General features: G+C 37.3%; 2 protein-coding genes across 3 annotated transcripts; both read right to left on the reverse strand.

The window, feature by feature from the left end:
* Window positions 1-105890: 105890 nt before the first annotated feature.
* Window positions 105891-610097, reverse strand: Fgf12 (fibroblast growth factor 12). 2 transcript variants are annotated; one of them, XM_027936105.3, is made up of 6 exons: window positions 610014-610097; window positions 609712-609854; window positions 290166-290276; window positions 267029-267132; window positions 119306-119504; window positions 105891-106650 (listed from the first exon to the last, which is right to left on the reverse strand). In XM_027936105.3, exons 2-6 carry the CDS (start codon window positions 609722-609724, stop codon window positions 106532-106534), a joined length of 546 nt encoding a protein of 181 aa, XP_027791906.1. In that variant the 5' UTR covers window positions 609725-609854; window positions 610014-610097; the 3' UTR covers window positions 105891-106531. The 2 variants fall into 2 exon arrangements, with proteins under 2 accessions (XP_027791906.1, XP_027791904.1); XM_027936103.3 differs by lacking the exons at window positions 609712-609854; window positions 610014-610097 and adding an exon at window positions 335584-335782.
* Window positions 610098-679726: 69629 nt separating this feature from the next.
* Mb21d2 (Mab-21 domain containing 2) lies at window positions 679727-795666 on the reverse strand. The gene is made up of 2 exons (XM_027936121.3): window positions 795456-795666; window positions 679727-682594 (listed from the first exon to the last, which is right to left on the reverse strand). Exons 1-2 carry the CDS (start codon window positions 795664-795666, stop codon window positions 681330-681332), a joined length of 1476 nt encoding a protein of 491 aa, XP_027791922.1. The 3' UTR covers window positions 679727-681329.
* Between the last annotated feature and the right edge of the window lie 290203 nt (window positions 795667-1085869).

The raw sequence follows: 1085869 nt of genomic DNA on the forward strand, positions 1-1085869 counted from the left end.
ATACTCTACTGCCCACGTGATAATGGGCCTTTCCTCAAGACAGAAGAAATTTCATGAGACCATTTTTATTTTCATACTTATCCACAAATGAATGTGAGCTAATGAATCAATAGTAAATGTGCAGGAGGCGCAATAACAATATAATTTGTTTTAATTTCTGGTTTATATCAAACTGAAATAAGTTATTCTGTGCACTGCACGTACCTAGAGTAGTTTTATCTTCTGATACAACCCAGCATAAGCATTTCCCTTCTTTCTAAGGTCTGCCCAATCTTCATAGATGGTGTGAAATACACTCCCCTTCTCTTCCATCTAAACATTCCCTGTAAGGTTTTGTGTTCTCAATATTTGGTAATTGACCATTCCTTTACCATACTGGTTCTCCTTTGGATATACTCTTGCTTATCAACATTCTGAATTATCAAGGAATGAAACAGAAATATTTCCATATATATAATATAAATGTTTCCCTATATGAAAAATGATATTTTTAAGAACTAGGGGTGTAGCTCAGTGGTAGAATACCTTTCTAGCAAGCCATGGCCCTCAGTTTCATCCCCAGGACCACAAAAACAAAAAGAAAAAAAAATGTTTTCTTGTCAAACTTAAATATGTGATGTTAGCTGGGAAAACAGTCTAAAATGGGAAAATGAGTTTCAGTTAGAGAAATATTAAACTGACTTGAAAGACTGAAGTCTTTTTCTTGACTATAAGTTGTTCTTGTTGTTTTGTTTCAATTACTACTAAGGATTGAAATAATGAGCTATATCCTTAGCCCTTTCTTTCTTTCGTACTTTCTTTTTTTTTTTTTTTTTTCTTATTAGAGAGACAGAGTCTCTCTAAATTGCCAGGTGGGCTTTGAACTTGCAATCCTCTTGCTTCAGCCCCATGGGTAGTGAGGATGACAGGCGATTACCACAGCACCAAGTTTTATCCTCCACACTTTTGACTTGTTGTTTACATATTCGAGAGCCTAGCAATGCATTCCTCCTCATTTAGGGAAGAGAAGTATACTTAGAATGATTTTTTGTTAATGCAGTGGTGTGTAATTCCTAGCCTCAGATTCCATTAATTCATGAAAATATTTAGTCCTCACTAATGCTATTTCTCAAAGTCAGACAAGTTTTGCAAGATTTCAATGAAAGGGCTGGGATGTAGCTTAGTGGCAAAGTATTTACCCTGCATTCTGAAAAGCCCTGGTTTGACTACCAGTTCAGGAGGAGGAGGAAGAGGAGGAGGAGGAAGAGAGGAGGAGGAGGAGGAGGAGGAGGAGGAGGAGGAGAACTCAGTGAGAGACTTTAAAATAGTAGCACATATAATTACTGTTATCATTGTTTACAAATACATTCAAATCTAAGTCTGGTGGAACCATGAAGGTACAATATTAAACTTAATACAATAATGCACATCAGGCATGGATAAGATCATTTCATTCTCCTGTCCCATAGCTCCACGTTTCTCTGTTCTTTTAGACATCTGCTTCTACATAAGTCTTTTCTCTACCGAAAAATGATGGCTTTTCTTTTTGCATATAGACTGACCATAAAATAAATTCCCAAGTTCATAAATTGTCAAACACAAACATAACAAAAGATAAAACCTCACCATTTTTTTTTGAAGATTTTCCTCTTGCGCTTTGCAATGGAATGGGAAGATTAACTCATTATTTTTATTATAACCCTGTAGAATAAAAAGATTATGCAAGCAACCAATCAGTACTCTTATTTTGGTAAAAATTGATATCAAGAAAAATTATGGAGTTTTTTGTTGTAATTAGGTTTGGTTTGGCTTGGTTCTGCTGGTAGATCTTGCTATGGAGCCCATAATCTCTTCTTCTGTCACTGTTGTTGAAAGGAAGCTGGGAGAACAGGCTGCTGGAATATTTCTTTCATATCACAGCATTGTAGACTGATGAGTAATTATGTTTACAATATTCATTTATGGATGTACAAAAATACTATTTCATAAATATGTTCTATTCATCCATTCTATTTTTCCTAGATGCTACAGTAAGCAATCAATTTTTAAAATGATCAACATTATTCAGAGAACAAGTGTTTGATTTTTACAAAGGTGGAAATGTAGCTTAATAAATCCTTGTCTGCCACCTTTTAAAACGAGTGTGACTTGCAAGGAACCCGGAAATAGAAATAGGAAAGATGACAAACTTGAACTTACAATTCTCAATAATCTTCCAAACAAGAAAAACAAATCAATCAAAGTTGTTCAAATGAAGAATTTTAAATGCAAAAAGGATCAGTACAGATAATCCCATCCTTTGCATGTGTAAAACTAAAAGGCCAAGCAATGTTAAAAAAAAAATGAAACTTAAACTTCATAGGCACACATTTATCATGCAAATGAGTCAGTAAATGTACCAGAAGATCTGGCCTGTTTTATGTGGTTTGCTATCATAGATATTTTTGGTAACTATTAAAATTAAAATTAATTCACACAAATTTGTTTTTAAAATGTTGATGAAATGTTAGAGTCTGTAAACAAGTCTGGATGGCGCCTGGCATTTTGCCAGAGGGAGTGGTTGGTGAAGTAATGCCAGCAAGCCATTAAGTGTGGAGATTCCTTATTGGTTGACTGATGTATCTAGTTTATGCTAATTAAGATAAGCTGTATGGAATGTATAAATACCTCTGTTGTCCTACAATAAATGGCTCCCACTCCTGCTGTATCAACGTACACAAGTTGTTCCTCACCCCCTCACCCCCCCACCCCCCCACCCCCACCCCCACCCCCCGGTTAGTTTGCTGCAGCCAGACTGCAGCAATGAAATACATGTTAGTAGTTGTTTGTAGCCTAGCATATGCAAGGTTCTGGGCCCAAGTACCAGCACCACAAGAAACAAACAAACAAACAAACAAAAAAATCATGAAATACATAAAAAAAAAAAAAAAAATTGGTACCCAGTTTCAATTGAAACAGATAAACCTAAGCATCACCTCCCATGGCCAGTACTAGTCAAAAGTATGAAATTTATTGCCTACTTTCTCCATTTCCTGCATATATCTTTTAATTCTCCTTACCTACCAATCTTAAATAGTCAAAAAAATATTAATTGTCCAGCTGTCTGAAGAATAAGTTTGACTTGGGGTAGAGTACAAAAAGGAGGTTGGGAAGCCAATTAATTATCAGGAACTTAGTACCTGCCTTCCTATGAGAGTGCCCAGGTAAATATATCAAAATAATAACAATAAAAATATTAGTATTTATCTATAGGGGGCTTTAGTGATTAAGGTAGATAAATATACTCCTTCCTATATTTACTCAACTGTACAACATGCATATAGATAAATCAGTTAAGGTAAAAGTAACATTACCTTCCACTAGTCACCTAATAAGTGGAAGAGGTGGGATCAATGTAGATATTAACTGCTGATTTTAAGATATTAGATATTAGCTGCTGACGTTTCATACATGCCATTTTTCTTGTCATTTTCATACATGGCTTTTTTTTTCTTTCTTCTTTTTCTTTTTCCTTTTTTCCTCCTACTACTGGGGATCAAACTGAAGCAAGCACCACTACCACTGGGCTACTTCCTGAGCCCAGGCTTGCATCTATTTATTGATTGGTTTTAATGTAAAGTTAGTAGTTGGTAGTAATATGTTAGTTTGGGGAGAATGTTTCACAATATGTGTTTCTCAAAATATCTAGTTTTATCTCCTAAACACAAAATTTTTGTTGGTCAGTTGTACCTCAATAACTCCCAGAAAAATATTAAAGAGACTGTATTGCTATGAGAGATAAATGCACCCTGTAAGAATGGAGACCATATCTGTTTGGGGGCACAGTTCAGGAGCTGGCAAATACAGGTATTCACATATTTTTTGAATGATGAATTAATGTTCAGCTATCAAGATTAATGCAAAACCTTCCTCACAGAGGTTAATTTGAGATTTGCAGATTCAGGTAGTGAACATCTGTTGTTGTCCACTACTTCAACCAGCATCTATCCTTCTTTCTTTTAGTAAAAGAACCTCAATTTTCATTTAGGGAATTATTTGAACCATGTTGCATGTGATCTTGTTGCTAACATCAGCACAAACACCCACTCCAGTCTGAAAGAGATTTAACTGATGAAAAGTAGACCAATCAGCCATTCCAACCATTCTAGTCATTGTTGTTTTGGTTTTTGTTGTTGTTGTTTTTGTTGTTATTGTTATTGTTTTGTTTTGTTTTTCAATATTGGTTACTCATTTTTTCCTTTGATCCTTTAAAGCTTCCCACTTTATCACTAAGTGATTATTTGTTGGTCTAAGTTAGTTTAGTATGTTTCTGATTTTAAATCAAACAATTCTGGTGACACAGTTGTCAATCATAAGTAAGATAAATGATTTAGCAATGAAAACAGTCATATAAATCAAAAATGCAGATCAACTATTTAAACCAAATAACATTTCAGTGATATGGCACAGTGTATTTTAGCAGCATTGATAGGAAAAGACAAGGTTACAATTTCTGTTAAAAATTCATTTAGCTCAGATATTTTACATAGTATCTTCATGCAATTCATATAAGGATGAAAACACTAAAGACTGAGCTATACTGCTCCCTGGCAGACAGAGTAGACTCTGGTCACTGAACCTACTGCAACCTCTCATATTCTGAGCCAAGAGGTTCTGAATTCTCTGCTGTTGATTCACCAACCATGAATCTGTCTGAAAATTAATGAATCAGCTTCTGGCAGTAGAGCTTCCTCCCTCTGCAGTTACCTTGACAAATCCTTCCATCTAGATCCCCCAAATACACTGTTCTGCCAGTTGAAACGTGTTCAGTGGAGGTCAAAATAATTCATACCCAGAGAATGTCATAGTAAAGGTTATTTAGGGGGAAAAAGCAACCTTATCAGGTAAATTCCACCATAAAACTGTCTCAAGCTATTGGTGCAAATTTTTCACTTCAAAGGTAGAGGGTAAATGGCTTGATAAAAAGTCTATAAGCATCTCAAAAAGTTATTCAAAGTTAAGTTCCGTACTTTCCCATTTCTCTTTTTTTTTCTTAATTTATTTACAACATTCTTTGAATTCAAGCTCTTTGGATACAGATTTGGGGATTTTTCTTGTATTCATAGAATTTCCAAGATGAATCAGCAAGGAAAGGAAAGGAATACAGGGATGCCTCTGAATTCCATCCCCACTTCTGATTTTTTCCCTCTATGGATCAATATCTCTTCCATAGAGTTAACTATTTTTGTTCCTTTTGTCTTGTTTGGCATTTATTAATTATTGGTAGTAATGGTTAATTTTACAATTTCCCTTATTATTAGTGCTAAAAGGGTACTAAGTATAGCACAGAAAATCTCAGGGATACCACTATTCTGATACCAAATTTTGAGTTTACTTGTGTTCACTATTAAAACTTCTATTTTCTATGAAAATTGAGATGATGATATTCTGATCATCTTGTGTTCTAACACAGGACAAAGAATGCATTTCAATCATCCAAATGGAACACAAGGAAAATCAATGTGGAAGTCCAGTGGACGAAAATGGTCCTGATCCTTAAAAAAAGCAAACTAAACAAATGTTTTAAAATGTGAATTGCCAAAAATGTGAAGAAATAATGTGTTTATATCATCAAGCATTCCCCTAAATCAATTTTAAAAACCAAGATTGTCCCCAAATCGAGAAAGTGATATGTCTGCAGATAAGTTTATGAATGGACTAAGTGTGAGACCCACCATTCTGAATGGTAATGACTGGAGAATATAAGGTGCTGTGAGTCTTTTAAGAATCTTTACAATATATAGAAATATGATTTGTAATCATTTATCAGTGGAAGATAAAGGTGCATAACACAGTAGCAGAATACTTGTAATTTCAGTTAGAATATTTATGACTATTATTGGACTTGTACAAATAGAACTTGGGTCTTACTCACCCACCCATAGGCCTCTTTATATTAAAGACAAAATGAACAAGGAAGAACAGGAGCAATATTGCATCACCATCAATATGTGACACATGTCATTACAATTTCTTGTGGGAAGTTCATGACCCATTTTTAACAAGGATTGGGAAAAACTGTTATCACCAAGAACATTCCTATCATGACTAATTACTCAACCACGCCTCCTTGGGAATCAACAGCCTGTCCCTTTATAGCCTCCCAAGTATGGGCTGCTATTCTGACTCATTCTCTGGCAACAATTTTGTATATATGAAATTGATATATATCAGCAATAAAATGTGAAGATTGTATGGCTACACAGAATGTGTGAATTAAACGTTTTGCTCCACAGACATACGGACCTCTTACACGTGTGGGTAGCAGGCCTCCTTTCCCTCTTCCTCAGGTATTTTTAAATGATGGAGATCTAAATAAGGGATCAATGATTTATTTCTGTTGAACTTCCCACAAGGCATTTATGGACAAGGCTGAGTGATTCTAGAATCAATTTTAATTCCTTGACTACCCATTGCTCTGGATGTTGAGCACTCTTCATTATTAGTACCTTTGAAAGTAATTACGCCTCTATCACCTTTATTCATTTTTCCCCTGTAGCTATCTATTGTAGGTCTCTTAGAGTATCTTCTCTTGACTGTTATTTTCCCTTTTCTAGAGCAATCTGCTCTAGAAAAGATTCAGTTACAAAGAATGACCTAAAATATCATTGCTATATATTGAGCAAGCACAAAAATTGTCCTAAGGAATTCCCTGTGAGGAATCTCCATGCTGTCTCATCTTCTTAAAACTGTAATAAGATGAGGCCTTGAACAGATTTTTTAATTCAACTGGAGATTTAATTAAGAAACATTAATGGAATTTCCCATTCAAAGATTCTATGCCTTTATGGACTTCCTTCTATTCATCTCTTAAAAGGTCAATTAACTTCATATTTTTCTATATTTGCTAGCTAGTGACAGTGTATATGACCTTGACCACAATGGGGGGCTTGGCTGAGGAGAGTAAAGGAATCAGTATTGTCAGGACTGAAAAAAATAATTGATAGTACATAGCCTATTGAGGCTGAAGGAGCAGTGTCATTTCCGTGAGGGCAGGCACATTAAAACATAAAGGCTAATCCATGGGCTCACAGAGCCCCACTAATCCTTGCAAACTCTAAGCAGCTTTGCAAATTTTATCATGAACTTGCAAAGCTTGTTTGCAACACTCTAAAAATCACAGAATCACTGAAATGTTTGGTTAGAGGACCCAGAAAGGTCACCCACCAGAAACCTCCATTAACCTACCTCTAGTCAGCTTTGCTAAAAGTATTTCTGGCAGAAAAAAAAAATCTCTTAGTCTCAGATTTCCCATGGGAAACACAGTCCACAATCTTTTTTGTAGTTCCTTCCTATTCCAAAATACCTCTAAGTATAATTTTTTCTTATTATTAACTCATACTTCTATTAATAAGCAAGCTTTTTAAAAATAACATAGGCAAGAATAGGGTTAGAAGAAAAAATAAATCCCATAAAGAAAACCAATCCAAAGAAATGGATTCGACCATATTCACCATTTTTTCCTATACTCCTGTTTTCCTAAACTCCTGATACATTGATGTGATAGAATTTTATCCACATAGCATATAAACCACTTTATCATTTGGTCTCCACCTATATTTTCAGTCTTACCTACCACTGCCTTGCTTATAATTATTAAATTTTAAACAACTCAAATACAAGTTGCATTGATGTTACCTGAAGTTACCATTTTTATTTTCTCAGTATGGAAAATTAATATTGTACTTTAAGATAATTTTTCTCCCTTGTGAGGCTTCCCTGTCCTCACATTTGTCTTCTTTATTGAATCATCTCCAAACACACTTCTCTTATATACATCTGGAACAGAATATGTAATAATATGACATTACTACAGGCATATTTCTCCATTAGGTCTGATACCCTTCAAATTAGAAACCAAGTAATGTTTTTGTTTTTGTTTTTGTTTTATCACTAATGGTTAGCAACTCATTTCTCCTAAGTAATATGGGCTAAATTCCAAATCTTCCAAGAAGTTTCAATCTCATCCAAGTTTCCTTATTGCATTTAGAATCAGTGCTGTTACCATAAGGAACATTTGAGAATAGAGCAGCAGTCAAGAAATTCTGAGTTATCTCCTTCCTGATAGAAAAACAGACAATAGATAGATAGAAAAGAGCAATTAACATTAAGTGATTAAAAGTATTCCATGGTTAAAATTACAATAATTAACTTTGACATGACATGTAATACCTAGGGAAAACTTTCTTACTATACATGTTGTATAAATTATAAATGTAAAAGGTGATAGAGGGAGAAATTAATTAATTACCTTGAAAGAACACTTAAGTATAGATAAAAATATCTTGGATATATTTTATTCTATATAGATTTTTTCTGACTGTATTGAACCTTGTATATATATTTAATCCTATTTTCAAAACATCTAATTAATGGAAGATGTGCAGAGGAAAATCTCCTACAAGCATCAATTTGAAAACGTCATTCATATCATGATCTTGTTGGATGCCTAGGACTCCAGATTCCAATATTCTCTGATAGGTTAACGACTGAAAATGACTTCTTTAAATTTCTGGATGTTAAAATTTCCACAGAGCTTCACCTTCAACTTGAATAAGTAAATCTTTGATAAAATTATTTTTTACTTTTTAGATTTTATTTTAACCCAAAGTGAGTCTCCTTAGATTTATCTAAGCCATCAACCAATCTAGGCAAAGATTAGTGAATTTGTAGATAAGAAAACTGAAGTTCAGGGAGAGGTTATGCAATTTATTCACAGACCACACTGACACCAAAGAGTACTGTACTTTGAAATTACCTCTCTTAACTTGGCACTCATGCAAATGTATCAGAGGCACCACCCCAAGTGGAGTGCAAAGTTAGGGTGTGATTTCTACACATGAGAAGGGAGTGTTCACTTCTGGTTTCAGCTCTGACATATAAAGATTTTGCAAGTTACTTCTCCCACCTTTAAAATAAGTTTTCACAAACTAAAAAACAAATGTATTTTCTTGGACAAATTAGAGAATTGAGGTTAAAGGGCATCCCCCACATTCAGAGAGACAACACCGAGATCTGCTTACTTGAAGCAACAGCCACTACAGCCACTAGCTGATTAGAACAATTACTTGGAAGCTGAATATAGACTAACTTTAGAGTGAGAAACTCTTGGAAGCCATAGTCTTAGTGGGGTTTCCATTCTTTCATAAGTTTTTCCTCTAAGAACCCCACAAGATTCTCAAAAAAAGCCAACGAAAGTCTTCCGGTAAGTCTGACAGGAGAAGAGGAAGAGCAATCATTTTGAGTTATGCATAAATGTTATCCATAGCCAAAGTCTGCTTTCCAATGGAAAAGACTTTACTGGAGCCCCACATGTTTATGGTAGGGAACTCACACAATTTCAGTCCCCTTTTACCTTCCTGTTTCATCTAAGGGGAGAGAAAAAAAAAATCAAGACACTTTTATGAAGATTACAGCTAAGATAAAGGCAAACTAAAAGACTGAGATTTAGTTGACAGATTGTAGAACATTTCTGCTCATTTATGCAGATAGTCCTCAACTATGGAGTTATATAACAACAACCCATCCTTTGTTAAAAATATTGTAAGTTAAAATTGCTTCTAATACTCCTGACATACCAAGCACCAAGATTAGCAACACAGTGGATATGAATTGTCTCCCTTATGATCCGGCTGACCAGGAGCTAAGGTACAGAGTTGCTGCTCAACATCAAGAAAAAGAATTATACTGCATGTTGCTAACCCAGGAAAAGATCAAAATTCAGAACTTTACTAATGTTTAACAAAAAAAAATATATAGAAGATGATAAACTAACAGGAAAGTATTGTCTGAAAGTATGTCCAATCATCAAAAACATCTTCAGATATAATGGAAAAGTTGAGTTTGAGAGACATTTTTAAATAACTACAATTAGCAGAGGTACACACATGTAATAACAGATACTTAAGAGGATGAGGCCAGAGGATCACAAATTTGAGGTCAAACTCTGGAGCTCAGAAAAAAACCCTATCTCAAAATTAAATGAATAAACAAGTAACTATAATTAATAAGTTAAAGGATTTAATAGGAAAATTCAACAAAATACAAGAACATGTGGGTTATGAAAGCAGAGAGATGAAAATGCCAAGAACAAATCAAAAGCAAATAACAAAAATAAACAGTATGATATAAATGAACACGTTTGCTGGGCTCATCTGTGGAATGGGCACAATCAAAGTGAGATTGGACTGGACGTATATCAATAAAAAATTCCCAAACTGAAATGCAAATTTTAAAAAAGTGGAAATTAATAGAACATAATATCCAATAACTGTGAAACAATTTCAAAAAATATTAGGCACAACTGGAATAAAAGAAGAAGAGATAGAAAATGGAGCAGAAGAAATATGTGAAGTAATAACAACTTAGAATTTTTCAAAATTAATAACAGACATCAAACCAAGGTCTTGGAATCTCAAAGAACATCAAGCAGGATAAATGCCAAAAAAGTCTACAGTTCAGCATGTCATACTCAGCCTTCAGAAAAGCAAAATAGGAGAAAAATCGTGAGGTAAAATAGAAGAAAGTAATCCTACCTGTAAAGGAAAATGGGCTAAGACTTACAGTTGACTTCTTGCCCAAAACTATGCAGACAAGAAGCAACTAGAGACAAATATCAAGAGTGTCAAAAGGAAAAAGAAAGAAAGAAAGAAAGAAAATTTGATTGATCAATCTACCAATCTAGACTTCTATAACTGGCAAAATTATTCTTCAAAATTGAAGGAGAGATAAACTGTTTCTCAGGCTGGGCATAGTGGTGAATGCTTGTAATTCCAGCAGCTCAGAAGACTGAGGCAGTAGGATCACAAGTTCAAGGCCAGCCTCGACAATTTAGCAAGGACCTAAGCAACTTAGCAATACCCTGTCTCAAAACAAAAAATAAAAAGAGCTAGGGATGTGACTCAATGGTTTAGCGGCCTCTAGGTTCAATCCCCAGTACCAAAACCAAAAGTGATTCTCAAATAAAACTTGAAAAAAAAATTGTTGCCAGTTGTCATGCCCTGCAAGAAATGGTAAAAGAACTTCTACTGGAAAAAGGAAAAGGACATAGGTCATGAAGCCTAGGTTTGTATAGGAAAAGAAAAGCATCAGAAAAGGAATAAACTGAAACTTAAAATAAAACTTTTTGTTTCTCAGGTTTCTAATTTATATAATTAAAAAAAGTGTTTAAGAGTAACATTGCACTCCAAAAGACAGCTTGTTACAAAGCATGGGGCAAAAGAATTGGGTGCACTCTGCGAGGTTCCTCTGCTACCTTGAAGGATCATGGTATTATTTACAAGTGGACTTGGATTTGTGAAAAATGTATACTGCAAACTCAAAAGGCTAAAAACCTCTTAAATGTGTTCCTACTGACATGCTTAAAGAGGAGAGAAATAAAAAAAAAATATGTAAAATGCTCAATTAAAGTCAGAACAGGCAAAAAATAAGGGAGAAGTTGGAAAAAGTCAAAAAGAACAAATATAAAAAATATAAAACAGTTATAAAAATGACAAATATTAATCCAACTATATCAATAATAACTTTAAGTGAGAGTATATCAGTTAAAAAAGATGTCAGGGTGGGTCAAAAACAGGCCCAACTATATATTGTCTACAAGAATCCACCTTAAACATATAAACATAGGAAGGTAAAAAATAAAGGGACATAAAGTACATAAGCAATGTTAACACTAATAAAAAGAAATATGGAAAAGCTATATTTATTTCAGACAATTATGACTTAGAACAATAGAAATTGTTAGGGATAAAGTGAAGCATTGCATAAATACAAAGGTGTCAACTGTCCAAGAAGGTAGAGCAAACTTTAATATGTGTAAAATTTATATATATATATATATATATATATATATATATATATATATATATATACATACACACACACACATATATATATACATATATATGTATGTATGTATGTATGTAAGTATTCATCCTTCTAATGGTAAGGCCTCAAAATTTGAGAGAAAAATTAATGAAAACTGCAAGCAGAAATTGCAAAATCTATTACAGTTGGAGATGGCAACATACCTCTATCAGTAATTGATGGATCCATCAGGCCTATCTGCAAGGATGTAGTTGAACTTAACAGGACTATTAATCAACTTGATCTAAATGGCATTTATAGAGAAAGAAGACTCAGCAATCCTAATGGAGGTACAAGATTAGATCACCTCCTATCCATTTTACCTTGCCAATATGAGGATATATGTATATATGTATGTGTATACATATATAGATATATAGATATATATAGTGTGTGTGTGTGTGTGTGTGTCTGTGTGTCTGTCTGTCTGTCTGTCCGGACCTATACCTGGCATATTACGAAGAAAAAAAAAGTATGGCTTGAATGAATATTTATTTAATCAAGCTCTTTAAAATGTTCTGAGGCCTCATTTATACTTTGTTTAAAAGGCACTTCTCCTCTGCAGTGGTTCTGAGCCCTGGCCTATTTTCTGCTGCCATACTACCTACTGGAAAGACTCTTTGATGCTTCCATGCCTGGAACTTAGAGCATCTACTGTTTCTTTAAAAGTGTGCTGATAAATTCCACTTATATCTACAGAAATTCCCCATCGTCACCAAGAATATTTGCATATTCTATGCACACTGACCCCTTTGGCTCAGCCAATCTCTTGTTTTCTTTTGGCTTCCACATTTATCTCACCATGGGCCTCACTGTGACCCAGTAGACATATCCATTTCCAAACTCTGTTCTGCCCTTGTACATGACATTTAAGGTTTCAAACTTTCACTATTTTATTCAAAATATTAAGTATTTTACCACAATTTAAAACTCTAAAGTTTAAAAAAATAAAGCATGGAAGAAAATAACTTACTATCACTTTGTGTGGAAACTGTGTGATGCAGTAGGTAGCGGTCACTTTGGGTCACATAGGCATTATAATTATAAAAGCAATTAAAAATCAGAACACATCTGTCACTCCTATAAGGTTTCCAGCATCTTCATAAAATGCAAAATATGTAAGCAAGTTTCTCAAATCTGTGCCATTTTCACCAGCAAGAGAAAATTCAGGCAGGAAAAAATTTAGTCCCGATATTTGGAGCATTGTCAAATTTTATTAGAACCACAGAAAACACCAGTTAAGAGGTAGGAAAGCTGGAGCATACTGTCATATTCTTAGGACCAATAAAGTATTTCCTTGCTCATAGCAAAGAAACAGGTTAAAAAAAAAAAACTGGACCCTCCATTTGGCCTGAAAAGGAGAAAAGGTTGCCTTTAATTTTTATTTTCTTAACAAAAAATAAAACATGATAGTTGTGTTTATGAGCTTTGGAATAAGCTAATCTTAGAAATGAAAATTTCTTGTGCTCTCTAAACCGCAGTATTTTTTATATACAAAATAAGAAAAATAACATTACTGACATTGCAGATTCTCATGAGGAGTAAATGAAATAACCCATGTAATGTACTTGGTTTAGTGCCTGGTACACAATAAGGTCTCAACAGATGTTAAATGGCTAATCATTTTTCAACCAGGAAATCCAGGCTAAAGGTTGGAACCATGTGTTACACATAAACACTGAGTATAAATCAGACTGTCATCTCCTGCCCACAGGTATATCTGGCTTTGGAAGGACTATTCATGTCCTGTTTGCAATGTCTATTTATTTCCCTCCTCCAACTTCATTTATCAGACCCTGTGCCTCCACTGGGTTATGACTTTCACCCCAATGGCAGCTAACACAGTCTTGCTATACCAGCAGAAACAGAAATTCTAATTTGTTCCACCACTGGATCCTGTGTCTCTCTAGATTCCAGGCTTGAGACCAAGACAGATAATTTCATAATCCACCTGGTGATCTTGCTTCTCATCAAAGACTATAAGGATTTTCTTACAAATTTCATCTTACTAGTATCAAAGCCTTATGGGTTTTTTGTTTTGTTTTGTTTTGTTTTTGCACACCAAACTAAAAATGTGATATATTTCTCCATTAATCAAAAAGAACAAAAAGTAAGAATCAGTTTTTTCTTTGTGTCAAGGAGTATATTGTGAGAGTTTCCTATAACTGCGCATTCTTCAAGAAGACCCTTATTATGATTGCCAAACCTAATGTTAGTGAGGACTCCTGATAGAAAGCTTCTACCTATAAATGAAGCTTGATTCTGTGCATTTCAAAATTTAGTGTGCATAAAATCACAGTTTGTTTCAATGTATTCAACAAATTTATTGTCAATGTGTGTAAAACCCAAAGCATGTTCATTTCCCAACAAACATTTCCCATTTGATTGAGCCATATGAATACTTTAAAAACTTATTTGTGATATTTTTTAAATCCTCTAAAACACTCAAATAGAAGTTTTTGCAACATCATATATTAGAAGTTGATTTTGTTGATGGTGATGTTTGCATGTATGAACTTGAGCACTGTCAAGCCAGGTGAGCCCTCACACATGTGGCCTTGTTGCATGTGCAACTAGGGAGTCATATATTGTCTGTTATAGGAATGAAGGGCAAGAAGATTTGGAAATTCTGTCCATATAGAAACCAAACAGAGAAGCATGAAGCAGCAGGAAGCACTATGCATTTGCCTTTCTTTGGGATCTGTAAATAAATGCATATTGGGGAATGAGGGAAAACAGACTTGTCTAAAGGTAATCACAATTAAGTCTTGCTTATAGGCTTGCCACCTCGGTTAACTTTTGTTTGTCTTTTTAACTTTTAATTGTTTTTCTCAAAGTAATGTAAAGCCTTTTTGAAATTCATACACCTTTTTATAAATTTAATTATCAAATTACAAATGTTTCCTTAGAGAAACATAGATACTGTAGCCTCTTCCAGAAGAGGGAAGATGATTTTAATTGAATATGAATATCAGAATGAGCTAATAATATTTTGTTTATTTTAAACAAAAAAAAAATATTCAGGAGAAAGGGGATTAGATGATGATTTTTCTTCTCCTTCTCCTTCTCCTTCTCCTTCACCTTCTCCTTCTTCTTCTCCTTTAACACAAGATTCAGAATTATACTATGAGAAGCAAATTACAAGAAGACTATTTCAGCTGAACACAAGGAAAAGTTTTTGTTATTATTATGCAATAATAGAATAAGCTACAGAACATGGTAGGTGTTCTCAGTTCCAGATGACTCAAGCAGAAAATGGATGCCTTACAGAGAAGCAGTTTGAAGGTTTGACTTAATAACTTCCTAAGTTTTAAGACTTGAAAGTCAAGAAATAGCAAATTGTGTTACGTGGTTTTGAATAATAACTGAAGAAATCATTTACAATGAAAAATCTTTACTAACTCCTTAGAATAGCCAGAAAATAATTTTTGACACACATTTTAATTTGTAGCATCATATCTAATATTAAAAAAGAAAGATTTCTTTGAGGTGATAGAATTTTTTATCCTACAAATAAAATAAAAATGAGTTTTTATGTGTTGGATGGAAGTTTTTCTTTAGACAAGGAGTGGAAAATATAAGTATTTTATCATCCATAGTTTATATGTAAGTATATATAATTTATATTTTGAAAAACTATCATCATTTTTTAGTTTCCATCCTTTCTTCAAAATTTAATAACAACTTTGTTTAATACATTTATATATAATCTCATCTTTGTGGTTTGAATTATCATTTTTTCAAGGTATCTTCTCTTTCAAAAGAAGATTCTTACCATCTCATGTTTTGAAATAAATGACTCTATTTGGAAAGGCATAGAACATTTAGATTTGGTTGATGAAGAAAGTACTTTCAGTGATTGTAAATCCCCAATGACAATGTGATAATGTAAAAGAAAACATGGCAAGGGCTGGGGATGTGGCTTAAGTGGTAGCGCACTCGCCTGGCATGCGCAAGGCACTGGGTTTGATCTTCAACACCACATAAAGATAAAATAAAGATATTAAAAAAATAGAAAACATGGCAAAAATATTACATAATTGGAGAAACATGATCTTTTCATACAATATGCAGTTGTGCTTTTCCTTTGTGATCTATAAATAAATGCATATTGAGGAAGGAGTGAGAGCAGACATGTCTAAGAGTAATTACAGTAAGTCTTTCCCCATGAACTGCATAGACTCAAATACACACTAATTTTAGATTCACAGAACACCATGTCTTTTTGATAATACATTTGGAAACTATTTGTGATACTTTTTTTTAAGTGCATAGGAAACCAGGAATCAGGCTAAGAAGTGAAACTTTGCTATGTAGTTGGTGACCTCCACCACCTTGTTGTTCCCATGATCACATCATTCTCCTTCTTGATCAGAAGAATCATTGTCATAAATGTGGTGTTCATAATGCTCATGTGTTTCACACTATTTCTTTCCAAGCACTTTTCCATAATGTTTAAGAAATACAATTAATGTAATGTATTTAGTATTCAACATGAAGAGACACCAACTGAAAACACCCAGACTTAAATGCCAGACAGTTCATTCTGGTCTTGGCTCTGTCATAATTAAGAAAGTCACTAATCTAATTCAATCTTCTCATTGATATTCCTAATGTCTAAAATGAGAGGGTTAAACTAGATTAGTAGTTCCCAACTTTTCACCAAAAGGAAATCTTTGTTGTTCCAGGTTGTTTTTCAATGAGTTCTATGATTTGTGATACTATAAAAGTACCTGAACTCTCTTCTTAAGTTCATAAATTCTTATAAAATCATAAACAAATTATCTGATCTGTGTAAAATACTCAGTATTGTTCTACTAAGTAACTTTAATTTTAATCTAGATGAAAAAGATATGTCATTTTAACATCCCTGTACATTTTTATTCTGAGTACATATTGTGTGTGAGTGTGTATGTGTGTGTGTGTTTGTGCGTGCGTGTTTGTGCGTGCGTGCTTGTGCATGCGCACACATGCACACACATGCACATGTTTCTAGATAAAGTCTGTAGCATGGTCTTTGACTATCTGAGGTATATTGGGTCAAACTCTATTTTGGATTCAAGTAATGATTTATTTTTCAAAAAAAGCTAAACACATAAAAACCTCTTTCCTTGTCCCTCCACCCTTTAACATCAGTAAATTAATTTAGTGCACAATGTGGCCTTTATTCTCACCTGTTGAAAGAATAAGTATGTATCCATCTACAATGTAAACACAGACATGTATTAAATATATTTACATTTGGGGTCTGACTATAAATAGCACTAGTCTATATCACAATGATTCTCTGTTACTTTAAAAAGCTAATTCCAAGATGTTGAATTATATTAAATTATTCATAAACTAAGGTAGTTTAGATGAGTGAAATGATAATCAAAGTATGGAACATGCACATTTGCATTAAAATCACACAGGATGCTTGTTAAAATGTGAGTTTTGGAGAACCAAATTATATACATAATGAATCAGAGCACCAGGGATGAGGGTCTTGACAAGGTAGAAAATGACAACTGAGAATTGCCTTTCAGACAAGTTCCCTAGATAATTCTTTTGCTTTACTACACTCTTCTAATATAAGAACCCAGTTTCTCAGCTTCTTTACACCTCTTGGATCTGTCCCACTGTCAGAACAACAGTAACAACATCAACACTAACATAATTTTAGAACCTGAATTGACATGATACTTCAGTGGTTCATCAAAAGAGAGTTTGACATGTGAACTCAAAGACTGCTTTTGCTGGGCCCAGGATCCCCGCTGCCAAGAGTGTGAATGCAGGGAGTACTTCTACCATTAGAATCACCAGGGGATCACAATAAAAATTTGATCACATTAGTTGTTAATATGCAGAAAAGATTTTTTTTTGAGAATATGGTATAATTACCAAACTGAAAATGTGAAAATTACTCCTGAAGCAAGGTATTATTTAACACACTTAGCAATATGTTGCCTTTGCATTTTGACTTTGATTATTTCTGAACAAAGTTGTTGTATGGAGCAGGGGCAAGGAATAAAACACCTTCCAGCTCTTTGGCTTTGAGGCAGAGACCAGATGTCCAAATTAATATGAGACTCATAGGTTCAGGACCTGACATAAATTAGACTGAGGAAAGAGAAATGTTAATGAAAATTGAAACCAAATCCCACAGCACCTGCACTGGGCTTTTTCATACAGAACTACTCCCTGCTGTACCATTATGATGACTTTCTAATGAGTGAACCCCACATCGTGAGGTCCTTCTGTGGGGAAGGGAGGAGGCTCCTTGAAACAGTGCATCAGATTTTTACTCTATTGACTAGAGACCAGAACAATGGATCAGTTTTTAAAACTCACTAAATTATATAGGAAGTAATATGATGAAATCTATTTTATTGTGAGTGAAAATTACACATAGAGAAGGTTATCTGAAATTATTCTGAAAGCTGAGTCTCATTTGATGGTAGTTAGGGGAAAAACATAAATTAGAAGGCAATGTTGATTGAGTCACATAACTGTGTCAGAGAGACAGGACTGAGAGAATGTAAATGAGGGTAACTAGTAGTTGGAACCTCAGCAATTTAATTCTGCTGACCAAAGTGTGGTGCTTGTATGTCCAGCACCAGCATCTCCTGGGAGCTTGTTTGAAATGGTGCATCTCTTTGCTGGGCACTATGGCACACTCCTACTATCCCAGCAGCTTCGGAGGCTGAGGCAGAAGGATCACAAGTTCAAAGCCAGCCTCAGCAACTTAGTGAAGCCCTAAGCAACTCAGGGAGACCTTGTCTCTAAATAAAATATAAAAAGGGCTGGATATGTGACTGAGTGGTTTAGCACCCTGGGGTTCAATCCCTGGTACCAAAACAATTTTAAAAAAAAGAAAAGAAAAAAATGTAGAATATCAGGTCCCACCCAGGCTTGCTGAATCAGAATCAGCATTTTAATAAAATCACAGATGACTCAATTGACATTAATGTTGCGGGGGGGGGTTGTTTTTGTTATTTTTTGCACCGGGAAATGAACTCAGGGGCATTTGACCAGTGAACCACATTTTCAGCTCTATTTTGTATTTTATTTAAAGACAGGGTCTCACTGAGTTGCTTAGCACCTTGCCTTTGCTGAGGCTGGCTTTGAACTCGAGATTATATGATATTAATGTTTTAAAAGCACTTATTTAAGACTTTAAACAAACTTTTTTTTTAGTTATAATTGTACACAATAGCTTTATTTTTTTTCTTATATGGTGCTAAGGATCGAACCCAGGGCCTCACACATGCTAGGCAAGCGCTCTACTGCTGAGCCACAACTCCAGCCCCAAACTATTTCTTTTTAATTGATTAAAAAAAAATCCTTAGAGTTTTTAACGAAAGGCCAACTTCTTATCCCCCACCCTGAATGATTCTAGAATTGGAGGGAACTTGGAAACCATCTTATCTAATTTTTTTGTACAGATTAGGAAATCTAAAGGCTCAAAAGATGGAATAACAAGCCCAAGGTCACAGGGCCATTTTATTGCAGAGGTACAATGCAAGCTCAGATGTCTTGGTTTCCAATTCAAATGTGGAAGAAAAACAAAACTCCTCTGAAAATATTAAGTGAGATTTTCATCAATTTATAGATACTTCACACACAAAAAGAATAAATTTTTTCTCTCTCTCTCTCTCTTTTTTGCCTCACAAAAAATATATAATTATTTGTTTACTCTATTTAAACAATAACTGGAACAAGCCATTTTCTGTACCTAAAAATAGACTTCAACATTAAATATCCCCTCACTTAAGAAACTGTTTGGTTAGTTCTACTATCCAGACCATGTGTGTTCTGCTTTGCCAGTCCTTTTAATGCCAGTTGGTCCAACTCTGATGTCAGATGATCTTACTTAATATACATGCCATTGTGAAAACATTATATTGCCAGGGAATGAGCAAGGGAGGCCTTTTCAAGGTAGGAGAGCATCAGAGAGGGGATTTGCGTTTTCTTGTTCAAAGGCAGAAAGCTAATAGCTTAATACTGTTGAGTCAGGGGCAAATCTCTAAGCCCAGAACCTCATCACAGTGAAAGCTCTGCCTGTGAAGAGAGGGCGATTTCGCCAACACAGAGTCACAGAGTTCGTGTACTGCATAAGCAGTTCATGGTTACACCACACATGCTGTTTTAAATGCTGATCTTTGTACAATGCTGATTAAGCAATCCATGTAGAAATTTCAAGATAAAGGACTTAATGAAGAATGGAAGGTAAGGATTTAAGAAAATGACTTAAAATGTATTTAACACATTTGCCAACACAATAAATAAACAAAATGATAAAATTATTAAAATGTGCTGAAATTCTAAATATCTTACCTCTCTAAATCTTATGATAAGAGACAGGTAGTGATGGACAAGACTAAGTGTGGTATGCTACCAGTGTTGCTACTTTGAGTGGTCCTTACTCGGTATTGAGCCATGGGGACTTAGGTGTCCCCTTGGGAATGATGATCCCCAGCATTCCCATGTGTAGTCTGCCCAAGACGTGAGATCTCTGCCCTCGCTCTACCAATGGGACAGCTCTCGAACTTGGGAATTACCCATTAGGCTTGGACAGCCCACTCCTATTTTATTTGGCAAAAGAACATTCTTTCCAAATCCTTTTGGAGCCACCTTATATAAATAAAGAAAACGTGGGTTCACCCATGCTCTCTCCATCTAGTGTGGAAGCAGGACCCTTAAGGCCGCAGAGCCATTCTGCCCTGGCATTTCAAAGATGACTTCCATGTCGTGTGGTCTTTTTGCTGCCAGCCAACTCCACACAGAGGAACCCCATTTTCACCACCTGCACGGGACGTGGGTGAGAACTAAGTAGCACTTAATGGCTAAGTGAGTTGCATCTCATCTCCTCCAGAGTTTTTCCACAGGTAAACTTAACTCCTTAACTTAACTCCCTTACCTCCTAAAAAATTTTGGTCTTGAGAGATATAGAGATGAGGGAGGAGAGAGAAAGACATGGGGAAGGAGGGAGAAAAAAAAAACAGTAGAATAAAATTCAGCACATATGACTTGATGTTTGAATTTAAATAAATATGCAAATATACAGTGAAATTGTATCTTTTGTTTCTTGATGTCCTTCTCAAATTGAATTTGTTCAACAGGTTTGTCATACTTTATGCATTTTAAGAATGATTTCTGAACATTATATTCCTCTGAAATAGTTCCATTAAATACCCCAAATTAAAGATGTATATAGTTGCAGCAAAGTATGTAAGGGGCTCAGTAGAATATAACATACTTTTTAGTACACATATCCACTGCAAATAAACAGTGGAGACTTCTGGGCATTCTCAGTGTGCAACATGTACCCTTCCACTGCAAGCTCTTAGGATACAGGAGCTCTACACAAGCCAGTCTCTGGGTTCCTCTATATGGGCTAAATTTTATAAGCTGGTATTAATTCCATTTTCATCCTAACTCAGTAAAAATAGTATCTTTGTCTCCTCCTCACTTTCTACTCCTGGGAGAATACCAGCCTGAGAATGAGAGCTGATCATACAAAAAATATGCAGTCAAAACACAAAATGCAGAGTAGCAGCAGTGACATTGACCCTGTCTGAGGTATACCTTCAAGGAAGAAACATAAAATCTTCTCATGGACATTACTTTGTGTTCTTTTCTTTTCGTTTCCTTTTGTTATGGTTGTTTTTCCACAGACTCATTCTTTTCTCTAGCACATATGACCTCTTTTTGTTTTCCTCTAGGATAAAGATAACAATGTGATTTTCAGAATTAGGCCTCGAAACATAAATGAAAACAAATGAGTATGAGTATAAAAAATATAGAAGGAAAACAAAAACAAGAAACACTCTACAAAAAATTTAGATATGCACTATAAAATACAGCAAGCATCCAATGACATCTATGGCTAAGTTTGCAAGGAAGAAAGAGAAGTTCTAGACAGGAAATGCAGGGTAACTAAACACCAAAGCAGTGCCAGCCGAAGCTAAGTAGCCACAGAAGGCTGTGGTTTCCTGGGTGTGAGATTCTGCTCTAATGCCCTGTGTGGAAAGCAGAGAGGCGCCCCCTGGTCTCCACACAAAATGAAGAACTGAAATTGAAACCCCTGTACAATGTTTGTATTAAAACCTAGAATAGTAATCTAGAAGTTTTTCATCTCTGCCTGGGTTTGGAATGATGAAAGTCTCCCTTAGCATCTTAACCAAAGGCCTATGACCATGTTTGTGTAGTGAGCGCGCACATGCACACACACATACACACACATACACACTTAGAAATGATTAATTCATTCTATTGATGACCTCAGCAAAAGAAACAAGGGCAAGACAGGAGGTGAGAAATTTAGTTGGTTTTTTACCTTTAAAAGTTTTCTTTAAACTGGTATCAAAGAGAGATTTAAAGAGCATTTCAGGCAAAAACAAAGCATATGCAATGGTTTTGTGGCAGGAGAAAGTAGGGCCCACTTAAAAAATCAGATGCTATCCAATGGGTAGAAAGTCAGAGAGTAAAGAACTGAAGTAGATAGAGGTAGACAAAGTATAGGATCAGGAGTACAAACCGTGAAAATAAGGTGAGTTGTACAGAGTGAGCAAAATTTGGAATGGAAGCTGGGCATGGTGGGGCAAGCCTGTAATCCCAGTGGCTCTGGAGGCTGAGGCAGGAGGATTGCAAGTTCAAAGCCAGCCTTATCAAGAACAAGGCACTAAGCAACTCAGTATTTTGCCTCTAAGTAAAATATAAAATGGGACTGGGCATTTGGCTCAGTGGTCAAGTGCCCCTGAGTTCAATCCCCATAACCGCCCCCCAAAAAAACCTTTTGGAATGGACATGCTTCTCCATGGCTAATTACAAAAGGCCTTTAATGGATTACTGCATTTTTCAAATGGAAAGAGCATCTTACTATTGTTTTGGACACATCTATGACAAAGGACCACATTTATACTACTGCCATTATTTGAACTCAAATACTAGGTCCTTGGGTAAGTACAAATACTTTTCACAGTTGCTACATAATTGTCTGACTTAATCTTTTTTATTGGTACTTTTAAAGTTATACATGGCAATAGAATCCATTTTGACATAATTATATAAGCAGGGAATATATTTTGTTCTAATTCAGTCCCCAGTACCTCTCATTTCCTTCTGTAGCAGGTGGGATGTCTCACCTACACATGTGCATTTCCTAATTGAAACCTAGAATAGTAATCTAGAAGTTTTTCATCTCTGCCTGGGTTTGGAGTGATGAAAATCTCCCTTAAGATCTCAACCAAAGGCCTGTGACCATGTTTGTGTAGCGAGTACGCACGCGCACGCGCGCGCACACACACATACACAAACTTAGAAATGATTAGGGACAAACATGTTGATATGCTTTCTTGCATGTTACAGGGGACTTTGAAGATATGGTTTATTGATTTTGAGACAAGGACACTATCCTAAATTATCTACCACTGTCATCATGGGAGTCTTTATAAGAGGGCCGCATGATGAACAATAAAAGAAGACATGACCATGGAAGCCTCTGTTAGAAAGATAATGCCACAAACCAAGGACTGTAGAGGTCTCTAGAAACTGGGGAAATGGCTAAAAATGAATTGTCTCCTTAAGCCTCCAGAAGGAGCACAGTACTGCTGACCCATTTTGGCTTCTGACTGCCAGAACCGTAACACAATGAATCTGTGTTGTTTCAAAGTCATTAATTTTATGGCAAAATTTTACAAGAGCCATTGGAAACAAGTATGGCTACCTCTTATACGCTGGAAAAATGGATAAATGTAAGGAAATTACAGATTTTTAAATTGATAATATTGATAAAGACTGTGCAAGTCCACAGTTCACATAACTTCACAATAGGGAGCTATGCTGTCCAATACATTAGCCACTAGTGATCAGTGGCTATTAAGCACTTGATATATGACTAGTTCAAATTGAGATGAAAGTGTAAATGTAAGGTGAATTTAGAAAACACAGCATATAAAAAGAATGTGAAATACCTTATTACTAAGTTTATAGATATTATATGTTGAGATGGCAATCTTTTATATACATTGAGTAAAATAAAACATATCATTGAAATAGGTTTCATCAGTTTCTTTTATACTATAGTTGTTAGAATATTAAAAATTTTTTGACATATAAGATTTATTTTTCTATTGTATATTGGTGATACAGATATTTCCACAGTAGTTCCAGAATGCAGACTGCTCCACATGTTTAGAAATTCTGTACATTCAGAATACATCTCAAAATGAGATCATGCAGATCTCTAGCAAAATTAGTTGTTAAACAAATTAGCTTATATATAATATATAAATAAATTTATCTGAGGGGATAAAAATGGGTGATTTTTTTAGGTACATTAAAATAGCCAAACAGTAACCTCTTCTGTGATATTTCTGACAGTGTCAATATTAAAGTCTACTGTTCTTTGAAATGTTGATATAAAGCATGGCTTTAAAATCTCATCTTTTATTTTGCTTATCTGGATATGGCATTATTCTTCTCTCTCCCAAGCTAAACAAATCATTGGATTAGAATAATGTGTCTGAGAGAATAAAGAATGGTTTTGTTCATCTTGGCAAATACTTTGCATCGATTTACTAATGCTCTCTATTGCATTATGTGGCAAGAGAATAAAGTGGATGCTATGCAAATCAATGAAGTAAATCTGTTAAGTGACTATTAGTAATATTAATAGATATGAATTTTAACAAGTCCCTTAAAATTCCAAGCTTTTGAATCTCAATCAATTGGAATGTTTCTAAAGGTATATTTCATATTTACTGAAAGCTTATTAAAATCTGCTTAAGTTATTCTTACTGCTTAGTAAATTCTGTTTTTCACCTAATTAAGTATAAATTCTCCCCACACAACAATGTTTTGATGATAATGTATAACTATGTAATTTTTTAGTGTGAATCACCAAGAAGAAATGAAACAGAGTTGAAACAATAAATTATGGTTGCAATCAAATCATTCTCATAACCTTGAATAAATGAGAAGTGGGTTTGAAAGTCATTTCCATGGCAGCCCATTTGTAGATTAAATTTATCTCATCATGAAAATATAGAGCTACACTATCATTATTCATACAATGTATGGGAATTCATTCCAAGTGCCATTTCTATCTCTTCTCTGCATTTATTCCAAATGCATTTAAAAGGTGATTATTCTTAAAGGAGAACCTTAAAATCAGCTTTCAAGTTCTAATTTCACTGGAAAATCAAATAAAAATCCCCAAATCTCTTGCCCACTAAATAAGTCCAAGAATATGACTGTACTATATATAAAGTGTTTAAGACTTAATTGAAATTTTTATACAAACCTATCCTTTTGAAATGCAAAAAGAAAATCACTTTTATCTTTATTAAAGGCCCCAATTATTATGGCTTGCCTCTCTAATAACTACTTGTAACCTACTACACAGCAAATTTGTCTCATACACCAAAATAATTTTTTTTTAATTCTAGAGAATTAACTTCTGTTTATTTGCATTAGGTGGGAAAACAATAAATTATAACTATCTTATAACAAGTCCAGTGAATAGCAGCAAATTAAAGTGTTATGATAAATCAAGGATAACTTATATATTGAGGGAAAAAGGCGAATGGAATTTGGGGACACCATGGTTTTAAAGGAAGGACAGGAAAAGAAAGGTATACGCAGGAAATTCACAAAAGAACATCCAAAGGGATAGAAAAAAGCTGAGCAAAAGAGAGTTGTGTGGAAGAAGACAAATAAGCATAAAGCATGGCTTTCAGTCCGATGGATAAAGGCATCAAGTAGCATAAGATTAAAAATCATCTAACAGGTACAGAAATGTGAAGGTCTCTAGTGACCTTATGGAGAGCAATTTTGTTGCAAGTGAAAAGGAAGAAAGATTATGATTAATACATATGGAACCTTGAAATCCCTCAAAAATGCTTATTTAAACAGAACGTGTATATTTATATAAAACTTATTATAATAATTTCCACAATTATATCACCCCTTCACAATAATTATTGCTCCTACTTTACTTTCTGCTTACATCTCTGTTTCCTTACAGAATCTCATTCTGAAAAAATGTCGTTGAGCTAGCAAGGCCTCCGCATATTACATTCTCTTTTCAACTTTTCTGTTCCCTCTTTCTCCTCCATCAACTTTCTGAAAATAAGGGAACAGTGGCAAGTTTGGGCCTGGGAGAGTTCAGACAGCTCTATGTGGGGATTTGTGTCACTTGGTTCAAGGCTGTATTTTTAAAAAAATAAATAGGTTGAAAGTAGCATTTTAAAAACTGAGTAATAGGCTTCTACTAGTTAAGAGAAATCCTGTTATTTTGAATTGGAATTGGAAATACCAACTTAAAACTCATGATGCTTTAACATAAATATTTATCCACTGAAAGGATCTTGAAACAAAGGCAATGAGCACACCTAGAAACAGATCTTGGGATCTAAGTACCATTCTTCATGTAAAAGATCCAGGAATTCTTGAAGAAATGATGTCTGCACAAGCATTGTTCTTGTAATACTAGAGCATCTTATTTTGTCAGAGAGAAAGGAAGTATCCAAGACTAACCAAGATATATCACAGAGATCCAGGACAGAGGCATTTTTGCACAATTTTGAAAAGAACTGGTATCAAAAAATAACTTGACTACAATTTACTGTAAAACATTCAGAAAATTATGGGAGTAGATAATTTCACTATAACTTTACTCGGGAAAAATTGATAACAGCATTTACCTTGTTTTTACAAAGAAATGAGTTTCTACATCATTTGATGTTGAAAAAAGATCTGTAAAAATTAATTCTAGCAAATATGCATTATATGTATACATATATGTATAGTATTATAATTTTTAAAATATTTATTTTTTTCATTGTAGTTGGACACAATACCTTTATTTTTATTTGTTTATTTTTATGTGGTGCTGAAGATCGAACCCAGGGCCTCCCACATACTAGGCATGCACTCTACTGATAAGCCACAACCCCAGCCCTAGTATTTCAATTATTAAATAATCATGATTTTAAAATCACAGTAAAGTAATTGTTTCAGGCAAGGATCATTGATTATTACAAGCATTATGGGGAAAAGTCAGAAAAACAGTATTCACATAATACAAAAAAAAATATCACCCAACTTTCTATACACCTTCTATACATACACACAAACACACAAGAGTTTAAAAATGTGTGTGGGGGGTGACTTCATACACAATATTTTAAAGTGTGTGTGTGTGTGTGTGTATCTTTCAATGGAAGTATCTGTTCATCACTCCCTTAGAGGAATGAACAAATTTAGCATCACTAGGAGTCTTACCAAATGTGTTTAATCCAGATAGAATTAAGGCATTAGACCAAACTTTTAGTTATAAAAAATAAGGGAATATAAATACAAAATGACATACTAGATAAACAATTAGACCCATATGAAATGTATGATACTCAAGAAAACAAGTCTTGTCTTTTAGAACAATAATTTTCATGGCTAAAATGTGGAAGAAGTCTTCCAAATTAAATACACATACTTACACATACTAATCAAGTGCAGTGTTTGTACCTTGTCTATATTCTGATTTGGGCAAAGTAAAAAGTAATAAAATAAATTTGGGGGATAACTGAGAAAATATGAATATGGTTTTGATAACAAAGAATATTAGGGAATTGTTATTTTTCTTAGGTATGACATTGATTTTGTAATTTTTATACTAGAATACTTTGTTTGAAATTCTCATGGATGAATTGTCTTAATTTCTGTAACGACCTTCCTATATACTAGAAATATTTTCACTAGATTGAAAAATTTAGAAATTTAAAAAGGCATATACAATCTTTTATATCTAAACATGAACTTCTGATCATTCCTTTCAAATTATATCTTCCTATAGTCTTCCATACCTCAGATGATGGGAATTCTGCCATTTTAGTTATTCATGCCAAAATCTTAGAAAATATTCTTTAAATCACTTTTTCTCTCAAACTTCATATCCAATAGATTAGAAAATCCTGTTGGTTTTGAAAATCAAAATACATCAGAATCTCACCACCTCCACTGCTACCACTTTTGTCCAAGTCATTATCTTAAACTCTCAGTGCTAGTAGGAAAGTTCTGACATATTAAACATAATACCTTCAGAGTAGGTTTTTCTAATCATATCCAATGAGCAAGGAGAAAAAGTCCAGCAAAACACCCTTTAGGAGATGACATGAAGATGAAGAATTGCTGCAAGCACTAATTCTTGAAGCTAAACCTTTTTAAAATTTGGTCTCATAGTCATAGCTACAAGAAAATAGGAGACTTAGTTGTTGCTTGGTGATAGTGAAAACGAGTCTCACTAAATATAAAAGTATCTGTTTCTAAAAGGTAGCATGGAAAAATACATATCAAAAGCATGCAAAATTCCCCCCAATTCTTCCCACTTAAGGATTCATGTAGATATTGCATTTGGCTCCAAATCTAGGATTTAGTGATGTGCGGTTCTCTTCATCATATCTGATTTGGCTACTCAAAGTCAAGGAATCAAATAACTAAATGACATGATCCAGGGATTTTCCTGAACATATTAGAATAGCATAATGATGTTCTCATATTTTGATGGAGGCTTCTCCGTTCCTTTCTCTGTTTTCTTCTATCCCCAAATGTTCATTCTTTTGTTTGTTGGTTCACTCATTTATTCAGATTCCTTTTCTTTGTGTGCTGGGATTAAAGAACCCAGGGCCTTACACATGCTAAGCACACATTCTACCACTCAGATACACCCCTCACCAGTAATATTTCAGGGCATCAAAAAGGTGTCAGTCAAGCCAGGCACAGTGGTCCATGATAGTGATCCCAGCAACTCAGGAGATTGGAGGCAGGAGGGTCGCAATTTCAAGACCAGCCTCAGAAACTTAGTGAGAGTCTGTTTCAAAAACAAACAAACAAACAAAACAAAAAACAACAACAACAACAAAGAAAAACTGAAGGGACTAGAGATGTAGCTCAGTGGTAAATTGCCCCTGGGTTCAATACCCAGTAGCAAAAAAATAAAAGTCCAGTCACTGCACTGAGGGGGAGGGAGTGGCCAGGGTAGAGCAGAGAGAGGGTATCATGGGAAAGGAGTAGGCAACCCAGGTACATGCAGAGAAGAAGCCCAAAGCATTAAGCCCCAAGAGATGCAAGAGGACTATTTCAGCTACACACAACAAGCGGGTGGGAGAATAGAAATTTAGTGGATTAGACAAAGGGGAATGAAGGGAAGAGATAGAGGGATAGGATTAGGAAAGACAATGGAATGAATCTGACACAATTTTCCTACATACATATATGAATACACCACAGTGACTCTCAACATCCACAAGACTTGGATCCTATTTAGAATAAGATATACTCCATATTTTTCTAAATATGTCAAAATAGACTCTATTGTCATGTATAACTTAAAAGAGTAATTTTTTAAAAAGGAGAGTGCTATTTTAGCAGCTCCATTAAATATAATAATAATAAAACCACAATGAGATGCTATTCCACCCTAGTTAGAATGGCTAACATCAAAGAAACAAAACATAATGAATGTTGATGAGGATGCAGAGAAAGGAGAACTCTTCATATACTATTGGTCAGAATATAAATTAATACAGTCATTAGAGAAAACAATATGGAGATTCATTAAAAATGTTAAAGTAGAACTACTGCCATGGTCTAGCAATCCTGTTACTGTGTATGTATATATATCCATAGAAGTTGAAATCATCATGTCAAAGAGATATTTCATTCCCCTATTTATTGCATCACTGAGCACATATAGACAAGATATAGAAACATCAAAGACATCCATTAATGAATGAATGGGTAAGGAAAATGTGGTGTTTGTACATAAAGGAACATTAGTCACAAAAAGAATGAAATCCTGTTAGTTGTGGCAGCAAGGGGGAAACTGGAGGTCTCTCTGGTAAGTGAGATACATCAAACACAGAAAAACAAGCACTACATGTTTTCACTTGTTTGTGGAAATTGCAAAGTCAATCTTCCAGGAGGATGGAGTGGAAGTGGTCAGTAGAGACTGGGAAGGGCAGAGGGAGGGGAGAAGCCAGGAAGTTAGAGGGACACTAACCCACAGCTAGAGAGGAGGGATTTGTTCTGGTTTCCTATCACATAGTGGAGTAACTATTGGTTAGATCAATCTATATTTCAAAATGACTAGAAAACAAGTTTGAAATCCCAAACATATAAAAATGATTAACATTTGAGGAAATAGAAATGCTTATTACCCTGATTTGATCATTATGCCTTGTAGACATGTATAGAATTATCATTATGTACACTATAAATGTTTAAATATTATCTCATTAAGACATCAAAAATTTTCAATTGAAAGCAATAAAATTTACACTTGAAATTTCAAACAGCAGTTGATAAAGCACATGCCTTCCAATATAAACGTAATCAATCTTTTATGATTTCTGTAAACATGAGTATATGCTCATTTTTCAGTTGGGTTTCTGTTCTTGTTTTTCTCTTCATGATTAACATAAATTTCTTTGAGTCAATTATCATACCTTAATTCATGTATAACGACTTTATGATAGCATTTGAAATATGTACCATATATTTTCAGATAAATGCCCTAATGATAGACAATCATTTTATCTCAGCTTAGTTTTATTATTAATACTAATTATTTTGTCTACCATTTGAATTGCAAATATTGTATTCAGATTTTTAAATTTAGTTTTTCATTTACCTGGAATTTAGTTTTGAGAGATCAGGGTACAATTTTATATTATTTGAGATGGATAGCCAATGCATTATCAAAATGTCCTCATTCAATTAATACTCTACCTTTGTCATATATTGAATTTCCCTACATATATAGGTTTATTTTTAACAAAAAGAAGAGACATTTTCTGGAGGACAAATTGATAAGTAAACAAAAATATCTCAAAATCTAGGTAAAAGAGAAAAAACTTGGAAGCAATGGAGTAATATTACTGTGGCTCTACCAAAGTGCAATGAATGAATTTATATCTAGACATTAAGAAGGATGAACTGAAATGAGAGCTAGTGGGATGTCACTGTTGGGTCCAATAGAGTTTGTCTTTTACAGTAGAATCTATGATGCCCATCCATATCTCTTCTTCAGTATCCAGGCACACAAGACTCCAGCTGTTGTGAAGGTTGACTGCAGTTAGCACCCAAACTAGTCACCTTCCAGACTATCCCCAATCTAAGGGAGCTGCCACAATTAAATGTACAAGTCCACAAAGAACACTTTGAATACATAGGGAATGACAGAGTACCAAATCTTTGCATGGATTTGGGACAATCCAAGAGTTATCTCAGCTCCAGAGACTAAACCTCCACACTGATAATTGACTGAGAACTCCATTTTAATTACATCATAGTTAAATTTTACTTTCAGCCAATTATTCATGCTTCTCCAACACCCTTGTGATTGTTGTTCCTGGGTACCTTCTCCTATGAACCTCCCATACATAAATCTTCACTTGAATCTGTTTCCAGGGAACCTGACCTGGGATATGTTTGTTTTCAGTTAGTCAATTGATAAAGGATAACTCATAACATGGGAAGTAAGCTTGGACTATCTCAACTTGGAAACCGAAATTTCTCTCATAGATTATAGTGTCCTAAAAATGATTTAGCTTTCAACAATATTTTTCCTTGAAGCTCTCATGTTGTTTTATGGCTTAATACATTTTCAAGGCCTCAGCTTGCCAATATAACTGGTTTCTGGCAATAGCTTTTATTAGTCTTCATTGATTTGCAAGGATTTGTGGAATTCTAGAATATTAGATTTACAGCACAGAGTAGCAATCATCTAAATTTTACAATTGACAGATAACTTGAAAGCTCACTCGTGTGATACTTCTTACCATTTATTTGCTAAGATGTTTCTCTGTGCTCTGTTCTGAGAGGTAGAGATTATGTCTAAATCATTGTCATAGACCCTGCTTTTATTCAGTACTTTGCATGTTCTAGCTGATTAGAATGTGGTTGTGCAGGGAATTTGGAAAAGCTAAAAAGAGGGAATGCTAAGATAAACAAAAGTTGGTGGGTATTCTAACCTACCTCTTTTAAGTGACTTAACATCGAGTTGATGGTTAGCATTTTAAATTCTAAGATGCACAAGGCCTTGTAATATGTACTCAACTCTTTCATTGCTATTGTTTTAGTAAAGGCCATTTTTATTTTATATTAAAAATATTTAAGATGCCTCCTAAGTCCTCTTCATGACACCACTATTTACTTGATTTAATTTACTTAATTGATCCTTCACAACCTAACTGGAGAGATTATTCAAAAATAAATAAATGAGCAAAGAAATAAGAAAGTATAATATCTCTGCTTACTACATGAAGTCCACACTCCTGGCTCAAACATCAAATCCCTTAACAGGGTAGGGTGAGTTGAGTCTACATCTCCACCCACCTACAGCCACTTCTCAAGCAACTGTACTGAAGTCGCACCATCTACCTTCATCTCAAACCTGCCTTCTTTGTTGCAATATTGTTCCCTCTGCTCAGCATTCCCTTTCTTTCATTGCTCACTTACTTAGTTCCTATTCATTCTTAAACTAAATTATCAACTATTTTAATGAGTATTTTCCTAATTTTAACTCTATCATGCAGAAATTTAAAATGTCTCTCATAATATTCTAGCTTCTCGAAGGATAAAATAATAATTTGTTTTATAGCTCAATAGCAAGCAGCACTGTCAAATTTGGAGAAATAGAAAAATAAAGAGAAAAACTTTCAGTTTCAGATAAAAGCATTTCAATGCTAAATGACTGGGAGGCTAGGGAGAAAGAATAAATGTTGAATTCACACAGAGAGAGAACTCAGATACATTATAGGGAAAAGGACTTGGTATAGTACATAGAGTATGTACTTCAGATTAACTTCCAGATCCTTCTTTATTTTTGTATATATAGTTGGTTTTCATTAGTCACAGTAGTTTAAATTCTATATATAAACTTGTTTTATGTTCGTTTCTGTTTAAAGGCACTTTAGTATGTATTGTCAGTTCAGTAATGTGGAATGCACGTTTGACAGCACTATAACTCATGCTTGAATGATGTATATCAAACACACATGTATTCTTAGAGCACATTTGATTCTGCTTGGGCTCAGGAATACTGACCATTACTTCTGCACTATACTCAAAGACATGTTAAACAGTAAAATCACCAATAAAAAGCACCAAAGGGTAGGGATTATGGTAATAAAAGAATTGCAAACAAAAGGGGACTTGTTTATAGTTCAAAAGCCTAAGTAAGAAAGTATAGTGCAAGCTTTTCCAATCTCAGTCAGACACTTGTACTTGACCCAAGTCTTTTGCTGTACTGCACATGCCCATAGAAAACCAGGAAAATGGCACAAGGTTGATTTTTGATTACATATAAATATTAGCTAGTAGGCAAATTTGCAAATATGTAACCTGTGAAGAATGAAATTGACTGTATTCAACTCAAGTTTTGAAATACCTATGAGAGAAATGGAGAATGATCTTGTCTCCTCTTACTAAGCAGTGCTTTTGTGAAGTGAAAATTTGAAAATTTCACCTGTGTCTTTTTTTTTTCTCCTGGAAAGGTCAGGTATTTATGTGGATGTTATCCAAATCTGAGCAGAGAGGATCAAGAGAGGAATATAAATTAGTGAAGATAAACCTGGAGATTAGTCTCCCACTCCCACTAATCCCCTGGTCTCATTCCTCTCCTTCATGGAAGACTCTGAGTCACTCTCTGAACTGACGTTTGTAATTAATATGGCGGCAGCAGCTGCTGCTGCTGCCTGAATCTTCTCCTGTAAAAGAAATCCTCCTTTTCTGTGAGGTACTATTTCTGTGATGTACACTTCTTTTTCATTCTCCTTAGCCCCTTTGAGAAATATCATTTGCTTATCTAGATAAGTTTTTTTTTTTTTTTAATTACAGCAAATCTGAAAGAAATACTCTTTATTTTTCCTATAAAAACAGACCAGAATTTTTGTTTGGGAAAAAAAAAAATTCCTTTCTCTTTATGAGTTCCACAGTAATGGGGAAGGTGGTGGTTACTCACTCAGTTGTTCTTTTGTCCTTCAGTTCAGGATTTGTGATGAAAACAGAAGGCCAGTCCCTTCTTCAGCATTTTCATGTGTCTCTAGTGCATTGGAAAGGACCTTTGTCTATGTCCTCCCTCGATTCTCCTACTCAGTATTTAGCTTCGCAGAACCAACCCCATATGCTATTAACCAGATGCTCTGCAGAGAATTAGAAACCCTGAAATAATGGACAGCCAGGCCTCTTTGAAGGACGCACTGATGCAGACTGATTGGCTGTCTGCTGGAAACTCTAGTAGCATGAGGTAATTTATAACCTGTCATTTCCTCACTGAGTGGGAGGAATTCTTTATATGTTACCAATGAAGGCACAATATAATTTAAAGTGTTCTTCTACTTGCCAGCCTTCTGGCTTCGGTTTCCTTTGAAGGGTAAAGGTGATGCCTAACTAAAACTCTGCCACGAAATGAATGCTTCATAAATGTTTGTAGTAACAAAGATAGTTGAGAAGGAAGGGAGGCAGGGAAGGAGGGAGGAAGGAAAGGAAAAGAAATATGGAAGCAGGAGGGTCACTAGTGCCTAATATTGATGACCAAATAAGAACTTCCAAATGGTAATTAGATGACTTATAAGGAAAGAGCAATAGTAGGGCTGAGAGCTGGCAGATTACACAGCTGAAGGACCAAAGCTGGCAGATAAAACACATGGATGTGATTTCACTCCACCCACCATAATCCCACTACAATAGAAATCCCACTGAAATATCAAGGCACAGTTAAAAAAAAACCTTTTTAGTTGTTAATGGACCTTTATTTTATTTATTTATGTATGGTGCTGAGAACCAAACTCAGTGCCTCACACATGCTAAGCAAATGCTCTACTGCTGAGCCACAACCCCAGCCCCACAAGAAACTTTTAAGGCATGAATCTACAAAATGGGGAAATAGGAGACATCAATAACAAAATGTTAAATGTTGGAAATCACAAGGGATGGAGATAATTGGCATATCAACACTGAGAAAGCCAAATTTTAAAAATACATTATAAAGTGCCAGTAACTGACTAGAGTAACCAATAGCATTAGATAATTCTGGAAGTGGTGGTAAAGTGGGTAGTATTTGTGAGGGTGGGTGGCTACATAATCCCCTAACCAGACCCATGTGTTCTATTCTAGAATCCAACTTTTTCTAAAAGAAAAAACATCTTTCCTATTTTAGCACGCCCTTGAGAAGAGGATACAGAATGATCCTCTAAAGAGTTTTCAATATAGCGCCCATAGTCAAGGATAGGACACAGAGACAGAATGGCCTATTATATTTCTCTAATCAGTACCCACTCAATCTAAGAAGCACAGCATGTCCAATGTAAAGTGGGACTGCAGAGAAGAAGCGCATGGAAAGACACAGGGGAAGCTAAATCATCCAGGTAGCTACTGACCTATGGGTCTTCAGCAGAGCCTCTAGTAGTGAGCCCGGGGCCCTCATCAGCAGCACAGCTCTTAGGAAGAAACACTGGGTGTGGAGATCAGGAGAGTGTAAATAAGTGGGAACCTGACAACTCCTGAACTCTCTGATCAGGGAAAAGAACTTCTGAGTATATTGAGTGATGCTTCATCTTTTCTTTCTAAATCTTAGTAAAGTTTCTCTTTCGGTCAAATCTGAATGGAAAAGTATAGTGAAAAGGATTCTGGTAAGTGCAGTTTCTCCTTAACCAAGTTGACTGCTGAGTGCCTCTGGACTAGGGTCTTCGAGATCAGTTGAGGGCTGGTTTAGGTCAGGTCAACAGGCAAATCAAATGAATTGGTGCAAGACCTCCCAGCCTTTTTCTTCCACTTCCAGGACCCCAGCAATAAGGCCTTCACCAGCCACATTACACATGAAGGGTCCTCCCGTGAAGTCTGACTCCCAACAAAAGGAAAACCTGAGTATATGCACATTGCATGTTCCCTGAAAAAGTCCTTATCTCAATTATGTCACAGTGAAAGTGCAATCAGTAGGACTCACCAACATAGAGATGCTGGTTTAGTTCACAACGTTCTTAAATATGGAGAGACAATGGTTCCCCTGGACAGCCAGGAAAACTGCTGGAAAGAAGAGGGAGTGCCAAACAATAGCTCCAACCAAACAACATGGAGAAAACCAAGACCAGGCAGAGGGGGGAAAAAAGCAAAATTTAATTATCACTAACATGTTCAGAGAAATAAGGTATTGTATTACACTCATCAACCCATTCTCAGCAATTCAACTGTCTAAAACAAAAGATACATTATACAAACTTAATGTTGAAAAGAAAAATATACAATTCAAGAGAATCTTAATCACATAAATTGAAGAAATCTTTTTTAAAAAGATAATTAAAAAAAAGATGAAGAAGGTAAGGCAAAAAATAAAACGCTATCATTCAAAAAATTTCCCAGACTAAATATTAATCTAACCAACTGACAGTCAGTCTGTACCAGGAGAATGGGATGAAAGTCTTTTGGGAGGAGGATCAGGGAGAGAGCTAAATTCTCATCTTTCCTGGTAGATAGTTAGTAGTGTTCATATATGAAAAAAAAAATTTTTTGAAGTAGTGAAACAGCAATGGTATTTAGAGGTATTAAGATATTTAGAGACATGAATGTAAAAAGGAAAAGAATTACTTGAAAATTATTGTATTTGGGTAAAGGGAACTGAGGCAGAAGGCTGGGGTTCACTCTTTGCCTTCGTCCATCTGGTAGAATGAGTGGCTCTGAACTGAGTACATATCTAACTTATAAAATTTAAGCTTAAAGGGTGAATAGGTGCTGAGGACATTGATATATTTAGACTGAATTTGATGTAAATATGGAAATAACCAACAGAGACAAAAAGAATGATTATGTCAGAGAAGGGATAGTTAAGAGATAGATGGACTGAAGAGTTCACAGGGAAATCAAAGCACACAAAAGAGCTTATGTTTGTGAAATATGAAACACAATCTCCTGAAAGCAAAGTAAAAGAAGAGCAGAGAAGTTAAATAAATACCTGACATGAAGAAGTAGGGCTTTCACTGGAAAGACTTTGAAGCAGTCAAGCAGAAGCTTAGAGCAGCATGTGACCAGCGGTGGTGGCGGAGACCCTGTCCCTGAGCTCCTGTCAAAGGCTCCAACTACTGCACATGGTGGTGCCTCTGTATTCTGAACCAGGCGAATAATTTTCAGAACAATTTCTCATACAATGTGTTCTTAAAAATTAATATAAGACCTAGGCAGAAGGACTTCGAGTTCAAAGCCAGCCTCAGCAAAAGTGAAGTGCTAAACAGCTCAGTGAAACTCTGTCTCTAAATAAAATACAAAATATGGCTGGGATGTGGCTTGGTAGTTGAGTGCCCCTGAGTTTAATCGCTGGTACAAAAAAAAATTAACATGAGAAACTATATGATTTATCTTCTATCTTTGATTTTTTTCATGCCCTTCAACTCTAAGTCAAGGTAGGAAGTATTCACTGCTTAAAATAATTGGAATAAAATTTTTTGTAAAAAAAGGCAAATGAGAATTAATTGAATCCATGAAAAGCCTCTGTTTTTATATCAGGTAATTACATCATTTCTATTAACCTTTAATATTAATCAGACTGGAGAATTTCATCAACAGGAAATAACAGAGGAGAATCGTTAAATGTGTGCATTACTAGAATTATTGTATAAAGGTTCTGTACTTGAACTGAATTTCACTGGATATAAAAATGAACTCTGAAGTATCATTATTTGAAATGCTAATTTTTAAAAATCTACTTCTAACAATCCATTTTCACCAAATAATAATAATAATAATAATAATAATAATAACAGAAAAAAAGAAAGCCATTTATTCAGAAAGAAAACCTGTCTCACTCTTTGAAGTAAATGTTTATGGAATATGCATGTGAATTATGTTAGCTACGTATTCATTTATACCTGAATGCAGAGGGAACATGAGTAATTTTACAAGCGTGGCAAGATTCCCAAAAACACCAGAAACCACATTAGCTAAACAGCTAGAGCACAGTAGGCTTTCTAACAGGACAGTTTGTCTCAAGGAAAGTCAGAGTGACCTTGTCAACTGCTGAGTCTGTAAATAAGTAATTACTGAATTCACAAAGCAAAGAGACTCCACAGTCTACCTAGGTCGAAAACAATATTAGCACCAAAGAAAATCTGTTCCTTACCCATAGACTTATTCCCTCCTGACAAGATTCCCCAAGCTACCAACACCTTAAATAAGGGCAAGAGGAAAGTATCATCACTTACTAAATCCCTACTACTGTCACTTTACAGATATAATTACAGAGCCCAGTGTCTCATCAATACTAAATAAAATGGGGATTCCTGCCAAGTAGAAATTACTCACAACCATTATAATTAACATGTGTGGCTGTAATGAGGATTAAATGCATGCTGGGCTCAAAACTATGCAGAGAGAGAGACAGGAACATAGAGAAGACCACACATTCTACTTCCAGGGACACAGGGTCTGCCTGGGAAAGAGGTGCAGTCTTGACATAGAATGGTCTCAACCCCTTTTCTGGTTTGTGCAAATGAAGTAACAAGTAATTTACTAGAGATGAATCCTTGGGTAGGCACTGCCAGGAGGGAAGGAGATTACCCAACACACCTCCTTAGTATATTTTGTTTGAATGACTAAAAACAACACCAACAACAACAAAATTAGAGAAATCCTGAACATGGCCAGAGAAAAACAATACATTATGTTACAAGAAACAAATATTAGAATGAGAGTACATTATTTAGAGATCATACAAAGAACTAGGAAACCATGGAGTGACATCTAAAGTGTTAAAGAAAAAAAAAAGTCTATCAAACAGAATTCTATACAAGAATAGAAAAAGAATAAAAAAAGAAAGTTTTTGGAAAAGCAAAACTACGAATCTATTACTAGTCAAAATAATCTTCAAGATGTAAAAAAGGAATCTTTTAAAGCAGAAAGAATATGATATCATATTAAGTAGCTCGGATCTACCCAAAGTGATAAAAAAAAATTGAAAATGAAATAAATTAAAGCAATATAAAATTTTACTCTTTTTTCTTTTAAATTGCTTTAAAATAGAGCTGTTGATATATAATGCAGCAATAAAAATGTGGGGAAAATACAGACATTGAAAGCAAGTTATAGCAACATATTTTGTATTTACAGTATATATAAAAGGAAGAGGCATAAAAACAATAGTAAAAGACGGGAGAGAAGCAGTGAGAATATAAACTGGCAAAACATGTGAAACAATGTGGTATTATTTGAAGATAGACTATAATTAATTAAATATATAGCAACCTTAGAATGACAACTAATAAAATGTCATGAAACAACAAATCAAAAAGCTAAATAAGATGAGATTACAAATATTCTCAACTAATTTTAGAGAAAGACATAGAGTAAAAATAAAGAACAGATAAAATAAATAGAAAATCTGAAGCAAGAGAATACATTTTAATTCAATCATATTAAAAAGTTTATTAAATGGCAACCATAAATACTTCATTTAAAAGACAGAGGTTATTTGATTAAGTGAAAAGAACAACATCCAATTCTTTATTGTATATATGAAAGGCATTTCAATATAACTACATACATAGATTAAAATTGGACAGATGGATAAAGATATCCCATGTAAACACTAATCAGAAGAAAACTTGAATAGCTAGAATAAGGAGGCCAAATAGAGTTTAAAATAAAGAATATTATCAGAATTAAACTGGGATATTACCTATAAAAATATGTTAATACATACAAATTTAATTTAAAATGGATCAGAGATATAAAAGTAAATGTAAAACTATAAAGCTTCTAGATTAAAACAGCAGAAAATCTGTATGACTGTGATTTGGCAATTGTTTCTTAAGAAGCAATACTAAGGGCTGGGGACATAGCTCAGTTGGTAAAGTGCTTGCCTCGTATGCATAAGGCCCTGGGTTCAATCCCTAGCACCACCAAAGGAAAAAAAAAAACAAAAAACAATGCCAAAACATTCCATAAAAGGAAAAAGAAATAATATTCTATCAAAATTTAAAACTTTTGCACTTCAAAATATATAATTAAGAAAATGAAATGATATTTACTGACTAAAAGAAAATATTTACAAAGTACATATTTGATAAAGGATCTTTATCCAGAAGGTATAAAAATCTGTAAGACAATCTAAAAAGAAAATTTATAAATGGACAAAGCATCTGAACACACAATATACAAATGTAAAATAAAGATATGAGAAGATGCTCAAACTCACTGATCATTAAACTTATTTAATTAAATTAAGAAAAAAGAATATCATGTACAGGCAAGAATACAGAACAAATACCTGTCTCATCCTGTACTGGGCAGAACACAAAATAGTACAGTAACTTTGGGGAAGTTTATCAAATATGCACATACCATTTTGTCCAGCTATCCCACTCCTAGGTGTTTACCAAAGTGAAATGATAACCCAAGTACACAAAAATCTGTGCACAAATGTCTGTAGCATCTTATTTACAATTGCAAAATTTAGAAGAAATTTTAAAATAGTCTTTGATACCTATTACACACCTATTACAAAATTAATTTAAAATGGATAATAGATACATCATTGTCTTTCAACAGATGACTAGATAAACTGGTACATAATAAAATATTTCTTAGTAGTAAAATTAGAATGATCTATTGATTGACACATGTCTGAGTCTTATACACATTTTGCTAAGTGAAAGAAGCCAACTCCCAGTGGCTATATATTACATGTTTCCATTTATATGGCGTTCCAGAAAAATTGACATTATAAGATTGCTATAAGATCAGGATTCTCAGGGGTTGATAGGAAGGGATTCAGTGCATAGGAGAAGGATAAAGGTGTAATTGGGATGCTGGATCTTTATCCATTATCTATCCATTGATGGGCTAGAACTTTCTGTTTGATACTGTGATGGATACATAGCTCATGCACTTGTCAAAACCTACAGACCTGGCAACACATAGAATGAGTTCTCTTGCATACAAATTTAAATTTTTAAAAATTGTGACAAATCTCACAGTTTCGAGGAAGGATAAAATCACATTGAAGAAATAGAGAAGAAAGTATTTGATAAGGAATTTTAGACATCAGTATTTAAACTGGATATGGTATTTAAACTAGATAGAATTTTATCTATGTAAATTTGTTTCTCAAATGGTACAAATTAGCAATTCTGAATCTGCTTTTTATTCATCCTAATGTTGAACATATAAGTACACACATGATAGATACTGGAATCAAAAGAGGAAATAAAAATTTATCATTAAAACATCACAATTATAATTGCTGCAGGCAAGATTCATAGAATACCAAAATTAGTAGGTTAAAGCTTAAGGAGGAAGAGGATATTTATATAGTCTCAATGAATCTCCTCTAAATATTTATTATTTATAAAAAGAAGAAATAGCCAGATATCTAGCAGGCACCAACTTAACTAAGTTGTCAATGTTAACATAACCAGTAAAAAAATGTATTGATGCACTAAGAAAGACACATTACCTGCCTCCCTCACTCAGTCTAATCCTGAGAAAACCTTAGATAGTCCCAAATTAAGGGACATTCTCCAAAATAACTTCTCAGAACTATTCAAAAGCACTAAGGTCATGAAAGTATCCCAGATTGGAGAAGATTAATGCAAGACATGATTTACTAAATATGAACTAGATGACTGGATTTGATTTTGGAAGAACAGCAACAACAAAATGATACAAAAGTAGAAAAAACTGGTGATGTTCAAATAAAGTCTACAATGTAATTTAAACTATTGAACCAATGTTAATTTCGTATTTTGGTAATTGTCCTATAATTATGCAAGATGTTAACAGTAGCAGAAATTGGGTTGAAAGGTCACGGGAACTCCCCCTGCTATTTTTGTAATTCTTTTATAAGTCTAAAATTATTTCAAAATAGAAAATTATGTTAATAACTCATTTCTCTCTAGATTCTGTTGTGATGATGTTAGATATCAGGCCTTGGCATCAACATTTTTCTAAACTCTCGTGGTGATTCTCATATCAGTCAGGATTAAGAACACTACTTTGAAGGGGTAAAAGATTCAAGAGAACATAGGAATACTAATGAAAGGGTCAAAAATTAATTAGCAGAGTAAGTTGCAATTTGCTTATACTTGCCAGAAATTACAAAATATAATATATGTGTATCTAAACCCCAAATGTTTGTCTAATCACTCAATGAAGCAGTCAACATAAAAATGATTGTCAAAAGCAAGTGTGACCCCAAAAGAGCTACGAGTTAATTGCATATAGATGAAGTTTCTTTGTTTCTTTACATTTGTGTATTTACAAAAAGATTTATAATTGATAATTTTATAATTAGAAGAAACAAATATAAAGGTCATAAAGGAAAATGCCTTCTAAGTGATTCTTAGGCACTTTAAGTTTTGAGAACCTCTTCTGTAGTAAAATTTCTTCACAAGCAAATGGCAGGAGTGTATCTCTTCACTTGGACCAACGAAGTGAAATAATCTGAAATTGTCTGAGCTCTGAACTACTTAGAAACCAAACTGAAATATGCACAACTAGGAATTCCTTTAATGCTTCCTGCAAGTCAGTACCTTTAGACAACTCACCTCCTTCTTGGAGTGCTTTAGTAATGGAAAACCATCCATTCAAAACCCATGCATGACTTCTATTTCTATCTGCCTGAGCCCTAAATCAAGGGCTTGAAACAACTCCAACTAAATTAGCTGTCACTTTAAGAGTGAAAGGCAAGAATGGATAAGAAGAAAATATCAGGGTTGGCTCTTGACTCTTCTATTGATTCAGCCACCCAAGGAACTCAATTCTAATAGTAAAGCAGTATAAATTAGAAATGTACATAAAATAAATTCAGAATCTTCCTATTTATCGCTTCCCATTGCAAATTCATATAATAAACATTTTTTAAGCTTTTCAAGATCATCCCATAAAGATGTTTGTGCTTAAAGAAATGAATTAGCATTCTAAAATTAGTAATTTATAATAAGAATGCAAGTTTCAAGTGTTTCTGAACCCCCAGATCCTGTGGTAAAACTCAGATAAAATGAGAAACTAGCCACAGTCTAAACCATGCCCTGTAATAGTTTATAAACCATAACTGTAATAGTTTATAAACCATAATTACATCTTCAGAAGTGAATATTTCTTGCCAACTAAAAGTCTGTTACCATTTTTTTAAAAAAAGGAAAAAATACTTGAGTAACTAGCTAACTTTAGTTACTTCAGTAACTAAAAAATCTTAGGATGAATTAGGTCAGATGAATGAATGAGCAGAAAGCTAATTGTATTTGAGCACCATGATGTGCTAAGGGATTTTGCTAAAGGTGTTATATATTCTATTCTGATTCTTATTTACAAGTATAAAACACATAGATATCACTAATGCACTTTATCGATGAGAAATTAAGTCTTTGAGGAGAGATGGCCCATTCTCTGGACAGCAGATGTAAAGATGGCAACTGCTGATTCTCTTCTTCATCAGCCACAAACTTGCCCAATGGAGGAAAATGGGGAATCAGACCAGGCTGCCACATGGTAGGACACCTCCTGGTTATAAGAGGTTTTGATCTCCAAGTTAGTTCATTTTATCACAGGACCCACCACAGGACCCTTCCATCCTGAAAGAGTTAGCACACTCCAACATAAGCCTAAAGTATGGCTTGTAATCATAGGACATCAACAACCGGAAGAATTTAGAAATCAACTAGTTAGTCATTCCCAAACCTTTTAAGTTCAAAAGTAAAGCTTTGGTTTAAACTTCACACAGAAGATCTTCATGTTAAATAGATAAAAATAGGGCTTCACTAGTTGCAGAGAAACGGGATCAAAAAACCACTGCTTGAGCTCATACTCCTTCCCAGTCTCTCCCACCAATGGACCTAGAGCTTCAGGACTATGGGGGACAATGGGAAAAGAGATATTGGAAAGAAAAAATTCCTGTATCTTTTAATTTCTAAAGGGGAAATCTAAAGACCAAAATCATACAGAAATTTCAGGATCAAGAGGGGAAGCATGGGGAATGCAGGCTAAACTGATAGATAACATCACAAATGAAGACAGAAAAAAATAGTGCCCTGTTCCCCATCAAAACCCCAAGCAACATCAGCCCAGGTCTGGCAGATAGAAAATGCTGCAAGTGCAAAGTGATTCTTCTCTTCTGTATCCAATTTCATTTAGCTGACCCCACAGGACTGGGTGGCAAGGGAGAAAAGGCAATGAATCGACTGGTGATCAGAGAACGATTGCCATTTCACAGTCTTTAAAGATGCCAATTCTTTTATCTGCATATAAGGGTTAGTAAGCCCAGTCAGGGCTGTGGTGAAACAGAAGTGTTTTTAATTCGTAAAGTTTAAGAAAAAGACAATTCATCCTGCAGTGCTTTAACGCTAGGAGCTATAGAGTTTGGTAATGCCATTATTTGTGTCACTTTGCAGTATTCTCAGCATGATAAACAAATTCTACTTCAACATGTCAGGTACTGTTATTTTAATTTTCAATGTACATGCTTGGTGGGTTCTATTCCAAAAGCCAATAATGAAATTAAGTGATCAGAGTGCTTGTCATGCCATCTTATTCTTTCAGACCCCCATAGTTTGTGCCACCATGAAAAATGTGTTTAAGTTCCTAACAACAACAACAAAAAAAAACTGGCCTGACCAATGTGCCCCCTCTTCCTCTTGTTACATGGCGGGCACTCTCAGGAGCTGTTTGATGGACCCAGCTGCAGCCTGACTTTTTGCAGCAGAGAAATGCCTGTCAGCTCTGTTCCCTTGGCTTGCTCCAGTGAGTCAACCCTCTCTGCCGCCCCCTCCACTTCCTGGCAGCTGGAACAGGAGGCTGGAAGCCATTGGCAAACTGTGGTGCCTGCCTGTTTGGTCTCTCACTAATGACAGACCCCGCTGAATCATGACTCAAGAGCAGTGCCTTTCCTTCAAAAGGGTTCAAGTGAGAGAAACAGAAAGGCCGTTCTGACCTCTGGCCCAAGTTCCCCTGGTGTCAAATGTTCCTGTGAATTCTTTTCCTGTAGTATAACAGGTAAAAGCAAATTGAAAGTGTAAAAGGGGTTTGGTGAATATCTTCATGCCTGTTCTTTAACCCTGGAATTTAGAAAAGAACTGTGCTACTCAGGGAAAGGTAAGGAACAGAGAAAGAAGATTGGTTTGCTTGCTGCTAAATTTCAATAATAATATAAAAACACTATGCACACCACCTCAGCTTCTTAAGGGGAAAAAAGAGGACTGGTCGCTCAGCATCTTTACCCAGTTCCAATGTGCACCTTCTATGAGAGACTGCCTGAGGAGCACCTAACCTCTGATCCCCCACCTCTACCTCTGACGTTTCCCCATAACATCTATTTGAACACTGGTCAGCATGGAGGAATATGGAGGCAAAAGCACACAGACACTGGCTGAGCCTGGTCCAATTCATTATGGATGGTGCAGGCAAGGTACAAGGGCTAACTGCTGGAAGCTAGACAAAAGTAAAGAGAGCACAGCTAGTTCTCCAGTTAGTTTTCAGACTCTGAGGACCGCCTGCCTTTGGGTTCACTGCCTTTTGAGAACACTACCAGCTGATAAATAGCTGATCCTTTTCTTCCAACCTGTCATTGCTAAGCACATCTTCATTCATTTGTTCTATGAACACTTTTTAAATTTACTTCTGCTCTTCTGGCTTTTTCACTTACTTTGCATTCCTATTTTTCCCCTTTTTCTTAGCCAACATCATTTATCCCTTTCCCATAACAACTTCCTTCACTACATCTTTCCCTTCGTCTATCTCATTTTTGGACATTTTCATTCTTCATTTATTTTCCCTTAAATTTTAGTTAAATAATGCCTTTTTCAAATTTATGCTTGCTTCTTATAGCTCCAGCTTTTGCTCTTTCCAAAGCGAATGTTCACAAATGCCAAGTAAATGGAGAGATATAAAGGGTATTGCTCATTGTTTCACAACAGTGAAAGGAGAGACTATCACAAATTGTTAATGAAAGCTTCAGGGATGGCAGTCCTGTTGGTAGGTTAACTCTGCACTCTGAATCTTTTCTGATAAGCATTCCTGCTAGGAGGATAACAGAAATCAAAGGCTACCTTTTCAGCTTTGTAGTTTTGAAGTCCACTAGTAGAGTTCTGAACGATGCCATTTTAACTCCCATCCAGATGAGAAAGTCTGAGCCTCAGAATCAAGTATTTCCCCACTATTCCCTCAGGCACCCTTGTCAAACCTTCTGACTGACACAAAGCAACATGTTCCACATCCTAAAACAAAATCCTTTAAACATAAGGATCAATGAACATTTTACCTGGAGAACAGATGTAGTTTTGTAAATCTGGGCAAATAACAGCCAGTGCAGCTTGACTTCATTTTATGCATTAAGTGTGTTCCCCCATCAAAATTAATGACCTAAATATTTATTGAGAGAATTATGTTGTATCACAGGGATGCACCATGGCTATGAAAAACCAATAAAAAGGTTTTTAAAAAAAGGATTACAGTTCACATCTATATATGATCAGAATAATTCATAAAAGGCTGCCTTTGATAATTTCTAATATTTTATATATATATATATATTATATATATATTATATATATATTATATATATATATTATATAATATATATAATAATACATATATATATTTCTTTTTGTCATGGCCACCAAAAGCAATCAAAATCTAGACAATCTACATTATCTTTGGGCATTCATTAAAAGATACATTTTTAAATAAACCATTCTGTTGCTTGCTATTTCATCAGTTCATTCTACTGCTAGAAAATAATGACAACTTACAAGCTCACATAATTCTTGGAAATTTGTAGACAAGGAAATATATAATATGGATAGTCTACATTACTTATTTGTTACCTCATAGACTGCCAAGGCCAAGAATAGGTGAAGTCAATCACTTTAATGCACTAAAGTCAAAGCAAGTTCTTGTGGGCTATTGTAAAAAAAAAATCACATAAATTATATCTCAGCAAAGAACTTAGAGAAAGAATATTTTTAGGAAGACATGAGGAATATAAACAGCTTAGGTATAGCAACAGGTCAGGAACAACCACCTTTATTAAGCTTTTCTTCTTTATCACAATTTTTCTTAGACCTCAGAACACAAAACCTATTAAATCAACCATCTTCATTTTTAAAATATTGTTAATATCTTTAAAGTTCCATTCTTTTATAAATCATTTATTCATTAATGAACACATTTTTAAAAGGTGAGAATGAAATAAGTACAATTTTTGGACAGTCTAGGAAGACATAATGAGATGATGAGAGAGCAAATATGGTAAGTGGGGAAAATGAATAAATTGGAAAGAAACAGAAGTAGAATTAGAACTTAATGATCCATGGGTCATTGACAAATATGGAAAAGAAGAATCTGACTCCTGGATTCCAAATTAGATTCTTGGATGGATGATGTTTTACAAAAATTGATATGCTTGTGTGTGTGTGTATTTATGTCTTTGTGTGTGTATTTTTTAATGAACTTTTGTTTTCAAATAGTTTGAAACTTAAAGAGAAAAATGCAAATGTAGTATAGATAGTTTTCACAAACTCAGATTCCCATGTTATTAACATCTTACATTAGTATGGTACATTGGTTAGAATTATTAAGGCAATATATGTACATTGTTATTAACTAAAACCCATACTACATATTTCCTTTGTTTTTACTTTAATGTCCCTTTTCTGTTCCAGAATCCCATCTGGGAAATAGCATAAATCACAATTAGTTGTATGGTTTCTTAGGCTCCTCTTGGTTGTATAGGTTTCTCAGTCTTTTTCCTCTTTGATTATTACCTTGACAGATTTGAGTCATGTTGTTATTCGAAGTTTTGTAGAATATTCCTCAATTGAGGATGATGTTTCATGATTGGGCTGCAATTAGGGCATCTTGAGAGAAAGAAACTTTCAGTAAAGCACTAATTGCATTGTATCACATCAAGAATGCATGTTATCAATATGGTGTAGCATTGTTTTTGTTAAGCCCCATTACCTGAATGACAACATTTGTTAGATCACTACATTCCAAATGTTCTCCCCACCCACATCCTAAAACAAAATCCTTTAAATATAAGGATCAATGAATATTTTACCTGGAGAACAGATGTGTTTTTGTGAATCTTTCTACTCTTTAGTAGAAAATTGAGACTTGCAGGTCACATTTAAGAGATGGTCAGTTAGTTTTCACCCAAGAACAGTTTTGTCTATTTTCCTCAATTTATTTTTTATTCAGTTATTTATTTATATCACTATGAACTTATTGATATTAATTTATTCTTTGAGTTATAAACTAACACTACTAATTATAAACTAATATTTTATTTTGTTACTCAAATTGATCCTGCCTTGGCCATTGGAAGTACTTTCATTTTTTCCTGTGTCCTTGTAACATACAACCACACTCGGACTTTTTGGTTTTGAGCACTTCTTTACTTTGTGACACTGTAAGATGCTCTAGGTCTCTCTTGCATGTTTCCTGCCCACTCTTACAAGAAATCATTTCTCTAAGGACCCTTTGTTACTTTAATTGGATGATGATATTAAAAGCTAGAGTCAGGGGACTAGGTGTGCTCCTTGTTTTATGGGGTACTCATTGCTGCCCTCCACCAATACAGGTGAGAACATGTGTTCTATGGGCACATAACTATAAATATGTCTACTTTTAAACATCTGTGTCTATTTTAAAATAAACTGGAATTTAAACTCATGCTTCTGACCCTAATCTATTACCACATTTATTTTAGCTTCATCTCATTGCTTATCCGTACTTTCCCAATTCTATGTTAAAAAATCTGGCTCTTACCATGCACCATCCATTTGCATACTTGTTCATTTCCTTTATTCATGTATAGACATTTCAGACTTGTCAACACATCTCTCCATGGGAAAATACTTAATTAATAATATACAGTGCCTATGTTCAGTTCCTTTAGCCTTTTGTCTCCCGTCTCCACTTATTTCTAGTTATTTCCCCCAGCACCTTTCAGTGAGGTTGATGAATTCATTGGCAATACAGGTAGATTGTTTTGTCACATTTTACATTACATTCTGGGATGTTCCTAAGTGATTTTTAGAATATTTTTTCTATTTTAAAACTCACTGCGCTATAAATTTCTGAGTTTGGACAAAAGCATACTGTAATGTGTCAGACATCAAAGAATTATAGAGAATAAATTCTCCATCTCCCCAAAACTCTGTGCTTCACTTCTTTGATCTTCCTTACTTTTTCCCAGATGCTAGGCAATCACTGATCTCTTGCGATCTTCTTCATTGTGCTTTTTCTAAAATGTCAGTAGTTGTAATTACGTATGTCGTAGGCCTTTTCTGACTTTCTTCCTACTCTTAGTTATATGCATTATGATTCATCCATGTTTCTTCCTGGTTTGTTAATTCATTTATTTTTATTGTTATCCCTTGTAATTAATTTTCTGGATTCTCCATAAGGTTCCTCACCACACCCAGTCTCTTCAAAGATGTTCTTGTTTCTTTTTTTCAGATCAAATATTATATCTCTAGATCTAGCTTATATACATGCATATATCTGTGTATGTATGGTGCATATGCACACACACACACACACACACACATATATATATGTATATATATGTGTGTGTGTGTGTGTGTGTGTGTGTGTATATATATATATATATATATATATATATATATATATATATATACACATATATACAGATAAATACACATTTTTCCTTACTGTTCTCTGAACTTCTTGAACTGTAGTTTAAGATCAGTTACTAATTTTGGAAAGTGCTTGCTTATTATTATGTTGAATGTATTTCTGCTCTGTTTTCTCTTCTATTATTCCAATTACCATATATAATATCTTTTGAATTGTCTCAAAGCTTTGGATATTCTGTCATTTTTCTCTTTGTTAGTCTTTGTGTGTGTGTGTGTGTGTGTATTCCAGTTTGGAAATTTTTCTACATCAGTATCTTTGAGCTCATTGATTCTTTACTAACCTGTGTCAGTTTCTCTGATGAGAACAACAAAAGCATTTTTATTTCTCTTACAGTGGTCTTTATTTCTACCATTTCCTTTTGATTCTTTTCTTTGGGATTCTAACTTTCTTCTTTAATTATGCACTGGTTCTTTTATGTTGTCTATTATTTCCATTAACAATAACATATTGATTATACTTATTTTACATTTCTGGACTTATAATTCAACCGTCTCTCACATCTGAGTCTAATGTAAATGATGATTTTACCTTTCCAGACTTGATTTATCTTGTGTTTTGGTATGTCTTACAATATGCTGTCAAAGCTGGCTCTGTGGTGTTAAGTGAGTGATAAATAGGCTTTGGTATTAGAATTTACATTAATCTGATAGGAAGTAAGGCCTTGTTTCATGTTTGCTGAAGCTGTGAGTGTCAGGATTTGCAAATTCTTTTATTGTCCTTACTTTTTCTTCCTCTTGATTTTGGACTATGTTCTTCTCAGAGACAGCCTGCATCTTCAGGCTCTTTGATCTATAATTCACTGTTGTCATACTGGAGCCTTCTTTGGTGGGTGGTAGTAAGGTAAAAGGAAGAACTCTATGATTTTAAGATTAAATCTTAGTCATTCAATGAGCTTATCTTTGGGCCTATAACCATCACAAGTATTGATCCAGTTGTGATGTATTGGGCCTGTAAGTGAAACAAGAAGGCTAGAAGAGGCTGGAATGGGAAGAACATCTTAATCCCAGACAGGTAGAACCTAGTAAAATTTTTAACCTTAGCGGACACACCTTGATTATACACTAAAATGTTTTAAATTTACTTTACAATGATTATTCTTCTTTCCACATTTCCAAAATTCCACTTTAGACTCTTGGGGAGTCCCTGGTTATAAAATACATGAATATGTGTTTTCTCTGGTAACACTGTCCCTAAGAGAGTCTCCCTGTCACATTAGTCCATACTCAACTTCTATTAACATATAAGAGGAAATAAAATCATGAATCAATTAGTATGATACTGTCAAACTAAAAAGCTTCTGCACAGAAAAGGAAATAATTAAGAGTGTGAAGGGAGAGTCTACAGAATGAAAGAAAAAGTTGGCCAGCTACTCCTCTGATAGAGAATTAATATCCAGAATACAAAAGGAGCTCCAAAAAATAACCCAATGAATAAATGGAAAAAAAGAACTAACCTTCTCAAAGGAATAAACACAAATGGACAATAAATACATGAAAAAATGTTCAACATCTATAGCAATCAAGGAAAAGCAAATCAAAACACACTAAGATATCATCTCACTCCAGTCAGAATGGCAATGATCAAAAATATGAACAACAATAAATGCTGGGAAGGTTATGGGGAGAAAGAAACACTTGTTAATTGTTGGTGGAACTGCAGACTAGTGCAACCACTCTGGAAAGAAACATGGAGATTCCCCAAAAAACTAGAGATGGAAATCCCATATGATCCACCATTCCTACTCCTAGATATTTTCCCAAAAGATCTAAAATCAGCATACTACAGTGACAAAGCCACCTCAATAGGATAGCAGCATAATTCATAGTATATGAATGAACTAAGAAATTGTGATACACACACATACAGACACATGGTTCTATTCAGCTATATAGAAAAATAAAATTATGGCATTTGCTGGTAAATGGATGGTAATGGAGAATATCATGCTAAGTGGAATAAGGCAGCTCAGAAATTCAAAAGCTGAATATTTTCTCTCATATGCAGAAGCTAGAGTAAATCAATGAAAGGGGTAGGGGGATGATAGGATATCATAAAGATAAAGGGGATCAGTAATATAGAAGGAGATCAAGAAACAGAATGAGTGGATTGGAAACAAGAGGCAATGCAGAATGAATTCTTTAAAAATCATGTTATATTCATATATAAATATACCAAAAGAAATTTCACCTTTATGTATTAAAAAAGACCAATCAAATATAAATAAATAGATGAGCAAAGAGAAGTATAGTAGAGGAAGGGGAAACAAGGAAAAGGGGGAGAGAAAATAGGAGATCCTGACCTGCAATTGAATTCCATACATTGTATGAGTTAGTTGGGATGAAGACAACTACCATGCACAACTATAAAGCTCTAATAAAAAATACATTTAAAAAATTAACATGTAAGAATTTTCAGCAGTCTATGGCTTTAGCATATTTTCCTCCATGTCAGCAAATCCTGACAACTACCTTCTGTCTTATTTTCTCTTTCTAGATCTTGGATGAGAATTAGCTCTGAACCTGTCTCTTTTTATTTAATTGATTTTATTTTTTAAAATACATGACAACAGAATGCATTACAATTCTTATTACACACATAGAGCACAATTTTTCATATCTCTTTGTATATAAAGTAGATTGATAAACAATAGTGTCTTCATACATGTACTTGGATAATGATGGCCATCACATTCTACCATCCTTGCTAATCCCTGCCTCCTCCTTTTCCCTCCCTCCCTCCCCTCTTCTCTATCTAGAATTCATCTTATACATCCTAGAAATTCAGAGAACTTTATTTTTTTACCTTTTTGTCATTATAAGGATGTGCATGATGACTTCCAAGTTCTTTTTCTGTCCTAATAAAGCAAAAAATCAATAATTTTAATACATTAATATTAGTATACTAAGTAATATTTTAATTTATTATATTAAATTTGAGGTAAATAAAAAGTGAATATTTTGCTAGTAGAAGAGAAGTTCCTTTCTTCATCCTGCATTTCTTTAAATCCTGTCTGGAATCAGGGAACCCTTAAAGGACAATAGACATTTGCTCTTGGATTCGCAGATAGAATGAGAAAACGTTTTAATATAAAATAATTGGGTCACTCTATTGAATAAGCTTTAAATATGCCTCTAAATTAATGTAGTTGATCTTTGATAATCATCTGTAAAGTTCTATGAGATGAATCACAACCCTGAGCCTCTTTGCCCACTTGCCTTAATATTTAGTGACTTGGAAAAAGAACCCATAAACATGAAACCCTAATAAACATATTGCTATAAAAGTATGAGTCATTCCAAAAAATGAGGATTGAAGTTTACAGTTTCTTAGATGATGTGAGTTGTTTCCAGCTTTAGATAAATAAACTTCTGACTATATATGTACCTGCTACTCTATACTAAACTTCTTTCTAGATTTAACCTCTCAATATTTTGTTTCTCTTCTTCTTAATGACCTATCCTTCTATGATATAAAAATACACCCTAAAAATCCCTTTCCTGAAGATAAAGTCCACATACATGCACCTGTGTATTTGCGCAGGTGCATGCACACACACACACATAGACTGCTTAATTAGTTACTGGCCTCAGTTCCTTTTTTTCTCTCAGGAGATTTTTCAAATGATCAACCTCCACTAGTTTGTTCTCCAGTGAGGAACAGTATGATCAGTAGAGAGTCCTAGAACAGATGTTCTACCAGAATTCCAGTTCTGCGTTGAACTCATTGAACTCAGACTGTATGACTTTAGGCAAATTACTTCCTATAAATCTTGGAATAGTTTCTGTAAAAAAATAAAGAAAAGAAAAAAAAAGCCTACCTAAAAGATTTTAATTACTCTATCAGTATTTTCTTAAAAGGTTATTCAGGATTACTGGAGAAAAGTTAATATTTGTCAAACATTTCATATAATATCTTTTAGTCTTCACAAATACCCTTGGAAAGAAATAATGTGAACATGTTTATAGATAGTTTATAGAAAGATAGTTCTGTAATTTATGGAATTGTATTTGTCCTGAGGAAAAGTGAATAATTTAACAGGAAATTATGCCTTTTGCGATTGGGCAAAGTACAGGGAATGACTATTTTCAAACATTGGAAAGGAGGCAACATTGGGCTGGGACTCCTAATCAAAAAAGACATAAATGAGGTGAGCTCTGCAATTAACTAGGTTTTATGCCAATAGCTGAATCCAGAGAAAGCTGTCATCAGAGTCCATTGAGTATAATGGGGCTTGAATATCCAGAGTAGAATGCCTGAAAAGAGGAATCTACTCAGAGAGAGACCAGGAAAGTTAATAATCCCTTGAGTTTTTAAACCAAGTATCAATCCGTGCCTATAAAGAGTAAAATGCCATGAAGTTGGGTAAAAATATCTTGTAAAGAAGGAACAATGGAGAACTGTAAAATCAACAAACAGAAGAGCTCACACAAAGCAAGTCTGTTTCCTCTAGACAGAGTAAAGATACCTGTGGAACACAGGAGCTTCCAGTAGGGAACCAGATGTGTAATGCCCTATATGTATTCCTACAGAGCCCTTCCACTGAAGGTTACTCTAAACTCAACCTGAAATACTTAGAAGAAAATCCCACAATTATCAACCAAAACACAAGTACCTCAATTGCCAGAATATCTAAAACTTTTTAACAGAATATCATAAAAATCTAGAAAAAAATGATTTAAAGTTGATGATATATATCATTAAACCAAAAATCAGTAAGTGTATGAGAAGGGAGAAAAATATGACCCAGTACTAGGGGAAAAAATTGGTAATCAAAAGAAATGGAACCAAAAATAACAGAGATTAGGACTTGGCAGAAATGTATATTGAAGTGCTATTATAAATGTACTTCAGGTACTCAAGGATGTAAAGGAAAGATGAAAAGAGAAAGGTAAGATTTGTGTTAAAAGGAAAATATAACTTAATTGAAAGATTTAATAACTGAAAAGAGAAGTATTGGATGAGATTAATAGCAGAAATAGAAATTATGCAAAAAAGAAGCATAATTTTAAAAATTAACACAAAACTCAATGACCTACAGACAAGATATTTGTAAATTGAAGTATCAAAGGGAAGAGAAAAGAGAAAAAACGTTTGAATATGCAATGGCCAATTTGTTTTTTCAGTGTTAACACAAAGTAGAAACTCAAAAATCCAAAAAGGCAACCCTGCACTCCTCCCTAAAAACCACAAAAAGAAACTCGATCAGGGAGTATTTTAAAGAAAGAGCTAAAACATTATACTGAAAAGAAAATATTTAGAGCAGCAAAAAATATATCAAATAAAAGATAAACAAAGCATCTAGTATAGAAGAACAAAAACATTATGACAGACTCTCATAGGAAAGTATGCAAGTTAGAGATATTCAAGAGACATCTTTAAGTTCTTGGAAAAACTTCTGTCAACTTAGAATTCTTGATACACAGCATCAACATCTTTCAAAACTGAAGTTGAAATAAAGATATTTTTAAACAAATAGAAGCTGAGATCATTTAACCAGTAATCTTGTTCTAGAAAAAAATATTATAGGAAGTTCTCAGGCAATGGAAAAATGATGACAGATGGACATTTTGAACTAAGCAAATTAAAGAAAACCACTTGGAAAGCAAGCATACATGTGTAAATACAAAATGTAGTTTTATCATGTTTAATTTCCTTAAAAAGGGATAACTGCATGAAGTGATGTTATGCCAGATTCGTGGGACCCCAATAGATCTCCAGGAGCCAAATCCCATGCAATCACACAAGAGTCTTTATTGCAAGCTTGAGCCTGGACTCACAACCGTTCCAGACGCAGCAGTTCCAGGGAGTGAGTCCCAACCCTTTGTTCAGTGAGATTGTATAGGTTCTGGGGGGATACTCTATGCATCACAATATCAGACAGCAAATCATTCCATACCGCGGGAAAGTCAAACAACAACTCTTAACATTGATTAGCACATTCACTGGTGGGAACAAGTTGGGTAGGGGTGATTGGTTAGTACAATAGGGGGATTCCTTTGAACTGATTGGTTTAGGCCACGAGGGGTATATGTGCTAAACTACATGTTTCCCAACATGTTATCAACCACCATAAACTACTTGGGGGCCATCTGGCATCCCCAGTATTTTCCCTGACTCATGCTGATTGGTGGTTGCTAGGGGGTTGCTATGGGTCTTCACCTAGCCTGAGTCAGGGACACCTGGCGCCATAGGTCTCTCCTGTTATTTGCAGACAAACAACTCAGCAGGGTGGGTATGTGCTTAGGAGTTCTCTATGGGTTTTTTCCAGGACAAGGGTCACGCCTCCTTCCTTGGACTGGCTTTGCTCTGAGGTAGAGGCTGGTTTCTCAAAAATGGAGTCACATTAGTTTCTCAGTATAAGTTGCATAAAAATTCTAATATATGAAAAATATTGGAATGAAAAAGAGCAAGCCCTAACTATATGTTGTCTTTAACAATGTTAACACGTTTAACTATAAATATGTAGATAGATTAAAAGTAATTGAAAACTACAGATACAGAATTCAAACACTACCCAAAAAACTGAAATTGTTATGCTAATATCAGATAAATAGACTTTAGAACAAGAAATTTTAAAAAGGCCATTTGATAAAAAATGAGACAACTCACCAAGAAGATATTAAAAGTCTAAATACAGCTGGGTATGATGGTGTATATCTGTAATGCCAGTGGCTCAGAAGACTGAGGCAGGAAGATTACAAGTTCAAAGCCAGCCTCAACAACTTGCTAGGGCCTAAGCAACTTAGTGAGACCCTGTATCCAAATAAAATAAATAAATAAATAAAAAGGGCTGAAGATATGGCTCAGTGGTTAAGTGCCCCTAGATTCAATCCCTGCTACCTACATGAATAAGTATCTAAATGCATATGCATCTAAGAGCTTGCAAATATTTAAAGAAAATAACTAAATTTAAAGAAAAATGTAAACCTTCAAATTAAATTTGGAGATTTCAATATAGAGAGAATAATAAGAACAAAAGTACAGTAATATACTGTATTACTGTATTGATAGAATCTATTATTACTGTTTAAGTAGATCTTATCCATAAATCCAAATATAGTTTAATTTTTAAAAATCAATTAGTGTAATTGACCACCCCATAACAGACTGAAGTAGAAAGTCACATGATCATTTCAATCAAGGGGAGAAAGGTCAATAAAATTCTATAGTTTTCTTGATTAAAAAAGAAAAAAAAGAAACTCTCATCAAAGAAGGAGTAGAATGGACCTACCTCAACCTGATAAAGAGCTACTAAACACACACACACACAAAAATAAAATAACAGTTGGAATCATGCTCATGGTGAAACAGTCCATGAACCCTCAGAAACAAGGAGGGAAAAACAAGTCTCATCACTTCTACTCAAGGACTAACTATGGCAATAAAAATTAAAACAAGCAAAAGAAAAAAAAAACCTTAGTAGGCAAACATTGAAAACACAATCTTTATGTAAATGCCATGGCTTTCTTTGTTAAATGTCACAAAGTATTTCTAAAACCCTACTATTGATTCTGCTGATGAGAATCAGGGCAGAGTCCCATTCCCCTGGATGTTGAAGATTGAACACCTGAGAAATGCTAAGACAAATGTAGAAAGCAAGTTTTGTTTAAAAGATAGAACAGAGACAGACTTCTCAGAATAAAAAAGGACCCCAGAGTTGGGCTTCCTGCCCTTTTTATACATTTTAGATTTTCTTTTTTCTCATGCTCTCTCCTCCCCACATCCACCTTCAGAACCCAAAAGGTGGAGTGATCAAAGGGTGGGATCAAAACTTCCCAAGGGTACAGGCAGAAGAGAGCAGCCCAGCAACATCATTAACAACTTGGACAAATCCTACAACTCCCTGCAGGGAGGAACAATACCCTAGAAGCAGGTAACCTTAGCAACAGGTGTTATGCTCGAATTCGGGACCCCCAAAAGACCACCAGAGACCCAAGATCGATGTAAGCAGCAAAGAGGTGTTTGTTGCGAGCTAGCTCGGTCCTCCGCACACACACAGCAACAGGTGACGCTAAGAGGCCCCAAGCCCAGGTTTTGCAGCAGTTTTATACATTCTTTGGAGAAGGCAGGGACCCCCACATACATCATAGCATCTCCTAGCAAATCATCACACACCGCGGGAAAATCAAATAACAATTCTAAAACATGATTAGCACATTCACTGGCAGGAACAAGTTGGGTAGGAGGGATTGGTCACTACAAGACGGGGATTCATTTAAACTGATTGGTTTAAGCCGTGAGGATGTCGCAAGGGGAGTACGTGCCAAACTGCAGGGCTTCTAGTTTAGATATTGGTCACCACACCTAGGTGGAAGCCATCTGGAATTTCAGATATGTGGTTATCTTGGCCTATCTGCGGCTTTTCCGAGAACTGGACTATTTCCACAGAGCTTTTCTGTAGATTTTTTCTTGACTTTAGGATTACAATAAGTCAGAGGTTAAGTTTCAGAGCAAAATAAGATCCCAAGCAGAATGAAATTGCTTAGGTCTTTCACAGGTAGAGAGGGAAGGGCTCTGGAGGTATTAGAATTTCATTTTCTTTCCTTTTTAACCAGCCTTCATGTTCCTGATCCAACCCAATCATTCATTACCTGCAGTGACTGTCCTTTTGCTCTGTGACCCCAGCCTCATTAGAATGCACAGTGATTTCTGTAAACTCGTGTACTAGGTCAATAAACAAAGTTCAACTATAGTTTTACACACAACTAACAAATTGCAATTAAGAAAAAAATACACTTACAAAGCATAAAAATTGAGTACTCAAAAATCAAATTAACGAAATATGTATAAACTTAACAAAATATGCATAAAATATGCTACAATTGTGTACATTGTTCAAAAAAGTTAAGGAATTAAATAAATGGAGACTATATCATGTTAATGGAGTTGAACAACCAATAATGTTAAGATAGTAAGTCTTCCCAAATTTACCCAGAGGATCAATATAATTTTAATCAAAATATCAATAGGCTTTTTCTGTAGAAACTAAAAACTTGATGCTTATATTTATCAGGAAATGCCAAGGTTCCTGGGTAGCCAAAATAGTTAGAAAATGTAGGGAGACTTGCACTGCCCTATTGCAAGACTCACAGTAAATCTACATTCATCAAGTCAGTGCTGAATGAAAAAAATAAATAAATAAACTTACAGATCAAATGAACATAAAAAAGTGTTTATAGTCAAAAGAAGTTAAACAAAGGACAGGAGGTACATAAAACAATGCTCAGTACCTTAGGCATTATGCAAATACAAAACAATCCTCAATGTGTTATCACTACACACCCATTAGAAGGGCTAAAGTAAAGTGACTAATAGTACCAAATATTATTGAAGATGTAGAGTAACTAGAACTCTGAATCAGTAGTGCAAGGAATGTAAAATATTAATTATAGCCACTTGGGAAAGCAGTTTAGATGTTTCTTATACAATCAATTACATAGTTACTATATAACCCAGCAACTCCAATGATGCACATTTAATTAAAAAGAAATGAAGTTCTAAATCCTCTTGAATTCAAATATTCAAAGCAGTTTTATTCCCAGCAGCCCAAACCTTTGTAAAATAAATCAAATTTCCATTGACAAGATAATGGACAAAACAATCATCAGTATTCAGCAATTAAAAGGAATCAACTATTGATGGACATATACATCAATATGTTTAAATCTCAAAATCAATATGCAACATCAAACAAACTAGACTCAAAAGACTACACACTAAATGATTTCATTTGTGAGCCATTCTGTAAAAGACAAAATGGTAAAATTACCAGTTGGTGAAGTTAGAATGATGATCATAAGTAAAGAGGCCTTAGTTAACTTGTGGACATAGTAGAAATGTTGTTTTGAAATTCGATAATGATAGGAGTTATGGTATTGTGCACATCTATCCAAACTTATTATCTACACATAAAATGAGTGAATTCTGAGTAGTTAAATTCTATCTCAATAAAAATAATTTTTGTACTATAAGATAAATTCTATGTTCTTATCTCCCACCTTTAAGCAAAAAAAATGCCTGATGTAATAGAAAGAGCAATTGATTAACACATAAGGTAGAAAGTAGAGAAAAGGATAGAAAATGAGAAGACAATTAATATACAGGAAGCCCTTTCCACATCTAAGACACTCAAAAAAATTTTTTTGAATATTTTCTCATTAATTTCTTATAATATCTCTTACAAATGAAGAAAAATTGCTAGCTTTTGAAAGAATGTAAATAAGGTAATGTAGTTGATAAGGAGTTTGATAATGAGGGTTATTGTGTTTCTAAAATTTTGGTTCTAGCCAGTACCCCATGCTGTTTCTCCTGCAGGACAGACTTCCACACCCAGCTCTAAACTTTATGCTCTATACAAATTTTTACATCACATAATCTCTGTGAGCCTATTTTACTTACTGTAAAATTAGATAAAAATTTACTAAAATTTATTTGGTTATTCTAAGAATCAAAAAAAAATTGTGTGCATGATAGTACTTCTATAACTATAAGGACTTAAATGTAATTGCAATAATTGCTACTTTTAATTTTCTCACTATTATGTATGATGAGTATTAACTCCAAATTTCATTATTCACTAAATCAATAAATGCTCAGGTCTCTGGCTGTACTCAAAATATCAAGATTCTAGGACTGAGGCTATGGCTCAGTAGCAGAGCACTTGCCTAGCATGCATGAGGCACTGGGTTCAATCCTTAGCACCACATACCAAAAAAATAAGCAAATAAAATAAAGGCATGCTGTCCATTTACAACTACAAAAGAAAGAAAGAAAGAAATATCGGATTCAGCATTTTAGCATGGTCAAAGAATAGTCTGCTGTATTAGACAAATTATCAACTATGAGTTCAACCGTGCAATAAAATACAATTAAAATGAAAACACAAGGCCACTTAGAAAAGTATTAGGAGGATCCAATAATTCCCTCCAAAAGAGCCACAGAATGAGGACTCAGGAAAAATTAATCTGCCCAGAGGCATCTGACTCTACATAAAGGATAATGGTCTATTTCTGGCTGAAACATCTAAAGGAGTTTGTCAACATTGTGTACTTATCTTATTTTACCTGTATTAAAAAATAAAACCTGAATATATTTCTCATGACCTAAGTTCATGTGGTTACATATGCCAATAAATCTCAGGGCAAAAACTCATTGTAAATGTACTTCTTGATGACTTTCTCGATAGCATCCCTAAAGATTAGCAAACAATGCCAAGAGTTGATAAATGGGATGTTATCAAATTTAAAAATTTCTGTACAGCAAAGTGAACAATTCAGAATGTGGAGAGAAAACATACAAATGGGAGAAAATCTTTGCTAGCTATTCTTCTGAGAGAGGATTAATCTCAAGAATATTATACCAAAAAATTAAAGAACCCAAATAATAAATGGGCACATGAAATAAAGACACTTTTCAAAAAAAGAAATACAAATTAGAAACAAATATATTTTAAAAAATGCTCAACCTCATTAGCTATTATGGAAATGCAAATCAAAATTGCACTGAGATTTCATCTCACACCAGTCAGAATGGCAATCATGAAGAATACAAATAAGAATGAATGCTGAAGAGGACATGGGGGAAAAGGAACACTTTTACACTGTTGATAGGATTGTAAATTAGGGCAACTACTATGGAAAATAGTATGCAGTTTCCTCAAAAAGCTAGGCATGGGACTACCATGTGATCAGCTATACCATCCTTGGTATTCATCCTGAAGAATTAAAGTCATCATAGTACAGAGATACATGCATACCCATGTTTATAGCAGCACAATTCACAGTAGCTATATTATGGAACCAGCCTAGATGTCCATCAATGGGTGAATGGATAAAGAAACTATGGTATGTATATATAATGGAATATTAATCCGCCATAAAGAAAAATGAAATTATGTCAATTGCAGGAAAATGGATGAGACCCGAGACCATTGTGTTAAGTGAAATAACTCAAACTCAGGAGGTTAAGTGTCATAGATTTTCTCTCCTACTCAAAAGCTAGAGAGGAAAAGGAAAATAAAAATGGGGGTAGATCCCATGAAAATCAAAGGGAGATCAGTAGAGGAAAGAGTCCAAGAGGAAGAAAGTGGGGAGGGAGGGTGAAAGTGCTGAAGAGTAACATTGTCCGAATTATATTGTTATATTGTGTATTGTGTGCATGTATGAATATGGAACAACAAATCTCATCAGTATGTACAGCTATAATGCACCAACAAAAATGTGGAAAAAAGTTCTTCTTGTTATTTTTTATAAAACCTATGGCCATCACTAATTATGTATTTACAACACCAAAACCAAAAAATAAATTTTGATATATTGTAGCAAGGATGACTGAATGTTGGTCATTAAGGAACAGAAAAAAAGGATAGACTTGTCACTACTGATACAAATGCTTGTTTATGACTATGGAATTTCTCTAACTTAACATACGTTGATGAAACTGATCTTTGCTTAATTAAATTTTAAATTACATTTATTTTCTGACTATAGATCCCTAATTTCCTCTTATTTTTTTAATTCTTAAAGCTTTCTTCATAAAATTTGCAATTGTAAATTCTTTCTTTGCTTGGACATGTAAATCTCCCATCTTGCAGCCCTTGAAATATAACCATCAAGAAAGATAGGACTAAGACCTCCCAGTCTCTGTGGGGTATATAGGAGCCTAATTTCAATAAGCAACAATTAGCAAACGAGGCCTAATCTCATTCACCAGTATCCCCACAAACTTCACCTTGTACTTAAGGTTGGGTGTGGTAGCCAATGTTTGTACTCCCAACACTGGAAAGACTGAAGCAGGAGGATCACTTAAGTCTAGAAGTTTGATAACACAGAGACCCTGTCTCAAAAACAAAAATAAAACCTAGTACTTTTGTATCTGTTTCCCATCAGAGTCTAATTCAATCTCTCCCATTGCAATGGTCTTCCCATTGTAACCTGTGCTACAGTAGTCTTCTTTGCCCTTTAAACAAGTGTCCAGTACAATTTTTCTTTAGCAAAATACACAAATATTATCTAATATTATATTTTATAAGCATGCAATATATTTCACTTTTCAGAGTGATTTTGATCTAGTATGTTATTATAGCCCTGAAGAAAGAAATAACACTACTATGTCTGGAGAAATGAGGCTAATATTCAGAGACATTAATACATTACTAAACTGCAGTTATTAAGAGGTATAAAACTTGAACCAAAGGATTTATGTTCAAGTCTAGAACTCTTTCAATTACATCTTACTTACAACTTAGTTCTAAAAAACATCTGAAAAATCATTATTAAAAATTTAGTTACCTAATAATATTTACTGAATTATCAAGACTTCCTGAAATAAAAATAAAATCAATTTTGAAATCTGCTGTGAGAAAACTCATTTCGTCTAACATCATCGCTAAATAGAAAAGCAGATGTAATTGGTCTTCCACCAAAACAATGTTAAAACTGAGTTTGATTGTTGTTGATTGGATGTGTGGTACTGGGGATAAAACCCAGGGGCTTGCAAATGCTAGGGAAGCACATTACTTTTGAGCTACATCTCTGATTATTATTAGAATTAAACTTATATTGTTATATATTAATTTTAGTAAATATGCTCTAATAAATTATATATGCATTTTTGGTAGCCTCATGGGGATGTTAGGCTGAGAAATCTGTTGCCCTTTTATTTGATCATCAGTAGAGTTAAGACTAAATGTGCATTTTACTTTAAAATGTTTAAACAGCATATTCCTTTCTTATGCAATACCTTCCTCACTGTTACCCGAATAAAAAGCACAAGAGTTTCAAGAAGTGCAATTTGCCTCGTTTTACTTCTTCTTTCTTTCCCTACTGAATCCTCAAAGTAGAATTCTTGGGAATCTCCAAACTTAAAAGTAAATGACTAAGAGAGTGCTGAAGCATGATGGAGCTAGCCTTTATTATGCTCCACATGCAGAGCAAGAACTCTTTGAATACTTATGAGATTATCTGCCAGATTATGTAGAGGACTAGGAAGCAGACACAGGCGCGTGCGTGTACACAGACACACACACACACACACACACACCACACACACACACACACACACACACACACGAGTCTTTATAATTAACATATGGAATTAACTAAAGTGACTGTTGCAGCTCTTCTTTCTATCTTAAATGCTGATTTTTTTTTTTTTTTTTGTAAGGGGGATTGAACCCAGAGGTGTTTAACCACTGGGCACATCCCCAACCATTTTTTGTATTTTATTTAGAAAGAGGGTTTCATTGAGTTGCTTAGTGCCTCACCACTGCTGAGGCTGGCTTTGAACTTGTGATCCTCCTGCCTCTGCCTCCTGAACTTCTGGGATTATAGGCATGCACAACCATGCCTGCCTAAATGCTGGATTATAGACAGTGAAATAATGGAAAATGCATCCAAAATCTTGGTTGTATTAATTTGAACAGAATTCGTGCTGAGAAAATGTTCAACAATGGACAATGCAAACACAGATGCATGTAATCAGGTACATAAAAATATTAAATTGCCTTCAGTCATATTGCAAAAATTAAATATTCAACCTAATAAAGTTTTCTGATTGCCTGAAAATAACTGCATATGCCAAAGCAAGGTTGCCTATTTTTCAAATCAGAATGTTTCTTTATGACTTTGCATTTACTTACCACAGTGTTTGTACATTAGGTTTCTCAGTGCAGTAGGGCCTACACTTAAAACATTTTTCATGCCCTGCAAATGTACAAAATTAATCTCAAGAAATATATTTACACACAAAAGATTTTTTATGCCATATTTGAGGAATACTTTATGGTATCCAGCTATAACTGGTAATTCCAATTATTTTAAACATCATTGTGAAAGTCTAAAAAGAAAATCAAGGTAAATTACACTTAATTTACTTTAATGTTACCTGGGAAGCCACAGCATGGAGCCTTTTCAGAAGTCCTAGAAAGGGAGGAGGCATTGGCAGAAAGGCTGATAATTCAAACAGATAATGGTTTTTTTGAGAGCAGATTCTTGTCTCATTTATCTCTTTATTTTCCCAAATTGCTTATCATGAAGCCTCACACCAAGTAAATGGACAGTAAGTGTTAAGCTGACAGTGTTAGACTTTTAAAGACCTAAGAATTTTTCACCTAAGTATGAGTCTTTGAAGTGTTGAATGTTAGCAGGCATTTAGCTGTTAAAGAAGAAAAGCTCATTTAGACTTCACACAAAGATTCTTGCTCAATTTCTTGAATTCCTTCATGCACCTTCAATAGATTCCTCTCCCTATACTGCAATCTTCGCAGTAACAGGGCATCTATGATGTGTCAAATAGTAATAGCCTTAGATTTTATCTATAGTAATTACATAAATATTTAGTGGTCTTCTTTAATCCTTCAAGTGACAAGAGAAAAACTGAACTCCTGAGCAACATTGTCAAGTTACAGAGAAAGTAGATTATAAAAGCCTTTAAATTGATCTCCCTCACCAAAACAGGTTCCTCTGCTGTTCATTTTTAACAATTAGTTCTTATTGTTCCATGTCGAAGGTTTCAGTAGCGTATCAAATGGGGATCTTTAGATCTTTCTAAATGGGCATTCTAGGAGCTCAGGAGGACAGAAGCACCCCAGTACATTCCTGCAGTGCAGAGAGAGATTAATTAATTTTCATGTAACTACAGCATATACACAGAGCTGAATGAGAGAAATCCTGGCCCTTTTTCACCAGACTTTTAGGCAAAGTTCATTTTCTTGGACACTTACCTTAAGAGTACCAACTGCCCCCCAAGTCAGTCATTCCATTAGAACCATCATTCATGGATCTCTTGGCATTTCTTTTCTGCCTAGAATTTTAGAGCACAAAAGATCTTTGCAAAGCAGTGGAGAGAAAAGAAATCAAGTTTGGGGCTGAGTTAGAGGGATTAGGAAAAATAAAGTGCTTGCTTCATTTTTATTTGTAAATTTCTCTTTTTATGAACATTAAAATTTTGAAAACAAAAATTATATTTAAGCAGGAAAAGATACCCTTATTTATTTAGTAAATGAGCTGTCAGACACTGATGTTCTCCATCCTCAACTTAAACACTTTATTTCTTTAAAATTTCTTCAGTTGGAGAAAGCTTAGCTTAATGATGTTCTAGATAATTATTGACACCCAGACCCACCATCTATGCTAAACAATCTTATCTTGTGCTGGAATAATTTATATGTATATTTTATTTCAAATGATAAAAAGAATATGTGTGTGTATGGGTGTGTACATGATATACACACACACACATATACCTTAGATATATTAGTGTGTGTGCATCTGTGTGTGTGTGTATATGTGTGTACATATATATGAGAAATGATCACTTATTTGGGTCAAAAAATCTGTTACTTAGAAAATATCAAGTTTATTAATATATTCACATTTGAATGATAATGGGAAATAAACAAAGAGAAATGTTATCATATGAAATATATTTTAACAGTCACTTTCAAAGACAGAATGAAGATGGAAAATATAATGTGAATCATACGCAAGTACTAAGTAAACAGAACACAGTGGCAAAATATCAATAATAACATTTCATATTTATTTGTCTATTAATTTAGAGCTTGATCTAAATAAATAGCAACCATTTCACATTGTCAAGACAGATAATATAAGGTCCTTACTGATGATGGAAATCATAGGCATAAAGATGAAGAGAGAGATTCTTTTCCAATCAGAAATATTCTACCTAGGTAATCTGCCATACCTCCATTTATTAATGACTGATTCTTGTTTTCTTTTCTTCAGCTTACAAAACACAATTTAAGAGTTTATATGTTAAAAACAAAACAATTGAGCACACTGTTTAGCACTCTAGGTGCATTAATGGTGAACCTTCATGGTCCTGCCAGATATGAAAGGGTTTATTTAGCAGTAAAGGATGATGCAATGAGCTACACCTCTGTGGATTTTATGCCTCAAATATGGAGAAAGATTGGCAGAACAGGCAGTAGATGTTAGAGTTTAATGGGAAGAAAGAATGGCAGCTGGCATGCACCAGTATGGCTGGGCACAAAATAACTGAGCCACCACAAAAACTTGTAGATTCCAACAGCAACTCTTTATTCCCGAACTCTCACTGACACTCTACATGCACGTTCTGGGAAAAATACTCTCCCTCCACCGGGCTCTGCGTACCAATTCTCTCAGAACCCTGTGAGAACTCAACAGGAATTCAAGGAGCGGGCGCCTGAGGCAGCAGGATAAGCCCTATTCCCAGCAGGATCCACCCTAAACCTGTAGCCACCCTATTCCCAGCAGGATCCACCCTAAAACCCTAAACCCAGAGCCACCCTAATCCAGCAGGATCCACCCTAAATCTGGAGCCACCCTAATCCCTGAGCAGGGTCACCTTTCAACCCAAAATGCCATGCATCATTCCTACTTGGCTATGGCTCTCAGCATCTCCCCCCTTCTGATTAATTAAACAACAAGCAGTGTGGCTTAGGGACCTTGCCTGTTAGGTTGTCCAATTCAACATATGGTCCTTACCCGTCATCGGATGAGCTGACCTCTAGGCGTCAGCCTCCTGTCTTAGGTTGGTACCACTGCAATTGGATCATACCCATCACTGACTACCGGTCCAGCATACAGCCATACTTGTGGATAGGCCTATGCACCAGTGGGGGGGTGAGGTTCTTTGCTTCACCTCTGTTGGCCCCCAAATTTGGCCTTGGTGCCAGTGGGGGGTGAGGTTCTTTGCATCACCTCTGTTTGCCCCCAAATTTTAGACCATCACTAGCAGAAGGGAGGAGGATACAGAAATGCCATGACACCAAGTCAATTGACTGCTCCTTTGGAAAAATTTTAACACTGGTGACACCATCAGCAAAGATACACCAGCACTACCACAATTAACTGCGCCAACAGATAGTTCACAATGCATACAAGTGATACATAGTCCAGGCAAGTTCTGCAAGCAGTTCAAAGCGGAGGAGTCTATCAATATGTCCATTTCCTCCCAAAGTAAATCAACTCCTTGATTGAGCATTACTTGTTGAGTTATATTCATTGATGCATCAGTTTGTACAGTTTGTTGTGATAACTATCGAAGAAGCTGTAGTTTGGTTTTATCTTTGTCTTCACCAGCACTGGGATGAAGATAGGAATTCTGGCAATGATGCTAAAAAAAAAAAGTATGTAACATTCCAACAGGTACTAAGAAAACAACTTTTTGAACAATTTACATTATCCTGAACAGAATTATTAAATATAATGAAAAGGAAAGGTGAAAGTAAACAAACAGATCTGTTAACCTCCTTATTTGTTCACATATTAAAACAATCCTCAACAGCTGTTTACCCAATTTAAATTAAACCATTAAAATCACGTGAATAAAAAAAAAATTCGGATCCATTTTTTCATGAGCGCTCCTCATATAGGATATATGGACATACGCACACACAGGTATACAACACAAAACACAAGTGTGCACACAAACATACAACACATAAGACAATAGTAAAGGCCTTGTAGCTTTACACAGGTGAAATCTCCATTGCAATGTTTAAAAAGTCCACAGTCAAAAAATAAAACTGATCAGAAAAACATTAACCTAGGTCTGTATGAGCTCAAAAAATAAAATAGAACTTAATGATGTGGGAAAAGGCAACAATAATAAAATAGATATTGAAAAAAGCATCCTGGTTAATCACTGTTGCAGATGTAAGAATAGCCAAGCTGGAGCTCTGGATATCAGCTGTTATGGATTTGAGTCAAATCATCTTCTTTTTGGTCTGTAGAAATTGCTTTGGTTAGTCTCTCTGGAATCCAAATCGGCTGCTGTTCTCCCTGTGGAAACACACAAACAGACCCCCAACTCCAGACAATCACTGGGTCAGGACTTTTCCATTGTCCTGTTAGAATATAAGTACATTTTAATAGTTTGATGAGCTCTTTCAACTATGCTTTGTCCCTGTGGATTGTATGGGATTCCTGTTAAGTAAAACATTAACTGATTTTTCTTCAGGGATGATGTTCCAAAATATCCTATATGCATCCTTTGGAAACTTAGAGATCCTTTTAAATTTAAGTCTTCCAAAAGCTTTTTGCCTTAGTTTTAGAATTACTTTAGTCCTTTTAACTTTTTCATGTGGTTTTAAACCAATTTCCTTCTAGTTTAATGTTTTCTGAATTGGCTCTTGTCTGTAAATTTTAACACCTTCATCTGAGACTTCTAATATCTGCACCACCAGAAATTAAAGTTGATGGGCTTTTTGAAAAAATTACTAATAATCTCCTTGTTTTTTATTTTAGCCAATATTTGACTGTAAATTTCTCTCTTGTACCTCTTTCTATCTTGAATGTCTGTATCTAATAGTTGTCTTAGCTTTTTGTATTTTTTATCTGAAATACCTTTATTTGACATTTTTAACCATTTTTTTTATCTTGTTTCTATCTTCTAGTTTTTTTCTAAGGTTTGTATATTTATCCTTAGTTGCTTTTTTTCCTCCTAGTTTTTTTTTTCTTCCTATTTTGTGGGTTTAAAATTCTCGTCTTCCTACATCTTTTTTATCTTCCTACATCTTCTCTATCTTTTTTTAACCTTTCTGTACTTTTATCTTTAAAGTTTTCCACTTTAAATTTTAATCTTCTTTATCCAAATATCTTTTATCCTATTATCTTCCCATTTTCATGGTTTTTTTTTTTTTTTTAAGATTAACTAGGCTTCAAATGATGCGACCTTTCCTCCGCCATGAAGGCATCTTAACCACCTTCAATTTAACCTTTTAAAGCCTTCTGTAACTTACTTAGACATTTTACAACTTTTTACTTTATCACACAAAGATTATCTCATAGAAAAACATTTTTTTCTTCCGCTTTCATATTAAAACATATTTCCACATCTTGAATCCTCTGCCACAAAGGCATCTTAACCACCTTTAATTTAACCTTTTAAAGCCTTTTGCAACTTACTTAGACATTTTACAACTTTTTACTTTATCACACAAAGATTATCTCATCTAGAAACATTTCTTTTTTCTTCAACCTTCCATATTAAAATGTATTTCCACATCTTGAATCTTTTTATATCTCTTTTTTAGCTGTTAACCCTTTTTATAAATTCACATTCTGAAACAACCCTTATAAAATTTCTGAATTTAGACAAATTACTCCACTTTAATAAGATGAAATACTTTCATGTTTTTTTTTTTATGGTACTATAATACTATAATTGAAACCCAACTGAAATTTCTTATACTCTTTGTATATAAATTACACCTGATAGAATCTTAACTCTTAGTAACCTTGTTTCAGCAAAGACACAGACACAAAGCAATATTAAACTTTTTTTCCATTTACAAATTTATGAAAACACACATAATGTTTAAATATATTACATTATGGAACTTAATAAGTAAAGAGTACTTGATTTTATATTTAGTGGTTGATGTTTTAACAATTTAGCTTTGTAAATTAATCAGATGTCTGTAAAAACCAAGATCTTAGACAAGTGTAGTAAACAGAATTAGCCATCTCCTTCTTGTTGAAGAAAAATCCTTCTACAGGATACCATGATGGTCCCATTGATATACTTAATAACTCATCTTTAAAAAGCCACGGGCTACATTTTTGTATTGTATCAACATATGTCCTAACTGTTCTTGGTCTTACTGGAGTGCCTCCTTCCTCTAACAATTTCTCTTCCTCAGAGGCAAACAGCTTCAAACCTTGAGTCAACCATTTTCCCCAGTTTGCCTGAGAAAGTTCTAGGAACAGGCAAAAAACAAAACAAAACAAAACAAACAAAAAAAAAACTTGAAATAAAAACAAAATAAATCAAAACAAGAACACTTTGTTTTTTGAAATGCTCACCCATTCTTTCTCTCTTCCTCAAGGGCGAGAAATTTCACTTACCTCCAAGCTTCAGGCGTTCCCCGCACAGGCTGCCAAATGCACCAGTCTGGAGTCTGGCTGGGCACAAAATAACCGAGCCACCACAAAAACTTGTAGATTCCAACAGCAACTCTTTATTCCCGAACTCTCACCGACACTCTACACGCACGTTCTGGGAAAAATACTCTCCCTCCACCGGGCTCTGAGTACTAATTCTCTCAGAACCCCACGAGAACTCAATGGGAACTCAAGGAGCTAGCGCCTGAGGCAGCAGCATATGCCCTATTCCCAGCAGGATTCACCCTAAACCTGGAGCCGCCCTATTCCCAGCAGGATCCACCCTAAACCTGGAGCCACCCTAATCCCAGAGCGGGGTCACCTTTCAACCCAAAATGCCATGCGTCATTCCTACTTGGCTATGGCTCTCAGCACTGGCAGGAAATGGATCAGAAGTGATCACATATACCCTTGCTTCTTGACAATGACATTGTGCATATGTATAGGTGGGTATTTGGCTGAAAATATGGATGCCAGGGAAAGCATACAGGATCCAGATATTCCACTTATATAACATGCCTCTTCACAAGGCTGAAGAGAACAAGGGTTCAGCACACAAGTTCTGGAGCAAGATCATGACAGGAACAATGAAATCAGGTGTGTGATTCTAGGCAAATTACTTTACCATGCTAAATGTATGTCATTATTCACAAAAGCCTCAGGTAATGGGTGTTAAAACTTAATTTATATAAAGCTCAGCTCCTGAAACACAGAAAACACACACGTGTGGGTTCTAATGATTTTAAAAGAATCATGATAACATTAAAACATTCTTCAGCCAATAATTGTACAAGTAAGATCTTATCATTAAAAGTTTGATAACACCCGAATCTCTGGATTTGTCATGACTGACAGATTTTCTCCTTGGTAAGCTCAATGACTAATTCACAATTAGCTTCAATTGAGTTACCAAGAAGAAAGAGTAGGAGGAAATCCTCAGGTACACAGAGCTTTGAGACTTACATTTGCTGCTGTCAGGAATTGCACACAATCTTTATAAATTCAAAGATTCATGTGATGTTAAGATCATGGAGTTGCAATATTGTAAAAGCAATCTATGCTAAGCCTCAGGCTAGCATCATTCTGAATGGAGAAAAATTGAAGGCATTCCCTCTAAAATCTGGAACAAGACAGGGATGCCCTCTCTCTCCACTTCTGTTCAACATAGTTCTCGAAACACTGGCCAGAGCAATTAGACAGACGAAAGAAATTAAAGGCATAAAAATAGGAAAAGAAGAACTTAAATTATCACTATTTGCAGATGATATGATTCTATACCTAGCAGACCCAAAAGGCTCTACAAAGAAACTATTAGAGCTAATAAATGAATTCAGCAAAGTGGCAGGATATAAAATCAACACGCATAAATCAAAGGCATTCCTGTATATCAGCGACAAATCCTCTGAAATGGAAATGAGGACAACCACTCCATTCAAAATATCTTCAAAAAAAATAAAATACTTGGGAATCAACCTAACAAAAGAGGTGAAAGACTTATACAATGAAAACTACAGAACCCTAAAGAGAGAAATAGAAGAAGATCTTAGAAGATGGAAAAATATACCCTGTTCATGGATAGGCAGAACTAACATCATCAAAATGGCGATATTACCAAAAGTTCTCTATAGGTTTAATGCAATGCCAATCAAAATCCCAACAGCATTTCTTGTAGAAATAGAGAAAGCAATCATGAAATTCATATGGAAAAATAAAAGACCCAGAATAGCAAAAACAATGCTAAGCAGGAAGTGTGAATCAGGCGGTATAGCGATACCAGACTTCAAACTATACTACAGAGCAATAGTAACAAAAACAGCATGGTACTGGTACCAAAACAGGCGGGTGGACCAATGGTACAGAATAGAGGACACAGAAACCAATCCACAAAACTACAACTATCTTATATTTGATAAAGGGGCTAAAAGCATGCAATGGAGGAAGGATAGCATCTTCAACAAATGGTGCTGGGAAAACTGGAAATCCATATGCAACAAAATGAAACTGAATCCCTTTCTCTCGCCATGCACAAAAGTGAATTCAAAATGGATCAAGGAGCTTGATATCAAATCAGAGACGCGCGGTCTGATAGAAGAAAAAGTTGGCTACGATCTACAGTCGGTGGGGTCGGGCTCCAAATTCCTCAATAGGACACCCATAGCACAAAAGTTAATAACTAGAATCAACAAATGGGACTTACTCAAACTAAAAAGTTTTTTCTCAGCAAAAGAAACAATAAGAGAGGTAAATAGGGAGCCTACACCCTGGGAACAAATCTTTACTCCTCACACTTCAGATAGAGCCCTAATATCCAGAGTATACAAAGAACTCAAAAAATTAGACAATAAGAGAACAAACAACCCAATCAACAAATGGGCCAAGGACCTGAACAGACACTTCTCAGAGGAGGACATACAGTCAATCAACATGTACATGAAAAAATGCTCAACATCTCTAGCTGTCAGAGAAATGCAAATCAAAATCACCCTAAGATACCATCTCACTCCAGTAAGATTGGCAGCCATTAGGAAGTCAAACAACAACAAGTGCTGGAGAGGATGTGGGGAAAAGGGTACACTTGTACATTGCTGGTGGGACTGCAGATTGGTGCAGCCAATTTGGAAAGCAGTATGGAGATTTCTTGGAAAGCTGGGAATGGAGCCACCATTTGACCCAGCTATTCCCCTTCTTGGTCTATTCCCTAAAGACCTAAAAAGAGCATGCTACAGGGACACTGCTACATCGATGTTCATAGCAGCACAGTTCACAATAGCAAGACTGTGGAACCAACCTAGATGCCCTTCAATAGACGAATGGATAAAAAAAAATGTGGCATTTATACACAATGGAGTATTACTCTGCATTAAAAAATGACAAAATCATAGAATTTACAGGGAAATGGATGGCATTAGAGCAGATTTTGTTAAGTGAAGCTAGCCAATCCCTAAAAAACAAATGCCAAATGTCTTCTTTGATATAAGGAGAGTAACTAAGAACAGAGTAGGGAGGAAGAGCAGGAGAAGAAGATTAACATTTAACAGGGATGAGAGGTGGGAGGGAAAGGGAGAGAGAAGGGAAATTGCATGGTAATGGAAGGAGACCCTCAGGGTTATACAGTGGAGGGGGTAGAGATAGAGGAGGGGAGGGGAGGGGAGAGGTGGGGAGGGGGGAGGGTGGAGGATGGGAAAGGCAGCGGAGCACAACAGACACTAGTATGGCAATTTGTAAATCAATGGATGTGTAACTGATGTGATTCTGCAATCTGTGTATGGGGTGAAGGTGGGAGTTCATAACCCACTTGAATCAAAGTGTGGAATATGATATGTCAAGAAATTTGTAATGTTTTGAACAACCCACAATTAAAAATTAAAAAATAAAAAAAAAAGAAATTACAATATCTTTGAAAAAAAAAAAAAAAAAGATCATGGAGTTGTATATCCCCGACATAATTATTGGTTTCCTCTTCCTATTTCTCTCACCTACTCTCAAAAGTTCTTAAAATCTAATGAGGTGGGAACAATAAGACTTTTATTGCTGTAAGTGACCTGAATTGTATGATTTTTATTTTCCTCCTTAGAAATAGTGGTAATAAAACATGGGCACATCCTGCCTCTTTTCCCAGGGCTATGAAGGTGAATGAAATCATTTGAACAATGTAGCCCATTTGTCTTCAGCTTCAGTGTTCTCTGAAAATGCTGTACTTATTTTCTGTCACTGTCTCTGCTCATTTTCTGTGGTTCCCATCAGCAACAGAGTCGAATCCTACAAGACTCCAGATGACCTCCATGTGAGCTTTTCATCCCTACCTGAAATTTTTCCTATTATTATTTTTAGAGATCTAAGTTCAATTGAGGGCAGACCCTTAATGATTAAAAGTTTGCAAATGATGAAGAGCTTATTTATTTCCCAGTACTGTCATAATAAAGTACCACAAATCATGTATCTTAAAACAACAGGAATTTATTCTGTCACAACCTGGGGGGCTAGACGTCTGAGGGCTAGTGTCACCAGAGCCATATGCCCTCTTGGATTCTGGAATGGAATTCTTCCTTGCTTCTCCCTAGTGCTAAGGTCCTTGGTGTTCCTTGGCCTGCAGCTGCATCTCTCCATTCTCTGCCCAGCATCACCATGGTGTACTCCCTCTGTGTCATCATTACATGACACTTTCCACTTCTGTTGAGGATGGCCATCATATGGGACTAGGACTCATCCCAATGACCTCATCTTAACTTGATTCTACACCCAAAGACCTTATTTCAAAATAGGGTCACATTCGCAGGCAAAAGAGATGAGGACTTTAACAATTCTTCTGGGGGACACAGAACTCAACTCACAAGAAATCTTAAAAAGTACAACATTAGTGCAGATATTAGATAATATTTTTATAGTTTACATAATCAAAAGTGCTCAGAATAATATGGTAAACATGGTAGATGCTGCAATGTATATGGATTTGAATTTGACTTTTGTCCCCGGTATGACATAAAGTACCTTATATTTCCTTGACAACAATATAGAATAAAGCTCCAAGTTAAAAACTGTTTGGATCTAGTGATGATTCTAATTATTTAGTGGGACAAAAAGGATTTTTCTTGAAATCATGGTTAATTTCCCATCAAATTATAGGTAAATGGGTAGAGTCAGGAGGTTTTAGATTGCATTTCTCTGCATTTTCCTGTTTTCCAAATCACTTTTTTCACCTTTAGAGTCTCTGTTGATATTCTGCACTGTGTCACAGTCTTTGGAAGCAAGAGTTTGGCAGTTACTTACAAAAGTCACCTAAGTAGCCAAATGGGGAACTGATTACATGGATTTTGATCCTTCCCAGCTTAGCCAACTAGCTAGAAACCTAATTTTGGAGAACTGTTTTCATGGACTATCTTATTCTTTTTAACTCTTCTCTGTCTTTTCCTGTTAGCTGAAGGATTTAGAGAATAGATGATATAAAACATTTCTTTCCAACTCAAAATCATATTTGGTATATATGACACATCTATGCCATTTCATAGAATTACATATGTAATTTTAAGAAACACACATTAAGATCAGACATTTAACTCCAGATATTCTTAAATTTTTAATCATATAATTAAAATATAACCACAAAAGAAGTAAACTCCAGGATATATATACCAATATGTACAAATAGAGAAGCTTATTTTTCAGGACTATGTAATGATATTTACAATGAATTTGCTGAATAAGGAAATTTAATTTTATCTTATAATTTGGGTGGTCAGTACTAGCAGTTTGGAATTCTGATTCTTAGTCCAGAATTGCCTGATGGGGTGTAGCACCAAAGCTTAATGTTCAGCTGTAGTGCGAGGTGCATATTGTGCCTCAAATGTTTTTTAAAAGTACTTTGTTTACAAATGTTTCTTAGCCTGAAGAGCTTTGTGTATTGTACAACTGCTCACCAGTCCTTCTACCATATCAAGTGTTTATCACATTTACTCCACACCAAACTCTTACCTCACTAAAAGTTTTTCAAAAAAGGATTCCTGGCTTTTGTAAATTTTACTTAATAAAACAATTAAGTTGTTCCCCACCAAGACAATGGTCCCATAACTAAATTGTCTATTTGAAATATGTTCAATTTGCCTAGAATTGCCAATGTAACATTTCACTGCTGTGAACCAGCAAAATTTGGATAGGATTTGGATTCATCTAGCAACTCAAGAGACAGATGGTGTTAAAAAGATACAGATGTAGCAGCTTCCATTGATTCTAAATATGCCCCCTTTTCTGTTGTATTAAGCAGTTTCATTAGTCAATGAACTACTTGTTTTGCTAAAATCAATGATTAGCGTTTTAAACTGAAAGAAAAAACATAAGGCAAAAGCTAAAAACTTGGGTTATTACTGCTAAGGGGAGAAAAATTTCCAAAACAGAATTAATTAATTTTAGAAACACATGAATTTTTTATCACTCAATAATTTATTCACATATTTATTTTTCCAGTAAATAATTTTCAGCATGAACTATGGTAAGCATTTGAAGTTCAGTACAAACATAATTAAACTAAACTATGATATTTGTTCTTAAAATACCTTTAAAGAAGAAAGCAAGTGAAGGATGGGAAAGCTCTAAATAAGTTAAAAAGTGAGAAGTGCTATAAAAGATAAAAAGTATTGTCAAACTGAGACTTGGGAAAGATTATTTGTAGCTAAATATCTGGGTAAATAACATTCAAGTTAGAACTTGAGTCTCTGCTTATTTTCAATAAATGGAGATGGAAAAAGTAGGTACATGTGGCCCTATTTGAAAACCTCTGGAGACTACAGTCAACTCAAAACAATGGAGCAAAAGCAACTCTCTGGAGAAGTCAGAGACAAAATTGGAAAGATCAGTAGTTTTGAGCAATGATTAAAAGATTTTCATTTTACTGAGCAATAAGGAGCAATTAAAATTATTTGAGTAGAGTCAGGTTATGTTTAATACGATTTATTGAGTAGTGATTTATAGGATAGTTTGAAGGAACAAGAAGTCTGAGGCTGAGATCTTTGGTTACAGAAATTGTCTATGACAGAACAATAAGAATAGAAACGAAAATGAAGGGGGAACATAGAAGTTTAAAGGAAAAACTCTATGTGTCTCCGTAACTGAGGAAATATGGACAGGACTAGAATGAGACCACACAGTGAAGTGCTGTGAGACAGAAATGTTAAAGAAGATCCCAAACTAAAATAAAGGGGACAGGAAAAGAGTTACTGCTCCCGTTCAACATTAAAAAAAAAAAAAAAAAATCGGGAAGACACACTGGTTTAGGAAAGAATATGGGCAATACTTTGGTTTACTTCAAAAAGCATTGTCCAATCAACATATAATATAATACTAATTGTAAATTTTCCAGTGACCACATATGAAATTATACAAGAGACAGGTAAAGATTATTTTAATAACATTTCATCTAAGTTTGAACATATATTATCCAACATGATATATTATTGCAACATGTAATTAAATTATTAGCTCTTTTAAATTAGGTTATTTGTCTTTAAAATGATGGGTTTTAAAGATGATCAGTGTTTTACAATTATAGCCATCTTAGCATAGTTTTGATACATTTCAAATGGTCAACAGCCACATGTGGCCAGTGGCTACCATGTTGGACAGAACAATTTCAGAAAGTTCATGTGAAAATTTCCAAGAAGTTGAGTCAATAATTATAACCATCAGATGAAGTAAATTATGTGCAGACTGGTGAATGATAAAATATAAATAGATAAGATCATTGAGGATGAAGACAAAAATAATAGAGAGATTATAGGTATATTCTTGATAAATATTCACATTTGCATAGGCAGGAGAAGAGATAAGTAGAGATGGGAAATATTATTAGAGGAATAGGGGAAGAAACAACAGAATCCAAAGAACACAAGATATCTAAGGACTGAAAAATGCAGAATAATCAACTGCAAAACAGTATAAGGAATAAAGAGAATGAAAATTTTAAAAAGTTGATTAATTTAACTGTAAAGTATTGTGCTTACAAGACCAAGTTTAGCAAAAACTATTCTGTTCCCTGAATTTTAAAGTCCTTTGTAGTAATTTATAGTAACACATGAAAAAGAATGCAAGAAAAGTACTGCACATGAGTTGAGTTCTTGAGATAGGAAGACTCTAGCACCCTTTTATGGTATTTAGGAGTGAAAATAAAGTGATGCTCTAATAGCATGAGAATGTATAAGGATTAAGGCATGTTGTGCCTTTAAGACTGTCAGAGACCTGAGCATGTCAAAGAGCCAAGGGAATAGGAGTATGCAGATACATGGAAAATAAAAAAAAAATAGAATGCAGAAAAAGAATCCTAAAGTAGAGATGTGTTTCTCTTATTAATATAGGAAAAAATAAAGCTTAGTGGATATAAAAATATGAGGAAAACATAGTGAAAGGGAGAGGTAATAAGAATAGTTTCATTTTCTTTGAGCTTTCCAGGGTATAGGAAAGACAATCCAATTGTGGGGTAGCAATAACACTCAAAAGAAAAGTGGAAATCTATGTCAATGAACTAGAGTCAACTGAAAACAACAGTAGGAAGGGTGTTATAATATAATGGCATGAATTTGCTTTGAATCCTATTAGCAATTTTATTAATTTCTTTGTTTGCTCTCAATTACGTATAGGGACATATCCAACTTTAGGATATATTCTCCTCTGCCTGTATAGTAAATCCTATTCTTTTTGCTTTTTTTTTTAGCATCTTCTAATGTACTTTACAAGAGATCTATTCATTATTTTTATTATATATTGTCTGTCTTTCGTCTTTCTCAGAAGATAGGCTTCTGAAGATAGGTTTATATTTCATGTGCCTCAAAAACTATTTACAATAGGAGGTTCTTCATAAATATTTATCCAGTAAATTAATACTTGACTCTCTATTGAAACTTTCCCATAAACTTAAGCATAATGCTAAGTTTGTGATGATGCCATGTTTATACAAAATTATGTATTATCCTCTCCTTGAATATACCAATGATCTTAAGGACTCTTACTAACATTTAGTATAGTTTTAAAATTATTATGTTGAGAGTATAGGAAGAAGGTTATGATCTTACTTTAAAAAACAGCAAAACCTTTCTGTGCACAAACTGCATGCTGTGAGCAGAATCGAGGTATGTATAAATAAGCATTAGGGAAATAAATTTGGGTTTTTTTGTTTGTTTTTAAAATTTTTATTGTTGGTTGTTCAAAACATTACATAGTTCTTGACATATCATATTTCACACTTTGTTTCAAGTGGGTTATGAAATTTGATCAGAACTTGCATACTGTGACTCATTCAGAAAATTCACTAAGCACCTCTTCAGTGCCAAGAGCCAGGTTTGGAAATATGAGAAAAAAATAAACAAACAATTGCCTCTAATCTTAAAGTTCTCATTTTCCAAAAGTAAGGAGGGAATTGTCGGAGAAGAACCAATGAAAACAGCAATAGAAAAAATTAAACTCAAAGAGAAAAATCAATAAGAACAGCAAATTCAACAAAAGTTACGTATCAAGACCAAGCCTCTTAAAACCATTCCTCTACTGATTGGGAGTATTTTTAGTTTTATTATCCGTTAAAAGAAGCAGAGAGTAGGCAAGGAAAGGTCAATCGTCCTGTAAATTAGATTTTTGGGTTGAGTGCAACTGAGAAGTCTAGAATCGGTACCTTATTAATCCCTTGGCAGTTACATGCACGCTCTACTGGGAGCTGCCTCTTTTTTCTCTTGGGAAACTTCATCTTCTCCACACTGAAGCCATTCTGTGTTCATCCCTACTGCTGCTTTTGAAATGCTAATTACCACAGTAAAAATTACCATAATATAGCAAAAAATTGTAACTACAACAATGATAATAAAATGTGACTTGATATCCTTTATCTAGAAAGATAGTAAGTGGTATTATCAGTATCTATAATCCTGCATCTTGACATTGTCCTTTATGGTCATTTTTCTCTTACATTCCATACCTGCTGTGACTTCATTCAGTTTTTTTATTTTTGACTGTTCAAGTACATGTGCATTATTCTATCATATTTGATATCCATTTCATCATCCATTAGTTTTCATGTATATTCATACACCTATAGTTTTACTAAATTTAACTGCCAATTATTTTATGTCTAAATTTATCCATTCATCTATCCATACATAGGTACCACAAAAATTATCTTGCAAAAGTTTAATTTATTTCCAATTTAGCTATTTATACATACAATCTCAGAAGTATAAAGGTCATCTAAATCTAAATCTTTCCGCTTAAAAATGAGGAAACAAATATGCAGAATATTAAGTAATTTACCTAAAATCACTTACCTATTTATGAAAAAGCCAGCTTTAGAAAATAATAAAATATATTGATAATAAAATATACTGATACTTGAATAACAAAACTCAATTTGAACAGAGCATAAAATATTGGACATAAATTTAACAGTATGGAAAATATTTCATTCAAATGATCTAAACTATTTAGAATACTTTACCAGAATTTCTTTTCTTTTCTCAATATTTCAAACTAACACAAAGCCACTCTACAATTTTGCAAGAATACCTGATTGCAGTATTTCTCAGAGATGGCCATTATTCCTGTATCAAGAACAGTGCATTTCAAAACAACTTAATAAGGAAAATTGTCACAGGTTTACTATATGTTCTTCACCCTTCTCTTTACACTTTAAAGGATTTCAAGAGCCCATGAAAAAATGTTTCCCTCAATGACAAGAATTCTTCAAACACATCTTAAATGTGCAATTGATATTCATTGCTCAAAATCAGAATCATTTAACCTTTACATAATGAATCCAATCCCCCTTCAGTCTTCCTCCTTATCATATATAAAATGCTGTAATGGTATCATATTCATCATAATAAACACAAAATGAAGATATCTTAAAAATGTATGAATAAGAGGTGGATAAATGCACATTGCTATATAATAAAATGAAAGTATGTGAACAAGTTTACACAGATCAGCTGATAAACACAAAAGCTGGAAAACTGATGGCCAGTTCAAGTGCCTGGCAAAATCTGTTATAACTTGATCCTTAGCCAGAGATCACACATTTAATTTTCGTCAATCACCTAAAAAATTCATTTTCCATGAGTCCTATGAAGGTCATAGGATAACATTTTATGAATATGCATAATGTGGAGACAACAAAAATAATAGACCTTGGAATCAGGAGAACATCTTCTTGACTGTTTCTGATTAGGTAGGAGGTCCCAGTCAACTCATTCATTCTGTCATGCATTTGTATACTCGTTACACACTTATCAGCATGTGCTATGTGCTTGGGATTGTGTTAGGTGTTGGCAATACTCTGGTAAATAAGGGCCACATCATGTGCTAGAGCTCTGCCAGTAGCCCTAATAAGCTGTTTAGATTTTCAACTGAGATAAGAAATTATTAAAAATTTTAGCAGGAGGATAACATAATTTGGTTTGTATTTTACAAGGATCACATTTTGCTTTTTCTATACACAATGGACTACTGTAGATATAGGAGTGGAAGCCATTCCAAAACCACTTTCACAACTGTTACCTCATTAGTAAAGTAGACAGGGAAGGGCTCTTAACACCCCTGGGTTTATTGAAGGATTAGAATTTGCTAAGTGGGAAAGCCCAGAGTATGGACACACACTGACAATGGACAGAGATAAAACAGTTCTCAATCCTTTCTCTACAACACAGCTGCATTTCAGGACCAACTCTACATTCACTCCGTTGGCCATCTTATATATATATTGCACCCTGTGTTTAACAAGTCTCACAAATGTATGAAAAGTTTGTACAATTTTATCTTTAAGGAGTGACAAGACACGATGTTACTGACACAGAAACCATCATTTCCTACTGGGTGATTTTATTCCTGAAATGTTATTATTATTCCATGATGTTTCAACCAAATTGAAATTTTATTTTTTTATTATTATTATTATTTTATTATTTATTTTATTTTTATTTTTATGTGGTGCTGAGGATTAAACCCAGGGCCTCCCATGTGCTAGGTGAGTGCAGTACCACTGAGCCACAACCCCAGCTTCCCCAAATTGAAATTTTAAGCCATCTTTGTCATATTTGTAGTCATCATAATCATATCTTTTAAGTATCTCTAGAATTCATTCCTCCTATTTTAAACTCTAGTTAGCTAATTTTTAAAATATTTTTGGGTTGTCAATGACCTTTATTCTATTTATTTATATGTGATGCTGAGGATCAAACCGAGTGCCTCACACATGCTAATCATTAAGTGCTCTACCATGGAGCCAAACTCCAGCCCCTCTAATTAGCTAATGTTTTGATTACCAAGCAGGTTTTATTTATTTACCCTATTAGTCCATTTTTTTCTGATTTATAAAAAAGTAGGCCTTTGTAGCTTTTATATACTCTGGGGCTCTGGACAATGAGATATGAAGAAGACAAATCTTTAAGATTAGCCAAATTATTAAATTCATAGAGGAGCAGGATAAAGGTGTGAGGAACTAGATTCAATGCAGCATAGACACAGGATAAGGAAGTATCATGTACAATTTACTCCTGGCTCAGCGAGTGTCAGATAAATGTAACATTTGACCTGGCTCTTATAGAATAAAGTTAATTCTTTATCTTATTTAATAATCTTTCTCTTCACTTTTTAGTACCAGTTCTAATCACCGAAAAATTTAATTCAATCCCAACAGCATAGTTTTGACCATTGTAAAAACTTCTACCCTTTTATGCCTAATCATAAAGTCTAGCTTATGCTATGGAATTCAAAGTCCTCAATATGATTCAGTCTTCTGTTCTTCATTTTCCACTATGGAGTTTCTCAATGTCCAGGACACACCACTATTGATGTTCAAGATTATGTTAGGTGGATAGCTATTTTTTTTTTTAATTTTTAAAAATATATGACAGAAGAATATATTACAATTCTTATTACACTATAGAGCACAATTTTTCATATCTCTGGTTGTATACAAAATATATTCACACCAATTCGTGTCTTCATACATGTACTTTGGATAATAATGATCATCACATTCCACCATCATTTATAACTCCATGCCCCCTCCTTTCCCCCTCCAACCCCTCTGCCCTATCTAGACTTCGTCTGTTCCTCCCATGCTCTCTCTCTCTATCCCATTATGAATCAGCCTCCTTATATTAAAGAAAATATTTGGCATTTGATTTTTTGGGATTGCTGACTTCACTTAGCATTATCTTCTCTAACTCCATCCATTTACCGCAAATGCCATGATTTTATTCTTTTATTGCTGAGTAATATTCCATTATGTATATATGCCACAATTTTTTTTTATCCATTCATCTATTAAAGGGCATCTAGGTTGGTTCCACAGTTAAGCTATTGTGAATTGTGCTGCAATAAACATTGATGTGGCTGTGTCTCTGCAGTATGCTGTTTTTAAGTCCTTTGGATACAGACCAAGGAGAAGGATAGCTGGGTCAAATGGTGGTTCCATTTCCAACTTTCCAAGAAATCTCTAAACTGCTTTCCATATTGGCTGCACCAATTTGCAGTCCCACCAGCAATGTATGAGTGTGCCTTTTCCCCCACATCCTCGCCAACACTTTTTGTTGTTCATATTCTTAGTACTAATAGTTTTAGACATATTTAGTGTTCATTAGTAAAAATATCCTATCAAGCCTGAAAGCTTAGAATAATTGAATCAAAAAGGGGAAAAGTTAACATAAAGGTAATTAAATAAAAAAATAAATAACAATGAGTGGTTGTATTTGGCATGAGGTCAAATAAGTGAACACTCAGGGCAAAAATGTGATGCAGATATTCAAACACTAAAGTTTGGAAAACACCACCATGATAGATGGTTTTGGAATAATCATCATCCAGCTCCACCTGAGAACACTGCAAGTGACTTTGAATATACATGGCATTTTTATAAGTCTGCTCAGCCACTTCTGGCTGGAATGCAGACTTCCTCCAACGTTGTCACCTCCTTCAACGTCTTATGTTTTTATTATATTGCTTTCTATATATCCTTCATGGATTAAAATACCTCTTGATAGAGCTGTCATGTCTACAGCACTGGGAACTCCATGAGAAGAAATTTATCCTGGAAAATCTCTGATTTTCTGTTGTGATCAAAGGGCCTGCTCACTTTTCCCAATGAGTGAATGAACGTCACAGTACAATGTAGATGCTTGGTAACTGTGCTGAATGGAATTGAATTGATCAGGCCATGGAAGAGCCAATTCCCTCAAGGACTCCATTGTTAAATGTCATTTCAGATTTAGCAAAGATGAATCATGGCTTCTGAAAGACCATGTTTAAAATAAGCATCTGTTGCCTGGGAACAGAGTGAGTCCCGCTGACAAAGTTTTATGGATTATTTTATCAAATTAGCTCATATCAGCAAGAAACCCTATGAATGTGAGATAGAAAAAGAGAAAAAAAAAAAAAACAAAAGAGAGGTCATCATCATGATGATGGTCGTTTGTATGGAATTTTACCATTTCCATATACATATTTCACCTCAGGCTTCTTGTGTCCATATGACAGGTATTATTATTATTGTTGTGTTTATTCCCATATTTCACTGAAATAATACAAATAAAGTTAAGACCAGCACTGACTGTCTTCATGCTGTCCTTCCTTTTTTTAAAAAAAGAAAGATGGATTTTCATCTTTTAACTTAAATTATCTTAATTCACAAATTATAATTATTTTAGGATAAAATTTTAGATCAAGAAGAAAACCAGTCCTTTTTGTGTGAGAAATTCTCTATTCATAAATATCATCTCCCATCAACTCTTCTCTTTGTTGAAACATTCATGCAGTTCACTATGTGAAATTAGTTTTGAAAATTAAAGTTAGTTTTAAGGTTATTCTCTTTAGCTATTTTTTAAATTATACAAATGTACATTCTCTGAGATGAAAGTTGTTTTAATGATTAAAGACTAATTCTAAATATTTGATATATATAAATGATCACTTTTATCTCAAAGCTTGTTAGGAAAAGAAAATTTCTAGAACATTTCACAGAGGAGTGTGTAAATTTTCCCCCGACTCTTCTTCTCAGAGATGAGCATAGGTGAAGTAAGTTTTCATAGCACCAAGTACATTTCTTTTAAGTCAAAACTATAAAGGAATCATGGGTCAAAGGAATATTCCATTATCGAAAAGGAAAGTACTCAGAAAAAAAGTATTGCTTTTTTCTTTATTAAAATCTAGAGTGAACTTACCTGTCAGGGTTATCAGAATTCAATCAAGGAAGTAGAATACCTGGGAATATTAGGGAATAAGGGCTTTGCTGTAGGGCTAGATGTCACAGGATCTGGGAAAGAGCTGGGCATCAAGGTTTAGAGTGGAGGGGCTGGAGGATCAGAATAAGGGTGCTAAGCTGCCTTCCTGAAGCTCTGACAGTAGGTACATGGTGAGGCATTTGTGGGAATCTAAGCCAGGTATGTCTGTTTATGGGTGTGTGGTCCAGGCAGGCAACTGATAGAAAGTGCATGGAATTCTGTCACCTTTGCATTTTCTGGCAAGCCCAGGTCACAGTGGCTGAAAAAGGACAGCTGTCAGAGAGAATTTTACATAAAGCAGTGATAAGTGAAGACAGGCTGAAACCCACAGGCCGCATGCATTTAACCATTGTGACCTTCAGAGAGAAGTGACTTCTCCTTCACCTCTTCCTTCCATATCTTATGTGTAGTTTTGGTCAGCTCTGACTTAGAAGCATGCAGAAAAGGAATTCTAGAAAATGAATTACCTGTTCAGTCAAGTTGACTCCAAAAATTAAAAAATAAAAAATTGAACTCAAGTTTCTTTGAAGCATCAGTGTATCAAAGTCATTAAGTGAACAGAATGTATGTTTTGGAGAAATTCTGATTCTAAAATATTTTGGATGGAATCCAATTTCTAAAACTAGAAAAATATTAATTAAGCATTTATTGTAGTTGACAATATTTAGAAACCAGATAGGAAGATTGACATCAGAATCTCACCTACACATCTGTATAACAAAAATCCACAGTAAGTAAGACAACATAATTTTGTATGAATTATGTAATATGCTTTCTCAAGTTCGTTGCATTGGAATAATTTTAGCGGATCTCTCAGTTTATCTATAACAAAGGATCAGCCTTCATTAAGTAAAATAGGTCTGAATTTTCACCATGGAAACTAGAAACAAATAAAGCCTAAAATAATCAGAATCCAAAAGTACTAAGTGGCAATGTCAACTCACCTGAAAAATATCACTTGTTTATTCTTTAAAGTCTTAACTTAGATAAATTAAGATAGTCTTTAATCCATCCATCAGGTCACTGAATGTAAAAACACTAAATGGATTGTTTGATTTCAGAAAAGGAACCAGAAATCACTCAAGAACAGTGAACTTGGGGGGATGCTACAGAAAGAAGCTTCAGGCAGCTGGACTGACACAAAAGAAGAGCACTGATCATTCTTTCCTGCCATAAAAATGGAATCAAGATGAAGGCAACAGACCTCAACTATGTAGCATGAGCTAGAGGATGCTTTGGTCAAGATCAAAATACTCCACCGAATTATCCCCTAATAAAAACATTGTGTATGATTCCTGGAGCTACTTCCTCTCAGCTCTCAGCACTGCCTTATCCAGTTTTTCAAATGTTTATTTAATCCTACTTTTTAGATGCTCTGCAAAAAACCATTCTTTGAATAAACGGAAATTGTCACCATGCTAGGTAATGAATTTGTAAAGATGGATATAACATAGTTCTTTTAAAGTTCTTGCTGGGTCCACTTAATAAGCTCTCTTATGAACTAGAAGAGCAAGATGATACAGTGCCCTCCAAAACATCTCAAATAGCTGTTAATCTCCAAGAGCCACTTTAAATTACCTAAGGATGAAAACAAAACAAGAAAAAAAAAAACAAAACAGAAAGAGTTGAGGAAGACCAGAAGAGGGAGTAGAAAAAGGAGGCCAGAAAAGGGAAGTGAAGGAAGAAAAGGAGGAGACGAAAAAAAAAAGGAAGAAAAGAAGAATATGTTTAGAGGTGTATCTGAAAAATATCAGTTAGAAAAGGCAAATATTTTAAATATATATGTATATGTAATTCTAATTTCTTTTGTATATATAAATTCTAATTTTTGGATGGTAATTTCTGAAGGTCAATTTAATTATCAGTGACGTAAACAAGATGTTTTATTTTATTTAGTCCTTATTTCACATTACTATTTTACTCTACTTCTTTATATAATCATTTTAAAATTTTGAAATGTTTAATATCACTCCTTATATTTTCTTTTGCACTATGTTTCTTGGTTTTATGTATTTATGTATATTATTAAATTAAATGAATGATGTCCTCTCCAATGAAGGGCACCCACACAGTCAATTATTCTTTCTTGACACAAACAAATGGCAGTCAACAAACATTTTCCTTATGAATATGCACTGAAATTGGAGATAGATAGACCTAAAGTGGCTTGACTGCATCCTAAGTATTCTCTAGTATCATAAGAACACTGACACATTGATTTCTCTAACGGCTAACAGCCTCCAATCCCATTTCATGCTGTCTTATGAAATGAGAAACTTACAATGACCAAATATGCCCAAATGCATGTATTTGTTATGGCTCTTCACAATGTAATGACTGCATCTCTTGTTAACCATTACCTCTTTATATGTGTAAACTATGTGGGTTCAATTGAACTGTTGTCCAGGATCTACCCTTTCCTGACTGTGGATCTATCCTTTACTGACTTCTAGCAACTCACTGTTATTTTTTTATCTTCATTTTTTTCATGGCAATACTCACTGAGCACATACTCTTTACTTTAAGTCTGTATCACCTGATATATGTTTCTTCACTGGAAGGAGAATCACCATAATACGCTCTGAAGATGTTATTCAAAGTGACAGGTGGACCCTGCCCTCAGAGAACTCTTGGAAATTCAGGGAAGTCTTCTCTAAGAAGGAGAAATTTAATTTTCAATCTATAAGGAATTGGTTAGTTAAAATTTAAAAAGCAGAAAGACATGCAGCTCAGTGGTAGAGGGCTCACCTGCCTTGATGCATCAGGCTCTGAGTGTAATCTCTAGCATTGCTAAAAATAAAAAAAAAAATAATTAAAATTAAATTTTTTTAAAAAATGAAGGAAAGCAAGATAATTTGGGGGTTTGGATTAGAGGACAAAATGGAAGGTAGTCTACATAGAAGCCAAACAATAAATTCAGCAGACTTAAAGAGAACCATTCTCAAGTCAGAATCCTGTGAGGGAAAGCTGTGCATAAAAAGACATTAAAGAGACAGAGGTGTTAACAGGAGACCCAGAGAAGCAGGAAGGTGGTGCCAAACCACTTTGGGCACTGCCATACATGAAAAGCACTTGATTAGAGAGAAATCTTTATGGATAGTAAGAGAATATTGAAATATTATACAAGCAACATGTGTCACTTCTTCATCCTGTATTTCTTCTAAATCTGTGTATCTGTTAAAGTAGCCACTCGCTGTGTGTGGCTACTCACAGCTTGTGCAATGGCTAATATGAATTGAGATATGCTAGACATATAAAAAATGCCAATTTGTAAAGTCTTGGTATGTAAAATAACTTACTAATAATCTTATATTCATTATATGTTGAAATTATCACATTTTAGTAAATTGTGTTAAATATTGTATTAAATATTGATTTTATCTATTTCTTGTTATCCTTTTAATATGGCCACTTGAATATTTAAAGTTACATATGTGACTCCCATTGTTTACTTATTGGACTGTTCTGTTCCTTTTCATTTGCTTCCTGGGTAACCAGAGAAAACTGAAGATTCATCTGGAAAGAAGATTTATTTTTATTTTTTCTAATTACTTACACATGACGTAGAATGCATTTTGACTCATTCATTCTTCTGGTTGTACATGATGTGGAAGATTGTGTAATCACATATGCACATAGGGTAATAATGTCCAATTCATTCCATGGTCCTTTTTACCCCCAAATCCCCTCCCTTCTTTTCACTCCCCTCTGTTTAATCCAAAGTATCTTTATTCTTCCCCAGTACCCCCCCCAATCCGGCCTTATTATGACTTAGCATCTGCATATCAGAAAAATCTTTGGGGCTTTGGTTCTTTGGGATTGGCTTCTTCACTTAGCATAATGTTCTCCAGTTCCAAACATTTACTGAAAAATGCCATAATTTCATTCTTCTTTAAGGTTGAGTAATATCCCATTGTGTATATATCTACCACATTTTCTTTATCCATTCATCTGTTGAAGGGCACCTAGGTTGGTTCCATAGTTGAGCAAATTGAGTAAATTGAGATGCTATAAACATTGATGTAGATACATCACTGTAGTATGCCAATTTTAAGTCCTTTTGGTATAAACTGAGGAGTGGGATAACTGGGTCAAATGGTAGTTCTATTCCAAGTTTCTGAGGCATCTCCATTCTGCTTTCTATAGTGGTTTCATCAATTTTCAGTCCCACCAGCAATGTATGAGTGTTCCTCTTTCCCCACAACCTGACCAACATTCATTGTTACTGTATTTTTGATAATTGCCATTCTGACTGTAGTGAAATGAATTATCAGCGTAGCTTTCTTTTGCATTTCACTAATTGCTAGAGATGTTGAACATTTTTTCATATATTTGTTGATCAATTTTATTTCTTCTACTGTGAAGGTCTGTTCAGTTCCTTTGCCCATTTATTGATTGGGTTATTTGGTTTTTTGGTACTAAGTTTTTGGAGTTCTTTATTTAACATGAAATTAATGCTCTAAGATGCATGTGGCAAAGATTTTCTCCCATTCTGTAGGCTCTCTCTTTACATTATTGATTGTTTCCCTTGCTGTGAAGAAAGTTTTTAGTATGATCGTCTCATTTATTGATTCTTGATTTTAGTTCTTGCACTATAGGAGTCTAGTTATGGTATTCAGTTCCTAAGCCAACATGGTAGAGATTTAGGCCTACTTTTTCTTCTGTTAGGTACAGGGTCTCTGTTTTAGTGCCTAAGTTCTTGATCCACTTTGAGTTGACTTTTCTGCAGGGTAGGAGTTAGGGTTTTTATTTTATTTTCATATAGATTTCCAGTTTTCCCAGCACCATTTGTTGAAGAGGCTGTCTTTTCTCCAATGTATGTTTTGGCACCTTTTTCTAGTGTGAGATAACTGTATTTATGTGGGTTTGTCTCTGTGTCTTCTATTCTGTACCATTGGTCTAACTGTCTGTTTTGGTGCCAATACCATGCCATTTTTGTTACTAGGACTCCGTTGTATAATTTAATTGCTGGTATTGTGATGCTGGAGTGAAGATTTTTGATGACCAAAATAGGCAATTTTCTTCTTATTAAACTTGAACCTTGCAGAAGATCACATACAACCCTGAGCTGATTCCAACTAGATTCCCAGGGGAAAAAAAATCATGTAGATAGATTATATACTATATTGACTTTAGGAGAGCAGTTTAGAAGATTATGTAGGAGTTAAAATAGATGCACATATTCTATTATATATTAGCAAGATATGTGCTCAGCGAAGACTCCCACACACCACTTAGAATACTAGCTTAAATTTTTCCACTAGTAAAGTAACTCTGAATAAAGAAAAGGGGAAAAAATAATAACTAGAAGTAGTACAGTGAATGCCACATACTCCAGTAAAATGGCAAGGAATGTTTTCCATGAGTGTCTTTAAAAATTGTCTTGTCAGGATTCTTTTCTTAGATATGGACATTTAAAGAAACCCATTACATCTTATTAACATTTTATAATTGATCTTTTTCATATTGGAAACAATTTAATGAACTTTATTAAATTCTGTTGTGTGCCAACACAGCTGAAAAACCTACATTCCTGGCCTTCAAGGACCTTTCAGTCCAATAGAGGAGATTGATGCACAAAGACAGAATGAAAATGGTTGAAGAAAATATAAAGTTACCTCCCAGATTAAAAAAAAAAATATTCTTTGTGTGATGAAGTGTATCTGTTTTATTACCTATATTATCTATATTTATTCTTAATAACCAGATAGATGACTGCTTACTGTCCAGAAAAACTTTAGTTATATTTACAAACTGTTTCATATGACCTAAATATTGATACAGACTCTTAATTGAAATAATGAGTGTATATACATTCTTTATTTTTTAAAATAAAAGGAACAGTGTACTTTATTTATTTCGTTTTAGTCAGATGGGATATAAATTCTCATTTTTCTGAGTATACAGGTTGCAGAATCACAATGGACATACAGTCACATATATACACACAGTAATAATAATGTCTGTTTCATTCTACTATCCTTTCTATCTCCCCATACCCTTCCCTCCCCTCGCATCACTTCTCTCTACCTAATCTAGGGTAACACTATTCTTTTTTATTTTTCATCACATCTTCATACATGTATTTTGTATAACAATGAGGGTCTCCTTCCACCATCCATTCAATTCCCCTTCTCCCTCCCTTTCCCTCCCATCCCTCTTCCCTATGTAGAGGCAATCTTTTCCCATGCTCTTTCTCTCTTCCCCATTTTGAGTCACCCCCCTTATATCAGAGAAGACATTCAGCATTTGTTTTTTTGGGATTGGCTAACTTCACTTAGCATAATCTGCTCTAATGCCATCCATTTCACATACAATCAATCAACAAATATAGGAAGAATGCTCATCATCTCTAGCAATCAGAGAAATGCAAATTAAAACTACTCTAAGATACCATCTCACTCCAGTAAGAATGGCAGCCATGATGAAGACAAACAACAACAATTGCTGGTGAGGATGCGGGGGTTGGGGGGGGGAGATACACTCGTACACTGCTGGTGGGACTGCAAATTGGTGCAGCCAATTTGGAAAGCAGTATGGAGATTCCTTGGAAACTGGGAATGGAACCACCATTTGACCCAGCTATTCCTCTTCTTGGACTATACCCAAAGGACCTAAAAACAGCATTCTACAGGGACACAGCCACATCAATGTTTATAGCAGCACAATTCACAATAGCTAGACTGTGGAGCCAACCTAGATGCCCTTCATGGATGAATGGATTAAAAAAAATGTAGTATATACATTCTTATTGGAATTTTATATTTCATAATTATTATGCAGACATCAGAGACATAATGTATTTTCCAAACACTTTGAGTCTTAACTGATTTTTTAGACTTACCTAGTTAGTATGGTTCCAAAAAAATCATGTATAAAGAGTGTTATTTATTTACAGAGGAAGCATATGAATAGCAGTCACTGTAGACTTTCTCTCAGTGCCCCATTTACTCTAAGATATGCTGTAGATTTTGCTGAGGAAAAGAAGGCCTGATATTTTGACACTAAGCACTTTCTCTCAGTGGCCACTCTTGTTTATTCTGAAGCACTAAATGGTTACTATAGCTTCTACCACGACCTTATAATAAACTTTGAAAATGTCCAGTTAAGGGTCACTTGATATTTTTTGCCAAATTTTTAAATCTGAATCAGTAGACTAACTGTAATGTCTAATTAGCTATTCACATCTTCTTTACTCTTAAAAATATTTCAAATGCTATATTTTAAAAATCATACAATGTCGTATTTTATATTCAGGTTGCAACTGGGTTGGATGGAAACATTTCACTTTTCCCTTACATGATTGCAGAGTATTGGAGTATTTTTTCATTATATTTCCATTTCTCCTGGGCTTTAAATTTTCATTTGGAAGGGGCCTTTGAGGAAAGAAGGAAGAGACTTTCATTCAGGAAACTGGCGAGACAAGATAATTATGATGTAAATAAGATCATTAAATTTTGGAGTTTTAAAGAATATCATTGGGTAACATGGATTAATATGGGTCACTCTGTTTTCAACACTGAGTGAAACTTGGACAAAATGCTTAGGCAGCTCTTTGAGGTCTCTGAAGAGTAGTTAGTAGACTAATTGAAAAGAAACTCTGAATTCAGTTATCCATGAATCAGTGGTGACTTTTCTTCTAATGTTCCCCAACCAACACAGCATTGAACATGAAAGGGTTGATGAAGCTCAGGAGAAACCATCTAGGTTCTCCCCAAGGAGTAAGAAAAGGAACTCATAATATTCAGGGGAATGCAGAAATTATCCATCATCCATCATCATATCCCTTCCTTTTTTTTCATTCTGTGGCCAGATCTTAAGTAATCCTGTGGCTTGACTGGAGTTCACAGGAGCTCAAACTCCAAGTGTATGGAGTCTATCTTTCAACTACTTTCAACAGAGGAATTGTGGTTCCAACAAAGTAGGGATGGCCAACCATAACTGTTAGTTTTTTTCCAACTTGTCCTTCTACTGTGTGGCTGTGAGTATAGATATACCTCAAAATGGCACTAAATAATTAAAACATTGGCTTCCTAGTGGAAGACAAAAGAGAAGAATCCCCAAGGAACTGTAATTCATGGGAGATTCTGAAGAAGAAACTAAGGAAATCAACTCCAATTTTTTTTTTTATAAACTTTGTACTCATTCCTAAACTTATGTCCATGTGAATCTGATATTTTTCAGTATATAAAAGAAAGAACTGAGTAGATATGCACTGCTCATGTCTGAGACTGGCCACTAGGTGGCACATACACTGGATTGATGAAATCAGATGCTCTCAACTTGTGATTACATCTTGATAAACCCATCATTAGATGAAAATATAAAAAGCAAAAACTGTACTTAATGAACCTAACCTCCAAAAATTTTAACTTAACAACATAGTACACAGAAGAGTATTAGCTGTTTTCCCTCATGGTTTCAAAGGTGACAGGGAGCTGTGGCTTACTACCATTGCCCAGCATTGCAAGAGTCATCAGAGAGTAAATTGATACACTGCTAGTTAGAGAACAATCAGAATCCAAATTTTAAGTGTGATTTCTAGTGAATGAGTATTGTTCTTACATCATTATAAAGTTAAAAAAAAAAGTAAAACCAAGTCAGGAATCATGTGTAGGACTATAATTCATTCAAAATTATTTTGGCACTGTAACCACAGTACAACGGAAGCAAGTTAGAATTCAAGTGAAACTAACCAGCTTGACTTCTTACTAAAACAAATGTGTCAAAATCCTCCTTAAGATTTAAAGAAGACTCAAAGTCTCATAATGTAATATAGTATTCAAAATGTCCAAGATACAATAAAAAATTACTTAGTATATGAGCTGTCAGGAAAATCTCAACTTGCATAGGAAAAGTCAATGGATGCCAATGTGAAATGACAAAAATTCTGTAATTATCTTACTCTTGAAATCAAAGGAGAAATAGAAATGTCTCCAAAAATGGAAAATATAAAGGAAAATGAAATAGAGAATTTGGGAATGTATAAGAATGTAGCAACAAATCTCATTACTCTGTTTTAATCAGAATGCATCAATAAAAATATATAAGTAAAAAGGACATACCAAATGGAAATCTTAGAACTATAAACAAAATGATAATACTAACAGCAAAATTCTAAAAACAAAAGTACAAACAAAATAAAACAAAACTGTTTCTTGAAAGACTCAGAGCAGACTGAAGATGACAGAGAAAAGAGTCAAGGATTTCTAAATTGATCAGTGAAAATGATTCCATCTAAACAAAAGAAAAAGTGAAAAATTGAAAAGACCCCTCAAGATCTGTGGGATAACAACAACAACAACAACAAATTCTAGCATTAATTAGTATCCAAGAAGAGAAGCAAAAGTGTTGTGCAGAAAAGAATTTTTAAAAATAATAGATTTTAGCTATTTGGTCAAAGAACTTGACCTACAGGTAAGCTCAGTCAGTGGCAAATAGGATAAACTTAAACCAATCCTTTCACATATTCATGATAAACTGCTCACAATTAAAGACAAAGAAAAATCCTGAAAGCACCCAGAGAATAGAGAGATGTGGTACAAATCAGAGAATAATTATGGAAGCCAGAAGGAAGTAGTACATTTTAAAGTGTTGAATAAAAAAGAACCATCGATCCAAAGTTCTATACCCAATGAACATATCCCTTAGGAATAAAGTGGAATAAAAACACTTTTTTATAAAGAAAAAACAAAGTGTTCATTGCCAGCAAACTTCCTCTAAAGGAATTGCTAATGAAAGTTCTTCAGGCCAAAAGGGAATAAGACTACACGAAAACTAGCGACATCAGCATTGAAGGAAGAACAATAATGATGACAACAAAAAATGGCAAACAACTCATTAAAAAATATGTTGTTTTCTCCTTGAGTTCTTCAAAATATTTGAAAATTGAAAGCAGAAATTATAACATAGATGGAAAACAGCACATAGAGTTAATATAAATAAGAAGCTTGACAGATCTTTATGGTGCTAAACTTTCTACATTTAACCCAAAGTGGTAAAATATAAATTTTAAGTGACTGTAAAACTGAAATATGCACATTGCAATTCCTAAAGAAACTACTTAGCAATCAAAAAGAATTCAGGTAAAGGGAAACAGTGAAATAAAAATATAAGAGGGAATTAACAGATGAAATAAACAGAAAGCAAATAATATAACAGTAAACCATGATGCAAACATAACCATAATTACATTAAATGCAAATGGTTAAAATATACATATTAAAAGACAAAAATTTTCAGGCCTTGTGTTCCAGGATTCATCCCTATCTTGGTGTAACTGGCAGGTTGTGGAACTTTTAAGTGGTGTACAGTGGAAGGTCTTAAGATTATTGTTGTCATGCCTCTGAGGGGATAATGGGTCCCCTGCCCCTTCCTCAAAATCTCTTTCACTTCCTAGTGTGAATTGAACAGTTTGTTTCTGCCATTTTGTGCTGGTTTTTTTTTTAGAATCCCCCAAACAATGGGGTCAACTGAGCATGAGTTTTAACCCTCAGAACTCTGAGCCAAATAAACCTTTTCTCTCTATAAGTTGATTATCTAGGACATTCATTATTGTGATGGAAAGTTGACTATTATTATTATAATAATAACATGTAAAGAGATTTATTATGAAGAATTGGCTCATGCAATTGTGGAGGCTGGAAAGTTCCAGATTTGACAAATTTAAGCTGGACACTCAGGAAAGCTGGTGGCACAATTAAAAACTCAGCAATAGATCTAAGAACCAGGAGACACAATGATGTAAATCCAGCACAAGGTAGGAGGAGACCATGATCCAGCTCAGAAGCAGGCAGGAAGCAAAAGGGGCAAGTTTCTCCCTCTTCCACCTCAATGGGTTGTATGCTGGCCACCCATATCGGGGATAGCAGTCTACTCTACTGAGTAGCACAGATTCAAATTTTAATCTTATCTGGATTCATTCTCACAGCCATTCCCATAAATAGTTTAGTCTAGATATATTGTGTCCCAGGCGAAAATATATGCAAAATGAACCTTTGCAATGGGTCTGGCCCAGTGTCTAGTCTCCTTCTACTGGGACAAAAATGGATCTAGCTTCCCCAGGATTTTCCTGGAGGAGTTGCTTGCATTCTGACAAAGACAGAGAAAGTGAACGAGTACCCAAGAGCCCATTCTTTCAGCATATATTCCTTATATTCAGTAGGGTTCTGAGTCCTGGAAATGTGGACAACCTGCACTATATTTCTAACATTTCCTCCCAGATCACTGACACATCAAGGGGATTTATGAGACAAGATGTGTTTCTGCTGGGAAAAAATATATATATATAAGAAAAGGGACTGAAGCCATGTAGAGTAAATAGACTTGACTAATTAAAATACAGAAACAAACACCATTGAGTTATCTAGCCTTCATGATCAGACATGGATTTCACTTCTCTTTCTTGTGATTGAATCATACAGTGCATATGGAATAGAGGAAGTGTCGTATGTTGTCTCTTTGTTTCTAGGGTACAGTCCTGGACACAGGAAAAAAGATCAGGGTGACAATATTGTTTACAAAGGACAGTGTGCACTGAGTGAATGTGTGAAGAATCTACTGTAACAATTATATATTGAGAATGGGTGTTATGATCCAAAGAAATAGATCAAATTAAGCATTGGATAAAAGGCATATCAGACAGGACCACACTATCAGGGGAAAGTGAACTCTTTTCCAAGTAACAGAGAAATTTGTGATAACATATTCATCCTAAACAAAGAGACACTGTGAACACTGACAGCAGAAGCAAGAAATAAAGCTGGTTTTCTATAAAGGTCTAAATCTTTAATGGATACCTGAAATGATTTTGAAGGCCACTGTTTTAAGACAGAACTTATCAGCAGCCACATTTATTAGCATCATCAAGAGCCATATATTTTGTGCATAAAGTAAGCACTTGTGTAAGGAGGTTTGTTTCTTAAACAAACATTTTTCTGGTCTCAGAAAAAAAATTGTCCTTGAATCAGCTTGAAGATTCAGGCAAGAGACTAATATAAGGCTAAGTACCATATCAAGAAATCTTTAAATACACCACTATCCCATTTCTAAAGTATTATGCAATATGCTATAATACAGCAGGGACATTTCAGAAATTTAGCACCAATATCACCTGTTAGTCAAATTATCTAGTTACATCAGAAAAGAAGTCTTCAACTCATAATCTTTCTGAATATTTACAACCTATAAGTTCTTTTGGAAGTTGGTATAATCCAGCCTTGAACAGTCACTAAATATTAGCCATAATCTCTTAGTTTATTTAGTTGAATGATTTCCAACACCTAAATATGAGAATCACTTCTCTTTACTCTAAACCAATTACATCAGGATTTCTTGGAATGAGAGTTGACCCTTAGTATATATTTCAAAAGTTCTGAGATTACTGTAATATACAGTCAAGTTTAAGAACCAATGAATATATGCTAAACAAGAATAGAGATTAAAATCTATATGTGAACTATACATGATAACTATATTGGAATTGAAATAATCAATTACTTTTTGTTTGCTTACATAAATAGAAATATCTGAAATGAAATCAGCTTCCTCAAATTGTCATGGTTTAGGTATGAGGTGTTCCCCAAAATCTCACATGAGAGAAAATACAAGAAAATTTAAAGGTGGAACGATTGGATTATGAGAAACTTAACCCAATCAGTGAATTAATCCTCTGCTAGGAATTAACTGAGTGGTCACTGAAGGCAAGTAGGGTGTGGCTGGAGGAGGTAGGTCATTGGGGGCATGCCTTTGAGGTATAATTTTGCCCCTAGCAGTAGAGTCATCTCTCTCTCTCTCTCTCTCTCTCTCTCTCTCTCTCTCACTCTTCCTCTGTTTCTGTCTCTGTCTCTCCCCGCACCCCCTCTCTGCTTCCTGGTGTGATGTCCTGAGCCACTTTCCTCCATCACACTCTTCCATCATGATGTACTCCCTCACCTCAGGCCCGAAGTTGGCCATCTATGGTCTGAGACCTCTGAAACCATGAGGTGAAAAAAAACTTTTCCTCCTCTAATTGTTCTTGTTAGGTCTTTTGTTCACAGAAGCAAAAACGCTGACTAAAACACTAATGATGATTTGCTTTGTAGAGTCCTTCACTTGGAAAAGTGGTACCTATACTTAAAGAGAATCTGCATTTTATCGTAGGGACAAGAATGGTTCTGGATGGGGAAACAGTAAGTAGGCAGGGCTCATGCTTCCACTTTGAGAACCACGTTCCAGAGGTCTGCACCTTCTGTATCAGAGAAGTGGATGGTCGCTTTCAAGCTAGCAGACAATTATGTTGGGTGCGTTCCAACAGGTCATAATCATTTATTTGAGTCTGGTCAGAAATGGTTCTAGCATGTAAGATGGAGAGTGAAAAAGGTTAAGTAGGTCCATGTCACCCTTGTTCATAATTTTGTGCTTAGTTCATTTGTGGTCTGCTGTGTGGCAGCATTTGCTGTTGATTGTGTGAGTGGGGCTGTATCTCAGTGAGACTGTTAAATGGTATTCTGATGACCATTATCCTAGTTAATTTGGTAGCCTGGTCCATCAGGCTCTCTGCTAGGTCCTTGCAGGATGAACTGGTAAAGATTTCTTTGTACAATTTTTAAGAGAATAATCTTATTCGAATTCATAGCGCTAAAAGAAAGAATCCATCTCTCTGTAGCTCCAGGGTGCCTTTAATTGTTTTCCTGTAAGGGATATCAGATAGCAGATAGCTTATAAATAGTTTCCCATCCTTGTCAGATTGGAGATCATGAATGACAATGGTTCAAATTAGAGACAGTTATCTTGGAGGGCTGTACCTTAATAGTGTGGTGGTGGCATCTGTGAAGTCAGGATCTAGAGCAGCAGTGTGCAATCAATGTAAAGTGCTGTGGTCACTGTGGTCATGCCCTGGACAAACCTCAAGGGCAGTTCGTGTGTTGTGAGAGACTTCTAATTCCTTACCAATATTAATTCTTCTTTCTTCTTTACTGAGGAAACCCCAGTTCTGGTCAATGAGACAAAAATGGAGGGGTTCTGGTAGGTGTACCATATCTTCCTACATCCCTGTTTGCCTTTATTTTCCTGTCCTAAATGTAAACGGTATCTGGAACTAGAATAGACATTCTGGAACTGTAAGCAAAATGTAACTTTCTGGAAAAAGGTACGAGACTTAGGTCCTGATGTTTTTGAATGGTAAAAACAATATCTTCAATATCTGTATTCAGACTTGTCACTACATAAAGTCTCCCAATTTATTTAAGTTACCCCTTTCATAGTGACAAAGGTGATGTCCCAAGCAGATATATTATGAGTATATTTCTGAAATGAAACTGAAGCAATGAAAAAACTACTCAAAAAAGTTGGGGGTAAACATAAGAAAACTTATTCAGGGCTAAGTCAATCAATCAAGCAGTAGGACAATCTGGAAATGCATAGATGAATCAAGACAATGAAGCAAAAAATGAAAATGGGGTTGGCAGAGACAAAGCAAAACATGGACAATGGGCTGATATGCAGTTCACATACTTAAGAGTTCCTCTTACTATGTTCTCCTTGTGTATGTCTTTGTACATCTCTCTGGGTCAAGGGCATATTTTTAAAGACAACAAATTGCACTGGGTAGGCAGGGACAAGATATGGGTGTGAACATGAGAGACATAGCATAGTGATATGCTGTCTCTTAGATAGCTTGCCAAAAAGGGTTGGCAAGATAATATGGCAATACCATAATGTTTTAAACTCCTGTCAAAATTAATTGTGAATGCTTGTGATTAAAAGAAAATATATTAGGTCATCTGCAAAAACAAAAAATCATAGTTGGAAGTCAAAGGTAAGTCAAAAAATTTTTTGAAAGAAGATAACCCAAGGATGTACAAATACAAGGTTTTGCATAAATGCAAAACCAATATGATCCACAAATGAAACATGCTGGTTTTGGAGGTTAGTATATTTGCCACCATCTAACATGTTCAAACATATGCTATCATCTGTAGAGGAGATTCAGTAAAGGTTTGGGGTGACATTTTGAGAAGCATTTTGCAATGGCTTAATCTTAACTGTGTTTTTTATAAGTATGAAAAGCAGATATGGTGTAAACCTCTGATCTAGAATAACCAAGATGCATTTTCTCTCCCCCTCTGTAATGGCCATTTCAAAGCATTGGACATACCAGATATGTTGAGTTGTCACATGTACTGCTTTTACCTTTTTTTTCTTTAGTTATCCCTCAAACTCTCCTCTAAATTATAGGGTCTTTTTTTTTTCTTGTTGTTGCTTTTGTTCTGTTCCCTGTCTTTTTTTTTAATGATCCATTTTCACATGTTTATGTAAAATCCTATATCTCAGCTTATATGGTTGTTTCTATCCATTCCATTCATTGTTGATTACATCTATTTATCTCTTCCTCAGTGACTCACATGGTGCTTTCTGCAGAGCAGACATTTAACAGTGCCTGGGGAACTGCATTTTTGGGTAATAACATCTAATTTCCAGGTTTTGGAAAAGGCTCTGGTTAGGTTAAATTGTCAGCACATCTCAAATTCCTGCCATGTTGATCATTCAAGTATGCACTAGTAACCCAAATAACCAGTGAGATGTGGGGAGATGTTTTCTGGGTGAATTTAAGAGGGAATTTCAAAGCATTGGACATACCAGATAAGAGGGAATGGGTGACATAAATGTGTTGTGTCTGCAGCTTCCAAAAGAATTCCTGACTTCAAAGAAGGAAATTTTTTTTTTATTTTTTCCATATTTTCAAAGAAGGAAATTTTTACCAATGGAAACAAAGAGAGCTGAGAGAACAGCAGACAGATTAAATCTCACAGCAATGCTTTGAACCTCTGTGTGATAGTCCAGCTTGGTTTGGGGGATTCTGTACTAGCCACTAGAAGCATCTGAGCAAAGACACATCCAAAGAGTGCATGGACAAAATTTTGAATTACTTTTGATTTTTATTAAATTTGACTCAGTTTTTTTCCCCATCACCTCTTCTGAACATTTTTTCTTTATTTCATTTGTATTTCCCAACTAAGGTGTATTTTGCATGTGTACATACCTTTTATTCAAACTATTTCTTCAACTTGAGGGCCTTTTTGTCATTTCTTTTATTACACAGTGACTGTTTTTTCCTTTCATACCCGTTTTCCTCTCACAATCATTTTTGTGTCATTAGTGGCATATAAAATCTTAGTAATATGCTTATTGTAGCACATATTTGGGGGGGGGATATTACATTATATATGTATGTGTTTGCCTTTCTTAGCTTTAGTTTATGATCCCCAAACTCAAACAAGTGTCCAGTTGGCAAGTTGTGAATAAAAAAATAAATAAATGTTCTCTAGTTCTTAATCCACAAAAATAATATGTCCAGTTACAAGAAATAACTTTATGTTGAGAAAGTAATGTTTACTTTTGAATGTTCAATAAAGTTTGACTCATTTCCCATCTGTAAATCCATCTTGGATCTTTTCTATAGAAGACATGACACTTATTCAGCAACACTTTATGGGGTACACACTGGAAAAAGAAGAGAGAGAAAGACTTCTCTAAGAAGTTTAATGTTAAAAAAAAATGGTGCCAGTATTTTGTCTACATGCATGAGTATCTCAAGATTTTAATTTCTTTTCACTTCAAGGAAAATTGTGATGTATAAACATTTTACAAATCTGGTCTCAAAAAACAATGATTTGAATAATCTGTGTTTTAACGCAAAAATGAATCATTAATTTTCTTAGTTTCTCATATAACATGTTTATTAAACATCTCAGTGTCGAGTTTCTTAAGATTTTAACATTTAACCTTAAGATGGAGCTAATACTCTTTTTGGTCTTGGGAATATATTTTGGACTTTCTCATCAACTTTGAGTAAAATGGATGACACTGTCCTTAAATTGTGCTTGGGGCAAAGACAAAGAAGCATCAGCTCATTTTTTCCAACTAATAAAAAATTTAATGGTGCAGTGTTTATTATAACATCATTTTAATGCTATCATCATAATGTTAAATATTTTTACTTTGCCTCGGTATGGTATTGAAGCTCAATATTATCATTCTTAAACATCTGCAATTTTCACTTGTTTTGAATATAGATACTGAATTTTTAACTTGGATTTTGGAAAAAAAATTCTATTAAAGATCAACATTTATCATCCTTTCCCTGTCCCTCAAGCATAAATTTTCAATCTATAAAATTTTCATAAATTTTCAAGCAAGACAACTTGTCCTGGGATATACTGGGAAGTATGATATTGGGAAGTCTCATATTATTAAGTATAGCTTTTCAAGATCACTTTTTAGAAATAAAAAAATTACCTCTGCATTAAAGAGAGAATTAAAAATCATTGAAGTTCTAAAGGAGTATGTGCTTTGATTATTGTTCCCACCTCTTTCTTTTTTTAAATATAAAGTGGCAATTTGTACTATTTTAGAAATATACATTTATATATAAAGTTTTGCATTCAAATCTCTTTATTTTTGATTAACTATGACTAAAGACCACAAATCAAATAAAAACTCTATATAATATATCCTCATTTCAGCATTTGTATATATACACATATCTATTTGTCAAACAATCCACTGTTTTAAAGGTGATTCTGACTTAAAAAATGCTATTTACAATTTTATGACAAAGAAATAACCTCAGCCTTAATGGTATTAAAATGAGCAGGGAAATTTTATATTTGACTGGGTCTCATCTTTTGCAGATGAAACTAAGCAACATCATGAAAAACTTTCTCAAGAGCAAGGCCTTGTAGAGTAAGCCAACAGGGTAGAAGAATAAATATGCTATTTCTGGGTCTATGTTTAAAAAAAAAAGATTGATGATGTTGCCAGTCTTCTTCACCAAGAAACCAGTAGTCCCAAACTATAATCTCCAAACTTTTCAATGAATAACAATCAATTCATTCTTTATCCTTTACTCTTGTCTTAATACTCTCATCTCCCCATAATGGCACCCAAAGATCGCCAATTTAGAAAAAAATACCGAGTTATTGAGTTGTCATTTTCTTAAAAAGAAGAGTTCTTCTAAAGAAGTTTTCTAGATTGATATGAAGCCTATAAATAATCACATTACGGAGGCTGGGGTTGTGGCTCAGTGGTAGAGCACTCACCTAGCATGTGTGAGGCACTGGGTTCGATCCTCAGCACCATATAAATAAGTAAATAAAGGTATTGTGTCCATCTACAACTAAAAAATATATTTTAAAAAATGAATCACATTACATTACATTGATGTCTCTTTATTGTGCCAATCCATAATGGCTTAAAAATGTTCTATGACTTTCATATGTATAATTAAAACCAAAATTATTACTATGATCAAGAATACGATGGCTTGGGGGTCTTCCAGTTTTCTGAAGCACAAAAATCTTAAAACTACCAAATGAAACTGCAGAATGACTTATTTCTATACTTTGAACTTAATTTTAAAATCAAGTTACGTATATTAACCAGAAAGATGTTTTGTAAGACTCTCAAAAGTTTTTTGTTTTCATTCTCAAGTCTACTGATTTTGAAACATATTACAGTAAGAATTTACAGTAACCATGTCTTAATTTATATCTACATACACAATTTCAAAGCTTTACTAAAAGCCATACTTTTCCTGGGAATCTCCCAGGGCATTTTTCTAAAAACTTTTTCCACTTGAAGGAGAAGATAGATGAGTTAAAGACCCAAAAATTAGAACAACGAAAAGTCAAAGTAATTAATAATTATATTTGGAATCAAACGGAAAACAAAGTATTAAAACTGACTAATTTTTGAAGGAAAAAGACAATTATAGTTTTATATTTCATAATAATTTCAAAACTTAGTGAATAATGACTGCAATAGGTTTTAATGTACTGTCAAAAAAGCAGCAGTCAAGTAAACCTTTACCCTAAGCTCTGAACCACATTTTCCTCAGGTTTATTCTATAAAAGAAATGAGTTGAAAATAAGCAAAACTAATTTCTAGAACATTTCATTGCAGAGAACATGTGCTTAATATGATATGGAGGAAATACAATACTCAGATTGGGTAGTTAGAACTCTGCTTCTTAACTGGTCTCATGAAAGAGACAGATGTGGGTCTGCATGACAAACAATGGGTAGTCACTGTAAGCAGAGAAAGGAATGTTGTTGGAGATTCCTATTTCTGTCATAATTTTCATAATTAACTAGATTAAATATATTGTCATGAAATCACCAGTGTAAGTAATTGTGAATTCTGTCCTTTGTGTTACTTGTGAAACCATTGCATGTGTTACTGATGAGACCATGTGCATTACTACAGAGGCTCCGGCTGTTTCATGCTAAAAGAGCTTGTGAACCATTTCATTGAGGCCTCTTTTTTATTTTTTTCAAACAAAATAAAGCTTTATGCTTGGGATTTGTTTGGTCCTGGAAGTGACAGGGGTCTTATGTTGAACCAAGAGTGACAAAGAAGATATACCAATATTTGCATTTTTTTTTAACAAGGGTATTCTTTTCCTAGAAGAGTGACATATCTTTTTTTTAAAAAATTAAATGCATTTATTTGTTACTTTCCAGATATTTTGATTAAACAAATATCCTTTGAAAATGTGTATTCAAAATCCTTGCCTAGTTGCATAATGTTTATTCTTTCCAATTGATTAGGCAAATTCCTCCATTTTTTTTTCTGGTAACTTCCTGATAACATAAATAGTATACTTGGTGAAGGACAAGAACCACTATTGAAGAATAATGATCATGTGGAGTGAGGGAAACTACATTGACCTTGAAAGAATACAGCAATCAACGGCAAGGTTGGAAGTGAGGACCTAGAGCTGCAAAGTGTATATATTTTAGGGAGTCATATTTCGAACAAGACATGCTGGACAGTAGAGATATAGGAGAAGTTACATGCTAAGTCTTCTCATTAATAATATCCATAAATCTGCATACATTTTTAAACATTCTGTTTTGTTTTCTTTTGTTGAAATTTGGATGTCTCTACATCATTTCTGATTTGTAGGGCTAAGTAGAACTATTTATTCCAATGCAATTGTACAACTTTCATTTCTTGGCTAATATTTTTGTCTAATACTTTAATTTTCCTAACTGTGTGTTTGCTTGCTCTTACACTGAGTTCTTTTTCATTCCTTTAAGCCACTCCCAGTTCAGTCCCTTGGAGCCATAGCTGCTAATTCCATAACTGTTTCTCCATGTCACCTGAAAATTCAGTGTACTAACAGTACCCTCTGTCTTCTAAGCTACAGATTTATTGTCAACTGGACTTATAAATGAGGATATATATCAACAAACAGTCCACCAGGTTCATAAGACGGTAAGCTAGGAATTCACAGCCTTGCCTCCCATTTTCTCATACAGTTTGGAAAATGCTATATACATAAAACTTCAACAAGGTACAAAGGGGAAATACATTGACCCATTTCCTTGGACTTATTTCTTTATGTGAAACCCATCTCTCTTTCCTGCTGCAAGATATGGTACAAAACTCTCTAAGACAACTAGACATGTACCTATACTCTCAAAGGTGTCCAAAATGCAAAAAAATAAGAACAAATATAAGAGTATTAGGACAAGAATGTTTTCTAAATGACTAAAAACTAAAATAATATCTTGTATTAATACCTTTGATAAAAATATATTCTCTTAGGAGAATTTGAAACTCTTGTTTATAAAGTAATTTATAAGTCAACTAATACCATTAGTTTCAATGCAAGATTAATCTTTTGCCAAAAAAAAAAAAAAAAAAAAAAAACAATCTTAATAGGTTCAAGAGTAATTTTTTGAAATTTTCCTTGATGTTAAGTAGTTCCTGGCTATACACCTTACAGGCATTAAAAAAGTATAATTCACATGTTCAATTCATGGCTAAAAAAAAAATCTTAGAGAAAGTATGTAATTGTGTGTCAATTCTAGATGTCCAAAACAAACAAACAAAAAAACCCAACATCAAACAAAACCACATATCACAGCATTATCAAAAGTTTAAGCCATTTAGAATCTAACGTCAGTTTGAGAGTTCAAGTCTCAAAAACCCTTTCCTTCTAGGTAACTTCTTTTCATCTTTATTGTAGTTGTTTATGAAGTAGCCCTCTATTAAGAACAACACAGTTTGATGTTTATGGAGTCCTGATTTATTTTTCCTTTGCTTTTATGTATACTAATCTTTGTGCATGTGAATTTTCTACCACATTGCAACAGGCAAGCTTTGGTTCACTTTTCTCATTTTACACAAAGGAAGATTTTGAGTGCAGAATCTTAGCTACTAGGTCCTGCATTGCCATTTTATTTTTCTCTCCTTGGGTGGATTATTGGAAGGACATGGGGAAAGGGAAGGAAAGAGTAAGGGAAGGGATAAGAGAGGGAAGAAGGGAAGAGTTCTCAGCTATGTTGAATCTTGATTCACGACTTTGCCTCCATTCATGGTTGGTGTTCCAGAACTTTTCCTTGAACGTCCTTGTTTTTCTCCAATTTCGTGTAGTGATGGTTCTCTGTACATACACACTGGAAAGCAAAATGACAATAATTACTTATGATAATGAACATCAATTTTGCTTCAATAAAATTCACAAATATTTACTTTAGGATATTCTTCACTTAATCACTGATTTTCCTCCACATTGTGAAAGGGTTTTAGTTTGATGTATAGTGGCTATCCCTGGTTCTCTTCCAGTTCTATAAGTCATAACCCTTTAAGCCTTCTTATATTGCAGTATATAGGTTCTTTCAGTTTTCTGGTAGATAAGGTTGGAGTCTTTACAGCCTCCTAACCTATATAATAGGATTTCTATCCAGAGTTAGGGAAGAAATTGGAGGTAGAGCATTTGAAGTTAGAAGTAGCATTTTGCTTTTTTGGTCCATTTTCTGCAATTTAGTTTGGGAAGGGAAAAATATTTACTGACATGCTCCTAACCTTAACCTAACCACTGTAAGAATCATGACATTGTTGTGTCAAACTGAACTGTTAGTTCCAAATTTCAGGACATCCTATAAGAAATGATAATGGAGAGGAGAGAGAAGAGGAAAGAACATGAATCAATTTCCTTGATTACCCCAGATTTTCTTTGTCTAAATTAAGGGACACAGCCCATGATTTTTTAGTTATTCATCAATAGGGAATGTGATTATGCAACCATGAGATTTCATTTTGCATCTATTTAATGGTCCTTTTCTCCTCTCTGCTTTGTCTAACTCTAAAGCCCAGTCTGCAAACTAGCATGGCTGTTGTGAGATTACTGCAACAGAACAATGTTTTCCAATTTATAGTTATTCTCCTAAGATAGGATCAATCAGCATGTTGAATCCATTTTTGCTTCATTAGACTGTTGCGAGTTAGACAAAACTGACTGTATAAGACATATTTCACTGACATATCAGGAATTATTATTTTATCCTTCATTTTGGAAAAACAGCTAAACATCTACATTTATTCAAGCATCACTCAATGGTTTAATAATGTGGATGCTATTTCCTACATAACATAGTTTCCTCCCTTGGGCTTGAAAGATTAAGAGTACAAGTTTGGAAGTCATACTACCTGGATCCACATCTTTTATTAAGCCACTTTCTTGCTCCCTGCTCAATAAATCAAATAGGTATTTGAATTGCTGTATTCTTCCTTAGGAAAAAAAAATGGATGCTTAGATAAAGCAAACTAAGGTCATTCTAGGAATTGTATGCAAATACAAAAAAATAAAGAAAAGAAAAGAGAGAAAAGGACAGAAAGAGAACAAGATCTTTATCAAACTTACAGATTAAATTTAATTTTTTATGCTTTAACTTTCATTCTTGTTTACAGCTCTGGAATTCAGTAATATATCTAAGTTAAGAAGGGGTATGAACCTCAATAAAATTTTAGAACTGAAACATAATCAAAATAGCATAATTCATTTAGAATGCAAAAAAGAAAGGAAAAAGCTTTTTTTTTGTAATACAACTGCCTTTGATAGCTGTATCAATTCTGAATTGCGCAAAATAAATGCCAAACAACATACAAGAGAAAAATGATGTGTAAGTGTTCGATAAAGTTCATTGTAAGTCCAAACTGTAAACCAAAACCTTTGTAATGAAAATAACAACCACGATGATGATCCCTTGAAAGATCCATCATTTTGAAGTATTCAAAGACATTTAAAATTGATTAAGTCATTTGATAATAATAATAGACCTATAAATATTGTAGGTAAGAAATTATCATCTTTATTTTTTCAAACATAAAAGAACCTAAATGTCTTCCCTAAAGCTAGATTGCGAGCAGGTAGAGAGAGGATAAGAATGCAGGGTTTCAAAGACCAGTAAGCCAGTAAAGCTGTAATTCATCAAATAAAGTATAAATGACTGCCGTATATTAGTTTAAAAGTTTCAACCATATATTAATCAGTATGTGAGCTGGCCTTACCTTTACTAAATATTTTAATGTCATCAAGCAATGATAACAATAAAAACAAATTCAGCATGGCTTTTATCAAAGAAAGAAAGAGTGAGCAAGTATGTGGAGAAGCTGAAATCCATGTGGATTGCTTATGTGGCATCTTTACTTGGACTTCTTAATAAGTTCTTTTGTCACACTATTACAGACAGTGAAATCCACTTTTCTACTCTTCCCCATTTTAATATATAGCACCCGGTTGTTCTTGCCCAAAACTTAAGTGTCATCACTGTCTTCTCTCTTTACCTAACAACCTACACTCTATCCATTAGTATGCTCCATCTGCTCTGACTTCTAAATAAATCCAAAGTCATTCTTTCTACCTGTGGCTATAAAGCCCTCAAGGAGAAGCTACCATCATCTTGTCTAAGATCCTGGCCAATTTCCTTGCAATCTTGCTCCAAACCTGTAATGACTTCCAAACACATTAGCCACAATATCCAAAGTCCTCAAGGAGGTTACCAGGTCTTATTTTATCTGGTTCCTGCCTCTACATCTTCTGCCCTTCCCCATTTAATCAATCCATTCCAGTCACATGACCCTTCTTGCTCACAAGTGACAAGCTTGGATTACATTAGAGTCTTTGGAAACAATTTTGCTTGGAAACTTCTCCCACATCTTTTCATGGTTTACTACTGAGATTCCATTCAAATGTAATTAATCTGTGTCATTTTTCCTGAGAGGTTTACCTTGACTTCCCTATGTAAAACTGCCACACTTTTCCCCTTTAAATCTAATATCTAATGGTGTGTTTAAATATTTGCTCCTCTATTTATTGTTCATTTGTGTATTTATCGATTTATGCCTTTCTAGATATAAATGCCATGAAATAAACCCACAAATAAAAAACCTTTCTCTTAAGTACCACAGCATCCCTATTAGTTAGAATTATGAAGGATGCTCAGTGAGTGTTCTGTGATTATTTTACAAAGGAATACCCTTATCTATTATCTTTGGTGCCTCACTTCAGAAGATGATAGCTGGAGTAAAGCTTAACTTTCTTTCACTTTTAATGTCAGTGAATCTTTACTTTCTCTAAAGTTCTAAACTTGGGCTGACTGCCCTAAACTGTACCAGTACATAGGTAGAACAGATGATTTTGAAAGAATACAGCAGTGAACATCATGTGATAATCTACATTTATCTAGCTTCTCTAGTTTATTGATATCTGCATAAACAAGTAATATGTCTCATCTTCATAGAAATAAAAAAATCAATGGCAAATAAAATAAAACAGCAAAATTAACAACATCCCTTTCTTTCCCCCATATGACCTATGGTAAATTGTAGCCTAGAAAACAAAGGATAGTCTGAGAATCATAGCATCTAATGATTCCATAACTCAGTGTTTCTCAAAGTGTTTCCTCTGACCTGCCAACAGCAAGAGCAATACCTACAACTTTAAGAACTTTAAATTACTGGACCAGCCTCGACATATAGAATTAAAAACTCAGAGGATGAAGTCCAGAAATTTATGCTTAAACAAGCCCTGCATGTGATTCTGGTTCACATTCAACTTGTAAAGCTGCTCTCTTTAATGCTTATATGAAAATCACTTCTATTGCTCTCTAAAAAACTGAATATTTGTCCATATGTCTTGCCTCTGCAGATGCTAATTTATAACAAGAACACACACAACAACTGATAAAGAAGTACAATGAATAGCTTTATATAATAACAAAGCCTATTCTCTTACACACACACACACACACACACATACACACACACACACACACACACACACACACCCCTCACATTCCTGTTAGAAAAAGCAGGAGGTCTAAAGTTAAAAGGTAACAGTTCTGGCCATAGCTTTGCCTTCTTCTAGCCCTAAGGACTTCAGTGAGTTATTTAACCTCTCTTAAGTTTAGATTCCTTATGTTTAAAATAGGAACAATAGGGCTGGGGATATGGCGCAGCTAGCAGAGTGTGTGCCTCGCATGCACAAGGCCCTGGGTTCAATCTCTAGCACCATAAAAAATAAGTAAAATAAAACAGGAACAATAAATATTAATCTGCATATTTTAATGGTTTTGGCGATTCTCAAGTGACAATCCGATTAGGGAAACACGTTGAAAATAACAATGTGCTATGTGAATGGAATTTAAAGTAGTAGAGCTGCTACAAATTATTACTTCTATGTGGCTGCTGAATTCTTGACAGATTATTTGAAAGCAAAGTCCTGGGTAGAACTAGGTATAAATCTTTGTAAGTCCATGTTTCTCTGTAGCAGAGAGTTGGACCACCTGTGGGCTGGGCCATTGCCATTGTTGTTGTCAGGTTCTGTTTTTCTAATGGAATCAATATAATTTCTGTTTTGGATGAAATTTAGAAATTATGCACTCGAATAACCCCCATCCTCTATCAGTTTCCATGAAAAAATTGGAATATGATTAATCTTTTTATTATTACCAATTTAATCAAATTTTCCTTGGTCCTCTGTAATTTCCCAGAAATGGAAAGGTTAGATTGTTCTGTTAGTTAATGCACCATTAAAGATATTTAATTGTCTTAATAGCAGATCATAGAAGGGCGTGGGCAATTAACATGAAGCAATTTCACGCCTTAATTAATGTCACAAGGAATCCCTTTGGAACTATAGGAGAATTTTAGTGCTGCTTTGGAAGCAATACACCATAAGAATGTACCCAGTATGACATAAATATTTATTACAAAGAGTTAACAGACATTGTAAATAAAAAGGTCTCTATCTTCATTTAGAAAGAGCAGAAACAATATTTGTGTGTAGAAGAGGGAGAGGAAGGAGAGTTTTATTAAAGACTAAATTTAGAAACCAGCAAAAGTTGCTTTGAACGAGTTGGAATAGTGTGCAGGAAGAAGGTATCATAGGCCAGCAGAGATCCAGAATTCAAAGATGGAGAGAGCTAAGCTAATGTTTTCTCTGCCACTAAAGGGATCAGCATTATTTGAGATCCTGCTTTGCAATTTCTGTTTTTCTTTTTTAGAATAGTTGGTTCCAAAAGAGAATTTGGAAACAATCTATTGAGTTCTCATCCTAGATAATTAAAATAAAAATATCAAAATAAAATTGCCATTATTGTCTTCCCAATTGGGGCTTTACAACATAATGACTCCTGATTTGTTCTGTTCTTTTTACCTTATTACATAGTTGTTGAAGGGATTATTGTTTTCCCTCCAGATCCAATTTTCTTTCCCTTTAATACTTCAATGACAAGCCTCACAGCATTTCTAAAATACATAAGACAGGAAGACAAAGAAAAAGGCAACTTGTATTTGATCTGACAAAATTTTTCTGAGAAATTGAGCTGTCTTTCAATGTTTAATTTTCGTTTTATTTCTATGAAATGGATGGAATTTATAATTGACTTCACCTTCAGAGATGAATGAGGATGGAAAGATAAATCATTTCCTCAAAATGACTTAGTAAATCATTTCCAAAAGTTTGATCAGAAAAATCAGAATTTCTTTATTCTTGGTTATTTGATGTCTATTAGGTTATTCTTTCTCAGTGATCAATTTAGGAAAATAATTGGAATTACCTCTACTAAACTTCATATAGTAATTTAATCTAGAACTTAAAACATACCTATCTTAATAATTTCTAGAAACTTTAAACTGTAACATTTTAATATATTTAATTCCATGGTATCAGAGAGAGATTTTATGAAGTTTAATCCAATACGTTGATCACAATTATTTGAATAAATTTAAATTGCCTATGACCAGATTTGATCAAAAGAAGCCCCAAAGTGCCAAATTCAGTTCCGAATACATTCTCAAATATGGTTGCCATCAGAATCTCTCAGACATTTTTTTCAACCTGTAGACTTCTAGGTCATACCTAAACTCGATAAATTAGCTCACAAAAGTTTGATCCTTCTGTAGAGATGACTCTCAGTTGATAGATACTGATCTTAATTTGGAAAGATCTTTCTTTCTCCAGGACTCAGTCCTGTAAGCTTAAATCTTTGGAAAGTGCACACATTCTTTTCAGGGAGAAGGAACTTGATTCTGAATACTCAACCACCTGCAGAAGCTGTGTAATGAGTGTCTGGAAGGAAGAGGGAGGAGAAAAGGAGGAGATTGTACTGTGTTCTTTTTAAAAGTGTATTTGGCTGCTGTATCTGATGATAGAGAGGAGGTCACCAGCAAGACAATTTAAATCTGGGGGAGTTATTTCTTTCTGGTGTGAACAATGCTCTGAAAGGGCAGAACTGAGAATCACCAAGCCTGAGCTGTTGTCTTGAATTCCTAGGGAGGGAATCTGTGTAAGTAGTGGTTGATGTGCAGTGTACATGGTAATGGGCTTAAATATCAAGTCTATCCATCCTGTGAACAGATGCCCCTGCAACCCCTCATTAACACCTCCTGTGTTCTAAACACCAGATGAGGAATGAAAGAGTGAAATGGGCTGGTGGATAATTATCACTTTATCTCTAGGACATAAAGAGCCTCAAACTGGTAAAGGTTAATTTTGGGAATTTGACATTCAAAATGAAACACTAGTAGAACTGGAATAAAATCAGAGATGTTTGGGGGGAAAGGCATAAGTGAAAAAAAGAAAAACAAAATAACACCTTTAACTTTTTCTCTACCAAGGGACCATTTCCCTTCAGAAAGGAGCAGCTCGCTTACTATGAAGTATTGGGTTCTACTAGGGTGTTGACATTTTAGTAGTGGGATTAGGGGTTTACACCAATTTAAAAATGAAAATAAAATAATCAACAACGTTTTTGGTTAAATAACAATATAAATAAGCTTTTATGGAGCTATTATTTTATATTTCTTGTATAAAAGCATCTTCAAGTTATGTGTTTTATAATTTGCTTGAGGAAAGAAAATTATCTAAAACCTTCTTTAAAGACATGAGTTACGGGGAGAATGCCTTTCATCCTAACTTTTATCAGAAAGAAATAAAATAAGAAAGAAAGAAAACAAAAAAGAAAGAGTGAATACAAATCACACTTTTTTGGAATATCTCATTAAATTGTATTTTTTGTTCAATAATTTAATAAAGGAATTTTTTTTTTACTATTTTTATGTGTAAATTCATGGTTTCACACTAAAGACTGATACACAATGTCACTAAATTTTAGAAATAATCTAGTCTAAATTCTAGAAAAGGAAAACTGATAGAATTCATCAGGAATAAAAGCAAAGTCTTCCTAGTTCTTTTTTTAAATTGATTCATTTATTTATTTTAATTAGGTATATATGACAGCAGAATGCATTTTGATTTATTGTATGCAATTGCAGAACAACTTTGCATTTCCCTGGTTGTACATGATTTACTGTCTCAGCATATGTGCAGTCATACATGTACCTAGGGTAATAATGTCCATCTCATTCCACCATATTTCCTGAACCCACTTTTCTTTCTTGTCCACATGGCTTTCCATGAACTGTCCTATCTGATCATCCACCAATATACATTTTCCTCATCACGTTGGATGTACCTGTCTCAATTCTGAGTGGTTTAGATCTAGCTTATATCAAGGTATAGCATTTCTGCTTTGCTTTCTGACTTTCCTGAGTATCTGCATATTCATAGGCTTATTTCAGATGCAAGGAGAGTATAGTGTGGAGGTTAGGTGCATATGCCTAGGTATTGGGATTTCAGATTGACAAACTCAATTTTGTACTTTTCTAGCCCTGTGATCTTGGAAAAGTTACTTAATTACTTTAAATATTAGTCTCCTCACCTGTAAAATAAGAATAATGACAAAGGGCTGTTGTCAAGTTGTACAGAGATAGAGTACACAGCCTGCCTAGAAAAAATGTTAGATTGATAAATTATAAATAGAAGGGTTAAGACTAAGAGGAATGGTAATAATAGCAGTGGTGAGAATAGTTTTAGTATCCCTGAAGGGAGATACTAAACAGAATATTGCCTAACAGAAATTCAAACATATTTCATAATATTGGAAATTCAATTATATCAAATAAAACTGCATAGAAAATCATTGGGTCATTGTTCATATTTTATGTATGATGATGATGATATCAAAGCACATATAAGGTATAAAAGAACTAACCAATTTTATGTGTATCAAGTAAATTATAAGAGCATGAGGTCTCCATTAATCTCTGGGGACTCTTACTTCTAAGGGGAAGGTATATTTCAGATCAAAATGAAGAGAAGCAATTAGTAGACACTTATTCTAGATATTTCCTAGTCCCATGATACTAAATTTAAGTTAATCCCAGAACCTTTCTCAGGCTGCAGCCCCTCTCCCTGGTCTTCATGGAGGTAAAGCACTTCATTCTAAGGTCCGAATGCTTTGGCTTGAATTCTGGCTCTGCCTAGCTACATGATTTAGGAAAAATTGCTTAATGTCTCTGTGCTTTATTTTCAACTTTTGTAAGTGGACACAATAGTTGAAGCTAATTTGTAGAAATGGAATGAAAATTGAGACAATAATTGAAGCATATTTAGAGGAGTACTTCTGAAAATTAAGCATTTACATAACTGGTAACTAATATTGTTCACAAAATTGAACCTTGTTCTCCAAGATAAATGGCAGAGATATTTATAGAAAATTAAAAGATCTTTGGTCTTACAGAGACCCTGCATACAATAGAGGAAAAAGTAGGCCCAAATATTCATCATGTCAGATTAGGCCCTGACTTCCTTAACAAGACTCCTACAGAGCAAGAAATAAAATCAAGAATCAATAAATGGGATGGATTCAAACTTAAAACCTTCTTCTAAGCAAAAGAAACAATCAATGAGGTGAAGAGAGCCTAGATTTTGAGAGCAATTTTTTGCCACTTGTGTATCAGATAGAGCACTAATCTCTAGGATATATAAAGAACTCAAAAAACTTAACACCCCAAAAAATAAACAGTCCAATCAATAAATGGGGTAAGGAGCCGAACAGACACTTCTTAGATTTAAAATTGATCAACAAATATATGAAAAAATGTTCAATATCTCTAGTAATTAAAGAAATGCAAATCAAAGCTACTCTTAAGATTTCATCTCACACCAGTCAGAATGGTAGTTATCGAAAATACAAACAACATTAAGTGTTGGCAAGGATGTGGAGGGAAAGGCACATTCATACATCGCTGATGGGACTACAAATCAGCGCAACCAATCTGGAATGCAGTATGGAGAATACTTAGAAAACTTGGGATAGAACCACCATTTGACCCAGCTATACCACTCCTCAATCTATACCCAAAGGACTTAAAAGTAGCATACTATAATGATGCAGCCATATCAATGTTTATAGCAGCTCAATTCACAATAGCTAAATGGTGGAATCAATCTAGATGTCCTTCAATAAATGAATGGATAAAGAAACTGTGGTATATTTACACAATGAAATATTACTCAACATTAAAACAGAATAAACATTATGGCATTTTCAAGTAAACGGATGGAGTTGGAGAATATCATGCTAAGTGAAGTAAGGCAATCCCATACAACCAAAGGCCGAATGTTCTGATTAATTGAATGCTGATCCATAATGAGAAGGGGGGCATGAGAAGAATGAAGGGACTTTGATTGGGCAAAGGGGAGGGAAGGGAGGAGAGAGGCCATGGGGGCAGGAAAGGTGGTGGAATGAGATAGATATCATTACCTTAGGTATATGTATGACTGCACATATGGTGCAACACTACATCAAGTACAACCAGAAAAATGAAAAGTTGTGCTGTAATTGCATACAATGAATCAAAATGCATTCTGCTGTTGTATATATCTAATTAGAATTAATTAATAAATTAATTAATTTTTAAAAAAGATATTTGGTCTAAATCAATTGAGCTTTTTATCTTCAAAAGTGATTCTTCTCATCACATTCTTTATACTTCACACCTAAGTTTTCATTGCCACAAATGAAAAAAAAAAAAGGACCTTGGAAGTAAATCCAGTTATTAGTGAATCTGATTTAGAATGAACTTAACTTTTTCCCAGAACAAGATGAAAATCATTATAAAGCAATGGTAAATAAGAAAAAATTAAAACAATCAACTAAAAGATGTAAATAAGCACATTAGGAAATCAGAGATATTCTGATGCTTCATCAAATGATGCAAAACTAAAGCAGAAGTTGTTACCCAATTCCACCATTGTTCTAAAATAACTGAATACATATTTGGTATGTAGCCATCCAGAACCGAGGCTACATGCCTAGCTTCCCTCTGCTTGAATCTGACTGCCTGTCTAGGTTGTGGACTGTGTGTATATCACATGGCAGATACTGGAGATCATTTTTTAAAAGAAAACAGGCACAGACTTTTGATTCTGTCTTCTTTCATTCTTCTTCCACTTTCTGATTATGATAAAGATGGGGACAAGGGCACACCCAGGACCAGTGTGCCTGCTTGTGGCAATAGTGCAGCACACAGTTCTACACAACATATTAGGAAGACAGGCACTAAAACCTGGATGCAGCCAAGCTTCCTAACAATTGGGAAGCCTCATACCATCCCTGGACAGCTGGTCTTTAGATTTGGCTTATAAGAGAAATTGTATGAGTAAGCTGCTATTGATGTAAGCTGTGTATTGTGCAAAGCATCTAATTCTCATGTTTAGGAATGTCAGGTTGTCTCTTTCCACATCTGTATCAAAATGCAGTCACAAACAGAATTAAAGCAGTTCTGGAACTAGAAACATAATCATCATAATTTTTTTTTTTTTTGCATATGTACACATGGTCACCCAGGACCAAAGTGTTATAATCATGAGCATTGGTTACAGGTTTTTTTTTCCCTTTTGCTGGGGTTGGTGGGAGGGGTTCATATTATCCATATAAGGAATAAATAAAACATGAATCTTTGTCGTCACGCTTCCTTGAATTTTCCAAAAATTGTTAATGACCATGCACTACTTTCATAAGTACAAAAATATCAGCTTAAATGCAAAAAAAAAAAAAAGATGCAAGAGTTGAAAGCATAATTTGTCAAAAATGATTCTTAAGAATCAGTACATTTTCCCATGGGAACATGATCAACTTCTTAAGTACCTTCTTCCTGACCTTACAAGGCAGGCACTTCCTGCCTCTTCTCACTGCTCCTGGAGTGTTTCTGTCTGAGTGTTCCTCTCCTCTCATCTCAAATTCTGTGAACCTGGCCTAGTGCTAAAGATATCCTTGAATATCATTTTCTCATTAATATCTTCCTTTTAGTGGAAGCCATAGTTCTTTCTCTAAATCCCAGTATCAATTCCCACAGCATGAAATAATTTTTTTTCCACTATACCATAGTGAACATATTTCATATCTCCATGAATATTATAACATTCTCTGGAGCATGTAGTTCTTTCTACTTTGTCTTTATATTTATCTACTTGTTCATTTGTTCATTCACATGTTCACTTATCCAGTTCTCAACTCCTGACTGAATATCTCTTTATGACACGACAGATATTATACAAGACATAGGGGTATAAGAAAAAAAATAAAATAGGTTTTGTTCATTCAGAGAATGAGCTAACCATGAACAAGAGGCAACAGAGGGGCAATAAGTAAATTTTAAACAATAGAATCATTTCTATGGGAGAGAAATATATACAATGATTGGAAGGCAGAAGGCTTAATTCTTGAAGAAAGCCAGGGAGACTGCCACGGAAATAGAGATTCTTGAATTAATTGGTACAAGGGTTCATTGGCATTTTTCTGGCAGATGAGATGAGTGGGTGCATACTGGAGCAGGGCATGGACAGTATGAAGTCCATAATAGTGATGATCCATTGCAAGAAAAAGGAAAGTTTAGTTTTGTAGGCCTAAAGATACAAGATGCAAGGAGAGATCTGAGAGGGACTAGGAGCTTTAATGTCACATTCCACCCAGTACTTTGAATACAATATCGACTTAACAGATATTTGTTGACTATTGCAGTCATATTTAGTATATATTCTGCAGCAAGCCTTGTGGATTCTGCTCCACTGACTGAGCCTTATGAGATATGTTATGGTTTAGCAAATCAAACTAAGAGTTGCAACACACCTAATTATGGAACTTTTAAGGAAAATCATAGTTGACCAAATTAGGTTTATTACACTCCTCACTTTGAAAAGTGGATACTATATCAAAGGATCAAGGAAAGAGGTGATAGGCTCCACTGGGGAAGATACAATTTAATGGTGATCACAGAAAATATTTCACTGTTTTTTTTCCTTAAAAACCAAAGAAAAATTAATACCCTATGTTGTTATATTTGCTTATAGAAATGTAGAAATTAGTACATAAATGTATCTCTAAAAACCTTTTGCAAACTTTAAAGCACTGTAATAATATTATTGATTTTTTCAAGGGTATATTCGGAAAAATTAAAATACTATGTTCAACATAATTTTTTTTCCTAAATACCAAAGGAGTGTGGTAGATTTCTTTTTTCCTTCTTCTTCTTCTTTTTGGTTCTAAAGATTGAACCCAGGTATGCTTAACCATGGAGCAATATCCTTAGCCCTTTTTTAATTTTTTATTTAAGACATGGTCTCAAATAGTTGCTTAGGGCCTCACTAAAATGCTGAGACTGACCTAGCGTTGAACTTTCAATCCTCCCGCCTCAGCTTCCTGAGTCACTAGGACCATAGGTGCACACCACTATGCCCAGATTGATAAGATTCTTTATTCTTTTTTTTCTTTCTTTATTGATAGAGAAAAGGTCCTCATGTGTACTCTGATATTTTGTTCTCATCTGTTGCTTTATACACAGACCCTAGAGAATTAGCAAAGAGTGGAATTGTTTTCAACACACATATCAGGGTCCAAAAAATTAAAGAAGTTAGTTTCATACCTTCAATAGGTTTTGGTACAAAATGTGAAGAGGGCTTGGTTTTCTTCACTCTGTTTCCCTTCATAATTTGACCTTCTTTATTGAGTCCCAGAAACCATGCTCGGCCCGATTCTTGCTGGCGATACAGTGTGGAAGAATAAATCACATAGTAGTTTTCAAACACAGATTCCTTAAATTTGCATTCTGGGGTAAAAACATCCTACAGGGAAGGAAAAAAAAAAGAAATGTAAAAAAGAGAAAGGTTGAAAAATGAATCAGCAAATGCGAAATATACTCCACTCCACTTGGAATACAGGTCCTCTGTAAAGAACCGGAGAGAGGTGACTGCACATAATTTCAGGAGCATTAGTATAAATCTTTATTGTACAAAACCAAGAAACAAGATTTCCTTTCTAACCAATTTTTACTCCGGAGAAAACAACTGCTGAGCTGTGAGTCCCACATTGGGCCAGAATCACTAAAGACTGCAGCCAAGTCCAAACTCTGATAATAATGTTTTTTGCAAATTGAAGCACTTAGCCAGTCCTAATTTTAGTGACCCTTAGCATGTAAATAAAGTAGACTTTATCCCTGGATAAAGTAGACTTTATCCCTGGAAGTCAAAATTAAATGCAACCACAGCAAAAACAGGTACATGAAATGTTTTGAAGGGGACCACCATGCCTGTACAAGAATCTGTTCTACAGCCAAAGATTGTTCCATGAACTTAACAGGATGCTACCACTTTGTCCAATACAAATAATTTTCCCTGTAGCTTATTAATCAAAACCTCAGATACAAAAACCTCGGGAATAAGCAGTAGAAATAAGTACTACTATGTAATCATATATTTAACCCTGTGAGGAACTTTCCACAGCTGTATCATTTTATGTATTCACTAGCAAGATGTGAGTATCACAGTTTCTCTACATTCTCACCAGAACTTTTTAATAGTCATTTTTGTAAAGATGCAGTTAATGCATGATTTGATAATCCTACTTTTAGGTATATGCCTAAGGGAAATAAAACATGTCCACACAAAAAAATAAATATATTTTCATAGCATCATTATTCATACCGTGCAAACGACCCAATTAGCTCTTAACTGATGAATAGATAAAGAACACATGGTCCGGTCAACAATTTAATTTTATCCATCCACAAAAAGAAATGAATTATTGACTCATGACAATATGGAGAAACCTAGGAACATATGCTAAGTGGAAGAAGACAGACACAAGGGCCACACGTTGTTTGATTGCATTTAATATGAAATATCCAGAATATAAAATCCAGAGATGAAAAGAAATGGATGTCAAGGGCAAGGGGTGGCTGTGCAGATAAATGGGTAGTGACTGTTTTCTGGAGAGATGAAATTTTTCTGGGATTAGACAGTGGTGATGTTTTCAAAAATTTGTGAATATACTAAAAAACACTGAAATATATACTTTTAAATGTGGATTTTCGTGATATATGAATCATGTCTCAATAAAAAAGAAGAATTGGAGAAACAAGAGACTAGAGAAGGTGAGGGAAAACAGTGACAACATTGCATAGTTCTTATCTGGTAGCAGCACAGGACTTAACAATGAACCTGGGTGTTGGAAAATAGGCTCTTCTATGGCCTTGTCTCTGCATTGCTAGAACAGAGTTTAATCACTGCCAAATATAGGGATCGAAGTGATAAAGATTCAATTTACAAAATGTCCTACATTGTTTTGCATTACTGTAATGAAATACCTGAGATATGCTCACTTTAAAAGAAAAGTTTTAGAGACTAGAAGTTTAAACAGTGTAGCTATTGGATCTACTGACAGCCCCATGGCAGATACAGGGAATGAGAACATCAATGTGAGAAAGATTTCACCCCTCAAAACTCACAACCAGGGACAGACAGGGGTTCCAGCCCATTCTGGGGGCATGCTCCCAGTTGACCTCAGGAGCTCCCCCTATGCTGCACCTCTTAAAGGTCCCACTTTTTCCCAATATTGCTGCCCTGGGGATCAGATCTTCAACACATGAACTTTGGGGGGATACACTTAGAACAACCCAAAGATAAGATATAAGATATCCTATAAGTCTCAATTTTTCTTCTAAGATTAGGTTAAAAGATACAAAAAACAAATTAAAATTTGGTGCAGATTTTACTAGTTTTCTTTAAAAAACAAATTGATCAAAATAATCCCAAACCTTTTATTTCTAAGTCTAGCCTTATACTAGTAAACATTATATTATCCTTAGACGCTAAGAGACCTGGAACATTCAAAGAATAAGTTCTGTGTATAAGATTTCAAACCTCACAATAGGAGGTGGGAAAATATATGAGGCAAAGAATTTTGTATAAATGTATATATTGTCATATAGGTAGGAGTGATATAACCTACTTCTAACATACATCACTGAAATATGAAATTTGTAAATTTAGATACAGATGTTAAAGCTGCTTAGAGATGATTCAATGTGCTGCTTTTATTTAACAAGGTAACTGAAGCCTGTGATAATGAAATAATTGACCCAAGGATCACACAAAGTTAGAGGTAGATCAGGACACTTAGCCAGAACAATGGTCTCCTGGCTGCTGGCTCAGTAAACTTCCCACAGAACTATGCATTGTTTCCTAATGCAAAGCCAAGCCTGTCCTTGATGTGGGACTGTTAATGGGGCAAACCTTACTCATTATCATAGGAAACTTTGTCAGCCACGCATAATTACTCTGTTGTCATTTACATATGAGAAAAATAACATTTTCATTTAATAAATAATGAACTCCTAGGTTTCTATTCCACTTTGTAATTGTTTAACACTCCCTCCTGAAAACAGCAAAAGTCCAGGATATTGTAAAAGAACTGAAGTCCTGGGGTCTGAGCCAGGAATAGCATTATAGAAAATGGGAAATCATATACAAAATATTCAGAGCCTATGAACAGACACTTCTCAGAATATGATAAACAATCAACAAATATATGAAAAAATGCTCATCATCTCTAGCAATTAGAGAAATGCAAATCAAAACCACTCTAAGATTTCATCTTACTCCAGTCAGAATGGCAGCTATTATGAATACAAGCAACAATAAGTGTTGGCGAGGATGCGGGGAAAAAGGTACACTCATACACTGCTGGTGAGACTGCAAATTGGTGCAGCCAATATGGAAAGCAGTTTGGAGATTCCTTGAAAAACTTGGAATAGAACCACCATTTGACCCAGGTATCCCTCTCCTCACTCTATACACAAAGGACTTAACAGCACACTACAAGGACACAGCCACATCAATGTTAATAGCAGCACAATTCACAATAGCTAAACTGTGGAACCAACCTAGATGCCCTTCAATAGATTAATGGATTAAAAAATGTTGCATATATACACAATGGAATATTAATTCAGCAGTGAAAGAGAAAAAAAAATCATGGCATTTGCAGGTAAATGGATGGAGTTAGAGAAGATAATGCTAAGTGAATCAAATGCCAAATGTTTTCTCTGGTATAAGGAGACTGATTCATAGTGGGATAGGGAGGGGGAGCATGGGGAGGAATAGATGAACTCTAGATAGGGCAGAGTGGTGGGAAGGCAAGGGAGGGGGAATAGGGTTAGAAATGATGGTGGAATGAGATGGACATCATTATCCAAAGTACATGTATGATGACTCAAATTGGTGTGAATATACTTTGTATACAACCAGAGATATGAACAACTGTGCTCTATATGTATAATAAGAATGGTAATGCATTCTGCTGTCATATGTAAATAAAAATAAATAAATAAAATCAACAAAGGAAAAAAAAATTCAGATCCTAATTGGAAATGAAAATTTAAGTGGAATATCCCATTTAATGTTATTCCAAAGGAGGTATATGAAGAATTAGGATTTAGGAATAAGGCAAATATTAACACCCGACCAGGGCAGGACATGCAGGAAAATATGGCAGGAGGTTAGTGCAAGCACTTCTGTGGGCACAGGCAGCATCCTTGAAAACGAGCAGGCAAATCTTAAGGGTACAGAGCTACCTTTGAGAGTGATTCTTAGTGCAACCATTACCATTTATTAGCAATTTCAATTTCAGTATGAAGCTGGACATCAAAGAATTTACACTGTTTGTTATTATCACATTTTTATATAATGAGTTCTGAGCCCTAGAGTTGGAGCAAGAAAATCAATCAAGGTTTGCTTCTGACACCATACACATCAGTTGTGGGGTTTAAGTAAGTGACTGAAACTCTAATTTTCACATTTTTCAACTGTAAAATGAGTGATTTTAAGGAAAAAAATAGTTGATCTGTATAGAAGCAGTTCATAAATTTTTAGGTTTTACAAAATTCCTAAATTATTATTGCTGTTCAGTTTTCTTCTTAGAGTAAAAAACACAATCATGTAAAAAGACCATTATTTCTGTGCCTTTGTTACACTTGCTACTATCTGTTCCAGAACCAGAAACCTCCCCCTTAACTGTTGCTAAAACAAGTGCACATATAAGCATGTTTTTTAATGAGTTATCTAAAGCTTTAGGCAAAGACATGGGTCATCACATACATTCAGAAGGTGTTCCGTGGGTTGAGTGTTTAGAATGGCAACAAATCTAATGCATAATGGAGACAGGCAGAAGTGGAGTCACAGGTGGTCAAATCCTAGGCCACCTTTACCAGGTGCATACGATAAAAACAGAGTAAAGAGAACAGTATACTAAGGAGGAATTTTTTCCTTTTGAAAAGTCACCCTGCAACTCATGAGTTTTGTTTATCTTTATCACCCTGGGCTCCCAATTCAATGCAGGCATTATACCAAGGTTTATAGAAATACTTGATGAAACAGAATCAAGCCCACATGTATATTATTTATGTACACGTGGTAAAAGCTAGGCTTATTTTTCCCCAAAATTAATTTTGATCTTCCCATTGTTCAAACTTAAGCAGACCTTAAATCCAGGGAAATATGAATGTTTTAGAAGTGTTCTGAATTTTTGAATACTTATACTTTTCTTTGTGCAATCTTTACACAACTGGGGTTTTGGTGCAGCATTTTACAAACCATTATATGAATGGTCCTTTTCACATTCTGAACACCTTTCCACTCCAGCCATGCCCTCTAAAGTAAAGAACTTCTGCCTATTTCAATCCAGATGATGAAGAAATGCTGTAGCACTAAGCCCCAAGTGGTCACTCTGGACACCTTCCATTGTGTCCCTATCCATCCTTTCCAAAGCACTATTAAAGTCTCCTTGACCCACAATGTTGATCCACACTCCATTTTGACCCTCGCCCACACTGAATCTTTTCCTGACTCTCCTCTCTACACAAGGACAACAGAGATCCTACATAGCTTCTGGTTTCTCAAAGTCTCTAGTAGGACAGACCAACTGTGCTGGTACTGCCCTTCCAGCACCCATTTATATGGAGTACTCATTAATATATAAACACCATGAAGAACAAAGAGACAGAAATTTAGAGATATTAATGAATATGGATTAAATATTGTGTTTTTCAGGATTAACTACACTGCCAACAATATTTACATCACATGACAACTACCTGCTAAGGCTCTAGTTCCTAACCAACCCCCAATTCAACTGCACTCTCAATGTTCTCCTTACATCTCTACCAAATAGGAATGAGACAAATGTTCTTCCCAGTCACTTCAGATTTAGTGAGCCCTCCTTCCTTCAATTTCTCCTAATATTTGGTATTTCTGTCTTGTATCTTGATGGGAATTTTTTTCTCCCACCATAGACACTGTGAATTTTGGTTCACAGGAAAATATTCTTCATTCACACTTTTTATGAAGCTTGGCACCTTCAGCACTCATTTTATTCTTGTTGAAATAAACAATGAGAATGTTAGAAGTCACAGAAACAGCAAAGATTATGTGATAAGACAGAAGTGATTGACAGGACTGACTTAGTTTCTTTGGCTGTATAATCTTGAACATGTCATTTAATGGTGATAAAAATCTTTGATTTCTTATCTAGAAAGTAGGGACAATAATTCTAATATTAAAAACGTGGTAAAGATTAAGTAAAATGCTAAGTCTTACTTCCCAAAATGTTTGTCCTTCTTTCAAAATCAAGTTTTTCCTACATAATTCACTAAGAGATTTGAAGTATGAGAATTTTAATACCAATAATCATAATCACTTCATAGGTTCTAAGTAGGTTAAGTTTTTTAAGATGAAAATATAACACTTGTAAATGATATCATTTATTCATGAAAGATATGTTTTCCATTCCCTCACCAACTTATACATTCTATTTATCTTTTTATATTCTAGAGCATTATTCAAGGTCCAAGAGTAATTGTTTTATTTACTAATAGTGCATGTAAAACTAACCATTTTCGTGCTTCTATAATAATATTTATATCAAGACTTTATTTATGTCTGGAAAAACCATTCAGACACTCTAAATTTCTGGCTTAGTATTCACTGACAATTTTCTGAATCTTGGCAAACCAGTTAACCTTTTGAATCTCCAATTCCTTAGATGTACTCTGAAAGTATGTTTACTACAGACTCAGGGTAAAGATCAAATTACATAACACCTGTGAAAGCTCTTTAATGGCTACAAAGAATATGCAATCGTTGGAGATTTATTTATTTTACATGGAATACTTAAACATTATGACTTTAACAGATGACATCTGCTTGGAGTAAAATATTTGAAAGGTAAAGAATGCCTTGTGGTTCAGTTACAACTACTTTTGCTCCCCTAGTTTTACTTGTAAAACATACACTTTCCAACTTGGGTAGGGGTACAGGATTTGAATAGCCCTGGAGAATGAGTAGAGTTAAAATGGTACAATCACAACCTAGCTGCATCCTGGTCTTTGCAGATCCCCATTTTCTCCTCCCTGCTCTGGCTGTGATGATCCCTGGGATGAATGTGTAATGAAAGAATGAGCACACCAACAAGCACTGATCCCTTTGTTGTAGTTCAAAGGTAACAAACACATTTCATTCCAAATCCTTTAGACTCGATATCTCTTGTTCTTGGAAACCTCTGCAATCTATTTCATCCAGTCACTGCCTAAATGTGACTACCTCAGAGAGGCCTCCCACCTTGCCCACCTTTCATAAGCAAGCATTATTTTGCTTTGTTTTGTTTTGCTGGGGATTGAACCCAGGACCTTGTGCATACTAGGCTGACACCCTACCAACTGAGCTACATCCCCAACCAATCAGCAGGCATTTTCTCCAGTCACTTTCTAAACTTTTACCTTTCTTCCCCCCGCCTTCATAATTCAATATTGCCTGACATTTTAGGACACAGAAACATGTTTAAGATTCATAAAGGCAGAATCCATGATCATAATATTTCACTCTTATTCTCAGATCTTGGAATTTAAAAAAAAAAAAAAAAACTGTGAAGAGAACGTCGTGAGGCCTGGAAGCCTGGAATTATACTCTGTGCATCTCTTACGTTGTGTTCAAATCTGGAAAGACACTTTTCTTCTTAGGTTTTCAATTTCTCCAAAATGTAAGATAGCCTTTTGTGGAATTAGGCAATCTCCAATATACCTTTTGTCTTAAATCTCCTATAGATCTGCCATTCATGTTAAATAATTAAAGAAGTTCTTGAGATTAAGGATTCCATATCAAGTATTGTTATTTCAAAAACAATTGTACAATCGAAATGGAAGTAATATATTATTGAAAAAGCAAAAAAAGAAAAAGGTAATCAGAGAAAACAGACATTACTATCAACTGTGTAATTATGGCTAATGATTCTATGGTAAAAATTGCTGATTTTTTTCGGGTACAAATAGCTCTCTGATTTTGATTTATTTTCTTTTTCTGATTAAAACCCCCAATATACACTCATCTGTTGTTTTCTGTTTTGTTATTGTTTTTGTTTGTTGAGACCTGGTCTTTCTATTTATCAGGCCAACGTTGAATTTATAGGCTTATGTGAATCTCCCTAATCAGCCTCCCAATAGCTGGGACTAAGGACATGATTGCCACCATGCCCAGCTATTCACTGTTTTTATTGCATAACCATCTTCCCTGTTTTCTGTGCAATCTTGTTTACTGACTGGGTTGTGTTAAGGAAGAGAAAATAAATAAATACTTGCTGATTCTTGCAAAACCACTTACATTCAGTAACTCCAAAGTAGAGATTTCCTTTGGTTTTTAACCTTTGAATATTTGGCTGTGAAGTTTCTGGTTTACTAACTTCATTAATGGCCTTTAGATGCACAGAACTTGAAAATCCTAGGTATATTAACAGCAGCTTTGTTAACTGTGTTGTCAGACATGATGATACTAAATCAAGTGAGAGAACTATTGTTTTCCATCCTGACAAGAGGCAAAGAAAATGCTAAATTACATTATCTCAAATGAATGATTTTTTTAAAAAAACTGTGGTTGTTTGGCTAGAACAAGTCTAATTTTGTAACTCAAAAAAAAAATCTCTGCAGATATGGAAACCTTTGTCTATACACTTTAGAGATAATTTTTACTGGAAAATTACTGAGAGCTAATTCCTCTAAAAATAAAGGTTCTTTGTTAACACACTCTTTGCAGTATCTGACAAGGCAGCAAGGTAAATTTATATCATCAAAAAATAATGCAACCTGTGGTTCCTGGAAATTAATTTTGGAGGCTTTTTGACCTTGGGCAAGTTACTCAGCTTCTATAAAACTCAGCTTAATCCTCTGTAGGTTAAAGCTACTCATGCCTTCATTGTAAGGTTGTGATTATTAAATGAGACAAGGATGGTATATTAGGTATGTTATTTAATTTACTCTTGGTTACAATCTTTAGGGAATAACTGTTATAACAAATGAGAGTGGGTTAGCTTCAGCTGCAGGCTGAGAAACAGCACTTTACTTGTGTCCTGAGCAAGTCTTACTTGTTGACAAGCTAATCAGGGTCACCTTGCTTCCGTCTCAATTTGGCCATCTATTTATAGACCACACAGAGAAATCTGATCATTCCTCTTTTTCTGGAATCATGTTGTTGCCATCAATCAGAGATGAATGATGTGATTGTCAGGTTCTTATCACATGCTAAAAAAAGCATTATATACTACATGGATGCTTGATTTAGCCTCTAGCAAGAAGCCTGCAAGTATGTAAGGTGGGGTGGGAAATAGGAGAATGCATATGGGTAAAGGGAGATGTCCTTACCACTCACTGTTATCATCAAAATTATTTCCATGAGGCTGCAGTTGCAGCTCAGTGGTGGAGTGCTTGCCTAGCACAGGTGAGGCACTGGGTTAGATCCAGAGCATGACATAAAAATAAATAAATAAAATAAAGGTACTGTGTCCATCTACAACTAAAAAATATTTTTAAAAATTATTTCCAGAATTTTCCATGTTTTAGAAGCAATGTATCCACAGCAGAGATTGGCGGAACCATGAAATTCTCCATGGAAAATACTGTTAGTTCTTATGAAAGGAGCATGTTCACAACACGTAACCAGGGTGCCACTAATTAAATATGAATACCAGGGCAAGTAGGTTGAATGTTCCCAACACATTCATGAAAGCCGGTGAGTGCTCTGGGCCCTCAGCCTATGATTTTTTTTCCTAGAAGAAGGACGAAAGTAAGAACATTGTCTAATTCCCACACTTCAGTTTAAACATTACTCTGTACTTTGGAAAGTTATTTTGATACCCTAAAGAATCCCCAAAGTATCAACTAAGACAAAAACAGTTATTATATGAAATATCCCAATTTTTAAAACTCTAATGGTGAATTTCCATGAAATCAGGAAATCTGATACCTAACATACCTAACATACCTAACATAATTTCCTGACCTAAAAATACTTATAAAACCGGGCAAAATATGTAAGGCAGTAGTTTTCAGGCACATGTTGACTGAAACTGTAGGTATTGATGTTTGAGACAGAGAGAAAAAAATACATGAACAGAATACTATTTTAACCCTAGGTCTGTACAAGGGACACTTTCCAACTCTGCAATATGTGAAAAGATGAAACGGAAATATAACATTGTGGTTTTGCTAGATATGGGAAGTTGGATTCGGAGTTTGGGACTTTAATTTGCCAAGTAAAGTGTGAGAGATATGGTAGAATGGGGGGCAAGAGACTGGGAATTTCCTGAAGATTATGGGCTTTGGATGGATGGCACATCCTCAGGATTGGATTCCTCAAGGCCTACCAGAAACCAGTTGCATTCTGCTGGACTGAGAGTTGGAGGGAGATAGATATCTGAAGTTATGCAGGACTGGAAGAAAGAAGAAAATCTGGGAAGCACTTTGTACATGCTTCAGAAAAGCCACAGTTTAGGACTGATGACCACCTACCAAGTGAGCCTGCCCTCATCCAGAAAAGACAGAACCCAAATAGTTAAGTCCTAAACACACACATACACATGCACACAGATACAGACACAACACACAGTGTGACAAGATCTAGAGAATTTGTTTGTTATTTATCAAAATTCAAGAACAAACCAGATACCCTTTATCAGCAAATAATGCAATGTGCTATACAATATACAAAGCAAATGTATTCCTAATGCACAATAAAAAATCATAAAACAAGGTGCAAGCAGGATGATGGGATCCATAATCAGTCAATTTTTCTGGTGTGGTGGTGCTTGCCTGTATTACCAGATACTCTGAAGGCTGAGATGGGAAGATCAGTCGAGCCCAGGACTTTGAGACCAAGTTGGTTAGGGTGTAGATATGAGGTGTCCCCAAAACTCAGGTGTGGGACAATGCAAAAGGGATGAAAGGTGAAATGATTGGGTTATGACAATATTAAACTAATCAGTGCATTAATCCACTGATAAGAATTAACTGGGTAGTAACTGTAGGCAGGTAGGGTGTGGCTAGAGGAGATGGATCACTCAGGCTGAGCCTGTGGGGTATAAATATTGTCCCCCATGAGCTGAGCGTACTATCTTCTCACTGCTTCTTGGTGGCCATGTTCTGAGCTGCTTTCCTCCTTCATGCCCTTCTGCCATGATGTCCTGGCTCACCTACACCCTGAATAACAGAGTTGGCTGTCTATGGACTAGGATCTCTGAAATTGTCGGCACTAAAAAATCTTGGTTTTTGATCTTTTTTAAAAACCAGCCGAGGTAACTTCTCTTATTTTGTCTTCAAGTTCATCAGTGCTTGCTTTCATTTGAGAGTCTACAGTCTGCCATTAAGTAACTCTAAGGACATATTCATAGTAGCTATTTGAAAATTCTGGCCTGCTAATTTTTTCATCTGGGCCATCTTATAGTCTTTTCTATTGACTGCCTAAATGACTTATTATGTGTTTTGTTTGTTTTGTTTTAGGATGAGGTATTGTAGTCAGGTTTTTCACTGCTGTGACCAAAAGACCTGCTGAGAACAACATAGAGGAATAAAGATTAGTAGTCAACAATATTAAATATTCTACATAAATAACAAAGAACAAAAGTAGGAAAACATGTTAATGAATAAAAGTTAAAAATTACCAATATGGTGACAAAACTTTCTACAGATTCAGACCAAAGAAACTTAGCCAACTCCAAGCAGGATGAGAATCCCCAAATTACACAAAGCCATACTATAACCATAGATAAAGGGAAAAAATACATGCAAAAACATAGATAAGAAAAAAATATTAATAAAGCAGAGAAGGAGAAAAAATTCTTTAGCAAATACAGGTAAACAACAGGGACTAGAAGATAAAGGAATAAGTCAGTAAAAGCCAAAAGATAAAGCAAATCAATTCACAATTCTATAGTCAGTGAATACATCTTTCAAATTGGTATAATAAAGTGAAACCATTTTCAGATAAACAAAATGAGTGAATTATCTTCTAGCAGTCTTACACTATATGAAGGATTTCATTAATGCTGAAGGAAAATTATACTAGGTGGAAAGGAATGAATAGCATTGGAAATTATAAATATGTTAATAAATATATGAGATTTTTCCTTTAGTTTTAAAGCCAAAATAATAACATTGCGTTGAGAGGGCTATAATTCAAAAACATATAATATGTATGACATTTCAGGAACAAAAATTAGAACAAAAAATATTAATATGATACAAAAGAGTACTTAGAAGTCAATGTAGGAATTAAAATGGAAGACTCAAAAGTATTCGCTAAACAAAAAGAAGTAAGAAGGGAAATGGAAGAATAAAGATCAATAAGAAAGATGGAAAACAAATAGCAAGATGGTACATAGAAACCATATGAGGCATGACATTCAGTACAAATACTGTGAATATTCTAATTAAAAAGCAGAGCCTGTCAGAGTGAGTAAAAATGCAGAACTCAGTAATTTCCTATTGTTAAGTAATATTCTTAAGTCTCATATAGATTGAAATAAAAGTCTGAATAATATATACTCATATAAACAGTAAGTATTAGAGAGGAGAGATGACTATGACTATACTCATGTCAGACAAAACATACTTTAAGACAGAGTATTACCAGAGATACAAGGGAACATGTCACAATGGTCACATGCTAACCCATCAGGACCTAGATATCCCAATCCCACGTACAAATGTGCCAAATGATAGTACTTCAAAGTACATGAAGCAAAAAGTGACAAAACTAAGATAAGAAACATGGCTAATGATTTTAATACTCCTTTCTCAGCTGTTCCTTGAACACATAGCAAAAATCAGTAAGGATAGAGAAAATCTGAACACTATGAAAAACTTGACTTAATTAATGCCATAGAGCACTGTACCAAACACATGCAGAATAAATGTCCTTTTTCAGTGTATATGGAACATTCACCAAGATATATTCTGGCCCATATAAAAACACAGAAGACTGAATTCTTTACACAGTATGTTTTCTCACAACAAAAATCTTTGGCTATTTGGAAATTAAACAATAGATTTAGAGCCCGTTGGTCAAGAAATAAATCATGAGAAATGTTTAAAATAGAACTTAATAATAACAAAAAACAGAATACCAAAATTTCTGGGGTGTCACTAAAGTACTGCTAGTAGAAAGTAGGAGTAAATCCTCACATTACCTGTTCATACACTTTGACTCACTGCTAGGAATTTGACCTACAGCTATAGTAGCACATGTACAGAATGGAGTATGTTCAAGATTATATTTGTGGTATTGATGCTTACAAAACGAAAATACTGAAAACAATCCGAGTATTCTTCAGTATGGGACTGATTAAAGAAATCCCAGTGTTTCCACATATAGAATATTACATAGCTCTGAAAGACAATATAACAACTTTTTCTGTATTGCTCTTGAAAGACCCCAAGACATACTATAGAAAGGTCTCCAAAGCATAAATTTGGAAATATTTCTACATTCCGTTGTTTTATTGAATGCACACATGCATACAATGCCATACACTGCAAGCATGTATATATTATACATGCTACCATTTTTGTTAAATCTAACATGTATACACAAATGCACAAAACGTGTTTGTATTATGTCTGGAAAAATCTCTTGAAGGATACAAAAGAAACAGGTAATAGTATTTGCCTCCTAGGAAGCAATCTGGCTGATTGAAGAAAAGAGTTATAAGAAATAGACTCCTTTTCTTCTATGCATCTATATTACCACTTCAAACAACAAACTAAGGGGGGGGAAACTGTGGATCAGAATGATTTATGCTTTAGCTAAATATGACCTTCAGACCTCTAGTATGGAGTATGATTACTAAAATAGGTTTAGTAAATACAAAATGTAGACTCTGAAGGTGAAATTTGCTTGCCCAGGCTCACACAACAAGCAGAGAAACCACATGACTACAAGGATATTCCATAAGGTCACCTGATTCCATGTAAAGAAACGGCACATTCTTGTGAAAAATTACTGAAGGGAGATCAATGAAGATCTTAAGTAAGCAACCCCTCGAAAGATGAATGAAGGAAGGAATGAGGCTAAACCTGTTTTCTCTCCCTGTCCTTTATATCCTGATGGTTAGATTGGGAATAAATTTACACCACAGTATGATAAACATATATTAAAAATCATAGCCAGGCACAGTGGCACATGCCTATAATCCCAGTGGCTCAGGAAGCTGAGGCAGGAGGATTGTGAGTTCAAAGCCAGCCTCAGCAAAAGCGGGGCGCTAAGCAACTCAGTGAGACACTGTCTCTAAATAAAATACAAAATTGTGCTGGGGATTTGGCTCAGTAGTTGAGTGCCTCTGAGTTCAATCTCTAGTACCAAAAAAAAAAAAAAAAAAAAAAAAAGAAAAAAAGAAAGAGCCAACCAAACCAAAACATCCTAATTTGAGTTTTATGTGCTTCATTGTTTAAATTTTCCATGACTTGGATCAATCTCAGTACCCAGTGAACCCCAAAATTTCTCCTCTAGTGCTACCTGAATTTATAACAAAAGCTGGAGTGAACATTGTAAGCTTCCCAAGACAGTGACAATTCACTTATGCAAATCTAATGAAGTTTTTTTTTTTTTTTGGGGGGGGTGATATGACATTTTAGGCTTGGCATGTAACTATGTCCACTAAATAGAAAAGACTCCAGAATTTGGTTGTGTTACTTGCTTTGCTCGTTAGGTTTAAATTACACTTCCATTTAAACATAGTCTTCCTGGAAGTGACTGCAATGCTCAGTGACTGAAACAGCTCTCAGTGAGGGACTGCTATAATGGTCAATGGATGAGAAATGTGGGCTGGGATGCGCTAGGACTGCAGAGCACCCGTGATGCAGGATGGCTGTGATGTTGCCATGAGGTGTAGTAGACACCACAAATCCTTTTTATTAATCTGGAGGGAAGGTAAGATATTTTTTAAAAATAGCAAAGCAAAGGAATCCGGGAAAAGTGCAGGGAACCAGCAGGTGAGAAGAGACCAAGATCTGACATTATATCCCTAGGAGTGCAATAAACCCACATCTCACAGGTGTGTTCTACTCAGGCTCAATCAAGCCTGCGTGCACTGTCACACCAGCCACTTCATTTCAACAGCCTAAAGAGTAATCTGCCAGATAAACAGTTCTGATGGAACTGAAAAGCTAGAGCTGTTTTATTTTGTTTTTGTTTTTGTTTTATCTTTGCTGCAATGCTTCTTGCTGAAATGATGAGTCCTCTATCAGGAATTAAAAATAAACATGTTCACCATGAAAGAGGAATGGAAGAGAGAGGGGCTTGGTTTGCTTTATGCTTTTTCTCTGAAGTCCTGGATTATGGAATATCATTTACCTCTGTTGTGTTTGGACATGCTATCGTTCAGAGACAGCAATCACAAGCACACTTGTTTAATTTCATAAAATGTACTAAAACGTCTAGAAGTGCTTAAGTTCTGTCCTTCAAGTGACCATCGTATCCATAAAATTTAGGTCTGCAAGTAATGTCTGAGTCTCCATTTCACAGATGATGAAAGCAAGGCTAAGCAGTGGGGAGAATGGACCCAGTCATGATCAGGGAGCTAGGTAATAGCAGAGTCAGGATTCAAATGCAGTCCCTAGTCCAGGGATTTTTTTTCCATATTATTCCATCATGGAAGCTTTGGTTATGATTTATGCCCTTTCACAGATTAAGAAAAGCTGTCCAAAATAGGCTTGTACTTACAATTCTGCATATTTTCCATTAATTAAATAACTGACCATACACTTCAATTAATATAATTGCTGTTGTCAGTTTTTTTATTACAGTGAACACACTTTGTTTTAAGTCATTTTGGTTATAGGAAGTGAGTAATTTGCTCTTATGATTCCATAAATTAATCATTAGTAATGTAACTAGAAACACAAGGAAAAAAGGGATAATTCTTTTTTTACATAAACAAGGTAAAAACAGAGTAAGCTTGATGGATGGTCTTAATTGCAGATGATGAATGGAGAAGACACTGAATTCTTCAAAATGGAACTGGCATTTGTGAACAGAGAAAATACTGAATGAAAGAACAGGGCCAGATCCATCCAACTGTGAAATTTAGTCATACTACAACCCAATGTCTATTAATATACATTATGAATTTGATTTACTTGTGACTCAGGACTTGTGACTTGATCCTAGAGTAACTTTCTCTAGCAAATTTTAAGTTGGCAAGTCTCTTACTTAAAGCCTGTACAGGGTCCTTCTCAGACCCTATAAAAATGGTAGATGGATGAAATGATTCTCCAACAATGAACATTTTATCTACCTATTTTCCCTTTCATATAGATTTTGTTTACAAATATATAAAACATTCAGACCTGTATGGATAATTCACATTCTGTTTCTCTTCTTCAGGTTGCAAAATCACCTACTATATATGCAACCATATTAAAAGGTTATTTGATATTCACCTTCAGTCTCTCACAGATGATTATAAGTTAGATATGTGTTTTGTTCATTGTTGCTGCTGCTGGGCTTTTACAGGTGGCACAGACCTATACTGCAAATACAAATCTCACTTATTCTAAAACACCTACTTCAAATTCCACTCCCTTCATTCAGTCTTCTCTGATCCTGTCATGTGAAGATCATCTCTTCCTCTTCTGATCTCCACAACAACCATGTACCTGTGACTCTACTGAAAAAAATATCACTTTATATTATATACTGTGTGTATTGTGTGTGTATATGTATGTGTGTGTATATATACAATTATATAATATAATATATATATATATATATATATATATATATATATATATATATATATATTTTTTTTTTTTTTTTTTTTGCAATTATGACCTTATTGAGTAAAACTTATGTGAGGTCAGGGTCTTTCTCTTATTTCTCCTTGAATCCTGCATAGCGAGACAGAGTAAACGGGTGAATTGGGCCTGCTACAATGGCTGGCATAGCCTTGGTAAGGGCTCATCAGTTGATACGAATAACTCTCAGAGTTATGCTTCTTTTGAATCAATGCAGCAAACAAAGTTTAGAATTTAGCCTATTTTCATTTTCTTTATTCTTACTTCAAGTTTTTTTTAATGGAAACTTAAAAGTTATAGCTTTTAGGTATAAATAGTTTATAGTCTAAAAAAATAATCTTTTTTTTTTTGTTTAAAAAACATTTACTCATTGGTGAAAGAGAAAGAAATTAAAAAAAAAAAATAGAAACAGAAGTGCATTTTTTCTATAGCCTTACAGTATCAGAAAAACAAGTGTGAGTCAACATCCTTTTCACATTCCATGTCAGCTTACAGAAGATAATAACTTCATGTTGGGTGTCTAGAAGAGATACTATTTCTTCTTGAATTGAGGACCAATTACATAGAAATACCAATATATTTTAAGTTGGTAAAGTCATTAATATGTGTTGTATTAGCATACAAATGGTATTCTGGGCCTTAAAGAATACAGGGAGAATACTAATGCTTCCTTTCTGATATGAACACTTGGAGAATTACATGTGAATCATTTAACGCTAACACCATTGTTTTGATATGCCAAAATGTCAGGTTTTTGTCTGTATATCCCATCTCTTTGCATAAAGAGGTATTTAAGTGCTATTTGATAAATATTCACTGAAATGGACTGGACTTGTTCCTATTTATGGTTCTGAACATAGTAAGAAGACTAGTCATTTCATTTTTAAAAACTTCATTCCAATAAGGCCATTTTTTGGAAAACAAAAAATGAAGAAACAATTTCTCTTCAGATCATTGACTACAAAAACTATCAGTTCAGTTTATTTTAAATTTCATTTTGTTCAATTCTATTTTATGAAAGGGAAATTATCTGGGCTTATTTCCTGTTTTAATTTTCATTCCCTCTATTAAAATATAAAATATTGTTTTAGCAGTTTCAAAAACAATATGAATGGTGTCTCCTCTTCTGTTAATCTTAAGTTCTTTTATCTACCTATGACTCCATTTTCAGAGTTTGGTGTTCATACATTGGTAAACAACTAGGATTTAATTTTGATACCCCTGAAATGTGACAACCTACACAAAGATAGGCTTTGTTCTTTTCAGATGTTTTGTAGCTTGGGATTTTAAAACGTATTTTTTAAAAAATAAAAATAAAAAATAAAACGTAATTTTTCCTTAGTATTTTCAGGATCACTAGCAATGGTACCAAAAAGAATCATGGAATTTTTCTAAACTGGACTCCATCGTATTATAGAAGGGAAAACTAACCTCCATGCTGATTCTGTTCTCTTAATTTGAAGCCAAGTGGCAAAGTGTCACCGTATCTTACCAATTTAGCTTGTGTTCAGTATGAATAGACTCTGACCATTTTCCCTAATAGAATCAGCATGCAAATTTCTAGCATTCAACTTTTGAAAAGCTGTATTTAAAACTACTGTGTGGGAGAGAAGAACAATATGTGAAGGAGATATTATGCTAGACTCTGCAAGTTTTAGTTTCTGACACATATAGTCAGATATTTTTGAGCAAGTCAAAAGCTTATATAGTAGGTCTTGTAATTTCTCATAAATAGATCAATGAAACTGCAAACAAGCATATGTACATATGCCTGTATTCTACACTTCCATATATTTTTATATGGAAGTTGGCAATAGATAGGCCAGCCACTCTAAGAATAGAAAGTTCACAAAATAGTATGTTTGGCATTTAATTGGTAGTCATTGAAATAATTATATAATTCAGGTAAATGTCTGACATGTAAATTCTTCCCATGTTCTATTTATTTAATGGTATAGAAATTGATAAACAGCCCTTGAGTTTGAAGAGTTTAAACAATTATGAGACATAAGATGGAGTGATAAAGTTTCCTTCTTGATTTGGGACTAGGATCAAAAAGGGGGTGTATTCGATCCTTAAAGAATGTGTAAAATCTTAGCAAGTAGAAAATGAGGAAAGAAAAGAGAAAAAAAGAGGGCAAAAACATAGAAAAGGAAAAGGAAGGTTGGCTAGTCTCATCAGCATTAAGGATGTCTCTGTGGTTATGATGTCAAGGAAATGAAGAGCATCAGAGGCCTGAAAAAGGGGCTGGAAATGGGAAGGCCAGTGGGGCTTGGAAAGCATAGAGATGTTCCTATTCTAGTTCCCAGCATTTGGGAGGCATTCCTATGAGGCTGAGAGCCAGGGAAGTTTCCTGAGGGCATTGATTTATCCATATAATAGATTATTACCCAGTAATAAACATTTTAATAAGTGAATAATCATGTGATTCTAAAGTTCAGAGTCACTAGTGAGGTAGCCTGGCCTACGAGGTGGTCCAATGACAGGAATTCTGAGCACACAGCTTTCATGCTCTGAGCTCCATATTACCCAGAACATTTAAGAGAACATTATTCTGAACTTTCTAAAGGTTGGTGTGAGACTATTGTCGGAAATATGCACATGTTCCTGTCTTTCAAATTTAAGTTGTTTTTCCAAGGTGACACTTAACCTCCCAAGAGAGATGCTGCCACTAGATGGAGTGGTAGTGACTTGGTTTCTAAGGGCTTCAGTTGATATCACCAAGAAAGGGAGAGTTATGGGCCCCATAATTTCTGTTTCTATTTCATTTTATTTTTTCTTTCTGCAATGTAGTGCCCAGTTAAGAATTGAGCTTCGCAAATAAGCCCTTGGAAATAATTGCATGACACATGATACTTGGATTAAAATACATTTTCTGGGGAGTAGAAAGAAACAGGAAAACTCAAGTCTTTGATATCAAGTACTGGGTTTTACTTTTACCTTTGCTATTTGTTAGTTGGGTGAAAACCAGTTAAGTTTCTTCATTCCTCTATTCCATCACATTTAAAACACGAATCATCATGCTTACTTCACATATTGCCAGACAATAAATAAATCCATGTGGTACACTGTGCTTTGAAAAGAACATTGCTAACCATCCATCTAGAACCCACTAATTATGATTAATTTAACCCCAACAGTTTCTTCAAGTTCATAACATTTCACAAAGAAATATCACCTACAAATTCTCATTAAAAATTTGAAGTTCAGATAATATTGTATATTCATTCCACCTCAATTAGCAGGAACTTTATTACCTATGCTTCCCTACTAGCACTTGGGCTTACAACCAGGATTTAGGAGAGATTCACCTAGGACTTTGCTGCATTAATATCCAAGAAGCCCCTGGAAGATTTTTTTACTCAAACTATCAGCCTGCAGGTTTTGTGAGTCTTGATGTCATGAAATCTCCTGCCCTGTTAGGGCTGTCTAAAAACTGCTTTTTGATTCTCCTTGATTTCTCTGTTTGACTTTCTACTTCACTTCCCACACTTTGAGGGATCAATAGAGAAAGAAAACATGTATTAGATAATCTCTATAGGAGCTAACCTTCTCTTCTGTCACAATAGGCATATTTTTCAGTTCCAGAGTGAGAGAGAAATTTGACCTATCAAAAGAGGAATGATCAAACCATTGAATTCATTCATTTGTCTATGAGTTGGATTTAAAAATGTAAATTTAACCAGCCTCTCTCCTCTCTCTGCCCTCTGAATTATGGGCTGAATTGTGTCTCCACTCCCAATCAAAAAAAATTATTTTTAAAACCTAACCCTCAACACCTGAGAATGTGACTATATTTGGAAATAGGGCCTATGATTAAATTAAAATGAGGCTGTTAGAGTAATCCAATCTGACTGATGTCCTTAGAAGAAAAGGAAATGTGGACATGCTGAAGCATGGGGGTGCTCATGTACGAAGGCAGGACCCTATGGAGAGGCAGCCAGAGGGTGGCCTTCTGCAAGCCAAGGGGAGAGAACTCTGAGAAAGCCAGCCCTGCTAGTACCTTAATTTGGACTTCCAAGATCTCCAGAACTGTTGGAAAGTAAGTTCCTGTTGTTTAAACCAGTTGGTCTGTAGTCCTTTGTGAAGGCAGGAAGTAGGGTTATGTGGAGGTCTTTTGTGTTTGAAAGTCAGGAGTAAGTGGGGAGCAGGGGAAGACTACGAAACACAGGTCAAGGAGAGAGAAGAGGGGAGGGGAGGGGAGGGGAGGGGAGGGGGGATAGTAGAGGATAGGAAAGGCAGCAGAATACAACAGACACTAGTATGGCAATATGTAAATCAATGGATGTGTAACTGATGTGATTCTGCAATCTGTATATGGGGTAAAAATGGGAGCTCATAACCCACTTGAATCAAATTGTGAAATATGATATATCAAGAACTATGTAATGTTTTGAACAGCCAACAATAAAAAATTAAAAAAAAAAAGGATGACCTTCCCTCTTTTCTTTTGAATATGAACAAGGACAAGTTGAATAAAAGCATGGAAATACTTGGGGTATGTACATAGTTTATGAGAGTTAAGGAAAAGAGTTACTTTTTTTAAAAAAAAAGTCTTGAGAAAGATGAAGAAGCTATTTGAAATTATGTTGGTTGGACTTCGCATTTTAAGCCATAGTTTTCTCCAGGATCAAATACAATGGTCAAATTTTTATAGCTATTACACAAATAATATACCTTCCAAAATGAACAAAGGAACAAATGTGACTTTTATAATGTTGTAAATGGTATAAAGTTTTATGTTTCAAAAATTCCCATATGCATCAAGAACTATTTCAAAGAGCAAGTGATTAATAGTGATTAATTCATTGAAAATATTTTTGAAGCACCTACATTTTATTTATATATATATACATATATAATATACTTTATATATATATTTATATAGATTTTATATTTATATTTATATATAATATATACATTATATACATATATTTTAGTTGTATGCAGAAGGACATATCTTTTTTAAAAATTTTTATGTAGTGCTGAGGATAGAACCCAGTGCCTCACATGTGCAAGGCAAATGTTCTACTGCTGAGCCATAACCCCAGCCCTGAAGTACCTACATTTTAGAAGAAAATTTAACTATTTAACAGAACTATAATACTATTTTCACACAAATCAACTTTATACTAATTACTAGAACCTGACAAACTCTAACCCCAACTCTCAATTTAAGATAATCTTCATAAATTCTAGGAGCTCTAGTATCTCCATATGAAAACCATTAGAATACAAATACGATAATGTTAGTAAAGTGCAGAATTGTAAAGTACCATTCTTTCTGCAAAGGATTATCATTTATATGCCTTTGAAGAAAAAAAATTATGACCTTTTCCAAGGAAAATTAATTTCTGCACATCTCTTTAGGCTATTATAAGAGGGAGCCCAAAGAGAAAGTGATAATATGCCTTATGTAACTGGAAAGGATGTAGTAATGACACTCAGGTAATTTTTTTTTTTCCTGGAGGAACATCTTTTCCATCAATAGTTGCAATACTTATGACATAATGTAGACAAATATTTTCATAAGTAAAACAAAAACATTCTATGGAAACAGTAGAAAATCAGTGGTGGCCTGGAGCTAGGGGGAGGGTAGGATGAACAGGCAGAGAACAGGGTGTGTAGGGCAGTGGAAATATTGTGTATGATTCTATAATGGTAGAAGAATGTCATGATATATTTACCCAAACCCAAAATATGTACAATATCAGGAGTGAATCCTAAAGTAAGCTGTGGATTTGGGGTGATAAAGATGTGTCAGATACGTAGAGACATCAATCAATTATAGCTGATGTGCCATAGGAGGGGGAAGGCAATGAGGGAGGCTATGATTTTCTGGGCAAGGAATGGTTTGAGAACTCTCTGTACCTTTCTGTCAATTTCTCTGTGAATCTAAAACTGTAATAAAATAAATCCCTTTAAAATTAATAAATCTCTAAATGAATAGCAGTGATACAGAGAAATATACCAACCACAGGGTGGGTAAAGTTTCTAGAGAAAGTAAGACAATTATATTGAATAATGTTTAAGGTTAACTTTATTCTGTGGTTGTCACACAGGCACAGGGTCACACTGGATACCTATTTAACATACAAAGTATACAAAAGTAATGTGATATGAAGCTCTGGAATAAACTTTCAGGACAATCTGGTGACATGATGCTTCAACCTCTTTTGATACAAAAACTTCCTACATACCAATGAGGATCAACCATGGTTAGAGCTGGAAGTCTTGGTTTCCAAAGCTTTACTTGGAATGAAAGAAAATCAGATGAGTACTGGTTTCATAATTTTCTTACAAGGTGACCAAAGTTGAACTACTGAAAATATTTATTGATAATTATCTTTTTAGTAGAAAGGAAAATTTTCTGTCTCTTACTCTCATTGTCTTTTTATACACACAAACACATACACACACGCTCACACACACACACACACACATCATTCTTTCCTGAACAAAAGTAGTAAATACATATTTTAAAAAGTCAGGATATAAGAAAGATCTCACTTATAAGGTTTTTATTGTAACTAGCAATGATTTTTCTCCCTCTCCACACTTAAATTATGCATTTATGTTCTGGAATGATAAAAATCATAGTATTTTAAAACTTAAAGGGCAGAACATTTAATTTTACAAAGAAATAGGTTCTGAGGAAGAAAATTATTTCCTTGAGGATCATTTTTCAAAATGAAAAAAGCATCTTTCATTTTATATTATTGTATTAAGTGAAGTTCAACAAGTATTTATGAATACCTGTAGTTATTTTTTATTCATATCAGTGTATTCATAGTATGTCACTGTATAAAAAAAGAATTGAAATACTTGTCACTTTAAATTGGAAGCATTTGTATCATAGAATGTCAACAAAAATGGAATTAATGACAATATAGCTATCATTTAAATAGCAATGTCAGGAGCACTTTTAGCACTCATAATGAATGGGGTTATATTAGATTTTGTTGTTGGAATTGTGCTTTTGAGAGTACATAGGGCAGGATGAGATTTGATCTAGATAAATCACATTTAGTCTTGACGATCTCAGTTCCCAAGATTCACATCATGTAGGGATCACAGGTTTTACAAGTGTCATATGTATTCTTAAATATCCTAAATATTTCTGTCGTTCCCCCTGATATGGTTTGGCTTGTCTCATGGTCTCACTTGCCTTGCACTACATATGTTCTGGGTTGGCAACGTCCCCGTTAAAATGTGATTCCAAGAAATGAATGTCTATTTTTAGCTACAGTATGAGCTGAGCTGTGAAGAGAACAACTTCATCCCTTATGCCTTTGATTGGATATTGCCATCACCACTGTCCTGAGCTGTGATATGACCACATATCACACTCACAAAGGGAGTGGGTTTGCTTCTGGACGTAAAAAGGGGCCCACTACCCAACCTTGATTCAAATTTCATTTCCTTCTAAGAAGGTTCCCATAATCAACTTTATCAGTAGTCCTAGCATTATTATTCTTTCATTTGACACTCTGTTACCAAATATGCCTCTTTTGCTGAAAACAGATGATAAGGATTATCTTGATTAAAGTCCAGTAACACTTCAATAACAAACTTCATCCCTATGTCACCTTCCATTTCAACCAACTGGGTTGATATTATCACTGCACTTACATTGGGAGGACTCTCTGATCCATATTGGAACATATTTAAATATTGAGGAAGATCATTGTTTTCTTTCCTCCTTCCCTACTAAACATTTTTATTCCAAATATTATAATTTGTATATGTAGCATCACCATGATTCCCTGAGTACTACTGGCCTATTATATAAAATAATTGCCTTTGGCACTCTTATGAGTCTGAGTTTGTCTGTGACTGAATGGCATTGGTCTGTCTCAAGTTCTCTTTCAGCTCAGTGGTACTTGCGGTTGTGTGTAGCATGTGGAAAAAAAGAAAAACTGCACCTTCCAGCCAGAATATTCCCTATGCCTCTTACTCACATGGCACTGTATTTGTGCCTCTGTCAAAAATAAATCTGAGAAATTAAAATGTAGACATACTTTTTATAAAATGCAGGGCTTTCTATTAATTCAAGAAGCTGACTTATATGAAGTAGAGATCCATTCAAATAGTCAGAATTTTATAAAATGAATAACAATAGATTTAGCTCATTATGATCACTTGCAGCTTGACCAAATTGCCTAAGTTTGTTCTTCAGAAATGCTCTGAGCCTTTTCTGTTGTTTCTTTGCTGTCCACGGGTCGTTTTGAGACTCATCAATAGGCCAACATGCTCATGGTGTTCACAGAAGGAGAGGGAAATTATGAACTTTACAAAGTCTTTGTGGGCCCTGAATGCCACCTATGAAGCTACTTTTTAATTTCTAATTTCACCTCTCATAATATCAAAATGGTTGCTGTAAGAGATTTCATAATTTCATAGCTTTGGTAAAAATTTTGAATAGAAGACTGGCATGGTGGCACACACCTATAATCCCAGTGGTTCTGTTGGCTGAGGCAGGAGATTGTGAGTTCAAAGGTAGCCTCAACAACTTAGCGAGGCCTCAACAACTTAGCCAGACCCTGTCTCTAAATACAAAGTAAAAAGGGCTGGGGATGTGGCTTAGTGGTAAAATGCTCCTGAGTTCAATCCCTGGTACCAAAACAAACAAACAAACAAGAAACCAAAAAAACAGAAAACAGATTTTGAATAGAAGACTCCAAATGTAACCCAGAGCAATGCATCCATTGCAAAGACAAAGTACTGAGTAGCTTTTTTTTTTTCATTATAATAAAAGGATATACTAAATAAGTTAATCACATAAATAAGACTAGGAAAGAATGTTCAACACTTTCAAGACCAAAATATTTTTAAGCCCTTAATTATAAGTGAAATGATCACTTGTGGTCAGTAGGTAATTAATAGACTTTAAAAGTGAGAATATATTATTTCATTACTTAATTTTCTTATTATTTATTCTCTAACTTTTCATCTGAGCAAAAATAACATTGCAGTGGGAATGAAAACAACTCAGCAAATGGGAAAGAAGAAACAAAACTAAAATCAGTAATAATTCTCGCTTAATTTAGTAAACATTGAGATGTTACTTTACCTGTCATGACCTCACGTACGTCATCTGTCAAACGGGGAAGAGAAGAGAGGGGACAAGGTAATAACTAGTACCTGTTGTAAGCATAAGAGCCTCTGAGTCTAAATGGACTGACTACTAAGGATATTGGAAAGGAAGACAGTGGAAATTAAAATATGGAAGATAAAATAGAAGTTCAAAAAGATAAGCTGTTTAAAATCTGATGATCCCCAAATTCTGGAGGTTTCTAGTTACCTATATCATCACCCAAATGGTTAGACATATAAATAAATGAGGAACATTTGGGGAAATCCTAATTATTATATTGAAGAAGCAAATATGATCGACATGCTAATGTCTACTGTCAAAAAGAAATTCCATGTTTTATTCAGTCACTCTCTGGGCATATCCAGAGACACAACTCATTGCCTTTTAAAATAATTTCCTCATTATTGAGCTTATATAAGTTTTTCATTCTGGAAAATTTTATAGGTGTGCTTTTTAAAAATAAATTATAATCAACTTCAGTAATAAGCTGATTTTGGTTGTCTCAACACAGTTTCAATTAAAGTATGTCCAAGATAGGGCAAGAAATGAGAAAGATTTGAAGTCCTTTTGAATGATAACTAAAATTGCAAATGTTGAGATGCTTCTTCACATTTCCTGGCCTCAATAACTTTACCTGCAAAATGGGGCAACAAATGCAAAGGAGTAAAATAGTTTCTGAGATCTGGTCTAGATGTAAGAGCTTACAAGTTTTAAATGGAATGCTAACGTAATTAGAAAAGAAAAAGGCAGAGTGAGTGTACTAATTGTGCTCCTACAAAATTTTGTTCTAGTCATCCATCTTAACATTTCATTCAAGGATAACAATTCATATGATAAATGTAACCGATTAGATAGTCTCATATTTGAGAGTTCTTACCTTTTTGAGGGGGAAGGAGGTAGTCAGGACAAAGAAATAGTACTTTCTACAAATACCAAGTATAGGCTGCCTTCCCTTTAGAAGCATGCCAATAAATTTAGAAAGCCATCTAATGAGTGATTATTTGAAAGTGAAGGAATGAGGTTTAGGAATCAAGGAGAGCTATTTGGCCATCTGAGAAAACCTAAATCTTGTAAATGGCTACTAAAAGAAGCAATAAACAATATTTCTTGTCAATCTGGAAAGACAACGATAAAAGATGTTTATGAGGTCTAACTGCTCTCTGAAAACAGTGGAGATGAAAGTAATTTCATCATGTACTCTTATGTCAGAAAAGCTCAAAAAAATAATCACAATTTCTATGGAATAAAGGATATTTTCTTGCTTGGTGACCAGAGTGATTCATGTGTCAAGGCCAATCATATATATGTACTTGCTGAGGAATTATCGAGTCAATTTCTTAGGGATGAAAGGTTTGTTCCCTGACTCTAGTCAACAGAGCTGTGCTAAAGAGATCAATCAAAAAGCAATGGAAATTACTCATGTTTGAGAACATAAAGATATTAAAGTCATCATGAAAATGAATCAAACAGGAATGAAAAAGTCTCTGTGTAGTAGTTTTTCTTCTCCAGTTTGATCCAGAAAAACACCAGATCCATAAGACAATATGATAGATACTAATTAAAAAAGAAATTTCAACACAGAAGGTCAGATATATTCTCACATTATTTTCCTTTTATGTATGCATTAATTCCTGGAGCATGATCATATGCCATCAATTACAAAAGCCTCAAAAATGTAGATTTCAGTGTCAGGGAGTGTTCGGGGAGGTCGACCTAACCTATCAGTAGAAACATGGTACGTGATTCCAGACAAGAAATGGAGGCAGAACGATTATACTCAGACTCTTTACATCACCATGCCTCTCTGAATGTCTGTGTTCCTTAAGTTTCTTGATTCCAAAAAGTGGCTTCATATGAACATAATTGTTCAAAAGAAAAGTAGCAGTCTCCTACCAGAACCAAAAGAACAAGGCTTTTGTATGGATAAAACAAATAAGTAGACTACCTCAGTATTCTTAAGGATTGGTTGAAATATATTGTTTTTTGACAGCCAGATGAAGAAGCTAATAAAAGCCTCTAAAAATTTCATAACAAGGACTATAGCCTCCAAAGACCCTTTGACAAATCACCTGTTAATTTTGAAAGGTCATTTAGAGAAGGCCATTGGTAAATATTTATTTATCAATTTATGGAGCTAAAATTTGGATTGAGATAAAAAGTACATAGTATTCAAGTTACTGAGCTCTGGTTCATGCTTTTAAACACAAATGAATTCCATTGTTGTCTTAATTGATCTTGTTATCACTATTCTGTTGCATAGAGTCAGGTTTTGACACACAGTACATGAAAAATAAATTTCACTGTATGAATGTGTGGATGGAAATGGAAAAAAATAACTAAAATGAAAATATGGTGGAGTCTGGTAGGGAACAAAGCTGTAAAGAAAAATGCAAGTACACACCGACTCTACAGATTTTTTAAAAAATTATTTTTATACATTTAAATAACACTTGCCTTAAAAACACACACACACACACACACACACAAAGTCTATGTCTGCTATTTCACTTGATGGTCACCATAATTTCATGAAGTAAGCCCAGAGACTGAGGTTTAGAGAGTTGATACAGCTAAGCTCAAGCCACACATCTAGTCATTAGCACGGCTGAATCCGGAACATAATCCTACATTCATTCCTCTATGTATACCACCAACATCAACCCATAACCAGGGAAACTCTATTAGCAAAGGAACTCATTAAAATCATGTTTACACTTTTATTAACTTAAAATCATATTTATTTAACTAGATGTCTCATTAGCTTATTGGAGTCATTACTGCCTGTCAGTCAGAGAGAGCAAATGAATGAGTATCCTTCACAACAGAAGAACAAGCGGGATGGTAATTAATGACTTTGCTAATAACAGCTCCGTGTTCATGCACACTGATTTTCAGATATGGAATGTACACTTAGGTCTCTGGAGAAAGTATTCCTCTGTTCGATTTACCAAGAACACATCTACTACCAGTTATTAACAATATTCTTTAAAAGGTTGTAATCCTAATAATCTCTTACATATAGATGTCACTCCAGTGTTAGTTACCTAAATGGCTTTGAATGATTTATACTGACAACATTTTGCATTAATCTAATTTGGATGATAAAAGTAGATACACTAAAGTTACTTTCTACATGTGTTTCAGATGGAGGAGACATTTGAGCTGAGCTCTTGAAAGAAAAGTTCAATATCTGATAGGAAGCTCAGATAGAGAAAGGATACAAGATGAAGGAAGCAGGAAAAGAAAACAGAGATTATGAAGGTGGCACCTTGACCAAGGAAAGAGATTGGCCTGTGGCTTTAGGCTCTATTGGAAATGTGAGAAGAAAGACCGAATTAGAGTTTTGATGTCACACTTTGGAATTCATGAGGGCTTTGTCTATGAGGTAGCAAATATCCATATATCTAAAACTATATATAACTGCTAAAGAATATGGTTTCCATGTGTGTTTGATGTTAGACACTATGTGCCTGTTCTAATTAATGTGGGCAGAGACACTGCATTTGTTGAAATAAACACTTTTAGTTTTTATAAAACTCTGAGAAAATTGCTAATTTCTTCTTCTCCTGCTCCTTCTTTTTTTCCCCTTATGGTAGTAGGGTTTGAACCCAGGGCCTCACACATGCCAGGATGGTGCTCTACCAGTGAGATACAATTTGCCTGGAAAAATTTAATTTTCTTATTGTCAATAGATTTCTTTGGTTGGAAGAAAAAAATCAAGTCAATATTTTATTTTGTCTCATATCTGGGAAGTAGCTGAAAGACTACTTTTTGGAATATGGTGATGGGAACTACATGATTCTGCCTGTGTGAGTTTGGGACACAAGGTTCTTCATGCTGCAGGCCCTATCCTAAACAGGTTGGGGAGACTAACAATGACAAATTCACTTGCTTGGAGGAATACAAGGGATGATGTATATGACAAGGTTTTAGAAGTTAAAAAGTGCTATATATAATTAGCAGCAATCTATGTGAAGCTAATAAACAAAGACTGAAAAAATAAGGCTAAGCACTTATGATTATATTTACCTTCTATATTTCCAGTGTTTTCATTGTCAATGGAGAAAAGTGGAAATGAAAACCTGCTAAATAGTGCTTGCTGATAAAAATGTGATCCTAAAACATTTTATTGATTCAGCTAATATAAGAAATGTAGTCCATGCTTTGGGAGAAAAAAAAGATTAGTCGAGACAATTGTTTTCTTTTAGAAAACCAATTTGTTTAAAAACACTACACATTTATGTGAGTCTCTGTGTATATGTATACATGTATACTACATAACATTAATGTTTTTCCATAATCTAGATGACTGATATGATAAATTGAGGATTTTTTCCCTTAATAAGCCGATGCTTTCATATGCATTTGTCCTGTAACCTGTTTTTCATTTTGACCTAGATTAATTATCTTTCAAACAAGATCTTCTCTAGTTAAAAGTAATTAGAATTATCTGAAATTGACTAATGAGGTACAACTTCATTTTCTTTCATTTGCACACAGCTTTATTGAAAAGCACCAACAAAATTAAGATTTGGAAGACCATGTGAAACACTTATATAAATGTCAGATGTTTATATGTCTAAGGAAACATGATGCCTTTGAAATAGCTAAAGGAATTCTAATAAGCAAGTCATCTTACATTCTTAAATGTGATTTCAATCCTAGACGTTTCTTGGGCCTCCTTGAACATAATTGATTGCATTTCTAAGACATAAGACCAGAGTTTCATATAGCCAAAAAGAAAATTAGACATATTAGTCAATCAATACATTAAACCATTAAAATTTATTATTTATGATTATTTGATCCAAATTATCAACCAAACACGGATGAAAATTTTTACTTTCCTATTTCTTGAGTCAAAATTTACCCAATAGGAAAATTGTGGGAAAAAAGAAAAAAAAACATGGAAAGATATCCACTAGTCTGTGTCAAGACCTGGTTCATCTTTTAACTCCACTCTAGGTATATTTGACTACAAATGGAAGAGAATTCCATTGTCCTTATCACTAAGCAAGTAAGAGTCTTAGCAAACAAAGTTCCAAGAGAACTTCCTGAATGATGGAAATGTGTTCCTGTACCATCTAGTAGTGTAGCCACAAACCACATGTGACTACTAAGCATTATAACCAAGAAGCTAAATTTTAATTTGAAGTAGCTATGTGTGTCTAAGTCTGGGGTATACCATGTTGGGCAATGCTGCTTTACGGTGTAGTCACACTTTCCTGGACCTGGAATTGTAAAGCACCATGCCCCAGATATAAACTACCCTTGAGCCACCTGTGAAGCCAAACTACATTGCTGGTTACCTAGGCCCTGTCATTCTTTGTCTTCTGGTACATTTTTAATAGCACTCCAGTCTGGATCTATATAAGTAAACAAATGTTTCCAAATCTTATCATCACAAGTGTTTTAATAGAACCCACTCATCTTTTTTGTAAACTTTTCCAAAAAAAGAAAAATACTTCCAATAAGGCAGGGTAGATGATGAGGATTCATTCCTAAGTTTTATGTCTTGGTTAAAACTTGCCTTTTTGCTGTTGAAACAAAAAGTATGTGTGGAAGGAAAATGAAGTAACAGTTTAATATTTTATTGAATGGATGGCCACATCTAAACTTCAAGCACTTTGCTGGCTGTACACACTCTTGGGAGACCTCTTGAGACTGCCTCTGGCCCTTCCTTTACACTGCCTCAATGGCAAAAATCACAAGCAACAGTGGTGAACATGATTTTTAGTGATAGCCAAATCTAAATTTCATGTGTTTCATGTGTTACATATAAATCACGGTGCTAAGTCCTGAAGAGAAAGCATGTTAGGAAAAATACATCTAGGCTTTGGCATTAGACATGGGTTCAAATCCAGATACTTGGATTTATTGGCAGGTTAGTCTTGAGAAAGCTCCTTAGCCATCTTTGAACACTGATTCATTCATCAATGAAAAGAAAATCATGTTCATAATTTTATTGAGTAGAGTTGATGATAGATTATTTGTAAAGCACATAGTTTCTGGAATTTAGTAAATATCCAAATGTTACCCACTCCCAACAAAGAAAGATTATGATGTCATGGCTCCTAAACCTGAAGTCTAATCATACAGACAAACAAAGCTGATTGTAATAAAATGTGATGAGCACTTTGAGACGTGAGCAGGTTGCTATGGGGACAAATAGCAGATGACTGCCTTTACTTGGGAGCTGATATTTGAGCTGAAGCTTGCAGGTGGTGTTCTTCAGGTACAAAAGGTGTTGAACACAGAGCAATCCAGGCATAGCTGAAGGAAAATACTCAAAAGTATGAAATGTTCGCTATATTTGGAGAGTGGAGGGAAGTGAAGTGTGGTTGGAGCATATGGCACGGAGTGGGGACTATCAGGAAATGTTGCTGGAAAAGCAGTTGGGGCCAAAGTGTGAAGGGCCATCAATGCTCTGCTAAAGGGCTTGGCCTTGATCCAGCAGAGGATGAGAATCTGCAATAGGGATCCAGCAGAGGTTTTTAGCAGGGAGTGAAATGAGTGGATGTGTTTTTCAGGAAATATTTTCCTGGCATCCGAATGGCTGATGAATTAGAGTGGAGAGAATCTGTCAAGACCTACAGCAACAGCCTCCTAACTGGGCTCCCTGCCACCATTTTAGACACTCCGAGGTTGAGGTGCCTGCAGGACATCGAGTGCAAACCATACTCACAAAGCTAACCAGAGGAAAATCCCACTTAAAGCCAGATAAATTATAGGGTGATTATTTCCACTGCAAAACAATTCTTTGCTTTACAAAGGGATTCATTTCAGGATTCCAGAGTTCCTTTAAATAGCAAATTTCTTAGGGCATTTAGGCATTCCTTTACAGCTCATTAGCTACTTTGATAGAGGTGGGAAGAGAAAATCTTAAAGATTCCCTTTCAAGAGTTCTTCTTAAAAGTCCTCATGGAATGAAAATAAAATATTTTTGAAGTTATCATTTATCAGTAAGAATAGGAATTTGGTTTATATAGGGGCTGAGATGTAAGTTACAGAAACTAGGATGAGGAGGATATGTTTTGATATTCCACGCAATGTATCCCACAGGTCTCAATCACAGTATCTCAGAACACTGTTGAGAATAAGTGGGACAACATGAATAGTCAGGTGAATAGAAATAGCCAGAAATATCAATGTAGAGCCTGTGAACAAGAATCTTCATTATATTCATTCTCTTTAAGAGTGCCATGCACAGCTTTATGTTAATTGTTTCTGTCTGTCCATAAATTGGTCATCAATTTCTGTACACTGCTACATAGATTTGAAAAAAATGTTTGAACTTGGGTATTATATATACTGAATTATGAAATAAAAACTTGGAGTATGGCAAGACTTCATTGACATGAATTTGTGTGTGTGTGTGTGTGTGTGTGTGTGTGTGTGAACAGATTCTTTTCCCAAAGATTAATTATTTCTATAAACAGGGTAATTTCTCAAATACAAATATATGTTGAAGACTCTCAAGAAACAACTAAAACACAACACTGTTGGGAAGCCCCTTTAAGGAATGTTTCAAAGCTGTTTTTGAACTATCCTCACTGGGGAGTTAATCCTTTGTGATGAATTTACTTTTTTGGAAATAGAATTGAGTCAAATGCTTATTGGTTGTCCTGTGATAGCTATCTAGCTTAGCTATTGTCAGTGGATGTCTGGGTGCATATACATAAGGTGTAAGTATGCAGTAGACCTCCTAAAGTACTGTACCTTGAATGGTCCAGAAAATTCCTTGTTAATAAAGAAAAGGTGTATGACAGAAACTGAAAGTTGCCTTTTGGCATTCAGTCTTATTTTATTATATGTTTGATAATAAAACATCTACTTCTTCTTTTTTTTTTAATCTTGGATATTTTTCCAATTGTTCTTATCTATCTTTTTTTTTAAAGAGAGAGAGAATTTTTTTTAATGTTTATTTTTTTTTTAGTTTTCGGCGGACACAACATCTTTGTTTGTATGTGGTGCTGAGGATCGAACCCGGGCCGCACGCATGCCAGGCGAGCGCGCTACCGCTTGAGCCACATCCCCAGCCCAAACATTTAGTTCTATGAAAGTAAATTACTTAACAAATAAAAGACAAGATTTATCAGACCTCTGTGTAGCTTTAAGTAGTCATTTGACTAAGTCAGGATTAATATGATTTAAGCAAATGTTTACTATGCAGCCTTCAGAAAAGTGGATTAAAATGAGCTGATTTGGCTGGAAGGAAACTTTTGTTCTCCTGCTTCTTCCAGCTGCTTCCATCATGGACTGTGTGGATGTGATATCTAGAGTTCCAGCAGCCACGTTGAACCAAGAGGTGATGAAAGCCATCAGTGACAACAGAAAAGCAAAAAACAAACAAACAAAAGAAATCCAGGTCCTCAATATCTTCTGGAAATTTTATATGAGGTACATATCTTTATACTTCTTTGTATCTTAGATATAAGCTTCTATATCTTGCTTAAACAACTTTCATTACAAATTTCTGTTATTATATTAAAGTGAAAATTAATCTTAACTGACACAGGTTATATCAAAAGGAAATGTAGGGGTTGGGGTTGTGGCTCAGTAGTAGAGCGCCTGCCTTGCATGTATGAGGCACTGGATTGGATTCTCAGCACCATATAAAAATAAGTGAATAAAATAAAGGCCTATCAACAACTAATAAAAATATTTAAAAAAAGGAAATGTATTCTTGTCTACAAAAATTATCAAGATACACATACACACATACAAAGACCAATTCATTCTGAATTTCCTAGCTAAACAGATAACAATGACAGAAGTAAGAATATAGGAGTGCACGAGTTTAGAGATAATGATTTCTATATCCATGACAACATTTAATCCTTAATGTAATTCTGAGACAAAGAAGCAGCACTTCTATTTCCTATGAAAACAGAGGACAAAATTAAAGCTCAGAGTGTCCTGCTCAAGGTCAAACAACATCCTTGGTGGAGCCAGAAATCAAACCCTTTAGACTTACATGCATTGCTTTCCTGTTAATAACTTGTAGTTTCTACGCATGAAAATTAGTCACATTGTTATATTCCATTCATTCTCTGACTTCTTCATATTCTCCTTTGTTAAGAGAAAGATTTGGCTTCAGTAGTTTTTCACTCAGCATTTTTTTTCTTTTTTTTTGGCAATGTTGGAAAACGTGACAGATTTACCTTCCCACCTTAAACAACAAAAACCAAAGCATATATATATATATATATATATATATATATATATATATATATACACACACAAGACTTCTAAAGAGAAATTTCTAAATGTTTTATATATATACATATTTTTCATATATATTTACAAAGTATAACATATTTTATATATTTTGATATATATTATTATTTTCATATACATGTATGTATATATGAAGGGAAATATCAATGTAGAGCTTATGAACAAGAATCTTCATTATCTTTAAGAGTGCCATGCACAGTTTTATTTAATTGTTTCTCTCTGTTCATAATTGGTCATCAAATTCTGTCCATTTCTAGATAGATTTGAAATAATGTTTGAATGTGGATATTATATATACACAGGAAACACAGGAGGCATGTGGCTCCACAAGGAAACTTCTAGGAAACAGCATAGAAATGAAGAAGCCAAACAGCCCATGAGACTCACTGAGTTCTGGAAACAAAAACTAGAATTTAGGGAGCTAAGGAGGCTAGGATTTGTTGGAAAAAGTATCAGAGAGGAGGAAGAAAACTAAATTTCTGCAGAACTCCATGAAGTATTGGGATGAATATTGACTTTCACTTGTGTGAGAAGAAACTACCCAAGGATGAGGAAAACAAAACAAAACAACTAGAAAATAGAAAACGCCAAACAATTCTTGCAGTGCACACATAACTAGGACTAGTTCATGTGTCCCCATAAATGGAAAAACTTGGTGACTTAGGAGGCTTTAGGTACAGCTCCAAGAAGGATATTACCATATAAAATTCCATGCTAATAAAATATGGAAAATAAACACTATAGTTAAGAGATAAAAGAGTTGGACAATTGCACAGCTACCTAGGACTTTATGAAGCTCAACATAAATATCAGTTGTACTTCTCCTTGACTTCAGTAATTATAATAGAATTAACCAAATTATTACTAGTCATTATCTCTGAACCACGTACTTTGTCACATACAGGTATATAGCAAGAGAAAAAGAGAACATCTCTATTTTCATGGAGTTTATATTTTGGCAAAGAGTGGATAGGACATAATAAGTATAATAAATACGATATTGTAGGAAATAAGTGCTATTTAAACATATAAATGGGAGTAACGTGTTTGGGATATGTGGGCAGAGGGGAGATGTGGCAGGTTTAACAAGTTCATAAATTCATCAAGGTAGATGAGACCAAAGACCAGTGGTGAGTCCAGTTGTCCGGGAAAAAAGTGAGCAAAGAGAAGAGCAATAAAGAGATGGAGTTAGGAATGTAGTGAGGGATTAGTTCCTGCAAGGCTTTGCTTTTTGAGTAAAAAACAGAGAGATGGCAGGGTAGAAAGCAGGAGTATGAGGTCACAGGGGCTTCAAAAGGAAACTTCAGCTGCTGTTTGGATTATGCCCTCAGGGAACAATGGTGAAATATGGGAGAAGGTAGGAATTTCTTCCAAAGTTTCAGAGTTGGAAGTGAGAAGTGGTGGGAGTGTGCATTTATTTGAAAAAAAAAAAAAAAAGAACTATGAGAATTTCCTAACAGACTCTATGGGGTGGGGGTGAAGAGAGGAGTCAAGGATGATTGCAAAACACTTGTTGGGGTTTCTTCATCCTTTAAAGCAACTATTAGAGTAGAGCCATTAACTGAAAAGAAAAAAGCATTGAATTGAACATGTTTGCGACAAAAGATAAACTCCAGACATAGAAAAATCAATGATAGTTGAGTTAGTGATAGCACAAAATCTTCTTTAAAACGAAATTCTAAAGAAAGTATAAGATCTGCTGCATGGTAATTTCTAAATGCTTTAAGAAAAGTAACAACACAAAGTCATTTTTTTTTACCTTCCAAAGAACATAATAAACTCTATGTAATTGTGTATTTTAGAAGAACTAGGAAATCACAAAAGTTTCAACTCTTGTGACAAAGTGAAGCCTCTCCCACATTAAACACAGGAACATTAAACAGCCTACAATGTTCCTCCAAATAGCCCATTGTGCAATTTGAGCAACATGTATTTGCAATTTAACTTCTGTTTTGCCTAACTTATTTTGTAAATGCATTCTCTCTGGGATGCAACACTGTCATTTATATAGACTTGCACAGCAGGACCTGCCTTTAAATACTGAGATCTCCTATAAGTTGATGCTCTGCGCATCACTGATTTGGCTGCAAGCCTCCATGGTATTGTCATGAATAACAGCTATTCTTTCACAGACAATAAAAACAAGAAGATTATACAGTCAAGATTTAGAGCTGGACACATATACATTGATCATATAGTGACTATGTCATTTTGCAGATGTGAAACTGAAGTCTGGAGGAGAGAAGTGGTTTGCCATGAAAAGCCAAGATCTGATTTTGTCCAACTGGGTACTTTCAGGGAAAAAAATTCTATCTAACCCTGTTATGCAAATATAGTATGGGAAGAATTGTTAAATCCAAACAACTTATTATTTCAAAGATGGTAGGTGATAAAAAATAGGGTTTTTTTGTTTTTTGTGGGTTTTTTTTTTTTTTTTTTTTTGGCTGCTGTCTGCCTGCCCCCTCTACCAAGCTGCTTGAAAATGCAATAAACTGGGCCAAAAATTTGCAGAACAATTTGCACAGCCAAAATGAAGGTTCCTGCTCAAGGCCATTAGACTCAAAGGTCATATTTAATATCAACCTTTTATCCTGCTTGGACTCAAAGTGGTTTCAGGATTTGTCATTTGAAAGTCATAAATAATGTGCCTCCTTTTCTGGCATCCTGGTGACAAAAATCTCTTTTTTCACAGTCTCTTCTCAACATAAAATATACACAGAAATAGCAAGTTAAAAAAAAAAAAGAAATCCTACTAATTTCTGTTAATGATTTTAATAGCTAGTACTTCAGTTTTTGTGTGGATAAGGTGGTTAGCATTAATGTCAAGCAATATAAAAAAATATATACACAGATATATACATCCTGTCTGCAGCAGCACCTCATCTTGTCAGAGCTCTCTGTCTTGTGCTGGTTCCAAAAGTGTATTTTACCAACGGTCTTAGTCTGTGCTGATCCTCCAGCATAACTTGTCAGGATATGATGTGCCAATCCTTAATCAATGTCGAAAGTTCTGCACAAGAGGGTTCCACAAAACATTCTTGCCTTTCTAGGCAAGGAAATGCTGAAAGCTATCACTCTCCCTTCTTCCTTGTAAGCAAACCATCCCAGTGAGCCAAATCTAGAGGAGCTGAAGGTGAGGACGACATCTGCCTATTTTTAATTCTTGGTTATCTGAAAGTATGCCTCCTACTCTTTTTTTTTTTTTGCAAGCTGTCTTTGTATTCAGTGGAGAGCTCTGGATAAATCAGTATAGAAATCACCCTTTGAAAAGGGAATGCTTTCTCAGGCTTCACTCTCTGCATCCAATGAGAATGTCCCCTGACATGAATTAAGCTCTCATATTTTACAAATTCTCATCTCATTTTATTTCCTCAATTATAAATTTACATATCTCATCTCATTTGCTCAGTCATTTCCAAGTAAGTGTTATTCTGCCACATTAGTAATCCAGGAGCATTTTCTTTTTTTAAAAAATATTTATTATTTTTTTTTGTAGTTGTTGTTGGACAGAATAACTTTATTTTATTTATTTATTTTTATGTGGTGCTGAGGATCAAACCCAGGGCCTCGCACGTGCAAGGTGAGTGCTCTACTGCTGAGCCATAACCCTAGCCCCCCAGGAGCATTTTCAAGTGACTTACCCAAGATCCTCTGTCTTGAAAGGGGTAGGACTAGCTCATAGGTCCAGTCTCGCCCTCATTTTACCACATTTTAACTCTTTCATCTAAGAAGTTATAGAACATATGAGTAAAGAATTGTGTGATCCAAAGTCTTCACTAACCAAATACAACAATCACAAAAACTTGTTTCTCTGAAGAATTGTAGTTTTACTTTTTTATTTCTTTTTGCATTCTGCTGTCATGTATACCTAATTAGAATAAATAAATGTTTTTTTTTTAAATGTGGAAAAAAACTGTTTCTCTCTGTGGCACATAAATAGACAAATACAACTCATATGGCTGGGAGACCACATGAGATGCAATTAAACTGTCCCCTATTTAATGTGACTGTGATGCCTCTCAATCAGCATGGTCCATTTATTCCAAAATAACAACCAGTTTCATGGAATGTTATGGAAGTGGTGGTCCTGTGACTGTGAGTGAGCTTGGCCCACTCTTCACGAACTTAGTTCAGACTGGAGTCACCAGGGCAAGACAATCCCAAGTCAAGGGAAAGAATTGGCATATGTCCTTCAGTAGTTACTTTTCTACCTATGTGTCAATGTAATTGACTAATTGATGCTTGTTTCTGGACTGCCAAACTTTTAATCAGGCCATTTCTCAATTCACAGAATACCTTTCTTCAATGGATATGGACACTATAACGTTTATCAAACATCTGCATGAGTGTGCACCATGCTTCACACAGGTTTACTAATTCACTTTCATTTTTTCTTACAAATAACAATGAGAGGTCAATCTTCTATTCATTTTACTTCTGAGGAAATTAAGAAGTCAGAAAAGGCAAGACAGTCTCCCAAGACTTCATATATAATCAAAGTGAAAACCCAGAAGTAAAGCTAAAAATGACATAAATAACAGTGATTCTGTGTAAACACAATAACTTTTCTTCCACATATCTTGGTGTGTTTGCCCTCTTTTACCTGCAAATGTTCTTTTGTGGGAGAGGTCATTGTGCTGTCAAATTTTCACCAAAGAAGATCTGGAATGAGGGGAAGTGACAGCACCGGTCAACCTCAGCAGTCATTCCATGTGTGTCTGAAATAGCAGCAGAAAATGGAGCTCTAACTACAGACTGGCTTTTGCTTTATTCATGTTTTCCTGTTTCCAAATAGTTTTGGTTAGACTGAGTAATTTGCATGAGAGTAAAAAACCAATGTAAGAAAAAAAGGAGTTTATAATTGACTTGCTAAAACTTATTAGAAATGTCAAGCCATAAGCATGATGAGATTATCCTGCTTGCAGCTGGGTCAATGGCCAACAGCTGTATTAAATATCAACATGAGAACACAGTTAAATATCATGAAGAGGTGTGACCATGTAAGAAGGGCTGGGAAAGAATGATATTTCAAACTTTCCTTCTGTGAAGAATAATGCTTGCCAATTTGAATTTAGTTACATTAAAAGACTCGATTTGGACCCTGTCATACGTGACCCAGATCCCTCCTTGGAAATAGAGAACTTACTCTTCAGGGCTGGAGCCACTGTGGGCAGCAAGCCCTCATGCTTCCAGCTCCCCAGAGGTCTGCTTGGGATAGTTGCCTTGCCCAAGGTCACGGCCTCTATGGAGAACAATGTCTAAGCAGTTTAGGGGTACATAGGCTCATTCTGCTCACCCCAACTCCGAAGGTCTCTAAATTGCCATTTGATCTTCAAAATTCCCTGTGGGTTTGAATAGCTGAGGTTTCCCATCCAAAGGTCCTCTGAATTCACCAGCTCTGGCTCAACCCTGCTTTCTTTGCTTACTCTTCTTGGTTTTTCCTGGAAGGCTTTCCCACTTTCATTCTCTGATAAAATCCCCTGCATACTAATCTCCATCTCTGAATCTGGGTTTCTGAGCCAATGATGATACTCACCCTTCAGCAATTTAAAGAACTTCCCACCCATTACTACAGGTTGTAAACCCTTAGCATTATAATAGATGGACCTTGATTAAAGTAATCATGCCACTTCAATGAAGATTTTACTCACTTCTCATTACCCATAGCATAGCACACTAAACATGAGTGCCTGGCTCGTAGTTACATGGGCCTTAAAAGCTAAAAATAGAAAGATAAATGCAAGACTCTCCAATGCTGGCACCTAGTCCCAACACTCCAGTTAACTTTCTATCCTTTCTATCTTAGCATGTCTCCAATTACAGGTCTTCAATTCAAACTCTTTTCATCCCTTCAAATAGCCCAGAGTCATCTCTGGACAGCTTGGACTGCTCTCCTGTATTTCCTCCAAATTCTTTCCCCCCCCCTAAAGAGAGTCTGCCAGTTGTTTCTTGGAGTAGTCATTTAAAACAAATCCATTCCTTTGATTCAGTATAATTATTTAGCAACATACAAACAGCCTTCTAGGTTTCTTGAAAATACCATCTAATACTTGGAATGTTTTTTTTTTTTTTTTTTTTAACCACAGGACTTAATTTTATGACTGCTTCCCAATTTTGCTGCCCTTCTTTAATGCATTCCACATTCTTATCAGTATCAAAGTGTTGAGGATAGTGAGATCAATTCATTGTATAAGCATTTGAGCTTCTATATAAAAGGCACCTTGCTAGAACTTGAGAATAGAGTCTACAAAAACTCACAATACACAGTAAGTTTAGGAAACTATTTTCTTCTCTGAAACCAATTTCCTGACCATTGTTATAAAGACAGTACAATGTATTGTTATATTCTATGACAGATAACCCTAATTCTTTTCTACATAAATTCTCTAATTTATTTCCTACCATTTGCATTCCTTCAAGTGACTATTTCTTTTCTTTCCAGACACATAGAACTATTCCCAAATTACCCTTAACCTGAATATCTTATAAATTGAACAGTGTCACATTAAGCCATTTGTTATCTACCCACCCAGGTAATGGAGGTTATTTTTTGCTAACCCCAATTCTCCCTGTTTTACTATCCATTGTCTTTAACAATAAGATGGAAATTGTTTTCCCAACTCATAGACTGAAATGCAAAACAGGATCCTTTTTGCATGGAAAGTAAATGAATTTGTACACTGCTCTATAAAATGCAATATATTTTGTGCTATTAATGTATTTTGTTAAAAATCTTGCCTTCCCTTTAAATAAAAATGTCTTCAAATCTTATAATAAAAAAACTTTTAAAATGCCAGATAATCAGAAACTTCTCCCATGAAAAGTTACACATAAAGAAAATAATCAACTTTTTTTAGGCAATCGAAGTCCAAATAATTCTCTAGTCCCTTTCTCATTGAATCTTAGAAATCAAGTTTAATTCATAAGATTGTTGAGCTTAAAAGAATCTTCAAATTCATCATGTTGAGGTGAGCAAACTACAGCCCAGAGAAATGCAGTATTTGTTAATCTACTACAGAGCCTGTGGAGTGATGCAGACTCACACTCTGGTTTCCAACCCTATTACTTTATTTCACACTATTTTTTTCTTTGATTGCATTGGGTGATAAATGTCTTAATAATTGAATATAAAGGGAGCGAGAAGACAACTCGCTGAAGCAGATAATTTGATATTTCCATTGTGTTTGTTTTACTTTCCACTTTGTGTGGCAAGGAAATCATAATTACTGAGTGGCCCTTGCTGTACATTCAGGACCATGGTTAAGGACATTTGCTGTGAATCAGATAACCTTGGCTTCAAACTCCTACCTGCCTCCTATTTTCTTCATGACAGGGAGCAAGACATTTAAGCAATGTAGGACTTTGTGCCCTTATCCCTACAGGAGAGAGAATCAAATCACCTCTCTGGTAGGCTTGGTTTGAGAATGAGTTAATGTGTGGAATGCATATAAAATGACTGCTGCTGTCATTATTTCTAAACTCAAGTGTTACTTTTTCCATACTCTTCTCAAGTTCAGTTTTAATTATCACTCTTATTGCCTAGTACCAGCCAGTCATCAACATTAATCCAAAGCATAGGAAGAAGTGGGCAGGGGAATTTGACTCTATTACTGCGGGCAATTTGATCCTATTATTGTGGGAAACTTAGTGAAAAACATAAACTTAGAAATAACACAAAGCACTTCAATCTGTTCCATCTCACTGGGCGTGGTCCAGTTACTACCAAATCTCTTGACGATCATGGTAGTTTTATGAAGAACTGATAATGTGGAGTAGTTTAAGAAAACTATGAAATGTCAAATTTAAAGACTCTTTAAAAATTGCTTTTCTTTAAACAGTTTTTAAATCACATACAATGCATTTAGTTCTTTTAAAAACTGATTTTCAAAGGATCAAGGGTTAATTACTTCCAGAAGTTATCCAGGACTTATAGCAAATTAATACATTCTTGCTAATATTGTCAGAAAATCAAACTGTATTGATTGGCTGAAATAAATAGATTTTTACAGGTAAATTGAATACAATAAATTTGCATTCATCTCATGGGAGAGTCTTTGTGGCATATGGGGAATATATGATAAGAAATATTGCTATTTTTCATGCCAGTTAATCTGGAGGATATAATTTATAGATGCTTTATAACAGGGCACTTTGATTCAAAGTGGGAAGAGATAGAAAAAAAGGACAACTTTTAAAATTAACCACCATATTTGGACAATGCAAATTTTGTGGTCTTCTTTTTGTTGATGAAATTGCTCCAAATTTAGAAAGTTACAGATACACATTGAGATCTATGGCCACAATCCAAAATTATTTTCCAGGTCCTATCCTTGTAGCTAAACTGGTTAACTTTGGAGTTGTTTATTTGGACAATGCACTGTCCAAACCTAGATTTTTAATTTCTTAAATATCAGAAGCTCTGCCTACTGGTTTTCATTCTGGCTGCTCATGAGATCACCTGAGGACAGTTTTTTTTTTTTTTTTTTTTTTTAAGTCACCCACCCCCTGAAATCTTTTAATACATGTGGCTTGGCCCACCTGTTCGTATGCTATTAAGACTCCTCAGGCCTCATGCTATACTTAGAGCCAGAGCAGAGGAGTAGTGGTTGACTAGCAACACCAACATCACCTTGGAATCTATTAGATATGCAAACCAGGAGGGAACACCATGCCCCACAGGATCTGAAAATCTAGGGATGGGGTTCAAAACACTGTTCATTTTTTTAAAAAAAATTTGATTGACTAATTATAATCATATATATTTACAAGGTACAATGTAATGTTTTGATATGTAATATCAAAAATATAATTAAAACAAACTAATTAACATATTCACCACCTATCTTTTTTTTTAAAAAAGTGAAATGTTTGATATTTCCAGAGAGTTATTTTGAAATATATCAGATGTTATTATTTATTATAGTCAAACAAAACAAGCAAGGCACAGAAAGACAAGTCCACATGCAGGACCCCACACATGGAATGGAGTACAGTTGAACTCATGGAAATAGAAAGTAGGTTATCAGTGTTGGGGTAGAAGTGGAGAGGAAGAAAATGAGGAATTGTTAATCCAAGGGCACAAAGCTTGAGACAGACAGGAGGAGCAGATTTTGAGGAATCTGTTTTAACTAGCTTTCCAAGATATTCTAATTCACACTGCACCACAGCACAGACTCCAAATTATTTACTGTTGCCTGCTTTTACTTGAGTAAGTCACCTACCTAGGACATCAGTTCCCATTTGAAGACCCCTACTTGAGCTCATTTACATTGTTCCAAATCCAAACTTTTCTCCTGAATTTCCTGTTTCTAATAACACAAGGACACCAACCACACTTCAGGCACTATTTGCCTTTCCTGGACAGGTTCAGCATTCAAGATTACAATCCTCTTCTGTCTCCTTCTCTTTTACCATCCTACTCTCACTCTCCCACCCATGCTCTCCTTACTTTTTCCTAACTGGCTTCCCTGCCTCTAGTATCTAGTCCTTTTAATCTATCAAATATCCTGCTGAAAGTTTAATCTTCCTCAGTGCAAGCCGGGACATAAACTACCTTAGATCAGAATTCTTCAGTGATTCTCCACCAAATAAGTTCAGTCTATGCCACCCAACATCAAAGACCGCCCCCCCCCGCCCCGCCCATGGCCTGGGTCCTACTGATCTTTCTACACTTCAGACTTTTGCATTCTTCTTCTGTTCTTCAACTCTGAATGATCCACTATGCCCCCAAATTTCCTCCTCCATATTTATTTTACTATGTTTTAGCGGACGGTTTTGTTTCATTTGCATTCACCAAATTTTGTCTTTTGTTACCATCTACTCCAAATTTTTCTCCTGTTATACCTGCATCAAACAATATTTCTCCCTGAAGTCATCCAATCTAAAGTTTTATATAAAATTTATATATATAAAGTTTTCTATGTGTACACACACACACACATAATATGTAGTATTTTTAACTACTATGTAGTATATTTTTACTTAATATGCAGTAGTTTTGACTACTACATATTATTTATTTTTTTTTTCACTTCTCAAACATCACTTGATATACTGGGACATACACACAACATATTGATTGTCAGTTAGGAGCTATCATTTATTTAGTCAATTAACAATAATTGCCTTCTGTGAGATAAGCACTGTACTAAGCTCTAGATGATTGGCAAACACTTGTTCATGTCTTAAAATTTTATGGATAGGAATATGCTTTAAAAAATTCCTTTGGAAGGATTAAAAACAATGGGCAACATGATTCTACTATTCCAGTGGCTTACTGAAGAGAATAACATTGAAAACCTTTCCTTTCCAACTTCAAGTTGGTTCTTCTATTATCACTGTCTTTATTAGATGAAAGAAGACTAAAATAAGTCCTCTGAATAATGTGTTGACCACAAGTACCTTAGGAGATCTTTCCCCAAACATGTGAAAGACAAAAAACAAATTAAAGTAATTGGATTTCTATGAGAAGTTGGTTTAAAAGGAAAGATACCTGTAGTGGGGTAAGACCAGGTGTCTTAGCCAAACTAGGACAGTGTTATGTAATCACTCTGGGAGTTACGTGGAGTCTACTCAGAGAAGAGAATTTTCTGGTTTCCTCTTGGGGGGAAGGGGTAAGTGGAGATTAAATCTAAGAGGGGCATTACCATTGAGCCACATCCTTAGCCATTTTTTTTTCTAAGATAGGGTCTCAGTAAGGTTCTCACTAATATGCTGAGCCTGGCCTCAAATTTGTGATCCTCTACCTTAGCCTCACTAGCCACTGGGACTATGGGTGTGTGCCACCATGCCTGGCTCTGGTTTCCTCTTTGAGTAGGGATCTTTTCCCTTTAACAGAGCCCTACAATCGTTCAGACATGATTAGTGTAGCTTTTTCTTCTGAACATCTTCCATGTTCAAGAGCATTCCCACCTTACACCCACCAATTCCTCACATTTCTCTAGCATATTTTTATGCAAGTCATTATTCTAACGGATCAGTCAAAAGAAAAATGATAACCAGCCTAAACTGCTATGCCTACATGGGAAAGAGGATTTGTTTTCTGCAACACAGCCCTTATTTAAATTAGAGATACTACTGTGTCTGTAAGCACCATGAGAACAGATGGAGGTAGCTGGAATCTTGAAACTAAGGCATATCCAGTGTTGTTGGAGGTTGGGAGAGGACTCAACCAACTGCCTAGGCCTTTAGAGCATCATAAGCAGTCCTTTAAATAACTGAATTTTTGGACAAAATTGCTTAAAACTTAAAGATGAAGCAATTGGGAATAGCATATATAATATAAAGAAATGCTAAAAGTAAAATACAATTAAGGCCAATGAACATTTACTGATAAAAAGGATATCTCTTTCTCTAGCAATGACCAGCAATATAAAGGTAAGACACATCAAGTACAAAATAACAATTGTGATTTAAATATTATACAGACTAACTGGTTTTGGAATTTAAAGACACAAAACAAAAATAAAAAAGAAAAAATATTTTTGTAAAAGAGAGATGGATAGGAGCTGGGGTTGTGGCTCAGTGTTAGAGCACTTGCCTGGCATGTGTGAGGCCCTGAGTTGGATCCTCAGCACCACATATAAATAAATAATTTAAATAATAAATAAATGTCCATTGACAACTAAAACAAATATATTAAAAACAAAAGAGAGATGGATAGGCATTTGCCTTATAGTGTAAATCCAATTTTGACCAGAAAAGGGGTAGTGAGAAGAGGAAACAACAGGACCAGAGAGAAAAGAATATGCTAGGTATGATGTGTATTCAGACACAAGCCATAAATCCAGAGAGGATACAAATAAATAAAGAAAGGAGGTGGGAATTTGGACTGAAAACCTTGATGGGGCCATACTGATAAGGATATGTATGTGAGATTGAGAACTTGGTATCAACTGGGTTACAGAAAACCAGTGCAAGTCAGGTTTCTTGTTCTCTTATGTTCAAGAAAGAACCTTAAAATGTGATATTAATAACAGTCGACTCCACTGGAGAGACTGACATGGGTTCTATGGTTGAGAACACTTGATTACAATGTCCAAAGGATAATCAGTTTCTATTTCAGACACCTCTGCATCTATTCTGAGGAATTTGAAAGACTCCTTAGACATGAATATTAAACTCCAGATTCATTTATTTCAGTACTAAAGTGACAGCCTACAAAAACCCAAAGGGAAACAATAATAATTAGCATTCGTTCTTGCACATCAGACCTCACTGGCTTTAGTGTGATGCTCCCTAAGAGGCTGAACTAGTAGATAACATCTGAATTGTGAAAATATATCTTTTTTTCTACACTCAAAGATAGTAACATATTCTTGCAAAGAGGTTATACCATACATGATACTTTCACTGTGTATGAAATAGGGAAAAGTTCTGACATATTTTGATGAATACATTGGCTGATATTTATCAAGTTATCCCAATACAACAGATTGGAAAATAGAAAAATTTTTCCATCAGCCAGTTTGAACACTATTTTCACTGAATTGACTACTCATTTTTGCTCTTTGTAAACACACTTTCATTACTTTTTTCCCCCTAAAAAGAACCAGTCATTCGAATTCGAATTCAGGCAGTTGAATTTAATTTAATGAACTAAAACTCATTATCTCCATTATGATGTTACTGGGAATCTTCTCCATTTTACACTTTCTTCTTCCCCCAATGAAAAAAACAGAGTGTCTTTATTGCCTCCCTATCTATTCTGCACTGCACCCATTCATCATCCTAGAGGTAGCTTAGTAGAATGAATTTAAGGTTAGTAATATTTTCAAATAAAATAATTAACATTAAATGGATCTTGAAATCATCTAAGATAAAATCAGTTTCTTTTAGCTATGTACCTTCACTCTGCTTATTAAAGGCGCCTGAGCACTGAATATTACAGGTTACCTTGGAAACTTACAGCGACTATACTTAAAAACAACACAAAACTCTCTAACTGAAGCATAATGCCATTTTTTTTTAAAAAAAAATCTATTTTGGAGATGGTAAAAGAAATGGTTAACAAGTAAAGATCAGTATATAGCTACTGCTTTATCTGAGCTTTTTTTCCTCAATTATTCTCCCCATTTCTTGTATATCTGCCACTGAGTTGCTCTTAAAAGAAAGAAATAAGAAATACAATAATTGATCAAGAGCAATAGTTTCTATTATCAACCATGATCCAGTTCATGAGATCTGACTCTGTGGCTTCTCAGATAATGTGAGAATTAATTTTTACATCTTTTTAGCATTCACTAATGACATACATTAAGTTTTCCTGTGATAATCCCAGTTTATGCACATAGCCCTGGAAAAAAATTATTAATGGTGTCCCATTTTACTTGAAAATTATGCAGGACTGGATGATAAATTATACAATTGCCTTGATTAAGCATCCATTATATGCAAAAAATATATTCAGGAATATAAAACTGCACTAAGATAATAGTTCCCTTAACAGGCTAAAAATATATATACTCTAATTGAAAAATATAAATAGTAGCATGCTATATTAATTCTTTACAGTATTTACTACTAAAGTAATATAATATTGTTATATTATTCACTATTATCATAGTAACGATTTTTTTTCCAAATCTCCTGTTTAGCTTAATAAATCTCAATAAGAAGTCACTTCCTCACGGCCCATAAAATGAAGAAAGATAAAAGTGTATACAGAGGGAGTTGATATAATTCCGCAAGCCCACAGCAGCTTGTTAGCAACAGAATCAAGGTCACCTTGGCTACTGCCCAATCCTAAAACTACCACTGAGAAAATGCCTCAGGGTTGGAATTGTAAAAAGCACCCTCAGAGTTGTTGCAGTGTTTTTGTTTTCTAAAATCCAATTACCAAGTCCATTATTACTACCAGGCAAACTGATAGAGCTTTTCTATATTTGCAAGGTGCTCTGCACTCATAGCTCAGCAAAAAAAGAAGCTTGAGAACTGCTTCAGATAATGATGGTGTTGATGATGATGATAATGATGTAGAATCCCATTTCTTTTAAATCTACTTTTCTACTCAGTTAAAAATAAATGTGAAGCATTCCTTACACATCATTGGAAGAAGTCTTTTTTTATTTCCTTCTTTCTCACCAACATGTGTTTTATGCAGTAAATAAAAATTAAGCTGATATGGTTTAGTAAATTAAAAAATAAAATTAAGTTTCAAATTTCAATTGTTCCATCGAATAGTTTTGTGTTCTTAACCCTCCAAGACTTGATTTTTTTCATTTTTATAATGAGAATTATAACAGTCCTATCCCCAAAATTTTGTTAGATTGAAATGAAAGAAAAACTGAGCAGTACCTGGCATGATGTGAGTCAAACTTAAAGGTGAACTTGAGTTCTCAATTGTATTTATTTCCTCAGAGTAGTCAGAGTTAGGATTACCAGTAAGGTTTTTGCAATGACCCATTTTGGGGCCAGTAGGTTAGAGTAGTGTCTTAAACTGTTGTTGTGTAAATGAATCAGCTATTAAAATACAAATTCCTGATCTTACACCAGAATGCTTAAAAATATGCCTGGGAAAGTTGGGAGGACTTTGCATGTCTTACCAGTACCTGCCCAGACCTGCTACAGTCACAGTGCACTCTTGTAAAATACAACTCAGATACAATGAAGACTTGTCACAATCTCAAATTTCACATTAAAAATCATAATTAACCATTTAGCATCTTCCTCAGGATATTCTGCCAACAAATCTGTATGTCTCAAACTGAATTTAACTTAAACCTTAACACTATTGTTCCTTCTATAAATGACTCATCTGCCTCAAAAACTGAATCTCCTCATCCTCTTCTTCACCAGCCAGAATGATTCCACATTCTCAGTATCTCCCATGTTCCTCCTTCATTCTGTCTTCACTCTCTGCCCCACCATTTCCTGCTTAAGTTTATATAATTGTCTCATCTTTGATCTCTCTGTCTCTATTCTCTCTCTCCTAGTAATCAACCCTACTCCTGCTCCCATGTATACTTTCCTAAAGTACAGATATGATCTTATAACACCATACATATTTCCAATGAAGATGTGGAAGACCTGAAACACTCACACATTGCTGATGGGAATCTAAAATGGTGCTGCCACTTTGGAAACTAGTGTGATAATTATGAAAGTTAACTCGACTAACTCTATTACTTCTACTAATTAGTTATATATGAAAACAAACTCACTCTACTTCTAGGTATATATGAAAACATATGTACACACAAAAATTTGAACACAAATATTCACAGCAATATTAACTGAAATAGCTAAAAGTACTAATAACTAAAAGGTGCAACAATTGATTGATGGATAAATGAAAGGTGTTATATTCATACAAGGGAATATTATTCAGCCATAAAAGGAATGACTGACACATACTGCAACCAAAGTGAACTTTGGAAACATCATGCTAAGTGAAGAAGACAGATACATGGCCACCTATTGTACAATTCCACTTATATGAAATTTCAAATATATAGATACAGACAGTAAATTAATGGGTTCCAGGAGCTAGGGAGAGGACACAATGGGGAATGACTGGTTTTGGGTATGGGATTTCCTTTGAAAGTAATGAAAACATTTTAGAATTATATAGTGAGAGTGGATTGTCAACTTATCCATTTAATAGTACATTTTAAAAGAATGAGTTTTATGTTAAATGAATTATTTGTTAGTAGTTTTTATAAGTCTTGAATAGATCCTGAATGTCTACAAAGAATCTCAGTAGGTTTTATAAATCTTGAATACATCTTCAATGTCTAAAAAGAAAATTCTAAACTTCATATCTTCCCATGTAAGATTCATTCTTCTAGTCTCTTTTTCAGTATCCTATACATTCCTCAGCCTAATGAATCTGGCTCTAAGTCTTGGCATGCCTTTCCTCTTGGGAAACATATCTTTGTTTCATAAGTGATCACTATAAGTCAGTATTCTATACCTGAATGCTGAATAAAATAACAAACCATTTAAAATATACATTTTATTTAGAAATCTCCACTTCAAACATGAATGTGCTAAGATCCTTAATATAAGGAAGGATTATGTCTTTTGCAAAAACAATATAAAATGCTAATATTGTAGTCACAAATAAATAAGTACACATCTATGCCTACTGATCACACAAACTCACACACATTCATTCACACACACTACTATGATGTGAATATTTGTGTCCCCTCTCCAATTTCTTATGTTTAATCATTCCGCTCTCCTCATGGTGAGTGATGGTGTTGGGACATGGAGCCTTTGAGAGGGTGGAGCTGTTAAGAATGGGATTAGTATCCTTATAAGAAGTTGGAGAAATTTGTTGTACAACATAATGACTATGGTTACTAATGATATATTGTATTCTTGAAAATGCTAAGACAGCAGGTATTGTTTTACCACAAAATGATAATCATATGAGGTAATGTATACATTAATTAGCTATATGTAATCATTCTACATATATGTCTGAAAACATCATGTTGTATACAACAAATACATATGATTTTATCTGTCAATTAAAAATCACAATAATAATAGTAAAAAAGAGGCTGTTGGCAGATTGTTTACCTACCATGTGAAGATGCAACAAATGTATTTGACCATGAACCAGCATGAGGGCCCTCAGTAGACAGTGAATCTGCCCATGAGTTGGGTGTCCAGCCTCAAAAACCATGATAAATAGTTTTTTTTTTTTAATTTAAAACTGTGATAAATTATTTTTAAGTCATTCAACTTATGATATTCTGCTATAGCAATACAAACAGGCTAATACATGCATATACAATAAAGAAATGGGTGAGCGGATCTCAGACTCTCTTAAAACTGTCTGTTTCCTTTTGCTGTAATCAGCATGTTAAGTATTCTAAAAGCAATATTTTGAAAAAGAAGTAAGCCCAGAAAGCATAAGATTTGTATTAATTTAGAGACATTTAGACCTTAATCCCATATCCCGTGCCTCCATCTAAGCTTCTGAGATTTCCTTCCCTCTGTTTTATGAGGATGTCAGTTCAATTATCTGTCTCTAGATGCACACTATCAGGCAGTCAATAGTAGTTGGTTCCTCATATTCCCCTTTATCTGATTATTGGCATATGTTTAACTGGGGGAAAGGTTTCCTTCTCTTTAGTGAAGCTAAAATTCCATTTACTTTCTGTGAAAAACCTGTCATACCACAGTAAGTATACAGGAGGAAACCAGTAAACATGAAGAATTGACTCCAAGTCAAATTCTAGCACAGAAATAAAGACTCATTCTCAACTATCCATCATTGACAAATGCAAGTCAATTACTGCTTATTGAAGCCCATGATAGATAGTCATTATTTTCAATCTGTGCTAAAAATGGATTCAATTTCAGCAAAAATTACAATTGAGGAGCATTGAAACAGAATTGAAATAACTAAAGCTAGTAGAAACCAGTTGCTTTAGAAATCTTGTTTCTTCATGCATATATTTTCTACAACATAGCCTATTACTTAAAATGAGTTTTTTTGTAAGATACAAAAATAAGTGATGGGGGTAGAAGAAGATACATTGGGAAAGAGTACAAAATGTCACTTAGATAAGAGGAAAACAATTTAATGATATATTATACAGAATGGTGAGTATAGGTGATGATATATATTTCAAAACTGCTGTTAATTTTAATTGTTATCACTGCAAAAATAATGTAAATGAACTTAATTTACAACTTAATATGATGCCAAAGCATCATATTGTGTCAATAAGCATATCCAAATATTATTTGTCAAATAAAAATAAAATGTAAAAAGTACATGATTAGAGATGATGAGGAGAACCCACTATAGAGGTAAAATTGCACTCTCTCTAAGTCCTGACACCTGATTCTGCTAGGCATTCTACACTTAGTTATGCCAAGTGCACTGCAGACATTAAGGACATGCAGCAATTGAACTCAGCTAGATGTAACCAACTCTGTTCTCATCACAACTGTATTCCATCCATTCAGCCAGGTTTCCAAGTCAACCTGTCAAGGCTCATTACCTTCGTACAGTGTACACAGACAAGATACTTTATCACAATCACCATGCCTGCAGGCATTTTTCACTCAGAATAAGAAATGATACATTCTTGTAGTATTAAAGATAAAAACGGAATCATCATCACTATTCTAGGGAAGAGACTCCACGATGAAGTGAATGTCATATTCTAAGGGAATTCACAATCTATGTTTGCTTAGGGCATTGTAACCATAGATTTAGATATAAAGAATATCACTTGCTCCATTGATTTACCTTCCAGCTTTGGTTATATGGTTTAAGCAATTATTTCATATAACTGTCTAATACTGTATCTCAGAGAAAAGAAAGGGGGAAAGCAAAGGATTAGGGGAGTCTGTATATTTCCAGTCATATTTCTTAAATTATTCAATCCTTACAGTGAGTTACATAGGAAGCATGACACTTTATAGATGATCAAGTAATCTCAGGCTATATATAGTGTTAGATTGAGAGAACCCCCCTACCCGACACCTGTTGGCACTTGGTCTTAGAGATGTCCTTCACCAATCATCAGCTATTTAGGACCTGACACATGACTGATGTGCAATACAATTTATGAATCAATGAATAAAATTAGAGAAAACGGAGACCTTGGATGTCCAAGTACACAGAATTAATATATGGAAGAATTGGGATTTAAACCCTAAAATGCTTTTCCATTTCTGCAAGTCATACTGAGGTAACATTTACTTTTAGAATGGCATAATATAAAGGTTAGTGAGAAAAAAATTATTATTTTCTTCACATTGTGGGTACAGAATCACTCACATTTGCTTTTTAATTGGTTGCCCTCATTCATTCAGGGAGTAAAAGAACTAAACTATGTTACACAGATGTTTTAGCTCCAGATTCCTAGCACCTCATAACTGCTTATTAGATAAACCTGCATGTCCTGGTAATTATAGACTTTGATTTCTTAGAAACTCTAGAACTGTTTTGAGAATAGTCTTACCAGGTTAGAAGTCAAACATCACTCACTACTAAATAGTACAAATGCAACATTTTGAAAATTTAGTACAGATTCCAGAAGCTAGGAAAATAAGTTTTAAAGATAATAAAATTAGGTACATACAAATTCCTATGAAAATGGTTATTATAAGTAATTTGAATAGTCATATGATACAAGATAACTAAAGCCTACAATTCTCATAGAGCTTTGAAACATTATATAAATGAAACAGATCTATTCATGAAGTCTGAAAAACAAAGCCTTTGCACTATATTTAGTAATTATAAGTTCGTACTTCTGAAAAGCTTAAAAAAGCCACATTCATTTTTTTTCTGTAAAATAAATAAGTCTTCCTTTCTTCCATGCTTTACATACTTGTAAATCATAGATAATATGTTGTGTGAGAGAGAATGATGTAAACTTTTAAGTGCATTGCACATGGTAGATCTTATCACATAGTACCTTGCTACATAAACTGTGGCACTAACATCTTGGGTACCAAAATGAATTGAAGCATTCTAGCCACTCTTCCAGACTACTGAATTAGAACACATTTTAACACTATTGCTGAATAGTCTTATGCAACCTGAAATTGGAAAGCAGTGACTTAAAATAAGAACCAATCTAATCCAATTTTAGGAACATGTGGATATCTGTTATGTGATATGGAATTTCAGTGAATCCATGAACACCTATTTACAGCAATTCACATTTGGTGTTACTATTTCTACTCTAATGAAGCATTTCTCTGTACATCTCTTCTGTCATGTGAATACTCTTGAGTTATATTGGTTGAGCCACTGTGGCGTACTTTAGACTGCACAACTATGGAGAGCAAGGATTGCCTTCACATACCTAGTCCAATGTCCAACAAACACATACACATAACACTGACCTTCAGAAATGGTAATGGTAATATTATTATTTGGCAAGAATTAGAGGAAAAAATCCTTTTGGTGCACAGCTAAGAATAGCTAATCGTAAGTAACTTCCAATGACAATAAGTGCAACTCACCTAGAAATAAAATAGGCTTGAATAGAAAAACAAAAGGTTGTTATTTAATATTCTTGATGAGATCCTATTTGAGATTTCAGGTAGAAAAAAGTCATTCTTCTCTTTTATCTCTTTATTTTTTATTGTTATAATGTGAAAGCCTCCATGTATAATTTTAATAGGATAAGAGGAAGCTTTGACATACAAGAATGACAACTCAAATTAATTCAATAAATCAGCTAAGATAACCACTTGGGCTGTGAATAGTACTGAAGATATAGATAGCAGACATGGTCTTAGAACATTCAAAACAAGAATGAAAGCTTTAATAAATCTAAACCCTTTAAGCTAAGACTGACCTACTTAAGAAAATCATTTACCTTTCTAATCTTTAAGCACCTGAATAAAATAGTTCAGATTTAAATCCTCTAGACATTACTAAATTTGATTAATTGTGAAAAACTGAAAGTTCACCTGAAGTAATATCCTTGATTAATTTTATCTGTGAAGGGAAATCCTAAACCATTCTGTTTGGCCTTTGCAATTATCTCTGACAGAATTCTGAATTTTCCCCTTTATTTTAAATGCTGTTCATATATTATTGATACAGCTTTCAGTCATGCTGAAAAAAACCTTAAAAGGCATGGAAAATCTGAAAATGCCTATTTGGACAGGTGAGAGGACCCTTTTCTGCAAGGCTAAAGTTTAAAACTCAAGAATCACAGAGCATCAATAACAAGATGAGCACCTGAGTTACAAGGAGTTCTATAGAACTCCAAATAGACATTTTCAGTTTGAATTTTCATGTATTTTAATTTGAGAGGTTATAAAGATAAGAGGTGGCTGTGAAGTAGAAAACAACTACACAGCAAGAGCAGATTAATCAGCTCATACCATATGAATTATTGACAAGAGGAAACAGAAACCAAACGCATACTGCCTTTCCTTGTGACATTCTGAGATAATTCTTCCAATGGACCTCTAGGTTCATTTCATTGCTCAAGGCCTAAGACATCATTAATAATCAACAAAGTCTTATTTGAATTAATTATGATAAGTGCTCCATAATTACTCCATTTAGTAGTAAATCATATAAACATTTGGGACTTGCAATTGACAAAGTCAGATCTTTGAAACTCAGATTTTAAGACGCACAGTTATTCTTTCCTACTAAAATGGAAGGCAATGGATTGGGAGTGAGTTTGTTTATTAATCCTTTAGCCTTCCTCTTCTGTTTTGTTTTGTTTTTTTTTTTCCCCCTCTTAATCATCTGTATCATTTAGAGAGAGTGATTTTCTCATTTGAAGCTTTGATTTTGTTACCTGTAGAATAAAATGGCTAGAGCAGAAAAAAGAAGTTTCATTAAACAGAAAGATTTCAGTGATGTCTTTTGATGTACAGAATAACCCTGGTACTGGACAGACCTGTAAATGGGAGCTCAGAAAATGAAGTGAGTTGTCTCTAGAAGCGAGCAGTACTGGAAATAGATAACATATCATACATTTCATCAGCACCAAAAGTTCTTCACAGATACAAAGTACACTTTCATTCAGTGAAGCCCTTCAGTCATTCCATATCTAATTCTTGTTGAAAACATTATCAGTGGTAATTGGATAGTGCTGGGCCTATCAATGGTGAATCTGGGATGGCTGGTTCCATGGTAAATCAAGCCTATGTTGATCTCTTTCTCCCAAATCCAATGGGGAAGTAAATTCCCTAACAGTACTCATTTGGGAATGAAGCCCACATCCTAGAAAGTGCAATGATTTTGGAGTTGTATAGATCAAAACTGCAATCCCTCAGAATGGGCTTGCTTGGTGAAGAGCTTTCCATAGTCTTCATACTTAACAAAGTGACATAACATCCAAGTTCCCATCTAGAAACAAGAATGGCCAAATATATCAATTGAGCCCAATAATATCTGTGAGACATATAAAACGTTAGCTCCTTTCCATTCTCTATTTGTCTTACATATAGCACTGATGCATTATGACACTATTCAGGGTTGATGAAAAGAAAAATGCAAATGGGTTTGCATTGATTATGTCAGAACTACTGAATTTAATAGATCTGTTATCCCACCTTAAGGACATAAGGACAAATCCCTGTTATCCTACTCTGAATTTCAAAAGAGAATGATAATGGGAAAAGCTACTGTAGCTCACCCTGCTCTTTTAATACCAAATTGGGACATGGCCATTAATTATATGAAGCTTATTCTAGTAACAGCTCTCCAAGTGTGTGATAGACAGTTAATCCTGCTGAGGGTGTAACTCAAATCACAAGTAAATTGGAGGCTGGAAAGCCCTAGTGACTATCTGAGGGCTTGGTAAAAGAAGGGCTAAAATGAAAGGTGAGGAGCTGTATTAGTAAGTGTGCAGGGGTGAAGATCTCAGAAATAATAAGTCATTTTAGTGAACATACAAAATTGGGCAAAACTCAACAAGGAACTTGAAATACAATTTCTCATAGACTGTGGGCAAGTTAAATCCCTACTCTTGTGGAAATCTATTAGTGTGCTGCAGGCTCAGAGGAAATAGGGAAAAATAGGTGCACTCATGCTTGATTTTCCATGTGTTTGTTATTCAATAGAAACACAATCAGTGATGAATCCTATACCTAATTACCATAAAGTGAAGACTTTTTGTTTTTTTCTATCCCAGCAATGAAAATAAATTGCCATTTTGAAAAGATAAAGACAAATCAATATCAGAATAAGGTGACAATGACTTATCTGATTTCCCTTTGTTATCCTGTATCTTTTGGGGAATACTGAATTTTTGGTGAAATTAAGATGATTTTACAGTGATAAATTTATATGTATTTACCTGCTACCAATAAGGATGACAACATGCATTAATAAATCTTAATTCAGCTCTTACTATATGCAGAGGATTGTGATGAACTACAGAGAATACAAAGACATATAAGAAGTACTTGTTGAAGTCAAGCTGCTCAGATTTTAGTAAAATAGTTGATTTGGTGCCCAGAGGTTATATCACACAATTTTTCAAATTCCATCCACCTGAATTCTGTCCCTTCCCAGTCTCCAATTTCTTAATCCTTCAAGGCCCAGCTTAAATCCCATGAAAACCTTAATCTGATATTTGGTCAGAAAATAAATTCTCCCTTCAATTTCTCAGAGTACCTTATCTCTACTTTCTTTATTATTTATAAATTCTCATTTTATGATGTTATCATTATTTTCTTGGTCATGAAAAGAAAATTTTATGTTTTAAAGATAGATCCTTCTAAATCATCTAACCTTATGGATAAAGAAAGGATTCCTCTGAGCTGTCAGGAAATAAGAACAAGTCAATTACAAAGAGAAAAACAATGCTGACCTTAGATATCTCCCCAGAAACATTCAATTCTAGAAGGCAGTGAAGCGATACCCACAAAATCCTCAAGGAAAGTGAAGAATAATCCAAGTCTTCAGTATCTAGCCAGAGTATTCAAGTACAAAAACAATTTTTAATATGCAAAAATTCAGGGAATATTATTCTAATAAGCACTTCTAAGGAAAGAATTTCATCCAACAAAGAGATAGTTTTTCAAAGATTGGTATTAAAATTTGTATCCATTTGTTTTTTGAACAATCATTTAAATATATGCAAGGATTAAAGTGGCTGAAGAGAATGTAAAATACTGGTCATGAATAGGAGAGTAAATAAGTATTATAATTTTCTCACTTCTAATAGTAGAGGGTAAAGGATATTTTTAATACTTCAGAATAAGTAATGGTGATCTACGTATATTGAATAGCTCAAAGCAAACACTCAGATTATCAAGTAAGAAGGTATAAAGAGGAAATATACTAATTCCACTACTGGTTATATTGTTTCAAGAAACAAAGGACTGAGAGTAGTTAGCCTGTTAAAAGCTACACTAAATCAAAAATGCCAACTTCTTGATTATTATAAACAACACACACAATCACACACTAATATTGAAAAGACACTATCAGAACCTGTGGGATATGGCTGAACCAGTGTTCAAAGACAAAATCACTGTGATGTATATTTATTTAAGGAAACAATGAAAATTAATGAAATAAGCATCCATCTTCAGAAATTAAAAGATGAACTAAGCCTAAGGAGAGCAGAATGAAGAATATTGGATTAATTAAAACAAAAAATCAATGAATTAAAAACCAAATGGTAAGTTTTGTAAATAATAGAAAAACAGGTTATTTGAAAGAAAAATAATAGGAATATCTTTTTATCTTCCATGATATGTCTATCTTGACACTCAGGAAAGATAGCTTTTTGTTGAGGGGGGTGCTACTCTGTGCAATATTGGATTGTTAAGCAATATCCCTGTTCTTTTCCTACTAGAAGCCAATAGCTTTCCCCTCCCTGCTTTTAACAACAAAAATGTCTGTGGACATTGCCAGATATCTCCTCAAGTGGATCACAACTGCCCCAGATGAGAACCACTGAACTAGCCCAAACAAATGAAGGGATGAAGCAGAAATACCCAATATGAGACACAATAAGGAAGTAATAATCATTCAGGGAACATAAAAAAACAAAGGCTATTTTAATATCCTCTTCAAATTAATATGAAACATAGATAAAATTATAATATTATGATAAAATGATTTTAAAGAAATAGAAAATCTAACACATGAATTACCAAGGAAGAAACAGTAGAAGCCATCAAAATCCAATCATCTTTAAAAAGAATCAACCCTACTATTTAAACACAATCCTATTCTGTATTTCCATGTTTACCAGAGAACAATTTACAACAGCCATGAAATGGAAACAACCTGCATCCAGCAACTGGTGAATGCATAAAGAAAATGTGATACATATGCACCTTGGAATATCATTCAGCCATAAAATGGATGAAGTCAACTCATTTACAACAATAGGATAGAACTGGTGATCATTATGTGAGGTATAATAATCCAGGCACAGAAAGACAAATACCACATGAATCACTCATAGGTGAAATTTTAAAAAAATGGAGAGTGGAAGAGTGATTTCCAGAAACTTGGGAGAGTAGGAGGAAGGGAGAGGAAGACTGATCAATGAGCACTAAGTTACAGTTAGATAGGAGAAAGAGATTCTAGTGTTCCATTGCAAAGTAGGGTGACTTTAGTTACATATACTTCATTTAAAAAAATTAGAATAAAGGGTTTTGAACAATTACAGTATAAATAATGATGTTTGAGGAAATGTTTACCCTAATTTGAATATTTAAAATATATACATTTATTGAAACATTACATGGTATCCTGTAAGTATGTACAATTTTTGTGTCAGTTTAAAAAATATACGAGAAAACAGTAAGTAAAGAAAACAAATAAAATTATAGTGAATAGCATTTTTTCCATCCTCAAATTTTAAAAATTACAGAGCATACTGTGTTACTCAAGGTGTGGAAAAATTGGCACTGTCATATATTGCTTAAGGACTATAAATCTGTTTATCAAAATCTGTCAGTTTTTCAATGTCTAGCAATCTTACAAATATTCTATTTTCCATTCTGCTTTTGATAACTGATAGATACACTTTAAAATATTCACAAATATTCAATAGTAATGATATTATTATTTACAATAGCAAAACAATCTAAGGCAAATTGTCACCAGTGTGGGAGTGATAAGATTATGCATAGCACAGTTTATTATATTTATACTATGTGCCTTTAAAAATACAAATATTCTGATAAGGAATGATCTCCAAAAAAATACAGTTAAGTGGAAAGAGAAAAATGGAGTGATAGTGTGAATAGAAGATACTTTTTGAAAGAAAATAGAGTAGATGCATCTCCTAATATATGCGAAAAAATAATAACACATCAGAATATTATAATACTGGTAGCCTACATTAGAAAGTTGCTAATGGACAGGCAGAATGGAGATTCTTCATTAAATATTATCTTATAATGTATGGGGTTTTTTTTAGTTAGATGAACATATTGTCCATTAGAAGGGAAATAAATTGTTTAAAAATAGTTGACAAGTTTGTTAAACACTAAAAAAGCCATGCACAATAAAATCAGATGAAACCAAAACAAATACTGATTTATAAATCCAGAATAGGATCCCCCAGATTTATATACTTTTAATTTAAAGGCCATGTTGACAGATTAAATTCCACAGAGAAACTATCTGTATAGCTTTATTGATCCAGAGCACTCCAAGTCTGAGTTTCCATTGGACCAAATGATTATTTTTCTGCACATACTCTGAGAATTCTATTTCCCAAACAACCAACCCTTTCCCTGCTTGAAGATGCTAATCCCTAGATTCTTGTTATAACTCTGGTATTCTTTTCCTCTAAATGAGAGTGCTATCATTTGGATCTGGAATGTACCTAAAGGCCCATGGGCTTGGTCCCCAGTTTAGAGTGGTTGAGTCTTTAAGAGGTGGGACCAATTGGGAGGTTGTAGGTCATTGGGGTTTGCCCTAGAAGGAGATAATAGGACCCCAGAACCTTCCTCTCTCTGTGTCCTTCCCATTCCAGCCACAAGTGGCTCTTAGCTCCACTACACAGGCTCTGCCATCATGTGTGGCTGCATCACAAACCTGAAAACAATGGGGCCAATTGACTATGGACTGAACCTTCCAAAACTATGAATCAAAATAAACTTTTCCTCTTCATAAATTGATCTTATGTATTTTTACAGTGTTGAGGGCCACAACCAAGTCAAGGTGGTGGTGCCTGGCACTTTGCCAGGAGGAGTGGTTTGTGAAGCAACACCAGCGAGCCATTAAGATGATGAGGATTCCTTAATGACTGACTGCTGTATCTAGATGATGTTAATTAAGTTAAGCTGTGTGTAATTAGTTAGGTATATATACCTCTGCTGTCCCGTAATAAAGGGCTCCCGCTGTTTCAATCTTCACAAGTTGCTTGTCACGCCCCCCCACCGGGTTATTTTGCCCAGTCAGACTGCGGCATTACAGTACAGTAACACAGTGAGACTCATAAATATTTAAGTAGGCAGTAATTATGCACTGAGCATCTCTTACTATTTACTGAGAAAATATTTATTGAGCATCAATTTCATGTCAGGTGGCCTGAAAGGTGACAAAAAGAAAGATGCAAAAACATGGTGTCTGCTCTTGAGGAATCTGCATCCCAATCCTACAGGGACACAAGAATATGGTTGGATTTAATGTGATATTGTCTGTTTTAGAATAGTAGTCATTAACAATAAGTGTAGTGAGAGGATAGGAGAAGGAAGTAGTAACAATGTTTGCAGACTCAGAGAGTTTCACAAACCAATGACATGACCTAGTGGCCTTCACCTAGGTCTGCCTCCCAGTTTTCTACCCAGCTGTCAATGGATAAATCCATCAGAGCCCTAATGACTCAAACATTGCCCAAATGCCCCACCTCTGAACCTTCCTGCAGAGGAACCATATATTAACAATGAACTTCTAGGGGACATTCTAGATCCAAACCATAACAACAACATAGTTTTAAAAGCAGCTACCAGAAATACTAGTTTTATCTTTAAAATATTTCCTCAAAAGGCATGCTACAATCTAAGGCTGATGAATTAAAAATATGAGTTTCAAAATTTATTTTCTTAAAATAATAAATATGTACTAGAATGAGTTTATAAAAGTATAAAAAGAAAGCAAAAGAAATTCTGGGACTATAGGCTATGTCAATGAACACATAAAGAAATAAAAGGAGTAAATATAAGTGAGACAAACTACTTCTACTACTTTTTATAGTAGATTTTAAGGAACTCACCATCCAGTAGAATTACTGCAAATTAATGCAATTTACTGCCTTCTTTCATGCTCCTGTGGAGTTATGGAAGTCTTAAAATTTTGCAGTTGAGACATACTCTCCTTGACTCAAGATTTTACATACATATTTTGTTTTTAATCTATTATGGAAGGCTTTTCCATGTAGGACCTGAAACTACTTGATATAAATGTTAAAGTATTAAGAAAATATAAAGCAACTCTCAAGAAACAAAACAGAATACTAAGGATAGGAAATTGGAGTTGTAAGAGGGTGCTGAGACATGCGGACAGGAGCGGTATGACCAGCACTAATCCAACCCTGTAAGTGTGTTTCTAAGACTAAAGAATCAATAAGCAGATGTGCCAATATGGCCTCCTAAAAAAGACCTCAGCACCAAAAAGTTGTTTCTTCATTGTAAAGTATTACATTAGTAGGCAATTTTGTCTTTCTACTTGGCTACAAAAACATTCACTCAGTCTATTAGCTTAAAGGTCATTGTATTTTGCAGTTACCCATGCATGCAACCAAATATGGCTCAATACACCCTGCTCACCTCACAAGCATACATTCAATACTAGTTAAAGGTCAGCTAACTTTCACTCTGTCAAAACAGCATAAAGGAGAGAATTTCAGGGATGTGGGTCTCTATGATGGCACACATTTTATTGATAGCTTTCTAAAATCTGCCCTTAGAAATCACTGGCAGAGTATGAAAGTTTGAGATCAAGAATTTAATTACCTTGTTATATAGTTATTATTCGACCATATTTAGTGAGAAGACCTTAAATCTGGAAAGGACTTGAAGAAGAGACAGTCAACTTCTTTTGGCCTAGTGGAAAGACTAAACCCAAATACGTGTGGTAGATAAAAACTTATTAATAATGAGGGACCTTCAAAATGAAACAACAAAAACAGTGAAGTATCTAGCTTCTGAAAGTAGAGCTAATGACATATGGTTAAAGGAGGTGGTGAACTAACACTCTCTAGGAACCCAAACATTGCTTAATAAATTGAATTATCTGAGCTTTCAAGATTCTCTCCACTTGTATTCCATGATCAGTCATGAGAGTTCTAGGCAAGGAATAAGTGGAAATATATATGTATTTTTTTTCTTTTGCATATTACTATCTATCTCTATACTAATAGTGCCAAACTATCAACACTTGCTTCCTTAAGGACATATTTCACTCCACCATTAAGTATGATATACTGGTTCAAAGGGGGTTGACTTAAAAACCAAAATAGGAAAATAATAAAACAACCACTAAGTAACTTGGAAATGTTTGAAGTTTACGCTGAACTTGAAAAATTACTATGGAGGACAACCTTGACAATTCAATGTGTTCTTTAAAGCTAGTTTCCAATGTGTTTCCCAATATGGCAATTTTCATGTTCTCCATGTAACTGTTCCCACCTGTCCTGACATCTTCAAGTTATCTGAATATAGGAAGTATCACTATTCATGTTGCATAAGTACTAACACTGAATATATTTATCACATTCTCCAGAATGAGGCTTTAAGCTATTCTGTATATTATAGAAAGTTAAGGTTCTTGGGGGATCCCAAAGTTCCCTTTACTTAACATATTTGTGGACTAAATATTAAAAAACATTCAGGAATAATTCTTTAGAGAGTACTATATTTTTGTTTAACATAATTTATTCTATCAAATGCTTCCTACTTGGTGAATCATATTTATAATTGCCACTTTTTAATCTATTATTAAAATCAGTGACTATTCACTAGTTAACAGTTTTAAATACTTTGGTTTTAACAACTGTTTTTGTACTCAATATTAAATGTGGTTTTCAGATGTACATGTGTCCTCATAAATCCATTAACCATGACTAAAAAGAAAATGTTGCAATTATCACAAAATGAATATGGTAGCAATTGTTCTATTGTAAAGTCTAGAAAAATGCAAAATTCTGTAAAAGTAAGAGGTAAGGCATTCAATATAACAACCCCCCATGACTCTTTAGAAAGTGTCATTCACAAATCAGGTATTCAATAAATGCAAGTTGAATAAAATGCTATCAGAGAAAACTCACATATGAATCCAGTATTTAGTTTTAAAAACTTGCCTTTAATTACACACAACATTGCATGCATCAGGTATTCAACAAACCTATTTGTGCAAAAGATTAAGTTTGTTCACTACAATTTCTCTGAGTCAAATTTGTGGTAAAGTTTCCTGAGTCAGCCCTTCACAAACACTTAAAATATAGTAATGCCCTAAAAAATTCTCTCTACCACTTCAGGAAGAGTAGCTAGGGTTGTCATATTCTCTTCAGATCTATAATATCTGAAATATAGGAACAGAGGAGCTTTATTTTTCAACATATAGAATCTGGGTCTTATGACTGAAAACCCCAGCTTTTGTTGCTAGGGAACATAGATTGCTTTGTGTGGTGCTTGAAAACACATTTATTTGCTCTGATTCTTTTGATGAGTCGAGACTGTTCACATAGTATCTTCAGATTGGGAAAGAACAAACACCTCTCTTTCTCTGGTGGCACTTTACCTACTGTCAGACTACCAAAAAGGGAGAAGCATGGGAGGTGACCTCAATGCTGTCTGATTAATGCCTGCAATCATTATAACTCAAATTCTATCAATTTGAACATGATACTGACCAAAGGCTCCTTTCAAGCAGTTTGCATCAAAAGATTTAAAATGGCATTGTTGCCAGTGCTACAAAAATAAAGATGCAGCCATTGAGAGGAGCTGGAGTTTCACCAGAACACTGTAATGTGTTTAAGGCACGGATGCCATTGCTCTGATATTTTAAAATCTTTTTTTAAAAACAACATAATTATTGACTCACATATGTAATCACTTCTCCATTCTCCTTAGTTTTTGAAGTTTGCTCTGATATGAATAATCTAAAATTCTGAGAACTCAAATAACATTTATATTCTATATGGACTTATATTAATCCTGACACATAGCCTAACATTTTAGGGGACGCCAAAATTTGCCTACCTATTTCTGTTTATTCTGATAATCTTTTAAATTTGTTGTTCTGGCCCTGAGACATGCTATATTTGACCAAAACAAAATTCACAGAAACAAGCTTTTGATTTTGACGTGTATATTCTAGCATTAAACATTAGGTAGTTAAGGGACACTAAAATAATTAAAATAACACTAAAATAATCTTATTATAAATAATAAGAGTCATGTTGATGAGTTGGATGTGTTACAACCAGGACAAAACCAGGGTACTTGTTTATCTTACACTAATAAATTTATATACATCAAGAGAAAATTATGGCACAATTACTAGCAGAAGTGATTTTTGATAAATAATATTAAAGCAATCACATTTAACGTTTGTTTCAGCATTAAAATTTTGATCATATTATATATACCTAATTAAATAGAATAATGTTCATTCCTGGCTAACAATAATTCAATAGTAATTTTAATATACTTAGAAGACTGCTTTTTAATAATTTGTTGAGCAAATATTAGGGGAACAATATGCATAGACTTATTTTTCTGCAGAATCTAAACACAATGTAAAATGGAAGCTTTTTTTCTGCCATAACAAATTCAATAAGATACAGAGCAAATAAGACTATTTTGAAGGTTTTTATTTGCGGTAGATTATAATGAAAGGAAATAATTTAAATAATTGAATATTTACAATTAGATACAGAAGATTTAACCCATATAAGCCAAAGATCATTGGACCTTCCAGAAAGTGGAAGTGTGCTAAAGGCTGATATCCAGGGGATCACACTGAATCGCTGATGCCTAGATACTAGTATCTAAAAAGAATTTTTAAAAAAGTATGACATGCTCTTTTTTCTGAGACAAATATGATAGTTATTATTGTCTATGATAGTTAACTCTGGAAAAGACAATTAAAAGTCTTAAATTGGTTGTGAATCAAGAATGGAAAGTTATTGGGACACAAGTTTACACACTTTGTCCCTTAGAAAACTCACTACAAGTCACTTTTTGTTGCAGATCAAATATCTCGGGTCCTTCTGATTTGTATAACATAGCATAACATTCCCCTAGAAAGAGCTACTCACCTTTCTTTCCCGGATCATAGAGTGTTCTGTGATAGGGTTTTTGATGAGAACCCTTCTTGATACTGCTAGGGAAGGCACTGTGCTCTTATTGCCATAGTCATGCTGTGGATTTTCCATAAGTCTAGTGTACTAGTACAGTCCTGAATTTGACTGTAACATAAGAATATTGATCAATTTAACAACTTTAGAAATATGTTGGACCCCATATTCTAAAGTTAAACATATACCTAGTCTATGACCTGGCAATTCTATTCTTAAGCAAAGACCCAAGATGCATGAGTACAAAAATGTCCACTAGAAGAAAATGACTACAATGTGCTCAACAGTATTATATATGGGAGCCCCAAACTGGGAATAAGGCTCATGAGTATCCTGGAAAGTGGATAAACATACTGTGGTATAGCCAGAGGGAAAGAAACACTACACAGAAATAAAAATGAATGAACTAAAGATACACAAAACAACATAATACATCTCAGAAATGTTGAGTTATAAAAACCAGATACAAATGAGTCCATATGTATTGATCTCATTTATATGACAGAACTGTTTTTTTTTTTAAATTTCAGGAATAGAATAAAGTGATTTGTGTGTAAAACTCTGAATGGTAGTTATTCTCCATGGTGTGATTTGTCTGTAAATGAACATAAGAACATTTCTGTGGTGCTTATAAGGGTTCCTAATATCTGTGGGATGGTTATGCAGGCTTACACACAATATTTAATTATATAGAACTTAATCTGTTCTAAGTATTCACATAATCACATAATACACTAGCACATAAGATAATAATTACGTTATTTTGTGTGTGTATGTGTATGTGTGTGTGTGTGTGTGTGTGTGTGTGAGAGAGAGAGAGAGAGAGAGAGAGAGAGAAGAGAGAGAGAGAGAGGATGGGAGAAAAGGAGCCTTTTAAACATAGTTTGGGAGCTATGTAAAGTCAGGGACAAGTCTGATTCATTTTTGTATTCTCTACATCTGGCACAATAATAGACATCCATTCAGCAGTTACTAAAGTTTAGATTAATGTCTTTGTCAGTTTAAAAAAAATAGAAGTATTTCCAGCTACATCCAGAAAATACATCTTAGACTAAACTCTCCATGATGGATTTTCTTATGCACAATTATCTGGTATTAGCACCACCACAACTAATAATCCTCCACACTTAGTTGTTCTAATGGGAAAAACAAAGAGAATTTTATGAACACCATCAATTTGCCCCTATGAGCAGCAACATATTGCCCTGTTTATACTTTGAAGGAATTAAGATGAATTCTATAGAAGAAACAGCTAAAAAGGTAAGTTCATCTTCAATATAAAAGAATGGTTTTATAATGGGGTTTCTGCCAAGATCTTCCCCCTGTCCAAAAATAAGGAAACCAGAGGAAGAACCAAGGAAGACATTCTTCAATGACAGGATGATAAAACATTCAGACTTAAGAAGGACATGGAATCTCCAACCATTGAGGGACAGAGAAAATTTTAAAAATATATATGTATCTAAGTTATTTACTTCTCACTAGAATTAATGCTCTATCAAGGTGCTTTCTACTACCAAATATTTCAGAAATAATCACCTGTCTTCAAGTAATACAACAATCAGCTTTATTTTGACCAATGTAAGTCATGTAAAAATCATAACTGGATAGTCACAAAAAATATTCTAGAATGTTTACTTAATTTACACAAGACATATTTATTAATGAAATTTATAACACAAAAAGAGCTCCAAAAATTAATGCTAATAAAAAGCATTAGAATGAGTAGAGTTTTCATGTTATTGACTTTCTAAACACTCCTGTCATTACATCCTGGGGGAACTGATTTGGTCTTAAGAGCAAAGAAAACAATCCAAAGAATATCTTTAAAACCAAATGACAATCAAGTCATTTAATAAATATTTTAGTAACATGAAATGATTCTTTCAAAAAAGTGTTGGTGAACTGAGAAGTGGACTCAAAGATTTGTAATTAATGGCATTAAAAAAAATCAAGAAATCATATTATCTCTACTCTTGTACTGAAGGAAACTTTTGCCCTGACCCTGAATGAAGAGAAATGGTTTGCTTTCCTGGGCCTTCCTTGGGATCTGAAATCTCCCCCTCAATTGGATACTTGATGAAAATGCTCAGTCACTTTCTTTCAACCTCCAGATGACAGCATATTTGGAAGCAGAGAGACCATTTTATTGATCTTGGACTTTTGCTCTTAGACACGGAAGTAATCTTATTAAAGAGGGAAAGGAAAGAGAAAAGTTTATGATGTTGAGACATCATGAATCCTGGCAAGAGCAATGCATTTTCCCTAAGTACTTAAAGGGACGGCAACAGGGAGGAGGGGAGAAGGGCAGGACAGAAAGAAGAGAGGAGGATGAAGGCTAGGAGGAAAGCAATAAATATATCTAGCTTCAGCTAATGACAAGAAGTCACATATTAGCATAATCACTTGATTTTCTGTAAAATATATACAGAAATACAAATTAAACACGATAAAGGAATTATTTTTAAAAATTGGGGGTAAAAAAAAAAAAGGCTGGGTGTGCCTCAAGCCTGTTTTATAGGAGGGAAGATGGTGTTATTTAAATTTTGTTTTATGTCCTGCAATCTCTCATGTTAATCCAGAGAAAGGTTAACATTTTCCTAAAACTCTCCGCATAAACAATTCAGGAAATACTTTCCCAAGAATGACTTACTGTACAAAATTATTTAATTTAGAAAAGGAATGAATCATGTATTATTGTTGACATAATATTTGTTACTTATATGATAACTAGTTTAAATAGCTATATGTAATATTACCTTAGAATTTTTAATTCATTCATTCACTTTAAATTGGACAAATAAGAATTGTATACACTTATCCTGTACAACGTGATATTTTGAAATAAATATGCATTAATGAATGGCTAAATAGAACTAACTAAAATCATTTTATTGTGGTACAAACAGTCATTTACTCTCTTAAGACTGAATAGTATTTCATTGTGCATATACCCCACATTTTCTTTATCTGATAATCTGTTGATAGTCATAAGATGCATTTTATAAGTGAAATAATATGTATGCAGTTTTATGTGTGTTGCAGCTATTTTCAACACAACACATACAGGATATTTGATAAATTTATCACTGAAGATAATCACAGAGGCTGCTGTGGAAACAAATACAGAGGACAACTGCACTGGATGTGATATTGGACTGATAACAACATGTAATTTACATTTAAATTCAAAATATCTCACTCAGCAAGTAAGAAAGAGTTTCAATTCTCAAGTTAATATACAAGCATTAAAAGATCAGACTGGAAGATATTAAGTGCTTCCGTTAAAATGATTAACTATATTTCTCTCACAGCTTAAGTTTAACAATTCAATCAAAAAATTGTAACACAGTAAAAAAGTATGTTTCCATAATAGGTTAATGCTTTCTTATGATTTTCATAGTGAACACATACAAACTCCTCCAAATTACTCAGAACATCAAGTAACGTTGCACATTACTGTTGCTAAAATTCAAAATATTCATTCTGCTGAATGCATAGTAAGGCATTAGATTATACACATAGACACTGAAGGCAAGTGGGAAAAAGTTTGAAAACTGGAGGCAAACTGATCAGGTCAGGAATTGTGATTCCATTGTTTATCACATATGAGACCTGGGGAAAAACAGTTTATCTGCTAATGCCTCTGTTTCCTTCTCTGTTAAGGGAAACTTAATGCAGTAAGGATTATTAGAAATATTTCTGAGCACTTATCAAAGAACTAAGTACATTTCAGGACGTTGGTAAAGAGTAGATGTTACTAAAGTAATAAGAAGTGTTGTTAATAATTAAGATATTGTTACAATAAACATTGTATGTGTTCCCTGCTATAATACTTCCAGAAAAAGCTAATAAATTTGTCTAGGGGTGAGGTATGCATATGAAAATTATAATCTATCAGGAAAGAGAAAACATTTTAGAGTTTTAATGAGTTAGGTATTTGCCATTTGGGGCAGGATGATTTGTAGGGGAAAAGTGCCATGGTATCTAGGAAATTGTGAATTATCAATGCACTATAGGCAGCATGTTGATGTACAGATCACAGCCTAAAACTTTGCAGGGAATTACAGTTCATATATGGTATGATAACAAATTTAGATTCAAATTGGATTTTACTTTACACATCAAACATAAGCACAGCTTGATCCTCTACTATTGTTTCCATTTTTTTTTTTTTTACTTGAAAGCTATGATAAGTCATCATAGGGAAAACAGCTTTATTTTTTAAAAGAATTCTTTTATTTTTTTGCAGTGCTTTGAAAATTATATTTGCCAATGATTACACATATGTATTTTCTATACCTGACACCAAATTTTTAATGAAAAAGAGAAATTTGTTAACTTTAAACATAGCATGCACATACATTTTCCTAAAGATGTGTGTATTATTAAGTCTATGGACTATTTCCAGAGGTCATAAATGTTCTTTCTGGAGTCATACAGAATCCAATGAGTGCACTCACCAGGTAAGACTTGGTTGGTATCCCACAATAACAAGGAAAACCAGCCCATTAAATGGGATTTATATAGCTTTGTGACACCATTCCTGGTGGGGGCAGGGGCTGCAAACCACTTCTGTTACGGTTTCCTGTGTGCTTCTCCAGATGATGAGTTCAATGTCATAAATGTTAGGTTCATGCTGGAGAAGCATACACCCAGCTAGTTGGACTTGAACTGTCCTTAACTTCTGTCATTGTATTCAACTAGCTACAAAGAGGCAGAGACTGCCTTCCTGGGTCACTGGGGGTTGATTTCCAGCCTTTAATTTGTAAATTTTCAAAAATGTATAGCAGTTAAATAAGTAAAACTTTCAATAATAAGAACAAATATACTTTTTTTATTTAAAGAGAGAGTATCTACAGAGAGGAGAAATATTTATATTATTGCAATAACTTTTTCTCTTATTGATTTGCAACTTCTTTAAATTTACTGATGATGCATTACTCATGCACACACACAAATCTAACATATACTTGCTAATATATAGGTATTTCTACATCGTATATTTCCTTACAACTTATAACATTTATAAATATTTTACACATTTAAGTATTTTTTAATTAAGTAGGATATGTATACATAGCTATTCTTTGTTACTTTAAAATTTATAATATATTTTGCACGCCATTTGTGGTGGTGTATGTCATACATTTAATACATTTAATATCAAAATATTTTTTGAATCTCTTAATTTATTTTGTTCCCTTAAAAATGCTTTATTTCTGAGCCAATTAAAAGACAAAAAATAAAATAGATTCCTGTGTAACAGCATAAAAATAGTAAAGTGGGTTCTAGAAAACTTATTGAAGAATAATCTCATATATAGTTTTATTTCATGGACTTTTTAATGCATAGATGCACTTATAGATAATGGAATATATTCATAATGAGCATTCTTGAACTCAGGCAAATTGGATGGAGATACTTTAAGCTTTTGGACTTTCATTTAATTAGCTTGGATCTGTTTAGTGGCTATATGGAAGTTAATTTTAGTCTTACCAACTCCAATTTCCAAGTTTGGATTTCAAGCATCATGCCTCTCAGAAAAACCTCACATTTCAATAAACATTTTCCACAAGCACATAAATTGTAATTATGCTCTGAGACTAAAATAAAAGATCCTCCTCGAGCTTGGTTCTTGTTAAATTCTCAGGCAGTAGGCAAAGGTAATACAACGTAACTCAGTTGCTCTTCAAAATATTAAAACAGTGTCATGATTGCCACATGCCTTTTCTAATTTTTGTATATTTATTGGATTAAGTAAATAATATCTCATATCCTTTTGAAGTAATCTTATTGGTATTAAAAGTCCTGTCATAGTATCAGCATTGGTATTTGGTGATAGAACCAAGATCTTCAATGTATGCCCCAGTTTGCAAGAGTGTTATTTAGATCTAGCTTCCTATTCCACAGACATTAAATAGAATCTGTCCATGGCCTAAATGATCTCTATATCAATATGAGAGTGTGTGTAGTAGAGAGAGAGAAAAAGTGGGGGTGGGGGGTGACCTAATCCCTCTATCACTTGCATATATATCCTGTCATCATGTGTATCCCTGACTTTTGAATAATTTTTCTTAAATCTTTATCAACCATTATCCTGAGCTTTTGGCTATTAAAGTTTTCTTTCTCAAAGAATAGCTTTCTTCATATCTTCTATATCAGAATCATTTTGACTGCCACTTTGGGTGCAATAATGATTAAGTGTAGTTCATCTATATCATGAAGGAATTTCTGATGCTGATTTTGCTGATTGGTTGGGGTAACCAAATGAGCTAGATATTTAGCAGAGGATGTTTTCTTTTAAACCAGAAAGTACTACCTTGCCAACAGTCTCCCTTAGAACACTGTTCCAGTGATCAATGACTTTCTCCATATTTCATAAGAACTACAAACCTGTTACAATGTTGAGGTTTGTTCCTACTATCTGTTTTTTTCCTAGTGTTTTGAACATGAATGGGTTCCTATGTTTTGTCAAATGCTATTTCTGTGTTTATTGAGATGATCATATTATTCTTGATTTTACTTCTATAGATATGATGAATCACATTTATTGATTTCCGTATGTTGAACCAACCTTGCATGCTTGAAATGAACCCCACTTAATCATGGTGCACTCTCTTTTTAATATGTTTTTGTATGCAATTTTCCAGAATTTTAATGAAAATATTTGCAACTATGTTCAACAAGGATATGAGTCAAATTTTTCTTTCCTTGATGTGTCTTTGGTTTTGGTTTCAGGGAAAAACAGAGTTACTTTGGATTAGGTAGAGGAGAATGAAGAGAGGGGAGCGGGTATGGGAGTAGGAAGAATAGTAGAATGAATTAGACAATATTACCCTATGTACAGATATGACTACATGACTGGTGTGTTTCTACATCATGTACAACCAGAAAAATGAGAAATTATACTCCATTTATATATGATATGTCAATGTGCATTCCACTGTCATGTATAACTAATTAGAACAACAACAACAACAAAGAACTACAAACTGACACTTTATACAAATTAAGGTGAGCTAATTTAAAAAAATTAAATACTTTATTTTTTAAACTTGGGGTTCATTTTTGTAGTCAATGCTACAAGTGCTTGAAACTTGACCACTTTAGCAAATTTTTGAGAATCCAATTCCTAAGTTCTAATCATTACCCATCCTATGTGATTCAGGACTACTGAGTTTTCTGCACTAGTGACAGAGGTAAAATAACCACAAGATAGATAGAAATATAACAAATTAGCTGTGTGAAAAAGGTTTATTTGGTGGGAGAAGATCCAGAAAAGTTTTACATGAGGGAAAATGCACAGCATGATTATAGATATAATTAAAAAATAAATAATGGCAGGATCATTGAGTTAATCAATAGTTTGCTTATAATAAAAACTGTTTTAAACCATAAGGAATACAGAGTTTATTTGTTTAAAATAATGGGGGCTGGGGTTGTAGCTCAGTAGCAGAGTGCTTACCTAGCACATGCAAGGCCCTGGATTAGACCCCAGACTTGCAAATGTTTTTCTTTTTATGTTCAGAAAATGTAATGTTGGCCACCTTAGTCTTTTTCTCTGTCATAAACCATTCAAAGAGTCAAGTGATTTTGAAATAATTTAGCTTTATGTTATTAAGGAAAATATAAATGCATTTGTGTGCCTCAAAAGCAGATTAGTAAAGATTGGCAGATTGTTGGCTGAAGGTTTCTATAGTTCCTTCTAGATCCTTCAGATATTCTTGTTCTACATAAAAAGAAAGGAAACAAGAAACAAGAACACCTAAGGGAAAAATCTTATTTCTCTAAATTATTTGAATATTGGATGTTGTCATCCATGCTTAGCAATTTAAGAAATGTGTATATTACTGATGAATCAAATTAATCATATGTATGTGCAATGTGTGTATGTGTGTCTGTGTGTATATTTATCACCATCATCTGCACTACTTTCAGCATTACTTATGTAACTGCAGTTTTTTAGCTATGTACATTCTAATAGAGGATAAAAAAATAATTCTTCTGAGAATTTAAGGAAATTACTTGGCTGCACATAAGATCCAAACGGAGTGTTTTTTCTTGTGTCAATTTATTCTGCTAAAGGGCAATGCCTCTATTTAGACCCTCTTTCAAGGTCATGGAGTAGAGTTTGATTAATATGGCTACAAAATAGAATCATAAGTAGAAAATGTTTGTGTGGTATCAAACAAAGTATTGCTGAGAAATTGAGTAAGGAAAATCGCTGTAATGAAAATACTGCAAGGCCAGTTCATGATGGAGCTATCTGGCAATCCCTGATACTCTGGAGTCTGATGTAAGAGGATCTCAAGTTCAAAGAGAGTCTCCACAATTCAGAGAGAGACACTTCCTCAAAATGAAAAAAAAAAAAGTGTTGGGAGGTAGCATAGTGACAAAATGCCCCTGGGTTCAATCCTTGGTACTAACCTACATACATATTATATTTATACATACATAAATATTTTCTATCCATAATATAATAAGTAAATAGTTTCCCTATAGTTTTTATTTTCATAATTCTACAGTGATGAATAAGAACTATTTTGAAAATAGATGTTGAGGCAAGGTTGCATCGTTTTAAAGCAAATTTCTGTATATCAAATGGAGCTGTCATTTATTTTATATTCATAAAATAGAAAAAAAATTGAGCTGAACACAATCATCACAAAACTTCAAATGCATCAAACTACAACAGGGAAATTCTGCATGCATGGATGAATTCAGTAAGTTCCAGACATGCAATGTGTGAATGGGTGTGCAAATAATCTTCTCATGAGAAAAAATATATTTTAGTAAATATTTATAAGTGGAGGTGAGGGAGGACTTATGCTTTATTTATTTTAATTTTTTTAGGAAGGCTGTAGATTGAGAGTAGTTTAAAATATTTCCTCAAAGGAAAAATGGTCAAATATTTCTTCTTTCTATATAAAATAGAAGATGAATTTTTTCTTCGCCACAAAATAGTAACCAATGGTTAACTTTAGGTAATGGCTAGAGAAAACATTTGCTGAAGCACAGTATATAATGAAAAGAAGCCAGTGTGGTATTTTGTTTTCAAGAATTCAACCCTAGCATTTTGGGTCTAATGCTAGAATTCTTCAATATTAATCTATCATAAAGGAAGTATTTTATGTAACATTCTCATAAATGTCTCTGATGTTTGACTGTTCTCATTATAGATACTTTTCCCAGGCAGAAATTATTGAGTAAAATATGTAGATGGACCATAAGTTAATTATACAACCAGTTACCTATTCTGTTGGAAGCCGTGTATGAACTATGGGTTTGTTTGAGCCGTCAAAAGGCAGGGATGTTGCTTTTCTGGGAACTCCTGGGTGAAATTCCGGGTTCCAGAAAGCCCAGATCATATTGGGGCCCTGCTTTAGTTCACAGCCCTTGGTTCAAACATTTTGCCTGGAAATGGGCTTAACTTGCTAAGCCCCAAACAACTTGTTTTTCCCGTTTTTATCCTGTTTTCCTGAAGAAGCTCCTCCCTGAATCCCTTTGATGTGTTTCACTATAAAGCATACACAGAGCTTTTCCCTTTGTTAGGATCGAACCCATCAGGTCTCTTCCACCAGTTAAGCCCTGGCTTTGAACGTATACTTCTTGTCTTTCTTTCTTAATATTACTTTTTCAGCTGTCCCACACCTCCAATTGGTACCTACTTGCTCCCCACTCAGGCAGTGGCAGAGACTATTCCAGGTTCATCTGCTGCTATTTTTCCAGAAAAAGCTATAGTTGAGCTGAAGGTCTCTCTTCCCCTCCTACTAGTCACAAGAGGTTGATGGGCATTACCTCCCCGCAATGGAAAGACACAGAAGACTAGATGGAGCCTGACAGATCTAAGGAAGTTCAATTTCACTAGTATGAAATGCATGCCAAAGAAATACAGAGTGAGAGGGAAAGGCTCATTAACTGCTTTGATAGCAGATAGGAAAATGCCAAAGTATTGAGAGAGAATCCCACCCCCAGAAGTTGATAGAGCAAGGGCTATATAGGGTTCCTTCTGGATCAAATAAGGTCAACAGGGAGTAGGGGAAGAGTTGTGCTATTGTGGATAGGATATGCTAAACTGGGGTGCAGGGATCCCTGTAGGGACCTTATCAGTGTACTGGCTGTACACTGCAGGTTATGCAGGGGCTAGGAAAGAGCTACAAAGGTACCACCTATAATAGTGACATCGGTTAAGGGAATTGAATACAAGAGAAGTCAACAAGGAATCTTTAAAGATTCCATGAAAGAAAAAGGCAACTTTCATAATGGCCTGGTCTGCCTATCAACCTCATGGAACACCTTGGTGCTGATGGGGTTAAGGTAGCGTCTAGATAGGAAGGGGAGGGACTAAGAAACTCTAAGAAGGAGGAGCCAGATCTGGGCTTCCATTTTCAACTTGGGACTTCCACACCACAGCTAAGCTTAGCTGGGGAAGGACTGAACTATTGGCAAATCAGATTGCTCAAGTGAGGATTATTCACTTGGACTCAACTCCACTTACTGAATTGACACCCTGTTTGTGTCCCTAGGGCTGTCACAACCATGCCTGAGGCTATATTCAAAAACAGAAGAAAATTGTACCCCCTAAATAAAGTGTAAGGGGGCAGTGGGAGAAAAAGACTGTTTTTGTTTGTTTATATCCTAAGGCATGTTTTTGACACATTGGTTATGAATGCATTAATAACATGAATTCTCCCTACCCATAGTAATTTTAGGTAGGATCAGTCTTTAGAAAATGCAATGTCATTTCTCTAGCAACCTGTGGAATAATCTGAATTTCTGCTCTCTTTAGGAAAAAAAAATGTGTGAAGAAAACAGTAGCATTGGTCTATGAAAATAAAAAAAAAAAGGCTGTCTGCTTAGGGCCTGTTTTCCTGTAAAGGTTGTCTTGTTGATTTTATTAGGGAGGTGGTCAAGTTCGAGAGACAATAGAGGCTGCCACCTTAGCTCTTACAGAATTAGAAAATATATTCAGAAAATGCCCAGAGGAAGGGAGACAGCAGGTTCCCAAAGAGGGCCTGAGAAACAGTACTGTTAAAATTAACACTCATTTGTTTAACATTAAAACCTAGCAGTTAGCAAACAAACCTCAGACTATTAGTTTTGTGCTGACTCCATACGTGTAAAGTAAGCCATTACAAGTTCGTTATATGCTATTTCTGACATTTGTTTTGTACAAGTAAGCTGGCAGTAGGGAGGCATAAACTTTACTCTTAATTCCATTGGCAACTGAGCTGCTGATCACCTGGTTAATTTCTTGAAATATAAGCAATAAATCCTTTTGAAGACAAAAAAGTGATCAACACAATGCTATCGACTGCACACGTTAAGAACAAAATGTATACTATTATAAAGTTTTCACAATCATAAGATTTGGCTGGAAACACTTAAATCGATAATATTATATAATTATAGTATCTTGTTATTTAAGATATAAAATATGATATATATATATAAAATATAATATTTTCTATGAAGTAATCAAATTCTTATGTATTATAATGTATTGCCCTAGCTAAGTCCTAAAAGTACATTAGGGACTATTACTATTTGGTTTTGGTCACTTAAGAAAAAAAGAGAGAAACAGCTGTCTTACTGAAAAAAAAATTAGGTAATAAGCTGGAAAAAAGGAGCTTATAATATTTAAAAAATTTTCTTATCAACAGTGAACTGAACATTTTAAGTTATTGACAAAATTCCCATGATCTTCTATTCACCTGCTGATGGGTAATTTACAAAAAGGAATACTAAGAGTTGCAATCACACACCATAGAATCACTTAAATAAATAGTCCTTTAAAACATAATTTCTAATGAATTGTGAAGACGTGGTTCCCTGATGCAAAAAAAAAAAAGGCAGAAAGACACCTCTTTCTCCCTGGGTGTTGAACACGTCAGCTACAGCAGGTGCTCTGCAAATGTCCTCTCCTTCCTCTACTTGTCTGTTTTTCTTACAATGAAACTGCCTTCAGTATGACGTGATTCTTAGAGGTCTCTTTACTATTGGCATCCAGTCACATTGCCTGTTTCAAATGTTATTCCCCCAAGTATGATGTGACAGGTATCTGTTATCAATAGTTCATTCCACATATGTATTTCAATTTTTTTAAAAACAGGTCAAGCACTGTTCTAGTGACTTTGGACATACACATCAGCAAAATAGATGAAAATTCAAAAAAAATCACTTTTTCATGCATACAAAACTGCATCACAGAAATAGAAAAGAAAAAGACTACAGACATCAAGAATTTCTAAAAAGCCTAAAAATGTCTGTACCAAAAAAGCACATCTACAAATTAAGTGTAAAATCAAAAATGTACTTCTTCACTAGCTTTTCACTGTGGATCAAGGTCATTAGCACTAACCCTCTACTCTTTCTTAGACTACTTAAACATAGGTTTGCTTTTTTCTACTCTGAGCAATTCACTACAATATAGCAGAATAGACATGAGCAAATGAAGGATTGAATTAAGCAATGTGACAGCAAAAGTGGTACAGTTTTAGAGATTGAAGATGAGGTAATTTTGAGTAACAAATAAAGCATGAGTTAATTATTTTATAGATAATTGTTTAGTCAAGCCATTCCTGAACAAAAAGTTTTCCAACTAAATTGGACTTTAATTTAGATCTTTCCTTGTGGAAATGTGGTCCTTGGATTGGTAATGTTGGCTATATCAACATCCTTATGAGACCGCCAGAAGAATTAGATTCTATATTACAACAAAAACATCAGGTGGATTATTATGCATTAAAAATTGGTAAGTACTAATTTGTACCACTAGTTTTTAATCAAAACTATATGTTAAAATTGTCTGAGCTAGATGTTATAGCCTATCTCTACAGTCCTCAATTCTTGGGAGTCTGAGTTAGGAGAATCACTTGAACCTATGAATTTGAGACCAGCCCAAGCAACATACTAAGACCTCATCTCAAAATAAATAAACAAACAAATAAATAAATAAATAACACAAAATGAGAAAGAAAAGAAAAGAAAAAAAATTCATCTAGTGTTGTTTTTAAAAAATGAAGGAAAAAAAAGCAAAAGTCTATGCCTAAGTCACATTTTAAGCCAAATAAATGTGTGTATGAGTACAGGGAATGGATTTATTTTTATTAATACTCTACATAGTTCTCAGGTACAACCAAGTTGAGAAACACTGATTTGAATAAAACAATGAAATAAAATGCTGACTACATTGAAATTTTCTGAACTGAAATAAAATAAATTAAGCTTATAAAATTTAAAATGGAAGGCAATAAAATACTAATGTAAAAATAGTCCAGTAACGTCTTAATACCCTTCTGATTTTCGGGTCAGATGGGGAAACATGTTAATCTAAAGATGTCCTCTAATGATCAATAAATGCAGTCTAACAAAGCAACTTGTTCCTATTCCTTGATAAAAAGTCCTCTTCGACAGTGAGCATCAGTATTCAGAGCAGGAATGAGCCTCAGAGCATAGGTCTGTGGAATTAAAGTAAATTCTTCTACTTACACTAAAGAGGAGTTAATGTTGTGCTGTATTTCATCTTTAAAGCCTGAAACATTGTTTTCCCTTGAGGAAAATCAAATGAATCAATCCCTCCCTTCATGTAAACTAATATCTCACTGTAAGTTACATTCTTGCTAATAACATGGCATAGTATATTGAAATTTATTTTTTATTAATCACCATGTCTATTATCATATCCAGAGAGCCACAAAATAGATAAATATTTTCCTTACACACAATAACTAAACTCATCTAATGTTTTGTGTTAATTTGCTCATCAACAAAATAACTCTCTGAAAGGAAGTCTTAAAAATTAAAGAAAACAATTGACTTACTGCATCATACTTACTTGACTAGTGTCAGCAAAATAAATATGTGAGAAAAAAGGCTTGGGTTCATAATAAACACAAAAGGAATCTAGAAAACTTGAATTCTATTTTTTCTTTTGTGGATGAAAAGGAAAATAAAATTTCTAAAAATTGGTCATTAAATAATTGAATTGATTCATGACTTCATTTAATCCTTGTATTAACACAAGGAAATAGCTATTATGACCCCACTTTACAGAATAGGAAACTGATGCACAGAGAGAAGAGATCAGTTGCCAAGATGACACTTTACACTCTATTAAGTGGAATTTTCATAATAATTAGACTTGTAGAGCCTTCAAAGTCAGAATTCCATGAAAATCTGTAACATACTCTTTGTTGTTCAGACTGTACTTCTACACTAACAAGAATGGACTCCAGAAGTCTAACCAGAGGAACGAAAAGTAAAATATCTAGTGAACCCTAAAATGTCCTTGGAATCCACTGTGTGATTCCAAGTCTTTTGTCTCAATCTCTGTAAGTGTCCTGGCCAGCATCAAGGATGGTCAAGTGTAATGGATCTCACTAGGTAGACTCAAGTATATTGGATATCAGCAGTACTTCCTAAGCGTATCATCAGATATGCATCACATCCATGTTGTAAATAGTCAAACTTAAGAACTTTTTTTCATGTTTGAATCAAAATGTGGACAAATGATCATACAGGAGAAAATACAAAAGGCTTTTGCTTATTAAAATTGACAATAAGTTAATTAAGTATGACTTACCTTTGATCTTTTCAAGTGCAGTCCTGGAAATATTTCTTAGTTTAACAACAGAGTCAACTTTCTTTTAGCTAATTTTCTAACTTATTCCTTTCTAGCAGATGCATACATATCAAATGTTACATGCCCTAGTGTTGGAGTGCAGGGTCACTATCACTCAAACTGCAGAGTCCATGACTGCAAGTTGCTACTCACACAGGTTAGCAGTCAAAGGGAAGAATCAAGAACTGTGTGATATTCTGGTTTTGGGCTGGGTGGGGTGTTTCCATTTCTCCCTTAATTATTTGTTGTGATAAATATTGATAAAGTACCTCTTTAGGGGGTAGCAACTATGCCACACAGGATAAATCCAGCCCACAGTCTGACTTCGCAAAGCCATGAGCGAAAAGGTTTCAACATTTTTAAATGTTGAAAACAAAACAAACAAAAAACAACAAAAGAATATTTCATGAAATATGAAAATCATGTAAAATTAAATTTTCTGTATCCCACACAGCCATGCCCACTCAATTACTTATTGTCTAGGGTTGTTTTTAAGTTACAATAGCAGAAGTGAGTCATCGTGACTGAGATTGTGTAGTGGTGTGCAAAGCCTAAAATATGTACTATCTGGCCCTTTAAGAAAAAGGTGAGCTTAGCAAAAACTGCAGTGGCTTTAGGGCTTGTGCTCCCTTTTGGCATGAAAACAAACTCTGAAGAGCTTCCACTTCATTTCTCAACATTGTAGGGATAGGACTAGAAGTTGGCTCATTGAAAAGGATTCATAATAAATAGTGAATAGGTTAATGTTTTCCACAAATTGGAAGCCCTAGCACCCACCCATTCCCTCTCTCTACCTATCATGCTGTTTTTGCATAAAATCCTCAAAGACCTTTCCACTTAAATGAATTGTTCTGTTTCCACAGCATTCTGTTTATCAGTCTGTTACACTATGATCCGTAACCTGAACTTCAGTTATATATTTCCTTAAAAGAAAGAATCATTTATTATTTTTTATTAAAATGTGATACTTATACATTTTTATGGTGTAATATCTCAACACATGTACTTAGCATATACTGATCAAATCAGGGTAATTAGCATTTCCATTTGGTCTTCATTTCTTGATGTCTGGAGTTTTCAAGCTGCTCTCTTCTAGTTCTTTTTAAAAAAATACATGACATGATATTGTGAACTAGACTCACTTCAAAGAATCACTTCTTACTGAATTTTTAACATGATATCATGCATTGATAGGGCATTATACATAGGTGACAGGCAGCATTTGGAAAAAAAATAAAAAATTGAATAAATGCATAAATGGACAGCCAAGCAGGAGTATTTAAATAGATTTTCTACCCTTCCACATAATAGGCAACAAATGAACTAGAAGTCTCCATCTCAGGAACCTCAGGGGAAGGTTGTCCCCAAGCAACATCAATACTAAACTGCTTCATCTTTACCTTCATATATTTTCCTTGTAAAGACATGTATTCCACCCTAAGTTTTAGTGTCTAAATTTTAAATGTCAGGGTAATATAAATTTTCAGAGTTAGTGGAAATATTAAAGGGAAAAAATGTAGCCTTAAGAAAGAATGAATATGTTAATTGGAAATTTTTAATACATTCTGGCTTTTTATGCTTCAATTAATTTACTCCATCCTGTTTCACTAACCCAAACATTTCTCTTAACAACATTCTTCTCAAAAGTCAATTTGCCCTACCTTGAAATAACACACACACACACACACACACACACACACCCTACATCATGCATGCAAAAACATAGTATTTTAAAGCTAATAAAAGGCAAAATAAAATCAGGGGTAAAAGTAATAAATGAGAATTAAATCTCAATAAAACTCATTGAGCAAAAAGCAATAAAACCTGAGTTATTAAAGAGAAATGGATCTTTTCTCATTGGTGACTTGCTTTAAGAGTCCAATTCCTTGAGAAATCAGAAGTTGTCTCATGCTTAAATTTCTGGTTCCTGTAAATTTGAATTACATGAAACCTAAAGGATTACATTTTAAACAGTAAAGACAAATTTGCCTACAATGTAAAGAAAAGGTGCACCAAGGCAAGCAAGGGAGACTTTCCTTAGTGTTAGTCCTCAGGTGATTTAATCTGTGAGGGAGTCTCAGTTACACTGAGAAGGGTGCACCTCAGATAACTATATGTGACTAGAGGGCAGCATGGTATTCACCAGAAGAATCAATCCCAGGCACATCTTCCCAAAGACCTGATCCCATCTTTATCTCCAAACTTAAGATCCAAGTTGTAAAGTTCATGCATTATACTCTTAGATGGCCACAGACTAATGAAGCCTTGTAAATGTGTTTTCTATTTTCATTTTCGATGTAAGTTTTCAATAATATATTTAGATTCACAACAAAAGAAGGCACCAACAAAACTCTATGTAAGAAACCATACCTATATATGTCTAAATTACCATTACCCTTTCCTGTAACACATCAATGGAGATACTATAGGAAGAAATTCAAATTCACTGACATTAAAAAAACATAGAAACCATAGCATTTTTCTTCCCTGAAAAATGTCCATATGCTTATATGTAAATTTGTTATCTATATTACCTATACCTATTCATGAGCTCCCAATTAAAAAATTAAATAAAAAACACCAAGTGACTATTTCTAATTATAACATCTAATTTTATATTATTCAAAATCATAAAAGTCTACCACAGATAACTTAGCTTACAAAATCACAAGTTCCTAATAATCTTTCATGTTTATACAAGTCAAGTTTCTCTTTCTGATTTAAATATTCTACATTACACAAGGTGGCTTTACCTTCCACCTTCATTTGCAAATATCCTTTCCTTGTCTGTATGAGCATTCCTGCTCTAGGTAGAGGTGGATATCTCTACTTTTTATAGATAAAACTTTAATTCTAAGGCAAGAATACATAACCCAACATAATACTATTAAATTCCAGAAGTCCTCTTCCATGTTTAACCTGAAGTTTTCCTAGGCCAGATATACTTACCATCCTGGCACTTAGGCATGATAGGCTAGGAGATTATGAGGAGATCACTCAGGCTGTGTTCTCTGACCTCCATATCAGCAGTCCTTGCTCCCATGTCTCCAGAGTTCATTCTTTGAGCCTTTACTCTCCCACCATTTGGTGCTGATGACATTTATCTAACACTAGACCTAACATTAGAGTTCTAAGAGTAGATTTTGAAATGGAATAAGTGGCTCTTTGGGACAGAGTACTCCTCTCTTCTGTAATATAGGTGCACAGCTTACTTTTTCAAACTTTGTACTCACATATTCCACATAACTGCAATATTTTAAATAGTAAAAACCACATAGAAGAAGTAAAAATCAGTCGGGCACAGTGTTGTGTGCCTGGAATTCCAGTCGCTTGGGAGGCTGAGGCAGGAGGATCGAGAGTTCAAAGCCAGCCTCAGCAACTTAGTGAGGTGCTAAGCAACTCAGTGAGACCCTGTCTCTAAATAAAATACAAAATAGGGCTGGGGATGTGGCTCAGTGGCTAAGTGCCCATGAGTTCAATTCCCGGTAACCACCACTCCCCCTCCCCCTGCCAATAAAACAAAGAAAAATCACCTATTCCAAATTTCAATGGTCTTAATAATTTCATTTCTGTGCATTCTCCTAGAGATTTTTACATGCACTTGGAGTATTGCCAGGCATAATCCATGTAAATGTAGCCATTTGTTTGTGGATCATATATGGAGTGATGATTAAGTGTGAACTCTGGAAACAGACTTTCTGGGTTTGAATCCCAGATCTATGAGCTACCAGCTGTGCATCCTTGATTGGTGCCCCATGCCTCAGTTGGGAATAATAATAGTAGCTAACACACAGAAGTATTGTGAAGATGAATGAAGGTACAGTACTCAAAAAGTGCTTGGCATGTTAAGAGAGCCTGATAAATTCTGACTATTATTACTATGCCTCTTTACTAATTTCTGCTATATAAAATTAGTTTGGGACCGATTTTCTACAGTTGCATAGTCTACTCAGTAACTTTTAATCACTGTGAAATATTTCTGTACCTGTATCTATCTGAATTTATTTTATAGTTTCAGTACCATTGGGTTTTTAAATTGTTTCCATCTTTTACTATTACAGTTGATCCTCCAAAGAATATCACCAGCCATATATTTTTCTCCACTTGTATGAAATCATTAAAGCAAATTTCCTTGAGTTGAATAAATACATGAAGGAAATTGAATATTGTTACTAAGTCCTCTATTATAAAAAGAAATTCAGGTTGATGGCTAGGTACTTCATTCAAGAGCACGGAAGATTGTAATCCTAAAGTGTTCCTGAAAAAGAATGACTTCTACCGAGTTACAATTTCAATTCTGTAAGCCATACCTTCCAAGATCTCAAGGTCAATGTGGTTAAAGACCTGGTTGTTTGTCCAGTACAAACCTTTCACAATGTAAAACTCAAGGCCTTTTTACTCTGATGATCACAGAACTATTTTCACAGAAATAATACTTTTCTTGATGGTCTTAGAACAATTTCCCACTGCTCATTGAAAAGCATTTTTCTTCCCTTCAAGGAACCTCAGGCTACAGGCAAAATGGCACTTAATTTCCTGAACCTTAGTTGGCAACTGTTAAATCAATTCATGGGCAAAGAACTGGACTTACTTCAGATTCTCTGCTCATGCTGTCCAATTATAACAATATTTCATAAAATTCTCTTTTGCCCTTTCATCATTTAGCAAAGTGAACTAAGAAAATGAAATGAATTCAGTTACTGGCAACCACAGCCAGACACATGAAAGGTACCAAAAGAGAAATAAAGACAGGAATTCATTGCAGGAACCAAAAAAATTAATTTTGGATAAACCAAAAAGAAAAAAAAAACTTGAAAAAATGAGTGTATTATATACTTTATGACTTCCTCTCACTATGAGCAAAGATAAACTAAAATGAAAAATATGTTTATATACTGATGTAAGTTATATATCTTATATTATAGAAAAGAATGCTAGGTTGAATTTTAAAATAAAACAAGAAAAAAATGGAAAAATATCAGCTAATTCAATGAGATATCAAGGAGATAATGGTGTTGATAGGATGTTAGAATTCCACTAAACATGCCTCAGATTCAATTCAAATTAAATTGTTGAATAGGTTCTTCTTTCTATTCTGAGATTCTCAGCTGAAATATTGGCTAGCTACCTCATTCCATGCTGTGGGTAGAGTTCTTTAGAAAACTGGACCATGAACAATCAATTAGACATTGCTATAAATCTCTCTCCAAGTGTCATCTAAAAGTCATTAACTTTGGGCACCAAACATGATGGACATTTTATAAGTAAAAGAGCCGTGCATCATTCTGAGCTACCAAAGAATGCACCTTGTTTTAGAAACTACAGGGCCTTCTTTGTGTCAATGTATTTGCTGGCATCTGATAGATATTATGGCTTGTATGAATTTAAAGACTCAGATTCCCTTCAAATTTTCCCCTGTGATTCCTAGCAGTCTCTCACTAAACTCTTCTTAAGCCTATGTCCTACCTACATCTTTGAATACTATAGTCATTTTATCAGCTTGAACTATTGTGATTCTGTTCCTTATTCCATGTGCTAGAAGATACAATAGCAAGGCTAAAAAGTCACAGGGGCAAGGCATATCCTAGTTTGGCCCCCATGCCCCACCTATCTTAGCACATTTTGTGTTGCTATAAAAGGTACCTGAGGCTAGGTACTTAAAAAAGAAAAGAAGTTTATTTAGCTCAGAGTTTTGGAGATTGGAAGTCCAAGATCCAAGATTGGGTCACCCTTCTGTTTGTTCTCTGCAGAGGGTTCATTTGGTTTCATCGCAACCTGGAGATTAGCACAAAATAGCAAAAGCATGAACAAGAGCACTTTCATGGTGAGAGAAGAAGCAAGAGACTAGAGAGGCATAAGCCTTACTCTTTTTTGGGAGGAGGGTACTGGGGATTGAACCCAGGGGTACTTTACCACTAAGGAACACTGCCAGACCTTGTTTTATTCTTTACTTTGAAATAAGGTCTCATCAAATGTTATAATTTGAATCTAAAGTGTCCCCCCAAAAGCTCATGTATGAGACAATGTAGGATTATTTAGAGTGGAATGATTAGACTCATGAGAGCTGTAACACAATCTGTGGATTCATCCATTTGATGAATTAATAATCTCAATGGATTAATGAGTGGTAACTATAGGTGGATAAGGTGTGGCTAGAGGAAGTAGGTTACTGAAGACGTGCATTTGGGGTTTGTATTTTGTTCCTAGCACCTTGTTGTCTTTCCCTGCTTGCCAGTTGTCATGAACTGAGAGGATTTCCTCTACCACACCCTCCTACTATGATATTCTGACATCCCTGGGGTCCAAAGCAACAGAGATGACTGACTATGAACTGAACCTCTGAAACTGTGAGTCAAAATAAACTTTTCCTTCTCTAAGTTGTTCTTCTCAGGTCTTTTGATCACAGCAAAGAAAAAGGTGAATAACACAGAAATTGGAACCAGAGATGGGGTCATTGCTGTGACTAACCTAATAATGAGTTCCGGAGGTATTTGAAACTGGTTTCTGGGAGGAGACAGCAAAAGGTTGGAGATTCACACTGGAGAAGCCTTAGAGTACTATAAGCAAAGCTTAACAGGTGATTCTGGTGGGGGCTCAGAAGATGAGAATGCTGATCGGATGGTGGAGAGTAAAGACTGAACTCAGGAGGTTTCAGAGGGGAGGGAGGACTTCATTGCAAACTAGACTAGAGGCCATTTGTGCTACATTCTGGCAAAGAAATCGTCTACATTTTTCTCGTGTCCTGAGGCTTTCTTTGTGACTAAATTCAAAGGTGATAGACAAATTAATCTGGCAAAGGAAATTTTAAGGCAGCAGAGCATTTAGGTAGTGGCATGGATGTTGCTGGAGGCTTTTAGTCAAAGTTTTACTGTGATCATCAGAAGCAGAAAGCACAATGAAAGATCTAAAAATCTTGTGATTTGGCCAGAAAAAAAATGCATGAAAAACTGGAGCCAAGGAAGGTGCAATTGTTGAAGAGATTACAATCTTTAATTGAAATGCTAGATTGTTTAAACAGATACAATAGGAAAGGTGGCAAAATAGCATCTCAGGAATTGATTGGGAATTGGCTAGACCAAAACCAGAACAAGCTAAAGGGTGTAAAAGTAAAAATTCTTTTGAGAAAAGACCACGGGGGATAGGCTGATTGCACAGGGGTACTTAAAAGTTTTTTCACAGTGCTTAGTCATCCAGGCACTCAGTGGCCCCTGCACCCAGGATCCAAGGAGCCTGGTGATTCCAGGCTCAAGATGGTGGCAGATATTGGTGTTGGGCATGCAGAGTTGGTTCTGCAGGAATGCAGGATGCTCGAGTGAAAGGGTCACAAATTTTTCCACTGAGATTTCAGAGGAAGGCCTGGAAGGCAAGGCAAAGTCAGCAGAAATGGAATCCTTTCAGACAGTTCCTGAGAAGGTGATGCCTAAAGATGTAAGAAGGAAGTCAAAGCTGCATTAGAGACCCCTGAGATGAAAAAATGACAGTAATGTGGAACATCTCCCAAGGAAAGCTGCAGAAATAAGCCAAGAGAGAGGCCATGTGTGCAACCAACAAGACTGTAGGGATGAAGCTATGAGAGTTCTTTGGAGAAAATATCATAATTCCATGTGCCTCAAATGCTGGGAGTGGAACTATAGGACAAGTTAGTCCAACTGGGTTTCGGTCTTGGTTTGGTTTTATCCCTCCTTTCTATGCTTCTATTTTCCCTTTGGGAATGAAAATATTTACTCTGTACCTTTATATATTGTATATATGTAACTTGATGTTGATTTTAGAGTGGCTCACACTGAGAATTTTCCCTGGAGAGAGACTTTGGACTTGGACTTTTTGGACAATGCTGGAACTCTTAATGAGTATGGGGACACTTGGAAATGGACTAAATACATTTCACAATGTACGATGAACATGAGCTTTTAGGGGTCAGTAACAAAATATTATTGTTTGGATATGAGTTGTCAGTCAAAAGCTCATGTGTGAGATCATACAATTATGTCCATAAGTGATAAAATTAATGTGAGAGCTATAACCCCTGCAGTAGATTAATCCATTTGAGGGATAAATATGAAAGGATTACTGTATTGGGTGGTGACTATAGACAGAATGTGACTGGAGGAAATAGGTCACGAGGACATGACTTTGGGGTTTGCATTTTGTTCCTAGTTCCTTGCTTTCTTTCTCCGCTTCCTGGCTGTCATGAACTAAGAAGCTTTCCTCGGCCACACCCTTTCACCATGATGGTCTGCATAAATTGGGTCCAGAGCAATGAACTTGGCTGACCATGGGCTGAAACTCTCAAATCATGACACAAAATAAACTTCTCCTCCTTTAAGATGCTCTTGCTGGGCATGGTGGTGCATCCTGTGATACCAGTAATTCAGGAGACCAAGAAAGGAGGATTGCAAGTTTGAGGCTAGCCATAGAAACTTAGTGAGGCCCTAAGAAACTTAGTGAGACACTATCTCAAAATAAAAAATGAAGAGAGCTGGGATGTAGCTCAGTGGTAGAGAACCCCAGGGTTCAATCCCCAATACCTCCTCCCCCCAAAAAAGTTATCCACTCAACAAATATTTAATGAGTACACAATATGTGCGAATCACTTTTTAAAGGACACATAAGTGAAAAATATGCTTTCTTAGGAGTTTACAACAGCATTAACCTTTAAAGAGTTTTCAGAATACCTTGTAACAAGTGACCTTCTAACCAGACTTCTCCAAGTTACCCTAAGGAATCAGAGTTTCCCAGACTAAGATTCCTTAACACGGCTTTTAAAAATTGGTCATCTGATTATGGCCTGCAATCTGACCTGGTCTAGGGTTTTCTGGATATATAGAAGATGGAAGAATACTGACTTTCCTCCAAATGTTGTTAAGAATGACTAATAAAAAATGATGACGAGTCTTGGAAAATTTAGAGTCTGCCTAAAAATATTAATGGCCCAAGTTCCTTACAATCTTCTAAAAATGAAGTAATTACTGAGGGATAAATCCAAAATAATAATAAAAAATTCATACAAACACAATTTACTCGATGAGTTCTCAGTAACTGTTATTGCTTTTCTGTGGCAACTATGTTTCACAGAGGGCTCATTTCATTTGAAGCCTTCCTTTGTAGGCTTACAGTCTAGAAGGGTGAAGAGAGAGACATTATATGTATACATCATCTGATTCCATGAAATTGCTATGTCAAAATGTAATCCATGAAATATAGCTGCATGATTACAGACATAGAAACTGAATCTAATTACCAGAAAGTTACAAACCACTCCAATAAATTGATATAAATTCTCTACATTGGGAAAGAGGATGTTTGCATATTTGATAGGCCTCCTGCACTTCCAGATGATCTTTCCCTACTTGAGTAAAATAAAGAAGAAATGATATCTAGATGAGACAATAAATTTATTGCTTATTTGTCCTAAAGTTCCAAGGTGCTCAATTTTCCCCTGTGTGCCAATGAATACGCACTCTGAAAGACAGAGAGAGCTCTCCCTCCCTGTAAAAACTCAGGAATAGCCTCACTGATCAAAGCTATTTAAACTACAGCCATTTAAAACAAATGCCTGGGTGAGGATGGGAGATCCTTTCCCAGTGACCTTGACTATTGATTTGCTAAATTGGGCAAGTTACCACTCACACCTTGTTTCAGGAGAAAGACATTATCTCAGTCTCTCTTTTTCACAACCTTCATAGATGAGAAGGCATTCAATGAATTTTATGAACCAATTTTGCAAAACTGGATGAAGAGCAGGGAGAGAGTAGGTGAAGGGTAGAGTACAGAGCCCCACTCCCCACAGATTTACCAGTAAGTCTACCACTTTTGGGCCAATTAAAGAAGAGTTATCCCTGAAAGAATTTCCTCCTTTCATATGTGTCCAACTCCCAACAAAGACTACAGAACTATTCATATCATTACATAAATGTGTTAATGGGGAAACCATTCAAACATTTGCAGCGATACTCTGAATTTACGCATATGAACAAAATTAAGAGCCACAGCCATTCAGGCCCTTAAAGATATTCCATTATGGTTAAAAAAAAAGGGAAAGTAAATATAAAATATTACTATTTAAGGAGAAAGGAGAAAATTTTGCAAATTATCAGTTGGAAAAGAAGAAGAGGAAGAAGGAGAAGAAAGATACATCAGGCCTCCTGGGGTAGGAGGTAGGTTCTCAACACAGAATAACTTGGAGCCTCAGATAGTCTGGTTTACTGAGTAACATTTCAAGTTACACCTCATCAATAGTTTATGCTGCATTCAGGTTTAAGCTAAAGAGTCAACTAGCACCTCCTGATATTACTGGCTGTTTGCATGTCACTGTCTGTGGGTGGGCTGTACGCCATTCTCAAATACTCTTTCCCAGAGCTTTGCACATGGTACACCATCTGTAAATGTTAAGTGAATGAATGTATTTCTGACACTGAGAATGTCAAGACTTTGGAAATTTTTCTTCTACTCCAATAAAACCTGTTTTTTTTTTAAAGTGCTTGCAAAAATAATAGATGAAGGGATTCAGTCTCAGAGTACAACCTTGAGATAGCAAGTTAGAAGATTGGTTTGTCTGCTTGCTGCCTGTGCCCTTCCTGCTCAATAGATTGATTCAAGGATTTGAGTCTTTGGGATGTCAAAGAAATGATTTTAAAAACTAGACCTGAAAACAATGAAAAATGTCTGTCATCAGCATCACAATGATTGATCACCATCAGCCAGATAATTATACAGGTTGAAGAAGACTGTTGCAAACTTTAAAACCTAAAATAGCTGCCTCAAGGTTAACACATACTAATTATCTTTTGTGACATTGTAGAAGCAACTTTATGTTACTTTTCAAAATGTAAATCTGGAAAAGTAGGAGGAAACAAAGTTACCAAGGATTAATTCCTATATCCCAAAGATACTGAAGTTATAGCAAGGCCGAGCAGGGTAAAAGTTCTCCAATATGACAACCTCTCTAAAATAGTATATTTAGTGTTTCACTGAATACCCTGACATAATTATAGTGGATACTCAGTGATAAGTATATATTACATAAAGTATACACAATAAGGTGCATCAAAAATAAATAACAGAGCAAAACACATAGAAACGTCATGTCTTCCAACAGTTTATACATCTCATGATATTTATACCTATTGAGTCACTTGAGAGAAGCTATTTAGTGATAAAAATACACAGTGGCTACCTTAATGGCAAACCACAAAAACCATTTGGTGTTAGCTATGATAGCCAGTATTTAAGGACTTGAAGAGTGGAGGGAGGTGGAGAAAGGGGGAGGGGCTGGTTTCCATTTATAGCTGCTACCTAATTGGCTTTTCTGAAGTCAACACCAATAATATATGAATACTTTAAACATTTGTAAGCCTTTGCTCAAAAGGGTGTGACTGGTGTCCAGTTAAGGACATAACAGGGCCAGAGTGTGAACCTGAAGAAATAATGCTTCCTAAAACCCATTCCACATATGTTTGTGCCTTCATATTAGTCACTAAAGAAGGCTTTACATTTTTTTTCTTTTCAATGACGTCATCTGTACTAAGCCAAAATAGTTTTGGCTATTTCTTAAAAGATGCCTTAAAAGTCTAGTGCACATTTCTTTGATCATTTTTAACAGGAAAAGACAGCTTTAAAAAGTGAAAACACATCTGTTGAATAACATGATGCTGAAGCTGAGCATTAACATTTTAAAGATGATTATTGATCATTAATTTCTTTGTTCAGTACCTAGCATCAGAGCTATCAGAGACTGACTTTATTTTCTACATATGATTAAGAGAAAGTTCAACCACATTTGTCTGTGGGAACTTGTTAGGGTCTGTAAACAACTCAGGATGGCGCCTGGCATTTGCCAGAGGGAGTGGTTTGTGAAGTAAAGCCAGGGAGCCATTAAGTGTGGAGATTCCTTATTGGTTGACTGCTGTATCTAGTTTATGTTAATTAAGATAAGCTGTGTGTAATGTATATATACCCCTCCTGTCCTACAATAAACGGCTCCCACTCCTGCTGTATCAATGTACACAAGTTGTTCGTCACTCCCAGGTTATTTTGCTGCAGCCACTGAAAAAAGTGTACTTAAAGTGGTAATTTCTGACAGGGCTCTTGAAAGATTGGAAAAAATAATACAGGAAAATAGAACGAAAAAATAGTGGGCAGCTTTTGCTCAATGAATGTCAATACATCTTTTTTAGTTAAACAAAATGTAGGTAAAGTTTATGGTGAGAAAAACACATCAAAATGTTCTGAAAGTATTTTCAGGACAATATATGGAAATATATAAATGTCAAAGCAAGGAATTTGGATTTAGATTTTCTTTCTTTCTTTCTTTCTTTTTTTTTTTTTGTGGTACTGGGGATTGAATTCAGGGACACTCAACCACTAAGCCACCTCCCCATCCCTATTTTAAATTTTATTTAGAGACAGGGTCTCAATGAATTGCTTAGTGCCTCACTTTTGCTGAGGCTGACTTTGAACTTGCAATTCTCCTGCCTCAGCGTCCCAAGCCACTGGGATGACAGGTGTGCACCACCACGCCCCGCCTGGATTTTATTTCTTTTTCTCCAGGAAAATTTCTGCAAGTTAGAGATCATAAAACTAGTTTGACTATATTCTCCAGCTAATTCTGCATCACATATTTCTATTTAATGATCTCTGCTTACTGCCATTCCATTGGGCTGGAATCCCTGTTTCTCTTGAATCTGAAACGAATAGAAATTTTATTACCAAGAACATCTTGTAACACAACATTCTACATAAAACCAGCACCTATTGATGAGAGTTCTAAAAAAATAGTTACTTATTTTTCTAGATGATAAGTGTTAAAAGTCTGCAATTCATTAAGAAGTATTAAAGGTTGAAGCTAAAAGAGGCTCTTATATGCAGTGTCCACAAAAGCAAAAATGTGGAAAAGAACACCCCTGACCTGAGAACTGACTCACCAGACATGGCTACACTCACTCTAGGGAACACAGTCTGCACCCAAGCCCTGAAGCCACCTCTCTTCACAGTAGCACACTTTTCATAGGAAATGTGTGTGCAACACATGTGGGACCCAGGCATTTACAACACAGATATATTTTGGAAATTTAGTGCTCAGTAAAATGAACAAACATTTAAACTGTCATCCATCCAGAGTGTGTGTGTATGTGTGTGTGTGTGTATGTGTGTGTGTGTGTGTGTGTGTGTATATATATATATATATATATGTATATATATATATATATATATATATATATAATTATATATTTTATATATAATTTTATAGCTAAACAAACTGACATTGAGAGACTATGATTATTAATAGCTCACTTTAACTGAATAGCCACATACTAGACTTCTAGATATTTTATATATTGACCTCATTTAGTTTTCACAATACAACTATGAGATAATCACAGTTATACTACCCACTTTATGTATGAGGAAACTGAAGCAGAGAAATATGAAAATCTACAGCCAGCAAATATATGTTCATTAACCACACCCAGTCTGGCTCCAGACTAGTTCTAATGGCTAGATGTGTAGAACAGAGAGAAAACAGGAAAGTCGTAACCTGAGCTAGCAATCCTGAAGGGGAACTCCCCTTCAGGTCCCCTTCAATTTCAACCCTGAAGGGGATCAATTAGAGAGGACTCACCTGTGTCATAAAGAATAACACAAGAGATAAAAGAGGAGTCGGGGAGTACACTAGGGCTGTCACCAGTTTGTGGTATGGGGTAAATAACTCTCCTTCTCTGGGCTTGAGTTTCCACATCTATTAAATCAGAGGAATGGATTGAAGAATCCCCAGAGTCCTTTATAGACTTGGATTTGATTTCTAGCTCTGAAAGAATATATGTGTGGTGGACAGGTAATACATACTAAATTATGCAAATGCCTTAGCTTAGCATCTGACTATATGGCTGATGAAACACTTATAAATTTGCATAAGAGATACTTTTTGAAAAATGCTATCTTAACATGCAATCAAAAATGTTTTCTTATAATATGTCAACTGGATAAAAATATAAGACAATTTCAACGATCTAAGAAGCCTAAATGTAATTTTTTAAGGGAGTGTGATGGGGTTATACTTAGATTCATTATTATTATTTTTAGAATGGCACAGCTGTTTTGGCAGCTTGTTTTGTGAATCCTACTTTGCAAATGTAATGAGATTTTTTTTTCAAACAAATTTTAGTTAATGGAGCAGAAAACACATTTATTTCCTTGTCACATCTTAGCATTAAATAAGAAATAAATCAGAGTTTAAAATTTGAAAGATGGTGTTTGGCCTCTTGCTAGTTATAAGTTTAGAAAATAACTTGATATTTTACTGTCTTTCCATGTATTTTTAATATTATCCATGATGAGAAAATATTGTTTAGAGTTTCATTTCCTGTCATGAAAGTATTTCACTATTTTAAAATCAATAGTTATGATACTACTGCCTCTCCAAAACAAAATCTCTGGTAGCTGAGTAGAAATATGAATCTAATGTGATTCAGGAACACACCATGTACCAAATATTGCTCTGAATGCTTTATCAGTTTTTTTAAAATTCCCACAACACACGGAGACTCTATTATCCCTATTTGACAAATAAGGAAACGGAGGCAGAAAGTGTCACTTACCCAGAGTAAGTCAGTAGGTAACTGGAGAGCGTGGATGTGACCCAGATTGTTGATGGGTGTAAAATAAAATCAACAATAAAAGAACAGAATAATAATAGTAATACTCTATGCTAAAATATTATAATTTTAAGTCAAAATGCTTTATGCTTACAAGTGATATCAGATGAATTTCACTGAAGATCTGTTTTAAAAGTGTAAAATGTATGCCTTTTGTGAAATTGTATTTATTTTTGGACTTTTGTTTCATTACAACAATTTGGGAAGATCTTGCCTGTAAAAGAAATTTTGGTTTTGACTTATTTACTGAGCTGAACGGTGCAGCCTCTGAATTGGGTTGCATGTTTCCTTCTATTTTTGACAGTTTTTCACAGTCAGCATGTGAGGGTGTATTCATTTCCTCAGGCTGCTGTAACAAATTACAGTACCACAAACTGGGTGACTTAAAACAACAGAAATTTATTCAGTCACAGTTCTGGAGGCTAAGAGCATGCGATCAAAATATCAATAGTGCCATCTTTCCTCTGAATTCTCTAGGAAATCTGAGGTTCTATGCTAGCACATCATCCCTGCAAAAGGACTTCACAGATGTTCCCATGGCTGCTACAGGCAGTACTGTGACCTTAGCTTGGGAACTTAGCAGCACAGGAGGAAAACATGTTTCAGAGATCCCTCAGGTCTGGGGTGAAGGATTTACAAGCAGTCCTATGAGGGCAATATGCTCAGAACTCACCTAAAATACAACAAATACCTGTCTTCAGCCCTCTGAATCCATTCCTTTTGTTCTTATGCAATTCTAGGAGTTAGGAATTCAATATTTCAAATTATTACACTTCTTGTTAAAGCTTCCCAATTACACTGAAGACTGTGGTATAGGACTGACTGTCTACTTGGAAACTACATGAAGAGCTGGCTCCAAAAATCTCCAATAATAGTCTAGATTGCAAACAAGAACTAACCTAAATTCTTCTGAACGACATGAAAGACAAACTTCGGCTTATTTACTTGATATCTGTAACCTCTTCATCTATTCTAAAACAGTAGTAAGTGCCATGTGATATTTTTAATTAATAAAGGACAAATAAAATATATAATTAAAATTATCATAAAGGTTATATTTTCAACACTTATCCTTGAACATCACTGCTAAATATTTCTTAAAATTGTCTTATTAATTCCATAGAGAGTAAGATCCATTTGTTCACAGATTTATCCACAGTATTTTGATAAATGCCTGATATAGGCTAGTTGTGCAATACTTATTTTTTAATAATTGAATTAATAAAATTAAATCTAGAGGAAAAATAAAAGAGTACAAAATTATTAGCTGAATATAAAATGGGCCCCACATTGATATAATCAATGATTTGTATTAATAGAGGTGTCATTTTGTTGTAGAGTCTCTCCTGCTGTGTTCTATCTCTCAACACTTCCCCTGGGAAATGCTGTTTCAAAACTGTCTCTAAGGAGTAGTAAAGTTTGCTTTGCCTCAAAATTAAACAATAAAAGCTATGTAAATTACTATATTGTTGGTTTTTATTTTGGCTTCCAAGGAGCTCTTGATCAGTTCATTGTGTCAAATGTAAAATCTCCATAGCCATTTATGCTTATGGGCTCTGCACATCTAAATTTTATGTACATGCATTAATCTCTTGTTTTAACTTTTATTTTCTATAGTTTGAAATTTTCATTTATGATGGACATGTGACTTTTGTATTGTAGATTCCCATAAGCCACCTCAAAATTATGGTGGACTAAAACAAAGCATTTTAAAAAGGATCAAACACCCAAGTAGTCCTTCACAATATGACCTCAAATTAATTTTTCACTCTTTTCCCCACACTAACAATTGATTCTTTAGCATAGTTTTAGGTTTATAGAAAACTGCACAGAATGAAAAGAGAACTTCCAAATACACGTTCTCAGACAGTTTTACTGTTGTTAAAATCTTGCATTAATGTGGTACACTTGTTAACAGTTAATAAACAAATATTGATAGATCATTATTAATAAAGTCTCTAAATATATTAAGGTCCACTTTTGTGTTGTACAGTCCTACAAATTTTGAAAACTGTATGTTGTCATGTGTCCACCATTGCAGTCTCATACATAATAGTTCTCTGTCCTACAAATCCTATGTGTTCAAATTCCATCCCTTCCTTCTGTTAGTCCCCTTGAACTCATGGCAAGCACTGCTCTTTTCCATGTTTCTAGAATTTTTCCTTTACTAAAATGACATATTGTTAGAGTCACACAGGATGTCATCTTTACAGACTGGTGTCTTCCCTCAGTAATGTGCCTTTAAAGTGTCTTATATTTCTTTCCATTGCTTATTTCTTCTTATTGATGAATAATGTTCCATTGTGTATCCATACCATACCACATTTCATGTATCCATACCAGTTTATTTATCCATTCATCCATGGAAGGACATCTTTATTCCTTCCAAGCATTGGCAAGTTATGCATAAAGCTTATGTAAACATTCATGTGCAGGCTTTTGGTGGACATAAGGTTTCAGCTCATTTGAGTAAACACCTATGAGCACAATTGCTGTATCATATATTAAGCCTCAATTTAGCCTTGTAATGAATTACCAAATTGTCTTCAAAAATGGTTCCACCATTTTGCATTTTCAAGAGCAATGAATGAGAATACAGCGGCTCCATATTTTAACAAGCATTTGGTGATGTCAATGTTTAGGACTGTAGGCATTTTAACAAATATGTAATGATATCTTATGCTTTAGTTTTGTAATATCTTATGGTCATATGATACTTAACATCTTCAGATAAGCATATGTGAGATACACACACACACACACATTCACTGGTGAAGTGGATATTCAGAATTTTTACTCATCTTTAATTGGATTTTTTGTCTTATTATTGAGTTTTAAGATTTCTTTGTAAATTTAGAATACAAATCTTTTCTCAGATACGTATGATTTGAAAATATTTCTCTATGTTTGTAGATTGTCTTTTCATTTTCTTAATAGTTGTCTTTTATAGAGCAAAAGTTTCAATTTATTAATGTCCAACTTATTCAAAGTGTCAGATCTGTGACCTTGTGTTTTTGTTTTGTTTTGCATGTAAATGTCCAGATGATAAAACGCTGTTTGTTGAAAAGATTATCTTTGCTCTGTCTTTGCTTTATTAAATTGCCTCTGCTCCTCTATCAGAGATCAATTGGTTGATTGGCTACATTGCTATGGGTATATTTCTGAGCTTTCTATTCTACTCCATTGATGTATTTGTCAACTCTTTCATTAATACTGCACTTTCTTGATTACTATAGTTTTAAAGTAAGTCTTAAAATTGTGTAATGTCAGACATCTTCTGTTCCTCCTCAGTATTATATTGGCTACTCTGCATCTTTTGCATTTCCATATGAAATTTTCAAATTCATTTATTGATATCCAGAAATAATTGTCTGGGCTTGTGATTATGACAGCATTGAATCTAAATAGAAAGAAAAATTAAGGGAAAATGGGATTTTAACAATATTGAATCTTTCATTCATAAACATGGAATATCTCTACATATATTTAGAATTTTGATTTCCTTCATTAGAATATATTTGCAGTTTTCTTTATATAGTTCTTATTGTATATGTTTTCCTAGATTTACACCTAAGCATTTTCTTGGAGCTAATATAAATAGTGTCATGATTTCTAACATCAAATTCCAACTATTCATTGTGGTATAAAGGAAAGCAACTGAATTTTTATGTTAACCTTATAATCTACAAATTTACTGTCATTGTTTCTTTGCTCTGGAAGTTTTTGGTGATAGTTAGCCATGTCACTGGCTAACAAAGAGAGTAAATATTTCTTTCTCCTAATCTATATGCCTTTTATGTTTTGTTCTTATTAAATCATCAAGAACTTCCAGTATGATGTTGAATAGGAATAATGAAAGGGGACATCCTTGTCATAGACTCCATCTTAGGGGAAAGGATCAAACTTCCCACTTCTAAGTATGATGTTCACTGTGGTTCTTGTACCTATTCTTTGTCAAGTCAAGGAAGTTCTTTTTCCTCTATCAGATTGCTGAGACTTTTATGGTGAATAGGTGTTGGATTTTGCCAAATTTTTTCAGCACTTATCATCCTATGTTTATTTTCTTTCTTTATCCTGCTGATCTGATGGATTACATTAATTGATTTTCAAATGTTGAACCAGAATGGCAAACTTGGAATAAATCCCAATCTGTCAGGACATATAATTCATTTTTATAAAATATTTGTTGGACTCAATGTGCTAATATTTTGTTAAGGATTTTTATATCTATATTAACAGCTATAGGTCTATAATTTTTACTTCTTATAATATTTTATCTGATTTGGTAATTATGGTAACTCTGACCTCATAGAATAAATTATCTTCCTCAATTGTAAAATTTCTTCCTTAAATATTTGGTAGAATGTACAGACAAAACTATCAAAGCCAGGTGTTTTCTGTTTTGAAGATTATACATTTAATTTCTTGAATATAGACCTATTCAAATATGTCGTACATCTTATCTACACTTACTCATTTGACATACCTGCTACTCTATAACTTCTGACAAACATCTTCCCATTTTCTCCTACCACCCCAATCTCTATTCCTGAACCTGATCTTTTGTTCTGTATCCCTTTATATTTACTTTTGATTTTAGATTCTGCATGTAAGTTATATCATGCAATATTTTTGTTTCATTTAGTTTAAGTTATTTTTAAATTCTCTGAGAATTGTTTCCTTACCCATGTATTGGTTAAACTCCAAGTGCACTGGGATTTTTCCAGTTATATTTCTGTAATTTATTTCTAGCTCAATTTCATTTTAATGTGAGAGCATATTTTATATAATTTATACTTTCAATTTATTAAGATGTGTTTTATGGTTGTAAGTATGTTCTGTCTTGGCAAATGTCCTGTGTATGCTTGAGAAGAATATGTATTCTGTTGTTAGATAAAATATTCTGTAGATGTCAATTAGATACAGTTGATTGACAGTGATATTCAGTTTGGCTATATCCTAACTGATTTTCTTCCTACTGATTCTGTTCATTACTGAGTTAGGGGTGATGGAGTCTAACTATAATGGTGGATTCATCTATTTCTCCTTGTGATTCTATCAGTTTTGCCTCACCTATTTTGATGTGCCATGGTTAGGCACATATACATTAGAGACTGTTATGTCTGCTTGGAAAATTAATCCCTTTATTATTGTATTTCTGGTCATTATCCTGAATAATTTTCTTTGCTCTGGAATCTTTGTCTTACTTGAAAATAACTACTCCAGCTTTCTTTTGATTATTGTTAACACACTGCATCTGTCTCTCTTTACTTTAAAACTATATATGTATTTATATTTAAAGTGTGTTTGTTGTAGATGTCATATAATTGGGTCTTGGACTTTTTCTATCTACTCAACAATTTATCTCTGCTATGTATAGACCACATTGGGATTAATATCAACTCTATCTGTATCTGTTTCCTACTGGTTAATGTTCTCCCTCTCCCTTCTGCCTTCCACTTGCTCACTACCTTTGCTGGTTTTAATTGAGCATTTTATATGATTCCATTTTACTTCCTGCCTTATCATATCAAATATACATTTATGACTAATCCAAGCCCACTTTGAAACAATACTGCTTCACTAGAAGTACACGTTCCTTACAACAGAATATTCCCAATTCCTCCCTTCCATCCCCTATAACATCACTATCATTCATTCATTTCACTTACCCATAAGCTCAAATACCCAAATACGTTGTTGCTATTATAATTTTAAATAAACTATTGGATAAATAAAAACTAAGACAGTTAAAAGATTTATTTTAATTTCATTTACTCCTTCTTCAGCTCCTTCTTCAGCAGGCTTGCTTTACTTATTTAGACCCAAATGTCTGACCTGTATTATCTTCCTTCTCTCTAAGGAACATATTTAACTTCTTGTGAGACAGAAAGAAGACTCACAACAAATTCTCTCAGTTTTTATTACACTACTAATATTCCTCAGTTTAGAATTAAGTCTATAGAAAAGTTTATGATGTGTTGGACAGTATCAAGAATGGGAAGTCTAAAAGTTCTAAGTTGTCAGGACAGTTATTTTGCTATACATAAAAATTAAATCTATTTTACTTTATATGATTAATTATATAAAGTTGAACAAATAAAAATTCACATTCTAAGAATCAAGTCCTAATTTCTAACTTCTAACTCATAGAAGGCTTACACAATTCTCAATAGCCAACTTATAGAATAAACCCAAGTGCCCATCTAAAGATTAATGGATGAAGAAAGTGTGGTATATATACACAATGTAGTTTTACTCATCCATAAAGAAAAATAAAATCATGTCATTTGCAGGAAAATGAATGGAACTGGAGATCTTTATATTAAGCAAAATAAAACATACTCAGAAAGATGACTATTGAATATTTTCTCCTATATGTGGAATATAATGGGGGAAATGATGACACAAATGAAGAAGGGAGATTATTCATGAAGAGGAAGGGAATCAGGGAGAGCAGAGAAGAGAGGGTAAAGGTAGGCAATGGTAGGGTAGACATAATCAGAATACATTGTTTGCATATGCAAATATGACAAAATGAAACCCATGATTCTGTATAATTAATATGCACTAATAAAAATACAAAATTAAAATTTCTTCAAAAACAAATGTAAACAAAAATAAATTAATAAAAGTCAATGAAATTTCAACACTTGTGGTAGGAAAGGTATCAAGGGAGATGGGATTGTTGGAGGAGAGAGAGATGTAGTGCTTGACTTCCAGCCATGAGACTAGTGGAACACAAGACATACCCACTGAACAGATAAAAAGAATGCCTCTGATATTGGATAAGTGCTGTCCATGTCTTGCAGGGAGTACTATAGGATTTCCTAGAACTAAAAAATAACATATGTGAGAGAAAACTGTGGGAGATTTCCCAGATGTGCCTCTTGGACTGGCCCTTGAACAATAAAGGCACAACAAAACTATGAGAGAATTTTTCACAATAAGAATGGCATGTATCTGAAAAATTGGCTAAATACATGAACCAAGAAGCACCTAGTACAAGACCTGGAAAGTGAGGGACTTTAGTACATATCAGATATCATTAATGTTACATATTATTTGTAATATTAACACACCAATGCAATGTTCTCTTTCAGTTGTGATTCTCTCTGGGTAGAACGTTATGCTTAGCCAGTCTTCTTCACAAACAAAATAAATACTATTATTATTATTATTATTATTATTATTATTATTATTATTATTTATGTGTCTTTGACATCAGAGAGGCAACTGAATTCTTCATTCAAAGATGAATAAAAATATTCGATTATTTATGTTCATTCGCAAAAGGACTGGAGATAATTTCTACTCTCAAACATAATTCAATAGTTATGGGATTTACATTCTGAGGGAAGTTTAGTTATTTCTATTGTATTTAGCAGTTATTTGTGTGCACATATAATCACTCCTTTTTAAGAGAGAAACTGGTGCTTGAAAACAGTACATTGTCACCATCCCCCTCCTTTACCACAAGAACAGATTTTCAGCTGCTGTGTCTCTTTATTCCATATGAGAAGGAGGTGATCGTATTAGTCAAAGCTTGATGTTCACTTGGCCATATGAAAAAAATGAGTAAGGCTGTTCAAATTCAACCATGTGGAGGAAAGTACTATTCTATCAATTTCCCCATCTACTCTGTGGAGAGCAAGGTTCTTCATGCTCCTCTCCACATGTGGTCAGCACTCTGAATCAGAGCCCAGGTCCTCCCATCTGAGGGCACAAGTCAAGTCTGCCTGTTCTTCATTCCAGCTCTGTCAGGGAACTGCGAAGTGTCCAAACACACAGAGCGCCTGGGGTCTTTCACTGACACATCTTAACTCCACAGGTGGGCTCCAGAATGCTTTTGTATTTGTTTAAATTAACTAATGTAATTAACAAAATTAATGAAAGATAAGTTGATTTCATTCCTATGAACAATTATATAACTTATTTCTGATAATAGTTTAACATTTTAGACATCCATACTGAATATGATTTTGTCTCAGGTCAGTGCTGAATTCTGCCTGTGACATTACTAGACTTTTGCCACTAATAATAAAACTGGTACTTTAATACCCTTTTTTTTACTCTTTTCCTTACTTTCTACTAATTAGAACCTAGAAAAGAGGATTTAGCAATCAATATTCCAAGTTTCAGCATCCTTTCTAAACTGGAAAGTTCTTGATGACATGAAGCATCCTTGGTGACACCTTGATGATCATGGGGCACCTTGTCCATCAAGGACATTTGATTAATATTATGAGGTAGACATCTGGCTAATAAAACACCTTGAGAAAACTCCTAAAATATGCCCCAATTATAGCTGTCCCCTACCCTGCCCTTCAAATAATCTTTATACTAGCACTTCCAATATAAAGTGAAAAAGATTATTAGCTTTGCAACTTGCCTTTCCAACAAACTGAGTCTAGATAGCTGGGGTTTAGAAAGAGATAAGAAGGGGATGGGAAGAAAAAAAAGTAAGTGGCAAATATATTAATCTCTTTAGATTTTTGAGAACCAAGTCTCACTGCAAAACTGCCTTTTATTTGCCATTCCACAGGGAGAGAATAATGTTTATCCTGATTTTCAAGGTAAATCAATATGGTTAGGTAGTAAAAAGAACAAAACTCCAAACCTCAAGTTCCTAATAACTCAGAAAACAATGAATTCTAGACAGACTTTACTGTGATATATTGGCTTTCATAGAGTCACAGAATTATTGGACTGAAAAATCTTAAAATGAGCTCTTGAAGCCATTTAAAAACTATCGGGGATATTGGACTTTCAACTAATTGGTCCTGGTGTCATACAGCAGGCATAGGACTCTTACCAGATTTTTGATGACACTGACGTTATGTGTGTTACTGGTTTTTACTCAACAAGCTGAATGAACCCCTTGAGAGCTACCCCAATTAGTGCTCCACCAGTGTGTGAGTAGAAAAATTAACATTTATTCAAAGATATACCACAGTAAATGTAGTATATTACTTATTATTTTGTATTTAATATGTCCTGAAAAATGAAGATGTTCAATCTTTGAGATATACCCTGGTGCCTTAAGATACCAAGTATAAGTTACCTTATTTAATGTCCACAGCCCATGGTGGGTGATAATTAATCCCATGAGACTTGAGTCATTATCTCCACTTTACAGATGAGGTATTTGAGTCTCAAACGACTAGAGACTTAGCCATAACCACATAATTTGTAATGCACTAAGCTCTTTTTGAAAATTTCATGCTCTTTCCACTACAAACTCAAAAAAGACTCTTTATGTCAAGAACATATTTTCTAGATCAATGAGTTATAAAGAATATCAACATATTCTGCAAAGCACAGAAAAAACAGAATGAAGAGACAACCTACAGATGGGAAAACAAATTTGCAAACTATACATTGGACAAAGAGTTAATATCCAGAATATATAAGGAATTTAAAAAGCTCAGTCACAAAAAACTAAATAATCCAACAGGCAATAGACCTAAATAGACATTTCTCATATATAATGGCCAACAGGTATATGAAAATACTATTCAAGATCACTTTCTTCATCACTGTGCCAGGGACAAAATATAACCTCCCAAAATAGGCTCCCAGTGACCTCCTTCCTCCAGCTATACCTACCTATAGTTACCACCCAGTTAGACCATTCAGAGGATTAATCCACTGATTAGGTTAGTGCTCTCCTAATCCAATTATTTCAATTCTGAACATTTTTGTATTGTCACACAAATGAATTGGGGTGAGGGGATATCTCATATCCAAAACATAACAAATGGCTTTTCTTAAAAAATAAAAGATAAAACTGCTGGAAAGGATGTTAAAAAAAGGGAATTCTTGTATACCTTTAGTGGGAATGTGAATTAGTATCCATTATGGAAAACAGTACAGAGGTTCCTCAAAAAATTAAAAACAGTACTATTATACTATCCAGCAATCCCACTAGTAGTTATATATGTAAAAAACTGAAAATGTTAAAAAGAGTATCAACCTACAGGGAATAAGTAATTTGTTCTGTTTTCCTTAAAAGAAAAAAGGCCTATCTAAATGAATAAACAATTTTATAAAAATCTATCATGTGACCACAGTTTTTGTAAGTCATTTTCTCATTATCCCTTAGAAATTCTTTCAAATTCTTCAACTCTTGTTTCATTTTCTATCCCCTCCTAAAAATACTGAAATGTGTAAGAACTTAGTTATACTTTTATTTTTGGTCCTCATGCATGACCTTTTAGGTCAGAATAACAATTGTTTTTTTTCTTGGATGCTTTTTGTAATTAAAATAGCTTGCATGAAGTAAATGAAATATCACCTCTTTGTAAATATATCTTGATATCTGAGTATCTGAGTAAGATTCCAGACTCTTTCAAGGTTGTTTTTGGTAGAAATAACCAGAGTTAATCAAACCAACTAAAAGTGTGTTCATTGACTGTGACAGCAAATGTTTGTCCCCTGTGTACTGAAGACAACAATAAACACAATCTGGTGCCCATGCCTGGTGCTGAGGAGATCACAGTTCAGGAGAGGTGTACCTATGTTCAATTAAGCAAACATGTATCCTATTTAGCAATGTAGCCTCAATGGCAGGCTGAGAGAGGGAAAACTATTAACTCTACTGAAGCAAGTAAAGATTTCAAAAAGGTGGTGATGAGTGAACCAAATCTTGAAGTTATAGATGCTTCTGGTACGAGATGAGGCAAGAAGGAAGAGGAGTGATCCCAGTGCTCTGGGTGATATGTCATCAGATCTCTAGCTGGATTCTCTGTCACACACAGTGCTGGCACCCATGGAGAGAGGAGAATTTTTTGCTGTAGTTATTAAAATTCAGTTTTTCTTTTCTTCTTCAATATGCAAGCCTCCCTAAAGTCCTTGCCAAATCACAAAACCCTCCAAGTCAAATATGCATCAATGTTAGACTCTGGTTGGAAGCATTTCCATTCACAGTTACTCATGCTAAGCCCTGTGGTGTTACTGAGTTACAGAGAATTTAAAGCACCATCCCCAAAATCTGTTCTTTTTTCTGTTACTGAGTGCATTCTACAGCCTTACTGAACTGATTGATTTCTGGAATCACGGCCAGAGTTTTGGGTTTCTTTGGGTATGCAAACTAATAGCTGATACAGAAATTTTCAACCAAGAATTTTTAAATGGTCTCCAAAAAGGCACATAAGACAAGATGGCATGAACTAATTCATAAAACTGAGTGAAAAAAGAACTGTTTTATTAATTATACTAATGAACACTTATGAAACATTTAGGATGATATTTTCTTGTTTTGAGTATGCTCTTGAGATTGGCTTTTCAATTAAATTATCATCATTTGCTCAAGAAGAATAACTTAAATCCTGTCAGTCACCCTATCTATTTCATTTTGCTTAACTTTCAAGGTTTCGATCTAATCTTATAGCCCACCATGACAATTTAGGCCTTCTTGATTTCTGAATTCCCCTAGCCTTACTCCCTTTACCATCATCTGCTCTGCACAATTCACTAACGCATATATATTATCTTGTTCTCCATTTCTGTTCTCTTTTTAAATATAAATTAAGAAGGAACTCTGTCTTAGACTTTCTTTTATACCACCATGATGCTAACACAATGCTAAGCATACAGCTTTGTTTAGAATTTGTTTGGAAGTTAACAGTCTGTAAAATTTAGCTTGTTTTCATGCACTTAGTTATCTGGTCTATTGTATCAAAGCAGATTAGAAGCAGCCACAAGAGAAAATCTCTGAGTTAATACAGTAAGACTAGATTAAATGGGATCAGCTAGCCAAAGTGGTACAACTGCTAACCCCAAAATAGACTGGGGTCCTTCAATGAGGCACATTAATTGATAAACATTAAATGTATCTGATAATGTAATGAAAATATCGAAGTATTCATCTACATTTCAAGTTTAACAACTATCTAATAATTACTATGTACCAAGAATTATGGTAGAACATGAGTTTACAAAGGTTGTCATGGCAATTAGCAGAGAAGGATTCATTACATAGTCTTCAAAGCAAAGTAGTAAAAGCTATGTCAGATATAAACACATTATGGAAGAAAAGATAGAAGATACTTAATAAGATTAGATCAAAAAAGGATTCCTGTATTGTCTTTCATTGATGACTTAAAAAATCAAGAAAATGTAGTTGTCAGTCATTGTTTAGTAAGGCATTATCATCCCTAAAAGTAAATTTAAAAGAGGGCTTAGAAGAAAAAAGACCCAAACTGCTTCAGGAGTTGGGATGTTCATTAGAGGCATGACTTTGGATAGAAGTAAAACGTTCCTAAGCACAATACGGACACTGAAGAATACATTTTTGAAGTGTAATACTATGATGTGTTACAAAGATCCATCACTCACAAAATATAAACAATTACCTAACATAAAAAAAAAATATTTCACAGCAAGGAACTGAGCAATTTAGAGCAATTAATGCAGATTACACCTAGTTACCAAGAAATATTACCCAAGCTGAAGCACAATTATACAAACCATCTGGGTGTCATTTAAGAGGAGCACAAAACAGAGAATCTATTCTCTCAAGGAATTCATGAATCTTCCTTCAAGAATAAGATTTATATCTATGATTAAATTTTTAAAAAACAATCTTCACTAAATTATGGTGTGATCTTTAGTTATAGTTGATATCCAAATGAATTAATGATTTAAACTCAAATGACACTTCAATCTAATAACTCCATATTTCAACTGAAACCTGAAAGTTCATCTATGGTCATTATATTTCTTGAATCATCAACTATAAAATGTTCATAAACAGGATGCTGCTTATGATACATGTACTCAAGCAAGTAGAGCTCAAACTAGCTCTTAATGAACTTTCAATAACCAAGTATATAAAATTTTAGTCAGTCTATCGCAAAACTAGCTTATGCTAGTTACCAAGCGACATGGACTGTTTTTATAAATTCACTTTTCTATCTGGAATCACATTTTAAAGACTGGATGCAAACTCTACACCTGAGATGTAAGTACTATCTGCATTTTAAATATGCTTAAAACATCACAGTTTTTCACATATAGCATGTTGTATATGCTTAATTTCATGTCATGGCTAAGAACCACCAATTATGGTGCCAAAAGAGACCTTGTTGATACAAATGCCCTGTTGTTCCAGTATAGATGCAAATAAATCCCTAATACCCAAGCCCATTAGCACCAAGAAATCTTTGCAGAAAATTGGGTGACATTCAGGGAATACATTGATAATCATTCAGAAAACTGAAGGTTCCATTTAGAATGGTTTGATCAGCCTCCTCCTATATAGAAAATAGATTTTGAGAGACAGCTGAAAATCATTCCCTCATCCATTGAACAGTTATTGATTGTGCATCTGCTGTGCCAGTCCCCATTCTAAGTGCTGCAGGAGCAAAGGTAGATAAGGGCCTGGAGCCATGGACTTCGAATTCTACCAAAAGAGTCAATCAACACTTAGAATGATAAATCAGTACTTTCAGACAATGAATGACAAAGGCTATAAAGAAAACAAAACAGATAATATGACAAATGATAAGGAAAGGAGAATCTAAGAGATGGTGTGTACCAAAACAGAAGTAAGAAGAGTAGCCAAATAGAGAATTCCAACAGGAAAATACAAAGACCATTCCACACTGACATGCATGAGGCATTAGACTGGAATCTTGCTGGGTGTTGGCTCCAGTCTGCATAAGGAAACAAGGGGAGTCTAGGGTGGGAATGTTGACTTCACCTCTTATTATCTGCATTTTGTGAGAGAGTTAAGCCATTTACACAACACAAAATTGTGATAATAACATCTAATTTCTAAGTTTATAGTCAATGTTGATTAATGTAAAAAAGTGTATATTAAATGTGCAATAAATATCAATTCTCTCCTCACTGGAGAAATAAATAAAATTTACACAACAGGAATTAAAAAGAATTATCAGGTCCAATTATAAGAACTCAATCTAGAACGTAACTGACAGTGGCTTGTGCAATATTCCTATAATCTCTCAGAAAAATGAGATTTATCATCTTCCATTTATGATAGAGAAAACTGAAGCTCAAAGAAAGCCAGTGACATTTCCAAAATGACTCTGCCTTACGTGGAAGCTTGGAGTTGGACTGGGATCTGATCTCATTGGAAGACTTCTGGCTGCACTGTACTGTTTGCTAATCATAGCTCTGTGTTAAATAAACACATCAATAATGGCATTGAATAAAAGATAACAGCTTTTCATGAAGTAGTAAGGCAAAGGGAGGCTGTGGGAATTCCAGATGTGTTGTGTAGAGCGCAGTGTCTAGGTACAGTGGTCAAGGACAAGCCTAATAAAGCCAGATAAGCCCAGCACTATGGTATACTATGTAGCCTGCAAACCTGGATTAATTTCTTCTAACAATTCAGCTTCTCATCTATTAATACTTACCCTGAGATAGTAACATTGACAGCAAAGCAAAATATGCCAATGTTTAAATAACATAAAACATGTAAAATATCTAGCACACTACCTGACATATGTTAAGTGCTCAATAATTGGCTAACCATAATTATTAGAATGCTATTTCTGATTTGCTTGAAGATTTTGTCAATTTATTTAAATGTTAATTTAAAAAGAATATCTTTTCAGAATATCACAAATCACAGTTTATCATTTTTGCACAGAAATATTATTCTCACCAAGGTATACATATTCAAGGCAAATAAAGTCCCCTGATTCCTTTTAAAAAATTACATTGAGATGTACTAGTCCAATGACATAAGGAAGGAGACAAAGGTAAAATACATTTGTAGTTGATGGTTTATACATAGGAGAGAAGTCCATGAGTTAGTATATAGATGACTGTCATGTAAAACTCATATCTGCTAAGGATGCCTAGCATTCACGTCACAAGGTTAATATGACAGAGTGGAGTGGAGTGGACACTATTGAGCATGGATTTTATGGAACAGTTAAAAACATTATTTTAACAAGCCTTTTATTAATAATGCGCCAGACCTCTTAACAGAATGGGCATTTTATGACTTCTGACCACAAAAATTCTGAGTAGCATGAAAAAATTGTAAGAATGATCTGTTTTCAAACTCAATCTGTAAATAATTGACCACACGCCAGTCAATAAGCATATCACCACTTACCAATGCATAGCATTTTATCTTATTTGTACTTCATAACAACTGAATGAGATGGCACAACAAGGATTAAAATTCCTACCATATAGATGAGGAAGGAGAGACTCGAAGAGAATTGATTTGCCAAAGTTACACTGCTAGGTAACAGCAGGAGCAGGATTTGACCTCTCCATTCTCCACCACATCATGATACACTTTTCTTCATATGACAATCTGGAAAATGTCTTTTGCTATTCAGAAGAGACTGGCTCTTTATATACTATATTTTATTAAAGTGACTATTTGTTAAAAAATAAAAATATCCTACTTAGTTATCTATAGGTGTGTCCTTGTTAACCTTGGAGTCTTAGAATCAATTCTACTTTGGTAAACCATAAAGTTATTTACTTTAAAAATGTACATTTATACAAAACTGCACATACACATAATAAATATCCACATATATATCCACATAGATACACACATATGTACAGAATTACATGTGTACCCATGTGTGTATATATGTGTAGGTACCATATGCACTTTCATTAGTTCATGTTTAATAATATTAAATGATCGTGTCCTTAGTTCATGGAATGTGCATTATTTGTACATGAATAAATGAGTTTTTTATGCTGTTATAGATAATTTAATACCATTGACTAGGACATCTTCTTGGATATTAAGAATATCTCATATATATGGAGAGATATTTTACAAATCACTTTTAATGTATTAATTATTGTGTAGACATAAGAGCTTAGGAATCTCAAGGGTGTTACTTTATTAATAGTTTTTAAATTATCACTACAGCCAGAGGAGTGTTCCAGGATATTACTTCACAAACTCAACTTTTTCCTCAAATAAACTCTGGAAAATACTAACTTATAAAGGCATATAATTACACATACAAATATGAGAAACCTACAGAAATGATATAGAAAAATAAATATGTGGGAATAAATTAGCTGTAAAAATACATTGTTACCAAATTTTAAGCAAAATACCAGAATTACGTAACCTTTGACAATAAACTCCTGGAGTAACAGATTGTGAATCTTAATTAAAAGGGGGGGAAAAAAGACAGCATTTTCCCAAAGTCCTTATAAAAGCAGAGTATGCTACACTTGACAATATTTATATCAAATTAGCATTGGAACCATGTGTCTAAGCCAATCCAGAATGCCACTTAAGGGGAAATAGGAAGGCAACAGATAACGATTTCATAGTCTACATCAAAATATGCATAACAAGTCAATGGAAATGTGCAATAGCTAAAATCCACACAAAATTGTAGTAATATCCACACAAAGTGCAAAATCACATTTCATTATCATTGCAGAGAATCAGAAGTGTGTTCAGCATGATACAAGTGATAGTCTATGGGCTTCTGTGTTCACATATCCGCCCTCCTAACTATTGCCAAATAATGGGGCCTGTTTCTAAATATGTAGCTTTGTGTTAGGCATAGTATCTAGAACACTAACTACATTAGTCTTTTTTTCCTTCAGTATTTACAAAGCCTTCTGGCATTATATAGTCACAGAAATAAAACAGTATGTTCCATTGACTCAGCATCTTCCTTTTCCTATTTTCATAAAGGGAATTAATGATGATTTACTTTGAACAGTAGGACTATATAGAAGTGGCTCTGCTTGATTTTACAATTCCTTTAGTCACTGCTAATATGATGCCTGTCTTAACAAATAAAAATGGAAACATCTAGGTTTCTCCTGTTTCTTCACTGTTTTCATTTATAAAATGAAATAAGAGGAAAGAGGAGATAAATCTTTCATTTATTTATTTATCTATACCATAGTTTTAATGTCTAACATGCCAAGATAAATAAGGGGAAGATATTTTAAAGGTCTCTACAATTTTCTCCTTTCTAAAGTCAGTCTCCCTCTCTGTGACTACTACACTACTTAATTAAAAACACACACAATTTTAATACACATATACACATACCTTTTAAAATAAACACACACACACGCACGCACACGCGTGCACACATACACATGAACATACCAGTGAACAAATGACTTCTTTTTATTTTAACTTATATATAATAATTGTGAATATGTATGGAGTATAGTGTAAATAATTTGATATATGTATACAATGTGTGATGATCACATTAGAGAAATTGACATTTTCATCTCCTTAGACATTTATCATTTCTTTTTTTTTTTTTTGGTACTGGGGATTAAACTCAACCACTGAACCACATCCCCAGCAATATTTTGTATTTTATTTAGACACAGGGTCTCACTGAGTTGCTTAGTGCCTCATTTTTGCTGAGGCTGGCTTTGAACTCACAATCCTCCTGCTTCAGCCTTCCCAGCCGCTGGGATTACAAGCATTCACCAATGCACTCGGCTTTTCATTTCTTCTTGATGAGAAACTTGGACCTCTTCTCAACTGACTTCTTGAGAGGTGATTTTGATCAAATGTTCTCTCAGTATTTCATTTAAATTAATTTCCCAGACAGATGAGATGGAAAGACGAAAGTGGGGGAGAAAAATTTGATTTAAATCAATCAAGGTTTTATCTGGCTGATCTAATCCTTGTCCTTCTGATATATTCTAAGGAAAGAAAAGAAGGCAGAGTATGAAAGAAGAAAAGCACTTTCTCTTGGGAAATAGAAGAAATATTATAATTTTAAATAGAAGAGAAAATGAAATGTAAATATCGGGGGATGTGTTTCTATTGTTAAATTTGAACTTAATTTTAAAAGTATTTTCTAAAATAAAACGTACCATATCTTTTCATCATCACATTCCCATATCCTTAGGCCATGTGATTTAGGGATTGTCTACTGTTTCAATTTATTAGTTTTAGATCTTCCATATCAAAAAGAAACTCCAAATTTTGTGAGATTTTTGAAGAGAACCATTTAGGTGAGTTAAACCTCAGTAAATGGGGCTTCTTGGGAATGCTAATTATGACCAAAGATTTTGCATCTTTCAAACTCTTTTTTGAGTGTAACTTTTTCTAATATCTACTTAACATTCTTTTGCCTTTACTTTTGATTTGGAGTTACTTCTTTCTCTGAGTTGTCTCTTATCTTCATCTGTTAGGGCTGCTGTAACAGAATATGTTAAAATGGATGACTTATAAACAGCCGAAAAGAACTTCTTACAGTTGTGGATGCTGAGAAGTCCAAGGTCAGGTGATGACAGACTTGGTGTTTCCTAAAGACTCACTTTTGGTTCATAGATGGCACCTTCTTACCCAGCCCTCACCTAATGAATAGCTCTCCAGAGTCTCTCTAGTAAGGGCACTGATCCAATTCAGGAGAGCCCTCAGGATATTCACTTTCCAGTGGCCTCATTTTCTGACACCATCATCTTGTTGGTTTTGGGTTTCAATGTATGACTGTTGGGGACACAGCCATTCCAACTGCAGCATTGCTCCTTGTCACTGCTGCCACTCTTCCTTCTCTCTCCCTTTTATGAGTAGCTTCCTGTCTTCTTAGGTGAAGAACCAAAACCAACTGATAGAAGTACAGATATCAGATCATATGAAAGCAGAATAATTTTTCCACTGAAAGTCCAAGTGATTGCATGCAAAGATACTGTCATTATTCTTTTCAATGTTTAGAATGCTTTTGTTTATTAATTAATTTATTTATTTTGCTTTCTTTCTGGTCTTCCAACATATTTTAATTTGGAAGGAATAATAACTACATAGGAAAAGGTTTTGAAACTATTAAGTAAAAATTAGATTAGCAACAGTAATCTTCCAAATGGATCAAGCCTAAGAAATGAATGAGATTGGATAACTACTGACAGATAAAACATGTCTTTATAAAGATGTACCGTTCACCACAAAGAGGGCTTCCCTTGGACACAGAATAAGAAAGTCATCCAGAGGAGGCTTGGTGTCTTGAGATATGGACCCTCAAAATGTTGCCTATAGGATCCTATCTTCAAATATTACCAATGGACTCAAGCAGCTTAAATGTAATACCAAGCAAGAGGCAGATCTATGTGATGGAGGTATATTGTTTGTCCTGACATGAAATGGTGAAAGGTAACATAAAGCCTGTTTCATTTCCTCACTCTCTTGCTAACTTTTCACCTGTCCCCTCACTGTCTGGCAAAAACATTCCTGGGGCCTTCTGACAGCTCACTGCACACTCTGCCCTGGATCCAGAGCAGGGCTGGAGCACGAAATTAGATTTTCTCATTCCTAGTTCACTTATCTATCCACTGCAAAAACAACGTGGTGGGCTGCGGTTGTGGCTCAGAGGTAGAGCGCTCGCCTACCATGCGTGAGGCACCAGGTTTGATCCTCAGCACCACATAAAAATATAATATTGTGTCCACCTATAACTAAAAAATAAATATTAAAAAAAAACCAATGTGGTAATTCTGGCAACATTTAAACTAGTGAGTTATCATGACTCTGTGGATAATTACTAGAACCAACTGTATGCCACAGATGTCCTCAGGCCTCTCCCAGCTGCAGGGGCTTCCTCTACTGCAGTATAGACTCTAACTACCATCCCTCCTGGAGAGCAAGCAGATCAACAGACATTAAAAAAAAAAAAAGAAAAAAAAAAAAAAGAAAACGTGTTCATTTTAAGAACCTTTCAAAGACAGAATATCCAAATGTTGAGATATCTGATTACTGTCTACATTGCTCTCCTAATTTTCTGACCTGCCAAGACAAGCTGAATATAAACACAGCAGGACATCATTGAGTAAACACTAATGAAGAGTTAAAAAGAAAACCACAACAAATTATGCATATGCTAACCTAGAATGGTGGTGTTGATGGAATATTTTTATGGGTAAATCTACATTTGTTCTTTAAGAAATAATCTCATATATCTCTCTAAGAAACAAATAATTTGATTCTTGAAATATTTGTCAAAGTCAAGTTTGTGCAAAGACTATTTTTTATCACAATACTCTGTTATTTGACAGCTATTTCAATGCAATTCTGATTTTAAAACACTGTGATAGAGATATTTCATTTTACTTTTAAATCAAATCTTCAAAAAGTGTCTGATTTAACAAGAAACAGGAAATCTCAAAACATGAGATTAGTATTTATCTTCTAAATAAAATTTCATAGATCCCTTAGTTTTGTGAAGAACATTACTCCATCTAACAAATGAAATGAATTACAAATTTAGTACATATAAGTAATATATAATTTTGTATCAGGCTTTTATAATAACTTAAGAAATTTAATACAAATTTGACACTGTCAAATTTAAAAACAAAAGATCTTTAAGTTCAACCTTGACATTTCAGAAGAAAACAAGATGGAGTACTGAGGTTATGTCATCTTCTTATCTCATTTGCACTAATATTAGTATTCCTGAACATCCTTGAGCCTAAACCCAGAAACTCTAGCTAATATACAGGATTACAAATAGAATAAAATCCAGGTAGCCAGCAAAATTCCCCCATATGAAATAGCCTAACTTTTTTCAAGGGTCTTTGTGCAAGTTTCACTATCTAGATTTCTTTTGAGGACGGCAAAGATATTGCTAACCCCTTGCTACCTTCAACCTTCACATTTTATCAAGAACAAGTACCAGACTCAAAGTGTAGGTGCCTACTTTAAAAAAAAAAAAACTAAAAATGAAAGAAAGAAGCCTATTTGGTTAGAATTCTCCCACAACATGAGACATGTCCCACGAACAGGACTAATTCATTCAGTTCTCCATAATTAAGTTATAAAGCAAACATTTTAAAAAGGAAGAAAAAGTTGTCTTCTGGATTGCTAGACTGGCTTATGTGCAATACTATGAAGAGGGAAAAGCTCACTCTTTTTGGTAATTGGAACTCAAAGACCACATCCCATGTTGTTCAATGTAGATTTCTTGATTGGCATCTCAAACAATATTGCAATATAATTATTTTTAATTGCCAATTCTCATATCTTAAGCAAAGAATACATAAGGCTCCCCAGAGGTACTGTTCTACAGCAGGAGTTTAATGTATCAATGCAGGCTTTAGTGAATGGGGGGTTTTGTCAATATTTCACTTGCACATCACCCACAACATAACAACACCACTTAAAATTTATAAAGGCCTTTTATTTGCAAAGTGCTTTATAATAATTAATCCTCAGAATATTCATTTGTGGGGGATATGAGTAATACATTATAAAACCAAGAATTTCAAGCAAGAAATGATTTGGATAAGACCAAAAAGGAATCACTGTTTTGAGACTGAAATACAATCTGTAGCATCCCCAAAATTAGCAGTGCTGTTTTGCCGTGGTTCACATGTCTTTTAGGCATTGATAGCAGCATCGCACTGTTCTCTTTGTGTTGATTGTATTTCTCAAAGTCTCACTTCTGTTCTTCCATAAATGTTGTTAAAGTTTTAAAGCCATGGATGTTTTTGCATACATTCTCAATACGGAGTAGAATCCTAACCTTTCTGGACACACATTCTGTAACAGTGAGAGAAAATTTGTAACTGTTACTAAAACCTTGCACCATTGATGCTTTTGTGCTGGCAGTCCATGGCACACAGTGGCTATCATCATTCCAAAGATCACTAATGAATAAAGAACTAATGTTCTCTGAGCTTCATTCATTCCTTCATTCATGAAGTCCATCATTATTTGCTGAGCTCTGCTATTTGCAAGGCATTGTCCGATTCAGGAAGAAGAAAAGAAAAAATATATCTGTCCCTTGATCTCATAGAGTTTGTAAAGAATGAGAGACACAGGTAAATAAAAGAAATGAAGATGATTAAATACAATATGGGAGCAGGAGCACAAAGAAAGCAACAAATATTTCTAATGGATAAGGATTCAAGACAACGCTTTACAAAGATGTAGTTTTTACTTGGATTTTGGATAAGCATGGTTCTGATACCCAGAAAAAGTTGGGTAAGGATATTGCAGGAAAGTATAAGATATAGGAACAGCTTCCCTGCTCCACCAATTTGGGAAAATTTGTAGCTGAAATTATATTACTTTTGACTATACTCTGCTAATTCAAACCCCATTCAGTTTCTGAGAAATTCTGGGTGAGAATGGCTTGTGATTACCATACAAATTGGTTGTATGTAAATGTGTGCTTCTACAGTGCTTGAGGATACAGCTTATTCATTCGTTTCTTTTAAATATTCCTAGGATTGTTTGCCTTCCTAATGTATATTATATTTTTTTAAAAAAATGGGAGAAGTAAGTCTTTCTTGAATAAAGGCTGAAAAACCAGGCACATAGCACGCCACAAATACTTATTGAGAAACATATAATAAATCTACAGGAAATCCTCAAATATCTGTTGTATGCATATTTTGCTCTATAGGACATGGTGCATTCCTAACGAGATGTCTTAGCAGTACCAACACACTGCCAATGCTCAATAAATTCTGCTCAAATTCAACATTGTCTGATGAGTTCACAATTTCAAGAGACTGGGGGTGATTCCAGACTAAAAGAAGGACAAATGGCACACCCAGGAAGTTTTAATTAGGAACACTTGTGCAAAGTGCAAGACACAGAGCACTGAGCCAGAGTGTGAACACATGTCTTCCAGCTGCAAGATCAAGATTCTTTCCATGGAGACACTGATCCAACTGGATACTTCTTCACGAGAAGGACTTAACATCAGTGGGAATCACAAAGCTGTTTATTTTTCTTCCAAGTGCTCATTGCTCTACCTGTCCCACTGGGGCCCATTTTTCTCTATGGTTTGTGTTTTCATCTCCCAAAAAGCCCAATAGAAACTTCAGCAAAGCCCAGGGGAGCACATGCAATCAGCTCTGCCACCCCAGTGCTCACTAGGGAAGACACTAGTAGCTAAGAACACTGGTAGACAGGGCACACTCACTGGAAAATCTTACCTATTCTATCACATGGCACTCGTCCTCCTGGCGCTTGCCACCACTAGTACTTTCTAAATTATAATGATCTACTTTAATCTCAATAAGCACAGGTGTAACTGACTTTAAAACCAGTCTGTATGTTTGCTGGAACATCTCTCTCATTGTGAGCTGATCATCAAAGGTTAAAGAGTAACAATAGAGTTGTTGGTAAGAGATCTTATAGATTATGTTAATTCTAAGTTCAAACACACATGTTAGGCCAATATCAAAATCCTGAGCTATCAATCTCCTACCTTCCAACTAGAGCTATAGGCAGGCTGGAAGAAGACAATTTTGGTCAAATCAGATCTGTCATAAAGAAATTCATGAGAGGGCCTGGGGTTGTGGCTCAGTGCCACTCACAGGAGTGGCACTGGGTTCTATCCTCAGCACCACATAAAAATAAATAAACAAAATAAAGGTATTGTATCCATCTACAACTAAAAAAATATTTCAATAAAATAAAATCATGAGAAGCAAGAGTGCAGAGCTATAGGCAATTGTCTATCAGTCTAATCCTTTTTCTTTGTCCTTTGATGTATTTTCTATTTTACATTAAAAATGATTATTCTGGAAAGGGAATCCATAGTCTTCACAAGACTGCTAAGGTGACCCATGGTATTAAAAAGGCTGTTTGGAAATCAGTTAATGTGAGAGGAAGCCAAATGTATGAGGCCAAAAAGAAGAGTGAAGTCATTATTCACGAAAGAAACAAGGGAAGGTGTTGGGAAAAAAAAGGATGTAAAAAAACTAAATGTTTACTGTGAAAAGATGTACAACAGAAAGTAGTCTATGATGTCAGGAAGGGGTTAGATTAAGATTGAGAATCACTGGGCATGGAGTCAAATATTTCCAAGACAAGATTCATAGACCTGAAAGCTCTTTTTATCTTGCAAGTAGGGTCTTAAAGAAACAAATAGTCACTAGGCAAAGATTGAGGAGAGCTACTAAGCATTGCTTCATTAATTAATCAGTAACCTATTAAGTGAAAATTTAGTGATCACTTATTATGGCCAGGTATTATATACCTGGGGACAGATGTCCACTGATACAAAACCCCAGAAATGGTCTCTGAGGTTGTGGAACTGAGTATCTACTTCAAGAAACAGAGATTAAGTGAATGAGAACTCAAAATAAAAAAAAATAACAAATAAAGAGTAATGATAAGCACTATGGAAGAAAAGAGTAAGGTGATAAAGAAGGCATATATAGCCTAGCAGCATGAAAACTGAAACTGTGACCTGTCAGGTGAGCAGGCAGTGCAGGGAGAGTGCTGCACAGAGGAACAGCATGTGGGGAATTAATAAGCACATGTTGGGATGTATCATTCTCCCCATCCCCAAACAGCCCAATTCGGGTTCAGAAGTCTCAGAAAGGGGTTAGTGCTGCTCAGTATTTTAAATTGTTATATTTTTCAATCCAATGGAGAAATCAGGTAGACACTTCAACTTAAGAAGAAGAAGAGGGAGTAAGAACAAGTAAGGAAAGAAACAAGGCTAAAGAGGCTTCCTAATTCTTTGACAGGAGGCTGAGCAACCCTTCTTTCATGGAGTCTCCAAACTAGGGCCACTTGTTCTCTTTTATACCCTTTGCAATAAGAGAATGTGAGAATGTGATAAAGAAAATAAGAGAAACCCTATTTCATTTCAATATTTGCTGAGGATCCAAATTACACAACTATAAAAGTCTTATGGAGAATACAAAAGTAAGCACGGTGCTTCCTTTACAGAATAACCCAGTGAGAGAAAGGAGAAGGAAGAAAGAAGGAAGGAAAGAAAGAAGAAAAGAAAGAAAGGAAGAAAGGAAGGAAGGAAGGAAGGAAGGAAGGAAGGAAGGAAGGAAGGAAGGAAGGAAGGAAGGAAGGAAGGAACTCTAAGAGAAGCCCACTAGGGTTGAAGGAAAAGCTCAGTCACCAGCCCTCCAGGTGGCCTTGGGCAGATCCTAACCCCTCTGGGAGCTTTCTTTTCACATCTGTCAAAGAAACTGTGCACCCTCTTACTTTCTGAAGTTCTTTTCAGGTTAAACAGACTGTGCTCCATTTTCTAGGCTCCATAATTAGGAAATGCTCAAATACCTCCAAGTGTGGGTATGATTGGAGGCAGTTAATATATTTCAGGGACCTGAGGTATAATCATGACTTTGTTGGTGGTGGTTTATTTATTTTTCCTGTCAAGGTTGGCTTTTGAAATTCCTGAACCTGAATTGAGGTGCCCAAATTAAGAAGAATGCATCATAATATGTATTTACTAAGTCACTAACCTGCTTGGGACTGGTGTGAAGGGCATAAGAAGTGCGTTCGCTAGGGTCAAACATCTGCTACCCGATGATAGGAATTCAAAACTGTGTAAAACATGTTCCTCGAACCTCAGACATTCCAACCATGGTAAAGCAAATGGACATGCAGAAAACAGTGACTATAAAGATGGTTTACCATCATAAGGCCCAAAATAGGAACATAAATGATGTATTTTGAGGACACTATAAAGGAAGTAAATATGCACTGGTGATAGACATGCATGTGGAAAATTTTGCCACAGTCCTGCATTTGAGTCTTATCTTAAAGACTGAAGAGGAGTTAGCCAAACAGGGTGGAAAACATTCCAGGCAGACAGATCATGATATGTAAAGGCAAGAAGAGAAAGAATGAACATAATGCTTTTCCTTCCCCAGCATCTATTTCAGTCACACTGCAGATAAACAGGATTTTAAACATGGGAAGCCATCCAAATCGAACAATTCTCATTCTTTCATCAAAATCCTAAAGGGGACATTTTTAAATCTCTTTTGTAATTGCCAGGAAAATTATGTGTGCCCAGTGTCCTTATTTAGAAGAATTTACCCCCCCCCCTTTATTTTTTTTTAATGGAACAATGTGTAACTTTCCCACTATAGCTGGAACTGAATTCCACATTTCAGATGTTAATTGGAATTTACTTATTCTTTTTTAAGGTGCATGTATATGTCCTGTCAGCAATTAAAAAAAAATTAAGTAAGCATGCAGAGGAAAGATGATAATAATGGGCATCACAAAAAGCAATGAAATGCATAAAAATCAGGAATTCTGTCAGCCTAGTTGACAAAAACATCGACTTGAAGGATGTCCTTGCCAGGTTAGGACACATTCCTTTTCTAGCTACTGTCAACCTGGGCTCAGCTCCACTCAGAAGTGCCTGCTTGGCTGGCAGCTGCTGAGAGTAGGCAACTCCTCCTAGCAACAGATGGAGCCAATCAAAAGCCAGCAGCAATGATCCTTGCTGTTAAGTGCAATGACATCTCATTTATCTGGCAACTCCAGTGAAGACTATATAATGCATAAGATAATTACCAAGAGACTGTAATTTACATTCCTATGCCCCAGAAACTATTAGGTTTTAGCCAATTTGATTGGAAATTTGCCTAAAATTAGACATGTCTATGCATGCTTAAAATATGAAGAGGTATCAGAATGTCTTAGACTGAATTAAAGTGAGTAAACAGACCAGAAGCTGTTTAGTTTTATAATTACTACTATGTGTTCTTAGGCATATAGTTTCCCTGAGCCTTAATTTTTTCATCCTTCAAAGAGATAAATACATGTGCCTAACATAACATATCTCATAAGGGGTACAGTGTTAATCATAAAAAAGTAACAGATATAAAAGCCCTTTGCAACTGCCTGGCACCACATATATAAATAATAACCGACATTTTCTTATTATTAGACAAACAGTATTTGATGTAGTCAATAGCTTCAGGTTTCACAGGGAAATCTTGGGTGAGTCACTTCATCTTTATTTCTTCACCTATCCAAGGTAGATACCCCTAGGGCATAATTTACAGAATAGCCATGAAGATTGGATAAATAAAATTACAAAGTCCAAATACATAGTAAGCACTCAAATATGTTAACTCAAGTCATTGTTATTATTATCACTCCATCACTTAATACTGTGAGAGCCTCTGGTGTTCAGTTGGACAGAGCTACTATTTCTATTAAGTGGCCCCAGAGCAGTGGAATGTGGAACTCTAAGCCTCCAAGCACACGTGTTTTAGGAATCCTGCATAAAACTCTCTCAACCCTCCTCAGCTTTTTTTTTTTTTTTCTTTTTTGGTACTGGGAATTGAACCCAGGGGCACTTAACCACTCAGCCACATCCCAGACCCTTTATAATATTTTATTTAAAGTCAGGGTCTCACTGAATTACTTATGCCTCCCTAAGTTGCTGAGGCTGGCTTTGAATTTGCAATCTTCCTGCCTCAGCCCTCCAAGCCAATGGGATCATAGGCATGTGCCAGTTCACCGGAACCCCCTCCCCACAAGCTCCCTAATATATTCATGCATGTTGGAGGCTAGCCTCACACTTTCTACTTCTCCTGTTGGACATTAAAAACCAATTTTGCTTACACTTGTCTCCTCTCCATGTAACTCCTCCATTATTCCATGAAATTACCTGTTACTGTTCCACACACAAAAATATATTTGGAATTGTTCATAATGTGCTTGATTAAGCAGTCTTGCCAAGAACACAGTTCCTCACAGGTCTGTATGAACAGAGTATCTCCTTTTTGTCTTACTACCAATTGGCTCTCCTGCATAGGAGGAAGGGAACAGATTTCTGTTACAGCAACTAGAGTAGGCAGCTTCTCCTTTTTCATTCAACTCCATTTGTTTGTGGTGATGTTTAATATTAAAAAGTAGAATACATGTAACACGGCATGAAAATAGATTCTGTAACAGAGCTCACAGCAGTTTACAAAGGCTAATTTTTTTTTAAAGAGAGAGAGAGAGAGAGAGAGAGAGAGAGAGAGAGAGAGAGAGAGAATTATATTTATTATATTTATTTTTTTAGTTTTCAGTGAACACAACATCTTTATTTTTAAGTGGTGCTGAGGTTCGAACCCAGCGCCGCACACATGCCAGGCGAGCGCGCTACCGCTTGAACCACATCCGCAGCCCCACAAAGGCCAATATTTTTCCTGGACCCAAACCAGAGGACTTACTGACATGAATTATAATTCTGGGATGAAATCTTAAAATACCCTCTCCACTCCATAATGCTTATTCCACACTCAGAACTTGGGCAGATTCCACTCTGAATGTCTCCTTGTGTACTACTATCTGACCACTTTGCTGGACTCTAATTTCCTGTGAGAGCAGATGTTTGCCTTATACACATCCAAATCATCCATCCAGCTTTGCACACAGTATATCCATAATGAGTGCCTATTTTAAATAAACGTAAGTAAAAACAAAAAAGGAAGAGATGGAGGAGTTGGAAGGATAGAGGGATGGAAGAAAAACATGACAGATAAACAGAGGAGAGGGAGGAAGAAGAGGAAGAAGGATGGAAAGTCAGTAATGATATAATGTATATGGGCAGGGTCTCAACTAACAATTTAACGAAAATCCTTAGGTGATTTTGCAGACAGAGTAGAACCTTGTAGTAAGCACTCAAAAATGTCTCCAATTGCCATGTTTGTAAACTTCTCTTAATCCTTAGGGTGTTAGGCACTACCAAAAGGTACAGAAGAAAAATGAAAGTTGAATAGGCTCAATTTTCATACAAATTTAAAAGGTTAAAAAAATGATTTTTAAGCAGAGATATAATTCCTTTGTCTGGATATTTAATTCCTTTCCAGAAGTGCAGGTCCCTTAGGCCTTTCCTTGTCTATTCCACAGACCAACTCTGCCTCTCAGCCGGATTTCATGCCAGCCAGCTGTCATCTGCAGCCCTCTGGCTTCAGAATACTGACACCATTTTTCCACACACCTTTAAGTAACTTGCCTTTTTCTAATATAGCAATGATTACACTGGGTCTGATAAACTCTGGGATTTTTATGTGGATCAAACATACTTAAAGACTACTTGAACATAAACAAAAACAAAGCACATAAAAGCATAAAAACACTTTTTGGATGCATAATTTTTGTTTATATGATTTCAATCATGTGTTAACAGAAAAAAAAAAAGCAGGAAATTTCTGAACATCATCCACTACAGAAGCCCCAATCCACTGATCCCTGACATTTCCATCAGGTACACAGGCAAACAGGCCTCAATTCCCAGTTCTGAGGTGGCATTTCCCAACAATGGAATACTGTCACAAGAGATAAAAGGGCATCATGTTTCTGAGGGGAATTGTTATCACCACCAAGAAACTGGACAAGGAAATCTCCTTAATAGAAGTTGAGAATGAGATATTTTTAAAAAGGGCCTTTGGTACTGATGTGGAGGAAGAGTGAAGTAGGGAAGATGGAGAGAAGAAGAAACAGGAAAGCAGAGAAGTTGCTTCTGATGCAATTGTCAGGAATTATTGATTCAGACTTTCTTTCAAAATGTAAAAATAAATTCAGGGTTTGGGGAACTAACACAGAGAGGCCCATTGTGTAAGTGGACAGTTATGTTTTTGCTGGATTGTGTTAGTACCAGAAAATGTTGAACAAGTGAATGCAGAATGCAATAAAAAGCCAATGCAAAAAGACAAATGTCATACAGTAAGGATGTGTAGCATTACAAGAGCTCTTCTGAGAGAAAGAAGGAAGGAGAAGAAGACATAGTAGAGCTACCAATAGAGAAGAATAATTTTTGTCTTCTACAGACCCCAAATGATCAGTAGCTTTCTATGTGAAAATAGGGATGAAGTTGTTGAAGGTCCCACCCCGGATAAACCTTTGGAGTTGGAGAGATACAAATGAAAGACAATTCAAACTTGAGCTATGAAAAAGAGAAACCACTTCAATTGGAAATAGAGGATTTGGGACCTCTTATTAATATACATTCTTCTGAGATAATAGGTTTTCTTTTTTCTCTTTATTTTTTGAAATTCAAAAATCATCCCTAGATGAAAATTTTCTCATTAAAAATATTAAAGTTATTGGAAGGCTTTAGTGATAAGTGGAGCAAGTGAGAAAACAAAGCAGGGATTTGTTTGGAATGTGATGAGCAGTGACGATAGGGGACAATTCTATAAGAAGAAGGTAGGCACTAATGCAGGGAACAGAATTAGTAGAGGCAAAACACACCCAAAATAGCACAAAAAGTCGTTATCAATTACAGAAAACCTTATATAACAGCATAAAGTCCACTTCAGACTTGCAGAAATTAAAAGTGAAGGCATGATAAGAAGAACTCCGACAGAAAACACCATTTTAGGAACCCTACATTGTGGTTCTGCTTTGTAGGGATTTAGTTTAAGATGAATCCAGTTTAAGTGACCCATTGAAACAGAATAAAGATTAATGGGCAAGTATAATATCAATGAAGATGTACATTTTATGGGTTTATTATGTGTCCAAAAAATTAGGTACGTTAACATTGGAGCCAATAAGAATGTCATAGAACTGTTTCCTTCATGGAAAAAATCAACGTTTTCAACTATAGTGATATCAGAGAATTTTTTTAAACACTATTTCTAATAGGCTAATGAATGAATTCCAATTCTCCAACTATCTATTATTGACCAGCTATGAATGGTTTTCTGGTAGCTTAGAAAGTCAACAAAAGATTCTGAGAAAGGGCTAACCCAAGGCATAAACTAATAAAATATCACTGCACAGATTATCTGACATTTTAGAAGAGGTATATATAATTAAAGTGAGCTCTGATGATGAAAGGATTTTGAAAGTCCGTTGTAATTTTCTAACATGAAAAAATGGGCATTAAAACCAAATAATAATTTGTGTTTTCCTCCATGTCCAAATGTTAGCAATTATATTGCTTACTTTTTCATTTCTTTAAAATATCTAGTAACTTAAAATTAGAAAGGTACTTTGAAAGAACTATATATGGTTAATACATGTGACATTACATAATATTTAACTATCAATAAATAGTTAAAAATGTGTGTAAAAATGTGATAAATATTTTTTTCAAACATGTTTGAAGCCTTTACTATGTGTTAATTATTGTTTTATGGGACAAAAGATGGGTTTATACAGACAGATGTGGATATTGATAATGATTGCATAGAGAATGGAAATAAAGATAGTAAAATTTATTTATTCTTCAAAACAGCCAAAAAATTTTGAACACTATCCACATACCAGATTTTAGAATTCCCGATTTTAGAACTACAATCAAAAAAGGAACAAAAAAGATAAAATGATGCTAAAAATTTTATCCAGTATACACTTTAAGTAATAAATCCCTCAGTATTTGAGATGTTTCAGTAAAGAATGAATTCTAATTTTGGAGAATACAGGATGGGTATCCTTTATCTGAATGCTTGGGAACAGATGTGTTCTGGATTCTGGAATGTCTCCATACATTAATGAGATTTCTCAGAGATAAGATCCAAGCCTAAACATGAAATTTATTTATATTTTTATGCATCTCATACTCATATCCTGATGGTAACTATATGCTTGTTCAACATGTATTAGAAAAAGAACCAATGATTTAAACTAGTTGAACCCTTTGATCACTTTATTAACTGATAGTATATAAAAGTCAAGCCACAGTAGGCACGATACTAGATAGCACAGCCCAAAATGGTAGATTTGGAAGACCTGTCAAAAACATGATCAGAATTAAAATGAACACACAAACAACAGATTTTTAAGAGAAGCATTTGAATTGGGCTTAAGCAGCGTGCTGAGAATCTGATTTGCAAAGATAGGCGTACTGAATCCAGCGAAGTGGTCAAATACATAACAGTGCTCACAGAGTTATATTTACTGCCACACAAGATGAATCATGCTTCTTTGGGGAATGTTTTTTTCTGAAACTTCATTTTCCATTTTGGACTACTGGATCAGTCTCCCACAAGAGTCTGGATTGGGACCAATTACTTCCCTCTGCAATTTTTCATCTGTGACTTTAGCTGTACAACTCCATTTTAAATTTTCACATGATACATCTTAGATAGTGGGGACTCTGACTATGTATCTTTATTTTGTAAAGAATATGACACCAAAATATAGTCCATCTTTAAATATAGATTTGAGATTAAGGACCAAGGAACACACATAGAAAGTCCTAGGAAATGTATCTTATAATTTAGTGCTCTGTACTCCACACTTATAGATTACAGTAATACGCTAAATCACTACTGAATAATTAACTAGCAAAGATCACTTAAAGTTTTAAGAAAAAAAAAATCATACCCCAACAGTATCCCACTGGCATAAAAATCATGCATTAAAAGAATAGACAAGTACATTTTGAGATAAAATCTGGAAACCAATTTGCAACAGTCCCTATCACACATTTCCGGAGATATTACTGGAGCACTCAAAACTGATATGATTGGGAAGGTAAGTGACTCTGGCAGATTTAATGACAAAACAAACAACTTAAAATGTTAAAACAAGTTCAAACCAAATAAGGTCTTTTAAACTGTTAAACCTACATCAATTTATTTCATTTGAAAGTACATTGGGGTAAAACTGCAGATACATCAATTTAAGGAATTAAATTATGTGAATTTAAAATATTCTAGCTTTATACAACAGAAAACATCTTAGAGTGGACATTGGAAAATTAGTTCAAGATCTGGCACCTGCCTTACTTCTGTCTACTTCACAGGAGTAGAAAGTAAATTAAATAATTGGATACAAAAATGCTTTGTAAACCAAAAAGTACAACAAAAATGTTATTGTTTCCTTTATAAAAATATTGCTTGCTTTTTGTAAATTAAAGACAGCCTCAGTTTTTCATGCAGGCACCAATTCCCTTTATGAAAATCATGTCATTTTATGCAAAGGTATAATCATAAATAAATCCAATAGATTATTAAAAATGATTACATGGAGAGCAAAGCAAGAGAAAAAAAGAAAGAGCAGACTATGAGCAAACTAATGGAAAAGAAGGCTGGATTATGATTTAGATTGCACAGGGTAAAATCAAGCCAGACACACCAGCTTGTGTCACTTTTAGTAAGATGGAAGTCCCTAATACTCAACATGCTGTGGTTTTACTTGATGTGGCTAGTGTCAGGGCACAAAGCTTTCCCACATGTTGGAAGAGTGATGAATGCTAGAAACTGATACAAAGCCATCTCTAGTGTTAGATATTGCTAGTGGGTAAAGGTGTGGGGGAATTTTCGGGCAGCAGGTAGGTGGGAGTAAAAGGACAAATTCAACAATATCTTTGCTATTCAGGAGGTGAAATTCAGAATAGCAGGGGCCACAACATAAAGTCCCCTTCCACAGTTTGCCAGCATAGAGATTTGGAAGGAAAGAGAGAACAGAGTTTGAAAGAAGAATGAAGAAAAGTAAGAGGGAGGGTGATCAGAAGTAAACACATCATTACAATTCCACTTAACCAAAAGAGATAATGAAGACATTTTTCACATGTAGAATATACATACTGACATATTTTGTATCTTGTCGAGTGTCCTGACTTTTACAGATAGGAAGAAGAAAGACCTATATTTATGGGTATTCATTACTGATCTGAGCATATTACCTACTATTTTATCTAAATCCCTCTAACAAAATTATAAAGAGAATATAATATAGTCCAATTTTTAAAAATGAAGAGAAATTCAGAGACATTAAGTATATCATCCAAACCCAAGCAGCAGCATAACTGAAATTAGAACCCAAGTATGACTACTTCCAGAACCGTCCTTGACAGCACACCAACTGCTTGAGCACAATATGAGAGGCCTTAGGGCTAATGCACCCCTACAGACCTCCCGCTGTCAGGCAGAGACCCACTGGCTCTAGTGGGAAGGAACCATCACAGTCACTTCAGGCGAACTGCAGTCAGTCTTTTAACTTTCTTACAACTCCATACTCCTCAGTACATGTTTTAGGTTATTTCTTTTATTCTTCTATATCTTTTTTTTTAAAGTGGCCTGAATTAACTACACAAGGTTAATGATATACAGAATATTTTAAATGGTAAAAATTTTGAGGATGAAATGTCATCCAGTTCACCAAGTGAAAGTAATGTTGATTGACCTTGCCACTTGGCCTTGAGTAACAGACATAATGAAGTCTTTAATGAACACAGAAGAGCGATGGTAAAATAATTGTCACAATGCCATGAGATGAAAGCTGAATTAATAGCCACACATTGTGAAATAGAATTCTATTATGACTTTGGATGTGCTTATTATGTCAAATGATAAAGATGAAATGAACTAAACAGAAAGCATGTTGCCCTCAACTGTAAATTACTTCAGTTTAGAAATAATCTCAAGTGATTCTGTCATAATATGCATAAACTAAAAATAAATGTTTAATTATAGGAAGTGTGCCTTCATGTAAATTTTTATAAATATTCTGATTTTGGACTTCAAACTTTAGCTAAAGTCTGATTTACATGTTTATATTTAAAACTACACCATAATTTGAAATTTTCAAATATATGTTAAGAAGTATGACTGTAAGGCACTAAAATGTACATTGCTAAGCACATCCATGTATCCTATTTGTTTTTTCATTAAATAGCCCTTAGGTGCAATTTTAAGGCACAGGATATTATAAAATACTTCATAATATATCTAAAAATTGAACTAACGAGAGAAAGCAAAGATATATTTTGTGATTTAAACATATATTCATCCAAATGTACCATCTTATTAACAGATACATATACATTTTTATAATACTGAAAATAATAATTTAGAAGGCCAAGCTTTGTAGGCAAAGTTAAATACCAGTCCTTCGAAGGATTAACTTTATTAGAAAAACTTATCTCGCATAATTAGTGTTGTGTGGTCAAAATCATTAGTGTTTATGATTGTAAGATAGAGCTTCACCATGACAACATGGATTACCATTTCTACTCCTTTTTCCACTTTTTGCTTCAACACCATAGTGTTAAAATTTTGTCTCACTTCTCCAATTGTGAGGAAATTCACACTTTGGCATTACTTTAAATAAACAAATAAAAATGCAATTCCATTAATGTGTACTGAATGCATGAAGAAAATTTTTATTTATTTCTTAATTTCTATTATATCATGATCAAATTGATATTTTAAATAAAATTGTTTTATAAATAACAGCACTTTTGAGATACAATTGACATACCATAGAATTCACCTATTCAAAATATAAAATACAGTGGCATTTAATATATGTAGCAAATTGTGGAACCATCCATCATTCAATAAACTTTAGAACACTTTCATCACCCCAAAAAGTAATGCCATACCTTTGATCAGTAAACCCTTCTCACTCCTCCCACCCCCATTGGGCACCATACAACCATTAATCTATTTTCGTGCTTCATGGAGTTGCCTATTCTGGACGCTTCACATAAATCAAGTAATAAAATATCTTTTTCATTTTAAAAAGCAAAAGACTAGTTTCTTTTCACATAGCATAATATTTTCACAGGTCATCTATATTATAGTATGCATCAGTACTTCAATCAATTTTACAGCCAAATAATATTCCCTTATACAAATATACCATACTTTATATATCTATTTTTCAGATGATGGACATTTGAATTGCTTCTACTTTGCAGGTGTTACAAATTTGGTGCTATGAATATTCATGTTTGAGAGTTTTTGTGTGAATATGTTTTCATTTCTCTGAATATACTCCTCAGAGTGAAATTGCTGGGTCATATGATAACTCTGTGTTTCATCTTTTGAGAAACTACCAGACTGTTTTCCAAAATGCCTACACCATTTTACATTTCTACTACCAAAGTATGAATGTTTCACTCTCTTGCTTATATGCATGACTACCTTTAAATATACATACATCAAAGTGCATGTGAGGCGGTATCTCCGTGTGATTTTAATTTGCATTTCCTTGATGGCTAATGGTGTTGATCATATTTGCATGTGGCTACCAATTATTTATATATGTTTTTATAGATATGTCTAATTAGATCCTAGTCACATTTATTTGGGTTATCTTTTTATTACTGAGTTGTAATAGATATTTACGTATTTTGGATACAAGTTCCTTGTCAAATATGTGATTTTCAAATATTTCTCCAACTCTATGGATTGATATTTCACTTCTTCTTTGAATTCTTGGAAGTTCCAACTTCAACTTATGATGAAATCCAACTTATCTATTTTGTTTTCTTTCATAGATTGTTCTTTTGATACCATATCTTTGGAAACCACTGCTCACTCTAAGGTCACAAACACTTACCTCTATGCATTCTTCAAAGAGTTTTATAGAAATAGCATTATATTTAGGTCTATGATCCACTTAGAGTTGAATTTTTATATACAGTGTAAAAATTAGCCTTTAAAATAAGAATCTTTGGGAGGGGTGGACAATGTACTACCAGTCAGACTTTGTGAGGTTTTAAGATAATATCAAGGAAGATCTTTCAATTGAAATAACCAAGAAGTTCCTGGAAATACCTTTAACACATTTATAAAGGAAAGCATTTCATTACCTAATATACAAATTTTTAAAATATACACATCTTATCCCTGGATTCTATATAAAAAAATCAAAACACAAAGATAATACAAATGACAGAAATTCATGATTAACTTTCATGAAATTTTAGAAATTTTATGCCAAAACACAAAACAAATCATGTTTCTATAACCTTGCTTCACTCTTTTATGATATGTAACAATTTAATTTTTTTATAGCATGAAAGCATAATGTTTGCCTTTCTCTTATCTCATTATTAGAGCATCTATAAGAGTATTATGCTTAAAGAAATATTCTTGGAAATCCTGTTTGAATTCATTTCTTCTGACATTCTCTATTACCAAAATATATTGATCTATTTCATAGTATAAATCCCAAATTGTAATGCTTATCTTTTACATGTTGTCTTACTGTCCCGCTAAAGTGAGGGTGTTTCATTTGTTTCCAACACCTGAGACAACCTGTACTGTGTTACTAATTCTAAATAAATAGGTAGCAAGTGATTGGATGAACAGGAGCAAGGAAACCATGTGGATCCCAGGCTTTCAGGAACAGCATATTATTGTGAGCACAGGTAAATGTGCCTGTGCAAAGTCATTGTGAAACTGGTGGCTTCCAGTTTCCTCATGACCTCTCAGTTCCCTGCAGAGAGAACCTTTTCTCATCTAGCAAATCAGAAGAATGAAAGTTGAAGTAGTAATGCTTATTCATCCTTGCCCTAGCAATAGAAAGAAAATTCAGAGAAAATCCCGAGCAATCTGCTATGAAAATTCAACAAGCGGAAAGCTTCTGTCCAAGTCCCAGGTGAAGTCTAATCTATTTGGATTTGAATAAAATTAGAGGTAATCTTTCTTTCCTGTACTCTCTGGAGTTCAATATTGAGCTTCTAGTAGAAGCTCATAAACTTGCCAACTAATGTTTACAGTGATTTAAAAGATCTTATGCAACCTAATGAAGAGACTACATATGCATATCTATGATTCAATCTGTTCACTTGTTTTCTATCTCCATCTTTCTTGTCTTAAATTCTTATACCATGTACAGTTGTGGTCTGGGGAGGTGTGGTAGTTAAGAGGTATCTACCCACATCCACTATTCTCTTCTTTTAAACAAACTTTTGCTATGAACTAAATGTTTTATTCCCCTAAAATTCATATGTTGAAGCCTGACCTCCAGTGTGATGGTATTTGGAGGTGGGACATTTGGGGATGTGGCCTTTGAGGTCATAAGGGTCAAGCCTTTATGAACTGGATTAGTGCCCTTATAAGAACAGAGAATTTGCTTCCCTTCTCTCTCCTATTTACTATGTGAGGCACATCAAAAAGATGGCCAGATGCAAACCAAAAGGACAGCCCTTGCTGAAACCCAACCATGCTAGGCCTACCAGCCCTCAGAAATGTGGGAAATAAAAGCCCATTATTTGCAATCCTCCTGCACTTGCTATCTGTGTGAATTAATCAAACAAGCCCAACTTACTGAGACAACTCTGGTTTTGATGGATATTACAAAACAGATAGCTTAAAACTAAAAACAAATATAGACAAGCAAAAACAAAAATAGGATTTACCATGCTCTCTTTCCACCTACGGGTGGCCATGTGACGCAGTTCTATCCAATATCTATAAGTGGACACCAGCTGGAACTTCTGGGACAGTGCTACCTCTCCTGATGAGAGGCACCATCTCTTCCTCTGTGCCCACTTCTATTGCCTAAAATGCTCACATGTTAGCTGGGGATGCAGAAGACACCTTGTGCATGAAGAAAAAGCCAAATAGATAAATCCAAATGAGTCTACTGAGTCAATCAATGAACCATCATAAAGTGATGTCTACCTCTGAACTTCTCACTATATCAGAAAACTTAAACCCCTGATCCCCTGTTAAACCATTATTATGGCATCTGTATTACTCACAATCAAACTAAATTTCTACTAAATCAAACTAAATTTCAGTAAAATGGACTTAAGAAATCTGTAATTAGAACATGGTCTTTGGAAGAAAAATCAGAAAAATTTCAAATTAGTCTGTGAAGTTTTGTGCATACATTGACAGCTCAAATTATGCACAAAGTTAAATGTGGGAATCACATGTAAGGCATGTTTGAAGTGACTGCATGATTATTGTCTAAATCCTAATCCAGGACCCCCCTTTCTTTCCATGACCCTTTCAAGGGTTAAATAAGTACTATCAATAATTATATCAAGACCTCAGGCATAAACTGGAACTATTCTGGATGAACCAGGACATACAGTTACCCAATGGGACACTGATGTTCTCAATGGCCTCAAAATAAAGTTATTTCTTTCTAGTTGGAGCTGACTTAAATATGTCAGATATATTTTTACACATCTAATCCATTTTCCCAACTTAACAAATATGTTTAAAATTTTTGAGGGGTGTGTGTATGTATAGAGGTACACGTGAGGTACACTATAAATACAAGAGAGGCCATGGACTTAAAAAATACACTACTTTTTGATCTTTCTCTGTCTACCACTATTCTTATTTGACCATCTATCACAGGTTTTGTTGTTTGTTTTTAATATTCTCTTTTTCTTGGTGCTATCTGTTCAAAGAGCCAACTTCTCTGCAGATTTGCTTACAAGAATGACTCTCTTCTGTCTCTATGCTTCACCACATCCCTGTTCTAATCAAATTTAAAGGGCTGAGGGTACAGCATATCAAAGCACTAGACTAGCAGGCATAAGACCCTGGGGTTTGAGTCCCAAATACACACACACACACACACACACACACACACACACTTCAATTAAAAATTAAAAATAAATTGAAAAATCCACTAATTTTCCCCTCTGCATTTAGCACTCAAAATTCCATTTTCTTTTTCTCTCCCTGAGGTCTATGAATGTCACAGATGAAAGATTTATTTTATGTAGTACTCTTCCCTCCAAGTAAGTTACATAAGGAGATATTTCCAAGAAGGAAAGTTCCCTGAAATTGAAAACCTGGTTGATGTCAGGGGAGGGAAGGAAAAAATACTGACCTGTGATTTTTTATGATTTTTCTGTTATAAACCCAAGCAATATTTAAGTATGAAAATTACTTATATTTACATTGAATTTGGAGGGAAGACAAGGGAAGGCAGAACTAATAAGGCCAGAGAATGCCTTTTGGAAATTAGGCTGGACCAGAAAGCTAGAATAAAGTCATTTAACTCCCCAGAAGGAGGCCATTAAATCCGCCTGCAGGAACAAGGGGCATGTAGAGTAAATAAAATCTTAGCTTTCTAGAAAAGTCTCGTGACTTTGAAAATTGATCATCTTCCTATCAATTTATCAGGTAAAAATAATGTAACCTAAACTGGGTTATACAAGAAGGGCCATTATCCTTATTGGCTCATGTAACTGGAAAGTTCAGGGCTGGCTTCTAGTGTGGTATGTGTCTATACACTAACTTAAAGGAAGTAAATAAGACTTAGCTGCTCCATCCTTTGATCTAGACCCCCATCCTCTGAATATAGGAATCATTCTCAGGCCCTCATGGTGTTGAGATGGTTATAGTCTATACCTTGTCTCAGCTCCAAATACAGTAGGGAAGAAGTATGCATGGTTACTCTTTCAGAAAAAGTAAAAACTTGAACTCAAGCTAGTTGCCCTTAAAGGAAGGATAAACACTCTGCAACCAATCACCCATGGCAATGGTGGCTAAAGATATTGGATTAGGTAAACTAGGAATCACCACCACAACTAAGAATGGGATTAATCCCATATAAACCTCAGAGACTGATGGCCAGGAACCGGGGGAAAGTACACTAAGTATCTTATTTGATGTATCTACTGCTACTACTATTACTGCTTATGGTGAACACTGATTGGCTGGACCATGCACTGCTTTTGGGCTTTTTCATGTATCTTTCCTTTTAATCCTTACTATAATTCTACAAAGCAAGTATTGCCATTGTTATTTCCACTTTACATATGAACATACTGAGTCTAGAAAGCTAAGACAGCTTTCCAATTTAATGAAGAAAAATAAGTAACAAAGCTGATTCAATTTGACGTTATTCCTAAAGCTCACATTTTAAAATAACACCTACTACTGTGTATAATTCACCAACAAAAATCATTTTAAAAATTAAGAAATAAAATGTAAAAAAACTCAAAATACCATACTATAAATAAACATGTAAAAAATATAAAAATAAATTAATACACACACTAATATAGCCTGATTTGCTGATGACTAAAGGAACAATATAAATACTTTGAAAATAAAGCTACCTATTGCCCTATTGTGCATAATGGCAAGATGGAAAGGAGAAATGTAAAATTTGATATCATTTTCAAATGATGCTACCCAAGGTCCTCATTAGTGCTGCTCTGACAAACTGATTATTGCTTATATTCTTCAATGAAAAATGTTTCTAGAAACACATATGCTAATTTTAACAATTAAGGCTAGTCCTGAAGCTAAAGCATTAACATTTTCCAGAAGTTATAAAATCTTCAAATAGAAGCTAAACTACCTTCTACTCAACAAAAGAAAAGTTACATCTAATTCAAGGGTGAACTGACAACCATTAGAAAGTGCACAGAGTCACAATCAGGAAAACTACTACAAAGACTTTTAATACCAGGCAGCCAATGAATTACTTACTGCCAGAATCAAACTGCATGTTGCCTCCATCCACTTACTCAGCAAGATTTTAACAGACCTTTTTAAGGTCTGTTAAAAACCTTCATATGGGAAATTCAATTTCCAGTGCTACTAGAGATACTAACTATATCACATATAGTGTTTAGCTGCAAAATATTTGCATGTGATGGAATAGATAAAACATAAAAACAATTCTAACAAAAAGAAGAAAGGAGACAAATGACTTATCAAAGTGCAAAATAATCATATGCAATAACAGTGGATGCTAACTATTACTTAATACCTATTAAAGAATAACTGATAATGTGTTGATTCTTTCTGGCAAAAAGGCAATCTAACCCCCCCCCCATCAAAAAAATCCATATGATATGTTTCCAAGTAATAACTGCCAGATTCTTAGGCTTGTGGGCTTTCATATTTTCTTTCTCTTAGTTCAAAGAATACTCTGATTTTGTTCCTTATTATGATGAACTTATTTAGGTCAATGATCACTCCACCCCCCCCCCCGCATTTTCCCCCAATATCTAATAGTTCACTCCTATCCTTCCTCCCAGAGTTGTTGTGAAATTTAAATACAAACCTAAAAGTACTTTTAAAATAATAAAAACTAAACAAATTATATTATTTATACAAGTACAGCCGTTCATATTGCTGTGATAACTGCCGTTGCTATAGCTACTCTCATAACAATTTACATTACTTACTCATTAGAGGATACATTAACTTAAAGGGGTGAATTTATCACTTATATGGATTTGAACAATTGGTATTGGTTCATGCAGTGTTCAGAATCCGAGTTTATATAATTTGTCTTTGTTTATCTAAATAAAAATAAAAACTCTCATTAATTCATAAACTACCTAATTCCTACTTGGGAGACAACTGTATAAACTTTATAAAGTAAACAATGGCTATAATAAAAAAAAAAGACCTTTGCAAACATGTTAATCATAATCAGTCACTGAAATGACAGGGATAGTGTGCTAAGTGCATCAAACTACTCATTAAAAATGCAAATTATTAAAATTACATTATTTTTAAGTGTCATTTCCCCTAGATACAAATGTCAAAGCTCCCCATTGTCCAAAGCTTTAAGTTACATTTTTGCTTCCCAAATATTGATGCGCCAGATATGCCAGACATTACTCTCCTAAATTTCTTTTCTCCTATCATTTCCTTCTTCAAACCTTGGGTAAGAAAAGGGATGGCAGGCAGAAGTATGGGAGAGTGGGACTGGAGGCAGAGTCAGAGAAATATATTAAGACTATAACATTCACTTCAATTGGATGAAATAAAATAAAGAATTTATTCTTGCCCCAAAAGGAGTTTAGCCTTTGCCCTTGGCTTCCTAGAGGTGGTCTTTGTTTACTGAGGGTCTTTGGACAGTGAGAGAATAACAAGGTGGTTTAAGGTGGGAGCTTTGGGTCATTCAGTATCCATTAACCAGGAGCCTGAGTCCAGCTATATGGGAAACCTATCAATCATGTCTACTTTTTTGGAGCCCCAAATAAATCTCTAAACACAGAGGCCCAGGAGGTCTTCTTTTTCAGCAATACTTCTTGTGTGTCTTAACTTGACAATACCAGAAGAGTAATGTATCCTGACTCTAGAAGAGGAAAAGGAAGTTCTGCATTTGATTCTTCTGCTGTTCTCTGCCAAACATACTTCTTATTTTATACTATATTCTTTTCCTATAATAAAATAAAACTACGAGTAAAATAACAATAACTTTCAGTGAGTTATGTAATTCTTTCTAGCAAATTGTCAAATAAAAGGGTGGTTTTGTGAACAGCTGCCCCTCAAAATTTGCAGTTGGTGTCAAAAGTGAGGCTAGTATTGGGGACGATGCCCTCCAACATTGTCTTTGGCCAAATGCCTTACAATAGGTAATGATGACAGTATGACAGTATGTATAAACTTCAAGATAAATGTCCTCTAGTTTACCCATTTTTGTATGTTCAGTGTATAGTATAGTACCTGGCATTTGGTAGAGCCAATCAATACATGTTGAATGTTGGTTTCCTGAGATCAACTTTTAGGACAAACCAGCATTGGTACAGTGGTTTGTAAGACCACCATAAATCTCTGGTCTATGTGATTATAGTTAATTGTTCAACTATTATATGAAATTTATTCTATTTATATCTGGAATAGACAATGCTTTAAAATTCAACAAGTTTTTTATTGACAAACTCCCTTTATCAGCAAATATGAGCAACACCAAAGTTGGGGAAATAATTTATCCCTTGTAGCAAAGACAAATATATAATCCTTGCCCATCAGCAACATAGAAGCCAAGAGCTAAGATGTTAATGCAGAAGGAACATCTGGTTCTCAGTGAAAATGTGTGATGCAGTGAAGTGTAATATTATGTGAAATTTGAGCTGAGCTACAAGAATGATTAGAAATTACACAGATATAGAACAGAAAAAGGCAAACTTAACAATATCAGCAATGACATGATAGAAACATTATTTTTATTGTGTATATATTTTATTACAATTATCTTTCTATATGTAAAATATATCACAAATATTCTAAACACAATTTGAAAATAACCTAGCTTTATAATTTTATACAAAAGGATACCTATCATTTAATGTATACAAGATTCAGTTCAAACTACTTATATACTAGAAGATATTGATGTAAATTTAGGGAGAAAGATAGAGAAGAGTTTGGGCTTTACCTTCTCTGTATATGATGAAAATGTGCCTCCCCACCTTCAATCCCCACCTAAGTGAAATTATTTAAGAAAACTTAAGTAAACTTACAAGCTTTTACAAACATGTATAAAATTCAAAGAGAATAAAAGATTTGAAAATGTGAAATTTCAGGTGAGAACTGATTAAATTAAATAGCAAAAGTTTAAAAATTAAAGGCATTGCCTGTATAAAGTAAAATTTGTAGAAAGGTCTGTTTCAACAGACTGTGAGGCACAGCAGTATTTCCTAAAGAAGATGTTTCAAAAACAGAAGCTTCTAAAATTCTTAAGCTTCTTTTCTTAGGGGGGAGGAGTAAGGTCTTAGAAAAAAATTATGTTCTGTGCTTTAAAAACTGTATTACTTATATGTCATTAAACACTGTTTTGGACTTCCTTTCAAAATAGTGCAGTGAGTTTAAATTTAACTAAGGAGTTGAAGATCTTATACATTGAAAACATTTTTCCTGAAAGAAATGGCAGAAGACACAAATAAATGGAAATACATCCCACATTCATGAATTGGACTACTTAATATTGTTAAAATGTCTATATGACCCAAAACAATCCATACATTCAATGCAATTCCTAGCAAAATCTCAGCGGCCATTTTTTGTAGAAACAGAAAGCCCATATGAGATCAAAGAGAACCTCAAATAGCCAGAATGATCTTGATAAAAAAAAAAAAGAGGATAAATAAATAAATGAGGAGGCCTCATACATATTAAAAAGCCAGAATAAAAGTATAAAGACAGACATACAGACATATGCACCAATGGAACAGAAAGAGAACATAGAAAAAAACTTCCACATTTATTGTTGAATCATCTTTAGGAATGGTGCTGAGACTACACAACAGAGAATGGGGAGCTTCTCAACCAGTGGTACTGGGTAAACTAGATATCCACATGCAAAAAAAAAAAAAAGAAAGAAAGTGAACCTTTACATTATAGCACCTGCAAAAATTAACTCAAAGATTAAAGACCTAAACATAAGACGTGAAACTATAAAACTTATGGAAGATAACATAGGAGAAAATCTTCATGACGCTGGATTTGGTAATGATAATTTCCTGGATATGACACGAAAAGCAAAGGCTTCTACAGTCAAAAACAACAAACAAACAAAAAACAAATGGACTTCATCAAACTTTAAAAATTATGGATAGCAAAGGAAATAACCAAGGAAATGAAAAGGTAATGGAAATATTTTCAAACCCTTTACCTGACAAGGTGTTAATATTCAGAATATATAAACAACTTCCACAACTCAACAACACTTAAAACTCATTTAAAAAATTAGGCAAAAGAATTGAATAGATACATTTCAAAGAAGAAATACAAACAACATTCTAGCATGTATATGAAAAGATGTTCAACATCAGTATTAACGAAATGTGAATCAAAATCCTAACGAAATATCATCTCACACTTGGTAATAGGGTCAACATCAAAAATAAAAATTAAAAGAAAAACAAAATATGGTAAGAATAGAGAAATATGAACCTTTGTGCACTGTTGATGATAATATAAAATGGTATTTCCATTATGGGAGACAAAATGGAGTTTTCTCAAAAAATTAAGAATAGAACTATCATATGATCCAGGAACCCCACATGTGAGTACATATCCAAAAGAATGGAAATGGAGATTTTGAAGGGACATTTGTATATCTATTTTCATATACATTAATCATATAAGCAAGAGGGGACAGTAACATATTCATCAACAAATGAACAAATAAAATATGGTACAGATATACCAATGAATTTTATTAAGTCTTAAAAAAGAAGAAATCTTGTCCTATGCTACATGGATGGATGCTGAGAACATTATACTAAGTAGAATAAGCTGGAAGGAATGAAGGGAGGGAGGGAGAGAGGGAGGGAGTGTTGGGGGAAGAGAAAAAGAGGTGGGGGAAGGAAGAAAGAAAAGGGAAGAGAAGATAAAAAAAAGAAAAGAAAAATTCTGCATAATTCCACTCACATGAAGTATCTGAAGTGGTTAAACTCTTGGAACAGAAAGTAGGATAGAGGCTGCTAGGAGTGGAAGAGGAGGGGAAAGGGGATTTGCTGTCAATAGACATTCAGTTTCGTAAGATGAAAGAGGTTCTAGAGACTTGTGAAACAACGTGCATACAGTTAACAATACTTCAATGTACACTAAAAAATGTAAGATGTTAAATTTTAGTTTTTGTATATTGTGCCACAATTAAAGAGGGAGAAATAGAGAAAAGCACTGGAGTTAAAACTGTCATGAAGGTCCTCTGTCCAGATAGCAAGGATGAAGAAAATACATTAGTGTAAGGACTAAACATATTGCCAGGATCCAAGCAAGGTAAGCATCCCTATGGAATAGAAGGAGAACACACCAGTAGGTTGCAGCTGCAGGCTTACCGTGCTTCTGGTCCTGAAGGAGATGGTGTAGCCAAGTTCCTTCAGTCAACAGAAATAAAAACCCTCTGTGCAAGATGGGGAACCAGAGCCAGGATAGCTGCTAAAATCAGGAACTGGATAGAGTTGTAGAGCTTCTACTCTAAAAAGGTTGAAATAAAAACATTTAAAAAAAATACTGCTATCTCCTTAAAGCAAGACAGAATCATAGACAAAGGATCACAAAAAATGTAACTGAGCCAAGCCACAACCCTAGCCTGGGACCCTGCCCTTTCCCCAATGTCACCCTAACCTAGGAGCCTTGAAATGTCTCTTTTAAAATCTTATTCTAAGGTCTACTGAAGGTTGTACAGAAACAACCAAAAAGTGCTAGAAAGTAAGAGCAGTCCTCAGAGGAAAAGAAAAAAGGGGAGAGGAGGAGAAATGTGAGTAGAGACCAAAATCCCCAAAACACAAAGAACAAATTCCAAATTCTAATCTATTCTAAGTCTAAAATGGCAATCAACAAAAATCAATGATTGGGATATGAATTCATTACAAGAGAAATTAACTTTATGGAAAAGTCTGATATCTGATAAAGTATGTTAGGAAAGCTCAGAGAGAGAGATGAATTAATGGATTTCTGTGAAAAGAAAAAAGTGAAGCCAGAGAACAAAAACAGGAAGAAATAAATCAAGTACAGGAAGATATTAAACAGAAAACATTGGGCATCCAAAAATGAAAAACGCTGTGATTGAAATCACAAAACAGATGGCAGAAATCCTAGTCTAGATGAATTTAAAAGCTTCTAACTTAAATCACTTAAGTATTATCAGCACAAGAGACTGGAAAGCATGAGAGAGAAATAAGATGTGTATATAAGAGTTAAAATATCGTAGAATTAGAAAAGTATGATTCTTTGGATCATTATTCCATTCCAATTCCTAGTAGGAAAAGATAAATTCACAACTACACATTATAGTGAATTTGCAGATCAGGAGGTAGAAAGACAAAACATTTTTTTTTTAAGTTTCTATTAAGGCTACCGACAAAGATTATTAAACTTACAGCAAACTTTCCATCATCAACAATTGATGCCAGAAGCCAATGCGATTTTATCTTATTATTGTTTGAATTGCAATTCAAGTGTAAAAGTGAAAGGAAGACATTTGCATGGATATCAAGATTAAGTGAATTAACTACCCACAGACCCTCACAAAAAACAATAGAGATAATGGCTTAAAAGGAAGGTAAATTCAGAAGACCAAAATAGATACACATACAAGCAAAAACTACATACATTATTATAAAAATTGGTACGATTTGATTTAATGACTAACTATAAAATAACATTTATTTTAGAGAACAATTCATCAAATTAGCTAAAAGAGTGGTAGTGTTTAATAGTCAATAAAATATCCTAGGGCCCATGAGCTATTTGGAAGACAGAAACACAAAAGTTATTTAGTAATCTATGTAATTATGAATGTATGTTTAAAAAAATAAAGGCAATCACTAAAGAAATAGAAATAAAGCCTAAGTTTATAACCTAGCCAAATAATTTTTTAAAAAGGAAAGAAACTTTAATAATTCAACAGAAAATAGAAAAAAGAAGAGATGCACAAGTAGATGAAAAAATACAAGCTACAATGGTAAAAACAAATCCAGGACACATCAGCAACCTATTAAAATACAAATTTTCAAATGAATCTTAAAACTCTAGTACTGTGCTACCAATCAGTTCATTTTTACCTCTCTTCTATTCTCCTATAGTTTGGTGAAAGAGGGTGTCATGGTTTTGATCTGAAATATCCCCCTCAAAGCTCTTGCAATGATTTGGCCTCTTACCTCATTAATGGATTAATTCATTTGCTGGGTTAATCCACTGATAGCTAATGGATTCTGGCTAGTGATTTCAGGGGGTATGTGGCTGGAGGAGGCAGACTGCTGGGGATGTGATCTTGGACTATATTTGTACCTGGCGCATGTGCACCTTTCTCCCTATGTAAATCTCTCTTTCTCTCTCTGCTTTCTGCTCCCATAAACTCATGGGCATTTCTCTGCCATGCCTATCCACCATGATGTTCTGTCTCACCTCAGGCCCAAAAGCAATGGAATTGTCTGACTATGGACTTAACCTCTGAAATTGTGAGTCTAAAATAAGATTTTCTTCCTCTAAGTTGGTCTTGTCAAGTATTTTGGTAAGAGCAATGAAAAGCTAACGAACAGTGAGAAAACCAAAAGTAACAAGGAAATTAATTTCTATGAACCAGACAAATGACACTAGGTAAACAGTACCATTTGTGAATTCCTCTTGAACTCTCAGCTTCTTTCGGACTTCTTCAGTTTGCCAAGTTACTGCCCCTCCTTCCACATACCCAGTTTATGTTCCATATTGGTGTATGCAACTGTGCCTTTCACAGGACATAGGAAATTGATTTTCAAGTGACCTTGAGCTTTAATGCACACCAAACACATCTTAGGAAAGATGAGATTAACAGCAGATTTTTAACTCTACACAAGGCCCTGGCCCTACCCTCCTGCTGAGGCACACCAGCCAGAGGAGCAGCAGCAGTATAAGGTGTGGTGAGGCCTGATCCTCCAATATTGACCCTCTTACATCCTATTAAAGAATCTTCAGAGCTTCATCCCTTGTTTAAAGTTAAAAAACAGCATTTACTCTTATTAGTCCTAGCCATAAAGACAATCATTTTTTAAAGCAGAGACCCTGATGATAAATATCAGTGATGTTATACTTAAAAATTATTCCTAGTATCATCACAGATCCATAACACCGAGGGAAGCATCATGATTCTTGGTTATGAAGCTAGTTTAATTGGAGAGGAGACCCCAAAAAATCTAGGTACCCAAAGCTTGTAACTCAATAAGTGATTATTGACTTTACAAAGGTGTTTGCCGCATTACAAAGACACTCCTACAGTCTAATTCTCAAAAGGTTTTTTTTGTTTTGTTTTGTTTTTAATCTCTCCCTCTATGGGCTTCAGGTCCCTATGTCTTAACTGCAGTTCTATAGGTGAGGGATGAAAAAAAAAAATGCATCTCTTTAAAAAGCTGAAGAGGATAAAACCACTCCCCTCACTGCTCCCCCATTCTGCACATGTGTGTGCAAACACACACACACATACACACACAGAAGGACACAGTCTCCTGCCTACAATACTGTGTCAGACTTCCTGAATTTTTCTTCTTCCTGGACATTTGAAAATTAACTCTAGTACAAATATTTGAACTCTACAGTTTTTGTGTAATTATTTTCTGAATTATGACCTTTTCAATATAACATGTGTAATAGTAAATAAAATATATACAAATATATATATATATATATGTAATCTTTATGTATAAAGGTTATATTATTATATTACAATATATACCACATTCAGCTGCTTATTTAATGACTGATTGAGTCCTTAAATTAATACTATACTAATTAATTAATGCTATTTAATTAAATTAATACTATATTAATATTATCTCTGTGTTTTAGCTTTTATTGCTTTTGAAATTTTACCTTAAATAGCTTAACTCTGTAATTATTCAAAACAAAATGTTATCTTTCTTTTTCTTATTTTGATTTTAGGTTTTAAAATGAATTCACAATAACTAGACACAAAGGATTGTTCAAACTATGACACACTAAAATTGAGTGCTTGTTATTTTACTGAAAATGTTTTTATCTTTAGATATTATTCTGAGCAGTAACTGCTAAAAAATGTGTAAGTGCTCCTTTAGTATATACATGTGTACTTAGATCTGAGTATGCTCAGGAGTAAAATTGTAATTTTAATTCTTGTTTTAAATACAGTTTTATTTTTAACCGATATATGGCAATTTGACATATTTATGGAGTACAGTGTGACATTTTAATTCACAATCACAATGTGTAATGATCAATTCAGGGTAGTTGGCATATCATCATCACAGATATTTGTCATTTCTTTTTGTTGGGAACATTTAAACTATAATGACTTTAATTCTAATATGGATGACAGATATATTACTAATAAGCAAGTAAATTTATCAGAGATGCATTTAACTGAATAGTGAAAGAGCCTAATAAAACTGTTAGATAACTAGTTTACAGTCAAGTAGAACTTCCTATATAACTTTATGTGAACTTCCTATATAACCTTATGTAATTTATTGATCATAGAAAGTAAGGGTAGAAATATTCAACCATGATTTTTTGTTGTTGCTGTACTTGCCAATTCCATTTATATACAGTACTCAACCATCCAAAAGTAAACAATGTGCTGCTTACATATACAAACATATTTGGTAATTATTTTTAAAAAACATATTCAGTAACAAAGGAATGATACAGAAAATATGATAATGGTTTCTTGGGATGGTGATGAGGGTCAGGAAACAGGATGAGATGGGAGAATGGTGTTTACAAATAAAATGATAGGAGTATTGTATTTCTTAAACTGGGTTGCAAATAAACATTTGCTTTTTGAAGTGTTGTTTTATCATTTTTGGTATTTTATCCATATATTACATGAATTTTTATTTATATATAAAAGCGGAATGCATTACAATTCTTATGACACATAGAGAGCACAATTTTTCATATCTCTGGTTGTATACAAAGTATATTCACACCAATTTGTGTCTTCATACATGTACTTTAGATAATAATGATCATCACATTCCACCATCATTTATAACCCCATGCCCCCTCCCCTCCCCTCCATCTCCTCTGCCCTATCTAGAGTTCGTCTATTCCTCTCATGCTCCTTCTTCCTATCCCACTATGAATCAGCCTCCTTATATCAGATAAAACATTTGGCATTTGGTTATTTGGGATTGGCTAACTTCACTTAGCATTATCTTCTCTAACTCCATAAATTTACCTGCAAATGCCATGATTTTATTCTCTTTTATTGCTGAGTAATATTGCATTGTGTATATCTGCCACATTTTTTTAATCCATTCAGGCATCTAGGTTGGTTCCACAGTTTAGCTATTGTGAATTGTGCTGCTATAAACATTAATGTGGCTGTGTCCCTGTAACATGATTTTTTAAGGAATTATTTTTCTTTTTTCATGAGTTGGCAACTCCCATATAAGAAACCAGAAATTGTGTGGTACAACATTAGGTACAGATATATCCTCTCAATGTATAACTGATTATTTTGAGAGTGAGACAAGCATCAGAATAGCATTAAGAACTTTAAGATATGTCAAGGTTCATAATGCGGTCCTTGCTGCTATGTAATTTTGTCAGTTTTAGATTCAAAAGTGGCATTAGCCAAGATGGTGACCGTAACACCCTTGTTTGAAAAGTCCAGAAAGAAATTCAAAAAGGGGAAGTGATTTGTCCAAAGGGCTATCTAGATACTACCTAAAATTCAAATACTACCAAAACATCCCTGCCTCTAATCTAGAGCTCATTCCATAAAGTCACACAGCTTTTTAATTAAGAAGTTGTTCTGAAAATATGACTTTTTAGGTGCCACCCAGATTTAAACACAAACAAAAACATAACCTATTCTGAAAATTTTCCACAACAGGACAAATACTACACCCAGGAAGACTGAAGTATTTTCTTTCTTAAGCCATCTTTTGTGCTGGAGACAGGGGTAACAGAAAAGGAAAAACATCTTTTCCTTGAATTAAACAGGTAAAATTCTAAAGATTAGGGTACCCTCTAGATGTGGAAGCCAGAAACAGAGGACTTAAAACACACAGAGTACCTGGCTCTTTTTCATGCTATAGAACACGATCTGAATTATAAAATCTTTATAATAGCGCTGAAAACTGGATTCAAAAACACAAAATAACTTAAACTTTCAAGTTGCTTCTTTAGAATAATGGCTTGTCCATTACCTCTCAATGTCAGTTTTCTCTCTCTCTCTCTCTCTCTCTCTCACACACACACACACACACACACACACACACACACATACACACACACACACTACAAGGTACTTACTGAGCTGTAGAGATAGCCTTCGCCATTCATGGCCACATAGAGGCTGGCTTTCACCCCTTGGATGGCCACCACGCGCAGGCCCACAGGAATTAGATTGAAGAGGGCTAAAGTAACAAAAAGAAGACAGATAAGAAAGGGTCAGTGACCTTTTGAATAAACTGTCTTGCTACTCTCAATGATTCTTTTGAAAACTGAAGATTTAATAAAGAAATTTGGTAGGAAAAAAAAAAGAAAACGAGAGAGACAGGGACAGAGACACAGGCGAGACAGAAATTCTAAGAACAAGAAGAACTGGTTTATTCTCCTCTCATCTCTGACCACCAATAACTGCCCATATAACTTCAGGAACCTTTTATAACTCATCTAAAATAAAGGGGTCAGATCAGAAGATCTCTAAGGACCCCACTTGAATCTAAACTACTAGGATCCCTGCTCCTCACAATGAACACATCCCTAAAAGGAAACGGAAATAGGCTTGTGCTCTCTAAATATTTGAGTTGCCCACTGCTCCAAAAAAAAAAAAAAAAAAAACCACAGTCAGCACTCCAAATGTCCACCCAGAGAAAAAATTCACACCCAGAAAAATATAAAGCAGATAATCTATGTTTCTTTTAACAAGGTATTGCTATGAATTACATTGCTGGCACTATTTCAGTTATTTTTGAGATTACAAAATGAGCATAAGCAGAAAGCACTACCCCTACTCTGAAAAGATTTGCATTACATATAGGGAAAAAGCCATCATATAGTTAAGCTCTGTAGGAGGTATTACAGATATGAATTAAATATCTCATGACTGCATGCATAAGTGAATATCTCTGCAGTTCACTTTAATATCCTGACTCAGTTAGAAGTCCTTATCCGCCTTTTCTATTGATAAAATCCCCATCAGTTTTGGTCTTCTCAGTTTTGAATATAAGATGCACATAAATTAACATAAAAGCTACCATTAACCAGGAGTGCTTCTTTTTTTCTGGGTTCTCTCAACTTGGGATAATAAACCACATACACACAAACACACATGTATAGATGCACACACATTCACACACACAACACAACACAATACCGTATTTGTATTTCAGTCAAATGTTCATTTGAAAGTTTTAGAGGATCAAGCCTTAGACCACACATTCCGTGTATCAGGATTTCATTGCTAGCTGTCCTTTTTGAATTAGGATCTTTGGCTCTTTGGACTTGTTTCCTCATTTGCAATAAAAGTGCAGAATACATCTTAGAAGTTGCTTAAGGATTAATTGTTGGTTCAATTTAGATTTGAACTAGTTATTTTTGTGTTCTTTCCATTGTCCTTGTGCTACTGAAATTGCTTAAGAAATATAAGACCTTCAAATCTACTTGTAGAGGAAAAGCTAAGACATATGGAATAACCTGATACAGTGTATAATTTACTTCTATAATTAAATGTAATATATGCATTCTATATATATTTCTATTTTCCAGAAGTTCACGGAAATGGAAGATCTGCATGGCCTCAAGTACTCAGGAAATGCTTCACACAGACTGGGACCTGAGTTGACACTTGGGGCAGAAGTTGAGGGAGCAAAGAACTGAAAGACAGTTTAGTGGGGCAGGAATTTTGCAGAGTTGTGGATTTGTGCAGGAAATGATTGGAGATTGGAAGCTTCGATTCATATTAGGGAGAAATGAGAAGGAAATACCATGTAGATAAAGTAAGGATAAACAATTAAGAGCTTATTCCTCTAAATGTAAAGATTTAGACTTTGTCAAATGGGCAAGAAGATGTGTGACCTATAAACACAAGAGCAGCAACACAGATTTTAAAATTATGAAAGATTTGTAGATAACATAGTTGCTAAACCAACCACTCAGAGTGATGGGACTTTGAACCATTCATTTAATCTCCCTGAATTAGTTTTCCTATCAGTAAAATGGGAAGAATTTACTTACTTTTGCTGTATAAAGTTTATAGAAGAACCAAATGCATTATCGTGCTTCCAAAAATGTTTTATAACACAGATGTGCCCTTTATAAAAAAAAGTTGACATTAATGATTGCTACTTCTGATTGGTAAATAAGGTTATCATGAGACTAAGGTAAAACCTGATATAGTTCATCAGTAGTATTTTTGAGTATATATTCAGCAACTCACTTAATGCTATAAAAGGGAATAGTTTATATTTGTGCATCATTTAATTTTCAAAGTGCTGATCTCATCAATTGTATTTAATCCTCAACCATAAATGTTAGGAAGAGTTTAGGACAGAATAATGACTACTTTAACTTTAGAAGAACAAATAGATTCAGGGAGGTAACTCAGGTAAAACTACATCTGAACAAAGATTTTTTAGCTCTCTAATATGCTTTTGTTAAGATACTATATTTTTTCCTCCTCTCTTCTTAATTTCTCCAAATATCTATTCTTACTTTCTCAAAAATAGATGATTTAGCTAGTTTCCCTACATATTCTATAGCTCAAGGTAGCTCCTATGAACTCAATACTGACCAGTGAAATGGGTCTTTAGAACTTTGAAGAATCCTTCCTTAAATACAGTTTATAAGCCAGACATGGTGGCACATGCCTATAATCCCAGTGGGAAGTTGAGGCAGGAGGATCACAAATTCAAAGTCAGTCTCAGCAACTTAGCCAAGCCCTAAACAACTTAGTGAGATCCTGTCTTAAAATAAATAAATAAATAGGGCTGGGATGTGGCTCAGTGGTTAAGTTTCCCTGGGTTCAATTCTTCACAGGTTATACCGTGTAAATAAAAGCAGACACTGGAAAATATCAAGTTCAATGATAATTTTGTGAGAAGGGATAAGGAAGTCTAAAATTGTATATAATGTCTTTCTAAAGGAAATACTTCCCTGGACAAATCATGGAGCTGAAAGAGAAAGAAAAAGCAACTCTAATGATTTTTCTATGTGAAGAGTTTAAGGAAACTACTAAGGTTAGTCAGGGATAAAAACAAGAATCTGTGTGAAAGTTTTATATAAAACACAAGGTGATAATGGCTTTCAGACACCATGCGTTGGGGAGACTCACCAAATTCTCTTTTAAAAAAATCAAGCCAATAATTTGAAATGAGACTTTTTAGTAGAAAAAGATGAAAGCACTTCTCTTCAAGGGAGTCCTTATCTGCTTCTTAAAATCCCCCAAAGTGTCCAGGGACTTAGTCTAATCTATTCTTTGTCTCCAGTGTAGCACACTCTGTCTCTAGCTCACAGATGCTAGAGACAATTTTATTACTCAAGGAGAATTCCTCCCGAGTCAGGTCTCCCTCTTCATCCTGAATGCCACTGTCTCAGCAGCACACAGTGATGTACTACTTGACTCCACACCTCCCATCTACTCTCACCAGTTCCCTGCCAACAAGCTCTGGAGATTCCTCCTTGTCCACATACCCTTTGCAACTTGGCACCAACCCACATTTGCAGCTTATCACCTATCACCTTTTTCATCCATCCTAACTAGCATGAGAGAACATTTGCTGTTTCCTAAGTTCCCACTGATTTCTAACTAGGCTTGATTTTTGTCCCCCTTTACCCCCTATCTCTTTCTGGAAAGTCTATCTTCCCACTTGAAAAGGAGTCAACTCTTTTCATCATTTAAGGCCTAACTTATTTAACTCCCCAATCCCCTCCGAGGCAGCAGTTCCTTTTCCAGAATTGTCTATTTTATGTACATATCTCTACACTGACATTTGAAAAAGGGTATTAGAGTTATGAGTTATTCTTTTTCACATGTCTTCATCTCTACAATGCAAGACTCATCTAGACCTGTTGTAAATACATTGCTTATATTTAATATATATATATATATATATATATATATATATATATATATGTATATATATATATTATTTAATGAATGTTATTGATCATATTGTCATAAAAAGACATGTTATTTCCAGGAAATTAGGCTTCCTTATTGGAATAAAAGAGATTTTCTAAATAAAAATGAAATTTAAAACTTAAAAGTTAGCCTGACATTTAAGTTTCTGTATAGTCACAGCATACCCTTCTGCCTCACGGCTGTCTTCACTCTAATAGACTTATTTCCTCCTTGTAGTAATTTGATCTTCTTCCTCCCTTCTGAACTCCATGCTTCCACATACTTGGTTACCTCTGGTTCATGCTATTCTCCTCATATGGAGATAAGGAGAAACCCATTGAAACCCCTGCAGTGCTTGAAATGACACACCAAACACCAGGTTGCTTATCAGCTGCCTTGCTCCTGAATCTAGACTCTATTTATCACCATTTGGAATTGTTTCCCTTTAAAATAAAAGGAATTATTTTGTTTATTCTCCCAACTACAATTAGATTGTAAGCTCCCCCCAAACAAGGATCACATATAAATCACACTTGCATAATATGGGGTTGATGGGGAAAAGAGAAAGAAAGATTAAAAATATGCAGAGAGCATGTATTCTATTTATATTCAGGACCCCAGTCAAATGAAGACTACACTTACATGCACACTAGAATCCAAGTATCTAAACTGACATTTGAGGATCTTCTCTGTCTCAACCTTTCCAAAACGAGCATCTCATTCTAAACTTCTTCGTAATGTTGACACTTAACATTTTGAAAAAAATGAAATAATAGAGCAGGAGCTGTCTATATTCATAAGCAAACTCAAACATGACACTACATGCAGAAAGGGTACGGAAAAAGGCAGTGAAGGGAAATGACAGTCTTTTCAAATGGTATGCGGGAACAGTAGATACCCATAAGCAAAAGAATGAAATTAGCCTGTATCTTACACCATACACAAAAATCAAGTCAAAATAAATTATAGACTTAAAAGTGAGATTTGAAACTATAAAACTCCTAGAAGAACACATAGAAGAAAAACTTCTTAACACTGGTCTTGGCAATGATCTCTTGTATATAACATGAAAGCATATGCAATGAAAGCAAAACTAAAAAAAATGGTACTTCATCTAACTTTGAAAATTATGAGTAGTAATGAAAACAATCAACCGAGGCAACATGGAGAGCAGAAGAAAACATTTACAAATCATATATGTGATAAAGGATTAATGTAAAAAATATATAATGTCACAACTCAATTGTAAAATAAATAAATAGCCCAAGGCAAATGTGGGCAAAGTGCTTAAGCAGACATTTCCCTAAAGATTAGATAGATAGATAGATAGATAGATAGATAGATAGATAGATATTGGAAAAAGATATGCTTTGGGAGGGAAATATATATACAAAAAGTATATGAAAATGTCACTAATCATCAGAGAATTATGAGCTGTGATGCTAAAATAAGTATACCTATATTTTTAAAAGATTAATTTTCTTTTTATTACCAGGGATTGAACCCAGAGGGCACTTAACCACTGAGCCACATCCCCAGTCCTTTTTATTTATTTTTTTTTATTTTGAGACAAGGTCATGCTAGGTTGCTTAGGGCCTTGCTAAGCTGCTGAGGATGGCCTCCAACTTGTGATCTTCCTGAATCAGCTTCACAAGCCCCTGGAATCACAAACAGATATTACCTTGCCTGGCAAAAGATTCATTTTGATTAATCATGCTACAGGAAAAATTAAATTATCCTTCCATATTTCCTATAGAAAATGCAATATACAATTGTCACTATATGAAAAACATTCAATTACTATATACAAAACAATGGAAAACAAATTTGTAGTCATCAAGTAATCAGTAAAAACATTTTTCTGGATTTTTATAATCTTTGTGGTAGTTTACAACTTTTTAAAATATAATTTTTATAATTTTTTTTCTTACTCTAAATACTAACATTTGTACCAAATTTTAATTTATTATTTTTCTCAAGGGGATCCCCAAACTATATAAGCTTTAGGACCTACAAACCCAAGTCAGGCTAAGATTGAAATTTAAATGGAAGTACAAAAAGAAAAGTGAGAAAGTAAAAACTAAAGATATTATACATATTGAATGCCTACCTTTTTTTCTAGATATTTTGACATGCAAAAATGTCATTTTATTATAAATTCAGTAATTTAACTGTTGAGCTTTGTCTCAGGGTATATAAAAGACCTAGCTTCTTTTGGGACTACAAAGAGAATAAATGAGGAAATGAAAGGTGACCTTGTAAACTCTGTAGGAACACTCTTGGCCTCAGTCCACTGAACTCTCAGAGAGAACTTTGTAAAGATCTCTACAACTTCCCTGGTTCAGAAGTCATCTGTTCTTTCCATAAATACTTACCGAGTCCTTACTGTAAACCAAATGACATATTTATGCTATGGAAGGAGTAGTGAATTTGACAGACAAGATCCCTGGTGAACACACTTTCATCTGTAAATCTTTCTGTTGGCACGTTCAAGGCAACAAAAATTTTATTATATTATTCACGTTTCCTAGCTTGGTGTCTCCGTCTGAGAAGCCGTTATTCAATATTTGCTGAATAAATAAATGAGTCAGCTTTCTCTTTAAGCTTGCTTATTTGTAGTTTTTCTAGGTCATATTTCCATAATTGAGAATGTTAGAAAAACTGAAGAGAATGTTTACCACACACAGAATGTATTCAAATATAGACTCTTATAAAAAACAGCCAGAAAATGAACAGGGTCTGAGATGGCAGAAACATAGTATAGCTGACATGAAGCTGCTGAGAGAGTGTGAGAGACAGAGAGAGACCGAAAAGATGGGGTGGGGGGAGACGGATGCAGAGTGATGCAGGACTGGAGGAAATAAAGAAAAAGAGAAAAGTTGGAGAACCCAATCCAACCAAGATACCAGACATCATGTAAAATGATATTATATTGGACTGGAAAAAAAATACTTTGGATAAATGTTATGCTCTATTCAACTTAATTTCCACCCATTTGTTATCCACATCAAGTGTGACAAAAAGTTGACTCTCAATCCAAAACATAAGAAACAACAACATGGCAAGTCTTTGAAGGGACAAAGAAGAGAGGGAAAGAAGGAAAGTTCATTTTGACATGCCTCTGGATAATGTAAACTCAAAGCATCCCCAAGTAATTTCTTAAGAACAGATCCTCTATTGCTTATAGTAATGAAGATGTATTTATAAAGTAAGTTAGATTTTAAATTTCTGGAGTTGAATTTTTTTTGAATGGGCAATGAAAATTTTCATCTTATGACCCATTAAAACCCCAAGTGGAAAATGTTGAGAGAGAATGATATTTGGGTTTATATTATGTGTACTTTCAATGTCAGATTCCCTTGAAAATTCAATATCATCTCCCACATTTCAAAATGTTCTCTATAGAGATATGATGTTAAAGTGTGAATAACAAATCATATGACACAAAATCTTAACCTAAAAAGAAGTGGATACAGGGCTATTTTTCCCTGTCATCCAATGATCTCTTATAATATCTTTAATTGTAGTATTTACAAAAATAATTTGCAAACCACTGAATTGATTTTACCTTAGCATTGAAATTAATATTTATTTCTGATACTTATCTATCACTTACTAAAGTCAATTCTGTACCCTTTCCATGCTTAATAAGAAAGTGTTATTACTAAGTATTCAGCAAACTAGAAGATGGTCTCAACTCTTAAATCCTCTAATGTAAAAGTGATTATATAATTATGGTAAAATGCAGTGTTCACCCAGGCAAGTTGATTATACATTCCTTTATCCTAATCCCACAACATTCCACATGCAGCACTTATCACATTGCTTTTTTGTATTTGCCTGAATCTCCCTTCAAACTAGGGGGGGTCTTCAAGATCATTAATTGCTTTTTAGCTTTTTGCATCCAGAGAGCATTGCACTGTAGAAGCCTAATAACTGTTGTTACCGGTTTGCGCTCTCTAAAACATCATTTTTTTATAGAATTGAGGGAAAGATATGTCACTCTCCCTTCCCTTTAGCTTCCGAGTTAAGGAAACAACAGTGGGATGAGGGCACTGAGGACACAGTTTCATGTCCTAAGCACCAGTTCTAAAATTTAACAGCTTTTGGCCTTGATGATCTCCAATTTCAAACTTCTCGGATCCAAATGCTTCACTGAGTTGTTATGAAGATCAATTAAGAAAACAAAATAAAAACAAACCCGGTCTTAAGCTATAAAACATACAAAGCACCCTTGTTGGTGGTGTGGGTTGGTTTGGTTGTTATTATTATATCTCCAGATCTAGAGATTTCATAATGGGAGCCAGGGCAGGCAGAGGTGATCATCATCCCATAATTCAAAATAAAATTTTTTAAACATCATGGGAGGGAACAAAATAATGTATTTCATCTCTTTTTGTTGACATTTTAAACTATGCATTTAAAATAAAACAGTATATAAGAACGAAAAATCAACATGGTTAGCTGTGTTGACTAGGTGCTTTCAATCTGATACTCTACTTTATAAACAATTGGTCAAATAACCCAACTGACTGATTTAGTCCCCAGCCCCTGAATTTGCTGACTTACAGAACTGATTAGCAAAGGGATTTAGAGACTAAAATTTTTCTTCTGAGCATTGTGGGTTTTCAGCATGGTGAAAATGAGCAACACAGTGATCCCTTTCTTTGAAAAAAGCTCCTGGATCTATTTTCCCTAGCTCTGGTAGAAGTCCTGCCACTGGCTTTTAATCCTAATAGTACCATATAACCTTCCCTGTGTTACTTCAGAGGTGTTCAAAAGCTTGCATAATTAACAATTTAATTCAATGTGATTCTTTCTTTTTTTTCTTTAGGATGAAAAATGAAGCACATCACTATCGATAATGAAAGCAAATGCCTGTCATCACTCATCCTCTGCAGCCAATTTGTCTTACAGAGAACTTGTCTCACAGCCCACTTGAAGAATTCAGTGAGCAGCACAGGTGTCAGTCCATAAGATCAATGGGCTAAAGAAAAGCATCCCACATGAAACTTTTGCCTGTTTTGAAGCTTTTAGATTTGTATCTTCCACAAATCTTCCAAAAAATACTATGTTGCCTGTATTTATACAACAGCTTATTGAGTTTATTCATTATTTGACTGCATATATTCCAGACACTATGATAGATACCTGTAATGTGGTAGTGAATAGGACATGGCCCCTGTCTTCATAGTGGTTGAAGTCTAAAATAGAAAACAATAATTCCATGTGTGCTTTATGTATTCATATTTACAAAACAGAGAACTTTCCCAGGGTCATAAAGTCAGCCAGTAGAAAAGCTGAGAAGTGAACTGAGGTTCTTGTGGCAAAAGATATAAGACATTATTCCTCTTAAGAAATAAAAGAGAAATTCTAGTAAACACAATGCAAGTAGTTAAGTTGTGAAAAATAAAAAATAGAATATAATGAAGAAATGTGGAATCATGAAAATGAATTTTCAGTCATGCACAAACTTCTTACAAAGAAAATACAAACCCATTAATTGTTCTTAGTTATAATTACACACAAATAATACAGGTAAATTTATTTGAGCTAGTTTAGATATGTTTAATTAGAACTTTGTTCTTCATTATCATTGATTACCAAAACAAGAATGTATACCTGCCTCATTCTAAAAATACTAAGTGGATCCTAAAGGAATGACTATAATGTCGTGAGATTTCTTTCTGCAATTGCTCAGTAAGTTATATTAGCTCTCTCTTTCCTAGTTCAAACTCTCCCAAATGTCAGTTAAGGCTCTTTGAACTATGACCCCATAACACTTGCCCACAATCTATATCCAAACTAGTCAGCATATTTTCCCCCAACATGGCAGAAGCCTTCTCCAGTATGTGATTTTGTGCCTTCTTATCTGAAATTCACTTCTCAAAATCTTATTTATCTTGATGATATTCTTCAAGATTCAGTTTAAAAACCAAACTTTGCTGAGCACCATGTTTTGGAGGGATCTCTGATGTCTGAAATCTGGTGACATTTCTGATCACAGTGACATTAAGTTTCATTTTAAGTAAAAGTCCAACATTCTCCTCTGCCCTAGGGACAGATAGGAGGCAGGAGTAACATCAAATTCATTTTTGCAATCTGGAACTAGAATGAGGTTGGCCTTCAGTCTGTTGGTGTGGATGAAAATGAAGCATGCATATGGTAGGCATATGTGAAAGCCCAAGCATTTTGTAGTAGCTCCCAGAAACAAAGCCTTCAGAAGGCAATGAGTCCTAGGAGAATTTAGTGATGTCTGCTGTAGGCACAAGGGGAACCCCTTGTGCCACTGACTTATCACCTCTAGCTTGAGGTCCTTCTTTCACAATAAAATGCCACAAAACATTTAATGAAAGAATGGAATGCTCTGAACTGTACTTCAAAATAAATTTCTTACTGTATAACTTTATCTCAAAACTTTAAAAACGAAAATCTAAAATGCAAACATTAAAAACTGAAATGAAAACACCAAAGGTAATTTAGCTCAGTGGTTCACAAACTTCACTGTATATCATATTCTGGGGCGTTTTTCAAAAATTCTGATGCTCAGGTCACACCCATATCAATTAAGTAAAAACCTCTGGGATTAAAGATCAATATTTTTAACTCCTCAAATGATTCCAGGGTGCAACATCATTGAAAGGCAATTTCATACTCAAGAGTCGAGGGTAGTTCGAACAAGCTCCCAGGTGCTGCTGATGCTTTTCAAACCTTACCAATCAGTGGACCAACCCTTGCTACTCAAAGAAAACAGCATCAGCATCACCAGGAGTGATTTGGAGAGGCAGAATCTCAGAGCCCATCTAAGAATTACTGAATCAAAATTTACATTTTAACAAGGTCTCTGGGAGATAACTATGCATTTGATGTTTGAGCAGCACAGTTCTAGAGTAGTGGTTCTCAGAGTGGAAACTCATTACAGATATAAAGTGTCCAATACCTCACCCTCCAACCTTCTAAGATAGAAACTCTGTTGGTAAAGCCCAATAAGCAGTAGTTTCACCAGCCCTCAAGGTGATTCTGATGCAAGCTAACTATGAGAAGCAACACAGAATAAGTCACGGTTTTTATATTTGACTGCTCTTTGAAATCATCTGGGTCATTTGAAAAGAATATTGATGCCAGGGTTCTGTCCTTACAGATTCTGATTTTATTGTTTTGGAGTGAGACCTGGGTTTCAGGAGTTTTTAAAGTTACCTGGTGCTTTTAATGTGATGAAACATTTGGAGCCACTGCTCTGGAAACTTTGGCCATCTTCCTTTGCACAGGAAATGTAGGACTTTCCCTGCTCAGATCATCAGCAGTGTAGAGGACGGAGAAGAGACAATATGATTCCATCCTTCAGAGGGAAATCCCAAGGGCAACAAGGTTGAGTTTTGTCTAAATTAAGCTTTGGTCAATTCTCCCAAAGATGATAAAAGTCAGTGTAGCGCTAAAGGAGCACTGAAACTTCAAACAACTTCTTACACAATACATAAGAGCTCTGCTGATGATGTCCATATTCCCTGAAATGACTCTTGCTCACACTCCAGCCAGCATACATTGCTTCTGTTTACAGACTTCCAAAGTACTTCCTTCCCTGAGGGTAAGTTTGACATTATCAAATTCAAGTTCTTCAATGTAATACCCATTTTACAGAAACTACAGTTTCAAAGTGCCAATCTAATTTCCCATGTTTTGTACAGCCCAAGTGTGCAAGTGAAGAAATGCATACAAATATCCATGGCTGGATATTGTCTCTGAAATCCCATGGGCTGTTCATAACACTACACTGCTTCCTCAAGTGTAGGAAATTGTGCATGCTAAAGAAACAACAAATACAATATTCCACCAATACCTAAGTTGGAGGGAGCAAGGAGAAGCTCTCTGGGATTTTTTTTTTAATTCAACTATGATACTATGAAATATGTTTAATAATGCTGTACAGACATTTTGACATGGATATGTGTTCTGCATTCTGTCTCAATGTCAGGGAATGCAGATGTACCAAGTGCAGGCTCACTAGAGTTTAGCTGGATGCCTGCTCAGTACCACTCTAGCTAGGCTGCTGAATAATATGTAAAAAAAAAAAAATGTATATATACACACATACAAACATACACATCCTACAACACACCTCAAGCCTCCAAGTATCCCACGTAAGAAGAAAAATTCTCTCAAGTTCAATGTTTAGCTGAATATTAAAAATATCCTATAAATAATTCACAGTTCCTTCTTAATACTTTTTAAAAGTGTTGTCAGAAGAATGCATAGGTATGATTTAAGGAAATGTTCAACATGCACTGGGAAATATGAAACAAAAAATAAAAAGAGAAATTGGGGATGCAGTGCAGACTGGACCAAGGAACTCTGGTATTGAACCTTCTGAGTTCAAATCCTGGATCTGTCACTTAATATCTGTGTACCCATGGGATAATTGTTTAATTTTCATGAATCTCAGTTTACTCATCTTCTAAGTGAGATTGATTATAGTACCTGTTTTAGAATGCTATTAGACTTAAATGACTAAAATTTATAAAATTTTTATAACCTATACTAAATGTTTAGAAAGTACTCAGTAAACATTAGCTGTTGTTTTCTATATGCCCCAAACTCATAGGTTAAAAAACAATTCTTGGCTCATAGGTAAGTTTTTATTTTCCAGATCTCTCACTGAAAATATATAATCCTTTCTTTTATATGTCATGGTAGTGTTCCATGAAAATTATCCCACATGAACACACATTTATGATGTATCCCTTATTTATTTGGTGGTTACATACTTAATACCTGATCGAACCACTAACATAAAACAAATGTCACTGCCATTAATTAAGCATATGGGTAAATCCATACAAACTGGCAAGTTGTAACTTGTCCAGAGAAAAGGACTCAAGATCTAGATTGCCTAGAACTGAGTTACACTTACTCTGCTTGAATAAATCAACTCCAATCTCAGAGCCTCAAAATAAGGTCATATATTTCAATGGACTTTTAATAATCTCCAATTCATTAAAATTCTAATGCTCTTTTCCACTACCTCAAGAGACATCTTCTCCTTTATTTTATTCTTAAAACACCTGAGTATTTATTTTCCTTTTCTGGCAACATTTTAGCTTAAATTTAGATTCCAGGTCTTAGAGATGATAATAAAACATTGGTTCCTTTTTTTATAGATAAATGTACCATTAACACACTTTCAGAAAATGATGTTTCTGTAATTATCACCATGAATATATATTCACATATCACTTTGAAGATATATGCAACACTGTTCAACAGTGTCTTGTTTTACTCTCTCCAAAATTTAAAATGCTTTCATGAATTACAATGTATAAGCCAACTTCTAAGAAAATATTAGCCCCTGCTCTGACTTTAAGGGGGAAAAAAAGAGTGTCTTGTTTTACAATTACTACTATACAGTTCACTTTTCCAGATGAAGCATACTCAATTTTCTTCCTGTTTTTAAAGTAGAAAGTTGCTTCCTTATTCCTTCTTTGAATGCTCTTAAATTGTCACTCTTGTGACAAAATATAAGCATGATCCAATTTGCATTAATCCTTCAAGCCAGGTGTAACCCCACACAACCATATTCACTGATGGGATTGTTCTCCAAATTTTTCACTTCCATTTGTTTATCCAACAAATAATGAATATCTAACAGGTGTCAAGTACTATTTAGGCACTGGAAGACACAACAGTGCAAAATGCAAAGCTTCTTGCTCCAGTGAAGCTTGCGTTCTAATTAAGCCTTTCCATTTAAATGGTAGGCTGATCATACTATCGTGACTATTAATTTACATTCCATACCCATTAAAGCCTCACACATTATTAAGTCCTTATTATAGGCCAGTGCAGCAATATATCTAGCAGAGTCAGTGTCTTCAAGGAGCTCACAACCTAAAGGAAGTAAGTCATATACACATGTATATCGAACTACATAAATGTGTTAAGAGATATACGACTTGTTCAGAGGAGAAAGCAGTTCTTCCAGTTAAAGAAATCAGAAGGAAAGGTGGGGCAAGGATATTCAAAGACAATAGGCAATTCATCTTGCTTTTAGAGAATGTCATAATTATTAAAATAAATAACATGTAAGTATAGAATGAGATAAACAGTGGCATCTGGAAACACCTTAGTAGTGGAGAGAAATACTAAAATAATTGTGTATAGTAGATAGCGGTAAGAGTTCTAGAGAAAAAATGTCCATGTAGCCAAGGCAGACTGTTGATCATAGGGGTTAAGATTTACATAGATTAACCAGAGAAGATCTCACTTTCTAGTACAGTGTTAAGATGAGGGACTGGGCTATTGGATATTTGAAAGACCATTCCAGAAGAGGAGAATAGGTTTTTACAGTGCCTTGAGGGAGGAATGTGGTTGGTGTGCTTGAGGAAAACAGCAAGGAACCAGCAGAAGGAAGAGAGAGAATAAGAACACTATATGGGGTTATATAAAATTTTATTGCTCATGGGATAAAATCTGGATTTTCCCCTTAATGGTGTGTGATGAAAGCGACTGAGCAGAGAGAACCCATCTCACTTTATGCCTTAACTGGGTCACTCTGGCCACTGTGTGGAAAACAGACTCAATGGGGGAAGCCTTCAGTGGAAAGCTCAGTGAGAAAATTGCAGCTCAAATCCAAACAGGGAAGAACTTGGACTAGGTAGTGGAAAGGGTATTGAGAAGTAGTTCAAATCAGTATATGTATTGAAATGAGAAGTAAATTCACTGCTGTTTTCTACTTGATGCAAAACATTAATCTGATCTTATAATTTTACCCCATTTTTGTAAAGTATTTCAAAGGTACAAACAAAAATCATTGTCACTTTGTAGGCTTGCAAAATTTTAGATCTTTTAGGGACTTTGGAGATCATCTTTTCCAAATACCTCATTTTACAGAGTAGAAAACCCCGATACACCCAAGTTGTATGACTTAAAAAGATCAGACAGCTAATTAGAGAAAGACCTGGAGTGGAAATCAGGCTCTCTGACTCACAGCTCAAGTCATTGTGTCTTACAATTGGTGATATTTAAGAGAGGCACTTTGTTCCTTTGATGTGTTCATTTATTTTTCGCAAATATTCAATGAGACTCACAGGTACCCCAAACTCAGTCTTCAGAACCTATGCAGGTAGGAGGGAAACAGGAACAAGCAGGTGCATCCAATGCCTAAATCCACTGGATATTTCCCCTTAAAGGGTGCCAGATAAGTGAAATACATCTGTGGTACTACAGTTTGGGATCTTGGAAAACAACCACTGTTGTACTAGAAAGAAGAGCGAATAAAGAAGTAACAGAAAAACACAAATGTGGATAAGGAACTTTAGAAGAATGCAACTTGTGAAGCTGTAAATGAATGCCTAGGGTTCAAGTACAGTGGCAGAAAGTGTGTTATTTATGTGGGGTTTTGTGTGGGGACAGCAGTGGAGGGGGACTGCTAGAGATGGCCTTTCATGAAGAGGATAAGGGTTGAGGGGGGTTCTGAAGGATAAAGGCACTTACCAGGTGCCTAAGATTGGTGAAGACATTCCAACTAAAAGGAATTGCCATGTGTAAAAACTCCAAGACCTAAAAATATATGGTATTCTTCAATACCCTCCAATGTCAATACTTCCAAATGCTTTCATATAATGATGGCCACCATGAAGAATTCTACTTCTGTTAGAGTGGCACTGGGAGCTTCTTGCAAATAAGGGCTCTCTCACTCTACAGAAAAGGCTGACAACTACCAAGGGCATTTATAACTGTGTTCAAGGCACTGTTCTAAGCACTTTTCACCAATTAACCCATTTAATCTACACAGTCCTGTGATCTAAATACTCTTATAATTTTCATTTAACAAATGAGGGAATTAAGAAATGGAGAGGTTAAGGCACAGAATCTCAAGTCTGATATTCTGGATTCAAATATTGGTCTCTCACGTATGTGTGTGACTCCTTGGATCTTCACACACAAACTTGACAACTGAAGATACCCAATCTAACAATGAAATACCTTTCAGAACAAATGGTATTTAAAGAAATGGAAGTGGTCAATACATTTTCCTGGGCATACGTTTTATTTCTATATGTAAAGGGGGAAAAACAGCTATTATAATATTGGAGATTCTTTATTCCTCCAACTCTGTACATATCTAAGCTTGGTTAAACTGGAGAAAGTTTATGTTACTTGTCCAAGGTTAAAGTGCCAGTAACTTCACAGAGTCAGAAAGGGTCTAAAGACTACTTAGCACCTTCTAGGAATATAATTGGTTATGTAGCTCTTGCAACATTCTTAACCCACTGTGTATTCTGCTTATAAACATACCTATAAATAGTTATAGAGCAATTTAGAAATAATTTCAAATGGATAACATCTTGCTTTACTGACCAGAAGTCTAAGGAGGGTAGTGGGGTAGAAGTCTTAAGAACAAAATGAAATTTGAAACTAAGAAGAAAGTGATAAACCAAGATTTAAAAATTATGAGCAATTTATTCTGTTATGATTTGTGACAGGGGTAAACTACTGAAGGAAATGATTGGTTCTTGTTCAAGCTTTGCACAAATATTACTTGGAGGCACTATCTTTAGAAGTAAGAGTCAACAAAAACATAGATTTCTGACAACTACCTGAGACACCTTCTGAATTTTGACATCAAAGTACATTTTACCTTTATTTATAAAAATCAAATGAAATAGATTAATTTATAAGTTAAAGCTGAAGATCAACTGTGCTCTTCAGAAGACATGCCACTCTATAAGTATCAACACCTGTACCAAACTGTTGCTCAAGATTATAACCTTGCTTAAAGAAAATCAGCAGGATAACATATGTGTTTCTTTTTTTTCTATCCAAATAGAGTACGTGTGAACTCACGTACAAATTCATGATATATTATTAAAATACAGATGACACAAGAAAAAAATAATATCCTATCATTAGGTATGGAACAGCATACCTAATGATAGGATATTATTTCCCTTACTTTCCCAAGCATACTATAACACATATGCTTGAGTACATGAAAGAAATGAACTTCTTGGCCAGAGAGACACCCTGTTAAGGACAGAGAACTTCTTTATAATTTTGGGCAGTATCTGTATTCTGCTGTAGTAAGAAATACAAAATTTCCTTGATAATTTTTCCAACTAATTATTTGGATGGTGTTCCTGATCAAAGTTTAGCAATACTAGATTCTGCTAGCTTTGACTGTGTCTATATACTTGTGACTGCTGTATCAAAACATCATATGTTTGGTATTGTATAGAAAACTAGATGACTAGATTTTTACATTGAATTTCTGAAAATTAGACAGAGACTATTTTTAAGTATGTTCCTTTATACTGACCTCATAGAAATTTAATATATTTATACTTGTACTTTTATTTGCAATTTATAGGAACATAAACCATTAGAGGTCTAGAATCAAATCAAAAGATCCCAAGAAATAAATTCCAGATCAATTCAGTATTAAGTATAAAAATGAGAGAATGTATTAGCAAAACAAAACTGGAGAATTCATCTTGGAACTAGCAGTCTTTTTAAATTGGAAAGAAAAATTAAGAAGATAAAAGCATATTTACAATAGAATGCAATGAAGCATGGCACACACACACACACAAAATCCATCAAAGACAACATAATGAGCCAAAATATACATCTCATAGCAAAGAGCAATTTTTTTACATACAGATTTATTACAAATGATAAAACAAACATTTTATAGAATCAAATATAAACAGCCATATCATAGAAAAAGAAGTGCAGATGGCTCTTATGTAAACAAGTGTTCAAACTAACTCACGATGAGAAAAATTCATTATTTTTGTGTTAAGGTATCATCAAACTCCAAATTTTGTAGCACCGTGTTGACTAGAAGATAAGGAAACAGACATTCTCAATGTACATTCATGTAATGAAAAGCAATTAGATGGTATCTTTCAAAATAACAAAGGCATATATCCTTGACCTAGCAGTTCCACTAAGCATCCATCCTGTAAATATATTTGCACATATGAAAAATTACTTCTGTGCAAAGACGTGGTTTACAGAACTGTTTGCATTTTTAAACTATTAGAAAGAATTGTAATCTGCATCAATAGCAAATTAGGTTCTTAATTATTCCATTATATATGTATCAATATGGAAAACCTTGCAGATCCATTATAAATAAAAAGATAACAAGAGAAAGAGTGACAGAGAGATGGGGGAGGGGAGAGAGAGAGAAATAATTTTTATAAAGTGACAAATGCACAGAATATGTTCAAAAACATACCAAAAATGTGGCCAGGTGGTAGAAGGGGTTCAAGAAAGAAAATTGGTTTTGACTGTGTCAACACCTTATAGCCAAAAAAATATCAGAAACAAAACTGTGATTGACCAAATTGGGTTTATCTACTCTGTAACAAGATTATCTACTCTGTATCATACATCATGGCAAAAGCAGGAGCATCTCAGCAAGAGGATGAAAGAAAAGACTCAGAGGCTTTGGGTGTGTTTGGTGATTGAGGGAGAGCTCAGAGAACTGTGCCTTTGCTCCAGACTGGTGTTCTGAAAACGTAGGTGTGATTCTATGGTTGGGTATTTTGATAATCTTATCTAGAAGGCAAGAAAAGCAGCAAGGGGAAAGCCAGGTTTGGTAAAGCACCAGTGGCCACTCACATAGCCCATGATAGAGAAAGACTTGGTCATTTTGTAGTTCTGACCACGTGATTCCTGAGTGGTTTTGCTTTTTTTCTTGATCCACATTTCACAGTGGCCTTGTCTGATTTTGTGAGATTGCCAAGCCAGCACCTGGCTGTCACGTACACTTATCTTACCTATTCAATATGTGTTTCAAAAGAAACTCCTTATAACTGGAGGGGACTTTAAAAGTCTCTCAACCCTGGGGGTGGAGTTGTGGCTCAGTGGTAAAGCATTTGCCTGGCACGTGGGAGGTACTGGGTTTGATCTTCAGCACCACATAAAAATAAACAAAAAAAATAAATAAATAAAGGTGTACTATCCATCTACATCCACAAAAAAAAAATAAATTAAAAAATAAAAAAGTCACTGAACTCTGAGACTCTTCCAGCCACCGAGGGCTTCTCCCTCCATGCCCCAGGGGCTTTCTTGAAAACCTCTCCCCAGTTTAACCACAGCACTAACTCATCAGGCAGCCCCTTCCACAGTCAAAGGGCTCTTAGCAATCTTTGTTCAGATGAGGAGAACAATACATTTGGTTAAAATGTCTTCATTGTTGTCTTCCTAGCATTTTTAACCTCTTCAAATGTCTCTTCTTTGGTAGTTTGTGGAGCAGAATAATTAGCTTTTCAATTTTATGTAAAATATTCCTATTAATACCCTCCAAACTGCAAATGTCTTTTTTGTACCAGGGTTTTGACACAGTTCTGCAATTTTTTTTTGTTATCATTACATTTGTAGAGATTTTTATCTGTTACTGCTGACATACCCATTTGTGTTTGTACTCAATTACATGCAATTAGTCTTTTCTTCATGAACAAAAGAACAGGTGCCTTTATCAATTCTGTGCAAGATACCATGGTAAAGTTAGTTGGACCTAATGATATCTGGTGAACCAAACAACACATTTCTGACAGATGCTCATAGTAACAAGATTTTTTTTTTCAAACAATCAACTGCTTTTACTCTCCACCCACACAAAGTGGAGAAAGAAAAGGCATTTTAACAACTTAGAGGCTTATAATTTTTCTATTAAAAAACATGAGTAGGATTTAAATATCACTCTGATATTTTTTATCCCTGATCTTCACTCAGGAAAAGTATATATAAAAGTTATTTTCATCTGAAGCTTTTTATTAAATCTGTGGGAGAGGGGTCAGAATACAGTACACTTGAAAAGGTGAAATCTGAATGAAGGTTATAGTTCAAGAAATGGCTATAGCATTTAACAGTGTTCATTTCCTGGTTTTGACAATTGCATTGTTACATGACGCGTTGACATTACAGGAAGCTGGGAGGAGAGTATGTAAAGGAACTTGCTATATTACTTTGTCATTTTTCTAAAATCTAAAGTGATTTTGAAAGAAATAGCTGCAAAGCATGTGGGTGGGGAAAACTATTTAGCTAATAACCTAGAAAAAAATTTTTCACATATTCATGGGGAGACGGTCATTCATTAATTCATCCATTTCACTCCTACTGAGTAGAAGCGGTCATTCTAAATACACATGAAAGATCAAAACAAAATCTCTCCTCCTGTGGAACTTGCATGTTCTTTGGACAAAAATAAACAAATAAATAACAATAACATATATGCCAAGTGCTCACAACACTGATGCAAAGAAGTAACATGAGTGTCATAGTTTGGATCTGGAATGTCCCCCAAGGGCCAACGTGTTAAAGGCTTGAGGCCTAGTTGGGAGGGTCTTCCAGTCATTTGGGAGCATGTGCTGGAAGGGGATTGTGGGACCCTGGCCTTTCCTTGCTCTCTTACACATCCCAACCATGTGGTAAGGAAGTCTCCTCTGCCACATGCTCCCACCAAAGTGTACTGTGCCACCACAGGCCCAAAGGAATAGGGTTAACAGTCATAGTCTGACATCTCCAAAACTGTGAACCAAAATAAATCTTTCTTCTTTTTAAGTGGATTTTTACAGGTATTTATTACAGTAATGGAAAGATGACTAACACTGTTGAGGGGAATATCAGAACACATAGTGCCAAGGTGAGATGTGTGTCATTTTTCAAAGAGAGATGAAAGAAAGATCTTGGTGGCCTGTTTTTAATTGTCTTAAAATAGAAATTTAAAATATTGGTCAAAGAAGAATGAATAGCTATATTTAGATATATGCATACGGTGAAATATTTTACAAAAATAAAGCAGATAAAGTATATTACCTATACAGACCTCACACTATAATATTAAGGCTGAAGTACATAAAAGATATATATGACAATGTTCTCACTTATAAAAAGTTTAAAAGTATATATAACAATATTATAAAAGATGTAAGTACACATTATACATATATATATATATAATATATACATGGAGTTCAAATGTATTGAAATTTTTAATTAATGTTAAATTGAATGTGTATTCAAATTAAATGTACATTATTCCTTTTATTTTGTACATGTAAACTGTTTTTAAGAACAATTTATCAAAAAGTGTATGCAGGAGTTCATCACAATAAAAAATTGGTTTAAATTTTTGAGTTCAGACACTTGCTAAAAGCAGTGACGAAAGGCATCATCCATCATCTTCAGTATGGTATGTGGAGGGTACATACGTGTCAGTCATTAATTTAATATATACACACACACACAAATATATACATACATAAAAATATATACAAAAGTATATGTATATAAATGTATGTATGTATAGTAGGTATATTGGCATGGATTTTACAATGGTGGTTGACACAGCATTAGTACAGCAAACACCTTCAATTATTTTTCTAGAAAGATCTTGGTGGCCTGTTTTTAATTGTCTTAAAATAGAATGCATTTGATCCCATACCTGTGCCCCAATCCTTCTGCACCTGCCACCTGATAAGTGCCAGGCACCTGCAGGACAGCTGGTGGTGTAAGGCAGCACCCTATGGAACTGAGTATGGCAATTTGTCTACTTCTGGATTAAATCTATCTTCACTGATTTATAATCTTTCAATTTTTTAAGATCTGGGAGGATGATGCAGATAGAGAATATTGACATAATTATCATTTCCTGTCACCTCATTTGATTAAAAGGAAACTGTGAAGTAGGGATATCTCAGAATTAACATGGGTGATACAGCTAAACTATGGGTTGATTCCTTTATACTTGAATCCTCCCTACATCCTCCCTAAGCATTCAAGTACAGATGTAGTAGATGCCAATCTTACATGGAAAGAAGAATACCCTTATTTTTCTATACTGAATTGAAAACTTGAATCATTTAAAGAATTGATTCACATAAATACAAACTAACAATGCAAAACACAATAAGCTAATCAACTACTTTGCTGAAAACTGAGAGCAAGAAAACTGCATTGAAATTCTTCATAATAAGATCTTTTCTTTATTGTAACTCATATTTTGTAATGTGCAATATTAAGCAAACAAAGAAAATTCAGAAGGGGTGAATGAGAGTATCTTGACACTTTAAGAACTTTGAATCATTCCTCAAATCTTTATGATTAATTTAAAGGCTATATTATTGTAAAACATCAGTTTTCCTACATTGGCTGAGAAGGTTTTTTATATTTTCAGTTTGACCTCAAAAATCACATCCCTCAGAGTCCAACTCTACTGCACAGATATTAATGAATACTTACTATGTGTCCAACACTAAAGATCTAAAAGTTAATATAAATAAACTTACAAAAAATACAGCATCCAGAATAAGTTTAGAGTAATATGTATTTACCCAGAGGTATCTGTATATGATTATGAAGAAGTTGAAATATATGAGAAATATCATCCTTGACTCAAGCCTGTATTTGAATTTTTTTCTAAAATGCAAACATACTGTCATACTTTGATTTCTCAACTGTAAAGTTAAACTACTTAAAAACTATTTCCAGGGATTTTATTATCAATATATTAATACTTGGTACTTTTATTTCAATTTTTTCTTTGGGGGTATATCAGGAATTGAACCTAGGCGCTTTTCCACTGAGCCACATTCCTAGCCCTTCTTTGTATTTTGTATAGAGATAGGGTCTCCCTGAGTTGCTTAGGGCCTTGCTAAGTTGCTGAAGCTGGCTTTGAACTTGTGATCCTCCTGCCTCAGACACTGGAGCCACTGGGATTAGAGGCATGCACCACCACACCAGGCTCAAAAATTATTTTTAAAATTCCATGTCAGATATACCAATCTTTATCATCTTATTACTATTATATATACTGTTGAAAAAATCATAATATATAAATACATATTATTTATTTAATTTTACTTTTAACCAAAATGATTTAACATATAATACACATATGTGTGCATTCAATGTTTGCCTTAAGAAGTAATTTTTACCTTCCAGAAATTATATTCTAAAAATTATAACTTATATTCACTATTTGGTTCCAGGACCTAAACACCATCTTGTGCTAGAATATCTGAATTGTTTCTATGAGTACTTATCATTACCCTGATGAAAACATCTGCAATTGGAAGAAATTTTCATCTATTGATCAGATGAAACACCTTCAAGCCTTCTATCTCCTCAATGAGTACATAACTTCTCTCCCACACTTTCTCTTTGGTGTAGGGAATCCATGGCTAGAAGGATAAATGGAAAGACACTAGCTCACTAATAGTTAAATAGTTCAAAAGGGAGCCTGGCCATGTTTAAAATATAAGATACTCTGGGTTATGCATTTCATTTGTAATCATATTTTGAGAAGCTAATGTTCCTTACTGTAGTCACTGTTTTCGTCCTTGGTCCCGTCAATGGTACCATCTGGGTGCATCTGCAGGAAATATCCCTGCTGGCTGAATAACCTTGTCACAATTCCTTTCAGCTGGGGTTCTGCAAAACAAAAATGAAATAATTATTCAAATTTTAATTTTGTTTATAAAATGCACAATTGCAAATTTGTGAAACACATTATGTAAGTAAATGCATAAATGTCGATGATATAAACTGAAATTAGTATTTGTAAGGGGGGCATTTCAGTAACATATCTATACTTCCAGAAGCAGAACCAAAATACTTTGCATCAGTATTGAATGTAAATAAATAAATATTAATTATGATTAGAAAAATACAGAGACACACTAATAAGTGAATTATTTCCCCTCCCTTCTGCAGCTGGTGTATGGTTACAAGATACTACCAAGTTTATGGTCCTGTTCTAGAATCATTTTTTAAGCCAAAATGCTACTGTAATTCCTCAGAAGCTTCCAGCAGCCATGATCAGGCAGTGTAAGACTTCTATTTCTGCTGTCTGTCAAATATCCATCAGAAATTCCTGGGTTTTAATATTCTGATCTAATTTAGCCAGAAAAAAATAATATCTTAGACGAGAATTATTGGTACCAGCAAACCCCTCATGACCATGAGAGGTCATTGGAAAGCATAAGGGGACACAGATTTCACCTTAACTAAACACTTCACCAAGGAAGAGCCCCAGTTCTGCAAAAGTCATTTTCCAGTACCCAAACTAAATAAATAAAATCCTGCATATTTCTTTAAAAATTTCAAACCAAATATCTTCACTTTTAAAACTCCCTACACATAACTATCATCAAACTGGCTTTTGTATACCACATTTGGATATTTGTTCATCAGCTAAATATAAATATTTAAAGCTTTCTCATTATGATGTTGGCTGCCAGCAACAATCTAGTTTCCACAGAGTCACCATCTTTTGGTTTCTGGTGTTGGGTGAAAATTATTCTAGTGCATTTATAGCCCTAATTATTTCATAAAAATGAGGAGAAAAAGAAAAATGCTGCTTATGGTGATAAAAAACTGACTGAGGCAAGATGGAGATCATGTGAATGCTGACATAGCGATATAATAACCTCAGAAGGACAATCATTGAATTCATGCCTGTCAACTTCATCTTTGCCATTTATTCAAATCATATTTACCAAGAATGTCTTTTTTGTTTCCCCCCTTTCAGGCAAAATGCTGGGCAGTGTGTATTAAACAGAACACATTTATTCATGTTTAGGTCTAAAAGGGATTGTAGTCAAGGACTGGATATGTTTAGTTCTGTGGCTATAATATGTCTATGGGAGGAGTTTTGAACCACCATTTCATTGCCCAAAATTGAGCATGCCAATATCATCACGTCTTCTTCCAAGCAATTCTATGAAGCAAGAGAAGTGACAAGAAAATTGTGAATGAGGAAGAAGGTTAATGAAAAAAGAACTGAACTGGAAACTAGGCATTCTAAACAATAGCTATCCATTATCTTTTTGAATTAAGTAAATTCAATTTGTAATTTGTGGACTTCATTTTCCTTATGAATGAAATCCAGCAGTTAAATTAAATGATCTTTAGGTCCCTTTATGGGTCTCTATTCACTTTGAGTATGTTTGAATCCTCTGCCCTGAGTGGTTGCAGACCTTCAGTAATGATTTTTCTTCCACGGGCTCACCTAATCCCACACAACAGGCCATGTCAGAGAAACACACAGGGAGCTAACCTCACAGCAAACAACTTGAGGGGAGCCTTTGCATGAAGCTCCCTGGCTGACCAGCAGTTTCTGATGTAGCATACTCAGCTCCAAATTTGGAGTCAGAAGACCCAAATCTGAACTCCAATTGCCTTTGGGGTCATGAGAAAGTCACAGAATACCTGGTCTCAGGGTTTGCATCTATATAATGAAAAAAAAATTGTACCCTAACTTTAATCTTTGAGAACTTCAAATGAATTACAATGTGATACTATGAGACCATATAAAAATATGAATTCTAATTAAGGTCTGACATTACAACTATAAAAACCAAAGAAACAATGCAGGTAAAATGAAGGGACCCCCAAAGAAGACCCCATGTCTTCTGGTTTCTGTTTTAGTAAAATGCTTATTGAGCTTGTAAAGCCACTCCAGTAACAGTGGACTGAGAATAGAGGATTGAAAGTGGCAGAAAGAAGGAAAGGGGCAACCACCTCTTAATTCATGAAGAAATCATGCTTTTGTTGGTAATGAATGGCATGGCAGCTTAGTCATTAAAGCCTGCAAATGAATGTTTGTTTTCTTCAGGCTCCTCTTTCTTTACCTGTAATTAAACACTTCTTTTGTCATGGTGAAGCTATCCCCCTATTGGGACTCTGGGAATTCAGGTTGGTAACTCCTATTCAGGATAATGAGCACCAGACTTTTATACCAACCCCCAGTACTGAGATCAACGCCAGAACAAGCCCAGTAATTTGAGTTGTAACTATGTGATAATCTACAAAAGTGAACCTCTTGAAGTTTCACAGGAGACCTGGCCATCTTTTGAACAAATACCTAGAACCTCAGACAGGTCACTCAAAGTTACACTGCCCACTTGATGGGCCAGTAAGTACCTCATTCCCATCTGTCAGGCTCTACCACTCTTCCCAGACTAAGCCCAAGATCCCCTCCTCCACAAAAGCTGACAACAAGAACTCTTTTAAAAATAGATGGGAAAATAACATGTTTTGCTATTTTTTTTTTTCAAAAAGGAATTTAAACCATGAAATGACTTTTTGGGATATCTAGCATCCTGCACCCTGGATACTTTCAACAAACACACATATTATTTGTCTGACTCTGCCCAGGGACCTGTAAAACCTATGGAATCCCCAGGGAGCACTCAGTCAAAAGAACAAAACATAGTTAACACAGTAGTACTAGCGTGGGACTGATGCTAGATGAGAGAGGGAAGCAGAGTGTCCTGATAGTCCTTAGGAGCAGGGACTTAAGCTAAGATACCACATCTGTCACTTGAGGAATTAAGGAATGAGTTGGCTTTTCCTGGGGTCGGGGGAGGGAGGCATTCAAGACAGGAAGACAGAGCAGACTCTGAGAACAATGCAGAGTCTAGAACAGGTAGAATATAAGGCAGAAGTATTCAAATGTTGACATGAAAGTATCTGTTCTTAACCAGTGTTCACAGAGCAACAGTGAAATTCATTAAATACAGTCAATGGAATAAGTTTTTGATTGTGCTAGTTTTTTTTTTTTTCAATTTAAATGACTTTCCTTGATTCTAACATTATTTTCTTCTATTGCATATTTTTTATAAAGCCATATATTGATGGCTATATTACTAGAGGCTGGTTTGTTACCTTTTCTTCTGTAAAGTGGGGTGGCACATACTGCTAGCATTCCACTCAAATCCATTTCCTCTTTTTCCTGGGCACCCAGCTAGACCATATGTCCTAGCCTCCCTTGCAATTAGGTTTGGCAGATGAATAAGTGTCATATGGAATGTAAGTGGAAGTGATGTGTGCCATTTTCAGGCCAAGACTTTTAAAAGCAAACATTCTCCTCCACATTCTCTTTTCCTTAACTCTGGCTGGATTAAGATGACAAAGCCCTTAGGGATGTCAGAGCAAAAGAATGGAAGAATGCTGGGTCCCTGAATAACTGGTATGGAGAAAAGACAATAGCTATCAGAAACACCTTGGACTGTGACATGAATAAGAAACTTCCTTAGGCTCCCCATGATGGCTTCCTTCCAAAGGGTACAGTATAGAATGGGAAGGCGGGGGGTAACTTTACAGTGGGGAAACCTGACAGAAAAACACTACTTCAACCAGGTAATCAAGGTTAACTTTAGTAGTCATAAACCATGCTGACTGTATGTACCCTTGATGTGACAGAATGAAAGTGGCATTTTACCTCTGTGATCTTCCTCCAAAACTCCACAACCTCTATCTAATTTTGATAAAAACACCAGACAAATGCCAATTAAATTCTTGACTCGTACACCTCAAAATTCTCAAGGTTGTTGAAGAAAATGAAAAAAGTACCAGACAAGAGGAATCTAAGGAGACATGATAACTAAATATAATGTGGTATCCTGGATGGGATCCTAAAACAGAAAAAAAAAAATTTAGATAAAAACAAAGGAAATCTGAATAAAGCATGGGCTCAGTTAATCATAATGTATCAAAATTGCTTCTTCACTGACACATATGCCATTCTAACATGTTGATAAGGGAAACAATTATCTTCTCTATAAACTAAACATCATTATAAAATAAAAGATTATTAAAATAGCAATTATAGCCAGAAGGAGGAGGAGGAGGAAGAAGAAGAGAAAGAAGAAAGAAGGAGGAAGATGAAGTGGAAGAAGAAGAATTTCACCCTCAGCAAGGTTGAGTAAGAATGAAAGTAGAGGATAAATAAGAGCTCTTGTTTAACACTGCATCCCTTCAGGATGATATGGTAATTCCAACAGAAAGTTTGAATTCACAGCCACTCAGAGAAACTGACACCTGTGGGAGCTCTCTAGGCCTCCCCACTGGCTTGACTTGTTATGCATGGAGCAGTTACCTAGGCTCACAGTAGAAACCCTGAATAGAGCCACGGCACCTGCTCACATCTCAGGAGGAGTACTAGGTTAGAGAACATAGAACAGGGTTTAGAAATGGAAAGAAGCTTGGAGTCCAACACCTTCTCTTATCAATGTCAAAGATAAAAACAAACCAATCAACCAGCTGAGGCTCAGAGCAAGTGTCTTGTCCAATGTCACCCAGCTGACACAAGAACTCATTCTCTAATACTGACTGATTAGACATTGTCCCTTCCTTCCCAAGAACAGGCAGAACATAATCCTTATCTTGAACAAGATGGAGGGATGGGGACAACAAGGTAAAAAAGAAGGAGGAGGAGGAGCACCTGGCCCTGCATCTGTCACTGGAATGTGAGGATTATAAAGAAAAGAGATAATAGGAAATTTGACACTTAAAATTGAATTATATTTAGCTAGGGCCAGCATAATTCAACATTTATACCCAAACTGAGCAAAAGTGTCTCCATGTAAACTCCAAATTAAAATGGAAAATAGTATAATAATGCTGCAAACTTTGTTATGGAATCTGTAGCTCAAGAATGAATCATTCTTATTTTCCTAACAATAATCACATTTTGAAACCATCTTCTTTGTACCAAGCACTCTCCTAATGATTTTACTGAACTTTTATTTACTACTCATAATAACTGAATGTGTGAGGGACTCTTTTCTCATTTTACAGATGAGATTACTAATATTCAGAAAAGCTATATCACTTACCCAAGGAAGGTTCCAGAGCTATAAATGCAAAACCAGGTCTAACTGAAGCGTCTACAGCCTTCACCAATCTCTAGCATTGTTCAGTCACTTTAAAAAGGACACTGGCAAAACTGGAACATGCCCAGAGGAAAGAGAGCCAAACAAAGAGGGTACAAAGGACTGTCATATGAAGAATGGCTGAATGAACAGTTGATTTGCAGCCTGGAGAAGGGAGGACTCGGGGGATGCAAGAGCTGTCTCCACATTCTGGAGAGCCGACACAAGCAGGAAGCCAATTTGCTGAGTGACTCTACAGGGATACAACCAGGGCCAGTGGGTGAAAGTTACAAGGAAGCAGATAAAAAAGAACTTTCTGTAAATTTTCTTCAAAGAGAGAACAGATTGCCTAAAGAAAAGAGTATTTTCTACCAATGGCCATAGATAGCTATGGGGGAGAAGTAAAAAAACCTATGGGTCAGAGCAACTGTGAAGGACGCGCACATCTCCAAAGGCTGAGACACTTTGAGTGACAATGCAAGATCCTCTCTAAGGTCCTGGATCCTGACGTCCCCAAAAGTTCTGGGATCAACCAGATGGCAGTTTGCTTTTCCTTTAGTTTGTACTTTGGACAGGAAATTAAAAAGATGTTTTACCAGGCAGCCTGAAAATGCAAAGTTCTTTGTAAATGTTAAACGTGAATTGTAGAGTAGTTTGATGTTTGTTTGGTTTTTTTTTTGTTGTTGTTTTTGTTTTTTCTCCTTAATCAGTCTCTGTGGATTTACAAATGGGCCCTTCTCTGTTAAGGTTTTATATTGTCCACTTAAAGGAGCTGAGATTGAAGAGGCTATTAAATATGATTCTTATCAAGGGCTTCTGGGCCTCTTAGTACTACAGATTTCAAAATTTGACTACCCCATTTGAATCAAATGTATGATATGTCAAGATCATTGTATTGTCTCGAGCAACTAATAAAAAAGAAAAATAAAGAAAAAATAAAATATATTTCTGAATAATCACAGCTAAAAGATATAGATGAGAACACATTTATGAACCACAAATTGAAGCCCCAGATGAATCAAAAACGGGATGAAGTAAGACCTTTTAAAAAGAATAGAAATCATCTGGACTTTTACACACAGTGCAAAGATTACAACCATACTGAGCTATGGGTATTTGATAAAAATATATGCTCTTTAGTAGAAGAGAAACAGGCCTGAGGCCCCTCATTCACACAGGAGACAGTAGTGAACAGACCTAAAGGAGTACCCTATAGAACAGAGTGTGTAAAGCTGGAGAGGTGTCATTGTGGCCTTGCAGGATCTGCTGTATGGTTTAAAGAGAGCCATATTCTGTCAACAGTCTTCAGTTCCCCCATCAGTCAAATAAAACTGGTGTATTCCAGCAGCATTTACCTATCCAAGGGCAACGGACCTCCCTACAACACACTAATAATTACAAGACAGCTCAGAATCTGTAAGTGCATATCTATTTTCTCAATCAACCCATACTAAAGGCATACTTTATTCAAAAAATCTGACATGTATCAGGTATTAAACTTTATTTTGGTTATTCTTCGAGGTACAGGAGACAATCAATTGTGTGCTAGTCAGTTCCCCACTCAAACAGAAGAAACCTGATGTCCATGGGGCTGACTTCCCATGTAAATATTCTCATCATGGCCAATTTAAAGCTGCCATTTGACATCACTGAGCATGGATTTGGAGCTGAGAACACAAGACCACAATCAGCTCCAGCTCACCACTGAATCTAACAGAGAAAGAAACACAAAACTTATAGTCTCTTAGGAAAGACAGAAAGACAAGAGATAAAGAATTAAATATATTATAGCATTTTAGTATAAGTACTGAACATTAAAACACTAGAAAAAAGCTAAGAGATGAATGTGCTATTGTGAAGAATGTTGAGAAAATGAATCACAGAGACCTGAATAAAGAACAGGAAGTTATTGGAGATATGTCAAAGAAGAGCATTCCAGGCACAGGGACAGCAGATGCAAAGTACTCCTAATACTCGAAAGGGTTAACAACAATCAGATCAGAGGCTCACCAAAGATTCTTCCTTCCTTGCTACAAAAATTCCATCTCTATTGGCATTTTACATCTTAGCTGTTTTCCTGCCTTGCTTCTTCTGTCTTCCCTGGCTCAAACAGGATTCTCTGGAAAAGATTCCTTTTCCAGATGCCTTTCCCAAGGTCAGGAGTCCATGAATTACAGCTATGGCTGATAATTTTTTAATAAAGTTTTATTAGAACACAGCCATGCCCATTCATTCATGTACTACCTACAGCTGCTTTCATGCCACAACAGAGGTGAGTACTTCCAACAGAGCCTGAAAAGCCTAAAATATTTACTAACAAGCCCTCACAGAGAGTTTGCTACCCCATACTTTAGAATCCTGGCTTCTGATATTCCTTCTGCTTGAAACACACCACCTCTGCTTTCCTCCACTGCCCAGGACTCCCTCTCCAGTCTTCCCTACAATAAAATTAATCATTCCTTCTTCAGACTCCCTTTCCACAGGTTAGGTAAAGACTCAGCATACTTCATTACAACTGCTTGCTTTTACATCTGTCTCTACAGATGAAAAACTATGAACGCCTCAAGGGTGGAAACTTTGAATCTTCCTCACTATCTCAGCACCTAACACAGTGCCAGTCACAGGGTAGATGGAGAGCATTCACTTGTTAAAGGAAAGGAAGAAATATGTTATATCTAGCACTTTCCACTGTTACCTGTGACTTTCACAGAAGCTTCTCATTTATAAGAAAAAGCTGTTTGCAGCCTTTAATACAATGCCTCCAGCCTTAGTGCATTTCTTCCATTTCCCCGCCCCACCCCGAACACAGTCTGACAAGCACAGCAGCGTCCTGCATAAACTGCACAGTCTCCAAAACACCGAGTTGCCTCACCCTTCAACAGGAATCAAGTGACCTTGAGACAGGCAATCCTTAACCTTCATGCTGCCTCAAAGCTAAATGGAAAGAAAAGGCATCTTTTCCAGAGAATCCTCTTTGACTGAGCTGGGGAAGACAGAAGATGCAAGGCAGGAAAACAGCTAAGATGGAAAATGCCAATAGAGATGGGATTTCTGTAGCAGGCCAATTTTATTCTTTATAACATGAACCCCTTTCCTCCCAGATTCTTCTCTGCAATATACTCATGAAAATTTAAAATAACTCAAACATCACTTACTGACTTCCGACATGCACTAGGTGCTGGGTACAAAGATGAGTAAGATGCAATTCCTGCCTTGAAGGCACCCACGGCCCCATCAGGGAGACACACACAGAACTAATCATTACAGCAGTGAACATGAAAAGTACTGTCACAGAGGAACAAACAAAATTCCACAGAATCACAAAGTGGAGATGCTAATTTTACCTGGGATCGTGGGTTCTTAGACAAGAAACAGTTAAGAAAGGCTCTGAAAATGAAGCACCATTTTAAACAGCCTAAAATAGGCAGGCAGGTTTTGCTTTGAGCAGCATCAGCTGGAGCAATGGCACAGAAGGATGCATGTGTTTAGCATGTTCAGGGACTGTACAGAAAATGGCTGGACAGAAGAATGTGGGGAAATAAGGGGCTCACGCAGGGGTTGGAGGATAACAAGGTACAGAACACTTTCCTTTGCATAAGCTAATACCGTATGCAAAGGAAATAAGTTGTATCCTTTAAATCAATATCTGCAAACTTTTTTGGTTATACGTTCGTCTCTGTAAAAATTTTCTAACATACAGCCTACACACAGACACACATACACACACACGTATATTACTTATGTCATGTGTATATAATGCTCTGTAAATTATGTGTCTATTATGAATCAAATTAGGAACTTTTAAATGAGATCAATACTAAACACAAGAAAAACTATAATCACTTCTTTCTACATGCCAAAGATGACCTTGCCCTCCAATATTCACACACCATTCCATTAGGCCTCAGAGACACTTTGGAAGATTTTTAAGTCAGGGATGAAGTGATGATGGCAGTATTTCAGAAAGCCAGGTTGAGGAACAATAGCAGAGGCTGGATTTTAACAGGTAATACTGTGGTCATGGGCACCACACAGAGAGAACTATTCCATATGATAAGGCCCTTGGGTAGGCAGTGACAATGAGGATGCAGGCTGAGCTGTCAGTCAGAGAACTAACGTTGCATGGCCAGGGATGCTGATGCTTCAGGCACTTAAAGGATAATAGGATGCATGGTTTTCTTTCAGTTATAGAAAGATACACACACTCTCCCTCCCCAAGTTCAAGCCTATCATTACGTTCCTAATGGAACTAGTTAAGTGTAGTATGCCCTGAAAGGTGTGCGTGAAGGAAGCTTCTGGCAGGCGTTTCCAGGAAGCCAAATGATTGCTTGCCTTACTGCAGATCTGACTCTGGTCAACCTCATTGGATCACCACTCTTTGACCTTTCTCAGATGATCACCCAGAGATATAAACCTGAAATGAAGACTGATCTTAAGATCAGGCAACTCAAGACTGATCTTAAGATTCTGGATAATGCAGACCACAAGATAATTCAAATGTGAAGATAATCCTAGAAGCTTAAGATTTTAGATCAGGAAAAGCCATTCAGGGAGATATAATTCAAAGCTCAGTTAAAAGAAGAAGAAGCAAAGCACCAGGCAAAGGGGGGATACTATTATGGCAGCATGTATGTTAACCCTCAGAGTCAGAGCACATTAATATACACCATGGCCTTTCTATTAGTGCCCTGTAAAATGAAAATCATGTCTCATACCTCCCCAAGGTATCCTGGCCTTGTCCCAAACTGGCCTCATGACATCCAGAAGCTATTCATTTCTTCATGCATATGCATATTTACTTCTTATGAGAATGTCTGAATGACTAGGACCTGTTTCTGAAGGCTGTTCTAAGGAATGAAGAGTGCACATTAGAGGGTGCTATGTGGCTAGAAAGTGGCCACACTTATTTGGTAGATTTAACTTTCAGAGAGAATTAATGTCATGAGAAAGACCCATGGTTAGGAGCAGTGGCAAGGGGCAAATTCTCCAACGTTTCATTCAAAAATAGCAAATGCCAAAGCACCTACCACATAGCCAATACTGAGTGGATTATCTCTCCACATTCTCAAGGAAATAATTTAAGACAGGTATATCACTCGGATTTTAAAAAATATATTAGGAAACTGAGGCTTACAGATATTAAGGAATTGGGACTAAATCATAGAGTTAATAAGTACCAGAGCCAGGGTTGACTCTTATTCTTTTCTCTGTTCACCTTCTCACTGCTAATTATCAATTGTCTTCTGAAGAAATCTAACATACTGATACATTTCTCTTCATTATCTGCAATCAGTCCACAAAAAAAGTAGAAATCTGTGAAGCAAAGCATCAGGAATAATTGGCAAACAGTAAGCTGGAATTTGAAACATGACTTTTGGATTTCTGGTACCAAAAAAAAAAAAAAAAAAAAAAAATAGGCAGGGAATGAGTGAGTGCAGACAACTTTTTGTACACAAAGTGTCTTCTATAACCAAAGCATCATCACCCAGCATAGAAAACTCTTCTCAGTTACTCTTAAGCCTCTTTTTCACAGATACATCTTTGGCACCAGAAATAAGTGAACAGGATACATTGTTTGGGAGAACCTAGGCATGACAGTTCCCTGACATCAGAACTGCTGCACAGATGTTGGACCTGTCCTGAAACTGTCCTGTGTCTCAGAAGAGATCCACTCTAGGTGGCAAACCTGGGGAATTCCCCCATTCACCACAAATCCAAATCACCTGCAAGTAAAATGCTATTACTGTAAAATGTCTTTTTTATGCCATCCATCAATAAAAGAAAGATTTTCAGAGTCAACCAGAGTGAGTCCAAATAATAATACTTTTGGCAAAAACCTGTTTGGAACTCCAAGACTATACCATCCATCAGCCAGGGCCCTGGAAAGTTCAGGACAAGCAGTGGAGTAACAGTGAGACACATGGGTCATGGGCACACAGACATCTGGGGTCCGGTCAACTACTGTCTCCCTTCCATCCCCACTATCACCAAACTTGTCCAGCCATCAAGAGCTCTAGGCTCAGTTCTGCCAACAGCCTCCTCACTAACACTCTTAACACGCTTCCCTTCCAAACCACACCACAACTAAGGTAATATTTTATAATACAAATTGGCTCATGCCACTCTCCTACTAAAGCCCTTTAATAGCTTCCCATTTCATTTACAATGAAACATCAAATCCTGAGCATGGTCTGGAGAGCTTAGCACCATCTGGCTGCTGCCTACCAGCCCATCATCATCTCAATTTACTCTCTCCCTGGCTCACTGAGCTCTGGGCACATGTGCCTTCTTCCTGTCCAGACCTTAGAACCTTTGCATGTGTGTTTCCCTCTTCCTGAAACAAATTCAAGTCACAACTTAAATATCACTTCATAGAGGCCTTGCCCATTCCCCAGGCTAATTTGCTTCCATATTCATATTCACATTGTCTGTCAGCACACACTGTTTTCCCCCTCCATAGCATGTATCCGCATTTATAATTAGATATGTATTTCTATTTATTGTTAAAAATCTATTTGCCCCCTCCAGACTGTTGCATCCATGAGGGTGAGGCCGGGTTGTTTATATTCTTCAGAATATACTCCATACAGCTGGTTGCAGTGGTGCACAACTATAATCCCAGCTACTTGGGAAGCTGAGGCGGGAGGATCACAAGTTTGAGGCCAGCTTCAGCAACTTAGCAAGACCCTTCCTCAAAACAAAATGTTTTAAAAGGGCTTGGGATGTAGCTCAGTGGTAAAATTCTTACCTAGCATTCACAGGTACAAGGCCCTGAGTTCGATCCCCAGTACCACCCAATAAATAGATAGATAGATAGATAGATAGATAGATAAATAAGCCCAGTATTTAACAGAGTGCTTCTCAACACAATGTAGGAAGGAAACATTATTCATCTAAAGAACTAGTTTCTTCTCTCCAGAATTCACATTTTATTTATAAAATAATGGTATTGGAATTGTGCAATGGCTACAAGTCTAGAATCCCAGAAACCCAGAGGACTCAAAAGTACACACAGGCACACACCATTTTCAGTTAGTTCAAACTGAAAATGGAGAAAGTATTTAATAGATTGTATCTTTCATTGCTGCAAATCAATAAAGATTTCTTAAAATTTCAACAAAATTATTTCTACACATAACTATATTAATACAATTAATTTATTTCTTGAGGTTACACAACGCAAACGAGAATTGAAAACATTATCAAATGTACATAATACATTGGGATGTGAGTACAGATTGTTTGCTAAAACTCAAATGCACTTTAGAAGGTTCTCAGGAAAAGGTGAAACATAAGTGTGAGGCATTGCCTATCATGAACCTGTGTACTGATCATGAAGACTGTGACATAAACTCTAGCTCCAAGAACAAAGAATGAGTCAATTTCAGCCAAAAGGGCCAAGATAACACTCTCAAGGGTAGCTTCTCTGATTGCAGGCACCCATGTACCTAAAACCCATTTCTCCCAGCCCAATTCCAAGAAGGGTTCTTCAGTTTCCAATACAGTAGTGGTTAATCTACCCACAGCTAATGAGTCTCCCCTGAGGAGGACTTCCAGTCTTTAATACACATAACCTATTTTAAAAATTAAGAATTTTCCAGACTGGGGTTGTGGCTCGGCGGTAGAGCGTTCACCTCACACACGCAAGACCCTGGGTTCGATCCTCAGCACCACATAAAAATAAATAAGTGAAATAAAGGTATTGTGTCCAACTATAACTAAAAATTTTTTTAAAATTTAAAAAAGAAGAATTTTCCATTAATATGTGACTCTGGGCTGGGGATGTGGCTCAAGCGGTACGGCGCTCGACTGGCATGTGCGGGGCACTGGGTTCAATCCTCAGCACCACATAAAAATAAAATAAAGATGTTGTGTCCACTGAAACTGAAAAACAAATATTAAAAAATTCTCTCTCTCTCTCTCTCTCTCTCTCTCTCTCTCTCTCTCCTCTCTCTTAAAAAAAAAAAAATATGTGACCCTATTAAGAAAAGGCATGCTTTCATTAAAAAACAATTTTAAAAGGAATACGATTGAGAGAACACATAAACACTAAAATTTGCTTGAATTTTATCTGAGTGTTACAGAATAAAAAATAGAAAAAAAGTTTTTTATTTGATGTTTCAAAATCTCATACTTTGTTCTATAAAAAAAAAAATGCTGTCTTAAATTTAGAGTTTCTTCTTTTTTCCCCTCTAGACAACTAAAAGCTCTTTGTATATATGTATATATCTACACATGACCCATTCGGAATGTGGATCATCTTTATTGTCATCAATGGGAAGCCAAATTAGGTAGAATGTTCATAGATGCTTTTCTCTTAATTATGATATTGAGGCCCTAAAATCTTAATGTGCTACATAAAAATTAAAACAGTGTTTTCATTTATGTTTTGGTGAAGATTTTCTTGATTATAATTTGCAGATTTATTATTAGTTTATCTATTCATCAACTGTTTCATTTCTTTAAATTCTCTTTTTAGCATGAAATATTTGCAATAGGCATAGAGATAACAATAACTCCCCATAGAACTTCCCTTGAACATGGGAATTCACTGATTTCTACGCTAGCATTTACTCATTGAATCTTTGCAATAACTCTATGAGGTTAATATTCTTAACTCTATCTCATTTTACAGATGATAAGACTTAGGCACAAAGAAATAAAGCAACTCCTGAAGGTCCCTCAATTCATAAATGGAAAGGCTGTGGAGATGTAAGCTCAGATGGTCTAGCCCCACAATCCACAGGGCACACATCAGTCTCATTGCCTCTCGAATATCCTTAAGCTCAACATCTAAGTTAATAAATATTAGAAATTGCCATAATTTCTTTAAACCATTTTACAGAATTAAAACATAGTCATCTACTTAGCTTTCCTAACCAGACCAAACTAAATTTATTTCTGAATTTGGAATGCTGCCTTCCTGCTCAATCTTTTGTTCCTTTATATCCTCTCTATATATCCACCAAAAATACATAGTACATTTTTGTACATTATACATTTTTACATAAAAAGCATCATGCCACACATATCATGATGATTTATTTTATTCAACATTATATTAATATTATATATTCAGATTTTTGACTTTTCTTCTGATCTGAAAGTCCCTAAATACATGACTATAACCATTGTTTTTATCGGCTTTTTTGCTGCTGTGACTGAGAGACCCCAAAAGAAAATTGTTGAGGAGAAAAGGTTTATTCAGGGGCACATGGTTGTAGAGGTCTCTGTCTATAGACAGCTGGGTCCATTCCTTGGAGCTCAAGATGAGGCTGAAAATTATGGCTGAAGAGTATAGTGGAGGGAAGTGGCTCACATGATGATCAGAAGGAGAGAGAGAGAGAGAGAGAGAGAGAGAGAGAGAGAGAGAGAGAGAAAGAGAGAGAGAATCCACTTGTCAAATACAAATATATACCTCAAAGCTACTCCCCCAATAAGCAACCTCTTCCAGACATATCCTACCTACATTCAATTACCACAATTAGTCCCATCAGGTGATTAATTAACTGATTAGGTCAAGGTTTTCATAACCCAATCATTTATCCTCTAAACCTTCTTACATTGCCTCACACATGAGCTTTTGAGGGACACCTCATATCCAAACCACAACATTCCACCCCTATCCCCCAAAAGAACGAAATCATCTAACAATGCAAAATACATTTAGTCTATTCCCAGGAGTCCCCATAGTCTCAACATTTCCAAGATTGCTCAAAATTCAAGTCCAAAGTCTCCTCTGAGACTCAGGGCAAACTTGCATTGTGAGTTCTTATAAAACTCAAAAGCAATTTACAAGTATCCACTATATAGCAGTACCAAGTAAACATTTCCATTCAGAAAAATAGGGGCATAAAAAGAATGGATAGGAACAAAGCAAGACTGAAATCCAGCTGGGCAAACAAGTCCTATGGCTTCACATTTGGCATCTGGGGTATATGGTAAGGTGATGTTCTGTCCAAAGGGCTTCTGTAGCTCTGCCCTAGTGGCCTTGTTGGTTGCAGCCCAAGTGGCATTTCTGTTAGCTTGTCTGAGCTGGATTCCTGCAGCCTTCCTCAGGGGATAGTCCATAGTACTGTCATTTCTTAATTTGGGGGATCTCCACTGCAGCTTTGGCTTCTTCCTCACATCTTCATGCATCACCCTTTCAGGGGGTTCCCACAAAGACTTCAACCCTGCTGCACTTTGCCTAGCCTCCCAGGCCTTCCTTTGAAATCTTGGTGGAAGTCTCCATGACCCCCCTAACTCTAGCATCCTGCATTTCGGCAGAACCAATACCATGTGATTGACACCAAGGTCTAACACCATCTCGAGCAGTAGTAAAGCCTCCAGGGTCCCTGGCAGCAGCAGCCTCTGAGTGCCTTGTGGCTGAAAAATCTTACTAGCTCCTCTTGTGCAATAGGATCCCCCCACCCCCATCTCTTCTCAAGAGACTTTCCACTTTTACTCCCTTGAGCCTGAGGTGGGTAGGGTCTTCCCATCTCCTGAGATGCCCTCAAGCCATTTTTCTTATTGTCTCTAGGCAAAGTCTTTTGCATTTATTTAGTGACAGTAATGTCTTTAACAACTCCAACTTCCTTAGCTCCAGTTTTACTCTCACCTTTCAAGTCTAAGTTTTTCAAATCTTTCTGCTCATGAATATAAAGATAAACTTGGCTAAAAGCCACGAGCAATCCATGCCACTTCCTGAATGCTGTGCTATCTAGAAATTTCTTCTGCCAAATTAAAAGTCAAATTACCAATATTATCGTCTAAACCCTCTTGAACCCTCTCTTCACTGTCCATGGTCCTATTGTCATTCTGGTCTTTTGAGCACCCAGGACAATCAGCCACTAAACTCTGCTTATAACAAGCTAAAGCATTTCTATCTTATACTGCTAAACATCTCAGAACTCCTCCAACCAATTCCAAAATGCTCCAAAAACTTATGAACCATATGTTCAGGTTAGTCACAGCAACAACAGCACTTCTTGGTATCAATTTCTGTTTTCGTCAGCTTTTTTGCTGCTGTGACTAAAAGACCCAAAAAGAAAAATTGCAGAGGAAAAAAGGTTTATTCAGGGGCTCATGGTTGCAGAAGCATTCCTTGGGGCTCAAAGTGAGGCTGAAAATTATGGCTGAAGAGTGTAATAGAAGAAAGTGGTTCACATGATGATAGGAAAGCAGCAGGAGAGTGAGATAGCCAAATTGCCAGATGTAAATACATACCTCAAAGCCACTCCCACAATGACCCGCCTCCTCCAGCCACACCCCACCTGCCTTCAATTACCACTCAATTTATCCCATTAGGTGATTAATTCACTGGTTGGGTTAAGGTTCTCATAACCCAATCATTTCTTCTCTAAATCTTCTTATATTGTCTCACATGTGAGCTTTTGGGAGACACCTCACAACCAAATCATAACAACCATTTTGCATTTGCCATAATTTCTGAATTAGTTATTTCTATATTTTTATTATCTTAACTTGTGTTTTCTATTTGTTATGCATTGCTTGATTTCTTTATCTTATGTTCCTTCAAGACTGGTCCAGTTTCCCTTATTCTCACTCCAATTTTTCCCTTATCTTGCTTTGGAAATTAGTGATTACCCTTACATATCTAACATAATTTTTTTATTTAGCCAAGTCCAAGTGTAACAACTATCACTAAGCTCCTAATAAATAATACAAACACCTAAAAACTCTGAAACTCACTCACTCCTAGTACTGTCTAGTATTTTGTTTCCATATTCTTTGCAAACCCATGAAAGACTCATTGTAAGAATGTTTTTGGTCATTACAAGACTTTTATCAACATTTTCCCCATTTTCTTCAATCACCATTGCATCTTTTAGTAACTTTTCTCCTCACCTCCACCTGGTGAGCCAATACCGAGGGTCTATAAAATTTCTTAGCATTTGCCATTACACTTTCTCTCTTCCTCCCTCCCCCTACCCTCTCTCTCTCTTGTTAACAGTTGCCAATTGGATGTGCAACTACAAAATGATGCTTTAATTTTATCTCCACATTCTGAAAATATTACTGAAAACAACAATACTGCAATGAATGTACCTGTCTTTCTCCCTTATTGCTTTTACAATATTTTTTTCTTTAATATGGTGGGATTTTACTACAGTATTTTCAGGTGTGGATTTTTTTTTAAAAAGACACATGATGGAAAAGGTATTATGATTTTTTTACTTCTGCAAATTCTGTCTTAATCTCTGATTGTAGTTGGTTTGGCATTGTCTCTCTCCTCCTTTTTCAGATCTCTTTGTGTAAGTTGGAGTATCTCTTTATACACTCTCTCATTCAGTGTTTTCCATCTACATATTAATCTCTTAGAGGCACTCTGACTGATCTGACTAAATTTCTAATCCAATCATTTTCTCTTATGTTATACATAGGGTTTTTTTTCTCTCCTAATATTATAATTACTACATAATTATTCTTAGATTTTTTTAAAAAAAAAATCTACCTTTTTCTCATATTGTCCTGTTTCTGCCTTGTGATTTCAGCTTCTTTTAATTAATGAATATTTAAAATGTTTATTAAGATTTGCCTAAGATCTAGAACTCAGGGTATAATTCTGTGGTTTCATATGTTTCATTCTCCTTCATATCTATATCTTTGTTTGGTTTCAATTATTGGTCTCTGAGATTTTCTTCAGAGGGAGTGGTTTGGGGTTGTCCCAGACTATAAACCCCAAATCACAGTTTTGCATTGGCCTTGTGTGATACTTCATGGATTTTCCCAGCTGTATAGAAGAAACATCTCAAACACTAATTCCAGGTCAACAACGAAAGGTTGATATTGGACCTAGTTTAGGATGTAGTCCAGATTTAGGTTTCCAAGTCCTCACAGGCAACACTTTCCACACACTGCCCAAGGTAAGCATTAAGCTCCACTCCATTTTCCTTGGCAGGTGGGAGAGATTTCTTGACCACCCTCTTTCAGGAGGAGCAATCTCTCTGACATAGGTCTCCGCCTGACTATTACTGACCTGAGGCTTCATATCCTGTGCCCAGATGAGGGACAGGCCTAGAATCCAAATGGTGATGCCTACATGTTGATCTGACAATTCCCCCTTGAAGCACACAAAATCATTTCCTGCTCATCTCTGTGAATATAAATTCCCTCTTCATTCTGGCACCTGGAGATGTCTCCTCTTTGGTTTTCAGCTCAACTCTGCATTTTAATTGTTTTCGTTATATTCCTTCCAATAGATCCACCTATTTTAAGTGAGAGGCAGAATTCTTTTATAACAGCTCAGTTTACAATAGTCAAAGTCTTATCATTTTCAGCATCTGTGATTCTTATGCCTCCTGTCCTTTATGGTACACTGTGAGAGTAACACTAAAACTGGGTAATATTCAAAACCATCATCGTGGCTAGAATTATGCAAATAGGACACAAGCAAAAACCCCTTGAAAAACTGAATCACCAAGAGTCCCATCTAATCCCCTCCAATTATCTAGCATTCATTGAGAACCCAGTGAAACACCTAGGGCCAGGCACTACGTAAGCAAGGAGCATGGGGTGGAACTGGGAGTTCCTTAGTCATATATTCCCAAACTTCAAATTTTACAGGAAAAATAATTCTCAAATAATCAACTTTATTGTTTTAAAGTGAATATTACCTTTAAAAAATATTTGCCCCAGAGGACTGCAAACTACCAATTGGGAAAACTGCTCTTACTCCCCATCTCGATTTTATAAGTGAGTGACTGGAACTCCAGGATAGGAAATATGGCTTTTCTGATATGTATTACATATCAACCAAAATTCAAACAAATTCTTTTCTCTTAACTATTAAAATGGTACTTCTAAGACTGCAAAAATATACATATACCATTTTCACAGTTGGAAACTTGAACTCCAAATTACTGGTAAACACAATTTTAGTAGATTTAAATTAAGGATTTCTAAAAGCAGTAGAGCAAAGATTCATTCTTTTCTTTTCAGTATATAGTTCTTTAAGAATATTCTATGGCATAAGTTTACATTATAACTTAAGAAAAGTTCATTTATTTGTTCTGTCAATTTTATTTACAATCTTACTGCCCCTAACTATGAAGAATCCCAAGTACTTCTTATCTGTATACAATAATTCATAATTCACTTCCCATATGACTAGTTAATAAACACATGTATGTGTGACTACTTTATAAATACATTAATAAATACAAATGAAGATATATTTCTGAGGATAACCCATAAAAATATCCAAATGCCATTGAGGAGCAGGAGATACATGGGAAATCACTATATTTTCACTCAATTTTACTGTGAACGTAAAACTGCTCTAAGCCATAAATTCTATTTTTAAATATTCTCTTTTGCTCAAATATCTGTAATAATAAAAGGAAGTAATATAAGATACATGAAGGATACTAAAAGTAAGTCCCAATTTCTCTTGGAAATCTTGAAGAAAGCAATGAAATTTATTAAGCACCTACTTCTCAGAATGCCATGGAAATTTCTCACACACATGCTTATACACACACATGTGTATACACACACAGGTACATACATACAATAAATGCATAACTGTGAGTTTTTACTAAGTTTCTCATACTTAGGGATGTGCCTTCCTTCCAGTTGAATGATATTAGTTTGTAAGCATGACACCTTGGCATGGATAATGCTCTCAGGAGAGGTTGGTAGAAAGAACACTGTAGTAGGTGTCAGAGGCTTAGGTTCTAGTCTCAGCTCTACCACTTTGTAACTCAGTTTTCTCATGTAAGGTTAAAAGAGTTGCAACATCAAGATCTTTTTCAGATTTTTCATTCTATGGTTGTTAAACAGTAGTGGCATTAATGATGGGGCTTTGACTTACAATTTTATTATGCTTTAGTTATTGGGTACCATAGAATGCCCAGATTTGAACAGACTCAAACTCCAGAGTAGTATATAACACAGACATTTTACAGCACAGTGCCTGAGGTTGGGGGGAACAACTGGAAATTAATAACAAGATTTAAATTAAAGCCTGTGCCAGAAGTCTCTAGAAGAACACTAAATCAGTTCCGACTTTAAGCAATAATAATTAATATCCACTAATCATTAAGTGGGTGATATGTGGTTTCAGTTCCAGGTGCCCAAGCTCCTCTGTCTTGTCTCATTATTAAGAATTACAATTGAATGTGCTGCAGATAAAGATTTAGGCAGAGCTTATTTTCATCTGTTTGCTTAATGTACTGGCATCTTCTTGGAATTCAGGGTTCTGAAATTTGATATTGGTGGTGAAATAATTTATGATTGATTTTTAACATTCTCTTTCACATCAAGAAAATTGTTAGGATATTTCAAAGCTTGAAACCTTATCAACCACTTAATTTGCTTAAGTGAAAAAATATTAAACCACGTTCTAGAATCTAGCAAAGAAAATGCAGATAATGGCTGTCAATAAGAAAGTCACAAGAGAAAACAAATAATATAAACTAAAAGTAAAGCATTATGAAACAGTAACAATGATGTTATTTCAAAATAGCATTCATGTGCAATAATTCCACTTATGATTGTTTTTAAAAAGAAAAAAAAAAAAAAAAAACCTCCAGGAAATCGCCCCCAGTGTGTCCAACATGAAGTAGAAATAAGGAGTAGAGTTCTTAGTACATCTTAGACTTTTTATCACAATACTATTCAAGGCAGTTGCCTCTTTTCACCAGAATGGCTTTCTTCTCCCTGGGGTCTAGTAACAAGAGAAAGAATCCTTCATCCTTCACCTGGGTCAGTGCTGCCCAATATCCATGTAGGTCATTTTCACTCTTCTAGTAGTCACAGTCAGAAAAGGAAAATACATAGGTGAAACCACTTTAACAACACATTTTATTTAACATAATGTAACTCAAATATGCAGTTAAGATAAAAATGAGATAGTTCACATTCATGTTCTTTGTGCTATGTTATTTAAATCACCTGTTTATTCCACAATCAATATACATCTCAATTCAAACTAACCACTTTCAAGTGCTCAAAAGCCACATGTAGCTAGTAACTATCACATAAGAAGGTACAGCCCTAAACAGTTCTGCATCTTGGCAGACGTATTTCTCCAAATAGCACCTAACTGCTTGCTTTACAAAGCAGTCATTGTTTCAGAGACTCAAATGTGCACACTGAGAACAGAAAGGTACAGATAACCAAAATTCAAGGATGTTCTGAAAAATGCATATCAGAAGAAGGTGAGAGACAAAAATTACATCCTAAGCCTGCTGGCTACTGTCTTCACTCCTTCTATCTTACATTTGCCTTTCTTCCACCACTACCCTGTCCTTGGTATTGTGCCAAGGTTTATACCTTGGAATAAGACAGTTCTGGCTAGTGTCATAAAATTAACCCTCTGGTAGAAAGGAAAGAACCTTACAAAAACAAATCTACAATTAATTAATTATAAAAATGAGAAGTATCCTGCTAAAGTCTTGTTTGCCATGAAGGATGGACCTCACTTCGTCTCTAAGGGGACAAAAAATTGTCTGCTCTTAGGATAGACATTGAAGATGTGTCTGAAAAAGCAAGGAGGAATTAGCTGGATGGAGCATGTCAGTGAGAGGGAATGCGGGAAATGGAAAACAACAGCCTTCCATGCAAGGGCAGCAATAAAAAGTTCAAGGGCAAAAAGGACTTTGGTGAGTCTGAACAATGGAAAGTGTGGGCTGGAATTTAGAGACTAATAGTTTGGAGGGTGGCCCAAGATGAGTACAGATCATTCAGAATGTTATGCACCATGGAACAAGAAGCAATGCAAACGGCAAGGCTGTCTGGGAAACTGGTTGAAAAGAGTAGAAAACACATGTTACATAGAAAGGACAGTCTCAGGTAACACTTTTAACCTCACTTTCCCATCAAACACACACTGACACAGTGTTTTATCTACACCAGGGCTGACCACCTCTGCTCCCAGCTTTACTGCTGGTGTAGAACTTCAAATACATAGCTGTGAAAAACCTAAATATCACTGCACAAATCTAGTCTTTGATTTTATCTACCTTTTGCCCCAAACTAATGGTCTTCTTTTCTTACCCTTTATTAATGTAGTCTTTGTCCCTATTGCCTGTAGCAATCATAAAATACATTGATAATAAAACACAGAACTATGGGTATATAGCTCAATGGCAGAGCACTCGCATAGAACTTAGAAGGCCCAGAGTTCAGTCCCAGGCACTGCACAAAAAAAAAAAAAAAAGGAACAAAGCCATATACACTAAACAGTTGGCCAAATACCATAGTTTTTCCTCCTTGCTATTTCTAACCTAGAGCAAGTAAACAGCCAAAAGAGGTTAATTCCAAATAAATGCAATATTCATAATTCATGAATAAATAATGCACCTTAATCATGTCCCTTAGATAATAAATTATATTAATCCAAAATATATAATTTTAAATTTGCATTATAAAAATTACTCTGTAAAAGGAATGCCTATATTTCATACTTTTTGCTTCTGTGAGGAGTAATAAATGAAGTCATAGAAAAGTTTTAAGCATAAAAATGATATAATCAGTATTTTAAAGTCCAGTAGAGAATTCTAAAGAGAGAATAGATAGAAGAATGGGCAGGGAGAAAAGCTGGAGAGTAATAACACTAATAATGGTAGACCGATCAAGAGATGACAGTGGCTTGGATTAAGGAGTGTTCATGGAGACAGAAAATAATTTAGGAGGTAGAACTGTCTTGACTTAGTTATTAACTGCAGGTGGGCAGAGAGGGAAATGTGTGGGAGGGCAGCAAAAATAGAAAGTGGAAGTATGTAACCATGGCACAGCCAGAATATTCTTAATAGAGTAGATCCTTAATTGGTCTATTTCCTCTCAAATAACATACTTTCCTCCCAGTATGGCATGGGGGAAAAAAAAGCAGAATTCACACTACTGAGCTAATGAACATCCCTCTGCCATGAGCTACACTCACCACAGAGAGTCTTAACTGAGGATATAAATACAGAAGTCATCAACTTTTGAGGAGTAAAGCCAGGAGAGTACATTGTGAATCTTTAGGACCCTGGACAGAGCCTAGAAGATCTACAAAGATGAAAAGGTGGTAAACCAGTTAAGAAAACTGAAGAGAAATTAGAAAGATGGGAGTAAAAAGTCAGGTACAGTGGCTCATGCCTATAATCCCACCCATTCAGGAGGTTAAGGTAAGAGGATAGCAAGTCTGGGGTCAATCCTAAACAATTTTGTGAGACTGTCTCAAAAATAAAATAAAATGGCTGGAGATGTAACTCAAGGTAGAGAACCCCAATCTCTAGTACTAAAAAAGAAGTGCTTTTCAAAAGGAGGAACCAGCTAGTAGTGTTGAGTGCTACCAAGAGGTCATGAAATGAGCACTGAAAGTATCCACCAGACTTAGCAAATTGGAAATCATTAAAAACACTGACAAGAGCAGAGGTGTTGGTGTTAAGTATAATGCTAGATGAGAAACAGATGAAGTATAAGTGCATGTTGAAAAAAGTTGACAGTAAGTACAGAAGATTTATGAATATGTCAAACTTCAACCAGAAGAGAGGTAGGCACTTTCAATCCTGAAATGGGACTATGGGAAGGCTGCCTGATGTTTTATAAAGACTTAAGCACGCTGAATTAAAAACAGCAAGAATCTAGGAAAAATGGTTAAAGGTAAAACACCTTCCCCCTGAACTGGGAGGAATGGGATTTAGAACACAGCAGAATGGTATCTCATAGAAGAAAACAGCATCTTTATTGAAACAGGAGGAAAAGAGGATAGAACAGATGTCAACTTGCTTACTCAGACAGAAGAGTTGAGGAGCTCCCAAATGGGGTGACGCCTCTTTATAGCAAGTATTCTCACTTAAGAGTTCCAATACACATGTGAAGATTCTTAGAGGAAAAATTAATAATAACCTCTCAGATTACATTTCCCATCTGCTGAGAATCACCCTTTTTACTGAAGTTTCCCTCCCCAAATGCCAGGATTGCTTCAGGCAGGTGATTCTGTGTAATGACCCTTAGAACTGGGCACAGCACCTCTGGCACAGATAACCTGGAAGGTAACTGACCTCCCAGGTGTTCCTAAGGCAGACAAAAGGGTGAAAGGGTCTGTCTTAAGTGTCACTAGAACTTGTCATTCCTTTGCGATGAGTCACTTTGCTTTCTCTGTTTTACTGTGTCCACAGCTTTCTCTTTCTGTCCCCAGAGCTAATTACATATATGAGTTTTCCACAGGTTTTGAATACCCTTCTTAAAAGCTCATTAACTCATTTGTGTTTATGTTAGTGTGTAAATATCCATGTGCACGAGCACACACATGATAACTCTAGATGATGTGTATCCTGGGAATATATCTTAAATATGGTTTACAGAAATTACTATTTAAGTATCATTTCACTGCTTAATATTCCCTATACAAACTTCATCTGTCCTATGTTCTGAATAATCAATGGCTCAGGGATGCAATGCTTATAAACCTTACCCTCCAAAACAACTTTCAAGTCTCATGAAAAATTACTTTTCTCTTTTTCCTTAATGCAGTGTAAATACAAAGTCCCACCACCAACTGGATACCAATTGAAATCCAGGAGAATAAAAATGAATGTCAAAATTAAAGGAAGACTCTGATATAATCATTATTGAAATGATTTGTTTTATTTTTTCCTCTATGTACATGGCAATGTATGAAGAGAAACAAAAAAGTGTCTAAGGAACACAAATTGGAAACAACCCATTGAGTAGGTCATTAAAAAAATAAAGTAGGTCACAATAAAGTGATTTCTGTTCTTACTTTCCCAATAAAGTTGAAACTAGGAGAGAGACAGCCTTGAATAATGGAACAACATTGACATTAGAGTCAAAAGCTAGAAGGACAAAAAAAGGAAATGAGGTTTACTGAGCACTTAAAATATTCTAGCTCCAGGGCTGGTGCCTTCATATTCTTTAATATTAAAGATGTCAAATTTTCCACAAGGTTGACACTAACCTGTGTGGTGCCCCCCTTATTCCTAATATGCATAACTCTATGAGTAACAATACAAATAATAATATTCAAATAATAATATGAATATGAAAGTTGGCAATGGCTGGCAGGATCGGCACTATATTAGAAAAAGAATACCAGGAAATATTCATGGTGTCCTCGTCTCATATGTGGTATGACTACATTGCAAATCCTAGGATCACAATCAGATCCCACTATTAGCCAGTGAATCATAACATGCCCAGGCACGTCTGCCTATGGGAATACCCTACAGAGGAGCTGGTTAATATTTTATAATGATTTCTCAGAGGAAGAACTTGAACGACACCTCCTAGTTGGCCTGTTAGTGATTTCACAGAATAGATGTGACAAGTGTAAGAACAGTTGGAAGCTACTCCAAAGCTCAGAATTTTAAGGTTCAAATAAACCCAAAGTGTACCTAACTAGTTAGATGGGCAGACATCCAATGACGTCCTTTTTTTCTTAGGTCCAGAGAAGGAAAATTACTTATTAGTAAATGAGTTCATAAAGCTATGTCTGTTTAAATGATCTTAAAATTTTTAAAACTGATTTTATTTTATGTCTGACTTCATTCTTTTAATAAATCAGAATAGTTTCTTTTATAAATAGAATGGTAAAAAAATATAATGGCTCAATTATTTTCTCCAATTGAAAATACATAAAATATGGGTTCATAAAAACAAGCAAAGAAAAAGACAATCCAAATCAGTGTAATGAAAGGAATCTCAACTATAGAAAATGATTCATTGTAATACTTCAGGCATTAGGATTTATATTGCATTTCATTTTTAAAAAGGTGTGAATTAATAGAGATTAACATATAATAAGTGGTCTTTTTTTTGTCTAGGAAAATATAATGACACATCAGATATGTTACCAAATGTTGTAGAGATTACAATTAGAAATCAAATGTGGATGATGCACTAAAACAGTTAAATCTGTGAAGTCTTTCAATCACATAATTTTAATATAGTGATAAATGGAATAAGCATTGGAGACCAAGTATAGAAAGTAAAGTAAAATTTAAAAATTAATGCTATTTGTTTGTAAATTAAAGCCAGTATAAGTTGATGTTTCAAACCAACATTTCACATTTTCAAAAACAACTTGCTATGTAATACCAGACTAAGGAGTGCTATAAATAACCATTCAATTTGAAAATACATCTTAAAAGACACTTGTTTTTTAAAAATGAAACCTATACTAAAAATAAAAACAAAATGAATCACAATTTCCTGTTATAGCTTAGAAAATAAAAAGTAGTATCAAAATTTTATTACTTACTTTCTGATACTGATATCCATAATATCAAATTATTGGAAAAAGACACCCCCAAAATAAGAAGAAAATAAAAGTAACCAAGAAAAAAAAAAGATAATCTCATGATGAAACAGAACTGAATAGCTAACAACTGTTTTTTTTTTAGACTCAAAGTAATAAAAATATAATCTACAAATTTCTCCAGAGGTCTGTGACAATCTAGATTGAGCATATGCTCAGGGAATAGGCTAGGAACTACTTGCATGCATTTTAATGCTATCTTTTCAACATGAGTATGACCTTTTTTATACTAAATATTAAAAATAAAACTAAGCATTCCTGGCCTTTAGTGTTTAATTGATTCAGTAAAACAAAACAAAAATTTGATTAATTCCACTTTATTTTAATTCTACCTAAGATCAGTTTTAAATTTTTTTATACAAGTGAGTATTTTCTTATGCAGTGTTAAGACTCACTTTACAAAATGCATAATTTCTGTGGGAGGTTATCAACCAGAGAAGTCAGGTACAAGATCCGATTAGACTAGATGGCACAAAACTGAATGTAAGGAACAAATGGTGAAATAAATATTATGTCTGATTAAGCTCATCACCCATCATACCTGGGCAGCAAAAAGAACTTCCTTTACTTGCATAAAACATGCTAAGGGTCTCATTTCAATTTTAAAATATTTAATCTCAACCAAGAAAGATTCCATGGTAACCCAGGTGTAACAAGAAAGAGCTTTCCTGCAGGTTGGTCACAACCACTGCCTCATTGTTTACTAAAAACTTACCAGTGCCCATGAGTTTTGTTTCCTTAGATTAGAACAGATTCAAAATGGCTACTTAGATTGCGAACTATGTGGGAAACATCAGAGTAGAGAGGAGGAGGATTTGTGTGTGTGTGTGTGTGTGTGTGTGTGTTGTATTTCTGGGCTTCAGCAAATGCTGGGACCTGCAGCCATTCCCATCTCTATTCATTTGTTTGTGTGCTTATTGCCCACGTTTACTGCCTATTGAAGTTCTCATCTTCCCCAGCCTGTTTCAAATGCCACAACAGAGGGTGGGGGCTGTGGATAAGTACATTAAGAAAGGATAAAGATCAGATGAGACAGGATCCCAGGGAATCATCTTAGTCACTTTAGGGCCATTTAAGGGTACTTTTGTAAGCAGTTGGAAACCTTTGCAAAGGTTTTTATAGAAAAGTTGCACAATGTTCATTTGTAAAAATCCCGTATAAAAAATTATCACAGTCAAGAAAAGGAAGGTTGAGACATCAGGTAGGAAACTTCACAACATTTCAGGCTGAGAAAAGCAGTCCCTAATGATGGCAGAAAAGATGAAAAAAAGAAAATATGGTATAAAATCTGTCAGCTATGTGATGTCAATGACTGCTTGAATCATCTTGCTCTCCATTATAGGTCACAAAAAGTCCTTAGTTAGTGCTTGATAAATAAACCAAGGAATAAAATATTAGAGATAAAAAAAGCCAGGAGATCTGTGACTGGATATGAGGCTAATGAGGAGATGAATCAAATGTAAGTACTGTTCCCAGCTTGACAGACAAGATGTTTGTGGTCAGAAAACAACCAATATTTTCTAAGTGTTTATTAGGTAAAATTAGTAGTCCATTCACTGAAATAGTAAACTCAAAATACAAGGCAGATTGGGATCTGTATAAAGATGATAATAATTTCAAAGTGAGGCAAGTTTATTTGAGTTACTGGTAGAGCAACTACATGGTGTTATCTTAGCATGTTATTAGATTTGTATGAAGAACTCAGATGTCAAGCATGGGTGGTGGAAGGATACCCTCATTGTTATACAAAATACATGTATGAAGATGTGAATTTGGTGTCAACATATCTTGTATACAGAGATACGATAAATTGTGGTATAAAGGTGTATTAAGAATTGTAATGCAAAATAAAAATAATTATAATAATAGAGCTCATGTTAAAAAATAAATAAAAAATTTAAAAAAAGAAATATAGAGGAAAGAGGTGAAATTAATAAAGGTGAACTTATTCCAGGAGAAATCATAGCACAGAAAGGAGAGGAACAAAACAAGAATGCCTCTATTAAGGCTACTTTTCTGCAAATGTTCATGTTCAGAAAGATAACTCAGCTATCACAGACCCAGCTGACAAGTTCAAGAACTAGAAAAACAAAAACTGTAAGAAACAACTTCATTAGGCTGGTACAAATACTATAATAAAGGTACCCGCAGTGTTAAGTAGGTGTTCAAAGCAGAAGGGGAGACCCTTACCTGGAAAGTGGGTCTGAATGATGAATAAGGGCTTGTATGAACACAAAGGGGACACTCACAACTACGATTTGGGGATTAGCAAGATGTGTCTCTCTTCTTTATGTTAGTTCACTCACTGCAACAGTGAAACTGTGAACAACAATATGCTCAGAACTCTTAAAACTAAACACAGCAAGGCCTTCGAGCAGATAGCTCACATGCTGTGACATCTACCTGTGAAAGTGCCTGAACCAATTCAGATGAGGTCTAGACCAACCGGTGACTTCATTTAGAATGCAGGCAAAATCCTCTTTTGAAAATCCCAAGAGTTTGGAGAACATTAAAAAATAATAAAAACCCTACTGTGAAATTATAAAGTTCTTTTCTCAAAGCACATTATAAACAGCAGTTGCAAGGTCAGCTAACCAAATATTACTGTGCAAAGGGATAAAGTGATCTCCTAAGGGCCTCTCAGAAATTCTAATCTACACATTTCGCTCTGGATTCATCAGAGCAAATCTGGATGATGACATTTGATTCTAAGCATTACTCTCTACAATCATATTGTGGATGGTCAACACACCTCCTACATGCAAAGCAATTTTAGGTGCTATAATAAATCTTTTATCTCAAATATTTTCTTTCTAAATTTAAGCTAGGTAAACTACTAATATCATGATTTTCAGACCAGAAAATCAAAGCTCAGAAAGTTTAAATAAATTGGCCACATCTTTCTTAGCTTCTGAGTTTGTTAACATTTCCATATATCATGTTACCTATATGGAAAGGCGTGGAGCCAAACTGCATTTGAAAGAACTGAAGAACTATGGAAGACTTAAGACTGGTGGTGATAAGATACAGAATGAAGAGGTAGAGTGAAGGCATGTGTCATAATCCTAGTTTTCAGTTGTCTAAATTCTTGCCCCTTGACCAACACTGGCATTACTTGGGGAAGAATGATAAGGCCATTCCAGACCTGTTGAATCAGAATTTGCATTTTAACAAGATCCCAGATGACTTATGGACACATTAATGTTTGACAAATAGGGGTCTAAAGAACTACTATAGCAGAAATGACTAGAGTTGTGTTTTTCTTTCTGTTTTTGTTTTTCCCCCAAAGTCTTGAACTTCCAGGAGACCAATTTTGGATTAACATGGGGGAAAATAATCATTTAATAATCAGAGTTGACAATACATGTGATGGTTGACCATTGGAGACAGAAAGGTTCCTGACACTTCAACTATTCAGACAGAAAGCCAAACTACATATGAAATTGTTGGTGTTGTGCGTTGCCACTACCTCTAACCTCCTTACAAGAAGAGTTTGTGTCTTTTTCTCTGTGGATCCACTCTTCAGTACTAGTTAAATTTTGAGTAAACAATGGATATTTGTCAAATAATCCAAAATGTGGACAAATGAACAGTGATGATGGGGTCAGAGGAATTTGAATATTAAGTAAATTAAGTGATCTTGAAAGTCCTATGGGACCCTGAGATGCTATGATTGCAACATTAACGGTGTGTAGCTATGCTTTTAATTGTACCTGTGTGTGATAGGGCCGAATCAAAAAACAAACAAACAAAAAAAAAAAAAAAAAACCTCAAAGTTTCCCAAAGAATCACAGTGTATGTAAAGATGACTCTACTTAAAAGTATGTATAAAGCATACTTCAGTGTACTCTCCACCAGGAGCAATAATCTGTGTTTCCCTGGTTTTGCCAGGCTGATGTCTTTGATAAGATTATTCGTTCACCAAATTGATTTTATGTAACATCTATGTGTTAAACCATAGACTTGGCCTTGTTTTGTTAAGATAAAACAGATTAATATCCATTTCCATGTTAGGACTAACCTCAACACAAGACTGCATTAGCACCATGTTCTAATAAAATAGTCAACTAGTCAACGATTCAACATTCACCCTCAACACCTATCAAGATAGGGAGAAGAATCCTATAATAGGAGACCTCTAAATTATTTCTTTAATGATTCCTCGTGATTGGAACACACTCTGAGGTGGCTTATGCTTCACAACCTGATGACCTTCTCTTCATAAACAAAGAGTCCTTCTCATGGAAGGTTAAAATTGACTTGTATTATACTTCAAACTCAGGGAGAAGGCAAAGCTTATTTTGAGTGAGGTAACATAATAAATGGGTCAAAAGATAAAACTGAATCTTCCTATGTCTATTGTAATCATACTGCACAGATAAAGAAATGCAAAAAAATAAAACAAAAAGTTCAAATATCAATAACACCTAAAGAAACAGATAACAGAGGCACATATGAAACTCACAAACTCTAAAATATCACTTAGGCAATATTTTAATTTTAATTATAACCTTCCTTTCTAAATCTTCTAGTGTTACCACTAATGAGTGCAACTAAATGTGACTAGCCATCCATAATACTAAATGGGATTATCCTAAGAGAATGTCAAGCTTGATATCCAGTAAATGTAAGTTTCTTCCTTCCTTAATCGATGGAAGTTCTAATGAAAAACATACCTACAAGGTGCATCCTAAGGTCTGGGAAATTTAGAAACTTGATAATTAATGTTAGTTTGCTTTTCTACTAACACTGCAATTTATATGGCATCCTGTACTTTACTGCTTAATTGCCCATTGCTTAATTAAAACTGTCCTGGAAAAATGACATTCCACATTAGCTTATTCAGAAGTAAATCTCCATCTTTCACTTGATATTCATAACTTCCTTACCTGTTTTTTGTTGTTATCTTCTGAGACTACACTTGTCAATAAATAAATGTACTTCCCATTAAAACAAAAACTGGTTCTACAGTTCTATTAAATCCTTCCAGTGCCTAAGTCCAAGCATAGGTTACCAGCCTATCTTGAATGTTCAATGAAATGCTAGAAACTAAAATAATACAAGGAAAATTTTAAATTTTTAAAATTATCAATTCATATTCACTTACATTAATGAATTCAAGAACAAATAATGTAGAACAGTTAAAAATACGTGTTAATCTTTTGCTGTTCCATTTTCTGTTCATGCCAAATCTTCTAAAACTTCATACTAAACATATCATTAAGCTATTATATCTGACAAACAGATATCTTAAAATCTACCTGGAGTATTAATACCAGAAATACACCTCAAGAATGATAAAGCTGAAAGAATACTCAGAAACTATCTCTAACAGTAAGCCCTTTATTCTGAAAATGAGGAAACTAAGCCAAAGAGAAGCAAAAAGATTTCCCCCAAGGTCATAAAGACTCCAACTCCTGGTCCAGTATTATTTCTATGACATCATATTACCTTGGACTGAATCAAAAACCTTTTTACTCATCTTTTTTAAAGGCTAAGGTTTTTAAACCAAGCAAAAAATAAATACAGAGGACCGTAGCATGCACAGAAGACTTACTTAATGCTGCTATCAATAGCTTTAAGAGTAAGAGGTGAGAAAAGAAGAAAGCCAATGAGGTAATAAAGAGTTGACAGAAAGAAGCTTTTTCATTAGACCCAATCAATATTGTATTCCCCCACCACTTAGAGCTTCACCAAGGAAAGTAAAACTAGAATGAATATGTTCTCCCAAAGGTATTTAACACTAAAATGACTTGTTGATCTCAACTGTAAACGTAGGGACCAGACATAACTAAATTTGAGATCAATGACAAACGTTATTCCCCATTAACCTAGTGTTAAGAAACTAAAGCCAGTCAAGATAGAGATGGGGCCCTGTTCCAAATTGGCTCTGCCATCCAATTCCCTTCAACTTCTGGAGCAAAGATATCAATTAATATAAAGATGTTCCTTCTTTAGCATTGCCCCTTGATACATGGTTATTGTGTTGATAAAAGAGGAAGGGCATGATGCTGTTAGGAAAAGCTCACACTGAGTTAAACAGGGCAATTAGGAGTTGGGTTGGGGAGGAAGAGAAGGCATGGGGTTCAAGCATTCAGCAAATAGGTACATATCAAATGAAAATGGATTCATAAAAATTTTTGTATTTTAAAATCAACAGGAAAGAAATTAATATTGTCCTAAAATACAAGTTAATTTTCTTGCATAGAATTTTCATATTTGTGTAGAAATTCCCTTAAAGCCTGACTAGTATTGATGCCATGAGCATATGAGTCAACAGTGAAATTACTTTTATTTGGATGAGATGTTTCTGACCACCTACTGTGTAGAAAGCATTGAAATGGCTGAGCTGTGGTCCTCAGAAATTCACACTCCAGTGGCAGAGAGATAGGTACTTATACAGTATTTATAGGACAAGACAGAACTGAACTGCAGACAATACAGGTACAAAGATTGAGAGAGGAAGTAATTCTTTCCTTCTGGGAGGGTCTGAGAAAATCTAGCAGAAGAGCTGGGAGTTGTTCTGGGCTTTGAATACTGGGAAGATTACAGCTCAGTGGATAAATGAGGAATTATTTCTGGAGAAGATGGGCGTGGAGGTTACTGGTTTCCCTCATAGAAGGAAAAAAAAAAACAGCTATAAACCAAAGGAAATGGGGAGATAAAGATCCATATTCTGAGAGTGTTAAGATGGCTGGGGTGTGTGGGGAGGGGTGAAAAAAGACCTTGATTTTGTGGCCGACTCATGCCCATGATGTAATAACAAAACTCTATGCTCCCATCAGGCCTTGAACCCACGCTTGCATTTTTAAAAGATACATTGTGGCTTTTTTAAAAATTAAGTAAATATGATTTTCCTTAATATGTAGACATTTAAAGAGAAACTGTCCAATAGGGCACAGCAAAACCACAGCTTAGAACACAGAGTTAACAAATCTCAATTACACATGGCCCTACAGGAAAAGGATGGGGACTTTCTCATTATTTCTATACACCATTCCCATTTGCATGACATACAGATACTCATTAGGTATCTGGCAATATAACTTGACTAATCCTGTTTAAAAGCAGCTACCCACATTCATATTACTCAAACAGAACAGGTAGATAGGTCTTGCTGCTAGCACTGGATACTATCCCATAAGGAGGCAGCTGTGATGTAGCAGTAAAATTCACCATGTAGATTTACAGTGAATGCATGTGTGGGTTCAAAGCCTGACTGGCAGATAGGGTGAATTGATTACAAAGAGATCTGATGTTTCCCAACTCAAACCCACCAACACTGAAATCATAAATCTTACTAGGTGAACCTCCCAAGGTCAGATAGTCATCCTTAAAGGCAGGATATATAATGACCTGAAGCAGAACTCCATACCAAAGCGTCAGTTCCAATAAGAGTTTTTAATCAGAATTTCACACACTTGCCTAGATTAGAATAATGAAACAAGGTGGAATAAGCTTGCTGTTCTCCAGACCTTAGAGGTGTATCCATCAGCTCCAGGGTGAATGTGATTGCTTAGCATAAAAAAGACAGCAGGCAGGACAGAAGATCAGGTGAAAGTAAAAAGAGTCAGGACCAAGGAACCTTCGTTTCACCAGGCCAGAAATTACCCTGAAAGGAGAGACTCCCAACCAAGATGGTAGTCCCATTAGCAGAATCGTAAAGAATGGGACTAATTATGGTATGAGTGTGTCCCTCAAAGGTTCCTGTGTTGGAGACTTAATCTCAACTGTGGCAATGTGATTGGTGGTAGGACTAGTAAGAGGGGGAGCTTAGGGGGAGGACACTGAAGAAGCATCCCAGGAGAGGGATTACAATAGTTCTCATAGGACCTCAGTTAGTTCCCTAAAGAAGTATTGTTTTAAAAGAGCAAGAATGGCCCATCCTAGCTCTCTGGCTTCACAGCTCACCATGGGATCCCTCTCATACATGCTGCTACCATGATATTATTCTCCATGTGACACAGCCTAGGAGGCCCTCATCAGAGATGAGCACATGTTGGTGCCAAACTGCTAAGTGTCCAAAACTGTGAGCTAAGTAAACTTATTTTATTGACTTATTACACTGAATTAAGTATTTCATTATAGCAAGAGAAAATAGACGAATACAAACTCTAACTCAAGAAACCAGAGTCACCCAGCTCATAAGCACTTCAAAGAAGGGAATTTTTGTGGAAATAACAAGAAAAGCATGATTTCAAGACAAATTTCCTTCGAGGCCCTGATTTCCTCATGACCTGTGGGTAGTCAGGGAGTAAATAGACTGCTTGGGAAACCAGAGCTGCAGAGTGTGGAGGCGGCCCATCCACAAAGCTGCCAACTCCTTCCCTGAACAAAAGTTGCAGAGGATAATGGCCCAGGACCTGCCAGGAAAAGATAGGTGAGGCCAGGAGGCAATCAGAAACTCTCTTTACCTTTTGTTAGGGAAAGAAAATTTCCAAGCTTTCAGAGGGATAGCCCACAAGAGCACTGCAGAGGGTGCCTGGGTTTCTCTCAACACAATTCTTTTCCTAGGAATCAGAGCTTCTAGACCATCTCCTCATAGACCATCTCCCTTCCCCTCATGGCCATGCTCCCATCACAAAATTCCACCACCATCCTCCTTCGAAGTATTAAAGCATGACAGCCATACAGGTTTAAGGCACGCTACAGTGGAAGCATGGAATTCCTTAGAATTTGAGATTCCCTTTATTTCTCAGCATTTTTTGGTTAATTGCTCACTCATGGATAACTCTTCTCCAACCCATCCCTCTTTAGGTGATTCTGGGCTGCTGTCCTTTCTTGAACACAGCATCACATGTCGAATGGCTATTCTGTGGGCACCACAGCTAGAGCTCATTGTTTGAGAATGGAACTAACACCTATCGCACCCGGGCAATTTGAATATGAGCTGCTATGTTTGGTACTTATTTCAGTTGTTCTCCCAGTTCATAATTATTGGGGAGTATAGTCTGATTTGAGGGCACAATTAAGGGGATCTGGTTCATCTTTTGAAGTCCCCAAATTAAAGTACAACATTTAAGTCACTTACATAAAAAAAAAAAATTCTCTTCTGGAAATTTTCATTTATTTTTCTCTTTATGGTAACTTCTGTAAGCTTACAGTTTTTCTCTCACAAACCTCTTTCACACTTCATTTCAATCCCCATTTGGACCTTAGTTTTTTAAAAGTCTAAAACACGGCAATTGACCAGATTTAATTCCTAATCCCTGAAGGGAGAAAATAAGCAAAAAAAACCGGGGGGTGCAGAGACTGATATTTTAGACAAATTTAACCAAGGTATGCGTTTTGGGGGAATATCCAAAGCAGCACACAGGAACGTGGGCTGTATCCTAGGAAGCTGGGAGCAGATTCATGTTTACGTCCCAGTCATGGGTATTTTTCTCCTGAGGGAGGAGCACTATCATTAATGGCTTTCCAAGTTAAAAAGGCCCTTAGACAGCCAAATTATTTTCGAAGAAAGAAACTGAGACTTATTTCCAACACTGGCACAATGGAAAGAAAACTTGATTAGGAAAAACAACAAACGTAAATCCAAATCTAGAATCTAATTCTAATTAGTCCTATGAAACTGGAGGCCCCCAGCTTGTAGGATCTTAGTAGAGATACTGACTTCAGAATCCCTCTTTCTCTGTGACCTGCTCAATGAGTTGCTGCGCCATCTGCTCATAGCAACTGAAGAACTGCAGTGACACAGGCAAGATGTGAGGCACTGAGAATCTTGTGCTGGCCAGAGTACAGGTCCTGTTCTTGGGAACTCACACTTTGATCAGGAAGATGAGGCACACAAACATATATACATGATGAATCTCAATTTGGGGACACCATAAAGTATCCACCAATGAGCAAAAGGAACATACTTATGTTGCCCTGCACATGTTGAAGTTGTAAAGCCCCGAGGTGATGGTATTAGGTCAAGGGGCATTTGGGAGGACATCTGGCGATGATAGCAGAGCCCTCATGAATGGGATAAGTGTCCTTATAAAAGAGACCCAAGAGAGCTGTGTTGTCCTTCTGCCAAGTGAAAAATGCAGCAAGAAGGCTGCCATCTATGAACTAGGAAAACCAACTCTCACCAGATACTAAATCTAAAACCTGGATTTTGTTTCCCAAACTCTAGATCTGTGAGATATAAATTGCTGTTGTTTGGATCACCATTCTATGGTTTTGTTATAGCAGCCTGAATGTACTAAGACAGAGGATCATCCATATAATTGAAATTAGTATACACAATTTCTAGGCATCCGAAATAAGTTCCTAAAGTCATTAAACACTAAATTAACTTTGGTTTAAGTGCCACAAGGTATGAAAGGAAGGGATTTGAACAGGTTAGTGATTCTCAGTCCTAACCACATATTAGAACACCTAGGAGGTTAAAAACAAACAAAATGAATGGATGATGCCTGGGCCCAGACTACAAACATTAAATCACTTTCTGGGTGTGTGGCATTAGAACACTTTTAAAACCCCCAGTTGATTTTATCTTGCACTTATTGCTAAGAACCACGAGCTAGCTGATATAAACTCATAGCTCCAACTTAGAGCTTGTGATTTCATCCTGGCCCATGTCATCTTTCTCTTCTAGGAAACCATGTTTGGTCTTAGGCCTTGCAACTGTTTGTTGTGACCCCTGGAATACCATTTAGAAAGAACCTTATATACATAAACTCCAACAAGGAAGCAGTTATGTAAGTATGGTTAAAAGCAGGGAGCCTGGGGGGTATAAATACTACAAACTAATCAAATGACTAACAGCCGGCAAACAAATAAGGAGAAATTTACAAAACTCTTTCTACGAAGTCATCTGACCATGCAAAGACCATGAACTTCTAAACTTACCTACAAAATCCATCAAGTACCATACTTAGGAAAGCCATTCCAAAATGTGGATATTTAGGACTGAGGCCTGTTAGGCACCATATATTTTATTTCAATTTTAAAAGACTAGGAAAGCTTAGCATTTTCTACTGACTGTAATATTTGTCCCTGCCTGGCATATATTTGCTTATAGAATTGTTCTTGCTAGGTAATAGCTCCTGAATGATGGAGGAGGGTGATCATTGTAAAGGGTTCCTTCAGAGCTCATATACGGCTAACCTTATACAGATGGGTATCAAAGACTCTCAGCATATTGTGAAACTATTACACAATGAACAATATGCAGTTCTCCCCTTAGCATTCCATAGTGCTTTGTAGTTCAGCAATTATGTTGTTTGAGCCACATGGACTGTGCCTTCTCCTCAGTGTTGCTCCATCTCAACAAAGGAGCGATGCACTCTTGAATTGTTCAGCCAGGGATCACCCAGGCACCTTCTTCTCCTGACCCAGTCTGCCTCTCGTCTATTTGCTTTCCATCTCTACCCAGTCTCTTTCATGTCCACGGGCAGTCTCTTATCTGTGTCAACATCACCTATAGCCTAGACCAGCAGTTTTCAAACTGTTCAGTTTCAGAATCTATTTACACTTACAGAAATTATTGAATATTCCCAAAGAGCTTCTGCATAGGTGACTTAGAGCTCTAAATATTTGCTGTATTTACAAATTACAATAAATTTTTTCAAATATTTACTCATTAAAAATAACAATAATTGGGGCTGGGGACGTGGCTCAAGCGGCAGCGCGCTCACCTGGCATGCATGGGGTGCTGGGTTCCATCCTCAGCACCACATAAAAATAAAATAAAGATGTTGTGTCCATCAAAAACTAAAAATAAAATATTAAAAAATTCTCTCTTAAAAATAATAATAACAATAATAAACCCATGTAAGCACCGTGTTCTAATAAAACATATCTATATTTTCCCAATAAAAAATAAAGAAAAGACTCATCTATAAAGATGTTTATAAATCACTCTAAATTATCTGGCTTAGAGAAGTCAGCTGAATTCTCAAACCACATATTCAATCTCTTGTCCTGTTTTTGTTTTTGAAGGTACATAAAGAAAACTCCAGGGGACACTCATGACACAATCAGTAAAAAATAAAAAGGCAAATAACTAGTATTATCATGAAATATTTTAATGAAAATAGTTTTGACATTGTTAAGCCCACTGATATATTTTCAAGATGCTCCCAGGGCCTTTGCATCACACATTGACAACTGCTGGCCCAGACTCAGATCTTAAGCCTCCTCCCTGTTCCTTTGCTTCCACATGGGCTCCCTTGCAATCCTCCAAAACCAGAGTGCCCACTTAAAAATACAAATCACATTCTATCACCTCCCACTCCTGCCCTGCTTTGGATCCTGGATTAAAACACAAAATCCCTCCTCAGTCTTTCCAGGCTGGGCACAACTTGGTCCTCGCCATGCTTGCCAGCAGCACCTGTGCCCTCTCCCACATCTCACTGCTCCAGGCTCCCTCAGTTTCTCCTAAAACACTCATGTCAACCTCACACAAGCTGCTCCCCCCCCGCCTTGTAGGCTCTTCCATCCCTCTTTCTCTCACCCTTTGGAGCTCTACTCAGTCTTCCTCAGAGAGGCATTCCTTGACCAAATACGAGACAGAGTATCTTCATTTTACAAATCAGAAAACTGAGGCTAAAAGAGATTCAGAATCTTGCCTAATGTTTGTACAAATACTATATCCAGAATTCAAATTGAGATTCCACTCCAAATTCCACATATTTAACTGTTTTACATTTTCACTTAGATGGTAACTTAGAACAAAAAAAAAAAAAAAAAAAAGAAAGGACTAACATAATCCCACAGGGCTCTCTTGAACATGACATTAACCTCCTTACTTTCAAAAACAGTTGAAGCAATTGTTTATTTACTTATTTGTTTTGGGTGGTCCTGGGACTTGAACCCAAGGGTGTTCTACCACTGAGCTAAATCCCCAGCCCTTATTATTTTTTTCTTTGACACAAAGTGCTACTAAGTTACCCAGGCTGACCTGAACCTCGTGATCCTCCTGTCGCAGACTCCCAAATTGATAGGATTACAGGTGTGCTCCACCATGCCTTACCCAGTTGTTTGCTTACAGGCAGAAAGTCCGCCTCATTGGGTCCAAGTATCCTGATAGGCCCTTATGTGCCCCAAATGACTTTCCTAGATGTCTCTGGGGCTCCTGACTTGCAAAAGGTATATCCCAGCCATGGGCCAGGACCAGCACATAGCACAACCATAAGGTACGTTATTTGTACTGGTCTGAAGCTCCCTACCAGCCTTTCCACCTTATTCTTCCTCCCTGGGGGCTCTAGATCACATACAGAGCAAAGAAATCAAGTTTAACATTTCTCAAACTCTCCATGAATTTCCTCCCAACAATAATATTCCAGCCTCGGATCAAATAAAATTATTTACATTCAGGGCTTCTTAGATCAAAGTGATGGAAGACAAGGACAGATAATCTACAGAGGAAACTGGGAACCACATGACTACTTAGTCACTTTCTGATTCCATGAACCTGAACAAGTCTTTCTGGCACTTGGAGGGAGGCACTTGGTGGTTTACTCAGTTCTAAGATGAGGCTAACTGCCTTAGTGGGTTGCTAAAAAAAATAAAAGACACAAAAAAAATTATGAAGAAACTGCAACTCCTGAAGGCATGCCATTAGAGAAAATCCCAAAAGTACTATATTAAGTGTGACCCTATATATAACAAGGCTGTCTTTGAGAGCCTGCATAAAATGCGTAATAATTCTAAAAGAAAAAGTCAATATCAAATATACATCAAGATGAAGCACTTAAAGAATAGATAAGAGTTCATAGACGAACTCTAGATAGGGCAGAGTTGTTGGAGGGGAAGGGAGGGGCGTGGAGTTTGAAATGATAGTGGAATGTGATGGTCTTTATTATCCAAAGTACATGTATGAAGACACGAATTGGTGTGAATATACTTTGTATACAACCAGAGATATGAAAAATTGTGCTCTATATGTGTAATAAGAATTGTAATGCATTCTACTGTCATATATAAATAATAAAAAAGAATAGATAAGAAAAAGTGCTTCACTACCAACAAATTTCCCAAACCAAATCCACACTGTAATATCCATGCAGAAATAGTTTTCACCAAGAATAAGAGCAATGTAATGGCACAAGAGTAAGCCCTGGACTTTTTTGAAATACAGTTATAGGAGACAACCCTTTAGTTTGTAAAGATCTTCCAAAAATGTTCCCTGCTTTCTCAAATACAGAGACTACCTCATTTCCTGCAAATTGTTTTTTTCTAATTCTGTTCAAGGATATCAACTTCATTAAAACTTTAAAGATTTAATCCTGAGTTATGGCTTGATGAGATCTCTGTGGGATGAAAGAAATCAAGAGATCACAGTACCTGCTATTTTAAAATGTTCTTACAATGGAAATATAATTTGTTGATGAGAATGCATTGCTGCAGAGAAAAATCGAATTTGAAGAAAAAAAATTTGAAATATTAGCTTAAACCCTAGGGTGAGCTTCTAAAAAGAAAATCTGTTTTTTTTTAAACAAACATCAAGGCAAATATCACTTAATTAGGCTGATTTTATATTTCAGACATGAGTCATATTTTTGAAAGAGAAAATTCAAAGTACTTACAATATATGTAAAATATCACTTTTCATACAAAGTAAGTTTTGATTTAGCTATTGACCAAAATTATTCAATTTATAAAAATCTAATTTATATTCAGGGTCACAGGTTAAGCATTCTTTTATTTCTCTTGTTACCTTTTTTCTTGAAGATTCTATTTTCTATGATGATTTCTTCCTCTATATGAAAGGAAAGCTTTGATAGTAAAATGTTGAATAGGAATATTGTTAAATTCCATACATCTACCAAAACAAGTTGGAAGAACATCAGAACATTATAAACTACAGTTTTCATAAGAGAAAAAAAAAAACACTCAGAAAAATAAGACAAATAAAAATCAACAAAATTTGGTAAAATTTCAATCACTTCTTTGATTTATTTTATCACAGATAAATTTACATTACATTATTTTTGAAGGTAAGGGCATATAAAACAAAACACTTATATTATGAAAAATATCAGATTTTTCTTAGGTGAGAAATTTTTCCTAAGGATGATTTTGTTTAATGTTCTGGTTTAAGGGAAAAACTAAATTATACAGAAAAACAATAAAACCACCAAGACCCCTTAAAATATTCCAATTTTTGATTCATTTAGTTACTCTGTACTTTCTAGAGAGTCTCATTTAAAAGCAAAAGAGTGACACTAGATGACCTCCAAATCACAGCCACTCAGACATTGAGAGATTCTATAAACACTTTCCCTTGTTGATGGTGAATGCTACCCACTAGCTGCAGTAACTCTAAGTTAAAACATATCATTTTGGAGTCAGTCATTTGTACATATGCTTCTCTGCAAAATAAAACAAATGTTAAAAGGAATAACCCATGTAATTCATATGGATCTACTAACAGCCTAGACACAGCAAATCAAGTGGCATCCACATTTTAGCAAATATTCTAGCAAGGTTGTTTAACTAGATACTTCACAAACACGTAAAGAATGACTCAAATAATGACTATAAGAATTCACTTCTCTTTATTAGAAAGTGCACAACAAACCAACAAGTTCTGAAGGCCTAATGAGCCAGGACTGGATCCAATGACCTTAGTCAAACTGCCAATACAGGGTCTCCAACAATTCACTTCCAAAGAGCTAAAGCCCACCCCAGTGCTCAATGGGTCACAATTTCTAGGTTGCCTATAGGCTGTCACTATCAGATTTATTTAGATAATGCATGTGTAGCTATAGCTGGTTGTTTTAGAACTCCAACAGTCTTTTTTTAGGCTTTGCCTCTGTCATCTGGGAGGTATATTCCCTTCTCTAAACCATTTTTACTAATTATAAAAAAATAATGAAAATAGTAGTACCAAGCCCTAAAAAATTAAATAAATAAAATTATTTCCATCCTTTAACAGAGTACACTCTCCTCTTCTTCAAACTACCTTTTCTATGTTATGTTGTAAAAAAGATAGGGGGGAAATCTAGCGAATATAGTTCTAGCCCTAATTTTGCCACAATCTTACATGTGTAACTTTAGAGAAAATATAATCTTGCTGTGGCATTAGGATGTCTCATCTATACGGGTCAGGATTTTGTTGCACAACCCCAGAATGCAACATCACATTCTACTCCAGAAAGGCATTCATGAAGCATCTGATACCCACTGTGGCCCTGGAACTATGTAATGTGAGGTCCTGCCCTGCCAGTTTCCACATTTTCATGTTGTTTCTGAGATTGATTTTAACATCTAGTCCCTGAACCATACTTTCAGAATCTTCACTGGGCTTATAAAGTTTCAACATTACACTCTCAGAAATTGGTGAACTAAGAAAAGAGACTGAGAGATACTCATTGTATCAGCCCTGGGATCAGAAATACAAGCATGGCCTTTCCCATTAAATAGTTGTCTTAGCCTTACTGCCTCAGCCGCACTCTCCTAGAAAGTCTGTGGAATGTGTGTCTCAGTGTTAGAAATCCACAGTGGAAATTCAGGGCAAATTATTTCATGTCACCACTTCACCGTTTGTGACTCAGATTGTACTTTGCAAGGGTATGGCTTAGAAAGGCTAGTGATTTCAAGAATAACTCAAATAATAGTGACTATAAGGCCAAAGTGCTTATAAAACTGATTCCTTCAAATAGAACTTTTTGGTGTTTAACAACTTCCTCCCAATCCACTAAAGAATAAATTGTGGAATTGAGATGTGGAAGGTTCTATCTCTATATAAATAGGCTCAGCCTATATACTACATGAATCATGGTTTCTGACAGCAGATCAACAAATCAGTTGTTTGGTTTCATTAGTAAGTATAATGGCACACTGTCATATTCCCCAAAAGCTTTACCACATACCACACTCCAGTTCCTCTAAGCTAAGCTTCAGAACAAACCCCAGTCCATGGTATACAAATGCATTTCTGTTGCCTTGCACCCAACAGTTCCTGCCATCTCTGTGCCAGACTGTTACCATGACACTTTAGGTAAAGAAGTCACCAGTCAAGAGCCTTCCTGGCAAGATGAACACCAACTAGATGAAAAAGAGAAACAGATTAAATAAACACCAAAAAAAAACCCCAATAAACTCAGAAATTCCTTATTTTCAAATGAGATACTAGGGAAATGGCCACAGGAAGCAAAGCACAAAATCCTTCCTTCCCATGCAAAATTAAGCATTGCAAATTGTTCATTTGCAAATCAGCTTCAACAAAGATCAAATAAGTTTATCTTATCCATTCACAAATACAATCCACCTGCCATACTTGTTACCTTGTTTTTAGCTGAGGAGGCTTAGTAGGATTCCAACTAGAGTGCAACAATGTACTAGAGACAGAGATGTAAGAGTCACATTGAGTTCAGAGCCTTGAAGTTTCTTGTACACCATATAATCCTTAAGAGAAGGCTTCCAAACTAACCCTGTGCAACAAAACAGAGGATTTTATTTTCCCCCAATACGAATCGTTGGATGTACAGTGATAACTCCAGAGTTTGTGTAAATCTTCACTTTATAAAATATACATGTCATATCAAGTAGATGTAAAATAACAGAGACTTTGGTAGCTCCTGCCTTGGGTTCATTATATTGTTGTTTACTTCTGAAATTTATTACTCTAATGCCATCACAGAATTAAAAAAAAAAAAAAAAATGAGCTCACTGATGAAGTGACTAATGTCACGAAGACCCAATGGAAAACAAAACAAGGTGACTTCCTTGCAAGACTTACTCCCAAATTTTTAAGCTAATCCTAAACCCCATTTGAATGTAACTTATGTGTTTCATTCTTACAACCGAAGAGAATACCCCATACCCATGTCAGAGTTGCTAAGGGGCTAACCTAAACTAATCAACTGATCATAGAACTGGTTCTCTTTCCACCCAGTATTCCCTTTCAGTTCTCCACACCAAAGGTAGAACATCTGCATGTTGCAATTGACTCTGCAGCCACACCCAGGATCAATGTGTCTCATGGAAGCACAGATCTTGACAATCTGCTTTCATTCTCAAGATGGGATACTGGTGTGGCTTAGGCTGGGAACTGTCACACTGAAACTAGAGATATCCAATTTCCCTTTGCAGCGATATATCAAAGAATAATCATTTGAGTTTAGGGATGTAGAAGAAAATCCTCGTCAGAAAGGTAATGCTATGAAAATCTCTAATAAGTCTGAGGTTTTCTTCACATTCCCTAAGGCCAAACTGTGGGTGTTATCTTGTTCGAATAATGTCTCAAAAGTGTATGTGTGCAAGGATAGTAATAGGACAGAAAAGTTTATAAACAGAGCCTTTGGAAACCATCAAAATGGCTGGAAAAGGGGAAGAGGAAGAGGACTGTGAAAGGAAAATGAAGGAATAGTTAGAAAAATGAGATTAAATTTAAGTTCATCTGGTGTCCACTAAATGTCTATCATGTGATGTTATTAGGGATGTTGGGAAGAGCTTGATTTATCTTTAGGTGCTCAAGGTGGAGTATATATATATTCCACAGATGGATGGATGGTTGAATGGATGGAAAAGAAGAGTGACAAAATGATTGAATGGATGGATGGATGGATGGAATGATCATTGCCCTCAAAGACTTTACAAACTATTTGGGATTAGTGTATCTATATATCTGACTCTCATTCTAGTCAAACTGTGTATTGATCAAAGCATAAAGTGTTTTCCTGTATATAGGACAAGAAGCTATTTGACAAGACAGTGGTTGAAAGAGAGATGTCTAGAAATTAGCGGAGAGGAAAGGCCACAATGAAAGGGATCCTGGTTTCTTTCCATGAGCTGGAGATCTAGGTGCTTTAAGGAAGGGGGGAAAAGGGTGTCGGCCTCTGGGGAGCCCACTGTCCGGGCTTCTACTGACCTGGTCTCCGCCTCACGGGCCTCTTGCGGCCGCTGCAGAAGCGCACTTTGCTGAACACCCCGAGGACGTGCCTCTCGCACAGGGAGCGCCCGTCTTTGCTGGGGCTGGAACGGCGCTTGGAGGCCGACACCCGGTCGCTGTTCGACTCCCTCGCCTGCCGCTTCTGCCGGATCAAGGAACTGGCTATCGCCGCAGCCATAGCAGCTCAGCGCGGGCCCCGGGCCCTAGGCTCCACGGCGCCCTCCGAATCGCGCTCCGCCGGGTCGAGGGCAGGACCTCGGCGGCAAGGAGGGATAGGGCAGGAGCGGGGAGGCAGTGCTAATATTTGAGGAGGCTGCAGTACAGAAAACCCTGCGTCCACAAGGTTAGTCAGAGTCTGGGCAGTGGCAACAAAATGTGTGAAGATCCAGATGTAAACTTCCCCAACCGCTGGCGGCGGGGGCGGGGCGGTCCCAGGCCCTCCTGCGAAGTAGGTGTGCACCCCAAACTTGCACCCCAAGGCGATCCACTTCCAAGGGGTAGTAGTGAGTTTGGTCACACTGCGTTCAGGGTGCCAAATGGAAGGGGCTAAAGGATGTCCGAAATCACAAGCCGTGCCCCTGTTGGAGAGGCGCAAGCGTCGTAAGGTGTCCAAAGTATATCTACACATACATACATAGAAAACGCGTTTACAAAGCAGCGTCTGGACCGAGGAGGGTACGGTGCCCCCGGTAGAAAATACTAAAAAGTGGATAAAACGTTCCTTTAGAAAACAAGCCACCAACCGCAAGAGAGAAGGAGAGGAAGGCAGCAATTTAACTCCCTGCGGCCCGCAGTTCTGGAGATTAGGAGGTCCGTCCCGGCTTGGTGAGGTCTACGGAATGCATTGAACCGGCTGCGGTTCTCCAGGGGCCGGCCGCCCGAGTTCTGGAATTCTGAGAGGCGCGAAGTGGGAGCGGTTTGCAGGAGTCTGGATAGGGGCGCGGGGCGGGGGCAGCTGTTTCCAGCTGCGGTGAGTGCGACTCTCCTCCAGCAGCACTGCAAAGAGAGCGAGAGACGAAGGGGCGGGGGGAGGAAGGGAGATCCTCGAGGGCCAAGCACCCTTGGGGAGCAACCCGCGAGAGGCGATCCGCGGGGTCCCAAGAGCGGGCGCTCTTTCTCTTTCCGCTTGCTTTCCAGCACGAGACGGGCACAGTTGGTGATTATTTAGGGAATCCTAAATCTGGAATGACTCAGTAGTTTAAATAAGCCCCCTCAAAAGGCAGCGATGCCGAAGGTGTCCTCTCCAGCTCGGCGCCCACACGCTTTTAACTGGAGCTCCCCGCCATGGTCCGCCCGGGGCCGCCGCACCGAGCAGGTCTCCGCACAGGCTCAGAGGGAGCGAGGGAGGGAGGGAGGGAAGGAGGGGGCGCCCTGGCGGGCTCGAGATCAGGTCATCGCCGCGCTGCCCGGACCCCCTAGGCTTGCGCGCCCCGGCAGTCAGCAGGTCTCAGGCAGCAGATCAGATGGGGATTACCCGCCGGACGCGAGGCCGATCACTCAGTCCCGCGCCGCCCATCCCGGCCGAGGAAGGAAGTGACCAGCGCGCTGCGAACACCCGCGAGTCTGCTCGGGTGGGGCGGGGGTTGGCTGAGGGCGACGTAGGCTCGCGGCGGCTGCGGCTCCGGATCGGAGCTGCCCACCATGGTCTGGCGCCGGGGGCGCAGGCGGGGTCCCTAGGCCGCCCCAGGCGACAGCGGGAGGCGACTTGGCGCGGTACCCAGGCCCTTGGGGCCAGACGCGGACTCAGGGGCCAAAACCAGCAGGCAGGTGCTGGCGGACGCCAACTCGCCCAACTTGCTGCGCGGGTGGCCGCGCAGAGCAGTGGATTTGCTGGGCGCCCCCCACCGCCACCTCCTCAAGCCCGGAAGGGGGCGCTCAGGGCGGAGTCCCATTCATGGAACTGAGGCTCTGAGCGCGCCGAACCGCACTGGCTCCAGAGCGCCGCTGCTGGCTCTCTAGGTTGGAGCGCTAGCCCCGCAGGAAACTCCTGGCAGAGGCGACAGCCACCGAAACGGCGGGTGGGACGGGGACCCGCAGGTAGTCGGAGTCCCTCTTGCCCAGGAGATCAAGAGAGCTTCCAGGTGGGGCCGAGCTGGAGTGTCGGGCTCCAAGAGCGCAGAGAAGCACAGCGCTCTGAGATCCTGCTCCCTCTCCTCGAGCCCTGGGCTCCCAGACTCCCTTCTTCCTCCCTCCCTTCAACCCTCTCCCTCCTCTGTGTCTTCTGTCTCTCCCCTTTTCTCCTCTCTACGCAATCCTACGTGATTGAGGTTTGGATGAGAAATTCTCAGAGGCAGAGCGAGGGAACTGCAGCTCGGGTCTGCTCTGTCCGGTCCCTCCCCCACGAGAACACATCCACGGACGGGTTGAAGGACCCTGCTCAAAGAAGGGGTTAAGAGTGGGGGAGTTCAGTAAACTGGAGCACATTGCATTCTCTGTTTAGGATGCAAGGAAATGGGCACTGGGGAAAGTAGCAAATGGCCTCTAGGGCTCTCAATGTTGGGCCCCACCTCCATTCAGCACATTTTGGAACAACAAAGAGTGCTTCTGCCTCCTTAGTTCCTGCCTCCTTAGTTCCCTCTGGAAACCTACAAAGCAGGCTCAGTCCCTAAAAAGAAAGGCCAAAGGAGCAAACTGCACTGGCAGTGAATGGAGGTGGGGTGGAGAAGTGACCTGGGCAAAGGCAGGCAACAGCCAGTTTTGGAGCACAACCAGATCTCCAGAAGTGTTGTGATTACAGCTGACATTAGGGAAGCAGAGGAGTCTTCCAAGTTAAAATGGAGCAGGATAGATTTTGGAAATGCAAAATGAATAGTAACCTTTCATTCATGCTAAGTTCTGAAAATGACTATTAGTTATATTTACAATTTCTCTTCAACTTGTCTTCAAATACCACTAATCTCTCCTTTTCACAAACTCTTCTCTAAACATTAAGGGGAGTGCTAAAGGATTAAATGGGTATTGCAGGCACTCCAAGCTACTGAAAATGGAGCCCCAGGAGCTCTCTAGTTGTAGACACAAACCTGTGGGCCTAGCAGATTCACTTGAGCAAAGAGAAGGACTGAGGTCTGTAAGATTAATCAGACCAAGCACTGAGCCTGACAACCCAACAGTGTTTTGGGTCTGGGAGCCTGGACCTTCCAAACTGCCAGGTCTGCAAAGCACAGGCTGACAGATAGTGGTTAACAGATCATATGGCTGGGTGGAAAATTAAACAGGCAAGACACCCTGATGAAGGAGAGCCTCAACTGTCAATCAGAAGCACATATCCCCTGCAGCAGCTCGAATGAGGACGACAGATTCATTCTTGGAATCTTAACAATACAGAACAAGATAGGTGAAAAAGAAACACACACACACACACACACACACACACATACAGTGAAGCTGAATGCATTTTCAAAAGTGTTCCTGGTTGGGACAAGAGGAATTACTTAAAATCAGTGGGTAATACTGTCAATTAGGGAATTGTTCACATTCCAGAAATAAAATTATATTTTTCCCTTGGCTATCAGAAGATTTCTCTCATCCCTGAGCAAGGCAGGCCCAAATAGTACTGTTTGGCTTTGGGGGCTCCCTGCCTTTTGCAAGTCAACACCAGAATAGGAAAAGGTCATCTAAGGAGAGTATCCACAGAACTGAGCAAAAGGGAGGTTTGTAATGAGGGTTTGAGGAAATCATTGCTAAACTCGGAGTCTCTTTTTTCTCCTCAAATGGGGATAATCATTCCCATCTACCTCACAGAACTGAATATGCACATGTAAGCATTTTGAAAACTGGAAAATGCCAGTTGAGTAAAAGAGATGATGACAGTGTTTATTATTTTTTTTAAGGAAATGCATGAGATTCACCTGAGGTGCTTGTTTAAAATGCAGATTCCTGATAGTCTCTCAAAATATGAAACAGAAATCTCCAAGGTTGGAGCCTAAATCTAAGTTCTTAAGTTCTTCAGGTATCAAAGTTTGAGAGTCTAATATATTAATATATTGTTTGATATATATAACATACACACACACACACACACACACACACACACGGCATGTTTCCCAAATATCGCCAACCTGTACCCTAAAATCTTTAAAGCCCTGGAAAGAGGATGTGCATTCTCAAATCTTTGTGTGTTGCTATTTTCTATAGGCTTGTGAAAAATGAGAATGTTTTGATACAGAAGAGAGGCATGAGAGAGAAGGAGTTGATGAGGGAAGACATGAAATAGCAGATAACAGTTGTTGTTTGAAGTTTTCTCTGTCTTGACATGACAATATCAAGTTAAGCATTTACAGAACAAAACAAAAACATTCCATGTCAGTTTTCTGAAACTGGTATTATTTATGTCTTTAGATCTCTTTTAAAAGAATGTAGTGAATGTAGTTCTTTGGATCCAATGAGACAACAAGGACTTGACTCTTTCCCTTGCACTTCTGTAGCTATTGTCACAGTGCTTTTTAGCTACTTGGTCCTTTAAGCCATTATCAGCATCATTTACTCCATCTCCTCAGTGAGATGAAAGGTAAGGCATAGGAAAATCTGGGAAATTATCTAGGACCTAAGTACATGGCTATTGAACTTAGAAGCAATGCTTGATTTTTTTTAACTGACTAATTCATAGCCTTGCTACACCTGCCACTAAATCTCATAAGCCTTCTTCCGTGTTACTAGGACATTTCCATTATCTTTGCATTTGGGGATAAGGGAAGGAATTAAATCAACCTACTGGTGATTTTCATTAAACAAGCAGGTTGTTTAAAGGGTAATATCTCAGGGATAACTATCTTGCTTTTTATTGCTCTCTTTCTTTGAATAACTGAAGAATTTCCCTTTCCAATTTTGAAAACACCATGAGTAGAAAAAATTAATTACTCTGGAGAATGTTGCCAGATATTCACCAAAAGGATTCTTATAGTTTTATTTACATTTCTTCCTTCCAGTCAAACAAATAAAACATGGGCAGTCTTAACCATCTCCATATATTAAAAGGAAATCACAGAGAACATTTCATTGTCTTTTGCTTACTCATAAACCAAGTCTTCCAACTCCTAAATCTAACTATTGGTATTACTTCACACATCCACTTTACACACTATATTGAGCACACATTGCACCCAGGATCCTGCGTCAGTTGGCAAGGGGAACTCTACACACCCCTACATTCTCCTTGCCTTCAACAAGCTTAGAGTTCATACCATCATGATCATTTTGACTTCTGTATTAATCTCCTACTAACTGTATACTATTGGACAAATCAGTCAGCTTTTAAAACCACAACTTAAAATAAATAAATGATAATGATACTAGCAATATACATCTAACTGGGATCTTGTAATACTCAAGAATATGTGACAAGAATGTCAAGTATGAGAATGAGCATGTTGTCATTATGATATCCATTTAAGTCAATCCCCTGCTATGAAATATAGACTTCTTAAAACAGGAAAACATACTTTGTGAATCATACACATCATCATTCACTCCTGGACTTAATGTATTTAATTAATGCAGGAAATCTACCTGAAATGAATGATTAACCTTGACATTGTAGTGGCAAACAGAATTTTCATTAGTGGAATCTTGTCAATGTCCTTGTCTATTGGAAACACAAAGAGGCTTAGCTGTGCTCATATATCATCCTGCTCTGAGATCAGGTCCCTGACTCAAAGTTTGGTGAATATGAGCTCAGTGGAATCAGCCACAGCTGGCTTGAGGAGTAGAGGGTCTTGTTTCCATGAATACTCTCCTATATAATAGCTGTACTTCCACTTGCTTTTCTCTACCAGACTGTCAGTTAAAATCAGCAGGCAAAAGCAACATAAACAATTACTTTCTAATAATTTGTGAATTCCTTTCTACATTGAATTCATGTATTACTCAGCTATTCAACAATATGCCTGTCCGGTTTTGGTCATCCCTCAAAACAGGAAAGAGGACAGATTTAATTACTCTTTATGAAAAGACAAAAGGTGATATACTTATTGCCTAAAAGAAGAGATTCTCAATGTTTTGGAAGAGGTTTGCTTTGATAAGAAATACATATCACTAATGCTAAGTGTCCTACATATTTTTAAGTGCACTGTAATTATTGACACATTGAATCCTTACAACAAACTCTATATAAAGTAAATTCTGTCATATCCTTGGTTTTTAAATTAGAAAACTGGGGCGTGGAGAGGGTAAGTTCTTAGACGTAGAGCACATAGCTAAGAATCCATAGAGTAGATTCAAACTCATGTGATTTGTTTTCAGAGATTCCCTTTTATTATCTGTATTATATTGTAGGTCAATAAAATATAATGCCATGATAATTATAATCATGTAATAAAATTCATAAGAATAAGATTGCCACCTATATTTATATTAACCTCTATTGTTTAAAAACAATCTTTTCCTGTATTATCTCACTAGGATTCAACAAAACTTGTCATAAAAATAAAGAGATAATAATAACCCAATTATACAAGCTAAGACTTAGTGATGTCCAATGTCACACATTCAGTGAATACAGATCTATAAATTGATTCAGGCCTTCTGACCTCAGTGTTTCTACTACCAAAAATAAGGCCACAGAGGGGAAAAAAAAATGGGAATACCAAATGTCCTTCCATTCATTAGCCTTGGGGGGTAGGGGGGGGCAGTTCTCATACAAATGACCTTGGAGGATCATTCTGTAATGGAGGGGAGGGGGATACAAGTCTCCCAGATCTCTTCTGTTGCAACTTTTAACTCTTTCCGGGTCAAGAGCTAAGATGATAGTTTTACAACTCTTGGTCAGTAACTTAAGTTCCCCTTCAGAACAAAACTACAGGGAAACTAAATCAAAACAGAAATTAAAGAAACTTAAGGGGAGATGAATTTACATTTTCTACATTCCAATTCCTAAAAACCATGCACCAGTTTTACATACACCACTTCAGGAATGGTTGGCACTTGACTATTTTCCTTGCCAGCTGGATTGAGGGTATTAGAACTCACCTACCAGAACAGACCGCCTATCATTTTTAGCCCTTCTCTAATTTCTATTTTCACAATCTAGTGGCAGTCCTTCCCTCTAGAAATGTGGTTAGAAGATCCTTATTAGAATTTAAAGCTCATAAGGACAGCGACCTTGTTGTTTTGCTTACTTTCTTTATTCCAGTACCTAGAATGGTGTTAAGTACATAGAAGATACTCAATGCATACTTGAATAAGAGAATTCATCTATCCAATGGCTTGGGGTGTGGCTCAGTGGTAGAATGCATACTTAGCATGATCAATACCCATCTTCAATCCCTAGCACCAAAAATACCCAAAATTTACACATACATGTACCCATCTTTTTAAATCAAATAAATGCATAAGTCATCCCCAAGAGAAGAATGGAACATTTGCTCCTTGTATCAGGAAACAAGCCAAGCTAACTCAAGGATATCCTCCACATTCCCAAGAAGATTATTTTACTATATCAAGATACCCTAAAATTCTCTTCCTAAATTTAGTCTATTAAAATCTGGTATCCTAAAAGGGTATGTGTACCAAGATTTCTGTTCTGACCAACCCTCCTCCCCAATATCTAGGCCTAAATTTTCAGTTCTAACTCCTCTCCGCTCCCCTCTCTCTTTCTCTCTCACACACACACACATACACACAATCTCACACACATACAATTCACAGAAGAAAGCAAGGTACTAAACAAGGCAGACACACAGACATCAGACAAAACGAATGACCAATTTTTAAAGTCTCAGAATATGATTAAAATTACCTTAAAATGGTTTGAAATAATAACACTCATACTGTCACCCATCTTTAGTGAGCTGCTTTTTCCACAGGCCATTCCTAGTTGCTCTCATTTCTAATTTTAGATTCCAAATTTTCAGGAAATGGATCTTGTTGAAATAGCAATCTCTTATGGCACTTGACTGACACTCAAAATATACTATTAAAATCATAATAAATTCTTTTTTTTTTTTGCTTTCTACATGCACACATCACTGGACGTTGTGAAAATAATAGACAATTAGTGAGAAATCCTATTGATCCTGTGCTCAATCACTAGTATTTGATACTGAATAAGATTTTATTGTAAGTCACTGAAATACACAAACTGGTTAGGAAAAACTATCAAGGGGGCAAATGATAGTTTATACAAGGTAAAAAGTAAGGTCATTTCTTGTCCTAAGTTTTTAGAACCCTCTAAAAATAAAATGTACAGTAGAAATAACATGAGATTTAAAGAAAATAATTTATTATTTCATAAAATTAATTAGTCTACATAAGCTTAAGTTTATTCATGTGCAAAATGACTATGGTGTAGGACCCAAATATTTAAAATAATATATTAAAAACATAGCACTGGCTTTTGAATTGAGAAAAAGTATTAATAAAGGCCTGAGAGAATGAATGAATGCATGCATTAACAGGAGTGGATTGAGAGTTAGGTGAATGGAATACAGCATCTTCTAAAAAAAACTCTAAAGTAGCCTTGTTAGGCAAAGCAAAATAGTTCACAATAAAAATCAATAATAATTGGTGATCTTCCTTTCAGAGTACTGGAGAGGAAAAGAAAAGAAAACTTTCAATAAGTCTAGATGGTAAATGAAAGTATCTACTAAAATATCTAGAAATCCACTTAACTGTCTCTTTAATATAAAACCACAATCCCCCCTACCTATTTTTGTCCATTAATCTGGCATATGCAACATGACATCAATGGGACAGTGATTTGGAAAATTCAAATGCTAACACCAGGACAGATGGACAGATGGATGGATAGAAAGAAAGAAAGGAAGAAAGATAGGTAGCAGATGCATTTAAGTGCTTGAATATTCAGAAAGGGAGAGATAAGATTTATATATGGATATTTTTAAGCAGTATTAAAGAGAGAAATACAGTGTGTAAAGTGGATATGTTAAGTAACATTTTCAATAAGAAACTAGTATTCCAACTTGTAGCATTAACTAAAAGGGATCTCATGAGGTCATCAGCCTATTCCAGATGATTCATAAATATTGTAGTCAGCAAGAGAAGATAAGAGACATTGTACAAGTAAGCTAGAAGATTATTTCCTGTTAGCTGAGTATACTAAGATCACAGCAATAGAGAAGCACTATTCATTCTCTTCATTTTGGGGGGAGTTCTTCCTCTCTTCCATAAAAAGGGCCAAGTCCAGGAAATAGCTATAGTTGGCCTTTAAAAGATAAGTGACCAGAAGCATTTATTACTTGCTAAGGAATATAGAAAAGAAACTTGACTTCAAGATAAGTGGAATTCATTATAAAAACAAAAACAAATCCCTTCTAAATCTGTGTGTAAGACTAGACATAAAATTTGGAGGTAAGAATCTTAACAATTTTTTTCCTGTAAAGAATTTTGTATACTATAGTACACAAATATTATATAATATAATATTTTGAATATAATGGAAACTCTGTACAAAGTGATAATTTAACTTTGCCATAAAAATAATAGATGTTCAGGATGTGTAAGGATAACCTCAAGTTTCAATTTAAAGAAAACTTTAGGCATACTTCTATTCTAATAGCATCATTTAAGTAATGGCTATAATAGGGAAAAAAAAGCAGTAGCAAATGTCTGATAAACATTGTCTTAATCTAAGAGGAGTTTTCTTTTATCACTTCTGTATATCCAACTTGGATGTGCAACTCATGTTTTCTTACAATACCATCCTGATAGACCCCAGGGTAAACTTACACCCCTCTATGGAAGTAAAAGGTATAAAGTCACAGTTTCAGCAATCTCCTTACAGAGGGGCCTGAGCCTGGAAATGCGTATTGAAAACTCAAGGAAGAGAGATTCATCCATTGCTTATGGTTGTTCTGACTGTCAAGAGAAGAATCAGGCCAGAAACTGCAAGAAAACAATCTCAAAACCACTCCTGAGGTGCAGGTTTGGAGTTATGGAACCCAGAGAATGAACTATGTCAAGTTATTCAGCTGTTAGTTACAACTGTCACTGTTACAATCCCTTTGTTGCAAAATAGCCTTCAGTAAAGTCTTATATTAGTGTTCCTGCACCTTCTCTCTTGTGCTACCTATAATTAATGGAAAAGTTTCATGCCAATGTTTAAGCCCACAACCACATATCTGTGGCACCATGGAAATAACGTACATAACTATTGGGGAGCTTCCCAGGTGTAGCTCTGGGGTGAGTTAATCTTCACTGTGAGATAGTTTACTGCATTACCACTAGGGAGGATTAACAGTTTGATTTCAGGCAAGGAGTCATTGGGTTTTCCTCATGAGCCCTAATATAATTTCAGGCAAATCTTATGCTTCTTAATTTGAAAAAAGCATAGGTTAAAAGTGTTAGAGGGCAAGGAAGGGAAAGCTAGGTTACAACAAAGGTTGATTAGGCTCCTGCATGCACCAGGCACCATACTGAGCTCTAAATCAGTTATTTTACCTAATCATCACAAGAACTTCATAAGGCTAACTAACATTGTTACCCACATCTGTTAGAAAAAAGTGAAAGTCAGAGGGTTAAATTGAAATACTACTCTGGTTCAGATTTCAAGTGTGGTTTGGTTTACTTGGAACCCAAAGCTCACTTCATGACACTTTGTAGAAAAGGAATGAATAAAAAGAAGTTATACTGATACTATTTATTATTACTGAAGTGTTAAAAAATGTTAAGATAACACACAAGTTAAGGCCACTCAAAATCAAAGTCAGAGATATCCCTGATATTTGTTCCTCAGAGATCACAGCCCCGACTAAAAAAAATAATATATATATTTTTTAATGGAGTTAGGAAAAAGAAATTGAGGAGAGTGATATCTGCTTTCAGGGGTCTGACGAGTTCTTATTGAAACTATCCTATGTGGCCAGAGGCAAACTTGCATTCAGTGAAGTATTTCTCTATAAGGAGGTGCAGGCCACTCATGAAATAGACTGCTTTGCAAAGCAGGGCTGAGGTGCCCATCATTAGAGACTTACATACAAGTCAAAGTCAGGAGCAGGAGGAGGATCCCATGGCTGGGATGGCTCTTCTATAAACTGAATGCAGTTGGTGTTGCTGGGGATGGACAAAGCATTGAAGTCATCATAGGCTGCTCCCATGGCAATTCTTGGGAAAATATTTCTTTTTAAAGAAAGTAACATATAAGACCAGGTAAGGGTGAATGAATGGTGAAAGTTATTTCTCCCCCAGAGAAATGAGAGTAGAAAAGAAAGGAGATAGTAAAGCATGTTGAGACTAACCCTGTGGAAAAAAAATCACAGGGCTAAATAAATTTCTTTTATGTGGCATCTAAAATATGTTGCCAAGGCCAGCATAGCTGATTACAGAAGATACTTGTTTTTTGTTTGTTTGTTTGTTTTGATTTTTTTGTTTTTTTTTCCTCCTCTCAGACCAAAACTGCTACAACAACCCTTCATGGAGAATTTTGACTCTTCATTCTCAACCCAGAAAAATGTCTTCCTTGAACAAATTTTATTTAGAAAGGTTTTGTGGGACTACACATTCTACTTCTTTTTCTCCAGTGAAAATTACTGAACTTAATGACCAGTTTAAAGGATCAAGATAGTGTTCCTTTGAGTTGTGGCACTGAAGAGTAAGGGAAAGAAAGCACGTATACCTTTAAACCATAAGGAAGAAAATCTTTGCAGGAAAGGCCATATAGAAGCCCAAGGGTGTTTGTCCAAACCACAGTGGATTCTGTGGAAGAGGTTCATTGATTCTTCTGGATCCTTGTGTAGGAAAGATCCTACATTAAGATGAGAGCTACCTCAAAGTAACCAAAAGGTGAAGAATTTGAAGGTGACTGCAGAGTCAAAGGACAATAGTAAGGAGGGCAAAGAGTGGTTTCATGAGCTCTGTTATGGTTTTCTGCCCATCAGGTCTTGCATAGGCACAGTGCCAGGCTTCTAACAGCATACAAAGTAAATTATCTGGCCTGAAGTTGTAGTTGTTTGCTGCAAGATCTAAGATCTACCATTTCTACTATCAGTAATCACAGGGAAATCTGGAGACCCAATTCATGGTGGAAAGAAGGAAATATTTAAACATTCATGGCTTTTAATGTAGTGTCTTTGATTGCATTTTAATAAATAGAAAGGAGAATCACCACTCTGAATAAAATCAACCAATTTGAAAAAAAAAAAAAACTTACTACAACCTCCAAAAATAAATAAATCACAAAATGATTTTTCATCTAAATGTTATACAACACATGAGGAAATGGAGAGATGTTGGACAATGAATCAATGGCTGTCACACTCATGAAGTTAAGAATTTGACAGGCAACCATTCCATTTCCTACTTGACACATTTTAACTTACTACATATACTCTATCATCTTCAGATCTGGAAAGTAAACATGTGTACCCCTGGTAGGCAAGAAAGTCTTGTGACCATAGGGAAGTCCATAAATCAGTCTTTACATTTTTAAATCCCCTAAGGAAAGGTCACTTTTGGAAAGGTCCTGAAACCAGGAGTGACATTCAGTGTTAGGGGTTCTAAACAAGAAAAAGTGTGTGTACTCTAAAAGATCTTTTCAGTGTGACTGCTTACTTGAAAAAGAAAGGGCATTAGTGGCTATAGCAAAGACTGTCAAGAGAATAAATGACTCTAATCTCAACGAAACTCTCTGAAGCTGCTAAATTCTCCCAATTTTAGTTCAAACTGGGTCCCTCCATCTCTGAGTAAGTGGTGGTTGTGACAGAGGATTAATAAGAAATAATGCAGTGGTCTGTACCTTGTAGAGATGACACAACACAGAATAAAGCTGTTTCCATCCTAGGCGGATGTCAAAGATTTTTGTGTTGGGTTTGGTAGTGTTGGTGGTTGTTTGTTTTTTCCTGAGTGTAATCTATATAGATCAGAAAATCTTAGGTGACTGTTATGAACAGTTTTCTAATAGTGATGATAAAATAAAGAGAAAATTCTACAGTGAAGAGAGTCAAAAAAGGAAGTACATCCTAATAAACTCATTATTATTTGAGCTGAATTTTCATTCTGATGCTACTTTCTCAATACGGAACCTTAGAGAAATTTTTCCTGAATTCTAGCAGTCAATTTCCTATTATTAAAATGAGATTAACCAGTTGATTGCTGGGAAATGCTCTTCCCACTCTAAAATCCTGACTTTACCTATAATATTCACAGTGTCACATTGCTTATACAAAACAAACTAGCAAGTAACTTCCTCTGATCTTCCCAAATAATGTTAGGTTACTTGAAGTGAAAAGAGTATTATCCTCAGAACCTAGGCCAATGACCCTCATCCCCATAAGAACTTCACCTAACTGGTTAGCCTTTTCCACAAAGCACTTCTCTGTAACTCTGTATAAAGGGATTCATTTAAAAAGCAAATTTTTGAGTGCTTATTATTTGCCAGGAACTAGTCTATAGGCTTAACATACATATATAAATATATAAATTTATTTAATTCAAAAAATAACTGTATGACATGGACAATGATGCATAAGTAGAAAAACATAAAGCAACTTGGGTGAGGTCACACAAGTAGGAAAGGTAACGACTTGAACACACAGGTTTGGCTCCAGTATCTTACTAACAGATCAGGCCCCTCCTGCATACTTGGTGCTGGTAGTAGTGACAGTGACAACTATTGTAGCTCTTTGTTTTTGTTCTATATGAAAAGAGAGGATGTAGCTGGGTAGGATGGAAAAACTGGATGTAAAGAATTCCCTCAACTGAGAAAGATTGGGAGCAAGAAAATATATTTTCCCCTTCTCAGTACCTAACAATCTTAAGTACACCTCAGTGCTAACATTCCTAAATGTTTTTAATCTTAACTGAGCCATATAATAGCATAATATCTCTCTTTTACTTCCTTGTGGACAAGAGCTATCCTGCTTCTGAAGTAGAATAGTGTCTCAGTGTGTCTTAACAATTTTTGTCTTACCAGAGAGCCCTCTATTGCTTAATCAGTATAACTTAAGTGAATATGGTATTCTTAACCAATTCTCCTAAAACCAGCAAAATATGTGGAAATTTTTTAAAAATTATATCAGTAATATCCATAAAATGCCAAACTGTGATTTTTCTCTCCAGAGTATTCAATCTCAGGAAGCCACTGTATAAGATGTATCTAGAAGAGTAACTTAACACAGCATTAAGTCACTCAGTATGGGGGTTTTGCCTTTTAATGCACAGCTGCTGTTAGCTTATTGAGAGCCTAAGCAGTTTAAATTTTGTTCCTTATGATCATTTGAAAAATAAATGTAATAGATTTTCATGACAAAGATTTAGATATAAAACCACTAAACACAAAACTAGAATGAAAGAATCCTATAAATCATTCAGGCCAATGCCTTTATTTTAAAGATTATGAAACTGAAGTCTGAGAAAGGCCTGGCATGCTTCAGATTCCATAGTTCTTGGCAGCTTAAGCAAAAATATAGCTTAGGCTTCCTGTTTTTAAGACCAGTGATCTCTCCAGTATAAGGTTTAATTTTTCAATGAAAAAGCATATTTCAGGCTTCATTTCAAAAACATGATTAGGAAAAAAACTAGGATGTACAGCATGCCACCATTTATAAGAAAGATGCTTCCCATTCAATCCTTACAATCGCCCAGTAAGAGAATTGCTTATTAATATTAGTACATGCCTAATTTTCAGATGCAGAAAGAGAAGCTCTGATAGTTGAAGGCTTGAGCAAGTTGCATACTTGGTAAATGGTGGCACTCTAGCTCTGTAGGAAGATCAGATTAAAATTTTCTTCTTTGGACTTTTCCTCATTCTCATCTCTTTAAATCTAGCTATTTCAGGTAAGACTAAATGAATTATAAGATCTTCAAAAAAGACTATTAAAGCTTCCCCTCTCCTCAATGTCTCAAATTAGCATATAAAGTAGACATTTCTTTACTGTCCACTTTTCCTCATCCTGTTCATCGACATCAGTTTTCAAATAAAACAGGATGGTTTAGACCAATAGGAATTTCTCTCACTGGCTTATTACATCAGATAAAAGAGTCATAATTCTCTTTGAAACCAACAAAGTTATCACCAACCTACAGAATTCTTTGGGATGCTAATGAAAATTTTCATTCAGCACCAGGTAGTACTGCTTGCAAAACATCTGGTGTAGCATGCCAAGAATGCCTGGACTGAAAGGCAGGACCATGACCTTGCTTCAGGATCTTCTCCACCAGGTAATTTCAAGACAGGCACTGCCTTTAATATATGTATTAGATGCTGCAGCATCTGATAGTCACATAAATAATTTCCTTAATTAGTTCACCCCTTGTACTTCTCTGGCTTCAAAGATTCAATTAACAAAAAACTTGCAACTCATTGCAGGAGTATTCATTAGCCTGCAAGTGACTTTAAAAACAACTATAACCTAGAGAAAATTCATGGAAGAAATGAATTTGCCTTTGTCTGGTGCATAGGCACTTTGAATCACATGCCTGGAAGAGTCCATAAACAGCCATGTTTGTTCTTGACCATGGCTCACTATCTATGATTATAACTTGCTGATTTATTCTTTCCAGTTAAAATTATTGTCAATAAAACCTGGCAATAGATCACATTCCTTTCATCTCTCCTTTCCTTAGCATTTAAAAATTTTATACATAAACATGTACACATACATATTCAATATACATACAAAATATATGTATTTATGTACTTAAAATATAGATGTATGAATTATATATATATATATTTGTCATACATGCATTAACATATTTGTATATGTATATATATATATATATATATATATATATATATATATATATATATATACACACACACACATATATATGTGTGTGTATGTATTTATATACCAAAGCATTTGTTTTCCTTTCATTTTATATCCATCCCCCCACCATTCCTCAGTCACTGGGTACTTACCATATGCCAAACTGCTTAGCATGTGGGAGACATAAAGAAATAAAATATAATTTCTCTCCTCAAAGAACTTATTGTCTCTGGATGAACCTGACCTTTTCTATGAGGATGGTCAGAATGAAACACATGATCATATGAAGTGGGCTCTGTGCTGGGATGTTCAGGGCAAAAGGTCATTCTTCTCAGTTGAAAGGACCTTGCCAGGTTTCATCAGGGAGTGACTGACATGAGAACTGGCCACTCAAAGGGGAGAGGCAGCCTCCAGAAACAGGGATAAGAAAGGCCTTCTCAAAAAGGAGAAGAAAACCACAGATGTTAAACAGCAGGGTTATGTCAGGCTGTAAAGTTCTCCCTCTGGGGAAGGGACCTTTGTGTCTTTTTCCTTACAATACTGCATGTGCCAAGGTCAGGATTAGCAAAATTGACTTGATTAAATATAACAGTGAATGAATGCTCAGGAAGAGTGGTGTAAGGCCTGGATTTGGATCTGCTTTTCATGGTAATTTGTTTTCCTCTGCTTTCTGGGTCCTAGTACCCTCATCTTTAAAAGGTGAGAGTGAGTGACAGCCTCCCTTGCCTGGGCTAGCTCGGAAGGCCTATGATTCCAGTGAGGTTTCTGGAATGGGAGCCTCAGACCACAGCCTCTGGCAGTATCAACTCTTACTCCAGCAGAGGTCCAGGGTATACTTTACAGAGAGATAAGCCCCTAGTGCCTCCTTTTCTTTGCTTATTTAAGAATGAACAAATAAAGGAATAAAGTTTTTAAAGTGAGTCAGGAAGCTACACAGGAATACTGCATTATGTTTAACACTAGTTTTAAAAATGTATTAGGCAAAAATTTAGAAATCTGTGCAGCTATGCAAACAGATGTTTCATTTTACCCCAGAGACTCCCCCACTTCAGAAGATGGCAATCCAGTCTGTATAGTAAAATTCTTTGTTAACTTCCTAAATTACATTTAAAGGAGATAAAAAGGGCAGTACAAAAGAACAATGATGACAACACAGTAACTAAATTAGGAGCTAGAGAAACAGTACACACATTTGCTTTTATCCTTCGCTGTGTTCATTTGAAAGAGAGACACTGATGCAAGAAGTATCAAGACTGAAGAGAAGTAAATGTCTTAAGAGTAGAAGAATGTTTGACTTGTAATCAGAATCCCAATTTTGAATTTTAATGTTTTAATTAAATAGTGAAAGAACCTTTGGTTATTTACTAACTTATTGTCCCTTAACTGTCATTGAAATGGAAATAAAAACACTAATATAATTATTTTGAGAAATAACTGAGAGAAAACATTAAAATAATTACTTAGCATAGTGCATGTCACATAGTATGTGCCAAATAAATGACAGCTGTTTTTATTGTGATGCTTACCTGGGACTTTTCAACATTTGTAGAGAACTATAAGAGATGGCAAGAGTTAGTGTAACATGGGTGCATGATGTCTATAATAGTGCCTAGCAGTTGAGGTTTTCAGTAAACATAAATACATGTTTTAAATCAGCATGGGAATTTCAATTACCTGGATGGAAAAAGAAACACAAAGTCTAGGAAAATCTGAAGTTAATTATAATCAATATGGTTCCCTTCATTTGGGAAATAAATATGAGCAGTGGTACATTCTTCTCACATGCCCAGTAGTATATGCCCAGAGGAGGTGTAAGGAAAAACTTTTTAAAGACAATACACTGAACAGCTCTTCAAGTGCATGCCCTGGTACAGTTCTAATAAAGCATCAATGTAACTAACACTCGGCAGCAGAGAGCAGAGAGCAGAATCCTTCTATGTTATTTCCAAGAAGCAAAGAGACAGCCCACTTACTGCAGCCACCTGAAGAGAAGCAGATATGGGGACACAGCCTCTTCTGATGCCTGCTGGCATCTGAAAAAAAAATCCCTCTTGATTTTGTTTTGCTTAGATCAGAGTGGAGACAACACACTCAAACCAAAATGCCTCAAAACCTCAATTATGTTTTTTCCAACTCAAACGAAAAGGATGTTCATATTGTAGAAAGTTGGGTCAGACGAACAAAGCTTTTCTTACAGGAGCCCCTCAGCATCCTTCTGGAATGCAACTTCTCTTGTGAGCTCTGCAGGACTCCCTCCCTCTTCTGAATGTCTAAGGCACTTTCTGTCTTTGTTATAGCAAAGACAGCTTCCTACCATGTGTTAAATTGATTTATGTCTCAGTCACATCTTATCTTCTCTACTAGACTAGGATTCTTAGGAGGCAGGGACTCTAACTTCCTCATTCCAGAAGCTTCTTTCTAGAAGCATTCATTCTAATTAAATGTTGGAAGGAAGAAGCAGGGGAGCAAGGAGGAAGTGAAAAAAATTCACATGCATGAAAATAACAGGAATATATGAATATGACTGAAAACAAACACTCTCTGATGACAATACATTTTATAGTTCTGGGTTGCCAAAATAATCCAGAGAGGCTTCCCTCTAAAAGTTACAAAATAATCAGAGTAATAGATTTGTCTTTTGGATAAAAGAAGGAAATCATGTCACAAACTATCATTTTTTAACAAAGTATTATCAAAGGGACAATGCTAAAAGGATCTTAATGAGAACAGGCATAGTAAGACAAGATTCCCATTAATACAGAGTCTGTACTGGATCCAGCATACTGTGGGGAGGGGAGATATATTATCTGAATCTCTGAAAGCTAAATTTTCAAACAATTGGGTTTTTATGCCCAGTGTCACCAACTTTTAAATTCCACTGAACACTTCTCATTCCAGAGATAAGTAAATCACAATAGAGTGAAACCACTCTCCTCAAGCATCAGATATTATTTTGAAGCAATCTTACAAGCCAGAGGAATGAAGGAGAGGATGATGACAAGAATTATGTTAGGAACTCCAGCACAAAAGGACTCTGACGAAGAAATCACCTTTATCAGTCTAACAAAGGCAAAAACTGCCTTTGCACCCACAATGAATCTCAGAGATAGGCTTGCTCTACTCACAGGAGCTGGGATCTGAACACGAGAAACTTCAGTGACTCCTAGAAGCAGTAGTAGGTGAAACCTCACATTTTCAAGTGTGTATCAGGCTGAATTTCTTGGAAGCCAGAATAGGAAGGAGCTGATTAGATCTTAGCCAAAGGGGAAAAAACCAAATAGCATGAAACCCTGATAGTAAAGGTGTATTAAAGAGAAAAGGAATTGAAGAATAATTTTAAACATATGTCACATCACTCCAGTGATGGCCAGTCACATCTTCCTGAACCTCTCTTTCAGGTGTCATCAGCTGTGACTATAAAAATGTACTTCCACCTTTAAGAGAACTTGCACCCTTTCTGGTCCCAGTTCTACTCCTTGGGTATGCTCAGAATTATTCTAGCACCTTTTATTCAGAAAAGCCTTCTAGAATTTACAAAGAACATTTTTACCCTTTGCTTCTTTTTCTTCTCTCTCTTAATAAAGCCTTCTTAGTCCCTCCAGAATTCTGCTTGGCCTCCTCCACCAGAAGGGGTTTTGGGTTTTCATACTTTTCTGAATTGTTACTTATATGTCACCTCTAAATAGGTAAGTCCTAAGGCCTACCCAGTTTTAACTCTACTCAAAAAATGGGTATAAAATTTTTGACTTAGTAAAGGCTACAAATTACTTAGGTATGTATATTTTGGTATGTTACTATTATAAAGTATAACAGACTAATCTTCATATTAGTGATGGAATATTGAACTCAATATGTCACAGCAGCTGAACTTGTCCCATTGCTTATCAGATAACAACATCACCCTCTATCTAGTCATCAGACAGAAAACACTGAGCACCCTCTTTGACTATAACCTGTCCTTCACACACCCCAACGATGGCATGCACAAACACACACACACACACACACACACACACACACACACACACACACTTTACTCAATGTTTCCACAAGGCCACTTTGTTATCTCCTTCCTGTTTCCGATGCTATCCTCTGATCTAGGCGTCCTATCAGTGTTTGCCTGTACAGCATCACATACAGCTTGCTTGCCTGTGATCTCTCATCCGTAACTTCCATTCCTCAAAGGACTTTTTTCGACAACCAGGTTTCAATGTTTCTTGATACAAATTATGTTCAAGGCACTGTCTTATGTGCTAACACAGATACAAATATAAAAGCTGGTCTTTGCCTTCAAGTAGTTAAGAGTCTAATGGAGGTAACAGGGTCAAATAAGCAAGTATAGCACAGGGTGGAATGAACCAAGCATGATCTCCATTCAAGATGCTGTCAGAGTCTTGATTCTGATGCAGGAAAGGGTGGCAAAAAAGCCAGGTCTTGCTGAGTAAGAGAAATTCTAAAAATTCAATTTTTAATAAGTTTTCTGTAGCCATGTTCTCAAAAGTCAAAACCATCACTGGTGAGACACAGTGAGGAATGTGTGGTGAGTGAAAACTTTGAGGGCACAGTTTGGAAAATGGAACAGAAATTGTGAAACACTTTTTACAAAAACTATTAGAGGTACAAAATATGCTATTTTCATAAAAAAAAACCATTTAGCTACCTTTAAAAATCATATTGTCAAATCAAAAAGGTAGGAAAATGTCACATAGTATTAAGAGAAAAAAATATAATGCCAAACTATATGATGTCAGTTTATTTAAAACTGCTTACTGCACACAGGTGTGGATGAGAATGTTTGTGAGTACAGATAGGAAATATGTGTCTGTTATGCAGATGTGACAGAAAAATATAAAAACTTAAATGCATAAAGAAGAGATGTGTGAATGGCAAATGTACATAGTGCTTATGATGCAATTATGATAGATTTATTAGTTTTTTCTCTATATTTTTGTGTATTTTCTATAATGTAGGTTTTAGTGTTGTAAAACAGGATTTACAATGATAACCAGAACTTCTTTCTTCAATGTATGTTATTTTGAAAGAGGAAATAACACTTAGACAAATAGGTATCTATGGAAGTGAAAAAAGCGATTCTGTGTGAAGAGAACCTTCTTGTCGAATGAGACCTTAGTGTGTGGCATGTGAAAGCGACACTGTGGGACCCGTGGCAGTGTAGAACACTGACATCGCTCTTGTCAGTTTTTTTCGTGGGACTTAAAGATACACATTCTAATCAAAAGATGGCAATTAGCCGTAGTAATGAGAAGGGGGCCAAGATTCCCTGCACAGAGTGAAACATGTTGTTAGAAGTGGAAAATCGCCAGGAGGAAATTTCAGTCTTTAGAAATGTACAACAAGATCCTTCAAAGATCAACCTTGTCAAAAATCTCCCAGATCATCTGGGCCAAGATTAATCTTTGCTTCCTTCATGCTTTTGTAGCACCTTGCATAGCCCTGTGTGAATCTACACAGCTTGAGTTGTCAAAACAGTTCATAATACAGTGTGTCCTGATCATTTCAGTTGATTCTTTTAAATGTCCTTCTAAGACAAATTTTACAGATGAGAAAAACTGAAGGTCAGAAAGTTGGAGTGACTGGTAAAAGTAGGCACTTGTGTCCAGGTCTCCTGATTGTTAGTTCTTTCTTTATTCTATCATGAGGATTTTTATTAAAACTTATTTATAATACATCCCTGATTAATTTTTTCATTTCCCCACTGATTTCCATATGGAAAGCTCTATAATTTTTGCTAAAATAAATTGAAAATTTAAATTTAAATTTTAATGAAAATTTAAAGTCAGACCACTTGAAACTTGATGAGTAAGAAGCCTAAAATTTAAACTGTGCCATATAAACTGCATTAATAAATTAGCAGAACCCACATTGTATTTACCAAGCCCTAGCCCCTGGGAGTGATAGGACATACCACAAGGTGATTTTATATCTTGTGACAGATGTGGACAGAGGCCAATAAATTGCCTTCTGTGCAGAAGGGCAATCAATGAAGCTATGTTATATGTTGCACTTTCAAGTCAGACAGACCTAGAATCAAGTCTAGGTGCAGCTGTGACTACTCTCAGCTCCTACAGGCTACAAATTGCTTGATTTTTCTGAAGTCTGAAATTTCTTTTCTTTTCTTTTCTTTTTTCTTTTTTTTTTTTTTTTTTTTTTTGGTACCAGGGATTGAACCCAAGGGCTCTTAGCCATTGAGCCACATCCCCAGTCTTTTTTAGTTTACTTTTTTATTTCAAGACAGGGTCTCCCTAAGTTGCTTAGGGTTTTGCTGTTTTTGAGGCTGGATTTGAATTCGCCATCTGCCTATCTCAGCCTTTGGAGCCTAAAGTCTTAAGTTTCTTGATCGTGAAAAATGGGATAATCACAGCTATCTCAAAACATTATTCTAAGAATTAAATAATGGATATAAATGAAGTGCATATGGTCGGTACTTAAAATATATTGTCCCTCCCTTCTGCAGTAAGCAGCATTCTAAGAGGGCTCCAGGATTTCTGTCCATTGGTACACATGCCCTGAATAATCTGCTGCCCTAGAGCATAAGTGAGACTGCCAATGGGATGGGATATCACTTCCCAAATTAGGTTAGGTTGTATAAGACTCCTCCTTAGCAGCCTGGAAAGAGAGACCCTCCTGCTGGTCTTGAAGAAGCAAATGGCCATGCTGTGAACTGCCTATGGAGACGGCCACATGGCAAGCTCCTAAAAGCAGCCTGTGGGATCTGAGAGTGGTCACTGCTGACAGCTGGCAAGAAAACCAGGGCCTCGGTTCCACAACCCAATGGACTGAATTCCGCCACCAGCCTGAATGAACTTGGAAGAGGATCTTGAGCTTTCACACAAGAATCACAACATAACTAACACCTTGAATAAAGCCTGGTGAGACCTTGAACCGAGCACCCAGCTAAGCTGTCCCCACATTCCCAACCTACAGAAACTGTGAGATAGTCAGCATATGTTCTAAGCCACTAAATTTGTGATAATTTGCTGTCAACATGAGAAAACTAATACACCCTCCAAATGAAATGACGATCCACCAGGCTGGTCTATAGGATTATATAGATGTTCTGATCATCCACAAAATTCCCAAGAATGATGCCCTTCAGATTACCAAACATGATCCATCTGGGATTCCAGCTGCCATCAATCTACCTCATCCTCTCTAATCCCCCACATATTCCACCAGGGAATTCCTACAAAGTATATTGAGTACCACTCTTAGATTAGTTATATTCTTTTTTTAAATGTTTTTTCTTACATTTTTATTGGTGCATTATAGTTATACATAATTATTGTTATTTTATTGTTAGATATTCAAGCATGGACACAATATAACAATATAATTTGGTCAATATCACTCCCTAGCACTTCCCTGCTCCCTTCTGGTCTCCCACCTCTTGGTCCTTTTCCTCTATTAATATCCCTTTGATTTTCATGTGATCACACACCCCCTTTCTTTTCCTTTTTCTTCTCTAGCTTCTACATATGAGAGAAAACATAGGACCCTTGACCTTCTAAGTTTGACTTATATCACTTAACATAATCATCTCTAGTTCCAACCATTTTCCTACAAATAATACAATTTCATTTTTATTTATGACTGAATAAACATCCATTGTGTATATATTGGGACCCTTGCACACCACACCAGTCATTGTGGTGAAAAGAGAGAATCACAGATCCTGTTTAGTACTGAAAGGATTCTTAGAGGTACTTATGTATAAACCGGTCTTATATCCTCATTTATGGACAGAAGCAATGAGTCACAGACAGTATCTTCTTTAGCCTCTCACAAGTAGTCATTTACAGGCCTCACACAAATTTTATGTGACCTGAAGCTTACGTAATTTGGGGATCCCTATTTAAATAAAATAATGCAAAATTGCAAATATGAAATTACTTACCACACAACTAAATATAAGAAAAGATATTGGACAAATTTCACATTTAAAAAACCCCACAAACATCACAAAATTCAGACATGGCTTTAATAATTTTTCCTAGCAATTTTTGTTTGTATTTGTTTTCATTTTTCCTTCATATAACAACAATATTGCAATTTTATTCAATTTTTCCTTTAACTTGATTGACATTTTTAATAATTAAAAGTTAAAGAGTGCCCAATTCAGCTTCCCCACTCATTATCACTAATATAATGTAACTATTTAGGATTAGTGACAAATTTTATTTAAAAACAAACTTGATTCCTATTACATATGAACTTTAAAATTTGGAAGAATTTCCCAGAGACTGATTTCTGTACTTCTCTCCTCCACGTGGGAATGTTCATATCACAATATAATCTCTAGCCCTGGACTTTGTGCCATACCCCCGACTGAGCCAGCACATGGGCAATTGGACTATTTCTGGCCATTTTGACATCAGGAGGGCTGGCAGTCACTGGGTAGAGACTGTAAACATAAAGGATAATCCTAATAAACCCAAATTAAAGTTATTCTCAAACACTTTCTTAACCAAATCTCCAAAATGGCAGGGACCACTCTACCACCCTTCAACAGGGAAAGTGGGGCAGGGGATGGCTGAGTCAAAAATGATAGCAACCCTAACTAGTTGCAGTCAAAATACCCTACTTTTGCAAATTTACAAAAAACATATGAACATGTGAAGACATTGCTAAGGCCTCTGCCTGGACCTTGGAATGGCCAGTGCTAGTGAGGGAGCCGTGGAGACACTGCTTGATTACCCTCTGTTCATTGGAGGAGAAGGACACCAGTTTTGCCTGGGGGACAAATCAAGCTCTCTTGGAATAAGTAAAATAAGGTAAGGAAAAGTTAAATAATTTCCAAGTCACAGATGCAGTAAAGGGTACAAGTGGAATTAGGCCCAGGCAGCCTGAGCACAGCCTTTGATATGTTTTACCAGTGGGCTACACATACTGCTCTAGGAACTAGCTCATGACTGTGCATGTGTGTTCACATGTGTGTGTGAACATGTACATGTGTATATTTGACATAAAGGAAAGAAAATAAGCATTTCCTCATTTAATCTTAATGTGGAGCTGACTGTTTTATTTTTTGTTTGTTCTACTTGTTAACAGTTATAACCCATAGGAATAGAGAATGAATTCTGAAGTTGATTTTTAGGTACTAAAACCAGTCACTGCTACCTGAAATTTAGTTTAATTTGCAGTGATTAGAAAGTCTGTCTCGAGGCTTTCTCCCCTAGAGCACTGTATGCCAGTTAAAACCCACACAATCAAGGTTTCACAAGAAAGACGAATTAAGCCATAATGGCCTCCCCCTCCTTCTAGTAGGGGCAGCAGCCCTTTTATCAAATTCCATTTTAGATCTATGAACAGCTTTTCCCACAGGGATGTCTTAGCCACTAGAGAAGAAATGAGGAGATGGCTTGAGCCTCAGTCTCTCAGTTCCTCTGTCTGCGACACTGTGGACAACTCCCATCCTCCCTCTTGGCCTTAGTGTTCTCAAAGGGAAAGTGACTGTACAGCTGCCCCAATGTTCTATCATACATGAAATGAAAAGTCTGTTTTCCTCTTTACACCATAAATCAAAAGATACAACCTTCAAGGATGTGAAGTGGGATGAGTATTCTGGATTTATCTCAAATCTCTTTTTCATTTAGAGCAACACTCATTTTAAGAAAGACTCAACTTGATTTCTTTGAATGCTAAATGAAGCATGAGTCTTTAATTATTGTTACAGGAAATACAGTGAGGATTTCAATTTTGAAATTGAAAGCCACTTATAAGAGACGGGAGTTCTTAGCAAAGATCTCTAAAAGAGCCCTTGCATTATTACTCATTTCTTATTCAATACCAACATTTTTCCAGTGAGGAGAAAATCCTAACATCAAAGTAGAAAACCGTTCAGGCAGATTTCATGTCAGAAAAGCCAAACCATAAGAAAATTCTAAAATGCCATTAAGCATATGACTCACCCCAAAATTCAGAACTTTGGCCAAAATCCTGTTATTGAAAACATAAAGAATAAGTTACACAATTCTATTGTGATCTGGTAGAGTTGAAAGCAGAAATGTACAAGAAGTAATAAAAAAATAAGATTGCACTTGATTAATACTGTCAAAATCACAAGTTGTACAGTGTTGTTGTTGAATAAAATGCTGGCCGAGTTCTGGGTTTTTATGCATTTTTAAACATAGATTTGGTCAATTAGAAAATGTCATTGAATGGAACTTGTACATGTAGACCACAAAATTCTACGTACTAAGCATAATAAAAGTGGTATATGTATAAAGGGATGGGGGGAGGGGAAGGGCCCTAGCGATCTGGCTTCCTACTCCCAAGGCTTCTCACTGTGATAATCCCAGGCCCAGTGATCCCCTTGCAACTTCCAGGAACTTGGAGATTCATTTTGGCCATGTGGCATGGCAGATGAAGTACTGGGAACCCAAGTTCTGGTCCCAGATCAGCACTACTAGGTGTGGACAAGCCTCCTGGGTTCAATTCTTAGCTGTGAGGGAAGGAAGCTCACCAGGTGACTTGCTTCCTTAGGTCTTTTCATCTCAAGAGTCAGTGTTTTCTAAAAGGCAAGTTATTCTGAAGAATGAAATAAACCATTCCTTTTGCTAATGAAGTATGCCCAGCCTTAATCACTCCTTCTCCTTATTCTTCTGTTTGGGCTCTGAGGATGCAATCTGCTCTGTAGTTTTTCCTATGCAGAGTAATTTTCAATATGTCACCATGTTAAGCCTCCTAATCACATTTTCAGAAGCACAAATGATAAATAACAGTTGCTTAACCAGATTTTACAATACCCTGGCATTTGAAAAAGAATATTTATTTTAAGGAATATTTTTAAAACAAAAAAATTTAAGGAAAACACCACACTGTAATTAATCCATCTACTTCTTTGAGTTAGCCCAAGTGGTCTTCAAAGCTTTCTTCTTGCCTTTACTGAACATTTGCTTCACTCCAGACCCTGTGCTAGATTTGGGGCTCTGAATGGAAGAGAAGAACGCACCCCCGGATGGTCTGGTCATACTCCCCACCTTCAAGAGGCTCCCTCCCATTCTAGATGGCAATCCGCTTGGACTATTGAGTAGTGGAAGCCTCCCATGCTTCCAAAATTAATGTACTTTGTTGTAGGAAGGTGCCAGAGAGAAAGATCTTTTTTGTTGCTATTCCTAGATTTGCCCTTTTGTGATACAGAAGTACTAAGAGCCAGAGTTGAATGCTATAAATCAATGACTCTCTGATATTATGCACATCAGAATAAACTGGAGGGATGTTTTAACTCACATGTAGAAGCTGGGGGGGGGATAAAAAGGGGGGGAAACTCACAAAACTAGAGGGAAGACCAATGGAGTAAAGGAAGGAGATTGAGAGAGAAGGAGGAGAGGAAGTGATGAGGAGGTATGGGAGAATGTAATCTACCAAATCATGCTATGTCCATGTTCAAATATAACACAATGAATCCTACAATAATGGATCATGTAATAATTAAATAATTAATAATAATAATAATAAAACTAGAAGAGAGATCAGAGTAGAACAAATAAATTGGGGGAGAGAGGAAGGGAGGAGAAGAGAATATACTGGAGAATGAGATGGGCCAAAGTATGTGATGGACATACACAATATGGCATAATGAATCCCACTATTATGTATAATTATAATGTACCAATAAAAAATAAATTACATAAAATTAAATAGAAACAGGTTTCTGGGCCTCACTTCCAGATCTCCAATTCAGAAGGTCTGGGGTGTGGTTGAGAGTTTTAAGGTTAATAAATTCCCAGGTGATGCTGATGGTGCCCATGGGACCTACCCTGAGAGAACGTGTGTTGTAAAGGAATCCATCATGAACTGAGTCAATTAGTCTACAATTTGACCCAACTTTGATGGTTTTAAAATGTTCCCTAGGTATTTCTAGGGTACATAAATGCTGGAGAGCCACAGGGTTAGATTGTATGATGTTACTTTCTTAAAATAATGGCACTTACAAGATACTTTTAAGATGTGGACTCACCTCAAACCAGATAAATGCTAAAGGATGCAAGATTCATTTATTAGCCTATTCATTGAGAAACAAAATCCTTGAAAGTCCAATCTGTGCGGTTCCAAGTAGTTCAGGCTTTTCTCTTTAAAAATTAAAGACTGTGGAGGTTTTTAAGGATGAGAGCAATAGAATCTGAATTGCATCTTAGTGTAGCGCATGATTCATCAGAAAGAAGGTCTTAGAGCAAGAGCAGGTCTAGAGAAATGTTTATAATTAGGTGAGCAGAAGGGAGAAGGGAGAACTCTCTGGGAAAAGAACAGGGAAATAGAAGTTGAAACAGAAGTTATTAAAAGCGCATTGACTAGAGGATCCACAAAGATTATAATAAAACACTGGCAATCCTAGTCTCAAGATCATCAGGAAAATAGAAAATACTAACATCATGTTTTAAAAGAGTCCATGAAATACAACTTGATAACAAAAGAGAAATATGTGATTTGTATACAGAACAAGTCAAGGAACAACATTGCTGTTTATCCGTAAGTTTTAAGGAAAAGTTCATGGACGTATAAGAAGTGCTAAGTGAATTATTTACTAGCAACTCCCAGTTTCCATATCTATTTATTTCTTCAGCCTTTCCATGATCTGGAAACACTATTGAATAACCCCTCCTGCTTCAAACCGCAGCTTCCTTAGTTTGGGGGTCTTGCCTCCTACTTTTTGCCCACTCCCTTGTATAGCTCCACTTTCTGCCTCTTTCTTCTTTTATCTCTGAATAAACATATTTTGAGTTCTACTCTTCTTTAACAGTCATAGCTCCTCAGCTGACTAAAAAATAAAATAAAAACCCTTTCTGAAGTGATGGATCCAATTTTTTTTCTCAGCTACAAAATCCTAAGCTTGAGTATCTCATTTCCAATTGCTAATTGCCTTCTGGATATATTTTCCAAATTATTCCATCAGTACCTCAAACTGGAGGGTATTATTTTACTCACTTTAATCTAATGATGAGATCCTGTCATTTTTTTTAAAATCTCAACTGTGCTATGAAGGTACCTATGAAATCTAACTAACTTTGATTCCCAACTATAAACATTGATTATTTCTCAAACATTACAATGATGGTTTACGACCTCCAAATTTCACCTCTTTTCCAGATGTAAAAATCATTGAAGAGGAGGAATCTGCCTTGCTTGTCTTCATATCGGTAACCCATAGCTTGCACAGTTTTCAAATTGATTTAGGAAGGTAACTGCTACAAAGATCTAATTTTAAGCCTTCCTGGAAAGTTACAGAGAACCTAGAAGAAACTGTCTTCAGGAAAATAGAAAAATGGATTTGGCTTTTCTTATCAGTCAAGAGGCACAACCAGGGATTTCAGGACTTTTTATTTCCTGATGCTAGTACAGTCAGATCAGTAAGTAATGAGGATCCTTTCTTTGGCTTTAGCCACAGAAGGGTAAAATTCAAAGCAGTGTCCCCAGAACAGAAACCAGTTATGCTGCTATACCCAGAGAGATAGCCCTAAGGAGGGATACATTCATGTAAGATAACAATTTAGCAGAATTCCAACAAAAACAAACAAACAAACATGTCATGCTGAGCCAATACATCATCAGGGTGGGGCATCTGCAGTGTAACCAAAGAATTGAGTCTGCATGTTCCAGGACATTTCAAAGTCCCTTAGAGCCCATCAGCCTCTCTGGCTGTATAAAAATCCCTTGGTTTCAGAGGAACCAAGGCCAACTGAGAAAAGCACCTCCACAGGGCTGAAGTTTGTCTGGGAGTGGTGAAGTGTGGGAGCCTCCCATAGCATCCTCCACTGCAGTCCTAAATGACCAGCTCTAGTCACAAGTGTGGCAGTTCTTTGCAATAGGTCTTCCAGAATCATCTGAGGCACAGTATCACTTCCATGGAATTGCATTCCCTTATTACAGTTTTAGGGAAGATTGAACAGGGCAATCAGATTCAGAGTTTAGGTCTAAAACTCAGCAGGAAATTTAAATTGCTGCAGGTGTTTGTTGAAATAGAAACTTTGTTGACTATGCTAGCCCCCTCCAGGGTCCGCTGATCCTGACTTCATCCTCTCTGGTCAACCTACTTTCTGCCACTATCATTGTTCTTTATACAGATTTCACAACCTCCACTGGAAATTCCTCCCAATGTCCAGCCCTATGTATAGCTTTTTTTATCCATCCTAGGAAAGCTGAAAAGAACCTCAAACTCTCCTCAGGGTAATGCACTTCCTATGAGACCCCTTGTAAACCACACTGTGATTTTCTCACCTAGAATCAGAATATTTCCCATTTTCTTGGATCACTCATGCAACAAATATTTAATCTCCTTCTATGTGCTGGGCATTGAGCTGCGCATGACAATTGATAGAGCTGAAAACCAGCCTGCTTCTACCACAACTGAACTTACATTCTCATGATGAGAGAGAGAGATGCCAATCAAAAATTCACCCAGGTTTCATTGTGAAACTGCATCCTGAGTTCACATACCTAAGTGAATACCTTTTCAGGTGGGGAACAGCATAGGAAGATTCTGTAGTGTGAAAGAATCCAGAGGAAGAACAAACTATTTTAAAAATACTAGGGGGGAAAATGTCTTTGTAGGTCATTAGAAAATTCTTTGTTATAAGAACAACAGGTAATTTATTTCATAGTTTTAAAGAGTTAATGAAATGAAATGAAAAAATCTGCATTTTTAAAAAATCATTCTGATTGCAGTATGGAAATGATCAAGTGGAGGGGGCATTTATCAGAGGAGGATAAACAAATGACTTAGGGGTGTTTTAAAATACTCCAAGTTTAAAAAAAAATAAGATAAAAGTGGTAACAGGGCTGGGGTTATGGCTCAGTGGTAGAGTGCTCACCTAGCACATGCAAGGCCCTGGGTTCAATCCTCAGCACCACATAAAAATAAATAAATAAAATAAAGGTGAAAAAAAGTGGTAGCAAAGAGCAATTGGTGATCAGTCAGATGAATTTGAGGGCAGAAGCCACAAAATGTGTCAAAGATGATCTCCAGTTTATTGAAACCATGCAACAGTCTGAGTACCATCCTCTGAATGTTTCAACACTGCCAACAGATGCATTATGAGAGATAAGAGTGTAAACTGGGGTTTTGATGTGTTGAGTTTTAATATTTTCCTTCACTAAGTTTCTTTTCCCTACCTTTTAAGTAACTTTTAATTTTTTTCTTATAGAATCTGTATAAATCAAAAAGAAAGAGGGTGCAAAGATATGGGGCAGCATCTCTTCACATTTTCTGTTTTGCAGATGGTAAGAGGTTTTCAAACATCTGCCACATTTGAAAATTCAACTCTATTTACTCTTCTAATATATATTAATCACTCAACAAATTGCAAGTAAAACAAGCAGTGTCTCACTCACCCACCACACGATTTAAATCATCAGTCCCTAGGAACACAAGGAGGCCGACAGCACTTCCCCACCCTGTAATATGTTACATTCTGATCTGTTGATGACAGTTCTACTTACAGTTTTATGTTTATAATTTTTTCTCTCCAAATTTACTACAAGCTCGCCAATGGTAGGAGTCACATTTAACTTCTAAGACATTGTAGGGAATGCTCTAGGGTAAGGACTACAATGAAGATACAATAAGTGTATTCAGGTCCCAACCTCTAACATGGTTTAGGACATTGGTTAAGATATCATGGTTGGGGCTGGGGATGTGGCTCAAGCGGTAGCGCACTCACCTGGCATGCACAGGGCATTAGATTCGATCCTCAGCACCACATACAAATAAAATAAAGATGTTGTGTCCACAGAAAACTAAAAAATAAATATTAAATTAAAAAAATTCTCTCTCTCTCTTAAAAAAAAAGATATCATGGTATGTGGAATAAGAAAGGAAATCTGTATTTGAAGACTTGAATTCTAATGCCACTCTTGCCACTTAACTAGCTAGGTAAGTCATTTCACTTACTGGGCTTCAGCAGCCTCAGTTATAAGTCTCAAAGATTCAAATAAATGAGACAGTATATTAAAAGCCCAAGTATTTATCACAGAACCTATGACAGCTTTGCTCATCCTTCTTGAGTAAGTGCTGAATTAGTAAAGGTGTGAATGAATGAATATCTGACTGGGAGAAGCTGAGAGAGGAAGCAGCCAGTGAAAGGTTGAGTTTGGAGAAAGGCAGGCAGGGCTTCGGCCCCAGTTCAGCCACATGCACTGTCTGATCCCTGGTCAGTTTCTTCCCCTTGTGTACCTCATCCTCCTCCCCTGTGTCTTCTCCTAGTGACGCTGCACATTGTTTTCTGATACCCTATTGTCACTGTCTAGAGCCAGGGAGTCACAGAGAGAAGCTCAATTATATCCCCTTGAGAATAAAGAAAGCACCAATAAACTGAAAGCTTTGTTCCTTTCCAGGATGAAAAGACCTTTTCAAATGAGAAATGACAGCTCTTAGATTCACCCCTAAGATGCTGTCCATATTATTTGCTTCTCCTTGTTCAAGATATGGCAGGGGAAATTCTACTTAAGGAGACCCAACTGCTTACCAAGTGAGTCCTTAGCAATTCGAAAGACAGAACCTTGTGGGCCAGGGATGGGCAGGTACCAATCACCTCACAAAGATTGGCCTGGCTTCCAGGTGAACAACTTCAAGGATTATAGAATTCCCCTATTCACAGTTCACAGGCCCATCATTATACCGGAATTTCATTCTCTGGGTTAAATGATCTCAGTGCAACTTAAGTTTCCCGAGAAAAACTTTGCTGTGCCATAGAAGTCTAATTTTGATCTATAGTATGCCCTGCAGGTCAAAATTGAGTGATGTCTTCATTAGCCTACAGAATCAACAGAGAGGACCCATAGTGAAAAATGAACAGTGAGAGGTGGATGATTCAGAGAAGTCTATAATATTGTCTCTACATTCAAGAACAAGAGGCAGGAAACACAGACACATGACTCTTGTTCACCCTGTGTTCCAAGCATGCATTTGGCTAATGTTTACCTAGTGCTTACCCTGCTGTACTAAGTGCTGATTCTATAGAGAAAAAAAAAAAAAATGAATACAAAAGCTGGACAAAAGCTCCTTCCACTTTAGCATGGTACGTGGCACAGCATAGGTGCATGGTAATTATCCATTGAATAAATGCATGAGGCAATTGACATCAGCTCTATTATAAAAGAAAAAATAGGTTCAGGGTAGACAGATGCAGGTGAGATAAGTTGGGTGCAATCAGTTTGAGTTACTGAAGATAAAAGCATTGAAGTTGCCCAACTAGTAGTTACAGATGAACTGCATATCTGTTAATAGAGGGAAAAGTTTGGGATTATACATATGATGTTCTTCTTTGGACAGAAAATAATAAAGAAGCATTGGTAGTATACTGGCATGATGTAATCTCAGTGTTTAATTCATTTATTCAGATGGTGCCAAAATAATGCTGCCAGGTAGTTGAGATGAGCCTTAACTGAAGAACCCTATATCATTATCAGACGGAGAAATACAAGCCACATGCTTTCCACCTTTACTAATGTGGTCTTTCATTAAGGTGAAAGAATGAGTTTTACTTGGGAAGATTGGATTTTAGGTAGAATTATGACAGAGAAATGAAGACAATCCCTCACAGACCTGCCCTCAAATTTAGGGACCATAGATCCCCAACAATTCCAGAAGCCCCAGTAATGTCTTATAAATATAATAAGGCTTTACTGGATCCCAGACATTTGCATGAACTTTGATGAGTAGATAGTGAGGGGGAAAATGTGAGAATAGCCATAATGTGTCTGCCTTATTGAGTTCTGCAGTCATGTACAAAAATGAGCATGCCATGGCTTGTAATCTGTTTTCTCCAGGGCTCTCCAGTATGACCTTGAGAGCTGACCTTGGAACAAGGAGAAAGATTTGAGCGTAACAGAAAGTGCTGGAAACTGAATTCATCCTCTGCCACAATTCCCTGATCTCCTCTCATCTCCAAATGTTTCCCATCCACTAGGTTTATTAGCAGGATTGCATGCATTTGATTCTCAGACCGCCTTTTTTCCTTTTGGTCTCTTTTTCCACTTGCCCTTTGTGTGAGGCTTGTTTTATTTCCTCTATTGAGCCAATTGATCCTAACATTGTTTCTGGAACAGGATAATGTGACCTTCAGCATTTAGACAAGACTAGAACAAGTTGGAAAAGAGCAGAGTATATTGTCATTCTGTGTTCTAAGAATAATTCAAACAAGGCTGTTCCATAATGCTGACAGGCTCTCCCCAGATTCTCTGCCTTCAGACAACAAGCACAGCCTTCCAGCTCAGCTGGTGCTCGGAGGCCAGGAGTGGTAGGACAGTGCCACCCCGTGGACTCAATGGAAAAGGCTTCACTGTGAACTAGACTGAGCTGCTTTTTAGTTCTCAGAACACGTTTAAGAGAATTGTGTTTTAAAATGGCTTGAACACCGTCCAGTCACTGAAGCGAAGACTGAATTTATGAATTCTCCATCCTAGGTATTCTCTGAGTACCAGCAGAAATATCTGTATGATGAATCTGTCCTCAGGTAAAATTTAAGGTGAAGGGCAACCCTAGCTTCCCTTCTCTAAATAAAGGTTTTCCAACAGCCAGAAATTCAAAAGAAAAAAAATGACTAATTATGCAGATTAAACATTCAAATTAAAATTTACATAGTATATGAGTAATAAATTCCATTCATGCTTTAAAGTAGAGCACTAATTACTACTTTTCCATTCAATCTTTCCTAGAAGAAATATCTTCTTTCCTCAGAACTATCATCCATTTTGCAAAATAAATACGAAAATTAAACACTTTCATATTTAAAACCAACCATTGTCAAGGAGTGATTTATAGGTTGTTTGCATGGAAAGCACCTATAATATTTTCTTAAAGTGCAGCTTTTGAGGCCCCACACAAGATGGAGAATTCCTGGTCTGAGAAAGAATTTCTGGTCTAGAAGACAGGAACAGGCATTTGAAGTTACCATTCTAGTTGATTCTCTTACATACTGTGCACTCCAGGTAGTGAGCCACTGCTTTCTGCATGGGATCCAGAAATTAAGCATTTTAGGAAGAGAATTGCTTTTGTTCCTGCATATGAAATTATTAGTTCATAGCTCATCTTCTTACAGTATCATATCCAGGAAGTTTTTCCAATTTATTTCAAAAAATTCAGAAACCTCCTCTGAATTCTTCATACAAGTCATAAGCTTACACAATAATTCTATCATTCCTTCCTACTTTAGTTCATCAGCAGTCTGTGTCTTCACTGAGAAATCTGAGGATGAGATCATCTCTTTACGACCCCCTACAATACAATATGTGGCAACCTCTTACACATGACAAGGTTTAAAGAGTTCAACCAAACACTTAGAAATTTGCACATGCAACCTTCTGGCTTTGAATAATTAGCCAAGCCAAAAAAAAAATTGTAGTGCAGTCATTAGAAAACAAACTTCCCACTCACTCTAAAAGCAGCAAAGCAACTGCCACCAGAAGGAAATTGTTCCTCTCCTCCACCACTCAAGCGTGGAGACTGCAGTTATTCAGACACACCAATCATGCTGCAACTGCTTGGCTTTCTGCAGTGCCCCAGGAATTCTGAGCAACAAAGGAGACAGTCATCTGTTCCACAGCCTAGCAATTGTGTCATTAAACAAATTGCTCCATAACGTCAAAAGAGGCACTCTTTGTGACAGCCAAGTGATATAATTTGTCTTGATTCCAGACATCGGAGGCATCTGTCTGGAATTTGTGCATGTCATTTGATGTTGCAAGTTTATCTACAGACATTGAACAGAAGACCAGAGCCAGACATCGAACAGAAGAACAAACATTAAGTGACTACTTAAAAAGCCATAGTTTTATCTTTTTAGTACCAATGAATGCAAACTTTTTTCTAAATTACATTGCTGTACACAAAATGTAAAACAGATTATTATTCTCTAGACAAACTGCTTTCAGAATAGACAAATCAATTTACCTTAACTCCTGGAATATAACAATAGTTCCAGGTTAAACATATAGTTCATTCAGCTCAATGTGTATGTTTCTAATGGTGATGTTGCAAGGAAGAATTAAATTAAGCAAATATTCATGGAGCACCAATTCATGTAACAAGCCATTAGATACCATGGGATTAAAGAAATAAGAGCATGTATTAAGGTGGGTAATTCATGGATGGTCTCATAGAATATTTTATGCTTTATGGGGCCTTAAAAGATGCATAGTATAGGTAGGTGAGGCAGAGGAAATACCATGAACAGCATCAGTAAAAGAAATATCCTTTCCCTTCTATCCTCCAATATCACATTCCTCCAGTGAGGACAGCACCCAGCCACCCAGCATGAACTCTCACATCACAGGCATCCTCACCTTGAATGATCTCTTCGTCTATTCTACCTAGTAACCTACACCCATGTTGCAAGTGGACTTGTGCCACATATAAGTCTTTATCTGAACTGTGCTACTCTGATGTACCCTCATATCCCTCTGGCACTTCCCTCCACCACTCCCCAACAGTTCCTCAATCTTGCTGACATCTCTAATCCCCTGTTCTCACCACTGTCCAGCATCACATCTCCTGTTCTTTCACAACTGGCGGCTGCTCCTCATCTGTGTGAACTTTGATAAATCAAACAAAATGGTTTTACCAACAATATTCTTTTCCTTTTAGATTAGACATGGTCCCTCTGTTACATTTGCCTTTCTAGCACCCTGGATTTTTTCCATGTTCACCCTAATTAACCTTCTCCAACAGAGAGAACAGAAATCACTGTCATTCTTACTGTTGCTATGTACCCAGAATTAGTAGAAAATACCTGCTGCTTGAAAATCATTTGCTGAATTATAAAGAAAATTATAAAGCCCAATTCGATCAAGGCATAGGGAATACTTGGAGAAGTGGGGAGAATTTCAGCTGCAGAGTGATACTGGAGACATTTTCTAGAGTACTTGAGCATTCAGAAAAGGAAAGGTTTGTTCATTGTCTGGGTAATGGTAATCCTGGGGTCTTTTCAGATGAAAGAAAAATCACTCACTTCTATAGCATTGTTAGCATTTAATATATTTTTTCTAGTAATTTTCTAAACATTAGCTTTATATGTTGGGGATAATATAGTGCATTGAAAGTTGGACTTTGTTTTCTCTCAACATTGTAACCCAAGCATTTTTTTCTTACCATTTAAAAACCTTTAGTAAATTTCCCACAATGACTACCTCACAATAAATCATATTACTATACTGTATTTTACTTCGGTTTTTTCCATGTTTTAAAAACCTGAGTTTTCTCAAATTTTTAAACATATTTATTAAAAATATTACATAGATCCACTGCTCTGAATCTTACCTTTTCTACTCCATGGAATCCCCAAATGTCTATTCCCATATAGCTGCTACTCAGATCAAGGACTTGATGTCAATTGCATCTCAAACCTCCTACGTGTTCATTCCCAGGCAATACCATCAAGGTATTTTGACTTAAAGCATTATATAATAGTTTTGCCTGTTTTTGAACTTCATAGCTTTTTATGCCTGTCTTCTTTACTCAATATTATGACTGTGAGATTCACCCATGCTTTCAAGTGTAGCAGTTTATTCATTTTCATTTCTTTAAAATAGTTTCTTATGTAAATATATCATACTTTATCCATTCCACTGTTTATGGACCCTTGGGTTATTTCTAGGATGGGGCTATGATTAACCATGTCTTAATCTAGTCATATTGTTTGCATATACTAGATTAAGACATGGTTTGAAATGGGTTGCCAAAATCTATCAATGATGTATAATACATTATTTTTTTTCTGAATATGCCTCATTCAGTTGTTATAAATTCTGTCAATAAATCATTTTCTGATGTTAGAGCTAGATAGCCAAGTCAAAATCAATTTCTGCTTAACTGTGTTTTACTTCTAGCACCAAATTTCTAAACGATTGAGAAGTAAATAAATGCAAACGAAAACCTACACTTATAAAAGTGGGAGGGTATAACATATCAAGAGGGTAAGCAGCACAAAGACATGAAAGGTCCAAAGTAAACATGGATTTTACCAAAATTACAGCACTTTGATACTATCCTGAGCTTGGGAGAGACTCTGGTTTATTTCAAAGTTAAGAGCACAGACAGTAGAATCAGAAAATATGGATTTGAACGCTGGTTCAACTCCTTTTGCGTTCTATAAGTATCATTTTGATAATGAAAAATGGCCACCACATGCAATGTATTTTACCTAAGGTAAAATACAATGTTCAGATACAACATTGCCCAAATATGATCTTGAAACAACTTCTCTAAAAACAAAAACAGCAGATTAGCTGCAATACATTCTATCCAATCCAACTGGGGCATTAGAGATTTTATCAGTACCATGTTTAATTATATAAATTATAAATATTGCAACAGTGAATTTTTAAATTGTTTCAGAATTCAGAGTGCTTTTGAATTCCAATCTAACTCTATCATCTGGGTACCTTCAGGAATATGGCTTTATCTGTGCAAGTTATCAATTTGTTATATCTCAGCTCAAATCCCCATCCTTCATTACCTACTCTGTAGTAATAGACTAGAACACTTTAAGTCCCTCTTCTTTGCACCAACCATGATATTAAGCTTTGTCAGTAGAGGATGCTGGAGGAAGTGGTACTCCCTTCTGTTTCCAGAGTACTACTGTATTGATTTTCTTGTTTTTCCTACTGTTTGGCAGCCAACAACTAGTTTATAAGGGGAATCCAGTGGCACTCTGCCCCATTTGCATATACAGAACAGGCAGTTCCTTCATGAGTTTGTGGCCCCAGTCCCAGCCCAGCATTGATCTCCTCATGTGGATATAATGCATCCTACGCCTCACATCATCCTGAGCCGAGCAAGCTCCTGCCATGCCAACTCTGTGCACCCAGTAGTGTTCAGCTCCTGCAATGCCTGTGCTTTCTTCAGCATTAGACTCCTGCAGAGTACAATTTCCCCAATGCCCCATTCTTACAGAAGGTGGCTTCTCTAGTCTCTGGTTCCTGCAGTATCTAATGGCCAACAGTGCCCAGCAGCAAAAAGCTTCCCCCAGCACTCCTCAAGCATCCCTGTAGTAAGTCTTATGGTTCAACACCTGCTTGTGGATTGCTCTACCAGCACCTCAGAAAGTAGATGTCTAGCAAGTCCCAGTAGTAAGGCAGTTCCATCATTATAAGCCAAGATCATTACCTCTTTAAGGGACCCTGGTGGTCAGCCTGGGTTTGGGTTGGAGGGCTCTACCTTGGCTATCTAAGCCCTCTAATAGTAGCTGCTCCTTATGTATGATATTGCTGCATTCTAGAGAATTCTCTTTACTTCTTACTAGCTGATTATGTTACTTCAATGTGCATTATCGCTTGTCAATCTTATATTAAGCTCTCCCTTCTCAAATTGCCTGTGGTTTCTGTCTCCTGATTTGACATACTGATCCATCATCTTTCAAGGCGATGAAATTCCAGTGCAGCCCAGACAAAGTCAAGACACAAGTCCAGATTTTCTAAACCCCAAATATTGTGATTTTTCCATGAAAATAAATTCCTCTTCCCACAAATAAAGGCATATTGGGGAAGAAATGAAAAAGCACTTAATTCAATAAAATAATTAACATCAGTTTCATTCTATTGCAGCCCCCTTCCAACTCATTCTTTTAGACACACAGAGACAAAAGCACCATACCACATTATATGCTTCATAGGGACTATCCACTACAGGCTTGGAGTCCCCTACTGAAGAGCAAAATGTGAAAGTCAATACTATTCATATACAATTTTCATCACAAAGCAAATTCTAGAAGCCACAGTGGGTACTTGACCCAGCTAAAATCATAGGTAAAACAGGATATGGATAGATTAACAATCTAACTTTTGATAAAATAACAATACAATTATAACAAAAATGGTATAATCAGACATTCATTTTATTTTACTCAAATAGTAGCCAAGGGGCACTTACTTAGTATATAAAGAAAAGTTGGGGGGCTGGGGTTGTGGCTCAGTGGTAGAGCACTTGCTTGGCATATGCAAGGTGCTGGGTTTAATCCTCAGCACAAGGAAGGAAGGAAGGAAGAAAGAAAGGAAGGTATTGTGTCCAACCACAACTAAAATATATATATATATATATATATATATATATATATATATATATATATATATATATATATATATAAAGAAAAGTTGTATTCTCAAATTAGGATCTAAACAAAGCTTAGTACAATGCCATTGTGTGATGAAGCCTCAGAGTTACCCAGGTGGCTCTGGTCCCATCTTCTGATGGTGAACAGAACATTTAGCCTAGGTAACTAATGAACATTTAGCCTAGGTAACTAATGGTAATGTCAAATACGTAAAAATGCCAAACTCTATATCAATTCTATACCTATTCATTCAAAGCATTTCCCTTGGTTATACATGCCATATATATTCAACACACCTCTATACCTTTGTACTATTTCTGGTTAAGATTTATTTCTATCATGAAGTTTTGTCCACCAACAAAATAAAATATGATCACTCCATCATTGGAAGACCCATAGAATGATCTGTGTTTCTCTTGTGATGATCTCTGCCCTCTAACCTGCATGGTCTTCTGTGGAATTGTAATTCACTCAAAGATAGACAATATTTTATTGATATGAGATATTATCAAAATTACAAACACAATAGTTTATGCATTGACAATGCTCAATGGTTAATATTTAGATAATTTTCCAATTTCACATAATAGATGTGGAGAATGACCAGGAATAGAGAATCTGAGACCCTTGACCTTCTAAGAATCTCTTTAAACTAAGCCATTGTAAGCATCAAAAGACAAGATTTAAAGATATTAACACCATAAAAGGAAATGAAAGAAAGAGATGGGGGATGGGACTAGGACAGATAGTAGAATAAGTTGGTCATAACTCTCCCATGTTTAATATGAATACATGACCAGTGTAACTCCACATCATGTTCAACCACAAAAATGGGATCCTAATTAGAATAATTCAAACTCCATGTATGTATAATATGTCAAAATACATTCTACTGTCATGTATATCTGAAAATAACAAAAAAGAAAGATATTAACACCAGGTTTCTGTCAAAGACAGTCAGGAGAATTACCAATTTGATAGCAGAGTATGTATTATCCTTGGCAAGAGGAAAATTTAAAAGATTGGTATAGACAAATCCTAAGAATTGAAACCAGCCTACAGTACTTGGAATTTTCTTATGTCATTATGACTATTATGCAGGGAAGTACGATTAAAATATATATTTATAATGATTATTAAGCACAGGGTATTTAATGAAAGATCAATTGTATTGTATTGAGGGCTTAGGACACTATTAAATTTAAGAGATTACTAAAAGTCCAGACACAACTAGTGTGGTATGACATTATATATAATCAGTATATTTTATTTAATCTTTTGCAATTTTCTGTTTCACTCAAGAATCTATTCCTTACATTCACCCATGTAGCATCTCCCATGTAGCTTCAGTTATTTATTTCATAACTGTACAATATTCCCTTGTGTGAATTTACTAAAATTCGTTTAACCATCCCACTCCTGAAAAAACCTGGGTTGCTTGCAGCTAGTCTAAATAATTTTGCAACAGATATGCTTGCATGTGATATATAAAAGTTTTACCTAGAGAATTTGCCTCATAATAGAAAATATAATTATAGGGCTGGAATTGTGGCTCAGGGTAGAGCATTTACCTAGCATGTGTGAGGCACTGGTTCAATCCTCAGCACCACATAAAAATAAATTAATGAATAAAGGTATTGAGTTCACCTACAACTAAAAATATATATTTAAAAAAGAATTAATGAATTTCTTTTTCCTCTCTTGCTTTTTTATTCCAGCAAATATCTCTAGTACAGTATTGAATAGAAGTAGTAAAAATGAACACCTTTGCCTTATTCCTAATTATAGTAGAAAAATATTTAATAATTAATCATTAATTTTGAGATAAGTAAGCTACAGTTTTTCTTGTTTTGGTCTAGATGTCCCATTAGCAAATTGAGAAAGTTCCTTATATTTCTATTTTTCTGAGAGAGAATTGTTTGTATGTGTGCCATGAATGGGTGTTCAGTTTGTTAAATGGGTTCTCTCTGTTGAGATAATCATGTTTAAAGAATAAAGTTTAAGAATGTTTATTTTATTAATATAGCAAATTACATCAATAGATGAGTTTCAAATGATAAACCAACCCTGTTTTCCAAGGATTCAGTCCACTTAACCATGATTTATTATTCTTTTTTACATATTGCTAGACTTGATTTGCCAATGTTTGATTAAGGACTTTGTGGCTCTGTGTTATATATTACAGCCTGTACTAATTTTAATATTTTCGTCAGGTTTAAGTAACAGAGTTATATTGGCCTCATTTCTGGAGGTTGAAATTACTTCTTAGTTAACCAAATCTTCTTTGGGTCATTATTTTACTGTTCCTTTTTTTTTTTTTTTTTTTTTTTTTTGGTTCTTTGTTCATTATTTTCTGCTGGGGATTCACTAGTAGAGTTAAAGGCATGCTCTACCCCTGAGCTACACTCCCAGCCTATTGGGACATTTTTGAATGATAGTGCTTTGAGATCTAAAGTGTACCTCATGCTGCCCTGGCCAAGTCCAGAAAACATAAACACCACACACACTACATCTCATGTGAGTTGCATTCTTGTGGAGCTGCTCCCAGTACAGCCCATGTGGATATGTGCAGTCAGTTGCCTTGTCAGTAATTCACAGAATGCTGACAGTATGGGTCTATTGGCTTCCAGTTTCTACTTTTTAGGAAATTATTTCTTTACCTAATTTACCTAATTATTAATCTTTTGCAGCTAATCAAGTATTTTATCTCTGGCTGCTCCGAAGTTCTCTTTTTCTTTGTTGTTCTGTAACTATACTATAGTCTCTTCAGGGCCCAATTATTTTATTACACATATATGTATAGTTCTTTTTATTAACCATAAAATACATGTTCCTTTGAGGATCTATGATATGTCTTTCTACAATTCAGACAATTTTCAGTTAATTGTTTTCTCAATTAACTTTAACTTTTCCTTCTGGTACTCCAATTGGATGTATTTTAGATATTTACTGTATCTTCCCTATTGTTCAACCTTTCTTCCATATTTTATAGCTTCTTATCTTTGCATTATGATCTTGGTAACCCTTCATCTCTTCCATTTCACTTATTCTCTTTTTAGCTATGTCTGATATGCTTCTAAATCATCATTTTATAGTAATTATAGCTTTCATTTTTCAAAGTTGTACTTGATTCTTTTTAGAAACTAATTTTGTCACTTTTGAAAATGTGTTTATTCTTCATGTGAACTTTTAAAAATCTTAATTTAAAAATATGATAAATATAGCTCTCTATTATTCTGAAACCAGCCATTTTAATATATAAAGCTTTTGGTCCTTAGAGGGTTTAAGTTTGTTACTTTTTGTTCCTACTGACTCTCATTAACATGAGCCATTTAAAAAGGGAATTTGGTAAGACTTCAAGCTCATATTTAATGAACTGTAATTTCTTTACATTCCAAGGACCTATTTGTCTCCAGGGAATTGCATTCCAAAATGAAAATAAAAGCATTCTAAATCTTCAAGGCATTATTCAGAAATGATTAACTGAGGTTATTTTCCTATAGAGAAGATTTGCAGTTTTTGTCAGAGTGGAGGATGCTATTGAGGCAGGACCTCCTGTGAGTGTTTGGGTGTAGGTGGGTCCTCCTCTGCTGCTTGGGCTCAGTTCTCCTTCCACAGCGGACCATGGAATTAAGCCTCCCAATCTCACACTCACATTTGTATATTTTGTTCATTAACAAAATCCATTTATATAGACACAATTTAACAAATTCAAGTTTAAATTCCATTTCTTTATTGGCTTAAGGTATTTCAAAAAGTATAATATCTATGTAAATAATGGAAATTTAGGAGAGAGGAGATTTTTCTTTTTTCTCTCCAGTGCAATATCTGTGGTCTATTATTTTCTTTATAAACAGGATTTGTCAAAAAGCTACCTACATTTCTCTTCGTAATAAAGGCCTTCGTGTTCTAATTCCACAGTTCTTCCAGGAAAACACTGAGACTTTGCAGTTCCATCAGCAGAATAAAATGCACATGGGAAGTATTTGGTACAAATGTTGTCTTATGTATTCAAAAAGTAGAGACATTTATAAAAGAAGGGGAAATAATTGCATGGTAGAAGGAAAGAAAAAGCAAAAGTTTAGGAATAGAAGACCTACTCTGTAAGCTTAAGAGGAAGCGAGTCAAAGGTTTTAAGACAAGAGAAATGCAACACAAAGAAGTGGGAGAGTTCCCTTGAGAGTCAGTAAGGCCAGAAACAGCAAAGTGTCCACACACATCTGCCAGATTACACCGTGCAAACCCTTTCCATGTGGGAAAAAGAAGTTTCCAGAAAATAATAAAGGATATCAAGTCATTACCCAGGTTTTCACCAAAGTTAAAATGATACTGGTGATTAATTATTGCAGATTCAAAGGGAAAGATGACAGAGTAGGGAAAGGGTCAGGAGGTACTCTGAAGTCTAATACATGACCACAATCAACTGTAAACACAATGTTAAAAGAGATACCACAGGCTCATATTATTTTTAAAGTACAGCTATTTTGCAAGTCTTTGCTCCCAGACACTGCTGTTCCTAAAACTATTTCTAGTACCAATTTTTCTGGAATTTATTCTGATATTTATTTTCACCTAATTTTTATTAATTTTAAATGGAGAGAACATTTCTTAAAAAAAAAAAAAAAAAAAAAAAATCTCCCCTAATGTTATTTTTCTTTCTGGTGAGAAATTTACTTTGACTAAACTTCTAACATCAAGGATAAGCCATGAGACTATTTGCTTGAGAAGAAGTGGACAAGTCATTTCTAAGAGTAAAACAATGGGTATGATGTACAGAAAATTTCTACTAGGAAAGGGAATATAAAAGTATCTTGTATGGCACACACCTGGAATACCAGTGGCTCTGGAGCCTGAGACAGGAGGATTGCAAGTTAAAGGACAGCCTCAGCAATTCAGTGAAGCTCTAAACAACTTAGTGAGATCCTGTCTCAAAATAAAAATAAATAAATAAGGCTGGAAATGTGGCTCAGTGGTTAAGTGACCTGGAGTTTAATCCCTAGTACAAAAAAGAAAAAATGGAGGGCAACTGCTAAGATTCTTGGTAAAGACACAAAGAGGGTCAAAAATGGTACTGAGAAAACTGGAAACCATATGTAATAGAATGAAATTAAACCCCTATTTTTTCAACCGGCACAAAACTCAACTCTAAGTGGATCAAGGAATTAGGCATTAGAATAGAGACCCTGAGCCTACTAGAAAAAAAAGCAGGTCCAACTCTCATGGATGTGGGCTTAGGAATCGACTTCCTCAATAAGACTTCTTTTTTTTTTTTTTTTTTTTCAAAGCAGGATCTCAGTTTATTGAGAAAACACACACAGCTAATATAATGTACAGGAACCAATCAGGATAAAGGTCAGCAGGGTGGGGAGAGTTCTGAGCCTATCCTAGAGGTGGTCTGATTTTTCTTTTTTTTTTTTATTGGTTGTTCAAAACATTACAAAGCTCTTGACATATCATGTTTCATACATTAGATTCAAGTGGATTATGAACTCCCATTTTTACCCCAAATACAGATTGCAGAATCAAATCGGTTACACATCCACATTTTTACATAATGCCATATTAGTAACAAAAGTAAAATCGAGACTCAATAAATGAAATGGTGTTGGACTAAAAAGAAAACAATAAAGAATACGAACAGAGTGCCTACAGAATGGAAGAAAATCTTTGCCACTTGCACCTCAGATACAGCAATAATCTCTAAGTTATACAAAGAACTCAAAAAACTTAACAACAAAAAAAACAAATAACCTAATCAATAAATGGACAAAACAACTGAATAAGCACTTCACAGAAGAAATGTGAATGGTCAAAAAATATATGAAAAAATGTTCAACATCTCTATCAATTAAAGAAATGCAAATTAAAACTATACTGAGATTTCATTTCACTCCAGTTAGAATGTCAAGTTATAAAGAATACAAGTAACAATAAATATTGGTGAGGATGGCGGAAGAAAGGTACTCTTATGCATTGTTGATGGGAATGCAAATTGATGCAACCACTATGGAATGCAATATGGAGATTCCTTAGAAAACTTGGAATGGAACCACCATTTGACTCAGTTATCCCACACCTTAGTTTATACCCAAAGGTCTTAAAATGAGCATAGTACAATGATGCAACCACATCAACATTTATAGTGGCTCAACTCACAATAGTCAAGCTATGAAACCAACCTAGGTGTCCTTCAATGGATGAATAGATAAAGAAAACATGGTATATATACACAGTGGAATATTACTCAGTCATAAATGATAATAAAATTACAGCATTTTCTGGTAAGTGAATGGAACTGGGGAATATCATGCTAAATGAAATAATCCAATTCCCCAAAAAACAAAGGCCAGATGTTCTCTTTGATATGTGGAGGCTAACCAAAAACAAGGGAGGGTGGGGAGGGAAAGGCAAAAAGTCCATTTAATTAGACAAAGGAGAATGAAGGGAAGGGAGAAGGGAGGGGAATAGGAAGGACAGTAGAATTAAGTGGACATCACTTTCTCAGCCTTGTATTTGAATACATGACCAGGGTAACTCTGTATCATATACAACCACAAGAATAGGATTCTAATTAGAATAAGTTATACTCTTTGTATGTATAATTTGCCAAAATATATTCTACTGTCACATATAACTAAATAGAACAAAAAAAGGGGGGATGTCAAAAACTCTCTGAGACTCCTAAGCTCCTGATGCCTCCATCATTCCAGTTCTTAGCTCACTTGAGGTGATGGCAAGAAGACTGAAACTCCTGCTGAGGAGGAAAGTGAACATGCACAGGACTCTGACCCCAGATGTTGTTTGGAATTCTAGGAAAGAAAAGCTTACAGAGATGCTCCACATCCACATGATGTATGTACAGCAGAACAGAAATGGCAACAGTGTATTGTGGTGGCTCCCTCCCCTCTTAGGATCTCTACTAATCTCCACATGGTTCATTGTATTTATAGCAAAAGATACAATGACAACAGTTCATAAATATCACTTCACATTAAATAATACACAGGTTTTGCTGTTCTGAGCTTTTTATAACTGTCAATAACTGAATATTCCAATGAGTTTTTCTACTGTAGTCTTTATGTTGCTATTGCATATTTAGATTATTTGCATTTCCACTAACATAATTTTGATATTTTCTCTTGTGAATAAATACATGTAGTCGAGAGAATACACCTGGATTGCCTACATGCCTCTGTGTGTCAACAGTTCCTTTGGTTCCTCACATGTAATTCAATACGGATGCATTAAAAACCACAAAGATGAGCACACATTTCAACCAGCTCATGGGTGCTCATCCTAGAAGCCAAGTGGCTACCAAGGTGCAACTTGCACAGGCGGTCACCAAAAACCAATAACTTCCTAGTCTTTGGGGTCTATGTCATTAATTCACCTGGTCCACATTGTCTAATGTTGAACAGATGGATTGATACATTAGATAGCAATATCTTCCTGTTCAGAGAGACAAAATATGTCACATATGGTCTGACCAAAGCCCTTTTCAGTTAATTCTGGGTAGGTAGCAAAATCTGGGAGATGTCAAAAACATGGTAACCTCTATGAAATTTTCATAACTTATGAGGCATCTAATATAGTATTCTTGAAATTTAATTGTGCTTTAAATGAACAGTGTACCATTATCGTGATATAGACCTATTCAGGTATCAAAAATTAATTTCTGCTTCTCGGAAATATGAGTAAAAGAAACTGAAAAAACAATCTTTGTGTGTGTCACTGAGCAAACATGAAGTTAGGAGACAGAAGAAGGCTGATGGAGACTTAGGGATAATCTGAATCCCATTGCAATTATAGAGTTCTGCTTGATTAAATATATTTTCAGAAGATAAATCTGTCTTATTATAAATGTGCTCCACGCTTATTGTATAAAAATTCATGAATATAATTTAAAGATAAGTGAAATCACTAAAACCCTACAACCTAGAGATAACCAGGGTTAACACTGAACATTTTATATATATATATATATATATATATAAAGTCGGCCTGCTTTTCCCTCTCCCTCTCCCTCTCCCTCTCCCCCTCTTCCTCTCTCCCTCTCCCTCTCTCATCACTAGGTATTTTAATCAACATCATTCTCTTTTTAAAAAACAATTGACTTATTTTAATGAGGCATTGTGAAATACAAGTGCCTGGTAAGTTGTTCTTACTTCCTGTAAGAACACTGCAAGATGAACTACAATGATACCTCACTTTTATATTTTATTTTTATATTTATTTGATAGATAAAAATTACACATTAAATAGATACTCAGCTCTTATTCTTCACCAGGAACTTATCTATGTATTGCAGTGAGACAAAGTCCCTTGCTCCTTGTAGCCTCATTGCCCACTCGTCCCACACCCATGTTGGCATGTTAGTAGACTCTGGGTTGTGTTAAAAGTCAGGTCATATTTCTATCTCTCAAACTAGTCTGTGAACTCTTTGCAAATAAGAAGTACAATGCAGGAATCACACCAGCAGTGTTGAGCTCTGAGTCTTACCCACAGCAGAGTTTTTATAAATATCTTGAAGACTCAGTTAAACCATTTTCCTGTGAATAGAAATCTCTCTATGATCCCTGTACCTTCAAACCCAAGACACTGTCCTACAGATTATGAGATGCAAAGTCATGCATGCAGATATTTCATCTAGGTTCCTTTTGTAGCATAATTCCTGGCATCCCATAGGAATTCAAAATTAAATTCTCAAATACTCTGATTGTTTGGTTTCACTAACTCAGTTAATTAGTGAACTTTCCATCTGATAGAAAAGTTTAGCCTCAGTTTTTGCCACAAATGCTAAATGATCAGGCCACAAAAGTTGGTATTTTCTATATCTGATTTTCTTCCATTTCAAAGGAATTGCCTGGCACATAGGAACCATAATTTGGTCAACTTAAGTTATTTCACTCCTGCTGATTATGAATGCTACATTTGAAATAAAAGAATCTGGAAAATTCTATGCATTAGTAACAATCACCAAACCATGACCCTTATTTCATTTCTTTTATTTCTGTGGTTTGATTCCCATGGGAACCAGGCAATTTAAACTTGCTTGTTTAAAAAAGAAAAAGAAAAAGCACCCTTCTGCATGAGCCTTGCATTTGGGCACGCCATGTACAGTGATCCAAGCGCTGAAATGGAGTAACAATAAAACCATTTTAGAATGTTTGCATGGTTTCCGAAAGGAAACAAATAATTTTGAAGATGTATGTGCTTAATTTTAGTGGTTAAAATACAGCAATGCAAGCACAAATAATTTTGAAGATGTATGTGCTTAATTTTAGTGGTTAAAATACAGCAATATGTGCTTTAAAAAAAATTCTTAGTACTTCAAAAGAATTGTTATTATTTGTGTGTGTGTGTGTGTGTGTGTGTGTGTGAGAGAGAGAGAGAGAGAGAGAGAGAGAGAGAGAGAGAGAGAGAGAGATCCAACATCATTTAAAAAGGAAAAAATATATTGAAAATGGGTGTAATGGTGCATACCTGCAACCCCAGCAACTCATGAGGCTGAGGCAGGCTATCCTGGGCAATTTAGGGAGGTCCTGTCTCCAAAAATAAATTAAAAGGAACTAGGGGCCAGGTGCAGTGGCACACTCCTGTAATCCCAGCAGCTGGGAAGGCTGAGGCAGGAGGATCATGAGGATTGCAAGTTCAAAGCCAGCCTCTGCAAAAGTAAGGTACTAAGCAACTCAGTAAGATCCTGTCTTTAAATAAAATACAAAATAGGGCTGGGATGTGGCTCAGTGGTTGAGTGCCCCCTGAGTTCAATCCCCAGTACCCATCTATTCTGCCCCCAACAACAACAACAACAAAACTTTAGGGATATAGCTCAGTGGTAGAATGGCCCTGAGTTCAAATCCCTAGAACTGGGTAAACAACAGTCCTTTATTAAGTACTTGAGGCCTAGCTGTACTAGCCAGTTGGATCACAAAGATATCACACCTAATCATGTTCAGATTAGGCAGGAAAAGGGAGTTCTTTCTAAATTCAGAAACCTGCCTTGGTTCTCTGTCTGAGCTTTGCTGACAACAAGTCAGACGAATGACAGGGAAGCACAGAACTTCCACTGAGAATAAGGCAGGCCTGCTTGGCCCCTGGCTACAACATAACACCATGCCTTCACCAGAGCTGAGAAGGTTTTCATCTATAGACCCAGACACAAAATAAATGGTATGCAAAAATGAGACCTAGAGAAAGCCAGAGCTGACCTCAGCCATATGTGAGGCTGTCTTAGGTAATGTTTACTTATACCAAAGCTAAAGCTCCAGTGTACTTGTCAGAACTAACTCCATGCTTGACTAACAGAAGATGGTTTAAGGAGTCTTCAAATTCCTACCTGAATTTAACCTTTGTTCTTTCCAATTACCCTTGTAATTATAGGGACAGTAATAATAATTTACCTAACCCAGAGATAGCTCCCCCTTGGCTTCAATCTACAGATGCAATTCATTAAATTTCCTGAAAAAGCAGAATCCAGTGATGGTTGGTTTTGATAGTGCAGTGCACTGGGAGAAAAACTAGTTGAGAATAGATGTGTGAGCAGTGGAGCTGTGTCCGTAGTAAACTGCATTTCCTGCTGCACTAGCCACTCTCGCCTCTCCCCGGGTTCGACATGTCCTGTCTCCTGCACACCTTGCATCACTCTCAGGATTCCCTTTCCCAAGTGGCAAGTTCTGCATGGTAACCACAAAAGCCCTGTTGACTGAAACCGCACTTAAGGGAAAGCTCACATCCCCTTTCCTTTCAACCTGTAGACTGTAGTCTGTTTACAATGTTTTCTGTTTCCCATCCTGGGAAATGAGGATGAGGTTTTCTGCAAAGTGGATTGAGAAAACAAGCTTCAGCAGGAAATTGCAGATTCCCCAATGAACAGATGACACATCCCTACAGTACAGGTTTCTACAGTTTTGTTTTGGAGCCAGCAAGAAACGTAGGAAGAAAGAATTTTGAACCAGTAAGAATTAGCCAAGGATGTAAGAGTCCAATGCATTGAAGTAGCATATGGGAACACCAGGTTAAGCATGTTTTACAAGTAGATAATACGATTATCAACTGGAAGAAAAGGAAGCTTCTAAATTAAAGCTGTTTTAGTGCTTTTGCTCAATAACAAATGACACACAAATGCAGAATAGTCTGTGTGCTGACTTGAATCTGAATGTAGGGAAGACAGGGGAACACGAGGCTTGGGCAGATCATGTCTTTGAGGATCCACTTTCAAGGTTTGTGTAATTTTTCTCCCCACCAGTGACTAGAATAACCTTCCAACCTTCAGTATATGTTTATTAAAGCTAACATTAAAAGGCAGAGAATCTGGGAAAGAATTTCTTTTTATTTCCCCTGAACATCTGAAAGGTACCATTCTTTCTTTACCTTTAAGAAATATCCACTGTGCATTCAAATAATGCTTTACCATTGAAAACGTCTTTCCCACCTGTTCTTTAACTTGATTCTTCCAAAAGTACTCTGAGTTCTTTGGGGCAAGGATTATGGGGGGGTCAGAGAGATGAAATGACTCTCTAGTCTTCAAATGACTCTGTCAGAAGAAAAAGCCAAGCATTTTTAACTCTTATTTTGCATCCTACATTGGTGCTGCTAACCCTTCCTTCTCAACCAAAGCACATATATTTACTAAGTACTTGGTATGTTCCAGAGTTTGTGCTGAGTGGCACTGAAAGAAATCTGCAAATCAATAAACCACAATCTCTGCTTTAAGGGACTTAACATTCACTCAGGATCATAAAATAAGTACCATAAAGAATACATTTTTTCCTTGGTAAAATTTCCTGGAAATTGCAAACATAAACACGAGGGCCTTTATGAACGAGCAATGTAAAAGTATTCTTGAATAACAAATGCAGCTTGGCGGGGACATGAACACATGGGAAAGGCAGGACCCATGTATGTCTTTCCAACTCAAAAACTTCAGACTTGACATGGAGGGAAAAGAAAGATTAAACAGAATTCGTCAAATTTATAAAAACAACTTATAAAACAACTGAAGCACCCTTCAATTTATGAAAGTAACTGAAAATATTAGTACCATGATATCAAAAATGGTTAGCACTTGCTCTGCCATTGCAACGCATTTTTAAAATGTTTCTTTCCCTTCCTCTCTCCCTGCTCCTCCCTAATCTTGCCCCTTCTCTAATCTCAGGAGAAACAGAGTTACCCTTCTTCCCCATTTTAGACAGATTTATCTGTCCCTGAGTACACACTCAACATAGGAACGAAGTAATCCAGACTTTGGGAGTGGCACCAGAAGATCTCAGAAATGACTATCTCCCAAACTAACAAGTGAATTACAACTCCAACAGAGAACACATGGAATGTAGCCTTTAAATCACCTCTTTTTTTTAAATTTTTTATTGTTGGTTGTTCAAAACATTACATAGTTCTTGACATATCATATTTCACACTTTGATTCAAGTGGGTTATGAACTCCCATTTTTACCCCGTATACAGATTGCAGAATCATATCAGTTACATATCCATTGATTTACATGTTGCCATACTAGTACTCTGCATTAAAAAATGACAAAATCATAGAATTTGCAGGGAAATGGATGGCATTAGAGCAGATTATGCTAAGTGAAGCTAGCCAATCCCTAAAAAACAAATGCCAAATGTCTTCTTTGATATAAGGAGAGTAACTGGGAACAGAGTAGGGACGAAGAGCATGAGAAGAAGATTAACATTAAACAGGGATGAGAGGTGGGAGGGAAAGGGAGAGAGAAGGGAAATTGCATGGAAATGGAAGGAGACCCTCAGGGTTATACAAAATTACATACAAGAGGAAGTGAGGGGAAAGGGAAAAATAATACAAGGGGGAGAAATGAATGACAGTAGAGGGGGTGGGGAGGGGAGGGGAGGGGAGGGGGGATAGTAGAGGATAGGAAAGGCAGCAGAATAAATCACCTCTTTAAAAGCCCCCTATTTCTGCTGATGGGCAGAATCACAGCCTCTGGGACAGGAGTCTGCTGTGTTTCTCCTTTGTTCGCGAAGTAATAAACCTTCTTTTTCCTTTTTCTCAAAAAATAAAAATAAAATGGTCAGCACTGCCAATATATCCAAACTCTGTTACATACTCTATGGTAAAGAAAAAGCAAAAAGTTCCTGTGAAGAATTAATAGTGATTGTAACTGCATTTTGTTTATGAAGGAAATTACAGAACTTAGTTTTACCAACTCCTGTTGGTATTTTTATACCATGTGATGTTTCTTTCCTTGATTTAAAGAAATTTTATTTTTATTCTTGCAAACAATACAACTGAGATTATAACTGAATTCACTTCCCAACTATCTGACTCTAAATAGAATTGTGTATTTGTATGTATGTGTGTGGGGGGATTGTTTAAAAAAACTTTTATTTAATACTTATTGGATAATAGGGAATAAATTAAATTAAAAATATGGCTTGTCTCATTCTAATGTTAAAAAGATGTTTTTAAAACTAACGAGTAACTGAAGAAGCCTACATTAAAAATGATGTAATTAAAAATATCGAAATTAATACAAATGCCTGATGTCAATAAAATGGTGAAAGCATATATTGCTCTGAATAGAGGTCTCCAGGGATCTGGCTGGTCAGGAGGCATTTCCAGGATTCTTTAGGGTGAGAATTCACTGAGAGGACACTAAGCATAAATGCCCCTAAATTTGATTTAGGAAGTCTATAGAAGAAGTAGCTTTATGTAAAGAAAAATAAAAAGAGAACCAAATTTACAAAGTTGCACTTGATAATGATATGTATTAATCATATACATAATTAATTTTTAATATTTTAAATTATTTAAATGAGAGGTACTGTGTAGATCCTACATTACTGTAATAGCATATGACAGCTTTAAAATAAGGACTTTAAAAATAAGGTGAGAGCCAGGCGTGGTGGTGCACACCTGTAATCCCAGAGGCTCAAGAGGCTGAGATAGGAGGATCACGAGTTGAAAGCCAGCCTCAGTAAAAGCGAGGTGCTAAGCAACTCAGTGAGACCCTGTCTCTAAATAAAATATAAAATAGGACTAGGGATGTGGCTCAGTGGTTGAGTGCCCTGAGTTCAATCCCGGTACCCTCCCACCCCCAAATAAGGTGAGAGCTATGAATACATGGAAGACACGAATTCATGAAAACATGAATTCATGAAGACACGAAATTCTCACACTATTGTGTCAAATGAAAAGGGCCAGCTGAAAAATTACAATCATAACAAAATCCCAGTCATATGGGGAGAGGAGACCAACAAAGGACTAGCAATAAACAGAATAAGGATACCCAGTTGTTTCCTTGTGATGACAGGTGTTGCTGCTATTGTCCTCTGGAATTACCAACATTTCCATAAAGGAAAAGTAAAGTTTGATTCCATTCACTGAAAATGCTGGTCACTGTTTTACCTTTGACCATTCAAGTTTATCTGACTATTTAGGAAAATTACTGTCACATAACCTGAGAGTTGCACATGTTGTGAACTAAGACACCTTCTCAGGCCACATGGTGGCTCTAACCTGGATGGTGTTTGGGGACTCCACTTTCAGAAGCCCTGGGTACAACAGGGGACCACTCAAAAGCATGATGGGAGAAGGAGAGGAACCTTGGGTAGAGCATTAGCCCCTTGACTCCCTTCAACCAGAGCAGCTGCTCTCCATCTGTTTTGTTCTTTGGTTTCCTTTGGCAGAAAGGGTCTCTGCCTTACACATCTGGATTATAACTTTCTTCCAGGGGTTGGGGAAAGGTTGTGCAAGCCTGTTTGTATGTATTTTAAAAAGGGAGTGCAATGATGGAGAGAGTGTATACAGACACTGAATGCCCAGCTGTGAAGAAGAAAAACGCAGTAAAATTGAAAGAGTTACGCCAAAGCACAAAACAGGGGGAAAAAATCTTCTGCTTCATTTCAGTAGTTTTGAAGTTAATGAGAAAAGGTTGAAGTCTCCAGTGATTTTTTTCATCGTGGTCTCCCTTAGTAGAGACCACATAAGTTATAATTAAGATAACATAATACAACTTCCTTTTAACATAGCATAATGATATTTCTCTGTGTGTATATTAACATAAATTATCCTTTGAATCTAAATTAAAACAAGTCTAGATATTTTGCTAAAGGCTGTGGAAGAATTTTTACATTACAGATTTTTTTTTCCTAAAGTAAATGCAAATTAGTGGGTTAAGAAGTCAATACTATGAAAGTTCTCTCCTGTTTGAGTCCACTGAAAACTTTTCAAAGAAGTGCTCAGCATTGCAGCAGTGACAGACCTAAATACCTCCCAAAAGTCTCAGATTCTGAAACAGACATACAAATATACAACCAATGCCAATAAGACTAGCTGAGAATTAACATGCATGCACCATGTGAATACATAAAGTATCATGGCAATAGGTAAAAATAAACCCAAGACTTATCCCGCACTCAGACTCTGTTAAAACCATCTTTACTAGGTTGTTTCAGTTTGAGGCACAGAAAAATATTTAACAAAGCAGCACTGAGGCTATCTCCAGAAAGGGTGTTTTGCAAGGCTGGCAGTTGGCTGGCACCTGGAAACAGAGTTTTTAGATGATTCCTTCTATTACCTTGCCAATGAAAGTGGTTCACTACACATATAGACTATATGAACAACATGACTGAAGCTGAATATCCACTTTCCTTCTAGGAGTCTCTAATTGTGGTAGTTTCGAGACACAGAGTGTCAGTGTGACCAGCCCCTAGTCCTTGGGTGCTGGGTCTCTGACAAGCTTCCCTGAGAAACACTGTACTGTATTACTGCAATTATTACCACTACTGGGAAAAGAGCACACTTGGTGTGTTCTGTTAAAGGAAAGAGAACATTAGAAACCTCTACATGGACTTCAACCATCTCCACCTGTCTCTTTCCCCTGTTGACCCTATTATCTGTATCCTCTCCTTGCAATAAACTGAAGAGGTAAGGAAACCATATTCTGAGTCCTGTGTCTTTCCAACAAATCACAGAATGTGAGGGTGGTCTTCAGGATCTCCTAGACTCTTATGTGCACATGTACATACACACTTAGAGACAAAATTAAATATGTAATATGTTCACACATGTGCAGTGGCCAGCACCAGAGCACCCCAGGCCATACACCTCTCCACAGTGTGAGGCCAAATGCATTTGTTATGTGTATTTACCAAAGGTTCCTTCCACTGCAGAGAAGAAAGAGTATCTGCAAGAACTTTCCACATCTTTGATGAATTTCTTTACCTCATCTCAATTCAGTCCATAATAACAGGAAAACAATAAGCATATTTCATGTGCTTTATAGTTTATAGCCAATTTTACCTTCGTTTTCTTAGTTAATTTCATAAAATTCCCATAAAGAAGGTATTCACTAGTACAGATGAGGGATTGGAGGATAAGAGCAAGGAAGTCTGAGCTGTGACCAAGGTTACACTATTTCACGTTGGTAGAATATACAGGATTTGAAATCAGACCTCAAACCTGGCCTCTTCTCCTTACCAGAAGTTCCCTCAAATGTGGCTTATAAACAGACATTTATACCTTCAAAGTGATGCATTAGCAGTTATTATAATGAGAAAAAATAAAGATGCTGCATAAATAGTTGCCATATAATTTTAGGGTTAAAATATTCATTATCTTAGAAGCTTATACAATAATAAGGGCTGTTTCTATTTATTCTTTTTAGTTTGTAAATCTTTGTAACATCACCGTTGGTAACATCTTTATTGCACTCATCAGACAGGAAGCCTTGACCTTGTAGCCATAGAATTCCTAAGTCTCCTCATTCTCATATAAGGAGAGGCCATTTGAATCTCTTTGTTACATTTACCTACCCTCAAGTGGATCATCACAGGCAGTGTCCCTAGTGACCCCAAGTTTAAAATAAAAGAGCAAAATAAAAGACAATTCACATAGACAGGATCCAAAATGGTTTTAGGATTTTCCAGTCAGTCAAATTTCAAGGATATGGAATCCTTTTCCTCTTATCATAAGTCTGAAAAATTAATTTCAACCTCACTGGCCTGGATTCTATTCCTAGTCTACCACTGATTACCACAAGGCAGATAGTTCTCCCTCCCTAGGGACCAATTTCCATATTAACTAAGGGGTCAATAAAAGTGCATTCTGGGAATCTTCTTCCTCTTTAGAAGTTTATAATTCCATAATTCCTGGATCTGCTTCTACTTGGAAATCAGTTCCTTGCCTGGTGCAACCATAGCTAGAATTGACCACACGATGGCAGCAGAATTCCACTTTAGCCAGATTGTGAGCCAAAGCCAGGTGTAGGACACCCATAGACTGTACTGAAGGGGACACCAGGAAAGGTTATATTGCAATTACCTTAATAAATGAAAATCATTCACGTGTTGGCTGCCTCCAACATGCTGTATCAGGAAACAGGAATATCTACAGAGGTGTGTCTGTCTGTCTCTCTCTCTTTCTCTCATAATTCAAAAGAATACCACGTGGTTTCAAACTCATAAAAATAGAAGCTTTAGGACTATTTTAAAGATAGGAATGCTACACCTACAAAGAACTATTGTATGTCTATTTCCTTACTTTGAGAAATGACAGAGCCCAAGTTAGAAAAATAGGCCTTTTGACTCCAGACCAATGTCCTATTCTTAACACATATCAAAGCTTTCTCAGAAAAATGTTTATGCTGCAATGTTGAAGAGGTTCACAGGGAAGCTGTGTGCCTCAGGCTACTAAACTTGGGGTCACCAGGAACACTGGCTGTGATATCCCACTGAAGGGTGGGTAAATGTAACAAAGATATTCAAATGGCCTTTTCTTATATGAGAATGAGGAGACTTAGGAGTTCTGTGGCTACAGGGTCAAGGCTTCCTGTCTGATAAGTGCAAGGACAATCTTTTTTTTTTCTTTCAACTTTTTATTTTGAGTTAACTTTAGACAAAAATTTGAAGAATTGGTGTAAAGAGTTCTTGTATAACCTCCATCCAGTTTCCCCAAATAATAACTGCCCACACAATCACAGTATGGTTACTAAAATGAGTGAATTAGCCTTGCCATATTAATTAAACGGCAGGTTTTAATTTCACCATAATTCCCACTAATGTCCTTTTTCTCTTCTAGAATCTTGTCCAGGACCTCAAAATACATTTCATTTTTATTTCTCCTTCACACTCACCAGTTTATAACACTTCCTCAATATTTCATTGTCCCTCATCCTTTTGACATTTGACATTTAGAGATTTGATCAGTTGTTTTGTACGCAATCCCACAATTCCTGCTCTTTTCACATTGGGTTAATGCTAGGTGCGATTATGCCCCCATTTGTCCTGCCCTTTTTTGAAAGAACGCTACAGAAATCAAGTTGCATCCTTCTCAGTGGATCTGATCAAGGAGTAATTGACAGCAGTATGTCTTATTATGAGTGATGTTAACATTGATCACTTGGTTATGCTGATATCTTCTGGGTTAGTTCACTGAATAGTTACTACATTCCCAAATTGCGCTTGCCCATAGTGATGTTCTCTTTTCCCCTATGTTTATTCATTGGCATTCTTCTTTAAAGAAGAAGAGTCTAGTCCTTTCTCTTCGATTTATTTAGTTATTTGTTTTAACATACACTTACAACAGCATGGTCTCAGGGATATTTGTTTTGTCATGTGAATTAAATATAATACTATACTATCACTATTTCTTTTCTTCCTCAAATTGTCCAAGCTTGAAACTGGCTCTTTTGTTCTTTTGACAAGTTTCAATACTTTTTAGAGCATTTCCTTATTTTTAGTATTATAAGATGTTCCAGGTTCATCTTGTATTCTGCTTGCCCAAGTCCAGGAATCAATCACTTCTCCAAGGTGTCTTGGCTTCTATTATTGGAGAATGCTGTTCAGAAACTTAAGCTCTGGTTGCTGGGTGTGTTTATTATAGCTAGAGTGCCTTTGTTTCTAGAACTGCTCAGCCACTACATCTAGGAAACATATGAATATTTACTAATGCATGCATTATGTGTCTAATGCTGAATTCATACTGACACTTCTAAATTCAGTCAATCACAAGGTTCCTGTTAGCTTTCCTCATTATTTGTAACATTTTGTCTCCAATGATAAGCAATCTGGCTCTTAGAGAGCAATTCACAACAGAGCCTGACCATCACTATCATCTACTCAGACAACACAAAAGGGCATATGTTTAGCAAACTAGGTAGAATTGAGTAAGATAGGAACTAAGTCAAATGAAATTATGTAGTTATATGTCTCAAACATTAAAGAAACCATCTGTGCCAAATATCCAAGCTCTATAGAGGAATGTGTACAACAATGGTCACTGCAGTGTTGACTATAGCTGTGGAAACCAAAGAAAAACTAGGTGTTATCATTGGGGGAATGGAAAAGTCCATGTTAAAGGAGATAAAAAGCAGCCTACTGTGCAATATAATAGACTTGGCTAAAACTCAAACACAGTGCTGAACAAAAAAATCAAGAGATAAATAGCAACATAATTTATGCAAATTAAAAACATATCCACAAAAATAATTTTCATTAACAAAGATAATATGTGTCAGATCATGCATATCATGATGGGAAGGGGAATGAGAGTGGGGATTGGCTATAAAAGGAAAGAGTATTTTAGAATAAAATGAAATAAGAGAGATGCATTTTTGTTAAATTGAGGTGATTATGTGTGATGAATTGAAGACTATAATTAATTCAAATTTCTTCACTTGAGGTAAAAATAAAAACAGGCAATGTATTAAAAGTCAGTGAAAAATGAAAAGGCTAATAATAAAATAAGTATTTAACTTAAAAACAAAAATTGCATCCTTTCCCTCTTTCTCCCATAATTTTAGATCAATTTCTGCATATCAGAGAAAACATTTGACTTTTTGATTTTCTGAGTCTGGCTTATTTAACTTAGCATTATAGTCTCTAGTTCCATCCATTGATCAGCAAATGACATAATTTCTTTCTTTCTTATGAATCCATTAAAAAATAAAAAATTAAAAAATTAGTCATATTATTTGTCAGTCTCAAGAAGTGAAAAGATTTTAAAAATCCAGAAGTGAAGATATTTTAATTTGAAATATCATGTTTCAATTGTATAAATGTATTACACAGCTTTGAAAATCCAACATTGGATTTATTAAGTATATTCTTTTAATTTTAGAGTTTGATAACTAACACAAACATTCATCATTACCAGAGTTATTAACAATTATTCCTCTAGGCTCTAAGGGTCAGTCTTTTCCACAAGGGGAAGGGGCTGGGGACATAACACTCATGCTTAGCATACTTGATAAGAAGCCTTGGGTTTAATCCCCACACCTCTCATTCCAAAATAAATAAATAAATTAATTAATTAATAATAATGATGGAAAAGAAGAAGACCTTGCACAGAATAAAAAAATAATATCTTCATTCTCCATGTGCATTTTACCCCACCACTGTGACCTTTCCTCTGTCTTTTGGTCAAACAAAGCCCATTTTCTTTGCAGCTTTTGCTACTGTTGACCTTTCCTCAGGACTATTCTCCTCCACATTTTCACATCACTGACTCTCCAACAAATGACACGTCCCCAAACATCTTGTCTGACCACTAATCTAACATACCTCTCCCTCCATCACGTTTCACCTGCCATGCTGTTTTATTTGTTTTCTAATTTAACACAATTTATTTTACGTCACTATTTTCACCAACTCCCTACTAGAATACATGGCTCGTTGCCATCAGGAATGGTGCCTGCAAATACTGGACACTCATCAATGTCATACTTTGGTTGCAGAGGTAAATTTCATGGGGGAATGCCTCCCTCAAATGCCATCTATATCCCAGGACAGAACTGGCTCTGCATCCCTGCCTCTATTACTATTAGAGATATTAATAGAAAAAAATTGCAAAGTGAAAAATTAATCTTATTGAATCCTGCATATTATCAGGTCAGAAATAATCAAAAACTACTATATAAACTACTAACCAAAAAATAAACAATACCATTAATGTACTTTGTTAGAAACGAGAAAAAAAATGTACACCATGGTTTGTTTTACTTTACTATTTTAAAGATTAAACTAAAACTCTCCAAGTGGTCACAGAATTGGAGTAACTCAAGGGATTTCTTTATCTCCACAAACCCAGATATTACTATTTTTCCAAATCTATTTAATTCCAGGGATGAGTAAGTACAAACTGCACCCAAAATAAATTGGGAATATTCTGAATCATTACTAACTTGTCCTCAAAATGAACACGTGTAACTGTTTGCACGTATTGACAGCTGACTGTGTAACTGAAAGCCTCTGAGTTAACTTCCATGTAGTACCGTGATTTAAAATATATATTTTTAAAATGTGCTAATTTTGAGATTATATATATATATATATATATATATATATATATATATATATATATATTCTTGAAACTGACAGTAATCAATGCAGCAGAAGGCATTTTAGGGGAGAAGTATGTTATCACTGACATTTAGAATTACCACACATGCTGAAAATTAAAAAAACATATGGATTTTATATCATTTTATTTATGTTTTTAAGTCTTCTACAGACAAGCCATCCTTATTGCCACAACAGGGACAGGCTTCTCTAGTCACGCTCTCTGGCTGTGCCATTATACAAATACTTGGAATGGAACTCAGTGCTTCTTCTGATAGCCTTCCTTCACAAGGTACCTGGACGCCACTCCAAAATAAAGTAAAAATAAAAGACTGCAGACTTGAGATTGCTCAGAAACACCCAAACTGCTGATAAGGTATCATCTTTGAAGAGGATTCAGCTATTCCAAAGAGGAAGGAGAGGAAGAATAACAACACTCTCTCCAGTCCAGAAAGAGGAGCCTGGTCTTCCCTCTCTTGTTCCTGTTTTGCTCCTCAGTAATGCCTCCTCACCTCCTTCCACCACATGTCCTTGATTCCTACCAGTTACAAAACAAAGAGACAAACACAGCCTATGTAGCTGTAATTTCGAGTTTATACTTTATATTCCTGCTAGGAGGTACTTCCTAAGTATAAATACAATTCTCACCTAAATATCTCCAATTCTTTTATTCATTCACTCACTGCAGGACATCTACCTGCCTTCTCATGCCAGGCTCCAGAGATTTATTTACTCTTTCATGCATGCCATTTCTATACTTTAAAAAAACTCTATGATTTACATGCTATTTACTCTATTTACTCTGATTTCTTTCAGAGGAGGGTCTATGACTGTATTCACCTTTATAATCCTTCTAGTGTATGTTCAATGAATAAATTGTTGTTAGATTAAAACAAAGGAAATCAAGACACAGGGTATGTTTGGGACCAACTGTAGCGGAGGTTTAGAGAGAAATTCTCAACCACACCTCACATCTTAAGCCACAGAGGTTTGACTTCATCTTATGAATGGCTGAAATGTTGATTTACATGTACTTTTATTGATTCATTCCTTTGTCCACTTTTGAGGATCAGCTGACTTTCCTTGAAACCCCTTATTATGTGTGGATGACGGCTATAGGGTAACCAAAATTACAGTGTTCATCCAGGGTGCATAGGTAGCTGGCGAATCCAGGAAACTAAACACATATATGACATATGGCCAACCACATTCTAATTTTCATCTACTCTAAATATTTGTCAATATTTCTGTTACCAAACACATAATCAAATTGAGTGAAAATCCAATATTGCTTTGTAAGGTACAGTACTTGCAGTGACTGTTCTCAATCACTAGTTTCCTCTCCATAAAAGATCAGACATCTCTAACTCACTGTCATGTGACTTGTCATGCATTCTATGGAAAAAGACCACATTCCCACCTTATTGATTTTGAGCTTGGCAATATGACATGCATTGGACAAAATAATCATGTGCAGATACTTGCCATGATTCAACAGAGGCTTCTAAAATAACTGCATGATTCAGCTCAAGGATTGTTTGCACCTGCCCTCCACCATAAGCATATCACATATCAGAAACGGGCTGCTCTTCAGCATGGGTCCCACAATTAAAACACATATTGACCAGAGCTGTGCTGACCCCAATCCTCATGCCCTAGAGGGCTTGAGGTATGTGAGTGTGAATTAAATATTTACTGTAGTAAGCCACTAAGTTTCATGCTTGGTTAATACATCAGACATGAAAGAGAATTCCACACCTAGGGTAAATTATTAAAAATGTATTTTTAAATATAAAAGTAGGGAACATATAATATTTGTCATTTTATATCTGGCATATAAAAACTATTAAGTAAATATTTTTGAATGAGCATAATTATAATAAAGTAAAACAGGTTTTGTTTAATTATGTAGAAATTAAATCTAAAACTTAGTTTGCCTTTGTGCATTGGACATCTGTTGTTTTGTCAGTTTTCAATCTCTTCCCCCATTTCCAGTGACAGCAACCACCCTTCTTTGGGGTAAGGGATTCTTATAAGGCTCCCAATCCAAAGACTCTGGCCCCCTAGGCCACGGAAGTAGGCGCATTACCTAGATGTGGCTAATTATAGCACCCCATTTTCTCAATCACAGCAATTGGTGCATGGATAGGCATATGACCTGGGATGACAGAGCCCTTTCTTGAATTTGCATATACTGAAGTGGTTGGAGAAAACTCTCACTTTTTTTTTTTTTTCTGGGTTCACAGCAGCAGCAGACTGCAGCCACACCCAAACAGCATGAAGAAAAATGGCTCAAAGCCAACTGAAAGACAGAGAATAGCAGAATTAAAAGGTTCTTATAAGGGTTCTTGAGTCCTTTGCTCAGTTTGATACCCCATATCTAAACTTTTTCTTTCTTCCACATAGTTCTTTCTTTACGTGAGCAATCTTGATACCTTTCTAAGAATTCTTTCACTGCTTAAGTAAATTCACATTAAGGTTCTGCATCTGTAACACAGAAATACTATTGCATACAACTTTAATTAACATAACTTCCAATCGCTGATTTTATAAACAAATACAGAAAAAAACATTAAATCAATTGATTCCAAGAATTCGGGTTTTCAAGCATGCCAGAGAACCATAAGCCTGGGATATTTCTAGCTCTAAATCAGTAAGCACTGAGAATAGGTTGCTTCTGAACATTTCCAGAGCCTTCACCCACACCCAGAGAACTTCCCCCTAAATCTATAAATTAAATGAATGAGATGCAAAAAAATGATGCATTTGTAAAACATGCAACTTGCATAGGAAATCAGAGAGCACAAAGAACATGGCTACAGTCTTAGAGGACCTGGAACATCTGCTTACTTCTAGATTCTCTCTCCAGAAATACTAAAATAAATGCAGGCAATATAAATCAAGCACAAATTCAAAAATGATGCTATCCATTAACAGGAAGGTTGTAAACCAAACAAAAAATGCCAGAGGCTGTTAAGTGATTATGCACTATAGCCTCATTAGGAAAATCCCAGTGATTCTAGATCAAATCTCCTCATTTCATGAATTTTTTAATAACAAGGAACAGAAAAGACTACAAATCACTGCATGAGCTGTTCTTTTGATAGGTACATTTAGAGGTACAAATCACTCACGTGTCTAAAATAAAATTCTGACTTAACAGCTAGAAAATATCCCTCTAAAAAATTACAACTTGCAACTCATAAATCATTATAATAGATGGATGATAGGTAGATAGATAGATAGATAGATAGGTAGATAGATAGATAGATGATAGATGAATACATAGATAAAATCCTACTGAAAAATAGCCTTGGCAATTCAGCAAAAACAAGAGAAATCGAATCATTTGATCTTATGAGAGTCTATGGCTCAAGCTGAAGTGAGACATGGTGTGGAATCTTGAAACAGACCCAAGGTCATTCAGCTGGACAAAGGTCTTCCATACATGGCCTAAACATTAACTTTAGAATCACATATGAGCTTTATTCTTTGAAAGGGAGGAAAATATAAAAATAATAGTGATGGCTGTAATTTTGAAGGCTTTTTTCTGTATCCATTTATCTAAATGACTCAGCATAGTGATTATCTTATTCATTCCTCCCAGCAACCTGTAAGGAAAATATTATCTATCTTCAGAGAAGAAAAACTAGAGCTCAAAGACCCCCAATTGATAAGTGGTACAATCCTGACGTGAATCCCAACTGTTTGGCTCCAAAGCTGACTCTCCCTACTCCACATTACTCCTGAGGAATTACTTATTGTTCTATCATAACACACAGGAACTACTTGATAAATACTTGATGAATGAATGAATCAATGGCATGAAGCCTAAAGTCCTCAAAGCCATCTCTAATATGTCCCCTAATATTTATTGTGCTGGTATTAATTTCAATTGTGACTTTTCATGGAATGACCAACGCAGGCACCACCATGATGCAAAAGTGCTGAAAAACGAGTTGAAGTTTAGAATCTGAGAACAGAGAAGGAAAGTGACTTTCCCAAGATAAAATACTTGCAAAAGGATTGGAATAGGACTGGGCAGTTTTTCTAGAAGAGAGTGTAGCTAAAGGAGAATATTGAGAATAAAAAAAGAAGCTCTAATTATAGCCAAATTTTAAATAAGCTTGGATTATCTTTATACTGAAGGCAACAGGGAGCTATTGAATGGCTCCTGAATGAAGGAATAACATGATCACAGCCAAATATGAGCAAGCATCTAATAACAGCCTCCAAATGACTGCTGTTGGTATCAGACTGGATCCAAAAAAGGCAATATACAGCATTCCTAAATTAGTGTTATTTGAGGAGGGTTTATGTACAAAGGAACTAATCATAGAAAGGAGAACAAGGGGGTACAGAAACTTCAAGGAGCTCACAGGGAGCCAGGGATGGCCCCAGCAGAGCTGTGCTGCTTTATAGCAACAGGACAGGGTTACCCAAACCCAGAAGAGAGAGCTGTGTTGTGCAGGCTAGCCAGAAAAGAGCAGTCACGTTTTGCCACGGCCAGCTGGAACTGGCTTTACAAGGAAGAAACTAAAGGAATAAAAACTCCAATCTGGATAAAGCCAACACGGAGCCAGAATACACAGAAGGACCCTGAGAATTCAAATAGGCCAACCTGCCAGGGAGAAAGTAGAGTCAGGAGAGTGGAAAGGGGACCTAGAGGCACAAATAGAAGATAACTGGCTCAGGATCATCCAAATAATGAGGAAAATTGTATCACAGTGTGGTTTACAGACAACTTTTCATTATTTGTATTAACAGAGATGAAGACTGCTTAGAGGCAAAGTTGGCATAGATGGAATTACCACCCGTATACAAGGTCATTCACTCTCCATGCTTATGTAACATAATTGTATTTGTTTCAAAACATCAGACTCATTTCTGTTGGAGTTTGAGTGTCTGCCTTATACCAGCTACTGAGATGGAGAGTGGGGGTGAGGGGAAGGAAGAGCCAAGGATGGCCCAAGAGTTTGCACCGGAGAATTTGATCTAGTGTAAAAAATTAGCTTGCAATTATTCATAGCAGACAACTGAGCATGGATAATTAAAAATTAACTTCACTGGAAGCTACATGTTGATATTAATAGTTTAATAGGCCATTTGATCAATCATATTTTTCTAGTTCATGACATAATAGAAATCACCCATAAACAGGAATGTCGGTACTTCCTAATCAGGACCTAAGTGATTATAGCATTTAATTCAGAACTGGATTCAGTTCCTGAGACATTGCTTTTGTGCTTGGGCACCCATGGGTTGCATTTTCACACCAACGATAAGCACCCTGGCTTGTGAAAAATGTGTGCCAAAGTTCTGAATTTAGTTCTGCTGAGTACTGATAAAATATCTTTGGTAGGTATTTGAGATCTGGTCCCATTTCAGCAAGTCTTTTGACCCTTTCAAACAAATATCTTTGCCCTATCTAATCTCCCATGGAAATATTACTACTTTCTAAGCTTCATGTTTATCTCCCTTACTTATCACAACAAACCTAAGAAGTAGGTAAGACAGTTTTCTATAATTTTACTGATAAGCCATGGATGATTAAAAGTTATCTTAATTGTCACATTAACATAGGTTAAGTATATGATCTGCAGTCTTGCAACTGGTAAATGATAAAGAAGAATTTTATTACAGACCTGCCCTGATTACAAACTATATACTATAATACTATGCTTTCCTCCTGCCCCACAATTATGTTTTGGTGTTTGAATGACAAAAACATACACTAAAATATATCAAGTATTATATAAAAGTACTGATATTTTTTATAAATTTCAATATTCAACACCACTTCCTAAATATAACTTTGTCATAGAAATTATTCTACATAAATAATATTAACATAAATATTTCACATATATAATATTCACATAAATATTTTATCATATGTTAATGATCTCAATCTTTCTGTGATTGAAGTAGAATTCTTAAATACTAGATTGTGGGACAGAAATCTTGAAGTAATTAAAAGGTGAAAACTGGCTGCAAGAAATATGAAGTTTAAAAATTTTTTTAAAATACACCTTGCACTTCAGGATTATGTTACTATTTCAGTGTAGCTGTTGACTTGAATCAACTAAAAAAAAGCAATCCCTCATATTCTGGTAAGCACAGGACATATTTAAGGACATTGTCTTTATATTGTATAATGGATCTGAATTGTTACTGTAAGTGTTCTCTGCTCAGAACCTGCTCAGCCCACTTTTCTGTAGAAGAGACATTATAAAAATAAAACAAATCTCTAGTTGTTCATATCAATGAAAATACAGAAGCTCAAAAGAGGCACATTGAAAAACACTGTGAAACATCATGCTGATGTGTGTTATCAACTAAAGCTCAAGTCTTCCCTCCTCCCAGTTCTTTTTCTGGATATAGGAAATACATTCCTTTTAAACAGGCAATATGGCTAGGCCTTTCTCCTCAGCCTTGTCCAAAGGGAATTCTCCCACTTCTAAGTCTCATTTGATACCATGGAGATCCCATCGGTACAGCCTATGTTTAGAACCTGACACCATCATCTCTCCAGCAGGCAGCAGCTCTTGTAAGAGACAGAGCAGCAGATGGTCCCCCAGCAGATGCCCACCTGCAAAGAGTCCCAGTCTCCATCTTGGTCAGATGTTGCAACATATGGCCCAGTAAAAGTCCCATGAAGACTCAGTTACATAGATTTAGCCCACTTTCTTATTGCCATTGTTCAATAAAACCTGTGGAACTTTTAAGAATTACTAGTTTTAGCTTCAACACACACACACACACACACACACACACACAGAGAGAGAGAGAGAGAGAGAGAGAGAGAGAAATGAAAAGTAAAGATCTATGAATCTTTACCTCCCACAGAAAAACAACACTATAACAGGTATTTCTTGCTCCTAAATGGTGTTTATAACTAAAATAGAAAGAAAAAATGGGGAAATAAACTTCTTAACCTATTACAGTTCAACAAAATCATGTTTTATTCTCTAGCTTGGATCTTTCCATCCATTTTAATTGAATGCCTCTTGTGCACCCAGTTCTGGGGTTTGGGGGCTTGTAAGATTTAAGTTGTATTTCTGATCCTCCAGATTATTAAGGTTCATAATACTTATAAAATTATTAAAGAGTAAGATGAAGTAGGCTTGTGCATAAAAATTGTGACTTATGAAGATCCTAAATGCTCTAGCTCATAAAACCAGGAATTTACTATAAACTGGAATATTGGCAGGGTGTGTGGCATAGGTATGAGCCATCCTGAATTTGAAAAACAAAATTTGAAAAGGATTTTCTGGGTTGCTAGACAGATGGTAAAGGGTTAATAGTAGGGAGAACATTAATACTCTGGGCATATTGGCTGATACCAGTAAGGAAAATTATTTTTAGTAGGGATAGAGATGAAGAAAGGGGACTAAAGAACATACTGATGACCCAACTGAAATTATCTCAGTGTTAACTATTGATAATGATAGAGAGTGAATAAAGGGAAAAGGAACAACCATGAGACTTTGTAAAGCATTCTCACCATTCTTCTCACCCTGGCCCATAAAACTCATTTTTCTCCACAAAGCCAGGACTGTGCCATCTTAACATTCCACTGGGTATAATTACCTTGAAATCTCAACATTAAATTCCTTCAGTTCTCTTCTACATACAAGTAAGAGATTGAATACCAGTAGGAGATCCCAGGGATAATTTCAGGAGATCACTCCATGTGGAAAAGATATCTGACAGCTATGGACTATTGGGAAAAGGAAATATCAGTTATTAGAGAATCAATGCCTCTCTCCAAGAAGACTGTCACACTAATTGTGATGATGTAAGGTAAAAAAGCAACAAAAGAGCAAGATATTGCTGGGCATGGTACACACCTGTAATCCTAGTAGCTCTGGTGGCTGAGGCAGGAGGATCGAGAGTTCAAAGCCAGCCTCAGCAAATTAGCGAGGTGCTAAGCAACTCAGTGAGACCCTGTCTCCAAATAAAATACAAAATAGAGCTGGGGAGGTGGCTCAGCAGTTGAGTGCCCCTGAGTTCAATCCCCAGTACTCAAAAAGAAAAAAAAAAGAGCAAGACATGTTGCAAGTAAAGTTGTTGGTAGAGGGGAGTAATTGATAAATGCACAAAGTATCTACAGAGGTAAAGACTTAAGAGATCTCTTACAATTCTAAACTAAAACAGAAAAATCTGCTGTCCAAAGTCCCAAATATCAGCAGTGTGGGACATAGCAAGAGTCATCATCTACATGAAATATAATAAGGTAGCTCAGTGCAGTTTGAAACTTAAAAGGGGGTCCAAATTAACTTAACTGCATTATCTTTTGACAGTTACCCATTACTATTGATTGATCAAAGTGTTTTCTTTGTCTACAGGCTGAACTAACACAGATTAATTACTCCAATATCTATTTAAGAATCAAATCAAAGGAGGCTGCATTATAATTGTTTAGATCCGTGGAGGCAGGGAAGGAGGGTGGCCCTGGTTAATGATCCAAATGTTTATTTCTACAAAAAATAAACCTTCTAAATTTGTTCCACCTGGCATATGAATTAACTATAGTGCTGACAAATGAAATATTTCATCTGTTGCATGTCTTGCTCAGAATACTGTATATAACAGAAATTTCACTTCAAAGGCCTCAAGGGCTCTCTGACTTCACCAGTAGTCTCCAAAATAAATTTCATATAAAAGTAAGTTCACATAGTTTTAAGAAATTTTTTTGAAACTGGAAAAAGCAAAATTATTTGAAAGCTTACATAAAATTGTTTATCCTGATTATAAACGGTGGGCACCAGTCTTCTTTTTAGTATCCACTGAACAGTAGCCACTTTGGATAGGACACACTACTGTCCCCAGTGAGGGGTTGATACTCATTAACCTATATCCATAAGATAATCCTACTCACCTTGTTTGCTTACAGTATACTACATCTACACCAGTGAATGAATGATAATTCTCCGGCCACAGAAAGTTCTTGAGCATTTTTCAGTGACACCCACTCCGTCCCACTGCGTTTGGTTATCAGTTTGCTCCAGGCACCCCCTATCTGCAGCCACAAGCTGAACTAGCCTAAGAGTGAAGTCAACAACACTGTAGACAACAGAACTAAAGCTGAGGAAAGACCAGTTCTGGAAGAAACATGTGTGCTACTTGACCAACCAGCCTTGAAGTCTGATCTACCAGTCGACTGAAGAAAAATGAGCCAATCGTCATGGTGTTTAACCCAGGTTGCAACACAGTTTCTGTCAATTCTGCTCAAAACTCTCTTTACCATTATTTTGCCATGTGTGTCGCTCAAATCCTCAGAGCGCCTATATTTAGTCAGAGATTAAGAAATTCCATCTTAGAGACTGCTGAGTATTCGGGCATATTTTTATGCCTAAATATGAAGATGTTAAAAAAAAAGAGGCCATCTGAAGAAGGCAGAAGTTTTAGAGGTTGCAACTAATGCGGACTCCTGGGCCCAAGGGCTTAATGCTATGTCATTATCACATACCAATCTCATCAGTGCTGAGGACAGTGAGAACACTGCACCTCATTATAGGGCTCATTATGAGTTTCCAAATTCAGGTCTTGAACCTCATAGAAGAGATTGCAACCTTAGGGTTTTAGAATCTGAAAGAAACTAAGCAAAATGTGCATAAGAAAAATAATGTAGACGAAAATATGTTCTTAGGTTATTTAAAAGCCTTTCATAAAATAAGGATCTAAGTTTTATTGGAAAACTTAAAATTCAACTGACAATAGGTAACACAGTAAAGAAGAAAAGTATAGAGTGTGGCTGAGACTCTCTACTTTTTAGCTATGTGACCCTGTGAATATTACTTAAACTTCCTAAGGTTTATTCCCCTCAGCAATTATTAAAAAGGGTAATGCTATAATTTTCAAAGGATACTAAAAGAATGATGTGAGATAATGTGAAAGAGCAATAATTTTGTGATTTATACATGACTTCCTTAGTATGAACAGCATCCAATTAATTTGCAAAGTATGAGCGATGCATGCTGTGTTCATGTATGCAAATATCATAGTGAATCCATTAATTCATATTAATAAAACCAGACGTTTGTAAAGTACATGGTAAAACACTGACTCATATCCTTATTCAAAACTTTGAGTTTTTCCTTGTTTAAACAATAAAATCCAAATATCTTAGAATAGAATTCATAGTTTCTACACCCCACAACCCACTTCAATGTATGTCTCATCTCCCAAGAGTCACTTACAAACTCTGCTTGCTGAAAAACCTGCAGTCCTGCATTCTGGCCATGTTGTTCTCTGCATCCCTCACACTTGGCCATTTAAATGAACTGGCTCTTGTTTTTTGTCCTTTAAGGACTCCCTCCCTCTCTCCCTAAAATCTACCCATGCCTTCAAATAATTTTTTTTAATTATTTTTAATTGACTACCAACGTCTTAAATCTCAGTTCAAATACCACCTCTTTTATGTGGTTTCACATAGTACCTATCACTAGTTACGATCTCTTATACTAAGCACTCCTGTAGCCCTCTATTTGTAACTTGTTTGCCCTTATAAGCAAAAAATAAATAAATAAAAATTAAACATCCCATAATGGTCAAATGTGCAAACATCCTATTTCTCTTGCTGACTGTGAACCCCTTAGGAACAGAATTATGACTAATATAGTTACATTTCCTTAAGATGCTAAAATCAGACAATTCACAATTAAGCATCTTAGTTCATGTCAGCTTAATTAATATACTCAAGTAATAGAAGGAGGAAATGACTATTACCATAAGGGGATGAATTCACTTTATAAGCTACACGTGGAAGCGGTGAGAATTAAAACAGAAGAGTGATCATTCCAGTGTCAATTAAGAGCAAGTGTTAAGTGTGGCTGAGGCACAGCTTAAGCAAGGATAGGATCTGGATTAATTGATATGAACCTAAAAGGCATTCCAGTCAGAAAATATATATATATAAAGTAACCGAGAGGAAAAACAAGTTTCATTTGTGCCAAGGATAGAGAAGCAACCCTTCTTACAATCACAGGGGCTATGCCAGACAGAGGTAGACAAGAAGAATTGATGAAAAGCCAAAGCAGGTCTAATGAATTGGCCTTCATACTGCAGATATAAGGGAGCCATTGCATTCTTGAGAATACAGTTGTTGCATAATGTAAATTATAAAGAAAAACTATTAATTATATGTAACTTATCAATAACAAAGAAAATTAAAATATTTTAAAAATAAATGCAAGAATTTGAAACTAGAAGACTGGGGAAACTGAGACTATGCCTACAGGTGTTCTAGTTAAATAGATGAAACAAAACAACAACAACAAAATCTATTTTGGTATTACTGAATAGAAGAGAAGGCACTGTAGGGAGACGGTTAAAGCAAATGTTCCTCTGAGCAATCTCTCTCTATTATCACTACTGGAGTGCAAAAGTTTCTCCTGTTCATGCAAGAGAGTACCCAACCATTAGATTCTCCTTTAATCTAGGATCATTCCCTTTTTCCTGTTAAGAGAGACACAGCACAGCGAGACATCTGTTTTAATTGATTTAGAATTTGTTCTAAATCCTGGTATAGACCTAGACTCTGAAATGCCACAAAGTCCCTTGGTCTAGCCGGACATGTGATGAAGCACAAGTGACACCAACCACAGCTCATGTGTCCTTCACAAAAGTAAAATACAGTCTCTTGTTCTGCCTTATTACTCTATAACTAAAATATTCATCATATACAGGGATTAACTCTCAGCCTGAGTGTCTCTGTGAGACTATCACCTACTTAAAGCAAGCAGTTGGCTGCGAGAGGTGGAATGGGAAAAGTGCAAGTCCTCTGGGTGGAAGGAAAAGACAGTTGCCAGGGAGGAGGGGGAATGTTATACATGGAGTCTAAACAGAGAGGCTTGCATCACAAAACTGCAGGAAGCACTATTCCCACCGGATTTATGCAAAATGGCACACCTTGAAGCACCAACCCAGAAAGCCAGGAGAATGGTGTACCCAGAGCTGTGTAATAATATATCAGCCTTTTCCCTGACCAGAGTTCAGTTCAAAGATGACAATGTATTTTCTAAGGGAGTTTCAACTTTTTTGTATTCTTATTTAAGTCTTCATGTTTCAAGACTGGCTCAGAGCCCCACCTTCCACCTAGACTTCTGAGAGTTGAATCATAATGGATCTTCCAATTCTACTCTCTTCCCAATTAAGATAGAGGAGGAAGGGTCCATGGAAATTTAAATTTGAAATTTTACATCTATATACACACAAACATCCATCCATTCATACACATTGCATGTAAAAATATGTGTTTATGGGTACATATTTTTACACATTTGCAAGTAGACATATTCTAGGGCATCTGGATGATAACTTTATATCTATTGCCAAAAATATTGAAACCAATGTTTGTTTTTTATCACAATCTGTTTTACTCCAAGTAAATGTCAGATTAAATCACCATGCATTCAGTAAACAATTCTATATGGTGGTTCGAACTGAGATAATGGAGAAATCATCTGACTGTTGAAAACTCAAAAGTATTTATGCTTAAGCAGTAAGGAGATATTCCACTTTGAATCAGCAGAAATTCCAGCTCTAAGTATACCATTGTGTTAACAGTTCATTCTAGGAAGAATAAATAGCAAATATTCAATGAAAAATTTCTATCTCCACTTTCCCAATAATTCATATAAAATTTAATGTGGCTTTCATTAATGATGTCTTATTAACTTTTTCTCAAGTGAAAAAATATTTGGAGTGATGTGATTAAATTTAATATTTTAGAATTTCTGGCAGACCATAATTTGGCTAAGTTTGTGGTCTAATTATTCTCAATTAACAAATAAAATCAAGAACATATTAATACAATTCTGTTCAACATACTTATTTTCTACATAAGTATTATTTAAAACACTAAATAAAAATTGCATCTGATTAGGTTCTAAAATAAGGCAACTTTATGTTGTTACACACATACAACAATAAATCAATACTATTGTGAATTTAACTGCTTTTGTATAGACTTGTTTCTAATTTAATTCATATATTATCTAGTTCATAATTTCACAAGCATTATAAATAAGAGAATGTTATGCCATCTATATAATATATAATACAATAATATAAATTGATGCTGGATGGCCATGAATATGGTTTTTCATTAAAAGAGGTGAGTACCTTTCTGAATTTGAGAAAGACTGATATAGAAAATCTAGATTCAAAGAATCCAGCAGCAAATTAACATATGAAAAGCACAAAACTTGCATGTCATCTTATTCAGTATTGCATATTCACCTATAGTTATGAAATTCCTACTGGGTGTTAGACAGGAAACTTAGACTAATGATCAAGACAGACATGTTCCAATCCTCAGGGAGCTTAAAATCAAATGTGCAAACTAGATAATTTCCATGGAAAAATGTAATTTTTAAAAATCCCAATTGCATTCAGTGTGTGCTCTTATAATAAACACAGTAACTGGGAGAACTGGTTCAGATTAGCCCATCTCTGGGAACCTCCCAGAGGGTACAGTGAATAAGATGATCCTTAGAGGAACAAAACATGTCTTGTAAATAAAGAGTAGACTTGGTTGGTAAGGGTAATAATTCCAGAAGACATAGTGGAGTAGGGAGGGGAAGCATGGGAGGAATAGACAAACTCTAGATAGGGCAGAGGGGGTGGGGGGGAAGGGAGGGGGCAGGGGTTAGCAATGATGGTGAAATGTGATAGACATCATTATCCAAAGTACATGTATGAAGACACAAATGGGTGTCAACATAATTTATACACAACCAGAGGTATGAAAATTGTGCTCTATATGTGTCATAAGAATTGTAATGCATTCCACTTTTATTTTTTAAAAAATCAACAAAAATAATTCCAGAAAAAGGAATAAAAAATTATAAGCCTCTAATTTAGAAGTTTAGCATGTCTTATGAAATAATAATAATAATAATAATAATAATAATAATAATAATGCTGTAAAACCGTAAGCAAGGAGATTAGCATGAGCTGAGTTTGCAGAAGTAGGCAAGGAACACTATTCATGCCCTCGGAAACCTACTGAGGAGTTTTTATTTTACTTTGAGTGGAATGAGAAGCCATTAAGAAACATTACCTCATTTATATTCTGAGAAAATCAGGCTGAAGTGGGTAACATAGCTAGATACACCATTGATGCAAACATAAATACACAGTCTCCTCCCTTCTGAGCCAAAACTGCCTTAAAAAGAGACAAAGCCAAGGTAGTGTTTATAAGTGTGTTTTATGTTTTAATTTGGTTCTCAACCTTATAAAAATAGTGAGATTTTTACCTAATATATCTGGATTTCATGCATCTCTGGAGATGGTTTTAATATTCTGGGAGATCAGTGACCTTGAGCCTGCATTCCTGCCTGGAACCAATAGACCAGAGCTGAGGAGCAACTGTTCCATGTCCACATTTGGAAACTGCTATTCACGTTTGTCACAGTTCTCTCAATGCCTCCACTCCCCTTTGTCAAAGTGTTAGCCTACTTCTCATCTGATGGATACATCTACATGCATTTATTTTGTCACCTCTTCACAGGGACTGCAGCAACAGTGCAGTGTAGCCTTTGGGAGCTGTCCCTTGTGCTGCCTCAAAACCCTAAGATAGATAATGCCTAACTACCCTTTCTTCACTAACCAACCCAGGGTTGTTTTGTCCATTTGTCCCTCCAGGACCACTAGACATAAAACATCACCTTGTCTTATCTTAGAGCTTATCCTACTAGATTGGTCCTAAGCTTCAGTTTGGGAGCTATTCCCTGGGTCTCAAGTTCAACATTTGACCAGGCTTCTCTCTGAAGACGTTCACACTTGGACTCAGCACTGTTGACTTCTGCTATTCAAGTCATTTCTGGGACTTCTGTACAATCCAGTGTTCTGAAGCAAAACATATACTGCTTAAAATGCTTATAATTTAACTCTAAACTTCAAAAGCAAGACACAAGCAATTCTTATATTATGTGCAGTCTTCTGGGATTGAGATTAACTGAAGTCTATTTCTGATTTTATCCTTTTTCTCTCACCTTTCTAGAAAGCACATGATCTTAAGTCATGAATAATGGCATGAAAAATGGCTTTTAAAAGCATTCAAGAGCATTAATTTGTTTACAGCTTTAACTACAGTCTCTAGAAGAGTTGTATGTGATTAGCTTCTCACTAAATACTTGTTGAACTTGGGAATGAATAACAAACATTCAGACAAACAGCCCAGTATTGTGCTTAGGACATATGAAGCTACAAAACAGAAAACAAAGTTGTACTTTGTGACAAGGTCTCCAAAATAACAGGAGCATAGTCTATACCACTCATTTCCCCAAATACCACTTTACTGTATGTGAGCTGTGGCTCCTAGCACATGAATTGTTTTCCTAAGCTTATTTACATCTGAATCTGCAGCATCCCTCAGAATAATAAAATTGTGCATTCATTACCTCTTGATAAAACAAGGTTCCTTCTAGTTCTATGCATACAGCTGAAACAGACCAATGGACATCATATTTTTGAAATTAGGAAACAATCTTACTAGAAAACATTCTTAGTAAAGAAACACTATAATAACTAATAACCACATATGAAACAGAGTTATCCAAATATTGAACCCAGGTCTGAATTGTGGCTTCCAAACTCACATTCCTTTCTTCTTCTCCCTCAGGGAATGTTCTTGGACAGGACGGATATTCATCATACTCAGTATGAAATTAAAATATCAGTCCATTAGTCCTATCTTTATCAATATTGCACTGGAGTTGACACAGTTGTGATTCTACTGTTTCTCTTTAGTTCCACCAAATACAGAAAACCCAACCCTTAGAAAATTAATACCACCACTAATTACCTAACAAAATAATGAACAACCAACCATAAGAGACAGAAGCATGTTTTGCAAAGTGTAATTGAATAACCATTTTATGTTTCTGCCTATAGGAAATAAATTGTCAAGAAACAAAATTTACAGTATATGATTTCTGAGACTTGGAAACTCATATGACCATTTTTCTCTTTGCAATGCAGTACATAGGAGTGTTCAAATAGTACTTGAATCAATGTGCTGTCCTTTTGTGCACTAATTCAAATGATTTTTTACCAAATTAATTTGTCAGAAATCAACAAGTGTAGGTTAGAGATAGAAATAAAGTCACATGAAGAACCAAATTGGGGCTATTTTGGATCTGTTAGCCTTATGATGGGATGTTTTAATTTATGCATCATAGAACTCTCTCTGCACCATTCTGTCTGTAATTGCAACAGCTCACAATGCCTGCCTGCTCTTTGGTTTCATTTTATTCTGGAAAAGCTACTAAAAAGTCACTTTATGTGACTGTTCATTTTCTGCGACAAACTCACTTTAAGACATAATAGCTGATATTTTACTTTACATCACTAATAATAATAGTGATGAAACAAATATAACAGAATAAAAAGTCTTGGTGAGTTTCAAATCATCAAATAGAATTATATATATATATATATATATATATATATATATATATATATATATATATATATATATTAAACTTCTCTATAAGAATTTTCATCTTTCCTAGTTCTCTACATGAAAAGATCCCACATTCCATGGAATCCCTTCCCAGTTCATTCTTCTCTCTGAGACCATGTTGCTAAGGAACACCCATAGAATTGCCTATCTGATATCCATTTCTTTTTGTTCTTTGCTAAGAGTCTCAGTTTTCTTCAGGACAAGGCTCTGTTTAGTCTCAGGCAATGGACCTTACTCAGTATAAGCCAAATTTATGTATGCTGTGTCCCAATCTCCACTTCTCACCCCTATAGCTAGGGTTCATCCACTTATGGTAATGAGAATTGGGAAGAAGTCTTTGGAGGAATGTTTGGGAAACTTACTCCTGTGGCAAAAGAGAACTGATGTGGTTGGCATCATCTGCCAGGACCCTCCTTGTCATTTTGAATTTATGCTTGGCATCTGAAACTGTAATGACAATTTTGAGGCTACAAAGGAGTGTAAAAGAATCAGAATGGCCACCTGCTAGGAGACCACACTGAAAAGAGAGCCCCTAGATCCTGGGTGAGTTTACTGAAGTCTATATGAAAACCAGCCAGATGACTATTTTCATACTTCATATCATGTGAGGAAAATCAATTCTCATCTGACTAGACACTCACTGGAGTCTTCTGTAGCTTGCAGCTGACAGCCTTTCTAACTGATACAATTGGCTTTCTGAAAAACAGCTAACTGCTTCTCAAAAATCTTCACTTGTTCATTGTTTCTCTCTTCAAAGCTATACTCTACCATAGCTCTCAAACACAGTATACTCCAGCTACTCAAATTGTCCATCACTCTCTGAATTTTCTCTGTGGCCCATATGGGTCTTTGTAAATGGTTTTCCATCAGTGAAGTTCTTTACCATCATTATTTTCTCCTGTTAAAAAGTGTTCTGTTAGTATATGGATATTCCATGACTCAGCAAATCTACTCCTAGGAATATTTCCATCATAAATGCATGTACATCTTCACCAAAAAAAAAAAGAAAAACAGGTGCAAGATGATACATAGAAGCATCATTCAAAATGATTCCAAACTGGAAACAACCTAAATGACCATCCATGGCAGAATGTATGACTGATGTGTGGTATATTTGCATCAACTATAACTTCAGCTACATGCAATAACATGGATATATCTCACAAACATTATGCTGAATAAAGCATTCAGTCACAAAAGAAGATCTACTTTATCATTTCATTTAGAGTTTTAGAACAGGCAAACTAACCCGTGTTGTAAGAGCAAGGTAATTGCTGTCCGAGGGGACAACAGTGACTGGAAGGGGGCACATGAAGAACTACTGCGATGTTTATGATTTTTTGTTTGTCAGTCTTTCTGCTGGTTACATGGGTGTGTTTGATTTGTGAAATTATATTAATCAGTGTATTTATAATCTGTTCTCTTCTCTGTCATATTTACATATTTTTCAAAAAGAAAAAGTTTACCCATGCTAAAAATAATTAACATAATCATATGTCTTACACAATCCTTACTCTGGTTTCTTCGTTTCAATTTAATCTTTTTCTCTCTTCTTCCACCATAAAATTTTGTCTGTGTAACTCTATAACATACACCCCAGCTGCCTTTTACTAAAATTTTCATATATGTAAATCCCCTGTTCTCCCCATACGACAATGACCTTTATAAAAGTAAGGATTTCATCTGCATGTCACACTGCAATGCACCAAGCAGGTCAGTGAACATCTTGAATGGAATTTGTTTCAAAACAGCTTCCTATAAAATTTATGTACTGAAGATCAGTTGTTTTAGGGGATGTTTCTGTTTCTGAGCTTTCATTATCCAGTAATATGAAAAATTGAGATTTTGGAGATAGCTGTATTGCTGTATTGTAGCAAAAGGTACATTGGATCAAATATGTTATGATTACTTGCAAGATTTCACCTGTCTCTATGGTATGCAGCAGAATACTGGCAAATTCACCTCTCAGACCTGTGGTTTTTCACCTGAAATATAAGAATAATAACGCTTGCCTCACAGAAATGCTATGTCTTAAAGGAGTTGAGGTTTTGCAAACTCCAAAACATTGTACAAACTAGAAACATTGTTCTTCATTGACTTACGGTAGTATTTCTTAGCCTTTTTCATGTCATGGCATATCTAGAAAATTATAGTTATCATATAACACATTAGAGTAAAATATCAGGGATCCTCAGGGCTGGAGAATAGGTAACTATCCATGCTTGCTAAAAACTCTGTTCTAAAAACTACAAATTTATTGGAATTAAAATGGGATCAAGGGGTTTTATCTCTCCCTCAAGCAACACAGGTATGTCCAGTGGTTTATTGGGTTCATAAAGAAAAGATAGGTCATGAGACAGATTGTTCTCAGCACCAAGCACCATCTAGAATCAAGTAGGAATGTCATCTGTCACGTAAGAAGCAGACTCAGATCCCAAAACCTGAATCTGGAATGTCATGTTTATTTATGTTTGCATGGACAATTCACAGTATCACTGAAAGAAAAACTCCACATTGCCTTTATTTATATTTTTTTATAGTGGGGATTGAATTCAGGGGTGCTTAACCACAGAACCACATCCCCAGACTTTTTTCATATTTTTTATTTTGAAACAGGGTCTTTCTAAGTTGCTTAGGGTCTTGCTACGTTGCTGAGGCTGGCTTTGAACTTGTGATCCTTCTGCCTCAGCTTCCTGAGACTCTAGGATTACAAGTGTGCACCAGGGGGCCTGGCTTCCTTTTAGCTTACATCTCTCATGAGAATAAGTTTGTAAACAAGTGATCCATATTTGAGAAGGAAGAAAATACTTACTTCACCTGCTTTCTTAATCACTTTTTAAAGTCAAGAGATCCTTATCATTAGTGTATAAATGTGACTTGATTCATTCACTTTCTAACAAGTTATTTTCAATTATTTCCTTCCTCTAACTAATGGAGAGAGAAAATCACACACACACACACACACACACACACACGGAGAGACAGGGAGAGAGAAATATGAGTTGATGTTTTTCTCTGAAATTACTGAGATATTGATAGTGGGATGGAGAGGGCAGAGAGGAAGAAATTATTAACATATATTGCTTTAGCAGAGAGTTTGTTAAAATAGTCTCATTTCTTTAGAATTTTCCAAAGCATGATATGAGAAATGATGTTAGTGGACACCCAGATGAATCCTTTAAAATATTCTGGTTATACTGAAGTAACTATTTTTTTATATTAGAAAAAAGAAGCATTTTCAACTTTTGATTTTATAGGTATTATTGCAAGGAGCACACAGATACAGTAAAATCGTACATCAGGTGTGTGAATTCTAGAGATTTGGGCTGTTGTGCTAGCTCATATTTGCTCTTTGCATGTCATTACATATTGGAAATCTCTATAAAGATGCTCTCTCTGAAGCCAAATTCAAAAGACTATCCCAATCATATTTATCACAAAAGAAATCAGAAGTGATGCTTTAAGATAAAATTACTTCCAGGAAAACTAAAATAAAAATAATTATCTCAACATGTAATCAAAGGAATGTAAATTCAGGAGACCAATGCAAGTATGGAGAGTTGGAACATGCCTCATAAAATGGGTGGTCTTAGTCTCAGTTCCCAGACGGTGAGCCTCTTCACAGATTCCTTCCTTGAACCTCAGCTTGCTTATCTGCAAAAGGACTAAACTGTCTAAAATTCCTTTCAGCAACATCAATCTGTGAGTGAATATACAAAACAGCAACTCTGCTTTGAGCACAGTTAGCTGTTGAGGATGTCAAATGGATTTATGGACAACTAAGCAACCTATAAAATAATTGTTGCTTTTATACTCAATTTTTCTACTTATTCAGAGCTTATGCATTAAGGTTTTATTATTTTAAGGATTTTACCCCTTGAATGAAGACAGAAGGATAAAAAGCCTCAGAGGCTGACATATTTTTCTGTCATTTAGAAGAGATCAAGCTATATACACCAAAGATACTGTTCTGACACTGTGGATCAGAATAGAATGCACCCAGTGATTTATCTAAAGACTTGAGAATTGAAATGGCAAGTTTTATGTTCCTAGACACCTTCTGAACTGAATTCAACATCCTTTCTACTGACTGGCATAACCAAATATGCTTTGCTTCTCTGTCTTCCCAGGTGGCCTCCCGTCCAACTTCCATCAGAGCTCAGAAAATTCACTAGTTCTCCTCTTAAAGCATCTTAGATTTGACACAGAGTCATGGAACTAGAAGAGACTTCATAGGCCATCTCTTCTCACTTCATATCAGATGTTTAAATCCCTCTGCAATATCTCTGCAGTCATCTGGCATCTGCTTGTATAATAACAGTAACTGGCAAGTGACAGGCAGCCAAAACATTCATTGTGCTTTCTCTGCAATTGTAGTCATTATACTTCCTGTTGAGCCCAGAGTTGCCTTTCAAGCTCTATCTATGGAACTTATTCTACTTCCTTGAAATCACTAGAATCTCATATTCTATCTCAATCCCTCTTTTCTAGGCTAAACACAGTCACAGTCTTCACCTCCTCCCTATGAGTCATGATTTCAAATTCCACTAATATCCAACTCATCATTTCCTAGATGATTCTAGTGTGATAATACCCCTTGGAAATGACACCCAAGACCTAATGGAATCCCTTCCTTCCCATCTGCAACTGTTTTGTGATCATCTTGGAGTACAATGGAACAAACTGCTGTATTATTTCCCCCCCCCCCTCATTTGTAAATTTCTTCCACAATTTGTGGAACATAGATTGAAATCTACCTGTAGTACACAGAGACACCAGTGAAACTCTAGGACTTGTCTCCAAATTTGAAAGAGCAATTAGAAAAACTTGGGGGATACTACTAACAGATAATTTCCACAGTATTATAAAGCATAATCCATAAATGATCCTAATCTCTAAGATCTAACAAAAATGCTAAACAGAGACAGACACTAATATATTTGTATGTATGTAGATCTATATATGCACCTGTATATATTTGTATTATGTATGTGAATATATAAAATGTGTGTACATATACATTTTAATCAGCCTTACTTTGCCTCACAAGTATATATGTACGTATGTGTGTGTGTGTGTGTGTATACATATATATACACACATAAATATTTCTCAGTCATGAATGTTTTCTATTTGTTTTTCACCACAATTCTAGCATGGAAAGAAGGAACAACTAGCACATCCAATTTCAAATAAACACAACTCTTGTCAAAATTCACAGTTTATCAATTCTAGAGCCCAAAGGATAAGCCAGATTTTTGGATGCCAGATCCAATCTCCTTTCAAAGCATTATTTTCCCTAAATAATCAAGTGTCGGAACATCTCATTTGGTCCTAAGACTTAGTATGTCAGGTGTAAATCTTAATGGTTTCCTTTAACCCACTTACTTGAATGTGTTTGTGCTAGATTTAGCAGTCTCATGGCCATTTCTATATATTTCCTCATGAGAGGAAGGCACTTTTTTAAAGGGGTAAACACTTCTTTAAATTACTGATGAAAGTTTTTCTAATCACTAATATTGAAAGCTAGACAATTCCATAAATATCTCCCAATAGAGCCAACATAAGCTCCAAAATCTTAGCAACCTCCAGTCACCAATGCCACTATCTTGTTAAGAGGGGAAATGCAAAAATCAGAAAAGCTAAAGCTAAGGGATTAAACATTTATAAAACAGTCAAGCTCTCCAGCCTCATCTTATGCCACCCAACCCTAAAGTATTCTCATACAATTGCAATACCTTACATTGCTTTAAACAAAAGCTTCCAAATCTGGTTCTACAATAAAATCTTGGGGGAAGTTTTTCTGACACTTGGCAGGTCTAGTGCAGTGAAAGGCAAACTGTTTCCTTAACAAGTCTGATGTGACTCTGATGTAGCTGTCCAAGCCTGGTATTTGTTAGTCATGCGATCTCTGCCCCACCTCCTACAACTTCAGCTTCCCTTGTCTAGTGAGTCATTGTCAATAAAATATGCTGTAATATTTCTCAAAAAAATGATTATTTCCTGATATTCCTTCATTTCCACATAAAACTTTACTGCAAGACTTTACTTGCTGGTACTTTCTATCCTTCACTAGCTCACTCTGTAGTCTCCTGTCCCTGCTCAAATCAGAATTTCACACCCACTTACCCATTGAAACTGCTCACCAGGCTGCCAATGACCTCCATGGTTCCCAATCTAAAGATCGATTCTCAGTCTGCAAGTTTCTGATATCTCATTGTCCTGTGACCCAGTTGATCATTCCTCCTTGCCACTTTCTTCACTGCTGTGTTATCATACTCTCCTGAATTTCCTCCAATTCTTAAGTTACTCCCTTTGGGTCCCTTTGGTAAGATATAACTCCAGAAGTTTAAATATAGGAGTTCGGAAGGTTAGTTCCTCAATATCTTCCAAATCAACACTAACTCCGTACTTAAATATGGTTCTACAACCTATGTGTAGGGTGATAAATCACACATTCATTTCCCGAGGCCTGGACCCTCATAAATTTTAGGCTTTATCCTTTTATTCAATGTCTCTGCTCTGCGTCAAATTCAATATACTCAGAACACTTAAGTTGCTTCTACACAAAATCTTTTATACTTCTTTTTTCAACTCAGTAAAAGATGTCACACTTCCATTAGCACTGAGTCCTAATTACTTGGGTCACATTTGACCCCTCTCTTTCTCTCAAGCTCCACTGTCATTCAATTAGTATATATCGTAGGCTTCCCCTTCAGATATATCCTGAATCAGATCATGTGTCACCACCTAACACATTATCACTCTATTTCAGAAAAATACTATAATATTTTCACCAAAAGACTATAATATCCTGTGAAATGTTCTCCCTGCTACAGTCTATTTTCATACTGCAGCCAGAATGACTGCAGCCAGAATGACTCATTTAAAATATAAGTCACTTATCACAGCTTTCTTTAAAACTCTCCATGACTTCTCATAATTCCATAACTCCCAACATAAATTCAAAAAGATATGCCATGGCCTTTAAAACCACTGTGTCCGTCAGTTTTTTTTTTTTTTTTTTTCACTGTGACAAATACCTGAGAAAAACAACTTGAAGAAGGGAATATTTATTTTGGCTCACTGTTTCAGAGGCTTTAGTCCACGGTAGGATGGCTCCATTGTTTTGGGCCTGAGACAAGACATCACAGCAGAAAGGAGTAGCAGAGGAAATGCTCAGCTAATAGCACTTGGGAAGAAGTAAGGGGCTGGGGGCAGAAGAGAGGAAGGGATAAGGGACAAAAAATACCCTTCCAGGGAATATTCCCCTAGTGACCTATTTCCTCCAACTATGGCCCTGCTGCCTACATTTTCCACCACCTCCCAGTGGTCCATTCCACTATCAGTGAGTTAATGCAATGATGAGGTCATGGTCCTCATGATCCAATCATTTCCCGAAAGCCCCACATCTGAAAAATGCTGCACTAAAAACCAAGCATTCATGTTCCTTTGGGGAACATTCCAGATCCAAACCACAACAACTATGACCAATCCCTTGTCCTGCTATCCTTCCTCACTTTGCTCCTACCATGCTGCCCTTCCCACCCCTCTTTGCTTTTGCCAAGCTTATTCCTTCTTCCAGACCTTTGCACTTGTGGCTCCTTGCAGCTAGAGCAAGTTTTCCCGAGGCACTTGCAGGCTGGTGCCCTCACTTCCTTTGGTCTCTCCTAAAAGGCCATTCCCTCAGAGGAGACTGTTCAGTCTTAAAAGTTCTTCCTCTCACTCTCCATCCCCTGAATGCATTTACTTCTCTTTAGAGCACTTACCACCATCTGACATTATATTATATGCATGCTAGTTGTTTATTTATTTATTGTTTTACTTCTGCACTAGAAAGTAAGTTCTCAAAATAGACATTGTCTTGCTCATCTCTGAATTCATAGCAATTAGAAAAGAACCTGGCAAAGAGTAGGCCATCAATAAATGAATGAAGGAATGAATGAAAGAATAAGCAAATTCATTAGCCTGAAACATGTGCTCTTTCTTGGCACAATGCCTCCATGTATATTTTTTCCTTTAACTAAAATGCTGTTTCTCATCATCTGTATGGCAAGCAGATGACTATATGTTTTTTTAAATATAACTCAGGTGACATCTTCCCCTGAAGTCTTCCCAGATAAACCTCCTTTAACTACACACACACCACGACCACCACCAACACCAACACACCACACAGACAGAACTGCTCTCATCTCTCTTTGCTCCAGAGGTCAACTGTTCCTCCTTTAGTTTAATATCTATCTTTGAAGATGTTTTTTACTTTTTTTTTTTGCTCCCTTGCCATACTAAAAACTTCCTGAGGCAGGAATTGATTTATCCTTATTCGCCCAAAGCCCAACATACACCAGGAACCCAATAATGTCTATGTTTGATTGCTAGTACTCATATGAGAGTTTGTATTGTTTCCTTCTTGGCAGCTACTGTTCATTAATGTGGGTATCACACTTAAAAGTAGCTCATCTGTTCTCTTTGCCTCACAGATAAAAGTGTCTCTAGGTCCTTGAAATTAAACCCCAATAGAGTATATATTTGTTCACAATTCTCGGAGAACTAGAATGACTCAAGCCCTCAATGATAAAAGTTAATTTAGCTACTGGAGTTCAAAAACACCATGCATTGTAAAATATGAGGATTCTGAAGCTCACAGAGGTTAAAAACTTGCCAAAGGTCCTCATTGGGTAAATTAAAAAAAAAAAAAAGACAGGTTTCAAAGGAGGACATTAGTCTCCAAAAAGCAAGTATACTAAGAGTTAAAAGGCCTAGATGCAAACATATGGGGTTCTGAACAACCTTCTCAAAATTTACCAGATCTCAGTTTATTCATCTGCCAAATAAAAGAGTTTCTGCAATTCCTATAATTGTTTCTAGCACTAAAATACTTTAATTTTGTATTTTGAATCACTTAAACTATGCATAATGTGATAATTCATGACAAGGTTACAATATAGGTATCCTAGCTTTTGTGTTGTAATAATGACAGAAGGGTGCATTCAAATTTTTGAAATTTGCTCATGCCAAAAAGATTCATGAGGTTGAGAGATCAGTTGGAACAAGGTTCTAACTTAGTTCTACTGACTGCTTTAGAATGCACTTCCAACCTTTTGGAGTAAGCTGTTTATTTTCAGTTATAGGGAACCTGCTAAGGAGGCCCTGGTGGCTTGGAAAGTAGAACGGACACAGATTTAAAGTCACTGGGCGGTCTCGGCTCCACCTATTCTCTTTCATTTATTTTTCCTCTTAAATCCCTGGAGGGATTTGCTCTATCTCATGTGCTTACCCTAGTTCCAGTTTAAATAAGAACTACTCCCTCTCAATTTAAAAGGTAAGATGATGAAGCACACCTATTTACAATTCCAGTAAGCGAGAAGGGGACAGTATAACATACAAACAAAAGGAAATGGAAATGGACTCAAACTCCTCTCAGTTGTCCTGGTGTAGCTGCTGATACAATAAAGCCAAAGACTTATATAAATTTTAGAAATAAAACATTAAGCATGGGCTGGGGATGTGGCTCAAGCGGTAGCGCGCTCGCCTGGCATGCGTGCGTCCCGGGTTTGATCCTCAGCACCACATACAACCAAAGATGTTATGTCCGCCGAAAACTAAAAAAAATATTTAAAAAAAAACTCTCTCTCTCTCTCTCTCTCTCTCTCTCTCTCTCTCTCTCTCTCTCTTTCTTTCTTTAAAAAAAAAACACATTAAGCATGAAGTGTGTTAAGAATATAATACATGATCTGGAGGGACAGGCACCAAAATTGTTATACCTGAGCAGGAAGAGATTCTGGACTGCAACCAGAGATGGCTTCTAATGATTTTAATTCTATCAGTAATGTTTGGCTGCTTCATTTGAAACAAAATCTGAAGATGACAAAAGTTAGCAATCTGTTCTGAGTCTTAGGTGGATGTATCAGTGTTTTTCGTATTATTCTCTGACCATATGTTAAACTTAAGTACAATATTTTGCCTTTGTTTATGTCTTGTGTCTTCCCAGTTCCAATGCTATAAATACCATCTCTAGTTGAGGTCATGAAATCCATAAACATGGCACTTTAGGAAGCAAAATTATAATGATACCTCAACTAGACTAATTAGCCTAAAGTTTACTACAACAAGAATATTTCCAGTCAATAGTGATGACAACAAGTTAACCAAATCACTCAACTAACTGAACACAGGAAAACATAGCAGTCAATAGTAATTATCAGAAAATAAACCTAAAAATAAATATTTGGGGAGAATTTAGCTCTACTCAAACAGTTGTCTATTCCACAACAATGGCAATGCAAAGCCACATTCCAGATATTATTAATTAACACAGAGTTAGGATTAGTTGTGTCCACATACTGTCTTCTTTATCAAAATGTACATTCTTTTATGATGAGATTCATGAAGTCCTATTGCTTTGGTGTGGCCCTTAGTAAAAACATAAATAAAGCAATATACTTTGATGTCTTTGCTTTTCCAAACCTAAAATATTCAACTCTTCAAGTAAGAAGATAACCAGTAGAGGGTGAAGTTGAATTTATTATGACTAGATAACATTTTGGTACATCATTAGAAAATTCTGATTCCCCTAGAGTTAAGAAATTATAATATGCCCCTTGCTTTGTTTTGAGAGAGACCACCTTTTGGAGCCTTTCTAATTAAACAATACAACTCCTTATTCTGTGTTCTTAGAATGCCCCACTACCATTGTTGTACCAATGCCTCCATCTGAGATGTTAAGGATTTGGTTTAGTTGTTAAAATTGTGTATATTTTGAGCTAAACCAAGTTCATAAAAAATTAAAGAATTTCCCTAGCATTTATGCTGTCCATTTGAAATCCTTTGTTTACAATCTTAAAAGGATCTGTCTTATTTGTCCCAGGAGCCTGTGAGAACAGATCATGACAAGAAGACCATGCCAGACTCATCTATCTTGAAAGAAAGACAGTTGGAGGGTTCAAAGTTCCCTAAGCTGGACTCCTATAATCCTCAACTGGTATGTGAAGTGGAATTACCCAAACATTTAGAAATATACTGATAACTGAAGACCAGTGGAACAGATTAGAAGACACAGAGTCATACCCACAAAAATGCAATTATCTCATACTAGACAAAGCTGCCATAAACATACATTGGAGAAAAGATAGCCTCTTCAATAAATGATGCTGGGAAAACTGCAAATCCATCTGTAGTATAATGAAATTAAACCTCTATCTCTCACCCTGCACAAAACTCAAAGTGGATCAAGGACTTAGGCATTAGACCAGAGACTCTGCACCTATTAGAAAATAAAAGGTATGCCCAACTTTCCATCATGTTGGCAAAGGAATCAACTTTCTAAATAAGACTTCTAAAAGTGAAAGAAGTAAAATCAAGAATCAAAAATGGGATGGTATCAAATTTAAGATCTTCTTCACAACAAAGGAAACAACCAAGAATGTGAACAGAGAGCCTACAGAATGGGAAAAATTTTTTACCACCAGCACCTCAGACAGAGCATTAAGCTCCAAGTTATACAGGATCTCAAAAAACTTAACATCAAAAAAATGGATAACCCAATCAATAAGTGGGTTAAGAAACTGAAGGAGCATTTCATAGAAGAAGAAATACAAATGGAATATGCTAGACATCATTATCCAAAGTACATGTATGAAGACATGAATTGGTATGAACATACTTCATATACAAACAGAGGTTTGAAAAAATTGTTCTATATGTGAAATAAGAATTGTGATGCATTCCACTGTCATGTATTTAAAAAAAATAAATAGACTAAGAGAGGGAAACATCTAGCAATTAGAGAAATGTGAATCAAAACTACACTGAGATTCCATCTCACTTCAGTCAGAATGGCAATTTTTATCAAGAATACAAGCAACAAAAAATGTTGGTGAGGATGTGGGGAGAAAGGTACTCTCATACATTGTTGGTGGGACTGCAAATTGGTGCAGCCACTCTGGAAAGCAGTTTGGAGATTCCTTAGAAAACTTGGAATGGAACCACCATTTGACCCACTTTTCCCACTTCTTGGTGTATACCCAAAGGACTTAAAAGCAGTAAACTAAAGTGACCCAGCCATTTCAATATTTATAGCAGCTCAGTTCATGATAGTCAAGCTATGTAACCAACCTCCATGCCCTATAACAGATGAATGGATAAAGAAAGTGTGGTATATATACACAATGGAATGTTATTCAGCCATAAAGAAGAATAAAATTATGGCATATGCCAGTAAATGGATGGAACTGGAGACTATCATGCTAAGTGAAATAAGCCAGTCCAAAAACACCAAAGGCAGAATGTTCTCTCTGATATGTGGATGCTAACCCACAACAAGGGAGGGGAATATTAGAGGTTCATTGGAATAACAAAGGGATATAAAGGGAAGGGAGGGGGATGGCAATAGGAAAGACAGTAGAATTAATCAGATATATCTTTCCTGCCCTCATATATAAATACACGACCAATGTAACTCCACATCATATAAAACCAGAATGATGGGATCCTAATTATAACAAGTTGTAATTATTCTATGTATGTATAATATTTCAAAATATACTACCATGTAAAATAAATAAATAAATAAATAAACGTACTGGTAACTGCTGTGATTACTTTTTCAAGATGGATGCTACCCAGACCACATCCTGTGGTGGGAAAGTTTCCTCCTAAAGGACATGGATAAAAGCAATGACCCCTGGAACAGGAGCAGGAATAACTTCATTGTCCCTCTGGAACTGGAAAGGCTAGTGGGGACAAACAATACACATTAAGGAAGATAGACAGGGAGTTAAAGGGAAATGATCAGGAGGCTTTTCTAGAGAACATACCATCTGGGCTGTAAGAACTGTGGTAGCTAATATCTGTCTTTAGATTTTCATCCAGTGCCCCCATCATACACTCCTCCTTTCCTCAGCAAATTACTCTGGTGACCCAAGCTGGCTGTTTTTAGGAGTAAAAGAAGAACCGTAGCAAAGTTCTTGCATCTCAGTGGTTCAGGGTGAAGAAGGTTGGTAGAAATGTCAACAAATACAGAACAAAATTGCAGAATGCATAAACACCAATCAGTATTTTCTATAAATTACTTGGTGAGGGAAACCCAGCAAAGGAATGGAAAATCAGCAGTCTCCTAGAGGAGCTTCATTGCCAGAACTTAAAAGTGAAAGTGAATTAACTTTCACAGTCTGATGAAGTCAAGAGTGATTTCATTTACACTCATTCAACAAAGTTAAAATATAACAGGACTTTTGCTTGCCTCCAGTCCTGATCCTCTAATCTATCTACAAAAAATAAAAGACTTGAATATTGAATATTATGTAATATTAAAAATGAGTCAAGCAGGTATCTTAAACTATCGATTCTATGATCATTCCAAAAATTTTGTTATCTAAAATAACATAAAAGAATATCACTCAAATCATCTATTATGGGCAAATTGCTCCCTAATGCCATTTTAAATATATTTCTATCAATGAAATCAAATTCATAATTTTTCTTGATTTTATTAATATTATGGTAATTATTAGTTTCATGGAAATAAATAGAAATCTTGGCAAATGAAATTGGCTGGAAACAGATTCCAGGGGATTTTTCCAGCACAAAGGCAGTAAAGGAGAAGTTAAAAATGTATATATTTATAGTAATCAATATTGTATATAATCAAAATTTTTAATATAGTCAAAGATTTAGTATTGGTGTAAATTGTTGCCACAATAAGAAAAACAATAGTTAGGATGAATCATACACCAAAGTTATGTATTTGGTACTTTATGATATCAGGAAGGATAAGAAGCAAGAATACCAGAAGCCACGAAGAACTGACCTTGTGCCCAGGATTTCATTGGTTTAAACACCCTACAGACATTAACACAGTTAATCCTCAGAAGCGTCATAAGTAGTAAGTGCTATCATTGTGCCCCATTTCCAATATGAGGCACAGAAAAATCAAGGAACTATCCCAGAATCACAAAGTCAGTGAGTGCCAGAGCCAAGATGAAAATTCCTGCTGTGCATCCAAAGCCTTTCCTCTACAGGTTGCACCTCCCATTGTAAAGCAAGTGTGTGCTTGGAGGACCATCTGGAGGCCTTGTGGCCTTGAACATGGAGCACATCCCATTAAGGGTCAATTTATGTCCCAGATTTCACACATGATGTATCTAATCTTTACCCTTCGCAATGAACTCTTATCCAAGTACCAATGACATGACACCAGGAGGCTCTTCCATTCTTCTATCACTTCCACTCAGGATACAAAAACAAACAAAACGTTTATTTTAAATCAACTCTTCCTCTCTCAGTTTCTCTCATTATTATAACTTGCAAAATGCTTCACTTATGGTAGCTGATTTATGGAGTAACTGGCCCTGAAAAATTCCTTTAGAAATTCTAGGGTGATAGAGTACTTGCCTAGCATTCGCAAGGCCCCAAGTTCAATCCCCAGTATTGAAAGAGAGAGGAACAAAGAAGAAAAGAAAGAAAGAAATTCTAATGATCCTTCAAACACCTCTCTGGGATTTCTTCTGCCCCTGCCCCGTCTTTTTCACCTTATAGACCCTTCTGCCATCTGTATCTAGCCTCTCTCTGCCCTTGAAAACAGAGCCCAAATAGTATATAAGAAGAGGAATTTTGAGAACTTTTAAATATCTTACTGGTTTCTTATATCTTCTAACAATGAAAATTTCAAATGTGCTCTATGCTTATTTCAATACAAGAGGATAAATGAGAATCGATATAACTGTATTCCTTTTACAAGTATAAGAAATGCTGTATTGTGAAGAGTAACAGCAAATGGATGTGGATAGGGTAGCACCCTCCTCAGTACCCAGGGCCTTCCTTAGCAGTGGAAGAGAGGGCAACCTAGGAGTTGGTCCAGACCAAAGGAAGCTTTAACTATCTGGACACTATGCTATCCCTCCTCCAATGACACACCTAAAAAGCTGCTCATCCACAGTGATTCGTTCTGGAAACATTCAGTAACAGAGACTACAAAGCTAACATCAAGATACCAGTACCCCAGTTGAGCCTTAAAAGAATTTTCCTATAAAAATAAAATTCATCATTTAATACACAAATATTTTTATGCTCCTTACAACTGTCAGGCCCCATGCTGAATACTAGACATCACAGTGTGCAGGGAGATGCTACCCATAAGGAGATAGATACATAGGTAGACAATCTATAGAGACAAATATTAACATACAAATATATATGACACACATAAAATATATGTGTACACATGCATACATGCATACACACATATAACGAAGGATTTACACAACTGATTATGTCACCTACACATAAGTGAATACAAAACAATCATTACAGATATTTTTAAAGTATTTTAGCATATACTGATGACCTAATACTGTTTATAAAGTTTATGAATGTTATATAGTATGATACTTATTTGTAAAAGAGAAAGCATATCAAGTGTAACTAACAATTATTTAAGCTAGATAATTTTTATTTTCCTTTTATTTCTCTGTATATGTTCAGGCTATCAGAAATAATTTGTTGGATTCTACAACTTAAAAATGCATAAGTAAATATGTACTTTTGGTTAAAGGCAAAAGATATACAGGATTCAAAGAAAAACCAGAGTATATACAAACATATTTTCAAATGAGCAAGACAGTTGGGACATCTGTGTGTGGTAAGAACAGCATTATCCTTTAAGCATATAATGGGGAGAATCAGCTAGGGGTTTTTTGTTGTTGTTTTTTGTTTGTTTGTTTTGTTTTGTTTTACGAATAGGTGGACATTTAAAGCCCAAGAAGAGTCCTGGGAGCTTCTCTCTCCACCCCTAACCTGCCTCTCTCTCCCTCCTAATGCGGGACTAGAAAACTGAATATCCCATGCCATTGTCTCATATCATCCAACATTAACAAATAAAAGTCATAAAGGAAAGGCATGAGTTGTACTTTGTTAACAGCATAAAAAAAGAAGTTGATTGGATAACTATCTTCCTAGAAATTAACCTTAAAAAAAACTCAAAAAGATTTAAATGTCTAGATATTTCCTTAAATATCTTAACCAGCAAAAAATACAAAAGGTAAATACATATGAGACAAGATTTATCATACATCAATTATCAAACATATGCAAAGGATATGGCTTTTTTCATCTAATAAGTATATAAAAGGTGCACATGTTGCATAATAAAAAAGGTACACCTAGTAGAAAGAGTGTTAGGAAAATATTGTATGGCTGGCAGAATGTAACTCCCTGGAAGACAAATCAACACCCAAAAGCAAAGGCCAAATGTTTTCTATAATATGTGGAGGCTAATTCACAATAAGGCAGGGGGTCCCTAAGGAAGAATAGCATTACCTTAGATTAGGTAAAGGGAAGTGATGGGAGGCATGGGGAGGGGATGTGGGGATACGAGAGAGAGTAGAATGAAACAGACATTATTACTGTGTGCATATATGTGACTACATGATCAATATGATTCTGCAACATGTACACTCAGAAAAATGAAATTATATCCCATCTATGTATGATACACCAAATTGCATAAATGCATTCTACTGTTATGTATAACTAATTAAAAAATTTTTTTTTTAATTTTTAAATAAAGAATATTTACTGGCTGGGGCTGTAGCTCAGAGGTAGAGTGCCTGCCTCACACGAGTGAGGCACCGGATTTGATCCTCAGCACCACATAAAAATAAATAAATAAAGATATTGTGTCCATCTACAACATCAGAAGTACTGTCTCTGCCCTCTTCCCTCCTCCCCAAGGGAGTGGAAGATCTTACCTGATGCCAAGATGAGGGGAAAGGGAAAGGGTGGCGAGGCTGGGCTGGCTGCGGATTCTCTCTTTGTATATCTGTCTGCCTACAGGTTGGAGACATTCTGAGCTGCTAGGTGGGCACCTAGAGTGGACTTTACAGGTAGATATGGAATCCAAATCTCTCTGACGCCACCATAGGGGCTCAACAAGGAAGAGGCTGGAATTTTCAGCAGGTTGGTCTACTTTATAGACCCAAACCTTCCCTCTGGTGAGTTGAGTATGACAAGATTTATTATGAGGAGAAAGCTATCTGAGTTTAATCATTCTTTGGTTCAGTTTGGCAGCCATCCAGTAAGAAAGTAAATACACTTAATAGCCACCATTTGGCAAAGCTTTGTCTATTTTCTCAATTATTTTGAACTCAGTTTTAAAGAGGGAGGGAGAAAAAGGAGGAGAAAGAAAAGTTATTATTGATAGCCTCCCCACAACCCAGAGCACACAAACATTTCTACACAAGAAGATGTATCATGACAAAATCTAAAGGTACACAAAAAAGGGTATGAGCTAAACATTCAACAATAGCAGTTAGACTGATATTTTTAATATAGACATGTGATATCATCTTATTAATAATTTAAACTTATATATAGGAGAATTTTATGTAAAATGATATGTTCATTAGTATTTTTAATACAAATTAAGTTTAAAAAACACAAATCATCCATAATTTCCCACGTAGTTACACCTTGACTTATATGTAATTAAAATCAATATGCACAAATAATTAGGAGCAGCATAAAAAGCAAGAGACTTCATCCCTTTCATCTAATAAACATATGACAAGAAGCTTTACTAACAGTTTCCTTTCATTACTTTTTGGAAAAAAAATTTCCAAATATTTCAATATTTTCATAGTTTTCTACTATGAACAGAAAAACATAACCAGAAATACACATAATTAGTTTTTGTTATGATTAGAACACATTTTCATAAAAATTCAAATAATATAGACATAGAAAGTAAAAAACACCTCTTTTCTCTTTACCTTCACTCTCTAAAGTCACTATCTTTAGCAACTTTGAACTCAAATACACACACACAGTCACATAAACATAGACATTTTAGATGGATCTGGATGCACTTATAATTTTAAAATTTTCAGGATTAAGTAAATAAATGTTGTAGAACTATAAATCTTTGCCTGGAAAAGCCTTGGTTTCCTAATTTGCATTACAAAACTCTAAGGCTATATGCTATTCTACAAATTTCATGAGGTTTACATGCCAAAAGACCAAAGGTAGTGATAGATGTCCTCCACTTTCCATTTTGGTAGTTTTAGAAAATGCAGCAACAACTTTTCACTCTACTTCTCACCACTTTCAGATACTTTTCAGGCTGCTTATGAATGAAGGATTGTCACCAAATTAGCACAGACCATTATTGTCCCAAATTCCTGATGTCAGTTAATCTTCTGACCTCAACCTTTGAGTAGCTGGAACCCTAGGCACACTCACTACTCCACACAACATGTTATGAATGGAATGCAGAAATGTTTTGTGGCCAGGGGATCATCATGATGGTTTTAAGAATGACTTCATAAAGTCTCTAAGTATGCTGCACACCCACAACTCCACAGTGTCAAGGTCAGACACTGAGCCAACATGGCAATTCACTGGCTCTTAAGTTCCTCCAAGTTAAGCAAATAATTAGTGCCTTAGAAAATGATGCAGCTAGCAACAACCCCTCTCCCCTCAAAAAAGAGATTCATTTTGTGCCACTAAGTTTTATTTAAAGACCATGCAATCGCATCCCAGCTGGCTTCATTGAAGCAACAACGTGGGCAATCAGTGGCACCAACTGCAATGCTATCGTTTCTATAAACAGTAATGAGTGGAGGGGGTAGGATGGTACTAGAAGCGTATGTACAAACAAGAAAAATCATTTCAGCAAGAGAGATTGTCTTGACAGATTCACAGTCTCTTTCTGATTGCCATCCTAGGAGATTCAAATGCCCTGCTTTTAATGGCATTAGAAGAAATATTCAGACATGACATTTGCAACATTGTGCAACAAATTAACACAGCATAAAGATAGCAACTGCATACACTAAGTTGAAAAAAAGCAAATTATTTTCATTGTCTTAAGACATTCCATAGAAATTGAAAGAACAAACCCATGAGCACTCCCTGAATATCTTTTTGTAACTCTAGCACCACAAAATAGCACCTTTTAAAGAAGCTGATGTATTATACCTGGCTGTGAATAAATGGATGTGTGGAAGGAGAGGCAGGGCAAACATATAATATAGATAACTAGGCAGGATATCTAAATATGGGCAGTGCTAAGTAGGCCTCAAATGAATAGTAGAGCAATTTTGTTAAAAATTTGCTTTTTTTATATCTTCATCTTATTTTCATTCAAACACATTCTTCCAGTAAAATGTGCAGAGATATTACTCCCTTCCATTACAGCTCTCATCCTCCACACCTCAGCACTTACTTCCAAACTCCTAGGTGCTTTTCACACTCAGGGAAATTAAAAAGAATCCTAAGGTGAGATCCTTACTCCTTCCTTCAGGTGACTCTTATCGTGGTACATTAAAGCAGGTCCAGGTTTGTTGAGCTGTATAATCTGAGGCTGCCAATTTTTTTTTTTTTTTTTTTTACTTTGGGAATGTATCTTATCCCGCCTTGTATTAAACCTTTTACTTGTAAGTATATATGTCCTTTCGGGGTCTCTTCTGCATAACACAGAACCTAGCATGTAATCAGTCCTCAAGGATTATCTGCAGAATGGAAGCATGGCAACTCCTGCAGCCAGATTGCATTGCTATAGCCCTATACCCTTGGAAGGAGAAGGACAGAAGGAAGGGAGCACTGCCTTTTAGGCAGGGTCAGCTGGCATACATCAAGTATGCTAGACTTTGGGAAAAATCTGACTTCTTTTCCCTCTTCTGTATTAATGCAGAGCAGGGCAAGTGCATTGCTGGTCCATGACCCAGGTGGAAGCACTGAGCCATTCCCTTCACCATAAAGTGCTGCCCTGATTTTCTTCCCAGTGCATACGTTTGGAGAAGAAAAGGAGTGTTTGCTTGCATTTTTCTTTGCTTGGAAAAACTGCAATAGTGATGAAAAGTACCACATTGTCACTGCTTTTCAGGCACCATAAATAATTCTTCTTTTCCCAGATATAATCAGGGGCATCAAAAGGTAATTTGCACATTTCAGAGTGAGTAGAGAAGAGTAACTAAGTCCTTAAGAGTCTTACATTTAAATCACAAACTTTGAGAGGATAATCACAAAGTATGTAGAGATTCGTTTCATCTTTGGTAAAGAGGGAGGTATCACTTGAGGAATAATGCAAACTAAGGACACATAATAAATTACTAGAAGGGTGATAACAAAATTTCATACTTTGTATGCTAAATTGATTATTAAAAGACATGAGCAAAACCAACACATTATTCATTGTATACCCAGACAATATCATAAAAATGTTGAAATGTTTTTTAGTGAAAAGAATCATAAATGTTACCCAATAACTCTCCATTAAATGTTACCATTTTATCATTTTAAACATCAGAGCCTTATAGTAATCAGAATAGGCTGGATAATAGACTACTTTAAAATTTAAAGTTACTTACAAAAATAGGTTTTAACTTCTCATCTGAACTAGGTGTCCATCGTGTGATGGAGCTCTTTGCATTACAGACACCCAGGAACACAGGCTAACAGAGTAACCACTACCTTGAACTTGAGCAGCAGCAGCAAAGAACTTGAAGTGAACCGTGCACAGGGCTATTAAAGATTCCACAGGGAAGCATGTCCCTTCTGCTCACATTTCACTTGTCAAGGCAAATCATTCAGCCACATCTAACTTCAAGGAAATGGGATAGTGCTGTCTACAATGTGCCCAAAAGGAGAACCTAAAATGCTGGCTAAAAAGTGTTAAATGATAACTCTACAAGGAGGAAGTGAGCAATCTGGTTTTTAAAATGGTCAGAAGACACCTCACCAAAGAAAATACACAGATGGCAAGACAGAATATGAAAAGATGTTCAATATGATATGCTGCTTAGGAATCACAAATGAAAACAATGTGATAACCACCACATGCCTATCAGAATACCTAAAATCCAAGATATTCACAACACCAAATTCTAGCAAGGATGTGGGGCACCAAAAACTTACATTCATTACTCTAGAAAATCAAAATGGTACTGCTACTTTGAAAGACAGTTTGACAGTTTCTTACAAAACTAAACATACTTTTACTGCATAATTCAACAATGATGCCCCTTGATATTTACCCAATAGATGAAAATTAATGTTCACACAAAATCATGCAAATTGATGTTTATAGTAACTTCATAATTTCCCAAACTTGAAACAACCAAGATGTCCTTCAGTAGGTGAATGCATAAATAAGTTGCAGTATATCCACACAATGGAATATTATTCAATGCTAGAAATGAACTATCAAGGCATGAAGATATATGGATGGAAATTGAATGCATATTATCAAGTTAAAGAGCTCAGAATAAAAAGACTAAGCACCTTATTATTTCCACTATATGATGTTCTATAAAAGGTAAAACTATGAAAACAAAAAAGAAAAAATAATGTTTTGTTTATGGGTTGGGGAGAGAGAGGAATAAATATGTAAAATACACAGGATTTCTAGGACAGTTAAAATATTCTATATGATACTATAATGTTAGGTCCACATGGCATTATGTATTTGTCCAAATCCATAGAGTTCACCATTGTAAATGCTAATATAAACTATGGATGTTGGGTAATAATGATGTATCAATGTAGGTTCATTAATTTATGAAGGATAATGACTGCTAGAGAGATTCCAGTTTTATGGGTTGTCTCTGTACCTTCTTCTCAATTTTATTAAACGAAAAAGAGTAAGTCTATATAGAAGTTCTAGTGATTATTACATCTACAAATAGTAACAAAGTGCTTTTTAAAACTATTATAAAACAATAATGAATGACAACTTCTTGAATTTTCTGACATTCACATTAAAATCTCATTTAAACAGCAAAAAAATCTTGACAATAAAATCTATATGAAATTTATGAAAAATTACATATTAAATAACATATTCATTTTAGTTATTGAAATATCATTAAAATAGTGAAGAATTTTAAGCTGATGGCATAAAATCTAGCTCAAAAATTTCTACAATAAAGATAATTATTATGACTAAATCATCAATAACCTTTCAATAAAATTTCTAAGACTGGATAACTGAAGACACTTCCATACAAAAATCAATCATGTTTAAAAATTAAAACAATGTAAACAACTGAGTACATGTCATCCAAAGATGGACTTTGTAATTTTGTTTTTGGTGGGGTTTTTTGTTTTGTTTTGTTTTGTTTTTTGAGGGGGGGGTACTGGGGATTGAACTCAGGGGCACTCGACCACTGAGCCACATCCCCAGCCCTATTTTATATTTTATTTAGAGACAGGGTCTCACTGAGTTGCTTAGTGCTTCCCTTTTGCTGAGGCTGGCTTTGAACTTGTGATCCTCCTGCCTCAGCCTCCTAAGCCACTGGGATTACAGGCCTATGCCACTGTGCTGAGCTATAATTTATCTTTTGATTTGGTCAATTTCTAAAGCCTGCATTTGAATCTAAAACTATCCTCAATTAATAAATGTGTTATTTTCCTTTACCCAAATTTTAGGAGGCATCTGTTAACTCTATCTTTGAAGAAAATTCAAAGAGATTAAAAAGTGGTATTGAAACTTATAGATAAAGGTAGAGTGGAGCTTTACACGATTGTTTAATGCTCATAATATTGTATCTTGGAAAATAAGTTAACACACACAACAACCACTTTGTAAGCAAATATCCTTTCTTGAATCATTTCACTGTCCTGTTGAAAACTCAGGGCCTTCACCCCTAACATATGCAAGTGTCTGAAGCAAGCTGGCTGTACTTGGGCAGTTTTCATCCAGATACCCATGCTACATTTGAAAACAGTGGTGTTGCTGCATTTTTGTTATGGTTTTCTGTAGAATTAGTTGATGAGTTATTTATGCCCAGAGTTTTTAAATTCCACATCCAGGAAATACTGTGATTGTTTAGTTTTATCTGCTAGACATCTAATAATCTTTCATGCAGCCAAGCAGAGAAACCCCTACCTGAATATCACAGAGGACCACAACTATACACAGACGAGGGGTGATTTTTCTTTAAAAACTTAAAAGTAATAGCACAAGCAAGGAAGCACATACACACATGTGAGTGCGCATACACACACAGACCCGCACACTTATATTTCTACTGCTATAGGAACCTACTGGTGTCTTTGAGGTAAGGAACTAACTCAGCTTTCTCAGGAGCCTTGTATTAGGTCAGGAAACCCTCTTCTACAACGTTTGAATGGCCTCCGAAGTGATCAGAATCCTACAACCTTAACCTCTTTGATGGACAGCTTCTGTTTCCCCCTCACTACATCTTTAAAGTAATGGGAGCAGGCAAGAAAGGTCTTGTTTTAACCACTGCTCTTCTGTGAGCTTGTTTCTTTGTAAAGGTCCCACCTCTAGAGAAAAAAGAGGCTTTTTACTTTACTCCCCCTTTAAATAAGAAACTTAGTATTTTATCACATTAATAAATCCCACATGTCCTGAGCAGGACTGTTTAGAATTTTAAACTTCTAATATGTCTTTTAATGAATAGGTTACACGTGATTTTTAAAAATTATTTCATTTGGAGAAATGAAAAAAGAAAAGGAAAAAGTGATCATAAGATGTTGGAATTTAGTCTTACACAATCAACTTAACAATGCTTGAGACTGTTTTCTGTTTGATATGATATATTATCTTCATCCTACTGAAGGAGAAAGGATTTATAAACTAATAAAATGGATAAACTAGACAAAAAAATTAATGTTTCATAATTCAGAGGATGGACAGGAAGAATAAAATATGTTAATTATACTAAAAAGCTCAAAAGTAATGATTAATTTGTATTTTCTTAGTCCCATTTATTTGATAGAATTTTTTTAAAAATTAAAATTTTTACAGTTCCAAAACTTTAGTTAGTGGCATCTATAAACTTATTTTTAAAAATTACATCACTTCCTTCCTATGGCCCTCACTTACCTTAACCATAAAATAATTACCTTAACCATAAAATACTTCTGTAGCTGTCATGAAACTCTGTTTCTACATGCTGACATTGTTCAAAATATACTGTATTCCTTTCAGACAAATTTTTAAAAGTAAAAATAATTCAGCTTAGCTCTATTTTTATAAATTGGTCCATGAAAAAGTTCCTGGTGTCTTTATTCTAATTTGCATGTGAACATGAGGAATACCAATGTTACATGAAGAACTATTGTGAGGTCATGCCAATGGCACAAGACACATGAAAGAAATCAATTTAAAATAGAACACAATAATGACAATATCTAAAATATACTAAGCATGTTGTGCATGGTAGGCTTAAAGTCCTTACAGCAGTACCTGGCATAAATTGAGAGCTTGATTAATTTTTTTCAACCCATATTTTATTTGCTTATTTTTATGTGGTGCCAAGTACCACATACCCAGTGCCTCTCACATTCTAGGCAAGTGCTCTACCAGTGAGTCAAAACCCTGGCCCCTCGATTAAATTTTTAGCTATTTTTGATTCATTAAATGTTTACAATATATGAGATAGGTACTATGCTCATCATAATTTAGATTTCTGCATAAACTGAGAAACAGCAAAGTCATATTAATTATATATAATCATAAGGTAAAAATAACCACAATTCGAGTGAAGGTAGTAATAATTCCAGAAACAATTACTCAGTAAATAACTAATATTACCTATCTGTGGAAAAGGTGAGAAAGAATTCTCATCTCCTCTACTTAGGACTTATCATTTCACAAGAATTCCTCTAAAGAAAGAGTTCCCCAAAACAAAATATATACCCCAGTAAGTAAATATACACATACAAATAAAGCACAACAGTTTTCATAGAATCACATGTTAAAATCCAAGGCAAAGTCAGATACAGGAACCAGGGGAGAGCTATCATTATTTTCACTTTTTTTTTTCAGATGAAATTGAATTTCAAAGATTTGTGGTGACTTACTGAGACTGCCTTGTAACTAGATGTCTCTACTGTTAAGTCCCAGGCCTGCTACAACCTATGCATCATAGAAGTCACACTTTCTATTTGGATTTGTTACTATTTTGGAAATTACCCTGCATATGAATTGAACATATTACCTAATTTTATACAAGGAAGTGCCTGGTCTTTATTACACACCATATACACTTAAATATTTTTTACATCTTAGAAACTAGCGCACAAGTTATATTCTATTCACACTTTATTTAATGTCAATCAAGAAAACTGAAACAATATAACATACATCTTTTCTGACTCTCTGCAATTTGTATCATCAAAATGTAACACTTCAACATAAAGCCTCTTACTTTAAAATGTAGTGGTATGATATCTTTTAGCACTCACAGTTATGGTGGCAAAACAGAAAGACTGTCTAAATATTCTTCTGAATTACACAGAAGTAAGAATTGTAAACTTCTAATATGTTTTTTAGTGGATGGGTTCTACATGATTTTTAAAAATTATTTCATTTGGAGAAATTTTAAAAAATGGAAAATGTGATCATAAGATCTTGGAATTTAGTCTTACACGGTCTTATTGATAATTTCTTTTCAAAAGTGTGTTCTCAACTATCACATAGAGTTAAATTATCCTTTAAAATAGTTTTAGTTTTCATTCTGACTAGTGGTAACAAGAAAGTAAAAGTTTTAGAAAGGATGAATGAAACCTACATGTATTCTAATCTTTCCAAATATAATTTTCATAGCTCCATAACAGAATGAAAATAGGAACCATTACCAAATGAATCAGATGTCCAAAAATAACATATGAAGAAGTTTCAAACACAAAATCCATTATACTGCGTTTGAATTTTTGAATGTTAAAATTATTCGGGATTTGTGGACCAAAAATATATATCCTCGTAGAAAGAGAGATTTGTTTAGACATAATCAGATGCTTTTCCCTGTTCCCTCGCATTCCACCCCCATTTTAAAAAAGAAAATAAAAATTTTTAAAAAACGATAATGAATTAACACTTAAAATTAATATATGATTGTTTTAAAGGGAACTTAACATCTTTAAAAATAGATAATAGGAAAAAAATGCCGTGAAACAATCATTTTGCAAGGCTTCAGCAGAATAGAATCACTTATTTGGCTTTAGTTTGGGGCTTTTAAAATTAAATTTTTAAATTACTTTTCTCAATATTACAGGTCATTCAAGGGTCTGATTTTGTTTCTTCTCCCACCTGAGCCATTCCTGAGGGACCCTTCTGGTTAAACCCAGGGCTAATTGGGACTCTCCCTGCTTCAGCACCAAGGACAGAAGCCGCTAGATCTCCAGAGAAAAGTACCCCCAGCTACCGTCAGATGTCTACTTTTCAGACAAAGCAGGAAAAATAAGATACCTGCCTCTCCAGCCACCTGTTTTCAAGTCCCCTCTCTTGTCTAATGCACCGGCAACTTCTTGGAGGAGACACTGAACAACTTCAAGTCTCAAGCCACCCTCGCAAATCACAAGGAGAGAGCCGCGAGAAGTGTGAAAGCAGGTCACTCAAGCACCCCTCAAAAAGGTACCCACGGGTTCCAGTTCAGGCGCTGGGCGCCAGCTGCTAGCGCGTTCTATAAAGCGCTGATGACTTCAGAGATGTTAAAGACACACACACACACACACACACACACACACACACACACACACACACCCGCGGCTGCATACCTCTCCCCTGCAAGGAAACGCCCTCCTTCCATCACTTACCGGGCTGAGCGAAGGAGGGGAGGGAGGCGGAGGAGGATGGGGGTATTTGCAGTGTTTTAGGGCTGGGGAAAGAAGGTTTGCTCACCACTTGGGCTGTTGCTGGACCTCAGGCTCCTTCCACAGAGACACTGCAGCATATGCACTCCTTTCCTCAGAGAAAGCTCAAGAATCTTCATGGAGAAGCGCGTGTGTGGGGTTCGCCAACTCCCCGCCCACCTCCGCTAATTGTCCAACCAAAAATCGGCCTCTCTTCGGAAGCCGGGTCCCGAGTCCATGGCGCGCGCGTCGCAGGTGCAGGCTAGCTTGCACATGGGTCGGGAGAGAACCCCCGCTGGAGGAAGGAGCGCGGCGGGCGCCGCGGCCGAGCTGGATGGGAGGAGGAAGTGCTGCTCCGCCGGGGCCAGCCCTCCCGGGAGCCGGAGGCACTGCCACACCTTAGTGGATCGAACGTGACACAGTGGGACTTTCCGAAAGAGGCGGTTCAACTGCGGTCGGGAGGGTGAGGGGACAGGTTCGGAGGAGGACGTCTCCGTGGGTGGGTGCCTCCTTTCAGGTGCTGACGCTGGGAAGGACGAGGACCGGACCCGGGTTTGGGGCACCTCTTCGACTCCGGCTCTCAGCCCCGATCGTGACCCCTGGGCGCAGGCTTGAGCCTGTGTCCTCGCTGTCCGCGGCACGGGCTGGGCGCAGAGGGGATCGGTCCGGACTGCTAGGCGGGGCAAGCTTGGAAGGCAGGGCTCCCACGGTGGAACCAGCGCGGCGCGGCGCGGCGTGGGAATCAGGCGGAAGAGCTGGACCCTGGAGGCTGCGGAGCGTCAGAAGCGACTCCAGGGAACTGGGGTGGGTGGGGGTGGGGCGGGTTTTCGCGATAAGCTCTTGGGTGAGGGCAATGAAAAAGAAAGTCTGCCTGGGCGTGGGCGGATCGCTGATGGGGGCATCTGGACTTCTGGGGTTTTGCATGGGGCTCTGTGACCTTGGATAAGCCACTTACCTCCCTGCGCCTCTCTCCCTAAATCTGGGCTGGGAAGAGGGTGCGAAATAGAAGATTCGCAGCTTCGTGGTAGTTTGTCCCGTGTCTTCCATTCTCCTGGAAAAGCTTAGTTTAGGTGCTGTGGGACGTGGGACCAGAAGGTAAAGCCAGCGTTAGAGAAGGAGAGGCAGTTGTGGCGGGAAATCTGAAAACAAGTGCGCTTCACTTTGGCAGGAACATTCTGATAGGCTCTGCCTCTGACGACCAGCCCAAATAACCAACAAGTTTCTCCATGACCAAGAAGCATCTCCGTGCGTTTAAGGGTCTCGATACTTCCCACAGCAGCCACTTTGGCTCTTGTCCAATAACCGCATTCCCAGAGGCCATCAGTGCCCTTTTGAAAGTGGGATGACTGAAGCATCCAAAGCATGCTGGCATGTGACAGGATGCCACCCTACGTGGAATCTCAGTGCAAAAAAGGCAATAGGAGGTGAAGAGCACAGACGCTGGAGATAAGCAGCATAAATTCAAACTCCTAGAGCTGTGTGTGCTCTTGAAGAAATTAATCTCTGTGCCTGAGGGTTTTTTTAAAATCTTTAAAAAGTGTTAATGATAGCATCGACCTCATACACCCCTTTTAAGGGTTAAAAAAAATCTTGTTACAAATAAGTGCTATAATAGTGTTGTCAATTATTATTATTTAGCCCCCTCCAATAGGGTTTTGGATCACTTTCACTTTCCAGTGAATGCCAGTATCCATACCAGTGTCTAAATTTCTATTTGAACAATCCAGGTGACAAAGAATTTAGCAGCTCCCCCAGATAGTTCATTGCACAAAACCTGTTATAGGGTTTACCCTGACATTGAGCCAAAACCTGACTTCATCTTCTTTCCACCCATGGTCTCAGAGCTCCCTATCACTAACTGCTAGGGAGTTCTTTCATACAAGGGAGTAAAAATGGTTATTGACTCTTTCCAACCCTATAGGCTAACCCTCCACAGTTCCTCTGACGTTTTCTAAAAGTTGAAGTGATGATTGAAATGCCTGAAAAAAGTTTCTTCTTTTTTTCCTTTCAAAGATAGTAGGGAAACCAGAACATGTGGAGCATCCCCCAAGCCCATAGGCACCGTTTGTTTAGCCCCTGTCAGACTGAGTTCTATGCAGGGACATTGTGGGTGATTCTAAGACTCAGAAAGCCATGTCCAGGGCTCCCTTCCAACACCCTCTTCATCCCACTGTTGAGTGGGATCTCCAGACTTCTGTAAGCTTCTTGGTCCCTGAAGATCTTATTAAAGCCAAGGCACTATTATCACTGAGGAAGTGCTGAGGCCCCAGGGCAACTCAACCATGGTCTTCATCTTTCTAGTCTCTGCGGGAATTAGTGAGAAACTGGGCTCATCTGGGATTCTACCCATAGAAATTCCCCAGGGAGGGAAAGACAATTAGTAAATGGAAAACATCTAAAAATAGTACTTTGTGCTGCAGCAGAAGACAGGGAGTCTTCTGTAAATCTCTACTGCTCTGGAACCCAATACTTACAGCTCTTGCTTTACTTAGAGAAAAGGCTATTCCTTAAAAAGCAGCACATAAATAGGACATGGCCTTGGTTCCCTCAATGGAACTTGAGCAAAGGGAGCAGGTCTGCATGCAATTTTAAAGCACACACAACCTCCTGAGTATCAATTTTCATATTCATGATGAGCATCTCTTCCTACCTGGCAAAGCTGTTGCAAGAACTCAATGAGGTGAAACACATGAAAGTGCTTTGCATATTCTGATTATCTTTGCAAGCTATGTAGTTATTACCATCTTCCCTGGGTTTCAGGAACTGGACCATTAAGGTCTAACTCAGTGGCTCTTCTACTTGATTATACAGTGTATATAAGAGTGGATCTTCTGATTCTTCTCAGAAGACAGGGCAGGGAAATCAATTCAGTCACAATTAATATTCAAATAGCCTGAGCCTGCTATCTTGTCTAAACCACTGTCACAGTGATTCTTATAGCCAGGTATATTCATCTCAGAGAGAATCCATCATCACAATCTTGAAAAAGAAAGTGAGAGATTACATTTGCAGGTTTTTGTTGTTATTGAATTCTTACATGAGTTCAGCTTAAACTAAAGATGGCGTGTCACATTTGAAGGCAAAACATTTGCTTACCATGCATTATGAACCTGTGAACAAAGTGAGCCCAAAAGGGACTTTATCACTGGATTTTTATTACTTAGACTTAATTATAAAAAGATTCCTTACACCTATCAGTTCTTCAATGTATATTCTGTTAAAAGTAACTCCTCGTGTGACTGTCATCTATCTTCACAATTAGTCATATAGAGTTCAGTCTTTCTAAAGTAACTTGAGCAGGACTTCAGAAGAATTCATTTTTACATGTGCCACAATATCCCAAAGCAAGATTATACAAAGCAAATGTAAATTATAGTAGGCAGAAATATAAAGATGGAAGGAAAGTGGCAGATTCTAGTTTGAGCAAAATCTTTCAGATTTCTACTTTCTGTATATTATTCCCTAAGTCAAAATTAAATTTTACTGGTACTAATATATTTTTATATTAATTTTAAAGTATATTATTTTAATGACTAAATTTTAAATGATATTGTCTGTCTCTAATTGACACTTTTTAAATTAACCATTCTTTATTTTTCTAATTAGATACCTTGGACCAATCCTAGCCAACAATTCATCAATGTGCTTTCAAAATGAAATAATTTATCACTATTTCAGAAGGGTTGAAGAGTCTCAGGACATAAGGATAGATAGACCTGTTTCAATTTCTAGTACTTAAATTTTTATTTAAAAAATAATTTTCAAAAAAAATTTTTTGTTCAGTAGTAACCAATAATTTGTGAAGTTTCTGAGATTGTTTAAATTGTGGCTTATGTAAGATATTTTCTGTTCATATTAAACCTAGGAATCTGTTGAGTCTTTGCATCAGCTATGCAACTCACCGGTGCATTTATCTGCTTAGAAGCCTACATTGAATTGGTAATGACCTGTTCAGAATGTTGCCTGGTTCCAGAACTTTTAATGAGTATGTTAATGGAAAACTGTGTATTGAATATACCAAGAAAACAAAACAACATAAGCTAAAAGATTGAAATCAGTATATCACCTAGCATAGTATATTTGTTCCATTATATACATAACCCACTGACTCTTCAAGGACACAAACCACACCTGTATCTCATGTCTTAGAAAAACTTAAGACTATTTTGATAGGCAACAATACCAATCTCTTTAGATAATTTGACAGAAACAGTCACCAGTAGCTGGATTAACTTTATTAATGACATATGGCCCAAATAACTTTTAACTGTTTCTCAAAAAACAAACACAATTTTTGTTTGTTTTGTTGCACTGAGAATCCACCTCAGGGCCTTAGTATATACTAGGCAAGTGCTTCACCTTTGAACCACATCCCCAGCTCACATGGGGATATTTTTATAGTTTATCTTTTTCCTAGCAGACTATGGTGGCGCAAGCTTTGTTTTAAAGTAAGTTTCAAGGTACAGAAAAGCTGCAAAATAATACACAGTCCATGTATACTCTTCATCAACTTCTAATGTAAACTACTTATGTAATCCATGTACAAATATCAAACCCAGAGCATTTACACTGGTACCTAGTGATGAAACTGCAAACTTCACTCAGTTTTCACTGGTTTCCCCTTAATGTCAGTTTTCTGTTTCAAGATTCAACCAGGACCCTCCCTGCACTTAGTTCTCCTGTCTCTTTCATCTCCTTCAAACTGTTCTGACCCCTCAGTCTCCTCTTGTCTTTCAGGAATTGACCCTCCTAATTAATATCAGTCAAATATTTCATGGAATGTCTTTCAATTTTCTAATTATTAGTCAAAGTTTACTTATTTTGGAAAGAATGTCATAGAAGCGATGTATGTCCTCTCAATTTCACAGGACTGCATGTTTTCCACAAGTTATATTAACCTTCACCACTTGGTTAATGTAGTCTCTGCTAGATTTCTATATTGTGAAGTTATATTTTAAATTTATACCTGAAAAATATCCTGAGGAAAAAAATTATGTTTTTCTGTTTCAGCATCACACCTATATCTGAGATATATCAGATCAAGGTAGAGATACAGATAGCTAACACCTATGATTCCAGTTCAAGACCACACATGTCAGATTAATCTTTGCCCTTTGCTTATTTGTGACTTTTTCTGTGATTGGAATACCTGACTTCTATTACTTATAGTAACTTATAGTATCTGTTTATTTACTCAATCCTAGTATACATGTAGTTACAGAATTGCTGACTGGATTTCTCATGAGAAACAGATTTATTACTACAGTTCAGTTATGCATAGTTGTTTTTGTCTTTAGCTTTACAAAATCCAGTTAAAATATTGTTTTCTAAGGTGACCTGGTTAGTTCTTTACGTGCTCACCCTCTTCAATATGGTTATTCATTTGTCATCTACCTAGGTTCATTTGGTACTCTTTGCATTCCATACTTGTTGATTTTAATTATTTAATTAAATTAACAACTTTGTTCATCCTTCGAGTGGGTAAAACATTGTTATAGTGCAAAGAGTTAAAGGTTTACAAACAGTATGCTCCAGTTAAGTGTCATGTCCTCTCTCTTCCTCCTGGACAGTCCCCCTCCCTATACCTTTCCTCTCCTTTCCTAAGCATCTCCTCTAGTTAGGGAACTGGTCACTTTAGCTTATGTTTATCTTCCCTGTGTTTTGTTTGCACACATGGACAGATACTTTCCATTAGTTTTAGTTGTGGCCTTTAGTTTTGGTGTTTTTTGTTTGTTTGTTTTTTTGTTTTTTTAGTATCATGCTGTTACAAAAAATGCTGCAATAAATAAATAAGGTGCAGTATTTTCATATTGTTTCAGATGTGTCTTCAGGGCACATTGCTAGAAATTGGAATGCTGGTTCAAAAATAAGTGTATAGAAGCTTTGCTAGGTATTGTTGAATTTCCTTACAGAAGGGATCTATAAATTGGGATTCTGTGCAGCAATACATGAGAGTGCATATTTTCCCATAAGTCTCATCAATAAAATTTATTGTTGTACTTTTTGTTTTTCCATTTGATTATAATATTGTCTGAACTTTCATGCCTCTAGTTATGAGTGAGTTTGAACACTAAGATATTTACCTGAGAACTTATTTGTGAAGAAAATTATCTGCTCATGTCAATTGTATGTCTTTATATCAAAACAAACACACTTGTTTTTCAACCTCACTTTTAAAAGACCAGTGCTTCCTACCAAGGAAAGCATTGTGGTTAGATTAGATTAGATGACATGCTTGATTTTTTTGTTTGTTTTGTTTTGTTTTTAAGACAGGTATTCAAAACAAGTCCAGTGTGATCAGGAAAAGCTTATAGGTTTTCAAGTTAACTTTTAACATATCCATCCACCTATACTACAAATATTTAGAAACTACAACTGACTCTTCATCCTAAAAAGCTAAAGAAGAGAAATATGTAAACCATAAGTAAAACAAAGTTTTCCATTACAGACAGCACTTCAGAGTTCAATGAAGTTACAAAAATGGGAATGTTTTATTTTGTTTATTGAGAATGGGGAATAAACAGTTAGGAAACTTGAGCTAAATTGAAGGAAATGCTCTGTGTTTAAATACAGAATTCCCAGTGCTCAGTCAATGCTACCATCTTCCTTTCTAGCCACAGTTAATAGGTACTGCCCCCCCCCCCCCCCCCCCCCGCTGAAGAACAAACTCTGCCTCTGAACAGAACAGGGCCTGGAATTCAGATTCAGGTTTGCCTCCATCCCTGCCCCTCTACCCCTATGATTCATCCTATTACCATTAACTACAAAGCAGTAAGTTTCACCTACCTTCTTTGGAAACCGTACATTGAATTGGTAATATCCTGTTTTGTTTTCTTGGTGTATTCAATACACAGTATATCTGACCCTAATAGACTCAAATATCATTATAAAATGAGCAATGAATAACATAACTTTTACAGTTGTTGTCTGATAAAACCTACATTAATGAATAATACTCCTCTTCTTATTCCCCACTCCTTCCCAGACTCTTCAAATATATAATACTTCAGGATTTGCTGCTATAGTGGTACTATTTTCTTTTCACCTAACAGCACTTTGCCAAGTTGTTTTGAATAAATGCCGAGCTTGTCATTTATAAGAACTTTAGAAATGAGCCAAGTCAATGGAATGATAGGGTTTTGGTATCATGATAATAGGGAAATATGATTTTTTTTTGCAGCGGCAGAGCAGCAAGGGCTATATTTACAGCACAAAGTGGACCACTGTTACATTTCCCCACTGTCAATTTCTACATTCCATTTCTATGGAAAAATGGGTGATGACATCTCCAAGCTGCTTCCTGTTGAAAGGGAGCAAAGTTTGGGGAAGTAACCCAAAGTCCTTATTCTCCATCAGATGGGGCAGGGACAGTTAAGGGTATTCAGCATCAGAGCAGTTTAGTGATCCACAGTGGCAGATGACAGGTGACTGAACAAGGCATACATAGGGCAGGGATCATGCTAAGACAATAATAAATGAGACAGCAAAGCATTACTTTTTTGTAAACAATTCATCAGCCAGTCTGAAAACTATGAAGACAATAACTCATAATTGTATAAGTGAAAAACAGATCAAGTTTATCAATGTAGGAGGTTAGGAAGATTTGTAGATCTACAGGATCAGGCTCAAATTAACTCAGGACAAACTTGCAAATCCAGAGTCCTCTGAGAACATTATCATTAAGCACTCCCACACAACAACCCTTCCTTTATAGCCTCCAGCTTTACTTACTTTGGGTAGGGCTGACACAACTGTATATCTAAAGTTACATTTTAAAAAATCATTGTATTTCCTTTTAAATATCCATTTAGGACTGTGATTAGGTTATACTCTCCTGCCAAGTGTTTAAGACCAAGTTGGTAAAACTGACTTTATGAATAGTTTATTGTGAGAAAGATGAAGTTAATAAATCTATGATATCTATGAATTTCAAGGAAAAAAAAACATTTGAACATCAAAATTCATCCTGAAAATAAGGGAACAGTTCTAAATGGGTGTACCCAGCCCTCTCCTCCATCGCCTGAATATTTTTCTGACCCTAGAATACTCAGACATTCTTTAAGACCCACCACAGAAGCCACAGTGATCTCCCTGGGATCCTTCTTGATGTCTCCCCACCTTTACCCAAATAAGTCCCAGTTTCCTCTTAGCTCCCATAGTTTACTAGATTTCCTCCATCACAGGTTTATTACCACATACATCTTCCCACCAATAGGTCATGAGCCCTTTTTCCTACAAATTTTGATATTTGTGTACTTATCTATCATTTTTGTATATTTTAGTACCCAGAACATATAATAAATAATTTACTTATGAAATACTAAGTATTGATGAGATGAATTAAATGTGGGCCATTTTATGGCTTTTCCTTTTGGGGAAAATATTTGCACCTCTACACTAAATTTAAAAATGTTAACCACAAAGAATTTAGAGTTGAGCATATGAGCTTATGAGCTCTGTAGTAGATATACCTTTGAATATGCAAAAAAAAATCAGATTCACTCATAATGGGAGATACAAATTATATACACAATGACATCATTTATCAATTATTCAGATTCCAAGGATAAAATTATTTGATGACTTAGTCGAGTAGAGAGAATATAAAGGAAATGGGAACTCTCATATATTCTTGGTAAGAGTAAACACTGATAGCTTTATGGGTGACAATTTTTCTCTATCTTTCACAATTTAAAATGTAATTTCTCTCTTTAGAAATTCTTTATCTTAGCTATTAACTTCCAGTATGGTTGCATAAACACACAACACAACACAAGATGGTCACATAACATGGTGATGATACTATATACTAGCTGTACCAATCCATAAATAGGGAACTAATTAAATTTGGGATAAAGGAATTAAATGCAATTTTAAAATAATGCAGTAATTGAGTGTATTGAGATGAACAGATCTATGAAGGTTAGTACAAAATTTAACAAGCTTATAAAAGAATATATCTAGTATGCTGCAATTTGTGTAACAAAGAAAAAATAGACTGCATATTTTTATTTCTGTGCACTCATGGACTCTGTGAAAGGGCACACAAGAAACTAGCATCAGGTGTGGTCCGTGGAAGAAGGGTTAGGAAGCAGAACACAGCAGAGAGGAGACTTACTCATGATTGCATTCCATTATGCATTTTTAAAACTTTGTACCATGTGCACATATTATCTCTTCCAAATAAATAACATTAAAACAAAATTACATGTATAAACTTTTCTTTGATTAAGAAAGTTTTTTATTACTAAAAATATAATTCCAGAAATTAAATATAAAATTAAAATATAAATTAAAATTTAAGATTAAAATATAAAATTCCAGAAAGTGAAGGAGATAGACAAGACCTGGAAATATTATTTCTGATTTGCTAACAGGATATAGCCTTGATGCCCTGAGAGTCAGAAGACTTAAGTGAGAATCGTGCCTTCTCAGGGCCTGACAATAAAGTGTTAGTACTGAAAAGAGCTCAGTTTTGATGAGCTTTATCCTCTACTGTGAAGAAATATGTGAGCAGAAGAAAATTCTGAAGTGCCACAACTCTGATTTTATTTTTAAATTATACACTCATTTTAGTTACCACCTCATGATTGAAATCAGCTGCATTTGATTCTCTAATGTCCTTGTGAATTTCCAATAATCTTGAGGATTAAAGATACAAAGACAACTAATAAAGACTCCCCTCATGTCCAATGGCCTCAGCTAGTTCCTTTGAGCTTTCACATTATCCAAACTCTTTAAATAAAATTCTTATCAAATGTTACAGTATGAAGTCCACCTGTCAAGTGGATGGAAACGTGTGAATATTATTGTAAGCTCAGAAGAGGGAGCCATTCTGTTTGCCCAGGAGACATGTATAGCATGGAAAACCACACAGCAACCCCATGACATTTCCAAGGTGTTTTTCCAAACTGCAGGTAGAAAAAGAAATTTATTTATGGAATAACTTCACTTAGGGTTTCAGGAGATAAAATTTCAACATAGGTCAAACCAGGCTAGGCATTTATTATTTAGATCATCCTTGAACAGAAAAGAAGACAAAGAGGGAGCAGTGATTTCTCCTGACCTCACATATCTCCAAGGGGCAGAGCTGCAGCTCCATGACTCAGGACACGCACATTCAGTGCAATATTCTTAAAAGGCACCATGCTCCTGCCCTCTGGTTTTGATAGCATTCAAATCAAACTCATTTGACAATATGCATAGAAATGAATTTAGGATTTTTTTTTCCTTTCTCTGGAAATAGAATTTTCTCTGCAAATTGTCTGCTTTCCAAAAGCAAAGGGCAGTCAATCATTTAATGACTCAGAGAAGCCAGTAATTACTGCCTTTTTAGTAATCTGTGAGGTTTTATTAGTGCTGGAAAGGAGAACAGAAGACTGTCCTAACTTATGTCTGGGGCAAACTCTCATAATGTTGAACTTTAACTGTCATAATATAAGTGGTTGTGGATCCATGGTCAGGTTAGTGGGGAGGGTGAGAAAAAGAGCTAACTGGAAATGTTGATCAGAGCCAGTTTGAGTGCTTATTGAAAATGTGGTAATTTGGAGAAAGAAGAGTTTGCCCTGTTTCAAGAGGCTTGTTACACATTCAATTATATTTACAAATATATGTATGTGTGCACAAATCTGTGTGCCTGTGTAGAACACAAGTTAAGGCTAAGAATGCAACTTTATGTACCAAGTAAGAGAGTGTTGTACAATTTTCTTTTTCTTTTGGTACTGGGGATTGAACCCAGAGGTATTTTACCACTGAGCCATCCCCAGACCTTTTAATTTTATTATTTTAAACAAAATTTGAGACAGGGTCTCACTAAGTTGCTTAAGGCTTCACTAAATTGCCGTGGTTGACCTTGAACTTGCAATCCTCCTGCTTCAGCCTCCTGAGTCCAGGTTTACAGGTGTGCTCCACCATGCCCAGCTCTCATGCACAATTTTTGAAGCCCTTTCTTGATATTCTTTTCCCTTTCTTTCCTCCTCCTCTTCCTCCTACCTTTCTTCCCTCCCACAAACATTTAAAAAAAAATAGGAACCTACATGTACTCTCTCCACTTTAGCACTTTTTGTTTTTTTCTAAACTTGTTGAATGCTGTCATTTGCCCACACAATCCCATCTTTTACATAAAACCATCATAAATTAGGCTATTCCAGATTGAATGGACACATTTTGTCCTAATGATACAAAAAAAAAACAGTAATTATATGTTTTAAAATTTCTGATTCCTATTTCATGAAATTCTTCCTTGATAACCTCAGAGACACTAATTCTTTCATTTTATTATCATAGTTTTCTCTCTGCCTATCCTCTATTTTCCAAGGTTGTAACTTCTAATCTTTTCAATCTCTTTACTTTTCTTGGCCACCCTCTTACATATTAAATTTAATTAACTATTGGTGACTTCAGGGTCTGGGTGTACTGACCAGATCTCTCCAAAAAGTTATCATATATATCCAGGCTTCCCTAGGAATCTCCACTTAAATGTTCCCTTGGTACATCCATACAGCACTTTTACATCTAGACACATCTATTTCCCATAAATTTGGTGAGCTCCATATCTTAGTAAATGATGTAGAAATTGCCAAATTGCCAAATTCAAAACCCTGTGAGCTATCTCAGACTCTTCTTGCTAATTCATCTCCAACTGTCAACTGTCATAGAATCAGAGATACAGTTTCCTTACCATCTCAAACATCTGTACCTTCATTCTTTTTTTCAGATTCTCACTATTTCTTGCCTATTACAGCATCTTTATAAGGAGTAGTTCACCTGCCTTCAGTTTTGCCTCTACACTAACAAATAATCAACCCAAAACTCAAATTCCTGAAGAACTTTTTTTCTTCAAAAACTTTTCATACCATTCAAGGTGAAGGTGGTAATCTAAGTTCAATATGTAAGATCTCTGATGATTTTGCTTGCCTTCTTTTATCTCAATATGTGAACTTAACTCCATTTATATCCTTGAGTCATGCTGCTTCATGTTCATGCCTATGTACCTTTGCATATGCTGCTTGCCTGAAACATCCTGCCTTCTGAAGTTCTTCCTCTAGTGAATACACATCCATTCTGCAAAATCTGGGTGCAGTGTCACCCCACCCAGAAACTTTTCCTAAGTTACACACCCTTCCTTGGGAATATTTCTTAGCATACTTTCACACAATAATCTCTCATTTGTTTTATTTCTGGCCTTTGGGTCTGATATAGCAATCCAGGAACTAAAGTACCAGTTGGAAATTCAGTCAAATAATCATATAAACTAATGTACAATTGCAACTAGGACAGGTGCAAGAAAAGAGAAATTACTGCTTCTGCATTGTCTAAAGAGGGGGTAAGGTTATTGACTGAGCTGGAAGAGTCAGGGAAAGCCATGGAGCTTTTCATATTAGAGACTGTATCTCAGTTAGTTTTATATACACTTCCTCATCTCAAATGAGCATGGGTACACACAAACCTGCACACAAACTTTTGTTCTCTTTCACAGCAAATCTGAGGCTTATTCATAATGAAATACTACAATCACCAACTTTCCCCATAAAGAGATACTACTCAAAATGTAACAAAAGGTTAATAAATATCTGTTGAATTGAACTAGAAATTTCACCTAAAGTTGCACAACAGTTATGTAATTGTTTCCTTCAAGATTGAGCTAAGCATACAATTCATAAGAAGATAGGGCTTTCGTCAAATTTATGATAAACTTACATTTTGGTTACATACAAAAGTAGTATGTATACACATTCTTTCCTCAAAAACCTAGAATATATTTTCACATATTATCAAAATTAGGGAGAAAATGAAAGGAGCAAAGATAATCTCAAGTCAGGAGAATAGCAGCCTTTGGAACCTTAAACTGACTGGTCTAACAAAATGCCTCTGGAAGACTAACAGTCAAAGACCTGGAAGTTTATTTTGAAAGGTCTCATACTTTCAGACTTTGCAATTGTTTCCTTTTCAAACTTTATACGTTATCAAGTAATGAAAATGGAAGGACTAGAATATCTATTTTCCAGATCTCATGCAAGTACACAGTAGATATACAAAGCACCAGGATAATTCTTGTAGGAGCCAGTATTAAAAAACCATCTAAAGGGCTGGGGTTGTGGCTCAGTGGTAGAGCACTCGCTTAGCATGTGCAAGGTACCGGGCTAGATCCTCAGCACTATATAATAGATAGATAGATAGATAGATAGATAGATAGATAGATAGATAGATAGATAGAATTGTGGACAACCAGAACTTGTTAAAAAATCACCATTTATAGCATCCTGGACTTGTTACAAATATTCCATTGGGATTCAAATGTTATTTTTGTTTTGAGATCTGTGTTTTCTTTTGATCCATTTTCTCACACTTGGTAAAGCTTAGTGGTTAAAGCTTGTGCTTTCATACTGAACTGGACATGGGTTTACTTCTCAACTCTGATGCTTGCTAGACGACTTCACTTTTCCAAGCTTCAGTTTTTCTTGTTCACATGATGGAGTCTACAATAATAACTATTGAACAGAATTAATCAAGATAGAATACCTTAATATATTGCCTGCAAATAGTAGGAGGTGCTCAGTAAGTAGTTGTCATGATAATTGGGGTGGTGGTGAGGTTTATTTATTGACATTTACAATGTTTAGGAAACTCTCCTATTAATGATCCTTTTCATTCTTTCACATATATATTCAACAAAAGCCACATGTGTTATTTGAGAGTATTTTCATAACTTCTCTCCTACATCTAAAAAAATAACTAAAAGCCATTTGTCTGTGGGAAGAATCAAAGAAAATTGGATTTTTAGAAGCTTTTGAAGATTTTTGCTTCATCAAAATTCTATTAGAAGTGAATATTAATGGATTTGAGGTTTCTTTGGGGGGTTATAAAATGTTCTGGAATTAGATAATGGTCGTGTTTTCATAGCCTGATCAATATACTAAAAACCACTGAACTGTACACTTAAAAGGGTATTTTTTGTTATATGAATTATATACCAATTATTTTAAAAAATCTTTAGGAAAAGTCATTAGACATAGTAAGGATATTTTTGACCATAAATTTTATTTGTATATCAGTACACTTTATGTATTTATCTATATATACTTATATAAAACATAACTGAAATAAATGTACACACATATGGTGGTAACTGCTGCCTATGGAAAGGCAGAGAGGAGCTGTCAGAATGCACATTTGGACTCCTTTTTCCTGGGCTTCACCTTTGCTCCACCAGCCCTGGCACAATGACTTTGTGTAAGTCACTTAACCTCTCTAGGCATCTGTTTCTACCTGTATAAAATGTGAATAGTAATACATCACAGGGCACTTTACTGGGCTGATGTCTGTGAAACAAAGGCACAGCACCTGTAGAAGTCTAAAAAACTCAATAGATATCAATATTATCAATTCTTAACTCTCCATTTTTGTGTTGTGAACTTTTAGATTATTAATGTTAAATATTTTAAAGCCAGAAATAAATGTTTAAATAATACCACCATATTTTTCACTGTAATAAGTATTGAAGAATGTTGGGCTGGGGAGGTAGCTTAGTGGTGGAGGACTTGCCTACCATATAGTTAGGTACTCAAGTACTATAGTGGGTGAGGGGAAGAATGTCAAACACTCAACTATTCAGAATATAATCACTGAGTACTTCATCAAAAAATATTTCTTTCATGGCTTAATATAAGTGCTTCATCTTTGGACTCTAGTGAGAACTGTAGAATACTTATAAATATGTTATTACTATTCTCAGTCTTTCTGAAGTCAAATACAATTTTTTTTCCAGAAAATCCATAAACCATGAATTGGACAGAACGTTCTGATTCCCTGAAGAGACCTTTGGGGATTGCAATTTCTAGGAAGAAGATTTAGTAATGTCACTAAAGTGGCTACAAAGTACTTTTTAAAAAGAATATACCAATTCACAGTTTATATGTGCCTACCTCTGGTTCCAGCCCTTCAAGTGCCATTTTAAAAACTTAAAATAAAATTCATTTTTATTTCTGGGGTCCCACCACAGTTAATACTAGCTTGGGGAAAGTAAGAAACCAGCATACTATGTAGATAGTCTAAGAATGCAAAAGTGAGATGGGTCCATTTCTGAAGTCTACTTTCTATTTTTCAAAGTTTTGATGCCTGTTTTTAAACTCCAACTTTAAAGAATTATTCTGAGTAACATCTATGCACCACAAAAACAACATCTTTAGTTTTTCATCTAATTTTTTATTCTAATCAGAATCAAATTATCTTGATTCTGCCTTTAAGTATCTTTAGTAAGGGCATGTGAACAAAAATGAAATAAATTACTATTTCTTGTATGTTTTGTTTGTTTGTTCTTCCAGAAAGCAATTCTTGCATTTTAAAAGCAAAGTCATTTGGGGACAACAAACTGGCCATATTAATATGGTATGACTCTTAGCAAGCTGCAAACACTCTGATATTGCTTTCTCTAACCCAATTTCCCCACACACACCTTCACCAGGATACAAATGATGGACATAAATATCTACTTTCCAAAGGCATTTCATCTGCCATCATTATTATATTCAAATGAAAATACCACAGCTTTCATAATTGGGCTAAGAATTTTAAAATAACGTATGCTCAGGAATACCAATCAATTTTGGTAAAATATTTTTGAATAGCCGATAACATTTCTTTACAGTCTAATATCAAATTTCCAACATCCGTAACTTGGCATTTGAAGACCAGCACAGTCTTCGTCTAGTTTTTTGGTGGTGGATTCTACAATATGCTCATAGTTACTACTCATGATTACTTCATAGCCATAAGCCATTAACTGAAACAGTTGAGGCTAGGTATGTTTCTTAATTCACATTGTGGGATGTTATATTTTTTTATTCTTTATTTTATTTATTTTTTATTTTTACTTTTGGTACCAAGGATTGAACCCAGGGGTGCTTAACCACTGAGCCATATGCCCAGGCTTTTTTTTTTTTTTTTTTTTTTTTGAGACAGGGTCTCAGTAAGTTGCTGAGGCTAACTTTGAACTTGAAATCCTCCTGCCTCGGCCTCTGAATGGCTAGGATTACAGGTGTGCACCACCACGCCCAGCTTTAAGGTGATTTTTTAAAAAGTAATAACAACAAATGTATAAAGTATTATAAAATTCCTGTATGTGGCGTGATACATGCAATCTCTGCATAATATTCACAAATATTCTCATAAGTGGCATAACTGAAGCTTATCATAATGCTCCTGTCAATTTGGGTCAGGTTGTGCCACTAAGGAAATTTGGTACAAACTTAAAGGGAGAAAATTATTTTCAGAGATTCTTGGAGTAAGAAAGTACATGTAATAGACTGTAAGGCTATACTTGCTTCACTTGTACACAGACTTTGAACTTTTGGGTATTTGTTCATTTTGTTTCTTTAGCCAAGAATGTTCTCTGTGTCTCTTCTACTCTGTTAAATCTCTCACTGGCCAGCCCAAATGTTAACTCTTTTTTTTATACAGCCACAATTCAGAAGCACCTGTCCTTTGTTGCTCTCAACAGGAACATGTCTCCCTTTCCACTAGAAATTCCTTAAGCTGCAGCTCTGTGCCTAATTTGCTGACTCCTGGCAGTAGTTTTTCATCCAAAGAATCATTGAGTGGAAGGATTCAAGCCTGCCGAGAACATTAATATTGACCAGACAAATCCAAATCATTCTGTTCAGCCATAGCTCTATTGATCTTTATAAATGTGGGCATTCACAAGATGACAGTTTTGGGGTGTCTTTAACCTAGTTTTACTCAGGGACTATCTTTTCTGGTCAAATATTTGTTAGTGATTCTAAGAAAAAGTATAAATAATATTGTCAGTAGCTTTCCTTCCAGTTTGATGCTATGAGTAGAGTGAGAGGTTAGGTTAGTGCAGTGCTCAGAAAATATGAGTTAAAAAATTAATGTTCTCATATCATGCTTTCTCATATTATATTCTGCATTTTTGTAATTTAACCATAACTTGTACCATTTCTACATGTAAGTGTTAGGGTGTTTGATGGATTAGAAACCTGTCTTCCTGTTCTGCATTAAGAGTTGCTAATGTATTTATGTATGAATAAATACATAAATAGATATCTTTGATATCTAGAAAATCCATTCATAATCATGGACAATGATAAATCATTTTTATATCAAAGAGATGAGGTGAATGAAAGAACTGATTTTTCTGATATTAGATATCTGGTAACATTTCTCCAATAGAAATATTACCCTATTATGCTAAGTTTAGATAGATACACATAGTTCATTTGAGCTCAGGCCTAAATTTTATGCTGTTTACAATACTATTTCTATTTACATAATTTAGTTGAATGTCATATGAAATGACATTTCTGACTCCTTTTATAAGAAAATCATTATTAGTGTATTTTATAAAACAAACAGGAAATGAATAAAATGGTTTCTATGAGTAATAACAGAAATAGTATATTAGGCATGTTTTAGCTATGGGGGGATAAAAAAGAACCCTAAGTGATCCCTAGAAAACAAAAATCCACCATAATAAGCCCAATATGAGTTTTCAGTATTTAGCCTTCATTATTCTTCATATTAAATATTTATTCCAATATAGTACTGAATAACACCTGTCTGCCATCTATCCGTTCAATCACCTGTCTATCCATAAAGGAAAAAACTCAAACTCAACTTATTCTTAGGGAGATGGTGCGATTCAGGGAGAAGAGGTCCTTTTTGTTCAGTAGAGCACCTTGGTGGGTAAAGAAATTCACACAGGAGCCAGAGAGAAATTTGTAGATAAGGCTGGGAAAAAATGGAAATAATATGCATAACACAATGAGAAGAATTTGGAGCTCCTGGGGGCCATCTGAAAGGAACTGTGGAAAACTAAGGAAATGATAAGAAGCTGGAGTCTGAGGTATAATAATGGCAAAGAGATATTTTATAGAACAAAGGTAGTCAGAGAGTTGCTAAACTGAACTAGCTGGACAGAAGCAGAATTCAGAGCCAGGATGACCACAAAAATATAACTCTGCCTTGAAAATTTGTGTAGAACTTGGTGCTGGTTGGAGTCAGGGATATTGAACTCTCCAAAATTTACAGAACAAGGATTAACCAATCTTATCTAAAATGAATTGGTGCAGTGACTTTAGCTATATCTGAGATACATAAACAGTGCATATACCAACTAACACAAAGCACATGTATCTGGAATTCATTATCCAATAACCCAAATATCTGCAATATAGATAAAAATGTGGAAAAAAAAACGCAAGGAAGAAATAAAGAGGAGGAAAGATAGCTAAGTACACAAATATGCTCTCATAACCTTGTGACTTAAAAATTCATACATTTTGTTTGTAGGGTCATGTTAATTCCTGGCAGGACATTTATTTACATTTGTTAAAGATTCTATTTACATTTTTACACATTACCTTACATAGCTATTCACCACCCTCAACAGTTCAGAGCAGGGCTAATAAACTACAACCCAAAGACCAAATCCATCCAATTTCCTGTTTTTGATTGGAACTCAAACCATGCCCCTTCATTCACCTTTTAAAGTAGGACTGCAGAGATTAGTGAGTATGCTGGAGGAGACCAGTTGGCCCACAAAACCTGACTAGTTTGGCCCTTAACAGGCTGTGCTTGCTGACCTTTCATCCAGAAATGGAAATAGAGATGGTTTAAAAAAAATGAGGTGAAAGAGTAACCAACCAACCAAACCAACAATATCACACCCTCCCCAGATCACAATGTGTGGTGCCTTTTTGTATGTTTACAAGTCTTTGAGAGGGAGTTGTGTACTTTTATAGTGCAATACAGTTATTTATTAATAATGATCCTGAGAAATTCATAAATGTTGTCAAACATGGTCATAGTTTTCTAAGAGGAGACTTGAAAATTGCATTCAAAATTTATAAAGATTAAAATTGTTTGCATTTCTTATATTTTTATATTTTAGAAGATGCTTAAGGCTGAAAGGAATCAGCTTTGACATCTGGAAAATCCATTCATGTAAATTGCTTCATGTTTTTGAAAATTTTACTACAAATTTAACTGTCTCAGCATTAAAGGTCTCTAAAAAGACTTTGAAGAGATATCAAACATCTAGATGTCTCTCCACATATTCAAGTTTTACAGATTACTTTTCTTTCATGGAAGGAGAACATATTTTAATTGTATTAGCAGTGAAGTACTATACTATAGAATTTATGACAGCTAGTTCTGAAGCCAGACTGCCCGAGCTCATATCTGGGTTTAATCACTTACTAGCTGTGCGATCTTGGGCACAAAATTGGGTACAATTGTGGGTATCGCATTAGCAGGCCTCTGCAGCCCCTTCTGACTGTGTGTCCAGATAAGAACTAAACATCTCTTTTAGAGTGATCACTATGACTTCCTTGTCAGACTTGGGTTTTCCTGTTCTTGGAAGTGGGGCTGAAGGGAAGTCTAGCCCCACAGTAATCAAGACCACCCCTGTGATAAGCAGCAGTTTTAGTATAGTATACGATATTTCTATGTCAACTACAGCTGCCTGAGAAATAAAATACTTCGGGACACCCCCTCAGATAGGTTCTAATATAATGCTTGCTCTCTGGCCTCAACTGCTTGTGTATGAGCCCTAATTATCAAAATGAGTGTACAGATTCATTATGACAAACACATTTTCCTGGGTGCTGAATCCCAGGAGGCATTTATCACATGCATGTACAGAAAAAGTAGAGAGATAAGGGACACAGCTTCATCTGCAATGTTTGGAATAAGGATGCTCTACTTTTTCTTTTTTTGGTACCAAGGATTAAACCCAGGGCCACTTAACCATTGAGTCACATCCCCAGTCCATTTTATTTTTATTTTGAGACAGGGCCTCACTAAGTTGTTGAGGCTAGACTCAAACCTGTGATTCTCCTGCCTCAGCTTCCTAAGTTGCTGATTACAGGCATGTGCCACCATGCCCAGCTTTTCATATTTCTTTCATTAGAAATGGAGGAAAAAGTCATCACTTCTCTTAACTCTAAGCTGGATTCAATTATCTAGCTGTGAATACTGCCTTAGGAAAAACTTGCTAAATGAGAGACAGAGTGGCAGAGTAGAAAAGAACTTTCAAGTTTTACTAACTCGGATTCAAATCCCTGTTCTGTCCTTTATTAGCTGTGTGGCTTTAAACAATTTACTTAACTTCTCTGAGTCTCAGCTGCTTCATCTAAGACTGGGTAGAAATACCTCATTACAGAGAATTGTGAGGAACTTATGAGATATTATACAAAATGCCTCACACAACGCTAGACTTAGAATAGAAGCTAAATAAATTGTACTTGCCTTCATTAATATTTTAAATGGAAACCGCAGTGTTCTGAGCTTTTTAGGATCATTTGAGAAAAGAGCAATTTGAGATACATTCATAAATCCAGTAGAGGTTTAGAATAGGCTGTAATTTTAGAATTTATATTTGTCATGTGAAATCACTACTTTTCAAAAGCATGGATATTATAACAGATAAAGATTATGCCAAAATTGCAATTGTTGAATAAGGATTTAGTTACAGCCATCTAGTTCAATTCTTATCTCCCTGTACATAGAATATAAGCTATAAAGGCAAGAACTTCTCATTGACTAGTATATTTTTAAAGATCAGAACCATTTCTGTCCTATTGTGTATACTCAGTAAATCTATATTTATGAATGAATAAAAAAGTGCCTGGCATTTTCCACTGTGTACCTGAAAACCAAACTGTAAGGCAAGGCAAACTACCTAGACCAGAGCTCTGTCCCCACAAATAGTTTTTTATCTGTCAAAATATCCTTGTTTTGGAAAAGCACCCTACCCTCTCTCTGTTCTAATCATTTCACATATTCCAAGAAACAATGTGGTGATTATTTTTTTCCATGAACCATATGTGTATTTCTTTCTAGAAAACAAGCTGGCAGTTCCCAGTGGTACTGCAGCAGATATTTCTTTCCCAGTTGCAAATGCACCCATTGGCATCTGACAGTGATTAAATAATGACTCCTTGTGAGTAGGTCACCATGATCCGTCCTCCTGAGTCTGTTCACACTAATAAATCCCTAACCAGGGTTCCCAACTTACTCAAGCTCACTCTTTTTTCTTAAACAATATCCTCATGTCTCTGAGTCTCTCTCCTTCCATCAGCTCAACAAACTTATTTAGAGGAAAGCTGTCTCTAATTAGTCATGATTGTACTTCATAACAGGCTAACTAACATATTATGAAGGGATGTTATAATGGACAAACTTTGATGATATACCAATAATGGCTTATATTACAGGAAAATGGGCCACACAGAAATGATAATGTATTCTAAACAGCTTGGTGAATACAAAACAGAATCCAAAACTGATTGATGGGAAGTATTATCCAACTTGTAAATTCTTCAGAAATTTTTTTATCTAGGTTCATAATACAAGAACTTATTAAATAAAGCTAGTATTCTCACCATAGCACTGTCCTGAGTAATCCGTTGGTCAGAACTATCATTTTCTTCTCTATAGCTTATGTCACTATTTTCTTCATCATGTCCTAAGAGATAAAGCTGTACACCTGTGAAAATACTTGCCAAGCATTAGAGGTAGTTTCCTGAAGGCATTTGTGAGTTCAGAAGGTAGATGACTAGATCCAGAAGTGAAATAAAAATAGATATATATAAACTGGGGTTTAAAAAAGTTTCCACATTACTACAGGATTGGAACACGATTCCTTAGCTGTACTTGTAAGTGAGTTATGTTGAATGAAATCCCCAAACATATACATTTTCTGTTTCTCAAGTTTCAGGCTATGCTGAGTGAGAGAAGGGGGAGGTTTGGTCTCAAATGCATAAAGAGACCTTGTTGATTAGACTGATGACAATGGCTAACATTAAGCAATTGAAAGGCCTTAATTCGCAAAGCACTGATACACATGATTAAAACATAAAGCATGAAGTCAACATATTTTAAAATTTCAAATTCAAGTTGAGAATATCAGAAATGATGGAGGTTTCGGATATACATAGTATGATGCCTTCATTGCACAATGGAAAAAACTGATGCCTAGAGAAGGGAAATGAATCACTCAGGAGAGTTAACGACATAGTTCACCCACCTGTAGCAAACTCCAGGCCTTTTCACTTCTATTCCTTTCCAGTGGCTTTTGCTGGATTTCCTCCTGTTTACCAACTGTGTGGCTACCGCCTGTGTTTTCTTTGGCAGTACAATGATTCATCTACTCTGCCTAGGACAGGGGTCAATTAATTCATCAAAGTATGCAGCAGCCAGACTCTGAGTGTGATGATTGAGCCTGAGGTAGCTCTTCTCCATTAATGTCACGTTATGTCCCAGGAGATAGGTACATATGTACTGAATTGCAATGCTATGTCCCTTCCAACACAGGTACTGGTTTTCTTGCTCATCAATAACAACAGAGAGTACTTTTTAAAAAGTGGCACTATTATTCTAAGAATTAAAAAAACTAATTCCCACAAGTGATCTATAATATGTTCCTGTGGCAACAACTCATTAAAATACGATCCTCATTCTTAAAACCTAAAAACAAAAACAAAACCAAACAAACAAAAAAACTCACTTGAGTAGGTTCCTTCAAAAATGTATGTTGCAAATATTTACATTACATTCCTATGACAAACCACAGCTCCTTTTCTTAATAGGCATTATAAAGAATGTGATTGGTTATGCTTCCTAAACTATACCATGCGAGACAACTACATTAATAGTTGGTTAGGTTAAGAAAATTGGAGTTTTTGTCATGTGAAAGTTATTGATAGATTTTAATTCAGGGTTTTTTTTTGGTAAGCAAATATGAAATTCAAAAGGATTACTCTGTAGGCAATACAATGGGGATAAAAAATGAGAGAATGGATTTTGATGCCTTGGACATGTCATTGCTAGGACTTGTTAAGGGATTGTGTGAGAGAAGCAGAGCAGAGGAAGAAGCAATGACCTTGAAGCTCCCAGCATTATGCTGACTAGAAAAGGGGCTCAAAATAAGACGGAGAGCTACACAGACTTATCTTTATTCAAGACAGAGTAAGGGTTATTCAAAGTAGAATGGGTGAGGTGTCATATTTGGAAAACAAATGAAAAGGAAAGTAAAATCATGAATGAAAGCAGAGCTAAGGAAACTGATTGTGAATTGTATGTTCAACCTGATTGGGTCACAGAATGTCAGGATATTTGGTCACATAATGTCCATGGTGTGTTCATAAAGGTGTTTCTAGATGAGACTGGATAAAGCAGACTTCCTTCCTGTGTGAGTGGAGAACCGATGGCACCCAGTCAGCTGAAGACCTGAATAAACAAAACACCTGAGGAAAAGGGAGCACCTTCTATCTGGCTGCTTTGAGCTAGGACATGGGTCTTCACCAAGCTTCAGACCAAGAGTGAAGCAACAGCTCCTCTAGGGTCTTGAGCCCACCAACTTTCCAGCTGGAAATGATAACATCAATATTCCCGGCACTCAGGCCATTAGACTTGGACTGGAATTGCACACAGCCCTCTGTCCCTGGGTCTCTCCCTCCATCATCATGTGCATCAATTCCTTACAATAAATCTCCTCTCCATCCTTCCTCTCCCCACCCACCTTGTCCTCTCTCTCAAATGAAATGAAAAATTGTAGAGTAAAATGATTCAAATATCTTAAAGGACAAAACATCTTTTTTTCTTAAAAAAAAAAGGAAAAGTTTTTGCATTTAATTTCACTTCTTCTGCCTGAAATGCAGGTAATTATCAGGTCTAGAGTCACTTGGACAGGAGGCCTAGTGATGTATTCCAGGTTAAATAAAAACATAATGGATAAAATTCTCAGACTTCTGTTTCCAGCCATGGCAGAGTAACTAGTATTGCACTCACCCTCATACCATAAACAACTATAAAACTGCGGGGGGGGGGGGGGGGGGGGCTGGGGGCGGAGACTCTATTAGATGGTGCAGAACTCTAATATTTGAAAGAAAGGAAAACAGAGTTAAGTCCCACATTACATCCAAATTTCCTCCTGGGGCCATTTTTCAGGAGGCAGCACAGGAGAGAGAACCCAAACTGAGGCAAGAAAGCATAGACCAGCAAAGGAGGGTGGGGAGGGAAGGTGGAATTTGTGAGTCAGAGTACTGAAGACAGGGAGGGAACTCCAAATAATAAAGAAAGAAAAAAAAATAGCTTCATAAAGGTTACCTTCAGGTCCTTGAGCAGAAGATGAACTATTTATGAGCAAAGATTCTGTGAGACTTGCCAGAGAGCAACTATTTCAGTGTTAAGTCCTTCAGTGTTCATCTGGATGAAGATAAAAGATATTAACCAGTGCTCAGAGATGTTAAAGTCATAAACCAGTCAAAGTGGTGGAAAAGCCAAAAAGCCTCACTGAACAACTCATTTGAGATACCAGAAAGATCATGCCTACCAGTAACAACAATGTTCTAGTATAAGGATCATGACAGAAGACGAAGGTTGATATTGAAATTACCAAAAACAACAACAACAACAACAAAAACACACCAGTTTCTTTACAACATACCATCTATAATGTCTAGCACATAATCAAATATTATTAGACATGCAAAGCAGTAATAAATAAGACATGGCCCATAGTTAAAAGTAAATGTTGATATAAATAGACCCCAAGTTGGTACAGATGTTGAAATAAAGAGATAAGAATTTTAAAAACAGATTGATAGAGATGTAAATATGACTTTATTATCTGTATACATCTATATGTATAGTTATATGTAGAGAGACAGAAAAAACTTAAAAGAAAATGCAGAAATAAAATACTTACAATGCTGAGTTGGTTAACTCTCAGCAGGAAAAAGGAAGTTATAGAAAGGAACTAAATGGGAATTATAGGCTAAAAAATACAGTTCCTGAATAAATTCATTCAATAGCTAAACAGCACCTAAGACGCTATGAAAAACTAGAAGATCAATGAACTTGAAGATATACCAATAGAAATTAACCAACCTGAAGACATTTTTTAAAAAGATTTAAAAGAATTATCAGTGTTCTGTTACTTCAGATAATTCAAATAATTCTGAAAACCCATAAGAGGAAGAAGAGGAGAAGCAGGTAGGGGAGGGAGGGAATGAAGCTGAAATAATTCCAAATTTGTTTTTTTAAAAAATCATCCCAGAAATCCAAGAATTTCAGCAAACCCTAAGCCATGTAAAATGAAAGACAATTTCAACTGGACATGGCATAATCAAACTACTGAAAACATGTACATAATGGAAAACCAGTTACTCAATGGGATACGAATTAGCCATTAAAAGGAGGAAATTCTGCCATTTGCAACAACATGGATGGCACTAGAGGTGATTACATTAAGTGAAGAAAGCCAGGCACAGAAAGGCAAGCACCACAGAATCTCATTCATGTGTGGAACCCATAAAAGCTGATCTCATGGGAGTTGAGAATAGCACAGTGGTTACCAAAGGCTGGGAAGAATAGGGAGTAGAGGTGGATGGAGAAATGTTGATCAGTGGGTACTAAGGTAGAGTTAGATAGGAGTAAGAAGTTCTGGTGCTATTACACAATGCACAACAGAGTGCAGTTATGAACTACATATTTCAGAAAGTATTTAGAATATTTTAACCATAAACAAATGCTAAGCATTGGAGGAGAGAAATATGTTTACCCTGATTTAAACATTACACAAAATATATATGCATTGAAACATCACATAGTATACCATAAATATGGCATGATTTTTCTGTTTTTATACATCAGTTAAAATAAATATAAGCTTAAAAAATGTACTAGTATATAATCCAGTAATCAACTTCTGGATATTTATTCACAAGAACAGAAATTTGAAGAACTATTTGTACTCCCATATTTATTGCACCATTCTCCACCATAACCAGCTGCAAAAACAACCTAAATAAGTATCAATGGATAAATGGATAAAGAAAATATGTTATGTACAAAGGAATATTATACCCTTAAAAAAAGAAAATCCTCTCAAATTCTAAAACACAAATTAACCTTGAAAATCAATATCAGAAAAATATCTGAAATCCCCAAATACTTGTATATTAAACAATTTGCTTTTGTACAAAACAACATACTTTTATATAATATGTAGATCAAAGAAGAAATATCAAGAGGAGTTTAAATATATTTTGAATTCAATAAATATAAAAATATAATTTATCCAAATGGGTGGGATGCAATGAAAGAAGCACTTAAGTGAAATTTAGAGCATGTTAGAGAAAAACACAGATTGAAAATCAATCATTTAAGTTTTTGCTTTGGAAAACTAGAAAAAGAAGAGCAAATTGAACATAAAATAAGCAGAGAAAAACAAATAAAAATTAGAGTAGAAATAAATAAAATTGAAAACAAGAAATTAATACAGAAAATGAATGGACCAAAAGCTGATTACTTGAAAAGATCAATAAAATTGATAAACTTTTGGCCAGGTTAAGGAAAAAAGAATAATATATAAATCAATAATATCAGAAATGTAAGAGGGGACATCACTATAGATCCCAGGGACATTGCAAAGATAATAAAGGGAATGTTATGAACAAATCTATACCAACAAATTTAATAACCAAGAGGAAATGGATTAAGTTCTTAAAAGACACAAACTCCCAAAACTTGTGTGGGAAGAAACAAATAACCAAATAGACTTATATATATTAAAGCCTATTTGGTTAATTGAACCAAATAATCTTCAAAAAAGAAAGGCACTAGACCCAGATAGACAGGTACACTGGTTGATTCTACAAACTTTTAAGAAAGAATGTACATCACAATCAGAGATTGTGGAATAAAGGAGGTTCTGAAATAAAGGGTAGTGGCTCAAAATTTTAAAAAAAAGAAAGAAAGAATGTACAGCGTTTTTTTTCACAACCTCTTTCAGGAGATGGGAGCATAAGAAATAAATTATTATATTCCCTCCAATAACTAATAATAATTTATCCTACAAGGCCAGGATTATTCTGATATCAAAACTAGACAAAGACATTACAAGAAAAGAAATCTACAGGATAATATTTCTTAAGAACATAGATGTATATATAGGAATGAGGAGGGAGGTAAAGAGGAAGTAATGGGGATTGAAATTGAACAAAGCATGTCATGTATAAATATGTCATAATGAATTCCACTACTCTGTATAATGACACTACACTGACAAAAGCATAAAAAGAACATAGATGGAAAAAAATAACCAAAAGAATATTAGCAAACTAGTCCAACAAAGTATGCATAGAATTGACCATGACCAAGTGGGATGTTTGTGAAGTTGGTTCAACACTGAAAAATCAATCCATGCAATCCATCTCACCAATAAGCTAATGAAAAATCCGTTTATCATATTGATAGATGCTGAAAAAGGATGTGGCAATATCCAACATCCACTCTTGATACGTTCTCTCTGCAAACTAGAGATAAAGGGGAACTTTCTCAACTGGAGAAAGAACATCTTTATTTCATCTTTACAGCTGAAATAAACCTAATGTAAATAACCCCAGGCAAAAAAAGAAATTGCAGGGGAAGGTTTAAAAAAAAAGGTATTTGGAAATATATGTTAATGAAAGAAAATCACTCAATATTTATGTAATACAATTGAATTTAGTCTTAGAAATAGATGAGATTTAAATTTTTATGTTGGGACAAATGAAAGTTTAAAATCAATAATTTAAGGCTTGACTTTAAGAAGATATAAAAAGTAGAGCAAACTAATTCCAACTGAAGAAAAGAAATAATGAGAAAAATCAATAAATATAAGACTATAAGAAATTTATGAAGCTAAAAGTTTTATTTAGGCATTAATTAAATTGCTGAACACTAGCACAGCTAATGCATTGGAAATGGGAAAATATACTTATTACTAATTAGAAATAAAAGATGGTATATCATTAGAGATTCCATACACATAGAAAAATAGTTAAAGAGAATGTTACAAAGACCCTTGTGCCAGTAGACTCAAATTAGGTAAAATGGATTAATTTCTTGATAATAATGATTTCAAAATTGACTTTAAAAAGAGAAGAAAAAATGTTTACTATCCCATGACGGACATGACAATTTAATTGGTAAATAAAATGTTTCCCCACAGAGAAAGCTACAGCCCCCATTGTTTCCATTGTCGACCTATATCAAACATTAAGGAAGGGGAAATAGTAATCTTAAACTCCTTCATAAATCAGAGGAGGGAAGAGAACCACCCCAAAATCTGATAAGCTTACTACTGAAAATAAACACAAATCGATATTCTCATAAGTACAAAAATGCCTTTAAAAGTATTCTAGTTAATCAAACTTATTAAAATATATAGAATGAATGCATAAACAAAATGCAGCATAACCATACAACAAAATATCTATAGTCACAAAACAGAATGAAAAAAATGATTTATGTTACACAAACATTGAAAACATTAGGTTAAGTGAAAGAAGTTGGTTACAAAAGTTGACATATTATATAAAACCATTTGTAGGGTATGCCCAGAAGGGGACAGGGGAAAAGGGGAGTCATCCCCCCCCCATACACACACTCTACAAATGAATAATAAAATGTCAATCCAAAAAATTTAAATAAACAAAAGATTTGAAGAGGCACTTCAAAAAAAAGGTATGCAAATGATGGATAAGTTCATAAAAAGTTTTTTTGACCTGGTTGGTATTCAGGGAAATGCAATTTAAAATAATGATAAGAGACTTCATTTTTAAAAGGCTGAGAGCATTGTATATTTGCGAGAATGTGAACCAGCAGGAACACACACATACTGAGAGTGTAATATTTACAAACAACTAGAAAATACCATTTCTGACAATATCACTAAAAAAAAAATCACATTAGATGGTTTCCAAAGTTGTTAGGCAAATTATTGTAAAGTTAAACATGTATTTAAACTATGACCCCAAATTTCCACACCTAGGTTTCAAGGGAAGTGAAAACAACACAAGGAAATTTATATATGAGTATTTCTTGCAGCTTTACTTAAGATAGTCAAAATCTGTAAATAATCCATGTGTCTACCAAAATTAAAATGGATAAATTATAGGATACTTATGCAACAGAATAATACTCAGTGAGTTAAAAAGAACTGTTGAATAGATAACAACATGGATAAATTTTAAAACTTCTGTTTAGTAGAAAACATGAGTTTTATGGAAGTATATCCTGAAAGACTCCATTTATATGAAATTCAAGATCAGGCCAACTATTTTATGATGACAAAAATTAGATGAGTGGTTGTACATGATTGGAAAGGAGTGGGAAGGAATTTCCTTAAATTAAATGTTATATTTTGAATGCTGTGTTGGTTACGTAGATTACACTTGTCAAAACGTTGTGAAATGTACATGTAAAATTTCTGCATTTTACTGGGTTTAAATTTTACCTTATTTCAAAAATAAAAACACAAAGTATACATGCATTTTTACTTGATAAAAGTTTATCAAAGTTAAAAACCCACAGTGAACTAGAATTATACTTGACATAGCTCTTATTGATAAATGAATGGAATTTATATATACCTTCTTGTTATCACAGGATAAATGATTACTTTGAATTATATATTATTTTGAATAAAACATATTATTCATCAGCAAATAGGTATACCATTCATGATGCCATCTAGCACACAAAATTTGTACTGGGAGATAAATTTTGGGTGATGTCAATCATACCTCTATGAGGCTTGCTATTTTCCATCCACTGATGCTCTCTTGCAAACAGTTGCCTTTCTTATGCACCCAGTGTCAGTGATCATCTTAAACATCATCCATCAGATGCACACAGAGTCCCATAATGAAATCAATATTGCTTGACTTACACCCTCATAAGACACATTGTTTTCCACATGAGGAATTTCAAACTAAATGGCCAGGATAATGAGGCCACTCAATGTCCTGGCTTTTCTATCCTCTGAATGAAGATTAGATTTACTGATGTGATCCCAAGAACTTTACACCAGGGACCTACTGTGGAAGTTAAAAGTAAAGAGATTTCAGTTCATAGCAAAAAAAAAAAAAAAAAATGTTAGATCTACTAAAGATAAATGGAGTATGTCAAGAGGTGGTATAAATTGAAAAAGATCATAGACAAAATTCAATCATCTGATGAATGGTTAGGCAATCTGATATTCGGGTCTCTCAGATCCCAGGATTGAATGATTCTAGGGTTCGAGTTTCCACCAAGCTCTGTATCCCCTCAAGTTCACAATTCACACAGTCACCACTGGCTCACGTGACGAGGACTTTGTCCACAGCATCCCATCTCCCTCCTTGCTCATCTCCAGCTACTGCCCACAGTTTGACACTGGAGAATGAGGAAAGGCAGGGAGTTGCAATTCTATCACTCTCTCAAGAGAAAAAAAAAATCAAGCTAAATCCAAATAAGAAGAAAGGGAATTTTTCAGGAAAAAAGATTTGATTAGGAGTTGACAAGTTTAAATGTGAACATAGTTAAATCCAAATAGTGGGCATAGGTTCTCATCATCTTCTAGTAGATGTCATGGTGTGTTGGAACAGAGAGAAACTCCACATCACTGTTTGGTAATAACTCTGCTGCTATCAGTGGATAAATATAATGATAGGTAGTACACCTTCATAGTTAAAGCTTGGACTTTGGAGCCAAGCTTCCTGATTGGGAATTCTAACCTTCCTGCCTCAGTTTTCTCAGCAATACTAAGAGTAACTATATCATAGATCTATTACAAGATGAAACAAAACAATTCACCTTAAACTTAAGAACACTGCATAACAAGACATATTTGTTTGTTATTATGACCAATGAATGATTATCACTTCATATGCCTACCTTTTTCAAAGTTCAAATTTCCTCATCATAAAGACCAAGTCTGAAAACTAGACCATGTATGGTCTTATTGGGACATCCAGAATTTCAGGCTTTTCACTTACCTGAGGGATTTCATTTTTCCAGATCCACTTTGTGCTTCGGGGCAGGTATTCTCAGGAAGGCTTTCCAACATAAGCCAGCAGTTAGAGCACAGGCTTTTGGGGATTGGTTTGACAGTATGCTAATTGGAATAGAATCACCGCCTTACCTACTGTAAGAAGCTTAAAAATACTTGGTTCTTATGGTCTCCAGACTGTCTCCACACTTGGAGCAATCCAAGTACAACAGAAACCAGTGATCACAGTTCATTATCGCATGGAGTGATGCTCCCAAAATAGGCTATGGGAAGTTGAGGCCAGATGCAATGTGAATACGTGAACATGACAGTGAGCTTGGCGCTCTGCATTCCACTGGGTTTGGAATTTCAAAAAATTTTTCTGTCTTAATGTTCAGAAACCTTATCTCAAAATTGAAACCAGGGCTTAGAAGAGGGTGTCTTTATAGCTTGGAGGTGATTTAGGAATATCAACTCTTGGGACATATTGCATTGGTTCTAATCTAGTCTCTTATTAGTTGCTGTGGAACTTCTCTCCACATCTTTGTCAAAATAGCTCTGATTCCAAAGCTGTTTGAGTATTAAATAAAGTGATGCATACAAAGCATTCTAAGCAGAGCTCAGAATAAATAAATACTCAATAAATACTGATCGGATTGTTCTACTCTACTAGTAATAACTCAATAAATAACAATATAGTAAATACTCAATAAGTATTAATCACTCTTTTTTTAACTGTAAATGTATCAAGTTTTAATATTTTTTGTATATTAACAAGCACTTTGGAAAGTGGTATGGAGACCCCTCAAAAGTCTGGGAATGGAATCACTATAGGACTCATCTATCCCACTACTTATTTATCCCAAAAGGCTAAAATCAGCTTACTATAATGATACATACATACTAATGTTTATAGCAGCAAAATTCACAATACTCAAGTTATGGAACCAACCAGATAGATAGGTATCTATAAACAGGAAATGACAAAGAAAATGTGATGTATATACACAATGGGGTTGTACTCAGTCATAAAGAAGAATGAAATTTTGGTATTTTCCGGTAAATGAATAGAACTGAATAACATCATGCTACGTGAAATAAGTCAGACTGCAGGATGTCAAAGGTCAAATATTTTCTCCCACTTGTGGAGGCTTAGAGAGAGAAAGAAGAAAGAGAGTGGCGAAACTCATAAGAATAGAAGGGAGACCAGTAAAGTACAGGAGGTGGGGATAATGGGGAAGTAATGGGGAATGAAATCTATCAAATTATGCTATATCCATGTACAATCAATTATACCACAAGAAATACTTTTTATATACACTATAATATACCAATTAAAATATTAATAATAATAATAGAAGGAAGATTAATAGTAGAACAAGCAGATCAGAAGGAGGGGAAAGAAAGGGAATATACTAGAAATGTGATTGATCAGTTTATGTTATGTTCATTGTACAAATAAGGCATAATGAATTCCACTAATATGTATAATCATAATGCACCTTTAAAATTTTTAAAGAAATTTTTCTGTACATTAGTACACACACACACACACACACAATCATAGGGTGACTTTTGGTTCATTTTGATAACATAATGAGGGTTCCAAGAAATGAATTGATTGGTTCTTATGGTCTCCAGACTGTCTCTACACTTATAAGAGCTTAATGATTCTTATGTATCAAAATGCTATCAAATTACTATTGTATAAATACATAAAAACCAAATTGTGGAACCAGCTGAGGTGTACATCAAGGGATAAATAGATAAAGAAAATGTATCTATTCATCTATTTGTCCCTTGACAGACACCTCAGCCTGTTACACACACACACACACACACACACACACAATGGAGTTTCATTCAGCCATAAAGAAGAATGAAGTTGTGTCATTTGCTGGAAAAAGAATGGAACTTGAAAGGATTATGTTATATGGAATTCTATATATGAGAGAAAAACATATGACCTTCAGGAAGTCAAGGGTCTTATGTTTTATCTCATATGTAGAAACTAGACAGGAAAAAGGAAAGGAAACAAAATATGGTGGGTGGAATTTTATGAAAATCAAAGGCAGACCAGAAGAGTAGAGGAAAGGGACCAGGTGGAGTAAAGAGGGAAGGGAAAAAGGAAATTGGGTGTAATGATATCGACCAAATTATATTGTCATATTGTGTGCATGAATAAACGTGTAACAATGAATTGTACTATTCTGTACAACTAAAATGTACCAATAGCAATATGGGAAAATCATGAATTACAACTACTGTATCAAAATGATATGTGAACTTGGAAATAAAGATAAATCAAAATCTTGTATTTGGAGGAATTCACAGTCTAACAGGAAGGACTAATAATAGCAAATATTAGTTGCAAACTAACTCAATGCTAGGCACTGTGAAATGAACTCACAGGAAACTAAAACAGAATTTTTAAGTGACTATCCCAAGTTACCTAGTTAAAACCAAAGTGATGGATCTGGGATTCAAACCGAGGCAGTTTGGCGCAAGTTCTTGCCCCCACCCCCATCTTACCACCTTTTTGTTTGTATGTTTGGTTTGTTGGTTGGTGTTTGTTTGTTTGTTTGTTTTTGTTTTTGGCAGTGCTGGGGATTGAACCTTGGATCTCATACATGCTAGGCAAACACTCTACCACTAAACTATAACCCCATCCCTGACCTTATCATTGTACCATTTCTATATGGTATTTAAAGAAATCATTCAATATGACCATATATGCAAGATAAAAAGGAGGAGAGATTATGTAGACAAGAAAAGCAGATATTGAAAAGATTTAGACAAAAAGTAACAAGGCTCCCAAATACAACCTAGCCATGAGCTGGAGAGCAGAATAAATTTAAGAAACAGAGGAGAACATAAGCTAACAAGACTCATGACTGCACGTGTTGAGCCCAGGAAAATTTACAGGAAATGCTGAAACTCTAATTATAGTATTAGGTGGATGCTCATTATTTAGGCACGTGCTTTTATTCCTCTAAAGTCTGCAATACTCTCCAGTCTTTCTGACCAGCCTGAGACTTTCAATGTCCAGATTTATCTGTAATGTTTCAAATGATGTTTCCAGACATAGTCGCTTAGTTTCCATCAAATAGGAACAAAAATAGTGGACAATTTCAGAGTTGTATCCCTAGGTACTTCTTCTAACTGAATTCTCAAAGTTTATAAAATGCAGCGCTAAACTATTGAAGAACCAATACCACACACAACTACCAGAGTGGCCACACGATGGCAGCAAAGCACAGTGTAAAAGCAGCGAGATCCGGCGGGCAGAAGGGCGCCTTGCACCGCACACCCTCAGGTTCCAGGTGTTTTCTGTGCCGTTCATACATGTGAGTCAGCAACTACAACATTAATCGCACCCTCTCCACATGCCACTTCACACCTTTTAAGACGCCCTTAGGTATCTCTCATCTGATTCTTACCACGACTCTGTGAGGTCCACAGGTTCAGGACTTTTTGAAGGATAGGAGCAAATCCTCACAGAGGACACACTTTTTGAAGGATAGTCACTCCAAGTACCAGAAGCACCCCTGAGGCTCTAACTTGAGACAAAGCTCAAAACAATGTCACTGCTTCTCTTAAGATGTGCTCCAGGGTAAAGACACATAGTACTCTAGATGGGGATACTATACTTTGAATTTCGGTGGAGGAAAGTCTAAAATTTTGGGATAGAATTGGCAAAGTCTTAAGGGATTGATGGCTATAAGAAATTCCTCACTAAAATTGGAGACATAAAAGAAACAAGAAGAAAAGGGAAAGTGTTTTCATTTTTTTAACCACAAAGGGTTAAAATGTTTTTCTTGTCCTTTTTTCAGAGATTATTATAGAAAACTATAAAAAAAATAAACTGGGAGAAAAGTATGCATCACCCTCCAAATGATGTTTGCATTAGTTTCCTAGGGCTGCTGTAACAAAACAGCAGACTCCTGTTATGGAGACTGATACCTGGGATTGAGGTGTTCCCAAAGCTGAGCTCCCTACAAAGGCTCCAGGGGAGCATCCTCACTCACTTCTTCACCTTCTGGGGGCTCCAGGAAGTCTTTGGTGTACGCTACTTAACTCTAATCTCTGCCTCCATCTTTATGTGGTCTTGTCTGTGTGTCTCTTACAAGGACATCTAACATCTGATTTAGAGACGACCCAGATGATCTGGAATAATCTCATGTGGAGAATTGCATCAGCAAAGATTCTTTTTCCAAATAAGATCACGTTCACAGGACGAGGGCTTAAGCTATAGGCATATCTTTTGGGGGTCCACCTCTCAGTTCACTGTAATGCTTTCATGTCTTTCTCTCTTCCTGCCTGTAGGGAGCTCATAAATTCACATAATATGGTTCTTTGACCATGTTATCAGATATTCAGAGAAATAACATCTGGTTTCTGCTCCAGAGTCTGACACCATCTTGCTGTGCCACCTGTGTCCTCTCCTTGGGTTCAGTGCCCTCATCTGTGAAATCAGAAAGTTAGACCAGCCAATTGTGATGAAGGTAAAAAGCATTCTGGGGTTGTTAAGGGAAGATAGAATTTTTGTGGCTGGAGAAATGAGAGCATTTATACCTTGTGCCAATCACTTATCCTGTTATAGTGGAATTGGCTTTGATCTCCCTTGCTAGTTTGGGAAGTACATTTGTTTATTTTTACATTTTATTAAATACTTAGTTTGTGAAAAACACTGTCTTACATTCTGACAATATAGAAAGGTCAAGACAGAAACCTCTCAGGGGACTCAACAACTCATCAGGGAAGTCATATCCATAATGTTGTCACTGTGATCTAGCATTGAAGTACTAAGGAGGACCCGAATATAGGATCATAGAGCCCAACTAACTCACCTGGGTTGTGGATGGGTGCAGATGCAAGGAAAATCCTCACAGAGGACATACTTAAGTTGGTTTGCAAGGGCTGAATAAATGTCAAATTCTAAGCAAGATATGAGAAAAAAGTACCTGCCAAGTAATGGTGGCTAAGGATGCTGAGATGTGAAATAGCAACAACCTCCAAATCTCAGTTACTTCATCCAATGAATGCTTACTTCTCATGCATACCTGGCTTGCTGTGGATTGGGGTAGATCTCCAGGGCAGCTGTCTTCTATGTGTCAGCTCAGCACTGTCTCCTTGATTCTTAAGGAATCTTCAATATCAACATAAATTTTCACAGTCATCAAAAAGTACCATTAACTGAATGCTTCCACACAGAAATGACACATACCACTTCTGCTTACCTTTCTCTGGCTAAGCAAGTCACTTGCATACACCTAACTTTAAGAGCCAGGGAAATACAATGTCCACAAGTAGAAGAAAAGCAGTAATGCTGATCACAGGTAGCCACCATTCTTAGCCTCATTTATTTTAAGAGATGAGGAAATCAAGACACAGAGAAGTTATCTAAGGCCACACAGCTGGTAAGTGGCAGGATGAGAACTGGAACTCAATCTTGTCCAATTTCAGATCCTGTGCTTTCTTTACTGAGAAATGCATAGGTCATGCAAATGAGTTTGGGCTTTATCCCATAGGTAATGGCAGGTGTAACAGGGGAACAAACAACTCACGTTTGCATTTTAGAAATATGTGTGCAAAACATTGATTGAGTGGGAAAAGAAAGAGGATGCAAGAATACCAGGGCTCCTCTGAAAGTTTCAGAAGGGCCCCAAACTGGGTAGTACCAATGAGGAGTGTGAGGAGGCAGTAGACACAAAGGCTGCTTTGAAATTGAATATATTGGTTTTAACAAATAAGCAGATACTGTCTCATTAGCTCTAGTAGGTACAGGTCCCCAAACCTCACAATCATAGAAATCAATATACACACAGAGACAATAATTTTCAAGTGTTTTTTTTTAAATAATTTACTAGTTTTAGCTTATTATCAAAAGAATATGTGTTTACTGCAAGTAAGAGTAATAATACACGTAAGAAAAAAAAAGTAAAATTACATTATATCCAAACACAACCCTTCTCAATAACTATCCTGAACTGAAAACTCTTTTTGGAATTCCTCTGGGAAGGCTAAAGAAGCAAAAGATGTATCGATGGAAAAGGGAGGAGCTGACAAGGGAGTGCTATTCTTTTAGGATTCCACAATTCCATTAATCCCTTTCCCTGTGCTTCTGAGCTTCTCCACACCCTCCAAACTAGTCCCCACTTTTATTTCTACATTGAAAAACAGAAAGAATGTAGTTTATTAGCCACACATACACATCTTCCACTAAACGGCTTTGAAGCTATCACCATTGTTCACACCATTAATCAACTGTCAATGTCAAATGTGAAATCCTTTTCTGCTGGAGAGGCAACGACTTCGGGAGATGGTTTTCTGTGCTGTAGCAGAAAGAGAGGTATTCTGGAAAGTCATTCTTTCTGCAAACATCGCGGCCTGTGAAATCTGCCCAAAAAAAGAGCTGATCATATGCCTGTTATCCCAAAATAGCACCTTCCTCCATTATGCCGAGGTTCAGCGCAAAACTGACTCATGCAGCTCCGGGATCGCTGCCAGAGCGGCGGAGCGCACCAGTGGTGCTGCCTCAACAGGCGGAAGGCGCCGCGGGACCCAGTGCGCGGGGTCCCCACTGCCCGGCCGTCTTCCCACCCCAAGGAAGCCAAAGCTCCCAGTATCAACTAATCATTAGAGGAGAAACAACTTAATAGGGTTCTTCGGGCCTCGTTAACAGAATTAGTCCTATTCAGATTGTACTTTTGAATCCACACACCCCTACCCCGTGTTTTGAGGTTCCTTTCCCAGGAAAGCAATTTAACTTCTGCACATCCCTGCTATTGTTCCTCTAAAGTCAAAGCTGCAATACAGTTTCTTTCACACCAAAAGCCAGACTGCTACCTTCCTCAACACCGCCCCAGTACCAATCTGGGTGTCCAGTGTACATCTCTCGGATGGGATGTCCACACTCTTAATTTCCTAGCCTGTCGTTCAGTAGCGACGGGAGTCCTTTCTCCTTCTGGGAAACTACTGAATACCCAGTTTTCTATATATCCCAGTTGTAATGCATGGTGCTGGCAACCGTCCTTATTTCTGGGTTGTCCACTGTGCCTAGAGTGTGAAGGATAAATTTCTGAACAAATTGGCATACAGAGGATGAGTGAGGAAAGTAGGATTCATTATGAACCCTTATGAATAGTAACCCTGATTCTAGATGGAACAATAACACACCACCTATATCCTGGTCATTCTTGCTTATTTCTTCTTAATTAAAAGAGAGTTGTTAACTGCAGAAACTGAGTTCTTTTCTTCCATCCTCCCAGACCATAAAACTGACCATATTCTCTAAATGGTTTTTGGTCTTCAGCACTTAGATTTTCTTCCAAGCACCCTGAGTCCTCTTCCTTAGGTCTTGTATGGGGTGGGGGGCATGGTGACACATATTCACAATGATCATACCTGGATTCAAGCTCCATGTACCTTTTGCTGTTTAATCATGCTGATGCTCATGATTACAGACAATCAAAAAGAGAGCAAATAGCCATTAAAACTAATCAAAAGGACATAATAAAGGAAAATGTGCCATAGAAGTTTTATAAGGACCAAAAAAATTACAAGATGAAGCAAAAGTGGCATGTACAGTGTTTTAGTCCCTTATTAAAACCCAGAGATTCCATGTTAAAATTATTCACAATGAATACTACTAGTTAGGACCAAATGGGCAAAAATGTAATGCTACAACTGGCCTTTCAGGTTATTTTAGAATTATCTTCTAGCCTACCTTAGTAAGACATATAAAAGAACACACTGGCCCATTCACAACAATTCATGCCAATAATTACAGTTTTATCATCAAAGTAAAAAAGGCAGTGGGAATTACTGTCATCACAATGCCACTTTATAGAACATTTCAAAGCATATGGAGAAAAAATTAGAGACTATTTCACGATCATCCTTATAATTTTTCCAACTCTTGTTAATATATTGCATAAAATAGATACTTCATATATGTGGAAGGGGGGGGGGAGGAAAGGATAATGATATAGTGCTAGGAATAAAGGACTGGTATTTAGGGAAAGTTTTGTTTGATCCTTGGGCCTCCCAAGGGCTGAAGTGATAAACAGAGGTTTTCATTATGTAGTCATTCTACATTTGTTGGCCAAATCTAGGGAGGTGATTTATGAGAAGATGCTCCATTCTTATAGGATAGGGATTCTCAAACACATGACATATACTCCTGAAATGACCTCAAACAGAATCATGGGAAGAGATGGTGGTGTTGCCATGTGTAGTTTAAAAACAAGTGCATAGTCCATCTAACTATGATGATTAATTTTATGTAACAACTTGACTGGCCATGAAGTGCCCTATATTTGGTCAAATATCATCCTTGGTATTCATGTGAGGAAGTCATTGGATGAAATTACTGTTTAAGACAATAGACTCAGTGAAAAATATTGCCCTCTATAATGTGAGTGGGCCTTATTTAATGAGTTGAAGGCCTGAATAGAACAAATAAGGACCCCTTTCCCTGTGAGTAAGATAAAATATATTCCTTATGGCCTTTTGTACTGGGAAATTGGCTCTTCCTAGGCCTACAGCAACATGTCAGTCTTCAGACTTAATAGGAACACCAGCTCTGCACATTTTGGACTAGCCAACCTCCATAGTCACATGAGACAATTCAATATAATCATTAAATAAATAAATAAAAATCTCCTATTGGTTATTCTTCTCTGGAGAACACTGGCTAATTCAATACTTACTACTTTTAAAATATCCATTAGAAAAAAAAATAAAACCAACCAAATTTGGGTGTGCAAAGATACTCCAAATTAATAAGGTAAGAATTTCAATGTACAGATATACACAAAATAGGGTAAGAAAATGTTTTAAAGGGTCTGAATTGGCTTTTGTTGTTGTTGTTTGGTGGTGCCAAGAATTGAACCCAGGGCCCTGAGCATGCAAGGCAAGCATTCTGCCAACTGAACTATATCCACAGGCCAAGGGTATGAGTTTTTAAATGCCACACTGCTGTTATGTTAGCAATATTTAATTGCCATCATATTGATACCCCTCATCATACATAGTCTGGAAATGTCACTTAGTCTTCATTTGGCTTAGGAGCAAATGTACAAAGATGGGTTTAACCCACTTATCCCCTTTCCCACCTCTTCACTCTAAGGTGCACCTGAAGCCAAGGGCTTCCGTCTAGCCACCTCTAATGGAGGACGAGGGAAATGAGGGACAGTTTTTGTCCAGTTTAAACATTATCTTGGAGCTAGTGGCTCCCTCATACTGCTTTGGGAAAGGATCACATATAGGAGTCAGTTACATGAGGCTCCTCCACAGTTGACATTTTTACGCACTGCTCATACTACACAATACTAAAGCTCCAAAGGAGCGCAGACTTCAGTCAATATTGCTTGTTTTGAACCTGGGGAAACAAAGCCTTAACAAATCTGTAAAGCCTAATAAAATGAACACTCAGTATGTCTTTAAGATTCAAATGTAAAGAAACTGTGGTGGGATGTTTCATGAAAATCCTCTAGTTCTGCTCGACAGGAGGCACTACAGTTCTAACCATTCATCTACGCTGCTCCCAAATGTCTGGCCTGCAGAAACTGTGAATAAGATAAAATATATCTGATTTTGATTTAAAATGAGATAGCTCCTATAGGAATGATTTTGATTTGGTTTTTGATCTAAAGCCACTACATTTTGGAATGATCTGTTATCCAACAATGGATAATTGAAATATCCATCAACAGATGAATGGATAAACAATTTGTGGTATATCCAAACAATGGAATATAACTGAGTGATTAAAAAAAATGGGTGGTCCTTGGGTACTGGGTTACAGTTAAGATAGTATATGTGCTAGTGTAAGGTAGGGTGACTTCAGATAAAGATAAGGTCCTGTACATTTCAAAAAGCTAGGAGGAAGGATTTTGAATGTTTTCACCATAAAGCAATGATAACTGAGGAAATAAATGTTTACTCAGATTTAAATGTTACAGAATGCATACCTATAATGAGACATCAGATGATGTCCCATAAATATGTACAACTTTTATTTTTTATGGATCAGTTAAAATATATTCAAATAAAAGCATTTTAACCCTCAAAGAAAAATAATACATGGTGATGAAGGCATAGATATTGGCCCCATTCTAAAGCACTCAGGGTGAAATGGAGGACATTCCCGTAGCCAGTACCCACAGTGCAGGGAGACAAGGGCTAACAGGGCAGCACGAGGGAGAGTGGAAAGGGAAGGAGGAGGAAGAAAAGGGGGATGAGAAGAGGAGGAGAGGCCAGAGGTGGTCTCCTGCTCTCTGCCTCTCAGAGGCTTCCATACTGGAGTCTTTATTTTTCTTTTGTTTGGTCTATATATCCATTAAGTTTGATTTTTGTAGCCTCTTAATTTTAAACCCAGTTTTCTTCTAATTAAGACTTATTTTTTTAACTACACTGAATCTCTTTCCTAAATGATTTTGATCTGATGATAGCCTTTTCACCCCAACAAATAACCCGTGGGGTTCCTAAGAGGATTTAAACTAATATCTAAAAGCCCCTTGGTCACTTTTTGGTTAGGTAATATATTATAATTATCATGTCTGTACTTTGTTTCTAGTATAAACTTATAGTTTATGATAAGAAAGGAAGTTGGAAACAAATAACTAAGGTTTCCTAGAGTCAATAGATTTGTTTTTTCATAGTGGACGTTTAGAATTGTACTTCCACCGTCCAAATAACCTTGTGTAAAATCATCAGATAAATCAGGTCACTGAGAGACAGGGGTGAGTTAGGGTTAAACATTAACAAATCCTCTGAGAGACAAGGCAGTTGAATAATGCTCCATTTTAGCACCTTAATGCAGCCCTTTCTCAGCTTTAAAAATTAATTTTTTTTAAAAAAAAAGGAGAAGAATCAATGTTGCCTTCAGGTTAGGAAAAATAAAGCACAAGGAGAAAACAATCTTTCATTTTATAATTTGTGAAGCAGCTTTACACGCACCATCTCATTGCATCTGCACAGGAACTATGCTGTCGGTCTGGCAGCGAAAGTCACCGCCTTACAGATGACCATGGAAGGGAAGGCAAGAAAGGGACGAACGGAGCATCATACAAACCGGCGTCAGGATAACTGGATCTAAATCTTGCTCATTTCCCATAATTCTTAAGTGTTCAACAAGAAAGACTGGAAAAGAACATGAGATCAGGAAGTACTGTGTGACTCAAACTAGAGTAATGTCTTTTAAAAGCACTAAGGAAAAACCAGGTCAATGTTTTATTTGAATACTATGGCCTCTGCTCATAAAAAGAACATGATTAAATAAGTCATAATTAAATTCATCAGATAGCTCCTTTAGGAATACTTAATGGCATGGGGGAAATGCCCATATTTTAATAATGTTTGAAAAGCAGGAAAAGAATAGCAGTCTAGTCCCAAATCTGTTAGGCAGTAGGGGAAAAGACAGAAATATATGAAAATACTAATGGTAGATATATTCTTCCTGATGTTAAGACCATAAATAGTTTTTGGTTTCTTTATTCTTTTCTATGCTTTTCTACTTTGAACTATGACACATATTGTTGTCAGTATAAGAAAAAAGAAATAGTAAAAATAAAAAGTTCTGGGAGTCATTGTACATTGTTTTCTATTTGGCCCACTACACGGTTGTGTTTAATTCAGCAGCAAAACCTTCACAAAGGGTATTTGTAGCAAGATGGAAACGCGATCCTGCCAGATTTACCTGGAATGCTGTGTGCATATTGGCAATGTTGGAGAGATGAAGCTGGAACAGGCTTAGAAAGAAGCTGGGACAGAGAACAAAGGAAGAGGAAATTTTGCCATATGGCAGAGAGGAACTCACTAAAAAATTAGGAATCTGAAATGGAAATTGGTTAAGACTAAGAGGATACGATGGAAGATTCTAAATAGTCATTATATATGTGAATGTCTGTGTCCCACTGGATTTTAATCTATCTAATAACAATCATTTTATTCATTTTTATAACCTCACAGTGGTACACATAGTTGAAGCCTTGACTGAAGTGTAGTTTATAGGTTGAATAAACATGATTCATGAGTCATTCAACAAATCTTTCTTTTCTTCCTCTTTTCTTTTTCTTTCTTTCTCCCCTTCCTTTCTTTCCCTTTTCCTTCTCTTCCTTTCTCTCCTCCCCCTTGTCCTCCTCCTCCTCTTTCTCCTCATCTTTCTCTTATTCCTCTTCCTCCTCCTCCTTTTCTCTCTCTCCCCTGCCTTTGGGTACTAGGGACTGGGGATTGAACCCAGGGTGTTCTACCACTGACTTACATCCCCAGCCCCTTATCCCTTTTCGGAGACAGGGTCTTGCTAAATTGCCCAGGCCATCCTCAGATTTGCAATCCTCCTGTCTCAGCTTCCCAGGTCACTGGGATTACAAGTGTGTACCAGCATGCCCAGCTCATTTAACATATCTTAAAATACTAATTGGGAGTTGTGAGATGAACACAGAAACAGATGCTCCAATTAAAAATAAGACAAATGGGGGCTGAAGATGTGGCTCCATGATAGAGCATAGGCTTTGCCTTGCATGCACAAAGGCCTGGGTTCAATTTCCTGAAAACACATACCCACACAGAATACATAAAATTATGGGTGATAAATATCTGGTAGTAAAGAAAGAGGCAGACAAATAGCAAGGTCCCTGGGAAGAGGGATTATGACAGACAGGTTTTTGGAAAAGAGCAACACTGTACAATTGTTATCTCATAATGGATAATCATGTTCTATATAGCAACAAAAAATCTTTTTGGTACAAGACTCTATTTACCTGTATCATATCAGAATACCAAAAAATAATAAAAAGGAATAATTATGCTTATAAAGCATTTTATATATGCTAGGCACTGTTCTAAACATTTAAATTATATTAACTGACTTAATCTTCCCAACCTTCCCTATCAATCAATACTATTATTGTTTATTAATCCTTACTTTCTACTGGTAAGGGCTATGATGTACAGGAAGGTTGAGTGATTTATCCAAGGTCACACTAGCGGGAAGTAGTAGAGACAGGATTTGAACTCAGGTCTTCTGGCTTCAGAGTCTTTACCTTAAACACTTTCTCTTGAAAGCAAGGGTGAACAACAATGTTCAATGACCTAGGCACATTGTCAAAACTTATTCGTTGCTCCTATTCCTTAATATCACAGTGGTTTTGCCTCTCATGCTAGATTTATAAGGAGGAAATGTGTCTTCACTTCCCACCTCCCTTAACTCCCACAATACCCAGGACTGTTAGAAGCACACAACACTCTTCTGCAGTGATATAGCTAAACTTTACATGCCTGACACTCAAATTTCTTCTGAAAGTACTACCCTTTTCACTCAAATTGTCAACGGAAAAGAAAGAACAACTCTCTGGATAGTTAATAAGAAAACATGAAGAACTGGGTCACCATATGTGAAATGCTTTTGGGGTTTGATTTTAGCTTTCCTATCATTGCAAAGTGAGTAAGCTCATATTATTCCCACCTGCAAAGGAACAGCCTTCATGAACTACATTCTCATCACAGAGACGCACACATCCACTTTCTATAAGAGTGCTCAGCCCATCTGCTTGCATTTAAAAATATAAATTGAAGCCCTCCCACGCTGCCTTGGTTTGTAAAATGTCTATCACCAGCTCTTGATTCCAACACTCCTCTAAGTCTATGGATCCTTTTCTTTCTCTTTTAATGATTTTCACTAGTTCTCTTTTAGCACCTGATGTTCAACATTAAGGTTTTCCAAAGTTGACAATAATCTTTAGAGCACAGGGTTTCAATGTTATTCCCATCTATGATGTGACTTCATTTTGGGAAAAGTTTTGCTATTTGGGAAAAGGCAATTGTGTAGCATGGTACTAAGCCTGTTTCCAAAATGGAAAAGTAGGATCTCCATCTCTTCTTAATGTACCAGACTTGATTACAGCCAATGTGAAAAATAACCATACTCTTTTCTTGCTGTGGACACACTAATTCACATTCCCACCAACTGTGCATAACAATTTCTCTTTCTCCACATCCTCATCAGTACGTGTTATTTTTCATCCTTTTGGTAGTAGCCATTCCACCTGGAGTGAGATTATATTTCACTGTGCTTTGGATTGAGTTAATCATTATGTTTTCTAGGCATTTATATCAAATTATTGTATCCCGTAAATATGTACAAAGATTGTGTCATAATAATTAAAAAAACACTGCAGTGCAAATGAAAGATAAACATTAAAGAGAAAACCTTGAAAATACAAAAAAGAAAAGATAAAATTGTGCACACAACTCATCTCTATTTAAAGCTCATTCCTTCACTATGTGTTTAAGAGCTAGTGGAGACATTTGTTAGAGTAGTACCCCTCTATCTCCATGGATATGTCATCTCTAGGTCGGGCAGGCTCAAGACACATACACGTGGCATCCGTGTTGCTCTGAATCACTTTTTTTTTTCTTCTAAGAGTATTAGGGTTAATGTCCACTCATTTGTTCTTTGTTTCATCCATCTACTCATTCATTAATTCAACTTGCTTTTGTTGATGCCACTTGCTGGGCAGTTTCACAGGCAATATAAGAACAGAGATAACAGATGGTGCTTCCTGAGCTTGGGAATGGATTGTCCAGGGAGGGAGGAAGAGCAGCATTGGTCTCTCATTTTCTTTTTAAAAATCTGAAATCTGATATTGTAGGCTTCCTTTTTGTTTATTTACTTTCTCACCTTTGTGAGGCATTTTTTGCAAGGGCTTACACGAGGATCCATTTCCAATTCCAAACAGCATGCCACTTTCCTGACTGCAGAAGTGACCACCAATTAGAACAAGGTACTGAAATTTATCCCAAGTCAAGATTTCTGCTTTCTGCTACTCTTTCTGAGACCCTATTTAAAAACAAAAATTGGGGATCAGAGATTAAAACTGCTTCAAGCTTTCTGTGACATCCAACCGGAGGATCTTTTAAGGAACCAGGTAGTAATTGCTGGACCATAGTGAAACTTTGCTTAAAAAAAAAAAATGAGCCAGAATATTCAGACACTAGACTTTGGATATGGCTCCAAATCAGTTTATGGTTGTTGAAGTCAGTTGGTTTGTGTCCCACATGCTATGCTTTTCCAAAAATACTCCTCAATAAAGAGTTTGAAATGACGCCAATTCATGTCGGTGTTTAATATTCAAAATTTTCTATCCTTCAGAACCCAAATGGCATTTGATATACATAGGTTCATTTGATATACATATGAAAAGTTGTAAAATTCATATATGTTCTAAATAGTATGTTAAGAGAACAATCAGATATGTGTAAAATTACTATTGAGAAGTTTTATTTTTAAAATGGAGAAAAATAGTACAGTTATTCAATAAAAAGGGACTGGTTAGTTATGGGATTATTGTTTCATAGATAATTGTGTTTCCATGAAACTAAATAAATGAATTTCAATGATGAGGGCCAATAAACACAATTTATTACTGAGTAAATTAGGCTAAAAATTATTTGATCTGAAGTGTGACAAAATATATTTCAACACATCTTTAAAAATAGACCAGATCTATATGTGCAAAAATCTTGAGAATGTTCACTCTGAACAATTTGACAATTCCTCAGCTTTGCCATGTTTTGTTTTGTTTTTTTAATCAAAGATCTTTAAATGTTTTGGACCCTCAGTGGAAACTCTCTCAACTCCCAATACTCTTTCACTTAGAGACATCTTGCTTCTTCCTCAGATGCATGCTTAGATTTCATTACCAGCCTCTACCTGGTGAAGTGCCCTATTAGTACCTTGGCACCCTGTACCTTACTCATCCTACCCATTATTGTCACTACATTTTGACTGTTATTTCACTTAGCCATGAGATTATTAAGCTCTTTGAAGATATGCCCCATATCAATCATGTTTAAATCTATGGTACGCATGCACTGACAAATGGTTTGTATATTTAAAAAATTTATGAAAAGAGTAAATAAATTGTTTCATTTTATTGTCATTGGTATTTTGGATTGTACATCATTTCCTCAATAAGCATTTACTTCTTTCACAAGTCAAAAAAAGATGAATGTTGTTATTGCCTTGAAGATCTTCTTTGAAATGTAAATGAAAACATTTGAGAAGACTTCAAAATTTTCTATCCTTCAGAACCCAAATGGCATGATATGGCTTCTTCATCTATCTAAATGCACTTTAATTGAAAATTTCCCCACATCTTTTAGAATCTACATGGTATGGTGAATTCTTAATCCATCAATGTGATAAGCATATTTACCTCTAAAATACCATCATGTTGAAGTAGCTAAAAAAATGAATGGATTTGAAAATGCCTATGAATACCTTTTTCTCTGTTATGCATTTGAACATTCTGATGGACTCAGTGTTTTACTCACTGACGATAGTTCTGCAACATTTGCACTTGTTTAGCAGTTGTGGGAAAATAAAATTATTCAAGGTCCAGTAAAACAGTGTCTTTTCAGACCCTGGACTTTTAGGAGCTATAGATAATGATTCTGCTGATGTTAAATTGAATTCAAAATTAAGCTTTGCCATTATTTTTTTTTAGAATTACTAAAGTTATGATGGTGTTAAAAATAACTATGTGTTTAAAAATAATTACGGCTGTTTTTAGAATCCCTATAAAGTTATTTTTAGATTTCTAGAGGATCTTCCATAAATTTAAAAAATGATTTCATGTTTTATTTTTTTCTTGTAATCTCCTCCCAAAGCACATGCCATAAATATAAATGGGAACAGCTGCCACTCAAGGGGGCACATTCACCTTCTTCAAGTTAGGGTTTGTGTCTCTATTGCTTCCACCTATTTTTTTTTTTTATTCCTGGATTACTATTTCCCAGGTTGATACAGAGCTTAGGAAACTATGGAGAAGACAGTGACTTCTGACAATAATGAAGCCTTTCTGCTACTGAGCACTGTAAGATCTGGTATAGCACAAACAGGCAAAAAGAAAATTTCAAATGCTATGTTAGAAATGAGGACAGTCCAGAGGGTCTGGAGCTAAGACGGCTTGAAGAGCTTTGAAACTAGCTAGCATCTCAGGCCTGGTGGGTAGTGATTAGAAGATGGGGAAGGAGATGCTTCCATAGTTAGTATGAGAAAATCCTTATCTTGTCCTTTGAGGGGGTCTAAGAATGCCTCAGAATGAAGGGAAACCAATGAGGTCCACCAAAGGCCTCTGCCTGGCCTCTAAGCTTCCTCTACCCTCACTCTTCCTTCTCCCCATCCCCAGCCTCAACTCAAACATGCAGTCTCTCCACTTTTTTCTTTTCCCTTTTTTTTTTTTTTTTTGTTTGTTTTGCTCCTCCTTCCCTCCCCTCTCAGCACACATAGACTGACTTCAATGTCACTTTATCTGTTCCTCAATCTTTCCAAACCAACCTTGGCTTCAAGAGCTGGCTCAGGTCTGACTCACACCATAAAGTAAGCCCTGACTACTTAAGTTCTCCTTAATTTCTTCTTTCCAAGTCTACATTTTACACATTTGATACTCCGTTTGCTGATCATTATATACTACCTCAAATAATGTGCACCTTTAGTTTTGCTCCAACTCACAGTTGCACACCTGTCTCATCTTGCTTGTATCCTGTTCTCTATCTACAGGGCCTCTCACAGGGTAGGAAACTTAAAAGGCACAAGAGGTACCAGGTGACACATGCTGACTGTTCAATGACACTATTGTTTAAGATAATTAGTATGTTTCAAAACGTATTCACACTATGATCTTCTTTTCTAGAGAAAACATTGTTGGTTCTAGAAGGATGATCTTGGCAGTCAGAGTGAGTCTATCTTTGATTTACTCTAGTGATGATTTTACCCTTGGGAAATGGTGAGAACAGTTTCCAAAATTCAAGACTTGGATATTAAGTCACATAGAACAACAGAAATAGACAGAAGTGGTTTTGAGTTTGAAAATGTCATATCTGACTCTTTCTAAAATGGATAAGGGAAAGGAAAAAAAAAAACTCTTTAATTTTCAGACCCCTTGACTTCATTATACCTATAACTTAAGAGCCCAGTCACAGCCTTGACCCTCTGAACTGTTCCCTGGGTGCCCCCACACTCTGATAAATATCCAGGAATGTCATTGTTAACTGGGTTCCCATTTCTCCAGACATCTTTTGCAAAGATGTCTCCTCCCAACCCTGAATTTCAATTTAGCTTCTTTTATAAGCTTTAGGAAGCTGCTTTTGAAATCATTGTTTTATCTTTTGCTTTGGTCATTTAAGTCCTGGTGAAGATTCATTCTGACCAGCTTCAGAAATCCTGCTGAGCTGCTCTGAAGAATCAGGTTCTGCTGATTTAAAAGAAAAAAAAAATATGAGCTCATAATTTTCTTTAGAAATATATAGAAACATCAAACTGATCTCCCATGGAATCAGAGTTGAATGATTCCAATGTTCCTGAATTCAATCAGAAGCCATTCAAGAGATCTGGGACTAGTTTTAGCCCACATTTATATTTTTTCTCTGATATTTCCTATGTTCTTTTTCAGGAGGAATAAAAGAAATGAAAAAATTACCAGCAGATCAGCCATTATAATTATTGTTTCTCTGACATCTTCATTAACCCTTTTGGCTACCATGCATTCAGATTCTCCCACCTGGAAAAACTAAACTCTTTCTTTGTCATCTGTCAATTTTTCGTACAAATTTCACCGATTCCTACATAAGGAATACTACTTCCAGTCATATTTTTTCATCGATGAAGACACAAGCATAAGAATTTTTGTGTAGAAGTTTCATTAGAAATCCCTGACTACTTAAGTTCTCATTAACAGAGGCCCAGAGAATTCCAGAGGTCTACTGAAGTCTAATCTCAAATCAGAGTCATCTTTGGGGTTCAGAAGCAAACTGCCTTGCTGTTGCCCCAGATTCTTTCAAAAGCTTTACAAAGTGGGGGATGGTGGTGGCTTCTTTTTGTAGCACACCCAAAATGCCAGCCACATTTCCTATGTCTATTTATCCTTCAACCCTGGCCTTTTCACCAGAATTTATAGACAAAATTTAACCCTCCTGTCTCTTACCTGGTAGGGTTGTGGCAGGCTGTTCTCACTCTCTGTTCCTCAAGCTATCTTGTAATCAACATCAAGGATTCTTTCCTTATTCTGCTCTTTTGCCTGGCCAAGGCACTTCTTCAGTCCCTGAGCCTCTCCTGAGCTATTACTCAATGTTGCTTTTCCACTATTGATGAATTCTTGTAAAGCTGCCAGGAAATCTCCATTCTTCTACAAAGAATGCCATTTTTATCCAGACATCTCTAGGACAGGACATCTGCTTTGTAGTGGTGCATACCATTCCCAACTGGTGACTTGGTGAAACCAGTGAATTTCAAAAACAAAATGTGACTCAATTATTTACAGATAATTTAATTCTAGAAATGGTCTTATTCTGTTGGATTCAACACCAAATGAGAAAATGTCACTCAGATTTCAATGCAGAAAGAGTGGCAATAGCAAAAGTTGATTCGATATTTGAGGAACAAAGTGCAGGACACATCTGTTCTTTTCCAGGTTAGGTACAAAGAGAAAGAGCTAGGCCCTGTGCTTCTTTTCCTGCCTGCACCTATGCTACTATCTCACTTTAGACCACACAAAAACCTTGGAAGCAGGAAGATATAACCCACGTGTGTCCAACTCCAAATCTCTGTATTTTCCACAATATAACATGAATTCTTCTTGTGCCTCTTTCTAGTTACAGGCAGGTCTGGGCAGGGGTGGTTTTAGGCATCCAGGTGAAGAACCAAATCCAACTCAGCTGTGGTTTGGCACCACCTGGTGGCCATTTTCCTGCTCCCACTTAAATATCCATAAGGAATTTTAGGCTCTGTGTTTGCTTAGGACTTCTAAAACCAGCAGAGAGTCTCAGTACCCGACTCACCAGCCTAATCCAAAGGGATTGGATGGAATTCTGGGAACTCCTGGATCCATTTTTTTATGGTTTTATTAGTACATTATAATTACACGTAACAGTAGAACCCATGATGATATAGCCATACATACATATAACCTAATTTGATCAGTCTCATTCCCTAGTACCTCCTTTTCCCTCGCTCTTTCCTCCCCCATCCCTGTCTTCTATTCTATTAGTGTCCCTTTCACTTTTCAAAAATTGATGCATTAGAATGTTCTCTCTGATATGTAGATGCTAACCCACAACAAGAAAGGGGAAGAATAGAAATTCATTGGATTAGACAAAGGGGAATGAAGGGAAGGGAGGAGGTATGGAATAGAAAGGACAGTAGAATGAATCAGACATAACTTTCCTATGCTTATATATGAAAACATGACCATTGTAACTCCACATCATGTACAACCACAAGGAATGGGATCCTAATTGGAACAAGATTTACTTATTCTATGTATGTATAATATGTCAAAAACACACTCTCCTGTCATGTATATTTAGAAAGAACAAATTTTAAAAAGAAGTTTATTTTAAAAAAAAAGAAAAAAGTTGATGCATTATAATTCTGGGGATTCACTGTTATCTACTTGTACATGGACATAGCATAATTTGGTTGTTTTCATCCCCAGTACTCTCCCTTGCCTCCCTCCTCCCTCCCTCTTGAGATCTTTCCACTACTCTACTGTTCTCCCTTCTATTTTCATAAGATTCCTTTCTCATCCCTGCCCCGCCCCCCTCACTTCCACATACAGAGAAAACATTTGACCTTTGACTTTCTGAGTCTGGCTTACCTCCCCATTTCCTGAGGAGGGGTTTCCTGCCATTTCCTGCCCAGCCTTGTATGTGTCCTGACCTCCTGAGCCCTCCATACCCCCGCCCCACAACCAGCCCACTAGTAACTGTAGATGGAAGACAGGAACCAACAGGCAAATAATGTTATAGTTCAGCTTCACTGATGAGAATCCATGATGACATATTTAGCCAAATATATTTACAGATGTTTATTCAAAATCTAGCATCATCAGTAAGCTAGGAAAGAGAGTATATAGTAGTAGCAGGAATAATAGAGAAAGAGAAAATATTGTATTAAGCTAAATTATCAAAAGAAAAGAATAATATTGGAAAGTTGGAAATAGTCTACAAAAAATGTCATAATGATCACATAAAAATTTACCAAGCACATGCATGAAAAGGCACCATGCAAAATTGAAGAGGTTCACAGTCTTTGCCAATTATGCATTTGTGGTGGGGGTTTGGATACTCCAGATGAGGCAGGCATGGGTAATAAAATAATTAAATAACATATAACATCCCTTATAATTGATCTATTCCCTAAAATTAACAAAGATAGAATATATAATCTATCTAAGCCTAAGTCTGATGAGTTGGAATACTGGGGTAAACAATATATTGCCTACATTGGATTGCTGGCTCTGTTGCTTACTAGCTTTGGAAAATCATAAAAGTTATTTTCTCTGAATTCAGACTTCCTCATCTATATTTTGGGAATAACAATAATATCCATCTCATTGATTGTTATGAGATTAAATGAAATAATATTAATAAAGGACTTGGTAAAGTACTCAGAACCTAGTAAATGGCATTTGGGCAATTAGATGGTATTGTTTATCTTATTATTCATGTTGGTTGTTTCAGAAATGGGGCTTGCAAATACCATGGCTTTAATACAACCAGGAAGAGCTTGACTCTGTCTCACACATCCTCTGTTGCAATATTATGTCACCTAAAATGGACAAGGACCAGGAAGCCAGCAAGTAAGGCTCTATTTTCCTCCAGATTCCTGATTCAGGGAATATATTTCATCCTCTCATTTTAGTAGAAAAACTTAAATAAATATAAGCGTGAATCTAGGTAACTCCACGGAGATCCATTTGGTTCTGTTAGAAATGTGCATATGTCCAGCTACAGACTAGACCAGACTAATTTCCACATCTTTTAAAATCATACAAGTCTCATTGCTGAATGATTTAATAGAAAAATCTGTTAAAATTTTGACAACCGTATTTCTTGTTTGTATGGTTTCCATCTATACATGTTTCCCCTGTGTATCTATAAGTCTAACAATTTAATATTTTAGAAGGGTTCTAACAAATGTAGGGGAAACAGTCTTATACTTCTTGGAGTCACTGACCCCTAGGGGTACCCCTCAGAGTGACATATATGAAAACTACAGGTTTGAATCAATTTTGGAATTGCATTAAATCTTTAGGATTAACGCCAGCAAGGCATTTGAAAGTAAAGAAATGCTGCTGGTATCCTCTCTGCTCAGCATGTCTCTTGATGAAAAGAGCCTGCCTTCTGGGAGCCACTCACTCTTCCATGAACAATTTAGGTAAAGATGAAATTCAAAGTCCATCCATCAGAATGGATGCTCTTGGTACAAAAGAAAGTTTCCAGAGGCTCACATCTATTCTAGGATTTAAAGAGTTTAGTTACTGAACAATGAGGTTTGAGAGGAACATCCTGGGCAGAGCTGAGATGGTGGTGGTATGAGGGTCTTGGGACAGCAGAGTAGGGATGTATTTCCATATTATTCCAATCAGGGTAGTGGTGATGGTGGGTACCACATAAATATCATCTCTATCATCACATATAATGACAAAGAAATAATTTCATACTCCAAATTAACTCAATATACCTGTACAAATTTGAAGAAGAAGAAATAATTTTCAATCCTAAAAACATAGGCACCAACATCATAGTACATAGATAAGAAATAATAAAATTATTTTTCCTCTCTTTTGGTTATTTAACTTAGTTATTAATTATAAGAGGTTATACATTTTCTTATTATTTCTTTGGATTTTATAGCATTTGTTAAAAATAGTGGGGAATTAAGGAATCTAGCACTTGGTACTACATAATGAAAATTAAAACACTAACAGCAGTGGCATTATTATGAACAAAAATATAAGTTCTCTTATAATAATGCTAACTTTTATGGTTCAGACTTTACAGTATCATCTGTTACATATCAATGCTTTTAATTCATGCAACATCCTAGGATACAGGGATTATCATACTCACTTTATGCAGAAGATATTAAAGCTCACTAAGTTAACTCACTTGGGGACATGGGGCTAGAAAGTGGGAGACAGTGTCCATACCCCAGGTCCTCTGGTCTGAGATTACTATCCACTATATCAGTACACCCTGAAATGCTTAGAAGTTTTCTTTATAAAGAAAGAGAATTAGTTACTCATAGTGTTTGTTCTAGAGATCCAAAGAATGAAGCAGCAGCATTTTACCAGATTGGCATTCATATGTATTCCTTACACTTCCAGAGATCTGTCTGATATTAGAATTTTGGATACCCCAGAACTGAGACTACAGAGGTGTGTGTGTGTGATAGAGTCCTTGGAATTCTGTGCCAAACAACCTGATAAAGAATTTCATATTTTATTAGCTTATTTCCAAAACCTAGCTATACCACTGTTTTGTTTAAAACATATAAATAAGCCATAGTAGCCTTAGGAGTTTACTATTTAAAACTAAAGTAAGTGCTACTGGATAGGGTAAGGAACCATTTATATAAGCAGGTTGTGCTAACTAGCCAGAAGATGTAAAATTCCTAAAGACCTGCAAATTAATAATGTTTTGAAATGAAAAAGAAATTCAGCTAACAAGAGGAAAAACACTGATTGCCTCACAGGCAGCACTCAGCAAATTCCATGAGCCTATTTCTAAGCTAAGGTCTTATCAACAGATCCGGTGCATCAGACATACAGCACTCATTATGTAAGTTACACTGAAAAGCAAGAGGATTCATGGGATGGAGGAGGGAATGGACGGCAGAGAAAGAGCTGATCCAGCAAGCAGGTGTGACCCCCAAATTTACTGAATGATAGTGACAGAAGTCAGGTCCCTTGCAATCACCGTTAGTCCCTCCCTTTATAGAAAGAGATGCCAAAAGGACAGAAATGACTTCCTCAACAATCTTCATACCCTAGGATGTTGCAAGAACCCCTCCCTCAAGGTCACACAATGGGTGAAGTTTTGGTGAAAAAAAAAGAGGTGGGGGAAGCTTTTAGGGTCAGGACTATATGAGCTAGTAATGTATTTTGTGGGAAAGGAAAAGGGTCATGAAGAGGGAAGAGAGAAGGAGTCACGTTCTCCATATATCAGGCACCCTGAGACAAGCTCTCATTTCTCTACTCTACCAAGCTGGAGGTTGGTATGGTTTTTACTACTATTCAAATGAGAAGAATCATCTCTTTAGAAAAAAAAAATTAAATATTTTTTTTAGTTGTCAATGGACCTTTATTTATTTTTTTATTTATTTGTATGTGGTGCTAAGAATTGAACCCAGTGTCTCACACATGCTAGGCAAGCGCTCTACCACCAAGCCACAATCCCAATTGCTAGAAAACATCTTTAAGTTTACATCCAGTAATTGTACATAGTTATGGGGTAGAGTGAGGCACTTCAATACATGTATACAATATAAAACAATCATACCAGGGCAATTGGCATATCTATCACCTCAGGAATATATCATTTATCTGTATCAGAAACATTCAAAGTCCTCTCTGCTAAATATTTGAAATACTGAATTAATTGTTGTCTTCCATAATGATCCTACTGTGCTACCGGACATTAGGAGTTGCTCCTTCTACCCACCTGTATCCCATACCCACTAGCCATCCTCTTTGCATCCCTCTTCCCCATGCCTTTCTCAGGTTGTGGTAAGCACTAGTCTAGGTAACAATTATCTTGGGAGTGTTTTTGTTTGTTTGTTTTCCCCCAATACTAGAGTATTAAATTGTAGATGGGGATTTTGATCCTGGCTCTTCTGTCTCTGAGGCTTTTGTTCTCACAACCCTATTACTGTACTCAATCTAAAATACGAGCTGGAGATTTCCAATCCATGCATAAATTATGGAATAGTCTAGACACCAGTGATTTATTCTGAAGTCAGTATGTGAAGAATCAGGGAGATGTATAGAATCAAAACACTAACAGAAAAGTCAGAAACCATGAAAAAGAATATTTTGAAAAGCCTAAGCTGCTTTGCCTATCATTGGTACTTTATAAATGAGTTAATTCGTTCAGAAAACATATAGAGTTCTCAGAAAATCAAACCCCCTTCAAATCTAATTCATTTGTTCTAACCAAAATTTGTGGGGATATTGTCAGTGGGATTGGCAAAGAGTTCAGACAGGTTTACAAACATTTGAAGGTTTTTCTTTCAGCAGAAAGACATATTTTTCCCCCAGCAGTACAAAGAAATTAGATAATGCAGAGAAGTATTCATTCCTAGTCATAAGCCCACAGAAGTGAAAAGCTGATGGGAAATTGTCAGAAATTATTTACATGTCCATCTTTAAAAGGAAATACTTCCTTTTGCAGGAAGGCAAAAGGTAGAGGGAGGTTTGGGTCACAATTATTCATGTTCCGCTACTTTCTGTAGCACACATGCAGCAGATCATCACAATCCTGGCCACATTTCCTTGAATGATTGACTTTGTGAAATACAGACTCCTTGGCCTGAGATTGTAAACCCTCCTAGGATGGCATCTGGATGTCAGATTCTGACAAAGACTACTGACTGCAGCCAAATTGATGTTTGGATGCTGCTGTTGCCCCTGTGAAACTTGCTCTCCCAGCCCTTCCTCACATTTGCCTCCACAGTTCTCTTCATCTTGATTTCCCTCCCCTCCATACCTTCCTCCCCCTCATAAAACACCAGCCCATCATCTGCCTGTGTCTTCAGGAGGCCTTGCCTTCCTTAGTCCTAGGATCACCTCTTTCCATTTTCTAGGCACACTCATTCCTCCCAAGCATTTAGAAAATACTCAGTGTGGGTCTGAGTGTTCCACCTCACCTGGGGAGATTGTCAATGGGGAAGGCGTTGGCTGTAGAGAGCAGGCAGAGCCAGGTACCTTCACAGGCACACTCAGACCACCGCAGCTTTGCTCTGAGAGACGCTGGAGATTGGCAGTTTCTAGCTGGCCCTTTTAATGAATGGTTTGAGCACTTTCACATACATTTAAGAAAAAATAGAAACCACCATCTGGGGATTTTAGCATCTGGACATATTCAGCTCCCAGTTTTAATGTCTTAGAACAGCTGAGAGTGAAGGCAAGGAGAAGGGACAAAGAGTCCAAAAGTGCCTATTGTATTTTTTAAGGACTAAGTCAGAAAGGAACTAGGTGAGCCACTCCGGAAAAGAGTATGAAACAAGCTGGTCATGGCTCCCAGATTAATCTCCTTTCCAACGGGGTTCAAGCCAAGGCCAGCCAAGCTCTTTACCTCCAGCAAGGCCCTACAATGGGCTCAGTTCATGGGCACCCTTCCCAGTGTCATTCATTCATAGGGTAAGAATTATTTAGATCCCAACATGAGCAAGGCACCGAGCCAGACACTGGTGAAGGATGGAAAAGGGGATGGTGTGGCTGAAAGCACTTCAGTGTCAAAACAAAGTCCACCAAGTTCAGAGTTCAAAGAGCTGAAGGTTTCCTGCACAAGCTCTTCATTTTACAGACAGAGACTGAGACCTTGGGAAGGATGAGTTTATGGGTGTGGGTAGAGAAGATTTTGGGACTAGTCCGTTCTTACCAGAAATAGAACTAGAAGCTATTAGTATTATTTTTTTCATCAGCATCCAATCTCAATTTTTAAGACAAACTAAGTGACTACTCTTCCTACTCTACAGGCTATGAAGACAATAAGAATAGATCGGGCAGGGATCAAAAGTCTCCATAAGAACAAATAATGGTAGATACTTGGATCCCCTCATCTATTTCAAGATTCTGAAATTACAGCCATTCCCCTTTCTGCTCATTCCTGACCAGGAATTTTGTCTGTAGTTGTTGTTTTCTTAGCATAGTCTTTTGGTTAGGACTGTATACTATTCACAAAACTGTGTAAGGATGAGTTTTTCTTTTGGGAGGGGGAGATTCTGTCCCTGTTCATTGTCCCTGTCTTTGCTGGCATCATCTATAGCACCTTTCAGACCACCTGGTCTTGGGTATTAGAATCCAGTCCTTTCACATCTGCTCCCACCAGCATCTCTGGCTCCGGCATGGACCCTGGACTGGGTACACAATATCCTCCTTATCCCAGCCACAAGTCCTTATAGTCTGGTGATTTTCTTTCTGATTACCATTGCTTCCCTCTCAGGATATGGGAATATTTGGATTGCTCACATGCAGGATGAAAAATCGGTGTTTGGGAGGGAAAAAATTCACAAGAAGCCCACATTTGGTTTCAAGACTATTTCTCTATTGTGTATCTTTAAAAGTCTACTTTATAATCCAAAGTTGAGCATCAATTTCTTTTTTCCTGGGCTGGATCTGTTCTTCCTCTGGGGTTTGAAAGATACTAGCTCAAAGGGTAGAAGGCTCTAGGACAAGGGGAAAAGCAAGAAGAAAAATCCTCTTTTTATAAAAATCCCCAGATCGCTGCCTCTGCCTAAGGATATTGTAATAAGGTTTTAAATGGCTTTGGTTTTGCTTTGCCTAGACACCTCTTTCATTCTCAGTCTTACCTTGAGTTCCTTAAATATTGATAAGGTAAGCAGCTTGTCTCTAGGTTGAAGTTATGCAAGAAAGCAAATCTGTTGAAAATTTCTGAAGAACACAGGGGAGCCAAGGCTCGAATTATCTGGTAAAGGCATTTGAACAAGAGACTGCCCTGTTAGCTCTGCTTTCAGAAGTTGGATAATAGGCTTTAATAATGAAACACAGTGTGCTTACCTAGACACAATGGAGAAAATGAATAGAATAAGTGGCATCAAATGATGAATAGAATAATTTTGGAGTCTGCGAATTCAATAATGGTTTGTACCTGGATTGCAAGGTGGCAATCCAGTTACCAGTCCTCAAGTGAGTTTTGTTTAGCCTATGGCTAGTTATTAATGGAAATTTTTCACATATAAATCCTGATCTTGGTTTCCTTCTAAAAAATGGAAGCTTTACCATTCTTGCTTGTTAAGAAAAATTTTATCCTAACTTAGAAATAAGGCCAAAAAAAAAAAAAAAAAATGACCGCCTGCCTTTTCAGTCATAACAAAGCAATGTCTAATAAGCTGCCTGTGATTTATACAATTGTCTAGACCCTAGACTCTAGGGATACAATATTGTTTGATTTACTGTTTGCTATTGATTAGGACTAAGACTCTGTAAAGTTAGACTAGACGTTAGCTTATAGATTGATTAGTTGTAAAATATTTTTGCACTGTAGAATAAATAACTCCATAGGTAACTGGTTTATTTCCCTGTAGGGTATTAATCATCCCTAGTACTAACTTAATCTTATTTCAGCATTCTTTCTTCTATGGACTATGTATATATTACAGCCTCTCATTTCCTCCTTTGAACCATTTTTATGATGTTGCTAAATTTTTTATTAATGAATTAAAGTAATCCTTGACATGTGTTCACTATGTCAAGTACAACAATCATGTTTTTATCCTTCAGAACATTTTATTTGGACCTTCTTCCTAAATGGCAAGCAATATCTGGACTAATTGCTGATAGATCCCATTAAGGAAGGGTGGCTGGTTCCTACTTCCATCTTAGATCACAGGAAGGGCCAAAGAATGTGCTGGGGCTATGAGGATTTAAACATTTGAGAAAGATGTTGGATGAAGATCTATTACTTACCAACTCCTTATGGTGCTGTACCCAGTCCCATTCCTCTTTCACACATGCTTCTTGGCCTCCATGACCCTGTGTGTTCCTAACTTCTGACATACATTTTGAGGTTTCAGCAGAGCAGGAGTTCTTCTCTTGCACATGCATGAGAACCTCCTAGAGGCCTCATAAAACTCAGATCACTGAGCCCCACCCTCAGTCTCTGACTCAGAGAACCTGGGGTGAGGCTCAGATGGACTTTTCTAACAGTTTTTCAGCCAATGCTAAGTCTGCTAGTGCAGGACCACTCTTGGAGAATCATTGCTCTAGTTAGTGGTAGTACTTGAACTTGGACTTAATGGATGAGAAATATTTTTGCACTGTAAAAATGTGGCAAGGTGAATGTAAGACATAATAAAGTCAGTTTTAACATTTTTTAAAAAACTTCAAAATATGAGTTTTAAAATATCAAATACCTAGAAACTCTCCTCTTGATACTTACTCTACCTGAGAATCAATAGATGATGGCACTAACGGAACAATAAGAGCAATTATTCTAACAGTATTAAAAAGTGAAGGCACGGCTGGGCATAGTGGTACACACCTGTAATCCCAGTGGCTCTGGAGGCTGAGGCAGAAGTATCGAGAGTTCAAAGACAGCCTCAGTAAAAGCAAGGTGCTAAGCAACTCAGTGAAACCCTGTCTCTAAATAAAATACAAAATAGGGCTAAGGATGTGGCTTAGCGGTTTAGTTCCCCTGAGTACACAGTCCAGGGCCTAACACATGGAGAATGCCCAGCAAGGGCTTGGTACTACTTCCATCTCAGATCACAGGAAGGACCTAAAAACATGTTGGGGCTATTAGGATTTGAACATTTAAGAAGGATGTAGGATGAAGATCTATTACTCATTCTCACTGAATCCTTACAATTTTGTTGAACTGTTCATGCAACAAACCACAGCATATCTCAGAAAAAGCAAATGCAAGCACTGACTGCAGTACCAAGACAATTCACCATTGACTGCTATGCTAAGAAATTGCCAGCACCTCTCAGCACCATGGCAGGCAATTTAAACGGATGTCAGGTGCAACATATCGTATTTCCATCTGACTGTGTTGTGGTGCAGGAATCAATGAGAAAGAATAAGGCAACAGCTTGAGGTACAAAAGATAAAAAGGGAGAACACTGGATGAATCGCATTCATCCTGGATGCAGAAATGTTGTACAATTATAAGCAGCATGAAAGGAAATATACATAATTATAGTCTGCATGTAACTGTGGAACAATGGGAAGGGAGGCTGTTGTGAGTGAGAAAGAGAAATCTGAGAAACTGGCCGCTCTGCATTCCAGGCACAGGAAGATTTCCTCTGCAAACAGCACCCTGGCTAGACTTGCCAGTTATGTGTATGACAAAGCAGAAAACAAATGAACTGATTAAAGTGCCGAATTCATCCTCAGACTCAAATACAACTTTACAACCAGGCAGCGCAGAGCCTCAGCTGGATGACAACCTGGCATTTCGATGCAGACAACGCCGAGCTAGTTAGCATACCTACAGTAGCTCAATTCGTTTTCCCTGGTGTAACTGCTTTTACATAGTAAAGTGGGTAATGAGGGTTGAGTTTGTTTGCAACAGATATATTAGAAAGCAGGCACTTTGTTCCCTACTGAAAGAACCCAGCAGCCTCAAGTTGTGCTGAAATTGACCACCCACAACGTCCCTGGTGGAAATTCGGTAGCACTTCTGTGATTTGTAGTCAAACATCAGCCTTCCCTGGCAACGCTCATTACCACATGATTGCAGATGTGCTACAGTCTAAATTGTATTACAGAAATCTGCCCAACTGTAGTTAGCAAAGCTGACATTACAACATATACCCACACCACCACTGAATCACAGCAAGAGGAAAGCTGCATTTTCTATGCAGCATTGAAAGAATATTTCATACTGTCAGGGAGCTAAGGGCCGACTTGTTGGCACCCAGCTACATTTAGCCCTTTTCCCTGGGTCATCAAGAAGAAAGCTGGATGTTTATTAAGGGCTTATTAAGTGCTAGGGAACGTGAGAAGCACTTTACATGATGTCCATTTTTCCCTGTACAGCTGAGACCCTGCTTTGCTCAATAGTTGGGTCTATGGGAGTTTGGGGTCCTGATATCCCTTACAAGACAGCATTTCTCAAACATACCTATCTCACACATACAAATCTCCTGGGGATTTTGTTTAAAATGCAGATTCTGCATCAGTAGGTTTGAAGTAGAGCTGAGCGTCTGCATTTCTAAGAATAGCCAGGCGATGCCCTAGAGTGCACTGAACTGCCAGGAGTGGATGCTGTGTAGTGTTAAATGGACCAGAGTAAGCACCACCACACTTAGACTACCAGCCGTGCTCCAATCCAAGGTATAGAGTGGATGAACCAGGAAGCTTCTTCCAGTCCTCGATTCCAACATATGGTTAAAGAACGTCAACTTTGGAATCCTGCCGATCTAAATTTGGGCCTTCAATTTGCCACTTAGTAACTCTGTGACCTTGAGTAAGCTGACTTCTCAGAACTTCCTTTCTTACCTGCAAAATGGCTACACTACCTATATGCAACCTACCTCAAAAGCTGGTTATGAGGGTTAAGTTAAATACTGCTCATAGTATACACAGCATAGTGCCTAGCATCTGGAAAATAAGAAAAATGACAGCCAGTATTGTTATTGTCATTCATGTAAGAATTTCTAACCACCAGTTTCAAAGGTGAGCAGAAGGAAGAGAGTAATTTTGATGGAGGAAAGATTTATTCATTAATTTACCTAATCAATATTTATTGAGGGCTATTCTGAGCCATGCATAGTCTGAGGACACTGCATTGTGAAAGTCAAAAAATGACCTTGATTTCATGCAATTGACATTCTAGTGGGAGGAAGAAGAAATAAGTCATTAAACTTGTAAATACTATAAATAGTAATAAATGATTTTTTTTAAATGAAGCATTTAACTGTTCAACATTCCAGAAAAAAGCAGAACCGTGGAGTCAGTAAAAAGTTTAGCCAGAGGCTAAAGCGAAGGAAGAAGTGAACAGATGGAAAATAGAAGATATTTAGGGCAATCTATATGATTCTGCAATAGTGGACATGTCATAAATTTGTAAAATCCATAGATTGTATGGCACCAAGAATGAATCCTAGTGTACATCATGGACTCTGGGTGGTGATGAGGTGTCCCTGTAGGCTCATCAGTTGTGACCCCGTGCCACTCTGGTGGGAGATGTTGATGGTGGGAGAGGTTTTGCTTGCATGGTGGGAGGACACATGGGTACTTTTCTGCTGTTTTTCTTTGAACCTAAAACTGCTCTGAAAAAAATGCCTCTTATTTAAAAAATAAATAAATAAAGCAGCATAAAGGCTACAGAGAGCAGCTGTCAGGATGATGGGCAGTATGAAGGGTTTTTGAGAAAAAATGGTCAGGGAAGTTTCCTATGAGAAAGGGATATTTGTGCAAAACCCAAGTGATAAGAAGCCAGCTATTCAAGCTGTCATTCATCTCTTACCTCACATTCATCATTTTGAAGGTTACTCATATCCTCAGAGAGGTGAAATGGAGCTGAATGAGGCTAATGAGAAGAGTCCACTGTCAGGAGTGTGCAGGTGGGTGCCATAGCACGTTGGAACTTTGTTTCAAAAGAGCAAAGTTGCAGGAGATCCTTGCTACTGAGCAGGTCTATAACACCAGAGTGTGAATGAGAAAACACTAAGTAGCTGGCACTTCTAGTTAACTCAGTACCCATTCATAATAACCACCATTCTCCTGGCAATGCATAATCCCCCGTGTGCCATGCCTGTGACTCTCTATCCTATTGATAATCACAGAGTACCCGATAACCCTGGAGTGATTATTCTCCTTATACAGAGGGAACAACAAGGCCTAAGGGTTAAGTGAACTGTCCAAGGTTATAGGTTATTAAAAATTAGAGAAAGAATTTGAATCCAGGTCTGTGTTACTTTCAGGTCTAAGCTGGCAAACATTCCAGTCAGGAATTTTTCTCCAACATACTTCAGTCACCCCTCTGATTCAAGGATATAAATCCCCCTATTCCAAACAGTGTGATATATTCCAAAGCAATGACAGCAGCCTGTTGAGTAAACCATGTGAATACAAATGTTTGTATTACTGGAACACACAAATGCCGAGACATAGCTTCAAGGAGCACACACATACACATATGCTGTCACAATTTCACTGTTCATCTTCTGACAGCTTCTCCACAACTTTCTAAATGTTTTCATTGTTGTAGGACTACAAAGTGAGTCATTAGGAATTGACTGTTGGACAAAAGAGGCCTGCTACTTGCTAAGTGGAGAAAATCCCAGACCAAGCTGACACATCTTGCAGCAGTTCCTGTGAGATCCAGCTGTGTCCAGGAGACCTATCAGGGCAGAAGAGTCAAAGAAAAGCAGTTCTGTGAGAGAGGAAGAGAGGAGTGCTGAGACAGGGTATCTCAGCACCACAGAAAGTGAAACAAGCTCAAAACAGGAAGGAGGAAGGGATGACATTTGGAATGAGTGGAACAAAAGTGCCTCCAAAGATGTCACACTTGAGTTTTCAGCCTGACGCTCACTAAGCTGCTGCTAACCAGAGCTATGGTTTCTTTATTAAATGCAGATAGCACCAGGAGGGTGAGGGGAGGGCTGAATGTGATGTCATTGTCACTACATGTGCCCAACACATACCACACTCCCCAAATATGCTAGTCTCTTTGCTGGAGTAAAAGGTTTCCTTCACTTTCAACCTAGTGTTTAAAAAAAAAAAACAAACAGGTTGATTATTACTCTTGTTACACCAGTGTATGCTTCATTAATTTTATTTAAGCTTTCCATCTATTTCAATACAACTTTTGACAATTTTATACAAAGACATAAAATGCTAAAATGCTCATTGGTTGAAATTTTCTTGTTGGTTCTTTCCATTTCAACACCGGTAAATAAGAACAGCTAATGTTCCCCAAGCCAGTCACTACCCCCAAAGAGGCTGAATTCAACCCTGCTACAGGGTTGAACAACCCAGCTACAGAGGTGCAGATATCAGCTGATTCTACAGGAAACAGCAGCGTTGAGGATTAAGCAACTATTAACTTGCCCAAGTCACGTGCTACAGAAGCAAGACTCAGAATCTGACTCCATATTTCCTCCACCAAAAGGAAAAATATTCACCAAAACTGGAGGTATACCCAATTTGATACCTTATCCCTTTAGGATGAACCATTGACAAGACACAGAGCCTGCCATTTTAAATTCATACAGAACTTACTCTCTCCTATGACAGAGTAATCTCACATTTCTGATCAGTTAAATCATTCTCGTTGGGCCAGGCCCCGAACATGCAGCAAACAGAAAAGGATGCAAACTCCGTCAGACCCGCCAGGAAGATGCTGTTATATCTAGAAGCAGATAATTCCATTATTTCTACTTTACTGTGAACCTCAGAATTGCTGACAATTAAATAATTCAGCCCTCTGGGAAAATCCAGCTCTGAGTTTTTTTAACTCTAACCCTTATGCCAATTTGAAAGGCAGTACAGACATTACATGTCTCCTTGGGTTGTTCTAAATTTACCAGCTCTGAAAGATTCAATCCAGAAGAAATCCATTATAGCATGGTCAGTGCCACATATTCTGGCCCTTAACCAGCTTAGTGAGGCAGCCTGAAAGAGGAGGATACTGAAAAAAGGCATTTGGCTGTGCTATAATGGGCATTCATCGTAAGGGACAGGATCTATAGTTAGCCTACTTTGGAAATTCTGTTCTCTTGCTGGATAAAGATTTTACCATCCCCTTCTGCCTCAAGTCTGTAATAATTGGGGCACAGATAGGTCAAATAAACTAAAATTCCATAAACTAGAATGTTATATAGGCCTGATATATGGATAGTATACTGTAGTCCTATTCTTGATCCAGACATCTGCTTCATGTGCTGAATGGACGATACATATTTGTCCTTGAATGCACTAGATTAGAGACTACATAACAAAAGTGTTCCTGAAGCTAGTCATGAATTGGGCATGAAGCATGCAGAAAGGCTGCATTTTTAGGAATACTCCATCCCATTCTCTAAATGGACTTTGGTGTGTGTGTGTGTGTGTGTGTGTGTGTGTGTGTGTGTATATATATATATATATATATATATGATTATTGGTTCTTACAGGAAGTACTCAGACCAGGAGGGGAAGAGGGATGTAGAGAAGGGATACCACCCTATATGATAGTTGCCTAAGTTAGCATGTTGAACATTGGCTTGGAACATGCATTTCTGCTCCTGAGGTGCTGGAGAGCCTCAAGAAGTCAATGACATTTCCTACCATCTTAGTTTGCTCTTTCACTATGCTAACCTAAAGCTTCCAACAGGAAACTACAACTTAGGTGTGGGGCAAAGTTCTTGGGGGCCAAGAACCAGGAAACTAATTGTTCTGACCTCACACATTGCATTATTCTCAATTTGCTTTGAATATGCAAAGTGTCATCTTCCAAACTGTATTAGAAGCCCTCAGAAGGTCACAATCATGTTCAACAGTACTTGTGTTATATCCCTCTCAAAATGCTAGGCCCAAAAATCTATGTTCAGAATACTTGCTCAATTAAATTGGTTTAAATAGACATGGGCCTTTGTCAAACAATGTCTGCTAAAGAATAATTTGATTCACACCCAAGGATAAGCACAACTGGTATTCATTCACGTGTACAGTTGTACTTATTGGCATCTGTTATAATTGGTCAGCATTTGCTGGGCCAGTTTCAGAATATTTTGAATATTATCCATGAGTATGAGTATTTACTTCTAACTTGGGTGACAACTAGTGCAACTATAACTTTTCAGTCTATGTATCCCCAGACAATTTTCAGAGTTACGGAGGATCACAGAATCATAGAATCTCAGTATTGGGAGGAACATTCAAACTCATCTATTGTCATTCTCCTGGGTCCAAAATCCCTTTTTAGATTCCTCCACAAATTGGTCAGTCAGCATCCAAGAAAAGGAAGTTGAAGACTTATTCAATAAAAATCACATTCTTCTTTTCTATTTTATTGTTCCCAGTTGTTAAAAAGGGAGTCATTAGGTCACACAGGGATGTGAGAAATTCTGAAGATTGGAGTTATTATGTTGTACGTTCAGGGAGGGAACGTGTGTTCTTTCCAGTCTTGTAACACTGGTCCATAGATCATCAAGGTTTTGACATAAAACCTGACCACAGCTTATCTCCCCTTGGTAATATCCTGGTCCAAACCACCAGTATCTCATCTGGATCATGGCAGTGGCTTCCTAACTGCAGTTCTTTTCTTCCACCATTACCCATTCAGTCTATTCAACATGATGACCAGAGAGATCCTGTTCAAATGTCAGGTCAGATTACTCCTTTATCCAAAACCTTTGAAGACATTCTATGTCTCTAAGAATTAAAGGCAATGCCCTTGTAATAGCCTGAAAGATCCAACAAGGTCTGGACTTTGTCTATCTCTTTCCCTAACCTCTTGGCTATTCCCTGAATATACCAAAGGTGTGCTCCTGTCTCAGGGACCTGTTCCCATGGCCTGGAAAATTTGTCCCTCTAGTGACACCTCCTCAGCAAGGCCTAGGCACAACCCAATTCCCAATTCCCTACACTCCTTCCAGCTTTATTTTCCATATATATATATATATATATATAATTTATTCTCTCTGCACGCGTGCGCGCACGCACACACACACACACACATACACACACATGAACACACATATACATATATAAAATTTTCCCCAACTACATTTTAATTTCTGTAAGGAGAAAGACTCTCATCTATTTTGTTTACTACCCTATTATTGAAGCCTACAATAGTGTCCATCATACAGTATACACTTACTAATCAGTTATGGAAAAATGAAGGATGACAAGCAAGTTGCATGGTAATGCTGGAGCTAGAAGTTTTAGGATTCTGCTTTCTTTTTTGCTTGTGGAAATAATTTAAAATTCCTCAGACCTCTGCTAAGACCAGAATATCCTCATAAAGCATTTATGGCTACTTGGAATGATTTCTCGCTTTGAAAAATCTATATATCTATAGCAGAAAGAAAGGGAGACAGCTATCAGGGATTGACCCTCTACTCTTTGATTTTGGATCTTTCTTGAATACTATTTGCATTATGTTTTAGATTTGCTTTATTCATTCAACAAATATTTACTGAGAACCTATTATCTTCAAAGTCCCTGAATTAGTGTTAATGGGATCTGAAGCTATATTAAACACATTCTCTAAAATACATAAAGAATTAATATACCACCAGGAGGTAGCTCTCAACCCAACTGTATAATAGAATTGCCCAGGAAATCAAAACCAATCCAATGCCTGGGGCCTCGTTCCAGAAAATCCAAGACTCAAGAGAAAATTTTTAAAGTACTTCACAGGTGATTCTAGTGTTCATTCCAGGGTTTTCCACTGCTATAATATAAAAGGGACAGATACTGAAGGAACAACAGATTAAGTGCCAGGGGAGTACCGAAAAAAGGAATGACCTTTAGTCACAGCAATATACTTCAAACTGTATTCCAAGGAACAGTAGTTACCTGTGAAATTTTAATAACTGTTTGAGAGGTCAGATGGAGATGTCCAAAGAGCTCCATGCTCAAATAAATTTGGGAAATTAGTCATTCTTCCTTTTTCTTCTTGGAGATGTGATGTCCCAAAGAATCTCTGCACTCTTGTGAACTTAGGGAAATGAGGCTGAGATTCTGGAAGGAGTCCCTCATGGTTGCAGGTCCTATTAAACAGCCAGCCACACAGAGTCTTTGATATAATAATTATTCTGGGGCTTCATGTACTACCTACCTCTCCACATGCCCATTTATCTTAGCCAAGTAGAGTTGCAACCAAAGCCAGTTATTTTCCATGAACACTAACCAGTGAGAGGAGAGTAGTAATGGCTATATTTTAAAAAATGTGTTTAGTGATGGGATGGAGTATGCTCTGGTTTGCCTTTCAGAACCCTTGACTTTGGATCCTTTGTATTTTACTCACCTTTTCCACCAGATTTTTGCATTTCTTAATTTATCAAGTTTATAGAAGATTTCCTTTATCTTTTGAAAGTAAATGAATCTTTTGGAAGAGAAATTGTTTTGCTTTATTATACTGTTAGGATCTGTAATGGACATTATCTGAATTTCAGAACCATGTTTGTTTGCATGACTCCTTATTGTTCAATTGGTACTGTGTTTCTTCATTCAAAATAAATAAATAAGTTATTACTAAAAAGAAGACTGATTAAATAATTTATTTTGGATACAACTGATGGAATATCCCTACAGAATTAGAAATATCATAGCAAAATGTCCATCATATAATAAAATGTTGGGGAGGGAGTGGAGGATATAAAGTTATTCATACTATGACATGAACAAAGACATAGTATTTTATCTGTGGAATAAAATTATGAGGGTTATTAATTTTCTTATATTCTTTATTTCATAGTTCTTACATCTTCTGAGCTGAGTATATATTAATTTTAGAAAAGGAAAAAAAATAGGACAACTTAAGGACAATAATTTGTGATCTTTTAATGTAATCCAAATACATAGAAATTCATTTTCCCTTGTATTTCCTCCTCCAAGAAACATGGTACTTGTTGCTCAAATTTTATTTTGAGATTTAAATTGGCATTACTGTTCTCAGCTACATGCTTCCAGATTTTTAAAGAGAAAAACCAATCAATGCTGATAAAATACTTTGGAAGCACAAACTGTGAGATAGACAAATAATTCTGAAAACACAACATGGTGACCTTTCCCTGCTCATTTTTTCCTGCTGGGAAGAGGTAGGCATTTCTTACTGCTCTTTTGCTGATTTTTAAATATTTGCTTTGTTTTATTTTATGTTTTATTTCAAAACAAAAATGTTTCTGCTAATCAATAGAAAGTTTGTTGCAGTCAATTACTCCTTGAAGACTTTCTTTGCACAATTTTAATCTCAGAAAGGAGATTAGTGACTTCATTGTGTAATTTGTGTCTTATTGGTTGCTCCAGGCCCTTTCTCATGTTACTTATAAGTATTTTTAAATAAATTAATTTCATAATAGAGGAAGATAGATAGCCCCTTCAATGATATCACACAGACAACTTGATGTTTTATTTTTCTGGAAAAACTTGGGTAGAAGATGTTGTGTCATAAATATGATGCTAAAGACTAAGAGAAAAACAATATAAGACCCTCTTTAATTCTCTGTGTCATAAATATGATGCTAAAGACTAAGAGAAAAACAATATAAGACCCTCTTTAATTCTCCTGATGTGAATAGATGATCACGTTTGGGATAAATAGTCCAGTAAAGGATCCTTTTGTTCCACAGAAGGACAAATGCTCTTTGACCTTGTTGACATTCAATACATTTTTCCAGAAATTTACAAATATTTTCCAAGATTCATGGCAAATTCAAAGAAAGAAAAGAGGTATTGGTATTTTCCTCCATCATCCTTCCAATTAGAGAATTGGAGGATGAATGACCTCAAGGGCACTAAATAAGAAAATCATAAAGACACATTTTTACTCATACTCATTCTAGTGGGGTCATCCAAAATGGAACCTTTGATGAGTAAAATTCCAACAGTGTATGCAGGCTTAAAAATGCAAAATTTTCTCAGTAATTATGCATAATATCCAAAAACATCACCTATAAATTTACAATTGTAATAAGACTTTATAAACAAAGAAATATAAATCAATTCATTTCTCAGTGGCAAGGATGATCAACCTTGGAGTGGTGGATGGGTTGCACATTGGATCATAGTCACAGTGGCATGAAATACCTAGCATCCAAGCATTCTTGTCCTTCCCCATTGTCCCCCACTGTAGACAGTGTCATTCATTTTTCCTAAATATACCAGCTTCTTCTCAGGAATATTGGGCATAAGGAGGCATGTGCAATGTGCCATTCCACAAACCCATATCCCAGATCATTTAATTTAAAAATTTTCATTTCTTTAATTGCATTGTAAGGATTTTTCCTCCTGAGGGTCAGTATTCATTATGTTAAAGTAAAAATTATTTCCTTTAAATTCATCTTTTTTAAAAGAATCTGATGCATGGATCTTTTGTTCACCTGTCCTTGTATTTCTACTGTAAAGTAAAATGAAACTAACAAAATTCGGGTCTACGTATTTAGAATGCTGTCAACTAGTGACATATAGAAGTCTATGATTAGTTGAATCACATTTTTAAATGCTTAAAAAACTTCAGCAGTTGGTAGAAAAGGACTTGAGCCACTTCACTAGAGACACTAGTTAATCTGAATTAACTTATCTACTCTTTTCTGTATTATTTCTTCAATTTTCTCGATATCTTATATACAGGGACAGCAAAATATATTTTCTTCATGTTGTACAAGTTTTAAGAGTTTCTATGTTTTAACTAAAATTCATTTTTCTCAGTATTACTAGGCTAAGTTTTTAAAGAAAACACTTCTAAAATTCTTATTGAATATTCTCTATGATCTAATAATGCAAAAGAAAAACAAAAAGAGAAAGTGTGGGGCACCTTGCCTCTGAAAAGTGAGAGAGAGATGTCTTCCATGAATTTCCAGATGTTCTTGACTAAGAAATGAACTCTTTCTACCACAAACACTATATAGAGAAAAGCTTCCAAACTTCAAAGACCATAATTTCAGACTGGTCTTTCAAAAAACCTTTTTTTTTTTTTTTTTTTTTGGGGGGGGGGGGGTTGATTTGTTTATAGGGATTTTTTTCCTGTTATTTCATGTCATTTTCTCTCCTACCATATAGCTCCCTAGTTAAGAATGTCTTTAAAAAGTAAGATTATCTTGACTAAATTTACTATAAACTCCAGTAGTCACAAGAATTCGATTCTCTATAATGTGAGAATATCTACTGTGCCCCCTCCATGTGCCAAGAGCTCTATGGGAGACTTTGACACAAACTCCCTGAGACATCCACCATCTCTTCCCTGAGAGAGGTCACAGTCTTACTTTTCTGTGTTTCCCTTTCTATGGCATAAGGAAAATAACATAAGACTTATTTAAAATTTATTCAGTATATAAGTAATTATAGTGGTAGGCAAAAAAAAAAAAAAAACAACAACAACTAATTACACACTTAAATGTGTTTCTGATGTTTTTCCCCTGAAAAATTTAAAAAAAAAATCTAGAAATTCTCCATTTTGTATTATTATAGAATTAAGATTCCTCATTATAAAATAACACTTTGGGGATATTTAAAATCAATTCACTGCTAGGGTCTTGAATCATTTACTAATAAATAAAAAATTTTGGCTTTTGTTCCTTGAGAATATATAACTCTTATTATTTGAGTATATATAAGTTATAAGAATATATAACTCTTATTAATTAAGGGGACAAACTAAACACCCTGTGCATTTAAAAGGTTGTATAGACATGTCTGCAATTTTTAGCTGATCACTCCCAATTTATAGAATTCCCCATTTTCAAATTATTATAGAGGCAATCAAAATTTATAAGTAAGGATATTTACCCAGTATAAACAATAAAAAGTTTGAAACAATCTATGTATTCAACAATAAGGGAATGTGAAGACGAATTATAGTATATTCTGGTGCTGGAATATTATGCAATAATTAAAACCAAGAATATTTAAGTACACAAAAGTATATATGAAAGGTCATAAAAGCATCATAAAAATTTCATAGAGTCAATAATTATACCCATGTTTAAGTTCATTTCTATTTTAAAAATGAGAAAAAATACACCAAAATATTATTTATCTAACAGTAGTGAGATTATGGATAATTACAATGTTAAAAATTGTATAATAGAGCATTATTAGTTTTATATTTAGAAAAAAAATTAAAATATGACATATATAACCTCAAAGGTAATATATTGATAACTACTGCATTTTATAGTATTGACATATAATATATTCCAATGGAGCCAATTTTGCTGAAAAGACTAACTTGTACTATGTTTGATTAGTTGAATCACAGGCAAAGAAAAGAATGTGTGCCAAAATGTCTCAGCCTCTTAGAGGTTTTGAAATCACTGATGATTTATTTAATTTATTTTCTTTTGTTTTTGTCATTTCTAAAACCTTAGTGTACCATCTGAGAAGCAGAAGAGTACCATCTGTGAAGCCTCTCACATGATGGTTTAATGCTTACTTAGGTTTGCACTTCATCAGCTGTAAAAGCTGCAGCCGTCACACCATCCCTCACACCAGATTTACAATCATCCAAAAGTCCATTGTTTCTAATATTCAATAACTTGTATGGCCTGAGATGCACAGTCTCTGAGGCATAGTCTCCCAGAGTTTTATTGCCTAAAGAATTCCTAGAATGAGCTCTGAAAAATCAAATCTATAATATAAATACACTGGCAGGAAAAATAAAAGTGAGATGGGCCATATTTTTTTTTAAATTTTTATTGTTGGTTGTTCAAAACATTACATAGTTCTTGACATATCATATTTCACACTTTGATTCAAGTGGGTTATGAACTCCCATTTTTACCCCATATACAGATTGCAGAATCACATCGGTTACATATCCACTGATTTACATATTGCCATACTAGTGTCTGTTGTATTCTGCTGCCTTTCCTATCCTCTACTATCCCCCCACCCCTCCCCTCCCCTCCCCTCTTCTCTCTCTACCCCATCTACTGTCATTCATTTCTCCCCCTTGTTTTTTTTCCCCTTTCCCCTCACTTCCTCTTGTTTGTAATTTTGTATAACCCTGAGGGTCTCCTTCCATTTCCATGCAATTTCCCTTCTCTCTCCCTTTCCCTCCCACCTCTCATCCCTGTTTAATGTTAATCTTCTTCTCATGCTCTTCCTCCCTACTCTGTTCTTAGTTACTCTCCTTATATCAAAGAAGACATTTGGCATTTGTTTTTTAGGGATTGGCTAGCTTCACTTAGCATAATCTGCTCTAATGCCATCCATTTCCCTGCAAATTCTATGATTTTGTCATTTTTTAATGCAGAGTAATACTCCATTGTGTATAAATGCCACATTTGTTTTTATCCATTCGTCTACTGAAGGGCATCTAGGTTGGTTCCACAGTCTTGCTATTGTGAATTGTGCTGCTATGAACATGGATGTAGCAGTGTCCCTGTAGTATGCTCTTTTTAGAGATGGGCCATATTTTAAGAAGAGAATACAGGTAGCTCATCTGCTTGCTACATGACAGGTAGTAAGGAAACAGGACCATCTTCCAGCATGGCTGCTGGTAGCAATCTGCTGGTGACACACTTCAGGGTAATACTGTTTTCTGTTGTTGTTCCCTGCCTTCCTCTCCCTCTCTCCTGCCTATGTTTATTGGTTTATTTTGTGATTGATTTTATCACCCATCTCTGGAGTACTCAGCCAGAATCCGAGGAAAATAGTTTAAAAAAAATTCCCAAACAATCAAACATGAGAAAATGTAAGAGATATAGGTGTGGGAGACAGGGACATAAATGTTCTTTAAATACCTAAAAGCAATTATATGGAAGAGAGATTAAAAGTATAGTTTTCATGGCTCCAGAAGACAAAAACTAGAACATAGAGAAATTTTTGGAAAATATATGTCATTTAGATATAAGTAAATATGGTATGGTTCAGTTGAATCTAAGGGGAATTCATGTGTTGGTATGTGTGTGTGTGTGTCAAAGAGAGAGGGAGGGAGGGAGGGAGAGAGGGGAGAGAGAGAGAGAGAGAGAGAGAGAGAGAGAGAGAGAGAGAGAGAAAGTTGTTGTTAGGAACTGGCAAGACCGTAGGGTCTATTGGCATAAGCTGATTTCTAGGTAGTATTTTTTGTTTCTGAAGGAGAAAGGGGATATTAGGAGCCTGAGAAGAGGCTTGCAATAGCTATTGTAAAGACCATGTTAGTGAAGATAACATCTCTGGGCTGCCTCAGGAAAAGGGATCTGGGGGAGAATGGGGAACTCAATAAGCAGTTTTATGAAAGGTTCCATAGGGGAAGAGTTGTTTGGGAAACGGTTGCATAGGATCCAGCTTAGGTGACAAAGTGAGTCATGAAGTTGAAGAGGTCATTCTCCTACTCTGCACAGAACTTGTCTCAACTCAGCCTTGCTGACCCAGGAACCATCGGCAGCGCTGTGTTCAGTCATGGGCTGACTGTAGTCACTATCTACACAGCTCAATGCCTCTTGAACCTAACTGTGAGTATGACTCACCTGAGGATCCAGTTAAAAGGCTGACCTGATTCAGAGGTCTGAGGTGGGACCAAGAGCCCGCTTTTCACATGAGTTCTCAGATGGTTTTGATAGTGTTAGTCCAGTAGCCAAGATTTTAGCAGAGATTTGGCCATAAGAAGAAACTAATAAGGAGAAGACAGAGTGGGAGAGGAAGAAGTGGGTGGATACTAGACACCACTGGTTTTATGGACATTCTGGAGCTACCCTCCACCCAGAAATCCCAGATACAATGCAAATACTAAAAATGAGATATTATACCCCATTTGATTCAAATGTATGAATTGTCAAGATCATTGTACTGTTATATGTAGCTAATAAAAATAAATAAATAAAAATAAAAAAAAATAAAGACCATATATGTGGGAAAGGACAATGAATTTGAGTTATATGACCCCATCTGTAGACCCAGGATAGCAAAGAAGAATCCAAGTCGACTAACAAAGAGATGTTCTAACTTGGAAGACAACACGTTGCTTTCAGTGGTGGGGTCCAAATTGAACCAAGCAACCTCTTACCACAGAAATTGTACAGAACTCATGAGACAATTGCTGAGATCCTCAATTATTGTCTCCTTTTCTGATCCTACAATGGAATTACTAAAGCAAAAAGAATGCATTATTTAAGAGCTCTTGTTAAGGAACTAAAAATATTCTAAAGTGAGTGAAGTTAACCAGACGGTGCTGCCAGAAAAATTGGATTCCAAACCAGTGGTGATCTCCAGACTCAGTGTGTATCCGTGACCTGATATTCAACTCCATCCAATTTTTGACAGATAAATGCCATGTGATCTAAAGGAAGCTATCAAATGGATAGATTTCTGAAAAATCAATGATTATATTTAGGGGAAAGAAAAAAGAGAGAGGAGAGTGAGAGAAGAAACTGAAAGAATATGAGAAACAAGATGAGAAGTGTGCATTAATGTATAAGAAAGGCAGCATGTTAATGATAAATTTGAATATTCCCTTCCCCAGAACTAGAGCCAAAAATATTCTCTCTAACCCTCTGGCCCAGAAATTGAAGACTTCAAAATCTTAGTTGCAGCCTCATTAGAAGCTGCTAAGTCTTTTAGATCAGATTCACAGATGAAAAAGAGAAAAGTAATAACCCTGTCCAATTATAAATGCCGCTTCTGCCTTCATAGATCAAAGCTTGATTCTTACAGTCCAAAAAAAAGTAAGATTACTTGCTCTTTGGCTGAGAACAATTTCAAGAATTGTCCTCAAATTAGCAAGCATTTGCCAAGTCCCTACAGAGTGTCTAACATTTGCAAGGAACTGGGGATGCAGACATAAGACTTCCTTTACAGTCTGTTAGGGGTTACAGATAAATATCTGATTAAAAATAATATAACATTACAACAACCTAAATAGGGCTATAAATATGCTCAAATCACAGATGAAGGAGAAGAGTACTCCTCCCTCCTCTTGGAAGAGGCACACAGTAGGTGAGCTGGGCCTCAAAGAAGGAGCGGGCTTGTCCAGGGATAGGAAAGACTGCATACAAGGCAGAGAGGTGAGTGGGCAGGCAGGAATCGGGAAAGGAGGGCTTGGCCAGTGTGCATGCCAGGGAGACACAGGTGCCTGCTGAAGAAGTACTGTTGGACCTCCCCACAAGTCCCTTGCCTCTGAACACTTCCTGTTGACATCTTTGAGGCATTTGCTGTCAAAGTCAAGGTCTTTACCTACCTCAGAGGTTTCACTGGCCACTTGGGTGTGGTATAATTTGGGAACAACTCCCTCTCCCTCCCACCCAGCCATGAAAGTTTAGCTTACACGTTCTGACACTCTCTATGACAAGTCCTTTAATTTTGCTGTTTACTTTGCCTATAATGTGAGAAATTTGAGATAAAATTACTTTACCCCAAACTTACTTGATCATAAATTCTTACTGCTTTGAAAAAGGAATTGGGAATATTTGTTAGAGTTGTGCTTTCATTTGTCATGTCCTAAATCAGAAAACTATCTCCAGCTGGGTGAATTTTCAGCAAGAGCAGAGGAAGAAAGTATAGTGTCACAGGGTAACCCTTTGGTTAAGCCAAATAGGCGAGGGCTTTTTCCTAGTTCTTGGGGAGAGGTATTGAAATAGGTTCCAAGGACAAGGAAAAAAAAGTCTACTGATTGTTTCAGACATGGATATTATATAGTCATTTGTGATCACTGAGTGAGAGAGTTTAATGGGACTTTTTTGTGTGTGTGGTGCTGGGATTGAACCCAGGACCTTATGCATGCAAGGCAAGCACTCTACCAACTGAGCTGTATCCCCAGCCCCTTAATGGAACTTTTATTCTGATCCCTTGATATCTACCCATTGACTCTTTATCATGTGCTTCCTATCACTCCAGTTTTTTTGCCCCCCCCCATCCCTAGTTAAAGGACACATGAAAATATATGCTTGCTTTAATTCAGAAAAAATATATATTCATGACTCAGTTCAATGAGGTCAATTATTCTCTCTCTCTCTCTCTCTCTCTCTCTCTCTCTCTCTCTCTCTCTCTCTCAAAGCCACAAAGACTTAAAGATTTCAGTAGACCAAAAAAAGCCCATATTCTTTTTCCTTATAAGCATTCCTTGCAAACTTGGAAAGTTTGCCAGAAAGGCTTCCAGGGCTGATAATTCATGTACCTCAATGGCTGTAATACACAAAAAATAATCTGCATCCTTCCCTGCTGAAAATAATTTGCTTGGTGTGTACTCTGCATAAAAACCATACAGTAGGAAAAATGTCACCCTGTCTCAGCCAACCATTAACCTGCTGCCCAAGCTCCACACCTGACAAGCTGCTGATCAGAGAATCCACATTGTTCAGCTTTCACATTTGAATGCTAATGGACCCTCTCCTCCCTAGGTGTATCATTCGCTAAGAACATTATAAGTCCCCTTCTTACATCTAATTTATGAAGTCCATTTGGTCTCAGAATTTTCCTCAGTTCCATGTTTCCAGCCTCGAGCTCCACATCAGTGCAATAATTCTGGGTTCACTTGGAGGCAAGCCAAAAGACCTAGGGTGTTTGCTCTACTACCAAAAGCATGTCATGGCAGACCACAGAAAAGATCAGGACTCCAGACAGGAGACTCAGATCTTAGGATAACACCAACATGCATGCGAAATCCCTTACTCTCTCAGGTCCAATCTGTAAAGCTGGGGGCTGAACTCCTTGCAACATCTGACTCTACCACACTAATTCTATATTTCTGGTCAGGTAGCCTATTATAGTATGGTCATACTTGACTTGAAGTTTCAAATAGCCTCTCCTACTTAAGCTTTTAAGCAATCCATTGTGGATTTTAAATCCAATGATCACTTTTGTTTCTACCCACCCCCAAAATGATATGAGTATGTTTCCCTCATGCTTCATTGCATTTTAGGTAGCTAATTTTTATAGGAAAAAAAAATTGTCCTCAAAGAAAAAATTTATTTTCTTTCTGTTATATGGTAATTTCTTCATATCCATAGTTTTCCCCCAAAGATGATAGGTTGGGTAAGAAATACTGTATGAAATTGGATTGAACTTACCTTTTGGAAAAATAAGTTTCTGTTTAGTTATGTAATATTACATGCAAAAAGAAAGGATGGGCCTTGAAACTTAACAAGAATAGGATTGGAATTCAAGTCCTGCTGCCATGGTCTTAGAGAAAGTATTGACTTCCTCTTTCCCTACCATAAATGGGGAGTAACTACATCCCACTGCAGGACTATTTTAAAGGTTAGATATAATGTAGAGAACTCCGAGAGTAACTATCACGAAGTATACATTCTTATAGATGAGAAAATTGGGGCTCAATTTTAGGAAAGGAGCAGGGTAACATTAAATAAATAGAGAAGATCTTAGACAAATAACAAATACAAACCAAAAAAAGCAATACACACACACACACAAACATGCTCATGGGCAAGCCTACATAAAACCTCCTGCCTCCAGCACTAGGAACTGCTCTCAGAACTAGAAGCAACCGCAAGATATCTGGAAAGTGCTTAGTACTTCTCTCCTCTGCCAATAATAGAAATGATATGCATGCAAATTCTCTTTGAGGCAATACGAGAGATAGGTACCTGTCTTCCATCCCTAATATTTATTTTGTCAAGTATTGCCAGACTTAACATGAAGAAAGTCGTAGCTAGCCAGAACTAGAAACTAGATCTTCACAGTGGTTAGTAGGTAGCCCACTGAGGAAATGGCCTCCATTCCAATTCTTTTAAAAATGCAAGCCAAATACTAACTCTTTCTGTTGTCAAATGGCATGGGCACAAATAATACGCACGGCATGGCTTCTCTGTGCCAACTGGCCCGTAGATGTAATCATTTCGCACAGCATGCCCTCCTTCAGCCCAAGGGCACCAAGCATTGCAGCAACTAAGAGACAGGAAGGTTGTGGAGCAATCCCAAGAGAGGCAAAGAAGAAGGCTGGAACTGAGTCACCGAGCTGAGGACTCCTTTCAGCCTCTCCTAGAGCCATTCTTTAGATTATTGCCTACAGGATGAAACAACAGGTGAGTCATTGGTAGAAAATGCCCTGGGCAGAAAGCATGAAAACTAGGAATCCATCAGTGGGCCAGAGAGTTTTAATCCTTATTCTACTCTGAGATGCCCAAGGGAAGCAATATCTCTCATGAAAACAGTGACTGGGAGAAGAGGAAGAAAGTATACATGTGCAAGTTAAAGAAGGTTCCCCAGACAATTAAAAAATGACATTATCCCCCTTTCTGGGGAATAACAATTCCAGGGGACAGTCTTGCTTTTATACTTTAATAACTAGGAGACCTTAAGCAAATCATTTAAGAACTGCTTGGAAGCTTAGTGTACTTCATTATTAATGAGAGAAAATATATTCTCCCGTTGCTTTGAAAATCAAATATGATAATGGAAAAGCATAGATACATATACTGTGACACATCCCAATACTCACAAATAAACTAGTTGTCACTCTTTTGCAGCAGATGAGGGATACACCACACACACACACACATACATATACTACATTTGCAGATGTCAGGGCTTCACCGTTTTCTTAGGGTGACCTGCCACATCAACCTAAGAGGCTGGCAGGTAAATAAGTCAACAACTTCCCTTCACAGACACTAAGGGGAAATGAAACAATCTTTCTGGGTTATGACAACTGCAACTAAAACTTAATATATTAGAAAGACAACCAATTCATATTTCATACCTAGTTTATTCCTCCCTGCCTTTCTCTTCTATTTGCATCCAAATAATCAAAGTGTCATTCATAATTTAATTCAATCAAATAACATTAGACAACTATATGCCAGGTCCCTGGAGAGAAATATACAGTCCTTGTCCTCAGTTTGTTTACATTCTAGTGAGAAGGGGAGACTGGCTGACTAATGACAACAAGGTAGAAGTGAAAGCAGAGGGAGATATCACCTTTTTATCTAATGAGACAAAAGAAAAGAAACAATTTAAATGAACAACAAAAAATATTTTTTTTCTAACAGTGGTACAGCATTTCCTGATCAGGGAATTAAAATGTTTCCTAAACTTATGACTTGAGTCTTTGTAGCTGAATATGACTAGAAAGTGCTATGAATACTGATTTGGGTGTGATGCTACAGGTCAACTTATTTTCTTTAAAATTCCTCTAATCATTGTGCCCTAAAAATAAATTGTTATGGGCAAAAGTACCTGGTGTCTATTTTGTTTTGCATTCTGTTTGTTTTTTTTTTAATCCAGATGTGTTGGTATTTCAGAGAAAGAGCATGCATGACTCATGAATGAAGGAAGCCAGACCTCCTTTATGTTCTTCCCCATGTTTTCCCAGAGTACAGTGCTGGCCTCCTTAGGTGCAAAGAACACAAATGAGTCACACCTTACAGTCTCCGCACTAGGATGGGAGGCTGCAAGGAACGTAGCCAGCCATCAGGGAGGTCCAATAACTTCACCAACTTCCCCACTGCTGACAGCTCTTGGGGATTTTCATAACACATGGGGATCTGGGCCCTTCTTTGATGACTGCGTATGGGAGGTTGAGAAGCAGTCATGACTGGCTGCCAACAGCACATTTCTGAAAATGCAATTATTTTAGGGAGGCTCCAAAAACATGTTCAAGAGTGCATAATCAATTTTAAGATTGGGTTATCACAGTTTTAGACAAAAAGTTAATTATATGTGAAAATACATTGAATCTTGAGCCATGCAGAGATGGTAGTTTCAGGCCAAGTGGTTTAAATTATTTTTTCACATCTTCCCAAAAGTTTATAGCAGAAATTAGTTAAGTGTGTGTGTGTGTGTGTGTGTGTGTGTGTGTGTGTGTGTGACATATCCCATTGGCAAATGTAGAACAATCTCTCTTTTTTAAAAAAAATTCCCAAATACAGCTCTCTTAAGAATTAATGTAATTCCTACAAAAATAAGGCTGGTATATGCACAAAGGTAGTTTGTCCTTCACTATGATCACCATATTTTGGTGAATATATTTTTTAAATCCTCCCAATTTCAGCCAGTGCTACAGAAAAGCTAAAGAGGAAGAGGAGAAGAAGGTGAAGGAAGAGGAGGAGGAGGAGGAGGAGGAGAAAGAGAAGGGTTTCACATATTTAGATGTTCATTTATAATTTTTATGTATGAATGATGTTAATAGAAACAACAAACTGATTTCAATGTGGTAGTGCACAATTATCCTTACATTTTAAAAACATTTCTCATAATTATTTTAAAATAATTGTATACTATTATTCTTGTTTAAGGAGGATATTGAAGGAAAAATAATAAGAAGAAAGCTAGTTTTAAGCATTTTTAATCTGCTATGTGTTATATATGTATAAGTTTATTATATATAAAGTCACTATATTTTCTGATTAGGTAATATATTCTCATAGTTTAAAATTCAAAAGGTACAGAAACTACAGTGGTTTAAAAGTCTCATGTACTCCTTGTCTTCCACTGACTGTGCCCATCCATAGAACAGGCATTTTTATCGTGTTTTAATGTAGCCTTCCAGAGATGTTCTTTGCAAAGATAAGTAAATGGGAGGTAGTTTCAAACTACCGTCACAATTGTGTACCTTTGCTTTGTCTACTTAACAATATAGCATAAAGGATGTTGCATATAGCACGTTGAAAGTTCTCTTATGTTTCATATACACAGATTTTTTTGGAGGTACTTTCATTTATGTAACTAGTGACTAGTTAGATTGCATTCAGTCATTTGCAATTAGAGATAACACTGTGATGAATGACTTTAATATATTTTTATTTCATACATCCAAGAGTATTTGGGATCAATTCCTAGAAGTTGAATTTCTGTATCAAAGTATGTGTATCTGTAATTTGGAGAGATAGGGCCAAGTTGCCCTTGATAAAGATGATGTCAGTTACAGGTCTCTGAGTGTCTGATTCCCTTGCTGCCCAATCAGAAGTGCTATAAAATTTTCCTATCTTTGAAATTCTGAGAATTTAAAAATGGTATATCAATGTTAAATTTGGAATTTGATTTTTTTCTTGTTGTAATATTTGAACACATTTCCATAGGTTTGAGAGCTATTTGAATCTCCTCTGGTTTGAAATGATAACTTTTCTGTATTAAAATAACAATGGGAACCTAGTGAGCTCAGGCTCTTTGAATATCTTTTTTAAAGTTGATAAGCAACATTATAATTGAGCATTAATGGTTTTCAGAGAGAAATACAGATTCTAGAGCCTGAGTGAATATGGAATAGAAATAATCTCTAGGAGCTGGGGTTGTTGCTCAGAGGTAGAGCGCTTGTCTGGCACATGCAGGGGCCTTGGGTTCGATCTTCAGCACCACATATAAATCAATAAACTAAAGGTATTGTGTCCAGCTACAACCAAAAAATTTAAAAAATAAATAAATAAATAATCTCTATTTCTAGGAAACACATTTAAAAGGTCATATTTTTGCAAGCATTTTGTTACTAGGTGCATCTAGATTATCCCAAGAATGCTCAGATTATAAAATATTAAAAAATAAAACAAGAAAAGCCCAAAACATATATAAAGGGAACACAGCATGAACAAAAAGAATGAGAATGAATGACAAGCAAAACAATGACTAAATACTACATTTCTAAACTTTAGAAACCTAATGCCATAAGTTACATTTTATCATGAGATCTTGGACTTGGGAGTATAGATAGATATAATCATAACTTATTGTGTAAAGTTAGATAAATCTGATTAGATAGAAGAGATTGTCCCTCTTGACTTGCATGCAATAATTTCTTGTTTCCCAAGATCTCCTTTGTCTCGGACATGCTGGGGTGAATCAGATCTATAAACTTTTCTGATAGCTACTAAATGGCTGCCATTGTAGAGGCAAATTAAAAGTTCACCAAGAATAAGTAGTGTAATAAGTAATCTGACTCTATTAATGCTTCAAGTTCTCAATTCTAATCACCAATATATGTCATATCAATCTCTTGGAAATAACTAACATGGGTTATTTATTTTATGGTCTCATCAGTGATTAATTTCCAAGAAAGTTAATTAATTACTCACTGCCAAAATGATCAGTAAATATTTTTCAACACTTTGTTCCTGTTCTTCAAGATCAAATCATATTTCATAACTATGATGCCTAAACGTGGACATAGTTAAATGCTCAAAGACTCCCTCCTTACCCAAATGAATCTGTAAGGAAATTCAGTTGGGTAGAGTTTGTAAAGTCCTTCTCCCTCATAAATGGACTAGTTACAGGCATTCTGGGTGTTAATTAAGTACCAATAGAAATTAGTCCTGATTGGAATAAGAGTAGGTATAAGTTTAAATGTTCTATGTATATTTAACAATTACATTTTAAACACAAAGAACCACATGTTCGTACTAATTGTGGAATATTTTCACATTACAAAAGAGTATAAATATGGGTAGTGTTACTACTACCCCCCAAATAACTACTATTTAAAATCAACTTTAAAAATCTATATACTCAAGAGATCTTTAATCATTTAATTAAAATTAAAAGGATGAATATTTCTATTATATCCCCACTGTATAGATAAAAGGTCTAAAGAGAGGTCTAGTAATTTACCCAAACTCATAGTTACTATCATGGTTTAGATAATAGGTGTCCCCCAAAAGCCCATGTGTGAGACAATGCGGAAAATTTCAAAGGTGAAATGATTGGGTTATGATAGCTTTAACTAATTAGCACATTAATTTGCTGATAGAGCTTAACGGACTGGTAACTGTAGGCAGGTAGGGTGTGGCTATAGAACCTGGGTGATGGGTGTTCTGTCTTTAGGTTTATATTTTGTCCCTGGAGAGTAGAGCTGTCTTTGCTTTATCATACCATGTCCTGAGCTGCTTTCCTCTGTTTGCTTCTACCATGATGTTCTACCTCACTTCCAGCCCAGAGCAATGGGGCCAGCTATCTGTGGACTGAGACCTCTGAAACTATGAGCACCAAATAAACTTTTCTTCCTCCCAAATTGACCATGTCAGGTTTTTTTGGCCATAATAGCCAAAAGGCTGACTAAAATAGTTACTAAGTATAGAAGTAAGGTAGGTATATTGATTATAGTTTGTGATGTAATAAATAGCATGTTATATTTTGTACTTAACATTGCCACATGAGCATTTGTCCAATTAATAAATATTTTTGGAAAATGCAATTTTAATGAAGCATGCAAAAAATACTCTTATCATGTGAGATATCTTTTGTTTCACTGTATTTTTTTTCCAGTGGCAGAGCAGCAAGGGTTATATTCAAATCATAAAGTAGAACACTGTTCCATTTCCCCACTGTCAATTTCTACATTCCATTTCTATAAAAATATGGGAGCAACATCTCCATACTGCTTCCTGCTGAAAGGGGGTAAAATTGGGGGAAATAACCCAAAGTCCTTGTTCACTATTATATGGACAGTTAAGGGCATTCCGTATCAGAGCAATTCAGAGGTTCACAGCAGCAGATGGCAGGTAACAAAGCATACATAGAGCAGGGATCATGCAAATGGCCAAAAGTTGTTACTTTCCTGAGTTCAAAGTGGACCATAATGGAGCAACCTGTCTCCTAACTCTCCTGCAGCTGGCTTTCAACAAGTTTACCTCACATCCTCAGCATGGAAGTGGGGTTCCTTGGAGAGCCAGTCCTGCTTAAGAAAGATGGAGTGGGGCTGCTCTCAGGTCCCTACTGGGGTGCCAAGTTTGTTACTGAAAGCTTGTGTCCTTGTCTCCAATGTCAATCCAATAACAAGAACGTGGTTTTTGAGAAAAAGGAAAAATAATATTTACTGCTTTACTAGCAAAGAAGAAACACAGGGGATAGGGACTCCTGTCCCAAAGGGTATGATTCTCAATTTGTTTCACTGTTATCATAATACTGTACCATAGTATACTATAGTATAAATACATATAAATTTTATTCATACCTCTGATTATTTTCTTAGGACAAATTCATAGATATGAAATTATCAAGTCAATCATCAATTATCAAGTCAATTATCAAGTCATCCTGACTATATTAAATTATTTTTATAATGTAGCAATTATTTTCAAGAGTATAGCAATTCCCAGCAGTACAGTGCAAAAGTGTCTATTTTACTGTATCGTTATCCCATATTGGATAGCATAAAAACATTCTCTTGTCCAACTTGACATAAGAAAAATACTGTTTTTAAAGCTTACCAATTAGGGGGAGTGTCTTCTTTTTAATTGAATTATTATGAGAGAATTATAGATTCACATAAAGTTGTAAGAAATAATACACAAAGATCCTGTAAACATGCTGCCCAATTTTAAAATAAACAACTATTATAATTATAAAATCATAAAAATACTACAGTCAAGATATTGACATTTATATAATCCATCAATCTCCCTAGTTTGGTTTATATGGTATGCATGTGGTGTGTGTGTGTGTGTGTATGTTTTTAATCTGGAAAATGTTATCACATGTAGAGGTTCATGTGGAAATCACAATTGAAATACTGAACAGTGTCATCACCACAAGGATCTCTCGGGCTCCCATTTTATAGTCCCACCCCCCTCTCTGTTCCCTTCACTGACCCATCCCTAATTCCTGGAACCCACTAATTTGTTCTCAACTTCTAAAATGCTATAGAAACAAAATCATATAGTATACAACCTTTTCGTATTAGCATTTCTCATTCAGAACAAACTCCTGGACACTCACTCAAGTTGTTGCATGTATCAGTGGCTTGTTCTTTTTTATTGTTGAGTTGAATTTCATGGCGTGCTACACCCCTCTTTTTTGTTAAACCCTTCACTTGGTGAATGACATCTAGGCATTTCCATTTGGGGGCTATTATAGATCAAGCCGCTAAGAACATCACAGGCTTTTGTGTTTGAGTTCTATTTCTCTGCAATAAAACTCAAGAATAAAATTGCAGTACTGTATGATAATTTAGTGTTTAGTTTTATAAAAATTGTCAAAATATTTTCAGAGTAGCTGTACTATTTTTCATCCTTCTCAGAAATGTGTGAGTGATCTCTGTTTTCTGCATGTTTGCCTGCATTTTGTGTTATTATGATATTTTATTCTGGTTATTCTAGTAGGTGTTATGATGATCCATGTTTTTGCGCCAACTTGACTGAACCACAGGGTGCCCAGGTATTAAGTCAGGTATTTTTCTGGGTGTCTGTGAAAGCCTTTCTGGGTGATATGAATTCTTGATTTAGGAGACTGAATGAAACAGATTGCCCTTCATAATGTGCATAGGCCTCAATCAGTCAGTAAAAGGCCTGAATAGAACAAAGAGAATGGCCTTCTGGCAAGTAAAAGGGAACCTCCTTCTAGCTGACATCCTGCAAGCTGGGAGAGCATGGGTCTCCTTTCTTTAGACTCACACTGAAACTTCAGCTCTTCCTGAGTCTCAAGCCTGCTGGCATTTGGACTAGTTCTACACTGCTGACTGCCTTTCCTGGTTCCCAAGCCTGGGATTTGGATGGGAACTACACCATCAGCTCTCCTGAGTCTTCAGTTTGCTGAATGCAGACTGTGGGGCCAGTCAGCTTCTGTCATCATATGATTCAAGTCATAATAATAAATCCCTTCTCTCTCACACACACACACACATACACACTCACACACACCCTACTAGATCTGTGTTTCTGGAGAGCCCTTAATAAGACAAGAGTGGAAGACATTTTATTATTTTTATGGGCCACTGAATGTAGAGCTAAGAATCAAAGGTTGTGGTTGTCCTGCCACTAATTTGATGTATGGTCTTGAGCAAATTATTTCCTTCTCTGCAACATGGTTTCCACAAATTAGAAAATTCTTAGTAATCCTTTCAAGTTTAATTTTAATGAATATAAGTACAGATTCCCATGTCTGATTATGAAGGTTTAGAATTTAGGGAGAGTTTTTAAATTGCAGAAAAAAATCAATTTGCTTGCTGAATAGGAAATTATCTATCTGGAGAACTAGGTAACACATGGGCCCCTAGAATATACTATTTACCCAACTTGCACAGAGCAGATAGATTTACTTCTTCTAAGAACTCCAAGGAACTCTTCCTTTCACCCTACAGGGCAATAAAAATCACCACAATGATCTCATCCTATATATATTTATGAAACTTCTTTTTCTCTAAAAAATTTGAAATCCTGGGTAGATATTACTAATTAGACTTTAGAAAAGCCTCATGCAATCAGAATAACATCAGAGATCGCAAGAAAGCTGAATTTCCACATCTTCAAAAATGGGCTCAGAGCTCACATGAAAGCCAATTCTACATTAGACTTGTGATGGCTTCTGCTGCTCTTGGAGCTGAGACGGTGATAAAGCTAGCTTTCCTGAATCATTTGGCTCCCTGACTTCAAGTATGCATTGGAAATAGTGTGCCAATAAACTTCTTTATTAGATCTTTGACATTATCCCTGCTCATGAACATAAAAAGGTACAATGAAAAATGATGGACAGAGAAAATAATGAAAAGGAGAACACTGAAGAGACCACAGAGTCTCTAATCTAATGTGGTCCATCTAGATTTCTATTTTCAAATGACATAAAGTGTCTGTCAGAAGAACAGATTTCTGGTACCCAACCCTGACTATCTGAAGCATAATCATAGAGGGTAGAACTTAGCAACATGAATTTTTAATAAGCACCCTGGGCAGTGCTTACTAGCAACCCGGTACAAGCCCATGGCCTGGCATTTGAGAATTACGTACATAGAGAAAAAATGTTTCTGGGAAAAAAAATATGCTTCTAAAGAAAAGTGTGTCCACTTGCAGCTGAGGCTAGGGCCCAGTTTCATAATACAGGCTCATTTTCAGTTCTTGTTTTATCCCCAAGTTTTGTCTTGTCATCCAATTTACTTGAATGGCTCCAGTCCTGCATTCTGGAGATTCTATAGGTTGAGCCCTTCTTGCTAACAGCCCAGTTTTCATCTCTCCTCTCCTGAGGCACTGCCACTCTTCCCACCTCAATTCTGTTACCATGCCTCATAGTCCAATGTCCTTCATCCATTTGCTGGCTTTTCCATCTGCCTTTCTGGAGAATTATTCTCTCCTTAAACCTCAGGCCAGTGGCTCAGCCCTACTGAGCTACTATAATGATGCCATTGTCCAGATGTTTCAGACTGATCTACCCCCAGAGCATTCATCACCATGGTTTCTCCAACTCTTAGGACATAATGTTACTTCAACCAGCAGGTCACTCTTGGATTTCTGCAGCACCTGCCTAATGATAACAGTGAATCTTGCTGACATCATCTGTTCATCTGATTGAGACTTGGATAATTTATGCAACTCCTATCAAGTCTATCAACAGAATGTTTCAGTGGACCCACTTCTACTGCATCCTGCTAAAAGCAAGTGGCCCTGTTTAGATGAACTTGAACTCTGAAAAATGGCATTCTAGTTAATACTATGTTTTCACTACCTCTGTCCCCCAGTGGACATAGCACATGGAAGGCAAGAGGGCAGAATACATGGTACACTTATTTATCATTGAATTTGTAGATATAAGGCCATGGAATAGAAACTAGGAGACTTGGAGATAGATAGCAAGTAGCCCTCCAATAAATGATGAAATTCAAGCCTAGAAAAATTCCTTAGCTATTGGAGGATGCTCAGGGACATGGGAATGCATTGGTATGGGGAGTTTGCCAGTAAGTAGAGTCCTAAAGTCCTGGGAGTTCTGCTCCAGCATCAGCTCTTATTCCTTTTACTCATTTAATATATAAGTGAACTTTCCCATCTCAGGTTTTGTATTGCAAAGGAACACAACTCATAGTTCTCTCAGGAGAGCAATAGGAACAAATTAGCCAGTATTTACCAAATCACCTGAAAACGTACTGAGCCAAGTAGCTTTGCACATACATTTTCTCCTGGGACTCCAGATTACACTTACTGTATGGTACAAAGAGCTCTATTCCCCATCAAATCCAGATCGAGCGGGAATGAGGTGTGATTTTCCTTGGAACAAGTGAGTAGTAATTGAAAAGCAGAGCACGAATTCAAGTACCATTTAGAGATTTATTTTAACTTGATGTATGATTTGTACTTATTAAATCATAGCATAGCACTTTGCTTATCTGTAGGGAGAAAGAAAAGGCTGCAAATATGAAAAACACAGCCATAAAGTAGAAATGCTTTAACCATTTCATTTTGGCCAAAGCACTTGCCCTTCTCCCCAGACCTGTGAAATTTCATTGTCATTAAGTTTCAAATGCCAAGAAGACAAAATGACATGAGATTAGACAAATAAATATTATTGATTCAGCTGTGAGACCACAGGCATGAAGTGTCTAATGTTTTGGCTGATACATAGTTAATGCTCATCAACTATTAGATAACATCCCACAATCCTAGAAAATTGATGTTTAAATTTGCAAATATTTGTAGAACATTTCATAATTAATAAATATTCTATTAGTTTGATTCTGGCTCAGTTAATTCTTACTCAAACTCTCAGAAGTAAAAATCTTCATTACCATTTATCATGAAGAAAATTAAGGTTGGAAAATATATTGTTTTCCTAGGGTTACCATAAAAAATACCGCAAAAGGGTACCTTGAAACAACAGCAATTTAAATTCTCTTACAATTATGGAAACCAAAAGTCTAATCCTGAGGTGTTGGCAGAGATGGTTTCTTCCAGAGGTTCCAAGGGAAACTGTCCCATGCCCTCTCCTGGCTTCTGGTGGTCCCTGGCAGCCCTGGGTGTTCCTTGGCTTGTAGACACATCACCCCAATGTCTGCCTTCACTTTCACACAGTGTTGTCCTCTGTGTGTCCTTTCTCATAGCCACATCAGTCATTGCATTCGGGGCCCATTCCTGTCCAAGTATGGTCTTAACACCCTATTTCTAAATAAGGTCACTTTTTGGTTCTGAGTGAATTCTGTGGGGACACTACTCACCACTACAGAAGGGCTAAGCAATTTGCAAAGATCCACATAATTCATAGGTCATGAAGCCAAGTTTCAAACTAAGGGCTATCAAATCCAATCCAATCCAAGTCAGGCAGTTTTTCCATTAGGTTATGCCTCCCAGGTATGAATGTGATGGGCTGGAGTCACTCTGCATCAGGTTGGAAAAGAGCCTCTTGTTCTAAATTATAATAATTAACATAGAATTATACAGCTGGAAGTGCCCTGAGGAAACTCTAATAGTTGTCTTCAGCTTCAGCAAAAAGCTCAGGGTGTTCATCACACCCACAATACTTGAGCTGGACCCCTGACTATCATTTTCAGTAATCTCTCCAGCATCCCAACATCCTTTATGCACCTTTATGTTCAGCCAGATGAATTAAATAAGTGCCCATGTCCTTCTATCTTAATAAAACTTTATATTTTTGTTTTCTCACTCTGCTTCTGGAAATGTCTTTCCCCTCAGTTCATATTTGTATACTCAAAATTTAAGTTCAAATTCATCCTTAAAGGCCAGGGCAGACACAAATGTCTCATCACCTTAATTCCCATAGCACCACCTCTTCACTTAAGGATGGTACCAAACAAAATTTAATTTTTATTACAGCTTATTCTTCTTTTTGCCAACTCTCCTGTTTCCTTCCTTCCTTCCTTCCTTCCTTCCTCCCTCCCTCCCCTCCCCTTTTCATCCTCCATTTTTCCTTCTATTTCTATAAACACACCTGTGCATATATGCATGTGTGCACATACAGTAAGCTCTTCATATTCATAGATTCTGTATTTGTGTATTCAATAAACTGCAGATGGGAAAATACTTGAAAATTATGAGTCTGTACTAAACATGTATAGTTTTTGTCTTGTTATTATTGTCTAAATAGTATGATATAACAACTAATTACATGGCATTTGGATTGTACTAGGCATTATAAGAAACCTAAAGATTACATAAAATAAACAGAAGGATATATGGTAGACTATATGCAAACATTATATTATTTTATATAAGGTACTTCAGTATCCAAGGCTTTTGGTACCAGCAAGGATCCTGGAACAAATCCCCCATGAATATTAAGGGATAAGTATGCATACATGCACAGTACATATGCATACACACACACACATATGTACACATAGGCATATGCATACATGTGCACTTTCTCACACACACACACACACATACACACATACACACATGCATATACATCTAGTTCCAAAAGTAGAAATAAAATTCTTAGAGAAGAAGACTCATACCTTACTATCTCTCAGAGTGTCAGTTGTGATAATCTTTGTACCGGAAGATTGTAATAACTCACTAATAAATAAATGAATGGCTTTGTAAGTTTAAATTAGTTGAAATTAATTATTTCAATAAATTAACTGATTAGTATATTTAATAAAGAAAAAATTATGAGACTTTAATAAGAATAACAGATTTTAAATATAACCTAATAGTTAATAAGGGATGAGAATCATTTAAAAATATTATTATCTAATACTACAGTCACAAAATCACTAAAAGGTATTCTCATCAGTATAAAGTCAGTGGCATAACATGGGTTCAGGAGCTGTCCAAATAACTTGGTCTCTATTTCTGTGTTTAGAAATGTTTGATTTTTTTTCAAGTACCTGCAGACTCATAGCTCTTTCTTTGGGATAAGTCTGGTTGTGTTTGAGATCATCACTGTCAAATCATTAAAATTCCCACAGATCTATAGTACATATTTTGATGATAACATTGATGGTACATATGTCTCACAGCATTCCTGTTTTATTTGACTAAAAGTGTTAAAGACTGATGATTTTTATGTCACTTTACAAGCTTTACCAACTTGACATTAAGACCTTTGAGTATACCTGTACCTAATATTGCTTGACCTTAAACATATGTTCATAATGGTCATGAAACTGTCTAAGGCTGAGAAGATACTAAATCAAAAACAAAAGGGAACAAATAGCTATTTGGTATAATTTAAGTCAATAAATTGAAAATCTTTGTTGCACTTTTTTTTTTTTTAATTTCTGTTCTTTTTTCCGTATGGTGGGGAGGGAGTTTACTGGAAGTAGGAGGCCATCCTTTTATCCTTTTAGCATCACTTAGTGCTACACAGAGGTTTGATCTTCAAAAATTCTATAAAGAAGTGTGGAATGGATGTACAGCTGATTCTCATTTAATTAATGGAACTACACAATCTTATGACAGGGCCTTAACGATCATCTGATCATGGGTCTTAACTGGAAATGTCTGTATCAGAGTGTAGTATACATTTTGCCCCCAGAGCCTCAAGAATAGCAAACAGTCTTCCCTTTCTGGACAAATTCAAGGTCAGTTGATGGTAGCTCCTTGAAACACTGATAAATATCGGCACATTGATAGATATTCTGAGTCTGGGATCTGGAAGATAAATAGCATATTTGTGCTTTCACATGTTCAAACACCACAAGTAGCCAGTGGCTACTGTGTTAGTGTCCTCAGAACATTTCCACCATGGTAGAAAGTTCTCTTGAACAGCACTGCAAATATTTCAGAAATCAAAATAAAACATAGGCATTTCATCATGTTGAAATATGCACAAGCCAACCCTTAACAAATAGGTTTATAAATCCATTTTGAGATGACATATCACTTCTTTATTTCTTCTCTCTTTCATGAGTCATGATATGATATTGGCTGGTCTCCTATAAACTAGTGTGGGCGTATGTGGGTGTGTCAGAATTGGTGTGGAGATGCAGAAAGAGTCATAATTATTGGCCACTCTGACTATTGAATACTTCCCTGCCATGAGGCGATTTAGCTAGGCTGGTCAGCAGAGGATACCTCTGGAGAATTTTCCTGAGGACTCAATCACCCAACAGAATAATGAAGATGTTATCAGAAAGCCCTATTCTAAAATTTTGCACTTGCAAAACCCTAAATTAAAAGCAGTAATGGAAACTAGGATACATTCAGGGTGGTCAGGGTAGTAGGAAGGACAGAGAGAGATGCAAGCCAATGCAGAACATTACTGATTAGAGAGGTGGGAGGGAGCCAAAGACTGATTGGGTGGCACAAAACCACCTTTGACCTGATTGTCATAGACTCCCAGCTCCATCAAGCAATGGATAACTGGGAACACAGCTAATAAATAGATGTTTCCTTTCTTCTTCTTTTTATAGCTTCTCTCTCCTGCTATTTTTCTTTGGATAAGGCAGTGGAAATCTAGCTGAATGCTGACAATGCTTCTGGCTGGTTTTATAATGACACTTCAGTGGTGCCAAGTTCCTATTGCCCTCTTCTCAGGACTCCCATAATAGCCATGCACTGCACCTCTCCCCTGGCCTCCAATGTTCAGGCTGCCTGGCATTCTCTAACTGCTGTCACTTACAGTTCCTTTCAGCATAAATACAACTGTGAGCTCCTGGAGGACCAAAACTCTTGTCATATTTGTCTTTGTGGCCTCTGACAGGTCTTAGCATGGTGCCCCGAACATCTGGATGCAACAAGGCATTGACATTTCTCGTGAATTCTTAAGCCAGATTTCCTGGATAAAAATTTCTTCTCTGTCACTTGCTAGCTGTGCCATTTTGAAGGTAGACCTCCCTGCTTGCAGTCTCATTTCTGTCCTCTGTTAAAATGGTGACCATATCCTCAGGAAGCCATGGTAAAGTTTAAAAGAGTTAATCCAGTATCCAATGCAAGGTCAGCATTCATAAAAGTTGTCATTTGGGGTATTAAATAATATACATTAAACCCAACTGCTTAAATTTGCTCTGTGCCAGATAATGGGGATTTTAGAGCTAAGAGAAACATTAAGCATATCCATAAGCTTTTTACAAATGAGAACACTGAGAGGCACACAAGGGACTACACTTGCCCAAGTTCACAAACTGGTCAGTGGCAGGCTGGGGAATAGAGGGGCAGGTTTTCCCCTTTTTCCCACTGCCCAAGACCTTCTGAATGTGCAGAGCCTACTATAGGCACTGTATGGTAGAAAATGTCAGACCAAGGATTCTCTGTATTGTATCAACAATTGAAAATTTAAGGCCCACTAATAGCAGCAGAGATAGACATGGCCCTGTCACACTGTCTGTAAATTCATCTTTCCAAATGGCATGACTGCAGCACACCCTCAGATGCCTAGCCTCTGATAGACAGCTTCACGTGTCACACAAAGTATGAAGGATGATGTCATTTTGTCAAAGCAGAGGACCCAAGATCAATTATTATCATATCAACACAATTCAACATACATTTCTAAGAATTATCTTTTTAAAATATTTTATTTAAATTACATGGTTAAACTGACAATCTGTTGTCCCCACATGCCTACAATTTATTCTGTGCAGCAACTCAAAGATGCAAGCCTAGCTTTTAACATTTGCTTTTGAAATTATTTCCGTGGGTCAGAACTATGAGATTTCCATAGTGGGGAAGAAAAATAGACATTGCAACTAGCATTTCAAAAGCCTCTGCTCTGCAAAATGGAAAGTGCTAATAGAGCCCAAATTGTTGAGCTCCAGTCGGCTCTGGGCCTTAAGTCAGACCTGAGGATGCTCGGCATTGAAGCAGGCTCTCTTCTAGTTGAGCCACACATGCATGAATACATGATTCCAGAGACCTCAGCAGTAAAAATTTGGCTACACAGAACACTTAGCAGGGAGTAAGATACGGAGAAAATTTATGGCAAGTAATTTGCCAAGCATTTTTTTTTTTTATTTATTTAACAGAGATACTATAGTCCATAAGCCTCAAGAATTAAACTTGTCCCAAAGCCTACAATTGGAATCTTTAAAGATTCAGTTTTGTTTTATTTATCGTGTGTGTGTAAGTGTGTTTACCTTAACTTGAGACACACCATCATAGAGCTGGAAACAATCTTTTGAACAGAGAATGGAATATTTCTCCTAAAGTAGTAAAAATCTTTAGATGCAAATTTGAAAGGAACCTCAAAATGTATAAGGAAGAGATAATAAATGGTGTCCTTGAGCATAAAAGTTTTCAATATTTACTGGAATATACTTAGCTTTTGTTAGAAACCCAGAAGCATTTGTCCTAAGCCTTAAACTCTAGCAGCATAGATTGAAAATCAATAATACAATAAAATCTGATTGGGAACCTGAGAGTCAGAGAACAAACTTGCTAAGAAGGGGAAGAGCTGAGTTTCTAGAGAGGTGGCTCACCTCCAGCCCAGTGTTCTTTCTATGACAATGTGCTGCTGGCTTTCACATTTTTGCAAGTGGGCATCAGGTGGCATAACATCTAAAAAGTATATACCCTTCGGAGCTCACTTGTATATCATGGAAGTGGGACTGAAGTTGTGGCTTCACTAGCTCTTATCCAAACTACAATGTTTACCAACATAAAAAGTCAATTATAACTATTAGTAATCATTACTATAGTAAGTTATTGAATACAGCTTATTTCCTCCTTCTGTTAGACATAATCTTTTTTTAAACATTTTTAACCTTTATTTTATCTATTTTTATGTGGTGCTGAGGAGCAAACCCAGCGATTCGTACATGCTAGGTGAGTGCTCTACTGCTGAGCACAACCCCAGCCCCTAGACATAATCTTAATATCTTAATATCATATCTTAATATCATAATAATCTTAATATCACTAATATCATAAACATTATTAAATCATATTGTCTTAGTTAACAAAAATTTTTATTTTGTTCTTTTTTATACTTATGGCAATATTACTATTAAATATTAATAAATGGTACCAAAGTCTAACAGAAGGAGGCAGTATCTGTGCACCTAACTACTCAGGGAGTGGGAGGGAGAAGGGGATTTCATTAAAATGTGACCGATAGCTTCATGCACTGCAAACAAACTCAAATGCCAGCTTGTTTCAAATTACTGCCATTATATCCTAATAACAAAGTACCTACTGGGAAATAATAAACAATAATAGCTCTTAGCAATTGAATAATACATTTATTCATGGATCTGAAAGTTCCTTACAAGCATTAAATAATTAAGTTTCACCACATGCCTACAAGTTAGGTATTAGTTCCCTGTTTTATAGATGTGCACATGAGCTACAGCCCACATTTATGGGAGTATTGGAGGAAAAAAATCCCACTGAAATAAAATGTTTTCAGATTCACTGGGCAGTGTAATGATCATGGCTATGTCCCAAGTGATACCCAGGAGGCACTGAAAAATTAATGCACATTGAACATACCTAATTTAATACTGAGAAAGTTGAGAACCAAGGAAAAACTAGCCCATCAAGATGCAGAACTCAACCTCTGGTCATCGATGCATTTAAAGCTTCTGCATAGCAAAGGAAAGAATCAACAGAATTAAGTGGCAACCTATAGACTGAGAAAAAATATTTGCAAACAACACACTGATGAGGTTAATATGAAAAATTTATAAAGAGCTCATACAACCCAGTCATAGAAAAACAATCCAACTTAAAAACGGCCAAAGAACTTGATCAACATTTCTCCAAAGAAGACATGTAAGTGGACAACATCATTAACCATCAGGGAAATGCAAATCAAAACCACAATGAGATCTCACCTTGCACTCATAAAGGTGGCTAATATAAAAATTCATGAAATACTAAATGTTGGCAATGGCCTGAATAAAAGAAAACACTTGTACACTGGTAGTGGCAAGGTAAGATTGGTACAGCCGTTACAGAGAACAGTGTGGTTGTCCCCAAAGAAGTTAAAAATAGAAACACTATATGACCACCTAGCAATCCCTCTTCTGTCATATCCCCAAAGAAAATAAATCACCACATATACAGAAATCTGCACTCCCATGTGCATTGCAGCATTATCACAATGGCCAAGATACAGTAACAACTGAAGTGTTTTTCATCTGGTGGATGGGCAAAGAAACTGGTACAATGTATGTCCATATACAATGGAATAGTATTCAGCCTTTAAAAAGAAGATTTTGCCATTTGCTACAACCTGGATGAACCTGGAGAACATTATGCTAAAAAAGTAAGTCAAACCCAGCAGGCAAAAAATTGTATGGTTTCACTTATAAGTGCAATCTTTTTAAAAAAATAATTATCAAATAGAGACAAACAGTGATTACCAAGCATGGATGAATGGATGCAGTATGTAGAGGAATATAGGTCAAAGGTTACAAAGTAGCAAACATGTAGAATAACAAATCTAGAGATCTCATGTCCAATAGGAGGAATATAGTTAATAAAACTGGGATATATTTGGGAATCTTGCTGAACAAGTGGACTTTAACTGCTCTTAAAACAACAAAAAGGGAGTTACTGTGAGATGATGAATATGTTAATTTGCTCCACTATGTAGTAACCATTTTACTATTTATATGTATCCTATAACATCCTGCTGTATATGCTAATTATATGTAATAAAAATTAAATTAAAAAGCCAACCTGGTGTAGTGGTACATGCCTGGAATCCCAGTTACTCAGAAGGCTGAGGCAGGAGGATAGGAAGTTCAAGTCTAACCTGGGCTGCTTAGCAAGAACTTTTCTCTAAATTAAAGCCAATAAAAAGGGCTGAAGATGTAGCTAAATGGTAGAGCACTTGGCTAGCTGTAAGTAAGGCCTTGGGATCAATCCCCAATAACTCATACACACAACTTTTAACTAGAAAACATAAAATAAAATATTGAAGCCAAAAGCTTGTGAGGAGAATGGCTTTCACAAACACATTTTATATATCACACATAAGTGAACACAAACCTCAATAAAAAGAGTTTAAACCACAAAAGGTTAGCAAAGGAAAGCTAGAAATCACGAAAGGTTACCTGTCTTTTTTGTTTTTCAGGAGGAAAAGTTAGAATGAGAGTACAATGCGGCCCCTCTACCTCTGCACAGCCAGGTTAGTTTTGCACAGGACAGCTTAAAAATTTGAGAAAATAAAGAAAAGTTTTGGTTGGCAAAAGTTTATTTTCCTTTTTTTACAAATTTGTTCTAAATTAGTGGTTGGTAATGTAGAGAAGTTCCTTTTTGTATGGGGTAAAGTTGAAAGTGGTTTTTACATTTTTAAATAGTAGAAAAATAATGGAAAGAATGATATTTTTGATAAGTGAAAATTAGATGAAATTCAAATTTTAGTGTCCCTATATAAAGTTTTATTGGAACTACTGGGTCAGGGCTCCACTCATTTGTTTTCTTACTCTCTGCGGCACCCTTCACATTGTGATAAAAGAGTCAGCTGGACAACAAACACATTTTTAGTCTAAAAGCCCAAACTTTCTATGACCTGATTCCTTAAAAGAAAGTTTGCTGACTCCTGTGCTCCTGGACATATCTCAGAGAAGTCCAAGCTGTGCTTCTGCAAATAAATTACGTCCTTCTGCATTTTTTTAAACATCCATGAATTTATCATCGTTTCAGCAAACATACCAAGTGTCCGAGAATTTTTCAACTATCAATACCTTTTCCTCAAACCATACTTGAACAGATATTTGCTGCTTAAAACCTTTTTGTACCATCATTCCATTCATTAGTGGCTTTCACAAAAGCCATATGAAGTGCCCATGGAAAGAATTATCTTTTCTGCTTTACAAGGGACAGGGACTGAGGCTTCAAAAATTCAAGGGGGCTTCTTAAGTGCACTGTTTTCTAAGCAAAAGGTTCTTCCCTGAACCCAGAACCCAGGTGATCCTAGGACTACAATCCATCTCACAGATGAAAACAGGACAGCTGAGATGATAAAAGCCAAACAAATAATAAGCACAAAAATAAATTGCAAGCCCATCCTGTGTATGATTACCTTTGGAAGGATATCCAGAAAGACCCATATCTTCACTACATTGAAGAGAAAGTTAAGAGAGACTGTTCTTTTGTTTAAATTTTCATAATATACGTATGTTGTCTATTCAAAAAATAAGGTATTTAAAAAGTCTCCAAACCAGTATAGGATAATCAAATGGTAACATCTCTCACCACCAGGAATTGTCTCTTTCTCTTTGAGGAAACATTTCATATAGTTTTGTTGGCCCAAAAGGAAAGGAAGATTTCCAATCAAATGCTAATCAGAGGTCAAAGTAGCCCTTGACACTAAGTTCACCTTGAAGGATGCATGATGAAATGGTGAAGCACATCCCTGTCACCATGCCAGCAATAGCAGGCAACGGAGGAGGAGCTGCACAGAGCCCCATCTAATCCATCGGGAGTACACACTTTTATTTTTCTTTTATTCCTTTTTACTACTAAATGCTATGACTAGTATAATACTAGCTGTTAGTTATATTTTCTTACCAGTAGCAAATTGCTTGGCCATATATTCACAATAAGTAATTGTTTCTTGAAGGAATTACATTGCACAATAGAGTTTTCTACATATTATTGGCAATTGTGATTAAAAAATGATAAATTGGAATCACAAGTTGCAATTATCAAAATAATTTTTTATTCTTCTAGTCATTTGAAAACCATAAAGAATCAAAATAGATGATTGATAGATCTAGAATCTATATTCATCGAATATATACCACTTATTGATCCTCATGATGCAGAATTATAAAAATAAAGAATCATATAACTGAAGGAACCATTATAGGTTTTCTAGTCTAATTTTTTTCATCAGTTTACTACCATCAAATTTGCTGCCCCTCGCCCTACCTTCACACCAGCCATGATGTGCTTTTTTCCTCCTTTTTCTTTCTAAGTAAAACGAGTATCTTTTCCTCTTTCATATTCATATCCTGCCCACTCTTTAAGGCTCTACTCCTATGAATTCCTAATGGACTTTACTGGTGTCCATTTCCAATGGAACTTATTTAGATTCCTTCATCCTTCTGGGTTTTCTATTTTATATGGGTAATAGGGTTATGAATAATTTATACTCTTTTGTTGCAAGACCACATTTTTAAAACAATTATATAAAAGAGGTTTTCTGGTAACTGAATTTTGGTAAAACAATAGAAAATGAAAAACAGCTGAATTCATACGGGGTAGTGTATAATATAAAGTAGTTCCCCCAAAAACAAATAGGTCTTGATTCCTTGGGAGTTTTCTTGTACAGGGGTTCACTATGACCCTGCTTGAAGAATAAATCAAGTAACCTCAGAACTTTAAAGCTTAAAAGAGTCTGAAGGACCTTCAGAAAACTTCTAGCCTTATACCTAAAATATGAATGTCTAAAACAGTCAGTGCCTTACCCAGAATTAAAACCTGGGTCTTCCAGAACTTGATGCCTCTATCTTCCCCATTCAATCCTATTGCATCCTCTAATAGTTATTTTTAGCTGGTGATGTTCATTGATAAAATGTATATTTAAGTGCTTTGCTCTTGTTAACATTGGGTATGTACATTTTTTGGGAGAAACCATAACTCCATTAAATAAACTCAGGGCATACTTTAGGGAATGTGGAGAATTGTACAAATTCTCTAAAATTTTCAGGTATGACCTCCTAGAGAGCTGGAGTGGGGCACAGCCCTATGGACCCAGCCCTTTCTCACCTCTGCAGACCTAAACACCTGCTGTTGCTGTCTTCCATCATTTTTGAGCAATTGTCTCTCTAGACCCAACTCACATTATTTTATCCCTATTTTATTGCAGTTTGGTTATAATTTACCAAACATAAGTAAATTTTCATTTAACGATTACTTCAACAAATATGGTTGCCAAATGTTGATTGCTGTTCTACCCCTAGGACACTGTGGTTACTCCTAATAAAAAGAATAGGATCAATAATTACCATTGGGAAGTGCTTACTGAACATCAGGTAATGTAGGAGCTTTTCACATGTGATCTCAATTAGAAGGTTAAACAGCTCCCTTCACCCAGAACTGCAAGTAGGAACCAGGATTCACTCCTAAGTCAGTCATCATCTGAAGCCTAGTCCCCCAGAAAACAGTCTTTCCTGTCAAGGCTCATTTCTAGCATTAGGGGGAGATACTACCATACAGGTTAAGTCAGTGGAGTGCACGCCATTATTCAGATAAGTATAGGAGTTACTGGACATAGAGCAAGGAACTCTAATTCTTCAGAGGGCTATAGGCCAAATCTTTGAGGAGGATGTGACATTTGGGTGGAATCTTAAAGAATGACTACTATATCTATTTAACACAAGAGAAAGATGTCTTTGTGAATAGAGAAAAACTTCTGGAAAGGGCACACAGTTGTTGTTGTTGTTTAACATCATATTCAAGGAATTGCAGGCTGTCTGGTATGCTGAGAATAAGTGAGACCAAGGTTCCCACTGAAGATGAAGAGGTAGTTGGGGCTGGCAAGCCAAGCAATGGAGTTGGGACCTCACCTGTGAGAAAAGGATAATTGTCAGAGGCTTTGAAGCAAAGAAGTGACATGGGCAACATCAGATTTAGAAGACTCCCTGTGGGGCTTAATGCAGACAGGGAGATAGAGGTGAGTGAGGAAGGGATCACAGTGGCACAATTGAGAAGGCACAAGTGCTTGAAGTCAGGTGGTGGTAGTGGGAGGACAAGATGTGTTAAAGAAGTGCTTCAGAGGCTGAATCCACTGTGCCTCATGACCAGTTAGAGATGAAGGGCCAAAGAGAGAAAAGAATAAGGTGATGCTCATGCTTGCAGCCTAGGCAATAAAAGGGTTTTGATGCCATTAAACAGGGCCAGCAGAAGCAAAGTTGGAAAGGAAAAATAATGAGCCCAGTTTTAGAACTGCTGACTTTGGTGTTATGTGCAGAACATCCAGATAGAGCTGTCAAGATGGCAGGCCACACCAGAATGGAGTGTGAGATAGGTCTAGGGGAGAGGTGCCAGGAAGGAGTCATCAGGGCGCTGGTGGTAATTAAAGCCAATTGTCTGTTCAACAAATATTTATTGAATGCCTATTGTGTGCCAGAAGCCATTTTAGATCCTAGGGATATGGCAGTAACTAAACACATTTTTTTAAAAAGACCAGACCCTGTGGGGCCAAGATTCTAGTGGAGGTTATGTACACAAAGGAATCCACAATTACAAATTACATTAAGTGCCAGAGAGGAAAAACAAAAGTGTTATCACAAAGAACAACAGGGGCTTATCATCTAGAATGGGGTTGGAGGACAGGAGATGGTCAGGGCCTCTCTGAGACATGGGGCATTGAAACTGAGACTGAAAGCCTGATAAAGAGTTAGCTACTACCACGTACAAATAAATAAATGTCTGCCAACAACTAAAAAAAAAAAAAAAAAAAAAAAAAAGATTTAGCTAAGCGAAGTACACTCCAAGTGGAAGACCCTGGAGTTAGAAAGAGCTTTCAAGATCCTTGAACTAGAAAGAATTAGTTCCCAGAACTATGTGAAGTCCATGGAACTAGAAAGAGTTTTCAAGATCCTGAAAAAGGTTCATGTGATTAGAAAATAATGCATGAGTCCAGGATGAGAGATGGAAAGGGTAAGTTCAAGCAGAGCTATTTGTCCAGGGAGTCTGTAGCTTGAGACACAATATCAATCTACCAATCAGTGTATGGAATATAGAAATCATTATTTAAATCAGGCATGGTGGTGCATGTCTGTAATCCCAGTGGTTCAGGAGGGTGAGACAGGAGGGTGGAGACTTCAAATCCAGCCTCAGCAATGGCGAGGCACTTAGCAACTCAGTGAGACCCTATCTCTAAATAAAATACAAAATAGGGCTGGGATGTGGCTCTGTGGTTGACAACGCCTGAGTTCAATCCCTGGTACAAACATGTATATATATATATATATATACACACACAATATTTAATAAGAGCAACAGGGGAAGAAAATCCTGCAAAAGAAATCTAGATTTTGATCATTTCCAGCATAGTATGAAACTCCTTCCTCTCAATTACTATAAATAAAAGAGTCACTATTCATAGCAAATTTCTCCATCACAATTATTCTGTTCTAGAAAAGTTAGAGGAAGGCTACATGAGGTGCTTTGGTGAGTTTCAAGATGCCATAGAATGGAAAACCAAAATGAGGTAATCTATATAACAGACTACCATTCGGAAGTTAAAACAGAATGAAATACTGATACATACTACAACTTGGATGAACCTTCAAAACACTATGTTCACTGAAAGAAGAAAGTTTCAAATTTTTATTTTTTGATTCCACTAATATGAAATTCCCATGACAGGCAAACCCTTACAGACATAAAGTAAGACTAATGGTTTTCGGGATTGGGAGAGAGGGGAAATGGGACATTACTGCTCAATGGATGTGAGGGTTTTCTTTTACGGTGTTGAAAACGTCCTAGAATTGGATAATAGCAATGTATGCAAAACTCTTCGAATATACTAAAGCTGTTGAACTGTATACTTTTATATGTAAATTATATATTAATGAACCTGTCTTTTTAGTGTTGAGAGGCATCCCAATAGTCTCAGTAGATGACACACCAACATATAGATAGATCTAGATAGCTTGCTTATGTAGGATTTTGCCTGAATTGATTTATTAAAAGACGATATCATCTTTGATGAGCTGCAATTGAATGGGTATGGGTTATGCCTGTATTTGATAATGACTTTGGAAGTTAAGTTCCATAAAGTCATTTTTTACCTGGAAAGGTGCTAAAAAAGGCTTTAGTAATTCATCACATAAATATATGAAGATGACAGAATCCATGTGCCTTATAAAACTGTCACTTATTACCCTGTACAGGTAATCTTATCACTCATGCTGAATAAGACCTACCCATCAAAAATGAGGCAGAGCTGTACTTCAGTGGGGCTTCAATGAGGCGTCGGATACTAGAGCTCACAGGACAATTTCCTCAATGAAGCAGAAAATGTGTTTGGCATCCAGCTTATCATTCCATCACTGACCTGCTTGTTTCTGTTTGTTTTGGGTAAGTTTTAAAATTTTAATACATTTCCAGTTTAAAAATCCCAGTTCTCAGTGGCTCAGGAGGCTGAAGCAGGAGCCATCACAAGTTCAAAGCCAGCCTCAGCAACTTGGTGAGGCTCTGAGCAACTTAGTGAGACCCTGTCTCAAACTAAAAATAAGAAGGGACTGGGGATGTGTCTCAGGGCTCCTAGGTTCAATCTCCATTATAAAAGAAAAAAAAAGAAGAAAGAAAGAGGCCCAGTGATTCAAGATGCTGAATCCTTATAATAACTTACAACGACAAGTTTTCAGGAAGTATTGAAAAATAAGGATACCTCAATTTCTCAATTCTCCTTGACAACTTATAATAAAAAATGAATAGTTATCTGGAATTTATGTCAATCTGGAGAACATGGTTTGACACTTTAATTATGAATGCTTAGTGAAAAATATGTAAACACACACATGCATACATATATATGTATACATGTATACACATGAGTATATAATAAGGATTCATACAATTACCCAATTCCTTAGAAAATAAGATACAAATGAATGAATAGATAAGTAAGCAAACAAACTAAGTAGAGGAGCTCAAGAAAAACACTTTGATATTAACAAATAAACAGTTTGGTATTTTATGTGTCTCAAAGAACATCTGCTCTGCAAAATGAACATCTCAGAAAGAACCTCATTTCACAGAGTGGCAAGATGAGGCATATAGCAGGGAAAGGGGACTTTGTACATTCACATTCTAGTAAGTGGCATGTCAGCTTTCAGTTTTATACTAGCTCAAGTCTGATAGCAAGTCCAGAAAATTTCTAATGTGACACGGGATGCTATTACTAATGTGATTCTTATTACCACCAGGTAAAAACATATAAATATGAAACAGAAAGTAAATAATTATATATAATAAAAATGATCTATCATATAAATACCATATCTATCATATAGATAACATATAGATAGATAGATCTAGATAGCTTGCTTATGTAGGATTTTGCCTGAATTGATTTTTTAAAAGATGATATCATCTTTGATGAGCTGCGACTGAATGAGTTATGCCTGTATTTGATAATGACTTTGGAAGTTCCATAAAGTCATCTTTTACCTGGAAATTGCTATCTATCTATATGTTGGTGTGTCATCCACTGATTTATATGATATATACTTATCACATAAATATCCTCAAAACTAATGCATACCTGAAAAAGTATTTAATTTTATTGGTCTTGATGATTTTGCTCATTTTATAAAGAAAAATCGAGGCATTAAGATACCTGTACATACATGAATATGTGTGTCTTCCTTAGTCTGTGGACAAGTCTCAACTGTCCATGGTCTTATTGGGAAGAAACAAATTCAGAATTTTCTTTAATCTCTTAGAATTTCAAATTCCTATATCACTGGGCATTTTTTCCTTTGCCAGATTAAATATATTTTCAATCCAGGTGTGGTGGTGCACACCTAGCAGCTCTGGAAGCTGAGGAAGGCGGATTGAAAGTTCAAAGCCAGCCTTTGCAACAGCAAGGCACTAAAGCAACTAAGTGAGACCCTGTCTCTAAATAAAATACAAAATAGGGCTGGGGATGTGGCTCAGTGGTTGAGTGCCCCTGGGCTCAAATCCGTAGTAGTAAATAAATAAATAAATAAATAAAATAGTATGTGTGTATACACACACACACACACACACACACACGTATATTTTTTTTTCCAAATCTGCCAAATTAGAAATGGATGGCATTAGAGCAGATTATGCTAAGTGAAGCTAGCCAATCCCTAAAAAACAAATGCCAAATGTCTTCTTAGATATAAGGAGAGTAACTAAGAACAGAGTAGGGTCGAAGAGCATGAGAAGAAGATTAACATTAAACAGGGATGAGAGGTGGGAGGGAAAGGGAGAGAGAAGGGAAATTGCATGGAAATGGAAGGAGACCCTCAGAGTTATACAAAAGTACATACAAGAGGAAGTGAGGGGAAAGGAAAAAATAATACAAGGGGGACAAATGAATGTCAGTAGAGGGGGCAGAGAGAGAAGAGGGGAGGGGAGGGGAGGGGAGGGGGGATAGTAGAGGATAGGAAAGGCAGCAGAACACAACAGACACTAGTATGGCAATATGTAAATCAATGGATGTGTAACTGATGTGATTCTGCAATCTGTATATGGGGTAAAAATGGGAGCTCATAACCCACTTGAATCAAAGTGTGAAATATGATATATCAAGAACTATGTAATGTTTTGAACAACCAACAATAAAATATTTAAAAAAAAATCTGCCAAATTAGCTATTGCTTTCTCCCCTTCTTCAAGTAGATAAACAGCCCCTAAATAAATTTCCATTTCTCTGACAGTGAAATTTTATTCATGATTCTACTCTAGACTCCAAAATTCAGAAGCAATATGAAGAAGAAGAAATGGCATCAGAAGGAAGCAATTGAGAGGAAAACTAATAGGAAAAGTGATGCTTGCAGAAAGTAGAATAATTTTTCCTTAATATAAGGCTTTCAGTTAGTAACAACCAAATGTGACCTAAAATGACAGCATGGGGCTAGAAGGCCATTAGGGAGAGATTTCATCAAACTTGGGGTTGAATGATCTCCAAAATGGATTCTCTACTATATCAATGCCCTGACTCAGAATTATTTCAAGTCATTATTATCTTTGGAGGGATACAGCATAAAGAAAGGGGAACTGTCCTCTTGAGGAGTCACCGCACCAGGTTAAAAATCAGCACAACCAGGGTAGACAAGGTGAAGGCTTTGAGTCACCCTATCGCATCTCAGTCATCTCAGCTTTCAGATCAGTACACCTATTAGCGGCCCCATCAGCTTTAACTGTTGGTGTCCCAGATAGTAAAAAAATTTATTTCTGTGACCTAGCAATTGCCCTCATCTGTCCCTAGTCCATCAGCAGAGGATTGATTCCAAAAGCCAAAACCACAGCACTCCATACAACAGTAAGTTACTGTAATAGACAGGGTGACTCAAAGGTAAGGACCACACAATACCCAGGGAGGGGCTGGGCCTCCCACAAACAGACCTCATTATTGATTTGCTTCCCAGTAAGCTGTAAGAAAGCTGCTTAATTAATAACCGTTTTGATTCTTAATTCATAAATAACCTTGATGGTCTAGTTTTATCCTTTTTATTATAACTTTGGGTGATAAAAAAAAAATCTTGAGTTTTGTGTGTTATTAAAATTATACTGAAATCTCATTTAAATGTTTTCAAGTATGAATTCTTTTCATATAAGATCATAGATTTTTAAAAAATACAGCTGAAGGTTATTCTGAGGGATATTTAATTGCTGTAATTTTTCTTACTAATCATTTTCAAGGGGGAAAAAGTTGGTTTTGCAGAAAATATATTTCCTCTGATAAGTTAACCACATGCACCTCTTTCCTTGCGCATACCTCCTATAGGAAATCATCCTTCACTCTATGGTGGACTACATATACAGGGAACAAAGGAGAATCAGAGAGAAAGAAACAAAGAGGGCAAAATATCTCCTTTAAGTATAAATCTGACCATTTCACATTTCCAGAATCACACATTCTCAAAACTCCTTTTTGCCTATAAAGTTCAAACACTTTAATGGCCTTTATGAGACCTTCCAGAAACTTCCCCCATCTCTTCTCTCATCCTCAGTCTCTACCACCAGCCCACACAAAGTCTGCATCCCAGAGCCATCAGCTGGCTTATATCCACTTGAATATGCCACACTCCTTCCTATCTCCCTGTCTTTGCACCTGCTATTTCCGCTACTGGAACTGCCATCCTTTCTCCTAGTTCCCTCTTCTGATGAACTCCTACTCATTGTGAAAGACAGTTCCCATCTGTATAAGCTTTCCTGAGCCACCCAAACAACTACCCACAGCCTTGTGCGAGTGCCAACCCTATACCTATTATTTACCTCATTGTTGAGTCTATTATCTCACAGTTATAATTTGTTTTTAAATGTTTCTTTCATCAGTCTGAGTTTTCCCCATACAAGACTTGTGTACATTTCAACTTTGTGTCATTAGCAATTAGCACCATTTATGGCATATTAAAAAAAAAAGTGTTCCATAAAAGTTCTGAATGAAGCTAAAATATTCATGACCTAAAGAATGAACCATTGTCATCTGAAGAACAATGATTTTTTTAAATCTTAGATAAAATATGTGAGATATTAATTTATATCTCATGGTACAATTGTGACTTTTTAAGCATTCTATTCTATCATTAGATCATGTGTCTTGATTTTTTTCTATTTAGAAAATATGAGTAACCTGAAAATAAAAAGCAAATAACAGGTTTCATTGGCCAACATTTACTTCTAAACAATAAATAAGTTAAACTTATTGTAGTCCTAATGTCTCAAACAATGAGGAAGATATTGATGACCTAGACACCAAGAACCAGTGTTGTCAGATGAAATCTGTGCATCTCTGTGCCTTATATCCACAGGCCCAGGCATGTGCTGGGCAGCTGAAAGGGTAGATTCGGAAAAGGCCCCACACCACATTAGATGTCCACATCACTTGGGTCAGCGGACTGCTAGAAATCAGTACCAGGACTAGGGGACAAAGAGAACACTGATCATCTCAGAGTCATTGACATTTCTTGCAGCTTCAGGGTAGGATCTTCAGGAGAGGTGAACTGGGCACCCACCAGCTGCATGAGCCTGAGGGGGTCACTACTTTCTGAACTGCTGCTCCTCCTCTATAAGATAAGGGCCCAGATATGATCCCCAGGCCTTCCTGCTCTCATGCACAGTTAGTCTAAGGAGGGTTTCAAGTTCTCAAAAAGAAAGAGAAGTTGAACTCTGACTATTAGTAGAGGGTAAATAATAGAAGCAGTTCTCAGTACAATACTCTCATTCTTTTTCCTCAAATTTGAAGACAAAGGAAAAAGCAAACAAACAAAAAAAGCAAGTTGCTTTTCTTATGGGCAACACATTTAATAAGAACAAATAAAACACTGATTCAGTATATCATTGCTGTTTGAAAAGGATTTGTGGTCTGCCAAAGTATTTCAATACAGTACATTATTTGTATCCTTGAGACAGCTCTGCAAGTTTCTTTGAATTAGAGAATGGAACAGAGATGTTTCGTGTACTGCCTGTGATCAGGCAACTAATTAAATGGAGCTAAGAGTCAACTGTCAGTCTCTAGATTTCAATTCAATTTCCTTATATCAATGTAACCCTTCACCCCAGTCATACAATTCTCACCAAGGATTCTGCTAAGTGAGAGAAGAAGAGGTTGAAATGTTCATTTATTCATTCAAGAAATACTTTCCAGATACCTATTCTGTACTGAAAACTGCTAGATGCCAGGGAATCCCAAATCCTACCCTACCCTGACCTCCTAAACTTCTGGCACTACACTTTCAGGAGAGTTTGGAGTGGGTACAACTAATTTATGCCATGGGCAAATGTTGTAAGTGTGACATAAATATAAGCAGGGAGTCATGGGAGCTCACTTTGAACATTCATTGCATTTATGAGAATCAGAGAGAGCTGCTGATATTTAGCTGGACCTAGAAGAGTGAAAAGTATTTGAATAGGTGAACACAAGAAGGGAAAACATGCCAATGTAGAAAGGACAGCATGACTGGCAGCCTAGATGGGTGAGAGTGTGAGGACCCTGGGAAGATGGTTCTTTAGTCCTTAGGGCAAGATGAAGACTGAACCAGCACCATCTCTGGAGACAGATGGACTAGCCCTGAGGTTGCAAAGCATCTCCTCCCGCTGCCTGCATTCTCCAAGCATGGTCAGAGGGGATGTTTATCGCTCTTGACTTCAGACTATCCTTAAAAAATGCTTCTCAGATTGTGGTCCCTGCATAAATAGCATTAGTATATCTGGGAACTTGTGATAAATGTAAACCCCCAGATCCTGGTCACAAACCTATCAAATAAAAAACTCCAAGGGTGAAGCCTAGCAATCTGTATCTTATTAATCATACAAGTGACTGTGATACTCACTCAAGATTGAGAACCACTGCCTTAAAGACCTGTTCTTTGACCAACATCTAAATGGTTAAGTATCCAAAGTAATGCCATATGCTAGCTTGATTTTGTCATTCTATAATGCATATGAGTACCGAAAGAGTATGTTTTATACCAGGAAAAAAATATAATATTTACCTGCCAATTATTATAAATAAATAAATTATTCCCCCAAATAACATTATTTTTGCCAACTTGGATTTCTACCTTATGCAAATCTAACTCCAAATTAGCTGATCCACCCCTGGAGTCTACAGGCTAATTCATTTTGTGATAGGGGGAAGGGGCAGGAACAGAGGTTAGTCTGTTGACAAAGATGAAATGGAGTCCTTAGAAACAAACTAGGAATTTATGCCAAGGCACAGTCACCACTTTTCAGGACTATCAACAGGGTGACTATACCATCCATTGTTAATTTGAGTAGGGCAACCTAAGACCTTATTCTCCCTGCTTAAGCTTCTTTTGTGACAGAGGACTTACTGTTGGCCATTATATAACATCTTATTTCAAATGGTTCACAATCAGGAATTGTGAAATATTCTTGATGGAACACCCATGCCATGTCACATTCAAGTGGAATGATTGCAGAAGATAAAGTGGGCACACCATGTCTCTGCATCTTTTGGTTTGTTTTAGAACTGGGCCATTCAATTTAACAGTCACCAAACCCTCTCTGTCATCACTGTGACTAAGCTAGGCCTGGTGAGCATTTTAAGTCATAGCTCTTTTTTTCAAGGAGTTTATTTATTGGAATGCTCAAAAAATTATCTCTTTTCCCCTATTAACCCAAGGAAACCTGGTCCCCACCTTAGTGATTTCTTCCTGGAATGCTTACCAAGGCTCACTTTCCATTATCAAGGCTGAGTTCATACACCTCCATTTCCTCAAACCGGATATGATCGTCTCTTAGACAATACAAGCCAAAGAGTCAGTTCTCTCTCACAGAGTTCTGTGATCTACTGGGAAGCCAATTCAGATCTGTATTATTAAAAATATTCTAATTAGTTCCTGTATGCCTTGTAAGAAAACCTTGATGGAAATCATTTCTAATTAAGAAAAAGACAATGGATCAAATTTTCATTAAACCAAAATAAATAAATAAAAGTCTTTCCTTTCAATGTTTATTCCTTATATTAGACTTCTTAAAGGGAAGGTTGCACCTAGACTTTATACAAGTACTTAATCTTGCCTAACAAAGGGTGAAGGATTTTGACAATGCATAAAGAGATAAAGTATGCTACTTATGAATTTTTGGCTTGAAAATGGACACAAAAGAACCTAGTGTTTTCTGGATATTTTTAAGGTAAGTTAGAGAACCAGGTGTAAACCTTGGGTCCCCAGACTGTGCTCCTTAACATCTCCATAACAGCATTAGTGGGTCGAATATAGTTGCAATGTCACATAGCAGAATATAATCCTTTTTGAGATAATTGATTGCCACTAAGATTTGGGGGAAAATAGAGTCTATTTGTTTGCCACGAGTGGCTAAAATCTGATCTGCTGCTAAATAATAAAAATAATAAAATCAACACCAGCAAAACAATAGAATTTTAAATTTACATGTTTTTTCTATAGAATATATTTTTTTAAGACTCACAATAGCTTTGTTCCACTATAGTATCTTGCTATAGACCAGAATTCAATACATCTTTGAGAAAGGACAAAACAAATGATATCCAAGTTAAGGATTATTAGTCTCATTTTATAGATGTTAAATCGAGCCTTGGAGTGAGTAAAGAAAAGCAACAGAGCCAGGAAATGGTCAGGGTGAAGCATAACAGTGCCTTCTTGAACAAATTCACACCTCAGCCTGACAGGCTGACAACCCTACAACACCCTGTCATGTCAGAGCTGATCACAGTTTTCATATATACAAAAGAAAATAGTGTCCTCATGATGCTACCCTGATAAATGCCAGCTGTGCCTAGAAACCCGTAGTGAATCAACCATTTCATACAGATTGGTGAAGAAAAATAATAATTAGTCACTTAGATGGATTGACCACATCTTTTCATTTCTCAGAGGAATATTACAGTTTTCCACCTCATTCCTTTGGGCAATGATCAAGAATCCTTCCAACTGTGTATTTAAGCACAAGAACAAATGTTAGGAGTAATAACTCAGTAATAGTATATATAACATCAATGGCATGACTTTTTCTCAAAATCCTCAGTGTGTAGAGAGGTATGTGGCTTACCAAAATCTGTTCTCACTTTACCCTTATTAATGCAATATCTATCACGTTGACAGCATACAAATCTCAGCCACCTTTGTAGGGAGGTGTTAAATTTAAACAAAAGAATTTTAAGAGGATCTTAAACACAGAGAAAGTGTTCCATTGACAATCTGCCTTTTGCCCTTCTCTTTTTTTATATCACTCTGCCTAAAACTCATGTGATGGTTGGAGCTGCAATAGAGGGATGAACGCCTACTGACCAGGAAGTGACCTTGAGCATGGGAGCTGTGCTTAGGAATTGAGACTGATGATATCACGGCTTCACTAAACCAGACTCTTGACTTCTATGTTAGGAGCAAATCAACTCTATTTAGTTTGTCATGATTATATCAGATTTCTTACTAGTGAACCAGTTTAATCATAACTGATGAATTCCCCCAAATATGGGCAGAATAAAAAGCCAGAATTTTTTTTATTATAACTAAAATTTAAAATTAAAGATCAGCTGAGTAATATATGGACCAGTGTTCCATGCTAATGTGGGATGAAAAGGAAGATGATTTTCCCTAAATGAGGCAACCAGAAATGGAACTTTATCAGGAGTCTGAGTCATGCCAGAAAGAAGATGACAGTGTTTGCAATTCTGCATAATGATGCAATAGAGATGGGGGTGGAGGGTGGAGAGGCGAATCAAGGCATGAGGATCAGTGGAGCTAGGAGGAATGACAGGCTGTTTGGGACTGAAATGTATAGCCTAACTAATACCCCAGAGGCACGGGACCAGAGAAAAAATGTTGCACATCGGAAAAGAAAGTTCCATATTCAGGTGATTCAGGAAAAAACAATTCTAACCCTTGCATTAACTGGCATAGGACATTCTAAAAGGTATATATTTAACAAATGCAAATTGATTAATTTAAAGTCATCCATAAAATTGGTGAATGAAGTTCACTTGGGATGCCTCATTCTCAAAAGACTGCGTGAGACACAATGTTTCATTCAAATCCTTTCTTACTCTCCTTCTGTAAAGAACATCTAAATTATAATGGTAAAAGGCACACACAGAGATAATTGCCAAAAGCAGATAAATGTCCTCAAAGCCTCATAGAGTAAGGGAACAAGAATTTTAAAACACTCAACATTAACTTATTAAAACTCTACACTACATAGTGACACATTGGTTTCTCTGGTACAGTGGTTCTCAATGGGGTAATTTTGCCCTTTAGGGACATTTGGCAACGTCTAAAGCCACTTGAGTTGTTACAACTGGGGCTTGGGGAGGTGCTACTGGCATCTAATGGGTAGAGGTCAGAGATGCTGCCAAACAACTAGCCTGCAATGTACAGAAGCCTCTCACCTTCAGAACAAGGAGCTGCCCCCACCCAATCCAGCAACAGGGTAGTGATTTCAAGGTTATGGCAATTTCTCCAGCACTCATGTGTTTTAGTTCAGGCAATATTTTTCAGAGTGCGTAGAAAGAAAATACTAACATGCACAGGATCATAAAATGTGATATGTGATCATCAGTAACTGTTGGCACTAGTCAGCTTCTAATGTATTTCCTTGTTCACAGAATACTTGATAGGAGAAACAGCACAATTATTAAATGCACACTGTTTGGCAGGCACAAAATTTTTTTTAAGTTTATTATTATTATTATTATTATTATTATTATTATTATTGTTATTTTTAATATATATATATATATATTTTAGTTATAGATTGACACAATACCTTTATTTTGTTTATTTATTTTTATGTGGTACTGAGGATTGAACTCAGTGCTTCATACGTGCAAGGCAAGCACTCTATTGCTGAGCCCCAGCCCAGCCCTATTGTTGTTATTATTATTATTATTATTTGTAGTGGGGATTGAACCCAGGAAAGCTTTACCACTGAGCTACACCCACAGCTCTTTATATTTTTTAATTTTGAGACGGGGTCTTGCTAAGTTGCTCAAGCTGACCTCAAACTTGTGATCCTCCTGCCTAAGCCTCCAGAATTACTGGGATTACAGGTGTCACTGAGCTCAGCTTAAAAGATAATAATTTTGAATCTATACAACACTCTTGTGAGGAGATGGTGTTATTATAGTTGTTTTACAGAAAAGAAGCTCTAAGGCCATTAGAGATAAAATTCCTTGTCCTGGTCACCAAGAGTTCCAGGGTATACTATTAACAAGAGGCTCAATGTGAAATTATGAAATGGTTGCTTTTCTGGATACCCATGTTCTCTAGTAATTTAGAATGAGATTATTTTTCTACATTCATAAAAACAATAACTTTCTTGCTCAGTATGCTTCCAATACATGCTTCCATGTACTATAAATTTATGTGCTTTGCTAGGTATACCCTATTGGACGTAATTTTTTTAAAAAAAAATATTTATTTATTAGTTGTAGTTGGACACAATATCTTTATTTATTTATTTATTTTTATATGATGCTGAATATTGAACCCAGGGCCTCGGATGTACTAGGCGAGCACTCTACCGCTGAGCCACAACCCCAGTCCCTGAACGTAATTTAATATTTTCTTACTATGCCAAGGTCGTTATGATGAGTACCCACATTGTCCTATACTGCAATGTCCTTGGAGCTAATGCAATATGCAGGGCATCCTCTCTTATCTAGATGGTCCCAAAGCTTCTCATTCCTCTGTATGATTTTTATCATTTTTGTTCCTCTGCCTTTTCTAGTAGAGTTAGAACGGTCTCTTTGAATGACAGCCAGCCTAATTCCAGATGCTTCCAGTCTTCTATGGAATTAAATATATATATATATCACTAGGATCATTAGAAATGTACCTAAAATAAGATCCTAAAAGAATCTCCCATAGTGTCATGGAGAGGTAGGAAGGAAGAGGCATTGAAAATATATAGGCTTCAGAGTATCACTTTTATCTGCTTTGAATTCCTTTTGGCTTTTTTTTTTTTTCCTGGTTTGCAGCTGATTTCTATTTAACTAAGTTTGTTTGATCTCTGATCTTCAGACTCATAAAGTATTACAATAATGGATGTTTTAATTATCATAATTTAGAAAATCCCACATTTGTCTGTATTATGATATGTTGTGTTTTGCTTCCACCAAGCTCTGTATACCTATTGACACTTATGCCCTGATTTATCAACAGAACCACGTATCCTAGACATATCCCAACAATGTTTTTAAACACAAAGCTCCTCATGCTTAAATTGCAAAAGGATCAAATACTAATAAAAATCTCAAAAGTAATATATATGGCAAGATAACATGAAGTTTCAAAAGCTTTTTTTACTTCAGGGAAAACTTTTTCTCCAATGAGGCCCACGAGACCATTTTGTGTTCTTTTCATTCTATCATTGCCCCTTTGGAGATTGGAAAGGACTCTTATCAGCACTTTGCAATTGCAAATGCAAAATGAGGCATTCACAGTAATGTTGTGAGGTTTAGCTGGGACAAAACACAACAGGGTACATCAGTGATTCTTGAAAATCATAGAAAACCCATGACAAATCTGCTAAATAATTAATCAGCCCATTGCTAAATCATCACATTTACCTAGATTTCCCTCATAGTTTTATTTAAACAAAATCTGGGATGAACTGGGCCCATGCCGAGACAAGCAGAAAGCTGACACTGAAACTGCCAGTGGTCAAGTACCCAGAACTTGGCATGTCAGAGCACTGCATTGCCTCTGTGCCTTAAGGCTTGCCTCTCTCTCAACCAGGATCAGCTGCTGGTTTGCAAGAATGTTCCCTTGGGTATCTAAATGCTGCTACTAGCAGTTTTATCACATTCTGCCTGACTTTGAAGCTGAGAAAACTGCAGCCTTTGCGCTAAGATCATCATGGAGAGCAGAATAAAACAGTTTGGAGCAGGATAACTAATAAATGAAAATTTAGAGTGTATTAGCTCTCCTTTACAAATTTGAGTACCTAGCTTATTTGGAAAATAAGGGTTATTTTGAGAAGAGATTTTTTATAAACTGCTTTTCTTTTAAACCATAGTCTTATTTAATTTATTTTCCAAAAAAAAAGTTATGGAAGATTTATTATTAAAGTACATGTACAGTTAAGATAAAAACATAAAACTCACTGATTATATACCAAAATAGTTATCCAAAGGGGGGATGAAGATACAGTGAGTGAAAATGTGGCTGAGTTCTCCCTTGTAATCTTCATAGGTCTTTGCACTTGCTCTGCAGAAACCATAATTTGGAATATTCTGGAAACACAGATACCAGGTCCTTTCCAGAATATTTATGATGCAAAGTCATACTTGATCTATACTTTACAGAGATTAGCAGTCTATCCAGGATGTTGAACTGCCTCTTCATTTACTTTCAATGGACAACCAGATGTGACAAAACAGGCTTAAAAGTCATTATGAGATTGCTGGATTCAGCTGCTGATGTTAGGTTTCCACTGATAGGAAAACATAAACTAAAAAAAAAAAAAAATGGACATCTTTTCTTCCACAAGGACTCCAAGAAATTACAGTTATTGAAAGTACATTTGTGGCAATACATTAGTGTGACATCCTAGAAATGAAGTGTTGGAACATCTTATGGCACTTCAATTTTTCTCTCCATGTCTCATTGAAAACACAAGAAGAAAAAAAAATATGACCCGATATTTCAACAGAAAATATATCTAAGTATAAACTAATAACATCTAGCAACACTTTTTCAGTACCTGAGAGAAATCCACACTCATCTGTGTGGGATGAGCAGGTAGTCTCATCCTCAGCTGCTGTGTATGTATCCAGAGCTAGAAAAGCAGTAGAAGCCATCCACGATTCCACCATGCAGCTCCATAGCAGAGATGCAGAGACCAGAAACCTGGCTTCCACCTCCTAACATTTCACAAGGAACTGGTTTGCTAAGCCAGCCAAGGTCACATTCACTTTTTCCCCAAAGCAGCATGAATGGCCCTCTCATATATGAAAATGTGAAGACCACAAGGTCTAGTGGTATAGACCTGCCAAGTAGGAAGAAACACAAACTTAGCGGTGTATACTAAGGAAGAGCCCTGGTCTTGGTAAACTCTGTTTCTGGAAAAATAAGAATTAAAAATTTATTTCATATCAAAACAGGGAGGGGGGGTATCTTTATCATGACCCAAGAACTAGACATCAGCAGGAGAAAAAACTTCTTTATTTAGGCAGAGCCATACTAACTGACTTTCTAAACATTAGTGAAGAGCTTTATTCAACTCCGGTACATATGGGAGTTATTAGGGAATAAGAAATAACACAGAAGTGTTTTGGAAAACTCCAGACTTGAAACTATGTTCAAGAAGTAGTAAATGGGGACAAGGAGGGGTGTGAACAAAAATAGCATGGTGTACCCTATGCTACAAAATTTTTTAAAAAGGGAAGTTGCTCTGAAGATGCTGGAGAAAATCATAGGCAGGTTTTTTTTAAAGAAATTTTAATATAAAGAAAAAGAAAAGAAAAACTGGGGCATGCCTACTCTGTGCTCTCAAGTAAATACACAATATAGTGAACTTCCTAGGGTAAAGGGATGAATGATAAGATAAAAATATTAATTACAGAAATGTGTTCTGGAATTATTAAAGGACCTAACTGAGAATGGCAAGGTAACAGTATAACAATAGCCCAATTAATTCCACATGAAAAAGCCAAAAGAACAAAATTGGCATTATAAGAAAATTAAATCACTGACGTAAAGAAGAAATCCTCTAATAATCAGAAAAGATTAAAAGGTATGAAAGGAAAGATCATGAAAACAGCAAAGATGTTAGATTTATCCTAACAAATTTTATTCCTAAAGAGCAAGTTTCAACTAGTGGATTAGAAGTAACAAATAAGCATTTAAATAAAAGAATTGTTGAGCTGAAGACTGACCAAGTCTATTACAATGTTCAAGGTGAAATGTCATCATCTTAGCAAATAAAATGGCTGAAATGTTGAGGTTCAAACTCCTGTCATCCAAAACCAATGAAAGCCAGATTTGGTGATTTCCTTGGGTCTTCTGCACTCAAGACAGACCAGACCCAGTTCAGGCAAGTAACTCAAGTTTGCCATAAAAATGCTACTTCAATAATTTTTCTGAACTCAACATATCCCTCTCCTTAATGATCCCTAAGTGATTCCCTACTGCATCTCATTCAATTTGACTAGGGTTTTCTATTCCATGGTCTTCAATCACCAAGGTTTGTTCAGGAAGAAGAGTAGAAGGAAAGGTCAGACAAAGAAGGAAGTAGTCTCAAGGTCACCCTTCCTGGAGAAGCAGCAACTGACCACAAAAGAGAATCACAACCAACTTTTAGTTAAATATCTCAAAAGACATGCTGTCTTTGTCTTCTAGAGGTGGACAAAGCCATTTAAGACAGGTTGGTCTGAGCAAGCAAAGCATTCCCCTATGTTAGCTGATTTCTGCCATTTATTTTCATTTCAAATTCATTTTCACAAATTAAAATTATTGCAAAATCCAAATTAATAGCTTCCAATAACATGAACAACTACATTAGCCATCTCACTAATTAACGCTCCAAAATGATCTTTCCCATGGACTTACGTGAAAGCTACCTATTTTGGAGGGAGTCTCCAGCACATTTGTTTTCCATGGCAAGATGTCCATGTAATGGCATTCAGACTCTCAGACTGACCTAAGTCCTCACAAGAAGAATTCAGATGCTTTAAAAGATACTGCTAATTCTGTTCCCATTTTTGTATAGATCAAAGCCCAAAGCTAAGAATTCTACAACTAATTCAAATTTTAAAAGCTTCTTCTCTTTTGTCTCTAAGAATCATTTGCATTACAGACTAAAATCAAACTTCCATGCTAAGGTTTTTTTATTACTACCAGTGTTTCCTCTTATCTCATTTTATAGTCAGAGTTTTATTTACCAACTGAAGAAATAAATCATAACTACAGTTTTTAATTAAATAATCACCTCTACGTATGCACCCATAATGTGTTGGTTTAGCACTTTCTATCTCCAAAGAAATTAAGACTTAGTTCTCAAGAAACCTGAATTCTCTAGATTCTTCTAGATGTGACCCCCTTCTCTTTCAGAACTTGAGATAACAAGGGTAGCTGGTGAATGAGGCAAGACCAGAGCTCTGGTTCTCAGTGTTCTTTTCAAGTGTGTCCTACAACTCAGAAAGAAGCCACATGCAAGCATGCACTGGAAAGGTCAGGGCTGGAGAAAGTAGCAGCAACCTAAGGTAATGAGTGTGGAATTACTTTGCAAATACAAAGTTCCTAATACAATCTTAAGCAACTTGGTGGGCTGGGAGTGGGAAGTAGGGGCATTTAAAATTAAAAGAATACTAGATTTAGAATTACAAGACCTAAACGAAACTTAAGGAATGTCACAGTTGGAGCTATCGGTGGTTCTAAATGTATTCATAGTTCAACAATGTTTATCTTACAGACTTCTTCTGAAGGTCCAATGTAATACTTTTGCCAAAACACCTACTACAGAGTATAGCACATAGTAGGTCAACAAATGAAGCCTAAGGCTCATGGAAGTTGTGTTCTCTTGTCTTTCACATCCTACAGAACTGGCCTCCTTTATATCCTATAAAACTACAAGCAGACGAACAGTCTCAGCCAAACACACTGACCCTATCCCATTTGCCCCTTCCTGGTTATTGCCCTAAAGGTAGCCTTGAAGCAATTTATAGCTTTTCTGATTTAGTGGGCTCTCGTGTCAGAAAATCCACTTAGGAGCTGAATTATTATTATCATTAAGCATAAAGAAACATTCACGCTGTCTAATAGTAGCAGGCTCTGACTCCTTTTCAACGTTACTTTCCCTCTCCGAATGGTTTCTTTCCAGCTGCAATCAATATACACTTTTGGCAGAAGAAATGCTACAGGAAAAAAAAAATCTACCAGCTTGTTTCCAAGAATCTCACTTTAGCCATATATACAGATTCTACAATATTGGTGACAATATCCACTTGTTCTATGCTATGCAACTAACCTAGAATTTTCTTGTGCATTGTGTAATCCTACTAGATAAGACTTCCAGGTAATAATAAGCCCACCATGTTAGATAGGCAATCACTGAGGGTCAGCATAGTCCACCATTAATAAGAGAAAAAGCTGATTCTGAGTCCATGGATCTGAAGACAGATAATAATGCTCCACTTTTCTCAAGACACATTGTAAGATAAAATATCACTGAAATTTTGAAGTTAATCCAATGTCCTCCTTACTGTAACACATCTTAACATTTCATTTTGTGCCAACCGCATAAATCCATTATAAGATATAAAAAGACATCTTCATGATAAGATGAAGAGCTGTTATAATCCAATAAATTTAGCACTATGTGAATTACACAACTATTAGAACTGAGCTCTGAGTGTGAGCATTTCTTGTTTTAAAAGAGCCACATGTGTGCCAAGAGGTTGAAATCATCTCTTACTGTTATTCTGGACCACACATAGCTTTTGATTTTAAGTCTTAGATCACAGCCCTAAAACTAACACTAGCCTTCCTTCCTCAATTTATACAAAAAGGACTTTTAAGTCACCAAAACTCAGTCACACATAGTTTGATCATTTATGTTATTTCTTCTTCAAGAAGAAATCTAAATGCCTTCTTTCTAAAACTACAGTAATATTTCATTTTGTTCCAGCTAAGTAAAACTCATCTGGTACAGAAAACACAGAAAATTATAAAGGATCAAAAGGAATTATTCAGAAACTCCATCTGGAATTCAGTGAGTTTTTTGGCACATTAATCCTAAAATTCAAGCAAAGTCAGGACCATAGTTTATCTAAGGGTAATCTGAAGTATGATTTCAATACCAAAAAACTTGAGATTCTTATTGAAATATAGATAGTTACAAAATATTTCCAGAAAGCATCTTGTCTTCTAGCACTGGGACAGGGTGGCTGAAAAATAAATAATATTTAGTTCCTCTTTACAGTTTACCAAAGTTGACTAAGAAAAATCCGTCAACTTATTCATGATCCATAGAACAATTATAAGAAAAGGAAGGAAAATGAAATCTGAACCACAGGAAAGCCAAAATGGGAGAGCAGATTGCCACACCAGTGCCATAGACGATGATAATACCCTGAAATCAACAAAGATGTGTGCTTAGTCTATGGTCTCAGCACCTCTGACCAGCACCCAGGACACAATTTGGGGTTTGGGAAATTCAACTTAATTAATTATGGAAGAAGCCTTTTCATCAAGAAGACCCAATCAGTTAATGGTCAAATTAAATTCATTATCAAAGACCCTGGTGGGCTCTGTTTGCTATTTTGTTTTGGTTAAGTTCGTGCATCAAATTCTAATGCCACTAGGAAATCATCTTCAGTTCCACGCAATTAAAACAAAACCAAGATAGGCTATCTGTGAAAGTGAAACATAAAGATTTTTGAAAATAAAAGAGCCCTAAACACAAGCTCTCAATTTGATAACAATAAAGTGAACACAAAGAAAAAGGAGGCCAGGCGGAGTCATTTTGTCATTTGAAATACCTTTTTTTTTTCTTCTATGGTGATAGGAATGAACTCAGGGCCTCCTGCATATTAGCAAGTGCTCTACCACTGAGCCCACTAAATACCTTTCTATTCCATTATCAATTAAAGGCCTGATATTATATCTGCTTTATATCTGTTTTCTACTCAGTGTTATCCAGCTTTGCTTAATTTAGGAATTCATTTTCACTCTGTGAACTTTTTCTAGAAAGCAGCAAAGAGTTTGTCATCTTTGCTATCACTTTCAAATCGCTAGAAATATGGGTGGGTGCTCATTTGTAGTCAGAATATTTCAAGAAGGGCTTACAAGCTTTCTTCCCAGCACTGCACAAGTCATTTCTCCAGATGAAAGATGAAACTTAAGTACAAGTGTTATGACTCCTCTTTTGACACTCTAAAAATAAATTACAAATAAGTGCTATTATGAAACATGGGATTTGTTTATTTTTCATAGAAGAGAGGATTTGGACATATGATTGTAATTATGAGTAAGAAGTAATCTATTAAAGTTGGAAGTTGCCTTGGAAGTCTTCAAATTCAAAACCTTTATTTATCCCTGAAAAAATTAAGAAAGGCAAAGAGGCTTCCCCTAGGTGGGTGATCAGTTGGAACATCCTCAAAATGACCTGCAGTAGATTCCACATGGATTTTCTTCAACCTCACTGAATTTTGCTCAATAGTCAAACAAAGAGTAATTTTAGAATTTGTACCAACTATATGCTTGACAATGGTGGATAGGAGATAAAAGGGGAAATCAATGGCGTAGATAGAACATTGGTTGATCAGTAGACAAACAATACCATGATACATTCTCACTCAAAAAAAGTGTATGTGTAGGCAAAAATAATGTGATTCATCACTTTTTAGAGCTCAAAAAGTTATGTAATATCATTAATTCGTCATTTAGACACTGGGCAAGTACCTACTGATTATCATGCCATCATTTGTTGAGTTTTATTATAGTATTAATGTAGAATATAAATAATTATTTAAAAGGACTATTAAAATACTCCTGCCTCTTCCAACTTTATATATCTGTGTGAGGCTGGATTTCTTAATATTTTTTGGCCAAAATGATATTTATCAGAGATTAAATTCTGAAGCAGATATGAGAATTTCAGCTATTTATTATTAAGCTAGACATTAAAAGATATTTGTAAAAATGCTGTGCTTCACCCTAATATTTTTATGTTAAAATGTAGTAATTTTAATAAAAACATGTTGTTTGTATTGGCATGTAATCAGTTATTTTATAACTTATTTTGAAATGTCTTAATGACCATATTTTTAGATTTATATTTTAATTTCTGTTAAGGTGATATCAATAGATATAACACACACAAACAAAAACTCACTGAAATTCTCAGTAATTTTGAAGTGTGTGGGCATCCTGAGATCAAAAAGTTTGAAAAGTAATAATATATGAACAATCTTTTAAAACAATATTATTTTAAAAATAATGGTGATGATGATGTAAATACTGTAAGTGATATACAACCAAAGGTCTTATGGTGTATATGTATCCATGGAGATATATCTACAGGCAGATCAAGCTTTCTAAAAGTAATATGAGCCCAATAAATGGACTTGTGTTCCTGGGCAACGGTTTGTTGGGGGTGCAGTACTCTGACTCACAGATGAATGAAGAACTGAATAAATGTTTAGAGAATCCCCTACCTGCAAGGAGTCTTCAGCCTCATTCCCACAATGAGAATGATTAAAACATTATTTGTGCATATATATACAGGCATAGGCAAAGTATAATGAGAGCCAAAAGGATAATTTTGTTTGATTCTCCTTGAGAATCAAGGAAAGACTTCATATAGGGGATGGAGATTGAGCTCTGAAGGTGAGTAGGTGTTATCGGGGATGGGAAGGATGGATGAATGCGAGGGTGATCTGAGCAGAACACCGTCAAACTCAGGGCTTTGGGCTCACCTGGATTGCAGATGGTTAAGTCAGAATAAGAATCGCTTAGGTCTCTCTCATTTCCATCCTAACACAGAAACTGGAATATCATCAGTGTATAAATAGATTTGGAACAAACAAATGGATGGTACGAAAAGGGAGGGGGCTATTGAGGAATGCAAAGGTCAGCTTATGAATGGTTTTATATATCAAGTAAGGGGATTTAGATGACCCTGCAGAGATTTCAAGAAGACAGGAGGAAAAAGAAAGTGATGTGATTATTTTTGTGCTTTAGGAAAAAAAATGAATCCCTCTTGTAGTAGAATAGAAGATGTATCACATGAGACAAAGTGGTGGACAGGGAATCAGGTAAAGCGTTAGAGATTCCTCTGAGACTACGATCCGTTTACTCTTCCTTCTGCATTAGGAAAACAGAATCCAAAGAAATCAATTATTAAAGATAAAAAGTTAGCGTGGCTTTCAATGGAAATTCCATGAATTACTTATGTTCTGTATCACGAGTTTCCTGCAATCAAATGTCAACCCAAAATGTGGTAAGGTAGGTGGAAATAGCCTTCACCACTTACCAGCTGTCTATCTTTGGGCGAGTCTGTGGCTATAGCTCTTTCCTCTAATGCAAAATAGACAGGAGATACCACCCATGATCCCTACATGCTTTCTGTGAAGATCATATGAGATGATGAATAGAATAGCCCCTTACACACTGGAAATACTCTACTAGTTAGGTGGAAAGCTGAAGGCTGTTGTGAAGTAGAAGAGTCAGCAAAATATCTTGTGCTTCTTGGCCAACAACAACAACAACAAAAAAAACAAAAATTCAAATATCAACAAAGAAATCTGAAGCTAACCAAGTCCCTCCTCACTGTTAAAATCATGTGACACTAATTTTAAAGGAATAATTTTTCATTATAAACTAGACTAAAATACAAGATCAGTCCTTTAGATCACCATAGCAAGGAACTTAGGCACATTTCTTTATTCCTCCAGTAAAGAAACTGACACCTAAGGAGAAAGTCTGGTTTACTCAGCATCATAAGTCAGAACTGGAACCCAGCTCTTTTGAATTCCAATCCAATAGTCTTCTATAATAAACTAAAAAAAAAATATGATAATGATAGGAAATAATACAGAGGTTTTCTGTGTTCTATAAAACCCTAGAGTTGGAAGAAGGATCTAGAATGGGGTGGGAGAGGATGATAAAGACAAGCCATCCCTCTAACATACACTTCCCAGACTAAATGCTTTGAGGTGACACAGGATTTTATAAACATATTTAAAAAATAAGGGTGTCTTGAAAGAAGTAAATAAATAAATCATTACAGTATCAGAATGTTCTTTTTTTTTTAAGTTTGGTCTGAGCAAACCTAAAAATTCCAAGTGAATGAACACATTAAAATTGTCATTCTGAGTTGATATCCAGGCACTCATCTCTATTTACCTCAAATTCTTGCATACATATTGCCAAGCAGCTTGGAATGGATGCATACGGCTTTTACCCATGACTAATCATCACATTTTACCACTGCAAGCACAAGAGGACAGATTAGTGAGAAGGCTCAGTTATTTACAAAACTGTTGAAGCGATAACACAAACAAGCATCTTAGAAGAAAAAGAGCAGGGGAACAAAAGGCTGTGTGGGCTTCTCTTTGTCCCCTTTATTAAACAATTTGTATAAATTTCCATAACGTTTGTTTTGCTTTGTTTCTGTTTCTGCTCTGTTTTTGCTTTGTTTCAGTTTCTGCTCTGTTCTGCAGCCGAGGAATCCATTAAGGCCAAAGAAATGTGCAGCCCAGGTACAAAGAAAGTTTGCAACCCTTGGCACTAAGAAGAGATAGAAAAAATCTACTGGATTGGCCTTGATCCATGGCATTCCTTTGCCTTATCTCTCCTACTCAGTTCAATTAGGATGCACATTTCATGAGTTCCTACTATGTGCCAGATTCTATGCAAGGTACTGAGAGAGAAATAAAACATATACTAAAACACAATACAATTCTCATATATTTCCACGTAAGGCATGTCTAAGAGTTACAGCCCAAGTGATTTCAAGGAATGAACAATCACTTCCTGTTAAAGACTTGCTGAAAGATGGTGATGTTTGAAACTAGCCTTGATAGGAAACTGAGGATGAGAAGGGCAGATTTATCCATGAAGTGGACCTCCCTGGTCCTCCTGAGCACTAGGAGGTGCTCTCCTCACTGATTCACTCTCTACAGACAGCATGCTCACGACAGGAGGCTGCCTTGAGGTGCCCCAGAACAGAAGCAACCACAAAGAGGGCTGTGGTATTAACAAGAAAAACATAAAGAACATTATTTCACAAAAATATATTAGATAAGTATTACAATAGATTATCTATGTTCGTGAAAACTACCTGTGGAGACCTTTCTAAATCTGCCAATCCTTGACTCAACTCATTCAAATGTCAACACTGAGTGTCTTATGACCAGCTTCTCATTGAGTAATCTCTCCTCCATCTAGCTCTGCAGTCTAAGGGATTCACATTCATGCTCAGGGTTCTTCAAGCCCTATCTCACTTGACCCTGAAAACAATTTATACAGTAGTAATTATGCTTGTGACAAATTATCGCATGTCATAGACTTGGGTCAGTCACTTTGTAACTAAATCAAAACACCATGAATGTTACAAGCACTGGTGCAAAAGTTTGGCCACTGTAATTCGCAGAATCAAGAGGCAAGCCACCTAAAGTTTCACCTCTTATGATGCATAGGAACTACTCAATTCATCCAGAATTTCATCATTCATCATTGAACCCCTACCCAATACATTGTATAAAGACAAAATGATAAATGAGTGACTAGGAATAGTACCTTAGGAAGAAAATGGAGCCTAGAGACCTGGTGTGAGCTCCATATGCTGTGATTAAAGAACAATTACTAATCTCTGAGCACCTGCTTTCCTCCATTGTGCAAGAGGGATGGAAAAGAGGATTTTGTGAGCCCTAAGTTGCTTTTCAATACTAAAATTTTAATGAAAGTAGTAACAATAAGTGTAGCTAGTTGAAGAAAAATTCCTGTCAAATGAATATTTTCCACTCTGGAAATTCTCAAAGATGCAATCTGCTCCTTCAAGGAAAGGATCTAAATTACTAGGCAGCCTTAGTTGAAGGACAGTGTCTTTGATGGAGACATGCTTTTTCCCAAGGGAGAAAATGAAGTCCGAGGAAGGGAAGCCCAGTGGTATGTCTTAACCTCAGGCATGAGCACAGAGCATAGCCCACTGGGGTTTGCAGTTACTGTCACAGGAAGGATGTAGAGAAGTATAGACCATGGCCTTTTCAAGAATGCTGTATCCTTCCTCAAGCTTTGCAGCCTCCCCATGTTTGTATTCTTTTTATCACCATCTGTCTACCAGTGTGATCGGTGGTTTTGTCCTCAAAATGGAAAGGACCTGAGTCCTTGTCTTTCAGAGCAGAAAGGGAAGGGAGAACTGCAGGAATATATTGCATGATTGGGTGTGGGTATAAAGCTCATATTAAGGTAGGTGTTCTGTCCTTCAAAGTGAGCAAAAGAAAACGTCTTCTAAAACATTTTTAAGTGAGAGTATTTAAGAAACCGGAATTTAAGATCGTCTATATCTCAACATGAGAATTTTATAAGATTATCATATAATCTATTATGTAACTTTAGATTTTTCTTTTCTGGACAGCATGGCTGTATTTCATTTATTTATTTTTATGTGGTGCTAAGGATTGAACACAGTGCCTCACATATGCTAAGCAAGAGCTCTACCACTAAACTACAGCCCCAGCACCCTCAGATATTTTTGAGAATACAAGGAGATGCTATTAATTATCATCTCAAGACAATAAGGATAAAGTAAAAGGATCTCTCTATTCACAAAGTCCTTTGCCCATTATTCACCATTTCACCTGATCTATTTTCACAATCTAGGGAACAGAAAGGAGGTCTCCTTATCTATTTTACAGATGAGGAACCTGAGGTTCAGACAGAGGAAAATGGGTTACCCAAGACAGGCAGATAGTAAGTTCATAATACTTGGAGAATAATGCTGAGTATGCTTAAACTTAGAAAATACTGAAAACCAGATGGGGAGTACCGACTCATCATGAAGATGTATGCAAGTCACCCTTCTCCAGGCATCCAAAGATGGCTAAACAGATCAGTGAACACAGCTGAGGCCTGTGCAGTGTGTCCTGCAATCTGCACTGCTTGTGAAGACTTAGGGAATCCACTGGTGTCAGAATTTCCATAGAATCTTAAACTTAGACTCAGGTGGTCAGGTTCATTCAGGCTGACACAGCTACATAAGGTCAATTCAAGTAAAAGCATAATCAATTCTTCTTCCCTACTATAATGAGCACCTGGTATACACTGTTGGGGAATCCTGGCCCAGCTCACATCACTACAAGATAAACAGGTAAGTATGATAATGTCAACCAACGTAAGACATCCTAGGCAAGTTAGGAGAACTTCAGAGAAAGAAGTATAGTATCCTAGAAGACTGGGGTTGAAAGAAGCCCTCCTACAGAAGGAAAAGAGGCCTCAAAATCTGTGTCCGAGTTACTGCAAATTAGAGGTGAAGCGGGCATCACCCTCAGGCCTTGTATTTGATTGTCCATAGTGCAATATGACTCTCTCCATTTTATAGTATGTGGGACTGGATTTGAATGGATTTATTAAATGTGAGTTTAAACAATTCATATGCTGAAGTCCAAATCTGTCTAACTGAAAATGTAACCATCTTTGTAGATTGCATCTTTACAAAGGTAACCAAGTTAAAATGAGGTCATTGGGGTGGGCCCTAATTCAATATGATGGGTGTCCCTTTAGAAAGGGGGTATTTTGATACCAGCACTCATACCAGGAGAAAACCATGTGAAGATGAAGGCAGACATAGGACCAAGGAACAGCAAAGATGATCAGTAAACCACATGAAGCCAGGGATGCGCCATGGAATAGATTTTCCCTGACAGACCTCACAAGGAAACAACCCTGGCAACACTTTGATTCTAACATTCAGAACAGTCAGAAAATGAATTTTTGTGTCCCATGCCACTTTGTTTGTGGTGTTTTGTTACTGCAGCCTTAATAGTAACTTAACAATAAGTTTGGAAGATAGACAGTGTCTCTCCAGTTTGGCAAGTCCTTCAGATGCAGCCTGGATTTGCTCATTTTACAGTAACAGGCTGCCTTGCAGACGCCAGCCTAAACATGTGCCACAGAGATCACTTGACTGTGTGTATCAGGAAAAGTCCACAACCCCAACACAGTGAACATAGTGTGCCAAATGGTCCTCACTCCTTCCTCACCTTCCACATGATATAGCCTTATGGAAAGTCCCCCACTTTCCACAATGAGATTCTATAGAACTTGTGATAACTGGTGAACTTCAGTGTTGAGGTGACCTCCTCCTGCTCCTCTCTATTCCTTGCCTCACTTCTGCAGAAGCTAGGCCAGAGACAGAAAGTCTGGAGAGTGTGTCAGCAAATTCCAGAACATACGGTAATGCTCTCACAGCTCCGGCCCACAACAATTTATACATACCCATAGAATTCCTTTCTCTTTGGGCTGTATTTCCAATTGTTTCCTTATGCATAATATTTTCTAATCATTCCACTAACTAGTTCAATATGTTGTCTTTTTCTTCTTCTAACAGGAAGATATAAATGACTTCAAAAAGTAGGAAGCTCTAAAATTGGAATTTTTTTAAAGACTACTTGATCTGTGCCAAAAAAAAAAAAAAAAAAAAAAATGCTTTGGGACCAATGAATGCAATGTGACCTCATTCATTATGCTTTTCAATGCCAGCCACCCCACCCAGAAGCCTGTGGATGATGCAGAGACAGCTTTTAGAGTGTTCCCACCTCACACAGAGGTCATACCCTAAGTGAACTTCTTGGCCAGAAATTATGAATGAGGCAGTACTGGCCCCTAAGTCTGGAGTAGGCTGACTGTGGAACCATTGGCCAAATGTGGAAACTTGGAGTCATTTCCATATTAAGTCTTAGCACTGTATTCCTGACCAAGTAAAGTAATTCCACTGAGTCCAGCTGGGCTTACTGTTTAAAGGCTTTCTAAACCTACTCCATTATAATTAAAATATCATAAGAACAGTTGTACAATATAGCACCCACTTCTAGCTTGTATAATTGTAATTGATTCCACAAGTTGCTATAACAATACTAAATGATAAAATAATAACTAACTCCTACTTAGCATGAGCCAGCCATTATATGCCAGGTTATATGACAGTTTCAAATGTTTTTCATCTATTATGTGCTAATCTGCACAAAACCCTTAGGAGACATGTACTTTTATTATTCTCATTTTACAGATGAGGAAACTGTGGCAGAGACAGAATGGTAGAGTAAATTACTCAAACTCATATAGCCAGTACATGGCAGACGCAGAATGTGAACCCAAGCTGGGTCCAGAGTCCATGCTTTTCAACACCAACTAGTCAGCTTCCCTCATCAGTAGCCATCATTATTGGCACATCTCTCCCCCATCACTGTGCACTTTTAAAGTTAGAGACTATTCCTTTGTCAGCCTTTTACTCTTGTCACTTGCATTTGATGATTGTTGTTGAATGACTTAAGCTCGCCCACAACATCATGCCCTAACCATGAAACGTTCTCTCCCCCACTCAACTTTCTCAGTTCTTCATAGATCATTTGATACTTTCAGCCTTGTAGTTGCTTCGTTGTTACTGTCTTTTAAACCTCTCTCTTTTTACCACAGTATACGGCATATGTATTCAGATATATGTAGAATATAGATGTAAAATTAACTGCTGAGTCATTTTAAAAATTTCCCTGAAGCCCACCACATTCTCTTATACCAACTAAGAATTTTCTTCTATAAACCTCTCCAAATCAATGAAAACAAGGTGAGTGTGATGGCAGGATGCAGAATTCAGGACCTTCCTGAGAGCCAGCACAGGCCCACCTGATCCTATATAAGATCCCACTGTAAGGAGCCTTTGATGGTACTCACTGGTAAATGTGACGGACTTCCCCCTAGAGCAATGTACTTCAACATGAGTATGTTTCAGGAACCCCTAGAGAGCTTGCTAAATCACAGATTGCTGGGCCAACCCCAGAGTGTCTGAATTGGGGTCGGGGGTAGAGTGTGAGCATTTTCATTCCTAACAAGTTCCCTGGTAAACCTAGTGATACAGGTTTTGGGGCCACACTTTTAAGAACTACTGATCTAGATCCAACATTTGGGAAATACTACATATTTTTTAAAATAAGAATGAAACACACAGAGAGGCTGGAGTGTGAGATGTGCAGAAGATACCATTCACATGGGAAGATAAGCAGAACATTTGAACTTGATCTAAAAGATAAGTGTCTCCGTTCCATCTTTAGATCATAAAGAGAGTTGGAATCACCTTTTCATACAGGGAGCCCTGCACCCCTATAGGGATCAAAACTAAAGGCCAAACATCCTGTTGATTTCAAACTTCTAAATTATTGGGGTTGCTTCATGTGGCTTCTCCATATAGCTGTGCAATACTGTGGGGGCCAGTTGTACAGGCACTCCAGGGCTCCAGAAGTTGTAACCTGAGGAATGACATCTCAGAGTGGCAGAGCAGGAGGGAGTAATTCTGCCTGAGCTGGAGGAGCATGAGATTCTCTCCCCAATTCCCTTTGCCACCAGGTGTGTGCATGCTAGTGAAACATAACATTTTCAAAGATGAAAATAACAAAAACAAACATTTTTCTCTAGCTCTCATGTTGGCAAAAGATTTCTATACTGAGGGTTTTTTTTTCCTTCAGTAGAAAAAATAACTTGTGCATGCATCTTTTTCTCTCAGTGCTAAGAAAGCAATTTTTAAAAGGCAGAAATAGCAGGGACAAAGGAGGGGTTTTGTTGGCCCCTCAGCAAAATCTGGAAGGGCACTTCACTGCTCTGAATCTATTTTGAACAAAGAATTAGAGAGAGCAGGGAGTGACCAGGAGGTTCATGCCATAGTCAAACACATGAATAAGCAAGATGACTGCCACAGGAAGAAATGGATCAAAGTGGCCAAGGGGCGATGCCCAAGGCCTGGGGTGAAGAGGTTAAAAGAGATGGAGCAGCTACCAACCCGGGGACTCTGGCAGGAAAGCAGGAGAGGATGGCCTTTGGTTGGAGGTGGTGGCAAGAAGAGGAAATGAAGAAAAGGGTTATTGTAGGGGCTATTCAGTTCATTCCGTGGTGAAAGCCATAGAGGTCGGACTGTAAGGTGAGGTCTGGTGCAGACAGAAGAAAACTCTCTGCAACAGAAAAGACCAGGGATCACACAGCAGGAAACCCAACAGGGGACGTGAGAGGCATCAGAACAGCCCACCAGACAAGCTTTGACTCACAATGTGACTGACTTTCTCCTTTAAGCATCAGGTCAACATTTATAAATGAATGAGTTCTATTTTCTCAGAGGGTCCTTCTAGCTGTCAACTACATATGGAAGTGCATTCTTGCATTCATTCAGTCCACAAAAACTTAAGCACCAACTGTTTATCAGGTTGTTACAGAATAGTCCCATAGTTATAAACAAATGTCCCTACTTTTAAGGACCAGGCTCGTGAGCTGCCAAAATCCAAGAATGGGAATATTTGGAGTCTGTTCTAAATGAAGCTAAGTAATTTATTGATGTAAAGAAAGGCATTAAGGACTTGGTGCTGGGTTCAGCTGGACAAATCAAATTGTTCTGTTGTTCAGTATTGTAATCAGCTGAAGAACACACTTTTGATCACCTCATTCATTCATTACTGCTCCTGATGGCAAGCCACCTGGCTCAAGATAACAGAGCATGGCATTTGCATCTTGCATAGATGATAGGGGGAGGAGGGGCAAGGTCAGAAGGAGGGAGGCCTCTGTCATAAGGCAAGAGATAGGATGTATTCTGAGACAGCAGCACTAACAGGACAGCAACATTTAGAGATGCTCAAAAGAAATACCGGAAATGACTGAGTTTCCATAGTGATTGTGTAAGTGATTTGGGGTGCCATTGGGAAAGTAGGAAAAACAAAGACAGGAGTGACCAGGGAGAAGGTGAAAAGCTGGAACTGAGTCATAGAGTTTGAGGTGCTATAGGTCTGATGTTCAGAATTAAGTTCTGGACTGGAGATGAACAAGTCACAGGAATCTAAGAGGCAGTTGAAGACAAGGAGTAGATGATATCTTCAAGAAAGAAAGGCTAGATAGAGGTCTTATCTTTTCTTGTCCCCTCTCTAAAAAAGACAAAGCCTAGCAGAAGGGGAGACTTACTTCACAAAATTTTTCCTTAACCAGATAATCAATGAATGAAGAAAGTACATGAAGGAAAAAATAGTCAACTAGCTAGAAGACATCTTTCTGAAGTTGTTTCCTTTCCCAAGTGTTACCCAAACCCTCCTTTCAAACAAATATCTCTATTCTAGTTTGATGGACAAGAATGTAGGGAACAATGATAACTACCCAGATAGACACTATAAAAGCTAGTTAGGGTCATAAAAAATAGTCTAGTCCCCTAAATCTTGAAGAGGGGGAAAAGGGACATGTGGCGACTACATTTTTCTTCTTTACATTTCCATTCATTCATGTCAACACAAAAAGACTCAGAATGTTTTAAACCATTACATGGTACCAAATTAGATGCTATTATTCTCCCCCACTTCTTTCTAACAAATGGAGATGTGAACCCGGTGAGAGCTAGGACTGTTTCCCATCATTTTTTCATTAGTCAACTGAGTGTCCAAACAGAGGCCAAATCCAAGATTTCTGTAGGCCAGAAGAAATGGTGACACATGTCCCAAGTTTTACGTTCCAGATATTTCCCCAGCAGTGGTCCAGAAAGCCCATGATCTGCCACATGTCGGCCCTGGTTCAGGCAAGTGAAACAGCAGACGCCTGATATTCTCTACTGCGAGCCCTTAACATGCATGGTTTGTGCACATGCTCCCCTGCCTGTTTCCTCTGATCCACGCTGTTTCTCCTTGGATATATAGATCTTGTTAGACAAATTTGTTTTTTTTTTCCATCCTGGTCCCCCAGCTGAGATCCTGAGATTAGAAGATCTAACTTGACTCTGATTCCTGTTCCTCCTCCACTTTTTCTAGTTACTGACTTGGGACTCACGTCACCAATGGACCTCAGTTGCCTCATCTGTCAAGTGAGAAGTTTGGACTAAATTATTTCTAAGTTTCATTTCTCTTCTACCATTGTATGTAAATCTAATAACTGAAGCATTTAATCTGAAAGACAACTTTCTAGAAATTTAGGTGCTGTATAATAAAGAATCTATCTATTCTTTGTCTTGGGTTCCTGAGATGGAGGTTCTAATACTTATAATCCCTCATATAATAAGAGCATCTGTTATTTCTCTTGAGCTCTTGAGTCACACCTGAGTTTAAACTAAGAAAATGACTCTGGATGGGGGCTAAACCTGCCAGAAAGACCAACCATGAGATTAAAGGGTTGAGGCTTTGAGCCATGGGTCAGGAGAGGAGGGAAGATTGAGATTGACTTCATTCTTGTGACCAGTGATTCAATAAATCATGCCTATGTAATGCAATCGCAATGAAAATTCTGGTCCTCTTCTTGGGGACCATATTGATGTTCCACAAGGGTGGCACACCTGGATTCCATGAAGTGCCATCTTCAAGACTCTCCCAGTCCTCACCCTATGTAACTTTTCATTTGCTTGGTCCTGAATTGTATCTTTTAGAATAAAACTATAATGATAGTGTATCATTTTCCTGAACTCTGTGAGTTGCTCTAGTGGATTAATTCACCTGAAAGGGTCATGAGAAATGCCCTGCTGAATTTATAGTCCATGGCTAGAAGTGAAGGTGCCTGAGGGACCCCACATACTTGGCAGCAGGCATCTCAAGTGAGCAGGCTTATTGGGCTACATCCTTAACCTGTGGAGTCAGCGCTGACTCCAGGTGGATTGTGTCAGACTTCACTCATAGTACTGCATAAAATATATCTATTGGACGTGATGACAATTGACATATGTTCTTAAAGAAATGAATGGACTCCTAACACCTTGCACAAGTACTCTGGTTCAAATTCCATGGTGTGATTTGGCAGCAGCATGGGTATCATGTGATTATAAGATTAGCTGCTGACAGCATTTTCAAATCACAGATATGCTGGTGTGATGAAGACATGAAAAACTGTTCCATGATGTGAAAGGGGATACGCTCATCTTCACTGGCACCTCCTATCAGGGCTTCAAAAATAAATGTTTCCTTGCTATATTAAGCAACTGTTGAAAAGTTTGAAAAAAATTTCTGGGGGGCAGTTGCCAATATTCAGGTGTTGACTGAAACTGCCTAATATATCATCTCTTTAACCACTACTCTGTGAGACTTATTTTTATCATCCTCAAGCAACTCAAATGTTCATCCAGAAAATTCATTCCTTTTTTTTCTCCCCCTTCCTACAGGCATAGAGAACAGAATTGAAATCACTGATATGAACTGAGCCAAAACAGACTTGAGAATATCTTTTTGTGTTATCGCAAACTCAATCTCCAACTCCCATACAGTTATAAACATAAATTCATTAGTCACAATTAGCCAAAAAAAAAAAGAGAAAATATGAAATTTCAGGGGGAAAGGTCAAAGTAAATTCCAGAAACCCATTTTTCTGTGACTCTGTAGAACACCACTGTCTCCCCTTCATGGTACTTAGTCCTGGTGTTGCCCAGGGTCATCATGGGGGTGCTTGCTCTCAGTACAACTTGTTAGAATTTCCTCCTAGAGATTCTGAGTTAGTAGATCCACAAACCTGCAGGTAATTCTGACACAGGTGATCTGTGGACACACTAAAAAATACTTCCTATTGCTTCTCTCATAGGTCACCACTGACACAGCACCGGCTTGTGCTGTCTACAGCTGTCACTGGAGCTAATGTTAATGAGTGGTGAGTGATCATCATGGATGATTCATTATAGAAACTGATAAAAAAGCTCCTTGCCTCTGAACATGCCAATAAAGACTGACTGATCAGGGTTTGATTCTTTCTTTGGAAAAAGGTCAAGCAGCTGCCCATTTGGTTTTTTTCTTTCCAGGGCCAGTCTAGAATGTTCATCTGCTCTAAACAGCTGCTCACAGTGAATTGATCCTTACAGAAAAATGACCGTGGGACCACACTCCAGAGGTGACATCTGTTAAACTATTTTCCATTCCTTGTTTTCCTTTGACAAAACAGAAAATAAGAACAGTAGTCTCTCCTTTCAGTAATTTTAAATCAGAGTGAAAAATTTACTTTAATGATAATCCTCACATTTCTAGAGTGTTATTTTTATAATGCTCTCATTTTAGTCCTGTCATGACATGTATCTATTTAACACTTTCAGTATAAATAAAAAAAAAAAAATCATCTCCCTTATTCACTCATTATTTTGCTATTTACAAAGTTTGCTTGTATCTATTACAGTTTTTGCTGCAATCCTTTTAAAGAGGGAAGGCACATGATATTACCCACAGCAGATTGAATTATACCCAGATATGGATGAAGGGTACAGACTGGTTCAAATCTCAGTTCCCCTATTTACTAACTCTGTGGCTTTGGGCAACTTAGCCTCCCTATGCCTTAGTTTCCTTGTCTGTAGAAAAAACATAAAAGTACATATCTCACAGTGTTTTATAAGAATTAACAAGTTAATATTTCTAAAGTACCTGGCACATAGAAAGGATTATTAAAAGGTTCGGGAAATTAATTTAATAAGCATTTAAGTGTTCACAACATATCAGATCCTTTAACAAGGGCCTGGAAATATGAAATTTATAGTTCCGATTATCTAGAATCTCCCGGAATGGTGCTGAGAAGGAGGTTTAAAATGAAACAAACATAAGGCAACTTAAGAGTATCGTGGGAGTACACTGCACTAGGAGATGGGGAGGGGAGGGAGGGAAGGGAAAGAGGTGACAGCAGATACCCACAGAGAGCAAAGTATTAAGGATGAGCAGGAATTTTCTAGGAAACTGGACAGATGGGAAAGGGAGTGGTATTGTTATAACCATTTATTTACTATCTATTATACACAAAGACTGTGACAAAATTTAACCTACGTTTTTATTAAATCCTGACCACAGATTTTCAAGGTTATCCTCGCAGTCATCATTTTCAAAATTAAGTACTTGAGACTTAGAAAGGCTCACAATAGCTTTTCAGGGAGAATATACCATGAGTGGCAGAGTCTGTCTGTCTCTAAGGCTGGAGCTGTTTCTCAGGCATCCCTCAGCCCTGGGGGCTGAAGTCCTGTAGCACAATCAGGGATTTTTGTGAAAAATGGAGAAAGTAAGGTAGAAGCTAGAAAGGGATGGAAGGTGAAGAGAAGGGCTTTTCGTTACTGATCTTGTTGCCCTGCAGAGTAGACTTGAGTATGCTGATGAGCCCAGTCACCAAGAGAGAGTTTTGGAAGTAAGTGCCAGTGCAGCATCCTATAGGGACCAGAGGTGACAGGATCCAGGCAAAGATTGACAAGCTTGAAATGAAGGGAGAACCACCCCCTGCTCTGGGGAAGGAAGCGGGGAAAATGGGCTCAAATAAACAAGTTCATCTTTGATGAAAGGGGTCAGAAAGTTGGGATTCAGACCAAACTGTTGGACAATTATGGTCTTAAGTCAGGAAAGCCACTTGGTCAGTGGAAGTTGTCCCCATCCCTCTCCCTTCCTGCAGCTCAACAAAGTATCCTTCTGAGCAATCACCAATCTACCTTCATCCCTCTCTTGCCCCCAGGGACTCTGCATGTGGTGCTGTTTATTAAAATATTAGCTTAAATTTGTTCTTCTTTTCCTTTGCTATTTGAAGTAGGACACTTGAGTTAGCATTTCCTTGAGTCAGGATTTTTTTTTTTTTTTAACTAAGGAAAAAAGAAGCTATTCAAAGAACACAGTTCTCAAAAAAGATTGAACACACTAAGGAAAGGATGTAGGGATCAGGGATGAGAGGTGTATATGAGAAAGTTGTCTCTTAAAAACATCTTGATGGAGGCCAATATTTTCCATGAGAACAATGTATAACAACATATGCATGAGGGGATTAAGGCAAGCAGGGAGGAGAATGGCTGCAGCTTTCTGGCTGCATGGATTGCCTGGAGAGCAGGACACCAAAGAGCAGCTTTTGGTAGCAATGAAGATTTTCATGCCCCGTGCACAGCATATATCTCACAACAGTGCCCAGTGACCACAAATGCTCTAAGGCTCATAAGACTCAGGCAGGGTCTTGACTGTACCTGGTAGTCAGAATAATGAGTGACAATGATTTTACTACAAGGATAAGAAATCAAAATCATATTTAGATTTGTTTAATTTAAAAGAAATGATAATAATAATAAAAAAAAAAAAACAGCTGTTGCCTCCATGGGTGCTCCAGTCCAGGATTACATTCACTCCAGGCTGATCCCTGCAGCAGGCTATTGCATGCCTTCAGCCCCAACCCCAGCCCCTGCAGCTGTGTGTTTGTAAGCAACTGGACTTTCCCCTTTTCCTAACCAAAAACAGGAAAACAACACAAGAACACAACCTGAAGCTCAATAAAGAGATGGAAAACATATAAAAGAACTAATCAAATCGTGGTGTGAAAAATATAGACAATATTGTAAAATGCAACAGAGAGATTCAACAGAACACCAGCCTGTGCAGAAGGAAGAATATGCAAACAAGAGTAGGAATGAGAAAATGGAATAAAAACAAATTTTAAAAAAAGTCCTATGGAATCTATGGAACATAATCACATAAGCTAATTTTTGTATAATTGGAGTTTCTGAGGAAGAATAGAAAAAAAAAGAATGTTTGTTTAAAGATGTATTAGCTGGTAACTTCTCAAACCTACAAAAAGATATGAATGTTTGGTACATGAAGTTCAAAGAAATCAAACAAAATCCAGCCCAAAAAAGTGTTGACCAGTTTACATTATTATAACCAAATTATAACTAACCTGTCAAAATTAAAACCGAGAAATGAAGCATATCACAATCAAGGGAAACTTAATGCAGCTATAAGTAAGTTTTTCAGCAGAAAACCTTACAGACTAAGAGAAAGTAGTATGTTATATTCCAAGAACTGAAAGAAAAACTCTCAACCAAAAATACTTGACCTAGGAAAACAGAAATGAGGGGAAAATTAAAATATTCACAAAGAAAATTAAAAGAAATTAATCACCACTAGATCTATCTTACAAGAAATAATGAAGAGAATTCTTCAGGTTGAAGCAAAAGGCTGCTAGTCAGTAACATAAAAGGACATGAAAGTATAAAACTTATGAGAAAGTTGAATGAATATACAGTTAATCACAATATGTTAATGTTGAAACGGTGATGTATAAACAAGACTCTAGTATAAAGATTAAGAGAAAAATTTATTAAAAATTTCTAATGTTACATTTGCTTGTTAATGGATGTAAAATATAAAATAGATGTAAAACATGATATCCAAATATATAAAATATATGGGGGGATGGGATAAAACTGAAGAACTTCTATGTGCAAACAAAGATAAGTTGTTAGTTTACTGCAAGATGTTTTACATAAGACTTAGAGTAGTCACAAAGCAAAAATCTATCCTGAATACACAAAAGATAAGGAGAAAGGGATCAAAGTATACTTTATATAAAGTTATCAAATCACAAAAGGAAACAGCAAGGAGAAAGGAACAAAAGATCCAGAAAACAATTAACAAAATATCAATAGTAAATCTTTACCCATCAATAATTACTTTAAATGTAAGTGGATTAATTTACCAATAAAAAGACACAGAGTGGATGAATGTATTTAAAAAAAAAAAGTAAGACTCCCAAATATAAGAGACTTACTTTACCTTTAAAGACACAAAAAGGGTGAAAGTAAAGGGATAGGAAAAAAAAAAGTATTTCATGCAAATAGAAACAAAAAAAGAGAGCAGAAGTAGCTATAATTTTATTAGGCAAGATTGACTTTAAGTCAAAAACTGTCATAACAGACAAGGAAGTTCACTACATAAAGATAAAGGGATCAATTCACCAAGAAAATGATAAGAGAAAAGGGAATAAAATTGTAAACATATATGTACTCAACATAAGAGCACTTAAATATATGAGGTAAACATGACAAAAAAAAATCAAGAAGAAAACACTGAACTCAAACAACACTGTAGTCCAAATGGAACTAATAAACATTTATAAAACATTCCATTCAGCAACAGCAGAACACACATTCTTCTCAAGTACACCTAGAACATTCTACAACATAAATCATATGTTAGGTCTCAAAACAAGTGTGTGAAAATGGAAGAAGACTGAAACCATTCCAAGTATCTTTTACAACCACAATGGTATGAAACTAGAAATTAACAATTAGAGAAAAACTAAAAACTTAGTGCACAGGTCTCTGAATAACCAAAAGATCAAAGTCTGAATCAAAAGAGAAATTTAGAAATATCTTGAAAAAATAAAAATGTTAACATAACATACCAAAAACCATAAATATAGTAAAAGCTGTTCTAGGGAGAAAATCTATAGCAATAAATTCCTACATCTTTTGAAAAAGCAAAAATAAAAATTGACAACCCCTGAACTTAAGAAAAGGCACAAATAATAACATCAAAACTAAAATTATAAGCATTACCACAGATGCCGCAGGGCAAAAGGGACTATTATGAACAATTATATTTTCTAAGAAATTAGAAAACTTAAAGGAAATGTTTAAGTTCCCAACAATATAAACCTATCAAGATTGAATCAAGAAGAGATAGAAAGCTTGAAAGGAAAAACAAAGGACCTGATATAGTAATTAAATGTCTCCCAATTTAAAAAGCCCAAAACCAGAAGAGTTCATGGCCAAATTCTACCAAACACTGAAAGAACAATTAATACTAATACTTCTTAATCTATTCCACAATAACAAAAATAGAATCAGAGGGAATAGTGTCAAACTCATTTTATGAAGCCAGCATTATCCTGATTCTTATGCCAGAAAGACACCAGAAGAAAACTACAGACCAGTAACTCTGATCAACATAGATGCAAAACTCCTTGATAAATATTAGCAAACCAAATTCAACAAAACTCCAAAAAGATTATGGCTAAGTGAGATTTATCCTTGGAATGCAAGGTTAGTTTAACATAGGCAAATTAGCACAATACATAAGATTAACAAAATGAAACACAAGAATTGCATGATCTGGCTTGTTGTTGTTGTTTTGTGTGGAAAAAAAAATTTCTCTTTCAGCTTCTTTTTGTAATATTTGTTCTTTTTAATTATACATGACAGTAGTATTCATTTTTTATTTTTATTTCTTTTAGTTATACATGACAGTAGAGTATAAATTGACTTATATTGCAAACATGGAGTGCATCGTATTCTAATTAGGATCCCAGTTTTGTGGTTGAACATGATGTAGAGATTCATTTTGGTATGTTCATATATGTACATAGAAGTTATGTCAGAATTATTCCACCATCTTTTCTATTCCCATCCTCTCTCCCTCTCTTTATTCCCCTTTGTCTAATCTACTGAACATCTATTCTTCCCCTCCCCCCTTGTTTTGAGTTATCATCCACATATCAGAGAGAATATTCAAACTTTGGTATTGAAGATTGGCTTATTTTGCTTAGCATAATAGTCTCCAGATCCATCCATTTTCTGGTAAATGTCATCATAGAATCCATTTTGTAAAATTATATAAGCATAAAATATATCTTATTGTAGAAAAAGAATTTGACAAAATTCAACATTATTTTATGATAAAAATTCTCAAAAATTAGATGTAGAAGGAAATTTGCTTATTATGACATAGACCATTTATGAAAAGCCTACAACTAACATCATAATCAATGCGGGTAGGTGGGAATGAAAGCTTTTTTTTTGAAGTCTGGCATAAGGCAAGGCTGTCTACTCTTACTATTTCTATTCAACACAGTAGTGGAAGAACTAGAAACAGTAATCAACAAGAGAAAGAAATAAAAGGCATCTAAATCAGAAAGAAAGAAGTAACTAATCCAATATGCAAAGGACATGATATTATTTGTAAAAAGCTATAATGGTGATGGACATCATTATCCAAAGTACATGTATGAAGACACAAATTGGTGTGAACATACTTTATATAGAGATATGAAAAATTGTGCTCTATATGTGTAATAAGAATTGTAATGCATTTCACTGTCATGTATTTAAAAAAACAAAATCAACTTTAAAAAAGCTATAATGGTTCCATATCAAATAAAAACTAATAAATGTGTTCAATAAAGTGGAAATATTCAGAATCAAAATGCAAAAATCATTGCATTTTTTACACTACTAATCAACCTATCAAAAAAACAAGGCTATTTACAAAAATATCAAAATAATAAAATATTTAGAAATATATTTAACCAAGGAGATGAAAAACCTATACACTAAAAAGTACAAAACAATAATGAGGAAAACTGAAGAACATTATCATGAAAGCACAAAAGACCCTGAATTGACAAAGCAATCCTCAGGGCAGGGAGGAGACAAAGCTGGAGGCATCACATATCTTGATTCCAAATAATACAACTATAATAACAGGTATAATAATCAAAATATATGGTACTGGCCTGAAAACAGACAAATAGATCAAAGGAATCAAGTTGAGAGCTCAGAAATAATCCCAGGCATATAATATATGGCCAACTAATTTTTGACCAGGGCACCAAGAAGATACAACAGGGGAAGAATAGTCTCTTTTTAAAAATTGGTGATGGAAAAACTTGACATCCACATTAAAAGAATGGAATTGAGCCCTAATTTTATACCATACACAGTAATCTGCTTGAAATGCATTAAAGATCTAAACATAAAACCTGAAATTTTACAACTCCTAGAAGAATACATGGGGACATACAGAAATTCATATTGTCAAATATATTTTTTAAAACTCACATATCTCAATAACAAAAATCAAATTACTTGATTTGCAATAGGCCAGGGACTCTACCAGACATTTCTCCAAATAAGACATTAAAATGGCCAACAGAGATAAGAAAACTTGCTAAATACCATTAAATATCAGGGAAATGCAAATGCAAATCAAAAATACAATGAGATATTACCCTAGTATTAGGATGGCTACTCTCAAAAGGATGAAAGATAGCAAACACTGGCAAGGGTGTAGAGAAAAGGGATCTCTCCTACACTGTTCATGGGAATGAAAATTGCTACAGCCATTTTGAAAAACATTTAAAAGTAGAATTACCATGTGACCCAGAAATCCCTCTTCCAAGTATATGCCCAAAGTAAATGAAATTGGTACCATAAGATACCTGCACTCCTCTCTTTGTTGAAGTATTATTCATAAGATCAAAGATATGAGAACAATCTAGGTGTCCATCAATAGATGAATGAATAAAGGAACACATGGAATATTATTTAGCCTGAAAATATCTGTGACATCTACTGCCACTTGTAACATGGATGAACCAGGGGAACCACATAAAGTAAATTAATGCAGCCACAGAAAGAAAGCTACAACATGCTGTCCCTTAAATGTAGGCTCTTATGGAGAAAGAGAACAGGAGGACAAGTTCCAGAGGTGAGTGGGGGGGGGGGGGGGGAACGTGGAAATAGAGGTCAAATTGTAAAAGGTGGCATCTACATAGGATGAAAGAGTCTCTAGATGTAATGGACAGCCTGAGGACTATAGTTAGTGTTTGTATTATATACTGCAAATTTGCTAATAGATATTAGGTGTTTTATGAAAACAAACAAAAAAAGGTAATCTTGTGAGATGATAGATATGTCAATTGGATTGACTATAGCAATCATTTTAGTAAGTATATGCTTACCAAAATATCATGTTCTATAACTTAAATATATACAATAAAAAGGGAAATGAGTTGATAGATTACAAGTCATATTAAATACGTTGGTTATTTGCTGCTCCAAATACAAATCTAGCATTTTCCATCTTAAGTCTTACATTGCCCCTTCCCTCCCATGGTTTTCTCTACTCTGCAGACTCTAGGTGCCCCAAACCTACCTTCTGTCCACAGAGAACTCCAATGCCTGTTCTTTGGACAGGAGGTGGGGGAGGAGTGTCCTATGGATGAGTGCCCTATTGTCTTCCATCTAGTTTACCTTAGACACACATGTGCTTTCTATTCAACAGGCTCTCAGGATCTCATTCTCTAGTGACCCCTTCCGACTACCTACTATTATGACTTTCATGTAATAGCAGGCTCATGGAAAATGATGACATCATTTTCAGTGAACAAACAACTAACAAAATGGGAAGATTTAAGCCAAGATTAGTGAGCTTGAATTACTTCAAGAATCATCATTCAGGATCCATGAGTTACATTTTTTAAATTGTTAGAATTTTCCCTCAACCAAAATATAGATGAAGTGTGATTTTCCTGGAGACTCAGCTTTTCTACCTGTTGAGTCAATTAGCAAGAACTCGCCTTCTTGTCATTTAAATGTAAATAGTTTTACATCCCAGAAATGGGAATGCTGGTATTTCCATGATGGCAGTAAGCCATGGTGAAAGGCAGCCTGCAAATCTCTCTGCACCTTTTTCTATGATATTAAGGTGGATATCATCTATCTTCCTATAAGACTAAGCAAGAGTGGAAAAACCTATTTGTACCCACTGAAGCGTCCAGCTGTGATTCCTCAATTGTCTTGTTTTGAATTTGCACACATTCCCTAAAGTCAAGTCAGAAAGTTTTTGCAGAGAAGCCCAGAGAAAGTGACTAATGCCAGCAGTTCTTATCAGATTCACTAATTGTGGGCTCCACATGGGCAAAGCTGCAGAGCTTTTCAGGGTGTTTGCATTTCTAGAATCAGCAAGCAGATGAGGCAAGAGCCCAGGGAAACTGGTGGAGAAAATAAGAGGCGATAATCTGGGTTCAGAGAAGGGTTGCTTTTCCTTCAAAAGCTAACACATTGTAGGTGTGCCATAAGGGGTTGATGACTGCAATGACTGCAGCCATAAACTTGCTAGACCAGGAGGCATAAAGCCTTGATGGGTATGAGGCTCAACTTCACAACTGAGTACTGAGTGGGTGACCTTGGCTTCATCACCAACCATGTGGATCCTCCATTTCCTTCCTGTAATCAAATAAATCATTGTCCTCCAGGTCTTTGAACAATACTTCTTAAATTTTAAAGGATTAGGGATCTTATGAAATATGAATTTTAGCTCAGCAGGTCTGGGGGGGGATTTCTAACAAACTTCTGGGTGATGCAGGCATGCTGGTTCTTACCATTTGGCGTAACAAGCCACATAGGATTGGCAAGGAGACTGAGTGAGCTAAGGGAGAGGGAAATGTTTTATCTACTGTTATACGTTAAGGAAAACCCTATGATCAGCAATAATAAAAACAGGTGATTTCTCGTCAACACAGCATTTTTACCCCTTCCCCATACCCCCTGCATCCTGAATATCTAAACTTCTTTTTAAGGACTTCCCTAACCTCCCCCATGTCTCTCTTCTCAATGTAGTTGGTTTCTAGCCCAAGGGCTGATTTTTTCCTACTGAAGCAGCTATGGGACTAATTCTTTCCAGAAGGCAGCAGGCTAATGCAGTGATTTAACAATGCAATGGATCCCCAAAGGTTACTGAGGGGGCTCTGAGTAACCTTGTGGAAAAACACATAGCTCCTTTAAAATGAAGCATAGTCCTGATCTACACCTGTTTGGAGGTATCCTGAAGACTCACATCGCTAGTGCAAACAGGATAGAGAATTTCATTTCTTTCAAACTCATTTTGCAATTCTTTCTCTCTCACCAGTATACTGAGGTTACTGCAATCAGAGTGGAGATATGTAAGACATACAAAAAGTCAACTCCCAGCCCTAGTTCAGAATTCCAGAAGCAATCACTGTGTAAGTCTGGCAGAAGACTACATTATTGGTTGTCTGAAGAAGCTGGCTCTGGTATAAAACACCCTATATTAAATCTCACCATCATGTACATGCACAAGAAATTAATTTTTAAAAAGATTACTATGAGTAAATGGCAGAAAGATCAATAGAGGGAAGGGAGCAAGTGGTAGTGAGAGGGAAGAAGAAGAGGTACTGGAGTCTGAATTACAAAAGATATATTCCATGTCAAATGGATTCTACTGTCATGTATAACTTAAAAAATTTTTAAATCCTACATTAGGGAGAGAATGGCCTAAGTAATTCTAGGAGTGTCCCCTTATGCATCTAAGATTTGGCTGTGTTGGAAGTCATTAATCAGGAGAAATGGGACATGAGGATTGAGATGTACCATGAACTCCCCAAACCTCACGTCCACATTCTTCATCTTCTCTGACTTCCCTGCTTCCTTAATGTTCAGCAAATATGCCAGGCAAGTTTTCACCTGAGTACTTACACTTGCTGTTTCCTCTTCCTGAAATACTATTCCTCCAGACAGGCCAGAGCTTGCCCCTTCACCTACTTAGTCCTTGTCCAAATGTCACCTCTTCAGTGAGGCCTGCCATGACCTACCTAAGGAACATGCTAAATGAGTCCTAGTCCTCCTAGAGTCCCCAACCCTTCTTTCCTGACCATTTTCTTTTTTTTTTTTTTTCTTTTTTTAAAGAGAGAGAGAGAGAGAGAATTTTTTTTTAATATTTATTCTTTAGTCTTCGGCGGACACAACATCTTTGTTTGTATGTGATGCTGAGGATCGAACCCGGGCCGCACGCATGCCAGGCGAGCGCGCAACCCCTTGAGCCACATTCCCAGCCCCTGACCATTTTCATATATAACAAAATGTTATTCTTATTTGATAATCTCTCCCTCACTGCAGATGGTAAATTCCATGGATTCAGGAATCTGCTGGCTTTGCTGGAACTCTCTGTAGACCAGTGCTTGGCACATAGTAGGTCTCAAGAAATATTGATGGATAACAAAAGAAATATTTTAATTCATTCACTAATTAATTAATAATGGATTTACTAAAGCCTTGAATCTCAGATAATGTGACTGCTTATGAAAAATAAGTTTATACATCTTCTAACAAAATCATTTGCTCAAAAATTTAGTGTTCTAGACTGAGAAACTTGGTATGTCTAAGTTCTGTTTATTATCTGCAGCTATGTATCTGTACAAACTTATATATCATTCTTTCCTACCTTCATTCTTGACTGTCAAATTTGGAAATTATGCCTGATTCTAAGTCCCTTCAAAAAGCTAGTATTAGGGTAATACTGAAAATAAGAACATCAATGGCTTTATACACAGTAATTTTTATATGTATATAAAAATTATATATAACTGTTTAACTACCTATCAGATAGTTTAACTACTATCCTACTGGCATCAAGGAGACTAAACAGACTTTAATTCCAATAGAGCTTACTTACCACCAATAGGAAAGAGAGAAAAGATGAACATTTAATGAAAAAGATTAATCCAAATTCTTATTGAGCAGAAATGCTGAATTCTAACATTCCCACCAGCTCTAAAATTTACCTTTGGTTCTCTGGAGATTTGAAAGGGATAAATACTTGCCAAGGATGATCAAATAAAAACAGAGATCTTAGTGTTGTTTTCATCTTCTCCCAAACAGGGATGCTCTCTCTCTCCCATTTTTCAAAGATAAACCATGAGACACCAGGGAGAATGCCTGAGATGTCAACAGCTCCTCAGGCTTTCAGAGAGCTCATCATATTGTTCTCTTCCTTTTAAAATATTCGTCCCTGTGTCCCTCTTAGAAAAATTATTTTTATGTTAATGCTCAAAGGGAACTATGTGTCCTGAGAAAGATATCTTCCCTCATTCTGTCTAAAATATGCATGGTAACTTTGTGTTAGCCCCTAAAAAATTGCCATTGGTATTTTCTGATGAATTCTTATAATATATCTGAAACTTTCAAATCTTTTTTTTTTTTAATTCTGATTTCTTGTTTCTAAACCTTGCCTGTCACCCAAATGTATTGGATAAGGGTTTGGAAAAAACAGCATCCACTCCATTTGCAGCTCTATCATTTTGTCATACCGTACTGTTTTCTATCACCAGGAAATCTGTTTGGATCCATCTGCCCTTTCTTTTCCTACCCACATTCAAGTCATAGAAAAGGAATGTGTCAGTGATAATCATGAGTCCCAGAAAGCTATACCTAATGGGACATTAACACCACTGCTAAGTGTGAAAAATTCCAAGTAATAACTGTTCAATCATGGTGGGTGCAAGATACCCACTCCTACACATTTATTTCAAGCTCATGACAGAAGAGCACAACGATCTAGGACACATTACAAAAATTCCATCATCTCTAACCACAAATCATTTACAATCAACAAGTCACACATCTGACAAAATAGGCCATCACTTGCAATACTTGGAAAGAGGTACTTTTCCCAGTGTATCCCAAGCTTGATCTTCCACCCTAATTTTGTGTAATGGCTAGTCAATTCTATTGCAGGGTTGAACATGAAGCAATTATTCAAAAGGAGTGAGAGCATGGAAAAGCCCTGATGTAGACTGGATGTAAAATCTTGATATACGTTTTGCCTTCTGCATTCTCCAGACTTCCAGTTCCATCTGTGGGATGGAACCTCAGTGAGACAATGCTCACAGCCTTTGAGTCAGTTCCTTAATTGTGCTTAAATCAAAAAGAAATGTGTCTGGAGCTCTCCTCCCCAAAGAACTGAAGGATAACTACAGAGCTGAAAGATACCTTGAAAGATCATTTAATTCAGACACCAGAAAAGACAACTTAAAAACTCAATGGTCATAGTTCTTGTCAAAAGAGATTATTACAAATGGTAAATACAGTCCTTCTGGGTGAAACCCTGCTATGCTCCATCACCACTCACACCAGAGAAGACCCAAATCTCTCCTTTTTAAGTGGAAGGGATATTGCAAACTCTTCACAGAAGCACTTCAGCCTGAGGGTGATAATTAGCATACTTCCTGAACTCTCTCTTTCTCAGGTTAAGCAACTTCAATTATCTTAACCTGTCATTAGAGTGCTTATTTAATATGCATACTTTATTTTTACCAGGTTCTTCTAAACTGCACAGTCCAAAAATGGACACAATGCTTTTAAAATGTAACAACTAATATAGAATATAACCAAAGATCATATTCACGAATGCAGAAAATTATACTTTATGAAATAAAATTAAATTATAGCCATAGTTATTGAAATATAAGATTCACTATATTTAATGTGCTCAAGTAGAACAAAATTGTAATTTTACTTGGCAATAAAACAAAGCCAAATAGAGTCCTTTAGCATCGTAATAAAAGGATACATTTCAGTTTTTAAAAATCTGTCACCGAAGGGCTAGGGTTTAGCTCTATGATAAAGTATTGCCAAGTATGAATTTTGATCCCCCAAATAATAATAAAATAATAGTAATTAAAAAACTAAAGGCAATTTGCTCCCAAAAAAATGTCACTGAAAATAAAGTAGAGATGAAGTAAGGACTTTTCCCTACCACATTTCCTTGTTTTATGATTAGAAGTCCCTTAACATATTTAAGTAGATATATTATTAAAAGCATTTGAGGTCACAAGGGTCGCACACCCTTGCAATGTCAATATTGACAGCAGTAGTGGCTTCAGCCACAGCATCAAAAGTCATTCAGGGAAAAATACCATACTACTAGCAAAACAAAGACTGACCCCATTGTAGGCGTCTCCATATAAAATGAACATCTACTTATTGGACTCTTTACTCTGGCTCTGTGCTAAGAAGGAAGCCAGTCTAGGAGACCAGATGACCAGATTATAATCCTGATTTTGCACTTGAACAACACACTTCTTTTGTGAAAATAATTTTTTAAATGGGCAGATTTTATATATATATATATATATATATATATATATATATATATATATATATATATTAGTTGTAGTTGGACACAGTGCCCTTATTTTATTTATTTATTTTTATGTGGTGCTGAGGATCAAACCCAGGGCTTCAGACGTATGAGGTGAGCACTCTACCACTGAGCCACAATCCTAGCCCCCAGATTATATTTATTGTCTGCAAAGTTAGTAATTTTTATGGTACATGTTTAAGGTCTATACAATATGATGTTTTAATACACATATACAAAATAAAATGATCACTATAATCAATCCAATTAATATATCCATCATCTAATATAGTTATCTTTTTTTTTTTCTTTTGGTAAGAGCACTTAAATCTGCTCTTAGAAAAATTCCAGCATACTATACAATATTATTAACCACAGCCTTCCTGCTGGGCAAGAACATTAGACTTTCTCATCTTGTATAACTGCAACTTTTCACCTATGCCTCCATATCCCTACCCACCACCTGATAACCACTCTGCATTTCTATTGAAGATTCTACATAGGAGAGAAATCCAGCAGTGTTTGTCTTTCTGTGTCTGGCTTATTTCACTCAGTATAATGTTCTCCAGTTTCATCTCTGTTGTTGCAAATAGCTGGATTTCCATTTTTAAGACTTGAATGTACACAATGAAGCAGTGTTATGTAAATATCTCACAATTTCTTTATCCATTCACCTGTCAATAAATATTTAAGGTGCTCTCATCCCTTGTCTATTGTGAATAATACTAAAGTTATCTAATTGAATGAGGCTTTCTCTAGCTTTGTGATGACAAATCAATGTATTAGATAAATTCACTTGAATATATGCCTGGATTTAAATATATACTTTACATAATTTGGGAAGTTTCTCATAGCCTTCTCATTAAAAAGTGGGTGGTAAATAGGATGATACCAACATCCAAATATAAAATAATAGTGCAAGTCACATTAGGGAAAAGTTAAAGAAATTTGTAAGTATTGACTACAGCAACATACCTTAATTTTTTAAATAACAACATGTCTTATCAATTTCTTTGCATTGTCAGGCTTTGTTTCTTTAGATTTCAATCTGATTTCCAACAGATGGCATCTTGCTCTAGGCTATCAAGGTCTATATAATATTTAATAAGGAAGTATACGGGAAACCATTTATAATCTACAAAGCATTTTGAAGATATATTTCCCCCATTCCCTCTACCTCTTCAGCAAAATAAATCTCTCCTTACTCTTTAGTCTTGAAACTTTGCTTTACTCTTCTTATTTAATTTTGTCACTTGCTGTTTCTATACTAGATTAAGAATCCTTCAAATAGGAATCATCTTACTGTGCATCGACAAGAATTAACATTGTGCCTCAATATTAATAAATATTCGTTTTGCTATTGTTTTTGACTGAAGGAAAAGAAATAAATTTCAAGTAACTAGAAAATATATCACAACAAAATGTGCTTTAAATGTCATAGACATAATTGATTTCTCACGGACAAATATTTTATCAGTTAGTACTTAGCATCTCTTTAGACATACACATTTCCCCTCCAGATACAATAGAAAAATTGAGTGGATAAATTCCACTGGTTCCTTTTCAGTGCTTTAAAAATTAAGATTTGACCATTTTCTTTAAAATCATTTCTTAAAATTATGTATTCAAAATAGAGTATGAAGGCCCAGAACTGGTAGGTCTTCCGATTCAATAATCTAAACTTATAGAAAACCTTAAATAAAATATAAGATCCTCATCTAGACTCAAAAAACAATAAGCTTTCTTTTTTAAACTGGAAGTGAATATGTGGATCATCTTTTCTTTAGCCTGCTTCATATTACCAATGACACAACAGAAGCACATGAGGGGAAGCACTTTGCCAAGGTCACGAGTCAGTGGCTGAGTGCTGAACAGCACCAGGATGGACTCCAGGTCACCCATCTCCTAGCCCCGTGTGCTCTCTCCTTCCTCCCTGTCCTCTCCGATTTGCTCATCCAGAACTAACTGACTAGACAGAAACAACTGGAAATAGTCAGATCTCTATTAATAACAACTCTTTTTTTTTTTAATAGAACTATACAGTTTACAAAGCACTTTTCAGGTGTGTTTTCTCCTTGAATCCCCAAACCCCAGGGGCAGGGTATTGCATGTACCTGCTGCACTCACAATAAGCTAAGGCCTAGAAAGAAAGTGACAGCTGCATGCTACAGAGCTAAATTTGAACTCAGGCTTTATTACTAAACACCTAGTTCTCTATACCTAAGCCACCAGCAGTTTTTGTTTCAGAGATATAAACAGTCAAAGAAAAAGAATTATTGCACTTAATCCTCATTTGCATTACATTAAACCCAGATTCTAAGGGGCCTTCCTCTTAACTTTGTAAAGAGTTTATGAATATAGAGGCTGATTTTGAAAGAACTTTAACATTAACCAGATGACTAGCTCATGCAGAGGTAATAGATGAGTTGTGGAGTTGAAGGGCACGACAAACTGAACGCACATCCAGCAAAGTAATTGACACATGGAAGGCAAGAAATGCTTTCACTACCCATTTTTCTCCACTCCTCATTTTGAGAAGAGGAATAGAAACATCTCTTCCCCCAGCCCTCTGGAAGGGGAAATCACAAGCTCTCTTAAAGAACAGAGGTCATGATAATTGAGACTCCCGAAACGCCTCGCCTTTGAACTGATACCAAAGTCTCTTTGCTGGCACTCAGAGAAGGTCCTGAGAAGGACAATCTGTACCCTAGAGCCAGTCATTCCAGGGATGTAACTGAAGACTAGAATAAGGGGAGCTGTTCAGTACATCCCGGCTCTGACAGGAAGGAGAAGAGCCAGAAGACAGAAAGAAGACAGGTGCACAGTTAATAATGCAGATCTGTGCCCCTCTCTATTGTGTAGGATGAGAATAACAGAGAAGAAAATTTTTTCCTCATTTTTAGGATCAGCAGAGATTATTATTCTATGAAGATAGAGGAGATGATTTTTATGCCCAACCAGATTTCTCAGGGATAGGGTCCATGTACAGCTGGAAGTTAAATCATACAGAATAGGATCAATTATCTAGAGGGCCATAGATGAACTTGTGAGCCAAGATGAGGGTACTTCAATGAGAAACAAAGGGAAGTTGAGGCATGCGTATTGCATGTATATAACCCCAAAATCTTCAGCTACTTTTTGCCTAGGATATGACACAAGAACTATGGAAACCAAATAAATATCATTTTAAGGCTTCTATTTTTATCCATCAATTAACTGTCTATTGTGTACATAATATGTCACTGAAATGACAAAGAAGCAAGATATGGCCCCTGCCTTCAGGATGAATGACAGCCAAAAGAGAAGCTGTGATCAACACTGCAGAAGACTTTCAAAAGACCACAGGTGGAAAGCCTCCTCATGAGGAGGACCAAGAAAAACGTCACAGAGAAGATTACAATCTAAGTACTTGTGGCTCTGAAAAGTGAATATACTTAGGAAGATATTATAAGATCACTCTGAAGTTTTTAATGAATAATGCATTACTGCTAGTATTATATCACTGATAAAGAACTGACAATTGGATAATGTGTTCTTTATAGTTCTTAGCTTCCCCCATAATATAGCATTTGCTAATTGTTAATTAAGTCATGAAACCATACATTTAACAGAATACATTGCATTCTTCAGTGTTCATTGAAGACAACATTCTCCGCCTCTACAAAATGTTTCCATTCCACGTTTATACATCTGTTGTATGCTTTCAAGACAATGTAAACATAGAAACATCTTAAAACTATATCACAAAATGGCAATACCAAAGCTTCATTTGGGAAGCTGCCCCCTAATTTTTCTGGATGAATTTAAAATCAACATTAACCTGTCCAAAATAAAATGGGCCTGTTTTTCCAATTTAATAATTATGACCTCACTGTCAAAAGAAGCCATGGAGTCCTCTACTCTGCCCAAAGCACAGCTCTTTCATTTAAATAACTGTTTTTAAAAGGCTTTTCCAGGGGTGTTTTAAATTGGTACTTCCAGATCTCTGAGACTCTGAGCCACTAAATAAAACTTTTAATTATATTAACAGATAACTGGGCTTTGTGGTAAGGGCCCGGTATGATTTAGTGGAAAGAATATCAGCATGGGCATCAAGGAACCTGAGTTTCTGTCTGGTGCCACTATTTTCTTTAGCCTCAATTTTTCCAGGTAAAGTGAAGAAGCTAAAAATCACTTCCAAAGTCTCTCTGGCTATAAAAACTTTATTAGAGCTTTGGGAAGTTTCTAACTTTGTTAGTTACAAATTGGCAGGAGGATTTCTCTGGGAAATTATCGCTCACGTAATGAGAGCTGAGACACATTTCCAATCATGATTTTGAAGGCAGCCTTCATCATTCCACCCTTAGAGCTTCTAGGACTAGTCAGCATGCACAGGGTGACATTCACCATATTGCATCCGGGGCACCGGATTGTGTCTTCCATGGTTGCATGGAAGGTTCATGAGATCGAAGTGTCTCTTTTTTATTATTGTAATTTGCCAATGCCTAGCAATGTTCAGGACTCAAGGCAAGTGTCCAATAGATGTTGCCGTGTGGAAGAATAAATGAATGAATGTGTCAAAGGCAACTTTAAAAAAAAAAAAAAACTCTCTGGAGCTGGCTGGTCATGCTAGTGCACACCTATAATCTCAGTGATTTAGGAGGCTGAGGTAGGAAGATCGTAAGTTCAAGGGCAGCCTCAGCAACTTAGTGAGGCCTGAAGAAACTTAGTGAAAAATAAACAGGGCTGAGGATGTGGCTCAGTGGGAAAGCCCTGATGACAAAACAAATAAACAAACAAACTCTCTGGGAACAATTACATAAAAATCTTCAACATCACTAACATCAGGGAAATACACATCCAAACCCCAGTGAAACAACACCTCACCCCAGTAAGAATGGCCATTGTCAAAAAGATTGAAGATAACAAGTGTTGGCAAGATGTGGAGAAAGGGAGCCCTTGTACACTGTTGGTGGGAATATAAATTAGTACAACCATTATGGAAAATCAGATGGAGATCCCTCCAAAAAAATTAAAAATAGAGCTACCATATGATCCAGTAATCCCCTACTGGGTATACATCCAAAAGAAATGAAATCAGTATGTGGAAGAGACATCTGTACTCCCATGTTCATTGTAGCATACTTCACATAGCCAGGAAACAAAAACAAAGTGTTCATCAAACTTACAAATTTATAAAAGAAAATGTGATACATATGAAGGATAGAATACTATTCAGTCATAAAAAAGAATGAAATCCTGTCATTTGCAGCATCACAGATGGAACTGGAGATCATTATGTTAAGTGAAATCAGCCAGGCACTGAAAGAAAAACCACAGGATCTCACTCATATGTGGAATTGAAGAAAGTCCATTTCACATTAAGTAAAGAGCGGAATGGTGGTTACCAGAGTCTGAAAAGAGTAGGGGTGGGAGAGGAATGGGGTAAAGTTGATCAGGGGATACTGAGTTATAGTTAAATAAGTGCCAGAAGTCCTGGATGGCTATTGCACAGTACAGTGACTACAGCTACAATAATGCACTGCACATTTCAAAAAGGCAGAAGAAAGTATTTTGGAAAGTTTTCACCATTTTGAAATGGTAAACATTTGAATTGACAAATACGCTTAACCTAATTTAAACATTCTGCAATGTATACACATATCAAAACACAAATATGGCACCCCATTAAAATGTACAATTTTATGTTTTATGCATCAGTTAAAAATAAATTTGAAAATTTTTAAAACTTAAAAGAAAATACCTGGAGATGGTCTTGGTAATTGTTTTAAGCCAGTAACCCTCATAAGCTCTTTGCACAGCTGTCTCTCATGTAAAGACCAATAACTCTGAAGTCTGACTGCCTACATTGCATTGCCTAAACTGAGGAACAGTTTGGGGCACTGCTAAGAACTCCACAAGACGGTACATCTAGGACATAATGGATGGATATGAAACAACAAGGAGGTAAATTGTGATACATTTTCAGAACTCTAGGATAAAAGAATAGGTCCTACAAATTTTTAGTGAGAAGAAAAACCAGATATATACCAAAAAGAAGGAATCAGAATAATATCAGACCAGAACAACAAAACTGGAAGAAGACATTGGAGGGGTGCAATGGACATTCTGAAGGAAAATTCTACACCTAGCATGCTGGTACACACCTATAATCTCAGTGTAATTTGTCAATGCCTAGCAATGTGTTCAAAGGTGAAGAAAAGATGAAGATGTGTCTATATATATGAAAGCCCAGAAAATTTAACTATATTTCCTTTTATCCGAAAACTCCTGGAGAACATATTCCACCAAAGCAAGGGAGTAAACTAAGAAAGGTCCATCCAGATGGTACAGGGAAACAAGATCCAAGCAGAGAGACCAGCAGAGATTTTCCAGGGTTATGGTAAGAGAGATCCCAGGATCAAACCATGGCACAGGGCATAGATGGATGCATGGGCTCTCTCTCATCCAGTGAGGAGGTCCACGGAACAGGGTAGAGGAGAGTGTGGCTGGGAGTCGGTAATCAAGACCTCTGGAGACCAAGCAGTTACCAGGTCTGATTTTATGGTGCAGTTACCATGTATATATACTCAGGCAGTAGGTAAGCAGATAACAGGCAGCCACCAATGCAATTTCTGCTGACTGTCCTTGCAGCGACCAATCGCGGAGTGGGCCATGAAGCAAGCACAGGGACTGCAACACATGGCCTCGCACCCAGGGCTGTGCCTAAGGGATAAGCAGTTTGCCACTCACACACCTAGCACAGGGGAGTGGCTTGCCACTCAGACACCCTTTAACGCATGCCATGTATGCAGTACTCCATGCACTTGTTCCTACATCAGGAGAAGAGTGCTCCCTGTCAGAAGGGTCCAAGAGACATTACTTCAAGAAGATCAACTAGATATAATATCTGCACCTGAATGAGATAAGAATCAGAGAGCTATGAAGGCGTCACATGGTGAAAAATATGAAGAAAGTCAAGAAACAAAACCCAAGATAATTATAAAAAAAAACCTGAAGACAAAAATAATCATAACTTAATCTTAGTCATGAAGAGTATTTATCTACCTAATCATAATAATGAAACTAGTAAATACACATCTAGCCAAAATCACAGCATAACAGCCCTGAAAAGATAGTCAGAGGGACAGGACGAGTGTCACAGTGAGACTACTATAAAGGGAGTGAGGTGACCATGTCATTTCCTTGGTGGGACGTGATAAGTGGAGCTGAGAAATTGAGAGGCATTAGGAAAGAAATGTTGTTTTCGATACAGAGGTAAATAGCAAAAAGATGGGCAGTGCTTATCTCCATAAGGAAGAACTAGGAGAAGGGATGAGGCAGTGCTGTCTTTGACAATTTACTTTCTGTAACTGTGACAACAATAACAAGCAAGGAAGGGAAGGAAGGCATCACCTCGAGTTGTGTGCACAAAGTGACGTTTTTATTTTGCTCTCTCTTGAGAAACATCTCTGAAGGAACCAGCGTCACAGAGGCTGCAGCATGTCCCTGACACCTGCCATCCTTCCTGAGACAGGAATCCATGGTCAGTCAAGATCAAAAGAGGCTGCTCAGAGAAGAGATAAGGCTGTCCTTGCCATCTGTCTAACCACTTCCTATGGTTATGAGATGAAAGTCGCCTGCTGACCTTCATTTTCAAAACCTCGTTCATAAACCTTTCACAGACAGGCTGAGACCTTCTCTACACGAGGTGCTGTTCTAGATTTCAGCCATGATTATGGCAACCCAGTTTGGCAGGATGTGGATTCCTGGAACAGTTTTAAGACTTTGATCCAAAAGCCATATATTTGTGGGGCTGCCATATTTACAACTCTATGCTGAGTTACAATGAAGGCTCTAACTAGAGGTGTCATGCTTGAGCTCATTTAAACAATGAAGCAAACCTGAACCCAGACTCAGCCAAAGCCCAGGGCTATGGACTTGAAAACAGAAGTTTACATAATAAGGCAATTTGAGGTACAGTACTTAAAATAAAAATAGCTGCGTTTTATTGAGTGCTTAATATTTGCTAGGCAGTATGTATAAATAGCTCCCATATATTACCTCATTTAATCATCAAAACAACTCTATGAATAAATATTATTATCTCCATTATGGAGAAATGAAAATACAGGATTAGGGAGCTTAGGAACCGTGCCCCATGTTTTAAATAGGAAGAGGTCAGACAAAAATCATGTCTAAAATTGGGTTCAGAAATTACTCTTTTAGCTTCTGTCTCTTCTCTAAAGAAAGGTAATCAGAATATCAAAATATGTCTTTGTAATAGTGTTGGTTGAGGTTGGGACAAATATATTAAGTCTTCATATATTTAAGGATAGAAGAATTTCATAGAGCAGAGTTGCAAAGTACAAGAAGTTTTTATTCTCTCATTGTAATTCTGAGACTCGATAGTCATTTACAGATGTTCAGGGAGTAATTTTTTAAGCCTGGCATGTTTCAGAAATTCTTTGGGCTTTTCCCCTAAAATGCCAGTCTGTAAGATGTAATGCTGTAATATCAGAGAATCGGGACCCAAAAGTGAGCAGAAGAAAAATACTGTTCCATTAAGCAAAGGAAATGTGTCAGCATCAGAGGTTGACAAAAGACACAGAGTGAAATACGGATCATAAGGCTTTCCTGTGGCCACAGCCACGTGCTTGTAGGTATGCTTGCTTTGCCCAGTAGATGTGTTCTTGAAAAACTAGCATATAATTGAAGCTTTGTAAGTAGGATTGTATATGAAAAGCCCCAGGAATCTAATTTTTTAAAAAGATGATTACATTAATTAATATTTTGAAAGGCAAATGAAACCACCGCCTACATTACATAATTTGTAAAAGACTTCCATGGTTTGCTTCTGATCTTTCTTCCTTGATTTGCTATTTCCTGTATTCCATCCCCAACCTGCTGTGCACCACGAAGGTGAAGAGCAACTATGGTTGCGATACTCAGTACAGTGTTCAGCACTCAAGTATTTGCTAGATAAATAAACTAAACAACCCATTCATCTTTTCCTGGTTACTCCATGTATATTAATGCTCCTCTGCCTTTGTTTATACTGTTCCTTCATCCAGGAATGTTTTTCCCATGTTTTAGTTCCACCCCTTTGCAAACACGAGTTCAAAGGCCAACACCTTCCAGATTGATAGTTTCTCTCTGGATTCGCACATTATTGCATTTTCATTTGTAGTGTGATAGGGGATGATATGAAATTTGTCCTATTTATTGGTTTCAGGCCTATCATGCCTTGGCAGAGCAATCTGTACAGAAGATACAATGATAAAAGTCGATTTCAATTTAATTTTGTTTTCACAGGCTTTGCCCTCAGTCAGTTCTTCCTAGGTTTCTGTTTTTATACATCTTTAAGAGCTGACTGGTGAGGTCTTAGTGAGGTCAAAAAATGGTGTCACTTTTCATTTCTAGTCCCCACAACAAACAATATGGTTGGTGCAGATAAGTGGATAAATGGATATCCAAACACAGGTCTTGGTATTAATTAACTGGCCAGTGTGGTTGTAGGGAATGCAAGCGATGAGTTTCAGGCTGTGGTCTCCTTTGCCTTGTCAGAATGCTACTCCTGACACTTTATTCTAAAGTTTCTGAATAAACAGAAAAATACACATGTCTAGAGCCAAAGCACAAGCACAAGACAATTTCTGCATTGATGGTTCTCAAATTGTGGTCCCTAGATGAGCAGCACTGAACCCTGGATATGAGTTAGAAAGCCAACTCTGGGGTCCACCTCAGACCCACTGAGTCAGGAGCTCTGGGGGTGTGGCTGAGCATCTGTGCTTTCACAAACCCACAATATTATGATGCATGCTTAAACCTGAGATCCCCTGATGGAACAACAGGACAGAAAGTCCCCCTCATTCTTCCAACATGAATGGGGTGTCCTGGAACTAAGCCACAACATTAAAACTTTTGTTACAATATTCAAGTTCTCTCTTTGGAGAAAACTGGACTCCCTTTGAGGCCAGATGAGAACAAATTAGTAAAATTCTGATTCAAGTGTCAGTGGATTAACTAATTGATATCACTACGCTTAACTTTTTCTCTTTCTTTTTTAAATTTATTTCTTACATACATGACAATAGTGGAGTGCATTACATTCATGATTGTCCATTCACATCACAATTTTTTGTAACTGTATATAAGGTATGTTCACTCCAAATTATGCCATTATACTTGAACTCTCTTTTTTTTTTTTTTTGCATACAGTTCTTAATACACCAAATTCACTACTCTTAACTTTTATAGTGTGATTCAACCAGTGTCTTAACTACTGTGTTCAACTGTACACCACAACTGCATGGTATTCAGGTGATTCCAACCAGAGGAAAATGCATGGGACTGGGAAAGATGAAGAAGAAAACTGAAGAGAACAACAGGGGTCAGCAGTGTAAAATATGGAGGAATGTAATCAATCAGTCCAATCACAGCTGGTGTCAAAGGTGAAGGGGCAATGGTAGGGGAAGGAGGGAATGTGGTCTTAAGGTTAAGAGCAACAGCTTCCAGCATCAGATAAAAAGAACCTTGTCATGCATCAGCAGTGTCCAATGCAGTGATGTAATAAATATCAAAAGCTGCATCTAACTCTGTGCTAAGGGGTTAACATGATGGTGGGACGTTTAAAGCAAGAACCCAGACTTATACTGAAACAGAGCAAGTAGAAGAACCAAGGATCAGATGATACAAATAACAACAACACATGTTATCACTGAGCACCAATTTTATGCTTGATTTTTTTATATATATTTTCCTTATCTGTCCCATTAATTTTGAAAGAGAGCCATTGTACAAATTAGGAAGCAATGGCACAGAAATATATCTTTCCCAAGTGGCAGGGATTAAAAGTCGCAAGTGATGTGTCTGATTCCCAGTCTGTGATCTTTCTACCACACCACCAAGTTTCCCAGATAAGCTGGACAGCTATTCAAAGGGGAGGGTTAGAAATGGAAGCAACAGGCTTATGGTGCATGAAGCCCCTGGGGCTGGGAGCCAACTTAAGGCATGGAAGAGTATTAAATTCTTTCTTGAACCCACCAGACAGCAGGCAGAATCTCCCAGTGATTCCCCAAGTCTGGTTTTTATTGGTTCAGGGTCCAGGTGACACAAACCTGCAGGTTAATAAAATCTGAATGTTGGGCTGGGGATGTGTCTCAAGCGGTAGCACTCTCGCCTGGCATGCGTGTGGCCCAGGTTCGATCCTCAGCACCACATACAAACAAAGATGTTGTGTCTGCCGATAACGAAAAAATGAATATTAAAAAAAAATCTGAATGTACATTGCTGAGTTGGTTTTTCAGTAACAAAGGAAGGTTGACAGTCTTTCCAGACTTCAGCAAATCTGCCTCAGATGGCTACTAGTGATTAAGCTCACAGACACCGTGTGACCTGGGAAAGTTACTTAACATCTCTATGTTTGGGATTCCCAATCTTGAAACCAGGGATACAATAGTGCCTTATTGAGTCATTATGAAGATGAAATGAGTCAATATACATAAAGCATAGTGCCTCATATATAGTGAAAGCTACAGAACCATTATTTAAAAAGACTGTTATCTCCTCAAATATCTTCTTGATGTCTGCCATGAATAAAGCATGAAATCATGAGGCATGAAGAGATCTGCTGAGGTTTAAGTAAATCTGTTTAACGGTTTATAACTGAGGCCAATACCAAGTGTACACATGTTTTATTGAAATGAAATGCAATAAAATATTGATAAAAGGTCTGAAAAAGAATAAAAGCCCACTGATCACTCAAATATGGCCACTTTCTACATATGACAACACAGTATTTGTCCATGAGCATACAAATTTTACATTATTATAAGCAGTGGACTCCTCCATATCCTTTGTTTTTCATAATTACTATAATATCACAAGTACACACTCATAAACATGTCAATGGCTATTAAGTATTTTACTATCTTTTATCCTTTGCATAATCAAGAAATTCAGTTTGTTAACCATGAAACTCTTAAGTCTTTGGATAACTTTCATCTAGAAGCAAAAAAAGCAATGTTTCTTCTATCTCAAATGATCAGGATTAGGAGAGACAGTTATTGGTTTTTAAATTGCTCCAAGACTAAAAGGACTGAGTGTATTTAGTTTTGAATAGTATGTTACTAATGATTGAAAACTAAAAGAAATCTCCTTTCTCTAAGTCAGCAAAGCACTCAGCACTTGGACTGCTCTGCAGTATTCTGTTACTCTTTCCTTTTTTAGCAGGGAGGTGCTGGTTAGGTCTGGGAGACAGAAGATACCATATCCACCAATCAACTTCACATATGACTGATGTATAAATAAACTAATCTTAATTGTAAAGAGGACGCATATGAGGGTGAAAAAAAGATGTTATAAAAACATAATGTACAATCTGCTGAGCAAAAAAAAAAAAAAAAAATGCCACCCAGTTAGCCAAAGAGAAAGGAAGGAATGAGCAACCGACCATAAGTCATTAAACAGAACATATCCACTGTCTTCCTAGATAAAGACTCCACAAATGCTGGTTCTCAGAATCTCAGAAATGGGGAGAATATTGCCTCTAATCTCCCCTTGTTTCACAGATAAAGTATAAAGCCAGAGAAAGAAAATGACCAAACTCACATGAATTGAGCCAAGCAAAAATCAGTATCAAAGGGAGGTCTCCAGATTTCCAGGCCAGGGCCTTCTCCACAAGGCCACTACAACTATCCACCAATTCAGGCATAGACCCAGGATCTATATATGGTCACAATCATGCCATATAAAACCTTCAACCAAGTATTCATTTTCCCCCTTTCTCCTGTCTTGATGCTTTCTCTGAACAAAATTAATTGCTCAACCCCGTTATGAGCCCGGCAACTCCAGTCACACAATGCCCAACTCAAAAAGCTGGCCCAGAGGCAGGAGGATTGCAAGGTCAAAACTAGCCTAGATAACTTATCAAGACCCAATCTCAGATTAAAATGTAAAAGTCAGGCATGGGGAGTGTAGCTCAGTGGCCGAGCACTTTCCTAGCATGCAGGAGGCCCCTGGGTTCAATCACCAAACTGAAAAAAATTCTTAAAATTTGATGTGGTAATTATGACCACCTTGTTTATTTTCTATGGAAGTCAAGCCTAACCATCAAGAAAGAATGCAAACAAGCTGAAAAAAAGTCAAATTGTAATAAGAAAGTAAAAATAAACAGGCAAAGAGAATAAAAATGTTAGTTCTTCCTAGCTTCAGAAAGGAGAAGGAAGATACTTGTCTTCATAGGACAAGATCCTAGACCCAAATTTTCTGGTATCTAATCCACTATTACTCATATTTCATCAGAACACATAGCATGTTTATTCTATGCCCTCATCTATCAATCCAGTATCTAGCCTCATAATATTATCGGTATGCATACCAAGTTTGAAAAGCTCAGTCTTATAATATCTAACCAATAGTAGATACTCAAGAAATACCATTTTTTTTTTTTAATGAATCAATCAATCACCTCATTTTGAAAGACTGGTGTTGCTTGGTCTGTGCCCTTTCTCTGGCTCTTCCTTCCCTTGGTCCTATTGAGGGTTTTGCTGTATTTGCATTGTCCATTTGCTTTTAATGCTGATGCGGATGCAAAGTCCATAGGTACAAAGTACCCACGTCATCTCATTTTGAATTATCTATAGGATTGCCGATCAAGTGTTATTTACATCACAGCCTTTATCTTGACACATGAGCAAATATTTCTTCTTTAAATCTCAGAAGAAAGAACTAAACCAAATTTAATTTTAAATAATGCTGGAAATGTCAAAAATATTTTGAAATGGAAGAGCCTTTGGAGGAAACTAATTTTGAAACTTCCTAGATAATAACAATTAGGATGATCACATGCTAATTTTTTGTGATCATATTATTTTTAGAGCATCTTAACCCAATTTAATATGTAAATGAGACTAAGGGCAAAACAAGAACCACCATCAACAAAAATCGCCCTGATAGGTTTTAAAGACAGAAACATACCTAGATGTTTCAGTATCCAAGTAGCTAAAAAGGAATTTCCCAATTTGTCTTGTATTGAGGTTTGTTCAACCTGTTTGAAGATTACCATTATTTGAGAAACAGAAAAATCTGATAGTGTCACATAGATGATAATTGTAGGAATAACTGGGGAAGGGAGAGGTTGGCATTGCTGCCTTCTCTTGCTTGCTTGCTAAGGGAGTTTTAGGTGTGTTTAGTTGTCTTTTGAATGGCCTCTGAAAGTTTCTAGACTTTTTTTCCCCCTGCGGTCCATCCGTTTGGGCAGCTTCTCAGGCTAATGACAGGTCTACAAACAGGAGAGAAATAAAAATTTAGCCTCAGAATAGCAGCTTCCCTTTACTTCTTTTATGTAGTTAAAGCCACTTTCAATGATCTGCACTCTCTGAATCCTTAGTGATGGGTTTGTTTCAGGTAAAAATACAGGCAGAGTATATGCTAAAGAAAAAGGAAAAGATCTGTGAAGGGGCCACAGGTGTCCTTTAAGGTTTCTGCCAAAGTACCATCAGCTGCATCACAGCAGCTGAATATCTAAGCCTCTCCGGGTGGGAGTCTCACATTCCAAAGACAAGGAGACAAGGACTCATTCGAAAAGTAACTGGAGAGATGAGAAAACTAAAATTAGAGCCATAGACATAGATCCTGGAAAAAAAAAATCCTACCGTGCTCTGCCTGCAACGACGCTAATAAGGAGATGAAGACAAAGATGTTGGAGGAAGTGACAAGCTGCCTTAGCCTCAGACTCTCACCATCTATTTTACATATCTATTTTCTATTCCAAGCCTATAGTACAGGAATTAAGATGCTCTTCTTCACATACGCTTTAACACCAAAAAATGATGATAATAAAAGACAAGGCCCAGGCAGGATTCCTGATGAAGGACACAGGTACCTACGACCTTACAGCACCAGCCCTGTAGCTCACCTTCATAATTGAAGGTGCACCAGCCTAATTGTCCAAAAGCTTCTTAAATAACTGAGTGTGATGTACCACAGTGTACACAGTGGTTCTGCTGTGCACCTCCAATTGAGAACCACTGCTGATGACCAGAATTTACAGTCTGTATTTTAAAACCCTTCCAAAGTCTAATATTTGACCCAATGTATCTTCATCCTCATCACAAAATATTACATAACTGCCTCAAAACAAAGTCTTAGAAAGAATAGAGGCAAATTCAAGCATCAGTGCTACTATAAAAAATGCATAACAGGGGTTGGGGTGTATAGTTCAGTGGGAAAGTGCATACCCTGAATTCAATCCCTAAAATACCAAAAAAGGGGGGGTTAGTGGAATAAAAATAAGCACACACAAAAAAAATCCCTTTTGATAAATTAAAGCTTTTGTGAAAATTATTTGCTTAGTGTCTATGTGGTATCCTTGCTACTAAAACCAGAAATGGCAAAGGATCCTTTTCTACCCTCCAGGATACAGTCTAGTGAAAAGATAAACACAGCTAACGGGGATGAAAATTGGACTATGATTTTAAAGGACTTTAAGTGCTGTATTTGTATGAGATTTATTTCATAATCATGATATGGCATGAGGATGGGGTGGGTGCAATAAATCTTATTTTACAAAGAAACTCAGATGATCTGTGTAAGTCAATCTTTTTGAGCCTCTGTTTTGTTGTCCACAAAATGAAGTTGAAACACATAATCACAAGACTTTAAGGGAAATAACATATTTAAAGTCCTTGGTAAAAAGACAAAAATGTCTAATGAATGTTATTTATGGCTATTCATTGGCAAACTAGGAAACACAATATTAACAAATGCAATAAATTCTTATTGGTCACTTAGTAGATAAAAAAAAACATCTATTTAATGGGATCAGTACTTCACAAGCTTAAGGAATAAAAAGACAGGAATAAGAGAATGGTAAATAATCTGCTGACCACCCCTGGACTCACTACTGAAGCTAACAAGCTTAAAATTAACTACCTAAGTCAGACAATAGGTTACTAATTAGGTAGCTAGTCATTTGGAACAGCTTGTGGAGTAGATACATAGTTTGGGTTCAAATATTCCCCCATACTATGATCTTGTTCAGGGAAAACAAAGGGAAGGTATTACTGCTGTGGAACATTAAGTGACTCTTTTGAGGTTATTAATCAGGTAAGATTTTATACTCCAACCTCCTGGGTAACCTACCAGAAAGCTGGGGATGAATAGAGTAAACAAACACAGTGTTATAAATCCACAGCTCTTGTGTCTGTTTATGTATGCCTAGAGGGTAAGCTCCCAGAGGGCAAGTCAACACCCTATTTATAATCTATCCCTTGCTTTTAACAATGTGCCTGAAGCAGTGTAGCAACCAAGTAAATATGTTGAACTAAATGAACTCCCCTTAATAATTAAGAATCTTGAGACCCAGGGAATAAAAGTGATTTGTCCAAAGTTACAACACTAGAGCTGGGGTAAGACTCTAGATCTTCTATGCCCATTGTCTATTCTATTCTAATGAAACTTATTATATTTTACTTATCCTTCTACAATGGCCTCAGTGTTTTATTGCTAACCACAAATAACTTTTCTTAAAATTACTTTCCAGTTTTGCTACACCAATGACTACCTAGATATTTCCTTTATCCCCTGAAGGTTGAACCATCCTAGGCTCAGAAAAATGACTATTGTGTACCTTACATATGTGGGTTTATGCCCTGCGAGGGACTCTGATGACTGAGAGACCCAGAACAGAGAACAAAGGCTTTTTGAGAACACAGGTCTCTACTGAGATAGTGGATCAGGTTACTGCCTTCTATGTTCTGCAATCTGACTCTTGTTTCTGGGACCCCTCCTCCCAGTAGCCAAACTCTTCACTTCTCCCAATTTACAATCTTCTGGATACATGAGCATAGCATGAAAAATTAATTAAGGCTATTCAATTCAACATATAAAATCTTAATCCCCACCATGTGAACTAAAATATTCTACCTGAAGTGGACACTGGGGTAGCTGCAGGAACGTCAGAAGTTCAGATTATGCCCACAAGAAGGTAAATGAATCTATTAGTGGAAAAAGGAGAATGAGGTCATTAAGATCAGGGATTTTATCTAAGTTTCCTTGTACATTTTCAGAATGAAGCACATTGGGCACATGGCAAGTGGTCAACAAATACTTTTAAAGTAAGGAACACAAATATTGTAATACTGACTACAAGATGTGATGGAAAGCATGTACTTGTGTTACATAAAGTATACCAGTGCAATATTCACTGTATTAATTGATGTGGGCAGTCATGGGATATTCTATGGAACAAGGAATATGTCCAGTGAATCTTAAGAGTTGAGCCAAGATATCTGACAATGAAGCAACATTCACTCTGTTAAGACATATCTTGATTTAAGTAGTCAGATAACAATACCATGGGCCAACAGCAGCATATTGTCAGGAATCCAAAATTTTTAAGGATAATCAGGGGTTGAAAGTAAATGGCTTGAGTAAGAACAGAGAAAAATAGTTTAAAATGAGTCTGTTTTTTGTTTTTTTATCTAACCCAGAGACAGAAATTCTTTTCCATGTAATTTTCATTCTTTCCAAAAACAACCAAACATGACCACATATCTGAAGTCTCTATACTGATTAGGCAGATGATATCAAATCTTCTCTATTGAAATGCCTGAAATTTTCAGATCCTTAAAATTTAGACTAGTGCTTCTTCTTAAACTTTAATGTGCATACAAATGACCATCAGATCTTGTTGGATCCAGATTTGAGTCAGTGAGTCTGGGGTAGAGTCTGAGATTCTTTATTTCTAATAAGTTCCTGGTCTGTTTATGTTCCTGTGGACCACCAGTAGCAAGGACCAAGGTCAGTGGTTAACTCCGGCTATCCCTTACAATCATTTGGGGAAGCTATTTTAAAATACCTATTACAGGAGCTGGGGATGTGGCTCAGTGTTAGAGCACTTGCCTAGCATGTATAAGGCCCTGGGTTTAATCCCCAGCACTACTAATTATATGACTAAATAAATAAATAATACAGATTCTCGAGTCCCAACTTAGAATCAAATCAGTATTTCTAGGCATGTGGCCTAAATATCCTTGCATTGGAAAACTCTACAGGTGTTTCTTCAGAATGAGAATGAGAAACTAGCTAAACAAAGATGTGATAAAGGTAGGTAAGCAGAAAGAGAGACAGAGTCTTCTTCCCCACTCTGAATCAATGCCTCTCAAACTTTAATGTGTATACAAATTACCCAGGGATTTTGTTAAAAATCACGTTCTGATTCAGTAGACCTACAGATCAAAATTCTGTGGTTCAAAAAAAATCTAGTCTGCAAACCACATTTTGATTATCAAGAGTCTAAATAAGTGGTTCTCAAAATATTGTACCTGGGGACATTTTTTAAATGTCTATGGCTTTTACACATTACATTACAACATTATAATGTAACATTAGGAAGTTTTAAAAGCATGTCAAGTGATTCTACTGGTCAGCAAAGTTTGTGAATATTGTTCTAAATACTAGTGCTTTAAGTTATTTAAGAACCTCAAGTCCTTAGGACCCAAAAGGCACAAATTCTTGTCCAAACTGCTGAGACTGTACACAATTTCAAATTTCTGAAACAGCATAAATTACCAAGGTGCATGATGATTACTGAAATTGATCACTTATTGATCTGTTTTCTTCTTGTCTTTACCTTGGATGACAGGAAGTGATGTAAAGTAATAAGTAATAGGAAGTAAAAAGAATTGAACTTATTTGTAAATAACTGAAGTTCAACCTGGCTGCATACTATGAACAAGTGCTCTGGAAGATGTTTTCAAATTCTAGAGGTAATACGAAGGTTGCCAAATGCTAGAGGCAAGATTCACAATTAAATGAGATCATAATTTTTTTTTCTGGGATGGAGCACTCTTGAACCCTCAAGTGAATCATGTAATGACTCTATATACAAAGAGTTTCCAATAGAAAAGAAGCATATGTACTTACATTTTAGAATGTCTTCCTAGAATTACATTTGAATCAGATAGGGAAAGAATTTTGTACACAGCAGCATAAAGTATGAAAGACGTACCAATTAGAATGAAATACAGATGCAAACTCCTCTTAACACAAACAATAATAAAAATTTTCAAGTTAGCTACAATTTTTAGGAATTTTTTTTTCAGTGCTGGGGACTAAATGCCTTACACATGCTAGGCAAGCACTGTACCATAGAGCTACATCTTTAACCCTTCAAGTTAGCTATACTTTTTAGCTATGCCATTTGCATCAACTTAGAAAGAGAAGCCAGTGTTTAAGTAATCAGCCATTCTTAATGTGATTGTTAATTGGCTAATTCAGCGTCATGTAGGAAGTCCAAGAACTAACATGCTTAAACACTTTCTTCTTATCTTTTGTCCCAGGTGACTATGAGCCCTCTACAAAATGACTACACTTTGGAATGGGGCAAAAATCTTCATTGCCTTTGGGTTAGAACTGTGATTCACTGTTATCACTGCTCTCTGAATTAACAGAGAACTTCTGGTCCAATTCTCCTCAGATGTATCTCTGAGGTTACTTCTCCTTTCTGAACTCCCTAGACTGTCAGAGTCGTTGGAACTCTACTGTCATCAATCTGAGATATAAACCACCTGAACTCCCAGTGGCATGCAGCTTATTTTATGGGCAACGAAGGAAAATAAAAGATTATTGTAGAGAGATATAGTATTATTTTATGTTAGACCAGGAATTAGTGTATAAATTAGAGGCAAAAATGTTATCAAGAACGTTTTGCCAAATAAACAAATTTAATGATCAAATTACCAGGTATCATCTAGGTGCAAAAAAACCTGCCATAGTAAAATAATACTCTTTTAACTTTATGTTCTGGAATTGCTTCATCAACTAGAATATTACTAACCACTATAAATTAAGGAAGACTGGATTTTCATTTTAAAATTAATTCTAGAGTTCATATTAAAGAGTTAATAATCTCATGCTTATTTATGGATTCTCTCATTTATGTACATCATTATCAGATATGAAAATGCCCATCAATGTATCATAAGATATTTTGTCTAAACTAAAAATTGCCAGTTAGTCTTAATTCACATCAATTCAGTTCTTTTCATACTATAAATACTTATTGAGGCTTAAATACTTTAAATCTACTAACTAAATACTTAAAACAACTTATTGAACATATAGCTGCTATCATTCAACACTTCAGCTTTATTAATCAGCCCAGAAATAGGTAACTCACCACCACTCCCTGATCCTAAGTACATTGCCTCAGTGACTGACATTCCTGGTTAAAAATAAAACCTTGTTTCAAATATAGCTTCTCGAGTTCTGGGTAATGAATATAGTTTCATAAAAGTTGACATCATTTCTTCTGATTTCACTAAAATTAAATACATCCAGTATCCCTACTGGATATCTGACCACATCACTTAAGCCTTTCCCGACCTGGGGGGCATTTTAAAGAGAAGGAGAAGAAAGAGACCTGCATAGATGGGGTTAAATCCAAAGGATGTCCAGTCTTAAAATTTTAACAGTCAATTTGTTTATGTGGATTAAATATGCCATCCAGAAGTTGATTTTTACAGTTCATTTACCAGTTGGTGTGTATACATTATGCAGATTTGCTTATGAGGAGAATATTAATATATACATGTCCAGAACTAGTAAATGCATCATGCTTGGGAGCCAAGCAGTACTCTGATACACTGTTCTTCTTAGAGGTCAGTTCTAACGTACACTGTTTCAAATAGACCCAATTTTTGTGCTGATATATATTCAAAATGCAGTAGAATGTGGTCATACACACCCAGAAATACCATGTTCATGGGGTGGGGGGTGGAGAAATCCATTTTTTCAATGCAATGCATTATTGGATATCAGATACAAACGTGCCTGTCAGCGATCCTAAAGCAAATGAAATGTATTTATTTGAGCTCATCCATTACACAGAAAAGAAATTGCTTTACCAACACAGCTCTCCTCCCCTCCATTTTGGGAGGGACTCTCCCCCAACCCCGTCACCACCACCACCCCACCAAGAGGGAAAAAAACTCATCACACTTCACTACGCAACTGATGGAGTATTAAACACTGCCTTCCAAGCTATGGGAGTTAAAAAGAAGTGGCCTTCCTGCCACACTTCCCGGTGCTGCAACGGACATAGCATCTCCTCCTCCTATCGACCTAGTATGATGCTCGCTCTCCAAGCACTGCAGTCCCCTCGCTGAGTACTGCCCTGGCCACACGCACATGCAGTGGGAAGTCCCCGATGGGGACAGCCACATACCTTTGCTCTCCATTTCGGTCCCTATCGAGTGCTGGGAAGTTCAATGGAAGTTGGCCGGAAGATGTGGGCCCGCTTCAGGTTCCCAAATCTGGGAAGCCAATCTGACGATTTCGCCCGTACTTCCTTCCTTCCCTTCAGGCTTCCTGAAAGATGGAATTTCTTAAACCTTGAAGCTGCAATCAGCTACCAAAGGACACTTAGCAGCAGCAGCAGATTGCCTCTACAGGGGGTAGGTTGCGAGGCTTGTCTGATATTGAAATGCATGCACTGTGCCCGCTCAGAATTTTTTTTTTTTTTTTTACCTGGGTCTGGAAGCTGTAAGCAGGAGCTGTCCTCCGAGCGTGGTGCTGCAGGTGTAGTGACAGATCATCCCACTTTGCTCTCTGGATGTACAGCAGATTTGCATGGGCGCTGGCACGCATGCGCAGGGCCTCCCCTCCCCTTTTCACCGCCTCCCTCTCCCCCACCCCCTTCGCTTCGCTCCCCAATACGGTCCTCAGTTATCCCCGCTGAAGAGCTGTAGCATTCGGTCACAGGAAAACGCTGCTAAAAATAAACGCCGGACCGGATTTTCCTCTGCAAACTAGAAAATGGATTGAGCTGGGACTGTGCATCGTTCCCCAACTATTTTCCAGGATGGATGACTGAAACCTTAAGAGAAGGCTAGGGTCTCTGAACTGGGTCTGGTTTCCCCAGCCAAGACAGAGGATTTACGAAGGCTGTTTCTTGGTCACAGTATGGGTGCCTCTTCCTCGTCGCTGCAGTAACTTTCCAGGTGTCTGCTTCCCCTTTTCTCCCCCACTAACTTCCTATTTCTTCTTTCCTTCCCGAACTTATTTTGTTTTGTTTGTCTGGGGTGAGTGGCAGGAGTCCTTTTTCCTTGCCGCTTAGAATGGTGCTACCCTGCCTGCCTGACATCCCTTTGGCCTCCACCTCCAAACTATTCCAAGAACAGACTCCAAGGCTTCGAAAGTTCCCCAAACAAAGCCACCCAGGACATTTTGAGGTGCTCTTTTTGGTGTATTTCCAACATCTATCAAGAAGCAAAGTCTCCAAAGGCAGGGAGTCACCTTTTGATAATAGACACTTTAAAAGAGAATATGTAATCATTTTAATGAAGTGGTAGGGGAATAGTTTTTCTTCTTTAAGGCTCTAGAGAATGTAAAGCCAAAAACCTCTTGAAGTGCTATTTTCATATCAGAATATTTTTAAAGCCCTCATTACATTTATTTTGTATACAAAATATTTAATAGGTGCATTTATTACACTTTTTTCCATCTTCCAAATTCCCCAAGGAAAACATTCACTCCTTGAGAAGAAGAATCTTATTCTCAGGCATAAAAACAAGTCTGGAATGGCTAAGGGAAGAGGTGTGCATTATAACAAACACACCAGGTTACACAAAGACACCCCCCCACACCATAGATTTCTACTCTTAATTTCCAAAACATTGAAATACGACAAAATAGACTCCCAACAAGAAACCTGAGGCTGACTATAATTTAATCTTCTTGTGGTAATTCAGAAGACATCCTGGGGGTTTCCAATGCCTTCGAACCCATGATTACAAATATTAATCATGATGGTTCAACCGGATGTGGACATTTATTAGTGGAGGGCTCCCATTGATGAACTGCTGTGGCTTAGCAAAGTTAGCCGCCATTGAGCACTGGGAAATCAAACTGTTTGAGAATGGGATTCCAGAGCCACAAGCTAAGGACTACTAATCTTTAGGCTCTCCAAATGTATACCCAGGTAAATATTTGTAAGAACCACAAAACTCAGGGTGTCTTTAGAGTGTTTAATGGGTGTGAGAGCAGAGTCAGGGAGGAGTGGAGCTGTTCCTTAGAGTGATAGCTTATGTCATTGAGATAAGTCATTCCTGTACCTTGGGACATGTTCAGTCTCTTTCAAAATGTTTAGAAGAGGAGATACCTTTAGAGTACATTTTATCATACTCAATATTTATTGTTTTACTGATGGAGAAACTAAAGTGGAGAGGGTACTTGATAAGAATCTCAGGGTGATGCAGAACCAGGTTCAGAGCAGGAGGGGCTTGCCTTGTAGGCAGAGACAATCCATCTTCTCCAGGATGATCTCTCATAAAACCCCCTGCCCATCATCTACAGGGAATAGGAACAAAGAGAGCCCCCTACTATAGGAATTATCATTTCTGTTAATAAAAAAGTTTTAAAAACCCAAATGCTTTATTAAATAGAAAACAAATCAAAGTTAATAAAAAAATCTATGCTCTGACATTCTTCTCCAAGCTTAACTCCTAGAAGACAGTTGCCATTATCTCAAGCAAATCTCTAACTTTTCCTTTACTTACATAGTTATTGCTGGACTTTCTTCATCCTAATACCACCATAAATGTGTACATATCAAAATCTTATCTTTTCCTCAAGCTCCATCTAAAATCCCATCTCATTCCTAGTCTTCCCTGATTGTCCCAGTGTGAATATATTCTCTATTTGGAACACTGATGATTCAATATATTTTCTTCTCCTACATCACTTATCCCTTTCTGTTTTCTATCATCATTATTTTTATATACAACTTATTCTCATTCCTCACACTTACTAAAAATAAATGGGCTCCTGAATCATCTTTGTAGTCTACAGGGTGTCGTGAACATAAACAGAAAACACTAATATGTGTAGAGTGGATTAATACTATTTAATATACCTGTTTTTGTGTGCTATGTTATGTGACATTGACTTTAAGTATCATGATAACAAATAATAATAATTATCTTGAGCCAATGATACTAAGAAACTACTGTGTGCCAGGCACTATGATAAGGTTTCCAAATATTTGAATTAATTTTGTACTCACACTCTCTGACATCAGCACTATTGTTATCTCAATTTTGAAGATGGGCACATCTGAAGCACGTACAAGTGAAAGTATGAATAAAACATAATTTCTGCCCTAGAGAGGCATAAGACTTATTAAAGATGATAGAAACATAAATGATTTTAAGAGCTATCGTAGGGTATAAAACAGAGGCTGTCACAGGTGGAGTAGTAAGTAGCACAGCAGAGGTGGCAGTTAGCCAGCCTGAGGCTTTTAAGGAAGTTTTCTGGAGCAGACACTCCATGCTAGATCTTGAAGCATGAATTTCTGAGGGTTGGGGTGGAGATAGGAGGCAAGGACCACATGAGACTCCAAAAGTGCTTCTGAATATAAGAGGTCATCCTTGCTGTCTAGGTTTATCCACCAGATGGGAGCATCCATTGTGAACGGAGAAAGTGGAAAGAGGCTGAGAAATGCTCCATATTGATCTGGGCCAGAACTCCAACCCCACAGTGCCTGAAGGAGATCACACATCTTTATCTCAACTTAGTTTTCTGCCACAAATTCGAGGAGAGAGACAGTAGAACATAATGAAAAGAAAAGAAATTGTGGAATCAAGGAGACATGCAGCTAGACTATAATAATCAGAAAACCACCTTAGACAATTGTTAATCTCTATGGGCCCTAGTTTCTTCATCTGTAACCACTGACTATAACACATAGAAAAGTGTCTGAAATACTAGTCACTCAATAAATTATGCTCATTATTATTAGGGTCTTGGAACTATTTGTGATAAAGATTAGAGCAGGAAGCATACATTTTTAAAAAATATTTTTTTTTAGTTGTCAATGGACCTTTATTTTATTTATTTATAAGCAGTATTGAGAATTGAACCCAGTGCCTCATACACACCAGGAAAGTGCCACTGAGCCACAACACCAGCCTCCACTTTTTTTTTTTTTTTAACAAGAAAGAGACTAATCCCCCAAAGTGGGAGAGATCTTAAAGGTACAGTTGCTTCATGAAAGTGTTAATAAGAAATACTTTGACCTAGTTTTGAAGAATTTGCCTGATGATGAACCTGAAATATAGAAATAAACTAGTGATTTGGTATTTCAATATGCCAAGAATTAAGTGGTGGGGCTGGAGTTGTGGCTCAGTGGTAGAGCGCTCGCTTAGTATGCATGAGGCACTGGGTTCTTTCTATCCTCAGCACCATATAAATATAAAATAAAGATATTGTGTCAATCTAAAGCTAAAAAATAAATATTAAAAAAATAAAAATAAAAAATAAAAAAGAATTAAGTGGTACTAGGTCCCTTATATGTGGGGAGAGCTGACATTCTGGTTTGTTGAAGATATGCCCTTTTTACACCCATTATAGAGCATAAATTCTAAGGGTGACTGTTTTTCAGCACCAAAAACAGTTTGAGCAGTAGATCATATGACCATATCACTCACACTGTACAATTGAAGGAGAGCAATACCTTCAACACCAGGACTCCAGCCTATTTCTGGTTAACCCAGAAAATTGATGGGCTCCGTGTGCATATTCAGATTCTTCCAGTCTTGGTTCCTACCTGAATATACAGAAACAATATATATGATTGGAATTAATTACAATCAATTCGTTACATTATAATTAACAATTTAAAGGGTGTTGTTAATGTCAAATCAATTACCAGCCCACATACTTTTTTTTTTCCATTTATTCACCCTACTCTCCCAGATGAGCTGAATATAAATTCAGAGGAATTTGTGACCTTTTCTTTGGGCTCAATTATTGTTACTCATCTTCTACAACTGGCTGATGTATTATAAAACATAACAGTTGGCCATTTATAACTCTTCTTTGTAAATGATACTGAGGTCCACTCACTTGTACAAATGTGTACTCACTGTAAGATGGGAGAGATGGTCAGCTCACAGTCTGCGTTAAGGTTGTTAATTCCAAACTGTTGCCAGAATATCAGGTGACATGTACCTTTAGCTCACTGTTCTGTCTCCAGGTTTTAGAAGAGTATGTAGTGCTTAGAAGGTTTAACTTAATACCTGATGATTAACTGAATGAGTTTAATGAGATGATACTTTTCTCATGGCAATAAAACAAATTCATTTGGCAACCAAGGCATCAACCATCAATCTTGATGACACACACTAGCTCATAAGTGACCTTCAAGAGGCAGCAAGATCATCACAAGGCAGGAAATCAGTTAATTAATGTGTTTGATGTTTGCTCTGGGGCACAGAATGTATATAATCAGGTCTGAGTTCCCCATATCTTACAACCCAAGTTCAGGTGCCCTTTAGGCAGGCCATGCCCTCATTTAAAAAAAAAAAAAAATTCTTGGTGGGTAGGGGCTGAGAATGTAGCTCAGTGGTAGAGTGTTTGCCTAGCGTGCATGAGGTCCTGGGTTTCAAAGGACAAGAAGGTGATAGGCCAATGTAACAAAGTCATGTGAGAGAGACAGTGATGTGTAGAGAGTGTCTCTGAGAGAGGAAACATATTTTGTATACATAGTAAACATACTGTGTGCCAGGTTCTCATTCTCTTCCTTGCATGACAGTGAAAGAACAGTCCCCCAAAGAAGAAAGTGGTAAATGATAGTTTCAATGCAAATAGTTCAGGTTGTAGGTAAGAAATAGTCTGTGACAGGTGGGAAAGATGCAGGTCATGTGGGTGTGTTTTGCCATGGAGATACCTATCCCCAGGCTATTGAGTCTAAAGAGACTTGCAGGGTGCAGCAGAGAAATGGTGCCTGGGTAAGGTATCTGCAAGCCAACTGACAAATGTTTTTGACATTTCCTGTTAAGGACTGTGTCCACTTGACAATGTAAGAGATTTATACACAAGCTATCAACTGACAGTTTCAGGCCCCATCTGTTATACTGGCATAATGCCCATTTAAAATGGTGTATGCCAGTCTCATTAATGTTTAGATTTGAAGTTGTCACGGGTTGAAATAATCAGTCCAAACAGGATACTGGGAAATAACTCTTTTTGGCTGATTGCCCCTTTTCACTCTGGGGATAAGAAATAACCCGGGGGGGGAGAACAGAGAAAAGTAACTCCTTACATCTACTTGGGATCATTATGAAGCCCAGCTCTAACCTTGGTTCTAGTGCAAAGAACTGACCAACTGACATCAGGCTTTAGTCTGAAGAGTCATGATTCAGAAGAAATGTAGACATTTAAATAAAGCCATTTCCTCATTCTACTCTCCCCCCTGCTAAAAAAACAATTCCAAATACAAGGATGTTCAATATTTTAGTAAAAATTGATTATGAATATTCAGTCCTAAAAAATCTTTTAAAAAATGAACCAAGTTTGTCATTCATTCATTGAATAAATATTTATTGAGCATTTACTATGTGTGGCGCTAGCCTACTAACAGGCACATACCATTAATCTGCCCACTCATAATATGTTTATGTCGTGGTTTCAAAGCTAGAAGAAATTTCATAAATCTTGTGGCTCAAACATTAATTACACAAAAGTGAGAAATGAAACCAAGAGGTGGGAGATAAAACCAACTTTTTCCAAGTCAAATAACAAGTTACAAGTGAGACTAAAAGTTAAGTCTGCTGGTGCCCATCTCATCACCGCCCTCCCCTTAATGATATGAACAATTTCGGGCATTCTTTGGTTGCAGGATTTGTCCTCTTTGTATTCTACCATAAACTATTGCTTTGGAACTCTAATTGTGTCACTTAACAACACAACTGAAAATTTTTGTTGAAGAGCAGGAAAATGATAATGAACCTAAAGGTGCTGCCAACAATAAGCAACCTCCATGTGTTCCCCATGATGCCTGATTGACAAGCCACAAGTGTATCATTTGAATAATAACAAAGCTTTCTTTCATTACCAGTGCTCTTACTTGGTGAAGACCTTTCTGGTTTATGTTCATACTCAAATCCCAATTCACATTGTGGCTATGGCTATCCAGGCAAAGTGAAATGCAGAAATGAAGCAATTAGCTATATGACTGGTGCCAAAAAGCCTGCTATTAAAAAAGGAGAAGATTAATGAGTAATTTCAGCCAGCTGAAAAAAATTAAATAGCAGCAGAATAATACAATAGCATAATGGATCTCACAGGTGTGTTAATGCAAGGACATTATTAGCAGGGACCTGGAAGTTCATGACCAATTGCTGATAGTACTGACACTATACCATATATGTAGGATGGACAAATATATTTTTTATATTTGCTATCTTTTTAAAAAGTATTTGGCCAAGTGTGGTGGTGTATGCCTATAATTCCTACAGCTCAGGAAGCTGAATCAGGAGGATTGTGAATTCAAAGCCAACCTCAGCAATCTAGCAAGGCCAAAAGCAACTCAGTGAGACCCTGTCTTTAAATAAAATACAAAAAGGTGGGGGGGGGGCCCCGCTGGGGGTGTGGCTCAGTGGTTAAGTGCCCCTGGGTTCAATCCCCAGTACCAAAAAAAAAATGTTAGCCCTTCTTACATTTTTTTTCTCCCTCTCTTTAATCATTTGCCCCAGTGAGATGATATTTCTGGGCTGTTAAGGAAGCCAAGACATGGCTGCTATTAGAGATGGATCCCTGCAGTTAGATTGCTGCTCTGCACCAAGGGTTCTCCTGTATGCTCATCTCTAGGCCCAGGTTTGTTAGATGATGCTGATACTTCTAGGCTCTCTTTCAGTCACCTAAAACAGGTCTTGATTTAAAATATCAGATGAAAATAGTTTTCTTCCACTATGTTAAATTTATGCTTATATATTATGACTGAAAAGATTCCTTTTCAGTCTACCTAATCCTTTCCAAATTCATGCAATAAAGATTTTTTTCCTTCTCTCAGAAGAATCACAAGCCATTGATAATTAATAGCTGTCATAAAAAGCCTATTGGAAAGGGTTGAGCTGTTCTCCAGTTTCTTCCTCTATAAAAGAAGGGACTTGGACAAAACAACCTTTAAGGCCCTTCCAGCCTTCACCTGGCAGATTCTGTACTGGACCATAGCATTGCTCCTTGTCTATCATACGGACATAGTTGCTCCTTTTGGCATTAGAGCCAAAAGGGCCTCTAGAGTTCCTCAAGCCCAACTCCTTCAGAGTATATATGAGAAACCTGAGGCCCAGAGAAGTGAAGACTTCTGGTCTGAACTTGGATCTCCTTCATTCCATAGCTGATGTTTGTAATGTTCCCTTAGGCTGTTTCTTTACTAGCTGGCTATTCCACGTGTTGACGAAATACCAAGTACTTAAGCACAAAATAGAAAATAAGAGAAGAGAAATTATTCTACTAGGCCCCATCCATGCCATTCAACCACTGAACAAAGATGTACAAACCCATAAAAGGTCTCTTCCCACCTATCTCACTTCTTCCTTCTCTCTTAAACCTTTTCACTTGTTTCTTTCATTTTTGTTCCTTTGCCATGTCAACAACCCGAGCTGGTAGATTATTCTAGACTGTGATAAAAAGGACAGGCAAGCAGAGTCTCATAGAGCTACAAGATTCCATTTCTCAGCCTAGGAAACTCTTATTTCTCCTTCAACCCCAGTTAAAGCATGTCCCAAGAAACCTTCTCTTAATCTTCATGTTTTTTTCTGTGTTTTTCATTCATATCTACTGTGGATTTACATATTCATCTCTCTCTACAGGGAGTACTATGTCAAATATTTGTGTTCCCCAAAATAATACTGAAATCTCATCCCCAATGTGATGATATTGGGTGTGGAGGCTTTGAGAAGTAATCATGTCATAAGGGCAGAACTCTCATGAATAGGAACAGTGGCATAATACAAGGATCCAGAGAAGTCCCAGTCTCTTCCTTCATGGGAAGTGATATGACAAGAACCAGGAAAGTGAGCTCTCACTAGACATCAAATCTGCCAGCATCTTTACTTTGGACTTCCCAGCTTCCAGAACTGTGAGAAATAAATCTCTATATCATTTAGAAGCTACCTGGTTTGTGGTATTCTTTTACAACACTTGTAGTAGCACAGACAGGGTTATCACATGGCATAGTGCCCAGCACATAGTAGGCTCACAGTAATTATATCCTGAATTAATTAATGAATCAATCAGCAAGTGACTACATGAATAAAGGTCCTGACTTTACCTGGACCTTTAAAATTTGGTTGATTCATTCATTACACCCTGAAAGCAGATAAAAATGAACCTCAGTACTGGTACTTATTCTATGCTGAGTCTGCTGCCTAGACCCTCAGTTTTGCCCCCCAACCTTTCTTTTCTCTCCTTGAATCTCCTTGAGATTTTTTCACTCTTTACTCTCTTACCCCTCTGCTCCTGGATTCTCCACCTTCTGAAAGGCTCACCTTACTACCACCACACAAACACCTTCCTCACTATTTTCCCTGCTCGACTCCACAGACCCCCATGAGCTGGGTCATTATCCTGACTTGGTCAAAGGAAAAGGAATGGCTTGGACAAAGAAACCATGAGTAACAAATATTCTGTTGATGTTCATTTTCTAGTTTTGAACCCGAAATATAACTGAATGTTACAATTAACCACTTCCTTTAGGTTTTTTTCTCTAATTATTTATTTCTTCTTTTGAAGCAGGAATTTTTAAATCACACAATTTCTGGTTTTCACCCTGAACAGCGTCTCCTCCCCACCCTCTTTTAAGTGAGATGTTAGTTTCCTTGGCTAAATATAGCTACCAGCTACCAAGACTCCCCCCAGAATATGTAGAGACACTCTACCTTCGAATAACGGATGCGGTCTTTCTCAACCGAACGCAATGTGTTCAAGAAACACATTTTAAAAGATGATGTCTTCTTGTAGGATATATTACTGTGCATTTGTAAACCCTATTTCCACATCGATGCACACGCCAAATCATTTGCTATTATTACATTCAGCATTATTTGCTCTGGATAATAGTGCCAGAAGAGTAATGTCCTGTAAGTGCAGAAAGCAGACACTTTGAGGCAGCACAGATGGAGATGGGAGAATCATCAATAGACACGGTGCCTTCCCTACACTTTGTTTTTGCAAGTGTGGCTTTTTTTCTCCTTCTTTTCTTAAGTGATTTTAAAGGAAGAAGATAAAGCAACAAATATCACTCTGGCCATGAATGGAGGATTGAAGTCTGAATGCCACCTAGGAAAGAAAGGACAACAAAGAAATGGAATAGTTCACCATCTCTATGGTAAAATAAAAATCAGAATTCAGAAGATAAATCAATACTCAGTTTATAAAATTAACTTAAACATCTTACTCAGGGATCTTACATGGAATAAAATTAAAACAGCACCATAGTATCACTATACTGGTAATAAAGGAGTAAAATTGTCCAAGGGAATGATTTGTTCCTGTTAGCATTTTCAGAAGGACAATTTAACAATTTAAGAAATCAAACTTCTTTTCTAATCTTAAGCGACCCCTTATATCCAGTATAAGATACGTGCCTACTTCGCATTTATATTCATTTGTATTATGAATTCCATATATTAAATTTAGCAAATATCCTAATGTATGTCTGATACTTAGTATCCACTCCACTCTTATTAATTCCCCATGATAACACTGATAAGAAACTAAAGCTCGGAGAATGCAAACTATTTGTACAATATACCCAGCAAGTGAGATGCAGAGTCAGAGACAGAACCAATCACTTACAGAATTTGAATGCCTGACCTTCACACCTGCTTCAAGGACATATACTCAGTAGGTGAGACATCTTCCACCTCCAGTGTTTGGATAAATTTGTGCTAGAAGAGTCCAAAAGAGTGCATTACTTTCCCAGCTAGGGAAGAAGCAGGAACACTGAACTCCAGATGAAAAGTCCTCTCCAATGAAGAAGAAAACGCTGTTGCTGGCAGGGTTTCAGCATCAGAGGCTCAGTAAAGAGAAGGTAGGGTGGTTGGAAGTGAGGTAAATATTCTGTGTCCCTGGGGGAAAGAGGAGGAGAAAGGGGTGCTGAATGTGCACTGAGGATGAAGTTTAATATTCTGGGATTCCATATCTCAAGGGCCACTTTTAATTTCTTCCCTAATAGCACTGACCAATCAGAAGACTTGTTACGTGACTGGAGCAGAGTTGTTGTGGGGATGGTGAGGCCTTCCGAGTAACTTAACTACCTTTGTTAAAGTGCTTGGCTTACTTTCCCTTGGACTTAGCACTGACTATTGTGTAAGTCTGCTTTCCATGGCTTTGACAAAATACCTGAGAGAATCAACTTAAAAGGAAAGTTTTATTAAAAGAGGAAAGGTTTATTTTAGCTAATGGTTTCATAGGTTTAGATCCATGATCAGTTGACCCTGTTGCCTTTGACAAGGAACTTGCATTGGAGCAAAGCTGCTTATCTCCTGGTGGCCAGGAAGCAAAGACAGGAGAAGGGCCCTGGATCCCAATATCTCCACTCATAGTGACCTGAAGCACTCCCTTTCCACTGGGCCCTCCATTTTAAAAGTTCCACCATCTCCCACTAATACCACAGGCTGGTGGTACACAAGCCATCAACACATAGCCTTGGCAGACATTGAGATCCAAACCATAACAACTATTTTCATATTTACTTGTTTAATCAGATACAGCTTCTTGGCTGCAAAGACTGATTCTTGCACATATGTTTTCCCCTAGACCTGTCTTTCTCAGTGCAGCTCCTTTGAGGATCTAACCTTTACTTCCCAAGTTGTTGACACTGCAAAAGAGAAATCTGGACCAGGTGCAAATTTAGATCCTCCTCCTTTGACCCCATCCACTCAGCAATTTGATCTGGGAGTCTTTCTATCCACTTTGCATCTGACTTGCTTTCACCTCCCTAATCAGCATGATGCAGGATCCAAATTCTGACCTCACTTTCTTTCCAGCTATGCCTTTCTGTCTCTTAATTCCATGAACTTTTGAACAATCTTCAGAATAGCAGCTCTGTCTCTGTCCCGTGTCCACAGAAATCCCATTGGCTCACCTCTTGTCTGCCCTGCCCTGGAGGACAGATCAAGAGAAAAGCTGGCACAGAGCCTGATAAGTGGTATGTACAAATTATTTACCACTTGCTCTAGATGCTATGTGCTTTATGTATATATTATATTCAAGTTTATGAATCCTTGTTTCTAAGGTTCACAAGGCAAAGTAAACCAAGTAAATAGAGCTAACAAAAGTTGTTAAATTGAGCATGTGGTTGGATTAAGTAGTCATTGATGGACTGAATTTGAATACTTCAAACTTAAAATTTTTTTCCCTTTTTTTGTTTGGATTGTAATATTTTATTGCCACAATAAGCATGATAAATAGTTTCAATTTGAATGCTCATACAATAGTGTCAAGAAGTAAAGAATATCCTGAATATCTATGCTCAAATGAACTAAAATAAAATAAATACTCCTGAGTAAATTCTTATCATTCTAAAAAAATGCACTAAGATTGAGATTAGTTTATCAGAGCATTATTGGTTAATATTTAAATGAACAGTTATAAAATTGTATATCATGAAGGACATTATTTCCATAACTCTTTGACCATGGACATTATTAATCTGTTCCAGGAAAGACATGAGATCTTGTTAATGATTGTTTACATTAAAACATTGCTTTGATAAAACTGGACAACTAGGTAAATAAACTAATTCCTAAATCATTGGGAATATTGTAATAATCAAGTGAAAAAAAAGAGGAAGGTACTGTTAAAAATAGGATGAACATTTATATTTAAATCAAGTAGAAAGATGCTGGGGTCCAAAGGAATATAATCAAAAAGAAGATAGGAGGTATATTTCCCCCCACACTAGCCAATATACTATTTATCAAAATAAAACTAATGACCTAATATAGTTACTAAATTTCTAGAGCCATTTTGCTAAAGCAAGAAAACTTCATGATATTCATAGCAAAGCTTAAGTAGTTGGAAAATAATCATTATAGTAGTCTTTCTAGGCCTTCACTCAACAGAAATCACCATGAATTTTTTTTTTCTGTTCCACACTTCTTGTCACTGCATTATAGCTGTAATAAATATGGGATTTGTTTTTACGTATTTACACATGCACACAATGTAATAATATAATTTAGCAAATATCGCTCCCCAGCACTTAGCCCCTCCCTCTCCCACAACCACCCCTTGGTGCCTTTCTTCTACTGATCTCCCATTGATTTTCTTTTTTCTTTTTAATTGATTTTTTAAAATAAATGACAGCAGCATGCATTAAAATTCTTATTACACATATAGAGCACAATTTTTCATATCTCTGGTTGTATATAAAGTATGTTGACACCAATTCATGTCTTCATACATGTACTTTGATGGCCATCACATTTCACCATTCTTGCTAACCCCCTGTCCCCTCCCTTCCCTTCCCACCCCTCTGTCTTATCTAGAGTTCCTCTATTTTTCTCAGGCTCCTCCTCCCTACCCCACTGAGTCAGTCACCTTATATCAGAGAAAACATTCAGCATTTGTTTTTTGGGGGATTGGCTAACTTCACTTAGCATTATTTTCTACTACAGGGACACAGCCTCCCTTGGATTTTCATGAGCTCACCATCACTACCTTTCTTTCATTTTTCCTCTCTAGTGTCCACATATGAGAGAAAACATGACCCTTGATCTTCTGAGTTTCACTTATTTTGCTTAACATAATGGTCTCTAGTTCATCCATTTTCCTGCAAATAACATAATTTCATTTTTCTTTGTGGATAAATAAAACTCCTTTGTGTATATACCACATTTTCTTTATCCATTCATTCATTGATGAGCATGTAGGCTGGTTCCATAGTTTGGCTGTTGTGAATTACACTGCTGTAAACATGGATCTGCATGTATTATTATACTATGCTGACTTTAATTCTTTAGGATAAATACCAAGAAATGGTATAGCTGAGTCATATGGTGGTTCTATGCCTAGTATTCTGAGGATCCTCCATTCTGATTTCCATAATGGTTGTACAAAAATTTTAAATCCCCACCAACTGTCTAAAAGTGTTCCTTTTTCTCCACATCCTCTCCAGCATTTATTATTATTTGTATTCTCAATGTCTGCCACTCTGATTGATGTAAGCTGAAATCTCAGTGTAGTTCTGATTTGTATTTCTCTAGTTATTAATGATGTCGAACATTTTTCATATATTTGTTGGCCATTTGCATTTCTTCTTTAGAGAACTGTCTGTTTAATTCATTTGTCCATTTATTAATTGGGTTATTTGGTTTTTTGGTGTACAGTTTCTTGAGATCTTTATATATTCTAGGTATTAATCCTCTGTCAGAAGAGTAGCTAGCAAAGATTTTCTCCCTTTCTGTGGATTCCCTCATCACATTCTTAATTGTTTCCTTTGCTGTGCAGACGCTTTTTAATTTAATGCCTTGGTATTATTTCCTGAGCTTTAGGGGTACTATTGAGAAAGTCATTGCCTGTGCCTGCCTATATGCTGGAATGTTGACCCTATATTTACAGTGACACTTATTATTTAATAAAAGGCTAGATTTCTAATTACTCTGAGCAATCTATGGCATACAAGTGGGTAAATAGTGAAATAGTAAATATAGACAAGGTATTTAAGTTGAACATAGGCAATCTGTAAACATGGATCTGTAGGTATCATTATACTATGCTGACTTTTAAATGCCTCCAAAGACTTTCTAAGTCTTCTAGTGCCACCCACCCAGTTACCCAGGTGCTGAGCTGGCTGTCCAGGGGCCTCACAGTTCTCACTCTCCTGTCCATCCTTGGGAGAACATTCTGAAGGCCCAAGAACAGCTTCTACTTCCCTGCCTGTAGGACATTGCTTACCTCTGGAACATACCACTTCCCGTCCCTTGTGTTTCTTTGTTTTGATTTTTCAAAAATTACAAAACTATCCCAAATACCATATCCTGGAAATAAAACAAAAAATGTTTCCTGGTCCCACCAAATGCTTTTTTACTCTTCAAAGAGTATGATTTGGGTGAACAAATGCTGTCATGAACTATTTGTTCAACGAGTGGTCCCTTTTAACTATTTCTGTATGTTCTTCATCACCCTAAAGTGAGCTTTTAAAAGGGGTTGGCCCTATCATCTCTTTCTCCAGGTCCAAAATTCCTTGGCAAATGTGGCAAATCAGCTATTAACAATGCCACAACAAAAAGCTATACCTATTACCTATGTTACTTTCCTGTTCTACTAACACTGCTGGGGTTGTTCCAAAGCTGTGGAAGCCCACTCAGAGCCCTTTGGTAGGATGTGTGTTTGAGAGGCTACAAGCCTGAAGTGGACAGCATGCCTAGATCTCCCTCATGACACACAGGGCTGGCTGGCTCAGCATACCCCTGCTGAATCCCTGCTCTCTGAGTCACCACACATAAAAGCCTAGCTTTTATCCCAGCATCTTAAAAACCCTCTACTTGGAAGTCTGTTGTCTCTGGAGGATGAAAGTGAAATTGCAGCACTATGGACGTGTCTGTACCCAGGTGCAGGGCTCTGCAGGTGTCAGCTCAGGACAGACAAATCTCTAGCAATCAATAGCGACATTTAAACTTTCCAAACTGTCTGCAACTAAGCCAACCAGAGCAGGTCAGAAATCTAACCTCTGCAACTTGGGTCACATGATGTGCCTTTCAGCCACTGACATCACTTCTCATTAGGGGCACATAAAGGCAAAGACCCAGTTTGCTGTGCGTGAATACATATGACTCAAAACCGGGGTATCTAGCTTTGGCTCATGAGCTAAGAAATTATTCTTAGCACAACGCAGGCCACTACCTACCCTCAGCTCAGAACTGGAGCCCTTTGCCCAGTTTTGTCTGTTCATGTGGCTTTGAAAAGCCCCTCATTTTCCATAATATAAACCTAACATTAACAATATTAATAATCCACCCACTTGTCTGAAATTCTGCCTGACACATGGTAGGCATACAGTAAATGTTAGTTGGATGAAAGACCAAATGGAAATCAAAGAATGATGGATCCAGCTTTGAGCAGCTCTTGATCTTGGAGGAAAGGCACTCTGTAAATAGGGACCCAAGACTTTCAGCATTGATTGGCTGTTATTCAATCTCCTATTAGATCTGATATAAACTTGTAAATACAGTCTGTACACTTTGAAGCCCAAAGGAGCTTTAGAGAATGAATTTATATCCCATGGAAATTACTTCTAAAATAATAATTTATATTGATAATGATAATGATAATAATAACTTCTATTATGGATGGCATTCTTTTCACTTTGCAAAACACTTTCAAGTCCATTATCACATTCATTCCTCCCAACATTACTGTGTAAAACGTATATCATTATCTTTTGGCTGAAAAACCTGGGCTCAGAAACATTTCATGATTTGCCTAAAGTTACACAGTCAGTAAGAAGCAGAACAGAATCTCAAAGTTAACTCTCCCCAGAAAAGGTCTCCAGGAAGTCCCCCCTCCACATCGCCATAACATGGCACCTACCTTTGAAGGAATCACTTTTTAAAGGAACAAGAAATCCACCAAGACTGTTTGGTTTTTGATTACACAAGTCTCAATTATAACTTTGTTTACAATCTTCCAAGTAGATTCTTGTTAAACATGCTTCAGAATAAGCATTATATTAATATAATAAACCACAGAGTTGGTGTTAGAAGGGACTTCAGATCTGGTTAATTCTTTGTTTGTATACCTGTGAAGCTCTCAATTCACTAGGTACCCAGTCCCAGGAAGGAGGCAGGATCCAGAGCTGTGTCCTGGATAAGAGCACAGGGTATGTCACCAGGTAGAAACTGCAAAGCATCATCCTCAAGCCAAATAAGTGACTGAGGTGGGGAAAGAATGCTGGCTTCCAGTTGGGAGCTCAGGGAAAGCTCTGAGGCATCTGTACAGCCTTAAAAACAGGGAGAATTAGGGCTGGGGCTCAGTTGTAGAGTACTCACCTGGCACGTAAGGGGCGCTGGGTTCGATCCTCAGCACTGCATAAAAATGAATTTAAAAAAAAGGTATTGTGTCCAACTACCACTACAAAAAAATATTACAAAACAAAACCAAAAAAACAGGGAGAATTGGCGGGTGCAGTGGCACACGTCTATAATCCCAGCAGCTCAGGAGGCTGAGACAGGAAGATGGAGAGTTCAAAACCAGCCTCAGCAACCACAGGGCACTAAATAACTCAGTGAGACCCTGTCTGTAAATAAAATACAAAATAGGGCTGGGGATGTGGCTCAGTGGTTGAGTGCCCCTGAGTTCAACCCCCAGTACCAAAAACAAAACAAACAAACAACAACCACAACAAACAGGGAAAATTGGAAGAGTGGAGATAAAATATCAAAGAAAGAAGGAATTAGGAAAACAAGAGTGGAGTCAGGATGCCTCATGGGCAAGAGAAAGAGTTTTTGGAGTTTGCAGAGAAGTAGTGCTATAGATGGTCAGAGCCAGATGACAGAGAGCCCCGAATGCCAGGTACACTTGCAGATGGGGAAACTGAGGCCTAGAAAGAGAAATGACTCTCCTCTTCTTGGCCTTCTCTCTTATTGATTTCTAAAACTGTTTTGCCAATATTTTCCAATATCTTCTCAGATAATAAGAAAAACCAGTATCTTGATTAACAAAAGCTAAAGCATTATTTGGCTATTTCTCCTCAAATAGAGTATGGTCAAAATGTAGAAAATGCTATGTTAAGATCATTGTAATGTTTTGAGCAACCAATAAAAAAAAAGAAAAGAAAATGCTATTCAACCTAGGCCAACATTAGGCTTAAAAAATTTTGGACATGAGCCAGGCATGGTGGCACACATCTATAATCCTGGTGATTCAAGAGGCTGAGGTGGGAGGCTTGTAATATGTTCAAGGCCAGCCTCAGCAAATTAGTGAAGCCCTAAGCAACTTAGTGAGATCCCATCTCAAAACAAAAAAATAAAAGAGTGGTGATGTAGCTCAGTGGGTTTAATCCCCAGTAACAAAAAAAAAAAAAAATGTTTTTAATACTTGAAGTAGTTTCCAAGCATGCTTTTTCTGTGAACACTATTGAGCAAAGAATCTCTCTGAAACTAATGAAGTAGCAAAGCAGACTGTAAAGAATCAGGCTGGGGTGTCAGGGAGCCAGACAACCTGGTTTTGCCATTTGTTTGACTCTAGCTTATGTGGTAGCCTTGTTTCCTTCTCACTGAACTTTTAGGAGAGAATAATATTTTTTTTTTGTCCATCATATACCAACAAGCTAATTCAATGACTTGATCAATGTGAATGTTGACTGTAAACCATAAGCTGCTAAACAGACGGGGGTCCTAGAGGAATTCGTTATCATCTTGTTATTTATAGGTTTAGTATTATTACTAGAATAGGTCTCAGAGATCACCAGTTTCAAATCCCTTATTTTCTAAATAAGGAAACAGGTCTAGAGAGGGAAAGCTGCATGTTCAGGGTCACACTGGAAATTAATATCAAGGCTGGAACTAAAGCCAAGATTCCTGATGCCCAGCCTAGAACTCATCCTACAAGAACCAAAGGCTGCACCATCAAGAAACCTTCCAAACAATGCCTATGTGGGACTGAGAGTCCTTTCTAAATGATATTTTATGTATTGATCCGGAATATGGTAAGGAAAGCTATTCACAACATCTACACTTAAATGGAAAAAAAGGGGGAAGCCTATAGATGGAGAGATTTGGCCAATTTCCATCAAGAAGAGAGGAACAAGAAGGGAATGGCAGAAAGTCAGGTTCCCCTCGAGGTCAACTGCAGGCTGAGACAGCATCACCAAATTCCTGAAATGACTGACTCCTATTGCTGTTTCAAACACCATGGCTCTTCCTCAGAACACTTCAATATGGACCTGAAAATTTCATTTGAGGAATTCCCTGCTTGCAGTAGTAAGGCACTGGGCAGAAGTAAGAGTGGCAGTTCTGCCCAACTGGGTCAACACACTCAATCTGATGGCTCAGCATCAGCTCACTTCCAAGGAAATTTGAACAAATAATTGCTTCTGCTTAACCTTGCCTTTCCTCCTTCCCAAACCACAAGTCATTCCAGTCCTGAAAACGGAATATCCACATTAGCACAAACTTGAATCTCCATTCAAACTTGAATCTCCATTTCTAAAGCCTTTGGTGCCATATGTGTTTCAAGAATTCATACTTATTTGGATTTCAGAAAGATAATTCAGTAGCTTTCTTAATAGGCACCACAGGGTCTAGGACAGGAACCTATAATAAAATGTTTTAGTATTTCTGAAACAAACATATAAATATATTCTCCTTAAGTAAAATCTATGAACAGCTTCACATCAGGACAGGTCAGATTTTGCCTCCCAGCAAGTTTGCTACACATTTATAGACAAACAATCAGATTTCAGAGTTTTCTGGGTTTTAGAATTGTAGACAAGAGATTGTACAACTACTCAGTTCAGTCAACTTACCTTGGGGACTTCATTTATCTGCCTAAGACTGTCATTGATGTTATTTGACTTGTACGGAATTGATTTTTCTTTGGACTTTTCCTGTCTTCATAAGAAAACACCACACAACATGTAGGTGTATCATTATTAATAATTGCTTTTGCTTCCTCTTCCTTTCAAAATCAGGGTCTATATTGTTGGCTGTAAATGCAAGTTCCTACCTCCATCTAAATCATCAGTATGACCAAGGATGAGCCTGATGCAGACTAGTTTGAAGCTGGTCATTGCTATGGACTCCAACCCCCAGTGTTATTAGACTCATTCATAGGACCTAGGAGGTGGTAACATAGGTTAAATGAGGTCACAGGGTGAGGTCCTGATTCAATGAAATGAGTAACCTTATGAGAAGAGACATTAGTGTGTTCCCCACCACCACCATCATATAAGGACATAGTAAGAAGGTGGCTATCTACAAACCAGAAAATCAGGAATCTAATAAGTAAACACCCTGATCTTGGAACTCCCAACCTCCAGAACTGTGAGAAACAAATTATTGTTGTTCAAGCCACCAAGTCTATGCTATTATGTTATGGCAGCTCAAGCTGACTCATATCATCATTGTTACAGTTCTGTGTCTTAGACGAGCTGTATTCTCATGCTTTATCACAGTCGCAGTCTTACTCATGGCAATTTTGGTGCACAGCTTAATAGTTAGATACCAATTATTGAACACTAAGTTGTTGGGAGACCTAAATTCTAGACATGTCTCTCCCGCCAACTAGACATATGAAGCTTGGACATGTCAGTTTCTTTCTCTCAAGTTGTCTCTCAATTGTAAAAATAGAATTATGGATGAAATAATCTCTACATTTTCTTCCTGCAATGACATTCTAAGGTATTGAGAATTTAACCACACCCACTTCCATTTTCCAGTAATGCTTTTTGGCAAAGCCAGGAAACAACTCAAGAATCATTATGCCATCCCTTCTCCCCACTCCACCCCCAAGACAACTGCTCTCACACTTACCTCTAGGGTGTTAGCAAGATCGATGGAGCTGTTTGTGTTTCTAAGATGGAAAAGCTTCTCATGAGTGTCCTTGCAGCTCGACTGTGATTAGAGCTGCTCTATGCATTGCTGATGGTCTGCACTTCTGAAAGATGCCAAGGTAAATGTCAATTACAGCAGGGTCAGTTTGGGGTAGGAAGTCATTCTTCCCAAGACCTGGCAATATCCCATGAGATCAAGAGATGGAGATCAGGTGAATATCATGCTGTACAGTCTGAGCTACCTTCCCAGCAGGCAGGTCAAGGTCAGGGACAAAGACACGCAAAGGCTTCTTCCATCAAAAGGGCTTTTGTTCTTTTGCCTTTTCCCTCGCTTCTGGTCAGGGATGCCTGACACCCTGGTGGTTTGAGCAGCCTAACGCTCTGTCTCCTTTGCCCACCCACAACTCACTACTCCTTTCCTGGGCGCAATCTTCCACTCTGACCTTCTGCTCTTCCTGATTTGTCCACCAAATCTCTGATTCCCAAATTCGGTGACATTGCTTCCTCTCTTCTCTTCCTGACACATCAAAGGAAAAATAACTCCATAAGCAGAAAGAAATGTTAATTTTATCATCAAATCAGTGTTTAAACTGCAGTATAGCTGATGTATCATAATTGAATGGCTTGAACCATCTTTAAGTCACATTTCCATGCTCTTAAAACATTTACAAAAGTATTTCTGCCAGTTTCCAATTCTTGTTGTGCCTCAGACTCACATGAAACATTTATTAAAATACAGACTTCCAGACCAAATTCTGTGTGTGTGTGTGTGTGTGTGTGTGTGTGTTGAACCCAGTGGCACTCCACCACTAAGTTATATCACCAGTCCTTTTATTTTTTTATTTTGACACAGAGTCTCACTGCATGTGCCACTGTACCTGGATCCAAGGCAAATTTTAAATATCCTGAACCAGAACCTATAGGAAGCAGTGCCCTGAAATCTGCATTTCAACAATTTCCTCTGTATCCTATATTGGTCATTTGGGAAATATCAATATTGGTTCTTTACTCACAGAAGCAGAGACTTCATGTTTTTAATCTTGGGGGTTTTTTGGTATTAGTTATACATCCTTTTTGGATGCACCAAAATATAATTCTAACTAATTTAACCAAAAAGGGAGGTTTAACTGTAAGGATTCTAGAATGCATCATGAAACCCCATGCAAGAAGGCAGGCAGGTTCAAGAACTAGATCACCACCTAAACTTTGAATCTATTTATGTCTTGACTGGCTTCTAAATATCTACCTGGCTCTTCTGTCTTATTTCAGAAAATCCTTCTCCTTACCTCAGTAGCAGAATGTGACTGCCATTATTTCCCAAGTGCTAAATATGCATATGTCCATAAATCCACATGCATCTCTTCTATAAATCCAAATTCTTAGGAAGGAGTCAAACTGGCTTGAAAGCATCAAGCATCCAGTCTCCCTAAAGTAAACACACTTAGCATTCTCCATGGACTATGACGCAGAGTCTATTAAGGATTGCTAAGTCTCTCATTCTGGTATCGAGCTGTTCCCTTGGGCGGTTTTGCTGACTGGAGTGAGGTCAACATGAAAGCTCTCTCTGTCACTTCACAGTTAGAGCTTGGTGGGTGGCTGAGCACTCAGACAACTGTGGGGAGCTCCTGCACAGGACAGTGGGAGGGAAAAGTACTGGGTGAGCAAACATAAAAGGCCTGCTCTACAGTAAGACTCCCTGGTATCCATGATGGTGCTTTATTCTTGAAAAAGTCCTAACAAATATTCACTAAATAGAATGATGGGCCAGAATCAGTCAGAAATACCTGATTTCAGATGACAATTCCAACACTGAGTTGTGTAAATATCAACTTCTAAACAAGTTTCTTTGCCTAAACAATGGAAATAATAATACAGTTATTTGGTAGATAGAAAAATTTAGAATTACGCATACACATCCACATCCACATACTTTTATTGATATGTGAAAGCAACAAAACTAACAAACTCTATAGTGACTATTACTTTCAATGACCTAAAAAATGTGTTTTGATAAAAACAAACAAACCTTCCCATTCATTATTAAAGACTCACATGTTTGACTTCCAATGATCATTTGGTTATGGAGATGCCAACTCAAACCTGGAATAAATCTTGCTTGAAGATGTTCCCAAAGTTATCAATAGGTCTAAAGTCATATTTCAAGGACAGGAGTAATAGGAACAGCCACTAAACACTTTCCAGACAACAAACACCATGATAGGTTCTTCACACACATATACACAACAATCCTTTCAATTATATATAAATAGCATATCCATTTTACAGAAAAGGAAGTTGAGGCTTAGAAAGGTAGGGTAGTTGCCCAAGGACACACAAATAATAATAATAATATAGATTCAACCTAAACCATCTCAATAAAGCAAGGGTGTTGGAAATTGTCTTTCTTGAAATGTCCTATAAATTTCAACATTACTTAGAAATGCATTATTGTTAATAATCTCCCTCTAACTTATTTTAAGATATGACTAATTCAAAAGTATCATTAATGCTAAACCTTTTAAAATATAACACATTTTTATCCTCAAGGCTGAAGCTCTAAGTGTTCTGTACTGAATTATCTTCTGAGTCCCATCTGATGTATTTTTAATTGAAAAGCATTGCACTTAGATTAAATGAAAAATAGTAAACACCAAAATCTGTTTGTAAGCCAGATGTAAGTGGCAAGATGATTATAAAAAGCTATAATGATTCGCCTTGTAAATTGCCAAAAAAATATATAAATTACATTTTTGCCTTAATTTCTGTCATTTCTTTTTCTTTTTAAAAGCAGAATTTCAATCCAGATTTTCAAATAAAACCAAAGCCTCTAACATCATATAAATTGTATAATTATTTTATGTACCATAAAATTATTGAATCAGAGAATATTAGAACCAGAATGAATTTAGTTATCATCTCATATGATCCACACTCAGTTTATAGAGGAGGAATCAAGACTCTAGGGGAATGGTCACACAGCAACTTAGTATTCTTCCATCCACAGAGAAATTCTACAGAGCACCTGATCTAGAAGTCAAGAAACCAGAGTAATATTGCTAATTACTATAAATCAATTCTCCATTCTTACCTCAGTTGATCTTTCTGGGGAAAAATGAGAAGAATTAACTAGATTATCTCAAATACAACTTCTACCTCCAATGTAATTTCTTTTAATTCTACTCACCCTAAAGTGATATGCAGAATCAGAAAAGAAAATTGTCCTCCTTTTCATTAGAGGACATACATTAAACAGACTCACAATCCCTATCCTCTTATACTGAAATATGCATATCCTCTATTCCAAGTTAACATTAAAAATTATGACTTTATTGATACATAGGAAATTACTGAGAGACAAGTTTTCATAACTTCAAACTCATTCTGTCGAGCTAATGTGTATTATACACTATCAGTTTCTAGTAATATAGTGTATCAACCAAGTTCCATTAGACACTGTTGATTACCAGACACCAGGTAATAAAATGAAGACCTGTTGGTTAGATTCTCTTTGATATAAGTAACAAAATCTCAGCTGACCTAAGTTAAACAGCAAGATATCAGAAGAATCTGGAAATATAGAATATTTCCATAGCAAAACCGTAGCAGACTTCAGGAACAGCTGGAATCAGGAACTTGAGAGTCTTCAGGATACCTGCCACTTATCTTCTTTGCTTCTCTCTAGGAATGACTTCTTTCTTCTTTTACTATAGTCTAGTTTTCTCCATATGATATAAAATATAGCTGCCAAACCAATGGTGTTTTCATGTTAACCTTGTAGTCTACAGACAATAATGGCACTTTTTCTTAGTCCAAAGATCAAATATCTCAGAGAAAAGTGACTCTGACCTGGTTTAAGTGTTCCCACTCCTGAACCAAATAATTGGAGTCAATGGTTAGGGTCAAGGAGCACTAATGATTCTCTTGATAAGCAAGCTGATGAGGAAAGGGGTCCTCAGCAGGCCATCCCTAGTGTCCACTCCATCAGTAAAGCTCTGGGTTCCATGCATACAAATTTGGTATTTACAACCAAAGGGGAAATTATTATGTTCTGGGGTGTTGGGGTCACTGAAATATAACAGCGAGCTTGGGATAGTGCTACAATGAGAAAATTAGTGGCCTGGTTAGAAGTTCAACTCCAAGCCCATCTTGACTCATATTTTACACATCAATATGGTAGAGACTGTCACTGATTTAACATTTTCTGAAAAAAAAATATTAATTCAACATACTGGAAGCACTGCTTTCATGGCAATAAATCTTTAATTTTATGATTGACCATAATCGAAAATAGAACTTATTTTAGACAAATTCATTCTCAACATCTTCAGTTTCAAATGTAGTGGCAAAGACTTATTTTTATGCTAAAGAATTACTAACAATGTACTCCATAGTTAACCTAAGCTTTCTCTTGTCTTAATAACTTCTTTCCTGTTCCCAGTAAGAGATAAAGTAGCAGCCCATGACAGCAGGAGAACACTCTCACTCTCCAGGACTACCCAACCCTGTTTAGTTGTGTGGGTTCAACTAGCCCCATCTAACAATTGGGATGCTGTGAAGAGGAGATGAAGAGATAAAAGCTATCTTTCTTATACCAAGGGGCACAACAATATTGCTGTGGGAGTAGCATGACGAGAAAAGGAGTTTCATTTCATGAATATTTATCAGCAATTTTGAATTATCATAAACTAGATTTGGAATTTGTTTTACTTTTGTGGAAATGCAATAAATTCTTTTAAGAATGAATAAATTTATTCATTAGAGGACATACATTAAACAATGTCTGACTTTTTATCAAAAGCAAGATAAAGGTTACTTAATTTTCAATAATAGGTGGAGATGACTGACAGCTCAGTATCATTTGTAAACATATGGTATTTCTGACTTGTGTTTTAAAGCTAATCTGTTTAAAACATTTCTTTTACTTGCAAAATTGCTTATTTACAAGGCACTTCAGATGTGTTCTCATTTTAGCTGTAAAATTTCAGCACTGCATTGATGCCATTTGAGTTAATTTAAACAAAAAGGTGGGTCAGAATAGGTTAATTATCTAGTTTATGAGCATGCAAAACTTCCCATGGTAAACAGTTTATAACTTTCATTTTCTACAACAAATATTTCATCAAATACACTTAATTATAAGAAATATAACCTTAAAAATAAATATAAGCCAAATGCAAGCCAAATCTTCTTGCAATTATTAAAATAAGAAATTAATAACATAGGAAAGTTTATCTCTTCCTTCTAGTAAACTAATGGAGATATAGACTGCATTTTTAAATGATTAAGTGCAGGTAAGTACAGATTTATTTAAATGTAAATGATAATACATAGACATTTATAAAATTTTCCTTTTGTTCATTTAAATAGAACTAGTAATTATTCTATTTTTCATTCTAAAAGTATTGGTGTCAACAATTTTTTAGCTTGTAAGTTTCTGTTTAAAAAAACACAAACTTGTAGTCTTTAGTTTTGATTTTCATTTTAATTCAGGTTAAATCAGATATTTTCAGGATTATAATATTTTATTTTTGTAGTACTGTAGAATTTCATAAGTATAATGGAATGACAGAAATTTTAAAGAAATCTCACCCAAATTCCTTAATTTCACAGATAAGGAAAGCAATAGTAAAATATTTTTTAAAAAATCTGCCAAAAAATCACAACAAACTAGAACCAAGATGAGAACTGGGAATCCAAGGCTTTCCTGATTTCCAGATCTGTGATTACTGCCCTACCTAAATTTCTTTTGAAATTACATTTTATTAGCCAAAATAGAGCTGAATAGAACACATATATATTATTTTAGTCAAAATATATGAGACTAATTGATTGCTCCATATAAGTGACATACAAATAAACATTGTATGTACAGAATATAATCTAGCCAAGTGTGGTGGTGCACACCTATAATCCCAGCAACTCGGGAGGCTGAGGCAGGAGGATTGCAAGTTCAAAGCCAGCCTCAGCAACTTAGCAAGGCCCTAAGCAATTTATTAAGACACTGTCTCAATATAAAATGAATAAATAAAAAGGGTTATAGATGTGGCTCGGTGGTTAAGCACCCCTGGGTTTAATACCTGGTATCAAGAAAGAGAGAGAGAATATAATTGAACAGTGGCAACTAGTTAGACACATGTGAATGAGAAAATAAAAATGCAGTTTATTACTAATTAGAATAATAAAAGGAAACTGATGTACTTTCTAAAATAAATAAATAGTAATGTATTTCTACAAGCTTCCTCACCAATTTCTACCCCTCCGTAAATATTGAAAACTATTTAAATAAGAAGAGAAGAGGACAGATGTATCTTGCACAAGGTGGAAGTGGACAGACACAGGATCCAGTGGCTCCCAGGAAAACTGAGGGAAGACGAGTCAGGCTCACAGGTATTTTAGAAAATATTGTTACAGCTCTCTACCATGTTGTAGAAGAAACCATGTGACACCTTTAGCATGTCTCTGACATGCAGTTTGGCTTATATTTATGAAAATCATATGAAAACCCTTCCTAGATGTAGTAAGATGCAAGACTTTCAATATCCTTACTATCCAGGTCTTGATCTTATCTTTCTGTGGTAAGTTATGACATTTAGGTCAGATTTCAACATTTCATAACATCTCAGCCTTCATGGGTGAAAATTAGCAGCTTTTGTATAAATCCTAAATTGGCCATCTTACTTACACAGGGGAAAAGTGAGTGGAGTGTATTCCTATCATGAATTATAACAAGCCAGAATGACGAAATGGGATGTAGCTCAGTGGTAGAGCATTTGCCTAGCATGTGAAAGGCTCTGGGTTTGAACCTTTGCACTAAAAAAAAAAAAAGAAAAAAGTTTTTTTCTGCAACATCAACTTCTTTGCAATGAATGAATGATAGCTCCTACCTGTTTATCTGCATAATTTATTATACTTTAATGTCAAAATTCAATATTTCTAATGTCTTAGCTATAATTATTAATATAGTCTAAAACTAAATTACTGTCCTGGCTGCTAATATGAAAAGGAAATCCAATGTTGAGTTCTCAATGGATGATAAAACAAATTAATATCAGGTCATTTCAGTCTATTAGGAGAATAAGACATTCAAAAAGGTTTTATTCAGCCAGGTGTGGTGGTGCATGCCTGTAATTCCAGGGACTTGAGAGGTGGAGACAGAAGGATTTCCAGCCTGGGTAACTTAGTGAGAATGTTTCAGAATGAAAAAATAAAAAGGACTGGGGATATAGATCAGTGGCAGAGCACTCCTGGGTTCAATTCACAGTACAAGATAAATAAATGAATATTAACAACTAGTTCTTATCACATGCAATTTATATAATTTAGATAATAAATAATATCCATAATGCTGAAACACAGTAAATTTCTGATCTTCTATCTAAACCAAGTATAAAAAATTACATGAACCAGACAGATTCTCAGCTGAGTTCTACCAGATCTTCAAAGAACAACTAACAAAAATTATTCCATGAAATAAAAAAGGAGGGAACCCTTCTAAGTTCATTCTATGAAGCTAGTATCACCCTAATACCAAAACCAGACAATCAAGAAAGAAAATTTCAGAGCATTATCCCTGATGAGCATTGATGTAAGAATTCTTTTTTTTTGTTGTTTTGTTTTGTTCTTTGTTTTTTTTTATTGGTTGTTCAAAACATTACAAAGCTCATGACATACCATCTTCCATACATTTGATTCAAGTGGGTTATGAACTCCCATTTTTTACCCCAAATACAAGTTGCAGAATCACATCGGTTACACATCCACATTTTTACATAATACCATATTAATGACTGTTGTATTCTGCTACCTTTCCTATCCCCTACTATCCCCCCTCCCCTTCCCTCTCATCTTCCCTCTCTACCCCATCTGCTGTTGTTTAATTCTCTCCCTTGTTTTTTTTTTTCCGTTCCCCTCACAAACTCTTATATGTAATTTTGTGTAACAATGAGGGTCTCCTTCCATTTCCATAGTTTCCCTTCTCTCTCCCTTTCTCTCCCCCCACTCGTCTCTGTTTAATGTTAATCTTTTCCTCATGCTCTTCTTCCCTGTTCTGATCTTAGTTGCTCTCTTTATATCAAAGAAGACATTTGGCATTTGTTTTTTAAGGATTGGCTAGCTTCACTTAGCATAATAAAATACTGTCAATTTGCATACGAAACATTTAAAAGATAGTGCAGTTTGATCAATGGGGTTCATCCCAGAAATATAAAGTTGGTTCAACATATGGAAATCAATCAACATAACAGACTTAAAGATAAGAATCACATGATTATCTCAATAGATGCAGATAAAGCATTTGACAAAATACAATGCCACTTTATGTTCAAAACACTAGAAAAACTAGGAATAACCGGAATACCTCAACATCATAAAGGCTATTTATGCTAAGCCCCAGGCCAACATCATTCCAAATGGAGAAAAATTGGAAGCATTCCCTCTAAAAACTGGAACAAGACAGGGATGCCCTCTTTCACCATTTTTATTCAACACAGTCCTGGAAACTCTAGCTAGAGCAATTACACAAAAGAAATTAAAGGGATATGAATAGGAAAAGAAGAATTAAAACTATCATTATTTGCTGATGACATGATTCTATATTTAGAAGACCCAAAAACTGCCCCAGAAGACTTCTTGAACTCATAAACAAATTCAGCAAAGTAGCAGAATATAATATTAACACCCATAAAGCAATTGTGTTCCTATACATCAATGATGAATCAATTGAAAGAGAAATTAGGAAAACTATCTGTTATGGTTTAGCTGTGAGTGTTCCCCAAAAGTTCACGAGTGAGACAGTGTAAGAAGGTTCAGAGGAGAAATTAGTGGGTTGTAAGAGTCTTAACCCAATCAGTGATTTAATCCTCTGAGTGATAACTGAAGTGGTAGCATGTGGCTTAAGGAGATGGGAATTGGGGCGTGGCTTTGATGTATATATTTGCATCTGGCAATGGTGTCTCTCTCTCTGAGTCCTGATCACTATGATGTGAGTTGCTTCCCTCAGTCACACTGTCCCACCATGATGTTCAGCCTCACTTCTAGCCCTGAGGAATGAAGCTGGCCTTCTATGGACTAAGACTTCTGAAACCATGAGCCCCCACATAAACTTTTCCTCCTTACAGTTGTTCTGGTCAGATCCTTTAGTCACAGCAGTGAAAAAGCTGACTAAAACACTATCCTATTCACAAAAGCCTTAAAGAAAATAAAATACCTAGGAATCAATCTAACAAAAGTGAAAGACCTCTACAATGAAAACTACAGAGCACTAAAGAAAGAAATTGAAGTAGACCTTAGAAGATGGAAAAATCACCCATGTTCTTGAATAGGCAGAATTAATATTGTCAAAATGACCATAATACCAAAAGCACTATACAGATTCAATGCAATTCCTATTGTGGTTCTGATGATGTTCTTCATAGGAATAGAAAAAGCAGTCATGAAATTCATTTGGAAAAATAAGAGGCCCATAATAGGCAAAGCAATCCTCAGCAAAAAAAGTAAAGCAGGAGGCATCACAATACCAAACCTTACATTATACTACAGAGCCACATAAAACGGCAATGTACTGACATCAAAACAGGCATGAACAATCCCTAAAAAACAAATGTCTAATGTCTTCTTTGATATAAGGAGAGTAGCTAAGAACAGAGTAGGGTTGAAGAGCATGAGAAGAAGATTAACATTAAACAGGGATGAGAGGTGGGAGGGAAAGGGAGAGAGAAGGGAAAATGCATGGAAATGGAAGGAGACCCTCAGAGGTATACAAAAGTACATACAAGAGGAAGTGAGGGGAAGGGGAAAAATAATACAAGGGGGACAAACGAATGTCAGTAAAGGGGGCAGAGAGAGAAGAGGGGAGGGGAGGGGAGGGGAGGGGAGGGGAGGGGGGATAGTAGAGGATAGGAAAGACAGCAGAATACAACAGACACTAGTATGGCAATATGTAAATCAATGGATGTGTAACTGACGTGATTCTGCAATCTGTATATGGGGTAAAAATGGGAGCTCATAACCCACTTGAATCAAATTGTGAAATATGATATATCAAGAACTATGTAATGTTTTGAACAGCCAACAATAAAAAATTAAAAAAAAAAAAAAAAAAAAAAAAAAAACAGGCATGAAGACCAACGGTACAGAATAGAAGACACAAAGACAAACCCACAAAAATAGTTAACTCATACTAGACAAAGGCATCATAAACATAAATTGTAGAAAAGACAGCCTCTTCAACAAATGGTGCTGGGAAAACTGGAAATCCATATGTAATAAAATGAAATTAGACCCCTATCTCACACCCTCCACATAACTCAACTCAAGGTGGATCAAGGACCTAGGCATTAGATCAGAGACCCTCTGCCTACTAAAAGAAAAAGTGGGCCCAAATCTCCATCATGTTGGCTTAGGAATCGAATTTCTCAACAAGACTCCTAAAGCTCAAGAATCAATAAACGGGATTTTATTAACTAAAAATCTTCTTCATAGCAAAGGAAACAATAAAGAACATGAAGAATGAGCCTACAGAATGGGAGAAAATTTTTGCCACCTGCACCTCAGATACAGCATTAATCTCCAGGATATTTAAAGAACTCAAAAAACTTATCACCAAAAATAGAATAAAATTTAAAAAAAAAAAACAACAATCAATCAATAGTCAAAGGAACTGAACAGACACTTCACAGAAGAAGAAATATAAATGGTCAACAAATATATGAAAAAATATTCAAAATCACTAGCAATTAGAGAAATACAAATTAAAACTACCCTGAGAAAAACAATAGAATGAATCAGACATAACTTTCCTATGTTCATGTATGCATACAGGACCAGCGTAGCTCCACATCATGTACAACCACAAGAATGGGAAGTTATACTCCATGTACATATGATATGTCAAATACATTCTACTGTCATGTATAAGTAAAAGAACAAATAAAAAATTTCAAAACAAACTCATACTCTAAATACATGTATGAAGAAGACATGAATGGTGTGAATATACTTTGTACACAAGCAGAGAGATGAAAAATTGTGTTCTGTATATGTAATATGAACTGTAATGCATTCTGCTGTCATATATGACAAATTAGAATAAAAAACTTAAAAAAAAGAAAAAGAAAAAAATTACAGTTCTACAGGAGGTTAAAAAAAAAATCAAGTGTCCTAACTGGACTCAGATATTTAAAAGTGTTTTCCTCCTTTTTTAGCCTGGGCAGGGGGCAGGACATGAACATATTTTACTTATAGTAAGTGATGGTATTTGTATGTCACATTTTAAAAAATGAGGTGATTTTGGAGCTTATATAAATAGTTTGGTGAAAATTTTTTCTAGATTTTCTTTTAAACATATAATTATAAGAACACTAACATAACATTAGGAAAAGACAAACTTGAAAATTTTCTAATAAAATCTTTAAATTTTTTTATTAGAAAGTTGAAGTTTTCTTAATAAGAATAAAATTTTTGATTCATGTTTTAATCTGGAAGTGACAGTCAATTCCTGATAAGACACTTAATAATAAGCTCTTTTTTTAATAATTTTTTAGTTGTAGTTAGACACAATGCCTTTATTTTATTTATTTATTTTTATGTGGTGCTGAGCATCGAACCCAGGGCCTCACTCGTGCTAGGCAAGCACTCTACTGCTGAGTCACAACCCCAATCCCCGATTTTTGAACTAACTAATAATAATGGTATAATGCATGGGGTACAATGTGGTGTTTTAATACATGGTTTTAGTATAGCATAATCAAATCAGGCTAATTAGCATAAACTCACTTCACATATTTACAATTTCTTTGAGCCGAGCATGGTGGCACATGCCTGTAATCCCAGCAGCTCAAGAGGCTGAGGCTCAGAAGTTCAAAGCCAGCCTCAGCAATGGCAATGCCCCAAGCAACTCAGTGAGATCCTATCTCTAAATAAGATACAATATAGGGCTCTGGATGTGGCTCCGTGGTTGAGTGTTCCTGAATTCAATCCATGGTAGCACCCGCCCCCCCCCAAATATCATTTCTTTGGATGAGAAAATTTAAAATTCTCTTTTTTTGTCTAATTTGAAACACATGATACACTATTATTAACTCTAGTTACTGTGCTGCACAATAAAACACTAGAACTTATTTCTAACTGTAACTTTGTACCCATTGACCAATGTCCCCCCTTTCCCATTCTCCCCCACTCTCCAACCCTTGATTGTCATCATTGATGAGAAACCATTCACAAAAGTAGATAAAAAATTTAAGGTCATTATTTTTTCACAACCATATAAATATTTTAAAAGTTGGAGTTACATTTAAAGATTGACAACTTTTCCCTAACTTCCATTAACAAAAGTGATGGCAAGAGCCGGGGTATACCTTGTGCATTGCCTAGCATGCACAAGGCCCACCAGGTTCAACCCCCAGCTTTAAGAACAATAAAAGAGTGATAGTGAATTTTGAATTTAAAAAAAACCTCTCATATCAATTGTTTGAAAACAGTTATAATGCAAATGGTATTTGCATTGTTGGAACAGCCACTGAGGTAGCTCAGATTTCAGTAAAGATATATAAGCATTGACAAAATGACAAAAGTGTCAGTTATCAGTGATGATAGATTTGAGAACTGTGCCACCAGGAGTCCACAGCCCCACACCACAAGCTCTAACCAGCTGTCCCTTGGACCACATTCTGCTATACTTTTTGGTCAATTGCACATAAATTCCTTAACTATTGACGTCTCTTGCCCAGAATGGGCAAGCACACTGAGCAGTTCATAGCTGAGGCAGGAATGCAGGTGGAAAAGCACCTCCTTACATACTCAGCATTTCTTGTCAAAGCTAAGAAGGCCAATTTTCATTTTCCAACTGTGTAAGGATCTGGGGCATACCAGCAGATTCCTCCAATCATGCTACCCCTCTAAGGACTCTCAAATGAGACTTTTTAGGACCTGAGGCAACTGGCTTCAAAACATCAGCTGTGGTGAGTCTGCTTGCCATTTCAAAAATGGCATTGATTTCTCCCACCACAGGCACTGAACTACTCAGTACACTGATTGCTCTAGAGAACAAAGTGCTAGTCAGTTAGCACACCCCTATGACTTTCTTACACATATATCAACAGGCTCAGATTCAATTTAGGTGGGAGTCAGACTGGAGCAAATACAGAGCTAGAAACCCTCACAAATGTCTTTGGTTTCATATAATCCAACTGATTGACTGAGGGACTCATTCATCTGTTTATTTCACAACTCTTGACCAAGTGCCTGTTCTGTGCTAGGTAGTAGTCCTGTACAAATGGAAGTGTAGAGAGGTTCTAGGAAACTCTCACTTAGGCACTTGGAGTCAGGAGTCTTAATTCTAGAACAAAATAATGTCTTTCTCCCTGTTCCCTACCACATTAAGTATTAAATGAGCTAATGAGTGATCCTTTTTCACAGGATCTGTGTCACCTCTCCCTAATTGACTTGTAAAATCTCTATATTTCTGGATATTTGTTGGATCCATTGTTTATAAGTCTTAATACAAAAGTGAGCAGATTCACTCTTTATTATGCCCCTCAAGGGTCCCAGATCAGAAACTTAAGAAACATTTGATGAAAAAGTAAATGTTCCTTTATTTACTTAACTGGCACAAATCTAGTTCTCACATCCAGTGGGCTTACGCTTCTGCCCCCAGAACATACATGTTTACATTTTTATATTTTCTTGATCCTGACGTCTTGACATTTTTCTACTCTTGTATTCTGATTTTCCTGTAAGGCTGCCCTTCTCACAACCCCAGGACTCCTTCAGACTCATCCAGGAGCTACAAAGTAGAGAGCAACTGCTACTCTGCTGCCCCCTAGAGGACCTTGTCCAACACTGACTGACTGTGCTCTTGTGCTGTCATGAACTTCCTAAGGAAAGCGTCCAAGCAATAATAGATGGACCTATGAGAATAGAATAATGTTTGTCTCTGTGAACACTTGTAAGCAATGGATTTTACAATAGGTTAAAGACTCAGGTTGAAATATTCTCTGTACATGGAGCTAATCTCTAAGCACCTCAGACTCTGCAGAGGGTATTGCAATAAATCGGTGTCACTTGTTTTCTCTTACTGTGTGAATTTCCCTTCTTGTTAATATTCAATGTTTTCAAATAATTTCTCCAAATGCTTGAGTCCAGAATAAATATAAATGATAAATCACTAGATTAGTTTTTCAATCTTACTAAGATTTTACCCAATTTTTCATTTACCCAATTAAGTTATATAAAAGAATTTTATTTGCTGTTGGTAGACTTTTTCTAATAATATTCTCCACAAGGCAATGCTTATAAAGTACTCTCAAAGTCTCTAGTAAAAGGAAACTCTGGTCTATACAACCATAAATATGAAAAATTGTGCTCTATGTGTGTAATAAGAATTGTAATGCATTTCATTGTCATATATAAATTAAAAATAAATAATTTAAAAAAGGAAATTGTAAAATAAAAAATATTTTCTATATCAATGTCATGGGTACTAGAAGTTTTAAATAAATAATTTGCAAATAATTATTTCAGGAAGAACAGCAACCAAGGAATGTAATATAGAATAGAGATATTTATATGTAACAAGAAATTCACAAATAAAGTCTCAGATAAACAGGTTGAATAGATTTTTGTAAAGATTATATTCCAAAACTGAGAAAAAATTTACACTTAAATTTCATACCACCTAAATTTTGAATTAATAATATGTGGCAGTCACTGAAGAATCTGTATATGCAGAAAAAACATATTCTTACATTGTAGATCAAATCCAAGATTGTCTTTTTTTTACTAAAATGAAAATACCTTAAATTTAACAATCATAACAATTTTGTCCAAAATGATATATCACATATTTATAATACTATATTTTGTTAAACTGACAAGAGGGAGCACCTTGAAATGAGAAACATAATTTGCCCCTGAATTCCTCACATACCTCCTTCACAGAAACACTCCTCACGTCTCGGTGATGAGAATGAAAGATATTTAACGATGAACAGTTTGTCAAGCCACATGAATACAAGGCAATTTTAGAAACAAAACAGAAAGTAAGGGTCATAATGGAAAGTACCTACCAAAACAACAATCCCAAAGAAGAGGAAACTATGGAGGTTTACAGGCATAGTGCTGGCATCAGATTGGCTCTGGTGAAGGCTTCATGGCAGATGGCATTACAATGGTGGGAGTTCATGCAAGAAAGAGAAATCATGTGAAAGACAGGAAGCCAGAGAGATTCAGAAGACGTGATTACTCTTTTGTAACTCACTCTACTGGGAGTTAATCAGGATCCCATGAAAATTCCCCAAGTCTCTTGTGACCTAACCATCTCCACTGGCCGCACCTCTTCAAGTCTCCACCACCTCAACACTGCCATACTGAGGACCATGCTTCCAACATACGACCTTTGTGAGACAAACCACATCCAAACCTTAGCAGATGAGAATATACACAGCAGGATTATTCATTAAAAGCAAATACTGGAAATAAACCACATATTCCTAACAGTAAATAGTTAAATAAACCATAATGTGTCCATATAACAGACTATAAAACAGCATTGGAAACTAACAAACTACAATATGGATAAATCCCAAACATGAAGTTGAATGAAAGAAACTGAACACAAATGAATGACCCCACTTATATAAAAGTCAAAAATATTGTCAGACTTACATATGGCATCTAAAGATGCAGAGGTATACAAAAAAACTATAAAGAAAATCAAAGAAGATATTATAATACAATTTACTATAGTTACATTTGTTAGGGGGGAAGGGACTGTATTTGGGGATAAGTACAGATAGGGCCGGTGGGTATTGGAAATGTTCTGCTTCCAGACCTGTGTATTTGTCAATGGGTGTTCACCTTTACACAAATTTGTTAAAGTTAACCTGCATGCTTATATTCAAGGTTTCATTTTTTTTCTGAATGACATATTTTCCAATAAACACAGTGTAAGATACTCCATAGGAATTATATGTTTATTATCTTCCCATAAGTATAAGCTTACACTTGGAAGTGTTATCTCACTCAAAGACTACTTCCCAAAGGTATTAACTAATTTTATAGTTCTCCTTTCATTATAAAATATAAAATAGAGCAGAAAATTGTGTCTGGGTAATTTCTTTGTACTATCTTCATTACATAGACTGCATTTTCTTTCTCTTCCTTAACATAAAAAAATAGAGTTTGATTATGAATTTAAAAATTGGGTAAAAATGAAAGCTTAACTAGGTAAGACAAGATGTAATCATGATGTAATTCCTTTACTTTGTCAGGATCCAAATGTCAAGTTGGAAGAATGATACATGGTTCTTTTCAGCTCATCTTCAAAAAGAAATGATGGGAGCCACTGATATAGAGAAGAAAAGGACTCTAAGGGATACTTAGAATTTAGGTCAGGTAGATCAGCACTCCCTATAGTAGGAGCTACGGAAGCTGAAGACTACTTCCTTCACAGTTGTTAGGAGATACAAATAGTATTACCCTTAGCTTAGTCCAGGGGAAAGACCCTGAAATTTTCAGGGAGGAGGCTAGAATCCATATCATTCTGTTTAAGCATAGTACTGTCATTTGTAAAGAGAAGAACTAATCTTTGCTCTAACTATGGCACTGGATATTTTGAGAAGCAAAGAAAAAATAATTATGAATTCATCTTATATGTAAACAGATGTAAAGGATTTGTAAAAGATTTATAAATTAAGAAAGGTGATTTTACACGTGTGAGATGGATGTAGGGACTCAATTTGAGTTTTCTTCATGCCGCTCAAATACTAACCTAATGAATCACCAGCATTAATAATATTGTGTAATATCCTTGGGTTAGCTGGGTGGGATAAGCTTGAAAAAAAATAATTCTTTACAAAGATATGGTGAGGACTCAAATAGAAAGCTTATCAATGACTCATGTGAAAATGATAACTCTCAAACTACCAGAATTCTTTTAAGTACTGATAATATCAAAAGAAGGATTTGTCAAAAGAACTTGAACTCAGACTATCTTGCCAGTTTAATTATTATTTAATATCTGAATATTTGCCAGTTTAATCAGTCAAAATAAATTCCCGAGACTCTAGGAAGCAAAGAAAATGGCTTGTCCCAGTCTTCCTAACACTGTGCAGAGCTGGCATATGATGTTTATTAAGTGACTGAATTAAGTGGATGATTTTGTCTCTCTTGTGCCCTAAAAAAAAATCTATTAAAAACATTTTTTAAATGCAAATGAAGCCCTCCCACAACATGGCATAAGTCCTGTTGGTTTTAATGGAATTTCCTTTAAGTATTCAAGGAACAGATAGTTCTTAATACTTAAAGCCTTTAAATGAATTTTAATGGCCATCTTTCCAATCAATTCCACAAGGTCAGCCTTACCTTCTATTAAATTTTTCTCCATAGTTGTAGCATCTATTGAGATAATACATAAAGGAATAAGAATGGAAAACATATTTTAGTAATGAAAACTATGAAGAAATCAGAAAAATTTTAATAAAATACTGACATATGGGAAATGAGTTCCATGTTTCTGAGAAGACCTCAAGGGTTTAGAAATATCAATTAATTTAGCAAAGTACCTTGAAAAGGTCTGAAATAGCTGAGTCTGAGAGAAATAAAGTGAGGAGATAAACTTACTTTATGCAATAAAATAAATTCAAGATATGATAAATTAAAACATGGATGCTGAAACAAAATGATAATGGATTAGATAAAATAGTACACTGAGATATAAAAATATGCGTCATAATTTAATATAGTAAATTATTATTAAGTTAAATTCTAGTGAGAGAAAGAGAAATATGGTAAAAGGAAAATAGAGTGACCATTTACAAAAATCAGTATTTAGATATTTAATTTAAACCTTACACAAGAATTAACTTCAGTAGGATTCGCGAAATAAATATTTTCATATACAAAATAAAAATAAAAGACATGAATATTCTTATAACCAGAGACTTTTAAGAATCTGATTCTTATAATCAGTAATTCTTCTTATAATCAAATAATTATTTGTAATAATAACTATAAAATCAGTAAGTATATTGGAAGGTTGAGACAGGAGGATCACAAGTTTAAAGCCAGCCTCAGGAAAAACAAAGTGCTAAGCAAATCAGTAAGACCCTTATCTCTAAATAAAATACAAAATAGAGCAGGGGATGTGGCTCAGTTGTCAAGTGCCCCTGAGTTCAATCCCTGGTACCCTCCTCCAAAAAATCAGTAATTATGGATGAAAAGATGGGTAGGTTTTAGGGGAAATAATGAGTTTCTATTTATGAAAAACACTAACACAACACTGAACAACCATTGAGGAATTGTAAGATGGTGATGTAAGGATGTCTTTGCTCACTTAGTTCAGTAATAAGCTGACAACAACATTAGAAGTGAGGGGAAAAAAATCCTCTCCAAAACAAAACTAGGAAACATCTGTGCTCCTTGTTCATATCAAAAGAAGACCTGTCAAAGATGTGAAGGGAGAATACTCACTACAAATCTCAAGTAGAAGCAGCTTTCCATAATTGCCTCTAAAATACGAAACATCTTAGAGAATCAAAAGCAATGACCTTTTGTTTGGAGATGAAAAACAGCGTCTAAGAACTTCCTTGAATCCAACCTGACCACATAGGGAGCTTTTTTTAAACTTTTCCTGGTCGCTACAGAGGAGAGAGTCATTTAAATCTAAGACTTGGAAAGACCTTACATCATCCCTCCATCCAACAGTAAACTCCTTTTAATAGCCCAAGAAGTCCCACCTTATTTAAACATGGGAAATAAAAATGAATACAATTTAATCCCATAAGGTACAAATTGTAAGCGCAAATATTGAAAAAAAAAACTTAAAATACTCTGACTATGCAAATACACAAAAAAGGTGCCCATGAAGCAGATGAAAACTAAAATTATAAGATAAACTATTACATACTAAGAAAAGCATTTTCACTTTTGAAAGAACAGCACAAATCTGAAATAGAAAAGCTCAGATGTTAAATCGAAATTATGTGGAGAAAATTAAACAAGAGCCAAGACATCTCTGGAAATAATTTTTTAAAAATGTGCTCTCCTCAAACAATTCAGTCTGAAAATTAATAGACAAGATCAAGCATAATAGGCATTTATGTGAAATATTCACCTTTCTGTGTGTGCACAGGTGTGCATGACCTGGATTAGGTGCATAGGCAAGTGAGGAGAGTCTGGGGAGCACTAGCCCAGGGGGTATATCAGAGCCCCAGTAAATGAGGATAGAGTCATTTAGATCTAAGACTTGGAAAAATGAGGAGAGCATTCAAATTGGGGGTTGGCATGGCAAAGAGGCAGAAAAGGGAGTAGAAAATTAGAGATCAGTTCAATACATAGAAATGTATCAAATACATAAACATGTCAAGGTCAGGCCTATCAGAGAGTAAGGACACACTATAAAATGAAAAGGAAGGAAAGTAAAATGAAACCTGTAGAGGTAGATTGAAATTGGAGGGGTATGAACTCATTATTTTCCAAATATATATATGGATATAGAAATAACTACATATCTGTGTGTGAGTGAGAATATGATTATACACCCTAGGTCTCTCCCCTGAGAGAAGTGACACACCAGTGACAACACACCTAGCACTCAGTTCTTAGTGTTTTAAATGCTGTTCTCTACTGAATACAACCAGAATTCCTTGGAGAAATTAATGATTCCTTATCTGAGGCAAGATGAGTACCTTATGAGCCTGAAACATCTTGTTGTGCAAGAAAATAAGGAAGTGTCTAATAGAGTGATGAGGTCAATTCAAGAGGACATGGAAGCACACACTCACATTCTCATTCTCTCTCTCTCTCTCTCTCTCTCTCTCTCTCTTTCTCCCTCCCTCCCTCCCTCCCTCTTTGACTTCTCCTTTAGAAGCTATCTTTAAGGAATTCCCACTGGACAAATCTAGGATGCTTTGATCATCAAACAAATCATAATATTAATAGACAGAACTCCAACTGATAGTACTTCCCAGCCCATCCTGCCTCATACTGGGAAGATGTGAAGCTGAGAATTATTTGAACTGGTTTCTGTCTTAGGCCACTGGTAAGCAAAACAAAAAGAGGAAGGAGTTAGTAACTCCCAGCCTTTGCTCTCACTGTTAGTATACAGCTCAAGAAGAACCCAAGTAGAAACAATTAGGGATGGGCCCCTAGGTCTCACCTATGGATATTCATTGCTATAGAAAAAAAAAAAAACAGAAAGAAATAACACAAAGGCTATGAACAACACAGCTAAGAGAGGTCTCAATCCAGATCACTCTAGGATACTTTGCCAAGTAAAGACTGTCCTAGGAAAGTCCACACATAAGAGTAGAAGAGAAATCCCTTCCAACAGATGCAAAAAATCCAACACATGAATACAAGAAATATGGAGAAGCTAACACAACACCTCTTATAGTTCATAATTTATCAGAAAATGACCTCCAAAATATTGAAGTGGATTAAATATTAAATAATAAATTCAAAAGAATCATTATAATAATTATTAATGAATTCCACAGAAAAACAACTGAATAAATTAAGGAAGTCAGTACAGAATGTGAATAAAAAATTCAATAAAGAGATTGAATATTGAAGAAGAACCAAAAAATCTTGGAAATGAAAGAATCAGAAATCTTAGGAATGAAAGACACAATAAATCAAATAAGATGAAAGTCTTTCTGATAGAGTAGGCCATGTGGAAGACAGGATCTCTAGCTGGAAGACAAAGTGGGCAGCACTGAACATTCATATGCTATTAAAGAGAAAAATATACACTAACCACAATCAGAATATATAAGAACTTTCAGAAAACATGAAGAGACCAAATATTAGAATCATTGGAATTATAGAGGGCTGTGAAATGCAGGCTAATGGAATGAATAAAATTTTCAGGATAATAATAACTAAAAAAATTCCAAACCAGAATGAGATGGACATCCAGATACAGAAGGCATTCTGAACCCCAAGTAGACAAGATAAAAAAAAGAACCTCTTCACAAAACATTAAAATTAAAATGCCTAACATACAGAACAAGGAGAAAATTCTGAAAGCCTCAAGAAAAAAAATGTCAGTTCTCATTTAGAGGAAAGAGACTAAAACTCACTTTTGATTTCTCAACATAAACTCTACAAGCCAGGAGGGCATGGAATGATGTGTTCCAAGTCCTGAAAAAATGACCATCAACCAAGAAATCCAGAAAAGCCATCATTCAATATTGAAGACAAAATAAAAACCTTCCAAGACAAGCAGAAACTAAAAGAATTCATGACTACTAAACCCGAAGAAGTAAAAAACAAACCTCAGAGCTCACAAAACAACAAATCCCATTTGAAGAGTAGCTACGAAAATTGGAAACAGGACCAAATTAAACATAATAAATAAATCAAAATGGCAGGAATTAATAAACATCTCTATAATAACATCTAATGTAAATGGTCTCAACTCTCCAATTAAAAGACATAGGCTGGCAAAATGCATTTAAAAACAAGAACCAGCTATATGTTGTTTGCAAGAGACTCACCTTAAAGGCAAAGATAGCCACAGGCTGAATGTGAAAGGATAAAAACTTATATAGCATGCAAATGGAGCACCCAAACAAGTGGGAGTAGCCACTCTCATATCTGACAAAGCAGATTTCACAGAAAAATTACTCATAAGTGACAAAGAAAGTCATTTCATATTGGTAAAGAAAAAAATCCAACAAGAAAATATAACAATAATAAATATTTATGCCCCAAACATGTGTGCAACTAATTACATCAAAGCAATACTACTCAAATTGAAGCCTCGGATAGATGCAGTAAAACTGGGTGATTTCAACATACCTTTCTCACCATTAGATAGGTCATATAGTACAGACCCTTTGGGCCTGAAACATTACACATCAAATGGATCTAATGCACATCTATAGAATATTACATCCAACACAGCTGAATACAAGCTGGGCCCAGTGGTGCATGCCCGTAATCCCAGTTGCTCGGATGGCTGAGGCAGGAAGATATTGAGTTCAAAGCCAGCCTCAGCAAAAGTGAGGTATTAAGCAACTCAGTGAGATCCTGTCTCTAAATAAAATACAAAATAGGTCTGGGGATGTGGATCAGTGGCTGAGTACCCCTGAGTTCAATCCCTAGTAACCACCCCCCCAAAAAAACAGCTGAGTACACTTTCTTCTCAGTGGCTCATAGAACCGCCTCCATATTAGAACATATTTTAGGCCACAAAGGAACTCTTAAAAAAATACACTCAGACCAAAACCAGATAAGGACAGAACAAGGAAAGAAAACTATGAACCAATATCCCTGATGAACTTAGATGAAAAAATACTTAATAAAATATTAGCAAATCAGGCTGATGATGTGACAGGTGTGCGGTCCAGGTTCAATCCTCAGCACCACATACAAACAAGGATGTTGTGTCTGCTGAAAACTAAAAAATGAATATTAAAAAAAAGAAGGGCTGTCTCTCTCTCTCTCTCTCTCTCTCTCTCTCTCTCTCTCTAAATATCAGCAAATCATGTTCATTCCTTGCATCTCATGAGATCATAATTGAATGAAATTAGAAATCAACATGACCAAACCCTAGAGAAACTATATAATCATGTGAAGATTGAATAATACTATTTTAAATGACAAATGGGTGATAGAAGAAATCAAAGGAGAAATTTAAAAATTCTCAGACTCAAATAATAATATTGATACAATATACCTAAATCTCTGGGACACTATAGAGGCAGTTCTAAGAGGAAAGTTTATAGTAATAAGTGCCTAAGTAAGAAAATCAGAAAGATCCCAAATAAACAACCTAATCATGACTATAAAGGGCCTTGAAAAAGAAGAACAAACCAATTCCAAAACCAGTCAAAGGAAAGGAATTATTAAGATTGAAGCCAAAATAAATGAACTTGAGAATTTAAAAAAAAAAGGATGAATGAAACAAAGGGTTGGTTCTTTGAAAAGATGAACAAAATTGATAGGTCTTTAGCCCAACTAATAAAAAAGGGAGAAAAAGCAAATTAATAAAATTAGAGATGAAAAGGAGAAATCACTACAGATATCACAGCAATCCAGTAGATCATTATAAATGTATAAATTGTGGAAACTTATACTCCAATATATTGGAAAATCTAGAAGAAATGAATACATTTCTAGACAAATATCTACCAAAACTGAATCAAGAGGACATAGAAAATCTAAACATATATATAACTTGTAATGAGATTCAAGCAGAATAAAAAAGCTTTCCAATAAAGAAAAGACCAGGACCAGATGTATTCTTAGCTGAATTTCACCAAACCTTTAAAGAAAAATTAATGCCAATATTCCAATTATTCCATGAAATAGAAGGGGATGGAACACTTCCAAATTCATTCTATGAAGCCAATATCGCACTCAGACCAAAACCAGACAGAACAAGGAAAGAAAACTAAGGACCAATATCCCTGATGAACATAGATGAAAAAATACTTAATAAAATATTAGCAAATCATGTTCAATGACATATTTAGAAGATCGTACACCACAACCAAGTTGGTTTTATTCCAGAGATGCAAGGATAGTTTAATATGTTCAAGCCAAAAATGTAATTAATCACATTAAAAGAATTAGGATAAAAATCACATAGTAATCTCAATACATTCAGAGAAGGCCTTCAACAAAATTTAGCACTCATTCATGATTTAAAACAAAAAAAGTGAGAAGGAAGGAAGATGGCGGCAAGGGGAGTGCATTGCCCCCGTGTGCTGCTTCACTGTGTGGGAGTATGACAAGTCAGGACGGCTAAAGGATATCTTGTTAGGAATTTCCAGCAATAGTGGGGTGCTCCGGAACATGGAGGAAGGATTTCCATCGCACGAGGATCAGCTACGGGGACTCAAACGTGAGAGGTTTGTTGCACGGAGGGTAACACTGCTTATTCAGCAAATCACCCCGCGGCTAGAATCTGCAGCGTGCGCTGGGATAGAGACGCAGGGTTACAGCGCTGCAGTTTCTGTCAGCCGCGCAAGCACCGTACTCAGGGCTGAATTCTGGGTTCGAGACGGGGGAAGGAAGCGGTCCATCTCGGTTCTCCACACCGGTCAGACCACAGAGGAGGCCAGCAGCCACCATGTTGGTAAACTGACGTCACCACCCCTGTTTTCGACTGACCGCAGCTCATTCAGCCATAGAACAGGTAATTTCAGGCTGCAATTCGCCTGCAGCTTGCAGACAGATTGCTAGGGCTCAGCGCCTGGGTGCTTCTTAGAACCTGATCTTATCAGAGTGAATACCGAGCGCGGGGCGGCCGAGTTCCGGCTCCCGGAACTGAGCCCGCGGGGACTGCTTCTTGGAGCTTACATTTATAGGAGCTTACACCGAGCACGGAGTGGCCGAGTTCCGGCTCCCGGAACTTCCCTGGCCCAGGGCTAGGAGCCCGCGGAAACTGCTTCTCGGTCCGGGTCCTGCTGAGGGCCGGTCAGGACTCACCCGGTGCTTTGGTTGCCCGGCAAGGGGAACGAAATGCTGCCATTCGCATAGGATACCAACATGGCAGAGATCTGACGTCTGCAGAAAGCGGCGGAGGAGGGAACTTCATCAATACCAGTGGTGACATAAGCAGTTGGTCTCCTGGTAGGGGGGGTGAGGCACAGTCACCCGAGTCTCCTCAATTTGTCGTCGAGCCAGAGGGAAGGAGCCGGGCCGCCGCCAGCGCCCGGAGCAGGCCCAGCGGCTCGCCAGCGTGGTGACCGCGTGACCCCAATTGGAGAGGGGGCGGAGCAGAGCCGCCACCCGCAACCGCAAGGTGGGCAGACCCGCGACCCAGTGGTACATGGGCGTGGTAGGAGGGGCAGGGCAGAGCCGCGGTTCGCGCTTGCAAGGTAAACAGACCTGTGTCAGCCTGGCGGGTCAGGCCCAGTGGCCTGCCAGTGTGGTACACACGTCACCCCAACTGGAGTAGGGGCAGAGCAGATCCTTCTCCCACGCCCGGATCAGGCCCTGCCGGTGTGGTGGTCACGTGACCCCAATTGGAGTGGGGGCGGAGCGGAACCACCACCCGTGCCCGCAGGGTGAGCAGACCAGTGATCAACCTGCAGATCAGGCCAAGGGGTCCGCAGGCGTGGTAGGAGGGGCAGGGCAGATCCGCCGCCCGCGCCTCCAAGGTAGGCAGACCTACAACAGACCGGCGGATCAAGCCCAGGAGCCTGCCGGCGTGGTACAAACACCACCCTAATTGGAGTAGTGGCAGAGCAGAGTCGCCGCCCGTGCCAGGAACAGGCCCAGCGTCCTGCAGGCGGGGTAGCCACGACACCCTAATTGGAGTAGGGGCAGAGCAGAGCCTCCACCCGTGCCCAAAAGGTGGGCAGATCTGCGACCGACCAGCGGGACAGGCCCAGTGGCCTGCCGGTATGACAGACACGTCACCCCATTTGCAGTAGGGGCAGAGTAGAGCCGCCGCCCGCGCCTGCAGGGTAGGCAAACCTGCAACCGACCGGCGGATCAGGCCCGGTGGCCTGCCGGCGTGGTACACTCGTCACCCCAATTGGAGTAGGGGCAGAACAGAGCCGCCGCCAGCTCCCAGAACAGGCCCAGTGACCTGCCGGCGTGGTAGCCACGACACCCCAATTGGAATAAGGAGAGAGCAGAGCCGCCACCCGCACCTGCAGGAAAGATACGCAAGCAGTATGAAAAGACAAGGAAAGAAAGGACCACAAGCAATGCAGGTCAACGCAACTTTAGAAGAGGTAACAGCTGCAGCAGATGGAATGTCAGATAAAGAATTCAGGATATACATGCTTCAGATGATCTGGAGTATCAAGGAAGACATTAAACAGCAAAATCAGACAATGAAAGATCACTTCGACAACGAATTACGCAAACAAATCCAGGAAGCAAAGGATCAACTATACAGGGAGATAGAGGTTATAAAAAACAAACAAACAGAAATCCTAGAAATGCAGGAAGCAATAAACCAACTTAAAAACTCAATGGAGAATACTACCAGCAGAGTAGAACACTTAGAAGATAGAACATCAGACAATGAAGACAAAGTATTTCAACTGGAAAAGAACATAGACAGCTCAGCAAGACTGTTAAGAAACCATGAGCAGAACATCCAAGAAATATGGGATAACATTAAGAGACCAAACTTAAGAGTCATTGGGATACAGGAAGGTACAGAGCTCCAAACCAAAGGAATGAGAAGTCTATTCAATGAAATAATACAAGAAAACTTCCCAGACTTGAAGAATGAGACAGAACCCCAAATCCTAGAAGCCTACAGGACGCTGAATGTGCAAAATCATAAGAGATCCACACCTAGACACATTATAATGAAGATGCCCAACATACAGAATAAGGAGAGAATTTTAAAAGCTACAAGAGAAAGGAAGCAGATTACATTTAGGGGTAAGCCAATCAGGATAACAGCTGATCTGTCAACACAGACTCTGAAAGCTAGAGGATCCTGGAATAACATATTTCAAACACTGAAAGAAAATGGGTTCCAACCAAGAATTGTGTATCCAGCGAAATTAAGCTTCAGGATGGAGGATGAAATTAAAACCTTCCACGATAAACAAAAGTTTAAAGAATTCGCAGCTAGAAAACCATCTCTTCAAAACATCCTCGCCAAAGCATTACAGGAAGAGGAAATGGAAAATAACAATGAAAACCAACAGTGGGAGGTAGGACAGTAAAGGGGGGGGAATAATCAAAGAGGAAAACAAACCATGTTTAGTAACAGAAATAAACAAATATGGCTGGAAGAACAACCCATATCTCAATAATAACCCTAAATGTTAATGGCTTAAACTCACCAATTAAGAGACACAGGCTAGTAGAATGGATCACAAAACAAGACCCAACAATATGCTGCCTACAGGAGACGCATTTGATAGGAAAAGACATACATAGGCTGAAGGTGAAAGGTTGGGAAAAATCATATCACTCATATGGACTTCGGAAACAAGCAGGAGTGTCCATACTCATATCAAATAAAATAGATTTCAAGCCAAAGTTAATCAAAAGAGATAAAGAGGGACACTACATACTGCTTAAGGGAACCATACACCAACAAGACATAACAATCATCAATATTTATGCCCCAAACAATGGTGCAGCTATGTTCGTCAAACAAACTCTTCTCAAGTTCAAGAGTCTAATAGATCACCATACCATAATCATGGGAGACTTCAACACACCTCTCTCGCCACTGGACAGATCTTCCAAACAAAAGTTGAATAAGGAAACTATAGAACTCAATAACACTATTAATAACCTAGACCTAATTGACATATATAGAATATACCACCCAACATCAAGCAGTTACACTTTTTTCTCAGCAGCACATGGATCCTTCTCAAAAATAGATCATATATTATGTCACAGGGCAACTCTTAGACAATATAAAGGAGTAGAGATAATACCATGCATCTTATCTGATCATAATGGAATGAAACTGAAAATCAACGATAAAAGAAGGAAGGAAAAAGCATACATCACTTGGAGAATGAACAATAGGTTACTGAATGATCAATGGGTTATAGAAGACATCAAGAAGGAAATTAAAAAATTCTTAGAGATAAATGAAAACACAGACACAACATATCGGAATCTATGGGACACATTGAAAGCAGTTCTAAGAGGAAAATTCATTGCTTGGAGTTCATTCCTTAAAAAAAGAAAAAACCAACAAATAAATGATCTCATACTTCATCTCAAAATCCTTGAAAAAGAAGAGCAAAACAACAGCAAAAGAAGTAGAAGGCAAGAAATAATTAAAATCAGAGCTGAAATTAATGAAATCGAAACAAAAGAAACAATTGAAAAAATTGACAAAACTAAAAGTTGGTTCTTTGAAAAAATAAACAAAATCGACAGACCCTTAGCCATGCTAGCGAAGAGAAGAAGAGAGAGAACTCAAATTACTAGCATACGGGATGAAAAAGGCAATATCACAACAGACACTTCAGAAATACAGAAGATAATAAAAAACTATTTTGAATCCTTATACTCCAACAAATTAGAAGATAGTGAAGGCATAGATAAATTTCTTAAGTCATATGATCTGCCCAGATTGAGTCAGGAGGATATAGAAAACCTAAACAGACCAATATCAATTGAGGAAATAGAAGAAACCATAAAAAGACTACCAACTAAGAAAAGCCCAGGTCCAGATGGGTATACAGCAGAATTTTACAAAACCTTTAAAGAAGAACTAATACCAATACTTTTCAAGCTACTTCAGGAAATAGAAAAGGAGGGAGAACTTCCAAATTCATTCTATGAGGCCAACATCACCCTGATACCTAAACCAGACAAAGACACTTCAAAGAAAGAAAACTGCAGACCAATATCTCTAATGAACCTAGATGCAAAAATCCTCAATAAAATTCTGGCGAATCGGATACAAAAACATATCAAAAAAATTGTACACCATGATCAAGTAGGATTCATCCCAGGGATGCAAGGCTGGTTCAATATACGGAAATCAATAAATGTTATTCACCACATCAATAGACTTAAAAATAAGAACCATATGATCATCTCGATAGATGCGGAAAAAGCATTTGACAAAGTACAGCATCTCTTTATGTTCAAAACTCTAGAAAAACTAGGGATAACAGGAACATACCTCAATATTGTAAAAGCAATCTATGCTAAGCCTCAGGCTAGCATCATTCTGAATGGAGAAAAACTGAAGGCATTCCCTCTAAAATCTGGAACTAGACAGGGATGCCCTCTCTCTCCACTTCTGTTCAACATAGTTCTCGAAACACTGGCCAGAGCAATTAGACAGACGAAAGAAATTAAAGGCATCAAAATAGGAAAAGAAGAACTTAAATTATCACTATTTGCAGATGATATGATTCTATACCTAGCAGACCCAAAAGGCTCTACAAAGAAACTATTAGAGCTAATAAATGAATTCAGCAAAGTGGCAGGATATAAAATCAACACGCATAAATCAAAGGCATTCCTGTATATCAGCGACAAATCCTCTGAAATGGAAATGAGGACAACCACTCCATTCAAAATATCTTCAAAAAAAATAAAATACTTGGGAATCAACCTAACAAAAGAGGTGAAAGACTTATACAATGAAAACTACAGAACCCTAAAGAGAGAAATAGAAGAAGATCTTAGAAGATGGAAAAATATACCCTGTTCATGGATAGGCAGAACTAACATCATCAAAATGGCGATATTACCAAAAGTTCTCTATAGGTTTAATGCAATGCCAATCAAAATCCCAACGGCATTTCTTGTAGAAATAGAGAAAGCAATCATGAAATTCATATGGAAAAATAAAAGACCCAGAATAGCAAAAACAATGCTAAGCAGGAAGTGTGAATCAGGCGGTATAGCGATACCAGACTTCAAACTATACTACAGAGCAATAGTAACAAAAACAGCATGGTACTGGTACCAAAACAGGCGGGTGGACCAATGGTACAGAATAGAGGACACAGAAACCAATCCACAAAACTACAACTATCTTATATTTGATAAAGGGGCTAAAAGCATGCAATGGAGGAAGGATAGCATCTTCAACAAATGGTGCTGGGAAAACTGGAAATCCATATGCAACAAAATGAAACTGAATCCCTTTCTCTTGCCATGCACAAAAGTTAATTCAAAATGGATCAAGGAGCTTGATATCAAATCAGAGACGCTCCGTCTGATAGAAGAAAAAGTTGGCTACGATCTACAGTCGGTGGGGTCAGGCTCCAAATTCCTCAATAGGACACCCATAGCACAAAAGTTAATAACTAGAATCAACAAATGGGACTTACTCAAACTAAAAAGTTTTTTCTCAGCAAAAGAAACTGTTGAGAGCCACAGCCGAAGGGGCCCCAGCAAACTTCCAGCTGCCAGCAATCCAGCTGCCGGCTGATGATTGGCTCCTCTGCGGTGATGCTCATTGGACTGTTTCCCTGCCCTTTCAGACCACGGAGCTGCTCATTGGGGGACTTTTTGGCTCTGCCCACGTGACCCAGCCAATCGGCCTCAAGAGCAGGAGGATTGTGGGAGGTGGAGAGAAGCTTGTGGGGGGAGAGACAGGCGTGTGGAAAGCCGGTGGTGGCAGTTGAGGCTCTGAGGGGTTTTTCCTGAGATGCTGTTTGTTTGGCGTGTTTGGTTCTAAAAATAAAGTTAGTTTCTTTTGACAAGTGGCTCCTGATTGTGCCCAGCCAGACTGCGGCATTTGGTGGCTCGCACGGGGAGCGACTGAGGGTAAGTGAAACTGCTCGCCCCTGAGGGCAGGGCGAGAGGATGGGTAGCCATTTTAAGATTCTTCTTTTGTTATTTTGTTTCACTTTTGTTTTAAGTTGCCTGTCCCTGGAGATGAGTGAGACGGAAGAAAAACCGCTCACATCTGAGGAAAAACTATTTACGTCTGAGGAACAGATAGGGAGAAAGGACGGATGCACATGTCAGGAGGATAGAAAGGCTATAATGACTTTTTGTTGTTCCCTTTTTATCTCATTCTGTCTCGGTTTTGTTTGGCGTCATCTTGTTGGGTTGTATTATAGTAGAAATACGGGATCAGAAATTAGTAAAAAACAAACTGAAAGAGTGTTAAGTAAATTGTTAGAGGAAGGAGGCATCCCAGTAAAATCAATAGCAGTCAGGGCATACGTTGATACAATACAAAAATGTAGCCCATGGCTTTTTAAGGAGGAGTTGTTAAATATATCACAATGGAACCATCATGGTGAAGATTTAAAAAGAATAGAAAAGAAAAGCCCAGGGACTCTGCCAGTTGGCACATTGCCATTGTGGACATTCGTATCTTGTTTGCTTAGTCCAAAGCCTTCAGTTCAGACAATGGTAGAGGAAGGAGAAGACATAATGATTCAAGTAAAAGAGAAGGTCTCTCAAGTTAGTCAGACAGAGGAAAAGATTCAAGTAAAAGAGAAGGCCTCTCAAGTTAGTCAGACAGAGAAAGAAAGTGTAAAACAGAAAAAGCCATCAGGGGGAAAGTTACAACAGGAGATTGCTACTAACACCTTTCTATCACCAGAGGGTGTAAGTGTCCAACCAACAGCACCACCTCTACAGGAGACTGCTACTAACACCTTTCTATCACCAGAGGACGTAAGTGTCCAACTAACAAGGCCACCTCCATATGCTGGGAGGTCCCCAACCCCCGCAGTTGATAGTTGGGATCCTGAGACAAGATCTCAAATATTAACATGCCCTGTATTTGAGGCAGGAGGGCAGCGATTTTACCAAGTTTTAAATTTCAAAACAGTGAAGCAGCTAAAAGAGGCTGTAACAACCTATGGTCCTCAAGCACCCTTCACTGTAAGCTTGGTCGAATCCATTAACAACTTGAACATGACGCCAGCAGATTGGGCTAATATGTGTAAAGCTGTGCTAAATGGAGGACAATACCTGTTATGGAAGGTTGCCAATGAGGAATTTTGCAAGGAGACGGCTAGGCGAAATGCAGCAGCTGGTTATCCTCAGAGAAATCTAGATATGTTGTTAGGAAAGGGACCTTATGAGGATCAGCAGCAACAAATGGCATATGATCCTGGCGTATACGCACAAATTGCTGCAGATGCAATTAAGGCATGGAAGACTTTACAAGGACATGGAGGTTTACAAGGTCAATTATCTAAGGTAATACAAGGAGCTAATGAACCTTATGCTGAATTTGTAGATAGGCTTATTCAAACAGCTACCAGAGTTTTTGGGAATACAGAACAAGCAATGCCATTACTAAAACACCTGGCTTATGAGCAAGCGAATCGTTGGTGCAGAGATATCATTAGACCATGGAAACATGAAGATTTAAACACATATATTAAATTATGTAGAGACATTAATGAACAAGAGCAAGTCGTGGCAGCTGCAGTAAAACAGGCTTTAGATGCCAGAGACATTAATGAACAAGGGCAAATTGTGGCAGCTGCAGTAAAACAGGCTTTAGATGCCAGGCCAAGAACATGCTACAATTGTGAACAAACAGGACATTTTAAAAGGAATTGCCCCATTGGAGGAGGGTTTAACAAAACTAGGTATCCAAGGAGTAGAATACCAGGTATTTGCCCACGATGCCGTAGAGGGAGACATTGGGCTAATGAATGCCGTTCTCAAACCACCATAGAGGGTACTCCATTATCAAAAAATGAACAAGGACCAGGTGTTTATCCACGATATCGTGGAGAAAGGCATCAGGCTCCATTGCCAAAAAATGGACAAGGGGGCCCAATGCTCCGGGGCCCAAAACCACAAATATACGGAGCACTGGAGGAACCCAGCAACCCCATCAGGGTAGTGCCCAGGACACATTGTCCATCAGATCCCTCATCAGACAAACCAGAGGGAGCGCAGGGTTGGACATCTGCGCTTCCGCCAGAGCAGTACTAACTCCAGAGATGGGAGTTCAAATCATTCCCACAGGGGTGAAAGGACCTCTTCCCAAAGGAACAGTAGGCTTATTATTGGGACGCAGCTCTTCTACTCTAAAAGGACTTATGATAAGTCCTGGGGTAATTGATCCCGATTATGAAGGTGAAATAAAAATTATAGCCAGTTCTCCAAAGGGTATATCAGTAATTTCACCAGGAGATAGAATAGCACAGTTACTAATAATACCCAGCCTACATGATAAATTTTCCAGTCGTACTGTAGAAAGAGGTTCCAAGGGATTAGGTTCCACAGGTGTAGATTGGGCTATGCTTTCTTTAAATTTAGATTCTCGCCCCATGCTAAAACTAAATATTCAAGGACATGAATTTAATGGGCTACTGGATACAGGTGCAGACCTTAGCATCATCTCTCGTCAAGAATGGCCAAAACATTGGCCATTACAACAAGCCACTCAAACGCTTCGAGGCCAAGGAGTGGCGACTAATCCCCATAGAAGTGCAATGGTATTAGATTGGAAGGATCCTGAAGGATGTGAAGGAACTATACAGCCATATGTATTGGATCATCTTCCCGTAAATTTATGGGGACGAGATGTCCTAGATCAATTAGGTTTGACATTAACAAATAACATCAACCAAAATGCACCCACTATTATGACTAGACAAGGTTTTAGGAAAGGAAAAAGATTAGAAAAACAAGAACAAGGTATAGCAGCACCAATACAAATAGATCAAGGAACAGACAGACATGGGTTGGATTTTCAGAAAGGGCCACTGAGACAATAAAAATTACTTGGAAATCAGAAAGACCAGTGTGGGTTCCTCAGTGGCCCCTGACTAAAGAAAAGATACAAGCAGCCCATGACCTGGTCAAACAACAATTAGCAGAAGGACATATACAACCTTCTGTATCTCCCCATAATACTCCCATTTTTGTCATCAAAAAGAAATCTGGTAAATGGAGATTATTGCAAGATTTAAGAGCCATTAATAATGAGATGGTTATTATGGGACCTGCTCAATCAGGGATTCCTCAGTTGTCTGCTTTGCCAAAAACCTGGTATGTTTTAGTTATAGATATTAAAGATTGTTTTTTTTCAATTCCAATTCATCCTGAGGATAGTCCACGTTTTGCATTTACTATCCCTGCACTGAATCATGAAGGTCCTGATCAGAGATATGAATGGAAAGTACTCCCTCAAGGGATGGCTAACAGCCCAACTATGTGTCAAATTTATGTTAACAAAGCAATCCAGCCACTTAGAAATCAAAATTCTGAACTACAAATATTTCACTATATGGATGATGTATTATTAGCACACAAAGATAAAAACACATTGCTAGAATGTTATGCCACACTTACAAACTTATTAAAAAATTATAATCTAGAGATAGCAATAGATAAAGTACAATTAAATTTTCCAATTAATTATTTAGGAGTTCTATTATCCTCAACCATGGTCCGTCCACCAAAAATTCAAATACGAGTAGATCAACTCAAATCACTTAATGACTTTCAAAAGTTATTAGGAGACATAAATTGGATAAGGCCTTATTTAGGTATACCAACAGGAGAGTTGGGACCTTTATTTGATATCCTAAAAGGTCCATCAGATCCAAATTCACCCCAAATGTTAACGCCTGAAGCAAGAAAGGCATTAAAAATCATTGAAACATATATGGAAAATATGCATTTGGATAGAATTGATATAAGTTTGCCTTTATTATTTATTGTACTACCAACAAAAAATATTCCTACAGGAGTATTTTGGCAAGAAGGTCCATTATTATGGATACATTTATCTTATTCTCCTAACACTATTCTTACTAGGTATCCTGAGGCTGTAGGACAATTAATACTCAAAGGAATAAAAGCAGCAAAGGGAGTGTTTGGAATTTCTCCCAATAAAATTATTACTCCATATACTATGAATCAAATTGATGAGTTAGCTAATGAGTTAAATACTTGGGCAATAATCATGTGCAAATCTAATGTTTCATTTGATAACCACTTACCATCTAATCCTTTATTGTCTTTTTGGGCATTGCATCCTGTAATTTTTCCAAAAATGACAAGAAAAACACCTATCATGAATGCTCCAAATATATTCACTGATGGGTCAAATAATGGTACAGCAGCAGTAGTTACCCCTGATCAAACTTTTACATTTTTAGTACCCAAACAATCAGCTCAAAAGGTAGAGCTTAATGCAGTTTTACAAGCTTTTGTGATGTTTAAAGATTCTGTATTTAATTTATTTTCTGATAGTCAGTATGTAGTTAATGCTATAGTATCTCTTGAAGATGCTGGTAGGATTTCCCCTTCTTCTACTGTTTTCTCTTTGCTTTCCACTATACAAAGTCTAATCTGGGACAGAAAAGATCCATTCTTTATAGGACATATCAGGGCACATACAGGATTGCCTGGAGCCCTTAGTTTGGGCAATGATTTAGCAGATAAAACTACACATGACATACATATTTTCTCTACACTAGAAGAAGCTATAAATTTTCATAAAAAGTTCCATGTCAATGCTAATACTTTACAAAAGCGTTTTAAAATAACTAAGGAACAAGCTAGACAAATAATAAAACAATGTCAAAATTGTGTGACCTTTTTACCACAAGTTAATCTTGGAGTCAATCCTAGAGGATTGATACCTAACCATATTTGGCAGATGGACGTCACACACTTGCCAGAATTTGGAAAATTAAAATATTTGCATGTTACAGTTGATACTTCTTCTGGATTTTTGATGGGCTCCCTTCATGCCGGAGAAAAAACTAAAGATGTTATAGCTCATTGCTTACAAAATTTTGCCACTGTGGGTGTTCCAAAACAGTTAAAAACAGATAATGCCCCTGGTTATACTTCTACCTCTTTTAAACAATTTTGCTCAACATTTGGCATTACTCATATAACAGGAATCCCATACAATCCACAGGGACAAGGCATAGTTGAAAGAGCTCATCAAACTATTAAAATGTACTTATTAAAGCAAAAAGAAGGAATTGGGAAGGGGTATATATTCCCCAAAGATAAACTTAAAATAACCCTTTTTACTCTAAACTTTTTAAATTTGGATTCATCAGGACTTAGTGCTGCGGAAAGGCATATGTGTCCAAAAAATGTACATAAGCCCAAGGTACTTTGGAAGGATATTCTAACAGGACAATGGAAAGGTCCTGACCCAGTAATTGTCTGGAGTCGGGGGTCTGTTTGTGTGTTTCCACAGGGAGAACAGCAGCCGATTTGGATTCCAGAGAGATTAACCAAGGTCCTGACCCAGTGATTGTCTGGAGTCGGGGGTCTGTTTATGTGTTTCCACAGGGAGAACAGCAGCCGATTTGGATTCCAGAAAGATTAACTAAAGCGATTTCTACAGACCAAAAAGAAGATGATTTGGCTCAAATCCATAACAACTGATATCCAAAACTCCAGTTTGGCTATTCTTACATCTGCAACAGAACCAGGATGCTTTTTTCAATATCTATTTTATTATTGCCCTTTGCCATATCATGAAGTTCTATTTTGTTTTTTGAGCTCATACAGACCTAGGTTAATGTTTTGCTGATCAGTTCTATTTTTTGACTATAGAGTTTTTAAACATTGCAATGGAGATTTCACCTGTAAAAAGTTATAAGGCCTTTACTATAATGTTATGTGTTGTATGTATTATGTTATGTGTGCACACTTGTGTTTTGTGTTATATGTTTGAATGTCCATATATCATATATGATGAGCGCTCATGATAAAATGGATCCAAATATTTTTTTTTTTCACGTGATTTATATGGTTTAATTTAAATTGGGTAAACAACTGTTGAGGATTGTTTTAATATGTAAACAAAAAAGAAGGTTAACAGATCTGTTTGTTTACTTTCACCTTTCCTTTCCATTATATTTAATAATTCTCTTAAAGACAATGTAAATTGTTAAGAAAATTGTTTTCTTTTAGTGCCTTCTGTAATGTTACATAATTTTTTCTTTAGCCATTATTGCCAGAATTCCTATCTTCATCCCAGTGCCGGTGAAGACAATGTAAATTGTTAAGAAAATTGTTTTCTTTTAGTGCCTTCTGTAATGTTACATAATTTTTTCTTTAGCCATTATTGCCAGAATTCCTATCTTCATCCCAGTGCTGGTGAAGTCAAAGATAAAACCAATCTACACCTTCTACAATAGCCATCACTGAACTGCTTGCAGAACTTGCCTGGACACATTGTGAGCTCACCTGTATGCATTTTGAACTATCTGTTGGTGCAGCGACTTGTGGTAGTGTTGGGGTATTTTTGCTGATGATGTCACCGGTGGTACAATTTTTCAAAGGAGCCCTCAATTGGCTTAATGTCATGGCATTTTGCATCCTCCTCTACTAGTGATGGTCTAAAATTTGGGGGCCAACAGAGGTGAGGCAAAGAACCTCACCCCCCCACTGGTGCAAAGGCCTATCCACAAGTATAGCTGTATGCTGGACCGGTAGTCAGTGACGGGTATGATCCAATTGCAGTGGTACCAACCTAAGACAGGAGGCTGACGCCTAGAGGTCAGTTCATCCGATGACGGGTAAGGACCATATGTTGAATTGGACTGCCTAACAGGCACGGTCCCTAAGCCACATGCTTGTTGTTTAAACAGAGAGGGGGAGATGTTGAGAGCCACAGCCGAAGGGGCCCCAGCAAACTTCCAGCTGCCAGCAATCCAGCTGCCGGCTGATGATTGGCTCACAGCGGCCCCAGCAACATCTAGCTGATTGGCTCCTCGGCCCCAGCAACATCTAGCTGATTGGCTCCTCTGCGGTGATGCTCATTGGACTGTTTCCCTGCCCTTTCAGACCACGGAGCTGCTCATTGGGGGACTTTTTGGCTCTGCCCACGTGACCCAGCCAATCGGCCTCAAGAGCAGGAGGATTGTGGGAGGTGGAGAGAAGCTTGTGGGGGGAGAGACAGGCGTGTGGAAAGCCGGTGGTGGCAGTTGAGGCTCTGAGGGGTTTTTCCTGAGATGCTGTTTGTTTGGCGTGTTTGGTTCTAAAAATAAAGTTAGTTTCTTTTGACAAGTGGCTCCTGATTGTGCCCAGCCAGACTGCGGCAGAAACAATAAGAGAGGTAAATAGGGAGCCTACACCCTGGGAACAAATCTTTACTCCTCACACTTCAGATAGAGCCCTAATATCCAGAGTATACAAAGAACTCAAAAAATTAGACAATAAGAAAACAAACAACCCAATCAACAAATGGGCCAAGGACCTGAACAGACACTTCTCAGAGGAGGACATACAGTCAATCAACAAGTACATGAAAAAATGCTCAACATCTCTAGCTGTCAGAGAAATGCAAATCAAAACCACCCTAAGATACCATCTCACTCCAGTAAGATTGGCAGTCATTAGGAAGTCAAACAACAACAAGTGCTGGCGAGGATGTGGGGAAAAGGGTACACTTGTACATTGCTGGTGGGACTGCAGATTGGTGCAGCCAATTTGGAAAGCAGTATGGAGATTTCTTGGAAAGCTGGGAATGGAGCCACCATTTGACCCAGCTATTCCCCTTCTTGGTCTATTCCCTAAAGACCTAAAAAGAGCATGCTACAGGGACACTGCTACATCGATGTTCATAGCAGCACAGTTCACAATAGCAAGACTGTGGAACCAACCTAGATGCCCTTCAATAGACGAATGGATAAAAAAAATGTGGCATTTATACACAATGGAGTATTACTCTGCATTAAAAAATGACAAAATCATAGAATTTACAGGGAAATGGATGGCATTAGAGCAGATTATTCTAAGTGAAGCTAGCCAATCCCTAAAAAACAAATGCCAAATGTCTTCTTTGATATAAGGAGAGTAACTAAGAACAGTGTAGGGACGAAGAACAGGAGAAGAAGATTAACATTTAACAGGGATGAGAGGTGGGAGGGAAAGGGAGAGAGAAGGAAAATTGCATGGTAATGGAAGGAGACCCTCAGGGTTATACAGTGGAGGAGGTAGAGAGAGAGGAGGGGAGGGGAGGGGAGAGGTGGGGAGGGGGGAGGGGGGAGGATGGGAAAGGCAGTGGAGCACAACAGACACTAGTATGGCAATTTGTAAATCAATGGATGTGTAACTGATGTGATTCTGCAATCTGTGTATGGGGTGAAGGTGGGAGTTCATAACCCACTTGAATCAAAGTGTGGAATATGATATGTCAAGAAATTTGTAATGTTTTGAACAACCCACAATAAAAAATTAAAAAAAAAAAAACGTGAAGAAACTAGGGGTAGAGGAACCTACGTCAACATCATAAAGACTATGTGTGAAAAACCCAAAGTCAACCTCTTAGTAAATGGGGAAAAACTGAAAGCATTTCCTTTAAAATCTGGAACAAGACAAAGATTTCCACCCTTACCACTCTAATAGAGTGCTAGAAATTCTAGCCAGAACAATTAGGCAAGAGAAGAAAATAAAAAGGATAAAAATTAAAAAGGAAGAAGTCAAATTATCACTGTTTGCAGATGGCATGATACTATACCTAGATGATTAAAAAAAACTCTACCAAAGCACTGCTAGAGCTAATAAACAAATTTGGCAAAGTACTGGGTTACAAAATCAACAGGCAATAATCAATAGCTTTCCTATATGCCAACAATGAATGTGCTGAGAGAAATCAGGAAAACAATTCCATTCACAATAGCCTCAAAAACAAAACAAAACAACAAAATTAATTAATTAAACTAGGTATACTTCTAACTAAGGAGGTGAAAGACTCTACAATTAAAAATATAGAACATTGAAGACAGAAATTGAAAAATACCTCAGAAGATGGAAAGGCTCCCATGTTCATGGATAAGCAGAATTAATATTGTTAAAGTGGCCATATTATCAAAAGCAATATTCAGATTCAGTGCAATCCCCATCAAAATACCAATGACATTCTTTACAGATCTAGGAAAAAAAAAGTCTTAAAACCCATTTGAAAAAAGAAAAGATCCAGAAGAGCCAAAGCAATGTAAAGCCAAAAAAGTAATGCTGGGGGCATAACAATACCAGATTTCAAATTATACTACAGAGCTATAGTAACAATAACTTCATGGTACTGGCATAAAACAAGATACATAGATCAATGGTGCAGAGCAGAAGACACAGAGACAAGCTCACATGGAAACATTCATCTTATCCTTAACAAAAGTGCCAAAAAACATACATTAAAGGAAAGTCTTTTTAACCAATGGTGCTGGGACAACTGGTTATCCATGAGTAGAACAATAAAATTATGCACTTATCTCTCACCCTGCACAAAAATCAACTCAAAGTATATCAAAAATCTTGGAATTCAACCAGAAATTATGTAACTTCTAGAAGAAAACATAGTGTCAACACTCCAGCTTTTAGGCACAGGCAATAACTTTCTCAATAGAACCCCTAAAGCTCAAAAAACAATGACAAGAGCTATTAAATGGGACAATATGAAGGAATATGAAGAAATAATCTACAGAATGTGAGAAAATCTTTGCTAGATACTCTTTTTACAGAGGACTAATATCTAAAATATATAAATAACTCAAAATACTTTACATCAAAAAATCAAATAACCCAATTAATAAAATGGCAAATGAATCAAACAGACACTTCTCAAAAGAAGAAATACAAATGGCCAAGAAATACATGAAATAATGTTCAACACCATTAGCAATTAGAGAACTACAAACTACAATTACACTGAGATTTCATCACACACCTGTCAGAATGGCAGGCATAAAGAATACAAATAATAATAAATGCTGGAGGGGAGGTAGATAAAAAGGAACACTTTTAGACAATTGGTGCAATTGTAAATTAGTACAACTGCTATGGAAATCAGTATGGAGGATCCTCAAAGGACTAGTCATGGAAATTCCATATGACCCAGCTACACCACTCCTCAGTATCTACCCTAAAGAATTAAAGTCATATTACTATAGTAATATTTATAGCAGCATGATTCACAATAGTGAAACTATGGAACCAGCCTAGGTGTCTATCAATGGATGAATGGATAAAGAAAATGTGATATATATAAAAACTACAGAACCCTAAAGAGAGAAATTAAAGAAGACTTTAGAAAATGGAAAGATCTACCTTGCTCTTGGATAGGCAGAGTTAATATTATCAAAATGACCATACTACCAAAAGCACTATACAGAATTGATGCAATTCCGATCAAAATCCCAACGGCATTCCTCATAGAAATAGAAAAAACAATCATGAAATTCATCTGAAAAAATAAGAGACCCAGAATAGCTAAAGCAATCCTTAGCAGGAAGAGTGAAGCAGGTGGCATTGCTATACCAGACCTTAGACTATACTACAGAGTAATAATAATAAAAACCGACACCAAAACAGACTGGTTGACCAATAGTACAGAATAGAGGACACAGAGACTAACCCACAAAACTACAATTATCTAATATTAGATAAAGGTGCCAAAAACATGCACTGGAGAAAAGAGCATCTCAACAAATGGTGCTGGAAAAACTGGAAATCCATATGCAACAAATGAAATTAAATTCCTATCTCTCCATTCACAAAACTTAACTCAAAATGGACCAAGGACTTAGGAATTAAACCAGAGACTCTGCATCCAATAAAAAAAAAAAGAGTAGGCCCTAACCTTCATCATGTGGGATTAGGCCCCAACTTCCTTAATAAGACTCTTAATAAGACTCCTATAGCATAAGAATTAAAAACAAGAATCAATAAATGGGATGGAATCAAACTACAAAGTTTCTTCTCAGCAAAAGAAACAATCTGTGAAGTGAACAGAGAGCCCACAACCTGGGAGCAAATTTTTACCCCTCACTCATCAGATAGAGCACTAATCTCTAGTGTATAGAAAGAACTCAAAAAGCTAAACACCAAAAACAAACAAACAAACAAACAAACAAAACCCAAAGAATCCAATCAACAAATCAAATCGGCCGAGGACCTGAACAGACACTTCTCAGAAGACGATATACAATCAATCAACAAACATATGAAAAAATGCTCATCATCTCTAGCAATTAGAGAAATGCAAATCAAAACTACTCTAAGATATCATCTCACTCCAGTCAGAATGGCAACTATTATGAAGACAAACAACAGTAACTGTTGGAGAGGATGTGGGAAAAAAAATACACTCATACATTGCTGGTGAGACTGCAAATTGGTACAGCCAATATGGAAAGTAGTATGGAGATTCCTTGGAAATCTGGGAATGGAACCACCATTTGACCCAGCTATCCCTCTCCTTGGACTATTCCCAAAGGACTTAAAAACAGCATACTATAGGGACACAGCCACATCAATGTTTATAGCAGCACAATTCACAATAGCTAAACTGTGGAGCCAACCCAGATGCCCTTCAGTGGATGAATGGATTAAAAACATGTGGCATATATACACAATGGAATTTTACTCAGCATTAAAAGAGAATAAAATCATGGCATTTGCAGGTAAATGGATCGCATTGGAGAAGATAATGCTTAGTGAAGTTAGCCAATCCCAAAAAAACAATGCCAAATGTTTTCTCTGATATATGGAGGCTGATTCATAGTGGGGTGGGGGTGGGGGGCGTGGAAGGATTAGATGAATTCTAGATAGGGAAGGGGAGTGGGAGGGAAAAGGAGGGCCAGGGGATTAGCAAGGGCAGTGGAATGTGATGGACATCATTATCCAAAGTACATGTATGAAGACTCGAATTGGGTGTCAACATACTTTATACATAAACAGGGATATGAAAAATTGTGGTATATATGTGTAATAAGAATTGTAATGCAAAAAACCCCAAAGTTCATGTATAAAGGCAAAAAAATAAATAAAGTTGAATAGTGTTATATATATGTGTGTGTGTGTGTATACACACACACACACACACACACAATGGAGTTTTATTCTGCCATAAGAAATTATGGCATTTGCAGTAAAATGGGTGAACTAGATATGATCATGTTAAGCAAAATAAGTGAAACTCAGAAAGTCAAGGGTCATGTTTTTTCTCATATGTGGAAGCTAGAGAGGAAAAAGGATAGGAAAGGTAGTAGCATCTTCTAAAACATCAAAGGAAGATTGGTAGAGGAAAGGTACCAGGGAGTGAAAGATGGGAGGAAGCGGGTAAGTACTGGGAAGTGATATGCACAAAATTATGCTGTTATATTATGTGCATGTACAAAAATGTAACAACAAATCCCATTAATATGTAAAACTATAACGCACCAGTAAAAGTGTGGGAAAAGAAAGAAAAGAAAATAGCTCCTTACAAAACACTTTGAGAATAAAAACATATCTCATAATGGAGAAAGCTGGCAGGCAATATCTTAATTTAGCAGTCAAATCTCAATAATGTGCCACAAGATACAATGTTTTAAAAGTTCAGCATAGATTCTGGTTTTCACTGCCAATGCTGCAAAAACTAATTCAAGATGTGTAGAAAATATTAACAAGCTTAAATTGAGAGGTATTGTACAAAATAACTAGTAATAAATAGAAGGAAGACCAATAGAATAGAGGAAGGGGTCATAGAGAGGGAGGAGGGAAGGGAAAGAGGAAGTACAAGGAATTGAAATGGAGAAAACTGTGTTATGTTGCAAACTGTTGCATTATGATTATATCAAAATGAACCTCATTGTTATGTATAACTATGATGCACTCACAACAACAACAACAAAAAACTAAATAGTCATCTTCAAAAATGCTAATGTCCTAAAAGTCAAGGAAAGACTAGAAATGGTTCCAGATAGCAGGAGACTAAATGTAATAAATAAATTCACTACAAACAGTCCAGAAGGGATTTATTTTGCTCTAAAGAACATTATTAAGTAAACTGAACACATTTGATGGAGTATCATGTAGTAACAATACATCAATATCAATTCTTTAATTTTGACAGAAAAAAATACAACAAATTAAACAGAAACTAAGTAAAAGGAAAAGGAAAATAATTTAAAGACAGTGAGAAAAATAAGACTAGCAAGAGAAATAAAATATGAGTATTAATAGTGTCCCAGAAGAAAATGATCAAAACAATGTTATAACAGAAAATTTTTTCATATTAAAAATAAGCTTTAAATGTACTTAAACAAAACACCCAGTAACTGGTAAATATTTCCTAGAATGGCCAATACCTGTTCTAATTTGGAATTTTAAATTTAAAGAAAAAAAAACATGAAAGGGGATACAAACAAAGACAAATTGACATCAGGAGAAAAATCGATAATAAATTTAAAATCGAAGCAAATGATTTTTTTTAAGTTTTCCTTGGTTTTTGAGGCATTCACACATATTACTGATAATGCTTGGTTGTTGATTTGAAAGATTCATGCACCCTTTGATGTGACTTAAACTTTTACTAGTTTGTGTGGAACAACCACAGGTGAGAATATTTTCAAAGAACTTGAGAAAGTCACTAATTCTATACAATCCGAAATGGAAATAATGGTTAAAAATAGAAAAAAAAAGTGTGTGTTGACTAGAAAAGGAGCTACATATTCCAAATTCAAACTGCTGTTATGGATAAATTCATACATTTTTAAAAGTATAACTTTAAACCTATTATTCATTATGCTATTCATCACCAGTTACTTTGAGCATTATAATTTAATTATGTGTTGTGAACAGGTTGAAATAGTGAATTTAAAATGTTCTTACTGATGGAAATTTTATGTATTTTTTGTTGAGAAATAGAAGTTGACCATTCTTAATTTCCTAAACACATGGGGAAGGGCAGAAACCTTTTTAGTTGTTATTGCCATTTTTCAATATAGGGCTGAAACTGAAATTTCCTGAATGAGAACTGTCCTCAATGACTATTACTAGACCTTGAATGGCTTTGGAAATTAGCTTTTGCTACAGACTTGATAATGTTTCTTAATGAATTCAACCCAAAATAGCAAAGTAAAACTGTGCTCATATGTAAACCTTATTTTGCAGAAAAGTCATTTCAATGACAACTTACATTTGAATCTCAAATACTGTCAAGCTGTTTTATATATTTCCCATGCTGTCAAAAGTTAAAACAAGAAGTGAGATTCCATTTCCAACCCAAATTTGCAACAGCTACATATCCCAAGTTCAAACTGCTGTTAGAGCAGCATTTTTCAGATCTCAGTGTACGGAAGAATGGGATGACCTCTATTTCTTATCCTTCATTCCAATATTTGGTACCTCCATATCTCCTTCTTTGTTTCTCCTTCATTCTATAACACTTTCCCAACCATCTTCATGGGTCTATCCTATTATTCTTCAAAGCCTTAACTAAACATTCCAGTCCAATATTTCTACCTGAGTTCAACTTCTATAGTAACTATTAATGGTCCTTCTTATGACTCTTTCTGCATATTACTTTTGTAACTTATTATATTTCCACCTCACAATCAATAACTCCTCTTATATACTCTAAATTCCTTGAGGAAAAAGCCACATCTTGAGTATAACACACAGTCTCTGTTGGCAATACTGAATTGGAAAATGTTGGTTGATTAGCTGTCTGAACAAGTGTTTCAATCGTTAGAAACATAAAACTGTTAAATGAAGGATGATGGGAATATGCATCAACACTTCAGCTCTTGCATATGTAATTTAACCACTATTTTCTAGGCATTTACTTACTTTTAGCTAGCCATAAAAACAAACCTGAACTGTCCCTACCTTGAGGAAATAACAGATAAGACAGAATTACTTACTACTGGGGTTGTCAAGGAGAGGCAATTTTACTCTGTGTATGTGGGGGGAACAGTTGGGAATACGCAGAGACATTTTGTTGATTAAAAGTGGGAGGGGTAGGATGCCACTGACACACAGTAAATGAGGCAAAAAGGATTCCACCATCTACAGGGCAGCCTCCCACAGCAGGAATTATTTGGCCCAAAATATCAACAGCAACAAGTTTGATATCCTAAGTTGCTGTGGCAATGTGGCCTGATGTATGTAAAAATAGCTTTCAAGGAATTTTGTATTGGGCAGAAGGGAGTGGGGGGGGGGGGTATGGGGGTGGGAAAGATGGTGGAATGAGATGGACATTATTACCCTATGTACATGTATGATTGCACGAATGGTGTGACTCTGCATTGTGTGCAACCAGAGAAATGAAAAGCTGTGCTCCATTTGCGTATAGTGAGTTGAAATGCATTCTGCTATCATACTAATTAGAATAATAAAAAAGTTGCTCTCATATTTCTTTCAAATTATGAAATTTTCATGACTGCTTTATGTATGTGTGTGTGTAGATAGATAGATAGATAGATAGCAGACACTATAATCTCAGAGCACTTAGGACTGACAGTCTTCCCCACACTCAAACTCATTTTACTAAACTAAAAAAAAAAAAAAAAAATCAAGAAACCTAGAAACCAGTTCTCTTCTTCGAGATGCTCAGTGAAGCTTTGTTGAACCTAGGTATAAATAAATATTTGTTGAATAAATAATAAAAGACTGAAGTATTATACACTCTTCCTTCATTCTTCAACACATTGTTTGGCATTTGCTTTCTAGAGCTTCTGGCCCTTTAGAAACCTAGAAGGACCTTTATAGATAATCTAATCACATGCTTCTTAATATTTGTTAAACATGACGTTTTTTCCCCTCAAGGTAGCTTCCTATGGGAAATTCTAGCATGTAAGACAGATAAACATAGAGCAGGTGGGGAATCAGGAGCCCCCTACCCACACATGTGGCGTCTCTGGGAGGAAGTACTAAAAAAAAAAAAAAAAAAAAAAAAACACATTCCGATTGCAATTGGGAAAACAGAAATAGAGTGCTGGTAGCAGGTCCGCCCTGGCCCCTGGGGACTCAACCCCCAGTTCTTTGTTATGCATGTCAATGTGGCCAGCTCACAAGGCCATGACGCGGGCTTGCGGTTCCCTGTTTATCTGCCTCGCACATATGTGTCTCTCGGGAACATCTTGACCTGTTGGAGCCTCCTGATAGGGGATGGTGACGTGACGGTAACCCAAGGACGCAGTTATTACTCTTCCCTCCTCACTTTTGAGTAATTTCCCGCAGCTGTTAAAAAGATATATAAGGGGAACAAATCTGGCAATAAAGCGCGCGCACACGCTCCCTCCTGGATGAAGAACCTTGGTGTCCTGTGTATTTTTTAACCCCGACGTCCCTCGCCGGACTCGGCTCCGTTAGCCGGACGCGGCAATAGAGAGAAAGAGTGACCAAATTAAAGTTGCATGGATGTATAGGTCACCAATGGAAGCTGTTTTCATTTAAGAGCCCTGAAAGACAAGTGAAGGATGAAGGTCTCATTTTGTTGAACTAGTATAAACACTATGCTTCTGGTATGTGTGTGTAAATGGTGTGCGTGTGTATGTGTGTGTGTGTGTGTGTGTGTGTGTGTGTGTAGGAGAGCGATGGACTCCTATATTCTAAGACCAACTTCTTTTTCCACATTGACCCTCTTTTCACTAGACTAAAACCTCTATGAAATCTTAATCCCTGTCCAAATCCATGGGAAATTTGAAACTTGAACAAATTCTGTGGCTCAACTACCTACAGAGATATTTATGAATCATTTTTCCCACTGAGACATGATTTTCTATGAGACCCATTCAAGTGGAAGAAATTTATCATCCATTTGCCCTTCCATAGAAGTAAGTGATTGTTACTTGGAAGAGGGTGGTTGTATAACGATATTTTGGAATTAAGAGTATGTGTTGTGTGAAAAAGCAGTCTGTAAATTTATTTTTTAAAATTCCCTAACACCTATAATTTTATGATAAAAACCTCTGAAAGCTTGTCAAAATATTTTTGCCTGGCTAGTGGGAATACTTACAAGAGAGTGCTTTTCTAGCAAGTCATAGGAAAGTGAAAAAGAAGTGTCTAAAAGACTCAGAGGTTGAAACATGAGGGTTTTATGTTTATCAAAGGATTTCAGGTTTTTAAAGGTGAAAAGTAGAAAACAGGGAATTTTATGTAAGGACTTGCTTGAGTGGGGTCTCTTCACCCATGAAATGTCCTCCTCTATAATTTAAGATCATATAAAGATTCAAGCATGTGTGCCTGTAATCCCAAGGAGTCAAGGAGGCAAAGGCAGGAGGGCGGCAAGTTTAAGGTCAGCTTCATTAACTTAGTGAGAATCTGTCTCAAAATTAAAAGTAAAAAGGTTTGGGGATGTGTTTGAGTGGTGGAGGACCCCCTGGGTTCAGTCCCCAGTACTAAAAAAAAAAAAAAAAAAAAAAAAAATCTGAAAGGATTGGGTCTGGGCAAGGAATTTATGGGCCAAACTTCAGGGATCCAGGCTAGGACCTTCCTTCTGAAGGTGAGGAAAACATTCTTAGGCCCTCTTTTAATTTTTTTATTCCATTACACTTTGTTGCATTCTTCTCAGCACCATGAGCATAGAGAAACGCAAGAGGACTGGAAGGTCAGTAGGACAGCAAGGGAGGATTCTGCTGGCTGGAGTCATGCTGTGATCTTGTCAGAGTCACAGGATTATGATGGGAGACATTGTCCCCAAAGGCATGGGAGGTAAAGATCAAATTTAAGCAGATTATATATGCAATCTAGTTTTTCTTGTCACATGACCGCCCAAAGGACTCTCATATTAAAAAGCTGAACAAAACTGATGCATTACCAAGGTCAAGGCTTGAGCTAGATATAATGACCTGACAATGAAAAAGGTTTCAATTTTTCCAGTAAAATTCTTCTGCAAGCAATAGCTTAACAAAATGCCACAACACAGCTGTGCAAAGGATACAGAGAGATCTGACCTATGACAAGGAGACTGGCCCCAGGGAGCTCTCAGAAAGCTGCCACCCAGGAGTAAAGAATGGGGCCAGCAGAAGCACTGCTTTCTCGTTGTTCTTGCTTGGGGGCTACAGTCGCTTCCCTGCACCTTGGTTCATCTGGAGCCCCTGCCTGCAAATCCCGTTGACCCACCATAGGTTGTTATTACTTAATTTTCCCTTTGTCCACCCTCTGTCCTGGTGTTTATTTTCCCTCTACTGCCAACAGCTGTTTATGGAAGGGTCTTCAGAGGACCCCAATCTTACCCCTCAATATTCAAATGTTGACAAAATTGAAGAGCCAGAGAAGGGGAGAGATGCCCAAAGTCACATAGCTGATGGCAGGCCTGATGCAAGCCAGGTGGCCCAGCTCCTAGACTACTGCACTCAATCGTGGACACATTGCCTCAGCCTGATCTTCCCTCTCACTAAAGAATGTTCTTCCTCTTCCAGATCCTCTTTTAGCCCCAGAAGCCTCCTATTTCTTCATATGTCCATTCAAAAGAAAATTACATAACTCCTATCTCGTTTTCTCTTAGGTAATTCCACACAGTAATTTTAGCAATATTTTTATTTTTTAATTGTCTGGTCCTGATTGGTTCCATTCAATCCCTGACATGAACCTTTATTTGCATCTTTGAATCTTCTGTTTCAAAAGAGAAAGGCAGGGGGCAGAGAATAATCTATTCTTGAGATAGATAGGGGAAATCAGATCCTATCAGAGAACTGAAAGCCTGTTGAATAATCACTTATAAACCCCTCACAGAAAAACTCAGCCATGCATAATGTCAAATCGTGGCTCCACCTTTAAGGCATTTTATATTACACTTGAAACCTAAGTGATTGTAACCAATCTTCTGGGCTTTAGATAGATGGACTGGTGACTAATTCAATGACTGAAGTTTCAGACAGGGAAAGGTATCAAACTACATCTTATTTCTATTCACCCTCAACATTTGACTGATAATTAAATTCTGAGAATTAAAAAAAAAAAAAAAAGTTTTAAAATTCTAGAGCCCAAGGGCCTTGAACCTTTTTTGTGAAGTTCAACCAAGAATTTGTGTTCTTCGATATGACTTAAGGTAGAAAAAATATGCCAACAGGATCAATGTGTTAGCCTTCTAATGCCTGCAATGAAATTTATCAGAAAACACAGCATTTAAAATATGGCAAAAGTTGCTAGTTAAGTATTGAAGTTGCAGTTGACTTGACAGTAATAGCTTTTTGAACACACTTGCTACTGATGTGGTATGTAACTATTTTAACCTATAAGGTATAACATATGGTCAAAGAATAATAAATTTAAATGGACTTAGGAGCTCTGATGCTCATGTTATCTCCCATTTCTCCATCAGCTTCATCCTGAGACTGCCTCTAGTCATCTTGTGGGATATGTGCAAGTACAATAGAAGTCAAATTCTTCTTCTTCCATATCCAGAGACAGGATATGTTTCCACCCCAGCATTCTAACCTAGAATGCTGTGAATGTCCCTGATTGGAGCAGCTTACATCATATGTCCTTCACTAATGTTTGGGGTCAGAGGAATGATGGTTGGTTTTAAGTGGCTTTTCCATTCACACCTCGAGCTGGAGATCAAGTCATTTACCAAGAAGGCCATACATTATGTGGAGGATAAGTAGATACAAGCAGGGAAACTGGGCAAAACGAAAGAACGAATACTGGATATCCATTACCTGGACTTCTAGTCTGAAAGTCTATAGTTACTGAATATTTATATTCAAGTTATACTTACTGAAAATTACTCTTAGTGTAACCAATAAGAAAATCACCTCAAGATTACAAAATGATAATAACAACAACAAAATTCCAAGGTCAGTATGCTTCTTTTTTATTATTATTTCTGCAATTAACTTAAGTTCGTTGAATGATTTCATTTTCATTTATAAGCATTACATTAATTCCCATGCAAAAACCCAAGACCACATATGCCTGATTCCAAATGGCAAAAATCCAACTTATGAGTCTGGACATTCAAGACGAAAACCAAGATGTTGCTTGACTTTTCCATGAGTAGACATCATGGGAATCCTTTGGGAGAGCAGCAGGTCTCCTGACCCTCAAACAGCAGTTTGCCATGAATCCAGACCAAAGCAGGGAGCCAATGTCTTGAAGCACCTACAACTGGCAAGGAATTTCACTCATGAAGACAGGACACCTCTGTTCTAATGCTGCCAAACAGATTTTCCTGGTTCCAGCTCTACAGTAACACCTGCTTTTGAACAGACGTGGTATCTTCTCTTTGAGGATAATAAAATTTTCCTGCCAGTTTTCCTCAAAAGCTCAGGAGAAATAAAGAGACTTCATTTAAAAAAATAATAATAACCAAAAACTCACCTCTAGAACCCCCAAAGAAATAAATACATAGACACCTACTTTATCAAGTATGTATCTTCCCCAACTTTAGATAGAGTCAATGAACAGGTATAAAGCTTTAAAAACTTCTCTCAGTAAGTTAGGAACCAGGAATATCAAAGAGGGCAAAACAGGACCCCACAATTAAAGGAGAACTAAACAAATACAAAGAATCATTCTATCAACTGAGAGAAATGGGCTAAATGAACAACTGATAGCATTTCAAGAGTGGATGTTAATTCCTACTGAAACACACATCGCAACTCTGACAATGGCAAAGATTTCATTAGTGCAAATAACAATTATAATGGTATGTTCTTTAACAGGACTTAAATAAGGCTTCAAATAATTATACATGCTAAAAATAACATTTGGAAACCTTAAATTTGTTTGGAAAGCTATCAAACATACTCTTCCAAACCATCCAATGTTCACTGGATCCAGGACAATTACATTCAGTGAAGTTGCCCCAAAACACAATTTGTAGCATTATTACTTTCAAAGTTTACAAAGTCTGGTGGAAAAGGGGGAAACCACTCTGGTCACTGATCAAAAAGAAAGAAATCCAGTCAACGTGCCAGGTAGTTCCCAGGTTCTTATGATTCTCAAATATCCACAGTGATGAAAACTCATTAGAAAAATAAAGACAGAAAGAAAACAAAAATATATTATAATTCTTAAATGTCAGAGATTTGTTTCCCAAGCCCTATTAATAAATTCTGCTCAAAGTATGAAACAGAAAAAAGAAAAAAAAAAAAAAAAAGGATTCATGGGCATATTCATCTATGGCTCAAGTTCTCCTTAAAAAACAAACAGCAACAAAACCAACAATCAAAACTACAGGACAATAACGGGAAAACATACACAACAAAATCAGAGGCAGAGTATGAAATAGTAATATACTGTTTCAGAGCCTGCACCATCCTGCAGAACCAGGAAACTTAAAATTTGTTCTTAACAAATCCAATCTAAGCTGGATATGTAAAAAACGGAAAGACAGAATCACAAACCACACTGAAGGTTATGGGAGTTTTAGAACCAGGAGAGACCCCCCCCAAAAAAAGTCAGCAAAACACTCAGAAAAATTTATCATCAATTCTGAAGTGGGGCCTTGTGACATCATCGGGGTTAATAAAGACAGAGATGGACTTCCCCGGGTTCTCAGTCACGAGCTGCTGCAGTTTTTTTGCCAAACGGTCATCAGGCTGGTTGGGGTCCCCTCCGTCCGACTGCGGGGAGGGGATGCTGGTGGTGCTGCCGCGCCGCTGGAGGTCCAGCGTCAGTCGGTTGGCTGCCTTGACGTGCTCGATGGCCGTGCGCAAGTGCTCCGCGGGATCCGAACGCACGGAGGAGAGCTTGCGGGCGTGGAGCATGACCGTCTCCTCTGACAGGTGCTCCAGCATGTTGCACTGAGGGATGAAATAATTGGGGCACATCTTGTTGACCAGACAGTGTTGCAGGTCATCAATGAGGCCCAGCAGAAAGTGGGCGGCATAGTCTTCTTGAGCCAGATAGTTGGCAGGAAGTCTGTCACAGGCCCAGAGCATCATGCTCCGCAGGTGATAGGGGCTAATGGCCTTGGGCCGGGACAGGAGTTTGATGATGATGGCTTTGCAGGCCTGGTAGGCCTGCATGAGACTGCTAGAGATGCACTTCTTCAACTGCACCTCGCTCCTGGCAAAGGACAGCCGCCACTCGTTGTCCTTCTTACCCTTGTAGGAGCAAGCAGGCACCAAGTAAAACCCACTGATGACCTCCTCCTCCGTTATCTTCCCATCCCAAAAGTGATTTTCCATGAGCCAGCTCTGGGCCACTGCAGGCCAACCTTTGAAAGATACCACAGGGACGATATCGTACAACATGCGACTGCTCCCCACACCCAGAATGATGGAGATGATGGTCCCATTCTTTTCTACCTTTTCCACTTTTGGCATCCCTCGCTGGGGCTTCTTCTGGATCTCTGATAGGACAATGCTGATGGAGTCATAGAACCAGTCGGCCACTTTGGTAGGGGAGAAGAAGTAGTTGGTGGCACCATTGATGTGGTCTACAATGGTGCAGCAGTCTTTCCATTTACTGATTGTCCCCTCATCAAACAGACGAAGGCTGAGCCAGGAGTGGCACAAGGCTGAGTGACGCATATCGAGAGTCACGGGCTGATTGCGGTCATGTAGCTTAAGGGCTGGCACCAGAAGGGTAAAGTCCATATCATAGTCAGTACCCCGGGCATAGACATTTAGCTCATCTAAGTCCAGATCCACCACGCCTTCCCGGACTCCTCCAGAGAGCAACAGGTACTCGTTAGCCACTGGAAGTTTTTGGTCCAGCTTTTGCACCATTCCTAGAAACAAAAAGAAAAAAAAAATGGTATTATAGGAAACTCAGATGAGGGAGTCTTTGACCTTCTAAGAACCAAAATCCATTACCAACACAAAACGAGATCTCAGGCTGCTGCTCAGACCCACTTACAACACTTTGTTCTTTTGCCGAGTCCCAGAATCTATCCTTTTCCAAGTAGAATTATTATGACACATCTTTTTTTCAGAGAGAAAAGCAATATCATTTTTAGTCACAGACCAGGGCTCCTCTTCCTGCCGGCATATACTGCCTCAGTCATATACTGCCATCCACTCAACCAGGCTGAACACTTCAGTAAGCTTCAACCCTTCTTTGTCCTTCTCCTATCAAATTTTATATATGTACCCTCTGCCATGTTTCTCACTTGCTTCCCTGTTCTCCATCTCTGCTGCCATCATAGGAGGCAAGGCCCTTTTTGTCTTTCGCTAAAGCAAGTGTGTGGACCCTTGTACTGAAGGTACAAAAGCCATGGAGAGCAAGCTGCTGGCACTTCACTCAGCTCCAGTCAAGGCAGCAGTATCAAATGTATCAGCAGGCAGTAGGTTCACACTTAAAAAAAAAAAAAAAAAAAAAAAAAAAAAATTAGCTTTACTTAAGAAAATCCTTAATGGTGAAGAAACATGACTGATTTTATTAAATCCCAATCTTTGAGCCACCAGAAAGAGTCCCTTTCTAATAGTCTAGTGTCAAGGTGCGGACGTATCCACAAAGCTCCTCTGCTCCGCCTGGATCATAGAAGCACTAGTATAACTGAGTTGTGGGCCAACGTGGCCACTCTGCTCAGGGAACACCACTGTTTCTTTGAAGAATGAATGATTCATGAAAGCTATTCCGAATTGAGTATTTGGCATCCATTTTCTTACAAAATGAACAAAATAAGCCTGGCTCTAATAAAACAACTGCCAATATTTATTGCCAATGACAAAACTGAAGCTTTCAAGAGAAAATTAAATTTTAGAAAACTCACTGTTCACCAGGAGTTTGACATTTCCCAAATTACATAAATCTCTGATGGGATTGATGATGATATTAACAAATGTGATTCTTCAATGAGACTGAGACCTCTGAGGGTGTGAATGGTGTCTCCAATGGGTATAAGCAGGCACAGAGTCTGCATGGGGTAAGCACACAACTTGGGTTATAACTAACGGATATGGGAGCAAATGCACAGAATCAACAGACTGAATTCACACAAGTACTTAAACAAGGGCTAGACTTAAATGACTACTCCACAAAAAACATACCAACTTACCTTCCCTGACTCCTTTGTACCATGTAACTACTAGTATTTCATTGTCTAACAAACTGGTAGCATCATCTTGATTCATGTAAAAGCTTCTCCCCAAAGATCCAAGAACTATAAACTAATAATATTCCATTATTCACTCCAATTACTGCAAATTGACAGTTGTTCACAGGACAAATCTCAAAGCAGCAAATAAATAAGCAGTGCTATGGTTTGAATACCGTTTGTGGCTCCAAAACGCATGCTGGATTTTCATCTCCACTCTAAGTTATGAAGAGGCTGGAAACTTAATCTGACTGCAGCATTCAGAGGTGGGGCCTCAGGAGGTGTTGGAGGCTCAGGGCAAAGCCCCCATGATTGGATACTGCTGGCTTTATAAGAGAAAGTGATCCAAGGAGATGCACATTTGTGGTAGCTCCCTGTCATCATACATTGCCCTGCGCTATCTGGGCACTCTGCCAGCCAGGGGCAATCCTCAACGCTGAACCTACACAACTATGAACTGAAATAAACCTCTTTTCTTTATTACTTAGCCTGTGGTATGGTGCAAAAAGCAACAGACAACAGACTAAGATAACCACACCTAGATGTGTTTTGTTACGATTAGTTTTATAGACTGAATGTTTGTGTCCCGCCCCCCCACCAAATTTGCAAGTTGAAATCTTAACTTCCAATGTGATGGTTATCAGGATGTTGGGCCTTTGGGATTAGGTCATGAGGGTGGGGCCTAGTGAGTGAGCTCAGTGTTCTTATAAAAGAAGACAGCAGGGGGCTTCCCTACCCCTCCTGTCATGTATAGACACAGTGAGAAGATATAAATCAAGAAGTGGGCTGGGGATGTGGCTCAAGTGGTAGAGCGATCCGCCTGGCATGCGCTTGGTTCAATCCTCAACACCACATAAAAATAAAATAAAGATGTTGTATCCACCGAAAACTAAAAAATAAATATTAAAAAATTCTATCTTAAAAAAAAAAAAGGTAACTCCTCACCAGATAACCAAACTGGGTGCCCTGATCTAGGACTTCCCAGCCCCCAAAATTGTGAAAAACAAAGTCCTGTGGTTCTTTATTTATTTATTTTTATTTTAAAAAATTGTTTATAGTCGCAGACAGACAGCAGGCCTTTGTTTTTATTTGTTTATTTTTATGTGGTTCTAAGGATCAAACCCAGTGTCTCACACATGCTAGGCAAGCATTCTGTCACTAAGCCTCAACCCCAGCCCCAAAGTCCTGTTTTTTTATAAGCCACCCTATATAGGGTCCTGTGTTTGAACAGCCTGAATGGACAAAGACAACCATATTTCAAAATTTAACACTCATTTATAGAAATGTGTTCTTCTTCATTCCTTAAAATCCTTGTTTTCCAGACCACATTAACCACATTTAGTATCATGTTCTTCCATTCAGATAGGAATATGGCAAGTTATTTCTTTCTTTTTAAAGCCATCAATAAGTTATTCAACATTATAGAGTCAGCAACTCATCAGAAAGAAAATCCAGTGTATTTTATGGCTAATGCTGTTTGTTCACACTACTTGTGTTACAACAGACCATCTTGACCCCTTTTCAAGAAAGGATTTGTCCCAGAGGCTTGAAGTGCAATCCCTTAAATATTGTCCTCCTGCAAAGAGCTGCTTTCACCAAGGCCATTCCCTGTGGCTGGGTGGGACTGGTGAAGCACATCTACAGTGCTGGTCAGTGTGGGAACGTCCCAGCTTGGGATACTGTGAAGGGCCATTCAAGCCCCAAGAGCTCAACAGAGGCCTAGCCTGCATTTGCAGGGAAACTCAACTTCTTCTATGCCTCCTTTCTTCCCTACCTTTCAGAGGTGTAGAAGCTAACTCCACCTGTGGTTGCTTCCTGAGGAACCAACCCAAAACATCACAACTACCCAAGCTAAAACAGCCTTCATTACAAATGAAGCATGGAAAATTTATTTTCCTTTTAAAAGTGGCTTTAAAAACCAAACTTAGCAATCAGGATTGGGCAGTTATCTTAAACATCAAGACCAATATCAATTTCTCAATGGTCACCATGTTTTAATATTCACCTCATCTTTGCAATGTGAGAAATACCACCACCTCAGGTTTTAAGGCTAGCTATAGAAGGATAAGGTTCATTTCTCAGATCTCCGAATAGGCTGTGGGATTTATTATTATTATAATAATTTATTATTTTATGGACTCATATATAGGTACAGTTACTTTCAAAGAGATATATTTGATAATGAAATAATTTATACTTAATTATTTCATATATTCTTCCCTTCTAGCATTTGGAAAGCCAAAAATACACCTGAAAAAATTGTGAAACACTGTGTTATGGTTAGTAAATAAATTCTTTAACAATTACAGTGCTATTATTTTGTGGGTACCACATTATTGTCTCCTGATAGGTGTAAATAACTCAATATTCTTTCTGTCCTTTCATCCTAGACAAGAAGAAGTTGATCCTGAGCACAGTACCTGGGATCTGTCTATATAATCAGAGTGACTTGTATATTAAAAACCTAGAGGTAATTGTCTACAGATGTGTCACTGAATTTTATCTTGGATTGTCAAAATTTTGTTCAGGAAGTCTTTGGTGAGAAACAGCTTAAACTCCCTTCTGCCCTCTGCTGGATTAAAGAAGTTGTAACTATTTTTCAGTTCCTGTATATCCTAGAACATTCCTGCCAATGATAAAATTATTCTCTTTTCCTCCCAACAGCTGCTCAGGCATTTAGTTAAAATGTTAACACTACTTTCCAAAGAGCCAATATAAAGTACTGGGCTAAATTCTACTCTTCAAGAGGCAGGGTGATTTTGGATATTTCGTATTCCCTTTAAAGTGTAGAAAGAACTTTAGCAGCAGAGAGAATATTCCAGAGGCTCATTTACCCAGTTCTCAGATATCAGAAATAAAGTCCCTAAGGTCACACGATTCCAGAAACTAATTCCTTGTGACATCCACATTTCTTCTCAGCCTCCCTGAGCCTACTAGTCTGCAGTTTTACAAATGATTTGGTAACATAAACTGGGACCTTCTCCAGCATCTCACAAGCCCAGATGTCCTTGAAAACTTTCTGGGGCTAACTTTAAGTGGAAGTGAGCTGACATCAGCTATCATGGCAGATGGGTTGCCAGGCAACTGCATCAGCCCAGAGCTGGGAGAGGAAAAGACAGAGCACACTGTACACTTTGGTGGAGGGATCAGCTCCAACAGGTGCCATTCTGAACAGATTCAAGGTTTTCTGTCAATAATAATGGCAGCATAAGATCAAGGTTTTCTGGCAATAATTATAGCAGCATAAGATCAAGTGATTGGCCATTTAATTATTAGTTACATTATCCAAAGTCAGGAATGGGAACGAAATGGAGGCCCACATACACCACTGAGCTCCTTAGCAGCAAAGAGGAGGCACGGGGAAGCAGCTTACTCCCGAGTACATCTCTGATGGGAAGAACTGCCATATATTTGCTCTTAAAAAAAGCTGCCTCCCTATCATTCCCCACTCCTTGGTTTTGATTTATTTCATAGTTTCTATTTAACAAGACCTTAATACTACTCTTCCATATAGCTACTGCAGCCTTGACTTTAAGGAATTAGCTTCGTGTCATTTCCTTAACTCTTTGTTGATTATTTTTACAACATGGAGTAAAAACAACAACAACAACAAAAAAAAAAAAAAAAAAAAAACACTGAACTGTGAACTATTGAATGAACTTCATTATGTCCTAGCAATAAAACTTTATCACTTTCCACTAACTCAAAATACTAATCTCTGTCACTCAAACACATCACCAGGTTATTTACATCAACTCATGAGACCTAAGTCTCATTTTCTGTCTTCTCCCATATTCATGGCCCAGTATAGATAAATGAAATTAGTAATTTGTGTGGATTTCTTACACACACACTTATGTGGAAGGAAGACCTATAAAAGAGGCAAAACTTTTGCCTTTTGTAATTAGTTATAATTTATCTCCCTATATGCCTTTGACTATGTATATAAAAAGACCTCTAGGCAGAGCTTAACAGTATTCAGTGTTTTGAGAGAAAGGGTGATCTTCTCAGCCTTGAGTGTGGCAGGGTGCACACTAGTAACCAACACTCACTCACCACAGCAGTGATTCTTCAAGACAGGAGGGACATAGGATAGGATAAAGCTGAAAAAGTCCTCTGTGATTCTGATGCACCTCAAGGGCTTGGTTAGTATAATAAATTATAACGAACCTTCCTATAAAATATTTTGAATTATGCTTCAGAGGAGAATAAACTTTTGTCAAGCTTACCTGACATTCTGTGGAACATATTAAGAGGTAGGCATGGTCACCTTTGTTCTAAGAAAGTCACTGACCTTGGGATTTTAAATGACCCCCATTTGGGGAAGGTTTTAGCATTTTCCTCATCCATGATAGAAATCATTTATCTAAAGTTTCTTGATTTAGAGCTGAAAAACCTAAGATTCAGAGAGAAGAAGTGACTCATTCAAGGTCACACAACCTTGGTGATAGATGAACAGCACTGTCTTATTCCTATATTTTTGCAAAGGTCAGCATGTCACAGACATACTGTTCTCTCTAGGACAATGACTCAGTTTGACGTAATTGCAGAATGACCTGGAAGGGCAGAGGCAGAGGTCTAGGGCAAAGTGCCAGCTTTGTGCTTTCAGTGGTCAGAATTTTAGGGTGACGTCTGACAACCACAGATTGTATCTGACCATCCCCACTCCGCATAAGGAAGAACAGACCTAATCTGCCTTGAAAAATGTCCTTAAATCCCCAAAGGAACTGCAAGACACTGGAAACAGAAGAGACCAAGGGAGCTTGCTAGCTTTTCATAATCTCCTGGGTGATCATTACTAGTCACCCCCACACACACTTTTTAAAATTTTGTTCTACTTAGTTATTATACCTGACAGCAGAATGCATTTCAATTCATTGTACACAAATAGAGCACAACATATTAATTCTCTGGTTGTACACGAAGTAGGGTCCCAACATTCCTGCAATCATATATGTACCTAGGGCAATGATGTCTCATTCCACCATCTTTTATCATTATTTATAATCATAGTAAATGTTTTATAAGTCAAAGAAGTGGTTCTATTTTATGTAATTTCTGACAGAACTACATGCAGTTTTATTTAACCCTTTCGGAAACCGATGAGTTCATGCATGGCAGTCATCACGCCCCATGGAGCAGAATACATATGGAATAGGATAGATTGAAAGATGCCACCTCAAGCAAGCCTTCCTTGTTCTTCTTCATTTTGACACTGAAATGTGTGCAAGAGCATTGGACTTGGAGTTAAGAGGCTTCGCTTGGGTCCTGGGTTTGTCACTCATTTAAATAATGAGCTTCATGAGTTATGTGACCTCTATTGAGCTTCTAATTCTAAATCTAAACAAATAAATAACACTATTTTATAGGGCCGGTAGGAAGAATCTAAGCAGAGAGTAGATATTTAGTTCATTTTTTCCGTATGTTCTTCCATTTTTCTGCCACCCCTAAGCCTGGAATAGCAAACTAATTTCACAGAGTTGATTTGAAGATTTAATTAAATAAGATAATCTGTCTAAAACCTCTTGCACATGGAAGGCAAATAAAACCTGTTAGAAGGAGGAAAATGAATGCAGCAGTCTCCGAGGGCCATATGGGACTGCTGCTGGCACAGGCACACCTCCCTCCTCTGGGTAGATGCCACCATAGGGCACAAGATGGCCTGGGACCTAGAGGCGAGGTGGGATCCTGGCCCTTTCCATGTTTCCCCAATCAGCTGCTCCATGGAATGCAACTGTGCTCCTTGGGAGAGCCCTGACCTGAACTCCTAAGTTAGCCAGTTCAACACTCTTGGGAGCAGCAGGCTGTGCTGCAGATTAGTGCCCTCCTCAATCAGATAATAACAGAAAGCCTTTGGCACAGTAACGGGCAGTGAGGCCCAGCAAAGGAAAGACACTGTCATGGGTAACAGTCTACACACTCCCTGTGGTCAAGCTTCAACACTGTATGGCAGGAACCACCTTGGAGATGAGAAAGCAACTGCTTGCTGAAGGTACCATTTGCTTTGACTTATTTTTGTTTGTTTTATTATATAGTTTCATGTTTTAATTTTTATTTATTTTTATTGGTTATTTTTAGTTAATCAATTTGAAGACCTCATTGACTATATCCTGTGATTGTGAAGTTTGCTACACAATATAATATGAAATACTGTCAGCATATGTGTATAAATTTGCTTAATAATTAAGTAAAAAGAGTCAAGTGAGAAAACAAAAAGAACCAAGTTTTTGTTTTGTCAATTTTTTAAATTGTTTCTTTTGTTTCACTTTCACTTATTTCAGCTCTGATTTTAATTATTTCCTATCTCCTACTGCTTTGGAGGTTGATTTGTTCTCTTTCTAGGGCTTTGAGATGTAATGTTAGGTCATTTATTTGTTGACTTTTTCTTCTTTGAAGGAATGAACTCCATGCAATGAACTTTCCTCTTAGAACTGCCTTTATAATGTCCCAGAGATTTTGATATGTTGTATCGGTGTTCTCATTTACCTCTAAGAATTTTTTAATCTCCTCCTTGATATCTTTTGCAACCCACTGTTCATTCAATAGCATATTATTTAGTCTCCAGGTGTTCAATGAAATAGAAACAATTGAAAAAAAAATTGACGAAACAAAAAGTTGGTTTTTTGAAAAAATAAATAAATTTGATAAGCCATTAGCCATGCTAAAGAAGAGAAGGAGAGAGAAAACTCAAATTACTAACATCCATGATGAAAAAGGAAACATTATAATGAACACTACAGAAATATAGAAGGTAATTAGAAATTATTTTGAAAATTTGTACTCCAATAAAATAGAAAATATTGAAGGAATTGACAAATTTCTAGAGGCATATGATGTGCCCAAACTAAATCAGGATGGTATACACAATTTAAACAGATCAGTTTCAAGCAAGGAAATAAAGGACACAATCAGAAGCCTACCAACCAACAAAAACCCAGGACCAGATGGATACACAACTGAGTTCTACAAGACCTTTAGAGGAGAACTAACACCAATACTTCTTAAACTATTTCATGAAATAAAAAAAGAGGGAACACTTCCAAACACATTCTATGAAGCCAACATCACCCTGATTCCAAAACCAGACAAAGACACATCAAAGAAAGAAAACTTTAGACCAATATTGCTAATGAATGTAGATGCAAAAAATCTCAATAAAATTCTGGCAAATCGAATACAAAAACATATCCAAAATATAGTGCATCATGATCAAGTAAGGTTCATCCCAGGAATGCAAGGTTGATTCAATATACAGAAATCAATAAATGTAATTCATCACATCAACAGACTAAAAGATAAAAATCATATGATCATCTCAACAGATGTTGAGAAAGCATTTGATAAAATACAGCATCCTTTCATATTCAAAACACTAGAAAAACTGGGGATAACAGGAACATACCTCAACATTATAAAGGCTATCTATGCTAAGCCCCAGACCAACATCATTCCAAATGGAGAAAAATTGAAAGCATTCCCTCTAAAAACTGGAACAAGAGAGGGATGCCCTCTGCCACCACTTCTATTTAACATAGTTCTTGAAACACTAGGCAGAGCAATAAGACAGATGAAAGAAATTAAAGGGATATGGGTAGGAAAAGAAGAACTCAAATTATCACTATTTGCAGGTGATATGATTCTATACCTAGAAGACCCAAAACACTTCACCAGAAATCTCCTAGAACTAATAAATGAATTCAGTAAAGTAGCTGGATATAAAATCAACATCCATAAATCAAAGGCATTTCTGTACATCAGTGAAAAATCCACAGAAAGACAAACTAGGAAAACCACCCCATTTACAATAGTCTCAAAAAACAAAAAATACTGGGGAATAAATTTAATAAAAGAGGTAAAAGACCTCTACAAGGAAAACTACAACATACTAAAGAAAGAAATTAAAGAAGGCTTTAGAAGATGGAAAGATCTGCCTTGTTCTTGGATAGGCAGAATTAATATTGTCAAAATGACCTTACTTCCAAAAGCAATATACAGATTCAATGCAATCTCAATCAAAATCCCAATAACATTCCTCATAGAAATAGAAAAAGTAATCATGAAATTCATCTGGAAAAATAAGAGACCCAGAATAGCCAAAGTAATCCTTAGTAAGAAGAGTCAAGCTGATGGCATTACTATTCCAGAACTTAAACTATACTACAGAGCAACAGTAACAAAAACAGCATGATATTGGCACCAAAACAGATTGGTAGACCAATGGTACAGGATAGAGGACACAAAGTTTAACCCACATAACTACAGTTATCTTATATTAGACAAAGGTGCCAAAAACGTACACTGGAGAAAAAAGATAGCCTCTTCAACAAGTGGTGCTGAGAAAACTGGAAATCACATGTAACAGAATGAAATTAAACCTCTCCCTCTCTCACCATGCACAAAACGCAACTCAAAGTGGATCAAGAACCTAGGAATTAAACCAGAGACCTTGCACCTAATGGAAGAAAAAGTAGGCCGAAATCTCCATCATGTCAGATTAGGCCCCAACTTTCTTAATAAGACTCCTACAGCACAAGAATTAAAACTAAGAATCAATAAATGGGATGGATTCAAACTAAAAAGTTTCTTCTCAGCAAAAGAACAATCAGTGAGGTGAAGAGACAGCCTACAGAATGGGAGCAAATCTTTACCACATGCACATCAGATAGAGCACTAATCTCCAGGATATATAAAGAACTCAAAAACCTTAACACTAAAAAACCAATAACCCAATCAACAAATGGGCAAAGGAACTGAAGAGACACTTCTCAGAAGAGGATATACAATCAATCAACAAACATATGAAAAAATGTTCAACATCTCTAGCAATTAGAGAAATGCAAATCAAAACTACTGTAAGATTTCATCTCACTTCAGTCAGAATGGCAATTATCAAGAATACAAACAACAATAAATGTTGGTGAGGATGTGGGAGAAAAGGCACACTCATACATTGCTGGTGGGACTGCAAATTGGCACAGCCAATCTGGAAAGCAGTTTGGAGATTCCTTGGAAAACCCTGAATGGAGCCACCATTTGATCCAGCTATCCCACTCCTTGGTTTATACCCAAAGGACTTAAAAACAGCGAACTACAGGGATACAGATATATTAATGTTTATAGCAACACAATTCACAAAAGCTAAATTGTGGAACCAAACCAGATGCCCTTCAGTAGATGAATGGATCGGGAAACTCTGGTATATTTACACAGTGGAACATTACTCAGAATTAAAAGAGAATAAAATCATGTCATTTGCAGGTGAATGAATGAAGTTGAAGAATATAATGCTAAGTGAAGCAAGCCAATCCCCCAAAAACCAAAGGCTGAATTTTCTTTGATATGAGGATGCTGACTCATAATGGCCATGGTGGGGGGGGGGCATGGGAGAAATGGAGGAACTTTAGTTAGGGTAATGGGGAGGGAGGGAAAGAGAGAGGAAAAGGAGATAGGAATGATGGTGGAATGAGTTAGACATCATTACCCTAAGTACATGTATGAAGACACGAAAGATGTGAAAATATTTTATGTACAATCAGTGACTTGAAAAATTGTGCTCTATATGTGTCATATGAAATGAATTGCATTCTGTCATCATGTATAATAAATAATAATAAATAAATAATTTAATTTTCAAAAAGAACCAAAAAAAAAAAACCCACAGAAAGGCTCTCTACTTTTTCATTATTTCCCTCCTCAGAAATTAAAGCTGAAGTTCTAAAAGTTGCCAGGCTTTGTCAAAGTCTACTAAGCTACTGTATACAGAATGAACATGAACGAGTTAGACCCGGATTCAAGTCCAATTCATCCATGACCAATATGATTAACTACTCTAGATCTGTCTCTGACCCTAAATTGGGAAATGACAACTGTAAGTTTGTTGGGTGGTCATGGGAAGATGCATGTCAAACTTCCTAGTGTGGGGTCTGTACGTGATCAGCAGTCAATAATAAGTGAGGAGTTCTGGGCTTCTGCATGCACACATGCTATTTTCCCATCTAATAAATTCTGCCCTTTCTTTTCAGTTCTTCGGATAGTTTAAAAACCCAGTTTCTGCCATTTGGCTTAGTGGCAAGAGTCAAAGGAGAGACTTATTAGCTCCACAGAGCAAGCGGCTTTACACAGCTACCACAGCAGGTGAAAGACACAGGTTGACAATTTACAAGAAGGAGGGTTCACTTTAGAAGGCTCATTCTTGACAATGGATAGGAAAAACAAAAGAAAAGCAATGAGCAATGTCAATGTGGTCTCAAATGGCTACACAAAGATGACCACATTAACTTTTTGATTTGCACAAAGAAGCTTGAAATATGGGATAGAGATATTTGGAATTAAGTCAACTGAATCTCATTCACCTCTGCCTGTGACCTAGCCAAGACTGGTTTTCTGTTCCTTTCTTATTTGAGATTATATATGTGAATGACTTAATTACTCTGAAACTGGAAATCTGGGTTCATTAAGGAGGGAAGGGATTATATTTCAGAAAAATCATGAAGTAAGCCAAGTCCAGGAAAGTGCAAAAAGGGTGGAGATGGAATCCAAAACTAAGGCTGCATTTATTCATGCATGCATTCAAATGCTTCCTGTGAACCAGTGAACAGAAGATAAAAAGGTGAGGAGAAATACACGAAGTCCCTACTGCATGATGCTTACCACTTAAGAGAAAGCCAGAAGATAATTATATCAATCAGGATAGATGAGGTTGTACTAAGAGGAACAAACCTGATATCTCAATGATTCAGAATAACAAATTTTTACTTCTCATTCACACTATAGGATCATCAAGGGTAAGCCCAGAACTTCATAGTCACTCTACTGGAGAAACAGAAAGCTCTGGAGGATCAATTTTCAGCAGTTAAAAATGCTGTGGCTACCCCAGGCATGGTAAGGCACATACTTGTAATGCCAGCTACTTGGGAGGCTGAGGAAGGATCAAGATCAGCCTGAGCAATTTAGAAAGCCTGTCTCAAAATAAAATAAAATGGGTTGGCACCTGCCTACTAAATTAATTTCCAATAACCCCCAACTCCCAAAAGTTGCTTAGCTGGAATTGATATACATCATTCTTATTCACAAATCACTGGCAAAGACTAGTATAAAGTCCTACCCAACCATAGAAAAGAAAATGCAATTCTACCACATGCCAGTAAGGGGGAATGCAGAAATATTTGATAGGCAGCATGAACAGCTCCCATACTAATCAAATAATCACCCACCAAGGAACATATAATTACAAGCTGAGATTATAACAATGAAAGAAATGAATAAAGGTCCTAAAGAGGAAGAAGAGTCATGAAGAAGGCTTAGCCTGGAGAATAGAAACTTCAAGAAGACCATGGGATTGAGATGTCCTAATAAAGAACAAAAGGACTTCACCTATAAGATTTCAATACATAGAAGGTACAGAGATAAAAACTCAGTGTAATGTTATCGGGCACAACCTTCTAACAATGCTGCCTGGCCTCAAGAATTGTAATATTCAGCAGGAAGGAAACCACGTGATAGAGTCTGAGTGCAGATGCCTCCCAAGGTGTCTGTCCATCACAAGAGCCTGCTACTAATGGAGACCACCACCATGTCCACTCTATGGCCACCCAGGACCATCCAAGCGTGTGCCCCATCAATGGTGGCAGTAGGAAGTAAGGAAATTGCTCCGATGCTGAAGGTTCCTCCTCTGTGGTCTGCACAGTGTCATTTCTAATCTGCAGCCAGTTACTGCCACATCCTCCAACCAGATTGGCCAATTTTTAAAGGAGACAGCACAGGACTAGAAATGTTACACACGGAGAAAAAAAGAAGGGCTGAATTTAGAGAGTGTGTTCTTGAAGTACAAACATCTCCTCGAGGCTGTCTGAGAAGGGCACACACATTTCTCTACGCTACTCTGTGCTAAGGTACAGGCTAGATGCTTGGCCTGTGTCATCTCAATTCAACCCTCTTCAAGTGGGCAATATTGTCCCCATTTTACTGATGAGGAAATCAAGATAAATAACTGTCAATCAAATTGCTCCTGATCATAAAGGCTGAGTTGGGATCCAGATTCAAGTAGATTCTATGCTCTTCTCACCACGCCCTACTACTCTCTCCAGTACTAAATGGGCTCTTTCAGGAGAATAAACCACTTACTATCTTTACTACCTTTGGGCCATTAAAACTGCAACATAAAACACTATAGGAAATAGTAAACAGAAGCCTATTTCTATATATAAAAATGAGACAAATTTCATTTTGGAGTATTTATTGCTAAAGTACATAAAAATTATTCCAGCCATCCCTGGGGAATAAAGTATATAAGGAAAATGAATCAAGGATCACAGGAAGACATGATTACAAAATAACGTTAAGAAAACAACATCCAATGCTGTGACACATGGTATGTGTGTGTATGTTGCACACTTAGTTCTTCACTTAGTTCCTGGATGTTCTCAAAGAACATTCCAGAAATGCTTCAATCACAAAGCATCCTTGGAATTCAATTAGACCCCAAAGACAAACTCTGAAAATATTCCCACATATCCAGATGCATCGTCTCACTTGCTTATTTTAAGCCAAAAGCAGAACATTAACATTAACATTAACATTAACAGAACATAAACGAGGTCCGATCCCCACGTTTCCAGTACCAGGCTGAGGAGACAGGCGAACTTGATTGACAAAGGCAACACTAACCTTGAAGACAGGAGCTATTACTGTTGTATTGTGTGCAATGTGACATTTGTTTTTTGTACAAAAATCAGGTCAGGCACATCTGGAGATGTGGAGAAAGTAACATGAAAAATTCCGTAACTTCTTTGTAAATAACAAAACCAAGAAACAACTGAAACAGGAAATCCCATGCTCCTTGTGACCCAGCTGCCTGAAAAAAAAACAAGTCACTCTTCATTTTAAAGGGACCCTGTTATAACTGAGGTCCACACCACACTCTCAGATTTGTCACATTAGCTCACAGCCAATCCCAATTTATATAAAGATGGCTTCTCCAAAGTACTTTAAATCTACAATAACTTTGACTACCATAGACTAGTCAAAGATCTTAAAATTAATTTACTTGGTAAATTTTCAATCATACACAATAGAGAAGATAGTATAAAGAATCAACATGTACCCCTTACCAAGCTCCAAGGATTCTTTTTGCCAATCTATTCTAGTATCACTTATCTCTCCATTTTTCTATCATACTTTAAAAAAAAATTTTATTTGTTCTAATTAATTATACATGACAGCAGAATGCATTTTGATTCATTGTACACAAATGCAGCACAACTTTTCATTTCTCTGGCTGTACATGATATAGAGTGCACCATATGTTCAGTCAATGATATTCATCTCATTCCACCATCTTTCCTATCCCCATGTCCCCTCCCTTTCCCTTCCTCCCCTTGGACCAATCAAAGTTCCTCCATTCTCCCCACATCTTCCCTCCAAACTATGGATCAGCAACCACTTATCAGAGAGAATATTCGGCCTTTGGTTTTGGGGGATTGGCTTATTTCACTTAGCATGATATTCTCAAGCTCCATCCATTACTTGCAAATGCCATAATTTTATTCTCTTTTAATGCTGAGTTATGTTCCATTGTGCATATACACTACAGTTTCTTTATCTGTTCATCTATTGAAGAGCATCTAGGTTGCTTCCACAGTTTAGCTATTGTGAATTGTGCTGCTATAAACATTGATGTGGCTGTGTCCCTGTTTTTAAGTCCTTTGGGTATAGACAGAGGAGTGGGACAGCTGGGTCAAGTGGTGGTTCTATTCCAAGTTTTCTAAGGCATCTCCATACTGCTTTCCAGAGTGGTTGCACCAATTTTCAGTCCCATCAGAAATGTATGAGTGTGCCTTTTTGCCACATCCTCGCCAACACTTATTGTTGTATTCTTGATTCCTGCCATTCTAATTGTAGTGAGATGAAATCTTAAGAGTAATTTTCATTTGCATTTCTCTAATTACTAGAAATGTTGTACACTTTTTCATATATTTTTTGATAAATTGTATATCTTCTTCTGAAAAGTGTCTGTTCAGCTCCTTACCCCATTTATTGACTGGGTTGATAGGTTTTTTTGGTGTTTTTTGAGTTCTTTATATATACTGGAGATGAGTGCTCTGACGTGTGTGTGGCAAAAATTTGTTCCCAAAATGTAGGCTCTCTCTTCATTTTTTCTTTTGCTGAGAAGAAGCTTTTCAGTTTGAATCCATCCCATTTATTGATTCTTGATTTTATTTCTTGCACTATAGAGTCTTATTAAGGAAGTCAGGGCCTAATCCGACATGATGGAGATGAGGGCCTACTTTTTCTTCTATTGGGTGCAGGGTCTCTGGTTTAATTCCTAGGTCCTTGATCCATTTTGAGTTGAGTTTTGTGCATGGGGAGAGAGAGGAGTTTAGTTTCATTTTGCTGCATATGGATTTCCAGTTTTCCCAGCACCATTTGTTGAAGAGACTATCTTTCAGGTTTTGTTTTGGATTAGTCTATGTCCACTTCTCTAAAATGTATAGAAAGAATTCCAGATGGGGGACTCAAACCAATTATGGATTATCTGTCTACCTTGGTGTCCCTCTGCCTGATGACCTGTATGTCGCCTAACCTAATTAAACAGATGTAACTTGAAGGAAAAAGATACATGGTATGGCCTGAAATAAATTCCATCTTTATAAGGATGATAGACTTCGATTGACAGTGTTAGCCTGACACTGTCATTTCAAGACATAAGAAATTCCAGAGCCTTTATATCTGCCAGCAAAGAAACCATATTACACAGTCAGAAGAGATGGAAAGGAGATGCTAGGAGCCTATTAATGAGCTGACTAGGAACTATTCCACAATACACAGGGCACTCCTCTTAGTCTCTAAGAAAAATTTAGCTCTTAGACATTCTCTAAAGTACCAATTTTCAGCCAAATGACTTTAGCAAGGGAGTAGGAGAAAAAGTACTACATAATTATAGTGTGATATGAGATCAAAATCTCATATCTGATTTTTTGTTAAAGATAATAATATGCCTTTTCCCTTCGATTCACAAGTACAAATAAATGGACTCCTCCTTCCTAAGCAGTTCCCACTATCCACCAGGAGATGGCGCCAACACTCCACTTACTCACCATGAGTTTCCAGCTAGGCTCCAAGGTCATACAATCCTAGAATGCTCAGGTGTGTTGTACAGTGTTTGTGGCCTTGCTGACATGAAGCTGTTCTGTGAGGTTTGCTTAACTAATGACTTAGTAATCAAACTGTGCAGTACTTTTTGTACTCTGGATTTTTAAAAGTTTTTTTTTTAATTATTATGCATTATATCAAATTACCACTATACAAGTGGAAATTAAGACTTTATGGAGTTTTTATATGTTGAAATATTTCTTCAAATAAATCTCTCCTATATATCAAAACTTTAAAAAAAAAAAAAAAAAAAACCCAGAGGCTTAGTAAGAAGCTAAGATTTGATAAGATATATTAAAATCGTCATCCTGGACCTATTTGCCTCTAGATACCGTGTAGTGATTTGTGTTAGTCAACTTTCCATGGGGGGGGGGGGGGGGTGAGAGGGGGGGCAGGGAATACCAGAGATGAACAACTTAAAAGGAAGAAGGAATCATTCAGGCTCAGTTTCAGAGGTTTCAGTGTATGGTCACTTGGTTCCATGGTGTATGGGCTTTATGTGGTGAGACAGAACATCACAGTGGGGAGCATGTGGTAGAGCAAAACTTCTTACCTCAGGAACGATGGAAGGAGGCAGGGAGGGGCTGGGGACAAAGCATACCATGTAAAAGCAGGCTCCCAGTGATCTACTTCCAACTAGACCCACCTCCAACTTTTCCAACACCTCCCAACAGCCCGCTAAGCTGTGAATCCTTAGCAGCACAGTGCTGCTGTGGGGACCAGCCTTATATGCATGAAGCTTTGGGGGATATTTACAATCCAAACCCTAACATGATTTGTAACTTTGCCTTTTGACTCCTCAGAGAAAATCCTGGTAATTCAGAAGCCATAGGGCTCCATCTAGGTTGATCAAGACTGAAAGATACAGCAGGCAGGCAGCATGGTGAACGAATAATTCCCAGGGCATGCTGAAGACCTTGTTGTAAGGCACAGAGCTTCAGCTCACATTTGCTGAAACTGAGATTTAAATAAAACAAGAAAGAGGAATATGGGCTCAAGTGTCAGAATAAAGGGGATTCTGAGAAGGCAGAAGAAATGGTCTTAGCTATTACAAAATAAAGGCATTATTCTTTGACATGGTTTCATTCTGACTACAAACAAATAAATGCATGAATTGATTTCAGGAATCCAGATGACTAATAAAAAGGAAAGGAATTTTTAAACCTGGCTTTAATTAATAAATAATCAAAACAAGCACTGCCACATATTGTATGATATTTTGTAGCACTAGTCTCCGTCTCTCCTGGTTTTTTAAAAACCATCTAGTAGAAAGCATCATAACCTTCATTCAACATGTGTGGGTGCTGAGGCTTCTGGCCACTCAGATTGCCAAGGTAAGTGCACACAATATTCACCTAGGTCTCTGGCCTTAACTAATCTAATACAAAATTATTTTAAAGGAAGGAAGGACATGTCATTGGTTTTGTTTGTTTTTACAGAGTTGTCAATTTGTTTGCTGCAAAGTGGGCAGAAAGGTAGAGAAAGGGCTTAAATGTAATGCCTGCTCTGCTGGAGGCATCTATGGAGCTCAGCCTAGGACTGCAGTTAAGCCTGGACTGACCAGGTCAATACTAAGTGCCAACTTTCATCTGCCCAAGAAAATAAACACACATCATTCCTGAAAACACCTGTCTTTAAGAGTCAATAATCAAATATTTAATACTAACGAATCAATTTGTCATATATTAATAATAATTCCCCTTTGTCTAGACTGTCTTTACCTTCATTTAAATAACGTTACTTCAAATACCAATATTCTCAATCTAGTTTTTGAACAACAAAGCAGTCACATCCTAAAAACCTGCTATTTAAAAACAGTAAGGACTCAATGCCTTACAAGTCTGTCTATTGTATAAAACTGGAATGTTCCCTAACGCAGGTTCAGATTAGTACATCTGCACCCACACCTATAATTTATGGAAAGACTGGATGATCACATAATAAAGTTTTCAAGGAAAACAGTCATGGGGGGAAAGTAGCAACCGCCTGACAGGCTAACGAAGAGCAGAACTCACTTCAAAGACACCACCGTCTACCTGCTAATTACTTTCAGTATCTGGGTAAAAAACATGCTTTATTGTCTGAGCTTGAAAACATTCACATCAAAAAAAAGTCAGGCTTTTTCAAAACAACCAGCCCAAACCCTATGTGGACACTAAAATGTATAGTCTAAAAGCACAGGTATCATCTGGAAGAGGGCAGAGTTGCAGCGCTTTTAAACCCACATCTGCTCAATACAGAAGGGAAATCCAGACAAGCTCCAAAGGTCAGTCTCCTGATGCCAAAGTGGAAAAGTTCTGTTTAGGATGCCTTCTTTCTCCTGCTGTCCCCTCCACCCTCTGCAAATGGAGGAAGTCGGTGGAGTAAACGGGGCATTCAATATTCTACAGCAATCACAACCAAACCCCAGCTCTTCAGGGAGAAGTCCTGTTTGCATCCTTTGTTTACACTGAGTGCTGAAGGATGTTGTTTGCGTCAACTGCAAATCCTGTAACTCTCAAGGCAATGCAGCATGAGGTGCTTGCCTGTTTCCCACACAAAGATGAAGCAGTTGGATTACTGGGGGTGCTGGGGACAGAATCCAAAGTCCCTGATGCCCACTCCACAGCTCTTTCCATTTTCCCGGGGGGGATCCAGCTCAAGGGACGTGTTAAACATACAGGTCTCTGTGTCTGGTCCCAGGACTGAAGCATCATCTCCAAGGAGACGCATGTGTTTAAAACTATCAATGCTGAAATGCCTTTAAATAATGAGATTCCTGCTCCCTCTCTCAATTCCACAGCGGAGGGTTTAACTGCATGGAATCAAGAGAGGGTTTACTGCCCCAGAAATTCTAAGATCTTGATGAGCTGAGAGTACTAACTTTTTGAATCAGGAAGGACACAAACTAGGTGGGACTCTTAGACACAGGCTATTAACTGAGAGTCAGGAAAGGTGTGGCATCTCTCCCTCTTACCTAGAAGACCCCCTCACATCTCCAGCCCTCAGGAATTTGTTTGGCTCTGAAAGAAAAGATAGGTTTTTGTTAAGTTTCTGCTGGTTGTTCTACTACCCTTATCTACCTTCTCCCATCAGAGTGGCTAAGCTTTGTCCTCTGTTCAAGATTAAGCACGGTGATTGTGTCATCAGCCAAAAATCCTTGAGGACAACTGGCAAAACACACTACCCTTTCCCTGGAAGCATGTGTATGGGACAGTATTGAGTGGGGTGGACCAGCAGCCAAGCAGTAAGCCCATGGTGACAGGCACAATTACAGTTTAGTCTCTAAAACCAATGATCACACAGTCTAAATGGTCCGGATGCAGGAATATGATTTCCAAAGCCATCCACTGTCCCCGAGCTGAGTTTAGAGACAATGATTAAATACAGATGTCCTATTCATATTGTGTCCCTTCCAAAAATCCAGAGAGATTAGATTTTATAGTTAAGCAGGAAAAAGACTAAAAATATGATATGATGCCTGTTTGAGAAAGAGTCATTAAAAGACACAAACCCAGGTATAGTATGACGATGGTATAGTGAGATGGAGAAATACAATTTTTAAAGACAATGACAAAAATGACATCTTGTGCACAGATTCAAGTCTTTTTATGAGAGAAACATTCAGATGAAAATCCCCATAATTCCAGTCTAAAGAGGGCAGTGTGTATGTGTGTGTGTGTGTGTGTGTGTGTGTGTGTGTGTGTGTGTGTTTGGATGTTGTTTTAGGGCAAAAAAAAAAAAAAAACCCACAAATTTTTCACTCTTTCCACTAGAGGGCGTGCTTTCCTAATTTTTCTTTACACTGGCAAAGGGAAAGAGCCTGAAGGTTCAACTTGTAAAATTCATACCTAATTTGACATCCAAAATGAGAACACAGTGCTTCTCACTGGTGAACTTAAAATGCCCTTGTGATGTTCTGCCACAGTTCTGTCTGTACTGGTGAAATGTCACACATCCATTGATACAATTCCATAGTACTGGGAGGAAAACAGCAGAAGGAAGGAAGTCCCAATAGCTAATGCAGACGGTATGGATGGAGAGTTTCTGAATTTAGGATACAGACAGACTTCAGTGAGCACCCTGGCTACTAGTTCATCAGTTGTGTGACGTTTGGGTGAGTTACTTGACTTTTTGAAACTTTAGTTTCCTCATTTTAAAAAAATGGGGACAATACCACCTCTTTCATGTGGCTCTTAAGAGTTATATACAGCTCCCAGTACAGTTTTTGGAACTTTACAAATGCTGAGAAAAATGTAATTTTATTTTTAAGGCAGAATTCTGTTAATACTTGTTCAGGTTAACTGATAACACCAGTTTTTAATTTTGCTCGTTGAACATGTGACCTTTTTAGTATTTTCCTATTAAACCAGAATATTTTTCAAATATTTCAAAGAAATATTCTAGTATTTTTCTTCCTATTCAACCAAGTCCTTCTCTCCTTTTTTTTTTAAATTTTAGTTTTTAATACGTAATACAGTTGCACAGTTCAACATTCCACAGGGTAAATGTGGCTTTGAAGGGCAGGGCTGTGTTTAGATTGTCTCCTTCTTACCAAGATTGCCTAAGTGCTGCTTCGTAAGCGGCAAGTAATGTGGGCTGATTAAAACCTTGTGACAACTCTGCAGGCTTTGTAAGGATAGAAAACACTTCTAATGAAAAATTAAAACAAAGTACCTGGTAGGTAGGCGGGAGGAAGGAAGGGAAAGGGATTTTTATTGTTCACTTTAGCTTTATACCATCTCTTCTGCTGTCTGATGAATCTGATACATGAGGAAATGTAGTGAAATCCTGGATACTGAATGGATCCTGCTTTGTTGCCACCTGGGTCCTTCAGGGGAACTTGGAACACATCTGGCTGGGCCTACAGTAAGCGCCTGATTCAGCATGTCTGGCTGGAACTGGGAATTTGCATTTCTAACAAGTTCCTGGGTGCTGCAGAAGCTGCTGGTCCGCACTACACACTGACAAACACTGGTCTAGCACCACCACAGAACTAACCATCCTATGGCAGACCAGAAACGGAACAGAGTAAGAAACCTAGGCTGAGTTCCTAGCTTTCATCAATTCACTGTGTGATGTAGGGGCAGGTCAATTACCTGTCCAGGTCTCCATTTGCTATTATATGAAGAGGATCAATTCATTCCTTCCTTCCTCCCTCCCTCCCTCCCTCTCTCTTTGTCTCACTCCCTTCTCTCCTTCCTTCCTTCTTTCGACTCCTTCTTTCAGGGGCTCTCTACCTCTGACCCACATCCCCAGTCCTTTGTATCTTTTTGACACAGGGTCCTGATAAGTTACCCATGCTGGCCTTGAACTTGTGATCCTCCTGCCTCAGATTCCTGAGAACTGACTGGGATTACAGACATGTACCATTGCACCTGGCTAAGAGGAACAATTTCAAACTATGGACACACCAAATGAAGGGCAATGAAGGAAACAAATTAATTAGGACTCAGAAGAAAGTGAACAAATGCCCTATAAAAACAGCCTTTACTTTTTATAGATTGCCTAAAGACTGGGCAGTTCTGGGTTCTTGTCTGGGTTCTACCAGTTGACTTACCTTAGACACAGTGCAGGACCTTTCTGGGCCATCGTTTTCTATATAAAAAGCAAAAGACTTGGTCCTTCATATGTAAACACTCCACGGTCCTTCAATCGGCCCATGAGCTGCAGCGCTGAGCTCGGCTCCTGGCCTGGAGCTGAGCACTAGAATCTTTCATTTTGCCTTAGCAGCACCCAACAGTGACCTTGTGCTTTGTCCACTGTCAGTACAGACCAGCTGCAGAACCCAGGTGCACAGCAGCCCCTGCTAGCCCTCAGTGCTAGCTCCTCAAACATCCTAAAACCAAGCTTCACACTGTCGTTGGTGGGACCTGTGTGCCATCATTAGACAGGCACCCAGGGTCCCATGCCATCCTTTCAGCTGACAAAGGCTTTCTCCTCTTTCCCTAAAATGCCTGGTGTCGTGTTCTCCCTGCCCATCTCACTGTCCCTGTGTGTCCCTGTCACCATGTAGTTAGGGCCTCACATCTCTCCAGGGACAAGGACAACACCTCCTAATTGGACTCTACCTCCCATCGCCATCACCCAAAAGCAGCTACGGAAGGAGCTTGTTATGGACAGGCTCCAATCACAGGGCTCACCTACACGCATTCCATCAGTGCCCCCTCCCTGCAGTTGGGGCCCCCACACTCTGGGGCCAAGCCCCATCTCAATCCTGCCTGAACTGCCCCCTTATCTTCCTCATAGGCTTCTGCCCCAAAGTGGATCCTCCAGGAGCTGGTTCCCCAGTCCCATCCTGGGCTTCCGGTTCCCAATCCTTTCTCACTCTCTTCCTTTTGCCCTGTCTTTGCCTGTTGGAATCCTGCCAACTCTCCCCCCTCAGAAAGCTTTTCCCTTCTAATCCTCCATAAGTACACACATTCTTCCCTTTCTCTTTGCACAGCATTTTGATTGCCCTGACATTTTATGAGGTTATGTAAGATCATCTTGACTCACTCAAGACCATGAGTTTCCTGAGGACAGGGACAGAACTTGCTCACATGGGTCTCCCCTGCATTCTTTGGGTATTCGGCCACTGAGATCCAGAAATGGCCTGGCCTGGTACAGATGGGTCACTGCAATATGAACTAGCTTGTATGGGACAGGAAAATGGGAATTGTGTAGCACAATGAGAGTAGTGTTGGTGTCACGTGCAGTTTTCTCAGAATTCTAACATTTTGTACACCCAAGGAAGAGTACCTAAACAAAACCTCCTCAAACACAGCAGAATGCAGAGACCCACAGAGAAAATCATGCTCCCGTTCTCCTTGGCCCATCCTGGCATGTGGTCTGGGGTGGAAATGCTTTTCTTTTTGAAAATTGCTTTTTATAATGTTTTTACCCTCATCATCAAATTTCCACTTATTCCTTGTCCCGTGACCCTTTTCCTTAAGTCACCTTTAGCCCTTTTTCAAAGGTAAAGTCCTATATTAGATTATTTCTTTATTCATAGTATTGTCAATTGCTTTTGTTAATGTTCCAGTTCCAAAGTCAAAGGGGTTTTGAGTGACCTCTTCACAACCCTATTCCCACCCGCCCACCTCCACCATGTTGTTCTTGGAAGGTGAGCTTGCAGAATGTGCATACTGTGTTGTTATGTAAACATCTAGATTAGTGCCCTGGGGAGACAAGACAAGATTGCAGTTCTGGAAAGAATGACAAAGATGGCCTGTCTGGGCCAGCAAGGGGCAGGGACTAAGCTCCTCTCTAGAATATGAAACTACCAGATTCTAGTGCATTCTAGTGCATGGAACTGGCCATGCACTTGGGAGGACAGGCTGACCTGAGCTGACACTGCATGTAAGTGACTCAGAGCTTTCCTGGACAGCTGAGTGTTTTTGAGGAGTTCTAAGTGCCAGAGCTGTCTGGGTTCCTGGAGAGACTATCTGAGGGAAGAAAGGCAGGAGGGGAGAAATGATAACAAGAGATGTGTAACTCAACAACCACAGAGATCATGATGGCCCAGGTGTACCATGCACGATCTCACTTAACATTTACATGCAAAAGTCACCTATTTGACATCTTAGCCTTGATTTACAAGAAAAGAAAGTCAGGGCTAGGCACATGCCTTTAATCCCAGCTACTGGGGAGGCTGAGGGAGTAAGAGGACAGCCTCAGTAATTTAGGGAGATTCTGTCTCAAAAGAAAAAAAAAATCAAAACAGGACTGGGAATGTGGCTGAGTGGAAAAGCACTGCTGGGTTCTTGAGTTCAGTCTTCAGTATTGCAAAGAAAGAGGAGAGGAGAGGAGAGGGAAGGGGAGGAGGGGGGGAGGGGAGGGGAGGGAGTCAGGCTCAGAGGTTGCAGGATCTGCCTCAGGTGACTAACACAGGGTTGCTGGAATCCAGAACACTGGCTTTTCACTGAATGGTGGTTTCCAGACTGAGTGCCAGGGGCTGGGCCTCCCATGGAGTCCCTGACATGATTGGAGGCTAGGTGCAGAAGATGAAGTTTAAGGAAAGAATCTGGAAGCCAAATGAGCCGAATCTGGGCCTCCCACCTCCACTTCAACCACTTTTAACTGTTTTACATATTGGGCTTCCTCTTACACTTCTATTTGAAGTGAGAGTCCTACAGTTTTAAAAGCAGAGAAAAAGGTTTGAGAATCACTGCATCATATCAAGCTGCCTACTTCCCAATTCTGCCTGAGGCTGGCCTCCAGCAGAAAAATAAATCAGTGCTTACAAAAGGCCCACTCTATGCAGAACACCATTGGGGGTCCCCGATTCCCTGCTCTAATCATTTCCAAAGCTGTCTAAAAGGACTCTACTTTCTTCCAACTTTACTTGCTGATGCACCCACATCTACCTGCACCCAGATGTCCCATGGCAGGTTAGAGGCTTGGCGGGCACCTTACATGGAACCTGGAAGCACAGGCATCTCCATGAGCAGACCCTTCAGCCCTGTAGCCAAGTGCTCTGGGGACAAGCCCTGGATCCCAAAAGAGCTCCGAACCTGCAGCAGGATGCCCTAGGCCTGGTCCCACCCCATGAAGGGTGATCCTCCTCTCTGACCTTCACTTCTTTGGCTATGAAATGAGCCAAGGTCTTTAAGGCTCTGACCTTCAGGACACATAAAAGTGTTTGTGCTTCTGTGTGGAGAGAAGGCGAAGGAGAGGCCATATTAAGAGTGAGTTTGCAACAGAATATTACTCAGCTTTAAAGAAGAGTGAAATTATGGCATTTGCCAGTAATGGATGGAGTTGGAGAATATCATGCTAAGCCAAATAAGCCAATCCCACAAAACCAAAGGTTGAATGCTTTCTCTAATATGTGGATGCTAATTCACAATAAGGTGGGGGGCACTAGGGAAGAATAGCGTTACCTTAGATTAGGTAGAGGGAAGTGAAGGGAGGGGACATGGGGATAGGAAAGACAGACATTATTACTGTATGTATACATGTGACTACATGACCAATATGACTCTGCAACATGTACAATCAGAAAAATGAAATTATATCCCATCTATGTATGATATATCAAAGTGCATAAATGCATTCTACTGTCATGTATAACTAATTAAAACAAATTAAAACTTTTTTTTTTTAAAGAGTGAATTTGTAGCAAGTCGGAGCTGACAGGTGTCAAAATCCACACCCCCCCCAGACACACAGATGCTCATGCAGACCCTTCCGACAGATTATCACTCTAAGTCATGAGCACCAAGGAACAGACTGTAAGAAAGAAAACAAAGACATCAACGAAAGCTGGCGTGACTAAGCAGAATGAAACAGAAGAGGCCTTAACTTTCCCCAAGAGAACAGCTCCTTTCAACACAAAAGGTTGTTTCAGATTTTTGCAAAGCATTTTCATAATCCAGGGAAGAGGCTCTGTGTGGCAGGGAAAGGACTCGTGTGGAAGTTTCTTTACAGTGGTTAGAAAGAAAATAACAGGCACTGGATTTACAGCCAGTCTTCAGGCAATGAATGATTTGTCACCTTCTCCTTCTGGTATTGATTCTCGCCCCAGACAAACGGCGAGTGACTGCTGATGAAGGCGTGCGTGTCTTGGTGACTGCTCAGGCTGGTTTCAAATGTTCCTCCAGCATCCAGCCCCAGGCTCCTTCTGCGAGGCCCACCCTCCTCAGGGCAGCTCAGCTGCCTCATCTGCATGCATCTGGAAGTCCACCTGGCAGCTCCATCAACCACTGTCAATCCCCACAAATCTATGTCAAGCAAACAGAACGTTCTCAAACCTCAAAAGATCATGCACTTACATTTGTTTGAATGATGCCACCGTCTCCCAGGTATTGCTGATGTCACTGTCCAACCATCTCTAGACTCTTCCTAATATCACCCATTGATTGAGCATCTACTTTGGGCTAAGAGATTCTTTTGTGTTATCATTCATCTTTTATGATTCCCCTGGGAGTATGAGACTCTGGGTTAAAGAGCCCAAAGTTACACGGCCAGCAGATCTGACTCCTAACATGGACCTGACTGTGGACCTCTCATATCGCTACGTGGAGCTGCCTGTCCACCCTGACTTGTCCCATATTCCTTTTCCATCCTCACAGCTCCACGTCTGCCCTGGGAGCTAGCAAAGTCACTGAAGCTTTCAAACACTAGGGGGTCCAGACATGAAAGAAGCATTGGAAACTTAGGAACAAGACAGGAAAATTAAGCCCGGGATAGATAGATTTTCAAGCCTGACTTTTCCTGAACTCTTGCCCTCTCATTGTTTCCTGAAATTTTACCAGTTATTTACAAAATTAAAGAAAATGAAAATTGACTCTTGGAAGTTAAGATGCCAATTATCATTTACTCCTAGTATAAATGTGTTCTGTTGGAGAGAGAAATTTTCACAGCAACAGAGACCACCTACCCTTGTGGATGGAAGTTTTTAACTCAGAGTTGCGTGACTGATTTGGAGATTGACAAAGTACCATGGCCAAGGGGCTAGAGAGGACCAACAGCTTCCAAGAGCCTGACCTATCCTGTTGAGTCTGTGGCTTTCCTGATGGCTATGGCTAGGTCACTGTACATTGTCATGGCTTTTGTTTCTCTGCCTGCAAAACTGAAGGAGACATTCCCTTGGTGCTGGAGGAGACATCTGGGTGCTAGATGGCCTGGGGGACAGAGATCCAGCAAGGATGAGCCCAAGGTAGCACCAAGGAAATGATTTGTCAATTTCAAAACTGCTCAGCTCTCCTCTCCCTCTTCCTTTCTCCGCCTCCTCTACAGCTTCTGACTCTTGAAACCCAAGTTAATAAGTATTAGGGTTATTAATTAATAAAAGTATGCAAATTGAATTAAAATGGCAACTATGAACCTAGGCACTATTTGGAATGTTCTTACATGGAAGTACGTGATCTGATTCTAAAGAAATTTATGCCCGTCGTGTTTCTAAATGTGAGGTTATCAGAGATATTGTTCACAGCAAGTCACATAAAGACTAATTATATGTGCTGCAAACAAGCTTAACAGTGTTGGTGCAAAGGGAAAAGGTGGGAGGGGTAAGGGAGACAGAGAATCTGCTTAAAATGTTCATTCCTAATGGAAGTTGTTTCTGAATTTAGGTGAAGAGGAGAGCCCATCATCTCCTCGAGAGTCACTTCTACTGCTCCACTTGAATTACTGGCTTCTCCCCCAAAGTGAGATTCAATAGAAAAGGTAATACAAGCTCGTCTAGCATACACCAATCTCGCTATCAAGATGGATAGAAAGACTGCATGGAAACAGGATTGGTATTAGAATGGGAACCTGCCCACTGACTATTCTTCCCACACCATTTAAATGCCCACCTAGAAGTGATCCCAGCAAAGGTAAGAGTAAATGCAAATGATTGAGCTTGGTAATGATAAAGTCCAAGTGTTGGGGTGACCATGAGGGGCCATGAGGGTCAAAGGGCTGGAGAGGACCAACTATTTCCAAGAGCCTGACTTATACCCGTTGAGTATGCAGCTTTCCCTATGCTAGGGTGAGGTCATTGTACATGTTATGGCTTTTGTTTCTCTGCCTCCAAAACCGAAGTCATATTCATCCATTTGTCATATTCATCCATTCCTCCCTTGTCATATTCATCCATTTCAGAACGACATGGGCCCTTAGAACACTGACTGCTTCATCTTACAGATGGGAACACTGAGGGCCACACAGGTAATGTTAGGAAGAAAAGGTCACTCAACTGGTAAGTGTTGAGCCCAGCCTAGACCAAGGGGTCCTAATTCTGAAACCAGCACTCGGATAACCTGGAGTCAGTCCAGTCATACCACACAGAGGTGGCAGGATGGGCCATGAATGACAAGCCCAAACCCCTTTCAGGGCAGTCTGACCACCACACTAACAGCAGCGTTCAGTGGACATCTGCTTTCTACACTCTCTACTGGGGAAATAACATAAGCCATATCTGACACATTTATAAGCTGGTGTAGTATTACTTCAAAATTTAATTTGCACTTTTTAAATAACATCTGAATCATTTTCAGACTCAATATTCTGAATTCTACTTTATTTATAGGTGGCTTCCACCAAACACATTTAAAATACAGCCAAGATTATCTACAAGGAAATTCTGGTTAGAATAGCTCTAATCAATGGCATTGCAAAAAAAAACAAAAAACATACAATTTGCTTTGAAACCACCCGATAGGATGGGCACAGGGTGTGCGCTTGTATCCCAGCTATTTGGAAGGCTGAGGCAGGAGGAACACTTGAGCCCAAGAGCTCAAGGATAGCTTAGGCAATATAACTAGACCCCAAGTCAAAAATAAAATAAAACCATTGAGTAAATAACTGTCTGATAATCTCTAAAATAACTCACAACTGGAGATACGCTAACTGTATCCGGTTGCTGCTTAACAAAATGCACTTCTCAAAGTCTACCCTTTAGTTCTGAGAGCTTAATAAATAAGGAAAAGGTAACACACGTGGCCGGCTTGGACTTTGAGACACACATTTGTGTATGTAAATGGTTAATTTTAAAACTTTGGTACTCATAACAATCCTGTTTTATTCAAACAGAATTTATAATTGTTTTTGAATAAAATGGACAGATTAAAAACATGAGAAAATTTTAAAACAACGGAAATAAGAACTGGTTTCTGTGTCCAAATGTAACAAAAACACTTTTGCGTGTGGACACATCATAGACAGCCTCAGGACCCTGAGGGCAAGACAAAAGTCCCTGTGACTCCTCTCAACATTGACACGTGTAGTAGGGATTTGTTTCTGTGAGAACTCAGTGAGTAAAAGTGGAACTCTCCAATTTTACCAAGAAAATCATACACAGAATAAAATCAAATCACCAAGGTATTAAAATTCCAGATGAAGAATTTAAGATTTCATCCTTTAAAACTGTGTGACCCACCTTCCCATATACATCAAAACCTAAAGACCCCTTTATAATACCAATAATAAAAAATTTCAACTTGTAGGATGAAAGAAGAAAAAGCAAATTACCAGAGTATGTTGAGAGGTGTAATGAGACCTTGAATAATTTGGCAAAAGTTCAAGTTTGCTTGATTTGTTTTGCTTTTTTTTTTTTTTTTTTTTCAATGAGGAAAAGTTTGAAGTTGGGAATTGGTAGAATATAAGGGGAGAAAGAATACAATATGGAAGAAGGCAAAGGAGGTAATACTTGGAGTTAACCTTTGGAGAAAAAGGTAGTTTGGAGAGGTAGAGAGCGTTTTAGGGTCAACTTTGCCATTAACCTGGTTCTTCAGTTTGCTTGTTTTCTGCCAGGCTGGGGATCAAACCCTGGCACTTGTGCATGCCAGACAAACCCTCTGCCACTGAGCTGTGTCTCCAGCCCAAACTGATTTCTGAAAAAAATAAATAATTTCTGTGTGCATCGATTATCGCATGTGAAACGATGAGTGTAGACATTTTGAGAAGTGGTTTTGAACTTTAGGGATCTGATTAAATAGCTGATTTCATAAAGTCATGCCTGAGTTCAATTATGGCCAGCAGTCTCCATTGAAGGAGGGAAATACAAAACATATTTCTAAGATTTCCATTTAAAAATGTTAATCTTTTTCATAATGACAGCCCTTTGAGTATCAACCCTTTGCTATCTAGGCTCCTTTTTTCTCCACTTTCTGTTCTCACACCAAGCAAACACCATGCTTTAGGACGCCCTCATAATCCTCTTCTGCAGAAGATGGAGAAAACATTCTCAAGAAGTCCTGGGAGGCACACGGCACAAGGCCCACTCAAATACTTGCACCCACACCCCCACCTTCCCCTTCCTATTTTGGGACTGTACCTGAAACTACAGGTTCCTAACAGAAGTCCTTGAAGGACCTGTTTCGGAAGCTCATCTGTACTTTCCTCTGCTCTCTACTCCCCGCCCCCAGCTGGATTCTATCCCCGTCAGAACCTCAACTCTTGAGAACAAGGGCCTGATGCTGATCAGGCCTGTTACCTACTTTATTTCTAGTTCCTAACACGCTAACTGGCACACAGTGAGCTTCTTGAACAAGTAAGAAAAACACATTTCAGAAAATGGAAGCCCGGATCAATGTGCATACAGGGGGATGCAATTCATTTAGAAAAATTCTCATGCCAAAGCAAGTCAAAAATTAGAGTGTGGAAGAGACCTCAGAGATCATCTGGTCCAACCCCCTCGTTTTCCAGACGCCAAGGAATCTTGGCACAGTGCCCCCTTACATATAAAAGAACATTTCAGGAAACATAAAAGAATATTAGGAAGAGCAAACACCCTCTCCTAATAAGTAAAGATTCCAGCCCACACAATCTGCAAGTGGAACTTAAATAATTAAAAATTTTCACGATGCTAATTTTATTTGGCCTTTATTAGTGCCTTCAAGTAAGCCTACCCATTACCTATCCGTGTCAAATCTACGTCTTCTGGGCTCCATTACTTAGTATGTAAATCAGGCCAAGAGTCTTCCTTGGTCTCAGGGCTGCATTTCTCTAGCCTTTCACTGCTCATTAGCACCTCCAACAGAAGGCAGAGGAAATGAAACTCCAATTTATCAATGTCAACTGTTGAACCAGCAAATTGCATCAGTCCCGCCCCCACATGGAAGTGTTTGGACAATTCTGAATCAACAAGATGTTGGCAGCTGTGTTCCTATGGTTCAGTAATTGCATTGTTTCCTACTGTGCTCTATGGGTTGTGAAATGAATTTATTAAATAACTTACACAAAGGGAGTGAGGTGGGGGCGAGCAGCAGCAGTGCTGGGCGGGTGTCAGGAGACTGTCTTCATCCTCCTCCACTTTGACCGCTGGCCCTGACTTTGGGCATCAGGCTCCTAATCTATTCAAGAGGACAATAATTCTGCCTGGGGTAGTAGGAGAATCTCTAGCACCCACAACAGGGTGCTTTTTCTCTCCTACAGGGCTTTAACATGAATTATATTCTCCACATACTAGGATCTCATGTGCTAAATTTCAGACCAAATTACACCTTTTGAGTATAACACCCATGACAAAATGTGGTCCACAGTGCTTGAGAGGATACGTATCTGTAAGTCTAACTGGTCTCTACTGCTGGATAGCTAGGATCAGGAAGGGAGAAGCAAGTCAAAGCACATGAATCACTGAATGGAGGGATTTAAACACAGTGAGAAAACCAGTTCTCTCGTCCTTGGTACATTTGCTGGTTAATGTTTTGCCAGTTACCTTAGGCTATTAAAACCAGTTGGTGTTTTGGAAACCCAGGCTCTCACCGACTATGTAACAGAATAAGAAGTATTTTCAAGTGAAGATGGAAAACTTAACTTGGAACATCATTACAAATGCAAAAGGGGAACAATGAATTAAGTTTAATAAAAGTCAACCCTAAAACCAGTGACCCCATTTCGGTCAGCATTAAACTATCATCTAAGCCTTAGAGGGAAGTTTGTGATTACAGAGAATGCCCAGAGAGCTGCCCTGCAGGGGGGCTGCTGACAGTCTCTCTGCCTCTCTGGTTCTGGCTTATTTCACTTAGCATGATATTCTCCAGATTCATCCATTATACTGGCAAATGTCATAAAGTCATTTTTCTTTATGGCTGAGTAATATTCCATTGTGTATATATACTACCATTTCTTTATCCATTCATTTGTTTATTGGGCATCTACGTTGGTTCTATAACTTAGCTATTATGAATTGTGCTGCTACAAACATTGATGTGGCTATGTCACTGTAGTATGCTAATTTTAAATCTTCTGGATATATGCCAAGAAGTGGAGTCAAACGGAGTCAAATGGTGGTTCCATTTCCTGAAGAAAAGGAAGACCCAGCATTTCAACATAATGGCACTGGAACTAACTTCCTGACCAAGACTCCTAAAGCACAAGAAATAAAATTTTTAAAAATCAATAAATGGGGGACTGGGGTTGTGGCTTAGTGGTAGAGTACTTGCCTAGCACATGTAGGGCACTGGGTTTGATCCTCAGCACCACATAAAAACAAGTAAATAAAATATTGTGTCCATCTACAGCTAAAAAAAATTTTTAAAAACCAGTAAACGAATGACATCAAACTAAAAAGCTTCTTCACAGCAAAAGAAACAATCAAGATAGAGCCCACAGAATGGGAGAAAATCTTTGCCACCTGCACCTCACACAGACCATTCATTTCAGGTATACAAAGAAACACACACACACACACACACACACACACAAATAACCCAATCAAACAAGAAATTCAAATGCCAACAAATATATGAAAAAATGTTCTACATCTCTAGCAACTGGAGAAATGTAAATTAGAACTACAGTGAGATTCCGTCTCACTCCAGTTAGAATGGCAACAATTAAGAATACAAGTAACAACAAATGTTGGCAAGGATGTAGTGAAACAGGCACACTCTTACATTGTTGGTGGGCCTACAGATTGGTGCAACCACTCTGGAAAGCAATCTGGAGAGTCTGCAAAAAATAGGCTTTTGTTTTTAATAAAAACTTTTTTATTATATATAAGTTTAAAAAAAAAAAGCTAAAAAGAAGCTTCTGCCCAAATTTAGAAAAGTTTCATTCCTCAATAACCTTCCCAGACAATTATTTTATAAACAGATTTTGATTCAGAGCCACAATCATTTACCAAAATCTACACACAGACCTATGCTGTGATGGTAGTGTGAGGGCTGACAGATGGCATCCGTGGGCTCAGTCACCTCTAGGAGAGGATGACGATTGTCAAGGCTGGAGATGAGATATGGGGAGTACAGAGCCCAGGGCCGACACACAGAACCGCACACCCCAGCCAGGTCAGGTGCTCTACTTCCCAATCTCTCTCAAACCTCACGGAAACCTCATAAGGAAATAATGTGGTCACCATTTTGCAGACAGTGAAGTTAAGTGTCTGTCAAGGACAATCAGCGAGGAAGTAAAAGATTCAAGAACTTAGACCAGGCTGGGTTCACTCTAAACCTGGCCATTCTCTGAGACAAGAACTTGGTGTGGGTCTCCAGGACACTCTTCTGTCTGGACTGACCACAGTGCCCTACAAGGCCTCTTGTCAATACATGGATGACACTGTTTTTCTCCCCTCTCCCACTTATAAAAGCAAAATGTGTACACAGAAGTTCACCACGAGAGCTTTATGTTGGATGTAAATTCACTTTATTTTCTAATTAAGAAACCTCCAGCCAGATTGCAAGCAAACAGCCTCATGGGTGTCAGAGTAGAGGGTGGGTTTGGAAAAGCCCCACAGGACACTGCTCTGAGAAGCATGGACTGGCGTCCCACTTGCAGTGTGCAGTGGACTGACAGGAGGCCAGGGCTCCAGCTTGCTGTCACCTCTGGAGTGGGCCCAGGAAGCCTGGATTCCTGCCTCTGTGCTGCTGCATAAAGTCCTGCTTCACCAATGGTTGCTTCCTCATTTGGAAAATGACTGGCTGATGTCATTTTGTTATCATCTTTACTGAGGTGTAGCTTCCCTACAATAAAATTCACCTCCTTTAAAAAATGCAGTTTGAGCCAGCACTCAGGAGGCTGAGGCAGGAGGACTGCAAACTCGAGGTCAGCCTGGGTAACTTAGCAAGATCCAGTCTTGAGGTAAATTATAAAAAGGGCTGGGCATGTAGCTCAGTGGTAAAGTATCCCTGGGCTCAATCCCTGATACTCCCAAATGCAGTTTGATGAGTTTGACAAAGGTATACAGCGCATAAAATCACCACAACGAAGACATAGATTTCCAATACCCCAAATATCACCCCAAAAAGTTTTCTCCTAACTTTTGCAGTCAATTCCCTTTGTAGGCCCCAGGCAATCTCTGAATACCAATAGCTGTAGTTTGGGTATTTCCCAAATGACACATAAATGCAGCAGTGTGTAATCATTCACAGCTGGCTTCTTTCGCTTAGCATGATGCTTTTAAGATTCATCCATTTCGTTGATTTAACCTTCACTCTTTTATTGCTGAGTAGAATCCCACTGAATGGACATCTCACAATTTAGTCATTCACCAGTTTTTTTGCCAATAGGAATAAAGTTTCTGTAAACACTTGTGTATAGACCTTGGTGCAGATATCAATTCCATTCCTTAGGTAAACAATTAAGTGTTCAATAGCTGTGTTATTTAAGTGTGTAGTGTACTTTTTTAACTTTTTTATAAAGACGTTATGCCATTATTTTCCAAAGAGGTTGTCCTATTTTAAATTTCTACCCACTGGCTGATATTCTAGATAGCCTCCAATGATGACTATTATTTCTTTGACAAATCAATATCCCATCTGTAGAATTTTCTGGAACAGAGGCCCTGTGACATGCCACTCAATATCATCCCTCCACAGCACCAAGGAAAAACGCAAAGTAAATTCATGAACTCGATATTGAAAGCCCTTCCAGCTTTGATAGGTTCCCCAAAATAGCAGAATGTGGAAGAAGAAAGTTCCTTGTGCACTGCTGCGAACAGCTCACTGGTTTCCTGGTCACCAGGTTCAAGGGTTCCCTCTCAACATGTCCTGTTGGCTTACTCATTCTTCTCTTTGTTTATGTGTGTGTGTGTGTGTGTGTGTGTGTGTGTGTGTGTAAACATACAGGCAGAGATCGAGACTGATTCAGAAACAAATAAAGCAGGCACCACTCCTTTCTTGTGAATCTGTGGTCTAATATGTTCCTCTTGACTGATGGGGTGGGGACCACAGGGGGTGCAAGTTTTACCAGAGACAAAAAAAAAAAGAGTGTCAGGGCCAATGTCCAACTCTCAGCTAAGCAGCAAGTTTGGTAGCATTTATGGAACTGTCCCAGCTATAATCTTCATTTTATTCAGGAAAATATACTCTGGGTCTAGAGCTTGCCTAAGTGAGAATGCCTCAGAATGTGTGTGTAAGAGGGGGTGAGAACTAGGGTTGGGGCAATATGCTAAGGGGTGTCTGAGCTCTGAAAAATGCACTGACATGTTTCATTTTAAGTACTGGTTTAAGGACAGGTTTCTGGTCCATCTCACCTCTACCCCCTGCAGGCTAACTACCTGGCCGCTGTGAGCACCCAGCTGTTGCTATTGAAACCTGACCTTCACCATGAAGCTCACAGCTGCAGCCAGCGACCCACCTAAATACGCAGGGACTTTTGTCTGCTGCATGCCTCCCTCTGTGAGCCACTCTTCATGATGCAGCCTGCTCAGTATCCCCAGTGTCTTCTCCCTAGACCATCTGCCAAATATAGGAGGAGGTGCATATACTCTGAGAAGGAAGAAGTTTTGGTTACAGTGTGGTCCTAGAGACAGTGCTATGGATGCCTGCTTGGCTCTGTTCATTCTGCTACTCAAAGTGTTGGTAGTGGACCAGGAGCAAGGGTACCATCTGGGAGCGTGTGAGAATGCAGAAGCTCAAGCCCATTCAAGACCTACTGAATCAGAATCTGGATTTCAACAGGAGACCTGGGGGATTTGTAGGCTCATTAAAATTTCAGAAGTGCTAGAATGGGACATAAATCAGAAAGAGTTTTCATTCATTCAATTTGAGAACTGGCCTAAGGGTATGAAATGGCCAAGCAGAGCATAACACAACTATGCAGGAAGGGCAGGGAGGTGTGAAAGAAATAGCCAGCCCCCAGCAACTTCACCTCCCGTCTTCCCCTAGACTCAGGGTGGGTCTACACTACCCGGCAATTTGATGTGTAGAAGTGACAGAATGAAGCAAGGTCATAAAAGGCATTTTGATATTTTACTTGCCTTGGTCCCTCAGGTCACTTGATGGGAAAAAGCCAGTCACTGCCACTGTGTCAGGGCCCCTTCCAGGAACTTTGTGGCAAGGTTTCCATGGGGAGGAACTGAGACCTCCACTGGTACCCTACCAGTTGCATGGACCCTCTGGCACCAGTCAAACTTCCAAATGGCAGCAGCCAGCCAACCTCTTAACTGCGGCCTCGTGAAATCCCAAACCAGAACTGTCCACCAAGCCCATCCCAGATGCCTGATCCCCCTCCCCAAAACTGTAAGATGATACGTGCTTAACCTGGTCACTTGGTAATCAATAACCAGCGCAAGAACAGAGAGCTGAATCCGAAACTAGGTTCTCCTAACTCATGGTGACTCCCAATGGTCATGTCGCCTTTTTTAGTGTCTCAGAAGACTCATCTATAAAAGGAAGAACCCCATTCATCAAATCTTTGACACTTTCTGAATATCAGATGCACCATTATTTTATGTCCTGCTCAGGAAAAAAAAAAAAAAAAAAAATTCAAACTCAGCATCAATTCTAAGATGTGTACTAATGTTAGAGATGTAAAACTGTGGGAAAAATGTGCATCTTAGAATCAATAAAATACTATTATTATACTTGTTCTGCTACCACACTGAGATGTTGGAAGAATCAATGGACTCTCAGATGAGAAGGCACCTGCAAGGCACTGATGATGGGCAGCATCCAGAAGCACCACAGCTTGAGAAGGGGAAATGACACTGTGGCTATGCAGGCCAGCTAATTAAACTGGCACTGCTGGGCTTCACCATCTCACTTTCAATGCTATTGCCTCGGGCTCCTATTCACAAGTTATGCTCAAAGTGGCTGCTGCAAAGACCAACTGAGGGGGAAAAAAGTCAAGGAAAAGGCTCTACAGTAGTGTTCCTCAACTTCTTTGAGAATAAGAAATCACTTGATGCAATTCTTAAATATACACAGACTCCCTCCCCCACCTAGAAACTTTGACTCAGTAAGCCTGGGGAGGGCATTGAAATCTATATTTTAACAAGAGTCCCACACAGTCATTAAGAACATACAAGTTTTAAAACACAGATCTAAACAATATAATATCCATCCTCTTTCTTACAGCTTTCCTTGCATCAAATTATTATAGAAATCTACACACCTGAGCTGGGCACAGTGGCGCATACCTGTAATCCCAGGGGCACATACCTGTGATCCCAGGGGCATGGGAGGCTGAGATGGGAGTATTGCAAGTTCAAAGCCAGCCTCAGCCTCAGTGAGGCATTAAGCAACTCAGTGAGACCCTGTCTCTAAATAAAACACAAAATAGGGCTGAGTGGTTGAGCGCCCCTGACTTCAATCCCCAGTACCCACCCTCCCCAAAAAAGAAAATAAATCTACACATCTGGGATTACCTTAACTACGTGTCCACATAAAAATGCCTTCAACTAACAATAAGATTTTACTTAAAGTCAATGCAAAAAAACTTGGTTTACCAAAGAGAGTTTACCATTGGCTAGAAAACTTACTGAAATAAAAGCAAATTACACTATTCAACACTGATCGCATCAATACCTGCATAGTAAATATGTTAAAAAATGTATCTCCCAACAAACTGACCTGTTTCCTTTTCATCCATCAATAAAAGTTGTCAGGTAACCATATTTTTTCCTTTTTTGTTTTAGACTGCCAGTAATCTTCCATCTAAAATTCAGATCCCTGAAAAATAATACTTACTGTAGCTATCTACTTAGATCCAATAAAAATGACTCGCTGCTACATTAACCTTCTTGTGAAGGCTTTGGCTTTGCCCTGTATTTTTTAAAGGCTGTGTTTCATGAAGTCTTTTTTCTTAAGACTTTTCTTTTAGAAGTTGGTTAAGAAAAAAATTCTAAAATCAATAACGTTCGTTGGGTGTTTTTGTGTGTTTCTCATTATGTGTGCACTAAAGGACCTCAGCCCAGTTCTAGTACTTCTCTCTCAAGCTGCTGGGCTTGCCTCCCCTCAAGCCAGGCTCTTGGCCAGCAGGAATGCGAACCTATATTTGGCAAGGAAAACGCGTCCCACTAAAACCAAATTTAAAAGAATAAACAAAAAAGAACATCACAGCAGCTCCTCCAAAGCTCTTCCTATCTCCTGGAGGACACCATTTTTTGAGGCTTTGACCCAACTCTGAAATACACTCAGGCCATGAACATCTTTCTCTGCAAGAGAAAGCAAAAGTGAAACGAAACAAAACCATCTCTCCTTCATTTTTAAACCTCCCACTTGGGTGCCTTCAGTTCCACAACAGAAAGTCATCCTTGACCTGATCTTCTAAAGATCCCACAAGCTGTAATAATTATGTCACTGGCCCTCTGCCAGGAAAAGGCACTTTCTGACAGGTGGAAAATCAAGCCAGAGCAGAGAGACAGTTTCTTTGCTTTCTCAGCCTTGCAGAGCAAGATTTCCATCTTCAATCATCATATCCACCCTAGAGATCTGGATGCACGTGAGGTCTCAAAAGGACAAGACCAGGGCTAGGGATGTCGCTCAGTGGTAGACTGCTTGATTAGCATGCATGAAACCCTGGGTTTGATCATAGCACTGCGGGAAAAGTGATCGAGTGAGAGTGAGTGTGTGAGCAGGAGGACATGATTAAGTTGTCATTGCTTTACAGTCGGAAGTAGCAAAATTGTTGGCCAAATGAATATTTTCAATCTCTACAAATTGTTTTCACAGCAGTCTGGCCACCCAGGCTAATCTCATCTTTTCTCCTTTGGTGGATGGTGTTTCCTCCAGGCAGCCCTCCAGACCCTGATCTCCTCCTGTGAAGGCCAAGTACATGCTCATTTGTATTGCCATGACTCTCAAAGCACAGCATCACATGTTGCCTCATGTTTTTCTCTGTCACTGGACCTCACTGCTGGAGGACAATGACCTCAATTCACTCATCTCCCAGTTGCAGGACCCTTCATATTGCCTGGTTCACAGGAAGCACCCAATTTGTGTGTGTAAATCCAGTCCAGTGACTCTGAGGTCCCTCAGCTCTTCCGGCTAAAATTCAGTCATAATAGGAACAAGGACACAAGGCTCAAAGAAGGAAAGTGCTTTTGCCCAGTTATACAATATATTAGTAGTAGTAGTAGTAGTAGTAGTAGTAGTAGTAGTAGTAATAATAATAATAATAATAATAATAGAACTAAAAAAAGACTAAAATCCAAATGCTTTCATCCCAATCCACTGCTCTTTCATTATGCCATCTCGCTGCACATGCTGTTCCCTCTGCTGGGCCACAGTCTTCTGGCTCCACCTCTCCAACCTTCGAGTTACCCCTCCTTCACTGCCTCATTTCTCAGCCGAGAAGCAGGTCCTCAGGGAAGCCCTCCAGCCTGGGCAGGCTCCTTCATTATCCACTTCTATTACCTCCTAGACTCGTATTCCCTCCTTTGGAGAATTTATCCAACTTGCATGTATTCAAAGTGAAATTATTTTATTAAAGCTTATTTTTCTCACTAAAATATAAAATCCCGGAGAGTAGGAACCGTAATCTTTGTTATCATTGTTCCTGTTGTCTGGCACAGGGGGCTGCTCTCAATTCTTGCTGAATGAATAAATCATTTAGGAAATAGGGAGTGGGTCTATTCTATCTCATGAATAGCACAGATACAGTAAAAAGTGGCAAGTCATTCTTGCAGAGTAAAAAACATCTCTATTTTTTCATTCGTATAAATAACACATAGCTGATGTCGAAACTCAGACATCTAAGCTTCAGACTCTAGGAAAGGTCTGGGCATTCTTTCCCTTTTAGTGGGTTCACAACAAGGAAGTACCAGCAATCCCATCGTGAGAGCAAGACAAGCTGGGAATGCCAATGTGATACTACAGAATTTCTTTCCCAGGACAAATGGAAACATCCATTTGGATTATGTAGACAATTGCTCCTACCACATGATACAGATATTTGAGAGGAGTGGTTGTATTTGATTTGCCTATGGAACGTCCAACAGTTTTCTTTAAAGTGCTCACAACATTTACAAACTTTTACTTCAACAAACTCAAGAGAAAAGGTTAAGCCACACCTCTGATCTCCAAGTCACTTAATGGATTCCAGAAAGAAATGACGAAAATTGGGTGCAATTTTTTAAAATGTTTCAACAGTCTGTTAGTTCTCAAACTAGTTAGTCATCAGGAATAATTTCCGGTAGGAACTGAGAAATTAAACTAAAAGAAACAAATGGATCATTCCTATTGTCTGTTTCTGTACCCATGTGTTTCAATATAACCAACTCAGCCAACTTACCAACCTACAACTCATGGTAAGAAACCCTGACCTTCTCTGTGAGATCAAGAAGAAAGCATTGAAAATAGTCTTCCTTCAGACGAAAAAGCTTTTGATTACAGGATGTCACTATTTTTAGGATGTTCTTAGTGCATTCCCAGCGAATACCCATCACAGCCTCCCTCCTTGGGGCTTGAAAAAATGTCACACCACTTTTTTGTTGGGGCATCTGCAAGGTGTTAAGAGTGAGGCCACTGAGGTCAGAGATACTGCTTTGTGCTCTGATTGCTCCTGCAGTGGGTGGAGCTGGGTTATAAATCAAGAGACCTAATTATAAGCACACTTCAAACCCTCTCTGGATTTTGGTTTCTTCTAACATTAAAGAAAGGGCATCAGTCAAAGTCTTGCTTTCATCCTTCGAAGCATTCTGTGACTCTAACTTTGACGTCACATGGCACACAGAAATCTCAGAGCTCACCTCCAGAATAGCAAAGAAAGGACCTGGCATCTCCAGGGCTTCATTCTCTTTTACCACTGCTATAGAGACACTAACCAGAGTGCCCAGCACCTACCCTAAGCCAATGCTTCACATGACCTATAACACCCAAAGACCATCTGGATGCTTTCTATAAGCTGAGCTGTGTTCCCCTAAAATTCAAATGTTGAAACCCTAACCCCTAGGTCCTCAGAATATGGCTGTATTTGAGGTAAGGCCTTTAAAAGATGTAACTAAGGTAATGTAAAGCTGTTTGGGTGGACCCTGATGCAATCTGGTCCCTGGACTGGTGTCCTTTGATGCCTGGAGAGACACCAGGCTGTGTGTGTACCGAGCGATGGCCATGCAACCACACAGCAAGGAGGCCATCTGCAAGCCGAGGAGTGCCTCCAGAGAAACCAGCCCTGCCAACACCTGGATTGAAGACTTCTGGCCTCTAGAACTTTGAGAAAACTGCTGTCATTCAAACCAACCTGTCTGTAGAATTTTATGGTAGTCTGAGCAAACTAATATAATAGTGAACAGATTTAACTATGTAGATGAGTAGTTGGAAAAATTACCCTTTTCTTTAATGAACAGACATCTATTCTAGAGCTGGAATGTCTAAGGTGACCCAGTTACTTAGTGCCAGAGAGGTGCTGAAAGAAAGAAAAGGGTAAAAAAACTAAAAGAAACAAATGGATCATTCATAAACTAAAGAAAAGAAAAGGAAAGAAGGAAGGAAGGGAGGAAGGAAGGAAGGAGATCATACAACAAGACATTGAAACATTCAGTGTGACATCCTAAAGGTAAACATCAGAGACCACACCCAGGGCAATCACAATCTTGGAGAACCCATTTTAAGTTAGAATTACAGCATGTCACTGAAAATGAAAAAAACACATTTAAAATGTGCTGTGTTTGTACCCACAACTGTGTCTGACTCTGTTAACAGAGAAGAAACAGGACTTCTTTCTTCCCTGTAGACAGCCAACAAGCTTCCTCCTGAGAATGTTCTCATAGCTACTTGCTCTCTTCTGATTTCTTCTCCTTCCCAAAGGGGTGCTCTGAAGTCCGTACACATGTACAGGCACACACACATAAACAAGCCTGTTTCTAAGAACAACTTCAGGCATTAGCTGGGCACGGCGGTGCACACCTGTAATCCTTGAAACTCAGGAGGCAGAGGCAGAAGGATCACAAGTTCAAGCTTTAGCAACTTAGCAAGACCCTGTCTCAAAACAAAAAACCAAAAGGGCCCAGTAGGGCACTGGGTCTCATCTCCAGTAGGGCAAAAATCAAATAGGAACATTACCAAACATAATCTCAATGGTGGCACTGCAACCTGTCTCACTCTTGGCTCTTGGTCACATTCAATGCCTGAACAGTGTGACGTGCGCTCCATGCCAAGCACATAGCAGGGCTCAAAGGAGAGAACCAGCTTGCAATGGTTCGTGACTCCAAGGCATTAGGATGACCCCCAGAAAGAGAACTAGAGTGCAACCACCCCAGAGCAAACCTTGATTATCAGAACTGAATGATGGAAAAAGGAAAAGGTTTCCCTTTGGTGGTTTTCAAATAATAATCCTTGGATAAGTTTACATCATCTGCACAGGAATCACCTCAAGGGTCTTTCAAAAAATATGAACTTCCATCCTAGGATGTTCCGATTCATGAGTCAGGGTGACATCTCAGATTCTGTGATTTTTAAATGATCCCCAGGTGATTATCTAATTTAGGAAACACTCAAACTTGCTATGCATTTTTCAAAGTTGAAAGAAACAACTAAGAAGTAGCTGGTGCCTACAAATTACAGATCCTATCACTGAGTCAGTATCATTGACTGTCAGAAACATCTGCTCTTTGAGGTGCTGATTCATCTATTTCTCTAGTAGTGATGTACAATTACCTAATAGAACACCCCAAAACTTAGTGACTTATAACAACAAACATTTCTTATCTTTCAATCTGTGTAGTTGGAAGTCCAGGAGCATGGGGTGGGGAGCTGGGTATCGCTGGCTCATGATTTCTCGCGAGGCTCCAGTGAAGTCTTTGGCGGGGGCTGCCATCATCCGAAGGCTTGACTGGGGCAGAAATGCCATTTCACAAATTGTTGAGCAAAGGCCTCAGGTGCTCACTGGAGGCTGGCAGAGGCTTCAGTGCTTCACTGCATGGGTTTCTACACATGACATCTCAAGGGTCCTCAGCAGCTGTCTTCCCCCAGAGTAAGTGATCCAAGAGGAGCAAGGAGAAAGCCAGGCACATGCTACAATCTAGTCTCCAAAACTGCCGTTGTCATTTCCAGTTTCCTCTACTCATTAAAAGCAAGTCACTATATTAGTTAGAAGAACAGGATCCATCTTTTGATGGGAGTGTCAAAGAATCTATGGACATATTTCAAGCTTATATTTTATGCTCTGTCATCCAAGAATAAAGTAGAAGTGAGTGTTTACAAACAACAAACAGCACACAGGTGGCCCTGACTCTGCCTCGTGGAATCCATAGGTAGCAGCAGAAGCAGAAAACTGAAGCAGAGTACTCAATACATCATTCTCCTTTCCCAAAGACAAGCTGTGAATGCCCAGTTAGGTAGGACAGAGGCACATGGTATACCAAATTAGAAGTCAAAATGGCTTGGGTTCAAGATCCTGGTTTCCTACATTTGCATTAAGCCCTAATCTACTGTCTTCCTCCTTCACAGAATAACTGGTGACAGAGTAGGATATGTGAGACAGGGATTCTGTGAGTGCTGAAGAGGATAAAACCCATGACAATGCCAGACCAAGAGCCAAGTGCTACACACAATTATGATTACTAGCAGGCCTGTTATAAGCCCTGGGACTCATACAGGAAAGTGGAGTAACCACCCTCAGGTGACCTTACTCCCTTTTGCATGAACCTTCTTCCTCTGGATCTGTGCACCTTCCTTCTGAGGAAAACAGTCTTTTGCTACTCAATAAGAAAATTGCACCCAAAGAGTCACACATCTTCTAACACCAAACTATGTTTCCTTGCTGAGAGAGATGCCCCCTGGACTGATGGTGGGTCCTATGAAATGTACCTGAACTAACTACCCGGAGCTATCTTAATCATGTAACTCGTCTTGAAGACTTGCAGTTCCTCCCTGTCCATATATATTGAAAGTGAGAGAGAAAAGGAACTGTAAGTAAATATGGAAGTGTCTAGAAATATTTAGTACTTGCAGGTATGTTTACACACAGAAATTTAAGTATTATGGATCTCTATATAGGTGAGAAATATATAGTGTTACATAATTCTGTCATCAGAAGAGGAGCTTCCTCAGGGTTCAAGAGAAAAGAATTTGACTCAGAATATAGCTGCTAAAGAAAATGTCAAACTACACAGAAAACAACCCCATAACCACCCAGGAGCATGGAAAGGTCCGAGAAGGCTGTTCTCAATTCTTTTTCCAATTTCCTTTTTATCTTCTATCCCAGGTATGTTCAAATGCTTTAAAGAGATTCAAGAAATTCCAGTTTTGAAGAAACTCATTTGTGATGAAGCATGTAATATTAAGCCACCCCATGACCACTGCAAGTTTAAAAAAAAAAAAAAAAAAAAAGAATATCCATGCAGAGGCAAGAAAAAAATCTTGAAGAATAATTTTCCATAACCCTCCAACTATGTGGGGGGACATACTTGGACAAAAAAATGTCCAAAAACTGTATCTTTAACCAATAAGTAAAATATCCAAGAATCATTACAAGAATAAGTCCAAAAGGCTCCTGCAGACATAAAAGATGATCATGAGAGAGAACACAAAAACTCAGGGTGTTCAAGTTTTAGAAAGCCACCTGCAGCGCCCCTTTTTGCACAGCAGAAAGGGTGAGTGCCTGAAATTAGAAACACATATGCACTCCACATTTTCAAAGTAAAATAAAGGGCCCAGAATTTTGTTCAAAATGAAAAAGAAAATCAAAGCGCCTTTATTGAATTCAATCAGCTAACTTTGTGCTTGGAGGAACAGCATGGACTTCTTCCTCCCCCCCCCCCCCCTTTTCTTTCTGTTTTTCTAGAACCTCTCTCTGAAGCTAAGTTATAGTACCTAGAACGGTTTACTGGGAAATATTTTAGTTTAGATGGATGACAGCCCAATCCCAGCAGGCTCCAGAAGACCCAGAGTGTGTTCACAAAAGCTTTACCTCTTTAGGACAAGGCCCCTCTCACCATAAGAAACTTCTTGGGGTGGGAGGGGACAAACTGTCCCCAGATAACCTTTAAAAAAAAAAAATTTACAGTGAAATATGGCTCCCCTGTGGGCCTCTTCTGCTGCCTTGTTCAGTAGAACAGTCAAATTGGAGGCTTTGGACAGGACACTGCTGAAAAGATAAAGGCCAGGAATCTGGGGTTTTTGCCGTTAGAAGACTTCTTAGGAGCTTCTCCTATCTTTAAATTGTTATATACACACATACTTCCCTGCACCCCTTGGTGCCACCAAATTGTTCCTCTTCATATCACCAAAGCTGACAGGAAGCAGGGTGAAGAAAATATTTCTCAGAAATCAAAATCAGCACACCAACTTTAACATGGAAAGAAGACATATTTTAGATCAGAAAGATCTAGGAGTGGATTCACACTCTGCCGCTTAGTGGCTAAATGACCTAGATAATCAACCCTTTGGGCCAATAGTTTCTACAATTTGTTTAAAAAACAACAACTGGGGCCGAGGTTGTAGTTTGGTATTATATGTGGTATATTACCTGGCATGTGTGAGGCACTGGATTTGATTCTCAACACCACATATAAATAAATAAAATAAAGGTCCATTGATAACTTAAAAAAAAAATTTAAAAAACCACCACAACAACAGATTACCAGGAAGAGAATATAGACATCTCCATGAAACACACTTCCTGTGAAATAGGGAGCCATAAGTAAGCAAGACCCCCGAACAGTCCCAGGCTGGGACACCCATGGCCCCTAGTGACCCTACCTTCCAGCACTCACATCTTGTGCAATCACCTCCCATGGTGTGTCAGTGTCCTTCAAGGTGACAAGTAGGAGTTTTAACTTCCAAGATCTGGTTACAAAAAAGCAGCTTCCATCTTAGTCCTCTGTCTGTCTAGCCCATCACTCACTGTGAAAGATCCGGCTGCCTTGTTACTGAGCAACCCTATGGACAGGACCAAGAGCAGCAAACTATTTCCTGCCCAGAGCCTCATGAGTGAGCTTCAGTCAAGCCATCAGAAGACTGCAGCCCCTGTGGAACAGAGCCATAACCACCAGCTGAGTCACCCCCAGATTCCTGGTCCTCAGAACCCACACAAGAGAATATGTTCATGGTTCTGATGTCACGGATAATCTGCTACACCACAATAGAAAACTGCAGCACTAGGCTACTTTAAGAGTGGCAAGGCTTGGGAGAAGAAGAAATCCCTGAGGCTGGGGGTTCTCCTTCAAAGAAGTTAGGCGTTGTTGGAGGAAGGCTGGTTTGTGAGAGGTGGTGCAGGGGCAACAAGCCACAGATATGAGGGTGAACCAGGTAGAGGCTCAGGACAGACAAACAAAGCAGCAGTGTGTTGTGGCCATGGATCCCAGGCAGACTGCCTACACCGATCCCGCACAGGCGAGAGAGGGGATGATTGGCAGTAACCAGAACTGGGATTCTCCACTGGTGAGACACACAAGATTGGAAGGTAGCGTAAAAGCAGAAGCAAGGTCAAATGGGAGCCTACTGTAGGGACCCAAGGGAGGGAAGAAGTAGCTAAAGTAGAGCATAGCTAAAAGAGGAACAGAGGGCTAAGGATGTGGCTCAGTGGTAGAGCACATGCCCAGCATGCATGAGGCACTGGGTTAGATCCTCAGCACTACATAAAAATAAAATAAAGATAATATGTCCACCTAAAAATAAAAAAATAAATATAAAAAAAAAGAGGAATGGAGAGGGAGAGAGACAGAGAAAGAGGAATGAGAAACACAGCATGAACATGGCCCACCACGCCCAACATCAGCCTCCTACAGCTACTTGTCAGGTCTGAGGTTTCTGAACACTTACTTGGTCATTTAATCTATGTGCATATTTAGTTACATGTTTGAGGACAAAGCTACCACAGGACATGCTTTTCAGTGAAAGCTCCACCATTCATGCATATAACGTGCTGTTCTGGTACACAACACACTGCATGACAAAATTAATGTCGTAAATATTGCGGGTGTCACAGAAGCAAAATTATAGTAAACGTGTAAGCTCTGATTCTTCTTAAATCATCTCAACTGACTCCAAATTACACTGTTATCTTTTAATAAAACAAAGTCAACTAATAATAAGATAAGAAAACAAGCTGTGGAGGTAATACAGAGAAAATTCAAAACACAATCCTTTACAGGAGTGACAGGTCTGAGGAGGAGAGCCCTGAGGACCAATATTAACAATATCAATCTCATCAAGATATCCTACCATCACAAGAGAAAAACTATCCAGATGCTAAAGAGAGTCAAAAAAGATTTAGATCCTGGGGCCTCTGGTGTTCTTTGGGAAGTGGACATCGCCAGTTACTCAGAGACTAGAATCTGCTGCCCATGTTAAATGCAATCAGGGTCAATCTCGCACAACTTTGAAAACTGACACAAAGTCCTGACCTCTGGCACACTCTCTTTGACCAACAGAAGCCTTGAGGGACTGAAAGGAAAGAAGCAATATGCCATTGGGCCATGTGGCCTTTCCTTCCTAGAAGGTTAATGCCGGCTTTCATGTGCAGGGGAAGCCATTTAGCCTACGCTCATTTTCCAGTGAGGGAAACTGAGGCTGAGAAAGTTAAAGCTACAGGCTCAGATCACACAGCCAGGACACCTGATCAGACTGGCACCTAGGTTTTTTAATAGAACAATGTGATTCGTCCCTGGTCCAGAAGCAGCTCAATCACCCCCATCTGTAACTTGCTAAAGGATTCACAGTCACTTAGTCCTGTCAATGGACTACAAAAGACACTGGTGCAAGAGAGCTCCTTCCTGTCTTTGACATGTCATAGTGGAATGCTGCTCGGGCTTCCCCTGAGGGACAAGCGCTAAAAAGCCAGCTTTAGTAACCTGTGCTCTTTCTCTACACTACGAGGGACTTGTCAGCACAGCTCTGCTAACAGCATGCTGTGCTGAGACCAAGGAGAAGCTAAGCACTCTTCTAGATTCAAAAGCAGTGGAGGCAGAGACATTTGCTCAGGAAAATTGGATGTGATAAATTCACAGATATATAAACATCTCTCCATCTGGGAAACGGTGAAGTCTGCCAAAGGAAGTATATGCAGAATGTACATATACACAAGAAGAAAGCTGGGTCAGAGAAGAAAGAGTCCTGCTCGGAGAATCGATAAACAGAAAACCTGTTATGTCTTGGCTTCTCCACTTAACAGCCATGAAACCTGCAGATCACTTCACTTTTCACCAACTTTAAAAAGGAAGTAAATGCCTTTTGCTTTGTCTGCCTGTCAAGAAGACTGCAAGAGAGAAGCATCAACATGGTCCCCTGCACAGGTTTGTAGGCAGCCACAGCCCTGCTCCCAGCACTGTGGGACAAGGAGCATTCAGGAGCTCACCCCCATTTGCATGCGGAGTCCCACAGTGCAGAGGTGGCCAGAGCTCCAGTCCTCCCAGCGGCTCCTCTCCTACCTTGCTTATTTCCCCTATGACTAGAAATATGCCATTGTTGTCCAGGTCTTGATTTCTACTCGACCTTGTTCTTTCTGGTTCTGTCTCCTTGTGCAGAAACCTGCTCTGAACCACCTGAAAGCCCTCATCCCCACCAGCCTGGAAGAGCATAAACACAGCCAGACCAGACCCTCTCACTTGTCTTGTCCCTGCCACTGTGTCGATGGGGCCTGGATACACAATGACTGTCAGCATTCAATTTATTTTTACTTTCAAACATTTTGGAGGGAAGGAGTTCGACTGTTTTTATTGCCCTGGATGATAGTGAGGGTTTCTGTGAATTGAGCCACCCTGGTCTTGAGACAGATGCTTACACTAATGTGGTGGTTTTGGAGTCCTAAGTATGCTTTCCCAGAAACCCTTGCTGATCTCCAGCTGCGACTCCTGATGTAGATTTCTTCAATGTCCCACTTGCCTCCCGTCACAGATCAATGTGTGAATGACCATCGATGCCTCGTGATGCCAAAACTTAAAATGCAATCCTCAAACCACCACCCACTTCTTTTTACACTCACCTCCCCTAAAATCTCTAGAGACAGTGAAGCCCCCTGAAAGAGAATCCAGGGAGCTGAGCCCTCTCTGTGACAATGACCAGGGGCTGGAGTCTCAGCGGGAGAGGAGATGTTTCCCCCACATGACTCCTTCTGCTCACTAACTCTTCAGGCCTGTTTCCGGCCTGTTCCCTCGCAAGGACACCATTCTCACATATTCATATTTTTCCCAAATAGGCAAAGAGCCCTCCTTTGATTTGCCGGAGAAAGTCCACCTCAAAGCCTCCCATCTCTCAGGCTGTTGGCAGCCCTTTCCCTTTCTTCCTCCAAAGGAAGGGCCAAGAGACTAAAGCTAGGCCCTTCCCAGCTTTTGTGGCCACTTGGAACTTTTACAACTGGTGATTAACAGCCTCTTAAACAAGAGTGATCCTCCACTTACTGTAGATCTGGCCGCTAAGTACATTTGATTCGAATTTAAAAGAAACATGTATTCATTGTCCCACTTCCTTGGGAAACTCAGAAGTTGCAAAGTAAGTGATGGAGAAGCCTAATGAATAGTAAAAGAGGGATTAGAGGATGACCAGCACACATTCTTCAAATGACACAATTTACTGAATAAGGGTTTCTTTCCCTGTGTAATTAAGAGCCAGGGAAAAAGTAACTCCAACCACCTCATCAGCTACAGGAAGAACAATGAACCATCCGCAACTCAGGGAGCTACCCGGGCATCCACACAGTTCCCGCTGCACAGGACAGCGAACACAGTTTTGGGGTGGAGGTCATCTGGCACTCTTCTATCACACTTAGAGAATGTTTCCCTCCTGACTAGATGAGCATCCTGCCCTTGCTCCAATTATAAATTCTCACCACCAGCAGCAAAAGGGTCACAACGGTGAGGAAATGCTTGGCCTCTTCCCCTTGACCCATAACTTCTCACTTTAGTGGTCAACACTCCTGAACCCTAACCGGCTGATCACCTTGCTAGACAAATCACCTTGTCCCCTCCCTAATGTCAACTGGAGATAATGAAAAGACCATAGGCTGGATGAGGCTGCGACTGGGTCCATACCTTGGCTCTGCCATTAGCTAGCAGTGCTTCCCCACAATGCATTCTGCAGGGCCTTAAGGGGACAGTGCAAAGTCAGTAATGTCACATGTCACTCTGGTCCTCCTTCCTTTTCCCTCCACTAGAGACTTGGAAAAAAACACATGCAAGAGTCCACATTTATTTTATACTCTAAAATAAATGCCTTTAGCCAAATATGGTAAAATTTGGATTGGATGCCGAACTTTTTTTTTTGGGGGGGCGGGGGGACACTACTGGGAATTGAACCCAGGGATACTTCACAATTGAGCTGCACCCCGGTTCTTTTTATTTTTTTTATTTTGAGACAGGGTCTTGATAAGTTGCTAATACTGGCCTCTAACTTCAGATCCTCCTCAGCCTCCTGAGTGCTAGGATTACAGGCACAGGATGCCCAAACTTTTAATCTGTCTTGTTACCCTCCAACAAGTCATCATCTAGTTCTGTCAGTTACAAATGTTAGAAAACTTACATAGCATCTCTTTTAATCCATATAAGCATTTCTCCCATGCACATTTTACTGTGTGTGTGTGTGTGTGTGTGTGTGTGTATATATATATATATATATATATATATATATATATATATATATATATACATATATATATAATAACAGTAATAAAGCAATAGTAATAACATAGAAAACAGTATTACTACATCTTAGGCTTGAAGCACTTCATATATATTATTTCAATAAAACTTCACAAAAATCCTATGACGTACATACGTTGTTGTGGTGTTTTATTTGCTTTTCTATCTAATTACCTTGCCTATTATTCCTCTTCTTTCTTCCCTCCATGCCACAAGCCACCCCCTTGATTTGATGCACTCACACAAACCCGCACCATGGGGACATCGACCACCTGGCTCCAACTCCTAGCCCACTCACAGTGTTATCTATTATGGAAGCTAGAGATTTGAGATCCAAGATCTTTTTTTTTTTTTCCTGTTGGAAATACACCAAATAAGAAAGCCATGAAATTTCATCTAAAATCAGAGAAAACTGCTCATTTGGCCAAACCACATTCAGAACATACACTGCTGCAGAGAGCTCCCTAGAATAAACAAAGCCAGAGGCTGCCTTTTCATTCATGCTTTGCATGTCATAAGCGTGAGTCTGAGGTCTTCTTGGAACTGATTTTCACTTTCCTCTTCTACCTGTTTCAAGATGCAAGGGTGGGGACACACATGCCAGCAACTGTGTGCACGGGCACCTTGGCTCCTGCAAACCGTTTTGATTAAATGCCTATTAATTTAAGATCCTCCAAGTGATCTTATTTGAGGATTCCCTGGATCCCTTTATTTAGAGGTAGAAATCAGAACCCAGTTGTGGGGAAGACTTGTCAGCACAAGGATGCAGAGGCGCTGGAAATACCCTGGAAGAAATTATTCTGAATCTTCAGGGTCTCAGGATCAAGGGAGCTGGAAGGGACCTAAGCCCTCATTAGTCCGCAAGACAATCATGTAATGATTTGTCAAAACAAGATCCAGATGATTAGGTCTCAGACACCAACATGACTTTGCTGATTAAATATTCAAGATAAATTCATAACAGGTAAAGACATAGGTTCTCCAATTAATTATCTAGAAATTAAGAAACACTGGACACGTCAGACTCAATCATTTGGGACATGCTAGAAAAATCACCTTGTTCCCCAGCAACGTCAACAGGAAATAGTGAAAAGCTGGATGAGGCTGGGACTGGGTCCATACCTTGGCTCTGCCACTAGCTAGCAGTTAGGGATCTTAGAAAGAGTGTCTCTCAAAGACTAATTTTCCTCAATATAAAGAGGATTGAGAGCAACTCACATGACAAGTGAGGATTAAATGAGAGGGGCATGTGACAGCAGGGCTCCTGATGCCCAACAGATGCTTTTCCCCCTTCCCCTTTGTTTCTGGGTTTTAACACCATATACCAGAGCACCCCACCTTTGAAGTCCTTGCAGGATAAACAATTCCCAATTCAATACAGTAGACTGGTTGCCCAGATGCTTTTACAATCTCAGTAACCCTTCACCTGGCTGCTGATTTAAAGTGGCTACAATAACCTAAGGCTGTTTGTATAGCCCTTTTCCCTGGGGAACTAGAGATGGGAATGATTGTTTGGATAACCATCTGAAAAATGTAAACAATTGCATCCACCTTACATGGGGTTAAAATAGTCTAGCCAGTAAGGACAGGTAAAATACATACATATGTGAAAATGCAAATAGAAATCCAATTTGAGCTTAACTTTGATACTATGCACTCTCAAAAATAAAATATAACGAACCAAAATGTATTCATCTATGGTTCTAACATTAACATTGGTGGCAGCTTGTTTACATTTATTGGCCAAGAAATGCTCTTCCATCTGGTCACATACCCAGCATTATACACATTTTTAAAAGTTATTCCAATATTTCATGTGTGAAAACACAGAGGTTATTTCATGTAGGCAAATTTGGAAGAAGTCGAGTGCTAAATATGCTGCAGAGCTCCTGCTTAACCCACAGAAATTGACATTTTTCTTTCAGCCTGCCAGTTAAATGCCTACTCTGCTTTTTAATTCATTCACCCACTTCTACAAACATTTGCACTGACATTTTGCCAGAGCTATCCCACAAATCTCTAATGGGAGGGGAAGAGGGAGTACAACAACAGTAGCATCAGTCTCAAACTCTGGGGACATCTTCCAACCATTCTGGCAAAGAGAAAGCTCAAGTCAAGCCAGATGAAATAAATGACATCAGTAGTTTTAAACTAAGAATATACACTTATCCACAAGAGGATGTCCATTCATATGGTAGACAGTGTAACTGTTGCATGACCCATTTCCTTTTCCCACTGGACCAAGGTGGAATTGCGTACAAGTAAAAGACCCAGTGTTTCCCGTATCCTATTTTGAGGATCTATTTCTAATCTGAAGGAAATGCTGTGAAATGAAATAAGCCCATGTGTAACAGAAACTATGTGTTTTATGTATACATCTCTACTTCAAAGGATATACACACAAAGCATGCAAATGATCAAATAGTAATTTCTAAATCTTTCTAGAACAAGATCCAAGGACTGGTCACACGGCCCTGCCCAGTTTGACCATGGAATGGCCACGCTGCTTCTACAGAATGTACTTGCTTCCCTTAAGGTTCCAATTGGCCAAAGAAAAGAAAATAAGAAAATGCATTCAGGGGTTCCTGGGAGCCTGGCAAAGTGACTTCAGAATTCTCCAAGCTCTGGACATACCAGAAGAATGATTTCTTTTTACTTTTTGGGTAATCTGCCTATTCCAAGAAGTGCACTAAACATAGTACAGATTCAGTATCATGATAAGATTCTCAAGGCTGCAGCCAGAGAGATTATTTTGAAGCACATGTGCACCTCTGTCCCTCCTCTGCTCTGTCCTGAAATGGCTGCAAATTACAGTCAGAAGGAAAGCCAGAGTCTTCCTGACAGCCCGAGGAGTGACAGGCATGTCTCCCACTACTGTCTCCTGTGCCCACACCAGCTCCACTACCCCCCTTACTGTTTCAGTGCCTTCAGAACTCTGCCCTAGCAGGAAGTGTAACAACTAACATCTTCAAGTTCAAGTTTTTGTTTGAAAGTCATCTGATTATTCTATTAACAATTTTAGCCACTTTACATTTCCTTTTACCCTACTCTACATTTCCCTTTTTTTTTTCCATAAGACCAATTGCATTAAAATTAAAAAAAAAAAAAACCAACTATAAGATTAATTATGTTTACTGCTTATTATCTGTTTACTCCTGGTGAAATGACCAAGTTCCAGGACAGCAGACATCCTTCTCTATTTTGTTCAATATGTCCCAAGTGCCTAAAACAATTCCTGGTATACAGCAAGCCCTCAAATATTTGTGGAATGAATAACCAAACTGCCCAAAATAGAAATGTTGTGTCACAGAACTAGTTTCTGGGGCTGCACTAAGGCAAAGACTAGGCCTAGAGATTTCCATCTCCCAGAAGACAGACTATGCCATAGCAAACAACCTAGACAGTGTCCCCAGGCAGCTGTTGGACAGCAAGTTTATGTGGAACAACAGAGATGTGGGCAGCTCATATATATATATATATATATATAGTGTATATTTGTACACCTCTTGGTGTACTCTTGGATCTGAGGTGCAGGGGCAACCGCCTACCATATCTCTTAGTCATTCTATCCTGTATCACATGTACGATGAGCTGGGCATCGTGCTTAGACTTGTATGGGCCCCTCTACATTCCAGAGAAAAGAGCTGCTTGCTGTCAAGTCTGTGCTGGCCCAGGGCCCCACCCAGGTACACATAATGTCTGGAAACCTTTAGCCTCAGGCTCAGCCTTGCTCAGTGCTGCGTCAGCCAGGCCTGGCAGTGGACTGGGAGCTCCTCTCACCCCCATGTGGCCAGATCACTTCTGCTGCCCTAAATCTACTGTGTGCCATAATCCAAAAGGCAGTAAGAATGATTCTGAGTAGAACACACAACACCACACGGAATACAGCAGAACACCCCAGGCCACAGGCCTGAGCTACTGAACCCCAAAGTAGTTTAAAACCCTTGCAACTTTCTGCCATGTATCATTTAAAAACACATCTTACATCCGAGGACTTGTGGGGTATACAGGGCAGCAACTGAGAGCAATCTCCTTAGTTAAGTCAGGCTTGCTCTGCCCCTTATGAGCTGTGTGGCCCGCCTATGCCTTCTTCCTCACCTCAAAATGGCAATAATAATAATAATAATAATAATAATAATAATAATAATAATGCCTACAAAGTAGGGTAAGGGTGAAGGCTAATGAATTTTAGGTAAAGCTTATGAAACAAGAAACAGAGAAAACACTCAAAATTAATCCTACAAACAAAATGTGGTATCTTCACACAATGAAATGAAATCTTGTTATGTGGATGAACCTGGAGAACATTAGCTAAGTGAAAGAAGCCAGATATAAAAGGCCACCTATGAGACAACTCCAATGACACTGTATGTCCAGAATAGGCAAATCCACAGCAAGTAAATTAGGGACTGCTAAGGCATGTCGCCAAGGGTCGTTTGGGGAGTGGGAAGAAATGGAAAGTGACTGCTAATACATACGGGGTTTCTTTGGGGGCAATGAAAATATTCTGGAATTAGATAGTAGTGATTGATGCACAATTTTGTGAATATACTAAAACCAACAAACTGTGAATTTTTTAAAAAAGGCATTACTCCTCCCCTCTGAGATTCAGTCAATACAGCACCCTCTAAAGTACCCAGAACAAAGCAAGGCATGCTTAATGTGCTAAGCTAAGCAACCAATGACCAATGTGGAGCCAAAATTTTCTAGGAAATGCCAACAAAGACTTGAACCACTGAGCAGCTTCGAGGAATGATTGGCCAACTTGGACCAAAGTCTTCTCCCCCAGGCATTTGGCAAGGTGCCAGCACAGGCTGATTCACTGTGGCTGAGGGTCAAAGGCAGGTTCTGCCCATAGGGGAAAGGATCAAAGCCGAACATAGTCAAACCGGTTCAGGAAGAGAAGAATGGGGGAGAGAAACCTGCTTCATCCTTTGGCTTGAGTTTGTAATCAGAGATAGTAATCAGCATGCACAGCACCAGTCCCCAGCACACAGACCTATTTATATCAGCAGCCTTTCTTCAATCAATGTGATGGCTACAAAAATGAACTGGGAGGAAGGGATCTAAGGGAGGTTGGGGGGGGGGGGGATGCCATGGGAAACAAATAGGCTCTTATTTCAAAGCAACAGTTTCTTTGCTTGAATTGGCAGTCAGTAAGGAATGCTTAATACATTTCAACAGTCAGCTGGACCACCCCTTGGAACGTGTTCCATATACATGCTCTAGAAGATGTTTTCTTAGCAAAACACTTTCAAGAAAGGAAAAATAGGAGAAGGGGGAAATGAAGTAAAGTTTTCAAATAAGAAAAGGAAAATAGTCTCTTCTTTTGATGATGGAGAGAGAAAAAAAAAATCAAATTTTCTTTCTCATGTTTGCCAGAATGCAAAAGCTTTTAAACATAGAGAATTTAAAACAATGAAAACAAAATAAAAATCAAAGTCCATTTGTCAATGCAGGTATCACAATTAGGAGATGGGCAACTGCTCAAAGCAGGTGAAACCCCGAGAAAATCCTCAGGCAGAGCCCTAGAATTTTCAGAACGAGCTCCTCACCCAGACCGTCCAGTCGTTCCTGTCATTTCAATATGACTTCCATCATCCTCTGCTGTGGCATTCTATCACTTTTCCATATCACTTTGGATTTGCTTGTTCTAATTTTGTGACCCATTAGAAATCCAGAATCTTAACAAGTGCTTTTAAGCACCTTTGATTCCTTTTAGCTGCTTCTCTTTCCCATTATCACTGGTCTCCATCCAGTCCTCATCTCCCTCCCTCTCAGACCACTGGAAAGGCCTTTGACCTGGTTTATCTCTAGTGCATATGGCTCTGATTCCTTTTCCACTCAATCCCAGCACCATCGATGGACAAATGAATGCATGGAGCCCTCTTCCTGAGCCTGACGTATAGGACCAACACTACCGACCAACCACATCACATTTCCAGGCTCCCCTCCCACGTCGGACCACCTGGCTCCATGTCCCTAGGCCTTCCAGCAGCCATTCTCTTTCATGATTTGATGATCCTGTCAGAATTCAGCATTGTCTCCTTTACAAGGCACTGTGTGACAAGCAGGTTTTCACACCAAGGTAGCATTTAATACAATGTGACTTTTATCATTTGACACCTGAGAAGTTCACAGTTGATTTAGCCATGTCTCATCTAGGATGCTTTACCAAGTACCTACGATGGGCCAGAATCAGAATTAGAACAACTGTGTTGGAGTTGCACCCGAGCATTCCTTAATAAATGTGCCTTGAATATATAAATGAATGAATGACTCCAATAGGAAAATAACACCTGAAAATATTATTTTGTACTATGCTAAATGCTTCACATAAACTTCTATTTTGGGGGGTTTTTTCATTCTCAATTGACCTTTTGGGTATGTACTATCATCTCCATTTTCCAAATAAGGAAACCTAAGATCACAGAATGAAAACAGCAGTGCCAGGATAGAATCTGTCCTAGGTCTCTTGATTCTAGAATGTATTCTTTCCGATATTCACCTCCCCTTTCCTCTCATTCTCCCTGCTTCTCTACCTGCTCCAAGCAAAGGATCAGGATCAGGAGCTTCAGAAAATTTCTAAAGCAAGACAAAGGCAGAATTGGAGAGCTCTGAATTTCTGGGGCTCAAAATAAAGTAAATTAGGAGGGGGCCCCACTGTACTCTAAGCAGGGCTGATTTCCACCTGTGTGGCTGGAGTTGGGAGGACCACAGAGCTACTTCATTTGCATGGACCAACAGAAGACCCAGAGTCTCCATATGGGTTCAACGCCTAGCTCCAGTTCTTTTTAACCATGTGACCTTGAGCAGATCCTCTCATCACTCTGAGTCTCGTGCATTAAAAGAGAATCATAAGCTTGAGAATCACAAGCTTATCTCACCAGACTTCAGTGAGGAGAAAGGAGGAAACTGGGCTGTGAGTGCCATGGAGGAGGAGACCAGCTTATCTTTGTCATAGCTCTATCCCAGCGACAGCAATGTACTTGGCTTGTTTTCTGGAGTCAACTGCAGTAGTTTCTTGATGTTTCTCTTCTCTAATATCAATATTCTGTCTGTTTGAGATCTAAGTGTGGGAACTTCTTTTAAAAGACAAATAATAATAAGGATGATGACACTATTATTGATAATGATAATGATAATGATAATAATAATAATAATAATAATAATAATAATAATAAATCACATGCCATAACAAGCAAACAATAAAAACAAGCATTTTATTCATTTGCCACATGTGCATGCTTTTTACAGTGGAGGAAACTTACAGAGAGAAAAGAGAAAAGCAAAAGCAAATTAAGTGACTAGATTAAGAAACCTAACTGATGTCCTAAACGTTTAATCAAAAAGAACAGACTTAGCAATATAAATGGAAAAATTTGCTAAAAGAGAAGCAATTGAAGGCCCAATTGAACAGTCTCAGCAATTTGTGGAAGAAGGAGATAATTTGAGATGGCATAATATAAGAACAAAGAAGAAAGCCATTTTCATCTGGCTCCCAAACTATTAAAGGAACCTGCCAATGTCACGTGGAAGAAGGGCTTTAAAGAACTGCAGTCAAGTTGGGGGAAACATTTGAAGTCCACCATTCAGTAGACAGCAGAGGAAAAGCAACTACAGATACTTAAACAAGTCTCTCCAGCCCAGGACAGAAGGAGCCCATGGCTGCCCAGAGCTGCTGGAGATTTGAGGGAAACCACTCTTTTATAACCTTCCAGCATGCACAGACTGCCCACTTCTGGACTCAGTGCCTCTCACAGGTGTAAGCAACGCACATGTACATAATCTTCATAGAATTAAAGAAAAGAGGCCAAGGAGGACAAGGACCCGGCTGTGGTTTACCAACGCATGTGATCAATCCTGATTCTTCCTTTCATTTAGAGAGGAAAGGAAAATTCCTTTCTCTGGGACCATCTCCTCATCAGCAACATGGGGAAAGCTGGGAATTAATTCTTCAATCAACAGATCTAACAAAATCACCTAAAGTGATTTGGAAAACCATAAAAAAAAAAAATCACTCAAAAGGAGGCATCCATGAGTTTTAATGCATATATCACAAGAAGCACAAGGGACGTGAGGTCAAAGGAGAAAACAGATTGAGGTCTCCCATTAGCCATCTCCTGCCCTTAGGATACCGCTGCATGGTGGAGTTCCACACAGCAAGCCACCAGCACCATTTAAATTCTTCCTAATCACAATCCTGTAATTTAAGGGGCACAGAATCATTTCATATTATAAGTCCTATCTTAATCCTAGGGATATCTGAAGATTAACACATCAAAATAAATGAGAAAGCACTGTGCAAACAATGAAGTGTTTGACAAATAAAGACTATTCCTCTGTTACGTTGTGAACTTGTAGGGGTCAGGGTTCACTGCCCCCACAATATCACTAGTACTCAATACACAGCGTTATCTTATTTTCTAGGAACCCGATAAACAATGAACAGAGGAAAAAATGGAGCTATGGAGTTATGAATCAAGCAGCCCTGAACAGAGTTCTATACATCAGGTGATAAAAGGGACAGGATATGCCCCAAGTCTGCCTGTCACTGCTCACAATCTAGCTGGAAAAGATTTTCTCCCAAGTCATAGAGCATGGACAATGCACATACACACCTACAGGTGCTATTGACAGAGTACAGACCAGAAGCACAAACCCTGGAACAATCCGTGAGTTAAGACTCCTCAGCAAAGAACTCCTGCATGCGATGAGCATTTTATGATTTTTTATTTTTTTTAAAAAAAAAGAGGAACTCTGCAGTCGGAAAGCCCTTAGGAGGCAGTTATTCTACTCCTGTATTTTAAGACTGACAAAATTAAGCCTTTGGAAGTGGCTTGTGTGTGCTGGGCTCACGTAGCAATTTCCACATTGGCTGGCCCCAGCACCACCACCACAAATACCATGGTCCCACGGGGATCCCGGATCTAGCCTTGAGCAATACTGTCCAATTCAGGATAAATCTTGTTTTGCCTCATGGGGAATAGCTGGCAAACAAGCCTGGGCAACAATATTCACTTCCAAATCATTTAGTAAGCACCCAGATAAAACATTAATAGCTTCCCTCCTGGACCATCCTGTATAAAATCACATCCCTGTCCCTGCTCCAGGACACAGGACATCCTATATGCACATCCCCCCCCCCTCTTCCTTGAGTAGAAATCTTTCTCTGTTTTCCTCTGTGCTTTGTCCATACCACCAAGCACAAAGCCCCAGGCATATCAGGAACTCAACAAAATGTTTGTGGAAAAAAGGAATAAAAGTAGAAATCAGAGAAAACCTGAAGAACCTGATGGATGGAGCTCAGAAAGCAGACAAGGATGAGGAGGGGACAAACCAGAGGGAGACGTCTAGGTGGAAGCAGCAATGTGGAAAAGTATGGAGGGGGCCAGAATGGCACAAGGGAGGGGCTCCTTGTCTAAAATAGAAGATGTTTAGATAAAACTAAAGCAGAGAGAATGCAGAACAGAGCCCACATGTTGGATAAAGTGTACAGACACAGAGCTGTACAAACCCAAGTGGAGGGCCACCAACGACTCTCAGGAGATCATCTTGGTGTCCCCAAACTCATACAAGCCCTGCTAGAAAACAGTTCCGCTGGAGGTGGGAGGATAATTCCTGGAAGCCAACAAATTTAGCACAGGCCCTCAAGCTGTTCCTCACACTGCCAATAGGTTCTCAGAGCCAAAAACCCCATCTCCCTTTTCACTCGGACTTGGCCGGTCCAGAAAGACCAGCAGGGTCTCTCCAGCAAGGAACAGAAAAAATTTCCCACCTCCAGTTCAGAATCGAACCGCAAAACTCTGGGTTTTGAAACTCACTGTGATGCAGAGAGCTCTTTCTTGTCGTTGTTATTTATTTTTTAATGTTTCAAAGACTGATCTGGGAAACAAGTACATTTCAAAAGAAGTCATTTGCATGCATAAAAAATAAAGGCAGTGGCATATTGATTGTGGCAATATAGAAAGCTGGCACAATGCACCTCTCCAATTCATGGAAATTGAAGAAAATATGGAGATAGCGTGGCCCCAAGATATGGGCAGCTGCTGACTGTTATATAGGCACCTTCTGCACAGGGTCAGCTTGTCTTAGGAGCCAGGTAAGCTAAGTCTTGCCAGAAAAAAATGGGAGACATGACCACGTCTAAAGAGAAAGCAAGGTAGGGCAACTCCACTGACGTCCCTGTCTCAGAAGGCAACTGAATCTACCAGGCAATCCAGACATGTCTGAAATAAATGCATAGACCCCACAGAGGCCCTCAATCAATATTCTGGTGTGAAAGATTAAATATCAATTGTATTTATTTATCTTCCTTCATTATGTTCATAAAGGCAGATTGGTAAATAAATAACATAAGCCAGTGATCTCTAAAGTGCTAAGTGCTTTCATGGAAAGAGCAGTTACCTAGAAACCAAGAGGATGAATATCATTCCCAGTTTGGGTGGGCATAAAAGTGATCTGGGGCAAATCATTTGATTTTTTGATCCTCAGTTTCCCTTCCTAAACGCATCTTAGCTAAAGTTAAATGGATATTATTATTTCAATTGTAATGAACCTCTATGTTGATACTATCATCAACGTCATTTTGTAAAATAATTTTTCCAAATTCATAAACAAGAAGTGGAGTCAGAAGTGCAAATCTGCCTGATTTCCAGGGAACCACGTTCTCAATCCTTCGGGGTTATCATCTCCAAGTCCCTTCTCACTCTGACCATCAACAGCATTCATTCAAATAGAAAGCGCTGAGACCACCAGAGTCTATGTACATCTAACTAGTAATCAAGTGTCAGAGGAGAACTAGTTAAACAGTATGATGGCACTGACTCCACCTCAGCAGCTTAGGGTAACAGAAGATCCTAAAGCCTTTTTTATAGCTATCCCCAGACTATATCAGAGTTTTGTTCTGATCAACTGTTGAGAATCAGAGAAGCAATATGGGTCTCTAACACAGACCCATTGCTAGTGATAACTTCCTTCCACCCTCCTCCCATCACAAGCCAAAACAATCCAATGTGCATAAACAACACTGTGATAAAGGTGTTTCCTAAGTCAGACATGGTGGTACACGCCTGTAATCCCAGCCACTCAGGAGGGTAAGGCAGGAAGATCGTAAGTTCGAGGCCAGTCTGGACAGCTTAGAGACCCAGTCTGGAAATAAAAATAAAAAGGGAATATAGGTGTAGCTCAGTGGTAGAATGCCCTCTGGGTCCAATTCCTAGTATTGAAAAAACAAATCCAAACAAACAAACAAAGACCAAGTACAACACAGTAAAATACAATTATATAAGGACCAGGCCATGGTCTTGGGGTCAACTAAGTAAGAACAGGGTTTAGCAACATCACACGAAACCAAGTTCAGCTGCCAAGAGAGCATGATTGAAGCTACATAAGCAGAGGTGGATTCCTGGAGGGCAACTGGGTCATTTTTGATCTGCATTGTGCATGCCAAACCTGGAAGGTTCACATTCAGGTTCACTAACATACTGACTAATAGAAGTTTCATCATCAGCATGAAGGAAACCATACCTGGGTGAAGGTCTGAAGGAACCGGGGATACAGTAAGGAGACCAGAAGCATTATACTCAAACCTTGAAGTTCCCTCTTCTCTAAGAAATGAGTATGATTATCATTCCACATCCATCCTACTTATAGAATGATGATGGCATCAGGGAAATAGACTTGTCCCCAATTTTTTTTTTTAATTTCCTAAAAAGCTATTGTCTAATTAAAGAAATTTACTGCTGGGGGGAAGTAACACACCAGAGATGCTAGAGCAGAGGCTGGCAACCATTTGGAGGGGTGGCTGAGGTGTGAAGGAGTTCAGCTCCCATGGTAAGGTATGGGTACCAATGTAAGTTGAATTGTGTCCTGTAAAAAAATTATGTTCAAGTCCTGATTCCTTCCATTACCACCCCATCTGTGAATGGGACGTTATTTGGAATTAGGGTCTTTGTGAAAGCAATCAAATCAAGTTGAGGTCATGCTCAATTAAGGCGGTCCTTAAATCCAACAATTAGTGTCCTTAAAAGAAGAGGGAGATTTGGACACAGAGACACACATACAGAGAAGATGGCTGTCCTGGTCCATTTGGGCTGCTGTAAGAAAAAAATGTTAAACTAATAAAATACTTTAAAGACAATGGATATTTATTGCTTATAGTTCTGGAGGCTGGGAAGTCTGAACTCCACACATTAACAGATCTGGTGTCTGGTGAGGGCTCTTTGCTTCAAAAACAGTGTGTTGTTGCTGGGTTTTCACATGATGAAAGGTGAATAAGCTCCCTAGGGACCTCTCTTTTTAAGGTTCCTAATCCCATTCACAAGAATGGAGCCTTCAGGACTTAATGACCTTCTAAAGGTCCCATTTCTTAACACTCTTGCACTGGGGACTTGGTTTCAACATACAGATTTCGGGGAGACATAAACATTCAGAACACAGCAAAGTCCACCTTAAGTTGGAGGGAGAAACTGAAACATTGCAGCCAGAAGACAAAGATCAGCAAGGACTGTCAGCAGCCACCAGAAGCTAAGAAGAACAAAGAAAGATTCCTGTCTATAATATTCAGAAGGAACATGAGTTTGAGGTTCCTAGACTTTCCAAAACTGTGGGAAAATACATTTGTTTTAAGCCACCCAATTAGTGGAAATTTGTTACAGCTACCCTAGGAAATTAATGTATAGACTACTGCCTGACCTTGGTGGTATTATAGGTCTTAGGAGCTGACTGCTGTGTTCCAAATGGGAATTGTGATGGGAGACTAATTAATTCTTGAATCAGAAAGAATGTTGGGATGTGGTTTAGTTCTTTCAACTCAATCACATACTTATTAAATACTGAGTCCTAAACATGTTTTCCAAAATTCTGCTAAGGCCTTAAGAGATAAGGATGTAGACATGATTTCTGCTCTCAAAGAACTCACTGTCTGCTGTGATCTCAATTTTGAGGCACCCCACCCTCACCCCCAGAATCCATACATTAGGAGTAGAGTTTGGGGGAAGTGACTAGGTCATGAGCATGAAGCCCTCATGAATGGAATCAGTGCCTGTCTAAAAGAGATGCCAGAGAGTTCCCTTGACCCTTCTGCTATGTGAGGACACAGTAAAAATAAGGCCAGCTATGGACCAAGAAATGGGCCTTCATCAGACACCAGATCTGCTGGTGCCTTGATCCTGGGTTTCCTAGGCTCCAAAGCATAAGGAATAAATATCTGTTGATTATAAGCCACCTAGTTTATGGTATTTTATTATAGCAGCCCAAAAGGACAAACACATCATCCACCAAAAATGTAAAGACATTTTTTGATTGATATCTTTAAATCAATATAGATACTACAGATGTGTTTAATGAGGGAGGGACAAGAAATAAAACTCAAGAATTACATGAAACAGTCCAGGGAACCCCACAGGTTTTGGACAACCCTTAACTCCATTTATTTTATTTTATTTTATTTTTTGGGGGGGCGGGGGTGAGTGGGTACTGGGGATTGAACTCAGGGCACTCAACCACTGAGCCACATCCCCAGCCCTATTTTGTATTTTAGTTAGTGACAGGTCTCATTGAGTTGTTTAGCACCTCGCTTTTGCTAAGGCTCCCTTTGAACTTGCAATCCTCCTGCCTCAGCCTCCCGAGCCACTGGGATAACAGGCTTGCTCCATCACACCCGGCTCCTAACTCCAATTTTTATAAGTCTTATTCAGTGACTCCCCTCACACCCAGGGCATTGTGCCATTTCATCTCAGAGTGACAGAAGCGCCATCTTCCCCCTCCCACGCTGGTTATATGCCACCTGGCTGTTTCAATGGGGATAGCAACACTTAAAATACTCACTGCTGAAAAACTAGACAGAAGTCACCTCAGATGGTTTTCCAAACCCCCACCAGATTCTTAATTCATTCATTTCTCCTCACTCTGGCACGTGGAGAAGGGAAAGGCAGGGATGAAACTAACAGCTGCTCCCCAATAGCAGAGGGGCATGAGGATGTCACTGTCGCACTTGACAGCTGTGAGCATTCTTAGAACACAATTATGTAACCCCTCTGCATGGAGCCTTCCACCCTTCCACAGCACTCACGTGTCAGTGGCCTTATTCCTACAGCAACCAAAAGAGCTGAGCAGCATCAGTGAGGCTGGAAGGAGCCCAGGGGTAAGGAAAAAAAGCAAAGCAGAACCGACCTAAGAGAACACTTGGTCTCCTGAACCCAGGGTGCACTTGCCCTTCATGGTCCTGCCTGATTTTCTTTTGAAGCATGTAAAAGAGCTCATAAGGTTGTAGACTAGGAAAATGGTTCAGCAGAAATAAATAAAAATCATCCAGGTGACATGGATGAAGATGCCACTAGAAGGAGAAAGAGCACAAACCCTGCTTTCCTTCACCTTAAAGTAAGAGACGCTTCAAGCACATGACCAAAATAACCCATACCTCTGCCTTCTGAATTTGGGAATCTCAAGGAAAGAGCTGAGGACAGAGTGGGATTGATGCTAGGGATGCACGTAGCTTTGATGGACCTTGGGAGGCTGCTGACCAGGCCCTCTCTCACTCCTGCCCTGACCTCCCACATCCACCATTCTCTGTGTCCACTATATGATTATCTACATCCGCACCTTCAAGATGTTGCCGATACCAAGGATAACAATGAGATCATCACTGGACACTGAGAACAGGGGCAGGGGCCCTTGTGTACCAATGGCCTTTTACTTGAATATCATTATACACTGATTATTCGTCGCTAAGGCTCAGAATTTCACCCAAATATTTGGGTTAAGAAAGCAATGGCAAACCTGGCAAGCTGAAGCATGCCTGTAATTCCAGTAGCTCAGGAGGCTGAGGCAGAAGGATTGCAAGTTCAAGGTAATTCAATGAGACCCTGTCTCAAAATGAAAAATCAAAAGGGCTGGGGGTGTGGCTTAGTGATAGAGTACCCTGGGTTCAATCAACCGGAAGCAAATACAAACTTTGACTATATCCTAATATCACAATGTATAAGTGTAAGCAAGAATCACGTTCTTCCTGAAAAAACTGCAAACTTCACTGGCAGAGTCTCTTTAATTTAATAGGATTAAAAAACAAAAAGAATATCAATTAGATTGTATCTTCTGGATAGAAGATCTTTCTTTCTTTGATTAAGAAGGGAATTGATGCGAGGAAATAAAAGAACATTAATCCCCTCACCTTGCCCTGCTCCTCGGCCCAATACCTGTGTTTCTGGGATTTCTTTCTGCCTGATCTATAATGATAAAGGTGCAGTGCCTTTCTGCATGTGCATGTGTGTGCGCACACACATATTTCATTCTGAATTCTCTTCCAGGTATACTAGGTTATATATTAATTCTAAATTAACTTAATTGTCTAGCCTATCCGGGAAGTCAGGGCTTGTTTTTGAAGCATGATCATGTGAAACATAAGGCTATCAAAACAATCTGCCCTCACATCAGGTATTGGATAATTCAGGAGAGAGGAGCTGGAAGAGGGGACTTAAGTGGTTTCCTGCAGGACCATGTTCTCTGGTCCTCGCTCCTCCTGCTTCACACACTTAGAAATAGACATCAAGTCCTGCATGAAGAAAGCCTGAAAATGTTCCTTCCTCCCACGAGGGAGAAAGAATGGAGAAAGTCGTTTCCCTTTTCCCTCATCTCTCTCCCTTTCTTGCATGTTATGCACACCAGATGGTACGAAGCCGCAGGTTGGAGGGAGGTAATAAACCCAGAAAATATTGCAATATCAGGTTATAAAATGACTGACTTTCAAATACAAAGGTGTCCGTGGCCCACTAATTAACAGGAGGAGCACTAGGTAGAAAGTGGTAGCTCAGGCAACAGGCAGCAGACCCTGAATCCCTTCTAGGGAGTACTATTGCAATAAGCAAAGGGACACTCCATGAGACACCCAAAGCAGGCTCAGGCCCCCACACACACACCCCACCCCCCCACCCCACCCCCTCCAGGCTGGGGAACAAGTCCCTGCAGCGCAAAGCAGCCTGAGGCCCATACAAAGCAGCTCCCTCAAAAGTGGCAAGCAGCATTTTGTCACCATTTTATTTGCAAAGAGAAAACAGTATACCCTGGCTCATCTGCAATGAGCCCTGTGGCTCAGATGCAGAGCAAGAGAAGGCAGCAAAAGGTGAGCAGTGGGGTGCTCTGGCCCACAGGGTAAGGAGTTCTGTCCTGGTTGCTAATTGTTTTCATTTTATTTCAAAAACTGGCCTCCAAAAAATTGACCCAATATTTATTCTTGTCATCTGTGAATAGAAGACTAGATGACCAGGTGACTGGCAAGCAAATAATGGCTGTGATTCTTTGGCACTCTCCCATCAGGAGGGAGGGCCTAAGTCCCATGGCCTTGATTCTAAGTAGGTGTTGTGACTGTCTGACCAGGGAAATAACAGGGAGTGAGGCTCGGCTGGTTTTTCAGCTCAGGCCTTAAGAAAGTGGCAGCTTCTATTGCTTATTTCTTGGAGCATTCTCTCTAGGAGGCTTGATCTTCCATGCAAGGAGTCTGACAGACTGAGGATGCCGTATTATGAGAAGGCCAAGCAAGTCAGACCAAAAGATAAACAATGCCCACACCTGAGGGTAGGAAGACTGGAAGGAGGAAGGGGAGAAATGTGTGACCAGCTCCCAGCCCAGGTCCAGAAATCATAGAGCAATTACTAGCAATCCCTTCTGTGTTTTGTCTGAATTCCTGACTCACAAAATCATTAGATATATTTTAAGCCACTAGATAGATTGTGAGCTAGTTTTTATGCAGCAATTCGTAACTTAAATGCAATCTATAAAAGCCATTTGTTATGCATTGGATCTTAAAGGTAAAGTCCCCCACAAAGGTCATGTGTTGCAGGCATCATCCCTCCCTATGGTGCTTCTGGGAGGTGGTGGAGACATTAGGAGGTGGAGCCTAGTGGAAGGAGGGTAGCTCATTTGGGGCCAATATGAGGACCCCAGTTCCTTTTACTCTCTCTTTTTGCTTCCCAGCCACCATGAAGCAAGCAGTTTCCTCCACTGCATGATTCTGCCATGATGTTGTGCTTCATCACAGGTCCAAACCTTACTTTCATTAAGCTATTTATCTCAGGTATTTAGATATAGTGACAGAAAGCTGACTAAAACACCTTTCTAGTCCTAACAACTCCTATTCTGTGACCTTCATGTATCCATGTGGTCCTCTACCTCTTACCCCATCCTCACTAGGGTAATCAAATTCAGAAGTTCAAAGTTAGAAGGGCTAGGTGCATGCTCATGGTAGACCCGCCTTGTCTGACTCTTTAGAATCTGCCTTCCCTTTGGACTAGAAACAGAAGAGGCACCTAGAGTTGGAGGGGAGAACCTCTCTGAAAAATAAAGTCAATACATTGGGAGAAATAAGGACTAACAACATCATTTGACTCCTTTGATCAAGTCAGTTCTACCTGTGAATTTTCAGTGACACACACACAAGTCAATAAATGAATATTTTGCTTAAGCATGTTTATGTTGCCTTTTCTAGAATTTGCTGCTGGTGAAACTCCTAACCACCAATTAATGTCAAAGAAGCATCACAAGTCCTTGATTTTTTTTTTTCTATGCCCAAATAATCAGTCATTACAGGCAAAGACAGAAGTCATTTTGGAAGACAGAGAAATGTAGGCAAAATTTTTAAATAAATCTAGTCGTCATTTTCTGGGCTGGTCTATCAACTGAGAAAAGGCTGGTCTAAGCCCAGGGAAGAAAGGATTCTAACACTGCTAGGATCCCATCATGTAGCTCTTTGCCATACTATTCAGTTACATGTGATAACCCCACAGATGGACACTGGTGACCAGTTAATCAAACTGCATTCAGAGTACAGTGTGAATAAAGTAAGGTAGTCAATGAAATAGGAAGGTTGGGGACTATGCTACTAACTGAATCTATGTCCATGAAATAAATCACTAAGTGATTGATTCAGAAGGTCACAGACTAGTTGTTAAAATACACACGTGGTGTTTAGTAATGAAATAAGAGAAGGAGGAATAATGTTGTTGTAGGACTGGGTGCAGCAGAGATGAACATGGTGAGTAAAACAGGCGAGAACCTAAAGCTGCCTGCAATTGAGGTAGTGTTCTACTCAGCCCGTCTCCCCTGTGACTGGAACAAATGCAAAGCACAACTCTCCAGAGTCCTGCAGCATGAGAATGGCACGCAGAGGCCCTCTTCATGGTTGGGTTTCCTGGCTGTGCCAAAAGAGAGCCAAGGGCTGGGAGTGGAGCTCAGTGGAAGAGCACTCACCTAGCATGCTCTAGGCCCCTTTGATCCCCTGTGTTGCAAGGTAAATAGAGAGTGAAGGAATGCCAGTGTCTCACCAGGCTCTGGGCTCTGCAACACCCCCTGCAACAGCCACTGGGTCTACTTTGCACTTGGGGCTAAAGCCATTTCCACAGGAAAGAAGGGTATCTGCACCTGATACCACTGATGAGCCTGTTCCAAGCTGCAGAGGCCAAAGCAACAAAGTGCAGCGATATTGCCAGCAATGAGAAATACCACTCAATAGAAAGCATCAGCACTGGCTCCAACCTGCTGAACTGAGCTAAGATAGGAACTTGAGCAGCAGGAAACAGGGCAGCTGCAGCATTCACATTATATTAGAGCCACACAAAGCAATTCCCCAAAGAAAATAAATTGTATGTCCATAATACTTGGATGAATGATGCTTCAGAGTACAGCAAAGGTCTTGAGATTTATCAGAAAGCCTAGCTGAAGAACAAAGCTAATAATAATCATCAGGAAATAAATTATACAAACACACACTGAGCTCTCAGCCCAGGACTGCTTAGACACATAAGAATCTCACACCCACACAATCACATGAAAAGTGGGCTGAGTCCATCACTTCTACATGCAACCTGCCTTCCACCCACCCACCCATGCTGTCAATCACCTACCATGAAAAGCCAAAAAACACCTCCTGGTGGAACATATCCAGGCATATTAAAAAAGGAAGGATACTAACCTGTCAAAAATGATGGTTACCTATCAGTTGCTAGGACCTAATAAACAGGGATTGCTGTCAAAACACTTGACTACTATAAAGCACATATTGTAATTCTTCAACAAGTTCTTCACTGCCTGCCAGGCACGGAGCAAGAATTCCAGGGACATGGTAGTAAATGCAAGGACCACACAGAGCTTATTCTCCTGGAATTACCTTCTTTGGAGAATGACTAACACTTTATAACAAATGAACACCAGAGGTACAAGGCATGGGAGTCAAAAAGGAAAAACCCAGCTTCACCTGTAGGGCCAGAGAAAAAGACCTGCGGGAAAGGGCGAAGACCATGTTCCAGGGTCTGAAAACAAGAGTAAGCCAGGTGTGGTGGTGCATGCCTATAACCCCAGCAACTCAGGAGGCCAAGGCAGGAGGATCGAAAGCAAGTTCAAAACCAGTCTCAGCAATTTAGTGAGATCATGTCTCAAAAAAAAAAAAAAAAATCTAAAAAGGGCTGATGATGTGGCTCAGTGGTTAAGCACTTCTGGGTTCAATTTTCAATAACCTCTCCCCCGACCAAAACAAAACAAAAATAAGGCAGTCAGGTCGAAGGACTGCAAAGGAACCAAAGCAGAGAGAATGAACAGGTTGGGGATAGAAGGTGAGGCTGGGTAGATGGACAGAGGCCAGGTCATCCCTAAAAACCAATAGGAATGATTTTTAGAATGATAATGGCCACAGAATACTGACATGGAGGGGGAAAACTATATAGAGAGCAGTTACTCTCCTGGAAAGTTCAAAGGAAATTTACTAACTGGAAATGCCCTTGGGGACGAAACAGAGATGTTATATGGTGCTAAAATATAACCACAGTCAGTCAGACAGTGTGATAGACTGAGACAGAGATGACCTAATCTTGTAACATACCCAAACATTTCACTCATTTTTTTCCTTTAATAAATATGATCTGAGTCTGTCTCTCATAAGACTGAGTTGTGGGAAGATAATCTTTGCCTAGCTTTCTGGCAGTCTGGGAATAAAGGAAAATTTTCTCATTAGGCAAACCTCCACCTGTTTCTAAAAAGGATATGAGGCAGTTTAAAATTTAGAAAAAGGTTAAAGAGAGACACAAACAAAAAGGTCTCACAAAGGAGCTCACCCTCTACCTTCCCGCACCACACACGAGGCCTCCCTAATGGAAAGCTCCCAGGGTCTGACTTCATGGCTTAACAAACCAGTACAGAAAAAAAGAATTGTGGACAGGGGCAGTATCTCCCAGGGGGATGACTAACATCAGGAGCAGAAGAGCTTCCAGGTTCTCTCTGGGCTCATCTCTGTGTAAGTCCTTCCCCTCACTATGAGACCAAAACAGAAGAAAGAAATGGAACAAAGGGATGACTTGATAGGAGTGCAGACCCTGCCCTGTGTTTTTAAAAACAGAGACCATGCCAAGGCTCCACCGATTCATGAAGACAGACAAACAGACACACAAACACACACACACACACTTAAACTCGAAGCTCAGAGCCCTTAATGGTGCCATTAGATTCTGATGTGTATTCCTACTTCCCTTATGAGGTTCCATTCAAATAGTGCTTCATTAACTCTAGCAGGTTGAGGCCAAATTTGACAATCCACAAGACACACACCCAGGCAAGCAACCCAGAAAGCTGCCCTGGGCCCCATACACCTTTGCCCAGTAAACACAATCAGTATGGAGAGGAGTACTCATGTGCTTCCCTCCCCACTCTCCAAAAATCCTTACCCTCAACCCCAACTGCCTCCCCACACCTTGACAATGGCTATAATAGAAAGACCACCATATGGGCTGAGGTTGTGGCTCAGTGGTAGAGCACTTGCCTAGCATGCGCATGAGGCACTGGGTTCGATCCCCAGTACCATATTAAATAAATAAATAAACAAACAAACAAAATAAATAAAGGTATCATATCCATCTAGAACTAAAAATATTTTTTTAAAAAAAGGAAGAAGAAAAGAAAGGCCACCCTATGTACAATTAGGACTGGTATGAGTACATTAGAGTTGAGTAATGGTAAGTAATATTCAAGTGCAGAGCTTCAGACTCTAGAACAGCTGGAATGACAGGACTCCATGACTGGAAAAGACCAAGGAAGCATCAGTGGTATTACAGTGTAGCACACAAGAGCATGATAATATTCATGCATCTGGGGTGAAGGGGAAGAGGCTTCCCAGGGCCAGAAGTAATAAGAGGCCTCTGTGCCCATCAGCATCTCTATTAATTAGTCCCATCCCCAAAAGGAAATGAACATCTGAGTTCCACTCAGCCTTTCTCATACCTCCCTCCTTCCCACTCCCATTCTTCAGCCTACTATACAGTTGGAGAAGCCTAGGGGACTCCTCTGTGCCATTCTCTCCCCTCCTGCACTGAGGGGACCTGCTGTCCTGATCCGTGAGCTTCACTCCCTGGAAGCAGAAGCCTTCCTTAGTAATTACTCCCCTCTCTTCCAACACTTGCCACTTAATGGCTCACCATGTATACAACTTTGTTAAGTTTATTACCATAAAAATACATTAGGGGCTGGGGTTGTGGCTCAGCAGCAGAGTGCTTGCCTAGGACATGCGAGGCACTGGGCTCAATCCTCAGCACTACGTAAAAATAAATAAAATAAAGGTATTGTGTCCAACTACAACTAAAGAAAAAATTTTTAAATATATCGATGCTTATTTCATTTGCAAGAACAGCTCACTCCCAGTACCAGCAAGAACTGGAACAAACCTTTAGGACAAGGCAAGAGCTACAAAGTACATGGATGGAAGAGGAAGATTGTCAACATCATTTCTTGGATGCTCCCTCCAGGCCCCGCCAACCCAACAGGACCAATACTGAGCTCCCTTATCCTGAGACGAGTTCCCCTTTGCTCATTTCAGTACCCAAGAAAGAAGCCTGGCCAACATCTTGTTTCTGTCTCTCTTTTACCACCCACATCCAAACACCAACTCTGCTCAATTTTGCCTTTTAATTATCTCTTGGATCTGGTTTTCTCCAGAACAGGTTCCTACCACCTCTCTCCTGCACTACTGAAACACACTTCTGTCTTCCTTGTTGGTGCATCCAGACTGTTCTCACCATTATAGCCACCAGGGTGTTCCTAAAAAGCATATCCCTCCTTTGCTTAAACTCTTCAACCAGAAAGACTGTGCCTACTTCTCCACGCAGCCTGTCCCACTTCCCCGAAACATCAATTTTAAGCTTTTGACACTCTGTAAGACCTGCTCTTGCTCTCCACTGGATTCAGTGGATTCCTTCCAACCAATAATATCTGCACAATGAGTATCAAGCTTAAACTCTCACAGGAGAATTATTTTTCCCATTTTCCCAATTTGTTAACTATTTTTCTCAGGATTCAGAAAAACAAATTTCCCAGTAAGTGCCAGGAAGGAATTCCCCAAGGAAACACTAGCAAAAAAAAAAAAAAAGGAGAGAATGACATGGAGAAGTCCTACAGAAAGAATAATGAGGAAAAGCAACCAGATACTATCTATTAAATATATTATAATTCCACATGTGTATATGATATTAATAATTCATATATGTGGACTATATATATATTACAGTTCCATTTATATGAAGATACAGAACAGCCAAAATTCACTGATGCCAGTAAAAGTTCTACAGTGCTTAATGTGAATGCAAAGAATGTGCATGGCTGGGGCACTAGGGAGTTCCACATTTAGACCCAGATGGTGCAACACAAGTGTAGACGATATAAAAATTTGTTGAACTGAACACGATGATTTTGCCCCTTACAATGCAGAGGTTGTACCTCAGGAAAAGAGAGGAAAATTTGGGGGGTTGTATGAATTACTGAACAAGAATGAATCAGAGCCAAGTATCTACCCCTCAAAGCCCTGTCCATTCCCCAAAGCCAATGTCCACTCCCCAAACCTCTGTCACTAAAAATGTCTACACTCTAACCCACAAGCCGATAGGCTAATCAAACTTCACATTGGCTTATGTTTAAAAATAGGCAAACTGCATCCATCAACACCAAAATTGGCCCAAGAAACCACCCCACTAAATCCCAATTTCCCAATTCCAACTTCTGTCCTGCCGCTTGCTCTATTATTGCACATGGTGAAGTTGCTATCTAGTGCTTTCTGTCAGAGAACTCAAAACTTCATCTGTCTGTGCTTGATAGCCTCTGCCTGTCCCTCTGCATCTACTTTCCCCTCACACTTGACCCTCCAGAGCTGGCCTGGGTAGAGAGTTTCCCAAAACTCTCTTGCCTGCTGTCTTCTAGCAGGGTCTAACCAGTGAGGAGCCCAGCAGAAAATTAAAGAAAAATCAAAAAACATAAGCACAGGGCATATATTCTCCTAACTCCTCTTCAGGGTCACTTGGCATGGCTATATTCCTCAACTAAACTCTCAACATGTCCATTTTTACCAAATGAAGTCATTCAGAGTTTCAGAACCTCTCCCTCCCCTGCCTCTGTTAGGCCTAGAGGGACTGACAGCCACTAGTACCAGGGAGGCACTGTCCTGATGGTTTCCTGGAACCTCTGTAAATCATGTGGACACCCTCCCCCATTTTTCTTCACTTGGGTATAGTACCTGTTTCCTACTAAGACCCTGAATGGATATAATGTTTAATAACAAGAAAGCAGTTTTGTTCAATTTATAGCATGGATAGAACATGCTGTACTATGTTTATTACCTTCATTAAAACTTTTTTTGGGGCTGGGGATGTGGCTCAAGGGCATGCGTGCGGCCCAGGTTCGATCCTCAGCACCACATACAAACAACGATGTTGTGTCCGCCAAAAACTAAAAAATAAATATTGAAAAATTCTCTCTCTCTCTCTCTCTTTAAAAATAAAACAAAACTTTTTTTCCTGTTGAACTTGTTACCTGTTGAAGCTATCACCCAAGCAGCCCTTGTTCCCCTATTTTCCCAAAGTTAGCTTCACAAAGAGTGACACTACTACAAACTTCAGTACGCTACAGAGCACCCACCACTGAGAAGATATTCAGATGTCTGATGAAGGACTGAATGGATGGATGGATGAGCCATATGGTAAAATATTGGTAAAAGAAGAAAGAATCTGGGAGCAGTGATGCACACCTGTAATCCCAGCTACTCTGGAAGATGAGGCAGGAGGATCACAAACTCGAGGCCAGCCTAGGCAACCCAGTCTCAAAATAAAATAATAATAATAATAATAAAAAGGGCTCGGGTGTAGCTCAGTGGTAGTGTACTCCTGAATTCAAGGCTCAGTAATACACACAAACATACACACACATACACACTTTCTCTCTCTCTCTCTCTCTCTCTTTCTCACACACACACATACACACACAGCACGCGCACACACAGAAAAGAAAATGTAAATTAGGATTACCATATGGATATGTAGAAAAAAGGACTGTAAGAACATAAAGCTTAAATTTTTGTTGTTGTTTTTATGAAAAGACTGTGGGTGGGTTTTAAAGTTTAATTTTTCATTAAATTTGCTATGTTTATATAGCAATAATATTTTAAAAGAAAATATTTTGTGACACTAAAATCTGGAATGAAAATGGAAATGTAACAAATATGCATTTATATGTTTTATGGATACACAAATGGAATACTAAAATAAACTTTTTCAAGAGACAACCAAATGATTAAACATTAAAGTTGACTTTCCCTCTGCACACAGCTATTACAGAGTAATTAAGACTTTCCACTGTGTTAAGCAACCACTTGCCTAACAAAGTTGCCATAATCATGTTCAAAAAGGGCAGATGGAATCAAATGAGATGCAAATGGGGCATAGTCCCCACGTGGATTTATGGCCCACATTTTTACTGTCAGCAGTTCTTCCCAAGCAAGGGACAACATGGCTACACATATTTATTTCTACATGTTTTTCAGAGGCTACTAAACCAAGAATAAGAGTGGAAAAACTCCTAGACAGATGCTGGTAACTTAGTAGCCCCAGCTCAACAAGCACTATATGACCCTAAGCAAATTGTTCCATCTCTCAGGTGCTCCTTTTCCTCATGTGCAGAGTTAGAAGTTCCTTGCCAGACCACAAGTGCCCACAGCTTGGACATTCTACACTTACCACTTCTGGTGGTAGGACACCGATGGCAGAGGAAGAATGTCAACATCATTTCTTGGATGCTCCCTCCAGGCCCCGCCAACCCAACAGGACCAATACTGAGTTTCCTTATCCTGACATGAGTTCCCATTTGCTCATTTCAGTGTCCCAGAAAGAAGCCTGGCCAACATCTTGTTTCTGTCTCTCCTTTACCACCCACATCCAAACACCAACTCTGCTCAATTTTGCCTTCTAATTATCTCTTGGATTTGGTCGGTTTTCTCCAGAACAGGTTCCTACCACCTCTCTCCTGCATTACTGAAACACACTTCTGTCTTCCTTGTTGGTGCATCCAGACTGTTCTCAACATTATAGCCACCAGGGTGTTCCTAAAAACATTTCTCTCCTTTGCTTAAACTCTTCAACAGACCTTGCCTTCAGGATCATGCCCCATATCCTGAAGTTGGTGCACAAGGCTCTTGATCACTCACTCAGTGCCACTCCTCTTACCACTTCCCCAGTCACTGCATTGTCTAATCAAACTAATCAATCTATAGTTCCCATGGGACATCATTTCTCACCCCCATGTCCTTTGACCATGCCTTCGGTTAGGATGCTCTTTGTCTGTATGCTTCCTACCACAGGTCCTTTAGGCTCCAGCCTTCTCTTTTTTGGAGTGTGGTCCTGGGGATTGAACCCTGGGTACTTTACCACTGAGCTACATCCCCAGTCCTTTTTATTTTTTTTTTATTTTGAGACAGGGTAATTGCTAAGTTGCCTAGGCTGGCCTCAAACTTGTAATCCTCCTGGCTCATACTCCAGAGTAGCTGGGATTACAGGAATGCACTTGGCTTGGTTCCAGTTTTCTCTAAAAAATTTCTTAGGCATCCCAAACTGGGTTAGGTACAGATACTAAGGGCTCTCATTGCACCTGATATCCACTACTGAGAATCCTTACAGTCTGTCCTCTGAGGGAAACTTGAGAGCACAGGGTTGTTCATCATTTATTTCTGGGATTTAGAACTGCATGCAGGAATTAATACATGTTTATGGAAGAATGCATTAAGAGAAGGAGGGAAAGGAAGAGAAGGATGAAAAGCAAGACTTTCAAGACCCTAATCTACAACAGGATTTGTGTTATCCATGCCCCCATGGATTCCACATAGGCTTTGTCTGGAAACTTATATTTTCTTCCTTAGGAGACAGAATGAATTCCCATAGACTGTCATACCTTTTATGTTGCATTCAACCCAATTACCTTCAAATCATTCCTGATAATTCTAAACCCATCTTTTAAGGAATATCCATAACTATCTAGGTCATAACATTTTTTAAAATCTGAATAAACTTTCAGAGGAATGAAATCTCATGATCATTTTGAATGCTGAAAACCATTTCCAACTAGTCACCCTTTACCAACCTGGGCCATGCGGATGCTTTGAAAATATCTAAAGCTATGCTCCTACCATTCCAACCTATCAACTCTGAGTTCAGCCCATCTCAAGTATCAACCTATCCGAAGGATTCCCTGGCCTGTGCCAGACACTATAGCAGATACTTCATTGCCCCCCCCCCCAAGGCTTCTGGAGAGACCTTCCAATGGTCTACACTGCTCATTTATGATTCCTCAAATATCCACCATGGATCTGTAGTTACCTGTGTGTGCATACACATTAACACACATAGTGTTTATCCATACTTACTCAAATGTTTGCTCAAGAAATCTGTATTACACTCCTATCCAATATGTCTTTATGAAGAAGAACACATCACAGCTGAGTGGTACCAGAGCCACCCTGACTGGTGAACTCACAAGCAGGTATGTCAGATTGATGGCGGTGCTGGGAATCTGAGGTTCATAAATAGAGCATTACCTCCTGCTATGGTTTGGAGAGGAAATGCCTCCCAAAGGCCCATGTGTGGAAGGCTTGGTTGCCTGCCTACAGCTCTACTGAGAGGTGGGTGGATCTCTCATGAGACCTGGTGCTGTAGAAGGAAGTTTGGCTATGGGGGGTGTGACCTTGAAATGGATACTAAGCCCCCAATTGCTTCCTGGCTCTCTTTACTCCCCATCTGCCATGAGGCAAACAGGCCTCCTCTGCCACATGACGTACTGTGCTGCCAAAGGACCAAAGCAAGAGGACTAAGTGACCATAAATTGAAACTTCTGAAACCATGAGCCAAAATAAACCTTTGCTCCTTATAAACCGATTCTCTGGTATTTTGTCACAAGAACAGAAAGCTAACTAACATGCCTCCCTTTCACACCAACCTATTATTGAAAAAGAATAAAACAAAAGAAGCACTGAGAGGAAGCATGATGGCAGGAGAGGACAAAGCGAGGTAAGAATTGCCCCCACAAAATGTCCTCAGGTGGTTTCTCCTCCTCTTCCTACTTCCCAACACCCAAAATGAAGACAGTGAACTAAATAACTTCAAAAGTCTTTTTGACTCTATAGTGTATTTTCTACTTATGAGTCTTCTTCCCCCAGGCAAATTCAGTGGCAGTACTATGTCATTTAAAAAGTAGTCACAGATGAGCGCCTTTATAGATCTTTCTCCCCCTACAGAGAAAATTGGACAAGAAATAAAAAGCCGAACAATTTCTGTGGTCTCAAGTCTTTGCCCATTGCCTTCTATAGAATAAAGCCTAATTCAGCATCATCTTCTGGTCTAGTCTGCCCAACATTTTTTTATATATAGCTTTAAAAAACATCCATTAAGCAAGTGAGGCTTTCAAATGTCTGCATTTATAGGAACTATGTATGGCAGACCTTACTGTGAAAATCCCAGTTCCACTCTTCAGACCCAGCTAACAGGCAAGTCCTGTGGTGGGCACTTTGCACTGGAGGAGCAGGATGACTGTGTTAGAATAATTCTAAAGAATCCCCCACCTACCTACCCAAGACACAAACAGGTGCTAAAGGAGCAAGGGTCAAAGCTCCCTACAGGCCTTCCTTATGTCCCTAAAATCCAAACAGCAGTGGCTGGTTAAGGTTGAAGGTTAAAAACACCAAAGTAAACTGGGCCTTAGGAGCTGGGAAGGGGAGGAAGAATCTCCCTCCCTTCAAGGACACTTTTTTTTTAAAAAAGAGTTCCAGGGGAATAGAGCACAGGAGGCTTTCTTTATGCCAGATGCCACCAACATCAGAGCTGGGCAGCACAGCCTTGAAGTGAAGACCTGTCTACAAGGGCCCTTGAGAAGAAGGCAGGGGCAGGTCTACTGATGCTCCCAACAAAGTCAGGATGACAAGGTGTCTAAGCAAGTGACTAGAACAAATCCCTGTGAGACCTCAAACAGGCATTCCTTGCTTCCACCATACTCTCCTCTCTAAACCCCTTTCTAGTGCATCAACAAGATTATAAATTTTTCTGGAAATTAAAGTTATTGGAGAGGTTGTGCCAATGGAGGACTTTAGAGAAGACACCATTCATCATGTGGCAGGTTGGGAACACAGCAGAAAAGCAGGAATATCTATTGAAAATAAAGGGGAAAAAATAACAACAAAACAAACAACAACAACAACAAACCTTCTTAATCAACTCTTAGGCAGGAGCTTTCAATGTTCTAGAGAAAGTTCTCCCAAAGCAGATAAATCTTTAATTGATTTATGTCATAAACAATTAAAATGAGTTTTCATTGCAAAGAATATGCATAGCAAGAAAGCCTTGTAAATTTTCCCTTAAAATCACAAAATAGTCAGCTTTAGCACCTGGCCCCAGGCCAAATTCTTCAAATGCCAAACCTCTGACAGAGGGCAGAGAAGGAGGGGATGAGCTCACTGGAGAAGAGGAATGTGTTAGAGGATTCTGAGCAACCTCAGAATTCTACTGGGGCCCAGACCCTTACCATCAAGAGGGGCTTCCATAAGAATTCTTGATGCATACTAGCTACAGAGCCACTGCACTTAACCAAATGTACTGTTGCAAATTGGGGTTTGTTATGATTTGGATATGAAGTATACCCACTAAGCTCCTGTGTTGATGCAGGAATATTCAAAAGTGAAATGACTGGATTGTGAGAGCTGAAACCTAATCAGTCCATTCTAATTTGAATGATCTAACTGGGTGGTAACTGTAGGCAGGAGGGGAGTGGCTAGAGAAGAGGTGGGTCACTGGTGGCAGGGTGCCTGGAAGGGTGCATCTTCCCGGTTCCCCCTTCCCTTTCTTTTTTTCTGCTTCTTCATCTTGGGCCCAGAACAATGGACTCAGCCAGCCATGGACTAAACCTCTAGAACCATGAGCCAAAGAAACTTTTCCTTCTCTAAGCTGTTCTTGCCATTTCCCTTCTCTAAGCTGTTTTGGTCATGGTGATGAAGTACTTAAGATGAGCAGCAAGGTATCAACTCTGCTAAAAGGAGGAGGAAGTACTTTCAGGCAGAGGAAGCAAGCCAATAAAGCCTGGGCAGGGACTTCCCACCTGTACCTGACCTGTCACCAGATGTCTCTAGAAGGTTCCCCAGGAAGGATAAGGCCTAGGGCAAGCAGCTCCCTGCAGAGGACCCTCCTGGAGCTGACAGCCATCAGGAGACTGTCAGCAGAGCACACCACCTGCAACTGTCAGCATGCCTCCTTTTCAAAGGAAACCTCGGTGGCACATTTCTGCAGTTATCACATCCACCTGTTCCAGAGACATAACCTGTAATTTACGATTAGGTTTTAAAATATTAAAAGTTTAAATTTGAAAAGTAAAATAGAAAGAAAAATATTTCCATTTGTACTTAAAGATATTTTCAAATTAAAGAAAGATCAACTGCAAGGAAATATTGCTCTTCTCATTTACTAAAAATTATAAAGATGTATTTGTATCTATCTGTGCATACAGTATGTATTTATATAGAGAATTAACTGGAAGAATACTGCCAAAAATGTCCATTGTAATTATCTCTTGGTGCTATGATTTGAGAAATGTTTTCTTTCTTCTTAATATTGTTCAGAATTGTTTGCATTTTTGTAGCAAAACTCTAATCTTTGAAAACACACACAAAGATGTAAACACAAACCAAAAGCATCTTTTTTTTCTTCTCTCAAGGACTTCTGTATCTTACTTGTAAATCCAGGTGAGAATGCCAGTATAGAGAAAAGAAACCAGATTAACCAAAGGCCTTGGGATCCAGTCACTCACCAACAAAATAGACTAAAAACTAGCTGGTCTGTACCTCAGCTTCTGCACATATTAGCTAGAGGTGGGAAAAACTGGAAAATCTATACGATTCCTTCCAACTCAAGTTTTGTGGTTCTAAGACAAATGTCGTCTACCACCTCCCTCATTGTTTTCTGGAATGGGAAACTAAATTTCACTAATAAATGAACAAAATAGCTTAAGTAAAGGTATAGATTTACTATAAGAAAACTGTACTGGTGGCAATGAAGTTTGAGCTCTCTGTCAGTTACCAAAACCCTTCTGAGGAAAGCAGATTCTTTGGCAGGTCGCTGTCACAGACCTGCTGAGGCTTATGTTGCAATCTGATCAAACCAGAAATAAACAGATCTATACTCACGAAGGCAAACAGGGAACCAGGCAGCACTAGCCAGTAATGGCCTGCCAAATCAAACGGCAAATATTTATTTGGTCCTGTTAAATTACCAAAAAAAAAAAAAACTATAAATGACATGGGAACACAAAGAAGTAGCATTGGTATTTTGTCCTTGTCCTAAAAGTACTGGTCTCTCACTGTAATTCTCTGTGACATCTGGGACTATGAGCCAAAAAGGATGGTTCCTCTTGCTTCTCCTAAAAAGAATTCTTGCCTATTTATCTCCCTTTTAAGGTGTTCAAGGAGCAGCCTCTGAACTGAGAACAAGGACCCTTTGTAACATTCAATTATATATCTCTAGCACCTACCCTATTACTTGACACAAAACTAATTATTTTAAAAATGAACAAATGAATGAACACATACGCTCCTTAGGCTACATACAAGGACATTAAGGATATCAGAAAACACGCCATGCTTGAAATTAAGGCAAAAGAAAGAAATATATTCTTTCAGTGCTATACTGGAACACTAACTAGGAGATGCACCCAGGGATTATTTGATTCTTTAGGAGACACACCAGTGTTTGACTTGTTATTTGCCACTGATTAGAGTTCAAATTTTGTAAAGTTACAGGTCAACTTAGATTTTGTAAAGTTACATGTTAACTTGGAGATTTCTATCCATTATAGATGTATATGATCTCTCTGGCTGGTAGAAATAAGAGACCCAAATGTTGACTCATTTGTTGCCCTGCAGGACATGGACTAGTTTTGCATCTTCCCTAGCAATCTTATTCCAATAGTTATTCCAGCTCCTATAACTACACAGCTTCTCAAATGCTCTTTGAACTAGCTTTAACTTCCTCCTGGTTTCTTCATTAGTGAGTTAAATAAATCTTTTGCCATGTGCTGACTTCATATTTGTAAAAGATATGTCTACAACTTTTTAAAAAAATGATTCAACAAGAGAAATACAAGAAAACTTAGTTTGTAGTCTAGGATAAGAGGAAGACATGTACATATACATTTATACTTTAGATTAGAAAAAGTACTGCTGAAGATCAATATAAAGAACCACTGAATTGTAGGGCGTAAAAGAGATGGCTTTCAGCTTCCTTCATAGCTAGGTTTGGTGCTCACTGTCAGGTATGTAAATCCTTGGCCACTCCTTAAAAGAAGGGAGTGATCCCTTGGAAGGTACTTAGAAACACTAGACAATAGTTGCTTCTCTGCTGCAGTTGAGTGGGGTCCCAGGGAGTAATCCCAGGAGTTACTTCCCTCTGAATGCCAGTTTCCAGCTCCAAAGAGACATAATTACTAGACAGCTCCCCAACCTAAGGGAGCTCACCTCCATCCCAGCTTCCTTCACTCCTTTTCAGGGGTACCTCACTGCAAGAAATGCACATCTTTCATTTGCTAAAAAGAGGGGAGAAATCAGTTTTATTAATGACGGGGCTGCTTCCTGATGGCAATAATCAAATCTAGATAGAATCGCACAACCTTCCCAGGCTTGGTCTATCCCTAGAATACAACATGTGAGGCTCCCTGTCATGGGTAAGGAGCCGAACAGGAGTCAGAACCAGTTAGATTTACAAGGACATATTTACACATATAAAGCCATGTTCAAAGTCTTTGGATGGGAATGTATCAGATGGGATATTCCCTTGCTGGCAAATTCAGAATGTGTTGTCTATGCGGTAATGAAAAAACTGCATTTGAAAGCCAGGTATGGTGACACACACCTGCAGTCCCAGTACCCAGGAGGCTCAGGCCGAAGAATTGCTGGAGTCCAGGAGTTCAGAGCCAGCCTGGGCAACCTAACAAAACCCGGTAACCAACCATTCCTTCACTTCTACATCATTCAAACACAATAAATCTTTCTTTGATGCTGCACTAATCCTCATTCCCTTTTAACTACATGCCATTGTTAAAGCAAACTACAACAGTGTTGGGAGCTGAAGTAAGTAGAGGTCTATGGGATTGCTGTTCCATCCTGAACAAAGCCAGGCAATAGTTGTGAGACTGAACTGAGATGCTCTTGCTCTCGGCACGTGAGTGTGTGTACACATTTCCCAGACCCATAACTGCCTTCCTCACCACGCCACCCTACACACAATGAGGAGCTTGATAAGAATCTAATGAACACCTGAATGAAAGGACAAATCCATGAATCATTCAGAGATGGGAAAGGACAGAGTATCATCTCTATTCCAAGGAGGTAAAACCTGAGACAAAAAGATTTAGTGTCATGCAAGAGCCACAAAGCAATTCTTCTGCTACATCTGGCACGATTCAGACCCTTAAAAGATAATTATATATGTTTCTGGAAGATTAGAGATATTTGAAAGTGGAGATAAGAGCAATAAATATGATTAAGGAGACAAAAATCAGTTCTGTGAGAGAAATAAAATCACAGTGGCAAGGGTTAGATGAGACCAGGAACAGTTCTAGGGGCTGTCTTCAGGTGACTGTGGCTGGAAGCATAATTTCATTACTAACCAGAAAACACCCACCACTAAGAGACCTTGATGCTGGACAAACAGCACATTATTTAAACTCTTGGCAACATGCACTTGATTGTTTTTTTTGTCAACATGGCTTTAATTAACAATTCTTCAGCTCCTGGCCACCCGTGCATGCTCTTTGGTTTGAAAGTCCAAGTCTTTCCCCATCACCAGAAAGAACATCCACAGTGATTGGTTTCAGTTCTACACTCATGAATAAATATTATATTTGTGACCTTTAGCACACCCTCTAGGCAAGGATTATTATAATGAGAACACTGATCAGTCGCCTTGGCATGCACAGCAGGAAGACTCTGGAGGGAGGAAGGCCTTCCTGAAGGGAAAGGTAATTAAACCCACGACCATCTCCAAGGGGCCCCGCAAATCTCCTGCTCAGTGATCTTTCAGACACCACCATCAGCCTCAGATGGCTCAGAAGCAGAGCTGTCTAGAGACAGGACAGGAACAAATGACAAAGCCATGTGTACACTCTGAGGGTAAGATGCTTTAAAGGCCACAAGGCCACAGCAAGCTGGGATGTTGCCACTTCAAATCTTCCTTGGAAGCAGCAGAACCATAAATTCCAATACCAACAGAACTGGCCCTGGTCCACCATTAAAACTCCCTGGAACTTTGCCTGAGTCTACAGTGATAAGGTAAGCAGTGTAGATTAACAGCAGACTAGCTCCAATTCTGGACAAACGCACACACTTCACAAGTGGCTCCTATTGATTGTTTTTTGTAAGTCTTTAACCCAACCAGTTAAATTATTTTCATAATATTTTTACATGGTCTCAAATTTTTTTGATGAGTTTGGGGCATAAATAAACCACACCAACATTTTTGAGGACTCGAGTTCACAAAATGTCACCATATAAGTTGATATTGACCAGTTGTTTTTTTTTTTTTTTTTAATAATAAAAACAAAGCAAGGGACTGAAGGTATAGCTCAGTAGTAGAGAGCTTACCAAGCATGCTCAGAGACCCTGGATTCCAATCCCAGCATACATGAACAAACAAACAAACAAATAAAACTGACCAGTTCTTGAAAAAACATTTCATTTGTAGTACTCCAAAAACATATAGCAGAACTAAGACCATATATGCCCATTGATATATCAACCAGCTTTAGCATACCATTAGCACTTTATATTTCCTTCAAGCTTCTGTATAATAAAAATCTATAGATACAGTTAGTCCATCCCCCTTCTCCTGACATCAGAGAAGTGAGTATCCTAAAATGTGTGGGTATCATTCTCAATTTCATACTTTGACTATACGTGTATTTCATAAAGAATCTATATTATTATTTAACATCAAATAGGTATTGTGATACAAATCTTTCTACAACATGTTTTTCAAAACCTTATATTTTTGAGATCTACAAATATTGGAAATGTAACCCAGATAACAAATTCTAACTGCCATATTGTATTCCAATTTAATTAAATGTTCATAGTGACCCTGTGCATGAAATGATGAGTAAATACCTACCCTCATTCTAAAAAGCCATGTCTAACACACACTTAGTTCTGATTCAACAGTTCATGCTCTTCCTATTGCAAAACCCTCATTTATGAAAGTTGAGACTGAAAATTACATAGGCTTCATATAAAACCCTGTGGGGTAGTAGATTAGAGAAAGGGAAAAAAGCTCTCTCTCTTACCACTGTCTCCAGATTCATCACGATACAAACAAGGCTACCAACTCACAAAGAGAAAATGCTGAACTCCATACCCTGGTTTCTTTAAGTTAATATTCACTCTGGGAAATCTGAACATCAGGCAGACATTTGGTATCAATGAATTAATACTAAATTTTTTGAGGTGTGATAATGGTGGTGTGGTTACGTTAAGAAGGAAAAAGAAGTCTCTTAATATTTATAGAATTTAGTTTTACAGAATGAAAAGAGTTCTTCAGATTGCATAAAAATTGTATGTTTAGAAATGGCTAAGATAATCAATTTAATGGTATGTGCATTTCACCATAACGAGTTAAAAAAAGAAAAAGATATATTTGAGGATAAATTATGTCTTAGATTTGCTTTCCCTAAGCCAGGGTAGTTAAAAATTAGACCTGAGTTGATAAGTGTTGAAACTAGATAATAGGGACATAGGGGGTTCATTATACTAGTCTCTCTACTTCCATGTTTAAAGTTCTCCAAAATAAAAGTTTTAAATTCTAGTTTAGCCCAACATAAAAATAACTCCATTTGACTAATGAGCTGTTTGACTTTTAAGCTGAAATAAAAAGCAGCATATTTTTCAAATACTAGCATTATTCTCATTCTGTGGTTCTAGAATGGACAGGGTTTCTCACACCTGAATGTGCTTTTGAATCACCTCAGGCAGGGCCTCACTAAAACCCAGTTTGTTCAGTAGGGCTTGGGTGGTGCCTGAAAGGTTTTCTGATAAGCTCCCTGGTGAAGGTGGTCATGCATGAGCCAGGCAATGGGGTCTTACAGGCAGCAAGTGTTTGCTAAGGGGGGGGCCAGCAATGCTTTATTTACATTGCTTATCTGCGCAGCAATGCTGCTGCTCTGCTCTGGAAAAAAGTCTCATCCCTTTGCATCCCAGAAAGAGGTATCACCATTCACTCCAAGGTAGAGGTTACACAAAAACAGAAGGTGCCTCAAAATAAGGTTTGTACATTGGGGACAGCACTGTACATCTAAACTCATTAAATTACAATGAAAAATTATTGCCCAGACAAATTCTGATTCTAAATCTGGTAAGTAATGACTAAACCAAAGAAACACATTCAGAGGTCAAAGTTTAGATTCCCAGGCAACACTTGAGAACCATTAACTATAAGGAGGTCCAAAGGGCAAAATATCTTGGAAGTGCAAGTCAATTCCGTGTGATAAAGAAATAAACTTCGTGTAAGCATGAGAATGCCTAAAAAAATCACATCTCCGAAGAATCAAAAAAGAAATTCTACCCATAAAAAAATCTTGTCCACAAAATACAGTGACTTCCTTTAGGATTGATGGTCACTGGGTTAACTTATGCAGTCTTCTGAGTCCAGAGACTGCTAGCTCTATTTGTTAGATGACCTGTGCCTAGCATACAGGACAATTCTTAAGGTGTAGGCAGGTAATCATGCCTCTCCCATTTAGAGAGCTCTCACTGAGTGTGAGACAAGTATTAAGCAATTTATATTAATTATTTCAATTAAAACACTTTGTCTTTACTCACTAAGTCCTTCTCCTCTTTGCAAAGATTTTTCCTAAAATGTTAATTCTTGCTTCTTTCAGCAGGCAGTGATATAAAGAATAGGTGCTAGCAACCTTCTCTGCCCTTGAACTGCAGATCTAAGCTGTCCAATACCTAAAAAAGCAGCTCAAATCGAGTGGCTCAAATCCAGCGGCTCACCCTCTCGGGTATGATAGAGAGCTACTTGTGAGGGACAGGGAAGAAGCCTACCCATCCCTGCCTTAGTCAGGCCTGCAGTCTCGTGGAGAAGTCAGCAGACAGAAAAATTAGTATATACTTACTGTCTGACACACACACACTCCATTCAGTGCAGGCTGGGGGGATCCTGACAAAAGGGCTGAGAGGTCTCCATTAAGATGGTTTGGAAGGACCTTGAGGTCACTTATAATACACAAAGAAGAAAAAATAGAAGCTAAGACACTGAGGCCTGTAAGAAACAACACCAGCAAGTAGTTTGGAATGACTGGAATGCAAAGATTCAGACTACTGGGGCCACTAGAAGAAAAGAAGTCAATGAGTTGGTTATTTTAAGAGGCTGGTTAGCCCTGGATCTCCAATTTTGTACTTAATTTTTAATTAATAGATATTATTCCTTAAAAAAAAATCTATTGTGACTTTGCAAAACATCTGTTTTTGTTGTGACTAGCCCCAGAAGCTTTTCTTGAGGCCACAGTCTGCAGGGGAATTATAGAACATCTGCCCGACCTTGGAGTTTGTCAGAGAAAGATAAAGAAACATGTTCACACATGTTTTGAACCAGGGTGCCCTGAACCTAAACCAAAACCACTACCCAAAATATGAAACAGGGAGGCAAAAAACAATGCATTCAGGGTCCAGACCTGAAAGGAGTCTTGTGCATCATTTGCAACCTGGGCAATACAACAGTAAAATGTCATGGTAAAACTTTTCATCCACAATTAGAAACCACTTCTATCAGTCCCAGGATTTGACCCAGTCCAAAGACCTCCCACAGGAAAGAGGTAAGGTCCTGAACACCCACATCCAGAGAATCAGTCCTGAGATTAACAAGATAAAATCATAAAAATGTTGCTCAGTGGGGAAGAAACCCCCAAGAAAATCCCAGGGCAAAATTCAGAAGTGTCTTCTCTGTGAAGTACAGACTTCGAGAAATGTCCAATGCTACTTCTGAAACCACAGTGAGTCAGAAAAACAATTCCTTTCCCTTTTATTTCTTCCTCAGAATACACACAAACAAGAACTAAGAGTGAACTTTTCTTGACATCCTTCAGATATTTATGGAAAAGTGCCTCCTTAGAATAAGTAACTGAGACATGTTCTGCCTCTCTTACAGGATAGGCATGAGGATCAAGTGGTATGGAAAAGTTGCTTGTTGAGAATCAGCAAGGTGCAAACAACTACATTCCCACCCTCCTGTGGACAGTCTGTTTTTTCACAGATCACTGCGCCAGAGAAAATCCCAAAAGAAATAAAAGGACTGAAAAAAAAATTTTTTTTTCCTGGTATTTCCAGTTCTGTGTACTTAGGGAAACCATGATCTGGTTAAGTCTTAGGATTTCAAGAACTTGATAAACAAAAAGTTTCTACATGTCCTTTAAAGAACCCTGGGTGATTTTACAGGATGGCAGGCTTAGCCTTGAATGCCTGATGGGACATCAAGACAAAAGGTAAAATCTGAGCTTTCCTGCATGATAAATTTTTCCGTTTTGTTCTGTAAGCAATAACTACAGGAAAGAAAAAAAAATCTACCAATAAAGTTTATAGTTGGCATACCATGTTTCTACCAGACTGAACAGGTACAAATTCATAAATTCTGAAAGCCATGAAGCAAAGTGATTATACTATCTTATAAAAACCTTTGAAACAAGTGAATTTCAACAAAAATGATTTATGCTATGAGAATATAGCATTAAGTCATAACAGCCATCCTCACATCCTCCCGTGGCAGGTGGTTACTGTTACAAGATGTACATGCCTCTCAGGAATCCTAAATATCAGGTCCACACAGAGCAAAAGAAAGAGGGAAAAAAGATGATCATTTTTAATATTAATAATAAAACTCGTAGATTGTGTCAAGTGGAGAAAAATGATAGTGACACCACCTATCCAGGTCTAAGGTTGTTGCATTGTTAGCGGGGTTTTGGTGGTTGTTTTTTATCATTTCTTAACAACGTATCACACAAAAAGAATACCTCTTGGGGGAAGACTAAACCAAATATTTATTTACAACACAAAACACACATCATGTTCTGACTTGTATGAAGTTCCTCTAGAAGTTTCCTGTTCAAATTAATTGACTCATTTTAACTCAAATAAGTACGTAAGGGCTTACTTTGATCTTCCTAAACTCAAGATCTTAGCTGACTCCCCAATGAGGTAATTCAGTCTTAGATAAAAACAAATGTACATGTTGCCAGCTCCATTTTCTCCTCCCTACCACAGACCAGTGTCAGGGGGGGCTCAGGCCTATATCAGGAGGCCACAGGCCACCTCAGCAAGCCTCAGTGTCACCACAAGCACTACATCCCATGGTTAGTACCTTTGACCAGCCACTCCTACCTCTGGGCTTCCAATTCCTATCAGAAACAATGACAGCTGCCACTTTTCTTAAGTACACACCACCATGTGTCAGGTATCAGGTTAAGAATGTTTTATGCTTAACTTAAACCACGAAAATAACTAGTGAATTGCATCATGTCAACAATGACATACAATAAGAGTTAGGAAAAGGCAGGTCAGGGATTCTGACCAAGGATTGTCTCACTCCAAAGTCCTTGCTCTTTGCTCCTTCCTCATCTCTACAAAGCATTAAAAAAAAAAAAAAAAAAAAGGTTGAGCCTGGATGCCGGCCAAGAGTCTTTCTAGATTGCACACTCATTTCCAATAGTCCTAATCACCAGGCTCCCAGTTCTATACGCCTGAACTCCTCTTGCTCCTTTTTAATCAGGTGCACTTGGCTTGACAGGCTGGAAAGGGCAGGGATCAGACACAGGACAGAAGGCAGCAGCAGGGCAGCTCTGGCATTTTATGAAGAACCCTGGTCTTTCCCTTTCTCATTCCAGTGTCTCACACACAGCTGGAGCCCTGTGGCCTTCTGTCACCTGCCAGCACACTTGCCAGCCCTCTATGCGCTTTAACCAAGAGTGAAATTCATCCCCCGGCCTGTGTCCAAGAAAAAGTTCTAGAAAACAACCTATTGCTAAAAACTGCAAACTGGGGCCTAGGGTGTGGCTCAGTGACAGAGTTTGTATGCAGTATGTCTAAGACTCTGAGTTTAAGTAGCAGCACCACAAAAAAAAAAAGAGAGAGAGAGAGAGAGAGAGACCCTAACAAACTAACCTGCTGGCTTGATGTTTTATGTACACTAACTCATTAAAGTTGCAAAAATCTCCATATTTACTTGTTCATGTATTCAACATATTGAGTACCTTTTCTCTATACCAAGCACTGCACCAGTGCTGGGAGATAACATTAGCCATATATGTGTGAGTATTGAAAAGGCTCAGGGATTAGGTGACTTCTCAAGACAGGGACAAAGTGGAAGAGTACAAAGGTTCACAGAGCCTATCATAAGCCTGAAACAATACAGGTGATAATGCTCTCAAAACATCTCCAGTGGGCTGGGGATATAGCTTGGTTGTAGAGTGTTTGCTTCACATGCACAAGGCCCTGGGTTCAATCCCCAACACCACAAAAAAGTAAAAAAAATAAAAAATAAAAAAAAAACTTCAGTAATTCACTGGCTTAATACCCAACAACATAAAGTGCTTTCCATATACATCATCTCATTTAACTCACTGGATATATGGCTTATTTTATTTTTTCATATTCTCAAATACTGAGTAGTACAATAAAAGTAATTTTGTCAAGTAGTATAGTAAAAGTAATTTTGAAGGTGGGAGGGTGACTCAGTAGAAATAGAACACTTGCCTTAGCATGCGTGAGGCCCTGGGTTCAATCTATGCACCACGGGGGAAGGTCTAAAGCATGTCACCTTTTAAGTTCTGATGAGTCACAGGCCCTCAAGTTAGAGGGACAAAACCCTTCTTCCCCTGCATAATAATTAAGCCCAATATGCCCATCTGTGCAAAAAAAAAAAAAACAAGAGTAAATCACCTCACAAATAGCAAATATTCTCTTACCAAACAACCTATTTCTTAAGCTACCTCCATGAATTTAATTCTGCATACATTGGCGGCATCTCTTCTCTGTATCAAGATTTATTTGTTTTTCTATCTAACCAAAACAATCCTCCTAGGGACCTCACTCACACTGGTAGTTAGATGGAAAAGGGAAAAAGAGATGGGGAGAAAAAATAAGGTTCATTTCCAGTCTAAAGGCAGCAGTTTGGTTCTGGGTCATCAATAAAAGTACCTCACACGGCCATTATTTTCCATGACAAATGATAAATCCAGACTTTCATAGTGTCACCCGAATTTTTATATGTTGCCATCTAATTCGTATGTTTGTTTTTAATACAACAGGGGCAAACAAGGTAGGGTTGCAAGCCAAATTGAGGCTGCAGATTGATGATTTATAACATCTGGACTGGAATTAACAGATGTGACAGAAAGAGAGCAAACACAACCTCATAAGAAATACTGACTTTTGCTATTTCCAAACTGGTAGGAGAAAGCAGAAGGTAGGCTTGTGAGAATCCACTCTGAGCAGGGAGAGATGGCAGGAGCTGCCACCTGCAGAACACCTTTCTTTGTTGGAGCTTCCTTCACAGGTGAGTGGGACACCAAACGAGGCCCTGACTGACACTGCTGCATAGGGTGCCTGGCACCTAGTAGTCAAGAAATGTTCATTCTTTTGCAGTCATCGTGGTTACTAGCTAGGACAGGAAAAGCTCGACTGCATCTGCCACCCAGCGATGTAACCTCCAGCAAGCAACAGTCAGCCCTCCGAATTTGGGGGGCCCACATCCATGGATTCAACCAAAATTGCCTGGGGAAAAATAAACAAAACTGCACTTATACTAAACATGTACAGACTGCTTTTTCTTGTCATTATTCCCTGAACAATACAGTATAACTCTTCAGGTGGCATCATATTGCATTAGCTATTATAAGTAAGCCAGATATGACTTAAAGTCCAGGGAGAATGTGTGCAGGTTATATGCAAACACTAGGCCTTTTCATGTAAGCGGCTTGAGCATCTGCAGATTTTGGTATCCTCAGGGGTCCAGGAACCAATCCCCTAAGGAACTCATAACATCTCTAGCTCAGTGTCATCATCTGTAAATTGTGCTGGCATAGACCAGGCATCAAGAAATGTCAGCTATTATTGTTGTTACAGAGGTGACAGGAAGCCCTTTCTGCAGTAAAATGTGATATATAAAAAAAGGAAAAACTCAAGATGCTGTGAACACAAGCCAGACATTATAACAGCTTATTTTCAAACAGTTTAATTGGATTTTAGGCATATTATTTGACCCAACTGCGCCACAATTGCTTGGTTTGTACAATAAGAAGAAACAAAATAACTTATTTCATTGGATTTGTAGGGTCAAAGCATTTCATCCACTATCAAGTGTCAAGGAAATATAATCATTATTAGCCCCAATATTAAGTATCAAATTTCTATTCCACAAAATATACCCATGAGGACTACCAGAAAGTACCCATGGAAGTGACACTTCCCTATGGCTATGTTACGAATTGTGCTAAATAGCAGCCCTGCCAATCATACTTGTCTGGTCCATCTTTAGCTCACTGGTCCTCATATCCACCAGTGCCTAGAAGTTCAGACAATTCTGTCCCCATTTTACAGATGAGGACGTAGAACTGGGTTTCTGAATCCAGAGCTCATCCCCATGGTGCACCCTGCCTGCCTGTGGTACACATTACTGCCAGGGACAAAGGCTTTAGGGCACGGGAATGGGTTGGGATATCTTAATTAAGGAGTCTGCTAAATTCTTGTTAATTCCCAGTCATTGCTTATTCATATGGCCAGTACAGGCAGACTCGGGGCTAATATTACAGCAATCCAAAAGCAGAACATAGCTCTATAATTACCCTAATGTTTCTAATAGAGTTACACAATGGGCATAGAATTATGTACAGAGGGGGAAAATTGTATTAGACACCTCTGAACCTTCGAAATTGCATTACTTAGAACCTTGGCAAATGAGCAGTAAGTATTTAAAGAAGATTAAGATGAATTTCTCATTTGGTGAGAAATTCCTACTTAATTTGCATGACAATATTCGGCTGTCACCTTCAGTGTAAACTGCTCTGGGCCCTCCTGATGCCTTCCACACTGCAGTTAATACTCTGCTGGACCACAGCACAACGCTGTCACACCAGGGCTGGCTGTCACACCAGGGCAACAGGGGCCAGGTGACCAACCTCCCAACAAGGTCAAAGTGAAGCCAGATTTAAAGTTAGGTAGTCAGTGTAGTTAGATAAATCGGGTCTAATACCGAGTGAAATCTAAAATGGAGGCCATGCTGAGAATGATTCCAGGAAACGCAGGACAACTCATGGAATGTTAATGAAGTCCTGAAAAGGCCCTAGGCCAAAGTCCATCCCAGAGAAATGATAATCCCATCCCAAAAGGTGATAATTAAGCCCACCAGTGTCCCACCCCTCGGCCTTCCAACCTACATTCCATCGCCAAAACTATAAAAAGGGGAAACAACCGCACTTCCACGGATTCCACCTCTTGGGTCCCCTTCTTCCTCCAGGAGAAGTCTTTTCTGCTGTCCTTTAATAAACTTCTAATTTCTACTCTGACCTTGCCTCGGCGTGCTTCTTTGGTGTTATTCTTCAACATTGGGGAAGCAAGGACTCCTCACCGGTCAACAGCGGTAACAAAAGCTCTGGAGTCACCCTTCTGAGAGCCATAGGAGGGAATCTGGGCTTCCCCATGTGTCATGTGGCATGACATCCTGGCTTCCTCAAATGAGAACAGAAACTGCTCTCCAGAAACTCCCTTCAAAAATCAATCACCGTCTCCAAACCACCACCACAACAAATCTCCACATCTGATGCAGAATTTCAAAAGTTGAGGTATGTAACACACATTTTCACACTGAGAGAGAGAGAGATGAATATATATGGAATCTAAAATCACAGACCCGGAAAAAGAAACCCAGTTTCCTCATTTTATAGAAGAGAAAGTACAGGCTTGAGAGAGGAAGTGATTTCCTGAAGACAATCAAGTCATACAAGACAGAAGAAGGTCACAAATACCCAGTGATTTTGAGAAAACACTGCTTTCCCTGGAACATCCGGGAAACATCATGAACAATTCTCAGCACACTGAGGGGAACCCCACTGCCCGCTTCTCAGGGTCCAGCCCAGGCCCTCCCTGATGCCCAGGCTCTTTCTCCTCCCCACTCCAGGGCGTGATCGCCTCTGCTCTTCAGAGACATCTTCTTCCCTCCCACCTGGCTTTGGAGTACAGTATGGACCCCCTCAGCCTTTCCCCCAGCCCTCTACCTGGCTTCTCCTGAGGTCTGGACCTCTCAGCACAATAGTGAAGGAAGGGGGCGGGGCACGGGCGCAAAAGGACAGTCAGCGTAAATAATCCCCGATTGGGTCAGATCCTGAAGATGGGGGCTGGTTGGAGAGGAAAGGCAATCAAATGCTAATACCTCCAGAGCCATTCTCCCTCCTCCTCCACCTGTTGCCTAGGTTACCTGCTTACAAGGGACCTGTTCCTCCCAAGAAGTTGTTAATGAAGTACCTCCTGGGCAGCTCCTTTCCTGCCCATTGGGGCAGACACAGAGAGGCATGCCCGGAAGGCTTCTTGCCCACCTTTTGGTCAGTAGTCACATAGGCAAGAAAAGGGGAGAAGGAGGGCATGAGAACAAAGGAAATCTAAAACCTATAAAAGGGGTAGGATACCCCCACTTCCTTGCACATCCAGCTCTGGGGCTCCTTCTCCAGGGAGAAGTCTATCTGTGTTCTGTCCTTTAAATAAAACTTGCTTCCGACGCTTGCCTTGGTATTTCTCAGGTGTTCAGTCTTCAACATTTGGGGAAAAGGAACTCGGCCCTAATTGATTCTCATCACCCACATCAATAGGAAGGCAATGGGAGATGGAGCAACAACCCAGGAACATTTAAAAGCTGCCAGAATCTTATAAGCTTTTTGTGCCTAATATACAATTTAATTTTTCCTACAAAGGCAATTAGAGTTCCTTCTACTCCTGAGACTGAGGCTGAAAGTCCATCCCCCACCAGCCTCCTCCCTTCTTTAAGAAGCCCTTTTCTCCTTGAAACTCAACACCCCTTCCCTCCACCTCCCACCTAAGCAAAAGAACACACATTCTAACGAGGGGTGCACCCATTTCACAGGGCAGCTGCTCCTTCAGAATTCAAAATGTCAGCTTAGCCAGGTGTGCTGAAGTACACCTGTAATCCCAGGTGTACCTCCTTTAGGTTTTTTCTAACCTAATCCCACACACAAAGGTATCATATGAAATCTCTTTGTCTAACACCTCCTAGCACATTCTTTCCAAGTTCTTTACAGTCTCCCTCAGAAGAGTCTTCTGGCAACCCACCCATGAGCAACTCCTTGTTCACCAACCCTTTCCACTTATGGGGCTAGTCACTGAGCCCTACAGAAGCAGGAAACAAGGGACCTGCTGGGGGGATTTCTACATGGTACCAACTTCTCTTCAGGTCAAGGAACCTGGAGGAGTATAAATCTTTCCTTAATCTTTACTTTTGGTCCAGTGCCCACCTTCATTTTACTAGTAGATGCCTGACCTCCAGCACCAACTCAGTCCTCAAGAAGATTAGTGTAATGCTGAACCTCACAGGCACACTTCTGGTTGGGAGCACCACACTCTCCCACACCCACATCCCACAACCATCTCTAGGTCATATCTCCCCTAAATATCTCCCTCGCTTCTTTGCTATGTAAAAATTATTGGTATAAGTATCAGATTCAAAATGTCAGCCTAGCCAGGTGTGCTGAAGCACACCTGTAATCCCAGTGGCTTGGAAGGCTGAAGCAGGAGCATCACAAGTTCAAAGCCAGCCTCAGCAACTTAGTGAGGCTCAAGGTAAATTAGCAAGAGACTATTTCAAAATAAAAAGGACTGGGGATGTGGATCAGTGGTTAAGGGTCCCTGGGTTCAATCCCTGTTACAAAAAAAAAGAAAGAAAATGGTCAACTTAATTTCATTTTCTAGAACCCAACCAGGCAAGAAACTTTCAATCCAGGCAGGTAGGCAAACACAGTGAAGTGGGGGTGGGATGGGGGGCTCTCTTCCCTCCTGAAGGTTGGGTTTGCAGAGTAGCCAGAATAAGCATCCTGCTTGGCCAATCCCACACTTTTTGAAATGTCCAGGAAACTATTAAAAGCAAAAGAAAATTCTTTAGTTTCCTGGAAAATCTAGCTTTTGCTTATTTATAAAACTTGAAAAAATCACTAGGAGCTCTATCCTATCTACTCAAGAAGGTGCCTTCTTCATGCAAAACGTCTGCATGAAGAACGGCACAAGCCCCTACTCAGAGGACTTTATTCTACTGCTCTGTTCCCAGGCTGGCAAAAGTCCTACTGAGAGGACTTTATTCTACTTAAAATAATAAAATCCTACTCAGAGGACTTTATTCTACTTTTCTGTTCCCTCCCCTACCCTCAACATCCAGAAGGACCAATGCAATGGCACTCTTCACCCCAAACAGTGAAAATTAACACAAAACTGCAAGATTTTTCTTTAAGAACAGCCCAGCAGGCTAGCATCTCCTGGATATTAGCAATACCACAATTGCTTAGTTTCAAGTATCTTAACAGACAATAATCCAGCAGCAATTCTTTGATGTTGGGGGGAAAGTTCCAATGATCAGATGTCTTGGATGGCACTGCAGGAGCTTGCTTGTGGCTGTGGACCCCTACCAAGAGGATGTGCGATGAAAAGCATGAAGGTCCCTTTAGAAAGGGCTAGCCAATCCCTAAAAAACAAATGTCAAATGTCTTCTTTGATATAAGGAGAGTAGCTAAGAACAGAGTAGGGTCGAAGAGCATGAGAAGAAGATTAACATTAAACAGGGATGAGAGGTGGGAGGGAAAGGGAGAGAGAAGGGAAAATGCATGGAAATGGAAGGAGACCCTCAGAGGTATACAAAAGTACATACAAGAGGAAGTGAGGGGAAGGGGAAAAATAATACAAGGGGGACAAACGAATGTCAGTAAAGGGGGCAGAGAGAGAAGAGGGGAGGGGAGGGGAGGGGAGGGGAGGGGAGGGGGGATAGTAGAGGATAGGAAAGACAGCAGAATACAACAGACACTAGTATGGCAATATGTAAATCAATGGATGTGTAACTGACGTGATTCTGCAATCTGTATATGGGGTAAAAATGGGAGCTCATAACCCACTTGAATCAAATTGTGAAATATGATATATCAAGAACTATGTAATGTTTTGAACAGCCAACAATAAAAAATTAAAAAAAAAAAAAAAAAAGAAAGACAAAACAAAACTTCCAAAGCAAAAAAAAAAAAAAAAAAAAAAAAAAAAAAGAAAGGACAGGATAGGACACAGTAGGGAAGAAAGCTAGGGAGACCTGTAGCTCCCTTCTCATGTTAAGTCTAAAGTGAACCATGAAGCTGTGACAATGAATGACAAATTTCCTCCATGACAGAAAGACAGAAGAGACAAAAAAAAAAGAGAAGATGGGGAAATAATAACAATTCTATTATAGCAAACTCTTTTTTTCCCTCAGTAGATCAAACAACTCTCTGGGAACCAGAAGGTATTGATCATAATGGGGTAAAAGATGATCACACTGAGGCCCAGAGAGATCACCAAGCTGGTGGGTCAGTAATTGCAAGAAGGCAAGGTCTCAGGTTTCCTGATTCCTGGCCCAGGGCTCTTCCTGCTCATAAGCCTCAGCAGAGATGAACAGGAGACCCCACTCACTTGGGGATTAAGTCAGAAGATTACAAATTCCCGTACTACCTTGCTATATGACAATAGTGGGGCTTTTAAATGTTTGCTCCAATTTTTTTTAAAACACCATACTGGTCAAATCAAATGCATACACAAGGGAAACTAAGTGAACAGACAGCCAGTCTTAAATGTAATGCATATAAAATGAGGGGCAAATATCCAGTTTTGACTGTGGGACCACAGGGGTATTGTTATTGATGCTAAAAATCCAAATGCCCACCATGTATTATCTGTCATATAAATATACTGCTTTTTTCAAGTACATGCAGATGTCATCAAAATAAAATTCAAAGTAATGAAATAGTTAAGTAAATTCAGTGTAAGGGTTCCATAACTATACATTTTTCCCCAGTGAATTGACAGCAAAAATATTTCCACTACTATTTGATCTCATAATTGTGTTTAATTGTATGTGATGCTAGGAATTGAACCCAGGATCTTACTATTTCCAGGCAAATGCTCTACTACTGAGCTATGCTCCCGGTCCCATAATCTCTCACAATTTTTTTTATTGAACATAAAAGGATTCTCACATTTAGAAAAGGTTAGGATTGACTAGACTAGATAATTTCTAAAAGTCCCTATTTTAAATGCTACAGAGAGGTGGGAGACTAGGAAAGGAAGAGAAGTCCCCCAAACACACCAAGGAATATATCTAACATGCAGTGCACACATGGCCATTCCAGTGCCTCATCATGAAGGGTGACCACCCAATGGCCCAAGTTCAAGAACAAAAGAAAAATGGTCAATAAGACCAGAAATATTTGCTGAACACCTTGCAAATATTGATGGCAAGTAAGAAAAGACAAACAAACCATAAAAGGCCATCCCTTGCTGAGATTTTATGAAGCGGGAAAGCACCAGACTTAACCACAAATAATTTCAAATTCATAACTGACCAGTGCAACCAAGAGATCTACAAGACTGGAACACCAGCTGAGGGGGATTTGGCCTGTGCTGGGCTACTCTGGAAGGCCTTCTTGACAGTGATGAACTGAAAGGCCAGTGTGACTGACCTGACATGGCAAGGCCATCGGAGGCTGGGGACTGAGGCCAGAGACACTGTAGAGCTGGAGCACGGAGGCTTTCCAATCACGGCCGGAGTGCCTGGCTTTCACCCTGCCATGCAGTGCAGTGTCAGTCCCTCACAGGATGCCATCACAGCAGGTAAATGAGAAATTATAAACATCTGTCCTGTGAGTTCCTACAGCGTCCAGATGGGCTCACCACTGGAGGACACGTCCATTCCCATTACAACTTTAATTGCAGGGGAAAAAAAGACGAGTAAGAAGGTTGGAATGAGGCTTCTGTGAAGAATCCAATTCCAGTCCTCGGAATCACAAGCACCAGGATGTCAAGAAGCTCTTTCATCCCAAGGACAGATTCTGTAGCAAAATGCCAATGCGCTTCAATGCTTTAGAGATCATATACTAATATCAGCCCTTACAAAGCAGGGAAACCGGGCATGATTATTTAACAAATTATTAGTCACTTTTTAAAAAGGGGCACAACACTAAAGAGGCTGATCTCTTAGTTCACAGGAAACCAATTCAATTTATATATTTTGAACTTCTTAGAAATACATTTGGCATTTGCCTTTCTCCAGGGGAGAAAAATCTGTTCCCCATTATCCCCACAATGATGGACTACATTAACTATGTCCTAATTAAATCTTCTAAATCTGGAATAAAAAACGGGGGGGGGGGGGGATCGGGGAAGGAGAAAGAGGGGAAATCCTGCATCTTCATAAAACTGCCCTAATTTGCCCGATATCAAGGGCCCAGTTAACTTTCATGCAGCTTAAGTCAATCAATTAGCTAGAATACACTTCCTTACTTTCAAAGGGAGGAGGCTGTGGATGGGATGAGATTGCATACAAAGGAATATTCAATAAACAAAAACCACAAGCATCAAAAGAATGTTGGTCCTAAGGGCTGCCAAGGAAAGCTAGATGACAGAGTGAAAAGACTTTGGACTAGGAGCCAGCACAACTGGCTTCTAGGACAGCAAAGCCACCCTCTTCTCCACTCTACCCACTAGTCCTCCCCATCCTCCCTGCCATGCCCCCCCACTCACACACACACCATGTTGTATGCCATTGAGCAAGGTCTGGCAGTCAGTTCTGGGAAGGTGCAAGGAAGGAATGATGGTACCCAGCTGCCTAGGTTGAACCCAGCCTCTATTACTAGCCTGAGCAAGTGATTTCAGGACTTGAGCTTCCTCATCTGTGCAGTGAGGAGAATAAGGATTCCCTCCTTGCAGGGATGTAGTGAGGACTGAATGGGTTAATGATTATACACCACCTGGAACCATGCCTGGCAAACAGTGGGAAAGTTTCCCAATCTCATTGTTCTCATCACTACCTTTTGACCTTGAGTAAATCACTGTCCACTATGGGGGTTAAGTTTCCCTCTCACTAAAATGGTGCAGTCGGGTGGCTTGATCTCAGGAAGACTGTCACTGAAGCAATTCCTTCAATCTTGTTACAACTCTAAACCTAAGGCTCTGAACACCCAGACCTCAGAGAAGTCCAGACCTCAGAGAAGGGGAGAGAGTGCTGGTCCCCTCCCCCACCAGGAGGTAGACCAGCCAGTGGAGCCACTTCTCAAGCACAGTGAGGGCCAGCCAGCCAGCCTTCCCTATTCCAGATACAGATTGTTCCAAGATCAAAATATTCATCACAACGTTCAAAGCCATGAAATCTGCACAGGTGTAAGAAAAGGACACACTTCAGAGGAAAGACACCAGAGAGGGAGAGACAGGGAACAATCAAAAGACCAAAGCAAACAGGACAGACCAAAAAATACACCCTGCCCATGAGGTTATCTTTTTTAGCATCTTTTCTCTAACAGCAATTAAGAGAACTTCAAACTACAAGGCAGCTTTGTAGCGGGGAAAATGTTCCCTACCTTGAAGCATAACCCTCTGAAACACCTTCCCTTCTTCCCTTCCTTGTCAAAGCCAGGCAGAGTCCTCCCTGGGAAGCAAATGCTATGGGGTCAACCTTCTCATGTGCAAACACCTTTCTCAGAAGCAAAGTAAGGTCAGGGCCCAGGAAGATCAAGTCTCTCTCCTCCTTTCTCAACCTCAGTTTCCATGTCTGTAAAATGGAGGAGGGAGGAAATCAGGCACCTAATTTCCAAGCTTCTTAGGAGCATTAAAATTGTAGCAGTCCCTCAATGACTTCCAGTTCCCATGGAAAACGTTTTCTTGTTATTTAAAATGAAGTTTAAAAAAATGCAGAGTTATTTGATGTTTTCTGCCTGAAACTAGATGTCTTGGGTTCACACCCCCACTCCACTAGTAGCTCTGTGGCTTTCCACAGATTATTTCTCTGTGCTTCGAACTTCTCATCAGTGAAGGAAGATAATATTGCCCTTTTCACAGTGTTGTTAGGATTGATACAGGATTGGTAAAGCATGCCAGGCACAGTGGGGCATTCTAGAATCTCAGCTATGGGGCAACTTGGTGAGACCCGTCTCAATATGAAATTTAAAGGGCTGGAAATGGAGCTCAGTGGTAGAGCACTTATAAGCCCTAAGTGCTATCAAACCCAGGCCCACCCTGGGTTGGATCCCCAGCACCTCATTACAACTTAAAAAAATCAATAAATGTAAAATACGAAACACTTAGAAATGTGCCTAGAACATACTGAACATCATTTTAGTGTGGTTATCATTATTTTCAAGATTACACAGCTAGTTTTTCTATTTAAAAAACAAAACATATTTAGAAGACAGCATGCTAGGACAGACAGGCAGACACACAGACACACACACAGACACACACACACACACAGAGAGCAAGTACACAAGAAACTTGGGTTCTAGTTATGATTCTGCCCAAAACTAACTGGATGTTCTTGGAAGAGCTTCTGCCCCTCCAAGCCTGGGACAACCCAAGGATCCCCCTGAAGTACTCAGACAAGAGGGGACAAACACAGCCACGGTGTTCCATGTGACCTACGTTTTTGAATCCAACGGTGTTTCTTTTAAATATGATTTTAGTCTCAATACTTAAAAAGCTTAGAATTTCTCATAAAAATTCAAACACCCTAAATTCCACCCTCAGTGGTGGTTTTTAGAGTGTGGTCCCTGGACTAGCAGCAGCAGCAGCAGCAGCTGTATCACCTGCAAACCTGTTAGAAATGCAAATTCTCTGGCTCCAACCCAGACCTACATAATCAGAACTCTGAAAGTGGGGACTGGCAACCTGTGTTGAACAGGCAGGGGATGGATACAGGCCCAAGTGGAGGAAGGATATGGTGTTAAGGCGCATCAGCCACTGGCAGACCCAAGGGCAAAGGTGATTTCAGTTCATGGTGGCACGCCCCCCCCCCCCCCCCCCATGCCCTGGGTTCTGACACTGAGCCACCCACCAACACACTCATTTCCCTACATCCAGTCCCCAAGGGCCTTTGGCACACTGGCTCTGATCTAGATGACCCACCTCTTCTCACAAGAGGGCGATGAGCCCCTGGGCACCATATGCCAGTAGGACTGTATTGCTCCAAATCAGAAGCACAGCCGGTGTACAAGCAGGCTGCGCACACCAAGGGCACAGTTGAAAGAACAAACTGTTGAGTTTCCTTTATTAATCACAACACAATCCGCACAAGCAGCTGCTATTAAGAACAGCTGCAGCTGCTAAAAGGATGATCTTGAGGCAGACTAGAAAAAGCGCATCCAAGTTGAATGCCAGTTCAGGCACAGCAGGCACGTGGAGACCTGCAGGCCTCTGGCTTGGTTCTGCCTCCCAATCCCAGGGACTCTCTGCCCAGAAATCGCCCTCCTTCTTCCACTCCCCAAGATCCATGGGACAGGGTAAAAGAGAAGGTTTTAGATTCAGTACAATACAAAGGGTGACCTTCAAAGGACTTGAAACTGACCCCACCTCAACCCCTTGGAAAGTGAGCTACTAGACTTCTCTTGATCTTTTCTTCTGTTGTGAAAAAAGATACCCTAATACTTACTTCATAGGGTATTACAAGATATGTCAAATGATATTCTGCATATGAATGCATTTTGTATACTGTAGAGGACTAGACACAAAACAAAGGCTTACTGTCCTGCAGGAAAGCTTCAGCTTGCCCCATAAATCATCAAATGTAGGACTTACTGTTTCTAGCCTAGGGCAATCAGAGGTGAAATCAGAGAATCACAGGGCCACAAAGGGCCTTTTATGCACCTGTAATCCAACCTTTCTTTCTTACTCTCACCTCCACCCCTATCCCTGAAGGCCAGTGACAAGAGCCCAGGCAGAGGTGGGCCCACCTGGGAAGCAACCACCTGGAAAAGGTGCACCCTCAGGAAGCTCACCTCATTCCTCAGTCCAGGCCTAATCCTATCATCCTTCCTCCCAGTAGAAGCCACAGAGACAGGCTATAAAGCAAGCAGCCTTGAAAACTGCTAAGTTCCCCAACACCTCCACCTCAGGGCCTTTACAACTGCAGTTCTACCTGGAGTAAGCTTCCATGGGTTCTTCAGAAGGTTGACTCCTTCTCCTTTCATACAAAACTTCTGTGTTTCAAGGAAATCTAGTCTATCACTTTTCACTCCATCCTACTCAGTTAGTCCCCATCAAAATATTCTGTGCTTCTTGTTTTTCTTATAAGACACATCCCTATTTATTTGCATGTTTAATCTTGTTAAATCCTCCAGAGAACAGAAGCCTATGGAGGCAGGGATTTTTCTTCTCTTATTCACCACTCTCTGTACTTACATAGTAATTACACTAGCACACTGTTGGCACACCAACATATGCTGAACGAATTTATGAATTAATAAGTGAATGCTTAATACCACTGTGATCCGCACTGTAGACATTCAAATACTAAGGTGGAAGAAACAAAAACCTAAACAACATGTATACCAATTCCCACTTGTGACTTGACTCAAATTATAAATAGTAATCAAGTCTTCCTGTTTGGAGGAAAAAAATATAAAAAAATAAAGAAACAAATTGAATAACAGCTCCCCATGCCCACTATATTCATAGCAGCACTGTCCCTAGTTATCTTTTTCTTGTGCAGAGGGAATTCATGAAAAGGCACTTAAGTGGATGAAAAACAGATAGCTGTTTCCTGGAGACAGGGCCTCACAGAATGGCATAATTATGAACTGTCCTTAAAGAGATCACTCAGCTGGCAAGCACTTATCCAGGCTCATTGTAAACACCATCACAGACACTGAGAACCAGTTGGGCAAGGCCTACAAACCAGACCTGGAGAATGCATCTCTAGATGCTCTAGAACTTGTGCTTACCCACTCCACTCTCACTGCACAGCTTAGGCTCAGGAGGAGGGCAGAAAAGCCCAGAGGTGAATGAAGCCTACTTGCCCTGCCTGAGAAAATAATCATCCTGGGCTTCTTCCAGCAACCTGTGAAAGATGTCTGAGGATAGAACAGCCCCTATAGAAGCTCTTTGCAGGCAATGTACTGTAGCAGAAGCACTCGATAGCAGGATTGTCTCTTGTTCTCTCAGCTTATTCTGAAACCTTGAACTAAGTCATATCACCACCTCCAAGTCTCAGTACCCACATCTGTAAATAGGAGCTAAAAGTTCCTACACACCCTTCTTTAAGGCCTATCCTGAGGATACTACACTAGATGTAATAGAGATTATAATCTATAAAACATTGCTTACTGTGATAAAAACAAACTGCTATTATTGATGGCAAATAACAGTCATTTATTATAATAAAGAATTGCTACAATTGGAGCCAGGAACAGTGGTGAACACCTGTCCCAATGACTTGGAAGGCTGAAGTAGGAGGATCATAAGTTCAAGAACAGCCTCAGCAAATTAGTGAGGCCCTCAGCAACTTAAGGAGACCCCAGCTCAAAAGTAAAAAAAGGTTGGGGATATATCTCAGTGACAAAGCACCCCTGGGTTCAATCCCCTGCACCAAAAACCAAACAAACAACAACAAAAAAAAAATTGCTACAATTAGGATCCCAAAGAAAGCATCTAATCATTTGGAGGATGACTGATAAGTCTATGGAACACCTTACAGGGAAAGACAACTAGTTTCTGCTTTGCATTCTGTAAAGCCCAAGAGTAGGCAGGCAGAGGTCCACTTGCTCTTGGCAAACCAGCATTCACTTTGGACATATCTAATATTGACCTAGGTAGGGTGAGTCTTAAAAGGAATACAGAAATATAAAATGTAGAAAACAATCCTCTATAGTCCTGTACCCCATAAGGAGATAACATCAAGATTTTTTGGACTCCAGAGAAGATTCTAAGAGCCTGGCTTAATATAAGAGGAAAATCACAGGGACAATGTCAGAAACTGCTCATTTCTTAAAAAGCACCTCAAGTAAGAAGCTTCATAAGGTCTCTATAAAGAAACTCTTGTCACCTCACACTTAGTACCTACTGGGTTCAACAGCCCACTGGCGGCTGCAAACATAAATAAGCCCAGGATCCTTGAATCTACAGCATGAGAAAGAATGTACTAAGGGTCAGAAAAGGGGACAAGATATCAGAAAACCACACAGGAAAGGAATTCCCCGCCCCCACCTTGGAGAGATAGGAAGGCCAATAAGAGTCAAGGGCTTTTGAGCTGGAGGAGACAAAACAAAACAAAACAAAAAACCCATAGACAAGATACCCAAGGCCATCTGTGAGAACTAGGACCCTTAAGTGTTTCTGTAGCTTGGATTCTTTTGACAGGCTGGTCTAGTTTATGAACCCCTGCAAAGAATAGTATATTTAAATGAAGGTGATCACATTGCATGATATTTCAAAAAAAATCAGTATTAAAATGCACAGCATGTTTTAAAATTGTATTTATGATAGAGTATCATATGTGATTTTTATTAATGCATTAAATAATAAAATCTAGTTAGTTTAATATCTGCCATCATTTTGAAACAGCAATAAATGAGTTTTTGAAATATCTGCAATAACTGTAATGTGAAATGAAAATGCCTGTGATTTCTATGGGCAACACAAACACGGGTACCACCGACACAATGTTTTTTTAACCTACTAATGATGGAAGGAAATAATTTACTTCAGTGAGAGGTTAATAAAAATAAAAATGTCTTTTTTTGTTCTGATTCAAGTTCACAGACACTATTTTAACTGTTTTCATGAATCCAAGTTAGGAAACTAATGGAAACAGCCTAAGGGGGGAAAAAAAAAAAGCAAGAAATACAGGGCTTGTTATGTGGCCACGCAGAGCATGCAAAAAGAGATGGGAGGTGGCCCTGAAAGGAAGGTCAAAGGTCATCAATGTAAAGTCCAACACCCCCAATTACTTAATCACAGGGTACATTCCAGAATGGAATTGTCTTTAGGGATTAAAAAAAGGAAATGAATGAAAAAAGTAAGGAGAACATTTTTCCCCAGGTTTCAAGTTATAGCTCCTCTTTTAAAAAGTGGTAGATTAATTTATAAGAAAAGCACATATCCCATATGATCCCTGCTATGTAACTATATGCACATCAAAATATTAATAGTGAGGGCTGGGGTTGTGGCTCAGAGGTAAAGTGCTCACCTGGCACATGTGAGGCCCTGGGTTTAATCCTCAGCACCACATAAAAATAAATAAATAAAGGTATTATGTCCAACTACAACTAAAAAATAAATAAAGTATTAATAATGAGCCAGGAGTGGTAGTGCACACCTGTAATCCCAGCAGCTTGGGACGCTGAGGCAGGAGGATAACAAGTTCAAAGCCAGCCTCAGCAAGTCAGGCACTAAGCAACTCAGTGAGACCCTGTCTCTAAATAAAATACAAAATAGGGCTGGAGATGTTGCTCAGTGGTTGAGTGCCCCTGAGTTCAATCCCAGGTACCCTCCACCCAAATGTTAATAGTAATTAGAATGTGGGAATGCTTTGACTTTTTTCTTTGCATTTCCAATCATGGGAAAGTAGGCAAAAGAAGCCCAACAGAGGTTAGGAAACTTACTCAGGGCAACACTCAAGCCACACAGTGAAAAACAGAACTGGTACCAGAACACAGAAATTGCCTTCTTTTGCACTGCACAAAAGATTTCAGATTCAGAATTGGATGCACCCAAATACATGCACTAGGTATAATTATTAACCCCAACTTATACTTTCATACATATTCAGAAACTGAGGCTATAACTTCTCCAAAATCACACAGTAAGTAACCAGAGAAATCACAGCCAGAATCTAGGTCTCCTGACCCTTATGAGCAGAAGGTATAGTCCTTGTTGAAAGAAAGGGCTTTTCATCAGTCTGACCTTGATTAGGTTCCAACTATGTCACCTACTTGTTTCTAAACTTGGGCAAATTCCCAAAATTTTCCAGTCCTAGGGTTCCTCACAGTTGTTTACTTCAAAGGATTATGGTGGCGATTATAGAATATAATGTTGTAAAAAATCCTATTACAGCCTCTGAGGGTAAAGACTCTTAACCACTAAACCTCAGTGCCCCTGTCCCAGGTAGAAGGACTCCAGTATTACCTCTCCAGATTCAGCAGACATAACTGCTCACTGAGGTCGGCATCCTGGATCTAGCCTTAAAAGTCAACCAGGACCATGCTCACTGCACTCAGGAGCAGCTCTAAGGGACAGAGAATGCACAGCCTTAGGCCTAACAGGACAGTAGGTTGAAGTGCTGAGCAACCAGTTCGGGGATCTCTAGGGATTCTGAATCAATAGATCTGAAATGGGACCATGGATTCTGAATTGTTAAAAAGCTCTCTGGGAGAATGTAAAGTGCTAACACTCATTGACAAGTTCTCTGTTTGACAAGAGGGAATCTAGTCTCTGAATACAAAAAAAAAAAAAAAAAAAAAACAGCCTCAGCCTCATCACCCAATAGGTGGCACAATGGGAGTCTTCCTGAGAAGACAGCAGTTCCAGGGCTCTTCTGTCAAGGGTGAAGGAAGCAGCTGTCCAGAACCATAGAGGGAGAATTGGAACCAATTCAAATCAGCATAAAAATAAATGTTGAGAGGAACTCCCTGCCCTGGATACATGATGTTTTCAGAGGAAGAACAAACTTCAGAGATTATTTTGTAATTGATACTGATACAGCACATTAGTGAACACAACTCTAAGGAACTTACCAAGCAGTTGAAGACCACAAAGCAACAATTTCACAATAAATATTGCTGGCGGATTCAATAATAGAAAAGTAGCACTCAAATAACAAAGTCAGGCCTTCAAAACAGCCTACTCTGGATCTCCAGATGTTTCTAAACATCTGCCTAAAAATGTGGTAGATCCAAGAGCTCTCCCAAGCACTAGAAAGGTTTAGAGCTTTGAAGTGGCCAATGGGCATTCATTTTTTTAGTAGCCAGCAAACTAGTCTCTTAGAGTTAGGATACAATGGAGAAGGACAGGGGTCTCCTAAGACCTGGGGAACATCCCAACATTCTGGGTCACTATCCCAGGAGTCCTATATACTGCTTGGCAAACAATATTACATTAAGTATTTGTTGAGTGCATGAAAGAAAGAGGAGCAGAAAGAGGGACTGACAGAAATAGTGAGCCGGAATGGGACTCTCCCTGTTCCAACTAGCTATGTGGGCTACTACTGGGTGGAGTATTCCCTGGGAAGTGGGGCCTTTGGGTTGTCTGACCCAAGAGTAATAGAAGCTGATTGCTAATACAGTGAAAGAAACATGAGCATTTGAGGGGGAAATGCCTGTATCTAAATCCGAGCTCTGTATGATTGGTGTAAATACTTGACTTCTTTGAGCCTCTTTCAGTGTTTTGCCATTCAAAGGACACCTACTTCATCTTCAAAATAGGTAGGATGATACTTATCCTTAAAATTGTCAGAAGATTACAGGAGCTAATGGATTTATGCAAAGTAGCTAGCACTGTGGTCAGCCCATAGCATGAACTTAACTAATGGTGATGCTGTTGGAATTCATCACGTCCTCTACAGCCACAGCCAATATCCTCCTAGGCTGCCGCTAATGGTATTCCATAGTTCTTTGGGGTGTCAAGCTGCAGAAATAATTCTAACTGAAGTTCACAATGTTTTCTAATAAAGCACATTTCTTTAAATAAATACTAAGATCATGTAAACATTCCTTTTCAGTTAGCAAAGTGATTTCACTTTCAGACAAAATTCTAAAATGATGCACTACTATTAGCCATGTGTAATAAATCAAAAAACTAAGACCAAGCCGGAAGTGGTAGCACACTACTGTAATCTCAGCAACTCACGAGGCTGAGGCAGGAGGATTCCAAGTTTGAGGCCAGCCTGAGCAACTTAGCAAGTCCCTGTCTCAAAATAAAAATAAAGGACTAGGTTGGTAAAGTTCCACTGAGTTCAATCACCAGTACCAAAAACATAAAAACTAAGACCACACATTTAGCCAGAGGCAGACTGAGACAGGAACTGCAGATTTTAACATTTTATTATAATGATCATGATTTTCTCAATCAAAAATTCAAATAGGTGATCTTTTTATGGAAAAAAAACTTGAACTCAGACTGCTCCTGAAATCACTTCAGATGCTGCTTGCATTATGCTAATCTAATACTTTTAGCTGAAACCAGCTTGATAGAGAAAAAGACCTATTCAATCTCCAACATGACAAAATAAATAAATAAAATAAAATAAAGCTCCTTTTTTGGATTTCATGTAACTATTCCTTTTTTTTGTCCAAGCACTTTACCACTGAGCTACATCCCTAGTCCTTTTTATGTTTTTAATTTGAGACAGGGTTTTTGCTAAGTTGCTAAAGCCCTTGCTAAGCTTCTGAAGCTGGCCTCAAACCTACAATCCTCCTGCCTCAGCCTCTTGAGTCACTTGGATAACAAACAGGCATGGGCCACTGCTCCTGGCTCATGTGTCCAAACAGCCTCAAGTAGAAGAACATCACTCATCATAAATCTCTACCATTTATGAACCATGTACTCTTATATGTTTCCTAACCTCAGTAACCTTCAATACCTTCATCTGTGTAATGGGAAAGCAATATTCAAAAGGTTATGTCATGTTCTTAGCTCGAGGAGGTAATCAGCAATGACACAGCTACTCTAATAACTATGTGTGGTACCTACCACTTAGTTTGCAGATTTAGTGACTGCTTGTCTCCTTCCTGTCTTCTCTGGCTTTCATATGCCCTCTCTTCCACAAATGTTCAATAGAAACAACCAGTCGCCATCCAACCTCGCCAGGGAATGAAGATAACAAAAGAGCCGGCAAAGACATTATGCAAATACCAAATATTATTAAAACATTAATGAACTCTGGCAATTTCCCTGAATTTTGATAAATGGTGTTTATTATGCACTGCCAGCCTCTCACACAATCTGGGCTCTCAAACATTAACTAGATAATAACAGCAATCATTCTCCTAAAAGACCAAGGTGTAAAGAAATAAGGAGTAGGTCTGGGTGATTTCAGCTAACACCTGCCTCCAGAGGAATCTGAATCTGCACAAACAAGAAAACATCAGGCCAGATCACAGAGACACAGTGACCACCAGTGGGCTCCCATCAATCCCACAGCCTATGCAGATCCCTGCTTTGACAGTACATTGGAATGTCTTGGTGCTGACAGGTCACTGATTATGAGCTGTGTTCCACCCCTTGGCTCTTCTTTGTAAAACTGCCTCCAAACTAGACGACACATAAAGAATCTAAGAAGCTGGAAGGGCTTCCACCCAGTCTAACAATCTCATACAGACAGTAGCTGGCCTGGCCACCATACCTGCCTGAAACCAGAGGCAGCATTATCCACAGCTCCCTTAAAGAGGCTTGTACCAAATTCTTTGGTCATTTTATCCTGTGTGAGGGGATAATATCCTTAAGCTGCTGACAATCCTCAGGTGCAGCTCAGACAGAGGCAGAACAAAGCCAAGAAAACTACATGGCTCCCAACAACTCCCAGAAATGAGGGCCTGATGCCACCCAAGTGACACCTTAACAAGCTGGGGGTCATTAAAGACACCTCACTTACATATTCATGAAGGACCCAAGGCTGTAGCAAGTAAAACAAAGTGTACAAAAAGATATTTTATTTCTTAAGCCAAGCGAAAATCTGCTTTAGAAAAAGTAAATCCACACAGGGACCCTTGCTGTCGCCTGAACCTTCACTTGTCTAGAGCAGCCAGCACCTCATTAAGGAAAGCAAGGAACTCTGAAAATGAATGCAGCAACACACACGGGCAAGCTCATTTCGCCATCTGCCTTCTAGTGTCCAGAGGGGCGAAGGGCTTAAATGACACTCCTGAATTTTCTCTCTCGAGAGTGGAAACATCAAATTGCCAGGGGGAAGAAAGACTTCTCTTGCAAGGTCAACTGAGTAAAAAAGGAGGAGAGGCAAATCTAGTTTACCTGTCAATACAATGCCACCCATGACATTAAACACATGCATAAATTAGGCATCCTAGAATAATTCAACCTTTATTTTGGACAAAAGCTTTGCTAATTTGGTGTATCAAACATAAGGTTAACATAAGTTCCTAAAGAGTTAGGATTTAATTTATCCCTCCCCATCATTTCTTCATCCTTGACTTTTCTGACCCACCCACTACCTTTCCCATAAGAAGGAAAAGACAGGAAAACTGATGTGGGGGCTGTAATAACACAACAGCAGCTAGTGTTACTTATGCCAAAGAGAAAGGCCATGATTAAGCAACTTAAATAACTGCCCTGAGCTTTCTGTGTGTCCCCACCTTCCTGACAATCACCATGTTGGTTTTCAGATGCAGAAGCTTTGTAAGCCTTTTAAGCTTTGCTTTGAAAGCTCACTCCCACCAGGTCATGGGTTTTAAAAAAATATATAGTAATTCAGCTAAATAGTTGAAAGTTCCAGTAAAGATCCTTCCAACCCCATACACAATCTAGAATATGCTTGGGGGGTATATGGAAAAAGGTAAAAACTAGCCTCGAGTTTTAGTATGTTCTATCCAACTTCCCAAATCGTTAGTACTACCAGTGGACCACGTTCAACTTGTATTATCCCCCACTTGGGCTGTGGGGAGGAAGGAAACCTAGAGGGAATAAGACATCCCGGAATAGAAGCAGCAACAGCGGCCGGCTGGAATCCAAGTTACATCGCTGGAGGAAGGAAAAGGCTCCGACTTCCTCGGTGGTAGAAAGATCTTTGCCAAATTTTCCACTATCTGGGAACTGACTAAGGGTACATTTGTAAAACACACACAGAGACGCGCGTTAGAGCAGCGCTACGCTGGAGCCCCAGTTCTGCAGAATGACAACGACGGAGCCACGTACTGCATGACAGCCACGACTCCACTGTAGGAGCCGCAAGCGACAACCGAGGCTCCCAGCTGCGGACACTCATTCTTCAACTCAGTAGCAATCATCCCAAAGGCAGGACGCTTTGGGAGGTGTTCGGTCTCCCAGGCCCGGCTCAATTACTTTCCCTTCTGCAGCAATCGATAACCTTTCAGGACCAGTAGGTGAGGGGCATATTTTCTACCCGCCCGGCTTCTCCCGATTGGAAACTGGGCATGTCTCTTGGCCAGCGCTAGGACAATACACAAAGAGGAGGGGGCCACGCTCCTCTGCGGTCAGAGCTCTGCGCCTGGTTAAATTCGAGCTGAGAATTAGGGATTCGGAGCCCAGCAACCACCCTGGAGAAGCACCGGAAATGCTTCCGAACGCTTCTAAGGGAAGTCGATTTGCAAATCAAACTTGCAGGAACTCTGGGCGCCCAGACTACTTGGGCGGGTTACTCGGGAACACCCAACAAGTTTGGCCACCGGGGGCTCGGCGTGACAGCGCCGCGCCGCAAGACGAGAGAAGCAACTTGTCGCTCGGGCTCCGAGCCAAAGCCCCAAGCTGTCTTCCGCGCCCCAAGCTTAGGAGAGGACCCAAGACCGGCGCCTCCGGGAGCCAGACCCCCCCAACTGAAAGGAGCCTCCGATCGCACCTGGACCGCGCGGCGCAGAAAGGCTTCCCCCCATCAGTGGGGCGTTTGACCGCCTCACCTGCCTGCCAGCCCCCGGCGACTGGGAAATTAACAAAAGAGCCAGCGAACGGGGGCGGTGGAGAGAAAAGGGGCGCCCGGCGTAAAGTGTAGTCAGGAGGGGAGGGGAGCCAGTTTGGCTTGCAGCGGAGAAAAACAGGGAAGAGGAGGAACAGATGGGTGACCCCCCAGGCACCCGGCTCTGCAAAAGAAACCGAGAAGGCAAGCGCTCGAGGAGGAGTGGGTACTCCACTCCGATTCCCATCACACACTCACACACCTCCCCCTTTTTCCTCCTTACCCAGCATGGAAAAGATGAAATCCTTGGCTGTGTGAATCTCCAGCGCTCTCTGGTCGTCGTATTCCCGCTGGTCGTGCTTCGTAAATTCTTGGATGAGTTTGTTCAATTCCTCCACTCGAGCTCCCGACCTGAAATCCAGCTCCGGGAACGCAGGCTTGTTGTTACAGCCCAGGGAGGCTGCCTTGCTGGCGGTGGGAGCCGCCATCTTCATGCAAAACGCGCCGAGCAGCAGCTCCGCGGCGGCGGCGGCACCCACCCCCGCCCCCCACCCCGCCCCCGGGGCCTCCTCCACTCGCCGGCTCCCGGGCTCGGCCCCGGCCCGTGGGCGGGCTGGCGTCTAGGCGGGCGGTCCCCCGCTTGGTGCGCTCCCGGCGTCCGGGCTTCGGGAGGAGCTGGACTGCAGCGAGGGTGCGTGTGTGGCCCCGACACCTTTTCCTTCGGTCCCGAGCCCTCCCCGATGCTGCGGGTCCCTGTCCTCCCTTAGCTCTTGGTGGCAGCGGCGACAGCGGTCGTAGCGCCAGCCGGAGCCTCCCCCCCGGGCAAGGAAAGTGAAGTGGAAACAATGTGAAATTCACCAGCTCTGAAATCAACAAGCTGCCGGGCTCCGGTGTTACGGAGCCAGCACCAGCGTCCCCATTTAAAGGGACAGCGCACCCGGTGGAAAGAGAAATAAATAAATGACAGAGGTCTGCGCGCCTGTATCACTTGCCAATCTGTACTCGGGCAGATGCGCGAGGTGCGGACGTATTCTTTCTCCACCACCACCCCCCTTTGGGGGCAGGGCTTGCCAAGCGCATTCAAGGAGAAAGGAGTCTTCCTCAGCTCATCTTAAGGGCGGTGTCCCGGGCGAGGACGTCTCTACGGCCGCGTTTCCATCTCTATCCCAAGAACTCCAGTACCTTTTGATGGTGAAGGAAACTGCCTGAAGGAATATGAAATCCATCTTTTTCTTTCTTTTTTTTTTTTTAACATAGATTACCAAGAATTATAGGGCTAAGCGTATCCAAAAAAGGGGTGTCAATGCCACCCGGTAAGGATGCTTTTATTAACCGCGAAAGTATGCCTACCTTTGCCTTAGGTAATTAGTTTTTCAGGATAACAACTTATTCAGTTTAACATATAATGAGTTAATGAGGTCCAACTTGCTCTAACATAAAGATAAGCAAACTGGAGGGTGAGTGTGGGGGAGGGGAAATAGAATAAATTGCCCCAGGTTCCAATGACTATGGGATGGAGAGGAGAACATTCTCTTGTTTAACACGTAGAATTGGAGCATTCTATTTTTTTTAGAATGCCAGAACCTGGGTGGACAGTAATAAACCAAAGGACGTGGTTTCCTAAATGGAGTAAGGCTTTCATGACAAGGCAGGTTCAGTCTGAGTCATAGTCATCAGACAGATGGGATCTGAAAGGTGATTTTCAAACACTGAGGAGGCCTTTGGCTCTTAGAAACAAAGGGTATCTTCCTTAATTCTCCAAAACACATCTCTATATCACAGTCTCTGGTTTGGATCAGATCTTACCTGGGTTCTTATAATCAAGAATTCAGATTGTTTTGTTAGATTTGGAAGAAAGTTCAGATTCTGCCACAACATCCCTTGTAAAATGAAAATAATAATAAGTCCTGTATCACAGGTTGTTTTAAGAATTATATGAGAAAAAAAAATCCATCAAGCACTTAGAATAAGGAATGGCATAATAAGTGCTTAATAGAGATTAGCTCTGTCAACTTCCACTATTATTATAAACTTAATTCCCTTTTCCACAATCTTGTTCTGTACATTGTTGCCACTGTGATCTTTACAAAACACAGATCTGGTCACCAACATTCCCGTGGAATTTCTCTTTACTCCCTTTCCAACTTCATAACTACAGTCAATTCCATACCTGCCTTTTTTCTGAAAGTTTCTACACGCCAGCCCCTTCCCCACAAGTGCCCAAGCCACATAGCAATCTTTCCTTCCTTGGAACTTTCATTGCACCCTTACAGAAGCTTTCATATGACAATGATGAATTTTGGCATTGCTGTCTCATTCTTAATGCAAGTTTCAGACCATGACATCTTTGAAAATGAAGGCAAAATCTTGCTTATCTTTATATTCCCTGTGGCATTTAGCCCTGCACAAAGTTCCTCTATGTTTACTGAATCAAGTAAAAAGTGAAGAACTTTGGTATAACCTGGTAGTTTACTTTTGATTTCCTTCTCTTTAAAATAAGCTTTCTCACCCACTTACTCTGAAAGAAGGAGGATATATGCACCTAAATAAATGATGATGGACTGATGAGGAAGGTACTCCAAGTCTCTGACATTTGCAGCCTTGCCATGAGGAACTGACTTATCACGAGAGGATGTTATCATTCCTTGGCAGCAGTGTATGCTACACAAGTGGTTGAAACTCCTGCACATACTGGTCTACTTCCTGTGGTGGGCATCTGTGAGACAGCTGGCAGAGAGAGGCACAGTTATCCAATGGATCAGAGTGGTTTTCTAGCTTACTTCCAACTTATGTACTCTCACTAGAAATACTTTAGACAAAAAAAAAAAAAAAAAGTCAAGGCACTTTGTTAATTTCCAAAAATATGGAGAGGAGGTATCATCCCTCCCTTGTTTCTGCCCTTTTTTGTGATATTTATAGTCATAGAGAGAAAACAGGTATGTAGCAGAAATTACTCTGATTGTGCCTTAGCTCTGGGCCTTGGCAGTTTTGAGTGACTGAGTCAATGAATGGTCTTTCTGTTCTTCATTGTCTGTTCTACTTTCCATTAGCCAGATCAGAATTCTATGAATCATTGACCCTCAATGAGCCTATTTATTTAGAGAATGTAGCTGAATGGTAAATACCTCTCATAGGCTTTTATAGAACTGTGATCAGATGGTATAAACATTACTTGAAAATTTGGAAAGACAATCAGGACCTTATTTCCTGATATATCTCTTGAGGGATTCCTCCCATTCTGCCCCACAGTGCTGGGGGTGCTGGCCTCACACATGCTAGGAATGCTCTATACAACTGAGCCACATCCTCAGCCCTTTTGTCCTTTTCTATTTTGAGAGAGGATTTTGCTAAATTTCCCATGCTGATCTAAAACATTCAATCCTCCTGCCTCAGCCTCCCAAGTAGCTGGGATTTCAGATGTGTGACACCACACTTGGCTTCTTTTTAATCTCTAGGCCCTAGTAGACTCTGAACTCCTCAAGAGCAAGTACTGTGTCTCATCACCTTTGTAAACACTGCATTTAATGCAATTTCTAATCCATCTTATGACTTTAATGAACATGTCTGAATGAATAAATTAATTACATGGCTCAAAGTATAGAAAATATTTAGGTGAGTTTGGCTACAAGTACATATCTAGTGGCTTTCCATTAGGACTCAATTTAGTAGAAATGTAGGTATTTCTTCTTGAGTCTAATTAAAATGCTTCAATTTTCATGCCTTTTTATTTTAACCTGTGCATATTACATGATATTAGAGAAGGAAAGGAGATAAAAAGGAAGTTGAAGAGAAAGAGAGAAAACAGCAATTAGAAGATGTTCAGGAGAATATCTGAGCCTTGTAACAAAAGGCACATTTCTAGAGTTTTGCCCAATAACTAAAAAAAAAGAGCCTACCATCTAAATAAACACTACTGTAGGCTCTTTCTTCTTTTGCTCCTATGAGATCAACATTCCAGAGGAACTCCCTGTGTTTCACACCAGGAGGAGAAACTGGCCCCTCTCCTCCATTCCCAGATTTTATTAGTGTGTGAAAGAAGTCTCCATCTTGCTTTTCTGGAGCTGTTTGCTTTTACATTCGGCTCTGAAGTTCGTGGCAAACTCTTAGCCATGAATAACTAGGCTGCGCAGAGCATATATTAAAAATAGCAAGCTCCACATCCACATGATGGATTAACAAAATATGATTTTAAGCAAAGTTTCTGTGGCCTGACAGAGACTTAAATAGCAGCCCAGTCTACAAGATCTGGCCTTCTCAGGCATCTGGATTTTCAATAAAAGACGAACAAATGGAAGTTTCTTATGATTTGAGAATGTGGGCAGGAAAAGGAGAGGCAAACATTACAGATGGGTGGAATATTGATGTTAGAAGGCACTTGGAAGATAAATCAAATCTATCATCTTTATTTTGCAGACAGAACAGAAAAGGAAAGATTTGCTTAAATAGAACAGAGTCACTGATTCCAATATTATTGCCAACTTCAAAGTTAGTAAATATTTATTGTGTTTTCATACCATCAGAAGCAGAATGGGAAATGCCATGAAATTGTGCCAAAAAAAATTGATTTAATAATGATAATTATTATTACAGGAGAGTGGGCTTTGGGCAAAATGCACACATTGCACTTAGATTTTTTTTTTTTAGTTGTTTATGGACTTTTATTTTATTCATTTTTTTATATGCAGTGCTGAGGTTCAAACCCCATGCCTCACACATGCTAGGCAAGTGCTCTACCACTGAGCCACAACCCCAGCCCCTGCACTTGGAATTCAAATCTTAATTAACAATGAATTAATGATACTTGGAATCACTGGGCTACTACTATTTCCTGATGATAGATGAATAGTCATAACTATAACTAAATCTCTTAAATATACAAACAAATCCTTCAGATACACATGTGTCTGCTTGGAACAAATTGGGCAATTTTACCTCTGGTGAGATTAGGCCGCTGAAATGTTAGTGAAATCCTATGGAAGTTGCCCATCCACACCAGCCCCCCACACACACACACACATAAACAGGTATGGATTACACTCTTCACTAGGACTATTTGGCTCTAACAAGGTAGGCCTCAAGGGAATCCTGCCCTCTCTGACAGATTCACCTGGTTCTGACAGACTTGCCCTACTCTCTCCCCATCCCCTGATAACCCTGAGAGCCTAGGTAATCAAGCTGAGCAGAAAAGTAAACAGTATAAATCTCCCCATCCCAATCTGTTGTTTTGTTCTTCTGTTCCTGCTGTTCAAGGGGGAGGCAAATCTATATGTGCAGAAAGAAGATAATATCTGAAAACACTAACATCCCTTACAATGACAGAGCACTTTACAGTTCAAAAAAGCTCCAGTTGAACAATGATTCACTGATCCATTCCTCACAATCTCCGACTAAAATAGGTTATTCCAGACTATTGTTATTATTCCCATTTTAGAGATAAGAAACCAAGGTTCAGAGAGATGGTGATTTTTATGAGGTCACCAGTCAGTAATTATCCTTTAGCTCTATTTTCTGCAAATAGCTTTTCTGTGACCCTCCCTCTGCCCTCTACCCTACCACACAACTAGGCCAGGGAGGTCTTTGCTCTTTCTAGTCCTAATTTTCCTCACAGCTCATTGTAGCTGCCTGATCTCTTGTTTGTCTCCACACAATGTACACTCCATGTGGTAGCCATTATGCCAACAACTCTATCTTGATCATAGATGTATCCTCAGTACTTATCACTGGATCTGAAATGCAGTAGGTGTTCATTAAATGTTTGGTAAAAGTAAAAACAAATCAATGAACAGGCCCCTAATGCAATCTTTTAATTTGTGATCCAGAGTCTTTCCATCAAATCTCACTGACTCTGTAGTTAGCAACCTCTGAACATCCAGTAAAGCACCAGAATCTCTTACAGTTTAGAGTTTGGGGACACACTACCCAGCATTTCACTTACACCACCTGATCCCAAAGCTTGATTCAGATTCCATCATTGCAAAGTCTTTTGTTCCTCTTCTCCCTAGTCTTAAAATCTAAGCACAGGCTATTTGCTCAATTAACTCTATGACAAAAATAGCTTTAAAAAAAATAAGTCAAAACTTTTCATTCTTTTCTCGGGAAAACTTACTCAATTGCTGTATTAGTTGGGTTTGCATCGCTGTGACCAATATACCAGATAACAACATCTTAGAGAAGGAAAAGTTATTTTGACTCACAGTTTCAGAAGTTCAATTCAAGGTTGGCCAGCTCCATAGCTCTGGGCCCAAGGTGAGGCAGAAATATGGCAGAAGGGTGTGGAAGAGGAAAGCTGCTCAGTTCATGACAGTCTGGAAGCAGAGAAAGTTCTGCTCTCCAGGGACAAAAATATAACCCACAAAAAGAAACTCCTAATTACCTACTTCCTGCACCTACACACTCCTTGCATGCAGTTGCCACCCAATTATTCCATTCATGTGGATTAATCTATTGAATGGGTTATAGCTCTCATAACCTAACCATTTCACCTCTGAATATTTTTGCAATGTCTCACATATGAGCTTTTAGGGGACACCTCATATCCAAACTATAACAACTGTACTTCTACATATCAAGTAAGAAAAGACAGTGTTTGATTTCCAGCAGTTTTAACTAATCTAGAAATCTTCTTTGTGTATGAATGCCTTAATCCAAGCCACTGTTCTGTGGAAGCTGGGACTCCCGTAACCAACCAATTCCTGACACTGTTACATCCTCTGTGAGCCCTGGAACTTGAGAAAAGGCCAGCTCCAGGTCCTCCACACTGATCCATATCCTGTCTTGTTTTGTGTATGGGTTCATGTATCAAAGGTGAAGCATGGTATCTTATTATGGGAAGGGTGAGATGATTGGCTTGTTTTACTATAATCAATTAACTGATAAGGGAAAATTAATTTAGGCTATTTTTTTTTCTGTGTGGCTATAGAAGTCAGAACCAAGAGAGATGGGTGGCAGGCTTCAGAATTAAAGCTCAGGATGTAGGAGTATTTTCTAACAAAAAGAGCTACTCTGCAAAGACAGTGTTGCTTTTGAATTAGTAAACTCCCCATCTGAGGAAATGTCCAGACCAGTGTTACCAATCTATCAGGGTTCAGCTAGAGAAGGTCCTGAGCTGGAAAGGAGCTCAGACTATGACCCTTCAAGCTTTGAGAGGCTCCAACTCTATGATCCATCTTCAGCTCACAGAATAACTGAGCACTAGCTTTCTGCAAGGACACACCTCACAACTGAGCTACATTCTGCACTAAGCACAAGATGTTTTTGAGGAGGGGGCGGGTACCAGGGATTGAACCCAGGGGCACTCAACCACTGAGCAAGATCCTCAGCCCTTTTTTATATTTTAATTAGAAACAGGGTCTCACTCAGTGAGTTGCTTAGAGCCTCACCTTTGCAGAGGCTGGCTTTGAACTCACAATCCTCCTGTCTCAGCCTCCCGAGCTGCTGGGATTACAGGCCTGCACCACCACTCCTGGCACAAGATGTTTTATATCCATTTACACATGAGGCCCCAAATCAAGGATTGTGTCTTTTTTTCCCCTAGGCTTAAAATATATATTTTCTAATTTTTGGCTTTCCTACTCTCTGATTCTACCAACTTCTATCATTCTACCTTGTATAAAGAATTTCTATAGTACAGAAACTCAGCACACACATCACACATATACCCCATACCCCAAGTTTATATTCAAAGAAGATCTCAGGAAAGAGAAAAGAAAGGTTCTTCCTTTAGCACATTACTGTACTCGCTCTTTTTATAGTAGACAATGGTTCTCTAAGCAGGTTTGCAACATTGACAAAGGAATCCTAATGATGCCTGTTTTGTTTCCAGATCTTGTCAAAAAAAGGATTCTCTAAACCCAACTCTATTAGAAGTTTGTTGAAAAACACAGCTCCTCTCTCCCCAGGCAAGCCCAGTGCAGTATATGAATACAAGGAGTTGCTTCCCCTGTCTGAGACCTGGTGTGTTGAGTTGTGGTCCAAATCTCATTGTCAACTCCAACTTGCAAAACCCAGAGAGGACACATGGAGAGAAGCTGACATTTCTTCAGCTCTGACATTATCATACATAGCCATAAATAGGCTCCATGGACAGTGTCTTCTAATTCTGTTTTCTCTATTAAACTTTCTAAGCAGAAATAAACAAAGTGAGTGGGGAAAAAAAATTCTCAAATCTGAACCCCTTTCCACTCCCCAGTGCTTTCTTAAAATATAGTGAATTAAGGGGGGGGGGTGCTTTTTAAAAACAACAACAAAAGAATAAAAAAAAAGTGAAGACATAAAAGAAAAAAATCAGTTACCTTGCTGTATATAATTTTTGATTATTTTTGTCTATTTAAGCTAGTTGGGGAATATGAGTGTGTCCATTTTTTTTTTTTTTTTTGTAATTTGCCTACCAGTATATATAGGGTATGCCTTATGAATAGGCAAATACAGGCAAAAGCAATGGTTTGGAAGTCAGGAGACCTCTCTTCTAGTCCAGTTTGACCATTAGTAAATTCCATGGCTAGAGAAAAATCTTCTCCTCTGAATTTCCATTTCCTCATGTGTAGATAAATAGAATAAGGTGCTATCCAGGCGTGACATTCTGAGACTGTAGTTCTAATAAATAAAGCAATCTTATGCCCCTACAAATTCTTAACACATTTTGTTTATTTTTCCCCAGTGTATCCTTGCATGGCTTGACATTCCATAGTTAGACATTCTCAGATTTTTTTTTTTTAAGGATCTTTGCTCTAAAAGAATCAGCCTGAAATCAAAGAGAAGAGAATCTATAAGTGCATTAAGACCCCCCCTCCTCAGCATATCCTGGCTAATTGCCTCTTATTCTCTGCTGGTGGGGGACAAAGCCAAGCCTGCTGCTCAAATTCACTCAGCAGCTCAACCCTGGGGCATGGATATATGGCCTCTGGGTTCTTAGGGCCCTGCCAGAGCCCAGCAGGTGTATCCGACTCCAGATATCTTTCTCCCCACAGGATAAGAACAAACAAAAGGTAGGCAAAGAAAGTACCCCAGGAATTATTTACAAGAGGCTGCAAAAAGATAAAAAATAATTGTCTGTCCCTAAAATAGAAGCAGAAGTTTGATGTTCTGAATGAAGCTCAGGTGTAGGATGAATGTATATATGGGGTTTTACAGCCAGGCTTATAAAGCACTTGGGCACAAGGAAACGTGGTTTTGGCAAAAAGCCTTTAAAAGTCTCTTTATTTCTTCACAACTAAGATATGGAAGAGATCTGGTCCTAGAAATCTGGTCTTCAGTTTTCTTTAAGTATTTTGGAAAACAATTTAAAACAATAAATCCCAGCTAGTAATTGATGCTAGCCTGATTAGTGAAGAAATAATTATCGTGCAACAATTACCACGTCCCTTAGTGCAATGCACATCAAGTGTGTAGAATATTAAAAATAGGTGCAAAACTAAAGATATAGTAGTGCATAAAATTCACATATACTAGAGAAGAGAGGAAGGAATTCTAAATTCTATCACATCAAAATCTTAATCATCTTGATGAAGAAGATGATGTAAAGAAAACAAATGACTTTCCTATGGGACCAACAGCATATGCCTATATAAGGAAATTGATTTTAAGGAGGTGGTTCATGCAGTTCTGAGTACATACAAGTCTGAAACCCAAAGGGTACACAAGTCTGAAAGTTATAGGGCAGGTAAGCAGGCCAGAAACTCAACCAGGATTTGTGGATGAAGAATTTCTTCTCTTAAAGAGAGAATACTCTCAGTATTCTCAAACCTCAATTTTTGCTCTTAAAGCCTTTTGATTACTTGGATAAGACCTGTCCACATTATGTGGGGTAATCTCCTTCAAGCCAACTGACTGTAGAGGTTAACCACATCTAGGAAAATATTTCAGAGGAAATATTTTAAGAGGAAATATCTTCAGAGGAATGCCTGGATTTGTGTTTGATGAAAGAAATGGATACAATAGCCTAGCCAAGTTGACACATAAAACTTACCACCACACCATCTACTCAATAAACATTTATTAAGTGTTTACCTGATGCCAATTTCCTAGATAAATCATGCACAATCTCTGCCTTCCAATGGAAGAGCATAAATCATTTACTTAAATGAACATTGAAAAATACGACTGCAAATCAAAAGAGATGGAGAGCACCTGCTGTCTTTTGTGGGTTTGGAAGAAGAAAGAGTACTTCTAGGTAAAGACACAGGAAAGGAGTTTGTCCTTGGAGAATGGGTAAAATTAGAACAAGGGAAACAGGAGGGTGGCGCTCCCAGTGGGAGAAATGGCATAAGCAAAGTGTGGAGTCAGGGAAATGTGTGATGTATATAGGAACGTTGAGTGGTTCAATTTGGCTGGAAATATAGAGCATTCATCAAACTTCTTTTATTTAGCCAGTGATTACTCTGAACTCATTCAATACTCATTCCAAAGATATTAACACATTTGCAGAGGAAACAGAGAGATCAGGAGATTCCTCCAAAGTCACACAGAAAACCTTCAGGGTGTGACTCACACAAGTACTGACTTGTTTTCCTTCAGAAGACAGATACTGCTGCCTCTTCCAAATGAGTTTTGCCATCCCTGGGAAAGAACGCTTTATCTCTGTTGTTTCAGTATAACTGTCTTTGAAAAAATCATGCTCTCTTTCCATAAATGGAAGAAATCTATTAGACCTTAATTTTCAATGAATATATATAGCAACTGATTCTCCAAACAAAATGCTCAGCTATGTATATATCACAAAATTAAAACCTTAATGCTTTTTACCACTCAGTCGAGGATATTTTTTTGTGTTTGTATGTGTGTGTGAGAGAGGAATGATAAAATTGCTTTTCTCAGGGGAATGGTGTGCACAGAGAAAATGTATATGGGAACTAAAGGTTCATAAGAAAGTAAAATTCAGCTGGGACTTCTTTTATCACATATAGTTTTGTATACTTCTTTTCTTAAATTACTCTTGGCCATCTGGCTTCCATGCCCCAAGCCCCACCCTCATTTCAGGGAATGGCCATTGGTTTAATAAATCACTATTAAATAGACACAGTTTGTGCCTTACTTACACCACTACCAGTCTTTTCCATATCTACATTAAATTTAATCATCTGTTGCCCACATTGGAATTCATGTTCACTTGTTTTGTTTTGTTTTTGCTACTGAACTAGTCAGCCATGGGCTTCTTCTGAAACTGATATTTTTTTTAATTGTATTTTTTTAGTTGTAATGGACACAATACCTTTATTTTATTTATTTATTTTTATGTGGTGCTGAGGATCGAACCCAGTACTTCACACATGCAAGGCAAGTGCTCTGCCACTGAGCCATAATCCCAGCCCTGAAACTGATACTCTTATGCCACTCAAAATTATGCGCCAAGTTTTGGGTCTAATGTAACATTTTAAAAAAATTATGATAATGATAGGAACTAGACTGCAGACACTTCACAGACCAGACTTTATTCAATTGATACCACTGTGAATTGAGCAAGAGCAATTGCTTTCCACTTTATGAAAGGGAAGCTAGGGACCTGAACCAGGAAGTGATGTCACCAACTGCCTGGTTTCATATCCCCATAAAGTGCATTACTTTAATTAAATCTATCAAAGAGGCTAATAAAAGGGAGACTTGGGAGAAATGAGGTTATTGATCAGAGGTATTATATAAATGGACATCACTGGGAAGTGGATATTAACCAATGTGTGGAACACTCAAGGGGATCAGAGTTCGGCTTTTTCAGTGGGTAGCTGAACATTTGTCTTGTGGTGGTGACGGTCTCTTGTTATTTTCCAAAGATGAGGAGTGTGTCTAGAAGCTTAGAATCAGATTACCTCACATTTACATAATGCTTTGGATTTATTGTGCACTAACTCATTTTAATGTCAATCCCCACAACAATCTTATAGGACAGGCAAACCATAGATTCACGGACAGTTGGATTACATTTTCGAGGGCAGATTTCAATCATTCACAGTGCATCCATAATACCTGGACAGAGAATGCCCATGTATACCTCAGAAGGGCAGGTGTGGCAAAAAATAGAGCATCTTGAGGAAGATATGTGATAATTATGCAAGCAAACAAATGGCCTTCATAGGAAAATATCCCCTCCAAGATGTTCATCTATTTAGTTTATTGTTTTTTACTCTAGCTTCAGGACAAGGTCACAGCCCCATTTGGTTATAGAGCAGAGTGTCCCCATAAGAAAAGCAGACATCCTCCGAAACATTCACCAGCACAGAAGTGGGGCCTCAAAAAAGGATAGAAGGCAAATCTGAGCCAGGTAGAACCGAAGAAGCCTCATTGGCCTGGGGTGTGAGCTTGAAGAGTATAAAGAGTTACAAGACACTTCCAGATGGGTGCAGGTCCAAGGTGGTCAGCACAGGAGGGGTGGGCATGTGTCTCTCAAGGCTAGACCATGCCGCAGAGCACTATAGGAAAGGCCACAGGAGTCTCCTGATCCTTAGAGGAGAACGAGTTGACTTGTGGGGAGTGTGTAACAAGTGTGTCATCAAGAAATGTCTTGGGGAATCGAAAGTGACAAAGGATTAGGGAATGCAGCCCCTCCACTGGAATCCTCATGCTGCAATTGCCTTCCCTGGGGGATCTTGGCTTGAGTTCACTTGAGATTCCCTCCCATGTTCACCCAAGGATGATATTTCAAGGATAAATTCTTGGCAGTGCCAGTGAAGCAGGGCATAAATGCCAACTCTCTCTCCAAGATGTTCTCCAAAGTGGGGGCATTTCCCTCATTATGGTCTTTCATAACTCATTTCGTAGGTAAGATAATGACTCTGTAACCTAATGGAGACCAAAACCCAGTTTTCAATCCTATGATAACAACCCCTTGCACCTGACTAGTTTCTCATCCCCCAGAACTTTGTTCTTAACACCCAGTGTTCGCTGAATACTCATTATGTCTCAAACACCATATCATTCATTCTCTCCAATTGGATTAGGTAGTTGTAGTATCATTTCCATTTTCAGAGGAGGAAACTGAGGTTGGAGTGGATCATATAGCTTTTCCAAGACCACATAATAGCAAGGAGCCAACCTGGACTCTCACCTGCATCTGCTGAATCCAGGTCTATGGCCTGACCACCACTCTGTGATGCCTTCCTGATCATCTCCTTGGGCCAATGATGGGACAGTGAGGAAGGTACTGGGTGGCAAGTGATTTGTCTGTGTCAGGAGACATGACAGCTTGGGTCTCTCATTTGCTAGCTGTATCATTTGTACAATTTCCCTTGGCCTCTCTGAGTTTCAGTTCTCCTCCTCTGCAAAATGGACATCATCCTTTCCTACTTGCTACAAAGTTATTGGTGGAGGTGTCGGGGTGGGGGGGAAGGGGACTGTGAAAAGATGGAATACAAGTAAAAGCTATAAAATTACTATAAAAGTTATTATACTTTAATTTTATGCCTTCCTAATGTGCAGAAATTGACGAGTCTCGGAGTTGAGAAAAGAACCCAAGGGAATGCAGGAATTGTTTTTTTTTTTTTTTTTCTTTTAACAAACACTATACACCATCATGTGTCAGAAATAATGAAGAACAGATGATCAACGGTTTCTGGAGAGCTGATCTGTAAAGAACTGGTTCCTTTTTCACATCTAAAAGAGATTACCACTTTGGTCAGTTATTTGGAACCCCTCTCTGAATTGCTACCTGAGCTATAATTGTGTTGAAAATGAAATAAAAAGAAAAGTGACCTTAGAAGTGACCTAAGGAGGCTCTGGCCAATTCAGCACCTTTCGCAAGCTATAAATTCGCTCCTCAAATTGTCTACTTAGATAGTTTCTTTTCCCCCTTTCAGAAACAAAAAATGTAGCCTGTTCAAAATTAAAAGTCTGCTTCACAAAGAAATATCACTGTGGAAATGTAATTCAACAAGTATTTGCTGAGTATTTTATGGATTCTGTACCACGCAAAGTATTGAACTGTTTTAAGAGGCAAGGGTGTAGATGGCAAAGCTGAATACCATTGTTTGTAAGACACAGTTCCTTCCCCCAAAGCAGCAATAATTTCCACAGGAACTGTGCTAACATAGGTAGAATTTTAGAGGTTGAGACAGGTTAAGACAGAAATGGACTAAAACCAGATGTCAATATAAAAAATAAGTGGCTGAGCATTCTCAGGTTTATGTTGGAACATATTAGGAAAGGTGGGCCTTTTTTTGTGTGTGGGAGACTCTGAAAGTGAAGCAGAAGAGCTGTAATTTGGTTTTATGGACAGTTAAAAAGCTCATGAAAGGTTTCAGAGCAGAACAGTAACATGATAAAAGAAGGAAAAATCCAAACCAAGTGTCACAGTTAAGATCCTTTTCATTTTGAACATTTTATTATCAGAAACAACTCAAATTAAGCAAAAAGAAAAGAAAAGAAAAACTGCAGGAGGAGAAATGCATTGGCTCTTGCAACCAGAAGGTTCAAGCAGTAGACTTTGCTCAAGGTTGTTCAGGTCTTCAAATAACACCATCAGCTCTCGATTGGCTTCATTCTCAGGCTATGCCCATGCTGTAATGTCTATCAACAGCTTACATGAGTTCCAGAGAATATGGGTCCAGAAAACGAGATGTTGGAAAGTCTACCACAGGGAGGTCTGAATGGTCTGGCTTAGATCATGTGCTCATGCCTGAAAACTCACTGTGTCCAGGTGGGAAAAGCCATTTGACTGGCCAGGGCCAGGTCCTATGCAACTACCCAGGGAGGGAAGTGACCCTGGTCAGTCCTCCCTCTACCTCCTTTTACCATATGAACTGAGAGAGATGCTACATCACGAGGATGTGGTAGTTTCCTAGTGGAAGTGATGCTGGGTAAACACGTGCATTCCATAAGCTTGATGTTAAAACATTTACAGTCTAAGGTAGAGTGCCTCTCTTTTCTGTAACCTGCAGTTTGTTCCTTTAAAAATTCTTTTATTCATTTATTTTATAAGCCTGACTTCTATTTTTGAGTACCACAGAAGTTTCTCTATTTCAGGTTAGGTTCTGAAAATTTAGTTCACAATAGAAATAAGAAAGCACAGCAAAGATGGATAGCTGACTTTCAAAGATCCCCTCCCAGTGCAGGGCTGCTCAGAAGTGAGGTATTTCCCATTTACCTGCATCTGGAGTGGGAGGCATTTGGCCAGTTCTTGGCAATAGGTGTGAGAGGAGTGATGTAAGCCACCTCTGGGTGGAACAATTAAGGGGCGAGTGTACCTCCCTCACAGCACCCTTCTCTGTTAGGTTGGTGGGGAGGACTCACAGGAGCCACAGGACAGGGGGTCCTGTGAAATGTTGCCACCAGCATCGCCTGCATTGAATTCTCATAGAGGTGGGAAGTGAGTCCTGTTCTTGAAGCCAATGGGAATTAGAGTCGTACCTTCATAAATATGCATGGATTTTATTTACTGTCTACACCCTAATTTCCACCCTGTAGAATTTTGAGTGTGAGTGATGTTCAAAGATTTGAAACTGGATAGTCACTTTCTCTCCTCACAGCTATGCCTTGTCTCTAACATCTTTTCCACAAATAACCAATTCATTTTATAACCTGGAAACATATTGAGGCAGGTCACCTACTCCTTGATATTCCTCTAAGTATTTCAGGCTGTTCTGTAGCATGTCCTGCACCTGCATTCCTTCCCTCCCCATGGAGATGCCTAAACCCACACCCTATGCATGGCTTATGACAGGTTTCATTAACTGGGTTAATAGGCTCCACCTTTAAATTCTTTCACAAACTCAAAGTCTCCAGGATGAACACATTACTGCTGATGTTGCAGCCACACATTCAAATGGCATTCAGGTTCATCAATCACTTCCTTTTGCTCTTAATGATTATTGCTGATTGCAAAGGTATAGATCCTTGCACCTGCTTCATGAGCAGCTCTTTGTCTTCAGAAATTTTTCTGCAATCCAGTGAATCATGCCACTTTAAATTTTTAAATATACTCTAACCTGTTTAGGTAATTAACTTAGATCTCTTATTAACACTTTCAATACTTTCCTGGCTTTTACATTTATTGGGTATCATTAATTAATAATCATTGCAAAGTAGCTCAAAACCTAGCTCACATAAAACAAATGCATAGGAGAATATGGAAAAATACTGGGTTTTGTGCTGGCCCACAACCAAACTCAACAGCTGATATCCTCTGCTGATGGTGGTCCCAGCTGATGTATTTTTATGTTGTTCTTAGCTTCCTTAAGCATGAATGCTCTTGAGTTGTAGAATCTAGAAGTGCCAGAATTGGAAGTGTCATCTCATCTAGTTATGTAACCTATACTTCACATGTGAGAAAGATGAAACTGAGAGATGAGTGTAACACATCCCCAATCATGTGGCTCAAAATTTAATGAAAAAAATGAATGAATAGAATTTAATAATATGTTAGAGTTTTTCAAATTCTTTTAGCCCTATCAACTCTTAAAAATGTTTTTAAGTGCTGGGGCTGTAGCTCAGCTGGTAGAGTGCTTGACTTGCATGCACAATGCCCTGGGTTCAATCTCCAGCACCAAAAAAAAAAATGTTTTTAAAGTTTTAATTGACACATAACAATTGTGCATATTTATGTGTACAGTATGATATTTCAATATATGTATTATGTGTAATGATAAAATAATCAGAATAATTGGTGTATCCATCACCTCAAAAGCCCTGTGAATGATTCATTTTTTTCTGGTACTGGGGGGGGATTGAACCTAGGGGTGCTCTACCACCAACCCACATCCCCAATTCTTTTTATTTTTTCGATTTGAGACAGGGTCTCTCTAAGTTGCCAAGCCTGGCCTCCAACTTGTGACCTCATGCCTCAGTCTTTCAAGAAGCTGGGATTACAGGCCTGTGCTACCATATCTGGTATAACCCTGTCAAATTTTAAATGACATTTTGTTTTTATCAGCACAGCTGATACTATTTTTGTTTCACTCACAGGAGTCAAACTGGAGAGACCCACCCTGAGACTTATGGGAAATTGTGGATTCTTGTATGTTTAATGAAAAAATGAATGAACAGAATCTGGAAAACCTGGGCTGAAGATGGGGGGAAGGGCTGGCAAAGAAGCTGACTAAATTACGAGCTGTGAAAGAGAAAGGGAGAAAATTTTGGTAAGGGGTGAGAAATTGGAGGGCTCTGAAACAGCTGATCCTGTTTTAAAAAAAAAGAAAAGAAAATGAAACCAGTCACCCTCCCCTTTGCTTTCAGAATGTGGTGCTAATCAGTTTGAAAGATGGTCTCTTCTGAATTATAGGCAGTTATCCCCAATATCATCAAATATTCCAAATATTATTGAATAAGTTGTACTATGCAAAGTGCCGCTTTTCAGACTTTTATTTGAGATATTCCTAACCTTAATGGAGAGGGAAGCAGCATTTCTGGAACTGGGTATAAAGCACTCCCTTGAACCCCTGAAAAAATTTCACTTACTTTAAAAACCATACATCACTGCCCTTTCTATAGGCCCCAAATGGCAGAATGTTAGCAACTGCTTATGGTTGAATCTAATGTAAGAACTTTGCTTTCTCTTCACAGTATATGTCTATACACAAATGTGTGTGTGCATTTTAATATGAAAACAAGATCATCAAGTAGGATTGATGGGTGAAGATGATATATCATGCTTAGCTTATGGCCATAGGTGCAGTTTGAGGGAAGGGGAAAGCAACAAACCTCTCAGAGAACCAAGGTAGGTGGCTTAGGGACCAGTGTGAAGAAGCTGGTAAGGACTGCAGGATGGCAGGAGTCTGAGGCATTAGAAAACAAAAACAAAAATGAAGTCCCCCTACCCCCTATCTGCTTCTCTTGTCATTTTGGTTTGTGTCCTCTCCACAGCATTGAGAATACCAGCCCTGTGTCAACCTTTCCTATGAAAAGCTTGGAACGCCCAGTCTGAAGTTTCAGATATAGAAGCTATACTCTTGCCAGGCACAGTGGCACATGCTTGTAATGCCAGTAACTGTGGGAAGCCGAAGCAGGAGGATCTCAAATCTGAGGCCAGCCTTGGCAACTTAGACTCGATCTCAAAAAAAAAAAAAAAAAAAAAAAGGGAGGGGGGGCTGGGTATGTGGCTTACTGGTACAGCACCCCTGGGTTCAATTCCCAGACTAAAAAAATAAAGACAAAGAAAAAAAAGCTACACTCTTTAGAGCTGATAACATCTATTTGTCTTGCTGGCTTCTTTGTGGTAGAGACAGGCAATGAGTAGAAATCGAATAATGCTTTGCTGGAATAACGAAAGCAAAGGATAGAAAGCAAGAGGTCAGAAATTCAACTCCAGCTCTGGACACCAGCTCCGGTTAGTTTGTAAGATGTTAGAAACTTTACGTCTTTCCCATATGATTTTGCTTGCTCTTGTGTGTTTCTGACTCTGATTGATAGTAAACCTCTTTAAATTAGAGCCCTGGTATCTTGCCCAAGGGACAGACTGTGAAGCAATAATAACATGTATTTTAAGGGGAAAGACAGTAGGTTAGGTTCTTTGAGGTTGAGGACAATAAAGATAAGATTCTAGTCTGAAAAATAGCCCTAGAACTGAGAAGGGGAGGAGGGTTCCTGACATGCCCTGTACTGAGTGAATACGTCCTCCCAGACTCCCTGAGTGGCAAAAATGAAGGTACATCCACCAACACTTGCACATCAATAGCCCTGCTGGTAAGACCCTCCCCCCAGGACTAATTAGTCCTGTACCTAAGTGTGGCACATCCCTCTGCAGTATCCAGAACCCTGGCAATGAGTGCACAAGAAGGGCCGTCTCCTCAAAAATGGTGGTTTGAAAGCCAACTGGTAAGAGAAGAAATCATTCTTTTAAAGATTCAAATTAATCCAGGAAGTGGGTTTTTCTTTATCTCAGAATCATCTCTCAGATTGTTCTATTTTTAAAACCCAAGTCTGGGAGGAAGGAGACCACAGATAAGAAAACGCCTTATCTACTTCTAAGACAATATGCCTTCAGGTACCACTGTCATTTCCAAATATGTTTTGCTTGATTCCTGGGTAAAATCACATGATTTTCCTTTAGTACATCTTGGTCACAACCAGGACTTGAAAAAGAACACTCATTTGATTTTCAAAACATAATTAGCAAACTGAATATCTATACAAAAGTAATTTTGTACCTCAGCAAAAGAGTGCAGTCAGCAGATAATTCAGTACTGTGGCTTTTCATTAGCTCACTCTCCCTGGGGGCAATTTAGAGGTGAAGGCCCTACTCATCCACTTTCTCAGCTTCTGTTGGAATTGTGGCTGCAATTCACAATGGGAAAAGAGAGAGAGAGAGAGAGAGAGAGAGAGAGAGAGAGAACAAACTTGGTGCCTCTCCCCAGAGTGAACCCCTTGTAATCGAGATAGATGCCATTTGTTGAGTGTCTCATGTTATTCATTTTAAATATACTACTTAAGCCTTTCAACAACACTACGAATGAGAGTGAATCCCTATTTTAACAAGAAAGAAACTGGTTTTGAGAAGTTAACTAATTTTTCCCAAATCACACAGTTAATAAATGGCTATGTTTTCTCAGTCTTTATAACTCTGAAATCCATTACCTTTCTGTTCTGCTTCTTGGTCTTACAACATTCCCCTCTTCTAATTTCACCCATAGGATAGAAAGTCCCAAGCATCATTATGTCTCCCAGGGTTAAGAGAGTCTAAAAGAAAATGCTAATACTTCATCTGCCAGGGGCAATATGTGACCTCATTGCTATAATGGTTTAAATAATTTTTTAATGCATAAAATCTTACTCAGAACCTACTTATAAGATAAAAATACATTTAATAAATGCATTTATTTGGCAAATCCAAAAGTATAGTATTTGCTTATAAAGAAATGAACTATCTTTATAACTCTGAACATTTGAAATTAGAGGTAAAGATAACATTTACATTTTGATTAGCTTAACTATTAACAAATACAAAATATTTGAAAATCACTAGTTTAGAGTCATACCTTTTTTCCTTATTCCCTTCTTCTCTTCCTCCCTTGGGAACATGTATCAAACACCTCCCAAGAACCAGAAACTGGGGAGGAAGAAAGGGACCCTGCTTGTAAAGAATTATGTTTTAATCAGGGCTGGGGATGTGGCTCAAGCGGTAGCGCGCTCGCCTGGCATGCGTGCGGCCCGGGTTTGATCCTCAGCACCACATACAAACAAAGATGTTGTGTCTGCCGAAAACTAAAAAAAAATAAATATTAAAATTCTTTCTCTCTCTCTCTTTCTCTCTCTCTCTCTCTCAAAAAAAAAAAAAGAAAGAAAGAAAAGTGAAAAACTTGGAGAGAAGGTTCAGATGACTAGTTTAGATGTGAAAGAGGACACATGGCTACTTATCTCACAGAAATAAAAAGGATTCCAAGAAAATGCTATGGATTATAACTATGTGTCTAGATAAAAAAAAAAAAAAGAAGAATTATATTTTAATCAAAAGAGATACAGCATCATCACAATAACTTCAGGAATAAAGATATGAAAACATTGTGGTAGTTGGAGTGGGAGTGACCATTTTGACTGACTATGAGTGGGGTTCTTGGTAGACTGTGAAAGAAAGAGGCTTTTAAAGAGTGGTGTTAATTCATATTGTGTTAGACAGAATGGTTTTTTAGTTGGAGGAGAAAATAATGATCCAAGGGGAGAAGGGCAGGCGATGGAGTCACAGGGCAAAGTGAGGTGTTGTGAAGGGGAGTGGTGAAAGCAAAACTGGGAAGGTGACTTGTGGTCATGTGGTAAGGCCTACAAGTGTCTTTGGAGAAAATGTAGCCCCGATGTTATAGGTAACATTTTTTTTTTTTTTTGATCAGGGGAGTGAAGATATCTAAGTTGTTCTTTTTGTAAATTAGCCTGACAGCAGACTCCTGTGAAACGTGGATGGAAGAGGGAGAGTTGTTGTCAAGGAGAACAATGAGGATGATCCTCTGGACTCCAACGAAGAGAAGTCATCCTTGGGAAGGGTTTCTTCTTGATGAGGGCAAGGGAAAAAGTCTAATGGTATAGCTGGGAAAAGTCAGAGGGTAGAGATGTCCTAGCGTATTTGGTTGAACAGTGTCCCTCTGAGTTCTTCTCCTCCTGGAACCTGTAAAGGTGACCTTATTTGGAAATAGGATCATTGCAGATATAATCAAGTAAATATGAGTTCATCTTAATCCAGTATCTGGTGCCCATATAAGGAGAGAGAGAGATTTGGACACAAAGAGAAGATTAAACGGATTCAGTTGCAAATCAAAGAACAGCAAGGATTGTCTGCAACCATAACAAGTCTGGAAGAGGCAGAAAATGATCCTTTCCTAGGACGTTCGGAGAGAGCATGGCTCTGTGGACACATTGATCTTAGACTTCTACTCTCTAGAACTATAAGAAAATAAATTTCTGTTGTTTAAAGCCATCAAGTTTGTAGCAATTTGTTGCAGTGGTCTAGAAAAGAAATATATTTGTGCAACCTTAAAAATATGGGTTATTCTCAGGATCAAGGAGAGAATGATAAGAATTCAGAATACTAAAGAAGAAAGAGCACCTTCACATGGCAAATTTGTATGGTAGATGGAGAGAGATAAGGCCTTACTACTAATTCATGAATCTTACCTACCAATTAGTAGAGACCTTGAACAATCAATGAAAGGAACTATAACTGTGGCAACAGTAATGAAACTGAGACTTAATGATGTGATATTACTTATCAAACTTATAGAGATTTAATGTGACAGAATTAGACTTGACCCATCTCCTGCCTCTGAGTCTGTTTTGAACACAGATTTTCACAGAAGAGTAAAAAAATCAAGAGGAAAGCTGGGCATGGTAGCACACAACTGTAATCTCAGCAACTTGGGAGGCGGAGGCTGGAAGATGGCAAGTTCAAGGCCAGCTTTGGCAACATAGGGGGACCCTCAGGAACTTAGTGAGACCCTGTCTCAAATATAAAAAAATAAAATAAAAAGACTGGGGGAGTAGATCAGTGGTAAAGTGCCTGAGTTCAATCCTGGGCACTTCTTCCCTTAAAAAAAAAAAAGAAAGAAAGAAAGAAAAGAAGAAGAAGGAGAAGGAGAAGAAGAAGAAAGTTCAAGAGGAACGTTATGGAGAGGAGGATAAGGCATAGAAAAAGAAGATTGGCTCTCTCCACAGATGAGTCCCTGCTTTTTAAAACTCTATCCCCAAATGGAAACATGATAATCTGCTTGCAGATTCCCAATTCCCCAGCCTTCTAACTCTGCCCTCGTGTCTGGTAGTGCTGTCCTATTTCTTCTAAATCTCCAAAGAATGGCAAGGATGACATCATTGCTTTGTCCATTTTTAATCTTATCTGCTAAACTTTTAGACTTAGAATAAGCAGGTCGACACAAGTTCAGAACAAATGTGTCAAACGTTTGCGCAGTTCCACCATTAGAGCAAAACTAGACGTGCTAGTCCGTCCAGATAAGGGGTGACCTGGCAGTGACGTTTGGTATGCATTTCTCATCAAACAATAATGCCACACATGGCTGGATTGGGGGAAAAACATGTAGGTCATTTAATTTCATCCCTTCTCCTTTTGGGAAGGACTAAAATATGAACCATCTAGAAAGAAGAGAATCTGGTCGACCAGGCATTTTTTAAAAGTTCTTGTCAAGGGACACGCTGTCTGGTTTCTAGACTCAGAAATGCTGAAGACAGAAAAGGCTCATTTATTTACTTAGGGCACTGAAGTAGTTCTGAAGCTGGCGCTATCTCTTAGTGGTCTGAGGAGACTCTTCAGACAAACTTAGTGACTTCAGTCTACTTAATCATTTTAGTGATGGCACAACTAATCCCCCTGGGAAGGGAAGTAACTTGCCAAATGTAAATTCACACAGGAGGAAATCATATGAAAAGCACTTGAGATGTTTGGCTTGTTCGGTTACTAAAGAAATAGAAAACAAAATAATTTTGAGATAGTACTTCACACCTATCAAATAATTGAAAATTAATTTTTAATTTTATTTAATCTCAATGATCAGGAAGGAGACACACTCAGATATGGAAGGTACTATAAATGCATTAAATCAGTATGATTATTTTCAGGTAATCTAAACCATGATTCATGAAAGTGGTCCTACCCTATCACCTAGTGATCTATTCTCTGGATTTGTATTCTAAGGATTTGTAAATTAAAAAAAAATGTTTATATTTTTAGAGTAGTACTAACCAAAATTTGAGATCTCTAAGGTCATATAGTCTGAGGTCTTTGGAAAAGAGATGAGCTAATCTAGACACAGGGAGGATGGATTTTCCAAGGGTCTGAGCCAGATCAGATCTAAGATTCCTGTCCAGTGATCTTTCTATTATGTTCTGGAGCATTTTAGTGAAAAACTGAAAACAACTCAGATTTCCCCAAATTAGAGAGGTAGTTTAGCATAATTGTGAAGAGACTGAGTTATTAGATGTGTGGTTTTAGGCAGACACTCGATCTGTTTGTGTTTTATCTGTAAGACCAGCGCAATAATAGAGTCTCAATAATAGAACCTCCCAGGTTTGTGTGGGCAGGTACCACTTTCTGATTTTGTGCAGGCAAAACATAGGATGCCCAGCTGCCTGCCTTTGTCACCTTTCCTGAGACTTCCCTGCTCATACTGAGGTGTGACACGCACCAGCCCAGAAAGTGTGTGTCTCAGGGTAAGGGTGGGTGGATGTAAAGTCTCACTGGGCAGATGGGAAAGGGTGGACAAGCTCTTCTTCCTCCTGTTGTGAGACTGGTTGAGATGGTCTAGATGTAGCCTCTCGGAGGATAGTCTCCTGGGAAGTCAGTCTTGTGAGATGGAACACTTGGGCACACTTAGTGGTGACCAAATTGATCACATCCCCTCAAACTGATGCTTCCCCCTTCCCAGCTTCACCTCACTGTTCCCTTACTCTTGCTTTCCGGGGGTTGCACTCTGAGTACAGTAGTCTACAGAACCCTTTGCTTCAGGCTTTACTTTGAATCCAGACTAAGAGAGATGGCACCCACCTCGAAGGGTTGTAGTGAGAAAACATTAAATAAGTAAAAAAAAAAAAAAAAAAATGGATAAAGTGCTTAGAACAGCGCCTGACAAACAGTAATGACTATGTAAGTGTGAGCTATTCCTATTATACTGAATCACTGTGCAGCTCTATAAAATGGTAAATATTTAAGCCACATGGAAAAATATATGTGAAATGTTAAACAAAACCAGAACACTAGGAAGCAAGCATCCCTGGGATTGTAACCCCATAAAAATTATATATACACACTGATGATAGAAGAGAGAGCATAGATTTGGAAATTGTGACTCTGTAATGGAGAAGATGTGCCATGTTTATGTTTCCACGGGGGTAGTTATTTACCCAAAGTGGAGTTTAAATAAACAGAATAAACACAGTCCCTCGGAGGCTCTGTGCACATTTCTGCTCAGAATTATAGCCCAGTGCTTGTAACTTCTCATAGGTGGAAAAGTCTTACCTGCAGGACTTTTATTTTTAATGCTATAATTTTAAGCCAATTCCTTTAATTTGTTGTGTGTGAAGATTGGAGCCATCGGGAGTAGTTGTAACAGCACAACTAACTCCCTCTCTCTGCATGCAGGCATCTCTGCTGTGAATTTTCAGAAGTATAAGGTGGCAGGCTACTCCTTAGGGGTAGTTTTGTATCCCCGTCAGGGCCTAGCCTTCTCTGCAGTGAGTCCTTGGCACAGGACAGTTTAACAAGAGCCCAAGGACTTCTCCGTCTCTTCCCTCTCCTGTCCTCAGCCCGGAGAGTCCTTGCTAGCAAGAAGTGATATGCAAATTGTAAGGAATGGAGCCCTGAACCTGGCTGCTCTAGAACTAGATGCACTGTACCTTTGTACAAAGATAACTGAATGTGAGCAGGGAACATTTTGTGGGACGGGGACTGGAGAGATTCATTATATTTTTTATTTTCATTTCTTTGTCTGAGAGCCCAGTTCCATGTTTGGTCACAGGCCCCATCCTGGCTTCAACTCTCTGAATGGCTTCCCATGACACTTTACAATTCAATTCACCTTCTTGTCTTGGTTGCGAAGTCCTCTTACCTGGCCCTGCCCACCCTTCTGAACTAGTTCCATACCTCTCTCCTGGCTCACTACTTTCCAGCTAGACCAGTCTTCTTGCTTGTTTGTTTCTTAAACAGGCCAAGCATGTTTGTATCTAGGGCTCTTCAGACTAACATCCCAGAATACTCTTCCTCTTGATGTTTGCCCAGCTGGTCTCTTCTTGCCCTTGAGATCTCAGTGTAAATGTCAACCTCTTCAGAGCCCTCCCTGGCCATGCAATCTAAGATACCTGAGTTACTCTTCTCCACTTCACCCAATTTGATTCTCTGAAGAATAGCCATCTGGCCCTATATTCTTTGTTTAGATGCTATTTGTTGACGGTTTGGCATAAGCTTCACAGGAGAAATTACCTTGTATGTCCTGTCCTCCTGTTTTTCTCCCAGTCCTATCACAATGCCCAACAGAGCTGTGCTCAATAAATAGGTTGCATGAATACATGGATGTAGAGTGAATGCCATAAGCCAGGGCTTCCAGGTGGCTTCCAAAAGAAAAGCTGCAAATGACATCCTTTCTTTCTCTCTTGAACTGGAAAGTGGGTCAGACAAATTGCTTTTCTATCCCTTTGTACATCAAAGAATATATTATTAACACCCTCCAGGTGGCAAAGGAAAAGAGGACACTGAGACCCATCTACTCGTGCCATATATTTATTTGTTGGTTAAGATCATCAGCTGCTTGAAGAATCATGCACATGAACAGGTTTAAAGGCTATAAAGATACAACAATCAAGACCCTAGCAGTAGGTGATATTGGTGATAGGAATAGATATATTAATAAGTGGAACGGAAGACTTTTTGACAATATTCTAAAGGCAATTCAGTTAAAAGAGGATTTGTCTTTTCAACAAGTGGTGTTGGAACAATTGGACATCCATATGCAAAACCATGACCCTTGACCCTCAAGCCATATAGAGATAACTTGAAATCAATTACAGAGCTGAGTGTGAAATGTAAAACTAGAAAACATTTAGAAGAAATTGTAAGATACATTTTTTTTTCCTACCTGGAGTTTTGTGGGTTTTTTTCCCCCTTTGAGTGACTTAAGCCACAATCTATTTATTTTCCTACACTCTGGAGATCAGAAGATTGTTCCAGTTTTACTGGATTAAAATGAAAATGTTAGCAGCGCTGCAACACTTCTGGAGGAATTGGGGAGAAACTGCTCCCATCCTTTTCCAGCTTCTAGTAAAGAGCTGTGTTCCTCTGCTCATGTTCCCTTTCTCCACTGTGGAAGTCAGTGTCATAGTATCCTCCTCCTTTCCTCCCTCCTTCTCCATTTTTTTTTTTTTTCAGTTGTAGATGGACACAATACCTTTAATTTGTTTTTATGTGGTCCCGGGAATTGAACCCTTGCTAGGCAAGCGCTCTGCCACTGAGCCACAACTCCGCCCCACCACCTGCACTCCTTTCCTCTCTGACCTGGGCCCTCCAGTCAGTGTTCTTAAACATGATACCAAAAGCATGATCATAAAAAAGTTGATGAACAGAGTTCCATCAACATTAAAAACTTATGCTTTGTGAAAGACACTATTAATGAAAACACAAATTACAGACTGGATGATGAACATATTTGTGAATCTCATTTCTGACAAAGAACTTGAATTGAGGATATATAAAGAACCCTTTAAGCTCAATAGTAAGAAAGCAAACAACTGAATTTTTAAAAATTCAGAAAAGCTTGGATAGACACTTTAATAAAGAGGAAACATAGATGGCAAATAAGCATATAAAGAGATAGTTAAAACCCTTTTAATAAATGCATAAAGACATTCAGTAGAACAATGCAAATTAAGCCCTTGTGAGATACTACTACACATCTACTCAAATTACTAAAATTAAAGAAAAGAAAAAAAAAACAATACCAAGTTCTGACAAGGATATGGAGCAACTGGAACTCTCCTATGTTACTGGTGAGAGGGCAAAAATGATACAACATACTGGAAAATAGTTTGGCAGTTTCTTATAAGGTTAAACAAATAATCATCATGTGATCCAATAACCCAACTCTTAAAGATATTTACTCAAAAGAAATTAACTTATTATATTATATGAAACCTCTGCGTGAATGTTTATAACTATTTAAAGTCACCTAAGCTGAAACAACCCCAATTTTTTTCAAAGGTTGGGTGAATAAACAAATGTGATACATCCATACAATGGAAAACTACTCAGTAATAAAATGGAACAGACGACTGTTATATAGAACAATGTGGATGGAGTTCAAGGGCAGTTCACTGAGTGAAAGAAGCTAGTTTTAAAGGATCCATGTATATCACATTCTGAAGATAGAACTGTAGTGTCAAGAGACCAGATCAGGGAGTGGTTGTCATGAGAGGAGGGTGTGACTATACAGGGGTATCTGGACGGGGTTTTCAGAGTGATAGTCTATCTACTGTTGTGGTAGTGGTTACCCAAATTTAAACATGTTAAAATTCTTAGTACTGTACACCAAGAAGGTCAATTTTATCATAAGTAAATTATTTATTTATTTATTGGTATTAGGAATTAAACCCAAGGGTGCTTTACCACAGCTGAGCCATATCTCCAGCCCCTTTTTGTATCTTATTTAGAGATAGGGTCTCACTAAGTTGTTTAGGGACTCGCTAAGTTGATGAGGTTGGCTTTGAACTCGTGATCCTCCTGCCTCAGCCTCCTGAACCTCTCAGATTACAGGCATGAGCCATTGTGCCTGGCTATAAATAAATTTTTAAAAATAAAATTTGAAAAACATGAATTAATTACCAAGACCTTGAATCCAGATTTCATTACTTTCTGGTTGTGCTATATTGTACCAGGTATTACTCTCTTTAAGCCTCAGTTTTCACATTACCTAAAATGGGTATAATGAGAGTAAACATATCTCATAGGAATGATTGATGAATGAAATGAGGTAATGCATATAAAATTGTATGTGTGATGGGACACAGTGAACCCAGTAAATGTTGGCTGTAAATATGGGTCTTTAACTTGGCACAGGGGCATGGTCCTGTAGTTCCAGCTCTTGGAGGACTGAGACGGGAAGAAGGATCCTGTGAGCCAAGAAGTGTGAGACCAGCCTGGGTAAAAGAGTAAGCTACCATCTAAAAAACAAACAAACAAACAAATCAAATGGAAACAAAAAATATATGTGAATGCTGTTTTCAGAAAATATTTAGGAGAGGTTACGTGGAATGATAAAAGGAACATGACACTGTACACAGTAATACTTAACTTTGAATTGCTATTCATTTTGCCACCTTAAATCACCCTCTCTGAACTTTAGGTTTCTAATCCAAAAAAACAGGTATAATAATATTCATTTGTATTTTTATGGTGAGCATAGTGATTAATATTTGTATAATGTCTGGTACTTAGTGGGTGCTCAATAAATGATAGTTGTAATTATGATTTAGAGTGTTTCAATAAGTAAAATGTGATTTATTCTGTCACCTAAAAATTATGTTTACAAATGTGTAATCCCAAATGATTAATTATGTAACCAAAGAAGGGGCTGATGTTATGCAAATGTTTTAGTTTGTACTGGACTGGCCATTCACACATATTTTCCTATTCATAGACAAAATAGTAATTGGTTGAAATGAGCACTGTTGCATTTTAATGAGCTCTTAAGAGGCCAAAAGGATTCTCTAGTACAATGCAGAATAGATTTTTCTATGATAATGTGTATTTTTCCGTTTTGTTATTTCAATTTGCAAATGGAGCCCACAGCTTTATATAAGTGGCTTTTTCTTTTTATAATGCTTTCCATATTTTGTCTCAAGCGTGTATTTCAAAGTAAATTAAAGTTGGGTCCAAAGGAATCTAGGGCCAACCAGAAGGGGCTAGTGGCCTCTGTGGGCTAAATGTGTAGACACAAACTGAATTCTTCCTGTATTTCTATTTTTCTAGCTTACTATCAATACTGTTATCATCATCACCATTATCATTATCATCTAGGCTCTGGTTGACTCTTTGGTCCTATAGCACCTCTGGTTTTCCCATTATTTAAGCCATTTTTTACCCTCTATGTGTCTGTATTGATCTATGGGAAGGGAAACGGTTGCTTTAAGATGATCAAGGCTGCACATTGAAGGACATCACTCTGTCAGCCATGTGCATGAAAACACACCTTCAGCAAAAGACCTTTCTTATAAGTTTGATTATTTTTTCAACGTGAGTAAAAATGTTCTGAAATGGCTGATAAGCTTTTATTGTTGCTTATGACATTATAGAGGTTACTGATGGGAAAGAAAGAATAGAATTCTTGAAGCACAAAGCTGAAAAGAATCTTAGAAATCTAGCCTAATATCGTTATTATATCAAAGGTGAAAATGCAAATCTAGAGCAGAAGTACCTGGCAGGTATTATCCTCCAAAACTCATGTTGAGATTTAATGGGGATGGTTTTAAGAGGTAAAACCTTTCAGGGGCGTTGGCAATACAGCACATCTCTGTCCTCAGGACACTTAATTATCACAGGATCACATCATCTCCCCAACGATAGCCTTTTGTTTTCTTTTCTAGTTTTTAACCCCAGGTCTGCAAAATTGATTAGTTATGTTCATTGGTTCATAGAATAGTACTCATCTTTAGCGATACAAGACTCTCTAGGGTTTTGTAATCATACATTTTCTTCCATTCATTTTGGCATTTCTAGCTCCTCCTCCCCTTACTCTCACTCCACTGGACTTGACATTTCCTTAAATATGCAAATACCATTTTATGCATGTGTTTTAATTTACCTAAGTGTGCTGGAAATCTTCATTTAATGTTGCGCTTTTAGCTCTATCCATGTGGCTGTATTATAGTTAATAACTCTGACTGACCATGGCCAAGTATTGCAGAGAATGAATGTACCACATTTTACTTTCCCTTTCCTCTCTAAAGGATACAAGATTATTTTTATATCTGACACCACAAACAATGCCATAATTAACACCTTTGTATGTATCTTTTAGTGAAAACATGGAGAAATTTTTCTGTATATATCCACTAGTTGGATTGTTGGATTGTTGGATTTTTGGTTCATAGGGTACACATGATCTTCTTTCTTTCTCTTTCCTCCCTCCCTCTCTCCCTCCCTCCCTCCCTCCCTTCCTTCTTCTTCTTCTCTCTCTTTCTTTCCTTCCTTCCTTTCTTTCTTTCCGTTCTCTCTTTTTTTCCTTCTGTACTGGGGATTGAACTCAGGGGAAGTTTATCATTGAACTACATTCCTGTTCTTTTTATTTTTTATTTTGAGACAAGGTCTTGCAAAGATGCTGAGGCTGGCCTTGAACTTGTGTTCCTCCTGCCTCAGCTTCTCCAGTAGTAGGGACTACACATAGGCATGCACCCTTACACCTATTCTTAAAGTCACAAAGTATCACAGATTTCTATCCACCAAAGCTGTGTGTCTCACACTCAGAACAAACAACACCTGATTGTTCCTTTCGTCTCACGTCTCACATCCTTGTCAATACTTGGTATTTTCTCCCTTCCTCATTTTGAAGGTGCAAAATGATGTTTGTCATGTTGGTATAACTTGCATTCTTGTGATTATTATAATTTTTGCATGCAGTGTTCTTAAGTTACCTATTTAAGGTTTTTCCTTGTACAGATTATCTTTCATATCATTTGAGTACTTTTCTATTTGTTTTCCTGTTTTTGTTGACTTACAAGAGTTTTAATATCCTGATAAGTAGGTTTCCAATTAAAATTTTATCTGAAGGACTTTTGAAGCAAAAGAAAACTCTCTTCTTAATATACTTACATTATCTAGGTATTCATCCCTTGACTGAAATAAATGTTTTAAACACATTCTTCCAGTCTGCTTTCTGAATGTTTGCCACTGGGAAGTAATTCTTAATTTTTATGAAATCAAATCTAGCACTTTTTAACTTTATGGTTTTTATTTTAAGATGTTCTATTAAGAAGGCTTTCCCTATCTTCACAAAGATATCCTACATTCTTCCAACAGCTTTGCAGTTTTACCTTTAGCATTTAGTTTTTAATCACCTTTAGTCCATGTTTGAATATGGTATAAGGTAGCTCTACAGCTTTATGATTCTTCATACAATATTAATATTCTAGTTTTATTAATGCCACCCAACTTCTGCACCTCGATTTTATTCGGCTTTTAATTGCTCTGACCAAAAGACCTGAGAAGAACAACTTAGAGGAAGAAATGCTTATTTTTGTTCATGTTTTGAGAAGCTCAGTTCACAGTCAGCTGATGCCATTGCTCTGGGCCCAAGATGAAGCAGCATGTCATGGTGGAAAGGTGTGGTGGACAAGCATGCCTTCACTCATGGTGGCCTGGAAGTGGAGCAAAGTGAAGGGATTTCAGGGAAGAGAAACCTTCAAGGGCAGCCCTCAGTGACCCATCTCCCCTGACCTTGTCCTTCCTGCCTACAGAAGAACCATTAATCCATTCAAATTATTAATCCAGCTAATGGATTAATCAGCTGATTAGGTTGCAGCTCTCCCTATCTAATCATCTCACCTCTAAACATAGCTGCATTGTCCCACACATGAGTCTTTGGAGGACACCTCATATCCAAACCTTACCACGCTCCAATCCTATTTGAAATGCTTCAGGATCTAAACATTTTCCACCAAGTCCAGAAAGATGTCCTGAGCTGCAGATACAGTTGTAAGTCCTGAGAGAAACAGTGTTTGTCCTAATTAGACATTTTATTGGCAACTGAAGCCAAGAATCAGGAGTCAGAATTCCCAGGCTTACATTCTATAGTGTCTATTTAGAACATTGCAGACTCAACTTATTTTGCAATTATGGAGCCTTCAATTCAATAGGAGAGCACAGCTTTTCATGGGTACAGCTAAGGACAAGATCTGATGCTACCCATGAGCTGGTCAGGAGGTGCTGGCCAATTTTGATTCCTCTCTTGACAACTGCTTCTTCAGTTAGAAACTGACCCTCATTTAGTAAGTAAGTTGTCATTTAAGTTTTTATTTGAAGAGTTTTTGATGCTAAGGAAATTTTAGCAAACCACATCTATAGACAGTCTTAATCATGAGTTTTTCAAAATTTTCCTGTTAGGGTACAAACTTTCCCTTGAATATGTTTGATTTATTAATATGAATTCATTTACAGTTTCTTGGTGGGGGCTGTCAGGAACTGAACTCAGGGCCTCATGAATGTACTCTGCTACACCTCTAGCCCCATTTTTATTCTACCTCTAAGCTGATGGTTCAGAATGATGGATAAGAAGTGTCCTGTGCTCTGTACATTAAGGATGAACAGAAGACTGTTGAAGATGCTAGATGAAAGGCATGGGTAATTTTCATTTTTTACTATCAGTATACCATAGAGGAGTAGATCAGATGTTAAAAAAAAAAGTAAATTGACAATTTTCATTTTCTCCTTACTAATTAAATAACACTGATGTAGTTCCTGAGCACATTGCACTAAATCAACTCAATTTTGAAAGATTAAAAATAAGCCAGGTGTAGTGGCACATGCCTGTAATCCCAGTGACTTAGGAGGCCAAGGCAGGAGGATCTTAAGTTTGAGGCCAGCCTCAGCAACTTAGCAAGACCCTATCTCAAGTAATAATAATAATAATAATAATAATAATAATAATAATAATAATAACAACAACAACAACAACCAGAGATGTAGCTCATCTCTGAGTTCCATCCACAATACTTCCTAAATAAATTAGTAAATAGTTAATAAGGTAAATAATTTTACATAGCTATCCAAAGAATGCATACATTACTAAATTGTAGGTTTCATTACTTCAATTATAATCACATGAAAATGATTTGAGTGAGCAATGGATTCAGCAGCTTTGAGAATTAATGATGATGATGATGATGTACGTGGCATGTGTGCTTTGGTTAGGGAGAGATTTGTGTAACAATCAAATGGTCATAGGAAGTGAAGTCGCAACCTGAGCAGGGATGGTGAGATTCCCAGATGGGAGTGACATTGATTATAGCAAAAGTGCAGTTCCAGTCCATGGAAAGCTGTTGTAAGCACGCAGATTCCTGGAAACAAACCAAGCTTTGTTCTTCAGGAAAATGCCTTGGGATCTTTAATCCTTATTAAATTCTTAATGAAATCTTTAGGCAACAGGGTAGCTCAGTAGAAGAGTCCAATTTTACCTTCAGATTCATGTGGAGAGAATCCACCAAAGGCAGGAAAAACAGCCAAATCTTGGATGAACATTTTGCAAAATGATGCTCTGTGCACAAATGGCTTCTTTGGAGAGACTTTCACAAACCTAATTCTCTTTTTTTTTAATTAATTTTTTTAGCTGACACATAAAACATAAAAATGGACACATCCATGTATACATGTATACATTACAGTATTAGGTTATAAGCCCTAGGATTCCTGGAAACAAACACTACAGTGCCATGGAGGATCTGATATGTGTATAGATCATATAATGTTTAAGTCTGATCAAACATATTTATCCCCTCAAATGTTTATCAGTTCCTATGGTAAAAGCTTTTAAGCTTCTTTCTTCTAACTCTTAAAAATACAGTACATTATTAATATCTATAGTCTCCCTACTGTGCAATGGCACACTCAATTTTTTTTTACTCCTGACTGTAACTAAGTACCCATTGGTGAACCTGTCCCCATCCCTCCCCTCTCCTTCTCTCCTCAGTCTCCAGTAACCACCCTTCTACTTTCAACCTCTATGAAATCAATATTTTTTCAATTCCTCCTGTGAGTGAGATCTACCTGTGCTTGGCTCATTTCACTGAACACAATGTTACCTGTTTCTATTCATGTTGCTACAAATAACAGGATTTCATTCTTTTTATGACTAAATAATATTCCAATGTGTATATACACTGTGTTTTCTTTATCCATTTGCCGGCTAAGGGACCCTTAGCTGGTTTCCTTCTCTTGGCACTGTGATTAGTATTGCAGTGAGCACGGGGCTGCAGACATCTCTTTCACATACTAGTTTCCTTTCCTATTGTTAGATACACAGTAGTGGAAATGCTGGATGCGGAGCAGTGGTAGATCAATTTTTAATGTTTTGGAGGAACTTCCATATTGTTTTCCAGGAGAGCTGGACTAATTCACATTCCCACCCACAGTGGGCAAAGGCTCCCTTTTCCCTGCATCTTGTCAGTGCTTATTACTTTAACCTTTTTGATAGTAGCCATTCTTACTGGGGTGAGATGATACCTTGTCGTGGTTTCGATTTGCCTTTCCCTGATAAGACCAATGTTGAGCAATTTTTCATGTACCTCTTTGCCATTGGTATCTCTTCCTTTGAGAAATATCTATTTAAATCTATTACCCGTTTTACAATTGGGTTAATTGGTTTTGTTCCTATGGAGTTTTTTGACTTCTTTATATATAATCTGGATATCAAACCCTTACAGATATATAGTTTGCAAATATTTTATCTCCTTTTGCAGATTGTTTCTGCACTCTGTTGGTTATTTTCTTTGCAGACCAGCTTTTTAGTTTTCTATAATCCCATTTATTCACTTTTGCTTTTATTTTCTTTTGAGGTTTTTCTACCCCCTGCCCGACTTTGCCCATTCCAATATCTTGAAATGTTTCCCCTATGGTTTCATCTAGTAGTTTCAGGTCTTAAGCGTCCAATTCTCAGATATATACATTGAGAAATCTTCCCCTTGGGAGAGTTTTGCAGGTTTGGGGGGGGGGGGTCTCAGTTATCATGGCAGGTGAAGTAGGGGGAAACTGAGCTACATCAGAAAGCAAAGAAGGACTGAGGCACTGTTCAGAGTCTGCAGTGAAAAGTCTTCATGAAGTCTGAAACTAGCGTGGGGAAAGCCAGGTCAAATGATTGCTGTTTGATGTTTCCTTTTAAACATTCTCACAAAAGAGTTTGGAGGGAAGGGCTCCAGTTTCACCATCTTAAAACTATTGGATCTAGAAGAGTGGAGGCTTCTTCTGATGGGATCTTGACCAATTAGAGGATCCTGACACAGACACTTTCCACTGTTTCCCATCTCTTCACTCAAATCCAACAAAATGCCTTCTGCCTCAAGCCACACCTTTAGAGTATGCAACTGTGGTTTCCTCAATGTGTGTTAAGCATACAGCAGGAGCAGGAGGAATCAGTGAGGGCCACAAACTTGTTTGGATAGGCAGATGAGAAAACCTGCCACGACAGGATTCCTACAGAACAGGGCAATGAGTGACACAAAGCTAATCAGGGAGGCAGTCTTGTGTGCTGTTCATGTGCCCAACTGTGGCAGCAGAAACACCTCTGTGCACAGTTCTGCCATGGAGTGGCTGTGTGGTTTGGAGTCAGGTGTTTCAACTCTCGTGTTGCAGTCGCTTCACTGATGACATGAGTGTCACAATACCAATCTCGTAGGCCTGCTGTTAGGGTTAAGTGGGTTAATATGTGTGATGTGTTGGTATGGCACCCAGCAGGAAGTGCAAGCTCAATCAAGGTAAGTGATTGTAACCTCGGTGTTTGGGGAGCACAGAAGAGGAGTATTAATTTGTTTTGAAGCAGGTGATAATCTACATGTTATTAACAGAACTAGGATGCATGTGAGGCCATCTCTTGGGGAGGACATCTTTCTTATAGTAGCTTAAAACCATTTACAAGATCATAGTTTGTTTCCCCATGAGGATGATCAGAAGCAAGCTCTGGGGAGCTACAAGGCCAGGGCTGCCCCATCTCTGTCTGTCTATCTAAATCATCTATCAATCATCTACCATCTATCTTTCTGTGTTGGTCAGCTTTTCATCAGAGTGACCAAAATATCTGACAAGAACAACTTAGAAGAGGGAAAGTTTATTCTGGGCTCATGGTCGCAGAGGTCTCTGTCTATGTTCAACTGACTCCATTGCAGGAACATTATAGTAGAAGTGCATGAGAGAGGAAAGTTCCTCAGTTCATGGCAGCTGGGAAGGATGTGGAGGAAGGATCCAGAGACAAGATATAGTCTGCAAAGGCTCACCCCCAGTGACCTACTTCCTCAAGTCCCACCTGCAGACAGTTACCAACCAATAGTCCATTAAAGGTGTGATATTAATCCATCAAATGGATTAATCCACTGATGAGGTTTAGTTCTAATTATTGCCCCAAAGTCCCACCTCTGAACCTTGCTTCAGGGTTTTCAAGCTTTCAAACCAAGAGTTTTTTGGGGGGATGTGGTGGGGGGTGGGGGTTAGGGGAGACATTGCAGATCCAAGCCATAATGCTTTTCTTTCTCTGTGTGCAGCGTGGAGGAGTGAATCCAGGGCTTTGAGTATGTGAGGCAAGTGCTCTATCACTGAGCCCCAGCCCAGGGTGTCATTATCAGCTTCTCCTCTGACCATGGCTCCATGTTTTCAGTCTCAGCCAAATCCAGCAGCTTATGGGCAAGATGAGGAAGAAACAGTTTCTGTCATTTCCCCAAAGGAAATGAGTGATTCACTCCAACATCATGGAATGTCTGAAAGGGGATTTCTCTTTTAATCTAAAGGAAATTTTAGCAAAAAAAAAAAAACAAAAAAACAAAAACAAACTATTCCCCAAACTGGGGGCATCTCTTGTCAAATGATTAATTAATTTGATATTTCTATGACCTTTTATTAAATACTTATCCTAAGCTAGGGGATAAAAGTCTGCATCTATTGATCCCTCCTATGTGCTAAGCACTATAGAAAGTACCATGTGTCTCTAACATAGTAGTGGTATTATTCACAGGAAGAAACGGAGCCATAGAGAAGTTGAGAAATAACTTGCTCAAGGTTATATAGCCAAGACAGGAAATATGAAGCAAGGTTTGATTTGGGCAGAATGAGTGGAGAGTCCTGATACCTAACCATTATATTTTTGTCTCAACACGATATAATCGCTTTTTATAAGTAGCTCTCACTCTAGTGAAGGAGCCAGAAAAGAACAGATAATTAATATACAGTGTAATCCATGCTCGATAAAGGTGTGAACAGAGTGTTGTGAAAGCATAGAGGAGGCAGGGAACGACTTTGCCTGGGAGAATCAATTTTAGCTGTAATCAGCAAAGTACTTAAGACTGTACAAAATTTCCAAAATATCCACAAGCCTGGAATGATGAAAATCTGTCGCAGTGAAGGAAAAGCTTAAATTCTAAGATGACTGAAGACTATAAACAGAAGAAGTAATCAACCCCTAAATGAGCAAGATTTGAAGTTAAAATTTTAAGGGTCTGTTATGTTGGATTATTATATGCATATTACAGCTTCGATGTGGCATGACCACACTTCACAATGATGACTTGTCAGAATCAGGTGCTTCAAATCCCTGCTCAAATTCTATCTCTCAAAAAGTAGTGATCATGACCTAGTCATCTTTATTCATTTTGACATCTTCTCACCCACTCTGGGTGCCTGACTTACTGTCTGGCTCAAACATTTTCACTGTGAGTTTTTTTAGAAGTTGATTACAAAGTTTGTGATTAGTTTAGGGCATTTGTTTGTTTATTTATTTACTCTCTCTCACCTTTCTCTGCTTTCATTTCACACCTCATTTATATTTCTCACAGACATTACAAAGAGGCACCTTCTACAATTCACCAACTTCAACATTTGAGACAGAATGCATCAAAATGAGACCCCAAGATGAATTCTTGGTGGTAATTTTTGGGTTTTCTTTTATCAGCGACCTCCTTCATCAGTCAGATAGTCAAAAGTTAACTTAAATTTAGTGGGGAAAAACCGATTCCATATTGCTGAAGATCTGTCCTACGTACCTACTCAGATTGGATTTTGTGAGTAATGGGTACCAATCAGTGTACCTCCTCCTCTAACCCTTGGCCCTCAAACCATTTAGTGAACAGGAGAAAGGGGAAAGTGGAAGTGGGAAGAAATGAAGAGAGAAAAAGATTTTCTCAGTCTAAGTACAAAAATAAATGGAGGAGGCCAGGATGTCCTGCAGAATGTTTTGGATATTATAATAAATCACTTCTCATAGGGCTAACTGCATTGTGTCCCAGTTGAAAGTCAGTAAAGAGTTGAGCAAAAAGTATCAATCTTCAATAAGCTTCATCCTTTTGAGCTCTAGTCAGTGGGGTTCATTAGTACTAATTGATCATGAGTCCAGAGATATCCTGAATTGTAGCTGTTGCACCCAATACTTCAGGTGTCCATTTGTCAGTTACCCTGTTCAGGTGCCCAGTCATTGGAAAACTGCCCCCAGGAGTATAGACAGACCTTGACTTTGATGTCCTTCATGCACTTCTACAGTGTCCAAGATCCTCTCTGAAGCCAGATCTCTTATTGTGTTGATAAGAAACATTCACTACCCCAACATGGTCCTGAATTATATATTATCATAGATTTTTCTTATATATTTATAGTATTCTTGTAATTTATGGCAAAATGGTAAGATAGGGGCTAAATCTATCTCAGTATGGCCTAAGAAATAGAAAGTTTAATATTTTTTACAGCATTCACTGAGATAAAAGGAAATTTTGTTAACCTGTGAGCTTTTTAAAAATCCTATTTATTAAATTCCCTTTTAAATTTTTGTTTGGAAGTGTTTATTACAGCACTTTGGTACCTGAATCTTTATTCAGAACAGCCAAGATCACAACACCAGCTAACAAGCAATTTTGTTAGAATGATGTTTTTTTTTTTTTTTTGATTTGCTATTTCTTTTTTAAAAAAATCAATAATTAATTGGACACTTAAAATGTAGTTGGGATTTTGGAGTGAGGGCACAAGTTCATTTTTTTTTAATCAAGGTGAAATTCACATAACAAATTTAATCATTTTTAAAGTGAGAAGCTCAGTGGCAGTTAGTAATCCTCACATTCTTATGTAACCATCAATAATTTTTTTTTATCACCCCAAAATGAAAGCTTGTAACCATTAAGCAGGTACTCCCCATTCTCCTAGCTCCTGACAATCACCAGTCTTCTTTCTGTCTCTACGGATTTGTCTACTCTGGATATTTTGTGTGGATGCAATCACAGTATGTAATCTCCTGAGTCTTGTTTTTGAAGTTTGTTCATGTTGCAGAATACATCGGTGTGCTACATTTTGTGGAAGCATTCCATTGTGTGTATATACCAGAATTTGTTTATACATTTATCTGTTGATAGGTATTTGGGTTGCTTCCTCCTTTTGGTTATTGTCAGTAGGGCAGCTATGAACATGGCTGTACCCATATTTGCTTGAGCACCTGTTTTAAGTTCTTTTGGACAAATACCTAGGAATGGGACCTCTACATCATATAGTAATTTTATAGTTAACCCCCAGGAAGTGTATGAAGGTTCTAGGATCGTCATATCCTCAACAACACTTGTTATCTTCTGTTTTCTTAAAAATTATTTTATTATAGTCATCCTAGTGAATGTAAAGTAGTATCTCACTGTGCTTTTGATTTGAAATTTTCAAATGACTAATGATGCTAAGAAGTTTCAAAGGGCTTATTGGCCATATGTCCATCTTCTTTTGAGAAATATCAATTCAAATCTTTTGCCCATTTATTTTTTATTAGGTTTTGGTCTTTTTATTGTTGAATTATAAGAGTTCTTTATGTATTCTGGATATATGATGTGCAAATATTTTCTCCCATTCTGTCAATGCCTCTTTGATTTCTTGATCACGTCCTTTGATGCAAAAACCAAGAACTTTTCCATTTTCAAGTCCAATTTATCTATAGTTGCTTATATTGATTCAGAAACCATATTTTGATAACTGCCATTTGAACAAAATGCAATAATACATAAAGGAGTCAAGTGAGGAATGTTTATCAATTTGATCTGAGGAGTAAGAAAAATTAAAGTAAGTATTAGTGTTGCAAATCTTTAACTTCCTTTTGTGACAGACAATGTGCTTAAGACCTGGAGATAGAGTGATCTACCTCTGGATGAATTCAAGTGGAAGAGAGAGAAATGAATCAGTATATATGAAAGATGATAAAGCCCAATGAAGAGAAAAGGAGGTTGGGGAACATGAGACCAGATAGGAGAAAACTTCATCTTCTGGGGTGGAGGGCATCAAGAAAGGCTTCTCTGAGAAAATGTCACTTAGGGTAAGATTTGAATGTCTGTAAAAAAAAAATACTGTTTTATTTTATTTTTACTTTTCAGGGAAAGGGGTGTGTTCCAAAGGAGGAGAATACATGAGGAAATCAAGAAACTGGAAGAAGGCCAGTATATCTGGAATGGGGAAGTGAGGGCAAGAATGGTTAGGAATGAAATTAGGGAGGTGGCGGAGAGCCAGAGCATGCATCAGATGGGAAGCCATGTAAGGATTCTAATTTTGATTCCAAGAGGGTGTGAAATTATTTGAGTATAAATGGAAGAGAGAGAGTCTGCGCTTCGAAATATTTTTATTCTTTTTTCCTTCATTTTTTTCTAATTTGTCTTTCTTATTAATTTATTAATAGAATTTTAGAATAAAATTCACCTTTGGTATGTCATGCATGTTGATAATATTTTCCGTTGTCATTTGTTTTTGACATTATTTCTGTTTTTTTCCACACTCAGCAATTTTAATTTTATAAACTCTAATTTGCCAGTCTTTTATGATTCTGGTTTGGCATCCTGCTTAAAAAAGGCCGTCCTCCATCTTCCAATTACCTGCTATCTGAAGTTCACCACATTTTTTTTTCCTAGTACTTTTATAAAAACATGTAATTTGGGAACACAGTGAACTATAAATGAAAGTCCTAAAAGTGTGATAACATAATGTGTTAATTGGCATGAACAGGAGTTTTCTGGAGGGTGCACAAATCGAAACATTAGAATTTGGTAACTAGGCTGTTAGGGTGAAGGCTGTGTACCAGCCAGCCTTGTCGTGTCCTGATTAGCCTGTCATTGGCCTGTGTCTGATGCTTACCTATAGCAATGTGCTGCAGTCTGGCTGGGCACAAAATAACCGAGCCACCACAAAAGCCTTGTAGATTCAAACAGCAACTCTTTATTTCCGACCTCTCACCGGCACTCTACACACACGTTCTGGGGAAAATTCCCCCTCCACCGGGCTCTGCGTCCCAAATACTCTCAGAACCCTGCGAGAACTCAATGGGAACTCAAGGAGCGGGTGCCTGAGGCAGCAGGATACGCCCTATTCCCAGCAGGATCCACCCTAAACCTGGAGCCACCCTAATCCCTGAGCAGGGTCACCTTTCAATTAAAAATGCCATGTCATTCCTACTTGGTTATGGCTCTCAGCAGCAATGGATAATTTATTTTTCAGCTTATTCATGCAAGGGCAGTTTGGCTCAGGGTTCTGCCTTGTGTTGATCAAACACAGGAGGCACCTTATTCAGAGCTTTGTCTTGTTAATGCTTTCAGATGGTACTTCATTGGTTCTACTAATTTATTAATGATATCATAGGTTATAATTATGTTGGATAACTGTAGTGCAATGGAAAGAAGCTGAATGGAAGAAAAGCTCTATTTTTTGACCTCATTTCTTCCTAATTCAGGAGCAGGGCCCATTTCACAGACCAAGGAGACTCTCCTAACCTTGTTGCCCTGCAAAAATCTTTAACTCAGTGCCATGCCTGCCCTGAAAGGTTTCAAGCTTAGCAGCCATAACTGAAAATATGGAGGCCCTGTGATGGGAGGCACATCAGCAGCATAGATAAATTTTCTTGTATTTTCCCAGGGCTAATGTTACCGCTGTTTACTGGTGACAAGTCCTTGCTTCCCTGAATGCTGAAGTATAACACCAGAGAAGCATGCAGAGGTAAGTTTAGAGTGGAAAGTAGAAGCTTTATTAAAGGATAGCAGAAAAGACTTCTCCCTGAGGAAGAAGGGGACCCAAAAGGCGGAATCCGTGGAAGGGGGAGGTCTTCCCTCTTTTATAGCTGAAGTTTTCTTTCAGCTTTCCTGCATTCCTCTCCTTTGTTTTCCGTTATCTTTGCAGTGATGGAATGCAGGTGGGAAGGCCCAAAAGGTGGGGGATGTGTGGGTTGAAGGAGTAATCTGGGCAGGAAGGGCCTGGGGCGGCTTTAGGATTAGCATCTCTGTGTTTGCTGAGAGTTGCTTCATTAACATTTCCTTAGGATGGGCTGGGAGCCTTGGGGACATTAACATTTCAATTTCCCCAAGTTCTGCTCTGGTTTCCTGGATTCCATTCTCAATAATGGCCTCCATTTGATTCATCTTACACGTTATTAGACCGGATTTACCTAACTACATTAATTACCTATCTTTAAATCTGGCTTCACTAACACCTTCCCTCCTTAGTTTGCTTCCTCTAGGTCAGAAGTCTTTGTGACTCACTATCCTTCCTCAGTCCTCGCTGTGGAATGGAACAGTGAGTTGCTGAACTTCTCTGTGCCAGAACCTTGCTTTTCTCCTTGGCTGTCATTTCCTGAGCTTATGTATTGCATGGAGTTAGTTTCCCTCCCTCATTTCATTGCTGATCATGAACACTTTTCCGATGAAACAAAAAAAAAAAATATCAAAACTGTGATTGGGTAAGAGAGGGTCTGTTAGCTGGTTTCATTCAAACACTTCTGTTGGCAAGTCAGTTCTTATTTGTAACATAAAAATCATATGTATATGCACCTGTCATTCATCAGAGACTAAATACTGTTTCTCCCTCTTTTTTCTTTTTTCCTTCCCCATATTTCAAGTATTTGATTCATTTTGGGATAAATTTCGTTATTTTATGTAATAGAAACATGATATATTCCTTTATTTAAAATACTACATGTATTTTATACATGGAGGATGGTTCTCTGACATACATATGGTTTTATCTTCAAGAGTCTATCTATCTATCTATCTATCTATTGGAATTGAACTCAAGGGCACTCAACCACTGAGCCACATTCCCAGCCCTGTTTTGTATTTTATTTAGAGACAGGGTCTCACTGAGTTGCTTAGCACCTTGCTTTTGCTGAGGCTGGCTTTGAATTTGCAATTCTCCTGCCTCAGCCTCGTGAGCCACTGAGATTACAGGTGTTTGCCACCATGCCTGGCTAATTTTTTTTTTAAGGTAGGTCTCACTGTGTTTTCCAGACTGACCTCAAATTCTAGATCCTTCTGAGTAGCTACGATTACAGGCATGCACCACCATGCCTGGCTTTGAGAGTCCATATAATAAATTGATTTGTTTATTCAATAAGGAAAAACAGTTTATCTAATTTTATAATGAAGTTTTAATGGAGTATTTGAAAAATATACACTGGCTATATCTGGTGTTCTATAAATTAAGAAAATGGAGGATCCAAGAGAAATAAAAATAAATGCTATGTGATGCTAATAGAAACTTGAAATAAAGTAGTGTTAAAAAGAAAGAAAAGGCAGAGCAATCGTGTCTGAGGATCCAATACATCCTTCTATCCACCCTGACAGAAAGGGTGGACTGGATACCTCCCTGTGGAGTCCAGCTTTCCAGACTCCCCTCTCCCCCTGAAGAGGTGAACCCTGCTCTTTTTTTTCTCTTACAGGTGCCACGAGGCATTTTTGAAAACCTTCAAATGTCTATGGGAATAAAAACCCTAGAGCACATTAAAATCTAGATGCTGCCTATACCAATTCTCCATGTTTCTCTGTTAGTCTGTTCTGCTTCCTCAAGAGATGATAAGTACCTTTTCCTGCCCCCTCTCTACTTCTTTCTCCATCAGACCTGCCTTTGTTCCAACCCTTGCTCATTGGAGGAAGGAGTGAGACAGAGAGTGACTCTTTTAAATTGCAGTGCCAATCACGTTATCCATTAAAAATGACTATCTATTGGACACCAGTCTTTATATTTTATATATATTTATATTTATATCCATATAATTTAAAGGTCTTTTCCAGTTTTTTTTTTTTTTTTTTTTTTCTTGTGCTGGGGATAGAACTCAGGGCCTTGCACAACTGATTTGTTTATTCAATAAGGAAAAACAGTTTATCTAATTTTATAATGAAGTTTTAATGGAGTGTTTGAGAAATATACACTGGCTATAGCTAGGTAAGCACTTCACCATTGAGCTGCATCCCTAGCCCTTTTAATATTTAAAAAATTTGAAACAGAGGCTCACTAGGTTGCAAGGCTGGCCTCAAACTGTGATCATCCTGTGCCAGCCTCCTGAGTCCCTGGGATTATAAGCGTGAGTCACCATGCCTGGCCTTTTCCAGTCTTAATATTCAATTATTCCAATCATTTGAAGAATTTGAGGAATTTTCTCTTTTGGAACTCGGTATTATATGACAATTTCAATCAATTTGAAATTGAAAGAAAATGTATTTTCTCAATTTTAATACCATTAACATTTTTTGAGGAGCTTTGGTGGCAAGTGATAATAGTGGGCATCAAAGGTGAAGCTGATCTTGGTGAGGAACTTACAGTTCAAGGCAGAGGCACAGGCATGGCTATACAACTTTAATCTACCGCAGACATGTGACAAATATGATAGGGTGACCAAGAAAAATCTGTTTCTTGGGATTATTAGAGATAATGTGTTTCATTTAGTTTGCTTGAATGTTTATAATAGAAACTTAAACCATTAAAGTGGATAATGGGAAACTCAAAACAGTTCTCAAATATCGAAGGAAGAGTGGATAACAACATATCTTGGAAAGACAGGAACAGAAAAACAACTCTTGAGAGCTTGGTGGCCTGTGGTCCCAGAGAATGTCTTTATGATTCTGCAACTGAAATCACTGAAGACCCAAGAATTCTAGGAATGACTGAAGGATATGGAAACCAACAACCCCCAGGGAAAAAGGGAATCAACAACCCCCAGGGAGAAAGGAGGATGTTGGGTCCCCAAAGAGAAGGCTTTGGACTTTCACCATTTCCTAGCCACAATGGGCTTGGACTTTCACAACTGCTCCCCTGACTTGGGCTCTGAACCTGTACAACTCTTCCCGCTGACTGCCCAACTGACACATTCTGCTATGATTCAAGTCTCACTTAAACCCTATAAAAATCAGACCCCTCTTGTACCCAGTTGCCATTTTCCTCCTGAAAATTTTCCCCTCTGCTGCTTAATAAATAAAACATCACTGATTGGTCAATGCCGCAGTCTGACTGGGCATAAAATCACGAGCCACTCAAGCAGGAACAAACTTTATTTCCAAAACTCCCGCGAATGCCACGCACGCGGCCTTCTCCTGGGACACACTACCCCAACAGGAAATCCCTCCTCCGGAATTCCCTCCTACAGCGCTGCACTTCCCCAACCAATGGGAACTCTCCAGGAGTCCTGTGAGAGTTCCAAAGTAGCAGGCTGAGGCGGACAGCAGGGGTCTAATCTCCAATTGATTGCACATCTTAACATAATCATTATCATCTCAATGGCTTGCTGGTGTCACCTTTCAACCAAAAATGCCATGCGTCATTCCTACTTGGCTATGGCTCTCAGCAGGTCAAGGTCTGCCCCAGTTTCCTTTATTTCTGCTCTTAATGACCCTCTGCTCTGTGGTTCAATGCCATATTGTTCATGGAGAGCCTGTTTGCTTGGCTTGGATCGAATACCCAACTGTTTGTGTGTGTGGCAGGGGTGAGGGTCAGGTAGGAGGAAATTGACCTTTTGACCATCCTACTTGGGACCATTTGATAGTGGTCTTGGAAATCAGGATTGGGTCCTTCTTCCCCTGGTTTTGATGATTAAATACACAAGAAATGCTGAGGCAAGCATAGAAAACAGATTTTCTTTAAGGGACAGAACAGAGAGAGTAGACTTCTACTGAGAGAGCAAGGACCCAGAGCTGGTGCCCAGGGAGGGGGCTATGTCTTGCCCTTTTATAGACATTAGCCTTCTTGCTCTGCCCCCTCCTCTTCCTATCTTGCCTTGACCAGAAGGCAGGAAAAGAGCCATCCTGGTGTTACTCCTTGTGTTGGGAGGAAGATCCACCCCCTCCCCAGGTGTTGGTAACCAGTTGAGAGGGCAGAAGTGCGCTGGAGGCGCCAGCATTCCATTTCCTTTTCTTTGATAATTAGCCACCATCTTTCTGACTGATCATTCATTATATTATCTACACTGACTACCTGTCCTTTGCCCCTGACTCACATTTGGACTATCACATTCAGTGCCCACAAGAAAAGGGATACTAAGAGGCGGATGCAATGACAAACACCTGTAATCCCAGCAGCTCCGGAGGCTGAGACAGGAGGATTGCAAGTTCAAAACCAGCCTCAGCAATTTAGAGAGGCCCTAAGCAACTTGGTAAGACTCTGTCTCAAATTACAAAATAAAAAGGGCTGGGGCTGTGACTCCATGGTAAAGCACCCCCTGGGTCTAATCCCTGGTACCAAAACAAAACAAAAAAAAAGTTAAAAGAGGATAAGAGACAGGCAAAACCTATAGAAATTCTCTACAGACATCTGATAAAGGGATCTGTGGATGCTTTTGGAAGGCCAAGAACTCAAGCCAGGCCTTGATAAATGGATAGGACTTTGCAAAGAGGATTGGGGGGAATAAGGAAAGAGCAGTCATTTCTGTCAGAGAAACAACTTGCGCAACGGTATAGGAAAAGGAACTGTACCAGTGCAACTCATGCTCTGGGAACAAGGAGAAGCCAAACTTGTCTGGAGGGTAAGGACACAGTGAGTGAAAAGGGAGGGATGGCTGATGAGACATAGAGGCAGAAGCATAACTCATTGTACAGAGTTGTGAAGACGATTGGATGACATGGATATGAAAGTATCTTTTAAACTATAAAGTGCTCAAAAATTCAAAGGATTTTTCACTTCTATGAATTGTTTAAAAATTTTTTTTAAAAGCAATGCTCTCCAGTAAATTGATTCTTTTTCATTAGCATTCTACACAATGTTTTGTCATGTACAAAATGAGAAATGTAAGTAGGAAATCTGGCCATAAAACTCTGTAATTGCTAAATACGCAAGTCTTAATGTGATATATGTCAATAGGCAATTATGGGGAGGATTCAGATGTGTTGATTTATAGCTCATCTTTCTGAAAGACAAATTTTCAAATAAATCAATCTGTTTTCCATGGATAAAGACACTTTACTGTATGTTAATCAGCTTTCATCACCGTGACCAAAATACCTGGTAAGAACAACTTAGAGGAGGAAAAGTTTATTTGGGGCTCACAGTTTCAAAGATTTAGTCCAGGGCAGCCAGTTCCATTACTCTGAGCCTGAGATGATGCAGAACATCATCTCAGGAAGGCATGGCAGAGGAAGGCTGCTTAGTTCATGGCAGCCGGGAGGCAGAGCCAGGAATAACGTATAATCCCCAAGGGCATGTTCTCAGTGACCTATTTCCTCCAGCCATGTCCACCTGCCAACAGTTACCATCCAGTAATCTATTCAAATTACTAATCCATCAAGTGAATTAATTCACTGATTCAATTACCTCTCTCATAAACTCATTTCACCTCTGAACATTGTTCATTGCCACAGGAGCTTTTCAAGGGCCATCTCATATCCAGACCATAACAATTTATTTATTTATTTTTAATCATCTACTATTATGGAAGTAATGTACAAACATCATGTCCCCAGTAATGCTCACTGATTTTGTGAAGTGGGTACTGTTATCTTCCTTTTTCACAGGAGGAAAGCCAGGTTCAGACAAGTGAGATCGCTTTCCAAGGTCACATACGCAGTTAGTACATGGCAAAGGTAGGACTTAACACTGATCTACCTGGTTCTAGACCCAGTGCTACCTGTCTGGCCCCACACTCCCACTACTACCTCTGCCCAACATGTACCCATCATTCCTTTCTAAAGCCACAAAAAGAATGCCATGACCTCTAGCAGGAAGATGTACAGAATCTGGTGCGATTCCAATTGTTAAGGAGGTGAGATGACTGAGAGATGGGTGTCCATGATTTCAAACATTTAAAGGAAGGAAACCAATATTTATTCAATGTTAACTCGAAGCCCAGAACCATTTAAGGTACCTTCTTATTTTACTTCATTTGACTGCCACTGGGAATTATTCTGCTCATTTTGTAGATTAGACTTAAAACTACGCTAATTGTTCAATGTAAGTGAGGGATCCAGGTGCTAGTCAGTCACTCCCCATATCACTCAATATACCCACTGAGTCCTCTGGGTCCCTGGGATACACACACAAACCAAGCAGACAGTGATCCTCAATGGCACTCATATTCTGGTGCGGGGATTGGGGGAATATGCAAAAATCTTCATTAAAAATCACAAGGTCAGCTAGAAGGTCATAAGTGCAATGGGGAAAAAAGTAGGTGGGATAAAAGGAGGAGAGGGAGCAAGAAGAGCTAGCTTGAAAATGGAATTGAAATAGGATGGTTTTATCACAGTGTCCAGAGGTCTAGAAGTTGATTTGTCAAGGGATAATCTAGCTTTTGCTGACAAGGTCACCGAATTTAAGGTCTTCCTCACTCTGTAGTTGCATCTAGTAACCTGAAGAACCTTTTTTCAGAGTGCTCTATGTTTGTGGGAATAGGAAGGAACCAGAGGCCCCACTCCCACCCCTACCTTCATCATTGCTATCTACAACATTATGTTAAGGATTACAAGCGATTCTTCCTTTAATTCTACAAATAGTGATGTGAGAGGCCATTTGCTGAATTGTAAAAAGTACTTATTTGTAATCCTGGGGTCTGATCCCATCCCAGGTCTGTCATTAATTAAAATTTGACCTTGAAAAATTTCCATCCCTCCTCTGGGCTCCAGCTGACAAATCAAGGTGTTGGTGTCTAAGCACAATTCTAACTTTACCACTTTGTGGCTACAAAATGCTGCTGAAAAATTTCCAGGATGTCCCAGTTAAAAATTGTTTTGGCAGAGAGATTAGAGCCCAAAGGGAGAAATTTGTCTTTTCACATTTCATGATAAAATTTCAACATCAAACTCTTCTTTTAAATCCACTTAGAAATATCAGCTGGTGCAGGTCACTGCCCTCCCTTCTTTTGGGGGAGAGTGAGAAGCAGGTGCTTGGCCAGGACTAAGCACAGGACCACTGTTCATTTCCAAGGGTAGCTCAAGGTGTTGGAATGACTCTGAGAGCCCCATATGGCTTGGGACCTAGTTACCTTAGCAATCAGTTCTCTCCCCACGCATGTCAATTAACAGGCAATTAAAACTCTCCACTGCTCTAGCTATTAGTCCCTGGGTCACAGTACCAGAAAATGAGAGGCAAGAGGTTTTCATTCTTCTTTCTTCTTCCTTATTTAAAGTTCTATTTTATTTTTTTAAACTTATGTCCTTAGCTCTGGAATCTGTCATATCTAAGACTTCCAATTTAGATAGATAGATAGAACCAACTTTCATATGTTTAGTCTTTTCTGCCATTTGTACATTTGTTATATCACTTATCTGCTCAAAAATTCTTTAATTCTTCTAATCATCTATGGAAACAAATCTGAAAATTTTTGCTTATATCTCTCTAAAACTTCTATTATGTAGTATTTTACTGCCCAATTCAATTTCTCACACATCCTTTAAAATACTGTTTGCTTACTTTTTATACAAAAATCTTTTACTCTGTCCATCAGTCGAAATCTATGCCTTCAGCAAAGCTCAGGTTATAGGAATGTCATGAGCATGCCAGTCCTTAATTAGAAATTTTTTTTCCCCTCTGAATTTTAGGTGAAACTAGAACTAGGATGATTTCATTTCTTACTTATTCATGCTAATTGTCCTTATCAATTTTCATTTCCACAACAGATTAAGACTTCTTGAGGTAGGAACCATGATTTATACCTTTCTGTGTCCTCAGGCCCTACCTGGCAGAGTGGTATTCCTCTTCAAGGGTCATTTTTTAGGGAGTTTAGGAATCGCTGCTGTTATATGCAATATGACAAAATTGGACACTTAGTCATTCTGGACAATACACTTAGAATTGGGCAATCTTTAGATCTAACAGCATTAGAGATTTAAAGATTAAAACATCAAATTCTTAATTTTAGAGACAAAAAAATCCTGAGAGTTAAATGGGGGCAGCAGCCTGCCCAGAGTTAAATTCTAAGTAAGTTAAAAGCTTGGCTCTAGTCTCAAGTCTCCTGACTCAAATTCTATGCTCTCTCCCATTCCCCAGCCCTTTGGAAACTTCTCCCCCACTGTGACACATTCGATAGATGACATGCACTGGAAGGAGCTCTCCAAAGGGTGCAGCTGGCAGTTGTGTGCAGCTGCTGGAGAGGGCAACACAGCTCAGCTCTACCTCCACCACTCAAGGATGATATCCTAATGCAAATTAGCTACACTACTACAGTGCTTTGCCTCTTGTCTAATTTTTTTAAAGTTGCAAAAGTCACTACTTTATTATTAGTATCACAGTGATCCATCCACGCCACTACTGGGTATATATCCAAAAGAAATGAAATTCATTTATTGAAGAGAAAGCCTCACATAACCAAGACAGAATCAACTGAATGGTGTGTCAACAGATAAGTGTATAAATAAAGAAAATGCTATTCATTCTTAAAAAGGAAGAAAATTCTGCCATTTGCAACAAAAGAGATGAACCCGGAGGACATTATGTGAAGTAAAATAGAGCAGGAGAGAGAAAGACAAATACACATGATCTCAGTTTACACATGGAGCCTAAAAAAGTGGAATTCAGAGAAATGGACAGTAGAGGAATGGTGGTTATCAGGCACTAAGCAAAGATGGGATTGAGGAGGTGTTTGGCCAGGAACAAAATTTCAGTTAGACAGGAAGAATAAGTTCAGGAGACGAACTATATAATATGCTAACTATAGTTAAAAACAACAAACAACATTTTTGAAAATAGCTCATAGAGTAGATTTTCCTTGTTCTCACTGCACAAATCGATAAGTATGTGAGGTAGTGAATATGTTAAGTAGCTCTATTTGCCCATTCCACAATGTGTACATACTTTAAAATATCATGTTGTACAGGATAAAAACATAGATTTTTGTTTTCCAGTTTAAAATAAAAATAGAAAGTATATAAAAACTTTTCTCTGTATGTGTTGTGTCTGAAACTGGTTTCTTTTGACCACCATTTGATCCTATATGAATGAACACACATCATTAAAATTCCACTTTGTGTTTTCAGTTGGGTAGGGTGTTGAAAAGGTTAAGGGCAGGTCAAGCCTGGTGCTTACAGAGGATGTAGACATTTCAAAGCACAGAGCAACCCAGAAAGATGGCATTGCAGGAACATGGCAGGTGGGGTGAGGGGGAGCTTTACTGGAGGGAAAGGGAAGTTTTGGGATCTGATTGCAGGACTGTGATGGAGGATCCAGCTAGTTGCAGGATGATTTTAATGGTGGTTGATAAACAGACCTGCTCTGAAAGTAGATGGGAGGGAAAATCCAGAAAGGGTTACAATCATGTTGCAGAGACACGTAGTTCAGGGATGAAAATGAGAAATCACATGTGAGTAGGAAATGGTTGGGAAAACCAAATGAACAAAAAGTCATAGTTGAATTGGTGGATTGAAAGTCTGAGTATGAGAGAGGAAAGAACACTGGAGGGAGGGAAGGAGAGAGGAAAAAAGGGAAGGGGACTTAGAGGTAAAATGAACCACTTTCTGTGTTAGGCACTGAAACATACCTTCTCTCATGGAAGAGGTGGAAAGAGATCCTGTAGGGGTGGGAGCAGAAAGGTCAGGGAGGTCTCTTTAAGGATTTTCATGGGTTGCACAGGTTGGGTGTTGTGGCTGGCTTTTGTGTGTGTGTGTGTGTGTGTGTGTGTGAGAGAGAGAGAGAGAGAGAGAGAGAGAGAGAGAGAGAGAGAGAGAGAGAGAGACTCCTTGTGGCTCCACTATCTTTGGTGGATGACTACAGTTTTTCCCACTACAAAACTGATAACATAACCACATCTGTCATGAAACTTCAAAAGCTGCTTATAAATCACTCAGCAAAGCAAAATTATATAAACTGTGTCTCCAGTAGTAAAACATATCTTAAGTGTTTCAATATGCCTCAGTTTCATCGTCTATAAAAGGCAATAGAATGCTTATTATAGGGTTAATATAATTACATTATTAGTAACAATAATAGTACTTATAAGAGGATTTTCATGAGTCAGTAGATTAGTGTTTGCAGAGCAGTGCTTAATACTTATTGCTATATAAATTTCTGTTGAATAAATAAAAATAAGGTAGTAGTAGACTCAGAGGTTGTCAGCATTGGGAGAGAATGTAGGGACCCAGGGAACACTCTTTTTTTCTTTCTGGTACCTCATGCCCATCTATGGTTGTGTAAGTTGTGTCAGGGGGTGTTCTGTTCCACTGGACCCAGGCAAACTGGAAACTGGCACACAGTGAACCTGCTCTACTCAAGCCTTGGCATGGATGTGCTTTCCTTTCTCCTGGGTAAATGTGAAGGAGTGGAATCGGTGGGCATTGTAAGTATATGTTTAACTTTTCAAAAGAAACTGAAACTTTTCCAATGTGATTACACCATTTTATGTTTAGGACAGCAATACATGAGATTCCAATTCTGCATCTTTGAGAATACTTGGTGGTGTTAGTGTTTTACATTTTAGTCATTATGTGGCTATGTAAGAGTATCTTATTGTGTTTTTAATTTTTAATTTGCATTTTCCCCATGACTCATGATGTTGAAAATTTTTTCATGTGTTTTTTTTTTCAGTCTTTTGTGAAGTGACTGCTTGAATATGCACCTCTTCTTAAGGTTATTTTTCTTATTATTTTTGAGTTGTAGTTTTTTTTTTTTTTTTTTTTTTTTTTTTTTTTTTTAGTACAAGTGATTGAACTCAGGGGCACTTGGACCAGTAAGCCACATCCCCAGCCCTATTTTGTTTTTTATTTAGAAACAGGGTCTCACTGGGTTGCTTAGTGTCTTGCTGTTGCTGAGGCTGGCTTTGAACTCTTGAGCCTCCTACCTGCTTCTCCTGAGCTACTGGGATTACAGCTGTTGATTTATTAACCAACATATGATTGGCAAATCAAAACTTGAATATTTAACTAGATTATGTCTTGAAAGATTGGGTCTCCTCTATCTCTTCATTCACTGTGATAACCTGGATGCCCTGTATACAGTAGTGTTCCATAAATATTCACTTCATAAACCCTGAGTAATTTGATGAGTTAAGTCTCAATTGTGGCACAAAACATCAAATCAAGGTTTACAGTTGATAAAATAGGACTGTTTTGAAGGACGCAAGAATGTTTTAGGTATGGCAACTTTTTCCTAGCCTCTTTCCAATCTTGTGTGTGAACTCCATAGCCCAGTGTCTCACACAGACTAACTTGCAATGATGCTTACTTTTAGGCAGTTTTTCCCTAGGCCAAGACACAATGGCATATCTTGGCTGCTAGGACAGAGGCAGAGGCGCTGCCAGATCTTTCTCCCTTTCCTTCACAGGGTGTTGGCAGACAGCAGTTTTGGGAAATGTCTGACATGGCAGAAAGTGCTGGTAGGCAATAAGCTGTTGCCCACCCATTGGTCACTGTCCTATTTAACAGCAATTAATTATTTCAGTATCAATGAAAAGTAATCAGTCTTGTAGAATTTTTCAATTTATATTATACTCTGCTCCTCTTTAATGTTTTAAGGTGTTTGTTTCCTGTCAGCGCTATTTTTGTTCAATTGGCTCCTGTTGGGGATTCTCATGCACTTTTCCTGTTTATTTTTCTTCCTGTTTCTCTGAATAGGAATTTAAAGATAAATTTAAAGATTTAAATATGGACAATTGTAAGGCACTTTGTAATGACATTTATAAAATTATCACTAAATCTTTAAAGGCTTTTGACCTTGCCAATCACACAGGACTTAGGATGCTAATGATAAGAAACTGAAAGGGACTGGGGAGCTTCAGGATTGCCAAAACAAAACAAAAATGACACACCTTGTTCCTGTCTGCTCGGAACCCTTTATTGTTGTTATTTTCTTTGTAGGAAGCATTCTTTTTTCTTAATTCTGTCACTTAATCCCCTGCATCTGTATCTTATCCTATGGTTCCACTTATTAGCTTTGTGATCTCCTGCAAAGTTTCTGGCCCTCTCTGAGCCTCTGCTTTCTGTTGTGCATGTAGGAATTGTTCTAAGGGAAGGCACTAGGAGGAAAGGGGAATGAAAGAGACAGCAAAGCCCAGTGACAGGCAGAGAAGTCACCGGCATTGGCGGTCACCCCAGGAGAATATTGATGACCCCAAGTCACTGCCATCACACTCACCTGGAACAGAAACTGGCTCTTCCTCTCACCACATCTCAGGTCATCTATTTAACTTAGGACTATCCCTAGACAAAACTTTTGTTATTTTCCTGCGCTGGAGACTACAACCAGAGCCTTGCGTATGCTAGGCAAGTGCTCTACCACTGAGCGGACCCTCAGTCCTCTAGTCCTAACAATTGATTTCAAAGGAGAGTCCTTCTGTGTTCCTACCTTGGAGCTCCTGGACCTTCATTGTTCATGCTCTCCCCTACCCCAAACTATTTTTCCTTGTCATACTTTGGTCATTGCCAATAACTGTCATCTCCCTGTCATGTCAGTTTCAAACAGACTTATACATACATACAGATATGTAGATTTATAGCTCACCCATAAATGTGGCTATGAAAACTAAGCCTGGGGTGACCACCAGTGCCGGTGACTTCTCTGCCTTTCACTGGGCTTCGCTGTCTCTTTCATTCCCCTTTCCTCCCAATGTCTGCCCTTAGAACAATTCCTACATGCACAACAGAAAGCAGAGACTCAGAGAGGGCCAGAAATTTTGCACGAGATCACACAGCTAATAAGTAGAACCATGGGATAAGACACAAGGCAAGGGATGAAGTGACAGAATCAAGAAAAGACAAATGCTTCCTACAAAGAAAATAATAACCATAAAGGGTTGTGAGCAGACAGGAACAAGGTGGTTTTTTGGCCACCCTGAAGCCTTCTTGTACCCCAATTTTAAAAATTTAACAGTTTTTCATTTCCACTGAGATGTACGATCATGGATCCACATTTGGTTCTTTCTGCAGCCCCTCATGTCCTCTTCTCCCACCTTGCTGAGCTTAGTTTCCATACCATGTTTATAATCACCCCTTTGCCAATAGATTCTATTCCATCCCCCACTCTTCCTTGATCCGATTCATCTGGGAAGCCCCCAAACCTGGTTGAACCCAGCAGTGCACATACTTTGTAGCTGCACATATTCAGCTAAACATATCTAGACAATAATAACCAAGTATCTACTGTGGTCACTGAAGCTCATTGCAGACTTCAACAGGGCCTTTCTTGCCACCTGGAAACACCAGTAAGTTGCCCCCTACCTCCGCCATCTAATCTCCTATTTACTTATGTTTCACAGTCTCTCCAGTCTCTTGACATCTTCATGATCTCTTTTAGCTGCTGATCTGAGTTCATAAATCATGTGGAAAAGAGAAATGAACTTGGAAAAAGAAGGAACTTCCATATGTTTCCACTTCTATGTTGAGCACTTCACTTTTTTTGTGCTCATGTGCTGTATGTTCCTTAAGGTTTTAAGGCTGAACATTTCTTTTCCTTTCTCAGGCCACCATTCAGTCTAACGTCCTGGATCTCATCATTTCTCACCCATGTAGGGTCGTTCCTATAGTACTTTTCCTCTCTTCCTGATGTACCGTCAGCTTTTCTTTCTCCATTGTATCATTCAGATACACATTCAAATATGGTTGAATACTCTCCTCTTAAAAATAAGCATCTCCTACAGAAAATAGTTTAATAATTGTCTAAGGCTCAGAAGCAAGTTGGAATGAAAGAGATGATGGGGAAAGACTTTGAGTATGAGGTCAGTATGGGGTGATGAAAATATTCTAAAATTAGAGTACAATATAGCTATACAAGTCTGTGATAACATTAAAAGTAGTTGAATTGTTCTCTTTAAATTCGTGAATTGCATGGTACATGAATTCCATCACAATAAAACTGTTAAAAATCTCAAAAGAAAGAAAGAAAGAAAGAAAAGAAAAGAAAAAGAAAAAAGCATCTCCTGGGCTGAGGCTGTGGCTCAGTGGTACAGTGCTTGCCTAGCATGTGTGAGGCTCTGAGTTTGAGTCTCAGCACCACATATAAATAAATAAAATAAAGGTCCATTGACAATTAAAAAAATACGAAAAGAAAAAAATTTTTTAAAAAAGCATTTCCTGACCTGCATCTATTATACCATTTCTGTTTGATTTCAGAGCAAAAATTCTTCAAGTTTTCTCTACTAGCTGTCTCTGATTTCTGTCTCCCCTCTTCTCTTTTGCACTCACTGTTTGGGTTTCTCTCCCTCTGCCTCACAGGAAACAAAACAGAACTCCAAGAACTTAGACAACCTTCGGGTTGCTAAATCCAGTGGTGTTATCTGGATTGAGGTATCTGGAACTCTTGATCCACTGAATGATTCCTTCCTTCCTAAAGGTCTTTTTCCCTGGGTTTTTGAAATACCATTCTCTCTTGGCTCCCTGCCCTCCTCACCGGGCAGTCCTGTTTAATATCCCTGCATTTCCTTCTCATCTCCTAACTTCTGAGTAGTGATGAGCTGTGTCTGGGCTCTGCCTGCCTGGCTTCCACCGCCATTCACTTCCATGGTGAGCTCCTTCAGTTTGAAGGCTCTAAGTGCCATCTCTGTTCTGACAATTCCAAAACATACATGTTCCTCAGGGTCCCTCAAGTGAACTTGATATTCCCAGAGCCAGCTGCTCACTCAGTGTGCACTCGCACCTCTAAGAAGCATCTCAGTCTAAGGTGCCCCAAACTGGGCTCCTAGCTCCCTTAGCTACTCTGACCTCTTCTCCTCCAGTCCTCCCCATCAGAGTACCCAGCTGCTCTCTTTCCAGTTTCTCATCTTGAAACTCATCATTGAGTCTCCTCTTCTTCTTCCTTATAACCGGCTGATATAATCCTGTCATTTTCACCTTCAAAGTAGATACAAAAATTGAGCACCTGTCACTACCACCCTATTTTAAACCACCACCACCCCTTGTTCATACCAGCGCAGTAGACTACGAACTGTTCTCCCCGCTTGCACGCTTACACACCCACAGACACGTGTGAGATGGTGTGACTTCTCTTTTTATACCTCTGAATGGCTCTCATTTGGAGTTAAAGCCACAGTCCCTACTGTACCTTTGATCACTACCTGATCTGTATCCCCTCGCCTCTTAGACTCTCAGACACCACCATCTCCCAGCATTCCCCTCTCTTTCTGCTACAGCTATTTCAGCCCCTTTGCTATTTCTTGAACATCCAGAGCACATTTCAGCCTCAGGGTCTTTGCACCTTTTATTTTTATCCTTAGAATGCTTTTACCTTCTGGCTCACTCTCTCACTTCCTTCAGATTTCAGCTTAAATATCCTTTTCTCATGAAATCTTCTCTGTCAATGCCACATAAAATGGTGTGTGTGAGCACACGCGCCCACTCCCCCTCCCATGTCCTTAAATTTGCTTTCTTTTCTCCTTGGTGAGTTATGGCTATCTGACACATAATATATTTCCTTGTTTATTATCTTTTTTTTCAATTTTCTTTTCTTTTTATTTTTTCCACACTGCTATATTCCTATTATCTAAAGCGGGGCCTACAATGCAGCAGCATTGTATAAATATTTGATGAAAAAAATGAATGAATAGGCCTGATGTATTAAAGTAATTCAGTGTGTGTAATGGAATGAGTGTTGTGTCTGAGCATTTCCAAGTTTTTCCTGGAACCTTCCTCCCCATCTCTGAGAGACACTCTGGAAGCAGTCATACACAGCGTAATTCTCACCCCCTGGCTGCAGTTGTTGGGCCAGGGATGGATACTCAGGGCCAATTGTTTTTTTCCTTGGGAGTTTGGTACTTGTACTAAGGGAAACAGGCCTTTAACTCACACGTCTAACATATCTCTCCACAGCTGTTGCAGGTCTTGTTTTCAGCCAAGAGGACAGATGCAGGGGTATCTATCAAAAGGGGAGAATAAAATGATGATTAGAGAAAAGCAGAGGGGACAGATGGCTAGAGAAGCTCTGTAGTGCTCTATTCCCCATTACCAATTGTTCCTCAGGTCCACACAGATCCCTGCTCCTCCTGCTACATTATGGAAAGCACCAGCGGGATGTCTGCCAGTGTAGTAGGTGATTAATAAATGTTAAGTGCACCTGAACCTGGAGCGGACAATATCTGCTCATTCTCTAAATCTTCATAAGAAACCAAACCAAGTTACGTTGCAGAAGTAAGTATGTTTTGATGAACATTTGGCATCTGACCTCATTTGACAGAGAAGGGACTTCATCGTCTCGCTGGAAAGGCAGCGTAATAGAGTGAAAGAAAGTTGGCCTGAAAGCAGAAACCCCAGTTCCGGTCCAGCTGTTAACTTTGTTGGTTATTGTCCCTCTCAAAATCCCAGTTTTCTGGGGCTGGGGATGTAGCTCAAGCGGTAGCGCGCTCGCCTGGCATGCGCGCGGCCCGGGTTCGACCCTCAGCACCACATACTAACAAAGATGTGTCTGCCGGAAAAATAAAATAAATAAACATTTTAAAAAAAAAAAAATCCCAGTTTTCTGAGAGTGCTGAATTAGGTACCCTGAGATTTATTTTCCAGGTTCCTCTTTGAGAGGTGCTTAATGGAGGCAAGTCCCCCCACCCACCCCATGAATAAATAATTCAGGGGTTTTAAACATTCATCTTTTTTTGTGGCTACAACAGCTGAACCTCTTCATCTGGGGGGGATATTCCACTTCTAGTCTTGGTGGGAGACAGAACTTGTCTCCCGTCGTAGATGTTGAAAACCCCAAATAGTCGTGTTCCTATTTCTCTTGTGCCTGGAACTGAGTTATCTGATAGCAGCCAAGGCCATCTGAGCCAGCCACCAAGGCTGTACTGGGAGATTTTTACTCAAAACACCGAGACAGCCAAGAGCCCATCCCAGAGGCAGGTGGTGGTAGCAGCTGCTGTGGCATCGTCTTGCAGCTGTGATCTCCTAGGTCAAGGCTGAAGCCTGGCATCCAGTGTTAGTGGAGGGAGCAAGCTGGTCCTTGGCCACACGAACCCTCCCGCTTCTGCAGGCTGTCTTTGTGATTCTGAGCTGCCATTATCCTTTCCATGAATTCTGCAAATAAGTACTGTGATTGAATCCAGGTGGTGCTTGCCTGTAATCCCAGCAGTTTGGGAAGCTGAGGCAGGAAGATCGAGAGTTCAAAGCCAGCCTCAACAATTTAGCAAAGCCCTAAGCAACTCAATGAGACCCTGTGTCTAAATAAAGTACAAAAAAGGGCTGAGGATGAGGCTTAGTGGTTGAGTGTCCCCTGGGTTCAATCCCTGGTACCCAAACCCAAACCCAAACCAAAAAGAACTGTGATTGACAAAGTAGTCAAATGAGGACAGGAGAATCCTAAAATGAATTCCTCGCTGGAGTCAATGTGGAGCCTGAGACGCTGACCAGGTGATAAGCTTCCTAGTTCTGACTTAGTCACTTCATGGGAAGAATGAAGAAGTTTCACAGACTAATAGCAGGTGGGAAGATCAGAGAGAAAATCAAATTCAAATCTCTCAGTTTGGGGGGAGGCCTAGCCCAGTTTTCAGGGGGAAATAACTTGTAGAGCATTGAATAGGCAGATCCAGAGGTAGAACTGGAATTTGTGTCTCTTTGGTACTATTTCTAAGGTTTTTCTTCCTATTTAAGCTATCTCTAGTTAGAGTTGGTTTGCCCATTATTTTGTTTTGTTTCAATTTGAGTGGCTTTTTTTGTGCCATTGAATCTAGGTTCTTATTTACCTTTTATCCCTATTCTCGTATCCCTTTTCCCCAAAGTGGAATTTACTCAGGTGAGACATTCAGTCTTCAGCTATCACAAAAAAAGGCTGGTTTCCTCCAATGAGCACCACGGTTGCAAGGAGAGAAGTCCTCTGTTTTCAGAAAAACCTTAGGAGAGTTCCTCCTCCTGCAGAGTTCTGCTAGTTTGGCCTTAGTACACTCATCTCTTAAATGGCAGAGGAAAAGATCTGAGAACTGTGGCTCTTTAAGGGAAACACGAAGCCACCTGAATTCTTTAAATAATCCTAGAGTCATGCTCCTCAGTGACTCGCTCAGAAACATCAACCCACCTGCTCTTTGACCTCCTTGGGAAAGAACACCCCTAGAGAGCCAGCGGCATTATTGCCTGCGAAGTCAAGAGGCAAAACCCTCTGCATTAGGGTACATCCACCAGGGCAAGGTAGGAGTCCTCTCACTCTTAGGCTCTTCCTGTGATCCAGGAAGCTGCCTTTATCCTCCCAGCCCTGCTTGTACGGCGTTCATTACCCAATCAGGCTTTAACTCTGCCTCTCAGTACATTATTTTTTAATAGTAGAAAAAGCAATGCTTTTATGCTTTTGAATGGGTAGTTATGGGAGTTTTCTTTGAAATTTCCATGCAATAGAATAGAAATTATACTTCCAATATCTATTCATTACTTTATCAAAGAGATTTTGTATGCTGAGTACCTGATATCTACTACTGCTCTGCTTCTCTTTCTCCCCACCCCTCTTCTCCTCTTCCTCCTCCTCCTCTTCCTCTTCCTCCTTTTTTATTTGTGGTACTGGGGATTGATCCCAGGAGCTCTCTACCACTGAGCTACAATCTCCAACCTTTTTTTTTTTATTTTTTTAGTTTTTATTTTGAGACACAGTTTTGCTAAGTTGCAGAGACTGGCCTTGAACTTGTGATCTTCTTACCACGGCTTCCTGAATAGCTGGGATTACAGGCATGCACCACTGCACACGGCTGCTATATACTCTCCTTGGCATTGGGATAGAGAAAAAACTGATAAGGTTCCTGTCCTCAAAAAGTCTACAGGCTGTTAAAGTGGTAATTTTGTCATAGATATTTTACCACAATTAAAAATACTTGATCCAATATTCATATAGCCCCTAAAAATATACTGTAGCAACATGGTAAGCAAATAAACAAATAAAAATAATAATTATAGGTTGTGATTGTTGTGAAAGAAAAAAAATCAGATTACATATAGATAGTGCCTGGGGGTTGGATGAGGTAAGGAGAAACTTTACCTACAGGGTCCAGGAAGGCTTCTCTGAAGTGATCTGTGAGAAATGTCAGTCATAGTCATCTGAAGGGTAAATAGTTCCTTGCAGAGAATGCAATGTGTTCAAAGGGTGCTGAGTCAAGAAAGAACCTTGTGCTTTGGAGGATCAAGAGACCAGTGCGGTTGGAGCATAGTGAATGAGGCCCTCGGGAAACTGAGGCCCAAAGAGGTCAGAGGACTTGCCCTTGTTCCCATACCTGGTTTCTCTGTTGATTGTTTGCAGGGTGGTATTGACCTTTTTGTCTAGCTACATGGAAAGTTCCTTGAAGCAGATACTATGGTTCATTTTTTTTTTTCTTTCTTTCTTTCCTTATAGCAGTGCCTGATGTAGTCTCTGGCTAATACAGTCAGTGATTTGGCTGAGTTAATTGGGTATTTGAATCCCAAACTCATTGAATTTGGGGTGAATTCAGGGAAGTTAAATGATTCCCCTTCTTTAAAACCAGCTAATAAATTAAGCATCCATTTACTTGCAGGGACTACAAATTAATCAGGAAACTTCCTAATCTTGTGCAGCCTTTGGAGCTGTCCTGGGTGGGCTGGTTTAGCAGCTTCAGAATAATCTTATTCTTGGATTAGTGATGATGTCAACTGATGCATCTAGGCAACTCGCAAAGAATTTACTTCACACTCTACTGGGGAAATTCTGAGAAACATTTTTTCTATTGTCACAGGGTCTTAAAAATTATTATAACTAAATCCAGAATAATATTCAGGAATTATATTTCTTGGTAGCATTGACTTAAATGTTACAGATCCAAGCAGGTGACCTGAGGACAAGAGAAACAAGTTGCTGAGCTAGCGAAGCAAAATTGAAATGTCACGAGTTCTCTTGTGTGTTACACCGGCCTATGACATTTCTGATATTTGGTTATCTGTTCTATGAATTAGCAGCTTTCTCTAGTATGTAGATACTTATGTATTTTTACATATGTAAGTACATGCATATGAATATATAACAGTAATAATTTTATTGATGTAGAATGACATATGATAAACTGCACAAATCTAAAGTAGAACATTTAGTAAGTTTGGACATATGATTACACCTGTAAACTATCACTACAAAAATATCACTCATACACTTCCCACATTTTCTTCATGCTCTGTTGTAGTCTATCCCTCTGTCTTTCCCTGCTCCCCACCCTACCCACAGGAAGCTCCCTCTACTTCCTGTGTGTAGATTAGGTTGCTTTTCATAGAATTTTATATAAGTGGAATTATATGGTATGTACTCTACATGGTCTGGCTTATTTCCCTGAACATTTTATCATATTTACTTTGAGATTCATGCATGTTGTGTGTATATCAACAATTTATTCTTTTTATTTAATTGTGTGGATAACCTGGTTTTGGTTTATTAAAAATAAATTTGTTATGAGCCTTTATGTAAATCTTCATATGGACATATGCTTTCATTTATTTGGGGTGAACCTTAGGAGTGGAATGGCTAGTTGACAGGGCAAGGACTGGCTCCTCCAGTGTGGGTTCCTCATTTAAGGAACCACCAAGCTGTTTTCCCTAAGTTGTTATAGGATTTTATGTCCCTTTAGCAGGACATGTAAGTTCAAATTATTCCATATCCTTGCCAATATTTGGTGTGCTCAATATTTGTTTAAAATTCATTAGAATTAGTTATACATGATAGTAGAATGTATTTTGACATACATATATGGAGGATAACTTCTCATTCTTCTGGTTGTACATCATGTAAAATTATATTGGTCATGTAATCATATATGCAGATAGGATAGTATTGTTCAATTTGTGCTACTATATTTCCTATTCCCATTACTCCCTCCCTTCCCTTCATTTCCCTTTTTCTAATCCGAAGTACTTCTATTCTTACCTAACTGACTCCTCTAACTTATTGTGAAATTAGCATGCTCATATCAGAGAAAACATTTGGCCTTTGGTTTTTTGTGTGGTATATATACATAATGGAATATTACTCAGTCATAAAAAAGAATGAAATTATGACATTTGCTGGTAAATGGATGGGAACCAGAGAACATTAATCTTTTTAATATTAGCCACTTTCATAGGTGCATAGTGGTAGTGTTGTGTTTTAATTTGCATTTTCCTAATGACTACCTTTTTTTGTGTGTGAAATGTCTGTTTAAATAATTTGCCCTTTTAAAAATTAGGTATTTGTTTCATAATTTTTAAATTTTAAGAGTTCTTTATATATTCTGAATACAAATAAAGCAACATGTATGTTATTTTCAGATATTGATATAAGTTTGTAGTTTGTCTCTCTTTATTCTCTGAACAGTGTCTTTTAAAGATTTAATTTTGATGAAGCCTACATTATAAAATATTTTCTTTTCTAGATCTTGCTTCTAATGTTACATCAAGAAATCTTTGTCTAAATTGGAAGCAACAAAGTTTTTCTTCTATGTATGTTTCTTATGGAAGAGTTATAGTTTTAGATTTTACATTTAGACTGTAATCCATTTTGAATGAATTTTCAAAATAAAGTTTATTTTATTTTTGCATAGATGTAAAGTAGAACATTAGGAAAGTGGTAATTTGTCTGTAGATGTCCAATTTTCCTGTACCATTGACTGAAGAGAGTCTCCTTTCTCCTCTGAATTACCTTTTCTTCTATGTCAAAAATCAATTGACCATAAATGTGCCTGTCTATTTCTGGACTCTGTTCTGTTATGTTGTTCTATTGATCAGGTGCTGCTACCACCCTGTCTTGATTACTGTCACGTAATATATTTTGAAGTCAGATGGTGCAAGACCAATTTTGTTGTTCTTCAAAGTTTGGGCTTTCTGGTCCTTTGCATTCCCATGAGAATTTTTTTTTTTTTTAATTTTTAAATAAAAAGTAAAATAAAATAAAAATCCCACTATGATATTGATTAAATAATGTCATTTATAAATCAATTTGGAGAGAATTAACATTTTAATGATATTCTGATTTCCAATCTATGAACATAGTAAGGCTTCATTTATTCATGTCTTCTTTCATTTCTATTTTAGCAATATTTTATACTTTTCAGGGTATGAATGTTGAATAACTTTTGTCAGACATATTTCTATTTAATGAATGATGATGTTATTGGAGTCCTATTATTTATATCTATCACCTTGAAATGCAACTTATTTTTATACTATGGTCATGTAGATTGAAACTTTCCAAAGCTATGCATTTTTTTGTTACAGATTCCTTTATCAAGTCAAAGAAGATCCTTTCTCAATATTTGTTCAGAATTTTTATTAGGACTGGATCTTATCAATTGTGTTTTGATGATTTATTGAGATTATTATTTTAAAAGATTTTTAATACAGTGCTTTACATTGACTTGATATTAAAATGTTAAAATGCCTTTCATTCCTAAACTAAACCTCACTAGATCATGATGTATTATTTTGTCAATTTATTGTTAATTTCGATTTGCTGAAATTATATTTAGAGTTTTTGCACATATGTTAATTAGAAATATTGTTACTTTCTTTCTTTCATTTTTTTTTGGTACTGGGGAGTGAATCCCTGGCCCAATCCAGGGGTGCTTAACCATTAAGCCTCATCCCCAGCCCTTTTTTGTATTTTGTCTAGAGACAGGGTTTCACTGACCTAGGGCCTCACTAAGTTGCTGAGGCTGGCTTTGAACTTGCAGTCCTCCTGCCTCAGCCTCCCGAGCTGCGGGGATTACAGGCATGTGCCACTGCGCCTGGCTTACTTTTTTTTACTCACAGTTGCCTCCACTTGCCTTTGGTGTCAGAGCAAAACGCTGGCATTACGAAATGTACTGACAAGTATCTCTTTCTTCTCCAGCTTTCTGGAAGAATTTGTATTAAACTAGTATCATTTCTTGTTTTAAATGTCTAATAGAATTCTCCAGTGAAACCACCTAAGCCTAGAGTTTTCTCTTAGTAATTTTTTTCAACTATAAGTTTAATTTCCTTAGTGGATATAGAGCCATTCCATTATTTTTTTCTTCTTGTTCTTACTCATTTCATCTTAGTTGTTGAATTTGTTACCATGAAGTTGTTTGTAACACTCTGATCATCATTCAATATCTCTAGAATCTGTTGTCAATGGGACCTCTCTTAGCTTTCATATTTGTTGTTTGTATCTTCTCTGCTCGCTCTCTCTTTTTTTCTTGATTAAACTTGTTAGAGGGTTAGCAATTAATCTTTTGAAGAACAAGCTCTTGGTTTCCTTGAATTTCTTTATGGTGTTCCTGATTTCTATTTTATTGATCTCTTCTGATCTTTCTTTATTTGGGCTTCTTTTGGTCTTACTTTTCTAATTCCTGAAGATAAGAACTGAGGTCTCTGATTTGAGAGTTTCTTCTTTTTTTGTTGTAAGATCTACAAATTTCCCTCTAATGACTGCTTTACCTACATCTCACCTATTTTGATCTGTTGTTTTCCTTTTCTTAGCTCAAAATATCTTCTAGACTCCAGTTTCAGTTCTTCTTTGACTCAGGGATTATTTGGAAATGTGTTATTTAGTTTTCAAATATTTGACATTTTTCCAAAATTTTTAAAATTGCTTTTTTAAAGAAACAAATGACAGCAGAATGCATTGCAATTCTTATTACACATAAACAGCACAATTTTTCCTATCTCTGGTTGTATATAAAGTATGTTGACACCAATTCACATCTCCATACATGTACTTTGGTAATGATGTCCATCCCATTCCACTATCGTTGCTAATCCCCTGTCCCCTCCTTTTCCCTCCCACTCCTCTGCCCTATCTAGAATTCATCTGTTCCTCCCATGCTCCCCCTCCCTACCCCACTATGAGTCAACCTCCTCATATCAGAGGACAGAATTGTTGTTGTTGTTGTTAACTTCCAATTTAATTGCCAAGTGGTCAAAGAACACCCTTTCTATGACTTGAGTTTTTAAAAATACATTAAGACATTTTTGCAGGGCTAAGAATATCGTCTGTTTTGTAAAGACTCCATTTGTATTTAATGGAGAATATGTCTTCTGCTGCTGTTGGGGAAAGTTTTCTAAAAAATGCCAGTTCAGTTGAGTTGGCCAATTGTATTTTTTAAATCTTCTATATCTTTACTTTTTGTCTACTTGTTCTCGTAATTATCAAGAGAGGGATGTTGAAATCCTAAACTCTAAGTGTGGATTTATTGATTTCATCTTGTGGTTCTAAAGGTTTTTTCAGCTCTGTTATTAGGTACATAAATATTTAGGATTGCTATCTCCACCAGATGAGTTGGCCCATTATCATTGGAAAATCCCTAGTAATATCTCTGGTAATATTTGTTGTTCTGAAATATTCCTACTCTGCTATTAATCAGTCTATTCCAGATTTTTTTCCATTTAATATTAGCATTAGTGCCTTTTTCATACTTTCATTTTTTAACTTTTTAATGCTTTATATTTAAATGGATTTCTTTTAAGTGGTATATGACTGGGTCTTGTTTTAAGAATATAATTTGATAGCATCTGACTTTTAATTGGGGCATTTATACTATTTATGTTTAATGTAATAATTGATAGGATTGGGCTTAAATATACTATTTTCCTACTTTATTTCTATTTGTCCCATTTAGTTTTTGATCCCCTTTCTTGTGTTTCTGCCCTCTTGTATTACACAAGTATTTTTTTTCTTTACGATTTCATTTTACTATATTCTTTATTGGCAAATTAGCTATGACACTGTGCTGTTTTATTTTAACAGGTGTTTGGGAGTTTATTGTATCAATCTAAAGCTTATTCTAGTCTTTCTTCAAATGATTTTGTAACACTCAACATTAAGTTATTTGAATAACAGTATACTTCCATTTCCCACCCCCTTGGCTTTTGTGTATTATTTGTACATTGAACTTACACAAATGATAAACACCACCATATGTTAAATGTTAATTATCTTTAAAGAGACTTAACAATAAAAGTATTTTATATGGACCCTAGAAATTATCACTTCCCCTGTTTAATCTTTCTTGCTCACTGCCTTCTTCAAAGCAATCTTAGGGGAGCATAACTTACAAACTATGGTTAGAACTTTCTCCTCTTGCTGTGACCAGTGCTGGTTTATCTTGTCTAGTTGTCGATGGAACTGGAAACAGCTGGCTATGAAAGATACAGCGAGGACTGTTAATAACTCAGAACTGTGGAAGCAATCCCTCCTCAAAGTCACTGGTCTCCTTGGTTGGTTGAGTCTTTTCCTCCGTTTGCTGAAATACATGATGTTTGTGAAATAGAATGCACCTGGAATAACTTTCATTTTTTCCCCTTCAGCATTTGGGTATTGAAACCTCCAAGAAGAGGTGACAAGATAATTTGGACGCTCAATGCCTCCTTAGCTCTTGGCATTGTTGATATATATTGGAAGTGCCAAGACCTTGGCAATTTCTAGCTTTGGTCGTTTGAATTGCAGGTGCTGCGGACAGACAGCCCCAACAGATGACCATTATGAACCTGGCACCCACAGACGAGATTTTGGAAAGGAGAGAAGATATAGTCATTTCCTACCCTCAACATTGGCCTTGGTACAAAATGTAAAGCTTGTACAGAGCTGATCTAAATGGGCCAGGTGCCTTTTCACATTCGCCAGCTGTTTTTTCTTGGCTGGCATCACCAGAAAAAGCTTACTCTGATCTTATCAGACACATGGAGGTATGCAGGCATGGGGAGGCTCTGGCACAAGTGACTTACCTAGGCTGGCATGGGAGCATGGGTGTAGGTCAGGGTGCCCTTTTCCTGTTATCTCTGTACAACAAAAGCTGAATGTTTGCCACAGGGGGCCACCAGGCTTCTGGCTAACAGTTCTAATCCCTAAGTTTCCACAGAGGATAAATATAGCCAGATAGACACTGGCTAATGAGGAGAATAGCTCACTCTGGAGTTGGGGAAGAAGCTACACCCAACCCAATTAACATTTACTGATTGACTCAAGGCATGGTGCCAGAGGTAAGAGTAATTCAAAGAGGTATGATCCATGTCCTGGTCTTCAAGGCATTAAAATCTGGTGGAGACAGGCCATAAATAGTAAACAATAATCAAGAGATAAATTATAATAGTAAGAGAAATGACTTAATGAGGCAACATATTTGTTGCCAAATAAAGATCTGAGATGGTGAATTAATGGAAATCAGAACCAATGTAGATCAGTGACCCCCTGGTGAGTCATGGAAAGCAGAGATGGGCTGACTTTTAAATTGGATGAGGCCCTCAGAAGTGGTCAGTTAGTATAGAGATAGTGAATCAATTTGAAGGAGATAAAACCATGGACTTCAGACCACAAACCAAGTGTTTGGGGGCAGAGGACTGTCAAGAAGAAAGCTGTATTCGTTTTAGTGGTTGAGCTATTGTTGGGGGACCTCAGTGGTGAAAAAGCATGACTCCTGAAGCTCTGTCATTCACTAATGGGTACGACCTTGAGCAAGTCATCTCAGTCTTTAGCTCTCAGTTTCTTTATCTGCAAAACAGGAAGAATAGTACTACTAGATTTATTCAAAGGGCTCTTATAGGATTAAATGAATTAACATGTAGTAGTTAACCACATAGTGCCATCTGATATAGAGTAAGTGTTTTGTAAATAGTAGCCAAGAGTGATGGCAGTTTCAGTAGTAGTGAAGTTGTAAGCACTTTACCTTAAAATAAAACCTATGGCCTGCAACACGTTAACAGAATCCTCTTTTCACACCTGAGGCTGAAAGATTATACAGCTAAGCTAGTGGCAAGGCCAGTGGGCCCCGTGGTGGCCTGGCTTCCTGTAACATGCCTTCCTACCACCTCATATCATAGCCTCTACACAGAAAGCCAGGGATGGTGGATGAGACCAATTAGTGGCTGAATTGGATAGATTTAAACTCATTTTTACCTTAATTTGTCATTATCCTTTTGATCATGGATAAACTGTGATATTCTGTTCAGGGTTTCTTATGCAGTTTGCTGCCAGCATCTGATCACCAGCTGGAGGGGCAGCAGTGAAAGCCTGGCATTTGACAGTGAAACTGCCTCAAACATCCCACGAGGTTCTGGCAGTCAGCCCACACCTCGGCCTGGGCCAAACACTCCCTGGCCAGGTTTCAGGTCAGCAGAAAGTGATTCATTTTTGTTGTGCATTTGAAGAAAGCAGGAAAATCACAGGGTGTTAATGAGCATACTTAATTGGGACTTTTTCTTCAGAGAAGAGAATATGTCCTCTTGACGTCTGTCATAGGAAGGAAGAGGCATGATGAGAATCCTAATGACCCAAGCACAGCAGGGCTCCATTTTGAGCACTCCAGACTTAGCTGTGGGAAGTTCTAGGATGTCAGGAAGAGGTAATTCTGGTGGGGAGGTTGACTGAGAAAGAGGAGTTGTGCCTTTGCAGGAAGCTGGGGAGAAGTATGATTAGAATATGTTTACCTTGGAGCTAGGATGTATGACTTGTGTTTGAGGTCTTCCAAGTGACCAGAAACATTGAGGAGACTGCTTTCTTGCTAGTTGTATACCACAGTATCCTTAGTTTGGTTCAGTAGGTTTGGATGGAGAGAAATAGTATATTCAATACAATTCAAATCCACAAATGTATATTGGGCATTTATAACACACAAGGCAAAGGTGTTTGGATATACCACACCAAGATGAAACTGACACTAATTTCCGGGATATATAAAGAACTCAAAAAACTGAACACCAAAAACCAAATAATCCAATCAATAAATGGGCTAAGAAACTGAACAGACACTTCTCAGAAGATGATATACAACCAATTCACAAATGTATGAAAAAATGTTCAACATCTCTAGCAATTAAAGAAATGCAAATCAAAACTACTCTTAAGATTTATTCTCACCCCAGTCATACTGGCAATTATGAAGAATACAAGCAACAATAGGTGTTGGCGAGGATGTGGGGGAAAAGGCACATTCATACATTGCTGGTGGCACTGCAAATTGGTGCAACCAATCTGGAAAGCAGTATGGAGATTCCTTTAAAAACTGGGAATGGAACCACCATTTGACCCAGCTACCCCACTCCTTGGTCTGTACCTGAAGGACTTAAAATCATCGTACTATAGTGACACAGTCACATCAATGTTTATGGCTCAATTCGCAGTAGCTAAACAGTGGAACCAACCTAGATACTCTTCAATAGATGAATGGATAAAGAAACTATGGTATACATACTCAATGGAATATTACTCAGTGTTAAAAAAGAGTAAAATTATGGCATTTGCAGGTAAATGGATGGAATTGGAAAATATCATGCTAAGTGAAGTAAGCCAATCCTCCAAAACCAAAGGCCTAATGTTTTTTTCTGATAAGTGGAAGCTAATCCTTAATGTGGGGAGGAGTCATGGGAAGAATGGAGGAACTTTGGATTGGGCAAAGGATTGGCGGGAGGGAGGGACATGGGGGTAGGTAAGATAGTGGAATGAGATGTATATCATTACCCTAGGTACATGTATGATTGCACAAATGGTGCAACTCTGCATTGCGTACAACCAGAGAAATAAAAAGTAGTGCTCCATTTGTGAACAATGAAACAAAATGCATTCTGCTGTCATGTATAAAAAACAAACAAAAACAGTGATGAACAATCTATGTGTAAGTCACCAACTCATTCCTCTGTTTTCTCAGAAGTAGCCGCTACCATATTTCTAGCATTTAATGTTTTCATGAGTATTTTATTTTACAAAGTGTTCAGGTTACCATAGGCAAATATATTATGCTTTAAAGGAATAAATATAATAATATAAATAAAAAATTAGATGGAGTATCAATATACTTTGTAAGATGTAAGAATGAAAATGTTAAATTGCCTGAGATTTAGGTTTCTGATGCAGGCAGACTGGAAATTTTTCCGGGACGATTTTGAACCATCCAACAGACACAAGCAGAATTTATTTTATATTATTGTTTCTTTAAAAAATGTTCTTAAGCAAATAATTTTTTTGTTTTTATCTTAAAAAAAAAAAAGACAAAGCTGACCCCTATCTTCTGTAAGCTCACAATCCAGAGAGATGTGTAGTGCCCCTCTGGGGCAGCTCTGGGCCCACAGTGATTCTCTATTCTCTAGATACAGCCCTGAGGCATGGGAGATCTCTGGTGAAGCTGTACCGTATGGCTCACTTTTCAACTCTTACAGTAGCAAGTTGGCCTAAGGATACACAGTGCATTCAACCTGGCTGATCTACTCACTCTCTCCCTCTTTCTTTCTTTTTTGGTCTCAAAGCTAAGAACAAAAGAGAGACAGGATGTCACTGGAGTCGCGTTGCGCAGCAGACAGAAGGAGCACAAACCCCAAAAGGTTCTTTCTCTCCCAAAGTTGACCCTCCTTCAGTACTAGAAAACATGCAGCAGCTTCTCTGAATAATTGCTTATTTCCTAAATTAGTTTGAGCTCACTTTCTGTCACTGCATCCAAAGAGGCCTGACTCATGTAAGTAATATGATTTTAGAGGATGATCAGTTGAAAATCTGAGGAATATCCAGAGAAGGGGTCAAAGAGAGAAGGAATAGCCAATATCCCTAAATGCTTCTCCTTTTTTTTTTTTTTTTTTTTTTTTTTGATATTGGCTCTTGCTGTGTTGCTGAGCCTGGTCCTGAACTCCCAGGCTCAAGTGATTCTTCTGCCTCAGTTCCCTGAGTCAGTGGGACTATAGGTGCTCACCGGCATGCCTGATTTTAAATGCCTCTTAAAAATATAAAGAGAGGTGACGTATCTTATATTTGTAAAACAGAACTCTGAAATGCCAGATATGCCATGTATTTACTAATAAGTCTCTTGGTATCTACTAATGATAGGTACAGGAAAAGAAATTTCAACTTGGGAATCAGAACTAATTTTCTGGTTCTAATTCTATTACTGAAAACCTGGGTTATCTTGGACATGCTGTTTCCCCTCTCTAGGACTTAGTTTCAATTTATGTAAAATACCGAAGATGGACTTAATCTGCAAGTCCTCTTCTAACTCTATGATATTGGGTATTAGAAATGATAGACTGTAATATCCGTCTACATAAGAACTAGTAAAAATAGGTCCAACATCATTTAGGATGTGGAAAAGATAAAGAGAGGGAAAAATGGATTCATAAAAGAGGATGTGGCCATCAACCAATGCCTTTGCCATTGATATACTCCAAGTAAAGCTTCATGGGAGGACACTGATGTCTATGAAAATGTATTTTGCTGTTATACTTATTATATTTTCCTTAAAGGAGTTCACTTCAGCTCAACAGATATTTATGTAGCATGCACCATGTATTAAGTACTGTATTATGCACAAGAGCTTGAGAGATGGGATAAGATAGAGTTCCTGTCACCAGTCAGAGATTTTCTACTGTTAACTCACTCAAGAAGTTATTCCATTCATCTTCTTCTAATGTATGTGCCTGATCGTTTTTGTCTGAAGGGAGCATTACAAAAGATAATTATTGATAGAAATATTTGTGGGGTTTTTTTTTGGGGGGGCAGTATTGTGTGTGTGTGTGTGTGTGTGTGTGCACGCTCACATGAGCAGATATGGGTGTTTGAGACAGGATCTTGCTCTACTGCCCACACTGGTCTTCCCAATTCCTGGGCTCAAGTGATGTTCTTGTCTCAGCCTCTTAAGTAGCTTGGAGTATAGGCAAGTGCCCCCCATTCCTGGCAGTGGAAATAATAATAGCTGAATATTTTGAGTACTTTACAGGAAGCCACTGAACTGAGTGCTTGGCTTTCATATCTCACATAATACCCTCATAGGGTAAGGTTGGAGCTCTTATTGTCCACAATTTATTGATGAGGAAATTAAAGCTGAGAGCATGCTTTTCCCAATCTTACACTTTACCTGAGTCATAGCTATCTTTAGCAGACATGGTCCTAATAGACCACAGTAATTATTTCAGTACAATATCCATGTCATAACCTGATGGGTGATGAGCTGGGATGAGAGTTTATAAATTGAGGTGACATTTGGGAACCTGTGTAGGAAGATAGATTTTTAGATTCTGTTCTTTAAAACTTTCTAACCATTGAGGCTATCCCAAGATGGAAAAACATGACTCAAGGGCCATGAGCTCCTTGCCACTTAGATGTGTTTCCCTAAGTTGGTTGGTACTTAGAGGAAAAGTTTTAAAGGAGTGTGAATCCTTGTACTGGGGAAGATGAGTTAACATAGGAAACCCATGAGATCTCTTGCATTTTTATATTTTTATGAAACTGCTGAGGTTGGCTGTTTAAAATGTGGCCTAGAGGGAAAAAATAACTCTTAGACCTATCAGAAAACCTATCAAGGAACTTGGAGTATTACTACAACTAGCCATGCAATCACATGACTTTTATCTCGCACAGACTGTAAATCAATAAAATTAATGTAATGAATTTGAGCCCAGTTATGAGAAAAGAAGGGCTGCAATTTATCACATGTGTGGACCATGCAACGGATAGGCCTCCTGCAGCTCAAGTCAAGGATTGATTTCTACTACTTTGGAATGCAAACCCCTGTTCTGTTATTCTTTTTGCAATATGATTTTCTCTGAGCATGAGATGAAACCCAGTGCTTCATTTCATTTTTGCAGCCAAGGAAAAGATCATGGCTTAAAACAGAAATAGCTTTTTGACCACTGAATTTCCACCAGAGGTTTGGATGTTCCACCAGGAACAATAAATGTTGCTCCTTAGTTCATTGTCAGCCTCTGGATTTGTCTTCACATAGCAGGCAAGGATGCAGCAAGCCCTTTTCTCATCTTAAAAGGCTATGAAAACAACTTCTAACACTATTCTTGGTTTGTGTAATTTTAAATGGACTTGAGGTTTGAATGCAGGATGAGCATGAGATTATGTGAGACTTGTCTGAATGATCATGTGAGACTAAACCATGTCTAAAGAATTAATAGTATTTCTGTTATATACAGTATATTTATTCTTAGCCAGTCATAGTGATTGCCTGATTCCACTACCTTCTGCACAGATGGAAAAACTAAGGAATGAATGAAGAAAATTTCTTATTTCTCCAAGGTCACTTAGACACAGCAGCATAGCTGAACTGCAGTGAGAACAGTGGAGTCACGTTCATCTCAGGGCTCTTTTCGATTCTCTCAGGCTCGTTCATCAAGTTCCACTCCACTGTCCGAGTCTGAGCTGTAGAGCCAGGCGGGGACTTGCCCACATGGTAGCTGGATGACATGGGTTGTGGCAAGGGCCTCAGCCTCTGGGCTCAGAGCTGGACTGAGTATGCGTTTAATTAGGGATGACTTCTTAGGGCCTGCTGAGACTTTGTGCTGCTTCTTTAGCTAGTCAGCTTTGGAAAAGTTGGGGCCTGCAGCAATGAATCACTGGTTAAGGTCATTGGGGACACAGGTGAGGTATAAATTAGGTCTCCAAGCGTGGATTTTCTTGAGGGACCTTTTTTTTTTTTTCTTTTTTCATTCTGAAGGAGAATTAGGACAAGCTTTGCACATGTACCTAGATGAATAAGAGATGAGAAAAAGAGATGGGACTCCAGGAAGAAGCTGAGGAATTGTTTTCCTGAAGTTCTGCAGGAGGCAATGGACATAAATGTCCCCTCTTTGAAGTCAAGTGATGTGGCACAGTTTCCCTCTTAACCATCTGACAACTTGACAAAGGAAGCTTTGGGAGCTCTGAGACAAAGGGTTTAGCACCTTGGTGAAGGTCAAGGCAGAGGAAGAGGGATAAGCCACATGACCCTTGAGGCACATGGGAGGCAAGAGATGGTGTTGACAGAAACGCCTAAGGTCCCGTGTGTGTGTGTGTGTGTGTGTGTGTGTGTGTGTGTGTGTATGTGTGTAGATAGGGAGGGCATGGTTTTGTGGAGATAGGGAGGGTGGGTTCCTGCATTAGCTGAGGGCATGGAAGAGCCTGGGAAATAGCGTCATTAAGGTTAAAATATGGTGAAACACTGAACATACAGCACAACAAGAATCATTGCCTCTCCTTTTTACCTTTCTCAGCTTCCCAACGCTGCTCCTTAGGATCTTCTTATCAAGGCTGTTGTTGATGTCTATTGATTTTTAAATATGTAATTAAATGACTATGCAGAGGAAAAGTACATATGATTTGCTGTCAACTCTCAGCCTTTGGTTTATGATCTGCTTGCTTTTAAACGTTTTAAAATTGCATTTCATTGCTATCTACCAATTGCAAATCTCTATAATAGATACTGCAAAGTACAGGACCATGAATAAGATAAGATGTCTGGGCTGCAGGAGCTAACAGCACTAAAATGGGAGAAAAGACACATTCACAGCTGCTGCCCTAGAAGGTTGTTGGTGGTAAGTAGCTAGAGTGATACAAAAGAAGCATTTTAGGAGTTGAGGCAGAAGGAAGCATCTCTTGTAGGCATCAGCAAGGCTGATTTGATGAAGAGCTGATCCTTAGAGTTAAAACCATCCAAGCAGTAGAATGACTTTCATTGCAATAAAAATATTTTAATTACATTAGGTACACACAAATCTCTAATAGTAGAATGTTTATTTCTATGACATTTGCTCGATAAACTCTAAAAAATATATTGAGTATCTTCTGACTTGAACATTTCTTGGTAGACTGGTGGCTGCAAGGTCATAGGTCATAGACACCAAATTCAACTTGACCAGAGACCATTTCCATGCCATTCCATGTACAGAGTTTGAAGTTTGAGGGACCAATAAATAGCTTTCCTCTTGTTCACTTTGGTTCTGAACCAAGGTGAGAATAAAGCTAAAGAGTAAGGCAATTTGGAGGACTTTTGTCAGTGAGATAGATATCAGAGAATGTAGTTTCTACTAAAGGGCTAGTGAACCTACTCATTCTGTATCCCAGAAGTGGAAAGATTTAACCACATGTCCCTACTCTGATGAAAATGCTTGTACATTTGAGAAAGAACTCAGGGCATGGAGAAATAAAACAGAATGAATGCTTCCTGTGGAAAGATCAGAACTCAAAGATGGAAAGGGAAGATGGAGGACTGAGATTATACAAGTTCAATATTTAGTCTCAACCAGTTGGGTAAATTGCCTTTCTTCCACAATGAGGAGTAAGAGTGGGCAGAGGACTGTGCTGCTATAGTAGCCAAGATCCCTCCTTATGGGAATGTTGGGGTACATGAACCCTTTTCTATTCCCCAGCCCCCAAAATGGTAGCCCTGAGAAAAAAGTTGGAGTCACTGTAGCAGAGATAATATTTTTTTTTTATTCCCACTGGAAAGAACCATCTGAAGACTATATAAAATACAGTGGAAAAAAACAAACCAATAAACCCAATATCCAAAAAACAAAACCACAGAGATGCACTCCTTTGTTCTCTGCTGCCTAAGGAATACTTCTTCATCATCACATCCACAAATCTTGGCCACAGAAATTCTGCATTGGGATTCACTTCATCATTAAAATCACCATGACATGTGTAGCATTAGGCAGAGATGTCATCTCCCAAGAAGTGATGGAGAAAGGTGAGTCTTTGAAGTCAGTGGCTTTTTTAAGGATATGTGGCTAATCTACCATTTTTCTCCACATTGCTATATCTTCTTTCTATTTGGTGTGTGTGTGTGTGTGTGTGTGTGTGTGTGAGAGAGAGAGAGAGAGAGAGAGAGAGAGAGAGAGAGGGAGGGAGAGAGAGAGATATTAATCATAGGTTCCGATCTGTTCTTAGTGAGTTCCTACCTATCCAATAACTCTCTAGCTTAAATTCCCTGGATCCATCCATTTTTTGTCCCACAAGTAGAGAAAAAAATGTACCTATATAATAGAGACTAGCCACATACATATTATGCTAAAGTCCACACACAGCTAGCTATATACCTAATAAATTAATCAAAGCATTTGCATGTGCAATGAAACATGCCCACAACTGCAGGAGCCAGGTGGTCTTAGCCATCAGGAAACAGGTCTCATCTCAACCAGCCCTAAGATTGTGATCAAGGTCTTCAACCTCTCTTGCTCTTGCTCTCTCATCTTCTGTAAAATAAAGGAGTAGAATTTCATTTTCTTTTAAGTCAATTGGTAGGATGTACAGATTTGGGTATTATTTAAAACATTAAAATTATGCATTACAAGTTTCCCCCCTTGTAATAAGTCAAGCAATACTTGAATAGAGTTAAGAGCTCAATTCTCTCCGCCTTTCCATTGCATCTTCTTCCCAGGTGGAGCAGCAGGCAGTCACACTTTGTGGATGTGCTACCTCTCTACACATATTTGAAGAATACCAACTTTTTGTGGTAAAGGAGATCATACTAACTTGTAATTCTTTCACTTGATTTTTTTTTCACTTAAATATACAGTTTGCGGATCTTTTCTTTTCATCACTTGAGACCTCTTTATCAACTTCTGCCAGAGATGTTGAGGATGTAATGCAGTCTACCAGGCATCCTCTTTGTGAACACTTAGATTGATCTCAATACCTGTCATCACAAGCATTACTATAATAATCAAGCTAATTCATGTCTCTTTGTACATGATGTCAGTGTTTCCTGGAAGAGAGGCACCCAGATGTGGAATTTTTGCTCCAAGTGTACATACATATTTAAATGGAGATAGACAATTGGATAAGTGGAAATTCAGAATTGGTGACTAGAACTCACAACCTGCTTTATGCCTCATCTGCATAAAAATCACTCCTGAGCATTTCCACTCAGATGTTCTATTGATGTTTCAAGGTTTCTCCCCAAATGTACTTCTAATCCAGTCTTCTCCACGTCTTAAAATGGGTCACTATCTCCTCAGTCCTTAAGTCCCAAACCACAAGTCGTCTGTATTTTTGCCTTTTTCTTACCCTTCAACACTCATCGTTCTACAAGAGTTGGTTCTACCTTTGAAGCACAACCAGAATCCATTCATTTCCTTCAGTCTCCACCACTGCTTCTGCAATTCAGCCTATCACCCTCTGTCACCTTGTCTGCTGCAAAAACTTCCTAGCAAATCTTCTGGCTTCTATTCCACAGCCACCGCCACTCCATGAAAGTGCTTTTTTTTTTTTTTTTTTTTTTTAATGCTGTAAGCAAAGTAAGGTTTTAAAAATATAAATTTGATCTTATGATTCCCATCTTTTCAATTCGTCAGTGATTTCCCATTTCAGTAAAAATAAAATAGAAATTCCTTTCATGGATTTGCAGATCCCACATGACCTTCCCAGCTCTCCAACCTCTGTAGCCTCACTTGGGTCCACTTGTTTATTATAGTATGGCCATTCCTATTCCAATTCAATTGCCTAGGTTTTCCACTCCATTCCAGCTTCAGAACCTGCACATTTCTTATTCCCTGGCCTGGGAAGCTCTTTTCCTTATCTTTGCATGACAGGCTCCTTTTTATCCTTTAGTTCTTAGTTTAATGTCTTCTCTTTAAACACACTTTCTCTCACCTGTCTATCTCTGTGAAGTAACTCTGTCTCTCTCTGCCCCAGTTATTCTCTATCACACGGGTCTATTGATTTCCTTCACAGCTCTTATCAAAATCCAAAATTATCTCGTTTAATTATTTGCTAACTTGTTTATTATCGGTCTCCTTCACAGGTAAGTTCTATCAAGACAGGGACCCTAGCTATCTTTTTCTGGCATATGGTAGGGCTCAACAAATAGATGCTGAGTGAAGGAGTCTTTCCCACAGAATAACACCTGCTTTGGGGAAAGACTAGAGCACTGGGTGAGACAAGAACAAGAGAGGATGGAGGGTGAATGAGTAAGAGAGCTCAGTGGCAGATAATGAGAAAGAAAGGCAGGAAGGAAAGCCCTTACCAGGTTGCAGAAGTTCTGCAATGAGTTTCTCTTTCAGGTCCTCTGGCTCTCTTGCTTAGTTCTCCACTACCATGTCATACTGCATTACAACCAGCCAGAGGCTCATGCATGAGGGACTACTCCATGCATCCTCAGACCTGAAACTTGATCTAGAATTCCTCCCTCCCTTCTTTTCTTTCTCCCCATTTCCCTTCTTTCTCGCCTTCTTTCCAGAGCCTTGAACATGCTAGGCAAGTGTTCTACCACTGAGCTACCTTCCTAGCCCTAGAGTTCCACATGTTGAAAGCTACCCTTGGTAACTCTACTGTGTATTTTACTTTCAAGAAAGCTCACTATCTCTAAATCAATAACTTATTTTTCTAGAGTTGTCTTGATTTGACTTATTTGATCATTTTGAGTTGGAAGAACTTAATAGAGTGGCTTTTCTATAATTTATGGTCCATTATTCATTTTCTTTAAATCAGCAACAGTACAGATTTCCCTAACAATTAAAAAAAAAAATTTACGGGGTCTGTAGAACCATTAAAGTATGTGATAATCTCATTGTCTTTAGCACAATTAGCGACTTCTTTTTGCTTAAGGGATATTCACATTCTCTTCCATTGAAGGTATTTTTAGGTGTTCTGCAGTATGTAATTTCCTCTATAAAACAAAAAGCTCTTTTTTTTTGTTGTTGTTGTTACTCGAACAAAACTCATTTATGCTGTTCAATAATTTTAGGTGTATGTTTCTTTCTTATATTGAAAAATAAATGACATGTAAAGATCAAGAGACGCTTCATTTACAATTGTCTCACTGACACTAGTGCTGCGGCCTGAGTTTCAGCATCTGTCCATCATAAACATCAGAACTGTGGAGGGAAGGAGCAGGGGTTCCCCTTCAGACTGAGGCCTGGGACTGGCTGCCAAGCCTCAAGGGGCCTTCTAATCAACTCACTGCCACTGTGCATTGGAACTGGCAAGAGGTTTAACAAACTTAAAATAGAAGTTTTAAAAAAAAGTGATTTTAAAACTCTTTTTTCAAGAGCCCTTAGCTACAGCAGAGGGGCCAATCCCCATTAGGTAAATGAGTGAGATTTATACAGAAAGTCTCTTCATAAAGGGGTATTTTAATATTGTTCTATGAACAAATTTAAGCAAAACACAGTTTAAAATATCATGGCAATCCTCAGAAAGTCCCCAAACTACAAGAGCGTATGAACTTTCTGAACGCTAGAACTCGAGCTTCATTTTTCGTTCTCATTCCAAAAGTTTGTTCTTCCTTGTTAATATGTCACCTCAGATTAAAGGAGCTCAAAGTGGTTGTAATTGAGATGTTATTTGGTTCTTATTTTAGGCTTAAGTTAGCATATTAATAAAAGAGCATATGAGTACCCTGCAGTGTAAATTGTGAACTAAATTTTTAGAATGGGCTTGTAGCCTGGTAACAACAGACTTATTGGAACATCACTAAATTTTCTCTCTCATCTAGGCCCCTCATAATTACTTTTTCTTCCTTCTGTGGAGTGGAACAATCTTAAATGTATTCTTCAAACTGTAATGTTTGGAGAATTGATTAGGATTGGAAGAGAAAAAAAGTGGGGCTTCTTTTCTAACAACCAATTTTATCTTATTAGTTTACTTTTTACAAAACTTTGTATTTTGAAATAGTTACAGATTCACGCATATTTGCAAGGAGAGTACAGATGGGTCGAGTGTGTCCGTCCCTCATTTCCCCTATTGACATCACCCTACTGACCTGTAGTACAATATAAAAGCCAGAAAACTGGCATTGGCACAGTGTGTGTATACTTCTGTGTGTTTCCGCACACGTACAGGTTGATAAAATCACTGCCACAAGACACACACAGTACTTCCCCACAGTGACCCACCTATCTATCCTTGGCCTCTATCTTCACACCTTCCTCTTCCCTTCTCCCCATCCTTAAACCCAGAAGCCTCTAATCTGTCCTGTTTTTGTAATCTGTCATTTCAATGATGTTCTAGGAATGGTATCACATAGGCTGTGGTGTTTTGAGATTGGCTTATCCCACTCTCTAAGATTTCTTTGACATCCATCTTTTGTACTGGGTATATTGGATAATTTGGCCATTTTTATTGTTAAATAGCATCTGAAGCATTGTATTTAGATACATTAGTGAAGACTAAAATGATCTTTACTCAATAATTGTACGGTAACCCTGAGAAAATTAGTCATCCTGTAGGACAGCAACAATTCCTTGTCTTTACATCTTTATTCTTTGCAGGTGCTGGGGGCTTCTCTACAAGTGCTTGACTCACTAGGACCCTGTTTGGTTCTTACCTTCACAGAATTCCTCACTGAACCTTGTACTTGCTCTATTTCTCTGTTAAGTCTTGGTGAGGGGGTTAGCTCAGGCTTGCATTCCTCTCTACTCCTGTTGTCTTAAATAGACATAGGTCACTGTGCTTTTTTCTGACAGACGGAGCACCTCTTGAGGTATGGGACATCTCGAAATTCCTGACAATATATGGCCTGCTATCAATAAGGTTGATTGTGTTGATTTTAAGTAATTTGGCTTTCCAGTTCTGACTTTGTTGGCATTCACAAATCATATGGGGAGGCTTAAAAAGCACTCTGATGCTAGGTCTTACCCTCAGAGATTTTAGCTTAATTAATTTGAGGTGCAGCCAGGATCCTGGAATTTTAAAAGTCCCCCAGATGATTCTAATGTGCAGTCAAGATCTAGAACTACTGTCTTGGCCAAGATCAAAATTGACTGTATTTGATGAATTTAATCTATATAGGAGACATCAGATGAGGTTGCTTTTTTTTTTTTTTTTTTTTTAACTAACTGCCCATAATTTTTTTTAAAAAAGCATTTATTTGCATTTTGATACTTAAATCCTCTGATTGTTAACAAAAATATTTTATATAGGATCAGAACACGATTTCATGAATTTTACCTGTTACTTTAGAATACATTGTGCAAACAGGAAAAGTGTGTTCTCTACTCTTCATAAAATTCAAATCAATTCAAAACACATTTCTGAGGTTCCTAATGTAGCCATTAACCAGTGGTTCTCAACCTTGGCTGCACATTAGAGGTAGCTGGGGAGTTTTAAAAATCCCAATGCCTGGGCTGCACCCTACACCTATAAAATGAAATTATCTGAGGATGAGACCTAAGCATCAGCACTTGGTAAAATTCTCTGGGGAATTCCAGTGTGTGGCCAGGGCAAGAGAACTATTGTCCTAAAAAGTACATTCCTGGGATGTCTGCACAAACATATGCATTACTATTTTTTGTTTACCTAAACTATTATATTAATTGGGTGAGAAGTCATGGCTTATCCTAATCTCATACTTCAAATTAAAAAAAAAAAAACAACTTAGCTCTTATAAAGGCACACAGGGCATTCTACCAATGACAAAAAGCCTCCATGCCCAGTAGTTCACTTGTTTCTTATAAAAATATAACAAAACAAAAAAGCAAGTTGAAAAAGGAACACTGATTTTTACTTTTACACTCCAATTTTACAGTTGAGAAAACAAAGGTGTAGATATATACAGAGATATAGGGCCTAGGATGAGGTTTCACTCTCAGGTGTGAAAGCACAGGTGGGCTCCTGAGTTATATTACCTTCAGTTATATGCTGAGGGGCCTCCTCTCCTCCTAGTCCCACCTCTGAAAGTAGCACAGAGATAGGGGGTGTGGGGACAGTTGCTAAGATCAGAACCTGGGGCACCTGTTCTCTCCTCTCTCCAAGATCCTTCCAGGTCAAGAAATAATCTTATATTAGAAATATAGAATTGCATCGGCTTTAACTTAATGTAGGCCTAATACATGCTCCTGCCGAAGAATCTCATGTTCAAATCCACAGACCTGTGCATATATTATCTTACGTGGCAAAAAGGACTTTATAGGCATGATTATGATCTTGAGATGAAAGGTGACCCTGGATTATCTTATGGGCCCAAGGTAATCATCCATGTTTGTAAGTGGGAGGCAAAAGAGTTAGAGTCAGATGAGGACATGCTAAGGCAGCGAAGAGGGTGAAGTGGTGCTATTACTGAAAGGAGGCCACAAGCTAAGGGATGCAGACAGGTCCTAGAAGCCAGGAAAAGCAAGAAATGTTTCTCCGCTAAACTATCTGAAGCCCTGCTGATACCTGGATTTTTGCTTATAGAACCTATTTTTAGTCTTCTGATATTCCAGAAGTATTAAATAACAAATTTATGTTGCCTTAAGTCAATAAGTTTGTGTAATTTGTTTATAACAGCAATAGAAAATTAATATCCTTAGTTTAAGGTTGTTTTTCTTTCAACAATGAGACTATATCCGACTATAGTCAATAAGATGGCTTGATGTAAAAAAATTTAATAATTATTTTTTGCATTATAAATTCTAGGAGCTTGATTTATGTATTTACTAAGATAAGCTCATAGAAAATACCTGAATCTTTTCTCTCGTACTAAGAGTCTGCATTTACTTTGGTGATCTGATGAGGCTCTGATTTGCTTCTTTCATCTCCAGTTCTCACTAATTGCTGCTCTCCTTAAGGAATTAGAGGATCCAATATTGCTTTTCTTGGGTCGAGTCATAAGGTCAAACAGGATTTAATCACATGCTCTCCTATCAAGCCTTACCAATTAAGACCCCCAAAGTGAAGTTTGAAATTTGTTAATAAAAAGAGAAGTTGAGAGATAAGTTGTATATCATGGACATCTTGGAATGGGAGTAATGCCCATGTACAAAGGAAAAGGCACGAAGTGTAGACTCTAAATTCAATTTGCCATAGGATACCACTCATACATAGCCAAGAGTCCCTTGACAATTCTCTTGGACGAATTGATGCTGGAGACCAACATAACCTCTCAATAGGTCTATGCAGTTTTTTCTCCAAAGTTGGAACTGTTTGCTATTTTTTAGTGGACAGCCAAATAAAGTGGTTGGCTCTTGCTTAGGTGCTGCCATATTATTACCAAGGGGAAAAAGTCATATTAATTTTTTAAAGAATTCTCAGTGTAGTAAGCTGCTTATACTGTGAGATCCACCTGAGAATCGAGCCAACAAAGGAAACTGGTTCTCTACTTATTCTTCAGTGCACACACACAGGGGCAAATGGTGGACAGAATCATTCACATTATTTAGTTGTCTCTCTTCCTCTCTCTGTCTCTCTCTCTCTCTCACTCTCTTTTTTGGTACCAGGGATTGAACTCAGGGACACTTGGCCACTGAGCCACATTTTGTTGTTGTTGTATTTTATTTAGAGACAGAGTCTCACTGAGTTGCTTAGTGCCTCACCATTGCTGAGGCTGGCTTTGAACCCATGATCCTCCTGCCTCAGCCTCTTGAGCCACTGGGATTACAGGCAAGTGCCACTGTGTCCGGCTTAGCTATTTCTTTTGCTAATGTTTCTTGTTTGCTGTTTCTTTCTCTCTCTCTTTGAAAAACATATGTGATGGAATTTGAAAGAAAATTAATACATGATGTTACTCCCTCATACAATTAAATTTTTCCACTGACATCTGCACAATCCCATTCTTCAATATAGCATTGAAATTGTTGGTGGAAGGAAGAATTTGGAGGGGTTTAGGGCCAGGGAGATAGTGAGATAAACCTATTCTGAGTTCCTAAGACTTGGAACTGGAAAAAGTGGGTGGGACTTGCAGACACAGTCTCGAGATATATATATATATGACTTTTGTTATAGTTCAAGTCTTTCAGAAGCAAAAGGGTTATCTTCCAAATACTCTGAGTATTCAAGCACAGAATTAGCTGACCAGAATGTGGAGAAGACATTAAAGTGTTGAGCAAAAGATGTGAGAGTCTCTGGGATCCCTTTAAAGCTAAAACTCTCTGTTATGAGATTTCTGCTCTTCCATTTCCTTCAAGACTTGGTTCTTTCCTTTTAAGAAATTAAAGTTACCTAAGTAAAAAATATGTATAATTCTCTGACATCTCATTTTCTTGGTAACATTATTTGCTCAACATAGAAATTCTAAAACACTATAGCCATCTTCTTTATTCTTGTGTAAGATATGATGCCTTGTTAAAGGACAGCTTTGCTTTGGAATGGGATTTAATACCAGGTATTTCACTGTGGGCCTGACCAATGTGACCTTGTGTGAATTCCACTAAAGTCCTTTGTTGTACGGTTTAAATTTTTAGCTTGTGAGAAGTAAAGAAAAGTGTTACAGAGAGGTGACTGGGGTTGTCTCCATTTCTTTCTGTTAAAGTAGGTGTCACAACATTTTCCAACCACTGGGTTTTGTGTTTAAGAAACCATGAAGGAGAAACCTTCTCCGGAGCCCTTCTGGTGCTGGCTGCGGTCCATGTCTGTCAGGGTCCTGCCGTGTGTAAATCATGCACCCAAATACATCCAGAGAAAGCCCATCCATCACATGTCGGCTGTGATGTGGGCTGCGCTGTCTGTAAATCTGGAGAAAATAATGTATTTGTGCTGTGAGATGACATCCCATAATGAGATTGTGATATTCTATAGCATGTGATTTGCTATTTGTGACAAAGATGAATTTCACAGTGAGCACAGCTGCTCAGAGGCTGCTGGGCCTGGTGGACATGAGGAAGGTAAAGGCCCTCTTTCAAGCTGGCCAGTCATAACTCTTCCCTACTGGAAATAATTTCTCAGGACTGCCAAGAACAAGTTGCCAAATTGAATTTCCTCTAAAGGGTAGCTGAGTGTTTAAGCAAAATCTCTAAAGAAAAAAAAATATATAGAAGACATTCATCAATATTCCTCGATTGCATTTATTGTTTATGGTAACTGAACCTAATAGTCCACAACTGAGGTTTTGTGACAGACTGCTGTGCCCTCTGTACATGCAATCAATGCGAAGTAAAAACTGCCTTTATGTTCAAAATAAATAACCTAAGTTGTTCAGGTTCTTACTCCCAGACTCATATATGGAACCATTTTTATACATTCATCATTTTTAAACGTCCTAAGTTGTACTGAGTCCTTGCTACAAAACCTGTGGTCCCCAGACCAGCAATTTTGTTATTACCTAGGGGCTTGGTGGCAATACAGACTCTTGAGTATTATTCCAGGCCTACTAAATTAGAATCTTTAATAAGATCTTAATAAGATCACCAAGTGGGTCTAGCACACATTAAAATTTTTAGGAACACTGTACAAAGTGGCATTTGAGATATTCTAGTATGTTCATCAGTACCAATAGTAGTGATACTGGTAATGTAATAGAAATAATCAAAGTATATATGTGTGCCTACTTTACAAAGCATTTTCAGAATTATTAGCAAATATGAGCTTTCCATAACTTTGTAAGGTAGATAGGTGCTATTGTCTTCATTTTAAAATTGAAAAAAAATAAAGCTTATGATGATTAATGGTTTTGCTGAAGATAACTGCCAGTAAATCAGGAGTCTAAATACAAACTCAAGTCTTTTCTGCCCCAGTCCATATTCTTTTCTTATCATTGGGAAAACATGTATTATGAGCTTATCTGCTTTTGGCCCCTAAATCTACAAGAGTTCTATGAAACTACTCATACACTCTCAGGTATCCCCAAATAAATGAAACTAGTTACCTAAAAATGACTGACTGAACCTAGGGTTACTATATATGACTGAGTCTGTGAAGAACTGTACTAATTCAAAAAAGGATCAAAACTGACTTTAATCATGTTAGGCTTAGATGCTGATGTGTCTTGCATCAGTTGTTCCACAATAAGTCTTGATTTAGAGTTGATCACACTGATCAGCATGGTGATACCAGATCTGTGTCAAAGTATTAACTGTGAGGTTTCTTTAATGATCCTACTGCTCCAGTAAAGGATCCCAGGTCAGCCACTGAAATATTGACTGCTGTGTCAAGTTTTCAGCTTTATGGCAAGACATGCCCCACAGTGTTTCTGATGAGGCAGGATGATTAGACACCAAGTGCCACATATAAGGAAGTCATTGCTTTAGAGGCCTTCATGCTCTGGCCCTGGAATTCACAGAAGGTCTTGTGACAGGGTGACACTAGGGATCAAGGATGCTAGTGACACACAAGGTGAAGTTCTTCAGCTTCTCTTGGAAAATAGGCTACATCTGAGGACCCTGCAGTTGTTAAAGAACCTCAGGGCTTGTAAATGCAGGGACAGTGGAATCGAGAGAACATGTTTCAGGACAGGGGTGGAAAGAAAGGTTAAGTTTTTGTTATGCCAGTGCATAGAAATATTCATTATATAAATATTTTTTATGAGAACTTAATGTGGAATTTTAAACAAAGATGGTTTGTCTCAAAGGGAATAAAATGAATGTATCAAGTATTATAAGCAGAAACATAAGCTCAATGAGTTTCATTTAATATTCTCAATTAACTTCTTTGCAAATGAATCAAGTTATTTATGTGATGGGATAGACTGGCCCTTTTAGAAGAGATTTTAAAATGAAAAGGAGCATTGGCAACACTGAATTTTTGCTTGAACACAGGAGTGGGTGTTGCAGAATGTATGAGAACAATAAACAAAAAAATAGATGGATGCTAATTCAGAACTTAACCTGTGTTCTTATAGATGAATGAATCTTCCACTTAGAATTTGGAGATTCAATTCCCCCATGCATAATTCATATAAGGTACTTCCTTAATTGTATACAATCTATGTGGGTTTCTCTGAGCATAAAGCATTCCCTTAGAATATCGAAACACTAATTCTTATGCTCCATTGGCTCACCATTTCTTTCCTATAATTCTGAGATGATAAAAATCAAATTCTGACTGCATTTCTATCCCCTCCTTTCTTCATTCTCCAGAGGACTCATCATGCAAAAACTCACAAGTATATAACCTCTCTGGTTTATGGAATCACATTTGTAATGATGTTATTTATGCCCACATCCCTGTTAAAATATTCACCATGATTGATGGCTTCAGTCTCACCTGCAGCCACATTGGGAGAAAGCCTGGGAATGATTTTCTCTTTGGCATTGGCTTGCCTTACGAATTCTCATTTAAGAATTCCCATTTCTTTCACTGGGGAGAGAAAGGGCCCAATCTATAGCAAACGAGAGAGAAAGAGATGCTGTGGAAGCTTCTTTACAATGATTTCCCCTGACTAGTCCCCTGTGCTTTAGAGGAGCATCCCTGCTCAATGCAACGTGTGCTTGTCGAGTGCAGACTCTAAAACACCTGCGGTCCATTAAAACTCCATCATGGGGAAGCTCAGGGAAAGAGCTAAATAAGGTTTATATTTATATAAAAACAGGGATGATTTACATGACAGAAAGTGAAAAATATGATGTTTTTATATGGAAGAAGGAAAGATCCAAAATTTCACAGTTGGTTCAAAAAGGTGAGAAGGACTCTGTGCTTCCAATTTCTCTCTCCTTTTTGGTTTTACTGTTAAGACATTTTTATAAGTTAGATACTATTATTAGCTCAACTCTAGAGATAAGAAAACTGAAGCTCGGAGAACTGGGTAACTTGTCCAAGGTCACTCCACTAGCTACGGGCAGAATGGGAATTCAAACCCAGGACAGATGCTTTAAACTACTATATCCTAGCAGTACTCACATGGGGTGCTCTGTAAATCATGAAACATGGTGAAAAACTGTTACTCCTTCATGTTTGTGCTCTTATTCCTTTCCTGGTTGCTTTCTCTCCATTCTAGAGGGAAACATGTTCCCCACTGTCTTTGCCTGTTGAAAACCTCCTCCTCTTTCTACTGGAAGCTTTGTGAAATTCCTCTTTCCCCAATTCTTCCCTCACTTTCCTCCTGGGTATCAGTACATCTCATAAGTCATTTTCTTTATCTCCTTCCTTCCTTCCTTCCTCCCTCCCTCCCTCCCTTCCTTCCTTCCTTCCTCCCTCCCTCCCTCCCTCCCTTCCTTCCTTCCTTCCTCCCTCCCTCCCTCCCTTCCTTCCTTCCTTCCTTCCTTCCTCCCTCCCTCCCTCCCTTCCTTCTCCTTCCTTCCTTCCTCCCTCCCTCCCTCCCTTCCTTCTCCTTCCTTCCTTCCTTCCTTCCTTCCTTCCTTCCTTCCTTCCTTCCTCCCTCCCTCCCTTCCTTCTCCTTCCTTCCTTCCTTCCTTCCTTCCTTCCTTCCTTCCTTCCTTCCTTCCTTCCTTCCTTCCTTCCTTCCTTCCTTCCTTCCTTCCTTCCTTCCTTCCTTCCTTCCTTCCTTCCTTCCTTCCTATTTTTGAGATGGAGTCTCCCTATGTTGCCCAGACTAGGCTCAAACAAGCCTCCTGCCTCAGCCTCCTGAGTATATATTGCTCAATGAAATTCTAAGAGCACAGAAAAGGCGGAGGCCTCCCTTCCAGTGCCCAATCCCAGCCTCTTTCCCTGAAGTGACCACATTTATTTTTTTTTCCGCTAAGCATTTGCTTATATACATGTACATAGAAATACATGGTTTTGTTTTTTTTTAATGGATAATTTCCTTTCATATAATTCTGTAGTTCTTTTTTTTCTTGAAAATCTTTGCAGTCAGCACTCAGGAAGCTGCCCTGTTCCTTTAACTGTCACCCAGCACTGCTTATTTATAATGAGTCTTCCCTGTGAGGAATATTGCTTAACTTTCCATTTACTCAGGTCTTTGTGTATGTGTTCTAGTAAATCCTAGGGTTGTTGCCTTTCTGGCAAAATTTTAGTTTTGGTTGCTATTGTGATTTTGGTGTTCTGTTTTTGAATTGGTATTATTAATGTTTGGGAAAGATATTGATCTTGAATCTAGACACATTGCTGATATCCTAATCTTCATGATATAAAAAATTGAATTTCATAGATTTTCTAGATAGATGAGCATATTATCTGCAAATAAAGAGCCCTTTTCACTTCTTTTTCTAAAGTAAATAGATTTGTTTGTTCCTTTATTTTGTCTTGTTATTAGATAAGACCTCTACTATGACAAATAAGTGTGGTGACTGTGTGGGGAATCTTTAGCTTGTTTGTGTTTAATGGGGTGTGTTCCTAATATTATCATGTTTGTTTTAGGTTCCTGGCTTATGACCTCCCCCTGGATTGAGAAGTTTTTTGGGGGGCAGGTATTTTATGATGGCTTTTTAATCAGGAGTAGCTGTTAAATTTTACCAAATGCTTTATTTGTCCTGTGCTATTTTTCAGGATTGATTGAGATTATCTCATGGTTTAATTTATTTTCTCTGTTAATGTAGTGAGTTACACAGATGGGGTTTCTGCTCATGCCATTTTCCACTCCTGTTGACTTATCCACGTTAATCTTTTAAAATATTGCTTGTTTGCATGCCTGCCACTCCTCTTCCCCACAAAAAAACATGAAAAGTTTTTAAACACCATATGACTTTCATATTGCAGATTCCCAACTAATTTTGAATTTTTATACATCTGTATTAAAAAGCCACATCTATTATGTCATCTGAGGAAAAGTGTAATCATTTAGTGAGTTAATATTTCTAAGTTTTATTAATTTTTATTTTTTATTTCATTTCTTTGTCTCCTTTATTTTTTTATTTATTTACTTATTTTTGAGATGGAGTCTCCCTATGTTGCCCAGATTAGGCTCAAACAAGCCTCCTGCCTCAGCCTCCTGAGTAGCTGGGACATATGAGCCTGTGCCACTGTCCTCAGCATTCTTTTTTTTTAGGGGGGGGGAGGAGCGGCGGGTAAAGGTACCAGGGATGAAACTCAGGGGCACTTGACTACTGAGCCACATCTCCAACACTATTTTGTATTTTATTTAGAGACAGGGTCTCACTGAGCTGTTTAGTGCCTTGCTTTTGCTGAGGCTGGCTTTGAACTTATGATCCTTCTGTCTCAGCCTCCTGAGCTACTGGGATTAGAGGTGTGTGCCATAGCCCCCCCCTCACCCCTCCCCACTCCCCACACCCCTTTGTCCTCAGCATTCCTAAATTTTAAACATGTATAAACTAAAGCTCTGGTTTGAGGACTTACTCCTAGTTAGGACCAGAGCTAGATCTCATAGTTAAATTCTGTTACTCTAGGGGAAATACTCTTGGCTGACCCATGGATGGTATTACTGTAGCTTGGTGGCATTCATCACCAGTACCAATATGTATGTTTTCCATATTTGTTGGAGAAACTGAGGTGTTAGAAATAGCATTTTCACTACTGTAGCAATGGTAAGCAACAGTGATGGGAAATGGGTTCATCTGGAGATGGCTTTCATGTCAGATCCCATTATTGATCAAAGTCTAATCAATTCAATTCTGATATAAAGGCATGCAACAATAAAGACTGCAATAAAAATCTCTTGATTCCTTGCTGGGAACTAATATTGAATCTGGGTCAGCTACCAGAACCCAAATCATAGGTCGAAGCTGGCAGGGCCTTAGAACTAATCTCAGACATCTGGATAGCCCCCCTCCTTTATGTTTGATGGGCTGAGTAAAATGGAATTCAGAAAAGAGAAAGGACCTTCACAGATTAAGTTGTGTGTTATGAAGCACTTCAGGAGTGCTAGACCTCCTTTTATTAATATGGTTAAATTTTTTGTTTACAGTCACAGATAAAAGAAAAGCCTAAGTAGATGAATATTTGCTCCTTATTCTGAGACAGTTCGCTACTTTACCTGTTGGGCAAAAATTAGATTTTAAAACATATTTGGAAATGAAAATGGTAGCAGTGGTGATTATGTTTCATGGGGTGCAGGGGAATCTTTGTGGACCTAGATACCTCCCTGCTTCCTGTCAGAGAGGCATCATGAGCACCGAGATTGAACCTCAAGTGGAGTCCTGGTCTCTTTCCTAATAAAACCAACCTGATGTGCTGTCACTGAAGGATTCACAAGCACAGACTCTCACTGCCAGGCAAATAATTAATTCCTAAAATTAAACAAAAGAACTTCTTTCATTGTCTCAACTTTGAATAAAATGATATGAGGATCATCGGTTAGATTGTACCCCACAGCTGACTTGGGTTTCATCACAGCTCCAGCAATATTGTATTATAGTCACTGTTAAGACGCAAAGCAAAACCAAGTTCAGGGGTCACTCTGGTTACAAATAGAATATTGAAAAGCAATTTTAAAAAGAAAGTTCAAGCTGTTGCTATATTTGATGTATATTAAATCTCTCCATTATCAATAAAATGGCTGCCCACTTGGCTTTACTAGATACCCCACAGAAACATTTGGATACATTGTAGACTGTGCTCTGAAGCCTTAGTTTTGTAATATGTTCAGATGACCATCATTATTATCAGGCGTATGGTTTAGATATGAAGTGTACCCCAAAAGTGCATGTGTGAGACAATGCAAGAAAGATAAGAGGTGAAAGTATTGGGTTATGGGAGCTTTAACCCAATCAGTGCATTAATTTTCTGATAAGTAGGAACTGGGTGTTAACTGTTGGCAGGTAGGGTGTGACTGGAGGAGGTGGGTCACTGGGAGGCATGCCTTTGGGGCACATGTTTTTGTCCCTAGCGAGTGGAGTTCTCTTTGCTTTCTAGCTGTCATGTCCTGAGCTGCTTTCCTCAACCAAACTCTTCCACCATGATTCACCTGGGACCCAGAGCAAAGGAGCTGGCTGTCTGTAAATTGCGACCTCTGAAACTGTAAGGGTAAAAGAAATTGAAGTTAAAATGTAAAGGATCAGGTATTGTTAAGTTCCTAGGCTACACGCAAAATCTGAAATTCCTGTAGCTGTTAAGACAATGCTTGGAAACCGCCCAGTAAATATTTCCCCTGATCACCTGGTTGTTTGATAACCTAGGACCCTCTGTGTGACCTTGCACTAGACATCGCAGGGCCTAAACCAATCAGTTTGAATGTACCTCCCCCCTTAGAACTCACCTATCACTCCCGCCCTACCTGTTCCCGCCAATGAATGAACTAATCATGTTTGGAAGTTGTTGTTTGATTTTCCCGCGGTGTATGATGATTTGTTAAAGGAGACTCTGATGTATGTAAAGTCCCCGCCCTCCCCAAAAAGTGTACTTAAGCAGTGCTCAGCCCCTGCTCGGGGCTCTGGGCTGCTCTCCCTTCTTGAGTGAACACGGAGCCCCAGCGCGCTGGAATGGATCCCCAATAAATAAATCCCCTTCTGCAATTGCATGAGTCAGTCTCTTCCTCCGACGCTTCGCCGGACCCTTACAAAACTGTGAGTCCCAAATAAACTTTTCCTCCTCTAAAATTGTTCTTGTCAGGCCTTTTGTTCACAGCAGTGAAAAATAATACATTTTAACAAACTCAAAACATTATTTTAAGAATATCTATGCAAGTTCATAAACAGTACTTTAGGAATGGTAGTGTGCAGGGGGTATTGGTTCTCTTTTGGGGGTGTGCGAGGTGGGAGGGTTGTGACATATCACAATGAAATTTTCATGTGAAATTGTAGGTAGGCTGCATTTCCTTCAGAAAGTCCTATTACCTTTCTCTCACACTGACCTTTTCTGCACTTGTTGGGACTTCAACTTTCAGCCAGTGGTAATTTTGTTCACGTTGATGTGCCTGTTTGGTGTCTGTTTTTAAGCCCTTTTGTGCTTGGTCTTTCAACAAGACTGATTGTGAGATTCTGAATGTTATGATCATGTTGACATTTTATTCACATCATCTCTGCAGCTAGAAAGTGTGAAACTCATGTATTTGAGGATGGTGATGTGGATTAACACATAGGAGACGTAGAAAAGGTTGGATTCACACAACTATCAAAACCTGGCTTCAGTCTCTTGCTTAAGACCCTTGCATAAGTCCTTGCTTCAATCACTAGGCAACAATAAAATCATCCTAAAGCCACGACGAGCAAATGTGAAGCTGAGAGACCTGCATCTGTTGCAGGGGTGAGGCCAGAGGGGCAATGATTCCTCCTTCATTGAGCTTCTGAGATGTTGCTCCCTGTAACTTGTCTATGTATCAATTGCCCCATAGTTTAAAACAAAGTGAAACAAAAAACAAACCGTTAAAAAAAAAAAAAAAGAAAAAAAGAGAGAATCAGAGTCTTCATCTCATATACATTGTCATGAGCTCTCCTTGGTTATCTCAAGTGACCAGAAAATATCCACCCACAAGAATTAATAAAGAATAAAGGACATACCTAACGAACAAAATGCTGCCACCTTCTGGTAAGGCAGCACGGAATATTTTCTCCCCTTGTCATTCTCCTGGCACCCCATCACTCACACACATGCAAGAATTGTTCTAATAAGAATAATATTTGTTGGAGATAGCAGTGGGGATGGGGACGGGGTATGGGGGAAAGGAAAGATGTTGGAATGAGATGGACATTGTTACCCTAGGTATACGTATGACTGCATATATGGTGTGATGCTACATCACGTACAATCAGAGAAATAAAAAGTTGTGCTGCAATTATGTACAATGAATCAAAATGCATCCTGCTGTCATATATACCTAATTAAAATAAATAAATAAATTATTAATAAAAAGATAATATTTGTATTACTCTTTATAGCTAGCAAACATTTTCTCATTCAATGCTCATAAGATTCTCATGAGATAGCATATATTGCCTACATTAGACAGAAAAAGAAACTGAGATCCAGATAGGGTATGTAACCTTTGGAAAGTCACACAGTGATTGACAGATGCAGGACTTAATCCTCAACACAGGTGAAGATGCACCATGCTTTAGCAAAGATGAAGGGTGAATCATTATTCCATGTATTGACAAGTATTAAACATGCTTGCTATGAACTATGTATGAATGTGTGTTGTCTTTTCTCTGATCGTGTCCTATCACAACTTTTTAGTGTATAACTGGTGTATAACTCTCTCTGGCTCTGCAGTTTACAGCAGTGTCTTCTGAACTAAGTTCTGAAAGATGGGTGAAGGAGCAAATCTTTCTTTTCCATACCCTTATAGTATATTTTCTTCTACTCTTTTCACTCTTAAAATTTTCTTGGTAATCTCAAAATGCAAATCGAGTAAAAAACTTTTGGTGGCTTCACAATAATCCAAAATCCATACTGTCTCCCACTCCCAGTTCCTCTCCTGTCACACTTCCCATCACCCTACCTCACTTGTGATGCCTGGAAATTCCTTTTTAGATGTTGAGTACTATTAGCAGCTTTCCTATTGGACTCTGCTTGGAAATACTCTATATATCCTTTGTTTTGGTCAGCTTTTTTGATGCTGAGGCCAAAAGACTTGACAAGAACAATGTAGAGAATAAAAGTTTATTTGACACTCATGGTTTCAGATGTCTCAGTCCACAGATGGCCGACTCCATTGTTTTGGACCCTGGGTAAGGCAACACATTGTCATGGAAAGGTGTGGAAGAGGATAGTGGCTCTGGATGTGGAACCAGGAAGCAGAGAGTGACTTCTCTTTTCAAGGACAGAATATATACCTCAAAAGCATGCCCCACAGTGAACTACCTACCTCTTCCAGCCATATGCTACCTCCCTACAGTTACCACCCAGTTAATCCCTATCAGGGGATTAATCCACTGATTAGGTTAAGAGTCTCCTAACCCAGTCATTTTACCTCTAAACTTTCTTGCATTGTGTCACACATGAGCTTTTGGGAGACACTTAATATCTAAACCATTATTTAAATATCTAAACACCTTTCAATAGCACCTCCTTTATTAATATTTCCCTGATTTCTTCAATAAATATTCTCACTGTCCCAACATGAGGGGCTTATATCCTTCAATTTTTATGAATGCAACATTTATTTAATGCCTTTAAATGTCCTTGTATGTTGGTAAATCATTGTTTTTCTCTCTATGAGTTTCTCTTACTCATTTGTTCACCTACAGGTTAGAAACTTATCCTTGTGAACTTCTGTAAGGTTTTGCATAGGTGCTCAGAAAATATTTGGCTTTAATGGAATGGTTGCACTTAAAGAAAAATCCATGGGGGCTGTGGCTGTGGCTCAGTAGTGGAGTGCTCACCTAGCACATGCGAGGCTCTGGGTTCAATCTTCAGCACTACATAAAAATAAATTAATAAAATGGGGGTATTGTGTCCAACTACAACTAAAAGTAAATACTAAAAAAAATAAAAACCCATGTAACGCTGCATGCTTATAAGAGCCAGGGAAAATCTTTATATTTATGTAGGGGATAAATATAAATATGGGGATCATGACTTATAAAATCAAGAGGAGACCAGCAAAGGAAGGAATCCCTCCTTCTTTCCTATGTTTCTTATTCTCTATGCAAAAGAAATAATCTTTAAATTGTATTTCTTATGTCCATCCCCCATCCGTATTTGTGAACCAGATTGTCAAATTCCTGCTAACAGAAGCATTCATGTTAGGGTCCTTGTTTGATGTATGGTATTGCAATCAGAATATTGATCTCCAAGGAGGCTTTTCTGGTTCTGTGCCTAAATGATATTGGCTGTAGAGAAATACTCATGCAAGTATTCTAGCATTGTTCTATCCTTGTTATGAACTCACTCTCTCTCTCTCTCCCTCTCTCTCGAAATAACTTTAAACTCATGAAAGTTGCAAAAATAGTATGGAAAATTCCCATGAATTTATACTATAGTCTTTCAGGAGAGCATTTTTCATTTAAAATTATTTACCAATATTAAAAGCATTATTTGTTGCAACAAAAATTGGGAATGACCTAAGTATTCCAAGAAAAAAGGAGATTAGGCACATAATTATATAAAATAATAGAATTTGTGGCCATTAAAAAGCAAATTCCTTAAATGTATTTAAAGGGAGATGTTCAGTGTACTACTTTGCTGGAGCTGCCATGATAAAATGCCACAGACTGGCTGGTTTAAACATCAGAAATTTATTTCTCACAGTTCTGGAGGCTAGAAGTCCAAGACCAAGAGATTGGCAGGGTGCTTTCTCCTGAGGCCTTTCTGCCTGGTTTGTGGACGGCCTCCATTTTGCTGGGCCCTTACTTGGCCTTTCCTCTGTGTCACATCCCTGTGTCTCTCCCTTTCTTATAAGAACATACTGGATTAAGGCCCACTCTCATGACCTCATTTAATATTAATTATCTTCACTAAAGACAATCTCCAAATACAGTCAAATTGGCAGTTACGGCTTCAACATATATGAATTTTGGGGGTGAATGTAATTCAGTCCATAACACTCAAGATACTGTAAGTGAAAAAGGTACCTCATAAAACCACATTTACAGTGTAACTTCATGTTTTTAAATACATACACATACATGCAGAGTAAAGATAGTGCAGAAGTTTATACTTGTATTTTATCTCTGCAACTCTGCTGTGAGACAGGAACAGAAAAAACATTTGTCAATGTATAGAGAACAAAACTGAGGCTGAGAAGAGCTTAGTCATATGGCAAATAGGTCTTCTGATTATTACTCCAATGATCTTTTCATTATGCCATAATTTTCCAAAATATCTTCCTTCAATAAACAAAGAAAAGTCTAATGATGCTCTGTAATTATCCTCCATAATTTGTTAATGATACTTATGAAAGTAGAAGAAATAATGTTACTATCAACAACAACAACAGCAGTCATATTAGAACTTGTGTTTCACAGATATTCTTGAAACGTTGTCTCCTGTGGTGAAATTTAGGACATGAATAAATACGAATAGAACCTGGGATGCAAATTATCAGTGAGCATTTATACTCTGCATTACATTCTCATTATTGTTGACATGTATGAAGATAGAGCATAATTTTGAGACAAGGCATACTCCAAGGGGTATTTTAGTAGATGTGAATACTCACAGGGCATGTATGAGCCAATCCTCTAGTGGGGGACTCCTCATATGGAGGGGTAGAGGGGGAATTGAGGAGACTAGAAATTATTACAAGAGTTCCAGAGATATGTAGGTATATGCTTTTACCATTTCATGATATAAAAAGTGTGGCCTTAGCAATGTGATGGGGGAACGGGGGAGGGAAGGAGAATGTAGTTTTGATTATAAGGTGTCTTTTAGTTGAAAAAGTTGTGGATTATTGCTCCAGGTCAATAATATTAAAAAATCTCATATATGATATATTCTTTCCTATTCTCCATTTCTATGATAAAATCAGCCATCACAAAAATCACTACACAAATGGGGATTTTCTGAGGTGGATTCTATTTTATATTTATGAGTGAGCTACACTTAACTCCAACACTGAGTAAGTTCTCTCTGCAAGATATGCTATAACCTCTGTGGACATTACTCTGGGGAAATGGGAATGGTGGAGAATAAATAACTCTGTTGATATGTTGCCAGAGAAAATCTTCCGTTCAAGAAGCAATGTTTGCTTAGTACCTACGGATCCTGGATTATACGTGGTGAAAGCCTCTTTTACCAGTGGCCTGAGGACAAAGCTGTGGGGCCAGATGTCAATGTGTTCAGGAGTCAGCGTCTCCTTGTTCCATGCTGACTCAGCTTCATCCAGACTTTGGTGGGGCTCTTGTGATTTGTGAAATGACAGACAACTGTAGTAAAAGGAATGACAAGATGTATTTTGAGACTTTCAAAAAAGTTCCATATCTTGATGCCAATTGTCTTGAGGCAAGCAGCTGGGCATTCCCTTCCATGGAGGCTCCTGAGCAGCTGTCAGACCTAATCTGGGTGAGAGATGAAAGAGTGACCTCAGGGTTAAAGGCTCCAGTGTCTGCTGCAAATCCCCTGAGTTATCTAATCTGTCTAGCGGAACAAGCTTTCTGCAAAGGAAGTGCTATTTTATAGCTGACCCTTTAACAAAGGGAAAATAACAACTACTAGAAAATGCAGTAAGTAGTTGTCCTGAGATAATGCTGCCTGGAAAAATCCTATAAAGATTTTTTTTTTTTTTTTAACTTCAAAAGGAAAGCTGAACATCTGGAAAGCCCACTCAGCCTCTGTATCAGAGGTATTGCATTTGCATTGCATTGTGGAGGATTGCCTGGGTTCCTAAACACACACACACACACACACACACACACACACACACACACACGGCTACTATAAGCCACAAGTCCTGTACATTGTTTACCTTCAACCAAAATTCTGAAGTATTTGTATAAATTTAGATAAATATATCTCTGGGCTTCAGTATTCTCATCTGTAAAAAGGGGGTTTGGACGAGGTGGTAAATTGCTGACGTACCATCATTCTTCATTCTTATACCATAACAGACTCAATTAATTAGTTATAACATTTTCTACCAACTGTCACACCACCTGAGAATTCCCACCAACAATGGATCTGAATTTGCAATGTGAGGCCTATTTGCTCTACTTGCAGTTCAGTGTTGCCTAAGGTCCTTCTTATCAGTCATCTTGGCAGGCTTAGTGGCTTTGGCTTGTGGTAGCACCTCTGGCACAGCTTGGTACAACTGGCATCAGCAGGACATAGAGATAGCCATACCAACCAAGATACTTTTTCAGAGGAAATCTCAGGTTTCAGAGTTGACATGTGTTACTCTTGTGAACAGGCATGTAAGTCAAAACTAGAACCTGAACAGAAGAATAGAAAGTTACTGGAAGTGAACGAAAATGTTTGTGGGTGTATGCCCCAATGAATTCCCAAAATACTGGGGAGGAATAGAATTGGGAAGTCTGTGGTAGCAGGAAGAGGTAGAGTTAGAGCAGATTGTTTACATTGTTAGCAATTACTCCCCTTTTTCCATACGTCTAGGCTGGTATATTCTGAAGATTACATTTACATCCCCATCTGTATAGTCCCTAACAGGAATCATAGAATAAAATTCTTAAGTAAAAGTTTAAAAACTGGGGAAGACCACGGAGACCATGTAGTGTACTGGGTCCCAAATGCTTCTACTTGGACCGGGTCCATGATGGCTTCTTAAGACCACCTGAGAATTTTTTAGTAATCTGGTTCCTGAGTTCAGTTCCCAAAGATTCAGTAGGTTTGACATGTTTTCAACACAGTTTCTAAGTGTTTGGCATGTCTGTCTAGTTTTGAAAAATCAATGATCAAATTCATTTTCCTTATTTTTAAGATGAGAAAACCAAAGTAGAACTAGAAAAAAATTAAATAATATCACATATATATCAACCTTATGACAGACTTGGATATAGATTCTAGATGACTGCCAGTCCCGTGCCAAGGAGCAGGATAGTTCTTCCAGTGTTTCTTGAAGCAAATGACCAGTAGTATAAGTGTGCACCATATTTCAGTTATGCCAATATGGCCAATATGGAACAGGCCTCCCTAGAAGGTGATGGAGATGTTTAAGCATTGGTTAAATACTATCTGCAAAGAAATCTATAGACAAATGCATCAGGTGGGTAGTTAGAGTTACCTTGTAGCTTTGTGTAAATCTATTCCTTGCCAACTCATATGTGTGGAATAGGAATTGAGACTATATTTATCCTTAATGTTAGAATTTAATCTCTTATTATGTTATGACAGGGAAACTGGGAGAAGTATAGGTGACCCATGGCAAGGATTTGTGCCTCTGGCCAACTGTTTCTCTTTGTTCTAATCCTTCACCCCTTGTGCTTCATAATTAGTGGATCAGCCCTCTAACTGGGCTCTATCCCAGTTACATCCTATAGTATGATCCTCACGCTGCTGCCAGAAAGACCTTCCAACTACACAGATTCCATCATGTCACTCTGCTAGAAAATCTTCAATGACTCCCCATTAGACAAAAGTCTAACCAGCAGATTGACAATAAAAACCTTTTAAGTGAAATTCTTATTCTCTCTCTTCAAATTTTTCTCCTGCTATACTGAACATCAATCCTGTTTGAGTCTAAATAGGTTTCTCTGTTGTTTCTACTTTAATTCACATTGCAACATATTTTTAAATTTGCCTCCTCAAATGCTGTCTACCTTAAAATGCCCAGCTTATAGTACTTAAATCACTAATAAATGTGCATAAGAACTATGTATGGGGCTCTGTAGATTCCAAGGTGAATAGCTCAGATCTGTACTTTATATTCTGATGAAAAAGGTCGATAATAAATAATTAATTACCAGTGATGTGCTGAGTGTTTTCCCAAAACAGAGTAAGTGCCATGAAAGTATCTACCAGGGAAATGTGACCAATCCAAGCTCTTCCTTAGGACAGCTGTGATCTCACTGTCTTCTAAATGCTTTCTGGCTTTTGTGTTTACCTATTTTTGTACATAGACACATACTTACTTGTTATTTAGCGATTTATTTGTGTTTATTTGTTTCTTCTGATAGAAATCTCTCATAGGGCAGTATGATTTCTTAAATGCTTTTTATAGCTTAGTTAAAGACTAATGCAGTTTAAATCATGAGGCTTAAAGATTTCTTGGTAAAGACAGCATTTAATTATGCTTTACAACTTGAACAATTTGAAGATATTCTCATTTCCATTGTTTTATTTGATTCTCCCAATAATTCTAGGAATTAGATATTATATATAATCTCTGGTTTCCAGATAAGAAAATTTAATCTTGGGATATTTGAGTGACCTCTCTAAGGACAAACAGCTATTAATTTATGAAGTTGGTGCAAAAACCCAGAGCCTTTCATTTTTATTTAAATCTTATTCCATTGTAACATGATGGATCTCAAATAAATGAATAAGTGAATGATCATCTTACCATTTTTCTTCCTCTTTCCTTCTCTTTTTCTCTGTGCGACTTCTGTTCATCTGCCTGCTTCATATTCTTCCTTTGCCTCTAACTGTGCCTCCAGCTTGTCAGTGACAGCTTAGTTGTTTTTTAAAGGAGTTTCAGGGACAAAGAGGCTGTTGACCTTGTCTTGTGTATATTCTGTATGAAGCTGACTTAAGGTGGTTTTCCCAGAAGGAGAATCTGAGACCAGTATCTGTGTGTAAACAAGTTACCAAGAAACTGCTCCCAGGAGAATCATGCGAGGTGGTGAGGGAAATAGGAGGTGGAAGCAGAAGAGACCAAGAAATTTCTGGTGAAACTGCTACTTCAGTCAGATTCTGCAGGATACACTGGGATAGCAAATGTATTAGATTGTACCCCCTGTAGGCAAAGGAAAAGGGACTTTTATACTTCTCCTATCTGTCATTGGTGACAGGAGGGTATGGACTCCAGAGACTGACCTTTCTGAATGGGTGAGCAAGTCTTGTCTGAAAAGTTACAGGTGTGAGCCTTTAAAGGCAAAAGCACACCAGAATCAAGAGAGAAGTGTGTTGAAATAGTAAACAACAATAACAACAACACAAAAATATCAAACCAACAAAAACAAGAAAACTGAAGGAGTCTGGCAGAACACCCATTGTAGCAATTCTAAAAAGTGTGTGTGTGTGTGTGTGTGTGTGTGTGTGTTCAGCTTTTTTGCTTCTATGCCCTAGGGACCTGACAAGAACAATTTTAGAGGAGGAAAAGTTCATGTTGGGGCTTATGGTTTTGGAGGTCTCAGTTTATGGGGGGTGTACTTCACACCTCAGGGCCAGAACTGGGGCAGAACAGCATGGTGGAAAAATGTGGCAGAGGAAAGCAGGGAAGGACATGGCCACCAAGAAGCAGAGAGAGCTTGACTCACCAAGGACAAAATATAAAGGCAAGCCCCCAATGACCCACCTCCTCCAGCCACACCCCACTGGCCTACAGTTACTACCAAGTTAATCCTTACCAGGGTTAATGCTCTGATTAGGTTAAGGCTCTCATAACTCAATCATTTTACCTCTAAACTTTTTTGCATTGGCTCATAGATGAGCTTTTGAGGGACACCTAATCTAAAATAATATGTATGGATATTTACATTTTAGAGCATTACAACTCCTTTAAAGATCCAACACATGCATTAGAACCTCACCTGAGAAAAATGCAAATGCTTACATTGGCAGCCATTCAGAGGCCCCCAAACCACTCCATGTTTAAAAATCAATTCTATAGGATAAATACTGAGTAGTGGTACAGCTGGGTCATAGGGTGGATTCATTCCTGGTCTTTTGAGGAAACTCCATCCTTATTTCCATAGTGGTTGTAATAATTTACAATCCCTTTGGATATAGACCAAGGATAGGGATAGCTGGGTCAGATGGTGGTTCCATTCCCAGTGTTCCAAGGAATCTCCATACTGCTTTCCAGATTGGCTGCACCAATTTGCAGTCCCACCAGCAATGTATGAGCATGCCTTTTCCCCCACATTCTTGCCAACACTTATTGTTGTTTTTATTCTTAATAGCTACCATTCTGACTGGAATGAGATGAAATATTAGAGTGGTTTTGATTTACATTCCTCTAATTGCTAGAGATGTTGAACATTTTTTCATATATTTGTTGATTGATTGTATATCATCTTCTGAGAAGTGTCTGTTCAGGTCCTTGGCCCATTTATTTATTTATTTATGACAGCAGAATGCATTGCAATTCTTATCACGCATATAGAGCACAATTTTTCATATCTCTGGTTGTATACATAGTATATTCACACTAATTCATGTCTTCATACCTGTACTTTGGATAAAATGATCATCACATTCTACCAACATTAATAATCCCATGCCCCTCCCTATCTCTGATTAGGTTAAGGCTCTCATAACTCAATCATTTTACTTCTAAACTTTTTTTGCATTGGCTCATAGATGAGCTTTTGAGGGACACCTAATCTAAATCAGCCTCCTTATAACAAAGAACAAAATGTGGTATATAAACACAATGGAATATTACTCAGCAATAAAAGAGAATAAAATCATGGCATTTGCAGGTAAATAGGTGGAGTTGGAGAAGATAATGCTAAGTGAAGTCAGCCAATCCCAAAAAACCAAATGCCGAATGTTTTCTCTGATATAAGGAGGCTGATTCATAGTGGGGTAGGGAGGGGGAGCATGGGAGGATTAGACAAACTTTAGATAGAGCAAAGGTGAGGGAGGGAAAGGGAGAGGGCATGGGGTTAGCAATGATGATGGAATGAGGTGGACATCATTATCCAAAGCACATGTATGAAGACACGATTTGGTGTGAATATACTTTGTATATACAATCAGAAATATGAAAAGGTATACTATATAGGTGTAATATGAATTGTAATGTATTCTGCTGTCATATATAACAAATTAGAATTAAAAAAATAATTTACAATCCCATCAACAGTGTAATAGTGTTCCTTTTCTCTGTATCCTCACTAGCATATACAATTGTTTGTGTTCTTGATGACTGCCATTCTAACTCGAGTGAGATGAAATGTCAGTGTAATTTTGATTTGCATTTTCCTAATTGCTAATGATACATGCATACCTATATTTATAGGCCCACAATTCAAAATACCAAAGTATGGAACCAGCCTAGTGTCCATCAATGGATGAAAGGATGAAAAATATGTGATATAAATACACATTAAAGTTTTATTCAATATAAAGAAGCATAAAATTATGTCATTTGTAAGAAAATGGATGAAATTTGAGAATATTAGTCTAAAGGAAATAAGCCAAACTCAGGTGGTCAAGGGTGATGTGTTTTCTCCCATAGGTGGAAGCTAGAAAGGGAAATGGAAAAGGAAAGTTGGGGTGGACCTCATGAAAATCCAATGGAGAGTAGAAGAAAGGGACCAGGGAGAGGAGGGGAGGGAAAGGGGAAATCCAGGAGAATGATATTGGCCACATTTTATCATATTGTGTGTATATGAATATTTAATGAAGAATCTCACAATTATGCACAACTATAGTAATGCACCAATAAAAATATGGGGAGGGGCTGAGGCTGGGGCTCTGTGGTAGAGAACTTGCCTTGCATATGTGAGGCACTGGGTTCGATTCTCAGCATTGCATAGAAATAAATAAAATAAAGAAATATCAACAACTGAAAAAAAATTGAAAAAGAAATATAGGGAACAAAAAGTAACTCTAGTACATCTGAGGGTTCTCAGTGAGACTGTTCTACCTGAAGAATAACTTCCTAGGCCTTGCTTCCTAAGGCTCTGGTCACTGAGGGAAGGCCATGTGGTGACCTGCACCATCTCTCATGACTTCATTACTCTGGTAGTTACAGAGCGGGAGAAGGCATTTTTTCCACTGCCTGCTTTTAAAAGATGGATCAGCTCTGCCATGTGACCCACGGAAAACCTGGGCCTGTTAGCTAGAATGACATGAGGATAATGAATAATAACCTCCTTGTGCTGAGAAGCATCCCCTGGGAGGGAAACAGACTGGAGACCTAGAGAACATAGGTTGCTGCTCTCCTTGGGAAGTAGGGAGTGAACTCAGAAAATCAAATCCAAGCCCGTGAGGTCTGTGGCACATCTTTGGCAGCTTTCGCCAGTCATTTTGATACGGCTCACTTATGGACTCCCCAGGCTCCACATCTATTTAATTAAAAAAAAAATAAAAGAGGCGACTTTTTCTTTCTTCCTCATTGCAGAGAAGTCCACTGGGCCTTGTCTTGACAAGTCAGGCACAAAATGACAGATGGGGCTGAAGGCACATTTCCTCCCCCCCTCCCACTTCAGAGACTTCTTCTATTGCCCTCCCTCCTCAGGCTGGGAGGACAGACTTTGTGACCAGCCTGCTACATGGAGGAAGTGGGGCTCCAACTAGTTGGAATTTTTATAGCATTGAAGAATAAACCTTGCTATTCTTACTTGAAGTTCTAGGATTTTTATATTAGATTATTCTTTATTAAGATTTTTATAAGCTCATATTGTTTCAGCTATCATAACAAAATATTGCTATTAAATATAATCTGGTTATAAAACAGAATGCAGAATATGGTTCCGTTTATGGAGAAATATGTCTAAGTATTCATGTGCAATATATACATTAAAAATCTGGAAGTTTTCCATCCAGCAGTTGGTTTGCTAAAAGTGGTTACCCCTTGGGGAGGTGAGATCATATAGAGATTTTTACATTCTCTGCATGGTTTGGTTATTGAATATCAATGGCATAAAAATACAATGATATTTTCATTAGAAAGTGAATTTATTGTGAAATCAGTTTCAGAGGGAATTATATCTTTATTCTTTGTACTTAAACAACTGTTTTATATCATTTTTTTGCCTCTTTTGAATCTTTCTACATATAATTATTATAATAATTATAGGATAAATATATATATATATATATATGATAATTCTTAGTTGACATTTTCACTTAATGCTATTTCATTTGCACTTTCCCAAGAACATTGTCTCTGTATATTTTTATTAGTGGATGTTTAATTGTCCATTGGCTCAGTGTCTATTTTTATGGCATAGTTTCCTTCGGAAATTATACAATAAGTTTTGCCCATAAAATGCACAAAGGGTAGCTAATGGGGGGGAAAGTCTCAAGTTTCTAGCTAAACCCCTGACTTTTTACCAATGCAAAACAAGTGGGAGGGTATGTGGAAAACTGCCCTTGCCTTCTATCAGGCACATCATGCTTGATTTCCAGTAGTCATTTACTGGACATCTACTATGTGCCATTAATTAACCTGTATTTCTCAAATTGTAGCACCATGGGAAAATTCCCGCCAGACCCAAGAAGTATTTGAATGCAAATGTAACCTAACCCTGTAGATGACATAAGTGAAAGCAGAGGCAAGAGCAGTTTCCCAGAATGGGGATGACTGGGCATCAATCGTTGTCCCCTTGTTGTTGTGGAGAGGTTCTTCCAGAACCAGGCCTCTGGGTGTGTAGAAGAGCTTCCATCTTCTCTCAGTAGGGCAAAGTCCTCTGCAGCAGTCTCTCAGGAATATGCAACAGAGCTCTTTCCTTCTCTGTATTATTTTTGCCTTCATCTTCTAATTCAGTCAGAATCTCAGCATAGAGTCATCGAGTCCTGATCCTGTAAGTCTTTCCATTTGATTTATAAAACACAAGAGTCAAAAAAAAAACAATATAATTTCTTCAAGGACACACAGCATCCAGCAGTCTTGTGAACGATGGAAGCTGGCAGAACCTCATAGAGTGTATTTGTATCTCCAGTTTTCATTTCTACAAAAGGTTTTAACTGGCTTGTGTTCATAGAGGTATCATAGATATTCTCTGATCTCCCAGTTGGAAGTCAGTTCTCTACTGTGCAAGATCCACCTGTACTTTCTTTGTGATACTGTCCTCCCCACCCCACACATTTTCTATCTATGTAATCTCCATCCTTAGATTCCAAGTTTCTTGGTGAGAAGGAGCCATGTATTAAATATGCATTTTTCTAGAAAGCTTAATAAAATAACTTGTTTAGTTAATAATGATTGCAGTAACTTTTATCTTGAAGGACTCACAAATATTTTTTACTCTTAATTTTTATTTGCATCATTAACATATTAACTTGTGTTTTTATTTTTTAAAAATTTTAATTAACAAATAATAATTGCAAGTATTTAGGGGATACAATGTGATAATTGTACACATATACACAATGTGTAATGATCAAATTAAAGTAATTAGTATTTACCTCTCCTTAAGCTTTTGCTATTTTTCTCTTGGGAAGCTTTGAAATCCTCTCTTCTACTTATTGATAAAATATATAATAAATTGCTATGAACTAGGGTCACCTACTATGCCGTAGACCATGATAATTTAATCCTCTTATTCATTTTAGTGCCAGTTATCCGATCTGTGTCCCCCTTCTCCTTTCTAGCCTATAATGACCACTATTCTATAGTTTACTTCTATAACACCAACATTTTTAGCTTCCACAAGTGAGTAAGAGTATGTGATATTTGTCTTTCTGTACCTGGCATCAACATATGTCCTCCAGTTCCATCAATGTTGTTACACATGATAGGATTTCATTCTTTTTTAATGGCTGAATAATATTCCATAATGTGTATCACCACATTTTTCTTACCCATCCATCTTTTGATGGACACCTTGGTAGATTCCATATCTTGGCTACTGTGACTAGTGCTGCAATAAATAAGGGAGTGCATTCAAATAAAATAATGTTCTTTTGACATACTGATTTCATTTTCTTTGGATAGGCTCCCAGTAGTAGTATAACTGGATTATAGTATACCTATGCTTCTATTTCTAGATTTTAGATGAAGTTCCATACCGTTTTCCATAAAGGCTGTATTTACTAATTTACATTCCCACTAACAATGTATATGGATTCCTCTTTTTTTTTGCCTCTTCATGAGCATTTATTTATTTATTTTGTCCTTTTGATTATAACATTCTAAGATGAGATGAAGTCTCATTCACACACACACAAATTTTTGTTGAACAGAATATAAAGACTTGGCAACTGGTCTGTCATTACACTCATGAAGGAGTTGGAGTTTCAAAGGCTTGTGTTGAAATATGGCTCTGCTTCTACACCTGACTAAATCAGTCAGGGTCACTCCAGGTGAATTGGGTTGGCACTGAATAATCACACTGAGATAGAGAAAATACATTTTTCTTGGGGGTTCAGTGATAGCTCCTTGGCCCCAGGTCCCACAAGGGAAGCAAGAGAGGCAGACAAAAGAGAGAGCATGCCTGAAGCCCCATTTATTGAGGGGAAGACACTTGAGAAAGTTCCACCCAAATGAGGCAAGGGATTGGGTATCCAGGGGGTGTAAGCTCAGTCTTGTTGGGTGACACCCACTCCCAGAGCTTCATTCCCCTGCTGAGAGGAGGTGAGATCCACCTGCTTCCACCTGCAGCAGAAAACGAGCCTCACACTTTTATTGTTCAAGGCTACCTAAGTGGTAGCTCCTGACATGGCTCCACATTTAGGTTCCATTATCATTTTGGGCAAAGTATTTAACCCCATGAACCTCAATGACTTAATTTCTATGTTGGGGAAAGTAATACCTACTTCACAGGGAGTTTTACATAAAGTAATGTATGTAAAGCAATTAGCATACTTATTTGCATTAGAATGCAAGTTAAAAATCATACTTATTAATTACTAATAGAAAGTGGTAGTTCTAATAACATGGTTTCTAGAATATATATGAAATGCTAAAAGAGCATTAGGCACAAATGTTTAAAGAAGTGATTTAAAAAAGGGAAAGAAAGCAATGGCTCCTACCGAATTCACCTGTTTTTACTTGTGTGGCCAACTGCTTTGACCTCCATTCTATTCAAGGAATTAACATCTTAATATTGAGCACAGATACCAAAATAAGAATGGAGGATCAGATTGGCCACTTGACAGAAGGAACAAATATTCTTCTTCTACCCTTGGTCCCACCACCTAAAACACATGCAGACTGGTACACACTACCACATAGAGAAATGAAATAGTTACTTTTTGGTTCAGGGTGCTGGAAAACTCCTGCAAAAGTTGGTTTTAACAGCAGTCTTTTCTAAAGTGCTAAGAGACAGGCTGCTGCTTAATGATGAATGAGCACGCTCCTCCTCACTCCAATGTGACAGAAGCATACATTTTGTCCTAAAAATATAGCCAAAATTACCAAAGTGAAAATGTATTCCCTGGAGGAATAGAGATAAGAATGCTGATGCTTACTGAAGTGCTGTTGCTGGTGCATTTGTAAGGCTGATGGAATACTGATGTTTACATTAAGAACTGCTTGCAATTGTATTGGAAACAAATGCTTACCCTTGCATTACTGAAATGAAGACATATGCAATAAAAATGCTCTGCATAGGAGCATACAGATGCATAACAATTACTGTCATTGTGAGAACTTCACTGTATGATTATGAAATTTCAAGTTTCAATAGAAAATGAAAATAGGAAGCATTGTCATTATTTAAATTGCAATAAGCTATAACACTAAATATTAAAATAGGAGAGTAAAAAGATTCTTATTTAGTTAGCATAAGAGCAATGAAATTTCCATTACGTAACATTTTTTTTCAAAACATGCTGATTTTAAATTTAAAACTTTAAATCATCCTAATATATTATGATGACACAGAGGAAGGGAAAATGACCAGAAACCTAGGATCCTCAATTCTTAGACACTTCTCAATCTTCTGCACTCTCTCTGATGAGGTTCCCCTGGGGTCTGTAGGCAGAGGACAAGGTCACTTGTTTTAATGCCAGGAGCGTTTTTTTCCAAACCTCAATGTAATCTCTTGTGACTTTTTCCAGACTTGAAGTATAATAAAGTGTGTCTTTTTTTATCTTAACATCAGCAAGTTTTTATGGGTGTCTGTGCATACACAACACTCTGTATTTATTGCTCATATACAGGAAAATATAATATATAAGATTTAAAAGTTAATGATTATTGCTGCATATCAGCTTAATGGATGATATAGTTTTCCATTATTCATTAAATTATTGTCCCATCCATTTGATTTATATTACTAATCTTTTACAAAAGGAAAATATAAAATCCTAATATATGATTAGAGGTTCTCAGAAATAAGAGCAAATATTTGGTGACACTTTCAGAGAATTGCAGATGTTAAGATCAGCAAAGAGCCTGCAAACTGGAGAGAGAGTTCACTGAAGTTCATTTCAACATTCTATCCCTTGTCAATTTGGAATATCACATCCAAAGATGGAAGGCTGAATATTTTAACGTGGGTCATAGCAGAAAATAGATTAATCATCTACTCTTCAATTGCTTTAATTCTTAAAGTATGTATAATCTGTTGTAACATTTGGAGGTATTTTTGAAAGATGCACGATTATATGTTATTGATTTTTCTGAGTGGAGAGAAAAAAATCCTCAAATTCTGGTAAAGATCAAATTCTTGAGGACAAAGTTAGCTTTATCATAATTCCAATCTTTTTTTAGATTTATTTATTTATTTTAATTAGGTATATATGACAGCAGAATTCATTTTGATTCATTATACACAATTGCAGCACAACTTTTCATTTCTCTGATTGTACACGATGTAGTGTCGTACCATATGTGCAATCATATATGTACCTAGGGTAATAATGTCCATCTCATTCCACCATCTTTCCTGCCCCCATAGACCCCATCAAAGTTGCCCAATCAAAGGTTCTCCCTTTTTTCCATGCCTGTTCCCCCAATTATGGATCGACATCCACTTATCAGAGAGAACATTCGGCCTTTGTTTTTGGGGATTGGCTTACTTTGCTTAGCATGATATTCTCCAACTCTATCCATTTACCTGCAAATGCCATAAACCAATTCCATCTTCTTAATATAGTTTGATACATCTTCCCAAACATTTAACATTACACTTTATCTCTAGGATAATAAATTTAAGCCATTTGGATATTGACTATACTGTTGGAACACTCCATCTGAGCTCTTCACTGAAATGTTAGAGATGACTTTGTTGGTTTTAACAGGACTATGAAAAAATGTTTCATTTCACCCACATTCACCACTCATTGTAAACACCTTCCTCCTCAACAGTTACCAAAACTATTAAGTCGCCTCCTTTTTTGAATAGCAGATTGAGAAGATTATACTTAGGGTCTAGAATTGAATCCTAGTCATAGATTTCACCATTCTAACACTGATCAACTTCAGTAGGTCTGTTGGTGACAGCCACCTGTTCTCTGTGAATAAAGAGCGTGTGGGCTGGCATTTAGGAGCAGGCTTTTTTATCCCCAAGGAAAGCCCTTCCTTGCTCCACATATGCTGGTGCACAAAGGTCTGACCCAAGCTGCCACTTTCAGTCTATCTCCTGGCTCACAAAAACAGGCATTCATCTAAATGAGAAATCTCTTTTCTATAGCGTGAGTGTTTAGAGATAAGCAAAAATCACCAGTCGTTGGGTACTTGTCTCTGCTTAAAGCACATTTACTGAAAGCTGATCTACACTCTGCATAAAGAAATTCTTCCATCTCGCTGTAAAGTGTAGTCTCTCTAATGTGTTGTGTAACGATGATGTCTCCATCCCTCCATATGGCACTGATGATATGTAGCTTCTCAAAGGAGCCGACTGATGAATTTTCCCATAACTCATTCTTTGTTTCCCAATAAAATATTATTAAATAATTTTTTTTTGTTGGAAATAGAGTGGCTTATACCTCTTTTTGCTCTTTGTAATGATAATTACTTATTTTGATGCCTGGGGAGTATCGATGTATGAATCATAATGTCTCATATCTAACTTTAATAATAAAATTGATCAATATTCTATTGAAGATATTATTTTGGACTGGTTAAAAACACACTTTGTTTATTAAAGAGGCTGCTATTTTCTGTTTTAGAATGATGGGATTATCTCACTGCATCATGCCATTAAGAGACAGCTGCAAAGGAAAAAAAAATTCACAGGGATCAAATGCATTACTTGTCCATAATATCTGATTTTAAAATATTCATTACTTACTGTTATGTGAATTTTTCTTTTCCAGATGCTCATGTGAAATCATCACAACTTCAGATTTATTAAAATTTCATTTGTATTACTTTATAAATGACTAATGGTCCAATTTTGAGCCATTTTTGAAGAAAGAATATAATGCAATATAGTAAGGATAACTAAAACTGTTAATTATATGAAAATGAATAACATGCTAGTGATGGGAGAGTTTCTTTCCTTTCTTTGTTTCTTTCTTCCTTTGTTCATTCCCTCCTTCCTTCTTTCCTTTTCTTTCTTTGTATGTGGTGCTGGGGATTGAACTCAAGGCCTTGTATGTGCAAAGTACACCCTCTACCACTGAGCTACATTCCTAGTCTCTCTCTCTCTCTCTCTCTCTCTATATATATATATATATATATATATATTCCTAGTGTCCATCTGTCTCTCTCTCTCTATATATATATGGTATATATAAATATACCATATTTATATAAATAAATTTAAAACAAATTATACATTGTTAATTGAAATAAACAATGAATTCAGCCATTGGAGTCCATTGTACAAATTTTTGGAATATAATTTAAAGGATATAATAGAATTTCTAGGAAAATAATAATTTCCAACTTATGAAAAGTATATCACTTTCTCTTTTTCTATGGAACTGCTGGCTTGATAGTTCTAAATTACTAGAGGCCACCAGCAGTCCAACGACCATATTTTGTTTGGCCTTAAGTCTACCCTGCTCACTATTTCTCCATGAGGAGGAAAAATGAGTCTGAGAAAAGGAAGCCAAGGAAAGAAATTTCTGTCCAAGTTTCAGAGTAAAATTGGCCAGAGGAATACCAAGGGCTGGGCACAGAGAACCGTCAGTTGCCCTTCCCAGGGTGGGAAAAGTATTTAGGCACAGACATTGTTTAGAATTGCTGGTGCATGGTCATAATAAAGAGGTGTTCAGGTTTATTATTATTATTTTTATTGATTCATTATAATTATTCATAACAGTAAGATTCATTATGCCATATTTGAACAGGCACATAACATAATTTAATCAATATCTTTTGCAGAATTTCCCTTTATTTTGCCCTCCTCTCTCTCTCTCCTGATCCATTTCTTTACTGATCTCCATTATTATTATTATTATTATTATTATTGTCATTATTATTTTACTTAGTGCATTATAATTATATCTATAAGCAGAATTCATTGTGGCATATTTGCCCATAAACAGCATAATTTGCCAGATTTCATTCCGTAGTCCTCCCAATGTTCTTCCCTCCTCCCTCCCTCTCTATTCCCTTCCCCTAGTCTATTGGTCTCCCTTTTAGTTTCATGAGGTCTCTTTTTGATGTCTTTCTCCTCTCCTCCCTCTCTCTAACTTTCATATATGAGAGAAAAAATTGATTCTGATGTTTTGAGTCTGGCTTATTTCACTTAGCATAATGTTTTCCAGTTCCAGTCATTAACTAGCAAATGACATAATTTCATTCTTCTCTTGGCCAAGTGAAACTCTATTATGTACATATACCATATTTTCTTTATCTATTCATCTGTTGATGGACACCTAGGCTCATTCCATAATTAAGTTATCGTGAATTGCACTTGTTTAGTTGTCTTTATAATTGCTTTTAAGTCCATATTTTTATTGTCTGTATCTGGGGTAGATCACTCTAACTCCTAGGCCTCATTGGACCCCACTGGTTGGTCCCAGGAACTCTAAGTAGGAATAGGAGAGAGCTAAGTGGACTTATCCTAGGCCTGTCTTACCTTGAAGGTGTGAATGGAAAGAGAGAGAGACTACCAGGAGGGGACACACACACACACACACACACACACACACACACACACTCGCACAGAGTTCTGGTTAGCCCTGGACCTGTTAGATGACTTTGTCTTGACTGCTTCATTTCTTCATGATTTTTTTTTCTCTTTGGAGAGGAAGGGTCCCCTAAGACTGTGAGCTCCAGGAGGAGGAGCAGAGTAGATATGGAGGTTTTCTGTGATGGCAGAAGGAAGTCCCTGCATATTTTGAGTTCAGTATGGTTCCCAACAAAGTGTAAGCACTGATTCATTTTGCACATGATTTTGAAGACGAAATGCCAAATTTGCTACAATTTATGGTGGGAAGAATGTGCTTAGACAGCAGAGTGTGTCAAAACCTGAGTTTAGATGAAACAGGGAAATCAGAGATGGGGCGAGGCTGCCAGGAAAACAGACGTTTCATATGTGGGCCAATGAGGTCACAGATACTCTTGTCCATATTGTCACCTATGTCTATGTCTAGCATGACACATGACCAGTACAGGTGGTGGACAGCTCCCAATGCACCAGACGTCCAACTTGTGTAATGCCGAGTTTTAGAAAGTCTGTTACATTCAACTGTTTCACATCAGGTTAAAGTGAGGTAACTCATGCCCTAGGAGCACTTTGTTCCACCACTGAGTGAAGCTGAATTAACCTGTTCCTTGTGTATTTTCCTGGGAAAAAATAGTGACTTGGCAAGTGGCTCTGGACATAATGGGGAGGCGTTCTGCGTCCAGCCTTATAGTGAGCAAACTTTGTGTCAGAGCTTTTGATTACCAGGTAGGATCTCCTCACCGACGGACCACATGTTCATCTGAGAAAATTTGACTAATTTAATACATATTTACTGAGTCCCAATCATGAGCCAAATCCTAGGCCCACAGTTATGAAAATATATCTTATTGATGTATATAATTAACTATATTAGAAGGAAAACATCTGCTAGTGCAATAAGAAAAGTAACCAGAGCTACAGGACTGAGAGTGTAAGGGAAGGACATGCATTTATTTCCTGCTTGGGTAATTGACTTGACCTTTGTGGTCACCTTTATAAATATGCAGGTAAGCTTAATGGCTTTTGTGAGGTCTAGGTGAGACGTAATAGAACTTGGAACATTACAGGTTCTTCACAGATTCTTTCCCTCCCCTTCCTATCTCCTCCACTCCTCCACTCCACTGTAAGCATAGTGGAGTGAGGGACCGAGGCTTGTTTGCCACTGTATCCCACACAACATCTATTTTTTGTGTGCTTTGTTTTGATTGTGCTCAATAACTATAGACTTAGACCAATAGTTCATTGATAGTGCTCAGGAAAGGACCAAAGGATGTGTGTGTGTGTGTGTGTGTGTGTGTGTGTGTGTGTGTGTGAAAGGGGGGGAGGAGAGAAGGAGTTGATTTCAGCACTGTCAATGACAAATAGTCAGATACATAGACTTATTGGATGCATTCAAGCAGATGGAAAAAGATGAATTCAGCAAAACTACAAGACGACTCTAAGTTACATGAGATAGTGAGAAAATAGTATCCACTTTTCTCCTGCTTTGCCCAGCTGCTACTACTGAGAGTACTCTAATAATGCATAATCAGAAGTGACACTATAAAACAGTCAGTGATTTGAAGCACATATTCTACTATGTTTATTAGTGATATTCTGAGCTTTTCCTACTCCCTTCCTCCTTCTCTTGAGATACTCAATGAGTCCCAGTCATTTATTATTATTCAATGTCACCAGATTATACAGAGATAAATTTGCAAAAGCTTTGAAAAGGAAATCTTTAGCACAACCATTAGTATTATTTTTTTTGTAACCCACAATACCAAATAATTAATCTGGGCTGAATTTACATCCAGAATAAACTTGTTATAGAACAAGCACTTAATAGACCAATTATTTCAGTATCACATAGACCTGCTGTCAGACGATATTACTTGTCTTTTTAGCAAATATTACTACCACCACTAAACCTACACTAGCCTGGATTCACACCAGTCCTTGTGAAGAGCAAGTTAAAAACTCCAAATAGAGAGACAGCCTAGTTAATCTCTCTTTCATTAAGCTAGTATTCCAATATTTTTTGAGGACAACATTTAACCCTCTCAACTTGTACTTTTAAGAAGCTATGTGAGTTAACGAGAAAGTTGTGAAACTGACAGCATAGAGCCTAAAATCAACCTTCTTTTGGGGCAGCATTTGGCATTGATTGAGGCAGGATTGCAGACCAAATCAATGCCACCCACCAGGCCACTGGGTTTGAATCCTGAAGTAATACCCTCCTGTCCTCCCACATTCACCCCTTTACTCCTGCTCTGACCTTGAGACTTCCCATGTCCATTGCCCTCCACTTGCACTTCTCTGGTGTAGCTGCTTTGAAATATTAATTTATATTCTTGACCAGAATGCAGATTATTATTATTATTTTTATTTTTGTACCAGGGATTGAACCCACTGGCATTTAACCACTGAGCCACATCTCCAGCTCTCTCTCTCTCTCTCTCTCTTTATTTTTTATTTTGAGACAGGGTCTTACTAAGTAGCTTAGAGCCTCACTCAGTTGATGAGGCTGACTTCAAACATGCGATCCTTCTGCCTCAGCCTCCTGAGCTTCTGGGAAGAATGCAAATTTTTTTGAGAGAAAGGACCATGTCTCATTCACTTTTATGTTTCTTAATTACCCCTTGCACAGAGATTTGAGATATGATAAACATTTGTTAGATAAACATTCAGCTAAGAAGGCCAAGTCATATACTGTAAGTGGGCATCAGAGTCCCAAGTACACAGAACATTCGTTGTCAGCTATTTTGCATTCCAAAATTAATTCTTTTTTTTTTTTAGAAAGAGAGAGAGAGAGAGAGAGAGAGAGAGAGAATTTTTTAATATTTATTTTTTAGTTCTCGGTGGACACAACATCATTGTTTGTATGTGGTGCTGAGGATCGAACCCGGGTCGCACGCATGCCAGGCGAGTGCGCTACCACTTGAGCCACATCCCCAGCCCCCCCAAATTAATTCTAATTCAAATTGCACATAGAATGGTTTAGATATGTGTAGATATACCCAAAAGCTCATGTTTGGGGAAATACAAGAAGGTTTAGAGGGGAAATGATTGGACTATGAGAACCTTGATCCAATCAGTGAATCAATTCCCTGATAAGGATTAACTGAGTGGTAACTTAAAGCATGTAGGGTATGGATGGAGGATGGGGGTTACTGGGAGCCAACCTTTGGGGATGATATTTGTGGTGGCAAGGAGAGCTTTCTGGAGGCATTTCCCCAGCTTCTTTCCCCTGCCACACCCTTCTGCCAAAATGTGCTGCCTCACCTCAGTTCCTGAGGAATGGAGTCAGCCATCTGTGAACTGAGACCTCTGAAAACTTGAGCCCCAAATAAACTTTTCCTCCTTAAAATAGTTCTTATCAGTTCTTTTGGTCATGGTGGGGAGGGGGAGCGGACTAAAGTGGTATATTATAGTTTGAAAAACAGAATATAAATTTAGCTGAGATTATATATATATTTGATATCTCTGGATCCCATACTGCCAAATGGGGGCTTTTCCTGGTCTGAGGGTTGTATGGTCTAATTGGCTTTAAAGAAGATTTAAGAAAAGAATTAGGTATTTGCAATCTGTACTAACAAGATAACATTAAACTGTTATGAGCATATTTCATTAGATAGAAGTAAATCCCTAATTAGTTTAAAACTGTAACATGTTAAACAAATTATATTTATACTGTCAGATAATGCCATATTGAAGAAAAATTATCCGTGTTACCCAGATAAAAGTACAGAATACATTACTCAATTTCAGGGATATAAGATATGAGAACTAAAATACTCATTAGTATTCCATCACTACAGGAGTCAGACGTTCAAAAGCCTTCAGAAACCTAAATGCTGGTGGTGGGTGGGTGGACGCCATGAAGAGAGGCAGGGCCTCCCTCTCTAAAGAGATCAGCTGTTGACAGCTCCAGGCATGGCCAACACATGGAGAGAGGTCCCAGGCCTTGTCATAGAAGGAGAGAAGTTGCAACTCTGCACGTTTGTGGGAAACATCTGGAGTTTTCAATGGATAAAAATATAATTCTTTTTTTTTTCCATAAAAATCAAGTGCAGGCCAAAGAAAACCAATGTTTAGTTCAGAATTAGTTCCACAGATTGTTAGTTTCTGGATAAAACACATGATCCACATGATCTTTGAAAAATTTTTGTTGGTGCATTGTAATTATACATAACAGTGGAATTCACTCTGACATAATCTTTAAGTTACCATCTAAACCTAAGATACTGATCCTAGTACCAAATTCAGTTAGCTAGTTCATTTAGTTAGCAAAAATTCGTTCATATTTATGTCACATGCTTCTTATTTTACTCTTTCTAGAATTACCAAATCATTATGTAAACAACATATCATAAGTTCTTATCTGAGGTAAAAAAAATTTTAAAAAGATTTCTATAATTCTCATCATATAATCACCCTGCTTCAAGGACTCGATCAATGCATCCTGACTGGGTTGCCTACTGTATTCTTCAGCCTCCTCAATGCCACACATTTCCGGTAGCTCTTGATTGCAAGATCACTAGGCAATGCTGAGCTAACGTGGATCTGGGGTGAACAGTCTACGCCTCTCAGAACACACACCGAGCCCGGATCGCCTGAATTCAGGCTCCCGTTCGCCTGCGTCTCGCAGACAAACCTCTGTGACTCAGCGCTAAATGATCCCGCTGAAACAACTGGTCGGCCCTTCTGAACCTGCAGAGGTTAATACCAACCGAGCCTTCATAGGTAGTGGCCACAGGATTGAGATGGGGCTTGGGAGAGCTGGTCAGGACCCACCCGTTGCATCGGTCACCCGGCAAAGGGAACGAACTGTCGCCATTAGCATGGGATAACACCATGGCAGAGAACTGACGTCACCAGAATGCCGTGGAGGAGATAACTTCATTGAAACCAGCGGCAGCAGGTGTGTAACCCCCTAGCCTTCCCTCTCCACACAGCGGGGAAAACTCAAGGGCCCCTCCCAGCTCTCCCGTGAGCGTGATAGTCAGACCGAGGGAATCAGGAGTGGCGCGGGACCCGCGGCGCAGGATCCCCGGCTACTGCTCCCACCAGTGCTGACAATTGAGGTCTCTTGCACCAGCTACTGGGGATGTGGCTACCGGAGGGCAAGAAAAATATGCTGAGGGTTCTCAGCCCCAAGCTCCACAACCTTAGGGTCTGAGGGAATAGCAAACAGGGAGAGTGTGCCCAGTCGTTCAAGAAAACAGGGCTCCCGGGAGCAGCAGACCTGGTGTGTAGCCAGTATTGTGGTGAGCGTCACCGGTGAGCACAGCCTGGCTGGAGGAAAAGTGGGGAAGTGAGTAGACACAAGGCCCCAGGCACTCAGGATTGGAGACCCGCCCAGTTGGGGAGGAGGAGCTGCTGCACAGTGATTGGTTCCTGCATATTGAGAGGAGAAGCTTGGCCCGGTGGGCACAGCTCCACCTGCTGGAAGAGAAGTTAATCGAGCTCTAAGACTGCATTTTTAAATTTTTTTTTTAAATTTGGGTTTTTTTTTTCATTTTTTAAAAATTTTTTTAAATTATTTTTTTATTTTGATTATTTTTAAAATTTTTTTTCTTTTCTATTTTTTTCTTTTGTCTTTTCATTTCTTTTCAATTTCCTTATTCCCTTTCCTTGAATTCTACCTGTTTACTCTCATTCTCTTTAGTGACTTCTTCCCTTCCCTTCTAATACCTTTCCTCCCAAGCATCATGACGCTGTTTATGTGTAATTTACTAAATATGTATAGGTCAATGTTCCGAGGCATTATATAGTGCTACCAAGTCCCTAGCTACCCCCAAATACTCCAGACCATTCTCCTATTAATATCCCTCGTCAGTAGAGCAACCCTCCAAGGTTGCCAAGAGATACCAACCTCAATACCATCACATCATTCGACCTAAATAAAAGTTCCAAGACCAAACCGCACACCTCTATATGCCATCAGAATCTGTACACAGTTTAGGAAACGAATGAATCTGCATTAAAGTGCAACAAAACTCATCATCTCTAGTCATAGTCTCCCATCACAAAAGAGAGACCCCAGAGACACACAAAACCAAATAAATTTATAGGAGTAGACAGTAACTCAGCAGTCAAACAGAACAAGAAGTAACATGAGCAGCATGAAAAAGCAAGGAAGAAAAGGAGTACAAACAATGCAGGACAGCCTAAATATTCAGGAGGACCTAGAGGCATCAGAAAAATGGTCAAATAAAGAACTCAAGGAATATCTTAGGCAGATGGAATGGAATCTTAAAGAGGATATGAGACAGCAAATTCAAACAATGAAAGAATACATTGAAAATGAATTACATAAACAGATAAAAGAAGCAAATAAGCATCTTTATCAGGAGATAGAGATTATAAAAAAAATCAAACAATAATTCTAGAAATGAAGGAAACTATAAACCAAATTAAAAACTCAAATGAGAGTATCACTAACAGAGTGGAGCAAGTAGAAGCCAGAACGTCAGATAATGAAGACAAAATATATCATCTTGAAAAGGGTCTAGCCAACTCAGAAAGGCTGGTAAAAAAATCACGAGAAAAACATCCAAGAGATATGGGATAACATAAAAAAACCAAACTTAAGAGTCATTGGGATAGAGGAAGGTATAGAGGTTCAAACCAAGGGAATGAGCAACCTGCTGAATGAAATAATTATAGAAAACTTTCCAGAAATAAAAAAGGAAACGGATGTACAAATTGTAGATGCATACAGGACACCGAGCATACAAAATCACAGTAGACCAAAGCCAAGACACATTGTTATGAAGATATCCAATATACAGAACAAAGAGAAAATATTAAAAGCTACAAGAGAAAGGAGGCAGATTACATTCAGGGGTAAACCAATAAGGTTAACAACGGATTTTTCATCACAGATGCTGAAAGCGAGAAGATCCTGGAACAACGTATTTCAAACACTGGAAGACAATGGATGCCAACCAAGAATTTTGTATCTGGCAAAATTAAGCTTCAGGTACAACAACAAAATAAAAATCTTTCATGATAAACAAAAGTTAAAAGAATTTGCAGCCAGAAAACCAGCATTGCAAAGCATCTTGAGCAAAACACTACACGAGGAAGAAATGAAAAACAATAACCAAAACCAACAGTGGGAAGTACCTCAGTAAAGCCAGACGGCGGCGGGAAAGCTAATCATGGAGAAACAAACCAAATTTTAAAAAAAATGATAAATAATCAAACATGGCTAGAAGTACAGACCATATATCTATAGTAACTCTAAATGTTAATGGCTTAAACTCACCAATAAAGCGACATAGGCTGGTAACATGGATTAAAAAAACAATATGCTGCCTCCAGGAGACACATCTGATTGGAAAAGACATACACAGGCTGAAGGTGAAAGGTTGGGAAAAAAAATACCACGCACACGGTCCTCGTAAGCAAGCAGGGGTGGCCATCCTCATATCGAATAAAATCGACTTCAAGACTAAGTTAATCAAAAGGGATAAAGAGGGACATTATATACTGTTAAAAGGAACCATTCACCAACAATACATAATAATTATCAATATTTATGCACCAAATAAGGGTGCTGCGACGTTCATAAAACAAACTCTCCTCAAGTTCAAGAATCAGATAGACCACAACACAATAATTATGGGTGACTTCAATACACTTCTCTCACCATTGGACAGATCCTCCAAACAAAAGTTGAATAAAGAAACTATAGAACTCAATATCACAATCAATAACCTAGACTTAACTGACATATATAGAATATATCAACCATCTTCAAGTGGATATACTTTTTTCTCAGTAGCACATGGATCTTCCTCAAAAATAGACCATATATTATGCCATAGGGCAACCCTCAGTAAATATAAAGGGGTGGAGATAATACCATGCATTTTATCTGATCATAATGGAATGAAACTGGAAATCAATGATAAAAGAAGGAAGGAAAAATCCTACATCACATGGAAAATGAACAATATGTTACTGAATGATCAATGGGTTACAGAAGACATAAAGGAGGAAATAAAAAAATTCTTAGAGATAAATGAAAATACAGACACAACATATCGGAATCTATGGGTCACAATGAAAGCAGTTTTAAGAGGGAAATTCATCGCCTGGAGGTCATTCCTCAAAAAAAGAAAAAAACCAACAAATAAATGAGCTCACACTTCATCTCAAAGCCCTAGAAAAGGAAACAACAGCAAATGTAGCAGAAGGCAAGAAATAATTAAAATCAGAGCGGAGATCAATGAAATTGAAACAAAAGAAACTATTGAAAAAATTGACAAAACTAAAAGTTGGTTCTTCGAAAAAATAAATAAGATCAACAGACCCTTAGCCATGCTAACGAAGAGAAGAAGAGAGAGAACTCAAGTTACTAACATATGGGATGAAAAAGGCAATATCACAACAGACGCTACAGAAATACAGAAGACAATTAGAAATTATTTTGAAACCCTATATTCCAATAAAATAGAAGATAGTGAAGACATCGATAAATTTCTTAAGTCATATGATTTGCCCAGACTGAGTCAGGAGGATACACACACAATTTGAACAGACCAATATCAATGGATGAAATAGAAGAAGCAATCAAAAGACTACCAACCAAGAAAAGCCCAGGACCGGATGGGTATACAGCGGAGTTTTACAAAACCTTTAAAGAAGAATTAATACCAATACTTTTCAAGTTATTTCAGGAAATAGAAAAAGAGGGAGCTCTTCCAAATTCATTCTATGAGGCCAACATCACCCTGATTCCAAAACCAGACAAAGACACCTCAAAGAAAGAAAACTACAGACCAATATCTCTGATGAACCTACATGCAAAAATCCTCAATAAAATTCTGGCAAATCGGATACAAAAACACATCAAAAAAATTGTGCACCATTATCAAGTAGGATTCATCCCTGGGATGCAAGGATGGTTCAATATACGGAAATCAATAAATGGTATTCACCACATCAATAGACTCAAAGATAAGAACCATATGATCATCTAGATAGATGCATAAAAAGCATTCGACAAAGTACAGCATCCCTTTATGTTCAAAACATTAGAAAAACTAAGGATAACAGGAACTTACCTCAACATTGTAAAAGCGATCTATGCTAAGCCTCAGGCTAGCATCATTCTGAATGGAGAAAAATTGAAGGCATTCCCTCTAAAATCTGGAACAAGACAGGGATGCCCTCTATCACCACTTCTATTCAATATAATTCTCGAAACACTGGCCAGAGCAATTAGACAGACAAAAGAAATTAAAGGCATAAAAATAGGAAAAGAAGAACTTAAATTATCACTATTTGCGGACAACATGATTCTATACCTAGAAGACCCAAAAGGGTCTACAAAGAAACTACTAGAACTAATAAATGAATTCAGCAAAGTGGCAGGATACAAAATCAACATGCATAAATCAAAGGCATTTCTATATATCAGCGACAAAACTTCTGAAATGGAAATGAGGAAAAACACCCCATTCACAATATCCTCAAAAAAAATAAAATACTTGGGAATCAACCTAACAAAAGAGGTGAAAGATTTATACAGTGAAAACTACAGAACCCTAAAGAGAGAAATAGAAGAAGATCTTAGAAGATGGAAAAATATACTCTGTTCATGGATAGGCAGAACTAACATCATCAAAATGGCGATATTACCAAAAGTTTTCTATAGGTTTAATGCAATGCCAATCAAAATCCCAATGGCATTTCTTGTAGAAAAAGATAAAGCAATCATGAAATTCATACGGAAAAATAACAGACACAGAATAGTAAAAGCAACTCTAAGCAGGAAGTGTGAATCAGGCGGTATAGTGATACCAGATTTCAAACTATACTACAGAGCAATAGTAACAAAAACCGCATGGTACTGGTACTAAAACAGGTGGGTGGACCAATGGTACAGAATAGAGGACACAGAGACTAATCCACAAATTACAACTATCTTATATTTGATAAAGGGGCTAAAAGCATGCAATTGAGGAAGGATAGCATCTTCAACAAATGGTGCTGGGAAAACTGGAAATCCATATGCAACAAAATGAAGCTGAATCCCCTTCTCTTGCCATGCACAAAAGTTAACTCAAAATGGATCAAGAAGCTTGATATCAAATCAGAGACTCTGTGTCTGATAGAAGAAAAAGTTGGCTCCGATCTACATATTGTGGGGTCGGGCTCCAAATTCCTTAACAGGACACCCATAGCACAAGAATTAATAACAAGAATCAACAAATGGGTCTTACTTAAACTAAAAATTTTTTTCTCAGCAAGAGAAACAATAAGAGAGGTAAATAGGGAGCCTACATCCTGGGAACAAATTTTTACTTCTCACACTTCAGATAGAGCCCTAATATCCAGAGTATACAAAGAACTCAAAAAATTATACAATAAGATAACAAATAACCCAATCCACAAATAGGCCAAGGACCTGAACAGAGACTTCTCAGAGGAGGACATATAATCAATCAACAAGTATATGAAAAAATGCTCACCATCTCTAGCAGTCAGAGAAATGCAAATCAAAACCACCCTAAGATACCATCTCACTCCAGTAAGATTGGCAGCCATTATGAAGTCAAACAACAACAAGTGCTGGCGAGGGTGTGGGGAAAAGGGTACACTTGTACATTGCTGGTGGGACTGCAAATTGGTGCTGCCAATTTGGAAAGCAATATGGAGACTCCTTGGGAAGCTGGGAATGGAACCACCATTTGACCCAGCTATTCCCCTTCTTGGACTATTCCCTAAAGACCTTAAAAGAGTGTACTATAGGGATACTGCTATACCGATGTTCATAGCAGCACAATTCACAATAGCTAGGCTGTGGAACCAACCTAGATGCCCTTCAAAAGATGAATGGATAAAAAAAATGTGGCATTTATACACAATGGAGTATTACTCTGCATGAAAAAATGACAAAATCATGGAATTTGCAGGGAAATGGATGGCACTAGAGCAGATTATGCTAAGTGAAGCTAGCCAATCCCTAAAAAACAAATGCCAAATGTCATCTTTGATATAAGGATAGTAACTAAGAACAGAATAGGGAGGAAGAGCATGAGAAGAATATCACCATTAAACAGGGACGAGAGGAAGGAGGGAAAGAGAGAGAGAAGGGAAATTGCATGGTAAAGGAAGGAGACCCTCATTGTTTTTTTTTTGTGTGTGTGTATTTACTTTTTTTTTTAATTTTTATTTATTTTTATTTTTTTTTTAATTTTGTTATACAAAATTACATATAAGAGGAAGTGAGGGGAAAGGGGAAAAAAACAAGAGAGAGAAATGAATTATAGTAGATGGGGTAGAGAGAGAAGATGGGAGGGGAGGGGAGGAGAGGGGAGTGGGGATAGTAGAGGATGGGAAGGGCAGCAGAATACAACAGACACTAGTATGGCAGTGTGTAAAAAAGTGGATGTGTAACCAATGTGAATCTGCAATATGTATACAGGGTAAAAATGGGAGTTCATAATCTGCTTGAATCAATTGTATGAAATATGATATGTCAAGAGCTTTGTAATGTTTTGAACAACTAATAATAAAAAAAATAAAAAAAAAAGATTTCTATAAAAAACAATGAGGGGCTGGGGTTGTGGCTCAGTGGCAGAATGCTTGCCTAGCATGTGTGAGGCATTGGATTTGATCCTCAGTACCACATAAAAATAAGTAAATAAAACTAAAGGTATTGTGTCCACCTACAACTAAAAAATATTTAAAAACAAAGAACTAAAAACAAGGGATGAACTTGACTATGTAAAAACCCTGTCAAATCTCCAACATTTCCATGGAGTCACTTGCATCCTTTCATCTTAACATTTTACGTCTTTCCTGGGATAGATCCATTCATTGAGAATGTTATCTGACTTTTTTTGTGTGTTGGGGGGGGACTTGACATTTTTTGGGAAAAATTTTTTTTTGGGGGGGAAATCTGATATCATTTAAGTCTGACATTTTGGGGGAATCTTTGGCAGAGAAGCCAGAGCTACAGTATGCAGCTGGAGCTCTCTGGTGGCGTTAACACAAGAATCACTAATTTATTGAGACTCAGACCTATCCACTTCACCACACTTACTTTAAGAACATTATATGTAAAGGCAGATGTCAGTGAGCACTAATGTCCCTAAATGCAGTTGCATTCTAAAACCACACTAACATCTAACCATTTTGATAACAGTTAATTTTTAACAGCAAATGCTTTCTCTGATGTCTTGGGAATTTCTTCATATGCCAGAACCCAGAAAAGAAACTCAGAGGACAGATTTAATGGTATGAATTATTTTAAGTGTTATGAATGATTTAACTAGTAAGTTATTTTGAAAAGTTGATAGATGTCGAAAATGTCTTCACTCTTCCTTCACATTATTCTAATCATACTTCCTTGACACCTCTGTTAGAATGCAGCAGCCTCATAGCACATCCACCCTTCCCATACTCTTCCTTTAAATTCACACGATTCAGTGATAAGGTAATTTGGCATTCATTCAGTAATAATCTTTGGTACCTACTCCACAGAAAGCTCTGTGCTGGGCAGTGAGGATAAGGGGTTAGATGGGATACGTGTCCTCAAGCCCCCTGGAGAGTGACAGAAGATTTCTGGAATAGAATGTAAGGCCCTTGACAATCTGTGTCCTTCTTCATTCAAAAAGCTGGTGTCTTGAATATAATGGGAACATCGGCATGTCCTTACCTTTGTAGGCAAATAGCAAATAAAAAGTCTCATAAAATTGGACAAATAACAAAATGAACTCAGAATACATACAATTAAACACATAACAGAGTAGTTTTCAATTCTCTCAAGTACGGCAAAGAAACTCAGAAATTGATGGCAGTTTCACTGTCATCTTTTAAACCTCATCTCTTGTTATCATCTCCTTATGTTATATACTACCAAAGTAGAGCTGCTATGGGTCTCCTAATGCAAGCCATTGTTTCATGACTTGGTATCTTTTATATGTTGGTCTCTGTATGGAACCCTGTTGCTTGCCACCATTTTTCTACCTGGAAACTCCTATCCATCTTTTCAAACCATCTGTATCAGATATCTCTTGTGCACCATTTAAGAATCTCTCATTCTCACCTGTGTTTTATGCCAATGACTGCAGTTGTTCTGTGCAGGCTTTGACTGGCTTCCTGTGGTGCATCTGCCAATGCCTTGCTTCTGGCCCCCACTGTGTGCCTTACTTTCCAGGCTCAGCACCTACATATGTGGAATGCTGAAATGTCTCACATTAAAATGTTGGGATAAACCCTGGGTAACCTTGAGATAGTTTATGCACATCCTTGGAGGATCTTCTGAGGAAAAAATGGGGAATGAAGGGAGAAAATATAGGAGACAGGAGGAAAGAAAGAGAGAGAGGAAGGAAGGAAAAAAGAAATGGAGGAAGGACAGAAAGAATAGACTATACAGATAAATCACTAAGTCAAGCTAAAATGTGATAGATGCCATCAGAAAGATACCAACACAGAAGATATACTGAGCACTCAGAAAAAAATCAGAGTCAAAATGCAAATCCAGTGTGATAACGGAGTGACTCAAACACACAGTAAAATAAAAGTGGTGATTAGTATTTACTAAATGTTATGGACTGACTGGAAATTCTAGTTCTAACCGAAAGTCATCATCCTATAGTGTGAGTACATCCAGTCTGGTTATGGGGTCAGTAAAGGGAAAGATGAGGGAGCATCAGTTCTCAAGATCTACCCAAAGTGGAGAAATTCTCAGTTCCACCTTGTTGGAAGTTGTTTCAGAGATGGTGCAATGGAAGGAGCCAGGACCCAGTCATAAGAGCATGGGAATTGGCAATACTATACAATACTATAAAGGGAGACTAAAACTTGACAATGACCAGCAATTCAGTATGAATTTAAATGGCTACAAGAGGCTGGGGAGAATGGTGGAGAGGAAAATAAGAGACTGATCAATGAGTACTGTGTTAAAGTTAGGAGCAAGAGGTTCTGGTGTGCCATTGCACAGGAGGGTGACTATAAATATCAATGACAAACTGTACACTTCACAAACCTAGGACAACAGGTTTTAAGAGTTTCACCATAAAGAAATAACAAGTGTTTGAGCTCATATCAGCATTATACCACGAATACATGGATTGAAATCTCACATGATACCCCATTAACATGTACAATTTTTATGTTGTTCCTTATCACTTTAAAACAAATTTAATTTAAATTTAAACTTTCAAACAAAAATAAATGATTTTGCCAAACTGGTAAAAATTTTGATTCTTTTTTGCCTTTTGTCAGGTTTTGATTTTATATTTACATAAAAGAAAAACTATAGTGTTTTTGCTCTGAGCAGCTACAGTGTGTAAAAAAGCTGTGAACATTTTAAATTATAAACACCCAACATATGGAGAAGCCGATGGCAGTGATTCTTAAACATTGTTGACACAATAAGTACCAAGGAGCTTATTAAAATGCAGATTTTTGATCCCTATATCAGACCTCCTAGATCAGAATTTGGGGGTATGACCCAGAAATCTGTTTTTAATATGTACCTCATGTTATTGTGCTATAATCCTACAACACAGGCTCAAATAAATATGCAAAATTTGTGTTAACCAGTCAAAAGTATATGTATGTTTATTAAAAGAAAATGTGGAAAGGCCAACAGCTAATGAATTTTCCAATTCATTATAATTAGTCCAATAAATGAAATGCCTATTATTTTATGGAAATAGGTATTATCTTCTTTGACTCTAGCATTAAAAATAGCTATTTTTTTTAAAAAAAATTTAGTCTAATCAGATGGAATATAACCTTAAAAAGACACTCAATATAAAATAAAAATTAATCATCGTGTTCTGAAAGATTAAAAATATGTAAAGCAATAAAAATTCACAAAGGCATCACAAATCAATGGAAAGCATGTACCCATGTTTGTTTATTTTCCCTCTGTAGTTTGCTATTTTAGTCTTGAAAGCTAAATGTCCCAGAGTCTCATAGTTTGTGAGGTCCATCTGTGTTTAGCACCATTATCAAGGGTTTCTTTTACTCACCTCAGCAGGAAGTCCAGACTGTAATAACCTACCCTTCCCAGGAATTCTGGAACTCTAGGGAGTGCTCACACATCCCTATTTCATCCAGGTTGTACTCTGCTCCCCCAGTCAGAGGTCTGGTTCTTTCTTTGGAACATGGCTTCTTGCTGCCTATCCTGAAAACTGTTCTGGAAGTTGTACCCCCAGCACCCTGGACAGAGACTGTTCTATGGAGAGGGAACAGCTGAGACCAGGCTATGGTAATTAGAGAATCTTGCTAAAGGTTTGATGGTAATTGAAGGACATAATAACACAGAGAACTTAAAAATGTATATGCTGCTATTTAAAAGTTACTATGGCCCTAAGACCCTCAATGTTGATCCCTTAGTATGCAATTTACCTAGTTGCCTATGGTTTCACTGAGTTCTAGGCCAGTCAGGCTATTTAAGCTCTAGATTGCTGCTAGGATAGGGTGCAGACTGCTGTCCCCAGTGGGAGCGCAGTAATCCTCCCTTCTCTAGAACCTTATCACAAGTCCTTGAATTCCAAAGGAAAATAATTTTTCCCCTTCCCACTTCCTATAGTCATGCTCATTTAGCATTGACAATTTTCCAAAGTAATAATCATTGGGAATGTCATTTTCCTTGGGAAGGAATTCCAACTCCACATACAATGTTATGGTCTTAGCCTTTTGTATCAAAAACACATTGGATCACAGGATGTCCCAATTCTCATTAATATATGCCTCAAGTGTGTTCATTCAGAATCAGTGTAATTCTCATAATCTAGGTTATTAATCTTAAATAACATACCCTGTTAAACATTAATTTGTCAGGTTGAACAGTAATACATTTCCATATTAAAGAATATTTTTCAGTATGATGCTCTGAGTAGGCCAAAATAATCTTTTAACTTTTGTGAGATTATCCTGGTCGCCTTACTGTAACAGTTCAAGTAATAGTGTGCACATGTTTAAAAATTCACAATAATATGCAAGCACAGAGGACATTAACATAATCTAGATAATAAAGATCTATAAAAAATAATCTTATTTGTATTACTAACCAGAACTTAAGTTTCCCAGTCTGAAGCATCAGTATACACATGAAAAGTCCCTCCCTCACAATAAAAATGGATGGGCAATTGTCCTTTCTAGTGGTAGAGTCTCTGCATTCCCTACTCCCAGAAATGATAATCTCCTGGAAGGTAAAGGATCTATCCTTTAGAAGGTAGAAAGAGCCTGAATCTTAAAACATTTTCTTTTCTAATCTCTCCATGTCAAGACCCTGCTTAGGATAAATTATTTTATTTATTTACTGGTTTGGTTGTTTTGGCTTATTGATTTGGTTTGCCTTTGGCTTAGAAGGCACATTGTAGTAGTGGTAGGATTATCCAGATATATTTCTTGTTTAAGCATCTGCTGTTCATTCTCCTCTACAAAGTTAATCTTGGTCTCCATTTTCCCAATTATTAAATGAGAACAAGATGATACTTGCCAAGTGTGAATTAATCTATGTAAAGCACTAGTTGATTGCTAAGTAGTTTTGCTCTTGCTACTTATCTTCAATAAGAAATTATCTTAATGCTGTGTAGGTGACAGTAATTTGTTAAAGTCTAGTGAAAAAAAACACAGTAATGCATGACCCTGGCATGGAAAAGTAATAAGATGTCATGGCCCATTCCTTACGGATTGCGTATTTTTGGATTGGATATGTAATTCTAAATATACAAAACTCTCTGATAATATGTTAAGAATGTTATATCTAATTAATTGGCTAATAAAGACAATAGTCTGAAAGCTTTGTAAATTTCTGTTCTAGGTGGACTAGTAAGTAGAAATTTGAAATATTTATTTTTCATGCTTCAGTTCATGCCTTTCTTTACCTTCTATCTATTTATCTTGGCATAAACCCTGTTTATAGAAACAGGAAAATACTAAGTACAAAAACCCCCTCGTGGTTCCAAGAATTGTGGATTTTTTTTAACTGCTATTCAAAGTTGATTTTTTTTTGAGAGGGAGGGAGGGAGGGAGGGGGGGAGAGAGAGAGAGAGAGAGAGAGAGAGAGAGAGAGAGGGAGAGAATTTTAATACTTTTTTTTTTTTTTTTAGTTTTCTGCGGACACAACATCTTTTGTTTGTATGTGGTGCTGAGGATCGAACCCGGGCCGCACGCATGCCAGGCGAGCGTGTCACCACTTGAGCCACATCCCCAGCCCCAAAGTTGATTTTTTTCTAATTTTTCCTTACTTCATTTTAGCTACATGAGTTTTGTGTATCAAAGACATTATTTGCCATTTTGGTCTAAACTTATTTTCAACCTCCTTTTCCTATTTGCAAAACTCAGTAAAATAGATTCAAAGAGTAAACATACAGTTTGGGCAAATAGACTTTTGCTGGTCAAATAGTTTCCAAATGAAATTAATTTGAGCATTAGAAGTAAACAGTGTAAATGAGAGACAAATCAATACCATCTGCATTATGAACTCCTAGAGAGCACAAAAGAAGTCTTCCTAATTATCTAATGTTATTACTAGAAAGAATGTCTGTCTTGCTTTTCTCACCCAGGCAATTTAGAAAATAGAGTTCACTACTGCTTCTAGATAAAAAGGAGTAGTTTGTGTCAGAGTAAACTCCTGCTGAAAACAATCATGAGCGCTGAATAAAATACACAAACAGATGTTGAAAATCACCAGGGAGCAGCCAGACAGCTATGGTGATGATGGAGAAAAGGAACCTTATTTATTTATTTATTTTTGGTAGTGGAGACTGAACCCAGGGGCACTTAATCACTGAGCCACATCCCCAGCCCTTCCCCTTTTTTATATTTTATTTAGAGACAGGGTCTTGCTGAGTTGCCCTTAGGGCCTCACTAATTTACTGAGGCTGGCTTTGAATTCACAATCCTCTGGCCTCAGCCTCCTGAGCTGCTGGTATTACAGGAATGCACCACCTATCCTGGCAAGAGAAGGATCTTTTGAGAAGCCAGTCCAACATTCTGTACTCCATTTCCTGTGGAGGTGCCTGGCATTCCTACATTGTGTGTGTGCAGAGGCTATGCACAAACCCACAAACCCATTCAAAGGCTAAAATGCAAGGCACAGATTTTGACAGTGTAACTGGGTTGGGAGTGTTATGGATTGAATGCTTAACTTCATATGTTGAAGCTTTGACTCCAGTATGATGGCATTGAGGAATAGTTAAGATTAGAATAGGCGACGGGGGTAGGACTCTCATGATGGATTTAGTAACCTTATAAGAAAAGGAAGAGAGAAGCCAGTCTCTCTCTCTCTTCATGTGCATGAGCCAAGAAAATGCCATGTGATGATGTAGAGAGCCCTCTCCAGAACCTGAGCATTCTGCCACCATGATAGCAGATTTCCAGTCCCCAGAATAGTGGAGAAAATAAATTTTTGTTGTTTAGATCACCCTGTCAATGATACTTTGTTGGAATAGCCTAAGATGACTAAGACAGGGAAAGAATTGTAAGAATTAAGCATTGCTCAAGGAAAAGGGCATTTGGAATATACCCAAGGCTTCCAATTGAAACAAAGGAAGGATTTTGTCCTAGATTAGAGACAAATGTAGACTAGAAAGGCTATCAAAACACCTGAAACTCTAATTGGGTCAGAGTTGCCATGGCTCGAATGTGTTCCCCAAAGTTCATGTGTTGGGAACTTAATATTAGGGAACAATGTTGAGAAGTTATAGCAACACAAAAACCACTATACCAGAAGGGTCTGCTTGTATTATATCTTTTAGTCAGAAGAAAATGAAAACATCTCTGAGAGGAGATGACATCATGCAAAGATGCAAATATTCTGTATTTTTTTACATATAATATTCAGTGTTTGCATAAAAAGTAAAAAAAAAAATCAGGCATGCCAAAACACAAAGCCATAAAACTAAAATCTCAAGGGGAAGGGAATACCAAATCTATGTTATCTAGATGTTGGGGTTTAGAGAAAAAGACCTTAAAATAATGTATCATTATGTAGAATAAAATAGAGGAAAAATATATGTTAGATGAAGAGATTTTAAAAAAAGAACAGTAAGGAAAGAAAAGACTCAAACAACACGATTACTTAATTTAACCGGATTGACCTTTGTAGAAACTGCACACATCCATTGAAGAATACTTGTTTTTTTCTAGAGGCATATGAAACTTTTACCCAAAATAGATCCCATGCTATTTATTTAGTAAGGCAAGTCTCAACAAATTTCAAAGGATTAAAATTATGTATAGTGTATTCTCAGGAAACAGTGGAATTACACTCTAAATCAATAACAAATATTTCTTAATTACTTGAAATCAGGTCACATACTTTCCAATTCCTAATATTTTAAAGAGAAAAAAATCTTAACAAAAATTAGAAAACATTGAAATAAATAATAATGGTAATACAATAGATCAAAGTGTGGTTAAGCTAAAACAGTGTTTGGAAAGAAATTTATGGCTCTTAATGTATATATTAGAAGAGAAGAAATATTAAAAATCAATGTATCAGTGTTCTAACTTATATGCGGGGTGGGGTGGGGTGGGGTGGGTGGAGCGGGGAACCTACCCAGCAAATCATACCTCAAAACAGAAGGAAAACAAAGAATAAAGACAATGTTTTAGTCAGATTTTTTGCTTCTGTGACCAAAAGACCTGACAAGAACAATTATAGGAGGAAAAATTTATTTAGGGGTTATCATATCAGAGGTCTCAGTCCATACACAGCTGGTACCATTGCTGTGAGCCCAGGGTGAGGCAGAATTCATGGGATAAGGGTGTGGTGAAGGAAGGCAGCTCAAGACATGGTGCCAGGAAGCAGAGAGAGAGAGACTACCTTCACCGTGGACAAAATTTAAACCCCAAAGGCATGCCCCAGTGACCCACCTGCTCCAGACACCTTCTACCTTCTATAGTTCCACCCAGTTGATCCCTATCAGAGAATTGCTGAACTGATTAACTTAAGGGTCTCATAACCCAATCATTTCACCTCTTGAGAAATGATTTTTTTGTTCTTCCATTGTCTCACACATGAGCTTTTGGGGGACATCTTATATCTAAATCATAATAGACAATAGCACTAATCAATGAATTAGAAAACAGATGCCACAATAGAAAATAAGAACACAGCCAAAGAGCCTTCTTTAAGATATTAATTTAATTGAGAAGCCCTGAATAAGACAGAATTTGGCTACACATTTTGCAGACATTAAAAAGTTGAAGAATTTCATTGAAGCACATAAATTCCTTGAAATATAGAACTTATCAAAACTGATCCAAGAAGAAGAACATTTGACTTTATGCCTGAAATACAACAACCAAAAATAAATAAATAAAACTGAATCAATTTTCGAAAACTCTCCTGCAAAGAAAACTAGGATAATTTTCTACACATTTATGAAAGAAATAATAGCAATCCTACAATTACTCATCGGAAAGGCTGGGGGGGGGGGCATTTCCAAGCACATTTTATTTCAAGGATATCAGAAGAATGGATTTTTTTTGTTGTTGTTGTTATCAGGGGTTGAACCCAGGGGTGCTTAACCACTAAGTCACATCCCCCGCCCTTTTTTATTTTATTTTGAGACAGGGTCTCACTAAGTTGCTCAAAGCCACACTAAGTTGCTAAGGCTGGCCTTGAATTTTCCTGCCTCTGCCTCCCGAACTGCTGGGATTAGAGGCATGTACCATCATGCCTGACAGCAGAATGGAAATTTACAGGCTAATCTTTGTTATGAACAAAATCCCCCAAATCCTAAACAAATGATTATTAAGTTGAATAAAGTGAATAAAAAGGAACCAAGTAGAATTTATTTGAGTAATGAAAGGTTGCTTAACAATGGAAAATTGATCAAAACTATTTTACACATTAACAAAATGACAGAGGGACACTTTAACACAATTTTTTCAGAAGTTGATAGTTTCAGTAGAAAGAAACCTCAACAGCACTGTAAGAATATGAATAATTCACTGAATTATCTTGATACAATATCTATACAAAACTTTGCATCAAACAATAGAAGGCCTAAATTATTTTCAGGCATACACACAAATAAAACGTTCTCCTAAACTGACTTTCAATAATGACACAATGGTGGGCTGGGGATGTGGCTCAAGCAGTAGCGCGCTCGCCTGGCATGCGTGTGACCCGGGCTCGATCCTCAGCACCACATACAAACAAAGATGTTGTGTCTGCCGAAAACTAAAAATTAAATATTAAAAAATTCTCTCTCTCTCTTTAAAAAAAAAAAAGAAAAAAAATAATGACACAATGGGGCTCCCAAAGATTCTGAGGATTTCCCACAAAATTCATTCAGTAGCCACAAACAATTGATAAGGAATTGATTAAAACATTGAAACAACACAATTTTTGTTTTTTGAAAGAAAGGCAATATGTAACAATTCATAATTTACAGAGGTAATTATAACATAAGATATTTTGTATGGAATATAGCAAAGAGACCATAAATATTTTATAGTACATTTATTTTAAAGTAATGCTGAAAAATAAATGGAATAAAGTTTCAAGTCAAGGAGATAAAAGGAAAAAATAATTAGAGCAGCTAGGATACAAATCAGAAATTAATGAAGTTAATAAAATTTATTTAAAAATAAAGGAGAAAGAAATTATCAAAAGTCACAAGCTGATACTTGAATAAGTGGTAAAATATACATCTGACAAATTAATTGAGAAGAGAAAGGAAATCACAATTAAATACTGAACAAAATTTTAAAAAGAATTTATTACAGATAGAGTCAAATTCTTAAAATTCATAAAAGCACACCATCAACAACTTTTGCCATTAAAAAACTTGTGTGATGTAAAAAAAAATGCACATAATACAAATGATAAAACTGAACAAAAAATATGCTTTAACACTTCAAAAAAGTTTAATTAATGGTAAAAGAATGTCTCAATATAGGACAGCTTTAAAGGGAATTTCTTCTAAACTAAATGGAAAAGATCATTCCTTTCATGTACAAACTAATTCAGAAAATAGAAGGGGCACGTCACCTAATTCATTTATTAAAGTTAAAATTATAGCCAAATATTGCTGTGTTCCTAAACACATAAACCCTTAATGTTATCATAGCAAATATAATTTAGCACAGTACTATATATATAAAAAATTGAGCAAATAAAACTATTTCTAAGAAAAGAACAATGATTAAGCATTAAGAATCTGTTAATGCAATTTATCAAACTAACAGTTTTAAGGGACTATAGAGTAAGGTGGGCAAAAAGGAGAATCCAGCTTTAAAAAATATTTAATTTATTTTATATTGAAAAGATCTGAAGAAATTACAACGAAACCTTTTCTCATCTGGGAGTGGCTAACTGTATGTATTATATTATTCTCTGTATGTTTTGATTTTGGAATTTTACAGTCTCCTCTCATTAGGCTGCAGCCAAGGTTTCCTCTATTATCAATGGATAAAGCTATTTCTTATTGAAGAAAGGCTGTACAAATCAACCTCCTACTCGTTTGGTTCCTTCAATTACAGCGGGGCTTTTGCCTTTGCTTATAAAAAATAAAATAAAAGCCATCTGTGCTGCAGCAAATAAGAAAGTCAGATTGACCTCAAAGGTCAGGAGTGACTTTCTCTGAGGGTTCTTTGTTCTTTGCTCAGTTTGGGGATTTGAAATGACAACTCTCTCTGCGTGAGAAGGAAAAGCCTGCTCTCCTGAAGGAAATTGTGGCTTATGTGGCTCGAGGAAACACAGATCCCAGGACCTCGTTCAGGTTGGGAGGTGAGATGCCGCAGCTTCATGACATTTTGTGTTCTCCTTTAACACTAAATGTCCATTCCGGGCTGCTGGCCTTATATAAAACTGCCTCGGAGCCACTATTTGAGGTATTCATCTCCACATGATCTTCTTTCACCTGATGTGCCATCTGTCTCTCTCCTTTGAGAGACCCAGAGGAGAAGCAAAGGTGGAATTTAATCACTGAGGTCTCTGAGCTATTGAGCTCCCAGTTGCTGAGATTCAGCTAAGTGCTTGAATCCTCCCCCTCCCCAGGAAGGACTGAGTCATTTTTTTTGCACATAAAATTATACCTATTTTTTAAATGATTAATTTTCTTGCCCATCATCATCAAATTGGATTAAAATGATGCTGTTGATGATAGTACTAATTTCAGCAAAACTCAGAAGTGTTAGTCTTTTTCACATCTTCAGACTTGCCAGGCTTATCTGGGTGACTTCAGTTTCACTCTGGATAAGAGGTGACCTGAGAGTACGAAACAAGATAATATGTGTCAACAATTTAGCACAGTGGCTATATATTGATGAATTGATCTGTTAGTTAACCTATGGTCTCTGCTCCTAACTCTGTCTAAATTCTTTTTTTATTTGGCAGAGACCACAAAAGGTGGGATCGAAAGACAAGTTCCAGGTCCACTGAGGGACTTTGAGGAGGTATGTAGGCTTTGAGTTGGCACCATGACAGTTTTAGAAGGATCTGAGTTATCCTAGAAGGCACTGCCTGAAGACCCAAGTAAGAGGGAAGCCTGCCTTGGGCCTTAGAATTAGAGTGAGCAAACCAACCCTGCTGTAAAGGCCAAGATAGTTACATGCATTGGGCTTTGTGGACTATTTAGGGTTTCTGTCACCTATTCTTCATCTCTTTATATTTATTTTGTTTTTCTATGGTTTTCCAAAAATGTAAAATAATTCTTATCTCAAAGGCTTTATAGAAACAGATTGTGGGCTGGAATTGGCATACAGGCTACATTACTGATTCCTGCTGGACATGACCCCATCTGGCTGCTTGCCTTTGGCACAAGAAGTCCCTGAATCAAGGAAATACAACCTCACACTCTTTTACCTGCTTCCTGACTTTGCCTGTGTACCAGAGAATTTACCTCCAGGGTCTGCACTGGATTCTGCATCAGGTCCTTCCTCCCAAGTTTCCCTAGGCCTGAGGAGTGCCCAGGGAGGGTTGCTTAAGAGGAGTTGCATGGACAGAGTTTGGGAGTAATGGTTGGGACCTCAACACATTTGTGCACAAAGTCCTTGCAGTAGAGGGCTGAGGCAAAATGGAGTTAGCTGTGGGATTAGACCCGAGTCCATCTCTCCCCTGGCTATCTTGCTTTGACCTAGAACTCCAGTATGTTTAAGAATTTTAAACTTAAAAGTGTTTATTATGTCACGTAGGTTGTTATGCAATGGACTATATACCCTTATTTTGATTAGTAGCCTGTGAGTAGTTTGTTTGCAGCTTTTAAAAACTTAGGCCAGTGGTGCTTTATTTGTAGTTTTACTCCATACCCCACAAATATTGAGAGCAAAACTGTTCCAGGATATCCAGTATCTCAGATCCCTTAATTCAGTGTTAAAAAAACTCAAGTGCTTATCAGAGTCTGAGTAATTAAGATCAAGTGTTAGCAGAAAATATACACACAGGATAGCTGCTACCAATGTCCAGGGACTGCTATCAGAAAAGAGCAATGGCCCAGTGTTGCAACAGTTCTACTTTTCTCAAAAAGCTTAGAATATGAATTTATACATAAAATCTTCAAAATTTTAAAAGTTGACAATTACTGTAAAATTTTAGAAGTCCATGTTGGTCAAACTTCTCTGTGGGCTGGATTTAGTCCATGGAATGACATCTTGTGTCCCTGGAAGACCCTGACTAGTTCAGATTTCCTAGGAGGGGAAGCTCTTCTTCCATTGTTACTCATCTAGGGCAGACTTCTCATGTACTCTTCCTGAGCTGGAGATACAATGGAAAGAGCACACAATTGTGATTCAGGAGATTTAGCCTCTGGGTCCTGAACTGCCTTCACTGTTCTGTGAGATCCTTCTTTTGCTCAGCTGAAAGTATTGGCTAGATCTTTTAGTTTCCTTACAACTTTGATATTTCAGATTTAAAAAAAAATTGTTATCAGAGATGTGATAAACCTAGTGCCTCAAAAGCTATTATAAACTTATTTCCTATCACATCTTTTTCCTATTAGGTATATGGTAATAGGAATTTGTTGAAATCGTGAGTTTGCAAGTCATTTCAATACAATGTTACTTATATTGTGTCAATAAAAATATCATCTTTAGATTTTTCTTTCATTCCTATAAAATATTCCTTAATATAAATAGTCTCCAAAAAGCATCATCATTACCCTTGTTTCTTCCACTGGGGAAAATGCCCCAACATTATACAATAAGTAAGTTATGAAAACACATTTTGCATATTGTTTCTTATATTTTTGTCTTTGAGACTAAGTTGTATACAACACCTGGATTCTCTGCTGCCAGGACAGAGTCCTTAGACTCAAGCAATGCAGCAAATGTAATGTGGTTGATCACATTTTCAAAGATGTGATAATGTGCCACAGAAATGATGTCACAGTCTATCAATAAAGGAGAAGACAAAGAAGGTTTTTTAAAATCCTGAGCTGAGTGTCAGGAGATACCAGGGAGTAGTTCTGGAGATTTGGGCAGACATGTGAGGCCCATCTATCAATTATGAGCAATGTCACAAGCCATTTTTAAGTAAACATTTTTTCACTTAAAAAATTTATTGAGCTACAATTTACATGCCACAAAATCCACACATTTTAAAGTGTACATTTCAGTATATTTACAGTTAAATGACCCCTCAAATCTAATTTTAGGACATTTCCAGCACTCTAAAAAATACATCTCAAGCTCATTTACAGTTACTCCTCTTTCCCACCTCCAGTGTTGGGCAAGCACCAATTTTCTCTCTGCCCCCATATAATCATTTTTTTTCTTGATATTTCATAAAAATGAAGTCATAAATGTAATTTTGTGCCTGGCTTCTTTCACTTAGTGTAATGATTTTAGGTTTGTCCATGTTGAATTATTTTGTTTCTTTTTATTGCTGAATAGTATTCATGAAAACATCACATTTTGTTGTTCTGCTTATCAGTTAATGGACATTTGGGTTGTTTGCACCTTTTGGCAATTGAGGATAATACTATCATGAATATACATGTACAAGTCTGTGTGTGAGAGCTAGTCAATTTTGATTTGATAAAGAATTAAGATTTGCAGCTAAGTTGCCTTTCTCTCCTTCTCATATAAATTTGAGAGAAATCAGCATATATCCATGTAAAATCACTCTTGCTTGTATCTTGTTGTAAGAGTGAAAAGAATGAATTTGCAGAAATCAAACAGGCAAGGGGAAGTGGCTTTGGGGCAGTCTCAGGAGTTTACCAGGCAGGTGAACATCATTTGTCTCATAGAAGGAAAAGACTGAGAGTGGTTCTTTTTGATCAGTAAGATGGTTGTCTCTGAATGGACAAGATAATTTTGCAGGGGACCTACGGGAGGAGTGCCTTGGTCCTGGGATGACTCTTTGTTCATTCAAAGACAGTTATCAGAGTTGTTTTTTCCCCCTCTCCTTTCTATATGGTCTACTGTCTTCTCTTTGTAGATATGACCTAGAGATTTCTGTCTCAGCCCTCTGCCCACCCTAATCCAGAGATGACAGCAGAGTAGAACATGATCTCTGCCTCCCTCCATCTGAGACTTAGGGTTTTATTATTAACACCAACAGGTAAACATAATGAGAAACAAAACAATGTGTGCAGTGGCAGTGTGTCCTCAGAACATACAGTAGCAAGACTAGTTACTCCGTGATCTGGCATGATATATGAAGGTCCCTTTCCTCTTCTATTCTGCCTTGTTAGTCAGCAAGCTTCTTTCTCCGAGATGATTTCTGGTCAGTGCTGTCATTTTTAACATTTTTCCTGGATTGGTGAATCCCCCTTTCTTCCCATTGTTTCTTTAGCCTTTCTTTTTAAATAATTTTTCTCTTTAGGACCCAAGACAGAAGACAGAGGAAGCGGGGATGTATGAATTGGTCTGAAATTTCTCAGCTCAAATGGATTTTAGGGTCTCAGGTGAACCCCTCTCAGTAAATGTAGGAAACAGCAAATGGGGTTGGACTCTGACTGCAATCCAAACATCTTTATGCTTCCAATTGTCAGTCTATACTTTGAACACTGCCAGAGGTAATGGGGAGATTTTTAAGAATGATTTTTTTTTAAGCATAGTCTTTCTTCTTTTTGAAGAAAGATTTGAGTGAAAACTGATAACCCTGACTATACTCCATGCTTGGGATCATTATTGTTTGCTTCTTCCTATTCTCCATGATCATTTAAAATACAAAAATGATAAAATAAATCAGAGGGTTGTCTTTGCTTTAGAAGAGCAGCATCGTGCCATCTTTCCAGAATGTTAATGGTCATAATGACGTCTTTAAGAGAGACCTAGGAGCCAGTTAGCCAGGAACATTTGACATGCCAGATTAAATTTCTTTTAAATCCGAACTCAAACTATAGTGAGTGGTATTTCAGTAATATCTTATTATGAAACAATGACATCAATAGAGAGGTTTCATGTGACCATCTCCCATTCCCCCCCCCTTTCACTCATTTAATTGGAATTCTTTGGGTGTTTTTGTCGGTTCTGAGTTTAAGTCTTGGTTCTACATAGCTGTTATGTGACCTTTCTAAGATGTTAATAAAGAGGCTGATCATGATTTTATTCTCTTTTAATGCTGAGTAATATTCCAAAATCATGGCATTTGCAGGTAAATGGATGGAGTTGGAGAATATCATGCTAAGTGAAGTAAGCCAATACCCCCAAACCAAAGGCCAAATGTTCTCTCTGATAAGTGGATGCTGATCCATAATGGGGGTGGGGAGGATCATGGGAGGAATGGAGGAACTTTGGATAAGGCAAAGGGGAGGGAACGGAAGGGAGGGGGAATGGAGGTAGGAAAGTTGATGGAATGAGATGGACATCATTGCCCTAGATACATGTATGAAGACATAAATGATGTGACTCTACTTTACAACCGGAAAATGAAAAATTGTGCTCCATTTGTGTACTCTGAATTGAAATGCATTCTGTTGTCTTACACAACAAATTAGAACAAATAAATAAAATAAAAAAGAATGAGTGAGTTAAAAATGGGCAAACTACCTCATAATGGGAACTTAATAATAATTTAGTAAAATTAAAAAAAAAAAGAGGCTGATCAGTTACCCTGGTTTGCTCAGGACTGGGAAGATTCATGGATCAAGGGGTTTTAGTGTTATAAGTAGGAACTCAGGCAAAACAGGGCAAGTTGGTGATCCGTTAAAAACACAGGCATAAAATAAAACCCATTGGCAGGTCATTCTAAGGATTCTGAAACAATAGTAGAAAGGATAGTAAAAAGTAAACTTTAAAGAAACAGAAGCTGGTTTTATTCAACTTATTTGGATAGTCTTTCCACTTGATTTTTCTTCATTTGACTTTCTACTACAGCTGAGGAATCAAATCTTCAGGAAAAACAAGAGTCAAATTAGTATGGATTAGTGCTCCTTTATTTTATATAATGAAGATTAAAAAATAATTGTGGTAAAATATACATAAAAATTGTCATTTTAATAACTTTTAAGTGTACAGTTCAGTAGTATTTAGGACATTGACATTCTTTTTTTTTTAAAGAGAGAGAGAGAGAGAGAGAGAGAGAGAGAGAGAGAGAATTTTTTAATATTTATTTTTTAGTTTTCGGTGGACACAACATCTTTATTTTATTTTTATGTGGTACTGAGGATCGAACCCAGAGCCTCACGCATGCTAGGCGAGCGCGCTACTGTTTGAGCCACATCCCCAGCCCAACATTGACATTCTTTTCAGCCAATTCCCAGAATCCTTTTCATCCTGCAAAACTGAAACTCAATAGCTACTTTTCCTTTTTAAAAATGTATTTACTAATTTTTATTGGTGTTTTACACTAATACATAATAGTGGCATTCATTAGACCACATTTGTGCATGCACATAATTTGATCATTCCCCAGCACCTTCCCTTTGCAACTCTACACCTACTGAACAACAACTCTCCATTGCCCTCTCCCTTCCGACCTGGCAAACACTCTGTCTCTGAAACTTGACTTTAGGTACTTCATCTACAGCATTTGTCTTTTTGTGTCTGGCTAACTTCATTTAGCATAATGTCCTTAAAGTTTATTCATCTTTTAGCACATGTCAGAATTTCCTTCCTTTTTAAGGTTGAATAATATTTCATTATATATGTGTGTGTGTGTGTGTGTGTGTGTGTGTGTGTGTGTATGTGTTTATATATGCATCTTGCTATGGATACTTGAATTATTTCAACCCATTAGCTATTATGGATTATGCTTCCATGAACAAGGGTGTACACATTTCTCTTTGAAACTCTGCTTTCAGTTCTCTTGGATACATACTCAGAAGTGGAATCACTAGATGAATTATGCTTCTTAATTGTGAGGGTTTTTTTTTTTTTTTTTGTACCAGGGATTAAACCCAGGGTGCTTAACCACTGAGCATTATCCCCAGCCCTTTTTATTTTTTTATTTTGACACACAGTCTTTATTTTGAGATGGTGTTTAGAGTCTCACTAAATTGCTAAGGCTAGCCTCAAACTTGTGATCCTTCTATCTCAGCCTCCTGAGTTTCTGAGAGTACAGGTGTGATGGGCTGCTTCTTAATTTTTAACACACAGACAAACGACCTTGAATATTATTGAGACACAGATTCACATTCAATAGGTCTAAAGTGATGAGTGAAATTCCATTATTTCTGTCAAGCTCCCAGGGTATGTCAACGTGGCTTGTGGAAAGACCACACTGGCATAGAAAAAGACAAAATACTGGCATAGAGAAAAGTCAAATAGCTTGGACGTGAAGAGAATTGACTATGTAAGTCCTGGCCCTGCCAATAACTTAGGTATGACTACGAGTGAGTAACCTAAACTCCCGGGCCTACCATGTCATTTAAAAAAAATGAGGTCTTGGGCTAGCTAACTTCAAGGCCTTGCCCTTCTGTAATACTCTGTGTTAGCCTGTCTGCATGTGATAAGTTTTCTTTTCTTTTACATACTTGCAATAACAGGTGGGAAACCATAACTCCTGTGTTGCATACCTGGAAGATTTGCTGGTAGGTGCGTAGAGTCATGAAAATTGGATCAAAAGGCATACATTATCAAAACAATGAGGAAGCAGGAGTAAATAGACTCACACAGGAAGTGGGGCCTCCTCGACTCTCAGTCATATTTCTGAGGGTTCTTACTGCCTCACCCCTGAGCAGCTGTGCCAACCATTTTTATTTAAGAGAAGCAGCAGCAGAGCAATTCTGTGGTGAACTACAGTGGAAAAAAACTTTCATCTGGAATTGTATTGAATGGAGGGTGCTTCTCTTCTAGTTACATAGCCTTCCTGGTTCAAGGGCAAGCAAGGTGAAGGGAGATGAATTTAAGGCCAGAGCCACATTGTGCTGGGAAATGGCTTGCCATCAGGTGGCAGGGGGAAGAACTGCTTTATAGCATTTGCCAGTGTGTCAATCTTCCCACATACCCACTTTCCATCTACCAGTAGGAGACCAGGTGGTTGAGAGCATTTCTGCCATCGAAACCAGAGCCTCTCATGAGCTGGTATAAGCGAGCTGTAGCACACTGCTGAAAAAGTCAATTTCCTGTGATTGACATCAGGATTAGATACGAGAAAGTGTGTTGATGATCTCTTTTTGCCCACTATTGTGGAGATTCTTCACTTTGAAAATTAAAACCATCAGGGTAATGTATTAAAAATAGTAATGGTCAGGCCCTATCCCAAACCACTTAAATCAGAAATTCTTGGGATAGAGGGATAGGCAGAAAACTTCCTCAAGGGTTTTAACATGCAGTAGGGTTGAACGCAACAACATTCTTAACAGTGGAAAAGATCTGATTGCATTCAATAATTGAGATTCTTTCTCTTGCCAAGAGAGGAACAGAGTCAATGAGTAAAAACTTAACAGAAGCAAATGGGTATTCTCCCAATCTACTGGAAAAACTATGTTTGGGATATGAGAGTTTCAAAATTAGAATACTAAGGAGTAGATTAACTCACAGCTGATCACATGTGCCTGATCAGGCTGTATCTATTATTCTAAGGCTGGACATTAAAAAGAACCCACAGGTTAAGAAAGGCAAAAACTGATGGCTGTTGATGACTATGCCCATTGAATGGCAGTTATGCTATCCTCAATCCTACTCCACATAATCAGGCCTAGCAGATCTTTAAGAAGAGAAGGGAAATTGGGTATGAAAATGGGAAAATGGAAAGAAAGGAGGTTGTGATTAAAGAGGTAAAATTTAGAATTAAAACTTTTATAATTTTGGAAAGGAGTCAGTAAAAGCTGGAGCTGGGTGTGTGGGCTGTTAGAAAAGAACAGAGGCAGAGGTCACTGGAGTAGCTGAGTCATCCAAAACCAGAAAATTCTATGGAGCAAATGATGCATGAGTTATCAGAAGTCACCCCCAGATGATGGAAGGGGGTGGGTGGAGGAAAGAAGGGGCAAGAAGGTGAATAATATTCTAAAAACTTTGAACATCTGCCACGTGCTAGTATCTCAGGAGATACTTCATGTGTATTTTCTCATTTAATTCTCAACTCAGTCTTTCGAGGTAGTGATTATTATGATTTTTGTAATTGAGAAATTATGGCTTATTGACATTAAGTATTTTTTCCCAAACTTGCGCAATGTGTTGTAACTGTAACTAGTTTGCAAAATCAAATCTCTCGACTCTATAATCCATTCTTTTTTTAATGATGAATTTTAAAATTTATATACAACAGCAGAATGCATTACAATTCCTATTAATATAACAACAGAATTCATTACAATTCTTATTACAAACATAGAGCACAATTTTTCATATCTCTGGTTGTATACACAGTATATTCACACCAATTTGTGTCTTCACACATGTACTTTGGATAAAAATGATCATCATATTCAACCATCATTAATTACCCCATGACCCCTCCCTTCCCCTCCCACCCCTCTTCCCTAAATAGAGTTCTTCTGTTCCTCCCATGTTCCCTCTCCCAATCCCACTATGAATCAGCCCTCTTATATCAAAGAAAACATTCAGCATTTGGTTTTTTGGGATATAATCCATTCTTTTAATCACTATGCCACTTCTTCTTTTTATCATTATAATTATTAGCATATATTAATTGCACAAGTTATGGGTTTCATTGTGACATTTCCAAACATGTGTATAACATTCTTTGATCGTATTCATCCTCCCAACGCCCTCTTCTCCTCCTCCCTCTTCCCCCAACTCACTTCCTATTTCTTAATAATCCCCCTTCTACTTTAATGTTGTTTTGAAAAAAATCACTTTATTGTTTTTCTAGATTCTGTGTATTAGAGAATACATGTGATACTTGTCTTTCTGAGGCTTTTATTTCATTTATCATGATAATCTTTTTTTTTCCTGAAAATGACATGATTTCATTCTTCCTTATGGGTAAATAATACTCCGACAAACTTCTCTTTGTCAAACATATATCATACACTTGCCATTTTTCTAGTTTCATTATCTCCTTGAATTCCACAAAAAATGAAATTTTGCTATCCTTACTTCACAGATTAAAAGAAAAAATAAGGCAGTAGTTAAGTGACATTCCACGGCCAAAGTTGGTAGAAAACCCAGGACCAATACTAAAATTTAAAAAAGGCTGCAAAGACCATGATGAATCCCAAAGTCCTGGTGGAAAAATTCTTGAGGATTTTGGGAGATGTCATGAAGGTCCATAGATGACTGTGTGCAAAATAGGAAAATGATCAGGTAACTAGACAGTATATGATTTTCCGATAAAGGCAGGTTAATTGGCACTTTTTTTGCCCTTCTGTGCAAACAACTATAAAACTGGAAAAAATATGAGATAACTGTTTTCAGGTATCTAACTTCTGAAAGTAGGACAATGCAAGATGGCACTCCCATATTTGCCCTGCCTCTTTACCTGGGGACAATCTCCTGATTATGAGATAGAGGTGGAGCCAAAGCAGAGCATCATGGTTCTGTTGATCCCAGGAATGAGGGAGGGAGGGAGAGAGGGAAAGAGGGAGGGAGGGGGGAGAGAGAGAGAGAGAGAGAGAGAGAGAGAGAGAGAGAGAGAGAGATCAAGAACTTTGTGTGGAGATTTTCTATATGTTCTGGGCTGAGATCTGATTGAGAAACTGTCACAGATCAGGAGACTGGGGAGATGTGATGACTAAACACAATGTAGTATCCAGATTGTATCTTGGGGCAGAAAGAGAACATTAGTGGAAACACTAATAAAATCTCCAGTTTACTTAATAGTAACTTACCAATGTTAGTCTCTGAGTTTAAACAAAATCACCATGGTAATGTAAGATAAAATGTTAATAGTGGAGAAAACTGGGTGAAAGATATATAGGACCTCATTGTACCACCTTTGCAACTTTTTTTGTGAATCTGAAATTATTAAAAAATAAGGTGTTTAAAAAAATCAATGATATAGACTATCTGAATAACATTACCAGCCAAATTGACTTATTGACATATTAGGATATTATATACCACTCTAAAACATATATTTTTTTATACTTCAGAATATGAAACAGTCTGCAAGGCAGACAATATGAGCCATAAGTTAAATTTCCCTGAATTCCAAAACTTTATAATTGATATTTTCTGAATACAAAGAATCATATTATAATTGAATAAAAATATCTATAAGAATCACTAATATTAAACAAGGGAATACCACATCTCCAAATAATCCACAAGTCAAAGGAAAACATCATAAGGGAAATTAAAAAGTATTTTAAACTGAATAACAAAGAAGAAAAAAACTATTAAAATTTGTGAGTTACAGTTAAAGTGGTACTTAGAGAAAAATTATTGCTTTGAATATTTTTAGTGACAAGTTATATATCAATGATTTATTTTCTAGCTCAAGAAACTGTGGTGGATAGGGAAAAGAAGAAAATTGAACCCAAAGTAGGAGGAAGGAAATACTATATATGAATAAATTAGATAAATAACAACACAAGAAAAATTAAACCTAAAAGTTTATAAGATTCATAAAATTTACAAACCATTGCACTGAGGAAGAGAAAAAGAAAACACAAATTACCAATATCAGAAATGTATTCTTTCTACAAGACAAATGGATAATATGCTAATTTATAATCATCTTTGGAGGATACCAAAAGTAAAATAAAAGATTTATGCTGAAGAATTTCATAACTTAGATGAAATGATTGAATTATTTAAAAATGCAATTAAACAAAACCAAGTCAAGAAGAAAAACTTGAAAAGTATCATACTATGAAAGAAATTGAATTTGTAACCCCAACCCTTCCCATACAGAAAAACCTCATGAAGAGAATGTGTCACTGCTATTGAACATTTAGGAAATAAAATATCAACCTATACAAATTCTTTAGAGGAGAAAATTCTAACCTGTTTATAAGTTATGAAAGAAAAAACACAGAAAGAATGAAAAGAAGAAACTAAATTGAACTCTATCAAAATTCAAACTTGTCAAAAGACATTAAAAATGAAAAGGTAAACTCTAACTGAGAGAAACTACTTGTGTGTATATGTACGTAAATAATAGAGAACTTGAATCCAATATACAAAGTATTACCATAATTCAATGTAAAATATCAACCAACCCAAGAAAAATGTGTAAAAGGCTTGAACAAAGACCTTAAAAAATGAAGATATACAAATGGCCAATAACCATATGAAATATATAAATATAATTAGTTATTTTGGGAGAAGTAAATTGAAACCAACATTTTAGTTAATTTTTTGTAAAACGGTTAAAATAAAATATAGGACAATGCCAAGAACTATCAAAGATGTGATGCTATTAAAGATCTTTCTCTCATTGGTGCGAGTGAAAATTGTACATACTCTTGGAAAAGAGTATGCCAATTTCTTTAAAAGTTAGATGTGCACCTATCGTATGATTCAGTGACTCCATTATGTCCATAAAATATCTATATAATAGCTTTATAGCACTTTTTTTGTAATAACCCAAACATGAACCATCTCAAATGTATATTCTCAGGTGAATGAATAAACGCATGTGGTATGCTTGTATGATGGGATACTATTCAGCAATAAAAAGGGAATAAAATAGTAATTCACCTTGAAATACGGGTGAATCTCAAAAAAATCTCTAAAAAAGTTCAACACAACAGAATATAAACTGTATGATTCCATTGATAAGTTTATATATATATATATATATATATATATATATATATATATATGTATATACACATAAATATATATGTCAATCACTTATTATTCCACAAAGTCATCACTACTACCAAGATAACAAACACACATGAATGGAATCATACAATAAGTAATTATTTTGTTTGGCTTCTTTTAAGCATAGTAGTTATTTGAGACTTATCCATGTTGTTGTATGTGTTAATACATGTGTTTTTTAATTGCTGAATAGTGTGCCTTTTACAGATATACCCTTTTTATCCATTCATCTGTTTCTCACATGATTTCACTCTTCAGACTCAGCTGAAGAATTCCAGAACACTCTCCACAACTCTTTAAGAGTCCTCTTGGTCTGCAGTTCTCCCCTCTCAACTCTGGCTACATTAGCCTCTCTGGCACCCTACCTCAGGGAGTTCAGTTTTTTTTTTTTTTCCAGGGAGAGGGTATGGGGGCGGTTCTCCCACCTGAGCTGCAGCCTAGAAACTCTGCAGGTCATAAGATGGGGATATGCACAGAGCTCATCTGTTCCCATTCTCAAGAATCACTGTCCTGGGTTACCTAATGTTCAATTGGTTGAAAACCATTACTTTGCATATTTTGTCCATTTTTTTTTTCCCCTTCTGGAGGGAGAGTAAGTTAGTTTCTATTACTTGATCTTGGTTAATAGCAAATGTTTTCTCAGAATCATTCCTTCTAGCTTTCCAACAGGTCTTCGGTTAAGCAAACAAACAATAGAATTTTCTTCCCTTGGACTCTTGAAATCACATAGTTTGGTTGAAAGTCAAGTCAGTTTGGTTGAAAGGAGAAGCCAAAGTCAGCAGAAATGGTCTCTTTTGTGGCTGCTTCATTGAGGATGACAGGCTCACCATTTATCTTTGTTGAAGAGTCAATCAGCGGACTTAGGACCCTGGGATCCTTCACATTCTTTATTGGCTGTTACAAATCCCCCCCATTCCTAGCTGAGTATCTATCATATTTGTGACAACATCAACATCAGGAAATTGGTGATATGACTTTGAGTTTTGCTTGTAAAAGATTATGTTCCTGCCTTTCATCCAGTACTGGCACCCGGAGAACCATGGTATACCTGAACAACTTTGGACTGGGACTATGTAGTCACAGGTCCAGTTCTAGAGCCACCTTTAATAAACAAATTGACCTTGGGAAATTTTCTTGGCCTCTTTCTGCTTTAAATTTTCCACTTATAAAATTGTTTGTGGTAGGTGAAGTAGTAAATTTTGATTTCCCTTCCAGGGTTAAGATCCTTTACTTTTAATTTGTGTCATGTCTCAATCTTCCATGCAGCTTGTGAAAAAAATGAAGGTTCTGGTCATCTCAGTTTTCTTTTCTCCTGTGAGCGAGGCCTGAGGCTTTTTGAAGGACACAGGGCGATTCAATTCATTCTTGTTTCCTCTACTCTCTTCTGCTGTCTGCAAAGAATTGTGGTTTATGGCAGCTTTTACCTCTATGGTCCTCCAGGGACAGAAACAGGAGAGGCCAGAGTTAGCAGAAATGATCTCTTTTGTGGCTGCTTCATTGAGAATGACGGGCTCACCATTTATCTTTGTTGAAAGAGCCAATCAGCAGACGTAGGACCCTGGGCTCCTTCACGTTCTTTCTTGGCTGATCAGTGATTCATAGAGTCCATTAAAATGCCTGGATGACCAAGAGCTCAATTTTCCCAGACAAAATCTGCTTGGCAGGGAAGAGGCTATTTCTCCTTCTTAGCAACCACTGAAGAGTCAGCATTGGAGGCCATAGAGGGAGTATATCTCGGCACACTGTATTAACCTCGCTGGCACTGCTTGGTGGCCCTGGTCCAGCAGCTGGCTAGCTGCATTAGGTTTATGATTGTTCAAGCCTAGATGAGTAGTTCTGCTGATGGTGCAGGCATACTTGGTGGCTAGCACATGGAGGCCCTCTAGAACAGGAGAGAGCTATGTATGGTGAGACCTTTCCCACAAGTTGGAGGTCTGGGTGATTATTTGATTCCCTTTCCTAATATACAGTGAGAAATATAGAGAGGTTATTTCTAAAATATGAAGGTGAAACATTTATATATCAGTGGGGAGTTCAGGGTTTTCAGATTTTTAACTGAGACTAAGGCTATTGCATGGGTTTGGTAATGGGTCTAACCCCCTCATGAGCACAGGGATGTGAATATGCTTTGTAACCTATAAAGTTCCCATGTAAATGATGAGAACTATTGCCAATTTTCTTGTCTTCCACGTTCCCTAGTTTCTGATTCTGCTAAGGAAAAATGTTCTTTTTTAAGTCTTTCTCAGTTGTCCAGTGCCTGACCCAATTCCGTTTTTGATGTTGATTTGATTTTCTTCCTTACTCCTGTATTTTCTCCTCTCACATCTCAGGGATTCTGCTCCGACCTTTCCCTTCATCCTCTTTCCTGCCTCCACATTGATAGCTCCTTCCCAATAGAAAGTATCTTCTGAGAGCTCTCCACTCCAGAATTCTCTGTTGCCTCTCATGAGAATATCAGACCAAATCAGTCAGTGTTGATTTGTTCCAGGTCAGCTCTAGCCATACCTCCATAATTATCATAATCATAATAACAAAATCAACAACAGTTACAATTAACAGTTACAATTAACTACCATGAATCAGATCTCTGTGTTCATTCCCTCTCAACTTCACAGCAACACTATGAGGTGGGTACTCTTATTATAACCATTGCATAAACCAGGAAATAAAAACTCAGAGAAGTTAACTTCCCCCAGGACAGGGGAAGTATCAGAGACAGAATTCCCACCGAGTCCATCAGTTTTCAGGCTACTGGATTTTTTTTTATGTAAAAATATTTCCCCTGGAGGTGGACTTCTTATATTTCATAGGTGACTCACCAAATATGCACAAGAGATGAAAAAGTAGGATAGGGAGAGGGAGTCATGACTTAGAAATATCTTCCTGATGAAGGGAGATAGGTAGAACCATGAAGGAATTTCCTGTACCCTTAGTGAGGACAGGCAGGGATGTACTTATCTTCAGTATCACTTTTACCTCTTTAAACATAAGGTGAAGCTTAATGGATAGTTACAGTTTCTGTGAGCTTAGTCGAAACTTTCATATGTAACTCATCTTATAAATATGTAATAGAGATACATGTACACAATTAGACTAGAAGACTGGCATACATGAGACACTCAGTATCATTCCTTAAGGGTAATATTTCAATCATGGTTCAGCAGAAGGTACAGAAAGATCTATATTAAAAATCAAGAAATAGGGCTGGGGTGTAGCTCAGTGGTAGAGTGCTTACCTAGTACGAGGCCTTGGGTTTGATTCCAGCATCCAAAAAAAAAAAAAAAACTAGACACCTTTTCATCATTTGAATAAAAATAACCAACTGGTTCAGTCAAGGAACTTAAAAACTGTGACCTTAGGATGACATGCTATATTCTATTTGACAATTCAAGTAGACCTTAACCTCTTGTCTAGATTTTGCATACATGAAGTGTCTCAGAAATATGCTATTAATAGCTCATGCAAGGGCAATGATAATGAAATCTACATAACTATATTTTTATGGCACCTTTCACAAAGGCATTTTTATTTTCTTAGAAGAGTGATTATTCAGGCTATTCTGGGATAGGTCAAATGTTCTTGACAGAGGGCTTTCAGAGGTGAGCCCCTCGGTGGGAAAGTTCACTGATAAAACTTTGAGTTTCTTTTTGATATCAAGCTGACATTATGTTATAACCTTGATTCCTAACTCCATAGGACAAAATTTTGAGGGGGAGGTAAATTGTTTAGTAGCTAATATAAGAATGTTTACTTATATGAATAGTGCACTGTATCTAATAACATAAAGTATTTGCTTTTTGTATTCCTCTTATCCAATGGACACTTTCCAGAAGGTTTACAATAACATTCTAGGTGTCCCTTTCTATTAATTTTTCTACATATATATGTTTTTATATTTTGTTATCTAATATGTTGCTTCATCCCTGGATATAGAGCACAAACACATTTTCTTTTAATCCTTAACTTACAAGCCTGTTAATTAAATCAGTTCAGTACAGCTTCTCAGATATTTTAAATGATCCAAATTATGTTTTTAGGAAATCTTCACCATTCTATTATCTCCCTATCTTGCTCAAAGCCACTTCAAATGGACTTATCATTCTAATAAAAAAGAACGTTTACTATGTAAATTGAGTATCAAAATGAAAACTAAAAAGCAATTTTGTTATGATATAAATTTTGGAGCTGCTACCAATTAGGTCAACTCAGATGTATTTATTTTTTGAAAGCTTATTAACATTAATTTGGTAACAATCTTCCCTTCATTTATAATCAATATGTCTAGAGATGGAAGTAATGAACCAAAATAATAAAAATATTTCTAAGGTGAAAAGGCACAGCTTTCAAACCATCATCATATGCACCTTATCCTGTCACTGCAACCTCATGATAGCTGACTCCAATCGAGCTTTCTAGCAACACTCCCATGCTGTCACTCAACACACTCCAGCCTTGAAGATCAGCTGTCATTCCACAAACAGAGCCTGTGCCTCTGACCATCATTTCTGTTTCTTTCACTTGCAATCCCTTCCTCCATCAGTAATGGAACCAGTTCCAAATCTATTTCAACAACTCCCTTCCTCCAACCAGTTGAAATTAAATTCTTTCTTCCCTGGGTTTCATGGTGATTTCTGTGTTTTGTTTGTAACTTATTAAATTAATTTTCTTGGGACACACATTAAAATAATCTATTTTAGAGTATTTCTGTCTCTATTACTAAGCAGAAAATTTATCCAAGACAAGAAAACTGTCTTGAGCTTCTCTTGATCCTGTCCAAGTCCTGGTATGGACCAGTTAAACTGAATTGGACGGAGAATATGATTTTCAGTGTAATTGAATTCCATAAGAAGTATTTGCAGACAGAAGTATTTGTGACTTTTAGTGTGATTAAATTCCACCAAAGTAGCATGTAAGAGTCTGGCAGATTATCCTTTGCTTGTTAGGGACTTGACTTTGTATAAACCACCAAATCTGTAAAGTCAGTTTCCTTCATTTGAAAATTCTTCAGTAAATATGATAATTAGGTAATCCAAATTGGCCTGTCATTGAAAAGGTCGATTCCAAAAAGGAAACCCGTATCATAATTAGCTCTAATGAGGCTTTCTTTCTAAGGTTATTACCTTCTCTGATTTGCTCTCTCTTCAACTTGTAATATTTATTCATTAAAAATACTTATGGATTAGCTCTGCCGGCTTATACAGATGGAAGCCTCTCATTGGCAACACCACTCTTTAATGCAGTTAGGGCTAAAATAGGCTTTAATTTCTTGCCATCCTTTTTCCTACGCTGGGTTGTGGTTTGTTGAAGTCTAAGTAAGCCATTTTCAGATGTTTTTATTTGTTCTGTTCTCCTTTGAATATTATTTTTAAAACGATTTCATCACCACTCTTTGAGATTCTTCGTTAATTCTCTGGGATGTTTGCCCTTGTGCAGTGGTTCTCAACTGGGGATGATTTTACCTGGGGATGTCATCTCTGCCATTCTGCCCCAACCACCCCTTTCTTCCCCTTCCCTGACATCACTCCAACAACTCCATCCACCTCCTCAGGAGGTGGGTGGCTTCTCTGAGCTCTCCACTTTGAGTCTCTCAGGCAATGTCTGAAGACGGTGTTGATGGTTTCAATGAGGCCATGTTACTCTTGGCATCTCATGGGTAGAGTCCAGGGATTCTGCCTCCTGAAATGAACAGACAGCCATCGCCATCCTCAACAAATGATTGAGTCCCAAAAGTCAACAGCCCTGCTGTTGTTCAGTAATGATAGGAGCCATTCAGTTATTTCCTGTATACTTTCTTTATAATGACCAAAGCTCTTAGTATCTCTCTGTCCACTTGCTGAACATCCCTATGGGAATCTTTAATTAAAATGACAAGTTTCTTTTATATTTCCTACCTGGAAATTAAGGCTTTTGTCCTACTCTTAGTATTTGTACCATTAGATTTTCATAACTATTCACTTTTCCTTTCAATGGATTCTTTAAAGGCAAAGATAGCAATTCTTAAAATGTGTCACTTAAACAAGCAGTACTTACTCCCTAGAGGGACTTTGTAATAGCTAGAACATCACTGATATGCTGATAGGTCCTTGTTATTGTCATTCAGATTCACTGGATTTTCCAAAGCCATCATATCTTGCCACATTTTGAAGGCAGTCTTAGTTCATTTCCTAATAATATAACACCACAGATGAGTAAATTATATGGAAAGGAGTTTTATTTTGGCTCATGGATCTAGAGGTGCAAGGTTAAGGGACTGCATCTGGAGATGGTCCTCTGTTGGCAGAGTCCCAACATGGTCCAGGGCATCGCATGATGAAAGGCAGAGGGAGCACACACATGCCTGCATCTTCTGGTCTCTCTCTTCTTATAAACCATCCAGAATTTAATTATGGAGGCTTCACTCTGATCACCTTATTAAATCCTAAATCATCTCCCAAAGGCCTTCTCCCTCTAAATACCATTGTCAAATTAAATTTCTACCCTCTTAGTACCTCACAATGGGGGTGAAACTCCAACACTAGTTGACAAACCACATTCAAAGTAGAGTCGAAGCCATGATTAGTCCTGCTGTAGGTAGCCCCAATGATGAGGTAGAAAAAGTGCAACTGCAGGACATGTGGGCAGATACATTTCAGTACAGTACTGCCCTCTCCTAGCGGAAGCACAAAAACACCCTCATGCACTGCTGGACAGGTATGAAGGGTGAGATGATTTTCTTGCTGCCAGAAGGTCAAGAATCAGTGTCTGAGCTTCTCTCACCCAGCACTGATAATCGAAATGGGAAGCAAGAGGAAAGCTCATCCACTCACTTGAGTTCACTTTTGATCTTTATCCATCACTCTGCTGGCTGTGGGTTCAACTGACTCACATTCAACTTTGAACCAAGGCTGAACATCATTTTTACATTTTAACAGCAAAAGATCAAGGTTTGTATTCTATGCTAGGTCAGTTCATTTTTTTAAAATAAATATTTATTTATTTATTTAAAATTTTGGTTTGTTATATATGACAACAGAATGCATTACAATTTATATTACACATTTAGAGCACAATTTTTCATATCTCTGGTTGTACACAAAGTGGAGTCATATCCTTCATGTCTTCTTATATGTACTTAGGGTAATGATGACCATCGCATTCCACCATGTTCCCTACCCCCAAACCCCCTACCTTCCTTCACCTCCCTCCCCTTTGCCCTATCCAAATTTCCTCCATTCCTCCCATGACCTCCCCTACCACCCGCATTATGGGTCAGCATCCTCATGTCAGAGAAAACATTCAATCTTTGTTTTTTTGGGGATTGGCTTACTTCACTTAGCATGATATTCTCCAGCTCCATTCATTTACCTGCAAATGCCATGATTTTATTCTCTTTTAATACTGAATAATATTCCCTTGTGTATATATTCCACAGTTTCTTTATCTATTCTTCTATTGAAAGGCATGTAGTTTGGGTCCACAATTTAGATCTTGTGGATTGTGCTGCTATAAACATTGATGTGGCTGTGTCACTGTAGTATGCTGTTTTTAAGTCCTTTGGGTATAAATTGAGGATATGTATATCCTAGTTGACATGTAATATACATACACATATATCTGGGTCAAAAGGTGGTTCCATTCCAAGTTTTCCAAAGAATCTCCATACTGCTTTCCATATTGGTTGCACCAATTTGCAGTTCTACCAGCAATGTATGAGGGTGTCTTTTCCCCCACATTCTCACCAACACTTATTGTTGTTTGTATTCTTGATAGCTGCCATTCTGACTGGAATGAGATGAAATTTTAAAGTGGTTTTGATTTGAATTCCTCTAATTGCTAGAGATGTTGAACATTTTTTCATATATTTGTTGATTGATTGCATATCCTCTTCTGAGAAGCTTCTGTTCAGTTCCATGGCTCACTTATTGATTAGGTTATTTGTTATTTGTTTTTTCTTTAGTTGTAGATGGACACAACAACTTTGTTTTATTTGTTTATTTTCATGTGATGTTGAGGATAGAACCCTGTGTCTCACATGTGTAAGGCAAGTGCTCTGCCACTGAGCCACAACCTCAGCCCCAGGTTATTTGTAATTTTTTAAACTTCTTTATGTATCCGAGTGATTAGTACTCATTCTGATGTGAATGTGGTAAAAATTTGCTTCCGTTCTGTAGGCTCTATATTCACCTCACTGATAGTTTCTTTGCTGAGAAGAAGCTATTCAGTTTGAGTCTATTCCATTTATTGGCTCTTGATTTTATTTCTTGCACTACAGAAGTCTTGTTAAGGAAGTGCTGCAGTCTGGCTGGGCTGGGCAAAATAGCCGGTGAGTGACAAGCAACTTGTGAAGATTGGTATAGCGGGAGCTGCTTTATTACGGGTAGCAGAGGTATATATACATAACTGAATACACAGCTTGACTCAATTTAGCATCATCCAGTTACAGCAATCAGTCATTAAGGAATCCTCATCATCTTAATAATTATACACAGCTTAACTCAATTAATGTAAACTAGATACAGCAGTCAGTCATTAGGGAATCACCATTATCTTAATGGATCACTGGAGTTACTTCACAAACCACTCCCTCTGGCAAAATGCCAGGCGCCATCTTGACTTGTTTATGGACCCTAACAAGGAAGTCTGGGCCTAATTCGACATGATGAAGATCTGGGCTCACTTTTTCTTCTTTTGGGTGCAGGGTCTAATTCCTAGGTCTTTGATCCACTTTGAGTTGAGTTTTGTGCGTGGTGAGAGATAGGGGCTTAATTTTATTTTGCTGCATATGGATTTCCAGTTTTCCCAGCACCATTTCTTGAAGAGGCTGTCTTTTCTCCAATATATGTTTTTGGCACCTTTGTCTAGTATGAGATAACTGTATTTATGTGAGTTTGTCTCTGTGTCCTCTATTCTGTACTGTTAGAGTCTGTAAACAAGTCAAAATAACACCTGGCATTTTGCCAGGGGAATGTTAGAGTTCGTAAACAAGTCTGGATGGTGCCTGGCAAAATGCCAGAGGGAGTGGTTTGAGAAGTAACAAAAGCGAGCCATTAAGTGTGGAGATTCCTTATTGGTTGACTCGTGTATCTAGTTTATGTTAATTAGATAAGCTGTGTGGAATGTATAAATACTGCTCCTGTTCTACAATAAATGGCTCCTACTCCTGCTGTATCAAGCTACAGAAGTTATTCGTCACCCCCCTGATTATTTTGCTGCAGCTGGACTGCGGCACTGTACCATTGGTTTACCAGTCTATATGGTGCTAATACCATGCTATTTTTGTTACTATTGCTCTGTAGTATAAAGTCTGGTATAGTGATGCCACGTGTTCCCTCTTCTTGCTAAGGATTGCTTTGGCTATTCTGGGTCTCTTATTTTTCCAGATGAATTTCATGACTCTTTTTCTATTTCTATGAGGAATGTCATGAGGATTTTGATTGGAAATACATTTAATCTGTATAGTGCTTTTGGTAGTATGGTCATTTTGACAATATTAATTCTGTCTATCCAAGAAAAATGGATATACATCTTTCCATCTTCTAAGGTCTTCTTTAATTTCTTTCTTTAGTGTGTTATAGTTTTCATTGTAGAGGTCTTCCACCTGTTTTGTTAAGTTGATTCCCAAGTATTTTATTTTTGTGTGTATGGCTATTGTGAATGGGGTAGTTTTCCCAGTTTCTCTTTTAGAGGATTTGTCACAGAAATGCCTTTGATTTATGGGTGTTGATTTTATATCCTGCTACTTTGCTGAATTCATTTATTAGTTCTAGAAGTTTTCTGGTGGAATTATTTTTGGATTCTCTAGATATAGGATTATGTTGTTGGCAAATAGTGCTAATTTGAGTTCTTCTTTTCCTTTCCATATCCTTTTGATTTCTTTTGTCTGTCTAATTTCTCTGGCTAGTGTTTCAAGAACTATGTTAAATAGAAGTGGCCAAAGAGAGCATCCCTGTTTTGTTTCAGTTTTTAGAGAGATGTTTTCATTTTTCTCCATTTAGAATGATGTTGGCCATGGGCTTAGTATAGATAGCTTTTACAATGTTGAGGTATATTCCTATTATCCCTAGTTTTTCTAGTGTTTTGAACATGAAGAGGTGCTGTATTTTGTAAAATGCTTTTTTCTGCATCTATGGAGATGATCATATGATTCTTATCTTTAAGTCTATTGATGTGATGAATTACATTTATTGATTTCTGTATGTAGAATCAACCTTGCAACCCTGAAATGAACCCCACCAGATCGTGGTGCACTGTCTTTTTGACATGTTTTTCTATTTGATTTGCCAGAATTTTACTGAGAATTTTTACATTTTTGTTCATTAGAGATATTGTTCTCAAGTTTTCTTTCTTTGATGTGTCTTTGTCTGGTATTAGAATCTCGGTGAAATTGTTGGATCTTACCATCTTCACTCTGTGGTCAAATTCATTTTCAAAGTTATATATTTTGTATTCATTGTCTGAGGTTCTGTCTTCCAAGTGATCTAATCTATTGGTGATGTTTCTATTGAGTTTTTAATTTAGTTTATTGTTTCCTGCATTTTAAGGATTTTTTTCCAGAACCTCTGTCTCCTATTGAAGTAATCTTTTGTTTCCTGTATTTGCTTATGTAGCTCTTTATTGAAATGGTCTTTTGCTGCCTGTATTTGCTTTGTTATATCATCCTTTAATTCACAGAATATTTTAATGTACATCCTGAACTCCTTCTCTGTTGTTTCTTCTGCTGTGCTGGCCATGGATTTTAATAATGTAGTATCTTGGTTTGTTTGGGGCACTTTCTTCCCTTGTTTTTTCATGTTTTTTTGTGTGTGTGTCTTCCCTTCTAGCACTTGATATTGCTTCTATGCCCCAGCCAGTGTCCCAAACTGGGAGTTACCCAAAATAAAGAAGGCGACAAATGTGTCCCAAGATGGAGGCAGCTGCTTTCAGAGATGGGGTGTTGGGTTGGGTTGGGTTGGGCCAGGTGATGGCATTTGATGGCGTGTTCAGAGATGTAGCTCTGTGGCATGCAGTATTGTGGCAGGCAACTGTCTCCAGACCCTGTCCAGTGACCCCAGATGCAGGATACCACGTGTAGGTGACTATGGCAGTGGTTGCAGAGTCCCAAGATGAAAGCAACCAGGGGAGCCTCATGATGGTAGATGGGGTCCACATGAGAGTGGTGGGCAGAGGTACTTCATGTGGGCAGCGGCCAGGAGTCCTGCATGAGAGCTGTGGCTGATATTCCTATGCAGGTGGGCATCCAGGGGTCCTGCGTGGGTGCTGATGCTGGTGGTCTTGCTTGAGCATGGCTGCTGGAGGCCCTGCATGGGCGAGCAACCAGGGGTCTGCGCTGACACTGAGGCCCGGGGACCTTCTCAGGCATGGCGGCAGGGATTCCTGTGTGAGCAGCTGTTGGAGTCCTCTAATAACTAGCAGAGAAATAGTATTCCCACTACTTGCATCCCAGGTCATGGAGAGACACAGAATTCAGCCTCCCTCTAGCCCACCATCTTGGATCATTCTTTCTTTTTCTTTTGGAATACTTTCTGATTTATAGAAAAATTTCAAAGATAGTCATGAGAGTCCTATGTGTTCTTTAGTCATTTCCTCCTGGTATTATAATATCTTACATAATCATGGCACATTTTTCAAACCTAAGAAATTAGCACTGGTATATCATTTTGAAGTACATTCTAGTCTTTTTTTTTTTTTGGCTTTCATTTTTTTACCCTTAATTTTATCTGTTCTAGCATCCAATTTAGGATATCACATTCATTTCATCATCATGTTCATCTAGTCTCCAATTTCTGAATATTTCCTTTGTGTGTGTGTGTGTGTGTGTGTGTGTGTGTGTGTGTGTGTGATCTTGGCAGTTTTAGTGAGTATTAGTTAGGTGTTTTGTAAAATATCACTTAATTTGGGTTGATTTGATGACTTACTTATGATTTCTGGAGCTGTGAGTTTTTAGGAAGAATACCGCAGAGGCTAATTACCTCTTCCCACAACATAAGTTATCAGCAGATTTATCACGGGTGATGTTAAGCTTGATCATTTGGTTTCAGCAGTAGTTACCAGGTGTGTCCACTCTAGGGTTTCCTATTTTTCTGGCTTTCACAATTCCTACTGAGAAGGCAAATACCAGTCTTATTGCAGCAATTTTGAAGATGTTCTTCTTTTCTCCTATGGCCATTATTAGGACTTTTCTGTTGCTTTCCACCTTACTTTAATGCACATATGTTTAATTTATGTGACTTCTGTCCTGATTGAGATTCTTAGTTCCTTTTAATCTGTGGCTTGATGTTGTAACACATTTAAAAATTCTCATTCACCATCTTTTCAAATAATTCATTTTCTTTATCCTTGCTCCTTTTCTTTCAAAGTTCCAATATCATGTATATTAAACATGCAAAAAAATTTCCATGTATTCCTTACACTTTTCTCTATTTTCCATCATTTTACTCTATAAGATTTAGTGTTGATATTTTCTAATTTATTTCCAATTAAGTTAGTCACCAAAGGTTTCTAATAAATTATGTTTATCTTTTAATTATTATACTGTATTATTATATATTTCAGTTCTACAACCTTCAATTTTTAAAGACTTCTAATTCACACAGGATTTTCCATCTTTTCTTATGTTCTTGAACAATTACTCAACTAATTTCAAAGTCCATGTCTGAAAAATATAGCCTCTCATTTCTCTGTGGCTGTGTTGCTATTGGCTATTGAATCTTTTGACTTTCTTTCTTTCTTTTAAAGAAGTTGCAAAAGTTTATAATTATTTTTATATTTTTAGCCTTTTGCAGTAGACATGGATTTGCTTTGAATAAAGCTGTTTTTAAGGGTACACAAAAAGTGAACACAAAGGATAAGATTAAATCCAGAAATTCAGAGTGATGAAGAGTTAAATAATATTAAGAAGGTGCCTTCAACAGAAAACTGATCATTCAAGGTGACTAAATAATAGCCAGAGGTTGAATTCCTTACACCATAAAAGCAAGAACAATTTAGTGAATGAACTGTACCAGGTATTTGTAGCTGCCTTGGTTTTATTAATTACTTAAGAATGATTAGCATAGTTTAGTGTAGTCTTTAGTAAACAATTTGAACCCATTTAAACACTTGAAAATTTTACAATAATGTGGAATAAGTCCATAATGTTTACTTTAGACAAACCCCTCAATGTAGTGATTTTCTTTTCTTTTTAAAAATATTTTATTATTTTTAGATACACATGACAGTAGAGTGCATTTTGACATACTACACATTCATGGAGTGTAACTTACTCTAATTGGGATCTTGGTCTTGTGGTTGAGCATGTTGTGGAGATTCACTGGTGGTCTATTCATATATGGATATAGGAAAGTTATGTCTGATTCATTCTACTATCTGCCCTAGTGCCATCCCTCCTCCCTCTCCCTTCATTTCCCCTTTGTCTAATCCACTGAACTTCTATTCTCTGCCCCTCACAACCACTGTTTGTTAGCATCCTCATATCAGAGAGAATATCTGGTCTTGTTTTTTCTGGGATTAGCTTATTTCTTAACATGATTGTCTTCAGATCCAGCCTCTTAAATGTAATGATTTGAATATCAATTTTATTCATTCTTTTGAAACATAAAACTTAAATTTACAGATAATTTAAAAAATATTATATACATCATGCTCATATATTAAATCATACTAGATATTTGTATCTAATCCAAAGAATATTCACTCTGAAATTATTAGAGATTAGTCAGCCTGGCATAGCTATTAATTGATCCCATTGCTATAATTATAGGTCAGCATGGTTTTGTTAAATAAAAGAATTTCCTATGAAAACATTTCATAGTTTTTCTGTTCTTTCACTTAACTGCATTAGAAATACAGCATTTACGAATAAACACAAGGAAGCAGCTGTACAAGCATCACAGTAACTCTTCAGTTAGCTGTTTCATGAGCTCAGATATAAATCCCCACCATGTGAACAAAGTTGGATTTCAATTCTTCATTTAAAGATGCAAGTGGGGGATGGGTGCTGTGGCATACACCTGTCATCACTGTGATTCTGGAGGCTGAGACTTGAGGAAGGCAAGTTTAGGGCCAGCCTGGGCAAATTGGCAAGATCACCTCTCAAAATTAAAATTCTGGATATGTAGCTCAGCCATAGACACCCCTGTGTTCAATCCCTAGTGCAGCAGGAAAAAAGAAAGGAAGGAAGGATACAAGAAAGAATGGATAGGGGAGACTGTCAGATGCCCCACCAATATATATCACTAATTCAATGTCCAGCAGAGGGTAGAGCAGCAAAGAGGAAGAAAAACTTTTAGAAATTCTATTGAGAAATACCTAATTTCTTTTTTTTAAGAGAGAGAGAGAGAGAGAGAGAGAGAGAGAGAGAGAGAGAGAATTTTTTTTTTAGTTTTCGGCTGACACAACATCTTTGTATGTGGTGCTGAGGATCGAACCCGGGCAGCACGCATGCCAGGCGAGCGTGCTACCGCTTGAGCCATATCCCCAGCCCCCCTAATTTCTTTATAACATGGTGTTTCTCACTGAGAGTAGCTGTGTGTTTCCAGTGTTTAAAGACAAACTCAATAGGCAGAATACTTTCTGGCCGAATGGCAATTATCAAGAATACAAGTAACAAGAATTGTTGGCAAGCATGTGGGGGGAAAGGTTAACTCATACATCGCTAGTCCAACCATATGGAAAGAAGTATGGAGATTCCTCAGAAAATGTGGAATGGAACCACCATTTGACCCAGTTATCTCACTCCTCAATATATTAACCAAAGGACTTAAAATCAGCATACTACAGTGATGCAGCCACATCAATGTTTACAACAGCTCAATTCACAATAGGGAAGCTATGGAACCAACCTAGTTGCCCTTCATCAGATGAATGGATAAAGAAAATGTGGTATTGTAATATTACTCAGCCATAAAAAAATGACTTTATGATATCTGCCAGTAAACAGATGGATCTGGAGACTATCTTGCTAAATGAAATAAGCTAATCCCTAAAAAACAAAGTTTGAATGTCTCTCTGATATGTGGATGCTAACTCACAATGGGGGAGAGGGGAGGGAAGAACAGAAGTTCAGTGGATTAGACAAAAGAGAATGTAGGATAGGGAGGGAGGGTGGGGATAGGAAAGACAGTAGAATGAATTGGACATAGCTTTCCAATGCTCATATATGAATACACCACAGTGAATCTCCACATCATGTGCAATTACAAGACTGGGATCATAATTAGAATAAGTTATACTCCATGTATGCATAATATGTCAAAATATACTCTACTATCTTGTATATCTAGAAACAACAACAACAATTTTTTTTTTTTCTGGCAGACCTGACCAATTCCATATGCAGTCAGAATTTTTCAAGATGCTTTCAAAGACTTTCCTTCTCTCAATATCATTTTGTTCTTTGGAGAGCCATTTTTTGTTGTTGTTGTTGATATTTTTTCCCTCCCAAGCTGGGGGTATCTGTTTCAAAAGCTCTGTTAGTATCTTGTGTCTGAAGTTGGCAATCATCAGGAGAACTGGAGCTACCCCTCTAGATTCACATGGGAAATCCTACAGTATTTTTCCCATATCAGCATTATGAATAGCAATTGAGACTGGATGGCACTTCTTTCCCATTACTGCTGAAGTGCAGTTCAACCCAGGATCCCTGCAGGCTCTCCTCCTTCAGCCCCAGCACTCTGCCCCCAGGCAGTGAGATGTGCTGCTGGAGTGAGGCCTAGGGGGCCAGGGTTGCTCACAGATGCTGGTTGTGCTCTGCAGAAGATGGTCCAGAGTGGATTCAGACAGCTCTTTCAACTTTTAAATAATGTTGTATGGCCTTTGATTAAATGCCAGATGTTGCATACTTAAACTAGGAGAGAAAATTTAAAGCCTAGGATGTGCTCTTTTCCTCTAGAGATTCTTTTTCTTCTTTCTTTCTTTTCTTTTTTTTTTAAATGACTAGGATAAGTACAAGTCTCTGATGACTTTATTTTGATTTTAGATATTTTGTGGTGCTAGAGATTGAACCTGGGGCCTCACTCATGCTACCACTTAGTGGTAGAAGTGCTATACCACTGAGCTATATCCTTAGCTCTAGAAATTCTTAAGGTTGCTGGTGGGAGGTTGAGGATGCTTCCAATCCTAAGTCACTTTCATTTCATCAGTTATTTTAATACTGGGTTTCACTCTATGGGAAGCCTGGGCTATCTTCATATTCCCTAGAACATAGTCCATGAGGGTTCCAACACAAATCCTGGCAAGTTCCCATCCTTTGTGGTCCTTAACGTATCACATTAACAGTCTTTCAAAATCTCTGCCTGCTTTTCAAATGCCTCTTTGGAAATCAAAGATACCATTGATGAAGAAGAAAAAATAAGTAAACAGCAAACATTACTATCCAGTCATGCTACAAGTGGATGTCCACTGCAAGGGGACAGAATGGTTTGTCATTCAGGGTGGCTCCTGCACTGTCTTAAGTTTCCATGACTTTTTACAGTAGAAGAGAAGTGTGGCCAATTCTGCACTGAACTTGGAGCTTCTACCTAGAAATGACGAACATCACTTCTGTTCTCATTTCTTTGAGCATAAGCAAGTCATTCCAAATTGCAAGCTCATAGGGAATTACAGTCCTATATGTCTGAAAAGTGGAAATCTGGAAATTATTGGCAAAGAGCACATATTAGTACTAGAATAAAATACACTACAATTATTTATCCTGTCTACATAGATTTAAAAACAGGTCACTAACTTCTTAAAACCAATTTAAACAGACTGTAACAAATAACTTTGCACACACATGCCAAAATCTCTCTAAAATACTTATTACATGTTTGATTGCAAAATGATAAGAAATCTCGAACTGTGTTAACTTATTAGATGTTGCCAAATTGTTTTCTAAAAATGTTGCATTGAAGTATATGCCAGCAAGTTATGTTTAAAGATTCTATTCCTCCATATTCTCACTAAAATTTGTGTTATAAAGTATTTCAAATTTCCAAATAGGTGTCATATACTATCTTATTTTTATTTTAATTTGCATTTTCTTGATCACTAGTAACTCAAGCATCTTTCCTTAAATTTATTGGCCTTTCAAGCTTCTTCTGTCATGAATCTTGAGTTCTACACATAATAGCTATTTATGTTTTTTTTAAAAAAAACTTATTGTGGCTTAGTTTGGGTGTTTTTTCATATCTGTCTTGCAACATACTAATGTATCACTTTAGTTGTGTGTGATATGCTATTTCAAACATTTATGTACTTTTAGGTATTTAATACCTTCTATTATTTTTAGGAGCTATTCCTTTTTTTTTTTTTTTTTTTTTTTTGTATCAGGGATGGAACCCACTGGTGCTTAATCACTGAGCCACATTATTGAACTTTTTTGTGTTTTATTTTGAGACCAGGTCTTGCTAAGTTGCCTGGGGTCTCACTAGGTTGCTGAGGATGGCTTTGAATTTGCGATCCTCCTGCCTCAGCCTCCCAGGTGGCTGGGATTACAGCCATGCATCCTGCACCCTTTTGTTTTCTGAGAAATGTCAAATCCACAAAGGACATTCCACATTTCCAAACCCCCCATATTCTGAGAAAAGACCACCTTCACCTTTACTTAGTGACTCAAATAAGATTCAATTTCCTCCCCTCGTTTATGCCCATAAGGCTTGTGGGTGACTCTCTTGTTAATCTGCCTCTTCCTTGGTCCCCTTTGTTTACTTTTATATAGCCTCATTGGTGAACATTCTGCTAATTGCAATAGCTGAATAAAACAATCTCCTTCACTATCTGGTGCATTTCTCTTGGATAGTGTGGTACTGTGTCTCAGATGGGACTGGAATTCACCTTTAGATGTCTCCTGTTGACTCCTTCCCCATAATGGGGTTCCTCAGAGACCTCTGTGCTCTGTTCCTGACTGGCTGATTTGGCACCCAATGTGGCATCTGATCCCTGGTCCTTTTGTATTGGTGAGAATAATAAGGATTTGATCTTGATTGTTTTTCAGTACTCATTTGATTTCAGGTGCTGCTTCTTTTGATCTCATGGTCTGACCTTTTGGTGATTTCTGGAAATGGATTGATGATTTACAGAACTCTTAATTTTTCTGAGTGAAAGACAACTGAGATTGTTAATCTCTTTAGTTTGTCTATTTTGAACTCAAATCAATTAAGAATTCATACCTACTTGGAAAAGACTAGCTCTTTGATAAGAAATGATGATTTTTGTAAGTTAGAGTTCATTCTTGATCCAGGGCTGAAATTTTAGAATTGAACCTATATATACTCTCTGCCTGTGTGATGTGTAATATTTCTATATATCTTGATGGTGTTAATAAATTTGTTTATAAAATCTCTTTTTCCTTCTTTCTTTCTTTTACAGTAGAATGCATTTTTGACATATTGTACACAAATGGAGCGCAACTTCTCATTCCTCTGGTTGTACATGATGCAGAGTTATAAAATCTCATTAAAGGAGCCAAGCATAGTTGTGCACAGCTGTAATCCCATACTGAGGCAGGAGGATCAAAGTTTCAGGACAGCCTGGGCAACTTAGTGAGACCTTGTCTCAAAATTTTAAAGTGGGAGAGGGGAGGTATAGGGCACAGTCTGGGGGTGTACCTCGGTGATAAAGCATCTATGAGTTCAATCCCTAGTACTGAAAAAAAATCTCTTAAAGGAGCTCTCTTCTAATTGTTTAGAGGAAAATAAGTGCTTTTATAAATTGAATTTGCCTAAATTTTCCAGAAATTAAGAAAATTAAACCGTACTTTCAGTGTGCAAAAAATAAATCTATAGAAATAATAAATCTTATAGAAACTAACTCAAATGTTTAAGAAATCAAATTCACATAATTTTGGGAAACTTTGTCTAATAAAACTAGTTTAAGATATTTGGTTTAATTTTTAAAAATCTATGTCTCCTCTGATGTAAGTATGAGATATACACAGATTTTATTCTACTTAGGAATATTCTTAAACTTACACATGCTTAGTGGTCAACTAAGCTAGCATCATTTCTATTTAATGTTTAAGATTATGCAAAATGTAAATTCGTGTTTAACCAAATTGAACCATTATTCTGACAAACTATGTAATTATGTTTTATAGCATATAACTTGAAGACAATTTATAAGATTTTTAGGTAATTTAAAATCTTGGACTGATACTAAATTGAGTTAATTAATGGGTATTCATTAGGCAATTAAATCATTTCTAAGTAAGAATACTGAAACATTAATTCCTAAACATATTTTAAGCATATACTTTCTGCCTTTCACTTTTATATGGTACAGAGAGGCTTTATCTACTTGTGTCTGTTAATAAAGCATTCATTTTACTACTCTGAGTTGTTCTGTAAAGGATGTATATGAATATAGAAAGTAGCTGGAGGCTCATGGGAAGAGAACTTTGTTTGGGGCATAGATAAGGTTTGATGCACTTATTTATAAGATGGCAAAGTGAGCTTTGATGTCAGATATTATATTGATGCAAAGCTGGAATTTGGTGTTTCTCTTTTTTGCAGTGACCCTTCCCTAGCTTATTGGTCTGCTCTTACTAAGAGGTTGTAAAACGTTATTCTTTATCTTTTGTGTAATCTACCTAGATAGCTATGTATCATTTCTCAGGAACCCTCAATCCCATCTTAATCAAGCTGAAATCTCCTGATAATTTTTGATATTTTGCCTTTCCAAAATTCAATTCTAACTAATATCTTTTTCACATAAAATTGTCTTTGAGATTTCCTAGAAGGCCCCTGGAAAATCACAAAGGATTTATTTTTCCAACTTATAAAAAGAGAGGTGCTAGAAATAATTCATTTTATTTGATATGCTACCCGTGGTGAGTTATACAGAAAGAGTTGTTAAATCAGGGGGAAAGCTTAGTTTTCTTTGGGTTAAATTTGTATAGAAAAATGTTATTCATATTAGTATTTCAGAAATTGTATGCAGTATAGAAGTTCCTAGAGATTTTTGTGTCCTCACTGTCCATGATATCTTTCTCTTTAACAGAATTCTGGTGCTGCTTTCCTTGATGTCACACAACAATGATATAGTATTAGCAGTCAGAACTATAGCTATCTTTCAAAGTATGAATTTGATTGCTGTTCTGCTTCTTTGAGTCTAGCATCTTCTAAGCCAGTAGCTTTCAACAGGATGTTCACCCCCCTCACCTTGGGATTTAACTAAGGTGTAGATGCCTAGGAATCAGTCTATATCTAGTTCTTGATATAGATACTACAGGCTATAGGATAGCTTACCCTCAGAGTTCAACCTCTGGCTCTTCACTTTGATATTCATCCTATCTATATGAAGCATCCCTCCTTTAACATACCTTATTGCCAGGATTGAAAACATCTGACTTTTGCCATTGCCTCTCAATAGCTGACTCTGATTTGCCAGAACAATGCCAATAATTGAAGAATATTATTTAGATCCTATTTCAGCAAATTCAAAAGCATATGATTGCTACTAAGTTCATCTGAAAGAGGTGACTGGCAATGTTGAGCTTTACCTCAGCCCTGTGCACCCAGAAAACACTGATAGTTAAGAAATCCTCCACCAGTTTGTGTTCCAAGAGAAAGGCTAATCTTAACCAGTTAACAGCAAAAGACTACAAGGTACTGGCATGTTCTAAGACCCAGCTCCATCTTTCCTCAATGACTCAGTAAGGCCAGGATTCACCTTTCCTCATGACTTCCACAAGACTTGATGCTATAATCTAAATATGTCTCTCAAAGTTTATGTGTTGGAGGTGGGGCCTAATGGGAGGTATTTAGGTCATGAGGACTGTGTCCTTGTGAGTGGATTAATGCTGAGATAAAATGGGTTTTTGCAAGTGGGCTCTCTCTTACTCTTTTGGCTTGGGAGGACACAATGTTCTATTTTACCTTTTCACCTCCATTTGAATTTCACCTACCATTTGAATACAAAGTAAGAACACCCATGATGGCTCCTTGATCTTGAACTTTCCAGCCTCTATAAATGTGAAATAATAAGTTTTTTAAAATAAATTACCCAGTATCAAGTATTCTGCTATCAAAGCTAAAATAAATAAATAGAAAGATAGATAAATTATTTGCCTCCATAGATGCCTAGAGCATTTTCTTTTTCTTTGCAATTTTTTCATTAATGAATATTATATTGTAATAGACTGAATAAAATCCTCTTCTTAATTGTCTGGTTTATTTTATATTTGACACCTGTATAATTTTAAGTTCTCTCTTGGTTCTCAATGCTGGAAATTATACTTTCTTTTCATTTGTAGTTCAGTTATATATTTAAAAATATAAAATTCATACAACATTTTACATGCTTTTAGCAGGAGAGAGATTTCAATAACCCAGTTGTCCTTGTTGTAGGAAACTGATGCCATCTCTATTCTCTTTCCTGTCTTTTGTTGGTGGATATATTTTGTGTTCAGCTCCTTTAGGGCTTTGCCTTTTGATTTACAAAAAACTCTCTTTTCCTTCAAAATAAAAGATTCCAGCTTTGGCTTTCATAATTTTTGCCTGTGAAGTGGGCATCAAGAACTTTTCTTGGAACTCAAAATCTGAGCACCAACTCTCTTGGCATTTCTATTACAATTATATCAATCTTCCCCCAGCTATGGCTGCCTCTGGATGAATAAAGAGAAGGTTTTGTATGGGAAAATGCCAAGTAAAAAGCAATAGGATTAATTTTGAGGAGTTATCTCAGTATAGCCTCAATCGTTTACACCTGTTATCCAGCATAATATACACCTTAAAGCTGCAGTGTCTGTGGACAGCTCTGTGCCTGGAATCACAGAGAAGGGGTTCCCTGCCCCCCACACTCCATTCACAAGACCCACTCCCCACCTCTATCATTGTACCTCATTTCAGTCTGTTTCTCCTAACAGTTGGCTGACTTTGCTGCCTCTTTTTCCTCGTTCTTTGAATTATGCTCACTGTTGCCTTTCTGTAGAATGATTTTGATGTATCCCTAATGTTATCTATCTTCAGACAACTCAAATAAGACTTAACTTTATTGGACTTACCCCTAGTGCAGACCTACTCAAATCTTCCCATCAAATTCACTGAAAGCATCTGGACATAGGCACTAACATATCCTTTCTAGAGAGCAGTTGGCAGAAGAGAAATGTAGCCTAGGGAGACGGAACTTATCCTTGGGATGGTAATGATGAAAGAAAGGGCCTAGACAACAAATCTGGGGGAAGAAGAAAAGGTGTCATGATTTTAATGACTTTTCAAAAAAAAATTACTATCCAAGTAATACATGATCACTGTAGAAAGTTTAGAAAGAAAAAGAGAAAATATTTTCTATGGATAATCAAAATTAAGATTTCATTTTCATGCGCATCAATCAAAATTAATTATGCATCAAAGTGTATGTGTACAAATTTAATGTATCGGTAGAAACTCTTAACATTGGACATTTGTGTTCTAATTGTTACTATTATTTACAAAAACAATGATAATTATCCCCATAGCTAATTTTGCTGTGCACATTGTGATGCTTTAGTTAAATGCTTCTAAATTATTCTACATAAATACAAAGGCAAGTATTAAATTCATTGCTTGTTATAAAGAGAGCTATTAAAAACATTTTTTTTAAGAACTTACTAAGGGCCAGGTAATCTTAGAAATGCTTTACATAGATTATTCCAGTTACTTTCCCACACTAATTCCATCAGAGAGGTATTAATATTTCTATTTTGTGATGAAGAAGCTGCAACTTCAAAAGGTTAAGAAATTTGCCCAAGGTCATGCAACTACTCAGTGGAAAACCAAATTGAAACTGTCCCTTGAGTCCCGGGGCTGAATTCTCAACTACTGCGTTCCACTCCACGAGTTCATGGGCTACACATGTACCACAGTCCCACCAGCTACAAAATCATATATGTGTATGAAACTGGAATTGAACTTTCTTTTTAAAAGCCAAATTTTATCAATGTCAACATTTTGCCATTCAGGAATACTGATGAGTCATTTAACATTTCACATAATTTAAAAAAAAAATCTTACAAGCAGTCATGCAAAATCAGCAAAAGTTATAATCAGGGCCAGTTTCAGACCTTTAAAATCACTAAATTCTGAAAGACTAAGATATTTTTTCTTTTCTTTACCGTCATGTGGCCTCGAGTAAAATAAATTCTAAATAGTATGAGAGGTGTAAGAGTGCCCAAAAGGTCCTATATTTTCTCCTAATGTTCAAGTTTACCTCAAGTTCAAGTATGGATGTTTCTCTGTAAGATGGAATATTTAAATTTTCATTTCTCCCTTTGATGTTTTATGATATAGAGACATTCTTTCATGACTATTGTCTGAAGGACCTGGAGTGATTGAGTCTGCCCATCAGGTAGATTGAGCACCAGGTACAATCACTGTTGTTATTTTAGAGACAATCAGACACTAGGAAAGATGTATCCACTAACCCAACCTGATCAACTGGCAAGAGGTGGAGCTAAAACCTGATGAAACTTCCTTCTTTCCTACCCGGTGCTACTCCAAAAGTGCTCCACAGACTGGTGCTGGCTCACCAAGTATTTGTTATGCGGTAGGTACAGAAATTGAGACTGTTTAGAAACTTTAGAGCTATCTGACATTGTCCTGCCTCCTGAGCAAATTACTACTGAACTGATTTTCAATAAAGAAGGTGCAGACTCCAGCTCGGTGGGGAGAAGCCCGAAGTCTGCATTGCTCTAGTCATACAGGGTCCTTTCACCATTTCAGGTATTGTTGTATGATGGATTGAAATGGGAATAGGATTGCACATAATTTACAGGAACCGCTGTTAAACTTGCAATGCAGACAACAATGAATATTGTTTGTTACGACTATGTCCTAACCAGTTTATGGGGCATTTGTCTAGTAAAGATTACTTGAGGTTTACCTGAAGTTCAAGGTTAAGCAGGTTTCCTGTATATTTATTTGCTAAACGTGGAGACGCTAGTTGGTGGGCACAGGGTAAGGCCAGATCTTTACTCTCTTCTGCTGTTTTGTTCATCTCTTCCACTGCCCTGTGGGTTAAACACATTCAGGCTCTTTTGCTAATCTACTTTGTTATTTTTCAATTTAAATGTTTACAGTCATGTATGTCTTTCTTTTTCTTCAGTGGCTTCAGTGGAGTAGGTGCATTTGGATAAGATTTCTGCACTACTTTGAGGACTAATGAGTTAATGCCTAAGAGCACTTTACAGAATGCAAAAGTGCTGTCTCTACAGATCAGTAAACAACAAAATTGTTTCTAGTGCACCTTATTGTCACCTAAGCTTTTTACTCTGTTTTCCACTATTATTTAAATTTACCTTGAAAATTCTGTACTTAAAGATTTATGACAAAGCACATACTGTACCTTGCCCAATAGCTTGTATATGGACAAAATGAGCATGCTCTGATAAAAGAACATCTGAGGTAGCTTACAAGGGTGAGTGACCTCAATTTCCTCATTTATAAGATTAGGTTGTTGGACTGGGTGATCTTTGGGATTGATTGACTGCTAGAATGTTCTGTGATTTCAAAAGTCACCATAGAAGGCCAAAGACTGTGTAGCTAGGAGTACAGATTTCCTATTTCCTTGCCAATGGCAGAGGAATGGCAGGCTGGTGTGTGTTCATGAATACCAGCTGGCGAGAGAGACTTCTCTCCCCACCTCCCTTGCAACTCTGCCACCTAGAATAAAGCTCTCCCAGTTGATAGACAGCATCAGATGGTTTAATGGGGTGGGAGGCACTAGACTGGAAATCAAGAAGACTGTGTTTGAATCTTGGTGTGTTAGTAAGTTTTTTGCAACTGTGACAAAACCGCTGAGGAAAATAATTTAGAGAAGCAAAATTTATTTTGGTTTTAGAGGTTGGCTATGTTTGGCCAGTTCCATTGTTTTAGGCCTGAAGGGATGCAGAACAGCATGGTAGAGGGCATGGCAGAGGAAAGCTGCTCACCTCATGGCAGTCAGAAAGCAGAGAGAAAGAGTGAAAGGAAGGGGTCAGGACAACATATGTCTCTAGTGACCTACATTTTCCAATTAGACCCTACTACAATATTCATCATTTCCCAACAATGCCATTAAATTATTAATCCATCATTGATTAATCTACTGATGAGATTTGAGCCCATGATCTAATCCCTTTCTGAAGCCTGCATCTCTGAACAGGGCAGCACTGGGGACCAAGCCTTCAACACATGAGCCTTTGGGGGACATATGGATGCTTCTCTGTAAGATGGGATGTGCACAACACTTGACTTTGCCACTCACTAGCCACATGATCTGGGAGCAGTTCTTAAACCAAACAATCACAGATACTTCTGCCCTCTAAAGGAGGGACATAATTCACAGTGATATGGGTTAACCCTGTTGAGGAAGACATCCTGAAGATTTCAACAGGCTTTTTTGGATATGAAAAGGGGAGGGTCTGTGCTATTTTAGATGGAGCAGGCTGTCTCAAAGAGGCTGTCTTAGTCAATTTGTGCTCCTATAACAAAATACCCTAAACAGCAAAATTTTATTTCTCATGGTTCTGGGGGCTGGGAAGCTCAGGATCAAGTTGTTCATTATTATCCAAAGTACATGTATGAAGACACAAATTGATGTGAATATACTTTGTATACAACCAGAGATATGAAAAATTGCGCTCTATATGGGTAATAAGAATTGCAACACATTCTGCGTGTCACATGTAAATAAAAAAGTTAATGGAAAAAAAAAAAGGTCAAGTTGTAAGATTCAGTGTCTGGTGAGGGTCTGTTTCCTGGTTCTCAAAGGTCACCTTCTTGCAGTGTTCTTAGAGGGTGGAAGGGCCTAGCTAACATCTGGAATCTTTTCTAAAGAGGCACAAATCCCATAAAGGCTTTGCCCTCATGGCCTAATCACCTCCCCAAGATCTCTGCCTCTGTGCACTATCACCTTGGGGTAAGGATTTCAACATCTGAATTTTGGGGGGACATTAATATTCATACTACAGAGGAAACAAATGGTCTGCAAGATAAAAAGCAGAAATGCTAGAATTTAAAAAAAAATGTTGTTGATGCTTACAGAAAGAGGCTGGTCCTTTGAAAAAAAGAGAAAAGGAAATAGTGTAGAGTAAAATTGACTCTCCTTGCAGGGCTGGTGAGGCAGCTGGAAGCCAATGAAGGAAGGGGGGTGGGGTTGTGGAGGACAGGCTCCGACCTTGGGCAGCCACTGCTGCATCCCAGCCGCATCCCAGCCGGTCGTCAGCCACTATCAGATGGTCTAGTCTTTCAATGAAAGCCAAAAACATGAAAAAAAAATTCATTTACAAATATTGGAAGCTAATTTTTTTTTTTTAAATTTTTTATTGTGGGTTGTTCAAAACATTACAAATTTCTTGACATATCATATTCCACACTTTGATTCAAGTGGGTTATGAACTCCCACCTTCACCCCATACCCAGATTGCAGAATCACATCAGTTACACATCCATTGATTTACAAATTGCCATACTAGTGTCTGTTGTGCTCCGCTGCCTTTCCCGTCCTCCACCCTCCCCCCTCCCCACCTCTCCCCTCCCCTCCCCTCCTCTCTCTCTACCTCCTCCACTGTATAACCCTGAGGGTCTCCTTCCATTACCATGCAATTTCCCTTCTCTCTCCCTTTCCCTCCCACCTCTCATCCCTGTTAAATGTTAATCTTCTTCTCATGCTCTTCATCCCTACTCTGTTCTTAGTTACTCTCCTTATATCAAAGAAGACATTTGGCATTTGTTTTTTAGGGATTGGCTAGCTTCACTTAGCATAATCTGCTCTAATGCCATCCATTTCCCTGTAAATTCTATGATTTTGTCATTTTTTAATGCAGAGTAATACTCCATTGTGTATAAATGCCACATTTTTTTTTATCCATTCATCTATTGAAGGGCATCTAGGTTGGTTCCACAGTCTTGCTATTGTGAACTGTGCTGCTATGAACATCGATGTAGCAGTGTCCCTGTAGCATGCCCTTTTTAGGTCTTTAGGGAATAGACCAAGAAGGGGAATAGCTGGGTCAAATGGTGGCACCATTCCCAACTTTCCAAGAAATCTCCATACTGCTTTCCAAATTGGCTGCACCGATCTGCAGTCCCACCAGCAATGTACAAGTGTACCCTTTTCCCCACATCCTCGCCAGCACTTGTTGTTTGACTTCATAATGGCTGCCAATCTTACTGGAGTGAGATGGTATCTTAGGGTGGTTTTGATTTGCATTTCTCTGACAGCTAGAGATGTTGAGCATTTTTTCATGTACTTGTTGATTGACTGTATGTCCTCCTCTGAGAAGTGTCTGTTCAGGTCCTTGGCCCATTTGTTGATTGGGTTGTTTGTTCTCTTATTGTCTAATTTTTTGAGTTCTTTGTATACTCTGGATATTAGGGCTCTATCTGAAGTGTGAGGAGTAAAGATTTGTTCCCAGGGTGTAGGCTCCCTATTTACCTCTCTTATTGTTTCTTTTGCTGAGAAAAAACTTTTTAGTTTGATTAAGTCCCATTTGTTGATTCTAGTTATTAACTTTTGTGCTATGGGTGTCCTATTGAGGAATTTGGAGCCCGACCCCACCGACTGTAGATCGTAGCCAACTTTTTCTTCTATCAGACGGCGCGTCTCTGATTTGATATCAAGCTCCTTGATCCATTTTGAATTCACTTTTGTGCATGGCGAGAGAAAGGGATTCAGCTTCATTTTGTTGCATATGGATTTCCAGTTTTCCCAGCACCATTTGTTGAAGATGCTATCCTTCCTCCATTGCATGTTTTTAGCCCCTTTATCAAATATAAGAAAGTTGTAGTTTTGTGGATTGGTTTCTGTGTCCTCTATTCTGCAAGATAAAAAGCAGAAATGCTAGAATTTAAAAAAAAAATGTTGTTGATGCTTACAGAAAGAGGCTGGTCCTTTGAAAAAAGGAGAAAAGGAAATAGTGTAGAGTAAAATTGACTCTCCTTGCAGGGCTGGTGAGGCAGCTGGAAGCCAATGAAGGAAGGGGGGTGGGGTTGCGGAGGACAGGCTCCGACCTTGGGCAGCCACTGCTGCATCCCAGCCGCATCCCAGCCGGTCGTCAGCCACTATCAGATGGTCTAGTCTTTCAATGAAAGCCAAAAACATGAAAAAAAAATTCATTTACAAATATTGGAAGCTAAATTTTTTAAAAAATTAATTTAAAAATATTGGAAGCTAATTAAAACTGTCCTGGCTGAGGCTCTGTTCGGCCCATGAGCTGCCATTTTAGTATATATCTCATCTAGAGATAGAAGGGGTTGAGTGAGGGAGTCAACATGATTTTAGGACAGCCAACCCTTTCCGAGCTGACCTATTTAGTGTTTGCCATGCAACTCTTAGAAGGCCTCAGATTTTCAGTAAAAATGTGACAGACACAACAGCTTGAGTTTGTGATGATTTGAGAGAAATGAAAGAAGGGCCGAGTGGTACAAAAAGAAGACAGTGATGGCGGGAGGGAAACAAGACACTGAAAATTCAGCAGAAGAAAAGAATCTGAAGAAGGGAAAAGAAAAACACAGTCTCTCCCAAATAGAGAAAGATATAAATTCCTCCCTGATGGGAATGTGGTCCTGGGCTCTCTGCATAAATGGAATGGTGACTGAGCATTTCCAGTTACCCTGGAAAGCCAGAGAACTTGGAGACATTCAGTGGGAGATGTGTATGTAATTCACAAAAAGAATAAAATGATATAAAACCCCTCAAAGAGTAACGTCATACACCAGCAATGTTTGCTGTTGGAATGTTCTGAATGTGGTGGACTGGAACAAAAGGGCATGGGGCCTCTCTGACAGGGCTGGGGCAGGTGGGAGAAGCTCTTCCTTCAACACCTGCTGGCTGAGTCCAGGGGAGTAGCAGGAAGATGGGGGAGCTGCTGAGCCATCCCAGGACTACATGTCCACAGAGCCTCCATCAATTGGGAAAAATCCTGTAATGATCAGGGGAGAGACTGGGAGAACTTGAGAAAGGGAAACCTGAGATATGGAGCCAGATGAAACTCAGGGTCTCCATGGTTTCAAGGCAAACCATTGTCTTTTTGGTTGAGATGTATTTGGCTTGACATTTGTATTTGTGACATTCTCTAGAAATGAAACATGGAGTATATGAATATTGAGAATTTATTTCTTTAGGCATGTTCTAGGCACTCTGCAACTCTAGAGACAACTTATTCCTCTCCTTGAAACACATCATTAACACTCCCAGAGCCAATATGGGTTTTTCTTTCTCATGCCTCGTCAAGGAAGAGAGTATTTTCCTGGAGAGCAACTTCAGAGAAATCAGTATTCCTATTCCCCTTGAGAGGGTCAGGATTCTGGACCAGTTATAGAAGTATTATGAGGCACTACATTTATGGAGAGAGGGAGAGAGAGAGAGAGAGAGAGAGAGAGAGAGAGAGAGAGAGAGAGATGATTTCTGCTGCTTTTTCACAAGACTGAGCTTGTTGGCTACATCATCTCAGGTGGTCATCAAAATGATGAGCATGTACTATGTAACAGCAGTGCATTCTGCATGATGTGAAGAAGCTGGGAGAATGTCCTACCTGGTCAGTAGCCAAGGCAGGACACAGGAAGGAACCAGGGGCTAGCATCATAGTGTAGCCACTACTTAGGACTAACATTTATGAAATATTGCATGACACGTTACAGAAATTTTCTCTTCTCCAAATCTAAATGAGATAGACTATTACTTTCATCATTTTGCAGCCGAGGAAACTAGGCTTACAGAGGTCAAGTAAAATCCCTGCAGCATTCAGCTAGTCAGTGGTACAATGGTGACCAATGAAGTTTGGTCTGATCCCAAACCCAGGAACTTAAGTCCATGGCAATTGTACGGGGTGACTGGTGACCTGTCTGGAGTCAGGCAGTGCCCTCACAAGCATGGGATACTTCCTCACAACTCCTTCCAGAGACAGAGAATTTTATGGTCCATTTTGTACACCACTTTACATATCCACACCTGCACTTTAGGGCGAGCACTGGAGTGAACAGGAGCAGGAAGATGTTTCATTCTCAAGTGCCATGCTCCCTGACACAACTCACACGACTTCTTCTTTTTTTTTTTTTTTTTTTTTTTTTTAGAGAGAGAGAGAGAGAGACAGAGAGAGAGAATTTTAATATTTATTTTTTAGTTTTCGGCGGACACAACATCTTTGTTTATATGTGGTACTGAGGATCGAACCCGGGCCGCACGCACGCCAGGCAAGCGCGCTACCGCTTGAGCCACATCCCCAGCCCCTCACACGACTCCTTATACCCTCAGATCTCTCCAGCCATGTGCTGAGCTGAACTGTTAAGGAAAAGGAGAGAGGACCTAGAAACAGGGGTGGTCAGGGACGAGGCAACTTTGTGATATGGGACAGGTGACCATTGGAATTTCTTCATTGATGTCTCCATTACCAAGTGGTCTATTTGGCTCCTCTCTTTTAAAATAATTTAAATTACTGTTATTAAATATTATTTTGACCATGTACCAAATGAAAGCAAAACTAAAATAGTACTGACTGTTTTAGTTGGCTTTTGCATGTCCTGTGATCAAAACATCAGAAAAGAACACTTAGAGGAAGAAAAAGTTTATTTGGGGCCCACTCTTTCAGAGGTCTCAGTCCACAGATAGCGAACGCCATGGCTCTGGACCCAAGATGAAGCAGAGCATCATGGGAGAAAGACCCAGTGTAAGAATGCTGCTCTGCTCAGGATAGGGCCAGGATTGGGGGTAGGGGTGGAGAGAAGAGAAGGGGGGGGGGGCACAGGGAAGGTGGGGGAAGGGGACCACAGAGAAGATGGACCCTCCCAGGGCTCTCCCCCAGTGACCCATGTCCTCCAGCCACACCCCACCTGCCTGCATGTGCCATCATTCCAACGAGGATGGACTGATTAGGTCACAGCTCCCATAATCCAGTCATTTTTACCTCTGAATATTCCTGCATTAGCAAGAGCTTTGGGGGGACACCTCATGTCTAAACCATAACAGTGACATATTTTTGATGAAATATAGTGGTCACCTATCCCAAGCTCTACTACTCCCTAAAGGAATTGTTTTTAATCCTTTTTGGCATTTTTTTTCCTGATTGTCACCTCTATTTTTATAAATATGCCAATATTGCATATTTCTAAATTTCTCCATTATAGACATTGATTCTTGGGCTTTTTATTGTTGTAGATAGGAGTTTATTTATTCTTCACATCCTCCCATCCCCATCTTATTAATATAGTTTTATCATGAGCTATGATAAAAAAAATCCTTATGACTCGTTAAATTTTAACTGTATTCATTAAAAAAATCAAACATCCCACCGCATCTGACATCATTCCCTCCTACTGGCTCCCCTCCCCCACTGCTTTTCTCTGGATGACAGGACTCCTGAGGGCTCCCCTTCCCCTCCAGGTGGCCTGTCTGCATCCTGGGCCTGCTACACAGCTGTCATCCTGGACTTCCCCCTGACCCACTTCTGATTTTTAAGTCTTCCTTTTTTTTTTTTTTCCTTCTCAGAATTCTCCATTGTTTGGCTGTAGAGCATCTGGCAGTGGTTAGTGAAGTCTTGAAAAGGAGAGAATATAGCCCATCCTCTAGGTTTAACCAAACTCCTCCAGTGACAGGAACTGACTCTGTTATGGTGACATTACGGCTACTACATCGAATGCTCTAGTGCTTTCTATTCATTCCTAACACTGGGGCATTTTTAAACCATCTGCAACTCACATATTTGTCCCCGTGTCCCCAATTATTCTAGCCTCTATTGTCAAATTTTTACATAATATTCAAATTAAGACTTCAGTTCGCATCCAGCAGTCTGTGGCAAGCTTGAAACACTCTTGGGTCACTGGTGTCCTCGCAATTCTATACTATCAGGCTTAATGCAGACTGAAGCAACCTTAGCTTTTGATAGTGGACCTCATTCTATTTGCTGATTACTGTGTCCCCTTTCCTGGGACCTACTAGGGGACAGAAGACCACGGTATCAACAATCTTCCTTCTATGGATTGGTAGATTGGAATTAATCCTGGAATGCCAGTTTAGAGGACTCCAAAGTAGAAATCTCCCCCATCCCCGCCCCCCACAAATTCCCATGCTTCCTTTTGTTGTAGTCTCTTGAATACTCGAGTTTTCTCAGTTTCCTTCAAAACATGGCGTCTAAAGTGAAAATCCATTGTTTTCTCAGGACAGTTATCAGGGCTTCTGTTGCCACCTTGTTACTGAGCCTGATTCCTGTCTTTACCTTTCTCACACTTAGATAGAATTCTTGAGGACTCTCTTCTGCCCTAACTTCTTTCCACTGGCTAAACTCCTCTTTGTTCTGCCTCATGCCTTTGAACCAAACAGGATTCATGACCCACATCTCTTTGAACATGATGTCTTGTTCCTTGTTTGAGATTTCTACTTCTGTTCGTATTTGTTCTAAGCTCTTACCATTTTTTTCTTGCCCTTGGGCAGGACCGAAAAATAGCTATGAACCAATTCTCCTTTCAGAAATACCTGATAAGAAATAAAAAACTCTCTTAGATTAAGTTTTATAGACTTTTTTCTTATTTAAAAAAATTTTTTAATTGTATGAATTTATGGGGGAACCGAGTGATATTTTGATACATGTTTGTAGTTTGTAATCATCAAATCAGGATAATTATAATTTCTCTCCTTAAACATTTTTAAGAATTTAGTAACTCAGAATAATTATAAATATTTATGGGGTACAATGTGATATTTTAATAAATGTATATAATATGTGCTGATTAAATAAGGGTAATCAATATTTCCATTTCTTCAGCATTATTTTGTGTTTGGAGACTTTGAGCTCCTTCCTTCTAATTATTCATAAAATGCACAATATGTTATTGTGAACTATAGTTCCCCACTCTTCTGTAGAACACTAGAAATTATTATTCCTCTAACATCCCACCATCTCATCCCCCTGTCCTCCTCAGCATCAAATAGTCACTATTTTACATGCAGATCAACTTTTTAAAAACATCAATATATGAGAGAACATAGTAGTACTTGTATTTCTTCACCTGACTTATTTCACTTAAAATACTGTCTTTTAGTTCCATCCATTTTGCTGTGAATGATAAGTATTATTTTTTATGTCTGTATATTTCATTGTGTATATACACTACATTTTATCTGTTCATCTGTTGATGGACATCTAGGTTAGTTCCATATCTTAGCTATTGTGAATAGGCAGCAACAAATATGGGTATGCAAGTGTGTCTTTGATATGATGATATAATATCCTTTAGATATATACCCAGAAGTGGGATAGCTGGATCACAAGGATTTTCAGAATGACTTTTCATAGAATATGCCAAAATTTGTAGTATGAATTTTGAGGTGTCAGGAGAAGAGCCCTGTCCAAAGAAATGTGACCCATTCAATATTTATGGTTCCCCAAGCCTAACATGGCTTTAACCAGACAGTGGTTCTAAAACTCAGCTAAAGTTTTGAAACCCCTGGGGAGATTTTTTTTTTTTTTTTTTGCAGTGCCAATGTCTACCACCATACCATGAGTTTTGAATTTAATGAGTTATGATAGGACTTGGGTATTAGTATTTTTAGAAAGATTTCTAGGTGTTTGTAATGCATAGGCAGGCCTGTGAATCACAGCACTATAGGATGGGAATGAGGCTTAGAGTGTAAATCTCTCTTGTAGGAAAAAAAAACACTTCCAGGGATGCAAACGTCCAAGAGATTGATGTGTCTTCCATCTGAGGGCAGTAAGTAGGGTGGAGGAAAACAAAATAGAAAGTATCACCCAGAATATGCCTTGCCAAGATGAATGCTAGCTTCTACCTAGAAGGAAACATATTTTCTTAACCATCATAACTTGCTTGGCCTCTGCTAGTAGCTTGTTAGGCCTTGAATAATGGTTCAAGGGAGAAGAGAATAAGTGGGGACTGGAATAGGGGTAAACATAGCTTTAGGCTGCTCCTTGGGGGCCAGAAGGTCTGGCCAGGAGATTGCATCTAAGAATCAGTGTGTGGCAAGCTTGGGTATGATTGACTTGTTTGCTAACTAAAACATTCCGTCTTCAGGTCCTGTGCTCATGAGAGGGTTAAGGGTGTTGATTTGTAATTTCAGAGAAAAGGACATTTTTGAAGCATGACTCTAGCACTGACTAGGAAGATGGAGGAGAGCTCTTCCCTTAACCTGGGCTCGGCCCCATAGTTTGCAAAGACAGAGTGTATTCTTAGGGCTCCAGCCAAGTGAGCTGCAGTTCAGGGACAGATACCTAGCATGAAAGTAAAGTGCAAAAGGTACAGAAAGCACTGTTGTCATACAACTTGGCTGAACCTAAGAGGAGGGGAGCAGTTACACTCTGGATGTAGAATGGCCAGAGGGAATTAAATGATCGGATTTGGGATGGCAAGGGAAACCCCGATAATATTCTTACAAGCATCTCCTTATGTTTTTCATGTACATGGACTGATTGTTTTTCTCCAAAACTTAAAGTTATCGTAGTCGTAGCAATCATTTCTGCTCTATACCTCAGTTTCTTGAGCATAAAATGATGACATTTCTGGACGATCTCTTCTTGGCTTACTTCACATTCACTATTCAGAATCCAAGAATCATCAAAACATAAGACACAGGCACAGGGCAGGCCATAGTTACCAGCAGTCTTGACTGTTCGCAGATTTCTCCCAATCAGCTCTAATTCATTATTAGCCATTTTTAGAGCTCTTGCCAATCCTTTTAAAAACCACATAATGCAATAAAAATACCCATAGTGGAAGCTTTGTTGAATAAGGATCAAGGACTTTTGGCTTTCTAATTCAGGGGAAAAAAACCTAAGCAATCAAAAAACCAATGAATCATAATTAATTGCAAAAAAAAAAAAAGAGAGAGAGAGATGAATTCTAAGTCATGAAACTGATTTCACCCTTCTCTGGACAAAAGCCATGGGAGTGCTGGGAAGCAGGGTAGGCAAGAAAGAAGAAGGAAACCAATTTTAGGGAAAGGATTTTTTTTTCTTGTGGAAATGCAGAGGCACTAGCTAAAGATGGTAGAAGATGGAAGAAAATGGTAGAAGTAAGAACAGACCATTCTTTAGCATAAAGAAATTAGGCAACAAAGGCACTAAATCTGTCTTCTTCTTCTAATATCTCTGAGGATCCTAAAGAGTGAATGGCAGCTAGTCATGTTCTTAGGGGACAAGATGAAGTAAATATCACACTTTTCTGCTCTAACTGCTTTATTTTGATCCCAAGCAACTTGCCTTAGGGAAGGAGAGGAGGAGGGAAAGACAGGCTGTAGTGATGTGTGAACGAGCCAGATTTGAGGATATGAGCAGAAAAGATTATTTTCATCTTAGCCACATTTGTATTACCAACCATTGATCAGCAGTATGGGTGGAAGGCGAAGTAGAGAAAGTAAAAAGAGAAGTAGAGAAAGTCTGTGATTTAACTATTGTTCTAGCTCTTCATTCCCTAGTCTTTGGCATTCAGGAGCTACTTTCCCAAGGCAATCTGTCAGGCAAGTTAGATTTTGGAGGAAATTCAATAATGATAAATAGTCAATAGGAACTTCAAAAGAATGCTTGTCTTTAACCTGAGCCAAAAGACTCTCAACAATTTAGGTCCTTCCAGATAGATCCAAAGAGTTGAAAGACTTCCAGTCACAACTGAGCTCCTGGATCTGCCCTAGGAAGCTCATCTATTGAAGAAGTCACATCATGCTATATATATGGTTTTCCTCCTTTATAGGTTTATTTCCATCTCCACCTTTAGTAGCTAGCAAAATAAACCTAGATAGATAGACAAGCATCCTAAAAATTAAGTCTTGATGTTTGTGCGTGCTTAAGTAAATTCCCAACATCTCCAAATTTTCTGATCTGTCAAACAAAGATTCTTGTAACAAAGAAAATTTATTGAAACCCTGTAAAGTCAGGTCCTAGGAATTAGAATATGATCCTCCCAAGTGGCTTGAAAGACCCCATTTGCGATAGCCTTGGGTTATCTCTTCACACTCATTTTATTTCGCTCCCTTTGTTCATTAGGTTGCTGCAACATGGATGCTTTTTTTTTTTCTCTCTTGGTCAAAACTGACATCTTTCCCATGTCAGAACTAGAGTGATTCTTTCCCAGCATTCCCTGCTTGCTGGCTTGCTCTTTGCCACCCAGGTCTGGACTCATATGACATCCTTCTTGGATCATATGACATCATTATTTTTCAACGAAGCTTTCTGTCTACCTCATCAAATTTTTCACACCTCCACATCCTGATCCTACCCCCAACTGGCCATAGCCTGTCACATTATTCCACTTCTTTTCTTAGAAGTAATCATCACTATTTGAATTTACTTTCATGATTGTTTGTTTACTTGCTCTTTGGTTGTTTCTTTACAACCAACAACACTAAGGCTAATAGAGTAGAGATCTCATATAATTTGTACTTGGAATAGTGTCTGGCAGGCATGGAATAGCTGTCTAATAAATGCTTGAGTTAAAGTAGTGAATTTAATAAATACTTGAATTGAAGTAGTTGAATGAAATGAACACAGTTTACTGTGAGGTTTTATACATGTGTAAGGTAGCATTTACTTGCACTGAGAGGGTGCTCCAGGGGAAGGAACAGAAGGTAAGGAATAAAGGATTCTGGATTTGAATTTTATATTTACCACTTTTCATTTGGAGTAGGACAAGTCTCTCCTTTGCTTCCCTGTACATTGGTTTCTTCATGAGAAAAATGGTGTTTATCTCACTGATCATTTTAAGACTGAGACTTAACATAGGCAAAAATCACTGTGTACATTGTAAATTGCTTTGTTTTTGTTATTCTCCTACATATGACCCTAAACTCAGGAAATGAGGAAATTCTTAACATCCTCATTATTTTAAAAGAGCAAGAGTGTTTTGGGTGGAGTTGGTGCAAAATTGTGGAGGGAGTTCATTTTTCTCAAACTCTTCTCCAAACGGTTGAAATTGTGCGTTCCGTGATTTCATTTGCATAAGTATATTTGCATGTCCTAATTAGAACCATTGGCAAGAATCCTCGGGAAGGAACTTAGCCTATTGCCCTCAAGAAAGAAGTTAATTTTTTTCTAAAACAGCCACCTCATTGTTTATGCTTCAGAAGATAAGTAGCAAAGGCATTAATTTTGCTTACAGAAATTAAACTAAGAAGTTGGATTAACATCAATTTATAAATGAAGCAGGATGAGTCGTTTCAAATAAAGTACATTATATTTTATTGAACAAAAACTCTTCGCCTCTTCTAGATCTCTGTAATGACAACAGACGCTCTAGTGCTTTTTTGAAGAAAACTGATTCAAAAGTGAGAGGATGAACACTCCCATACTTGATCTGAGCATGCATGTCATTCTTCTCTGCTGGGTTCCAGATATTCTACAGAATTCAAACTAATTAAATTGAAACTTTCAGATCCACCTTTGACTCTAGGGGAGACACAAGGCTTGATGGAAACACAGCCCTCCAGCACAGGACTAAGAAGCAGAACGTCCGATTGGGGTTGAGTCTGCCATTTATGGTGCATGTGGGTCCTTGATCCCGGCGTTTTACATTCTCTTGCTTTCTAAGCCCTCTGCTGCAAAATGAAGATAAAAATTGACATCTATCCCACGGGTAGGGATGGGAAGGATTAAATAAGATTCTATGTGGGAAAACACTTCGTAAAGGGCAATGTGCTATATAAATTTCCCACATTTGAAATCCTATCATCCTTTGCCCCCGAACCTTCTGCAATAAGACATTCTTAGGCCGTGTCTTTGGGTTTGCAAGACTCAAGGGCTTGAGTGCTCCCAGGGAAGGTAGGTACATAGCACAGATGCGCCTTTCTCATTTCTGAGCCCACAGCCAGCCTTGCTAATCAACACATCTTCCTACCAAGTCTGGACCCAATCTCACCATCCCCACTGTAACTTTCTAACAGCTCTGAGTGTTGCAGTAGGCACGGGAGATAAAACGGGATGGCCATTCTCATTAAGCCTCTAACACCTACGACTAAAGCGTGCCACACTCTCTTCTCCCTTGTCTAGCTCAGAGACACATGGAATGCCACACAGGGTGTAGCAATGATATCTTGCCATGACAGAGCCACTTCATAGTCAACACACACACACAAGCAGAGCTGGTGCAAGCATGCATTTGTTATGTCTGAGTTAACTTAACAGTGGAAAAAAGGCAAATGCTCAGGGAAATGTCAGCAACAGTACAATTTATGATAAATCAAATTGCCTGAAGAGATGTGTGAAAGGGTTTTGGAGAGAACAAAGGCTCTGGGACTGAGCGGCGAATGTCAAGTTAGCTGTGTAACTGGCGGGAGTGTGTACACCGTGTAACGGGATCAATCCCTTAATTGCTCTGTTTTTCTATCAAACAGGATAATTAGAAGACATTTTGATTCTCTGTTGAATCAATTCTTTCCTTCGGCTTTGAGAAGAGTGTCATCTGGAGGACTCAGAAGCTGACACTGAAATCTTTTCTTTCTTAGTTTCTGGAAAGGGTTGAGTTTCATTCTGTGGGTGTGTCCTGGGTTGTTCCTCAGATGTCAGACTGTCGTCCTGCACAAGCAGAAGTTGATCTGCTCGTTACAAGCTTTCCCACTTGTAAATGAAAACCTATTTCTTTTTAAAATTTATTTATTTATTTATTCATTCTAATTAGGTATATATGACAGCAGAATGCATTTTGATTCATTGTACACAATTGCAGCACAACTTTTCATTTCTCTAATTGTGCACGATGTAGCGTCACAACATACGTTCAGTCGTACCTGGGGTAATGATGTCCATTTCATTCCACCACGAAAACCTTTTTCTTTGACATCAATCAGTCCCAGTGTGAGTTTTCTAGACAGGATGTGACCCAATGCATTACTGTTCCTAGGACAAGCAATTTCACATGTCATGGGAACTGCACTTGCTCATTACCCACACTGCATTAGGGCTGGCTCTCTGCTTTGTGTCATCATGGATGTGACCAAAAAAAAAAGGCTTATATACAAACATATTTTCTTAACAATAAGAAGAAAATGTGTTTTATGTGCAAAAGTATACCAATACCTTACATTTTCACCAGCCTAATTTTCTAAAAGACAGTTTACAATTTTTATATTAACAAATATTTCTTTCAGTCCTAGAAGCTAAAACACTCATAATAAATAATGCTAAGAGCAAAGTGGCAGAAATTTTAATATTTTTCAGAATCTGGAGATTGTTACTTCTATTTGCTTTAAGGGTCTAGAATTAGGACTTGACTCAAGAAATATGTCTTAATAAAAATAGATCTTTATTTTGGAAAAGGCAGATTATGGTTCCTTTTATTACCTGCTGACCTGTCACTGGCCATCTTTTATTTGAGTAGTTAACAGTGTCCTTGTCATTTATAAAGCACTTAAATTTTTTTTATGTATCTCATTTTATGATCACATGTTAGTTCTAGCAACATAAACACTAATTTCCAAATGAAATATGGAGATAAAGGTGGAAAGGGTAAAAAATCTTTGGACTGGTTAGAATGGTGTTCTTTACAGTAATACAACTAACTACCTACAGAGAGACTTAAAAAAAGGATTATGTGTTCTCTGACCCCTAAACCAGAATGTCAGAACACTTAAATTCGACTTGACATAGGAATGGAACTGACCATCTAAGACTATAAGCATTATACTCAAGAATGAAGGGAACATGTACCTACTGTGGAGGACAGGACCAAGTAGGAAAGGGAAATCACTCCCCAAACACAGAGCACGTGGAATGACAGGTCCTTTTAGTGACTTTCAGAGAGAGCCAACCAGAGACCAGCCCAGTAGCTGGTGTCCCAGATCAGGGTCCAACAGCCTGTCTATCATACCAGTGGTTGTGGTCATTTAGTGTATACCTATTATGTGTTAGAAATGTATATAGTGACATAAATACTCTTTCATTGATTCTCAAAAACTATGAAGTGGTTGTTTTTAAGGAGACTTTTGTAGATGAAAAAATTAGTTTAGAGGGATTCAGTGACTCCTTCAAGGTCAAACAGCCTGTGGGAGGCAAGCCAGGATCGAGACAGGTACCTGGTTCCAAAAGCTCTGCACTTAGCTAGCCTACTTAGCTTTCTTTTCCATATTGAGGCTGGATGAAAGGTGATTATGGTGAATCATTTTTTAATAACTTCACTTTTAGTCTTTTCCATTCATATAAACAGCATACAGTGGACTTTGGGGGTGTATATTTTTATACTTTACTCATTGGCTTTTAGGGCCATTGTCAACAATTTCATACCTGTTCTCCTTTCATCCTGAGATCCTATCTCCATTTAGAAGTTGTCAACTCCCTGGGTATCAATGTCTAGCAAACTGGTACACTCTTAGGATATATTATTGGTTCCATAGTGCCCACTGAGCATCACAGGAGGAGAGGTTCAACGTCTCAAGCACACGGCTTCCTGAATGCACAGGTGGGATGTTATGCCTCCTCCATCTCACAAAAAAAGCAGCTGAGGACTCACTCAGACAAAGGAGAAAGAGAAGATCTGCAAATGTAACCTTAATGGACAGCCAGTTAGAAGATAACTGTCTTTCGAGGTATTGTTTTGATCTGAGTATTCGTATGGATATCTGGCATCATTTTATTTTAAAGAAAATCCTAGATATATCAGCCAGTTTTTTTTTTCTACCTTGGAACAAAAGATATTTTGGTTCACTAATATCCAGCAACTTTGGTATTACAAATATGCTAAGGCACTTCTAAATATATCCCCTAAATAGAGAATGTAATTTGTAAGACAAAAGAGCTTTGACATCATAAAAATACAGGTTTATTTTGAAGAACAGCAGGAAAGGGAATATAGACCAAGCTGTAAAAAGCCACCTAAGTCAGTTTCTCGCATAACTCCCTCTACTTCTTTTGGATTAATGACTACTTTCCCCAATGGAAATGTAGTTTTGGTTTAAAAGGGTATTGTTAAGAGTTTAGTTAGTGCTTTAGGATTACTTAGTGTTTTTTTGTTCTTAAGCCATAGAAACTAAAACTATCTGACTCCAGTAGAAGATGAATTCATTCATTAAAAAATATTGAGAGTTACCAGGAAACTTGGAGAAGCAGATTCAAAATGAAAGGAAGAACTAATCTGCTATGTATGCTGCTGCCCTGATGGCCACTGATGAAACTGGGCACCATCTTCCTGTAGTCCCTGGATCTTGGATGCAGCACCTGGTCACCCTGCCATTGCTTCCAGTGAAATGCCTTCTCCCCAGGCTCTATTTTCTTGCATCACTGGCTTGTGAGTCAAATGTCCACAGAGGAGAGCATGACTGCCACCTTGTATTGTATGTTCGTACTCTAGCTATAAAGGAAGCTGAAAAATTGCCATATAGCCTTGTTGGCTTAAATAGTGGAAGGCTGGCTCTGCTTCTCTTTAAAATTCACAAGGTAGGAAATTCCTCCAACATGGAGTTGAAAGTGTTAAGATGCTAAACTGCCCAAAAATATGACATGCTTTGTCTAAGCCGCTACTAACTTATCCAAATGATGTTATCTTTTTTCAGAGTCTGACATTGTCTTGTGTTTAAAAGATCATCAATTTTTTGTTCAACTTTTTTTTCAGGTTTGTTTAAAAAAAAAAAAGAGTTTCTGAAGTTCAAAATCATCCTTATAGCATTTAAAAAATGTATTCAAAACTTTTTAACCCCTGAGCATCCAGCATGCTCCTAAAAGTAGATAAGTCAAGTTCCCAATCCAGTAAACTTTGTTCTTCTAGTTTGTGGGTCAAAAGGACTCAAATAGTCAGAGAAATCCATCTTGCTAAAAAAAGAGAAAAAAAATCCAAACAGACAAATTGATGAGATACCAAGTGCTTAACAAACATCCATTAGATAGATAGTTACATCTTTGTTTTGAATTGCAGCTGTCTAGCAATAAGTGGTACAAAAATTTTAAAAATTCAATAGAAATTCAGAAAGAAGTTGCTTAGAATATCAAGCACTCCATGCTCATAACCTCCAAAAGAATTAATCAGAATATGCCAGTATTTGTTCAATTCTATGAAATCTCTTCAGAATCAAGCTGATGATTAAACCCCTTGAATAGAGACCCTGTTTCCCTATGTATAACTCTCTACAGTTTGATGGAGAAATCTGTTTATTCTGTAAAAATGAATATATGTGTATTTGTGTGTGTGCATGCAAATAATTTTTCCAGCAGAAAATGTCATAGTCATCATGGTTATGTAAGCGATGTAGTATTTCTCACATATAAAACAAATATATAGTTGAGTTAAAAACTAGTTGTGGAATTTATTGGTCAAAACTTATAGTGAAGGCAGTTGTTAAACATATCCATCTATCTCCACTCCCCCATAAAATTCAACTTAAAATAAAAAAGACAACATAGAAAGATTAAATTATAAGCCTAAAAAAAGACAATTAGGAAAGGAGACAACTTAGATAAATCAGGGAAATCTAGAAGGCACATGAATGTGTTTCTTGACTCAAAAAGGCAGAAAAAGCTGAAATTTAAGCCAGCAGAGTTAGGAAAAATGAACAGAAGCCATTTTATATGCACTTGCAAAACTCTTGAAGCTTCTAGAATGAGAAGGATTATGAGTTTTTGAAGAAAGAGTTGCAAATTTGGGGCTACAAAGGAAGCTGTGTTGAGAGTCTTTATAAAGAACATACAGACCCCTGAACACCCTTACACTGCCTTGACAGAAGATGGAAGGTTTACCTTCTGGAGATGATGAGCCACTCAGGCTGTGGGTGAAGGGGTAGTAGGCATAGTAATGGACAAGAAAGGAGGAGGGGACATGTGAAATAAGGGGGCTAAGGGAAAGTGGGCAGGATGAATGTGAACATCCATCCCCCTCTTGAGATGTCAGGCAGGTAAGTGGTTTATGTATATAAAAAATGTTTAGTGATCAGTACATCATGGTCACTGATACTGGAAATGAAGCTAAAGCAGGGTTCTAGGGAACTCCAGATATACTTGATGTTGCTATATCATGGTGGAATGGGGAATCTGGGCTTCTGGTATGTATTTTGGTATTTTAAAATTTGCTATGACCATACCACTGCAAACATGCTAAATAGACATCCTGCTATACCTCCTGGAAGAGGAAACAGAAAATAGCTTTGTGGGTTAATGGATTGGTTTAATAGAAAAGATCAGAGATACTGATATTTGGGGTTCCCAACAAAATGGCTTGATTCCTGCCTGATCACCTATAACCTACTAAGATATTCCCATGCACATCATCATTTCCAATCTGTGTACTAAGCTCTTCCGATACACATCACTTCCGATCTGTATTTTAGACTCTTATTGCTATGTGAACTACCAAGGATATCTAAGCATTTAGAGAGAAGCCTCTCTTATCGTTAAGTAATCTGTAGGGAAAAGGAACTCAGAGGAAATATAAAAAGCTTTTTTAAAAAAAGAGAGATAAAAACATTTAAAAAGCCAACATTATATTCTCAGAGACATTTATTCAATCAAAAAATACTCATGAAGCATATAGTTCCAGGTACTAGAGTTATAATATTTAATAAAATAGACAAAGATAAATTTTCTTATGCAGCTTATATAAGGTACACCATATTGCATTATGCCTTATTACACTACACTGTAGATAATATTACTACATAGAGCTATGAACAATGAGGAAGTCACAGAACACTAAGGAATAGAGTGGCAGGGCAGATGTCAGTGGGCAAGGAAGGCCATTTCATATAGTGCATCATAAAAGGCTAGGGTTGCTAGCACATAAATGGAATTTAAAGCTATGGAGTACATAAGACAGTAAAAAGACAGAAGATGGACAGAGAAGAGAGCTGAGGGCTGAGTCCCGAGCACACCAACATTTAGAGATTGAAAGGGGAAGCAAAGCATATGGAGGGGAGATTTCATCCTGGGAAAGAAAAGGAGGCTCTGAATGAAGGAATACAGAGAGTCTAAGAAGGGACTTGTGTGGATTAAAAATTGATAGCAGAAATAAAAAATTCAACAGAAGCTTGGGAGACAAAGTTGAGGAACTCGCCTAAAGCAGAGCAAAAAAGAAGGAAATAAAATGGACAGGAAAGATCAGATATTCAGAAGATCAGAACAATGGTTTTATTGTTCAAATAACAAGAGAGGGGGAAAAATAGAATGTAAGAAGGAGGAGAGAAAGTTAATAAAAAGATGAAAAAAAAAGTGAAATTCCCAGAAGTGAAAAATGCAAGTTTCCAGACGGAAGGTGTCGGCTGAGTCCCCAGCAGAACAAATGTTATGTGGTGGAGGAGGATTTCATCAAAGTCTCAGGGACTAGAATGGCATTAGCTATGCCCATAAAAACTGGCAGGTGGAAGAATGTGGAGCTCTGCCTTCAAGATTCTGAGGGAACCTAAAATATACAAATAGCTTAACTATCCGTTAAGTGTGAGGATGAGAATAAAGATATTTTCAGACACATAAACTTCAAAAATATTTCCTTCCCCATGGTGCCACTGGAAGTAACTTGCCTATGAAAGTGGAGATGCTGGGTACAGGAAACAGGGAGCCAGACAGAAAATCAAAGACAATTTCATCATCATAGCAAAGAGAAATGCCAGAATAACAGATTTGAGCAAGTCTAGAGAAAGAGAGTGACAATTCAAGATTAAAGAAAGAACAAGGTGCTACCCATTAAAGTCTCTAATAAAGAAAGAAAGTATGTCCAATAGAAAACCCAATATGTTTGGGCAGATGGATATTTACAATTCTGCCAGAGTTTGGGAACACATTAATGATCGAATAAAAACAAGCAAATGAAAGTAATAAGAAGAAAATATACAAGAAAATGTAATTAAGAACAAAATGTGACTCCACCATGAATATTATTTATCGTCTTAAAATATAAACACCAAAACTCGACCCAGTTTTGCAGTCTAGATTTTCCTGGGCTCATCTGCTCCTTTCCCACCATGCCTCAGCCTCCTGCCTAGTGGAGAGTACTGGTCACCAGGGGCCTCATTTTGGACCCTCCTGGGAAGATAGCATGGCATCACATGCCTCTACCAGATCCCCCACTGCAGGAGCCTCCAAGGAACCAGGTCTGGGTGCACGTAGCTAAAACACTGGCTAACAATCTACACATGTGGAGTAGTTAAGGCTCCATTGGGAAAAACTCCCATGACTCATGGAATGCAGGAGATGGAAAGAAGATAACAAATTATTTATCCTTCCTCCTCTGGAGCAGATAGTTCTGAGTTAAGTGGTTCTAATCTCCCATTTGGGCCGACATGGTCAAGTGACGAATTGGGTTTCTTACGAGGCTGCAGCTGCTCAGTAATGCTCAGTAACCTTTTAGATTTTCTTCCATTCTTTTTTCCTGGTATCTCCTCACTCTTGTGTCTTGAAATGTTTCCCTGTTAAAAAATTAGCATATAAACTTTGCCTTAGGGACTATTTTCTGCCAAACACAGGTGAAGACATTAACTGAACCCCCAAAAGTGTCATGTAACTGCATTGGGAAGCTGAATAGAGATAGAGAAATAGAGAAAGAGTTTGTGTGTGTGTGTGAGAGAGGGATGGACAGAGAGAAGAAGGAAAAGGAGAAGGAGGAGGGGAGAGGAAGAGGTGGAGAAAAGCACAATATTTTCATCTTGTAGGAAATCAACTATGTCATAGTTGAAACAGAAAAATCAAGAAATAAAAATATGATCACATAATCATGATTTAAAATGGAGATATGTGCCGAAAGAAATATCTACAAAAATTTAAAAATAGCTCCTCTGGTGAGTGAGAATCAGTGTGTGGGGAGGTATTCAGGAAACCTATAGTTTTTATGAAAAGCATAGTAATGCTATTTCTCTTTTTAAACTATGAATTTTAGGGAAAAAATAAGTACAAGAAAAAATATTCACAGCAGGTTGCAGTTGTTCAATGTATTTTGAGTGCAATATAATGTAAATGCAGGTCAAAAAACAGCATGTACTGAAATTCAATTATATCGCTATCTACATTTGTATACAAAAATATGAAAAGTTATACCAAAAATTCTAATAGTTTCCAAGTGGTGAAATTTCCAGGGCTGTTTGTTCTCGTCCTTAAAGGTCTTTTAATATTTTGAACAATATTTGGATTATACTTATAAATAAATTGAATAAGAAAGCTACTATCAAATTTTTAAAAATCGATCAGATGGCTCAGAATTTAATTACAGTTCATAACCTGACAGATATACTTATTATATATTTAAGATTGTGAACTAAAATGTACTCTAAAATTAAGCTATGATACTTTTCTAACACAGAACATGCTACCTCGATTATGTGCCAACTTGATTGGGCCACAGGGTGCCCAGAAATTTAGTGAAACATTACTCTGAGTGTGTCTGTGAGGGTATTTCTGAGTGAGATTAACATTTGAATTGATAGACTGAGTAAGGCAGGTTGCCCTCCCTGATGTGGGCAGGCCTCATCTAATCAGTTAAAGGCCTGAATAGAACAAAAACATTGACCTTCTGCAGTAAGAGGGTACGTTTCCTGCCTGATTATTTGAGCTGGGATATCAGTCTATTTCTGTCTTTGGACTTGAAGTGAGACATGGTTCTTCTTGTGCCTCAAGATTTGAACTTATATCATCAGCCCTCCTGGGTCTCCAGCTTGCCAACTGCAAATCTGGGGACCTAGCTGCTATACTAATATGAGCCAATTCCTTATTAATAAATCTTTTTATACACACACACACACACACACACACACACACACACACACACACATATATATATTCTCATATACTGTGCATACATATGTATGCATATATTTAATCACATGATCACAGTGTCTAATATTGATGTAATTTAATATTTTTTCCTCTGTATATTTGGCTCAAATACACAGAAAACAAAAGACATTTGGTTAAGTTTAATTTATAAAAAACAACAAACAAGCAAATAATAGTGGGAAACACATATAAACAAAATAAAATAGGCTGAATCCTGTTCTTTAAAGATTTTTTTATTTCTGGCGATTTTCAGTAGAAGTTAAAGTATTTAACACAAGGATGAATATGTAAGTGGTGTAGCCAGATCTCCAACTTCAGGCAGCATTGACAAGGTACTGCAGCCTCGTGATAGAATAAAAGGGGGAAAAATGAGTCAGATTGGGGGATTTCTTTTTTCTATTAGTGAGGTTATTTTCACATCTGTCTTCCTTTTGCAACCAAATTTTAGGCCATCATCCCCCAAATGTAGACACGATGACAAATCTTTGCTCTTGAATTTTCAATGTTAATGTGCATTTTATGTACAGGAAGGCAGTCAACACAATAAGGCTCCCTGGTAATAGGTATCTGGACATATTGAAAAATGGTTAACTTTTTTCTACATTTTTAGCAAATGGGATTTTTTCTTCAATAAATAATATGAGTGTAACTCTTGACAGTGCATGGCTCTCATTGAATCAATCCCATTAGCATTAATATTCATGTAAAGCATGTTCCATGCACAAGACATCTCACTTTTCAATAGAGTTGAACATGAGCATCATTCATTTATATAAAATTCTGTATGCAGGTGTTCCACATGCCTTAAAAATCAAATATATGTGTGTATATGTATATACACATACAAAGTGTATATATACATGTATATATGTGTGTATATATATATATATATATATATATATATATATACGTACATACACACAAGGATATTTACATATAATTTCTCTTTCTCTCTATCTTTCTAAGAGAGAACAAAGACATGCCTGCCCTGATTTAGATTTTCATTCATGTCCTTAGGAAGGATAAGGAGTTATAAGCAATAGGAATTAATTACAGAATTCATTCAATTCCATTTTTTGAGATAAGCTTCATGGTAAAGTATTGGTTATTTCTTTTGATCTCTTCTACTAATGTTATAAATTTGAAAGATTTATAATCTGTTATAAATCTGAATTGTGCATGTCTAATTATAGGTACTATTCATGGTGCAAAATATGCTAGACTTGCACTCAAAATGTTGTATAACTCTGGAAAAGACCCTTAATTTTATTTATTTCTTTACTTATGAACTTCAGATAATAACTCCAGACTCTCTGGGTTATGATGAGGCTTGAATGGGTCTATAAGAGTGCTTTATATGTACCAAGCAAGACTTAATATAGCCAGAGATATTACAATTAATTTTCATGGTGATAAGCCATCCTGTTCTACTTGTGACCAATAATAGCATTTTGTAGTTGTTACCCAAATCAGTCTTGAAAATAGCTTACCTCTTGGCCTGGGATGTGGCTCAAGCGGCAACGCGCCCACCTGGCATGCAGGGGGCACAGGGCGCTGGGTTCGATCCTCAGCACCACATAAAATAAAATAAAGATGTTGTGTCCTCTGAAAACTGAAAAATAAATGTTAAAAAATTCTCTCTCTCTCTCTCTCTCTCTCTCTCTCTCTCTCTCTCTCTCTCTTTCTTCTCTCTCTCTCTCTCTTAAAAAAATAGCTTACCTCTCTTTGCTGTTTTGGGTAGTGAAGAAAATATAGACTAATAGTCAAGTCTTATTGAGAATCATAAAATGAAAATGAAAAAAAAAGCAAAACAAAACAGAAGGGACCTAAGAGACCATTGTGTCTTTTGTATCATGCTAAGTTTCTTTGGGTCTAGAATAAAAGGCAGATGATTTTGAGGGTACCTACCTACAAGGATGATCTGCATCTAAAATTGAGATGGCAAACTTCTTGTCATTATTATAATATGGATACACAACCTTTAAAAAATATGATCCTGATTTTTTTCCTTTCATTTTCTTAGATAAAACAGTGCTCTGAGCAAATGAGTTCAAGATCCTTTGGCTTGTACTTGGCACCTCCCTTTTGATCTCCCTACCCCACTTTTTGAATTCCTCTGTGCAGAGGGCTGTATATTTCTTCTTCATCAAAAGAATACTGACACTGTTTCACTTTGAAAGTAGCTGGGAGGTGAATCTCATACCAGTTTTCAAGATTACTCCATGATCATGAATAATTTTTGCTTGGAATGATAGGTGTCTCTCAAGGTCCATGTGTTAAAAGTTTGGTCCCTAGGATGCAGTATAGTGAGGTGGTAGAAGCTTTAGGAGGTGGGGCTGAGTGGAGGTTCTGAGATCATTGTGGATTGTGCCCTCAATGGAGATCCTGGGATGCTGGACCCTTGCTCATTCTCTTTGCTTCTTGGCCAAGAGGAAAGCAGTTTGCTCTGCCACCCTCTCCCTACCTTGCCATCCTGCTGTCTTACTCGTGTCCTTGGGCAATGGATTTGCCTACCTTGAGATTGGAACCCCTAGAACTAAGCTAAATAAACCTTTTCTTTTATAAGCTGACTATCCCAGGAATTTGTTATAGTAATGCAAAGCTGACTGTTATAATGGGTGAGTAGAATTAGTTTCTAATTAGCAACATATATTTTAAAATAAATTTATAGTTGGAATTCTTTTCATGTGATAGCTATGAAATTGCACTCGTGAAACATTAAAAACCACATTCCAACCATTATGAGAAACAGGAATACAGTGCAGCTTGAGTCCCTGGATCAAAGGATGACTCTGCCAGTCCCTCACTATATGACTGTGTTTCTGACTAGTAACAGTGCTGGTTTTAGTCTAACCGGACCTATATGCCACAGTTGCCATGAGGATTAAATGTATTAAGCAAGGCAAGGGAGCACTAAGAACATTATCAAAATAAGTGTCAGCTTATGATAATCATCACCACCATCATCCTCTGTTTTAGAAAAAGAAATCTCTTTGGATTCCCTACATATAGACAAATCATCTTATTGCACAATGTGCTCAGTTTTTGGCTCTGCAAATTGAGGGTAGAGTTTCAGTCAAATGATCTTTTATATATATACAAGGATTAGTTTCAAGCACAGTAACAGAGCTGTGGTTCTCTGTTTCTCTATGTTACAGTGTACCAAAAAGCAGAGTAATGGACCTCACTCATTAATCTAGAGTGTTTAAAAAATTCCAAAGCAATATGTTGTATTGTTGTCAATTAACAAAGAGATTTATTTAAAGAACTTGAGCAAGGAACAAACTGGAATACCAGGCAGGCTAAGAGGTAAAACCCAAAGCACATTTTACATCCTTGATTTAAGCATCCTATACTTATACATTATAATTTACAAGGAGAGCAGGGAGTGTGGAAATTGGAGAAGTACATGGTTGCCATGGCTCATTCCTAGGGCCTTGAATTTGGGATCAGTTCTTCTTTTAGTCAGCTTTCTGTTGCTGTGATCGAAAGCAACAGAACAATGACAAGAACAATGTAGAGAAGGAATAGGAATAGTTTTATTTAGGCTCAGTTTCAGAGGTTCAGGCCACGTTTGGCCAACTTCATAGCTCTGGGTGGAGATGAGACAGAACATCATAGTGGATTGGCATGGCAGTGGAAAGCAGCTCAGGACTTGGAAACCAGAAAGCAGTGAGAGAGCTCAGCTTACCAGGGACAAAATACAAACCTAAAAGGCAAAACACCTGTTGACCTGTTGCCTCCAGCCACACCCTCTCTGCCTACCATTACCACTCTGTTAATCCACACCAGTGGATAATCTACCAATCAACTCTGATAACCTAATGATTTCACCTCTGAATGTTCTTGCATTGTCTCACAGATTAGCTTTAATCCCTAAGATACTGGGAAGTTGTTACTCTATTCCGAGTTTAATAGGTCACTACATAGCCCCCGCCCCACTTACTTTCCTGGTCATTCTGTGATCCTAACTAGCTATACTTGAGAAGTGGTCAGTATTATAAACATGGTAATTCTACACAACATTGCAAGATTTAATTGGCAGGCATAAATCAAATACAATTTTTTTTTCATCAGAGTGTTGAAGCCAATGGTAAACTCAATCCAATACTGAGGCTAAATAGAACACCATCACCAGGTTGACCAACCAATTCCTATTTGCTCAGGACTTTCCTGATTTTAGCATAGAGATCCAGTGTTTGAGGACCCCTCTTCCCTGTCTAGGAAAATGAGGATAATCTGTCATTGTAACTATCATAAAATAAATATCTGACGGTAATTAAACCTGAAATGCTGTAAAAAATTTTCACTGTTAAAATTTTTAGGGGTCAACATTTAAAAGTTGGACCAAGTGGAAGAACACTAATTTATCAGCACCATCAGCTTCCAGATGGCACATGTGGTCACTTAATTGCATGGTTGGGACAGGAGCAGATGTTTTCCTTTGACTGAGGTCAGTGGAGGAGAGGGTCTTTTGGTTTAACACTAGCTGTATAGGTAACTGCTGCAAATGGCTCTAGGATGGAGGCAGTAAGCTTTCTGTAGTTACTTATAGTGATGATTGAGGTAAAGACTGTTCTTTAACTCCTGGGCTTGATCATTAGTCAGTGACGATGGTACAATTTCACTGAGGTAATCCCACCACCCAAATATTTCTTTGTGTATTATTTGAAAATCCTGAGTGGCCCGCGGAGGGGCAGAGCTGCCAACCACACCGGCAAGGTAGGCGGGCCTGCGACCCACCGGCAGAACAGGCGCAGCGGCCTGCCGAGAGGCAGAGCAGCGCCCTCCCACCGCGCCGGCAAGGTAGACGGAACTGTGACCACCCACAGAACAGGCCCAGCGGCCTGCTGAGGGGCAGAGCCGCCCCCCACCCCCCGCGCCTGCCAGGTAGGCGGAACTGTGACCACCAACAGAACAGGCCAGACCTTCAACCGACAAACAGAACAGGCCCAGTGGCCTGCGGAAGGGTAGAGCCGCCCCCCCCCCCCGCGCCTGCAAGGTAGGCGGACCTGCGACCCACCGGCAGAACAGCCCCAGAGGCCTGCAGAGGGGCAGTGCCGCTGCCTGCGCCTGCAAAGTAGGCAGAACTGTGACCACCGACAGAACAAGCCTAGCGGCCCGCAGAGGGACAGAGCCGCCGCCCGCGCCTGCAAGGTAGGCGGACCTGCTACCGACCGGCAGAACAGGCCCAGCGGCCTGCCGGCGTGGTAGGCACATTGCCCCAATTGGAGGAGGGGTAGAGCTGCCGCCCGCGCCTGCGAGGGAGACTTTGCAACTATACAAGACCAATATAAATATATAGGGGGAAAATTCAATAGCACAAAGTTTCACCAAGCAGAAAGAAACGCGAACAGTATGAAGAGACAAGGAAAGAAAGGACCACAAGCAATGCAGGTCAACTCAACGTTAGAAGAGGTAATAGCTGCAGCAGATGGAATGTCAGATAAAGAATTCAGGATATACATGCTTCAGATGATCTGGAGTCTCAAGGAAGACATCAGACAGCAAAATCAGACAATGAAAGATCACTTCAACAATGAATTACATAAACAAATCCAAGAAGCAAAAGATCAACTATACAGGGAGATAGAGGTTATAAAAAACAAACAAACAGAAATCCTAGAAATGCAGGAAGCAATAAACCAACTTAAAAACTCAATTGAGAATACTACCAGCAGAGTAGAACACTTAGAAGATAGAACATCAGACAATGAAGATAAAGTATTTCAACTTGAAAAGAACATAGACAGCTCAGCAAAACTGTTAAGAAACCATGAGCAGAACATCCAAGAAATATGGGATAACATCAAGAGACCAAATTTAAGAGTCATTGGGATACAGGAAGGGACAGAGTTTCAAACCAAAGGAATGAGCAATCTATTCAATGAAATAATACGAGAAAACTTCCCAGACTTGAAGAATGAGACAGAATCCCAAATCCTAGAAGCCTACAGGACGCCGAATGTGCAAAATCATAAGAGATCCACACCTAGACACATTATAATGAAGATGCCCAACATACAGAATAAGGAGAGAATTTTAAAAGCTACAAGAGAAAGGAAGCAGATTACATTTAGGGGTAAGCCAATCAGGATAACAGCTGATCTTTCAACACAGACTCTTAAAGCTAGAAGATCCTGGAATAACATATTTCAAACACTGAAAGAAAATGGGTTCCAACCAAGAATTGTGTATCCAGCGAAATTAAGCTTCAGGATGGAAGATGAAATTAAAACCTTCCACGATAAACAAAAGTTAAAAGAATTTGCAGCTAGAAAACCATCTCTTCAAAACATCCTCGGCAAAACATTACAGGAGGAGGAAATGGAAAATAACAATGAAAACCAACAGTGGGAGGTAGGACAGTAAAGGGGGGAAAATAATCAAAGAGGAAAACAAACCATGTTTAGTAACATAAATAAACAAATATGGCTGGAAGAACAATCCATATCTCAATAATAACTCTAAATGTTAATGGCTTAAACTCACTAATTAAGAGACACAGGCTAGTAGAATGGATCACAAAACAAGACCCAACAATATGCTGCCTACAGGAGATGCATTTGATAGGAAAAGACATACATAGGCTGAAGGTGAAAGGTTGGGAAAAATCATATCACTCATATGGACTTCGGAAACAAGCAGGTGTGTCCATACTCATATCAAATAAAATAGATTTCAAGCCCAAGTTAATCAAAAGGGATAAGGAGGGACACTACATACTGCTCAAGGGAACCATACACCAACAAGACATAACAATCATAAATATATATGCCCCTAACAATGGTGCAGCTATGTTCATCAAACAAACTCTTCTCAAGTTCAAGAGTCTAATAGACCACCATACAATAATCATGGGAGACTTCAACACACCTCTCTCACCAATGGACAGATCTTCCAAACAAAAGTTGAATAAGGAAACTATAGAACTCAATAACACAATTAATAACCTAGACTTAATTGACATATACAGAATATACTACCCAACATCAAGCAGTTACACTTTTTTCTCAGCAGCACATGGATCCTTCTCAAAAATTGATCACATATTATGTCACAGGGCAACTCTTAGACAATATAAAGGAGTAGAGATAATACCATGCATCTTATCTGATCATAATGGAATGAAACTGAAAATCAACGATAAAAGAAGGAAGGAAAAAGCATACATCACTTGGAGAACGAACAATAGGTTACTGAATGATCAATGGGTTATAGAAGACATCAAGGAGGAAATTAAAAAATTCTTAGAGATAAATGAAAACACAGACACAACATATCGGAATCTATGGGACACATTGAAAGCAGTTCTAAGAGGAAAATTCATTGCTTGGAGTTCATTCCTTAAAAAAAGGAAAAAACAACAAATAAATGATCTCATACTTCATCTCAAAATCCTAGAAAAAGAAGAGCAAAACAACAGCAAAAGAAGTAGAAGGCAAGAAATAATGAAAATCAGAGCTGAAATTAATGAAATCGAAACAAAAGAAACAATTGAAAAAATTGACAAAACTAAAAGTTGGTTCTTTGAAAAAATAAACAAAATCGACAGACCCTTAGCCATGCTAGCAAAGAGAAGGAGAGAGAGAACTCAAATTACTAGCATACGGGATGAAAAAGGCAATATCACAACAGACACTTCAGAAATACAGAAGATAATCAAAAATTATTTTGAATCCTTATACTCCAATAAATTAGAAGATAGTGAAGGCATCGATAAATTTCTTAAGTCATATGATCTGCCCAGATTGAGTCAGGAAGATATAGACAACCTAAACAGACCAATATCAATTGAGGAAATAGAAGAAACCATCAAAAGACTACCAACTAAGAAAAGCCCAGGACCGGATGGGTATACAGCAGAGTTTTACAAAACCTTTAAAGAGGAACTAATACCAATACTTTTCAAGCTACTTCAGGAAATAGAAAAAGAGGGAGAACTTCCAAATTCATTCTACGAGGCCAACATCACCCTGATACCTAAACCAGACAAAGACACTTCAAAGAAAGAAAACTACAGACCAATATCTCTAATGAACCTAGATGCAAAAATCCTCAATAAAATTAAGGCGAATCGGATACAAAAACATATCAAAAAAATTGTGCACCATGATCAAGTAGGACTCATCCCTGGGATGCAAGGCTGGTTCAATATACGGAAATCAATAAATGTTATTCACCACATCAATAGACTTAAAAATAAGAACCATATGATCATCTCGATAGATGCGGAAAAAGCATTCGACAAAGTACAGCATCCCTTTATGTTCAAAAATCTAGAAAAACTAGGGATAACAGGAACATACCTCAATATTGTAAAAGCAATCTATGCTAAGCCTCAGGCTAGCATCATTCTGAATGGAGAAAAATTGAAGGCATTCCCTCTAAAATCTGGAACAAGACAGGGATGCCCTCTCTCACCACTTCTGTTCAACATAGTTCTCGAAACACTGGCCAGAGCAATTAGACAGATGAAAGAAATTAAAGGCATAAAAACAGGAAAAGAAGAATTTAAATTATCACTATTTGCAGGTGACATGATTCTATACCTAGCAGACCCAAAAGGCTCTACAAAGAAACTATTAGAGCTAATAAATGAATTCAGCAAAGTGGCAGGATATAAAATCAACACGCATAAATCAAAGGCATTCCTGTATATCAGCGACAAATCCTCTGAAATGGAAATGAGGACAACCACTCCATTCACAATATCTTCAAAAAAAATAAAATACTTGGGAATCAACCTAACAAAAGAGGTGAAAGACTTATACAATGAAAACTACAGAACCCTAAAGAGAGAAATAGAAGAAGATCTTAGAAGATGGAAAAATATACCCTGTTCATGGATAGGCAGAACTAACATCATCAAAATGGCGATATTACCAAAAGTTCTCTATAGGTTTAATGCAATGCCAATCAAAATCCCAACGGCATTTCTTGTAGAAATAGAGAAAGCAATCATGAAATTCATATGGAAAAATAAACTACCCAGAATAGCAAAAACAATGCTAAGCAGGAAGTGTGAATCAGGCGGTATAGCGATACCAGACTTCAAACTATACTACAGAGCAATAGTAACAAAAACAGCATGGTACTGGTACCAAAACAGGCGGGTGGACCAATGGTACAGAATAGAAGACACAGAAACCAATCCACAAAACTACAACTATCTTATATTTGATAAAGGGGCTAAAAGCATGCAATGGAGGAAGGATAGCATCTTCAACAAATGGTGCTGGTAAAACTGGAAATCCATATGCAACACAATGAAACTGAATCCCTTTCTCTCGCCATGCACAAAAGTTAATTCAAAATGGATCAAGGAGCTTGATATCAAATCAGAGACACGGCATCTGATAGAAGAAAAAGTTGGCTACGATCTACATACTGTGGGGTCGGGCTCCAAATTCCTCAATAGGACACCCATAGCACAAAAGTTAATAACTAGAATCAACAAATGGGACTTACTCAAAGTAAAAAGTTTTTTTCTCAGCAAAAGAAACAATAAGAGAGGTAAATAGGGAGCCTACATCCTGGGAACAAATCTTTACTCCTCACACTTCAGATAGAGCCCTAATATCCAGAGTATACAAAGAACTCAAAGAATTAGACAATAAAATAACAAACAATCCAATCAACAAATGGGCCAAGGACCTGAACAGACACTTCTCAGAGGAGGACATACAATCAATCAACAAGTACATGAAAAAATGCTCACCATCTCTAGAAGTCAGAGAAATGCAAATCAAAACCACCCTAAGATACCATCTCACTCCAGTAAGATTGGAAGCCATTATGAAGTCAAACAACAACAAGTGCTGGCGAGGATGTGGGGAAAAGGTACACTTGTACATTGCTGGTGGGACTGCAAATTGGTGCAGCCAATTTGGAAAGCAGTATGGAGATTTCTTGGAAAGATGGGAATGGAGCCACCATTTGACCCAGCTATTCCCCTTCTCGGTCTATTCCCTAAAGACCTAAAAAGAGCATGCTACAGGGACACTGCTACATCGATGTTCATAGCAGCACAATTCACAATAGCAAGACTGTGGAACCAACCTAGATGCCCTTCAATAGACGAATGGATAAAAAAAAATGTGGCATTTATACACAATGGAGTATTACTCTGCATTAAAAAATGACAAAATCATAGAATTTGCAGGGAAATGGATGGCATTAGAGCAGATTATGCTAAGTGAAGCTAGCCAATCCCTAAAAACCAAATGCCAGATGTCTTCTTTGATATAAGGAGAGTAACTAAGAACAGAGTAGGGTCGAAGAGCATGAGAAGAAGATTAACATTAAAGAGGGATGAGAGGTGGGAGGGAAAGGGAGAGAGAAGGGAAATTGCATGGAAATGGAAGGAGACCCTCAGGGTTATACAAAAGTACATACAAGAGGAAGTGAGGGGAAAGGGAAAAATAATACAAGGGGGACAAATGAATGACAGTAGAGGGGGCAGAGAGAGAAGAGGGGAGGGGAGGGGAGGGGAGGGGGGATAGTAGATGATAGGAAAGGCAGCAGAACACAACAGACACTAGTATGGCAATATGTAAATCAATGGATGTGTAACTGATGTGATTCTGCAATCTGTATATGGGGTAAAAATGGGAGCTCATAACCCACTTGAATCAAAGTGTGAAATATGATATATCAAGAACTATGTAATGTTTTGAATAACCAACAATAAAAAATTAAAAAAAAAGAAAATCCTTAAAGCATTTTTAGTATATAAAATTAATTGTTCACAGTCAACATTAATTATTGTGGCATTTTTACTCTGAAATTCGTGGATATATGTTTATTTTTCAGTTGACAAAAATCTCAGAAACTATTGCATACAAGGAGACTTCAAACTTCTCTACATCTAAACTCCATATCCATATTTGAAAGTGAAAATTATGACAATAACATCACACCCAAATGACATGACCCTATTTATGTTTCAGATATTCATACATTGCTTAGACATGAGGGTAAATTTTGCTATTGTCAAGATTATTGATCCCACACAATTTCAGAAATACCAGGAATGACACTGAAGTTGAGCATTCTCATTCTGAAGGATGAGACTGAAGCCAAAACTGAGGAGCAGGTGTCCACTAAGATACGACACCAAGATCGTATGTTGGAACGTGTGCATCTGAAAACCAACAAACACGAGTCTAAGGAAGCTTTTGAAGCCACATCCCTATGAGCTTCCACAAGTACAGTCCAAGTTTTGCTGCTTCTGCATTGACTCCCTTTTCATTCATTTAATCTCTCATATCATACCTGAGGGCATTTTAGCAGGGGTTCCCCAAGGTCTAGGCTAAATGAGCCAAGGGCCTACTGGGTGCAAATTCCAATGGCTAAATTGATGACAGGACTGCATGATCATGCTGCTGTGGTTTGGATGTGGTTTGTTCCCTGAGGATTTATGTGTTGAAGGCTTGGTGCTCAGTGGAATGATGTAAGAGGTGATGAAACTTTTAGAGGCAAGGCCTACTGATAAGTCCTAAGGTCATTAGGGGCCAGACCATTGAAAGGAATTGAGATAGTTCACAAGAGACTCTAAGTTAGTTCTTGAGTTAGTTCTTGTGGGAAAGCTATCTTATAGGATGAATAGGTCTGTCTGTCCACTTTGCTCTGGCTTTGTTTACATATTTTGTGATCTCTTCTTTCCATACATGCTTCTGCTGCTGGTGTGATGGTGTCTGCTAGACCCTCACCAGTAGTCAGACCAATGGAAACAGCTCCATCTTGATCTTGCATGTTAACATCCAGAATTGTGAGCTAAATAAGCCTCTTTTCTTTATAATCTATCTCAGGTATTTTGTTATAGTAACAAAAAATAGACCACCATACATCCAAAAGCAGCACAAATGTAATCTCTCTGTGTGCTAAACATGTGGATGTTTAAATTTAAGTGTTAAATATTACTTCTTGTGAAGGTGTTTCTGGAAAGGGTTAGCATTTGAATCAATAGACTGAGTAAAGGGAAATTGGCTTACCAATGTGGCAGGCATCATGCAACCTGTAGAGAGCTCATATTTTTTTTAAAAGGTGGAGAAAGAACAAATTCATTCTGTCTTCTGGAATCTGGATATCCGTCTTCCCCTGTCCAGAGCTCCATGTTTTCAGATCTTCAAACTGAAGAGAGGCTTACATCAGCATCCCACCCCATGTCTTTGGTACCAGACTAAATCATAACACCTCCTCTTGCAGGCTTTCTGGGTTCTCCAGTTGCTGATGGTATATACAGGGACTCCTTGGCATCCATATTCATGTTAGTGAATTCCTAAGGATCGTATATAGCTATATCTGTTGTGTCTATTTTGCTGGATAATCCTGATTAATCCTGCATGTTAGCAGACATTTAGGAATATCAAACAATTCTCTCTGAGTACAACTTTAGATTTCTTGTAGAACCCATTCACCTATTGTTGGCCCTGGGAGTCAGTGTTTAGGTCTTCATTTAGCAATTAATCAGTATGAATTAAGGAATTAAATCATGGTTACTTCCCCCTAACTTCCCTCTTCCACCCCTCACAACCAGACTCAATATAGCCTCCATCCCATACCTTCAAGACCGATCTATCCTTGCCTTTTCCTATAGGAAACAGAATGAATGTTAACATGTCTGTCATTCCCTTTTCCCACACATCTACACACCCCAAACTCACCTTTTTCCCCGCTTTAAATTGTGGAGGAAATGTGTATAACATAAAATTTGTCATTTTAACCATCTTTCTGCATGTGGTTCAGGGGTATTGAGCACAATCACCTTGTTGTACAATCCTCACCATTATCCATCTGCAGAATTTTTCATCTTCTGTAACTGAAGTTTTGCATACATTATATGTAAATTCCATTTGTCCCTGCCCCAAGATCCTGGTATCCAGCATTTTTCATTATGTCTATAACTTTGACTGCTATAAGTATTTCCTATACATAGATTCATATAGTATTTGTCCTTTTGTGAATGTCTTCTCTCACGTAGCAAAATGCCCTCATAATTCATCCCTATTGTATCTTGGGTTAAAATTTCTTTCCTTTTTAAGGCTTAATAATGTTCCATTTTATGTATATGCCATATGCAGTTTATATATTCATATACTGATAGACTTGGGCTCTTTCCACTTTGTGACAAGTTTGAATAATGCTGCTATGAAGATGGGTATACAAATATCTGTTCAATCATCTGTTCCCAATTATTTTGGGTATATACCCAGAAATAGATGTGTTGGATCATATGGTCTAACTCATTTTTGATAGAACTTAGAATTGTCAGTCTCCTCAAACCTAACATGTAGGACCCCAGACAGGATTAGTGGACTCCTGTTTCTCACTGTCTCTTTATGGAAGAATCCTTCTATTCTCAGAAACAATCTAGGAGTGTCCTTGATTGTTCCAATTTCATCTCCTTTCAGCTTCTCTGTGACTTGCCCCCCAACTTCCAGTATTGACCTATCCACAGGTCCAAGCTTCTTTCAAGTCCTAAATTTTCAGTCTCTAAATTTCTGAAAAGCCTCTTCTAAGTTCCCCCCTTAAAATTAGAGTCCCACTACTATGGTTTGAAAATGTGCCCCTCCATAATTCATTATATTGAAATTTAAATTCCAAGACAAAGGTATTAATAGGCGGGAACTTTGGAAAATGCTTAGGTCATGAGAGCCCCACCTTATGAATGGATTATTGCTTTTATGAAAGAGGAGCACCCTGGTACCTACCTGCTGCCCTTCTCTCCGTTCTGCCACGTGAAGACACAGTATTTATCTCCTCTGGAGGATGCAGCCACAAGGTGTTGCCCTCTTGGAACAGAGTGCAAATTCCCTGCCAGACATCAAATCTTCTGGTACCTTGATTGTACGCTTCCTACTCCCCAAAACTGTGAGAAATGAATTTCTATTATTTATAAAGTACCCAATCTAATGTATTTTGTTATAGCAACAGGAATGGACCAAGACATCTACCCTGACTTGCTTGGACTGATTTCCTTCTCTGAATCTCTGGGTGAATTTGGTGGGAATGATGCACCTAAGGGTCTATACTCATGTGAGACTATGTTGAATGTGGTTCATCTAAATTAGTAAGTGCAAATTGCAATCAAGAAAAGAATCAGAACTCAGGGTTAGAGGCCCCCCCCCAAAAAAAAAAAAACCAAGGGAAAAAATTATTCATGGTGTTAGAAGTTAAGAAATTGAGAAACAGGGAGTGAATGAAGAGCTGAAAGAACAGTTAGATCATTTAAAAAGATGAAGTTTCCCGTGCTTTGAGTGCTGATCCCAATTCATATACATCTCTTTTATGGAAGAATAGAAAGGCCCAGGCCCAGGTCGGCTTATGCATCTGAATATGGGACCTTGCTTCCAATTCCCACTTAGGTAGAGAACTCCAGAATGACAATTGCTCCCTTTTTGATTTAACACTTCAACCACAGCCTAACACTACTATTTCCTTAGTCCAAGTAGAGACTGGAGCAATTTACCCAGCTCAGAGACAGCAGAGCTGTGTTTGTTTTCAGGCTTGGTTCTGGGTGAAAGTAAGTCTACCCTACGCATTAATAGTCAGAGACTTGGGCCTTACCTGGTTTAATTTTGTGCTCTTTGTAGTCCTGACAAGAATTGGATAAAAAGAAAATACTCTGGGCTTACAACGTTCTGGGGCACTTTGCAGAAACAAATGCAAAACCTCAACCTAGACCACTCAGGATTCTCATTACCAACAGGTGATGTTCCTTGAGATAATGGTGAAGAGATTTTCAGAATTTATAGAGGCATTTCGCAAGCACAATTACCAATTATACTTTTCACTGTGTTGCTAAATGGATCACGTACAATTCCCATAAATAATTCTTAAAATAAAATCATTTTATTTTTATAAAATAAAGATTACAACAGATTTGCATCTCTCCCAAATAACAATAGTCATGTTATTCTTTTTCTTTTTGTTACTGAAAAATTAAACCAGACTCTTTGCTCCGTTAAAGTTAATACTTTATTAGTTCATATCAGTTAATAGTAATATCTGTTCCACTCTGTTATTCACATTTGTGTGCATGTATGTTTACATGTGTGTAATTATTGTACTTTGTGTTATTTTCCATGCTATAAAATTTTGGAAAAATGAAGGGACGGAATCGTGAATGAAGGGAAATGTCGGAGTGGCATTGGTCCTTACTATTTCTGACCCATTTTATGTTTAAGGCCTCGAATATTCTTCCATAGAATCTGGAACTGCATTCTGGGCCTCAGGAGAACCACCAAGGTGTAGTCTAGTAGGTATCCTAAATCATCCCACTCTGGTGTCCCTTCTGACCTCCTATCTCAATACTTCCTTTTGCTTCTGTTCTTCAGATGGATTCTTCAGTTGGACTTGTGTGGTCATTTGTATTGGTTTTAGATATTCTTTTTCAGGTAACTCTGAGATCTATTATTCAGTGTCTCCGGGCTGAGCTCAAACACAACTTCTAGGTGTTTGTCGAGGAAGAGTGCTAAAATTATGAGAAGAATTGACAAAATGACTAGAAGATGAATTACCTCCTTATTGTATCCTTAAGACTATTTATCATATTTGCAGAGTCACCCTTGTGATGATCAGGATCAAAGGCAGTGAAAGTGGCAAAGGAACTCCCAGCTTCATTCCTACAGCTGTAGATGAACAAAAGAGACCACTGGGCACTGCGTAAGGAGCAACACCCAGTTCAGCTGTGGTTTCCTGCTTCCTGAAATCCTCCCCAGAAGAGGGGGGGGGATGCCATTGATGCTCACCCAAGTGAATAGAGTCTATATCATGGGGAAGGAAACAGCAGCAGAAACACCAGATGTTTGCTAATTATTTCCAAATGAAATTGACTAGACCGAGTTTTAAATAAAGATAATCTGGGAGGGTGAAATAAAGCTCATTCTTCCCTTGAGGTAATAAATCCACCCAAAGTACTCATTATCACCTCTGGATCCAGTCAGACCCCAGGATCTCAGGCCACAGGTCGCGTCCCTCCCTTTTGCCCCAGGAATCATACCCAGTGTCCCCATATCTGGGTGCTGGCTGTTTCTGGAGGTCTCCAGTCCTCCCCTTCTTGTCTCCCTTTGTTCCCTGATTGTAACTGTTCCTCATCTTAGTTAACTCTTCTTGCCCCATGATGTTTGAATCTGGTGTGAAGAGAGTTAGGACTTCCACCAGTGGCTTTTGACTTGACTGACATCAAGTAATGCCTTCAGGATCCCTGAGCTCAGTGGCGTCTGAAGGCCCCTTTACAAGCTTCCAGCAATTTGCTGGAATGTACCTCCACTCTCCCTGGGATAGAAAGAGACCCTCTTAGTGGAGGAACAGTCACTAGAAACAAAGATGTGGGAAACATTAAAACGGCAATTTAAAGGACATGGACCACACAGAGGAATGAGTCACTCTCCACCTAAAATGGATGCCCTAGAAGAAGCAGACGTATTATGAAGTGACTTGATTCACATTTTAAACAAAGATTCAAGAATGCGCCATCTTTAAAGCTAGAACTCGCAGTCCTGAAGAGGAAAACATCCATATTGGGTAACATTTTATGGAGATATCAGCATGATTTCTAAGTTTAAAACCCTGACAGAAACTGTAACACAAAAACGGATCTTTCTAAACATTGTACATCCGAAGACAAATACAAGAATGTTTTTCTTGACCTCATTATATCTTGGCCTGGCATAGAGTTCCAGGGATGTCATATTTTCCTCTCACTAGTCTGTGACATTTTTCCAAAAGGTTAAAATTCTTGATATGAAGAACTTCATGGCAAACAATGAAAACAAAGCAAGAAAACAAAACAAAACAAAACAAAAAACATAAAGGTGTACTCAAAGAACAGTTTAGGGATACTTCTGAGTGCAGAGGCTGGAGCAGGACTTTTATGCAAGCACCTCATTTGGAGGAGAAGGTGTGAGGTGAACCTAGAGAAGCAGAAGCGAGAAACTTTAAGCAGATTGAAAGAGGGAAGGAGAAAAGCAGATAGAAGGGAGTATGGCTGAGTCGGCACCACCATGGGTAGCTGAGGGATGTGCTTGAGTACCCAAGGATTGCTGGGGAGGAGCGTTTACTCATTGTCCCCTATTCCCGTTGGTGGAATGTTGTCCCAGGGCTGTTAACTCCCTGGCACTCTTGAGCTGTTTGCAGAGTGGAAAGGCACTGATGTCCCACTCCACAGTGCTACAGAAGTCCTGGAGGCAGGAACACAGGGAGCACACTGAGTGCCACTTGAGTTACCTGCCTGCAAAAGTGCCAGGGGTGCATTCAATAGGCATCTGGTACAATCAACAATAAAACCACTCAAGGAAACACACACACACACACACACCTGGAGAGTGAGAGTGTTCACTTTCACTTCTAAAAAGGAATGCAAATCACAACACCAAATATCTTTTCCTCTGATAAATTTAAGGTGGTTTCTTAGTTGACATTTTTTAATGTTTTAGAAATGTAGTGAGAGAAAAATGTCCCCTCCATACACGTACGGCTGATTGAAGAATATTTTATTAACCAATTGATGACAAATTAATGGTACAAAGTATCATGAGAGAAATTGGGTCTCCTAACATTCATACGTCGAAAGTTTCACTCCGAGTACCTCAGAATTTGATTGAATTTGGACACAAGGAATTTAAATAGGTGAATATGTTAAAATGGGGCTGTTTGAGCGGGCCCTTATTCAGTAGGGTAACCTTTTAAAAGAGGAAACTGGACACACAGGGAGACACCAGGAGTGTGCCCCAACAGAGGAGAGATCCCATGAAGACACAGCGAGAAGGCAGCCATCTGCAAGCCACAGAGGAGACCTCGGATGAAATCCACCCTACTGACACCTTGATCTCAGACTTCTAGCCTCTAGAAATGTGAGCAAATACCTGTTGTTTAAGCCACCCATTCTGTGGTATTTTGATAGGCAGCCATAGCTGCCTATACAATATAATGAATCTTAAATATCTTTAAACATGGGCTGTCATAGCTCATTCCTCTCCATTTCCCTCTCCTCTCTTACTAACAAAACCCATGTTGTTGTTTGTTTATTTGGGTTTGGGGAAAGTACAGCAATGTGCCCAGCACTGGGCAATGGCCCATGGTTGGTTTAAGCCACCTTTGAAAATTCTATTTCTTGTTTTCCCAGCATGTCTCAAAATTAGGGTTGACCATGCGATTACTTGTGGTTGGGAGAGCGAGGGCAGCGTGTGGAAGCCTTTGGGAGAGCTTTGCTTTCCTGATGGAGGATAGAGGCCATTGGCAGGCATGTGTGTCCACACTTTCCTGCTCTGCGCCCAGGCACAGATGTGAGGTGGCTCTTTGAAAACCTGTAGCTTTACATTCTACTCTGTTAGCAATTTTATTACAACAAAGGACCTTTTGTCTATTATATCTGTTAGTGTTAATATTTGGGCCTGGAATTAGTCTTACAGGTCTAACTTAGGTAACACATACATAACTGAACCAATTATGAGGGCCACGGGGATTATGGGACCAGGATGACCAGTTCTGATCAGTGCTCTGACTCACGAGTATGAGGTTGGTCCTGACCATATCTTGGGGTTCACAGTGGGTGTTGGGGAGGAGGTAGCTGCCCAAGGGCAATCAGAATATTGATACTAGACTGAGGACGAAATGCTGATCAGACGAAACAACAACTGATATCCCCTACACATGACTAACTCTTCTTCCTCCTTCGAATCTCAGCTTAGTTAGCACCATGTAGTTTTTCCTGACCACCCCCATAGCCATCAATTCTGGACTAGCTGCCCCTCTTCTTTCTTGCCCAATACCCCCCTGTACCTTCTCTATCACAGCTGTTTTATATTGTGTGTAATTGCTGTTTACTTCTCTTTATTCCTGATTAGACTACAAAAGCTATTAAGGCAGGGGATCTTGATTATCTCATTCACCATTGCAACTCTAATGTGTACCCGAGTGCCTGGCAAATAAAAACACTTGATAAATATTTGCAAAAGGAATGAAAATCCACTGCTAAGTATACATCTTGGAAGACAAGTGTAACTGAAAATGTTTTCAAGCACATGAGCATGATAGATACCACAGAGATAGTGGCCATGTGGGTCTCCTCCTACCATGCCCTTATACCAATTAACTTCACTCCCGCAAGGGAGAAAGAATTGACACATTGTTCAGAATAAAGAACACTGATTGAGCTCTATTTAACAACATTTCTTAAAGATGGGCAATTCTAACTATTGCACTCTTCCCCTTTTGCAGATACAGACAGGGTCTGGCTTTTTAATACCGGCTAAACCAGCTTGCTTTCTTCTTTTCCATCCTTCTGAAATCTGCAACTGAATGGTAAATTCTGTCAGGAATTGCCTTGAAGATCTCTCTTCCTGAAAATGCATGCTGATCCTGGAATTGAGAGAGTTCTTATCTACTTCTCAGGAAAATAGTTTCTGGTTTCTTATCTGCTAATTTCTCTGTATCTAGCTAGTTTCCTTTTTAGGGAAGGCTAGAGGTACAAGTGTTCAGAATGGAATAGGATTTGGGTACGTCTTCATTTGGGGCTACAGGGGAATGACAAATATGACCCCAACCTCACAAAATTACCTTCCTCTCTCACCAATTCCTGGCTCACAGGGCACCTCCACTTCCTCACACAGTCCCTCCACCAACATGAAGGAGATTCCTTACTGTGCAGAAAGCTGTAGACAGGATTGATCTGGCCTGAAAAAGAAGTTGATTCCTAGAGTGCTGCCCCCGACCTGCGCAGGCAGCTGGACTTAAGGCCGTTCCTGTGAATTTCCAGGGACACCAAATAAAACACAGACACACACTTCACCTTTAAACAAGCTTCAGGACAGCTTCTCCAATCTAGGCCTCAGGCTTCCCAAATGGGAGAACAAGAGAAAGTCAGGAGAGGTGTCCAGAGCACGCTAGCATGTTCAGAAGTGGGCTTTTACTGGGGGGAGGGGGCTTGTTCTTAGAAAGTTCTGTCCAAAAAAGGCCAGAAGAGGCAGGGTTGCAAGGGACAGGTGAGTGTAATTCAACCGGATGGGTGACACCTACATCTGAAAACATGCCTTCGACTTCCTGAGCTGTGACAACGCCTAAGTCACCACGAAATGTAGTGACCAGTCAGAGCCTCTGGCTTCAAGACTGGAAGGCGTGAGTCAGAGTGGCTCCCCACACTAGGGGTCCTGCCTTGTCTTAATTAGATGCTTTTAGTGCCTAATACAGTGCTGTTAGTATGGACCAGGGTTCTACTTCCACTGAAATACAGAGAAAACTGTGGGATGTATCTATGCTGCACGAAGATGACAGGTATGAGTGGGAGATATTTTTTTAATTTTTAATTTTTGAGCAAAGTTTTTGGCACAACCTTAGCAAAACATCATTAAACAACTTTTGGGCACAGATTCAAGAGGCATTGAATGTTTTCAGAAACCTAATACCTGTTAGTTTATTAATTCAATAAATACTTACTGAAAAATTCCAATGGATAGGGGCTTTGGTAGACGAGGGGGTGCAAAATGGTAAGCCAGGATCCTGATCCTGGAGAGCTAACACTCAGGTGAGAGGGAAACACACACACACACACACACACACACACATGTTATGAAATGTGATAATGGAGAATAGATTCACATTTGCCTCTTCTAGGATTGCCTTGTCTTACAAAATCCTGCAAATCTTTTAAGGTCAACTCCAATCCTGTTTTCTTCAGGAATCCTGAAGTGATCTATTCAATCAAAATAAGTCTTTCATCTTTGTTCCTTCTGTTATATATTAAATAATATTTTTCTATGTGTCTCTTTCCCCTGTTTGATTTTATATTCTTGAAGAACAGAACCTATATCTTAACCATCGCTATAATCTCTGATTTGGCCAGCACAATCTTTATCATGTAGTAAACCCTGAATATCTGTTGAATTGGAAAAAAAAACAACTTTATTACACTAATCAGACATTTTCTCTTGGCGGTCTCAAATACATGGTTTCTATGTTACAGAACGTAAAAGGAAATAGTTGCAACACATTTCTAGTTAACCGTCTTAATTTGGGGTGAGAAATTATTTGCCTGAACCTGTAGGAAAAGAATAGGTGAAAAGAGTATGGTTTTAATTGCAATGTCTAAGTATATGTTGCTTCCAAGGAAAATATAGAAATCTTTAGACATTATTTTTCACTGATGTCTGCAAAGATAATCAAAATGCATGCAAGTTAAAGTCAAGCTAATGAACAGAATACTTCTACCACTTATTTATTATTGATTTTATTCGTAAAAAGTTTATATGGGGGCTATAGCCTAGGAAAGCAGGAATGTCACCAATTGGTGTTGAGATGATAGAACATAAATTTTTTTGTCAGCAAGAGTTGAGATCATACAAAATAAAGCTGGACATGCGAGGATGGGCAAGAGTGTGCAGAGAGACTTGACTAAGGGATAGAACCCAGCACCAGACATAAAACACAGCAGGAGGCCATTGCAAATCTTGGAAGAGGTTCAGCTGACTGCAACTATGGCCTTGGAACTCACCACCTCCCTGAGCTACTGTTTAGGTTTAGCATGAGACATATTCATAAAAAAATCCTGAAAGTTTTGAAAAAATATAAATTAATAGTTTTTAAAATAAAATGATAAAAATATGCTTTGGGAGAAGCCAAGAGGTATAAAATTCTTTAGAAGGAGGAAATTGTGGAGACAGGATATCCAGTAAGAGACAGCGGTATTTGTCCCAGGAGGAAGGCACAGTTTACACAGGAAGTGAGACTCACAGACCACTGAGTGGGCTCCCTCTGCCACGAAGTCAGGTTACCTCAGAAAGCCTTTTCATTTACCAGTGACTCACTCTGTTTTGAGTTTTCTTTGGAGTCTTTTCCATTTGTTATTACTGAGTATAATAATAAAGGACTGATTTAGCACCCTCACCATATGTTAGGGGCTTAGAAACAAACATAAATGACAAAGATGTTTCTTCTTTGAAAAATTCTTTGTGATTTTAATTTTTCACACACTCATGAAATATGTCTGAAAGGGTTGGTGATTCGGATAATTTAGGATCATTGTTCTCCGACATTCTCCTCCTTTGATGTGGAGTTTGCTACTCAGAGCACAAAGGTGTGAAAGATTTCTCCAGTACTGTGTGACACTTTCCAACAATGGCTAGAAAACATGCTCATCAGAGACTGAGACAAGGGCTTTTAATCTTTTACCCAGAAAAGTGAGTTTTTGACAAGAAATAGTACCCGTGAAACTGAATATTATCTTTTTTGTTTAAAAATATACTTATTTTTAAAAAGTTTTTAAAAGACTTTTTTTGCATGACAAAAGAGTATATTTTGAAATAGTATACATACATAGAATAAGTATAACATGTTCCAGTTAGGATCCCATTGTGGTTGTACATGATGTGGAGTTACATTGGTTGTGTATTCATATATACAGATAGGAAAGATATGTCTGATTCTTTCTACAGTCTTTCCTCTTCCCACCCCTCTTCCCTTCCCTTCATTCCCCTTTGTCTAGTCCAATAAACTTCTAATCTTCTTGTCCCTTGTTGTGGGTTGGCATCCACATATCAGAGAGAATATTCTGACCTTGGTTTTTTGAGACTGGCTTATTTCATTTTGCATGACATTCTTCAGTTCCATCTATTTACTGGCAAATGCTATAATTTCACTCTTCTTTATGGCTGAGTAATATTCCATTGTGTATATATACCAACTCTCCACCATATTGGCTTAGGAACTGACTTCCTGAATAAGATTCCTAAAGCACAGAAGCAAAATCAAGAATCAATAAATGGGCTGGCATCAAACTAAAAAGCTTCACAACAAAGGTAACAGAATATGAACAGAAAGCCTACAGAATGGGAGAAAATCTTTACCACCAGCACCTCAGAGCAATAATCTCCAGGATATACAAAGAACTCAAAAAAACCTAACACTAAAAAACAAATAACCCAGTCAATAAATGGGCTAACAAACTAAACAGGCATTTCACAGAAGAAGAAATACAAATGGTCAAAAAATATATGAAAAAATGTTCAACATCTCTAGCAATTAGAGAAATGCAAATCGAAACTTTAAGATTCCATCTCACCCCAGTCAGAATGGCAATTATCAAGAACATAAGCAACAATAAATGTTGGTGAGGATGTGGGGAAAAAATGTTCACTTATATGTTGCTGGTGGGATGGAAAATTTGTTCAACCACTCTGGAAATCAGTATGGAGATTCCTCAGAAAACTTGGAATGGAACCGCCATTTGACCCTGTTATCCCACGCCTAGGTTTATACCCAAAGGATATAAAATCAGCATTACTGCAGGGACACAGCCTCATCAATATTTATAGCAGCACAATTCACAATAGCCAAGCTACAGAACAAAACTAGGTGGCCTACAACAGATGAATGGATAAAGAAAATGTGGATGCTATCTTGTAATGAAGGAGAAGCAACAGGAACTTACAGTGTTTTGTGAATTTCACTATTTTGTACTAAATGAAGTTAACTTTGCTAAGAATGTCTGAACTAAAAAGTTCACTTGAGGTAACATTTCGGAGTGTATTTCATTTTAGTCCATTCCTTAGTTTTTAGAAAACAAAAGATATTGAAATACACAAATAAACTATTCAAGATAACAACAACAACAAAAACAAACAAACAAACAAACAAAAAACAACCAGCTGCATTCCATTTGGGAATTAAGCCTATAAAAAAGATAAGATGGTCTAATGTATTAAAGAATAAAGGCTCGGGTGATGAAATTCAGAGCTGAAACTATTTTCAAAAAATTGTTATTCCTCAATTCATGGTCCACTGAAAACATTCTTGAAGCCTAACATTTTCCTTGGTAGCAGAAAGTTAAATGATAACATTCAATGAAACACGACCTTAGGAGGTATATTCTGTTTGCCATTGATGAGTCCCTGTGTTGCAATAATAAATTTCACCCAGCAATGTCCTTCGTCTGGGCTCATAGGACACTATCTGCCATATTCCTTAAATTTTTAATGACTCAACTGAAGCACACAAACTGGTGTGGCAGAGTCATTTCACTCAAATGTAATATATGATATAATATGTCCAGAATATATTTTTGCACTGGTACACGATACCCTGTCCCATTTCCTTTTGTTTTAAGTTAAGCATTTTCTTTTCCTGAATCTGTTTTTTTTTTTTAAATGGCAAGAATTTTAATACTTTCTTATAATTTTCTTGCCAACTCTTTCAATTCCCCAAATCAAATATTCATATTTCCCCTAAAAGGACCAACTATTTTACTTCCTCTTGGTATCTTTAGAAACCAAAGATTTTAACATCTTACATTGCAGTTACTTACATTCAAAGGACTCACTTGAACTTCATTTCTATAACTGTATTTGACCTCACTCTGTACATCCTGCCTGAGAGCAGGCACTCTAGCAAATATACTCTAGTAATTTTCCAAGTCAAGGTAGATTAAAGCATTGCCACCTCAAGGTTGTACTGTTCCTTCTTTGGGGGATGGCATCTGGATATGGAGATTTGCATCTCAAGCATAGGCAGGGGTGAAGGTAAGGTGGTGACCATTGACATGCCATATCTGCTTCTAACCTAATATACAGTCTATCTTCTGCCTCTGAGTTTTGCATGGTGACTGCTTTGTGAAGGACATAACATGGTCTCCTTCCTAGAGTCTGCCAAGTGTGATATCTAAAAGACTTCAGCTTCATATTTCCCAGCTAGTGACTGAAATGTCACACTCTTGTCATAAGAACTTTTAAGCAGGTAAAAACCTGCAGTAAATTTTCACATTCTAATTTTGGCCACACAGTTTTGGACCTCTTCTCTACCAATTGAGGGGTACGAGGAAAACTCAGAAGGAGCCGTCCTCAGGGTTTTATCTATATCATTATTCTGTTGCGTAACTTTTCTCTCCATGGTCGGGTGGTACCAGTGCTGTTGCTGAAAAGGAAATTGTTCTCAAAATCCTTCAGCTGGATGCTGGTTCTGGTATTCTACAAATTTCAAAAGACAGGTTCAGGAATGTTCCCCAAAGGCCCATTTATTGAAGGTGATTTTGTCTAATATAAGATAATTGTAATTTTGTGGGTTAGTCTCTGTGTCCTCTATCCTGTACCATTGGTCTACCTGTCTGTTTTTGTGCTAATACCGTGCTGTTTTTGTTACTATTGCTCTGTAGTGTAGTTTAAGGTTTGGTATACTGATGACACCTGTTTCACTCTTCCTGCTTAGGATTGCTTTAGCTATTCTGGGTCTCTTATTTTTCCAGATGAATTTCATGATTGCCTTTTCTATTTCTATGAGAGATTTCATTGGGATTTTGATCAGAATTGCATTAAATCTGTAGAGTGCTTTTGGCAGTATGGTCATTTTGATAATATTAATTCTGCCTATCCAAGAGCAAGGTAGATCTTTCTATCTTCTAGGGTCTTCTTTGATTTCTTTCTTTAGGGTTTTGTAGTTTTTATTATATAGATCTTTCAACTCTTTTGTTAAGTTGATTCCCAAGTATTTTATTTTATTTTTTTGAGGTTATTGTCAATGGGGTAGTTTTCCTCATTTCCCTTGCTGAGGATTTGTCACTGATACACAGAAATGCATTTGATGTTTTGGGTGTTGATTTTATATCCTGCTACATTTATGAAGGCTTGGTTCTCAGCCTATGGTAGTACTAGGAGATGGTAGAACTTTTAGAGGTGGGGCCTAATGGAAGGAAGTTAAATCATTGAGGCTGTGCCCCTGCCCATGAAAGGGGTATGGGGACCCCAATTCCTTCCTCTTGCCCTTTTTACTTCTCAGTCACCATGAGGGAAACAGTTCTCCTCCATCACATGTTCCACCACAATGTACTGTGTTACCAGAGGCCTAAAGCAACAGAGCCAAGTGACCATGGCCTGAAACCTCTGGAACTGTGAAACAAAATAAGCCTTTCCACTTTTGTGGTTGATATCTCAGGTATTTTGTCACAGTAACAGAGGAATTTTTCCTCATGGCACCTGTTCCCTATTTTGAATTTCCAATTATTTAGGCACTTAATTTTCTCATTTTTTTTCTGATACCATTTTTCTTAAAAAGGAAAAATAAGAGAAAAATTGGTTTGATTGGATGGCTATTATTTTCAAATTTTCCAGCTGACACCTAAATCCTTGATTGTTTACAAAACACCTATCCTTTTCAAAACTGGTATCTTTGTTGATTGACCTTGGCAACTCCTTTCCCATCCATCATGAGGATCCGTCACTTGAGAGTTCAAATGAAGGGGGTTATGAAAGAGAAGTGTAATAGTATAATCCAATGTATACTTTGGCCCCAGCTGAGGTCTATGATGGAACCAGTAAGATCACTGATGAGGGTGTTGAGGAGAGCCAAGAGTCCACAGGATTTAGTGAAGTGTCTTAAGAAGGAAAAGATTTCTTGAGATGGATTAAGAGTTTTAGCTATCTTTGGTCTAATTAGGAGAAAATACGTTTTTTGAAACTTCATTGGATCTCATGCTTCGGAATATTAACACTGTGAAAGCTTTTGATCAAGGCTCTGCTCATCATCTTCCATAGAACCTCAGAGCAGACTCCACCTACAGAATGGCAGACAGGCTGTTTGCATGAGAGGACATCATAAATCCACTTGGTACTAATAGCAGGCAATGACAATTCTTTTCAGATGAGAGATTTTGCACCTAAAGAGCCCCAGGGGAAGAGATGGCAAATTGCTCTGCTGACTCCATCCATCACACTATCAGAGACTGCTGTGTTAATCCATTTACCACCACTGAGGATAAGCCCAAAGACAAAATGCAGAAGGATGCCTTAGGGAGAGCTTTCAACAAAACTTCTGTAGAGGCTAATGTGGACAATGGGGATTTCCCCCATATCACGCCCAAGGAGTTTTGAATGCAACTTACACACCAACATGCAGCTGCAGGTTAGTTTGCCAATATAAATCAACTCTTAATTCTTTGATCTAGGGAAAAAATTTCCCTTCCCTTATAGCTTAACTTCTCAGTTGTGAATACATGCTGTTACTCCATGTCTGCCTCTGCTGTGGTATTTGAACTTGTTATTGTCCTAAGGGTTAAAAACAAAATAAGGTCTTATTTATCTGAATGTCACTGAAGTTTATAAATTCTTTGAGTATCAAGGTAAGTGTATAAGTAGAAATACTGAAATCAATGATTACTTTTAAAAAATCTTCATAATGTTACTTTGATTAAAAAAAGTCTTCATAATATTACTTTTTTGGCTTTCATAATTGCCCAAGGAAGAGAAGCAAATGCTAAGTGCTCACTGTGCTATTAAATGCTATCAATTTCAATATTAATAGCTTGATAATAAAAATAATTCCTTTTGTTTTTACAGTGCCTTTCTCTTTTTCTAGTACTTTCACACCTTTTATATCATTTGATTCCTTTATATGAATGTTCTGAAAGTTAAACATTTGCCTACTCTATTGACAAATTGTTCTTTTAAATGTCGAACAAATCTTTCCAGAGGAAAAGATACATGAAATTACAGAATAGGAGCAATTTTAGGCACATTATCCTCTGGCCATCACAATGGAGACAGTCGTGTGTGACTCTGAGTGAGAAGGAAAGAGCTAAGCCTTGAGAATTGACCCTGAGTGTAACAGCTGCTCCGGAGAGCACACTGCCCAGCCCAGGTCATGTTTTCTGTAGAGAGTGAAATAGACAAGTCACTCCTTTAATTGTAAGGTAGATTCCCAGGAAGTAGATTGAGTTTTCAACCTCTTCAAGAAATCTGAAGACTAGTAAAATTCACCTGTAACAATGATCTGGATATGTTCTGCTGATGTTAGTGTTTCACCTTTTAGAATAGAATCTGCTTTTAATGAAAATATTACACAGAGATGATGATACTTGTGATTTTATTATTTGATGACTGGGAGAATTTTAAAAATGTCTTATTCATTAATAAATACATTTGTAATGATGTACCTTTAAATCATATTATCATCTGTATATGCTTTGTGCGAGAGTACCTGTATCTATGGCTGTGCTTGGCCATATGGATTCTTATTGTACTCAATGTCTTCAATGCATCAGTTCAGAACCTCCATCATTTAACATCAAGTTTGTATCCACAAATGACTTTATTAACTTATTTGTTGAACAATTTCTAAAGCATTTCCCTAGGCATTGCAAGATATTGGGTTTGAGTGCCAAGGAGAAAAGAAATTGAATAAGAGCTCCTTCAGAGCAGCTGAATGTCTAATGATATTGTGTGTGTGTATGCATGTGTGTGTGTGTGTGCATGCATGCATGCATGCACACATATATAGCTCTCTCTTTCTACATATATATACACATATATATTATGTATACTATATATATATATATAAATAATACTAGGTACAAAGTAATTCTAGGTCTCTATATCCAGTAAAATCATAAATAAGATACTTTGAACACAATTCCTCATCTACTAAACCATAAAGTAGAACTAGATTTGTTATAATCTTTTGCTTCTAGACAAGGAAATAGAAAATCTTTCTGAGAATTTATCTTTAACAATTCTGTAGATAAAATTCCAACTTTTAAAATTCTCAAAGAAGATAAGGTTGACCAGAGACAGCAGAAAATAACAGATACTTGAACCAGAAAAATGGAGATTTCAAATATTAGAATTATCAGACCTGAATAGAGTAATATTGCATTTGCTATTCATAGCAAAATAAATAGGAAAGGAAAATTTGACTAAGGAAAATGATACTATAAAATTAGAAAAAAAATGGATTTAGGAAAAAGCTAAATGAGCTTTTTGGAATAAAAAATAATTGATATTTATGTTTTTAAAAATATTTATTTATTTTTAAGTTTTTTTTTTAGGTGGACACAATATCTTTATTTTACATTTATGTGGTGCTGAGGATTGAACCCAGTGCCTCGTGCATGCTAGGCAGATATTTATGTTTAACACATGTTATAAATTAGTGCAAGTATCAATGACCTTGGATTAGGTAATGATTTCTTACATATGCTAACTAAAGCATAACCAAAGAAAAATAGATAAATAAAGTTCATCAAAGTTAAAAGCATTTGTTCATAATGGATGCAATTAAGAAAGTGAAAACAAACTACAAAATGGGGAAAAATATTTGCAAATAATGTATGTAATATGAAGATCTAGTGTCCACAATATATATAACAAAAAGAATAACCAATCTAGTTTTCAAAATGGATGAAGCACTTAAATGTATATTTCTTCAAAGAAGATATATAAATGGCCAATACACACATGCAAAGACACATTATTAGTTATTAGGAAAATACAAATCAAAACCACAGTGAGATACTACTTTATAACTAGTAGGATGATTATAATACTTTTTTAAAAAGGAGAAAATATCTGGGTGCAGTGTCCCATGCCTGTAATTCTAGTGGCTTGAGAAACTGGGGAGGATTGAGAGTTCAAAGCCAATTTCAGCAAGTTAGTGATACTCTAAACAATTTAGTAAGGCCCTGACTCAAAATAACATATTAAAAAGGCTGGGGATGTGGCTCAGTGGTGAAGCACCCTTAGGTTCAATACCTAGTACCAAAAAAAAAAAAAAAAAGAAAGAAAGAATAAAATAGAAAATAACAGGACTTGTTAAGAATGCTCAAAAGGTGAGGCTGGGTTGTAGTTCAGCAGTAGAGCGCTTGCCTAGCATATGTGACACACTGGGTTCAATCCTCAGCACTACATAAAAGTAAATAAACAAAATAAAGGTGTTGTGTCTGTGTCCATCTACAACTAAATTCTTTTTTTTAAAAAAGAATGCTCAAAAAATTAAACATACAATTACCATATGATCCATCAATCCTCCCTGGAGGTATATATACAATAGAATTGAAAAAAATATGTCTCTATGAAAAGTTGAACATGAATACCCAAAATTGCATTTACACACAATAGCAGCAAATTAGAAACAATCTAAGTATCCATAAACTGAGAAATGTATAATTGAAACATACTATTCATCAATGAAAAAGCATGAAATACTGACACATAATTACAGGTGAATCTTGAAGGCCTTCAAGAAAAGCCAGACACAAAACGTCACATATTTTATGATTCTATCTATATTCAAGGCCCAAATAGTTAAACACCCAGAGTCAAATACATAAGGGAAGTTAGTGATTGCCAGGGACTGAAGTAAGTGGAACAGGGAGTGACTGCTTACAGATATGGGACATTTTATGGGTGACAGAATGTTCTGGCATTATATGATGGTGATGGTTCCATTACTTTGTACATATACTAGAAACTGCTGAACTGTGTACTTTAATTGGGTGAATGTTATGATATTAGAATTATATTTCAATTTTTAAAAAATGTTAACATATGTAAATGGAGAACGAATAAGCAAATAGAACAAAGAAAAGGTTATTTTAATGCTTCTCAGAGAGAAAAAGTAGTAGAATGCATAATAATGAGAATAAGAGATTGGAGAGAAAATGAGAAAGCTGATACACTTCTAACCAGAGTTATGAAAGAAAAGCAGAGACCATATGAGAGGTCAATATGTGAGGAGTTACGTCCAGAAGCATTTTTGAATGAACCAAGAAAAAACAGTGCTCATTTCAGGAAACTAAAAAAAAAATTTGAATAGTAAAAACCCTCAAGTAGACACAGTATAGTAAAACACAAAGACAAAAAGATAAGACAAATGTCCTACATGGAGAAAAAAATATTTTCTAAAAAAATGTATAATAAAAAGATAGTTGGTTTCTTAAGAAAAAATAAAAATGGAAGCCAGAAAAGAATAGAATAATATCTTCAAGTTCACTATCTTTTAATATGATGGTAAAATAAAACATTCAGGAAAAAAATTAAAAGAATGTGATAATAACCTGTCTCTCTAAAAGACTTTGTAAGACACATAGAGTTTGTAGTGGCATTTTGGTTAATTTTAATAAATATATACAAAGTAGGGAAAAATACTGAGAGAATATATGCCAAAATGTTGGTGATTTTTTTTTTTAATCTCTGGTGGTTACATTGCAGGATATTTTTTGCAAATTTATCCATACTGCTTATATTGTCTAAGGGAATATATCTTTTAATATTAGTAAAATAATACTGTGGCAGACAGAAACAAAAGAATGTTTGTGATGAAGCAAGAAATAATGATCAAATAAATAGTTAAATTTATGAGTAAATCTAAATAAAGCTCAATGATTAAAAGGCAATAATTGATAGTCTAATTTGTGGAGTGTTTATAAGGTGGCATCCAAACTGGTACAGAAATAGTATAAAAGATGGAAAGACTTTGGTCAGAGTTGAAGTCATCTAAGGTCCTTGCACTGATTATGAAGAAGGAAAAGATAATGATGAACTTCAGACTCCAGACACCAACATTTTTAGAATGAGCACTAATAGAATAAAATTGGAAGATAGTAGAGGATATAAATTTCAACTGCTGGAGGGAAAAATGAGGTGAGAATAAACAACCAACCAACTCAAAACCTCTTTGTCACCTGCTTAACAAACTATCTGTGGAATAACACAACAATCATTTGTTATTGCTTATGAATTTATGAGTTAGCCAGGTAGCTCTGCTAATTTGATTGGATTTAACTGTTCTTGGGTGAAATCACCTAGGTGATGAGAACAGATGCTTGGTTCTGGCTAGTCCAAAGTGGCTGTATCATTTCAGGTCCCTGTAGCCTCTCCGCCACCAACAGGTCAGCTTGTTCTTGCTCATGTGGCAGCTGGACACATTCTGATAGGGTGACTGTGAGCCCTCTTGAGGCCTAGACCATAGATTGGTGAACTTTCTCTATATAGGTCTAGATACTAAATATTTTAGTTTTGTGAGCCATGCCATTACAACTCCTCAGATCTGCTTTATGGCAAAGAAAGCATCTATGTCCAATATGTAAATGAATGAGCCTGGCTGTATTCCAATAAATCTTTATTTATGAGACAATGGTCCAAAATGAGCACGTGGACTATATATGTTGACTCTTTTTAGAACAGGTGGGCATAGCTTCTCTTTTACTTCCTGACAGAAAGAAATGCAAAGTCTTATTACCAAGTAAAGTAATTTGGTAATTTTACAAGGGATGAAATAATTATACCCCCTGTTGGCAATCTATCATAATTTCAAATAAATCAAAAACAAGTCAGGAAAAGTCCACAAGAAAAGCAAGTGTATATATGAAATGATATAAATAAAGTCCAACATATTATTATTCACAAATTCACAGTAAATATGAAGAAAATCTCTCAACTTAAAGCTCAAAGGCCAAAATCATTAGAATGGCAAAGAGGAATTTTAAAATCCACCATCACTGTGGGAGATTTTAGCTCACATCTCTGAGTAACAGACTAAACAAATCACATTATTGAGTGGAACTCTTCCTCACACAACTCCGCAATTCCAGTCTTAGATATATATTCTGAAGTTATGCATGTGTACAAGATTTATGCACAAGGTGATTCACAGAAGTACTGTGTATGAGGTGAAATACTAGAAACAACCAAAATATCAGTCAGAAGAAAATGTGGATGAGGCCAGTAGTAGACTCCTACAAAAAGAGGAAATGAATGGATTCCAGTCACAAGGATGAATCTCAGGAACAGAATACAATGCACATCCAATCTGATTTCATTTACCTAAGATTCAAAACATGCAAAACCAGGCAATATATTTTTAGGAATAAGCACATGTATGATAAGTTGATGAAGATGGCACTTACCTTTTTAGGTTAGGGATGGGAATGGAATGGGAGGGGCGTAAACTGGACTTCAAGGACATCTCTTAAAGAATGCTGCCCATTTTATACTAGCTTTGTCTAATCTGAACCAAGCAGGCTTCTCTGAATTTTCTCTCATTTCATTCACTTCATTTGCATAATACACACCCTGGTGAGGCTGGACTCATCTTAGTGAAGGAGAGACAAAAAGGTTTTGTAGTCTGTGGCAGATGAGGTTAAGAATTCTCACATAAACGTTTCCCTTTCATTTTGTGATTGTATTATACAGAAAGTAGAACTTGTATCTCATTCTAGTACACTGAAAAACTTCTCCATTTTTCAAATTCTTATTATAAATTATATATACACTCAATAGAACTTAATTAGATTTTTATTCCTTATTGATTCTGGTCTTTGTACCTGATTTCAATAAATGCACACTTAGAAATTTTTGTGTTACTTAAAAATTCTAAATTATCACAAAAGCTGTAGGCCTGCAAACCATATATGATTACTTAATTCACAAAACAGAGTATGTTATTGTAAAATATACTCTGGTGTGGCTGTTTTCCCTAACTTGATGCCATTAAACCAGATAATTCACCTAAGAAATCTTGCAAATTCCCATGATGGGACTTTTTCAATAAAAGAAAAAAAAACAAGTTGTGAGTACATCAACTCTCCTATTATTTGTCCAGAAAACTCTAACTCAGTCATCTTGATTGGGTGGGGAGGGAAAGATGGAAGGAAGGAACATTTTCCAGTCTCAGCCAAACTTTCCCTATAGATGTGACCTTCAGGTAGTATGGTTCTCCTTTGAGAATCAGAAAGAAGGGCAGGGAGCAGGAATCCACTGTGCTGAGAGATGACCGATGTCTTGGAGGGGGGCAAGTGCCCCCATGGCTTTGGACTTTGAGACCTTGATCCTCATCCCCATTCATGCTTGCCCGTGGACCTGGTAGCAGAGCTGAATTTCCATGGCTTAATGCTGGGCCCTTCTTGGCCTGGGCTTTCACCTGTCTTTCGTTCTTTCTCCAACGTGGAAATTCAGGCCCCCACTCTGAACTGGATCTATCAGCCAGGAGGACCTACTTAGATCCCCTGGAGGGAGGGTTTCCCAGCATTAAGACTAAGTCTCTATTTATTTGTTCTCACTGAGGGTCAAGAACAATGCCTGGGCCAAAATCCCAACTCAACTGCTTAACTGTGTGATCTGGGACAAGTTTTTCATGTCTCCTGTTTGATTTCCTTGTTATACAATGGATATAATAAAATTACCCATTTCATAGATTCGAGAAGATTAGTTAGAATCTAGGAAGTCCTAATAGCAGTTAAAATATTAGGACATGTTCAGAATGCAAGAAAGACTCAGTAAATGTTAGCAATTCTTTCTATTGTTTTTTAAAAGGAAAATTGTGATATGAAAGTGGATTTTGTGTCCAGAGACCAATTATGGAGTTTGAGAGCACTTTAACGTTAATACCAGAGCAACAATTCTCAAATTTGTGGTCTTATGACCCTTTATACCCTTAATGATAATGAAAGACCCATAGAGTCTTTGTTTCTGTGGGTTATATCTATTAACATTTACTCATTCAAAATCAATACTAAACAATTAAAAATAGGTATTTGTTCATTTAAAATAAACTTTCTCATCTTGATGTAAATGATAGATGAGACATATTTCTTTTAAAAAATAAGAATAATGAGAAGAGTGACATTGCTTTACATTTTTTTTTTCCATCTCTTTAACATCTGGCTCAACAGAAGACAGCTGGATTCTCATGTCAGCTTTGCGTTCTCTCTGTTGCAATTTATGTCTCACAGACTGTGGAAAACGTGGTATATTCTTGAGAGAAAGTTCACAGGAAAGATGAAAATAATGTCTTAGTGTTGGCACAAAAAAGAGATTTGACCTTGCGGACAACCCTGAAACAAGTCTCAGGGGACTTTGGGGTACACGGATTGCCCCTGGAGAACCACTGCATTATAGTGAAGCACAGCAGGCTTAAGCTTTGAGCAGGTTGGACCCCATCCTAGTCTTTGTCCTCTGCAGGTCTCAGGGCAACTGTGTGTGCAGGAGCCTCCACCTGGACCACTCACCCCGTCACTGCATGGTGGCCTTTCTTACTCTCCAGATTTCTCTTAAGTGGCCCTTGGTCAGTGAGGCTGGTGCGGACTACCTATTGAAGGCAAGATCCCTGTTTTGCAACACAACACTGTTGTCTCCTTTCAGTATTTCATCACAAATTGTAATCAAATCCATTTATTTATTAGTTGACTCTCTGCCTATCCCTCCAATAAAGTGCTGGAAGACAAGCCCCTGTCTGTTTTGTACACCATTGTATTCCCAGAACCTACGCTGACCCCTCTTCTTCTTTTTGCTGTGAATTCAATCTATCTGCAAATTCATTTGACTGCTCCTCAAACAATGTCCAGAATCAGACTGTTTCTCTCCTCCTTCATCTTGCTTCTCTGCTCCAAGCACGAGGACCTTCAAAAGATCTTACTTATTACATAACCTTCTGAAGAAACTATGTGGCACTTCCCTTGCCCTTAGCCTGCCCGTATACTCATCAGTCAGAATAATACTTTCAAAATATAAGTAAAAAAAAAATCCACTCCTTTGCTTAATACTGCTTCTAATCATACTGGGATTGATATGCTCTTCCTATTTGCACCTTAACTTTAGCCATAATGACCACCTTGTGCCTCAGACACATCAAGTTTATTCAGGGTTTGCACTTGCTACTGCCTCTAACTGTACTGTTCTTCTAAATAGCTCAGTTTCTTGCTTCCTTCAGGATTCAGTTTAAATGTCATTTTATTGGAAAGTATTTCCTAGACTAGTTTCTACAAAATGACAACTTAGTCCCTGCCAATATTTTTCTCTATACATCATGTTTGTTGAATGACTGATTGAATGAAGAGGTCTCCTTAATTCTATGAAACTCAGTTTCTTCTTTTAAACAATAGGAAAAATCATGGCTAACTTGTAGTCATGTTGAGGAATCAGAACAACAGAGAAACTATTTCTTTGGCCTTTGGGTCTGGATCAGAGGCTATTTGTTACATAGAGTGGATAGAGCTTGCTTCCTTGTCTCTTTAACTGAGGATTATGTCTTTCTCAATCTCAAATTCCAATGCCTAATCCTATGCCTTACCACATAGCAGATGCTTAAGCAAGGTTTACTAAAAAAAAATTCAAGAATGAGCTAATGAATAAGTGGTGCTGCAATCAAGATTTTTAACAGTAATTTATGGCATGTGCGTGTGTACAGTGGTGTATAAAAAAGGAGAGTTGTTATCTTTTTTAAAATTGGACCCAAACTGGAGAAAGTAGAGGATAAACAGAGAAGATGAATGGTAGCAGTGATAACATTTCAATTAATGAGCTGGGGTAGGAAAAAATATATTTATTAGCTTGAAACTATTTCTGATCCCAGTTACAGAAATGACTTGAGCAATCATATTTAAACTATGGGTAGCATAGTCTAGGGTTGTATAATGGTTCTTTTAGTTTTTACTTGTTATAAATACTTATAAATTAAGCCCCACAGTAAAATAACTTGTTCCCAGTGATATATGTTCTTTCCTAGTTCATTGAGCTGGTAATAAGACTTTCCCAATCCAACCTGTGCAAGTGACTCTATAAACACATTTTGGTAAGATCCCGTGAAACCCATAGTATTTTACCTGGAAGAGATGATATGAGTTCCTTAGCCAACAGTTCCTAGCTATTAAAGTGTAACTCCTTTTCAGGGAAACACTTGTCAGATTTCTTTGATTCCTAAGACATTTTTTTCCCTGTGATCAATGGAAAACCTAATGCTCCCGGAGAGGAAGTTAAAGTCCTGATTGCACAATTTACTGGCCACATCACCTTGGTTAAATTACATCATCTCTCTGGGCTATATTTCTGCCTTCAAAAAATAAGAGGTGGTAAGAGATCTACAGAACATATATAGGAAGTTCTTTTCCCAGTATGATTGATGTTATTTTTCTGAAATCCCAAAGATTCCACCTGATTTATATCTTCTGTCAGAAAGCCATCATTAGAGAAACCATATTTGTGTTTCCAAGAGACAAACTCCAAGGCTGTGTGGTTCACTTGTCTCTCTCTGCAGCACCTGGAAAAGTAACTAGTACATAGAGGGTGTTGTTCAAAGAATTGTGATATAAGACACTGAGAAACTGAGACCTCTCTTTTGTATTTCTATAATCAGCTCCTACCTCCATAATGTTTATTAAAAATAAAATAATTCCTTTTTTGATAAAAACAATTCAAATGTTAACCAAATACAATTTAAATTGTGGGTAAATAATTTTTTAAAAAATATTTTATTTAAAATGAATAAATATACCTGCCGTCCAGGAGCTGCAGTCCAGTCAGGGTCTGACCAGTGGCAGAGTCAGTGCTGTTGATGACCTCTCGCAGCCGCCTCCTGGGGCAGAAGGGCGCTGGTTGTAGGCCGTGGCCTCTGGTCCCTGGGTCAAGGCCAAGTGATGCTGCTGCCTTGGTTTCCTTACCTTCTGTCCTGTGGCACCAAGGTACCCATGGCCACTGTGGGGTCAGGCCATGCTGGCCACTGATGCCTTCCAGTCACCCCAAGTTCTGTGACTTGGGTTCACCTGTGAGGCAGTCTACCGTTAGCCGGTGATGTAGGTATTCTAATGTGCATGTGAGTCTTCTACACCTCCTGTACCCCTGGGTGTAAATAGGAACCTACTTCTGTGCCCAGGTGCAGACATCGCCCAGGGTGAGCATCTGCTGGGCAAAGCTGCGGTCCTGAGCATCCCAATGTGCGTGTGATAGCTTCCTTGTGGTGTGTTCATTCACTCAAGTGCTTATGAGAAAAACATATCCATGTAATCCATGTCCTGACTTTTATTTAATTTTTTAAAGAGTGCTTTTAACTCCTGGAAATAAACATCAGCTCATTTTGTACATAAGAACTTTTTTTAATGAATAAATCAAGCATCACCACCACCACCACCACCAACAACAACAACAAATATATATATAATAAAGTGAATAAATAGCCACAAGAAAATGAATAAAAATCACAACTTTACCCTTCCCAGTCTTCCCTTGAGAGCCCAGCCGTGTGGGACCTGGCTCATCGCCCTCCTAAAAGGGTCTTTTCATCTAGAGAGACAGCCCTCAGGAGCAATCCAAGAGTCCTCAAATCTAAAGACCTCAGGATATGGTCATAGAAAGCAGTGAGGAAGTGAGGTCCCAGGTGACTCATTGTTTCCAGAGTCAAGAATACAAATGTTGAATCAGTAAGGAAGCACTCACACTGAAACAAGAAAAAGACTTTTGTGATATCTGTCCCCGCATCACAGCCCCAGAAGGCCGACTCCTGTGGCTTTGGCAGATGTCTTCTACTTTTCACCCCAACCAGAGATTTTAGAGCCCTTCAGGTAGACTAGCAAAACTCAAAAGGCTGGGACTAAACTCACTATTACTCAGTGGCCCTGTGGATATGTAATTTTCTCAGTGTGTCTTAATTTCTTGAAATGACATATGAAAGATATGTTTGTGTTTAGGAAACACAATTTCCCTAATGATGACTTGTCAACTTGCAGTTGTAAATCAGGTGAAACCCATGGGACCTCAGCAAACAAGCATTCATCTAGCTGGAAAAAGAATTCCCTGTTCATGCTCTGCCGGTGCGGCGCTCCATCCTCACAAAGGACTGGCACATTTTAAACAATCAACTCTACCTGTGTGTGTAACTACTGCCTGTCATTCAGGATTTAGCTTTCTGGTCATCACCCTTCATGAAGCCTGTGTTGATCTCCCAGCTGGAAGTGAGTCTTCTGGCCCTCTTAGAACTGTGTCTGTTTCTCTCTTGTGACCTTGATAATTTCTTCTTTCCATTAGTCACTGGAACCTGTGTTTTCATTCTTCCATGAGACAGGAGCTGGCACTGCTGTGACTATCGTCACCTCCCCAACAGAGCCCATTACCTGCCAAACAGATGTTTGGCAAATAATAAATAATTAAAAACTGTTGTGTAAGAAATGAATGAAGGAAGCATTAATATTTCAGACTGAAACATCATCTTCTCATTTGAATAAACTCTATTCAATTCAGCTTTAGGAACTAATTTATACAGAAGGCCTATGGCTCAGTAGATGGAGTTCGGTCTGGAAGTTGGGAGATAATACTTCCTGCTCATTTACTAAAGAAACTTAGGAGGAAATACCTCACCATCATGTTTCTCCTGGAAGACCAAAACTGAAAAAGCCCAACAAGTTCATTTAGTCCATTTCCTGAGATGTACAGAAAGAAAGTGATTGTATAGATTGGCACTGTGCATTAATGATTAGGGCAGAGCTGGCACCTGCTTCCTGACCCCAACATATAAATGAAATGTGATACAGGAAAGAAGAATGGTTACCTCCATGGGGGACTGGCTAGAATGAGGTGCAAAGAAAGTGTCTTGTATGACAGAAATGATCTCCATCTTGATTCAGACAGTGTTTGCTGGGGTGTATACATATGTAAAAATTCCCTCAGTTATGCATCTATGAATATTTACTGAATGTAATATTAGACTTGAGAAAAAATGTGATATTTTAAAGAAATTACAATGGTTCTTCATCCATTATTTTAATATTCATATTTGTTATATTTGTGATTTTTTCCTGAGTAGAAAATAATACATACTTAGTGAAAATTCCAGCATACCTGAAATGTAACTTTCAAAATGCTATTCTCCAGAGTGCAAACATTCTTAAAAATTTATTATACCCAAGTTGTATTTTGGCATGAAAAAGTAACTCCTTTGAGAGTATGGAAGTACTACATGTTGTCACCTGGCACATAATTTTTAAGAAGCAGTGTGAACCCTTGGAAAAGTTGCCAAGTGCTACACTCTGAGATTAGAATGTCCCCTGCTTCTTAGCTACCAAGTCTATTTTGGGTCATCCACAAGTTTGTTTTTTTTTTTCCCCAAGGATTATTTCTCTCCAGACCCCAGAGATTTGGGACTTTTTAACTTCCAGGTGACTCCACCAGTCACCATATACCCATCCCCAGGACTGACTGTAAAATAGGGTTATAATTTCACCAGTTCTTTGATCCTAAAACAGGTTCATACTACTACTCTGATTTACAGATTTGTTACTAAGCACTATAAAGGGATGGAAAATGGTGGACCATGAGCAACCAGGGAACTGATATCATCAGGGGGCTGGAAGCCCAGGTGTCCTCACACTTCTCCCTGGTAACAATGATAACGCTAAGTCTTAATTTCCCTCATGCCACTGCTTAAATTAGCAGAGGATAAGCCCTTAATTTTTTTTCCCTTTTAAGTCTCACACATTAAGTAGGGAGGTAAGGAGGACAGAAATTAACTTGTCTTCTCAGGCTTAAGACTTTGTGAGCTCTTTCCTTCTTTTTTTTCCTTGAACCATTCAGTTCTGAAGCCATTTGGTGGGACATGGTCGATTAGAGCCCAGAGCACCTGCTTGTACCAGAAAGCTAAGAGAACAAAAAGGATAGATCAAGAGGACACAGAGCATCAAAAAAGCAAAGGATTATGACACACTGAAAAAAAAAACTATGTGTCTTTTGATGAATAAACCAAATATATGAAGAACAGGATATATATACTTAGTTTCAAAGGACCTTCCCATAAAATACCTGTTAATTAAAAAGGAAAAAGAATAACTTTACAATGGATAAGCCTGGCAGACTTAATCAAGTAATCAGAGTGAACTTCAAAACAGACCAATTTGAAAATTATATGCCACTTGATGGGATACAAATAAGAAGCCCCACACTGTGAAGTTCCTGCCAAAGATGAATACCCCAGATCTAATTAGGAGGACGTGTCACAAGAGCTACATTGAGGGATATTCTACAAAATATCTAGGCTATAATCTTCAAAAGATTCAAGGGCATGAAAATGTTCCAAATAGAAATGAAGAGGCATGAATTGTATGACTCCAAACTGCATCTTCTTGTTATAAAGAACATTATTATAACAATGGATGAAATTTCAGTGAAACTTGAGGATGAATGGCAGCAATTTCTGAATGCCAATTTCCTGTTTTCAATAGTGATATATTATAGCCATGGAGGAGCATTTTCTTTCTTTTTTTTTTTGAAATATGACACATGAAATTATGTTGTTGTTAAAAGACATCATCATTTCAGCAAGTTGCTCTCACATGGTTCTGAGAGTGTATCGTTTTTATATTATATACACAACTCTTCTATAAGTTGGAAATTTTTTTAAAGTTTAAAAAATTCTACTCTAAGGCAATGATGTAAATTATTCCTTCAGATAATGTTCTACTTAAAGGCAAAAATACTCTATTTGACTCTCAATTCCTTCTGCTCCTCTTCCTAAGATTGAGAATTTGAAGTTCTTGGGTGTGTTGTGTGTGTGTGTGTGTGTAAGGAGATCATGTCATGTCACAATTTTGAGGAAGACAAGGGGACTATGAGATCCACTTTACTTATTTACACCTCTGGTGTTGCTGACCAGGCCCGGTTTACCCGCCATATAGTATGCCAATCACAGAAGCAAGAAGTTTTACATCTGGGAAAGAGTTCATTCACAAGGTGGTCAAGAGCAGAAGTGGGGACCCAAATCTCAAATCCACCTCTCTCATGATAGAGTTTGCAGGGTACAAGGTGACTGGAGGTGAGATAATCAGCAGTGTGCACATATGTAATCAGTCTTTGTGGCTCTTTATGGGTGTATGTTCAGTAAACAACAGTGTAAGCAAGACCTGAAAGTAGAGTTTCAGCCCTCTGATATCAAAAGATCACTCATATTGCCCCAAATGAGACAGCCTTAAAATCTCTGAACCGTAACCTAGGCGACCATTATCATCATGACACACAGGACAGAGTGTCATCTACAGCAAAGCTGATGGGAGACTAATACAGCATTGCTCAGCTGTGTGACTTCCAAGTCAGGTCCCCTACCTTCCCCCTGCTGCCACAAGGCTAGGCCACATCCTGTAAGAGATGCTCCCAAGGCTCTGTTGCCATGCCTTTTGGGTTGATACAGGGCTCATCCTCTTGTCCTGTGGCAATAAATTGCTTGTTAACCTAAAAGGCAGAAGGCAGCAAAAGGAGGATCAGCAGATCTAACTTTCCTCTGTGATATTTATTGTATGACTCACATATGGCTGGGTGGAAAATTCTCTTTCAGTAGGACTTATGGAAATGACTTGTCCTCTCAAAATGCAGAGGCCAGGTTGACCAGGGGATGAGAGACAGAATCTTTATTCTGCTTCCTGTGTTGTAACTAAACCATTTATGTTGTTTAAGCTGGTTAACATTCTTGAGCTTTGGTTTTCCTATGGCTTAATAGCAATATCAAAGATGAAAATCAAAATTTACAAAATACCTTTCTTGATGGTCTCATGTCATCTGCAGAAAAAAAGGATGGAATTTAAAAGGTTTATGTTAAGCAAAATAAGCCACATCCAGAAAGTCAAAGGGTGGTTTGCTTTCTCTTGTATGTGGAAGTTAGAGGGAAAAGAGGGGGAGGTATCTCATGAAATTAGAAGGGAGACAATAGAATAGAGGAAGGGGACCAGGGAGTGGGCAGAAGGGAGGGACAGGGGAGATACTGGGGGAAAAATGACCAAATTATGTTATGTGCGATATGAATATGTCAAAATGCAAATGAACAGAGTATTATGTATAATTATAATGCACCAATAAAACATAAAAGAAAAATAAAACACCCCCAGAGTTATAATTAATTATATATATACATAAATAATTATATATATATACATAAATAATTATATATATACATAAATAATTATATATATACATAAATATATATACATAAATAATTATATATATATATTATATATTGCTGCAGAATAATACAGTAAAAAGAATACAGAATTGGTTAATAAAAGTGGAGTCTAGTTTCCTCATTATCACTAGTGAACTCAATGACTTTAGACAATTCACTTTCTGAGCCCTAGTTTTATCATGTGCCAAATATAAATAGGAATATATATCTGTATCTGTAAGGATACAATAGCACTAAGAATTGAAACAAAATCTGAATTTTAAAAGATCTTTATTTGCTATATAAATTGAACTTTATTAAGTTTATCAGATTTTTCAATTAATATCCTTCAAGTTTATTCACAGGAACATTTTATCTGACAAGGACAATTAAAAATAGGCCCATATAAAACTTATTTTAAAAACTGACTACAGACTGGATGAGGTGGTGCACACCTATCATTTTAGTGGCTCCAGAGACAGATGGGAAGATCGCAAGTTCAAAACCAGCCTCAGCTCAACTTAGCAAGGCCCAAAGCAACCCAGTGAGAGCCTATTTCTAAATAAATATTTAAAAAGGGCTGGGGATATGACTCAGTGGTTGAGCACCCCTGGGTTCAATCCCTAGTATCAAGATAAATGAACAAATAAATAAATAAATAAGACTAAAGTCCTTGGGATAAACTCAGTCCCTTAATACAATCTGCTGTAAAGTGTGTAAGAGTGCTACTCCAACTACTTAATGCCCATCAAATAAAGGATAGCCTATGAACATTTGAGGAAAATGTCCACTTAGCAGTGTATGTTAGGGGTGACAATGGAATTACCTCTTATAGAAGAGTTTAAAGCAATTTTAAAACTAACCCGAAGTCGATGTGCTTGTTTATTGCTATGTGCTGGTGGTTGAAAACTGTGTCCACCCCACCCCCATCCCCCCTCCCCCCACCATGAATGTCTCTGCCCTTCCCCTTGCTATGCTACTGTGCTCGGGAACAGAGACCAAACTTCATTTCTACAAGGAGAATTCACAGGCTATGGGATGTAACTCCTTTTTATGCCCAAGAAATAATCTGATTGACCTTCCTGATCCAACATCCAGAACATCATAGAAGGTTTCCCACAGAAGATATTCTGAAAGATGGTCCTTTGCCATGCTGACTTGCAGCACAGTATGCAAAGATAAAATCAGGGGAGGCAAATGTCTCCCCAAAACCTAAAAAACTGGCTTTCATTGAGTATAAAATGATATAAAACTCCTGTTGGGGTGACCTTATTTATCTATGACTTACTTTTGTTTCACATTTTAATTTTGAAATATTTTTCTTCATTGTTCCTCATTAAGGAAACTATTCTTTCTGACTCCCCAAAGTTGAACCAGCTAATGAATCACTAACTAACTTCCCATGAACCACCACGTCCCAATTTTTATATCTAGATATAAATCCCTACATCTTTTTTAATGGTGGTGTACAAGAATTTTCACAGCTGTGGGTTTTCTTTTAAATCTTTAGAATCCAAAAAAATCAAGTACAGAATCTAAATATGAAGTTGAAAATTTTATTATAGAAACTAATAATAGCTAGATATTTAAAAATCATTCGTTTAAAAGAATAATAAGTATTTGCAGGTTTACTGGTTTTTTTTTAAGCATCATTTTTTTCAATTTGAGAACTTACTCATGATGTCCATCTTTCCTTTTAAATCTGTAAACATGTATAAGAGCTGTTTGTTTTCTAATCCCAGCACCTTGGTCATCTGAGGTTCTCTTTCTATGAACTCCCAATACTACCCACAATTTTCTGTTATGATATCATATATTTTGGATTTTTTTAGAAGATAAATATCTATCTAGTAATTTTTGATTGTGTACTGAACACTCAACTTACTTTTTTTTTAAACAAAGTCTTGCCAAATTGCTGAAGCCAGCCTCAAACTTGCAATCCTCCTGTCTCAGTCTCCCTAGTAGCTGAGATTACAAGCATGCACCACTGAACTGGCTATGCCCCATTTTTCAGAGTCTGTATATTTTTCTTGAAGGAAGGCATGTTAAATTTGTCATTCCAAGTAGCAATTTATTTGCAGATCAGCTAGGTCCTTTTTGAGCTTGTTTTTAAGCTCTGTGGCCAGGTGCATACCCTACTCCAGAGTGAGAGGCTTTCCTGTATCCCAGTAGAAAACCTACTCTGTTTAGGAAGTTGCTCTAGTCAGATCTGTATGGCTCCCTGCACTGGTGTGACCTCCAGAGCATCCCTGGAGGAGTTTGCTTGGTGGGCTCACAGTAATGCAAGAGCTTCTTTCTGTCAGGTCTAAGTACCACTGTGTTTGGCTAAAGACAAGAAGACTTCTGGGTAGGTTCCCAAGACTCCTTATCTATACATGTCCACCCTTCTGGAACTCTACCCTCAAATTCAGGCTGCCTCAGTACCCCAGACTCTAACTTTGGCTCCTCTGTGGAAGCTGATCCAAAGCTTTTGAAGTAAGACATCTCCAAATCTGACATGAATTGCATATTTTCAAGGGACTGCATTATCTGCATTTTCCAAATTCATTTGATCTCAGAATCCATTTTTTTCACAGCTTTTTAAAAAAAATTTATGTATGTCAGCGGAACACATTACAATTCTTATTACACATATAGAACACAATTTTTCATATCTGGTAGTATACAAATTATATTCACACCAATTCGTGTCTTCATACCTATACTTTGTATAATAATGATCATCACATTCCACCATCATTAATAACCCCATGCCCTCTCCCTTCCCCTCCAACCCCTCTGCCCTTTCTAGAGTTAATCTATTCCTCCCAAGCTTCCTCTCCCTATCCCACTATGAATCAGCCTCCTTATATCAAAGAAAACATTCGGCATTTGCTAACTTCATGTAGCATTATCTTCTCTAACTCCATCCATTTACCTGCAAATGCCTTGATTTTATTCTCTTTTATTGCTGAGTAAAATTCCATTGTGTATATATAGCACATTTTTTTTATCCATTCATCTATTGAAAGGCATCTAGGTTGGTTCCACAATTTAGCTATTGTGAATTGTGCTGCTATAAATATTGATGAGGCTGTGTCCCTGTAGTATGCTGTTTTTAAGCCCTTTGGGGTTTTTGATTGTGTTCTAGACACAATCAAAAGGAGGAGGGGATTGCTGGGTCAGGCGGCTCCCAATTTTCCAAGGAATCTCCATACTGCTTTCCATATTGGTTGCACCAATTTGCAGTCCCACCAGCAATGTATGAGTGTGCCTTCTTCCCCACATCCTCGCCAACACTTATTGTTTGTATGCCTAATAGGTGCTATTCTGACTGGAGTGAGATGAAATCTTAGAGTGGTTTTGATTTGCAAAGGCATTTCTGTATATCCGTGACAAATCCTCAGAAAGGGAAACGAGAAAAAATACTCCATTCTCAATAGCCTCAAACAAACAAACAAACAAACAAAACTTGGGAATCAACTTAATGAAAGAGGTGAAAGATCTATATAATGAAAATTACAGAACCCTAAAGAAAGAAATCAAAGAAGACCTTAGAAGATGGAAAGATCTACCTTGCTCTTGGATAGGCAGAATTAATATTATCAAAATGAACATACTTCCAAAAGTACTATACAGATTTAATGCAATTCCAACCAAAATTCCAGTGAAATTCCTCATAGACATAGAAAAAGCAGTCATGAAATTCATCTGGAAAAATAAGAGACCCAGAATAGCTAAAGCAATCCTTAGCAGGAAAAGTGAAGCAGGTGGCATCACTATACCAGACCTTAAACTACACTACAGAGCAATAGCAACAAAAACAGCATGGTATTGGCACCAAAACAGACTGGTAGACCAATGGTACAGAATAGAGGACACAGAGACTAATCCACAAAACTTAAATTATCTTATATTAGACAAAGGTGCCAAAAACATGCACTGGAGAAAAGATAGCCTCTTCAACAAATGGTGCTGGGAAAACAGGAAATCCATATGCAACAAAATAAAATTAAACCCCTGTCTCTCACCATGCACAAAACTCAACTCAAAATGGATCAAGGATGTAGGAATACAACTAGAGACCCTGCGTCTAATAGATGAAAAAGTAGGCCCTAATCTCCATCATGTGGGATTAGGCCCCAACTTCCTTAATAAGATTCCTGTTGTCCAAGAATTAAAATCAAGAATCAATAAATAGGATGGACTCAAACTAAGAAGTTTCTTCTAGCGAAAGAAACAATCTGTGAGGTGAATAGAGAACCTATATCTTGGGAGCAAATTTTTACCCCTCACACATCAGATAGAGCACTAATCTTTAGTGTATACAAAGAACTCAAAAAAGCTAAACACCAAAAAAAACAAAACAAAACAAAACAAAAACCAACCAAATAACTCAATCAATAAATAGGCCAAGGACCTGAAGAGATACTTCTCAGAAGATAATGTACAGTCAATCAACAAACACATGAAAAAATGTTCATCATCACTAGCAGAATCCACTTTTACAACTGTTTCTTGTAGGAGTAACAGATAATGGACCACTTTTTGGGAAATAGTTCTCTGTGTTTGCTATTTATTGATTCTGTAAAAAGTTTATACGCCTACTCAAAACACAGCGTGGTGACAACTATCTCTAAAATTAATTTTTAAATGAAAAGTAAACTTAGCATCTCCCACCTCTTTTGAATAGCCCCCATTCCAAATGATTCCAGGAAATTCTTCAGAAATGTGTGGAGATTTTGTTTACATATACATAGATCCTCAATGATATTCGTAGTTGGGCCCATTAAACATTTTATGCGTTGTGAGAATGGGAGAATTTTTAGAAGGAGAAGTGCAATTTTACTTTATTAAAACCTGTATTTCATTTTGACATTGTTTCTCAAAAGGAAAAATGCATTTTTGAGACACTATAAGATAAAGTCAGCATTTTTCATTCTGTGGAGTTATCATCTTATGGCACTGTTTGATAAATGAAGTGTCATAGAGGACGTGAGAATGACATGACTTCAGTTGCAGCTTCTGGATCTCTTCTTTACCATGAATAATTAAATGATTTTAAGTGTTTCTTACTGAGCAATCCTCCTTCTCTAACACACTCACACACAGCTCAGGGTACAGCTGATTGGGGAGAACTCCTTGCTGTCACATGTCTGAGAATTACAGAGAAAGAGGAGAGATGCAGCACACAGGAGGAAGTTTGACTGAGATGAAAACCTGGGCACAATTTAGCTCTTCAGAGAAACTCTGCCAAGCAGCTCCTCTCTCTGGACCTGTTTCTCAAACGGGAAAATGAGTTCTTTGGACTGGATATTTTAGAGTTTCCTTTTAGCTCTTACATTCTACAAATCTTGTTGAAAAATGCTACACTGATTACAAGTGGTTAGAATGTCACTTCTATAAAGCATTGCCTCTCTGGCTGGAAAAAGAAGAGAAATGTTCTGAAAAACAATGGGAAATTTGGCTGTCAAGCAACTCATAGTTTCGATTTAGCTTTACACCTGTAAACAGAAAAAAAGTTCTTACTCTTCAAGTTTGGCCTTCAAGACTTAAATAATTCCCCTAATCACAATCAATTTGTCATCTGTCAAAACACCACAGTTTGGTTCTTGCCAAGGGACAAAGGTGATGGCTTTTCTCCTGCAACTTTATTTTGACTTAGCTTCCTACTGATAACAGAAGATTATAAGGCAGGGGAGAGACATTTTCCCCAAAGACACAATGGGATTTTGCAGAGAACCAGAACAAAAGGTTTCTGAAATCCCTAAATGAAACCAGAGGGGTGGGGAGGGGGACTGGTGAGTCATTCTGGTTTCAGTTGCTAACAAAGGCATAGAAAGAAAAATCCAGTTGCTATGCTACTTCTCCAAGCCCAGCTAAGCACAAAGTGAAAAGGGATTTCCTGATACAACTCTATGTTATTTTCCAATGCATTGTTGGTTTAGATTGTAGCAGAAGGGAAGAATCAAAGACCAATGCTACAGCTTTCTCTGGAGCCTGAAATGCACCCTTATTATTTCTATCTGTGTGAGCATTATATATCAACACCATAGTAACACTCTGTGTGCCGTCCTGCCTGGGGCCAATTGAACCTAGAGAGGTACTAGGAATAGCTTCTGGGGTTGTGCTCTCTTAGTCAATGTGCTTGCCTAAAGCTGTGGAGATCGGTAGCACAGGGTGGTCTAGAGCAGAAGCAGGGCTCTCAATGGGAGGTACAGCAGGAGAGCTAGGCTTGTGGGGGGAGGGGACATGACGACTTGAGGTCTGAAGCCAGAAGATGGGACATAAGGTAGGTCTGGGCAAATGGTTCTCAGAAGAATCCAGAGAAAGACTCAGAGGCCTGATACCCATTTGTTTATATTATCCTGGCTCCGCAGTCATGGGACTTAAGTGGAACCTACCCACCATTTCTTCCAGTTCTTACCCACATGATGGTCATTCCTAAAAAGTGAGACAGAAATGTGTTTTCTTTTTTGCTGGGTGATTGGTTTCAGCTTTCTCATTATGGAAACTTCAAGAGCATAATTGCTAAGCCCAGAGACTTTGGCAAAGGCTGCCACTTCGTGATTTCATGATCTGGGCAAGCTGTTTAATTACTCTGAATTTCAGTTTCCCATATAAAATGAGAAATAACCTTCACCTTAAGGTGGTGATGGGTATGAGATGAATACAAGTCAAGCACTTGGTACATGGCATATCCCAGTTAACTGTTAGAAGTATCACAATTACTTTCTGTGACCTTCTAGTGTTGTTTGCTTCCAGTGCTGGTCTTAGTAGCTACCCGTGAGCTTAGTAGCTTCATGAGGGATGAGGGCATGGATCCTGTCGTTCAGGTTCGTAGTTGTATCTCCTTCTAGCAGAGATCTGCCATGCGGTAGGCACTTCATATGTATTTTTCGAATGAATGAATGAATGAATAAATAAATAAATAAATAAACTCATTCATTAAAGAAACTGACCCACCTTCCTGGACAGCTGCCTCCACATCAATAATGGACAATGATACAGCCTCAAAAGTACTTGGGCACCCCAAAGTGAAAGGCTTTGACTCTCCTGGGTTTGGTCAGGGTCTGCCACATTCTGAGCATTGATTTTCTATGGCTCTGGTTATATAGGCAAGTGTATTTGCTTTTTATTGCTGTTTCCAGCACTTTGGACCAAGTCTCTTTTTTATGTGTGTGGGAGTGTAACATGTGTCCCTTTTTAGTATTTTCACACAAACATTTTCAAATTCATGGTGCTGGGCCAATAGAGTAGTAATATCACTTTGTCCTATCTCCCATATTATTCCCCAAAGAGAGCAATTACAGCAGGCATTTTGCTTCATCTGCTCTCTTCAATAGACAGTATGTGTACACAGACAACTTGTTATCCCAACACAAATTTTCCACACTCAGTTCAGCCGCGCAAAATCTTGTTTAAATCTCTTTCCATTGAATGCCTGACATAGTTTCATCTGTCCCATGGGGCTTCATTTCATATGCAAGGAGAAGAGAGAAAAAATGGGAAACTTGGAGGAGGCACATCAGAGATGGTACTAGCAGCAGTATCTGGAGAGGAGAGTGTGTTGTGAGAAGAAGATGCAGGTGTTGGAGATGAAGGCAGTGAGAAGTGAGGCAACCAGTCACCACCCTGCTCCCACAATGTGGGGACAAATGCATGGAGTACTGCATACATGGCATACGTTAAGGGCGTCTGAGTGGCAAACAACTCCCCTCATGCTAGGCACTGCTTACCCCGTAGGCACAGCCCTGGGCATGAGGCCATGTGTTGCAGTCCCTGCACTTGCTCCATGGCCCGCTCCTCAATTGGCTGCTGCAAGGGCAGTTGGCCAGAAATTGCATTGGTGGCTGCCTGTAATCTGCTTAGCTACTGCCCAAGTATATATACATGGTAACTGTGCAATAAAATCAGACCTGCTTCCTGCTTGGTCTCCGGAGGTCTTGATTAGCAACTTGGCAGCCACACTCTCCTCTACCCTGTCCCATGGACCACCCAGTTGGATGAGAGAGAGCCCACGCACCACAACATGCTGGCCATACTCCTCATTATAGCATCCGCCACTTTTTATGAAATTTCTATTTTTTAAAAGTTATTCTGTACCATTGTATTGTAGACTCAATGAAAATGAGGACCTGTTTCATTCCAGGAGTCTGAGATAGCCTTAGCATATGGTAAATTCTTAATTTTTTTTTTTTTATGAATGAGTGAATCTGTGTGGATGTAAGGATGGGTGGATGTGTGGATGGGTGAACGAATGGATGGATTGATGGATGGATGGAAGTATGGACAGATGGGTGGATGGAAGTGTGGATGAATGGATGAGTGAATGGATGAGTAAATGGGTCATCAGAACACAGAAAAAAGAGAGAGAGGTCAGAGATTATTGAATAAAATTTATGAAATCATCTAATTTCTCCAGAACCTCCAAGGGCAGAACCAAGTTGGAATTGTTGGGCTGAAGAAGCTTCTTCTTGTGAAAGAAAGAATGAAGACGCATAATATTCAGTCAGAAGACTGACTTTAATATGATAAACATGGAAGTCCAAATGTATCACTGATTTGGAGCCAGAATCAATCTATCACTCTCTAAATGTGTAGTTGGAGACAGTCGCTTAAAAAATGTACCTGGGCGCTGTGGTGCACACCTGTAATCCTAGTGGCTTGGGAGGCTGGAGCAGAAGGATCATGAGTTCAAAGCCAGCCTCAGCAACTTAGTGAGATCCTAAACAACTTAGTGAGAGCTTGTCTCTAGAAAAAATGTAAAAAAAAAGGTGCTGGGGTTGTGACTCAGTGGTTAAGCGCCCTTGGGTTCAATCCTCAGTACCAAGAAGGAAAAAAAAAAGTAGACAACAAACAAAACTAAATCTCTCTATATACACATGAATCTTGTAGGTTCAGTTTTTGGAGAACCTGGATTAGTACACTGGCCCTGGAGTGATCAGGGCAAGGGGTGGTGGTCTAGAGTATGAGGGTAGGGTATGGGTGCTGGGTTGGTTGATTTGTATTTCAGAGGGATGCTTCCAGGCCAATCATTTATGATCTGTGGTAAGTGACTAACTGTGGGAGCTGCAGTCTTTCCAGAGTCAGCCAGTACCCAGATATCAAAGAATCAAAATACAGAAAATAAAGAGACATGGTTAATACAAGTGAGAATGAAGGAAGTTACAGAGACTGGCTGGAGCACTCACGTTGCCAAACAAGAGTGCTTTAGTAGCTGTGAATGAGGATTTTCTGCAAGGTACCAAGACAAACAGGGTCCCTAAACTCAATTCTCTTGCACTAAAATTCAATGAATGCCTGGAGATAAACAACAAGCATTTTCAAGTCTAAAACAGCTGACAAAAATTTTGTGTGTGACTATGTTCTGAGGCTGGAAACTGAAGTAGAGGGATGCCTGACTTGGGGAATATAAGGGCCAGGGAACTCAGAGCAGACCCATTTTGAAGGGCAGGGTCAAGGGCAATATTGGGTGATTACCTCAGCATTGGTGTTTCCCATAGTGAGACTGACTTCTAAGTGAGCAAGTGGAACTCAGAGCAAAATAGGCAGTTTCATAGTCTTAGCAGAGTGTTGCCAGACTGTAGTTCTAGAAGAAGTAAACCAAGTGGTTGGGAGGCTGCTCCAGCAATTGGAAAAGTGAACCCTTTTAAAAAGCACTCCATTTTAACTGTCTTATCTATAGGTCCTGTGATCTTGCTTTTATATTGCTTTGTCTAATTTCTTCTACATAAGCTAGCTGTTTACCAAATTATTTTCCTCTGGCAATTAATTTTCCTGATTAGACTACATTTTCCAGTGATGGATACCGTTTCCAAGCAAAGGCTTTTAAGGAAAAGAGGTCCCTCCTGCATGCTCTTTCCCCAGTATGTAAACTCCCTGGGACGGCAACCACCACGATGATCTTGTAAATCACAGACTGAAGATGATGGATGCATTATCAGCATGGGTGCCTGAATGACTGATGGAGGAGAGCTGATCTGTTAACCAGGAACATTTACTTGGAAATATTAGATCAACAAGAAACACACACTTTATAGTGTGGGAGACTTTACTTACATCAACTAACATAAGGGTATATGAAATTGATTTTCTCAATGTATAAGGGGCAAAGAGACACTCTCCCCCAACACACACAACCCTGCCACCACCTCTTTTTTTCCTTGGAGCCACAATAAATCTGAGCATTTACTCTAATTTTGGAATACAGATAAATGCCTCTGAGGATTTAGCACAGTATCTAGTTTTTATAATATAGAGATATCTCTTAAGTCATGAGTCATATAATCTTTATTTTTGTAAAACTGCACCTCTGGAACCTACTCAGAAGCCTCTCAGGAGATGAATGGATACTATCACAAGCTTCAGGCCTTTTGTCTCTTGAGAAGATAAGGGAAGTTTTCTTTCTTTCTTTCTTTCTTTCTTTCTTTCTTTTGTGTGTGTATGTTTGTTACTGGGGATTGAACCCACTGACAGTTAACCACTGAGTTATATCCCCAGCCCTTTTTATTTTTTATTTTGAGACATGGTCTCACTAAGTTACTCAGGGACTTGCTAAGTTGCTGAGGCTGGCCTCAGACTTTTGATCTTCTCAGTTTCCCCATTGGCTGGGATTACAGTTATGCCCTATCATGACTGGCTTAATTGTTCTTTCTAATACTTTATAAATTTATATGAGATTCTGTTTGTACTTTGTAGTCACTTTCCTACTTCTGTACATGCACGTCAATCTATTAATACCCAATAATAGTGTTCTCTTTCTCTCTGTGTTTCTATAGAATAATCTTTTTGTTGGTATGACTGTTTTGTTCATTATGCTTCAGTACAGTAGGCTGAGAGAGTTCAGCATAGCAGTACAGCAGCACAGAAATAATAGCAGCCTTAAATGCTATGCCTGGCAAGGCACTTTGGGTTTGGTAACTAGCACATGGAATTAGCAGGCTGTAAACAGATCTATGGTTTTGAACATAATGTACAAAACAAACCAGAAACCAAATTCAGAGTATAGCTTTCTGCAACAAAAACTTAAACTATGTGTATTTTGCTTAGGACCAAGAGTCTACTGGGGAAGAAACACACATACAGATGCTGGAAAGATAACAACTGATGCTAAACAGTGGCAAAACATCTGTTATCTTGTCAACTTCAGTAACTGGGGGTGGGGGCAGAACAAGTGTCTTCTAAATCTATAGTTATAGGGGAATCGGTAAGAAAAAGCCAGAGTATTTCTGTGTGTATTGTGTGTTTTATGCATTTAGCAAGATTTATAAAGAAGAAATAAGTACATGCAAGGATTGGGTGGTTTGAAAGTAGATACAAAAGGTGATAGAAATCTAGAAATATGGATTTGAAAAGCCAATAGCCTCTGGACTCCATGTAGAAGAAATACAAAGGCTCTGAGGAAAAAAAAAAAAAGGTCTATAAGGACTTATCAGTTTATTTTATTTTATTTCATTTCATTTTGACCAGGGATTGAATCCAGGGGTGCTTAACCACTGAGCCACTTCTCCAGCCCTTTTTATTTGAGACAAATTCTCGCTAAGTTGCTTAGGGCCTCACTAAGTTGCTGAGGCTGGCTTTGAACTTGCAATCTTCCTGCCTCAGCCTCCCAAGCCACTGGGATTACAGGTGTGCACCACCATGCATGACAGGATTTGCCAATTTAATGAAGAAAATCAGTCTTGTAGCATAGATCAAATTAAAGATGTTGCCTTCTTATCCAAGTCTACTGTTCTGGATATGCTTCAGTACAGTAGGTTGAGAGAGTTCAGCATAGCAGTACAGCAGCACAGAAATAATAGCAGCCTTAAATGCTATGCCTGGCAAGGCACTTTGGGTTTGGTAACTAGCACATGGAATTAGCAGGCTGTAAACAGATCTATGGTTTTGAACATAATGTATTGCTAAGAGAAACTACAAGTCTAATCTTAAAAAGTCCTGAGTGACTAACTTTGAGCCTCCAGCATCCCAGATGGCAGAGCTAAGGGCCAAAACAATAGACCAAGGGATCCCTCACAGAAAACTAGTCCATGGGTTATCAAGATTTTCCTCCACTGATCATCACGTTAAGTGAAATAAGTCAGACTCAGAAAGACAGATATTACATCCTGTCTTTCCTGTGTGGAATATAGGGGAAATGACATGAAAGTAGAAGGGTGAGTGCTAGAGAAGAGGAAGGGGATCAGGGAGAGAGTAGAGGGGAGGGAAGAGGGGTAATAGGAAGTAGAAATGATCAAAACATGTTTTATGCATTATGGATATGCCATTATGAAGTCCATTATCAGTGTAATTAATATGTATTAATAAAAAAATAGATTTCCCCCCACTATAGAACCAGAGTTCTTCAAAGACCCATCATTGGTATTACATCCTTGTCATGGACCAGAGTTTCCCTTAATTCCTCATCCTGAAAAAGAAGCTTGTACTGGGATATTCTGTCCTTGTCTCTCTCTCTATGGTTGGGTAAGAGATGTGAGGAAAGAGACTTGTCTTTCTTGTCTCTGCAGTTTGGCCATCCATATCCACAGGTTATACATCTGCAGACCTGATCACCCAAGGATCAAAAATATATCTAAAAAAATCACATCTGTACAGAACACGTGCAGATTTTTTTCTTGTCATTATTCCCTAAACAACGTAGTATAACAACTATTTACTTAGCATTTATGATGTACTAGGTGTTATAAGTAAACTAGAGATGATTTGAAGTCTGCAGGAGCACACGTGTAGGTGATATGAAAATATATGATTTTATTGTATATGATTTTATTGTAAGGCATTTGAGCATCCAAGGATTTGGGGATGCAAGAGGGTCCTGGGATCAATCTCCCACAGATACCAAGGGACAACTGTATTGCCAAACTGCAAGGCGCGATATACAGGCTAGATGGAAAGAACCACTTATCACCAAGAGACCCTGGTGTTGGAGATGACTTGGAAACTAGATGGTACTGTGGATTGTCTCCCTTTGGGAGGAATGCAAGTGGAATGTGGGTGGGATAGATGGACAAAGATTTTAGAAAGTTTTGCTTTATCTTGTATTAAAGTATATTGGATTCTTCTTTGTTCCTTCTTTAGAAGTTTTCAGGAAACAGTATTTTTCAAGACTTTCAGAAATGGGATATTTTTCCCCAGAGAGAGTCTTTAAAGCAGGAGCAAAAGATTAAGATATAATGGGACTACACACACATCACATTTATTTAGCTAAATAAGCACAGCATGGAAAAGATACCATTAGTAAAGCAGTCTTAAAGTGACCATTGTGCTTTCATTTCTTACAATTAAGTTTTGACCCTGAGTCCTGACAGTAATTCATTTATTTCCCCTATTTTCATGAAGGAGTCCAGTTTACTCAGCATCTACGCAGCTTATTATTCATTTTTAACTCCAGCGGGTTTATGTCATGAGCTTCAAGGCCAAAGAAAGCTACAGTGTTCTCACAGAAAATGTGTGCTTTGCTTCTTCCTTGATGGGGGTGGGGTGGCCCACAGTAGCATTGGCTTAATCGCACCTGCACCTGGCTGTCAATCACTCTTCTGGAAATGGTATCCCATTAGGCATCAGTACAAAAAAGGACTCTTGCCAAGCAGGAACAGGGGCAGAAAATGCAATTCTGCTCCTCTGTGACAGTGATTGAACATAGATTATGCATAATTTTTGCCTGGTGTCCCTGGATATAAAACAGGCACAGAAAAGTAGTCGAATAAGTGGCTTGTTCTTCCTTCAGAACAAAGCCACGGTGCTTCCTCCGTCACAAAAAGTGGTCCCTAGCAAAGACACAAAGTGAAGATACTATGTTCCCTGGAAAAGCTGTAATGTGATATGAGATTCATACTCCAAGACACAATTTAGCAATTAATGTCCCTGAATGTGTCCCCTCCATATCCTAAATTTTTCTAAGATTAGACATACTCTGCAAATTTAACCCTCTTCTGCTGCATTTAATCTGTCATCAGTCTCACTTGTTGTGTCCCCTCCCCAGAACACATTAAGACCTCTCTCTCTACCTCTCTCTCTCTCTCTCTTAAAAAAAAAAGACCCTGGTCCAGTCTAAATAGATCCTTCTTGAAATCACAAAATCACAGAAAGCCTCACAAAGAATTTTGCCTTATCCCTTGTTTTAAAGACTGGAAAACTAAGCCCAAGACTGATGAGGTGATTTTCCCAGGTTCAGAGAGTCAGGAAGTAGCAGATTCTGGATTAGAACACCTGGATCCCATCTCCATCTAGAGCTTCTCTCTTCTTTACAGATACCTTTCCATTTCCACTCAGATTCCTAAGTGGAACTTAATCAACAGAATCTAGTGGGTTTTAAGCTACAATTCCAAATTTTAATGCTGCAGAAAAGACACCTAAGAGTCTACGGCATTGCTCTATTTGAAGAGAAACAAAGAAAGCCCCTTAGATTATTTTTGAATTACACCCATCATATTCATAGAACTTCAGTGATTTGTCACTTGATTATCTGGGGTGAGATATATTGAATTGTCAAAAGAAAAAGGTTATCCTGGGGAGAAGTAGGTTAGCAATTGCAGAGTTCTACATCCACAACAGTGTGAAAACTGTCACCCTGGATAATTGCTCAATTAACTTTTTAATTCATTCTCCATTCTTTTCAGATGTGTTTATTTGGTACCTGTCATATCTGTGAGACATTTTGCTAAGGTTCATGGAGATCAAAGTTTAAATGAAGTCAGGTCTGCCCTGAAGAACCTAGCTCCTAGTCCCCTAAGAAGGACTAAGCAATGGATGTAAAACAGGAATTTGGCTTTTTAAATTATAATTATTAACATATATTAATTGAATAAATTATACATAATAATTGTACAAATTAATTGGTTTCCCTGAGACAGTTCCATACAGCAATGGCTCTGTTTTGATCATGAGGATCAAGGCCCTCCTTCCTATGCTTGATGGTTCTCCCCTCCCTCCCCACTTACCCTTCCAGTCATGCCTCCCTAATGCAGTCATTTTTCTAATTTCAGGTTCAAGTCTTTTATTTTTATTTATTATAATTATAATTATTATTATTAATTATTTAGTTTCCATATACAAGAGAAACCATGTGATACTTGCCTTTCTCATTCTGATTTATTTCACTTAACATCATGACCTCCAGTTCCATCCATTTGCCACAAATGTCATAATTTCCTTCTTCATGATGGCTGCATAATACTCCTTTGTGTGTGTGTGTGTGTGTGTGTATGTATGTGTATATATATATATATATATATATATATATATATATATATATATATATGCCAAATTTTATTTCCCATTCATCTGTTGAAAGGTTCCAAGGCTGGTTCCATATCTAGGCTATTGTGAACAGTTGCTGCCATGAACAAGGGTGTGCAGGTATCTCTTGTGCTCAGTAGTGGTATAGCTGGATCACATGATAATTCTATTTTCAGTTTTTGAGGAATATCTATTATCCATACTGTTTTACATAGTAACTGTGTTAGTTTACATTCCCACCAACAGCATATAAATGTTCCTTTACTCCACATCCTTGTCAGCATTTGTTATTTTCTGCTTTTTTTTTTTTAATGGATAATGGCCATTCTGACTGAGATGAGACAGAATCTCAATGTAGTTTTTAAAATTAATTTTTAAACTTATTTTAATTAGTTATACATGACAGTAGAATGCATTTATGCACTTTGATATATCATACATAGATTTTTTTTTGAGTGTGCATGTTGCAGAATCATATTGGTCATGTAGTCACATCCATACATAAAGTATTAATGTCTGTTTCATTCTACTCTCTTTCCTATCCCCACATCCACTCCCCTCCCCTCCCATCACTTTCCTCTACCTAATCTAAGTAATGTTATTCTTCTCTAGTGTCCCCTGCCTTATTGTGAACTAGCATCCGCATATTAGAGTAAACATTTGGCCTTTAGTTTTTGGGGATTGGCTTATTTTGCTTAGCAAACTCCATCCATTCTCAAACGCCATCCATTTTACTGGCAAATTGCCATCATTTTACTCTTCTTTAAAGCTGAGTAATATTTCATTGAGTATATATACCACATTTTCTTTATCTATTCATCTATTGAAGGACACCTAGGTTGGTTCCATAGTTTAGCTATTGCGAATTGAGCTGCTATAAACACTGTCATGGCTGTATTACTGTAGTATGCTGATTTTAAGTCCTTTAGGTATAAATTGAGGAGTGGAATAGCTGGGTAAAATGGTGGTTCCATTCCAGTTTTCTGAGGAATCTACATACTGCTTTCCATAGTAGTTGCACCAATTTGCAGTTCCATCCATTTATCTACTGAAGGGCATCTAGGTTGGTTCCACAGTTTAGTTATTGTGAATTGTGCTGCTATAAACATTGATGTGGCTGTGTTCCTGTAGTATGCTGTTTTAAGTCCTTTGGGTATAGAACAAGAAGAGGGATTTCTGGGTCAAATGGTAGTTCCATTCCCAGTTTGCCAAGAAATCTCCATACTGCTTTCCATATTGACTGCACCAATTTGCAGTCCCACCAGCAATGTATGAGTATACCTTTTCCCCCACATCCTCACCAACACTTATTGTTGTTTGTCTTCATAATAGCTGCCATTCTGACAGGAGTGAGATGAAATCTTAGAGTGGTTTTGATTTGCATTTCACTAATTGCTATTGATGATGAACATGTTTTTCATATATTTCTTAATTGATTGTATATCCTCTTCTGAGAAGTGTCTGTTCAGGTCCTTAGGCCCATTTATTGATTAGGTTATTTGTCTTTTTGATGTTTAGCTTTTTGAGTTCTTTATATACCCTTGAAATTAGTGATCTATCTAATGTGTGAAGGGGTACAATTTTGTCTTTTTGCCAACTTTTGGTTTTGGTAGGTTTTTCAAGAATCACTTGGCTGTAGATATGTGGGTTTATCTCTGGGTTCCCTGTTCATTCCCTTGGTCTTCATGTCTGTGTTTATGCCTGTTCCATGCTATTTGTGTTACTATGGCTCTGTAGTATATTTTGAAATCAGGTGTTGTGGTGCCTCCAACATTGTTCTTTTTGAACAGAATTGCTTTAGCTATTAGGGGTCATTTGTGATTCCTTATGAATTTTAGGATTGTTTTTCTAGTTCTGTGAAGAATGTTATTAGTATTTTAACATGGATACATACGATATTTTGATTTGGTAGGAAGGGGCAGTGCTCAGTTAATTTTGGGGGAAAGGGTTAGGTGGCATGTTCTCTCTCTGTTTCCATTTTGTAAAGCAGCTTTGTGGAAGTGTGATGAACATATAATAAACCACAGATATTTAAGAGAACAATGGGATAAATTTTGGCATCCATAATTATCCAAAAGCTATCAAAAACATCAAGATGATTAACTTATCTGTCAATTGACAAAATTGGCTAGTGCCTTAGCCAACCTTCCTTCTTGCCCATCCTAGATCGCACTCTGCAATCTCCAGGAAAATAATGACCTACTTTCTGTCATTATAAATTATGTGTATGATTTTATGCAAATGAATCATATTGTGTGTACTATTTTAAAATTTTTTATTTGTTCTTTTTAGGTATTCATGACAGTAGAGTGTATTTTGACATATTATACCTACTCAGAGTATAACTTATTCTAATTAGGACTCTATTCTTGTGGCTAAACATGATGTGGAGTTACACTGGTGATGTACTCATGTATGAACATTATGTCCAATTCATTCTACTAACTTTCCTACTCACAATCCCTCTCCCTTCCCTTCATTGTCCTTTGTCTAATCCAACGAATTTCTATTCTTCCCTCCCTCAACTATTATTGTGTATTAGCATCCACATATCAGAGAAAACATTGGGCCTTTGGTTTTTGAGTATTGGCTCATTTCACCTGGCATGATATCTCTAGTTTCTTCCATTTACTGGCAAATGCCATAATTTCATTCTTCTCTATGGCTCAGTAATATTCTATTGTGTGTATATACCACATTTTATTTTTTCATTCATATTTTGAAGGGGGACCTACGTTTGTTCCACAGCTTTGATTTTGTGAATTGAGCAGCTATAAAGTGATGTGGCTGTGTCACCATAACATGCTGATTTTAAGTCTTTTGTGTATATACTGAAAAGTGGGATACCTGGGTCAAATGGAGGTTCCAATCCTCGTTCCTTGAGGAATCTCCATACTGCTTTCCATAGTGTTTGCACCAATTTGCAATCCCACCAGTGATGTATGAGTGTACATTTCCCCCCACATCCTTGCTAACATTTATTGTTACTTGTTTTCTTGATAATTGCCATTCTCACTGGATTGAGATGGAATCTCAGTGTAGTTTTCATTTACATTTCTCTAATTGCTAGAGATGTTGAAATTTTTTTCATACATTTATTGATCATTCATATTTCTTCTTCTGTGAAGTGTGTGTTCAATTCTTTTGCCCATTTACTAATTGGGTTATTTGTTATTTTTGGTGTGAAGTTTTTTTGAGTTTTTTATATATCCTGAAGAGTGTATCCTGGAGATCAATGCTCTATCTGAGGTGCATGTGGCAAAGATTTTCTCCCTTTCAGTGGACACTCTCTTCAAGTTCTTGTTTCCTGTGCTATGAAGATTTTTTTAATTTGATGTAATCACATTTATTGATTCTTGATTTTACTTCATGCATTTTAGGAGTCTTTTTGAGCAAGTTGATTCTTGAGCCAACATGATGGAGATATGGGCCTACATTTACTTCCAGTAGGTGCAGGGTCTCTGGTCTAATGTCTAGGTCCTTAATCCACTTTGAGTTTAGTTTTGTGGAGGGTGAAAGATAGGGGTATAATTTTATTTTATTACATATGGATTTCCAGTTTTCCCAGCACCATTTGTTGATGAGCCTATCTTTTCTCAATGTGTGTTTATGGCACCTTTGCCTAGTATGAGCTAATTGTATTTTTTTGGGTTTGTCTCTGTGTCTTCTATTCTTTATAACTGGTCTTCATGTCTGATTTGATGCCAATAGTGTGCCATTTTTGTTACAATAGTTCTGTATTTAAGGCCTGGTATTGTGATGCCTCCTGCTTCACTTTTCTCACTAAGGATTGCTTTGGCTTTTCTGGGCCTCTTATTTTTCCAAATGAATTGCATGACTGCTTTTTCTATTTCTATGAAAACATCATTGGAATTTTAATAGAAATTACATTAAATCTGTATAGCACTTTTGGTAGTGTGGTCATTTTGACAATATTAATTCTGCCTATGCAAGAACATGGGAGATCTTTTTTCTAAGGTCTTTTTAAAATTTCTTTCTTTAGTATTCTATAGTTTTCATTGTAGAGGTATTTTATCTCTTTTGTTAGGTTGATTCCCAAGTATTTTATTTTTTGAGGCTATTATAAATGGAAAAGTTTTCATAATTTATCTATCAGTTGATTTATAATTAGTCTATAGGAACACAATTGATTTATAGATGTTATCTTTATATCCTGCTACTTTGCTGGAATTCATTTATGAGTTCTAGAAGTTTTCTGGTGGAGTTTTTGGGTCTTCTAAATATAGAATTATGTTGTCAGCAAATAGGATAGTTGGAGATCTTCTTTTCCTATTCTTATCCCATTGATTTCTTTCTTCACTCTAATTGCTATGGCTAGAGTTTCAAAGGACAATGTTGAATAGAAATGGTGAAAGAGGATATCCCTATCTTGTTCCAGTTTTTAGAGTGAATGGTTCCAATTTTTCTCCATTTGGAATGATGTTGGCCTTGGATTTAGCACATATAGTTTTTACCATTTTGAAGTATGTTCCTACTATCCCTAGTTTTTCTAGTGAATGAATGGATGCTGTATTTCACCATGAATGGATGCTGTATTTCATCAAATGCTTTTTCTAAATCTACTGAGATAATCATGTGATTGTTGTCTTTAAGTCTATCAATGTAATGAATTACATTTATTGATTTTTTTATGTTAAATCAAATTTGCATCCCTAGGATGAACCCCACTTGATCATGGTGACCTAACTTTTAGAATATGTTTTTGAATATGATTTGACAGTATTTTGTTGAGAATTCTTGCATCTATGTTCATAAGAGATATTGGCCTGAAGTTTTTCTTTCCTTGATGTGTCTTTGTCTGGTTTTGGTATCAGCATTGTATTCATTGTGTCCCAGAGATTTTGAGAAGTTTGTCACTATTCTTATTTACCTCTACGTGTTTTTTAATTTTATCCCTGATTTCTTCTTCTACCATTAATCCTTCAATAACATTCATTTAATGAGTTTGGAAGTATTCCCGCCTTTTCTATTTAATGGAATAATTTGAGGAGGATTATTGTTAGTTCTTCATGGAACATCTGGCAAAATCCAGCTGAGAATTTGTCTTGTCCTGACCTTTTCTGAGTTGATAGGCTTTTACTGGCATCTTCAATTTTATTGCTTGAAGTTGATCTGTTTAAATCATGCATGATCTCCTCATTCAGTTTAGTAAGTCACATGTCTCTAGAAATTTATCACTGTCTTCAATATCTTCTATTTTATTAGAATATTTATAAATTTTCAAAATAGTTTCTGATTATCATCTGTATTTCAGTAGTTTTGATTGTGATATTTCCTTTTTTCATTATGGATTTTAGTAATTTGAGTTTTCTCTCTCTTTCTCTTCATTAGCCAGGCTAAGGTTATATCAATTTTATTGATTTTTTTCAAAGATCCAACTTTTTGTTTTATTGAATTTTGGAAATTTTTTTGGTCTAAATTTCATCTCTGATTTTAATTATTTTCTGTCTACTGCTTTTGGTGTTGATTTGTTCTTTTTCTAGGGCTTTGATATGTAATGTTAGGCTATTTATTTTATGACTTTCTATTATTTTAATGAATGAGCTCAATGCAATAAACTTTTCTCTTAGCATTGTCTTCATTGTGTCCCAGAGATTTTGATGTTTGTTGCTATTCTTATTTACCTTGAAGTATTTTTTTAATTTCATCTTCTACTATTGGTCATTCAATAGCATATTACTTAGTTTCCAGGTGTTAAAGCACCTTCTATTTTTTATCATTGATTTCTAATTTAATTACATTATGATATGATAGAATGCAAGGTATTATCTCTATTTTTTTTTGTATTTGATAAGAGTTGCTTTGTGGAATAAGATATAGACTGCTTTAGAGAAGAATTCATGTGCTTCTGAGAACAAAGTATATTTAGTCATTGATGGATAAAATATTATATATGTGTCTGTTAAGTCTAAATTATTAATTGTGTTTGTGCTTTTTAGTTTTATAGGGTCTTTATTTAATTTTTGTTTGGAGAATATATCCAGTGGTGAGAGAGATGTGTTAAAGTCACTCAGTATTATTGTGTTGTGATCTATATAATTCTTGAAATAGAGAAGGGTTTGTTTGATGTATGTAGAAGCTCCACTGTTTGGGGCATAAATATTATGATTGTTATGTCTTGTTGATGTATAATTCCCTTAAGCAGTATGAAATGATCTTTTTGGTTCCTTCTGATTAAGTTTGACTTGAAATCCACTTTATCTGATATAAGGATAGAAAACCCTGCCTATTTATGCAATTCATGTGAATGATGTTTTTTTCCCATTCTTTTACCTTCAGTCTGTGGATGCCTTTGCCTCTCAGGTGAGTCTCTTGGAGACAGCATATAGTTGGATCTTATTTTTTAATCCAATATGCCAGTCTATGTCTTTTGATTGATGAGTTTAAGCTGTTAACATTCAATGTTGTTATTGAGATATGATTTTTATTCCTTACCATTTTGATTTATTTCTGGTTGAATTAGTTTCTCCTTTGATTGACTATTCTTCTAGTATGGATCTTCCCTTTGATTGTCTGAACTTTTAGTTTTTATTTCTCTTTCATGAAATATTTTGCTGAGTATGTTTTGTAGTTCAGGCTTTCTAGTTGTATTTGTTTTTACAGACTTTCTAATCATAAATTCTTTTTTTCTTTTTTCTTTTTGAACCATGGATTGAACCCAGGGACACTCAATCACTGACCCACATCCCTAGACTTGTTTTGTATCTATTTAATGAAAGGGTCTCACTGAGTTGCTTAGGGCCTTGCTAAGATGTTTAGATTGGCTTTGAACTCATTATCCTCCTGCCTCAGCCTCCTGAGCCATTAGAGTTATAGGCATACACCATTGCACCTGGCTTATACTTTTGAATTCTTTTAACTTTTGTTTAACATGGAAGGTTTTTATTTCATCATCAATCTGAAGCTAAATTTTCTTGGTACAGTATTCTTAGCTGCCATCCATTTTCTTTCAGAGCTTGGAATATACTATTCCAGGACCTCCTAGCTTTGAGGGTCTGGGTTGAGAAATCAGTTGATATCCAGATTGGTTTCCCTCTAAATGTGACCTATCATTTTCTCTGGCAGCCTTTAAAATTCTATCCTCATCCTCTATTATAGACATTTTCATAATAATGTGACTTGGTGTGGGTCTGTTGTAATTTTGTATATTTGGAGACTTGTAAGCCTCTTGTATTTGATTTTCCATTTCATTATTAAGGTTTGGAAAAATTTTTTTATATTGTTTCATTGAGAAGTTTCTACATTCCTTTTGTCTCTATCTCCAAATCTTCATCTATCCTTGTCTTTTCATGTTATCCCTATATTTCTTGCAAGTTCTGTTCATGTTCTCTTAACATCTTTCCTCCATGGTCAACTTTATTTTAAAAATTATATATTTTTTCTTCATTGTCTGATTCTCTGCTTCCAAGTAGTCTAGTCTGCTGGTGATACTTTCCATTGAGTTTTTAATTTAGTTTATTAATTCCTTCATTTTGAGGAATTCTAATTTTTTGAATCTCCATCTCTTTATTGAAGTGATCTTTTATTTATTGAATTTTATCTCTGCTTTTATTTCTTATATTGTTCTTTACATCACAAATCAGTTTAACTATGTATGTTCTAAATCCCTTCTCTGACATTTGTTCCACTGTGGTGTTAGTGGATTCTGTTACTGAAGTATCTTGGTTTGTGTGGGGCAAATTTTTCCCTTGCTTTTTCATGTTGTTTGTCTGTCTATCCATGTAACATGGATCTGAGGCAGTAGAGTTTCCCCCCTGTGGACTTATCGTGTCCCTGAAGGTTTCTAATACCTCATTGTCTAGGAGGAGACAAATAATAACAACAACCAATGCAAACAATATACAGCATTAAACCAAATATTTCCTTCTATGACATCTACAATGTTAATTGTCAAAATAATCAGAAATACTATAATCAGTTATTACCTACAGTTGTAAGTTTGCAAAAGAGTTTACAATTTCAAATAGTGGACAGGAAGAGAACAGAAGTGATGTTGGATGTGATGATTATAAGGGAGGAGAGAGATGATAGAAGCAAGAAATTAAAGGAAGAGTAAAATAAGATAATAGAGATTGGCTGTTAGCAGAAGAGAAGAGAGAAAGATAATCAATGGAAACAGGTAAGTGAGAGTAAAAAAGTACATATTAAGTAAGATTTTAAAAATTAAAAATAAATATAATAATAAAAAATCCAAAATAAAATTAAAATATACTAATCAAACATCCTAGTCCTCAAAATACTGCTCCATGAAAAATAAATGGCTTCAAAAATGCTCGCTGAGAAGCTGCCCATCTGCTTTCTTGGTTTTACACTATGGAGTGGCCTAGAAAGAGACATTTTCTATTTCACCATGTTGAAAAAATTGTACTATGTTTTTCTGTTCTTTTTTCACCCTGCAAAATAATTTTGCAGCCCCTCTACATTGTTTTGTATATGAACAGTTCCCCTTTTTTTCACTAATATTCCTTAGTGAAATATATATATATATATATATATATATATATATATATATATATATATATATATATATACACACACACACACACATACATACTGTGTTTGTATTTGTGTGTGTGTGTGACCATTGTTTATTCATTCATCTTTTGTTGATAATTTGGGAGTATTTCCAGTCCAATATTTCTATTACAAAAATGCCATGAACCTTGACATACAAGTATTTACTTACATGGGCATATGCTTTCAGTTATCTTCAATAAATACCAGCTTGTGGAATGACTGGATGATCTGACCATGTTATGTTTAACTTTTTTAAAAAAATAGCTAAAGTGGTTTCTGAAATGAATAAACCACAGTGTACTCTCACCAGCACTGATGAAAGATTTAGCTGTTCTACCTTCTCTCTTGCATTTGGCATAGCCAGTCTTTTTAATTTGGACCATTCCAAACGTTTTCATATGTATCCATTTGTACCCACTGGTTTTCAGAGAATACAGTGGCTCCTTTGAAAAAAATTTGATCTATCCTTTGTGTTTAAACATATGTACCTGCCACTGTGCATTAAGAGACAAGATGGCCTTTTGGAAATAATTTATCTTAAAGAAATAAGGAGTCTGTCAAAGGGAATAGACCTAGTAACAGAATGAGAGAAGGGCAGTCGGGGAACCTCATGGCTGTGAGAACAGAATTCATCTTGCTTTAGTTTAGTGTATGTGCACGGGGGAAAGAGTTGTTATGCCCTGAAGTGTGAAGAACTTAGAGGGTGCAAACAAACTTGAGGGTTTCTTCTCTGCTCAAATATCACACAGAAGGTGTGTTGACATAGGGGAATAGGAGGGGTCTCTGTGGTTGAGTTTTTCCCATTTCACCAACACTAGGGGTGGAAACTTCCCCAGTCCACCTGGCCTCCTGTGGTGGCAATGGTGTTGGTAGATGCACTGAGGAACTGTCAGGCTCAGACTGATTGAGGGGATGATTTTTAACCAGAACTTGATTATGAGAACAACCTTGAGGATGATTGAGAAGGGACTGTGATTTCCCTTTTCCATTTCTAAAACAACCAGGAAGAGGGTCACAGCCATTGGTATTTGCCAGAATAGGTGAGTCTGCATCTATACCCAACAGCAGGCTGAAAGCAACAAACACACATAGTCAAAAAGCCAGGTATAATTTTAAAGGGCCATAAGAGATGGATTATGATAGCAGACCTTCACTGAAAAGTTAATGACATGGCAGGGAGTGTTCAGAGTGTTTTACGTGGATGAACTCACTTAGTCTCGTAATGCAGGGCATTTCTAGTCATGACTTTCAAAGCCAAAGAAAGTTAGTGTTCTCAGAGGGAAGGTATTTTATATTTTAAACTACGGGGTCATAGAGACACACAGATGCAATTGCTTTATCATGACTGTACCTATGACCTACTGTCAAAATTATGATGTCCATCTTACAGAAAACAGGCTCAAAATGTTTATGTGAACTTTGTTCAAGGTCACATTGTTAAGAAGTGGTGGAGCCAAGACCAGAATCAAGGCTGTCTGGCTCTAGTGCTTATAGGTTTATATACTCTGCAGTATTGACTCAAGAGAGAAATACAAGACACTCTCCAATTCAGAGAAAAATCAGGTTTGATTGAGGGAAGAGTTTCATGCAAGATACAGTATTTTAAGATGTATCCTTGCAGAATTATGGAAGCAAAAACTTGTAGGTTTGCAAAGATTAGGAAAGAATGGATAGAGGGCATTTCTATCTGAAATTAATTATGCTAATTATTTTTAGATAGATTTTTACTCACTCTATATTTGACTATAATTATATTGGAGGCAGCCTGTTAACAGTTTTGGTAGGCCATGTCCCCCTAAAGCTCTGTGCTTCTGTAGGAATACTCAGAGATGAAATGATTGGATGGAAATGATTGATTCACTATAACCTATTCAGTCCACTTTAGTTTGGATGCACTGGGTGGTAACATTAGGCAGGAGGGGCATGGTTGGAGGAGGTAGGTCAGGGGGTGTGTGCTCTGAAAGGGTTCATCTTCTCTGTGCCCTCCCTCTGCTTCCTGACCCTGCCATGAACTGAGCAGCTTTCCTCACTGGGGCCTTCTGCCATGATTTCCTGCCTCATCTTGGGCTCAGAGCAATGGACTCAGCTCACCATTGACTAAATTCTGATACCATGAACTCAAATAAATATTTTGTCCTGTTCTTGTTGGGTACTTTGGTCACAGCAATGAAAGGCTGAGTAAAATACATCCTGTATCAAACATAGGTGAACTGACTTATTAAAAGATATTCTTAAATCTTTTATGTAATATAAACATATATGTTATCTCTCTATTTTCTGGCAGCCTGGAGCTACCATTTCTTTTAGTGTGGCAAGGTGGATGAGGAACACAGGAGCATTGGATTATAACTACCTGGGCTGGTCTAGTTTATGACTGCACTACTCTTTAGCTGAGTGACTCTTCTTTAGCTGGGTGTGTTGCTAATCCTTTTGTGAGAACTGTGAAAATCTGATCTTTCACCGTATTTTAAAGCTAAGTTAGCTGCCACAATTTCACAGAACTGGCAGAAGACATGAAGATCTTGACTCAAAGAACTTTGTCACTCCTGGCAACCGTGGTAGCCAAAGTGTCAGCATTTATACCAGTTCCTACAGGGTGATGTCAAGATGGCAGGTGATGCCTGCATTTGCAGTTGAAGGGGAACCTTGAGTGTAGTGACCCAAAATGTTTTATAGACAATAATTCTATAGGTAGACAATAACCTACGTGGTCTTTGCCCTATTTATTATATAAAACAATAAGCATAGCTGACTTTTGCACCCGAGGGAAGCATTATCTTAATTTTCCAGTAAATTTGTTTTGCAAATATTCTTGAAAAGATAATCTGGAAAAAAAAAAGAAAAGAACAAAAGATGACCAGTGCCCTAGCCAACAATATGTACAGAACCATCAGAAGCCTATAGAAATTGCCTCCTGACACTACTGTGCACAGTTTATGCATCTATGATACGGACATAATATGGAGTTCTTTATGGCATCACAGAGAGAATTCAATGAGATAATATTTGAAAAGAATTTAGAAAAGTACCTGAAAAAGTTTCAAGTACTCAATAAATGTTAATCACTATAGTACTTTTTACAAAATTTTATGGCAAAATACACATGACACACACTTTACTGTCTTACCATCTTGAAGTGTGCAGAGCCATTCCTTACCTTCACAGGGCTGTGAAGCCATCACCACCATCTGTCCATAGAACGTTTTTCATTCTGCAAAGCTAAAAATTCTGTATCCATTAAACAATAACGCCCCCTTCCCTGTCCCCCATCCTCTATCACCATTCCATTTTCTGTCCCAATGAATTCAACGACTCTCAGTACCTCACTTAAGTGGGATCATGCAACATTTGTCTTTTGTGCCTGGTTTATTTCACTCAGCTTAATGTCCTCAGTGTTCACCATGTTGTAGCACGAGTCAGAATTTCCACCTTTTTAAGGTTAAATAAAATCCCCTTAAATGTTACTGTTGATTGGATGTATCCCCTAAAATTTCATAAACTGCAACCTCAATTTTTCAATGTTGGGAAGTGGAGTTGGAGGAAGGTGTTTGGGTCATGATGTTGGAGCCCACGTGAATGGATAAATGCCTTTCACATGTGAGTGAGTTCTCACTTTCCAGGACTAGATGAATTAATGAAAAGAGCGGATTGTTATACAGAAAATCTGCCTCTCGTAGTTTGCCCTTTCTGCGCATGCCCACTTCCTTTCCTCTTTTGTCCCTGAGTCAAGTAGGAAGAGGCTCTTGCCTAAAATCAAGGAGATGCTGATGCTGTTCTCCAGAAGTTTGGGCCCACACAAACCTATTTTTTTTTCCCCCATAAATTACCTAATCCTGGGTATTATTATAGAAAGAGAATAAGATCTATATCTTATTCTGTTTCTATAACTATATAACTATATATATAAATATATATATATATATATATATATATATATATATATATATATATATATATATATATAATTTTATTCATTCATTCATCTGTTGATAGATACTTTGGTTGCTTCCACATTTTGTCTATGGTGAATGTACTGCTATGAAGATGAGTGTACAAATATGTGTATGAGTCCCTGTTTTCAGTTCTTTGGAATATAAGCCCAGAAGTGGAATTGTTGGATTTTATGGTTATTCTATTTAAACATGAAGATCTGCTGCAAGTATTGCTGTAATTTGTTGTTTTGCTATTATTTATTATTATTATCACCCCCCCTTAACACTCCCCCCCCCAAAAAAAAAGAAATAAATCTGAGCTGGCTATGTGGCTCAGTGTTAAAGAGCTTTCCTAGCATGAAAGAGCTCCTGGGTTTGATCCTCAGTAGCATTAAACAAAAAGAAAAGAAAATTTTAGCACAGTCTCATTTGACTGCAGGAAGTTTTGTAAAAGATTCTAGTGAGGTTTGTTTAGTACCTGTTATTCCAAACTCCTGTTCCAAATTAAATTCTCTGCTACCTCAATGCATCCTTTCAGATTCTAGGCCTCCATGACCTCCTTCCTCCCCCAATGTGACCACAGTTCTATCTTCACTCTTCAGTGAACCACAATGTGATATTCTTCTGTGTAACCAATTCCCATAGAAGATTTTACTAAAATGATTCCTGCTGAATCTGAGCTATGGGTCACCGTGGCTCTGAAGTGCAGACAACAGGGGACCTCCTTTCCCAATACCCCCTCACCAGCACCCCCACTGGGAAAACTTTGCTGTCTTTTATGTTATTATGTAATTTACTGCCAACTTTTAGCCAAGATTAGCTTTGCCCTTCTTTTTTGTAACTAAAGGCCCATTAAAGTGTTTTTCATAAATGAAAGGACAATTCCTCCCCTAAGATAAATTTTGCAATTTTCCTAGAATCTAGAAATGGCTGAGGTCAGATTTAGAAAAATTTTACATTGTTTTCTTCTAGCTCCAAGATTAACTACTTGGAATCAAACAATCTGGAGATATTGTGCAATATGTTAATTCTCAATCTTGTAAATTTTTTTTATTAATTCTCAATCTTATAAATTCAGAGTAGAAGAGTTAATTGATATTTAAAAAAAAGCAGCAAATGTAAAGCCACATCATAAGAAGAGAATGCCTGAATGGTCTACAATTTAGCACTCCTACTAGTCAGGTCAAATGAAGGAACATAATGTCTAGTTCTGTATCCCTGTAAAGAATCTAAACAAAGTGTGATGATGTCATATTTCTGTCTTATTATAGGATAAAAATACTAACATTTGGGAAAAATTTTAAAGAACTAAATGTTACTCCTTATATATAAGATATTTCTTTGCCATTGCTCTTTAATTAAACTAACTATTATCACTCTTGAGTAAGACAATTTTCACTGCTCTGGCAGTGGAGAGCTTTTCCCTTCACTTCTTTGTAAAAGATAATATTTATAAAATAGAGATATTTAGTTTGGCACATTATTGTTGGTTTACTTTCTTTAAACATTTTCATATTATCTTCTCTTTTGAATATTTAGATGAATAATTTAAAATTTTCCTAATGTTCAAAAGCAATCAAAACCCTACATATTTTATATAAGCATTTTAATGAGCTTTTTTTTGAATGACTGAATCAATGTGAAATTAGTCAACACTCAATTGGGTTACAAAAGTAGAAAATAATTATTCAGATGCCTGAGTTAGGGTATACTTTCAAGTTCAGCAGACTCTTGTTGAACCAAACTCATCTAACAGAAACTTTGAACTAAAGTTTCTTTTGTTTGTTTTCAAGAATCAGGGGGATGTGGAGGGAAGAAGGGCATGTTATCATGTGAGATAGAATAAAACAGTTGCAACCTTTAGCCTTTGTTCTGAGAAAGTCTGAGTCTTCCGTAGACACGCACAGACTCATTGGTTGCATATTCCTCCAAAATGTATAATCTGAACTTATGTAAGTTTCATATCTGATAGGAAAAAACACACATGCTCCTATCAGGGAACTACAACTCATGCAAAATTTGCCAGAGACACCAAATACAGTGATTTTGGAATAAATAAGCAGAAAGCTGGACATTCACAGACCTTGCATTTGACTCAATTGAGAATACGACCAGCAGAGTAGAACACTTAGAAGATAGAACATCAGACAATGAAGACAAAGTATTTCAACTTGAAAAGAACATAGACAGCTCAGCAAGACTGTTAAGAAACCATGAGCAGAACATCCAAGAAATATGGGATAACATCAAGAGACCAAACTTAAGAGTCATTGGGATACAGGAAGGGACAGAGTTTCAAACCAAAGGAATGAGCAATCTATTCAATGAAATAATATGAGAAAACTTCCCAGACTTGAAGAATGAGACAGAATCCCAAATCCTAGAAGCCAACAGGACGCCGAATGTGCAAAATCATAAGAGATCCACACCTAGACACATTATAATGAAGATGCCCGACATACAGAATAAGGAGAGAATTTTAAAAGCTACAAGAGAAAGGAAGCAGATTACATTTAGGGGTAAGCCAATCAGGATAACAGCTGATCTTTCAACACAGACTCTGAAAGCTAGAAGATCCTGGAATAACATATTTCAAACACTGAAAGAAAATGGGTTCCAACCAAGAATTGTGTATCCAGCAAAATTAAGCTTCAGGATGGAAGATGAAATTAAAACCTTCCATGATAAACAAAAGTTAAAAGAATTTGCAGCTAGAAAACCATCTCTTCAAAACATCCTCGGCAAAACATTACAGGAAGAGGAAATGGAAAATAACAATGAAAACCAACAGTGGGAGGTAGGACAGTAAAGGGGGGAAAATAATCAAAGAGGAAAACAAACCATATTTAGTAACATGAATAAACAAATATGGCTGGAAGAACAACCCATATCTCAATAATAACCCTAAATGTTAATGGCTTCAACTCACCAATTAAGAGACAGAGGCTAGTAGAATGGATCACAAAACAAGACCCAACAATGTGCTGCCTACAGGAGATGCATTTGATAGGAAAAGACATACATAGGCTGAAGGTGAAAGGCTGGGAAAAATCATATCACTCATATGGACTTCGGAAACAAGCAGGAGTGTCCATACTCATATCAAATAAAATAGATTTCAAGCCAAAGTTAATCAAAAGGGATAAAGAGGGACACTACATACTGCTCAAGGGAACCATACACCAACAAGACATAACAATCATAAATATATATGCCCCAAACAATGGTGCAGCTATGTTCATCAAACAAACTCTTCTCAAGTTCAAGAGTCTAACAGACCACCATACAATAATCATGGGAGACTTCAACACACCTCTCTCACCAATGGACAGATCTTCCAAACAAAAGTTGAATAAGGAAACTATAGAACTCAATAACACAATTAAAAACCTAGACCTAATTGACATATATAGAATATACTACCCAACATCAAGCAGTTACACTTTTTTCTCAGCAGCACATGGATCCTTCTCAAAAATAGATCATATATTATGTCACAGGGCAACTCTTAGACAATATAAAGGAGTAGAGATAATACCATGCATCTTATCTGATCATAATGGAATGAAACTGAAAATCAACGATAAAAGAAGGAAGGAAAAAGCATGCATCACTTGGAGAATGAACAATAGGTTACTGAATGATCAATGGGTTATAGAAGACATCAGGGAGGAAATTAAAAAATTCTTAGAGATAAATGAAAACACAGACACAACATATCGGAATCTATGGGACACATTGAAAGCAGTTCTAAGAGGAAAATTCATTGCTTGGAGTTCATTCCTTAAAAAAAGGAAAAACCAACAAATAAATGATCTCATACTTCATCTCAAAATCCTAGAAAAAGAAGAGCAAAACAACAGCAAAAGAAGTAGAAGGCAAGAAATAATTAAAATCAGAGCTGAAATTAATGAAATCGAAACAAAAGAAACAATTGAAAAAATTGACAAAACTAAAAGTTGGTTCTTTGAAAAAATAAATAAAATCGACAGACCCTTAGCCATGCTAATGAAGAGAAGAAGAGAGAGAACTCAAATTACTAGCATACGGGATGAAAAAGGCAATATCACAACAGACACTTCAGAAATACAGAAGATAATCAGAAATTATTTTGAATCCTTATACTCCAATAAATTAGAAGATAGTGAAGGCATCGATAAATTTCTTAAGTCATATGATCTGCCCAGATTGAGTCAGGAGGATATAGACAACCTAAACAGACCAATATCAATTGAGGAAATAGAAGAAACCATTAAAAGACTACCAACTAAGAAAAGCCCAGGACCGGATGGGTATACAGCAGAATTTTACAAAACCTTTAAAGAGGAACTAATACCAATACTTTTCAAGCTACTTCAGGAAATAGAAAAAGAGGGAGAACTTCCAAATTCATTCTACGAGGCCAACATCACCCTGATTCCTAAACCAGACAAAGACACTTCAAAGAAAGAAAATTACAGACCAATATCTCTAATGAACCTAGATGCAAAAATCCTCAATAAAATTCTGGCGAATCGGATACAAAACATATCAAAAAAATTGTACACCATGATCAAGTAGGATTCATCCCTGGGATGCAAGGCTGGTTCAATATAAGGAAATCAATAAATGTTATTCACCACATCAATAGACTTAAAAATAAGAACCATATGATCATCTCGATAGATGTGGAAAAAGCATTCGACAAAGTACAGCATCCCTTTATGTTCAAAACTCTAGAAAAACTAGGGATAACAGGAACATACCTCAATATTGTAAAAGCAATCTATGCTAAGCCTCAGGCTAGCATCATTCTGAATGGAGAAAAATTGAAGGCATTCCCTCTAAAATCTGGAACAAGACAGGGATGCCCTCTCTCACCACTTCTGTTCAACATAGTTCTCGAAACACTGGCCAGAGCAATTAGACAAAAGAAATTAAAGGCATAAAAATAGGAAAAGAAGAACTTAAATTATCACCATTTGCAGATGACATGATTATATACCTAGCAGACCCAAAAGGGTCTACAAAGAAACTATTAGAGCTAATAAATGAATTCAGCAAAGTGGCAGGATATAAAATCAATACACATAAATCAAAGGCATTCCTGTATATCAGTGACAAATCCTCTGAAATGGAAATGAGGACAACCACTCCATTCACAATATCCTCAAAAAAAAAAAAATACTTGGGAATCAACCTAACAAAAGAGGTGAAAGACTTGTACAATGAAAACTACAGAACCCTAAAGAGAGAAATAGAAGAAGATCTTAGAAGATGGAAAAATATACCCTGTTCATGGATAGGCAGAACTAACATCATCAAAACGGCGATATTACCAAAAGTTCTCTATAGGTTTAATGCAATCCCAATCAAAATCCCAACGGCATTTCTTGTAGAAATAGAGAAAGCAATCATGAAATTCATATGGAAAAATAAAAGACCCAGAATAGCAAAAACAATGCTAAGCAGGAAGTGTGAATCAGGTGGTATAGCGATACCAGACTTCAAACTATACTACAGAGCAATAGTAACAAAAATAGCATGGTACTGGTACCAAAACAGGCGGGTGGACCAATGGTACAGAATAGAGGACACAGAAACCAATCCACAAAACTACAACTATCTTATATTTGATAAAGGGGCTAAAAGCATGCAATGGAGGAAGGATAGCATCTTCAACAAATGGTGCTGGGAAAACTGGAAATCCATATGCAACAAAATGAAACTGAATCCCTTTCTCTTGCCATGCACAAAAGTTAATTCAAAATGGATCAAGGAGCTTGATATCAAATCAGAGACACGGCATCTGATAGAAGAAAAAGTTGGCTACGATCTACATACTGTTGGGTCGGGCTCCAAATTCCTCAATAGGTCACCCATAGCACAAAAGTTAATAACTAGAATCAACAAATGGGACTTACTCAAACTAAAAAGTTTTTTTCTCAGCAAAAGAAACAATAAGAGAGATAAATAGGGAGCCTACATCCTGGGAACAAATATTTACTCCTCACACTTCAGATAGAGCCCTAATATCTAGAGTATACAAAGAACTCAAAAAATTAGACAATAAGATAACAAATAACCCAATCAACAAATGGGCCAAGGACCTGAACAGACACTTCTCAGAGGGGGACATACAATCAATCAACAAGTACATGAAAAAATGCTCACCATCTCCAGCTGTCAGAGAAATGCAAATCAAAACCACCCTAAGATACCATCTCACTCCAGTAAGATTGGCAGCCATTATGAAGTCAAACAACAAGTGCTGGCGAGGATGTGGGGAAAAGTGTACACTTGTACATTGCTGGTGGGACTGCAGATCGGTGCAGCCAATTTGGAAAGCAGTATGGAGATTTCTTGGAAAGCTGGGAATGGAACCACCATTTGACCCAGCTATTCCCCTTCTAGGTCTATTCCCTAAAGACCTAAAAAGAGCATGCTACAGGGACACTGCTACATCGATGTTCATAGCAGCACAATTCACAATAGCAAGACTGTGGAACCAACCTAGATGCCCTTCAATAGATGAATGGATAAAAAAAATGTGGCATTTATACACAATGGAGTATTACTCTGCATTAAAAAATGAAAAAATCATAGAATTTGCAGGGAAATGGATGGCATTAGAGCAGATTATGCTAAGTGAAGCTAGCCAATCCCTAAAAAACAACTGCCAAATGTCTTCTTTGATATAAGGAGTGTAACTAAGAACAGAGTAGGGACGAAGAGCATGAGAATAAGATTAACATTAAACTGGGATAAGAGGTGGGAGAGAAAGGGAGAGAGAAGGGAAATTGCATGGAAATGGAAGGAGACCCTCAGGGTTATACAAAATTTCATTCAAGAGGAAGTGAGGGGAAAGGGGAAATAATACAAGGGGGAGAAATGAATGACAGTAGAGGGGGTAGAGAGAGAAGAGGGGAGGGGAGGGGAGGGGGGATAGTAGAGGATAGGAAAGGCAGCAGAATACAACAGACACTAGTATGGCAATATGTAAATCAATGGATGTGTAACTGATGTGATTCTGCAATTTGTATACGGGGTAAAAATGGGAGTTCATAACCCACTTGAATCAAAGTGTGAAATATGATATATCAAGAACTATGTAATGTTTTGAACAACCAACAATAAAAAAATTAAAAAAAAAAAGATCTGGATAAAAGGGCATATTTCTAAGGAAAAAAAAAGAATTTGCATTATTTTTTCCCTGTTAATATAGGCATTCACAATTAAAAATTTATAGCTGTTTCCTAAAATCTTTGGTAGATATTCAATTTAATTCATCTCAAAATATGCTCTGATTTCTCTTTTTAATTTCTTCTTTGACCCATTATTTACTTAAGAACGTGTTGTTTAATTTCTACTTATTTGTTAACTTCCAAAATTTTCCCTGATATGGACATCTAATTTCACATCACTGTGGTAAGAGAACATACTTTCATTATTGATATGCTTTTAAAGTATTGAGTCTTTGTTTCATGGATTGAGCACATGACTGGTCTTAGAGAATGCTCCATGTGCACTTGAGAAGAATGTACATTCTGTTGTTCAACGAAATATTTAGAAGACATCTGTTAGATTTAGTTTGTGATTTTTTTCCTATTTCCTTGTTAATCTTCCATTTAGTGTTATACATCATTGAAAGTGGGGTATTAAAATCTCCAAATCTCTTTATATCTCTGTCAGCTTTTTGCTTCATGTATTCTTTTTGCTCTGTTACTAAGTTCATATGTGTTTATAACTGCTATATCGCTCTCTTGGATTGAACCTTTTGCCATTTTCAAATATCCCTCCTTATCTTTAGTAACGTTTTTGTTTTAAAACAGTTGATCTGACCTTAGTGCAACCACTCCAGCTTTCTTGAGATTATTGTTTGCATGATATATCTTTCTCTTTCCTTTTATATTTAATCTTATTATGTCTTTGAAACAGAAGCATGTAATCTCATAGATGACCTATAGTTGGATTATGTTTCTTTATCCAGTCTGACAATATCAATCTTTTGATGGATTGCATATCCATCTACATTTAATTCTCAGTGTGCCACACTCAAGTTGAAGTTTCAATTCAGTAAGTGGGGTTTGAGTGGAGGAAGGGAGCCAGCTCTCTTGATCATACTCAATTGGAGTTACCCTCAGCAATTGGCAGCTGGGGCAGGATAATACATTCTGAAGTTCTATTCCTGCCAGGATGAAATTGCTCTAGCTGAAAGCCCAGGGAAGAGGGAGCCCTGTATTCTTGGCTGCAGCTGTCTGGAGTGAGGTCTCTACCTAATTTAGTTGGGAGGGAAGAGGAAAAGGGAAGTCTTGGTTCAGATATTACAGATTTTTGCCTTTCTTAGCAAGTGTTCATACAGTTTCTTGAATATATGTCTCTGTGTTTGCTTTATGATTATTTCCAGAGGCTTTAAAATTATGTATGTATTTTAAATAATTTTACAAATTTCATTAGGGAGCTTCTCATACTATCAAACCAGAACTTGAGATCCTGAAAGCACTTATAGATGGATATATTTTGCATTGTTCTGAAACATACAAAAGTTGGAAAAACTTTCAGAAATGGGCTTGGATTTTGTAAATTTTGTGATTGATCCAAGACCCATACAACTTCCAGCTGGACTTTTTGGATGGCAATAATTGATTTATATGACTAGGTCCAATGCAGGTGATTTGTGTCACTTATTATAATAATATGGAAAATGAATTTGACCTGTGATGTAAAAAAGGAAAAACTTTCTACCATGTATCTATCTTGGAGAATACCAAAAATTAAAAGAGATTTATTTTTTTCTCTTTGTTGGATTCAAATCCAATTAATTCTTGACTAGTCAGTTTAATTAGGTCTGGAAAAAGAATTGAACCTCCAAAATTTGTTTTGCTCAAAAAACTCACCTTCTTTTTCAACTAAAATTTATTTTTCTTGGTGTTATTACAAATCAAGCAAAATAAATGAAATTAACCATATAATTTCTGTGTAACAGAAGTGCTAACCCACAGTGAAATGTCTATGAAACAGAGGCAAAAAGAAAATGTCCAGGTAATCCTTACATCAATGAAGATTAGTGTTGGTTATATATAAAGGGAAAACCAAAATCACAACCACTTAAACACTCAGAATTTGTTCTTTTAATAAGAAGAAAGAAAGAAAGAAAGAAAGAAAGAAAGGAAGAAAGAAAGAAAGGAAAGAGTAAGCTGTTCATCACAGATATGAAAGCTCAAAGAAATCATTAGGAGTTCAAGTTCTGTTCTCTCCGCATCTGGCTGCCATAGTCATGGTTATTTCATGGTCCAAAACAACTATCAAAGTTCCTCCATTAGTCTGTTGCTCACAGAACAAAAACAAAGAAGCAGGAGGAAAGATGGATGTGCCCCTCAACTGTGTCAACTCTGGAAATAACTTAAAATCATTCCATGGTAATGTTTCCATCTCATCTACTTCCTTAAAACACAGTTAAACAGCCATACATAGCATTAGGTGAGCCACATCAACGCACGTTTTAGATGGGCATATCGTACTTCACCATTATTCCTCTCTCAGGTCTTGCAGGGATGGGATTAAAAGTGAGATTTATTTTAGAAAGAAGTATAAACAATCTTTTGAATATTCACTTGGCCCCCACTAAACAATCTGAAAAATAGTCCTTCATATCCCTTCATCCTCTCAAACTGATTTTTTGAGGGTGTCTATGCAAAGAAACCATAGAGTAAATGGATGCATGACTCCTTTTACCTGAATAACTCAACAATCCTCAGGGAAATTGTAGCTGCTAGTGGACTTCACTCAGGCCAGGACTTGACAAAGAGCTGAGCATCCAGGCTGGAGTCAGGCTGAGTTGGTCTACATCCTTGTTCTGAACGCTTAAGCTGTGAGACTTCATTTGCCTTGACTGATAGAGCGATCAAGAGCACCTTGTCACAACATTGTCATGGGTTAGGAGAATGTAGGACAATCCTTGAGGATTATGCCTAGCACACAGTGACAATGCTGTAAGAGTTAACTATTAATATTATCATTCTCTACTGCAGTTTTCCTTGTCATTTAATATCTTTAACCAAAATAGATGCATCGTCCTGCTCTAAGATGAATAATATTACTTATCCAATGACAGAGCCATCCCACTGTTCAGTGGCTATCACCAGGAATCTCCATGCAGGTGAGTTAGTTGCCTCTTAGATGCACAGATATTTCATAGATATGGCTTTTATTTGGCCTCTAGTCAAAGCCCAACAATTACCAGGTCTAAACTGAGTCTGGACATGTAGACTCACACATTCAATGGTACCGATTATGTCAACTGGCCGATGTATGAATTAGGACTATGTAGAAAGGCTCCCAGGTTCCTGGTGGGGGAGGTCAGTCTTTCATTGGAAGAATAAAGTATGTCCAGACAATGTACTGAATTTTATTTTCCTGAAGAAATGCCTGCATGTCAGGCATTGTATTTAATTTGATCTTCCTGAAGAAAACAGTTGTGTCAAACCTCAGACAGCCAGGGTTAAGGTGTAAATAAAGCTGAATGACAACCTTCTACCCCCTTTGTAAACTTTCTGTGCTGAAGAGTGATATTGAATTCTTCACAGCCTCTGAATTCCACATGAATCCAGGAAGGTCAGCCAGGCAGAGGGTAGAATGGTCTCCTGTATTTTGCACACAAGGAAAAAGAGACTCTGACATAAAGTCATGGAGATTTCAAGCTGCAGTGCCAGGAACAGAATTGAGTCCTTCTGAGTATCTGCTGGTACCTTTTCAGCTTTGCCAGAAAGCAAATCACCAGGGAGGCTGCTGAACAGCTTCTGAGTTGTCAGAAAGCCAAATTCGCAAGCAGCTTCTGGAACAGGACAGATGACAGCAGGTGAGGCAGGGCAGCTGTTTTTATCAGCATATAATTTTGTGTGAAGGGGCTTCCATAGATCATCCTTCATTTCCCCTCGAGGAGTCAGGGAGATGCACTTTGCTGTTGCTCATACCTGAGGTCTTGCAGGGATGAGGTACCAAAGCAGTGAGAACGGCACTTGTGATTAGCAAAATGACACCCTGGTGGGAATGATAGTAAAGGGAGATAGAAAATAAAAGGAAGGTGAGCTTGTTCATTATTTCATTTCTCTTCTGTGTGTTGAACTGTGCTACAGCTGCAGTCCTGAGTTAAAGAGTAGGAACGACTATGTGAATAATATCCAGTTTTGATACTGGGGAGTTCCCAGTCTACTGGAGAAGAATAAAAGCACATAGGATAAGTGTTATTTTAGAAAGCTATGAGAGATGTGCAATAGGAGGACAGAAGAGGAAAGTGCTGCTTCATTTTTGGAGTGATTTGAACTAAGCCTTGAAATATAAGGAGCTTTCACCATGAAAACAGGTGGCACAAGGGCATGATGGACATGAAGACAAGATGCCATCTGTCATGGTCAGGGAATTTTAACGAGTTCAATGTGGCTAGAACATATGGTGTAGGGACTGGGGATGGTGGGGTCAGAGAGGTGGGTAGAAGTGGGAGATGAAGTCTGAAAGATAAAATGTGATCTGATGTCTAGGCCAATGGAATTTCCATGTTATCCTGCAGGTGGTAGGAAATGGTTTAATCAGGGGAGTGACAAGATCAGATTGACCTTAGTTAGAAATTTTGGATGGCTCTATGGAGATTAAAGTGGGTGGGTGGTGCAGGGTGGGCAGAAAATGGTAACAGCCTCCACCCCCCCAAAAAAGTATATTTTGCTAGTAGCAGGGGTCTTTTGTCGTTGTTCTTTTCATTTTTCTTAAACATACTTTTGTTCTTTTATGTATTTGTTTTAGAAGTGACCAGGAGAATTTGTGCTATTTCCATCCAGACCAGGTCAGCCTAGATATGCATAAAAGACCATGATAACATCATTAAGAAGCCATCAACCACAATCCCAAACAGTACTGGGGCATGCACTGTGAAGTCCCTTATGCAAATACCCATGCCAGAGCCATAGCACTTTCAGGAATGTCCTTGCCACTGTGCCCATCATAGGCCAGTTTGGCTCAGAGAAAATCACTATACAGTACTGTCCATGCAAAATCCCAGCCCAAGCCTCTAAGCCAACAAGACCAATAACATGGATGAAAGTCAATGCCGACCGAGAATCAGTAGCCCAAGAATTCTTGACATTTCTCATCACAATAAGCCAGAGAGACAATCACTATTGAAGGTTTAACATTAAGAAGCTGAGCTTCAGGTAGACCTGGGAAGGGTAAAGATTAGTTACCTGCTTAAAAATAAGAAAGGGAGCCTGCTCCTGGAAGCCTAGAAGACTCCTGCTTACCTGGATCTATAGTCCTAATGGAATCAATCCGTTTGGGCAGAGAGAAAGGTCACTTGAGCTAAAAATGTGGTTTCACTGATTGAGGTTCCTAGAGGGAATGATTTGTTTCTGCTAAAATTTCCAGACAGTAGAGTGAAGACTTGAGTTTTATGTATGCAGTAGTCTAAAGCAGAGAGAATTGGACAACTGTGATCCATTTTACACAAGGCAATGTCTTTAATATCTTTTGAAATAAATATTGTACTATAATTTCTTATTAATGGGTCTTGTAATGCTTTTTACTTAAAGTATTTCTTTCCCGTATGTCCTTAAATCTATTTTAAAAGATTTCTGCCATGGTCTTCTATTCACTAACCATGTATCTACTCTGGGCACCAACATAACAATTATAGCTAATACTTAATAAAATTTACCAGGCATTATTCTAAGTCTATTACCTAGTAATTTATTTAAAACTCACATTAAAAAAAGCAGGTCTAAATAGGAGATGGGAATACTGGAGACAGGTCAAGTAATCTGCCACAGCCACATTGCTATGAGTGATAGAGCTGGAATATAATACTAGGAAATCAATCTGCCCTAGCTCCAAGGACACAGCCTGGTCAAGGGTTCATCCATGCCAAGTATAAAATAAAATAAAATAATCTCAAGGGTATCTTGTTCACTTTTCATGACCAATCTCTTATTATTTTCTCTTTCAATAATTTAACAGAAAGAAATGAGAGCCATTTTCTAATAGATTAGTGAACTTGCCAATTTGATATAAAGATGCACTATATGTGAACCAGGAGCAACAGACTTGTGTCCTCGTCCCAGAAGCCACTTTTTTTTTCATATATTTTAGTTGTCAATGGATCTTTATTTTATGTATTTATATGTGGTGCTGAGAATTGAACCCAGTGCCTCACACATGCTAGGCAAGAGCTACTACTGAGCCACAATGCCAGCTCCCCAGATGCCACTTTTAACAGCAGTTTCCACAGTACATGGTGATTTTTAAATTAGTTGTATTTCATCTGTTTCTCATTGCGTTTTTTTGCGAAAGATATCCGAGTGGCTGGACATTCAAATGTCCTTCATTTAAAAATGTTGGCCCTGCATATTCTAAATGCACAAAAGCTCTCCTTTCACTTTAAATGATTTTAGGACAAAACAGGGTTATACATCATGAGTGTACTCACACTACACCCTGCTTCCCTGACGGGCTGGTAGATCAGGGACCTCAATCTGGTGGCCCAAATTTTCTCGCCTCTGATTCCAAGGCTCTGAGATTAGAAACCATTATTTTCTTTTCTCTTCTATTTCCTCTTCTGCCTTCTCTCCTCTTTCTCCTCCCTCTGCTCCTTCTTCTCCCTTCCCTCCTTCTCTCTCACCAGAGAATGGACGGCATGGGACACAGAACACTGGAGATAAGGAGGGTCTCCTTGCTCTCTCTCCCCTTATTCTGCAATCCTGTGCACGTTGCATTTTGCCTATGGCCCCTCCATGTCAGACCCGGAAATATAGGTCCTCACTCTGCTTGATAAGTTAATGCATTGATAGTTCATGAAAGACATGAAGATGGGAGTCTTTGGGGGACATCTGTTATGGTTTAGATATGAAGTGCCCCCCAAAAGCTCATGCTTGAGAAAGTTTAGGGGTGAAATGATGGTTTATGAGAGCCTCAACCTAAGCATTTAACCCACTGGAATGGATTAACTGGGTGGTAACTAGCCAGATAGGGTGTGGCTGGAGGAGGGAGGTCCTGGGGGGTGTCTTTGAGGTTTATATTTTGTCCTTGGTGAGTGGGGTTCTCTGTCTCCTTGTGGCCATGTCCTGAGCTGCTTTCCTCCTTGCACTGTGGTGTGCTGCCTCCCCTCAGGCCCAGAGCAGTGGGGTTGGCCATCTGTGGGCAGAGATCTCAGAAACCATGAGCCTCAAATAAAACTTTCCTCTTCTGAAATTGTTCTTGTCAGGTCTTTTTGTCACTGTGATGCAAAAGCTAACAAAACAGCATCTAAATCTTAGTGGTCCTCCCCCCACCCCCAAGATTCCCTTAGAGCTTAGAGGACAGTGTCAAGGGCCACAGGAGCAGCTTAACCAAGAACAGAGCTTTTGTAAATTTTTCAAAAGGAAAAATAAATTGCTTTCTAACATACTTATTGTTTGATTTACAAATGTTACACAAAAAGCTGGTCTTTGTTCTGCATAGCAAAATTAAGGATTTGAAACAAAGTACCTAAGGATGCCCTCAGGCCCCGGTCCTCCCTTACCCCCATCTGGCTCACCTGGGCTTCTGTTGCAAAAGAACTTACTTTTTTTCTTTTATTCTATTCTGAAGGATGCATGCCTTAGGTCAATTACTTTCCATCTGCCTACCTTGTTCTTTCTCTTGAGGTCCTTTTCTATCAACCTTCTCTAATTATAGAGTTACACCAGCATTTCCCCTCTTATTTATTTGAGACTTTTCATTTAATTTTTTGCAAACCTGTTTTTTATTGGTCCCTTTTAGTCCGACATGACAATAGAATTCATTTTGACATAATTATAAAAGCATGGAATATAATTTATTCTAATTCAGTCTCCAATACTTCCCCTTTCCCTCCCTTCCTCCCTCCCCCTATTCCTTTCCCTATACTGTAATGATCTTTCTGCTATTTACTTAAAGCTTTTTAAAAATTAGTTTCTTATATATGTACATGATGGTGAGATTTACTGTGGTATATTCCCATATGTACATAGCAATGTTATGCCAGATTCACTTCACTGTCTTTCTCTATTCCATCCATTTCCCTTCCTTTCATTCCCCTTTGTCTATTCCACTGATCTTTCTTCTGTTTTTTTATTCCCCCACCTTATTTTGGATTAGCTTCTGCATATCAGAGAAAACATTCTACTTTTGACTTTTTTAGGACTGGCTTATTTCACTTAGCATGATAGTCTCCAGTTTCTTCCTTTTACTGCAAATGCCATGATTTCATTCTTCTTTATGAATGAGTAATATTCCAGTGTGTATAGTGTATGTGTGTGTGTGTGTACATACATATATCACATTTTCTTTATCCATTTATCTGTTGAAGGACACCTTGGTTGGTTCCACAGATTAGCTATTGTGAATTGAGCTGCTATAAAATTGATGTGGCGGCATCAATTAAATCCTCTGGAAATATACCAAGGAGTGGGACAGCCGAGTAATGGTGGTTCCAATCCTAATTTCTTGAGGAATCTCCATACTGCTTTCCAGAGTGGTTGCACCAATTTGCAGTTCCACCAACCATGTATGACCTGTTTCCCCACGTTCTCACCAACATTTGTTGTTACTTGTATTCTTTGTAATTGCCATTCTGCCTGGAGTGAGATGAAATCTCAGTGTAGTTTTAATTTGCATTTCTCTGCTAGAGATATTGAACATTTTTTCGTATACTTGTTGACCATTCGAATATCTTCTTTTGACAAGTATCTGTTTAGTTCCTTTGCTCATTTATGAATTGAATTATTTAGGTTTTTTTGGTGTTAAGTTTTTTGAGTTCTTTGTATATCCTGGATATTAACACCCTATCTGAGGAGCAGGTGTCAAAGTTTTTCTCCCATTCTGTAGGCTTTCTCTTCAAGCTCTGGATCATTTATTTTGCTGCGAAAAAGCTTTTTAATTTGATGCCATTCCATTTATTTAATTTTTTTTAGTTGTGGATGGGCATAATACATTTATTTATTTATTTATTTATTATTTATATGTGGTGCTGAGAATTAACCCCATGCCTCATATGTGCTAGGCAAGCACTCTACCATTGAGCTGCAACCCTAGCCCCCATCCCATCTACTGATTTTTGATTTTCCTTTTAGCACTTTCAGAGTCTTCTTAAGGAAATAGTTCCTGAGCTGACATGTTGAAGTGTTGGGCCTACATTTTCTTCTAGTAGGTACAGGATTTCTGTTCCTAGGTCTTTCTTTGATCCACTTTGAGTTGAGTTTATTGCAGGGTGCAAGATAGGGGTTAGATTTCATCCTACTACATATGGATCTCCAATTTTCCTAGCACCTTTTGTTAAAAAGGCTGTCTTTTCTCCAATGTAGATTTTTGGCAACTTTGCCTAGATTGAGGTAACTGTATATAAGTGGGTTTGTCTCTGTGTCTTCTATTCCATTGGTCTTCATGGCTGTTTTGGTGTCAATACCAGGCTGTCTTCTTGTTGTTGTTTTGTTTTGTTTTTTTAAACTGTAGCTCTGTAGTATAACTTAAGGTCTGGTGTTGTGATGCCTCTTTCTTCAGTTTTCTCGCTAATGATTGCTTTGGCTATTCTAGGCCTCTTATTTTTCAAATGAATTTCATGGCTGCTTCATCTATTTCTGTAAAGAATGTCATTGGAATTTTGATAGGAATTGCATTGAATCTGTATAGAGCACTTTTGGTAGTATGGCGATTTTGACAATATTAATTCTTCCTATCCAAGAACATGGGAGATACTCCCATTTTCTAAGGTCTTCTTTAATTTCTGTCTTTAGTGTTCTGTGCATTTCATTGTAGAGTTCTTTTTACCTCTTTTGTTAGACTGATTCCAAAGTTTTTTGTTTTGTTTTGTTATTTATTTATATTTTTTCGTGGTATTGTGAGTGGGATATTTTCCTATTTTTTCCCTCCCAGAAGATTCATCATGCAATTGATTTATGGGTGTTGATTTTGAATCCTGCTACTTTGATGAATTCATTTATGACCTCTAGAATCTTCTGTTAGAGTTTTTTGGGTCTTTTAAATATAGGATCATGTTATTGGCAAACAGAGATAATTTGAACTCTTCTTTTCCTAATTGTATCCCTTTAATTTCCTTTCTTGCATAATTGCTCTGGCTAGAGTTTTAAGGACTATGTTGAATAAGAGAGTGGTGAAAATGGACATCCTTTTCTTGTTCCTATTTTTAGAGGAAATATTTTCAGTTTTTCTTCATTTAGACTAATAGTTTGTCATATATAGCTTTTACAACATTGAGAAAAGTTCCTTCTATCCCTAGTTTTTCTAGCGTTTTAAACATGAATGGATGCTATAATTTGTCAAATGCCTTTTCTGCATCTATTGGGATAATCATCTGATTCGTGTCTTTAAGTCTGTTTATTTGGTGAATTACATTTATTGATTTATGTACGTTAAACCAATCAATCCTGCATCCCTTTTAAATGTGTTTTGTATGTGATTTACCAGAATTTTATTAAGAATTTTTGTATCTACATTCATCAAGAATATTGGCTTAAAGTTTTCTTTCCTTGATATGTCTTTGTCTGGTTTTGGTATCAGAGTGATACTGGCTTTGTGGAATGCATTTGGCAGAGTTCTCTCTTTTTCTGTTTCATGGAATAATTTAGGAGGATCAGTTTTAGTTCTTTAAAGGTCTGGTAGAACTCGGCTGAGAATCCACCCAGGCCTTTCCTTAGTTGTAAAGCTTTGATGGCTGCTTCAATTTCATTACTAGAAATTAATCTGTTTAAGTTTTCTATGTTCTCCTGGTTCAATTTGCATGGGTCTTATGTCTCTAGGAATTTGTCCATATCTTCAAGATTTTCTAGCTTCTTGGAGTATAAATTTTCAAAATAGTTTCTGATGATCTTTTGGATGAGAATAGTGATAGAACATGTCAAAATATCTGGGACAGAATGAAGACAGTTCTAAGAGGAAGGTCATTGCATTGAACTCATATATTAAAAGAATAGAAAGATACCAAATAAATAATCTAATATTACATCTCAAGGCCCTAGAAAAGGAAGAACAACCAACAGAAAAATCAGTAGAAGTCAGGAAATAATAAAAATAGCAAGGATGGTGGAATGTGATGTACATCATTATACAAAGTTCATGTATGAAGACTTGAATTGGGTGTCAACATACTTTATATACAAACAGAGATATGAAAAATTGTGCTCTATATGTGTAATAAGAATTGTAATGCATTCCACTGCTGTCATGTATTTAAAAAATAAAATCAATAAAAGATAAAAAAAATCAGAGCTGAAGTCAATGAAATTGAGATTTACAAAATACAAAAGATCAATGAAACAAAGAGTTGGTTTCTTGAAAGGATAAATAAGATTGATAAACCCTTAGCCAAATTTACCAAAACAAACAGGAGAAAAAAACTCAAATTTTCAAAATCCAAGATGAAAAAGGAAATATCACTCTAGAATCTATTGAAACAGAACGTTAATAATTGGAAAAATAAGTCATATAAATGACCATGTTTTCAAGATGGAAAGGGTGGAATAAAACAAGAGAATTATAGGGGAAGAACACTATTTGGAGTGCTCAGGATCTCATGGTTAACAAATCTCTAATCTGCTAGGTGATAAATAGAACTGGGGTATACTAATCAAGGTATCTTATTGATATTATTAACTTTAGTATTTTCCCTTTCATGCCTCCCTCTCCAAAGGCTAGAAAAAAAAAGAAAATATTTTTGAATCTCTTGCAGGTGTGGTAGCCCTTGATGAAGGTAGGAACATTAAAGCAGTCTAATAAGAAACAGGATGGTCAATAACATATATATTTTCCTGATATATATATATGTGTGTGTGTGTATGTGTGTGTGTGTATGTATGCATGTGTGTGTGTGCATATAAGATATTTTAGAGTTTTGATTTAAAAAAAATAAGGAAGGTTAAGGAATTAGGGAATCTGAGAGTGAAGTGATGATATTATATACTGGTTGATAAAAGAAAGCCTGACTGATAAAATGACATTTGAGAAATCTGAAGGTAATGAAGGAGCAATACATAGACCATCCTCTTCCTTAATAGAATGAAGCTCCCCATAAGAAGGAACACTGTTTTATTTTTTTATAAGAATCCCCAGCATTAGTATGGTGTCCAGTACAAAATCAACACCCAATACATGGTTGTAGGATGAATACTTCTGCAATGATATCAAGTCCTCCCGATCAGCTTTTGTGCGATTCTTTTGAACTTCTCCTTTATGCAAGATGACTGCTGCAGCTCCTACAGATATTTGATAGTGATGGGCATGGCAGAGACAGGAGGGCTCCAGGAAAAGGGGATAGCATATGCAAAGGCCCTGAGGGAAAACCTGCACAGTATGTTCAAGAAGCTGAAGGAAGACCAGAGAGTCTAGGAACAGAGAAAAGGAAGAGAATGAGATAAGAGTTCCCCAGTCCAGGCATTTCAGAGGCATGCAAACTGGGATCAGAATTTTAGATCTTATTCATTGGAAGATTTTGAGCAGGGGAGTGACACGGTATGTAAATTTGAACAGAAGCTCCAGGGCTGCTGGATATAGAAAACAGTTAAGGAGAGCAAAGGAGGAAACAGAAAGAGAAGAAGGTCACAGCAGTGGCTAGACAGAGGTGGAAGTGACGGAGGTAAGAAGATTAAAGCATAAAGCATCCGGATTTGCTGGTGGATCTGATGCAGGGTATGAGTCCAGCAAAGGCTTTCCTTCAGACATCTTATTGTAAGAAAAATAGCCCCCTATTTTATGTCATTATTAATGTGATCTTCTCTGATTTGTAGCTGAAAATAGTCTTCATACCATCAGAAGCAGAAATGTGACTTTCCCATGCATTCTTTTTTTCCGGTCTTACAAATCCAAACTGAATCACTAGAATCTTGGGTCATCACAAATTCTTGGACAAAGATTTTTCTGTGAAATTTACTTTATTAAATTCCATTAAAATATTAATTAGAATAAAAAGAAAACGGAGACCCAGAGGACAAAAAATATTTAACAAAAGTCACACAGCCTATTTATTGGAGATTGTTATTGGAGATTCTGACTCAGGCTGCAATCTGAGTTTAGTTCAGGATAATAATGCAAAATGATAACACAAAATAGCCTCAGCTACTTTCCCATTATAGTTGGCAGCGGCTGAGCTGATTTCCACACAGGGTAGCGCTCCCTTCCCAGCATTTGTCAGGCTCTGTGGCATCTGAGTCTGGCAAACCCCAGGACCTGTGTGGGCGGGGCTCACTGGGTTTCACAGGGCAGGAGCTCTGCCTCTTTGGCTCTCAGAAAGCAGAGGTAAAAGAGAAGAGCATTGATTTGCTCACGGGAGATTTTACCATGGAGAATTGCAAGGGAGAAAAAAAGAGGAGCCCGGACGACAAAGAAGAAGAAAATGTAAAGCACTTAGGTGAAAGCAATCAGTGTGGCTACGTGTGGAGGGTGGAAGGCAAGACTGGGCAGGCTGGCAGACACCAAATACTTTTTAAAAATATCACCGTTTGAAGAATCTAGACAGTCTTATTAGAGGAGCGTTTTTCTATTAAAACACAATGCTATCCCCATATACATTTTTAAATATTTTAGTAAGCGTTTTTCAAAAAATATTTAAACAGGTGAAATTAAACTGTCATGTTCTATTTAACCCAATATATACAAATATTATTTCAAATGTGGCACTAGGAACATCTGAAGTCCACATGTGCCTACTGGCTACCCTAAGGGACACTGCATCTTTAGAACACTAAACATAAAAAATATTTAAAGAGGAAATTTCGGTAAGGATAGAACAACATATTTTGAAGGACTCATTTAATAATTTTTTACTCTGTTTTCTTGTGTAGTTAATTTCCAGGTTATTAAAATCTAGACTAATAGTTGAGACAGAATCCAGAACCTGGCAATGGAAGGGAAAATAGTAATAAAAGGATGTATGGACTAAATGGGATGATAAGCACATTTTAAAAAATGGAACACTGTGTGAATGTGCTTTTTTGAACAGCATAACTTCTTTATTTTATTAGAATATTTGTCCTTGGTTATATAAACACTTCAGACATCTGTCTGTGATTCTTTCCCCAAAATATCTTTACGTCCTTTGTTTGGAGAGCAATTTATACATTAGGAAACACTGACCAGAAACATATTTAAATTCCCAGGAATAATTAATTTGGTAAAACTCGTGGCATTTTTCTCCCAATAGTCAAGAAATATATGCATCTGCACACATGGAAAATCTACAGAGGATTTGAATGTAACTATAAATGTGTGGGGAGGGGGAAATGCTGATGCTTTATCAAGTATTTTCTGATGAAAAAACCTGATTTAAGGACACCATATTCAGAGAGATATAAATACACGTAAATAAACATGTTTTGTTTCTTTTTTCCCTCAGTAATGTCTGAGATCTCTGAATTTCTCTATAATTACATTTAGCAGAGGAAAACAACCTGATCCAGGTCTGTGCGGAGCAGCTCTCTGCAATCTGTCAGCTGCTCACAGTGCTGTAACCCACTGATCACCGCCTCAGCCCTTCCATAAATACTGCAGGCTGTATGCTGCGTGTGGTTTACGGAACTTCACAGGTTTCCATGGATACGTGAATTTTAGTGCTAAAACACATTTACTATTGCTTTTCTTGTCACCAAGAGTCCTGTAAACACTTGTGCTTTAAGATTTTGTGCAGAATTTTAGCATTTTATAGAGGAAAAGTCAGAATTAACTTTTTTCCAAATACATTGCATGATTTTCCTGTAGGGCCAAGGCCCTGAAATCATTTATATCTCTGGCCTCCTTTTAGTGATGTATTTTTATTTATTAGACAAATAAAAGACATAACTAAAATAAAAACCAAAATAAAAGGCTTAACTACATGGCAGGATCATTTTCAAGTGACATATTTATAGTATGAAAATGTTACAATTAATAAATAAGGCAACTTGCTCTGAATTTAAATGTGAAAAGTGATAACTCAGGAAAGCAATTATAGGAATACTATGCATATATTTAACCATTTTTCTTCCTAAATATGGTGAAATTTAAGGGTGATTTTTAAAGATTTCTTTCTGTCATATTTATTAATAAACTTAAGTTTAAATTATTCTTTCTTATATCCATTAAGCTTTTTTATATAGTGAAAATCTGTGACTGTGGACTGCCACGGTCACAGATTTTTCCCATTTCATACATGTATAAGCAGAGGCTCAGAAAGTGTGTAAGGACCATGACCCATGTAATACTGCTAGCAAGGGGTTGAGCTGAGACTGGAACCCAAGACTCCTGTCTCCCTTCCCGAGGCTTTTACATTGTCTTTTTCTTGGGAAGAACACAGGCTACTTCTACAGAAGGCGTATCCATTTACTGACAGGTTTCTGTGCCTCTGTCCTAGACTCCATTGAATCATTCCTTTCTCTATCCATTCTTTTAACTGTCCCCAGAGATTTGAGTCTGCTAAATTTACCAACTTAGTTATTTCAAATGAACATCAGCATTGGAAAGCAGCAATCACAGAGGCCACTCTTATCTTGGATGTGCATGACTTGAGGAATCTACAAGAAAATGAATTTTTAAGTTTTAAGCATATTGAGTAAGAAAGCACAAAGCAGAGTGAAAGAGAAGCCTGAGAAATTTGTACAAAAAATAATACAATCTGAGCACTTGTCTGCACTTTCAAGTCAAAGAAAAAGCTTTTACTTTAATAGCATGGAATCTGAGGGCCAGTGTTGGAGCTATGGGAACAATGTCTCAACTCTCATGGTGCTAATGTAGCCAATGTATCATCTCTTCAGATATCTCCTTTAAAGCCAGGAGATCTTCAAAAGACCATCTTCATACCAGGTCTTATTCAGCTTGTATTGTACAGATCTTTTATTTTTGTGGGTCTTATTTTTTTAACAGCATGTAGACAATGTTTATTTATTTTATCTTTAATTATTAAGATACTTGAATTTATATACACTTCTTTTCTTACTTTTGTTTTGAATTGGCAGATAATAATTGTATATATTTATGGAGGGTGTTTTTTAGCTATTTTGAAATGTTTAATACAATATTGTTAACCTGTACTCTTTTTTTTAAGAGAGAAAATCTTTTTTTTTAGATATAGAGAGAGGGAATTTTCTTAATATTTATTTTTTATTTTTTGGCGGATACAACATCTTTATTTTATTTTTATGTGGTGCTGAGGATAGAACCCAGCACCCCACGCATGCCAAGTGAGCACGCTACCACTTGAGCCACAGCCCCAAGAGAAAGAAAATCTTTTTTTTTTTTTTGTAGATGGACACAACACAATGCCTTTATTTTTATGTGGTGCTGAGAATCGAATGCCGGGTCCTGCCCGTGCTAGGTGAGTGCTCTACCGCTGAGCCACAATCCCAGCCCCTAACCTGTGCTCTTTTTAAATCTAAAAATAAGGCTTTAGGGCTGCAGGTGTAGTTCAATGATACATTGTGTATTTAGCATGCACAAGGCCCTGGGTTCCATCCCCAGCACCACACAATAAACAAATAAATAAATGCAATACTTTGCTTTTGTTGTCTAATGAAAGAGGTGTTTGGATAGAGGAAGGCTTTTGACTAAGACCTGGCTTCAGTTCTACCCTCTGTCCACAGCTCCATGTCTCAGGTCTCACAGTAACTGCCAGGAGCTGAACAGTCACAGGTTTGCTGTCAGCATCAAATGCACAAAAGATATGAAAGTGCCTTACTACCTAGAAGATATCTAAATACACAGAAATATATACAGGCTCGTTTTGAGGCCTCCATTAGTATCACACAATGCCAGCAATGCCAATTGATTTTAGTCTCCATGTGTTAAAAACACAAATAATGACTTTTGTTCCCTCACAGACCTTTTGCTAGAATGTGGACTATTTATTTAATAACAAACTTGACTAAATCATCTCCATTATGGTTATTTCAATATGTTTAAACCCAATCAGGCAGCAACTGAAAATGCTGTCCATTTAATAGCCAAAATAATGGGGAACTAGTAATTTGGCTGTAATCTAACATCTGCTCCTACTGTGTACCATGCACAGCTCTCTAGATCCCAAGATTATAGCTCTAGATTCAAACTTTGCCTATTTCTGCCCCAAGACTAATGCCTCATTTATGAATGGAAATGTTAATTCTGAGCTGCTGATCCAATAGAGTACCACCAGAGATCAACCATCTCTTCCACCGATAGATATGAGGGGAGACTCGGCCCTCCTGTACTACAGAGCTGTGTTTCTCCTATAAACTCCATTCAGACATTGAATGCATTTTATATATACCTGGCAGGAATCTAGAACTAAAATCACAAGATTTATTTCATTTTAATTCTATTATGAGGCATTTAATCACAAATAACCCCAAAATGAAAAGATAATTTATCATCTTGCCCTGACTGAGCAACTCTCCTCAGTTCACATTCATGAATCCATAATGCAGGGAGGAGACTGGATGATTAAGTGTCCGATTAGAGAAAACAGATTAACCTGGCAAACATAATAAATTTAGCTCATAAGCAGGATGGCTTTATAAATGCTCATAGTAACTCTCCTGTATAAAATCATGAACCACTTCCTTCAGTGATGACTCAATTGAAGTAGTTGAGGAGCATAATAAAATAAATGCATGTTTATGGCTTTCTCTTTGAGACATTAACAAGGTATTGAAAGGCATATCAGATTCAGTTTATAACTCTAACTATATATTAAATAGAAAACCTGAAGAAAAATGTTAGCACATAAAAATAACAAAGTTATGACCTCCCAAACATTCTAGTTTCTACTTTGCCAAAATTTTGTTTGCCAACGATATCTAGATTTCAAATACTTTCCATGACTTTCTGGGCACTCTATGTTTCCAAAGGTGCCAAAAACAGACCTCAAGTTTCAGATCATGCAAGTTTACCCATGATTTTCTTAATTGAACCCAATTCCTTAAAAAAAAAAAAAAAAAAACCTCAGCTGCATATTTAGGTAGTTCTTATTATGAATAACACATAAAATCAGCTAGCTATATTAGCTTTTGAATCAGTAGGGGGGAAATCCTCTTAACTGAAATTCCATTTACATCTGAATAAAAACCTAGAGCTAAAACATAGTGTACTGTGTATTCCTGATGAGTGTATTCTAACATTTCTAGGTGCAACAAGATAGGTAATCTTTGCAACCATGGTGCCTAGCACATGGTATCATGAAGGTTAGTTGGTTCAAGTGGCTGGGAGGGATGCAACAGTTCAGGTGAGGAAATAGTTAAAGAAAAAGAGCTCTGCAGTGCTCCAAAAGGTCCACTTAAGACTCTGCCAAGGCTTCCTTACTTAGCTGGTTAGTATTTCTGGCCTGTCTTTGTAGTCTTCATAGTCGAATTTCTTTTGTTGTTGTTGTTGTTGTTCTAAGCAGTGAGTAAAAGGATACTCTCCACGCCCAGCTTTATTTTTAAACTTACAGGGCTATATTCCTGGAGACCTCTGCTGGCCTACCTGGCTTGGAAGAGTCAGTTAGGCCCTGCTTTGTCACATGAATCTGAATCACGCTGAATAAGGGACTTGCTCTGCTCATCTGTCTAGAACTAGGATCCTTTTCAGGGACAGGGCAAGGCAGGGCAGGGTAGGCAGGGAGGGGAATGAGCTTCTTGAGAGAATTTGGTCTTTAATAAAGAACCCATCTTATCCAGAGCCATGTAAATTTCCCACTGGAGGCCCAGCGGGGGGCTACTCATGTTTTTTCCATCGATCTTCTTGCTTCTCCCTACTCTGACTCTGTAAACCTTGGGCCTGGGAATGGTGACAGGGAGAAATCCAAAAGGAATTGGCTTTTGTGTATCCTCGCTCCTGGATGCTTTCTTGGAGTGCAGGGACCAGGATCTCTTCCTCCTTGGAGGAATTCATGTAGAGCTAGAACAGGGTGTAATATGAATTGCTGATGAGGGTATACTAACG

The sequence above is a fragment of the Marmota flaviventris genome, chromosome 8 (genome assembly GCF_047511675.1).
Source record: "Marmota flaviventris isolate mMarFla1 chromosome 8, mMarFla1.hap1, whole genome shotgun sequence".
Lineage (NCBI taxonomy): Eukaryota > Metazoa > Chordata > Mammalia > Rodentia > Sciuridae > Marmota > Marmota flaviventris.

Coding starts and splice junctions, on each gene's coding strand:
- Mb21d2 (XM_027936121.3), bottom strand. CDS start 795,666: ATGAAGATGGCGGCTCCCACCGCCAGCAAGGCAGCCTCCCTGGGCTGT. Junction 682,595..795,455: donor TTTCATCTTTTCCATGCTGG/GTAAGGAGGAAA, acceptor TTTTGTTTCTAG/GAATGGTGCAAAAGCTGGAC.
- Fgf12 (XM_027936103.3), bottom strand. CDS start 335,782: ATGGCTGCGGCGATAGCCAGTTCCTTGATCCGGCAGAAGCGGCAGGCG. Junction 267,133..290,165: donor GGACGAAAACAGTGACTACA/GTAAGGAACATT, acceptor TTGTTACTTTAG/CCCTCTTCAATCTAATTCCT. Junction 106,651..119,305: donor TGTACCAAAACCTATTGAAG/GTATGAAACTAA, acceptor TTTGCTTTCCAG/TGTGTATGTACAGAGAACCA.